Here is a 1,153,433-nt window from a genome sequence, read left to right on the forward strand (position 1 = left end):
GAATATCGTGTTTAGCACATACTGTACATCTTCGAGCAGGATTTTTTTTTTTGGAAGACGGATTAAAATATTTGCTGGGAAAATGCCTTTCAATAAGACGTAATGGGCTATCAGTGTTTCTATTGCCTTGATATGCACTTGGTGTTCGTATATATTTACTAAATATTTCTGTTATTAGTAATAAATGAAATTTCGCGAACGATAACTCTTTACCTGATTTGCATTTATATAATACGTATGAGTTCCAAATACTTACATCTCACAGTATAAAAATACAGATGTCGCATATTTACGTTTCTCGTATACAGGGTGTCCCGTAAATAGTGTAAGAAACGGAAATGGGGGGTAGGTGAGACAATTCTAAGCAACAATTTCCTTTGCAAAAATGTCGGATGGGGCTTCGTTTTTGAATTATTAACGAAAAACACTGACCAATCACGGCGCTCGCCTTCCGCGCGCTCAGGGCCGTCCGACCTCGGAGAGCCACCGCGCCGGGTAGGTAGCAAGATGCGCGTTGAAAATACATCGAGGAACGAGTACAAATAATTAAAAATACTACCACTGCAACTGTTACCTAATTCGTGAATTACTACGTAATTAGTACGTAAATTACTAAATGGAATTTACTTTTTATTAATTATTTGTATTCGTTGTTTCCAAGGAAGAAGGAATAAAATCTCGGAAATTTTAGAAAATTAACCCTTCGCACCCGAGTGACGCTTCTCGCCAGAGTGTTTTAAAATTAAAATAAGAATTATTATCAGAAAATTAAAATAAATACGGTAAGAACCATTTGTAACCGTTTGTTATTAAAAACTGTACTGAAAAAGCAGACTGGATTTCTGCGTACCGAAACATTCCTCGAATGCAAAGGGTTAATAGAGAAATAATTGAAATTCGACTTACCCATTCATTTGCAAGTTGACCTACTGCGCTGACAATAGGGCCCGGCCAATGCACCGCTGTCGATCACGGCAAGGTCGAAGACCCGAACGAAAATCAGCTGATGGGCCAGCCCGGTCACTGTACCTGCTTCTCACCCCGAAAACACTTCACAGCACGGTCACTAACAATTTTCACTTTCGCATACCGATGCGTTCCGTTGCACCCTTCTTCGATTGTTGCTTCTTCCTGGGTTGATAACGGTGCCTGGATGTTGCTCCCTCCTGAATTGTTACTCCTTCCTGAATTGTTGTTGCTCCCTGAATTGTTGTTCCTTCCTGGATTGTTGCTTCTTCGAACCTTGCTCCCTTCAGGATTGTTGTTCCTTTTCGCTGGGATAATGGGCACGATACGTGCGGGCGGCTTTCTTCGCGTTTCCCTTGGACTCCGCGAAAACGAAGAACGTATGATAATACTCTGCGTTTACGCGTTCCATCGCGTGCGTCCGCTTCTGTTCAGAAACGCGTAGGTTCTGTGAAAAATTTTGACTGACAAATTGCATTTCCCTCCCCGAAAAAGTTCCAGGTAAGGCAACCTATTGTCGCGCGATTCGGAATTACCTGCGATCGGCGAACGTGCAGACCATGCTTTTGCCGTGTATCGCACAAAGCCAAACGTCTCTTCGGCTAGTTGACCCTGGCGGAGTTATTTTTTTATTACTGCAAAACTGCCGCAAATGTTTGCTGCTAACCGTGCGTTCGACTCTTCTATTCGAATTTTTATGATTCACCGTGAATATTTTTGTACACAAAACATATTTAATTGTACAACAAAAATATTTAACGAAAATATTAAAAAATATTTCTTCTTGGAATTTTTATTTCAGAAATAAAAACTAGAAGAAATATTATTTAATATTTTTGTTAAATATTTTTGTTTTTTGTTGCTCCAATATTTTTTATTATCGCATATTATCTACTATGTAACTGCCTCCTTCTTTGTGGATTATTTTTTATAAACACTACCTTTTTATTTTATACTCTTAAAATTTAAAAGCATGGAATTTTTCATGGTATATTCTTCTTTCTTTTTTACAACAAATTTTCCATGAAAAAATATTCACGGTGAATCATAAAAATTCGAATAGAAGAGTCGAACGCACGGTTAGCAGCAAACATTTGCGGCAGTTTTGCAGTAATAAAAAAATAACTCCGCCAGGGTCAACTAGCCGAAGAGACGTTTGGCTTTGTGCGATACACGGCAAAAGCATGGTCTGCACGTTCGCCGATCGCAGGTAATTCCGAATCGCGCGACAATAGGTTGCCTTACCTGGAACTTTTTCGGGGAGGGAAATGCAATTTGTCAGTCAAAATTTTTCACAGAACCTACGCGTTTCTGAACAGAAGCGGACGCACGCGATGGAACGCGTAAACGCAGAGTATTATCACACGTTCTTCGTTTTCGCGGAGTCCAAGGGGAATGCGAAGAAAGCCGCTCGCACGTATCGTGCCCATTATCCCAGCGAAAAGGAACAATAATCCTGAAGGGAGCAAGGTTCGAAGAAGCAACAATCCAGGAAGGAACAACAATTCAGGGAGCAACAACAATTCAGGAAGGAGTAACAATTCAGGAGGGAGCAACATCCAGGCACCGTTATCAACCCAGGAAGAAGCAACAATCGAAGAAGGGTGCAACGGAACGCATCGGTATGCGAAAGTGAAAAGTGAAAGTGAAAATTGTTAGTGACCGTGCTGTGAAGTGTTTTCGGGGTGAGAAGCAGGTACAGTGACCGGGCTGGCCCATCAGCTGATTTTCGTTCGGGTCTTCGACCTTGCCGTGATCGACAGCGGTGCATTGGCCGGGCCCTATTGTCAGCGCAGTAGGTCAACTTGCAAATGAATGGGTAAGTCGAATTTCAATTATTTCTCTATTAACCCTTTGCATTCGAGGAATGTTTCGGTACGCAGAAATCCAGTCTGCTTTTTCAGTACAGTTTTTAATAACAAACGGTTACAAATGGTTCTTACCGTATTTATTTTAATTTTCTGATAATAATTCTTATTTTAATTTTAAAACACTCTGGCGAGAAGCGTCACTCGGGTGCGAAGGGTTAATTTTCTAAAAATTCCGAGATTTTATTCCTTCTTCCTTGGAAACAGCGAATACAAATAATTAATAAAAAGTAAATTCCATTTAGTAATTTACGTACTAATTACGTAGTAATTCACGAATTAGGTAACAGTTGCAGTGGTAGTATTTTTAATTATTTGTACTCGTTCCTCGATGTATTTTCAACGCGCATCTTGCTACCTACCCGGCGCGGTGGCTCTCCGAGGTCGGACGGCCCTGAGCGCGCGGAAGGCGAGCGCCGTGATTGGTCAGTGTTTTTCGTTAATAATTCAAAAACGAAGCCCCATCCGACATTTTTGCAAAGGAAATTGTTGCTTAGAATTGTCTCACCTACCCCCCATTTCCGTTTCTTACACTATTTACGGGACACCCTGTATATCGATAGACTTCTCAGGACGTATATTTACGTCTTTCATGTATATCGATAGACTTTTCAGGACGTATATTTACGTCTTTCGTGTATATCGATAGACTTCTCAGGACGTATATTTACGTCTTTCGTGTATATCGATAGACTTCTCAGGACGTATATTTACGTCTTTCGTGTATATCGATAGACTTCTCAGGACGTATATTTACGTCTTTCGTGTATATCGATAGACTTCTCAGGACGTATATTTACGTCTTTCGTGTATATCGATAGACTTCTCAGGACGTATATTTACGTCTTTCGTAGTGAAAGGGTTAATGGTTCTGCTTCGTATTAACAACGGTTGGTGAAAACTTATCGAAGTGTTTACAAGATTCACAAGCCTATCGAGTCTTCTGAATTAGACGGAGCATCCTTTTAATCCCTCTATGGAGCAATTAAAATTATCTTTGCTTTCAATCAATTTCGTGTTTACTCGCAGTAGTCCTCAGGGATGGATCGTTATCGCAGGTGAGTAAACTTCCATTTCAGGTGTATGAAGTTCTTGGCAAATATCTTCTCCTCCCTGACCTTTCTCTCTTGTTTATATTTGCTCGATAGGTAATTTAATATCATACGCCATTTTGCGAAATTGATATTCTAATCGGTCCCGATTGTAGTTGGGTACATAAAGTAGTCACGTATTTAAGATACGTAATACTAATCAGCCATGCACATCGGAATATTGTTTGTTATATAAAATATTTACCTTGGTAATATAAACTGATCAACTTCTACTCTATTTATTGAGTTATATAGTTAATATTTTCAATGCTTCTATTTCGAATAAGTATCATATATATAAAATTCATTTTATTTTAACATATACAGGGTGTTCGGCCACGCCTTGGAAAAATTTTAATGAGAAATTCTAGAGGCCCAAACAAAAAATTATAGAAACATTTCCATACAGTACATTTTCGATAAAGAATTTTTTTCTCGAAAGTACGTAAGATTTTGGGGCAATGTGTATTCACCAAAAATGATTGAAACTGACCCCCGCAACCGAAAATAATTTTTTCAGAATAATTTGTAATTTTTTTTTCGTCGAAAAATTGAGGCACCTACCCTCTGTTGATTTTGTTTAAAGATTCGTTTTTCATTTTTAGCAATTTTGTTTGACCCCCTATAGAAAAGTTATCTAATAATCTTTAGCAGATACCCATGAGTTCTACTTCAGAAAAAAGTTTCATTGCAATATATTCACTATTACAAGAGATGGCTGTTTGAAAATTAAATCATCTTTATGTGGGTTTTCTCACTTTATGGGGTCAAGGAACAACTTTTTCAATATTGTTAGAATTTCTACATGTTCTTCACTAACATACGCGTTATTTGCTTTTTGAAACATTAAAATCCTCCAATCCGTTCAGAAGTTATGATGTTTTCAATATACGCATGAAATTTCAGGGAAACATGTCAATGTATGGTCAGATATTACATTTTCGGTAAGGAATTTTTTTCTCGAAAGTGCGTAGGATTTCGGGCGTATGTGTATTCACCAAAAATGATTGTAATCGACTACTGAAACTAAAAATAATTTTTTTAGAACGATTCGAATTTTTTTTTGCGCCGAAAAATTTAGGCACCTATACGAATTTTTTTCTCGAAAGTGTATAGGGATTCGGGGGTATGTCTATTCACTAAAAATGATTGTAATTGATTTCTGCGACCGAAAATAATTTTTCCAGAATCATTTGAAACTTTTTAATTTCGTCGATAAATTTTCTAATCGTTATGTAATTTTAAACGTTAATAACTTTTTAACGAAGTCTCAATCAACAAATTAGTATTCTTGACTTTCGTGTTATTTTGGTCTCTAGAATCTTCCATTAAAATTTTTCCCAAGGTTGACCGAACACCATGTATACTGTACATATAAATTCATTGTATAAATGTCGGAAAATATACAATTTATCAAATAAGAAGTCATATCAGAGAACGATTTCATTCCATACTCGATAATACCTTCTCATTTCGTTTTAATAAAAAATAATCAAAGTTATCAGGAACAACAGTTATTTTAGACAAATTGAAACAAAGGTTTCCACTTCTAGAACATTTTAAAACGCTACCGCCTGAAATTGATGGGGTGAAATCTGATTTTCTTACGGAGATCGTGCCACTGATAATTAAAACCATTGTCTTAATTAAACTTTTCCTCGCCGGTAATTGTACTGCGCAGTCATAAATCTTCACGATGGGTGAGCTTCCCAAGAATCTCTATTCACGTCACAATGTGTGGCTATTACAAGAACAGTTTTTAATAACGATTTATATTTCTTTAAAACAATTACAAATGACGATGCTGTTTTTAAAAAATTTCTCGAAATATTATTTAGTAATCTGCAAGACCGTCGATAATAGATTAAAATATTTATTTTGAATGTTTAATATAATTTGTAATAATTTTCAATAAAAAGCTGTTTATAATCCTTAAAATCGGTTTAATTATATACTTGTATTTCTATGACTCTGTAATTGAGACAAAATTCTTTTTAAATACGATTTACTAATAGATTGGATTATTTCTTAATGGTATTTAATACAATTTGCGATAATTTTCCAAACTTCTTTCTTTCTGATTCTATAATTCGTAGACAGTTTTTTTCGATACAATTTAATTGCAAAGCCAAAGAGATATCGCCTCAATTTAAAATTTATCTACGTTTAGACCCACTGGCCAGTTTATAAAAGAAACCTTCGAGGGAAGGAAAAAAAAGGGGGCAAGAGGCGCGGTGAGTAACTCTGTGAAATTCGGCAATCTATGAGCCGCAAAATGAAGTCGGGTTAAGGAGAAGGGCCGTGAAGGACGATGGATTGAAGAGGCGAAGGCAAAGAGACCGGGTTGGATAACGGCGTCGAGGGAAGTTTTAAATTGTGCTGGGAAAAGCGAGCGATTAGTGGATTATAAACATACTGAAAACTTCTGATGGGATTAGCTTTCCTCAGGAGAGGGGTTGAAAGAGGTTTGACTAGCTTTCAGCAGGATCGTATAACGTGGAAAAAACTCTTGATGTTTCTACTCTTTTCTATGCTACGCGTGGGGTGAAAACCGTATCCACGTATCTATAATATTCTTCCTTGGTCGCGTTACGATTGTAATTATTTACAAAGTAAATATCCCTTAAAGAATGGTTTTAAAAGTATCTGTAATTTGTGTTAATTCGATGTTTTACAATAATAATAACGATTGTAACGTTTAAAGTATACGTAGAGATCAGTATAAACTAATAGTTGCATTGCTATTAATTTACAAGGTGTTTCAAAACAATAGGACAAACCAAAACATTCCTCGTTCGAAATCGAAAGGTCCTTTATAATTTCCGCAATCTGGAGCTACGTTCTTCAGGTATAGACAGGTTAAAATCTGTATTTAAAATTTACGAGATCAAAGTTGACCTTCAAATAACCTTGAAATCACTTAACAAATAAAAAATATAACATTTGTAAAATCGTCAAAGTAACACCCAGTATATGTCTTGTTACTTAACGAAAAATTATAATTGCCTCATTGAATTGGCATTCTATCTAAAAATTAAAAAAATAAACGTAAATAATGAACCTAATGGAACTTATGAACAGAATTAATATTACGATTTACATATATCACTGCTGATATCAATCTTTTGAATTTTAATATCGTTGCCATTTCATAATCCATATTCCATAAGATCTTGCGTTGAAACGTGACGATTAAAAATTTTAATTTTTCACAGAGTTTTCATTAAAATCGCATTTAACGCTAATTGAATTCCCATTCGGTCCCACATTTATCTTTCGATAGTGCCACTGCTCACTGGGACGTACTATTTTTCGCGGCATTGTTCGAAATGTGCTACTGTTCGTGGCGAACCGTGAATCGTGCTTGCTCTCGTGATGAATATCAAACATGCGTTTGATAGTAGTCTGTGGAAACGATGGAACGTGCTTCTTTTCGTGATAAATTGAAATGTGGCGGTCTTTGTAAGACAAATGAAACGTGCTACTTTTCGCAACGCGTGTCAATACCGTATCAATGCCAGTGTAATTTCACGAAAAATTGCAAATACGTTCTTCTTAAAACAACGTCTCTTAAATTGCCAAAATTAGCATCTTCAAAACTATCAGAATACAATTTTCAGTGATGTATGAATTGATATTATTTTAGTACGTGACGTTTAGTTTTATTTGTATAGTTATACAAAATTAACGATAAAAATTGAACTTCATTTTTTGAAATCATATCATGTTTAGTTATTTCATTATTGAAACGATAAACAATTCATAAAAATTAAAAAGAATTTGAATTATTTGGTTCTTGTGAATGAAATAAAGTTGATAATAATTACAATAAAATATTGTGATGTTTATTTAGTCTGAGAATAGTACACATTGAGTAGATTATAATTATACAGGGTGTTCGGCCACCTCTAGAAAAAATTTTAATGAGAGATTCTATGAGCCAAAATAAGACGAAAATTAAGAACACCAATTTGTTGATTGAGGCTTCGTTAAAAAGTTATTAACGTTTAAAGTTCCGCATGTAGAACGGCAATCTGCGAACAGCTGCGTGTGCGCGATAGTAGTTCTCACCACAAACGAGGTATACGAGTAGACCTTACACCTTATGAACTTTTGTGACCTAATCCCACTGACATAGTGACTGAAATTGACAAATTTCAAATCGTTCTAAAAAAATTAGTTTTGGTTGCAGGGGTAGTTTACAATCATTTTTGGTGAATAGACATACCCCCGAAATCCTACGCACTTTCGAGAAAAAAATTCATTTACGAAAATATAATGTCTGACCATGAATGAATGATTACCTTGAAATTTCATGTGTATGTTTAAAAAAATCATAACTCCTGAACGGATTGGAGGATTTTAATGTTTCAAAATGCATACAATGCATATTTTAGTGTAGAATATGTAGAGATTCTAACAATATTCGAAAAGTTGTTTCTTAACCCCGTAAAGTGAGAAAAACCCTATAAAAATGGTCCAATTTTCAAACGTCCATAACTCCTACAATAGTGAATATATTTTAATGAAATTTAGTCGTGAAGTAGAGCTCATGGATACCCACAAAAAAAGTATTAGACAATATTTCTGTACAACGTCAAACAAATTTATTAAAAATCAAAAACGAAGGTTTAAGAAAAATCGTCAGAAGGTAGGTGCCTTTTTTCGGCAAAAAAAATAATTTCAAATCATTATGGAAAAATTATTTTCGGTTGCAGGGGTCAATTACAATTATTTTTGAAAAATACACAAATCCTCGAAATCCTACGTACTTTCGAGAAAAAAATTCGAGAAGGTATGAAATTCTTCGACAAAATTAAAAAATTTCAAATCGTTCCAGAAAAATTATTTTCGGTTGCGGGTGTCAATTACAATAATTTTTGGTGAATAGACCTACCCCCGAAATCTTACCTACTTACTAGAAAAAAATTCAATACGGGCGGAACTTTAAACGTTAATAACTTGTTAACGAAGCCTTTATCAACAATTTGGTATTCTTGATTTTCGTCTTATTTTGGCCCCAAGAATCTTCCGTTAAAATTTTTCCCAGTGATGGCCGAACACCCTGTACATAGGGCATCTATTTGAATAATTTTATTCTGAGTGTTATAATGTTCTGAACCACAGTATTTAATTAAAAATAAACTTTTTCTATTATTCAGTAATTTTGTTACGATCATAAAACTATTTAATAATTCAACTTTATAAATAAAATGGATATTTCGTCCATATTAAATGCTATCTATTACAAAAAGTTCATTCAAAATTAATTTACAATAGAAAATGTATTTCAAATTGATGGCCAGAAAATAGCTCAAAAATTCAAACGCGGTTTTTTCAAAAACTAAAAATAAACAAAGGATATCGAACGGGGATTAACTTAAAATGATCTTGGTCCACAAAATGGCGTATGAAGTGGCTCTGAATTTTTGCTAAATTTACGATTTCCCTTTGTAAGGGCGACACGAACTTTATGAAATGACCTAATAGAATCATCCTGTATTAAAAGTAGACTAAATTTTAGTGAAATCGAACTCTTCGTAGAGTTTCTTTGTAACGACCCGTTAGTAGTTTCGCCGGCATGCCTAATGAATAGTCACTTCACTGCATTCGAAAGAGAATTTAGCGCGAACGTCGAGAAGCAGATGCGTGAAAAAAACGCGTGGCACCCTTTGTAAGAGCGGTCCTCGAAACGAAATCTATTGTTTTCAGTCGTCGAGTAGGACGAAGTACTAGCTGGGGAATCACGAACTCCAACGCTCGAGTGCCCTTGAACGGCCGACCTAACGATTAAGTCGGCAAGTATCTTGAAACTACTCGAACAGGACGCAAATGACGGATCGAGAACCTCTCGAGACTAGTTTTGTTCCACGTTTTGTGCATCGAAATGGTTCAACCTCCCTGAATGTCATATCTGATTCGTCGAATAAGTGTCTCGACGATTTTTACATTTTCTTACGTTTTACATAAGAAATTGTGAGAATATAAATATTACAATCCGTATGCAAATAATGTAAAATAATTTTCACAAAATTTGTGCAACTCTATTTCCTATACAGTTTTGGTTAAATAATGTTTACACATTTCTATACATTTTTATATTTCAAATATTATATAAATAAAATTAAAGCGATTGCACATTCTATACAAATATTAACAAAGATTCAGAAATTGATCTCACCTTGTATACATATAAATATGTTCTACAACTTTTTGAATGATTCAGTAAATAATATATGAGTGTAACAATATTAAATTTTATGAATATTTATATATTTGCATCTAGAATATACATGGATAATAATTAACATAGTTTACAACAGTATTAAGAGTTAATATGATTTTGTAAAATATTTTATCACAGTTTTATATACTTAATATAAATAATTAAATATTTTATGAATATCTTTAAGAGGTCCTCAAAATAAGGCACAAAACTTGATTTATAAATATATTTTTAAATGTGAAAAATATAAACACTTGTCTCGAATAATTTTATCAAGCATTCCAAACTAAGAAAAAAAAATTAATTTATATTTTAACGTATATTATGTAAACTTAATGTTGGCGCAGTGAGGAAAAACAAACTGATTAGGAATAATAAATGATAATATATTTAGTAAGAACACATAGTAGGAATAATATATATATGTATGTTAGTGATTATTAATATTAATGAGATCAAAGTATTTTCACATTGTTAACACACGCTGCGTATACAGCGAGCAAGCTGGGACAACAAGGGCGCCGCCCAACGGTGGGCCTCAATAACACGCGTTTTTCGTCTGCTTCACGCGTGCCAATTATAATTAGTCTACACTTAAAATTTAATTTCTGATTCTTATACGTAGGGTGCTTTTGTGACATAGTGCAGTATGAAAATTTTAATTTCTAGCTTAATAATAACATCCCAGCAATATGTTGCTAAAATCATTGGCGAATTTACGGCAGATATAAAAATGAATGAATATGTAAAATTATTTCTGATCAACGAATATTCAGAGCTGCATTAAAATTATTGAACATTCTGAAGAGAAGAGTGATTTGTTACGAATTTCAATTGACGCATTTAAAGCTTTACAATTCACAGAGAATTGTATATTACTACCAGGAAAGATTAATATGAGGATTTAGCAACGTTTCAAATACGTCGCGATATACGCACTGGCATATAAATTTTATTTGTGTAAAGTATAGATTAAAAATCCAAATTTTCGATTTTCTAAATGAATGGTAAAAGAAAAATATCAGTATTGAAAAATAAATATTCAACATGTTTGAGCACGTTGATCAATGATGAAGATTTCTAATATAGGTTGATTCGATCGATCAGCCAATATTTTAGTTTAGCGTCGAGTATTGATAAAATTACGAAGCAAAAATTAAAATAAATATATTTGTTAATTTAGTTTTCCCCTTCAACTTCTTATTTCTGATATACTCATAATAATGTTGAAAGAGGGTTAAATGATACATTATTTTATTGCGATGTTATTTCATTTTTAAGAAATGTAATTAGGTTCTGTAAATACGGGAGATAACTTCGGTAATAACAAACATATTTTTGGAATGATGAAATAATTAAATGTTCTTGGAAATGAATGACATGTTCAGAAAATGTAATGTTTTAACATATTCCGATATGTTAAATTGCAAATCTCTTTGTGTCATTATAATAATTAAATAACATATATATACTACACGAATAACTTCAATATTCATGTGTATTAATAGCTTTCCATACACGATGTGGTGGGAATGATTTATACAAATTACAAATATAGATGGTGTTTAATGGATTCCTTTATAAATTGCGCTTGCATATATTATGGCCAAAAGTAGGACAACAATGTTAGGTGATTAATACAAAAATTATTACCTTTCTATTTGCAAACGAGGGACAAAATTTTAAATAGTTAATTATGTGTGCAATTTTTTTCAACACTGAACCATCAAATTGATCTAATTTATTCAAGTATAAAAGTGTTTTTTTTTTATTATTATTTTTTTAATAGTTTGTAACTCTTGAGAGTCGGCACCAACTGCTACTGCGGCACTTAAGGCCGTATATGACATCTTGCTTGAGGGTGCCTTTCTGAATGTCTTTCTGTATCCGTAACTGCTTTACCTTTTTCATTTTCTACATACATACATATATTATAAGCAGGTAAATTAAGATATTAAAGACTTGAGTAAGACCTTTACCTCTAACGATACCTCTAGAAACGACTTTCTAAAAATGACGACACTGGATAAAACATTTCTTCGTACGGCCCTGACCATGGTCTACGGTCTTCATCTGTTCGTATTTCTATCAATTCGCTTGTCAGCTGAAGCATGTTTACTTTGACGCCTACTCGATTTTACGAGCTCGCTATATCGTGGCCCGAACTATATATATACTTTTTTCCAACAGTGAAACATCAGATTAATCCAGTTTATTTAAATATAAAAGTGTTTTTTACTTTTATTTGCAATAATTTAATTTACTCAGGGCAGAAGTCATGATTAAATTATGGATACAAAAATTATTACCCTTCTATTTGCGAACGAGGGATAAAATTTTAAATAGGTAACTATGTACACATACAATTTTTTTGCCAAAAGTGAAACATCGGATTTATCTAATTTACTTAAATATAAAAGTTTTTTTATTTTTGTTGTAATAATATAATTTACTCCACGAGAAAGTCACGGCAAAAATGTGTATATAATTTCTGTTCGTATTATACGAATCTCTTTATTACGTGAAAACTTCGGTTCAAGGATTCTCGTTGCACCAACGGAACGTCGAACATAATTATCTGGGAATCCATCGGTGAACTAGGATTACGCAGAATCCGGAGCAACAGTGGCCTGGCAGAAAGCCCGTGGCGTTTCGGTTGCCGCCTTTTGAATCTTAATAAATTATCCGTCGACCATGGACGATCAGACGAGGGTGCGAGAGGTTGGTCGAGCGCGCATCTATCGGCATGCTCATTAATCACCCGATATATATACTCCCGGTTCGTCGCCACCGATAATCGGCCGCGCTATAGCCAACCAGGGAATTTGAATTTCGGGGACGCGCATACGGTTCTGGCTCGAATATTATTGGCATATCGATTTCACAATCCCCCCTCCCAGAACCCCTACTTTCACGAAATTGTTCTGTCAACCATCCCAAAATAGATTTTCTTCGACTCTAAAACCCTTTCTCCGACTCATTTACGACTCATTACGTATTTTCGTCCGATCATGTTTAATAAATTAGTTCCATTTTGCACGACGCACGATCGATGCAAAATATGTTTTGATATGACAACGGTAGAAATTGTCCAATTTTGGATTTAAAGGGCAAACTTTTACCCAAAATTTTGTGAATATTTTGGAAATTAAAACCGTACGAGGGTTTCATGCATGAGAAAAACTTGCATGAGTTCTGTGACATATTTGAAGATCATCGAAATCAGTGGAAAGCCCTCTATTACAAATAATAATAGTTCATATTTTTAATGGTTCAAATGTTATAACAATTTGCTTTAATTGTCCCATAAAAACGATATTGATCTATATTATTTCTTTTTCAAATTTCAAGGAACCAGAATGCTACGACAATGTCTGCCGTATCTAGGCAACTCGGCGCGTGCCCCACAAATGTTCAAAGTTGTTTTCCTTGAAAACGAAGCGTCGAATGGAAAAATTTTATTCTACATTTTCGATTCACTTTTTGACGTAGAATCTAAAATACTATTGCGTTTAATCGAGTATTGAGAATTTTACGAGATAAATGATCATGTTCGGAAAATCTCGATACAAAGTAACAGTCTAGACAGCAATGCAGCGTTGACGAACACGAAAGCGACAGAAAGAGAGGGAAATAGAGAGCGAGTGAGCGAAGAGTGATGACAAGAGAAGAGAAGGAAGTGGTTTTTCCGCGTGAAACGATAAATTTGGCGGTGCAGCATTTTGTCCTCGAAAACCTATCGCAATAAATACGCGGTATGTCCGGTGCGCGGTTGAGCTGCCGCGTTATACTCTAATGCAGTGCATATGGAACAATTTATAACGCTTCAGTGTGGGTCTCTGGGCGTTTTTCTCGCGGAACGTTCGTTTGGCCCATTCCGCGTGCGCCTTTCACCACCTATTGTTTCCGTATTGCTGAATTATTATTTCGTAATTTACTTTTTGTTCTTTGGGATGGCTGCGTCGGAGCTGCGCGAAATCGATCGCGAACCCTCCTGAAAACTTCTTAGTAAGATTACCGGCTACGCAAAGATCGAAGGGGACAGATTCATCCCCTAACTTTTCCACGATCCTACTTGAATCACTATTCTGACCATTAATTTTCAACTAGAATACCAGTGTAATACTTAGTAGACACGGAGCTTGGTACTTATAATTTTATAAAAATTATGAATTTGTTATTATTCATAAAAATAAATATATAACAAAGCCAATTTTACTCTACGAAATTTGTGAATTGATGGTTTTATTCCTTATCTATTTGTGAATAGTAATGTCACAAAATACGAGTTCTAATACATTTGTTAATTAAGAAATCTTCAAAAGTATGTAAATTTGTCCTTGAATTTTTTTATAATTTTAGGGAATATTTATTGCTGTTTGGGCAAACTATTTCGTTTTACAAATCCTGAGAGACTCCATAAAATCTGCATAGTTGAAACCAAAACACGCACGACGCACATTCCCCAAAACTTTGGCAGGCAGCGTCATAAACCATTGTCATTGGGTGGTATGTGGGCAATAATCCTGGTGAATTCCTACAAATTTCAGGAATCCGTAGCTTTTTGTCCCTTACTGTCGAGTGCATGACATTGTATGCTATTATACGCAGACACGACACACACAAAATAAAACGGAATTAAACGAATATTTAAGCTGAAAATCAATAACATTTCAACAAGGAACAAGCGACAGAGAATAAAAAGTAATACCGAAAATAAACGAAACGAGGGATTTACATTTAAATAATCATTTTGGTGTCTTTTTTACCGGTTAAATTTTCACTCGGGCAAGTAAACAATTTATTCTGTCAATTTTCTCTGGCAGTCATTTTAACCTTTGTTCCAAATGTCTAAATAACGAAAAATTAATGATATTAATTTAAAAGATGATACAAATTATATTGAAAAATAAAAAATAAGCGCCATTTTTATATTTGTTCCGATTTCGTGCGGTCGATTGACAAAACTATTTTGAAATAAGAAGTAAAATTTCTCACACAATGTAATAAAAGTATTTGTTTTAGAGTAATGCAGAAAATGGACACCAAAATATACAATCTTTTGTATACAAGAAATTGAAGTCTCACAAACAAATGAAAATTTTTTTATACTATCAGGGCACATTTTTAATAACTGATACATAGAGAATATTTAGACAAAATCGTAATTTGATTATCCAATTGAAATTGCAAATAATGTATGAAAAATATTATATATTATTGCGAATTTTGTATGTACATGGGAATTGGCTCTGGCATGCAACAATTATTTTATAAACATTACGCTTGGAAAAATTCTACTATAATTTGAATTACCTTTTTCAGGGAACTGTGCAACAGTGATTTTATTAAACGAATGTAGCAAAATTAATTTTTATTAATGCAAATTTCGACTATCAAGCTGCATGATTCTCTTCAAAAATAATAAGTGGAATAAATATACGAAACAATTAAATTTTAATCAACATTTTGGATATACGATCGTGTTTCATTCTATAACTGAGATGGAATAATTTGCATTGGTTTTGCATTTGACTAATATATTTCACCACATAATTTTAGATATGTCACGTATCGAAATAGCACTACAACGAACGAAGTCATTCTTATCGAAATCGTGATTGTTTCTTGACAGGACAGTGATTGACACGCGTTACGAAAACTGACTGCTGTAATCGCAACCCTCGAGATAGCGAATGGAGATGGCATTGTTGCCGTGATCCATTAGTGCAAATCAAACCTTATGTGAATTCCATCAAACTCGAACAGTACACAATTCTACAATGTCCAGGATAGAGAGGATAATGAATTCTGGATAGTAGCTAACTTTCACTTTGTCCAACAAGCAAATCTGTCGTAATCCCTAACTAGTTCACCTGGGTTCTGAGAAATGTTTTTGAACATTTTTTAACGATGAGGACAAACAAATGTATGCACAAACCTTTCCTAAACTCTTCAATTTATTCTATTTAAAAATTTCACCATTATTATTAATTGAAGATACTGAAACTTATTATTTCATTATTGATACAATAAGTTTAAGAGTTTATTATTTTATTTTTGTTTCGCTTTTTTAGGATATGCCAAAGTTTATTATTTAATTGTATTATTACGAAGTTTGAACTCTAAAGTATTGTAATAGTTATTAGTGTTGTGCATCTCATAGTATTTTTATGGAATTACTATAATAATTTTGCAGAATAAAATTTGTGTTATAAATATAAAATAATACATATAATGTAGAAAGTATTTAATTGTAAAAGACTGGGTATAGAATAAGTGTGTTTTAAGCTATTGATGTGATGTGAAAAGTGGTCCCTTCATAACTTGGAGTGTGGTGTATAAAAGCCTATACATTGTATCTTCTCTTTAAAAATTAAAATCTAGCAACCTCAATTTTTCCTTACTTTACTCTAAATTCTCTGAAAATAGAGCAAATAATACACTACTGTCGAATCACATCTATTTTAAAGATGCATATTTGTACATATTTTTTAACAAATTTTATAACAGTAATATAATACAAATATACACATACAAATAAGTAATAATTATAGTAATTATAAAATAAAATATATTATTAATAATATGATTTTCAAAAAAAAAATTATTTCTAATTTCTAGAATTAATGTTTGTATATATTATATAAAATTTGTTTTTATCAAAACATATTTCTTGGTTGACCAAAACGGGCTTTATTAGAAAGAAATGATTCAGTTTTGGATCATTTCGCAAAAATATACGTAGATTATAGATTTAATACCCGATAATGTGCAAGTAAAAAATGCAATTTTATAGTGACACTATGTAGATCAAAGAATTATGTTACGAATTAAAATATAAAGTTTTACTGCTCGAAAGGAATTTGTATTAATGTGATTTCGAACAACGAGTATAAAAATATCTCATTAAAAATGTGACGCGTCTGTGTTTACACGAAAAATGTGTTAAAACCAAAACGAAAGTTTCCCAGAATCATGCGTTGGAAGGAACAATAAATCCCCCGGAGTATGACTGCCTTCCGAATACAAAGTTGCCAACAAAACTTCACCCCGGCTTACAAAACAAAAATAACTCAAAAGTGGCTACGGATAATGTCCCAAGCAGAATAATATTCATTTCAACCGACGTTCTCTGATAGCTCAGATTTGAATCCTCTTGGTTGTAAACTGTGGTTAGAACTGGAGAATGGCCTGCAAGAATCCTTATTAAAAGTTAGCTACTCTGGAGAACGCCCTAACGAAAGTGGCTTTCGAAATAATTGTGGTGAGAGTGCGTACCAAAATGGCCGTTTGGTCGCGACGTTGGCAAGCCTGTATCAAAAAATGGCTGCTTTGAACTACCAAACTTTTACTTTTATACTTTCAGATTAATTTTAATTTTCTACATTATTTCGTATTTAAACTTATTTTCAATCTTCATGTACAGAACAAGTGTACCATTTATACTAATAAATAAACAGAAAATTAACTGAATGTTTTTACCGAAAATTAGGAGAAAATTTCAACCCAGAAATTATTTCAAATTAAATTAGTAGAAAAATCTTTGTTTCCTAGAATTAAACTTTTTCAATTTTGTAGGTTATGTTCTCGTTTATTTATAAGAATATCAGATACTGGTTCTCGATGCGTTTTACAGAGAATTCTTAGGTAGATATGTATGTCACGAGATCGTATTTGTATTCACGAGCCGTCACATTGCCTCCACGGTACGTTTCTACGTTTCACGAAGGTGAACGTTCCAAGGATTTCGCTTTTAAAAGCATCCCCGTAAAAAGGTTTCACGCGATTTTTTTCACACCGCGTCGCCCCGTTTCTGTGATTAATGCGACCATATTGCGGCACAAATGCTACCAACTGAAGAGTAAATGCATTGGCAAGATTCGTCGATACGCCGTTTCAATGATTTTAATGCACCGGCGATTATCTTCTCCGGAAATCCGCGTTGTCTTGAATATCTAACGATTTCGAAACCGTTCTTTCTTCCTTTCTTTCTATTCCATTAAAGACGACGTAATGGTCCAAGCTTTCGTTACCATTTTCGAAGCGATGATTCCGTGAGATTTATCGACGAGAACGCGGATGGCCAGAGCTTCTATCAAGAACAATTTAATCGAATTTTTCCGACAATACTTTGACAAAGTCAACGGTGGATATTAAATATTTATTGGCTATGAATTTTTCAACAATTTATCAGCTTGGAAATGAATTGCAAAATGTTATTTGCAACCTGAGAACCAGAGGTGTTGAAAAGTACTAGCCAAGTTAAGCTTGACTTGAATTGTTCAAACCATATCAAGTATTTGATTGTTTGAAGCCATCTTCATTATCCAAACTCAATTATTTATTCTGACTTAATCATAGTAGTATATTTTAATAATAAAGTTTACTTGGATGAAATTTGAATGAACTTACCAAGTTGTGGCAAAATGGTGCTGATTATTTTACAAAAGACTCAAAAATGTCGAAAACTTCTACTTACAAAATTATAATTAACAATATTCTTGTTACTAACGACTAAGTCACAGTAAGGAATTTAATGTGTAAATTTAATAAGGTCTCCATAAGTTATAATTCCTGTTACCCTAATTTAAACAAATTTTAAACAGTCGTTAATATTTAAAAATCGCCCATTCAATAATGTTTTATATACTATTTCATTATTCCACGTACTCAGTTCAATTTGCTATTACTGACACTTACTAGAGATAAATATACTACATATTAAATTATCCAAGATAACCCATTTTTAAACCTTCCTAATGATAAAACAAATTTTAATGTAAGTCTTACTTTTTTATTCATTTCCTATAAAGACATTTGAATGAAAATCTTACACTATTAATTTGTACCTAATTGTTACGACTTGTTCCATTAATATTCCTTATCATACATATTAATTTCAATTTATACACCAGGCATTCAAGTCCTCCACTAACAAAACTCTTTGTCAAACTTGAAATACAGACTCCATATTGCTGTTAGTGAATTGGTTCAGTGGCCTTCCGTACGCTTTCATAGCATGTACATTCCTTTCATATGGTGCACCTTGCTTAATTACTATTCCTGCTCACCAAACACCATTTTCCCTGTTCTCTGTTACACAGTTATATTCCCTTAGATGTATTGTTTCAGTGACTTTGAATTTGGTTTGGAAAATATCTATTATTCCATATATTCCAGTACTTGTCTAGCCACTCCTCTCTTTGTAGATAGACTCAGCAATTTCTGAATTTCAAGAATAGTTTCTTTACCATTGGTACATGTAGCTGGGGCTCGTTGTCATAAGATTGTTTGGAGGTCAGTTCAGTTAAAAAATATTTTGTTTAAATGCAAAAGGGAAGAAATATTCAAATTTGGTTAAAAATCAGGCAGAATCACATTTCTCATTTCTACTGTCATAAGTGAGAAAGGAAACAGAATTGGAAAATCATCAAAAAGTCCAAAGGTACCTACAGAGGTCTCCACTGTGAGGATTTTATTTCGATAACCTCGCATATAATTCCAATTCGGTATTTATTACCTCAAAGGGCGAGAAGGTTTACAAATTTGAGTATTGTTGAGTCCCCTTTACGCCTCTAGGTTCTCTAGTCTCTTATCGTGGTATAGAGTTTCAATTTACCGAATTAGTTATAATTAATCAAGTTGCACACTGTTCAGTGGAGATGGCAGAGGTTTAGGAAGGCTTTGCACCGACCATTGTTGATACACGTGACTTGCAAGCCAGTATAGTACTGGTAGTTCGTGCTATCTAAGAACACGTTGATTAGGCGCATCCTAATCCAAGGTTCGTGGAAGTTGTATCTCTAAAACTATCAAGACAAGAGCAAACACCTTCAACGCCCGAAAACGAAGCGTAATTCCTTCTAGATCGCCAAACTTGAATCTTATGGAACAGTGGTCCTACAATAAATTTAGTTGTCTTGAATTAAAATTTCAAGATGGTGGCAATCTATTCTATCTTCTTTTGTGGGCTTTCATTACACCAAAATAAAGCTGGTTTAAAAAGCTACCAGTAAAGTTTTAAAAACAAATTAAGTATAACATGATATTCATTTAGAAAATTCTTGATATTAACCATAAAAGTGGTCAAAGGTAAAGTAATAGTACTAAGAAAAATTGAAAGTAGGATGAAGATTGAGCATGTTAAAATCTAAAAGAGTCAATTTCCTTCTTTAGAATATATCGGTGATCCTATAAATCTCTTCGAGCTCCCTTCCTTTGATAACTTCCCTGAGAGGTCCTTCTTTACAAAAATCTACTTAATAGTTAAGGGGGTAGTCGAACTCTGCGGGTACTAATTGCCGAATACGAATGGATCGCTTTTACCGTGAAAAACTTATTCGTGCACTATCAATTTCAAGACCTCGTCGCGTCCTAAATAAATTTAATTGGATTCATCCAATTATGAAATAGTGAAATTATGACATTTTACTTCGTAACTATATTATATTACGTCGACGCCAAAAACAAATTCTTATTATGCTTTCGCGATGAAGGAATACTTTCATGCAATTAATTTTTAAACAGATAAGGAAAGTTTCAAGTATTCAAAGTTAAGGGAAGTTTACTTTAAGAGAAAGGTGTTACGACTACTTTAGAAAAGTTGTATTCCCAAATTTTATTCTGCAGAGACGTTTAAAGAACGTTATTCTTAAAGAGATGCCACGAAATAAATGTGAAATATCTTTAATCCTTTGATAAAAAGAGAACTATAAACAAATTTTAATGAAGTTTAATTCCCGTAACAGAAGAAATATTATAGTACAAGTTTAAAATAAATTTTACTCTATATAAGATCGAATTCAACAAGAAGTTATTAATTATTGCAGTGGATTCTTAGAAAGAAGCAAAATGTACTGCAGTTTGATTTTTAAAATGAAACATTTATTTTTGTACGAATTGTCTATTTGAATTAGGCGAAGCTTTAAAAATCTTTCAGCTGCGAATCGTAACGTTAAAGACAACTTTTCGAAGATCCGAAACTATCCGTCTTGTATTTTTTCCGCCTCGACGCTTCCATTTCGAAACAGACGTACGCACAATTTTTCAGCGTTTCATCCTGTCGTTCATCAAACTTGCAGCACGTCGGGTTTTATAGAAGTCACAGCCGTAACGATTAATCAGTTCCCACCGATAACTTCGACAACCTTGTACAAAATTTCACTTCCTTTCGCAATGAATTATAATTTACAACCTAAATTGAATTTAACGGCACTATTTTCTAAATTTATTACTAACAGGTGAAAACGAATGACTATTATCGCCAAAAAAGAACGTGATAAATGACAAATTTTTACTGAATTCTGTTAAAGTATTAAATGAATGCAAAAATTTCGAAGATTTCGGCGTAACAGTCTGTCTGTGCAATGTAATATGCGTATATAGAATAATTCAACTGAAAGTAACATTTCTTAGTTGTGGTAAGACCGAGAGAAACTGTGAAAAGAGCGAATACGATACCGTAGAGGGATTGCAAGGTTTGATCTTTCAAAAGTTGTCAAAGATATAACACATTTCTCACTTCGAGTTTTGTATTCTTATCACAACTTCCACAGGACCTGAGAAAATCGAACGAAATAAAATCCGAGGCAAATGTAAAGTTCAGCAATCCCATATAATGGATAGAATCGTGGAATAAGAACAAAATCGATCTCCGTGCGAAGCGATAGCATACAGCCGGCGACAAATTGTACATATTGAAACGAATTTCAAACCTTTCCATCTGATACTCCGTTCCAATATGAGAGTCAAACTTAGAAAATAGAAAATCTATTAAACGTATAAATTTCCGAAATAAATCAAACTTGAAATTGCAGTTTACACAATATTACTTCTCGAAATTGGTTAGCTTCAGTTTCCTATCGCATATTATTGACAATAAATTACAGTAGCAGTCGAAATTTAGACGTCACGATATCGTTGACGTCTCGAAAATTATTTTTCTTTATACTGCTTTCGACAATTTAATTTTTTCTTAAATTTGACAATTTACTTTTGTAATTGATTGTTAAATGTATTTAATATATGTAACTTAAAATGTAATTATATTGCATTTAATATATCATTATTTTATAATTGTATTGTATTTAACATTCCTACCATGACCGATCAAATGACCTGTCCTTCTTCTTCTCTTTTACAAGACAACGTACTTATAATTTTTGCATTATATGTATAGAACGTTTTGTCTTGAAGTTTATTCGTCAGTTATTTGAAAACGAATTTTGTTTCAAGTCGAAAACGTAGCTAATTCCAGAGAAAGCAATTATTTACGAAAAAATCCTGTATACAAACTTAAATTCATTTTCAATTAAATAAACAATTTATAATCTAGTTTTATCGCACACCAATCGTACAATCAATAGGAATTGCTGAAACTTTTTTGGGTATACAGCGTTGAAGTAAATTTCAAAACAAACATAGAAGACAGCGTAAATAATAATAGTTGATATATTCGTTGGATAGAGGATGAAACGCCTTTAAAAACGAGTGTTCATTTAAGTCGATAGTATAATTAGTTCCGGAGATATAATGATTTTTGTTTCAAGTTGATCGTGCGGTTAGTTCCAAAGATACAAGAGTTCGAAGCGTTTGTTTACTTTTCATTGTTGACGTCTGCGCGAGGTCAGTGACCGCGCGTGTAAATAGTAAACTACGCCTTCCTAGTTACAACTGTCTCGATTCACGTTCGAGAGAGAGGCCGCCGATATTTCCAAAACGGAAAATCGAATCGATATAAAACAAAAACCATTTTAAACGGGGAAGCCTTGCCGCTTCCAACGGTGGCTCAATAATTGATAAAACACTAGTAGCTAAGGAACTGCACGTGCTTGAAGTTTTTAGTACTTTTAATACGTGTTAAGAGACTTTTCTCAAACGGAGAATGAAATATTAAAAATTACCTCTCTATTTAAATTACGATATTTCCAAAACGGAAAGTCGTATCAACATAAAGCAAAAACTATTTCAAAGGGGAAGCTTTCTTGTTTTTAACAGCGGTACAATTGTGAATAAAGTATGAGTAGCTTCGGAATTATACGCTTGCAAAGTTTTAGCAATTTCAATACGCGTTGTTAGGCTGTTTTAAGAGAATGTGAACTGAAGATTCTCTAGTTTCATATTTGCAAAAATGTAAATCGTCGTGTCAGGCCAGACAGGCTACCTATTTTTCTCAGAATACAAACAATGACAAGAGAAGTAAATATTGAAAAATTCATTGTACGTATACTATAAGAAAAGTCGTGATGTTAAATGGCGCTAAAATAACATTGTATGTTAGAAATTCCTAACGAAAGGACAATGTTAAGTCATAGAGGGGTTTACTGACCCAAGAGCGTACAGCCTATGCTATACACCGTTGGAAAGGTCTCGCCAAGGCGAATCGACTGATACCGTTTTTAACTTCGATATCAGATGGGATCATGTCGAAAAATGGCCTTAAAGTTCGAGATTTTGCGGTTTTGAACAAAAGAATCCGGTCGTAAAAGCCCATCCGGCCCGAGGGACCTCGGGTAGGCACCTGAGGGAAAACCGAGCGGTGTAAGCGATACTCTAGCAGATTGGGACGGCAAATGTGCCCCACCACCTTCATTTCAGTGCCATGTTGGGCCTGCGTTTGCCGCATGGGCCCCGTTCGAAATGCCCAGGGCGAAATCGCCAATGGATCAGTTGTTTTTCATGAACATAATATATTCATGATAGACGATTCGCAGGTATAAGTTGGGAATGTGCAGGTTAGTATTCAGACTAATGCGTCACTTACAATAGTGAATGGAGTGACATTTTATTGATTGAACGAAACATAATGATGTGAATACTGAATACTAACCTGCACATTCCCAACTCATACCTGCGAATCGTCTATCATGAATATATTATGTTCATGAAAAACAACTGATCCATTGGCGATTTCGCCCTGGGCATTTCGAACGGGGCCCATGCGGCAAACGCAGGCCCAACACGGCACTGAAATGAAGGTGGTGGGGCACATTTGCCGTCCCAATCTGCTAGAGTATCGCTTACACCGCTCGGTTTTCCCTCAGGTGCCTACCCGAGGTCCCTCGGGCCGGATGGGCTTTTACGACCGAATTCTTTTGTTCAAAACCGCAAAATCTCGAATTTTGAGGCCATTTTTCGACATGATCCCATCTGATATCGAAGTTAAAAACGGTATCAGTCGATTCGCCTTGGCGAGACCTTTCCAACGGTGTATAGCATAGGCTGTACGCTCTTGGGTCAGTAAACCCCTCTATGACTTAACATTGTCCTTTAAAAACTGTCATTTGATCAGTCATGGTAGGTTTAGTGTTAATATACGTAGATGAAGTCAAAAAAATATGTGGCAATGCTTGTTTTCCCTATTCGTCCATTTCTCACAATTTTCAAAACATGCATGTGTATTGTTTCACAGATGTTTTCATTTATATTACTAATATATTAGACAAGTAGATTATTAAAATATTTTTCACGTGAATTTATTATACCCGTGAGGGGGACGTAGCGTGACGTTTCTATCGACAGAATTTTTCGGAATGAACTGCGTCTATATAGCTTCATAGACTGAGGTTTATGAGAGATTTGCCCGCGGGTTTGCTCCACCGTCTTTCTTGCGAATCTTTTCCGCGAGAGAGATGCTCGATCAAACCCGCTGGCAAACCTCCAGTAAATCTGCGCCGTGTATAGGCCACTTACGCCGGTGATCGACGGGCTGATCGTCTTTTGTAAATCACACGATGTCTAGGCGTGGTTCCTAAAGGGTCTCTTAGATTTCTTCAACGGTTCGACACTGCCAAAGATAGAGCAACCGTTTCGATAGCCAAAGGGTACCCATATCAATAGCTTCCGGGGTCGTTCCACGCAAAATCGACTAAGTTTTGCACTTCGGGCCAATGATTTTTAAAAATTTCAACCCACGTTACGGTTCTTGCAAAATTACGAGAAAAAATATACTATTTTGCTGGTATGCACTTGGTTAAAAATAAATTCTCAAGGATAATAAGAAATTCCTAGAAATCAAGTCCCTTGGAAGATCTGTTTCTTTCTAATTCTTTTCTAATAGCATTTCTTCAAAATTCAGTTTCACTTATCGCCCCATTTTTATACACAATTCTTTGATACTCGTATTCGTGGACTATAATGATGATTTACTATAAATGAAAAATGTTTTTATTGTCTGTACAGGGTGTTCGGCCACCCCTGGGAAAAATTTTAATAGGAGATTCTAGAGGCAAAACTAAGACGAACATCAAGAATACCAATTTGTTGATTGAGGCTTCGTTAAAAAGTTATTAACATTTCAAGTCCCGCCTGTGAGACAGCAATCTGCGAACAGCTGCGTGAGTGCGATAGTGGTTCCCACTCAGAACTTTAAACGTCAATAACTTTTTCACGAAGCCTCCATCAACAAATTGGTATTCTTGATTATTGTCTTATTTTGGCATCTAGAATCTCCGATTAAAATTTTTAAACTTCTTATGAATTTTCTTTTCATTCATTTTTAATCAAATATTGTTTATTACACTGTGTTACTTCTATTTGCAAAGTAGTTTTATTGTTTAAATATTAACGGGCAAGTAATTTCCAATTGCAAAACTAATGGAAAGGTATATAATATTATTATAAACAATATAATACCAACAATAACGCAACGGGTCCTCGGTCCTGTACTCGATCGTTTCCAACGTGTTAAGACCGTTCACGAGTATTTTTTTTAATTTCAACCCTTAAATATCTTAACATATGAAAAAATGATCCGATACTAGGTTCGAAAACAAACTTTTTTTCATTCATAGTAAATCATCATTACGCCGTACGAATACGAATGAAACTGTGTATAATTTTGCCCTCAAAAAAAATTTCAGATATCCAGTGCAAGGGTCTATTCGGCGCGGAACGACACGACCAGATTTTCATAAGCTCTTAACGACAGACTGCAATTAATTTCCCGCGAGGAGTGTCTAACGAATCTGAGCTGAAAGGGAACAGGTTCGAACTTATTTCTCGCTCGGTCTTCTAAAATTTTCATGACCAGTTAACACTAGGTCGTCGACATCTGGTTAGCGTGGTCAGATTCTCTAAAATTGTCGTACTGCACCGAACAGCTGTGGGCGCACAATAGAACAGATTTTCCATAGAACCGAACGTTCTAACTTTTGCGTGGTAATAAAACACACGCAGCCTGCCCGGTTCTTGCAGACCACTTTCTGGTTCATATTTTTTGCCTATATGTTCTCTACGTTCGCTTGCTCCTGAGTTCCTGTTATTCACATAAAGTATCTCTTTATGCTTAAACCGAAATTAAATGTTCAATGGAACACGAAACAAATATTTATAATGCGTCAGAAGCCTCCAAGGGCCTCTATTTGGGTTAAAAAAATCATAACCAATTGTAATAACAAATGAAAAATGAAATGATTATCAGATAAATGCGTTCATAAATTTTTTTTTTATTATTTACACGTGTAGGAGCGATTATACAAAATTGTTAGAATATTCAGTTTTAATTTCGCGCCTTCTGTTATTAAGCGATGCCGCTATGTGGCGCTATAATAGGTTAAGCCTTTCCGTTTTCCTTGGTGTGTGGTTTTTTCCCCCTTATTAATAAAGGTTACTGTTCTACTGAGTTATAAGTTTGATTTCTGTACGAAATTCAGCATAATTACTAAACGAAAATTATACGATTATACACAATAGAAATCTCCCATCTATACTTATAGTAAAAATTTAAACGTTAAATACGGTAAATATTAATTGAATATTTTGTAAGGTTTCAATTTTCTCTTGTTTCAAGCAATTGTTAATTAATTATATTAAACTTTTACTATTAGATTTTCACAAGAATTTTATTTTGTTATAAATACCAAATTCACAGGTCCTTTTTGAGTGACGTAATTCTATTATACGAAATTATGCTTTCTCCACATCATTGTATAGTCATCTGAATTAAACAGTGTGTTGAACCTGCTTTCATGCGGAAACAAAACGAACCGTTTCTAAATACACATACCTGGTTTAAGTATTGTTCACAAAATTGAATCCCTTCTCCAACGAAAGATTTTTCTATTATAATTTGACTATGGTGGAATCTTTATTCTTAATATTTTGCAGGAAATTTGTTCACTTTATTATTTACCCAAACTCATGTCGCGGTTTCTACGACCATTTATACTCGTACTAAAATAGGTATACGTAACTACAATTAATCATATCTCTGAAACTATCAACTAACTACGGTTAATATTTCACAAACGTTCAACCAGAAACGATACGAGACAGACTAAAATAGTGTAAAACACACAAATAGACAAATGTCGAAGAATATATGAAAAATGTGTTGTTTAAAAAATAAACGAAGAAATATAATGCGTTAAATAACATTGTATTTCTTATCCTTTTGTAACAATAAAATTTCTTTTATATTTAATAGAATTCCCTAGATTTTGAAAATTACCCAGAAAAATTAAAAATTATTCCATTCCATAGGATTTCTTTTCTTATGTCTTTCATGAATGATAATTCGAAGATAGAATGAAGTACATTTTCTAATTATATACTTGTTATATGTATTCTTGAAACGTTCCTTGCCACTATGGCTTTGTTGATTAATAGGATTCTCAAGAAAAAGTCCTTTACCCATAAGTAATTACATGGTACGTAATTAACATCAACCTCGGCTTAAAACTTTCTTGAGATTGAGTTTGTAGAAAGCTATGCATATTTTATAAGCCGTATCGTTTGCAATTAAATTATATCTCCCGTAACCAATGTTTCAATTCGGATTTAGCGTCAACAAATATGAAATGTTCTTGGAATTACACGTTTCACCATTCGTGAGAGTATAAATCAATTCTCGATACTATATTACTAACTTTCATGGATTAATTACGAAAATATGTACTCGAGAGATGTAAAGATTAAAAAACTAATTTACTATTCATCGTCTATCATTTCCTCGTGAAAGCGTATTCATACTGAAAAGCAGTATTAAAGGGACCAGGCAGTCAGATTGAGATTTTTTATAAGGCCTTATTAAAAAACAAACGGTTAGATATAAATAATTTCCCTTTTACACGATGTTTTGGTAGCTTGAAATATATACGAATTCAAATTTTTGATTGCAAAATGTTGTCAAACAACCACGTAGAGTACACTTAAACAAATACAAATTATTTTCATTTTGCAGTGATTTCTCGTCTCCAGATGAAGCGAATCGAATGCACCAAACTGCAAAATACTCGAAATAACACTTGCTTTGCACTGAACCTATTTAAATATTAACAAAAACCAAAATTATGAAAATAGCGCATTAAATACGGAAAATGGAGATTTTATGATAAAAAACTTGTGTAATAAATTTTTTCTCTAGAAATTAGAAGTTTTTACAGATTCGTATTAAGGTTCAGTGCATATAGGAACATTTTTCCTTTGACACTGTGACAAAAATTTCATGTCAATCTGAATCCCCGTTTATTTTGCAATCATTGCAAAATTAAATGAAAACAAATTTTCGAAAAAAACGTGTTTAAAGTTTAGAGAAACTTTTGAATGCTGTAACTATAAAAAAAAATTTTTTAAAAATCGATTTTAAGAATAATTAAAATTTAATTACTAACTGTTAAAGTCTCACTCGTATTTCGAAGAACAAAGTATTTTAGTTATTAAATATTAATTAGAATATTTAAATTTTGTATTTGATTATTTACAAAATGTACGTCTAAGTAATTTGTAAACAAATACCATCCTTTTATTATTATATAACATTCATATAATGAACATAAAATAGTTGTGAAAAACAAAAATATCAGGTAGAGGTTTTTTATTTATTTTATTTAAAATATAACTATAAAATATTGAATACCGACATTATTCTACAGAATTTCCAAAATATAATTGATGATGATGTTTTCTGATGCTGAACAATAAAACATGTTTTCCTTTGTTTACAATTATCGTTAATCTTATTTATACATCTGTGTATCTCAGATGATACAATACTACAAAAAATACAGTTCAATTAAAAATTTTCATGTTCTAATTTTGTATTATTTTGGTAAATACCATTCTATTAGTATATTTTATTTTAAATTAATTAACATATTCACCAAATTGTTTTTCAGAGGATTTCGTTTCAAAATGCTGGAAATTAATTCGAATACAACCTAAACAATTGAAACTTTAAATTATTACAAATTATATTTAAAAAAATCCAAAGAAGAAAGTATCCAAACAAAATCTAACAAAAGCTATAGAAAAATAAATATATAAAAATATAAATACACACTCGTATTATGTCTCGTTTTGTAACATTACATTAAAGCGAAATAAAAAGGAAAAGCAATTTATATGTACGATTAATTCAAGTGGAAAGATGGTTGATTCGCTCGAGAGGTAAAGCCATTCAGTATGTGAATTGGTCTGCGTCATTCTGATTGATTCTGTGCGTCCCGTGATTCTCCTTTATTCCATGTCATTTTGGGTAAGTCCCTTTTGATTCTGTTATTCCGAAAATCTATGTCATTGACTTGACATTTTATACTCCTCGTGAATTTAAAGCTCGGAGGATATTGGATGATGCTCGTTTCCGAGCATAGGGATTGAATTCTGTGATTGATTGGTTAAGAGTTGAACGTAACACGTAGTGGCGCGGAGGAGTGGAAAACGCGGTGACGCGGCAGATACGAGAGTTGCCCGTGTAAGAAGCAGGAAATTGCATAAAGTGCGTCTACTGTTATAAATCCGGCTACGCTATTGGCTTATATCGCACAGGCGTGTAAGTGGATAAGGAAATTCGACGACAATGTTTTCCAATAAATGTTTCAACCAATTCCAATTCTTCACTCCTCGAAATTTATTTAAAATTTCTACAAAAATAACATCTCTCATTATTTACAAAAATTCACTTCAACGTGTTGGCAATGTTTTACAATCCTTTTCCAAAAGTTTAAAAATTTAACTAGACAAGCATTCGTAAGATGTTAGATGAATTTGTAAACTGAAATATTTTTAGACCATTATTTTGGAACCCATTTAATTCTTTATTAATTCTAATCGTACATATCAATTTTCATACACTAGTGGATATTTGTTTTAGAATGATTCTCCATTTTTAGGGAAATGCTCGACGCGTGTCTTAGCCTTATTGCGGTTAAAGGAATAAGACATTCGTTAAGAAATTGCCAATTTTGTCGTCACTTCGTATCGCTGTTCAATTCAGCGGCACCCATTTATCAAGATTTTAATTTTACCTATAAATACCAAACAGTACCAATCTATGAATAATGCGCGTTCAGCGTTTTTACGCATTCTTTCATTATCTGACGTGAAACCAAACTCAAGTATACCAATCGATAGATATCTTTCTCTCAAGGATTGCTTTTGATTCGCTTCGAAGTTAATATGAAATTTCGCCTGGTCAAATGTTCGCATAGTTTGTACCACTGAAATTAATAATGGAAAAGGGTGAATTTCGATGCATATTAAAAGATCGATAGTCGACAGTTTGGATATGTATGTACGTTGTAAGATTGACCAAACAACATTCTATTTCTAGCTTTCGAAGTAGTTCTATTTTCTGTTTGCTATTGTTATATAAATGAAGATATGTTATTTAAAAGATAATCAGTTTTTACGTGTAAATGTTATAATTTAAAATTTATATGTATTCAGGGGGAAGAAAATGCGTGGTTGCCAGGAATCGAACTCCGACCGACCTGGTAAGACTTTCTTACATTACCATCGCACCAAAGTCCTATTTGATAAACAAACAATTTAAATTGTAATTTTACAGAATACTAGAACTTTAATCATTAATATTTCAAAAGTTGGAAAATTTTAATGGGAGATTCTAGAAGCCAAAACAATTTCATGACTGAGGCTTCATTCAAAAGTTATTAAAAAATTAAATTAAAAAATTTCAAATTATTCTGAAAAAATTATTTTTGGTTGGGGGGCTCAATTACAAACGTTTTTGGTGAATACACATACCCCTGAAATCCTACCCACTTTAGAGAAAAATATCTAGTAGGTACTGAAATTTTTAGACGAAATTAACAAATTTCAAATCATACTAAATAAATTATATTTAGCTACAGGAATCAATTACAATCATTTTTGGTCAATAGACATACCCCGAAATCCTACGCACTTTCGAGAAAAAAATTCCTTACCGAAAATATAATCTGAAGGCTGTAATGGTTCGCCGAAAATGTGAATCTTTGAAACATCATAACTCTTGAACGGGTTGAACGATTTTACTGTTTCAAAATCCAAGCAACGCGTATTTTGATGAAGGGTATGTGGGAATTCCAAAAATATTCGAGAAATTATTCCTTGGCCCCGCAAAATGAGAAAAACCCAATAAAAGTGGTCCAATTTTCAAACAACCATAACTCCTACAATAGTGAATATATTTAAGTGAAACTTTTTTCTGAAGTAGAGTTTATGGATACCTATAAAAAAGTATTAAACAACTTTTCTGTACAGCGCTAACTAAATTTATTAAAACTGAAAAACAAATTTTTAAAAAAAATCGACAGTCCCCCTTCTCGGCGAAAAAAAAGGTTTCAAATCGTTCTGGAAAAATTATTTTCGGTTGCGGAGGTCAATTACAATAATTTTTGGTCATTAGACATACCCCCGAAATTCTACCCATTTTCGAGAAAAAAAATTCGAAAAGGTGTGAAGTTTTTCGACAAAATTAAAAAATTTCAAATCGTTCTGAAAAAATTATTTTCGGTTGCGGGGGTTAATTACAATAATTTTTGGTGAATAGACCTAACTCCGAAATCCTACCCATTTTCTAGAAAAAATTCAGTACTGGCGGAATTTTGAACGTTAAGAACTTTTTAACGAAGCCTCCATCAACAAATTTGTTTTCTTGATTTTCGTCCCATTTTGGCTTCTAGAATCTCCCATTAAAATTTTTTCCAAGGGGTGGCCGAACACCCTGTATATTCATGAACATAATAATTAGATCTACAAGTATGTAAAGTTTCATTGAAATACATTGTTAGTAAACAAGATTTCTGAACTTTTAAAACAAAATTTGCCTATAATATTTATCAATTCCTGTTGCTTTTACGATTGATGTTTTAATTTAAGTTAAGAATGAGTAGTTACAGAAATAGTTGTGTTTTCTTTGAATTAGTTCGGGTAATAGAGAACCTACTATAGTTTCATTTTAAAAAAATATAATTATACTCAACCTAAAATAATTCTATGATACCTTCTCTGTTCTCTGTCGACCAATAGTCATTTATGGTCCAGTCGCTCGCGGTGAATAAACAAGAATAGTGGTGGAGCAGTCACGGTGGATAATTATCTTGGTTGAATAGTTGGGCAATTAATCGGAGATCACTGTATTTAGTTTCGATTGTCGTTGAAATGCGATTAGAATGAAACGCAGTGATCAAGATAACGTTAGAATGATCGCTACTATTGATGAACGAAGATACAAGACTTTCTATACAATGTGATCCATATAACTGGACCAACATTAAATCAGTACAAGATAGAAAAAAATTAAATTTCGAGTATTTCATCACGTGGTGTATATGTTTTTCCCATAAATGGAGACGTTCCGTTTATTAAAATGTTATCTTTTTAAATGGAACTATACAGGGTGTTCGGCCACCTCTAGCAAAAATTTTAATGAGCGATAGTAGAGGCCAAAATAAGACGAAAATCAAGAATACTAATTTGTTGATGGAAGCTTCGTTAAAAAGTTATTAACAATTAAATTCAGAAATTTCAAATTGTTCTGGAAAAATTATTTTTGGTTGTGGGGGTCAATTACAATCATTTTTGGTGAATAGACATACCCCCGAAATCCTATCCACTTTCGAGAAAAAAAATCGAGTAGGTGCTGCAATTTTTCGGCGAAAAAAAATTTTTCAAATCGTTTTAAAAAAATTATTTTCGGTTGCGGGGATCAATTACAATCATTTTTTATCATTACACATACCTCCGAAATCGTACGCACTTTCGAGAAAAAAATTCCTTACTGAAAATCCAATTAGGTGCCTAAATTTTTCAACGGAGAAAAAAAATTGCAAATCGTTGTGGAAAAATTATTTTCGGTTGCGGGGGTCAATTACAATCAGTTTTTGTCATTAGACATACCCACGAAATCCTGCCCACTTTCGAGAAAAAAAATAGAGAAGGTGTGAAATTATTCGAGAAAATTAAAAAATTGCAAATCGTTGTGGAAAAATTATTTTTGGTTGTAGGGTTCAATTACAGTCATTTTTGGTGAATAGACATACCCCCGAAATCTTGCGCATTTTCGAGAAAAAAATTCAGTAAGAGCGGCACTTTAAACGTTAATAACTTTTTAACGAAGCTTCCACCAACAAATTAGTATTCTTGATTTTTGTCTTATTTTGGCCTCTACTATCGCTCATTAAAATTTTTGCTAGAGGTGGCCGAACACCCTGTATATTCTTTTACAATCAATTAATAAGTATTTTTTAAATTTCATGAAATATCTTTTAAACATTGTTTGATCAAAGTATCTTAATACTTTTTGTAGAGCGTATATTGTTTGATGTGTGGCGACACTTCCTGCATTTGCCAACAGAGGGCTACGTTCTACCTGAAACTTTTTCACAAGTGCTCGATCACCTATTCCTATTCTCCTCGACCTCCTTTCTTTTCTTTTAAAAATTATTAACAATTAGAACTCCGAGAGTATTTATTAATACGAACAATTAACCATTGCAATTTTCTGATGTGACTTCTAAAGAAAAAAAAAAATTTTTTTCCCCCTACAAAAATGTGTAAATACCCATAATTTAAATTTTATTATTACCTGAATATCATGAAGTGCAAAAGGTTGAGCTACTTAGGTCGAAAAATGTTTAATTCAAAAGATATTACGATACTATAAAAATTAAATATTATAAAAATTATAGTTAAGTATAAATCAGAAGCACGAATAAAATGGTGGTACGTTTGTTAGCTTCCTAACGCTTGAAAATTTGCTATATTAAAGCGAAAGAGGATAGAAATTTAACACGAAATAGTATGTTTGAATCTATTGTATAGTAAATGCTTTACAGTTGACTAGGACGTCAAGTCTCGCGCGAGTTGACGTGAAATGGCTGGGACGCCTTCGGCGAACGCATTTCGAGGAAAATCTGAAACGGACGAACACGTTACAACATGACGGCAAAAGGGGTGAAAGCGGATCACAGGGTTGCCAACAAAAACGGCATACGTGACATCTGCCGTCCGACGGGGTGAAGCTTTTTTGTAATAAAGTGGCGAAATCCCAGAAAAACCGTCATTGCGGATTAAGCGGCTGCCGATATTAAAGCGCGATCTGAAATTCGACGGCGACGCTGCCCGCGGAGAGAGACAGATGGAAGAGGAAAAAGAGTGCAACGAGTGTATCGGCGCATCAGCTATTATTTGCGCGGCAAATGGCCGTTTAATGGTTCCCGTTGCGTATACATGGAAATGAACGTCTGCCAATCGCGGCGCCGCTAATTGTTTTTGTAAAGTGAGCACTCGAATGCCGCCATGATACAAAGTACCTGGCGTATCGAGTGTTGCATAAACAGTTTAGGCCCGATGAATGGCTGGTTTAACTTCTGCAACTAATTATCTTCCTCCGCCCATGCACTTGGAATTTATAAATATTATATATCAAAACCCTTTGGCAAAAAATTTTACTTGGAAATATTGTAGCTTTTGAAACAACAAAATCCTATCATATACAAAATGTCCTAGATGGTACAATCGGTGAGGGGGTGATATGAAAGAACAAATTGAAAATGAAAAATAAATTTTTTCATCTAAGATTTGACAACCCCTTGGCAAAAACGTTATAAGCTGAATTCAGAAATTCGAATTTACTTCAAAATATTGTAGCTTTTAAAATAGCATAATTCTTTCATATACAGAATGTTCTAGGTGGTACAATCGGAGAGAGGGTGATATGAAAGAACAAATTGAAAATGAAAATAAATTTTTTCATCTAAGATTTACGCGCGTGTATATAACCTAGCAGTTGACATTTAATCTCGTAAATGGAGCGTTAATATTAATTGTTTTTTGCCGAACTAATTGAAATTCATTCAAGAAATACAAGAATTCGCGTGCGGACCGTCGGAGAATACAGACGTGTATACGTTGCGATCCTTGAGTGTAAATATACATAAGCGAACGGTTAAGATATTGCAAAATGCAGCAAGGAAGTGGAGGGGCATTTCCCTCACCGATATTCACTTGCGCAAGTGATACAGTAACCACAACTTCGTACTCTACATATCCATATTACGGGCAATCCATATTTGGAAGAGCACCTATTATGGCTACAGAAATCACAACAAATAAGCAGACCCACACACACACAGCCAACGCCGGCACCTCGGAACAACACAACGTACAGAAACGGCGAGTAATACACATAGATACCCCACTACAGGAACAGGAGGAATTTAGACAACACATCGATACGAATATATCAGATCAAGAACTCACGTGGCAACAAGTAAAACCCCGGAGGAATAAAAGAAATGGAGATACAGTTCAATCAGATAACTACACAAGAAAGAAACAAGCCTTGCAGGATATCAGCAAACAAAACTTCAATAGATTTTCAGAGCTGAATAATAATGAACCAATGCAAGAAGATGAAATTACCGAGAATGTCAATGAAAACACTAATAAAATACAAAAACCTCCTCCAATATTTATGAACGATATAGCAAACTTCCCACTAATGTTAGAAAGCTTTAAAACTGTCCTAACAAGTGAAGATTTTTCCTGCAAATCAATGTCTGCGGACTCGGTAAAGTAAACACCAACACACCAGACGCCTACCGAAAACTAGTCCATTTCCTAAAAAGAAATAACATAGCATTTCACACGTATCAACCGCGTCAGGAAAGATCTTTCAGAGTTGTTATCAAAAATCTACATAGCTCAATTCCAACAACGGATATTAAAGATGAACTAGAAAAAAAAGGTTTTGAAATCAGAAGTGTCACTAATATACGTAGCTGGAAAACGAAAGAATCACTCCCTTTATTCTTTGTGGACCAAGTACCAGGTGAGAAAAATAAAGAAATCTATAAATTAAAACACCTTCTTAACACTATAATAGAAGTCGTACCACCGCGTAAAAAGAACGTGATACCTCAGTGTCATCGCTGTCAAAATATGGGCATACCAAGGGTTATTGCACCAAGCCATTTAACTGCGTGAAATGTGCTGAAAATCATCCTACAAATACTTGCACCAAGGAGAAAAACACTCCTGCAAAATGTGTATTGTGCGACGGCCCGCATCCTGCAAATTACAAAGGATGCAGTGTATATCGAGAATTACAGGAAATAAGAGGTAAGCCAGATAAAAATACAATTGTAAATAGAAATTATAGTATACGTGAAAACATAAGTTACGCTCAAGCCACAGAAGGTAATACTATCCAACATGACCATAATGATGCTACTAACACAATGTCAAATCAACTCCTTCAGAAATTCGAGTCTCTTTTCAAACAATTAATGGACCAAAACAGCATGATTATAAATCTGCTTACCGCCTTCATCAACAGAAAATAACAATGCCTGATAATATAAGAATAGCCTTATGGAATGCAAACGGTTTGCAGCAACGCAAACAGGAAATAGAATTATTTCTAAATCAAAATAAAATAGATATTCTCCTAATTTCTGAAACTCATTTTACTGACAGAAGCTATTTTAATATTTACAAGTACAAAACATATAGCACCAATCATCCAGACGGAACAGCTCACGGAGGAACTGCTATTATTATAAACGAAAAGATATCACACTCTGAATCATCAAAATTCGAAGAAGCTTGTCTACAGTCAACTAGTGTCGAAATCAAAGATGCATACAGTACAATCGTCATTGCGGCAGTCTACTGTCCACCCAGACATGCAATAAGCAAAGAAAAATTTGATCAATTCTTTAACACGCTAGGTGTGAGATTTATCTCAGGTGGAGACTACAATGCAAAACACCCCCAATGGGGTTCAAGACTCAGCAACCCAAAAGGTAAAGAACTCCAGAAAACAATGACATCAAAAGGGTATAATCTAGGCATGTGCGAGACCCCGAAATATCGGGTCGGGTCGAGAACACGAAATTTTTTCGGGATCAGGTCGGGTTCCCGACAGTTTCGAGACTTTTAAATATTCGGGATTCTCGAGGGATTTGGGATTCTCGAAAGAGTCGGGATTCTCGAAATAATCGAGATTAATAATTTTATTAATAATAATAAAATCTGTTACCTTCTTCAATATCTTTATTTATTTTATCTAAAATTTGTTTCTTCAAACCATCATACATGAGTGGTATTTTTTCCCTTGAAAACGTTGTTCGACTAGGTATTTTGTAATGTGGTGCAACAAGCTTAATTAATTCGTTAAAGCCCACGCCTTCAACTATATCGAAGGGTCGCAGATCTAGAACCATCAGTCGAGCAATACCATTTGTTATATCTTCTGGTTTAACAATCTTTCGTGTATCATTTTGTACATGTAACAAATTCTTTATCGATTCAGTTTCTTTTCCAGTACATATACTTATGTTTGGATGCATACGTTTCAAATGGCGTAATAAACCAGTAGTATTTCCATACTTAGTTTTAAATTCATGATGACATTGTGTGCATTCCGCCTTTGTATCATCTTTTTTCAGGAAATATTTCCAAACAAAGCTTCTCTTTACCTTCTTCCTTTGCATCATGCCTTCTGCACTACTTCCAGCTACCACAACTTCATTCTCACTATCACTTGACATTTTTGGGGAAAAATATTTAATCTTTATTAAATTCACACACAGTTTGAAATATATGCGCTCCCCGAATGTCCCAAGCGATACTGAATGGACAGCGTACACAATGCCCAAGTACTAAGCACGCAGTCAGACGTTTGTTTACATTAGATCACATGATTCTCAGAATCCGTGTTTCCAATAACTTCACGAAAACTAGCAGAAGAAATTCAAAGAATTCAGTGATGAACACTGATGACGATACATAGGTGTACCCGCAACTCAAGCAACTAGTGAACGACTCCTTCGAGAATCCCGAATCCCTCGAGAATCCCGACTTTTTTCGGGAATCCCGAAAATTTAAAAGTCTCGAAACTATCGGGAACCCGACCCGACCCGACTCGACCTCTTCCCGATTCGTCCCGACCATCGGGTTCCCGATGTTTTCGGGGTCTCGCACATCCCTAGTATAATCACATCAGCACCGGTGAACCGACTTACTGGCCAACCGACCCCATGAAAACACCAGACTTACTTGACTTCTTTATAGCCAAAGGTATCTCGCTAAGCCAGGTTGAGGTAAATACAAGCTTGGACTTGTCATCTGATCATTCGCCAATTATACTCACATTGAGCTCTACACTGGTAGACAACGAAAAACGGCCGTATTGGACAAACTCGAAAACAGACTGGTCTCTTTACAGAACACTTATAAATAATAATATAGATCTAAATATCCCATTAAAAACTGCAAACAACTTAGATCAGGCGGTAGAACTCCTAACTAAGACGCTGCAAGATGCAGCATATAAATCGACGCCTGAAACCAAAGCTGAAAATAAACACGCAATGAACCATCCGTTATCCGTGAGAATTAAAATTGCAGAAAAGAGAAAAGCTAGGAAAAAATGGCAGTTATCTAGACACCCTGATGATAAGAGAACGCTAAATAAGTTAACCAGGGAACTCACAAAGCTGCTGCACCAAATTTCAAATGAGCGCATCCAAGATTACCTTCAAAGCTTGTCTCCACGTCAGGAAGATAATTACTCCTTGTGGAAAATCACAAAAAAATTGAAAAGGCCAACTGAACACATCTCTCCTATAAAAATGGGAAACAACCGATGGACCAGGAACGATCAAGAAAAAGCCGATACTTTTGCAAATCATTTATCTACAATCTTCACACCGAATGACATACCAACGCTCGACAGCGACTACAGAGACATCACGAACTTCCTTAATGCTCCCTCGCAACCTTGCGAACCCATCATACATTTCTCTCCCGGAGAAATAGCACAAGAAATAAAGAAACTTAATGACCGAAAAGCACCTGGATATGATCTCATTACCGCTAAAATGTTAAAAATATTACCAAAAAAGAAAGGTGTAGTAGCTATCACGCAAATATATAATGCGATACTGAGAGTTCAGTATTTTCCCATCCAATGGAAATTTGCGACAATCATTCTGATTCAAAAGCCTGGCAAACCACCCACAGAAGTGACCTCTTACAGGCCTATCTCACTGTTACCAATCTTGTCAAAATTATTTGAAAGATTACTGCTAAATAGGCTAACACCAATATTAACGGAGAAATGCATAATCCCACAACATCAATTCGGTTTTCGGAAGCAACACTCTACTATCGAACAAGTACATCGTATAGTCAATGTGATAGAAGAATGTTGCGAGAAACGCATGGTATGCTCCGCTGCGTTTATTGACATTAACCAAGCTTTTGATAGAGTGTGGCACATGGGCTTGTTATATAAAATTAGACAAAACCTTCCATATAACTACTATGTTCTGCTAAAATCATACTTAAATGACAGGTTCTTCCAGGTCAATCAAAACGACAAATACTCGAAAATCTACCCTATACTCGCGGGTGTTCCTCAAGGTAGCGTCCTAGGTCCCACATTATATCAAATCTATACAGCAGATCTTCCTGCAGATGAAAACGTACTCGTGGCCACATTCGCGGACGACACTGCGTTCTTATCTTCCCATGAAACCCCTGCGGAGGCGTCACGATTCTTGCAGGGAGTTCTTGATAAGACTACAGAATGGGCCAAAAAATGGAAAATTAAGATCAACGTAAACAAATCAGCACATATTACATTTACTACCAGACATATTACGTCCCCTGCAGTCAAACTGAACAGCGAATACCTCGAGATCAAGGACTGTGTCAGATATTTTGGTCTGCACATGGATAAAAGACTCACATGGAAAGACCACATAAAAAAAAAAAAATGCAACTAAATCACAAAATGAGAACCATGTATTGGGTGCTTGGTCGAAAATCGAAACTTACACTACACAATAAACTACTCCTGTATAAGGTCGCTATCATTCCAATTTGGACATATGGAATACAACTCTGGGGATGTGCCAAGAGAAGTAACATAGACATCATCCAAAGGTTTCAGAACAAAACACTGAGAACTATTGCTGCCGCCCCATGGTACATTACCTCAAACTCTCTTCATAAAGATTTGAGCATACATAATATCAAACAACACATAGAAAAATTTGCGACAGCACACAAGAAACGAATATTAAATCACCCCAACGACAATGTCAAGGATCTAAATCAGGCACCACAACACAGAAGACTAAAAAGGAACAAACCGACCGATTTGCAGAGTTAAGTAAAGAAGGAACATCACATGTAATGGAAGCGGCAACGCTACGGAGCGTTTACTGCACGCATGCCACGTCTCTAGTTCATCAAATTTGATGGTTAGCTCAATGAAGCTAGTTGTAAATGTAATTTAATATCAATAAAAAAAAAAAAAAAAAAAAAAAAAATCTAAGATTTGACAACCCCTTGGCAAAAAGTTTTAGGCTAAATTCAGCAATTCCAAATTATTTCAAAATATTGTAGTTTTTAAAACAGTGAAATCCTATCATATACAGGATGTCCTAGCATAGATGGTACAATCGGAGAGAGGGATGATATAGACGAACAAATTGAAAATGAAGAATAAAATTTTTCAATTTTTAATTTGAGCTTTTGTTTTTGAGAAAATCGACTTTGAATTCTTACCTAATACACGTGCATTTAACCCTTTGATTAGGGTAATATAGACGCTCGATCGGTCGACCGTGTGTGTTAAACGCCTATGGGTCTCGATACAAATATCATTAGTATATCTTTGTCTAAAGTGAATTTAAATGAAAATAAGGCATTTAATTTACTTGCTAATTTATTAAGCATAGATCAAATGAAGGGACCCTGATTAGTCAAACCCGAAGATAACGCTGAGATAATAAATGAAATTGTGATATGTGCTTAGGAGGTTATATCAACGCGAGTGTACAGAAGTGGAAACATAAATAAATGCAAATTAAATTTAGATATACATAATTAATACATCTTTTTTTTTTTTTTTTATTTATTTGTTTAAAGTCGCATCAACCGCTAAGGGTTATTAGCGACTCGGAGAATACATTTTTAGAGTTTGTTGTACAATTTGGTAATTTTGAGGTACTGTAATAGATTTTGGGTCGATGTGTTGTCCTTCAGATTGTCCTTTAGGGTTGGTTTTATGTTGAGCCGTTGCCTGATTGGAATATATTCTCTGCAGTGGATGATGATGTGTTCTATTGTTAGGAGGTCTTTGCATGTTTCGCATATTGGTGGGCCTGTTTTTTGGAGGAGGTGTTGATGGGTCAGTTTGGTGTGGCCTATAATGATTCGTGATACTCTCACTTGGTCTGGTCTGGGTAATTTCCAGGTAATGGATTTTTCATAGAAGTCATTTTTGATTAATTTTGTACGGGATTTGGTTGATGTGCTCCACTCTTTGTTCCAACAGTTTTTACTTTTTTCTTTGAGAATGGAGAGTAACGTTTCCAGGTGAGTGCCGTTGTCGTGGTGGTTGGGGGTGGATGAGTTGGCTGCTTCTTTAGCTGCACGGTCCGCTTTTTCGTTGCCGGTTATGTCAATGTGGGAAGGAATCCATATTACTGTTATTGAGTTGTTCTTTTGGCTTGATCTGGTGTAGACTTCTTGACATTCTTGGATGACAGGGTTGCTTGTCCATAGTTTTTGTGTTGCTGAGATGGCGCTTGTGGAGTCACAGAAAATTGCAAAATTTGTATTTTGGTCGGTTAAAGTTGATTTGATGGCGCGTTTAATTGCTTGAAGTTCGCATAGGAAGATAGGTGTTTTGTGATGGAGTTTAACTTTTTCGGTTGACTGGTTCCTGACAATTGCGTATCCGGATCCGAATGGTGTCTTGGACCCGTCTGTGTATATATGCACGTGGTTTGCGAGTCCCGCTTCCAATTCTTGGAACATAGTCTTTAGCATGATTGGATCAGATTTCTTTTGACTGTAGTTCAGTAGAGAGGTGTTAGTGTTGATTTTTGGAAAGGTCCACGGAGGGATGCTGGGGATGGATCTGCTCGATGTGAGCTGGATTTCCATGCCAAGCTCCTTCAGATAATTACTGATTCTGTAGCAGAGTGGATAGGGTGTTCTTTTCTTTTGTTGCAAGTAGTTTAGGTTGTTTTTTCTGAATACATTATGGAAGACTGGGTTCTGTGGGTGGGAGGCAATTCTGACTGCAAATTTGATACTTAGGTATTTTCTTCTAATTTGTAATGGAGGTTCTGAAGCTTCACTAAGGATGCCGTTGATCGAGCTAGTGCGGAAGGCGCCCACAGTTATTCTGAGAGCATTGTTGTGTACAGGGTCTAATTTCTTTACTATGTTGGTGTTGGCTGAGTTGTATATGATTGATCCATAGTCCAGTTTTAATCTCACTATTGCCTTATACGTTAGGAGTAGGGTTTTGAGGTCGGCTCCCCAGTTATTTGCAGCTATTGTTCTAAGTATGTTTAGACGTTGATAGCTATCAGTTTTGAGTTTATTAATATGAGGTGTCCATGTTAACTGAGAGTCAAATGTTAATCCTAATAGTTTGATAGAGGATGTTTCCTTGATTATCAAATTATCGAGAGTTAGTTTTATGTTCGCATATTGTTTCTTTCTGCTGAAGGTAATTATTTTAGACTTGGTGGAAGAAAATTTGAACCCTGACGTGAGTGACCATTTCTGCAATTTATCTAGTGCTTCTTGTAGTTGGGTCTGGGTAGTATGAAGGTTCCTTCCTTTGCATACTAGGGTTAAGTCGTCAGCAAATAAAAGTCCTTTGACCGGGACTGGTATGTTGTCCAGTATGTCATTTATAGCGATTAGGAATAGCGAAACACTTAAGACGGAGCCTTGAGGTACTCCGTTTTCTAGAATTTTTGTAGTGGATAGGACGTTGTTGGCTCTAACTTGGATAGTTCTTATAGATAGAAAGTTACTGATAAAATTAAGGATGTTTCCACAAAGGCCAAAATTCTGGAGAATTCTTCGGATTCGGTTTCTCCAGACCATGTCATACGCTTTTTCTATATCTAAGCAAACAGCTGTTGCATACTGGTTATTAGCAAACGCGTCGCATACATTCATTTCCAGGTTTATTAGGTGGTCATATGTGGAGTGAAATTGTCGAAAGCCACTTTGTTGTTTAGCGATGAGGTGCCTTGATTCTAAGTACCATCGGAGTCTATAGTTTATAATTTTTTCCATTAATTTACACATTGTGTTTGTTAGAGCAATCGGTCGATAACTGTTGGGGTCCGTTGGAGTTTTGCCTGGTTTCAAGACTGGGATGACAACCGCTTCTCTCCATTTGGTTGGGAAGATGTTGTGGGACCAAATGCAGTTGAATATTGCAAGTATGTAGTTAAGCGCCTCTTGTGGATGATGGGTAAGGAAGATGTTGGGTATTCCATCGGGTCCGGGACTAGTATTCGAGCATTTGTTTAGGAAGTATCGCAGTTCATCAAATTGGATAGGAGAATTTAGGCTGGAGGAGTAAGGTGTTTCTTGGACTATGATTGGAGGCTTCGACGCGTTAGAATCAGTTTTCTGTTTGTAGATCTGAAACTGCTTTGAATAGTTGCAGTCACTGGAGTTTTTCTGAAAAGTCGTTACCAGGATTTCGGATATTTCGTTTGGGTCGGTGGAGATAGAGTTGTCTTCCTTATTTAAGGCTGGTATTGAGGAGTGTTGGTTTGAACCTTTGATAGCTCTTATCTTTTTCCAAATTGCTGAGGGAGGGGTATGTGAATTAAGAGTTGAGGTATAGTTTATCCATGATCGTCTTTTACTGTCCTTTGTGATCTTACGGGATACGGCTCGGTATTTCTTGAAGTTGATAAGGTTTTCTGCGGTTTTGTGTTTTTTGTACCGGTTGAAAGCATGTTTGCAGTCTTTCACAGCTTGTGAGCATTCTTCATTCCACCATGGATTATATTTGATGTTGGCGTTGGTGTTGTTTTTTGTCTTCGGGATGGCTGCACTGGCTGCTGCGATGATGGCTTCTGAGAAGTGTTCGAGTGCTAAGTTCAAGTTTGTTGGATTTATTTCTATGAGCAGGGAAGATGAGTCCAATATGACTTTCCGAAACATATCCCAATCAGCTTTCTGAAATTTCCATCTTGGGGCTTTATTAGTTTCAGTGATTCGGTTTAGTTTGCATGTCACCATTATAGGGAAGTGGTCACTGTCGTATAGGTCTTGTACTGTGTTCCATGTAATGTCTAGAGTGATTGTTGGACTGCATAGGGATAGGTCAATTGAACTGAACCGACCGGATGCCGAACAGAAGTGAGTAGGTTCGTTAGTGTTTAGTAAGCTGAGGTTTGCTGAGTTTATTATTTTTTCCATGGAATTCCCTCGCGAATCGGTCTTATGAGATCCCCAGAGGATATTGTGGCTATTAAAGTCGCCAAGTATAATGAAAGGTTTTGGCATTTGGTTTATTAGATGAGTGAGTTCGGATTCATCTAAGTGATGGCTGTTCGGTAGGTATATATTGCATATGTACAGATCTTTAGGGCATGTTACTTTAGTGATGATAACTTCTAGATTGGATGTGACTGTTATTTCTTGGCTGTGGATGTTATTTCTGACAAAGGTGGCGACTCCTCCACTTGCGTGGGCAGTGTTGCGATTTTTGAAATATGTTTTGTAGCTTTTGATTTTACCTGAATTATGGTTTTTGAAGTTAGTTTCTTGTAGGCAGATTATTTGTGGCTGAAATTCTTCGACTAGTAGTTGGAGGTGCTCGAGTCGGCTGTAGAAACCATTCAAGTTCCATTGGATAATTTGTAGTGACATAATGGATGTTTGGTTGGTGTCTTGGGTTTATAGGGGATTTGGATCTGGGGAGGATGAGTTCCCCTCTTTCGAGAGGATGGTTTGTAGTGAGATTGCTGTTGCGAATTCTGTTTCTAGTTTTTTGATTAATCGGTGTAGTCTGTTTTTCATTCTTTGGTCTTGCATTAGGGGGTAGATTAGGTAAAGCATATGTATTAATGCTTTCTTGTCAGAAGTGTAGTCGTTCGCGATAATGTTTGGGTTTTCTGTGCCGATAGCATTTTCCAGGAAACTTTTCAGTTGAGAATAGTTAAGGATAAGATGGTTTGAGGGGTCATCCAGAGCTGTTTTTGCTGGTTTTAGAATGTCGTCTATTTGTTCGATGATTCTTGTTAGTGATTGGCTGCGTTTGGGTTTCTTTTTCATAGTGGTGGGTGCAGGTTTATCGTTTGAATTAGAGTCGTTAACACATGGTCTTACGGGTGTTGAGATGGGCTTGTTTGTTGTCTGTTGGTCTTCTTCTGAGGTGTCTGATAGTGGTCTCTTTTTTAATTGAGCTTGAGGGTTTGCAATGGCAAGTAATGGGTTATTGTCTGCGCTGGAGTGAGCCGTAGTGGGGTTGGCTGGAATGTTGGCATTGGGGTCTTTTCCTGTCTCGCTGATTTCGGTTGTGGTTGGATTTTCGTTTGTGTAGTCTATGTTATATTGTGAGTTATTGACGCTTGACGTTGGTTCCGTATCGTTTAGTGCTAGGTTATTTCTCGTTTCCTTGTTGGCTGATGTGTTTGATATTGGTGTCTCGGTTTGAGTATTGCATTGGTTTGCAATATGCCCTTCTTGTTTGCACAAAAAACAGGTAACTTTGTCAGTAGATACAAAAATTCTGTACTGTGTGTCGTCGTAAGTGATTAGAAACGATTCGGGGAGTTTATGGACATCATCTGGGTTTATATAAATTTGTCTTCTGAAGCTCATTATGTGGGAAAGACCGGGGTCTTGTAGTCCCGCTCTGAGGAAGGATAGTTTCAAGGTCAGTTTGATGTTATGGATTGTTAGTACTTTTTCGATGTAGTCATGTGGTATGGTAGGAGAAACGTTGGACAAAATAATTCGTTGTGATGGATTTATTAGGGGTCTGATTGGGGTGGATGTATTGTTTATGGGCAGTGATTTGAAATTGGAAACGAGGGCTTTTGTTGTTGTTTTACTATCGAGGTAAACACAGATTCTGTTGTTTGATATGCGGGAGATAAATCGTATGGCGTTGGGTCCAGTGATTTTTGCTACAGCTTGTGCATATTCCTTGATAGTAGTTCCGTCTATGACGTCGATTATTACTGCCTGATCCTTGGTTGGAAAAACACTGCTTACCGTGGCTGATGCATACGATTTTGTAGGCTGAACTGTTGCATTGGTTTGGGTATGGCTCGTTATATTTTCAAATTCCATGACTTCCATGACGGGTCTTCTATATTTAGAAGGCTCACCGATAGCACTAACGTTGTTGTGTGGTGATCCGCGCACCGACACGGCACAGTAGGCTGAATTATAAACAAAGGAACTCGCGAGCGATTGTCAACACGTCTGATCGGTTCGACTGCCCGAGAACGAATCTAATACATCTTGTAAATGGCACAGATACAAAAAAAATTGTCCTTTGTAAATGGTAACTTACATGCTGTGCAAACAGTGGAATTTAAAATAATAATTCTAAGGTATATTCCAAAGAGTCAATAACTCAATAAAATTTAAAAGCGTATATAATTTACGTTTGTTGATCGTGAAGAGTAATTGAGGTGATTTTTATTTTTTTAAAATGAATAACCTCGTCGTTTTAACCACTATTTCGTAGCCCTCTTCGGGTTATAAAATAGATGTCTCCACTTCCTCGTATTTATCACGCGATGCCGATCCATACTTCCGATCGTGGCGTTTCCGGTTCCCATCGACTCGAATGAATTATCCTTACTACATCCATAATTATCGATAATTTCACGCCTCAAATCGTAGGAATTGTGAGTTCAGTTTTATTTCATATCGACAATTATTGCATCAGAACTAAAAGGTTTTTCCCCGACAATACATTAAAAATAATAATAATAGTACTTAAACTTTGAATCTTGAACACAAACTATTTAACATTCAGCCTCGATCATAATTCTAATAAATTCTATAATAGTGTTCGAATTTTCATTGTTGGGTTTACTTTGTTCATATTTATAATTGAAAAATCTCATTTGCAGATGTTGGTGTTGTGAGACATTTAATGTGATTTTAATGTAATTTTGCACTGATGAATGATGTGAACATAAACACCCACACTTTTCAATTCCTTTTATTCCTAAAGCTAAAAGGATAATTTTATTTAACACGTGTCCAGTGAAATGTAAAATGGTTAAGCTATACCAAAAATTTAATTTAATTTCTATCAACCAATCAAAAGTAATATGAAATTACTATTACAATAAATCGTTTCTGTATTACGAAAGATAAGTGTGCAAAGAAAAGTAAAACCAACGCGTTCATAAAATTATCGCGATTGACGCGCAGAATGAAAATTTCTTTCGAGTCGATTGACTCCTAAGCCGCTCGCATAATCGTATCATAAAATTGCGCTCCGCCCGAAACATTAAAGTCACGAGTTTCGCAGCAGATCGAATAAAAAAGGGATGGAATATCGTCAAGAGATAGGGTGGCTTGATGGGGGTGGGGGAGGGGGTAGCACGAGTCTAAAATGGAGTAAGGTGTATCGTGCATTATATCACGCGATTATCAACAGGTCCCTTACATTTAAGCATTCATTGGCAACCATCCAGCGGTGAGCTCGAAAAGGAGAACGTCCGCCTCTTTCGTATCCCCCGATCCACCGTTATCTCAGATTTTCTTTCTCGCCAAAGCAACGATGAAACGACGCCGTTGCTTTTTCCGTGCTGCACTATCAAATACCAATACATTGGAATCTACGTTTAACGATTAGATATTGTATCAAAGTACAAATACTCGTGTTAAAAAACGGAGAAAAATACATTTCATCTTCAAAAGACTTGGAAATTTTTTAAATTTCAAATTCAATTTGAATTTAGAACATGTCAAGCTACTTTCGATTTTAAAGTAATTTTTGTAATATTTTTTTAACTGTTCCATGCGTCGAATATGTTAATATTTCGGAAGAAACAACTGTACAAGATGGCTACCTTTCTACTCGTCAACAACGATTTTTATGAAATTTTACAAGGTTTGTAAAACACCCAAAAATAATATTCTCCAAAGTTAGAGTCTTCTGGCCCGTATTTTGTAAACTATCAGATATACAAGTAAATTGTTTAAATAAATTTAGCATAGATTTTGACAAAAACTAACATGATAATAAACAACAATAAAAATAAATTAATAGGAAAAGGGAAAAAGCCATTTGTATGTTTCTAATTTTTAATATAGATACAGTATTAATCTTCTTTTTTATTTTTCTTCAAATTTTGTGAATATTAAATCGTAAGAGTGAATTTTCAACTAATTTATTAATTTTTTTAAGTGATCGTGGTCTTGTTTAATTTTTTCAAAAATAGTCACGGTATTATTTTGTCAAACTTATAAATACTAATATATTCGATTTGCAAGGAAAGAAGGAATTACAATCTTGCTTTTGTACCTTAAAGTATACTTTTATTTATAATTCCTTCTTTTGAGGGCAATTTCGATTGAAAATAAAACACGTTACAAAAGTACAAGACAGAAAGTAAGAAAGGAGAAAGGAAAATAATAAATAACGAAATAAAATAAAATGGATCAAAAAAGCAGCAAGTTTAAAAACAATGTTACAAAAACATTCCAGACACACATACAGGGTGTCCCGTAAATAGTGTAAGAAACGGAAATGGGGGGTAGGTGAGACAATTCTAAGCAACAATTTCCTTTGCAAAAATGTCGGATGGGGCTTCGTTTTTGAATTATTAACGAAAAACACTGACCAATCACGGCGCTCGCCTTCCGCGCGCTCAGGGCCGTCCGACCTCGGAGAGCCACCGCGCCGGGTAGGTAGCAAGATGCGCGTTGAAAATACATCGAGGAACGAGTACAAATAATTAAAAATACTACCACTGCAACTGTTACCTAATTCGTGAATTACTACGTAATTAGTACGTAAATTACTAAATGGAATTTACTTTTTATTAATTATTTGTATTCGCTGTTTCCAAGGAAGAAGGAATAAAATCTCGGAATTTTTAGAAAATTAACCCTTCGCACCCGAGTGACGCTTCTCGCCAGAGTGTTTTAAAATTAAAATAAGAATTATTATCAGAAAATTAAAATAAATACGGTAAGAACCATTTGTAACCGTTTGTTATTAAAAACTGTACTGAAAAAGCAGACTGGATTTCTGCGTACCGAAACATTCCTCGAATGCAAAGGGTTAATAGAGAAATAATTGAAATTCGACTTACCCATTCATTTGCAAGTTGACCTACTGCGCTGACAATAGGGCCCGGCCAATGCACCGCTGTCGATCACGGCAAGGTCGAAGACCCGAACGAAAATCAGCTGATGGGCCAGCCCGGTCACTGTACCTGCTTCTCACCCCGAAAACACTTCACAGCACGGTCACTAACAATTTTCACTTTCACTTTTCACTTTCGCATACCGATGCGTTCCGTTGCACCCTTCTTCGATTGTTGCTTCTTCCTGGGTTGATAACGGTGCCTGGATGTTGCTCCCTCCTGAATTGTTACTCCTTCCTGAATTGTTGTTGCTCCCTGAATTGTTGTTCCTTCCTGGATTGTTGCTTCTTCGAACCTTGCTCCCTTCAGGATTATTGTTCCTTTTCGCTGGGATAATGGGCACGATACGTGCGAGCGGCTTTCTTCGCATTCCCCTTGGACTCCGCGAAAACGAAGAACGTGTGATAATACTCTGCGTTTACGCGTTCCATCGCGTGCGTCCGCTTCTGTTCAGAAACGCGTAGGTTCTGTGAAAAATTTTGACTGACAAATTGCATTTCCCTCCCCGAAAAAGTTCCAGGTAAGGCAACCTATTGTCGCGCGATTCGGAATTACCTGCGATCGGCGAACGTGCAGACCATGCTTTTGCCGTGTATCGCACAAAGCCAAACGTCTCTTCGGCTAGTTGACCCTGGCGGAGTTATTTTTTTATTACTGCAAAACTGCCGCAAATGTTTGCTGCTAACCGTGCGTTCGACTCTTCTATTCGAATTTTTATGATTCACCGTGAATATTTTTGTACACAAAACATATTTAATTGTACAACAAAAATATTTAACGAAAATATTAAAAAATATTTCTTCTTGGAATTTTTATTTCAGAAATAAAAACTAGAAGAAATATTATTTAATATTTTTGTTAAATATTTTTGTTTTTTGTTGCTCCAATATTTTTTATTATCGCATATTATCTACTATGTAACTGCCTCCTTCTTTGTGGATTATTTTTTATAAACACTACCTTTTTATTTTATACTCTTAAAATTTAAAAGCATGGAATTTTTCATGGTATATTCTTCTTTCTTTTTTACAACAAATTTTCCATGAAAAAATATTCACGGTGAATCATAAAAATTCGAATAGAAGAGTCGAACGCACGGTTAGCAGCAAACATTTGCGGCAGTTTTGCAGTAATAAAAAAATAACTCCGCCAGGGTCAACTAGCCGAAGAGACGTTTGGCTTTGTGCGATACACGGCAAAAGCATGGTCTGCACGTTCGCCGATCGCAGGTAATTCCGAATCGCGCGACAATAGGTTGCCTTACCTGGAACTTTTTCGGGGAGGGAAATGCAATTTGTCAGTCAAAATTTTTCACAGAACCTACGCGTTTCTGAACAGAAGCGGACGCACGCGATGGAACGCGTAAACGCAGAGTATTATCACACGTTCTTCGTTTTCGCGGAGTCCAAGGGGAATGCGAAGAAAGCCGCTCGCACGTATCGTGCCCATTATCCCAGCGAAAAGGAACAATAATCCTGAAGGGAGCAAGGTTCGAAGAAGCAACAATCCAGGAAGGAACAACAATTCAGGGAGCAACAACAATTCAGGAAGGAGTAACAATTCAGGAGGGAGCAACATCCAGGCACCGTTATCAACCCAGGAAGAAGCAACAATCGAAGAAGGGTGCAACGGAACGCATCGGTATGCGAAAGTGAAAAGTGAAAGTGAAAATTGTTAGTGACCGTGCTGTGAAGTGTTTTCGGGGTGAGAAGCAGGTACAGTGACCGGGCTGGCCCATCAGCTGATTTTCGTTCGGGTCTTCGACCTTGCCGTGATCGACAGCGGTGCATTGGCCGGGCCCTATTGTCAGCGCAGTAGGTCAACTTGCAAATGAATGGGTAAGTCGAATTTCAATTATTTCTCTATTAACCCTTTGCATTCGAGGAATGTTTCGGTACGCAGAAATCCAGTCTGCTTTTTCAGTACAGTTTTTAATAACAAACGGTTACAAATGGTTCTTACCGTATTTATTTTAATTTTCTGATAATAATTCTTATTTTAATTTTAAAACACTCTGGCGAGAAGCGTCACTCGGGTGCGAAGGGTTAATTTTCTAAAAATTCCGAGATTTTATTCCTTCTTCCTTGGAAACAGCGAATACAAATAATTAATAAAAAGTAAATTCCATTTAGTAATTTACGTACTAATTACGTAGTAATTCACGAATTAGGTAACAGTTGCAGTGGTAGTATTTTTAATTATTTGTACTCGTTCCTCGATGTATTTTCAACGCGCATCTTGCTACCTACCCGGCGCGGTGGCTCTCCGAGGTCGGACGGCCCTGAGCGCGCGGAAGGCGAGCGCCGTGATTGGTCAGTGTTTTTCGTTAATAATTCAAAAACGAAGCCCCATCCGACATTTTTGCAAAGGAAATTGTTGCTTAGAATTGTCTCACCTACCCCCCATTTCCGTTTCTTACACTATTTACGGGACACCCTGTATAATGGAACGTTGGATTTACGATAGGAACAAATTTTATCTGCGGATCGATGTGACTGGGAAGCAATACACCGTGAGTGCAATTTGCATTCAACTTATGTTTCATTGGAATCAGTGGAGAGCTTCCAATAACTTCGAAACCCACAAAACCACGATTTTACACTTCGAGCGACATTTGTGGCCTTACTTCCATCGATAAAGTATAACCTATTGGTAAGGGTCACAGGTTATTGGTGAGGATATGGAGTTAACTGAATTATGTGCTTTGCCCAAGTAGTCAACAAAGTTTGAGAAACACTGACTAATACGTTACGATTATTATTGAATAATATTTTTTCCGTAAGTAATAAGACTTCTTTCTGTTTCAAAGTGCCCCAATATGTCAAGAATTAGGTAATCAACTTTTATGTAGTTGTAAAATTAAGTTGTAATATATTTTACTTTTACATAACCTTCCGACACTTTTTCTATTTCACTTCCAATTGTATTTTGTGAGTAATTACGTCCCCAAAGACGTGTAAAAATATTCAAAAAAGCTTGTATTACATACTCCTATTACTTTTGGGTGGTTGTAATATTTGTTATTTTACATAACCTTTGGACACTTTTCCTATATCACTTCCAATTGTATTTTATGGTAATTACGTTCCCCAGAAACGTGTAAAAATATTCAAAAAAATGTTTATCTTGCACACATCGTGCATTTATATCTTTTATCTTTAATATCTCTTTAATAAATATCTTTCCATTTTTATTATCTAGTGTTGTCTTCGGTACAGAGCCTTATAACAAATCCAATTTCTCTTCACTATTCATCTCTCATGTATATACTATAGTACTTCAATTGAGTGCAAATTGGTGCTTCCAAAGGTCGCTGAAAGAAAGCATTACTACCTTTTCGCGCGACGCGAAGCGTCGTCGCGCTTTGTAGCGCGATCCCCCTTCCGCGCTGGAACTTGATTGTGTTTCGTAACGTCGCGACGCCCAAACAAAAACCACGAATCGCGCGACGCCACTACGCGACGACCATGTCGCGTTAAAAACCGTCCACGCGTATCTTTAGCAATTAATAACTGAAACACAAAGCCTCAAACGCGATTTCATCGTTCCTCATTTTTATTTTACTTTTACATTCTTCGCGTCCTTTTTATTGTTTTTATACATATTTGCGGATACATTGTTTTTACCTATTGGTTTTTAGAGTAAATAAACTGAACTTATTAATTTTGATTACAATGAGCACTTGAAAGTTGTATCAAGCTTTTATGGTCCCTTTAAATTCTATTTATTCTACTTTATTCCTATTGAAAGAAATTAATAAAAATTAGACAGTTTTATTCTTATGAACTGTACACATAATATAGTAATTTATCTGCAAAACACTTCTCTACGAACAATGATTGATTTTTGACACAAGGAATTTACAATTTAGCACTTATAACAAAAATTATGTTTTTAACTTTTATGCCTAGTAATGTATTTAAAAAAGAAAATCGATGTTAGAATCTTGGATTGATCTAACTTGTCATGGGAACTAATACACCAAAAGGTACTATGAAGCGTGAGACAACACGTTATCATTTTTCGTTGTAGAAATTCCTATTGAACTCCAAAAACAGTATGAAGAAGAATTTCCCGAATTCGAGTGTTTAAGTGGTGTAAAAGTTTTGGAGAGGATGGCAGGAGGGTCGAGAATTGGCTAAATGCTCGTCGTCTGCGAAGTTTTGTTACCCGTAAAAACATTGATCGGGTTAATGAAATTATTCTTTTGGGATTGAGAAGGAGGTACTTCGTGTTGATTATCTTCTGTGCGATAGAACGATCAACATAGACGGCTATTAAACCCTCTTCTTCTTCGAAGAGAAAGGAAGAAGGAGATCGGATTTGTTTCCTCTAAAACAACACGAGTCCATGGAAATAATCAAAAATTTTAAATGGAATCTACTGCCCAGATTTAACTCCAAGCGACCATTATCTATTTTAACAATTTTAAATTGACACGAAAACAACGATGTATTGTAATAATCAACCAGAAATATTTTTTTAATAGAATATAAAACAGCTACTATGTTCTAAAAAATGTATACAAACCACGAGGTTAAAAACTGTTTATAAATATTATTTTATTGCTGTTATGTTATTCTATATATTTTCTATTATATGTACCATACGTTCGCGAGAAGTTGACTAGTGGGACAATAGAGGGGAGAGGGCAGTATTTCGCTTGCTCCACCCACCCCCACTTTCGTCGTTTCCGCCAATAGTGACGCGTGATGGAAACGTGGCATCAATCAGATCCGTCTTCCTTTCACTAGCCAACTTCTCGCGGACGCACAGTATGTTGGAAACGATAGAATCGAGCCATAAAATTCGTACAAGTACGAAATATAAAATCCATAAAACCCTAATACCCAAAATCCTTAGTCTTTAAGCTAGAGTAGAAATTTATAATAGGAAAATTGAGATATATGGTATCAAAAGTTCATTTTGCGTTTTAAGAAGACAAGGCTTTTCACTTTGAAACTAAAACAATTAATTCTCAAGGTGAAACGTTGAAGGAATTAAATTTGAATAGGATTCATAAAGTACCAATACAAATTTAAATTTATGTGCAGCTTACGATTATCTGAAATCAAAGTTTTGGTCTCGTAAAAAATTGCACAGCTTTGGTCTGACAGTCGAGGCGTTAAAATTAGAACCAGACTCTGTGGAGAATCTGATTCTCGTCCCAAGACACTCCTCAAGGGCTAAACATGTAGGCGGGGACAGAAGACAAACCAATTTTAGGGCGGTTTCATGATTATGCAACGCCTGCGAGCCTGGTGTATTCGTCCTGCAAGCGGGCTCCGCAGAAACATTGCGCAAACAGTTCCTCGTTCGAGGAAACCGGTCTGTAAATCAGAGTCCCTTTTCCGCTCTGTGTGGGCTTACGGTGGGTCAATTGCCATTCAAAGCAGCGTGGACTATATTCCTGAGAAAGTTAGTTCGTATCTTCCAGCTGTACCCAAGTGCTTAAGAAACATATACAAAATACGGTCATGCTAATCATGATCTCAAAAATACCATTGTATTACACTACTTTGGAGCGTAATCTCCATAACGTGACATCGAAATCCTGCTTAAACATGTATTTAATATCGTGTCACGAAATTATAATTACCTAGTAATTCCTTTTGGGTTCGCGACATACTATGAAGCTAACTAGATTTTTATTTCTAAATTTAAAAATTTAAATTTTTACTCAGTTAATTCTCACATTTAAAAACGAATATTTAGTACTTCTAGTAAAATATTTAATATTCATCTTTCGTGAGTTGAGTAATAGAATTTATACCTTTCCTTTCGAGGTTATTACTTATTCTCTTGTGAATTTAAACTCGTGAAAAATTTAATTCATTATCAAATTGCTTTTAATTAATTCTGAAACATTGTTAGCTATTTAAATAATTAGAAATTCTTATCAAAAAGAATAACGGAGATGTCCGAAAAACGGTATGCTGAGATCTCAACTTTCGTAATTTAAGCGGATATATCCATGTCAGTATGTCAGTTTAATCATAAGTAACTTGGATATTTTCCTGGCTCGCGGAGATGTATCTTCTTTAGCGACATAAGCGGATAGAGAATCGTGCTCACCGTTCGTCTATCTTACATTTTTCTTATGCAATTGTTTGCCAACCGAATTGCAAGGAATTCTTGGAAAAATTCTTTCACTGTAGCTCTCTATCACTTTTTATCCTCAAACATTTTCCTTAATTTATTACATTTATTAAGGAAAATATCGGATATTGTTACTCGAGATTTCAAACCCGTATATTACATAATATGAGTAAGCGTCATCATTACTGATGGTACCAATACAATGACATAATCAGATCAAAACGAATCAGTTACCAAACACTGTATAAAACAGATACTCAAATAAAGTAAAATGCTACTTGCTGACATTTTTTCTTGTATTGATACAATTTAAATTTCAAGTACCATCGAGACCTCGACAAGAAATAATTTTATACGAACATTTTCATTATTTTTATAATGAATACAAGTATAATGAAACGTGTTTACGAACCGATTAACTGCGTAGCATCAACATGGCCGCCATGGACTAAGGTAGCGCCCTTCAGCAACAGCCACTATCGCCTGGGAGACGCTGTCGATCCAGATCTGTTTCAACAATTCAAATAAAACATATTAGAACAAAAAATTATTACCAAAGTCACAGATAAATTACAACGTATCGTTAAATTAATTTAATCATAAATGCATAAGAATATTCATTGCATTGTAAAACGTGGAAAATAATCGTGATTTAATTATCGAAATATTAGTACACGTAATGATACATGTTCACACACGTCATACTGTTGGTAGGACTGCTCTGAATTCACCTCCGTCGACTTTAATGTAGGGGAAAGCTGCCTTAATTGAGTCGTCCCGACATTGATCCTGTAGCGTAATTTGGGATTTAGAGAAAATTTGTCTTGTTTGATCGCCAAAGCACAGGTTGCCTCGACTCGTAATTAGATAATGAAACGATTGAATTCCTTTCGCCAGTCATTATAAGCGGGTGGAAATTGGCGATAACGTTGTGTTAGTTAAAGATAAAATATTCAAACGACAGATCGAAAATACCAAAGCCATTTTGGAATGAATAATTCATCGTTACATTATCTCTTAAGAAAGTTCACGTGTTCGGCTACTTTTCGCTTAAAATTAAAGTTGGGGCTCTACAGGGTGAACCACGTAATTTGAACGGCTCAACCTTAAACTGTATTTATGTAAAACGTACTGTTGAAAAATTAAAAGCATCCATCTTTCATGCACAATTGTCTTTATTTTATACGGAATGTTCGAATAAAATCCGAATGTACATAATAAAATGTCTGTGTATGCAAACAGAAATATGTGGAATTCTGTATTCGAAGAACTTGTAAGAGTAATTATTTGGAGTAGACGACTCCTCATCGATTTCGATGATTTTCAAATATGTTATAGAACTATTTGCAGAATTCTATCATAATTTAACCCCTTACCGTACAATGACGATCCTGACTCGTGACAAGTTCTTGATATCACTCGTCATTAAGTTTTATATATTAAAATCAACACATTTTAACATTCACGAGATATTCGTAAAATAATTCTATTCTTTTTCGTGGTCATTCCTTGTACGAACAAATTTAAACGAAATTAAATAGTATACGTTTAAAAAATTATTTGGAATTGTACGTTAAGGGGTTAACGTAGTAGTACCGACAGAATTTTTCAAATGTCTCGGAAATTAAAGCCGAGCAGGGGTTACATGTATAATGAAAACTTGTTTAGAATGTCGAGTTCTATAACATATTTGAAAATCATCGAAATCGGTGTGGAGTCCCCTATTTCAAACAATTACTGTTACAAGTTCTTGGAATACGGAATTCTGCAGATTTTGATTTGAATACGCAGATACTTTGTTACGTATCTTAAGATTGTAATTCCGAAATTTCGATAAAGTCTAAATTCGTTTTAGCAATATAGAGTGTTTATTCAACGTCGAATTATTCGTTTAGATCTATCGCTAGCATCGCTAGTAGGCCGCTTAAGAGAACGAACAAACATTTATTTCCATTGCATCGTACATTTCCTCAAGTATCTATTGTTTTAATTTCTTTGGTACAAATGAATACACCGCAATTGTTGGTAGCTCTAGTGTTAAGCGTTGGAACGTAGAGCAACGCGCTACGTTCCGCATTCTGACTTTCTACGCAGCGTGCATTTGTAACGAGCGACTGGCGACTGCGCAGCAAGTGGAGACGCGGCTTTACAATTCTCGTCCAGCCCTTCCATGCGAGCAATGCTAGGAAATACGGTATTACCTTAACTAACTGTGACTATATAAATTGCAAGGGTATCGGAAGACCAGGCACGGGAGGAAGTAGCATGATCAAAACGTCCCAAGTAAAGCACTCCATAATTGACAAAGACAAGACTAATTGGTGGGTGACTTCACGGACGAATCAAATGTAACTAACCGCAGGCAATTCAATACGCCGTGAGACGTACCGTCGCGGCGGTACTGGCCAGGTAGCTGCGTGGTTTTTCTTTTAAAACCTGAGGGGTTGTAAGGCCCTCTTAACCGTCGTGGTACGCAGCTACTAGACCTTTCGATTTTTGCGTTATGATAATCGAACAACGAATGGTTCACGAGACGATTGAACTTTCTAAGCTGCGATTTCTTCGAAGACAGAATGACGAGTGTTCCCGAAACGATGGAACTACAGATTTTGAAACGTTGACTTCGAACCTTCAGCAACGAGTGTCGAAGTGTCCGGAGCCCGTTTCCTCCTCGGCTCGAACCTCCTCCGAAACGCGATTGCGGGGGTTCGTCAACCGATTCGTGTTGACTTTTTCCGTTTATCGATTGGCCATCGACTTGGGGGAGGAGGATCGATTTTCCTGCCCCGTTGGCCAGGAAACTCCTCCCTCACCCGATCGTGGTGGAGGAAGAGTCCCAGGTCACCCTGGACGAGGGTGACCGAGGTTTCCTCCTCAAGTCGAAGGCTTCGTTAATTTTGCCGAGGAAAAAACGGGACTCCGGATTACGCGTAGCTTCACGTGCATTGCAGTCGTTTTATGGTTGCATTGTTCCACGAGTTGGCAATGGTAGTTGTAGAGGACCGTGCCACCCGCGGAACAATATAGCCCTTCGTCGGTCAACTCGGGCCTTACGCTTTCGAATTGCTAAAGGGCTTTAACCTTTTTACGATGAAATTTGCCAGATGCGGAATATTCGAAGACTTTTTCGACAAAGTCAAGTTTCCGCATCTGGCACCATAAACGAGCGGAAAACCCCGAGCTGACCAGACGGAACACACCGTAATACGCTCTATTGGCCCATTATATTCACCAATAACGAATACAAAGGGTATAGCCGAATAAGGGGGTTAAATGTGCCCTTGAACGAAATGTGACATACGATAGATCCATCGATAGAGCATCAAGAAAAAACGTTCTGTGCCAAATTTTAACCCTCTATCTTGTTTGGAAGGGTAGTTATTGAGAAAATTCGGATTAACGAATTTCTGCCTATTTCCCCTATTTAATCGAGTAGAAAAATTATGAAAAAAATCTGGTGCATTGCGACTATTGAGATACGTGTTTGAGAATTTTTTCCGATTTTTCGATTTCAAATCCTAGGTGTGAAAAATTAAAAACGCAAAAAAACGCAGAAAAATACCGATTTCGTATTGAAGCTTTCGAGACACTAGATTTATATAATTACTGTAAATGCATATTGTCATTGGTTATGTCCCTGAATTTTTTCAGATTTTTTGGCAGGGTGCGCCGTAGTAGCAAAAATGAAAAACCGATTTTTTCGGCGTTTTTCGCGTGAAAAAGCAACTTATACTTTGAATTTTTGTATTCCCTTTAATAGATAACTATATTCTGTGGTTTTAAACATTTCCATGTTGAGTAAAACAGTGTATACAAGAAGAAAAGCAAAAATAAGTCAAGAAAAAAAACGTGCTATGCGCGTTGTATTCAGAAGTATCAGCATTATTTCCAAGAGCTGCGATGGTGCAGTGAGTAAGATGCTTGGCTGCGAAACTGCTGCAAACTTTTTGACGCGCGTTCCACGCCCTGCTACGGTACATTTTTTTTTATTATATTAATTTATTTTTTTTCAATTTCTAACTAAACGACAATGAAAAACTATTAGTTTATTAATATTTAAAAAATATTTTTACCTAAAATATACGCAAAAACAATTATGGAGCAGTTTCTATTCCATCATTTCTCTAGTCGTATATTTGCTTAAATACCCTACTGTTTCATTTTTTCTACGTTAAATGAATATACGTACTTAGTTTTAAAATCGCATACCTTTAATAACTTTGAATAGTGGAAGAAGATTTCTTCAATAAAAAGAACATTAGCAGTCTTTGCATATAGTTACGGATATCATGATGACAAGATTTATGATGACAAGATTTATGATGTGCAAGGTTTATGAATGTTTACGTCTATTGGCAGTCTAAATTACTTATTTCTCTTACTCGAATACCTTGCAGTTAGTAGTGATTCTAGTATTAAAGATAATATAGGTGATTTTATATTATCAGAAGAACGTCTTAAAATATTCACGGGATTAACTTGGGAAAATCTAATTCAACTTAGAGAAATGATGAAGTCCATGAGAAATACGGAAAAACGAGCTGTGACACAGGCTATTGTTGTCTTTTTATTTAAATTGCGTACTGGAAATTCGAATAGTATGATAGCTTCAATTTTTGGGTTAGAGCGCGAACAACAGGTATCCGATTTTTGTAAAGCAGTTAGGAACTCGTTTGAAAAAGATATTTTACCATATCATTTCGGAGTCGCGGCTTTTTCTCGTCAACATTTAATAGAAAATGAAACGTCCATTATTGCTAAACAGTTGTATAATATAACAGACCAGCTAGCACTTATTTTTGACGGTACATATATTCGCCTTTGTTGAAATGTGGACATGTGTAACGGAAATGGATAATAAGAGAACAATTTCTCGTCTAAAATAAGTAATTTAGACTGCCAATAGACGTAAACATTCATAAACCTTGCACATCATAAATCTTGTCATCATAAATCTTGTCATCATGATATCCGTAACTATATGCAAAGACTGCTAATGTTCTTTTTATTGAAGAAATCTTCTTCCACTATTCAAAGTTATTAAAGGTATGCGATTTTAAAACTAAGTACGTATATTCATTTAACGTATAAAAAATGAAACAGTAGGGTATTTAAGCAAATATACGACTAGAGAAATGATGGAATAGAAACTGCTCCATAATTGTTTTTGCGTATATTTTAGGTAAAAATATTTTTTAAATATTAATAAACTAATAGTTTTTCATTGTCGTTTAGTTAGAAATTGAAAAAAAAAAAATTAATATAATAAAAAAAAATGTACCGTAGCAGGGCGTGGAACGCGCGTCAAAAAGTTTGCAGCAGTTTCGCAGCCAAGCATCTTACTCACTGCACCATCGCAGCTCTTGGAAATAATGCTGATACTTCTGAATACAACGCGCATAGCACGTTTTTTTTCTTGACTTATTTTTGCTTTTCTTCTTGTATACACTGTTTTACTCAACATGGAAATGTTTAAAACCACAGAATATAGTTATCTATTAAAGGGAATACAAAAATTCAAAGTATAAGTTGCTTTTTCACGCGAAAAACGCCGAAAAAATCGGTTTTTCATTTTTGCTACTACGGCGCACCCTGCCAAAAAATCTGAAAAAATTCAGGGACATAACCAATGACAATATGCATTTACAGTAATTATATAAATCTAGTGTCTCGAAAGCTTCAATACGAAATCGGTATTTTTCTGCGTTTTTTTGCGTTTTTAATTTTTCACACCTAGGATTTGAAATCGAAAAATCGGAAAAAATTCTCAAACACGTATCTCAATAGTCGCAATGCACCAGATTTTTTTCATAATTTTTCTACTCGATTAAATAGGGGAAATAGGCAGAAATTCGTTAATCCGAATTTTCTCAATAACTACCCTTCCAAACAAGATAGAGGGTTAAAATTTGGCACAGAACGTTTTTTCTTGATGCTCTATCGATGGATCTATCGTATGTCACATTTCGTTCAAGGGCACATTTAACCCCCTTATTCGGCTATACCCTTTTACACTCGCAAACGAACTTCTATTTATCTTTCTACGTACTATTAAAGAATTTTTTAAATAGATACCCAAATGAATCCAACACTTTTGCTCGTTATTTGAAAATAAAATTTGCTCGACTCTTGGTGAAATAGTCGACGAGCCATCGCGATGGTCGTAATAAATTTCAGTTGTAAACACAGCAAAGAAGACGAACAAAGTAGTTGCGGCGTGAACTCATAGAACAGTTTGAAAACTGTCTACAATGACGAAAGTGTTATTACAGACATACCCCGTACACAGATGCACCATCATTTTAACGTCCGGCAACGCTACTCCCGGCGAAAAGTTTTTCCATTGCTCGGCGAAAATTGCATCAGGATAGTTAATGGTCGTCACGACTGACGGAGCCCATCATCCGGGCTGGAAGAATGCATTCAGAGAATAAGAGAGGAAAATAGTTCGGAAGAACGTCACTAACCAAGAGTTAACGTCTCTGCTATGATTTCGGTGCAGAATTTAGTATTCGTAATTATATTTGCCCCCCTTTTGATTCTTTGCATACAATAATATTTATTTACGATAAACCTTTTTATTTAAATTAAACCACTTTACCTAAGTAAATGTTATTTTTACACAACAAATTAATATTATGAATAATATGTTATTTATATTTTTTAAAAATATTTCAAATATAAAAGAATTAAATTTAACATTTTCTGAATTGCACAAGGTGAATTTTAGTACTGACATTTAAGATAAAAATGTATATAATCCAGTAAGAAAAGATTATATAATTTTGAAAATACTACTTTATCACTACTTATAGAATCCAAGGAGCACATAATACTTTGGGTAATTCTGAAAGTTGAATTATGCTTTTTACTCTCTAGTTCAAAATAAAATACTTTTAATATTACTATTTTCTTTACTTTCATCAATCTGATTTTACTTATATAGAATACGAAAACATTTAGAAATCCGATAAGAGTGTAAAATAATATTAGTAAGAACATAAAAATGGTAATCCTTTTGTAAGGAAAGTAAAATGTACGGAACTCGTTCAGCAATTACATAATTATAGAATTTCATGTGCATGAGATCTACCATAAAAGATAATAAGGGCTTTGGCAGAAATGGCGTCGAAAATCCAACCTATAAATTACTAAAAGATTTCACGAAGTACCTCGGACTTAGAGACGCAAAGCATCGAAACTCGATCAATAATATACAGAAAGCCACTCGAACAACTTGTCATTATAAATGCTCCTTCGATGAAATGCTGAAGTACGACTATTGTCTTATCGGGAAGTATAGCTGGTGTAAGTGGCATTGCTCCGAAGCGGAATGAAAACTTTACGAGTTCTGTTAGGAACCTCCCCTTCGTGATGAGGTACAAGAGGTAATCCGTCCCATATACGAAGATTTATCGGCGAATAATGCATTAGAGAGATGTCTTGGAGGACACACGCAAAACAGCAGTAAAATCTTCAGTACGACCTTACGAATGTTTGCTGCGAGACACACGTATTCGGAGCAAAAAATTATTCAAATTGTCTCTTGACATCTACAACGACGTTTAATTATTTAAATTTTGTCGTCAATTGGAAACTAAGAGGCGTTTCAATTAGACTGCTGTCTTGAAAAATAGATGATGCTTGGAACATAAAAAAAGATAAAATAATTCTCCATTTATCAAGTTTTTTCAATTTCAGTAATACGAATTAACAGTTACAGCATTTTAAAGTAAATATTACATTAGAAATGATTTAACGAAGAGGCCAAGAATATAATAAAGATACACAATAAAACTATTTTAAAGTTTAAAAATTTTGATAGTTTTTAAGATATTTGTTAGGAAAATAAAAGCATTCATGATTTCTACTTATGATGGCGATTGTAAACATTGATGATAATACTGTATTGTCTATTATATTTTTCTGGTGCAAACGATTCTAAACACAGAAGTGTTTCGATTATCCGGCACCCGGTTATCCGGAATGTCCGAATAATCGGAATATTTAACCCGATGATTCTTTGACAAATGTTACGAATTATATTTCACGCAAACAAAGAAATCACTGCCGCATACACTCAGTAGTGACATCGATATTAAACTGTTGACGAATAAAGCCTAGGAATCTTATATATTTAATGTTTTATTAGTAAATTGTATTATTACATTACATTATTGTGTTTATTATAAATTGAAAACGAATTTTTAAGAAAATTCGACAGGGGGTAGGTGCAGACATTTTTCGACGAAATTAAAAAATTTTAAATAATTCTGGAAAAATTATATTCGGTTGCGGGGGTCAATTACAATCATTTTCGGTGAATAGACATATCCTCGAAATCCTACGCACTTTCGACAAAAAAAATTCATTTCCGAAAATATAATGTCTGACCATACCATTGATATGTTTCCCTGAAATTTCCTGCGCATGTTCAAAACATCATAACTTCGGAACGGATTGAAGGATTTTAATGTTCCAAACGGCAAACAATGCGTATTTTAATGAAGAATATCTAGACCTTGAAGTGAGAAAAACCCCATAAAGATGGTCTAATTTTCAAACGATCATAACTTCTACGATAGTGAACGTATCTCAATGAAATTTAGTATGGAAGTAGAGCTCATGGATACCTACAAAAAAGTACTAAACAAAATTTCCGCTAAACGTCAAACAAATTTATTAAACAAATTTACCGAAACTATAATGTGTAGCTAGAAATGTTTCCCCGAAATTTCATGCGTATGTCTAAAAAATCATAACTTCTGGACAGATTGGAAAATTTTAATGCTTCAAAATGCAAACAACGCTTATTTCAGTGAAGAATATTTAGAAATTCGGAAAATGTTCGAAAAGTTCTTCCTTAACCTCGTAAAGTGATAAAATTCCCATGAAAATTGTCCAATTCCTCGTTTTTATCTCCTTGTGTGTAGGTATAGTCCAATTATCCGGCATTACCCCATTCCCGAGTATGCCGGATAATCGAAATTTTACTCTAGCATCTTATTCCAGGTATTTTCTAAATTATACGTATTTAAATGTTTCTCAGAAATGATTTGAGTGAAATATAATTTGTAATAGATAGAATTAGTTGGAACAGATATAAGTGACTAATAGACAGACTCATTAAACAAGTTCTTAATTGCCCGTGTACACGATGAATTAATAAAATCGATTTCTCTATGACGCGACTCCACGTTTTCGATTCACCTTTAAAGACAGAATCGTCCCGTTTTGATTTTTCCACAAATTTTGCAAACTCTGCAATTAAGAATATATTATTTTGACAAAAACGAATTTTGTAAACTTTACTAGATCTCTGATGTTTGTACATGAATCATAATTATGCAATTTATAAAAAAACCTAAATACTTTATAAACAATCGTTAAACATTTTTCTGTATTTCACTCACACTCAATGTTAACAGAGCTAACAATTATCAATTTTCGGTTACTTCCCTCAATAACGTTCGCGTCACGATCACTGTACTTATACATTCGTGAATGAATATATTTATTATGTCATACGATAGTTCAGCAAAAATATTGTTAAAAAAGTCTATAAGAACTGTAGGACACTATTTTGCTTTAAAAAATATAAACAATTTTAAAATAAATTGATAACAAACAATAATTATGAGTTCTATAATATCAACATTGGAAAATTTTACTTCTTCTACACCGTATAATTATCAAATTATTTTCTAATCATCGGATCGTCGAACACGCGAGGAAAATGATGTTCTTATCGTGATCGGTCCGCGAATAATTGTTCCATTAAACCGGGACAAAGTGAATATCAACTCCCTTGGAAAAATTTCATTTTCAGGACACGCAATCAGCCCGTTTCTGTTGCGAGGAATTTTTTTGCAATCGACAAGAACAGCCCGAAATAACTGGGACCCAGCTGCAATGGCCGACGGAAGCTGTTCTCGTTTCGTGACGACAGAAACGTGGAAGAAAGTACCGCGGGAGGGAACGTTCTCGCGAACGGTATAAATGAATCGAGATTCGTGTAACGAACATTCTGTTTTGGTCGTTCGTCCAAGCGATATTTAACCCGCGCCTCGTGAACGCGCATATCTTGCCCTGAGCTGGCTGACGCTACATCAAGGTCATTTGGAGGACTCATGGGGGAGAATAAAACGCGGAGTATTAATTCGAACCACGGACGAATGCGGGGAAGGCAAATGAAACGTCGAGCAGAAAAATGTCCCCTGCGGTGGACTCTCAGATGCACGGGATAAGGGAAGCAATTAAGAATGTCTCCGATTACTTTCCATCCGGTGTCGGGAAAAGAAGCATTCGCTCTTCGAGTAATCGACTAACTGCTCTTCACGTAACCAACCGTGTGAAAAATGTGTACCAGGTCATACCACGCCAAATCGATCGCTTTTTAACTTAAACTCAAATGGAGAACACATATTAAGGAGGAACGAACAAATACAAATTATGTGACTGTTCTTTAATAGCGAATAAAATTTCGATTAGGCCGGGAAACGCTGCAGCGCTGGTCAAAACTATATTTTTGTCAAAAAATATTTTTCCTATTTTAAGCGCATTTTAAAAATGTATCTGACAATTTTTTATATAGTCTTCTGGTTAAAAATAGTTATCCATGTTTTCTTGTAAAATAGAATTAATATAAGAAAATGAAAATTACAAAAATTGATGTCTACTTTTGAAACCAAGAAACAGTTTAAAATAAACAGTTCTTAATAAAATATTTCATGTTTAATGTTTCAGTTGGTTCTAAAATTCGAGAGAATAATAAAATTATACAAATTATTTACGAAAACTGATGTTTGCTTTTGAAACCAAGAAGCAGTTTAAAGTAAACATTTCATGTTTAATGTTTCAGTTGGTTCTAAAATTCGAGAGAATAATAAAATTATTTACAAAAACTGATGTTTGCTTTTGAAACTAAGAAACAGTTTAAAGTAAACAGTACTTAATAAAATATTTCATATACAGGGTGTTCGGACACCTCTACAAAAAATTTTAATGGGAGATTATAGAAGCCAAAATAAGATGAAAATCAAGAATATCAATTTCTCAATTGAGACTTCGTTAAAAAGTTATTAAAAAAATTAAATTAAAAAATTTCAAGTCATTCTGGAAAAATTATTTTCGGTTGCGGGGGTCAATTACAATAATTTTTGGTCATTAAACATACCCCCGAAATCCTATCCACTTTCTAGAAAAAAATTCAGTACGGGCGGAATTTTAAACGGTAATAACTTTTTAATGGAGCCTCCATCAACAAAATAGTATTCTTGATTTTCGCCTTATTTTGGTCTTTAGAATTTCTCATTAAAATTTTTCCCATTTGTGACCGAACACCCTGTATATTGTTCCAATTGGTTCTAAAATTTCAATAATAAAAATAATATTAAATTAATTTGCAGCATCTTAAAAAGTTTGTCAAGTTAGGATTCTAACAGCTTAAATACCACTGTAAGAGACAAGTTTTTCCTGCTATTAAAATTCGTGAACTATAAAAAAAAGAATCTACCTCTATATTTCGTTCCACCCTATAATGCGTGTGAGTAGAGGCGTCGTTGTTCCGCCACAGCCAATTAGGCTGGGTCGCCATCTTCTCATCGACTGACAGTACCAGCTACGTCCACAAACCAAAGTTATTAATTCTTTTCTCCCTCCTTCGTCGTGAACACGGATCGAACGGAGGCACATAACGTACGTGGGCTTCTTTACCAAACTAAAGAATATTACATAAAAGATCAAAGATATTGATAATCGTATAGTACGCTATTAAATCACAATCGGTTTACCTATTTTGCTTTATTCGAACTTTTCTGTCGGTTGAAAGGACAAATCGAAAAATCGTTTCAATCTATCCACGGAATCGCGAAAACGTTCAGGAGCAACAGCCTTCTAATTATCCGACAAACTTTTGCAACACGCGAATTAAACTTCTCCGAGTTTACTTTTAATTGCACATGAAAGAAAATTGCTGAAAATAACGTTTGAGCTTTTACGTCGATTTCTCATTTACTTTCTCCTGTTTTTGCTTCAATCTTTCCATTATGTTCGATCACGGTTAACGATAAATTGTGTAATTTCCTTTTCTGTCAGTTAATTAAAGAAATATTTTCCAATATTTACAGTAACTTGTCTTGCAATAAATGAAAAAACTATACAAATCTTCGTGTACAGTTATTAGTGACTCTATACCTTACGTAGTTTCACCAGTAAATGTTCTTTAAAAGCTCGTTTATCTTCTTTTCCACATTTAATTTAATTAAATTCCGTGACTATGTTTTAATATTTATTTCGTTTCGAGAACCACGTAACTTTTTATTCTTTTTGCAGCAAATTTCAAAGCTTTAAGTCTACTAACTATTACTTTCCAAAATATATTGTTTCTTTAACATAACCTATCCAATCAAAACTAAACAGTGATATACATTTTCAATGACACATTTGTTAGGGCGATGGATCGATTTCAAATAAACACTCCTCGCGGTTTTACGAACATTTATTAGTTTGTAGTCATTTTACAACGCGACGCGTGTACATACATTCCACATGGTTTTCGAGATGCATGAACAGAAGAAATGCGTACCAGTAACGCAAGAAGAAACGCGTAAGCCGCTAGAGCGCGCGACCAGTAAGGGCACGACGCCAAGACCGCGAGTTTCAAACTTTGTCTAACTACGTTTTTAAATATATTTAATATAATACCATCGACATAAAACGACTTCACTCTGATTACTTATTGATTTGAATATGGGAAGAGGGGTGTATTTATGATTTGTAAAAGTGAATAACCCCTTGAATAACTCAAAATAATAAAATTGTATGATATTATACACAAACACAAATTGAAACAATTTCCGGGCTAAGAATTCTCAAACATAATAATTATTGTTTTAGTAGAAAGCTGAAACGAGGAACATGAAACTTTACTTCTAAATTTACTGAAATCGTGACAGAGAAATAGGATTGAATAAGCGAGAAGCTTCGAAAACCCTCGAAGATATCAATTCTTAAAATTTAAAGAAAAGAAAGGAAACTTGTGTTCTCGAAGAGTTCTATTGACTTAATGTATAGTTTACAAAGAATATCGAAAGCTATCTATATCCGAGTGGAAGCAAATCATTTGGTCGAACGAGTAAATTGTTCAAAATTGGTCGAGTGTCCGACCATTTTCTGTTTCTGAATTGGTTATCGCAAATCCCAAATGCCATGGAAAATCTGTCGGTATTATTGAAAATGCGAATGCATATTGCGTATAATTCCCTGCCATCGTTGATCGTTGAACTGTATACCAATGTTCGTGAATAATGAATGAAATCAAATTAAACTATTGTCAAAATTTTGCAGAAAGTGTACCAGATAGGTATTAACGTTTCACGTTCGAAAAGTCTATGGATTAAATATTAATACACTATTATGACTTTAAAAACTTGTTTTCCGATACACTGTGCAAAACTGAGTCTGTCATTTTAGTTGAATAAACAAACATTTCAAACATCACAAAGTTAATACGTTAATTATTTTTATTATCACCGAGTGTATATAACAGTAAATAATAATTTATGTTAAATACGTGATATTTGAGTTTATAGTCACGTTTAAACACGCTTTTCTAGCGTGTAATAATAAGGCATTAATGGTGTAAATTAAATTTTATATTTAGCTTTCAATTTAATAAACTAATAGTAGTTTGTACAATTATGTAGAGGGTCGCATAATTTGACAACGTTAAACTGCCCCATAAACTGTGCGTTACGCGACAATTAAAACAAAAATTGTATGGTTTTAATGATGACAAGTTGCTGAGGTTTTTAGAATGAAACATGTAAAATTTTAGTCAAAAATTCGAAATAGTATTTAATGTTACGTAAAATGGCTTTAAGAAATATGTGAAATGCCTTTGTATTACTACAAAGATCAATACAAAGAAATACTTCCAAGTGTTTTATTTTCAATTTTTAATAACTTGTATTTTTTTATTGAGTATAGTGGTCAATATATTCAAAAATATTTGCAGTCACCAAAATCTTAAAAAATCAGAATATCCAATATGGTTGAAACGTTAAATATATTTTATTCTTCTGGTCAAATTATTGTCGTCGCTAACATCAATTTACACAGAGTAAAAGAAATAATAAATTTTGATTTATTATAAAAATTCTGAGATCGTGAAATCTATACGACGTTGAAAACATTTTTGCTAGTATATTGTTACGATGTGACCTTTTCGAGAACAAAGTGAACTTGAAACTACCTTTGATTTTCGTTCCGATCATGAATGGTGAACGAAACTTTCGCGTGCGCTTGTACACGTTATTATTTCAGCGACGCAAACTATTTGAGGATGAGAAAGTGTGCCAGGAAAGGCGAGAGAGAATTAATTTAATTCGGTCCTATGAAACGTAGAAGCAGCGAGGATCATCAACAGGTTCTACGAGTCAGCCGGAAGTCATTGGCAGTTCTCCAAAGGAGAGTTCACGAGGAACGCTGGTCCACAGGTGCTCGGAACGAGCATAGTGGCTCGGGAAAGAGGGCTACATATATGTCGCTACTGAATGAATTGGCAAAGGGTGCTACGAACAAAAGAAGTATACGGCATTCGTACATACAAAGTTCTTGCGTTCACTTAGAAAACCTCTGCAGTCACCATTTAAAGGAATTTCCTTTCCCTCTCGCATTCCGCGCTGCTTCTACTTATATTTTTTACATTTTTCGGCGTGAAATTAGTCTTCACCTCGAGGAGAGACGTTCAACTTCTCTTCATTCTAAAAGTTTCGCGTCAACCAAAAGAAAATTCGCGTCTTCGAAGGTCGTGTATACGTTTAAATATTGTTCCATTATTTCGAACGCGTAGGATTCATACAAAACGTTTATTAAGAGTTTTAGAGCCAGAATGTTGGAAAAAAATACTTCACGGTCAACGTAGGCAGAGTGGTAAGCGAATTTTAAATGTACAGAATCAAAAATAGAATCTGGATCGTGATACGTGAAATGTCTATTGTCACACTCGTTTAAATATTCATTCTTTCTGCTACTCACTGTATATAGCTTAGGATCTTCGAGTACACTTCGGGAGACGTTTTTTTATAGTAATCAAGCCGTTCATGTCAAGTAGAGAGGAAATTATCAAACAATCTTCTTAAGACTCTCAAAACCGTTCGAAAGTTCTCTGCGGTGGTTCTCGCATGTTAATTACGATTTGAAAAACAATTTTGACACTGCGATTAATCGTATCAAAACGGATAACACTCTGCGTCGACGGATTCACGGTACATTAATTCGTTATTCTTCGGAGAGAAATATTTGAAATTGATCAAACAGCGAAGAAATAAGATTCTTAATAAACACACGTTGAAAACGTTATTTGAAACAAAATCACACAAGAAACACTGTTTTCTTCGGGTCACTGAACGCACTGACGTCGGCTGCCACGTGTTCCTGTCGCCCGTAAGAAGCGAACGGAAACGCGAAAAAATGACATCGAAGGAAATCGCGGCGGTCACCGTCTGTCTGAGAATCATCAACAGGTCTCCCGGTACGACGACGGTCCGGTCGGATTCTACGTGTCGTCCGATCTCTTCTTGCGCGAACGTAGGATCCACGGAGAAGATATCACAACCAGCCGGATGAGATAAAAAAAATCATCGTCCCGGTAGGATAATATCCAGCTGTGATGGAGCAACCACTTACCCGATTAAAAGGTGTTCCGCAAGACGTCGGGCGAATCGGCGAAAGGGTCGAGCTCACGTTTCGGAGACGACGAAAACAACGAGAACGGGGAGAGCGTTGCTCGGAGCCTTAAAAGCATATCACTGTTCGCGGGCCCTCTTTGGTGTACACGGCTAAGGGGGCAGATTGCCACGCGCGCGGTTTCACTCGTGGGGGTGTCGCGGTGCGACTGTAGCACAATCGCTACCCTCTCACGGTCTCCATCCCTCCACTCTTTACCCTTCCTCTGCTTTGCCCGACTCGCTGTCCTATTCTCTCCTTCTCCTTCCGTCTCCCTCCCCTTTTATCGTTTGTTCTCTCTTCGTTCAACGAGAACACCGTATCCCCTCTATCCCGTTAGCGTGTAACTCGATTTCTCTCTTTCTCCTTGTCCTCCGTCGCCCCCGCCTTCTGCTACCCCCGTCAACGTCGCCCCTCTTGCCCGGGCCGCTCTCCTTCCCGCCCCGAGATATCTCTGTCTCCCGACTCGCTCGCCTTTCTGTCTCTGTTTCCTTCTGTGCCCCGTCGGGCGCGTATCCCCCCACCACACGAAAGCGGCAAGCCACTCCTGCAGGCAACGGCGTGCCTTTTCGAAAAGCCCCACTCGCGACTCTTACGAGATAGCCGAGGTGGCTGGCTGAAGGGATGGCTGACTGACTGACTCGCTCGAATCGCTCTCTGCGCTACCAGAAAGCCGCGCAGGATCCTCTAATCGGCCCGCGCACGACTACGTGCTATCAAATTCTATGCGCACCGCGATCTTTCACTACAGAACGCGTATTCGTTAGCCTCTTTCCGAGGAATGCCGCGTTTAAACTTGTCTCGCATGAGAACGCGTTGTACGAGTTTTTACCCCCCTCCCACGAGTCGATATAAAATGAAAAGCTGTGGAAAAGAACGGGCTTGTGCCCTTCTCTTTTGTACCGATTTGTTTGTATGCGTTTAACAAGAGGATTTGATGCAATTATACAGGCACTCTGATTGCATTTAGAGGAGACTTGTGCGACGCTTTCGGAATAGGATTATGTAAAAATTGTTACCGTTACTATGACAATTTTTGGATGAATTATCTAGTTGTTCGATATTATAGATTTGCAGCTATTTTGTTGAATATCAAAGAATGATAATTGCATTCACAGGAGCCTGATGAATGTTGTGATGCTTTGAATTCAGAATTGATTTACATTAAAACTATTGTACTGGCTACGAGAATTCTTACAGAAATATGATACCTACTTATCTGAGATTATAGATTTCCAGCTATTTTGTTCAATGTCAAACAATGATAATTGCATTTGCAGGAGATTGATGAGGATTGTGATGCTTTGAATTCAGAATCGATTTACATCAAAACTATTGTTCCCACCATGAGATTTCTTGTACGAATATGGTACCTATTTATCTGAGATTATAGATTTCCAGCTATTTTGTTGAATGCCAAAGAATGATTGTTTATGCGTCGTAGCGTCGACAATTATTTAGCGACGATTAAACGACGCAGAGGAGCCTTCAGCGAATTCTGAAGTCCTATCAAAAAGTGTGTGGACTGTAACTTTGGTTTGTATAAGCTTTATTGAGCGCGACTATCTATTGAGACTATGTTCGATCTGTATTCTTTGCGAGTCTTTTTGAGTCTGATTCGAGAGTGTTCGGGGTCCGCGCACGAAACCTCGAAGATTTTCCACGCGAGTAGATTGGTCGTCTTTTCCCCTAATCAGGATCTTAGACTACGATCCCGTCCGTGTCATAAACGGACCTCCGAGAATCTTCGCGAACAGTGTTCCGCATCGCCCGAACATACTCCCCGTTGATTGATGCACTCGATCAACTTCTAATGTGGTGTTGTATTAATATTACGCGGGGGTCGTGATACTATGCCTATTTTCTAACTTGTGATGTGTTGTGTTATGCAAAACGACTGAAGTATGTCTAGATATACAATAAACCTGACTGTGTCGCACGATACAAGATATAACTATCAATAAAATATAACTACAAGATAGTCAGAAATATACAAGTGAAAATGTGTTATATACATGGGTAAATCTCCGGGAGGGTGTGATGTATGAGGCTCTTAATCCTAATTATCCTACAACTGTACATAAATGATACATATGATACATATAAAGAAGAACTAGATGGTGGTTTCGATTGGTAACGGTGCCAACTTCTTCAGGGCTCGTTTATACGTGCCGTGTGGGGTCTGAATTGTGACCCCGCGAACCACGCCATCTTCGCCTGGGTGTAGCGCAATTATTCGTCCCATTTGCCATTGCAAGGGTTGGCAGTTGTATTCTCTGATGGTTACCAGAATTCCTTCTTTGAGACTTACTCCGTCTCCAAGGTGTCATCTGCTCCTAGTATGCAGCTCCTGCAAATATTCTGTCTGCCACTCTCTCCAAAAATGGTGTTTGATTTTTTGGATATGCTGCCAGAGTAACAGCTTATTGATTGACGTATCAGCAAAATTGTACTCCGGTAGGCTCACTAATGGACTCACCTATAAGGAAATGGGTGGGCGATAGGGCTAGGAGATCGTTGGGATCAGATGATATACATAGGTGTCAAAGGACGAGAATTTAGAATTGCTTCTTTTATCACTGCTTGGTGAGGTAGATAATACCCTACGCTATCCTGATCGTTCTCTATCTCCGTCATATGCCCTAATTCTACATATTCGCGTAAAAATTCTGTGTATTGTGTTTTTAAATCTAAGTTCGACTGGAGCTTGCGCTCTAAGCTATAAAATCGTTTTAAGAGAAGATCACGGTTTTGATTGAACGGTAACCCAACTATATATCGTCCGCGTTCGTTACGTGTTGTGTTCTCTCTAAAATGGTTCTCGCACTCCTTTTCTTTCGCGGACAAGAAAGTTTTCTTCGGAAGTTTTTCGATTGTCCAAAATCTACTAATTTCGGCATCAAGAGACGTAGCCACATGACACACTTGACTTGCTCTACATTGTTTGCTGGTTATCTGATTATTTACCTCACCGGTAACTATCCAACCTACCTGCGTATTTTGCAATATGACGGAGGGTCTATGTAATTTAATCTGACCCGTTTCTAACAATTTGTAAAATAACGCACTAGCAATCAGTGCATCTATCTCCCTTGGTTTGTGAAACTCTGGGTCTGCCAATTGTACGTGCCTCGGTATATGGAAATCACTCAGATTGACCTGGCGCAACGGCAACCTCCCCGTAATCGAGTGTAAGGCAATAAATGTTACCTCTGCATTAAATGAGCTCGTTTGCGATTTTATCGAGGTTTTAACTAAATACTTCGCATTTGTATTAAGTTGCCCTAAACCAGAAAACGACTGATCTATGTTTTTCTGCTTCAATTGCAACCTTCCCGCGAGTTTATGTGTAATAAAGTGGGTTTGCGAGCCACTATCTAATAATACGCGACACGCGTGCTCCTTATGGTGCTTGTCTAAAATCGTGATTCTAGTGGTGCCGAGCAATACTTCCGAATCGAACGACTCGGTCAAGGTGGTCTTAATGACTTCCGCGGATGTTGATGGGATGGATAAGATTGGGCTCGTCCCGACTGGTGTTTCGGTCGAAAAGTGAAGCAACGTATGATGTTTCTTGTCGCATTTACGACAATTTCCTAATCGACAATTAATTACGACATGGTTCGGACGTAAACAATTTATGCAAAGTCACGCCTTCTTAACTATGTTTAAACGATCGCGAGCGGATAATTGCAGAAACCTGGTACATGAATAAATTGGATGTTCCCCTTTGCACATTACACAATTTGGTTGTCGCTCGTTCGTCGATATGTACGAATGATTGCGAACCTGAGTCTTTGAGCGCAGACTATCATGACTGTTCTTTGTTTTAGAAGAATTTAAGATATCCGTTCCAAGATCATTCCCGCGCGCATATTTATTGATAAAATCTAAGAATTGTTTAAACTTCGGAATTTCCTCATCTTCTAATGTACGCTCCCACGCGCGGCGAGTATTCTTATTTACTAGACACGATGTGTATTAAAAATGTATCCCAATGCTCGATTGGTTGATTTATGGCCTTCAACGCGTTTACGTGTACTTGAGCCTGCTCTGCTAACTGTCCGAGGTTCCCGGGTGTGTCTCGAGTGATCTCCGGAAGATCGATCAACAATCGCAAGTGTGCGTTTATAATTTTCCTGAGTTTGTTGCATCGCTTGCATAACAAATGCCAAGCCACCAAATAATTTCCTTCTGTCGCGTTCAATGCTTCAATTACTGCGATAGCCTCACCACGAAGCGCATTTTTTAATAAATGAAATTTCTGCACACCGATCAACTCGTCATTATCGTGCACTAGGGACTTAAAGGTGTCATGAAAACTATGCCACTCTACGGGATTGCCGTCGAATGGCTTAATTTCTATCTTGCGTAAAAGTGAACTAGTTTGTCTAACAGTGTTTGGCGACTCTACTACTCGATTTGCGGGCACGGTTCCGATAATTCCGCGTTGTTCTTTCAACCGCTCGCTGATTGTTTCCGCGGCACTATAATAATACTCCTCGAACGACTCCCATTCCGGCGTATGGTCAGATTCTTCGTCCACTATTTCAATAGCTACTTGCACTTCCGAAAAGGCATTGAATATTTGCTCTAATTTGGACTGGCGAATTTCCAATATCCTGATCGAGATTTCGCGCTGCTCTGCGAAGAATGACTTTAAACGCGTTGATTGGGCGTTAACCGCGGCGTGACGCCTTCTCAATGCCTTAAGACCAGCAGATTCTAACAAGGGTGTCATATTGTCGAGATCGAAAACAGTGGATGGGATGGATTAATGGAAAAGTGAATCGTTAGCACTCACCGATACCGATTATTGCGATACTGCTGTCTCTGGAAGCTGGATGCGACACTTCTCAGCGGCTGATAGGATGCTGATGCACTCCTTCTGCTTCTTGTATGACGATTGATCACCGTCGTCGAATGATTCTCCAACTACCGGTCACTGCTTCGCTTGGCTGCTGTCGTCCGTGCAGAAACGTCGTGGGCTCGTTGGTTTCTCGTGAATTCGCCTCCTGAATCTGCTTCCTGGATTAGCGTCCACTGGCGGCCTTTGTCCAATGTCTCCCCAAATGGAGTACGATATTGTATGATAGCTGGACCATTGTTCAACTCAAACGCGATATTGTATATTGTAGCCGGAACCACTATCCGGCTCGAAGGACCAAAAATGTTTATGCGTCGTAGCGTCGACAATTATTTAGCGACGATTAAACGACGCGGAGGAGTCTTCAGCGAATTCTGAAGTCCTATCAAAAAGTGTGTGGACTGTAACTTTGGTTTGTATAAGCTTCATTGAGCGCGACTATCTATTGAGACTATGTTCGATCTGTATTCTTTGCGAGTCTTTTTGAGTCTGATTCGAGAGTGTTCGGGGTCCGCGCACGAAACCTCGAAGATTTTCCACGCGAGTAGATTGGTCGTCTTTTTCCCTAATCAGGATCTTAGACTACGATTTTCACTAATGTTAACGCCCTTTTGCCAACCCCGATAGAGCGGGGATGAGGGCAATGGGGCACATGGGAGTGCTCTCGAAGGCCCAGCAAGGCAGCCAAGGATGCCTCCAGGTTGACCGTGTACGGCAACAACCGTTACGCACATGGTTTGGCCGACCCTTCGGCGGCTCCAAGTTTATGATTCGGTCGGTTATTAAACGAAACGAAATTCTAAAGGCTATGGTATGGAAAAACTCGAAGTGACTGAAATAAACTTTACTATCGCGAAAATGGAAATGAAAATGAAAGGTGTTCCGCACCGGCCGGTACAATGATAATTGCATTTACAGGAGACTGATTACGATTGTGATGCTTCTAATTCAGAATTGATTTACATTAATACAATTGCACTCACTACGAGAATTATTGTACGAATATGATACCTATTTATTTGATATTATAGATTTGCAACTATTTTGTTGAATATCAAAGAATGATAATTGCATCCACAGAAGACCGATGAATGTTGTGATGCTTTGAATTCAGAATTGATTTACATTAAAACAATTGTACTCACTACGAGAATTATTGTACGAATATGGTAACTATTTATTTGAGATTATAGATTTCCAGCTATTTTGTTAAGTGTCAAGGAATGATAATTGCATTTACAGAAGACTTATAACGGTTGTGATGTTTCTAATTCAGAATTCATTTACATTAAACCTATTGCACTTAATACGAGAATTCGTGTATACATATGGTATCTACTTCTCCGACGCGACGCAGCGTTCCATTCAATTAATTTTTATAAGGCCAATTTTAAAGTGTCCGTATTTTTAAAACTTGGTCCGTGAAGGGGACAAACAGGACTATATGCCCATTTTTTTCAGATTTTTAAATATTTCCCCGCTATAAAAAAATGACATTTGTTGTAAACAATTGCAAAATAAATAGTTAAAAAAATTTTTTTTTTAATTGAAATAATTTTTATTGGATACTCCCATGGGTCTGCTACAAGTACCTAAAATTTCATTTTTATAACTTCCTTACTTTAGCAGCTATTATTTATTGAAAAAAAGTGAGCTCTATATTTCAAACAGATGTAAAACCAACAATTTTTAAAATTTTTAAAAATCCTTCGAGATACGTTTATATATCACTAAAGACTACAACATATTCAAAGTAGAACAAAATCCGACATGGTACTCCGAAAAGTGTCCGATTTCGCATGGAATGACCCTTATACGTTACGAAATTTTCAATTAATATTGTTTTTGTTAAATAATTATTTTCTTCGCATAAAATAATGACAAAGTGATATGTTGAAAAGCATTATAACGTATTCGTCTCTGCTAACTACTTAATTTGAATAAAATTTTGAAGAATGTAAACGTATAAATTTACTTCACGATTGTAGTAAATTCATGCACTCGCTTTAGTATAATATTCTCGAGCAGTATTCAAATTAATTTAACGCTCCTACCAAAGCAAAACTTGTTTAATTTCATAACGTATAGAAATTTTGAAACAATACATGCAGTAATGGTATTTTTAATATTTTCTATATTTCTATGAAACGGTAAATGACAGTTCGCGTTTAACCTTTAATTACTCGCGTTGACGTATCGTACACACCAGCGTAACGTTTTATTGTTGCACTCGGAAAAAGAAAAGTGGATTTCTTTAAAACTAAATACTTCATTTTGTTAAAATAAATTACTTTCATTCTAACAATAGTCCTCATATGTACGGATTAAAGTTTTACTACAAATTCGCGTGAGTAATTAAATGTTAACAAAGCTAGTATACATTAACGTTTGCACAATTATTTAGTACGTGTGAGTTGTATAATTGTTTAGTCGAGCGACTCTGAGTTAAGTATCGATTGATTAATTTCATTGAAGCAATCAGTTATCAATTGGAGTAATCGATTAACAAATGCGTTTGAAAAGTTTGTTGTCAGAAGTAAATCGTGATTAATATTTCATCGCAATCGGCGACATTATGGAAGCTAATTGTGTGTAAATTTGACTATTTATAAACACTTTGAAATGCCTGTTCATCGATATACTCGGATCCACGACTACAAAGTTGGATAAATAAATTTCATCGCCACATGGGCATTTTGAAGGTGTGATATTTAAAATCAAAAAGCGTTTGCTTTTCCAAACAGCTGCGCCGGAAGTGCAGATATAACGAGGGAAATTGTACCCACGGCGCAATAAAAATGAAAAATGAATGAATATGAAAATATAAACAATACCCATTCGTTATAAACCGAAACGATAGATAATAATGCTTGACAGAGAGGGTAATGGATTGCATTTGTTAGATTTAACATCGTGATAATGTGTCTTGACCAATAAACGCATTACTTTTAATTCTGATAAAATTAGAACATCTCGCTGGATATAATCAAATACTCGTTAAAATATAGTCTTTCGTTCACTTGTGAGTAAATTAGTTAATTCACAGATAGTTTCCGCTGGATCTATATTAGAAGCATTTTATAAAGAATCGAAGAAGCAATCTTCGAGGAGACGTTTCAGATATAATACTTCAATATTTTAATACAGAATTTATATTCCACTTTCGCTTACAATTTTTAACTTTTCGGTCCATCATTTCCTGCAGGAACGAACTCTCTAATGTATTCTATAAATATCATAGAAATTATCGATATATTTACTATTAATATACTTGTTGATAAAATGAACATTTTTCATCTCAGAAAAACTTTGATTTTTAAACGGTGTTGAATAAAACAATGTAGAAAGTACGAACAAATAGCATCTACTGTCGTTTGTTATCATATATGATCACAGTCAAACGAATGCAAATATTGTCTGTGAAACATATATATTCGCATATAAACGCTAACAAATATAAAAGAAGCCCTCATGGATGAAGAGTCATGTTCTAGTATAAGAAACCTTTTTGAACATACTAATCTACTAGGTTGCATTTAATACATTTGTAATTTTTATAAATGTAAATAGTAACTGTAGTTGTTGACGACCTTTCAAGTCGAAGTAACCTTAATAGAGACTAAATAGAAAAGAAACTTGGTTATATTATACTAGAATCATGAATACGAAAACTTTCTCTTTTTGCAGTAAAAATGTTTAAAAGTTTTCAACTTTCAAAACGTCCTTTTTATGCAAAAATCATAAATATGTATGTTAGATAACAATGGTTATACGCAAAGCTTGACTAATGAGTTCAGCAATGCTAGAAGTTTGAATTTCAGAATGTATCCAATTGCACATTCATATGTAGAAATAAAATATAGAAGCCTTGCGACAATAACATAAGTCATTTCATCACTGGTCCATTTACAGAATAACAAAATGTCAAATGAGTTGAGAAATGGTGGGGAAGACGCCAAGGAATGATCGTATACTAGATCTGTTCAAGTCAGTGTCCGCACAGGCATGTTTCTCTGGAGAAAGAGCAGAGTCTGTGGAAGAGCAGTAAGCCACGCCTTTAAGAGCAATAGCTCTGTGACGGGGAGTACCCGTGATTGAGGACCCGAAAACCCGTTAAATCTAGCAACATGTTGTGCGAAGACGTATGAGGTACGCTGGAAAACTATGTACCACCGTTTGCTGAACAGTTTTTGAATCTTTTAATATATTTACTAAGCTACTGCAACAGGTTAACAAATTTTTTATACAGGGTGTTCGGCCATCCATGGAAAAAATTATAATGGAAGATTCTAGAGACCAAAATAAGACGAAAATCAAGAATATCAATTTCTCGATTGAGGCTTCGTTAAACAGTTGTTAAAAAATTATATTAAAAAAGTACAAATCGTTCTAAAAAAATTATTTTTAGTTGCGGGGGTCAATTACAATCATTTTTGGCGAATAGACATACCCCCGAAATTTCACCCACTTTTGAGAAAAAAATTCCTTACCGAAAATCTGATTTCAGGCCAGCAATGCTTTCCTCATATGAATCTTTAAAATGTCATAACTCCTGAACGGATTGGTCGCTTTTAATGTTTCAAAAGACAAACAACGCGTATTTAAGTGAAGAATATGTAGAAATTCTAAAAATATTCGAAAAGTTAGTCCTTAACCCCGTAAAGTGAGAAAAAACACATAAAAATGGTCCAATATTCAAACAGCCATAAGTCCTACGATAGTGAATATATTACAATGAAATTTATTTCTAAAGTAGAACTCATGGATACATACAAAAAAGTATTACACAATATTTCTGTACAGCATCAAACAAAATTATTAAAAATGCAAAACTAAATTTTATGAAAAATCGACAGGGTATAGGTGCTGAAAGTTTTCGGCAAAATTGAAAAGTTTCAAATCATTTTGGAAAAATTATTTTCGGCTGCGGGACTTAATTACATTCATTTGTGGTGAATTCACATATCCCCGAAATGTTGTGCATTTTCGAGAAAAAAAAATCAGTACGGACGGAACTTTAAACGTTAATAACTTTTTAACGAAACCTCCATCAACAAATTAGTATTCTTGATTTTCGTCTTATGTTGGCCTCTAGAATCTCCCATTAAAATTTTTCCCAGGGGTAGCCGATCACTCTGTATAGAGAACAATATATCATAGTAAACGAATTTAAATAACAAAATATATTTTGTTATTCAACTGAATGAAATATATCATTTAATATTCAATAATTTTACTCTAAATATGCATACGTAGTATTTTAACATCGTACAGAAAATTTACAAACTACGCCGCAATTTTTTAATTTCCATCGGATAGAAGATAAAACGCCCTTGAAAACGAATTTTGTTTCAAGTCGATAACATAGTTAGTTCTCGAGAAAACAATTATTTACGAACAAATATTGGCTAGTAATTACGCAAACATCTTGTATATAAATTTCAATTCATCTTCAATTAAATAAACGATTTATAATCCAGTTTTATCGCATATCACTCGTATAATTAATACGAATTGTTGAATCTTATTCGGGTATATATCATTAACTCCTTGCCATACAATGACGTGTTTGACTCGTCACAAGTTCTTGATGTCAAGTTTCACAATTATGAGACCATTCACTCGTCGTCAAGTCTTGTAAATTAAAATCAACATATTTTTATACGCACGAGGTATTCATTAAACAAATCTATTTTTTTCGTGACCATTCCATGTACGATTTAAACAAAATTAAATAATATTAATTTGAAAAATTAGTTGGAATTAAATCGTAAGTCAAGGGGTTAAATTTTATTTCAAAATAAACATAAAAGGCAGCATAAATAATAATAGTTGTTATGTTCATTGGATAGAGGATGAAATGCCCTTTAAAACGAGCGTTCGAACAAGTCGATAGCTTTATTAGTTCCGGAGATATAGCGATTTTAGTTTCAAGTCGATGTGGTGGCTAGTTTTGGAGATATAAGGATCCGAAACGTTTGTTTACAATCATTGACGCGAGGTGAATGACCCTGCGCGTAAATAGTAAACAGTGCGTAGTAACTTCTTGGAAATACTACGGCTACGACTGGCCTCGACTCACGCACGAGAGAGAGGTCCGACGCGACGCGTCAGGTGAAGACAGAGATAGTCGAATTAGAAAAATTACATCTTTATTTAAATTACGATACCTCCAAAACAGAAAGTGGAATCGACATAAACCAAACACCATTTCAAAGAGGAAGCTTTGCCGTTTCTAACAGTGGTTCAATAATAGAAAACACTAGTAGTTTCTGAACTGCATCTTTGTAAAGTTTAACTATTTCTAATACGCGTTCTTAACCTCATACCTTAATATTCGTAGGAAAATATTCTTCTAAATTGCCTATAAATAAGTACCAACGTAAACCAAATTTGCAAGAAATTAGCCGTGTAATTTTAAACATTTGCAAAAGATCAATCTTAACTCATTACAATGATTCTGAATATCAGTTTGCGTGGCCGGCCACCTGACGGCGGTTGGGATATTAATCTGGCTTAATGTACCTAATCTAATAATTAAGTTAGGTTAGATTAAGTCAAACTAATATTCCAGCCACCGTTGGGCGTCAAGCCACCTAAACCGTAATTCGAAAATCATTGAAATCGGTTAAATTTGATCTTTAAATTCCGCTATAAATACATTTTGATTGTTAATCATACACTATAAAAAACACGTGCATGTAGACAGTTTAGCCTAATAGTAGCAACAATTTTTCGTAAATGATTCCGAAATAATTACCACAGTATTTTGTACAAATTATTCAAATATGTCAAAAAACGTTTGGACAAAGCGATTCGCCGTCGAAAATAATTCAATAATTCGGTTCCTCTTTCAAAATTCAAAATAAAACTAAAGAGATACAAGAGATACTTTTTCTAAAATTTGAAAAAGAAATGTAGAAAGAAATTTTTCATTCTACGAATTCAACGTCGTGGTTATCTTCTTCCAGCGTTCGCGGCGCCTTCTAAGGTAAATCGATTTTCTCTTAACACCGTATAGTCATCGCTGCTTTTCTCAAAGGAATTTGCGATTCTTTTGTTTTGTCAAGCTTTTCAGAAGGAGCGTAAGAGGGGCTAAATGCGATATCTCTCTCTTTCGTTCAGCCATTTTCCATTTATCTTTCTCCTGCTTTTGCTTCCTCAACTTCCCCTCTCCGCAATGTCACTGCAACATTCTTTTTCAAGGGACGTCGGTTCGATATTAGGAAATACCTTCTGCCAATTCCCTGTTACATAAGGTGAGCGTGTTCCTACAAAAACTATGGGGTTTCCTCCACACTCCCCCGAATTGGTTTTAGATTAAGAATTTTTATACTCTCAGGTAAGGGGATTGAAGGAACGATGGTATTCGAAGCTCTCCGATTATTTGCTTAGTCGAGACTTCTATGATCGGTATTATTTCCTTATTGAAATCATTGTTCGTGCCAGCAATGCTTACTGTTAAAAAATAAAATACAGTACGAGCAGGAAAGTTGGAAAAATTCGAGCAAAGATTTTTAATAATGAAAATAACGATATTACTAAGATTCTTATATCTATCTAACGATAGAAATTGACTAGTTTCCAAATATAATTATCTCTGAGAAAGCTTGTTTCTGCCAAAACAATTTTTTTCGAACTATACTAAACTTTGCTAACTCACACGTACTCTTAAAAAGTGTTTAAAACTCAATCTGGGGTACGACAAAATTTTATAAAGTAACTGTAACGCCAAAAGGAATTTCGTGGTCATATTGCTACTGTTGAATGGTTTGTACATGCTTCCTGAATATTCATAGCGTTTTTCGAAGCGCTTTGAACATTTTTTATAAAAAATGAATTGAAGAACTATCAGTACTATGTGATGTTTATTTTCAATAAAAAACACACAAGATTGTTTTAGCGAATAAAGTGGCTATAAAAACTGTACATGTTATTGAACAGAAATATAAAAGGTTTCGAATTCTGTCAACGATGTTCCTCATTTATTGTCACTATATTTATTAAGAATAGTTCCTATCAAGGTTTCAAAAAGTATAGAGGTTGGTATTTTTATACGAAAAAAAATTAGTTATACAGTCATTGTAGTTTTGCACGATACAAAATTAGTTATACAGCAATTATAGTTTCGCACGAAAAAAATTAGATATACAGTTATTGTAGATTTTCACAAAACAAAATTAATTATACAGCAATTATAGTTTTGCAGGAAAAAAATTAGTTATACAGTTATTGTAAGTTTTATACAAAGTAAATTTAGTTATACAGTTATTGTAAGTTTGTACGTAGCAAAATTAGTTAGACAGTTATTGTAGATTTGTGCGAAACAAAATTAGTTATTCAGTTCAGGACAGTATTCAATCTTCGATTAAAATCAGAGTTATAATAGGTAAAAGCCATCCTAGTAGAAAAAAATCTAACGGTATATTCAACAATGCAGAAGGACGTGAAAGGAACAAAAGTCTAACTGAAACGAATAGTACGTAGCTATCTAAATTAAAATTAATCCTAGGACTAAATCCTAGTGTAATAAACTTAACAGCAGAAGTTTCATCAAGGATTAAGAAGGCCTTCTCGACGGTAGATATTCGCCAAATCTTACTAATGGCAGAGTAGCGTGAAAGGAAGTTTACATTTCTAAAGCAAACAGACTGAAACACTTAGAATTTGTAAATAAATATGTGAATTTTGATCGAAATTCTAGGAGTACTGTAACGTGAATATAACTATTAAGAGTGTTCGAAATAAATTTGCCTTGTCGATAACTATTACGATAAATCAAAATAGAATTTTGAATCGTTTATAACAGTTACGAGCAACCAAAATGAATTTTTCTCGTTGTCGAAAGAAAATTTCTCTCATCGATAACCTTTATAAACAATCGAAGGAAAAATCTTTTTCGGGCATTTATAATTGTTATTTGGAACCGAAAACGTTTCAATCGAACGAATAATTATTATTCTACGATTGTTTCCCATTATGGTTATACATAATATGTTGATGGGAATACGAAATAACTAACTTTGGCACAATTAGCGAACAAATTAGGAATTTATCAAATTAAATATGTGGTATACAAAATCGATAGGCGACGATCATTTGGACAGTGCCTGAGAATATTTGTCTCTCTTTCTAAAATAATAGATTCTATAATTAAAAATGATAGTAAACTATCCTTGGTAAGTAGCAAATAAAATTAATTTAGAAATTTTAATTTAAAAAATTAGCTGCAAATATAGATCTCTCGATTTAAGTAGAAAATTTAAAGAATTTCTAATAAAAAATTCAGGAATACTGTGGTGTATAAATTAATTCAAATAATTGAATTCAAGTAGAAAATTCAACTTTCAATTTAAGTAGAAAATTCGAATATCAATTCAAGTAAAAAATTTAAATGTCAATTCAAGTAGAAAATTCAACTTCCAATTCAAGTAGAACAGCTAAAGAATATCTAATAAAAAATTCAGGAATACTATGGTATGTAAATTAATCCAAATAATTGAATTCAAGTAGAAAATTCAACATTCAATTGAAGTAGAAAATTAAAATATCAATTCAAGTAGAAAATTTAAAAAATTTATAGTGAAAAAGTCACAAAAACTATGGCATATAAATTAATCCAAACAACTCAATTCAAGTAGAAAATTCAAATGTAAATTCATGTGGAGAATTCTAATATCAATTCAAGTAGAAAATTTAAATGATTCACGAATACTGCGATACAAGAATTAATTCAAACAATTATACGACGTTTAATGAAATGGAAACAAATGGAAGGAATGGAGTGGGGAAGTGCTAGTATCAAAAACACTTCTGATCCTTGGTAAAAAAAAGTGAATCGAAGAGGAGGAAAGCAATGCAGAAGGGGTTCGGAATGCTACACGGGTACATGGCTCTGTATAAAATAAAGGATGGCTCCGGTTCGCCTCGGGTAAACCCCTGCTCGTCTATCGGTCGGCAATATCAGCGAGAATTGAAATAGTCGTGATATTTCTTTGAAAAGCGAGGGCGAAACAGCCGTGACCGAGGCGACGCGTGAGTCGGCGGAATAAGAAATAATAAAAAGAGAGAAATAGATTTTTGCGGGATACAGGCAATGTCGCAGGAAAAATGGAAGCGTTAGGTCGGTCGTCCTTTACAATCAGATTTCTTAGCGGGCCGCTCCATCAGCGGGCCGATACTCCAACTCTTTTGTCGCTATCGGACGGTGCCATGCTATTGGTCGACAATGACGAGAAAGAAACAAAGGAAACGAAAGCACAGATGAAGGAAGGAACGAATGCTCGATCGAATTGCCGCGCTGCCAAAGATATTAGAGGCGACCGAGGCTATTATTTCTCCAAGACTGTTACATATACTCGACTGTGGGAACGGGAAAACTCTTTGCAATTACAAGACAGACTTATACAGATAAATATTACACCTTTAACATTACCGTAAACAACAACATAAAAATAATCCACCAGACTAGAAAGAATATGAAGTTATTTTTTTTAAATTCTTGAATTATACCTGAAATATTAGATTTCTATTTTTAATCAAATTTTGTATTTCTTCTTAAATAAAAAACAGATAAATATTACATCTGTAATATTACCCTAAGCGACAACATAAAAATAATCCACCAGAGAAAGACAAGTTACTTTTTTTTAAATTCTTGAATTATACCTGGAATATAAGATTTTTATTTTTATTAAAATTTTCTGTTTCATCTTAAATGAGAAACTAAAGATACTAATAATAAAAAGCAAAATTTGTTCTCGAATATGGATCATGCAAATGTGTGGTTTTTTTAAAACAAAAAAAATATAAATTTTGAATTAAGTATATATCTATTTAACAGTATTGTCGAATCAATGTTTTCTGTAAGTGCCTAATCTGGTATTTTTTTGTCTGGAAAATTATTTCGATTTCATCTTTAAAAGTAAATATCTCTTGAAGGAAATGTTTTTTAAGTATGTTCATAGCATTTAACCCAAAAACATCCTGTATACTACTTTTGTATTTTCCACAACTAAAACAGTGTAATTTCAATTACAATAATTATATAACTAATTTTGGTTCGTGCAAAACTAGAATAATTTAGAACGCAATATAATTACACATCTGTAAAATTACTTCTGCTTAACTTAAATCATTTAAGTGATTTAATTATTTATAAGTGTAAAGAATTTTTGAATTTTGTGGTATCTAATAATTTGTTTGTATAACATTGAACAAAAAATTGCATTTAAAACTAGAATAACTGTATAACTAATTCAGTTCTAGAATTATCTAAAACGCAATATGATTGCACATCTGTAGAATTACTTCTGCTTAACGTAAATCATTTAAGTGATTTAATTATTTATAAGTATAAAGAATTTTTGAATTTTGTGGTATCTAATAATTTGTTTGTTTGTATAATATGGAATAAAAAATTAAAACTTTAAATTCAATATTAAATAATATTCAATATTCAATATAATTCAATATTAAAACTTTAACGAGGAGAAGGTTGAAGAAAACGTTTGAAGAAAAGAATTTATTAACACGTGTAATTACTTTTACGTTATCTCGTGGAAAGAGAGTGATCGGCTATCGATCGCCCCACTCTTATCATAATTTGCTTACAGATTTGTCCGCGAGGCTACTAAATTAAGGATTTTTAACACTAGCGTTACAAAACCTGAACAACCAATATTTGCAATATTTTCAACAGAAACACCAGTTATCGATATGATTAAATTTATAGCGAAAACATTTATTTTAAACCGCAGGCTTCTCGAGTAATTGCTTTTACTTAGGAAACCGTTCGTTTGTTAATATTCGAGATAATATTGCGGGCTGAAGAACCGAGAAAGTAGCTAATTAACCTGTAATATTCATTCGACATTCTTTACTAGCTTCTTCAATATGAGGGCGTATCCTGGCGACTAATTGAAGAAACATCGTTTGAGGGTTCTCTGAAGGTGCAGCGATAACTAAGTGCCCTCAAGTTTCGTCTTAAGTCTCCTAATTATGTGACGTTCGTCCGTGAACCTCGGTACGAAAAACTTGTTTTTTTCTTTTTAATGCGGATAAAATTTTCTGCTTCAGTTTCCACGAATATTTCAGAATGAATCAACAATGTTAAACAGTTAAAACGTGGATGTAATAGGCAAATAAGTCCTTTCGTAATATATGACATTCACTTCGAGGCACGTAAAAATAATTAAACACAGTTTATATGAACATACAGATAATATCTGAAAATTTTAACAAGTGATACTACTTAAGTGAATGTGAACACACAAAAATTAAATTGGAATATTAATGATTGGTCCTGAACGAGCATCGAGTCAACGATTAATTTTTCAAAATGTTGGTAGACTATTTTTCTCTACGAGATATTCAAATATTCGTCGCTATATTAATAGACAGTTGCTAGACAACAAGACTTAGCTAACCGACACAGTTGCAAAGAGACATCAATATTTGACAAGTTCAATACCTCTCTCAGAACATTGCTAGATCCCCGAGGCTATCCTGCGGTCTGAACTCCTCTTACGGATTCCAACTTTTGTCCTAGATGACGAACATACGTAGAAACCGGCATGTCAGATACTCGATAACTATGGAAGATGATAGCAAACCATGCAGCGCGCGAAATTGCAAACAAGACTGACATGTACATTTTATCTGATTCAGAAATTAATACAATATTAACACCAATATCGTATTCTGTATCAGAAATGTAATTTTAAATGTAAACGAAAAAATTATATCTCATTATGCTAATTCTGTACAAGTGTCATTTACATTGGGTATGATAATACCTAGAGGAATTGCATTTTTCTTAATTACATTCAGATCCTGTGTCCACAATCGTTACAACTTCCTGGTTTACGAATTCTGGACCTGTCAGTACTACAATTGATTGAATAAAAAAATCGATCCTTTCAATGTAAAATTAACTTTTATATTTACAAGCAACAAGTCTCTTTCTAATAAATCGACTGTAAACAAAGGAATAATTTTGGAAGTTTTATGACCCAATTTCTAAAATCGTAGATTTTTTTGTTAACATTCTATATAGAAGTTAATGTATTGGTTTGTTATTTGCGATTTTCGAGGAACTATAGATTTTCCTGTTTGCCTGTATAGACAGCAAATATACCAAATCACTGTACTTCGTGGAGTTGGTGCGGCAGATATATCAATACTTACTTCGTTTAAAGGGGACTGGTGTTTTCACAGTGTCTTTGGAGTTGGAGAGCGAAGTGGATCTCTTCTTTTATTTTGTACTCAAGGTACATTTCCATTTCGCCTTGTTTCTGTTAGGTCACGGTCTGAGGGTCAGGTGCCACTGTTGGACCTACTTTACTCTAGGCTGGTGGGATAGTGGTTGTTGGGGGAACTATTTGTTCTGGCACTGGTCACCATTTTTAGATTTAAAATTAAGTTTGGGGGGCTTTTGTCTTTTTTCAATTCAAGCTCATGGTCGATTTTTAAAGCGTGACAGAATATGATGACCTCAAATGGGATGGTTTGTATCTCAAATTTTCTAATAGATATTTTTTCGTAACTGGATTATAATGGAGGTTGATAATTCAAGTCTTGATATTGGTGGGCATCATCAAATAAGACTTGTAACTTGGTGTTTGAGAGATATTTGTTAGTTGTTTATCCTTTGAAAAGCTTGCAGGAAGCCCTTGAAATTACAAGATTTCGAAATTTAATAGTTTGGAGGGTGTGTACGTGCAAAAAATTTGGTTAGTAATGAAGGGTGAACTTTGATAACGGGTACTTACTATACAGGTCAAACTAGTGAACTCATTAGTGATGCAACCCTAGCAGACCTTGGCTCAGATGTTTGGACATTCAATGGCCAGTCGAGAAGCGTATACATATACAAGGTGTTCGGCCATCTCTGGGAAATATTTTAATGGGAGATTCTAGAGACCAAAATAAGTTGAAAATCAAGAATACCGATTTATTGATTGAGTCTTCGTTAAAAAGTTATTAACGTTTAAAGTTCCATACCGACCGGAAAATTTTTCGGCGAAATAAAAAGATTTCAAATCATTCCAGAAAAATTATTTTTAGCTACAGGGGTCAATTACAATCACTTTTGGTGAATACATATACCCCCTAGATCCTACGCATTTTCGAGGAAAAAATTCGTGTAGGTGGACAAATTTTATTAATAATTTTTGACAATAATTTCGTTAGTAACTTTTTAACGAAGCCTCAATCAACAAATTGGTATTTTTGATTTTCGACTTCTTCTGGCCTCTAGAATCTCTCATTAAAATGTTTCCCAGGAGTGGACGAATACCCTGTATAGTATAAGAGCAGGCGGTTGGTCGAGCGCTTACAAGAGAAACATCGAGAGCGTGGCCCTCTGGCCGCGAGAACGAGAACTCTCGTCACATTGTCTTGATCCGCTGGACCTGAAAAAAAACTGTAAATGAGAAAAATGAGCGTTATTTTTGTGCACTTGTTGACTCCTTCAGAGCCAAACAAAATTAAATATAAATTTTCTAACACCCCCCTTTAAAAATGATGATAAATGCAATATTATTTAATACAATGTATATTTACACACGAAATTTAGCCCCTTTTTCGCAATGTTAACAACCTGGGTGTCTTTGATGGAAGAAAAAAGACCATTTGTCTGTCGATTACGCGAACGTGTCGACAGCAGAGGCAGTGCGTCGTCGTCCTCGCGAGCGACTCGTCACCGTTATGAAAATAGAAATAGAAGGGCAAGCGAATAGCTGTACCCGAAATAAAAAGCGTAAGGCTTTCAATCAATAGGAGTTTATCGGACAGCGTTTGCTTCAAAGAGTCCCGTTGGCCAGGAAGGGCGAAGCGCTGCAGGATAACGGCAAGATACAGTAGAGAGAAGCAAGATGTATGCACGCGTGTGTGCATCTGTATTGACTTGTTTACGGTACGTTGAGCGAATATGCAACCGAGTGGAGGACTCCAGTCGATATCAGAGAAGTTACTGCTGAAACGAAAAGAAGCACACAGTCGAAACGCGTGGCGTGTATCGCTTGCGAACCATCGTTCGCTTTCCAGCGTCCGTTTCACCGGATATCTCGGACTCAAACATCGTGAAAGACAAAATTCCCGATGCTATACTTAACACGTTTCGAACCTACCTGCGAGGCCATCGCCCCTCGCCGCCCTTCTAGAAAACTCATGGACGCGGAAAGCGTCCGAATAAGCATGGTAAATGTGACCCCAAACCAAATTCAATTTTAAATGTATCGATGGAGCACTTTTTTTAGAGAATATTAACTCGCCTCCCTTGCTGTTACGGTTAGGGTTGTTGCACGACGTAATTTACAGTTTAAGCTCCATTTCTTTTGTTGTGTCGAATAAAATATTATAAAAAAAATCACGAATATTCTGAATTCTTTCACAATTTTTAGTTGCAAAACGGAATTTTAAACGATCAAAGAAGTTTAAAAACGTTTGTGGGTTTGTTGTACCGAATACAAAATTATGAAACAAATCGTGAACACTCTACCCGAAGGTGTACACGTTTTTGAATTTTTCAGATTTTTTCGTTGCGAATTAAAACAATTAAAAATATTTAAAAATGCCGATTTCATATTGAAGTTATCATAGTGGCCACGTTTATATTTTTACAGTTTTTGGGTCTCGTTGCGGTTATTAGTGTGTAATTTTTCCTAATTTTTTGAAATTGTGGAACGTCCTTAGAAAAATTGAAATGCTCATTTGTTCAGATTATTGTCTGAATTTATTTGACTACAAATTAAATTTCCGTATTGTATACTTGTAATTTTTTAATATTTTTTTTCTTTATAACGTGTGTTGCCGCCACGAGAAGGGTTTCCGCTACACTCGACAATGAACAGTGCCGTTTTTGAGGAAGTCACAATTTTTCACGGACAGCATGCAATTTCCAAAGGACTAGGTCTGGCCGGATGCCGGTTTCAGATTTCTCTGGAAACGGTCCCCGGTTAGACCACCCTCAACGGCAATTGATGTATCGCAGACCCTCACGTGCTTGCCATCAGGACCAGGACAGTCACTAGGACAAAGTAGGGTAATAAATTAACCCAGGGATTGTGCAACGTCCTGCAGACCTTGATTTGCAAGATGAACAAACTAGGCTGTGGGCGTTGCACAATCCAAAACCTAAACAAATTCCGGATTGAGCAGGACAAGGCCCAATCCGAACATCGACGCCTCCAAGGAGGCACTAAGAGGGAGACATGACGTCTTCCTCGAGGACGGCATTTTGGACGCCAACCAGACCAATCTTGGTTTCTGAAGGCACTTGGACGCCAACGGGAACATCTTGGTTTCTGAAGGCATTTGGACGCCTGACCAGAACTTGGACTTTGCTAGACCATATTTCTGGTTATTAATTTTAAGAAGTTATTGTGATCGTAGATAAAATAAATTGATCTACTACATAATCTAACTCCTCGAACAAGTACGGAGTTAACATTTGGTCCTTCGAGCCGGATTGTAAAATCAGTGAACCGGACAAAGAACGTACAACGAACATTAAAGGTCGCGAAAACGAGTGAAATTTGTGGAACTGTGAACGACAACGCAGTCATAAACCACTCTTGACCTGGACAACGGGTTGGAAGAAGGACGCTGACATCGGACAACAGCTACCTGCTCGGTAGACGACATCAGGCGCTTACCAACTCACCAAAGGACTCGGGACGCCAAGGCCAACGCCTGACCTGTATCGGACGCACCTGAGGCATTGAAAGGCTCTGGACGACGCACGACGCTGAGTATTCCTCGTCAACTACCTGTAAGTCCTTTCTGATTTCTTTCGACCTGTGTTGAGACAATGGACCCCGCACTAAAGAACCTCATTCTTGAACGCGGAAAGATCAGGGCAACTTTGACGCGTTTCAAAAATTATGTCGATTCGTACGATAGAACATCCAGTCCTGCTGCGCTTAGAGTACGATTAGGTAAAACGACGCCTATATTTGAGAGCTTCGATTCGGTGCAACAGAAAATCGAAAGTACAGTAGAAGGCACCGAAGCTGAACGCACGCATGAAACCATACGCGATGAATTTGAACTTGACTATTGCGAAACTGTTGGTCTTGCGGAAGACATCATTTCGCAATGGCAAAAACCGGAGCTCCCACGGGTTGGACCTGCAACTGGGATGGCTTCAAATACGTCTCAGTCAAACTTTGAGATTCAGTCTAAGGTTAAGCCACCCACCATCGAGCTTCCAACCTTCGACGGGACATATAGTTTATGGATTAAATTTAGGGATACATTCGAGTCATTAATTCATACGAACAGTACACTGAACAACATAGAGAAATTTCACTATTTGAACTCCGCAATTAAGGGTGACGCGGCTAGGGTGATTGAGACGTTGGGGATATCGGACATGAATTATTTGTTTGCATGGGACGCTTTAAAGAGCCGATTTGAGAACAAAAAGGCATTAAAGCACAATCAAGTACGGACGCTTTGGGATTTGCCGACGGTGGCAAAGGAATCATGTACAGGACTGCGACGATTACTGGACGGGGTGAACAATAGTTTATTAGCCCTTAAGGCCTTAGGAGAACGGACAGAATTCTGGGACACAATAATAATTTACCTGGTATCGACAAAATTAGATTCAGCGACGAAACGTGAATGGGAACGACACCAGTCACGAATTACAGGCGACGTAACGTTACGAGACATGAACGGATTTTTAGAGGAACATTGTCGATACCTAGAAAAGGTACAATTCGAAAAACCGCAAGTTACCCTCAAACCGCAATACCAGCCAGTTGCAGGTACGAACCGTCCCCGGGTAACTCAGGTAGTCGCACATGCTACAACCTCTCATTCGTGCTTACTTTGTAAGAAACAGCACGCAGTTGCCCAATGTGCGGAATTTAAAAGGCTTACGCCTTCAGCACGGATTTCACGCGTACAGCAACTGCGTGCATGTTTTAATTGCTTAGCGATAGGACACCGGAACATGGACTGTACGCGTGATCCGTGTAAACTGTGCGGGAAAAGGCATCATACGCTTCTGCACCTGGACCAGACTGCAAAACAGTCAAATACAGTCATTGAACAGCCCGAACAAACGAGCGCAAATACTGCGCTGAATTCTATGTCTTGCGTTACACAAGCAGAATCGGTGTCAGAAGCGGTGATCCTTTCCACCGTTGTAGTTTACATTAAGGATCATAAAGGACTAAAGCACGAATGTAGAGCGTTGTTGGACTCGGGATCGCAATCGCATTTTATTACGGAAGCCATGATAACGAAATTGGGTTTACCGTGTAAGGACTCGAACACCCGCGTCACGGGAATAGGAGGCTCCAATCATGGAGTGCACCGCAAGGCATGGATAGAAATCAAATCCATGTACAACGGATTTAAAAGGTCCATTTCGTGTCTGATCCTACCGCGGATCACGGGGCATTTGCCAGGGACAGCCCTGGACAACGGACGTATTCAGGTTCCGTCGAACTTTAAATTAGCGGACCCACGGCTTAATGAACCACGCGAGGTACAAATGATCATTGGTGCTGGATTATTTTGGGACATTCAGTGCATCGGTAGGCATTCACTAGGTCGAAATCAACCTATCCTGCAAAAAACCCAATTAGGGTGGGTTTTAGCAGGCAGAATTGGTTTTCCGGACACTGCAACCAATTCTCAGGTCAATTGCAACCTAGTAACAAACGAACAACTACATGAAGAATTACAAAGGTTTTGGGAAATCGAGGACTCCGCATCTGAGCCGTCCAGACAGATTCCCAAGGACCTTTGCGAGCGGCATTTTTTGGAAAACACCGAACGCGGCAAGGACGGACGCTTCGTTGTAGGAATTCCATTTAAGGACACGCTCATCGAACTCGGAACATCGTACGAACAAACGCACCGCAGACTTCTATCCTTAGAACGCAGGCTCCGCAGACAACCAGAATTAAAACAGCGTTACATAAAATTCATGAAAGAGTACCAAGAATTAGGACACATGACTGAAATCGCGAGATTGGACAAGCAAGACTCAATTCCAGGATATTTTCTACCGCACCACGCAGTTCTGAAGGAGACCAGCACAACTACGAAGCTGCGCGTTGTGTTTGATGGCTCGTGTAAGAGCACATCAAGATTGTCAGTTAACGACGTGCAAATAATGGTTGGACCAACGGTTCAGGACGACCTATTGTCGATTTTGTTGCGCTTCCGGAAACACAAGTACGTGCTGTCGGCGGACATTGAAAAAATGTACCGACAGATCCGCATCAGGACGGAAGATCGCCAATACCAACGGATTTTGTGGAGGACAAACGAATCAGAAGAAATAAGAGTCTTCGAACTTAACACGGTGACATACGGCACCGCATCAGCACCATTTCTAGCCACACGAGCACTTCGTCAGTTAGGGGAAATCCACCGAGAAGAATTCCCTGCCGCCCGCTTAACGATCATAGAAGACTTCTATGTGGATGACCTCCTTACAGGAACGGACTCTTGGACATGAATCAAAGAACTAAAGGACGAATTGAAAAGGATTTTGGACAGCGCAGGCTTTACCCTTCGCAAATGGGCGACCAATGACATGCGCATCTTAAATTTGGGCGAAGACGAACAACCACACGTCGAAATCAACGCGGACAAGGAACCAAAGACTTTAGGACTCTTATGGGATGCAAACAAGGACAATTTGCGGTATTCGGTGACTATTTTTAAGGACAAACGGATCACCAAGAGAAGTATACTCTCGGACATAGCCAAAATCTTTGACCCCCTAGGACTGATAGCTCCTGCTATATTACAGGCGAAGTTGTCCATGCAAAAATTATGGCAGCTACAATTAGCATGGGATGAATCGTTGCCCCAAGACATTCATTCCCAGTGGACAACGTACCGGACGGACTTGGACCATATCAACAGCATCGTGGTACCTCGACACGCTTCTCTCCCTGACTGCCAGTCGACTCAAATACATGGGTTCTGCGATGCCTCGGAAAGGGCATACGGAGCCTGTGTATATTTACGGACTGTAGGTACACAAGGGACATGCAAAGTGCAGCTGCTTTGTGCCAAGTCACGCGTGGCTCCATTAAAAAGAATTTCACTCCCACGACTTGAGCTGTGCGGAGCCTTATTGCTTTCGCAATTAATTAGCAAGGTTAGAAGTGCATTGAGCCATGACTATCAGGAATTTTATTGGACGGACTCGACGATAGTCATCGCGTGGCTCAAGGCTTCCCCGAGTCGATGGAAGACGTTTGTGGCGAATCGGACAACAGAAATACAAAGGTTGACGAGCGATACATGGAACCACGTAACATCAGAACAGAACCCAGCGGACATCATCTCTAGAGGACTCCGACCGTCAGAATTAGCAAATGCTGGACTCTGGTGGAATGGACCCGAGTGGCTGGCGCAAAGTCCTGACTGTTGGCCAGCAATGGAGGTAACCACTCAAGATCCTCCGGAAGAACGAACAATTAGCAGATGTCTTGTATCGACGCAAACCAGTGAATGGGACATATTCACTAGGTTTTCGTCGTACAGCCGCCTGATCCGCGTAACTGCCTATTGTTCACGGTGGTTGCGAAGACATCGAGAAAACCGAATGACTCGGGATAATTCGGCACCAATGGTTTCGGTCTCTACCTGCCTTTCGGTGCGCGAAATTGCGGACGCCAGGACCGTACTTTTAAAAATAGCACAACTCAGCCATTTCAGTTCGGAAATTCTGTTTTGCGCAGTAGCACAATGTCGCACGCCAACTTAATATTGTGCGACTATTTAGGGGGATATGCTTGGAGGCTCCAATATGTGATATCCGCCAGATGAAGTCTTCGGTCTGCTTGGTAGTGTTCGGTCTTATTCTCGGTGCTGCTTGTTTGATGTTTTGACTCAATCTGCTCTTTGGGCCAAGGTCGCCCAAAGAGCTAACCTCGCCATGGGCGTACCCAAGACCATGGGAGGAGGTATCAGTTGCTGACTGGTTCTTATGGTAAATACGCCGACCAATCATTTTGGCGGCGAAGTTGGTCGGTGGGAGGCGGCATATAACGGTGGTTTTTAATAATTTTTGCGGGCCCGGGTTTTTCCGCGAGAGGCTACGGGCTCGGGCCACCGCTTGGTGCCCAAAATGTTTTGCGCGGTACCTGAGGCTGGTCATAAAACATCTGGCACCGGTTGTTGATGTTATTGCAGGTAGTAAAGTCATAGAGCGACTGGATTTGGAGGGCCATGCAGATTTGAAGTGATTTTATTATTTAAATAGCCGCCTTAGGGGCACTTGGTTATAAGCAAAAGCCTTGATTGTTTATAAAAGGTGTGACTCTATATCCGCTGGCTTTATGAATTTACTATTACGCTGCAACAAATTCAAAGCTTAAAATCCGGGACGGACATCTCAAAAAATAGTACTGTTTATTCGTTGAACCCATTTCTTGATGACTCAGGCTTGCTGAGGGTGGGCGGACGGCTGAGGAATGCTCCTCTCACGTTTCAGCAGCGACACCCCGTAATTTTAAGTCAGAAACACCCGTTCACAAAATTAATAATCCTCTACGAACACTTGCAATTATTACACGCGGGTGGACAAGCCGTATTGTACTCATTACGTACAAAGTTTTGGATAGTTTCGGCGAAAAACGCGGTGCGCGGCGTAATTCGAAACTGCGTAAAGTGTGCGCGCATGAGGCCCATTACGGTTTCCCCTCTAATGGGTGACCTACCTGCGGAACGGGTCACACCCTCGCGACCGTTTTACACCTGCGGTGTGGACTACGCAGGCCCGTACTTAATAAAGGACAGAACTAGAACAAGGACGACTACAAAGGGCTATATGTGCCTGTTTGTTTGTTTCGCCACAAAGGCGGTTCATATCGAATTGGCAATAGACCTCTCAACAAACGCCTTTTTAAATTGCTTAATGCGATTTATTAGTCGTCGAGGTCTATGCCAGGACATTTATTCGGATAACGGTACTAATTTTATTGGGGCACGGAACGAACTACGCGAACTGACTAACGTATTTAAGAATGAGGTTCAGAATCAGCAAATACAGGACTTTCTGTCAGGCAGAAATATACAATGGCACTTGATCCCTCCTCGCGCGCCACACTTTGGGGGGTTGTGGGAAGGCGCTATAAAATCAGCAAAATACCATGTAAAAAGGGTCATTGGTGAGACCATTCTCACGTACGAGGAATTGTACACCATGCTCACACAGGTGGAAGCAATCTTTAATTCCCGCCCTCTCTCTCCTCTCTCTACTGATCCTACGGATCTGGACCCGTTGACCCCCGGACATTTCCTGATTGGCGAGGCGCTCACGGCACACCCCAAACCCGATGTGCGTGATATTCAATCAAACAGACTGTGCAGGTTCCAACTTATACAGCAGCGGGTGCAGCACTTCTGGCAACGGTGGCAATCTGAATACCTGCACCAGCTACAACAGCGGAACAAGTGGCGGACCTCTACCCCAGGTAGATTTGGGCCTGGCACACTGGACAACCTACCTCCTTTACGATGGCGACTTGGACGGATCGAGGACATTCACCCAGGACAGGACAAGGTCACTAGGGTAGTGACCGTACGAACAGCTGATGGCCTAGTAAAAAGGCCAGTGACCAAGGTATGCCTGCTACCTGTGGACCACGAGTCGGTGCCGACTACAGGGGCAAAGACACCAGATGGACGGACTGCACTTTAGTTTAATGTGCCAATGTTTATGTACACATAAGTGTAAGTGTAGAACAGTGGCGGGACCTTTGATATGTTTCGAACACTCATAGTTTTGGACACTCATAATTGTAACTTAGGTATATCCTGTATTTTTGGACGCTTATCAGTTTATTGTGTATTAATGTTAGGATAACATGTTAATTGTAAGGATTTGTGTGTTGTATGGATTTTCGTTCTTTGTTATTGGACTTGTATTAATTGTGTGGACTATAGAATTAAGGATTATTCTAAGGATCACGTATTGAACGCGAATCGTTCAAGGTGGGCGGTATGTTGCCGCCACGTGAAGGGTTTCCGCTACACTCGACAATGAACAGTGGCGTTTTTGAGGAAGTCACAATTTTTCACGGACAGCATGCAATTTCCAAAGGACTAGGTCTGGCCGGATGCCGGTTTCAGATTTCTCTGGAAACGGTCCCCGGTTAGACCACCCTCAACGGCAATTGATGTATCGCAGACCCTCACGTGCTTGCCATCAGGACCAGGACAGTCACTAGGACAAAGTAGGGTAATAAATTAACCCAGGGATTGTCCAACGTCCTGCAGACCTTGATTTGCAAGATGAACAAACTAGGCTGTGGGCGTTGCACAATCCAAAACCTAAACAAATTCCGGATTGGGCAGGACAAGGCCCAATCCGAACATCGACGCCTCCAAGGAGGCACTAAGAGGGAGACATGACGTCTTCCTCGAGGACGGCATTTTGGACGCCAACCAGACCAATCTTGGTTTCTGAAGGCACTTGGACGCCAACGGGAACATCTTGGTTTCTGAAGGCATTTGGACGCCTGACCAGAACTTGGACTTTGCTAGACCATATTTCTGGTTATTAATTTTAAGAAGTTATTGTGATCGTAGATAAAATAAATTGATCTACTACATAATCTAACTCCTCGAACAAGTACGGAGTTAACAACGTGAGAGGGGGGGGGGGGGCAGGTATTAATATATTCTACTTAAATCAGGCAAATATGGTTTTGTTTGTAGAATTAAAATATTTTGGATATTAAGAGAAAATACATTTCCTTTTTCCTATAATTATAAAATGTGTCTCTTTTTGAGTAGTTTCCTATAATTTATAGTTTCCATTCGACAAAATAAATTTGTAGGTAGTCACGATGTGGTTGTTTAATAACGTGTACTGAAATCCACGACTGTACAGCGGGATACGGTTGCAGTGAAAATTGCAACTATTTTCTGCAAGGAAAATTAATTAATTTATTTTATAGCGCGCACGGTATAAGCCACCGATTCAAGCGTTCCTGCGCGAAGAGTTATAAACAGTGGTCGGTTAGCAAATCGTTAGGGTACGAAGCGACTTCCCAGAACGCCGACTATGTGGTCCTTTGGAAAATTCACAGCCGTGTATTTGGACCGTTCTGTCGGGAAATAACGTCGAAATGGAAGTCCCTCTGTACCAATAGGAATCGAGATAACTTTGCGATGTCGCTGCGTATTGGAGCCGACAACAATAGTATGTAAATAAGAACGATTAATTTTTAACGACGAACATGACCATACATACGACTGCACTCTACGTACATTATTTATTTAGAAACACAGTGTTCGTGAAACCGAATTATTTAGCAAAATGTACTTTTTTGCAAACGTAATATAATTTATTTAATAATAATACAAACATAAAAATTCAGGAACACTATATGGTATATAAATTAATCCAAACAATTCAATTCAAGTAGAAAATTCAACTTTCAATTCAAGTAGAAAACTGAAATATCAATTCAAGTAGAAAATTCAAATGTCAATTCATGTAGAAAATTCAAATATCAATTCAAGTAGAACAGCTAAAGAATATCTAATAAAAAATTCAGGAATACTATGGTGTATAAATTAATCGAAACAATTTAATTCAAGTAGAAAATTCAACTTCCAATTCAAGTAGAAAATTCTAATATCAATTTAAGTAGAAATTAAAAGTAGTAATTAAAATATCAATTCAAGTAGAACATTTAAAGAATTTCTAATAAAAAATTTAGGAATACCATGGTGTATAAATTAATCTAAACAATTCAATTCAAATAGAAAATTCAACTTTCAATTCAAGTAGAAAACTGAAATATCAATTCAAGTAGAAAATTTAAATATCAATACAAGTAGAAAATTCGAATATTAATTCAAGTAGAACATTTAAAGAATTTCTAATGAAAAGTTCAGAATTACTATGGCATATAAATTAATCCAAACAATTCAATTCAAGTAGAAAATTCAAATATCAATTCCAATAGAAAATTTAAAGAGTTAATAATACAAACATAATAAAGAGTTAACGAAAGAAAGGAAAGGATGGTTCAATTATTGTCTGGGATTGCTTTTACGGAAATAAACTCAACGAATAATATTTAAACATATTTGCAAAATAATTATCTTAAGCATACTGATAAATTGTACAAAACTTATTTATAAATTGGGGAATGAAAATGTATTAAAAATTATGAAATAGCCACCATAATCTCTAGACTTGATTGAAAATCACAGAAATACTGGTGGAGGTATTTAATATTGGAGTAACATGTAAAAAAATTACTCAGGAATAATTAAAAACCTGATAGAATAATTACTGCAATTAATGGAAGCAGTAACATATCGAATCATGAGACTCATATTCAATTTTATTATAAAATTGGTAATTTTCCCAATAAGTCATTTTTAACAAAATAATAAAGATTGCTTGTTTTAAATGTTTAAGTACACATTTTACTGTACTCAAACAACTTTTAGAAAAATTTGTGAGAAGAGTTAAGAAATTTTTCATTCATCGACTGGATTCTAGAAGATGGTTAGTTTTAACTGACTATATATTAACTAACTATTTGTAAGGTTCAATTGTTTTTGCGAGAACGATTTTTTAGTAATATGATTCTTGTTGCCTGGCTAAATCTACCTAGCAAATGTGTTTTCAAACCAGTCGGTTTACAGCGCCATCAGCAGTAAAACAGTTTCTTTCGAGTAATTGGCGCCGTAATGCTGAGATTGAATTAGATCCGAAACACACTAAAGAATTTATTACAAAGTCGCTGAGATCACAGAGAGATTTAAATCTAAAGAGACTTAAATAAAACATGAAAACAGAATAATAAATGGTTATTTGATCGTTTGTTTCTCAAATAATATATTTAAGATGCGAAGAATACATGAAAAGATATCGTGGTAAACGATTACATTGGAAATGTGATTATATAAATGTGATTACATTTTATAAAATTAAAGTCTGTTGGATTTAAATAAATGTAAATAGAGAATACTGCTGATTTGCTGATATAAATTTCTCGACTTTTGCTTTCGCAGCACCGTTGGCTATTCGAACCTACTACGTTTATTCACTTGTGGTTTGAGAGTTTTAATACAACTTGGTCCAAAGTAGGCAAATTCAAAACTTGCGGGATTTGATAGGGTAGGAATAGTAGAAACGGCCAAAAGATCCCTTCACCGTGAGCGTGAGAAGGGTGGCTAATTGGTAGTCGCTGAAACTTCTAAAAACTGGTTAACTAAGCTTTCCAGAAATAAGTTTCGTGCAGTTATATATAGGTCTACGTACCTACTTACGAACATTTGAACCAAGATTGTTTTTGCCAATTTGCCTATCACATAGTTCTGGCTATTCGATGACTAATAGGCATAATTAATGAAACTTTCATTTTAATTTTACGTTGAAACCAATAATTATATAGCAGATGCAATCAATACTTAACAAGGAAGAAATATGAATTTTTATCAAGATTACGATACGTTATATTTCAGCGAAATACAGTTTTATTTTTTTAAGCAACTACTGTCACGACAAAAACTCCAAGATAACAATAAAGAAGATAATGTATGCTTTATTTAATTTACAAATTTCCTCTCATCGAAATATCAATGATTTTTATTCGTTAAGAAAAAAGTTGTTCCAAAATGAATCTTTACAAATTGTAAGAATAAAGTATTTTCTCAACATGATTTCTGTTACTCCAAGAATGTAAACATTTTAAATGATTTAATATTTTACTCTTGACTTAGTTATTAAATAAATATAAATCAGTGCAATTAAAATAAAAGTGTATAAGGGGATGATTTAAAACATACGAAAAGACGAAACCTTGATTAAAATAAACAATTTACAAAGTTTCCTGAGAAATTTCAATTTTCTCGATGTTCTTATCAAATCAAAACTCCTACAAAATTCAAATATCATTCGATGATTCAGTTGTTCTATTTTACTTTCATCTTTTCCTTTGTCATATAAAAGTTTGTTTTTTTACTCAAAATATTCGCGCTGTCGCCGACAAATATTAATCTAAAAATTTAAATTCCCCGCTGCACTCTTATTTTTATTGACGTCTTTACTTTAAAAGACATTTTATGTCGAAGCTTTCGCTCGAACATTTCACGCCTACACGCCAGGAAAACGCAACATACACAGGTATACAAACAATATAAAAGTAGAAAGTGATTTCTCAGAAGGTTTTAGTCGTATCCGGTCGGAAATGAGAATCGGCCTAAAATTTTTAACCGTAACGTTTAACAATGAAAAGTAATCAACAGCCCGAATGGAATGAAGTCTGTCCGTTTCGTGGCGCATTGAATTCGCGCCTGCTCATTTCGAAAGAAGAAAAAGAAGGAGTAATTTCGGGCGGCGTCGATGCGACGAGCGTAAAATACGCGAAAAGAAAGGGTGAATTTTCAAGGAGGCTTTCGTTCCAGCGGTTTTCTTCGCGAAATGAGGAATACAAGAATTTCCCTAGAGGTGTCTAGCAACACCAAATTCTCAAAATTACAGCTGAATCGTTTCGCCAATTAATTAAACACGGTTCGACGAACCGACAAAAATTGGCAATTTTTAGTTCTAATATTTTTCACTTGTTACAATTTTTCAATTGATAATTAAATTTTTTAAGTTTAGAATTACTTTATCATACAAAAATATTGACCATCTCGGTTCGAGTTCGATCGTGCATGTTTCAGTAATAAATATTGTTTTGTTAAATTGTTAAAAAAAAATTGTTAAATATATTAATCAAAGACGATTTACTAAAATGTAGCCTATTTACCTATGCCTAGAGTTCAATCGTACACATTTCAAAAATATTGCTCTGATTTTAATCAGTAGAATATTACAATTTTGGGAACAAAATTTTTGAAATATATTAATTAAAGACTATTTATTGAAAAATAGCTCGTTTGCCTACGCCTCGGTTGCAAGCAAAATAAAATAGCGCATAAATAACTTGGTTTTAGCAAAGCTGTAGAGCATAAACCACCTTGGAAGTCGAAGGAACTTTTGATCGACTATGGAGAACTGGCGAGTCCACTCTGGGGAATCGAACTACGAAACTCGTGTAAGGAATGAATTTTTCCTGCCCTCGCGTAGAATGAATTTCGATCGTTACCCGCTTTTCAATAGAGCTACGAAATTGGGCGAATTGTTCCAGGCAACCGGGAATCTCAATCTTGACCTTCTTTCTGCTCACGAAGTTGGATTTCCGTTCGTCTTCCGCTCTGACGTCCTTTTCTAAGAAACACGACCGCGGAAACGATTTTCGCTTTCGCTTTGGGATTATACGTGCTCAGTCCACCATAAAAGGTTACCCTATTGTCAATTTTAGCTGTGGCTATAATAATCTGTGGACGGTAAACTGGTGCTTTACCGAAATTAACGGACAATTTCCCGAAAAAATATTAATAGAAATAAATGCGAACGGTACAAATTGTTTATTGAGATAATTGTTTCCGTTTGAAAAATGTGCTTTCAAAGTATTTCTTAAAGCCAAATTAATGTGACTGAAATACAGTGTAATTGAATTGTGTAATTGAAATACAGTATAATTGAATTGTGTGATTAAAATACAGGATAATTGAATTGTGTAATTGAATTACAATGTAATTGAATTGACACAACTCTGGGTATATGAATGCTTATTTATTACAACCTGATTTAAACGTAGTATATATTTCTCATTTGTTCTATATTATTTTTACTTTTGTTTTTAGAGCTTGTTGTATTAATATTTTATATTGCACACCAGTGACTGTCCAAATAAATTATTTATATTACCTACATATCGTTCGATACTACATTTGAGCAATAAAGAAAAGAATGATCTTTAATTGTTTTTGTTTGCTAAACAGCGTCACGCGATACATATTTAAGTGAAAAAGAAAGAAGTGCAATTGATATCCGAGAAATTTATCGTAGACTGGAAAGATCGCATTAATCACTTAAAATACTTTAAATACCCCGAGCAATTATAATAAAAATCGAAGAAGAATGTCGAAAAAAAATTGATACCACATAGCGGACATTGTATTCTAAAAACTGGCAGTAATATGCTAACAAGTTACAGCCAAATGAGTAAAAAATAAATGTTTCACATTTAATTGTAAAAATCGATTCTTTCTTTTAATTTTCTTAAAGAACACATACTTTCGAAAATAGATTTGCAAAAGTTTTTATGTTTCGATTATTAAAAATAATGAAGTTGTAATTATAAGTTATTTGAGTTAGTTTTTATAGTTATTTGAAATAACTATTTTATCAAATGAACTTTGAAATAACAAATATTACAAATAATGAAACTACTTTGTTACTTTTTATTTCGAACAGATCTGGGCGCTTTGAGAAATTTTCGAAATATATTATTTAAAAATTAAAATAGAGAATTTTGTATTCCAAATAAAAAATTAAATAGTTATGGAATAATAGTGCCTATATCGACGCTAATTTTTATCATTTTAGCCATTTCACGCACCGTGATTTGACGGTCCTCGAGAGTAAGTTCGCGAATGCGTTCAACTTTAGCGTCATGCTGCTGCATGATTGACGAGTATGGATTAAATTTTGCACTTCGTCGCGGCTCTCACGAAAAAGTTTTCCCCATTTGCATACTTGAGACTTCGATAACGTCTCATTATCGAATTGTTCTTGCAAACTCAGCTAAACTTCAGTCGATTTAACGCCATCTTTACACAAGAATTTAGCGACGATGCGTTGCCTTGTTGGACTTCATACTCACTGCTTTATAATAATAAATGATAAACAAAATTTCACTGATATATATATTTATGCACAATGTCACACTTTTAATAAACAGTTGTTTATCATAACAATGTGCGCTGACATTTACTTGCCTTTTTTTACTATTACGATTCATAATATAAATAATAGTAATCGTTAATAAAAATATAAAATAAAGTAAATGGAAATAAACAATATTTATTCGTACATAACGTTTACAGGATTCTATTTTAAGTTATGTTTCATTTTTCGAGAGTATTTTGTTTTACATTTGAATCTTCTTAACAATAAACATTAAATATTCAAACTTTTACACATAATTTATTAAGAGGTACGGAATTTTACCAACGTTAAATATTTATATATAATGAGTGAAATTTCGTGCCTTTTAATAAATTATCGAATAAAGTATACTGTTAAACAAATTAGTGAATAAATATTATATAATTATGTGTTATTCATAAATCAATTTTGCTCAATTTTATTTATGTAACGTCACATGCGATTTTACGTTTGTTTCTGCTTCAAGAGGTTTGTCGATTTTTGTTTTGAAATGTACAAACTACTCTCTGGCTTGAATATATGTATAACAAAATTCAATTTTTTTTGTTTGATTTTCATTATATAAATTACAAATTAATTAACTGCAGCATAGTAGATTAATATACTTCAAAAATTAAAAAACAAAGCATTATTTAAGTCCTTCTTATTTTGATGAAGTATTTAAAATTGTCTTAGGTCGATTCCATAAATTATTAAAATGAACACAGAAATCCAAGGAAAGAAATGCAATGAAATCAGACAGAGGTTTAGAAGAAGATTTCGTAAGACGGGTTCAAGAGACACGAGAGACAGCTGGATCATCAGATTTAACTCCTTTATGTTTTTTACTTGGGGCTTTATCAAATCCGGTGCCTATCACAGATTATGAATGTGAGAAATTTACGAGAACGAATAAGAATTGCTGCATCTAATATAATTCTGCAAGTACTAAATGCTACGAAATTCGTCGCGTCAAATGCTGATCTTAATTATTCTATAAACTAGTACAACCTGGTTTTTACTCGTATATTCAAATATATATATGAATTAGATATAAATGACTCAGTTGGTATTTTAATTTTTAGGTTATTGGAAATCAATTTCAGTCAGTTCCTTTCAAAATTTAATTTAATTCAACACTAAACCTACCGCGACTGGACAAGTGACCGTTTTTAAAATTTCGTTAAGAATTTCTGACACACAATATTATTTTAGCGCCATTTAACTTCACGACTTTTCTTGTAGTATACGTACAATAAATTTCACTATATTCACTTTTATTCTTATTGTTTATTTTCTGAGATAAATATGTAGTCTGTCTTGCCTACCGCCAGTCATCCGACCGGTTGAACGATTTATATTTTTTTGTAAAAAACTGGACAAAATTTGATACCAAATACCTACCCCGCATACGTAACTGTCGTGGCCTACTTTCGGCGTAGTATTTCCAACAATTTACTACGCACTGTTTACTATTGTCACGCGCGCGAGATCAATGAACTCGCGACCGCAACAGCGAAACGTAAACAAACCCTATCTCCGAAACTGTTTCAGCCGCGAAGCACTATGCCCATGTGACGGGACTTTACGCGTCACTTGGAAGAAACACGAACTCGCGAAACTTTAAGGTAACGTGCGTACACTGTTACCTTCTGTCGTGACTTATGCCGTAGCTGAAGATAAGGGACGGACAGAGTAACGTTACGCGAGTCTTGACTTTCGAAATACTGGTCTATGCTTTATTTTGGCGAAGGGTTTATAAAGGTCGGTATGGCCGTAGAGTAGGGGTGCTTGGTTTTGGGCCTGATGTCTGACTCAGCTGTTGTTGCTACTAGGTGGTGATGTGGATGGTGACTCAGATGTTATTGCTGCGTGGTGAAGATATGGATGGTGATTCAAATGTTTTTGGCGAGGAGTGCTGACGCGGTTGTTTGTACTGACGAATCCGGGTGGTATCACACCCACGTGCTATGTACTGAGCGGGCCGTGCGTATTACACAGCTCCTTACTGTGTTCCCTTTTCTTGTGCTCGAAGGACTACCCAAACTGGTGTTTGAGAAAATACCGATAACTGAAGCCCGTTGCTCTTCGTGTTACACTAGAGTATGAAACGCCTTGTGGAGAGTCCAGTCGAGATCGTAAGGCTCGATCAAAAACGAATCTAATCCGAAAACCTAATGCTATCCTTAACCTAAGCTCGGCTTCCCCTACCAAGATGACGAAAACGCGCAGCGCTAATCGGTGGGAGGATTGGTCAAGCCAATCCTCCAAGTCGTCAACTTGGCAGAACGTTTCCTGCTTTTTGCAACATTCGCGCCCACCCTGCTGTCCAGTGTCCAGGTACACCATGCAAGAATGAGCGAGAACGTTACCTTTTTTATAAACATCTGAGGAAAGCTAAAGCCCCCAAGACCCCGGTGGTCTGCAGATGTGCGCTCCCGCGGGTTTACGATACGTCAATCGCTATTGAGGCAAGGAAGAGCTCCAAGGATTCCAATTCCCGTATGGAGTTTGGAGTTTCCTTATTGATCGTAACGTAATTTGTCAAGTAAAAATGTCTCGAAGGCCTAATCCTCAAAAATAGCGGAAAAGTCACGTCCGTATCATAAACCCCGTGATGTGAAGGTTCCTTAAGAATCCTTAACAGAAACTAGCCACCGCATCGACTTGAAATTAAAATCGTTATTTCTCCGAAACTAATAAAGCTATCGACTTGTTCGAACGCTCATTTTAAAGGGCATTTCATCATCTATCCAATGATCATACCACCTACTATAATTTTTGCTGTCTTCTATGTTTATTTTCACATTTACTTTGACGCTACATACCCAAAGAAGTTTCAGCAATTCCTACTGATCGTACGACTAGTCTACGATAAAACTGAATAAATTGTTTATTTAATTGAAAATGAATTTAAATACAGGATGTTTGCGTAATTACTAGCCAGCACTTTGTCTTAAATAGTTGTTTTCTCTAAAACGGCTTGATACAAAATTCGTTTTCAAGGGCGTTTTATCTTCTATCCGATGAAAATTATAAAATTTTTTAACATAAAAGAGAAGGATATCTTACGAATAAACATCATAACACAACTTTCTATACATATAATGCAAAAATTAGAAGTACGTTGCCTCGTAAAAGAGACAAAGAAAGACCGGTCCTTTTTCCGGTAATGGTAGGAGTGGGTATACACGAAGTGCTGGTAGATTCAGTGTTAAATATTTGAAAACAGTAGGAAAATTAAAATTGAGGATATTTTTGTTCACAATTTATATTTTTTGTTGTTTAAATGTAAAACGGGATAGTAGTCACGAATACGTTACTCAGATATTTTATATTCATTCACAGATCGACAAATATTTTTAATTTCATTTTTACTACTGTTTTCAAATATTTAGATTAAATTAAACCTGCGACTCATACGTATTCTTTGTTACACTTTTTTTATATACTATATTATATAGTTTCTCTTTTTGTAATAATTCTTTCTTTTTTTATTAGGTAATCTATGAGCAGTTTGAATAGCCACAGCCGCTCATGATTAATTAATGAGAAGAAAAATATATTTGTAATTTTCCAAATACCATTCATTTTTAACTCCTTGCCATACAATAACGTGTCTGACTCGTTACAATTCTTGATGTCAAGATTCACAATCATGAGGCTAACTCACTAATCATCAAGTCTTATACAGGGTGTTCGGCCACCTCTAGCAAAAATTTTAATGAGCGATAGTAGAGGCCAAAATAAGACGAAAATCAAGAATACTAATTTGTTGATGGAGGCTTCGTTGCAAAGTTATTAACATTTAAAGTTCCGCCTGTAGAATGACAATCCGCTAAACAGCTGGTTCGCGCGGACGGTTGCGGCAGGCGAGTGCTAGTGGTTCTCACGCAGCATGAAAAATTCTGCTTACCGACATTATCGACAGCCTTAGATTTTTGTCCACTTATGGGAATGCGAACACCTTACGTTGAATAAGATTCAACCTGTCTTATGAAAATCCAGAAGGGCATATCAAAACTCGCCCGACGAGATTTTCACAGAGAAAGGGTGAATGCCAGTTCCAATACACAATGTTGTGAACAAAAATCACCCACATGCGATTATACACGCCCCACGATTGTCCACAGTGTCCACAAGTATCCACAAATAATCCTTTCAGGCACTAACCACTATGCAATTAAATAAACACGTACCGCGATTATGTTATTCGTGAATGTCTACGTGTACGTGTATCACGATTCTTCCGAGTTACTTACGAATAAAACTGTTATTAATTTTTCAAATACACTTCAATTTAAAAATGTAAACAGGAATTTAATAAGTATTCGCTGGTTGTTTATATCACTGTATTTCTTACTTGCTACTTAATACATAACTGAATCAAATATGTCTAAAATGTGTCGCATGAACTAGCTTGACTGATTCTGTTTTACGACTGACTAGCTGGCCGAACACGTGCCGATGCTGCCCTTTGTCTCCGCTGTGTGTGAGAGAGATAAGCGAGGCGAGTGACGTAGAATCGGGGCCTGTTCGGCATATGTTTCTCTGAACCTCGTCGATCGATGGCACAGTCAGCTGCTAGTATTGTTACATTCTTCGCCGTGAACGTAAATCGATGCGAAAATTTCATTTATCCTGCGATTCCTTTTTACATTTTTAAATTGAAGTGTATTTGAAAAATTAATAACAGTTTTATTCGTAAGTAACTCGGAAGAATCGTGATACACGTACACGTAGACATTCACGAATAACATAATCGCGGTACGTGTTTATTTAATTGCATAGTGGTTAGTGCCTGAAAGGATTATTTGTGGATACTTGTGGACACTGTGGACAATCGTGGGGCGTGTATAATCGCATGTGGGTGATTTTTGTTCACAACATTGTGTATTGGAACTGGCATTCACCCTTTCTCTGTGAAAATCTCGTCGGGCGAGTTTTGATATGCCCTTCTGGATTTTCATAAGACAGGTTGAATCTTATTCAACGTAAGGTGTTCGCATTCCCATAAGTGGACAAAAATCTAAGGCTGTCGATAATGTCGGTAAGCAGAATTTTTCATGCTGCGTGAGAACCACTAGCACTCGCCTGCCGCAACCGTCCGCGCGAACGCAGCTGTTTAGCGGATTGTCATTCTACAGGCGGAACTTTAAATGTTAATAACTTTGCAACGAAACCACCATCAACAAATTAGTATTCTTGATTTTCGTCTTATTTTGGCCTCTACTATCGCTCATTAAAATTTTTGCTAGAGGTGGCCGAACACCCTGTATATGTATATTAAAATCAACACATTTTTACATTCACGAGGTATTCGTAAAACAAATCTATTCCTTCTTATGATCATTCCTTGTACGAACAAATTTAAACAAAATTAAATAATATACGTTTGAAAAATTATTTGGAATTAAATCGTACGTCAACGGGTTAAAGTTTTGATATAATCGGCTTATAATTATTTAAAGTTGTGTTCGAAGTATTGATCTTTGCTTTCTTATGCCAGTCTGTGACATGAAACTAAACTGTATCAAACCTTGATTCTCACGGCAAAACTTGTTTACTTTGGAAACTATCGCAGGGATTCATCATTCAGAAAATATTCCGAACTAGTTATCGCAAATTTCGTCCAGCACGATATTTTGAAAACACCGTCCAAGTTCCACTGATTTTAATACTAACGAATAGAGAACTCGAAAGGAAAGTTAGTTTCACGTGAAATCGAGTGTAAATTGCCGTGCGTGGGACGTGGCGAGAGAACATGGAGGAAAGAGAGACGAGGCTAGGGAAATATATCTCTGTGATCCGCAACTACGGGATACCTAGCCGCTGTTTGTAGTTCCGCTGTCAAAGGGGCGAAACGTAGAACGTGGCTCTGGATAACGTTTGCACAAACAGCTGCGAGCTAACAGCTTATATTGGTCTCTTTCTCGTTGACTATCATCGCCTGTCTCTTCGTCAGCGTTTAGATTCTTTCCTCTCGCGCTCTCTATCAGTTTCTCACGCGTCTTCTTTCGATGTTTCTCTTCGCTATGTACCACCCCGTCCCCCACCAAACGGCTCTCGATTGTCTAAATCCCTTTTCAACGTTACGCTTGTGCACGCATGTGCGGGCAGCGCTCACAGAATGGTCGCAGCCACGATTAAGCCGACCAGAAAATTACTGGACGGGACTAAAACCTTCGTTCGTGCGCCAATCTATACGCGCGTGTCACATTTGTAACGAATTGTCCCATTTAGACGGGGAAATTGCTTAGCCATTTTTTGGAACTTCCATCGCGCGTTTAGCGTACTCGCTCTTATATTTCACAATATCATCAACTTTTCAGAAAGAATAAAAGCACCTGACCTGATATTGTTTGTAAATTATTTTCATTTTATTGCATTTCGCGTCTATACTAAATGGACTATATCTCCATATTTTTCGTTTTAAATCTCGTTTACATTTTTGCCTCCACAAATCCAGTTACGTATTTACAATTTTAAATATGCCTGTGAGAAACCTTTTTATCTTTTTCTCCATGCATAGCGTAACATAATCCTTTAATTGTAACATAATCCTTAGCTTGTACTTCAATTATTCCCAGGCTCTAAGGCTGATAACTTTTAATAAATTTATTAAATTTGTAGCGGCCATTGTATAGCCACTACGCCCTTGCCAGAGTATGAATGGGAATGGAATGTAAGGATAGTTTTAAGCTTTCTATTTTTCCATTTTCCCAGGGTCTCGTGCGAGCCTGGTCGTCCTGTTAAACACTTGGCGACCAGAGCCGTGCGAGGCGCCTGTTTTCCTTCAAGGTTTCGACTGGGTCTTGGACCACCCCGATCCGGGCCCGGGGCGAGGCTCTTGACTTTTATGACTCTCTTTCGCTAAACTTTTCCTACGCTGAGTATTTTCCAGTTTCGTTTTTCCGTCTTTCTGTCCTGTCTCTTTTTCTCTACCTTTACTATTAGGGTAAGAAAGTGTATATATTGAAGGGACGCTTAAAGAAAACCCCAGTCTGTCATAGACGTCCCAGTCCGTAGAAGACGCGTGCACGGCCAGTCTGTGATAACAAACGGTTACAAATGGTTCTTACCGTATTTATTTTAATTTTCTGATAATAATTTTTATTTTAATTTTAAAACACTTTGGCAAGAAGCGTCACTCGGGTGCGAAGGATTAATTTTCTAAAAATTCCGAGATTTTATTCATTCTTTCTCGGAAACAGCGAATACAAATAATTAATAAATTCGATTTAGTAATTTACGTACTAATTACGTAGTAATTAACGAATTAGGTAACAATTGCAGTGGCAGTATTTTTAATTATTTGTATTCGTTCCTCGATGTATCTTCAACGCACATCTTGCTACCTACCCGGCGCGGTGGCTCTCCGAGGTCGGACGGCCCTGAGCGCGCGGAAGGCGAGCGCCGTGATTGGTCAGTGTTTTTCGTTAATAATTCAAAAACGAAGCCCCATTCGACATTTTTGCAAAGGAAATTGTTGTTCAAAATCGTCTCAGGTACCCCCATTTCCGGTTCTTACACTATTTACGGGACACCCTGTATATTCAGGGGACGTGAAAAGAAAGACCCCAGTCGGTTATAGACGCCCAGTCTGTTATAGACGGCTCAGTCTGGTAAAGACGTCGTCGCGTTTGCGAAGCCAGTTTTGGTAACAACTTAACCTACGTGTGGCTACACCTCCACACCCGCGAAATAAACATTTAAATAATTGTTGGGGTAGATCATGGGTTCGTCATTTGAAGCCCCAGCCCCCTTAAATTTAAGAAAATTTTAACATGTACATTTTAAACTGTACAATATTATGTGACTTCTGCTGAAAAACAATCTGATAAACATTGCAGAGTGCAGAAAGTTTTAGGTTAAGTGCACGTATTTTTAGTTTTTAATAATAATTAGTCCGTAGAGAGTATAATAAAATACGTTTTGCTTTACTAACATTTTTTTACTAAATTATTGTAATAAAGCAAATTCTTGTTCTATTTTGTCTTATACTATCTATTTTAGCTTCTATTTGAAGCAATTAGTTCTCTCCAGATGTCGCTGTTTCTAGGGAAATTTCGTTTCAAAAAGTTTCATAGATTGCAGACTATTTACTTCGATAATTTTCCATTGGATTAGATATAATCGAATTCAACAGATTCTAAGCAATAAATAATGAGAACTAATTTGAATTATTTCGATACTATAAATGAGATTTCATAATTGCACATACAGCTTTCTAATAAAATTTTAAAAATAATGTTATGTTTTTTTTTAAATTTTCTAAACTAATGTATGGTTATAAATATTCCTCAAGGTGTGTTACCACCATATTTGATATCGAGATCTATTAACTTTACTTTATTCTGATTTGATAATGTAAAATAGGACAAAAACATAGTTTTGAAGAAACAAATAATCCCAAATGACAGTTGTTCGACTGTCTCTGAAATAAAGGATGGTTTACGAAGCGAATAACGGCTTTAAAAATTGGAAGGCAGCTCCCAAAGGACGCAGTTATACGTCTTCGAGACGTAATGTGTTAAGAGGTGGCGAAGATTACTTTGATCGCAGCCGATCAACAACATAGGAACGCAAGGTGACACTTCATCAGGTTGTCGTGCGTCAGACGAATTACATAGTACTGAGATTGAATTACCTACGCCTGTTTGCTCGGTATTGTGTGCTCTATGCCCATAATCAATATGCCGGCATTGAACTTTCAATTAGTGTCACTTAACTCTGCAAACACAGCCGCTCCTGTTCCGGCAAGTCGTGCAGCTGGACGCTTTCTTCAGTTTTCTCGCATCACGTCACCCCGCGAATAGCCTCTTTCTCTGTTTAGTTTTCGTTATCGAACGCGCAAACAACCATGGAACGGGAAACTGCCGCTGCACCTTACGCGAGTACGTCGCAGCTGTCCCATCGAAAATTCTTCGCCAAAGCACGTTGAACCGTTCGCGTATTTCGTGTAGATTCTTTGCTCGGTAGCAATTAATCGATCCACCAGGTCATCCAAAAATCAATTTACGCGTAGATTTCGAGAGAAAATTAATTATCAACAATCGAGAAATCTCTGACGTTTTTAAGGGGTTGATGAAAATTTTAAAAAATTTCTTTCTATTTCCGTGAGTCGATAGTTTGTAATTTTTAAAATAATATCTCGGTGGTCTGAACGTAACATTCCCGGTGTTTTGTGAGTTTAAAACCGATTGTAATCAAAGTTTTATATAGTACTCGTTTTTCACAAAATGGCATTTTTCAAAGTGGTGGCGTCGATTCGAGGATTTTAATTTGATCCAAATTTTCAGAAAATTTGTCTCTTTAGATTATTTTGCGAAGTACGTAGGGGTTTTACGATATGTTACAAACTTTTACTGTTGTAAATATTTTTGTGAACAATTTTTTGTCAGAAATCGATACTTTTTTCTAAACATGTACCGTTTCTACAAAACATGAATATTTTTTAAAAATCCTACGTAGATGACTGGCTTATGTAGAATCGAGGAGATTTTAGTTTTCCAGCTTGAAAACTGTGACCGTCATCGACGCCGCCGTAGAAAGGGTTGCTTGAAAAGGCGCAGCTATGATGCAGTTCCAGCACCGTCATTTTGTATGCAAAAAGAAAATACAAAACATTCTTCGTCTATATTAGTCTTTTCCCAGAAAAAATTCCGAAAGTTTCATTTTAAGACGTTCATTGTAGTGTAATATTTTAATCAATAATTTTAGTTATTCTCGAGTATTATTTTAAAGCAATTAAATGCATAAGTGTCTTCTATTTCTGCTGGCAATTTCCGCTTACTGTTGACTCTTTTCTCAGAAAACCTAACATTAAAGCTCCAAAACCAATTAGTAAACTGCTATTTATTTGCAATATTTCTGTATAAATTTAAAACTGCTGTTACTTGTGTTTATAGTTAACTAGTTTCAAGACTCTGTATAACTTAGTATTAAGACACTTACATTAAGTCAAGAATTTCAAAAATAGTACACATAATATGTGATAATTCTTTTGTAATTTTCAAACAGACTTAGCTAATATAGAATTATATGTATATGACTCTAAGACGCATATATATATGTATAAGTATTGCCTTTTACAGATTGTGCAATTCTAGTTGATGTGCAAACATAAAAACTGTATTGCATTGTATATTTTAAGAATCTTGCACCTTATAAATCTTCATTACAACACACTCTATGTACTTGAATTTGTGAGCTCGAATCGAGTTTAAGATTTGTTGTCAATAAATACAATCTTCTAATTTCTATCTCGACGCCCGGATCAGTATTTAAATTAACGACGACAATTTATCGTACTTGGACGAAATAAAATGCGTCAACCACTTTGACAGAAACGATCAGTATTTAAATTAATAGTGATACTGACTTAACACAATGAAATGCGTCAGTGTCACGAACGGAAAAGCATCGACCAGTATTTAAATTAACAATTAATTTCGCAAGAACACTTCCAATCGAATGGACACAAATTAAATTTTGCAAAACTTTTTTTCTGTTGAATGAAATACCAACATTTTAAACGTTAACAAGTATTTATATTATACAAGTATTTGGTATTTAAAAATCGCAAAACGTTAACAATTTTTTGTATAAAAAAAGGGAAAGAGTTGTAATCAAGCTATTTTGTATCTTTATTAACCCTTTCAAAATTCATTTTTTTTACTTCAGTATAAAGTTACAGTCCCATTAGTCTTATAATGATTATGACAAAATTTGTTATATGTATCAGCAAAAAAAGGATGGAGTATAAAAATAGTGTTCATACTTTATTAAAAATTTTAGTAGATTGACGGTTAACATCTACGTTTAAATTTGACTGGGACGTACAATGTGTTCCAAGTGTCTCGAGTGGATTAAGGATCATCTTTCAAATGTCTCAACACGGTTGATCACAGAACTAAGGAGACACCTGCGAGCTTCTCCTCGTAATTATCAGTTAGGTCACGTTGTGGCAAGTAAGCTCTCAGGTAGAGCGTCATTAGGGTCACTTAGATAGTAGCAATTAGGCTTCTTGTAGTCACAGTTTTGGAAGCAATGGAGCAATGGAGCTTCGTATAGTTAATCATGAACAATTACAATCGACTACAATCAAGATTCAACCAGTTAATCTCTTCAATTAATTTACTTACTGATATCACATAGTTTGTTATTTTACTGTGAAACATTCAAAATTTCAGTATTTAAATATTAAAAAAATTTATTTATCACAAAAATTCCCTCTTAGATCTAGATTTCATAATACATTACTCTGAATAAATATAATTGTTTAAAAAGTTTCAAATTAGCTAAATGAGGCCACGAAAACTGTGTAATTTATTTAAAAGAATTTTCTCGTTAATTCAATTATAAATTGTTTGAGTGATCCGAAACGTGATACATTATCCGAGAAATTTTCATCTTTGTACTAATCTTACACCCGGAGATTACTTTGCAGTCATCAAAGTTGGAATAAACGGGCGTTGTTGTAGCCAATTCCAAAATATCTCGAAACTGGTTAACAGGATCAAGCTGGAAGATAAATGGGCGCTCGTATAAATTGCTACAAGCAAATCCGTGATGCGGAATGTGCAAGTCATGAACATTCGCGAGCTGCATGTGATCGTGTATAAAAAAAAAAGAAGAGAACGATGAGAATTTCTATTTTGCACGCTCTTCGCCCTTCGCGGATTTCGTGGAAAGTTCTGTCGGCGGATTAGGCGCGATTATTGACATCGAACGGTGCAGATTTATTTTTATAATTTATTTTATAACAGAAAATTCTTATATTTTTATTAGACAAAATCAGTTTATGCAAAATCTGTAAGGAAAATCTCCAAAACAGATGTTCAAAGGGTCGCAAAAACTATTTCACGATATAAATACCTACTTTGTTGCAGGGAAAGCTGCTTCCCCTTAACTTCGTCAAGACTATTAGTTGCAAATGCAAACGAAATCGTCTTAAAGTATATTACGTAAATCGTACTTAGTTCATACCATTTTATTACAACCATTTTGACTGAAACGTTGTGGTCTGGGATAATCGCAACAGATAATAAAATTTGAATCAGAATTGTTCGAAACTCGACCTAGGAGTGCAATTTGCAAAATATACACATTTTTGTATTTCAAAATTTATTGAATTGTTTTAGAATGCAGGTTCGTAAAAATTGATGAAAACTAACAACCTTGAATGTTTGTATTTTGCAAACAATTTTTAAAATAGAAAAATGATAACTCATACCTCGCTTCCATTTTCCCATAAATTGCATCGTATCTTGAACGATATCACTAAACTCGAGTATGAAAATAATCGATTTGCATTAGCCTGAAATGATGAGCATATGATAAACAATATTGCTGATTCTTGTTACGTATGCTGTATCTACTCAAACAATTGCAAACATGCCTGCAACATAGCCATGTCTTTTAAATCCAATATCCATTTCTCAATATACAATATGTATGTAATCCCCCATGAAAGAAAATAGATATTTCTCAACAGTTTTATTCGAAAACCAAGATTGTGTGTTTACGTTTCTTGTTCAACGATTGTTGTATTATGTTGTTTATCTCGTCGACGTCTCTGTAATCTCTCGTATCATATCCTCATTTTATCGTCCATTTTACACTTTCTGACGATTGGTTTAACTTCTTTTATTATTTTATAACATATTGATTGATTACAATGTTGTTCAAACGTTTAAACTTTTATAGTTGGGTTCTATAACAAATTTAGAATTCATGACTTGCAACTTGGATCAACTTTTGGGGTTAAGTTCTGAAACGTAGTTATTCTTATACGACACTACGTTGCAATGATTGTTCGTATCTTGTATGATTATAAATAATATTCGAATTAAGTACTCTTGTTCGTTAAATGCATTTGTTTTTTATTCTAGCCTTTTCGAGCGTGTTATTTAATGTTAATAAAAAAAGAGAATTGTGACATAAAAAAGTCCAAAAGGATGAAAATAGGTTTCATAGATCACCGCTATACCTCAAACGCTTCTACTTTTCATACTTTAGGGCCCTGTTAAGTTTAATGCATTTAAGGCGGTAATTACGCCATCTTGGACTCGATTTAATGTACTCGGAGAAGAAAGTACTTAACAATGGAACGAAAATAAAACTTACGCAAGAACTCGTGAACAAACGTTCAGCCGAAGTCGAGCAAATTTCAAACGTAAAGCTTCGTTTTTATTACAAAGAGCAGGGACCACGACAAAGTTTCACTGTTTTTCCGATAGTTAAAATTTCCAGGAATTGTGGCAGTTGAATTTCCAGCAAGTTGGACCGTTGGCGCAGTGCTCATTAACGTCTGATACTTTGTTAAGTCAATAAAAGTAAGACTAGTGGCCAGCATAAATATCCGATTAAATAATTTTCAGTTTAATATTCGAGATATAGTTCTTTTCCCTTTATGACGTGCAAAAGAAAAATTCCAATGTTATAACAGCTATCCCAAAATGGAGAACAAAGTTTAGTTTATAAATATTACAACTATCGATGATTCAGTTCTCTTTATTTTGTAAAATTACTGTGAATATTGTCCTTTTTGAAAGCTATGTTTATTTTCATGTTAATTTTGTTTAATATTAAAAATATATGTTAGTTGCAACATTCTATTAATTTTATTAAAATACATATCATCCTTTCTTCTCAACATTAATTAATTACTATAATATTAGACAAGAAAAAGTGTTGTGCCTAGATATTTACTTCCTCGCCATCCTCAACAGTCATCAGTGATGACTGAGGATGTTTATGCATTTAATATGCAAAAATGTAAGAAACACTTAAAATAAGATACGAATTATTATATTTAAGGATTGAGACAACCCTCTATAAAGCTCCCATTTCATTAATTCTATTAACAAAACTGTGGATTTGCATAAAGACCCGCAGTCTAGTCATCACAATTACATTCGTTTAAGCTGTTAGTAAAATTAAAAGTATCAAAGATCCCATTGCAGTGAATTTTCCAACGTAAATCTTATCACCGAGTACCATTATTAATCTTGTACGAGACCCAGTTAGAAAGTGATAATAATTTACGTAATCCTTAGTAACGATCCGCAAACTACAAGAGACAAACTATTCTGTCGTAGTAGGGCCAGAATCGCCTATTAGCGAAAGGTTTAGTAGGAAACCGCAAGAGTAAAATTAGGTAGAAATTCAGGAAGATTCCGGTGATAATGCCGTGAGCATAATGAAGGAATATAATGTACCTTAACGATCGGGCAGCGATTAACCACATACGATAATCTCCCGAGTTCACCCCGTGGCCCATGTGCGTGGAACTGTCAAGATCCACCGTCAGAAGTGCCAACCGCAGTAGTCCCTGTCGCCTTGGTAATTAGTGGAATAGCATTCGAGTGCACGTTACGACTTGTGGAGGGTGTTGTGGACTAGCCATGCGGCGGGCTAATCGATATCCGATCACTCGGGCAATACGTCAAGTACATCCCGCGCATACTCTTCCATGCTATGCAACCGCGATCGTTTCCATACGTCTGTCTGCAAATTCATTTAGTATGTCTGTACCTTCCACCGCGTAAATGTCAGTAAAAGAAAATTAAACTCTTTTTCTTACAGAAATGTTTACTAAAATTCTATGTATCGCTATTTCTAACTTATTTTCGTGTATACTGATTCATCTATACATTTATTTAATGTTAAATTATAGCAAGAAATGATTTTTAACGATTAGTTGCTCTTTTATGATTAATTATCATTGGTAAGTTCTTATCTGGGGGAATTTGGTAATGTTTTGTGGCGACACTTCCTATACACGCTGCCAGAGGGGGCTACGCTTTCTCGCAAGTACTCGAACAGTCTATTTCTATAGATTGACTGAATTCATTTGTAGAGCAGGGCTTAAACAGGAGTCTGGAAAGTAAAGTTAAACACAAATATATGTATGTGAAACCCATTTTATAAGGAGATAATAAGAAATTGGAACCCATTTTATTTAAAAGAAATTTAAAATCAGCAACCAAGGAGACGATAAGAAATTGGAGTCACTTCAGTTTAATTGGCCCACTCAACATAGAAAATAAACTAAAATATAGCCCACTTGTGGTTAAATATCTAGGAATCAATAGCCACCTAAACTTTACCGACCATATACTATAAGAAAAGTCGTAATGTTAAATGACGTTAAAATAACATTGTATACAAGAAATTCTAAACGAAATTCTTCCTAGACCCACTCAACAGAGAAAACGAAATAAAAAAAAAACACACTGGTGGCCAAATATCTAGGAGTCAACAGTCAACACGGCTTTAATCATCATTGCATATACATATTATAATGAATGTTGTGTAAGTTAAATGGCGTTGAAATAACATTCTAGACAAGAAATTCTAAATGAAATTTGAAAACGATCATTTGACTGGTCTTTCCCCTATTGAGTTTAATGTTTCAGAATAATATTTATAATGATATTTATAACATTTGGTTACTTGACTATAATCGAGACGATGTTAACCGCTCAAAGCCAGTTCCTCGACTACCAGTCACACGAGACACCGCTCTGCTTTTGCATCATGCCAGTTTCTGTTTGAGTAACGAAGAGCATGTGCCTCCAGGTTGTATGAAGAGACGAGAGATAGAACGACGGTATTACTAAACAGTATGTCATAGACAGCTATTCAATCGCTTTGAGGGACCAAACTCTTTATCACTGATTATGGCGGTCCTATATTCCAAATTTTCGACGTATAAATTCAATTCGACATACAGTAATGTTTTGATTATCCGGGACCCGGTTATCCGGAATGTTCGAATAACCGACATATTTATCTCGACTATACTTTGGTAAATATTGCGAATTTCTATCAGACTTCTATCTTTATATTGAAATACATATATTTATAAATTCACGATTTATCCAGAATATTATAACAAATTATAAAATAGTATTTATTTGAAAAAGTACTCAGTATAAATACAAGTACACTTTTATTTCCACGATTTGTGCATGAAGTGTTTGGTACGTTAATTGCATTGGGCCACAATTGTATTCAAAATAGTAATACAAGGTTTTATTTCCAATGGTTTTTGAGTAATAATTATACGATTTTATAAGTAATAAACAATATAGAAAAAAAAGGAAAATGTTAAAAAAGTAGACTTCTATATTTATTATCTCTTATATTTGCTTACCATGTGCATAATAATAAAATTGCATTCTATAGATATAATCCATTATTTTAAGGTAATAACTATGATATTTATATTGTATACTAATATGTAAAATATTTATATTATATTTATCTTTTTCTACCCGAGTTCACTTCTATTACACCTACGTGTTTTGATACACCTTGTACAGTTATAAATTTATACGTTAAACAACTTCCATTAATTATTGCAATCTGAGTTTTACTATGGTATACGTTACGGAGTATAATACGGGGAATTTTGTGAGTTCTCTAGCATAAATTCGATAGCTTTGATAAAAACTTTCGAAGCATATATGTTTCTGTGCCTAAATAAATGCAAATAACGCGAGCGAGGAAAGTGCAATGTGACGTCGGGGCGGGGGTGGAGTTCCAATAATTAAGTTTACCATTAATCGTCGGGGGTCAGCTGGTCTCACATGAGCCGCAGGCAGGTCTACCATGACGAGGTGTTTGGTCCAACCCTCCAGAGACTGAAATCGAGGCCTATGGCCCGATTGTCAGATCCTCTGCACTGCTAATTGCTCGACGCAGATTAATCGCTTGACCCTTATAATATAAACTTGGTGATATACGTCATTAATTGAATGGGAGCATTATCAATGCCAAAGATTATGATCATCGTATAATCGATTTTACCTGATTTACCAACTATGCAGATACGTTTCTTTTCGATACTCGACAGTATATATAATATTTTAACTAGAAAAATAATCTTGCGTCTGGATTTATTATATTTACCGATCTCAAAATTCTTTTGCTAGAATAATAAAATACTAAATCATAAATAAGGTAAATGATCTGTAATTCATATTATATCATCATTACGATTTCTCATTAATATTGCATCACTAATAGCTAGTAATTAATGTTATTATTTATAAATTATAATAATGCAATTTAGTATTACTAACACCTAATGTAATAAATTATAATGCGTTATTATCGAACCACTCGTGAGTATATAAAATAAATAAACTTCCTAATGCGTACTTCGTTTTTGAAAAACAGTACAAATATTTTTCTGTTAATTTCGAGAAAAGTCATTTTGAGCTTTCCCCTCTTTTCTGCGCGAAATTCTAATTCTATTTTGCTAATTAAAATATAAGAAGCTAGTTTTATAATTTCCAATGGATCGAACGTTTAATTCAAGCGAGAGATTCAAGAAGTTAAAAATTATCTTAGCTAAGATCGAAGTCAAGGTGGACGTTGAAGTTTCGGTTATGGGTCGGTGTGGTGTGTTAAAGGCGCTCTGTAAATTGAACCTATCAGCGCGTTCGGATGGTGCTATATCATGCTGGAAGCAGCTGCCAGAGAGAAGGGGCAGCACCATCTTTCAATGTCAGCACAGCCTAGTCTCAACCATTCTCTTGCCTTCTTCTTCAGCTCGATGTAACCAGAACTGGTACGCGAAACAACATACTAGAACATTGAAACAACGTCTGGCTGACCCTCAAATATCGCTTTCGTAGATAACCAGTACATGGTTTTTATGACTCCCCCAGTCAATTTAGCACTGCCGCTCCCCTGATTAGGCGAAGCTTATTTCGGCGTAATTAATCGATTCTAACGACCGCCAAATGAACCACATTCTCGAATATCGAATTTACTGCACAGTACAGTGACAATTTTTTAACGCAACGACTAACTAATATACAAATATTATTTTTGTTTATTTCTTGCAAACTTTGGATACTCGTTGAAATTAATTTTGAAAAAATATCACTTTTTATGTTGTATTAGGTAAACTTGTTTACGTATTCTTATACAGTGTTTGCTTATAATTAAGTTTACTGGGATAATCAAGTATGCTTAGATAATCAAGTTAGCTTGGATGATCAACTATGCTTGGATACTCATGTTTACTTTAGTAATCAAGTTTTTTTGAATAATCGAATATACTTGAATACTCAAGTTTGCTTGTAGAATCAAGTTTCTTTAAATATTCAAGTTTGCTTTGAGAATCAAGTTTTTTTGAATAATCAAGTTTACTGAAATAATCAAGTATGCTTAGATAATCAAGTTAGCTTGGATACTCAAGTTTACTTGTAGAATCAAGTTTGTAGGGATAATCAAGTTTACCTGGATACTCAATTTTTCAATAATCAAGTTTACTTAAATAATCAAGTATGCCTGGATATTGAAGTTTGCTTGGATAACCAAGTTTCCTCGGATGATCAAGCTTACTGAAACAATCAAATACTTGATTTGATTTGATTGATCCAACCTTGACCTAATCTAATCCCTATTATAAGAACAGTTCTCCATTCAATTTATATAAATGGAGTCGTATTTTAAAAAGTGAAGCCCAATGGAGATCGAGGCCCCGGTAGCTCCAGTCAGCCGTCTTCTAGTTCCACACCCACCAGCACGGAATGAACGGAAAGGAAGAAAAACAGGGACGCCAGTAATGATCATAAAATAAGGAAGCAACAGCGTGAGAACGAGAAAGGAGGGCATACGGTATCCTAAGAAGTGACCGGAAAACGTCCATGTAGGGGCCAAGAGAGAGAACAAGGTAAACTCTGCGTCGTCGGATAAGGGAGTAAGCGACCACGAGATAAGCCAGTAAGTCCTGCTCTTCAGCCTGCTAATCCTACATTGGCAAGACAATTAACTCCGAGCGAGTATAGAGACCCTGTTTGGCTGTCTCTGCTTGGCAAGCTCAGTCATTCCGCCGTCTCATCCCTCTTCCTATGCCGGTGTAACCATATAATATTGGTCTGCGCAAAGGCCCGCCCAGCCAGCGGCTGTTTCACCCTGAGGATTACAATATCCATCCACCCAGTTCGGAAATATCCGGCTGACGCTACTTTGTCTTCCGTAACCGGACGGATAATCAAACTTCTTACCAACGATTTGCGGTTACTCGTGGTCGTCTATGCATATGTGCCTGGGGTAACTCTCTGTGGAGGTAAACCGGTCTCGAGTCTGATGTCTTTTCCGGCTTCCGCAAGCCTTTCCAGGATTCCTCCACCCTTGAAATTCTCTTTCTATCGTTTCCATCTGCTCCCCTCCTTGTCCCGTGTCGGTTTTCTTCATCATTGTATCCACTTTCTTCCGACTGTATCTTCAACTTGTCTGGATTTCGACTCAGTTATCTGTAACTAAGCTAATCTCAAGAAGTCGGGGCCACTCTTGGAGCGTGGGCCGCTTAAACACGAGTCCGACCGATCCGCTAAAGCCTCCAGACCTCTTCTAATCCACCGCCACAAGATTATATACACTCGGATCCTTATTTCGAGTCCCTTCCCGGCGCTGCTTCCATTTCGGTTGAAAGGTCAGGAAGGGCAAAGTCCCCAATTTGCCCAGGAGTTAATGAAAGACCGCTTTTATTGCCAATTTCCGCGTTCGAATCTGCCTGTTACAACGAACGATAATCGATTGACATTCGTCGAACAATGCTGGAAAGAAAGAACTACAAGAATGGGTATGTTTACGTGGGTAAAAATTGGTAAAATATTCAAATTAATACACGGTGTGTTAAGTATTATGTTCGATTTTTTCTTGAGAGTATTAATTTCCAGAGACCATTTGACTTTAACAAATGTATTTAGATAACACTTAATAAAGTTTATAGTTTAATCATTTCTGCTGTTTTCATAACTTATCCAGGGCGATGACAGCAGTTGGACGTAAAATAATATCAAAAAATTACAGAATACAGGAGGCCCTACAAAACGCGTGAATTCTATTTTAAATTTGATTTTTTCAATATACAGGTTGATACACAAATTAGTCCCCACGATTTTTCAGTCCCTTTTGATCGTCTGGCAAATAAATGTTTCCTATCGAAATTAATCAGTTTTTAACCTACAAGAAATTGGAGTTGTTTAATTATAGAAACAAATTGATTTTCAATAAAAAATTAAGGTCACTGTTATATTTTTAAATGGAACTAGGTATTTTTAACTTCATAATATTGTAGGTGACAGTGAGACGAATTCAATAACTTGTCACACTATGACCTTCAGATGACATTGAAAGAAAAATTGCTATGAATCGATTATCACAATATTTGAAATTATTCGGCGATACATAACACTAAGAATTCGCATTTAGACGTAAACATTAGAATACTCATTTATTCTACTTCAGAATTTAACACACAAAATAAAAGGAAAATTTACACAAAATGTGTAGAAATGTACGAAGAAGTTTTGAAACTACATATAAATCTTTATTACAAAGAGTAGAACTTTGCGTTGTAGAAGGTGGAGCGCAGTTCGAACATTTAATTTAATTACTAACTACTTGTACCTCTTTAACATGCGTGTTTTTAGGTTGGTTTTGTATAAAATTTTATTTTATTTTGTGTGTTAAATTCTGAAGTTGAATAAATGTTATGTACTTAATAAAGCATTCGTAATGTTTACGTTCATTTGTTCAGTCCAAATGCGTGGCCTTAGTGTTATGTGTCTCCGAATAATTTCAAATATTGTAGCAATCGATTCATGACAATTTTTCCTTCAGTGTCATCTAAAAGTCATCGTCTTGACGTCACCTACAGTACTATGAAGTTAAAAATACAGACATTAATTTTTTATTGAAAATAAATTTGTTTTTATATTGAAGCAACTGCAATTTCTTGTCGATTAAATACTGATGAAACATTTATTTGTCAGACAATCGTGTCTTATAATTTTCTTTTTTCCGAAGAACGTTCTGAAATAATGTTCTAAACGGCATAATATGAAACGAATATCGTGCGTTTCTTTTAGATATTCGGAGGGAGAATATTTCTTGGGAAGAATGTAAATGGTGACATCTGAGAATAAATGCAAATCAAAAAAAGAATGGCTTACCTGGGGGTAAATCGGAGAGAGTGCGCGCCCTAGTGTTGGCAAAGGAACACACGCGGAAAGGAAAGAAAACGGATTGGAGGGCGAGAGACAAGCGTACTTCGATTGGATCGTCGAGGATTGAAAGAACTTGATTGGCGATACGGATCGCTACCTTGCAAAATAGGATCTCCGTGAAATCGCAGATTCTCTTGCATGCAGGCTGCGTTCTTGTACTGATTGTGCGTTCGCTTTCGACTGGCTTCTGCCCCGAAATGCGAATTTCAGATCAGCTATCTCCGCCACTTCTGTTCTACTCTTCCACTTTTAACTGCAATTTAAAACACTGCATCGAATAATTATCGAGGCAACATATAAATGTAACTACAATGACCCTTTTATGGCGCATAATATAGAACATTAAAAAGCTTGAAGAGGGTTAATTTTTAATTAACAATCGCGAGAATGTCACAATACTTTCCGTCTCTTCGTTTTAATAGGTAACTTTTACAAACTTTTGATTTACGTACTTTTTTTATATAATTACAATTGTAAAAACCAAACAAACAAATAGCTAATAAAAGTATTTGTTCCAATAATTATTATTGCACGCTAAACCTGACTATTTTTGATAGTACAGAGTAAAAATAATTATTTACATGTTCTGGCCTTTCTTCCTTTATTAAAAAAAATAATTTCTTTCATTAAAAAGAACAATTTATTTATTAAATTTAATGGCCAATAATATCTTTATAACATTGTCTATTATATTACTATTTTTATGCTGTCTTAAAATTAAGACATTTTAGAACTTATTTATAACAGTCTCCAACCATTTGATAATTAGCTTCAACTAATTCCTTATTCAAGCTTATCTCATTTTTTAAAAGCATCATTTAATTTAATATTTAACCATACTGTGTAAAAACACTGTGAATACAATTAAAATTTCAATATCTTGTATTATACAAACACAACCACTATACGTAATAAAAGAAACGTATAAATTTTATTTACAATGGTTGAAAATTCGTAATGTAATTCAAGAGCCAGATAATGATAATGGGAGCTGGTAATTTTTTCCAGATACGCGTCTCGTGATTTATTTCGCGCAAGGCTTGCCGAACCGAGCGAATACATCGATTTCACATGGAACCTTCTCCGCCGTTGAAAAGTCATTACACTCGATTCTAGACAGATTACACGAGGAATCTCCTTCAAACATGACGACTACCTCGGAATGCAGACACTCATCGTGACCCAATTACTTTTCACCGACTATCGAATCATCTTGTAATGCTATGCATGTGTAGAGAATTTTAGTTGTCGGGAACAATGCCTCTAAACACGAGCTGCCACACTATGAAGCATTAAGAGGAAGAACGGAGAGCAAGAACTCAGGATTTAACTTCGAAAAGAAGCGAGATAGTCCGCTTCGCTCTACATAAGTATTAGAAACTGTACAATATGATGGACGCCAAGAAAGTCTCATAATTCTCTAGAGTATTTTCTGTTGCACTTTATACGCTACGTTAGAACTCTAAAGCAGTCGTAAATAATCTTTTCCAATCTTTTCTTAAACAATATTACGTTTACGTCGCTTTACTACTATAGTGGGCTTCTTGATTAATTTTTGATAAATGTAAATAAAATAAATGATACAAGGAGTTGGGTCGAGTTGTATCCGATCCTACAAACTATCAAATACCATTATCACACCTTAAGTTCAAATTAGTATGAATAGAAAATAAATGAAAGAAAAAGATTGTTTGAGCAATTACCAATCTGACAGAGAGTACAATTGTGAAAAGAAAGTGAGTAATCATGAAATATGTCGATAACTTCCCTTATAGTTAATTATTTTACTGACGTTGATACTTGCGATACAAGTTTCGATACAAGCAATGGGTTTGAGCTAGTGATGGATCTAGGCAAATGACTCATTCGATTTTGAAACTTAAACCCATTTCTAAAGCAACAATTATTATGACTTTATCGAAATTTCGGGATTACAGTTAATGAGCAAACACAGATAATAAAATATCTGCGAATTGAAAGAAAAATATGCAAAATTCCGCGTTTCAAGAACTTGTAAGAGTAATTGTTTGGAGTAGAGGACACTTCACCGATTTCGATGATTTTCAAATATGTTATAGAACTCGACATTCTAAACAAGTTTTGATCATTCATATAACCCCCGCTCGATTTTAGTTTCCGAGATATTTGCAAAATTCTGTCAGTACTACTACGTTAAATTATGACAGAATTTTGCAAATAGTTCTATAACGTATTTGAAAATCATCGAAATCGATGAGGAGCCCCCTACTCCAAATAATTACTGTTATAAGTTCTTCGAATACGAAATTCCACATATTTTTGTTTGTATACATAGATATTTTATTACGCACGTCCGGATTTTATTCGAGCATTTTGCATAAAATAAAGAGAATCATGCATCGAAGATAGCTGCTTTTTATTATTTAACAATGCATTTTACATAAATACAGCTTAAGGTTGAGTTGATCAAATTACGTGGTTCACCCTGTAGAGTCCCAACTTTCATTTTAGGCGAAAAGTAATCAAACACGTGTTTTAACACTAAATTCCGCACATTTTTGTTTGAATTTGCAGATATTTTATTACGTATGTTCAGACTATAATCCTGAAATTTCGATGAAGCTCAAATGATATATTTTTGTTTTAGCGATGGATTTAAGTTTCAACATCGAATGAATTATTCGCTTGAATCCATCACTAGTGTCACTGCCTACATCATTTGTCGACAGCTCAAACCCATTTCTTGTATCGATACTTGCTGCAAATATCAACGTCAGTAGGCTGCATTTACATACAATAGATTTCAAGTGAAACGGGTCAAATATCTTTTGCTGACCTTTCGAAGCTACAACTCCAGATTTAAGAGACACCTCCATCAGGGTTAAAGAACGATGTAGCAGCGACTAGGTGACCAACAAATCCGTCGGAAGGCCAGCTGCGCGAAATTGGCAAAGTCTACTGACAATGGAGGTGGCGATGGTCTCTTTAAAATTCGAAGCGAGTTAATTTGATTATCGCCGTAACGGAGCTCTGCCAGGCTGAGGAATAATCCGACTGTATAACGACAGCGGCTTAGGTTTTGCTGGCGCGTTTCTATTGTATGATTGCACAGCCTCTGGAAGGGCTGGAGGAGACGAGGGGAGCAAGGGTTAAGAGGCTGGGTGGAAGGGTGTAAGGGGCTATACTGATTGGCCCCGGCTAGGGTAGCAGTAAACATTCTCTCGCCTTCCTGTCGAGCCACTGAGAGCTACTTGCGTCTCTCTCTTTCGTTTTCGGCCATTCTCATCCTCTCTTCGTTGCGTACTCCTTCAATCGTTCGAGTTTTCTCCCCTCTCGTCCTTCTCTGACCTCTTGCTTCCCACTCAATTCCCGCCCCTAACTCCTTTTCTCCCTCTTACGAACTTAAGTCCGATTTAATGGGGTGGAAACGCGGCTCGATCAAGTTGTATTCAATTATCCCTCCTTTCCGTCCTGCTGTTAACCCCGGCCATCTACAGAGTGTCTTGCAAGAAAGTTCCTCCTCTTTTTCTGGCTTTCGTTTTCCGTTTCTGTTGTTGATTTCTTCCCTGTTTGTCGTCCTTCCCTACGACACTGTATCTTCTATCTTCGTATTGGACAGGTTCCGACCAAGTATTCCTGTTCATTCAAACAGCTCAAGGTCAGTTTGAGTTCCCCGATCGATATACATTTAAACGAACTTTCTTCCCTTGCGAAAAAATCGTTTAACATTTTAAGGGGTGGTCTTGGCGTAGAAGGTTAGAAAAAGGTCATTTTCAAGTTTATTTTTTGTAACAATTTAAACAAGATAATAGTATGTGGTTTTGCATCTTATTGGGCATCCTTTAAAAGTTGAACAATTTGGTATTTTATATAAATATTTAAAGTGAAAAAGTCTTTGAACAGTGGGACTTCTAGCTCCCCGATTGTGAATATAAAACAAGAAGATAGTAACTTTAGATGTGAAAAAATTAATTTTTTTTCTATCATTTTTGGGTACTTTAAAGACAAAAATTTCTTTACAATTTTAAAGTTTGTAAAAATTAGTGAAGTTGAAGAATATAATCTATAATTTAAAACAAGATTCATTTGATCGGCTAGTTTTTGAGATATTTGTCCTACCAGTTTGAAAAATGATATTTCGAGAAAAACGTGTTAAAGTTTGGCACGGTCAAGAAATCCAATTAAAGTATATTTACGTCTAAATTTGTTAATTTACTACTAACTACAAAAAAAAAGAAAAAAACTTCCCTCAAGGGTTTGTGATGAAAACGAATCCTTTCCTCCTTTTAAAATACAATTGTAAAAGAAAATTATTTTTTTTCAAATTTTTGATGTTCAAATTTTGAAAAATTTGCTTTAATGTTACGAAAAATGTAGAAATATGATTGACGATTTTATAATTATGTACGTGTGGATATCTATGAATTTCATCACTTTTTTAAAATTGTTCTGTTCCAGAAGATGCAGACTGGATTCTCCAAACAGAATTGAATGGACACTGAAAAATGACAACAAAGATCATGAATTATGAAACTTGAACTCTGTGTTACGCCAACAAAATTCTACGTCATCGTGTAATTTAGTCGTATTTACCGTTGGACCCACCCTCTCAATATCCTCCCCTCCCTTCGTCGCCATCATTCCGGGCAATTATTCGCAGCCGAAGAGAAACGCGTGCACCGATCTCCGCCAAACTCCGTTCAGAGACACGAACCTCTGACCCCCTCCTGAAGCTCTCTTTACTTCCAGCGGGGGTTTCATGGATAACACAGTGTTTGTACGTGCGACTCACGGCTCGTACTTTCGTTTCTATGTATTCGATGCCCGTGTGTATGAGAGAAGCTCGCCTGTATACGTTCCTGGCAGCTATAGAAGAGCTCTGCAGCAACTGCGCCAAACTTCGAATTAGCGCCGACGACGAACTTCGAGATTTACAGTACAACTGCGACCTCCATCGGTGCTGCTGCCGAAAGAATTACACCCTCCTTTCAGATCTACGTATACAGGGTGTTCGTTCGAGAACTTTAAATCTAAATATCGCGAAAACAATACATTTTTAGAAAAAATGTTTGATACAGAAATTACCTAGTTTCAAAGGGGCACGCGACCATTTCATTAATTTTTTATTTGGTGGCCTTCAAGGTTATTCGAAGGGTAACTTTGATTCTTTAAATTTCGAAACCTATATTTTTATCGACGGATTCTTATTCTACGCAAAAAAGGGGCAAACTTTTGCGTGAAACATTTTTTTAACAAATTTTATCTTTCATCGTCGAGTCCTAAATTAATTAACTGGACATTTTGTTAGACCTCTGAATAATTCACTAAGCACTGTGTCTCATGCTCCATTCATAAAACGCTAAAATTAAATAGATTTAAACTACTATGGTTGCAACAATTTTTCAGGTTCTCATTTTTTATTAATATCTTGCGTGTCACTTAATATACAGAAAAAATTGTTGAGAGTGAATAATGTCGAATGATCAAGTAATATTTTCGTGACAAAAATTTTCTTCCAAGTCTAATACTTTTTGAGTTGCAGTAATGATTCTTAAAATGAGCATCACATCAATGAGGTTCATTTTTCGTACAGCGTGTTTATACATAGCTCGTATCATTTTTAAAATGTTTTTCGAGGCTCCAAGAGGGATCCTCCAATTGGGAGGAATAGAAACGTTCAACTTACGAATCACATTTGAAGTTCATTTTAAGAATTATTACTGTATTGAAGTACACTACAGTACAGTGGATCACTCAGTTGGGAGAGATATAAATGTTCAACTTACGAATCACGTCTGAGGTTCATTTTAAGAATCAGTACTGTATTGGATTCTAAAGTTAAAGTGATATTATTGACTCCAGCCTGCCCTAGACTATAGGAACACAAAGATGTGATCGATGATTTAATATTAATTTTCTATACCAATAGTCCGAAATGAATTTATACCAAAAGAAAAGGGCTTCAGTTCGTAGAGCCGAAGGTGCAAGTCTGTTGGATGTCGCGCATAAAGGACAGATTAAACTTGGAATAACGATCACAACTTAAGCGACGGAGAAAGCCGGTTTAATAGGCTGGAAAGGGAAACATAGTCGAGGTCAGAAACTTCGCAGCTTTGGGTTATCGACAGGGTTTATCTCACAATGAACTCACTTTACGCTGCGTCTTCATTACATACGTCTGAATAGTGAATGTTCATTATTAATTAACTTTCATTTCCGGTAAATTGATTTTCACACGAAATTTGTTTATGTACCTTTATTGTACTATTTCAAATATAATACACATTGTTCTCTTGCTCGTTCAGAATTTTCAACTCACCGACGATCATCTTTGCCACCATTTTGCCCGTGTACCTGTTTAAAACTTTGTTTCGTTAATAGAATCACCTGAATTTTGTGCACCAAATCAATAATCGAAAATAGACTGAACGTTTTATAATTTCGTTCGACTAAAGTAATGTATACGTTTTTTCTACAGCTTCTGCATAGTATTTCCTTTGAATTCAAAATTTTCTATATTTATTCTGCAGACGTGAGACATATAAAATGTACACTTTCTTGTCTTAAATATGAAAAATTTAGAAATATGCGTCTTATATTTTTCTTCGGTACTGAAAATCATCGAGTCTGTTGCCCTGGAAAATTTTCAAACTCGTCGTCGAGCTAAGCACGCCCGGAACTGGGGACGTGTTCGTCCTGCACATCTGGATTAGTGTGCAAGTACTTCATGCCAAGAGTATTTGAAATACTCCGCGGTCCACGATGAAGTATGCCATGGTATCAGAGGTTTGTGGGTTGTAACAAAGCAGGCCCTCCGGGTACCGAGTGTACATACAGCCCTGGCATTTACCGCCAAGCGACGAGAGCCTGAATGCTAGAGGACTCCTGAAAACTTCCTCATAAACGGCTATTTACGTTCGAGAAATTGGGACACGAGTACACCATGAAATTTTTCTTCTCCTCGAACAATATGGTAATGTTCTATGAAAGATTATTTGTGTCGCGAAATGAAATTTATATTCATCCACGATATACAATTAACTTCTTCAGAAGTAGCAGTATAAAGGGCGAGTCTCGTAAAATAACTCATAAATTATTTGTTGTACGAAAAATCGTTTCGGACAAAAGTTGCATGGTTTTTAGGGGAAGTACTGTAATCAGTATTATGTTACTTTGCTTTTTTATCAAGATACGAAGGTCACTTTTAATTTTTTAAATGGGACAGTTAACATATATTCCCGAATTCGGCTGAAGCATTAAATTCTACGTAAAAGAGCATTATACCAAGTAAAGCCTAAAATAAATAGTTACCGAGATATAAAACGTATGCAACTTTTATTTCAAACACTTTTGAGTATAATTAATAATTTATGAGTTATTTGAATTCGTCACGTTACGAGACTCACCCCGTATACAGGGTGTTCGGCTACCACTGAGATAAATTTTAATGGGAAATTCTAGAGGTCAAAATAAGACGAAAATCAAGAATATCAATTTATTGATTCGTTAAAAAGTTATTACAAAATTAAATTAAAAAATTTGAAATCATTCACAGAAAAATTAGTTTCGGTTGCGGGGGTCAATTACAAACATTTTTTGTAAATAGACATACCCCCGAAATTCTACGCACTTTCGAGAAAAAAATTTGAGTAGGTGCCTAAATTTGGCAAAATTAAAAGTTTTAAATTACTTTGGAAAAATTATTTTCTATTGCAGAGGTCTATTACAATCATTTTTTGTCAATAGACATAGCCTCAAAATCCTAACCATTTTCGAGAAAAACATTCCTTACTGAAAATGTAATGTGAGGCAAGAAATGTCACTCCAAAATTTCATGCGTATCTTTAAAACGCCATAACTTCATACCGGATTGAAAGATTTTAATGTTTTAAAATGCAAACTACGTGTATTTTAGTGAAGAATATGTAAAAATTCTAGCAATATTGAAAAAGTTGTTCCTTAATCCTGTAAAGTGAGAAAAACCACATAAAAATGGTCCAATTTTTAAACAGCCATAACTCCCACAATATTGAATATATTTCAATGAAATTTTTTTCTGAAGTAGAGCTCATGGGTACCTACAAAAGAGTATGATACAACTTTTCTGTAAGTCGTCAAACAAAATTGCTAAAAATCAAAAACGAGTTTTTAAAAAAAATGGACAAAAGTGCCTAAATTTTTCGGCGAAAAAAAAAATTTTAAATTGTTGTGAAAAAATTATTAACGAAATTACTAACGTATAAGACAGAAAACAATAACAAACAGCATTCATTTTAGATCTAGGTAAATACTATCTCTTCTTTCGCTGTCACTATTTTTTGTTATAGACATTAATATGCGTCAGCTCATGGAATTCTTTCTCTTAAAACACGGTAAAATTATTAATACGAGTCTGAAAGGAATCCCAGGGTACAAATAAATGTTGGTAGAAGTAGAATAATAAAGAAAAATTTGAAAAATATCGTATGGAATTAATAATAAAAATGGAACAGTTTAATAATTCTGCTCATAGCCGCATCTGGATTACTATCGCAAATTGGTACGTTGGCTCGACAAATTCATTCGAAAAAAGACTGTCGCCATTAATCGTCCACCCACAATAAGATCTTCAGTATGCAATAACGAAACAATTAAATTATGACGCGTGTCTGCATAACAATGAAATAGGATCTTTGAAAGTAAAATCAAATTGAACGTAATTGTTTTTGAATACCGAATAAACTAATAAAATTAAAATCTGAAATAATAGTTGCAACCGTTATCAATACTCTTTTATTAGTTTTAAGAATTATTATTGTTCTGCATCTCATGCATCTTTATTGTATCAAATTTGTAAACATTGAAGAACCAGAACTATGTAAAAAGGTGAAAGGTATACTATTATCTAGTCCAGAAAATTTCATTTTTCTTCTATTCCAATTATAAATAAAAGTTTTTTTGTTTTAAACAAGTCCGCGTTTTTCTTGAAATCTCCTGAATATCTCTACGCATTCATTCAGCAGAGTGCTTCTGTACTCTACAGGTAATGGCTCCAATCCCTGAAACGAAGTTGTAAATACATAATTTATGTACAAGATTGGTATCCCTGGATTTTCGCAACTGAGAATCTCGAAGAATATAAAACGATTGATAAAACGAATACCGTTTTGTTTTTAATTCGCTTTAGCATACTTTATATTCGATAATTGTCATTTGCACCTTTTAGTTATGAAGTTGTACATAAAATTTCATATGCTTATGAAATCGGTTATCTCTTGTGTTCAACTTACGAATCACATCTGAGTTTCAGGTTAAGAATCATTAATGTATTGCAGTACAGTGAATCCCCAAATTGGGAAGAATAGAAATGTTCAATTTACGAATCACGTCTAAGGATCATTTTAAGAATCATTGCTGTATTGTAGTTTTTGAAACGTAAAATGCCATCATATATAATACAAACAGAATGGGAATATTAAATGGATTTAATATGTAGTAAATACAGGAAAAATAAATTGAACTCTTCCTTATTTTCAATCAACAAACATTAACAAAGCGAAATCATATTGATAGAATATCGACAGAAAGAAATATTCAAGAAAAGCTGTGCAATTTTTTAAATACACTAATGCATAAAATTATTATGTATCCAGATTATGCATCATTCAATAACGTTTCATTTTACCTAATGATGTTTTTATTTGTTTCTGACCATTTTCAAAATGCACTTCATCCCAGTAGTGTGAAGTAAACCATATAAATATTTTATAATACATATTGAAGGTATTCGCAGACTATAAATTACTGTGATTTTTAAGTGTCAGAACGATAAAGAGATGCCCATGAATACAAATCATATTAAAAATTACGCAAAGCGACAAAGGTCGTTGTTGATTAGAAGATTTCATAAGAAGTGAAAAAGAAGTTACATCTTCAGATAGACAATATGTTGTCTTACTGGAAATTGAGAGTGAGTCAAATGGAAACACAAAATAAAACAACTAAAATTGAATGCCTGGAAACATTGATTAAATCTAATATTTATGAACTGATACTATAGGATACATACAATTTTGTCAAAATATTTACAACAGTTAATTTTAGAAAATTATTTATTATTATTAATTTAAATTATTATTTGGGCAAGAAATTCTACGTGTTTAAAAAGTCAACTTCACATTTGCACAATCATGTTTAAAATGAGAATATGTAAAATTACAGTATTGTAATTGGATTGTTTGTTAATGGTAAATTCGTGAAACTCGAAACCCAGGATTCTTCTTTTTATTTCTCTATTTCATTTATTTTGTCACGTACTAAAATCTTAACAAACATTGTTTAGAAAACCGAAGCATTTATTGAATATAATTGCGTGAAAATTAAATATATACAGACTCTTAGATTTCAACAGAAATAAGTAAAGAAATAAAATAAAAGTAAAATGTACACCGCTGTTACAGTGATGTTTTCAAAAACAAAATTTGTATTATCGGTGCAGTGAGAAAGTCCAGATTGGTTTATTTTTGATAAAATAGGTACACTTTCATTTATATGTATTTTTAGTTTTATTTATGCCGAGTAAACAGTAAATGTTTCATTACACGTGCCTATCAATTGAATGTATATAAAAGATAAAGACGAGTTCAAGAATTTATCATCCTAATTTTCAACCGACCGTTCCAATCTTTGTCGTAAACTCGTTGTGGAAAGATTCAAACAATTGTCTGTCGTGAAATTAGTGAAAGGTGGTGGTACAACGAAGAAAACGAGAAAACCAAAGGGAAACTAACAAAGGTGTAAAACTGTGACCAAAAAGGACATAAAAGAATTTACGGTAATTACATACTGATTGAAATTAACTAGAATAACGAATAAAAATGTTAGCTTTGATCGTAAACTAATTTTTGCCAACGATTTTGCTCATGTAAATATTGGTTGAAAAAATCCGTTAATAGAATTTATGAATGAAACATACATGGAAATTAGTTTATGAATCGATCTAAAATCTATATTTGTTATCTACGAATTAAATTTTGCTGACACGTAAACAAAATGCAGAAGTTTTTTTCTCGATATTCTGGCTTTAGAAACATAGAAAATTTTCAAATTTAGATATCTCGAAACAGGATTTTAGCACATATGTTCTTCTTCTGAATATCTGCTCAATTGTTCAATTAATAACAAAATTCATACATATAAATTCAAGGAAATTTTAATTTGGAAATTCAGTAATTAAATAATCAGCACGTGAATTGAAACTAATAAACAAGTAACGCGTTTATGAAACATATATCAATATTATCAATGTTATCGTATAAATGATATTTTTAAGAGAAACATGATACCGAGCAACAGCTTCGAACTGTCCCGGTAAGAAATATCGAAGACTTCCCTCTTGCGTAACTTTAATGGTCTGCGTTTCGAGTTCACTGAAATAGCAAATCCTGCAAATTTGTTTGATAGAAATACACAAGACCGGCAGAGAAACGGTTGAAGTTCATTCAACCTAAAAGTGGAAACTGACATCAATGGTGGAGAAGACCAATTCTGCGAAATGACGGGACGATTATCATGAAAGAAACCATTACGGTACTCGGTTGTTAAAATTCTGCTAAACTATGTCAGCGTCTACAATACGCTTGAGTTACCGATTTTCCGAGTAGACGGACAGAGATTTTCATACATTATTTTACTCCGCTGTATCGTTAAATATCCAATAGTGTTAATAGTCTGCGACACGTGAAGAAATTGTCAAAGCGTATAGCTGAATGAGGGAGTCAAATGTGCCCTTGAACCAAATTTGACATACGATGGATCCGTCGATAGAGCATCAGAAAAAAACATTCTGTGCCAAATTTCAACCCTCTATCTTGTTCGGAAGGGTAGTTATTGGGAAAATTCGGATTAGCGAATTTGTGTCTATTTCCCCTATTTAATCGAGTACGAAAGTTATGAAAAAAATGTGGTGCATTGTGGTTATTAAGATACGTGTTTGAGAATTTTATCCGATTTTTTGATTCCAAATTCTAGGTGTGAAAAATTAAAAACGCAGAAAAATACCGATTTCGTATTGAAGCTTTCGAGATACTAGAATTATATAATTACTATAAATGCATATTGTCATTGGTTATGTCCCTGAATTTTTTCAGATTTTTTGACAGAGTGCGCCATAGTAGGAAAAGTTAAAAACCGATTTTTTACGCGTTTTTCGTGTGAAAAACATCATATAATTTGAATTTTTGTATTCCCTTTAATGGATAACCATATTCTGTGGTTTTAAACAATTCTTTTTTTAACAAATCTTTTTTTATTTCATTAACTATATATTTTTTCAATTTTCAATTATATAACAATGAAAATCTATTTAAAATATTTAAAAAATATTTTCACCTAAAATATACACAAAAACAATTCGTAACTATATGCAAAGACTGCTTATGTTCTTTTTATTAAAAAAATCTGCTTCCACTATTCAGAATTATTAAAGGTATGAGATTTTTAAACGAAGCACGTATATTCATTTAACGAAGAAAAAATAAAACAGTAGGGTATTTAAACGAATACACAGCTAGAGAAACGATGGAATAGAAACTGCTCCATAATTGTTTTTGTGTGTACTTTAGATGAAAATATTTTTAAATATTTTAAATGGATTTTCATTGTTATATAGATAATTGAATATTGAAAAAATATGTAATTAATACAATAAAATAAAGATGTGCTTTAAACGGTGCGCGAACCAGCGTCAAGAAGTTTGCATCAGCGTATCTACAGCCAAGCATTTTACTCACTGCACCATCGCACCTGTTGGAAATACTGCTGATACTTCTGAATATAACGCACATAGCATCCTTAATTTGGTGACTTATTTTTGTTTTTTTATTCTATACATCGTTCAACATAGAATTGTTTAAAACAATAGAATATGGTTATCCATTAAAGGGAATACAAAAATTCAAATTATATGATGCTTTTTCACACGAAAAACGCCGAAAAAATCGGTTTTTGATTTTTGCTACTATGGCACACCCTGCCAAAAAATCTGAAAAAATTCAGGGACATAACCAATGACAATATGCATTTACAGTAATTATATAATTCTAGTGTCTCGAAAGCTTCAATACGAAATCGGTATTTTTCTGCGTTTTTAATTTTTCACACCTAGAATTTGGAATCAAAAAATTGGAAAAAATTCTCAAACACGTATCTTAATAACCACAATGCACCAGATTTTTTTCATAATTTTCGTACTCGATTAAATAGGGGAAATAGACACAAATTCGCTAATCCGAATTTTCCCAATAACTACCCTTCCGAACAAGATAGAGGGTTGAAATTTGGCACAAAATGTTTTTTTCTGATGCTCTATCGACGGATCCATCGTATGTCAAATTTGGTTCAAGGGCACATTTAACCTCCTTATTCGGCTATACCTTTTCAATGGAATTTCTCGGACCGAATAAAACTCGATTGAACGGTTCCAATTAGGCTAACGACGAAAGCAGAGAAATATAAGAGGGACAAAAATATGGAAATGAATTTAATTATAATATTTTCGTAGTCGTGAAAAATTTAATTATACTTTGTAATCTCTTGAAATTTTTTTACGATATAAAATATATTCAAAATTAAATATTTTCAACCACAATATTCCATTAAAAATAAATTTTTTTTATTATTTAGTAATTTTTAATGTATTCCTTTATTATAACTTATATTAGAATTTTTACATATTTTAGAACACTTTAGTCAACTATTCCTGTACGAATTTTCCTATTTCTTTATACATTTATTATATTTCTGTGTTCATGATATTATTTTTTATTATCTTTTCACTGCACTATTAATTCTAAAACCAAAGTATTAAATCTCTTTTATTAAAAAATAGTAGTGTCCCTGTAGAAAGTTCGTCCTCTGTACAGGGTGTTCCAGAAAGATATGTATTTACAAACGTGCACAATGTTCTCGTGAAAAAATATGAACAAAATGCAGAATAACATTTTTCGTTTGGAGTTTGGTTTCCGAGAAAATCGAGTTTGGAAAAAATACTTCATCAAGAATATTTTGTTATTTCTATTATAGAATTGGATTATTCCATTGGAATTGTCTTTGTTGCTGTATACAAAGTTCTCAGGCGTAACAGTGTATGTACAAAGCGAAGTTTCAAATTCAATATTTTCGAAAACGAAGTGCTAAAACGAAAAAAAGTTATTCTGCATTTGTTTCATATTTTTCCACGAGAAATCACCTGGTGCACACTTGTACGTATCTCTTAGGGAATAAATACATATTTTACTGAATCAATATTCGACGTGATAAATGATTCACAACATGTTTGTAGCAAATGGTAAAGTGAGTAAATATAAAAAAAGATTATGTTAATTAGTTAGCCTCTGTGATCTCTTTGAAAAGTATCTAAATTGTATCGCATAAATGAAACGATGACTTTTTTCATAATAATTATTTTTATTTTTTGACTCGTTCGTTTTATTTCGTCTTCACCTTCAAGTATTCGAAACATCTTCAAATTTACGAATTATATTTGAATTCTCACTAAAATTGCAATTTAAAAAGCAAACTACTTTCTACGCATGACGAGTATACTTGTCATACCACAAATTGTTACCACTTCTTCAAGACGAGTATAGTCGTCGTAATACAAAATGTTGTTATTTTTTCGTGACGAGTATACTCGTCATGACACAAATTGTTGCCTCACGATGAGTACATTAGTCAAAAACAGCTAACTGGTTAAATATTAGCTCGTAAATAGACTAACGCGTAACTATCAGCAAAGCAATCGACGAACGTTAATACGTAACGCTGCGACCGCCAGGCATCAACAAACTCGTTCGCGCAATTTTCACAGGAATTTTCGTAGACCTGAGAATTTGAGGCATGACGGAGCCTCGTTGAAAAAGCTGGGTCAGCGTCACTAACGCGGTGCCATTTCCCCAGCCGGTAGCGTTATTTATTGTTCGGCTCGATGAATGTCATTTAAAATTTCGATATAAATTAATTTAAGGGGGTAAAGGGGTTTCCCGGGTAGCGCAGTAGGACGGGGTGTAATGGCTCGGAAAATGAAGTTCTTGTAGCCCGGCTGAGAGAGAATCTCACCCCGTCTATTTCACTCTTCCGCTGTTACCCTTAGCCTCTTCCGGCGCTGTGGCCAAGCGACCCTCCGAGCGTTCCTCTTCTCTTCCTGGACTCCCTTCTTCGGTGTTCGGGTTTCTCTTCTATCGCCACTTCCGAGATCCTATCCCTTCCCGGGCCATTCGACTCGCCCGCGTTCTTTCCTCGTTTCTCTTTCTCTTCCCTCTCGCGATGAGACGCAACGTGCCCGGTAAAATATCCTTTACCCTTTGCCCCTCTACACCCCCCACGCCCCTCCAGTCTCTCTTCAACGCTCAGCCACTCCGCTTTGCTATTATCTTAAGTAAACAGGCTACCTGCGCGCTCCGGAATTCCAGATAAAGTCACATGTTATCAAAATCCCGAGGCTCCCTTCAGCAGGCCGCTGCGTTTGCATCGCGCCAGTCCCGCGTTCTGACTCCCTTCGCGAGGGAAACCCGGTCTCGTTAATTCCGTTAAGTCGCGGCCTTACGTTAATACCAACCAGAAGACGGAACAGTCGCGCTCAATTCCGAGAAACGTTCCAAAGACAACCGTCATTTTTCATTACGCGTACGCGTTACCTGCGAAAATCTGATACCTGGGCCTTTACAACGCGAATTTCATCTTTAATTAACCGTATGGGATCGTTGCGATTTCGAAAATGACTTCAAAATACAGTCACAATCCATAAGATGAACTTTTCATTTTTGATTAATAACTTGCGTATCTTTTAACGTACAGAAAAAATTATTGAAGGTGAATAATGTCGAATAGTCAGTTAATATTATTGTAATAAAATTTTGTTTTGTTATCTTACAGTAATGATTCTTAAAATGAACAGCTCGTATCGTTTTCTAAATGTCGTCTTTCATAATTCACTGACTACACAAGGGATCGCACATTTGGGAGAGAATAGAAATGTTCAATTTACGAATTACGTATTTGGTTCATTTTAAGAATCATTACTGTATTGTAATAGAGTACAGTACAATAGTTCCCTCAGTTAGAAATAAAAATAGAAATGTTCAACTTACGAATCACGTATTTGATTCATTTTAAGAATCATTACTGTATCGTAATAGAGTACAGTACAGTAGTTCCCCCAATTGGAAATAGAAATAGAAATGTTCAACGTACGAATCACGCCAGAGGTTCATTTTAAGAATCATCAGTATATTGTAGTTTTTGAAACCTAAACTGCTATCATACACGTAAAAAATGTATAATGAAATACGTAAGAAATGTATGAAATTTTTCCATTCAATTAGAAGAAGATGTAATAACGCAACAGTTCGATAAGCGTAGTGATTTGAGTGACGAGAAGTAGTAATGGATTCGAAAGTATGTTGGAGAGAATTAGAACAACGATATCGACACGAATATTGTAAATTGATAGCAACAGATGCAAGTAGCTCGTGTTATTGCGTGTGCATCTAATCAGCATTCGACTCGAGATTGTTCGGAATTACGTATTCAATCCAGATTTTCGAGATCGATCACTGTTCATGAGAATTGGCAAATCTCTATCTCCGCAAAACACGATGAATTTACAACCGTCTGTGTTAAATTTCGTACCGATATATTGGAGTAATTATAAATGTAACTCAGGAAACAAAAAATATAGCAAAGCATTTAAATGTTCACCGTACAATTATTAATAATTATCAAGAGCTGTTTGCATCATAAATTGAACCAAAAGTGGACGTACAATATGCGTACTATAAACAATTAATGTGTTAATTGGGTCTAGGTTAAATGTTATAGAAGATTCGCGCCATTCTATTATGCGATCAATGGCAGAATGATTCTGCGTGCTACGCCATACGGTTATAGTAGCTCCATCTAGCGTTTCAAACGTGCAACAACTAAAAATATTCTGAAAAATCAAGGGTAGTGCCTAATCTATCTATACTACTTAATCCATATCACTTTGAAATGGACGAATTAATACTTTAAAGAAAATAAACAAAAACTCTACATAATATCATCTTTATTTATTAATGCATAAGACAATATTAACTATTTTGTAACAAAATGTGTTATTTTATAGAAATATTTTAACAAATAAGTGAATAATCTCACAAAAATGTTCGTAATTTAACAAATTATACTAGTATTTAAGAGTTGATGCATCTAAACCATATGCATTAGTAAATAAAAAGCTCAAAAGTCGATTCAAACGAATTTATGTAGGAGCATGACTAGATGTACTTGCATAGAATCCTTTCCAACGTTCAAACTTGCGTTAACGCGCTAAAATAGTACTCTTTGATGTATAAGTGGAATTTTAAAAATCTGCCACCGAACAAAGATCTCGAAATGAATTTTTGAAAGTAAAATTGAATTTTTATCCTCTAATGCACGAACCGCCATTTTTCTTTTCGCGAGCATCTCTGTGCGAAAAATATAATTTATTTTTAGAACGTGCCCTTCATCATTAAAGTACGTCAAAGTTAGGATTTTAGTTGTAGGTTCTAAAAATATGATTTTAAATAGTTACGAATTGAACTCCGTCGAACAAAGAAATTGTACTACATCACGTAGAGAAATTTTTCTGATATATATTTAAAGGCTGATGTTAATATTGTAAAGCAATTGTCTACATTTATCATAACAAGTGTTTAAAAAAAAAAATGAATAAGACAGTAATATTTAATATGAAATACATAGGCAAGAAGAATGCAACTTTCAATCATTATCTTTGTATAGATAATTCTTTATTTATATTGTTTTCCAACCTATTGAATTTGTCAGTTGTCAAACTATGGTTGGTAACTTACGAAATATTTCATACATTTTCAAATCATTTTTAAAAAATTTATTTGAATCGCTAAATTTAAAGCCGACCCATCTTCACATGTATTTCGTAACTAACAGATCATTCACTTCCCAATCCCAAATCATAATTTTACATGACTTACCACATATTTCAATTTCATAAAAATCCCCGATTAAGAGTATACATAATTAAATGTTTGTTCATATTAAAGTAAAATTAAAAACAAAGTGAAAAACAACTTAACGTAAACTGTGCTTGTAGGACATAGTTTATCAAATTTTACTTTCGATTCAGTGTTCGCAAATTTTTCTTCCTTCTAAACTTTTTACCTCCAACTTTCTTATTATTTTAAATTGGGGATTAAATTCCGTAGTAATCCAGGTCGGTGCAAGATTAAACTCGAACACTTTTTAAAACTGTGCCATTGTTACCTTCAGCGGGAGCGTTACGCTCGAGCAACTTATAAGTATTCTCCGAGCGTCTAAGCACGCCATAGGAAACCAAGAATCGTCGGTATGTGGCTCATGTGTCCCTGTATAGCTGCTACAATCAGAGTGGCACGCGCCCTCATACCTTGGTCCATGTACTCCTAGCACCGCATCTACGTTGGAACTAACCCCGAACACCGGCTCCCAGCCAGGCAGTTCAGTGATTTCCGAGAACGCATTCCCGCCTCTTCCACTGGTCACTGTTACTACGCGAGAACATTCGAGACATTGCTAGCTGCAACGTTGCCCCGATTAGCTATCAACTCGATATGCCATACACAAGTATTTGTCGATTATAGACGCCCAATACAACCAATCGAACGTTAAAAATTCCACGTAAGAGGCAAGAACAACTGTCAAATATAAAAAGAAAAAGAACTCTGTAAGCTATAAACTGATAAAAAAGCTCTAGAATTTGTTGACAATTCAATATACAACCAATTTGCTATATTTTCAAACTCAAAAAGTGCTCTAGAGACCATCCAAGACTTTCAAACAACTGACGTGATAACATTTCTACCTGCAACTTTGCCCTGATTAGTGATCAACTCGATATGCTATAGACAAGTGTTTGTCGATTATAAACGTCCAATGCAACCAATCGAACATTAAAAATTCCACGAAAGGGGCAAGAACAACTGTCAAAAATAAAAAGAAAGAGAATTCTGTAAACTATAAACTGATAATAAAGCTCTAGAATTAATTGACAATTCAAAATACAACCAATTTGCTATATTTTCAAACTCAAAAAGTGCTCTAGAGGCCATTTAAGACTTTTAAACAACTGACACGATAACTCAGGATATAGAAATAATTTACTCAAGATGTATTAAGAACAATAAAGCCATTCAGTTTATTTGGATGAAATATCAATTACTCCTCATATTTTATTTTGCATTTGTCTCGTGTTTATTTTAATTTCTTTAGTTTTTGTTATGACGGTTGTCAATATATGTCAAAAAATCGGCGAATAAATCAGAGTTTGCAGAAATTACTCAAACTACAAAAAACAGCTTCCAGCTACTCTTCTTCTCATTTGAATAAAAAAAAAAACAATAGTAAATTTTACATAAAATGTTATTTACTCGTAAATCAATGAATACGTGCATTGTAATTTTTCACATATATTTCCATCTACTCGTGTACCTGTATAAAATACGAACAAGATTGAAAGTTCTAGGTAAGACAAACAGCCAGGCGTAGAAGTGAGAAACATAGCGACACAGGAATATGGGGAACTGTTTCTCTGAAAACTGATGTCAGCTTTCGAAACGAAGAAACAGTTCTTAATAAAATATTTCACGTTTAATATTTCGATTGGTTCTAAAATTTCAGAAAATAACAAAATTACAAAAATTGAATGACTTGTGAGCACCTAAAAAAATTTGAAAAATTTGAAAAAATGTGACAGCTTATATATATATACATATACCATCATAAAAGGCAATTTTTGCCCACTGTTAAAAGTCAAGAATTATAAAAAAAAAATCTGTCTATATTTTGTGCCAGCTCACTGCATTTGTCCTTTGAATTTGGTAATGTACAGTTCACGGTTAAACAATTTATACGCTGACCTTACCACAACATTTGTGGTATGCGTATCCTATACATCCTGCACAAATCTCCAATCCAATCTCACATCTACGTCAAGACAGAACCTGAACAGCGATTTCTCAACACTCCGACGTTCAAGAATGGATTCCTACTTCGTTTCACCGTCTCCCTATCCTGTAGGAATATTTGAAGGATTTCCGATAAGACTTCGACGAGAAATACAGCGACGTATACGTTGCAAAGAAATATTAATACATTCAACCGACGAGAAATAAATCGTGTATATAGAATTCTGACTGGTAATGTAATTATACGATATGGTCATCAAGCTTCGTTTCTCGTACCGAATATTGTGATGTACGTAAAAGACAGATTGTATTTGTTAAAAATTTTTCTGAAATAGATGTTACAGAAAATTTTGCATAACATACACTGTTGGCTAACAATATAAGTTCACTAGATTTTTTAACCGTTTATTGTCATGGTTAGAATTATTTTCTACTTCCAGAATTATGCAACATTCGAATAAACAATAAATTATTAACATTTTTAAGTGAATTAATAGAAAAGTCTTAGTTTTTAAATTGCTTACAAGCTTTGAAAAATTTCTTCCTTCGAATTAGCAATTGCTTTTTTTAATTTCTCTTGTTCTTTCTAGGTAAATAGTTCTAAACTTGGACAACAATGCAGGTGGTGAATAATATAATTCACAGTCCGCCTGGAGCAAGGATACCAAATATTTCAGTGCAGCAATTTATACTCGATAGTTTTCGCGCCAATCTCGATCACATTCAGCAGGTAAGTTTAAAATTGTATTTATTCAGTTTTATGTAAGCAACAAAATTTTCAAAAATGGTGTGTAATGAAATATAAATTCGATTTACAATTTGATTCAAACAGATACTAAATAATTATATTATTTTCTATTGTATTTATAAATTGAACAGGACATAGAAAAGTAACTAAAAAATTAAATAAAAAGTAAACTGTTGCCTCTAAATGTTCATTCAAATAAATAATAATAATTGAGTTAACCATATAAATTATAAAAATTATAAAAAAAAATTGTACAAAATCGATTTGATAGCCAATGTGTTAATAAGTATTTAAGAAATGATTTTAATAGTTATTCAATAAGTAACATATTATTGAATAATATTTTACTATGAATATTCATTTTAAATTTTGCATAGTCTTTTTGAAATATGTCATGCATACTTTTAGCAGACATTATTACTGACAAAAAATCAATATCTCTTCTTCATGTTCATTTTTTAAAATAATAATACAATCGAACTAGAATTCACACGTTATAAAGTATCAGATATAATACGAATGTTCAGTGTCAATATAATAGGAATGTTTCAGGTTGATATTGAAACTGGTAAATACTACACGTGCAGAGACGTTCTTGAAGCAAGCATAGCACTCGCTGGTGCTTTAAAGAATTATGGAATCGTCAATGAAGACAGAATTTCCGTTGCAAGCGAGAATCATCCAAATTTTTTGATCATAATGTGTGGAATATTTAACGTTGGAGCTGTATTTGCTCCCGTGAATCCGGCATACACAGAAAGTGAGTAAAAATCTCGATAATCAATTTTCAATAATTGTTCACACATCAAGTACGAGGAAAAAGAGCAGAATAAAATTATATTACGTGTATAAGTTAATATACACAACGCTTGCAATCGCCGTTTAATTAATATTTATTTATCAATCAAGTTTGACGCTTAAAAAATTCAATAGAAAAATATACGTTTCAACGCATACATTTTTTATAAAAAATTCAATAGAAAAATATACGTTTCAACGCACACATTTTCTATAAAAAATTCATGAAAATATCGTTCGCTTTGGTGGTGTAACACTTTAACATGGGACCGTTGTAAAATACTAATACTTTCGTTTTCATTTATGCATTGCTATTAACACGTAGGATGTTTTTAATGTAGGAGAGTTCAGACACATGTTGGAGATCAACCAACCACGAGTGATGTTTGTGTCTCGAAAAACCGAGTTGCTTCTCTCAAAAATTGCACCGACTCTTAGTTGGACGATGAAATTAATACAATTGGAAGATAATGCCTTGACTAGAAACGTTCCAACGTTGAAAGAACTTTTGCAGGCGCATAAGGATATTGTAGACCCTTATAATTATGTACCAGCGCCTGTCGGCGACAGTAGCAAAGCAATGGCGGCAATTTTTGGTTCTAGCGGAACGACTGGCTTTCCCAAAGGTGTTACATTGTCTCATCGAAATTTAGTGACTTACATTATAAATTCGAGGTAAGTGAAATTACTTACAAATGACGAAATTTGTTAATTGGTTCACAAACAAACGTTAATTAATAATATTAATGAGTTAAGAATGTAGATACGTGCGTTGTAAGATTTGTACCCAACAATCTATATTATAGCTTTCGAAGTACATACATAGTTCTATACACGATTCTATTTTCTATTTCATATGTTATAAATAAAGATATTTTATTTAAAAGTTAATTTAAGTATTTAAATTTACTATTGTTACCATTTATTTATATTGAGGGGAAAGAAAATGTAATTACCGAGAATCGAACTCTGATCACAACCTGGTAGGACTTTCTTGCGTTACCATCACGTCGAAGTCCTACTTGAAAGACGAAGAATTAAAATTATATTTTTACAAAATATTGAAATTTAAATCATTCATATTTCAAAAGTTTTTGAGTATCTGCCTCTATAATGCTATATATTCGTAAACATAATGACTAGATCTACAAGTGTGTAAAATTTCAATAAAATACTTTGTTAGTAAACAAGACTCCTGAACTTAAAAAGAAAAGATGTTTGCATATAATATTTTTCTATTATTGTTGTTCTTATGATTGATGTTTCATCTTAAATAAAGAATGATTAGTTAGTTCTATTTTAAAAAAATATTATTGTATATTCTAAGTGCACAACCCAACTTAAAATAGTTCTAGGATATATTCTTCTTAAGTTCTACTAAACACCACTGGAGTATTTATAGCAGGGATAGAAAACTGTTGTAATATTGATTCCTATTGAGTAATACATTTGTATTCAGAGTTAAATGAGCAGAGTGTTACCATAATTCATAAAAAAACAATAATTGAATTCAGATCTTTAAATTAAAGAGGTGTTACTCCCTAGACTGTAATTTTTTGCGTTCATTTTGTGATTATATTTTTAATCATAGGTTAACTATTTTGTATAGGGTTTTTCCAGATATATTTACTTATCTTATAACTATGTATAGAGCTTTTTCCATCCTATAATATTTAAAATTGTGGTTGCTATATCTAGAATCATACACTTTAAGAAAATGAAATAAAAAAAAATTGATTTTTTCGAAATTCTAGACCGCACTACCCTCTTAATACATCAAAATGTAATAAATTTAATTTATTCATTTCAGCGGTACACGCTATTTAGACATTCGACGAGGTGATCGAATAATAGTCTTTTTGCCAATGTTTCATGGCTATGCATTCGGTACAACACTCTCTGCGATAGGTTTCTGTGGAACTACGTACGTAATGCGTTCTTTTAAGATGGAGACTTTTCTGCAATCAATTGAAACGTATAAAATCACGTACGTACCATTGGTTCCTCCAATTCTGGTACTTCTCGCGAAGTATCCATCGGTTATAAACTATGACTTCAGCAGCGTGAGATACCTCCAGAGTGGCGCAGCGCCATTTCCTAAAGACGTAAGTTTTCCGATAATATTTACTAATATGAATTCTTTTTATTTTGTTTCTTCTGTCCCGCACCATCAAATTAATTTGTATTTGGTAAATATATCTTCGAAACCTTAATTAATAATTTTAGTCTATTCTTTATTCTTACACGTATTTAAATATAACATTATAAAACTTTTATAAAATACCTGTTACACGAAGACTGGAAATTATTAATATCATGTTGTTATCTTCAATTAAGTCACAAGTATAAAAATAACTCGGCGAATCGTTTTGTTCCATTCTTTGTTACAATAAAAAAAAATGCAACAGAGTTTTTCCTTGAAAAACAAAACACATAAATAATATAGAATATCTGTGCTTCACACTAAGTTTTAATAAAATGAACAAATAAAGAAGCCATTTTAATAAAAGCTTCAAAGAAAAAACAATAATCGAATATTGCCAATTTTAAACCTCGAATTCAACGTAAAAATTTACGACACATATCTATAATCCCGAACAAAATGATTGCTGGTTTCATTTTTTATTTCCAGCTGTTAGAAAAATGATTTGATAACAAATAAGAACACGTATTTCTTTAATCGATTACAGTGAAAATTTTGCTGGATAAAGATTGTAATTTGTAGAAAATACAATTTTTAAATGTGCAAGACGGTAAATTGTCAAAAAATTTTGTAGAATATAATTCTACGTAACATATCAAAATCTTTGAGAACAAAAGGAATATCACGGAATAATGAAATTTTGAACAATAAATATTGAATAATAAATATTTTGTAGGTTGCAAAGGAGGTACGGAGACGGACGAAAGTAAAGAACATTCGAAATGGTTATGGTATGACAGAATTGTCAGTGACTACGCACGTAGGCGATATAACGCGCGACGCTGAAAATTTAGGATCGCTGTTTCCCGGATTGCTTTGCAAAGTAGTGAATCCAAACATTAACGAAGCGCTTTGCGCCAATGCAGTTGGAGAAGTTTGCATAAAAGGTGACCAAGTAATGTTGGGATACTTCAGGAACCCTAAAGTCACCGCAGAAACCATCGACAAGGAAAAATGGCTGCACACTGGCGATCTTGGGTATTTCACAGAAGATGGATTATTGTACATTACCGGGCGACTAAAGGAACTTATTAAATATAAAGGCTTTCAAGTAGCCCCGTCAGAGATCGAGATCATAGTACAATCACATCCAGGCGTTAAAGATGCAGCAGTTCTGGGCAAACCTGATGAAATGAGCGGCGAAGTACCGATAGCTTTAGTAGTGAAACAATCTGGTTCCAACGTGACAGCCAAAGAAATCATAGATTTCACGAATGGTAAGTTTGTTTCCTTTGTTTTGAAGAAATAAAAAAATCTTTGATTAACTTCTTTCTTTGAATTGAAAAAGAATTACATTAACAAAAATTTAGATTTTTCCTTTCTTGAAGAAATGAAAAGGATTTTTTAAAATCTTTTTGAAAGAAAATTATGTTAACAAAGATCTAAATTATTTTCATTCCTAAAGAAATATATAATAAGATGATTTTTTATTTCGTTCGAAAAGGAAGAACCTAGGTCTTTGTTAATATAATTTTTTTTAAATCCCTTAAAAAATTTTTTACCAAAAATTTTAGGGTGTTTCTTGAAGATTATCACAAAATTTAAATACTTAATCTATCAGCTTTGTTTATCGACAATGATAAATGCAGAATGTAAACAAAGCACTCATTTAGAAAATAAAGTGTGCATCTCCGATTAAGTATTTAATAAACAGATATCATGAGATTAAATACTCGTTTATATTATACGAAACAAAATTATTCTCCTTCTAGTCGTTAAACAATTCCAGATTGTAGCTTGAAATTAATTTTCCTATTCAGAAAAAAATTTCATTTGAAAATCGGGAGTATAGAATATGTATACATTTTGTGACGCTACTTTAGAATCGATAAATATTAACATATTATTTTATGAACTACATTACATATATGTTATAAATAATGTATACTTTGGGAAAATTAATGGTAATTATTTACTTTAGGGGACCTCAACTCCGATTTTTATGATTGTGAAATATGTTATAGAAAATAAGATTCTAAACAACTTTTCCCTACAACCACCGCACGGCCTTAGTTTCTGAGATATTTGTAAAATTTCTTCCGTGCTACTACTACATTGAATTGTGTCTATACGTACGCGTACGTAGCAACGTGTGCGTCAACGTTGGGGTGCCAGTTATCTGTTGTTTCTATAAACATCGGTAGCAGCCGGTAACCAATATAATATACCGCGTGTACCTGAAAATTGAACTTAACCGATTTCAATGGTTTTGAATTGTGATTGCATGACCGACCACCACAACCTAACCCTTTTTTTTTGTACGTGAGGAAATCCTCATGGACACCCTGAGGCCCCAAGTAGAGGGGGCCTCGGGGTCTTACCGGCTAAAACCTCACTGTGATCGCCCTTTGGCGCTGTGGCGGGGGACCGGAAACTCTAATGAGACATTACAGAGTCCCCCGCCACACCTTGCCTGTTGAGGCTCATCCCGGGGGGAAGGACGAAATGTCCCTGCCCCCTGATTTTTCCGCCGCGGACGCCAGATCACGCGACGCCCGCGACCCCGGGGCTGCCTTCGGTGCTCGGGCCCCTCGCACCGAGCACATGCAGCCCCCGAGGGGCGGCCCGTCAATCGTGGTGGCCGAGGGAGAGCGGTGACGGGCCGCCCCAATTCTGGAGCTCCATCCGGACCTCAAGGCCGCTGGAGGAGACCAGGAGGCGACGGTCGCCTCACCCTGGGCCCCCTCCGAGCGGCCTCCTTCTGTGACATGACTGCCTCACAGAAGGAGGCCACCACATGCCAGATTCTCTCGCTGGCCACCATCTTTCCTACTATGGTGGCCAGCGAGAGATTCCTCCCAACTTCTTGTTCCAGGACACGGCGCTCATCTGCCCACGCTGGGCAGGCTGCCAGCGTGTGCTGCGCTGTGTCCTGCTGGGGTCCTCCATAGTGGTGGCACACCGCATCGCCTCCTTCCCGTTTCGACGCAGATACTCACCAAAACAACCGTACCCAACTCGAATGAGTTGGTGGAACCACATAAACAAAACGGTCCCGTTGGGCACGGCGCCTCGTGGCTTCGACCGCTTGCCTCCTCACCTCTGGCGGTCTGCCGGCCTCCCGGAGCTCTCTGGAGTGCCGGAAAACCAACTGGTTTCTTCAGGTTAGGGGAGCTCCAGGGGCAGAAGACACGCCAGGGTAGTCGCCGACTCGTGGGAGATGGTGCGATACCCTCTAACAACCTGGATTGCCAGCCGACGGTTAACACGCGGCACAGCATCTCTGTACTGCGCCGGCTGGCATCCGGTCCGGGGCCCAAATTGGGGCCCCGTAGAGAGCAATTGAATGCACCACCTCTACGTAGAGGCGGCCGACCACCACAACCTAACCCAGACCTAACCTATCCTTACTGGATGATATGTGTGTGATGTGATGTTATGGCGCTGCTTCGATGCGGGTAGGATCTTAGGAAATTCGTAGGAGGTGAGAAAAGGAAAAGAGGGGGAGCGTTTCGTCTGGGCCCGCTAGTGGACTCAGCAGTAAGGCTTTCTAGCAGGACTTGCCGTAGACGACTGGGATATTGGGAAGTCGTTCAAGGAATGTATACAGGGTGTCCCGTAAAAAGTTTAAGAACTGGAAATGGGGGGGGGAGGGGGGGGGGGGTAGCTGAAACGATTCTGAACAACAATTTCCTTTGCAAAAATGTCGGATGGAGCTTCGTTTTTGAATTATTAACGAAGAACACTGACCAATCACGGCGCTCGCCTTCCGCGTGCTCAGGGCCGTCCGACCTCGGAGAGCCACCGCGCCGGGTAGGTAGCAAGATGCGCGTTGAAGATACATCGAGGAACGAATACAAATAATTAAAAATACTACCACTACAACTGTTACCTAATTCGTTAATTACTACGTAATTAGTACGTAAATTACTAAATGGAATTTATTAATTATTTGTATTCGCTGTTTCCGAGAAAGAAGGAATAAAATCTCGGAATTTTTAGGAAATTAACCCTTTGCAACCGAGTGACGCTTCTCGCCAGAGTGTTTTAAAATTAAAATAAAAATTATTATCAGAAAATTAAAATAAATACTGTAAGAACCACTTGTAACCGTTTGTTATTAAAAACTATACTGAAAAAGCAGACTGGATTTTTGCGTACCGAAACATTCCTCGAATGCAAAGGGTTAATAGAGAAATAATTCAAATTCGACTTAGCCATTTATCTACAAATTGACCTACTGCGCTGACAATAGGGCCCGGCCAATGCACCGCTGTCGGTCACGGCAAGGTCAAAAACCCCAACGAAAATCAGCTGATGGGATGGTCCGGTCGCTGTACCTGCTTCTCACTCCGAAAACACTTCACAGCATAGTCACTAACACTTTTCACTTTCACATACCGATGCGTTCCGTTGCACCCTTCTTCGATTGTTGCTCCTTCCTGGGTTGATAACGGTGCCTGGATGTTGCTCCCTCCTGAATTGTTACTTCTTCCTGAATGGTTGTTGCTCCCTGAATTGTTGCTCCTTCCTGGATTGTTGCTTCTTCGAACCTTGCTCCCTTCAGGATTGTTGTTCCTTTTCGCTGGTATAATGGGCGCGATACGTGCGGGCGGCTTTCTTCGCGTTCCCCTTGGAGTCCGCGAAAATGAAGAACGAACGATAATACTCTGCGTTTACGCGTTCCTTCGCATGCGTCCGCTTCTGTTCAAAAACGCGTAGGTCTGTGAAAAATTTTGACTGACAAATTACATTTCCCTCCCCGAAAAAGTTCCAGGTAGGGCAACCCATTGTCGCGCGATTCGGAGTTACCTGCGATTGGCGAACATGCAGACCATGTTTGCCGCAAATGTTTGCTGCTAAACCGTACGGTCGACTCTTCTAATAGAATTTTTAAGATTCACCGTGATCGGTCGAGCACTTGTGAGAGCGCGACCCCTCTGGTGGCGAGTATGGGAGGCGACGCCACAATGTTACGATCAAAATTCGATTTAAAATTCAATTTTAAATATTAATGTGCGTGGCCAGCCACGAACCGATGGATTGGGTTAGTGTTAGGGTAGATTTAATATTCAGGACGCGATTAGGTGGCCTGCCACGCAAACCGAAGTTAAAAATCATTGAACAAACGCGTATGTAAAGGTAGAATTCAATTTGTTTTAGGTTCACCCGTTATATAATATTAGTCGTTTGCCGCTACGATGATGTTTATAGAAACAACAGATAAGTGGCGGACGAATGTTGACGTACACGTTGCTACGAACACGTACGTACAAGCAGATTTCAATGTGTTAGCACGAAAGGAATTTTGTGAATATCTCGGAAACTAAGGCCGTGCGGCAGTTGTACGTTATAGGGAAAAGCTGTTCAGAATCTTATTTTCTATAACATATTTCAAAATCATCAAAATTGGCATTGAGGTCCCCTAAAATAAATAATTAACAAATTGATTAAAATTTGTATATACAATTTATAGGAAATTTATCACCGCAAAAGTGGTTGAGGGGTGGCGTTAAATTCGTTGAAGCTATACCCAAGACTCCATCAGGAAAAATTCTGCGACGAGAATTAATTAAAACGATATCTAAATTATAAAACAGTAAACTATTTTTATTTATTTGAAACTTTAATTTTGAAAAAATACGACGTATTTTTTCCATGTGTTCAAATACTTTTAGCGAAGTCTATGTTTTGCAAGAAACAATTCATAAATTAAATTAAATTACTTAAATCAACGTTGACTTATATAATCTGAGCAGTCGTACCTACGTACAGTGTTAATAATATTTTCGTAAGTACCTACTGTATAATATATATTATAATTAATGAAGTATTTTATAGTAGATGTTGAAATATTTTCGCTGTACATCGAGAACGATGACAGTGCATAAATGTACTTGTTAACAAAATGAATTTATTTACATTTTCGAGCGTAATAAATGACCATGAAGTTATCTACAGTGATACACATTGTCAGATAACAGTAGTTGTGAATATAGTTAAATTACGAAATCAACATGCACGAATTGATGGAAAGAAATCATAATATCCTCTGTGTTTTTTGAATAACAGAGGAACACTATTGTATTTCAAAGATGAAATGATAGCAAACATTATTTATCATGCACTTATAAATTGTTCAGTGATAATGGAATTCGGAGGAAATATAAAATAGATTTTAAACAGAAACCTTGATTTAAAAAAAAATAAAATTTAACGATAATAAAAATTTTGGAAATAATTGGCACAGTTATATACAAGTTATTAAAGAATATGGAAAATTATGGCAAGGGAAAAAGTAGTAGAAAATCACCGTCTCTATAAAATTTTAGAAAGCGTGCATGGGTCCAAATAGACCCGGTGTCCTCTGAGCAGGAGTTAAATTATATGCAGGATAAATAGATAAATAATTTGATACAAAACTATTTTGTTCGAAGACGAGGCTTCGAGAAAATCGATTTTGAAAATTTGTTCTACGTAACATAGACTGAAACTTGCTTGTCATGTAATACTATTGCTGATTATTTTTGTTAGTGTTTACTCGGTTTACAAATTGATTACGGTATGATTCGCAATGACTGTCAATTTTACAATTTTCTCTCAGTTTATCGTAAATTATCACGGCATCAATGACTCCAAAAATCATCCGACCTTACACCACATAAATTTTAGTTAAAAATTAAAAGTCATTTTGAAGTGATGTTGGGAACCGGGTAAGAAACTCGTAGACTGTCGGTATATTACAGGTATAATATATTTCGCAGTGGTTTCTAATATTACTCGGTTACAGCAACTAAAGTTCTACGATAAGACTAAACGAGGAATGACGTGACGTGAACTGATCGTATTCGAATTCGTACTGAATCTGAGTCCCTATGTTTTGACTCCTATATATACAATATATTCTATATTCTGGTAAATCGATGGGGAAGGGCGAGCCCTTAGCGACGGAGGTGATGGAAGATGATCTTTGCACGAAATTGTACTTTGAGCGACTTAGTCAGCGCAGCACGCTGACTAAGATGTTTTTGCGGAATTCGGCTATTTGACGGCAGGGTATTGTGACTCTGGATAGATACAGATAGTAAACAGAGGACTGGTCTTCCAACAGTGAAAGTGATAAAAATAGAAATGAAAAATGTTCCTCGATCGAAACAAAATATTTTACAAGAATAACATTGAGCTAAGTACTTTAGTATACACTTATACAAATTAATGTGAATATTTAACAATATAATAAATTATAAAGAGATCTCAAATCGTACAAAAGAAGATGAAAAATATATTTTTATAGATTTAATCGCCTCTAAGCACGTCTTGAATTATAAAGAGATTTGAAATCGCGCGAAAGAAGGCAAAAAGTATATTTTTATAGATTTAATCGCCTTCAAGCAAGCTTATTGGATCCGCTCCTGCAATCGTTAACAAGCAAACACGCGTTTCATTGCTATCCGTAATCAGTTGCAGCCAGGGACTCAGTGGAGAGCGGTCTACTTGTAAGGTTCTTCAGTTTGTTACTCACTAATTCATAGACATGTTTTACAAATACTTCACAAACTAATAATTCTTTATTTCCAAATCTCATATTTCAACCGATATGTATCCAATGCAATTTCAACTCTATAACTTCGATTTGAAATGATTCGAATATGATTCTATGCTAAGAAACTCTTAACATTTTTTCAAATTTTGCAGATCTTAACTATCTTTGACACTAGATCACTATTTGTATCAAAGAAATTAAAATGATAGATACTCGAAGAAATGTACAATGGAATGGAAATAAATGTTTATTATTTCTGTTCTAGAAAATTACAGTTTAAAAAATCCAGTCTAGTAAATTTTTTGCAATTTTTATTAAAAATTATGAATCATTTTGACTGCTTTGGTAGTTCATTGTGCATTTCGAAACAGAGTAGTAAATAGGAAGTGCATCGTGACAACTCGCTTAATCGCATAAATAGATTCAGTATGACAGAAGAAGCTCTAAAACTTATATAAGAGGAAATAAAAGACAGCTTGTCTGATAATATCGTGTCTTGCAATAAGATAACTGCTTGTCATTAGATTATAGTAATACTAACCGATACTTTGGCTATAACATCACTTTAAAACCAGTTGTCCTCTTTGGAATTACATAACGATAAAATGATCTATTACAGTAAAGAATGTATCATGAACGTAACTACTGCTGTTTCCAGTCTACTGTTTCTACGTTTGAACGAAAATGAAGGTGCTCGACAATATAATTCACGGCCCGCCAGGAGCAAAAGTGCCAAATATTTCCATACAAGAATATATACTCAGCAATCTTCGTGCCAAGCTTGATCACATTCTGCAAGTAAGTTTAAAATTGCATTTACGTAATTTTATGCGAATAACTACATTTTCGAAAATATTATCCAGAATTAGTCTCGTAACATGATGACATCATAGTTTGCAAAGCATTTGCAAAAGAATGTTTCTAATAATAGCTGCATGTTTCGATTACAGTAATTAAGCTTTAATTATTATGCTTCTTTATCGAAATACGAAGGCTATTAATTCTATAAATATTTATTGTACCGTGTATGGTCGGGAAGTAATTGTTATTGAGATATTATTAATGTATTCTAAGATGTTAGACACTATTATACAAATGTATGCAAAAGTTAAAAACGTACATGAGGAAGGAGATTAGGTTATTTTTGTGGAAAAAGCAGACTACAGTATTGTCTCTATAGAAGCGACGCTCTCGGGGCTCAACGCTCGGCTATATCGTGGACGAGAAACGATTCTTGATACTTTGTTGACGCCTACTGGAGGCGGCGAGTATAGAAAAGAACAGCGAGCATATGACAAAGAGGGACTGAGCGGCCGAGCATCGCCGAATTTGCTATCGCTTCCTTCGCTTCGGGTCGGCTGTAACGAAACACAGGCGATGTTTATGCGAGCCTATACGAAATCGGTGTTCTAATTCTGACTTCTACCTCTCTTGGTAGAGGTCGCAGAATGAAATACTGATTCTGTATAGGCTCGCGTAAACATCGCCTGTGTTTCGATACAGCCGACGTGGAGTCACTTGAGCGATGCATGCCTTTGATTTCTTATTGCGTTAGTAAATAGGACCTAAATTGTATATCGTATTTGGTGTCATTTTAATCAGAAAAGTGTCACGAATATGTTGATGAAGTTTGAAAAAAGGAAGAACAAAAATAAAGATGAATTTCGTTGTTGATTTAATATTGTATATGTACTAGTTAAATCGTGTCATAACTTCAGTACATATATGTATGTATCGATCGTTTACTGCAATAGTGATATAACCCGAAAAGATATACATAACTTGCGAATTTAAACTGTTTAACCAACTTATTTTACTCTGAGTTGTCTCACGATTTCGGCAAATAAATGATAGGCCAATTAAATTACAATTCCTTTTTTCAGATGAGGATACACTTTAAAGAAAGGTCAAATGTATATTATAATTTATGAAAAACAATAATAAAAATTATGTTGTACTTGATCTTAGTTAAATCAGAAAACTGTCACAGACATGTTAAAAGTTTCAAAACAAGAAAACGAAAAATAAAAAATTTGTATTATTGCACTAGTGTTGCCTTAGTAATTTGAGCCCGTATCGTATGACAATGTTCGACGACCGACTGTCAAACGCGCCGCTATCTTGGGGAACCGCCCATAGGAAGGCATACTCGCCGATACAGCGAGTGCTTAGTTCTAACGGTACGCAGTGGGGATAAGTAGAGGGGATATGATATTTGCCTATATCGTGGACGAGTTCCGAGCTTATATAGAGAAAATACTGTATAACGCGTTTGTCAAATCTCTCGTATTCTATTTCAAATTGTTTCTGGTTTACTATTTGGTAATTTGTCTAAATCAATGCTTACAATAACATCTGGACTATTATTTAATATTTCACTTAAGGGCAATTAAATAATTTAATAAAGGCAATTTTCAAGAATTTTTTGGGTGAAACTATGAAACTTTCTCTGATAAATGTTTAATGTTTTCGAAAGTACATTTCTTGAACTACTTCTTGTAAAGATTTCGTATGAAAATACAGTATTTTCTCTATATAAGCTCAGAACTCGTCCACGATATAGACAAATATCGTATCCCCTCTACTTATCCCCACTGCGTACCGTTAGAACCCAGCACTCGCTGAACCGGCGAGTGTGCCTTCCTATGGGCGGTTCCCCAGGATAGCGGCCCGTTTGACGGTCGGTCGTCGAGCATTGTCAAATTTTTTATTTTTCCTTTTCTTGTTTTAAAACTTTTAACATGTCTGTGACAGTTTTCTGATTTAACTAAGATCAAGTACAACATAATTTTTATTATTGTTTTTCATAAATTATAATATACATTTGTCCTTTCTTTAAAGTGTATCCTCGTCTGAAAAAAGAAATAGTAATTTAATTGACCTATCATTTATTTGCAGAAATCGTGAGAGAACTCAGAGTAAAATAAGTTGGTTAAACAGTTCAAATTCGCAAGTTTGTATCTTTTTGAGTCATATCACTATTGCAGTAAATGAGCGATACATACATATATGTACTGAAGTTATGACACGATTTAACTAGTACATATACAATATTAAATCAACAACGAAATTTATCTTTATTTTTGTTCTTCCTTTTTTCGAACTTCATCAACATATTCGTGACACTTTTCTGATTAAAATGACACCAAATACGATATACAATTTAGGTCCTATTTACTAACGCAATAAGAAATCAAAGGCATGCATCGCTCAAGTGACTCCACGTCGGCTGTATCGAAACACAGGCGATGTTTACGCGAGCCTATACAGAATCAGTATTTCATTCTGCGACCTCTACCAAGAGAGGTAGAGGTCAGAATTAGAACACCGATTTCGTATAGGCTCGCATAAACATCGCCTGTGTTTCGTTACAGCCGACCCGAAGCGAAGGAAGCGATAGCAAATTCGGCGATGCTCGGCCGCTCAGTCCCTCTTTGTCATATGCTCGCTGTTCTTTTCTATACTCGCCGCCTCCAGTAGGCGTCAACAAAGTATCAAGAATCGTTTCTCGTCCACGATATAGCCGAGCGTTGAGCCCCGAGAGCGTCGCTTCTATAGAGACAATACTGTATTAATTATTATAGCCATAATAGGAACCAGCGTGAAAGGCCTTCAAAAATTTATTAGAAACGGGCCGGTGTGTAATTGTTAGAATAGGTGCAAGTTGTGCGGAAGGTTTTATACAAAACCTTCTCACTCTCACCCTTTAACGATGAGTCCGAATTACGAGGGAGTGGGAATATAGGGGAAAGTGAATGGTACACGTATAAATTTCTTTCGTCTAATCAATTTTATACTAGGCCGTTTATTTAAAATTGAAAATTTAAACAAAGAAAAACCAAAATTAAATAAAACAAAATAAAGAAATTTATTTAAGAAAATTTAATTTAAAATCGCCAGGAAAAACCGAGCCCGGTGTCGAGCTCGTAAAAAACCGTGAGGTACGAAATTCAACTTGGCTAAATTCTTTCGAATCCGCAACAGTTTTGCTATCGTTCCGTGTCGGTTCAGTGGTGCAACGATACAATTAGACGAATCTAACTGATCGTATATAGCGATCGCGGTGTTAGACAGAGTCGACTTTGGAGGTCCGAACTCGTCGAGAACCAGAAAGCGAGTGATCGAAGAGACAGACATTCTTAACCGCGGCCACGAGAGGGAAAATCGTCGTCTCGCGGCGATGTCTAGTTTTCGTTGTCTATCTCTTATTATCGTTGTATCCTCTCTTTATTTCGGCGTAGTAACACCTGTTCTCTTGGAACCGTTACTGGGCCGATCGCGTGACTCTTATCGAAGGTTTTGGAGTTTTTCTACACAGTATTGCTCCCGAAACATATTACGCCGCAGAGAAGGTTCTGGAACGTCGCGTAAACTGAGGATAACACCGTATAAGAAATGTCCCCTTTTTTTCTATCGATCACGCGAGAATTTAACCGACGTTTCTGATTAACGAATTAACGCGTTATTTAAACAGTAATTTTTCATTGCAAGTTGTGAAACACGAAATCATGCAATTTTTTTGAACTTGTTACGAGCGCGAGCGCGAGATCCTGGATTCGGTCGAGGGACAGTACTCGACCGGTGGTTTTGGGTATGGTTTGGAAAAGAAAGGAGGTCCGGACGAACCAGGGGCTCTATACCCTGGGAGCCGTAGGTGGAGGTTACGTGGACGAACCAGGGACTCTATACCCTGGGAGCCTCGGGGTTAGATTTATAGGAAAAATGTAAGGTTTCACGGACGAACCAGGGGCTCTATACCCTGGGAGCCGCTAGTAGGAGTGGATGAACCAGGGGCTTTATACCCTGGGAGCCACGTAGGGTTTTAGGATGTTTTTAGGATCTTGCTCTCTGTCGTGATGGTACACCTCGAGCGGTAAAGGTGTACCGGGTTCGTGAGATACCCCTAGCCTTACGGTTAATATGGTTCAGGGTTGAATTGAGTGAATAACACACGTAAGGAATACTACTTGAATATATATTTTTGACGATGCTCAAGTCCAGCTATGGATTTACAAAAAGTTGTACAATTGCTAAATTGCCTCGAAGGCGAAAGATCTGTTATCGGCTTTTACGCGGCGCGTTCGCGGGAGCTACTACTCGATTAATGGACACTCACTGATAAACCGCTAAGGTAGATAGTAATACATAGTTGCTTGAAGAGGATTATAGCCCGATCTTGCCCTGAGTGTCACAATACCGTCGTACCGAGAGTTTTTAGGAAAACTGAGCTCCCGAGTAAGAAACCGCGGCCCTTATATAGTTGAGAAATGCTCAGTACTAAGGCGGGGCATTACCATAAAAGGTAATGAAAATTGGGCCGGTTGCTCGCATACGGCATGAGTCAACCCCGTTCAAAGGGTTGCACACTAGATGCTCGAGCCAACGCCCAAGTCACCAAACGTTTCAGCCCCATGCATGAATGATATGTAACAAACTATAAGACAGTAGCTTCAGTTGCACGTAAAGATTTTTAAAAATATTTATTATTAAATGGTGGAACTTCAAAAAAATTTCAAAATACTGTGACAAAATCAATATTTCTTTTAACACCGCGCCGAAACTAATTATTTGATCGAAAATTCCGTAAGTGCAACTGAAAAGAATAGTACTAGGAATCACCGTACAAAATTTTAAGTAAATCGAATGAAAATTGACTGAATTATTAAGCCGCCCAGTTTGAAAAATGTGGTTTCGAGAAAAACGCGTTTAAAGTTTTGTACCTAATTATCTGTGAAACAACGTTGGAGTTTTTAAACTTTCTAAAGGACATCCACTTCAGAACCCTAAAACCTATTCTCTGTAGAAAGATCATCGTTATCTCCTTCATTTATATTTCCTTTTTTCTTCAACCGAACGTCCTGCATCGCTGTTTTGTGTTTTCGCTGAGTAGCGAAAGGGCGAAGCGTGTCCTGTTTGTGTCGATATGCGTCTGCCTATGGACCAATTTTAGTATGGAGGACTTTTGTTATTTGTAATAATCTTGAATAGCCATCGTTAAATTGGATTGCGGCTAAATAAGTTGCCAGTTGGGCCACTTTAGTCGTGTACATTTCATTCACACCTCTTATCGCTCTAGACTAAATACTCTTTGATTCACATAGTTATCTCAATCAAAACACTTCCCATTCATTGAAAACTTTACCACAACAGAATAATACAAGAGTTTCAAATGAATGTCGCGAAGTAAAGAGCAGTTAGTTTCAAGCGTTACGCATATTACATGTTCTACGTCTACTAAATCTTCTGTTACTTTGTCATTTTTGCGAATTTTACTAATCATCGTCATTCTTAAAATCCACAAGCATTGAAAAAAGATTTAAACAAAATTTCGATTTTTTGAATCCATCACAGTGGTTTCCTCCCTTAAGTGATTATATAAATTAATTGATTTTCATTTTAGTAATGACTCAGAGACCATTAATTTTAGATCATGTACGGTACGAACTATTATAAAATATATAAAATTTTATAATATTATTTCAGAATGATGCAACTGGATGAGAAAGTGACTGTCGACATTAACACATTTGAAATATAATTTTAGGTTGATATTGAGACTGGTAAATCCTTCACAAGCAAGGATGTTCTCGTAGGAAGCGTAGCACTTGCAAGTGCTTTAAAGAACTATGGAATCGAGAAACAAGACAGAATTTCTATTTCAAGCGAGAATCTTCCAAATTTCTTAATCGCGACATGTGCAATTTATAATGTTGGAGCTGTATTTGCACCCTTGAATCCAGGGTACACGGAACGTGAGTAGAAATCTAGAAAATTACTTTTCATATACGTAAAATTTATTTACTCATCGTTTAAGGATATAGTAATAAAAAGCACCTGTGAAGCAAAAATGCAAAATAATTTTTAAATTTCTTTCATTCTTTCCAAACAATATTCAATTAACGTTTATTTAAAATGAAAGTTTGACATATTCAAAATTCAGTGAAATAATAAAAATTTTTAATTTTAAATTTAAATTAATATTAAAGCCATAAAACAATAAAGATGAAGTCTGTTTATGAAAATATTTGTAGACTTCACACCTACATATTAATCAATATCTATGTCTTCTATTTTATTCATTTGTTGTGCATTAACAAAGGCTTTTCATTACTCCGTAGGGGAGTACAGACATATGTTGGAAATCACTCAACCACGAGTAATGTTTGTGTCTCGAAAAACGGAAGTGCTTCTCTCAAAAATTGCGCCGACCCTAAGTTGGACAATGAAATTAATACATTTGGAAGATAGCGCGTTAACTGAGAATATTCCAACGCTGAAAAATCTTGTGGAGAACTATAAAAGTACCGTGGATCCATATAAATTCGTACCGGCGCAAATCGGTGACAGTAGCAAGGAAATGGCGGCAATTCTCGCCTCTAGCGGAACAACCGGCTTGCCAAAAGGTGTTACATTATCTCATCGAAATTTATTAACTTTCTTTTCCAATTCAAGGTAAATAAAACTATGTAGTTCTATTATTCAAAAATTTATCTTCACTATTTAATTTCCCACCTAAATTAAAAAGTTTCTCGTCAGAAAAAATGAACCCTCAGTAATCTATAAAATACAATTTTAATTCTATGTTTATGGAGTAGGAGTTTGGTACAATGGTAACGTAAGAAAGTCTCCTACCAGATCGATCGAAGTTCGATTCCCGGGTGAAACTGTACATTTTCCTCCCCTTCGATGCAGATAAATCTTAAATAGTAAAATTCACACATGAAAATGTTAATTAACTTTGAAATCAAATATCTAATTGAATGTTTAAGGTCACATGCACCTTCTTAGGTTATGAGTGACCACGATTGCTTTGGAACTGTAAGGTACTTATGTAGGTTCATAATTATCTTCAAGGCTTACAGTTTGTGATAGATTCCGATATCTTTCAGGAAGGCTAGGATTTTCCTGCATGAGTCTGTCTTTTGTAGCATGCTTGTTACGCTTGATATATTATATCGCATCCTTTTGGCACAATATTTGGGGCATTGGACTAGGATGTGTTCGATGGAGATTTGTTCGTTGCATACTTCACACACCATTGGGTTCGATTTGGTGATTAGGAAGGAATGAGTTATTCTGGTGTGGCCTATTCTTAATCTGGTTAGAATCACTTGATCTCTTCGGTTCATGTAAACTGCCGGGCTAATGTCATATACATTGTCGCGAATTTTGTGTAGTGCAGTAGGTCTTGAGGTTATCCAATCTTGGTTCCATCGTTCCTTTGCAGCTTTGGTGAGATATTTTTGGAGATCTTGACAGGGAACAGGTATAGAACATGTTTCAGATGTGGAGGTGCTCGCTTCTTTTGCCGCTGAATCTGCCGCTTCGTTTCCTTTAATACCTACATGTGATGGGATCCAGGAGAATAGGAGGTTTTTCCCAGAGCTGTTAAGAGCAACATTTTTTTCGATAATATTTTGTATTATTGTATTGTCGGTTTCCAGATTTTGTAAAGCGGATATAGTACTTAGGGAGTCGGTTAATATAATAAATTTATTGTATGCTGATTTCTCAACATACAGCAGGGCCTGGAGGATAGCATAAGCCTCGCTCGAGAAGATTGAGTAGGAATCCGGTAACTTGAAAAGGAGTTTGTCTTCTGGGGTGCATACTGCGCATCCTGTCCCTTCTTTTGACTTCGACCTATCCGTAAATAGTTGTTTGTGGTTTGGGTAATCATTAGTTAGTTCAAGAAACAGGGATTGTATGATGTTTCGATCTGTATTTTTGGTGACTTGTAAGAATTTGTCTATTACACAAGGTGGTTGTATTGTCCATGGAGCAATCGCTAATTGTTTTCTGACGAGAACTGGGGAAATTTCAGTTTGCATGTCTTGCAAGTATTTTTTAAGTCGGAAGTTCAGTGGTTTCGGATGCGTAGGTTTTATGCGGAGGCTGAGTGATTGTTCATCTGACGTTATTAGGCCATGTATAGGGTTTGATGGCGTGGAAAGTTTGGCAACCACGTAGGTTAGACTTAATTGTTTTCTTCTGACTTCAAGTGGTTGTACATTGGCTTCGGCTAGTAATGCGACGACTGGGCTAGTCCTGAATGCTCCGGATGCAATTCTGACTCCCGCATTATGGATAGGTGACATTATTTTAAGAAGGTGCGGTTTTGCCGAGTCATAGACAATTGAGCCGTAGTCGATTTTAGAGAGAATTAGAGCTTTGTATGTTTTGATCAGAATATGGAATTCAGCTCCCCAGCTTTTTGATGCTATGGTTTTTATGATATTTAATTTCCGAGTACATTCGGTTTTTAGGTTCTTAAGGAATGGAATCCATGTGTGTTTTTTATCGAAAACCAGTCCAAGAATTTTGGAGGTGTCTGTTGTTTTTAATTGGTGTCGCCCGAGATACAATTGGAGTTGGTAATTTTTATCCTTCCTACTACTTGAGAAAATAGTTACCATAGTTTTGTTCTTGGAGAATTTAAAGCCAGTTAGTGATCCAAAGTTTTGTAGTCTGTCCAGATTGTCTTGCAAAATTTGTTGGCTAGTTTTGATATCTTTCCCGGTGATATAAATTGTACAGTCATCCGCAAATAAAACATGCTTGACTGGTTTGGTGAAAATATTTGTAATTTCATTTATTGCTACTAGAAATAATGTTACACTTATTACTGAGCCTTGTGGTACTCCGTTTTCGATTATGGTTTTATTCGAGAGGTGACCGTTTACTCGGACATAAATTGATCTGTTTCTGATAAAGTTGCTAATGAATTGAAGCATATTTCCCTTGACGTTTAGTTTCTGTAATTTTTGTAGAATCCGGTGTCTCCATACCATATCATATGCTTTTTCGATATCTAGGCAAACTGTGATTAGGTGCTGTTTTTTAAGGAAAGCCTCGCATATGTTTGAGTCCAACATGGCGAGACTGTCGATTGTTGATCGATACTGCCTAAAACCGTTTTGGTTTCCCGCCAGTAGGTTGTTCTTCTCTAAGTACCATCGCAGCCTTTTATTTAAAATTTTTTCTAATAGTTTGCATAGGCAGCACGTTAGAGCAATGGGTCTGTAGCTGTCAGCGTGGGATTTATTTTTGCCTGGTTTCAATATGGGAACAACTATTGCTTCATGCCAACTATCAGGGAACACGTTATTAAGCCATATGCAGTTAAAAAGTTGTAAGAGATATTCCACTCCTGACCTTGGCATTTGTTGTAAAAAGATATTTGGTATATTATCGGGTCCTGGACTGGAATTTTTTAGTGTTTTAATCGCCGATTGGAGTTCAACCAATACTATTTTGGTATTCAAATTGTTGTTATCTGCACTGGCGTCATGCCACAGAGATTTTTCAGCCTGAATTTTAGCGTTGAGGAAGTTTGGATCGAAATTTATATTGCTAGAGTTCATAGCAAATGTGGTTGCTAATATGTTGGCTATTTCTTTGGAATCAGTTGTGATGGAACCGGTTGGTGCATTAATGGAAGTGATTTCAGAGTAGGATTTTTGACCGTTTATTTTCTTTAACTTACTCCACATTTCTTCACTTGTTGTTCTGCTATTTAGCGAAGATATGTAATCCATCCACGAATTTCTTTTGGCTTGTTTCAGGGTTTTCCTTGCTATTGCTCTTCTAAATTTGAATTCACTAAGATTTGCGTCAGTCTTATGCTTCTTGTAAACGTTGAAGGCATGTTTTTTGTTTCTTATTACGTTATCACATTCTTGGTTCCACCAGGAAAGACTTTTGTTACATTTGTTATTGGAAGTTTTGGGTACGGAATGTGAGGCTGCGTTAATAATTAGCTTTTCGAATTCTTCCAGTAGCTCGTTGATTCGTTTGCAGTTGTCATTGTTAGGAAATTCCAATAATGGAGCGTTCTGTTCTATTGTTTTACGGTAGTTTGACCAATCCGCTTTTTTAAATTTCCATCTGGGAGTGATTATGAGGTTGTTTGTATTTCTTCCTATTAACTCGATAAATAGAGGAAAATGATCGCTGTTATACAAATCCTGAGAAGCTGTAAATTCTATGGTGTCATAGAGGGAAGGACTGCAGAAGGCCAGATCGATTGAGCTGTAGGAGCCGTTTGTTAGGTTAAAATGGGTTGGTTCGGTGGAGTTTAGTAGTACGAGGTCGGATTTGGTTATCACATTTTCTATAATTTTGCCTCTGGTATTTGTGTATGTTGACCCCCATAGCAGGTTGTGGCTATTCAGATCTCCTAACAGAATAAAAAGTTTAGGGAGTTGTTGCATAAGGGTGATTAGTTCCGCTTCCTGCAGTTGATAGTTGTTCGGGATGTACACATTGCAGATAGATATTTTCTTTCCAAGTAGCGTAACTGAGGCTGCAACTGCTTCCAGATTGGATTTGAGTAATATTTCGGAGTAGTATATGTTTTCTTTTATATATATTGCGACTCCACCGCTTGCAACTAAAGCCTCCGGTCTATTTTTAAATGTAACATTATAACCTTTGATACTGATGCATTTATTTTCTTTAAAATTTGTTTCTTGTAAACATAGTATATTTGGATGGTGATCGTGGATTAGTTTTTGAAGGAATTCGAATCGTGTATTTAGACTGTTTACGTTCCACTGTAAAATTTTGTTTAACATGGGTTGCTCTCAGGAAGTGTAGATATTTAATTTGGAGGTGGGTTAAATGTGGGGGGTAAAGTCTGTGGCTCAATCATAGTCTCATCTTCGGATGAAGGAATTGGGGAATCTGTTGACATGTTGAATTGTGGAGGTTTCAGTAGTTTTCTAGTGATCCTAGTAAAACGGTTTTTAATACTCCTGTCTTTTAGGTGAGGGTATAGTTCATGCATAAAGGATGCTAGGGTGTTGGTATCCTCTACAAATTCTGTGGCTGTCTCCTTGGTACCAGTGTATCCTTGTGCTTTTTCTATGAAGTTTTTAAGCTGATTGTAGTTTAACAATTTACCTGGTTCATCCAGCATATGTTTTATGGGATCTAGCATAGCATCTAGATTTTTGATCGTGGGGTCTGAATTGATAGTTTTTTTCTTTGGCGGTTTACGAACTGGCTCCTTCATCATATCGTTGGTGGTGCTGCTAGAAGTGTCAGTCATTTCCTCACGGGTACGTTTTAATGACGAAGGAGTTTGGTCTGTTTCCATGTTTTGTACTATTTCCAAATTTTGTGTTATTTCTATGTTTTGTGGTATTTCCATGTTTTCCATTGTTCTGTTTTGCGTTTCCCTTGTTGGTTCATGGGAGACGTTTGGGTTCCTTTCGATGTGTCGTTGCACATTGGGCGGTCTTCGTTATTTTTACAATTTTTGGCGACATGTCCTTCTTGCTTACATATGAAGCATTTTACTGCTTCGGTAGAAGGGTACACCCAGTATGTTGTTTGATCGTGTTCTATTTTCATAGATTCTGGTACCTTGTGTACGTCTTCTGGGCGTATGTACACCTGCCGACGGAAGCTAAGTATGTGTGCGTAGCCTTCTTCTGTTATGCCAGCTCTTAGGAAGGAAACGGCCGATTCTCTTTTGATTTCCAGCTCGTCGAAACATTCTTCTATTGTTGCATGTGGAATCGTTGGGTAAACATTTGAAAGTATGATGCGTTGGTATTTGTTGATGAGCGGTCTCAGATAGAGATCTGTGTTGTCGATTTTAATATGATTGTATTTACCTGTGATGTTATCCGCGGTTTCTTTGGTAGCGAGGAATACACAAATTCTGCCATTAGAAATTCTAGATATAAATCGAATGTTGCTTGGGCTGGTTAGTTTTCCCAAGGCTTGGACGTAATCCCTTATCTGTATTCCCTCTTTGGCTTCAATTACGATTGCTTGTTCTTTCTTCGGGAAACTGTCACTTTGGAGGACGTTGGTGTAGCTTCGACGTTGCTGTACATTGGAGGTGTTCTTTGCAGAGAACATTTCGGTGAAAAGGTTGCACCGAGATGCTTATGAGAGAATGACCACAGGAGCTTGCACGCTCCCGTGTACGGATGATACTGATTTGCACTTAATGCACTGCTAAACGAACGAGAAACTTCACTTGAAATACTCGCGATGGCACTCGCATTCACGATACGCACGGAATTTATAACACGTCCAAACGCTTCGGCTGTCACCATGCGACCATCTCAAATATCTTTATTTATAGCATAAGAAACAGAAAATAGTATCCGTGTATAGAACTATTACGAAAGCTAGAATAAAATGTTTGTACACTCCCGACTATATTGATCTATGCTCTATATCGGAACTCCATCCTTTTCCATTATCAATTTCAGTGGCCCAAAGTACGTGGACATTCAACGAGGCGACAGAATAATGATGTTTCTTCCAATGTTTCATGGCTATGCATTTGGTGTAACACTTATTGCAACAGGTGTTGGTGCAACCACGTACGTCCTGCGATCTTTCAATGTGGAGACGCTTCTTGAAGCAATTGAAAAGTACAAAATCACGTATTTGCCATTGGTGCCTCCAGTATTAGTACTTCTTGCGAAGCATCCGACAGTCACGAATTACGACTTCAGTAGCGTGAGATACTTAATGTGCGGTGCAGCACCATTTCCTAAAGACGTAAGTTTTCCTTTAACGTTTGTTAAGATAAGTTCCCCTAGTGGTCGACACATTAAATAAATAAAAAATTATAAGAGAAGATAATTTTGACACACAAATCACATGTCAATAATACAAATAATTAAAATAATAAAAGAAAACAGGCAACATTATTATGATTTTAAACTGAAAACATTATTTTTTAGTATATTATTCTTAAACATTTTCTTTTTAAAATTCTTTTGCAGTTTTCTGATGATTATAAATCAAAAAATTGTACATCTAAATTGGTATATACAGGGTGTTCGAACACCTCTGGGAAAAATTTTAATGGCAGCTCGTAGAGGCCAAAATAAGACGAAAATCAACAATGCTAATTAGTTGATTGAGGCTTCGTTAAAAAGTTATTAACGTTTTTAGGCATGAAATTTCGGAAGTATTTCTATTCACCAAAAATGATTATAATTGACCCTCCTAACCGAAAATAATTTTTTCAGAATGATTTGGAATATTTTTTTTTCGCTGAAAAATTTCAGCACCTAACCCAGTCGATTTTTCTTAAAAATTCGTTTTTCATTTTTAATAAATTTGTTTGACGCTGTGGGGAAATGTTGTCTAATCCTTTTTTGTAGGAACCCATGAGCATTACTTCAGAAAAAAATTTCATTGAAATATATTCACTATTGTAGGAGTATATTTTCTTCGCCAAAATACGCGTTGTTTACATTTTGAAACATTAAAATCCTCCAATCCGTTCAGAAGTTATGATGTTTTAAATATACGCATGAAATTTCAAGGCAACATTTTTAACCACACATTATATTTTCGGAAAAGAATTTTTTTCTGGAAAGTGTGTAGGATTTCGGGGGTATGTGTATTCACCAAAAATGTTTGTAATTGACCTCCGCAATCGAATATAATTTTTCCAAAATGATTTGAAATTTTTTAATTTTGTCGAAAAATTTGTTCACCTACTCGAATTTTTTTCTCGAAAATGTGTAGGATTTCGAGGGTATATCTATTAGGGGTATATCGAGGGTATAAAAATAATTTTTTCAGAATAATTTGAAATTTTTTAATTTAATGTTTTAATAACTTTTTAACGAAGCCTCAATCAAGAAATTGATATTCTTGATTTTCGTCTTAATTTGGCCTCTAGAATCTCCTACTCAAAGTTTTCACGGGAGTATACTGTCTGGGAAAAGGAGACCAAATTTTGCCCCAAGCGAGGGCAAATCTTCTGAATAAAGACACTTTTGTGATAACTATTTCAATAAATTTAAATAACACATTGGCATTTAAAGGAGTACTTACAAGGTACTCAGAAATAGTAACGCAATTCACGTTCTTTTCAGCTACTGTATTTAGTAAGTTACAATAGTGTTACATACTTTAAGTTGCAACAAAAAATGAAATGATTAAAAGGATTCACCTTGTATAAATATATTTGGTCAGAGTATTTTCATCGTCTGATTGCAATATCAATTTTGGATTACAAAATTAACCTATCTTTTATAGAATTGAGAGAATTGATTATTTTTGTTTCAAAATGTAAACGGTAATAAACAAATAAATTATATACACTAAGCTATTTGGAAGAACCTAGTTATGCAAATAAATAACATATAAATGTCCATAATTACTTTTTAGGTTGCAGATGAGGTAAAGAGGCGAACAAAAATAAAATGCATCCATAATGGTTATGGAATGACAGAATTGTCCGTAATATCACATATATCGGATATAGAATGTAACGATGAAAACGTCGGTTTACTAGTGCCCGGATTCCTTTGCAAAGTAGTGAATCCAGAAACAAATGAAACGCTTCCCACGGGCGATGTTGGCGAAGTTTGCTTAAAAGGCGATCAAGTAATGTTGGGGTATTTCAAGAACCCTAAGGTCACCGCAGAAACTATCGACGATGAAAAATGGCTGCACACTGGCGATTTAGGATATTTTAAACAAGATGGACTTCTGTACATTACGGGGCGACTGAAGGAGATCATTAAATACAAAGCCTATCAAGTTTCACCGTCTGAGATTGAGACTGTGATACAATCACATCCAGGCGTTAAAGATGCAGCAGTTGTGGGCAAACCTGATAAAATGAGCGGAGAAGTACCGATGGCTTTAGTTGTGAAACAACCAGGTTCCAACGTGACAGCCAAAGAAATCATAGATTTCACAAATAGTAAGTTTTTGCTTTCTTTGTTTTTCTAGTAAGGCGATATTACTGGCTTTTAATAATCAGTGAATCCGTTTATGAATATGCTGTCAACTACTGTAAAATTCCTAAAATCGATGAATCTGTAATTATTTTCATATGAAAAAAACTCTAAAATAAGTGTCACAATGAAATATCTCCAGTATGGTTATTTTTACCCAAGTTTGGGGGATCGAACTTGAGACCTTCAGGATTGAAAGACCAGCGTCTAAGCTACAGAGCCAAGAAGGATTCTGAATAATTATAGTACTAAATTAATATAATAATATATAGGTTGTATTAAATAGATATGACAGGATACATTTTGTATAAATGTACATATTATTACGTTACATATTTGTCTATATCCGATGAAAAAAGTTTGTGTTTAAAATTCTCCATTATTTGTTCAATTTCTTACAGTAGATCAGAAGCTGCAAATAATATAGATCATTGTGAATAATTTAATAGAATAATACATTTTATTTTTCATAAATTTTTCACATATAAAAACACGTAATGAATTATAAATAAAATGTCTTTACTTGCTAGAATATTTACAAAAGTTTTGTTTGCTATAGGTATTTATATAAATGTGAAATATTTACAGGAAATTTATCACCCCAAAAATGGCTGAGGGGTGGCGTTATATTCGTCGAAGCTATACCCAAAAATCCATCAGGAAAAATTCTGCGACGAGAACTAATTAAATTAATAGCTAAATTATAAAATAATAATTTATTTCTAATTGTTTCATATTTTCCTCTTGATGAAATATTGTAAAATACAACATAGTATATACGAGCAATAAGCATGTATTTTAGAAGTTTTGTTAATAAATGCTAGTTACAGTAAATAAAAATTGCAAATGTGTATTTTTATCATTAATTGTTATGTAATATACTCAAATATTTGGTCATATATACCATTCAAAAATATATTGCATATTACTAAAATCAACGATTTAGCGCTAGTCTCTTCAAGTATCAGATTTTATCCGATATTTAAAAAAACTATTTTTAAATATCGGTGGTACCAACGAAGAACTTTTTTATCGTAGCTAACACCGATTACCAGATCTCACCACGTGAAAGTTGCTGCGACTGGAGACCCAAGGTTTATTTATTTATGTTGAAACTGAAAACTAAACGCTTTAAAACTGAAACTCCAACGGTGATGTACCTAGCTAAAGAGATGGTCAAAATGAAATAGTAAAAAAGTGAATACAACAAGAATTTTAGCAATAACGTAAAAATAGAAAGAAGTGGGAAGAGGATTTTAGACAGTTTTACCGTTGGTCAGTGGTCAGTATTGGCCAGTAGTGGTTAGCAGTAGTCTAGCGTGGTCAACTGTGGTCAGTATTAACTTGCGTGCCCGACAAAGGTGAGCAATGGTTAATAGTGGTCAACAATGGTCAAAATGCAATTTTTTAAATTCATTTTTACTTGCAGTAATACATGTCTTTCTTAATCATCAACAATTTACAGGGTTGATGTTAACATGTATTAATGTAGTATTAATACACAATGTCTCGAACTTGAAACGACTTCAATTCTATCAGAAAATAATAAAATTAAACTAAATGAACAATACAAATAAAATATAGATTTTAATTTGTGCTCGATCCCACTGCTTCAGAAAATTTTAATTTACAAACGACGAACATAAGTAGAGTAATAGTGTTACAATTAATGTAAGGTTAGTGAGACGAGAAATCAAATATGCATTTCTAATATTGAAATCACGTTGGAAATGATGTGCCAATGAAATTGCTTTACCGAGATTCACGAGACACCTTATATAGACGTATTACACGGGGAGTGATGTACATATGTATATGGGCAGGTATTCTCACAGTGGATTCGGTGGCGTGAATTTAAATTTTTCCAATACCGGATACCGCTAATTCCGTTGATCCGGTAAAGCTGCTAGAAATTCCTATCGCACTTTCTCGTTAACGAAGATAACCCGATCGTTCTGACTGCTACGTTAAGAGAACAGGAAATTATCGGTCTATTCATTGATGATAACCGTCATAGTGCATTCAATTTTTAGTTTCAGTAGATACGAGAATTTTCATTTCAAACGTAGTAAGCAGTAACAACAGGAATGATATAGAATCAATATTGTCGATAATACCTTATAATTTGTAATCTATTACCTAACGTCTGCGATTTCTGTAAATAGTAGAAGTATTATGTTCCATATTAACGCAAGTTAATACTGCAATTACAAGGTCCACTTTATCTTTAAACAGACACTACTTATTGTATTTATAGAGAAAAGAGAATAGTTGATATAATCTAGTTTTATATGTATGTACGTAGAATGGAAATAAAAGAACCTCTTTAGTTCCAATATAATAAATTTTTTAATACAATATATCTTCAAAATATTTCAACACATTATATGTATACTAGTTAAAATAATCACCAAATAAGAAAAACAACATATTTATAGCTTATATCTGCAGCAATTTGAATTTATAGATTTAAACTTAAAGATAACCAACCTTTTGTAATACATGTTCCTTGTTATAAAATAACTAAATGATGTATCGTTTTATAATTTAGATAATATTTTTAATAGTTCTCGTTTTTTTACAAAAAACTTTTGTAAATATTGTGGCGCTGAGTCGCTGCGGTGTGGATCTCGGGAAATTCGTAGGAGGACAGAAAAGGAAAAGAGGGGGCACGCTTCATCCGGGCCTGCCAGTGGACTCATCGGTAAGGCTTTCTAGAAGGCCCTGCCTTAGACGACTGGAATATTGGGAAGTTGTTCGAGGAGTGTATACATAGCAACCGAAGGGTCGGTCGAGCGCTTGTGGCTCTCACACGCTCTGTGACCCTCTGGTGGCGAGCATGGGAGGCGACGCCACAATATTCTAGCAAGTGAAGACATTTTATTTATAATCCATTACGTGTTTTTATATGTGAAAAACTTATGAAAAATAAAATGTATTATTCTATTAAATTATTCACAAAGGTGATTTAGTGATTACCGAAAGCATACTACTTACTAGAAGTAGTAAATAATATATCAAATAGCTACTATCTTTACTAAAGGACCAAAGAAAACTACTATTTGTGTAATCTATGATTTCTTCGCGCGTCACGTTGCTATTCGGTTGTTTGTACACGATTGTAGTATGGCTTCAATTTCGGACGGTCAAACTTGGAAACCTTTATATTTAATCAGTTCCTTCAATCGCCCAGTAATGTACAATAATCCATCTTTGTTGTAATATCCCATATCGCTAGTATGGAGCCACTTTTCCTCGTCGATGGTTTCTGCAGTAGCTTCAGGGTTCTTCAAATATCCCAACATTACTTGATCGCCTTTTAATCATATTTCACCAATTTCACCAGCGCAAAGTGCTTCGTTAGTGTCTGGATTCACTAGTTTGCAAAGCATTCCGGGCAACAAACGACCAATGTTTTCGTTGTCGTGCGTAGGATCAGAGAAGTATGTCGCAAACGTCATTTCTGTCATTCCATAAGCATTTTGGAAGTGCTTTATTTTCGTTCGTCTCTTTGTCTCGCTCGCTATCTGACAATCATTTACGTTCTCTCAAAACTATTAGCAACTACATTTTCAATCAATTGAAAGATGAAATGCTGGTAACCTTCAATTGTAATTTTACATACAGGATTCAGCTGCAATTGAAAACATAGAATTCAGTGGCAATTGATGTCAACTGCAATTAATCTTAAATTGTAATTTAAAACACAAGATAAAGTATTAATCTTGAATTCCAACTAAGAATTGCAATTTACAATGTATTGCTTGCCTTGAAATAGCAAGTAACAATTGAAGAATTAAAACTCTGTCTAGAGTTTTCTAGAGAACTGAACACATCAATTCGAGTTACACTTCAATAATAATTTTAAGCAAGATACTTTTTAAGTAAATAAGTAGATATAAATATAAATAAATTCAATATGATCAAACTTAAAGGCAAATTACTCACGAATTGATAAATTGTTTACAACTTTACAAATTGTTTAATTTAGTTGTTGATTTATAATTTTGGTAGAATGAGCTTTTTTGTGCAAAGAAAAACATTACAAATTTTAAAAGAAATAGGAATTGTGAACCTTGTGTAACCACACTGATTCAATGATTCAATATAAGTCTTGCATAGGTATTTCACTATACATATACTATACATATATTTCATGCAGTACAAATGCACTACAGAAATTGTAGTCGCTAATATCTTAGAAGGGAGCATGAGGCATAAAATAAAATAAATAAAAACATTATATTATATACATTGTTTATTATTTAGAAAGAACAAAAATTGTAGAAAATGTTGCTAATTTTTCATTTGAATCGTTGTTTATAAAAGAATGCCCCATACCGAGTGATAAATTACACAATAAGTATTTACATGGAGCCCAGAATTAATGTGACCTTGATTGTAGCCAAAGGCTGTTTTAAAAGTAATAAAAAAGATCATGCGTATTTTTAGACATTTTTAGGACCGTTAAATATTTTAGAAAATTTTAATTTACCAGAATTCGTATTTTATTTTAAAAAATGATGTTATTTTAAAATTATACTGATACTTTTAAATATTCTCGTACTGAAAACATTTGACTACAAGAAAGCTTAAGCAGCGATTGTATTCGTAATTCATTAAATTTTAATTGATGCTTGCTTATGAAAGAATTATTTACCTTGAATTAAAAATGAAAGTCATTATGTTTCGATGAGACAACGAACAAGGTTTTGGTATGGCAGTCGTTCCGCTAGAATTGAAAATTACTGCCATTTCCATCGTGCTATCGCCGATTGGTTCTGGTTCAAAATAAGGATCTACGGTATTTTTATATTTTTCCAAAAGATCTATGAACGTTGGCATATTGTTAGCCAGGGCGTTATCCTCCAATCCTATTAATTTCATCTTCCAACTTAGAGTCGATCTTTGATAGAAGTATCTCGGTTTTTCGAGACACAAACATTACTCGTGGTTGAGTGATTTCTAACAAACGTTTGTACTCTCCTATGTTCAAAATATCATATCAGAGATGTTCATAAAATGTATCGACAGTAATAAAAATATTTACATATCAATGCGTATATACATATATAGTCTAACATTATTTATGTATATATGTGTATATTTCATTATATATTTAATGTATTTGCTGCTTTGAGCGAACAAATAAATTCTAAATGCATACGAAGAATGATTTTCTAACTTTCTACCTACTTTCTGTGTATGCTGGATTCATAAGAGTATACACAGCTCCAACGATAAATATTCCACATATCAAGATCAAGAAATTTGTATGATTCTCGCTTGCAACGGAAATTCTGTCCCCTTTGACGATTCCGTAATTCTTTAAAGCACTGGCAAACGTTACGCTTGCTTTAAGAATATCCTTGCTTCTGAAGGATTTATCACTCTTAGTAGCCACCTACAGCATCGAAATTTTTAGTTTTAATTTAGCAAGACATTAATCCTTAACCCTCCGAAGTACTGGAGTTCAAAACCTGTGCCTGAGTCATTTCTGAGTGATTCAAGCCGACGTTTTGCTAATCCAGATATATTTTCTTTCGAAATTCTAGCTCATGCATGCATGTGTACAAAACAGTATCAACCCATCGGTCGAGACAGTAAACACAAAGCATATACGCACATAATTATCTCAGTAGCAAAAGCGAGATTTGGTACTATGTGTGTGGCAAAAGAAAAGTGACGAGTCAGAAGTGACTCCGACATGGTACTCGGAGAATTAATAAGTGCTGAATATGAAATACGATTTCTTTTCCTTGCAATACGTAACCAACAACTGGATGAAATACGTTATTGAATCAGTGATTACATTTAAAGAAAGGGACAATATTGTATTTACTGTTGACTAAACTATTTAGCTACATTTTAGTTACTGTTCAATTTTTAAAAAATACAGAATATCATAAAACTACTTTAATTTTCTTTTTAAACATGTTAACTATCTATTCTTCATTGAGTTATGTAATACTGTATAATATTGCTGAAAATTTCATTATTTACATAAAATTAGTAATTTCAAACTTACCTGTAGAATATGATCGAGATTAGCGCGAAGATTATCCAGTATATATTGTTGTATTGATATATTTGGCACTTTCACTCCTAGTGGAGCATGGATTATTTTGTTTGGCACTCTCATCCTGGTTCAAAAGTAGAAATCTTTACTTGGAAACAACACTCATGATATTGACGGTGTTATAATGAAGAAAGACGTGGATATTTCCATTTTATCAATAGTTATTTATACATATGAAAGAAGCAATACCTTTTTGCAGAATTATAGACAATACAAGACTACGTTTATATTGCTGCAATATATCGTTTAGTAATTGCGAACGAGGAACGTTTAAAAAGTTTTATCGCATAAAATTAAATTTTATATTTCCTTCCTTTGTTGAGACCTTTAAAATAGCCAAAAAAGAAATATTTCTGAAATACGACTGGAATTACGTGTAAATATATTTTAATAGTTTTTATCATATCCTATATTTTGATGAAACTTCTGTACAAAGCAATTAATATAACACCATTCAACGACTAAAATACTAAAATAACAACCAAAACACGAATAAAGTAATATTGCAATAGAACATTTTAGAATGCTCACAAGAGTAATATTCGTTGAAGTAGTTTTTATTGAGCCGATAAAATAATTTCACGTCGATTTGCATCTTTATGAAATTTTAAAGGTCCCACAACGAAAAATGAAATAAAACAGTACCGGGAATGGAATTTTTAATTTTCAAAGCTTTTCATCTTTTTACATTTTCCGATGTGTAAAGTTATGCAACATAGTTGTAGATGTACAGTCTCGCGCGAACTATTAATTCATCGGGGAATTAGAAAGGATGGCCGACATAACTCCATGATGGTCGGTGAAATTCCATCGGTAGAAGGTTTCGTGAAAAATGAAATTATCCGGAAACCATGCTAGCTGGCAACTGGAAAGGGAGTTAAGCGGCCTTTGTCCGGCAAATAATTGATGCACGTCAATTAGATTTGTCAGGGTGATCGTCGTAATGAAATTAACAGGAACACCAGTCATAGGCACGTACATATATAGTGATAGATATGTATACGCTCACAGAACTGTTTCATGTACAAGGTGCATCGTAAATCAATTGTCACTGAGTTTCGATTCGTCTGACAAGAAAAATTTATTGCAAAACTTTAAAAACGATTATTTTTTTAAATTCGTTAATTCGCTGGGCGTCTGTTTTTCTGAAATTCAATTCAAAACTAAATTAAATTCAAAATTAATGTTGAAAATATAGTTTCTTTTATTTAGAAATAAATAATGTATATTTTATTCCTTCACGATCACACTAATTTATGAGTAACAAACTCCTCAAATGGAATTAAAGAGTCTTTGCTATATATTTGTTATTTACATCTGAGGTTAATCAAAATTTGCTATTAAATTTTGGCCGAATTTTTACAAAAAAATATGAATCCTAAAACAAACAATAAGAAAAGAATATTAAAAAATGTATTGCATGTGTATTACAAGAAAAGTCGTGAAACAGCGGTGAAATAACGGTTCTATGTGAGAAATTTAAAAAACTTTCACCGATCGTGATAGTTTAACGTTAAAATAGTGTAGATTGCATCGATTGAATTGGATAGTACCGATCGATTCGTCGGACGAAGAGCAACGATAACCGAAAACTTGTTCGCCTCGTAGGGCGCGCTAGCTAGAGCCCCGTAGCTGCAACCGGAAGAGCACAAAACGGGCAGAAACGATGCAGTTGGTCGCAATGACGGTAGAACAGTGAGACACTGGCATAACGCGCATAATAACGTGCGCTCGAGGCCTTCGCAAAATGAGATACGACGGTAGGCAACGAGGCAGAGCAAGGAGGTGGCAGAGTACTATAGTTGGAAGCGAAACAGAGTCAGCCAGATAGACGGGAACAGATAGACGCGACGGTATGGAGGGGGACTGCCTATCACTCGGGAAGATCCAATACAATGCGAACTATTGTACCTACATTCGCTATCCACTCCAATTCCTAGGATGGAGATATGCAGCTAGCTCGATCCTGCACTTTCTGTGCATCGTGCATACACGCGCTGTAACGTTGCACACGCAGCTACGCGTGTGTATGCGCGCGAGACCCTAAAGGAAGTACAACTTCAAACAGAAACGGAGAAAGGGATTTGATATTGTGTGTTAACGAGCGAGTTGTTGCTATTCTCTGTAACTTTCGTCTGGCGAATAACGAAGATCAGAATGGTACATTCCATACAGGAACTGAAAATTTGTGGTCAATTATTTGTAAATTTGGTTTTGTTCTATTCTATTTTACCCATCGCACGAATCAGAATTAAAAAGAAGCATTACTGGTACAATATTATTTTTATTTTGCAAATCACAGGAATTAGAATTAAAAAGATATATTACTGTCACAATATTATTTTTATTTTCCAACCCACGGGAATTACAATTAAAAAGATATATTACTGCTACTGTATTATTTTTATTTTGCAAACCACAGCAATTAGAATAAAAGGAAACATTACTGTCACAATATTATTCTCATTTTGCTTGCCAAATAAACAAAATTAAAACGAAACATTACTGCCACAATATTATTTTTATTTTGCTCACTTAGGAATCAGAATAAAAAATAATACGGCTTATTTCATTTGGAATTTGGCATAAAAATATATTACATATAACTATAAAGCAATTTCATTTCATTTCCTATTTTGTATTGCTACATGCTACATACAGGGTGTTTGACCACTCCTGGGATAAATTGTAATGGGAGATCCTAAAGGCCAAAATAAGACGAAAATCAAGAATACCAATTTGTTGATGGAGGCTTCGTTAAAAAGTTATTAACAATTAAATTCAAATATTTCAAATCATTCTGGAAAGATTATTTTCGGTTGCGTGAGTCAATTACAATCATTTTTGATGAATACACGTACTTCCGAAATCCTGCGCACTTTCAAGAAAAAAATTCAGTACGTTCGGAACTTTAAACGTTAATAACTTTTTAACCAAGCCTCCATCAACAAATTGGTATTCTTGATTTTCGTCTTATTTTGGCCTCTAGAATCACCCATTAAAATTTTCCCCAATGGTGGCCGAACACCCTGTATAGTGCATTGTCTTTTGGCGAATGCTGCCAATAGTAGTTGAATTATGTGTGTATAGAAACTTGTTGTAAACTGCTAGAGAAGTTATTAACATAAGAGTTGCAAGATATTGTAGGAAGATCAAATCAACACGGTAAATTCTTTATGGACGTCTTCTAGTGCTTTATTTTTGTCTGAAATTTGTGACTCAAGCAACGATTTTATTTCGTCGTGATGGGATTTTTTTAATGATCGTCTTGGCCTCGAGTCGTGCGTACAATGTTTATATTTTCTCTATCAAGCAGAATAAAATAGTAATAAACAGTAAATAGTAAATTATTACTATTCTATTTACATGCGTTAATTAATTAGAATATTATGTAAAGTAAAAATAATATACATATACGTAAAAAAAATACTACTAATAAAACTTGATACTTGAAACTTTAAATATTAATATCTCGAAATTGAAAATGTTAATTATTACTATTCTATTTACTTACGTTAATTACATGAACATAGAATATTATGGTAAGTAAAAATAGTATATACATGTATAAAAAAGATACTACTAATAAAAATTGATATTATAAAAACATTAATATTTCGAAATTGAACATGTGATACACAACGTTTAATCTTACAACAGAATTCTAGAACGAAGTAGATTTAAAATTCCTGTATCTCAAACGATGAAAAACATCGTATAACGAGTTACGCAACCTTCAATAACGAGTTGGAAGGAGAGGGCATAGGTTGATTAGAAAACTGACGACAGAGATAAGATGAAAATCTGACTCGAAGACGAAAAACAAATTAGATCGGATAATGAAAACTAAAATGAGATAAGGGGGCGAGAGAGAAACGCGTGAAAAGAGGGAAAGATGGAGGGCAGAAGAGAGGCAGGAAGGGAACAGGCGATTACGTGCGGCAGACATCCGATGATGCATAGTTGCTGTTGACATGCTGGAACGTCAGGCTCACATGACCTCTCGAGTACAGCCATTATCCGCAAAGCGACCCCCGAATTGGGACAATAACTGCTTCGTGGAGTCGTGTAATAATTATTGGCCGCTTTCCGGATCCATCCTTCTGCCCCTGCTGGTTATCATCGCGAGCATTTTGCCGCGTTAACCACCTAATAATGGCTGGAGAGTTGACAGTGAGCCTCTTCATCATTGTACCAGACCAGAAAGAGTGGCTTGCATGCAAAGTTACTACCGACGAATGTGTGTGAATTTCGGTAAATACGGTTTCGTGTTTTATTTCAATTGCAGCGTTTTGTAATCGCGGGCACGCCTTTTCCTTGCCTCGAAATGAACCAATGCTTCAACGACTGCGGAAATCTGAAACTTTCATACCCAAGTTCAAACGCTATCGATCATTATGTCGCTGCACGCGAAAACATCTCAGAGGTCGATTGAAACTGTTCAAATTTTTAATTAGTTCCGATGTAACAATAGTTCTTTTCTGATCTGAGAAAATGTGTATAAAATGGTGTCTGTTCGTTGAAACTTTTATTTATTTTACCAATTTTGACATTAACTGTTGATTGACTTTGAAAAAATTAAAATTAATCGTTACATTTGATGAATCCTATAGTAGTAGTAATAATAATAAAAATAACAATAATAATACTACAGTATCTTCAGCCAATTTTAGTAAATATGTATGAAAATCTTTACTGGAATAGTCTGTTGCGAGATTTAATCTTTTATTAACATTTTTCTTATATTTTATTTAATAATGAAAATTTTGTTTTCATAACATTTTTTTACTATTTTTGAATTTATACTTTTCTTGACTTAGGAGCACTTATTCTTGGATTTTTCATCTTCTTGTTTGAAGCTTTTCTTGATTTATTGTTTATTCTGTTTTCACAATATACTGGATCCTTCCAGTACTCTTCCTCGATAATACAGAGAAGGTTGAGACGGGTTAATAGTGATTCTGGGGTCTAAATCCCTTGGTGTGGAGCGGCCAGCAGGTAGATTACATGCTTGTGATCTCCGGATCATGATGGTGTAGGCTAAAAGAGCCTCTCGGTATACTAAGGAGTCAATACGCGAAGCAACACTCCCACAATTCCTCTACACACCTTAAAGTGGTCTTCTAGAGGGCCGCTTCCTTCGCCATTTTTTTAAATTTCTTTCTTTAAATCAGTACAGTAATGATTCTTAAAATGAACACCATGATTTCATTTTCACTTTCATTAAATACTTTACTGTCAACGAATCGTTTTGATTATTTTGTATTTTTTTATGAAACCTGCCACATAGATAGAGTATCGAAAAATGTTAAATGCATATTTGCATTATCTGTCCTAAAAATAATGCTTTTATTATAAGTTTAGGTTAATTTCCACAACACTTAAAAGTACAGAGTTCTTTTTGCACCATACATTGTATCAATTTCTTTACATTCATTGCTAATGTGCTTTTTAAATGTAAATGTTTAAATTCTAAACATAATACATATTACTATATTTTGTAATCACGTGGTATCGTATATAAAAATATTGTAAATAACACCAAAAACCGTTAGTAAAACGTATGAAGTGTCAGTACTCTGATTGGAACAAAATCTACTATAAGAAGAATCGAATTTTTTAAAATTCATTCATGGAACACACAATTTAAACATTGTTTATGAAATTGCTAAACCGATTATCACAAAATAGATTAATAGTAACAGATAGCAACTAATCCGCAGTACTGAAGTGCATCATCCTTGACAAGCGCACAAATCGTGCGATACGACCGTTTTCCAATCAGTAAGCTCGCTCATTGACGATCTAATTAAACCTCCTCCCCATCTACTGAAATTCCCAGCATTCCTCGTGTAATCGGTTTAATCATTTACGAGCTCCACACTATACGTTGCATAATTCTAAACGAATCTTTGAAGTTGTGTGTACAGCGTCGTGCACATCCGTTGAATATAAATTTCTTACGTTTATTTATGTATTTCATGAATATTCATTTCTTTTGGAACAGACTAATAGTAACCACCGCGGCGCAACAGTCTACGCACCAACAGTACTTAAACAGCCTAGGCTTTGATTAATTGAAAGAAGCCTAAGAATTATTCACCTCCAACGTATTAAAATACTTGGGTTTCACTTGCTACCGTTCCTTTTAAAAATCTTTCAACTTCAAATTTTGCATTAATTTCTCGCCAGTACAAGGAACGGAAGAGAATGATTTAATTATCAAATGGATAATTAACAATGGAAACAATATTTCATTAAAATATATAAATACATACGGTTTGCAAAGCTTTTAAATATTCTCAATTCTAGATGTTGGAGATATGCTATTTACACACAATATTATCTTCTTTTTGTTATTATTATAAATAGAGATATTTTATTTAAAAGTTAATTTAGAGTTTTTATGTGTCAGAATTTTACTATTTAAAGTCTATATTTGTATGTAGTACACATTCTTGTCTACACGTTCTTGCCTTACCATTGAACTAAAGTCCTACTCGATAAACAAAGAATGAAAATTATACTTTTACGGAATACTGAAACTTTAATCATTAATATCTCAAAAGTTTTTGAGCATCTGCCTCTATAATAATGCTATATATTCGTAAACTTAATGACTAGATCTAAAGTTTCAATAAAATACCTCGTTACTAAATAAGATTCCTGGACTTAAAAAAAAAAATGTTTGCATATAATATTTTTCCATTATTGTTGTTCTTATGATTAATATTTTGTCTTAAATAAACAATGATTAGTTAGGGAAACTATAGTTACATTTAAAAAAGGATATAATTGTACATTATAAGTGGACTGATGAACTTTAAGAAAAAATCATATAATAGGATATTTATTTTTATTTATCCCACAGTGTATAGTCTAATATTGGCCAAAATTAGAGACAAGTTTAACTTACTATTTAATGAAGAAATTAATAAAAACATCAACAAACTACTAGTTGTTCTAAGATAAATTATGTTGATTCTTTTATTTCTATTAATTGACACACAATTCCTAATTTTCCACGCCTGTGAACCACTATCTGTGAAATCACACGGCTTTCATTTTGCTTTTTTCCAGCATAAGCAGCTTCTAGCGTTGCGTCGGACTTTTATCCTCTTGAATCCTCTCATATTTTGCTTGGCTCTCTTAACCGAGTCTAAGACTACCATTTTAGAAAACTTCTTGCATTTCCGGACGTGCTAGTCAGAAATTCTTTTTCGTCATCGTACGCTCTACAAGTTTCTCTATCCCAGTTTCTATTCCCTGCCTTCCTCGCATAAACACAACTCAAGGGAGCCCACTGCTGTTACTATTTATTCCTTTCATGTTTCGTTCGCCCACTGGTTTTCGTATCTAAACGAGAATTTTCAATTCATATACTTTGCACGATATCTTTACTTGCCTTTTCTGAGTTCCCATTTTACATATATGTATAGTGATCCTTTCTCAGTCTTTGGTCTTGTCTTGGGATCCTCTTCAACCGATTTACCTACCTTGATGCAACAACGTCCAATTGACACCCTGTGACCTACTTCTCCTAAAGTTAACTGTAATCCTCTCATCCATCTTAACGCGTTTCTGATTTGGCTAATCCTGTTTCAAAAAGTTTTGGTGTTGCACAAATTGAAGTATCGACTTCGTAAGAAATCCACAGTTATATAGAGACCTCTTCGTTTAAACGAACAGATCCGAATAGTCTTGTACATTCCATATAGGAACTGAAAATATGTGGTGAATTATTTGTAAATTTGGTTTTGTTTCTATTCTATTTTGCCTATCACACGAATTAGAATTAAAAAGAAGCATTACTGCCACAATATTACTTTTATTTTGCAAACCACAGACATTAGAATTAAAAAGATATATTACTGCTACAATATTATTTTTATTTTGCCTGTCAAATAAATCAGAACTAAAAAGTAACATTACTGATTTGGCTAATCCTGTTTCAAAAAGTCTTGATGTTATACAAATTGAAGTATCGACTTCGTAAAAAATCCACAGTTATACAATAGAGATCTCTTCGTTTAAACGAACAGGGTCTTTCTTTCGCTACTCGGTGTTCAAGATTGCAATTATTAACAATTTTATAAGTTATTTATAGAGACTATTTCAAATTAGCAGCCGTTAGCTGCATTTTCAAAAAGTGGAATGCAACTTGATAAAAACTCTATAAATCAAGAATGCCGGACTAACAAAGCACCGAAAGCAATAGATCTTCCATTTTTAATATATTTGTTTAATTAATTTTAAAATTTAATATCTATTTGTTTGGCTACTTCTTTGACACTTTTAATATTATATGTAAACACAATCTAATTGAAAATCTAACACGTAGTATGCTCGAGAATTTCTTTGTAACAGATAACACGTTATCGGTAGATCGATAACTGCACAAATAGCTCGTAATTGTCAGTACAGTGTTTCTTTCATTGAAGTGTGTCCACATTTGTGCGTTGTTATGGGAAATTTATTGACAACCAACAATGATATTCTTGACGAAGAATTGGTTGACACTTACGCCGAATTAACATACCTGTCGAAAAATAAAATACTCCAGTGAGTTATGGGGTTACTTGTTTAGAATATACACATCGTTTGTCAACTTCAAATCTAAGTATCTAAAAAAGGAACACATTTTTGGGAAGAATATTAAAAGCAAAAGTTTCTTAGTTAGAGGGAGGAAATATATATGGCTTATTTATTTTTTTATTTGTTTCAAGGTTATCTGCAGAATATATTTTAATTATTTGTTACATAATTGGTTTATTTCAAGTGAATCTAATAGATCTTAAAACCAACGTGAATTAAAAAAACGTGTGTAAACACGGGAAAATTGACAGAACTTTAGTAATTAATTGTCGTGTACGTAATCTTCGAAATATATTTTTCCAGAATTGCTAGGCAGCTCGATAACATAGATTCAGGAAAACTTCGTAAGGATCGTCAGCACCGTTTCCCAGTGGAACAAATCGAAACAGTATTTCCACAAATCAAAGTGAGTTAATTTAATTAACTTTTATTAGCAGTATTCTAAATATTGGTAACTCTGTAAATTCGGAAATACAAATTACTAATGACTCATAGTAATGATTGTGATCCACAATAGATTTTAAGGGATCCACTAATATGATTCAGAAACTCATTACGTTCAGGTGATTGCCAAAGAACTATATCGTTATTGCAGAAAAATGGTACTCTATTGTTAATCATAATAAATATAACACCAATTTACAGAATCGCGTCATTTTTTGCGAACAAACGTAGTACCAATTACAATTAAACGAAAAGCTTTTTCACGATGTTCTTTTTACTGACAGATCAATTTTTACCGTCCGTGGGCAATTAAATACGCGTACTATGCGCTATTGTTCTATTGAAAATCAGAAATGGCTTCGGTAAGTCGTTTGCTAGCGTCCATGGTTCATAAATGCATTATATCGCATGGTGATACAATTGCCTGAAGTAATTGAAATGTCGTCCACGTATACTGCAACTAAGGTCGAATTATTGCCTTTACCTTGTATATAGAATATACAGGGTGTCCCATGATAAGTAGTATATAATTCAATTTTATACAGAAGCCAACCGTAATTAATTTCACGATAAATCATTCCATTTGTAACTCTTGTTCAAAGCTTGAAAAATTAATAGTTTTTCCTCCTCCGTTGCTGACAAATTTTACAATATTTTATTTGAATAACCGACGAAGTTACAAATCGTTTTTAGTGCAGTCCATTCCGTGATTCAATATATCGAGTCTTCTCATCAGAACAAGATAATCATCTGAGCCTCGAAGATATCTTGGATTTATGTTCGGCTTTCTCTGAAAATTCTTCCGACGCCAATCGTGCTGCCTGGGCGTTTTGTATTTTCGGTAAGAAATTAAGTATAATTTTAAATAAAAATTTCACTGGTTACAGGTAAAAGACCCAATTACCTAAACAAAAAACATAGATTTTTCTTCTTCTTTGTTATTATTCGATATCTTCAATTTAAAAATGGAAATAGTTTTACACTATCTCTATTTTCATTTATAAATTTATTAATTTAAGAAGAATGTTTTATAGTATATGAAATATTATAAGAATTCTTACCTACTCAAGTTTAACATATTCTATTCTTTAAATCTACATGAATTCATTTACTACTTTCTTTTCTTTAATTCACACTCTATATAGTATTATATGTATAATATGTTTTTAAAGTAATCAATATATACAAATATCTATGAGATATTTTTTTGAAGTTGTCGCAGAAAAGATAAAGAAATTATTGTGAAACGTAAAGTATCAAGTTTACCACAGAACAATTCAAATACCTTGCATAATAGGCAATTCTGATCATAAAAAAATATAAAATTCGGGAAGAAACAATAATAATAAACGAAAACAAGTTTATTTTAAATATATACTATAGGAATAATTAATAATAAAATTGCACGATAATGAATTTTGAAATAATAAAATCGTTCTGTAAATATTAAAAGTTATTCACAAATCTCGTTGTATATTTTACTCTGCTTGCAGGCTATTAATATCATTCCACAATATAAATATTCTTTAAAAGAGTACGAAATAACAAAATTGTTGCGAACCGTATCGGATTACCAACGATTTAAAAACAGGATACGCAAAAAGGTTGTTACAATACTTTTTTTGGTTGCAACAGCCTATCCAATATTATTAGTATACGCTAGCAGCGATTTCGTTAATCGAGATCGTTTAATTTCACGGTGCACACCATGTCACATCAATGCCCGTGAAAACAGAGAAACAACAGAGATGTGTGAGAGAGTGGAGGATAATAGACGTGCCTGGGGAATGGGAATATCACATAGAGAAAGAAAAAACTAAACGAGTGAGAGCGACAGAGAAGAAACCAAAGAGTGAAAATCTGATTAAGAGAGAAAGGTAGACAAAACGGCATGAAAACCAAAAACACAATAAATGTAAAAGAAAATAAGAAAAAATAAAAGAAAACCAGAAGGAGAATTCGAGCCAAACAAAATTAATAGAGGAAGTTGAATAGCTTTACTATTATTCCAATGTTACACAGTTAATTACTCAGAGTATAGTTAAAATAAGAAATGAAACATTAGAAACCTATATTACTAATTATAACAATAAAATAGGTAACAATCCTTTCCAAAGTACTACTTCAATATTATTTTACAAACAAATAATAATTAAATGAAACAATATTTTCATAAATATAATGGTCAAAACATTTAGAGGTTATATTAGTAAAATAATAGCATTAAATATGCAACGAGTAAGATTTTATTTAATCTTTCCTTTTCATAGAAAAGGAGATTAAACTAAGACAAAAGGGATTTAATTTAAGTATCTATCAAAATATAAATGCGAATTGTACTTGTATTTAAACAAGATATGATATACAGGGTGTTCCACTACGCTTAGGAAAAATTTTAATGGGAGATTCTAAAGGCCAAAATAAGACGAAAATTAAGAATACCAATTTGTTGATGGAGGCTTCGTTAAAAAATTATTAACGTTTAAAGTTCCGACCGTACTGAATTTTTTTTCTTGAAAATGCGCAGGATTTCGGAAGTACGTCTATTCATAAAAAATGATTGTAATTGACTCCCGCAACCGAAAATAATTTTTCCAGAATGATTTGAAAATTCCGATTTTGCCGAAAAATTTCAGCATCTACACCCCTTGTTGATTTTTCTTAAAATTTAGTTTTTCATTTTTAATAAATTTGGTTGGCGCTGTACAGAAAAGTTGTTTAATACTTTTTTGTAGGTATCCATCAATTTTACACCCTCTCAAAATTTCAATTCAATATATTCACTATTGTGGGAGTTATGGCTGTTTGAAAATTGGACCATTTTTATTGCGTTCTTCTCATTTTGCGGGGTCAAGGAATAACTTTTCGAATATTTTTTGAATTTTCTATATATTCTTCGTCAAAATACGCGTTGTTTGCATTTTGAAACATTAAAATCGTCCAATCCGTTCAGGAGTTATGACATTTTGAAGATTCACATGAAATTTCAGAGAAGTATCTCTGGCCTGAAATCAGATTTTCGGTAAGGAATTTTTTTCTTAGGAAAAATTTCTAAGAAGAAGAATGGGTAAGATTTCGGGGGTATATCTATTGACCAGAAATGATTATAATTGATCCCTGCAACTAAAAATAATTTTTCCAGACGATTTGAGATTTCTTAATTTTGTCGAAAAATTTCACACCTTCTCGAATTTTTTTCTAAAAAGTGCGTAGGATTTTGGCAGTATGTGTATTCATCAAAAATGTTTGTAACTAATCCCCGCAACCAAAAATAATTTTTTCAGAATGATTTGAAGTTTTTTAATTCAATTTTTTAATAACTTTTTAACGAAGCCTCAACTAAGAAATTGATATTCTTAATTTTCGTCTTATTTTAGCTTCTAGAATCTCCCATTAAAATTTTTCCCAGGGATGGCCGATAACCCTGTATAATAGATGTGATTTTTTAAATATAATTTGGATATCCTAATTATCAAGAAACATCTCATATTTTTAAAATTACAATATTTATGTTATAATAGAATATAAATGTAATTTAAAAATTTATATTATATTATATTATATTTAAAATATTTAAAAGATGGTTCTTAATAATTAAGTTATCCAAATTGCATTTAAAAAATCACATGTGTCATATCTTATTTAACATACAAATAGAATAATTCAGCAAACGATGGATTAAATTGATCATATAGAAGAAGAAAAATGATGAGAAGAAAGATTGTGCTAATCAGTTTAGAGTAACACTGGCGCAGTTTAGATAAATACAATGTATTTCCGTTTAACGAGCGTCTCGTACACACGGATATGCATTATAGTTTGCTGAACTGTCCCTGTGATATGTAGTGTTAACTCCAGATAACCCTCTATACACAACGACACCGTTAATACCTTCATTTCCAGACTTTGACGGCGACAATCGAATCTCACTCGACGATTTGATGGAGGCTGTGCAAAGACTGACAGGGAATAGCCAGGACGAGTATGTAGGCATTGATATGGCGGAGGTCGAACATGTAGCACGTATGGTAAGTCTCGATAATATTTACTACCATAAGTTTGCAGCCGTGTCCAACAAGCACATAGCATAGGTCCTGTTTCAATCGCGGGATCATTGATTACGGTAGAAGCGCTACAAACTATTATTTTGCACGATTAGATACAATCACTAGTAGTTGTGCAATGAATAAATACACTGCATATAATATATCTCTTACAGTGATTTTTATATTATTTGAATATACATGTAAGAAATATGATTAGAACTTAAAGTTTCTCAACAACGAGGCTTATGATATGAACACTAAGCATCTTTGCAAATAATAAAGTGGGAAGAATCTGATTCTTCCGAAGAAAGAGAAAACAATTCTGACCCTAAATTATTAAGAAAATTTGATTTCCTATATCGTTACACTAAAGCTACAATAATCTAATCGCGTTACAAAATTTTGTATTCCCTAAGAAATCTAAATTAATAATAAGTAAAATGAGATGAAATTTGAATTTTAAGAAAAGCTTGTATGTACCACGTCTTAACTGTAGAAAGAATTCAAATAATATTCAAATATAGAAAATATAAAAAACCACAAATATATTTTTGTATTATTTGTTTTAGAGATGATAACTTTATTATCACGTAAATTGTGACAGACCAGGGTTTACAAAAAATGAAATTACCCCACTTTTAAAATAAATAATTATATATTTCCATTAACGAGCTAAATTTTATTTGCTTTAAAGCTTAAACAGGTGACTATTTTATGATTTAAATTATAAATTGTCTATAAATAAAAATTTCACATTAAATTATATATAAAGTTTTGTTTCTTTTTTAAATGTTATTTTCACACTAGAATAGTATAACGAAAAGATTGTCTGTAACGTTAAATGATTTACTGAAGAAAACTTGACGTGGGAACGAAACAATCTTCTTTGAAAAATAAATATATTTACTTCTCAAGCACATAGATTTGACACTCAATGTTCATTTTGGATTCATCAGTTTCTTAAACTTTATAGATTTTGTATTGATTTATATATTACACAGGGTATTCGGCCACCCCTGGGAAAAATTTTAATGGAAGATTCTAGAGGCCAAAATAAGAAGAAAATCAAGAATACCAATTTGTTGATGGAGGCTTTATTAAAAAGTTATTAACGTTTAAAGTTTCGCCCGTACTGAATTTTTTTTCTCGAAAATGCGCAGGAATTCGGGGGTATGTCAATTCACTAAAAATGATTGTAATTGATCCCCGCAACCAAAAATAATTTTTCCAGAACGATTTGAAATTTTTGAATTTAATTGTTAATAACTTTTTAACGAAGCCTCCATCAACAAATTGGTATTCTTGATTGTCGTCTTATTTTGGCCTCCAGAATCTCCCATTAAAATTTTTCCCAGGGGTGGCCGAACACCCGTATATGTAACACTTTAATATTAATAACCGTATATTTTAATATTAGGTGCTTCAAGAAATGGTCTTCAGTCAATTGGGAGCCATTACATTCGAAGAATTCACGCGTTTCCTTAGAAGGATTCCAGAATTTTCGTCCACATTTCGTTTCAGTATTTAAATTATACTGATGGATCTTCAAAGGGCACATACGAAAATATATAGAGATACTTTATATTTCATTTATTTTCTAGTATTTATTATTAATTATAAATAATATTCTAGTATTTATTATTATTTATTATTAGGTTACATAATATTTACTATTTAGTGATATTAAATTTATTTTCGTAATTTCTCGATAACACTAATGTGATAATGTTGATTTATCGTTTGTAAGCGGTACAACTTGATTTGTTATAAATGCCAATGAGAGACAAATCAGGTATATAAGGTGTCTGTTTCCGTCTTTCGTACGTAAGGGGTAAAAGAGGTACTTTATAATCGACGTAATTCGGTGGATATTTAGAGAAGTACGAAGATGTCATTCCTGGTGAACATTGATACTTGTAATGATCGGGCTTGAAAAATGATAAGGGATGAAGGCTACCAGTATGATCCTTGTATTGTTTGCGATGAATTTGTACTCCCTGCATTAAAATATACTTTATAATAGTTTGAATACTCTGAGCCATTAGCTTGATCAGAAATGACTAAACATATACGATTCGTTCGATAATTTGTGCAAACTCGAAAAGACAAAAATTTTTTAATTTGAAATTACATGACACAAAAATGTACATTTTACAATGACAATTTCATTCTTTAGCGTGATTTTTTTAGCACAAACTGAATCACACTTAAACAATTTACCACGATTTTTGTGAAATAACAAATGTATTAAGCAATATTTAAAGTGGGAGAAAAAATGCATTTTTTAATTTGACATTTCGTGGCATAAAATATGAAATTACGCGGCATAAAACGTGGTATTAATTCTGATACCATAACGAATATACATATACGTAAATATAATAGAAACATTCTTTGAAATTATAAATACTGATATAAGAAAATTAATTATATAATATGATTATAATTTATTCATGCTTATATAAATATTTCATCGAGTAAAAATTAAAATTCTTATTACTTTATACAGGTCGTCGACTTCCTTCATGCGTGAGTTGTCGATTGTTGAAATGTCATTTGAAAGAACAGTTAACTCACGATTAATTTTACGATGCACTTTAGCTGCATCGGTGACAGGTCTTGTACTATACGGTATATCTTGCATCCCCCACTTGTACAATTCCATCTTCAAAATTGTACGTCAAAAAATAAAATGAAACTATTCGTTTCTCAATCGTTACCTTATAAGTACAACACACGAGTACGAAACAAATAAAATAAACGAAATTGAAACCAAAATATCACTACTGTTAAGATGTAGTATACCAAACATACTGTAAAATATATTATATGTTAAAAAAACTACTTTGGAAATTTTTTAGCGTCCCCATATCGTTAAATTTTTATTCTAAATTTTTTTTTGTAATCTTTTTTTTAACACTCTCTATATTATATTTAATTTATGAAAGATATACATATGTAAATATATTACATATTAAGTATAACATTTTGATTTTATTTTTGTTCATAGAACGCACTGTTGCAATTCGATCGTTTAACTTCAAAACACCCTGTATAACGATAGTGGCCATTGAAAATGATTCCAATGATTCAAAAATATTTAATATTTATAATTTGAAGAACTCAAATCAGCTTTACCGTAAATTTTGATAAAACTTCGTTTCTGTAATTTTGAAAGTATTCACAAGTCCCAGAATCTTGCGAAGCACGATCAAATTTCGTCGGAGGATACGGACCCATGTACGGTGGTATTAACGTGGGTGGATAAAACGTGGGTTGACTTTGCGACATATTTAAATTGCCCACAACCATTTTTAATTCCAAACTTGTTTTAATCAACAAAAGGAATCCTTACTTTTAATGAATTTCCTCGAAATTAATAGGTTACCTACTACGTTAAATTTTCCATAAACAGAGAAATAAATGAACGAAAGTTTCATTTTTATTTTTATACCTATACTCGAGTAATTGCCTACCAGTAACGAAGTTAGCTTCTTTCAGACAGACAAAATCAGGGTCGAAATAGTTTCGGAACTTTTTTAATAGATTCCATCTCAATGCTTTGAACGGAACTTTTTAAAAAATATTTTACATAATGGATTCCAATGAAAGCATACAAATAAACATTTTAAAAAATTACAGTTTTAACTAAACAAAATTTCACAAGATATTAAAAAAAATTCAAGATATAAAAAGAGAGATATTCTGTTAAATAGGGAATATAAACTCTAACAAAGTTTGTAAAATCAAGTTAATTGTGAAAAGCTTAGTAAAAATTTTTTAACCGGTGGTTGCAATGAACCATTATATCAGTTTAAAATGATTTTGATACCTAAAAGATTGCTAAGAAAGTAATTTAACCTTTGATTGTATTAATTAATAGTTTATTCAATAAACTAAAGTAATTTTATTACACTTATTTGGAAATAACAAATTTCTAGAATTTTTCGTTCAATTCAATCATGTCATTTACGCATATTGTACTATCATGGCTTAACAAAATCCGAAACTGTAGTCGACGTTTGTTTTTCTGAACCACTTAAATTGAAAATGCAGAGCCTGCTACTGGTTTCGTGTCATTGTTTGACGCCAGCGGCATCGAATGCATAAATTACATTCATCTGCACGCTCTAGTTTATACTTTTTAATTTATGTATACTTGAAAATTTAACAACAATTCCTTTCGTATTTTACTCGCAGAATGTGGAATTGATATGCGCTTATTCATAAACTGTAACAAGAACGTACTGTTTTCGACTACGTGAATCTGTTTTACATGAAAAATATGATTTCCATTTTTCACATCAATGGTCACTGAACGATCCTTCAACAATTCGGCTGAAATGTATTTGATTTGATTTTTTAATTGTTTGTAACAGAGGTCTTCGCTTAAATTTCGTCAATGGTTAAAATAGAACAAAAATTATTTACAATCGTTTACAATTTATTTCTATAAATTTATAACTTTCCTGTACTGAGTATTTAAAATATAGTATTCTATTCTAAACTTTATTCTGGCATTTAATTTAGAACACTTACTACATAATTCAGTCCACACTGTACGATTGTATTAATACATTTATATATTTGTATGTGCTATTTATTAATTTATATGACACGAGAAAATTGTTTTACTCCATGAAGTTAAAATTAGAAGTAAGTTTTCTCGAAAAATACCCTACTTCATAACGAAAATTTAAATGTTTTTTGATGATTGTAAAAATGCAATTATTTATAGAATAATTGACGATTGGTAAATTCAATTATGATTCCTATCTTTTCGTAACCGATACGGTCATATACCTTCCAGAATTGATACATGGTAACGTCACATGTGACTCTCTAATGATAAAATAGATTTCTACGTATCCCAACAACTATACAACGTAAAAGACCATTGGATCACAGACGAAGTCTACTCGAAAAAATACATTGGATTGCTATCTTGTATACTTCGTCTGAAATTGGATGATAAATCTATTTTACCAGTATCGAATCACATGCGACGTTACCATGTACCAATTCAGAAAAGGATAAGACCGTATCGACAACGAAAAGGTAGGAAATACAGACGAGGTAAACAAGTAGAGGTCATCACAAACGAGGATTCCTCTACAGATGAGGAATACGAGTAGACCTTGCACCTTATGGACTTTCGTGGCTCAGTCAGACCCCCAAACCGACCCGAAAATTCGGAGGTGATTTTAGCGTCCTCTTCTCATGGATGATGGTCAGTTGAGAAACTATTCACTGAATTAGTATTGATGGGTATGTTACGAGCGGGAGCGCGAGATCCTGGATTCGGTCGAGGGGCAGTACTCGACCGGTGGTTTTGGGTATGGTTAGGAAAAGAAAGGAGGTCCGGACGAACCAGGGGCTCTATACCCTGGGAGCCGTAGGTGGAGGTTACGTGGACGAACCAGGGGCTCTATACCCTGGGAGCCACGGGGTTAGATTTATAGGGAAAATGAATGGTTTCACGGACGAACCAGGGGCTCTATACCCTGGGAGCCGCTAGTAGGAGTGGACGAACCAGGGGCTTTATACCCTGGGAGCCACGTAGGGTTTTAGGATGTTTTAGGATCTTGCTCTCTGTCGTGATGGTACACCTCGAGCGGTAAAGGTGTACCGGGTTCGTGAGATACCCCTAGCCTTACGGTTAATATGGTTCAGGGTTGCCTTGAGTGAATAACACACGTAAGGAACAATAACTTGAATATATATTTTTGACGATGCTCAAGTACAGCTATGGGTTTACAAGAAGTTGTACAATTGCTAAATTGCCTCGAAGGCGAAAGATTCGTTATCGGCTTTTAACGCAGCGCGTTCGCGGGAGCTCTACTCGATTAATGGACACTCACTGATAAACCGCTAAGGTAGATAGTCGTAGATAGTTGCTTGAAGGGGATTATAGCCCGATCTTGCCCTGAGTGTCACAGTAACGTCGTGCCAAGAGTTTAGGTAAAACTGAGCTCCCCGAGTAAGAAACCGCGGCCCTTATATAGTTGAAAATGCCCAGTACTAAGGCGGGGCATTACCATAAAAGGCAATGAAAATTGGGCCGGGTGTGCGCATACGGCATGAGTCAACCCCGTTCAAAGGGTTGCTCGCTAGATGCTCGAGCCAACGCCCAAGTCACCAAACGTTTCAGCCCCATGCATGAATGATATGTAACAGGTAGATGGCTGTAGTGTGCGTAAATACATGTGAGTTGGCTATGGAAGGGATTGAATTCCTACGCATTTTCGATAAAAGGATTCATTACCGAAAATGTAATGAGTGGCCAGAAACGTTTCTCCAAAATTTCATGCGTGTGTTTGAAACATCATAACTTTTGAACGGATTGAAGAATTTGTACGTTTCAAATAGCAAACGGCGCGTATTTTGATGAAAAATATGCAGAAATTTTTAAAATGTTGGATAAGTTCTTGCTTAACCCCGTAAAATGAGAAAACCCCCATAAAAATGGTTCAATTTTCAAACGACCGTACATCCTGCAATAGTGAATAATATTTCAATGAAATTTATTTCTAAAGTAGAACTCATGGATACATACAAAAAAGTATTACACAATATTTCTGTACAGCGTCAAACAAATTTATTAAAAATAGAAAACGAATGTTTAAGAAAAATGGTTAGGGGGTCGGTGCTGCAATTTTTCGGCAAAATTAAGAAATTTCAGATCGTTCTAAAAAAATTATTTTCGGTAGTGAAGGTCAATTATTATCATTTTTGATGGATAGACATACACCCGAAATTCTACGGACTTTCGAGAAAAAAAATTCTTTACCGAAATATGATGTGTTGCCAGGAATGTTTCTGTAGTTTCATTTTCTGTCTTACTTCTTCTTGTGTTAATTTGTGTAACCTGCTGGTAATGTTGCGAGTGACACGAAAATGGTAATGGGCTCTAGAGCCCCAGGCAAATGGGCCAAAGAAATACATTGGATGTAAGGTCTACTCGCATGCCTAGACTGTGACAATATTTTAGAATCTTTTTACCATTTCGGTGTCGAGTCGAGTGTTATCTATTCAGAATAGAACTATGCGAATCAAAAGTAAGCTAGTGAAGAATAATTAATTGTGATAACCTATGTGATTCGGATCGCAGCCAATTTGCTCATATTATTTAATTTTTAATTAATAATTGTATTACCCAGTTAAGTGTGATACGATTATCAATTAAACGATAAATAATATTACCCAGGTCTCACCACGTGGAAGTTGCTGCGAATGGAGACCCGCCCTAACCGCATCCCATCCACCCTCCATTAATAAAGATCTGCCTGACTAATGATTAATGCTGAGAACAAAACACCTGCCTAACTAAAAATCGAAATTCGTTTGTATCCTGCCTAATCTAAAAATCTAAATTCGTTTGTATCCTTCCTGACTAATTATCTAACAAAATACATGGAAAATATGGTCTTCCCTGTTGATCCCTCGACGAAGATTTCCTAAAACAAACTGTTATTATCCTACCTAACTATACATCTAATTTCATTTATATCCTACCTATCTAATTATCTAATAAAATACATGAAAATATATTCTTCCTTGTTGATTCTTCATTGTTGTTTCTACCTGAAACATACTGTTAGAGCCTACCTAACTATAAATCTAAATTAATTTTCATCCTATCTGTCTAATTATCTAACAAAATACAAGAAAATATGTTCTTCCTTGTTGATTCTGCCATTTGTTTCATGATGATTTCCTGAAATATAAACTAAACAATATGATACAAAATACATGAAAATATACAGTATATGTATATATTCAAAGCAAAATATTATTCAATGTCAGTGTTAGGATAAAAAAAGAATAGACTAAACAATGTACTACTTTATAAACAGTAGACAATGTTTTGAAAGTATGCTCGATTCGATAAAATGAAAATTATTTAGAATTGTACGCGTAGTTTTCATTTATTTAATTACTTTCAGCATTTCATATGCATATAATAAAAGTATTTGAACAACTATATTTTCCTGCATTTAAATCTAAATTATTTTCATAAAGAAAGATCTAATAGCGAACACGCATTAATACCGACTCTATCAATATAAACCATTCAGTTGCATTTGTGTACCTTTCTATTGCAAGCTTTTTACTTATCATTTTATTATAAACAAAGATCGCGAACAAACTTTAATTTTAGATAGAATTCAGTATACATATAAATAAAAATCTATACTATATATTTGCAACAAATTGCTAAGCAGCTGCGATTGAAAAAAAATACTATATCCCGTAACAACTCCAATAACAAAATGCTATAAATTTATCATAATAATCATCATTACCCGATAAAAGAAAATAAATGCATCAAATATAGTATACTGAAATGGTACAATCCATAAAAATTGTATAATTTAATTATAATCATTGGGAAGATCCCATTGTTTATAAAAAAAAGTATTAAATTTATAAATAACATCCAGAAAAATGAATCACATCTTATTTCAGATATCTGCATAATTTTCAACAGTATTTCCGTCGATAAACACATCATTCCTAATATGTTAAACAAGAAATATTACAATAACATCAGCCAAGAGGCTGAGAAAAAATTATAGTCCACTCGTGATAAATTCTAAGCAAACCGTGAGTGGACTATTTTTCATATCGCAACGCTAATTTATTATATATAAATTGAAAAAATCTCCCGAGAGCAGCCACGTAGGACGCTTTATTATACGCAACTCTCATTTATTAATTAATAAATTCCCAAAAACAATAGCAGGATGCGTCATTATTCATAAAAATAGAAAATCTCTCAAGAGCAGCCACGTAAGAGCGCCTAGTTGTTCGCAACTCTAATAAAATTAGGTGCATTCATGTTAAATAATGTGCAACGCTAACTATAATCATGCAGTCCAGTCGTCGTCCCAGGCTGCAATGAATCACATTTTATAATTCCTGGATCTTACTTTGAAAAGCAATAGCGAAAAATGCAATCGTTCGCAACACTAAAAGCGATCGCGAAACAAAAATGTCCATATTATAAAATTTACAACGCGATCGATAATCATCTTTCGTTACGCTACTGCAAACCGTGATTAGCGTTGCACGCAACTCTACCCTGAAAACCCAAACGCGAAAAATTTTCATTTCTCGCAACTCTAAATGGAACTAATGCAATTCACATGCAACCAAATATCTAGGCAAACAACGCGAATTTCTATTTCGCAACGCTAATATCAAACAGTTAATGATTCGTGACACTGCTCTGAAAGAAAACGCGAAAAGTATTCATCATTCGCAACCCTAACATTAAACATAGACAGGGTGTTCGGCCACCCTTGGGAAAAATTTTAATGGGAGATTCTAGAGGTCAAAATAAGACGAAAATCAAGAATACCAATTTGTTGATGGAGGCTTCGTATACAAGTTATTAACGTTTAAAGTTCCACCTGTACTGAATTTTTGTCTCGAAAATGCGTAGGATTTCGGGGGTATATCTATTCACAAAAAATGATTGTAATTGACCACCCACCAAAAATAATTTTTTCAGAATGATTTGAAATTTTTTAATTTAATGTTTTAATAACTTTTTAACGAAGCCTCAATCGAAAAATTGATATTCTTGATTTTCGACTTATTTTGGCCTATAGAATCTCCCATTAAAATTTTTCCCAGAGGTGGCCGAACACACTATAAGTCGCAACTCTAAGCTGGATACGAAACACGATTTAATGTGCGTATTATGCAACATTAACGATATCGCGTATCGAACAATGCGCAAAACTAATATTTCTGTGTTGGGCATTTTATGTGTGTCGCAATGCTAATCAAAACAAACGCGATTGGTCAATATCGCAACTTTAACAGAAAACACCTAAAATGTAATCGCGATTCGCTGGTACTAGTTGCAACACGATTAATATTTCGCAACTCTAATGCAAACCGTGATCGATTCTTATTCTCGACTCTACTCTGAAAGAAATCGCGAAAAATTCTCATTGTTCGCAACTCTAAATGGACCTGCAAAATAGAACTTTCAGAATTCTCTAGACAAACAACGAATCATTCATGTTTCGCAACGCTAATACCAAACCGTCATCAGTTCTCGTTCGCGACACTAACTTCTAAAGCTAACACGAGAAATGTTTGCAACTCTAAAACTAATCACCAAAAAGTTAAAATAATAGCAACACGATCGTTCATGATTCACAATGCTAATACGATCCGCGATTTTCCCAGGACTGGACGTTGTGGTATGAGTGCAAGTGCCATCTAGAAAACTACAAATACTACAATTACAGGCAAGTGCAGTGACAAAACTAGTAACAGAGAATGACTTTCCATCCTCATCCGAAGATGAAGATGAAGAACCATTTGTTGTAGCCCACTCTTGCGACAGTTTGTCAGGGCCTCTTCAACTCCATCGAGTCTTTTCTTTCTTCGGCGGTCCTGCCGATGCCTGAAACTTACGTAAAACTTGGCTCGAGATTTCGTGCAATACGTAGTCTTTCAGCAACATACGAATTGTTGTCAGAGCATACGTGGCCAATCTCGAGAGGGACGAGCGTTTCGTAAGGGACCTAATCACGACCGCGAGCGCGAAGAGAGACTTGAGGAGTCACGCGATTCGAGGAGTCGAAAATAAAGCCGAAACAAACAGCATACATCGTTTGAGTCAGCAAGATTTCAACTCTCAAAATCGTAACTACAGGTGCAGAACTGCCACGCGAAAACGCGCCTACCCGAGTTACTAATGTGGACAATCCTGCTCTGACCCTACCTACTTACATTTAGCACACATACCAGAAAGGAAGTTACCTATCTACCTGATCCTATATTTAAAAAATTGCAAACCGCATTCTCTCAAATAAACACTCCACGGTTCTCATTCGTAATGTCCGAGCGCGACCTAAACTAAGGAGGAAGCCCCGGGGTTCCTCCGACACCCGGACACAATTGACTTCTTTCATACTCTAATTGTGTACGTACCAGTTTTTGCAGTGGACTGACAAAGGTTAGTGACCTTTGCGTATTTATATATATTACGTTTGTTAAAAAGCTGAAGCTTTTAACTAAGAAGTCCGGATAGAGGAATGGGAGTTTATCGGAGAAGTGAATTGGGCACAAAATTGATTCTCTTTTTGTCGACCGTTTATTATAAAATTGAAAATAAGCAAAATAAGAAAATCAAAGAATCACAAAACAAAAATCAGTAGTCCTCCGAAACAGATAAACTTAAACTATTTCGGCGCCTTTGGTCGTTTCGCGAGGCCTCGGCCGTTGCTCTCGACGCGTTGAGGTAGGCTATGGTTCCTGTGAACAGAAAAACACGGCTATGTGTTAGACACACGTAAACACGTTACACGTATATTCGCCGCGTTCGTTTCCTAGCGCTTCTGGCTTCGTAATACGAACGTACAGGAGCGGGGAATTTTCCAGTTCATAATATACGAATTGTTTTGTGGGTTGTATATTTTTACAGGCGTAGAAAGAAATTAAACTTCTTTTCTTTGCCGATTTTACGTCAATTGCCTAGTGGACGGGGGCGCAAATGGAGGTTGTAAGGCTCCAAATGCACTGATCCCGTGAGTATGCCCACTGAATCTGTGCGTCGAGTCGCACTGCAGTGCAACGGCACGACCGTCGATCTGCGGCTTCTCTTAACACGTTTCAACAGACGACCTGTTGGCCGAGAGTTGCACTGCGAAGCCCGACAGCACGTTATTCACTGCACGAATGCACTACTCGATGTGATTCGCAGAAGTATTTGAACTACTTGGGGGCCTAACCTACGACTCCGTTACCTCTCCGCACAGGTGCTCCTCTAAGCGTTACACCGGCGGGATCTGTAGAAGTAAGGAGGCGAAGACCGAAAGTCAGATGTCCTAAGTGGACGTCGACCTGACTACAGTGAGCCCACCTGGAGGTACACCACGTAGGTGCCTCCCTTCGGTGTCTCCTCAGCCGAATGGCAATCACAAAGAAGTGTAGACGGTATCCGTCGACCTCTTTGTGTTTCAAACGTTTATACGCTTGAAACGACTATTCAATTCTGCACCGGGAGGGTCGAGCACCTTATAGGTGTATTCTCAAGCCCCCAGAATTTACAATATTTGAAACTAATTCAGGTTTTGAGTGCACTTGTACGAATCGGAATACGATTCGTTTATCAAGAAAAAATGGGAATAAATTCCACACTTTTTCGAACCTTTTGGATTCGCAACTGTGCGTGGGCTATCGATAGATCCACGCCAAACTGAACGACTGCTCGTTACACCCTTTTTAATTGTAGTCTATGTGCTTAACTCAAAAGAATATCTTCTTTCGATTTGCACTCGAGTTCTGGACGGACACGATCGGGAGCCGATGTATCTAGGGCAGAAGTCGGTGTTAGACTGTGTCGATTGACAGCCGAAGACGTCGACGTGGTACTCTAATTAGTCGTTCCGTGGCGCTGTCTAAATTTCGGCCGTCTATCTTTGTCAAATTATCAACGCGCTACTCTCTCACGGTACTGACGTCACCAACACCGTTAGCACACTCGAATCGAAGGTAATGAGCCGTTACCGATGCCAGAAAAACCAATAATACACGCGTTTTTCTATCACTGCTCGGTGTACAAATTCTATTAGAGATAATCTCTTGGTTATTGTACGCTAACAGGATTAACGGTAATTGCGGCCGGGGATAATCGCTCGGCATTATGCAATCTTTGAACAACGTTATTTTTATGTAATAAGATGTTTGATAAAATATATCATTATATGAATAGTGGAAATCTTTGATAAAATATATTATTCTATGAATGCTATTGTCGTAATTGACTTTCCTCAGTTTGCTTTTGAAAATCAAGAAGCTATTTGTCATCAAGTATGCAAGATATCATATTTTATGAAATATGCAGAAGATATCTATAAAATTATCCTTGTAAATTATAATGAATATTTTAAACGACGTAATTCCACATCCTAACCACAAATACACACATGTGGATATTACGTCGCGCACTCTAACCAATGTCAGTCGCATAGGTGTATGATTATAAACTAACAAGGAACCATCGCGAACGGTCCGGCTTCGATTTTGATGAAACTTTGTACACTTATAAAGCAGCCAAAAATAATCGTCACGTATTTTTTTTTAGCTGCGGTAACTCGAGTCTAAGGGGTGAAACCACCCCTTGAAGTTTTGGCTCGAAACGGCTATCTCGAAAACGGAAGGACATACAAAAAAATTGTTAATGGGCGAGGTTGATGGTTTCTTATGTACAATAACATGGTGTTAAAAAATTAAAAAAAATACAATTTGTTTATAACAAAAAAAAATTTATTAACTTAATTTTTCATTTTATTGAAATTTTCATAATGACACAAAATGACGAGCATTTTATTCCAAATCCATTGGTATGTAATATTTTAAAATTGCCTCTTACAGTTTTGCAGATTTTGATGATTTACATCTTGCGCGCACATTCATTAAGGTAGTAGCCGTTCTAACTTTGATTTTAATGAAGCACTGTAGGCTTGCACTAAATTATACAGTAATAAGTAGCGAGTAATAATAACAGTAACAAGCCTAAATTTTTCAGCGAAAAAAAAAAATTTCAAATCGTCCTAAAAAAATTATTTTCAGTTGCGGGAGTCAATTTCAATCATTTTTGGTCAATATATATACCCCCGGAATCCTACGCACTTTTGAGAAAAAAATTCGAGAATGTGTGAAATTTTTCAACAAAATTAAAAAATTTCAAACCATTCTGAAAAAATTATTTTCGGTTGCTGGGGTCGATTACAATCATTTTTGGTCATTACACATTCCCCCGAAATCTTGGGCATTTCGGAGAAAAAAATTCAGTACGGGCGGAACTTTAAACGTTAATAATTTCTTAACGAAGCCTCCATCAACAAATTGGTATTCTTGTATTTTTCCCGATTTTGTCCTCTAGAAGTAGTGCAAGCCTACAGTGCTTCATTAAAATCAAAGTTAGAACGGCTACTACCATAATGGATGTGCGCGCAAGATGTAAATCATCAAAATCTGCAAAACTGTAAGAGGCAATTTTAAAAAATCGCATACCAATGGATTTGGAATAAAATGCTCGTCATTTTTTGTCATTATGAAAATTTCAATAAAATGAAAAATTAAGTTAATAAATTTTTTTTTGTTATAAACAAATTGTATTTTTTTTAATTTTTTAACACCATGTTATTGTACATAAGAAACCATCAACCTCGCCCATTAACAATTTTTTTGTATGTCTTTCCGTTTTCGAGATAGCCGTTTCGAGCCAAAACTTCAAGGGGTGGTTTCACCCCTAAAACTCGAGTTACCGCAGCTAAAAAAAAATACGTGTCGATTATTTTTGGCTGCTTTATAAGTGTACAAAATTTCATCAAAATTGAAGCTGGACCGTTCACGATGGTTCCTTGTAAGTCATCGTGCCCATTGCCTTCACTCACCCAAGTAGCACCTGTGCACTTAGGTGAGATTAGGCAATGAACACGGAAAAATAACTTGAAAATCCTGACTAAAAAGAATGGTTAGAATTTGAATAATAACATAATAACGGACTAGATTTTCTTATTTCATTTTTCTATTTGATACTGATATTTAAAAAGTGTATTTTAATAAGATAGATATACTAGTCAAAATTGAATTATATAAGAAAAAAGACTACTCAAGATTTTATAATTTACTTTGAAAATGTAAGGTAAAGTATGCAAGTAAATTGGTCAAAATATTTAACTCTCGGGCGATTCCGTCGTCAAAGCATATTTTTAAAACGTGAAAATAGTATACAATGCATGTTGCTTTGACTCTAGAATGTATCCGTCGCGAAATATTTTCTTGCACATTGATCTAATCATATTTGTTAATAAGTAAAGGAAGACTTTGTGTATCTTCGATATCCAAAGTCGTCAAATCAATCATGAAATTGAATATAATTATTGAAGAATATAAAGGACTAAAATGAATATAATTATAAGTAAAAGATATTACAATTATGACCCTACTTTCGATTGATTTTATGATATTTGTCATCTTAAAAATCGCGGTGCGCAAGAAAATTCTAATTTTAAGCAAAAGATCCTTAGCTAAGATAAAACAATATGTGTTACTACTCGCAGGTATGATTCATAACCGCGGTCACTACAATAGCCAAAAAAAGCACGTATACAACCAGTCACCCATGTCGATTCGGACCATTCGTCCTACAACATGATTGGGGACCAGAGGAACCAAAATCACATGCGACTCACCGATCGTTGACTACGATAGAGAATACCTGTGCCGCACGTCCAGGATGATGCTGGTGCCCAGGGTAGAAACTGTAAATGAGAAGAAAACAATTATGATTTCTTGTTAAAATTATCGAAAGTTTTAATTTTATATAAAAATCTCAACATATTCAAAACTGAGCGATACTTACATTTTTCTGTAGAGGATAATGGCCCGAAACTCCCCTTCAGTGATACACTGACTCTAATACCGGTAACGAATGAATTTAATTCTCAATAGAAAAATTCTAAAATAGGTGAAAGACTATTAAATTTTAAAATTAATATCGGTGAATAAATGATTCTACAGTCGCAATTCGTAAAGAAAAAAGAGCTCCGATGCTCTCGAGGAAATTTATATTTGCGCAATAAACACTGACTTTACTTTCGCGTGTCCCTAAAATCCGAACGATAATTTATTAGAAGCAGCTGTGCTTCGAAAAACACGGAACTCTAAATGACCCAACCACTGAATTTACGGACCTCATTGCGCTCGGCCTTCAAAGTTGCGGAAAGAAAAGGGCAGAGAACACAGCACGCCTATGTATTCCTACTCAGTTTTTCTTTCTTTTATTGATAGTTTATCAACGGAAACACTGTTGTCGTTTCAAAATTACAAAGACAGTTCTTTGCCTTTGAATAAGATCATAATAAAAGTTAAATATCTTTAACAAATATAAATTTCAACAGCTAAAATATTGTTCATAAATATAATTCGTTTTGTAGCTTTTTATTATTAAAGTTGTAAGATCACATTGATCGAATCGGATTTTAAAATATTATCCGAATTTTATAAATATTCTGAAAATTTCCAAAATTAAAATTTCTTTCTTACCGATGCCTCGTTGGCATATTCTACTTGCATATAGTACCGTGGACAAGTGCAATGCAATAATTTATAAAGATAGAGTTGCAAAGAATCAATTAATTATTCGATATTCCAAAATTTGTAACCGCGTTCAAAGTGTAGGAAAATATACGTGATTCTAATTTAACAACGTCATCGTAAATAATCCCTCCATCGAAATTTCGTACGCGTCGCGAATCGAAATAGGAAAAAGATCGATTAAATCTTTTCTTTTTCACTTCTAACACTGACTCATTATACAATTATACGTTGTACTTAAAATATATGATAACTAAATAACTAAAAATGTATAAACTTGATTGTATACATAACTTGTAACGAGGATTAAATACAAACAATCCGCGTTAAGATCCTTTAATACCTTCCTTCAATTGGTGCGTACTTCCTTGAAGTTGTCTTCTAAGTAATCAGAGGCTGCAACAGAAGTAAAATACACATTATATAAGCAAATATCGTATCCCCTCTACTTATCCCCACACTGCGTACCGTTAGAACCCAGCACTCGCTCTACCGGCGAGTGTGCCTTCCAAGGGGCGGTTCTCCAAGATAGCGGCGCGCTTGACAGTTGGTAGTCGAACATTGTCATACGATACGGGTTCAAATTACTAAGGCAACACTAGTGCAATAATACAAATTTTATATTTTTCCTTTTCTTGTTTTTAAATTTTTAACATGTCTGTGACAGTTTTCTGATTTAACTAAGATCAAGTACAACATAATTTTTATTATTGTTTTTTATAAATTATAATATGTAATTTAATTGACCTATCATTTATTTGCCGAAATCGTGAGACAACCTAGAGTAAAATAAGGTGGTTAAACAGTTCAAATTCACAAGTTTGTATCTTTTTGAGTCATATCACTATTGCAGTAAATGAGCGATACATACATATATGTACTGAAGTTATGACACGATTTAACTAGTGCATATACAATATTAAATCAACAACAAAATTTATCTTTATTTTTGTTCTTCCTTTTTTCAAACTTCATCAACATATTCGTGACACTTTCCTGATTAAAATGACACCAAATACGATATACAATTTAGATCCTATTTACTGACGCAATAAGTGATCAAAGGCATACATCGCTCAGATGACTCCACGTCGGCTGTATCGAAACACAGGCGATGTTTACGGGAGCTTATACAGAATCAGTATTTCATTCTGCGATCTCTACCAAGGGAGGTAGAGGTCGGAATTAGAACACCGATTTTGTATAAGCTCGCGTGAACATCGTCTGTGTTTCGTTACAGCCGACCCGAAGCGAAGGAAGCGATAGCAAATTCGGCGATGCTCGGACGTCCACTCCCTCTGTTCAGGGTCGGTATAGAGAGCGGGGTTTATGATATGGACGTGACTTCTCCGCTATTTTTGAGGATTAGGCTTTCAAGACATTTTTACTTGCTAAATTAGGATACGGTCATTAAGGAGCCTCCAAACTCCACACGGGACTTGGAATCCTTGGAGCTCTTCCTTGCCTCAATAGCGATTGAAATATCGTAAACCCGCGTTGGCACACAGCTGCGGACCACCGGGGTTTCGCGGTCATTGGGCATTTCCCAAAAGTTAATAATAATGCAGCGTTCTCGCTCACTCCTGCATGGTCTACCTGGACACCGGACGGCAGGGTGGGCGGGAATGTTGCAAATTGTTAGCAACCGCCCTGCCAAGGTGACGATGATGAGGATTGGCTTGACCAATCCTCCCTCCGGTAGACAATGTTCGTCGTTGTCACCTTGGCAGGGGAAACCGAGGTTTCCCTATGGGAAAATTCAGAACGGAAAGTCAGATTAATTTGAACAGAGGAACCTCTTCAACAGTTAGTCTCCGCAGAATTCAGTTCTGCGTATCAGAAGCAACAGCTTCTGAGGGTCAAGGTAAAGGTTAAGGGCACAGAGTGGCTGTGCGATACGCAACGACCACGAGCAACATTTGTAAACCTGCGAATATTTGGTCGTGGCCGAAACACCCTCTTTGTCATATGCTCGCTGTTCTTCCCTACACTCGCCGCCTCCAGTAGGCGTCAACAAAGTATCAAGAATCGTTTCTCGTCCATGCTGTAGCCGAGCGTTGAGCCTCGAGAATGTCGCTTCTATAGAGACAATACTGTATACTGATAATAATTGACAGTGGTTAGTTATCGAAGGAAAGTCGCGAGATCGATTCAACTATTTTCACGATGTCGATTAGTAATCAAAATGTATTAATATTAAATAAAGACACCGATAGAGTGTGACGGGGAGTAATAGTAGAGATTAGAAGTGTTTAGATATCGTTACGTTAAGAGTGCGCACCTTATTATACGCCAGACTCCCGACAGGTCTGATCACGCCAAGTTTAAACGAATAAATGACGACCTCCTATTATATTATCAGTCGTCACTCGTCGGCAAATCAGCGAGTGGTGGGGAAGGGTTCCTCTCTCGGATTTCGAAGGCACCATTAATCCCTGGATCACGAGGAATTTTGTTGACATCGTGTGACCGAGGTTACCCTAGGTAGAAATCGCGATTGTAAAAGAAATATAATGAACATTCCAAGCTACCGTTTTCCTTTTGATGCTATGAGAAGTAAACAGGAGGTATACGAGCAGACCAAGTGGCCAGAAATGTTACTCTGAAGATTCATGCGTGTAGTTAAAACATCATAACTTCTGAACGGATTGGACGATTTTAATGTTTCAAAATGCAAATAACGCGTAAAAAGTTATTCCTTGACCCCATAAAATGAGAAAAACTACATGAAAATGGTCCAATTTTCAAACAGCCACAACTTCTGCAATAGTGAATATATTTCAATGAAATTTGTTTCTGAAGTAGAGCTCATGAGTACCTACAAAAAAGTATTAGACAACTTTTCTATGGGGCGTGAAACAAAATTACTAATAATCAAAAACTAATTATTTTCGGTTACGGAGGTTAATTACAATCATTTTTGGTGAATGGACATACCCCCGACATCCTACGTACTTTCGAGAAAAAACTGAAGAATAATTTTTGGAAAAATTAAAAAATTTAAATTAATCGATTGATGCCCAATTCTAGGCCGTACAGCTTTCATTCCGTTAAAAAATAATAAAATTTCTTTAATTTAATTTTCTGTCTTACTTCCTCTCGTGTTCATTTCTAAACCCGATGGTAACGTTGGGAGTGACACGACAATATTGTTATTATAATATTAACAAAATTGCAGACAAAGCGTAGTGCAGACTGGGTATGTTCCATGAAACCTCTTATCCAAAGCACAGACGAGGTATACGAATAGACCTTTCACCTAATGTATTTTTTTGGCTCGTTTCTCTGGGGTCTCGAGACCCCATTACCATTTCCGTGTCACTCGCAACGTTACCAACAGATTTAGAATTGAATTCAAGAGGAAGTGAGACAGAAAATGAAATTACAGAAATTGTATTATTTTTTAACGGAATAAAAGCTGTACGGCCCAGAATTGAGCATCAATCGATTAATTTCATTGGAGTAACCAATCGATTAAGATTATTAAAATACGTAAGGATGTACCTCATTAACAATTACACCGAAAATCTTTATTCATTTCAAAAATAATTCGGTATGGCAGTCAGACTGATTGGATCATCAAAGTCTATAAGCTGACCGGTCTATTCGTATACCTCGTGTGTATTTCGCATAACATCAAAAGAAAAACGGTAGCTTGGAATGTTTATTGTATTTCTTTTACAATCGCGATTCCTACCTGGAGTAACCTTGACGAGAATTTTTTTTCTCGAAATTGCGTAGGATTTCAAGGATATCTCTATTACCAAAAATGATTCTAATTGACCCCCCGCAACCGAAAATAATTTTTCCAGAACGACTAATATTTTTTTAATATTTTTAAAACGTTCCAATTGATCGACACGAGAATTGTTCTCGCATGTTTCGAGATTAAACCCCTCGATGGTTGAAAATTTGCCAAATTTACGATCCAAAATACACAACTTCTCTTCGTATGCATTAATGTTTGTTTTGTTGGGCATTGCAACATATCTGTTGCAGCGTAACAGTAAATTCATAAAGCCAGCGGATATAGAGTCACACCTTTCATAAACAATCAAGGCTTTGCTTATAACCTAATGCCCCTAAGGCGGCTATTTAATTAGTAAATTCACTTAAAATCTGCATGGCCCACCAAATCCAGTCGCTCTATGACTCTACTACCTGCAATAACATCGACGACCGGTGCCAGATGTTTTATGGCCAGACTCAGGTACCGCGCGAAACATCTGGGCACCAAGCGCTGGCCCGAGCCCGTAGCCTTCTCGCGGAAAACCCGGGCCCACAAAAATGATTAAAAATCACCATTACATGCCGCCTCCCACCGACCAATTTCGCCTCCAAAATGATTGGCCGGCGAGAATAACACCGAACACGAACCAGCAGACCGAAGACTTCATCTGGCGGATATCTTATAATTGGAGCCTCCAAGCGTATCCCCCTAAACAGTCGTACAAAATTAAGTTGGCGTGCGACATTGTGCTACTGCGCAATACAATATCCTTTTGCGATTTTAGTGACGCATGTACAATTTACTGATAAGAAATGAAAGATGGAAACTTGTACAAAAGAATGTATTGTATAAAGGCCAGAAGATCGAAGAAATGAATATGTGATGTACGACCTTGGTTCTCGACAGAAATTCAAAGAAACTTTCAGTCTCCTCGAATTTGTCCATATTTTCATACCTATTGTTTGCAATAATTATTAATTAACATCAGGCAATAGTTAAAATATTGCTCGATAGCGTGGGTTATATAAATAATTGTTTTTAATACCATTTTGAGTAGAATATTCATTTTTCGGTTAAAGGCACGGTTGACTGTTAATTGATTGGTGAACACGCCAAGGACGATCTTCCCTACCCCTTTAACTCTTCTGCCTGAGGCTAACTGCCGGCGACGAACTCTTTCTCCCTCTCTTTCTCCTCTGGGCTAGCGGACGTGGCGGAACGTCGTAGGTCTGCGCTCCACTTCTACTGATCACTACAGACTACTGGCGAGCTATGGGGATCAATGCTGACCAGTAGTGACCACTAGTGACCAAGACTGACCACTCTTGAGAACTCATGGAAACTGTTAACCACTACTGACCACTACTGACCAGTGCTAAAATATCGCGTGTAACTATGTGTCAACAAGTAGTAAGTCCATTCCACTCATGTATATGTATTAGTAAGTCCATTCCACTCATTTATATGTCGAAATCCATTAAACAGTTGTTGTTGTTCTAATTGAATGTTACTTCAGTTTGTGGTAATAAAGTTCTATTGCCCCTTATCGATTCTTAAATTTTATCGATGCAAAGAATGTCATCGGAAACGCAAACGTACGTCTGGTTGGCGTTGACGTTTGAATGTGGCCTTTGAAGGTAGCCGAGTTGGTTGTCTGGTTACCGAAACTTTTGGAAGAAGAAGAGAATTGAAAAAGGGTGATCAGACGGAAAGGTTGTGCGAGAAAATCAAAATAGAAATCCTTGTAAAGGACTCATTAGTTTTACGTTGAGCATTCTTTCGTTCCGTTTAAGTGTTTGAGTTTATTATTTGTGAAAGTTTATTTAGTTCGAAGTTTAGAAAAAATACATATGATAACAAGACAAAGGCTTGGTCGCCCGAGAGGACCAAATGCTAACCGCCCTAGAGAAGTGGTTCAAGATTCTGTTTCTCCGACATATATGTATTAGTAAATCCATTCCACACATTTATATGTATTAGTACAAAATTTGTTTGTTTCTTTTATTTGATTGTACGGTGTCAATTGGATTTTGTCTGTCTATTCATTATTATGGATGTTTCTTTCGTCTTTTTCGACTTTTGACATCAGCATCAAGTGAAAATGGTAATGAACTACCGTGTTGGTTCATTTTCATATTTGTTTCTACAATGTTTCGTGAATTTTGATGACATCGATGGGAATATGATTTTCAATTTTGTGTTATTACTCGAATTCTCGTAACATTTCACAGAAATACTTTATTCAATTGTTTGGTACTTTCTTTTTGATGTTATCTGTGAAATTGTTTCGACGTTTTAACTACATATGTGATAATAGAATTTTACCTAATGAAAAATTACTTGTTGCATATGTTACGAGCGGGAGCGCGAGATCCTGGATTCGGTCAAGGGGCAGTACTCGACCGGTGGTTTTGGGTATGGTTAGGAAAAGAAAGGAGGTCCGGACGAACCAGGGGCTCTATACCCTGGGAGCCGTAGGTGGAGGTTACGTGGACAAACCAGGGGCTCTATACCCTGGGAGCCACGGGGTTAGATTTATAGGGAAATTGTAAGGTTTCGCGGACGAACCAGGGGCTCTATACCCTGGGAGCCGCTAGTGGGAGTGGACGAACCAGGGGCTTTATACCCTGGGAGCCACGTAGGTTTTAGGATGTTTTTAGGATCTTGCTCTCTGTCGTGATGGTACACCTCGAGCGGTAAAGGTGTACCGGGTTCGTGAGATACCCCTAGCCTTACGGTTAATATGGTTCAGGGTTGAATTGAATGAATAACACATGTAAAGAATAATAACTTGAATATATATTTTTTGACGATGCTCAAGTACAGCTATGGATTTACAAGAAGTTGTACAATTGCTAAATTGCCTCGAAGGCGAAAGATTTGTTATCGGCTTTTACGCGGCGCGTTCGCGGGAGCTCCTACTCGATTAATGGACACTCACTGATAAACCGCTAAGGTAGATAGTCGTAGATAGTTGCTTGAAGGGGATTATAGCTCGATCTTGCCCTGAGTGTCACAATAACGTCGTGCCAAGAGTTTAGGTAAAACTGAGCTCCCCGAGTAAGAAACCGCGGCCCTTATATAGTTGAGAAATGCTCAGTACTAAGGCGGGGCATTACCATAAAAGGTAATGAAAATTGGGCCGGGTGCACGCATACGGCATGAGTCAACCCCGTTCAAAGGGTTGTACGCTAGATACTCGAGCCAACGCCCAAGTCACCAAACGTTTCAGCCCCATGCATGAATGATATGTAACACATAATATGTGTTGAATCGTTATCTAGGTAGATCGTCATTATTTTTCGATTATTCAGAATTTTTACTTTGTTTGTTGGTTAATTATAATTTTTATTTTGTCGTTATTTGTGTATAACTTGATTTGTGATTTATTACCATTTTCACTGTCTCATTATGTGTCTATTTTGTACATTTCTTTAGGTATGAATATTTCTAAATTTCGTAGCTTCTCCAGCTTATAGATTCTCATCTACTCCACTACATTCTTCGATACATCAGTTCACTAATTGCTTAGTTTCTTTAATATGATATTAATATAGGTATGTGTTTTTGTATTAGGTTAGATCTATTACAGATCAATTGCAAGGACATCGAGGGAAGACGTCACCGAGGGATTCATCCGCCGAGGGACATATAATTCTTAGTCTATTAGTTTTAAGCTTCATCGTGAGTTTTAAAATTAACGTTAAAGATTTCTTTATTATACGTGTCTTCGCGTCCTACCAAGCAATTATTCAATAAGTAGCTTCTCTCAACTCGTTCTCTCGTTTTTTGCTTCGATCACCGCTGTTTCATTGATTGAAACATGTGGTCGACCGTCCAGTTTGTCCAAAAGATCTAATCGTCTGCCCATGATAGATCGATTTCTAGAAATAGAAATCAATATACCAAGAGCAGTGTCGATTCAATCCGAAGATCTGCTGTACGGTTCAGCATCGCATCGCGTCGCGTATCCCACAATATAGCTTCATCCCTTTTTAAACGAAATAATTACTTGGTACAACTAAACTAGAATATCGAAGGATCATTGCTTCTGTGGCGGCCAAGGCACCACATACGCCTTAGCCGTTCGAAGCCGCTACAATGTATGGTTGCACACGAGACGATGGTTGCACACGAGACGACCAGAGCCGCGTGAGCCGAAAAGCCGTTGTCGTCGTCTCTGACCGTCTTTTGTTTTTGAAGGCCTCTTGGTACGGTGGCGATGATCGTACCAGAGAGTCGAGCGTAACCCGCACCACGAGTCACGTCGTTGTACGACAGCAACAATAAAATTGTGCGGAACGGAACAGAGCGGAGTCATTATCTTCCCGATCCCACATTGGTGACCCCGACGTGATCTCGCCGCGCAAGTAAAGTTTTTTTAAGAAAATTTGGACATTTTTTGTATACGGACAATATTAGTTAGTGTAGAGAAATAAGTGTATAGTGTTAAGAACATAAGGAAAGGACACGGTCTGACAAATAGTAGGCGCGGTGTGTGTGTGCGGTGAAATTAATCTTTTGTGACCAAGACTGGTAAAATGACTGACCCTACCGTTAACGCGGGACATCCGGGAGTGTGCCGTTGGCAGTTGATCGCGTCGCTGTACGAATACCCGAGTTTTGTCCGGGAGACCCGGAGATGTGGTTTTCGATGGTAGAGAGAAGTTTTGAGGTATCCAATGTAACGTCGGAGACCACGAAATTCGGGTACATTCTCGGCGCGTTAAGTGCGCGACACGCCGCGGAAGTAAGAGACATTATCATGAATCCTCCGGCCACGGATCCGTACACGACGCTCAAAAATGAGTTTATTCGCCGGCTTAGTGCTTCGCAGGAACAGAAAACGCGACGGTTATTGGAACACGAGGAAATCGGGGACAGAAAACCGTCCCAATTTCTTCGTCACCTGCGCGGATTGGCCGGTACGGCTTTTTCGGACGGTGTATTGCGGACGCTTTGGATGGGCCGGCTACCTGCTAATATGCAGGTGATTTTATCCACGCAGCGGGACACCCCGCTGGATAAGGTAGCAGAGTTGGCAGACGCTGTCGCGGATACGATGACACCGCGGGTACACGTCACGGAGGCCGCGACTACGGGCGTATCTGCATCCTGCCAAATACCCCCGCCGGGCCCGAGCATCGAGGCCATGTTAAACATTAAGATGTCGCAATTGGCTCTTTCCTTGAGGCAGGAAATTTCTGCCATCCGTGAATCCTTGGTGGACCAGGGGCAATCTTCCCGTCGCAGGTGGACCCACCGAAATCATCCAAACTCGCGCTACCGCAGACGATCTCTATCGCGATCGCGAGAGCGGCCCGCGGGAGGACAAATGGACCATCAAGGGAAATGCTGGTACCATTGGCGGTTCGGTCCGGCCGCGCAGAGGTGCGTTGCACCGTGCAATAGGAACGCCACGGATCAGGAAAACGACCTGGGGAGTCGTTGATGGCGGCCAGCGACACAAATCCAGCATCACGCCGCCTCTTCATCTTAGACAACAGCTCGAAGACGGAATTTTTAGTGGATACCGGGGCCGATTTGTGCGTTTTTCCGCGCCGCCTGCTAGGCGGATTGCGAGAAAGATCGGAGTACCAGCTGGCGGCGGCGAATGGGAGTGTAATTAACACCTACGGAACAGTGTCGTTAAACCTGCACCTCGGCCTACGACGGGATTTCGTGTGGCGATTCGTGGTTGCGGATGTTACAAAACCCATAATCGGGGTAGACTTTCTCGATCACTTCGATCTTATGGTGGACATCCGCAATCGTCGCCTCGTCGATCGGACCACGTCGTTAACGGTCCGCGGAACACGAGCCGAGGATGAAACGCCGTCGGTGAAGACAGTAGCAGGGACTACCGTTTACCACCAGCTCCTGATGCAGATGCCGGAACTTACACGGCCTAGCGGCACCCCGATGAGGACTACGCACCAAACGGTGCATTACATCGAGACAACCCCTGGACCACCCGTTTCCAGCAAGCCGCGGCGGCTTGCACCGGACCGGCTCAGGGCTGCCCAGAAGGAGTTCGACGCGATGGTGAAGATGGGCATCGCTTGTCCTTCGAAGAGCGCGTGGTCAGCACCCCTTCATATGGTTCCGAAGAAGGGCGAAGAAGCTTGGAGGCCTTGCGGTGACTATAGAGCGTTAAACGCACGGACAATTCCCGACCGATACCCCGTGCGTCACATTGAGGATTTTGCGCAACAACTGAGTGGCAAAAAGGTATTTTCCACAATAGATCTCGTCCGAGCTTATAATCAGATTCCGGTTGCATCGGAAGACGTCGGAAAAACGGCCATTACAACGCCGTTTGGGCTTTTTGAATTCCCGTACATGTCGTTCGGGTTACGAAATGCCGCGCAAACATTTCAGCGCTTTATCGACGAAATTTTACGCGGTTTCGATTTTTGTTACGCGTATATAGACGACATTTTGGTCGCCTCAGAATCCCAAGCCGATCACCTGCGCCATTTAGAATTATTATTTAAACGATTAAAAGATTATGGCATTGTTGTTAATCCGAATAAATGCACGTTCGGACAGGAAGAAGTTAAATTTCTAGGCTATCGGGTAAATGAAAGCGGCACTCAACCTTTGCCCGGCAAGGTACAAGCCATAAAGTCATTTCCCCTTCCGAAAAACGCGAAGGATTTGAGGCAGTACTTGGGAATGCTTAATTTTTACCGCCGTTTTATCCCAAATGCCGCTCGCTTTCAAGCACCCTTGAACGACCTTCTAGCCGGCAATTTAAAGGGCAAGACCTCGATAGCCTGGACTTCGGAAGCGCGTCAGGCTTTCGAAAATACCAAAAATAGTTTAGCAAACGCAACCCTGCTTTCTCATCCTGCGGTCAACGCTCCATTGTCGGTTACCTGCGATGCTTCTGATTACACCGTAGGAGCTGTTTTACATCAGTGCGTCGGCAACGAACGACAACCATTAGCATTCTTTTCTAAGAAATTAGGATCTGCCGAAAAGAAGTATTCAGCTTACGACCGAGAACTACTTTCTATCTATTTAGCAATAAAACATTTCAAACATATGCTCGAAGGCAGACATTTCACGATTTTTACAGACCATAAACCCATAACTTTCGCTTTCAAACAGAAATTAGATAAATGCTCTCCTCGACAATTCCGATACCTAGATTACATTGCGCAATTCTCTACAGATATTCAACATATTTCCGGTAAAGACAACGTCGTTGCCGATGCACTGTCCAGAGTGGAAACGGTTAACCACTCGATTAATTTCGAAGAATTGGCAAAATCGCAAGCCCAGGATGAGGAGTTGCAGCGGTTGTTGAATAGCGAATCTAGCCTGCGATTACGCAAAGTCTCGTTGCCTGGCACGTCTTCCGAAATTTTTTGCGATATTTCGACTAAGAATGTAAGACCTTATGTCACCCCTCCTTTCCGACGCGCAGTTTTTAATATGTTACATGTATTATCACATCCAGGTATTAACGCGACGATCAAGCTCATAACGCAACGTTATGTTTGGCCGTCGATTAAAAGAGATGTTCGCACGTGGACACGTTGCTGTATACCGTGCCAAAGATCAAAAATTTCCCGTCATGTGACTGCACCATTGGCTACATTTGTTAAACCTTCTGCGCGATTCGAACACATTCATTTAGACATAGTAATTTTACCGGTGTCCGAAGGTTTCAGGTATTGTCTGACCTGTGTAGACAGATATACGCGGTGGCCGGAAGCCTTCCCCATGGTCGATCAGGAGGCCCAAACCGTAGCTCGAACCTTTTATGACGGTTGGGTAGCGCGGTTTGGTGCTCCCGTACGGATTACCACCGATCAGGGTAGGCAATTCGAATCCAAATTATTTTTTGCGCTGAACAATTTAATTGGATCCACACGCCTTCGCACAACGGCGTATCACCCAGCGGCCAATGGGATGGTAGAGCGTTTTCACCGACAGCTCAAGTCGGCTATAAGGTGCCACGGATCCGACAAGTGGACAGAAATACTTCCGACGGTTCTACTCGGTATTCGTTCCGCCTGGAAAGAAGACCTCGGCGCTACCTCAGCGGAATTAGTTTATGGCGAGCCATTAAGATTACCGGGAGAGTTCTTGTCTTCGCATTCAGCGGAAGGCACAGAAAATGCTTCCGATTTTACTAATAGACTACGCAACCATTTTTCTAAATTGAGTCCCTCTAATGCTTCACGCCATTCCGTTAATCGTACATTCGTTTTCAAAGATCTTAGCAGTTCAACACATGTTTTCATCCGAACAGATTCAGCCAAAACTATTTTACAACCCGCTTATGAAGGTCCATACGCCGTAGTGCGCCGAGGCGAAAAAACATTTACAATAAACATTAGAGGTAAGGAAATAAATATATCAATTGAAAGGCTAAAGCCTGCTTATATGCTAGCAGAAAACAGACCGGATCCCGTGAGCATAGAAAATCAGCCGGTCACACAAACAAACGTACCTGACAATGCGCCGGTTATACAGCAACGTGTCACGCGTTCAGGTAGACACGTACGTTTTCCCGAGCGATTTCAAATTACGCGGTAGTACTTAAGGCTTGCGCATTATTATAATAAGTATCATATACCATTTATTTTTTTCCATCACTTTTATGTACTTTCATGTATTTTTAGGTATTACGTATTATATATTAAACTCCATGTTCCGGCCGACGCGAACGAATATTCCAGAAGTCGGGCCGTCCCCAACCGATTGTAGGAATCGGGCCGGGTGCAAAAATCGATAGCGGACACGTGTCGCGGAATACCGTTCTCGAAGGATCGAGAATGTTCCGCGGCACGCGCGTGCGAGGATTTTTGCACCCGGCTCGACGGAAAAAATGACGATCGGGAAGCACCTATAAAAGGCAGGGCCCCGATCGCCCGTGGCAGTCAGTCTAAACAGAGCGAGACATTCACCATCAAAATTTGAACCAGTTATAATTAAAATTAATTTGTTTAAGATAACGCGTCGCAGTACGGCCGCGAATCAGTAAAGGAAGCTGGGGAGTGACGACCCCGAGCCCAGGAAAAATCACGCGCGGTCGCGAGTGGCGAGGTCGCGATCACAGTCGGGTCGCGACAAAGTTTTGGTCCTTCGAGTTGGATATCAGTGACGTGTGGACACTCTAGACGAGACATTAAAGGACACGGACATTCCTGGTCTAACAGTGAGTGGAACAAACATTCGAAATAGTGAGAAGAGATTGTGCACTGGATCCACCCAACGACGGCTCCACCGGTCCGAGGGTCAAGCAGACGGGAAGCAGCTGAGGCAGAGATCAACGACAGCCATCCGAGCCGACGACAACTCCACCAGCACTGACATCGGTCAAGGTAGGCTCGTTTCAAACACGAATCACCAATCAGTTTCTTTCAATTTCCCTTTATCGATCCACTCTATCTCGTCCGTCTCACGATAACAAACGAAATGCCGAACGAAAACGTACCCGCGAACGAAGGCAGTGTCAATCAACGCAGTCGGACGATGAAAAATAAACGGCGGACGTTCAAGGCACAAATTACGGCGTTTGGAAAATATCTGAGTACTTTCGGAGATTCTGCGAAGGAACGCGTCAAGCTTCGCGAAAGAATTGAAAGAGCGCGTAAACAATTCGAGTCATTCAATGATATACAAGATGAATTAGGCCTCATCGACGATTTCGAAGAAACGGAAGCGGAGCGGGAATTTGTCACCGACCAATACGATGACGTAATGGCGAGTGCAGTAGCGTTGTTAGAACAGCTTGAGCAACCCACGACACAGCATTCATCCGCGACAACAGTCCGGATTCCGAGCGATTCTCCTGCACCACCAACCTCATCGACCGCGATCGGGGTGCATTTGCCGAAAATCGACCTTCCGAAATTCGACGGGCGTCTCGAGAAATGGGTCGCGTTCAAGGACGCATTTCAGACAATGATTCACGCGCATCCGGGACTCAGTGACATTCAAAGGCTCAATTACTTACGTCTATCGTTGTCAGGGAAGGCAGAATCCGCGATCGAATCATTCACGATAAGCGAAGAAAATTACAAGTCCGCGTGGGATCAATTAATCGAAACATACGATAACACGCGCGCTCTAGTCTTACGACACGCCGCGTTGCTGCGCGATACGCCCGCGATGCGTGACGACACGTCCGAGTCAATTTGTGATCTCGTTAATCACATGCAGTCACACGTTCGGTCACTACAGGCTCTCGGGCGATCGTGGGAGGATATCGCGAGCGACTTAATCACAAGCATCGCGATCTCGAAGATGGGTGTCGGTACTCGGCGGGCTTGGGAGCAAACTCTTGGGGACACGAAGATGCCAAAAATCACCGACATCTTCAGGCATCTCCGAAACGCGTCGCATCAATCAAGGGAAGACGAGTCATCGAATCACGGTACATACGAAAGGGAGATTCAAGCGCAACCCAGCAAAACTCGGGCCGAACATCGGGTCATGCAACGCAAACCACCACCGCCGGCTCCGCGAACCAGCAAGCGCTACACATTCGCGACAACCGTCGCTGCACAGTGTCGAATTTGTAACACGGGTGCCCATCCAGCGTATCAATGTCGCAAATTCATAGACGCAACTCCAGGTGAAAGGGTGCAGTTGATACGAAAAGCGAAGTTTTGCCTGAATTGCCTCCGTCCAGATCACACCGCAGACGACTGCAAATCTGGAAAATGTCGCGTGTGTGATGGTCGTCACAATACCAAGCTGCATCAAGATTCCGCACCGCGAGCAGACGAGATCTGACTAGCGCCGACGCATTCAAAACGATCCTTACGACAAGGGACGACACTGATCTCGACAGGACAAAGCAACGGGCTCTTGGCAACCGCGAAGATACATGTGTTAGACCGCGACCGGCGACTCGTTCAATGTCGCACGTTAATGGACACTTGTTCGAACGCGAACTTCATCCCAGAAGAAATCGCTATGAGGCTGCGCTTACCGTGCAAGCAGACATCCGTAGCAATCGAAGCACTCAACGAGTTGAACACAATCACGAGTAGACTCGTCTCAGCCACAATCAGATCGCGAGTATCAACCTATCAAAGGACTCTAACGTTTCACATTATCTCGAAAATCTCAGGTCCTCTGCCGAACGTCCCAATCGACCGCTCGAACCTCGCGATTCCATCAAACATCAAACTCGCGGATCCGAATTTTCACCAACCAGCGGCCATCGACATGCTGATTGGTACCGGCACGACGCTTTCGTCGCTCAGCATCGGACAAATCGATTTGTCTCAGCCTAACGGATCGGATCTGGTTCTTCAAAAGACGCAACTAGGATGGATTGTCGGGGGGAGTGTGCCGATCGCCGCACCACAATCAAAACGGAGCACGTTTCTAACGTCGTTGGAGTTCGAGATGAAGAGATTCTGGGAAGTAGAAGAGGGATCAAACGCACAGCATCTCTCTTCGGAGGAACGGGAATGCGAGGAACATTTTTCCCATCAGGTACGACGCGACGCATCCGGACGCTACATCGTGGCACTTCCCTTCAATGAGCAGCAGCAGCGACTTGGAGAATCGCGATCGCGCGCGCTCCATCGGTTATTCTCATTAGAGCGGAAGCTTGATCGGAATCCAACTTTAAAAGCCGACTACGCCGCGGTCCTTGATGAATATCGCGCGCTCGGTCACATGACGCAGGTAGAGTCCTTCGACTCCCCAGGATTCTACTTGCCTCATCACGCGGTCATAAAGCCCTCGAGCTCGACAACAAAGGTTCGTGTGGTTTTCGACGGCTCAGCTAAGTCGAGTAGCGGTCTGTCACTTAACGACGCTTTGATGACGGGCCCGACATTACAAGATGATCTTTTTTCGTTACTGCTGCGATTTCGCCTGTATGCGTATGTTCTCACCGGCGACATTGAGAAAATGTATCGTCAATTCCTCGTGCGACCAGAAGACCGATCATTTCAGCGCATCTTGTGGAGGGATCAGCGAAACCGCATAGCGACGTACGAGTTAAACACCGTCACATTCGGGTTGACTTCGGCACCCTATCTGGCTACGAGATGTTTGCAGCAATTAGCGACCGACGAACAAATGGAGTTTCCAATTGCCTCACTCGTCATCAAACGGGACATGTACGTCGACGATTTATTAACGGGCGCCAATACCATTGAGGAAGCGAACGAGTTGCAGACCCAAATTCTCGGTATGCTCCAACGTGGAGGCCTTAACATACGCCAATGGGCCTCTAACGAACCGCGACTCCTCACGGGACTCGGCGAGGATCAGATTCATCCCAAGATTTTAGGCGATTCAAGTGTAATGAAGACTCTCGGTATTACTTGGGACGCTCGAAACGACAGCATTTCGTACTTCGTTGAATCTCCGACGGCGATAAAACCCACTAAGCGATCGATCTTGTCAACCATTGCAAAGATCTTCGATCCGCTCGGGTTGCTCGGTCCTGTGGTGATCACAGCGAAGATCATCATGCAGCGTTTGTGGCAACTCAATATTGATTGGGACGAATCATTGCCAGCCAGCATCCACACTGAATGGACTACTTTCTTCAATCAATTGCAGCATCTAAACAACGTTTCGTTCGTGAGGAATGTAGTTCAACGCAACAGTCGACAAGTGGAGCTACACGGTTTTTGTGATGCTAGCGAGCGGGCATACGGAGCGTGTATTTACGTGCGTTCAATCGACAACAACGGTCACGTCGAAACCAACCTTCTCTGCGCGAAATCTCGGGTTGCACCACTGAAGACAATCACTCTCGCGCGGTTGGAATTGTGCGGTGCCGCGTTGTTAGCAGTTTTGTACACGACAGTTCGAGCAGCGATTCTCCATCAAATCGATAAAACCATTCTTTGGACCGATTCAACGATCGTTTTGAACTGGATAAATAAGCAACCATGTACACTTAAAACCTTTGTGGCTAATCGGGTATCCGACATACAGCAAAGGACAGAGGTCACCAGCTGGCGACACATCAATTCGGAGGACAATCCAGCGGATGTACTATCTCGAGGACAGACTCCCAGGCAATTCGAGCAAAGATCCAACTGGTTGCATGGTCCCGAATGGCTCTCGACATCCGAAGAGAATTGGCCACCATCGAAGTTCCTCATTCAGAACGAGGTGCCCGAACTCAAACAGATTACCTGCCTGATTGCGACTACAAAACACGACGACGAAATACTACAACGATACTCGTGTATTAGAAAACTAAGGCGCATTACAGCGTACGTTTTACGATTCGGCCGACGTAACCGCCGAAAGGGTTCCTTGACGGTGGAAGAGCTGCAAGAAGCAAGCAGCTGCCTCATTCGGCTTCTACAAGCAACTGCATTTCCCGATGAGATCCGCCAATTAGGCAACAAAGGCAATTTACCTTCAAACAGCAAACTCCTTCCCCTGAATCCATTCCTCGACGATCAGGGAATTCTTCGGGTGGGAGGTCGGCTACAAAATTCGACCCTTACCTATGCACGGAAGCATCCGATCCTTCTGCCAAAGGGTCATCACATCACCGATCTCATAATTCGGGATACGCATCGCGCGAATCACCACGAAGGCATCACTTCCACCCTGAACAGTGTGCGGCAAGCCTATTGGCCCATCGATGGAAGGAATGCTACACGAAAGGTCGTCCGACAATGCGTCAGATGCTTTCGTTTTCGCCCACCGTCTACGGATTACATCATGGGAAATCTTCCAGCATCGCGTGTGACGGAAAATCGTCCATTTTTCAACAGCGGCGTCGACTATTGTGGTCCATTCTACATAAAGGAACGACGGTTGCGAAATCGTGCACGCATTAAGGTTTACGTCGCCGTTTTTGTGTGCTTTGCGACCAAGGCCGTACACTTAGAGTTGGTAAGTGACATGACGACCGAAGCATTTATCGCCGCATTGCAGAGATTCATCGCGCGCAGAGGAATCTGTCAGAGCATGCACTCTGATAACGGAACAACCTTCATCGGTGCTAACAACGAGTTGCGCGAGATTCACCAAATCCTTCAAGGTGACGACACCGTTCGCAATTTTCTCACCGGGAAAAAAATCACCTGGCATTTCATACCCGCGTTATCACCTCATTTCGGCGGACTTTGGGAAGCCGCGGTGAAGTCATTCAAACACCACCTCAAGCGCGTAGTCGGTGACGAGCTATTCACTTTCGAACAATTCAACACCTTCGTGATTGAAATTGAAGCCATTCTCAATTCGCGGCCCTTGACTCCACTTTCCTCAGATCCTAACGACCCATCTGCATTAACTCCAGCTCATTTTCTGATTGGTGATTCGTTAACGAGCATTGCCGAGATTGATTTCAGTGCTACACCAGCGAATAGATTATCTAACTGGCAGCATATCCAACGTGTGAAGCAGCACTTCTGGGCCAGGTGGCAGAAGGAGTCCATCAACCATCTGAACGTGCGGTCCAAGTGGAGAAGGGGTTCACATTGCATCAAAGAAGGCACCGTCGTGGTCTTAAAAGAGGACCACCTTCCACCACTCTCGTGGCATCTCGCACGCGTGGAGCAGATTCATCCCGGATCGGATGGCGTCATTCGAGCCGTCACTGTTCGGACCAGCCATGGGACCTACAAGCGGAACGTGCGGCAACTGGCACCCCTGCCTGCCCAGGACGCTCATGAGCAGTGCAGCGACACGAGATAGGACTCATACGTAAAATTAGGATAGATATATAATAGCGTCGAGTTACATTGATCAATCGTCTCGATCAACGGGGGGGAGCATGTTCCGGCCGACGCGAACGAATATTCCAGAAGTCGGGCCGTCCCCAACCGATTGTAGGAATCGGGCCGGGTGCAAAAATCGATAGCGGACACGTGTCGCGGAATACCGTTCTCGAAGGATCGAGAATGTTCCGCGGCACGCGCGTGCGAGGATTTTTGCACCCGGCTCGACGGAAAAAATGACGATCGGGAAGCACCTATAAAAGGCAGGGCCCCGATCGCCCGTGGCAGTCAGTCTAAACAGAGCGAGACATTCACCATCAAAATTTGAACCAGTTATAATTAAAATTAATTTGTTTAAGATAACGCGTCGCAGTACGGCCGCGAATCAGTAAAGGAAGCTGGGGAGTGACGACCCCGAGCCCAGGAAAAATCACGCGCGGTCGCGAGTGGCGAGGTCGCGATCACAGTCGGGTCGCGACACTCCATGTAAATTCCTTTTTTTTTCAACTCTGTTCAAATACTGTAATGTAAATCTTAGTTAGGATAACGTATTTTATATAATAGAGTAAATGGTAGTGGTAATGTAGTCGGTCAATTTTTCGTAATTGTGCCAATTACTGGCAGGGGGGTAGTGTGGCGGCCAAGGCACCACATACGCCTTAGCCGTTCGAAGCCGCTACAATGTATGGTTGCACACGAGACGATGGTTGCACACGAGACGACCAGAGCCGCGTGAGCCGAAAAGCCGTTGTCGTCGTCTCTGACCGTCTTTTGTTTTTGAAGGCCTCTTGGTACGGTGGCGATGATCGTACCAGAGAGTCGAGCGTAACCCGCACCACGAGTCACGTCGTTGTACGACAGCAACAATAAAATTGTGCGGAACGGAACAGAGCGGAGTCATTATCTTCCCGATCCCACACTTCCTTCTATATTTCTAGCTTAGTAATCTAGTTTGTAAGAATGTAAAATCGATGAGATCGATGGAACTTTGATTCCATCTATTTCCCTTCGGGTCTCCACTCGTAGCAACCTCCACGTGGTGAGACCTGGTAATCGGTGTTATCCACGATAAAAAAGCTTTTCTATTGTGGGTAACACCGAGCTAATAGCTGCGAATTTAGAATTGTTTCTTGATATAATAAACGAATTTAGATTTATAGTTAGACATTATGTTAGGCAGATTATTTTTGTTTGAAGACAAGTTCGTTTTAGAACTCTTTCAACTCTCTTCGTTGGCTGTGCATCATTCATTGGTTGCACTTTCGTTTGTTTTTTCTTCGACCAACGATCGCTGGTCACAGAAGATCTTTATTAATGGAGGGTGGTTGGGAATCAGTTAGGGCGGGTCTCCATTTGCAGCAACCTCCACGTGGTGAGACCTGGGTTATATTATTTAGCGTTTAATTAATAATCGTATCACTCTTAGCTGGGTAATGCAATTATTAATTAAAAACTAAATAATATTAGCAAATTGACTGCGATCCGCTTTGCATAGATCATCATAAATATAGAGCTTCTTCGCTAGGTTAGTTTTGATTCTCATTGAGTCATCAAAGATTCTAGAGTATTGTCAGAGATAAGGTATACGAGTAGATCTTTCACCCAATGTATTTTTTTGACCCATTTTTATGGGGTCTCGAAACCCCATTATCATTTTCGTGTCATTCGCAACGTTACCAACAGATTCAGAAATGAATTTTAATCCCTTCCATAGTCAACTCACATGTACTTACGCAAAACTGCAGCTGTTTGCCTATCAATACTAATTCAGTGAATAGTTTTTCAAGTGATCACCATCCATGAGAAGAGGCCGCTAAAATCACCTCCGAATTTTCAGGTCGGTATGGCAGTCAGATTCGGCCGCGAAAGTCCATAAGGTGAAAGGTCTATTCATATATCTCGTCTGTGCCAGTCGCGGCCGAATCTGACTGCCATACCGACCTGAAAATTCGGAGGTGATTTTAGCGGCCTCTTCTCATGGATGGCAGTCAGTTGAAAAACTAGGCACTGAATTAGTATTGATAGGCAGCCAGCTGCAGTGTGTGCGTAAATACATGTGAGTTGACTATGGGGGGAATTGAAAAAGACAGTGCAGTATTATCAGATGGCAGACCCGTGCCCAAAGGGAGCTGCCCCTCCACTTACACATACTAATGCCAACCTCCTTGTATATGAGTTCTGGCGTTTCGTATCTCTTCGAGGATTCGAGAAAGGCGGCGAATGTCAGTCTATCCTTCTTGCTCTTAACACAGCCGAAATTTGATCTCGCATAATCTTGAGCCGAGATTCTCGACTGCCCAGGCATTTTTGACTTTCCGACCTATGTAGGCGTATACAATGTATAAGCAAAATACCATAATGAAACAAAAATTTTGTTTACGGAAATACACGTTTTAGGACCCCTTGATCATATTTTAACTATTAAAAAAAAGACATTTTTTTACTATGCTTATGAATGTGCGTTCATATATTTATACTATTAATACTATTGGGTCTAAACAACCGAATAAATTTCACTGTAATTTTTAATTTTTAAATCTGAAAATATTTGAGAATACTGTCCTATTTGTCCTCTTTGTTTAGCAATTTAAAAAAACGCTGACTCATTAAAATCAATCATATGAATGTAGTCTATAAAAATTTCTAGTTTATTTCGTGAACCTTCAACAGCCGGCGCGCCAGTCTCCTGCCTCACGACTTCTGCCGAACCGCGCGAATCGGCCACCGCGCGTAGCCGGAAGGGAATTCCGCGGCCAGGACCTGGCGACACCTGCCCGACGGCGGCATTTATAAAATTAATTACGATATGAAAATGAATGGAAGTTGACACCGCCCCTACTGAAAATAAAGGACTGGAAAATTTTTGTTCTTTCAATGAAGGAAACTCTTTTACTTAATCTTTTTCGAAGGCGAAGGCAAAAAAGTCGATTTCGCCACGGCAACAATGGTTGGACGCGATGCGTGGACATTCCCCCGAAATAGGGGATCGGCTTTTGTTTTCCAGAAACGCTAGCGACAATGTATTTTCCAAGAGAGTCGAATGTAAGGACCACTGAAGGACGCTCAGTCTACGATACATTTATGACAGAGTTTTGGGGTGCATGTGGCCTAAAGAGCGAATGAGACTAAACAGGCCTGGCAACGGGTGACGCGATAGCGGACGACCGCGTTGGGTCTCCAGGTAGCGCGTGTCGAGGCATTGATTGTTTATGAATAGAGAGAGAGTAGTTAAAAGAGGCAGACGACCTGACGTCGTACTGCTGGAAAAAATGAAGACTTTGTCCTGAAGGATCTGGCAACGGAGTGGGGAAGGCGTGGGACCTTCCGGTAAGAGCACTATGAGGAACGGCACAGGACTTACCCCAGAACCGTCAAAGGCAAAATTTCTAACATACAGGCATGTCTCTATAAATTTCAAATCCATTAATCAATATGAATTTGTGATATCATGTCAGCCAATTTCGAAAATATGGTTTCGAGAAAAACTCATTTAAAATTTCTGGTATGATTATTAACCGTTGGGTACTCTTCCCTCTAAATGTCTATAACTTCGTTATTTTTACGAATTTTAATGAGTCTACGTTTATTATAATTGCTAAATGAAGAGGACGAGTTCCGAGTCAAAGATCAGTTGCGGGGTTTTAAAAAAGGACAGATTTGCAGTTTTGTTCTCATTAATGTTTGCAGCGTGTTTGCGAGGGATGTGTCCGATATATACATATGTATATAATCAATTCATTTTCCTTCAATAATTCTCCATTGCAAAAATTCTACAGTATTCTTACATTTTTTTATATTTTAAAATTTTCCCATGTTATTAGAAAGTAGATATACGACAAAAGTTATACAACTTATAGTTCCTAGCATGTATAACATGTATATGTATATAACGCATGGTCGCTTCGTATGGAAAGTCAATGAATCTTCAAAAAGCGCCCAGGTCTGATTTCGAGAAATGTAAGGTCTGTCAGTCACGATGGCTTTTGTCGTTTACTGACGATTCGAACGGGTGGCGATGCCAGCAGGCTTGCTTTCGAGAAATGTAAGCGACGTCAGTGATGCAAGAGCGAGAAGGAAAGCGAGTATCAGCCTGTTCTTCTCGGCTCTTCCGAAACTCAACGAGCTCACGTACACGCAATTGGGCATAGTGTGCGAAAGTGAGGAATGAGGAGTTTCCGGGGCCCCGATGCACAGTTTGATGACACTGATTTCGAGTCGCAAATACGTTTCTGCCGAGTTATTTTTTTAATAAATGATGTATTACAATAAAAAATAAAAAATAGAGAATTTGCGGTGTACGTATCAATGAAATACATCCTTAGGAATTTTAATAATCTTGAAATTTTTAAATACTCTTAATCGATTGATTTCTCCAATGAAATTAATCGATTAATGTCCAATGATGGACCCTACAGCTTTAATTCCGTTAAAAAATAATAAAATTTATGTAATTTTATTTTCTGTTTCACTTCCTCTTGTGTTAATTTCTGAATCTGTTGATAACGTTGCGAGTGACACGAAAATGGTAATGGGGTCCCGGGACCCCAGAAACTCCGGCCGAAAAATTACATTACGTGAAAGGTCTATTCATATATCTCGTCTGTGCTGGTATTCCTCATCTGTGACCAAAGACTCTGGGGACTGTAGAAAACCTCCTTGCCATTTCAACATTATTGATTTAGTGTAGAATAGGAGTTCAACGCTATTCACGGTGAGAAATAAAACTAAGTATGCAGACAGTTCCTTATTTGAAAGTTATTCAAATCTGAATCAATTTATATTCGACGAATGTATCTCAATTTTTGTGGGAACTTAGCACACACTGAAATATTTTTGCGATGGTTACGACAAATGGAATACTTTTTGAAGAATGTATGTGAAACTATACCAGGAAGATCACAGTCATTAGCTCATATTACTTGCTATGTAATTAATAACTATATTATACAATTACGAATGATGCAATTAATTACATAATAAATAACAATGGTTCCCAAGTCTCACCACTTGGAGGTTGTTGGGATTGGAGACCCGTCCTATTCTAGACCTCACCCTAACCGCCCTCTAATGAGAAATTCTAATCTCTTTCGATATTTTCTTTTAAGGGGAAAGCGATTAAAATTCGACCGTTGTTAAAAATGAAAAACAAAGGGAGAGTTCTTAGAAGAACTGCCTTATAAAGAAACCAAAAAACCTAACAAAATGTCGACACATGTGAAATGATCCACCATATGTTCTTTCGGAACGAAATAGGAATGTGTACCTTAATATTAATTGTTCTTTATTAATTAATATTAGTTTTAATAAAACGATTTTTCCTAATTTTGAAAATTTTATATAGAAAAATTTAAAACAATTTTTGTCTAAATGTACTAAAAGTATGAAAATACTTATTTTCTTACTTGTGGGCAGCGCCAAATACTGCCCTTTAATGGTGCACTGACTGTAATACCGGTAACGAGGAGTGTTAATTTCACATGGAAAAATGATACAGTTTATTTATTAGAAGGTATTAAATTATATTACTGGGACCGAAGATTGAAATCGGCGAACGAATGACTCTATTCCCGAGATTCATAAAACAAGGAGAGCCACGATGCTTTAGAAATCATTTATAATTTTAAAATAACACTGACTTTATTCTCACGTTTACCTAAGACGTAAACGGCAATTTACTCAGGGTCACTTTGCCCCGAAAAACAAATTATTGCGTCTACAGATCGTATTGCGCGCTGGCTGGAAAAAAGCTGAAAGAGTGAACAAGAAATAGACAATAAGCACACCTGTGCTTTCCCATTTCTTTTCTTTTCTTCATTTAGTAACTGTCAATGGAAATACTGTTATTTCTGTAGAATGATAAGTGTAGTTCCTTCTTATTGAATTAGATCAGATAATACAAGTTAAATTTCCTTGGCAATTATAAATTTAACTGATAAAATATTGTTAATGAAAGCAATTATAAAATAATTGCTTCTTTTGTTACTAGAGTCATAAACGTGATGGTAATAACTGAAATAAATTGTACAACATTGTACAACATTGTACTTCTACAGCACTGGATAACATAATTTTTCCTTAACATATTTAAAAACTAAATTATCTTAAAATAATGACGCGAAGGAATAATGAATTATAGTGGCTTTACATGAAAAAATATGAAGAAATTATAATTTATTAAATTAAGGTTGCTTTAAATTAAAATAATATTTTTTGTTTTGTGTTATACATACATTTATATTTTTCATAAAAATTAAGTTGCTTATGTAGAATTAAAAAAAGAAAATTTTTTAATCAATATTTGAAATGTAACTTCCCTTTTTGTACTGGCTCTGGGTCTCATATAACACGGTTTCACACAACACGGCATTTTCCAGGAACCTATCTACCGTGTTATAGGAGGGTTACCTGTATACGTTTCGATTTTTATAAACGTCCTGAAACGTGCAAAAATTAAAGTTCGTTATTTACTTGTATTTGAATGTTAACGAATAAATATTTGACACCCAGAAATATGTAATCGCGATCAAATTGCAATAAAATACGCCAACTAATTCCCATTTAGTTTGCCACTTGATCGAACTCGATTATACAAATCAAAAAATTATTCATTATTGAATCTCAACACTCATATACCCGACAAATAATAACACGATGAAATGATAAGACTATATAAAAAATGTATAAATTTTATTTACTATAATAGTAAATCAAACAAACAAAATCACGTACGCGTCATAATTCTATAACTATAGATTTTTATGTAAATCTAGCGAGGATCAGAACAAATAACCATAAAAAATATGCTATACACAAAAGGAACATTTATATGAGAAACGGAATGAAATTTAGATTGATAGTTAATATTTACACATTATATGTTTCCATGGTTAGAATTAATATATTTCGATCGGTCTAGTTACTTATGTATCGCATGACAGATCGATATTCGATGTCCACGCATAACCAATGAATGTTGAGCATTCTGACGGCACAAGAGTAAAACGATAATAAATCATTAAGTATTTAATTGTTTGCCTGGTATCTTTCTGTATGAATTTTATTTATTTTCTGTATTTACTATATTTATTTTTAGTTATTCGTGATCTAAGGTTTAACCTTTCTTTCGGAAATGTAGATCGAAAGTCGAGACGGACTACGTGACTACCTCACCCCACCCCCCACCTATAAACTCGCAACCTAACCGTTTCTGTCCTATGTGTTCGACAGTCGTTCGATGGAAAGTGGGGTGATGAGTTACGTTGACAGGTTTTGCGTCTAATTAGCTACGCACTTTTTAATTATTCTAATCTAAATGTTTTTAATCGCTACTACTACTCTCCATCACTCTGTGTCGATACTTTCGTTTATTGTTATAACGTTTCTATTGTAGACGAAATCGCGAAAAAAGTTGAAACTGCATCGCGTCTTTTCTTCCGCGTTTAATCGTCGTCAATTATGATATTTCTAAACGAAATTACAAACTCATAGCATATTTCGGGTTCAGTTGATGTTTAATTAACATGTGGGTACATTTATTTTATTGAATTTGATTTAAATTTGTCTTTTATTTCTATTACAGACTTTCGTTGCTGCAATTCGAGTGGAAGGGACGCTACCAGGCACATTAATCGACTCCATGATGCCAAAAAATGTCGAGTTGAAGGAATTTGTAGCGGAATATCGAGCAAATCAACTTCATTATAACAAGTGAGTATCTGGTTATAAATGTTTATATATTTTTGTTTTTTTTATCGATTTAGTATTTAATTTAGTCTGAAATCGATGAATAGACAGGTCTGTGTTGAAATAAAAGTGAAATAGATTTGGAATTATGACGCGTACGTGATTTCGATTATTTGACGGTTTCGGAGGGCAAGGTTGGGTTAGGTTAACAGGTAACTACATATTTAGAAAAGGGGGGGTCTAACCGATTTCGATGATTTTTGAATATGTTGTAGAAATCAAGATTTTGAACAACTTTTTCCTATACATATAACCGCCGCTCGGCCTTAGTTTCAGAGATTTTTCTTCAAAAAGATCGCTGCTACTACAATGAATTCTATCTATACGTACTTACGTGCCTGTGATAGCGGATGTGTAAGCGTTGAATCGCCGATTGTTTATTGTTTCTATAGATACATCGAGGCGGTCGGCAATGGATGCGTATAACGGGTGTGCTTAAAAACTCGTTTTGAGTAGCAGACCGCCGCGCCGTCAGTATAAAAAAATCTAACCCAGATCTAACCCAAACCTAACTATTCTACCTAGTAACTAATATAATGAATTAGGCCTGGGTTAGATTTTCTTATACCGGCCGCCGTAAGGCGGTCGACCACGCATTCATTTTCAATTTCAATTTCCTTTATTGATATTATCAGAAGATTTCAGCCATTATTTCAAAAAATTTCATTATTCGATCATTAAAATCATATTGTCGACGGAAGAAGAATTCAGCTAAATAGCCTACATAATGTATTTCGCGAGTTCCATACTTCGGAATATTCGAACCTTTGACAACAATGCGTTTAATAACAATAACGATACCAATGCAGAACTAGATTTAGCTTGACACATTGTACATTATTTGTCGTCGGTTGTCATGCTGATTAATACAAACAAGAGAAAAAATTGACGATCGTGGACTGACGCATACAGAGTCACAGACATGTACATATAGACAGAATTCATTGTAGTAGTAGCAATCTTTTTGAAGAAAAATCTCGAGAACTAAGGCCGAGCGGCGGTTATATGTATAGGAAAAAGTTGTTCAAAATCTTGATTTCTACAACATATTCAAAAATCATCGAAATCGGTGAGACCCCACCTTTTCTAAATAATTACCGAAACATAAATCAGGAAAGCACACGTGTTCTTACTAAATTGTTTTTTATTTCTAATTTCAGGTTTTCTTTCAGACATTTTGTTGCCCGCGTGCAATGCGGTCGGTAAAATCAGTGGTTCCTTCGTAAATAGTATATTTTCTTTTTGAAGCACAGTTGTTTCGGGTAGTGTATTGTTTAGTTTTTAGGCATACGCGAAAGTCGAGTCAGTTTCTATTGCATACCAGGAGAGTTTTTGAGAACATCGTGGCTCTCTTTAGTTTAAAAATCACGATAGTAGAATTTCTTGTTCGCCAATTTTGATTTCCGGCCACGTTAGCATACTATTCTCTTTGTTATTTTTTAGAATTGTAGACTGAAAATTAGAATTGTTCGTTACCGGGATTAGAGTCAGTGTATCACCAAGCAGTACTATTGGGCGATTTTTCACGAGCAAAAAACGTAAGTGTAACCTACATTTTTCTATGCGCGTTTAGAGAAAAATGTTATTTTTAAATTTTACTATTAATGTAAAATTGTCTAAATTATCAGAATCCTGTAATTAGTTCTGAACGTAGAATCTTTTATGTTATGTATTATGAAATGTCTATAATTTTAACGATAGTTTCAAATTTTTTCTACTTTTTTACAGTTTCTCTACATCCCATCATTGGATATGCGAATCCAGCAGGACTATGCAGACGACTTCGCCGATGACATCTACTGGACAGCAGCGTTATCATCGGATTTATCATGAGTTGGTGAGTTGCATGTGTTGTTTTCTTGCTTCGGTTCCCGATCCTGTCGGAGGACACGGGTGACTGATTATACAGGGTGTTCGGCCATCTCGGGGAAAATTTTAATGGGAGATTCTAGAGGCCAAAATAAGACGAAAATCAAGAATACTAAATTGTCGATTGAGATTTCGCTAAAAAGTTATTAACTTTTAAAGTTCCACCTGTAGAATGGCAATCTGCGGACAGCTGCGTACGCGTAATAGTAGTTCTCACTCACAAGACTCTAAGGCTGTCAATACGTCACTAAGTAGAGTTTCTCATGCCGTTCAACAGGCGGAACTTTAACCGTTAATAACTTTTTAACAAAGCCTCAATCAACAAATTAGTATTCTTGATTTTTGTCTTATTTTAGCCTCTAGAATCTCCCATTTAAATTTTTCCCACGGGTGGCCGAACACCCTTATACGTAGTCTCTTTAACGAATGTAATGACCGCGTAGTAACTGTTATTATTCTTTTATTTGTTGAAGTTAGGGTCTTTTTGTATTCCACGTTTATAAAAATGATAAATGCTCCATATGAAATGATAATGTAATTAAGTTCTATTAACACTTAGCCAACCTCGCGTGCCACAACTAACTATGCTTTTCACCGTGCATTTTTTGAAAGTTATGTAAACTAATCTTCACTAATTAAAAAAAACAAAGAATACATTTAATTGATTTTAATAGACTAACTATATTTGATGCTAGTGACACATAGTTGGTATTAAACATGGAATTAAAAATAAGTAACACAATTAAATATTTTTGTAATTCATGTAAAACGTAAAATTAAAGATAATTTATATAATTTCCAGTGGTTTCAGTATTTTTACTATTTTTTATAAGTGTGATAACGTTCAAAAAAGGAAAGTTTATGTAATGATACATTACATAACTGGCAAATATAACGTCTATGCATACTATAACAGCTGCGTGCTTGCGATACTGATTCACACTCAGCGTGAGAAACTACTTATAATTAGTGATCGGCAGCGTTACAGTTTTGTGAGTGAGAACCACTATGACCAATCCATTGCGCGTAAGTAGCTGTTCACAGACTGCCGTTCTACAGGCGGAACTTTGAACGTTAATAACTTTTCAACGAAGCCTCAATCAACAAATTGGAGTTCTTAATTTTCGTCTTATTTTAGCCTCTAGAATCTTCCATTAAAATTTTTCCCAGGGGTAGTTGAACAACCTATATATTAGATCTAACAAGTAAATAGGTAGGGTTAGGATAGGGCTGTCTCAGATTTTATTCGTGTGGCAGCCCTATTTCTGTAGCTCGATCTTGAGAATCGAAATGTTTGCTGTTTCAAACGGTGTATACTGTTTGCTTCTGGCTTTACTTTTGAATTGAATCTTCGAATCGCGCGACTTTAGAGTCTCTCTTTGTGCTCGTGGTCGTGGTTAGCCCCCCTCAAAACGTTCGTCCTGCTCGAGATTTACCACGTAATATCTTCAATTCGTATATTGTTGGAAGACTGCGTATTGCAGGAAATCTTGAGCCAAGTCTTACGTAAGTTTTAGGCTTCGACAGACTCTCAGAGTCGAAGAGGCCCTGACAAACTGTCTTAAGAGTGGGCTGCAACAAATGGTTCTTCATCTTCAGCTTAAGCTTCTGATAAGGATGGAGAGCCATTACTATTAATATTAAATCGCTTAACTCATCGTCTGTAGTTTTATAGTTACATAGTTTATTTTTTTGGCTGGCTCATGTATGTTTGTACATGATTGCACCGTACGTGCCAGCCATCCCTACTCTGTTTCAGGGTAACTCGCAGTTTCAACATAAATATTAACGTGTTTATTGGTATCTCAAACTTACATTGATTTTATAATAATACTTGGAACGAACGAATTCTAATATTTGTAATGTGGGATCGGGAAGGTAATGACTCCGCCCTGTTCCGTTCCGCACAATTTTATTGTTGCTGTCGTACAACGACGTGACTCGTGGTGCGGGTTACGCTCGACTCTCTGGTACGATCATCGCCACCGTACCAAGAGGCCTTCAAAAACAAAAGACGGTCAGAGACGACGACAACGGCTTTTCGGCTCACGCGGCTCTGGTCGTCTCGTGTGCAACCATCGTCTCGTGTGCAACCATCGTCTCGTGTGCAACCATACATTGTAGCGGCTTCGAACGGCTAAGGCGTATGTGGTGCCTTGGCCGCCACACTACCCCCCTGCCAGTAATTGGCACAATTACGAAAAATTGACCGACTACATTACCACTACCATTTACTCTATTATATAAAATACGTTATCCTAACTAAGATTTACATTACAGTATTTGAACAGAGTTGAAAAAAAAAGGAATTTACATGGAGTTTAATATATAATACGTAATACCTAAAAATACATGAAAGTACATAAAAGTGATGGATAAAAATAAATGGTATATGATACTTATTATAATAATGCGCAAGCCTTAAGTACTACCGCGTAATTTGAAATCGATCGGGAAAACGTACGCGTCTACCTGAACGCGTAACACGTTGCTGTATAACCGGCGCATTGTCAGGTACGTTTGTTTGTGTGACCGGCTGATTTTCTATGCTCACGGGATCCGGTCTGTTTTCTGCTAGCATATAAGCAGGCTTTAGCCTTTCAATTGATATATTTATTTCCTTACCTCTAATGTTTATTGTAAATGTTTTTTCGCCTCGGCGCACTACGGCGTATGGACCTTCATAAGCGGGTTGTAAAATAGTTTTGGCTGAATCTGTTCGGATGAAAACATGTGTTGAACTGCTAAGATCTTTGAAAACGAATGTACGATTAACGGAATGGCGTGATGCATTAGAGGGACTCAATTTAGAAAAATGGTTGCGTAGTCTATTAGTAAAATCGGAAGCATTTTCTGTGCCTTCCGCTGAATGCGAAGACAAGAACTCTCCCGGTAATCTTAATGGCTCGCCATAAACTAATTCCGCTGAGGTAGCGCCGAGGTCTTCTTTCCAGGCGGAACGAATACCGAGTAGAACCGTCGGAAGTATTTCTGTCCACTTGTCGGATCCGTGGCACCTTATAGCCGACTTGATCTGTCGGTGAAAACGCTCTACCATCCCATTGGCCGCTGGGTGATACGCCGTTGTGCGAAGGCGTGTGGATCCAATTAAATTGTTCAGCGCAAAAAATAATTTGGATTCGAACTGCCTACCCTGATCGGTGGTAATCCGTACGGGAGCACCAAACCGCGCTACCCAACCGTCATAAAAGGTTCGAGCTACGGTTTGGGCCTCCTGATCGACCATGGGGAAGGCTTCCGGCCACCGCGTATATCTGTCTACACAGGTCAGACAATACCTGAAACCTTCGGACACCGGTAAAATTACTATGTCTAAATGAATGTGTTCGAATCGCGCAGAAGGTTTAACAAATGTAGCCAATGGTGCAGTCACATGACGGGAAATTTTTGATCTTTGGCACGGTATACAGCAACGTGTCCACGTGCGAACATCTCTTTTAATCGACGGCCAAACATAACGTTGCGTTATGAGCTTGATCGTCGCGTTAATACCTGGATGTGATAATACATGTAACATATTAAAAACTGCACGTCGGAAAGGAGGGGTGACATAAGGTCTTACATTCTTAGTCGAAATATCGCAAAAAATTTCGGAAGACGTGCCAGGCAACGAGACTTTGCGTAATTGCAGGCTAGATTCGCTATTCAACAACCGCTGCAACTCCTCATCCTGGGCTTGCGATTTTGCCAATTCTTCGAAATTAATCGAGTGGTTAACCGTTTCCACTCTGGACAGTGCATCGGCAACGACGTTGTCTTTACCGGAAATATGTTGAATATCTGTAGAGAATTGCGCAATGTAATCTAGGTATCGGAATTGTCGAGGAGAGCATTTATCTAATTTCTGTTTGAAAGCGAAAGTTATGGGTTTATGGTCTGTAAAAATCGTGAAATGTCTGCCTTCGAGCATATGTTTGAAATGTTTTATTGCTAAATAGATAGAAAGTAGTTCCCGGTCGTAAGCTGAATACTTCTTTTCGGCAGATCCTAATTTCTTAGAAAAGAATGCTAATGGTTGTCGTTCGTTGCCGACGCACTGATGTAAAACAGCTCCTACGGTGTAATCAGAAGCATCGCAGGTAACCGACAATGGAGCGTTGACCGCAGGATGAGAAAGCAGGGTTGCGTTTGCTAAACTATTTTTGGTATTTTCGAAAGCCTGACGCGCTTCCGAAGTCCAGGCTATCGGGGTCTTGCCCTTTAAATTGCCGGCTAGAAGGTCGTTCAAGGGTGCTTGAAAGCGAGCGGCATCTGGGATAAAACGGCGGTAAAAATTAAGCATTCCCAAGTACTGCCTCAAATCCTTCGCGTTTTTCGGAAGGGGAAATGACTTTATGGCTTGTACCTTGCCGGGCAAAGGTTGAGTGCCGCTTTCATTTACCCGATAGCCTAGAAATTTAACTTCTTCCTGTCCGAACGTGCATTTATTCGGATTAACAACAATGCCATAATCTTTTAATCGTTTAAATAATAATTCTAAATGGCGCAGGTGATCGGCTTGGGATTCTGAGGCGACCAAAATGTCGTCTATATACGCGTAACAAAAATCGAAACCGCGTAAAATTTCGTCGATAAAGCGCTGAAATGTTTGCGCGGCATTTCGTAACCCGAACGACATGTACGGGAATTCAAAAAGCCCGAACGGCGTTGTAATGGCCGTTTTTCCGACGTCTTCCGACGCAACCGGAATCTGATTATAAGCTCGGACGAGATCTATTGTGGAAAATACCTTTTTGCCACTCAGTTGTTGCGCAAAATCCTCAATGTGACGCACGGGGTATCGGTCGGGAATTGTCCGTGCGTTTAACGCTCTATAGTCACCGCAAGGCCTCCAAGCTTCTTCGCCCTTCTTCGGAACCATATGAAGGGGTGCTGACCACGCGCTCTTCGAAGGACAAGCGATGCCCATCTTCACCATCGCGTCGAACTCCTTCTGGGCAGCCCTGAGCCGGTCCGGTGCAAGCCGCCGCGGCTTGCTGGAAACGGGTGGTCCAGGGGTTGTCTCGATGTAATGCACCGTTTGGTGCGTAGTCCTCATCGGGGTGCCGCTAGGCCGTGTAAGTTCCGGCATCTGCATCAGGAGCTGGTGGTAAACGGTAGTCCCTGCTACTGTCTTCACCGACGGCGTTTCATCCTCGGCTCGTGTTCCGCGGACCGTTAACGACGTGGTCCGATCGACGAGGCGACGATTGCGGATGTCCACCATAAGATCGAAGTGATCGAGAAAGTCTACCCCGATTATGGGTTTTGTAACATCCGCAACCACGAATCGCCACACGAAATCCCGTCGTAGGCCGAGGTGCAGGTTTAACGACACTGTCCCGTAGGTGTTAATTACACTCCCATTCGCCGCCGCCAGCTGGTACTCCGATCTTTCTCGCAATCCGCCTAGCAGGCGGCGCGGAAAAACGCACAAATCGGCCCCGGTATCCACTAAAAATTCCGTCTTCGAGCTGTTGTCTAAGATGAAGAGGCGGCGTGATGCTGGATTTGTGTCGCTGGCCGCCATCAACGACTCCCCAGGTCGTTTCCCTGATCCGTGGCGTTCCAATTGCACGGTGCAACGCACCTCTGCGCGGCCGGACCGAACCGCCAATGGTACCAGCATTTCCCTTGATGGTCCATTTGTCCTCCCGCGGGCCGCTCTCGCGATCGCGATAGAGATCGTCTGCGGTAGCGCGAGTTTGGATGATTTCGGTGGGTCCACCTGCGACGGGAAGATTGCCCCTGGTCCACCAAGGATTCACGGATGGCAGAAATTTCCTGCCTCAAGGAAAGAGCCAATTGTGACATCTTAATGTTTAACATGGCCTCGATGCTCGGGCCCGGCGGGGGTATTTGGCAGGATGCAGATACGCTCGTAATCGCGGCCTCCGTGACGTGTACCCGCGGTGTCATCGTATCCGCAACAGCGTCTGCCAACTCTGCCACCTTATCCAGCGGGGTGTCCCGCTGCGTGGCTAAAATCACCTGCATATTAGCAGGTAGTCGGCCCATCCAAAGCGTCCGCAATACACCGTCCGAAAAAGCCGTACCGGCCAATCCGCGCAGGTGACGAAGAAATTGGGGACGGTTTTCTGTCCCCGATTTCCTCGTGTTCCAATAACCGCCGCGTTTTCTGTTCCTGCGACGCACTAAGCCGGCGAATGAACTCATTTTTTAGCGTCGTGTACGGATCCGTGGCCGGGGGATTCATGATAATGTCTCTTACTTCCGCGGCGTGTCGCGCACTTAACGCGCCGAGAATGTACCCGAATTTCGTGGTCTCCGACGTTACATTGGATACCTCAAAACTTCTCTCTACCATTGAAAACCACATCTCCGGGTCTCCCGGACAAAACTCGGGTATCCGTACAGCGACGCGATCAACTGCCAACGGCACACCCGCGGATGTCCCTGCGTTAACGTTAGGGTCAGTCATTTTACCAGTCTTGGTCACAAAAGATTAATTTCACCGCACACACACACCGCGCCTACTATTTGTCAGACCGTGTCCTTTCCTTATGTTCTTAACACTATACACTTATTTCTCTACACTAACTAATATTGTCCGTATACAAAAAATGTCCAAATTTTCTTAAAAAAACTTTACTTGCGCGGCGAGATCACGTCGGGGTCACCAATGTGGGATCGGGAAGGTAATGACTCCGCCCTGTTCCGTTCCGCACAATTTTATTGTTGCTGTCGTACAACGACGTGACTCGTGGTGCGGGTTACGCTCGACTCTCTGGTACGATCATCGCCACCGTACCAAGAGGCCTTCAAAAACAAAAGACGGTCAGAGACGACGACAACGGCTTTTCGGCTCACGCGGCTCTGGTCGTCTCGTGTGCAACCATCGTCTCGTGTGCAACCATCGTCTCGTGTGCAACCATACATTGTAGCGGCTTCGAACGGCTAAGGCGTATGTGGTGCCTTGGCCGCCACAGTAATATAATCATAAAATAATATGTACATCATTGAATATATTTAATAAATTTATTCTTTTCATGTTGTAATTTATTTAAACGTGGCAATCAACGCGTTAATGGCTTTTATTCATTCAATATACATAAAATTGCAAATATACAATAATCGTATTTTGCTTTTAGAGTTGCGAATTACCATTTCTCGTGTTTGCTTTTTAGAGTAGTGTTGCGCATAATCACCATTCGCGGTTACTTTTATTGTTGTAAATCGCGTTTGTAATCTATACAGGGTGTTCGACCACCCCTGGGAAAAAATTGTAATGGGAGATTCTGGAGGCCAAAATAGGACGAAAATCAAGAATACGAATTTGTTGATGGAGGCATCGTTAAAAAGTTATTAACGTTTAGAGTACCGCCTGTAATAAGGCAATCTGCGAATTTTTTTCTCGAAAGTACGTAGGATTTCGGGGGTATGTCTATTGACCAAAAATGATTATAATTGATCCCAGCAACGAAAAATAATTTTTTTATAACGATTTGAAATTTGTTCTTTCGTCGAAAAATTTAAGCTACTCTCTGTCAATTTATTTTTAAATTTCGTTTTTGATTGTTAGTAATTTTGTTTGGCGCCCCATAAAAAAGTTGTTTAATACTCTTTTATAGGTACCCATGAGTTTTATTTCAGAAAAAAGTTTCATTGAAATATGTTCACTATTGTAGGAGTTATAGCCGTTTGAAAATTGGACCATTTTTGGGGGGTTTTTTCACTTTACGGGGTTAAGGAACAACTTTTCAGATATTTTTGCAATTTCTACATATTTTGCATCAAAATACGCGTTGTTTGCATTTTGAAATTTTAAAATTCTCCGATCCGTTCAGAAGTTGATATTTTGAAGATACGCATGACAGGGTAGCATTACTGGCCTCACATTAGATTTTCGAGGATATGTGTAATGACCAAAAATGATTGTAATCGACCCCTGTAACCGAAAATAATTTTTTCAGAATGATTTGAAATTTTTTAATTTAATTTTTTAATAACTTTTTAACGAAGCCTCAGTCAAGAAATTGATATTCTTGATTTTCGTCTTATTTTCGCCTCTAGAATCTCCCATTAAAATTTTTCCCAGGGTTGGCCGAACACCCTGTATATTATAAATTGACGTTTCGATCTTGATTTATCGCGTTTTTTATTAATTACTGTTGCTAAGATATAAGAAATGCATTGTCCTCGCCCGAATCGAATATTAAAGAGTTTGAAGAAGTTTAGCGGAGCATTGATTTGATAAATATTAATATGACTAACGCTTTAAAACGTCATTTTAAGAATGGAGTCCACAAGTTTTTCTCGAGTGCCAAAGCTTTAATGCATTATAATGAAAAATTTCGGTCAGTATTTTGTAATGGAGTTTAAAGCCTCCGATTTTGCGGATGAAATTCTTCGTCGGGCTCTCGTACATCGACAGAAAATTACGGACCACCTTCAGCGATGCGGACGTGCGTGGTTGGTCGGTCTTTCCCGCTACAGTGTTGCCAGAGTAACGTTTCATTCATCATTCTGGGCAGCGTACAGTTTGCGGATTCTGCATTCGTTTCCGGGCGGCGAGCAGTTTCATTCTTACGGGTTACACCGGATATGCTGGGAGACAGGTCAAACCAGACACCGAAGTATTCGAAGCGTACCAGCTTCCTCCGACGTTTCCGCTTCTCTCTATTTGTATTTGCCTGAATTTCATGGCCCTGATTTTCCTCGTTAGTCGAGATTCTCCGCTCCCTTCTTTTCCTGTCAGCTCGTCAACGCAGATGAAAAAGAAAATTTTCGTGCGTCTCTTGGTTTTCGTGGGATTCGCAGGAAGCAACGAAACATCGTATGCATTCATAACGCCACTTTATAAACGTGAAAATGGTCCGTTTCGAATACACATGGACATTCTGTCGAGAGATTGTCGGAAGTAACAATTAACCTTCAGCTTCGTAATACATTCAGTCAACCTCGTGGTATATGTATATTGCGGATCGAACATGGCAAATACGAGTCGCACTCATAGTGAAACTAATTGCATTTTGCATTATCGATTGACATTTAGTACTTTTGAGAGCAATTAATTTTCAAAACTTTTTACTCGGGGTTTCGTTGTCTTCTAATCTAGAAATTCAATGCCCGTCTACGGCACATACAGTCATAGAGTAAATTTTAAGAGGGTTTAAAAATCTTAATCGAGTGTGTACAATAAATTTTAGTTGCCAATAAATAATTTATATCCATCGTAGGAGATGATTTTAAGTTGATGAGTAAAGTTTCAAACTTTGTAACGAATAATTGAAGTTTTGTACTAGAGGAAAAGTTTTCTACACCGTGTATTTCTCCATAATATTCCCTTCTTCTCTTATCTTATGATTTTTCTTCAGCCCAGAGAACTTGGATAACTATTTTTTATATGTGTATAAGAGATGTTCGGGAAAATTCTATTGAAAGTTTGAAATAGGACAACGGGAGTTTAATAAGTTCCGTGTTTGAATTCTTAAAAATAAAAATAAAACCGTTCTCTTTCAAATTTTAACATTTTCTGTCAATAATTCTGTCTTTTGTATTTTCTTTCTTGACAGTTTACGATAACAGTTTCGACTATCAAAGGCGAAAAAATTTGTAATTTTCAAATACGATGCCGGAAAAATACTGCAACAATGTTGTACTAGCTTTTAAACTTTACTTTCGGAGTTGAAAAAGTAAAAATGTTTTAACGTGGCTTTGTTATTCAGGATTCCCAATTCCTTTTTTTGCTGGAATATAGATGTAACACCGGATCGTTAGAAATAACTTTGAATTTGTAGTACACGATGTTTCCAAAATTTTAACAGTTATACAAATTAGATCGACGTTTGTGAAAGAAAAATTACTTGTCACTTGAAATAAAATTTGCCCAATTCTGGTTCGAGCACGACAAAAATAAGATTCGTTGGTCGACGTATTAGTCCACGTTGACGAATAACAAGAAGCACTGCATCGTTGGACGTTTCATTTTTGACGTCGACGTCAAAGTAGCAGTTCTTGTTTCGTGTTTACAAAATTTAAAGGTACTGCCACCCGTTGTTCGAGATAATTAAATGTCTATTGGAAATTCGTCGGGCACGGCGGCAACGGCCTCGTCGACCTGTCGAGAGGTGATTGAATGCCTCGGCTTGCTCTCGTTCACCATCTTGAATTACAGGTGTCTGCTACCGGCAGATCCATTCTGTCATCACAATGAAGTACTTTCCTGTCGTGTGGCAGACTTATCGTCCAGCACTTAATTAATCACGTGGTATCAGTGCTATTTCCAGGTGGAGAACCGTGGTGGTAGCCTCTGATGTTTTTACGACCAAGAACCCCCGCGAAACGCAAATCTGTTCCTGACTTGCATTTGTCATCCTTCACGATATAGGTATTTGCGAGCTGTCGCTGAAGCTGTCTCAAACTTTTGTCGACCAACTTTCTGATTAACTCGTACACATAAATAAGACATTCGCCGGTGTACCTTTGAAATTTCGAACGAGAGACCTCACGACTTTCGTTTTTAGGGAAATGTGTTATGAAGGTTGTGTGACTACTGCCTCCAAGTTATTTATGCACTCTAGTTATGTGTATCTGTTTGCCTTTGCAGAAAGTGTTGTCACGTTAGAGTTTTTCAACCTTTTAAATATTCAATTATCGTATATGTTACTAAAGTATATTTTCTAATAAAAGAACTTTGAATCGAATAAGGGAGCAACAAATATGGTGGTTATAAGAATTGAGAAGTCTAGATCTCTTGAATAGGTCTTAGACAATTAAAATTAGTTAAAATTTCCTAAGGTATTAAATTATTTTAAATTAGTATCAGCAGGTAGAATTTAAACAGCCAGCCATTGCTATAACTTTTTCTCCTTACAACTCTTTTTGACGCTTTGAGCAAATGGACAATTTTTAGAGAAATGTGTTATTTATGTATTCCAGTTATGTGCAGATGTTTACGTTTGTAGAAAGTGTTGTCATGTTATAGTTTTTCAACTTTTTAAATATTCAATTATCGTATATGTTATTAAAGTATATTTTTTAATAAAAGAACTTTGAATCGAGTAAGGAAGTAGCAAATATGGCGGTTATAAAAATTGGAAAGCCTAGATCTCTCGAATGGGCGTTGCACAATTAAAATTAGTCGAAATTCCCTACGATATTAAATCATTTTAAATTAGTATCAGCAGGTGGAATTTAAGCACTCAGCCATCTATATAACTTTTTCTTGGCGTAGATAGGGAACCCGACTTTCTGCATTAATAAGCAACTATCGTGGAAACGCGCAAAAGCGAGCGTACACGTGCAACCACGTATATATCAATACGCGGGGGAGTCGGACTTCGAAATTAGCTTGCGGATCGGTGGCTACGGTTTTAAACGCACCAAGAGCCCGACAGAGTCGGCTGTCACGATACGCTTTCGACAGGCACAGCTGCACATTCAGAACAAAACATGCATCCTCCATTCTGCTGTCGAATATTCAGAGAGAGGCTTTTAACAATTCATCAATGCCGACAGTGGCGGGCTTTGCTTGTAACCCTTACCTCGACATTTTACGATCTTTCTGTCAGCTCGCCCTGTTATCTATGACGCGAACGTCGATCATGATGCGATTCGTACTGTGCAACCATAATTTCATGAGAATTCTTCGACATTCAGCGTAATGTTTTGAAACAGTACGAAGCAGTCGGAAAAATTTCTATCAACACACAGAGAAATTGAGAAGTACGTATTTTTAGTAAATGTTTCAATGCTAAACTCCGAACCAGAGTTGGGTAAATTTTATTTACAAGTAACAATTTTAAATTCAAATCAAACATTAAGCTAGTAGCAAAAATATGTTATCAATTTCAGTTTTTGGGCACGTTTATCCTAGTTATTTAATCCGGTAATTGAAATTTCGATTAAGATAAACGAAAAAGGTAAAAGAAATACACATTTACTACCATGTCTGATTAAATCTGATTCGTTAAACGCTACACGACTCCAAACGTTTCGATACAAATTTTCATCGACGAAAGATGGAAATAACAGAACGTTCTGGATTCACGCGCGGACAGTACCATACAGTTGCGTGCAAAAGTATCGAGCGACATCGTTTTGAGTGTGCAATTGTATTTAAATTTGACGTTACTGAGAATGAAAAATGTTTAACATGATAACGACAGATTTTGGGAACAATCGAAAGCCTAGGTATCAAATTCCAACAATTCTCGGACTTTTAGTTAAAGTAATAGAAAATATTATGAAGCGTTAGGAAACAGATGTTATTGCATGTTGGGGAAAATATACTATAAATATTGTCTTGGCCAGTCCAGTTAGTTGATCTAAATTCCATCACGTGGAAAAAATTGGGAAGTTTTGTTAAAACCATAAAATACATCAGAAAAAGAATGAGTGAACGGCAATTGTTGATTAGTATATTAAACGTCTTATCAAATGAGTGGTGTATAAACGAGTATCGACTGTAATCATAGCATAGTAGTCGTAGACACTTCCCGTATTCGCCACCAGAGGACTACGCACTCAACGCTTCTCTCACAAGTCGCTCGACCTATTTACATATACAGGGTATTCGGCTACCTCTGGGGAAAAATTTTAATGAGGGATTCTAGAGGCCAAAATAAGACGAAAATCAAGAATACCAAATTGTTGATGGTGGCTTTGTTAAAAAGTTATTAACGTTTAAAATTCCGCCCGTACTGAATTTTTTTCTCGAAAATGAGCAAGATTTCGGGGGTATGTCTATTCACCAAAAATGATTGTAATTGTCTCCCACAACCAAAAATAATTTTTCCAGAACGATTTGCAATTTTTGAATTTAATTGTTAATACTTTTTAAAGAAACCTCCATCAGCAAATTGGTATTCTTGATTTTCGTCTTATTTTTGCCTCTAGAATCCCTCATTAAAATTTTTCCCAGAGGGGCCGAACACCCTGTATACGTTTCTCAACTGACCATTCAATGTTCCACCAACTAATTGCAACTATATTTTAATACAAATACAAAGTTCAGATTGTTTGAACCCAGTTGTAATTTATGTTGATAAGTAATCTTAGTCTTTACTCGACACAGTTTCGATATTAATAAGTATGTGTCATTACAAAAACACTTTTTATGTATTATGAAATTCTTTGCAATGACTTGGTATGTAAAACCTATTGAGAAAGAATGTCGTGGTCCGTTAGTTTTGCACACCACTATATGTACATATATGCATTGCACCCCCTGATCGAGCGCAGTGACACCCCGAGTACGAGTTCGAGATTCATAACAGTGGCTGCCAATCCGCATGTTAATTTCTCCGCTCCCTCGAGATATCGATAAATCTGAATCCCCCGATGCACGGGCCACGGAGAAACCCCAGCGTAGGCGTACCGCGATCCAGAAACTGTGTTCCCACTTGTCAAGGTCTGGCACCGATTTGCCAATAATCTCGCGGAAAAAAGGTGCAAAAATATTCTAGGCCGTTGCTCTAGCTTTGTACCGTTTCAGGCATGTAAATTGGTCCCGATGTGTCGAGACGTACAATAACGTTCTGGAAGCGAAAAAGGAAAAAACTGAAACGGATAGATCTCGATGGTAGGGGGAAATAAAATGACGTGTGTGGATGAAATCGTGGAAAATTCAAATTCTGACCGAATTACGCAATATGTTTCGGGAATGCAATACAACGGATGTCGAGCGGCGAATTGACTTTGAATTATTACAAATACCACGCTCTGATAAAGCGACGCGACGGTGAAACGTTGAGTTCGTGTTCTGTTCTGGCGAAGTCCTTGCCACGTCTAAATCTGTAACTTACGTTTACGAGCTAATTTCGGATCATAATCTTCTGTGATATTAATATTCCTGGTACGCGAATGAGTGTATATAGGGGGTGACTCGTAAATCATGGTGCAACCAAGGAGGGTGTGATTAAATAAATGTGTAAAATAGAACGTCGATTGTTTGAACTAATTGGGAAATGTTTCTTAAATAGATTTTTCGGATAATCAAATTTTAGATTATGTTATAAATTATAAATCTGGCTTATTATTTGATTCAAGAGCTTTATTTTAAATCAATGGACCTCCATTTAAAGCAGGTAAAATACCGAAAAAATATAAATATTGTTAGATACGCAGTTTACAATAGCGTAAGGTAATGTTCACAGCTGGATTAATTAAAACTAACCATGAAAAAGAAATAACCATCGTCCATATTTAGAGAACCCATTTCTTACTCATTTTATTATTGGTTGAGATATTTTACTCGAATTATTGTATTAATCGTAACTTGCCTGATCCGATTTTTATTTTTAAAATCATTAAAAACCACCGAAACCATAAATGTAGAAGTATCTGAATCTCTTAATAAATAAAGTGAAGAGTTTTTTGCAAAAAAATATTTAAATTACTCAATAGTCGTCAAATCGGTAGACCAATTTTTGTTTCCTATATAGAATCAGTCGATATTTGTTAATGAAAAGGAACAAAGAAAAAATAACTTCGTTCGTTCGATATTTTTTCGTTTCGTTTTGTTGTATTCATGTCCACCGTTTACAGTTCTCTCTTAATTTACGATGGCACTATATCTTTTTTAGCGACTACGTTCGATTGAATTTTCACCCCTTTGATGTTACAGTAGAAGTTATTTTCTTAGAATAATTTATTACATGTTGCAACGTGTCACCAACTGTGAGTAATAAAACACTGGGAGGGACCATTAATTATTTTTCTACGTGGAATTATAAAAACCTTTACGTTTATACGAAAATAAGCTGTTTTTGCATTGAGCATAGAAATGACAAATTCACAAGATTCCCAGTTGTTTTGCAAAATGATTAATGACACTGTGTCTTCAATAGCAAGATACTAAGTTGTTTGTGAATATATTGTAATATGTTCTTCCATTTAATTTGTTTCACTTCTTATTTGACTTTATATTAATTTTTATTTTCATTTATTTTTGTGTATATTTGTTTCTAAAAAAACATGATATATTTGAGCTGTTTTCTTGTGCATTCCTTTAGTTACGCTATGTACAATTATTATTACTATAAACTCTCAATACATGGTACATTCATTTTAAAATATATACAGGATGTTCGGCCACCCCTGGGGAAAATTATAATGGGGGATTCTAGAGGCCAAAATAAGACAAAAATCAAGCATACCAATTTGTTGATGGAGGCTTTGTTAAAAAGTTCTTAACAATTAAATTAAAAAATTTCAAATCGTTCTGGAAAAATTATTTTCGAGTGCGGGGGTCAATTACAATCATTTTTGGTGAATAGACATACCTCCGAAATTCTACCCACTTTCTAGAAAAAAATTTGAGGTGTGAAATTTTTCAACGAAAAAAAAAATTTCAAATCACTTTGGAAAAATTATTTTCGGTTGCGGGATTCAATTACAATCATTTTTGGTGAATAGACATCTTGCGCATTTTCGAGAGAAAAATTCAGTACGGGCGGAACTTTAAACGTTAATAACTTTTTAACGAAGTCTTCATCAACAAATTGGTATTCGTGATTTTTGTCGTATTTTGGCCTCTAAAATATCACATTAAAATTTTTCCCAGGGGTGGCCGAACACTTTGTATAGTACATATTAAAAATAATTGTAAGCTTTTGCTTATTCATCATTTTTCTATGTACTTTTATTTAACAGAATTCATTAAAACTTGTATTTTAATATAATTTTTAACTCCAGTACAATTAAAAGATATAATTTAATTTAAAACTCAGATGTTTGTTTTCATTTTTGTACATAATGTTATTTAATTGGAAGTCCTATAATTTCTGTCAGTTTTAGTTTTTAATATCACAAGATTTTCTTAACATATATATTTGTGGCGCTGCTTCGCTGAGGGTAGGATCTCGTGAGAATTTCGTAGGAGGGCAGAAAAGAAAAGGAGAGGGCGCGTTTCGTCCGGGCCTGCCAGTGGACTCGTCAGTAAGGCTTTCTAGCAGGCCCTGCCTTAGACGACTGGGATATTGGGAAGTCGTTTGAGGAATGTATAGCAACCGAGGGGTCGGTCGAGCGCTTGTGAGAGCGCGACATATTCATTTTCAATTTTGAACAACTTTTAGGATCCATGTTCCCTTTTCATAATTTTATATTACATTTATAAATTACATATTGCTTCTTATACATAATCCTGAATATGATCTAAATAGGATGGCCGAAAATGTCAAATAAAGAATTGATTTGATCCGACCAAAATTTCTAAATTTGTTTTAATAGAATTTAGTGTACTTTATTATTTTTACGAAAAATGATATTGAGTATAGCATGCTCAATTTTTAGTCAATGTTGGTTACGCAATTAATAATGCCGGATGAGAAGAAAAATAAGCGAAAATAATGCGTACAGGTGAAAAGAATAGGCTATTAAATATGCATGTGAATAGAAACAAGTTTCCCCGTAATAACCAGAACAGCAAAAGGTGTGAGTCGAAACCCTAGAGGTAGATTTACTCCTTAGATGCGAGTTTTTGTTGAGAAACAAACGAGGCAATAAATTTTAGGAATGCGAGCCATAATTTGATGGCGGATAATACCATAATGCTGGTTAAGTAGGTGAAGTAAATAACGTATTACGGTTAAACGTTGCACATTTCAAATTGGAATTTATGGTCAGCGAGCAACTTGCATTGTTGGGAAAACGTGTGCATAATAAATCGACGCGTGTTAATTTCAATATCCAATTAAATTCCGGGGAATGCTAGCTAATATTTAATTAGGGGACATGTTCATTTGTGATCGCTGCCCTTCTATGCATGCTTTACATACATATATCGTAACGTTATATTAGAACCGAATATGTTTGCATAAGCGTTTGACTTCTACGCATTATTAATTTGTTTCGCGATCCCCAATATCTGTCTATACAAATCTGTAAATACAAAATGCTTTGGTCCGAGTTATCAGTATGTTAAACTGCAGGAAGTGCACGGTGCTGAATTTAACGCGACCAAATTGCATCCGGTGTAGTGTACGCGGCTCATTCTTTTTTTGCTTATAAATAACACCACGCGAACAGCCACTGTGCCAAATACAGATCGCCACGCGATCGGTTTCATTCGTGAATTCTGAAAATGCACAACCTCGTTATGCAAAGTTTTCGCGGGATCTAATGTTGGAATTTGGGAAATTTTTATTTTGTAAACTCGAAGAGTGACAAATTAAATATTTTAAATGTTGGGACGAATGCTTGTAAGGGCAACGACGATGTCAAGCATGCCCCAGGCATCGTTACCTGATCGCTGCTGTTAGCTTCGAGAGTTTTGTTTAACATTAGTAGACTGCGGATCTTTATGCAAATTCACATTTTTATTAATAGAATTAATGAAACGGAAGCTTCGCAGAGGGCTGTCTCAACCCCTAAATATAATAATTCGTATCTTACTTTAAGTATTTCTTATATTTTTGCATATTAAATGCATTCTGTAGTTTTTTGAGGGTTAAAATTTCCCATAAATGCATAAACATCCGCAGTCTAAACATTAGTATAGAGGACGTCGAGAAGACGAAGGACCGTTTTTTGTCTTCTCAGTTCCAAAAAGGGCCGTATTGGTACTGTTGTTATATTCTTACAATTAGTTGTTTCACTTTACATTCATCATTATATTACTGTGAACTGTTTTTAAAACATTACAATATATAAGGCTTTATTTGTTTGTTTCCTTTTGATGTACATTCGACGACATTATACAAAAAATACAATATTATTTGAGTGAGTCTCTATTTCAGCGAATTTCAAATTATTAATCATATTGTATAAAAAAGATTAAGTAACAATCTCTATTAAGATTTGAACGTAGAAATGTTCATTGCTGAGTTTACTATTTTACTTTACATTTCTTTGAAAAACTGCAGTCTAAATATCTAACAAATAGGTGGAACGAATTGCGTTTATATTTGTACAATATAGTAACTCTTTATACCAATTTATAAAATAGGTTTGACATAAGGAATAATCCCTTGGAACAGATCAATGTTTTATTATTGCACCACTAACAATCAATTCAATTGGGGAATTTTTAGTAACTACATACGTCGACTAAGACAGTGACATGAATAGCATACTGTTGGATACATATGTAGGTTGAGATATTAAATAATAAGAGCGAAAGAAAAAGAAAACAAGAAACAGATTAATAGCAACGAAATATGGCATAGTTGTTTGAATTTGACATTCGTGAAAAATTTTGCAATATTCTCTCGACTGTAATTACTTTGCTATTGTCAGAGGTTCGAGCTATCGTCTCGAGTACTTGAGTTTCTCTTCTTCGTTCGTACTCCAACGATGACGGTCCCGATTTACACGAGCAACAGTTCAAATTGTACGTTCATTGTCCGCGCAACAATACGTTCGTGCTTGCCAGGTCGCTGCTTCTGTACATGTTAATTCGAATCGGTTTCGGTGACACGATGTTTCGTTTCCCGCCTATAGCACGCTTTTTAAGCTTCATCCGGGGGCTTTTGGAGCGCGCTAGACGTTTATTGCGAATTCATCGATTTTACAAAACCGATGAAAAGAGAAAACAAGAACGGAGTGCAAACGATTCCGGCAACGAAACTCACACGTTCGCGCGTAGGATCGCAACGGGCGTCGGTAGACGGCAGGGAATTTCCGTTGTTGATATTTTATTGCATTAATTCAGCGGCGTGTCCATGTATCATAACGCCCAGGTATCTGTACGTATCGCGTTCCCTATATCAACTTGCAATTTTGTCGCATAAATTTTATGTCAGATTTACGATCCGCTATTCACGGTGAGGAGAACTGAATCCCGTGGCATCCAAACTGCGCGTGTTATCGTCCAAACTTCGCTCAATTATTTGTCAGAAACAAATCTTTCGAAGATCGTACTTACGAATTGTTTTGCTGTTCGAACAGCTCTCGGTTCAAAGTATTGCACGAGCGTCCTTTCGTAACACTGGTCAACAACACATTCATCTAACTCTACATATTACATATTGTGGCCCCCAATTATGAAAATTGAAATTAGCAGACGACTGTTGGAGTATTGTAAGAAATTCCTCTGAGGTTCGTTAAAACTTAAGTTTATAAAGATATAGCGTTTATTATTTCAAAAATAAATAATACAAAATCTATTTTATTTTAATGGATTTTACACTTATTTCACTGTTTTAAATTTTTAAATAATGCTCCATATTTTTGGAACTAGAACCAAATAATTTATTTCTGTCATTTCATGCAAATGGGCACAAAGCTTAATTATGAAAAATACAAATTATTATTGAAAGGATTCTATTAAAGTAACCTGAGATTTTAATGGTCGTCAACATACATAAAATAGACCCTTTAGGTTTCGATGCAATGGTGCAATAGTTTCTGCAATTTTAGGAACGACCTAAATGTCCTATTTCTTCGTGCTGTTCAGTAAAATCCTCGTTTCGTCTTGGATCATTCCGGCTGTGCTAAATCTCTCCACCCTTTGAGCCTCGTCTTAGACATAGGGAACACGTCCATATTCTTCTGATTTGACCATTTGTGATTTTTTCATCGCACTTAAAATGAAGGAGCTCAAAGGGTGAAGATTTGGCATAGTTGAGCAGATTCAGGATGAGTCAAAGATTATTCTGAACAGCAAAGATGTTGGGGACCAAATAAACAAATCGAATGTTACTGTAAATGTTACATGTATCTAGTATTTCTATTTTTTTTTTTTAGAGTTGATGATATGCACAATAAATTGTTATATATCGAATGTCTTCAGATCTACTCGGTTTCTTCTTTTTAAATACTAAAAAGCTGTTTAATTATTTTTTTCGATTGCTTTTTAGTATTTCAACATATTTGAGTAGAACAGGCACTTAAAAGTGCTATTTTATTTTAATTAAATCCGTTTCACCAATGGGGTTGACAATCCCAGATCGAATCAGAATTGGACTTTATTTCTCTTGTGAAACGGTGCGAAAAACAGAGACGAATAACATGAATTAACAGCATTGTAAAGCGAATTAGTTAAAAAGGTATTAAATTAAATCAGAGAACCATCAGCGGTGACGTTATTTTACGGTTTTCGGTTTGCATCCATGATCACGTGTCCGGCTCATTGCCTCTGGCAATAGCAGCTGATGGAGCGTGGCGATCACGCGTACGGTTTGTTCGCATCAGTTTAATACAAGTGTAGATCAGACTTGTAAAGCGAGAAGGGCGAGTCCTGTTACGCTTGTACCAGTACTAATACCACCGCGCAACCATTTTGATTTACGATACACTTCGTTCTGAATTTATTGTTACCGTGAGTGCAACATGGAAATGAATAAAAATTGTACTTGTCGAATCTATCGTAACAATTTATTTGTAAAACTCTTTGATTTTATCCGTTTCATATTCAATCCATCCATTAAACGATACGATTTTATTACGTTTTAACAATTTCTCTATTGGATTTGAAATCTCAATTGATTTTTGAAAGATTTATCATTGTATCTCTAGAATCAAATGGTTGTTCATTTCCTTCTCGTAATATAAGTTTTATTCGTTGCTTGAAAATTAGAACTAAATTCATAATATAATATATTTATGTTAAAAAGGAATTAAATATTAAAAAGGTGGTCTCGAAACAAGTCATGAGTAAGATATACTCGATATATGTATAATATAGTTATATAATTATATTTTTTATGATCTGTAATAATCCTGTATTATTCAAGATATACAACATACTATTTGAACAAAATTTATCTACAATTTCAAATATAAGATTATAGTTTACATTTTACATAGAGAGAAGTTTACATTTCATTTTAGTGTTGTTTAAAATTTTGAGTTACAGATGATAACCATTTCAAATATAAGGTTTAGAGAGTAAGAATGCATCGATGACCTGGATAGCTGAACTGGTTGAAGCAGTCGCTCTGCAAACAAAAGAGATCTAGCTTCAAATCCCAGGACAGGAATCTGACTAGCTGATTCTTTTCTCCCTATATCACGAACATTATAGAATCAAAGATACGTTTCTATCCTGCTCACTGTTTAAAATTACAACATACAGGAACAGACTGCCCCTAAAGTCGATGCTATCAAGTCGTCTTAATAAGAATAATCTTATCACGATACAAGAATAAATAAAGTAGTGAAATGAATGTATTTTGTTTGGAATTTCTTGGGATGTGCAAGCTACACTATTGGTCATAAGTATCACAAACTCTCATCATTTACGAACTGCTGTTCATAAAAAATATTGTAACCTTTATAGTCAATTCAAGGGTTAAATCCTATACTTTCACGTTCTTAAATTCAATTTTCTCAAATGCCTTTTCACACATGGAAAAAAACGGAAAATGGTTTTTCCAAAAAAATTGAGGTAGAAGCATTCTATTTTCAACAAGGTTAATTTACATATTATTTCGTGGAAATCGACATTCTACATCACAAAATAAGTCTAGTTTCATCAGTTGTGTTTCATTGTGCTTTGATTGTATAAGTCCAAGATAAACAATGTGTATCGTTCCGTATAATGTAGAAATTTTCCAATGTAAATACAAATAGAATAATTGGTGTTTATTTATTGAGATTGTACTGGGAATGTACACAACAGATTTAGAAATGTGTGAAAACATATGCTTCATGACTAGTTTTCTTAATTCTAACAAAGATACACGTCATTCCAACAACCTAAATAATAATTCAGCAGTTTTGCATATGGGGATGCATTCCTGCTAATGAGTTCCACTAGTAGACCTAGAAAGACACTCCTTCTCTTTTCTTTTTTCTTTCTATCTCGTTCGCTTCTTCCTTAGTTAGGCAATCCGCCACGATGGCAAAACGGAATAAGGCTAAAATGCGTGCGTTTTCTGGATGCGATGGTCAGAAGAGGTGGTATGGCAGGTCATATCAGTGTAGCACTCGTCAGTGTGCCACGGCGCAACTGGACAGGCGTTTCACGACGGGGGTGGCTGGATAGAGGCGCCTAACGGGAGCTGAGTCGCATGATCCGTTCATTCGGGTTTGCACGGCTACCGCCGTCTCTGCTCGGCTCCGCGTTTCGAAGAAGCGCCCGGTGAGTTTACTGAAACGCTCGTGGCATTGCGCTTGCACACGTCCGCGCGAACCTTCGTCGTTTTCGCGCGTGTCGAGCCTTCTCCTCTCGCTTTCCGCGATCCTATTTTTCTCTTTCGACTACCGTAGCCCGTTTCCGGTCGTGCATCTTCGACGCGTCGTTCGCCAGTGACGCGTTGTCGATTCGTAATTGCTGGAACATTATAAACTTTTCTGCACGTGTCCACACAGACCATCGAACGAAAAGGATCGAAGACAAGGAAGTGATCGAAGAAAAGTGTTCTACTGTGTTTCTATCGAACCGAATGTATTAATTCGATCTTCGTCTGACCGGTGATACCGATTATCAGTGGTTCGTTTTTCCCGCGATTTTCCACGTACGCGTAGTGTAAATTCGTGATCGTTAAAGTCGACGAGGCACCTTTGAAAATCACAAACGTTTAATGAAAAGCGACTTTTCCCGTACGGTCTAGATTTTCGGTAAATAAGGGATCTGATTGCTCGTTCCAAAGGCAAAGGACCTTTGATCTTCTGGCTGGAAAACGCGTCGGTGTCGACGATGCATCGGGGAAGAATTTCGGCGTGCACGCGTCGTTGCACGGTTTACACGAAAATTAATTTCGCGGTCGTGACAAGCCAGTGAACGGATCGGACTTAATCTCGGAACGGGAGACGCGAACATCGGTAATCGTTTTCCGATTGGATGTCACGGTGTTTCAGACGCGTATCAATATTTGATTTCGAGGACGCGAGTGACAGGATAACGAGTATCGTTTTGCCTTGCGTCAACTTGGATATACGCGTCTTCCGTTCGCGAATAACGTAACGCGATTGGACGCATTCGTGGGCGTTAAATTCGCGCAAAATGTTCGATTCGCTGGGTCCAACGTGGTCTTTGCGTTCTCGTCGCAACTTGGGCTTGATCGAGGACCCATGATCCCGTACCGATTCAATAATTCGCCGTGAAATCGGTTAATGTCGTCGCTGTGGGGGGAGGAAAGTAGCTACGAGTATCAGTGTTTATGAGACTCTTGGGAATCGGCTTGTCGTTCACTTGGGACATTAAGAAGAAATGAAGCTGGAAGAGGAAATGAAGGACCATCCAGACAGCACGTAGGGACTGGCCCTTTTCGTCTACGGAGATGTGTCGCTATCTACGATACTCTATCGTCGGGCTCACCGTCGTCCTGCTGACGATTCATGAGATAGTTTTCGTGCGAGCTGGGGAACAAGGTAACACTAATGCCTTTCATCTTGTCTTTATTAGCTGAGCGCGATCCTCTATTTTGTTTGGAGGTTTATGTTTTGGAGCTGCTTCTCTACTAGATTCCCGAAAATAAAGTACGTCGAATATTAATTAGTTCCTACAACGTTGTTGCATCGTAAAATAACCAGAGACCAAATACATATACAGCCACTTTTCAGTGGTACATTTGAACAGAAGCTTGATGTTTCAGAACGAAATTTATCCATTGACGTCATGGTTTTAATGCTAAAGAGCTTGATTATTTTTGTTTACCTCTTAAGTTATGATACAATTTTCAACGTCATACATTCTTCGTTTAATGCTGCACTTTTTGGGAAATTTTAAACTGTCATTTCGAAATCGTTTTATAAGATTCAAGAAAGATTAAAAGAATTAGAACAATTTATGTGTAAATAAATTTTCTTTTAATCGGACCGCGTGCAATTTTTAAAATCTGTTATACGTGTAATGCACGCGACATCCGCAAAAGCTAGAAATAAAATGGGGAAACTAGGGTGAACTCCGACATGGAAAGCAATTGGGGACGGACAGGGGAAGTTTAGTCGAGCGAGAACGACCGGTCCATAAATACTTATTTTGCTTCATTGGTCAATAATTGAACGCTCGTAGGAGTCCCGCGCTCGTTTTTTGACCAAATGAGCCGCGCTCATGCGTTCGTATGCACTTTCAATTACGCCTCATCAAATACTACCACGGTGAATATTTTTGCTTTGACTGTCCTTTTCGCGGGGCAGATCTAATTTGCGTTTCGTCGGTGCAAAACAAGGTACGAAGAAAGTAACGTGCAGATAAAACAATCGGCGAAGTTCGAGTTCGAGTTCGTAAAACTTGTAATAATGTCGCGAAATCACCGAAGAAAAAGAATCCAAGTTAATGGGCTTTAAATAAACTCTATAGGAAAACGATCAGGATCACGGAAAATGAATCACAGCTTTCTTGAAATGGTCGTTTAACTTCCTAATGGCATCTTCGAATTAATTAAATGATAATAAATTTAAAAAAATCTTTGTTCCAACTAGATTGTAATTTTATGTAGAAAGATATTTAATTTCAAAGTATTGGTAATTATAATTAACATAAAAAATTCTGCAGAATAATCGTTAAAAATGATATAACGGTCTGGCGTAGAATTATTTTTAATGCATTTCGTGCATTAAATCTGTTCCAACCGCGTCATCTATTATTTGGTATAACGTATGGAAATACGCAAGTATTAGGTAATTAATCCCACCGCGTAAACATTTCATAAAAATCGTTAAATCCGTTTGCGGAGGTATATATTTTTGTGACCTAATTATGTGAAATACAAGCGTGTTGCCACTTAACGAAACTTTTGTAAGGATTTGTTCAATTTTTTCCGCGGATTATTTCAATTTGTTCTGCATTTTAGTTAATTAAATATCACGAATTAATTCGTCGTCAGCAGTTTCGTCGTAAAAACTCGCGCGTTTCTACTGTTTGGCGTAATTACTTCGAGACGTTTGACGTCAAACGAAACTTCGATAATTCCACGTTTCGTGTACCGCGTAGTTATCACATGACGTGTAAAACATCGACAGTGTAATGCAATTTCCTTCTGTCTGGAATGCCATTTATCAGAAATCTCTTTTTCATACCATAAATACATAGACGGATCTTCCGTTCTTGGCACAATGAACGGGTATTGTAACCATTGATTCATTTCTTCTATATTCCTAAGTAGAGCAGTTTTTAGTGTAATGTAACGTTCCTTCTCAATGATCGATTTTCTTTTCGTCAAGATTAAATTCCTGACCGATTCCGGTCGATCAATGATAAATGAAAATAATTACACTATTATATTTTTTACTTTCGTTGAAAGATTAGTTTTGTGAGTGATATAATATGGCGAAATATACATTTTAATTTGTAATTTTCAATTTCTTGTTGACGTTCATTCCCAAATACAGTTGCTTGATTTTGATGCGGTCGACATCACGATTTCAATATCAAAATTAATTGTACGTGTTTTACGCATCGAAACTTACAGCCCCGCGGTAAATACGGTTGGTTTCGATCAGCCACAAAGCTCGAACGAGGAGTTGGCGCTTTCGTTCTGGTAGCGCAATGCAAATTGTAATGTATTTACACTTCGATAACGTAGTTACACATACAATTCCATCTACCGCATGAATCATAAGCGTCCGTGTGATGCGCTGCAGAGATGTTGAAATCAGTGCTACGTTTGTATAAAATTTGTTAAAGATTTTGCATTCGGTTTACCTCGTATCGACGGAGTCAATTTCGGTTTATTTTTTCTTCTTCGACGAACAATAGAGCAAAGTCATTAAAAATGAAGCTGTTTCTATAAAAACTAATAATATTAGATCTAGTCACAAGCTATTTTGTTGTTCCTGGTGGTCGTTTTCAAGTACCGGTTATTTTAAAAACTATATTATTATCAAATAATTTCTGTCAATTTCGATATTTCTTGTTGACGATCATTCCCAAATACAGTTGCTTGATTTTGGTGTGGTTGACATCACGATTTCGATATCGAAATTAAGTGTACGTGTGTTACGCATCGAAACTTATCAAATTATTATCAAACAGTTTCTGTCAATTTCTATATTTCTCTTTTCTTGAGTTAAATTATTCTATTTTCATAGCTTTGGAAATTATTACAAACAGAAATATTGTAATTGAACATTAAAACGTTTTAAACATGGATTACTGTTTTTCGTTGGAGGAGATCTTTTATCCTTTTTAAAAATCATTTTTTATTTCTTACAATTCCAAATGAATCGGCTGTTACTTTTTGAAACCTTTGTTTTTGTTTTGAATAGTGTTTAAAATTGTATCAGTTACAAAATCATTAGCGATTACATAATATAATGAGAAACAGAACACAACAAATTGCAGTATTTAACATCGTTCTCAAAAATAAAACTTTCGGCAGATAAGATTGTGGGATGTGTCGTAATTTAGTTACTCCGAAACTGCAAAATTTCTTTCAGTTCTGCGTCGATAGTATAATAAATAAAGCAATTTTTCAGTCTTTCTCTGTCATGAAACTTGTTTTGCTCTTTTCTCTGTTCGATGTGTACAGATGACATTTGTATAGGTGACGCTCCCGTGTCTGCAGTGAAAGAAAATGGTTGGGATCGTTTTAAACTTGTGAATTTTACGGATCAATCTTCGATACGTCACGCACCGTTTTGTTCGCTTGTCAATAGAGTCAAATCGCATTGTGCAGAAACCCGTGAAAAATTATAAGCCAGACTGATGCATTTCGAATGCTTTTTTTAGAGTCGTGGATATGACACTCGACAGCGACGACAGTTTTATTTCTATACGTCAATTTAGAATTCTTGTTCCTTTCGTTGCTTAACATTTCCGTTGTACGTTACGCGAGAAATCGACGTGGAATACGTCTGCTCTAATCCCGAGCAAATTGAACATCGTGAACTTAACACCCGGAAAGCCGAGACAGTACCATTTCCGTGTAAAGGGAGACGTTGTTTTGGGCAAGGAATATTTCTGAACAGAGAATGCTTGTTGCGTGAGTGGAATGTAAAGCCTAGAGCACCTTGGCGCACCTACGCCAAGGCACCAATGAATACGAACTAGCACGGAAACGCGTAATTTGCCTCCTGAATTTGAACCAAAAAAAAAAGAAAAATGTAAAGCTGTGCAGACACGATATGAATAATCGATAGATACTGCGAGATGCACGAAACGCCCGGAGAACTCATTGGCAAAAATATTAAAATATGTTGGAAAATCTGTGGAAAACAATTTTTATAGAATTTTGCACCCAGATATTATGAAAAAGTTAACTGGTTTTTGCTTTTTTTATTAATCAATTATTTGATTTATGTGTTCTAATTATTTAGGAATTTGTAAATGGATAAGTAGATATAAAAGTGCAATAAATTAATATAGTTCATAATATAGCTAATATGGTTCATCAAGTTGACACCCTAATAACAATATATAGTAAATAGCAATTTTTGAGGGACCACAACTGATTCAATTAAGGTGAGCTTCTTGTGTAACAGCAGTATAAACACATGACTTTTATGAAATTTTATTCTAGCAAACTATTAATAATGTTGACTTGGGCTTTTTAAGGTGTAAAAAGATATTCATAAAGTATAAAAAAAATTTTTTGTTTTTAGTTCCTTTTATTGTGAAAGTGAATTTAATGCAATTTTTGTAATCCTTTCAGATGATGTAACCATTATTGGCGTATTGGACACTATATGTAAAAATGAAAAATTTTCTTAAATTTAAATAGTTTATGCTGGGATTATACCTATTTAAAAAAAAAGTATGGAAAATTGAGTAAGTTGTTGGATATTGAAAAAGAAATTTACTTTTTTCGGTAAATAAGTAGAGTTTATATTGATAAATACAAAGAAAAAAACATATTTGAGGTATAATCGCTCCTTAAAATATTCACAAACCAGCCTTTATAGTCTCGTTATATGCAAATGCAAAGGTGTCGTTTCTTGCAGTTAATGCAAATGAGACACAAATCTATACATCTACTATGATATTAATATGTATAATAATAGAAACAACTCTATACATTTTAATATGTTTTTGATATTTCGTACACATTGCACAAAATTTATATTGCACTTTGCATTTCTTGATATTTTTAAAATTTATTACCTTTCATACTTGGAAGTTTACTATTTTCCTATAAATTTTGAAGTAGAATAACATTTTAGTTATATAAATTATTGATATTTATTTTTTACCAATATTTAAAAATATCAAAAAACATGTTATACTAAAAGAGTACACATTTATACTCAAGGAATTGCATTTTATTAATTTAATTTCTTTCTACGCTTTTGTTAAAATATTTAGATTTAATGTTAGACAGAGTTTAAAATTCGCGGTCTTTGTGCCGTATTTCTATTGGGCATGTGCTCTAATGGCAAGAACCAATTGCCAATGACTATAAACTAATGTATAGACTGCAGATCTTTATGCAAACTCATATTTTTATTAATAGAATTAATGAAATGGGAGCTTTGTAGAGGGCTATCTCAACCCCTAAATATAATAATTCGTATTTTACTTTATCTACTTCTTATATTTTTCCATATTAAGCGCGTTTTATATTTCTTTAAGAATTAAAATTTCCCATAAATCCATAAACATCCGCAGTAAATACTCCTAAATGTTTGTAAAAAAACCTGTATAACTCAGAAAATATAAAAGCAATTGAAAAATGTTTCAAATAAAAGTTGTACCCTTTTCAAAGTATAGTGCCAAAGAACACGTTCAAAGTTTCGTCGAATTCGATGTCTGGTGACTCTTTTATTAGTCGTTTGCTTGTTTACAAATTAGAAAATGTTACAATAATTCCTGAAGAGACGAAACGTCGCGTAAAAAGCGAAAGTCTCCGGGCCAGGTGAAATTCTCACGAGTTCGCGTCGCTGTTGGTCAATTAGTTTCGGTTTATTACGCGAGCTGAGCGAAAGATTAATAAACTTCATCTCGTCACGCTGGTAACGCGAGCATGTCGGTTCAGTTTACTTCGAGGTTTATCAACCAACTAGCATAAACGCTTGTAGTTTGTTTCACGCTTGAAAGGGATAGAGGAGAAACGGTGGAAAGTTGGTCGCGGCGATCGTTGTCGGGTAAAAAGAAATTTTTGGACTTTCTGGCCCGTGGTTCGTTGATCAGACGGGACGTGCGGTGTTTCAATCGATGCATCCAGGCTGCTCGCATGGAGAGAGAAAAGAAGGAGCACGGCTACCTGAACTCGACGCCGGGAAAACTTTGCTCGAAGTGTGGCCTTATCTTTGAAAATTAAGCCGATCCTGGTACAAGCGCCGGGCTTGCACTACGTCAAATGAAAAAAGTTTTTACTCGGAGGACCTGGGGGCTGCAAACTTTTTCGGGAACACATTTGATTATCTGTCACGGTATCCTTTTTTGCCTTCTCATGCACACAGATATTTCGTCCAAGAGTTTTTCGGATCAAACTTCTCCCGCCAGAATGTTCCAAAAATGAGCCTCGCGTTTTAAGATAATAAGATCACGAATATTGGCGCGAAACGCCCCGGAAGTTTCCGTTTTGTCTACCAAGACGAAAATATCGATAAGTTTTTTGTCGGTCGAGCGTGCGCTGACTTTCGAAAACAGTCGTAATTTTTTGTGAAAACGTACGGAGAATTCACTGATAGAATCGTGAGCTTGAAAGATCCCCAAGTTTTCGCTTGTGGAATTTCATGCTTCAGTGGTTTCCAAGCAACGTCATACCTCGGACATAGGTTTTAATTGGTTTCGAGATAGATAACGTAAATCGAAAAATATGTAGGTCGGGGTAAATAAAATATTAATTACATTGTTACGTATGCCGAACGTTTCGTCCCTCAAATTTTTCTTGCCACTTGCGTGCATTGGGAAATCGCCCTGCTACGTATCTAACCTTTGGAATGGGGATCACTTCCGTCGAGATACAGTAGCCCGGTAATTAACACAATTCGGAGAATACCGAATGCGGTAATTTCTAACGTACTTTTCAATCCGCCCCCACAGATTTTTGGGTATATAAACCCCGCGACTTCATTACTCTGGGGATCATAATCGTATCGTCACGTTTAGAGTCAACGTCACGTCTCTCGTTACGCGTCTACGATTTTGATAGTCAGTTATATCTAGTGAGATCGGGCTACAGTACCCTTTCGTATCAATATTAAACCATATAGAATCCGTGAACTGGCATAAATTCTATTACGGCCTTTAGTTTCAACCGACTTACCCCCGCATCGCCAGTGCGTCAACACCGAGCAACAACATTTTAGGTATTTATAATTATTCTTTGGACGCGACAAACACACACAGAACACTTGTATCTTTCTTGTTTGTTTTAAGAATATATCTAGTTTCATTATTAAATCAGAGTTACTTATCTTCTTTAACCCATCATTATATAAAGCGATTATTGTTAGTTAAACGTTCCCACAATAATATAACCTTACCGCTCGGGTTATATTATAGTTAATAATTGAAGTTACGAGGTCAATTAACACATCCTTAATCCAAATACAAATTCTTACAACCTAGTGGCTCCTCGATTACGCATCGAGTTCGTCCACGCAATCTAATACCATCCTAGCGGCTCCCTGCTTACGCACCAGGTTCGTCCGCATCCTACAGCTCCCTGATTATGCATCAGGTTCGTTTGTGATTTATCCAACCTCCCAGCAGCTCCTCGATTACGCATCGAGTTCGTCTGCGTTTGTTCCAACCTCCTAGCAGCTCCCCGATTTCGCATTGGGTTCGTCTGCGTCGTTATTAACCATCCTAGTGACTTCCCGATTACGCATCGGGTTCGTTCACGACATTACACCCTCCTACGGCTCCCTGGTTTCGCACCAGGTTCGTCCGTAAGTGACTCCATCCTAGAGGCTCCCTGATTTCGCATCAGGTTCGTCCTCGTTATCAACTATCCTAGCGGCTCCCCGATCTTGCATCGGGTTCGTCCGTGCACCTAATTAACAAATTGATACCATATTCCATACTCTCTTTTGCACTCGCAGGCCACGCGCGCTGCACGGCCCTGGCTCGTAACAACATGTTTGGTGCACATATTCGCATGTGTTTAAATTTTACTTGTGTGTCGTTATTATTAATATATTATTTTTTGGTATTGTTTATCTACATATAGCTATAAAGATTTACAAATTAAATATGTACAATTTTCATTATTTTTCTTGTACAATAAAAAGAGGATCAAATTCAAATGTTTGTATAAAGGTATAAAGTTGTAACTATTTTAAATTTTACTTGTGTGTTGTTATTATTAATATATTACTTTTTGGTATTGTTTATCTACAGATAGTTATAAAGATTTACGAATTAAAGATGCACAATTTTCAGCTCTTGTATTCAGATTATTTTTCTTGCAAAATAAAAAGAGGATTAAATTCAAAAGTCTGTGTAGAAAAGTATAAAGTAATTATTTTAAATTTTATTAGTTTCTATTTAAATTTTATTTGTGTGTTGTTATTATTAATATATTATTTTTTGGTATTGTTTAACTAAAGATTTACAAATTAAAGATGCACAAATTTCAACTCTTTTAATCAGTTTATTTTTCTTGCAAAATAAGAAGTTCAATTTCAACGGTCTATGTAAAAATGTGAGGTTGTAATTATTTTAAATTTGATTAATTTAAATACTAGATACAGTGTGATTTGTTTAGTTAATAACGTATTATTTTAGTTATTCAACAAATGTGACTGACAAAAGAAGATTCCCAATCCCGAATTTCAACAAATTATGAAACTTTGGGAATATGTAAAGCATTTCTTGAGCTGTTAAAATTCGCTGCATGAAATTGAAATTAACTCCTGAAAATTAAGATATTTTTTAATTTTATTTTGTAACTTCCAAAAGCGTAAATAGAAAAAAATTTTCAGGTTAGAGTTACTCTTTTTGATTAGGTCAATCAAATACTGAAAGACTTATATTTTGAGTGATGAAATATTTTATAATTTGTTAGAATATCCGAAAACGGTCAGTTTTAACATCTTTCGCTAGTAAAGCAGTATTTAGTTGTTGATGTAAATGACGAGGCTTTGGATACAGAAACCGGAAATTAGACATTGGACACTTTACCACACCGGAGAATGTATTTCCGCGCAGTTTATTGCAATCGAAACAGAATGTGGGTAATTGAATTGGGCAACAGTAAGATGAGAATGGAATTGTACGGTAAGTGGTTGAAGTTGAACACGACACAAATTAGAAACGGACAGGTGAAACCTGGCCATCAGCTTATTAATTTCATTTTAATTGATTTGTCTGTCGAATACTAATCAAAAACACCGATTCAAATTTTATTTTCTACTCCCGAACGAGAGAAGTACAAATTACGGTTATTTAAATAAGAAAATTTTTACAAATTAATAGTATATTGCTTGCAATTTTTCGCCATTTTCAGTTAGAAACGAAGCTATGGATAAACATACGGATGTAACAAGAAAATGTTACTCGTTGCAATTTTCTTTTCTAAAAATCACGTGTATAAAATGTTTTGGCGCTAAATATTTTGTCACAATATTCGGATCCCGATCACGTTCGTTCGAAGTCCTGCACACTCTGCGAAATGAAAGTACGACTTTTATTACTGCACGTTACCCGTCAAGTGTCTGTCTCTATTTCTTTAATTCGCCATCGCCCTCGGGGAATTTTCGTATTGCTTTCGATGCAGAAAGAAAGAAGAGTGAAACGTTCTTTTTTCACAAGAACGAATGCTCTGTTTATCTGATGTTCTGGGAATGTCTTTTGAGGATGTCGGGAACAAAGCAATCCGGTTTCATGGTTTTACCTGTTAGTCGGTTCTAGTTATAATTTATAAATGTGGGTAGAAATGAAATTAAACTCAAGATAGATAGTTAAAGTGGTAGTACGAGAAAATATTGTAGAACAAAATATCACATATCATCTTAATTGAAACTAAATTTTATTTAAAATCAGAAGAAAGCAAACTTTGTTTTTCACTTTATTTTTTCTGAGAGAAAGAAAGAAGTAAACAATTCTAGATACATTTTTTAAACAGTATAGGTATACTTTAGGACTGATTAAATGGCACATATAAATGAAATATAAAATTAACGATTTGAGTGTGACATTTAAACAAATACCACAACCTAATTTGATTTTTGAGTCAAGTAAAATTCCTCATAATATATTTTGTTGTGCAACCATTAAATTGATCCCAGAGTACATTTGCAACAGTAATGGACATAATATGATTAAGTTTCAAAACTACTTTTATGTTTTTTATTATTAACGATTGAAGACCAAAGCTGCAGAAATAATATCTACTTTCTGTCTTCACAGAAAGTACTGTGAATCTAAAATGTCGGATATTCAGTATTAATAACGCGATATTTTTAACTATTTAGTTGTAACTTTACGTCATCAAAAGGTATGTGAGATTTGTTCTTTGAAAGATTTTGAAGAGTAAAGAATACGCGATACTTGCCAACAAACAACGACCCTTTAATATTTCAATAAACGTTACAAAATGCAAAAGGACAGAAGGAGACTGCCTTATAGGGCATACTCGAATGCACAATGTTTAAAGATTTAACCTAACATACACATGTACAAGTTTAGTATGCTTTTGGCGTATTAAATTACTTTATAGCAAGCTAGTTACGGTATTCATAGGATCATGAAACAGCGCGGGGGGATTATCGCTTGCAATTATAAAATACATTTAAGAAACGTTTATACTTCACCAGTGTGAAAGTAGTACAACTGTCGAAATATTGGGGCATAAGTATCTTAATAATTTAAAAATTATTATTTGAATAGCGTAATCAAAATTATAGAGTTCCTTTTGAAAAAAGGGTCCAGTTGCATTTCTTTGGATGCATCAATATATAAAAATTAATAAAATCACAATTCTCTTTGTGCATCGTTTGATTTTGACATCTTTTTATACCTTTAATCATTTTAGAGGTATGTTTAGCTTTTCCCAGTTGAGTGAATTTAATCGTGAAATAAATTCTTTATTTCAAATGATTATATTCACGTATTTGAATGAAAGGTTACAAGTAATGTGAATAATTAGTGGATTCATTTAAATGATATTTCATTGTATTCATTTATTTATGGCAAACGTTTTAAAAACACTTTGTAGGTTCGAAATGCCGGTTACCAGTGACCGGCATGACAGACAACGTGTTAAGTCTTCAGGATTCGATCGATTCTAAAACAAAAAAAAATACAAAAATATGTTGTTATATTCAAGGAACTGCAAGACTATTTTTTATCGTCTCGTTTGGAGCATTTTCGTAAACTTTTCAACCAAAGAGATTGCACCGTGTATACGTATACTTGGAACTTTTCGGTCAACTTTTCTGCTCAATAATATATACAAGTTTTCCACCCTCAGCTGTTTCTATAATAAAACGTACTGGTACAGATTACTCTCTGTAATCCAACTTTGATGGCCGATAACTATTTTCCTCCGAGAATTTCATAGGTCCGCTCCGGAAGTTTCCGGGTATATCGAGAACACTTAGGAAACTTTCGTCGTAAAAAGTGTTGTTTCTTTCCGGGTTTTCATTTTTCTCCTGGCCCGGACGAGCAAACCAACGGAGCGTAGGTGGCTAAGAACGGATTGGATAATGAGGATTTATCTGCGTGTTCCGTAGTTGGCTCGTTAATTAAATTTCCGCCAATAATGGGTAGCTTAGGGCCTATGGAAATTTTTACCGGTTTCGTTTCCATCGTTCGTTATATATTAGGTTAATGGAGAAAGATGACTGGGCAGCTTAACAGAAGGCCCGGCGTTCTCATGACGTTACTATCTTTCTCGTGGCTGGTAATTGTACAGAATCACGCGCACTATCTCCGTGCGTCAGCGATAAGGGGTGGATTCCAGGGTTCGCTCCATCTTGCTAGATCCTTCGGTGATTAGGCAGCCATACAGGCGGACGAAATCGAGATTATACGTCGTTTGTCGTAATCTAGTCGTAATCTAAGGGTAATCTTGAGGTACGTGGGCTATTGCTTATACTTAACGCACGTCCGCGCCATAAGAATCGTTAATTACGGTGCTGGATGAAAATCTCTGTATAATTATGAACATCCACTATCGGGATATTTAAGAGGTAACAGAGTGGTAAATTAGTAGCTTAGGTATGATTCAACTGGATCGCGATAGCAATCTGATTGTTGTAGGACGGATAGTGAATGTATAGAGCACGAATGTTACTCGACGTTGTTACATTTTGTGCTTTCCTTTGGAACAAACAACGTTCAAATAAATTATAACGAATGTAAGATCACAATAGGGATAAAGATTAATTATGACTAAATATAATAATTTGTATCTTACTTTAAGTATTTCTTATATTTTTGCATATTAAGTGCATTCTGTAGTTTAGGGATGAAATAGGAATAAAGCTTAATTATGACTAAATATAATAATTTGTATCTTTAAGTATATCTTATATTTTTGCATATTAAGTGCATTCTGTAGTTTAGGGATGGAATAGGGATAAAGCTTAATTATGACTGATTATAATAATTCCTATCTTACTTTAAGTATTTCTTATATTTTTGCATATTAAGTGCATTCTGGAGTTTAGGGATGAAATAGGGTTAAAGCTTAATTATGACTGAATATAATAATTCCTATCTTACTTTAAGTATTTCTTATATTTTTGCATATTAAGTGCCTTCTGTAGTTTAAGGATGAAATAGGGATAAAACTTAATTATAACTAAATATAATAATTTATATCTTAATGTAGGTATTTCTTATATTTTTGCATATTAAGTGCATTCTGTAGTTTAGGGATAAAGTAGGGGTAAAGCTTAATTATGACTGAATATAATAATTGGTATCTTACTTTAAGTATTTCTTATATTTTTGCATATCAAGTGCATTCTGTGATTTTTTGAGAATTAAAATTTCTCATAAGTGCGTAAACATCCGCAGTTTAATTATGACACATTTTACACGAAAGGAGGATTCAGAACATAACGCAGAAATGACGTTTGAATTAAATATACGAGAGTAAAGAGCGCAGAAAACGATTCAGAAAACTATATTTTATATGAACGACTTCCGGATTATAGATTGCCAACTCCTCTCAATCGGATGAAGGGTAGTGTCGCATCTATAATATGTTTGACCAACCACAGTTTACGGCATATTATAAAACACAACGAACTGTATGCACGAAAGGGAAATAAATTTTCGTCGTATTTCGAAATTAGTCGTTACGGTAATTTCTATAATTTCTGTTCGAAGATAATGACAAAAGGGAGTGCTTTATAAGCTGACGCGATGGTTCGAGATGCTTACCCCAGTAACTGTCCCAGTTTTATTAAATAGAACGTAATTAAAATTTGTAACAATGGTCGCGTTTCGAATGAATAAGCCCTGCTTCTCTTCCCCCGATTCCTGTCTCCATCATTTTTTTCTAAAACTATTTTCAGATTTCTTCCGTTAGAATTTCTCCTCGTTGCAAAGAATTACAACTAAGTGGCGTATATTTTGCGTGAAACGTGCATGAAATTTTCATGCCACTAAGTTGCATATTCATCGTATTCGCCGTAAAAAGTGGTTATTTAAAATCCATGAAAAGGGAACACTTGATCCTTTGAAATAAACTTGAAAGAAAATATATCAAAATATTATATTAAAATTTCAGACTCTCTCCTTTCATCGCCGTTAATAGCCGAGTATTATTTCGTGTACAGGAAAAATCTTAAATGCAAAACTTTTTCTGTTTCAAAGGGAAAATTGAATTATTTATTTTTTATTTGTTATGCGTTCTCAAAAGTATTTTCCTAAAGTCTGTTGCTTTCTTTCGAAACCTGTTTACATAAAAAGTACTAATATTTCTTTATGTTTCATTCGCGTGCAAAATTTGATTATTAATATTGGATGACGTCTTTTGTAAGAACATTTTGTTTCTCTTTTTGCAACATTAAAATATATACGTATTCACAAGCATAATTACTTACGAGCAAGTAAATAATAAAGCAAGTAGTAGTAACTAAAAACATAAATAAAAATATTAACAAAAAATTGATTGTACGTATAAAGAAAGGTTATCGAGAAATATTTGTTTAGTATTTTAAAAAGGACAAAAATTCAACGTTACGGATCGACGGTAGAGGTAGCTTTAAAAGCATTCATTTTTCGATAATTATTGATACGCAGATATATACATATAAAAGAGGATTTAACTTTTTGGTTAGGTTTTTGTCGATATCCCGTTATCCCGATATCACGATAAAGAAAAATCTGCCTTTTTACAAGTAATGATTTCAAACCCTTAACCAACGAACGGTTTTATATGTTATGTTTGAAATTCTATTGATACAGATTAAATTAAAAATTCAAATTCCGTGTTAAAAGATGAAATAAAGTGAGAAATAAATTTTTATTTATTTTACCGTAATGAGCTCTGTGAAAATTGAGATCGTTGAAAATTTGTCTCTTTTTATTTCAAAAATTTGAAAATCTAAATATTCGATGACTACAATAGTTCATGAGTGCGAAAACTTCGATGTGAGATCATTTTATTATGACAGGGATCTTCAAGTTTCGATGTTTGACATCAACGAACACATGGACGATACACCGATAACTACGGTTAGCTTCGAGAACCGCAAATATTACAGATTCGTTTGGACGTAGCACGCTTCCGATGTCGCGACTCCTTCCTTTCGGTCTTCGTTTAATCTCCATTAGTAGTAACAACTGCAGAGGTAGTCCATTACAGACGAGCAGATGCAACGCACTACATATTTTTTATTTTGTCCTTTTTTCGCCCCTCGCCACGACTCTGTTTCCTCTTTCTCTCATGTCGCAGCTTTCTTTCTATTCTCCTTGCGTTCGTTTTGAGGATGTAGGTGGTCGTAACCGAGGCAAAAAGATCGTTACGGGTAATGGGGTAGGGCTTAGCCTTTATCTTTTATACCTTCTCTACTGATATAACCTGATTCAGCTGTCTAAGTCTAAGAGTAGTCACGGGATCCTCTCGAATGCAGTCTTTCACGACGTTTACTCGAGATAATTACATTGGTATTATGACTCCGCTGGCTGATTCAGGCCAAGCTTTGACGTTCGGTTTTGTCCCCGCTAAGTACGGAGAAACCACGAACGATATGTACCTGTCTTTCGACTCGCGCTTATTCGAGTGAACGTGTTCGCACCTTCTCATTGTACGCAGCAAACGCGGCAGAAAGTTCGCACGATTACAGAAATAAAATTGCTCGACGAGTGTTCTGATCTCGCACGATTTCGATGTAACAAGAAAAAACGGACTCTATTTTTCTTTTCCGTGAATTTTTTGCTTCAAAAGGGATTCTTGCAGCGTCCAAAAATAAGCAAAGTATAGAAACTTTTTTCATTTGGTTTTTTTTAGAGGATATAAAAGTAACTTTGAACATTGCTCTCATTTTCCTTTTTTTAGATAAGAATGTTTTTAAAATGACGTATTTATTTTGTGATTCTCGAAATCTCTAATACTAAAAATTACTTTTCACTCACAAGAGTCGACATTAAATATTTAAAAAAAAGTTAAATAATTGAGATATTGCAAAAATAATACGCCACGAAAAGTCGTACGATCTAATCAAATTGCTAAGATTTTTTCGTAGTTATTGTGTAGGTAATTCAAAAAATTAAAAAAAAATTCTTTTAGTTGACTGCCAAAATACAGGGTGTTCGGCCACCCTTGGGGAAAAATTGTAATGATAGATTCTAGAGGTAAAAATAGGACGAAAATCAAGAATACCAATTTGTTGACGGAAGCTCCGTTAAAAAGTTATTAACATTTAAAGGTCCGCACGTAATGAATTTTTTTCTCGAAAATGCGCAGGATTTCGGGGATATGTCTATTCACCAAAAATGATTGTAATCGACCCCTGCAACCAAAAATCATTTTCTCAGAATGATTTGAAATTTGTTAATTTAATTTTTTAATAACTTACTAACTTATTAACGAAGCCTCAGTCAAGAAATTGATAATCTTGATTTTCATCTTATTTTGATTTCTAGAATCTCCCATTATAATTTTTCCCAGGGGTGGCCGACACACCCTGTATAGCCTAATTGCTACAGCCTAAACACCTTTTTTAGTTGTGTCTGTAATTTTGAGAAAATGTTTTCAATCGAACACTGCAATACAAAACTCAAAAGATTACAACTTGTTTCATGTTTTTCACTATTTTCACTTTTATTTATATTCTGTCACTTTTTCCTGATCCATGAGAACACCTTTTAATATAGTTTCTGAAACATTTTAACAGGATGTCAACTGCATTCTAGAATTTCTGGAATTTTTCTGCTAGTATTACTCTGTTGAAAAAGTTCAATTGTTCGTAGCTCCATATTGTTTGAATACCGTTTACATAATAGCATACATTCCCTATCTGCGTGACCACTATATGTATAATAGAGGACTGTTCTCTTCGTAGCATTTCTATCTCTGTTTATAACATTTCTATTGCGTACAAACTTATCTGGGATGCCATTCACTGATGGAGACATTCGTTGTATCAGTTATATTTGCAACGAGAGAAAACTATTCTCCAAACTTTCTACTTATCAAATCCTGCTTCATAAATAACGTTTTTTTCCCTCGATCGATTATTTTGGATACTAAATGAAAGTATTTATTGTTTCGTTATTATTAATTTCATTTTATAAAAATAACATTATTGTTGAAATTTATCATAGGTACAATAGCATCGAAAACTTTCTGCTAGGGGTTGAATATTTAACAATAGATTTTCAGTTAAAAATATAAGAAGTCACAGTCACAGTTAAAAATATAAGAAAAAATATGACACTGTAATAGTTGAATAACCTTCAATACCTAAATTATTCTGAAAATGTTATATCACATGTACTATCAAATCTAAAAAAAATTTTTTCAAAATAGAGTTTTTTGAATAAGTGCAACAAATGTTTCCAAAAGTAAAGCAGATATTGCCTTGATACTTCAAAATATAAAACACGTATATTTTGAGTAATTTTGTAAATGATATTCATATTTCGTTATTCAATTTTCGAGAAAAATATAAACCTCTTGCAGTTACTTTGTCAATCGCTAATTAGTAAACATGCCAAAAAAGTAGCAGTTTCATTTCCTACTTGACGAAGAGTATTCCGAGTATTAATATTATAATTACATTTTAATTGGATAATGAAGGTCCATATAATTATACGTTGATTCTGTAATTCTTTACCTTGAATTTCGTAACCTCGTAGTGGAAAGCGAACTCTTTTAATTATATGCTACAATCGTGTTTGTACCTCGACGTTTTAATGAGATGTTAAGCTTAAAATTAGACATAAATTACGCGGAAGCTATTTTCAAACGCAGGTTTAACTTTAATTTTATCGTTACCAAGCTAATAAATTATATATGGATTGCAATTAATTCAGTTTATGAAATTCTCAGCGTGTCTTTGCCTGCAATCTGGATTACGGATTATTAAGCGAATAGCGTATTTTAGCAGGCTACGATGATCCCCTAAACTTCAGAGAACAAAATCCGGCGTAAGCTTGCTTAAGTTTAGGATAATTACAAGAGTTTTACGCGAGTCTATTACACGTGACAATATCAGGCTAAGATTGTGCTTGGTGAATACAATTCTATAAATATAGTCTCATCAATTGGTTAATTATTTTTAACGATCATATCCAAAAACTGTTATTTAGTAATTATGACGATTAACGGTAATCATAATCGTTAATCATTACACAGATTATATACTTTTTTGTTTTTATGTTTTTGGAAAAATTGAAAAATGTTTGAAAGGAATGTATGGAAATGAAAAATTACAATTGCTATTTATTTCATATATTTGCCAATAAATCCCACGATTTAACATTAGTAAGAACAATAATAAATTGATTTGCGCACAGAGGTATAAAATAGTAAAATTTATTACCTGTGCGTCAATACGATAGACTACCTGTTGTTTCTTTATGAGGACATTCAGTATTGTAGAATTTTACAAGCTCCACAAATTCACTTATCGAGTTAATTTGAATACTATATAATTTATGGAGCCAGAATGTACTTACAATTGTTGAATAATAAGTACATGTTAAATAAGGGAGAAATGTTCACGTTCTACAAACAATAATGTTTACATAAACAGGTAAAACAGTAAGCATTATTGAAACAGTTGTTTTCAGTTGCTTATTTATTATCGACAGTTTTCAGTAAAATTACTGATCGAATATTGTTTGACTCACAATCTTTTATGAATCGAGTAATTAATTTTTTCTAATTCTACCAATTTGGAAACGCTTTGTTTTTCATCAACCAAACCGTAGATTTCACGTGATAATTACGTCAATGATTACTCCAATCCAGTTGCTCTAAAATAATTTGCGAAAACAAATGTGCACGTGGTTGATTTCGGTAATTACAAGCGTGACATAAATGCGGCGATTGTTCAATTAACCGTGATGCGACGCGATAAAGTCGTTGGCGTTCCGAGATTTATTTGCGACCATGGGACGAGAGTCTTTATCTTTTATGCATCCCGAGTTCTTCAGAACTTCCAATATGACAGCACTATTGAGAGTCTCAACTTTCTTCGCGATACATGGCTCCCCTTCCTCCTTCTTTCAAAACTTCCGCGTTTTGTTCGCACTCGTAATGTCATCCTGTGCTTCTTCCTTTCTAATTTTTCGCTGAAACTCGGTTACCTGTTACAAAGTTGACCGTCGATTGCGATGGTTCTTCCATTCTGAAACTTCCATAGACGCGGTTACCAATTTCCCTTTTGTTTCGCATTTCGTTCGAAACGTCAGGCAATTTAAACAAAAAACAAACCGCTCTGATGTTTCGCAATAATGCAGCAGTTTAGAGCGCGAAAAATTCACTTTTGCGTCGTGTATTATTACATTCTGTATATGTTTGTGCTGGGAAAATGGAACACGGTTATACAGGGTGTCCAGAAAGGTTGAGATCAAACTTATATTACGCATTAATGAGGTCAAATAAATAAAAAAAGTTCATGTAAATTTATATTCAAAAATGCTTCAGCGAAAAGTCATAAATTATCTTCTAAAGCTATTTATGATTTATTAGTTATAAGAAATGTTCGAAAATTTCTTCCTCGTTGAATTAGCGATCGTTGAACTCTTTCAAACATCTATTGGAAATAATACTAATTTTTGAATCCATTTCCAAAGTTGATCTCCTATTTCTATCGTATTTGGATACGTATATCGAAGTGTATCAATGGCGAAATACGGTGAACGATGGTTTCCCGCGTCAAAGGGAAAGCTTTTTCCAGCTGATCAAACAAACTTGAAAAAGCATTTATTTACACGTTGAATACTCTGTCAAAGAAAATGTAGAAAAAATATTTAACATTTGTACAGGTGAATTTTTCACGAATCAAATGTATGATCCTGCACTTTCAAATGATTTACGGAATCCTTTGTAACGCGGTTCTTTTCCACTTACAAAAGAATGTTATCAAGGAAGCCAAAGCAAATTGTTTGCACGTTCGATATTTTTTTCATTGCAAAAAAATGTTTAAATGAACATTCGTGCGGTTTATAAAATCGTTGAGTAAATTACTCGTTACTCATTACGTTTTCGCTACTGTTTTTTGTTAGGAAACGATTCTGGCCGGTGTTTGATATTCTTGTGTAAGTAAATTCCTTGCATTTCAACCTTCGTGCACGTAGTACTGAAACTCTGAACGCTAGCGATCAATATGTACATCAATCTTTGATCTTCTTTCATTCTTTCGTCGTATTATGCAAGGTACTCGTACTTTGAAGTTGCCTATCAGTATCGTGTAAAAATGTGGAATTATTGGAATGGGGAAACCTAAAGACCCGTCGAAGTCCCCCGTAATTTATTCATCGATCGATCTTCTCTTAGGAATTTCCTACAAATGTTTATTCCCCCTGGATACTGCAAGAAACGTTTCGCAGTTTGTTTCCACGGAAAGCAATTGCGTTTTTTTCGCGAAACTTCCAAACAATCCCTTCTTTGGTTGAATTATTGCAAATTCTGCTTTCTCTTTCGTTTCTTCAGATCGTTCGTCCTATTCTTCGATTACTTCTACCATTATTTATTGTGTGATCAATTGTGGTTCAAGGGGTATTTAATTCCATCGCAATTAGGAAGAAAATGTAAACAACTTAAACATTTACTTCTATTAATACATTGAATACCAGATTGTAAGAAATGCAAGTGTATGAACTTGACTCTAATTTGAAAATCTAGAGCATTATTATTTTTTAATTTCTTGTCTACTGTGTAATATATTGAATTTTTTAAGTTGTAAAAATGATTATATTTAGAAGAAAACAGGCCATTTTGATCAGATATTTTTCTGTTACGTTTCAAGGAACTAGCTACAAAAAGAAAGTAATTGTACGTTACACGATAGACAATGCACACCATAAAATTAATTCCAAATTTCGCCAAAATCGATGTAACAATATTCGAGTTATTCATGCCAACAACATAAAAGATAAGTTTTCGAGAAAATTGTATTTAAAGTTTCACGCATTCACATTTTTACAATAACTGTTGGAGTTGCAACAGCGATTCTCAATTTTCAAATCAGTTGCCATATTGTCACTGTGCTTTGGGCCTCAAGATGGTGCTAGATACGCGTCTAGATTGAAGGAGAATTCTTTTCTATATACCTATATTGAATATATATAATTTTGAAATTATTTTCAAGTAGGTGTCGTTAATAACACAGAATCTTTTCACGAGTCATATTTCCGTTATTTAGTCGTTTTAACGAGGACATAAAACAATTTCAATCCTTTTTGCTGCAATGTAATTCTTTTAATTAGTCAACGAAATTGTACTAGCACAGGCCACAGCTTTGATTATTCCTCTGATGCTTCCTTTCGTAATAACACAGTAAGAAAATTAACGAATTCAGCTTCGTGAAAATAAATTCTCTTAAATCTACTTTTCGTAGTGAGTATAAAGTGGGTCTGTTGTCATTGTTCGAATATACAATTTGTCTTTAGCCGCTTACCGATCCATACAACGATTATAATGTCCAATGAGGGGAATTTCGTTGTAAATATAATATTGCAGCATCGATCACTACTAATATCTAATTATCTTTGTTCTCTTACAAAAGCTCGATAAGCTTGTCCGTATTCTCTTTAAATAGATTAATTACGTTCTAATGCTTGTCTGTAAATATTTGAGCCACCGCGAAAGCGAATCAGTCTATTACAGCTCTGTTTTCCTTATTTCGAGCGAGCTTCCAGTAACACTGGATATCTGGGGTTCGTGATTACGCGTCAGTCAGGATTAATTGGCCACGCGTGTTACGTTGCACACGGCTTGAGTATATCAATTATTTTAAGTTGAGCTCTGAGAGCTACACAGTTGCAGCAGCAACGTTGTCGATTTTTACCTCTTAACCAATCCTGTACGAACACGGACACGTACTACAAAACAAATTTCCACGATCCATAACTTTATTTACACTCTATAATCATATTTATTTGCATAAACATCCCCCTGTATACTTCTAAGCCATTTTAGTTCATTGAGTAAGCCATAATAGTGTCTTATAATCTCGACGTGATACTCATCGAGTGGCATCCATTAAACTGTCTAAACAACCGTTGTCTCCACGGTAACGACGATATTGCCTAGCAACAAATCTTATTGATAGTTACGACGCCACATCTACCGTAAAATGGCGGAATATGACGTCGATAGATTGTACCCGCTTTAAAGAAAGTTTGACATATTAATTTTCATTTGACAAATGGATGAAAGTGCAATTCTACAGTATCTCCAATAACACAACAAAGAGGCACAACGCTGCGTGTCACGATGTGGTAACATCGCGTCCAGTTCTGCAGTGTGGTTACCCTCCCCCCTCCCCCTCAACCGTAGATTTACAGTACGAAAAAAGAACATTGCATAGAACATAGCAGATTGTACGAAGCGTAATTTTCACGTTACGGTTGATTAAAATAAATTACGAAACTGTATGGTTTTCTGAGCAAGATGTTGAGCGCAGCTATTTTCCTAGGGATGTTTAAGTACAGCGTTGCACCACAATTGTTCATGGTACTTCATATTCAGAACAGGAGAGGAGAGAATATCTGAATGTGCTTCGTGCAAAATGAAGCTCCGCAGTGTGTAGTTTGTTAATTAACGTCTTTCTGGAAACGGTGCATACGTAGAAAGAGATGGACTCGCGTCAGAGATCTTTTGACTCGAACCTCTTAACTTTCGTGGACCTACTTAAAGTTTATAGTCCGCGCTGCAGGAGTTAATTCATAATGTTTATTAAAAACTTCACGACTTTTAATCCTTTGTACGATGCTCTTTCATCGTATGTGATCTTGACAAGTAGTGTTCTTATCGAGTTAATTGTGTTTGCTACGAGCTGTATTTATTTAAAATTTCAATATTGCAGTTTGAATATTGATTTGTAAATATTGATAGACATGCACCAGAAGTGCATGTTCGTTAAGCAAATTTTTGGAAAAATTTTAATTGTAATGGAACACTGACGTTGTTGATTTTTTATGTTATATACTATGTATTGTTTATATAGAAGCACTGTTTTCTAGTGTAAAAATATAACTATATTTTCTCTTGTACATTAATGGGGTTTTATCCCCTAAAATAAATAAATACACAGACCGCGCGCGGAATATTTACCGTAACTACTGAAAGCTCTCTTAAGGGAGGGTTTCCATTGGAAAGTTCATTATTTCGATAATTATTTGAATATTTTAACAAAAAGTGTACAGAATACAAATGTACATTTTTGTAGTTATATTTTTTATAATATTTGGGTGTCATATTCCATGCGTTTGGAGTTATTTATGTCGTATTCCATACGTTTAAAGTTATCTATGTCTGACGCAACTTGTTTCATAGTATTTAAAATCCCTCAGAACGTTACAATTTCTCCCAAAAATGCTACGACCCCGGACGAAAAGCATTGTGATTGTTGTTCAGCCAGTTGTGATCGTAGTTTGAGACATTTTGTTGTTCCCGAGATCCGTCAGCAACTTTTAATCGATTGGCTGTTCAGGTGATTCACAGAGAGAATTTACGATGCATTTGCACGTACGATTTATCAATGTAGTTAGCATTTATCCGACATTTCGGTATCTGAACTTATATCTACACTTCAAACAGAAACATACATGAACGTGATAGATCAAAGATCCGTGTCGGTTTGTGTACTCCTCTTTTCGCGTTATTCGGAGCACGTAGTATATCATAGAATCGTTTGCAGCGCTTCGTAGCCGACGGTGATAAAGTAATTTATGACTTCGCGATATTGTATAACCGTTGTTTTAAGATTCGCGACAATTTATACGAGCTACGGTGCTCGAACAAATCCGGCACAGTTTCCTATCGAGATCATAGAACGTGGAATTTTTATTCCAAATCACGGTCGAAGCTTTTTATTTTCGTGCTCTCGAAATATTAAGTGCAACAGAATCTTAATTGGGGAAAGAGAGTCCGGATAAATCGAGATTTAATGAATATTGATCTAAGAAAAATAACTGGAAGCATATGTTTTGTAGCAAATTAAGCTTTTTACGCTATGTGTTGATAAACAGATTGTGGACAATCGAGACGCATGTTTATTGAGGTTTTTCTGTATAAAACATTTTGGTTTTTATTACGTTTAATAAATTTCTTGTTATTCCCTTCCGTTCTCTTCAAAACGAAAAAATTAGATGCATCAGAACTGTGAAAAATGGCTTACGCGATTGTTAATTTTTATTCGTCGACTGAAACTCCCCCCAAAACACTTTGAAAATATCTTTCCATGTTTTTACAATTTTTAAGTTATGATTTACTCTTTATTTTGCAACCTATTTATACCAGGAGCACACTGTCTTGTGTTTATCGTATTCAAATTTGTTTAATGTTTCAAAAGACTTACAAAACGGTTTGTTTTGAGCGTTTTAGGCCACATGCACCTTGTTGGTTATTAGTGATCACAATTGGTTTACCTAGTGGAACTGATCATATTTAGAGCAATTGGCATACTTTAATGTCTTTTAATAAGTTTAAAACTTTTTTGCATGAGTCTATTTCTCGTAGGATCGTTAGTGAATTTTGTAGCTTATGTTGAATCCTCTTCATATTGTATTTAGGGCAAATTGTCAAGATGTGTTCAATAGTATTTTCTACGTTACAGATGTCGCAGGAATTTGGTTCGGTTTTTGTGATAAGGTATGAGTGTGTCCAGCTTGAGTGTCCTATTCTTAATCGGGTTGTTTTCACTTGATCTTTTCTATTTAGTGGTAGTGCCGGATTGAAGTCATATATATTGTTTCGAACTTTGTGTAGCTTAGTTGGTCTGCTATTTCTCCATTCTTCATTCCACACTCCCGTTAGTGCCTTGGTGCAATACTTTTGGAGGTCTTGATGAGTTGCTTGCTCATATTTCATTATAGCTGTACTGGAGCTAGCCAGTTTTGCTGCTGTATCGGCCTTTTCATTGCCTTCAATACCAATATGGGCGGGGACCCAGGAATATAAAACTTCTCTTTTGTCTCGCTTAAGGGTTTCATTTAATTCAATAATGTTTTGGATTACTGAGTTATTTGTTTCCAAATTTTGTAGAGCGAGTAGGGTGCTTTTAGAATCAGTTAGAATGATGGATTTGTTGTGTGTTGTTTCTTCTATGTACTTCAGGGCTTGTAGAACGGCTAATGCTTCACTAGTGAATACTGTGAACGTTTCCGGAAGCCTAAATAGCAGTTCATGTTCAGGAGTGCATACCGCACATCCAGTCCCCTGTCCTGATTTTGAGGCATCAGTGACAATTTGCGTATGGTGTGGGTATTCATTTGATAATTCAGTATATAGACTTTTGAGAACGTTTGAGTTGGTGTTTTTTCTTGCTTCCAGAATTTTTTCGAGTATGCAAGGAGGATCTATCGTCCATGGTGGAATTTGATACTGTATTCTCGATATAATTTTTGGTGTATCCATATTTAGTTCTTGCCAGTATGTTTTGACTCTATTATTTAACGGTTTCGGTAGTTTGGGCTTTTCCTTAAATTCATTGAAATGAGCGGTGTTAGTTAATTGTTCGTAGATAGGGTTTGAAGGCGTTGATAATCTGGTTGCTGCATACGATAAGTTCAGTTGTTTTCTTCGAGTTTCTAGTGGTGTCAAACCAGCTTCGCATAGAATTGCAGTAACCGGACTCGTTCGGAAGGCTCCAGTGGCTATTCTAGCTCCGGCATTATGTATAGGTGCTAATAATTTTAGAACTCGTGGTTTTCCAGAATCGTAGACGATTGACCCATAATCAAGTTGGAACAGAACTAAGGCCTTATATGAATTTAATAGAATTTGGAATTCAGCTCCCCAGTTTTTCGAAGCGATGATCTTCAATATATTTAATCTATTTACACATTCTTCTTTGAGCTTTTTAAAGAATAGAGTCCAAGTGTATTTGTTATCAAAAATTAGGCCGAGAATTTTTGGCGTGCTTGTTATCATGAGTTGGTGCTGGCCTAAGTGTAGCTGTAGTTGATGGTTTTGTGTTGTTCTTTGTTTTGAAAAAATTGTTACGGTGGTTTTCTTTTTGGAGAATTTGAATCCAGTTTGTAGGGCGTATTTTTGGAGTCTATCTAAATTGTCTTGAAGGATTTGCTGACTGGTGCTTAGACTTTTCCCGGTTATAAAGAAGGTACAGTCGTCAGCGAATATGGTGTGCTTAACTGGTTTACAGAAGACTTCAGCGATATCATTTATTGCAATCAAGAATAAAAATACGCTTAGTACAGATCCCTGCGGTACCCCATTTAAGATTTCAACTTTCTTGGATAAATTGCCGTTGACACGGACATATAGATCTGCTTTTTAGGAAATTGTATATAAATTTTATCATGCTTCCACTTATGTTCCACTTTATAAGTTGTTGTATTATTCGATGTCTCCAAAGCATGTCGTAAGCCTTCTCAATGTCCAAACATATTGCTATTAGATGTTGTTTTTTAAGGAAGGCACCGCAAATGTTTATATCTAACATTGCAAGGTTGTCAATCGTCGAATGATACTGTCTAAACCCATTTTGATTTTTTCCTAGTAGGTTATTGGTTTCCAGATACCATCGCAGATTTTTTGCAGATTACTTTCTCTAGCAATTTGCATAGGCAGCATGCCAGGGCGATAGGTCTGTAGCTGTCGATTTGAAGCTTGTTTTTTCCAGGTTTTAGAATGGGAACTACTATTGCTTCTTGCCACTTGGTAGGGAAGACACCATTCAGCCATATGCAGTTATAGATGTAAAGAAAGTGTACTTTCTTTAATTTAAATTGCGCGCACTGATGATTTAGCGCTCTCTTAAGGTAATGCGTAGGAAAGGAAGTAACCGGTGAAAGATGACGAAGAGATAGAGAGAGAGAGAGAGAGAAATAGAACACGTGCGAAGACAAACGTTAAGCGAGAGCAGAAACGGAAATAAAGAAAAATACATTAGTATAATAATTAGAATAGTTAAGAGAGAGAATAGACTTATATTGTCGTTCCTCTATTTTTTAGGTAATATTAAGTTGTAATTAGTGTAAATAGTGTATATAATGTACATCATAAATATAAGAATAAAACTCTATTTTTCAGAGTAACACTGATGGTCTATTCTGTAACCCTAGCTATAAAATAATAACCTTATATAGATATCTAATAAATAATTTATTCCTGCTTTTGGTAGTTGTTGGATAAAAATATTTGGAATGTTGTCGGGTCTTGGGCTGGAATTTTTAACAGATTTTAGCGCCGATTGTAATTCGGTAGACAGAATTTTCATGTTGAGAGGGCGATTGTTTGTCTGAGAGATGATATGTTTGTGTCTTGAATTTTCTTCAACACTGGCTTTAATTTTGAGAAAGTTTGGGTCGAACTTTTCATTACTCGAATTATTCGCAAAGGTAGCAGCTAGAAGGTTGGCAATTTCTGTAGCGTCTGTGGTAGTCGAATTATCAGAACTTTTGATTGCAGTAATTTGGGAACTTACTTTGTGGCCATTAATTTTCTTCAGTTTATTCCATATTTGTTCACATGGAGTGGTCTTTGTTAAGGATGCGATGTAATTTATCCACGAATTCTTTTTTGCTTGTTTAAGGATTTTCCTTGCTTTGACCCTTGCCCGCTTGAACTCTATTAAATTGGAATCGCATTGCGGCATTCATCATTCCACCAAGGGAGATTTTTTTTCTCTGTATTATTGGATGTTTTAGGTATGGATTTTGTGGCAGCATGGTTGATTACTTCTTCAAACTCTTTTAATATTTGGTTTATTTCCGAACAGTTTGAGGCATCAGGCGTTTGTAGTGATGGAAGGTTTTGATTTACTTCGTGGCGGTATAGCGGCCAGTCCGCTTTTTTGAATTTCCATCTAGGTTGTGTTATATGGTTATCAGCATTAATGTCTATTTGTTCAATGATAATGAGGAAGTGGTCGCTGTTGTATAACTCGGTTGAAATTTCGTATTGAATGATGTTGAAAATGTTGGGACTGCAGAAGGTTAGGTCTATTGAACTGTAAGAGCCATTTGACATGTTGAAATGAGTGGGTTCGGAATTATTCAACAAGGTGATTTCTGATTTGAGTATTATATTTTCAATTAGTTTTCCTCTAGTGTCTGTGTTTGCAGATCCCCACATTGTGTTATGGCTGTTGAAATCTCCCATTAATAAGAAAGGTTTGGGGAGTTGCTCTATAATGTTGAGTAATTCGGCTTCTTGAAGTTGGTAGTTATTTGGAATGTAGACGTTGCATATACATATTTCTTTTTGATGTAGAATGATTGAGACCGCAATTGCTTCAATATTAGTGTTTAGCGGTATTTCTGCGTAATTTAGGCTTTGTTTCATGTAGATTGCTACTCCGCCACTCGCAATCAAAGCATTCCTTCTATTTTTTTGGACTATGTTGAAACCTTTGATACTGATAGATTCATTTACTTTGAAATTTGTTTCCTGCAGACATAATACGCATGGCCGATGATCTTGGAGCAATTTTTGTAAGAATTCAAAACGTGCTTTTAAACTATTAACATTCCATTGTATAATCTTCCTTAGCATTTGTACTTATTGAACGGTATTTTATTTGTTTGATATTTAATTGGTGTATTCGTCTTCGGAGCACTGGGGAGTATCTGAACAATCCGAAGAAGCAGGAGAGCTCATTGAGAGATCAGCCTTGGTAGATTTAACTAGTTTTCTCGTGATTCTTGTGAATCTGTTTTTGATACAACGGTCTGTGAGGTAAGGGTAGAGCTCTTTCATAAAATTTGCTAGAGCTTCTACGTCATCTGTGTATTCTGTTGCAATCTCTCTAGTGTTGGGGGATCCAAGTGTGTTTTCAATAAAGCTTTTAAGTTGGTAGAAGTTTAACATCTTATCAGGTTCTTCTAGTACGTGTTTAACTGGCTGCAACATGTCATCTATGCTTTTATCGCTCTTTGTTACAATGTTCGGTTTTTTCTTTGGCTGTTTGCATTTCGATTCAGTTTCCAGGATTTGTTGAAGATTGATTGGTTTTTCTGTGGCGTGGTTTGAATGGTTGGTTCCTTCTGTGGTGAGGCTTGAATCGTCGGTCATTTCGGATCTTATGCGTTTTAAAGCTCTGATCAATGGATCTATGTCCATGGTTTCTGTTGCTATATTGTTACTAGGGTTTTCTGATTCCTTTGCCATGTCTGTACTATCAGTATTAGATACTATTGGAACTATTTTGGGGTCTTGGGGTTTTATAAACACACTTGTTTGTGGAGATTCAGAAAGCAAGGGTTGGTTTTTATCGGTTTTACAGTTTTTTGCGACGTGGCCCTCTTTATTACATATGAAGCATTTTAATGTATCTGTGGAGGGATAGATCCAGTATGCGATTTGTTCATGTTCAATTTTGATTGAGTCTGGGATTTTATGCGTGTCGTCTGGATGGATATACAGGGTGTCCCGTAAATAGTGTAAGAACCGGAAATGGGGGGTAGCTGAGACGATTCTGAACAACAATTTCCTTTGCAAAAATGTCGGATGGAGCTTCGTTTTTGAATTATTAACGAAAAACACTGACCAATCACGGCGCTCGCCTTCCGCGCGCTCAGGGCCGCCCGACCTCGGAGAGCCACCGCGCCGGGTAGGTAGCAAGGCTACGAAAACTAAGGATGTGCGCAAAGCCCTCTTCTGCCATGCCCGCTCTTAGGAATGAAACAGCTGATTCTCTTTTCACTCCAATTTTATCAAGTATTTCTTCAATTATTGAGTGAGGGATTGTTGGACAAACGTTTGAAAGTATTATACGTTGAGCTTTGCTGATTAACAGCCTTACGGCTACATCGGTACCGTTAATTTTAATGTGTTTATATTTATCGGTGAGGTCGTCCGCGATTCTCTTACTTGCCAAAAAAACACAAATTCTATCGTTGGATACTCTTGACATAAATCTAATATTCGCTGGATTGGTAATTCTGCCTAATGCATGAGCGTAATCTTTTAATTGAATTCCATCTTTGGCTTCGATTACGATCGCTTGATCTTTTTTGGGGAAGCAATCACTTTGTAGTACTTTATTGTAGCTTCGTCATGGTGTGTTAGGATTATTATTAACAGTTTGGGGTACAAAATTTCCGTGGTCAGAAGCCATTTCGGTGAATAGGTTGCACCGAGAAAGGCGTCGAGATGGGTTTAAAGGGTGGTTTATAACAATTTACTAATGTTCACTAATTCACGGTCACACAGACTATCATGAATACATGTAAGATTTGATTGGTACTCGCGTTCACAGCACGCACGGTGTTGACAAACACATCCGCTCACTATCACGGTTCCAATCGAACTTTTCGTTATTTATTTTCTTAATAAACTCACGAATATTGAGGTTAAACGAGTTTCTCGCGTCACCGAATGTCAACGTCTCTACAAACTCGGTTTGATGTTTGTTTTACTTGAAACTGCTGCGATGTTAAACAGCGTTACGAATAAAAGTGCTTGAAAAAGTAGAATGTTTTAAAAGGAAAGAAATATTGCGAGTGAAAAATAAAGTTGAATTGTAGTGAAAAAAAATTTTCAAGTAAAAAAGACGTTAATGTGGTAGTTACATAACAAGAAAGAAATATAGTGTTTTTACTTTTACACATCGAGTTTTTAGCGCGAACAAGTTCCTTCTGTTCTGGCAACGAACTTTCGCCTCAAATATTTCCAACACGCTATGCCCACCTTTTTAAATTCCTACCTGTCACGCGAAAAATGATTTCGATTTTAATGCACGGTCAAAGATAATCATTATCGCGCGGAGTAATTGTTCGACAAACGCATCAGTTAACGAGCGCAATTTTAAATTCATGAAGCTTAATTAGCGCATATAGGAGCTTACGAGCAAGTTATTAGCAATTCGATACGAACTCGGTCCGAGACATGCGAATGGTCATTCCGACGAGTTCTCCCTCCAGTTTCAGATTATGTTAGTTGGCTCTTGGCTCGATTATTATACACAGTATCTCGGAAAAATAACGGAACTCTTTAAATTAAAAGAAGAAAATTAGTTATTTTGCCAAAATTATTTTTTTTTATTTAAAATACATCCCTTCTGCATCAGTACACCGCCGGGCACGTTCGATTAGTGCCAGCATAGATTTTTTATATCATTTTGCGGAATCGCCTCAATGACTCTTCTCACCGCTTCTTGGACTTGCGTAACACTGTCATAAAACGTTCCTTTCATGGCCAGTTTGAGTTTTGGGAATAGGAAATAATCACATGGAGATAAATCCGGCCAATACAGAGGATGTTGGACCACACAGGACCGGTTTTTTCGCAAAAAATTCACGAACAGCGACAGTCCTGTGCGATGGTGCATTATCGTGCAACAAAAACCAACTTTCTGGCGCTCGATATTCAGGCCTCATTCGAACGATTTTTTTCCACAAACGCTCTATAACAGCCAGATAATATTCACCATCGACATTTTTACCCTGTAGAACGAATTCCCGAAGTATAATACCTTTAGAATCATAAAAGCAGATCAACATTGTCTTCTCTCGTGACTTCTGGAATCGCAATTTTTTCGATTTCAGAGAGTCTGGGGACTTCCATATTACACTTTGGCGCTATGTTTGTGGATCGTACTTGAAGCACCAAGTCTCGTCTCCAGTCACAATCGATTCCAGGAATGTGCAGTTCCGACTGACTGTTTTAATAAGATCCTTGCAATGTTCAACGCGAACAATCTGTTGGTCCTCATTTAATGTGTGAGGAAGTCCTTTGTCAAAATTTCGTGAACCATATTTTTAGTCGTATTTAATACCTCTGCCAACCATCTCACACTTGAAGTCGCATCGTAGGTAATTATTTCAAGCACTTATTCCATCAACTCATCGCGATTTTTCTTTTTTGGCCGGCCTGGCTTTGGATCATCTTCCAAAGCATCACGACCGTCCTGGAATCGTTTATACCATTCTAACACACGCGCACGGGATAAACAATCATCACCATAAACTTTTTTCATCAATTCAAATGTTTCTGTAAAAGTTTTCCCGAACATGAAACAAAATTTAATATTTGCTCTTTGTTCCATTGTACTGCCACTTTAACCGTTATAACTTGACAATCCGTTAGTCGATTCCAATATTGATGCTTTTATGTTGTAGAGGAAATATACAGCTTTCAGGTTACGTATTGTTTCAATAGATGGCATTATTGCATTCCGTTATTTTTCCGACATACTGTGTACAAGTGATATACGCATGACGTAAAATCTGCAGTTTCTTGATAACGCTCTTATCGTAATCTTGCGACAATTTTTAAGCTTCAATGAAAATTGCGGTCTATTTCACGTCTTGACTGTAACCAGAATTATTATTATTACCTTCTGTTGAACAGTACAATTGTTTTCTTTCTTCCTGCGTTTCTTTATACTTTATACGTTATACCACGCGTAAAGCTGTAATTTCAAGGAGGAAATTTTGTTGAGACGACAGCATTTTTTCATGAAATTATCACGTTCTGGTTGGTACATAGTATTATAAAATATAGAAAAAAGAGACCTAATATGGAATAATAGATTTTACATAAAATCAAGATATTTTACTAGAATCATTATGTATTTTTAATTAGTTAAAATATGGTTTGTGTTTTAACTATTTCCTGACTTCATACGTTGTTACAGAAAAATGAATGGCAATCAGTACTGGCTTTCACGACAAACAGAGTCGAGAAAATTCTATTTGCATTTTATTACTATATTTAAAAAACTCTCAATTTCTCAGAATTCAGATTTTGAGGGCGTAGGTCGATAATTGTGTAGCAATCTTTTACAGTTTAGTCCATGCTTGGTATTTTCAAGAAGTCTCGGTTCCCAGAGGGTTCTGACGACTCTTCAGAGAATTTTCAAGGATTTTTACGAGACATCGATAGCGAGTTCGGACGAAAAGACTGCTCCAGGAGTTCTGTCACGTATCTTCTAAGTCTCTTGTCTTGAAATCTATAGACGCAGTTTATCATAGAGCACGAAGCAAATAATACCTAAAATATGAACTGATACAGAAAAAGAGTCGATGAATTTAGAGACTTACTTAGAAAACTATTCATGTGTTGAATTTGCGAAGATATGTGTAGTTGCATATCAAGTTTAAAATACTCACAACTATAAAGTGTACTCAATTTTACATTATGATATTAAATTCACGAGGAAGACTCACAAAACACGTTTCAACAAATAAACACACGTGTTTGTCTTGCGTTGATTCACAGATCAATTTTAATTACATTTTATTTATCCATTTTTGCGATATCAAATTAATTTTATTCGTGCAAATTAGTTGTGAAACTAAAAAGACTTTCAGTCTAGTCAGACCGAAATTCAATTATTTCGAAAAATGCTAGTGTCGATTGATCCTCAAATCTCACAACTTGATATCATTGGATTTTTTTTTGCCATGTTAAGTCTCTTATTTATTGCAACAAAACCACTGTTGACAATCTCAAAATAAACAATTTCACGTATAATGCCATCAAATCTTTACATTATATTTCAATTTAAAGTTCTAGTGTTCCTCTTGGAAAACCCTTTACCTCTCGCAACGGTGTTCCTTTCGATGGAAAATTTGCGCCGTGAAGTTAGTCAAAGAAAGTGGAACCGACATCAATAATTTTTGTCACGCATGGTCATATTTAACCCACCTGTCGTCACGTCCATGCGCGTAGAATCGCGAGTGTGTCATGAAAAATAAATATGACAGTTTCTGAAAAAGTATGAGCACCTTGTGCCAGCCCCGTGACATATAATAGCGCAGACTCGTAAATATCCCGAAAGTGGTGTTTTCACAACAACAGACATAATCACGTACCCAATTTACGACTGGACAGTAGATTTTCCATCGTTGTTGGACCTCGTTGATGGGCCATCCACATATTCGTGCGACAAACTATAAGGTACGCGGTTATAAAAGTTTAAGTAGAAAAAAAATGAGTAAAAAGTTGCAATTACATTGTTTTCTCGAGCACAAAATACTTCGATAGTGGTAAAACAAGAAAACGATTTCTTGATATTAACCTTTATTACAGAACTGAAAAAGTTGTGTGTGCGACGTTAATGGCGCATTTATGGTGGCGCACACTCTAGATTTAATACTTCACTTTGTTACCGCTACTGGTTCATTGAAACAGCTGTTACGTTTTACGAGTTTGAAATGTTGTTCCTTGCTATTTTTGTTCGTGTCGTATCTTCGCAAATTGTTTGGAATTAATGTATCTATGCAAATTATTAGCCAAAAAAAAACAATATATTGCTAAGTATACAGGGTTTCGGCCACCCGTGGGAAAAATTTTAATTGGAGATTCTAGAGGCCAAAATAAGACAAAAATCAAGAATACTAATTTGTTGATTGAGGCTTTATTAAAAAGTTATTAACGGTTAAAGTTCCGCCTGTAGAACGGCATGAGAAACTCTACTTACAAGGAACCATCGCGAACGGTCCGGCTTCGATTTTGATGAAACTTTGTACACTTATAAAGCAGCCTAAAATAATCGACACGTATTTTTTTTTAGCTGCGGTAACTTGAGTTTAAGGGGTGAAACCACCCCTTGAAGTTTTGGCTCGAAACGGCTATCTCGAAAACGGAAAGACATACAAAAAAATTGTTAATGGGCGAGGTTGATGGTTTCTTATGTACAATAACATGGTGTTAAAAAATTTTAAAAAATACAATTTGTTTATAACAAAAAAAAATTTATTAACTTAATTTTTCATTTTATTGAAATTTTCATAATGACAAAAAATGACGAGCATTTTATTCCAAATCCATTGGTATGCGATTTTTTAAAATTGCCTCCTACAGTTTTGCAGATTTTGATGATTTACATCTTGCGCGCACATCCATTATGGTAGTAGCCGTTCTAACTTTGATTTAGTGCAAGCCTACAGTGCTTCATTAAAAACAAAGTTAGAACGGCTACTACCATAATGGATGTGCGCGCAAGATGTAAATCATCAAAATCTGCAAAACTGTAGGAGGCAATTTTTAAAAATCGCATACCAATGGATTTGGAATAAAATGCTCGTCATTTTTTGTCATTATGAAAATTTCAATAAAATGAAAAATTAAGTTAATAAATTTTTTTTTGTTATAAACAAATTGTATTTTTTAAAATTTTTTAACACCATGTTATTGTACATAAGAAACCATCAACCTCGCCCATTAACAATTTTTTTGTATGTCTTTCCGTTTTCGAGATAGCCGTTTCGAGCCAAAACTTCAAGGGGTGGTTTCACCCCTTAAACTCGAGTTACCGCAGCTAAAAAAAAATACGTGTCGATTATTTTTGGCTGCTTTATAAGTGTACAAAGTTTCATCAAAATCGAAACCGGACCGTTCGCGATGGTTCCTTGTTAGTGACGTATCGACAGCCTTAGAGTCTTGTGAGTGAGAACTACTATTACGCGTACGCAGCTGTTCGCAGATTGCCATTCTACAGGTGGAACTTTAAAAGTTAATAACTTTTTAGCGAAATCTCAATCGACAATTTAGTATTCTTGATTTTCGTCTTATTTTGGCCTCTAGAATCTCCCATTAAAATTTTCCCCGAGATGGCCGAACACCCTGTATAATCAGTCACCCGTGTCCTCCGACAGGATCGGGAACCGAAGCAAGAAAACAACACATGCAACTCACCAACTCATGATAAATCCGATGATAACGCTGCTGTCCAGTAGATGTCATCGGCGAAGTCGTCTGCATAGTCCTGCTGGATTCGCATATCCAATGATGGGATGTAGAGAAACTGTAAAAAAGTAGAAAAAATTTGAAACTATCGTTAAAATTATAGACATTTCATAATACATAACATAAAAGATTCTACGTTCAGAACTAATTACAGGATTCTGATAATTTAGACAATTTTACATTAATAGTAAAATTTAAAAATAACATTTTTCTCTAAACGCGCATAGAAAAATGTAGGTTACACTTACGTTTTTTGCTCGTGAAAAATCGCCCAATAGTACTGCTTGGTGATACACTGACTCTAATCCCGGTAACGAACAATTCTAATTTTCAGTCTACAATTCTAAAAAATAACAAAGAGAATAGTATGCTAACGTGGCCGGAAATCAAAATTGGCGAACAAGAAATTCTACTATCGTGATTTTTAAACTAAAGAGAGCCACGATGTTCTCAAAAACTCTCCTGGTACGCAATAGAAACTGACTCGACTTTCGCGTATGCCTAAAATCTAAACAATACACTACCCGAAACAACTGTGCTTCAAAAAGAAAATATACTATTTACGAAGGAACCACTGATTTTACCGACCGCATTGCACGCGGGCAACAAAATGTCTGAAAGAAAACCTGAAATTAGAAATAAAAAACAATTTAGTAAGAACACGTGTGCTTTCCTGATTTATGTTTCGGTAATTATTTGGAAAAGGTGGGGTCTCACCGATTTCGATGATTTTTGAATATGTTGTAGAAATCAAGATTTTGAACAACTTTTTCCTATACATATAACCCCCGCTCGGCCTTAGTTCTCGAGATTTTTCTTCAAAAAGATTGCTACTACTACAATGAATTCTGTCTATACATATGTACATGTCTGTGACTCTGTATGCGTCAGTCCACGATCGTCAATTTTTTCTCTTGTTTGTATTAATCAGCATGACAACCGACGACAAATAATGTACAATGTGTCAAGCTAAATGTAATTCTGCATTGGTATCGTTATTAAACGCATTGTTTTCAAAGGTTCGAATATTCCGAAGTATGGAACTCGCCAAATACATTATGTAGGCTATTTAGCTGAATTCTTCTTCCGTCGACAATATGATTTTAATGATCGAATAATGAAATTTTTTGAAATAATGGCTGAAATCATTCCCACTTCTGATAATATCAATAAAGGAAATTGAAATAGAAAATGAATGCGTGGTCGACCGCCTTACGGCGGCCGGTATAAGAAAATCTAACCCAGGCCTAATTCATTATATTAGTTACTAGGTAGAATAGTTAGGTTTGGGTTAGATCTGGGCTAGATTTTTTTATACTGACGGCGCGGCGGTCGGCTACTCAAATCGAGTTTTTAAGCCCACCCGTTATACGCATCCATTGCCGGCCGCCTCGAAGTATCTATAGAAACAATAAACAATCGGCGATTCAACGCTTACACACACGCTGTCACAGGCACGTACGTACAGGGTGTCCCAGCTAAAGTGTGACAGTCGCGATACTGCAATAACTATTGATGATATGGAAAAATTGTTTATATAAAAATTGCAGGATAAAATAGGATCTTTATTCTGGCGTAAACGGAAATTTTATTTATGTTATTAATTTCAAAGATACGATGATAAAGTTTCGTTTTTTAAATGGAACTATATATTTTTTTTTGGATCATGCGATAGTGTTTTTCAATACGAATTCATTAACCTGCAATTTATTTACCCGATTTTCATTAGTTTTCAAGATATAGCGCTTGGAAATTTACTGATTTTCGGCGAAGACGTCTCGGCTTGAGTGGCAAGTCATAAAAGCGGCCCTATTGTTGCGCTGTTTGACTCCGCCTGTTGAAACCGATAGCAAGGGTCTACGCTCGGAACGGCAGGCCCGAAGAGTCAGAAACATGAAAAGTATTGTCCATCACGATTTAAGTTTGTCGCATCGAGGATGGTGATGTCGTTAATAATTTGGATGATTGGAACATTCATTTAAATGTTTTAACTGAAGGTAGGTATAAAGACATAACTTAATTTTAATTTATGAAAATATTTTATTATACAAAAAATTCATTCCACATGTCTCCCGCTGTTTGAAATACATATTTCTATGCGTTTCATAAATTCTTTCTCCACGTTTATTAATACATCCCTTGGAATACTTTCACATGCAGTTTCAATTCTTTCTTTTAAATCTGCGGTGCTTCGTACTGGTGTTTTGTAAATTTGTTGTTTAATATAACCCCACAGAAATTTTGAATGAATGAACGAAAGTGAATATAAGACTACTGCACAGTTCAAAGATCTGACGAGTTCTGATTCAAATACTGTTTTCCACTTTTTGAAGGAATCTTTCAGAAGATATGATTGGTTTCTTTCGAAACAAAGAAACTTCTTCTATTGGTTGGAAATGTCTAAAGAAGTAGTAAACTGAAGGGAATGAAAAATTCGCAAGGATAAGGAATATAAAATTGATTCATAAGAGAACTCATAAAACGTATTAAACAGTGTATTTCAATATATTGCAGCGGAACAGCAAACTCATAAAAGACCAGCGGGTCTAATTAGGTATTTTCGGGAAAGTTGGAATTTTTATTAGCGGTAAAATGTAATAGATGTATTATTTATGTTTGGCAAGGTCCAAGTTTTTCCATCATACAACAAGAGTTATAAAACACCGCTACAAAGCACTGCAGACTTAAAGCTGTGTGTGAAAATATTCCAACGGACATTCTAATAAACGTGGAAAAGAAACTTGTAAAACGAATTGAAACATGTATTTCGAATAGCAGGAGACACGTAGAATAAATTTTTTGTATAATAAAATTCAGCTAAAACATTTAAATAAATGTTCCAATCATCCAAATTATTAGCGACATCACCATCCTCGATGCGACAAACTTAAATCGTGATGGACAATACTTTTCATGTTTCTGACTCTTCGGGCCTGCCGTTCCGAGCGTAGACCCTTGCTATCGGTTTCAACAGGCGGAGTCAAACAGCGCAACAATAGGGCCGCTTTTATGACTTGCCACTCAAGCCGAGACGTCTTCGCCGAAAATCAGTAAATTTCCAAGCGCTATATCTTGAAAACTAATGAAAATCGGGTAAATAAATTGCAGGTTAATGAATTCGTATTGAAAAACACTATCGCATGATCCAAAAAAAAATATATAGTTCCATTTAAAAAACGAAACTTTATCATCGTATCTTTGAAATTAATAACATAAATAAAATTTCCGTTTACGCCAGAATAAAGATCCTATTTTATCCTGCAATTTTCATATAAACAATTTTTCCGTATCATCAATAGTTATTGCAGTATCGCGACTGTCACACTTTAGCTGGGACACCCTGTATAGATAGAATTCATTGTAGTAGCAGTTTAAAGTTCCGCCTGTAGAACGGCAATCTATGTACAGCTGCGTGCGCGTGATAGTGGTTCTCGACATGTAAAAGTCTACTTACTGACTAATCGACAGCCTTACAGTTTTTTGAGTAAGGGCCACTATCGCGCGTACGCAGCTGTTCGCAGATTGCTGTTTTACAAGCGGAACTTTAAACTTTAATAACTTTTTAACAAAATCTCAATCAATAAATTGGCATTTTTGATTTTCGTCTTATTTTAACCTCCAGAATCTCCCATTGAAATTTTTCCCGGGGGGTGACCGAACACCCTGTATATCATTTAGAAAAAGCATGGAGGTTGGATTTTATAATTTTTGCATAGTTTTATAAATGGTCATCCAAATGGAGCATTTTCAGCATGTTACGCTGCTATATTTTGAAAACGGATAGAACGAGATGCAAACCTGTAAAAATTTATGCAAAACGTACGGAGATATGGTCATCAAAGGACGCATGCCCCAGAAGTGGATTTTAAAACATTTTCACACATTTCGTTTCAAATAAAAATGTTTTATTATCACGCCGATTCCTAAGAGGCTATTAAACAGCACTTGATCAGTTTTTTACAGGGAAAGAGATTTTTATAAACGAGGAATTATGAGACTGTTCAAAATAATACGAATAGGAAAATTTATTATTGAATAAAGATATTCCTACCATAACATCCATAAATGAATCACGTTAAAATTTAATTTCCATTTCAAGTAGTGTACATTCTTCCAGAATTTACATATATAAGAAACGAATGTAATCGGTAACGTTGCGAATAAGTATTGCTGCTGGATACAAATATTATATACTCAATTTAATAAACGTACTAATGCTGTTATGTAATTAAACATATGTTTCGATAATAAATCTCTATGAATTTTTCGTTGTTTACCTTTATTAAAATAATTGCGTATGAATAGTTTACTATAACAATGCAGCTATGATACATAACAGCAGTAACTTTTATTTATGTATGTTCTTTTAAATAGATTGTACTAAATACCTCAAAGACTAAGGCCGAGCGATAGATATACAGGGTGTTCGGCCACCCTTGGAAAAAATTTTAATAAGGGATTCTAGAAGCCAAAATAAGACGAAAATCAAGAATACCAATTTGTTGATTGAGGTTTCGTTAAAAACTTATTCACCAAACATGATTGTAATTGATTACCGCAAACGAAAATAATTTTTCCAGAATGATTTGAAATACTTTAATTTCACCGAAAAATTCTAGCTCCTACTTGAATTTTTTTCTCGAAAATGCGTAGGATTTGGAGGGTATGTCTGTTGATAAAAAATGCTTGTAGTTAGCCTCTGAAACTGAAAATATTTTTTCCAGAGAGATTCGAATTTTTTTCTTCGCTGAAAAATTCTAGTACCTACACAAATTTTTTTCTCGAAAATGCGTAGGATTTTAAGGGTATGCCATTTACCACAAATACTTGTAACTGACTCTTGAAACTGAAAATATTTTTTCCCGAACGATTTAAAATTTTTTTTTAGCAGCTACCCCCCGTCGATTTTTCTTAAAAATTCTGTTTTCATTTCTAATAAATTTGTTTGACTCTATACGGAAAAGTTGTCTAATACTTTTTTGAAAGTATCCATGAGTTCTACTTTCAGACTAAATTTCAATGAAATCCGTTGACTATTGAAGGAGTTATGACCGTTTGAATATTAGACCCTTTTTATGGGGGTTTTCTCACTTTACCTCAGTTAAGGATCAACTTTTCGAATATTTTTGGAATTTCTACATATTTTCAACCAAAATACGCGTTGTTTGCCGTGTGAAACATTAAAATCCTCCAATCCGTTGAGCAGTTATGACTCTTTAAACATTTCAAGGAAATCATATAATATATGGTCAGACATCGTATTTTCGGTAAGGAATTTTTTTCTCGAAAGTGTGTAGGATTTCTAGGGTATGTTTATTGACAAAAAATGCTTATAATTGACCCTTGCAACCAAAAATAATTTTTTCAGAATGATTTGAAATTTTTTAATTTCGCTGAAAAATTTTCCGGTCAGTATTGAAATTTAAATGTTAATTACTTTTTAACGAAGTCTCAATCAACAAATTGGTATTCTTGATTTTCGTCTTATTTTGGCTTCTAGAATCTTCCATTAAAATTTTTTCCCAAGGGTGGCCTGTATAAACAAAAATTACTCAAAATAGTCTCTTTGACAACATATTTTAATCGGAATCGGTGAGGAGTATCTAAAGTAAATGGAATACAAAACGTACTAGAGTTTTTCTAAAGCTCACAATTGTTGCTCTCAAATATTTATTTATACCAGTAACTTGTGTTCCAAACTGACAATTTTCTAAGACGAAGTTCCAGTTAAAAATATGATAACACATTTTCAGTCATAAATTTGACTGGTAAATTACGTGTTGTATTCCATTTCAATTACTTCTATTCACCTTATCAATATCCCAATAATAATATCGATACATCAGTAACTACCGATAAATTATCGATAAACCTTAGCAGAATTTCTAGTTACAACACCCGTCAACATGCTAAATACAAGTTCGCATCGTACAAGGAAACAACGTAATTGCATTTAACAGTTCCGCAAAATAATAACCGGGTAGTTTGAACAGATCAACAATAATATGTACCTTTTCCTCGCGAGAGGGCTGCAGGAGCCCGCAGTCAACTTAAATGAAGAAAGTTGTGTAAACCCGTTGTAACTTTGTTACGCTCGATGATGCAACAAGTCACGTTTCCCAGCTTTTCGCCCCCTTTCGTGGCATTTCGCGGCTTATCTGGCCACGGCTCTTATTGGTACCTGCTAGGAAAATAAGTGGCACGTCTGCGTAAATCGTTCGATCGAGAAGAAGTTAAATCCCACTTATCTTCGCTCCGACTTTGGAAAAACGATCGCCGCTTTCCGTGGCGGCGAATTGAAATTCGACGTCGACGAGAATCAGACTCGCCAGTCCCTTCAACGTCTTTTTCCCATCTCCGTTGCACCCTTTGTTTCGCTGGATGGATATGTGTCCGTGAGATTATTCCTGCAACGCGGCCCCGGGTCACGTTTCTGGTTTATAGGGCGGCCGCGTGCCGCGTTTTCCGTAACGATTTATCAACCGGCGCGCGAGGAAAAACAGCCGAGTAACAACCTCGCTGAAAGTAATAAGAGATAATTATCTAGCGTGAGCGCGGGCTCGATTTTCTTTTACCTTTGTTTTTTCGTCGCCTTATTCGCTCTTCTCCCGCGAACAGGTCGTTTCGCGGTTTAAATTTTGCCCAGATTAAGGGTTCATTCGCCTTTAATAATCTTCTTACCAGGAATGCAGGCTCACTTTGACCAGCGAACGATAAAACGACTCTGAAATACACCGATGCGCGGTTAACAAGTCGAATTCTGGCAACTGCGTTTAAATTGAGTGCTGTAAGTCAATTGCTTGGGTTGGTGATGGTGATTTTGGTGTTATAATGTTTTAGTATTGAAGGAAGAAGTTTCTTAAATCTCTTTATTCGTGCTATGAGTTTGTTCCATGCGTGATTGTGTTTTTATGTGTCGTTTAAATGGAATTTCACTTGGTTTGTAGTTCTCTTGGTTTGACACTAGAGAGTTTTGGTGATTGGGGTTGTACATATTAAGAGGTTAAGCACTTGTGAGAGAAGTAGTTGAGTGTAGCCCTCTGGCGGCGATCGCGGGAACTATCACCACAGATTATATTGTACAACAGGTTTTGTATGGCGTAAATTGTATTCTAAAACGCTCGTATACTGTTCAGTGAACAATGAAAAAAATTTTCATCTACTTTAAGAGCATTTTTTCGTGCCCTACCAAACTTTAGTGTAATACCAGCAGTATCTGTGCCAAGAAAAATTCATAAAGATCACTTACTGTTAGGCTTGTTGCCCAAGAATCTTCCCTCAAAATGATAGATTTGAGGCGCCGGAAAGAAAATGATCGCGTTTAGCGGACTAAGGATTTTCACTCGTATCGATTTGCATATAAACGATCCCTCTGTGTCTGAGGTAATGTGATAATAACGTTATTCTCGCGACGAGGGTTCGTGGACAGGCATTCCCGACTGCCTTTGCAGTAATGCTGAAATAGGAACATATGTAACTTGTAATCCGAGCATGTAAATTAATATCTGAACGGGATCCTGGCGTATGGACTTGCGCCTGTGTGATGCAGCCATTGAACGTGCACATCACTGCGAGAATCGCATCTATGGGGCTGGATGCGTCTAACTTTAAGGGTCAGACACGAGGTGCTTTGATACAGCATGAAAGCACGTGAAATTATTACTGCGATGCATCAATTTTCTGTAATTATTTTCGGTGCATTTTAGAAAATTACTCCGTCGACTTTGCAGAAATCAGCATTGGGATAACTTTATTCACGAGTAACGAATAAAAGTTTTAACAGCGAAGGTAAAATATTATTTTTGGCTCGATTTTACGCGTTCACACAAATTTCGTTTCTATGTTTTGTATTCTAACATTCGTATTATTTCGTGCACCAACCGATATGATTTGCATCCCGTTCTGCAGTATGTTGGTTCTGTCTAAAAAAACATTTTTCTACCCTCGTGGATATTTACGTTTCAATTTTGCATCTTTCCGATCCATTTCCCCAGTTCGGTAACCGTGTTCTTTCGTCAGAATGCAAACACGCGTCAAACGTTTTCGTTGTGAATATTTCTTCTCCATATATTTTGTATTCCTTTGTATACTCTGCACATACTACGAATTTACAAGTTGCAATGACGAAATAAAACTTAAATTAGTAATTACTGTGTATAATAACATATGATCGTTTTAACACTAGAATTACCGACAATTGTAACGTATTTATTTGTACCAAAGAAATTAAAAGGATAGACACGTGAAAAAATGTATAATACAATGGGAATAAGTGTTTATCTACTCTCTTATAGAAAATTATGGTAAATTTTCAAAAATTCAGTCGAGTAAATCTTTTACAAAGTTTATTAAAAATTACGAATGGGTCATTTTGGCTGCTTTGATAGTTCTAGTGTCAATAATATTATTTATATAGGTAAGTTATTACCTAAGAATAAAAAAGAAATTATTTTACGAAAGAAGAATACTTCAGTTAGAAACGTCCACGATTATGCTTGGACCTACCAGCATTCCATTCTGTTAGTTACGAATTCTGGTTGGTCCACCAATGTCTCTTTGTTTCCTCTCGTGACACCCACGTACAATCGTTACATTATCGATTTATGTCGATTCGTCGACACGTACGGTGTCCATGAATCTGATCATATCAGTAATCATTTTAAGAAATCGATGTTCTTTCAGTGTAATGCTTATTTTTGTAACACACACTTTCGAGGCTTGCAACTATTTGAAAAGCAGTATAAACAATGTTAATCGTGCGTGTCGTCCAATACGTGGGAAAATACAGAGGAATAATTTTCTCTTAATGATAAGTGAAAAATGGTAATGTCGAGAGCGGGCGTGGATGCGGAGTTTTGGCATTTGTAGAAGCCGCTAGAGCTCGCGGGCTGTCGGGCTATTCTGCATTGTAAATCAAGAATCTCCAACATCGTCGAGCGAAAGCGACATCTCCTCTTCGCGGGTCGCAAGAAAATCTACGCGTTTTCGCCTCGGGGCTCGTATCTGCATCGCGGAACGTTGAACATTTTTCCATTCCCTGTGCTCGAATTGCGGGAATCGATGGAATTTCATTGGTTGCCTCTAATTGAACGCTGTAAAGTATTCGGTGCACTGGATATCGGGATATTCCCTCGTTTTTATCGCTCGACGCGTAAACGCGTCGAAATTAATCGCTACAATCCACCGAAATATCGCCGTTTACGTAGCTCGGTGATTCTTTACAGAGTTTCAAATTCAAAACAAGAGTAAAGCTTTTATTCGATGCACACGTGCACCGATTGAGCTCGAAGTCTAATCATTTAAAATTTAGTTCGGTAGCCTACCGTGTGAACTCTCAGTTGTCATAGCCACCATATTTGTTGCGACGCCCCTCAAGTTGTCCACGAAAACGAAACTTTGTTTTTAGATAATCGGAAGTTAGCGTACCCACAATTTCTCATAGAAATTATTTTTACTCGTTAAAAAAATTAAAAAACAATTTTTCTGGGAAAAATTTTAATGGGAGATTCTAGACGCCAAAATAAGACGAAAATCAAGGATACTAATTTATTGATTGAGGCTTCGTTAAAAAGTTATAGATACATTTCCAGCCACACAGTATATTTTCGATAAAGAATTTTTTTCTCGGAAATACGTAGAATTTTTGGGGTATGTATATTCACCGAAAATGCTTGTAATTGACCACTGCAACTGAAAATATTTTTTCCAGAACGATTCGAAATTGTTTTTTTTTCGCCGAAAATTCTAGCACCTACTCGAATTTTTCTTAGAAATTCGTTTTTGATTTTTAATAATTTTGATTGACGCCCTATAGAAAAGTTGTTTAATACTTTTTCGTAGGTATCCATGAGCTTCACTTCAAAAAAAAGATTCCTTGAAATATAGGTATATCATGAAACTTTATATTATATGAAGCAACCAAGAACAAAATAAAACAAATTGAAACTCAAGAAATTGAAACTCCGTGTTTATAATAGTATTCTTATTCGACTTAACAAACATTATTATTAGATTGCGGATGTTTATGCATTTATAGGAAATTTTAATTCTCAAAAATCTACAGAATGCACTTAATATGCAAATATGCGAGAGGTACTAAAAGTAAGATATGAATTATTAAATTTAGGTGTTGAGACATAGCTACCATTACATTATTTCTATTAATAAAAATATGAATTTCCATAAAGATCAGCACTCTAATTATTATACAGGGTATTTCACCTAACTTGACCACCTTAAATATATCGCTTATTTTGTATGATAGAAAAAAATGTCAAGTGGAGAAAGTATTCTGTTCGAAGGCGCCAATACGGTGATGGATCGAATTTTTTTTTCAAGGTCATTTTTTTCGAGATTTCAAGGTCATCGTATTTTTTTTAAATGGGACCACATATTTTCGCTACAACAGTCTTATAGCTTATAAAAAGACGAATCCAACGATGCGCGATATGTTGACCTTCACGTGACCTTTAGCGAAGGAATTATGAAATGTTTGTCAGTAACTTCAGTACGCGTTCGGAGACGGTAAATGAAGGAATTTCAATTTCATTGAAACAGTCTTAAATTAAATGTTTATTTTAGAAGGTGTTCAAAATGTGCACCATGAACCTGGATACATTTTTGGAGGCGGTAAATAAATTCTTGCTGAACATTTTTCAGTTGTTCTACAGTAATTGATCTACATGCATGTAGAATCCTTTGTCGCATGTTTTCTGCTGTTGTGGGAATATCATTGTAAACTGTATTTTTTAGGTGCCCCCACAGAAAGAAATCAAGTGGCGTAAGATCCGGCGATCATAAAATCATTTCCACTTTTTCTGCTGTAGTGTACATGATGGAGAATCTTATTACACTGCTATCGATACCGCAACTTGTTGTGTACGTCGCGGCTTTTTGACAACGCGCTATTGACCCGCTTCGGTCATTCCCCTCTTACAATAATAATGCTTGTAAACATACTTCAACCGTTGAAAGGAGAATATGAATATCTATTTATAAGCACCAGAAACAATTACACGGTACACTGTTTCAATGAAATTGAAATTCCTTCATTTACCGTCTCCGAACGCGTACTGAAGTTACTGACAAACATTTCATAATTCCTTCGCTAAAGGTCACGTGAAGGTCAACATATCGCACATCGTTGGATTCGTCTTTTTATAAGCTATAAGACTGTTGTAGCGAAAATATGTGGTTCCATTTTAAAAAAATACGATGACCTTAAAATCTCGAAAAAAATGACCTTGAAAAAAAAATTCGATCCATCACCGTATTGGCGCCTTCGAACAGAATACTTTCTCCCCTTGACATTTTTTTCTATCATACAAAATAAGCGATATATTTAAGGTGGTCAAGTTAGGTGAAGTACCCTGTATACAGGGTTTTCGGCCACCACTGGGAAAAATTATAATGGGAGATTCTAGAGCCCAAAATAAAACGAAAATCAAGAATACTAGTTTGTTGATGGAGGCTTCATTAAAAAGTTGTTAACGTTTAAAGTTCCGCCCGTACTGGATTTTTTTCTCAAAAATGCGCGGGATTTCGGGGGTATATCTATTCACCAAAAATTATTGTAATCGACCCCCGCAACCGAAAATAATTTTTCCAGAACGATTTGAAATTTTTTAATTTTGTCAATGAATTTCACACCTCGAATTTTTTTATGCAAGTGGGTAGGATTTCGGGGGTATGTCTGTTGACCAAAAATGATTGTATTTGCCATCAGGGACCGAAAATAATTTTTCCAAATCGATTTAAAATCTTTTTTTGTCACCGAAAAATTTAGGCATCCCTTAATTACCTGTTGTCGATTTCTCTTAAAAATTCGTTTTTCATATTTAGTAATTTTGGTTAACGCTGTACGGAAAAGTTGCCTAATACCTTATTGTAGGTATCCATGAGCTCTACTTCAGAAAAAGATTTCATTGAAATATATTCACTATTGTAGGAGTTATGGCTGTTTGAAAATTGGACCATTTTTATGGGGGTTTTCTCATTTTGCGGGGCCAATGAACAAATTCTCGAATATTTTTGAAATTTCTACATATTCTTCATTAAAATACGCGTTGTTTGCCGTTTGAAACATTAAAATCCTCTAATCCGTTGAGAAGTTATGATATTTTAAACATTTGCATGAAATTTCGGGCAAACGTATCGGGCAGAAATTATATTTTCAGTGAGGAATTTTTTTCTCAAAAATGCGGAGGAATTCGGGGGTATGTGTATGCATAAAAAGTGCTTGTAATTGACCCCTTCGAACGATTCGAAATTGTTTTTTGTTTCGCTGAAAAATTTTACACATACTCGAATTTTTTTCTCGATTGTAGGTAGGATTTCGTGGATGTCTATTGACTGAAAATGGTTGTGATTGACCCCCGCAACCGAAAATAATTTTTCCGTGAATGATTTTAAATTTTTTAATTGAATTTTGTTAATAACTTAAGCTTTAATCAACAAAGTAATATTTTTGATTTTTATCTTATTTTGGTCTCTAGAATCTTCTATTAAAATTTTTCCCAAGGGTGGCCGAACACCCTGTAGGAATGACGTGGCAGTCAATGTGTTAAATATCATTTTATGGAAAACACTGATATAGTCAACTTGAACTATTTAAAAAAAATTGTATTAGCTACAGAATATATCTGTGATAGTCTCCAATATTTAATAAAAATTCTAGCTTCGATATACTCGCAATCGAAGGACGTCGTTTTTTAGAATTTTGTTTCACATATTTATTCTTTACACCACCCACAAGATTCTATAATACGACCCGCCTTTGGAAGGAGGTAATTCGATGATTCCGTGCAAACGCCTCCGCCAATATTTGCTTTTTTTTACTGCTGTGCTACGTATCTTTACCAAAATATTGGAAGTCAGAACGTGAGATCCAGGCCACCGATACCCGTGCTAGGTTTATTCGCAGATGTATTCCTACATTCGTATGCTGAATGGCGCATAAGTCTCGCGGTTGAAATTCCCCGTGGGATGCCTTTGGGATATTTTACCGATTCCCTAAATATCTCGCGAGAATATATTTCGCACCAGCCAAAAGTCGGCGCAGCCAAGAATTACGGGTACGTTGTTGTTACGGTACGGAGGAATCTGAATCTGGAGATCTGGAAATCTTTGTTATGTCTGTATTCGAATTTCAAATTTTACGCTTTTGCGATCCTCGCGCCGGCACTGTCTTAAACGACGATGAATATTTAACTGGTAACGTGGACTCTTTTAATAAAAATGGTAACTCTGAATTCTCTTCGCGTTAGGGGTGTGCAAAAAATATAATATTTTTTAGTCCAAATATTTGTCATCATTTTTAGCGAAATTATTATTTTTCAAGCTAGACTTTTCGAACTTCTTCAGCATTTCGAAATCATGTAGAAAGTTTTTGTTGTATACATACAACGAAAGTACACACGGTATAATAAGACTCCTAATTCCAATTTCATTAACGTTTCGCGAATTTCAATGCAATTTTACATTTAATGAAACTGTCGCCTGTATAGAACAGCTGTGACATTTTATTGTAAATTTAACAACCCATAGTACAGAATACAATGGATACCACGAAATACACAGTACCTTCTGACTGTTTCGGACTGTTTTCGCTCACAGACTTTAATGGAGTGATTATTTAAATACAAATGCTTTATAATTATATACGAACTATACGAAAACCTTTATGAAAGAATAAAAATATGTTGCACTGTAATTTTGCATACTCCTAATATATTGTAATTCAGCGAATTGGAGTCTGTTAAACTATTATTTCAAGAAATGAGACGTAACTTTTGCATACTCCTAATATATTATAATTCAGCGAACTAGAGTTCGTGAAACTATTATTTTGAGAAATGGGACGTAACGTCGTGAAAGATGAAGTAGATCGCGGAAATCGTTGCACCGCCTCCACCAGTTAACGATTGAATGCCAAACTCGTGAATTGTGCTATCTTTTAAGTTTAAATACGACACTCGATATGGGAAACGGATGTAATCGGTTTGAGATTGTTATAAAATACGAGCGAGAAAGAGAGCAGAAACAGGAAGAACAGGTCGGTTCATAATCGGGAATGGGCTGGTGAAGAGCTAATTCTGAAAAGTAGTTGCACGGCACGGTAAACCTTTGTTGGCGTGGGTGCAATAAAGCTGTTGCGCGCAACCACTCTCTGTTTTGCTTTATGTAGTTCCTGGCGATAACATGGGAATGATAAATAAATGGTGGAATCCATGATCGTTTCGGGTCTGTCGAGTTCAGATACTATCGTGCTCTATAAATTCTTTTTTTCGCGTCGTCTCGACCAATGGAATCTATGCCAGACGAATCGCGCACAATAGAAAATGAAATCGTCCGTGACCATCGGTTTGGCCGATCTTTACCAACGAGGGACGCGTTTCACATGCCAAGTCGAAAATGTCATCGCGTTCGTAACTTTTCGAATCTCTCCTGTGACGCAGCGAGAGACAATAGTTTGAAAAAAGCACCAAGTTGGTGGGTCGACAAAAAGAATTGTTATATAGCTTTTGACAGTTACTTTTATATCTTTTCGATCGGTTGTTAACTATTCTAGCCTTGACCAGGACGATTTAAAAACTAACACAATATCTCAAACATTTGCAAACAATTCCTTTGGATGTAGCGAGCGGGTATAGAGAGAAAAGATTATAGATAATAATAAAAAACACATTTCTGATAATCAAAAATATGGATAGTGCTTGAAAAATAATTTGAAAAAGCATCAAGTTGGTACGTCAAGAAAAAAAATTGTTGTACAGTTGGTTACATGTTTTTGACAATTGTTTTTATATTTTTTGGATAGCTAGTTAATTATTCTAGCCTTGACCAGAACAATTTAAAAACTGACACAATGTCTTCAACATTTGCAAACAATTTCTTTGGAATATTAACTAGGATACTTTTTTTGGTTTCTATACATCATAAATAACTAAATGTTTGTAGTTATTTACACTCTTCTTTTTTTAGTATACGAGTATGAGAGCCAATGAAACCAATCTATAGAAACTTATTTCTGACATTTATTCGATCGAATAAATTTTTATCTGTTCTTTGTGACATATTTTATTTTATAATTGAAATTCTTATCATGTAACTTGTCTTTTATGCGTTATTCAAAATTTTTATCTAAACAAGGATTTCGATCATGATATTACATTTGATTAATATTTTTCAGCAATCTATTCTTTCCCATAAAAGATTTTCTCACAGTTGATACTTGGGAGTTGATGTTCTTCTGTAGCGTCACATTTAAATTGTCGAATTTCTATTGCTTCTGACACGCCGTTCAAGAAAATTGAGAAAGTATCCATGTTTTGCACGGTACACATCATTTAGCTGGTGACGTAAAGTTTTGCAGGAATCCCTTAGGAATGAAACGGGTTCGTGTCACAGCAAACTTGGAACTAAGTTGGGGCAACTCGATGCTGCTAGCGAATATTCATTAGGATCATATTAATTATGTCCAGCAAAGTGTTTAACTAATTAGCGTGCGTTCATGACTGCGGAACGGGGTAGACGAAATTGTCCCTTGCCTTTGTTGATATCAATTATCTAACAGGAAATGATGATACTAGTTTAAACTATTGGTACGTAAATGTTTCATTCCAACGCAAAACATGATGACGTAGTCGAAATTACGATGTCTAAAATGCTACAACATTTACAGTAAATTGTATCATTGAACCAAAAAATATGAATATTTAACTGACACGGTTTGAGTCATTTTTATAATTATAATTACACGAAATATATATGAAATTAATGTTAAAATTATAAACATTCGAAATTAAATTTACTTTTCTCGCTAAAAACTGTTTTTGTTTAGTTGTAGTCGATTATAAGTGATCTCGAGCAAGCTGAATGAATTCTTCTTGTTTTGTTTTTAGCAATTCTAGCATTTCTGTTTTATTTAATTGTCGTTTTGTTAGGTCGATCATTTTTTGACACATTTTCTAAATTCATTGAAGAAACTGTCGCAATCGAATACACAATCTAAGATGTTTAAACGTTGAGAAATTTTAGATTTACCCCGTTTGTTAAGCCAGATCAATGATTGTTTTTTCAAAGATTTTTGGTAAATTATTATCTCCTGCTAGTAGATTTAAAAAAGGATGGAGTACTTCGACAAAAATCATGTTTTGAATTCTACAATAATCCATGCTTGTGAATGAATCGTTCAACTACTTTTGTCCAGTTATATTTTGTTGGCTGGTTGGTTGCTATTTTTTGTGCTATTAAAAATGGTCATATTTTTGGTACTAAAGGCCACTTGAAGGTCATGACTTAAGCACAGTGTGATCTATTTTTCCAGCCACAACAAGATGAAATAAAACAAAAAATATTAGTTTTCATGATAAGAAATAACGATGGTTTAGAAAAAATTAATGAAAAAAATGTGTCTTGAATGGTATTCCTCCTTCGATACCAATCAAATTATGCCATAAATATTCATTATGACATTAAAAATAAAGTATATATTTAGGTGTCCTCGTTTTATATTTGCGAACAGTACGAATATTTGCTTGTTTTATCAGTTTTAAAATTATTTTCGTCCAAATGGCGAATAATAGGACGAACTGTTCTAAAATTCCGTGCGATAAGGGGCAATAGTTGAACCGATTACGCTGAAGGGGCGCGGAAAGCAGCAAGCTCGGATTGATCATGTAATTAATACGGCACGCAGACCGCCGTCGGACGAGAAAAGCTGGCGAAAGAAGGCTACCGAGCTTTCCGATAACGATATTCGCATCCGGTACCGTTCAGCCGTCAAAGGAAGTAGGTTGCACCTGGTGGCAAGCATCGATGAGAGCTCGAGAGGTCGGTCATGCGACTCGCAGGAACCTATCGCGATCGTAAACTACGCTCGTTTGTCGCAAGCTGCTTGCGTTGTGACAGCGGTGAGGCTATAATAAGTCGCGGGCGTAAATTATGCCAAGGAGCACGGGATCTCGGCAATCAACCACAAAGCGGATTACAGGGGGCGTTAATCTTTTAGGTAAACTTCCACGTAGATCGCGAGGACGCGCGGCCAGCCAGCTGGCAAATATTGTTTGCTCGCGTTTTCAAGTCGCCGCGAAGCTTACAAGAGAATGAGGATAACGTTGTGACGTGCGCGCGAGGTTTTTGTTTCCTTTCAGCCGCATTATCGCTCGAGTTTTCCTTGGTACGCGTCGATGCGCTTGACACGGTGATTTACGGTTAGAACGCCGCCGTTTAATTTTCACCCGAGAAAAACTTTATACTTCCGGTCGGTTGTTAGATCGAGAACCTGCTGTTTCTTTTTCGTTCGTGGCCGTTCTTTGCGCGTAACCGTCTGGAAACCGTGTCCGTGTGTTTGTGCGCGCCGTGGAAACGGTAATAGCGACCTGGGTAAAAATGTACGAGAAGTTGAGTCTTCGAGAAACGTAGCACGCGGAAGGTCTCAAACTCGAAATGCAGTGAATCAGCGGTTCCGCGCGTCTAACAGAGACACGGAAAAGTTCGAGAACGTAGAGGCACGCGAGTAAGAAATTTTTTCGGACGAATGGGAACTTCCTTGATGTAATTTCAACTCGAGACGAAGCATCGATAACGACTACTTTCACGCAAACACGTTCACGATGGTCTTCGATGGAACATCACGATACGAACTTTTCGATATTTAGTCATTTTGTTCAACTAGAAGGTTCGAAGATTATTAATGATCGATGACAAATGTAAGAATATTATATTTTTACGTAGTCAGAAAGTCAGATATTTTTAAATATTAATACCAATACTGTTGCACAATTTGTCAATTGAGTTTGCAATGGTTTGTTTTCAAATTTATATACAGATAAAATAAAAATAGAGAAATGTCGTATACTACGTGTATCAACAATGTACGTTGCAGTTCCTAAAGCACAAACATGGTGTAAAGTTGATAGTAACAATTCATGAATTATATGTGTGGGAGTTTGTTGGCAAAATATACAGCTAAAATAAAAACAGAGACATATGACATACTATGTTGGAATATCAAACGTGGAGTAGTAAAAAGAATTTTATTAATTCGAGAAATCGATACATTTTCCAGTTTTTGCATATCTGTAATTAAGTTTGTCTTTAAAAAATTTTTATATACACCATTTTAGAAACTATTCTATTTAGTAGCTAATTGTTTTATTTAAAATAGAATCACGTATTAGAAACAATATTATTATGAGCATATCAAAATAAAAATATTTTTTTAGGAGCTAGAAATATGAAAATGTTTTTGAAAATATAATTCATAATTTTTGTCGTTACTTACTTAGTTACTTAAATTACTTAATTTCAGTCGATTTATGATAACTCAGAGGTGTGCAAATACAGAAAAGGATTAAATAGCGTAAAACAGAGGACTCTCTTAAATAGTGATTATATATTAAATTAAGGAAACGAGTTATTATTGAAATAATGAGGCTGACGTCCCTGATGAACTCCGCACGGTCGTTTAATTAACGTCGAGCATTCACGTGAAATTCAATTAGCTCTTAATGATAAAGCTTTGAAAATTCACACTTTTATATAATTTTTGGCGTTGGATTTAGCAACGTAAAAATAAATTTGAAAACAGAATTTTGTTTTCTAGTTTCAAGAAAGTGCCGTGAATAAATAATTGGATATTAAAATCCAATATTCCTGTAAATGGGATACATAATTATTATTCGAAATCAGCTCTATCTCAAACTAGAGATGAAAAAAATGGAAATAATTTTTAGAAAACATTGAGAACGAAAGTAGATTATTGAACGTATTTAAAACATTTGCATTCACTGTCTTTTTGACGTTCTAATTTGACACTCCTTGTACTATTCAGTACTTGCAAATATTACTGACACATTTTCTTCGGCAATTCCTAAACTTTAAAAAAAAAAATGTTTACCAATAATATTTTTCCATTCCTGTTATTCTTACGATTGATGTTTCATCTTAAATAAAAAATGAGCAATTAGAGAAATAGTTGCGTCTTCTTTCAATTAGTTCTGATAATAGAGATCCTACTATAGTTACATTTGAAAAAAAAATATTATTGTACCATTGTCAGTGCACTGAGGAACTTGGTGGCTGCTGCTGCAAATGGTTTCCTCTCAGAGCTCAACTTGAAATAATTCTAGGATACGTTAGGGAAAATGGGGTTGCAATTAATGTTCGACGAATGCTTTTCAATGGCAATGAGGTGTATTAAAAAATTCATTTTTGGCTTCCTGCTTTCCGCTATCGTCCGGTTTATCTTTATATCAGGCGTGTATTTTAGAAGACCATGTTAACCCTGGGGATCATTCTGTTAAAACCATTTATCTACTCCCTTAGAAGTTCTCTTGGGACAAGCATTGTACTTTTCCAATGTTATCTAAAGTTCCCAAGGGAGTATTTCGACGGCTCCCTTTCTTTCATCTTTCTCTCATTTTTCAGCGGCTCTTATCAGTATTAAGTCGCGTTACTAATATTCAATGGTTTCTGCTATTATACTTATGCAGTTACCATTCCTATCTCCTTCGCGAGTGAAATACTTTCTTTACGTGAATACCTACGGTTCTACCACCTTGGAGCATTGCCTTGTCTTTTGCCAAGAAACATGGACGTTATTCAGTGTATATATAGACTACTTAACCTATTTTTAGCTGGCATTATATTCCACTATTAGCAAGATTCCTTTCTAATTTTTTGCGTGTAAAAGGAATTATTGTATTACATTGAAAAATGATTAACATTTTCCACGAGGATAAATGCGATTATATTTTTAATTTTCTCCGGGTCCATTATTTTACCACGAACAGATTCACCAAATCCAATTTACTCTCTTCCTTAATGGATGTTATCACTTTTATCTTGTCACTTTATTTCTTTCACAGAGGAAGGCTTTTAAATGAACGAAATTTTATTATGGAATTCTCTATATAGAGAATAAAGAGTTACGAATTTTAGATAACATTGATATTGATAGTGCATTTGAAGCTTTTCATTATCTGAAAGTTTATATTTAAAATAAATTTCAAACTGACGAGTAAAAACATGCAAGCAAAGTCCGTCTCACTGTACGCAACCTAACATCACTTGCATTGTCTGACTATGCTTACTTCACACTACTTTGTCTTTTCCAGACGTTGTTCGAAATAATATTTTATATTTTTATGTTATATTTCACTGTTATTTCATGATTGGAATACAATTGTGAGCGACTACGAATGTCTCCATGAAATAACAAATATTTAGTTCTGTTGATTACAAATTGAAGGAAATGCGCTAAACGTTGTTCGAAACGAACAAGATTTTGATAAGAAATTTTAATAATTTCAAGGCGTTGAGCATTTGTGTGTCTCTCCATATGGTTTAATGTTTGTTTATTTAACGGACAAAGTCCTTTTACATCAGATAAATACGGAATTCTATATAAAACATAAGATGGGAGTTAAGAATTAATTATAAAGTATACATTGTGTATAATAAGTTCCCGGAATTTCTCACTTTCAAATCTCACAGTGCATGTATTGAAACAAATTTTTGTGTGTAAGTAGGCAACATTGTATTCAGTTGTTACGCTTTTGATCGCAATATGACAACCAGTGTGTTCACGGCAGTTATTTACACCAGCCGATCTCGAGTGTGCTCTGCGATTTTTGCGTTGGAAAGAACTGTCGAGCAAAGAATTTGACTTAAATTTTGCGTTTCTAACGACATTTTTTGTGCAGAAGCGTTAAAAATGTTACAGAAGGCCTATGATAAGTCGTGCTTATCAAAAACGCAAACATACTGTTACGGCGCGAAATAACAATTACGATTTATTCTGTGTTGCAGCGTAACAGTAAATTCATAAAGCCAGCGGATGTACATAGAGTCAGACCTTTCATACAATCAAGTTTTGCCTATGACCAAGCGCCATTAAGGCGGCCATTTAATTATTAAATTCTTTCAAATCTGCATGGCCCTCCAAATTCAGGCGTTCTATGACTATACTACCTGTAATAACATCGAAAATCGGTGGCAGATGTTTTATGGCGAGTCAGGTATCGCAAGAAACATCTGGGCACAAAGCGCTGACCTGTGCTCGCAGTCGCCTCGCGGAAAAACCCAGACGAGGGAAAATTATTAAAAATAACCGTTACATACCGCCTCCGACCAATCAACTTCGTCTCCAAACTGATTGGCCAGTATATTGGCAATTTTTGACCAATCTAAGACCGATGCTGCCTCCCATGGTCTTGGGTACGCCCATGGCGAGGTTAGCTGCTTGGGCAACCTTGGCCCAGACAGCAGATCAAAATTGACAGTTAAACACCACTCATCTACAGTATATTCAAGAATTTGTACATTTCGGCTATCCGACGTAAAATAAATTGTTATTGGTTGTTACAATATTCAACTGACTGTGATTCAAGTATTTACTTTCCGTATCCCACAAATATTCACTCGCCATTAACGTTGACGTGTGAAGTTGAGCATATTAGAAAGTTTCTTTCATCAAATTTAAATTATTTTGCTCAACCCCTTAACACATACGAATGGTACAAAATTTAAAGAGGGCCGAGAACAAGTGCAAGATTTGCCGCGTGCCGGCCGACCGTCAATGGTTTCGACTGACGAAAACATCGAAAAGATAAAAAAAATGGTCATCGATAATCATCGCCTGAGTGTTAGAGAGGTGGCTCATGAAGTGGAAATGTCTCACATGTCCGTGCATAACATTTTAACTGAAGTTTTGGGCATGAGACGCGTCGATGCAAGGCTTGTTCCGAAGGAGCTGAATTTTCTGCAAAAAGAACATCGAAAAGCAGTTGCTGAAGACATGATTTCACGAGCTTCTAGTTACTTTACCTTCGTGAAATGCATCATAAGCGGTGAGAAAACATGGGTTTATGAGTACGATATGCAATCAAGTCAACAATCTTCGGAATAACGCTTAGAAAATGAATTAAACCCTAAAAAGCCGCGTCAAAGTCGCTCGAAAATTAAGATCATGCTCACTGTTTTCTTTGATTATCGTGGTGTTGCTCATTCGGAATTCCTTCTAGATGGACAAACAGTAAATAAAGAATATTATTTGAGCGTCATGGGACGCTTGCGTGAAAGTATTTGTCGGAAACGGCCAGATGTGTGGAAAAACAATTTTTGGATCTTGCATCACGATAATGCTCCGTCGCACACATCGATCTTGGTACGCAAATTTTTGGCCAAGAACTCAACAAATGTGACCAAACAAGCATCGTATTCACCAGATATACAGGCCCCCTGTGACTTTTTCTTATTTCCGAAACTGAAATTACCCCTTCGGGGAAGGCGTTTTGAGTCGATAGAGGCCATAAAAGAAAATTCGCAGAAGGAGCTGAAGGCGCTACCTTCTTCAGCGTTTAAAAAGTGTTTTGAAGACTGAGAGAAGCGTTGGCATACGTGCATTGCTTCTGATGGGGCCTACTTTAAAGGCGACTAAATAAATTTGAATGATTAAGTAAGCAATTTGAGTTTTATTTACAAACGGGTACTTATTTTACATAATGTATGTTTCGGCCACGAACAAATATTCGTAGGTTTACAAATGTTGCTCGTGGTCGTTGCGTATCGCACAGCCACTCTGTGCCCCTAATCTGTACCTTGACCTTCGGAAGTTGTTGCTTCTGATACGCAGAACTGAATTCTTGCGGAGACTAACTATTGAAGAGGTTCCTCTGTTCAAATTAATCTGACTTTCCCATCTGAATTTTTCCATAGGAAAACCTCGGTTGGAGTTCGGAGGTTCCTTAATGACCGTATCCTAATTTAGCAAGTAAAAATGTCTTGAAGGCCTAATCCTCAAAAATCGCGGAGAAGTCACGTCCATATGATAAACCCGCTCGCTATATCGACCCTGAACAATGTATAAAGTAAAAGAAAAAGAAGAGTGACGAAATTAAAATCTAATAAACGAAATAGTGATTTTTGAAGTACTACACAATACAAATGTCAAATAAGTGGATTAGGAATGTGGTGGCTACGTTCACCTGGAAGTTCTGTCGCTCTTGTTGGAAAACGTATAGAATTGCGTTGAACACGGTCTGACTCAATCATGTTTATCGTTTGTATCATATAACCCGCATGTTTCGTAACATCGAAGGCATCTGTAGCCGGTGATCACTGATCTACCGATACACCCGAATCGCTTTTAATTAAATGTCGATTATACGAACGTAACTAACGTACGAACGCAAGTTGCTCCCACATCGACGTATCGGAGCGCTTTTGGAAATCATTGACGCGTGCCGATATTTATGAATATTCAGCCAGCGGGCGCGACCAATCGACGCGACGTACAAGCTCAAACGAATGCGCGAATTTCAATCTACGCGCGCGTAAATATTTATCGAGATCTCGTAGTAAAATAAATTTTGCCCGTCTCGTATACTTCATCGGTCCTCGGCTGCCATAAATTGCCGCCTCCCACCGCAAATGCATTAACCTTCCACGACACGCGACAAGAACAGCTGAAAGCGCCAAACGACTGTTAAAATATTGTTACATCTAGAAAATATTGGTAATTATTTATTATATTATCAATCTCATCGGATTTCAACGACTTTGGAGCACGTTTGACGGGGTTTGTTGCCGTGTGTTTGGAAGCAGAAGATTAATTGTCGCTTATGTATAATGTTGGAATTATACGAATTAGAAAGTATCAGTAATTGTTGATCAAATTAACAACCTCGTCGATTTCAACAACTTTGAAGTATGTTTGAGGTGGAATGTTGTTGTGTGTTTGAATGCTAAATGTCTGAAACGCTCGTGAAGTTTTCCTTTTTTATATATTAAACTTTAAAGCTATTTACATCGGTGAGTTCGATATTAATTTTTATAATTATTATTAATATGAACACATTGATTGTATTATTCGTTTTGTATACAAAGGTGATGAAGTTAGGAAGTTCAGCCTGTATATTTTTTGTAAATAATCAATGGCACGAGTTTGAGAGGAACGGATGGACTTTAAAGTCGTATATCTAGTTACGCGTTTGTAGAACCAAATAGTACCTTAAGCTTACGCTTAAAAGAGTTCCGGTCACAGCACTTGTTACCTGTAACTGGCGGAATTCCGGTCACACAGAGCGATCAGCGTCGCGCTTGTTCGCATTCAAAGGGTCTAGAGTGTACGTTTTGGGCGTTTGACGACGCGTGGAACGAATTGGTGGTGTTTGTGCGAGAACATAAGAGTGCACAGCGATCGAGAATCGAGTGCCAGTGGTTCGGCTTGTTTGTCAGAGTCAGTGGATTAGTTTGTTAGAATAGAGAATTGAGGCGAAGATAGTGAATCGATCGGTTAATTACTGTGAGTGTATAATCGACTTGCCAAGAACGATCCTAGCTTCTATTATATACATTTTGATGAATTTTACTTTTATTTTTATTTAGCATCGATACATTTTAAATGTCATTGTCATTACATTGCAAATCAATTGCTTGCAGTTGAACGTTTGGTGGAAGCTCTTCTATAATACAGTTCGATATTGGAGAACAGAAACACCTATCATCGATAGTATTTGAATGAGAAATTAAAAAAATAATGTCTCTTTATTCGGTTTTAGAGTAAAAGACTCCGTTAATGAACAAAACGGTTGGTTTTTTTTTCTTCAAACTATGCAAGGAGAGTTTTATATTTGAACGATCCCCGAATGCTTGCCCAGTGTAATTATTCAGACGACTGTAAGTTGATTGAAATATCGAATTTTTCCAGCGACGGAACGATGGAAAAACGTAATAACTCGAATTTCGCGACAATCGCGAGTAATATACGCGCGGAACGCGGAACGCGAAGCACAAGCGTAATCGTCTATCCGACGAAATACGGTGTCGGTTATAAACATTAAGGTAAAAACGCGTGAAATTTACGAAACGTAAATTTGGTCGCCTTGTTTTTTGTCGGATTAATCGGGACGGACGTTGCACGCGAGCAGGGTCCGCCGTTACCGTTTCAGCTGCAACGCGGATCTACAGATTTACAAAATTCGTATCTCACGCGACGGCCAAGATTCTGTTCGCACCCGCGCGTCCCTCGGAATAGAAATTAAACTTCGTTACGCGAAGTTTTATCCGTTTTAATCCGAGATTTTGTCTCTATTTAAATTACCCGGTACAAACGCGTCTATGAAAAATTCATAACCCGAAAACTAAAATGGACGTACAACGGTCTCACATTGAGTACGTAAAATATTTAAACGTTCGCGTTTTACTGTTTTTATTTAATTCGTTTCTAATACGTTCTTTGTATTCTTTAAATTTTTACGATAATTTTGAGGAGTATGGTGCCCTTGAAAATTCATTTTCGTCATTTAATTTTGTATCGTGTGAAAAAGAAATTAAGAATAATTGTTAAGAGGATCCTGATTCTTTTAAAGTTATTATCTTCTGCGACGAGGCTCAGTTTTTGATGGACTTTCTCCTCGAATCAAAATGAAACAACGAGCACCATTATTTTGTTGGTTTGGCAACTAATTGCGAATTTTTTTTATAAAATGAAAGACAATTTCTACATGGAACGAAATAACTCTATTTAGCAATGTATTGTCCATTTTTAACAATGACCTTTTGCCATCTTTCAAGCAATATCATAATTCCAGTGTTCGTGAATGTTTTTTATCTGCAAAAATTAATCATCGTTATTGAAATTAAACAAAAAAATATTTTTTCTGAATGACAATTAAAGTACTAACTATCAGACAACAGTATGGATTTGACGTTTGAAATACATACAAATACGTAACAATTCAATGAAAGCCATCTATCAGTGAAATCCGCAAATACATAGTTGCCAGACCAACAGTTTTCATTTTATGTCAATTAAAATTTTTATCTCTTATTGGAGAACACTTGATGAGAGGATACACGAGTTGCTAGTATAAAAGATTACAAGATGTCTGAACGTAGCCCGACAGACTAACCAGAGATACTGTTGCAGCGTGTTTGTATAGTCGTATCTTTTCCGAAGATAGTTTCGTGGCAGATACATGTCTCCGATGGGAGACGCAGGTTAAATCTCCCCGATGCGACGCGTATCGGATCCTGGTTTCATGGAAATGCAGGTCCAACCAATATCGCGACACGATATGGTAGTTTGCTAGCTACGGAGCAGTTTAAACTTGCCCATTAGCGGCTCCTAGTCGGCAATGTGTTCCTAGAGCGAGTCGTAACAACGAGGTCTCAGACTGACACAGCTCGTAGGAAACAGTCGTTCACTCCAACGCGCTTCCGGCGATGTTACCACCGAGTATCGAATGAAATCGCTATGGATACAAATCCTCTGAACTTCATTTATCAACTGTGCTACACATTTGTAGCTCAAACTTCTCCAAACATGAGACGCTAATGATACATCGTATAAAGTATCTCTTTCTCGTGGTTTGATGCTGGCAATTGGTGGACCAGATGTGAAATAGCCTTTCATGATCCGTATTTCAAATTGTATACATCGGAAATGGATATTGCAACTTTTCAATCAGCCTTTCTGTGATTCGTTAGTAAGTAGCAAAAGTTTATTGATATTGTCTGCATTCCTTTTGGTTTTAAATAGATGCATGTGTTTTTCTTCTTACGATGCTTTGGAGCTTTTTAAGTTTACTTCAAATGTAAAATTTAAGTATGAACTCGATTCTGCAATGGTGAGTTTGAAGATGCATACTGACGTTGAAGTATAGATTTGATTAAAAGATTACTTTGGACTAAAATACTTTTCTGGAGTTTTCTAAAAGTGGGATTTATAGCGTGAGTTCGAAGATGTTTGTTCATGTTGGAGCATAAATTTGATTAGATTATTTTGGACTAAAATTCATTTTCGGATTAGATTTGACAGTGCAAATTTGAAAATGTATATTCATGTTCAAGTATAGATATTGTTAGAGGATTATTTTGGAGCTAACTTCCTTTCTGGATTGGATTTACAGTATGACATTAATGATGTATGTTCATGTTGAAGTATAGATTTTGTTAGAAAAAACAACTAAGTTTTTAACTGATTGCTTACTGAAATTAATATTTATTACTAAGAATTCAATTAATTTTTTGGGTTAGAATTTATTTTCAATATGTCTCAAAGTTTTGAGCTTAATTCTCTTAACCTAATTAGCTCGAAAACGAGTAGCCATGTACATTCAAAAGGAAGACATTTGTTGGATAGCTTAAGGCCATGTTAAATCTGAATTAACTTCAAAAACTCATGTTTCCTCTTCTCAACAATTTTACTACTTTACTTTTAGATTGCATTATCCAGGGAGCGTTTCCTGCATGGCTATTTAATGTTTGGAAACTGGTTTCATAATTTCCTACATGTAGGAAGCTTTTCCTAAGATCAAATTACGTCGTCCAAAGCAAAGTTTGTTGCATAACTTTACTGAAGGATTCCCTTTCAGCACATTTATGACGAAACGTCGAAACTTTTATAAATAGCAATTATAAGCACTCTCGCGAATGACATTTCTCCATCTTTAAAATAATGCTCGATCATGACTGGAAATTTAAGAATGACTAATTAAAAATATCTTTGAAACTGTTGATGATATTAAACAATGTTTCAGGTAAAAGTTGAATTATTTCAAATCTGTCATCTAATGCAACGAAATAACTGTACAGAAAAAGAATTGAATTTTTAAAACACAATCTTCTACATTCGTTGGTTCAAATACAATAAAATTCTTAGATAAATATAAAGATTATGATAAATTGCGTGTAACGTGCATCTTCTCAACATAAATTATGAAAATCTTCATTTGAAATTCTATTGGTCTTTCTCGAAAACATCTTTTCGTTTCAATTCAAGGAAAGAGGAAAATTAATTTCGAAGCGAAGAGAGATTAAGGAGGCGAGAGGAACGCTAAGGGTTCGAATGGATTCCACATTGCTTTTGAGAGACGATAATCGCTTTTTTTTTATTCAAACGACTCGGATAATAGGATTTTCTTGCACCGAGTCGTTCGTATGACCATTAAAAATCGTTGCACGCTATTCGATTCGCAAGCTTCCTTTTCTGAAATTAACAACAGCAAACGACTGTTTCGAAAACAGTTGGATTTGACCCGTTTTACTAAGAGATTCAATTAAGATATCTGGTCCCTTCGGCAGCATTCAAACGAGAAACGCTGCTGTTGTAGACAGGGGAAACGCGGTCGAAAGCTGCAACATGACAATTTCGATGAAACCGAGCTTTCCTCGAGAAGAAGCAGAGCATTTAGAGATTAGCATCATCACCGCTATACTTCGTATATTCGCAAATTCCCCTTGGAGCCTAATAACATTGACTGATTTCGGCTGATTTCGAATCGTATTATCAGCACTTCAATTGAGTACATTAAAACCGGAATGAATTAATGTTCGCTTCGATCGTAACAAGGGGAAACTGGAATACTGTAATTAAATATTCGTAAGCAGGCTGGTATAAGTTTATGAATTATGCTCTGGTAAATTCGAATATATGATTCGTTTACGAATTGTACGTCGAACGAATGTTATTATATCATTACAACGTGTATCTGTACTTTGATTATTCAATGCGTGAAATTAATATCATCCAGAACGCGAGTGGATTTTCCTCATTAAATAATGACTATTAAAAAAAGCGTAGGTAATCGATTACCGTATTAATTATTTTATCGATTTCAATGACCTTTAAGTAGGTTGGGGAAGAAAGTAATTGAGTATATTCCATGATTAAGTGTTGTTTATAGATTGTGGGATTATATGGACCATATGAGAGGAAAATAATATTTAAAATATGATATTTTGTATATTCGACCGTGACAGTGTCCTAATTTATTTTTAAGTTTATTAATAAATTATAATAAAAGTATCTACATTTCGCCTTCTTCGAAAAATATCTTTTTAGAACTCAAAGTTTTTGCAATAAATGCATATATGATTTATAATATTATTAGGTTTGTAAAAAGTTTTGAATCTAAAGAGTTTTTAGGAGTAGGTATATTAATTACACAGTTATTGTAATAAGACCAATTTATATTTGCTATTTGTTTTATTTTAATATTTGTATACACTAGATAGATTCAGTGTTTCTTTTTACACCAGTTTTCAAATTCATTCGATTCAGCTAGTCTATAGTTCACTATAGTCTAGTTTTGAAAAAATATAAAAACATTAAACCGTAACTTTTGTGTTTTGACTTTCTCTGCTATTTTTCTGAATTCTGCTCCGCTGTGCAGCGTGCGCTGGTATTACCAGATCAATTGTTAAACGTTGTGTGCATTCACACGAGAGACTGCAAAAAAAAACGTGACAAACGTTTGTCTATCTGACGCCATAGCCATGATTTATTCACCGGAAGAGAAAGCAAAATGCGTTGAATGGTTTATAAAATAATAGAAAAACATGTCGCTTTTCCAAATAAGATGTTGCCAATTTGGTATCGAAAAGCGCCGGATACGAAATTTTAAAAAAACCAAATAGAAAAATAGTAACAAGGTTGGTTTTCGTTCCTTCTCGTTTGCCGTGCTTTTTAATTTTAGTGAATATTTATTACTGTTTAATATGAAAGAGTGATCGAAATACTTGATTTTTTAAAGGGAGGATATATCATCTTGAATATAATGCAAAGATGATTACTAAATGAAATTTTTAAATTTTTCAAAGGATCTAAACAAACTTTTAAATTTATTTTTCAATTTTTAGAAAGTCAAACTGTTTCAAAATGGCACAGTTATTTTCATAATTAAAACTCTATCATTTTCGATGCAGTGTATAATTTTTTAAATATTTTGACATGAAAAAAAATTACTTTATACCTGCAAAAATTAACTTTAAGCATTTCAGAAAATTAAATAATTGAGATATCAAAAGAATCATACAAGTTGAAGAAGCTTGCAGAATATTTCTAAAAGGTTTATAAAAAATTGAATGACTAGTTCTGGAGATTTCTAGACGGTCAAGTAAAAAAACATAGCTTTGAGAAAAACGTAAAATTTATTTTTAATAAAGCAAGATTTCTTAAATTTTACTTTCAGACAGTCTTTTCGATAAAATAATCTTTCTGTTTTGTCAAAATTGTCGAGTGTGTCTTTTTGGGTAGCACTAAGCAGTTGTCGAATCGTTTTAGTACTCTATTTACTTTACTCAGTTCTTGTTTGTTGATTATTTTACAGGAATTGTATATATTTGTTCCAATATCTAATATATTGTTGTAGCCATCATTAAATGTACAAGAACCCTAACCGTAATTCTAAAAATATTTTAAAGTTGCTAAAAATTAGGTATACTCGAGTGGTAGTCTTTCACTAAATTTTTTTAATTGTTATAGAATGACATAATATAATACTATTAATTGATCAAATTTCCAGGAGACATGAGATTTGAATCGGAAACAAAATTGCTGCTACTCTTCTACACTTGCCACTACGTTACAGTTAAAATTGCTTGGAAACTTTATACTTACGATTGTTGTACATTAGGGTAGTCCTTAATTATAGGGATCAAAATTTTGTTTTTAGTTTTTTTTGTAACGCATCCCCATAGATTGTGACACTTGATGAAGAAATCATTTATGCCATATTTTAGTGTGATTGGACAACTAGAACACGAGCTGCATTTGAATTAAAGTTTTCAAATTATGACGATTTCGCATTAGAGTCGAATGTACTTGTATCATCTTATTCCAAATTTATTAACCAATATTTTTTGGTGAAATTATAATTCCTTTAGTGTAAAATAATAACATTATGTGTGATCTCCAATGCAATCCTTCAGTTTATTGTTGAACATTGCATATAACATAAGGAGTGAGTCATAATTCGTGGTTTTTCCTTATGTATAGAAACTAAAACCGAACGTAGATGTGCTACGTTTTGTCATACGATTATTTTCAATTGAAAGGACAAGAAGACACGTACAATCATGTGTCAAACATTACGTTTCTTTGCATCGTGCTAGGAAAAGGTTTTTTCCCTTTTTTCGCAAGAATTAATAAAAGCCGCTTGATTGTTGGGTTACTAGAAAAGGAGACCATTTTTCAAGTACACAGTCATAGTCTTCTGTTCTTCTCGTACATGTTTCATGCAATCTTGAGATCAAATTTTATTTTCCGTACGTTATAAAATAACACACAATACTTGTCTATTGCTAGGAAACTTTGTTCCAATAATTTTACTTTCGTCATGCCTCAACAAATATATTTCATTGGAACTTCTGGTCTCCATTTTTGTACATATTCACTTTCTCTATGAATAATATTTTGCGAACTGCACACGTCGAACTCTTAACGATGACTAAATAAGAGATGTTTCTTGTTCCTATGGCCTTATTGTTGAAAGTAATATACAAATATTATTAATATATATATCTGAGAAATTGTACTTCTATTTAAAAATATTCATTAATACTTCTAAAATAGCACGATACAATTATGTCCTAAATTGACGTGAAGTCATCTGTGGCGTCGCCTTCCATGCTCGCCACCAGAGGAGTCCGCGCTCTCACAAGCGCTCAACTCCTCTGGTGGCGAGTATGGGAGGCGACCTATAATTTAAAAATTTTAACTGAAATGCGGCACAGGTTCCCGTTTTCTAATCACTCTAAAATTTTGCGCATGTTATTTTCTCTCTAAATGTCATAGTTTAAGAGTGTAAGACCGAACAAAATCGGAAGTCGAAAAATAAGGGCCACCCTAATATGTACTATACTTATCTACTCTAGACGCTGCGTTGTATAGGATTCTAAATATAACAATGAAAATCACACTCAGTTATTACTTTAGACATAAGGAATTATAATTTCACTAAAAAATATCAGTCGACAACTTAGGTATAAGATGGTAGAATTGCATACGACTCTAACGCGAAGTCACAAAAATTTCAAAACTCTATTGGGAGTACAAATTAGTTCGGTCCGTTTTTTTTTTGTGGTCTAAAATGCATTTATTCCATAACAAAATGAATGAACAGATTAATCAAAGTATTGTCCATCGCTGGCTGCTATTTTTTCCCACCTCTCAGGCAATTTTCGAATTCCATCTCGAAAAAGTGTTTCGTCTTTTGAGGCGATCCAAGTTAGGAGCCAATTTTCGATTTCTGCGAGAGAAGTGAACCGGTGACCTGCCAAATCGTGCTGCATCCGCCGGAATAACCAGTAATCCGTAAAATATCCCACTTGAGGGTTTCCAAATATTTTTTAACGACTTTTGCGACATGAGGCCGACCGTTATCATGAAGAAGAATAACATCGTCATGTCTTTGCTCGTAATGCACGGTCCAAACGAATCAATTGTAGCCTATACCGTTGACCCGTAATGGAATCGCTAGGTTGTAGCAGCTTATTGTATATAACATCCTTTTGGTCCCACCAAATACACAGCATGACCTTCGAATCATGAATATTCGGCTTTTGTTGATGCTGAGGTCTATGACAACGATTAACCGTGCATAGCGTAATATTTTTTCTTCTTGGGATTATTGTAGAATATCCATTTCTCATTCCCAGGCACAATTCGATGTAAAAAATCCTTTCTTTGTTGCCTTTGAATCAGCTGCTCGCAGGCGAAAAATCGCCTTTCAACATCTCTCTGTTTCAATTCATAAGGCACCCAATTGCCTTGCTTGTGAATCATTCCCATGGATTTCAATCGTACGGAAACTGTTTGTTGCGTAACTCCCAATGATTCGGATCTTAATCGAGTAATGCCTCCAATTCTGTGTCTTCGAATTTTTTTGGCTGTCCAGAGCAAGGCTTATCTTTAACACTGAAATCACCATTCTTGAAACGTCGAAACCATTCCTTATTCCCTACATGATTTATCAGTTGGAGCATTGCCACCATAAACTTCTACAGGCATTCTATGCGCTTCAGCTGCACTTTTTTTCAATTAAAACAGAAAACTAAAACCTCCCACAAATGCTGCTTAGTTAACACAAAATTTCACATGTTCAACACAGTAAAAAACAAAAGTTTTGTATGATACTCAAAGCGATATACACTGAATATTATTGGTAGATGTCTAACCTCTCTGAAACCACCGAAATCAACTGTCACTAGGAAACATTCATAACAGCCAGAGCTATCTTTTCAAAACGGACCGAACTAATTTGTACTCCCAATAATTTAAATGTGACACGTGTTTTTGTTGTCCAATCTCGCTGAAGTTCAGTCACAATCGTAATTACAAAAAGTAATCGAAAGTCGAAAAATAAGGATTACCCTATTGTACACATAAGCCTACAAACCTATCAAATTTGATTAAAATCGGCGAATATCGGTACAGACACTGTCCTCGTAAGAATCATGTTGCAGTCACGCTGAAACTTACGAGAAAGGAAGACGGTGTAGAAGCTCCGATGTAACAATCCACACAAAGCTATCCACGCAACGTTATATCCTGTTCACGAAAAGACCGTCTTTCTCTCGCTCCATTCAAACATACCTCTATACAGCCGACAACAAAGAGCGATAACCGAACAATACTTACGGCAAATGCCTGGCAATAATGGCCGATTTTCTCGGCAACGCTTCGAGACTATAGATTCAATTAAGATAGGTGTCGGGGACTCTGGCACGGGCCACTCAGTCGAGAAAAATTTCTGTTCGCAGAGAGGGAGGTCTGGTATGAGGCGGCGATACGCGCGATCGAAGCTCGTATTCGCGCGTCCGCGGCGAGTTCGAGCGTCAGCGGGACGACGCCTCCGAGCGGCGTGGCGCGGGGCGTCGTTCTCTTCGTCGGCGATGGGATGGGGATGAGCACTCTCACGGCTGCAAGGATCCTCTTGGGTCAACGTCATGGAAATACGGGCGAGGAAGCGCAACTCGCCTGGGACAGCTTTCCAGCCGTGGCTCTAGCGAGGGTGAGTTCTCTCTTTCCATCCTAAAACTTTCTTTTTCTTTCTTTACTCGGCGTTTCGCTTTCTCCTTTACGATTCAACCGTCTCTCTTTCACTTTTCGTCGAGAACTTTCTGTCTAGAGAAATACTGTCTGCATCATCGAGAAGACTTCTGGATTTGCTTATTATGTAATCTATTGGAATCGATTTACAGATTTGTTGGGGGCACCATGTGTTTGAGAATCAAGTAAAAATTGTTCGAATGTGAGACAGACGTTAACCCTGCGAGCACTGTGCGGGAGTCACTATTGACTCATCTCTTTCTAATCGTACCGCACCAATTTCGACGATTTTTCATAAGCTGATAGAGTACAAATTGTTGAGTATGTCTGCTAAATATAAGCCGTAGTTACCTCATAGTTTTAAAAATATAATAAGTTAGAGATACATACTTCTTGATATACCTTGTTTGTAAAACTCTTCGTTATCAAATCGCGATGGCATACAAATTAAAAAAATATTCTGTAATAAAGAAGCTTTTATTCTGTGATCCTTAATTTATATTTTTCTCACATCTACGATATCATTCTGGTAGTCAAAGACCCATCGTAAAAGAGAGAAAGCAAGAAGAAGAAAAATAAAAAGATATACAACATATCACTTTGCCATTACTGCTTTACAATCGTGAGTCTATAATCGTACTATATCTTTAATTAATTATATCTTTAAAACTACCAGTCCTTTTCTGCTTTTACAACGCTCTGTCGAAGGAAAACAACATATCTGTATTAGTGAAATGACTTGAGTCACAAATGGCACAGGCTTCAAAGTTCAATACTCCTAAAGTTACAGATGGTCGCGAAAATACCAAATAACCACAATGTCGTGTAAACTGTTAATTTGTTAAAAACATTTTTAATTAACCAGTTAACTGTGATTGACGAGTATACTCGTCATGGAGAAGTGGCACGATTTTGTGTATTGACGAGTATACTCGTCATGCCTATAAAGTAGTTACCATTGACTATTTAAATTGTAATTTTTGAGAAAAACAAAACATATTCTTAAATTTCAAGATGTTTAGAATATTTTGAGGCCATGGCGGAATAAAACAAGCAAATAAAAAATATAAATAATTTGAGATGAACTTATGCATCCCCGTATGCACCGGCTGAAACAGCTTACCAGTTCGCATAACGAATTTATTTATGTGCAATGATAACGTTTTTTAGATGTTAGCCCAAAAGGGGCAAAGGCAAAAGTCAGAAAGTTGATTTATAATAGGGTTCCTTCAGGTATGGTCAGTCATGGGACAAATGCGTGACACCGACCAGGCGCTGAGCCTATTGATACCAACTGGCCCGAAGATATCTAGCTATCGAGTGGGTTTTTATTGCGTGTTTAGTTTAATATGTATGTAATATATGTGTATGTTAAACAAATAAGTAAATATTACTAATACAATTGTCAATTTTATAAAATAAACCCATCTTTTTGATCCAATATCTTACCAGCGCAACTTACTCTGTGATTGACGAGTATACTCGTCATGGCTCGATTCTGGCGACACAAAACGGTGCGCGCTCTCAAACGAGCGTGCCACAGTTAACTGGTTAAAATGGATCACTAAAGTGTAATTACGTGAAATAAAAAGACAAGGGAATGGTGCGTCGATTAGTCAGAATCAATAGTCTCGTCGTTGAAATGCATACGCGGTAAGGGATCAAGGGATACAGATCAAGTTATTAGTAACGCGAGCACATTTATTAGGCGTCAGTTTGGCTGCAATTAATTGCAAGTACTGCGAGAAACAGGAATTATTTGAACATTTAACCGGGAACGGGTGAATTGTCTCGTGGCTGTTTGTAATCGTTCCGGGTAGGGAGTTGGTCAATTCCGAATAGTTTGCCGAATTACATGAACGAACAGCAAATTACACGTCCATAGGTAATTCCTACCGTGTTTCGCTTCATAATTTCTCAAATGCAATTTCAAACGACCGTCCTGGAAATGAACGTTGCTCGAGCAAAGTCTAAAGAGACGAATAAATCGATGAGGGGGATGATAATTAATAATGGCAACTCGGAGGAGCTCCTTTGTGCGTGTCGTTTTAAAATCGTTGATCATTTATGGCGTCTCGTCGATCGCGTGTATCTTCGTCGCGTGTTTTTCGGAGCAGTAAAATTGTAATCATAGAGTTTCCTTTCGGATAACGATGCAGTTCTTGCGTTATTACGGGAAATCAGAGCGAACTAAATATTACCCAAACGCGATTATAAGTTACATTTAACCGGGAATATTCTTGGAATATTCTTGGGATCATTTATTGGGGTAAAATATGTGACAGTCGTTTTCTTCTGTGTTTCACTTTTTTAAGTAGAATCAGATTAATGTTGATTGCTTGGTTCTGGAAGCAATGAATGTTTTATTTATATTGTGTGACGATAAAAAATAGTTCGATTATAATTTTAAATTAAAATAATCACTAAGGTAAAACAAAACAGGAAAAATAGTTACGAGTTGTAATTGAAAGTACGATTACATTTTTTAAACCAGAGAATATTTTCAGCATTGTTTATATTATATTACAAGAATCATTAGTGTAATAATACGATTTTGATGTAATATTTAGATTCTTATTTTAAACAATGCATCCTCAGTATCTTTTCTTGTTAGCTATTTTTTTATCTGAAAGAACTGAAAAATCCAAGAATTTTACACGTTATGTAGCATATGCAGGATAAATTCAACTTCATCGATGAGCTTTGTAGGTTCTTCGAGGAGCAAGAATACCTTTGCAAATATATCGAGTTTATTTTACTTCAGTCGATGGGAAGACATTTACTTTGCATGTGCTTCAGATTTCAAATCAAGCGGTCTATTGGTTCCCAAGATATGTCAATTCGAGAAGAATGATTTTAAGTTAGGTATATCGCGTAAATGTACACAGACTTCAATTGAAATTATTCGAATTTGATAACAAGAAAAATACATTGTTGCTATCTCCAAATCGGTCCTTCAACTTCTTCCATATAATGTTAGAGTGTATAGGGTGTTCAATTCAAAGTACAATAATATTATTAATTTCCAAAATTCGATCACGCTTCTTTCAGTACCACGTTTCGAATTAAACTTTTGAAAATATAAAAAGGAAAAGAGAATTAAGAATTAATAGCGAACATAGTATCTACTTCACAGGGAATATGAAATCTCTACTGGCATTCATTGTTATGCCGCTAATCGCGTACGCTTCTCGCGACTCCGTTGCAAAGGCGCGTTAACGGAATGATAATTTTTTGATAAAAAATTTCATTTATACCGTGGAGTCGCATAATAAACGATTGTTACGCTAAATATCTCCCTTTAAGTTTGCGTCGCCGCTCGCTTCATTTATTTCGCGACGTGTAAGAAAATTTACATCTGTTTCTCTTTGCGCGTAACCACTTCTCGCGTTTCGTCCGAAACGCGCGCGTTGAATTTCTACCTAAAGCGCAGTAGCAACCACGACGAAACTTTTCGACAAACTCTATCGGGATTTCGAGGTTCGTTCCTACATCGGTTAGAGACCTGCTTATTATCCGGACGAAGTAATCGAGCTTCCCACGCATGGATAAAACCCGTCGGGATGCGGGATTCGCCTTTCCGACACGACTGGCTTTCAAAATTTACATAACGATACTGAGCGGCGTAATTCGAGTCTCCCTAATGCCCGTGTCCTCCTTTAATTAGCGAACTGTTGGCCCTGCTGAGTTAGTCTTGCAAGAAAAGGACGCAAACTGGTCCACCTCGATTTTAATGTTCTTTTGCAGAACCACAGTAGAGTCATCCCTTTTGGTGTATGCAAAATATTAGCTGTAGATATTCAATTGTTTTTCAAATATAAATAATTAAAATGACGTACCTTGATACAAATGGTGATGTAAAGTGAGAAAAAATTCTGTATATGACTAGTACATATTATAATAGCTAATAAATTTATAATATTTGTTAGTTTAACGTTTCTAGAGGGATATAAGATGGTATACGAGGTCTGTTAAAAAAATAACCGAACTATTTTAAACAAATTTTTGTTATTTAATGTACAACTTATTGCTCTTTGTCCCCTTCAAAGTACTCTCCTCCTCTATTCAAACACTTGTTCCAGCGATGATTCCATTTTACGGTGCATTCCTGGAAAGCTTCTTTTGGAACATCCTTCAATGCCTGTGACGAATTTTTCTTAATGTCCTCAATTGAGTCAAAACGGCGTCCTTTTTCGGTCAAAATTTCATGACATGACCCAATTGATACTCCAATCTCTTCTGCAAGTTCTCTGATAATCAGACGACGGTTAATGCACACAAGATCTTTGATCTTCTGAATGTGAATGTCATCAGTTAAAGTCGAAGACCTTCGAGATCGATGATCATCTGCAATTGATTGACGTCCATTTTTAAATCTGGTAAAACATTCGTAACACTGCGAACGAGAAAAAGCATCACTTCTGTAAGCTTGCTTCAACAGTTTAAACGATTTCGTGAATGTTTTCCCCAGTTTTACGCAAAATTTCACGTTGCATCGTTGCTCTCGTAACTCGGACATTGCGAAAATCGCCACGAACAGTTAAGCACGTTGCACTCAAATAGCAATAACTCGGAAACTAAACAAGATGTAAAGAATTTGTAAAAAAGTCAGTTACGCGGAAGATTATGACAATTGCAGTGCTGTCAACTGTTCGTTGCTATGACGATACACAAACACACAACTAAAAAAGTTCGGTTATTTTTTTAACAGACCTCGTACAAGAAAATTAAGTAAAGAAAAAAGTACATTTTGTACGATAAGAAAATCAATCAAAACGTTTGCAGTAAATTATACGAATAAGAGTAATTACATGTTTTTCGAAGTATTCTTTTGTTGAAGAAATGATGCTTGTATTATACCAGTAAATGAAACATACATAATGGCTTGGAGATGTTGCACGGCATAATAAGTAGGAGGTTCGGCTAAAATCGATGGTTTTATGAAAAAGAAGAACACAAACGGTCTTTATGCAAACACGCAATCCCCTCATTATAGCGATAATGTTCCCCTCGTGTCTGAATTTCCGTATTGAAAATAGGTATTCGTCGTTCGGAGCTAAATATAAACTGTAAGGGAGATAACTCGGATCGATGAATTCGCATTTTTTATTTTATTATATTTTATTATATTTTATTATGTCATGATAAACCACAGAGGATCTATTATAGAGTTAGCCACAAGCCTTCAACGAGCTTTATTTTCTCTCTGCAATACAATGCTTTTAAATGTTCATGAAACCGAGTGTTTATTTGAAATCGTTCCATTAATATTTTTAAACGTATATTATTTAATTATACTTTATATATTTACGTGAAACAACGAAACTGTTTGGATTTCAGTACGTCAGGCTTCGTGACGAGTTTTAATCATCAGTGTTTGACAAAGGGTTAAATATTAAACGAAAAACATACGAGAAGGTTTCTCATATGTCAAGCGCGAGGAGTATGACAAAATATTGGTCATGCGTGATAAGTCAACGTTACCACGTAGAAGCAGAGATGTATGTCTACGTGTAATATGTGATCATTCCTCCTGCCGCCCCCTACTTCTTATCCTCTTGTATTTTACGAGTGGAATTTTTTTTCTACTCGTCCTCTTTTCCTAGTCCTTGGGGCCTTTAACCATTCTCTCTAGATCAGCAGTTCTCGGTCTTTTATTCTCTGGGAAAGTCTCTCGTAGGACGGACGCTATTCGACGGTGAATTGATCAATGTAGTGATCGATGTATACTTTTTCTTCTGTTTTTGCGAAATTTCCAACGGAACGTTCTCTGAAGGTCTATTCCGTGTCACGGGGAACGACATTCTATTTCTCCCGTACCGTTATAAATTTACACGTGTTTTTTCTAGCCGCTGACAGGTTACGATTGTTATTGTTCACGGTGGAATTTCGAGTTTGCTCGAAATTGGGGTGCATTTGCACTTATATGGGGGGACACCAAAGCGTCAATAGTCAATTTTGATGGATTCTGGAACAATTGCTGCACGATGACTGAAAATATTTGACGCGTGTTTTTTTATTGGTCATCGTTCACGTTGAAATTTTGTTAAATTTATTTGTTCGGCTACATTGTTCAGCATGAAGCGCGAAAAAATTTCTTTGTCAAAAAACAAAATTTCGATTCATAGAAGAAAGCAACTAAACAATTTTTTAATATATTATTTATATATATGGATTTTTTCAAATCTGTTTACAACAGATCAAATATTTCTTACCACCCCCTCTTTGAGGGGGATTCAACATAGCTGATTCGTAAAAAAGAAAACACTGTTACAAAAATGTTTTTAATCTTTGGATTATTATAACGTCAAGAAAAAAAGTCGCCCAATAGTTTCCCTAAAAATGCCTAATAAAGTAAAATTGATTAATGTTCCATAATAAAGCATTATATTTTCACTAATATTCAACTAACATCCAAAGTAAAATAAAAATTATAAAAATATCTATTTATCAAGGTTCACAGTAGTCGTTCTAAAATGTAGACTTTAATCTTTAAATCCATGGTAGTTTCATATGGTTGCAAAATTTTTTAAATTTCTGGAGATCATTTGAATTCGAAAAATTTTTTAGAGTAAAATTATCTCCGCTTTCTCACTCGTTTTCTAAATTTAGTAAGGTTTAATCTTTGAAATAACGCCAGGAAAAGGACTTCTATTCTTGGAGTTATAATAATCCAAAAGTCAACAACGTTTCGGCCAAGTGTCATATTTTTCATTTCTTCATTCGTTCTTTCTTTCTTTAGAAAACTTCAAGGAAATATATATTTTTAAAAAACTTTGGGCTTGTTTGTTCTACACAATCACCATTTATCTCTTTGAAAGAACATTCTAGCTAGGAGGTTTGGGTTGTTTGCTAGATATTTGATGACTAAGGTTTGGGAACCTCAATGGCTACGGTAACGTCTCCACTTTTTCTCTTTCAACTACTATTTGGTGCTTGTGCATGCATGAACGCACGTGTTACCGTGAATAAATTTGAGATTGGCGGACGGGAAACGACGAATCTAGGGCAAGAGATGTTCGTCCAAGAGTGATATTTTCGAGATTTCGATTGAGTGTCAATAAAAGTTAACGGCATCTTGTTGAGCGCAGGAAAACCGATTTAAATCATGGCTTGAACCTTAATTTGCCTGAAATATTGTATGACGTAAACTGAAAATCTAAATTCTCATTCCCAGTTACTAAATACTCTGGGAAATGTTTTTTGTTTATTTCATACGAACCGTGAAACCAGTATTTTGAGCTTACAACTTTCACTTTCTTCAAATTTCTGTAATCGTTAAATTACTCATTCAATGTAAGCAGTTGAAACTTAATAATTTACAACACTCTGTAAAACATTCTTGTGTCCAAGAATGTAAAATTTTTCGCAACAAACTTTACAATTCATCCTCAATCACGTTTCTCCAGTTCCACCACGTCTTTTCCTCGAGGTCCTTTTCTCTTTTACTACATTTTTCACTCTTAGCGTTTTTCCCTTTCCAAAGATATATCCGTTCTCCCTTGTCGAGGCAGTTCGAAAACGAACAGAATCGGGAAAAGTTTCCGTGCAACCCTTCAGGACTTCGAGGACTTCAATATTGCCTACGGACTTGCTTATTATTCTTCGAAAGTAACATAAGCGTCGCCTTCGACCAGGATACGATAGAAAACGGATTTACTCGCAGGTGTGCTTGTAGCTTAACAAGGAAATATCTTTAACAAATTAAAATTAAGTAACTTGTTATCAGTTAAAGATGGAATAATATAGAGCACTGTATATTTATACACGGTATAGAGAAAGTAAGAGACTCTCAGAATAGTTGAAATTAAAAAATTTTGATGAATAAATTTAAAGAATTTCACGTGAAATAGGCTGCACGAGTATAAATATTGTGGACCTTGTAAAATCTATGAATTCTTTGCTTTTTCTAAATTAATGTAAAATGGGGCGGTAGTATGAAACATCGTTACTGTAGTGGGAAATAAATTCTGAAACTGCGTTAAATATACCAATACAATTATAGTCAATACAGTTTTACAGTAATTTTATATGTGAAGTCTTTCGTGGTTCTATTGCTTAGACGCTTATCTTCGATTCTCTCGAGGTCCCGAGTTCGTTTCCCCAACTTCCAGAAAATTTTCATACCGGTTTTTTCTGATTAGAACTGTGTTTTAGAATTGTATCTATAACAGTAATACTATACGCGAAATAGTAATATTAATAATTAATAATCGCATTATTATCCATTTCTAAATCTGCACAATCGTGATAGGTTTACAACTGACAGGACAAACAATTGAATCCACAGCTCCACCCCCCTTTAGTGCCTTCAGAAAATTTAGCGTTGCAAAATATACAGATTATTACATTCATTTGATCCTGGTTGAAGCTGTACAGATTCTCTATAATATCAAATGTCTCATAATTGCGCTACCATTTCATAATTTGTTCTCATTCTATTATAATTAAACACACAATTTAGAAACCCCATTGATATTATGCTTTTCTTTAAAATCACAAATTATAAATAATAGAAAATTGCATTTGAACACTGCGTAGAAACAACATACCTTAGAAACAATAAGAAAACAATATAAACCATTAATGTGTCAGTACTGCGTATGACTCAAAATCTTAATGTTTCATATTTCTACCCTATCTCATAGTCCTACCTTCTCTGTTACAATTTACTCAGTAGTTCAAATACTTTTAACTAATGTTCCCAAATTTGTAATTATTTTTTATAGCCTGACAGATATAATTGTAACGAAAATATTTGAAAAATCCTAATGTAACTTTATTATTTTAAGCACTGAAGGTTTGCGAGCCATTTTATGTATTTCGTTGAAAATGTCAGGAAGTATTCGATATTCGTCTCTCGTCTATAGAAACGAACGAACTTCAATGTCTCCTTGGCACTTTCGATATTTTGCCGACGATGACAAAGAATGGTAACGGAACGAAGAAGAGTTTGAAAAAGTTTGACGGTGTTCCGAGTTCGACTTCTATCACAAACTGGGTCCTACTTATTAGCGGACGTAACCCACCTTTTCATTCCTCGAAAGAGCTACTTTTCTCCAGTCATGATCTTTTTTTGTCTCCTCCTACATCGATTCGTTCTGCTTAAACTTTCCGGGGAAGTCCTTCGGGATTTGGAGCAGTTCCCGACTCTGGCCAAACGCCGTCTTATTGTCGTATAGATGTAAGTATTTCTTGCTATGCGAAGTCGAAGCGAACTCGATCATGTAGGAACAGATTCTGCGGAAGCACCTTATTCCTGATTTACGTATCCCCCGCCGTGAGAACCATATTCTAGCATCGTTCCACTTTTTTCATGTCCTTACATTACCTTACGATTTCCGAGGAAAATGCACTCGATCAGAAGAAACACCAATTTATACCAAGCTCTTTTTTAAAACATTTCTATTTAATTATAACGAAATATGAAAATAAAATAAAATGAAGTCCAGTTAAAAACAACTATATTGCAAAGTATTAATCTTTGATAATCTTTGACGATTATCTTCATGATCATAAATTTCGATCAATGAATAGTTATTTTCTATTTCTAAATTAATATCCTTGGTGATGCAACAATGGAGTTTGTAAACAGTAAGATTTCCAATTTTTTTTAAATTTGAGGTATTTTGAGGTATTATATAATGTATTATATGAGACGATCAATAGGAATGTAGCTTGAAAAAACATAGTTCATTTAACACATAAATATTTTGCTATATCTTCTTTGGTAGAGATTGAAACAGTAGTTTTTCAATCCACAAATTGAGAAGTTAAAATAACGTGTATTTGGAAAAGAACTTCGACTGCTTAGTAGTATATTCGCGTCTCGAAGTCTATGTGATCTTTAGACGCCAAAATTCAAATGATCAAAGTTCGTGCAGTGAAGTTCGCGATCCAGAATTCTGCTCCGTATTTCACTGAAAGGATTCGTGTTCAAAAATTCCCCGAAACACGTTAATCGACAGCAAAAGCTCGGTGCAACCGCTTTCGAAATGCGGCGGAATAAAAATCGCTGTTTGATGCGCGAAAAGCCCCGGGTTTGCATTAACGCCTCTCATTAAATCCCGCAGTAACGTTGCAGCGGTCAGCGACAACATACAAAATGGTTTATCGTGCGGGTGTTGAAAGACTGCTCAGCAATTATAATAAAAAATAATATGAAACCATACATTCTTGAGAAAATGATCGAATCTACGAAAAAGTAAACTGATAGGTCGTGAAACAAGTGTTAAAAATTTGTTTTTATTACATTGATTAGTTTCTTTTGTTTTAGAATTGAACGAATAAAAGACCATATTGTTTGTTTAAAATGGCACAATGTATACTTAAACCTTCATCTCAAATATTTTTGAAATTATCATGTCTATTCTGCTTTTAAGAAGTTTGGATGTATTTAGTAAATTTTTATGATTCTTTTAGTATTTGAATTTCTTTGTTAGTTTTCTCTAAAGATTACTTCTAGCACATAGGGCGAACAATATAAATAAATCAAATTTTTTTTATGAGGCTCCGTTTCCGGGAAAATTGTATTTGATAATTCGTTATGCATGCATTTAACTAGCTACAATCTGCTTAGTTCATTCAATTTATTTCATTAATATTTTACAGCGCTCCTACGGAAAAAGAACCTAACCTGCAGAACTAATAAATATTATTTGTTGGCAGTTCATGTTGAATCTGATTAATGTAACGATATGAGTTTATATTCTTCAATAAAAATATGTGTAATCAATATCAATAATAGTAAATTAAATATTGATAAAGGTTTTTAATTAAACAGCGATCAGGTCGGGAACCGTTGGACAGAACCGTGCAAAATTGTCTGAATTTAGAAATATTTCGCGTACAGGATGGAATTCGATAATATTCTATCGGGTGTCGATATCGTTTGCGATACACTTGATCCCGTCTCTAGTTACCAGAGTGGCCGAAAAACTGTCGTCAGTTAATTACCACGTTGTGGTGATGTACGCGCCATAAATTCCACGTTTCATCGGTTGCACGCGTCGTTGGGATAATGATCTATCGCCGAAACGCAAACCGCGTGACATTTATCAGGATAATAATTAATCGAAGGGTTGTGCAAATGAATAATGGGGGGAATAGCCGTTATTAAAATGACATCATCCAGCCGTTTGCTATTCTTGAAAACTACGCAATGCGTAAATCGTGACTGCAATTAGATTCGTCCCGTTTACGCGACCGACAAACAATTGTCTCCTGCGTGGATAAACGATGCATTTCTCTACACGGAAGATCTCCGTGTATTTATACGTTCTATGTAATTTTTATTTAATTTTTACTTGTTATGCTTTCGTAACATTTGTTGTTGGATTGAAGAAAAGAAACTTTATATTTTAAATTTGAACAAAATTGAACTTAAAGGCTAGACAAACATATCTTAATATATGTAAGTTTTAGCTGGTTACATATACAGCGCTATCTTGAGGCCCAAAGCACTGTGGCAATATGGCGGGAGATTCGAAAATTGAGAATTGCAATTCCAACATTTTTATTACGCGTAGAAATTAATTGTATTAAATCATTTATAGACGATTTTCATTCTCTATTGCTTTATTAAAAAATCAAAGATACAGTTTGAAAATTATTTACTGGAAAAGCAAAAAGCATACAAATTTATAATATTATAAGTCTAACTTGTCAAATTGTACAGCACAATACAGAAATATTTATATTTCAACTGTTACAAAAAATAGAAGATTTATCTGTCCATTAACCAAACAACTTTGGGGTTCGTGTTTATGTAGACTTTGCGTGCCCAGTGTGATTTTAGTTGATTCATTATGTTTCTTCTAACTGGATGTCTTACTCAGATCATTGACCCTTTTGTCACTGTGAAAAATACAATAATAGTTAAAACTCGAATTCGTTTGTAGATTGCAGGGTTCATAAATACTTGTAGTTGAATATGTCGCGAAGTGTGAAACATGGCCCACGAGAGAAAGTGTCCGGAACAGCGAAACAGGTACCTCAAGAAATGAACTTTCGTTACAGATGCCTGAAAATTATTCCATCTAGGAACCTTGCACCTGGGACATACAGACACGCGATTCAAGAACGTTGCAGACATTTCAATTTGGAGAGTGTTGTGTCGTGTCGGTGGATGTAACGAGTTGTATCTACAAACTGAACAGTATTCTAATTCCCACCAGAAAACCTTACTCTCTCCTTCTTAACAATCAGGCTACCAAAGATAGATGATGTGATGGCTAGGCAGGCTGTTCGACTCACATACATTGTCATTATTGACAATCTTGACTATTAAAAACATGCAAATAAAGAATAGAAATATTTATATTTTATACTTGGAAAACATATTTTGATAACTTAACTATATTGACTTTCGAATCCAATTTAATAAGCTTAAATACTGTTTCGCTTAACGAATGCCAAATGAGTGTTAATAATTGCCCAGCAAATTTATATTATGTGCAGTGTATATTAGTTTATTTAAAAATTGAGCGTGAATTTAGTCGGCAATTAGCTAGGCTAAAAGCAAGTGATTGCTGTAAGCAGGGACGACATACAAACAATACCTTCTGGAAAGAAAGGATAAAGAAGATCTATAGAGAACTTACACAACGAAAACTTGAGAATTCTACTGTAAGAAATCCACTTGAAGCTGTCAGAGAAGTTGCACGACAACTTTGTATAAGTGCTCTGACAGTTTCCAGATACTTCCCAGGGAATTGATAAAGATAAAAAACCTCGAAAAATAAGTTCCCGAACGCCATTCTAACGAGCGCCTGGATAGTGACAAGCGAAAGAAAGCAATTCTAGCACACTCGAATATGACAATTGTTCCGGTAAACGTGTAAAATATATAACGAAACTCGGCTCTACACTTCAAAAACAGAAAGTAAAATAATATAGCCAAAATAATTCACTAAAATTTCATAAAGAAACAACGTACACGGTTGTTTGAAAAATAATTTATTTGTAAGGTTTATTCGATCGAACAGTTAAATTTTTATTCAAATTTTCATTTTTATTGAAGGTGTGGGGTATAAACAATTGTTCTTCTCGCACTCGTGAAAATTATCGTTCGGGAAACTGTATAAAATCATTTCTATGAGGCTTTTCGAGAATATCGACTTTTTAAATTTATTTGATACGCGAAATAGCGAGTAATAATCAGACGCATCAGGCGAACAGTAGTCAATCGTGTGAATTTTCAAAATCAATTATTTGGGAAACGAAGCGTTATACGTACGTATGTTTAAAAGATATGTTCAATTTATAACTAACCCTCAAATATTTTTTTTTAAATATAGTTATACTTCATCAAATAAACATATGAGAAACTTCTGACTGCTGTGCAAAAACAGATGAACAAATGAAGATCAAAAGCTGGTATCTTTGGTTGTCAGTGACAGAGGCGTCGATTAATTAAATAATTACTCATCCATCTGCTGTAAATCGTAACGTAACGATTTCACGAAGAATTTTTCAACCACGTCACTCGTATATTTCGCTTGTGAAAATCCTTTTAATTAGTAGAGCACATTATCTAACGTATAACCGAGAGAACTGAGTCGAAGGAAGCCATAGAAAATTGAGGGCTCGTTATCCTTGATGCTCCCACGTACGAGTGCGTTCCAGAAAAAGAAGTGGCTTCGCTACGCGTATCTTTATCTACCAAATTCTATGAGTACGTACGTTGTAATTTCATCTGCAGATAAAAATGCCTTGGGCTCCACGGATGAACATTTCACGTCCCACGGGAATAAGACGTATTCAGTGGTAACAAACTGCCCGACAAGCACGAAACTTTTCCACAATCATTATCCCAACATTCAAAAAAGATTTTTCTAACTTCTAATATCGACGCGACAGTGTATATAGAAGTCAAAATCACGACGATGGTGTGTGGCGATTAATATTAGATTTACGGAACACTTGGAATTGATATAGACACCATACCTACTTAAAGTTGCGGAAATCGTAAACATTATAATATTATAACTACACTGCAGATGTTTATGCATTTGTGGGAGATTTCAATTCTCACAAAACTACAGAACGTACTTAATATGCAAAAATATAAGAAATACTTAAAGATACGAATTATTATACAGGGTGTTCGGCCATCCCTGAGAAAAATTTTAATGGGAGATTCTAGAGGCCAAAATAAGATGAAAATCAAGGATACTAATTTAATGATTGAAGCGTCGTTAAACAGTCATAGAAACATTTCCGGCTACACCGTATATTTTCGGTAAAAAATTTTTCTGTCAAAAGTACGTAGGATTTCGGGGGTATGTCTACTCACTACAAATTATTGTAATTGACCCCCTCAACCGAAAATAATTTTTCTAGAACGATTCGAAATTTTTTAATTTTGTTGAAAAATTTATCCACAGTCCTGAATTTTTTTCTCGAAAGTGCGAAGGATTTTGGAGATATGTGTATTCACCAAAAATGATTGTAATTGACTCCCGCAACCAAAAATAATTTTTTCAGAACGATTCAAAACTTTTTTTTCGCCAAAAAATGGCACCTACCCTCGATTTTTCTTAACAATTCGTTTTTCATTTTTAATAAATTTGTTTGACGTCTTACCGAAATTTTATCTAATACTTTTTTGTAGGTATCCATGACCTCTATTTTCATACTAAATTTCAATGAGATCCGTTCACTGTTGTAGAAGTTATGGTCGTTTGAAAATTGAACCAATTTTATGGGGTTTTTTTAACTTTACGGTGTTAAGGAATAACTTTACCAAATTCTTAGAATTTCTATATATTCTTGACTAAAATGAACGTTGTTTGCATTTTGAAACATTAAAATCCTATGATCCATTAAGGAGTTATGACTTTTTAAATATATCCATGGAATTTCAAAGGAATCATATAATATATGGTCAGACATTGTATTTTCGGTAATGAATTTTTTTCTTGAAAATACGTAGGATTTCGGGGTTATGTTTATTGATAAAAAATGCTTGTAATTGACCCCTGCAACTAAATATAATTTTTTTAGTATGATTTGAAATTTTTTAATTTCCTCTAAAAATTTAAGTACCTACTCGAATTTTTTTCTCGAAAGTGGGTAGGATTTCGGGGGTATGTTTATTTATAAAAAATGATTGTAATTTACCATGGCAACCGGAAATAATTTTTTCGTGAATGATTTGAAACTTTTCAATTTTTAGGGTAACAGACAGTTATGGTCAGATATATTCTCAGTAATGAATTTTTTTCTCGAAAATGGTTAGGATTTCAAGAGTATGTCTATTGACCAAAAATGATTGTAATTGACCCCTGCAATCGAAAATAATTTTTTTAGAACAATTTGAAATTTTTTAATAACTTTTTAACGAAGCTTCAATTAACAAATTTATATTCTTAATTTTCGTCTTATTTTGGCCTCTAGAATCTCCCATTAAAATTTTTCCCAGGGGTGGCCGAACACTCTATATTTAGGGGTTGAGACAACCTTCTACAAAGTTCCCATTTCATTAATTCCGTTAAGAAAAGTATGAGTTTGCATAAAGATTTGCAGTCTGATCATCAACGTGACGGTTTTCGATCAAAATATGTGCAATTTACTTGTCTAAATCCAGTCGTAGTAACAATAGAGAAGGAATGGTAAACTTTTGTACGGGGAACGTACGTAATTTCTCTAATTGTTAATGGAACCAGACAAATTTTCGATGCTATTCGTAAGCATATCGCGCGAACTTGGCTTTCGCATTTGATACAAAACTTATAACGTCGAAGTTGCTCGTAAGTTAATCGTTTGAAATATTCATGGAATTCTTCGGTAAACTGTACGAAGGTGAATGTTTGCGCATACTTGTTCACATACTTCGTTATTCAAAATTTGTGTTGCCTGCAACGCTACGGGCTGGGTTAATCAAATTTGAATAAAGTTATATCTTGGAGAAAGCTCATTCGTACGAATTGTATAGTGTAATTATAAGATACAGAGAAATTTTTACAAAGTATAATACAAACATATTTTTTATCATTTCATGACTATGAATTAAAAACAATAAAAAAAAAGGAACAACACGTTCACGTGTATTTTGTTCGGTATCAATTATAACTGTGCAAATGTATCAATAATTAAATAATTACTAATTTCTTTCTTCAAAAGAAATCTAAAATCAGCTTGTAGAAAAATAATATTTAAAATAAAGATGCAACTCATTTTTTGTCACGTCGGTGTTCGAGAGATAAATTATTATGAAATAACAAACAATAATGTGTGATAGGGTTACTTTTAATTAAAATTAGGATTTAATAGTAATAAAGAAGTAAATTTTCGGACACTTAAATATGACCAACCACTTTTTTGCTTGGACATGATCTTTACTAGATGAGCAAAAAGAACAATTAAAACTTAAAATCTGACCACTCTATAGTTAATATGTAATAATTATCATATAATAACAGAGTGTTAAATATGTAACAAAATTGTAGCCACACCCACATGGGCAATTATCGAACGAAAACATTTAATTTTTATTTTTATTCATGGCAAATAAAATTGCCATAATTGTGTTGTGTTATGGCAATGCCTCTGGATATTCAAAGAATGAAACTAATTAACAAATTGAGGAAACAGATTTTATCCTTTCGACGATCGATTGAGCTTCCCTTTACTTTATTATTAGTTTTAGCTAAGATAATTACTACTATCTGATCGAAATTTAAATACGTCATTTTTCGATCCATCAGGAGGATCCAAATTTATATTAACATTTATTTTGATATTTTACATTCTTTTAGGAAGGAATATACATTTATGTTATTACAAACAATTGCTGTAGGTATCTGTATGTAAATTGCAATTGTTTGTAACAACATAAATGTATATTCCTTCCTAAGAGAATGTAAATCATCAAAATTAATGTTAATATAAAATTGAATCCTCCTAATGGATCTAAATATGATGTATTTCAATTTCGATCAGTTAGTAGCAATTGTTCCAGCTAAAACTATAATAAAGTAGAGACAATAATAGTAAAATGGCAGTAATAAAACTATATCAAGAGAATAAAGGTAACATTAACATTATTGTTAATTACTTCATAGAATATTTTCAATTGGACGTTGAAACTCCGTCAAAATGTAAAAAAATTCTCAGTTGCAATTTTTAACTAACGCGATAAATATCCTTCAACAAAAGAAACACGTTGCAGTCGCAACACTATATAATCAATCGTCGAAACATTCAGCACAAAGGAGATCGCGAGAAATATCCAAGATCGATAAGCGGCAATTATTGCTAAAGTTTGGTCGAATTTCGCGAAAACTATTCTATTTAGCGGTCTACCGCAATCAACCAAAATTTCACCGAACTCTGCGATTTCACTGAACTTCGCCAAAATTCCCCAGAGGAGGAGGCGGGGGTGTTACATTAAGCGAATATCAGTTTCTCCGAATAACGTCGACTTCCTCCAACGGCCTAGACTGCCGCTTAAATATCCGATAAATTTTAATTGCATTCCTTGGGCTGATAGATCGTTTCTCGAACGAGACCCAACGAATATTATAGTCGCTAATTGCACAATAACCATCTAGCTTTCCAAAGGCGTGTAACTGACGGAGGGTCGCGAGCGGTTCATAGCCGACGGAATTTTGTCGTCGTTAATTAGAAGCCAGCGCCAGCGGTCATATTAATGCCCGATGCGCGTAAAGGTTACCGGTGAAATCGTTAACGTGCTTTTTACCGCAACGATTCTAATCCCGGGAGTGCGAATTAGTCGCGTGACAAATCACTCGCTTAAGCGAGTACGCGACGGGATTTTAATTTACATCTGTCGGCGGAACAGGGTCAGCGGAACAGAAAATGCTCGAGAGGAGCAGCTGAGAGATGGAGGGAGACGAGAGGAACGAAAGAAACGGAAGAAAAGGGAAACTGAGAAGCGAGGGTGAAAGGAAGAGACAGAAAGTAATGGAAATAGCACAGAACCGCCTTAATTCTTTGAGGCACAGGATTTTAAGGGGACAACTCAAACTGCGCGGAATGTTTTTTAATATAAAGAAAGGGGAAAAAAGTTCGTTTCGATTATTCAACATAAAGCAAAAAATCGATTTTTTCAAAGTGAAAAACTCTTTGAGGTGGGTCAAAAACTATCCCTTTTAACGTTTTGATATTTTTTAACCCACCTAACCTCAGAGTTAGGAGGTCATGTGATACTTTCAAAAAATCGATTTTCGGAATATATTTAACGCCAAACCTACCGTGACTGGTCAAATTACCGTTTTTTAAAGGGCCTGGCGGGATATGCATATGAAAAATGCCCCCAAACAGATTAGTTTGATTTTTAGCTAGATATTACTTCTAGATATGTATATAACTTTCCTTAATTTTGAACCCGAAATATGCATTAATTTTTAAGTTATTTAACGATAAAGAATTTTACAAAATATTTTTTAATTGAAAAACTACCTGTCCAAAAATTCTGAAAAAAATATATGTTGTACATACATCTGCCGCCCATCTAAAAAAAAATTGTTTTCTTTAATTTGTTTATTGCAAATGTTATAAAAAAGGTAATATTTATTTTAATCATTTTTTTAAGTGCTTTATCGTTTTGGTACCACAAACATATTTTGTACATATATGTATTAGACATTTCTGTGTAACATATATTTTTTTCAAGTCGATTGTTGTAGTAGAATGTATTCAAATATACTAAAAATGGGTGTAGCACGCGGAGCGCAAGGAGGCTGCATAGTCGCGCGGCGCGGCGTAACTCAGACTCGATCGCTACATAGCAATTAATTATGATATTAAGCAGAATAATAATATGCAATGTTATGAATCTCAAGTTGCGCTATGATCGTATGCGCATTACGCCAACACTGGCTGCGGATATCGTACATTAAACAATAGACAACAGCCTTCCATTCTTGCATTTGTTTGCCCAAACAAAAGTGAAAGCTATTTGATACGTAGTAGATGCTATTGAGCTGTACGTTTATTTTTATTAGTTATATATAATCTTGTTATATCTTGTTAGAAATATGTCAAACGCTGAGAAATGTGCTAAAATCTCAAATTGTGTTACATGATGTTTTATGCAACAATTGCCGAATAAAAGCATATAAAAATAAGAAAACCGACAGTGCTTGTGATAATAATAATGAAAATGATGTGATTGTGGAAAGCTCAGTCTCATCTTCATTTGATGATCCAGATTTTAATATTTCACTTATGGAATCAGCTAAAGATGACGTTATAAAGATTGAAGTCCCCATAAAAAGAACTGTTGCAACACACAAATATTGTTTTATTTGTAATGATACAAAAAATATTCATGTTATTCCGTTTGAAGCAAGATTACAAATATATATTAAGATAAAAATCTATGTTCCTAAAGGGAATCGATGTTGTCGAAAACATTTAATTAAAAATAAATTGTATAATGACGAATTGAAACATATATCCATTTATTCACATTTTAGTTCCATTGAGCCTGTAGAATTACAACAATTATTAAATAGTTTAGCAATTACTTGTGATTCAACATTGTTTGACAAAATTGGTGATTTTAATATGCCAGAAGAACAATTATTCATATTTACTGGCTTAACGTGGGAGAATATTATAGAATTGAAGACAATGTTAATATCAATGAAGAATTCAGCATCTCGAAATGTTACACAGGCTATTATTATTTTTTTATTTAAATTACGAAGTGGTAACGCAAATGAAACAATTGCTTCTATTTTTCAGTTAGAACATAAACAATTAGTTTCAGATTATTCAAATGCAGTCATGAATGCGTTTGATAAAGATGTTCTTCCCTTAAAGTTTGGTTTAAAATCTGCGACTAGGGAATATCTAATTAATAATCACACTAGTAATGTAGCTAAATCGTTGTACGACATTGATAACAAATTACTATTAATTTGTGATGGCACTTACATACGACACCAAAAAACTTCTAATAACGAGTATCAACGAAAGTCATTTTCTGGACAAAAAAAAGTGCCTCTGTGTAAACCATTTACCATATGTACAACAGATGGTTATATTGTAGACATTCTAGGCCCATATTACGCTACTCAAAATGATGCGTCAATAATGAAAGAAATAATGACCGAATCAAATGGATTATGTAATTTAATGAAAAAGGGGGATATTTTTATACTCGACCGTGGTTTCAGAGACGTTAAAAATATGTTAACTGAACAAGGTTATGGTGTACTAATGCCAGCTTTAAAAGGGAAACGACCTCAGTTGTCAACTATTGAATCAAATGATTCACGATTTGTAACAAAACTACGATGGGTGGTTGAAGCCATCCATGGAATACTTAAACAAAAATATCGCCTTCTGGACAGAAAATTAGACAATAAAATGTTACCTAAAATTGGGATTTATTGTAAAATTGCATCATGTTTACAAAATCGTTATGGCAAACGTTTAAACTCCGATGCGGGACGATTGGATATTATTGCCCAAATGAAAGAAAAAAAGAATCAAGAAAACATTGTCGGAAGAAATAGAAAAGCACGGATGGAGCAGAAAAAAATTAATATTTAGCGATATATCTACTTCAGATATTTTCGATTTTCCGGAAATGACGGAAAATGATTTACATATTTTATTCACAGGCTCATACCAATTCTCCCAAGCTATCTCGTATTTGGCAGAAATATTGAACGCGGATGGTTCAATTACTGCAAAATATGTCAAAGAAAGAAGTAATATTTTAAAATTATCTGTAAAATCTCGACATATAAACAAAAAAACATATCGCTGTTATATAGAATATTTGCCAAATACTATAGGACATTCAGGAGTGACACGATATGCTTGCGAATGTGCAAGTGGCAAAAGAACAGTTGGTTGCTGTTCGCATGTAGCTGCATTAATTTATTATTTAGCTCATGGCAGATATTTATCAAAAATTCTCAAACCAGCTGAAATTTTGACGAATTTATTTACTAAAAATGAAATACATCCAATAATAAATGAAAATAGTGATATTGACGATTAAGTATTTTGTACTAATAAATAATAAAATTATTGCTTGCAACAATTAATTTTACTACGTGTGCTACTGCTTCTTACTACCATTCGTACAATTATTATTCTGCTTAATATCTTCATTAATTGCTAGTGTAGCGATCGAGTTTGAGTTACGCCGCGCCGCGCGACTATGGCAGCCTCCTTGCGCTCCGCGTGCTACACCCATTTTTAGTATATTTGAATACCTTCTACTACAACAATCGACTTGAAAAAAATATATCTTACACAGAAATGTCTAATACATATATGTACAAAATATGTTTGTGGTACCAAAACGATAAAGCACTTAAAAAAATGATTAAAATAAATATTACCTTTTTTATAACATTTGCAATAAACAAATTAAAGAAAACAATTTTTTTTTAGATGGGCGGCAGATGTATGTACAACATATATTTTTTTCAGAATTTTTGAACAGATAGTTTTTCAATTAAAAAATATTTTGTAAAATTCTTTATCGTTAAATAACTTAAAAATTAATGCATATTTCGGGTTCAAAATTAAGGAAAGTTATATACATATCTAGAAGTAATATCTAGCCAAAAATCAAACTAATCCGTTTGGGGGCATTTTTCATATGCATATCCCGCCAGGCCCTTTCGTTTAGAATTTCTAACACACAATTCTATTTTATCGCTGTTTAACTCCACGACTGTTCCTATAGTATACGAACAATGAATTTTACAATGTTCACTTCTACTCTTATTGTTTATTTATAAATATGTAGTCGAAAATTTGATACCCAATTCTAGTTAGTTTCCGATGTAAATAGGAAATATATGTATAGCAAAGACGAAAGGAGTGAATCTACAGTTTGCATTGTCTTAGAACAGTCTAAGCGTATTAAAAATAGTTAAACTTTGGACTCGTGAAGTTTCGAAACTACTCATGTTTTCAGCATAACTCGCCATCGTTGGAAGCGGTAGACCTTCCCCTTTAAAATGGTTTTTGGTTTTTGTCGATCCGCCTTTCCGTTTTCGGGATATCGTAATTTATGCAAAAGGTAATTTTTTTTTTAATTCGACTATCTCTGTCTTCGTCTAACGAAGTCGGACCTCTTTGTCGCACGTGCGTGGTGCTGACCTACCCCGCGTACGTGGTTGTCATGACCCAGTTTCGGCGTAGTATTTTCAAGAATTTATTACGCACTGTTTACTATCTACACGCGCGAGATCAATGAACTCGCAAGCACAACAACGAAACGTAAACAAACCCTATCTTTGAAACTAGCCACCGCATTGGCTTGAAATTGAAATCGCTATATCTCCGGAACTAATAAAGCTATCGACTTGTTCGTACGCTCATTTTAAAGGACATTTCATTCCCTATCCGATGAGCATATCGACTATTATTATTTATGCTGTCTTCTATGTTTATTTTAACATTTACTTTGACACTACATACCTAAAGTACTTTCAGCACTTCCTATTGATCATACGACTGGTGTGAGATAAAACTGGATTATAAATTGTTTATATAATTGAAAATGAATTTAAATTTGTATACAGGTTGTTTACATAATTACTATGCCATTTTTTCGTAAATAATTGTTTTCTCTGGAATTAACTACGGTATCGACTTGAAAGAAAATTTGTTTTCAAGGGCGTTTTATCTTCTATCCAATGAAAATTACTAATTTACTAATATTATTATAGTATTAATGCACGTTTAGAGTAAAAATATATTGGCATATCAAAATTGTCCTAAATATCAAGGAACGTATATCATGAAACTTTATATTATATGAAGTAACCAAGAACAAAATAAAACAAATTGAAACTCAAGAAATTGAAACTCCGTGTTTATAATAGTATTCTTACTCGACTTAACAAACATTATTATTAGATTGCGGATGTTTATGCATTTATAGGAAATTTTAATTCTCAAAAATCTACAGAATGCACTTAACATGCAAAAATGCGAGAGGTACTAAAAGTAAGATATGAATTATTAAATTTAGCTGTTGAGACATAGCTACCATTTCATTATTTCTATTAATAAAAATATGAATTTCCATAAAGATCAGCAGTCTAATTATTATATACAGGGTTTTCGGCCACCACTGGGAAAAATTATAATGGGAGATTCTAGAGCCCAAAATAAAACGAAAATCAAGAATACTAGTTTGTTGATGGAGGCTTCATTAAAAAGTTGTTAACGTTTAAAGTTCCGCCCGTATTGGATTTTTTTTCTCGAAAATGCGCAGGATTTCGGGGGTATATCTATTCACCAAAAATTATTGTAATCGACCTCCGCAACTGAAAATAATTTTTCCAGAACGATTTGAAATTTTTTAATTTTATCGACAAATTTCACACCTTCTCGAATTGTTTTCTAGCAAGTGGGTAGGATTTCGGGGGTATGTCTGTTGACCAAAAATGATTGTATTTGCCATCCGGAACCGAAAATAATTTTTCCAGATCGATTTAAAATCTTTTTTTGTCACCGAAATGCATCCCTTAATTACCCGTTGTCGATTTCTCTTAAAAATTCGTTTTTCATATTTAATAATTTTGTTTAACACTGTACGGAAAAGTTGCCTAATACCTTATTGTAGGTATCCATGAGCTCTACTTTAGAAAAAGATTTCATTGAAATATATTCACTATTGTAGGAGTTATGATAGTTTGAAAATTGGACCATTTTTATGGGATTTTTCTCATTTTGCGGTGTGAAGGATCAATTTTTCGAATATTTTTGCGATTTCTAAAATTGTCCAATTCACTCAGAAGTTATGACATTTTAATTATTCGCATTTTCAGGGAAACATTTTTGGTCTCACATTAGATCCTACATGCCCAACGAAGTTTTAGTAATTCCTACTTATCGTACCACTAGTGTACGATAAAACTGGACCATAAATTATTTATTTAGTTGAAAATGAATTTAAATACAGGGTGTTTGCGTAATTACTAGCCAGCACTTTTTCTCAAATGGTTGTTTTCTCTAGAACTAACTGCGGTATCGACTTGGAACAAAATTTATTTTCAAGAGCGTTTTATCTTCTATCTGATGAAAATTAAAAATTTTTTAACATAAAAGAGAAGAATATCTTACGAATAAACATCAAAACACAACTTTCTATAATATAATGCAAAAATTAGAAGTACGTTGCCTCATAAAAGAGTAAAAGAAAGACTGGTCATTTGACTGGTTATGGTAGGAATGGATATACACGAGGTGCCGGTAGGTTTAGTATTAAGAATACAGTATAAAATTTTTAAAGAAAAATGTCAAGCAACGTCTTCAAAAATTTAATACTTAATTTTAGTAAAATTAATTTATTTTCTTTTAATGACTGGCAAACCCCCTAAACAAGTTATTAATTTTGTATTGACTTCATGCCTAAATACTGGAAATTCCCTGAGGGTGCGCCAAAATTTTTTATGACAATATTTCCTATAGGAAGTCAGATTTATCTGAGTTGAGTACATTTACTAACAAATAACTTTCCACCGCTAGTAAATGGATTGCATAACTGTATCAGCAGCAGATTTATCTGCTAAAAGTTTCTCGCTTGAAATACTAATTCCGCGAGTACTATGAAGCGATATAAAGTTTGAAAACCAACCCGAACTAGCTTCGAAACTTGAATTTCCTTTCAAATATTCGCTGAACTGTATATCATTTCCACAAATAGTCGGCCCAGATAAAGGTACTTCGTTTTCGTTTTCAGAAGCCCATTTGGACATGGACGTATTCAAATATATATTATCGATTCGTAGCTATCTTGAATTTGCCTATTCGATGAATGATCATTTTTTTACTAATTCTATATTCAACTGCTAATTCAGTTGCATTTTAAATAATTACATCTCACACTCCTGTATTCAAAATTACCATTTTCTGTCATATACATATTACATTAAACCATTTCTGTAAATAAAATTATTACATCAACAAACTTGTCATGATTCCAGTTATGAATCGAGGTTCTACTATAAATGTTACAAGAAACGAAGAGTAAAGCGTGGGAAAACAATCTAATAAAGTCGGAGATGTAATTGGGAAGAAACCCCACTGCGAAATAGTATCTAGTTAAAGATTTTAGAAGCAAACTGTATGATAATATTTCATTAGCAAGCTGGACTGGTGCTTCGACGATGAAACATGGTAATGAGAACACGGACGGCAGGAATCGAGAGAGCAAAGAGTGTCAATAAGATCACGCTGTGCTTACCATCTCCTAAGTGGACTACACGGAGCGTTCGAATAATTAAGTGGAAGCTGCACACGTTTGAGGGAACCAAAATCGCGTCTTTGGTTTGAATAAAACCGCGTTACATTATTCGGGTAAAAATTTTATTACTTCCGCTGAAAACTCTCGTACGCATTGTGCGATAACACGACGGGCGTGGGAGCGAAAATTAAATATTAGCCTAGTTCGTGCGCGCCGAGAAATTAAAGGAAATTATTGAATGCGCCGAGTAATGTGTAATTCGTTCGTCTCGGTGAGAGTGTAGCATGAATAATTAGAATGAGCCGAGTAATTAATGCGAAGTGTACCCTTACTTTGGAAGCCCCGCCTCACGGTTGCCGAGAACGGAACGCAGTTTCCCTTGGCACGATCTGTTCACCTGGTGGGTTCGGCGAGTACGAAGAAAAATTACGCTTTGAAGAAAGCCGGAGAAAGCCTTTTAAAGACGTAACCGCGGACTTTTCTACGCGCATTTAACGACGATGGTGACACCTTCGCTCTGATACACTTTGCTGCGCGATCTAATTAGTTGAAAGCTTCGTGTCGCTATTACAAAGTCGTTTCTTCGAAACGAAAGTCTGGGAAAACTGGATAAAATGTGGTATTAAATTCTGGTTAGACTCCGATGTAAACGGAAAAATATTCATATAGCGAAGATGAAAGTAGAGAATCTTCAGTTTCCATTGCTTTGAAAGAGCCCAACAATGCGAAATAAAAATATTAAACTTTACATGCGTGCAGTACCGAAGCTACTAGTGTTTTTCCATAATAGAACCACTGTTAGAAATGAAAAAACTTCCCCTTTGAAATGGTCTTTGGTTTATATCGATCCCACTTTACGTTTTGGAGATATCGTCGTGTTATACATAATTTTTCAAATTTCAGTGTTTCTCTCCCTCCGTAGTACAACAGTGCCAGTAATGTATATTGAAAGCACTAAAACTTTACACGCGTATAATTCTGAAGCTACACATGCCTTATCCATGCTTGTACCACTTTTAGAAGCAAAAACGCTTCCTCTTTGAAACAGTTTTTGGTTTATGTCGATTCCACTTTCCGTTTTCGAGATATCGTAATTTATGTAAAGAGGTGATTTTTTAATTCCCACTATCTTTGTCTCCGTCTAACGCGACATACCTCTTTTATGCATCGTGCTGACTTACCCCAATCACGTGATCGAGCGACCTAGATTTTCCAGGAGGTCAATAACCTCTGGAGGTCAACAATATAAAGTAAACAAACGCTTCGAAGCCTTATATCTCCGGAACTAACCACGCGATCGACTTGAAATAAAAATCATTATATCCCCGGAACACTCATTTTAAAGGGTTTCTCATCCTCTATCCGACGTATACATCAGTTATTATTATTTATGCAGTCTTCTACGTTTATTTTGAAATTTACTTTGACTCATGCACCCGCGGAAGTTTCAGGAATTCCTATTGAGTATACGACTGGTGTACGATGAAGCTGGATTATAAATTGTTTATTGAATTAAAAATGAATTTAAATTTGTATACAGGATGTTTGCGTAATTTCTAGTCGGCCGTTTTTCATAAATAATGATTTCTCTGAAAGTAATAAGATTAAATATCAAATTAAAATTACATAATTCTACCACAGACGAGGTGTACGAGTAGACCTTTCACCCAATGTATTTTTTTGGCGCATTTTTCTGGGGTCTCGAGACCCCATTACGCAACGTTACTAACAGGTGTAGAAATAAACACAAGAGAAAGTGAGACAGAAAATGAAATTACGGTTGTATTATTTTAAACCGTCTTTTTTTGTCACCTGGCGTGTGTTGAATTTGCAAAAAGGGCCATATAAATTAAATCTTTTCTTTTAAATGACTGTCAACTTAATTAAATTTTATTGTCTATTTTGTCACTCGAGTCCTGTTTCGTTCTTTTCACGACTAATGAATGTCGAGCGGGACCCTTAATTATAAGAGGAACCGCAGAACTCGAATCTCGAGTTCGCGGTCCGGTCCACGAGCTTGAAATTGCATAAATCTACCTTAAGTGTCAGAAAACAACCACGAAGATGCGTGAAACACTTCGCTGTGATTCATAGCGCTGATATTGCAACGTTGTTTCCTATATATCGCAGTAGATACATTCTCTCTAATACATTTCAGATTACCGTGAAAGATGCGAAAAGGCATTAAACGTCTCGTGCAGCAATCGCGTCGTATCCTCGACGAAGCAAGTTACGAACAACCATTGCTGTTGGCATTTATGACGAGCAATATTTCTTTCACCAGATCCCCTTTAAACTAAAATCTCGTATAAACCTGTTTCGTTAGCAATGTAAATTTCAAACATAGTACACATCACTTTAAACAGTAATATTGTTGAAATATATACCAATGAATTATTATTAAAGTAAAATATTTACAAAATGTGCTGACTTTTTGTATCAGTGTTTTGAAAAAAAAAGCAATTGTTTATGTCTTGAATTATCATTTTCTCGAAACTCCTAATATTCGTCTCATCTTTTAGAATCAAAACAATAAAAATTAATCTTCATAGTTGAAATTTTTATTCAGGTCACACGTTTAATTAGTATCCGTAACAACGCGTAAATGGTTAATGTTTGTCTTCGTATGAATCTATGCAATCCAATATGTTAATTGTCTTGCTACACGGCATTTCGTTTCATTAATGTAACGTAACGATACCGAATCAATTTAAACAATATCGACGGCTGGGTCTCTTTCGTAATCGCGGTATCAAATTCGTGTAATGCTTCGGCGCGCTGTATTAAAGACCAAATTGAAAATTCATTTTCACGTTCAATGTTTACCACCAGCCTTTCATTATTCTTGGAATAACGAATAATTTCACGGACGTTAACGCGAATTACTCGGTCAATATACGGGCATTAAATAGGAAAGGGAATTTAAATAATATACCGATGATCATAACGCGCATGCAATTATTATTAAACGTCTGTCGCGATGATCTAAATAATTATTAGCATGCACATCAACGTTTCGACGAACTGAATTATTCGCGTTCCTTCCGTGCGATTCAATTATTTACGTAATTATTATTCTGGAGAGACAGCGGCCTGTAAACGACTGCGATCGGTAAATTCCGTTTCACTTACACTTAATTTATTATGATACTTCGGAACACTTGTTTCGACGAATCGCATTTGCGTTACCGGCACGTGATCGATTTAGCCCGGTTTTATTAATTCTAGCACGCCTCCTTTTCTTTCTCATTTGCCACCAATGCACGTACAACGTGATCGAAAAGCGTGCAATTTGTTGCAACGTAATTGTTCGTTTCTCCAATGCGTTCTCTGTTAATATCGAAATTGTATTACAAATTAAATCCTACCGTGATGCACGTTCGTTTCAAATAACAAATTTCTTTTCTCCCTTCTCTGCACGTGCATTTGTTACAACCATTTACTTAATACCCACTGTTTCCAATAATTTTGTATACCCGTTTATTACGCCGTGAATTATATATTTGATTTCATTTCCGAATAATAGGAGAGCTAGTGTTTCAACATATGTTCTTTCGTATTTACAGATTTACACAAAATAAGAGTCGAAATGCACTCGTTCAGCATTTCCAATTTGCTCAAAGAAGCTGTACACACAAAAACAATGGAAAATATAATTGTTGTACTCCAGTATTATGCAGTTGCTTATCTTTAAACAGTGTATGAAGCTCTTTGTATCAAATGCAAACCTGCTGGTAGTCGCCAGAGGTCGTACAATTGCTGTCCAGCTCCAGGAATTTCATTTTAAATTCTTGATTTAGGATAAGGAGGTCCATATTAATGTAGAATTTTTGCAAAGAATTGCAATGAATTGGAGGAAAATGAATTAATATACAGGGTATTCGGCCACCACTGGAAAAATTTTTAATTGGAGATTCTAGAGATCAAAATAAGACGAAAATCAAGAATACTAATTCGTTGATGGAGGCTTCGTTAAAAAATTAGTAACATTTAAAGTTCCGCTCGTATTGAATTTTTTTCTAGAAAGTAGGTAGGATTTCGGGGGTTGGTTTATTCACTAAAAATTATTGTAATTGATCCCCGAAACCAAAAAAAATTTTTCCAGAACGATTTGAAACTTTTTTTCCCCCGAAAAATTTAGGCAATTTCTGAATTTTTCATCGAAACTGCGTAGGATTTCGGGGATATGTGTATTTACCCAAAATGATTGTAATTGATGCCTGCAACTAAAAATAATTTTTTCAGAATGATTTGAAGTTTTTTAATTTAATTTTTTAATAACTTTTTAATGACGCCTCAGTCAAGAAATTGATATTCTTGATTTTCGTCTCATTTTGGCCTCTAAAATCTCCCATTAAAATTGTTCCCAGGGGTGGCCGAACAGCCTGAATATGGATGTGTTAATTTAGGGATTGGTACGACTGTTTTCCTCTAGCTATTGGGGAAGACTCTGTGAATCCATGAGCAGTTAAAAATTTGAAGCAGGTAGAGTGATCCCTCGATAACCGTTCCGTGAATGCAATTTATGACTTCAAAGAGTTCCAAGACACGTCTTAACTCTTTCAACTCCTAGAATTTATTTTTATAGAAATCACTTGAATGCAATTTTATGATGATTCCATTTCGTTGAATTAAAATTGTCCTTTTTCTCAGTAAAATTTATAAATCCTTGTAATTAAAAATTTTTTTATTTGCGTTATCATGCATAAGCCTTAAATCAAGTTTTGGTGATCATGCTACAAAGTAGTATGTTGATTTATATTGTTATCTAGGACGTTCGAATCACTCTTATTTTAAACACATCCGAATATTTTTTATTTGCGTTATCATGCATAAGCCTTAAATCAAGTTTTGGCGATCATGCTACAAAATAGTATGTTGATATATATTGCTATCTAGGACGTTCGAATCATTATTTTTCTAAACACGTCCTAATATTTTTCCAACACAATAACGACGTATTTTTTCGATTATTATCAGTTTGAATATAATAGTTAAACAAAATTTATACATTTTATAGCTCTAACAGTCGACTTATCACATAGGGAAATAACGAATTGATTTTCTACGTACGCAATTGAGATACAGGAAAATGAATTTATGTATACACAATGGTCCGACAAATGGTTCGTATTTCGCGCAATATCGCGAGCTCGTTAGTCGTCACGTGATGCACAGACGGCGTCACGAATTTATTAGAGGAACCGTGTGTCGCGAAGCAGCCGTTCGATCCTCGACGCGCGACTTCGATCTTTATTAATTCCCGCCTTTGGTTCTCGTTCGCGGACGACACGAAGCCGACGTGTCCACGGGGAAGTGACTCGTTTGTTACCCCGTATTTTCGTTTCGCGTAAAACGCTCGCGGCCGTTGCGCGAAACATACAGTAGGATTGAAATATGCACACGACGTGCTGTGCATGCGCCCACTCGTCGGAGGGAAACAAAAATCACCGCGACATGCACGGCACGTTCCTCGCAGCTGAAAGTGTCAACCGCTTTGAATTTATAGTGGTTTCACTTGCCTCGAAATTGAAGCAACGTAAACAAAGAAGACTGCGCTAGCAGGTGTCAAAACTCTATTCTCGCGGAATGTTTCCCCGTAGACGCGATCCGATGACACTCGGCCTCGTTACAGTCTTTAGTTTTCTTTTTTTTACTTTCGTCAGGATTCGCGTCTGGGAACGTTTCCGTGATGCTGTTTTTTTCCGTGACTTGTTTGCAGGGGCGTCTTTCAGCAAACTGAATTCAAGGAAATACGAGAAACAAGATCTTGTTAGGGAAAAGTATGCAGATAATTTTATTCTTGTTAAAATGGATTAAGTTCCATGCTTCATATGTATCATTCTGTGTAGGGAGAATTATTTAATTGAGGGGGGGAAAAGGATAGCACGTTCCTCGAGTAATACTTTCATTATAATGGCATTCTTTAGTGAACCTATTAAATTTATGATTTTCTTTAATTCCACAAAGGATTAGAGTCAAAGCAGGTAAGTAGATATTATACAGAAACCCGGGACAAATAATCCGAATGCTTTACAATTTCGCGGGGTGAAAGTATTCTTTGAGACATACTCGATTTAATTAGATTCGTATACTTCAACGGGATAAATGGTTCTGTCAAATTGCCTCGTTTTATTAATTATATTCAGGGATAAATTATCTACTTAATTTCATTAATGAAAACGACATTTTATTTTCAATATTCTGTGCCATTTTTAGAAATAACAATCTTTGAAGCTATTGTACCTCGACATTTTTCAATGAATTCTTTGTGAATAAATTCCAAATCATAATGAGTCATCTCAATGCGAAATTTCGATAGAAGCAATGGGTTTAAGTTGTCAGCGAACCGTGCAGGCAATAATACTAGTGATGGGTCTAAGCGGACAGCTCATTCAACATTAAGTCGTCACTGTAATCTTAAACCCATTGCCAAAACAAATCATTTCGTTTTTATCAAAATTTCGGGATTACAATCCAAACTTAACAAAATATCTGCGGAATTTCGCATTCTATAAACTTGTAGCAATAATTATTTGGACAATTTTCAAATATGTTATAGAACTCGACATTCTAAACAAGTTTTGATTATACAACCCTCGCTCGGCTTCAGTTTCCAAGATATTTACAAAATCTTGTCATCTGTTTGGTATTAACATAGACTTTTACAGGAAACCATTGAACTGAACTGCACCTTAATATAATTGGACATTTCCTGTTAACTTGTTTGTATTTTTATATTTATACTTCATTGAATAAATTTTTATGTTTGCATATAAGAGTTTTTCTATTTGTTAAATATAGTAAAATTCCGATTATCCGGCATACTTGGGACTGGGACAATGCTGGATAATTGGATTATATCTACGTATGAAGTGATAAAAGCGAGGAATATAATCACACACACATCTATGGGCTCTACTTCACAAATAAATTGCAATGAAATACGCTCACTATTGTAGGAGTTATAGCCGTTTGAAAATTGGACCATTTTTATCGGGGGTTTCTCACTTTACAGGATTAATGAATAACTTTTCCGAGATTCTTAAAATTTCTAACAATTTTTTACCAAAATACATGATGTTTCTATTTTGAAACATTATAATCTTTAAATCCTTCCAAAGTTATGATTTTTTAAATATACACATGCAAGTTTGGGGAAACATTTTTGGCCACACATTATATTTTCGGTGAAGGTTTTCTTTTCTCGAAAATGCGTAAGATTTCAAGGGTATATGTATGCACCTAAAATGTTTATAATTATCCCCCGCAACCAAAAATAATTTTTTCAAAATGATTTGAAATTTTTTAATTTGGACGAAAAATTTCTGCACCTGCCCCCGGTCGATTTTCATAAAAAATTTGTTTTTGATATTTAATAAACACAACCATGGGTAATGTAGTAATACAATTTATTAATAAAAAATAAAATTTCTTCGCTTTATTCATCAACGAAATATAATCAGTAACATTTACCCAAGAATATTCGGGGCAAATATGTCGGTTATTCGGACATTCCGGATAATTGGAACTCTATTGTAGTCGGTTTCACGAACATTGTGGAGCCAACACCATCGTCTCCCTATGGTAGGCAATTGTAAGCCACGCAACAGTTTCCGCGTTCTTGGTGATGATACCACGGAAGTAAAAAGCGTCGAAGACAGGTAGGATACGGATAAAGAGGATCGTGTAAATAAGGGAATTACGGATCGAGCGAAACAGCGAGTAAAAGGAAACACTGAACGTTCTACGTATCCCAAATCCCGAATCCCGGACACCGGAAGGCAAGGTAGACTGCGCAACGAGGGAATAAATAAAGTTAACTGCATCTTCGACTACCCCTGGCAGTTCCAGGCCATTTCTAGTTGGTGAACGGTAAACAACCATCCGATCGGAATCCTCTCCCTGGTGCAATGGCGTCGGATGGCGAAACGCTCTCCGCGGCATTAGCGCCGACGTATCATATCGACGGATGTACTTATAACACCCAGATTCGCCGCGGCCACGATCTTGATTTACGTGACGACGCGGCATTAAGGGCAGCCGCGGGCGCACGTGACGGTAAACGTTTTAAACTCGTTCGTTAGGGGCCCGGAACGGCCGTTTCAGCGCGGCAAAACGAAATGGTTAACCGTAAATTTTCCTATTCCCATATTATCCGGCTCGTTATCATTTTAATGTCCGGCGCGGAACCGTGAAAGTTCGACCGCGCCAGATATTCCGGCAAGGTGACGAATTCATGAATATAAAGCAGTTAGCCCATTCAATTTTATGACTGCCGTCTGCCACCAGCGACAAACGCCACCGACAGTCTCTATTATGTATTACGCGCGATTCTAGAAACGTTATTCTAAATTAAACAACGGATTTGTTTCTTCGTGCTGTTATGCCGTAAGCTGCAGACTCGTCCAAATAGCTGCGGCGTCACAATATTAGGATGATTTTGATTGGGAAGGGTTCAAGCACTCGGACGAAGATATCAGGATATACCCTAACGTTTATTCGGAGACTGAACACTGATGCACTTCGTATAGAATCAAACGTGCAAATGAGCCCGGAGGGCCAGGAGCGGTACGCTTTTATAATTTTTGGTTTAGGTACAGCCGGATTAGGTCTGGGCGTATGACATATTTGTTTTTACCCGTAAAGGAATCAACAAGTTCGGCATCTTCTTAACACTAGCCAACTGATACTCACTGATTTGAATGAAATTTAACGTACTTATTAAACACCGAAAAATATTAAATACGTGTTTTTCTGTTTCGGTTCAATACGCTTTTTAGGGGTAGAAAGCACCTCTCAACCTCTGGAGATGGAAACGTTTGTGGCTAATTATTTTTTAAAGGATATAGTTTCTGAAAAAAGTACTAAATTCAGAGTTGTACAGTTCAGAGTGATGCACTAAAAATGCAAAATGTTTTTTATGTTTCGCCGTAACCGCCGGACATACATAGATACATACATATATATATTATATATATATATACATGTCGAATTGATTTTCTCCTCCTTTTCGAAGTCGGTTAAAAAAAAAAATGAAAGTTTCTAATATAGCATGAATGTAACGTTCAATTTACAATTAGAGTGACATTTCATGCTCTCTTATCTTTACTTCTATTCCGAAGTTACTTACAAAACCTTTTTCTCCTTCATATTTTTTCTATAAATTTGAGCCTATTTTCCCATAACGTCTAATTTTTCCTTTTTTGGGAAAATAATGCAACAAATCAATTCTGAAGACAGATTAGAGTCATCGCATAAAATTACTGATTATAAATACTGGATGCGCTCAAGGTTCGGCAACTGCTAAATCCGGCCAGTCCGGTTATTATTTCCAACTCTGGATCTAGTACCTTTTTCAGAAACTGTATCCTTTAAGAAATAATTAGTCACAAACGTTTCCATCTCTAGAGGTTGAGGGATGCTTTCTACCCCTAAAAAGCGTATTGAGCCGAAACAAAAAAACACGTATTTAATATTTTTCGATGTTTAATAAGTACATTAAATTTCATTCAAATCAGTGAGTATCAGTTGGGTAGTGTTACTTGTTAGTGTATCGCTTATGACTAACCTTATCGCTATAAGTAATACTTATTTCTATGGGGACCTGCGGCATGACAGTACGCTGCCTGATGTTAGACGAACGTCAGAAAACATCGAGAAGAAGGTCCTAAAAGCCTGAGAATGACTTTTTGATCGAGTTTCTCTCAGTGGTAGAGTTTGATAAACTGATAATAATAATACCTAGTTTTTGGGGCAAACTGCTCATAGTTCTCGAGATATTTAACGTTAAAGTTATGGACGATCTTCAATTGATGAAATATGAAGAAACATGCGTAGCAAAGTTCACGATTTTAGAAACGATATTCTAAATTAAACAACGGATTTGTTTCTTCGTATGCTGTCTGATGTTAGACGAACAAAAGATCGAGAAGAAGGCCTTAAGATGGGAGTCTCATGTGAGACCTCAAAAATATCAATTTTGTTGCTTCATTTTTTGAAAGTATATACAGGGTGTTACTCTACCTATAGTCAATATTTTGGGGGGTGATTCTACAGGCGAATATAAGTCGAAAATCAAGAGTGATGAAATTGCGGTAAATGCTTTGTTTATTAATTATCGATGGTTAAAGATTGGCGTCTGGAGCGCCTGAATGACGGCAACTTAAAATAGGGCCGGTCAGTATACCAATATCGATCGGCGGCAACGTCGAAGACCCCAACGAAAATCAGCTGATGGAACAGCCCGGCCGCCGATCGATATTGGTGTACTGACCGGCCCTATTGTCACCGCAGTTCGAATTTTAATTATTTCTCTATTAACCCTTTGCATTCGAGGAATGTTTCGGTACGCACAAATCCAGTCTGCTTTTCCTGTACAGTTTTTAATACCAAACGGTTACAAATGGTTCTTACCGTATTTACCGCTGTCCGTCAAGTTGCCGTCATTCAGGCGCTCCAGACGCCAATCTTTAACCATCGATAATTAATAAACAAAGCATTTACCGCAATTTCATCACTCTTGATTTTCGACTTATATTCGCCTGTAGAATCACCCCCCAAAATATTGACTATAGGTAGAGTAACACCCTGTATATTTAAGAATGTACTGTTAAATTTTGAGAGATAAATGTCAAGTATTGTGGATTGTAGAACATTTTTTGTATAGCCTTCGCGGTAATTACCGGAGTCATTGCTTCGGGTGATTACCATGTACAGTTCAGACATTACTGTTTCCAAAGGTTTATGACAGGGTCAAGTGACATCTGCTGTTATTAGAAGTTGAAATTTTAGCGTTTTTGTCATCTAGGTGCCAATATTCTGGAAGGAATTATATATGGAGCTGAGATTGATGAGTATGATCTTGCAAACTTTGAATGTGTTTCTCTCGAAACGTTACTTTGTTAACTGGCGTAGATAAAATCTCAAAAACTATACGTTCGATTGATTTGAAATTTTTATACATTGTTCCACATACTAACAGTTCTCGCCCGTACCAAAATCAAATTGTTATAATGAGTTTACCATATTTTTTTAATTAAAAAGTTGCAAAAGAAACGACGAAATTTTGCAATTTTTACTTTACGCTTTCACCATTTTGTCAATTTGCAACATAAATTATGTTACACGGTAACAAAATAATTACGGTTCAATCCATGTACGCCCGAATAAAGGTCTAAAGAAACCCTGAACTGACCCGTAGCAACAATAAGTTTTTGAAGTCATCGACCATCGGTTGCACTCTACGACGTTTTATAATCAGTAATATGGTTCTTTATTTTAGGCTTAAACATTTTTCAGTTTTATTTCGTCTTGCATGCCTTAGTAAGGTCAAGGCGCTTCATAAAAATATTATCTGCTACGGTCAAGGCACGCGGAATTTCCCGGACGTCACTCGATGGCGCCCTCGGTACCTGAGGGTGACCGATGGCTTGGAGGCGGTCACTCCTCTAATAATTTCCACAAAATTCAAACGTCAACAACAACCAATCCGTGTGCCTCATCCCCGTCGGAACTCAAGACCGATTTATATTTAAGGGTAGCATTTCTGACGGGAAAAGGCAGAATAAACCAAAAGCCATCCATTCAAGGCAAAGTTCAAGTGTAATCGCACTGTGTTAACAGTAATAAGTTATTAAATTTAAATTTGATATAGTTTAACTGCGTTTTATCATTGCACCAAACTCCAAATATTCAAGCGCTATTAAAAACCGCTTGAAGTGCATATCGAATATAATTTGAAACATTAACGAATTATAAATAAATGTGCGCGTTAAACAAATTAATTATTTTGGTACGGGCGATAACGGTAAACCTACCGAATAAAAATCTTTTTGATTTTTTTGATTTAGTCAACCTTGAGAGCTGCAATCACCTACGCCAGTGTTTAAACATATGTTTACTGCGAACGTTTTTGGGGTAGACTGGTTATAGTTTTCGAGATATTTAACGTTAAAGTTATTGACAATCTTTATTTGATAAAATATAACGAAACATACGTAGCAAATTTTGTACGGTACTTTGCTTACGCGAAAAGAAGGCTCTGTTGTCATCCCCACTCTACTACCTGACATCAGCCAACAGGGAACGTAGTAGACAGGCACTAGAGTGAGGATGTCAACTTCTTTTCGCGTAAGCACGATAAATATTATTTAAATTATGTAGTCTTGTTTTAATTGAAGGATTCTCAGAAATATCTTTTTCTTAAATAAGAAACTTGAATATGGTTCCATTTTGTGATAATCGGACCATTATACCTATTCATTTGAATTTTTGACATCGCCTTAGTTACATCGACGCGAAGCTACAGTTCGAAACAATATCACCTATTGACTAACGACCGCCTTGTTTCACGGACCCGCATCCACTTTGAGCCATTCTCGAAACACAAGTTCTGAGCTAGATATATACAAATATATTATTAGCTAACCAGTACACCGAGGTATGGGCGGCGTCGGTTATAATAGTTTCCCTTTCCACCTCCCACATCACTTTACCCTACTGGTGCAGGTTCAAAAATTCACAATCTACTCGATTATGTATAGCTTTCATTTCGTGTAAAATTGAACCATTTGCACTATAATTGTTTTCCCAGTTTGTTCTCTGCTACTTTTGATTTAATTTCATAGAGTTTGTATTTATTTCTCATCTGTAGTCTCCAAACTGTTAACATAGAGGATTAGGTGGGAATGTAGGGTTTCAAATTGCCGCCATACCAAACAGCATACATGAACACCATCCACGGTGTCATTAAAGAAATAAATCTTAGTCTTTTTATTGTCTTGCTATACGAAACCACTTAATAAAAATGAATAAAATTAATAAAATCCTTCGTCATAACAAAATAAATTTGTTTCAAATTGTATAAGATTCATTTGAAGGTTACGCGATTACATGAATAACAGTAATTTCTATTTTAAGGAGAATGTCAGGTTTCGGCATTTCTCAAAAAATGGAAATTTATTTTTCAAACAAAATGTCACAACTTCATAATTTCTCACACGTATAAAAATAAATATTACGTAACACTTTGACATTATTTTTACTCGACATTCCCCATTTTTACGTTGTCTCAATTTTGAACAGTTATTAAAATCAGAAAAATTAATGCGACACAGTAATAAAACGCGTACAAAATATTGTCAAATTCAAAATTCGTATTCTACCTTTTCCTCGTGGACCGTTTAATCGTTCGTTGACATTGTGTCTTGCTCAAGAATTCTTAATTTAAACTCATTGCCCTGTGGAAACGCGGCACCATGATTCTTTGTTACATAAAGCTCCCTTATCGAACAGTATAAAACACCGATACTGTGATTTTCACGTCGTAAGAATAATAGGGATTTGTATGAAATATACGTCGTTTCGGAAGATATGCAACTTTGCGAATCGAAGATGTAGCGCCGATTTGAGACCCGTTGATTTATAGTATTCCTTTATGATGTATGGTTTCGCCACGTTATGTACTCGCGGATGTAACAAATCACGCATTTACGATAAATCTGGAGCATAATTTTATCCGATATTGATCTTCCACAGAGTAGATGTGCTAACAACGCATGGTTATTCAATAGTTTCAGAATTACTGCAATTGTTGATCATCCCAATAACCACAGAGATTTATACACTTTCAAACTATTAATACTAATACAAAACAGTAGGCAGTATAATCTCGCGTTGACGGCTCAATTTAGAACGATTTTGAGTAAAATAATATTTAGGGTGATTCTAGAAATTGGGTACAGCAATGCTCGGATTACTATGAGTCATTTTGGATTGGATAGATGAACGATAGTCATCCTTACTACTGTGAGGGGACTGCCCAGAAGCTCAACGTCAAGTAGTAGTCTAACCTGATCTGAGCTCGAATATCAGTGAAACAACACGTATATAGTACATAATGCAAAGATGAAACTTTTTTATTTTTTTTTACCAACGTATTTGTGAGAGTTTTCTGATTCAAATAAGACCAAACACGATATAATTTGCTTTTAACCAACTTCTAGTACAGTATAAAATCTCGTTAAATACGTAAATATGATCCAATTATATATAACGTGTTTGGTCTTGTCTTAATCGGAAAACCCTGACAAATATATTAGTAAAGGTTTCTATTAACAAAAAATAAATAAGTTTCACATTACCTTGTTAAAAATTAAAAATGTTGGAAGATCCGAAAACTTGTGCTCAATAGTAAATTATGAATAAGGTTTCTATCGAGGCATGGTAAAATTTTCCAATTGGAGAAAGCTGAACAGCTGTAGCGCCAATTTGGATAGAGAATTTGCGATCGAAGGAGGGAAGAGCGAATTCATTGTTATCTAGAGATCGCGTTAGGAAAGGGACGTTGAGGTTTTAAAGTAGGTGAAGAGGCTTTACTACACCGACTCTTTCAGTAACCCCTCTTGCTTGAGTATTCATTATAAATTTTCCAATAGTTCTCGAGATTCCGATAAGATGAAGCGGGATCAAGTATCGGAATATTTATAATGCTATGAGTGCTTTTTAGGTGAAACGGGGAACGATCACTATGAATCGCGAGCGTGCAACGTCGAATAGAAATGACTTTCAATACTTTGGATCAATTATTAATATATCAAATACTGTGAATTTCTCGACGAGCTGGAACCTCGTGGATACGAGCGATATAAGGAAAAATAATGGCGACTGTCGAGCACTTCGGAAGTTATTAGTGCGTGTAGAATCAGAGTTGTATTCACTGAAATACGAGAAAGCTCGTACGTAATACATTTGCTAACCTCGAAACGTGAAATTAATTTTTCATATAAAATAATTAGTCTACGTTTCGAGGGTGGATCTTCGTTTTCACAGAATCACGAATTTTCTGACGTAATAGTAGAAGAAATGTTACATATTTTTTGTTATTATCAAGAACAACGCAATTATATTATTAATATTAAAATCTTTTCAATAGAATTACTGGATTTTGCTGGCAGTTTTAACTAAAATTTATGAGCATTGTTCACGAAATACCATTTAGGAATTTAATGAAATTTAAAGTCAAAATTGAATCTCTGAAATGTTATTATGTATTTCTAACTAGTGGTGCATCTACGTGAAAGGGTACAAGCTATTATTTTTAACTATTATGCAGGAAAAGAAGAGCAGTTCCTGTGACGTGTTTAAAACTTTATCTAAATGATAGATGTTAAATTTATTTTTATCCATTGAAACAACTATAATTTCTTTTTCAAATAAAACTCTTTGTGAAATTTGTTCGAATGAATCAATAATATCATCTTCGAAACTGCGGGTCAAAATAGACCCATAAATTAGTTCACGAAGATTAATATTCAGTAAACCTTTTGTTTGTCTTTTATAATAATGCATTCTAAGGTATTGGAACGTTCTGCGGTGTCTTTATTAATTTTTAGTTACGCACTGTCCTTGACATTAAGCTGTATAATAAGGATAAAGTTTGATGCATTTAATGTCAATCCGAACCACGTCAACGCATCTTTAAGAAAAGAGCGTTTGCTTCAACTTTATTAACTATCATTTGTCTATGTTGCCAGGGCACGTATAACTTCCTTCTATGCTCAAAACGGGTAGTGACCCTCAAGGGATTAGGGTCAACCACTGAGCATCCATCGCGCCGTGGTTCCTGGCGTAACAACTTCAATAAATCCTCAGCTGTAGCAGATATCTTCATGAAATATAACAATGAAAATATTTTCAAACATATTAACCCGCGGTGGACGGTTCATTTTTCAAAGAAATTTTTGCGTTTATAAATTAAATAACGGAATTTACGTAATTGTAAATGCATCATTGTTAAAAGTTTCAGGATACTCAGTACGCTGGAACTAATCCCCTACCGTTGGGATTTTTTCCCGTTTCTCTGGTAACGAAAGATTTTTGACGAAATTAGTTTGGTAATGTGTTTCGATGTACTTTTTGTCGTGATATTTTGCATCCTTGTTCGACAATAGTTGGCTACATGTCCTTGTTTATCGCATCTATAACATTTCTTATCCGTCCTTTTGTATTGTCCTGGCTGCTTCGCTGTCTCCTTGTACTGATGAAACGCTTCCTTTCTTTTTTCTCTTATCATATTTGTTTCTTTTGTCATTCTTCTTTCATATTCGTTCAACAGCATGCTCTGATGATTTGAATTTAGTGTCATCCAGGTTAGTTAGGGCCATTATGATCCTATCGTAGCTGTCAGGGCAAACCACACAGCATTGTATATGCCAGGTCATCATCTTTTATTTCATAACCAGCCTCCTCTAAATTATCGCTGCATTTCTTGATTCTGGTCAAATATGACGTCATTGTCTCATCCCCATCTAGTCGTATGGAAGCCATCTGCTTCTTTAATTGCAATATTCTCGGCCTTGACCGAGGTTCGAAGGCCTTTCTCAATGTTTCCTATACGTCGTAAGCTTTCTTGCAGTCTATTATATGTATTTGGTGTTCTGGCTCTATACTTAATGTAATCAGGGCCAACGCCTTTTCTACTTTTCGATTAAATTCTGTCCTTGCTTCGCCATCATCCAAAGGTTCAGTGGTTTCGCTCGATACGTATTGCCATAATTCGCGTAATACCAAGCACGTTTTCATATTATATTTCCACGTCCCATAGTTATGCCCATTTAATTTATCAATACGATCGACCGATTGTATCAGAGATGCCATTACGTCTCACAAATTGCACTTACTTTTATTATAACCTTTTAGAGCACGTGGCCGATGCTTTCACATAACCTCACTTTTCGGCTACTGAATTACTTACATTATTATTTATATGCGTTTCCGCATTAGATGCATAACTGGGCCCATAACCTTGTTGTGGGATTACTTTCATAAGACATATCTATATAACGTAATATTGTAATAATCTTTATTAATACATGTTCTCACTACAATGGCTCATTTGGGAGTGGGCCCGTAGAACAAAGGTGTCGCGTGCACACTTTAGTGACGCGAGAGCCATCTGCGGCAAACTCCATCACTTTTGATATGTTAGAGAATAGGAAGTAAGGTAAAAATAAAAATAAAATTTATTTTTATAAATATAGTAACATAGCACCATATATATATTTACATATTAATAACTAAGATAATTTAAATGACAGTGATAATCACTATAGCGAGGGAAATTCAGGAAGCTGAAAATTCAAAAAATTTGGTAACCTGTTTTACGTACAGAAGCTCATTCGTAATGCATATCCATGTTTGTCTGTGCGTCAGAATGGGTTGAGAGATGAAATCATACCTTAAAATGAAAGGAGACATTTAATTTTCGTTAAATATTTCTAGAACAATGGTATATATAGAGCAAATGTTTGAACAGGAATTGTATATTTTTTTTGTACATTCCAAATTGCGAACGAATAATTATTGAAAAAGCTATGCTTTTCAATTTACTGTTAACTACCGATCCTTAGAATTTAGTTCTTTCATTTTGTAAATATATGCAAAAATTCTTCTCCATAATCTCGATTCGTTCGAATAAGCAAATTTTCGTGACATATTTTTGTTAGAATAAAACAAACCTTTGTCATTGAATGTGAAATCCGTTCCAACAGTATATTATTTACATAAAATAAAATTTAATTATTTAAAGAAAATACTGCGTATCTACAATTACACCACAGATAAAATTGGTAGAAATTAATCAATGACAGGAATCGCAACATACACACACATTATTAATATTATTTTTAATTACATTGATAAAAGTAAATCAATTAAAATGATGGCGCTCATTTAGATGCACATTTACAGTAGCAAAAATAATGAAATTCATGACACCATTTTACAATTAAATTTCATAGTAATCATTTGAATGTAAGTTAAATTAATTATTTGTATTTATGTTGCACTAATATATTATTACAAATTTATAAAGGTAATGGCCACAAATGAATACATTCGCACGATATATTGAAAAGTTCGACAAGCTTTTTGACATGTTTCTGCGTTCATTAATATTGATATTTAATATTAACATTGAGCTTTCTGCAATATCCTATGTATCAAGTAGTTGTATAAAATAACGTTTCAAATAATGAATTGTATTTATTGTGTTATTGTAAGTGCATATTATTTTGTTTAAATAGTAGAACACTATTATTTGAACAGGTTTACTAATTACAAAACTTGAATGTATAAAAAGTGGTCATGGAGAAGTATTTTTTCATAAACTAATAGTTATTTTGGCGAAACGTAATGAGAATCAAAAATCTGCGTTTGTTTCCAGGGGTGACTTTAGAAAGATGGCTTTATGTTACAAATAAATTGCTCTGGTTGCACATAATGTTTAAAAATTTTCTGAATTTCGTGGACTGTCCTTGTAAAAATATTATCCAAAAATATTGAGAATACCACTAAAAATGTACATACGTATTAGAAAGTATTTTATACTCTCTAAAATCAAAATGCATTAATTTGAACAATTTTTTTGATTATCAATTGCAATGACCCCAATCTCCCCTATCCATTAGTATGTTATCAAGATATCATTAGTTGTGTGACCACACAGCATAGAATATCTAAAAACAAGAATCAATTCGAACAATAGTTCAGTCTCCAGATTTTAAAGTTTTATGGGGATATATTGTATTTCTATTTGCGTACATTCGAGCGAGTGTTACGTTCCAGCGTATAAATTCGAAATACTTCTACAATGTAAAACATATTTTTTGTTACTATTTCGGGGGAAAAGGTATAAATCACCCCTTGCGGGATTGCCCAGTAAAATATTTCCTGAGAGAGATTTTGCCAGAGGCTTTTACGCACGATTTTATCGATTAACCGTTACCAAAACCGCATCTCTTTTTACCAGGCTTTGTGTAAGTGCGCAAACAATTCCCGGTTGTTTACGGTAACTTTACATACTATATATTATGGTTAAATACCGATAAACTTGTCGATAATGGAATCTCTGCGTCGAAAGCTCGCATTAAGATAACGCATGGCGTCCACCGGGTACCCCAGGAAATTGAGCATTTATTTGCGAGAAGGTTGTACTTTGGGCCCCGCGCTAACGAGAATAAAAAATGAAACGACACCACGCGTCATTATAATCCTTCGTGAGCTTCGAAAATCCGCGTGAGATCGGGCATCGTTTCGTGCATATGTTATCAACACCCGCTAAACAACGTTATCTCTTTCGGCGGATAAATCCTGCGTTAAACTCCTATCGGAAAGCAGACAGCCCTTCCGCTAGATTGCTCCACGGATTTTCGACTCGAGTCGTCGCGATTTAACGATCAACATTTAATTCTTCGACTTTTTGCTCTCCCGTTTCACTCGAATTATTTACTCTTCACTGGGTAAATTAATGTCGCGTATTATCGATTCTTTATAGCTCACCGCCTCTTCTTGTATACGTAACGATTCTTATCGAGTTACAAATACGTATCGATTGTTATCAAGTATCAATTTATAAGATTAATGGCACAAACCTTCCTATTGCAAATACATGTAATTTACTGGCATACAACAAGTTCACATATTTCTAGAAAGTAAGTATTGCAGAAATCTGTTTAAATTTATAAATCTTTGAAGAAGTTTCCGTAAAAATGAGAATTAAATGTTTGAGAAAATGTCAAATAGTAGAAGATGGTTACGTACTGATGTGTACGTGTGTGTGTATAAAAGAAGAAATTGAAAAGTAAGTAAGAATGCAAAAGGAAGGTACTATTGTAGTAGGAACGGACTGTTAGAATTCAGCAGTGTTGAAGCTGAGAATTGAATTTCTCTCCTTTAAAGTGTTGAGTGACTTTTAACTATAACCACTCTGCTGCTAGTTCGATTTAATCTTTCCATTTCGTGGAAACTACATTTCTTATTTCAGTTCCAAGTATTTTGTAGTGGATGCTGAATACTGATAATATTTAAAATTATTTAGTATCAATTTCTATCCGAAGTTGATTCTGTCAGTTCATAAAAAGTATGTGGAAAATTTATCCTTGGAATTATAGGTGTTCTATAATTCACATCCCGTCGCCTATTAGATAACGACAGAGATACTGCATTTTTCTGGGACATTTTAAGTCGCCTTACGACAAAAGAACAACCGAAGCATATTTCTTTCGTACTTGAAATGATCTGTACGAGAAATGGAAATCTTCTGTCATTTATTCGTTCATGTTTTATGCATAAGCCGTTTTTCCGACTTTTTTCCTTCGTTTCAATTTGCGTTAGCAAATCCGACGATCTTTTTCCCAGGCGAAATTGAATTTTGCTCTGCCGCCGTAAGATGCAAGTCCCTTTCTTTAATCAGTTCTTTTTATTCATACGAACAAATTGTTCTTGTTGCTTCGTTAAACTGATATCGTCCAAGTATTTCTCGCGAATGAACTTACGACGTCTTACAGCGCATATTAAACCGTTCCCGTTTCCTTGTTCATCCTTCAAAATTTTGAATGACGGAGGCAGCTATTTTTACAAATTAAAACTTGCTTGAGGGAAGAGGGTCAAAAACATTCAACATTCCCAAAGGTATTTCGAGAGTATAAAAATATTTAAGAATTTTATTCCAAAAATATACTCAAAATTTGGCTGGAAATATATAATAAAAAAATAAAAATTTTTAAATTAAAAAGACCTACTTAGAGATCTCTTTTTACGAATTTTAAATGTTTAAGTTCTTTGAAAGTCAATATTTGTAGTTTGTAATTATACAACATAATTTCTTGTAGTTATTGATGGTAAAAATAATAATGCTATTGAAGTTATCTATACGATAATTAATAAAGTATTGCATGGTGCTTTAGAGATAATTGAGTAATCATAATTCAGCTCCACTGGCTTTTACTATATCGACAAGAACACTTTCTGATTAAATAGATTTGTTCATTATTACTGACTGAGTGAAACAATTTTATAAAGCGAGAACTTTGTTTCTCGTGCTAATTGAACTTTGAATATCGTTAAATTTAATAATCAATTAAGCAATTAATAAATGTCGCAGATTACTATGCTGTGAAAAATGTTTATGGAATTAATTGTGAACCAGGTTTATTTATTTCATCAGTCTGTATCAGAAATTTTATGAGGAAATGTTTCTCAGTCGAATAAGTCGGATTGAATTAATTGGGCAATTAACAACGTTTATAAAATACACGCCGTACTTTGAGAAAAGTGTTTTTCCAACAAACTGTAATTGATGACTACAATTACTAATCCACGTTGCTAAAAGCTGCTTCTGTGCTTTTTGAAGACAGTTAATGACAGTTCAAAAGCGGTTGTCATTCAGTGCTATACTTTTATCCATTTCTTTAGATTTTCTTAATTTTATGAAATTGAATATGACATGGTCCTCATTTGCAGCATTTTCTATTACAAGACAAATGTATTGTATAGCTTATAACAGTTTCCAAAGATATACAATTATGTATTTTTTACATATTTTTAAAAAGTTATTTAAGAAAAGTAGCATTCAATATTTGAAAACACAAATAACAGGATTTATTTTAGTCCGAGTTACATAATTTGGTCACTCCAAATAACTTCTAGACAATGCATTCTACAAAAAGTGTATCACATAAGAATTTTAATAAATAATCCATTTACGAGATATTAAGGTAACCTTGCAAATCAAATGAAATGAAAATTAATCGAAAATTGTTAGATTTGGCGTACAATAATCCTCTTGCTTTTTAAATCTAATTTAGTTAATTATATCGCGTCATTCTCAGTTTTCATTTTAATTTTTCGACGGCGTTCTTGATCCAGCTCTGTGAACCGTCCATAGAACTCAATCCCGGCATTATATCTTGTTCGCAACCCCGTTAAACAGGCACCCTTCGCAATTAATTTCGCAATTGATAAACAGCAAATGGGATTTTACGCTCAGGAAAATGCCCTCTCAAACCCCAAAGTTAATCACGAAATGTAGGGAATTACTTTTCGTACCTTTTAACACTGATGCTCGGTTAAACGGTTCTCTTAAGTTGCGGATAACTATCCCAACAGGTTGTAATTAGGCTCTACATCATCGGTTACGTACATCCGCCACGGTTATTAAACAGAATGCGTTACGTGGCTCGGAGGAGGATCGTTCTCTTTTATTCCGTAGAAGATACTACACACCCCCACCCCTCTGACGGTTAATAAGGTCCGCTTTTCTGTTATCGTTGTAGGTGAAAACCGTTTAAGCGCCGGGGTAGATTGTACATGAACCTTATGGGTACTTGCCGCGTTAAATTTAGCCCTTCAGGCCTTTTCGCGTTTAATTAAACGTCCTGAATTACGCGGATACTTCTTATTACCCTTTAATCGTCTATTTTTTGACTAGTCAACGAACATGTGGTGATTGACAAGAAATATCCAATCGAATTTTACACTCCGATTCTAACGAAATATCTACAAATATTTGACGCGTAGATTTTATTTGAGAAAAAAAATACTTCTGGAAAATCCTTTTGTTAAAAAGTGTTTTCATTTTGAAGAATTATTATATAATGTAATATTGTTTTACAGAAATGCACCAACATACATCGAAATGTATAGCACGATTATTTTAAGATGAGCCTCACGCCTGCAGCACTGGGTGCGACGTTGCCATATCGTGACGCGCAGCGTTGCGCCTCTTTCTATTCAAACTGTTCTTTCGTCACTGGTTCGATAAAGGCAATCCATTACCGAATATATTTATTCTTCGATTTTTACCACCATTTATTTTTAAAGCAACATTCCTTGTCTTACCTTAATCAAGAAGATAGGAAATTAAATAATGTTTTTTACATTAAAACTATTACAAAAATTATAACATAATAATTCAATACACATTACAAATTTACAAATACAATGGTCCATATTTTTTAAGATAGCATACAAAGATCCTTCGATTTATTCCACCATTTATTTTTAAAGCAACATTCCTTGTCTTACCTTAATCAAGAAGATAGGAAATTAAATAATGTTTTTTATATTAAAACTACTACAAAAATTATAATATTGTAGCGACCGGTCGTGCGCACATGGGAAAGTTTTTCTCTCGTGCAAACGGCCCACGTAATTTACGACTCTCGTTCGTCGAAGCTGTTTTTGAGGAAGATATTTTCCAGGCTCGCGTATCGAATGCGTTTAGTAAATTCTTTTCCTAAGTCCCTCAACAGCAAATAGAGACCGTCGTAAATTAGGGATTTCCAGAGGACACTCGACGCGTACCCATCGGAGTTTCGCCAAGTGGGCCCAGCGCGGGTGGTCCGAAGGAAATCTTGCAGTGAGGGCGCAACGTCGTCCCCCTCAATCACCACGCCGTTTCGAAAACAAGCACGCCGTGGGCGTAAGAAATAGGCGGTGATTTGGGAAAAATAAACGGCCCTGATTGGAAAGGCCCAACGCGTGGGGTTAACCAATCAGGGTTGTTTAACAATTTTGCCAGTGCGACCGAGGGGTCGACATGGAGACGAGCGAGGAATAACTAAACTTGGTTTTACGCGCTCTAACCGAAAACAACGGAAAAATAAAGAAAGTCTTGTCACCCCACAAAAAGTGTTTTCCTACAACAACCTATCCCAACAATATAATAATTCAATATACATTTCAAATTTAGAAACACAATGATCCACATTTTTTACGATAGCATACAAAGATCATATTCTAAATCTGATAATATTCATTGCCATTGCTAAAATACTTACATTTTCATTTTTTTTTCTATGTATTACATTGAACGATGCCTCTAACAGTATCATACATCGTCATCATTTTATCGCCTCCATAAAATCTGATCGAGGATTAACCAACAGGAACAACTGCCTGGATTTATGTTTAGGCAGTTCCGGCCGTGCAATAAAAAGTGTCAAATAAAATCTTGCGAGAATTCTTTGCTTTTATCGGCGCGTAAACGTCAGACTGGCTGAGTAACGATTATTGCGTGTACGCAGTTACTCTGTTCGCCGTTTAAGCAGTGCGGGGGTGTTGCATAGTGATTACACGAGCGCATTGTAATTGTTTCTTGTCAACGCTCGAAACTGCCGATAAATTTTCGCGAGTGCGAGATCATAAAAACTTAGGTTCTTTCGAGAGCAATTAGTTCACTAGCGCGCTCGTGACATACGCTCACGTGTCTCTTGCGTTGAAATTTTTTTATTACAACGACTCAGTCGACCAACAAGAGCTCTACCACGACGATTAAATAAATTTTCATATTTATGGGATTTTTTTATAGAGAGAATCGCTCTAACAATATTTCATTTCCCAAATAGCCTTTGGCACTTTGCCCACAGTGGTACTATAAGTAGAAATATTAATTACTATGTGACAGAAAATGTAAATACAAAAAGAAAATGTTAGGTTAAGAAAAAGAAATTTTATGTTTTGAACTAAATTTGTTTATTAAACTTGAAGGTATGAGTAAATATATAATTGCACAAAAAGGCGGCACACACGCGTGTTTTGATGTACCTATTTTTAAGTTAAAGACTCAATTTTAATTTGGACGCGTATCCAGCGCCGTTTCTTCAGGCTCAAAGCAATGTAACATGGCGGTTGATTCAAAATTCGTGAATTCAAACAAACATATCTGGATCTTTTGGAGCAATAATCAACGGTCTGAGTCCCAGGCGAGATCTTGTAAGAAAACAGACATCTCGTATGGCTCTGATTGCCAAGTGTATAACAGGAAAATAGAAAAACAGAAAGCTTAAAAGTTACACTTGCACTCATTCCATTCACACAATGGCAAGGGTGTAAAGACGATACAATGGCCGTCACAGTGGTCAAACTTAAAGGATAGACTCTTTATTGATCCACCAATTAGAGTGTTAAATATCTGAAAAATTAATAATATCATCGTTTTCTAGTCGAATGAAACGCGAAAACTTAAATATCTTGCCGCTTTCACAGCAAGCGTCTACTCTTTGATTTCACTCAAAGTGAGAATTTAATTTAACGAAACAACTGTCTGGACGTTTAAACGGATTGAGAAACCGATTAATGGCCGCAAAGATTCTTGATTAGGAGCATAGAAAACGGAAATTAAGAATCGTCGGTGCGAATACTTTCTTAACGATCCCGGCCCGATACAACGGCAGACAGTTTCACTTACGAATTTAGCGACCGTGTAATCCGTGCTCTGGGACAAGGAGACTGATGAGAATGGCTCCTTGGAGATACGAATGAAGTACGACAGAAGTGGAGGAACGGAGATCGAGCATCACCGAAGGACGAGGAAGCGATATAGAATGGAGGAGAGCAACAAGAGAATTCTCTCTAATGACTAATCGATCTTTGACCGCAATTCGTCTTGTTCCTAAGCAGGAGCCAATAACGCTTGAAGCCTGTTTTCGCATTCAAATCACTGTAAAGTTAAGGTAACGCTGATAAACATTATTCAAGCCATCTATTTCGTGCTCCAGTTCATTTCGGTTCACAACAGGGACGGCTACCGCGATTGGTATGAGTTATCGGCTATTTATCGAGCGTTCCACTTAGGTGTACAGAACCCGATACACGAAGGTAGACCCTGGGCTCACTGGAAACACGAATTTCCGATTCCCGAGGCGTCCAAGTTTGTTCGGAGCATTCGCGTTTTGCCAGCGGTCGTTACGATTTATAAACACTCGGGGGTGCATAGACGAGTTACCCTGTCGCGGAAAATTTTACTCCCTGAACCCTGTTTTGCATGCGCACGTTTACGGTAATTGTTCAACTAAAATTAATCGTCTTGGAACTCATATCATTAATCCTAAATGTTCGGCGATACTTTCGTGTTACGATGCACAACCGTTCGCGTATAAAGTGTTGTGCCTTGTGTGGCAGTTGCGATAGCCTAATGGTAAACTGACCTAAAGGAATTCGCGGATCAGCAATGTGTGTTAAGCGCGGAAGTACGACGTTTCCATTTGGGATTTGTTGACTGATGGCTGATTCCCGAAGAGGAGCGAGGCATATAAAAGGTTGTGTCAAGACGGACCAGGTCTTTTTCGAAAATTAGAGTTGGCAATAAACCACATATCGTTTGCACAAGTGAAGTTCCTTCCTTCCGCCCGCTCAAAGTCCAGTGAATCCAATTCATTAAAGACTCCCGAATCCGCAACTTCCCACACAATACGGTGACCCCGGGGGGCACAACAGAAGGATCCTACCTAAATTTTAATTTCGATCACAGGGATGTACAAAAAACATAAAATTCGATGTTAATTAAACAATAACTTGTTTAAGAATGTAAATTATAATATTTTTCATTTCATTATAGTTTCCTTTCATTTTTACTCGTCTGTTGGTGTCTCGCAAACTAGCCATTGAATTAGTCACAAACGATGACAAAATTCTTATACGTTCGAATAAAAACAAACTAACGTATAAACTATATTATTTTTCATTTTACGATAGTTCTGAATTTAAAAACTTATTCACTTATTGATTTTGGATCAGTCTGTAATGTATTGTAACACGTGTCGCACCGCTAGTTGTTCTTCTCATTACTTGATACAAATAAAACGTATGAAAACTAAAATAATACACTGTGCACTAAAAACCTCAACAGTTCGTAAAACACTATAGTAATATAGGTCACTTTTGACCCAGCGCCCATAATTAACACGCCGTAACGAGGCATAAATTCGGTCGAGAATCATTGCAAGAACCGAGAAACATTCGAACCCAGGCACGATTACGCGGAGAAACTCGTTCGGCCACTTCTCGAACACCGTTCCGTTCCACTCGAGCTAAACACAGTGGTTGAAGTTGTAATTAATAGACGCACTCGGGGAGCGTAAATAACTACGAGGTTGTACAAAACGGGGAGCACGCGAGAGGCCTGCTGGCAGGGGTCCAGAATAATATTCGATAGGAATTTCGGGTATAGCGGGGGTTCATCATGGCCCGTATTGTGAGATCAACGAACAGGTAAGGAATGAGTCACGGGGCAGAAAAATAAATATTTCCGGACGAGGTATTCCCTTTTTGGATCGCTCGTACGTGGAGAACGCGAAAGAATGGACGGAAATGAGGCGATGAGCTCGCCCGTCCACGCACGAAGGGCTCGTTACAGGCGGAATTGCTGCTTCTCGAACGAATGAAAGAAACCTTTGAGCTGTTTCGCGTCACTATAATATCGCGTCAAGCTCGTAAAAATACGCGATGATGTCGACGGGTTTATTCGAAGACGCAGAATCTATTCGATTGCGGTTATTTATTGCACAAATGTGCATTGTGCGCGCTACCGGGAATATTGCCGTAAATAACCGTGTAAGTGGTTGCTATGATTTATGCATGACACCCGCATTCTGGCGTAAGCCATTCGGTTCGCTATGCACACGTCAAAATGTTGATTTATTCATAATAATTTATCACCGTGTTTAAGCTTTCTTATTTATATGAATAGTGTATAATGTGTCCATTGGAGCATACAGTGAATTGATAAATCAAAATCTCGCTAGGGTAATCTTTGTTTGCGTTAAACATTTAAAGATTTATTGTGTAACATACATTTCATGAATTAACACCTAGAACATTGAATAGGAATTGTTGAAACTTCTTTAGGCTCATAGCGTTGAAATGGCTTTCAAAATAAATATAGAAAACAGCATATACTGTAATAGTTACTGTATGTATAAGATAGATTACAACACGCCTTTAAAAATGAATTTTGGTAAAGACGCTCGAAGAAGTTCTTAGAAATAGTACGAATTCTAGGGAGTGCGTACGCACTGATAGTAAATAGTGTGCGCCGTCGACTACTGCGCAGTCAGGTGATTAGGGCCAGCACAACGCATGCGCGAGAAAGAGGTTCGAGCATAACACGGAGAGAATGAAATAGTGAAATTTGAAAAATTACCCCTTCATTTAAATTACGATATCTCTAACAGAAAGTCGAATCGACATAAAACAAGAATCATTTCAAAAGGGAAGCTTTGCTCCTCCCATCAGTGGCACAATTATGGATAAAACATTAATAGTTTTGGAATTATACACATGCAAAGTTTTAGTACTTTTGGTACGCATACTAATTTGTTTATTAAAATATTGCTACCATAACAGATTATTTATTTTATTTTTCTAACTATTAAATGTTAATTCACTTTTCCGACCAAACGTCACGATATTCTACTTGCACGATGAGATATAGCTCTTTGCACTTGTCAGCTCATGACGGTTCTCGTCCTACTTGTCCGACTTCAGACATTACTATCCTACGTGTCTGACTACGACCGAACCTGTTTCACTCGTCCGACTAAATTATCGTCATTCTACTTGCTCGAATAAGGAAAGTACGAGTCTTGTAAAACACACCTTGAAGAGTTTTTTGAAAATAATAATGCAATGTTGTTCTAGAAGATATCGATTAACTTAATTGAATGATGGCGAAAAGCTATTCTTTAAAAAAAAAGACATTTTGGTCAACTAAATAGTTTCCATACTTATAGCTCCTGTATATGATTTTCAAATAAATGGCTTTAATAGGTGTCTTTCCACTATTTCGAGAAAGTATAGGAAAAGAATTTATCTTTTCACGATTCAGTTATTTTAGTCGAAAGGGGGGCGTCCAATGTGGAATCGTGGTTGTTATATGCTGGCGGGTATCCGGGACAGAAAATTCTACTACAACGGTTGTTGAAAGCGATGGATACGTGAATTCTGCGCGATATCGGAGACAAAATTTTCAACTATTTCCCATCGGAAACGTTTCCCGCGACGTCAGTGTCGTCTCGATTAAGCAAAATTGCGTTTCTGAATAAACGAAACGAGTCCATACGTCGTATTCAGAATAGTATCGAGCTTGCTAATGGGACTCGAACTCTCCACAGTTCTCGACCCTTTTAAAAATTCGATACTCTCTCGTTGATTAATCCTTCAGTTCCTTCGATTCCACGCTATCGAGGAAGATTACTGTTCGATTTTCAAATTTCGGTTTCAGTCGCGTGGAAAACTAAACTTACCTCAGGGAAAAATACAGGCACGTTAGAGAAGAAAAAGATAATTGTTGGATGAAACACTGGAAAGCATTTTCCGTTCGCTTGTGATACGTACAAGGACCCGATGCTTTTAAAGTCTTCGCTAATGGTTTCAGAGGCTCGCTACAAAAGTGGCTTCATCATTTTCAAAAGAGAAAATGCTTCTTGAAACACGCGTCTAATCGACTGGGCGATAATCGCGAGGAACGGTTCTCGTCACGCGTGTTAGTGGATTACCACATTTTTTTGATCTACATTTTGAATGCACGGGCAGAGATAGAACAGTTTTCAAATGCAGATTTCTTGAAATCCATGAATACGGTCTCGGGGATATTTTATTCTGCGTCAGCGATTCGTTTTCAATGCTTCGACGTGATATGTGTATTTTCAGGCGTTAGTTAATTAAAATTAAATTGAAATTAATGGAAATGTTTATTACTGCGCTAAAGTTCACTCGAGTATTAGGTTTTAACATGGTTCGCGTTTGACGGTTTACAACATTTTCTAATTGGAAAGTGACTTAAAATTAATAGAAGCAAAAATCTATTCGTGGATAATATGTTTGTAGGATTTAACAAAGAGAATTGTGTTTGGAACAAATGTACAAATGATATAATTATATAAACGAATTTGAAACACACCAAGCACATAATCTTTATATACAAATTAGTACCATATAAGAATCACGTCTGTCTTTCACAACCACTCGTTTCCTTCTCCCTGTTGTCTCGTTGTCCCTGGTTACTCATTCTTTCTCGAACAAAACACTTTCAACCCTTTTGCGCATAAATTAACTTTCAACAAAACTACATGACACAAATATTCAATACAAATCCCTTACATGTTCGTGTAATAAAATGTTAAAAAAGTTATACTAACCATTACAAAGAATTAATAGTACTAAAGAATAAACAAATGTGTTTTTCATAATTGTTCAGTACCTTCCTCGATAACGTTCGCTCGAGATCCGCGACGCGAACATTAACGAGGGATTGCTGTTTCTTGAACCAACGCGTCTTCGAAGACCACTTCATATAGTATAATAGAAAAGGATGTTTTAAGGTCTTTAAAACAGTTATTTAAATCAGTAAATAGAACCACAAATTTTGTTAGAGTAACGCTTTCCTGGGCCCTGGCAAACAAAATGTCAACATAAATATTTGTTGAAGGATTGTTCAGTCTACCAGTAATGGCGTTAACACTAGAACTACCAACAACTATGGTGTATTCATTTATACCAAAGAAATTAAAACGATAGATACTTGAAGAACTGTATAGTACAATGCAAATAAATGTTTATTAATTCTCTTATAGAAAACTACGATAAATTTTCAAAAATCCAATCGAGTAAATTTTGTACAATTTTTATTAGAAATTACAAATGGGACATTTTGACCATTTCGGTAGTTCTAGTGTTAAGCAATCATAGAGATCAGACATTAGGCCTGCGTTTTTCTTTTGTTTCCGCGGCCATGATGCCCATTCGTCGCGCATCATTGTACCGTTCATTCTGAGTACAGTATTTTCTCTATATAAGCTCGGAACTCGTCCACGATATAGGCAAATATCATATCCCCTCTACTTATCCCCACTGCGTACCGTTAGAACTAAGCACTCGCTGTATCGGCGAGTATGCCTTCCTATGGGCGGTTCCCCAAGATAGCGGCGCGCTTGACGGTCGGTCGTCGAACATTGTCATACGATACGGGCTCAAATTACTAAGGCAACACTAGTGCAATAATACAAATTTTTTATTTTTCCTTTTCTTGTTTTGAAACTTTTAACATGTCTGTGACAGTTTTCTGATTTAACTAAGATCAAGTACAACATAATTTTTATTATTGTTTTTCATAAATTATAATATACATTTGACCTTTCTTTAAAGTGTATCCTCATCTGAAAAAAGGAATTATAATTTAATTGACCTATCATTTATTTGCCGAAATCGTGAGACAACTCAGAGTAAAATAAGTTGGTTAAACAGTTCAAATTCGCAAGTTGTATCTTTTTGAGTCATATCACTATTGCAGTAAACGAGCGATACATACATATATGTACTGAAGTTATGACACGATTTAACTAGTACATATACAATATTAAATCAACAACGAAATTTATCTTTATTTTTGTTCTTCCTTTTTTCGAACTTCATCAACATATTCGTGACAGTTTTCTGATTAAAATGACACCAAATACGATATACAATTTAGGTCCTATTTACTAACGCAATAAGAAATCAAAGGCATGCATCGTTCAAGTGACTCCACGTCGGCTGTATCGAAACACAGGCGATGTTTACGCGAGCCTATACAGAATCAGTATTTCATTCTGCGACCTCTACCAAGAGAGGTAGAAGTCAGAATTAGAACACCGATTTCGTATAGGCTCGCATAAACATCGCCTGTGTTTCGTTACAGCCGACCCGAAGCGAAGGAAGCGATAGCAAATTCGGCGATGCTCGGCCGCTCAGTCCCTCTTTGTCATATGCTCGCTGTTCTTTTTTATACTCGCCGCCTCCAGTAGGCGTCAACAAAGTATCAAGAATCGTTTCTCGTCCACGATACAGCCGAGCGTTGAGCCCCGAGAGCGTCGCTTCTATAGAGACAATACTGTATAGACATTGAAGTGCCATGTGATGTACCAGTTTGTTATCTACATTAATTATATATTCTGTATTAAATGTCTTTTCGATTCATTCAAGTAAACATGAGTTTTGTACTGAATAACCCCAACATTTGTATTAGCGTACGTTCTACCAAAAAATGTGATTGATTCTTTGCAGATTTCCAGAGTAGAGTGGTTAAGGGGTTGAGCAAACAAATTCAATTTGTTGAAAAAAATCTTTCAGGTGTGCCCAACTTCACACGTCAACTTGATGACGAATCAATAGTTTGTAGGATACGAAAGGTATACACTAATTACAATCAGTTGATTAACAGTAATAACCAATAACTTTATTTATATTTAGTCGAAAAACCGAAAATGTATAAGAGGTACTTGGAATATTGAATATAATAGTGACTCGTCGAAGTGTATATCTGTAATATAAGTATAAATCTGAATCTGTCATTTTCTTGGACATTTTAGTTCATTTATAATTCTGTGTAGAGGTGTCACAATGGGGGTGAATCGTTCTGATTCAGTGGTTCCCCACCTGAATCTTCTGTAGGGGATGATCTGTAAAAGGTGCCAACCTCCAAGGTAGTGGTCACCTTCAGATAACGCTAGTACGAAATTTAGGAATTTCCCTCTACCCGGATCTTAGCAGATAATAACGTTATGAAGCGCTTTGATTCCGTTAAAACATGCTAGCAATTAATCCGATGACAAAAGAGCAGTTGGCGTTGGAAAGTGAATTGAAAGGCAGAAAAATGTCTCAATGGCTTCATAAACTTGCTCCTGCTAGAGATCCCTTAATCTTTTACATTTTTGCGATTAGCCTTTTCGCTAGAACGGTTTTATGGTACGGACCTCGGCGCAGTGAATTTAATAGAAACGAAACATTTATAATTTCATGGTTTTACTTCCTCTAATTTGAACCATAATAAATTCTAAGGTTTTATTTATACTATTTTTTATATATAAGGCTTTACGTCGCATCAACATCGTGGTCATTAATGACAGGTTTCTGCGTTGGTTTTAGACTTTGTGAAAGAGGTTGGTTTCGTTAAGAAATTCAATGGTGATTTTATATTTGAATCGCTGGGTAGAAAGTTTTTAGCAGTCATATAAAATGTGGTGCGCTGTAAGTGGGACTTCGTGACAGAAGGAAGGGTCAGTCTTCTTTATGAGAAATTCATGTGTCAACTTGCAATGACCAGTTCTCAAACGAGAGAGTACGATTCTTTCTTTCCTGCTCATGTGGCCGCGGGGGATATTTTGATAAAAGTTTGTGATCAGGTTATGGATTTTTTATGGTTTCGATTTCCATATGTTGTTCTATTCGTCTTTAATTTTTCCTTTTTCATGATGAATGATTTCTTGAACTGGGATAGGCGTTGGATGTTGTTCCATTTGGAGGGTGACTGCTTCTTTGCCCCTCGAATCAACTTGTGTATTGCCAGTTATTTTTGGTGCGAGGGGACCCATATGATAGATATTTTTTTGTTGGAAGAGATAAGTTCCGTATACAGCATTAAGCCATTTTTAATAATTTTGTTTTGGTTTCTTTTGGCGGTGTTCGTTAAGGCTTGGGCTACGCTCATGGAATCAGTGTAAATTGCGTGGTTTTGAGAATCAGAGGTGTGTATATGTTTAAGTGTGTCGTGTACTGCCTAGGTTTCAGCGATAAAAAAAAGATGTTCGAACAGGTAGACGTTTCTTGATAACGTTATCATGTGTGATAATGACGTGTCCTACTTCTTGTTTGGATTTAGATGCATCGGTGAAAAATTTTTTGCAAGATGTGTATTTTCTGTCTAGTTCTAGAAACTTGGTCTTATTTTTTTTTTTTAATTTAATTTTTACTGTTGCATCAACCCATTAGGGCCATTAACAACCACAATACCTTACAAACGTTTAATATAGCATCAGGTTATATAAAATGAAAAAATTTTATACGCTTAATATAGAAATATAAGGTACGCTAGACACAGAGATTAAGTTAAACTTGGTCTTATGTTCGAGGCTTGATCTAAGGTTCTTGTTGCAGTCGGCTAGAGTAATGTCTACTTCCGGGGTTTTGGTCCGCCAGGAGGGGATTTTGTCTTGCTTCCATCCTATCATACTTATTTTTTGTATCGTAATTGAGGGGAGGTACTTTTTAATTATAACATACAGTGGTGATGGCAGGTTTGGTTTTTTTTCTTCTAATTCATAATATTTATTGTCGAATATACAGTGTGTTCGGCACCTCCTAAGAAATATTTTAATGGGAGATTCTAGAGGCCAAAATAAGACGAAAATCAGAAATATCAATTTTTTGATTGAGGCTTCGTTAAAAAGTTATTAACAAATTAAATTAAAAAATTTCAAATCATTCACGGAGAAACTATTTTCAATTGCGGGGGTCAATTACAAGCATTTTTGGCCAATAAACATAACCCCGAAATCTTACGTATTTTCGAAAAAAAATTCTTTACCGAAAATACAATCACTGACCATGCATGATGATTCACCTGAAATTCGGCGAAATTGAAAAGTTTCATATCGTTCTAATTATTTTTGTTTGCAGGAGTCAATTACAATCATTTTTGGTCAATACACATGCCCCCGAAATCCTACGCAGTTTCGAGAAAAAAATTCCTAATTGAAAATGTAATTTATGGCCAGAAATGTTGGCCGAACGGATTGGAGGTTTTTAATGTTTCACACGGCAAACAACGCGTATTTTGATGAAAAATATGTAGAAATTCAAAAACTATTCGAAAAGTTGTTCCTTAACCCCGTAAACTGAGAAAAATCCCATAAAAATGGTCTAATTTTCAAATAGTCATAACTCCTACAATAGTGAATATATTTCATTGAAATTTTGGGAAGAACTAGAGGTCATGGATGCCTATAAAAAAGTGTTAGACAACTTTTCTGTAGAATTTCAAACAAAATTACTAAAAATCGAAAACGAATTTTTAAGAAATATCGACAAGAGGTAGCTGCTGAAATTTTTCGGCGAAAAAAAAATTCGAATCGTTCTGGAAAAAATATTTTCAGTTACAGGGGTCAATTAGAAGCATTATTGGTCAATAGACATACCCTTGAAATCGTACACATTTTCGAGAAAAAAATTCGAGTATTTTCCTACATTTTTCGTCGAAAAAAGAAATTTCAAATCATTTTGAAAAAATTATTTTCGGTTGCGGGGATCAATTATAATCATTTTTGGTGAATAAATATACCCCTAAAATCGTACGTACTTTCGAGAAAAAAATTCTTTACCGAAAATATACTGTGTGGCCGGATATGTTTCTATAACTTTTTAACGAAGCCTCAATCAACAAATTAGTATTCTTGATTTTCGTCTTATTTTGGCCTCTAGAATCTCCCAATAAAATTTTTTCCAGGGGTGGCCGAATAGCCTGTATAGTGGTACGTAGAGTTGCTGGGAGTAGATGACATTTTGAGTGCGGATTTTCTACTTAAGAATTTTCTTCTGTGGTCCAATGACATCTCATCAGCTTCAAATAGCACACCACTGATTGGACATGTGCGGCATAGTCCCATAGAAAATCGCAGTGATGCATTATGGATGGTGTCAATCATTTTTAAAATATGGGGTTTCGCTGAATTATACAATACGGTACAGACATAATCAATCTTGGACCTGACTAAGCCTTGGTATGTTTTGAATAGGATTTCTTGGTCAGAGCCCCAGTTATGATTGGCCAGAATTTTAATGATGTTTAATCTTTTTAGGCAGGAATATTTTAAGTGTTTTATGTGGGAGATCCAGGATAGTCGCTTATCAAAAATTAGTCCGAGGAATCTGATGCTGTCAACGAAATTGATTTCATTATTCCCCATAGTTAAGGTTGGCGTTTCTCGACGGGGTTTGTTGTAAAACAAAATGCATTGAAACCCTAATGTTTATTTCGCGTCGTAACACGAGTTTTCCTATCAGGATGAAATCAATTTGTCCCAAGTCTGGATATCTCTTTTCGAAGTTATCGGCGAAGGGTGTTGCAGAGAATTCGAACAGAGGTTCAATTTACTCCTCAAAGTTTGATTAACCTTTTGACAGTTCGTGTCAATAGCACGCTCGAGCAGCGAGCAAAGAACTGAAATCGTTGACATTTGCGTTCCGAGCGTCGGGGTTCCGCGTCGTTCCGAGCGCCTTGAATGAGCGAGAAAAGGCGTTAGCAAGCAGTTGCACGTGTTTGTAGTACTGCGAGACGTTTCTTTTCGGTCGAGCAAGTTCTCGCCTGGGACCCCCGGAATGCTTTCAATCCCCGTAAAGCTCTCACCGATACGTGTCTCGCAGTTTTTCTCGCGATTCACCGACGAACTTCGATGGGAAAGTAAACTTGCCATTGTAGGTTAGCAACGTGTGCCATTGTTGCGTTAACAGGTTTGATCCTTTTGTTCCCCGGCCCGGTAAGTCTCTCTCTGAATTTAGAAGCACGCGATCGACTCGTGTTTTGTTTGTCGGGAAAACGTTGGAACTTCCCTCGCGAAAATCGAGCACGAGAGATCATTGGTAATGTATCAGGGACGGGGATTGATAAATCATGATAATGGTTTCGCGATGGTAAACAGCAAGACGAGTATTGATGTTTAGCGATATTTTTTCGATACAAGGATTTATGTTCGGATGCAACGTGTTTACCAGGAAACTAGAAGAAGAGCACGCCTCCCGTAATGTTAAAACATATATTTATAAGTATTGTCCTGCGGCGTACAACATTCTTCAACGTCGCTTATACGATCAGATTTTTATCTCGATATATGATAAAATGGCCCAGAGTATGAATTATTCTCTTGTTTGATCTAATCTGGTCAGATTGCAACTTTTTCAGAGGGACTTATCTTTAAGAATACTTTTATTACTTTTTAACGATACATGTAACTTTTATATTTTTGTTACATTTTTCATTTATTATTTAAAGACTATTTGTGACATGTCAGAACAGTTAATGAAAACTGCATATACGTCTAAACTAAATTCATTTCTCGCTCGAATTTTAATTGATACTTAGGTCAATTCTTAAGAATTTTTCGACACTTTTACCAAAATTAGTTTTCGAACACTTTCAAATCTATTTCGTATTCTTTTCACAATTTCCATAAAACGAGCATTGCAGCGTATAACATTCTTCAACGTCGTTTATGTGATAACATTTTTATCTCGATATATGTTCGTGTTAGGATCTTTCCTCGTTCGTACGAAAGTTATTCTTCGAATATTTTCAAATCTATTTCGTATTCTTTTCACGATTTCTACAAAACGAAAAATCTTACTAACGAAGTAATTTCTGGACAGGTTCTCAACCAATTACGGTTAGCCTAATTGCCACTAGATAGGAGTACCGTGGAAATACAGTGGAGATTAATACGAGCATTATTGCTACGTTTAATCTCAATTAGTCACTGATCCCGAAGTTCTGGAATTTAGATTCGAACGCGAACCTATTCTCGCATGCAACTAAGCAATTCGCAGCTGGTATGGCGCCAATTGAATGAATCTGGCCGACGAATCGACCGGTAATTGACAAAGCGTATAATTGATTTTCCGTGAGTGCGTTCCGTGGCAACAATTTTCTCGTGAATCTTAACGTCTGAGCATTTGACACGGTTCTTTGATCATTTGCATTCTTCTTTGTCTTTGTTCTCTTGTTACACAACTTCATACAAGCAAAAAAGATGGGGCAGTTCTTTCAAAGAAAAATTGTATATTGTTCTGCAGGAAAAATTGTAGATTTTATTTGAATAAATTGTTTCAAATTTCTACCTTTGAAATTACAGATTTTCCTTCGGACATAACTGTTTCAAATGTTCGTTTTCTATAATATAGTCCTATTTGAATATCTAAGAATAAATTACATACAAATATTTGATATACCTTATACTTTATAATTTTGTTATATTACTTTTAAATATTTAAATAAATATTTCATATTTTTACATATTAAAATACATAAGAAATCCACTATTTGTTTGTTATAAGAAATATTTGAACTAATACTCGAAGCATTTTAGTTAATTTCCAGTATTTGGTCCACGAAAATATTGACGAAAACAGGCGAAGGATTACGTTCAACTTGTTGAAAATGAAATACTTGAAATAAAATATGAAAATGCGAGCTGTATTAATCGTAAAAATATGCATTATTGAAATGTCACGCGAGAATGAAAATTTAAAACAAATTTCGTAACGAAAAACATATATTGTGCGGTGAAAAATGGAATGTTACAATTTCATACCGACCGCAGAGTTTGCTTACACGTTTCATTTTATCTCTTCGCGGCTCTCGCGTGTCTATGTTTATTTTGCGGGAATTGTGATGTGAAAGCGCGGTTATCAGACGGAACATGACAATAATTCTCTCTTCGTACTTGTTACGCGCTTACTTGGGTCTCGTCTTGTTTGCATTCACAGCAAAATTATATACCAACAAAACGAAACAGTGTGTGTTGCACACCCCGTATATCGTTATTCGTGTTTGTTTATCCGGATTCAGCGTACTAGCAGCCATTCGTAGCATGAAATGCCACACTAGCCGGCAAATACCGACGTGTTATTTTTTTCGTGATTTTGTACAGAGAATAAGATGATTTTCGATCGAGAAAATAGTTTTATTCTTTTTATTAAAATATTTTCAGAAGATTTTCCGCGAGTATTTATCGAATTATTAAGACAGGATAAATTTTATTTCCATTTTTTACGCGATACAAATATTTTTACAATTTCAATTTGAATTCTAACGATTTAAAATATCGTTTCGTAAACCTTGGATATTTTTGTTCGAGGAAATTGTATTTAGAGAAAATATGTATATCCATGTATTTTCTATCCTTTTGTTTCAGTGTAAAACATACCGAGCTGAAAAGTTTTCGTCGTTATTGTGTAAAAAGTGTCGAACATGTGTGCAATTTGTTAGCACGTCATGAAATGTTTTATTCTCTGATTGTGTTGTGTTGTAATTTCAATCGTATCCCCAGTTTATAATCTAGTTACATCGTACCGACTATAGGATATTCTAGATTGAAATGGCCGAATTCCAGCAACGTATTCTACCAGCGACCTGAGTGAAAAGTGTCGTGTGACTGCATGTCCAATTAATTAGGGAGTTAGCAGTGTACTGTTACTACGTTCCACTGTAATTTTCGTGGAATACGAGATTTATTATTTAATCAGCGTTCTAGCGACGGTACTTGCGCTGTTTGAAAGTTATTCTCTTTGTATGTGTGAAAGTAGATTACGGATATATTTTACGTAATTTACATTTAATCTGCGCACTACGTAATTTGTTGAAGAACCACTGATACGTTCATGCGTGAATTTTTACAGGCGGACGAAGTACAATTCAAAAGTCGGTACAAGGATCCTCGAAATTTAGTTTATAGCAATAACACAAATTTTGTACGGGTGTACCCAAATTTATTAATCAAGTAAATCGAGTGAAATTATGAATTTTGATTATTATTAGTATCTGAACACGTGGATGTATTTATTGTTCATCATGATATTAGATATGCTATTAACTATGGATGCAATTACAATTATAGAAAGTGGTATTACATTTATAAATAGTTTTTTTAGTTTCCTTGAAAACTATTATGTTACCAATACTTTTGTAAGGTTGCACCAAACATTCTATAATTCTACCTTTCGAAGTATGGTGGTAGTTCTATATACATGGTACTATTTTCTGTTATTGTTATTGTTATAAATAAAGATATTTTATTTAAAAGTTTTCATGTGTGAATTTTATTATTTAAAATTTATCTTTTTTGAGAGGAAAGAAAAATATTTTAATTGCTCGGGAATCGAACTCCGACCAACCTGGTATGAATTCCTAACGTTACCATCGTACCAAAGCCCTACTTGTTAGTACGATTGCATTCTTGCAGTTCTGTTAACACATGCATTGAAGTGGTTATCTCCGTGAACTGTAATATCTGACGGCACAAGTCAGTTACACTCGATGCTAGACACTCGTATTCGACGATAGTGGGTTACTAGAAAAATAACCGGTGATCTTTTCGTAACATGTTATGAAAGTTTAATGAAGTATGGCACACATGAAATGAAATACGGTATTGGAAATATATGACCTGTACATTGGTGGACGTGTTAAAAGAGTATTTTTATTTGACAGTTCAATACTATAAATTCTTTTTCGTGTCAACTTCTCAAAGTGCGATGATTCGAAATGTGTGTTCTAAAATATTATGTAGGAATTTTTTAAAAAGTAACGAAATCATAAGTATTTGAGTAGAGTGAATAGATTTACAAAAATGTTATTAGTATTTAGCCTTATTTAAAAGACAGAAAAAAAGGAATAAACGAAAAAAAATTGTTAAATTCTACCATTCATTTTATTAAAATATTTATACAAGTTTTTTTCAAATTTTCAAAAATTAATAGCTTGAACAAAACAATACTTGTATAAATATTTTAGTCAATTTTCACACCGACTGTAAATGCGTATATTGTATACAATTTTATTTGTTAGATTTAAATATTAATTTGAGAAAATATTTCATTACTATTAAAATATAATAGCGTAAATAAAACAATGTATAAATATTTTGATTTATACATTCACATCGTCTATTAATTTGCACGATATGCATTGTGTTAAATATAACAAATAAAATTTTAAATTTACATAGCTACAGTCAATTGAAAAATTGAATGTACGTGGATCATAGATTCTGTCACGATAATGTAATCGTGTCAGTTGCAATACCAAAAAGGAATATGAGATGGAAACCGCATAAAACGAAAGAATGGCGCCTATAACATAATTAATTTGGAGAGTAAAGTAGGTTAAAACGTCGTCGAGTGATAAGTTATACGATTGTTCCAGCTGCATTGAAATTCCAATTCTTATTATTGGTCATGATGTTAGTTCCACGTCATAAACTCAGTTCTTGTCGTTGTTTTCTACGGAATAACCAATGATCCCATAATGCTACATATCCTGTCTGACATCTGAGGTTCTTACGGGATCGCAATACACCAATCGCTATTGAGGAAGAGACTCCAAGTTTCCAAGTCTTCATTTGAATTGTAGAGTAGAAATGCCAAAGGGCTAACAAGGAACATCCGCCAAGTACCTCTGCCCCCGATTTTCATGCAACTTTGCAGTTCTGTGGAACAGTGAAACATAAGGGCTTTGTACATTTTTTTTGTCGTGGTAATTCTAGTTTAAGAGTTGACACTATCCTGCATACTTTTAAGCCTTTCGACGTTATCTTTAAAATTATTCCACATACAATCGAGCCTTAGAAAAGAAATTCTGTATGGTTTTCGAGAGAAAATAACATGAAGCATCATTGAAAAAAAATTAATAAGGTAGACTAGAAATCATTTGTAAACATTATGGTCTAAAAAAGATTTCAACAGTTACTCAGTTTATGTTTTTAATTCGGCAATATCGAATTCGAAATAAAAATAGTTTGACTATATTGAGTTTAATTGGTACAAATAATTTTCTTTCTAATTAATTATTTTAACGATTGTGTTTGTGATTACATTTTGCATTTTACTACTGTTATTGAAGAGAGAAATTTATCTCAATAGTCTCATTTATAACAATTATCTCATTTTACTTTATCTCTCCTCACAGTTCATCGTACGTAATTAATATCAGGAATTCGAACCATAAGTTGTACTATGGGCAATGGAAAAACGTAAACCAAAACGTAAAATAAAAAATTTGATAAGTCGAGTGCAATCGAAAATATATTTACGTCGTTGATAACAGTTATGAGTAATCAGAACAAATTTCGGTTACAAATAATAATTCTCGTATAACTGAAAAATCTAAAAATGAATATTTTTTTCGGCTTTGCTTTAGATTTTACGATTACAATTCTCAACTTCAATAACGAATCATTTTTTTCATAGAAATTTTTAGAATAATTGTTATATTTGGTCGCTACAGAAATGGGATGGGCAAAAAGAGACAGCTACAGTGAAAGGTAACTCTCACTTTGACAGGTACACAGTTTTATTCCAGCAATTGTAAATACTAAAGTAAAAGAGACTATAAAACAGAAATTTGTTTTATTAGCTGTAAAGGTTGTATGGTTAGCATTCTTATGGCGGGAAGTATGAGGTCGTAAAATACGAAATATCCGTCCACAAATAAATTCATAACTTTTCTCTGTGTGAACATATGTATCATTTGACTATGCTGTTTCTTTTTACACCAGTTTATAGCGCATTCTTTAATAAAACAAGTCGTATTCTCCTTTATGACAATGTTCGACAGTACGTTTCACGTTTTATGCTAAAAATACTGATGCTACACGATTCCAAGAATGAAACTTCGTTACGTTTATTACATTTTTTTTATAGTAAGTCTCATTTCCTACAAATTACAATTTCTGAAGTTTTTAAACAGTTTTTTAATATCACTTTTCCACATTATTTCCATACACGTATTCTTTCACATTTAAAACGTTTGGTTGGTTTCTAAAAATAGTATTTTTTTGATTATGTGTCAAAGAACAATTTTAAAAATTGTTTGTTTACTCATTCTAAATAACACCTAACGAAATGATATATAATAATTTTAACGATAATAACAAAGATTATATACGTTCGAATGTACACTTCATTAAAAGTTATACAGCACAATTTCAACGTTTTCAAAGCCTAATGAAACAGAACATTATTTCAAACTATTTCGTCCGTCATTTATTTCAAAATCCAAGCGTTTCGTACGCGTACGAAATAACTGATACTTTTAATATATCTGATAATCATTTTAATCGAACAATTTATCGCGAGGACCGCAATAAAATATGTATAAGTAAAGAGAGATCAACGAAAAATATCGTTCGGATTTTATTCTAGAATTTTAACCGTATCAATCGAAAATGTTCTTTTTCCTTCGTTATTATCCCAGATCATAGAAATGATACACTGTTGTTTATTTTATTATCTTGCTGCATTTGTTTGAAACTCGATAAAAATTAATTTATTGAAAAAGCTTGTCGCTATTAGTAACGTTAAATCAATAGATTTCTTCATTAAAGTTTTATATTATACGTTCAGAAAATTTTATCTAGAAAAAAAATTCTTTCGATAAAATTAAAATAAAATTAATTTTCCACGACTTCTAATAATTTCATTCGACTCTATATTGAAATGAATACCAACAAACGTTACTGTTTACAATGTGAATTGTAATTTATATTAAATAAGTTAAAATTTACTAGTTTGATATTTTACAAAATTGTAGCGGAAATTTCATCGTGCATCGCTTGAACATAATGTTAATGGTTCCTCGATGCAGGTTGACAAATTAATTCATACTCAGTGATTCTCGTCGATAATTCAGTGCATTCAATTTACTAAAAACAATTACTTCGCCAACGAAACTCTCCGCGTAATGTAACATGGATCAATAAACTTTAACCCCGCAATGAGCATCTCTCTCCGGCCGCAGCGCTGATTATGTTTGCAGAAACATAAGGACAGAGCACTATTAACACCTTAGAATCCCATTACAGTGATGCGGTGCATCAAAGTGGCAATCAAACTGATTTAAGCAGCTTGCACCAAGGTGTTTGCCGACGAAATTACACCTGATACATTAAGTAGCTACTGTTTAACAATATGTGCACCATATTTGGGTATCCCGTCCACGTACGTTGTCCTTTTCTCATTAATTAATTTCGATTTGAAAGTCGAGCCTCAAAATCTAGATTACTTTTACCCTTTGCTCGATCGGAGACAAACGAAAGTGACAAGGGACGAAGTTTAATAATCTACCTATGTTGTAGTTTCGGGAAAAACAAATCGAAAATAAAGAATAAAATTTTTTCATTTGGAACTTCGTTTTCAGGATAATTGAATTTGTTAATGGTTTTGGATATAGCCGTACACAGAGAGGAGGGGCAGTTTTGATGAACCAACCGATTGGGAGGTGATTCTACATGACGAAACAAATCGAAAATGAAGAATAAAATTTTTTTATTCGAGACTTCGTTTTCGAGATAATTGAATTTGAAAATATGGCTGGAACAAGTGAAATTCAATCCATATGTCAGACGAGTCTGACCAATAATCGATCTTTTCTACTTTGACTAGGTGAATATTCAATGTCAATTTTCTCGAAAACAAAGCCCCGAATGGAAAAAACTTGTTCTCCATTTTCGATTCGTTTGTTTGTGCACAATCACCTCTCTTTTGGTTGGACGACTAAATATACAGGGTGTTCCGTTAGTGTTAGTACAACTGGACAGGGGGCACAGTCTGATGAATAAACGTGCAGGAGAAAATTTTGGCAATAATGGAGGGATGCTGCTTATCTGTATGAGTTGTATCAATTTGTTTGAAGGATCTTGTATCGGTGGTTTTAGTTATATCAACTTCATGCGTCTGTGTCGTCGGAGATCTTGTTCCGGATGCAAATTACACCATTCGGACGTGGATATTTTATCCACGACAGTAAAATCTAGCGTGGCATCGTCTTCTGTGCAGTTTCTGTCGCGTCGCGGTGGTGAAATTGTGGTTTCAACTGGACGTATCGTCTCAATTCCCTTCTCGTGCATACGTCACGCTGTTTGGAAGTAGTTCGAGACACAGGGGCAGTGAATACCAGCAACTGCATATACATACATACTGTTTAAAATAAATATGAAATGAACTATAATGGCATGAGTACATATATATATTGCTTGTCGTAATCAACTCAGATATTATAGTAAATATCATACAGATTATAGTTTAAATAAAATTAAATGTGTGTGCCTTACTTTATCTTTTTATATTTTTACTTGAATGTATTACTTTATTTACTTAGTTTTTCTTTTAGATTCTTTAAGCAAAAAGAATTTTTCGAATCAATTTTCTACTGTATCACAAATTGGAAAGTGTTAGTAGTTTTTTTGACACTTCTGTAGCGAAATTATAAGTTAGATTTACGAATTATAGTAAAATTTCTAATTAATATTAACATAATCCCCAGTTGTTTGGAAATGTGTGTCACATAATTGCTAGCTTCACAGTGTATTCTTGATATAACAGTGATTGGGAAGCACTGGGTTAGAAAATTTATATAAAATTTTATCAAAATCGCTATCTGCCACTTGTCGACGTTATCTTCTTATTGATTAGCGTCGAACGCGATCAGTGCAATATTCGTGAAGGCCAAGCTGTTAGAGATCGAATTTTGTCAGAGTTCCCCAAACTTATTCTCCTTTCCTGGCAATTTTCACCAATAGCTATCATTTTCTCCAACCGAAGTGGACGATCTCCATTACAGAAACAGAAACGTTAACCCTTATGCGAGCTGAACGCAAAGAGGATTCTGGTTACGTTTAATTCAGTTAAAAGTCCAATTACAGTACACCTTGAACTGTTTATCTATTCTCTAGGACTCAACCACTATTAGTTCGAACTTAATTTTCTCTTACCTCGCGTTTCTGTTCCGCTAAGAATCGTTTTTTCCTCCCTGAGAATGATCCTTGGACAACGATAGCGTGGCATTTTACAGGCGAAGACTTTCTTCTTTGCCTCTGTCCACTCGAGACGACCCAGATTCCCACAATGCACGTCGATGCAGTCCAAACAATTTTCGTTGCGAGTGTCCACAATGGATCTCCGTCCGCCATCCGGCTCCATAAGTCTTCGAGCGCTTAATAAGCTCCGCTATAGTCTGGGAATCTTAACACCAGAAGGATCCATACTTTGCAATGGCGGGAAAATCAAATGCAACGTCTTGACGCGTCGCGTGAATTATTTTGCCGCGATAGGTTCGCTCCGGTCTCGAAAAATGTTTCCACGGACAGCTGACATTATTCACGGCTTTTGCATATCGCAGGGTAAAATATCTAGCAGCGCGCCGGAATTTATTGTTTCGCGCGTGCGTCGTGGCACAGATTTGCGAGCTCTTCCCCCGACTACGGTGTTCTCCACGGGGAATTTTAACCCCCTTTTTTTGCATTTCCTTACATCCTCTTCCATTTTTGACATTAGAAACGTGTTTAACTCCCCCGTTAACCTGATACTTTTTCGTGTTTATCTCCATATCAAATTTATGAAAATAGAATATTATTTTGTAGTTTCGTTCTTGTATGATAGTAATTTTCCTTTTCTTTTCGAGTTGGACTTCCGTAATTAACTTCTTGAATCCCACCAATTCCTTTCCCTAATTTGTTTACGGAAAACGTTGATGGTCTCGTTTCAAAGAAATCTGCTATCAAGGCTTGCTCTTTAATTCGATTTAATTTCCTATAAATTTGGTTAATAAAAATACGTTCCATAATATCCTGTTAAACTAAAACTCTGCTATTAAATATAAAATTTTCGTTTCATTAATACGAGAGTGTTACCAACCATGTACTAAATAATAGTAATTATATTCTAGGATACAATTTTTTTCCCCCCTTTGACTGAACCGAGTTGACACAGTTCTATTACCCATGAGTTGATGACTTCGCTCGAATCGAGGAATCCGCGGTAGAAAAGGGTAAGTCGACGATTATCGGCTTCCTTTATCCGTTTTATCCGTGTGTTGTTAAACACTCCGCGCAACTTGATGAGACATACTTGAAAGGGAACATCGAGTTCGCTTCCGTGTGTTTGGGAGATATCTGAATGGATCAGCGGAGATTGAATAGCGAAGGTTCCCCGAGCTTGTCGTGTTCTTCATTATGGTGACCTGTAAGTTCTACGAACACCAAAATTATGGGATTATTATCAACCCCTCGTACAATGAGCCATTCGCATTTTTCTATCTCATAAAATATCATTTAAAACTTTTTAACAAACAAATTAAGATCTTCTAATATTTAGTATAATAATTTAAACAATTCATCATATTCTTCCAAATTGAATTTGATCGCTTCTTGTAAAAATGGTTTCTTTTTGCATTGCATTTTCATCCTCATATAGTCCTCATTAGAGTATGAAAAATGAGTAGTAGTATTCATAACTCAAAACTTAAACTAATCAATTGTTTTAATTAGTAAGAATATATTGTAGTATATTCTTATATGTTAATATATAATATCAAAATAAAATTCTAAAATAAGATTTTTAAATAAAATATAAATGCGTATTTCATCATCCTGTAATATATATAATATTTATATGTTATCTGGTATATATTTACTTTATTTGTGTATTATTTAATTATATAATATATATATTACAGGATGTTGGAATACGTATGTATATTTTATTTAAAAATTTCTTTAAATATATCCCAATATTTTTCCAACACAATAATGACGTACTTTTTCAGTTATCATGAATCAAAGCAGTTTATAAAATTCTTAAAAAAGATGTATACATTTCACAATTCTAACGAACGACTTATCACATGGAAAGAGAAATAAATAAAAATTTGTGTATACACTCGTGTCCAAATATTTTCGTATACACTGTGCACGTTTGGATTTAGTGAATCGTCGATGTTAATGATATTGCTATTGCTCCTCGGCAGTCTCCGTTTTCCTCAGTCTTGTTTTTCTTTTGTTAATGCGCTTCTTGCTTCTCCAGATCCTCCTTCTTTTCCATCAGTTTGACTGCTTTCTCAGCTCCGGCACGCTCCTCGATTTCTTTTCCTACGCCAGCGGGGGCTTCTTTCTTTCTCGTTAGCATGGTTGTAGCATTTGCCGCGCGCAACACTTTCGAGTTAATGAGACTTTCGCGCCGTGGCGCCGCATTGAATCAACCGAGCAACTTTTGTTGGCCGGCAGTTTCTGTAAATTCTAAACAAACTGCTCGGTACGAGGTCCTGCCTTGGTAAAACGGGTCTATGCTAGGTCTAAACAGTGCTAGGGGATTAGCGTTATTTTATGGAAACGTTCGGCGACACCGTTCAACCACACAGTGTGCTTAATATGGTCATCGAGAACAAAGTTTATTTTGCACGCGATTCGCTGTTTTAGGAGACGTGGCTCATGAGATTAACTTGAAGGATTAATTTTGTACAGATGCACGTGTAAAATTTGGGTTATCTATGCAGCTGGACCTTGATTATCATTTGAATTACTTAGGTAAAGAACTCGATTGATTTTGTCTCAGTGAGAAACCCATTTGAAATATCAGTTATCGAGGATGTTCCATACTGATTTTATGTATGGAGTAGGTGTCTATTGAAATATTGTGCAGAAAGAATGATGCAAAAATTTTAACAGAAAGTGCTGCTCCATAAGTACTCCAGTACTCCAATAGAATTCTCTTCTCAGTGACTCAGTTTTTGAATATTTTATTCGAGTTATCTCTCTAGGTAATTAATAACCTACTTTCAGTCGATCGAACGCTAAAGGAGACTGATTTCTAGCTTTATATTTCGCTTTTATGTGCATTTGATGTCAATAAATTAATATTGATTTGTATCATTACCCCTGAGCAACATCACTTGCATTCTATTCGATATAAACTACTAGCTTCTGCTCGATGAAAAATAAAACTATATTTTTAAAAAATATAAACATTTATTCATTCTATTATATAATTTATCATAATTATATTCGATGCGTAATTTCCTACGTTGGATAATACTGTTTCCGAAGAAAAGTAAGCATTTTAATTGGAAATTTATAGACATTTTTTTGCTTTATTCAAGAGTTTATATTTAACATGAAAAATATTGTGGGTAATTAAACATTTCTACTCCAATTTCTTAAAGTTTTTAAAGGAAGAGAATTCCCTTTTCTAGTTTAATTAAATGTGGCTGACTCGCGAATAAAAACCTTAATTTTTGCATTGGATAGAAAAATGTGGCCATCTTTACAATTTACAATTATGTATAATAACAGAATGATTGAAAAATATTAACTTTATCAGCTTTCTAATGTTTCTTTTCGTGGTTGTTTTCTACAATTAAAGACTAAGTTTTTGTCACGAAATATCTCGAAATTGTTTTCAAACATATCAGAAAAACGAAAAGAAACGAATGAATAACATCCACGATTGAACGGTAAACACTAAATTCTACGAAAGTATCGTTAAAATTTGAAGCCAATGTATTTATTGAATTTCGACAAACACACTGTTTCGAGATAAATGTATACAATTTCAGACCTGTCAACCTGTACGCTCGAATAATCTCTCATGTTCTTGCAAACATTCTATAATTCCGTTATTATTTTGAATTTACAAATGAAACTGTGAAAACATATTTTAAAATCGTTGAAATTTTAAAACATCTAAACAAACATTTGTCCGATGCTTTCGACCCGGCATGGAACTGTGATTTTCTTCTGACACCTATCGGACGATGTGCTCGAGTTATTTGATACGCGTTTGAAAGCATTCTGTAACTTCGTGGCACGTTTAAATTTTAAAACAGAATTTATAAATATAATTTTTAAATTAACGTTTCTTAAATTACTTCCACGTCGTGGAATAAAGAAAATGTTTCATGTTTTATTCTTATTCTTTCAACCCACAGAATTTAAGAATTTTTAACTGAAACACCATAAATGACCTGAGTACTTGAAAATAATAAATATGTGTTTGAAGCACTTATCTATGCTTCAAGAACACTGATTTTTTTATATAAGAATTTATTTTTAAGTTCCGTTTACGCACAAGAAAAATCTGACGCAGTTTCTGGTTTATTAATTTCTGGAATGCATTATTGTCAACTTAAGTAAATTTGGATTTATATTTTTGTAATTTAATAAACAACATTTTGTAATTATGACATTCATCACTGTTCATTCTGCTTCTGTGACACGTAAGACATGAAAGATATTTTTACATGGAAGTAATACTTTTATAATACTATTCAATAACAAAAATGTATTATTATATAGTTCTAAATAAATTTAAATTTGTTCTATATGATACTGCTAATTCATTTTTACATACATATACAAAATTTAAAAAGTAGGTAACTATTTAAATTAAATAAAAAGTTTTTAAATATATATTTCTTAAAAACAGTTATGAATTATTTTTACAAAATTAAAACATGATGAAGGACTACATTTCCACTACAGCTATAATTCATAGAATAATTCAATAAAACATTCCTATCTAGATTTTTGAATGTGTGAATATCATTATCATTTTCAAAATGTCGAATGGGTTTTATAAATCATTTGTTATTAGCCGTTGAATATGTACGTAAATAAAAATATTTTTCCCTGTGATTTTTTAATAGCTTGAAATTTAAAGAGTCGAACGATTAAATTATTCAAACCTGTACACAAAAATTTCAATTTTATCGATATTGAATATTTAAAACCATCGAGATCCACGAATCTATAAACACAAGTACATTTTTCATAACTGGAAAACGTTTGGAACTTTGTAAGGACTCGGAATAGCATATTATTTGATATATTAATATTTGTATTAAACTTAAGTCTTATTTGCAATATCAGTGTAAACACAGTAAGCTCAGCTTATGGAGTTAAAACCGGATGCATTCTATTCTAGATTTTCCTTCGCGACTATCTCGTGGCTAACGTTTTCGCTATTTTATCGCAACCCAATTACACAGTAATAGGAAAGTCAACGCTAGAGGTCGGCGTTCTTGATATGCGGAATTGGAGAACGCGAGTTTGCCGTCGGTTTTTACCAGCGTTGCTTTTCTACTGAAGCAAGACAATATTTGCACCTGTCGCGCGGTTTTGTTCCTTCAGCGAAGGAAACAGCGTAACCATTTCGTATGATACACGCGGCTTTTATTGGAGAGCGCAAGCTTTGTTGCTTGAAACACCAAACCGCAATCTTTTTGCCGGAAATTTTCCCGCTGCTCCGCCGCGTGAAATTTTCATATCACGTTTATTCGGCTCTGACAAGCAGACCGCACGACATGTTACGCACCGATTATAACAAGACTTCGTTGGTACAGTGGCGTGCAAAAGTAGATCCCTCCCTAACGTTCGCCTGATTCCTAGAACTGTTTTGATAAGGCGAAAGAACAAAAATGAAATTTTGATATTTTTCAATTCATAACTATGAAATTATTTTAATCGCATTCCTGAGTTTTTTTCCTATGGAAATAATACCAAACAAGGCTATATTTGCTCTCACGAGTGAGAATTAGAAAAGAAATGCCAAATAAATTATATAGGGTGTTCGGCCACGCTTGGGAAAATTTTAATGGGAGATTCTAGAGGCCAAAATAAGACGAAAATCAAGGATACTAAATTGCTGATGGAGGCTTCGTTAAGAAGTTATTAACGTTTAAACTTTCGCCCGTACTGAATATTGTTCTCGAAAATGCGCAGCATATTTAGGGTATATCTATTCACCAAAAATGGTTGTAATTGTTTCACGCAACCGCAAATAATATTTCCACAACGATTTGAAACTTTTTTTTTCGTCGAAAAAGTTAGGCACGTGTCGATTTTTCTTAACAATTCGTTTTTCAGTTTTTATTAAATTTGTTTGACGCTGTACAGAAAAGTTGTTTCATACTTTTTTGTAGGTATCCATGAGCTTTACTTCAGAAAAAAGTTTCGTTGAAATATATTCTCTATCGTCGGAGTTATGGTCGTTTGAATATTGGACTATTTTTATGGGGTTTTTCTCATTTTTCGGGATCAAGGAACAACTTCTTTAATATTGTTTGAATTTCTACATATTCTGCACCAAAATACGCGCTGTTTGCCGTTTGAAACATGAGAATCGTACAATTCGTTCAGAAGTTATAATGTTTCAAAGATTCGCATGAAAATTCAGGCAAACATTTCTGGCCAGAAATTATATTTTCGGTAAGGAATTTTTTTCTCGAAACTGAGTAGGAATTCGGAGGTATGTCTATTCCCAAAAAATGATTGTAATTAATCTCCGTAACCAAAAGTAATTTTTTCAGAATGATTTGAAATTTTTTAATTTAATTTTTTATAACTTTTTAACGAAACCTCAGTCAAGAAATTGATATTCTTGATTTTCGTCTTATTTTGGCCTCTTGAATCTCCTATTAAAATTTGTTTCCCAGGGGTGGCCGAACACCCTGTATACTTTTTATAATAGTAATGTAAGTGAGTCGAGAAATACCAATAAAAGTAAGAAAAAAGCAGTACTATAATTCAAATATAAAAAAATGATTGTACATATATAAAAAGTGCATAATATTTTTGATAGTAATAATCTATTGAAACCTTGAAAGAAACATAATTAAATTAATACCAGTTTAATTTTAAGTAGATTATGAATTTATTTTAAATAGTTGGCCAAATAGGAAATGTGTAATTAGTGTACTTTGAAATCAAAGGTCTACTTCTACTGCCATTTTATGTATAATTATTACAAACAAATCGGTGCCTTTTGATATCTTTGCATTTGAATGCAAATAACTATGAAATTATTATTAAAAAAATATTTTTATAAAATCAATTGAGAAAGAATGACTAAACCTAGAAAATAATTTTAAAATAAAATTTTAAACGCTGACTTTTGACATCCTTCCTGAATAACATTGATTTTTTTATATTTTTGGCAAGGTTAAACTATCAGTTATGCCAAAATATTCCTCACTCCTGATATAAGTAACGTCAAAATTGTTCTTCTTTGTTACTAACTAGATTTTTCTCTTTCTGTTTCAGGTGAGTCACAAAAGCTTAATATACACGAATCTACGGCTAATTTCAAAGAAATTTCTTATGGAGGTATTTATCATAATCACTTATTGTTAACAAAGTAACATTACGTTACATAAGTATTCAGTTTCATTCGAAGCGTATTTAAAGTGAAAGTAAGTAACAACTTTTGTTAACAATGAATCAAATATCAAATCTCCATTCATTTTTTACCACATCTTCTGTTCGTTTTACAACCAATTCTATTCCAAAAATATGGGAAAAATTGAAACGACACCCAAATCTTAAAAAACTTTCCCCATGACTAAAAGTATGATAAATGTGAAAATTGAAGCCTCGTATTATTTTTACAGTCAATAGTTCTTTGTTAAACATATGGGAAAAATTGAAACGATTCCCAAATCTTAAAAAATTTTTTTTAGGGTCACAATAAATGTGAAGATTGAAACCTCATCTTTCTAATTAGAAAAACGCTCGAATTCTTCGACTTTGCTCTATTTGTTTACGTGATTGTAATACAAATATTGGTTCAGAATGCCACAAAATATGCTGTATTTTGAAACGAAGAAATTTGACATTCCTGTCAATCACAGTTATTGAAACTGTGACCGAACGGTATTGGAACTATCGAATCGATCCCCTTCCAGCTTCGAAATCAAATCCCTTGAGACGTACCTTCGGTTCGTTCCTTTTTGTTGTCCATTGTTTGGCAAGAAACAACGCGGTCGGATCCAACAATTGGTTATGACCGACAATGGTACCCACAATAGAGGCAAGAGAATCTCTAAGACAGACAATGCTCAGTGTCTCGTTGGCCCGTTGTGTATACTTCCGATGTGCATCGGAAATCCAAGTAGATGAATCTGCGGGCGCTTATTTACGGATGTTTCGGAAAATATCCGAAATTGCAACCGATAACGAGTCGCTTCAATACACCGTGTTTTCTAAAGATATTGAATAGCATGTATCGCGCCGTAAAATGGAGATTTTTATTCCATCGTAAATTCCGCGGGATTCTAACGAAGGCTTCCGCGTGTTTTCACGCATTGGTCAACACGCATTTATGCTTCCACGGTGCAAAATATAAATTCACACTGTTCAATGGGCCCATTGTCCAGGGGTTAATACTGATTGCTTTTTCTCTTTTGAGCTAACCCCATTATTAACGCAACATTGAGCGAATAAACTGTGATCAAGTTGCATCACTATTATGCACATTACGTGTATATATTACGATGTAGTTACATTGCGAAGTACATTGTGAATTTTGAAAATCAATTGCTAGAAATATTATTCTATTTTCCACTTAAAAGTACCCCCAAATCAAATTTAATTTTCGACGAGTCAATAGATAGACTTCATGAAGAAAACTTGTTCAGTCAAATATTAACTCACTACCCATACTAGTAGGGTGGTTACGAGACAAAACATAATTTACAAGTTTAATCCTTAAGTGGACTCTGAATCTTAGTTTAGTTGTTGGGCCTCGCATATGAATTCATAAAGTCATCTTTCTCTTTCACTTATCATGCAACAGCTTCTTTAAAAACCCAAATGTTTTATAGTGTAATAAGTTTAGAAATACATGAAGATAGGTTAAGAATTCTTAAGGAACCTTTACATCGCGGGGTTTATGATACGGACGTGACTTCTCCGCTATTTTTGAGGATTAGGCCTTTCAGACATTTTTACTTCGTGGAGAAAATCTACGAAAGACTTCCTCCCACTTGCCCGTGTCCTCCCCGTGCCCGCGATTTGCACCCATCCACGGGAGGACAAACGGCCCCGGCAGTCGTGCTGTCTCATAACGGCAGGACGAGGCCACTTCGTCCCGCCGCCATCCGTCCCGGGGCCGCGTTTAGTGGCGGCTGCGAGCCCCAACTCTCAACCGCCCGCGACCCCGTTTCTACCCCTTGGCGGCCGGGAGCTCATGGCCGCATCAGGCCACCGAGGGTGCCTCCCCGTGCGCCAGACCCGAAGGAGGGGACACTGCCATCCCCATCCGATCCGACCCTGCGCCGCCTGGCGGGAGGAGGCTCCTATCAGGACTCCCCTCCCAGCCTGGGTGAGACATTTTTACTTGACAAATTACGTTTTGGTCATTAAGGAAACTCCACACGGGACTTGGAATCCTTGGTGCTCTTCCTTGCCTCAATAGCGATTGACGTATCGTAAACCCGCGGGAGCGCACATCTGCAAACCACCGGGATCTTAGGGGCTTTGACTTTCCCCAAATGTTTATACAAAAGGCAACGTTCTCGCTCACTCTTGCATGGTGTACCTGGACACTAGACAGCAAGGTGGGCGCGAATGTTGCGAAAAGCAGAAAACGCCCTGTCAAGGTGATGACTTTGAGAATTGGCTTGACCAATCCTCCCACCGGGGAACGCTGCGCGTTTTCATCACCTTTTCGTGGGGAAAATCTTCGAAAGACTCCCTCCCACCTCTTTGGGGAGAGGCGGGAGGGGTGTGTGGGATTCCCCGCGCCCATTATAACGGGCGCGGGACCTACCCACTAAAAACCCCACGGTGACCCTTCCGCACGATTTGGGAGGATACCGGGAATCGCTTGCAGTATACTTCCGGTATCCTCCCCGTGCCCGCGCTTTGCGCCCACCCGCGGGGGGACAAACGGTCCCCCCGGAAATCGCCCTGTCTCATAGCGGCAGGACGAGGCCACATCGTCCTGCCGCCATCCGTCCCGGGGCCGCGTCTAGTGGCGGCTGCGAGCCCCAACTCGCAACCGCCGCGACCCCTCTTTGTTTTCATCACCTTGGTAGGGGAAGCCGAGCTTAGGTTAAGGATAGCATTAAGTTTTCGGATTAGATTCGTTTTTGATCGCACCTTACGAACTCGACTAGACACTCCACAAGGCGTTTCATACTCTTGTGTAACACGAAGAGCAACGGGCTTCAGTTATCGGTATTTTCCCAAACATCAGTTTGGATGGTCCTTCGAGCACAAGGAAAGGGAACACAGTAAGAAGCTGTGTAATACGCACGGTCCGTGCAGTACATAGCACGTGGGCATAGTGCTTCGCGGCCGAAACAGTGGCCTTCGACTTGGGGAGGATACCTCGGCCATCCTCGCCAGGGTGGCCTGCGACTTTCCTCCACCACCGAGGTGAAGGAGGAGTTTCCTGCCGAAATGGGGCAGGAAAATGGGTCCTCCTCTCCCAAGTAGATGGCCAATCAATCGAGTCTGGATTCCACAGAGGAATATGCAAAACCCTACCAAGTGTACCTCTTGGTGGGGTTGTAAGCTGAGGAGGAAACGGACTCCGGACACGACAATCACTCTTAACTTGTCCTTTGGGAGAAGAAGTCTCTTAGTATGCCTTTTGAGAGAACAGCTCTCTGAAGTTGTCTTTTCGGAGAAGTACACAGTCTGAAATTGTGTTCATGGAGAAAAACGTTCTCACAAAGGGCACACGACAAACAGTAGGTTATGAAGAGCTAAAGTTTTTAGTCAGTCACTTTTGAACGCATTTTTGAACGTAGAACGGAAGAACTATTAAATACATATATACAGGCCACTTGTTATTGTTATAAAATAAACGTCTTTAAAAATCACACATCACGAACCACAAATACATTTCATCCCGCCAAGCATATTCAAGCGCGAACATACATTTTTGGCAAATTTGAAAAACACGTCTCTTTGTTAAACACAAATGACAACTTGAACGTTTTATCCGCTTTACTTATGGTTCTGTTGATGGACCAGGAATAGTACTTTTTTCAACAGCACCTTATGGTACGCTTTACTGTTTTACTGCGTATATTCTCATATATTTAAGATTGATAAATAAAATTACTAAATAAATTTTCTATAACTAATCATTCTTTTGGCCAACCTGTTGAAAGACTGCTTCCTCACGGATTTTCATGAGCTTGAAATATGTTATGAAGATATTTTGCACAACTTTTTTCTATACGTATAATAGGTGATCGAATTCAATGTAATGATATCGAAAGTTTTTTGCAAATATCTTGGAAACTAAAGTCGATCGTTTATTATGCAAATTGGTAAATAGAAATCAACTTTCCTTTAAAGCATTTAAAAAATAATGACCTAATGAAGGATTACATAAATTTTCAAATAATTACATTGACATATATTAAACAATTATTAGTTTAAACTTGCGGAGGGTTGCAACAGTCTCAATAATCTACTTAAGGGTAAAGCTTCAATCTGTTGTTGTATAGAATAAAAAATTATGAAAAAAATCATGGACATTCAACCCGAAGGTGTACACGTTTCTGAATTTTTTCCAAATTTTTGGATGCAAAACGGAGTTTTAATTTCAAACAATTAAGAAAATTTAAAAATGCCGATTGAATATTGAAGTTGTTGAGTGGTCACGTTTATATTTTTACGGTTTTTGGGTCTCGTTATGGTTATTAGTATGTAATTTTTTCAGATTTTTCAAAACTGTGGAACGTAGTAAAGAAAATTGAAACGCTTATTTGTTTAGATTATTGTCTGAAATATTCAAAGATTATTTTTTAAAGTGTTATGATTAGTAATATACAATTTCTTTAGATTTTTTCAAACAATTTTTTTACAATTTTCACGAATTTTCAACAAATTATGTATGAATATACTAGACATATTATTTTATTATCTATTTCTTCATTTTTGTATTAAAGGAATTATTCTAAATATCATGAAATATTATATTATTTATTTCATTTTAAATATTCATTCGTTTTAAGTCGTAGTTGTTGGAATGAATCTTTCAAGGGGGAACGATGATGTCAGAAGTGCTCCAGGCATCGTTACCTGATCGCTGCTGTTAGTTTTGAAAGTTTTGTTTACAATTAGGGTAGAGGACGTCGTGAAGACGACGGTTCGCAATTTACCTGTTCAGTTCCAATCCGGGAGTCGTAAAGTGTACGTGACAGTATCGTTATTGTCATGTACGTCGCGACAACGTTGGAAATTGTTGGATCACGACGAAGTATAAAATGCTGGTTGGTTACTAATTTATTTATTGTGAAGCGCGATTGAAGTCCACGGTGAGGACCTTACAACAGTCTGCTTAGAATTTTGCAGTAATCTCGTTCGGATTTTAGAGTCACTCTCATTCTTCGTAGTTTAGAATATGATCTTGTTTGTAGCTCGCAGTCTACCTTATATATCTAATTTTAGTGGGTGGAGACGCCGGAATCGGAATGGAAAATTGGGAGCGGTTTATCAGGCATTGGCTAGTTGGGAAAAATGTAGGCTGGGACCTAGGAAAAAGGAGTGGAGGTGTGCATAAGGCTGTTTTGGAAAAGGACAGTCGGTTAAGAGGACACCAGGGTGAATGAAAACATATTGGAAATATTGGTGGTCGAGTGGCGCCTCCAACCACCTAGCCGACGTCTGGCGTTAAGAATACCACTTGCCCAGGCGACGAAAAATGCCTAATAAAGAGGCGAGCAAGTGGTTGGGCCTACCCTAAGTGGTATATTGCGTCGCGACGGGACGCTCGAGGGTCTGCGACGCAACAGTTATATTCTTACTTGTTTCATTTTACATTCATCGTTATATCACAGACGAGGTATACGAGTAGACCTTTCACCTTATGGACTTTCGCGGCCCAATCTGACTGCCATACCGACCTGAAAATTCGGAGGTGATTTTAGTGGTCTCTTCTCATGGATGGCGGTTAGTTGAGAAACTATGCACTGAATTAGTATTGATGGGCAGACAGTTGTAGTGTCGGAGTGCGTTTTAACAAAATACTAAAATATTTTATTGATACAATCGACTGCCGAAGCGAGGAGAAAACAGGAAGAAGAAGAAGAAGAAGAAGAAGAAGAAGAAGAACGAGCCCGCTCGCTCGCGGATTATTTATACACCTCGCGCACACGCTCTCTCTTTCTTTCTTCTCTCGCGCGCGCGCACGCATTTCTTTTCTAATTGCGCGAATATTCAAATCGTTGCTACAATTCGGCCATCCTGCTCGTTCGACGTCCTCGTCGACAGTCTTCTCCTCTCGCTTCGTTACATCAGACGCATACATGATCAACACCTTTTTCGAGTAAGGTATTACATTTCATCTACATGTTCTACGACTATCTGTTTTTCGGGTGCTCTTCTCGAACGTGTCTGCGCGCGATTCGAGTATTCTCCCGCTCGCGCTATGAATTTTAGTCGGTCTACCGCCACCACTCCCTGATAAGTTCTGGCGCTCTGTTTTTCGCCCTCAATGTCTCGCACAACATAGCGGTCGTTTCCGAGTACCCTTTCGATTTCGTACGGTCCTCGATATTTGGGTGACAATTTGCGACTTTCACCTGATGCTGGCGTTTCGCTTCTTATAAGGACTAGATGGTTTACTTGGTATTCCCTCGCTTTGGCCCGTTTTTTGTTAAATTGTCTGCTAAGCGCGTTTTCGTTTTTCTTTAATAATTCGCTAACATCTTCGCTCGTCTCTGTTACTCCAAATTGCGCGTTAATCTCCCGAATCTCTTGGGTGAGCTCGCTTTCGTGCCATCCCGGGGCTTTATTGGTAAAAACAATTTCATACGGTGTTTTTCGCGTAACTTTATGCCTACTGCTATTGATGCCCCATTGCACATCGTACAATTTTTTATCCCAGTCTTCGCCATTGATTTCGTGCGTCATCGCAGTTAGGCTATTTAGTATAACGCTGTTCGTCCGCTCGACTTGCCCGTTCGCACGCGGTGTGCCTGTAGCTACCTTTATGTGTTGGATCCCGTGATCCTGGCAAAATTTTTCAAACTCCCTCGCGGTAAACGCTGTCCCTCGATCACTGACGATACGTTTGGGCCTACCGTAGTGTGACATAAAATCTCGGATGAACGCCAAGGTAGATCTCGTCCCTACATCTTTTGTTGCCCTTAACACTACATACTTGCTGTATCCGCATATAATCACAGCTACATATTTATTGTCACATTCCGTCGTCGGTAACGGCCCTAAATGGTCGATATGGATAGTTTGAAACGGAGCACTACCTTTGTCTAACGGGTGCAAAAATCCGGGCTTTTTCCCTGTGGGGACCTTAGAATATAAACATGTTACGCATCGATTCACGTATTTGGTAACAAAATCACGCATCTTCGGGAAATAATATTCTTCCTTGGCCTTTTCTAAAGTCTTATCGATGCCTAAATGTGCCACTGAATGGTGCGCTTCGGATATTATTTCATAACGTAGGTCGCTCGGTACATATAATCGCCATCGGCCTTTGGTAATTTTATAAACGCGCGCATTGTACATTGTGAATTTTTCGTGAGCTTGCGCTTCCCCTGCTTCTAATCTATCGCGCAGACTTAATATTTCCGGATCTGCTCTCTGCATCGCCGCTACCCAATCTGTGCCAATTTTTATTCCTAGAACGGGAAGTCCCGTGACTTCCATATCTTCGCTCTCTTCGACCGGATTCCTACTTAGCGTGTCTGCTAGTTCATTCCGTTTCGCGGTGTGATATTCGATCTCATAATCAAACTCGGACAATTTTACAAACCATCTTCCCACTCGCGGGTTTAAATCCCTTTTGGTACCTAGCATTTTAAGGCTATTGCAATCTGTTTTTATTACAAAGTGGATTCCTATCAGATATACGCGAAATCTTTCCAGCGCACAAACGATGGCTAAGGCTTCTAGTTCAAACGAATGGTATTTTGCCTCTTCAGGCGTTGTTTTACGACTGTAATAGCACACGGGTTGCCAAATTTTTCCATTTTGTCTTTGTAAAAGTACTGCACCTAGTCCTAAAGCACACGCGTCTGTATGAACTTCTGTATCTGCGGTATGGTTATATATGACAAGCAAGGGTTTTGACATTAACAAATTTTTAATCGTTTCGAACGCGTTATTTTGCTCTGCATCCCAATGAAATTTCGTTTCCTTTCTTAATAAGTCGGTTAAAGGTTTTACTATAAGCGCAAAGTTTTTGACAAATCGTCGGAAGTAGCTTGCTAACCCCACGAAACTTCTCACGTCGCGGATCGTCTTTGGCATTGGGAATGATTTGACACTCTGCACCTTTCGTTCGCTTGGTCGTATACCTAAAACTGATACTTCAAACCCCAAATATTCTACTCTTAATTTAAGGAAATGACATTTTTGTAGGTTTATGGCTAATCCCGCGTCTCTAAAAACTTCGAAAATTTGTACTAGACGATTCAAGCCCTCCTCTACAGTCATACTCGTTATAATGACGTCATCTAAGTAAGCCATAGCTATATCATAACGCAGAGAACCTAGGATAGTATTTATCAACCGCTGAAATACCGCGGGCGCGTTACATAGGCCGAAGGGCATCCTTTTAAATTGGTAATGTCCGTCTGGTGTTATAAAAGCTGTTTTTTCTCGCGACCCTGGTTCTACCGGCACTTGATAATAACCGCTAAAAAGATCTATACTCGTATAATATTTTTGCCCGTGTAGTCTATCCAACTGATCATCCACGCGCGGCAATGGATACTTATCTTTAACGGTCGCCTTATTAATTGCACGATAATCGACGCACATCCGCATTTCGCCGTTCTTTTTTCGTACTAATAAAACCGGACTGGCAAAGGGGGAATTACTATTTTCTATGACATCCGCCGTCTGTAAATCATTAATCATGTCTTTCAATTGTTGTCTTTCGTGATAGGACATACGATACGGTCTATAAACTACACGTTTGTCCGTCGCAAGTTCTATTCGCATTGTCGCCCTATCTGTTCTACCTAGCTGTTTCATCGTATTCGCAACAAGGTCACGGTTCTTATTGAGCACACGCAGTAGATCGTCCTTCTCTTCTCCCTCTAAGTCTGTGTCAACTCGATCCTCGGTAATCGGCTCGTCGTTGATCTCTCGCTCAAGAGCTCGCTCCTCGCAGACTTCCCCACGGGTGATGATGTCGCCTGGCTGGATCGTTACTCGCTGACCGGTCACATTTAGGACAGGTAGAACGGTCTGTCCTTTCTCGTCCGTGGCGACGACGCATCTAGGTATTATGGGGCCTACCTCCCGTAGGCCACCCTCGATACACATCCGCTCGTTTGGTACATGACCTGCTACAACAATATGACCCAGATAATTATTTGGAATTACATACTGTTTGTCGGCTCGGAATGTGGTTTTTTCATTGAACTGTGTTACGTCATCCCCTGGTTTGTCAAAAGTGGTCATCACTCTCAACTCGCCGCTGCGGCTCACGATGACGACCTCGGGATGCTCGGTGTAAGGATGTCCTACCAACAGTGGCACGGCTTGACTTCCTTTTGGCACCACGTGAATTTCAGTTCGTACCGCAACACCTTCGATGCTGATGGTTGCCGTTAATACGCCCACCGGTTGGACTCTGCCTTCACCGTACCCTATAAAACTGTTTAAAAATGTCTCATGGTAAGTTAAACCAAGTTCGTTAGCCACGTCTTGCCGCAATGTCACCACACTACTCCCCAAATCGAGATAACACTTGACCGGATGGCCGTTCAGCAAAGCGTCCTTGAAATATTTTTGATGCGTGTCGATAGTAACGTGCAGAACTTGGGCAGTCTCGCCTCGTGCTGCCGTGGTTGTCGTCGCTGCTGTGGATCGTGTTGACATTCTTTGTTGATCTCGAGAGATACTCGCCTGGCATGACCGTGACATGTGCCCGCTCTGGCCACATTTGAAACACGTTGGCAACGGTCTCGGCCTCGGACAGGCACGCGCTGTATGCCCTGTTTGTTTACAGGCGAAACAAGTTAACTGCGTGCTGGAATGTGGCGATCTGTTTACATGTCGTCTTTCAAGGACCGTTGGTATCTCCTTGAAACTCAAATTTGACTGCCGTAAATCGGCCAGGAGTTCGCTCGGTCGGCTATAACGACTTAACGGGCCCAAAAAATCCCTAATTCGCGGGCTGTTCAGACCGTCGACGATCCATTCCATCGCCTCACGATCGTCCATTCCAGCTCGAGTACATTTAGCAAGCTTCTCATAAAAATATTCGATCATATCTTGGTTAGGCCTCTTCTTATAATTTTGAGCTTCCATTCTTACACTCACCATACTCTGGTCCGACGGGAAGTTTCCTCGCAAGAGCTCCTTCCATTGTGGCCACGAGCGTTGAATGCTTGGCAGGCTATCTCTCCATTTCCGGGCTACACCTGTTAATTGGGCAAGGGCATGATGTCGAATCGCTATTTCATCCCATTTATAAAGGTCGCCGTATTCCTCGATCTTTTCCATCCATTCCTCGATGGTGAGATCGTTTTTCACCGGATCGAACGTCGGCAGTACACTCGTCACATTTCGAAAATGCCTCTCCTCTTCGTCTCGTCCCTCGTTGGCCATCATTTCGAGAAAATGGTATACGTATACGCTCACTCAGCCGTATATGTCCTTTTTCCTTCAAAATTCCGCACAACACAGTATTTCGCGCTCCAACGCCTGTCTGTGCTCCAACTTAAACACCGAAAACTTGTCCAATGCACTTCGCGCTCCGAATTCCCGAACGTTCCAATAATGACTGCCCGATAAAATTTCGCCACGTGCTCGCGAATAATTCAAACACACGTGATTTAGTCAATTCGATTTAAATCAGTTCACGACTCTCACTCGCAATTTCGGTTTACGTGGACCAATCCCACTTCTGATAATTGTCGGAGTGCGTTTTAACAAAATACTAAAATATTTTATTGATACAATCGACTGCCGAAGCGAGGAGAAAACAGGAAGAAGAAGAAGAAGAAGAAGAAGAAGAAGAAGAACGAGTCCGCTCGCTCGCGGATTATTTATACACCTCGCGCACACGCTCTCTCTTTCTTTCCTTCTTTCGCGCGCGCGCACGCATTTCTTTTCTAATTGCGCGAATATTTAAATCGTTGCTACAGTAGTGTGTGCATAAATACATGTGAGTTGTATATTGGGGGCATTGAAAAAGACAGTGCAATATTATCAGATGGCAGACCCGTGCACAAAGGGAGCTGCCCCACCACTTACACACACTAATGCCAACCTCCTTGTATATGAGTTCTGGCGTTTCGTATCTCTTCGAGGATTCGAGAAAGGCGGCGAATGTCAGTCTATCCTTCTTGCTCTTAACACAGCCGAAATTCGATCTCGCATAATCTTGAGCCGAGATTCTCGACTGCCCAGGCATTTTTGACTTTCCGACATATGTAGGCGTATACAATGTATAAGCAAAATACCATAATGAAACAAAAATTTCAAAAATTTTTTTTACGGAAATACACGTTTTAGGACCCCTTGATCATATTTTAACTATTAAAAAAAAGACATTTTTTTACTATGCTTATGTACGTGCGTTCATATATTTATACTATTAATACTATTGGGTCTAAACAACCGAATGAATTTCCAAGAGTGTCGAAGGTAAGGACCACCGAAGGACACTCAATCTTTGATAGATTTATGACAGAGTTTTGGGGTGCATGTGGCCTAAAGAGCGAATGAGCTAAACAGGCCTGGCAACGGGTGACGCGATAGCGGACGACCGCGTTGGGTCTCCAGGTAGCGCGTGTCGAGGCATTGATTGTTTATGAATGGAGAGAGAGTAGTTAAAAGAGGCAGACGACCTGACGTCGTACTGCTGGAAAAAATAATGACTTTGTCCTGAAGGATCTGGCCACGGAGTAGGGGAGGCGTGGGACCTTCCGGTAAGAGCACTGTGAGGAACGGCACAGGACTTACTCCAGAACCGTCAAAGGCAAAATTTCTAACATACAGGCATGTCTCTATAAATTTCAAATCCATTAATCAATATGAATTTGTGATATTATGTCAGCCAATTTCGAAAATATGGTTTCGAGAAAAACGCATTTAAAATTTCTAGTATGATTATTAACCGCTGGGTACTCTTCCCTCTAAATGGCTATAACTTTGTTATTTTTACGAATTTTAATGAGTCTACGTTTATTATAATTGCTAAATGAAGAGGACGAGTTGCGAGTCACAGATCAGTTGCGGGGTTTTTAAAAAGGACAGATTTGCAGTTTTGTTCTCATTAATGTTTGCAGCGTGTTTGCGAGGGATGTGTTTGATATATACATATGTACATAATGAATTCATTTTCCTTCAATAATTCTCCATTGCAAAAATCCTACAGTATTCTTATATTTTTTTATATTTTAAAATTTTCCCATGTTATTAGAAAGTAGATATACGACGAAAGTTATACAACTTTATAATTCCTAGCATGTATGACATGTATATGTATATAACGCATGGTCGCTTCGTATGGAAAGTCAATGAATCTTCAAAAAGCGTCCAGGTCCGATTTCGAGAAATGTAAGGTCTGTCAGTCACGATGGCTTTTGTCGTTTACTGACGATTCGAACGGGTGGCGATGCCAGGCTTGCTTTCGAGAAATGTAAGCGACGTCAACGATGCAAGAGCGAGAAGGAAAGCGAGTATCAGCCTGTTCTTCTCGGCTCTTCCGAAACTCAACGAGCTCACGTACACGCAATTGGGCATAGCGTGCGAAAGTGAGGAATGAGGAGTTTCCGGGGCCCCGATGCACAGTCTGATAACACTGATTTCGAGTCGCAAATACGTTTCTGCCGAGTTATTTTTTTAATAAATGATGTATTACAATTTAAAATAAAAAATAGAGAATTTGCAGTGTACGTATCAATGAAATACATCCTTAGGTATTTTAATAATCTTGAAATTTTTAAATAATCTTAATCGATTGATTACTCCAATGAAATTAATCGATTAATGTCCAATGATGGACCGTACAGCTTTCATTCCTTTAAAAAATAATAAAATTTATGTAATTTTATTTTCTGTCTCACTTCCTCTTGTGTTAATTTCTAAATCTGTTGATAACGTTGCGAGTGACACGAAAATGGTAATGGGGTCCCGGGACCCCAGAGAAACGGGCCGAAAAAATACGTTAGGTGAAAGGTCTACTCGTATACCTCGTCTGTGATTATACAGGGTGTTCGGCTACCTCTAGCAAAAATTTTAATGAGCGATAGTAGAGGCCAAAATAAGACGAAAATCAAGAATACTAATTTGTTGATGGAGGCTTCGTTGCAAAGTTATTAACATTTAAAGTTCCGCCTGTAGAATGACAATCCGCTAAACAGCTGCGTTTGCGCGGACGGTTGCGGCGGGCGAGTGCTAGTGGTTCTCACGCAGCATGAAAAATTCTGCTTACCGACATTATCGACAGCCTTAGATTTTTGTCCACTTATGGGAATGCGAACACCTTACGTTGAATAAGATTCAACCTGTCTTATGAAAATCCAGAAGGGCATATCAAAACTCGCCCGACGAGATTTTCACAGAGAAAGGGTGAATGCCAGTTCCAATACACAATGTTGTGAACAAAAATCACCCACATGCGATTATACACGCCCCACGATTGTCCACAGTGTCCACAAGTATCCACAAATAATCCTTTCAGGCACTAACCACTATGCAATTAAATAAACACGTACCGCGATTATGTTATTCGTAAATGTCTACGTGTACGTGTATCACGATTCTTCCGAGTTACTTACAAATAAAACTGTTATTAATTTTTCAAATACACTTCAATTTAAAAATAAGGAGGAATAATTTCTCTTAATTAAAGTATTAAACATTTTTAATAAATGTAATAGTCGGCTTCGGGTTAAAAGTTAGAGTTTAAAAAACTGAGAGGAGCTGATATAATTATAGAAATGAAAAATGGTAATTTAAATTTTCTTCCGTTTCATATTATACATTATCGATGTTAGACACTTTTCAAACAAATTAGAGAAAATACTTTGCATGCACATCTAGTAATAAAGACGTATTATTATTATATAAGCAGTGGTTGTAGATATACTTTTTATAATTATTATGGAAGTTCTGATTCTGTGATGTTATTCTCCACAACAAAGCCACTTTCTTGTTTATCATATTTTCTAGTATGCTAATTATTTGGCTAAATAGGTTTACAACTCACAAATTTGAGGTTAGTTTTATTCCCCAAACATGAATTTCTGATGCTAGAAGACCTACCCTGTAAGTTTCAGGTTACTCTGTGTGAGAAATGTCATAAAAATCGACAGCTCAGTGCGTTCTAAAAATTTCAATATTGTTGGTATTCGCGTCGTTGGTTTAGCTGGTCACGCTTGTTTTTTACAAAATATTTTTTAAACAAATATTTTCGATATAATGTTTCTTGGACTTTATGTTTGTACCGCTAAATTCAGCGTCGAGGATTACGTGAAAGTACAAAATGTACACAATGTTATCCGCAAATCTAGTGGTTGTTGATGCTTTCGCGTACGCGTCGTCTCTTATCGCGATTAAATAGCCATTAATATTCTGCAAATAATCCCTCGGTGGACCTGTAGGAACATTATTGGTCGTCGAGTTGGGAAAACATTGTCGCACGATTTGGTTCTTGTTTTTCTACGTAATCACACAATAAACAACACCCCGTCAGTCGTTCGCCGCGAAATAGTAACTCTCCGCGTATTCGTGCTGTTTCTGTCTCTTTTTACCACGGTCTCTCGTACAATTTTATTTGCCCGAGCGTATTGCATGACGAGGTGAGCGAACTTTATTATTTAAAAAACGACACGAAATACCAGGAACTATGTAACCAAAAGGAATGTTCGTTTGTGTTCGTTCGTTGCGTTTTAAATCGTACCATCTGTCCGTTTGTTATTTCGCGCGGGCACATTTTTTCGGTGATGTATTTCATCCAGATTACAGGGAAATATAGTATTCATACGATACGGTACAATTTTCATATGGCTCATTATTTCGTAAAATTGTTATCCTCTTATATTAATTAACCCTCACGTGGAATGTTTTTCCAATTTCACTTTGAAACTTACGGAAAAGAAAATTTATTATGGAAGGGTGGACTTTCTCGATGAAAATAATACGGTTGATAATTTCGAAGATGAAAAGTTATTTCTTCTTCACCCCCCTTCTCCTATTTTTATGCGGAATACTGAAAGTATTTTGATTTGATCAAAAACTTTCGATTTCCAGTGCAGAAATTGATTCGATGAAACCACACACTTTTTCAGTAATTATTACAAAGTTAAATAATAATTGATTTTTTTCATAAATTATCTCCCCGTCAAAAATAGATATTTTTAAGTAATATTTTGATACATAATTCCTGCAGTATGCGTTTCGTAAAATTTCGTATTTTGTTCTGTTAATATTGGAGGAATAATATTCAAAACACGTAACTGAATATATACTTTTATGAATGTTTCAGCTCATTGCTGTATAATTCAGAGGATAAAGATAAAACCAAATTTTCCTCGCTAAAATTAGTATTTACACAATCAACAAAGGAACCAAGATATAATATATAATATTTTACGAAGCTAACAGATTGTAATATCTTTAGAAAATACCATAAAATCCACGATTACGTGGGATATTCTAAATCGACGTGTATGTAATTACAAATATTAATTAACGCGATGGTTGCAAGAATATTGCACGCATAAAGAACAAAGTTTGTAAGCGACATTTCCACCTTTGCATTATTATAACACATCGATGAATTAAATGAAAATTCAAAATTCATGAATAATTCGATAAAAATTTCGATATGGTCGTGATTAACAATTAACATTTAACGATAGATTTTAACGACAAAGTACGAGCATTGAATTTGTTTTATAATATCTGTATAATTTTACGAATGTACATTTAAATGAAGCACTTTTGATATATTAATCCGTTATATTTTAAAGCTGTAAAACTTTATGCAAAATGTGCAGAAAGAATGTCCTTTTATTTAAAATGACAATTTTTTCACCATCCATTTCGCTTTTTGTAAAATTCCTCCAATAAATTCGATTCCTAAGATTAATTATCCTTTTATTAGTTTTTTTTTTATATTTAAGCAGAAAATACAACTTTTTTTAAATTTTTATAAAAGGAAAATTCAAGTCTTAGCTCTTACATTTTATTTTTCTTTCAAATCTTTTTGGTAATACACATTTCGTGAACGAATATTCTAAGAATCTGATATTTTTTAGGATATATTTTTATTATACGCGACCAGCAGATAGCAGACAGTCCACGAAATTGTTTGAACGTTTCTATTGTTTGAACATTTCAGTATTTTTGCTTTTCCAAATTTGAAATTTCGACAAAATTAAAAATAAGTTTATTGAGCTCGATTAACTAAAAATTCATTGATTTACGTATGTAAGGCAATGATGAATTAAAGCGTTGATATACTTTCGTTATGTTAATTAATGTGTTACGTTATTTCTGTAAATTTTGAATATTTAAAACCATCGGGATCCATAAATCTATAAACTGAAGTACATATTGCATAACTGGAAAATATTCGGAACCTTGTAAGGACTCGCAATACCATATTATTTCATATATTAATAATTATAAACTGAAGTCTTATTTGCAATATCAATATAAACGGTTGAAATTTCGACAAAACCAATATACATACAGTACATACCTGCGTGGCTAACAACCATTCTGTTCCTCAAAAGGCGATAAAGAGCTGCAACGGTTGAAAAAGTGACGGGGAATATTTGTTTCGGCTTTGTCGGCTGAAAAGAATAATTAGTGATCAGCGTTTTCGCGGAAACGACCGATCCGTTTAAATTTCGTGCCGATTAAACGCACTCGTTCACTTCGATGAAGTATACTCGTTGCTGGAACGGACGAAACGAAGTCGATAAAATCGGCGATGTAAAGCGTTCGAGGATAATTGTCGCCGGGAGGAGGAGGAGCTTGTATCGGCGTGGAATTCAATCACGATATTGGGACGCTGATTGGTTCTTTGCTTCGCTAAATCGCGACGAAATTATGCATTAGAATTGCGTGAAAATGGCGAGGAAGATAAGAGATTTCATTAAGGTACGATTTTTAACGCTGAACTCCGTCGATCTTATTACGTTTTATCTTCTTCGATTTAACTATTTAATATTTCCACGTTCAACGGTTTTCAAGCTTCGATTGGTTTCTCATGAGGAATTTTATCGTGACCCTTTGTGCTTGCACTTGGATTCGATATTGTCTCTTTTCTCTTTAAATCCTCATCTGATTTGTCGCAAATGTAATGAGATTGCAAGAAAATAAAATTGAAGAAGGAATAGTTTGGGAAGTGTAAAGGTAATTTGATAGTGTTTGACGATGTTTGTGTGGATTTGTTCATGTCCAAGTTTGTAGAAGAATAGTTTTAATTTATAATATTAAACTATTATGAAGCGTGTTTAACAGTGTTTGACAATGTTTGTTTGGGTTTGTTCACGTTCAAGTTTGTAAAAGAATAGTTTTAATTTATAATATTTCTAATATTATTATGTCTATACTAGTTTATTGTGTTTATTTGCCGTTCTAGATGCATAACTTTAAACGTTAATAACTTTTTAACAAAGTCTCAATCAACAAATTGGTATTCTCGATTTTCGTCTTATTTTGGTCCCTAGAATCTCCCATTAAAATTTTTCCCAGGGGTGAACGAACATCCTGTATAATAATGCACACAGAACCAATTAAAACTTAGACTAATATAAAACTGATATATCCATAAGAGTTATAATGTTTGTTCTCATAACTATCTTCAAGTCTTGAAGTTTATAAAATTGTTTGAAAAAGCTAGTCAAAAAATTTACCCAAAAAACGTACTATAATTCTGGTTTCAAAGCAGTGAAATACATAGTGACGTCTAATAAGACAGGATTTGTAGACCACTGGAAGATAATTTCTAGACGTTGGGAATATTAGACGCTCCAATCCTCGAAACAACCGCACAAGAAACTTCAAACAATAGGTCCTCTCCGAGTCAGTTCTAAACATCTGCTGTCAGTTCCGTGCCATAAGTCTTCTACACATCTACACCATCCACGTTTCTATCCAATTATATCCGTGTCAATAGGTGCAGTTTACTCAGTCGCAGTCGTCGAAATGATAACGTCTAATTTCAGACTTGACTTCGGTCCTCATCGAAATCTCGACACAGCAAACTTTTCGGTTGATACTTTTCGACCTAAATCGTTTCCCTGTAACGAAAACAAAATTTTTGTTTGTTCCTAGGTATTCCTTCGGCCTCAAAAAAATTAGAAAAGTTGACAATTGTTGAGAAAAGATCAGGGTATGAAATTTTAAATTATTCAAAATGGCATCAATTGGGATTCTGAGGTGAGGGATATTTAATAAAATATCATACTGTGCATCTGTTATTTTACATCTTTATTTGAATATTTTAATGAATAATAAATTATAAATTCTAATTCATTCCTCATGTATAAATTGCATTATTATAATTGAATTTCTGCGGAAAGTCTAGTTTGGACAGTCGACAAATTATTTGCGAATTTTATTTTGAAGAAATAAAATTTCATTTATTTATTCATTGATTTAAAAACGGATATAAAACCCATTAGTGAAATGCAGAAAGTACAATTATAACAAAGAATATATAAATTACAATATATTATAAGCAATTGGTTGTTAAACATATATGATTTATAATTTTGCAGAGAATAGACGAGTTAAGTATCTGTTGGGGTAAAAAATTCGACTAAATAATGAGGTATTAATTATTTGAAAGATCTTTTAAATAGAGAAAATGAGGTTTCGAGCAGAAAAATAGTGATATATTTCTATTCTTGATCAAATTTCAAAACAATATCACTGATTTAAGAATTAAATTAAATAATGCGTTGAGTTGAAAGTCTAAACAGCTAAAATTGAATTCTGGCATTGACACGTACTCGTTTTACAGCGGAATTTCAGAATCGAAACATTTTTTTCGATTCCATTGAACGCATCATAAACAGTTCTACCCTTTCGACGTTTCGCCAGCGAATGTCTGGCTGGAAATGTGCAAAACAGGCTCGGTAGCTGCGTTGTAGAATCGAATATTTGTCGATAAACGGGGCTCGTCGGAGCGAAAGATGAAAGTGTCGGTGAAATTGTTTGCGCGCGACCACGGTAAAAAATGCTCGCACGCTCGAGGAAGGGAAACAGTTCCGTTGAGATATCGATTTATGGATAAAACGGGGACACGGTTTATATTCTCATAAAGATAAAACTCTTCGACGAATTTCGTGGTGAAATCGTTGTCCAAAATGGCGCGCCGCTGTGCGTGATCGTACTTGGAGCTCGCGTTATGCATCTACATCCGACCGTTTCACGAACTTCCGTTTTACCAAACATTCCGCAACGCTTCGACATTTTTACGCCCTGGCGATAAAGTGATGCGTTTGCCCCGATTTTCGCGACGCCGTTATCTCAGTCAGATTCCAGGATAATCATTCGATGGGATCATTTTATTGTCGTCTCGATCAGACTTGGACAAACTTTGCATCAAACGAAAAAAAAAAATTATTAGAGCAGAAGGTGGTAAAACGGAATCTTGCTGGGGGAAATTGGAACCTTTATAAGAATAATATCTGTTGCATTTTAGTTTGTAGAAGTGTATTCAATTTCCTGAATTTTTAACCGTTGAAATACTCAGTGAAAGAGTACATAAAAATATTATTCAAATTACAATATTTAACCCCTTGACGTACGATTTAATTCCAAATAATTTTTCAAACGTATACTATTTAATTTGGTTTTGTTCGTACAAGTAATGGTCATAAAAAAGAATAGATTTGTTTTACGACTATCTTGTGAATGTAAAAACGTGTTGATTTTTATTTATAAGACTTGATGACGAGTGACTAGCCTCATAATTGTGAAACTTGACATCAAGAACTTTGACGTGTCAGACTCGTCATTGTATGGCAAGAGGTTAATATCGTTGACTATTTCGAAATTTTAGCAAAATTAAATTGATTCTTCTTCATTATGAAATCGGTGGGAGAAGATAAAGAAATTAAAAAGAATAAATTGTCAACGGTGGTGGCACGTTGAGAACAATGGCTCTCGTCTGATCACCGAAGTGCAGCTGCATGGGTGCGATCGAATTCAGTAATTTAGGATGGGTGGTGACCGCTCAAAGAAAAGAAACATCCTGCATATTGTTAGCATTATTACAGTATTATATTGTTTATATGTGATTGAGAATTACTCTATAAATTATTATAATAGAATACTTTATAAATAGATAATACAATAAACAACATTTGTTAAAAATAAGTAAAGGAGAAGAATTCATAAGAAAAAACAAGTTTCTATACAAAAAAACACGGAAAGCGATAAATTTCACACTCCCGGAGTGTGTTTGGCTAAGAATAATGTGTAGCATCCAGAGAATTATAAATGATTTGAGTCACGATAGAAAATGTAATTTAATGAAATCAAGTAAGAAGCGTCGAACGGGTTAGAGGATCGAATTTCCAGAAAAATTGACTTTCTCCAAATTACTATTCTCGAGAGTAATTATTACATAAATATATTTATGCCGTTGTTAAATTATACGTCACCGTAGATACCGAGTTCCAGCAATAGAGCTCCTCCGGTGTTTAAGAATTCATGGCGATCGTACGAAAAGTAGAACGAGGTACATTAAGCGGTCATAATTCCAGATTTTCAAGCTACTACGGCGGAGTGAGTTTCGAGAACAAGAGTTTCTACGGGCCCGGCCAGTGCTTCACGCCCGGCCGAGTTAAATTTACAGCATCGGAATTGCAATTACTTCAGTTCCAGTTTTCCACGCTAGACGGAGGATAATTACTTGTACGGTACTGATAATTTAAACGCGACGTTCAAAGGAACCTAAAAGTCGGAATGGTCGGTTGGCGAGTTCAAACCGGTTCTCGGGTTAACCGTGTTTTCTCATCGGTTTGAAGTAACGAGTAGGCTTGATGCGTAGTGAGGTGATAAATTCACTTACATCTCGAAGAAAATATAATTGATAAGCAATTAGGGGGCATCTATGCTCCGAAGAATTCAAAGATCTAATTTAAAAAATTCTCTAGGCACCAAAACTTTACAATGAAAATTCTATCCCCAATTCTATTAATATTTATATAGAAGAAAAAGCTTTAACTTTAGTTATTCAAACATTTCGGAATAAGCTTTTCAGTTGACAGTTTTGTATTTTTCATACTTGGCGAGAGTTTTCACGGCGTGGGTGGAGTTTATCGGTCCCCGCACACTCTAATGCGGAAATCGGTCGAAATTTTCGTTCCGCCTCGAGAAACTAGACGCGGCGAAGGTGGCAAAGATTTCTGGAAAATTGGAAACCCGTATAAAGGCTCGAGGGAAGAATTCAAAGGGTGCCATTAAAGCAGCAAGCGGGTCAAATAATTGTCAATCGTTCTCCATAGTAATTAAAACAACTCGAAATGCCAAGAAAAATATTTAATGAATATATTTTTTATTTAATGCAACGATGAACACGGATGAGCAGAATAAAATAAAATAAAATTTCATAATGCTGGAATCCTCTTCGGTGATACAAAGAAAAATACTTTTGAATGTAGATACAGCATGCAAAAATACTTAACGAGATCATTTTCAGTGGATGTGTTTAGTAGAAAGAGTTAGTATAAGAAAGAAAACGAATTTAGACAAGTTTACAACAAATTAGATACGAATTGTTAATTCTGAATAGATTCTAAAATATGAAATTATTCATCGTGGAAATGAAAGAATATTGTATGGCAGAGAACTTAAAACAAAATATTCAATTTGAACAGCAGTTGTTGGTTCGAGATTAGTAAGATCCCAATTGGAACGTAAAGCGCACGAAACGCGAATGTGCGGTTTGGCAAGAAACAGAAGTCGATACATTCGACCTCGAATGTACCCGAAACGAAGAAATCTACTTTCCAACAGCCTGTGCCAAAATATTCCTTGCCAATAGTGCGTTCGTCGTAATTATACTCGTCATAATACGCAAGTTGTCATTACAAATTTCAAACACTTTTGAAATTCTCTCGATTTTTATACTTTTGAAATTACTTCTATTTTGCAACGTTTCAAAAATCAGGGGAAAGTAGACACTTTTTCGTTGTAATTCTTGTCAATATTTACTTTAAAAAATTCGGAGTGTGTAGCATCGACAGAAAAATAAATAACCCTCGTCTAATAAAGTTGAAGAAAAATTATAACAAAGTAAAAGAGACATAATTAGAATTTTTATTTCAATAATTTTACCAGGTTAAATAAATATAAGTGCAAGAAAAAAAAGAAAAAGCAATTTGCAATTTTTATTTGAAAGGTCCATAATTAAATTAAAATAAAAAAGACTCTATATTTGAAAAAAAAACAATTAAAAATGTTAATCAAATTGAAGAGCGGTGAAAATTCTAAAAGTGTTCAAAAATAAGAGTTTATTCGATGCAAATTAAGAATGAGTAGTCAAAATATAAAAAGAATTCAAATTTTCTAAACTTGCACTCAAAAGGGGAATGCACAGATCTCGGCACTTTAATATTTAACCTAAATTATTTGGAAAACGGGAGGCCAGCTACGCCCCAAAGGAGGAATGTTCCTTAAAGAGTCCGTCGAGACTTGAAATCTGAGGTATGTTTCATTAAAAAGCCACGTCCCCGTTTCTGGTACTTTCCCCGTGAAAAGGAAACGCAATATTCATACTCGGTGCGCTTCAAACCCGACGCGGGGGTGTTAAATTCTCCCCTCCCCCACCCCTCCATTGATGCAACAACAATTTTAAACGATGTTTTCCTCGCACTTACGACGAACGTTTCCAGATGTATCCGTTCCGTTACGCCCAGAACTTCCGGGCGTTCGTTCCAGTTTCTCTCCAACCACGTATTTTTCATATATCGTGGCCTTTGTTCCCCCCACTTCCTCACCCGGGAAAATTTCACTTTGTAACACTCGTTTCTTTGTCGGAGATTTCTCTGGAATTCGTTCACGGTTTGCTATAATCCTTTTACCGAGGTGACTTCAAACGACTACCCGTCGATTGATCCTTGCCGACAAAGGTTAAATTAACTCATTACTTTCAACCTACGGTTCGAAATCGAGGCATCGGAAAACTGGGACACTTGAAGCGTTCAATAAATTCAAACGGGTTCAGGTTCTTGTTGAGAAATGGTCGATTCGTTTCACTTTTAAGTTACGTGTCGGATTACTTTATCTTTAACCAGGCACATGTTAGGTTCCCAACGCTCCAGAGTATGACGTTGAAACGAGACTTCCATTAGAGTTTCATATGTGCTATTAAAAATGATATCGAAAAGAAAGAAACACAATAATTACGTAACTATGTAAAAGACATAAAAAAGTAATTCTTTGTGTTCTATCACACACGATACGATCTCGAAACTAAACAAACGGTCATCAACCTCGACGAGAAAGACAAAAGACTTCTTGTGTCAGAGCTTCTTAACAAAAGTTTATACCACATACATACTACAAACATTTGTACACGTCACATTAATACTTGTACATTTCTTACAATACTGAGATCATTAAATGTAAGAAATATGACTTCTTTTATGTTCCTCAGTGTTCAGGGTCGGTGCAGCGAGCGGGTTTATGATACGGACGTGACTTCTCCGCTATTTTTAAGGATTAGGCCTTCGAGACATTTTTACTTGACAAATTAGGATACAGTCATTAAGGAACCTCCAAACTCCACACGGAACTTGGAATCCTTGGAGCTCTTCCTTGCCTCAATAGCGGTTGACGTATCGACTGCAGACCACCGGGGTCTTGGGGGTTTTGGCTTTCCCCAAATTGTTTATTTAAAAAGGGGCAACGTTCTCGCTCACCCTTGCATGGTGTACCTGGACACTGGATAGCAGAGTGGGCGGAAATGTTGCAAAAGGCAAGAAACGCCCTGCCAAGGTGACAACTTGGAGGATTGGCTTGACCAATCCTCCCACCGGTTAGCGCTACGCGTTTTCGTCACCTTGGTAGGGAGAGCCGAGGTTAGGTTAAGGGTAGCATTAGGTTTTGGGAACTGATTAATTTTGACAGAGTTACGCCTTCACAGTTAGTCTCCGCAGCAATCTATTTCTGCGTAACAGAAGCATCATCTTCTGTGGGTAAAGGACAATCGGGTTATCGGGTTTTTTCCCAAACACCAGTTTGGGTGGTCCTTCGAGCACAAGGTCAAGGGTATAAGGTTAAGGAGCACAGAGTGGCTGTGCAATAAGCATCGACCACAAGCAATATTTGAAACAACACGAATATTTGTACGTGGCCGAAACACTCAGTATCGTTTAATCGATTGTTGATTTATTGTTTGTGTAGGTTGGTACATACACCTCTTACAATACTAAGATTTGTAAATACAAGAAGTATGATTTATGACACCAAAGTTTATTTTACACACGTACTCATACATGAAACAAGACGTTCGTTTTTCGCTTTTTATTGATTCAAGTTCAACATATTGATTTTTTTCTTTTCAACATTGTGTGCAAAAATATGAAAAATAATTTAATAAAAATGGTTATTAATGGAACAAACATTGAACATTGGAAGTAGAATAAACTGTAATTAATTGACAAATGAATTTTTGTTCATGTGTAAACGTATACTAACGTCCAAATTTATTGTTTTGGGTAAATAATATAAAGTTAAACTTTATAGGAATATTTTCCATGTATTTATACATAACACTGAAATGAAAAAATCGTCTATTTTATGGACAATAATGCGAATGAGAGAATAAAAGAAACTAATATAAAATTGAGAAGTAATACTTTGTCTTTCGAATAATTAATGATAATGATGACCAGTTTGAAAAATTACAAACGAATGTCATAATATTATTATAATATCGTGTGTAAGATATGTGGAGGATACAGTAACGGCATGAAAAAAACATAGAAAGTTTTACCCCAGGGAAATCAATTGGAAGAAAAGAAGGAAAGTACAGAATTATTTAAAAAGAACTGGGTTTTTGTATTACGTTGATCTTGTGTGAAATCTCGAGAATTTTAAAAGATAATCCCGAACGAAATTGGTGGGTACATTCTGAAAGGAATTTTTTTTCTATTTCATATGGGATTATTTTCTGAGGATTTTCAGAGATTATACACATGACTAATATAATTTAATAATTTACATCCTCTTGAATAAATCACTACCTTCATCTTCTCTTCCCTCTATTAATTTCCCTCAGGTTCTTTTTCCCTTATATTTTTCCTATATTGTTATTTTATTATAGTATACAGAGTGTCTTGTTTAAGTAAGAATAGCAAGATATCTCGAAAGGAGTTGTAGTTATCAAAAAATTGTTCGTACAAAAGTTGCTTGGTAGGACGGGCTACATCATCTAGTACTAATTGTTTTCTCGTGGGTGGCGTGATGGGGGAGATCTGAAGGTCAATCTAATTTTCTTAAATGAAATGCTATATTTTTTTCACCAGAAAGTAACAGCAGGCACTGAAACAAATCCAAAGAGGTGCTGTACGATATTATTTTGAATTCGATAAAGGCAAATTGTTGACTTATGTTTACATCTTGCAACGGTCGACGACCAACAATCAGCAGCCGCTGCTGAGCAGCGTTGGTTGCGTTCGTATCAAGATACTGCAATTGTGATATTATAAACAGAGATTGAGGATTATTGCGAAAAATGATTCTGGCATTTTCAATTAAATAAACAATTTATAGTCCAGTTTTATCTCACACCAGTCATATGATCAATAGAAAGTGCTGAAACTACTTTGGGTATGTAGTGTCAACGTAAATGTTAAAATAAACATAGAAGACAGCATAAATAATACTAGCTCATCGGATGTTTACCCTTTTAGTGCCGAGCGAAAAACGGGTGCCTATGCGAAGAATACCGAGCCAATTTGACGAGTTTGTTATGGTTAGAGAAAAAGCTCGTAAAAACCAAACTAAGAATGATATTTACAAAATTCAAAAAGCAGCATATTACGAAATAAAGAAAGAATAAAGTAATGGCAATTGCATTTCAATATTTATTGCGAATCGTATAAATAACATAATTATAAAATATGATAAAAAACATAGAAACAAGTTTCTCTTCTACAAACAATATTTACACATAAGAATAATCATTGTTTGATCACAGTTTTATGTAGGTCACGTAGCATAAAGTATAAGTATTTGATTTTCAATGATTTTTTAATAAATAATCAATTCAAAATATGATGAGGCTTTGTTAAAAAGTTATTAACGTTTAAAGTGGAGCCTGTACTGAATTTTTTTCTCTAAAACGCGCAGGATTTCGAGGGTATGTCTATTCACCAAAAATGATTGTGATTGACTCCCACAACCGAAAATAATTTTTCCAGAACAATTTGAAATTTTTTTCCCCGTTGAAAAATTTCACACCTTCTCGAATTTTTTTCTAGAAAGTGGGTAGGAATTCAGGAGTATGTGTATTCACCAAAAGTGATTGTAATTGACCCCCGAAATCGAAGATAATTTTTTCCAGAACGGTTTGAAATATTTTAATTTAATTGTTAATAATTTTTTAACGAGGCCTCAGTCAAGAAACTGATATTCTTCATTTTCGTCTTATTTTGGCCTCTAGAATCTCCTATTAAAATTTTTCCCAGGGTTGGCCGAACACCCTGTATACTATGATGACTCCAGAATACATACGTTTCCGCTACAAAGTAGTGTTGAGTTGCTGGTTCGCCCGAGCGAAAAAGGCTTCTGGGGCAAAGGGTTAAACACAAAAATAATTTTTTAAATGCTTTTGCAATAAAATTAGACCCTTTATAATGTTTTACAAATTTTTTTTGAGACAGAGCTTTATCCTAATGCGAAGAATAAGGCAACATCGCATACGCAACGATATATCGTCGTTCGGTATTAAAAGGGTTAAAATGAGCGCTTGTACAAGTCGATAGCTTCATTAGTTCCGGAGATATAGCGATTTTAGTTTCGCGTCGATGCGGTGGTAGTTTCGGAGATAGGATTTGTTTACGTTTCGTTGTTTCGCTCGCGAGTTCATTGATCTCGCGCGTGTAGATAGTAGACAGTGCGTAGCAAATTCTTGGAAATCCTACGCCGAAACTGGGTCACGACAGTCACGTACGCGAGGTAAGTCAGCACCACACACGTGCGACAAGGAGGTCCGACTCCGCTAGACGAAGACAGTGATAGTCGAATTAAAAAAATTACAAAAAAATAAAAAAAATAAAAAGTTATTAACGTTTAAAGTTTCGCCCATACTGGATTTTTTTTCTCGAAAATGCGCAGGATTTCGGAGGTATGCCTATTCACCAAAAATTATTGTAATTGACCCCTGCAACTGAATATAATTTTTTTAGTGTGATTTGAAATTTTTTAATTTCATCTAAAAATTTCAGTACCTACTCGAATTTTTTTCTTGAAAGTGAATAGGATTGCAGCGGTATGTGTATTCACCAAAAATGATTGTAATTGTGCCTCGCAACCAAAAATAATTTTTTCAGAATGATTTGAAATTTTTTAATTTAATTTTTTAATAACTTTTTAACAAAGCCTTAGTCAAGAAATTGATATTCTTGATTTTCGTCTTATTTTGGCATCTAAAATCTCCCATTAAAATTTTTCCCAGTGGTGGCCGAACACCCTGTATGTATACTTCTAGCGTAAAAATGATCAGATTTTGTTTTCTTTTACAAAAGAACCCAAGTCTTAAACTCTAACCAACAGTAAAAATATTATATTTTCTCTGATACGCTGATGTGTTTCAATAAATAATCTTTTACGAAATCCCTCAAAGATATCCTGTCCCGGGGTGACAATAAACAAGGAAAAACTACTTTGGCCGACAGCAATTCGCAGTGGCATTCTCCCCTAATGAAACACGTCATTCATAGCCCAACTACGGCTGACAAGTGCTCGATCACCTTCCCTTGCACTCCAGACCCTCGGAACACCGCGTCCTCCTCCTCCTCCTCCTGCCTCACGAGAACGGTTTCCCGTTGACGCGAGAGCCCCGGTTACGTCGTTCCCCTTTTCCCGCCCTAAACACCATGAAACCGACGAGTGACAAGCAAACGTACTTTTCCATGACGAACGAGGACCCCGTCCTTCTATTGCTCGGCCATTCTGGGCCGAAAAAGGTCTCCGCGCGGAGTTTCCTGCGGCTGAAAGCCGAGCAATTCGCGCGAATGGTAACAGGTTGCCGTGGCGGGGCAATCAAAGTGCCATCACGTTCAAATAGCCGGGCCATGATAGCCAGCCGGATAAAATACGCGACGATAAACGTGTAATTAACGGCCCGATTTGGAAACGAATGGATCCGTCCGTCCGTGCAATATCCAGCTCTAGATAACATTCGTACGTATGTACACGTATAAATATATGAATGGGAGGCACACAGGACCGAATTCATGGCTAATAACCTGGGCACGCGCATAAATGTCAGAGTTTATGATTGGTACCCGATCACTGGCTCGTCATTCCGCTTGAAAAATAAATTAGATCCGATTTTAACCCCTTAACGTTCATGCCCGACTCTGACTGCTTTAAAAAACAATATTTGTTTAATCCAACGGTTTAAGGGATGATAATATTTGTTTTTCTTCAAATTATACGTTAGATACAACATTGTAATTAACAAAAACCGTATTTTTAGACACAAATCCAATAAAGAAAACTGATCATTCTTGGTTAACCCGAAAAATATGAGCGTTAAGGGGTTAATGATACTTTGCTGGCTCGTAAATTCACATGTATGACAATCGTAACCGGAGTTATAGCTGCAGATGACCAGTTACTTATAATAAAAATAAATGTAACGTTTGTGAAAATCGCTTAGTTAGATATATTGATAGTAATAGATCACTCAATTCTAGAGTGACCGTAGCGTAGAGATTGGTGGAAAAAACTGATAACATTTTGTTCCGAGCTCGAATCCCCATGATCTGTAGAATTTTTTTTTTTTGTTTTTTTTTTATTAACCACTTGCATATCAGTAGACGTGCGAGAGGAGCTGATTAAGATGTGCAAACAGTTGAAAAAGTTAATAATTTTGACAGTATTTATTATTTTTTTAAATTACTAACTAAAGAATGACCTAACAGTTTAGTTTGAATATACCTGTCTTTATAATTACTTGCACACTAAAATTTTGTACAAATTATTGATCCATTGATCAATTGACGTTTTCACGTTGCCAACCGAGAATGACCAAAAGAGAAAAGTGAGAACACGGGAACAGCACAGCATTAGTTGTCTCCAATCAGATGCATTTTCAACTCAGGAAGTTGGAAAGTACTTTAAACACTGAACCTTAATCCTTAAATTGTTATGTACTTTCGAGCTTTCAACTTTTTAATGCATGGCTTTAGAACTCTCGAACTTGCATCGGAGCAAATCTAGAATTCAGTAAGCTGGTTTTTTTAATTTCGAGAAACTTTCGACTGTTTTACAACCAACGCCAAATTATGCGAGCAGAAAACAGAAATATATAGGATAACAGGTGATTGGTAGCGTATTCCATTCTTTCAGGGATGGAAAATATTCTTACAAACACGAGTCAAAAAAGTTATTATTCTTTCTTTCAAGGAATATCATTTAAATGTAATATGTCGTTGTTTATGAAATTCGTATATGAGATAGGTTTTAGAAAATTATTTAATACGTAGGTATTTTCTTTTATCATTAATGGACTATAATGAGAGGATGAGAAACATATCTTTCACAATATTTTGAAAAATTAATAGTTGAAAAATTGTTCAATCAGAAATTGTATAGCATTTAATGATATATTTAACTAAGCTAGTATATGTATAGTATGAATTTATATAAGAAATATATTAACAATTATTAATCTTTTATGTGTCTTTCAAATTATTTTATTTGTTCTGTAAGTATCTGTTTGATAAATCGACAATAATTTCCAGGACGAAGCATCATCTTCTTGTTTTGTCATTTATCTCTTACAATCATCAACGATTGCACTGTTTTTATACATATATTCATCCAAAGAAATACATTAAATTCCAATCTAAATACATGAATTGATACAATAAAATGTTTGCTTATAATTATAACACCTTTTAAATTTTTAGAACCAGGCCTAGTAGGTCCTAAAAAATTATATTTTTAATTATAGAAGTATAAATTCGTTTCCAATAATGGTGCAAAAGTGTTTTTTAATAGACGGTTTAATACTAATCAAGACACGAAGTTGCTAAAATGCACAATATTTTATAGGCCACCAAAATATAATATTTATATAAATTCAGCAAAGTTAATTTTTGTAATTTTCTTGAAAAAATTACGTAAACCTATCTATTTGCATTAGGTAACTGTAATAGTATTATTAAAAATATTTTTTATTGTAGAATACTACCGGATGGAAGTTACACAAGGATTTTAAAAATAAAACGTAGCATTGTTTACATATCTACCTATTGCAAAATTATTTGATAGAAACAAGATAGCTCCTCGCTGACAATATTCGATACAACAGAAACTTTATAAACAAATATATTGCGCAGAAATATTTATTCCAAACAAGGAAAATGACACCGTGGGTAACGTATAACTATGGATTATCGGAGCACATATTCCATTCCCTTGAATGTGACACATGAATTTAATGTTTGATTCGATAAATCATATATTGCATTTAATGTAGTAATATAGAAATTAGGACATGTTCCGAAGCATACATTTACAGTAAAGAGATATATTATGCAATACTGTTATAACAGTTCCAAGTTCGTAAAATAAATAAGTCCGTAGATAGGTTAATAAATAAATACGATAAGTGTTGAAGATGAAGTTTTTGGTTTACGACTCATATCTATGTCTAGTGGCACCATCTATGTTACATATCGTCGGTGGTAGGTGCATTAATTACGAATGAAATTTCTCTTGACGCGACACACTGTAATTCAACGTCGCTTCAGGCAAAGAGATAGAATGGAAGAACCCTGTGGATTTTCCTAAGCCCTTATGGATCATGCAACATGATCTCCTTACGTAATCCAATAAGGGTTGTCTAGTGAGCTCCAATTTTGTGGATAGCGTTATAGGGAAATTTCTACGACTAATGAGCTCCGTTTGTGGCTTAAAATCAATTAATAAATTACTGGTACGCGCCTCGAAGTACGTTGAAGAAAGATTGATAACTTAAATCGATGTTTTTATTATCATTGCCATTTACAGTGTTAAAAAAAGTAAAATTTTTTTTATATACATAAATTCTACTTATCAAAACAATCAGGAAAAGTCCTCTACTCTTTTATAATTTCACGCTTTGTTTTCGAAAAATAAGCGGTTAAAATCTGCAAGTCGGTCTTGTGATTTTATATTCCATTTTTGCTAGGATTTAACAGCGTGCTTCGAAAATTAAATCTGCTAATTTGAGTTGCCTTATATCTCGAAAACAAAACTGTAAAATGTATTATAAAATGACACAGGATTTTTTAAATTATTTAACATTCAGTACGTAGTCGTGAATTTGTACAAACTCGTTCAAACCGTTTGGTACAAATAAAAAAAAAAATGTACACGATACTACGTTGCAAGTTGATTACCATAACTGATAACGTAGGTAGATTATATGGTAAAACTACAAGAGTGAAAGCAGTTTATACTGCCTGTTTTGAAAGAGACACATGATTAATAAGATGGATTATTTCAGAGTGTGCGGTATCTTGATTGATGGAGCAACGTACGCGCCTAACTCGTATTCCTGAGACACTTTCATTGACAAATCAATGATGAATTATTATTGAAGTTTTATAGTAATTTTTAAAAAGTCCAATTTTTATCCTCGAACCACGGTCGATGGAAATAGTTAACAGACATGCATTATTGCAAACGATTGATGGTGTAATTTGAATATCGATACATCTTGTAGTTCTAGCCGATCGTACGACAATAACAGGGAAGAATGCAACGCAATTTTTGTGATCGACTTGCAAAACGTGTTTAAAAGTGGCCCTCGGGTATCGTACAGAAAATAAAAATTCCCATTGGCTACAAATTGCCGTTAGAACGCCCCGAAGTCGCAAATTGCCGCGTAGTGTTTGATGCGTGGACGTTGGCCGTTCGAAGGATCGGTTGTTACAACGTCAAATTACCAGTTATTGACAACGAGCAACTTCAATATTCCGACATTTCACAATTTTCACTTCGTCGCTTCGCAACTTTTTTCTACGACAAAGTACTGAATAATGGAAAATTCAGAACATCGCGTCTAGTAAACGATAATATAAAGTTTATTCGTTGAAACTGTAATTTTTATATTGAAATAAATAATTAAAAAGAATTTTATAGAACTTAATAGAAATTCTTTAAGTTTTTTATATTTCGCTTGGTTACTTACGCTTCTTGTTGTTTATATTTTATGATATAAACATTAGAAATAGTTATATTCGAACGTACAAAGCCATAGGAAATTAAACTCGAAATTTTCACAAAAATCGGTGGGGATGCGTCTTTTCTACGGATTCACCAATATATTAAAGCTTGAGAAGTTCTGTCATTTGCCAATTAAGTTTATACATGTGCATACGTACTACAGTAAAATATAATACGTAATTCGCTTCGATGAGGAGGCACTAATCAATATTTAAATCAACAAAGACAGTTGACCGTGCTTTGCCGCAATAATATGCGTCAATCTGTTGGGAGGGGCGGGGCAGATCAATATTTAAATTAACATTTGATTTGAACACTGTATGACTACTCTCGGCTGCCAATAACGCGACAATCTATCAAAGGTACGAGCACGTATCGAACTCTAATTGAAACGAAACACTTAAAATTCGATATGTGCAAACTTTGAAAGACTTTTACGAATTATTTACTATAGAAATCTTGAGGGTAATACTTATACAATTTAACATGAGGCAGATACTATTACAAATGATTTTGAAAAAAAAAAGTAATTCGTTCTGAATTCTCACAAACCTAAAGAAACGGTCATCAACCTCGACAAGAAGGCGAAAAGACTTCTCGTGTCAGAGCTTCTTAACGAAAGTTTATATCACACACATACTTCTTACACATACATATGTATATACTTGAAACATTTGCACACGTCTCATAAATACTCGTACATTTCTTACAACACTAAGATTATTAAAATGTAAGAAATATTACTTTTTTCTTTCCACCATTGTTTGCAACAATATAAAAAATAATTTAATAAAAATGGTTATTAATGGAACAAAAACTGAAGTAGATTTATACATACGTTAGTAACGTTGACGAGCGTCGAGTGTAGATTGTTCAGTTTTATTTTTTAATTATTCTGTACACGTGTAACAATGTATACGAATGTTTACATATATGGCAATCTTTTTGTGTATCATTCCTGACAGTTTGTTTTCTTTTTTGGTAATCTGAGCAATCTCTTATATTCATATATCAATTCATTTTCCATTCCTTGTCGAATTATGTTCTAAAAATGTCGCGTTATGGCGGAGATGTAAAGGACCCCGCACAGATCTTATGGAAAATGGTCCCCGGTTAAATTAGCTAAACTTTTGATATGATGTAGTTCATGATGTCTTGATGAAAAGTTCCAATGGGCCCAAGCTCGTAAATTGAACAGTTTCCGAGATACGGGGGATCAAAAGTCAATAATAGTGCGCCTTATTCTAGACTACCACGTTTGAGCATATTTTAGTGTAAGAAGCACTGCTTTACACTGTCCATTTATTTGACCCCTTAAAACTCAGTAGTTGTACTGTGGGCCTTTAAATATTACCCCTTGACCCCCTGACCCTCTGACTCCCCTTCAGGAGTCAAAATAAAAAAACTCCAAAAAAGGTAAAAAATGGTTCTCTTTTTCACTGTACAAATATGAAACACCGTCGACATTAGCATTATTCAGTGTGCACCACGAGGAGGTTACTCGATCGGATTTTGCACACCATGTGGCCCTGAAAAGGGCCGTTTTTATAGTTCTCTCTATTCGACCATAAGAATCTCAACATTCATATTGTCTTAATGGTCTCTATTAGTGGCATCTCTGGTCGTATCTAGAAGATTGCCATCCGAATATTTGGCATGCCTTTGATGACGAGCAAATCCTAAAAACCTTCAAACACTTGCAATATGTGCGCATATACCCAATGTTTTGGCACCGGATTGACAGATGCAGTAGTAACCATTTATTACTTCCTCTTCTAGTTCCAGATCATTTTTGGGAATGTGAGAAATAAGAACTTGATGACTTCTAAGGCTGTTTTAATGGCACTTGATTATAGGCAAAACTTGATTGTATGAAAGGTCTGACTCTATATCCGCTTGCTTTATGAATTTACTGTTACGCTGCAACACAGAATAAATTGTAATTGTTATTTTTCGTCGTAACAAGAACTATAAAAACGGCCCTTTTCAGGGCCACATGGTGTGCAAAATCCGATCGAGCAATCTCCTCGTGGTGCACACTGGATAATGCTAATGTCGACGGTGCTTCATGTTTGTACAATGAAAAACAGAGCCATTGTTTACTTTTTTGGAGTTTTTTATTTTGACTCCTGAATGGGAGTCAGAGTGTCAGGAGATCAAGGGGTAATATTTAAGGACCCACAGGGTCACAACAGTGCTTCTTAGACTCAAATATGCTCAAACGTGGTAGTCTAAAATAGGGCGCACTATTATTGACATTTGATTCCCCGTATCTCGGAAACTGTTCAATTTACGAGCTTGGGCCCATTGGAACTTTTCATCAAGACATCGTGATCTACATCATATCAAAAGTTCAGCTAATTTAACCGGAGGCCATTTTCCATAATATCTGTGCGGGGTCCGTTGAAATCGTGTTGCAGAAATATGGCATTATGCGGGGGTTTGACACTTCTAGCCTCCCTTTACGCGCGTATAATAATTTTGTCGGCCGGAAAGCGCACGGGACGGTTACACGCGCCAGACGCGTAATTCACATTGTGCTTTTGGACCGGACGCGTGATTAACAGTCTAGAACGCGGTACGCGGAAATGTTGAACATCTCGGTCAGTGGGTGAGCGTACAATTAACACTCCCATATCGCGGCGAGTGGCGGGGGTGGGAACGAGGGGCGTCAAGGGAAAGCAATTTATGGTTCGCGTCTTGGTTTTACAGTGAGATTCAACGATAGATAATTTTAGTTAATGACTGTAATCAATTTCGAATGATGTCGAACGATATTAGCGTTGATGCGTTAATCGATGTCTCCGCGATGCGCCGCGCGGCAGCAAATTGCTTTTCGAACGGTAGTTGCGAACCCGTAATTTTAGGGAAAGTAAGTTACAGGTCGTAATCCATAATGAACAAGAAACTGTTGCGTTGTTCGAATCGTGGCTCGAGCGAATCGCTCGTAAATGCAAATGTTTGCGTACAATCGGTTATTGAAATTGCAGGATTTAGTGGAAGTCTGTTTAAACGTTTCCCGTTACGCCCACGTGTGATACGTTGAATTTCAGTTTGTATTTTGTAATCGTTTTGTGTGGACAGAATATCGTTATGAGAGCTTTGAATATATGCATCTTCATTTTTGCAGTAACCTAGTTTTTGGAGTAGTTTTATGTTCCATACATGGTGCTATTTTCTTTTTTTTTTTTTGTTATGAATAAAAATATTTTATTTTAAAGTTAATTAGCGTTTTCATGTGTGAATTTTACTATTTAAAATTTATCTATATCGAGGGGAAAGAAAATGTGTACCCGGGAATCAAACTCTCCGTCCAATTTGGTAGGACTCTTTTATGCTAGCATCACGTCAAAGTCCTATTTGGTAGACGAAGAATTAAAATTGTATTTTTACAGAACACTTTAATCATTAATATCTCGAAAGTTTTTGAGAATCTTCTGCTACAATTCTATATATTCCTGAACATAATGACTAAATCTATTCAGCATGTAAAATTTCAATAAAATATCCTATTAGTGAATGGGATTCCTGAACTTAAAAGAAAAAAGTTTTGTTCTTACGATTGATGTTTTATCTTAAATAAAAAGTGATTAGTTAGAGAAATAGCTACGTTTTCTCTTAATTGGTTCAGGTAATAGATATCCTACTATAGTTCCATTGAAATAAATAAAAAAAAACATTTGAATTATACCATTCGTGAGCCATCGAGTAATCTCGTAAAAGTGAATCTTCCCCAGTTATTATACTCCATTTCCTCTTTCAGGAACCTCAAAATCCTTCCCCATTTATAATCAATCATAGTTCCTGCAGCTTACTTAATCAACCCTATCGCGGTGTCATTTACGTTCAATCTCTAATAATCTTTGACGCGCGTTTCCGACAGTGTTCAGTCTTCGAGCTAAGCGTTCTTCATCTTTATAGACCCGCGTCCTTTTACGTTTCTCCGTGTCCCTTACCAGCTTTTCTTTCCTTTTTTCAACCTAAAGACCCCGTGTACCACTCGCATTTACCCTTTGCACACGCCAACGTAAAACCTCTTGAAACTTTCAATGACGCTCGAGGGTACATATAAGACATCTCTAAAAAGTATTTCATAATTGTATGCCCTATCTAAATGTGCACACTCGGTTATTTCTAAAGCTATTGAAAGCACGAGTGAGCCACTTAGTTCGGGATGTATCGTTGTTCGTTCAAAACGTCCACACCAACATCACTTTTACGTTGTATTATATTCATCGAATTTCATAGTGTATACTACTGAATACAGTTGAGCAAATTTATTTTTCCGAACAATGAATGAGAGTTTTAGATTCGTTCGTAAACTAGTTTTTGTTTGCATCGTTCCATGTTTTTATATCGTATAGTTCTCACTTTTTAGTTGTTTGAATGTGCAATAGTAACTACAGGACAATAAACATGATATTGGGAACTCAACATCAACATCACTTTTACGTTGTATTATATTCGTCGAATTTTATATTGTGTGCTTCTGAATAAAGTCGGGCAAATTTATTTTTCCGATCAACGAATGAGAATTTTGGATTCGGTTCGTAAACTAGTTTTTGTTTGCATCGTTCTATATTTTTATATCGTATAGTTTTCACTTTTTGATTGTTTAAATATGCAATAGTGACTACAAGAAAATAAAACATGATATTGAGAAATCTAGAGTTATGAAACGCGAAACAGATTGTATTCAATTCGAGATAAGTTGAACAGGTAATACTATAAAATTTTATATTTATTTTGTACGCAACGGATGATGTTATTATTTAAAAAATGGAGTACAAATGATTCTCCAATTGGAAAAACACAATGAACACATGGATCTGAATACCTGTTGACCTCATAATATTTAGTATGCATGTACATTTATGGAGAATCCTCTTTTATAATTCCAATCAAAATAGGGAGAACTGTTTAAATTTTATTTATTCTAGAGTCTCAGAAATTGAAGTATATACGTACTTTTATTTTTAAAAATTGCACGATTCTCGTATTGTAGTTCAAGTTTAAAATAATGAAGATTGATTTGTTAATAACGTTGGGCTTCATGACGTATTCACCAGCTTTCACCAGTCCATTCTTTTGTATCACATTTTTAATTGCTTTTATGTATTTCTTCATTCTTATTTTTAAACTTAATTTACACGTTTTTAAGGAAGTTTGATCAAGGTTGGTCTTACGTATGAATACTTAATGAGCAGGCTTGCAACGTTCTCTTCTATGCAGTGCCAGGAATTGGTGCGCGAACAATATCGAGGGAAAGAGTAGCGAACAGAGAAAAGAAAAAGTATTCCAGTAGATCAAATTTAGAAATATTTGTATATAAATGTAACACTCGATTTTCGGAACTCGTCAATTTCAGGGGTTTCAGATTCCATACTAAAAATTACAAAACTCGTAAATATTATTTCTCAGCAATTTATGTTAGATTTGATCGATACAATGGTATGAATCTACAGTAATAATTCTTAAAATGAACGTGGTTCGTAAATTGAACACTTCTATCCCTCTCAATTATAGAAATCCCTTTTGGAGCGTTAATAAGGGGATATTTTTCATTTTTTGGAGCGATACAATAAATTCTGAGGCTATACTGTCGTTTCACTCGAACAGATAAACATTACACCAAGAGTATTATATTCCCCAGTAACCTGAGAAGCGGTAGAGGCGATATCTTTAACTCGTGCTACATATTCCCCTTTCCCGCTGCACCCTTAACACGAATTCTACTTTTCTCCGGTCGCCAAGTGCACGTTCACCGAATATCGCATGCTTTTCGGCCGCGACGCTTCTGGCACGGAATCCTTCCACTATCGTTTACAATGCATCCTATATCGAAAGTTCCCTGGTGCTCTTCAGCATGTGCACCCGGATCCGGCGACACAGTTTCGCCTCGAAACCCATTTTGCCCTGCATACCTCATATCCGAAGTTCACCGACTTCGGATTTACTTCCGCGTCTGCGAGTACGGCGCAGGAAGGAAGAAGTCATCTGCGCGAAACAGCTCGTAGGATCGTTCGATCATTCTGGGATCGGTGTACGCCTTCGTCGAATCGTCGTCGAATACGGGGGCTGACCGATTTTAACACGAGCGCCCAGACCAACCAACCGAGACACGTGATTTATTGCTCGTCGAATCGGTTCGACGAGGTGAAAATGATGTCGACAGGCACGTCGGATAAATTCTTTTGGGATGCGGACCACCCTGCGCGATATAATTGTGATTTAATTAGCGTCTGACGTCGAATAAATTACGACGAGAAAATTAACGACTATTGCATCGGTGCTTGGGAACCTCTGTACGGTTTAACTCGAATCAAGTCCATATTATAGCGCTATAATGCCTACAATACTATACAGGGTGTTCGGCCATCCCTAGGAAAAATTTTAACGGGGGAGATTCTAGAGGCCAAAATAGGACGAAAATCAAGAATACTAATTTGTTGATAGAGGCTTCGTTAAAAAATTATTAACATTTAAAGTTCCGCCCGTATTGAATTTTTTCTAGAAAGTGGGTAGCATTTCGGGGGTTCGTCTATTCACAAAAAATTATTGTAAGTGACCCCCGGAACCGAAAATAATTTTTCCAGAACGATTTGAAATTTTTTTTCCCCCGCAAAATTTAGGCACATTTGAATTTTTTTCTCGAACCTGCGTAGGATTTCGGGGGTATGTGTATTTACCAAAAATGATTGTAATTGAGGCCCGCAACTAAAAATAATTTTTTCAAAATGATTTGAAGTTTTTTAATTTAATTTTTTTTTAACTGTTTAATGAAGCCTCAGTCAAGAAATTGATATTTTTGATTTTCGTCTCATTTTGGCCTCTAGAATCTCCCATTAAAATTTTTCCCAGGGGTGGCCGATCACCCTGTATATGGATGTGTTAATTTGGGGATTGTTGGTACGACTGTTTTCCTCTGGCTATTGGGGAAGACTCTGTGGATCCATGTGCAGTTAAAAAGGACAATGTTAAGTCATAGAGGGGTTTACTGACCCAAGAGCGTACAGCATATGCTATACACCGTTGGAAAGGTCTCGCCAAGGCGAATCGACTGATACCATTTTTAACTTCGATATCAGATGGGATAATGTCGAAAAATGTCCTCAAAGTTCGAGATTTTGCGGTTTTGAACAAAAGAAACCGGTAGTAAAAGCCCATCCGACCCGAGGGACCTCGGGTAGGCACCTGAGGAAAAACCGAGGGGTGTAAGCGATACTCTAGCAGATTGGGACGGCAAATGTGCCCCACCACCTTCATTTCAGTGCCGTGTTGGGCCTGCGTTTGTCGCATACGCCCCGTTCCAAATGCCCAGGGCGAAATCGCCAATGGATCAGTTGTTTTTCATGAACATAATATATTCATGATAGACGATTCGCAGGTATGAGTTGGGAATGTGCAGGTTAGTATTCAGTATTCACATCATTATGTTTCGTTCAATCAATAAAATGTCACTCCATTCACTATTGTAAGTGACGCATTAGTCACACAGTATATTGTCGGTGAAGAATATTTTTCTCGAAAATTCGTTGGATTTCGAGGATATATGTATTGACCAAAAATGATCGTAATTGACCTCTGCAACCAAAAATAATTTTTTCAGGTCGATTTGAACAATTTTTTTTTGCCGAAATTTTCAGCACCTACTCGAATTTTTTTCTCGAAAATGGATAGGATTTCGGGGGTATGTCTATTCACCAAAAATGATTGTAATTGACCCCCGCAGTTGAAAATAATTTTTTCGAAATGATTTGAAATTTTTTTTTTCGTCGAAAAATTTAGGCACCTACCCTCTGTTGATTTTTCTTAATAATTCGTTTTTCATTTTTAATAAATTTGGTTGGCGCTGTACAGAAAAGTTCTTTAATACTTTTTTGTACATATCCAGGAACTCTACTTCTCCTTGAAATTTTATTGAAATATATTCACTATTGTAGGAGTTATGGCTGTTCGAAAATTGAACCATTTTTATGGTGTTTTTCTCAGTTTACGGGGTCAAGGAACAAGTTTTCTAATATTGTTAGAATTTCTACGTATTCTCCACCAAAATACGCGTTATTTGCATTTTTAAACATTAAAATTCTCCAATCCGTTCAGATGTTATGATGTTTTAAATATACGCATGAAATTTCAGTGATACATCTCTATGTGTTTCGATTCGAGGTTGATTTCGTACCTCGCGATTGCGTCGCGATATCCCGCACGGTGGAGCCCGTCTTCGAAGTCGTAAATTTCGAAGCTACCTTTGCTCGCGGTAAACGGTCCGTCGCGTCGCGTTGCTTCAAGGAATTAACCCGGAAACAATGATTCTAAGGTTAATGCAGGACGAATGTTGCTGCTGAATGACGTTGAACTGATGTAAGAATGTTCTCGAAATAAAATCGTCGGTGTCGAATCAGAGTCGAACTGTACGTTAATCGACTCGCGGTTGCGATGGAAGTCTTTTTGCTATTAACTGTTCGGTGATCGAAGAACGAGTGCTCGAAGTGTCCGGAGCCCGTTTCCTCCTCGGCTCGAACCCCCTTCGACTCGCGATTTCGGGGGTTTGTCTTTCAATTCGCGTTAATTTTCCAGTTTATCGATTGGCCATCGACTTGGGGGAGGAGGATCGATTTTCCTGCCCCGTTGGGCAGGAAACTCCTCCCTCACCCGATCGTGGTGGAGGCAAGGCCCAGGTCACCCTGGACGAGGGTGACCGAGGTTTTCTCCCCAAGTCGAAGGCCCCGTTAATTTTCCGAGGAAAAAACGGAACTCCGGATTTCGCGTAGCTGCACGTGCGTTGCAGCCGTTTTATGGCTGTATTGTTCCACGAGTTGGCGATGGTCGTTGTAGAGGACCGTGCCAACCGCGGAACAATACAGCCCTTCGTCGGTCAACTCGGGCCTTGCGCTTTCGAATAGTTAAAGTGCTTGAACGGTTTACGATTATTTTTGCCAGATGCGGAATATTCGAAGACTTTTTCGACAAAGTCATGTTTCCGCATCTGGCACCATAAACACGCGGAAAAACCCGAGCCGAACGGACGGAACACTATGGTATGGTCAGACATTATATTTTCGGTAAGGAATTTTTTTCTCGAAAGTGCGTAGGATTTCTAGGGTATGTCTATTGACCAAAAATGCTTGTAATTGACCTGTGCAACCAAAAGAAAGTTTTTATTTTTGTTAAAAAATTTTCCGGTTAGTATGGAACTTTAAATGTTAATAACTTTTTATTTTGGCCTCTAGAATCTCCCATTCAAATTTTTCTCAGAGGTAGCCGAACAGCCTGTATAAACAAAAGTTACTTAAAATAGTCTAAAATAGTTTGTTCTATAATTTTCGGAAGACTTTTATTACTGTGCCATTTCTATACTCTGAAATTATTTTTATGGTATTTAAATATATTGCAGTCTGCGTGAAATGTGAAAGACGTTGTCATCGTTTTTCTATTTTTGTAATTGTTTAATAATTATAAAATTGTCTTTAAAATTATTCAAGATGCTGATGCTTTTTTTCTTTCATTTAAGAATTCATAAATATAGCTCGAATTGCAAAAATGCACACTATGAAGGTAATAATAATAATATTTGTTTTCTATTTGTTTGATGCTCGATTGAAGTTTATACAAAGTGAAAATTATTTCCTTATTTTGTGATCTTACCACGTTCGATTGAGGTTTAATTTGTACGGTTGAATTTTATAATAATTACTTTATTAAATAAAGTTTGCTCTTCAGAAATGGGCTCATAATATATTTGTTATTTCAAAATAATTTTACCACTTGAAATTAAATAACCTTTTTGTACAATATTTATTTTATAGTTGCAGCCCACCAAAGTTATTCTTCTGCGGCTGCAATTTAACTTTTGTATAGTTCACGATTTTATATTTTTTATTCACCATCGTAAACTTTACTGTATAAGTGAACAACATATAATGTACTTTTAATATATTTTTATACAATATATTTTAGACATGTCCCATTGTGGTTAGATTTAAAAACAACTGCACCTCGACTTTAACACAGGTGTGTATATTAATATAATATTGTTTTAACCGTTGATTCTATATCGTATATGCATTCTATATAAAATATTATTATTATTAGTGGTATTGTATTTTGAAAGGACAGCGGATGTTCAATATTATGGTCATTGTACAACAATTCAGAACTGATGGAAGGAATTACTGGAATATATGCATGAATTAATAACTGGAAAATCTGTACACGTAATTGCTGGACGTCGCATTATGTTCCAAAAATTAAACATTTTGATTCAGCGAATTCGATATAAATTCGTGAAATATTCTAACGAACGACAGTAGCAATAATAATAACTCCGAGTGGCTTTGGAACTACCGAAAATAATATAATAGAGGATTTAAAAAACGAATACCTTCGTATCACACGATTAAAAGGATTCGACTACACTGAAATAAAATAGACTCTCGCAAAAAAATTCAGATAACTAATCCTAAAGTTATATCTGAATAGAGCAAATAAATTAAAAGCTATAAATATTTCTCTTTACTGTTTAAAATTGATACATACAAACTCGCAATCAGTAAAACGACTACTGGTAACAACAATAACTAAGAATAAGTACCAAAGCAGTTATCTTTAAGCAGGTACATACTTCGATATAAGTAAAGATGGATCTAAGCCAATTCAACGTTAAATCGTTACTCCATTTTTCAACATTGTGAGAGCTAGAGACTTAAATTGCTAAAACGAATACAATAAACGAATAACGTACATATGTACTTCGATATAAGCAAAGATGGATCTAAGCGAATTCAACGTTGAATCATTAGTTCCAAAAAAACTATAAATTTTTAGAGCACGGAATTCCGCAGATTTTTGTTTGAATTCTCAGATATTTTGTGGTATATGTTAGAATTGTGATCTCGAAATTTGAATGAAATCGAAATGATTCGTGTTAGCAATGGATTTAAGCCTATTGCTAAATTAATGCATTTTTACAATAACGTGTAAGTGTCCAAATATTTATTGACGATAGTATATATCATCATTAGAGATTAAAGATGGTGAATGGGGGGTCTCAAGAATAATGCACAAATCAGATTCGAAGATACGAAGAAAATATTATACATTTATTATGAAGCAAAAGAGGATCACCGATCGTGGCAATTCGCCAATCTGACCGAGAATTTACTTCGTTGATACTAAAAGACTTTCAGGATATACCGTTGCAATAGAATATAGATGAAGGGACTACGCGAGGATTGGAAAGCAAAGCAAATATACGAAAAACGTCCAGCCTGGACGAACGTGGCGTCGATATAGACCTGTCAAATATAACTAAAAAGAGGCAAATAACGCTCTAACACAATAGAATTCACGATGATTATCCAAAATGGCATTTTCGTTGCAGGAAATTATTAAAAACAGACTTTATGTGCATTAAAGGGCTTTTTTCGCGTACAAAAATAGATAAACAAGTGAATATTTAACAATGTAAGTCTACATCCAGTCAATCTCAATTATTATGGCTCGATCTAACTTTGTCATGCAATAGAATCGTAGTTGCGATCGATTCGACCAATAATGACATGTGTGTCAGTACAGGTGTCGCTATAACGTAGCATCTAATTAATCTGTCTGTCTAGAACATCGATTTAGATCGTCTGTATCCACACAAAGACTTATCGAATTTTCGGTGACGATTATTTGGGGGCGTGTCTAACGTGATTGGCTCTGCGAATCTCCAGAGTACGAAAACGGACATTTCCTCCGGAACAAAGGGTACGACGAACATATTCGCTAATTAAAAGGGTCGGTTCCTCTAGTCAATCGTGGCGATTGTCGTGATCGATTCAACAGGATGATGTTTTATAATTGTATTTAGGTATCTCGAAATATGCAAAATAGCAATAGAGTTTCGTTATATTAGTTATAAAATATTCCAATTACGCGACATATATTTCAGTAGTAATTTCATATCATGAAAAATTTGTTAATTGACGATGGAAGTAATACAATCAAATCTAGCCATAAAACTTCAAAATTTGCACGGTTTAATTTCAAACGCCCCTATGAATTTTTTAACTACAAATACGTATGACGAATATCCACAATAGCTATAGAGTTTCTTTATACAGGGTGTTACTCTACCTATAGTCAATATTTGTGATTCTACAGGCGAATATAAGTCGAAAATCAAGAGTGATGAAATTGCGGTAAATGCTTTGTTTATTAATTATCGATGGTTAAAGATTGGCGTCTGGAGCGCCTGAATGACGGCAACTTAAAATAGGGCCGGTCAGTATACCAATATCGATTTATATTATATCGTCTTATATTCGCCTGTAGAATCACCCCCCAAAATATTGACTATAGGTAGAGTAACACCCTGTATACAGGGTGTTCAGCTACCTATAGTAAAAATTTTAATGAGCGATAGTAGAGCCCAAAATAAGACGAAAATCAAGAATACAGAATTTGTTGATGAAGGCTTCGTTGCAAAGTTATTAACATTTAAAGTTCCGCCTGTAGAATGACAACCCGCTAAACAGCTGCGTTCGCGCGGACGGTTGCGGCAGGCCAGTGCTAGTGGTTCTCACGCAGCATGAAAAATTCTACTTACCGACATTATCGACAGCCTTAGATTTTTGTCCACTTATGGGAATGCGAACACCTTACGTTGAATAAGATTCAACCTGTCTTATGAAAATCCAGAAGGGCATATCAAAACTCGCCCGACGAGATTTTCACAGAGAAAGGGTGAATGCCAGTTCCAATACACAATGTTGTGAACAAAAATCACCCACACGCGATTATACACGCCCCACGATTGTCCACAGTGTCCGCAAGTATCCACAAATAATCCTTTCAGGCACTAACCACTATGCAATTAAATAAACACGTACCGTAATTATGTTATTCGTGAGTGTCTATGTGTACGTGTATCACAATTCTTCCGAGTTACTTACGAATAAAACTGTTATTAATTTTTCAAATACACTTTAATTTAAAAATGTAAAAAGGAATTTAATAAGTATTCGCTGATTGTTTATATCATTAATACATAACTGAATCAAATATGTCTAAAATGTGTCGCGTGAACTAGCCTGACTGATACTTTTTTACGACTGACTAGCTGGCCGAACACGTGCCGATACTGCCCTTTGTCTCCACTGAGTGCATATGTGTGTGTGTGTGCGTGTATGAGTGAGAGAGATAAGCGAGACGAGTGACGTAGAATCGGGGTCCTGTTCGGCATTTGTTTCTCTGAACCTCGCCGATCGATGGCACAGTCAGCTGCTAGTATTGTTACATTCTTCGACGTGAACGTAAATCGATGCGAAAATTTCATTTATCCTGCGATTCCTTTTTACATTTTTAAATTAAAGTGTAGGCATGCGATGTTTGAATTCGCTGTTTACTGTTTACGTGTTGTCTCCCAGGCCCTCGCGCAACGCTTCGGATGAATTTACGGGCACGGTGAGAACAGTTCAGTTCCCTGACGACGGCCGTGCCGAGAAGAAATAATAATAGAAGTAATTAGATACAGTAATTATATTGGTGTTTTATTCGTGGTTATTGCTCGTCCTTCAACATTTTATCATGCATCCTCCTACAGTCATCAGAAGAGGGATTACGAGATCCGTCGCGCGACCGTGTTGTTTTACCACATTTTAAACGTGGTGCGTGCAACCGTTTGAACTCTATTTATCGTAATCGCGACCGTTACTGTTTTGTGCTGTTTGAATTTTATGAATTTTGTGTTCCGTGCCATCAGTCGGAAAGCCCGAACTGTGTTCGCCGTATTATTATAATAGACTAATTGCTGTTATTTGTGATTGTGTTGCAATTGGGGTCTATTTCGTTTGTGCGATCGGCAGTTAACAGTTCTAAGATGGCGACAAAGGAACCCACTAGCTACACGGTGGCGACATTAAAGGAGGTAGCAAAACATTTTGGCCTATCTACAAGTGGAACGAAGGCTGAATTAATTCAGAGATTAACCGAGCATCAAACCGATATTTGGGAAAATATCACCGATTACATCAGCGCATCATCGGATCAGGAATCGCCGGAAAACGTTCCCCCGATATTAGAAGAAGCGGCTCCCACGAGAGGCGAAATACCTGACATAACTCGCCGCGAATTGGAGCTTTTAAAGAGAAATAAAGAATTATTTGAACGCGAGATTCAGTTACTCCGAAGAGAGAGTACATCCCGCGAAGCATCTCCCCTGTCCCTCGCCAGCAGTCGAAGGACAAATTCGAATGTGAATATCAATAACATCGCAGGTCTGTTGAGCGAATTCGCGGGAGCGGACGATGCGTTCGGGAAATGGCGTAAACAAGTCGAAATGCTTCGACGCACGTATTTCCTCGACGATGACGTCATGAAGATTTTAATCGGGACCAAGCTGAAAGGAAAAGCATAGAGGTGGTTCCGTTCCGGGGCCGAACACCTTGAATTGTATGTGCCAGAACTACTTGACGAGATGAGCATGCTGTCCCTTCGCCGTGATTTCGAGAAACGGACGTGGCTCTACTCATTGTCAGAAGTATTCCCCGATTATTTTCATGACAAAGTCATTTTGGCTAATAGAGTGCCCATCGACGAAGGTGAAATCACGGATTACCTAATTGATGGCATCCCGGATGGGCGGTTGCGCAACCAGGCGCGCATGTAAAATTTTACGACTAAGGCACAATTATTAGAAGCGTTTCGAAAAATTACGCTTCGGCCGGGATATCAGGACTTGAGCGAGCGAAGCCGTCAATAGAGGAAGGACGTCGGGACCCGCCTAGATAGAAGGGACACCGGGGTCCGCCGCGTGGAAACGCCGACCAATGGACCGCAACGCCGATGTACCAACTGTTTTCGACTAGGACACCGTCCCGCGGACTGCTCCCGACCGCGGCGAGAAATGGGATCGTGCTTCGAGTGCGGGAGTCTCGACCACCGGATCAAGGATTGCCCGAAGAAGAGGACTCCGCAGGACACGGCGAACCTGGTGCAGTCTTCGTCGTCGACGGAGTCATATCAGCTACCGGTGACGTATGCCGTTTCGAATGACCGCGGTACTAGTCGCGTCTTTAAAATTACCGCGCTGGTCGACACAGGGTCGGCCGTAAACCTCATTAAAAGTCGTTACATGCCGATTAGCTCGCGTACTCCCGTACCGACCGAGGGCTACGACCTGTGCGGGATTAACGGATCGAAGGTTGTCATACTGGGACTGTTTAGGGAGAAGGTTTGCGTTAGTTATGACAACACGACATTGTCGTTCGCGGTGGTGCCGTACGGTACCATGACATTCGACGCGTTATTGGGAAGAGATTTCATTTCGGATTCGTCGGTGAAAGTAACGTTCGGGAACACTATCGATGTAGAATACGTCTCGCGTGAAAATGATTCATTAGATTCAGCTAGAGAAATCCTGCGCATCGATATTAGTGACAATTCGAATGAATCGTTAACAGCGTTAGATATAAATTCGCAAATTGATCCTAATATCGCATCAGAACTTCGACGACTCTACACGGACGTGTCGCGAATGGATGTTACCCCGACGGAAATTGATTTCGAAATGAAAATTCATCTCAAACATGATCGTCCTATCGCTTACCGCCCGAGACGTTTTTTCAGATCAGGAGAAGCTGCGAGTAATTTTAGAAAAACTGAAGAGCGATGGCGTTATTAGGCCGAGCGATTCCGAATACGCTAGCCCGATCGTCTTGATTCGAAAAAAGAATGGCGAGACCAGACTTTGCATTGATTACCGCGAAATAAATAAAATTACTGTACGCGAGAATTTCCCGACGCCTCTGATCGAGGATCATTTATATCCACTCAGGGACAAACGATATTTTAGTAAATTAGACTTGAAGAGTGGCTTTCACCATGTAAAGATGTCCGATTCGTCCATTAAGTACACATCTTTCGTGACCCCTGTAGGGCAATACGAATACCTGAAGATGCCGTTTACGAACAAGATTTTTCGACCACTGATAGAGCGGAATCAAATCCTGTTATATCTGGATGATATTTTGATCGCGACGGAGGATATTGACGAACACCTTCGGATCCTCGCTGAAGTCTTTCGTTTAGCGCGAGAGCATAGACTGAACTTCCGTCTCGATAAATGTTCATTTTTATATACCGAGATTACTTATTTGGGGTAGTTAATCAACGAAAAGGGCATAAGTCCAAGTAAAGAACATGTAGACGCGGTGGCGAACTATGCGGTACCACGTACCGTTCGACAAGTTCAACAGTTCATCGGACTGGCGAGCTATTTTCCTCTTTATGATATCGTGAAAAGTAACAATTTTAAATTCGGGTCGGAAGAGAACGAAGTTTTTGAATAACTAAAAGATCGTTTGTCTGCACAGCCGATGTTAGCAATTTATTCGCCTAAGTTGCCTACCGAGTTACACTGCGACGCGAGCTCCAGCGATTTTGGCGCCATATTATTACAGAAACAGCGAAGTGGTGAATTGCTCCCGATAGCGTATTTTAGTCGACGGACGACTCCGACTGAGTCGAATTATCATAGCTTTGAGCTCGAGTGCCTCGTGGTGGTATACGCGCAAAAACGATTCTACGTGTATTTATCGAGAATACAATTCAACATTTTAACCGACTGCGATAGCTTTCGTTTGACGTTGAATAAGCAAACTATAAACCCGCGAATATCACGATGGGCCATGTTTCTTCAGGCGTATGATTTCGTCGTTGAGCATCGTCCCGGCACTAGAATGAAACATATTGACGCCTTGAGTAAGTGTAATAGCGTTTTAATCCTCGAAGGCAATAGTTTTTGAACAGGTCCTTGCTCTAAAGCAGGGTTAGGACGAAGAGATAAACGCGATCCGCGAAAGACTCGAGAAAGGTGAAGATCGATCATTCGAGCTACGCGATGGCCTGGTGTATAGAAAGGTGAAAAACGAAAGATTGTTGTTTTACGTTCCTTGTAAGATGGAAGATAACGTGATCCGCACGAGCCATGACGATCTTGGACATGTAGGCGTAGACAAAGTGCTCGAGAATTTAACGCGCGTTTACTGTTTCCCGAAGATGCGAGGAAATGTCAAGGCGTACATCGAGAATTGTTTAAAATGCATCGAGTTCTCTCCGTCAACCGGCAAACAGGAGGGATACCTCCATAACGTGTCGAAAGGCGCTCTACCGTTTGACACCGTTCATTTGGATCATTACGGTCCATTAGGGAAATCCCGAAGCGGCAATAAATACGTGTTTGCGGTCGTTGATACGTTTACGAAACATATACGACTATTCCCGTGTAAAACGACGAAATCGTGCAAAGTTATTTCGCATTTGCGAAATTCCAAGGGTTTTCGAGACTTTGTAGAGGACATGTCGGTCGCTCACGTTTTAGTTGCCGTCGGCATGCCGCGTGCTAACGGACAAGTTGAGCGATTTAACCGCGTGTTCACCCCTATGCTTGCTAAATTGTCAAGGACTCCCGAAAAATGGGGCGAAGTTTTAAATGACGTTGAATTTGCTTTTAATAACACTGTTTGCCGCTCGACTGGAGAAACCCCCGCAATGTTATTATTCGGCGTCAAACAAACCGGCGACATCAATGATAACGTAAGGAAAGTGGTAGAGGCACACACCGTCCAAGAGAGGAATTTAGGAGAATTGCGCGAGCGAGCAGCTGACCGAATTACGCGCTGTCAACAAGACAACGAGCGTCGATATAATTTGCGTCATCGGGCAGCCACTCTGTATTAGATAGGTGATCGGGTGATGATCCATAATGTTGACCCACGCCTGGTATCAACAAGAAACTCCTCCCGAAGTTTAAAGGGCCGTACGAGGTAAAAAAGGTGTTGGCGCAGGATCGTTACGTTGTCGGCGATATCGATGGTTTCCAGCTAACGCAGATGCCGTTCACTAGCGTTGTCGGTCCGGACCAAATGAAATTTTGGATCCGATAGGAAAACCTCGCGAGTAAATGACCGAGGACGGTCATGTTGTCAGGTTGGCCGACTGTAGGCATGCGATGTTTGAATTCGCTGTTTACTCTTTACGTGTTGTCTCCCGTGACCTCGCGCAACGCTTCGGACGAATGTACGGGCACGGTGAGAACAGTTCAGTTCCCTGACGACGGCCGTGCCGAGAAGAAATAATAATAGAAGTAATTAGATACAGAAATCATATTGGTGTTTTATTCGTGGTTATTGCTCGTTCTTACAACATTTTATCACGCATCCTCCTACAAAAGTGTATTTGAAAAATTAATAACAGTTTTATTCGTAAGTAACTCGGAAGAATCGTGATACACGTACACATAGACACTCACGAATAACATAATTACGGTACGTGTTTATTTAATTGCATAGTGGTTAGTGCCTGAAAGGATTATTTGTGGATACTTGCGGACACTGTGGACAATCGTGGGGCGTGTATAATCGCATGTGGGTGATTTTTGTTCACAACATTGTGTATTGGAACTGGCATTCACCCTTTCTCTGTGAAAATCTCGTCGGGCGAGTTTTGATATGCCCTTCTGGATTTTCATAAGACAGGTTGAATCTTATTCAACGTAAGGTGTTCGCATTCCCATAAGTGGACAAAAATCTAAGGCTGTCGATAATGTCGGTAAGTAGAATTTTTCATGCTGCGTGAGAACCACTAGCACTGGCCTGCCGCAACCGTCCGCACGAACGCAACTGTTAGCGGGTTGTCATTCTACAGGCGGAACTTTAAATGTTAATAACTTTGCAACGAAGCCTCCATCAACAAATTAGTATTCTTGATTTTCGTCTTATTTTGGCCTCTACTATCGCTCATTAAAATTTTTACTATAGGTAGCTGAACACCCTGTATATATTTCAGTAGTAATTTTATATTATGAAAAATTTGTTAATAGACGATAGAAGTAATACAATCAAACCTAACCCTAAAACTTCAAAATTTGCACGGTTTAATTTCAAACTATAAATTTTGTATAAACTCTCCAGTTAACGATCTTTTCGATTCAACGTGTATTAACAAAGACATCTTCCCTAAAGTTTGACGACCTAAATGCTATTCAGAAAGCGTAACACAGGGAGTTCTCCTTCAAGTTCCGAGCAGCGAGGCGCTCTTCAAGAAGGGAATTCATTACTCAAAAGAAATCGATCGCTGGAAAAATATGAACACTCACTCGCCTTATGATTCATTCAACGTTTTCCCACGCCGGTTTTCGTCGCGCTTCACCGTCCGAGCGTATAAACAACCGCGGAAAAGGCACGCGAAAAGTAGGGTTTCTCGTTAATTCGACGGCTCGACGTCATCGATTTCCGGGACGATCGCATTGTTTGCATCGCGCCGGGTGATAATCCGGCTATGGTCGAAGGATTCGGCGTCGTTCGACGGAAATCTATCGTCGTGGGAGCCGACGGGGGTGCACGGCGGGCGAAAAGTTGGTCAATATCGATGTGTATGGATTTCTCTTTCCACTTCGGTTTGTCAACATCCGCGTAGCCGCGGAGTTTTCTTTGTCCTCGTCGCCTCGTCGAAAATCGAACTGTTTGCGTTTCGTTCCACGGACCCTCCACGTCGAGCAGGAAAAAGGACTCGAAACCCCTTCCCCCGGAAAACGAGACAGAAGGGAAATAGAAGGAAACGGAGAAAACGTTTCCGTTGTTTTGCTGGAGCAGGTCTTTCACCGAGACCGCAGGCTTTGGCCTCTCGACGAACTTTTAAATCCTCGATGTTTCGTCGCTGGCGTCGCGAGAACGCCTTGTTTCCTGCATGGAAAGGCTATATGTATTCCCAAAGATGGCTCTATCCTCGGCTCTAGATACACTGTCAATTGCAGTGTCAAGGCTCAATGAAGAATATTTAACTGAATTTTTTGTTCCTCTGCAATCGATGCTATATTTTTGCTTGCTATATGGGGAAAGGAGAATGGAGAAATTGGTAGAAAAACCACCATAACTAAAATTACAACATTTACAATGGAAGATCTCACACGTTATGGAGTTCCAAGTTCATGTATAACAGGAAAGATTTATTTTTTCATTGAGAACAAACACAATCACTTTTACATCCACACACTTTGAAAGTTTTAGTTTTTTGTTATTGTATTACGTGACAGTAAAATTACAATAACAATATGGCATTATTATTACTGTTAAAAGTACTTATACAATGTATTATAAATATAAAGTTGTGTGTATAGGGCGTTACTTCCTGGGTCTGCTATCAATAGCCAGTCGAGGAGCATATAATACAAATAGGCGATCGGTCGAGCACTTGTGAGAGAGATAAATTGAGCGTAGCCCTCTCGTGGCGCGTATGAGAGGTATGCCACAGGCTTTTGTAGTGAATCATAAACGTTTTGGGGAATCCCAAACGATCTGCAGTGACTCTTTACTGCTGTGCCTTTCTTATTTTAGATCCTCTTCAACCGTCAACAAACACAAATTAAGTATTATTGCAATCTTTTGTGTAACTGCAATGGAGATCAAAGTTGTGGGAGTTTCAGAATCATAATAGTAATAACCTAGTTGTTCCAACCGATGCGGAACACCTTTCGCGATGATTCTTGAAGGTCCGTTTATGATACGGACGGGAGTGTTAGTTTCTTTCGCGTTTAATCACCAAGAATATTTTAGAGTTTATTTTTCTATTACCGGCAATTTCATTTGCGCGATAGTAAAGTTTATTTCAGTCACTTCGAGTTTTTCCATTTATTTTAGCCTTTAGAATTTCGTTTCGTTTAATAACCGACCGAATCATAAACTTGGAGCGGCCGAAGGGTCGGCCAAACCATGTGCGTAACGGTTGTTGCCGGGCACGGTCAACCTGGAGGCATCCTTGGCTGCATGGCTGGGCCTTCGAGAGCACCCCCATGAGTCCCATTGCCCTCACCCCCGCTCTATCGGGGTTGGCAAAAGGGCGTTAACATTAGTCAAAATCGTAGCCTAAGATCCTGATTGGGAATAAAGACAACCAATCCACTCGCGTGGAAAATTTTCGAGGTTTCGTGCGCGGACCCCGAACACTCTCGAAGCAGACTAAACAAGACTCGCAAAGAAGACACATCAAACATAGTCTCAATAAATAGTCGTGCTCAACAGAGCTTATACAAATCCAAGTTACAGTCCACATACATTTTTTGATAGGACTTCAGAATTCGCTAAAGACTCCTCCGCGTCGTTTAATCGTCGCTAAAATAATTGTCGACGCTGCGACGAATAAACACTAGTTCCCTTCTAGAGATATCAGTCTTCAAGATAAAATCTAGTTGTAATCTTATTAGATACGTTCAAACTAAACTCTTATTATTTATTACAACTTCCTCGAAAAGATACGTGGTGAAGTAAATCTTCAACTACCATTGCAAGTAAAAAGAAAGCTAATTAATAATAAGCACAACGACAATTTTTTATTTATGAACCTCAAAATTTGTATTCCTTCTTAAAAATTTTATTTTGATATTTCTCGAATTACCAGGTATGTTTTGTACGTTCATTATAAAATTGTGCAAATGGTAGATAAAATTCGTAAATTAAAATCATTATTTTTGCTCGTTCAGACGTGATCTCATTATTCTCGACTCTCGTTATAACTAATATCGACTGTCATTTAGCTACATACACAGTCTTAGTAATGCTGTTTAAATCTTTTGAGCAGTAAAAGTAAAGAGATGATGATTGTTACATTTTCGTGTAAATACATAATGAAATTGAAAATATAAACAACGTTAGGAAGTCATTTTTCTCCATTCATTTTTTATTATAATTCTTGTGTTCTACTTGTTCTATCTTATATTTCTACGTATGTAAATTTTTGCCTTTCTGTTTCTAAACTAAGATAAGTATGTTAACTCCGACTGTTAGAGTATAGTAATACGCATTGCAAATTAGGTATTTGAGGATTTACTAATTAGTCGAAGTTTAAACTTTGTACAAACATGGAGAACGTACTATCATAAAGGTTCATTAAGTGGAAATCTACAGCATTAGTTTTGCCCACGCAGACATAACAGTTGCTGGGTGTAGTGAAAGCAGAAGGAACGTTGGATACATTTAATTTCATTTAAAAATAAACAACCACTTAATAAGACTGTCTTATCGATTATGAAACCAGTTCATATAAAAATAAAACTATCTGTATGACGCTCTACGGAAATGTCGATCAATAATTTTTTGTAGGTATTCATGAGCTTTATTTTCATACTAAATCTCATTGAAATATATTCACTATTGTAGGAGTTATGGTCGTTTGAAAATTGGACCACGTTTATGGGGTTTTTTTAACTTTACGGTGTTAAGGAGCAACTTTTTCAATATTCTTAGAATTTCTACATATTCTTGAGCAAAATATGCGTTGTTCGCATTCTGAATCATTAAAATTCTCCAATCCGTTCAGAAGTTATGAGGTTTTAAACATACGCATAAAATTTCAGGGGAATGGTCAATGTATGGTCAGACATTGTATTTTCGGTAATGAATTTTTTTCTCGAAAGTTCGTAGGATTTCGGGGGTATGTTTATTGGGCAAAAATGATTGTAATTGACCCCCATAACCAAAAATAATTTTTTCAAAATGATTTAGGGGCGCTAAAATCATCTTCAAATTTTCAGGTCGGTATGACAGTTAGATTGGTCCACGAAAGTCCATAAGGTGTAAGATGTCTACTCCTATACCTTGTCTGTGGTTATGTTATCTTGATTTCGCGGTAATAATAATAATTTTGTGCAATTGAATTGTTTTGAACCGTCCTTTCTCGTCGCCTGGCGTCTTTCGAATTCGTAACAAAGGTAGCAACAGGTCTCGAAAAAGGAGATTTATTCAATTGCTGGGCGAGTAGGTAGATACTCGTAGTGGTTCACAATCAAATTCAGGGACCCGTTGCTTGCATATCGCAACCTCATAAGTCATTCGTGGAATTGGGCCGCAGGGATGCCAAAAATTCCAGCTCAGTTACCATGGAACCGTCCCCACATAATCCTGATTACCAACCCGTTCCCGAAAATCCGGGCTCCCGACTCGCTTCAGAGATCCACACGCCAGGATCCAACGTCGGAAGGTTGCAAACGGTCGATGAAAACGCGGAATATACATAATTTCCATCCGTGCACTTCGTGCGTGCTGCTATTAGCCACCCAGGAAGCGACGTTTCGTCGTTACGTGAGATGGAATGCCTTTAATATCCCCCCGCGAGCACTTCTAATGAGAAGGGAGGAGAAGATCGAGCTCGTAGCGTAAAAATGAGCGGCTAATGTCACCGTTCTCCGCAGATGTACAAGGGAAACTAGCCGGGCGTCATTTTCCATCGCGCGACAACTTAATCTTGTGCAAAATTAGATGATATATCTCGTGCAAAATGGGGTGGATATTTATAGGATCTTTTTTATTATTCGTATTTCTCTAGCCACCACTTGAGCAGATATCATAAATATTCTATATTTGCCACCACCCAGTTTACAAACGCATAAATATGTGCCTCATTTCGCAAATTTTAAATAAATTTTTTATTTAATCGATTGAATCAATATCAAACAGATTAACAGAAGTGATAAAAAAAAGGATGGCCGACAAAATATTGAAAAACGAATTTGTTGTTAAATATTTTACTGTAATTGACTCTCATGTGAAACGTGGCAATATTTATGGGAGGCCGGAAAACCACATTTTTATTTAGTAATAAATATAGTTTGTTTATTGAACGTTGTTCCATTACTTTGGAATATATGGAAAAGTATTAAAAATGTGCAAGTCAATTATTTAATACATTTTTTTCCAACTATACAGGGTGTTTGGCCATCCCTGGGTAAAATTTTAATGGGAGATTCTAGAGGCCAAAATAAGACGAAAATCAAGAATATCAATTTGTTGGTTGAGACTACGCTAAAAGTTATTAAAAAATTAAATAAAAATATTTCAAATCGTTATGGAAAAATTATTTTTGGTTGTACGGGTTAATTTCAATTATTTTTTGTTAATAGACATACCCCTGAAATCCTACCCACTTTCGAGAAAAAAATTCGAGTGAATACTGAAATTTTTAGACGAAATTAAAAAATTTTGCACAGGTCGATTACAATCATTTTTTGTGAATAGACATACCCCCGGAATCCTACGCACTTGCAAGAAAAAATATGCTTACCGAAAATGTAAGGTCTGACCATACATTGACATGTTTCACTGAAATTGTTCAGCGAAAAAAAATTTCAAATCGTTCTGGAAAAATTAATTTTCGTTGCAGAGGTTAATTTCAATCATTTTTTGTGAATAGACATACCCCTGAAATCCTACCCCTTTTCGAGAAAAAAATTCTTACTGAAAATATACTGTCTGCCCATAACTGTTTGTTACCCTGAAAATTGAAAAGTTTCAAATCATTCTGAAAAAATTATTTTCGGTTGCAGGGATCAATTTCAATCATTTTTGGCGAATACACATTCACCCAAAATCCTATGTACTTTCGAGAAAAAAATTCTTTACCAAAAGTATACTGTGTGGAAATGTTTCTATAACTTTTTAACGAAGCCTCAATCAACAAATTAGTATCCTTGATTTTCGTCTTATTTTGGTCTCTAGAATTTCCCATTAAAATTTTTTCAGGGGTGGCCGTATACTCTGTATACCTGTGTCAATAATTTTGGGACTCACGAGTTATCTCGGGCTCCGCTGAAAGTCGTTGTTTTCTCGACTATCCTTTTTACCTATCGAACTGTCCCCAGAGCTTTTGTGCCGATGTTACAAGGTTAAGGAAGGGGAAGAAAATTATCCGTGCATGTACGAAAAAGGGTTCGTTTATTTTAATGATCGAAAGATGGTTGAAACTTTTGAGCGACACTGTATGCGGGCCCTTAAGTGGACGCGTTTCGACGTCGCGGAAACGTTCGTTCCCGTATAACACGTAGCGAAATGGCGAACGTCGACGGAGAAAAGGGAACGGGAATCGGCGAAGCGTTAAGAAGGCGCTTCAAAATCGCGGCGAAACGTCGCGAGTTCGAGGTAAAGTGTCGCTCGCAGGGGCCAGAAGGCATGAAGTGGGAGACAAACGTCGGGAACTGTGAGCTGCCGTTTCCAGGCTCGGGTAAACGCCGCCGGATTTCGAGCTCTCCAGCCCACTTTCGTCGGGTTAACCTCGGCCAGCCGAGTCAAAAGGATAGACGTCCTCGGCGTGGATGGCCCAGGGCGGTGAACTGGATGAGAAATTAATCCTGTGAATAGATATTTGTACGGGATTACAGTGTATGCTGCTACAATGGCGATGAAAAGAATTCCTACGAACGAAAATTCTTTGCGATTTACAGTGGAAAAGAAAATGCCATGAATTGTAATCGAAAAATAATTCTTGCTTTGTAGTTGTCACCAGTGTTACAACGTAAACAGATCACTATGTAGCGTGAAACGTAAATTAATCGACACTAAAATGGCCTGCTGGCTTGTTGTGATACAAGCAATGGGTTTAAGTTGTTAGTAGACCGTGCAGGCAATGATACTAGTGATGGGTTTAAGCGAACAACTCTTAAACTTGAACCCATTGCTAAAACAAGAATGTACCATTTCGACTTTATCGAAACTTAGGAATTAGGATTCTAATTTGACAAAATGTTTGCGAATTCTGTCGGTGCTATTACATTGAATTAGGACAAAATTTTGCAAATATCTTGGGAACTAAAGCCGAGCGGGTGTTATACGTATGATCCAAACTTGTTTTGAATGTCGAGTTCTATAACATATTTAAAAATCATCCAAATCGATGAAGAGTCCCCTATTCTAAACAATTACTGTTACACGTTTTTGGAATACAGAATTCTGCAGATTTTCGATTTTGATGAAAAATTTCTTCACCGTCTTTCATCTGCAGTTTCTTCTATTTGAATTTAGAAAAACCCTTCATACTATAGAATCATTATTTATCCTAATTATACTAATAATAGCATCATTTGTTCTCTGTGAATGTGAATGGAATATATTTTTGATATAAGTTCGTCTCATAGAATCACCAGTAATCTCTTTGTGTCTCTCCAAAAAGATACATTCGAGTTGTTTGCTAGATTTGCAATGTTTCCTCAGAGGGACAGCCGAGTGTAATTAATAATTCAAAGAAATATGTCATGTACAACATGTCAAATTAAAATTTAGTTTTTCCACCATCGACATCTGGATCTGTTTCCCTTTTGACTCTCATAATTATTCCCTTTGATTCGATTCTCTATTCGATTTACTGGGGAAAGTTAAGGTACGTGCGCGGTAAAAGCAAACCAAATTGGGATTGGTCGGGCGATTCGATACTTCCGCGATGCGTTTGCTGGCTCGCAGACGCGGGATGTAGATACGAAGTTAACAGGAATAATCATGGTATCGGGGAGCGAGCAAAGCAACGAGTCCCTTCAAAGCCATGGAAAATATCGTACGCCTTTGAGCGGAGACGGTAGCATGGAACGGCAGGAACCAGAAAGGCGAAATACCAGGCAGAGCATCAAAAGTATATAGCGAACGAACGCCTTGCCGTTTCCAGTCGCACGGAATCGAGACCACTCCGTCGAATCCCACCTTTATAATATTCTTTCGTACCGTTTACTCCCGCGTACACCCAATAGAATGCACCGCAAGCAAGAGAATAAATAAAAAAAAGTGTCAAAGACTTCTCTAAGTACATAGCGGACCTAAAAACTGTTTGCTGGATTCCCTTTTTCCCCCTCAGGCCCGACTATATACCTCTTAAAATAACTGGGCGAGACCTGTTGACCGTTTGAAGAAGGAAATTGAATAAGCAAATTAAATTTCTCGTCCTTGCCTTCGGTAAAATAGTTATTTTGAGTTTCGGAAGACAATGGTGTCCGAATAACGCGTTGCGTTTCAGGGAGTTCCTCGATTTTTAAATTTACTGCTCCATTTTTATATTTTAAGATTTATTTGAACACATTAAGAGTAAACAAACCACTCGTTTATTTTTGAAATAATACTCCCAATGAGTAATGTCGAATTTCTGCAGTTGACGTTTTTTGTTTTTTCAGTGGAAATCCACTATGTATTCCTGACTTGTGAATTGTGACAGTTTTAAATATGGGAATTTTATCAGTTATTCCCCACTCATACGTATTCATACACTATAAATGTTGAGAAATTTATTATCCATGAATTTTTGTCTCCCATTTATTTTTACCAAATTTATTTGTTACACTGTATTAACTTTCGTATACGTTGTTTTTAATAATAATAGTTTAATACCTCTTAATATTGAGTGGTGTTAATTATAAACAATATAATACAATAATAATGTCAACAATACGTGGTGTTTTTTTTCAAGCAGTCGCCCAATCCAAAGTACTGATTTGATCGCGTCTAATCGATGAGGAAACGAGTACCAGTGTTTCCAACGTGACATAACAGTTAACAAGTGTTATTCTTACTTCATTCAACTAGACTTGTATCAATTTCAAAAGTAACAATTCGATTCATAAGAAACAACGTTTATTTGAATTTATAGTGTATTACTATTATAGTGTTCAAATAAGAATGGGAGCGACTGTATGCAGGGTGTTTGGTTACTTCTGAGAAAAATTTTAATGTACGATTCTAGAAGCTAAAATAAAACGAAGATTAAGAATACCAATTTGTTCATTGAGGCTTCGTTAAAAAGTTATTAATGTTTAAAGTTTCGCCTGTAGAACGGCAATTTGCGAACAGCTGCGTACGCGTGACAGTGGTTCTCACTGCGAAAATTGTAAGGCTGTTGATACGTCAGTAAGTAGAGTTTCTCATGCTGAGTGAGAACCACTATCGCACGTACACAGCTGTTCGCAGATTTTAATGTTTCAAAACGCAAACAACGTATATTTTGTTGAAGAATATGTAGAAATTCTAACAATATTAAAAAACTTGTTCCTTGAACCCGTAAATTAAGAAATACACCATAAAAATGGTCCAATTTTCAAACGATCATAACTCCTATAATAGTGAATGTATTTCTTTGAGTTGTGAACTAGAACTCATGGGAACCAACAAAAAAGTATTAAACGACTATTCAGTAGAGCATCAAACAAAATTAGTAAAAATTAAGAACGAATTTTTAAGAAAAATCGAAAGGGGGTAGGTGCCTAAATTTTTCGATGAAAAAAAAGATTTCAAATCATTTTGAAAAAATTATTTTCAGCTGCAGGAGTCAATTACAATCATTTTTTATGAATAGACATACCCTCGAAATCCAAACCATTTTCGAGAAAAAAATTCATTATTGAAAGTATAATGTCTGACCATAACTGTCTGTTACCCTGAAAATTGAAAAGTTTCAAATCATTCCGAAAAAATTATTTTCGGTTGCAGGGGTCAATTTCAATCATTTCTGGTGAATACACATACACCCAAAATCCTACATACTTTCGAGAAAAAAATTGTGGAAATGTTTCTATAACTTTTGTAACGAAGCCTCAACCAACAAATTGGTAGTTCTGATTTTCATCTTATTTTGACCTCTAGAATCCCGCATTGAAATTTTTCCCAAAGGTGGCTGAACACCCTCTATAATTTCTAAAATTATAATTTTTATGTGCTTTGATCTCTACACAACTCACTGGATGGCAGTGTTACGAGCGGGAGCGCGAGATCCTGGATTCGGTCGAGGGGCAGTACTCGACCGGTGGTTTTGGGTATGGTTAGGAAAAGAAAGGAGGTCCGGACGAACCAGGGGCTCTATACCCTGGGAGCCGTAGGTGGAGGTTACGTGGACGAACCAGGGGCTCTATACCCTGGGAGCCACGGGGTTAGATTTATAGGGAAAATGAATGGTTTCACGGACGAACCAGGGGCTTTATACCCTGGGAGCCACGTAGGTTTTTAGGATGTTTTAGGATCTTGCTCTCTGTCGTGATGGTACACCTTGAGCGGTAAAGGTGTACCAGGTTCGTGAGATACCCCTAGCCTTACGGTTAATATGGTTCAGGGTTGCTTTGAGTGAATAACACACGTAAGGAATAATAACTTGAATATATATTTTTGACGATGCTCAAGTACAGCTATGGATTTACAAGAAGTTATACAATTGCTAAATTGCCTCGAAGGCGAAAGATTTGTTATCGGCTTTTACGCGGCGCGTTCGCGGGAGCTCGCACTCGATTAATGGACACTCACTGATAAACCGCTAAGGTAGATAGTCGTAGATAGTTGCTTGAAGGGGATTATAGCCCGATCTTGCCCTGAGTGTCACAGTAACGTCGTGCCAAGAGTTTAGGTAAAACTGAGCTCCCCGAGTAAGCAACCGCGGCCCTTATATAGTTGAAAATGCTCAGTACTAAGGCGAGGCATTACCATAAAAGGCAATGAAAATTGGGCCGGGTGTGCGCATACGGCATGAGTCAACCCCGTTCAAAGGGTTGCTCGCTAGATGCTCGAGCCAACGCCCAAGTCACCAAACGTTTCAGCCCCATGCATGAATGATATGTAACAGCAGAAACTTTGATTTTCTTGAGGTTTGCAAAATACAAAAATTTCTCGTCGAATAAAGTGGAGATGGGATTATGAATTTGATAAAAGAGTGTCGATCGAAATGATCAACACATTTTTTAATACAATTTCGTATATAAAAAAAAGATAACTTGTTTCTTACTGAGAATTCTGACATTACTGTTTGTCCAATCTTTCATCGCATTAATAAAAATTGTTGAATACATTTCTGCGTTTCTGTCTCGAATTACTAGTTGGAGACTTTGGTAAAGTTTGTCGAGCACATCCTGCCTTAGACGCAATTAATCGTTTGAACAGAGTTGAGAAAAAGGTCTAGATCCTTTTCGTGCTAAGATTAATAGTAGCCATTTCCTGGCAAAGATTTTGAAGAAAAAAAAAATGTTCGAGTTTAATATAGGACCAAAAAAGAAATGTTGAATTCAATTATCATGGATAACACTATTCATGTATTACGAAATACAGGAGATTAAATTTACTATGAAATATCTAATTACTATATAAATTTCTAATAAATTTATTTTCTTATCAAGCTATAGCTAAAAATCCATGACCTTTGTGCTTTATTCAAAACACTCTTTCATTTAAAATCTTCAAAGTATTCTCTATCAAAATAGTACTAACCTTTTAAAGTATAAAATGAATTTGCAATAACTAAATATGTTAAAAAAACTTATCCAATTGAACAGTGTAAATAAAGATAACAGTACATTTAGTGGTAGTAGTGAATTTGTAAGAAAAAAAGTTTCTTTCTATAATTTTACTATCAAAATTTCATTTCGTTATATCTTGCTTTGCCTAGAAGTAGTTTTATTACATAAAAATAGCTTTGTGAAAACAGTCGTGTCGCCTTAGTTTTTCAACCAGTGCAGATTCCTGGCGAGCAATGCAAGCTTGATGAACATTCTACCATTCCATGAAGAAAGAATTCCGCGCGAAAAAGGCTTTTAGTACCGTCGCTCACTAAGGTTGTCGAAGAAGGCGGGCGGTTTTAAAGACAGGTTATAAAAAGACAGGGGTTCGTTACAGCGTCCCTGTCATAGGTAAATCGTTGAATGGCGTCGTCCAAACGAAGAACACCTGTAAAAATGAGTTTAATCAGGACACAGTAACGTAATTGTTTTAGGGAACTCTGTAAAGAAACTCGGTTAACGTTCGCGAACTGTTCCGTCCGATGGAACACAATACGCGAATATTTCGTTGTCAGTTTATGATAGGTCCGCGACGTAAAGCTATTTTTGAGAAAAGACATTTTATTCCATTGCCGGCAATAATCATTTAACTTTTCGTATAATCAACTTAGAATTTCACGTTCATTTCGTTCTCAATAGCTCAGCCGGTCATAAACTCGGTCTTCCGAAGGGTACGTCAAAAACGGGACTTAGACCTTCGAGCGGAAAAACCCAGAGGAAAGCCGCGACATTGTCGGATTTCGAAACATTCGCGTACAACCAGGTATCGCCCCACTCTCTCCTAGAAGAAGGCGCGCCAAGGGCGCATAGAGGGTGGTGGCAATGCCTAAGGGGGCACGTTGATTGGGTTTTTTGATTTCTAAAAATCACCAATCATAGTGTTTCCCCATACTTCCAACGCCGCGAGGAAGTTCGAACGACGCCGACTAATCACTTTCCATCAGCGATTCGAGGCATTAACATCTCCACTGCTATTCGAGACACACGGTTCACTTCGAGTACCTTTTTCATTCGTTTAACGTTTCGACTTTTCCCCTTCGAGTCAAGCATTCGGACCGAAAGCTTAACGTACGGCTAGTCAGCATTAACGTTCATGCTGTGTAACATCTTAGAAACATTGTTTCCATGTTAATTCCTTGAAACAACGCGTCGCGACTAACCGTTTACCAAGATCGAAGGTATCTAAGACTTACCATCTCGAAGACGGGCACCACCGTGCGGGATATCACGACGCGATCGCGAGATACGAAAACAACCTCGTATCGGAACACGAACCGACGCAAAAAATATTTCAAAGCGTAATTAATCAATTTCTGCCAAGAGTTTCCCCGCGAAGAAATTTTAATAAAGCGTTACCCGCCCGAACGAAGGTTCAAAATGAGAGAAAAATCCGTGGAATTTTTTACCAAGTGAATTCTATTCCGGTTTGTCCATTGTTCCGCCGTAAACAAAACGCTGCTTTCGCATTCTTATTCTGTTACGTTCCTTTTGAAATAGCATCGGAATGTTTTATTGATTCGTAAATCAAAATATACTGACGGGTGGTCGAATAATAAAATTTTAATAATCTTCCACCAGCGAACCTATTAAACTTTTTCAACTCGCTTCTTAGTTGTTGGTATTATTGATACTGTAAGCAAAATTGTTTTTAGCGATTATTTAAAAGAAAACAAATAGGAGAAATGATTAATAATATAGAGTATGAGCGATGAAAAGTAATTAGATATGAAATAACATGTAAAGGAGAAAAATTTCTGTATTGGCTGATGGTGTTAACATTGTACTCAGTTCGCGGAGTTATTTATTTATCAAATCCATTAATTTTGGTTTACAGTAACAATTTATTGAACAAAAAATAATAAAGCAGTAACAATAATGAACATTTAACAATAACAGAGAAATACTACGATTGCGGTCCGATCACTTGTAAGGCGATATAATTAACAATGTTCAAATTCTTTAACTGAAGATGCAACGAATTCTGTCCTGTCCCTACGTCCTAACCCAAAAGGAAGGGCAGAGCAAGGCACAATTTCAAATTTGGACAGTTTTTGGATTGTGCAATGCCCGCAGCCTGGTTTGTTTCATCCTACAAATCAAGGTCTGCAGGACGCTGCATAATCCCTGGGTTAATTTATGATCCTTTATTCTTATGGTCCTGGTGATTAGGACATGAGGGTTTGCGTTACGTCAATTGCTGTCGAGGGTGGTCTAACCGGGGACCTACCCCAGAGAAAACTGAAACAAGCATCCAGTCAGACCTAGTCCTTTAGAAATTACATGCAGTCCGTGAAAAATTGCGACTTCCTCAAAAAAGGCACTGTTCAATGTCCACTGCAGCGGAAACCCTTCACGTGGCGGCAACAGATGGTTTTTTGAAAAGTAAAACTGAACGTATGGAAACTAATGTTTATTAATTCTCTCATAGAAAACGGCAAATTCTCAAAAATACCGTCAAGTAGATTCTTTAGAATTTTTATTAAAAATTACTACTAACTTGACCAACTCAATTATTTTCGTCACTAATAGATGAAACAAAATTTTTTTTATGTGATTTTGAGAATTTACTTGAAAAAGAAACGTAAAGTCTACGTGTCAATTCTGCCTCTGAATGTAATTTATTTCTTCTCGTTGGCACGCTCGAGGCAAGTTGTGACCCAGCGTTTCGTTTTCCAGACCTTTGAGGAGTCTGCAAAATCATTTCGTGGCGCGGAGAGCGTAGCATGCGTATCGGTCGATGTATATTCTCAACTTTTCCTTCGTACTTATCCATCTGCATCGTTTCAACCGGAGCCGCCTAACAAATTAGACTCTGTAGGATAGCAATAAATACTCTTGCACGTCACGTACTCGCTCCTGCGAAAGATTTGTTTTTCGTGTTCGCAAAAGCTTCGAAACCGCTGTTAACACAAGACACCACCCCACCAACCACTTGCTTCCGTCAATCCAGGAACCATTTGCTTGATTTTTATTGTAACCAGATTTTTCCTCGTAACTTCTCGCGCGTCTGCTTCCCTTTCCCACATTCGTCTTCCTCGAACCCACTTACCGAACTTTATTACTTTCTCGTTGTTTGACTCTTGCATCAGTCAATCGAATTACTCGCCCTGTTCGAACCTTAAGGTACCGGATCACTCTGCGATTCTTCCTATTTACTTTGTTCTTCCTTCCGTTGTTTGTTTTAACTTCGCCTTTCCGACAGCCGTTTTAAGTTCTTACGTTTACCTTGCGTGCCTCGAGATCGTTTCTCCCTGATCGCTTCTGTTTTATTTATTATTCTATTATACAATTCACACTGGTCTTCTTCGCCTTCTCGAGCCTTTATTTTCATCGTTTCATCTAACGGACAGTATTAACGAGTCACTGGTCCATCAAACATAATCCATAATATTATTACTATCATACCCCCTTCGTTACGTAAATTAGAATAACGGGCATAATAGAATAACTGCATAAAGGTGTTTTGAAGCTTAAACTCAATAAACCTAACCTCGATCTTACGAGGTCGAGATGCACTTATACATTGCATTTTCTACGGGATTTCCCCAGAGAATTTTGAAAAGTCTCCAGAGACGGCTTATCTCCTTTGCACTAAGGCAACTCATTAGTCCTTCCCCAGATAGCCAAAGCTCTCTAAAAAGGCTCTCTCAAGCCACTATCTCTTGGGGATCATTATCTCATATTATGACAAGTTCGTGTTAAATAATATAGCCCACACTATTACAACATTTATATTACAACAATGTTTATTTCAATTATTTATTATTTATTTATATTTCCCTAGTAGAGCTCATTGGACATATTAATTTGTGACAACATGTACTCATTTGTGTGTTAAATTTGTGTATTGTATAAGTGGAACACACATATGGTGATAATTTCTTTTTTTAAGTTCTGGGAGTTGATTTCGAAACCACAAGAATCGAAGACAAGTGTGACAGAGCCATGGAGGGCTAACCTATTATACAGGGCGTTCAGCCACCTTTGGGAACAATTATAATGGAAGGTTCTAGAGGTCAAAATAAGACGAAAATCAAGAACATCAATCTGTTGATGGAGGCTTCGTTAAGAAGTTATTAACGTTAAAAGTTCCGCCAGTACTGAATTTTTTTCTCGAAAATGCGCAGGATTTCGAGGGTATGTCTATGCAACAAAAATAATTGTAATTGACCCCTGCAACCAAAAATAATTTTTTTAGAACGATTTGAAATTTGTTAATTTTGTCGAAAAATTTCACACATTCTCGAATTTTTTTCTAGAAAACGGGTAGGATTTCAGGGGTATATCTATTGAATAAAAGTGATTCTAATTGAGCCCCACAATCGAAAATAATTTTTTCAGAACGATTTGAAACACGTAAAATTTCAGGGGAATCATTCATTCATGATCAGACATTATATTTTCGGTAACGAATTTTTTTCTCGAAACTGGGTAGCATTTCGTCGGTATGTTTATTCACCAAAAATAATTGTAATTTACTCCACAACCGAAAATAATTTTTCCAAAACGATTTGAAATTTTTCTTTTTGGCCAAATTTAGGCACCTACCACCTCTTGACGATTTTTCTTAAAAATTGGTTTTTGATTTTTAATAATTTTGTTTGACGCCCTACAGAAAAGTAACATTTCTGGCTGCAGATTATATTTCCGGTAATGAATTTTTTCTAGAAAGTGGGTAGGAATTCATAATAAAAGGATAGAGTATTTAAAAGATTCATTTCTACCGGGGGTTGATCAAAAAGTAATATCAAATTTTTTTAGATGAAATTCTAAAAAATTATTAAGGAACCTCACTTTTTCATTAATTTTCATATATTTTAAACCAACCATTTTAAAACATGGCGACTAATCGTCACTCTCAAGTTATTTATATTTAATATTTTGGGTCAACTTGGGAATAATCATAAATTAAAACCTACGAATATGAAACTTTGACTATAAATGCAAGTATTGAATGGTCGACCTAAGAACAATACGAAATTTCAAAATACAGTAATAGTAATTTTAAACATCCCGAGTCAGTATTTTCCCAACGAGAATCGTTTGATTAGATCGCTCACGAACTTCATTAACTTTCTAAACCGTTTTTCACCGACCCATGATTGCACAATTCCAAATTATTTCGACAAGAAATACTATCTCCTTTCGCTTCTAGTATACTACAATCTTCCATCCACTCTCTAGTTTGTGCACCTCTCGCATTTCTTCCTGCGCTTCAATTTTCTAAGTTGCAAAAACTGAAGTGGAGTTTCCGTTTGAAGACGTGAGAATAGATAAAAAATTCTTCGTTCAAAGGGGTTTTTGTCTCAAATTTCTTCACCGTTTTCCCTTCGTTGATCTCGCAGTTTCTAATTTAAAAGGATAACAACAGCGCCGGTTCGAAAAGCTCGAATTTTTGCCATTTATATAAAAATATATTTGAAACGAATGTAAACTCAACAATATCAATGTAGACTCATTATCTATCTTTCATTAACGCTGTGGATGTTACTAAACAAGCTTAATGTTTTTGGAAATTACAACATCTATTAGACCGTCTAAAATAAACAATTTTTATGTTGTAAGTAGAGTAATAAATTTTGTAATTCCATATATATTATTATTCCAAACATTAATTCATAATTTTATTTCTCAAGTTACTTGTCTATTTTATCAACGTATTAAACGTTAATTCCGCAGAGAGTGAAATAAAGAATGTTTTTCCAAGAAGCATTTTTTGATAGTTGTCCAACTTTTAACTGCTCAACAGTTTTTAGTAAAATAATAATCGATAACGAAACAGCTTTCTAACGTTAAAGGTTCCACTCTTTGCGTAAAATTCCTCTGTTTTTAACGTAAAATAATAATAAATGAAAAAAGAAGAAGAACTTGCGATCTGACGATAAACAGCGTGTGACGCCGGAAAATTTATTGACCACTATAACTAATGGTTCTGGAAAATCTGGTTGGCGTTCGCTTTGGTAAAGTTTTAACGTCCTAATTTATTTACACGTACGTTTCGACTGGGAAGCTAGCTTTCATCAGCGCAGAGTAAAGTAATAGATCACAAATTTAATTTATAGATATAAGTATATGACAAAAAAATGGAATAATATTATTTTAAAAACAACGTACACTGAGAAGAAAAACAGAACAAGTTATTCAATTGGAATTATAAATGGGACGAAATAATTGCAACATGTGGAAATTAGTGGTGGACGTAACTTAATTAGCAAGTGGGCGTCGACGAGAATCACAGAAAATTGGGCACAGAACGTTCATGAAATTAATTACATATTCTGTACATGTATGTTAAATATTCGTACATATTTTACAAATACCTTCCAATTCGTGGAAACAAAAAACAGTAATTGCCACTGAGAAGCAATACAGGATGTTCCAGCATCGGTGGTACAAGCGGGAAGAGGGTGATTCTAGATGAAAAAACAAATCGAAAATAAAGAATAAAATTTTTTCATTTGAGGTTTCGTTGTCAAGAAAATCAATTGTGAATTGATCTCGATACAAATAGCACCAATATGATTAGTATCAACATTATGTACTGTGTTACCTCTGTTTATGGATTTAAAGTAGATTTAAATGAAAATAAGGCATGTAATTTACTTATTAAACTAACTTAATATATACAAAAATTGTTAAAAATTGCTCATCGTGCTGCTAATGGATTCTAATGTATTCTGTATCTGTTGAGCGTCGTTCGGGTGACGGGTTGTAAGGCCGTCGACACTCTGTAGCGAATCCGCAATCGTGCTCGCAGACGCGCTATCTCCACGAACAAATTAATGGTGTGGAGTCGCGTGCAAAAATATATGGAATTATATGCGAGTGGTTACTTGTAATTGGAAGAATGTTTATTCTTGATGTGATGCTATGTTACGTTAACAGAGAAAATTGAGTTTTGAAGTGCGTTAGTCGGAGGCGTCGGAGTAACTGCCTTTCGGCAAGCGCAGGGATGCGCTCGTGTGGGGGTCGTGGAAAATTCCACTGCGAAAACTCCTTGACTATGCCCAAATATGGGCACAACGCCGTTTTATGGCCTTGCCTGGGCCAACGCAGGACCCAGCCTTGTGCCCCTCGACGAACTTTGCTGCGTTACGAAAATGGCGTGTTTTCGACTTGGGACGCAACAGTATCTTTAATTTTTCAAATGCCAAATGATTCTCGCTTGTAATTGAGGAGTGCATAAAATATTCTTTTTATACTCGTTTGTTTTAACATGACCCCATAGATACAAATCAAGGAGCGTTAAATATGGGGACCATGATTAGACAAAATTGAAGATAATAGCATATTAAGACAACAAATAAAATGTTGATACGTGCTCAGAAAATCATGTCAACATGCGTGTAGAGAAGTACAAAAAACATAATAAAAGCCTGTATCAACATCTATTTATCTAAGCCATAGTTCACAGTGGATTTTCTGGACAATGAAATCTCAAATGAAATAATTTTATTCTTTATTTTCAATTTGTTTTTTCATGTAGAATCACCTCTTCTCCGGTTGTACCACCGATGCTGGGACACCCTGCATATCTAAGGAAGGATTATCATTATATAATTGGTAAAAAAAATGGTAAAAGGATTAGCTTGTGTTTAGAAAAAAAAATATTACAATATTTGGTTAGGGGGAGAAATGATTAAACTTTCAACAATACAAATGTATCTATCCCTTTTAATAAATCCATTTCATCAACGTGCTTTCTTTCTTTTGTGTCACAATTATTTCTGTATTCTTTACGGTAGGCTAAATAAGGATAGTTAGTTCTTTGGTAATTTAAATAAAATATTAAATGTGCCAGTTTGTATCTAGAAAAAAACTCTTAGAATATTTTGTTAGGAGAAGAAATGATTATACCTTCACATTGCAATTATTTGTATATTCCTTACAGTAAGCTAAATAGGGGTAGTTAGTTCTTTGTTAATTTAAATAAAATATTAAATGGACTAGCTTGTATCTAGAAAAAACTTATACGATATTTGGTTGGAGGAAGAAGTGATTAAACTTCGAAAAATACGGAGATATTCTGATGGCTAACCCCCTTAATAAATCCATCTTATCAACGAGTTTTCTTCGTTTCATTCATCGCAATCTCGTTCTCCCCTCTTCAATTTCAAATTAGCTGGTTGCATTTCTCATTTCCTACGGATTCCACGCAAACGAACTCGTATCCATGCAGAGGTCCAATAAGATCCGCTGGGCGGCTTCTCTCGCCCTCTTCTTTACTGTGCTTTCGTCTGATGGTCCTCTCGAGCTCGATGGTTTTCGTGGAGCTTTTCGAGTCTTCCATCTGTCCTCGTTCCAGACAAGTCTGGACGAGCCCGAGGTAGACACCCTCGCGTGTTTGCACTCAAATTAGAATCTCGAGGGCGTTCCTCCTCCACGCATTGTGACGCTATGTAAACAAAGATGACGGCCGAGTGACGCGCCGACGAAAGGGAGAGTCGTTGCCTGTCGTTCAACCCCTCGTGAGCTCTTCTGGAATCGCGACTCTGTCTTAGTCGCGCCGATAGTGCTATGTTATTAACAAAAAAACAAAAAGAAAAAAAAAATAATAAAAGAGGGAAGAAGAAAGCGACTCGCTTCTCCGAGCTTTGCACACGCTCGGGACGCTATTCATTTCGCGTCGCTTCAGAGGGATACAATAGCGCACAAAACGTCGCGGAATTGTGCAGTGGAAGAAGAACGTTTTGCTATTGAATCGTACGTGATTATTATAAATTTAAAGCTACGGAGTAATTATTTTATTTCAATGCGAACATTCTGATCGAATGCTTTGTCAGAATTATTGATCTTAAAAGGGAACGATAGTTGTAATTTTTTTGAATATAAATAATAACAAGAGAATTTCTCGAACATAATCCTGATGTAATGATTATTGTAAAATTCTCGATTGTTGTAATTTTTATACAATTATTATGATCTCTTTAATGGCTATTTTCAAATCCTTGATTTTGATTAAAGTTATTGAAAGTAACAGCATTGTAAGTATTTTTAAAAAATTATGTGCAATATTTTTCCAGACAAATTTTGTTGAAAACAATGATCATATTGTTTTCTATTCTAGTTTGATGCAGTGAACATAGTTTCATTTCTATTTTATTAAGATTGCAGGATCAATGTAATTTTTTTAAATGGCGCATTTTGGTTACATCGTTTCATTATCTATTGGGACAGAAATATAATGAATATTTATATTTAGAAATAATTGTTAAAATTCTCACTTCTGTAGTTTATTTTCGTTTCGAGATTAAATTATCAATGGAAGTCGGACACCTTTCGGAGTACCATGTCGGATTTTGTTCTACTTTGAATATGTTGTAGTCTTTAGTGATATATAAACGTATCTCGAAGGATTTTTAAAAATTTTAAAAATTGTTGGTTTTACATCTGTTTGAAATATAGAGCTCACTTTTTTTCAATAAATAATAGCTGCTAAAGTAACGAAGTTATAAAAATGAAATTTTAGGTACTTGTAGCAGACCCATGGGAGTATCAAATAAAAATTATTTCAATTAAAAAAAAAATTTTTTTAACTATTTATTTTGCAATTGTTTACAACAAATGTCATTTTTTTATAGCGGGGAAATATTTAAAAATCTGAAAAAAAATTGGCATATAGTCCTGTTTGTCCCCTTCACGGACCAAGTTTTAAAAATACGGACACTTTAAAATTGGCCTTATAAAAATTAATTGAATGGAACGCTGCGTCGCGTCGTGACATGCTGGCTCGACCGGCCAAGTCGCGCAGTGCCTGCAACCGCCAAGCGGCTATACCTGCTATTGTTATACATAGGGTGTTGGACTGCTGGAAAATGTAACAGTTATTGGACACTCACTTTGTTGTCAATGACACTTAGCATTATACACATTTATGTTGTCAATATTCAATGGGATAGGATGTTCAATGTTCTAGTAGGATAGGATATGATGAGATGTGATGGGATTAGGTTCTGGTTAAGAAATAATGGTTGGATTGTGCCAATGATCATCTACCGGATTAAATTGTTTGTTATAAAATTACTTACCTCATAACAGCTACAACTGTTGATTATTCACTGTCTGAATAAATTCGGGCAGTTAAATGCGTTACTTCTTTAGTTGGTGTAAATAAGTGAAAATTGCGTGTTCCACAGATTGTTGTAGCCAGTCCACGCCTTTCCAGCAAGAATTCCGAATGTTTCTTATATTTTTCTGTTGAGCTGAATTGCAAATGTATATTTTTAATATTGGCAGTTGCCCAATCAAATAATTTTTGTGGTGTCGTTATCTGGTCTTCCAACGGTCTTTGTAAACTAGCTCGAGCAGCAAGGCGTTTTAAAGAACCACCAATACCATCGCATGCATTTTTGCCATGCGATGTTGCAAAGTAATGCCATTCGGCGTTGATTCCAAAGTCTTCAAAATGGAAATTGAGAATTAATAAATTATATTTATTTTTGTACTGTGATGATGCACCGTCAGAAAAATATTTGATTTCCTTGATAGTTGTGCCATGTGTTTCCTTCAAAAATTCCACTAATTTCTTCTGGTATAAATGGACTGCAGTGCTGTCATGTTGGAGACAATCCGAGATAATTACAAAGTTCTCATGGTTTAAACAAATATCCACCTGATAATATGCAATGAATGTGTGTATTGTCGCCTGTTTGTTGGACCAATGATAATTTTGGATTTCGTCTTGGATAACGAAGGAATAATTTTCCGCAAAATCGCCGACGACAACAAATTCATCAGGTCCTACATTTTCTTTAGAATATTTAAAAAAGCTGCTTTGACTTCTTGCAATAAAATCGTGAACTTGCAACTTTGGTAATCGGATTTCTAATTCATCTACAAACTGTGTTGCTGTTAAAAATGTACATTTTGAATTCAACTCAAAAGAAGAATATAAGGAGCATTCGGAATTCTTGCTGGAAAGACGTGAACTGGCTACAACAATCTGTGGAACACGTAATTTTCATTCATTTACTCCAACCAAAGAAGTAACACATTTAACTGCCCGAATTTATTCAGACAGTGAAATATCAACAGTTGTAGCTGTTATGAGGTAAGTAATTTTATAACAAACAATTTAATCCGGTAGATGATCATTGGTACAATCCAACCATTATTTCCTAACCAGAACCTAATCCCATCACATCCCATCATATCCTATCCCACTAGAACATTGAACATCCTATCCCATTGAATATTGACAACATAAATGTGTATAATGCTAAGTGTCATTGACAAAGTGTGAGTGTCCAATAACTGTTACATTTTCCAGCAGTCCAACACCCTATGTATAACAATAGCAGGTATAGCCGCTTGGCGGTTGCAGGCACTGCGCGACTTGGCCGGCCGAGCCAGCATGTCACGACACGACGCAGCGTTCCATTCAATTAATTTTTATAAGGCCAATTTTAAAGTGTCCGTATTTTTAAAACTTGGTCCGTGAAGGGGACAAACAGGACTATATGCCCATTTTTTTCAGATTTTTAAATATGTCCCCGCTATAAAAAAATGACATTTGTTGTAAACAATTGCAAAATAAATAGTTAAAAAAATTTTTTTTTTAATTGAAATAATTTTTATTTGATACTCCCATGGGTCTGCTACAAGTACCTAAAATTTCATTTCTATAACTTCCTTACTTTAGCAGCTATTATTTATTGAAAAAAGTGAGCTCTATATTTCAAACAGATGTAAAACCAACAATTTTTAAAATTTTTAAAAATCCTTCGAGATACGTTTATATATCACTAAAGACTACAACATATTCAAAGTAGAACAAAATCCGACATGGTACTCCGAAAGGTGTCCGACTTCGCATGGAATGACCCAATAGCTATTTAATGAAAAATCTGCTGGTTTCATCTGTATAACGTAACGCACAAATGCGTTAAAAGCTCCATACGGAATTGAATGCCAGAATGTTTATAATTTTCAGTGCATGTATTCATATTTCAGTACGGAACGTTTTTAACGATTTTCAGAAAGCAGATTACGCAGGAAATATTTTAAATATTTCAAATTTGAAAAATAAAACTATGTATTGGAAATACACTTCTTGCAGCAACATTTACCCTTTAACTACCACGTTTCAGTATACCGTTATTCTACTCTTTTCGCAATAAGTGGTTCGTTTCTCGAGAGAAAAAGACGGTTTTTGCATTTTTAATGCAGAGCCAATATCGATTAACCTGAAATATATTAGCAATGAAAAGCGTCCTCTCAAACGATTCGCTTTCATCAGCATTGAAAGAGCCTGACTAAGGACGGAAATTAAATTTTATTTTCTGTCCTCCGATCGCGGAACTTCCGTCAAATGCAAATGCTCTCTGAAAAATCCCTGTCATGTATCTTTTCTGACAAAAGTTTGTATTTACACTGAAATTTTATCGGTGTATGATTGTCCAAAAAATAATTTATTAGGAAAGAGCAGTCTTTTATAATATATATATTTTTTGAAATTTAAAGGATTTTAGAAATTATTGCATTGAAAAAAAAAAATGAAATTTTTGTCAAACACGTTTTAAGATCGGGACCATAATCCATAATTTAATTATCGAGCTTCTGTTTCCTCTTCAGGGATGCTACAAATGATTGAAATAAAAACTGATACTATCCTTTTAGTTATTCGGGGTAATACCAACGTGTCATTGAACAATTTTGTGATTTAATCCGTTCGAATATCGTAAAAGAGCTTAAAATCTGTACGAGTTCAGAAATAATTAATTGTTAAACTGTTTTCACTGATTAGAATATTCAATTGGATACAAATGGTTGCATACGTATATGATTATTATGGGGTGAGTGGTCCGGGGTGCGTGCATGCGTGTGCGCGGGCGAGCGACCGGATCAGGTTTGCAACAAACCGGTGCCGGTATGTTTAAGAAACTCGAGTGACTGAGAAGGCGTGAATGAAGAGTGTTTAGACCTGAGCGATAGGAAAGTATAAATGGTTGTATGAGTGTAACCGAGAGACAGAGTGCAAGCGAGACGAATGCAAGGGGATGGACGAATGCAAAAAGCGTGAAAGTTCGGCGAACGAGTCAGTTGGAGAGTTGCGTTCAGAGTGCGTATAGTATTGCGTTGCGGAAAGTGTAACATTAGGTTAAATATAATACATATTCACAGCTATCAACGCGTTAATTGATCCTCCCCATTCCTCAGAATCCTACATTATTTTAAATTGAACTACGAGAGACGCATAACTGTTCTTTCGTCAGTGGCTCGGAAAGGCGACTCCTTAACGAATTAAAATAACTCTAGGATATGTTCTGCGTTTGGCATGGTCGTGATAACTTTTTAAAGAATTTCCACGGCATAAATATTGCCCTGATATTATGCAACATGGTTCTTGGAAGCTTTCCAAACGCAATAAACGTTGCAATAATTTATTTGTAATTCTCCGTACTTTTTCTCGCTTTAAAGAATTTACTTCGCGAAGTCTTCCAAATGCTACGAATATTTCCCCATACTGTATACTTTGAATTTCAATAATAAAAGTATGTACATTGTAGCATATACTTCGCTTCATTGCAATTTTATGCTGCTTACTTGTCGTTAATGTTGTAAACTTTTTCTGATTTTAATTTAGAACGTATCCAATTTTCTTGTTTATGTTAGCCACGGTTCTAACAAAAAAGAAAACAACTTTAGTTTGATTTAAATGATTTTGAAGTTTTCAAATAAATTTCTTATTATAAATGTTTAAAATTGAGTAAAAACATTAAATATTTGTTTGTGAACTGCTATTTTTGTTATTAATCGCCCAATTTTACTAAAACTTTTTCAGAATAAACTTTACGTGCGTATACATTTATAGCGAAAGATTTATTTGAAAATTTTCAGATTCATTTGGAAACTAGATTTAGTCAGTTCAAAACATTCATTTATAAATCCTAATTTATGGATGTGTTCACGAATAAAAAGTAAATGGTAGTTACTTAAAAATTTTCCAACACTGGCTGTTAGATTTAGGGGCATACGTGATAATACATTTTCATAAAGATTAAAAAGCTGTATCGAATAGTATACTCAAAATTATAGAGTTCCGTCTAAAAAAAAGATTTTTTAAATGTATCGAAACTTAAAAATGAATAAAATTGTAGGAGATTTGTATTGAAAATATAAATATTTGTGCCGCGCTGTAGTTTTGTTGAATGTTAATTTATATGCAAACGACAGACGTGATTCTTATATGAAAATAATTTGTGTAAAAAAATTGTGTGCTTGGTGTGTTTCAAATTCAATTATATAACTATATCATTTGTACATTTGTTCCAAATACAATTCTCTTTCTTAAATTCTACAAATTTTGGGGTTCCTCCGAGTCGATCGAGAAGAAGAATTTGTGAAGGAACATTTTACATACATATAATTCTCGAAGAATTCTGAAAAGTTAAGTACTGTTAGTATGGAAACATAAGATTAAAAGAACACCAACCCCTTAGTCAGAAACCACGTAGATTACCTAAACTAGAAAACATTCGTTTATATGATTATATCATTTGTACATTTGTTCCAAATGCAAATCTCTTTGTTAAATCCTACAAAATTATTTAGCTTGTGCGTCATTCGACGTTGTTTAATCTTGATTTATGACATTTTTTTCTATCTCTGACCGTTTCAGTAACATAGATTTTTACCAGTGGCGTGGAACCCGTACGTTGGCCCACTTGTTCCTCGAGATATTCAGGGATTACAGCGAAAGATGCCGATTCCACCGATATTAGTGGTACCGGGAAACGGTCCATTGGTGAACGATTTAAGCGCGAGCGAGTTGATGAGATACTTCAACCGACGTTGCATGACGTCTGCTCCCCGAGGGATATTTAATCTTTCGTTTAATTTCGATAAAAGCCGCGCCACTGTGAACCCTCGGTCGGGCGACCAATGATATCGAAGCACGCGATGTTTGTTTGCTAATGCGCGCCGAGCATTAATAAATCTCGGCCGAACGAGACGAGGCGACCGGGCTATTTCCTCTCTCTTCGTTTTTTTTTTCCTGAAATTAGAAGCGTTGCACTTTGTAACCTATATCCGTTGAAATATAGACCACGACGTCGGCTTACTTTCCGTGGCGGTACAGTGCGCCAATCGCGCGCGAAATCGACGACAATGCCTCTTGTGGGTCAATCTTTGTTGGGCACGGGCTCTCCTCGGTTTTATCTGGCGGTGTATCAATTTTCTTTTTGTATCGCGGAGGATCCTCCTCGGTGAAAACAAGTAATTGAAACGGGAAAAACTGTTTTGACAAATATGCTCAATTGTTTGGCGCACGATACTCGTAATACCACGACTGGGACTAGACGAGTTTGGCGCAGATAATTTGTCGAATGGATCGTGTAACTCTGTTGTCCCTTGTATGTTACTAAACAGTCGTTTAATGTGTTACAGTGTCTCAATTTATGTAGAGTTTCCAAGTGTCTGTTTGTCTGTGTCAGAGTGTTTTAATGTGGCAAGAGTTTGTTTATGTTTGTTGGATTGTGTAACATTTGTGTTACTAAAGAGTCGTTTAATGTGTTACAGTGTCTCAATTTACCTAGAGTTTCCAAGTGTCTGATTGTGTGTCAGAGGGTTTTAATGTGTCAAGAGTTCGTTTATGTATGTGTGTGTTTGTTGAACGTAATATTGCGGCAAGAATAACTGGTACATAAATACAAAGACTGAAACTTTATTTACGAGAAAATTCATTGGGTAGGCGTATGATTGAGTATGGTTTGGTTAACGTATTTGGTTATTAATCATCGTTTCTATTTTTGTTAGCGTTCTTAAACGTTTGTTGTGGTATGGTGTTATCTGTTGTTTGACTATGATTGAAAATACGCAGTCACCTGGTATATGAACACTGTCGAATCAAGTCTATATCATGACCAATTTTTACCACATGCAGTTTTCTAATAGCAGAAGAATAGTCTTTTCGAATTGTGCAATAATAATCATTTGCTGAATAGCGTCTATTTCAATCTTCTCGTCAGAATCGACGGGATCACGTGTTTCGCCGAGATAGAATTCAAATCTAGATCTTTCATTTGCTAGATGTCTGTTCCAACCAATCCATCTATCCAGGCCAACGATATTTTTCTCTTTCCTAGGCTTAATATTCGAAGTAGCTACAGCCCGACCAGCTCGATGAATGTGGTTATCCTGGGTCAGGCAGAGGGCTGGAAATTAGTAACAAGCCAAGACTATGGCCTCCTTGCTCTCCAGAAAATATGATAATCCGATTATTTCGCATCCCCTAATATCATCTTTATATAAGTCTTGAGTTTTAAGCTGTTGTGTACGGTCGTTTAATACGTTGTCTGACCAAAACCGTAAAATTTTTTGTGAAACCAAAAGTTTGATTTTAAACAATTGTAAACTATATAACTTAAAATTTGTCTTAGTATTTTGATTCCTATTCAAATTTATTTCCTTTAACATTACAATTTGAGATTTGTTTTAGATCCATAGAAACAAAAGTTTTATATAAATAGCCCTCGAGACCATATAGCAATTTATTCGTAATATTCCATCGAGCATTTCGATTTGTATTTCTTCTATTACAATTTGTGTAGGTGGTTTATTCCTTTAAATCGTATAAAGCGCAACTGTAAAAGTTTATTAAAACAGTATTACAGATGGCAAAATTAATTAGAGAAAGAAATTGTGATTTATCAGGCCAATTTTTCAAAGCTCGCGTCTCGCCTGGTTCGTTTTTCTCATTATTCCTCACATGGAACGACCGACAGATTCGATTGTATATTTTATGACGACGGTGCGCGACAATTGAATTAAAATCTTGTTTCGTCGAGGAGAGGGCGTACGCTCGAATCTCGCCTCGAAAAAACTCGATTCAGCGTATCACTGGTCGGAAATGATAGTTTTCAGAGAAGATTGAGTTTCGAAGTGTCGCGGGCGTTGTTAAATATAATACAAAAAACCCAAATTAATATAAAATAATCGTTTCTTTATTTAACTCTTAAGTGGACTCTCAATTTCAACTGAATTATTTTACTTAATGTTGATTTTTATCAAATCGGTAAATGGAAATTTCTTTAAAGCATTTAAAAAATAATGAATTAATGAAAGATTACATAAATTTTCAAATAATTACGTTGACATGAATTAAACAATTATTAGTTTAATAATAAATGTCTTTTTAACAAGATTTAAAAGATATTCTTTGATGTGGTTTCTCAAAAAACATATTTCATATATTTTATTGAAAATATGAATAAAATAGTATTGTATTGAAGAATATTATTACTTGTAGATTTATGTTCAAGAATATATAGCACTTTAAGAGCAGATACTCAAAAGCTTTTGAGATAATATTGTTTGAGATAATGAGTAGTTTTAATTCTTGGGCTGTTAAATAGGACTTTAGTGCGATGGTAGCGTAAAAAAGTCCTACCGGGTTTGGTCCAGAGTTCGATTCCCGGGTAACTGAACATTTTCTTCCTCCTCAATATAGATCATTATATATGTTATATATATTATATATATTATACATATTACAAATATGTAATAAATTGTATGTGGAGTCGAATTATAGATAAATTTAAATGATAAAATTTACAAATGGAAATGTTATAATTAACTTTAAAATAAAATATCTTTATTTATAACATAAAAAACAGAAAATGGTGCTGTGTATAGAACTACTCCGAAAACTAGAATTAGAATGTTTAGTAGAACCTTACAAGGTATCACATGGTCAGACGTATTTCTATCCGCGATCGTGTTTAATCGAAACGTGTTAAAGTAGATATCATTGTTTTCGAAGCCCGATGCAAGCAATACGACAGCGATTAAGCGGAGTTTTACGAAATTCGATTAAAAGTGGACAAAGTTGATTTATCGCAGATAAATGAAATCGTTGATGGGGAAACGAAGAAATCCTCGGCGCAGATCGAGATCGATAAGGCACACCGGGTCTTAATTCCATTAAATTTGGCGAGGAAGTTTGAAAACTCGCGCTCCAGGACAAGCCGTCGCCTGCTTCCTCGTTGAATGTCTTCGTTAAAAAGTTCGTCCCCGCGTCTCGTCTCTCCTGCAGGGATTAGAGCGGCTTAAAAAAATTCAATTACTTAACGAGGAAGAAGATTGGACCGCGAAAGTTGGGGAAACAGGTTGCCAGCGTGTCCCATATTTCACGTCATATTTTTTTAAAGGGTTCAATGTGAAGCGTTATATCAGGCTGATCGGTGATGCGAGAGTTACGACCACCCACGCTATATCCGAAAGGAATATCTTTTCCTCTCCGTCAAATGTTCGATGATCTGCGACTTGTCTTTTTGTTCACTTCGAACGGGAAGACTTTGACAAACTGTTTGTACGGTGTAAAGCAACTTACATCTTTGTTTATTGTTAGTTAGTATTAATCGACAGAAGATTACTACCACTACCATTGTATTATTGATTCTTGTAGAGTCGATCTTATCTCACAATTAGTTGCATTAATCTAATATTTTAGTGAATTCCCTTCAGGCAAACTAAAAATGTGATATTGAGATTTAATAAATTTTGTAAACTAATGTGTAAAATAAATAGTACTCGTTTTAAACTTTTCCATGTAAAAGAAAAATTTTTAATTAAATGCTGGAATTAACATATTTTTCTGGGTTTCAAAGATTGTAAAAAATGTTGCTTTTAATATTCGACGAAATATTGCGAGCAGTACCTTCTTTTGGATAGATCTCTTTGCAAAATAGATTATTTTTAAATTTTGTTGTAGTTATCTAACAATTTGTTTTTTTTTATACATATACATTTCGTTTTTATTATTACAAATTACATTTTATGATTTTCTGATGAACAAAAAAGCTTGGTAAATTCTAGTGTGTAGAATTTGTTTACGTAAATCAAATTTGGTTAACTCTACAATAGATTAAAACAACAGTCAAACTACGTAATCTTCTCAATACCCCATTTCTGTGCTTATTATTTAAAATGAAGATTAGTTTCACAAATCGTGTTAACAACTAATAGACTATGACAAGAAAATTACAAACAAATTCAATATTCAGCAATACATTAATTCCAATGTTTTTCCAATAATTAATTTAATGTTTTCTGAATATCCCATTTCTGTGCTTATTATTTAATATAAAGGTTAGTTTGATAAACAAACTCTTTCTAACAAATAACAATTTAACAATAGGTTGTAACAAGAAAATTGCAAACTAATTCAAAGAACCAATATTCAATATACAGCAATATTATAATTCCAATGTTTTTAATAGTCGTATAAAACTCACGTGACTAATCAGAGACGAGCGTAATTCTATTCGTCTGACAAAGACGATCGTAATTACGTTGTCCGACTAGATACGGGCTCGAGAGTACTTATCTGACCACAAACGAACATTGTTCTACGTGTCTGACCAGATACGATCATTCTACTTTAGCAGCCACATAAACTCCACGACTCTATTATGCATGTCGACTTAAAATAAGCCACAAGCCTGACTAAATGCCAGCGTGATTCTACTAGTCTATTCATTACTTTACATTGTTACACATAACAGGTAAGACAGTGATCCCGGCTTATGTGTTTACGGTAAAATTCGACTTGTCTGGTTACAAGGTGATATTGTTCTACGACATGGCCGATTAAACGCAATTCTCAGTTATTTGTCTGACAATAGACTGACTGTGCTCGCGTGATTCGTTCACAGTCGAGCTTTGACTGTCTGTTCACGTTCTTGGTTTATTCTACTTCACTTTCGAGAGACGTATCCTACCCTACTCGACTGTCCATAGGCGTATCCAATTTTAGATGTCTGTTTGGACATCGATCGACGTGGTGTGAGTGACAATAATCACAATCACTCACAAAAGTATATCTCTATTCCTTGGTACATATTTTACGTATTCGATAAATTTTAATGTCACAAATACCGATCCTAATTCATTTTTATTATGAACCTTAATAAATATATTTTAGACCTTCATAAAAATTATACGATATTTATTAAGACAATATTTATTTTGTAGAAGTTAATTACAGTAAATTTTAGACTTTATTATAAGCTTCCATTTTATTACGCACAAATTTAATTAAATTTTAAGTGAAATCAATTGCCTTGTTCCAATTTATCTACGAAACATTTATTGAAAATTTTTTTAATGGATTTCGTGGATCTACCTATTTGTTACATTTAAACCCATGAATGGTCTGTAGGATTTATTTCAGGTGATTGGAATTTAAAAATACAGAAATATTGTAAAGTATTCCTTTTGTTGTAATTTGAGCAGAATGTTCTAAAATGTTATCCTGTTAAAGAAAAAAGTTACGTTTCAGTTTTAATTTTACAGAGCATTTTTTTAAACTATTATTTCTTTCATATGGGTTACCAAGATTTATTTTTAACAAGATTATTATAATTAACAAGAAACAATACTCACTGGATATATTGAGTGAATAATAATATGTAACTCTAACAAACATCAATATCCCTTAAAATTATTTAATCTCGTTCTGCAGCGAGTCAATTTCAGAAATGCCATCATACATTTGAAATAAACATGGGTAGAAATATTTATTTGAAATTTGCAAGCACGTACAAACTATAATTTATTAAACTATAATTTATTTCCTATAATTTAAAATATGAATAAATACTTCGTAAAAATGTTACTTATTTTTAATGTAACTGTTACGTGAAAATATACACTCTTTGTGGTTTAATTCTATTTGAGTTTCTATTTTCAATTTCTCAAATTTTTCGCTTTTCTATATCAACGCTTGTCATTTTTTTGTTTCTATCAACAATATCGGATCGCTTGATGCTTTGCGGGTGACGTTTCAAAAATACCAGCACCTTTTACAAATGCTTTGCCACTTGAAACATACAGTAAACAAAAGGGTTTTCACGAATACGTTTGGTTTTCAAAATCTTTATTTCGTGTTGCAGGTATACAACGCTGTAAAATATTGTGTAGGTACTAATTTTTCTGTTTTTAATGTTGTGAGAAATTGGGTGTGTTCACACGACAATGCACGGACATTTTAAGAACGCGTCCTTCCGGCGCCTACTTGTACCCGTACAGGCATTAGCCTCATCTGTTCTTGTTACTGTTTCTAACAACTGTTTATTTAACCGTATGTGTTACATGGCGCATCTCCGACGAGCTGTTCTGTATTTATGGCGTATATTATATCGAGCATTTAATAAATATTCCCTTAACTGCGTTTAATAACCAACAAATGTTATCAATAAAAATATTTCATTTAAAAGTTAATTACCGTTTTTATGTGTGAATTTTACTATCTAAATTTATCTATATCGAGGGGGAAGAACATGTGTAATTAAATTTGTATTTTTACAAAGTACTTTAATCATCAATATCTCAAAAGTTTTTAAGTATTTACCCCTATAATGCTGTACAGGGTGTTCGGTCACCCTTGGGAAAAATTGTAATGGGAGATTCTAGAGGCCAAAATAAGACGAAAATCAAGAATATCAATTTCTTGATTGAGGATTCGTTAAAAAGTTATTAACGTTTAATGTTCCGCCCGTACTGAAATTTTTTCTCGAAAGTGGGTAGGATTTCGGGAGTATGTCTATTCACTAAAAATGATTATAATTGACCTCTGCAACCAAAAATAATTTTTTTAGAATGATTTAAAATTTTTTAATTTCGTCGAAAAATTTCACATATTCTCGAATTTTTTTCTCGAAACTGGGTAGGATTTCGGGGGTATGCCTATTGAATAAAAGTGATTCTAATAATTTTTCAGAACGATTTGAAACACGTGAAATTTCAGGAGAATCACTCAATCACGATCAGACATTATATTTTCGGTAACGAATTTTTTTCTCGAAACTGGGTAGCATTTCGGAAGTATGTGTATTCACACAAAATGATTGTAATTGACCCCCGCAACCAAAGATAATTTTTTCAGAATGATTTGAAATATTTAATTTAATTTTTTAATAACTTTTTAACTAAGCCTTAGTCAGGAAATTGATATTCTTGATTTCCGTCTTATTTTGGGCTCTAGAATCTCCCATTAAAATTTTTCCCAGGGGTGGCTGAACACCCTGTATATTCATGAACATAATGATTACATCTACAAGTGTATAAAGTTTCAATAAAAAAAATGTTTGTCTATAATATTTTTCTTACGATTGGTGTTTTACCTTAAATAAAAAATGTTTAGTTAGAAGAATAGTTTTGTTTTCTTCCAATTAGTTCGGGTTATAGAGTTCCTGCTATAGTTCCATTTGAAAAAAAATATAATTGTACACTGTAAATGTGAACATAGAGGCACCGTCGCGTCGCTGCTGCAACTGCCCGCCTCTCAGAGCTCAACTTAAAATAATCTTACTATACATAGTGACGCGGAAATGGACGTAAGCAAGCGTCGTGAAGTAGCATGACTCTTGAACTGCACGAACATAAACCGAGTACAACCTTTGCACTGTACATACTCGAATTCTGAGAGTACTTTGAACTTCGTGCTATAAATTCAGAGCACTCGAACTTGGGTTTTACATTTATACTTGAACTGTCAACGTGTGCATTCCAGTCAGTTAGTATTAGAGTTATGGTTATTCGAAGCTGTCGTTTTTAAAGCAATCTTTAGAGTATTATAGAAAATATATGGTTTTGTAATGCACCCTTAAATGTAATTTAAAACTGGATGAAAAAATAACAAATATAATAAGAAAACAAATTAAAGTAGCCAGAATAATGTTTAAAAGAAATTCAGGATTTTAATTATAAAATTTAATAGAGTTGCAATACTAAGCAGATTCATGTGTACATGAGAAAGGAAAGCTTGAAATTGTGTAATTTAGTGAGAGGGTACCAAATGTTTACACAGAACTTGATGATTGGATTTTTCTGTGTATGAGAAAATAAATTGGAGAGTAAATTAAACAAGTAAATAGGAGTCTTTCGAGCAAAGAATTTGCAGACAATGCAACAGAGATGAAGAATCTATTTCTATATAGCGTTGGGATAGCAGAGTAATGTAATCGAATTTACGAGGTCACTGGGAAAAACGATGAGAAAAATTTTTAATATATTGAATAAGAGATGGGGATAGTTAAGAAGAAAGACAATACCAATAAATATAAAATGCGTTGAAAAAGTTCCTGATTTATTGAAACATTTAATAGCAGTAGACAGTTCGAGATACTAAAATGTATCATTCTTATACAGGGTGTTCGGCCACCTCTAGCAAAAATTTTAATGAGTGATAGTAGAGGCCAAAATAAGACGAAAATCAAGAATACTAATTTGTTGATGGAGGCTTCGTTGCAAAGTTATTAACATTTAAAGTTCCGCCTGTAGAATGACAATCCGCTAAACAGCTGCGTTTGCGCGGACGGTTGCGGCGGGCGAGTGCTAGTGGTTCTCACGCAGCATGAAAAATTCTGCTTACCGACATTATCGACAGCCTTAGATTTTTGTCCACTTATGGGAATGCGAACACCTTACGTTGAATAAGATTCAACCTGTCTTATGAAAATCCAGAAGGGCATATCAAAACTCGTCCGACGAGATTTTCACAGAGAAAGGGTGAATGCCAGTTCCAATACACAATGTTGTGAACAAAAATCACCCACATGCGATTATACACGCCCCACGATTGTCCACAGTGTCCACAAGTATCCACAAATAATCCTTTCAGGCACTAACCACTATGCAATTAAATAAACACGTACCGCGATTATGTTATTCGTGAATGTCTACGTGTACGTGTATCACGATTCTTCCGAGTTACTTACGAATAAAACTGTTATTAATTTTTCAAATACACTTCAATTTAAAAATGTAAAAAGGAATCGCAGGATAAATGAAATTTTCGCATCGATTTACGTTCACGGCGAAGAATGTAACAATACTAGCAGCTGACTGTGCCATCGATCGACGAGGTTCAGAGAAACATATGCCGAACAGGCCCCGATTCTACGTCACTCGCCTCGCTTATCTCTCTCACACACAGCGGAGACAAAGGGCAGCATCGGCACGTGTTCGGCCAGCTAGTCAGTCGTAAAACAGTATCAGTCAAGCTAGTTCACGCGACACATTTCAGTTATGTATTAAGTAGCATGTAAGAAATACAGTGATATAAACAATCAGCGAATACTTATTAAATTCCTGTTTACATTTTTAAATTGAAGTGTATTTGAAAAATTAATAACAGTTTTATTCGTAAGTAACTCGGAAGAATCGTGATACACGTACACGTAGACATTCACGAATAACATAATCGCGGTACGTGTTTATTTAATTGCATAGTGGTTAGTGCCTGAAAGGATTATTTGTGGATACTTGTGGACACTGTGGACAATCGTGGGGCGTGTATAATCGCATGTGGGTGATTTTTGTTCACAACATTGTGTATTGGAACTGGCATTCACCCTTTCTCTGTGAAAATCTCGTCGGACGAGTTTTGATATGCCCTTCTGGATTTTCATAAGACAGGTTGAATCTTATTCAACGTAAGGTGTTCGCATTCCCATAAGTGGACAAAAATCTAAGGCTGTCGATAATGTCGGTAAGCAGAATTTTTCATGCTGCGTGAGAATCACTAGCACTCGCCTGCCGCAACCGTCCGCGCGAACCAGCTGTTTAGCGGATTGTCATTCTACAGGCGGAACTTTAAATGTTAATAACTTTGCAACGAAGCCTCCATCAACAAATTAGTATTCTTGATTTTCGTCTTATTTTGGCCTCTACTATCGCTCATTAAAATTTTTGCTAGAGGTGGCCGAACACCCTGTATGTCATCGAATATTCTTAAAATTATATTTTAAATATAGACGTTTTCGACCACATATAGATCATTTTATTATTATACTTAATAATTAGCAAATTATGATTGATTAATTCTAAAGAAATCAATATTTTCTTATTCCAGAAAAAGAAATATAAAGTATAAATTTAATACCCATCCAAGTACTAAATGCGCCCAACGCCGCTTAACTTCGGTGATCGGACGAGAACCGGTGTTTTCCAACGTGGTATGAGCGTTGTTGTATAATTTTAATACAAAGTATCAGTATTTTATTAGATATGTATTTTTTAAACAATTTAACTTTCATGAATTTATTGAGTTTTTTATATCTGAATATAACTTATATGTGGTCAAGAATTATATTTCAATTATTCTTAATTACAGTTCAAGATAATTACGTCTTGAAATCAAAATTAAAAATTTCAAACTGAGTGAATTCTAATGACTTTACACTTCTGGTCGTCGGAAAACATTTTACCTCTTCCTTTCTAGACAGACATACAGAGAATGGAAGAACATTGTTTCCACTTTGACGACAAAGGACACCATGAGCATTGTCTATCCTTTCTTAAAGATCTAGACAGAGGTAGACCTGCTATAGACTCACCTCGCGATTGTTGAAAGTGATTCCATGTTAAAACAGCACTGCCTTTAGTATAATTCTAAAAGAACTTTTTTCTGGCTTTACCATGAAATGAAAATAATAGTGATATTAATAAAGGTAATATCATTCCATTAACAATATCTATAGTATTGTTTTCAAATATACATGAGTTTCAAATTATTTGTACTGTTACAAAAAAAATTTGTAATTCAAATTTTTTAAGAAATATTACAATAACAACTGAGTATTTTGCTTTTATAAAATATTTATTATGGTTGATACTTTATTTATAACCATGCCCATTACGAATTTCAATATAATGGTATAAAAGTCGTGAAACTAATCCCTATTCTGTTGCGCTTTCAACATTTCAAGTGCACTGTCAAGTCTTCAGTAAATTAAATAATTTGTTCAGAATTTGGAACTTCAAAATAAAAGAGTTTCACAAAAACAAAATTATTGAACGTTTCTAATCTTCGATGAACGAGGATTCCTATTTTAAAAACTGGATATGTATCCTTTTAAAAATAATGTGTGATTTGTAGTGAAGGTAGTGTTGAGTGGCGAAAGTTGTGTTTTCAGGTTGGTTTGTATGGGTTTGTGTGTGTGTGTGTCTGTGGTTTTAGTATCGGACAGTTTAAAGACTAGGGTTGTTTGTTGTAACTTTAAACGATATTAAAAAAGGGTAATGAAATCGTAGTTTATTGATCAGATGGACCCATTGATTTGAGTTTGAAGCATCAGGAGTGCGGCCGTTTATATATTCTTGACTAAAATACGCATGGTTTGCATTTTGAAACATTAAAATCCTCCAATCTGTTCAAATGTTATGACTTTTTAAACATACTTATGGCATTTCAGGGGATTACGCATGAAACTTCATTTATGGTCAGACATTGTATTTTCGGTAAAGAATTTTTTTCTCAAAACTGCGTTGGATTTCTGAAATATGTGTATTCACCAAAGATGATTCTAATTGACCTCCACAACCGAAAATAATTTTTTCAGAACGATTTAAAAATTTTTTTTTCGTCGAAGAATTTGTCCACCATACTGAATTTTTTTTTCGAAATCGAGTAGGGTTTTGAGGGTATGTCTACTCACCAAAAATGATTGTTATTGATTTCGACAACCGAAAATTATTTTTTTAGAACGATTTGAAATTTATTTCCTCAAAAAAATTTAGGCACCTACCCCTATCGATTTTTCTTAAAAATTCGTTTCTCATTCTTAATAAATTTATTTGCCATTGTACCGAAATGTTGTGTAATACCTTTTTGTAGATATCCATGAGCTCTACTTCCAGACTTAAAATGTATTCACTATTCTAGGAGTTATGGCCATTTGATAATGAGGCCACTTTTCTGTGGTTTTTCTAACTTTACCGTGCTAAGAAACAACTTTTCCAGTATTCATAGAATTTCTACTTATTCTTGACTAAAATACGCGTTGTTTGCATTTTGAAACATTAAAATCGTCCAATTCGTTCAGGAGTTATGACTTTTTAAGCATAGACATGAAATTTAAGGAAAACATGTCACTTCTGGTCAGACATTACATTTTCGATAAGTAATTTTTTCTCGAAATTGAGTAGGATTACGGAGGTATGTCTATTCACAAAAAATGATTGTAATTAATACCCGCAACTGAAAATAATTTCTCCAGAACAATTTGAAAAAATTTTTTTTCGCCGAAAAATTTCTCGAATTGAATTTTTTTCTTGAAACTGAGTAGGATTTCGGAAGTATATCTATTGACCATAAATGGTTGTAATTGACCCCTGCAACCGAAAATAATTTTTTCAAAACGATTTGAAAAAATTGTTTTTCTTCAAAAAATTTAGGCACTTGTCGATTTTCCTTAAATATTCGTTTTTCATTTTTAGTAAATTTGTTTAACGCAATACAGAAATGGTGTCTAACACTTTTTTGTAGGTATCTATGAACTCTACTTGTACACTAAATTTCATTGCAATCCATTGACTATTGTAGGAGTTATGGACGTTTGAAAATTGGACCATTTTTATGAGGTATTTCTCCCTTTACGAGGTTAAGGAATAACTTTTGGAACATTCTTAGAATTTCTACATAGCTTTGAGTAAAATACGCGTTGTTTGCATGTCAAAATATTAAAATCCTTCAATCCATTCAGAAGTTATGACGTTTTAAACATACTCATGAAATTTCAGGGGAATCAGTAATGTCTCTGGTCAGACATTGTATTTTCGATAAAGAATTTTTTTCTTGAAAATGCGTAGGATTTCGGGGTTATGTGTATTCACAAAAAATAATTGTAATTGGCCCCCGCAACCAAAAATAATTTTTTCAGAATGATTTGAAACATTTTAATTTCGCCAAAAAATTTTCCGGTCGGTATGAAACTTTAAACATTATTAACATTTTAAATAAGCCTCAATCAACAAATGAGTCTTCTTGATTTTCGTCTCATTTTGGCCTCTAGAATCTCCCATTCCCCCAGAGATGGTCTAACACCCTGTATAAGAATGTGAGAATTTTATGGAACTAGAAAAGTTAATTCACAAATTGAGACGTCAAAGGAAATAAATTTGAATAGGATTTGTGAATTTTAGTGAGGCTACAGAAATAAGAACTGAAACAAATTTTAGATTATGCAATGTTCAATGGTCTAAGATCAAAGTTTTAGTCTCGCAGGATATTATACGATTTTGATTTGTCAGTGAACATGTTAAACTGACTCAATGTTTCATTATTCGTTGTATTATCGTCAAAGTAGATCGCTTGTGTTGTAATAGAATCAATTTCTGTGCTCAGTTGGGTACTAAAAAATTCCGCTCGATACGTTTCCCTCTGTTTTCATGGGATGACCACCGCAAAGGATTAAAATACATTATACGAGCCCTAGCTACAGTTCAACGAGGCAGAAAAATGACCAACGATTTCGCTTTTGCGATGTTTGGCATAAAGGGTTCCACCGGAAACGCGGCAACATTTTGCCTAGGAAATCCGCACGTCCATCGGGGAAATATTTGAATCTGGCTCTGACCGCCATCGTCGTACCGTCAACCTGCACTTCGACGGTACAAATTTCATCGAACGGTCCCGAACGTGCCTCTTCCACCCCCGTTCTCGAATATAATCCGTTTCGATCACCGAATATCCTTCAATGCATCGTGATGACGCGGACCTGGGGAGAGGGGGTCAACGGGAGAATATAAAAAGTTTTGACTGGCTCCAAGCCACCAGCCACGGGTTTTCGGACGTTCTGCAACACGGTCAGCAGTTTTTCCTCCCGGTTGACATAATCTTCGTGTCGGAACGTTGATCTGCATGTCGATAATTCTTGAGTATATTTTTTTGCGACTCAAGGACTCTGATTGACGCGAAAACGTGGAACATATGACGTTTTTTTTCTGGTTTCTTTGTCATCAGTCGTGAAATCGTGGACTTTGGCTGGCCGGAAGTAATTCTTTGCTGGAAAACGTATTTGGCGAAATCACAGATTTCACGAATCGGAATTTTACGATAACGCGTTCGTCCTTGAATTATACGTCGTTCGGTTCTTCTGAGTGTTATTTTAAAAATGCAACAATTTATTGGCGTGAATGTCTATTTTCAGTTATTGTAAATATCTGAGAAAGTTTTAACCAAAATTTTATGATTTTTAATGCCCTACAAAAGAAATGTTCGATGGGAATAGAAAATCTTGAAGTTTCAAACAAAATTGTAAATGTTATTTTTCAGTGAAATGACAGTTTGGATCTAATAAAATAATGCGAGAGATGTTCTACTAAAAGGGTCGTTAAAATAACAAATATATGATCCATAAACCGAAACTATGCACACCGTGCGTTGTCATATAAAACTTTAAACGCGCTTTTCTCGAAACTACACTTTTATAACTCAAAAACCGTTCAATAGAATTTAATGAAATTTGTTACGCGTGCTCCCATGATATTATCTGTCGAATGACACATGAATATTATTAAATTTAATTGTAACAAATAATGAATAATCTAGTGCAATAATAAAACGTAACAACTTTAAATTTAAACGTTTCACACATTCTTTCATAAAGAGAAAAAGAAAGTTCAATTTACAAATTACAGCAGTATTAACGTAAAGAACTATTAATTTACTCATTGTCATAACAACTATTTCGTAAATAGTATCTCTTTGATAAATTCTTTATAATGTCGAAGAATAATTAAAATCTGTTTTTTTAAATAGAATACCTTTTATAATATCAAATTGGAGACTCAACCTTGTCACGAATTTCTGCAAAACTGTATAATGTGTAATATTATTAGGCCGTCCCATAAGTTCGTGCCGTTCGATATTCTGAACTTGACGAGGATAAAATGTATAATTTAATAGAAAACAAAAAAAATTTCTCAGTTCAGGGGATTCTAAAGTTTCAAACATATTAATATCAACGATTCGTACAAATTTGAAACAAATAGATATTGTATCAAAGCTCGAAGTTTGTTGGCTAGGCACCATCAAACTAAACGGGACAAGGGTAAGGAGAGAAGGTCTTCGCGCCGCCTTATTCTCTCTAGAGAGGCCCGCTCTGACGTCACGGTACATAGTAGTAGGGTCTCCATAACCACAAGAGATACACTTTTGTTCTATTCATGGCTAGGATTTTGAGCGTACGGTTACGCTAATGCCTCTCAGTTTTGTTCTATCCTACTCTGTTCCTATACGTGGTTCGTCCGCGAAGCACTATGCCCACGTGCTATGTACTGCGCGGGCCGTGCGTATCACACAGCTCCTTACTATGTTTCCTTTCCTTATGCCCGAAGGACCACCCAAACTGGTGTTTGGGAACATACTGATACCTGAAGCCCGATGCTTCTGATTGAGAGCCCGTTGCTCTTCGTGTTACACAAGAATATTTCTACAAGTGCGGAGAGTCGACTCAGGGTTGTAAGGCTCGATCAAAAACGAATCTGATCCGAAAACTTAATGCTATCCTTAACCTAAGCTCGGCTTCCCCTACCAAAGTGACGAAAACGCGCAGTGCTAACCGATAGGAGGATTGGTCAAGCCAATCCTCAAAATCGTCACCTTGGTAGGGGCGTTTCCTGCTTTTTGCAACATTCCCGCCCACCCTGCTGTCCAGTGTCCAGGTACACCATGCAAGAGTGAGCGAGAACGTTGCCTTTTTTATAAACATTTGAGGAAAGCCAAAGCCCCCAAGACTGGTCTGCAGATGTGCGCTCCCGCGGGTTTACGATACGTCAATCGCTATTGAGGCAAGGAAGAGCTCCAAGGATTCCAAATCCCGTGTGGAGTTTGGAGTTTCCTTAATGACCGTAACGTAATTTGCCAAGTAAAAATATCTCGAAGGCCTAATTCTCAAAAATAGTAGAGAAGTCACATCCGTATCATAAACCCCGCGATGTGAAGGTTCTTTAAGAATCCTTAACAATACGTTTTGTTCGCGTCCTTTGTCACGCAATGGAATTGTAGTTGTGAGCGACTCAGCCAATAATGGCAACGCGTGTGAGAGCAGGCGTCGCTATTAAGCTACAGCCAATCGGCGTGCCTAGCCATCAGTCATCGCTGTATAGTACGTGTGCCTGATTGCATAAATATTTTTGATAGCAAATATGAAAACCGTACCTTATAAGAAATAAAATACAAGAGTCTCCAGGTTTATTACTAGGCAAACAATTTGAAAATGTTAATGGTTTAATGAAAAGCGTTGAACTACATATTAATGAAAAATGAAACAAATTTTTTAGCAACGATACAATGGCTTTGCCAAATGTAGGAGAGAGAGTTATCCAACGAGAAAAGATTCACTGTTGTTCATAAAATTCCGTTTTATATTTAAAATATTGCTTTAAATTATAGTACAAAGCTAGGCAGGAACGTATGGGGCGACCTAATATTTATATTTTTCTTCATGTTGTATTAAACTGTTACGTGTTATGATAATCTCTGTGGAAAGTTGAGCTTCGATCAGTTAGTTATCGCAATAAACCTCATCGGAGTGCATTTCGAAGGAATTCTGCGGTATTCAAAGCGATATTTGTATACGTTAATAGAGCACGAGTAAACAATCCTATGTAGACCAAGAGGTTAGTATTCGAAAGACCCTCTCATGGCTTATCTGCATGCTCCGCTCAGCGAAGTTTAGCAAGGGCGGGCAACTTTATACGCAAAGTTTCGGATACCGTTCGAAATTCATATCTGCGTCATCGATTGGTACTTCTAAGTATCTAGTCACGTTCAGTTTGCAAAGAGAATGTCTTACCGTGTAAAATCAGGTACAACATGTACTCCGAAAGGAAATGGCGTTCGAAAACCATTGAATTCTCAAACGATCGTGAGCGTTTTGATTCTCAATTTTCAAGATTCAAGAAATGTTTTTGTTCGTACGAATCAATGTCTTTATTGTAATATTGATCACTGAATATCAGCAAATAACAGCCACATTTGTTCTGGAAATATTTATATGCTAATTTTTATAGGAAGATAAAACAATGTATCGAATATTTTTGAACAAAGGGTTGATGATACTTTCTAAGAAGAAAAGAAACCTGTAAACCACAGGCATTTTCTGCATTTCGAAGAAGACTTGCAAGATGTGCTGCAGCATTGATTAAAAATGACCTATATATTAAGTTCTTCCTTGAATTTCTGTTTTACTTAAAGGGTAGCATCGCCTTTCGAACTGAGAAATAGCTGGTAATTGGAAGTTTTTTTTGCGATACAGAATATTCAATTTAATACTTCTAAAAAGAGTGTTAATTTATATTTAAAAATATTATAATCATTCTTGCAAAACATGAAAGATGACTTAAAATATTATCAATAAAAATAGAATATTTAAATTTAACAATTAACCATTGCTGTAACGATAATTTTTATTAACATTATCCACATAATTACGCATTTCCTTGCCTTTCCAGTTTCCTCTCTTCCTTCTGTTTTTGTTTTCCGTAAAATTCTTTCAAATTGTATCTAAATTAATTTTTAATTACGGAAGAGCACACGTAAATTGACTAGCACGAGTTTCACAGAAATTCCATTCCTATCTTACTTAATTCCCTCAGCACCAGCTACTAGGATCCAAAAGTGTGCATCGTACTTTCCCCTAATTACGCGTGTATTCAGCCCCGACACTGGCAACGCCTAATCTCGCTCGGAATAAATTCTGAAAAAACTATAATGCTGGTCTCTAATTAAAATGGCAGGGTCGTAAGCATTCAGGTCGCTTAATTACGTTATGAATGTTCGCGAGAGAGAAGTCGATGAAACTCTCGAAGAATTTTGAAATCAATTTGCTCGATTAATATCATACAATAGAGGGCAAGTTTCGAAGAGGGTGTAAAAATTCTACAGCAAATATGCTGTTCCGGCGCAACAACCTGGAAAAGAGTCGCGAATATATCTCACAATATTTTATTTTATCGTTCATTGACTGACCATACTGTGTTTTCCAAAAAGAAAGAAAGGTATAGTAACAGAAAAATGTTTTGAAACAATTTCTTTATTGAAAAACTTTTTGCGTGTAAAACTTTATATTTCAATCCTGTATTTTCGATCCAAGATATAGGCGAATATCGAGCAAATTTTGTTCATGCGTTATGGTTCAAGTTGGGCAAATATTATTTACGAAAAACAAATAAAAATTGTAGATTACCTGAATTAACTTTCGTTTAAGTTTCATTCGACCCAGGTATCGGTTTCTTTTCTCAGAGTTTTCTAAATTTTCTTTTTTAGTCGATAGAAATCGTACAGTTGCGAAACATTGTTCAATTAGATACCCCTAAATTGAACTAATTATTTTAGACGGAGTATAAAACTCGCGAACTTGGTGCCGTGCTTCTATTGGTCACGCGCTTTAGCGGCCAGAACCAATTACGCGTTAACTTCCTACGTTACTCGCACGTGCTCTTTTCTTCGCACGTCATCGAACCCATGTGTGTCGTGTCGTAATATGATTACAAACTAATGTACAGGGTGTTCGACCAACCCTGGGAAAAATTTTAATGGAAGATTTTTGAGGCCAACGTAAGATGAAAATCTCCCATTCAAATTTTATATGCCGGATAATTGAACTATATCTACATATGAAGTGATAAAAACGAGGTTTCACGAAAATTTCAGTGAAATATGTGAATGTATGGTCAGCTATTACATTTTCGGTAAAGAATTTTTTTCTTGAAATTGCGTAGAATTTCAGGGGTATGTCTATTCACCAAAAATAATTGTGATTGGCACCCGCAACCAAAAATAATGGTTTTGCAACGAATTGAAATTTTTCAATTTCGCCGAAAAATTTAACTACCTGTCGGTATTTCTTAAAAAGTCGTTTTTCATTTTTAATAAATTTGTTTGATGCTGTACGGAAATTTTGTCTAATACATAGTTTTTTGTAGGTGCCTGTGAAAACTACTTCAGAAAAAAATTTCAATGAAATTCATTGACCATTGTGGAAGTTATGATCGTTTGAAACTTGAATCATTTTTATGGTATTCGTCTGACTTTACGGGATTAAGGGACAACTTTTCGAACATTCTTGGAATTTCGACATGTTCTTCATCAAAATACGCGTTATTTACATTTTGAAACATTAATATCCTCCAATCCGTTCAGAAGTTATGATGTTTTAAACATACGCATGAAATTTCAGGGAAATCAGTAATGTCTGTGGCCAGACATTGTATTTTCGATAAAGAATTTTTTTCTCGAAAATGGGAAAAATTTTGGAGTTATTTAAACGTTAATAACTTTTTAACGAAGCCTCGATCAACAAATTGGTATTCTTGATTTTCGTCTTATTTTGTCCTGTAGAATCTTCCACTCAAATTTTTCCCAGGGGTGATCAAACACCCTGTATATTTCCAGCTGTAAATACAATGCTCTTAAATACTCTTGAAATCATGAGTGTTTGTGTAAAATGAATCCGTGGCGCTGCTTTGCTGCGGTTAGGAACTCGTGAGAATCGTAGGAGGACAGAAATGGAAAGGACGGGGCACGTTTCGTCCGGGCCTGCTAGTGAACTCATCAGTAAGGCTTTCTAGCAGGCCCTGTCTTACAAGACGACTGGGCTATTGGGAAGTCGATCGAGGAATGTATGTATATACAGGGTGGTCCACGCAATTGTTCCAAGTCATAACTCCGTTATTATTGCATTTACGAAAAAATGCCAAAGGAGAAAGATAAATGGTTCGAAGGGCACTACATCTGTAGGCCTTTAAATTTTTTTTAGATGCAGCAGTGCATGTGCAATTAACAATTGCATCATTTCTTTAAATAGAAATGCATATTTTTTTTACACAGATCGATTCTTCTGTTCATTCTACGTAAAAAATGATTAGGGTACCATGGAAAAAAAATTATTAGATATTTTCAAAAAATGTCTTTATTGAAGAAGATGCTCAAATGCTTCTCCATTACATTCTAAACATTTCTGATAACGTTTTTTTATTGTTTGCATAACTGCGTTTAAATTATCTGCAGTTATTGCTGCACTTTCCAGTATGATTCTTTCTCTCAGATTCTCTACAGAATCTATGGGATTTGAATAAATTCTATCTTTCAAATAATCCCACAGAAAAAAGTCAAGGAAACTTAAATCAGGTGAACGGGCTGGTCAACGTATTGATGTATTTGTTGCGACAACGTTATTGGAAAACTTATTTTTTTGAAACCGCATGGCCACTTGTGAGTTGTGTGCCGGTGCATCATCTTGTTGAAAGTATTTACAATTTAGCCTGTCTCGAAGAGGAATGTCGTTTAGAAGAGATGACAATTCAAATTCCAAAAAGTGCCGATATTTTTCTCCGTTTAGGGCACCGTCGATGAAGTATAGACCGATAATATTGATATTTTAAATCCCACACCATACATTAATAGTGTACCTTATTTGGTGATGTATGTTCCTCCTGAGGAATGGATTACTTCTTGCCCATGTATGTTCATTATGACGATTAAAAATACCATTGTTGGTGAACGTACGTTCATCCGTCCACAAAATCTGCCGCGGGAAATCTTCGTTCATCTGAATTTGGTTTAAAACAAATTGACAAAATTGCATACGTCTTATTGAATCTCCAGCATGTAAGGCATGCCCAATACTAAATCGATACGGATGAAGCTTCTCTGATTTTAAAATTCGTTTCACACTACCGAAGCTTACATTGCATTCTCTTGATATTTCTCGTGTAGATGCTTGTGGTTTCCACTGTAAATAAGCGAGTATGTTCACTCTGTCGTTTTCATTACCTACTACTGGTGTTGGAACTTCTCTTTTGGGTTTGGTAAATGAACCATAGTGTTGCAAACTGTTATTCAATTTGAAAAACAATTGTCGCGTTTGTTGTCGACGATTTGGATATTTTTCCTGGTACAGTCTTGCGGCGGCATTCGTATTTTTGTCACACAACACAAAAGTTTCGTACATATCTTGTTTCTCACTGTTAGTAAAATACATTTTCCTGCATTTAGTGAAATACAGTTACACTTTTTGAAATTCTTTGTTTTCGTACTCGAGTTACGATATGTGAATTGCTACTGAATGATGAAATGCTTACTCGTACAAATCAGTTTCTGTTATGATAACAATGTCGAAAGGGTGTTTACTTTTATAACATAGTCATGAAGTGTTTGAGTATCTTCATCAATAAAGACATTTTTTGAAAATATCTCGAGATCTAATAATTTTTTTGCCATAGTATCCTAATCATTTTTTACGTAGAATGAACAGAAGAATCGATCTGTGTAAAAAAATATGCATTTCTATTTAAAGAAATGATGCAATTGTTAATTGCTCATGCACTGCTGCATCTAAAAAAAATTTAAAGGCTTTCAGATGTAGTGCTCTTCGAACCATTTATCTTTCTCCTTTGGCATTTTTTCGTAAATGCAATAATAACGGAGTTATGACTTGAAATAATTGCGTGGACCACCCTGTATAGCAACTGAGGAGTCGGTCGAGCGCTTGTGAGAGCACGACCCCTCTGGTGGCGAGCATGGGAGGCGACACCACAAATCTATCGTCCCAACAAATTGTAAGGAGTGTTTATTATTGACATTTCTTTGAACCCGTGAAATTGCTCAACTTTGATGTCCACGAGGTCGTGACAGGTTCAGCCAAACGTCAGTTAGATCGCGTAGCGGAAAAGTTGAAAAACATTGAAAAGTCTCTCCCTTCCACTCTAGTTATTCGATTATTTGTCTATCTTGCGCGCGCCAGGATACGCGATTCCACGCATCTCCAAGTTTTGAAACGGCAAAAATACGATTTGTCTGGACGACAGTACGGTAAACGTGCAATGAAATCTGAATTCGCCATCGCTGTGACGGTGCATTTCTGAAGTTTTTGATGGCAAAATAAATTCCAGCTTCTACGCGTCTTGCGAGCGATTTTCGTCCGTCGTGACTCGCGGAAATATTGGTCTTCGGAACAATTTCCCTCGAATTTCCGAATGCAAGCGACGTACGATTATTAGCTCGCATTTTCCATCAAAAGTGCGTCAACAAACCTTTAGATTTCCAAACGCATACGATTTAATTTTCTTAACCATCAAATTAATTTTCATTACAACGTAATTAAAATAGGTTAGTCTAGATATTGCTTTGGATGTAATCAAGTTTTATTAAGGGTTTGTAAGTAAATATACGTATTAATAACATTTTATATATTGTCAAGTTATAAAATATAGAAAGTGTCATTATTGTACATAATGTGGAAACTCAAAAATTTCTTGTATCTCTACATTTTAATCAAACAGATGATATAATGTTATCCTGATTTTTAATTACAAAATTTTTTAAGTGTTCAAAAGCAGATTTATTCAAATTTATAGCACTCATATCTAAATTAATTGTTGTATTCTGACATAGATAATTCATCTTTATATTAGTGATTGTAGTTTGACTACATTATTACCTCCATGTAACTTAATATCTATAATTTAAGCTAGTTATTGCCCACTGTTTCCGCCTAAAATTTTTGTTTAAACTAGAAGATCATAAAAAAATAGTGCCAACATTGTACAGTGAAATTGTGAAATTTATTAGTCATTCTGGCTGAAGAGTACTGTTTTTTGTTCGTGTTCAAGCTTTTCTAGTATGCACGTTATGCATCGATGAGATTTGAGTTTGTTTGTTCTATGAATTTTCGCTCCCGTCAAAAACTGTAGTAGCATTTCGGAAGATACATATACAGGGTGTTCGGCCACCTCTAGCAAAAATTTTAATGAGCGACAGTAGAGGCCAAAATAAGACGAAAATCAAGAATATTAATTTGTTGATGGAAGCTTCGTTAAAAAGTTATTAACAATTAAATTCAAAAATTTCAAATCGTTCTGGAAAAATTATTTTCGGTTGCGGGGGTCAACTACAATCATTTTTGGTGAGTACACATACCTCCGAAATCCTATCTACTTTCGAGAAAAAAAATCGAGTAGGTGCTGAAATTTTTCGGCGAAAAAAAATTTTTCAAATCGTTCTAAAAAAATTATTTTCGGTTGCGGGGATCAATTACAATCATTTTTTATCATTACACATACCTTCGAAATTGTACGCACTTTCGAGAAAAAAATTCCTTACTGAAAATCCAATTAGGTGCCTAAATTTTTCAACGGAGAAAAAAAATTGCAAATCGTTGTGGAAAAATTATTTTCGGTTGCGGGGGTCAATTACAATCAGTTTTTGTCATTAGACATACCCACGAAATCCTGCCCACTTTCGAGAAAAAAAATAGAGAAGGTGTGAAATTATTCGAGAAAATTAAAAAATTGCAAATTGTTGTGAAAAAATTATTTTCGGTTGTAGGGTTCAATTACAGTCATTTTTGGTGAATAGACATACCCCCGAAATCTTGCGCATTTTCGAGAAAAAAATTCAGTAAGGGCGGCACTTTAAATGTTAATAACTTTTTAACGAAGCTTCCATCAACAAATTGGTATTCTTGATTTTCGTCTTATTTTGGCCTCTACTATCGCTCATTAAAATTTTTGCTAGAGGTGGCCGAACACCCTGTATGTAAACTCTATTGACTACTGCAAACGAATATACACCACGGAAATTGTTTTTTACGAATTTACGTCAATTTTTTTTTTGGGGCGCTGAACAATCACGTTCAAAACAGACCGGTATGAAAGGCGGCTTTACCGTAATAATGTACTTCCGGAATAGATATTTCTTTCTCGCAACGGACCGTTGTCTAATTCGTGCGTCGTGCAAGAAAGCAACTAACAAGGGAACATCCCGAGGTGTAAATCTCCAATCTTGATGAAACTTCGCAATTTTGTAGTTCTCATAAATCTATTAGACCCGTATTTTTTTGTAGCTGCTAATATTCACTTTAGGGGGTTGAAATCAGCCCTCAAAGTTGGGGGTTCAAAACATACTTTGTTGAATATCTCGGAAACTATGAGAGATGGGGGTGTGCTTTCAATTGACGAAATTAATGTTTTTAAACGGCGAATTTGATGGTGTAAAGAGATTTGCAAAACTTTTATTTGTTTAAACAATATGTTAAAAAATAGCACATTTTTTCATTTTTCTCGTTGGATATTAATGATTTTTTTTTTTCCATTTGTACAGAGAAACTACACATCCATGTACAAAATACGGATAAATTGGAATTTTGATTTTTTCACAATAATGAAAGATTTTATATTTGTAATTTTTTTCGTATTTCGATTCGTTATACGAAGTACAAGATCGCATATAATACGACAAATGCTATGGTTTAATGACTTTTGTTTAATTATATTATAGTATGCTTTGCTGGCTGATCCCAAAATGGTAAAAATTTCGGTCTAATGACAGGTATAACGTTTACCTGCGCTGCGTACTAAAGGGCAGCGTATAAGCGTAAGTAAGGTTTCGGCTTAACGATTGCAGGACCTGTTTATGAGTGTGATACTATTATTAAGGAGTCTTTACTGAACGAGGGTCGTTTTAAATATTAATTTGATGAAACTTCGCAATTTTGTAGTTCTCATAAATCTATTAGACCCGTATTTCTTTGTAACTGCTAATATTCACTTTAAGGGGTTGAAGTTTTCGGTAAGAATTTTTGTCTCGAAAGTGCGTAAGATTTCGGGGGTATGTGTAATGACCAGAAATGATTGTAATCGATCCCTGCAACCGAAAATAATTTTTTCAGAATGGTTTGAAATTTTGTAATTTTGTTGAAAAATTTCAAACTTTCCCGATTTTTTTCTCGAAAATGGTTAGGATTTCGGGGGTATGTCTATTCACAAAAAATGATTGTAATTGACTTCCACAACCGAAAATAATGTTTTCAGAATGATTTCAAATTTTTTAATTTAATTTTTTAATAACTTTTTAATAAAGCCTCAGTTGGGCAATTGGTATTCTTGATTTTCGTCTTATTTTGGCCTCTACTATCGCTCATTAAAATTTTTACTATTAGTAGCCGAACTCCCTGTATAGTTTCAATATGATTGCAGTACTGGTCACTTGTATCCCTATCCTAATTATCGTATCCAACCAGAAACGTTTATAAAGTTCATTTTCCGAAAACAGAAGGTCTAAAAGCTGTAGAAGGACTTTCCTAACAGTTTAGGAATGTGAACCATCATGGCCGGGTTGGAACAATTGGCAGTAAAAGATCGCATCGATCATATTTTTCTACCTCGGACAGCAATTACGATCACTTGGAAATCAGCAAAGGACGAAAATGAAACAGTTCTTTTCAGAGCTTCCTGACGTTCAAAAATCAGAACATAAGATACAACCAACTAATATTTAAAACGACCCTCGTTCAGTAAAGACTCCTTAATAAAAGTATCACACTCATAAACAGGTCCTGCAATCGTTAAGCCGAAACCTTACTTACGCTTATACGCTGCCCTTTAGTACGCAGCGCAGGTAAACGTTATACCTGTCATTAGACCGAAATTTTTACCATTTTGGGATCAGCCAGCAAAGCATACTATAATATAATTAAACAAAAGTCATTAAACCATAGCATTTGTCGTATTATATGCGATCTTGTACTTCGTATAACGAATCGAAATACGAAAAAAATTACAAATATAAAATCTTTCATTATTGTGAAAAAATCAAAATTCCAATTTATCCGTATTTTGTACATGGATGTGTAGTTTCTCTGTACAAATGGAAAAAAAAAAATCATTAATATCCAACGAGAAAAATGAAAAAATGTGCTATTTTTTAACATATTGTTTAAACAAATAAAAGTTTTGCAAATCTCTTTACACCATCAAATTCGCCGTTTAAAAACATTAATTTCGTCAATTGAAAGCACACCCCCATCTCTCATAGTTTCCGAGATATTCAACAAAGTATGTTTTGAACCCCCAACTTTGAGGGCTGATTTCAACCCCCTAAAGTGAATATTAGCAGCTACAAAAAAATACGGGTCTAATAGATTTATGAGAACTACAAAATTGCGAAGTTTCATCAAGATTGGAGATTTACACCTCGGGATGTTCCCTTGTAAGTACAATAGAGACGGAAAGTAATAAAATTCGTTTCATCCGCGCCGTCTTTGAAAGCAACGTTTGCTTCTAATTCGACCGCGGATATTGTCTTTCTACAGCAGTATTGAAATTGACGTGGAACATTTTCCACGAAAAGTTCTTTTGCGTCGGAGCTCGAAGAATTTCTGACTCCGATATCTTCGAATTACTCGATGAAACACGACTCGAAAGAAATACTCTCTCCGCGTCGCGTTCCTCGTTTCTCGTTCGTAATGGCTTCATCCCTGAGCAAATAACCAAGTATGATTATTTTATTGTTCGTTTAAAAATGTTTGACGTTCTCGTTAACACATCATCTATGTTATGAAGGTAAATTAATTAAAAAAAAATGTTTTTAATTTGTTCCTTTTATCAAACTTTTTTTTTGTCCTGTTTAGAAATTTCTGTCTCGATTTATTTAGGTATGACGAATTTTTTTACATTTTACTTTTCAGAATTTATATGAGAAATGTTTCCAAAAATGAACGAGATATTTTTGAAAATAAAAATGTTATTTTTTGTGAAGTGTACTTGTTGCGTCGCGAAACATGTAGGCCCATTTATACCGGCAATTCAGCGTTTACATTGACACTACAAGCCGTTAGCTAAGTGGTTTTAGTGTCAATGTAAACTAAATCACATAATAACCGCCATAAAGGGCTCGCTCCAGCGACCTTGCGACCTGGTCCTGACCGTTGGGCCAGGGTCTTTCCCAATACCTGGGACGCGCAATCCACCCTCGCGAACACGAAATGCAAGAAGTACCAGCTCACCAATCCTGAATGAAAAGGGTTCTGATTGGATGCGGCTGGCTTCTTGCATTAGGATATAAGGCGTAATATTTAGCATACACGACACAAATTATCAAGACGTCGAACGACACCAATCTACAAAACGTCGATACACGACACACAACGCCGTATGAACGAGAGAGGGTCTACGTCCAGCAAAATACAGTCCACTACATCAAACCAACGCCTTGCATATCATCAGACGTGCAAGAAGAGCTCTCGACGTGCAACACATTGCACGAGCTCTCAACAGTACTTTTAAGTTCAGTTATTAATAATAAAACAGATATTTAAGTATTGTATGATTTGTAACTTGCCATTTATGTATATGTATACACAGAAATATTAAACAATTCATTTTAGTGGATGTGAAATAAGAAAATAATTCGATTAGATTATTAGAAACTATTTATGGAACTACGTTTCAATACTTGGTTTTGTATGTTGCAGGTAAGCAATTCAAACACTTTACATCACTTTACCCTTTTCCTTGAACGACATCCGAGAGCAAAAACATATGTGCAGTGACGATTCATCTAAAATGTAAGTAAATTTAACGACAAATAATATCTAATAAATCCAATACAGAGATTTGGAGTATATATTGTTTCAAGGGACTTCAAAATAACTCTAAACAATAAGAAAGTGGTTTAATAATTATACTAACTCATATTGATTAATGCTTATGAATCAATTTCTTTTATAAATCACATTTTGGATTTAGAATAATTTTTGTATCTTAACAGTGCCATTATTTAAACGAAGAAAATTTGATATAAAATGTAAGTCATTTTTGTGCGAGTTGCAATATTCAAACGATAATAATATCAAGTTTCATCAGTATAAAATTTTTGTGACTTAGATAATTGATAAAATTAATTATTTCAAAAGGAACAATTATTTATACAATATTTGTGTTCCTTGAAACAATCTTCAAATATTTTCATTTTGAATTAAACAAATTCAATATTAGGCTAAGAAAATTAGAATGATTTTTAACAAAATAGCAGTCATGCAAAACACGATATTCTTACTAAAAAGATTGTTTGCTTTCACGACTTGGAAAAATCGAACAATTTAATAGATTAATATAATTAAAATACGGTTCTAAAAATACTTTTAGGAACAACTTTCTTAGGAGATCAATATATTAATGTTTAACTTCAAATCTGCAAAGCTGCAGCAATTTTTAAGATTTTTGCTTTAACACTTTGCTACATTTAAAATATGTAAGAAAAGAGAAAGATGAATTTTTTTCATATCAAACAATGAGACCATACACATAAATTCGAAAGAGCTATCTCTCGTAATTTATTTTGTAAAATACTGTTGAAACTTTCTCAGAACATGACTGTGGAGCATAGTGAGAAATTTAACTACCGAATTTGATGGTCGTCACGGTGACTTCACTCTGGTCTAAATTAATGATGCAGAGGCACGTTGTTTGCGTCCTGGTTCGGGGGATGTGTTTGTCGATTCGATGTAGTATGCTTTCACGTGTCGCACACTTTATGTACAATTATAGTGTATCTGCAACCACAAAGTTCAGCTAAACTAGCACGTTTTGACGGATAATTTCAAAAAGATTAGTCGTTTCGTTTCATTGTTTAACAATCTGAAAACGGATAATATTTTTAACTAATTCGACAGAGAATTTAATTTTGAATCATTCTTTTGTTCTGTAATTTCATCTTGACTTTAACTGAAATAATTTTAATGTATGGAAAAAAAATTATTTTTGTAACGTGTTACACTAATTCCCCTTAATGTTGTTACAAAAAAGCATACAAAATTATTATATGCATACTGTATTCTATGATTCGTGGGGTAAAGAAATTTTCTTCGTCAATCGAATATCCCAATATGTTTGAATATTGTATTCTCGAGAAACGTGAATGAAAACTTAGTAAAAAAATCTGGAGAATTCTCGAGATGGGATTCTCGAGGGACATCAATATACGTCACACTTACAGCAATCACATTTTCACACAAACTCGCCGGAACAAAAGAACTAAAGCCGACCATGTTCGTCCATGGTTGTACGAACAAACGACGATTCTCCGTTCTGCAATTCTCTCTGCTCTGCGCCGCGGTGATTTACAGTGATGAGCGAAACTGAACATATTGTACAAACGTATCCAAATGTGCTGATGTAACTCAGAATGATGATATCGTATTAGGAATTCTGAATAGGTATATGAGAGACAATTTTATTTTTTCTCCGCGAAGATTGCGTAACGTTTGCTGTAATTTTGAACATTTCTCGTAGCAAGATCTCTTGATTGTAGGTGCTATATTACAAGTTTTCGTTCCCCTAATGTTATTTGTTTTTTACTATTTTTCAGTTTCCCATTTCAATCTAACAATTAACGAGGAAGATGTCACTGATGACATTATAATTTGTTGAGGTTTTAGTAGTAGTAGTATTCATAATAATAGTTCATTGTAACATTTGAATAACACACAACCATCGGTGGAAAACCAAATACAATTTTAACCCAGCAATCAGTTTCAATAAAAAAGGTCAAATAATAATAAACCGATTCTGACTTGGACACTCCAAATTAACACATTTGTGTCTGATGTCGAAAGAAGAAGAACTGTTTATGCGTCGCAGCGTCGACAATTATTTTAGCGACGATTAAACGACGCGGAGGAATCTTCAGCTAATTCTGAAGTCCTATCAAAAATGTATGTGGACTGTAACTTTGATTTGTATACGCTCTGGTGAGCACGACTAGTTATTGAGACTATGGTTGATGTGTCTTCCTTGCGAATTTGGTTTAGTCTGCTCGAGAGTGTCCGGGGTCCGCGCAAGAAACCTCGAAGATTTTCCACGCGAGTGGATTGGTTGTGTGTATCCCCAATCAGGATCTTAGGCTACAATTTTGACTAATGTTAACGCCCTTTTGCCAACCCCGATAGAGCGGGGGTGAGGGCAATGGGACGCATGGGGGTGCTCTCGAAGGCCCAGCGATGCAGCCAAGGATGCCTCCAGGTTGACCGTGCCCGGCAACAACCGTTACGCACATGGTTTGGCCGACCCTGTTATGATTCGGTCGGTTATTAAACGAAACGAAATTCTAAAGGCTAAAATAAATGGAAAAACTCGAAGTGACTGAAATAAACTTTACTATCGCGAAAATGAAATTGCCGGTAATAGAAAAATAAACTCTAAAATATTCTTGGTGATTAAACGCGAAATAAACTAACACTCCCGTCCGTGTCATAAACGGACCTTCGAGAATCATCGCGAACGGTGTTCCGCATCGGTCGGAACAAGAACCAAATTGTAAAAACTGTAATTCGACCTTAACGATCGATCACATTTTAGCAAAGTGTTAAAAATACGAAGAAATAAGGATAAAATTATCAAAGAACAATTAAATGACGTTGAATCGTACACAAAAAAAACATTACGATTTTTAACAGAAATAGGAATCGTGAACCTTATATAATACACCGATTCAATGATTAGACATACATTTTGTATAGGAGTTTCAAAACATACTGCACATTACATGGAGTATAAATAAAATAAAATAAGTAAAAAAAAAATAATTACGTGAAAAGAAATATAATACAGACGCATGTTTACTTTTGGACTAGCTACAAATCAAAAGCATTTAATTCTATAAATGACAGTTAAAACCGTTCTTAGATTAATCTTTTTGTTATTGACAAATCTCAATCGTTCTTAAAGAAAGTTATAAATTAGCTTTTACATAAAATCATTAAATAAAGCAAGTAGCATATTTCTGTATAAGTTATAGCAGTTATATGCTTATACAAAATATTTTATAAACATAATTAGACTCAAATCAGGGGTATATAACCAGAAGACAAAAGTCGTGACTCGAACTACCAAGCTATGACGCCACTTCCTGCTCTCGCCATCAGAGGACTATGCTCTTAACTCTCTCGCAGGTGGTCGATCAACCTTCTAATCGTATACATAATCGTATGTGTACAGGGTATTAAGTCATCCCTGAGAAAAATTGTAATAGGATATTCTAGAGGACAAAAATCAAGAATACCTATTTGTTGATGGAGGCTTCGTTAAAAAGTTATTAACGTTTAAAGTTACGCCCGTACTGAATTTTTTTCTAGAAAATGCGCAGAATTTCGGGGGTATGTCTATTGACCACAAATTATTGTAATTCACCCATGCAACCGAAAATAATTTTTCCAAATCGATTTGAAATTTTTTTTCTCGCCGAAAAATTTGTCCACCTTCCTGAAATTTTTTCTCGAAAGTACGTAGGATTTCGGGGGTATGTGTATTCACCAAAAATGGTTGTATTAGACCCAAAAACCTAGAAATAATTTTTTTAGAACGATTCGAAATTTTGTTTTTCGCCTTATCGTTTTTTCTTAAAAATTCGTTCTTCATTTTTAGGAATTTTGTTTGACGCTCACCTGAAATTTTGTCTAATCCTTTTTTGTAGGTGCCCATGAACTCACTTCAGAGAAAAGTTTCATTGAAATATATTCACTATTCTAGAAGTTATGGTCGTTTGAGAATTGGAACATTTTTACAGGGTTTTCTCACTTTACGGAGTCAAGGAACAACGTTTCGAATATTCTTGGAATATCTATATATTTTCCACTAAAATTCGTGTTGTTTGCCTTTTGAAACATTAAAATCGTCCAATTTTCTCACAAATTATGACATTTTAAAGATACGCGTGAAATTTTAGGGAAGCATTTCTAACCTCACATTGGATTTTCGGTAAGGAATTTTTTTCTCGAAACTGAGTAGGATTTCAGGGGTATGTGTATTCATAAAAAATGATTGTAATTGAGCTCGGCAATAAAAAATAATTTTCCCAGTACGATTTGCAATTTTTTAATAACTTATTGACGAAGTCTCAGTCAAGAAATTGATACTCTTGATTTTCGTCTTATTTTGGCCTCTAGAACCTCCCATTAAAATTTTTCCCAGGGTTGGCCGAACACCCTGTATACCCTCCTCGAATATCCCTGTGCCTAAGGCAGGGCTCACTATAAAGTCGATGTATTATTAAACCAATGAATATCGCCCGTTGGATAATTAAAATTGTCCAAAGGTGGTGGATCGTCGCTAAGATTCGTATTTACGTGAAATTCATCTTCGAACTTCGCGAGCAACAGTTTCGTTCGTCGTTGCACGGAATCATCGTTGCATAATGCCTCGGGCCCCCGCGTCTACCGTACGTAATTCTCGCGGAGGGCTCGTACAATTAGGGAAATGAAGACGGATCCTCGTATCGAATCCAACGGAATCGATGCAGGAAAATTCGAAAGACCGTCGTGTGTGGTCGTCCTTGCACGCGCGCGCGTGTATGCACGTACGATGCCGTTCCACGGCGGGTCCGAATGTCATTTCATTACGGGACCGATTTGATTATGCAGATCCGAATTTACCGTTCCTAATTCGCCATTACTCGCGACAATCCGCGGCCATTGCGAATAGAAGCGCCTCCCTTCCCCTCTCCAGACGAGCATAATTATATTTCTCCTGTCGCGCGAATCTTCCAGAACGCTCGTCGGCTAATTCGCTCGAAATTTACGGTTCAAAGCGTACACTCCCCTTCCCCTCTCTCCCTCTCTTCCCGCCACTGTTGACGGGTTTTTTTTCTCTCGCGACGCTCCGCGAATGCTCGTCGAGCACGGTTTAATAGAATTTTACGAGTATACAAAGTTAAGTAGGGTGGAAGCGGAGTTTTATCGATTCGCGTCGAGCTGCGAACTCGTTCCTTGTATCTTTTCGTCGAACACCTTCGGTCTAATTATTTTCAGAACGTACCGTCGAATTGACGACCCGATCGGCGAACTTTTTATCGCGAGACACGCCCCCCGCCGAGCATAAAATTCCTTTATAAAGCGACGCGCGAAGAAGACGGACGCTGTGATTTATTTGCCAACGTCTTTTCCGTTATATCGACGCTCAGAGCCGAACGGTTTCCAGTGCCGAGGCGTAAGGGAACGGGGAAATATCGGTACCTTTGTCGCCGTTCGTACCGTTGATGTGTCTAATTTGTTCGTTCGGTCTTCCGGTCGCGTTGCGTCGTCGCTCGAACGAGACGAGCGATTGTTTTACCCTTGCGTCGATAAATGCTCGCCTTGGTGATAAAAGGAACGGTTAGACTCGCAGACTTATTAATTATTTACCTTTTTATCCCTCCGAACGGTAAACGTTTCATCGGATGGATTTGCTTGCGAGTTATGTATTTTCCGTTTAACTTGAGAGGATCGATGACAAAAGGAGCAAACGGGTATAGTCCGAGCCACGATACAGCGAGGTCGTAAACTAAACTCTTGAGGGTTGGGACCGACTACTGCTGCGGCACTTAGAGCCGTACATGACATCTTGCTTGAGGGTGCCTTTCTGAATGTCTTTCTGTGTCCGTAACTGCACTATCTTTTTTCATTTTCTACATGCATATACTATAAGCAGGCAAATTAAGATATTAAAGACTTCACTAAGACCTTTACCTGTTACGATACTAAAAATGGCGACACTAAATATAACATTTCTTCGTACGGCCCTGACTATGGTCTAAGGCCCTTAGCTGCTCGTATTTCTGTCAATTCACTTGTTTCGGGAGCTGAAACGTGTAAACTTTGAAACCTACTCGAGTTTACGACCTCGCTATATCGTGGTCCGGACTATACAAATTAAATTCAACTTTAGACGTATCGATAGATAGGCCAAAGAAAACATTTTCTACCGAATATTAACCCGTCACCCGTATTATTAAGGCAGTTACATAGCAAAATGTAATTTACAGTTTAAGTTCCATTTTTGCTATTATATGGGGAAGAAATTACGAAAAAGGTCGTAGACATTCTACTCGAAGGCGTATACATTTCTGAATTTTTTGGTCACAAAACGAAAAAAGATTTGAAAATATCGATATTTATATTGATGTTATGCACAGTTCTCAGACTTTTAATCCTCAGAAGCGTCACCACAAAATTATTTTGAAGGTAGTTGTTCACGTTGAAAACAATTTTTTTAATGCAAAGGGTTAATATTCAAGTTTCAAAATATAAACAATGTTACCGTAGATCCTTGATGAGTATTATCAATTTCGTGATATTTAATAAGTTATTAAATAATAACTGAGTGTATAAATAATTCTTATTCAATATTAACATAATCTCCATTATTTGGAGAATTGTGTGACATAATTGCATTTGCTAAGTGTGTCGATGTCAAAATCGCTAACGTAGCGATTAACCTTTCGTACAATACGAAAGCCCAAGGCGAAAGGCGGTTTATTGTTGTCACGAAGATTCATTTACTTCGTCGAATGGTCGATTGCATTTATTTAGTAAATATGTCGGCATTCAAAGGCGTGCCGCATTAAACAAATTAAGCAGCCTCGGTCTGAGTCGAGCCGTATATTGCAACGTCGGCGAATGGTACACGCGGCAATTTTGGATCGTTAGGCACCGTTGTCCATCGTCGACTCGCAGAACAATACTGGTCGTAAACCGCCACTCTGACCAGACAGTCTGCTCGATCGCGTTCACATTTGACGTGCACGTGTGGCGCGTTTTTTCTTTCAAAATTTTCCGCGCCCCAAGAGAAAAGTTTCCTGCACTTTCGGATTTACTAAAAAGGCTTCGTTTCTTTGGGTTAGTCAGGTGTGACCTTGTGGTAAAGACAAAATAACTTCGAACGAATCTAAACGTTTTTATTCACTTTTTAGCACTCTTCAGTACATCTACAATGTTAATGATACGCACAGAAATTTTTAAATCTTTTTAATCGTTAGTTGAAATTACGTTGGAAGAAGAGGATATAATAAATATGAATTAAAACGAAGAATATTTTTAATCGTTGGTTGAAATTATGTTGGAAGAAGAGGATATAATAAATATAAATTAAAATGAAGAATATTTTTAATCGTTAATTGAAATTACGTTGGAATAGCAGGATATAATAAATATAAATTAAAACGAAGAATATTTTTAATCATTAGTTGAAATTACGTTGGAAGAAGAGGGTATAACAAATATAAATTAAAACGAAGAATAAAATTGTTTTGTCAGTAATAAAAAAATATATTTAGTTGAAATTTTGTAGGAAGAAGGATATATGGTAAATATAAATTAAAACGAAAAATAAAATTGTCTCATTAGTGGTAAAAGTATGTTTTCGATTATTGATGGAATAAAATATGTTGTAGAAAATTATATCAGTGGTAGAGATATTGCTTTAAAGAGATCTTCTGCTGTAACACACGTCTTTTTACGTCTTTTTTGGCATTTTTTTATAAAGAAACTGCGCAAGTTCTTGCATCAACGTTTCACATATATTTTTAGTGGCCTTTTGGTAATACTTACAAATTTTTACAATGAGAAATAGTCAAAATTAGTGGCAGTACAGAGCCTCGCACGCAGTCGCGTTCCGAAAAGTGTTCTAATGGCTTCCATGATTCTAATTTGTTTAAAATAAAAAAATGAAAAAGATTCTTAATTAGGATACATTGATCTATAGCCGGTATTAGAAGTAAAGAAAAAAGTTGATAATAAAGAAATGGCAGCATTTTGTAGTTGAAATGTCGATTTTTTCCTTGTTTTTAACGTTAGCAGGCTAAAAAAAAATAGACAGAATAATGATTTTGACTTCATTCATGTACTAAAGGTGCACACCAAATTTGAATAAAATCGGTCAAGTAAATCTTGAGATATCATGGAAGCCAATTCAGAAAGTATAGTTTTGAGAAAAACGTGTTTAAACAGAAGGATCAGAGCAATAGGTATACCTTCGTTAATTTTAGGAGTTCAGTGATATGCTTTTGCACACATATTTCTAAGCCTATATCCTTCAAGAAAATGCAAAAAAATATCGATTTTTTTGACGAGTTACAGTAGAAGACCCCCTTAACTTCTGCACAAAAACGAAGAACAGTGAAGTGTTTTTATCTTGTGAATTGGTTCTTCCATTATAAGTTTTTAGTCCTTAACTTTGTACAAAATTCATCGGAATAGTTGGTTTTTACTGGAAGCCCTTCTTCTATACCTTCTTGCGCATAATTTTGTATCCAACTTACGTTAAAAGAATAAAGATGGGTCCTCAGTGCAAACTTATCCGAAGAACTTTAGGAGTCTAAAGACCTCTAAATTTAAGTGCAATTGTATCCAAATGAAGCCTGTTATACAGAAAAGTGTTTAATCATTTTAATAAATATTAAATTATAATTATATCAAATAATATATCAACATAGACAAAAGTAGAAAACCACACTGAGACTCGATATCTTTCTAAGTTAAAATTATTAATATAAAATATGTATTTGACGATGAAATTGACGGCTGAATCTTCTAAATTTTCTCTGGAAATTTTGTTCAATTAATTTACTCTCATAGCACCACAAAGTTTTATTTCACTTCCAACTCGTTCAATGTTCCCGAATGAATATCACGTAACAAGGTATAAATGAGGCAGTAAATACTTTTTAAATCGGGAAACTTGGACACAACGTGATGCAACGGTTAATTTCATGAAAACTGTTTCCGGATAAAAATTTCCTCGCTCTGGAATAACATCTCCACCGTTAGGAACACAACGTGACGTTCTCCATCGATTTACAGGAACCCCCGCGTTGTCGTCGAATCTTTATTTTATTATTCACGCGGCCCTCATCGACGATATTGCAGAGGACACACCTCCGTTCGATATCAATATTAGACCATCTGGCATTCCATTAAAATTCGCATCATCGAAAGCACTCTCGTCGGAGAATCTATTCCATATTTTCGCGTTATCGATAGAAGACGATTCTCGCGTTCGATCGGGCAACTACGCCGCTATAAAATGCTACGTTTACCCCGATGGGAGTATCGAGGAGGGAAAGAAATTCCAGGAGGTGGTAAATCTCGTACCTGCTAGTGTTACGGGCGATACTTAATCGGATGTATGTCAAATTCACGTTGCAGAATCTTTTAAATTGTGTGACGCGTTAAAATGTGTTCGCGAGGAGTTCGTAACTGGTTTTGAGAGCTTCGACAAAGAATGTATAGTAGAATTATTTTAAGCTAAGCTTCGAGGGGCGGGCAGTAGGCGGAGTCGAGGTTGGGTATGGACCCAATCGCGCTGCAGAGCTGGGCACAGAACTCACGCAATAATTACTTGTCTTATTTTAATCAAAAAATAAAAATAATACACAAATTTTTATTTGAAATAATAACTTTTAGTCAAGATCACTTTCCTTAAAGAATCGTTAGTAAAATAGAAGCTTAGAAATTGTAGATATTTTGCCCATTGGCTTGTTGATATTGACATTTTGTAGATGTTATTTGATTATTTGTTTATATATTTGTTTATTCATGAATATATAAAATTAAATTATATATATATATATAATTAGTATAAAATTATTACAATTAAAAGATTTATAATCATAAATATTTATATATAATTGTTTTTTTAATTTGTTTATTAATTACATTATTAAATATTTATTTTACAATATCTTTTAATAAAAGTCGAGAAAAAATTTTACCAATTGAATGTGGATTTAATTCTTTAACAAGTAGACGATTACCATTTTCTAATAATTTTTTAAAAATTTCATTAATTTTTTTAATTTTTGATGTTGAATTTATTTTAATTTTACCAATAATATTTTGTAAACATAAAAATATTCAAATATTGATTTTAGTTTGAAAACATTTGTTGTATATTGGAAATATTGTACAATTATACTTCTATCCATTCGCGGAATACAAATAGACTATTATTTTGAAAATTAATTCGCAAAACGTTCTTCGAGGTGGTCAGAATGCATCAACGTCATATTCCGCCATTTTATGATAGGCGTGGTACAGTAACGTCGTTAATTATTAATAAGATTCGTTGCTATGGAACATCGCCTCCATGGAGACGAAGGTTGTTTTGATGCGTTAGCAAAAAACAGTAACGTACGTAACAAAGGACGGAACATACCACGAGTCGGTGCTCGTACGGTTGTATAATAATTAACGAGGGGTTGATGGTCATTGCGGATATCAGAGTTAATTGGAATTATTAATATTTTCCACGATCTTCATCGCGAGCATTACCGACGGATTTGTGAGATTTTTCCGATAAAAACGAATCCAAACACGAGTTCACTCAAAAGCACGCGTATTTGCAGAATTCAGAAGGGATTCGTATAATGTGCAATTAAAAATAATCAATATCGATACCGCGTTTTAATTTTTTTTCTATGAAAATATCTCGGCCGTCCATTGGTAATACCCCGAAGGTGATGTAATGGAAAGAATAAAAATGTTCATTTCCATTAGTGAACGAGTTATTCCGCGTGCTGTAGGAGTCGTTATCGGCTGTTTTAGCCGGCTCTGGCTCATTTTTATTATATCCAGTTTATTGTTCTCGTCTAATGGAACATACGAGCTAGAAACGGTGTACTTCAATGTTCGATTTCTATATAACAAACGCGTATTTCAATTTTGAGACTTTTTTGGTATATAAATATTCGATAAAATCGACGGTAACCGAGATGTCAATCCACTTATTAATTCCAGTGGTCCCTTTCTAAAGCTCTGGAGTGGAATAAGAATGTTACAGGTACTAAAGGCGTTCATAAATCAAAGTACATACATAGTTTTTTTTCAGAAATTGTACGATTTCTACTCCCAGTAGAAAGTAGATTTTATAGAAGCTTTCGATTTGACATTAGTGTAGAGGAAAATTTATGTTATTTATTGGATTAAGGAAAAGATACTTTTAAACAGGAATTAAAATTGTTTATTAAACTTAAAAGCATGACGAAATATTGCACAAAAATGCGGTACACACAAATATATAACAATATGTATTTTAGCTCAATGCATATTTAGCGCCATTTTTTGAGGCCCAAAGTAAAGTAAAATATGGCGGCTAATTTAAAAATTGAAAGTCGCGATTGCAAGTCCAATATTATTCTCGTCGAAAAATCTCTTTGCCACGCTTAACTGGTAATACAAATTTTTACTAATTTTTATTACAAGTAACCAATATATTTAAAAAATTCTTTACTATCGCAAATAGCTCAGTTTTCGTTTGTTACTGACACGTTATCGTTACTTACAACAATGCAAGTAGCATGAAGTCGATTTGGAAAGTCAAACACAACGAAATTAGAACAAACTACACGAATTCTCGAAATTCGCCAGCTTCGTGATTGGAATAAATAAATCTTTTCCCGAGTCCCGGGGTATTTTTGCTCGAAATAAATAGCTCCGACTGGAAAGTGTTTCCATCGTGGAAGAAAATAATTTCGGTGAACCGAACAACATTCGACCGAGGGAGAACTATGTAAGGGGTGGGAATTTATCCCCCAACCGTCGCGAAAGTAGCCGAGAGCGTCCCATCTGGCGACAGAAGCGTGGTCAAGCATTTCAACGGAAGTCAGAGTTTCGCGTAAAAAGAACGGACCACGCTGCTGTTTTTCCTCAATTAGTTTCGCCCGTGCTCCCTGTACGTGCGTCCGGTTCGTCCTTTTTATAATACCTGAACGTTTTACGGTCGCGCAGCATCGAGTGCATAAATATTTTACGACTACGTAAGTTCCTTTTTTACCGTCCCCGTCCGATACTTGTTCCACTATTTTGCATACTTTACACGACCAGTACTTCGTTATTAAGTTTTCCTTGGTCGTTGGCTGGAGTATCGTCGGCTGAAACTTCCACTTTTTGGATATTCAAGACACTAATAACGTTTAAGAACTTGGTTTATCGAGTCTTATAAGAAATAGTTCGACGTTAGCCGTACATCGTTATTCGTGGATGGATAAATCTTAACATGAACATTAAATTTGAGTAAAATCAATTTATTACTCGTAGTTACAGCATTGGAAATTTTTCTGGAAAAAGCTGTACTCATATATGCTTCGTGTTACTATTTTTCGTTAGAGAAACTTTTTTTCTCTATATCGATGTAAACATTAAAAATGGTTTTTTGAATAAAACATGATGTTTGCTCTGATGCAAGTAAGCGAGAAGGAGGAAAGAAAAGGAAAAGAGAGGAGGTTGATGGAGCACTTGTGAGAAAGCTAGAGGTTAAGCGTAGTCATCTGGTGGCCAGAGCGGGAACTACCGCCACAATGTAAATGTCCATTACAATTCTAATATTGCGTTTTTCCATCTCTACAGAAGTACTGACACATATGAAAACATTCGATTTATAAATTATTTTATTTTATTGTAGCGTGGACGTAATTACTGAACCTCTGAATAAATAATAAATATATCGCTATAGAGACGACAGATACTGTGGGTTAATATAAATTTGAATTACGAAATAGGAATCACTAAATTGGTTGTTTACAAGAATTTTCTGTTTATTAAAAATTTACAGTAAGTTTGACTTTGCCAATGTATAGTAGAGTGAAAAAGAAAAAGTTCTAGCAAGAATTTCCAATCGTAAATCAAAATTCGCTGTTTAAATCGCACCAAGAATACGCGATGCAGTTCTTCAATCTTGCACACGTCCATGGAGTTTTCGAGCCTGACAGAAGCGAATTCGTGACTTTGAGACACGAGCGTAAAACTCGTTCTTGAGTAACAAAGGACTGTTTGAAGTGCATCACGTCGATTGGTACACCAACCTACGCGTATAATTTGTAGCCTTGTGCATACTTATTACATCCTTCCTGAGATGTGTTCGGAGAAAATTTCACGTTCCAGCAAATTCTTTGACGTTATGATGTATTTTTCACCTTACAGACGCACCTTCGTGTTAGATATATGTTAATTTTATTTATTTTCAACTTTAATACTTGAATTTTGTTGTATGTGTTTCTATTTAAATTTTCAACAATTTAAAGTTATATTTCTCTTAATATATTTATTGCTTTATTGCCGAAGGGTATAGGAATAATTTTCATAATTGTGGAAAATAAAAATAAATTTATTCAATTCAAGTTTTTACGTCTGTGCATGCAATGTGGAATGTGTTTCATCTTGAATAATAACATTATATGAAGTATTGTGATATATTTCTATACATTGTAATATTATGAGTGTTACGAGAATTTCAATAACCTCATAGATTATAGATTACTTGTTAGAAATTTGTTTAACATTTACAAATACTGAACACAGTGTCACAGAAATGGAATAAAGAAAAGACAATTAATATTTTCGAAATTACTTCGTGAAATAAGATAATGTAATTTGAAGAATGGAATAACCATGAAATAAAAAAAAAATACAATTAATTGATATAGTATCTCATATAATGTTGTGTCGTGTTGATGGATGTAATAACAATTTAACTATGTAAATAAAGTGGAAATTTAATCATTATTAAAGTCCATGTGTTGGAATAAAAAATTTACTCATCCACAATATTGAAAATTTTAATTTACGATTCCTACACAGTTATTCATTTTTATAATGATCGTGTTGCACAGAAATATTGCACAAGCTTTAGAAATTAGAGAAACATCGAAAATTTTAAAGCAGACAAGAATTTCTGAATTCATAATCAACATTGAAATTGAAATCGTATTTAAAATTATGGATAGATGAATTATATTTAATATTAGGTGTATTGTAGGTTCAACAAACATATTAATAACATTTAGTGGTGTAAGCAGGGCTCGTGAGAACGAGCTGCAGGAGATACATAATACTTAAGCTCGGAGTAAAAATTCCAAGGATTTAAACGAGTATTTGCATATGTTTTGCGAATATCAATACTTGCATTTCGTACTACAGCTCATGGCATAAAATGTAGGGGTAAAATCAAAATGAGTAATGAAGAAGGAAAGTGGCTTGAGAGAAACTTTTTAATCTCCGATGAAATAAATTAAAAGCCTTACATGCAGTATCGAGCGAAATTTAATTTTATTCGCCACGATGTGATTACATATAATCAGATTATTGTTTAATCATGGCGTAGTCATAATCGTAAATCTTTAAAGCGTGTAATAATTTTGTAATCACTGCTTAATTACTACGTGATTACAGTGGAAATGTAGTGTGATTATATGTAGCCGTATCATAGCAAATGTGGGCTGATTACATTTTGCCCAACTCTACTTGCACGTAATCACATTATTTTTTTAAAATTATTAACTGATACGATACTTTATTGTTACGCTAATAGTACTATAATAATAATATTATTGTGTGAGTTGTAATATTGGAAATGAAATGAAAATTACAGTCCATTTGAAATCCAAGTTTATCTGTAGGAAAATGAAATACAGTAAAATTTAACCAATAAAACGATATTTGTCACATCAGAACGAAGAAATAAAATTGTCATCGATGGTATCCATTAAGGGTTAATATTTAACTGAAAAATATACCACTAATCTTTCGACGATCTATTAAAAAATACAAAAGTTAGGTTTCAAAATAAAATTCAGCCGTTAAGTAAAACATATAAATAACTGAAGTTTCGAAATTACTGAAATTGAAACGATAATAAAATTTTATAGCGTAAATATATAGTTTAAAAATTCTCTGTTTTCTATTTTAAACCGTGGTGTAAAAAGTTAATTGAAGAATAAAATTATTTAATAATAAGAAAACTGTAAGCTGATAGTAGATTCTTGATGTAGATATTGAATCTGTACTACTTGGCTGATCACTTATAAGTCTGTTCTACTTGTTCTTCTAATATCCTCACTACTCAGTTAATTATTGAAATAAGCAACTACTCCTTTTAATTTATATGCATAGAGTTGTTCTGTTCCTCTTTATTATAGACTGTAAAACTTCAACTGATAAACAAATTTAATAACATAAATATATAGTCTAAAAATTCTCCGTTCACTATTTTAAACCGTGGTTTGAAAAGTTAATTTAAGAATAAAACTATTTAATAATAAGAGAACTGCGAGCTAGTAGTAGATTTTTGAAAGGGTTTCCATGAATTCACAATCCTCGAGGGACAATCGCCCGGGCGGAATAAAGTGAAAATTTCACACGTTGCCATTTCAGCTGCGTCGTCAACATAAATTACTCGCGGTCGACCTCGCGTAATGCGACGATACGCCGGACGGAAGCATACGTTTCGTTTGACGGCTTGAATATAAATAATGTTAGCCCGACGTCCTCGTGAGTCTTCGATCCAGTCGGAAAGGAAGAGTGCAAACAACGCGGCAGATATTTTTCAAACGTTCTCTGTCCGTAGCTTTGCAGCTCATATCTTTTTCATACGTCCATTTGCAAACATGTATGTACATCCGTAATGACGAAAAGCGCGTGCAATCTCTAAACATCCATATGCAAATAGGGATCGATCAGGGCGCGCGGCCTCTGTATCGGAGCTGGGGAAAAACATTGCGAATCTAGATTGGCTAGTATCCCGTTTATTTGCCCGTACGACCGTGGGAATCTGTTATCTACAGGGTGTCCCGTAAATAGTGTAAGAACCGGAAATGGGGGGTAGGTGAGACGATTCTGAACAACAATTTCCTTTGCAAAAATGTCGGATGGGGCTTCGTTTTTGAATTATTAACGAAAAACACTGACCAATCACGGCGCTCGCCTTCCGCGCGCTCAGGGCCGTCCGACCTCGGAGAGCCACGGCGCCGGGTAGGTAGCAAGATGCGCGTTGAAGATACATCGAGGAACGTGTACAAATAATTAAAAATACTACCACTGCAACTGTTACCTAATTCGTGAATTACTACGTAATTAGTACGTAAATTACTAAATGGAATTTACTTTTTATTAATTATTTGTATTCGCTGTTTCCGAGAAAGAAGGAATAAAATCTCGGAATTTTTAGAAAATTAACCCTTCGCACCCGAGTGATGCTTCTCGTCAGAGTGTTTTAAAATTAAAATAAGAATTATTATCAGAAAATTAAAATAAATACGGTAAGAACCATTTGTAACCGTTTGTTATTAAAAACTGTATTGGAAAAGCAGACTGGATTTCTGCGTACCGAAACATTCCTCGAATGCAAAGGGTTAATAGAGAAATAATTGAAATTCGACTTACCCATTCATCTGCAAGTTGACCTACTGCGCTGACAATAGGGCCCGGCCAATGCACCGCTGTCGATCATGGCAAGGTCGAAGACCCGAACGAAAATCAGCTGATGGGCCAACCCGGTCGCTGTACCTGCTTCTCACCCCGAAAAACACTTCACAGCACGGTCACTAACACTTTTCACTTTCACATACCGATGGTTCCGTTGCACCTTCTTCGATTGTTGCTCCTTCCTGGGTTGATAACGGTGCCTGGATGTTGCTCCCTCCTGAATTGTTACTCCTTCCTGAATGTGTTGCTCCCTGAATTGTTGCTCCTTCCTGGATTGTTGCTTCTTCGAACCTTGCTCCCTTCAGGATTGTTGTTCCTTTTCGCTGGGATAATGGGCGCGATACGTGCGGGCGGCTTTCTTCGCGTTCCCCTTGGAGTCCGCGAAAACGAAGAACGAACGATAATACTCTGCGTTTACGCGTTCCATCGCGTGCGTCCGCTTCTGTTCAGAAACGCGTAGGTTCTGTGAAAAATTTTGACTGACAAATTGCATTTCCCTCCCCGAAAAAGTTCCAGGTAGGGCAACCCATTGTCGCGCGATTCGGAGTTACCTGCGATCGACGAACGTGCAGACCATGTTTGCCGCAAATGTTTGCTGCTAAACCGTACGGTCGGCTCTTCTAATAGAATTTTTAAGATTCACCGTGAATATTTTTCCATATTTGTCAATTTGCAGATAAATGGGTAAGTCGAATTTCAATTATTTCTCTATTAACCCTTTGCATTCGAGGAATGTTTCGGTACGCAGAAATCCAGTCTGCTTTTTCAGTACAGTTTTTAATAACAAACGGTTACAAATGGTTCTTACCGTATTTATTTTAATTTTCTGATAATAATTTTTATTTTAATTTTAAAACACTCTGGCGAGAAGCGTCACTCGGTTGCGAAGGGTTAATTTCCTAAAAATTCCGAGATTTTATTCCTTCTTTCTCGGAAACAGCGAATACAAATAATTAATAAATTCCATTTAGTAATTTACGTACTAATTACGTAGTAATTAACGAATTAGGTAACAGTTGTAGTGGTAGTATTATTAATTATTTTTAATCTTCAACGCGCATCTTGCTACCTACCCAGCGCGGTGGCTCTCCGAGGTAGGACGGCCCTGAGCGCGCGGAAGGCGAGCGCCGTGATTGGTCAGTGTTTTTCGTTAATAATTCAAAAACGAAGCTCCATCCGACATTTTTGCAAAGGAAATTGTTGTTCAGAATCGTCTCAGCTACCCTCCATTTCCGGTTCTTACACTATTTACGGGACACCCTGTATAACATGAAATAAGGATAACGCGGGCCAATCGAGCGAACCGAACGGGAAACATTCTGAAAATTGCATGAACACGTCTGAAGAAAACGATGGAACGTAGCTAACTATGATAAAAAGGGAGCTACAGAAGTTTTAAGCCCCCTTCGTTAATCATTTGCTCAACTGCTCGCTGTTGACATTTGCCTGGCTATTTGTCGATCTGTTCTACTTGTTTCACTATTCTCGAATCTATACTACTTATCTGGCCATTTGTAGATTTGTTCTACTTGTTCGATCATATCTCAACCTGTATCACTCGTTTGATCATACACTCATCTATTGTACTTTTCTAGTCATATCTCGATATTTATTTATTTACTTACGGGTTTGTACACCCTTCGATATAATACAGTTGTATAATATGTGTAAAAGTCTCATTAATTGCGTGTGCTATGAGATTCAGTGTGTACAACACTAGTGACATGCTTCTTAAAGGAATACAGAGAACTGCTGCAGAAGTCCAAACGCTGGTTAAATTGGTTAGCTTGGCGAAGGATACGATTAATACAATTACTGTATGTATAATGTTGTTTAAATGTTAGAATATGGAATAATTTCATATTTCGAGTAGTTCTCGTCGGAGTATTAAGGAGCCATTCTGCTTTGTAGGCAAGAAAAAATGACGTTTCTTTGTGATTTTTTTTGCGGGCTATTAAAGAGCGATTAATTTTGGGTTTCGTGGTTATATTCATTATATATTTAATTATATGTACTAATTTTTGCAACGCATAATATCTATTGATTACGTAGTTTTTGTTGATCAACGAACAACAGTTTTTACGCACAGCGCCCGACTGCATAGGTAATATTTGGACCGTATCTCAATGTGTACTACTTGTTTGATTATTGTTGATCTATTCTACCTGTCTGGACGAACGTCAATCTCTATTACTTGTCTGGCCATTTGCCGATCTGTTCCACTTGTGTGGCCATATATCGATTTGTTCTGCTTGCCTGACCATATATCAGTTTATTCTACTTTCCTGACCATGTGTCAATCTGTACTACTTGAGTTACCTATTGGAATGAGCAACTATTCCTTTTAATTCCTTTTAATTTATATACATTGGGTTATTCTGTTCCTCTTTAATTTCTGCTATAAAACTTTAATTACCATGTAATCCATATATAAATACCAGACCTTTAACTATGGAACTGAAACAATTAATTTTTAAATCGAAATGTTAAAGTGTAGCGACCGGTCGTGCGCACATGGGAAAGTTTTTCTCTCGTGCAAACGGCCCACGTAATTTACGACTCTCGTTCGTCGAAGCTGTTTTTGAGGAAGATATTTTCCAGACTCACGTATCGAATGCGTTTAGTAAATTCTTTTCCTAAGTCCCTCAACAGCAAATAGAGACTGTCGTAAATTAGGGATTTCCAGAGGACACTCGACGCGTACCCATCGGAGTTTCGCCAAGTGGGCCCAGCGCGGGTGGTCCGAAGGAAATCTTGCAGTGAGGGCGCAACGTCGTCCCCCTCAATCACCACGCCGTTTCGAAAACAAGCACGCCGTGGGCGTAAGAAATAGGCGGTGATTTGGGAAAAATAAACGGCCCTGATTGGAAAGGCCCAACGCGTGGGGTTAACCAATCAGGGTTGTTTAACAATTTTGCCAGTGCAACCGAGGGGTCGACATGGAGACGAGCGAGGAATAACTACACTTGGTTTTGCGCGCTCTAACTAAAAACAACGAGAAATAAAGAAAGTTTTGTCACCCCACAAAGAGTGATTTCCTACGACAACCTATCCCAACAAAAGTAATTAAATTTGAATAGGATTCATAAATTTTAGCGACTTTATGAAAATAAGTACCGAGTGAAATTTTTAGTTACGTAGTTAGAATTGTCTAAAATTAAAGGTTTTGTTCTCGTGAAATATTGTTTGGTTTTAACAATCAATTAAAACTTTAGACGATAATATCGCTTCTTAATTATGCTATTCTTTACCAATGGATAGAGAATGTGAATAATGATATTCTCAATGTAAGAAAAAAAATTGTCCACGCAGCTGATGACTTCTTTCTTTTCGCGAACGGACTGATTGGATTTGATCCCACGAGTCGTCTGATTGATCGTCGATGGATTATGCGAATATCGAACCGTCATAATTATCGTACGACCATTATTTCGGCAGGGAGTTTAACGTTGCTGATTAAAGGCTAATGTGATGTACAATTAATTAACGAGCTGCGGTGCGGCCCTCTCGACAAGCAAACAATTCAAAGAAGGAAATTGAAATGTCACTGAATTGGCCGTAACTTGTTGAAAATATCGGAACTAGTTGGCTAGGTGTTCGATGCTAAATCGCTAGTTAATTACGAGTCGATCGTACTATTGTTATTAATTTTCGTCGTTCGCAGACGCATCCATTCTATGGTTTCTCGATTTCGTATGTCCTTCGATGACAATTGCAAAGCCAAAACGAAAATGAAATGGAAATCAAATTTTTATTGCATTATATTAAATTCATTAAAAAGGATTCATTTTATTTCTCACTAAACTAAATAAAAGATTAGACACTATAGTGGCTAACATTCCACTTTCTTTCCATTTTCAAACACTTTAATTATAAATAATAAACCTTCATTCACGCATTTTGAATACATTTATTTTAATTTTCGATAAATACAAAATATTGCAAACAGTTAATATCCATTATAAATAAGCGGAACTTTGATGAAAAATGGCGGAGCCAATCAGAAAAGAAGCGTTACGGCGAATCATATTTGAAGGCACGCTAGACGAAGAAAATTGTATTTCCCTTGCGAATAAATGAGTCGATGTTCGATTATTTCCGCGAGTCTGTCGAAAATAGAAGTAAGCACAATTTCGAACAATATTCGAGGGAACTAATAGGATATACGATATTTTCTGCGAAACTAGTCTCGTCGGGAAACGCGTTGTATTTCATCAAACGGAGCACGGTGGAATAAAAGTCTATCAAACGTCGTTGAAATTTTGTGAAAATACACAAAGAAATGGCAGCCAATTTACAACGACTATTAATTTCCACGAGTGTCTAAGCGCGTGCAATTTTGTCACGGTACGTGCTCGATTTTAATCCTTCGTTCCGCGTTGTCTTTTCTCGATCAATTTCGGCGCTCTCCAATAAATATTTAGACTGATTAATGAATGCATTCACGAGGCATCGCTGCGTAGCAATATTTCAATGTCAAGAATTTCACTCGCCGTTCGTTCTTCCTTCGAGTCGCGCGAGGGAAATTGATTTGGCTTCGGATTTTACGTCAAATCTGCCCTGGCACCCTACATTTAATTCATTTCTGGCTTCGTCAATTACGCGGGAAAATGTAAACCGTAATTACAAGCGATGCTTCGCCGTTCGTTGCTCCGAATATTGTTTTCGCTTCGAACGAATAAAAATTATTCCAATTACAGAAAAATTACTTCGAACAAGACTTGCGTAATTTACGTGAAAAATATAATTTTATGATTAAACGAAAAAAGATGATCTTGAAATAATTTTGAAAATGTCTACACATTAAAAAAACTAGTAGTCACTTGAATTCCTCTCACTAAAAATACTAAAAAGTACCAGCTTGTTTTTTTATTAAATATTGTGTCTATAATATTTTTTATTATATTAATTTAAACGGAACACTATACATATGCCCCTTAAAATTGGTATAAACAATTTTTTTGATACGACCATAAATAATTGAAACATTTTATTATGAAATTATGAAATTTGCAACATATCAATAAGGTAGACTAAATTAACATCTAGTTGTATTTCACTAAATTTTATAGTAAAAGCATGTAGAATGAAACTTGTTATAAATTAAATTTAACAACACTTTCGTTCTATAGATGTATTTGATAGCATCGATATTAATGGACATTGATATGGACAAACGACTCTCTTTGTTTTCAACACTGTATCAAAATGATTGGCAGCAAAAATTGAATAAAAAACGATATATATCAAGTGGTTGTTAAATTACGAATTTTTACTAAATTTAACAAAGATACTGTGGGATGTGACGTGCAAGCGGCCGCTAGCGGTTTACGACCGGGCCTCTTTGGGCCCGGGATGGCCTTGCAAAACCGTACCCGTCTGCTTTCGTACCGTTAGCGTTGCAGTATGAGAGTGAGAGAGGGAGAGAGTGGGAAAGCGACTGGGGTTGAGGGTGTCCGAAGGGAAGAACGGGCAGAGTAGATCAGGAAACCGAGCGAGGAAGAGCACTGTAAAGAGCAGCGTAGCGTGTATATTATATAATAAATTACGATTACATATTAGCTTGTTTACGTCAAACCTCCCAATCCCACAATCTTGGGGGCTCGTCCGGGATTGAGCGAGCAGCGAAAGCAGGCCGTGTAATCGTAAGAGTGGACTGTGTGGACTATAAGAACTAACCAATTGTGTGGAATACTTAAAAGCTGTGAAGTTTAGAAGCTAAAAAAAAAAAGAGTTGAAAGTGCAAATCGTGAAATTGAGTGGACTGTGTACGTGACGTGCAATGAGTACCATCAGGAGCCCAAGTGAGTTCACAGTGGCACAACTGAAAGACATTTTGAAAGTTAGGGGTTTAAGTGCGGTTGGGGTGAAGCAGGAACTGATTAATAGGCTCATGATGAACGATCCAACGGGTGCGTGGGTGGATGAAGCAATGAGCCACGACGCGGGCGCGACTGCGAATAACGACTCTGACGCGGGTGCCATCGCGAATGGAGATTCTGGCGTGGGGGAGGCTCCCAGCGTGAATTCGCCGAGACAGCGAAGTCCGCCGGCCGGGGGAATCGATGCCAGGATCAGGGATATCTCACGGAGGGAGCTGGAACTTGCTGAACGTGAAATACAGGTACTAAGACGCGAGGTGGACATGATGCGCGAACTACAGCAACTGAGCATCAGGGGACACCCCGCCTCACAGAATGCAACATGTTCAGGACAGCATGTGTCCGCGATAGCGAACGAGTCGATGAAGGCGATGCTAAATTATTTTGACGGAAGCGGTGAAACCTTCGAAGCATGGGAGAGACAATTGGCGCTATTACGCGAAACGTACCAGCTGGACAATAATGCAGCCAAGTTGTTAGCAGTGTCGCGTTTGAGAAATCAAGCTCTCGAATGGTTTCATTCGAAACCGGAACACATTGGAATGCCTATTGACGAGCTAGTGAAAGAGCTAAGAGACATTTTCGGCGACAGACACGACAGAATAACAGCTCGTAGGGAGTTCGAGGGTCGAGTTTGGAAACGAGAGGAAACATTTGCCGAATATTTTCATCGAAAGACAATTTTGGCGAACCGTATCCGGATCGGCGAAGAGGAGCTGATCGATTATTTGATCGACGGGATACCGGATCACGCGTTGCGCAACCATGCAAAGTTGCAGAAATTCAGATCGCAGTCGCTGCTATTGGAAGCGTTCAGGGGAGTAACCTTGCCACCCCCTGCAGGCAGAGGTACGAGGTTCGGTGTGGATGCACGGGAGCAAAATTGGCGTAGGACCCCCGTGTTACAGCGCAGAGAAACGGGGGTGCAGCGTTTCGACGGCGCAGGGCAACGGGGAAACGTAGCGATGTGGCGAGCACCGCTAGGTCCCCCGCGAATGGAGGAATACCACCGACGGGACAACATGCCGCGATGGCGGGATGAAGGGATTCCACGGCGCGACGATGGGGCTCAGCGACGAGCCAACTGGGTGCAGCAAAGGGACGATGGGATGCAGCAGCGATATGCTGACGAGTTCCGGCAACGAGAGGCGCGCGAGACGGCATCGGCAGGAAGGTGCTACAACTGTGGCGGACGCGATCACTTCTTTTATGATTGCCCGCTGAGGAGCAGCGGATCGAAATGCTTTAAATGCAGACAATTCGGCCACGTGGCGGCAAACTGCCCAACGAGCGGGGTACCAGCGACAGAAGAAAGTCTGGCGGTGCAGCAGGAACCACGAGAAAAATATTTTAAGGAGGTACATATTTGCGAGCGCGCGATAAATGCCCTGATCGACACCGGGAGCGATCTATGTTTGATGCGACGTGACCAATACAGCGCGCTTAGGCCGAGAGCACCCGCGTTGCGGGATAGCGATATTTCCTTTCGCGGCATCGGTTCGGGCACGAATAAAGCGATCGGAGAGTTTAGGACGGAAGCGCGGATAGACGGGGACCTTTTCCCTATGATGGTCCGCGTGATACCAGACGGGTTAATGGCTCACGGGCTACTGATAGGTACAGATTTTTTAGACATGACCGAATTAATTATTAAGCGGGGACAAATTATTATTCGTAAATTAGAACAGACTGAAATTCCCCACATCTCCGAAATTAATTTAGAGCACGAAGTAAACGAAATATGCATCTCATATATTGAAGACACGCCCACTAGGAAAATTTTAGCACAGATGATTGATGATTATAAACCCATGGCGACGCGCGAGTCCGAGTTAAAAATGACAATAATATTAAAAGACGACGAACCGGTATTTCAACGCGCAAGGAGATTATCTCCGTCGGAAAGGGATACGGTAAACGCGCAGGTAGAGGAGTGGTTACGCGATGGGGTCGTCCAACATTCCCTTTCAGAATATGCCAGCCCAGTAGTGTTGGCTAAGAAGAAAGACGGGTCATCGAGACTCTGCGTAGACTACCGATTGCTGAATAGAAAAGTCGTTAAAGATCGGTATCCGCTTCCCCTTATTGAGGATCAATTGGATCTGTTGCAAGGCGCGAAAATGTATAGCACGCTCGACCTCAAAAATGGGTTTTTCCATGTAGATTTAGATAAGAATAGTCGGAAGTATACATCTTTTATTGTTCCCGACGGACAGTACGAGTTTCTGAAAGTCCCATTCGGCCTATGTAACTCGCCATCGGTGTTCCAGAGGTTCATAAATTCGGTATTCAGAGAATTGATGGCGAAGAAAATAGTTTTAATTTATATAGACGATATAATAATTCCTTCAATGGATTATAAGAGTGGATTGGATAATTTAAAATTTGTATTGAAAGTAGCGAGCGAAGCCGGGCTAACTATCAACTGGGACAAATGCAGATTCTTACAGCCCCAGGTAGAATATTTAGGGCACATAGTAAAAGACGGTACGATTCGTCCTTCGGAGCATAAGACCGAAGCGGTGGCACGATTCCCTAAACCGAAAGGTTTCAAACAAGTACAGAGCTTTTTAGGGCTCACCGGTTATTTCAGAAAATTTATACCGCATTATTCATTAACGGCGCGGCCCCTTTCAAACTTACTAAAAGCAGAAGTAAAGTTCCAATTCGGCATAGAACAGGAACAGACGTTCGAACAATTAAAAATCGCCCTAGCGAGTAAGCCCGTCCTTAAATTGTACCGGGTCGGTGCAGAGACGGAACTGCACACGGACGCGTCCAAATTCGGGTATGGTGCAATATTGCTCCAAAAAGACGATTGCGATAACGGGCTACATCCGATATATTTCGCGAGTGGCAAAACAACGCCAGCGGAGGAGCGCTATTCAAGCTACGAATTAGAGGTGTTAGCGATAATTAAGTCTCTGAAGAAATTCCGTGTGTACTTATTAGGCATACCTTTCAGGATTGTGACGGACTGCCGAGCATTCGCATTAACGATGCGGAAGAAGGACTTGTGTGTTCGTGTCGCGCGATGGGCGCTATTGTTAGAGGAATTTGAGTACACTATCGAGCATCGCCCAGGTAAAAATCTGGTACATGTAGACGCCCTGAGCCGTAACCCGCTACCATCGTGCATGCTGGTAGGCGAAACTGTAAATAGTATAGGCGGTAGGCTAAGGAAAGCGCAGCGAGAGGACCCAGGTATCCAGAAAACATTTGAATTGGCAGAGTCGGGACGAGCCGAAGGCTACACGGTTAGGGGTGGCATTGTGTTTAAGGAAATGGAGGGTGATATACGCCTTGTGGTACCAAGGTCAATGCGGACGCAGGTAATCAGGCGTGCCCACGAGAACGGACACTTCGCTGCGGAGAAAACTGAGGCCGTGCTGAAACGGGACTATTGGTTTCAGAATATGCGTGAAAAGGTGGATAAAGTGGTGCGAAACTGTGTAGACTGCATTCTAGCGGAGAAAAAACGGGGTAGACCGGAGGGATTTTTATTCGCAATAGACAAGGGCGAAGTACCGCTAGACACCTTTCACATCGACCATCTGGGTCCGCTCCCGTCAACAAAAAAGCGATACACTTATATTCTTGTCATTATAGACGCGTTTTCAAAGTTCGTGTGGCTTTACGCCACGAAAAGTTGTAATTCCGCCGAAGTGATAGCACATGTAACAAAGCAATCCGTACTTTTCGGAAATCCGCGCCGGATTATTTCGGATAGGGGTACCGCGTTTACGTCGGCAGCATTCGAAAATTATTGTAAGGACGAGCGCATAGACCATGTACTGACTACCTCAGGTATACCGCGAGCGAACGGTCAGGTAGAGAGGGTGAACCGTACGCTAATAGCATTATTGACTAAATTGTCAGCGCCGAAACCTGGGGAATGGCACAAATACCTAGACAGATGCCAAAAATGTTTTAACACCATTCCAAGTCGAAGCACTAAAACGACACCGTTTAAAATATTGTTCGGCGTAGAGGCTAAATTTCGGGACGACCCTCAGGTAATGGGATCACTTGAACGCGAATGGGAAAATGTATTTGAGCAAAATCGTGACGAATTGCGAGAGGAGGCACGACAAAACATCCTCAAGATTCAACAAGAAAACAGAAAGTCTTTTAATAAAAGGAGGATTGAAAGTAGGAAGTACCGAGAGGGCGATCTCGTTGCTATTAGACGAACACAGCAGGGCCCGGGTTTGAAATTCGCTGCAAAATATTTCGGACCTTATGAGGTGACGACGGTGCTACGAAACGATCGCTATGTAGTCACGAAAATCGGCGAACATGAAGGGCCGCGTCAAACCTCCACAGCAGTGGACCATATCAAACCATGGATAAGTGAGGACAGTGATGACATATGCAGTGACACCGAGGAAACCCGCGATAGACCATGCGATATCTGAGGCCAGATATCCCTGCAGGATGGCCGAGTGTGGGATGTGACGTGCAAGCGGCCGCTAGCGGTTTACGACCGGGCCTCTTTGGGCCCGGGATGGCCTTGCAAAACCGTACCCGTCTGCTTTCGTACCGTTAGCGTTGCAGTATGAGAGTGAGAGAGGGAGAGAGTGGGAAAGCGACTGGGGTTGAGGGTGTCCGAAGGGAAGAACGGGCAGAGTAGATCAGGAAACCGAGCGAGGAAGAGCACTGTAAAGAGCAGCGTAGCGTGTATATTATATAATAAATTACGATTACATATTAGCTTGTTTACGTCAAACCTCCCAATCCCACAATACAATGGCTACTCAAAGCAGGTTATTGTACAGGTTATTGTTGTTGTTCACTGATACTTCAATGTTCGATTTCTCGTATATTGTATAAATGTGTATTATTGTAATAATGTGCTTAAATTTTGAGACTTTTTTGTGGTATACAAATTTTCTATAAAAACCCCTTGGCTCAGACTCGCGAACGTTATCGTGGGAGATGGGTGAAGTAAAAATGTTACTGGAATTAAAAACGTTAAAGAATCCAAGTACGTATTTCCTCTTCCTTATTTTTAAATTCCGTCTTTCACATTTTCCAGGAAATTTAAATAGTCTTACGAACATTTAATATTCAGTTGTAGAAAATGACGAAGACGACTACGTGAAAGGGGAAAAATAGCAAACATCAGGGATTATTGTACATTACAAAGAGTAAATGAAAAACGATTTACATTAAGAAAGACTAAAGGTAAAAATTATAAATGAGTTTGATAGATCACAATGGGAGAAATTGCACGAACTCTCGAAGTGTCGTCTTCTCCTTTGGTTTCTCTCGGCGAAACGATATTCGATAAAGTGTCAGGGAGCACCTGGTCCGGTGATCCTTTGACGGAACGAGCCAGTCATCCGCCCAGTCTCGAGTGGCTCAACTCCGAGAACGTACTTGCTCTCTGTGTCCACGGTTGTGCTTGACTCGTCATCGGTTCATCAGACGAATTATTAAATTTGAAAATTTCGTTCGACTCGGATATCGTTTGCCCGGCGACTAAATTTTGAAACTCTCGGAGGTTACGATACTTTGCGGGCTGGAACCAGCTGGTACGTTTCACGGCCCATCGAAGCGTACCGTTCCACTATAGAAGGAAGTTTATCGCGACGAACGCCGTATAATGTGACACGAGTTAAGCTCCGACTTCGCCGAGATTAAATGTTGCTCAGCATATTTGAACAATTCAAATATATTCTATTTTATCTTTCAGAAAATTCCGCAAGAAAAATATGAAATATCTAAAATATTGAGTTTTCGATGATTTATATTTATTTATTTATTTACGGGCATGTATCCCCTTTTATACAAAAATAAAACGACATAAGGATAAAATATATATATAAAATCTTATAAACTATATAACAAATTTTTAATTTTATTGAATATATGAGTATGTTAATTGTACTTTGGAAATGTACTGATACATTTAAGAAAAAATTGTATCATAATAGAAGTCATTGAATAATAGAAAAATTCTCTCCAAAAAGTTACTAGAATCACTCTGAGTAGTAAATATTAACTAATTGTCTAGCTTGATTTATTTTTACACTAGGATTTTTCTGCTCTCAAAGCTGTCACAATTTTTACCATGTGATTCAACTGGCTTTTCGAGTATCGTGTTAAAATAGCAGAATTATCTGTCTATTTTTTTATTCGCTGGACTTCCTTCAGTTACCAACCGCAAGGAATTTCTAGCCCGTATAACAAAACCCTTTCTCCGTATCTCAAACGAGCTGTATTTCCATCATGCTCCGTTTGGCTGGGGAATTCGCTTAGACCAAGAAGACGGGAACGGAGCGAGTGGAATCGAATTGTCATTGCACGGTCAAACAGACGTCTGGATCTCCCCCTTTTCACCAAAAGGGCTTGGTTCCCTTTGATGCAAAAGTAGTTCTAGAAATTTAGACGAAACTCTCGGTGAAGAAACTCCGATTCCACTGAATTACACCGTGTATGGAGTGCAGGAATACTCACGTGCAATTAAATCAAATTCCATTAACTCGATCAATAAATGCCCTATACTATTTGTACATAACAAAACATTGTTTATAAAGAACATAAGGCATTCTCGATAAGGAAAATGAGACTTAAGGGTTTGTAGATATTTTTGAAAGGGACAGGATTATTTATAAATGATCTGTTCAAATATTTCAAGTTTTATTCCGAAAGAAAATAAATTTTTGACTTTTAAAAATGTAGCAATTTTTTAATAGAATCAATTACTATTATTGATATCGAAGGAACTCTTTTTTTTAATATCAATAAAATCGTAGGTATATGTATCTTGTTACGAAAAATATTGAACAACCTTTTTAAACATTTTGAGATATCATTGAAATCCATCGTACTTTAAGTACAACACGAGGTATTTTATTGAAATTTTACACGCTTGTAGATCTGCTCATCATGTTTACGAAAGTTTTACATATTAGTTCTCAAAGAAATGCTTTATTTGCATTCGACAAATGCATAGAAATACAATCCTACAATATTTCCAACGTGCAACAAATTTTTATTTTACGAATTTCTCTTCGATGTTCGGGTGTTTTCAATTTAAAAACAATATTTGATTATTTTTATCTTCGAACTACAAAATAAGTTAACTGACAACGCTGCCCCGTCGCGATATGGCAACGTCGTGCCCAGTTCTGTATCGTGATTGGTCCCTCACTCGATTTGGGCGCCACCCACTGGCCGCCCCTCGGATCTCAGGCTAAAATAATCTTACCATACATTTGACATTTTTTTAACTCGTCGTGATAAATTAGCTTCTGACAATGCGTCGTTTTAATCATTGACAGAGAAACGAGACGCAAAATGGGACTGGGAATATAATTTCTCGGAATGCCTCTGGTTCTCTGAAATGTGTAATTGGAGGGCTTAGCCATTATGGTCCGAGACCAGTTAACTTAATTTTGTGTAAATTGACTTTAAAGTGCAATTACAACCACTGAATTGCAAAACTACGCAACGCATTAAATACAATATGCTCGCGTTCAAACATGTCGTGGCCTCCTATTGTCAGGAATCAAACAAATTGTATTTCGGACGACCGAATAGAATTAGTTTCTATTTTTAGCATTAAATAAACCGTGAAATTTAATTTGGTCCTTCCGATATTTGTTGGCTGCAGGGTATAATATTTCGTATTGGGTCAATCGAAATGCTTACAATGTATCTGGTATTTTTAACTCTTGTAAATAATCCCCACGAATTCATTTATGGTATGGAATTTAATTTCTTTGAAAATAAATTACAGAAGCTTTATTTTTCATTATCATTTCTATACAAAAATAAGGTACTTAACTTACTTTTGATTTATGTTATGTTTAGTTTTTTATAGTTTATACAATTAATGAAGTATATTATTGTTGTAGTTTTATGGATTTTGTCTTTTTGTAATTTAATGATGGAATTAAGTTTATTTAAAATTAAGCTCCCGTAAAAATGTGTAAATTTGATAAGAAATGTTATTAATTTTTATATGTATCATAAATATATTAAATTTGAACGTTCTTCATTTTCGTTACTTTTTTCTTTAAGTTACATATATTCAATAGTTTACAGGATTTTCATGAAATATAAAATATTCTGTTCGCTATATCTTTCATAAAATTTTGGATCATACTCTTTTTAACCCTTAATTGAAACCATAGATGAAAATTCATAACAGAGAAATTTTGTTGTAATTTTTTATTAATGAAATTTTACCATATTTAATTTTTGTACAGATGAACTTGTGTTTTATAGAGAATATAGTTCTCATTTTACTTTCGATATTATAATTATAGTATGTGGATGAAAATTCACCCAATTAAAGGTGTTCTAAGACTCATTATGTATCATATGAAACGAGCATCATACAAACAGTTTAATTCCGTATATTTTATAAAAAAATAGTCTTCCACCTCCATCCATCTTTTCTTTGAAAAGCATTAATCTTTTATTTTCTGGACGTTTTTTAAATTTAGTACTAACTACAATTTTATTATTATGTATATTGATTTTATAGAGGGTGTTCGGCAACCCCTGGGAAAAATTTTAATAGGAGATTCTAGAGACCAAAATAAAACGAAAATCAAGAATATCAATTTGTTGATAGTGGCTTCGTTAAAAATTTCATCTCTGACAATCGTTTAGACGTTCTACTGAAATTTCATGCGTATCTTTAAATCATCATAACTTCTGAGTGGATTAGAGGATTTTAATGTTTCGAAAAGCAAACTACGCGTATTTTAATGGAGAATATGTAGAAATTCTAAGAATATTGGAAAAGTTGTTTCTTAACCCCGTAATGTTAGAAAAACCCCATAAAAATGGTTCAATTTTCAAACGGCCATAACTCCTACAATAGTCAATGGATCTCATTGAAATTTAGTCTGAAAGTAGAGCTCGTGAATACCTACAAAAAAGTATTTGACAACATTTTCGTACAGCATCAAACAAAGTTATTAAAAATGAAAAACGAAATTTAAAAAAAAATTGACGGGGCAGCTGCTGAAATTTTTCGTCGGAAAAGAAAAATTTCAAATCGTTGTAAAAAAATTATTTTTGATTGCGGGGATCACTTACAATCATTTTGGGTGAATAAACATACCCTCGAAATCCTAACCAGTTTCGAGAGAAAAATTCAATAATTGGATAAATTTTCCGATAAAATTAAGATATTTCAAATCGTTCTGAAAAAATTAGTTTTAGTTGCACGTGTCAATTACAATCAATTTTGGTCAGTAGACATACCCTCGAAATTCTACCCACTTTCGAGAAAAAAATTCATTACCGATAATATAATCTGACAATGAGACCCTGAAATTTCATGCATATGTTTAAAACATCATAATTTTTTAACAGATTGGAGAATTTTAATGTTTCAAAAGGCAAACGACACATATGTTCATCAAGAATATGTAGAAATTCTAAAAATAATGAAAAAGTTGTTCCTTGACACCGTAAAGTGAGGAAAATCCCATAAAAGTGGTCCAATTTTCAAACAGCCATAACTCCTACAATAGCGAATATATTTCAATGAAACTTTTTACTGAATTAGAGCTCATAGGTACCTGCCGAAAAGGTATTAGACTATAAATTAAAAACGAATTTTTAAGAAAAATCGTTGATGAGGAGTAGGTGCCTAAAGTCGATAAAATTAAAAAATTTCAAATCATTCCGAAAAAATTATTTTCGGTTGCGGTGGTCAATTACAATCAATTTTGATGACTATGCATACCTCCGAAATCCTTTGCACTTTCGAGAAAAAAATTCAGGAATGTGGACAGATTTTTCGTCAAAATTAAAAAATTTCCAATCGTTCTAGAAAAATTATTTTTGGTTGTGGGGGTCAATTATAATCATTTCTGGTGAATAGATATACTCCCGAAATCCTGCGCATTTTCGAGAAAAAAATTCAGCACGGGCGGAACTTTAAACGTTAATAACTTTTTAACGAAGGCTCCATCAACAAATTAGTATTCTTGATTTTCGTCTTATTTTTTCCTCTAGAATCTCACATTAAAATTTTTCCCAGGGGAGGCTGAACACCCTGTATAATAATTCGATAAACAACACTATCTAAAATATTTAAGTTACACTCGTTTTTTATATCCTTTTTAGATTCACTAGACTTAGAAAGATTGTTGAAATTTTTTACGCCTTTTAATTTGCTATAATTTCAATATTTAATAACAAAGTTAAAACCGTTTGAGATTCTTTGCAACATGCATATCGATTTGCGTTACGAAAGGTAACGCGTTTCATTTATCTTACGAAAACCCAACAAATTTGTCTTCGTTGAGAAAATATCACGTTTCGTTTTTCACTGCGAAAGAAACACATTTGGGTGGCGAGCTACGAAAAGAAGCATGTTTCGTCTTTTGCCACGACAACTAATACATATGATTCACCGCGAAAAATAGTACGTTCCGTTTTCGGAGCGACGAGAAGAAACAGATTTAAAAGGTCAGTAAGGAAAGAATATATTTCGTCATTTCCTACGAAAATTAACACATTTAAGTGATTTGTCACGAAAAGTAGCATATTCACTCTGATATACTGAAAATTGTTGTTCATGCTGAGGCATAAACTACCGCGAGAGTAGCTGCACGCGATGAAAGAATAAAAAATACAGCGACGCGTACTTCCTGCAAAGTACAGCGCATTTTTTCAGGTCTGTCGCGTAGTGTCTTATAATTCGTTTAATAGGAATGAATGAATTCCTTTCTCTGAGTCTTGCAAGAAACTTGTTTATCGTCCTCATTATTTGCACTTTATATTGGCCGTATAAATTCTTGTTTACACTCGCATAACTGAAATCTATGGGTCGATTAATCTATTAAGTAATAAATGTCGAGTGAATAAGTCATCCATTATTAAAATTTATTGCAACATATGATTTTTAAGGTATGACGTTTGAAACTGCGAATAAAATGCAATGCAATTTATTGTCTAACCATTTTCATGATATGATAATATTTTAAATAACTGTGTATTTTTTAAATTAATAATAAATGTGAATGATCAAAATAATTAAAATTTTTTTAATAAAAATAATTTCAAATGACTAGTTTATGATTCTTTTAAATGGAGTTTCTGTCTATGTTTTATTTCTAGTAAAATATTCATTTGGATCAGGTATATAGTATTGTTATAAAAAATTCTTGAATGAAAATGACCGAAACATTTGTTTCTATTTTCAAGAAGACGGATGTAAAGTTTCATTTTGAAATTTGAGAAACTGAGACCATGTGCCCAAACAATTCAAAACTTGTTTTTACATATTTTAAAAGTTTAAACATTTGTGCAGCTATACAAATAAAAAAAGACAGAGATTTTAAACAGAATTTTAAATATACATTTATTTTAAATAGAATTTTTGTATTAACTTAAAATATAGATTTAATAGTCATTACTATATAAATAAATATGTACATCGGTCGTTACTGTAAATTATAACGGGTAGGTTTGATAAGGCAGACTCAAAATACTGCTAGCAACGTTACAAAAAGAAAAAAAAATATAGAGTATAATCAATTCATAAAATTTTCAGGTTAGGACTTAAATTAAATAATTTCATTCGAATATTGAGAGATATTTGGAAAACTATATAAATTTTAGCACATGGATTAAATAATGAGTTACTGAATAAAAGCCACTAAGGGGGTCTCTTTATCATCATTTGGTATTGTTCCCGAATATTTTCTCGTCACTTTATTGTCTTGAACCTCATCTGTTACTTTCACAGCATTCCAAATTGCCTCCTTATTTTAAATTGCCTTCCAGCCCATCGCCTCCCTACCAAACTGACCATAAATGATTACAAATTTAGATTGTCATATATTCTTCACTTTCAGACAAACAACGCTGATTGATTAACGTTAAATCGAAAATTCTCTATTTTCTCGATGAACCTGTTTCCCATATAATTGGATCCGACAGCGATATTAACCGGAAATTTCCGTTTAATAATTTCGTCCGTTCAACGTTAGTCGTTAAAACCGATGAAAAGCTGTTTCTGCGAAAAAGAGGATCCCGCGAATAGCTTTGTAGAGTATCAGAATGGAGGTTCCATAAAATTTCCTCGGTGTTTCTTTTCTTCTCCCGTCGGCGGTAAAGCGTTGTCCAATATTAAAGCGGCGGTTTACCAAAGTACACTAACCGCGTCAACATGGAGACAATAGAAGGGATCTGCTTTTTCTTGTGCATATGCTTGTCCTGGGGCACGTACGATTCAAATTCCACGGCGACTCGTCGGTTGACGAAAGTCATCATGGTGAGCAAATCGCGAGTTAGCCCGTGCTCGTTCAGTTCCGCGCAAAGGGCTTGTACGAACCAGGAACCGGAATCTGGATTTCGCCACGAAAAGAACCCTGAAAAATTAAACATCAAAACTTACACTACTAAATATAAGATTGAAGGGTTAAATGGTGACTTAAAAGTCAGTTACTATGCGATTTTGAAGTAACTTCGTTTGGTTTGTGTTGCTAATCAATGTAGAATTGAAACAGAAGTTTATTTAGAATTTTCACGTTATTTTGTTTGTAGAACCAGACTGTGAGGATTCAAACTTGAAACTTACAACTTGAAACTTAAACATATAAATTGTTATACGAAAATTATACAAGTATTTCAATTGTGCAACTATATTGTCCATTAATTTCCAGTATGTAAACTATACTAAATGTTATAAAATATGTTTCTTCGCCTCTTCTACAGCAAGACCTCGTTAAAATGTCGCATTCCCACCTCGATAAAACATCTCGAATCGTCTCTGTCGCTAATTTATGTTTTCTTCGCTAATGCAAACTAAAAACTTTCACATTTCTCATCCTATTATCACAAGAATATTATTTGTGAGATATTCCTGATGAAAATAAGCTCAAACGCGACCTTTTATTGCGTTTAATTCCACGTAGTCGGCAATTTTCTGCAAATTCGAAGAATGTATAATTAAAAGTAAGCCAAATACGGTGGCGTTTGGTTTCATTTTAATTGTAAAACCCCCGCCGATTCATTGATTATACTGCCATGAAGATACAATGAAAGATATAAAAGTTGTTAGTTAATATTAGTAGCTGTCACTCGATACGTGCACGGCACGGCTTTGAACTCGGTGATCGAATGCCTGTAATACGAGACGTGTTCGCTGTTGCGCTCACACACGATGTATCTCATTAGCTTTCCACGCAGAACGGCTGTCGCGTGGCTGAACCTCGGTTCGAGATAAAAAAGGTCGATTCCAAGAATCAAATCCGTCTACCTCGTTAAAGCGTTACGAGCAGCTCCGTACTCGAACGTTTTATCGAGGAGTTATTGTACATAACGTTGTTTAAAATCCAATCAACTGGAGTCCACAGTCCAGATACTCAGTGTTTCAACTGACTGTAAATATGTACGCATTTTATTTCTTAGATTTATTAAATAATATTAAACATAGAGATATATTTATTAAATACTTTGAATCCACGACTGTGAAGCAACTTATAGGGCCTCAATTTCCTGCTAAATTAGTGGAATTTTGCTTGAATACTTTCAAAAGTAATAATTTTAATTTAATTAATATTATATTATAAATCATCTGCAATAGGAATAAGTATTGTTCAAGAGTATGTACACTGTTTCTGTGTGTTGAAATTAATAGTATTAGTCCAAATCCTTATATTCCCATGGTTTTCTATGCATTGAAGTATATTGTACAAATTCATAAGAATATTATCCTATTTGCATTTCACATATTTTGCATATTTATAAAAAATATTCTTTTCTTCGTGTCAAGAGGTTTGAAAATATTTTCCAGAGCTGTTGCACGAAAATAGCTTACAACTTTTCCATTGTTTCAACAGTAAAAGCTAGTTAGAACTTTCTTAGGTTGCCTGTTGCCTAGACGGAAGCCTCGTAAAACGCCTAACAGACAAAAGTTTGCGTTTTTAACAGGAATGCACATTTATCACGGACGATGGGTTTCCATTAAAGTAAAAGACACATCGTCAAGAAAAACGCCGTTAATTGCGGGGGAACGTTTTTGCAGCGGACAAACCTGTTCTTCGATTTCGCCATCTGCCCGAGAGCGGACTTTTCCGTGCTGCTTAGTCCTTGCACGAGTAAAAACAATCTTTAATTATCACCGATTGATTGACTTCTAGTTCTAACGTGGCATCGGTATAACGAGGTATCATTTGTCAACGCGACACGTAAGAAAACATTCATCGTGAATCTTCTAGTATTACTAAAAATATGTACAAAGTTCTTTTAGCTACTCCATCGATTTTATTTACTTTTAGGAAAATACGGTTCGAAAACGTTTTAAAAAGGCTGAACGATATTCCAAAATTGAAAGTGCCACGGGTCGAGTTTCTTTGTCAGTATACACATATGCGAGTGAAACTAATGGAAAAAAGTGTTTCAATTATCAACGGAGAAACGAGACCTGGTCAATCTATTTCGGTTAACAATTGATCTAAAAATTTGTAGAAAAAATGTGTCTTGTCGAGTAGACCAAAATTGAGTTTATATGGTGAAAGAATTAGTTTCAAATCAGTTTTTACAATCAATTATTTATTTAATTAAACGCTCATGGATACTATAGAATATTTATTTATTAACCTTATTTTACTATAATTAAATTCAAATTTACAGAATTCAATTTTCTTCAAAATTTTATTGAAAATATTACTTTGCTAGTGTTACATATCATTCATGTATGGGGCTAAAACGTTTGGTGACTTGGGCGTTGGCCCGAGCATCTAGCGTACAACCCTTTGAACGGGGTTGACTCATGCCGTATGCGAGCACCCGGCCCAATTTCCACTACCTTATATGGTAATGCCCCGCCTTCGAACACAGCATTTTCAACTATACAGGGTGTTCGGCCACCTCTAGCAAAAATTTTAATGTGCGATAGTAGAGGCCAAAATAAGACGAAAATCAAGAATACTAATTTGTTGATGGAGGCTTCGTTGCAAAGTTATTAACATTTAAAGTTCCGCCTGTAGAATGACAATCCGCTACACAGCTGGTTCGCGCGGGCGGTTGCGGCAGGCGAGTGCTAGTGGTTCTCACGCAGCATGAAAAATTCTGCTTACCGACATTATCGACAGCCTTAGATTTTTGTCCACTTATGGGAATGCGAACACCTTACGTTGAATAAGATTCAACCTGTCTTATGAAAATCCAGAAGGGCATATCAAAACTCGTCCGACGAGATTTTCACAGAGAAAGGGTGAATGCCAGTTCCAATACACAATGTTGTGAACAAAAATCACCCACATGCGATTATACACGCCTCACGATTGTCCACAGTGTCCACAAGTATCCACAAATAATCCTTTCAGGCACTAACCACTATGCAATTAAATAAACACGTACCGCGATTATGTTATTCGTGAATGTCTACGTGTACGTGTATCACGATTCTTCCGAGTTACTTACGAATAAAACTGTTATTAATTTTTCAAATACACTTCAATTTAAAAATGTAAAAAGGAATCGCAGGATAAATGAAATTTTCGCATCGATTTACGTTCACGGCGAAGAATGTAACAATACTAGCAGCTGACTGTGCCATCGATCGACGAGGTTCAGAGAAACATATGCCGAACAGGCCCCGATTCTACGTCACTCGCCTCGCTTATCTCTCTCACACACAGCGGAGACAAAGGGCAGCATCGGCACGTGTTCGGCCAGCTAGTCAGTCGTAAAACAGTATCAGTCAAGCTAGTTCACGCGACACATTTCAGTTATGTATTAAGTAGCATGTAAGAAATACAGTGATATAAACAATCAGCGAATACTTATTAAATTCCTGTTTACATTTTTAAATTGAAGTGTATTTGAAAAATTAATAACAGTTTTATTCGTAAGTAACTCGGAAGAATCGTGATACACGTACACGTAGACATTCACGAATAACATAATCGCGGTACGTGTTTATTTAATTGCATAGTGGTTAGTGCCTGAAAGGATTATTTGTGGATACTTGTGGACACTGTGGACAATCGTGGGGCGTGTATAATCGCATGTGGGTGATTTTTGTTCACAACATTGTGTATTGGAACTGGCATTCACCCTTTCTCTGTGAAAATCTCGTCGGACGAGTTTTGATATGCCCTTCTGGATTTTCATAAGACAGGTTGAATCTTATTCAACGTAAGGTGTTCGCATTCCCATAAGTGGACAAAAATCTAAGGCTGTCGATAATGTCGGTAAGCAGAATTTTTCATGCTGCGTGAGAACCACTAGCACTCGCCTGCCGCAACCGTCCGCGGGAACCAGCTGTTTAGCGGATTGTCATTCTACAGGCGGAACTTTAAATGTTAATAACTTTGCAACGAAGCCTCCATCAACAAATTAGTATTCTTGATTTTCGTCTTATTTTGGCCTCTACTATCGCTCATTAAAATTTTTGCTAGAGGTGGCCGAACACCCTGTATAAGGGCCGCGTTTCCTCACTCTGAGAGCTCAGTTTTTCTAAAACTCTCGACACGACGTTACTTTGACACTCAGGTCAAGATCGGGCTATAATTCCCAACAAGCAACGAACGTACCTACCTTAGCGGTTTTATCAGTGAGTGTCCATTAAACTAATCGAGAAGTAGCTCCCGCGAACGCGCTCGTGAAAGCCGATACAGATCTTTCGCCGTCAAGGCAACTTAGCAATTGTACCAGTTTTGTAGTTCCATCACTGTAGTTCAGCATCGTTAAGAATATATTCAAGTAGTATTTCTCACTTGTATTATTCACTGAATTCAACCTTGAACCATATTAACTGTAAGGCTAGGGGTATCTCACGAATCCGGTACACCTTTACCGCTCGAGGTGTACCATTACGACAGAGAGCAAGATCCTAAAAACATCCTAAAAACCTACGTGGCTCCCAGGGTATGAAGCCCCTGGTTCGTCCACTCCTTCTAGCGGCTCCCAGGGTATAGAGCCCCTGGTTCGTCCGGACCTCCTGTCACTTTCCTAACCATACCCAAAAGAATCCAGGATCTCGCGCTCGCGCTCGTAACACTAGTAACAAACAAGCAGTGAATAATTCTGGCATCTCCTTTGGTCCATTTGAAGTAGTATAATATTTACTTCTGGCGAAGAAAGTCAAAATGAAAAATTCATTACTTTTTGGATGACGAAATTTTAATTTATCTTTTTGAAAGTATACTTCAAGGCCATTAAAGTTTTATCAAATACTTTTTTTACGTCTGGAGATGTTAGAAATTCGAAAAAATAAATTGTAAATAAATTAGAATACCAAAATAAATCGAGAAAAACGTTTCATAGGAATCGAAAATTATTTTTCATCGTTCAAAGGTACTCAAATTTATAATAACAATGTTTAGGATCCTCAGTGTGGATTTAACTACAGTATACAACTCAATAAAAAAAAGTTGGAGACCTTAAAATTTTCTTTATAAAAATTTAAAATTTTCTTTTACTTCATAGGTTGTTTTCACCTTTATTTATAAACATTAACAAATATTATTATCGCCAATACAAAAGAAATTAAACGAAACCTTTATTTTCTTTGACTTTTAACAATTAATAATTTAAAATTTAATTTCTTACTTATTCTAATATTAATATCTAGAATCCTCTAAACGATTACCCAACTTTGGGTAAATATCCAACATCTGTTATTACGTTCAATATTAGTTCAGTATTAACTCGGTATTCATTCATAGTTTATAGTCCCTCATGCATATATTCGAAATTCTGGCTAGTGAGTTTCCACGAGGCAACAGTTAATTACTTGATTTTCAAACTACACTGAAACATGTACTATTTCAATGGGCACGATTTACACTATTATTAGTTATTTTATGTGGTGTTTTGAGAACACTTCAGTAAAATTTAGTAATTTCAGTTTGATGTATTTTATGTTCAATTTATAATTAAATTAGTAATTTTTAAATATTGCAAAATCTTTAAACAAAATTTTATTACGAGTACATTTTTAAGAGGACACCAAATATAACAAATTCAGCATTTACTTTCGCATGTCTTTTTACTCAAATCTAAAATTCTGTTGCATTCAAATAGCACTACAGTCTAATTTTAAAAAATATCGACTTTTCTGGATTCCTTTTCTCTTTTTCTCTTAAATTACTCTGTCATCGTGGAGATGATTTTCGAAAATCCATGCATCCACGTAACATTATTTGTTACGTCGAGAAATAACAATTACGATTTATTCTGTGTTTTGCAGCGTAACAGTAAATTCATAAAGCCAACGGATGTAGAGCCCAACCTTTCATACAATCAAGTTTTGCCTATAATCAAGTGCCATTAAGACGGCTATTTAATTAAATTGATTCAAATCTGCATGACCCTCCAAATCCAGGCGTTCTATGACCTTACTACCTGCAATAAGATCGAAAACCAGTGCCAGATGTTTTATGGCGAGTCAGGTATCGCAAGAAACATCTGGGCACCAAGCGCTGACCTGCTCTCGTCGCCGCCTCGCGGAAAAATCCAGACGAGGGAAAATTATTAAAAATAACGGTTACATGCCGCCTCCCAACGATCAACTTAGCTTCCAAACTGATTGGCCAGTATATTTGCAATATTTGACCAATCTAAGACCGATGCTGCCTCCCATGGCCTTGGGTACGCCCATGGCGAGGTTAGCTTCTTGGGCAACCTTGGCCCAGAGACCAGATCAAAATTGACGGTTAAACACCACTCATCAATAGTATATTCAAGACTTTGTACATTTCGGCTATCCGACGTAGAATAAATTGTTATTGCTTGTTACAAGATTCCACTGATTGTGATTCAAGTTTTTACCTTACGTATCCCACAACTATTCACTCGTCATTAACGTTGACGTATGAAGTTGAGCATATCAGAAAGTTTCTTTCACCAAATTTAAATTATTTTGCTCAAACCTTCAACATTATTTCTAACTGGTATTACTCTCGATGCTAATTCGCCCCCGCTTCGATGCTTCGAAAATGCGGGGAAAGCTGAACGCAGATGAAATTAGGAAAGCCACGAACAAAGTTGCCCGGATTAAACAGATCTAAACGAGTTTGTATAAATACTAGGCTGCATCCCCCTTCTCCCCTAACCCTGCGTATTGTAGGGTGTGTATTGTGTTTATAAAGACGGCACATTTTCACGTGATGGACGGTCCTTGATGAGGTCATTAGTTGCTTTCGCGAACTCGAGCCCGGGGGTAAATATCGCCCTTAATGGTTGGCCGGTTCAGTTTGTAGAAATAACTTGAAGAGCTGTAGAGATCGCAAAAGTATATATTCTAGCGAACTCGTGCATGCCGCGTAAACGTTCCAGATCTCTTAAAGAGCTCCTGCGTTGGCGTGAAAGATTAATTGTACTTTGAAAATGATTTTTACCCGTTCCTGAGCGACGAAGGCTACTTTTTCCTTCGTGCTTCATCCTTTATTTCCGACCGTTCGATCCTCGTTCTTCAATCGTCGATGAGCAATTTCCGTATTTTAATGGCCGCGTTTGATATTCGAGGCAATTTCCTTTTTGTTTATCAGGATCTATTTTAAAACGAAAAACAAGTAATGGCTTCGGATGCAGTTTCGAGAACAAAAGGGGATTGCGATCTTCACGGAAAGTATTAAGGGTAGCGAAATGAATTTTTTCCAGGAATTATTTCTTACCTTCCTGTTGGTTGTAAAATATAATAACGGGGATTTTTTTTTAAATCTTTTGTGAGATATAGATAATTAAAAAATATATGGAGGTATGGATACACGTCAGAATTTTGAAATACTCGTTTTTTAAATTTCTTGGTATTTTCAGGTGAAATTAGAGATTGTGTAACTAATTAACTTGCAATTTTCTAGAAATAAAATTTTTGGTCCCGTAAAAAATTTTAGTTGGATTGTAGCTTATAACAATGCATCATTGTATATTTAAAATTTCATTTATATTTAGATATAGACGTGTAAATTTATTCTCTTACAAAAGGGAGCAACTCTTTACATATACAGAGTGTTCGTCCACCCATAGGAAAAATTTTAATGGACGATTCCAGAGGCCAAAATAAAACGAAAATCAAGAATACTTTGTTGATGGAGGCTTCGTTAAAAAGTTATTAACGTTTAAAGTTCCGCCCATACTGAATTTTTTTCTAGAAAGTGGGTAGGATTTCTAGGGTATATCTAATGACCAAAAATGATTGCAATTGACCCCTGCAACCAAAAATAATTTTTTCAGAATGTTTTGAAACTTTTTAATTTAATTTTTGAATCTTTTTAATGAAGCCTCAGTTAGAAAATTCATATTCTTGATTTTCGTCTTCTTTTGGCCTTTAGAATCTCTCATCAAAATTTTTTCCAGGAGTGGCTGAATACTCTGTATATGACATTGTATTATAATACATATTGTAAATTACAGAGTTTATTTAAAATTTTATGTACACTCAGATACAGACAAGTAAATCCTGCAAATTCTTCACTAATCTCATTCTTAATTTTTCTCATAAAAATTAGCATATAAGTGTTCATGAGTGTAGATATATTGTAAATTTACTGCTTTTACTCCATTAATTTAGTGCTAGATAAGCACAAGTAAACCATGTTTACTGATCGAAATAACGAAAACTGTAGCAAGAGAATGAATAATACTTTTAACTGCCTCTAAATATTTAAAATGAGAAATGAAAAAACATCATCGAGCCTTGGATAAGAACACTAAAGAAATTCGGTGGGGAAGGGGTTAAATCAATTCCTTTGGACAGACAGCGTTCCAATAATTGTTCACGAAACGGTTCAGAAAGTGTTCATCGAAATCTAGCTTTATTCTAGTAAATATGTCCCAGAAGAGTCATTGACGACGTAATTACAGAGAACAAAGACCGAAGTCGTTAGATGCACGCGAACGTTTCATCTCGAAGGCTTATGATGGATTGGGCGTCGGATGAAAATATCACTCGATTCCGGAAAGAAGGATACTCATGGTCTGACAATAGGCGGAAACAGTAGAGACAAAGGAGACCAGAGCGTTACTTTCAGAACGCTAATGCAACGCGGAGTGAAGGAATATAGCATTGTCACTTTCCAGGGCTCGGGAACGATCGTCTTCGCCGCAAAAACCGTACTCCCGTGAACCCGCGAGATGCTGGCCATTCGTATCTTTGGATATCCGGGCTAATACCGGTATACGTCTCCCGAATGAGACTGTCTGTACACGTAACAGTCGTGCCGAAAATAGGGAACGTCGATACCGGGAGGACGGGCATTTTTTAAATCACCACGTTTACCGTCTCAAATTTTCAACACCTTCTGCTAGAATTTATGGGGGATTTGTAGGAACCCTGAACACTAATACAAAGCAAACGATTTGATATATGTTAATCCTAAAGACTTTCACCTAACGTTAACTCAAGCACTTTTACGAAATATAAAGAGTGTTCGGCCACCTCGGGGTAAAAATTTAATGGGAGATTCTAGAAGGCAAAATAAGACGAAAATCAATAATACCAATTTGTTGATTGAAGCTTTGTTAAAAAGTTATTAACGTTTAAAGTTCCGCCTGTAAAACGGCAATTGTGAATAGTTGCGTGCGCGCGATAGATTGAGGTAGGCCAGTCATAGTGGTTCTCTCTCAGAACACTGTAAGGCTGTCGATACATCAGTAAGTAGAATTTCTCATGCTGACAAGGGGAGGTCATACCCTGTCAACCTGGGATTTCAACCAAATTTGGCAGAGTTGTTGGGGCTGATGTCCAAACGCATTCTGTAAAATACTAGACGTTTATGGCCAGCCATTTTGTTAAAAAATGGCATTAAAGTTTAAGATTTCGAAGTTGTCGGATCGACGTTTTTTTTTTTCAAAATTGTAGGTCTCGAAGAGGGGAACACAAAAGTCCAATACATTTTTGCCGTAACATCAATAGTTTAAACAAAAATTTGAGTTTTTGTGACGGGATAAATGCATATGTACCGTGTAGTTGGAGCGTATTTTCAACAGTCATGGTAGCCGTGGAGTTAGCGTCGAGGAATTCGGGTTGGAAGACTGGGGTTCGTGTCCCCGGAACTAGAACATTTTGTTTTTTTTCTTTTCTTCGCTTATTTTTGAATTTTTATTTATTTTTAATTTTAATTTTTAATATCATGGAAAAAGATGGCTGTTACAAATAAATAAAATACTATTATGGTTATAAATGTTTATTTTCACACATACTTACAAACATATTCTCATATATATTTACATCTCACGTATAAATAAATACAAAAATTAGATATTTATTTCATACGGGTTTCGCAATGCATTGTATGATTTTTATCATAAAAACAGGAAAAACATAATGGTTTCATACACCACGCGCATGTTATAAATGCTTGTTCTGTACAGCATTTTTTGGACCACGGGTAGCAGTAGATGTTCGAAAACAAGAAGAGGAATTAGGCAATGTACATGTCACTTGCACAAAGTCAGGGAAATTGCAATCTGATACCTATCAATTATTTTTGGAAAATATATTAAAACCTTACGTAAAAGCAAATAAATTCTTATTAGTCATCGATTCGTGGGGTGGACAAACAAATCCAGCATTATATGACAGGATCTTTTATGATCCGGAAGATAAAAATATGGCTACCTGCACGTTAAAAGTGATACCACCAAAATGTACACCCATTTGCCAACCGTGTGACGTGTATTTTTTTAGACAGGTTAAGAACTTTCTTTCAAGACTCCAAAACGCCCTAACATTAATCCGCGAAAACAGAGAATTAACCAATAGACAGGATATAATAAAATTACATTCCATAATCCATTATCAATTATCTGCTCCAATTTTTACCGACATGATTAAATATGCATGGTATGCGTCTAAACTCACCCCTCCGAATCATAAAAAAGAAATCTTTTGTAACGTGAATCAAGTATGTTTTCCACACGACCTAAGAAATAAAAAATGCCGTACAGAACAAGCATTTATAACATGCGCTTGGTGTATGAAACCATTATGTTTTTCCTGTTTTTATGATAAAAATCATACAATGCATTGCGAAACCCGTATGAAATAAATATCTAATTTTTGTATTTATTTATACGTGAGATGTAAATATATATGAGAATATGTTTGTAAGTATGTGTGAAAATAAACATTTATAACCATAATAGTATTTTATTTATTTGTAACAGCCATCTTTTTCCATGATATTAAAAATTAAAATTAAAAATAAATAAAAATTCAAAAATAAGCGAAGAAAAGAAAAAAAACAAAATGTTCTAGTTCCGGGGACACGAACCCCAATCTTCCAACCCGAATTCCTCGACGCTAACTCCACGGCTACCATGACTGTTGAAAATACGTTCCAACTACACGGTACATATGCATTTATCCCGTCACAAAAACTCAAATTTTTGTTTAAACTATTGATGTTACGGCAAAAATGTATTGGACTTTTGTGTTCCCCTCTTCGAGACCTACAATTTAAAAAAAAAAAACGTCGATCCGACAACTTCGAAATTTTAAACTTTAAGGCCATTTTTTAACAAAATGGCTGGCCATAAACGTCTAGTATTTTACAGATTGCGTTTGGACATCAGCCCCAACAACTCTGCCAAATTTGGTTGAAATCCCAGGTTGACAGGGTATGACCTCCCCTTGTGAGTGGGAAACACTATCGCGCCCACGCAGCTGTTGGTATTCTTGATTTTCGTCTTATTTTGGTCTCTAGAATTAAAATTTTTCCTAGGGGTGGCCGAACACCCTGTATATTATATTTTAATCTTCATATTTTGTTGTAATATATACATTTTAATTTTCAATGAAAAGAGTGAAATTTAAGTGTGAAATTTAATCAAATAATTAATTAAATATACCTTTCTGGTTCTTTTGAGCCGTATGGTCGAGCTAAAAATTAATTTTCTGAATATATATCCTGCATGAAATATGTTTTTTTCCTTTGTTACGCGGTCTCAGTATGCCTTTCACTTTGAGAAACTGAACTCCCACGTTTTTGAATGAAAAGATGAAAGATAAAAATAGAGAATACCAATTTGTTAATTGAAATTTTGTTAAAAAGTTCTTAACAAAATTATTGGTAAGAATGATTAATAAAATTTGTCTACCTACACAAATTTTTTTCTCGAAAATGCGTACGATTTCGGGTGTATATGTATTCACCAAAACTGATTGTAATTGACCCCTGCAACCGAAAATAATTTTTCCAGAATGATTAAAAATTTTATTTTCGCCGAAAAATTTAGCCCCTGTCGATTTTTCTTAAAAATTCGTTTTTGATTTTTAATAAATTTGTTTGACGCTGTACAGAAATATTGTCTAATACTTTTTTGTAAGTATCCATGAGCTCTACTTCTAAACTAAATTTCACTAAAATATATTCACTATTGTAGGAGTTATGGTCGTTTTAAATTTCGACCACGTTTATGGGGTTTTTCTAACTTTACGGTGTTAAGGAACAACTTTTCCAATATTCTTACAATTTTTACATATTCTTGACTAATATATGCATCGTTTGCTTTTTGAAACATTAAAATCGTCCAATCCGTCCAGGAGTTATGACGTTGTAAACATACGCATGAAATTTCAGGGTACCTTTCTGGCCACATATTATTTTTTCAGTAAAGAATTTTTTTCTCGAAAGTGAGTAGGAATTTGGGGGTATGCGTATTGAATAAAAATGATTGTAATTGATCCCTGCAATTGAAAATAATTTTTTTTAGAACGATTTGTTATTTTTTAATTTCGTTCGTAGATTGCCGTTCTAGAAGCGTAACTTTAAACGTTAATAACTTTTTAACGAAACCTCGATCAACAAATCGGTATTTTTGATTTTCATCTTATTTTTGTCTCTAGAATCGCCCAATAAAATTTTTCCTAGGCGTGACCGAACAACCTGTGTGCTAAAAATTCCGAGGAAACTTCTTTTTCCAATTTTTTCCACGTATGTATTTCGTCCTATTTGTGTAATCATTTTAACGTAATCTTTGTGTTCCCTTAGTGGGGACAATTGTTTTCTGCATTTGAAATGTCTCCTCAGTGTATGCAACCAACCAATTACCTGGTTTCTAATATAATCTCTGCTATAATTAAACAACACTTGTCCCCATTACTTTACTAGAGTTTTCTTTGTCTCGGTTGCAAAGGAAATGTTTTTAACCCTTCATTTTGGCTTTTGTTTCACCGTTGCTGGCGCAGGAAGAGAGTAAACGAGATAGGAGGAAAGAAAGGGAAAGGAGAGTCAAGCACTTGCAAGAATCAAGACTTTTCCATAGCAAAGTTTCGCTCACTTTATTACTCATCTTCAGAGGATACACAGAAATTTGTTTAATACAAAATAATAAAGTACATAGGAGTTCTATAATGATTTATAGATGCTGTTTCAAAAAACAGGCTGACACCGAAATAACTGTTTTACTCATACAAAACGAAGGAATCAAATTCTATTCTACTTAGCAAGGCCAATTAAAAAAAATTCAGTATCTCAATTTTGTTTAAATTGGCAACTCTTTGAATTTGAAGTATCGATTTTTCCTTGTTTCGCTCGTCTTTCAGATTAAAAAAAAAAAAATAGAACACTACATGAAACTTTAATGATCCCTAGTTTCAGCTATGAAGGCATGCCCGCTGAGGATTCATAATAAATTTCAGGCCAATCCGTCAATTAAAATATGTGATATCTGCCAGTTTCATGACTGTGACTACATCAGATATCAGCCATTAAACGCTGAATACTGTTCCCTCCAAATGGCTGGTAACTTCGTTATTTTTACAAATTCCTTCAAATGGTTTTACACGCATATTTTCAAGGCTCCAAACTTTAACAAATTCAATTTTTCCAACGTGGAAGGCCTGTATAATTTTGGGATGTTCAAAAATCGTTGATGGATACGGTGACGGTTCTCGTCAGTTTTCAAGAGTAAATTCTAGTCGACGGATCTAATCGTATCTCATTACCATCCGGTTCGTGGGAAGAAAGAATCCCGAAAAAGTGGTTGCAGCAAGCCGCCAGCCGTTCCTCTAAAAGCAGCAGTTTCCCCGGGAAGGTTTTTCCGCCGTCGACTCGTCGGTATTCGCGGTACTTTTCGCTCGGGCTTCCTGCCTCGCGGAGAGGTACTTTGTTCCTCGTTATCGATCACAATAGACGAGGACGGAAGCCCAGCTTCTCTTAACGCAGCTGTCGGAGATGTATACGCGGTCTGGCTGGGCGCGAAGTACCGGGGAGAGGCGTGAAAAGCGTGCACCGCGTCATAGAAGCCGGGGGACAATCGAGCAGAAGCTTTAAAAAACCAGCCTCGTAGACGAGCCAACGTGAACCAGTGTATCCCGTTATATACGCTGTTTGCGAAGTATACGACCGTGAGCTGCCATGAAATTCTTCGTGACGATTAAATGAAGCGTTCCGTTCTTACGCGGAGCAATATGTGACACTATTTTCACCCCTCGTGCATCAGCGACGAGTAAATGGTTTGAAAAGAAAACGGGTTTCTACTTATACTTATTTATATAAAAATCTTTATTTTTAGAACCCCTTAGAAAATTTTGTTCCTATTTTCCGTGAATAACAGAGACCTTGATATTAATTTTTTTAATCAGGCCAAGGAACGGTCGACACTGAAAAAATTAAATATTTCTTTTTGGAACATAATGAGAATATAAACAAATTGTCATTCGAACAAAAGTAGTGGAAGTTGTAGGTAATACAGAAACCCATATTAATTTTGCATATACAGGATGTTCGGCCATCCATGGGAAAAATTTTAATAAGAGATTCTAGAGGCCAAAATAAGACGAAAATCAAGAATATCAGTTTGTTGATTGGAGCTTCGCTAAAAAACTATTAAAAAAATAAATTTTAAAAATTTCAAATCATTCTCGAAAAATTATTTTCCTTTGCGGGTGTCAATATCAATAATTTTTGGTGAATACGCATACCCCCTAAATCCTGCGCATTTTCCAGACAAAAATTCATTACTGAAAATATAATGTCTGGCCATAACTGTCTGTTACCCTGAAAATTGAAAAGTTTCAAATCATTCTGGAAAAATTATTTTCAGTTGCGGGAATCAATTTCAATCATTTTTAGTGAATATACATACCCCCGAAATCCTATGTACTATCGAGAAAATAATTCGTTATCGAAAATATACTCTGTGGAAATGTTTCTATAACTTTTTAACGAAGCCTCAATCAATAAATTAGTATCCTTGATTTTCGACCTATTTTGGCAACTAGAATCTCCCATTAAAATTTTTACCAGAGGTGGCCGAACATCCTGTATAATATTTCGAAGGATGATTTTTCAACAAACGCGTGCAAATTAGTTAGTCTAACTTCTTTTTGGAACATAAAGAGAAACTAAACAAAGTGTCATCTAAATTGAACAAAAATAATGGAAGTTGTAGATAAATCAAAAACCCATTTCGAATTTTGTATTAATAATATTTCGGATGAAAATTACGCCCTGAAGCTTTCATTAGTCCCAAACACCCTCCATTGTGGAAGAAAAATTTAATTTCATTTAAAATGAGTTAAAAATGTGGACTAAAATACGATATTAAAATAATAGGACCAGATTTACTGAAAATGTGATATTCTCTTTTAATAATTTCGTTACAATAAATACGGTTTATTTATTTAGTTATTACACAGTCAAATTCTTATATTCAGAAAAACTTTAGATAATTTATACTCCTTCAATATATGATTTATATGAAAATTTTTAATTTTATTATATGTACAAGTTTTTAAATTAAAGTAAAAAACTCATCTTTTAAATTACAGTTCTTCAGATGCAAACAGAATTATGTAAATGAAATATTTGATAAGTAGAAATTTCAAAATGTGTTTAATTTCCTGAAGCAACAAATGATTCTTTCATAATTATGCAGAGGAATGTGTAATAAAAATACTCCAATTTATAAAAATTCTACTATTTATAATTTAAAATATATTTAAAACAAGATATTGAAAAAAAAATATTAAGAAGTAATTTTCTGAAAAATGCTCTTTCTAAAATGTTCAGCCTTGTAATTTCGATTAAATTCGATTATTTTCGAAGAACGTTTAGTGAATGCATAAAAAACATGACTTTATAACAACGTTATAATTTTCAATTTGAACCACATTCAATATCAAGCTAAATATTTTATTCGCAAATATTCGAATGTAACTCCACAATAATTATTTCCACAATACATTTTAAATTAAATTGTAAATAGCTTCGCGTGGAAATAATAACAAAGTTTAAAATTACATTCGACATGATACATTTCCGACGATGTAACGAACAATTACAAAATAATTTACTTCCGTTATTACTTTGTGCAATCTCATTAATATCGACAGTTTTCGAACTCACGTATGTGACTGCGACCTTTGTCCATTCAATCTACATTCATTTCCGCTGTTTCGAAATGTGTAACTATAATGATTCAGCTCCCGACAAAATCTGCCAAAAGCAGCTTGACGCGGATATTTCCGGGCAAATGGATTACTGGTAAACCAGAAACAAAAAGCTCGAAACAGTAAAACGCCAACAACAACGTTTTGCGCGGCGTACACGGTTTTCGCTTCATTCGATACATGATGAACAATAACAGTTCTTTGTCACCCGAAACCTCGAGAATGCTATCGAATAATTTCACGAACAATTCGATTGCCAGCAATTCTATTTTCAAATTGAAAACACGTATCGTATTAAATGCGAATATTAATTAGATCCCCAATCTGCTATTTAAATACTGTTGCTAACGTCTATTGTTTTTGCAGAATTATCCCGAAGATAATCGGAGCTTTCAATGTTTTGTTTCAGTTTTGTCTAGAAAAGCTCGTTCGAAAAAGGAAGTTCGTTCGAGCAATTTATTGAGTTGACAAAATTAGGATTCCTTAACAGGACCGTAATTTTCCAGAATTATGAATTAATAAGTTAAATTGTTCAACTGCAATTGTTGATAATAATTTCTTACCGTGATACGTTAAAGAAACGACTTTTTAGATTACGATTACAGTGGAACCTCGCTTAATGAGCACCTCGCAAAATAAGTAATTCGCATAACGAGCAATATAAATTGTAAAAAAATGACTCGCCTTACGAGCAACGTTTCGCATAATGAGTGACGTGGATAGGGGAATCCCCGAATTGTGCGATGGAACTTTTTGTACCATCAGTCTGTGTTGCAGCGTAACAGTAAATTCATGAAGCCAGCGGATATAGAGTCACATCTTTCATGAACAATCAAGGCTTTTGCTTATAACCTAGTGCCTCTAAGGCAGCTATTTAATTAGTAAATTCACTTAAAATCTGCATGGCCCTCCAAATCCAGTCGCTCTATGACTTTACTACCTGCAATAACATCGACGACCGGTGCCAGATGTTTTATGACCAGACTCAGGTACCGCGCGAAACATCTGGGCACCAAGCGGTGGCCCGAGCCCGTAGCCTTCTCGCGGAAAAACCCGGGCCCGCAAAAATTATTAAAAATCACCGTTACATGCCGCCTCCCACCGACCAACTTCGCCGCCAAAATGATTGGCCGGTGTATTTGCAATACAAAACCAATCAGCGACTAATACTTCCTCCCATGGTCTTGGGTACGCCCATGGCGAGGTTAGCTCTTTGGGCGACCTTGGCCCAGAGAGCAGATTGAGTTAAAACATCAAACAAGCAACACTGAGAAGAACACCGAACACGAACCATCAGACCGAAGACTTCATCTGGCGGATATCTTATATTGGAGCCTCCAAGCGTATCCCCCTAAACAGTCGCACAAAATTAAGTTGGCGTGCGACATTGTGCTACTACGCAAAACAGTCTGTTTAGAACTTGCTGCGCTAGCATCTTACAATTAGTGTCGCGTGTGATCACACATTTTTCCAAACTTGTGTTCAGACATTATTTGTGATTTTTTGTGCAAAGATTAATAACCCTTGTAAAAATGTCCCCGAATAAAAAGTTGCAAGAGAGCACCTTGTATAAGTGACTAAAAATTACCTTAAAAGTGAAACGTGAAATCATTGAAAAACGAAAACGAGGTGTGAGCGTGGCTGATTTAGCACGCACATACAATCGATCTACATCAACCATTTGCACTATTCTCAAGAACAAGGACAAGATTATAGAGGTAGATGCTTCAAAGGGAGTGACAAGAATATCTACGCAAAGGTTACGCATTCTCGACGATGTTGAAAGGTTGCTGCTCATATGGATAAACGAAAAGCAACTGCAAGGCGACACTATTAACGAAAGCATAATTTGTGAGAAGGCGAAAGTGATTTTCGCCGACCTCGAGAAGAAGACGCCAGGATCATCAACGACCGGAGAAGAAGTACAATTTAAGGCAAGTCATGGATGGTTTGAGAAGTTTAAGAGAAGAACAGGTATCCACAGCGTCGTGAGGCACGGCGAAGCAGCAAGCTCCGACACAAAGGCAGCAGAGAACTTCATCGCCGACTTCAAGAAGCTCGTAGATTCTGAGGGTTATCTGCCGCAACAAGTTTTTAATTGTGACGAGACGGGTCTCTTCTGGAAAAAGATGCCGAAGCGAACATATATAACAGCAGAAGAGAATGCATTGCCCGATCAATGAAGTGTTTGATCCTTCTGTGAAAAAATATTTGCTTGAAATGAATCTTCCACTCCATGTCTTGCTTGTTATGCTCCAGCCAATGGGCCAGCAAGTTATTTCTAATTTTAAGAAGCTCTATATTAAAGCACTCTTTGAGCGTTGTTTTGAGGTGACTGAAGGGACCCAATCTCACTCTTACAGAGTTTTGGAAATATCACTTCCACATTGTTGCCTGCCTCAAGATGATCGAAAATGCGTGGGAAGGAGTTACCAAGAGAACTCTCACTTCTGCTTGGAAGAAGCTTTGGCCAGAGAGCGTTGTCGAATGTGACTTTATGGGGTTTGAGACAGTTGTAGTATCTGAGGACCCTGTAGTTAATGAGATTGTGTCTCTGTCCAATATGTTGGAGCTGGAGGTGGATCACAACGATATCGATGAGCTTATAGAAGAGCACAGTCAAGAGCTGACCATTGAAGAGCTTATGGAGTTGCATTGTGCTTCACAGCAAGAAGGTGTGGAGGAGGAGGAGGAACAACAAAGCAACAATCTTCTGGCGAAATAAGAGAAATGCTGAAAGCATGGAAAGTGTTGCTTCGTATATTGAGAAGCATCACCCTAATAAGACAGTGGTTATGCGCGCTACACATTTATTCAATGATAATGCAGTGCCACATTTTTATCAAATTTTGAAGCGTCGGCAAAAACAAATATCTCTAGACAGTTTTCTAGAAATTAGGTATGAAATTAAAAAAAGAAATTAGGTATGTTACTAAGAAAAGATAACGATGAATCACGCTTATTAACAATTTATATGTATTATTCTTTGAATAAATGTTACACATAACGTTTTTCTTTAAGTACTTTTTTGAAAATTTCAAATTTTGAGTATTTTTTTCGGCATAGAACGCATTATCGTATTTTACATCTTTTTATATGGTAAAAATTGTTTCGCATTACGAGTAAAACTCCGGAACGAATTATGCTCGTTATGCGAGGTTCCACTGTATTTTACACTGTCCAAAAAATGAAAATTGCAGACATTTCTATTTCATTGTAATTTCCACTTTTCCATAGTGAAATTGATAAAATTAAGGAAGAGGATTTTAATACGTAATAAATTCTCACTCCATTCTTAAAATCCAGGTGGATGTAATTTTTTTTTTAAACACATTTTACTGTGTTTCTGAAAAATACGTTCTAATTAAAGCAGAAAGTAATACAAATAAAATTCATCTCATTTTTTTAAATACTTCTTAAACCTTGTTTCTTTACTATAAAAAATTATATCACAAATAAATATAGTTTTGATTGGTTATATAGTAGAATGTCTGTATGAAAATATGAAATAGCAATTTTAATTCGAATATTCATATTTGTTAACTTATTGAGGAAAATGGAAATAATATATCGCGAAAAGAAATTAAGGAAATTATTTATTCTGGTCTATGTGTCCTAGCCTGATTTTCATAGTTTTTCCGTTTTCCAGAAAATTTTCGTGAGCAACATTTCGAGACAGTGTGTCCTGAAACGTGGGCGTTTTCAATACCTGAACGCCCTTATTGCTCAATCTGATACATAATAGACTCCCAGAATGGTTAAATTTAATCTGGGACTGCCTAATGCTGGTACCGATATATGTACAAGCACCGTTTGACTGGCATGAACATTAACACCGCGACATTGTGCCAGCTGTGCGTCCTTTAGTATACAGAAATCCTCGCGCGCCATTAGCGTTGACAGTGTAAATGTTTGAACTATGGAAGGATTTGCGTAGCCAAGTTATCCTCTTATGTTCCAAGAACGGAACGTGAAATGACAATTGATACATATCCTTGTCATGAGAGACGTTGCTTGTACACGTAGTGTTACAAAACGTATTGACGTGTATTATCAAACAGATTTCGTACCAAAACTGGCAAAAAACAATTCTTCAATTTTCGTATGAAAAGTGAGAAAAATCAATTTTCTAATTTATCGACGAAAATGGGCAAGAAATAATTTTTCAATTTTCATATAAAAATGGGGGAAATTAATTTTCCAATTTTCATATGAAAATGGGAAGGGAGGGGGGAGGGGGGGGGAATTTTTCATTTTTCATAGGAAAGTGGGGAAATTAATTTTCCAATTCCAATATGGAAGTTGTAATGAAACAATTTTTCCAATTTTCATATGAAAATGGGGGAAATAATTTTCCAATTCCAATATGAAGATTGTGAGGAAAGAATTTTTATTCCTGAGGATGTGCCAATTTTAATGAATAGTACATTTTGGGCAGCTTTGAATTATTTTACACACTTTACTTACGAAAACCGAATGGCAGAGGAAACGAAGTTTTAATGTACAGGGTGTTCGGCCACCCCTGGGAAAAATTTCAATAAGAGATTCTAGAGGCCAAAATAAGACGAAAATCAAGAATTTGTTGATTGGGGCTTCACTGAAAATTTATTAACAAAATTATTAATAAAATTTGTCCACCTACACGAAATTTTTCCGCAAAAGTGCGCAGGATTTCGGAGGTATGTTTATTCACCAAAAATGATTGTAATTAACCATTGAAATTGAAAATAATTTTTCCAAAATGATTTGAAACTTTTCAAATTTGTCGAATTTAGACATCTATTCCCTGTCGATTTTTCTTAAAAATTCGTTTTTCATTTTTAATTTTGTTTGACGCTGTACGGAAATGTTGTTTAACACTTTTTTGTAGGTATCCATGAGCTCTACTTCCAGACTAAATTTCAATCAAATCCATTGATTATTGTAGGAGTTATGGCCGTTAAAAATGGCCCCACTTTTCTGGGGGTTTTCTAACTTTTTGGTGTTAATAAATGTAAACAACCAAATTAATTTATTTGAATCAGATTGCTTTATTTGCTTGTCACAATGTCCGTCTCGAAGTACAACTTTCTAATCAATGATCATTAAACATCGGCCGCTCGGTGTAACAACGATCTCCCTGCGCAACGTACATACCGTGTGAATATTCGCAACTTGCATACAAGGCAAACATTCTCTTACAGTTTCGGCCATCCTGATAAAAGATCGTCCTCGATCGTACTCTCGCTTTAACATCCAATGTAACAACTATACTAACACTAATAACAATGAAGGTAACCAGCTACACCCTTATTCTATACCAAATTTTAAGTCATAATACATAATACATAAACACTGCCCATATTACAACCACTAATTATTATCATCACGCACACAATCATCGTCAACGGGGGCATTTATCCATGGTCGCATATTTTTCCCGCGGTTGGCGAATACGATAAACATTTTAGGCAATTTCCTACATGTTCCTTCACCTTACGTTTTAATTTCGGAAACCAATAACTTTTTAAAATTGTATTCATTGTCTTCTCGATCCCTAAGTGGCCCATTTGGTCACGATATTTGAACAATATATTTTTTTCCATTTGTTGCGGTACATAAAACAATAAGTCATTATCCTTTTTTCTATAGACTAAACCGTTACGCATCTCAAAGAACTGATCTTCTGTACGCTGCAATTTTTCCGCTAATTCTTTAATATTCCGGTCCTGGGACTGACACACGGAAAGACTATATTCAAATGAATGGTCCTCAATAACAAAAATACTATTTAGTCGGCTAAGGGCATCGACATGTTTCATCCGCTCGCCCGGCCTATGCTCTATTGTATAATCAAAATTTTCTAACTCTAATGCCCAACGAGCAATACGGGGGTTTATATCTTTCTTTTGTAATGTTAGTTTCAATGCGTTACAATCGGTTAGGATTTTAAAAGGAATCCCGTACAAATAGATTCTAAATCGCTTGAGCGCGTACACTATCGCAAGAGTTTCTAATTCAAATGAGTGATATTTACTTTCAGCCTCTGATGTGCGCTTTGAAAAATAAAACACCGGGTGTAATTTGCAATCTGCTTTTCGCTGTAACAATACAGCACCGAACCCCAATGTACTGGCGTCGCAGTGCAGTTCCGTCGGATCACGGTGATCGTATATTGCTAGTATCGGCGCCGAAATCAATTTTGTTTTTAATTTCTCAAACACGTTCAACTCAATATCAGTGAACTGAAATTGCACACCCTTCTTAAGCAGATCATACAGTGGTTTCGCTATTATAGAGAATTTTTCAATAAATTTTCTAAAGTACGAGCACAAACCCAAGAAACTATGCACAGCTTTCAAACTTTGGAATTGGAAATCGCATTACCGCGGAATTGGAAATCGCATTACCGCTTCAATACCAGATTCTGTGGGTTTAATACCTTCTGCAGTGATCACATAGCCTAAGTATTCGATTTTGGTGTTTAAAAATTTACACTTATCCAATCTTAAATCAAGCTTATTATTAACTAATATTCTAAATACACGCTTCAATACGCTAAAATGATGCTCGATCGTCTCAGTTGCAATCAAAAAATCATCGATGTACACCACCACGTCACCGGAGCGAATCAAATCACTTATCACCTCGTTTACATAACGCTGAAATCTTGTCGGGGCCGGCTTTAATCCGAACGGCATTCTTAAAAATTCAAATTGCCCAAAAGGCGTTGTAAATGCTGTATATTTGATTGACTCCGCGGACATGTTTATATGAAAGAAACCATCTTTAAGATCTAAACTACTAAAATATTTCTTATCTTTCAACACATTCAATTGATCTTCAATTATAGGAATTGGATAATTATCACGGGCTATGTACTTATTCAAGGTTCTATAATCGACGCACATTCGGTGCTCGCCGTTCTTTTTCCGAACCATAACAATTGGCGACGCAAATTCCGATTCGCTGGAGCGAATAACCTTTTTTTCAATTAAATTATCCAAGATTTTTCTCAACTGCCCTTTCTCCGAAAATGACAGACGCCTTGGAGAAAAACTGAATGGTTGTACATCTTTTACCTGTAACTTTAATTCTGCTTTACATCGAGGCTCTTCCGGTCGCCTCACCAAAACATACTCTGTTTCAAATAACTTTTCTAACTTGAATCTATCCGCGTTCGTTAACTCCGAATTTACGCTTAACGATTCAGTTAAATCAACACCGGATTCCATAACATCAATATTTAAGATCTCTGCGATACAATCGTTTTGATCTTCGTCTGCAATCGGATCAGTTAACTTTAATTTAAATTTATCAATACAATCCCGACCTAAAATAGCGGAAGTGGTCATCGTATTCTCTGGGACGACGTAAACACGCGCATCTTCTAACACTGCGGTGTTGTAATGTACATCGACAACTACTACCCCCAACACATTTAATTTACTTCCGTTAATTCCACAATAGGTATCACCATTAACTTTTGACCGATCGATCAATGCATTCGGTATAAACTTTTCTTTTATCAGCGTAATCGAACTACCGGTATCAATTAGCGTATCTAATTTTACTCGTATTTCGGCGCCCAAGCCCTTTCTTTCGAATACAATTGTCTTTTCGAAAGTATTTCCTACCCTTAAGCTATTCTGTACACAATTAATGTGCGCGGATTTTTGCCTGTTTTTACAATCATAAATCAAGTGTCCCTTTTCGCCACATTTAAAACACGCGCCCTTTTCACGTCTGGGTAACTTGCACTCTGTAGACTTGTGTCCATACTTACTACAATTGAAACACTTGATTCCCGCTTGCGATGCGTCCCGATTCCTCGCACTCGCTGCAGCCACTCCTGACGGCGGCGGGATTTTCTTCTCCTTCTGCGAGCTCCTCATGGATACGGTCTCCACTCGTTCTGTTCTGTCCGCTAAGCTGATACCCTCGAAAGCGGTCAACAATGCGATGGTAGTGTTAAATCGTTGTAACCTTGCCTGATTCCGTAGTTGAACATCCGGGATGCCATCGATAACGTATTCCAAAAGTTCTTCCTTGTCCACCGATACCAGGTTTCCAAAAATAACCTTTTCATGCACATATGCGCTGAATTCCTCGTCCGTTCGCCATTTCCGTTCTTCGAATTGCCTTCGTAATTTTAATCTACTTTGTCGTCTGTCGAAGATCTTGCTCATTTCAACCAATAGTTCAGTGGCACTCATCCTCAAATGCTCTGGGCGAGAATGGTACCATACCGACGCATTTCCTTTTAACCGCGTTCCTATCAATATTTTTGCCGCATTTGCATCCAATTCATACGACTCGATTAACAATTTAACTTCGCTTTCCCACGTTTGGAACGACGATCCGTCTGACCCATCGAAATCTTTCAACAATTCAGAAACTGCTTTCAAACCTATCCTTGTCCGTGTTTCTGTCGCTGTAACGTTACTTGAGGGTGGCGTAGCACGCAGGATTTCAATCTCTCGTTCAGCGATTCTCAACTCTCTCTGCATGAGCTGTCGTTCCCTTTCCATCAATTCGATTTCTCGCAACAACTGCTCATTCGTGGCAAGATTTCGGTCTGATCTAGCACTTTCACCTATATTTGAACATCGTCTGTCAACCGATATATCCGTCTTCCTGATACTTGACTCCAACAATTCACTCTCTTGCACCCAATCTGCGTGTGGATCGGCTTCTTGCAATCGGTTAATCAAATCAGTTTTGTTCCCAGTTGTGGGCAGCCTTCTCTTCTGCAATATGGCTTTCAATTCGGGAATCCTTAGTTCATCAATGCTTTTTGCCGTTTTCGCTACCGTTGCCATCGTTACAGTTAATTAGAAACAGTTCACGTTTTACCACAATTTCCACACTTTTCAATCACTAGCAAACTTTGCACTAAATTCCACACTTTTCAGTCAACAGCAAACTTTGCACTAAATTCAGGATTCACAATCCCACTTCTGATAATTGTAAACAACCAAATTAATTTATTTGAATCAGATTGCTTTATTTGCTTGTTACAATGTCCGTCTCGAAGTACAACTTTCTAATCAATGATCATTAAACATCGGCCGCTCGGTGTAACAACGATCTCCCTGCGCAACGTACATACCGTGTGAATATTCGCAACTTGCATACAAGGCGAACATTCTCTTACATAAACAAATTTTCCAGTATTCATAGAATTTCTTCTTATTCTTGACTAAAATACGCGTTGTTTGCATTTCGCAACATTAAAATCGTCCAATCCGTTCAGAAGTTATGAATTTTTATACGTACGCATGAACATTAAGGGAAAAATGTCATGTATGGTCCGGCATTTCATTTTCGGTAAGTAATTGTTTTCTCGAAAATGAGTAGGAGTTTGGGAGTATGTCTCTTGGCCAAAAATGATTGTAATTAACTCACGCAACTGACAAAAAATTTTTTTTCGTCGAAAAATTTTACCACTTACCCCCTGTCAATTTTTCTTAAAAATTCGTTTTTGATTTTTAATAAATTTGCTTGATGCTATACGGAAATATTGTCTAATACTTTTTTGTAAATACCTATAGACCCTACTTAAAAAAAAAATTTAATTGAGATATAGTCACTATTGTAAGAGTTATGGCTGTTTGAAGATTGGACCATTTTTATGGGGATTTTCTCACTTTACAGGGTTTAAGAATAACTTTCCGAATAGTCGTAGAATTTCTACATATTCTTGACTAAAATAAGCGTTGTTTCCATTTTGAAACATTAATATCAGGAGTTATGACTTTTTAAAGATACGCCATGAAAGTTAAGGGAAAAAGTGCATGTATGGTCAGACATTACATTTTCGGTGAGGAATTTTTTTCTCAAAACTGACTAGGACTTCGGAGGTATATCTCTTGACCAAAAATGATTGCAATTGACTCTCGTAGCCAAAAATATTTTTTCTAGAACGATTTGATATTTTTTTTTTCGCCAAGAAAAAAAAATATCCGGTCGGTATGAAACCTTAAACGTTAATAACTTTTTAACGAAGCCTCAATTAACAAATATGTATTCTTGATTTTCGTCTTATTTTGGCCTCTAGAATCTTCCATTCAAATTTTTCCCAGATGTAGCCGAACACCCTGTATACGAAGTACACAATACATTATTGAATAATTTTTAATTAGATATTCATTAACCTATCTGACTTTTTTGAGTTAAGTTTCATTGGCAAAAGAGTTTGTTTGAAACATGGCAAACACACTTTTACGAACTTTTTTTTAAAACTACAACTCTTTTCTAAATATCCCGCTATACTCATTTAAAGAAGACATGTTATATAGTTTATTTTTCATAAAATTAAGCAAATTTCTACATAAGTAAAAGTATTAAAATAAATAAATAATTTCACGAGATTCTTTTTTTTTAATGTGTACGTTTGTTTACATTTTGTAAAACTGTGGGAATATTTTTCAAGTATAAACAATTAATACGTTTAATAGAATTCATATCCATGATTGACGTAATAAATGTATCAAATTTCTACGTAAATAAAAGCATTGCAGGAATCACGATAAATGCCTTGATAGCTAACAAAACAAATTCGAATTTTACACAAAATTTTACAGCCAACACAGAAACTACATATATCAAATAATCTTCATAAAACCAGGTAAAATTTATTGGACCATTTTTATTTATAAAAAATAATTGAGTTACATTCAGGTCCCTGTAGAATCAGCTGTTCACTAAAACATTGTAATTTGTATAAATGCAATTATGTCAATTAATAATGTTTACCAACCGTGTAGTACGTACCATCGAGAGTCTAATGTACAAAATAACAACCTACTTTGATTACATGATTAATTACCCGTTCGGTAGTGTCGAAACTCACACGTTGAAAATCGTTTCGCGTACGATTAAACTAAACCAATAAATTGCATTCGTCGGCGTTTGCGTGCTCTGCCAATTGGTCCCGTTTATTTTTACATGACGCAAATGGCCACGGCTAACGATCCGAAATGATGCTCGGCTCAATATTTTACTCTGCCATTTCGATGACACGGCAGATGAGATCGATGGTCGGTCCCAGTGATGCCAGTCAATGATATCCGCAACTGCGAACAATAAATCTGTCGTTCGACTCGTCTGCGAACAATTGCAGACCGACAATCAGCCGTTGTATCGGTTCCCTGTTATGGATCGCTTGGCTTTCCGTTTCGTCGTTCGAAGAAAGCTGAACCAGACAGCCGGATGTCACGGACTCGAGAACTTCGAACGCGGTGACTTCAACGAGGTACCTTTACAATTAGTTGAACCCTGAATTACCACACTGGGGATCTTTCGTGACGTTGGCAAAATTTTATAAATAAATAGAATCTTGGCACTGATATATAGAAAATTGCAAATATTTACTTTACTATAAAGTTATAAGTCATATTCCACACTAACACACTGGGATCTTTCGTGACAAAATTTGATAAGTAAATAAAAACTTAGCACTGATATACAGTGTTCGGCCACTCCTGGGAAAAATTTTAATGCGAGATTTTAGAGGCCGAAATAAGACGAAAATCAAGAATATCAATTTCTTGACTGAGGCTTCATTAAAAAGTTATTAAAGAATTAAATTAAAAAACTTTAAATGATTCTGAAAAAATTATTTTTGGTTGCGGGGTACAATTACAATCATTTTTGGTGAATACACATACCCTTGAAATCCTTGCCACTTTCAAGAAAAAAATATCGAGTATATACTGAAATTTTTAGACGAAATTGAACAATTTCAGATCATACTAAAAAAATTATATTTAGTTACAGGGGTCAATTACAAGAATTTTTGGTGAATAGATATACCCTCGAAATCCTATGCATTTTTGAGAAAAAAATTCTTTACCGAATATTTAATGTAAGACCAGAAATGCGAATATTTAAAATGTCATAACTCCTGAACGGATTGGACGATTTTAATGTTTCAAAATGCAAATAACGCGCATTTTAGTGAAGAATATGTAGAAATTCCAAAAATATTCGAAAATTATTTCCTGACCCTATAAAGTGAAAAAAACTTCATGAAAATGCTGGAATTTTTAAACAGCCATAACTCCTGCAATAGTGAATACATTTCAATTAAACTTTTTTCTGAAGTAGAGCTCATAGGCACCTACAAAAAAGTATTAGGCAACTTTTCTGTAGGGCGTCAAACAAAATTATCGAAAATTAAAAAGGAATTTTTAAGAAAAATCGACAGGTGGTAGGTATCTAAATTTTTCGACGAAAAGAAAAAAGTTTCAAATTGTTTTGGAAAAATTATTTTCAGTTGCGGGGATCAATTACAATCATTTTTGGTGAATAGACCTACCCCCGAAATTCTGCGCATTTTCGAGAAAAAAATTCAATGCGGGCGGAACTTTATAAACGTTAATAATTTTTTAACGAAGCCTCCATCAACAAATTAGTATTCTTGATTTTCGTTTTATTTTGGCCTCTAGAATTTCCCATTAAAATTTTTCCCAGGGGTGACCGCACGCCCTGTATAGAAAATATAGAAAATTGCAAATATGTACTTTGCTATTAAGTTATAAAGCATATTCCACACTAGCACACTAGGATATTGCGTGGTCCACAAATTTGTTAAATAAATAGAATCTTGGCACTGATATATAGAAAATTGCAAATATGTACTTTGTTACAAAGTTATGAAGCATATTCCACACTAGCACACTGGGGTATTTCGTGACAAAATGGTTAAATAAATAAAAACTTGGCACTGATATATAGAAAATGTAGAAAATTATAAATATGTACTTTACTACAAAGTTATAAAGTATATTCCACACTGGTGTACTTGGATCTTTCGTGACCCTGGCAAAAGTTTATAAATAAATAGAAACTTGTTACAAAGTTATAATACTTTAAATGATAATAAAAATTGAGTAAAATAAAAAGAGGGAAAATTAAAATTTGTCACTTATTGTTTCAACTATCATATTTTTACAGTGAGTTGACCGAAAAAGTACCTATTATGTACAAATCCTTGTTGCTTAGACATTTATACAAAACGATATTAATCACCTCAAATAAATATAATTTTTTTAAACTTTGTTCAAACAAAAAAGTATCTATTATGTACAAGTCCTTGTTTTAAAAAAATTTTAAACATTTAAAAATTTTAAATTAAATTTAAAAATTTTAAATTAAATTTAAAAGCTTTAAATTATAAGTGTAAATTACTAAAGTTTCCCATTTCTCTCTGTATCATACAATTATTTAGTACATTGATTTTGGTTACTACAAAATAATTGCAAATAGAAAACTTTTTCAATTCTGTTTAAACGTTTAAATTTCATATTCTTGAACTATGTGCTTGAACGAAGTTCATGAATTTTTACAAACTGAAATTACGCCCAAATTGCACCAAACGTGAAAGGCTCCTAGTATGAATATTCCTTAATTAATTAATCAACGTTCCAAAGTCTGGAATCATCTATTCCCTTTAACTAATAAATTAGGAACTTTCCACGAGTACTTCTTCGAACGTGGAGATTGTTTCGACGATTGTTTGTTCGCGAATCGTCGATTCTAGGGTACCCGGTTCGTTTCTGTTTACACCTTTCCATTGTCGAGTGTCTAGTCGCATTACTCCGAGACGTGTCACTTTAGGTAAGTAGCTTACTTGGCTGCACACAACGCCAAGTATTTGCGCTACGCATCTGTGAATACAGAGATGCTTGATGAGATACACAGCGTGCGTCACGCGAAAGGATCGTTTTTTCGGGAGATATTACGAACGAGACAATTCTTTGATATTTGATGCTTCATAAAGACGTTTTGCAATACCTAATTGGTATTGTCGCTAGATCAAACACCAGAAACATACCGAAGTGTTGATGAGAATGAATTGAATTTAGAGTAGGTAACAATTTTTCAACAGATTATTTTATCCCATTTTCTATTCGTGTCACATTATAGAAGAGAAGAAAGTCATTGACACCACTCTTAAAAGAGCTTTTTTAACTAAATATGAATTCTAAAAAGACCCAGTAGCCGATTGACATGAAATTTGGTAGAGAGGAAGAGTGAAATGTACTGATCTCAAATATAAAATTTCAGATTCGACTGTGTAATAGTTTTCGAGATATTAAATTATATTTAAACATGATATACTTTAATATAATTAATAAATATGTCGGAACAGCCGTCTCTCTGACCATTCTATACTAGTGGACAACACCAAGACGTCATCGATGTAACATACAACGAAGCTAAACGCCAAATCTCCAAGGGCTTTTACAATAGCTCGCTGGTAGACCGAGCTGGCATTCTTTAACCCAAATGGCATGGTCAAATATTCCCATTGACCCTCAGGCGTAACGAAGGCCGTTTTTTCAATGGAACTGGCTTCTACCAGGATCTGGTGTTAACCACTCAACATGTCCAGACTGGAAAACCACCGAGCACCTCCCAATCTAGCTATTTGATCTGAGATCAAAGGAAGAGGGTATCGGTCAGCAATAGTATTACTATTAAGTTCCCTGTAGTCCACGCACATACGATCAGAACCATTTTTTTTCTTTACTAGCAAAATTGGGCTAGAAAAAGGCGAACAACTTGGCCTGATAACACCGGCATCCAACAGCTCGTGAACCTTTCCTCGAACAACTACCTTCTCCTCAGGACTCAATCTATATGGTCTGCGCTGAACAATTCTGCAAGGATCTACAAGTCGGATCTCTAGCTGTCCCGAGTTAACGCGAGATTTTGCTACTCCCTTGGGAAAAGAATCGGAATACTGTTTTAACATTTCGTTTAACTGGGCCCTGTATTCAACGGGAATGTCGGTGTCAATGCTATTAAATTTAATTTCGTTACCGTCCGAATCTTTTATCTCGCAAACATTGATTTCCTTCATCTTTTCATACCGGGAAAGAACTATCTTATCCGACGTCATGCTTACGCTAAAACCCTGATTCAAAATTTCGCGACCAATCAAAATGTCATTCTTTAAGAAATTATCGGGGACTAGATGGAAAAGTATTTCCAGGTGTAAACGATCAATTTGGACCCTTGACAAAATTTGAACCGTGCTGAAAATCGACATCTGACCTATACCCGTAAGCATCACATTGTCATAAGATCGCTTACCAGAAAATTTCAAAGCAACGCTTTCCTTAATGAGAGAGCATTCGGCACCAGAGTCGTAGTGGAAACGAAATGACTCACCGTTGCAGACCAGCTTTCCACTGGGGTTACCTATTTCGCAAACATCAATCCGCCGCTGAACCGTATTTGTCGGAGCTGCGCCACCGCTACCCTTGCCTGCTTCTTGTCGACACTTGGAGGCGTAGTGTCCAGTCGCACCGCAACGGAAACATGTTACGCTCGATGTAGCTTGCGATTCCCCCGAAGTCACTGTTGAAGAATTGACGCTCGAGGTTTTCTTCACATCCCTCCTGAGACGACAATCCTTAATCCGGTGCCCCGGCTTTCCGCAAAAGTGGCAAGTGTCTCTTGTGGGTGGGAACGGTTTGAACCGCTTATTGCCCGCCGGACCATCCTTGGTAAAGGACGGTAAAGCTACCGCTGCCTTCCTCTTCAAAAATGAGAATGCTTGCAGCTCACGGTGCAGCTTGTCCCTTGTGTTAATTTCTGTGGTAAAGGCCATTCTTTGCAGCCGTCCGTCAAACTGTGCCGTGTGCGCCAGAACCATTGCTACCGCGATCTGCTCCGTTGACAAATTCTGCCATCGCAAAGTGAGCATGGTCATTAGCCGTGCTGCATACGCAGCTAGACACTCTTCTTCCATCGGACGATCGCTGAACAGGTTCATAAGAGTGGCTGCGGGGGTCTCAACACAGTCATAATGCACCAAAAACTGCTGTTTAAACTGCGGCCAAGTCATCCCGGCAAATGATACTTGGGACAACCATGAAGAGGCACTCCCCCTCAGGGCATGACTAACTGCCATGACTAGGGCTCCGCCTTGCAAATCTTGATCTGATAAGCACAGTTCCGCGGTAGCGCACCACGCTCGCGGGTCGGCTTGAGGCTGGTCCGGGTCGAAAATAGGAAGAGAAACGTGTCCCTTACTTGATGTGGATTTAATCCCTTCAATAAGACTCCTCAAATTTTGGTTTTGGGTTTCCAAAAGTGTGCGGAGCAGAGCCTCACCCGGCTGCGGCATCGCATTCGCGCTGACCTGAGCTTGTGTGTCTTCATGCGACTGATGTTCGCCAATCGCTCCTGGCTCGCTTTGTGCCCGAGGGTATCCCACTTCTGATGTCGGAAAAGCCGTCTCTCTGACCATTCCCTCTGGGCGACACATATTAGGTCCTCTCGGGCGACCAAGCCTTTGTCTTGAAGATCTACGCATTTCTATTACTCTTAAAACTTTCAACGAAACTAATTAAACAAACTGAAACTATAACTCAAACACTTTTTAACAACACAAAAGAATGCACAACGATAACGAATGAGTCCTTTACAGGGAATCTCTTTTTCTATTTCTTTACCGCACGTCTTTACAGTCTGGCAACCGTTTTAGTTCTGTTCTTTTCTTTTCGATTACTTCTTTTTTCAAACGTTTCGGTAACCAGACAACCAACTCGACTACCTTCAAAGGCCACATCCAAACGTCAATGCCAACCTGACGCTCGTTTGCGTTACCGATGGCATTCTTTGCATCGATTGAATTTAAGTATCGATTAGAGCCAACATAACTTTATTTACACAACGTGAAGTAACATTCAATTAGAGCAGAAGCTTTTTATTGGATTCCGACAAATATATAAATAAAATATAACGTTATATTTTAATAATCTTGGAAACGAAGATCGTGAATAATTGTTAATTTCGAGCAGAGTTTCGTATTTTGAATCATGTTACAATTACGGTGCCAGATACTGTCTAAATTTGGCATGGAAATCAAAATCAATTTTGGCATACCTTATCGATATCCTTCTCTCGTACAGCACGTACAGGTGTACATAGCGGTGACAGCAATTTATCCGATTTAGTGTATCCAGATTTGGGCGATACAACGCATCGACGCGTGTGTGATCAGCAATTGCAGGCGATAGCCATTTGGAATATTAGGCTTAAGGGGGCAACCTATCGACAGCTTAGATAGCTCAATAGGATGCAACGATCGTCCAGTACATAAGATTCGAAATTCAGTACCTGTTCAACGCATCAATTGCTTCTTTTTCTTTTATCGTTGCTTTATCTACTATCGCATACTGTTCAGAATAAAAACGAATCTACGTACTATTCTTTTCTCGTTTTTTAATACATTGTAACATTTATTGAAAACACGATTTGCTCCACAAGAAGTGTTATTTTCTTTTTTTCTGAAAGCAACTACAATTTTTATATCACTTGGAAACGCTACCATAGAATGTTGAAAATTTTTTTGGGGGAATAAAAATGGTTATGTAGTACAACAATGTGTGAGAGCCGCGGAGGCTTTATTAAAAAGTGCTCCATCGATGTGGAAAATTTCGAATCCGACAGTAACGTATCTCTATTGGACATTTCAAAGTCAATAGATTTGTGATACAAGGTGTTCAGCCACCCCTGGGAAAAATTTTAATGGGAGATTCTAGAGGCCAAAATAAGACGAAAATCAAGAATATCAATTTCTTTACGGAGGCTCCGCTAAAAAGTTATTAAAAAGTTTCAAATCATTCTGAAAAAATTATTTCTGGTTGCGGGGCACAATTACAATCATTTTTAGTGAATACACATATCCCCGAAATCCTATCCAGTTTCGAGAAAAAAATTCGTTACCGAAAATATAATGTCTGATCATGAACGAATGATTCCCCTGAAATTTCATGTGTTCCAAATCGTTCTGACAAAATTATTTTCGGTTCCGGAGGTCAATTACAATCATTTTTGGTCATTAAACATACTCTCGAAATCCTACCCACTTTCGAGGAAAAAATATATACATAATCATGAAGCTGTACAATAGTCCATTCCGACAGATTTTATACTAATATTTACACTCTGTCTTTAATTGCCTTAAAAAAAATTATTCATTTGTTTATTATTTGGGTAAACATTTATAAGAAGCGATAAAAAAATATTCCCTATATGTGTATAATCATGAAGCTATACAATAGTCTTTTCCACCATATTTCATACTGACATTTACACTCTTAAAAATATTTATTTATTATATGGATAAACATTTAGGGACGATGAAAAGTTGGTTAAAAAACTGCAATAAACTTTTCTCCTAACAATTCTCGTGTTCCTTGAAGTAACAGAAATATTCAAGGTAGTTTAACCCCTTAACCTACAACTACGTGTGAGACACGTAGTTTTCGTTTTTTCGTGATGGGTTTAAATCAAAGACTCTCGAAATTCCGAATGCAACAGTTCACTTTAACTGGTTGATCAAATTTATATGCTGATTCGTTTATTTGATCGCCGAAGCACGTCGCGGAGTTTTCGATTAAACTCCTCAGTTCTTCGCTTCGCTAACAGCTCAAAGAGCTTAATTATATACAAAACAAATATCCGAGCTGTGTGCGTTGGGTGCTCGTAGATGTATTTGGAGAGGAAATTGCTATCGGTACGGAGTGTATCGGTGTAATGCTGTTCTCAAGACGGTTAATGCATCGACGAACGTTTCATTATCGCATCATTAGAATTGTAGCGTGCAACGAACCATAAAATGGCATGATTTCTGAATATCCGGAACAAAGGCCATATAGAATAAATTCATTCGATTCGAAGAAACTGTCTTTAAATTCAATTTAAATACTGAAATATATTTGATATTTTTCTATTACAAATTTTTGTGCAACTGCATTTTTGCCACGTGTTTCTCAAGATAAAATCGAACCACTCCAATTTTTTTTTAAGTTCTCCGACACACATTAATTATACGAAACCAGCTTAAACAATCAAATGAATTCTCATATATTTCTATTTTTAGACGATTTATGTTTCCGGACAAGACTTGAGTCGAAACTGTGCACGTACAAATTAAATAAAATTAGACATATGTAGCGAACAAAATTTTAAACTGACAAGCACTCTCGTATAAAGTTAATTAATTTAAAAAATAACTGTAGAAACGTTGCAATAGGGTTTTGATAATTTTAGAAGAATATTGTATCTTACCGTCGTAAGTAGAGTAGGCGACCATAATGTCTGCATAGGATGGGATGCTGTACGCAGCCCCGCTATCCGTCTCGTGCATGATCGTCGCCCCTCCGTCCAGCTGCGAGCCACGGCAGGCCTGTGAAAAAGAAATCGCATACGTGAGTGGGCCATCCAAGTCCCGGCGATGTAGCATTCCCTTTGTGCGAAAGGTTTTCCCTGGAAAAGCGTTGTTTGGCGGAACAACGACGCTCTGTCGATGACAACGGTCGACTTCGCTTCGAATTTTAAAGATCACTGTCGACGTTCACGCACCAGTTGATTTGTACCCGGCTAAACCCGGCGGAGGAAGCTTTTAATACACGTCTCCGTGGCTCAAATATCTAGAGCGTACGTAGAATTTTAAGATCTATTCCAGATAGTCTGCGTGCAAGACGTTTTGGCTCGCGAAACTGTCGTTTATCGCGAGGATCAAACACTGGGGAAACGAGTAACACGAACTGTTCGACTTGCATTCTAATGTACTTTTGCAAAACGATAGTGGTCTCTTTTGGTATACGTAAAATGTTAGGTCTCTCTAAATACTTTTTAAGTTATGATTGTAGTGGAACAGTTCATAAATTTTTGTGTATTTTTGTATTGGATGAAAATATGTACCAAGTAGGAGTTTTGTCGATGCTCCAATACTGTAGAAATTTAGAGAATTGCTTTCACCAGAGTCTAATGACACTCACACTTTTCAAAAGATAGACTGATAATTTCTAGTCAATACACTGTTAACAAATCAGTCTTCATTATTTGAAAACTGTACCGTACGACAATCATTCAATTTGTAAAAAAAAAGTACATATATACTTCAATTATCAAGCCTAATAGACATCATTTAACAAATACCCAGTACCTCCCTCGATAACGTTCGCTTGGGGGTCAACGACGCGAACGTTATCGAAGGAGGTACTGGGAATTTGTTAAATGATGTCTATTAGGCTTGATAATTGAAATATACAGGGTGTTCGGGATATTCTAGAGACTAAAATAAGACGAAAATTAAGAATATCAATTTCTTGAGGCTTCGTAAAAAGTTATTAAAAAATTAAATTAAAAAATTCCAAATCATTCTGAAAAAATTATTTTTGGTCGCGGAGATCAATTACAATTATTTTTGGTGAATACACCTACCTCCGAAATTTTACCTCCTTTTGAAAATGAATTTTTTAAATCGTTCTAAAAAAATTATTTTCCGGTGCAAGACTCGATTACAATCAGTTTTGGTCATTACACATACCCCGGAAAATCTACCTCCTTTTGAGGAAAAACTTCAGGTAGGTGCTGAAATTGTTCGGCGAAAAAAGAATTTTTCAAATTGTTCTAAAAAAATTATTTTCCGGCGCAAGACTTGACTGCAATCAGTTTTGGTCATTACACATACCTCCGAAATCTTACGCATTTTCGAGAAAAAAAATCCTTACCGACAATCTAACGTGAGGCCAGAAATGCTTCCCTGCAATTTCATGCGAATCTTTCAAATGTCATAACTCCTGAACGGATTGGCCGATTTTAAAGTTTCAAAATGCAAACAACATGTGTTTTGGTGTAGAATACGTAGAAATTCTAAGAAATACCGAAAAGTTATCCCTTAGCCCCGCAAAGTCAAAAAAACCCCCCAAAAATGGTTCAATTTTCAAACAGCGATAACTCCTACAATAGTGAATATATTTCAATGAAACTTTTTTCTGAGCTAGAGCTCATGGGCGCCTTCAAAAAAGTACTAGACAACTTTTCTGTAGGGCGTCAAACAAAATTATTAAAAATGATAAACGAATTTTTAAGAAAAATCGACATGGAGTAGGTGTCTAAATTTTTCGACGAAATTGAAAAATTTCAGATTATTCTGGAAAAATTACTTTCAGTTGTGGGGGTCAATTACAATCATTTTTTGTGAATAGACATACTCCCGACATCTTGCGCATTTTCAAGAAAAAAATTCAGTACGGTCGGAACTTCTTAACCATCGACAAATTGGTATTCTTGATTTTCGTCTTAGTTTGGCCTCTAGAAACTTCTATTAAAATTTTCCCCAGGAGTGGCCGAACATTCTGTATAGTTTTTTTTTTACAAATTGAATGATTATCGTACGGTACAGTTTTAGAATAATGAACACTGATTTGTTAACAATATATTGACTAGAAATCATTGTATATCTCTAGTCAATATATTGAGTAAAGATATACAATAGAAGTCACTAAATTTTTTTCACACACATGTTTCGAAGCGCTATATGTATACGGATTAAATCATATCTGGAGAACATAAGACACCATTCCAAACCTCAAATATATTTCCTATTAATTGAACCATGCAATAAATAAATTTTTAGAATAAATTTCCTCGCCAAATGCATCCCCTCTATTAATAAATTTCGCAGATTTATATCCGTATCTTCGACGTAGTTTTTAATTTTTATTTTTGTTAGTTTGCACCTCCTTTTTCTCGCTCGTCTTAGCTGTCGATCTTCTACTTCTTTTATCCTGCAATCCCCCTAACCGCCGTTTACTCGTGGTAGAAAATGTAGCGAGTTACGTGGCACGGTTCTATGTATCGCGTCGGAGGTGCAAATCCTGTTTAGAAAATTCGCGGCGCCGTTAAGACGCCGGAAATTCGCCGAGGAACGAAAAACGGGACCGAAATCGACGTAAATTATAAAGGACGATGGGTTCTTTTTTCTTTTTATCGCGAGATATTCGCGAACAAAGCCACGAAATTTCTGATTCCCGTGGTTTTGTTATTCGATGAAATGCACACCGCTGTATGGACGGGATTTATGAGTTTTTTCGTTCGGATAACTCGGAATTAAAATACAGAGGGAATCATTATAATGCACGGTTTCGAATAACTACTACGTACATTTCGTTTTACTGACAACATTACGCGGGGAAGATGGGGAGTGTCGAATAACTCGAATTGATTTTTTTTAGCGTGTTTTGTTTCACGCAATTTCACGGTTAGATAAAATAGGATGTTACTGCGATGAGCTGTGTAAAATGATTATTTTCGTGATTAGAGAATCAATCAGAAATTTGGGAAATGTTGTATATTTTATATTGGAGAATTTTGATAAATAATTAATGAATTTAGTTTAATCCTGTTTCTTTTTCAAAAGGATTCAGAAAACACTTCATTTATCATCTAAAATGGGAATGCATGAAAAAGATTATTAATGGTCTTTTTGAAAAGTTTAACAGCGATAATGATTCTCTGGAAGATGCTGAGAAACATTCAGAATTTCTAAAAGAAAAACTGTCTTTAAAAAGGAGTATTACATTTAACCATTGAAGACAACCTTTGAGAATTTAGTGCTAAATAGGAAAATAAATTTCAAACGTTGACAAAAGATTTTCAAGTAAAAACTCAACTCAATATTCAAATAGAATTTTCTGAAATCATTGATTTGGTAAAAAGAAACATGCCACACAAATTATGTTCTTTTAAAAAGACTATTTTCAATTTTACAAGTTATACTTTTCAAAACTTTCTTACTATTCTCTTGATAACTCTATTATTTGTAAGCTTACATTTCATTTTAAGTATAGGAAAATATATAATCATAAATAAAATATTTTTTTGTTTACTACTATTAACACAGTTCCAAGAAAATTAATTTTACAATAGTTTATAATTTGTCAAGATTATTATAAAATTCTTTAGAAATATGAGTCTTTATTTCTTAAAGAGCATAAAATGAGAAATCTAAAACAAAAGTTTTAAAGATACTTACACGCAATAATTTTAATAAATGAGAAGAATAGATAATTGATGGTTTAACTCTGGGTCAAAGTAATTTCATTTTCATGTTAATTGTACTCTTTGGATACCGTTTCTCTCGAGTTAAAGAATTAGCTAATATTAAAGGTTTCGGGGCAATAGATTTTAGTTTCCAAATAGTTTAAATATTTCATTTCAACCTCGATTGATGGAATGGAATTAAAATCATGCGCAGTGTTTGTTCAAAGCGTTGCACCAAATTAGCTACTGCTAACATTCGAGGGTACTGTATGGTATAGACACTCTAATGTACTTCCGGTTTATTATGAAACACAAACATGTTGAATTTGCAGGGGATCAAACTTATTGCATGCTATGTTAATCTGATACGTGGAAATGTCAAATTTTGCAAAATTTCTGAAGCTATTAAAGTTTTTAAAAATTCTGTAGCATGACTCAGAGTATGTGTACTATTGTTTGCGTTTGTTTTATTTTATATTTCAGAAATAGTTTAGCAAAATTTATGAAATTCATTTTAGTGACTTATATATACGAAACATTGATATCAGAAAATTTAAAAAAATTGTTGATGGAGGAATCAAAAAATATTATTCCTTTTAACATTGCATTTCTATCGTTTTCCAAACAGAGGTATTTTTCAAACGACGATAGGTTAATTTTTCTCAATTATAGAATTAATAATACATTTTATAATAGAAAAATACATTAATTTGTTTATAAATTTTGAAAGTAGGACATGAGTAAATTATCAAGAAATTATGAAATTAAGCATAGTGACTTCTATATACGAGCATCGGTATAACATTTTTGAAAAAAGTTGATGGAGAAATGGAAATACATTATTATTTGTAACATTGCATTGCTATCTTTTTCTATATATGTAGACATATATGTATATGGAATTCCTAATTCCAGAATTAAAAATGAATTTTAAAACAGAAAAATACATCAATTTGTACATAAATATTCAAAAATAAAATATAAATAAATCATCAAACAATTATGGAATTGAGCATGATGCATACAAGCATCGATATCACAAAATTAAAAAAAAAAATGAATGGAGAAACGAAAAATATATTATTCCTTTTAACATTGCATTTCTACCATTTTCTATACAGAGGTATTTTGCAAACCATATGTTCAAGGTAATTGAATTTTTTACAATTCCAGAATTGAAAATAAATTTAAAAATAGAAAGATACATCAAGTTGTACATAAATTTAGAAAGTAGAGCATAAGCTAATTATTAAAAAATTATGAAATTATGAATGGTGACTTCTATGCGCTTATATAATAATATATACATATATAAAGTTTAAAAAAAAATTAATGAAGGAATGCTAAAAATATTCTTCCATTTTAACCACACTTTCGAGGTGGTTTCAAGAAATATAAACTTTTACAAGCGGCAGCCATTTAATATTCGAAATAATACACCCAGTGTGTAGTGATTGTTAATGTTGCAAACGTTGATGAATTAGTCTGTTACTGCTTTCTGACGTTCCATTACTCTGGTTCGCGTATCGGACGTATGTATAATATTTTAAGTACTCTCTCTTTTTCCTAAATGTTTATCACATACGCTACCAGCTTCTTTGCGAAACTTTACGGGAGCGAACGTCACCCAGCGGTACGTCTGCAACGTAGAACGTACTCGAGAGCTTGCTAAACGAGTTGAGAAGTAACCTCGTCAACTATAAAACTCTTTCATGTCCCTTTGAACCGTCGTACGGATAATTAACTATGTCGTCTTTTCCACTTCCGTTAGCGCGCTACCTCTCCAGTTTTCACGAAGAAAGCCAACACGTTAGTGGCTCTTCCCGTATGCGAGAACGAGCTCGTTCCCTCAATTGCCACGTCTCTGTTGTTGGCAGACTTGTAACCCTTTGTGGCCGTGCTTAATTTCTTGTACGTGAAAACTTCTTCCGAGAAAAAAGTCAAAGGACACCGCGATTTGTCACTAACTTTCTCGTAAGTATACACATCTATCGCCTAACCTTACCAACAGAGACGAGCAACATTTCATTCACGAAATTCATAACCAATAATATTGGGGAATACTACATACATTCCATAATTTAATTTCCTTTATTTTGTTTTTTAATAAAAACCGTACAATTTTGTGGGACCAAAACTTTAATTTTATTAAATTTACTATCTACACCACATTGCACCATGTTACATAGAGCTTTTATAGTTCAAAACATTTTCACATTTATTTCAATGTTTTAAAAAATATTTGGTCAGCTTTTATAGAATGTTGTTTATAATTAAATATTTTTCAATTTTAGAAGCTTTCGTCTAACGTTTATACAAGAAAAGAACTGTGTAAATTTTAAAACTAAAGTATTTTATATTTTATAAATTTTAAGCAACTTTTACTATTTAATTTAATTATTCCAACGTGCTGTACAATCTTTTTCCGAACAGTTTCATTATACCGCGTATCACGGAGTACGGAGGTAAAAAACGCAGTATTCATGCTGCAGCGGTCTACGCGTTGCAAAGCCTTGAGAGGTCATCCTGAAGTAGATAAATGGAATAAGATCGAGGTCGGTTTACACCGCGAAAGAAATCAAGATTTACGTTCTCATCGTGCAAGATATTTATACTTTTTAGTATAGAAATTCGCGATCAATATATATTTTTATAAAATTTGTGTTTTTATATCAACATCTGATAACTATGTCACCAATATTTGTAACTGAAACGAAAGTAGGTCGATTTGTGTTTACATTACAAGACAATATCCATTTGATCAATCGTGTTAAATTGAAAGGATGTATATTTATTTTTCAAAAAATAAATGTACCTGAATGAAAAATAATTTCGGCTTGCCAATCAGGGTGGTGCATTTGTCGGCGGTGAAAGAGTCCCAGAGCATCTCGACCAAGTATGTGTCATCGGAGGTAAACAGATAACCAGATTCACCGTGCGACATAGCAGCTACGATCAGGCAGTCGGCATCCGTGTGGTCATCCTCAGCGGCTGTAATGAAAGGATTAATTAATCCAATGCGGCCTGCAATAACGGCCACGGAGTGTTTGCCGTAGTAGGTAATAGGAGGAACAATATTGGGCAAGCTAAGTTCCCAATCCCCGTTCACCACTTCTATCCTCGAAAATCACGTACACTTCGTCAGGTTTACTCTCCATTTATACAGTTTTGCGGTTATTGAATATTGGGGAACGTTATATCTATTGTATCTGCCATGACAGTAGCTACGATAAAGGCTTTTAACAGTTGAATATATGGGGACGTTAAACCAATTATATTTGCCATGACAGTAGCTACGATAAAAGCTTTTAACAGTTGAATTGGGAATTTTTACCAATGACAGTTCTCAACATTGTGCGTTTATTGAATATATGGGGACGTTAAATCTATTGTATTTGCCATGACAGTACCTACGATAAAGGCTTTTAAGGAGTTGAATTGGGAATTTTTACCAATGACAGTTCTCAACATTGTGCGTTTATTGAATATATGGGGACGTTAAATCTATTGTATTTGCAATGACAGTACCCACGATAAAGGCTTTTAAGAGTTGAATTGGCAACTTTTAACTATTATCAATAACAGGTCTCAACATCTTCCTAATTCTCGTATAACAGAAATATCTTTTTATTGAGAGTAAATTAGTTCACTTTTACTCGTCCACACACTTAGAAAATATTAATTTTTTGTTATTTTATGACAATACAATATATAGAATATTATTATAAACGTATTATCTACAATGGTACTGCAAATATAGAGTGTCGTCTTGAGCCTAGTAACACTCAGTCGAAGATCGTATATAAAGAGATCGATGGACGGTCGAGCACTCGTGAGAAAGCTTCCAGCGTAGCCCTCTGTTGACAATTACGGGAAATGCGCCACGGAGTTTTAATAATTCTGTGAAACTTTCACTGACTTTTGCCATGAATGTTTTCGTGGAACTTGTGTCATAAAAGTTGTCTAAATATTTGTTCGACAAGAACAATTTTTTAAAAACTACTCAAGACAAAAATTTTTTCCCCATAAAAGCACCACAGAAGCAGACATTTTTTTAAAGGAAAGTATAAGTTCGAATGAAATTTACATCGAACAAATTTGATTTGATTGTATCTTACAATATCAATAATCCAAACCAATAATTATATTTAATTTATAATTTATTTTTTAAAGCACTTAAATAAGTTCCAGAGACGGAGTCAAATTCGATTAAAGGAATCGTACCAAACAAATGCTTCTTTTTCGTATTATTCGGAGGAAACGCGACGAGAAATAGTCACAAATTAATTGTTTTGTAACGTGTCCCAACGTTAACCTTGTAATCTGCAGGAAGGCAAGAATTTAACAGGATGAATGCGCGACATTATAGATTCGAAAGCCGCATCGGGTTCCGCACTAAATTTAATGAAGGGATTAATTAATTCAGTGTGGTCCGCGGTAATGGTGACCGAACTGTTTACCGTGATGGGTCATACGCAAGCAAATCAAGAGGTCAACTACGGCACGTATTGTTCGTTCGATCTCTCTCGTCCTTTCCGATTTCACTGTCGCGCTTTCAATGCGTGCACCGACAAACTTGAAAATCACTTTTCCAAACTATTCGAACGTTTTTATCGAGTCGGCGTACGAATTTTAGGTTCCATTCAGTCGGCCCTTCGGCTCTAACGTACAGAGGGTCGCAAAAGTGTTTAGAACGATGCAATTTCGCACAAGATTTTTTCTCTGATAAAAATTATTGCAATATTTCCTACAAAATATTCCCTTGCGGACTCTGTGAATTAGTCGAAATGTCGATAAAAGATTTCGAAACACTCTGGGAAGTTTATTTCTATTTTTAAAAACTTCATTTCTATTTATAGAAATTGTTTATTTTAGAATCTAATAATTTTTAAATATAATAATACTGAAAATTATTCAGAAATCTTATACGTGAATGGACTCCATGGGTCCATTTTGATTTGAATTAAAATTTCGTTAATTCTCATGTATAAGGTTTTTTAATTACATTTTTACTTTATTATTATCGGTTACTTTTGGAAGATTATGGTATTAGTGCTATTATTATTCAATAAAAACTAAAATATTACTTTATTTATTTATTATTTTGTTCTATGAATAAAAATGGATCCAAAAGTCACTGGGAAAGGATTAATAGTGTTAAATTCTTCAAATCATCAAGTAAATGCTAGAAATAATATTGCCCAAAAAATTATTTTCAACCATTTTGCACTTATATTTATGATAATCTTTACTTATTCTAGAAATATTCCTAATTAAAACTGTTAACAGAAGTTTAGAAAGAAGCATGGAAGAATATAATATACATATATTACATTTTAATTTTCATATTTTGTTGTAATATATACATTTTGATATTCAATGAAAGGAGCAACATCCCACCAGTATTGAAGAAAAATTTAGGCTATTTAAGTGTGAAAAATCAAATAATCAATTAAATATACCTTTCTAGTTCTATTGGGTCGTATGGTCGAGCTCAAAATTAATTTTCTGAATATAAATCACCTATGAAATATGTTTTTTTCTTTGCTACGTGGTCTCAGTATGCCTTTCACTTTGACAAACTAAACTCCCACGCCTTTGAACGAAAAGATGAAAGATAAAAATAGTGGAGTGGGGATGAGCTCTCTGGTGACCTTGAGCAGCCAATTTAAATTGCTTGGACTCTACTGATGTAATCTGCATTGTAATACACTCCTTACAACCTGTTGAAGAAATTTAATCGCTTTTCCTTAACTTTTTGTCACGTTATGCCAGTTTCCAAGGCTCAAGCATTATTGTTACTTCTTCTTTATGGCCCTTCTATTTTCCCAACGCATTGCTTTTTCTTGATGTTCTACAAATCACCTTTTCCAATTCTGCGCCACTGTTAGATACAAGTGGCTCCTTCTCGAAGCAATTACTCCGAGTCTTCGGACAGAACTAATCGGATTTTTTTTTTTATTTCTCGAGTAGTACTCTCTGCTACTCGTCGAATCAATTTCTTCGGCCTCTTATATAGGCTTCGTAACTATCCACGTTTTTGAACGATGTAACCAACTCTACGTTTAATTCTATTAAGAAGATTCGCCATTTTTCAGGGACATTTGAATTTTTTAAAAATTTAAAAAAAGAACGTTTAGGGAGGGTAACTATTAATATATGGTAGTGTATAGAATTAAACAAACATTAATTCTAATATATTATTGGAAAGCTCTATTTGTGCTGAATACGAAAATATATATTGCATTTTTTCTATTTTCATTCTTTGTTATATTTACTTTTAGAATCAAAATTATGTGTATATGATTGAAACTATAATCATTACAGTGACACATTCCTCGAATAAAACGTGTAAAAAATAAATATGATATTGCAGAAAATTATCATGTTTTATATTTTGAGATTATATTTTTTTGTTGCTATCACTGAATTAAATTTTCGAAGTATACAATATTTTATGAAATATCCTAGCATGATCTATGTAAGTATCAAGTGGGACTATAGTGTATAAGAAAGTGGATACAAGTAAACCAAGGCATGTAATATCGTCAATGGCATAACCAGAACGAACGTCGTCAAAAATACTATAAAATTATACAGAATGGCTCATATAGTGTTACAATATGGTTTTCTCTGAAACCATGGCAGATATCAACAAACATTTCCCTTATATTATAGTAGATGTGATTTAGTTTTCGCGAAAGATAAGGATATCCTTACATTTTAAACAAAAAATCAGAAACTGAAGAAATTGTACATTACCAATCTATAATAATATAAACAAGTATCGAATTTTGAATTTTTTAACTATGTTCCACCACTTCGAAAAATCTGAAAAAATTACAGACAAGTAACCATAACGAAACCCAGAAACTGTCAAAATATAAATGGGGTCACTCGATAAATTCAATATAAAATCGGCATTTAAAAACTTTTTTAATTGTTTTAAATTCCTTATTACAACCAAAAATTCTAAGAAAATTCACAAACGTGTACACCTTCGGTTAGACTGTCCATGATTTTTTCATAATTTTTTATTCCATACAACAAAAGAAAGTTTAAACTGTAAATTACGTTTTGTCTTGTAACTACCCCAATAGTGAGGGTAGGGGAATTAATATTTGGTAGAAAAAATTCTCTTTGGGGGCCCTATCTGTCGACACGTTCAAAATTGAATTGAATTTGGGTTGGGGACACTCTTATTCTTTAGAAACCACTGATTCTAACGACTACCTTTATTTGAGACAACTCAGTGGATTACTGTCGCAATAATTCGACACGAGGATCTCTCATTTCCGTACAACAGCGTCGATAGCGAAACCAAGAAGCGCGGTGGAAACGGGAAACCACGTGAAACGGGCTATTAATGATCCCCGTCCTAGGAATATAATTACAGGAAATTCATGGAAATAATGTAATCCCGTCACGTACGGACGCTTATCGGCACGAGTAGTGGGAATTGCGGAAACGGGTTCACATAGAAAAACGTGACCGGAACATCGCTGATAATTATTTTCATTTCTTACATTACGTATAACTCATCTTCCTACTATTACAAGTCAAGTTTCTCCGAATTAAAAATTTTTCTTTTTCGTATGCATTTTAATTGGCGTTGTTGTAGTGTTATTATTCTTATTATTACTTTGTATCTTTTTATCTTCTAAAAAGGGTCACGTACCTTTCGTAAACGAAGAATACTGATAGAAATTTCAATTTTGTGTACTTTAAATTTTTAGAAAAGCAGTGAATCCCAACATAAAATATAAAAATATATGTATATAAATTGAGTGAAAAGAAATTACATTTATTTATACGAATACTACAAGAAATCTACACAGAAATTGTTAAATCAATTCTAAAATAGAAGAATTACATTTTCTTGATTTCTTTTACATTTATTTTTCATTGCTGCTCAAGATAGAGAACATAAATCATTTATATTATATCTATATTAAATTTGGGTTACGTTAAAATAATTTTGCTGAGTTAACTTTACTTGGAAAATTAAACAAAACGCTAATTTATTTTAAACATATATTTCATAATGATTTAATATTAGTAATAGCTTATTACATATTCAATATTACTTGAGGGATATTTACTATATAATTTCTCTCAATTCTAAAGTCTATGTCGAATATATTAATTGAGTCCTTTTTTGACAATTACATTTATAGATATAATAAATAATGTAACGCGACATAATATTTTTCCATACATATAAGAACGACGACGCGACTTTCGCCGACACACCGCGCCCTTAGTGTTAACTAGGCTAGAAACAAGCAGGTAATACTAAAAATAGAAGGGTCGCAACCAATCAGCGGCGGCTCCGGGCAGCGCTAGCGCGCTACCCTTAGTATAAATACGGGCCCTCAGGCCCATGTTCGGCAGTCCCTACCCGACTAAAGTCAGAGAAGCTCCACAGTGCCGGCTCCTACGCGGACGTGCCAAACTGCTGGAAAACCTATCGACTAACCGTCGGGTATACTCGCCACGGGAAAGCTCCTCAGTGCCGGCTCCTACGCGGACGTGCCAAACTGCAGGAGAGCGCCCACCGCCTCTCTTTGAGAAATCCTCAACGGCCCCGCGCACTTGGCCAGGGCCTAAAGATCTCCGACGGCGGATCTTCCGCCGGACCTTTTGTATACGCATTACAATAAACTCGAGTCCCACCTCCGGGCAGACTCCTGCATCCTACCAAGTCGTTCGTGTCACTCTAAACACCCGCACCCTCCTCATCTACCCCCTTTTCTCCATCCTCTCCCAATACCTCCCTTCTTTTCCCTCCCTGTTTCCACAGGTAAACATTAGTTCCTCTTACAATAATTATATTAAAGATACCTTTAGAGAAAATAAAATCAACTTCTTTAAAACAATTGTAACATTCTTGAGGGCACTGCCACTTACAAATATGTTCATTTTTCATATTATAACAGTAACTACTAAAATTGTAAATAAATATTTATAATTAATTTTCCAATTATATGGCAGTTATCATAATACAATTGATCAATGTTTGTGATTGACATCAGAGTATTTGTTTAATTTTAACAAGCTTTTAAACCATCCAAATAATTTTGTTAACAGCCGTGTATAATAAATGTGTGAGAATACATTATAATTGTGGAAACAATAATATAAAATAATTATTCATAAAAACAGAATTTCCATGAATATCAGATAAATTAGTATTGCATTTTCCAGAATTAGAATCTCGTCAAACGTTATACGCTTTTTGATCGTAACATTTAAGATCGACAATTTCAGGAAAACAAGTCTAAGAATTTTGCAAGATAGAAATTTATAGAATTATCAAGCTAACTAATAGAAAGTCACTTTATTTAAGCAAGTATATCCACACTGCTTGTGGTCTATACTTGACCTCTCATGTAATTGTCGGTCTCTTACCACGATCTCTTGTCTGAAACGAAGGACGACACTTGTTGCTCAACGATAACCCCTTCCACTTGTCAACACAATGTAACCGACATGGTTTGCATGCAAATACCAAAGTGTATGTGATGGTTGAAAGCTTCATATAAAATTGGATTTTAGATATGTGAGTATTAAAGTAAATTATTAGCTTCTATAATATTTTTTGTTAAATATTTATTATGAATTCACTTGAAGAGAGATCGATAAACCATTTTTTCCATATAAGTGCTACTTTCCCTGCTTCCTTTATGCTGAATCAAGCAAGTGATCCGAGTTATATCTAAAAATTACTAAGAGATAGAAAAAACTGTATAGGGAAAGTGTTTATAAATATAACTATGCATCCTAAAAATTCGAATGTACCTCCTTTTACTGGTATCAATTCTCGAAATATTCTACGTAAACAAATATTAGGGTATAGACTCAATACTTCGTGAGGCAACTCGCATGTTTTAGAAATCTCTTCAAACATTCAAAAAAGGAAACATTATCGTATAACCCAGCCATTAATTTACTTTATCTGTTCATAAACACGGTGACTACAGCAGTCTCTTTAAGAGATTCTCTTACATTCTTGAATGAGAGTTCTAACAATAAGTATAGAAGCATGTACATATGTTTTAACACGACATCGTTGTTTTTGGAGTGCTCTTCCTGTTAACCGACTGATTCTTCCGCCTTCTTGAGTTTTGCTGACCCGGTTTCTAGATATTCTTGGGTCGAGTACGGTTCTCAACCGATCTGATCTTTTTTTGCACCTTGTACAGCAAGAAAAATTAGATAACGCAAATCAGCGATGATTACTGTTATTCGTGGATTACTTTTCGAGGCAAAGGATTTAGCGAATAAGAAGTTTCATTCGTGGGAAATTCATTCGTAATATAATCTCCACTGATTCGTAAGTTGGACATTTCTATCCTTTCCAAATAGAGGACCCATTATAATCGGCTGTACTGTGCTACAATACAATGATGATTATTAAAATGAACTTGAGACGTGATTCGTAAGTTGAAGCGTGAAAAACGACACTTGAAACATGATACAAGCTGAACGAAATTCAACGTCAGTTGGTGTTAAATTTTGTCTCCGCTATATGATAAATGAACATGAAACCCTGGTGCGATGTTCATCTGAAGAATCATTGTTTTACGTGATTTTATCAAATATTTATCTATTACCTAGATGAAAAATAAATTACAAACCCATTAAGTTTGAAACAGACGTAGCATTCGCTTTAAAAAAATTCATAAGAATTACTAAATTGTTTGAAATATTTAAAGCATCTTTTTAAAATGCTGCATCAATATTATTTAATTTTGATTTACCAGAATTTTCGTATTTTCCAACCGTTTTAAAGATATTCCCGCGTGCGTAGGATACCATGATAAAGCGTTCTAAGTGATAAGATTTGAGCAACACCGCCCTAATAGCTTCGAAGACAAACGTAAATCCATTCTAGCGAGAATCTCTCTTAACAATAATATCCGTTAGGAACTTCCTCTTCCGCTCGAGGGAATGGCCCTTCGGCTATCGGTGCACCGACTGCAAATTCCGAAGTTTATTACCACCGTCGGTTGATGGTTTCCTGGAAAATGTAAATCTAGCAACCTGCTAAAGGCACGGGTCACCGTAATTGTAGACACGCGTACGGACATCTCCGTGCACACTCGACGTTAATTCTAATCCTACCTGGACACGACTTTGGGTTACACATCAAGTTTTGCTAAATATGCTGTCTGTAAATAAATTTAAACATGACGTTTCATGGATTTAATAATTTAACATTTTTTCGAATTTATAACGAGTAAATTGCCGATATCATTTAATTATAAAATATGAAAATTGATATTATTAATAAGTATTCCTACCCAGATGCTACTTTGGGTCAAACACCAAGTTTGACTAAATGTGACACCTGTAAATAAATTTAAACAGTAACGACGTTTCATGCATTTAATGATTTAACATTTTTTCCGAATATATTCTAAATAAACTGCCGATGCCAGTGAATTAAAAAATACGTAAGTCAATAATATCACTGAATTATAAAATACATCCTACGTTAAATTATAATGATAATTTATAAAATACATCAAATATTGTTACGTAAATTTATTTATAGACTCTACAGATACTCAAACATGTCAGGGATCGTCGTTACGAATAGCGAGTTATAAATTCGTCCCACGTCGCGTATTATATCATGATATTAAATGTTGTCTGTATTTCAAATTAATGTAATGAAGTTTGCACGAAACATTGGTTTACGTTTGCAAACGCTTCTGATATTGATTGATCTATTGTCCAACGCTTGTCTTTTAAACAAACCTGAGTTTGATATTGTTTGATTTTGTCTGATAAAAAAAAAGTTTTAGTTTGGCTGAATAGTATTCAACAAATCCGTATATTAAATGAGTGTTTGTTATTTCTTGATTTAAATACTTAATCGTTAATTTTTTAACACATTATAAATTATTGAATTATCATGTGCTCTTCTCAAGAAAATAAACAAATTTTCTATAGAAACAGTTTGGTAGAATCTGTTGTAAGAGCTGAATTTTATGATTAAAAATACCCAAAAATTGTTTTTGTCTAACAAAATATTCCATCTATGTAATTGTTAAATAAAGAACATTGTTTTTTGTAAAATTATTCGAACGACGACTCGCTTTTCTACATTGTCGAACAATGGTTAATATAGTTCTTTATATTCCTGGGTTGATAGGAAATTTTTTAATACTAATAATAAATAAAATTTTATTATTGTGCAATTGAGAAAACTATGTTGAGAATAAAAATTTGAAAAATTGGAAAATACTCCATTAATAGAATATTCTTCACTTCAAATTTTAATCCATACTGTATATTAGTTTTTTCATCTGTGTAATAATTATAATTTTATTTTTTATTTATACATAATATATTAGACAAAATACATAGTAACAAGCATACTAAACACGAGTTTATAAATTATACTAGTTTAAGAATTGCAGTACAAAGCAGTGATTGTTTAAAATAAATTATGAGTATATTCAGTCGTTTCATATATTCAGAACTAAATTTTGCTTATGTTCAGTAGTAACAAAAATTAAGTTTTCATACAGTATAAGTCGATTTAGGCGAGTTTAGGCAATTTTGTTCTACTTATCGAGGTGCTGAGTGTTCTATACGTCTGCATATTCCTTTATTTAGAGGAAGACCATTTCGCTCAAATTCATCAAGCTTCTGTTCCGTGATTAATTCGAACAAAGCTGATTTATTTGAATTAATGAGTGCATTCAACCGAAACGTAACATGTCTCGAATAAACTTTCGTCAGTGGCTGAATAAACGCGCACGCTAATTGAATACGCGCCCTCTGAACCGCTTCAGTGGTAAACTGGGTTCTTTTGGTTATATCCGATTTAATGGATTCGTATTTGGGAAAGAATATTCGCTAAATCTCTGTTTCGAATCTGATTATTGCTTTGTGCGTGGATTCTTTTTTCTTGCTGGTCAATTTTACCTGTTAATATATTATTACAGATAGATATTAAAATATTTCTAAGCTCATCACAGCACTTACAATATATAGTTATATTTTTTTAAGTGGATTTTTTATTTCTTTCATTTTCTTAAAGCGTGTGATTTTAGATATAATAATCACAATTTTTAAGATTTTATATACAGTTATAAAATGAGTAAATATATCTGGGAAATCTCGATTCAAAATAGTTTATCTACCATTAAAAAAATAATCATAAAATCAATCCAAATACGGAGTGTTCGGCCACCTCTGGAAAAAATTTTAATAGGAGATTCTAGAGGCCAAAATAAGACGAAAATCAAGAATATCAATTTGTTGATGGAGGCTTTGTTAGGAAATTACTAATAAAATTATTGTTAAAAATTATTAATAGAATTTGTCCACCTACACGAATTTTTTCCTCGAAAGTTCGTAGGATTTCGGGGGTATGTCTATTCACCAAAAATGATTGTAATTGACCCCCGCAACTGAAAATTATATTTCCAGAATGATCAGAAACTTTTCAACTTCGTCGAAAAATTCAGGCATATATTTTCCTGTCGATTTTTCTTAAAAATTCGTTTTCCATTTTTAATAATTTTGTTTGACGCCCTACAGAAAAATTGTCTAATACTTTTTTGTAGGTGCCCATGAGCTCTACTTCAGAAAAAAGTTTCATTGGCATATATTCACTATTGCAGGAGTTATGGCTGTTTGAAAATTGAGCCATTTTTATGGGGGTTTCCTCACTTTACGGGGTCAAGGAACAACTCTTTCAATATTTTTAGAATTTCTACATATTCTCCATTAAAATACGCGTCGTTTGCATTTTGATACATTAAAATCCTTCAATCCGTTCAGACGTTATAATGTTTTAAAGATTCGTATGAAAATTCGGGCAGACATTTCTGGCCAGAAATATGTAATAGTTTCGGTAATGAATTTTTTTCTCGAAACTGTAATGTGTAATTGATTCCGCTACAGCCGCCATTGAAGCAACATTTGCCGATATGAACCGCGACGCATTAAAACGGGCCTGCAAGCGCTTTAGACCGAGAATAAAGGCAGTCATTCTAACAGGGGGAGGATATATTGAATAAATGTGTTCTTTATGATCTTACAAAACAATTTAGCAAAAAAAATTTGTAAGTTTTTCCGTTTTGCAATAAAAATGATGTTTGAAAATAGTCTCTCATTTGTCCGGATTTTGGCGATGCACCCTGTAGATAAATTTTAAATAGTAAAATTCACGCATGAAAATGCTATGATTAACTTTAAAATAAAATATCATTAATTTTAAGATTAGAAACAGAAAATAGTACCCGTGTACAGAACAACTATTCCGAAAAATAAAAATAGAAACTCATTTTAAAATGAAAATTACGAATTGCATTATTTATAGTAATTCTATTTACCAAATATTATTTCCGTCTCGAGTTACTTCATTCTGTATCACTATCGTTCGTTGTCCTCGACTCCGGGCTAAAACTAACGATAGAAGTTCGCCAATGTAGTTTATTCAGATCTCGAGGCCATCCGTTGTGTATATTCAAAAGAATGTTTCTTTCGCGGAGTATTATAGCCACTTTGCAGTTTTAAGGAACTGCGTTTGTGGAAACGTCCTGTGGAGACTCGCTTTTCTCTAGTTTTTCCGCTCGTATCTGCAACGCGAAGTTTCGTTGAACGTAGACCGCAAAAATTATACCCACGACGCGACGCCAGAAAAAGTGAATAACGCATTATTCTAAATTCATGGAAGACCAGCGAAACTACGAAGGGTACGTATTCCTTTTGTTTTCCGCAGGTACATTCTCAAAGTAAACTAACATCCGAAATAACTTCAATTATTGAGTTGCTTGAAAATGAGAAAGAGTACTCCAGCGTTTGATCAATTACTCCCACAAATGTTATGTTTTAATTCCACCGTATTCTTTGATCTTTGGGAACGGTTTCCAAACGTTTTCAATTTTTCTGCACGCCAGTTACCATTCGATACGATGAAGGAAAATTTGTTCAATTACTGCGAAGTTAAATAAACGAATTTTCTTCGTGTTTGCACCGCGCGCACCGATACGTACGTTCGCTTGGAAATCGATTGTCTCTTCATCAGTAGTTCTCCGAACTATTAAAACAGCTATGTCAAAGTGCCATTAATAGCAGCGAACTCGTTGTTATTATTGGCAATGTTGGATAACGCGTTGCTTTAACTCAATCTTGCTTACAATGCGAGTTATCGACGGCATAGTAAATATGCACAGTTTGCAGTGAACGTGAGTGTAACGTTAAACGGTAATAATCCCTAAATGTTACTAGTCGCAATCAATATGCTCACCTTAAATAATTGCACAATTATGCCTTGTGTGAAAAATCATTTCATTGAATAATTACATGCTTGTTAGTGTATTCGTTTCAGAGATTTAAAAATCAACTTCGATTCTTCTATGTCCACTTTCTCACTCTATAAGGAAAGAATTTTGATAATAAAAAATTTTAAAACACATTTATCTAGATCTGGTTACTTTATGATTGTTAAAAAGAATTTTTTGGATTTTACATATGTACGTATAATGAATAATCACGATTACATTTTGCAATTTCTTAGATTTTTTACTATTCATAATTGGTTAGAATTTTTAAAATGATTTAAATAAATCCTTATGAAAAACAAATTACACACACAAAAGTTAAATAAATAAAATGGAATCTTATTCATTGCATACTTTAATACATATGTTTTACTTAATTTATGAAAATATTGTTTCGTTTGAATAATTATTCGCTTCAAGTAAGATAGTATTATAAAGTATTCTTTTTTATTATTAATATTGTTTACTGATTATTGAACCTAAACTTAATAGTTAACGAGGTAGTTTGACGAAAATTAGCGAAAACCGAAAGGAATAAAATTTTGTGGTTAATAAAAATGTCACCGTTTCGAGTATCAAACGTATTCGACCTTCGGTAAACTGCTTGTTATCCGGATTCCCTGGCACAGCGCCAACGGGAACAACCCTTAACGCGTGTCGTGCCATGAAACAAGCAGTCGGCCATGAACTGAATTATTAAATCGCGTCATGTATCGTTACACGAGTCGCGAGTAATTGTTTCGATCGTTTTCACCTCGTTCCAGCCACAACGGTCGACATGTATTCAATCTTAACCCCAAACCAGTGACAAAAAGAGCATCTACTCATTGTCAATGTCAAAACTACAAAAGTCGAGCACCGTATGCATTGAATTAATTATTAGGGAAGGATAGAAAATAATTAAATTTAGAAATAAAGTTTCTATTCTGATGCAACTAGCTCCCTCTCTTAAATTTAATTTAAAACAAACATTTCTACTCCAATTTGAGTCAGCTTCAGGTTGATAAAAAAATTTTAATATTGTAAAGTACGACATGGAAAAATTATAAATACTAAACTATATGCTGAAAGAGTATAGATGTAAAAATAATTCTTGAAGAAGTGAATGAAGAAAGACATGAGTATAATAATATTCTGTTCTGTCAGATTGCTCGTAGCTCGGGATATCAATCCATTACACAATCACTAACACTTACAGAATAAGATTGGCTTTATTTATAAACGAATAATATTACAAGTACGTAATGCCACCGCGTGGACGCGATTTCGCATGGACGAGACTCCACCGACGCCACGCAAGACAAGCGACACTCAACCCGTCGCGTTATATCGTTGTCTTAACCACGCCGTCATCGATACATTCTCTAACACCCTCTCTATCGATACAGGCTTGGTTTACGCGGTAAATTTCTCGCATACCTTTATTCTAATCTTAACATTTTTACCGCTCTATCGTGTTTTATCTTTGGTAGCGCTTTAGTGAATACGTCCGCAAGCATTGATTCGGTTCTTACGTAAACAATTTTAATTTCACCTTTCTCCACTAATTGTCGCGTATAGTGGTATTTCATGTCGATATGCTTACTCCTTTTGTGGAATACCGCATTTCTCGCTAGTTCTATCGCGCTTTGGTTATCACAGAATACGCACACGGGATTTTCTATAATAGTCTCACAACACATATGACTCAATAGTCTTTTTATGTACACGACTTCTTTTGACACTTGTGCGAGAGCAACATATTCCGCTTCCATCGTTGATAATGCGGTCGTATGTTGTTTCTGCGACTTCCAGCTGATCGCTCCTCCGGCCAGTGTCAGTAGACTCCCAGAATACGAACGCCGATCTTCTACGTCACCGCCCCAATCCGAATCCGAGTAGGCATTTAGTTTGGACCCCGTTTTCTTATATTTTATGCCATAGTCCATTGTTCCTTTAAGGTATCGTAAAACTCTTTTTGCTAACACCCAGTGACCTTCACCCGGATCGGAACAAAATCTGCTTAGTACATTTGCAGCATATATTATATCCGGCCTCGTTGCGTTTGCCAAATAGACCAAACTACCTACAAGCTCTCTGTACGGGCAATTCTTCATTCTTTCTCTTTCCTCTTCATTCTTCGGCCCTAATCCTTTCGTGATTTTTGTGTTCGATTCGATTGGTGTGGATACGGTTTTTGCTAGCGTCATATTAAATTTTTCCAACAGTTCTCCTACATATTTTCGTTGGGACAATTTAAGACTGCCTGTTTTCCCCTCTCTTTCCACATGTATCCCCAAAATGTCGGTAATTTGTCCCAGATCTTGAATTTCAAACTCTGACTGCAACTTTTGTTTCACGATGTTTAACTGTTTTATATCCTTTGAAGCTATTATCATATCGTCCACATATACAGTTTTTTTAAATCGGTAAAGTTTAAATGTCCTAAACGCTCGTGCCACCTTTCGCCATTTCCATTATTGTTTACATTCGTTTGAAAAGCACGATTTTCTACAACGTCTACTATGTACAAGTCACCTCTTTTCTCCGCTATCATCGCTGCAGATCCGTTTCGACGTTTCACTATTGCACGATTTTTGTCAAAATACACTTTAAACCCGTTTTTCGTGATCTGCGCGACCGATATTAAATTATATCTGAGTTCCGGCACAAATATCGCGTTCATTAGTTTTATATGATTTGTGTTTCGGTCACTTAGTTTTACGTTTAATTCAACTTCGCCGACACCATGTGATTTTATACCTTGATCGGAGGCTGTAAAAACGTTCGATTGTTCGGTTTCATTTATCGTACGAAACTTTCGTCTTTCATTTGTCATATGACACGTAGCTGCACTATCTAAACACCAAATATTGGATCTTTCTAACTCTACTTTACACGCAACAGCTGTCATCGCATCGTTCGATTTCTCGTTTTCGCGTTTTTTTCCGTATGTAACAATCCTTTCCGCGATGCCCGATTTTTCCGCACTCGTAGCACTTTCCACTGAAACTTGCATATGATTGCGGTTTTTGCACGGTATTCTTGAAACTATTTGTTTTCGATTTTTCGTACCTCGTAGTTTTCGTGTACAGCGCTTCGCTGTTAACATCGCTTCTCCTTTCTTTGTCCGATCTACCATCTCGTTCCTTTTGTCGCGCTTCTTCTTCGATCAATTTTGTTTTGAGGTTATTCACACTTGGAATTTCATCGCGTGCCTCGATTGCCACTGTAAAATTCTCGTATTCTTCTGGCAATGACCCCAGCATCATAATTGATAGCAAATCTTCCGGAATCTTTATACCCGCTTCTGCCAATTGCTCGGCTTTTGCTGTAAACTCGTTCAAATAAACAGCCATCGTTGTCCCGGAATCTTTTTTCATCCTATACAACTGTTTGTATAGTGTCGCTTTCCGAACCGGTCCTTTGGATTCGTACATCCTCTCTAGTTCCGTCCAAGCCTCGTGCGATGTTTCGGCTTTCTTTATATGATTTAGTTGACCGCGTGTCATACTTAGTATTATCATGGCCAATGCTTTTTGATCTTTTCTATCCCATACGACTCGGTTTTCTTCCGTCTTGCTTTCGTCGCCGTTTGCGAACGACCATAGCTCATTACAGATGAGTACACTCCTCATCTGCAGTTTCCACGATTCATAATTTTCATCGTTTAATTTATCGATATTCTGCGCGCCGTGTAGTGCTGCCATGTTTCCTTAATCGAAAACCACGTTTTTCTTTTTTTAGGTTATATCCCGTAACTTTCCCCGTGTTTCGTTTATGCGCAACCTGGGCCCATAACCTGTCAGATTGCTCGTAGCTCGGGATATCAATCCATTACACAATCACTAACACTTACAGAATAAGATTGGCTTTATTTATAAACGAATAATATTACAAGTACGTAATGCCACCGCGTGGACGCGATTTCGCATGGACGAGACTCCACCGACGCCACGCAAGACAAGCGACACTCAACCCGTCGCGTTATATCGTTGTCTTAACCACGCCGTCATCGATACATTCTCTAACATGTTCCATATACATAGAGGATGTTTGGCCACCCCTGGGAAAATTTTTAATGGGAGATTCCAGAGGCCAAAATAAGACGGAAATTAAGAATATCAATTTCTTGACTGAAGCTTCATTAAAAAGTTATTAAAAAATTTCAAACCATTCTGAAAAAATTATTTTTGGTTGCGGGGTTCAATTACAATCATTTTTGGTGAATATACATACCCCTGAAATCCTACCCACTTTCGAGACAAAAATTCAAGTAGGTACTGAAATTTTTAAACGAAATTATAAAATTTCATCATAATAAAAAAATTATATTTAGTTACAGGGGTCAATTACAAGTATTTTTGGTGAATAGACGCACCCCCGAATTCCTACGCATTTTCGAGAAAAAAATTCTTTACCAAAAATCTAATGTGAGGCTAGAAATGCTTCCCTGAAATTTCATACGAATCTTTAAAATGTCATAACTCCTGAACTGATTAGAGAATTTTAATTTTTCAAAATGCAAACAACGCGTATTTTAGTGAAGAATATGTAGACATTCTAACTATATTGAGAAAGTTGTTCCTTGACACCGTAATGTGAGAAAAACCCCCTAAAAGTGGTCTAATTTTCAAACGGCCATAACTCCTACAATAGTAAAGGTATCTCATTGACATTTGTTTCTGAAGCAGAGCCCATGAGTACCTACAAAAAAGTATTACACAATATTTCCGTACAGCGTCAAACAAATTTATTAAAAATCAAAAATGAATTTTTAAGAAAAATCGACAGTAGGTGCTGAAATTTTTCGGTGAAAAAAAAAATTCAAATCGTTCTGAAAAAATTATTTACGGTTGCGGGGGTCAATTACAATAATTTTTGGTGAATAGACTTACCCCCGAATTCCTACCCACTTCCTAGAACAAAATTCAGTACGGGCGGAACTTTAAACGTTAATAGCTTTTTAACAAAGCCTCCATCAACAAATTGGTATTCTTGATTTTCGTGTTATTTTGGCCTCTAGAATCTCCCATTAAAATTTTTTCCAGGGCTGACCCCACGCCCTGTATATTTCGTAACTACTGAGGGCGCGGATTTAGCAAGGGTCAAAAGTGACCCGGCTGATTCTTCGACTATTAAACGATACCGCGATCGAAGGATCGCGTTAATCAACGGTGATCGTATTTTTTGTGTAAATTAAAGACACCGCGGGACAAATGGCATCGTTTTCGCAAGAATATTTAACCGTTAGTCCCGCGTGAGCCTGTTTTCATCGCGCGTACACCGATACTGGCGGGAACACTGTTTGTTCTGCAAATAGAAATCGCGTGTACGCTTGTTTTTTGCCTCCTGGATATCGAATCCGGAGATGGCGATCAGCGTGGCTATGCTGTTGATGTTGCCACTACATCGGAACAGAAGGAAACAAAAAAATAATAGTGTTTATCTGGTCGAGTTTACGCAGTGGGACGTGCAGATTAAAAAAAAAATGACAGGTTCTGCATATGTTGTTCCCGTCGAAAGGAAATGACAATTATCGATTTCACGGGGCGTCGCTTAAAAATATTGCGGACGTAAATGGGATTCATACTCTCGTCCTCGCTAATAATTGCATGCGATTTATGGGGGAAAAATATACTCTCGAAACGTCAAAACAATTTGCGATAATTCTTTTATTATATTATCTCTGTCTTTACTTTTAATAGGTACGTTGAGAAATGAGGAAATTACAAACAATTGCAGATTATTTCACATTTTATACAAACAAGACCACCGAGAATTTATTTAACTCGATTCTATACGTAAACACAGTAGAAAATATTTTTATGGTTCCCTAAATAGTTGTATGAATTTTTTTTTTATTGTTTTCGTGAGTGGAACGCCCTGTAAACACCAAAAAATATTTGACACATGTACGTTTATATTGGGTATTGAATACATTTGTGTTCTATAGGTTAATGTGTCGCCATCTACGGTAATGATTCTTAAAATGAACCCCAAACGTGATTCGCAACTTGAACATTTCTATACAGTGCTGCCAATGCTATAGAACTGTCTTTAATTTCTTGTATTACGGTAAAGATTCTTGAAAGGAACTCTTACATGACTCGTAAATTGAACATTTTTGTCGAAAGCCAATAGAGTAAACCCTATGAAATTAGAATATTTAAATCCTACACGAATGCCATTATTATTGAACGTACAGACTTTTAAAAATATTAATTTGTTGAGGAATGAAAAATTTTTCACTTCATCGATACTATCTGAAAAATTGATAAATAATTAAAAAGAATTTTCTAAAATTGAGACTGTGTTTTTCCTCGAACATATGGCATATAGAAAAAGAAATTAACATTAACGTGATAGAAAAAGTAATAACGATACAACGTTACGAAATATTAACATACAGCTTCCATATTTTATTGTGTTATACATTTTTTAAATAATCGTTGAATATTCATTCGAAGCGTATACGTTTTCGTGCAAAGGTAAGTTAGTCGAGTACGTTGTGTAACGTAATATTACAAGCACTCTCGCAGATTTCCATATCTTTCCGTAGCAGTTGATATTATCTTCGCTGAACAATTTAATACTTTTAGAAAAGTCACTTGGAAAATGTCGGAACGAAAACTTCAAGTCTGAGTAATAAAGCGAGGAAGGCTTCGAGGAACGTAACTTTACACAGTTAAAAAGAATTTTAACATCGACTATGTTTCTTCCATCGTTAGGCGAAACAATTTTTCTTTTGCAGTTAAAAATGTATAAACCTTGATTGATCCAAATTCGATCGATGGAAATTTAAATTCAGTCGCTCGGAATTCAATTCTTAATCGAGAAATAACGTCGTTCAGTTAAAGTTCACCAGTGTTTAACTTCTGTACAAATTAGTTTATTCGTGGTTAGGTACGTGCATTTCTACGAGCATAGTTTAGAAACTTTACTGAAAACGACGTAACAAGTGTGCACTAAAGTAATTGGCTAGAACAGTCGACCCTAGAGTGCAATAATTAGAAGCACAAATTGTATTGCACAAGTTAAAATCCTAAGTTAAGATAATTGGTTTGTCAATTTAAGAAATTCTGCATAGATTTGGAGCTATAAATTATTTTTTATTCTTAAGTTTCTATCTGAATTCATTTCTAGTACCAAATTACACTCATCAGTGTAATAAAATTTCTACCCCTAATTGTGGCACTATAGACACTGGCATGTGTACCTGTTTCGGTGAAATAATTGCGGGACAATATCTTCAAAACTCGTTCTAAGAATTTAAGGCGAAGAGCGGCCGCATTCGACCATGTGTTGCCGACGTTTTCGATAGCCAGCCGGAAAACATTGCACGCATAACCTCAAATGCGGCTACTTTTCATACTGAGCACTCAGAATGTGTTCTGCGCCGCCTGCGGGGGGCAGACTCGGTGCCAAAATCTCCTGCGTGCACTGTGCAAGCACATTGCAGTATCGCAAATACATCCCAATACGTTCGTGTGGGCTCCTCACTCGAGAGAAGAAGCAATATTGTACGAAACAAAAATGATTGCTTGGTTCTATCCCATTCTCTTCTCTATACTTTGCCTTATTTACTTAAAGCAAATACATTCTCAACGTCCACTGTAGCCATATATTTTAATACATATTTAGAAACGTTAGATAAAAAATAAAGTATTTATAGTATTATAATATTTATAGTATTTATAGTAGTAGTAGTATCTGTTCACTATACTTTGCCCTATTTACTTAGAGCAAGTACATTCTTAATATTCACTGTAGACATACATTTTAACATATATTTAGAAACGTTAGATAAAAAATAAAGTATTTTTTTCAATCGGTAATGAAATAAAGTATTTATATTATTTATAGTATCATAGTATTGATACTAGAAATTTTAGTAGTATCTGTCCACTATACTTTGCCTTATTTATTTAGAGCAAGTACATTCTTAATATCCACTTTAGCCATACATTTTAACACATATTTAGAAACGTTAGATAAAAAATAAAGTATTTATTCCAATCGGTATTGTAATAAAGCATTTATAGTATTTATGACGGGAGGTTATGTTTTGATCGGTGGACGCATCGGTCGAATGATCGATATGTTCGTCGTGTGGCGTTGTGTTTTGTTGGATGCAAGCGGCGTGCAAGGGAGTCTTTTGTTTTTTTTCGATGTAACGGTGATGCGTGCATATCGCGTCAGTCTTCTTGTACCTTTTCAGTCTTATATTCTAAAATACATTCTGTTTGTTATTCTCTCACGCGTTTTATTCGATCGCCACCCTCGATCATTCCAAATCCTACAGTTATAGTAGAAATTTGGGTTGTATCTGTCCACTATACTTTGCCTTATTTATTTAGAGCAAGTACATTCTCAACATCTACTATAGTAATATATTTTAACAAATATTTAGAAACGTAAGATAAAAAATAAAGTATTTTAAATAAATTTATTTCAATGTGTATTAAAATAAAGTATTTATAGTATTTATAGTACATATTATAAAATAAAGTATATTATCATCAGTCATTTAAATGTTCTAAGAGTTTAGTGATAAACGTTGCTATGGATGTAAGTTTGGAAAAGCATATCCTCGAAATTTTTCATCATACATATTTGCAACCAAATCAAAGTTATTTTGGAACGTTTTCGAAATGCAAAACTATTTAAAATGCACGAGGGTTAACATAATCGTGCTCACGCGAGAAGAAGGCTAGTGGGCATCCCCACTCTAGCACCTGTCTACTACCACACGGATTGGCCAGATTTCAGCGAATAGAGTAGTAGACAGACACTAGAGTAGGGATGTCCAGCGTAGCCTTCTCTTCGTTTGAGCACAGTACTCTCCCCGTTTCGAGCAGGAAAACGTCGTCACCGAACCGATCGCCATTTTTAATCACCCCCCGGGTTACTGAGACTTTGCATCGCGTAACGTTTCGATTTAACTAGTTATAAACTGTCCGCGAAATTTAATCGTCCGTATAGACAGCGAGATGAGAACCGAAAGAAAAAATAAAAACCGAAGCGACGAGGGAATAGTTATAAACTTAACGCGATATATCTCGACGCATTACAAGCGCAAGGGGACGGGGGGGAATATGAAAAGTTTCCTCGCTTATTACAAAGTTCCACGATCATCCGACTTTCCGCTCGCGTCTATATTTCGCGCGATTGTCTCTGCTAGTTATGCCCGAGAGAAAACTGGTTACCCCCGCTGGTAGAAGGACGTTTAATGAGTTCGTTTCATTGTAAAATGTTTGTGCAACTTCTCGTAGTCTTATTCATCGACGATGTCGTAATCCGCTTCGGGTCAACCGTGTCGAAGGGGCCGCCAGCGTCCGACACCCCCTTCTTTCCCCCCTGAATTCCGTACAAAGGCCTTCGCGGAGATTATTAGTCACGATATTCAGGCTTCGTATAAAAATTCGTCGAACAAAGGAGCTAGAAACTCTCGAACGCTCGACTCTATGTGAATTTATAATTTTAATAATTTCCACGATTACTTATAAAACAGTACTAAATATTGGTTTGGCAACTATGTAATTGCACTGGCATGTAGCTTTAATTGAATTGTTACGTATTTGTACATATTCGAAACGTCAAACCCATTTATATATTGTTGTCTGATAATACTTAAATCGTCATTCAGAAAAAACATTTAATCGATCGATCATGTAGTTTTTTTTTACCACGCAACCAAACCATTAACTCAGATGTGTATATTTAACGACTAACCAAACTGTATAATGCAATTGAAGAAAAGCGACCAAAATTTATAAATCGTAAAGGTATTGTGTTCCACCATGACAATGCAAGGCCACATCTTTGGCCACTCAGCAAAAATTATTGGAGCTTGGTTGGGATGTGTTGCCACATCCACCATAGTCCTGACCTTGCACCGTCAGATTATCATTTCTTTCGTCCTTGCAAAACTTCTTCAATGGTAAAAATTTCAATAATGATGATATCAAATCACACTCGATTCAGTTTTTCGCCGATAAAAACCAGAACTTTTATGAACATGGAATCCATCTTTACAAAAAATTGATAATGAATGAATGAATGATGATGTTGCCTGTAAGATGGGAAAAGATCATTGTTAAAAATGGACAATACATTACTAACTAAAGTTATTCGTTTCATGAAAAAATTGTTTTTAATTTTATTAAAAAAATCCCCAATTACTTAGTTGTTAAACCAATATAAATGTTATGTAACGGCTATGATAACTTGTTTGAGACCCCTATATTTTCAGCAGACTCGACTAACGTATGATCGTAAAAATAGCAGTCATTCTGCGAGCCATATTTCGTGATTTTATCAGACAGTAAAGGGTTTAAATTCGGGCGACGCGAGCATAAAATCCGCATGCTAGAATAAACGGAGTCTTGGAACTCGAGGCCGGCGAATCGTCGGTAAACATTTCATAAACGGAACCGTGGACGTCATCCAGAAACTCCGCGTTCCTCCATTTTGTTTGAATTTTTCTCTCTAATATTCGTCCATGCAAAATATTGACACAATAGCCGCCGTCGCGACACTGTCCGACGTGCATTTATCAAAAGCCTTTGTCGCCGACGGACAAAGATGTTCTTACGTTGCGCGAAGCTCGTAAATCGTATTCTCCTAAGTCATCGGGTGGGTTGCGTAACAATCGTGCCACCCGCTTTTCATTTAACACTAAACCTACCGACGCTTGGTGTGCAGCTATCATGACCGGTCAAATGATTCTCTTTTTCTTTTTTACAGGGCAACGTACTCTCAATGTTTGTATTATGTGTATAAAATGATGTGGTTTGAAGTTTATTCGTAAGATAGTTCCAGAGTAAACCATTATTTACGAAAAAATGCTGGCCAGTAATTACATAAACATCCTGTATACTAATTTAAATTAATTTTCAATTAAATAAACAATCTATAATCCAGTTTTATCGTACACCGATCGCATGATTAACATTAATTATTGATACTTCTTTGGGTGCACAGAGTCAAAGCAAATTTCGAAATAAACATAGAAGACAGCATAGATAATTATAATTGTTATGTTCATCAGTTAGAGGATGAAGAGCCCTTTAAAATGAGTGTTCGTTCAAGTCGATAGCGTAATTAGTTCCGGAGATATAAGACTTCGAAGCGTTTGTTTACTTTTTATTGTATACGTCGCGAGGTCATTGACCTTCTTAAAAATCTAGGTCACTCCTCTAATACGCCACTATTTCACTTATAACGAGGATTTTTATAGTTCTTCAAACTGTTACAAAATGAAAACAAATGCATAAACAATAATAGTTGATATTTTCATCAGGTAGAGGGTGAAAAGCCCTTTAAAATGAGGGTTCATTCAAGTCGATCGCGTGGTTAGTTCCAGAGATATGAGGTTTCGAAGCATTAACACTAATGACCTCGGGAAGGTCGCAGAATTCCGAGAAGTGCAATAAATTCTCAGAAATGCTATGCATTCGTAGTGAATTCATGGTCGCGATGCACTTGCACATGCGAGAGAAGGCCCAAACGTAGTGGAAATTAAAAAATTACCCCTTTGTTTAAATTACGATATCTCCAAAACGGAAAGTCGAATCGACATAAACCAAAAACCATTTCAAAGAGGATGCTTTACTGCTTCTAACGGTAGCTCAATTATGGACAAAGCACTAGTAGCTTCAGAGCTGTATGTGTTTAATGTTTTAGTGTTTTTATACGTCTTAATAGACTTTTGTAAGGCGGACAATGGAATTTAAAAAATTACCCCTTCATTTCGAATCGATATAAACCAAAAACCATTTCAAAGAAGAAGCTTTTGCCTCTAGAAGCTTTATAGCTTCTAACAGTGGCTCAATTATGAAGAAACATTCGTAGTTTCGGAACTGCACGCGTGTAAAGTTTGACTATTTTTAATAGACGTTGTTAGTCTATTTAAAATTAGGGAAAAGAAAAAACGGTATGTAAAAATAGTAGGGGAGGTTTTTTTTGAATTAAAGTCTTTAAAAATAATTTCTTCCATTCATTTGAATTTGTTTCATAAGATATGGTTGTCCCAAATGAATTTGAGAACGATTTCGTTAAAAATAAGCTTTTTTATTTGCATTTTAATATTTACAAATTTTTAATCGTGTATAAGCTTCCCTGCACGTGAGGACTCACAATTTAAACGAGAGTTTTAGTTAAGTTTTAACGAGAAAACAATTAATAATATAGATAGCAAGATGAATTTATCAAGTCCCGCTTTGGTTCCGCGTAAAACGTAATTATTTATGATGCAATTACACTTGAATAATGGAATTCAATGTTTATGAATCAAAATAATGATATTCGTAGCGAAGGTTACCATTGTTTGATACACTGATATGTGTAAATTCGTCCTTATATCGAAACTTGATATTTCGTTGCAGAAATACAGATCGAGTAAATTCCTCTAATTTGGAAAATGCACCCTTAAAATAAAACATCGAATTAAAGGAAACCCTCGAAACAGGAAAGTCATTTCGGTGACTCTTTAATTCGACGGTGAAAACAGTAAATTACTTCCATCCAAGATGTTTTGTTCGGCGCCAGTCGTTTCGTGGAGAGCGACGGAGGGTTGAAACATTCGGAGGGTAGTTTTGCTCCACAAACTCGGTGCTTTCATTCCAAAGAGTATGTGTGTCCTCGATTCTTAGCTTCCTTACAATCTACGAATTTCGAATGCAATTCACGAACGGTTCCTTTTAGAGCAGGCCATATGTTTATAGCAAGTTCTCTTGGCGTGTCCTAAATAGCATTCTAGATCAGGGCTTTCCAAACTTTTTCCAACTTCGTGCCTCTAGTAAAAAATACTACTCGACCAAAACATATTGATTTTTTATAAAACTTTGCACACGTAAATGAGCATTGCATTGAAAAATATTGCACCCCTATCTTTTTGTATCATATTTATATTCAGCATGTGAAAACTTCCCTCAAAGTTGTGAATAATCTGTTCAATCACATTTCTCAAAAATTATTGCAGATGGAAAAATCAGGAGCTAAAGGATTCCGTCAATTTGGTTGTAAGAAATTACTGAAATTACATGACATTTTGTCAATTAATTTGTAAAATTCTATGTATTATTAAATGAATCTATGAACTAACAAATATTGGCCATCTAGATACCAACTTCGACTGAATATAAATTATAGATGGATGTTTTGTGGTTTTATCTGAAAGAACCATTCTTATCTATGTTTCTATCAGGACCAACAGTTCACATAGTTAAATACACAAAGTCCTGTGAAGTCACCAAGGATCTCTGAGTCTGTAACAGTTTATAACATTTAATTGAAGTATTACAGTTGTTCGCGAAGGAAGGTTCTTCAATCTCATTAAATTCCACGAACAGAGAGTCATTAATAGTAATTATCTTCTGAAAACGAATTATTCACAGAAGAAAATGTCTTCTCGTAGCAAGCAACGTAAGCCCTTCCTCTAATTTTCAAATTCAATCGTAACGTTGAAATATTGAACAGCTGGCTTGTAGGCGAGCACTAACGTTTCCAATTTTGTTACACGCTAATTATTTATTGTTGATCTTTCTAACCAAAGAGGGGTAAAATTTTATTCGAGTAACATATAACTGATAAGACAGGACTAATTTATTTTGTATACATTGGTCGACATATTGTCTGGATCAATATATTACTCGTTTCCACTTCTTTAAATGTTGTGTCAATTATTTGACGGTTGTTTCGTATACCTTCAATTAGGCAACTCGAAGTGAACAGTATTCCGTGAAACGTGTGTCATTTAATAATACTTTCATTCATCAACCAAGGCATGGAAAGCAGACACGAATTGTATAAAAGCAAGGTTACCGAAATAATGGAAACGCGACTCGTTACGCTGAAACGGCCAAAATGCATTATTATTGCCCGTATTTATCCATCTCTGTTCGTTGCCACGAACTACACGTTATTTAACGAGCGGCGCCGAGGAATGATTAAAAACAGTCGATGCGTGTGTACAAAACGTGCATTGTATTTGAAATTGCTTCGCTCGCCACGTGAGTTGTACACCTACTGGATCGAATAAAAATGTCGACAAAATAATACCGCCTTGTGCATCGATTAAAAAATTCGTATCATTAAGACGAACATTTTTTTACACCTTGTACATAGTCTATATCAATTTCATTTTTGTTACTTACATTTACGCTATTTTACATGATATACAAAATTATTACTCAATGGTTTTATATTATAGGAAAAATTTATTTCTAATTAAGTATTGTGGTCGAAGATACTTAATTTTGATCAAATTTGAAAATGAATTTAAATTATGGAATTATTAGTCTCAGAATAACGATTATTTTATTTAAGACAAATGTCGTTGTTGTTGCATATATTTCAAACTTTTGAAGTGCAAAATAGTTGGTAACAAACACCAATTAATATTACTAACATATTACTAACATACTTACCCTGTTTTAAAATTGCTGATATTTGTTTAATAGACGGGTCTGGGTACGTTTTAACGTTGAAACCAAGGCGATTCAATGCTTCTTCGAGGTTCGCGCAGTCCTTGTCCGAGCCCGTTCTTTTCGTCATTTTCGTGAAGTTGACGTGGTTGAAGATTATCGCGAGTCCTCTTCTCTTATGATTCATTTTGTACACTTCAGAGTTTGGTGCTACTGAACTTAAAAACAGAATACTAAATTATTTTCAAATAAAAGAGAACGGTAAATTATTTTCAAGTATTATACTTCCTACACAGAATTCCCATCAACAAAAGAACAAATCAAATTAAATTCGTGTTGTTTAAATATCTTCTGGTCATAGGTTGGGTTTCGTGAAATTCTGAAAATACATTTTTACGTTTCATTTGAAGAAATTCTATAAACTTACAATATAACAATCTTTTACACGTTAGATAAAACTTTACAATTTTTCTTCGTAGTTTCCCTCTGTTTTAATACATTTTTTATAACACGAAATTAACACTCTTGTATTAGTAAAAAAAACTATATACATATATTTTCTAGTTGAGCATAATGGACTGATTATTGATAATTATTGATAATATTATTGATCAAAATAATAATAATGATCTTATTAGTGACTAATAATACTCATAGGTACTCATTTAAGATTTCCAAATAATCGACTGTAATTTTCGAATAAATTACAATTGCTCGAATATAAATCTGGGCTATAAGGTGGTCGAGTCGATTCGATAAAAGCACATTTTTAGCTTTTGCAACAAGAGCCGCGAACTGGTGCATTATCGCGAAAGAATCGCGAGCCTTCAGCGAGATTGCCTCGACTTTTTTCTTTGATGAATGGACGCAGTTTTCGCAGTGGTTTAGCGTAATATTCGTCGTCAAAGGGCCATTGTTTCGTCTTCAGTCGCAATCGACTTTGAAATTTTCAGTTTCGTTGCTTTTATAGAGCAGTGAAACCACTTTACCGCGTTCGACTCATTACTTCTTTTCAACGAAAGAAATCCCATCGTAATTTCCAGCATTTCGATCACCAGTATCCTAATTTGCACAATGTTTATTTATTTGTTAATTGTAATTTGTATATTCTTTTATATATTAAATATAATACGTAAGTAAACTGATACATTTATTAATTTTTTACATTGATGCATGCATTGCAATAAAAACATTTCGCTCAACACTGTGTATGCCATTATTTACAAGAAATAAATCCAATCAACGGCATCATAATTTGAACCATATTTTTTTATTTATTCATTACAATGTGTATATTCTTTCATATTGCAAATATAATACGTTAAATAAACTGATATATTTATTAATTTTTTACATTGGTGTATACATTGCAATAAAAACATTTCACTCAACACTGTATGTGCTACTATTTACAAGAAATAAATCTCCAATCGTTTCTTTTTCAATATTTTCTCTCATGCATTGCATAAAACCAGTCATCTGTTTTTCGTGTCTTTCTTTTCACGAACTTCTTCTTCACTTTCAATACATATAACGCCAAATGCATGGTTCGTAACACGTCAAAATCGAGCTGAAAATGTTTAAATCCCCAGTCTGGCGCCCTTTCGTTCGAATAAACCCCTGCATACAAAGTGTTAGTAACATTTCAATATTGGATATTCTCGATGCTTATCTATATCGACTCATATGAATATTACATTAGGAGTTATGAAGTATGATACATAAACAAAGGCTCTGAAATATCGATGGCTCGAATGCGTGGTATTTTTCACGAGTTTTTATCGATGCGCCGATTCTTTTAAAACCACGTTTGGTATTCTCCCCTTCGATCTGTTTAAATATTCCTATCGCTAAAACAATTTGCCGCGCGTTGTTGTGGCTCGTATCCTGCAAACGAATGGTATTTAAATGAAGATTCATATTCCCTTTGTAAATTTCACCTTGCAATTAAATCATTTTTCTTTCAACGCGATCGAACGCGCCTAATATCGGAGTCGTTGTACGTTGAATCGCCAACGAGGGGAGACATTTAATTATTTAAATTTTATAATACAATAGAACCTTGATTATTGAAAATAATACTGAGAAAAATCTAGAATCAATCTACAAAAATAAAAATAAGAAATTTGTAACAGGATAATATGGAAGCTAATTTCATTAATATGTGTTTATTATATGTGTATATTGAATATCAACAAAAATATCATGAGGGGTTTTATGTTAATCAAAAATTAGAAATAGGTTTACCTATTTAAATATCACAAATATCATGCTTAAATTAGTATTCAATATTATTCTTTAATTGCATCTACCATTGAAGCACTATACATGGAGGTGAACAGTATAATATGAAAGTTAATTTCATTAATATGTGTCTATTATATGTGTATATTGAACATCAAAAAAGAATATCATGAAGGACTTTATTGTAATTGAAAATTAGAAATGGGTTTACCTATTTAAATATCAGAAATATCATGCCTAAACTTTTATTCAATATTATTCTTTAATTGCACCTACCATTGAACCAATTATGAAATATATCGTGCTATTTAAAAAATGTTTAATTGTTTATTTGTAATCTAATATTCCTCATTTTTAGAAATTCTGAAAAATCTTTAACATAAATCTCATACAAAATTACATTTTATACACAAAAATTACATAAACAGCTTCTTTATTTTATTTAATAAACAAAAAGTTAAATAAAATTTTGTTGCATACTTAAACCACATTATCAACGTTTACCATCTACAGGGTGTTCGAGCACCCCTGGAAAAAATTTTAATAGGAGATTCTAGAGGCCAAAATAAGACGAAAATCAAGAATACTAATTTGTTGATGGAGGCTTCGTTAAAAAGCTATTAACGTTTAAAGTTCCGCACGTACGGAATTTTTTTCTAAAAAGTGGGAAGGATTTCGGGGGCAGGTCTATTCACCAAAAATTATTGTAATTGACACCCACAACCGAAAATAATTTTTCCAGAATGATTTGAAATTTTTTAATTTTATCGAAAAATTTCACACCCTCTCGAATTTTTTTCTCGAAAGTGGGTAGGATTTCGAGGGTATATCTAATGACCAAAAATGATTGTAATTGACTCCCGCACCCAAATAAAAAAAAAAAATTTTTTTTTTTTTAAATTTTAAAATTAAAAATTTGTTTTTCATTTTTAATAAATTTGTTTGACGCTCTACAGAAAAGTGGTCCAATACTTTTTTGTAGGTACCCATGGGCTCTGTTTCAGAAAAAAAATTAAATGAGATAACTTTACTATTGGAGGAGTTTTGGCCGTTTGAAACTTGGACCAGTTTTAAATATTCGCATGAAATTTGAGGGAAGCATTTCTGGCCTCACATTAGATTTTCAGTAAAGAATTTTTTTCTCGAAAATGCATAGGATTTCGAGGGTATGTGTAATGAAAATAATTTTTTTAGTATGATTTGAAATTTTTTAATTTCGTTTAAAAATTTCAGTACTTGTAGTTGTTTTTCGAAAGTGAGTAAGATTTTAGGGATATGTGTATTCACCAAAAATTATTGTAATTGAGCCCCGCAACGAAAAATAATTTTTTCAGAATGATTTGAAATTTTTTAATTTAATTTTTGAATAACTTTTTAAGGGAGCGTCAGTCAAGAAATTGATATTCTTGATTTTCGATTTATTTTGGCCTCTAGCATCTCCCATTAAAATTTTTCCCAGGGGTGGCCGAACACCCTGTACATTATAACAAATATCTTCTCTGATAAAGAAAACAATGATGTCTTATTTATTTTTTGTTTCCCAATAGTAACCTATCGTATTTTTATTTCGATTTCTTTTAATTTTTATAATTTTCTACGTAATTGATGTTTCAATTAACATATTCATGCAACTACTGGTTCGCTCAAGTAATAGTTTCCTTCAAATAAAACAGCTTGTTGCATCTCAGGGCGAAAATCTGCAATTTTTGTAACGCATCTAAATATAACTATGAAAACCACAATCATGTTATTGTTTTAGACATAAGGAATTATAATTTCACTAAAAAAAATCAGTCGACAACTTTGGTATAAGATGGCACAAAACTCTAATTTAAATGCGGCACGTGTTCCTGTTGTCTAATCTTGCTGAAGTTTTGCACAGAACTTTTTTCACCAAATGTCACAATTTTGGAGGGTACGTCAAAAAGTAATCGAAAGTCGAAGAATAGGGACCACCCTAGTGTTTAATCCGAAGTCGAATGGATATCGATTCGGATGTTGAAAGATTGCACGTGGTGTGCCGACTAAACTAAGATTTGAAGGACCACCCCTTTTTCAGGGAACTAACAAGACTGATTGTGGTTGTATTATATTTAAAACTCAACAAAAATATACACGTGATCGCGATTATACACAGTCTATGGAAGGCTAGCGCACTATCTCATAGTTGAAAATGGTAAGGACGAAATCACGGTATGCCGCCGTTTTTATACTGCTGACTACTTGTGGCGGGGGTGCAGCGATGCCGACGTAACAAGGGAGGCCCAAGGCGCAGAGCTGCACACGTGTGGGCCATCCGACAGTCTCTTGGGGCTGCAACCACTCGAGACTGCTTTCGCCAACCAAGTTTATGACACTTTGTCCCTTTGCTTAGCGAAATTCTACGATATTTTTTGCCCATGCTGGCCTTGACGAAACTTTACAAACGCGGTTCTGTGTCATAAACCTGGTCGACTCACCGAAGCCCAAACACCTAGTTGTCGACGGCCTTACAACCCGTCACCCGAACGACGCCCAACATGGTGTTAAACCAATACGTAGAAAAGTATTGCGTACGTCTCCGTTTAATTTTTTATTTCACTCGTTTCGTTAAATTTCTAGGAAAATCGCCGGCGTACGCGTTAACGCGCAATAATTTTCGAATATTTCAGCTTGTCGGCGAGTTTCGATATTTCCGGATGTCGTCGTTCGATACCCCGGCCGAAAAAAACGAAGCTAAATATACTGGAACGAAAGAGCACGGCTACAGTTTCGGTGTCGGTTTCGTGCGCCGTGGATTTTTATGTCGCTCGTAAAATTTTGAATCTCGAAAAGGCACCGCTGTTGGAACAACGCCACCCACCCACGCTGTGCAACAAATAACGTCTACGATGAAGGTCAGAGGCACCGGCGGGTGGGTGCGCTTGTTCAGAAACTTTTCGATGTTTATGCGACCGCGGGTCTAACGAACATTGCAATAGCGACCGCTCGCAAAAACAAGTTTCATATAAATTAGTCACATAAAAAATTGTAAACTTCTTTCGAAATTAGCATTCATGGGCTACGATACCTAAGTCAGCTACAGCGGTAAAGAAATCACATTGAACTCATTGTCGACATGAACAGAAATCGAACGAAAAATAGGAAATTAAAAAGATGAGCGTCAATAGGTCACTCAAAACTTCACACGTTAACAAACGAGTTCTAGCAATGAATCTGCACAGGAAATCTCAGCCCAATGGATCAATTTAAAATCGATTATCACGTATCACGTTATAAAATTGTCTTATACGTAATCAAAAAGTAAAAATCGAATAAATAATCCTTACCTAGATTTACTCGAACACCCTACGCATGAAGTAGAAGTCGGCATCCTTGAAAAAAAACGAATCATTGTTACGATTACTTATAATAAAAGCAGAATGGAAATATAATTTTTTAGAATAAATTCGAGCAATCAAAATATAACAAATTTAATTTCTAAACTAATTTCAGCCATGTCTGTTTTCCTATTCCGGGCTCAAAATTTCATCGAGATCAGGGAGTGGTGCTTATCGATCATTTTTTATTAGTTTCGAAGGGAGACAGTTCCCTTCACTTTAGTCCTTTATGGTTAAAAAGATTTTAAATTGAAACTTCGTAGTTCGAACATTTATAAGTATATTACTACCAATATTGTTTCCACAATCATTTCTGCAGCCAATTACTGATTGCTTGCTATGTAATTGGTACCACGAACTCTGTGAGGGTAAACAGCTCTATTCCGTTAAATCATTCAACCCCATTGTACCAACGTAAACACCTTGGGCATAGTGTCCTAATAGTAACTCTTCGTCATGTCCAGTGTTACCGTATCGCAAACAAAATACCCTACTATGTACCAGAACTAGCAAATTCTAAACGGTACAAAGATTTCAAATCCAAAACAGTGATGAGTAAATTTCTTGCTTCAGATTCCAATTGAGACTCTCGAAGCCATTGTGTCATTTTTAAAGTCTTGCATAAAATTCCTTAGAAATATTTCGAAAATTTTACACTAGGGTAGCGAAGTACAAGACAACGATCGATCTAATTAGATCTGCTCGTGGAGACGGGTAGAAACTATCATGGACACAAGGAATCCAAAAGGTGAGAGCCTGAACTGGACAGAGTCTCGACGTGGAACACCTCAAACTCATCGGACGTGACATGAATGATACTGAGGGGGCTGGAGGTTCAAGTGACAAACCTCAATCTACCCCAACAATTATTAAAGTGTTTATTTCGCGGGTGTCGGGGGTGTAGCCACACGTAGGTAAAATCGACACTATAACTGGCTTCGCAAACGCGCGACGTCTTAGCCAGACTCGGGTCTAAAATAGACTGGGGGTCTTTCTTCTCACGTCCCCTGAATATATACAATTTCTTACCCTAATAGCAAAGGTAGAGAAAAAGAGACAGGACAGAAAGACGGAAAAACGAAACTGGAAAATACTCAGTATAGGAAAAGTTTAGCGAAAGCGAGTCATAAAAGTCAAGAGGCTCGCCGGGCCCGGATCAGGGTGGTCCGAGGCCCAGGCGAAACCTTGAGGGAAAACAGACGCCTCGCACGGCTCTGGTCGCCAAGTGTTTAACAGGACGACCAGGCTCGCACGAGACCCTGGGAAAATGGAAAAATAGAAAGCTTAAAACTATCCTTACATTCCATTCCCATTCATACTCTGGCAAGGGCGTAGTGGCTATACAATGGCCGCTACATCACCCCCCTGCCAGTGATTGACCAATCACGAAACAAATATCCCATACAGTCAACCAAACATACAGACAAAAAACACAATATATACAGTACACCTAAATAATTTGCACCCATACTATATAACACATTTGTCCATACATATCCATACTCATACAATACAATAAAAAATCACTCATCCATCCATTCCGCTAATAATTACCCTATATCTACGCGTTACCCTACGTGCGGCACATATTTACAAAATACCTTTCTTAACATTATTAAAAATATTTGATTCTGCATAACTGCAATCGATCCGGGAACCGAACTCGTCTCCCGGAACGCGTAACTCGCGGATTTTGCTGCGGCGCCGGACTGGCCGCTTGGGTCGTCTGCGGAGATGGGGTCGTGTCCCCTTCCGTCGCATCAGACATTGTATACGCCGGCTTTAACCTATCAACGGTGATAGTCACCGGCTTATTTTTAATATTAACGACGAATGTCTTTGGACCACGGCTAACCACCGTATATGGTCCATCGTAAGGTGGCTGCAGCAGGCTCCGGACCTTATCGTTCCGTACGAATACCTGCTCAGCCACCCCCAAGTCCTTGAACACAAATGTTTTTCTCGCCCCATGGCGAGTAACCGGAGCTGGCGCTAACTCGCGAAACTGCACGCGCAGCTCCTTCGCGAAATCAGCCACGTCCGGATCTGTCGCGGCTGGTCGCGGCGATACAAATTCTCCAGGCAAACGCAGCGTTTCGCCGTAAACAAGCTCCGCTGCCGTCGCCTTTACGTCTTCCCTCCAGGCTGCGCGGATGCCCAGCAGTATGGTGGGAAGCACCTTTGTCCACTGCACCTCCTGATGACAGCGGATGGCTGCCTTCATCTGGCGGTGCAGACGCTCCACCATGCCATTGGCCGCCGGATGGTACGCCGTCGTCCTGAGATGCGATGTCCCAGTCAGCTCACCTAAGTGTCTGAACAGGTGCGACTCGAATTGCCTGCCCTGGTCCGTCGTAACGCGAAGAGGGGTCCCGAACCGGGTAATCCATCCCTCGTAAAACGCCCGCGCTACCGTCGGTGCCTCCTGATCCCTCAACGGGAACGCTTCCGGCCACCGCGTAAATCGGTCGACGCAGGTCAGGCAATATCTGTATCCCTCGGAAACGGGCAACACCACAATATCAATGTGAATGTGCTCAAATCGTCCCGAGGGCGCAAACGTTCCGAGCGGCGAATGCACGTGTCGCGTCACCTTCGACCGCTGACACTCGACGCACTCGCGCGCCCACTTTTTACAATCGGCCTTGACCGACGGCCACACAAAACGTTCGGTCACTATTCTAACCGACGCTTTAATCCCCGGATGGGCAAGTCTATGTAACGTGTCGAAAGCCGCCCGACGGAACGACTTTGTCAAAAACGGTCTTACCGACCCGGTCGACACGTCGCAATACACCAAACGGTGCGTACCCGGAACCCCCACTCGCTTCAACCGTAACGCGCTCCCGATTTCTCCACGCAGGTACCGTTGAAGCTCCTCGTCGGATTCCTGGGCCCTTCCGAGGTCATCGTAGTCGAGGAGTCCGTTGACCTCCTCAATCCTGGACAGGGCGTCCGCCACAACGTTGTCCTTACCGGCCAGATGTTGGATGTCGGTGGAAAACTGCCCAATGAAGTCCAGATACCGGAACTGCCTGGGCGTACACTTCTCAGGCTTTTGCCGAAACGCAAACGTGATCGGCTTATGGTCGGTGTAAATAGCAAACACCCGACCCTCAACCATGTGCCTGAAGTGTTTGATGCCCAGGTAGATCGCCAGCAGTTCCCGGTCGTATGCTCCATACTTCCCTTCGGCGTCGGTCAGCTTCTTGGAGAAGAACGCCAATGGCTCCCAGCCGCTGTCCGTACGCTGTTGGAGTACCGCGCCGACGGAGAAATCGGACGCGTCGCAGGTGAGCGCGAGGGGGGCATCGCTACGCGGGTGCGCCAATAACGCGGCCTCCGCTAAAGCCCGTTTCGAGGCCTCGAACGCGGCTATCGACACCGGCGTCCAAGTAACAGGCGCTCGACCCTTTACATTGTCCTTTAGCAGGTCATTTAACGGCGCTTGTACCTGCGCAGCCCTAGGTATGAACCGTCGGTAAAAGTTCACCATACCTAGGAACTGCCGCAATTGTTTTACCGTCACGGGTTGCGGATATTCCGCTATCGCGCGCACCTTATAGTCTAGCGGTCGCGAACCCTTTTCCGACACTTCGTAACCGAGAAAATGTACCTGCGGTTTACCGAACGCGCACTTCCCGGAATTCACTACGATGCCGTAGTCCTTAAGCCTATTAAATAATGTTTTTAAATGTTCAACGTGCTCCTCCTCGGATTGCGACGCCACGAGAATATCATCGATGTACGCGTACGCGAAATCTAAACCGCGAAGCACCTCGTCGATGAACCTTTGAAACGTCTGTGCCGCGTTACGCAATCCGAAGGGCATGGCCGGAAACTCGAACATCCCGAACGGGGTAGTCACGGCCGTTTTGTGCACATCTTCGGTGGCTACCGGTATTTGATTATACGCGCGCACTAAATCTATGGTAGTGAATACACGCTTACCATGCAGCGACTGCGCAAAGTCCTGAATGTTTTTTACCGGGTACCTGTCCGGCAATGTCCTCGCGTTCAGGGCCCGGTAATCACCACACGGTCGCCACTCACCCGGTTCCTTCTTCGGCACCACGTGCAGCGGGGATGACCAGCTACTTTCCGACGGACGGGCAACCCCGAGCTGTAGCATCGCGTCGAACTCCCTTCTCGCTGCCTTCAGCCGATCCGGCGCCAAACGGCGTGGCCTGCAGGTGACCGGTTGACCTGCCGTTGTTTTGATATAATGCACCGTAGAGTGCTTCGCTGCAGCCGGAATCCCCATCGGTTTGGTGATTTCCGGGAATTTCTGCAGCAACTCCACGTACACCGAACTACCGGTTATTGTCTTTACGCGCGGAATGTTCGACGCACTTTCACCTGCCGGCTGTCCCGGCACCGACAGCGACGTCACATTGTCTATTAATCTACGGTTCCTAATATCTACAAGAAGTCCATAATAATATAAAAAGTCCACGCCGATTATCGGTTTGGAAACCTCGGCCACAACAAATCTCCAGGTGAACGCCCGACGTAAACCTAAATCTAACGTCAGCGTGACGGCCCCGTACGTCGAGATCTCACTCCCGTTCGCCGCGAACAACACGTACGACGATTTCTGCCGGGCACCGCGAGACATTGACCGCGGGAAAACACAAAGGTCGGCTCCTGTGTCGACCAAAAATTGCGTTTTCGACACAAAGTCCGTCACGAACAGACGGCGTAGCGTCGGGCAGGCGTCATTCGCCGTCATTAACGACTGCCCAAGTCGTTTCCCGGTGCGCCATTCCAGGTGCAAGGCGGGATGCAACGATGGGCCTTATTCCCCCACCGCCAGTGGTAAAAGCACATCCCCTGTCTTACCTCGGTACGACGCCGAGAACTGGGGCGTTGGTGCGGCTGTTGATGCTCCGGGGGTGGCGGACGGTTCCTCTCGTGACCCGAGTATCGTCCCTCGCTCCTTAACCCTTGCCGCATCGCGGCGAGCTCTTGTCTGATCGACAAGGCATACTGGGCCATCATAGAATCTATGATAGCCTCCATGGCGGAGGTTACACTACCCGTGCCGACGGCCGACGGAACACACACCGATGCACTACCGGTGTCGCGAGACATTGTCACTAATCGTGTCCAATAAATTAAAAAATGTCTATAGTTCACAAAAAACTTAACCTATGGCTACACTACACTTAATCACTAAACAAGCGTCTATTTGCGCGTCACCCGCGTACACTACAATTGTTTTTATAACGTTGATCACGTCGGGGTCACCAATTAATTGAGGGGGCTGGAGGTTCAAGTGACAAACCTCAATCTACCCCAACAATTATTAAAGTGTTTATTTCGCGGGTGTCGGGGGTGTAGCCACACGTAGGTAAAATCGACACTATAACTGGCTTCGCAAACGCGCGACGTCTTAGCCAGACTCGGGTCTAAAATAGACTGGGGGTCTTTCTTCTCACGTCCCCTGAATATATACAATTTCTTACCCTAATAGCAAAGGTAGAGAAAAAGAGACAGGACAGAAAGACGGAAAAACGAAACTGGAAAATACTCAGTATAGGAAAAGTTTAGCGAAAGCGAGTCATAAAAGTCAAGAGGCTCGCCGGGCCCGGATCAGGGTGGTCCGAGGCCCAGGCGAAACCTTGAGGGAAAACAGACGCCTCGCACGGCTCTGGTCGCCAAGTGTTTAACAGGACGACCAGGCTCGCACGAGACCCTGGGAAAATGGAAAAATAGAAAGCTTAAAACTATCCTTACATTCCATTCCCATTCATACTCTGGCAAGGGCGTAGTGGCTATACAATGGCCGCTACAATACCATACCTTTGGGATGCGGGGGCGGACGATACCGGATTCGGGGAATCGGGATAGACGACACGGGACTCGTGGGACTCAATACAAGCGATCTATGGATTCTCGTGCAGTTACGATCCCGAACTCGTGGCACCTGATACCAATTGCACTGCATTCGTGGAATACAATACAGTACAACACGACTCTACGGAAGTAGGTACGGACGATCCTGTGTTTGGAGGTCCCAGAGGACTTCGAACGAATCGAATGTTTGTCGCTAGGTTTGAGGAAATTTCGAGTTTAGTGACAGTATCAATATAGATAGGGTTACATGGGATGGTGTTTGACATTTCGAAAATGTTGACGATTTGGGTGGATCGAATGGTCTCTAAATTGTGTAGGGTTTCAGATCTCTTGGAGACTTTAAAGAGGACCACTTACGGATCGCTCGGGAATGTAGGAATATAGTAACTTACAATTAGATTTACTAGGACTACCTTATAACCGCTGGGAACCTTCGAAACTCCTGTTGACGGTTTGTGTTAAGAGGTTTATCTTGTTAGATCACTATGAGTTCACTATTCAATGGATAAGATCCACATCAAACGTAGTCATACAATTCCATACCATGTTTCCAAGTTCTACTTTAGGGCAAACAAGTTGGCTTAATTTGTCATTTCTTCTTTCCTAGATCCATTCTCTTCCACCTAAGCTACATCAAACGTAGTCATACAACTCCACACCATAATGTTTCCAATTATTACTTTAGAGCCAACAAGTTGGTTTAATTTTTGGTATTTTCTTTTCTAGATCCATTCCATACCATCTGATCTACATCAAACGTAGTCATACTGCTCTATACCATAATATTTTCAATTTTTACTTTAGGAAGGACAGGTTTGGTTTAATTTTTGATTTCTTCTTTTCTAGATCCATTCTCTTCCACGTGATCCAAGACTATTTATTTTAATTACTTATTTATTTTTTATTTTTTTTAGAAAAGTTATTAAAGTTAAGATAATAGTGAAAAACATACAGATCAACGCAGCCCAATTGGCAAATTTGAAACTTTGTATCTTTCTATAACGTCCAACGTTGTTACAGAGTCTGTGATGACACTTGCCGGTCTCGCTGATAGAGGGCTGCGGGCTCAAAGCTTTCTTACAAGTGCTCGAATAACCCTTTCGTTCGCTTCTTCCTACAGCCAGCAGAGTCGGAACGTCATAAATACGAAACCAATGCTAGTCCGTGAATTATGTGGCGTTGCACGCTCGGGAAGAGAACCCCCATAGTAGAAAGTAATAATTTCTAAAATAAATATTAGAGACGTCCCATAATTTCGAGTTATAGTGTCGCTAAATGGAATTCCCCGCGCAAGAACCTATTTCATTTCCCTGACAGGTTCAACGGAAGAGGGGCGTTTTCGTGAACGATCTTCCTTTTAAACGTGTCGCGACACCAGTATAACCTGGCGCCAAAGGAAAACCAACCACAGGTCTCTCGAAAGTGCATTAGGCTGTTTCGTACTTTCCACTCACGTAGGTCTTTCGGCCGCAGAGGGGGGAAATCTTGCTTAGGATAGAGACGAAGGAGGGCCAGGTTCTCACGGGCGAACGTGAGCACCGTCCACCGAATCATCCGACAGTCAATTTAATTTTAAGTTAGATCGCAATCCAGGGGGCTAAAGAAGTTCCCCGGTAACGGCCATGGTGGCCGTTTTATCCCGGTTCCGGCGTTACCACTCGTAGCTCCCTGTAAACGCGTACGTGCAGTGATCGGACTTACCAAGGAATCGCGCGATTACCGCTACTTTCGCGCTGAAGAGGAAGTAAAACGCCCTGATACTCCGTGCGCGAACGTTGGATAGTGATTCCGTGATTGGTTTTTGGGGTGAAGTGGCCACGAGAGGAAGAGGGAACTTTCTCGACTTATTGATTAGTTAAAGAGCCAAAGGGGGGTTGGAGGAGGAAAGCTTCTTCAACTATACAGAGTGTACCATTCGAGCCTTCGAACGCAATCGATGTGTTCCAAAACATCCACTTTTTGTACTAGAGTTTATTTGTATATACGGTTTTTCAACAAGAACTTCCAGTTATAATAGACGAATTTGTTATTCAGTTGTGAAATTTCGTGACGATCTGCGGAATTTCGCATTCCAAGAACTTATAACAGTAATTATGTGGAATAGGGGACTCCTCACCAATTTTGATGATTATCAAATATGTTATAGAACTTGACATTCTAAACAAGTTTTTCAAAATCTTGTTGATATTACTAAGTTCAAATATGACAGAATTTTGCAAATGTCGGAATCCCGGGGACCGAGAGTTTAAAGACCACGGGCGTTTTTAATTTAATCTCTTTATTAACAAATTCTGAACTCGCTATCGCTTGCTTTCGCTGTCGTTCAAACTCTGGCACACTTCTTCCAATCGCTCACCGTTCCTCTCATCCATTATCTCTCTCACACTCGCTCTGCCGTGCTCTCTGCCCTCATCCTCACCAATCATATAATCGTTTACAAACATTCCATCTTTCGCACTTTTCGATTCGCCCAGACATACACACACTCATGCACACCAAGTCGCGCGTCTTTTCGCAGCCGGCGCGCGATTCGATGCCACACAAATATATTAAAAAACTTGTTTAAAATGTCGAGTTCTATAACTTATTAGAAAATCTTTGAAATCGGCGAGGAGCCCCTCAATCCGAACAATTATTGTTACAAGTCCTTGGAATGTAAAATTCCGCACATTTTTGTTTGAATTCGCAAATATTTTGTTATGTATGTTCGGACTGTCATCCCGAAATGACGATAAAATCGAAATGATACATTTTTGTTTTAGCAATTGGTTTAAGTCAATAGCTCTTATAATGTTGGGAAACAGAATGACTATATGAGTTATTCGCTCAAATCTATATATTTATATATAACTGCTTACGTAGAGAATGTGTACATCTGTTATTATGTCTCCCAAAATTTAATATCAATTCAGTACATAAGTTTTTCTGTATATTTTGCAATAGATTGAATTGCTTGTAAGTCTCTTGTCTGCACCAGACCGCGTAATATGTGAGCATCATTAGACCCTTTATTTATTAATTGTAAGGAGTGTATGTGTGTGGATCGGAGAATCGTTATCGTTGGCGTCGATAAGAAGTGTTTAGGCTAGGATCGTTGGAATCGATGAGTGAGGTGTTTAGGTAAGCTAAAGTATGTTCGGGGGACTGAGCCTCGAACGTGCGTTTTGTTTAGATTATTATTATGTAGAGAGGAATCGAGAATGTTCGACTTCGACGGCAGAAAGTCACTCTGCATCGAACGCTAGACGAGAGCAGTTACCGTTTCACGTTTATGGTTTTTTTCTTTTATGTTTACGCTTTATGTCCTTATGTTTTATGTTCTTTACGTTAAATAGTTTTAGTAAATATTCAATAATATAGTGTCGGATGACACGCATGAATCATGGTATTTTGACAAGCTTTTATCCCCCTTGAGTCACATCGCTGAGTAATGCCGTGCAAAGTCAGTGTACCCTAGATTGTAAACACTAGGACACGGTCTTACTCATCAGCACTAGGACTCATCCGAGTGCTACTAGAGTAGTCATCCGGCTCCCCTTCCCCTCTTAACACAAACAGATAAATAGGGACAAAACCCCGAAAAACCTCTCCTTGCGCTCAGTCGAAACTGTAAGCTCGTCGATATTAAACTAATCTACGCCACCAACTCGTGTTCTTCCTTGGACTCCAACATAAAATTGGTGTCAGAAGTGGGATCGATTCGGCACATCGCGTATTTAGTGAAAATCGGAAGTTATATCCGCACTATACGTGAGTGGCAAAATTATTTGCAAACCGGATCGTAAAATAAGAAGAGGACCATCCAAGGAAGTCTGACGTTCCACATCGGTGTAGTACTCTGGAACTTGAACAAAGGAACCAGTACCAGTGGAGCAACCCGGAATAAGCACGTCCAGAAGGCGCTACCTCGACAACCAAACAACCGTAAGTCCGATTCAGATCATTTGCATCATTACAATCTTGCAATCCCCAAATCTCCATATATCAATCCCCTCCTATTGAAGAACAAAATGGCACAGGCTGGGGAAGCTAATACATCGGGGGCTATCGAACAATTGCAGACTCTTTCATTAGAATTTTTGGTAAAATTAATTCCTGATAACTTCGACGGTGACCGGTACAAATTGCGGAGCTTTATTAAACAAGTAGATATAGCATTCGAATTAGCCAAACCCTTCCAGTTTCAACTGCTTCTAGCATTTGTGAGAAATAGAATAACCGGAAAAGCGAGAGAACAAATAGATATCCATTGCAACTTGACAACCTGGACGGAAATATCCGAGCTATTGCTAAATTTATATCAAGATGGGAAAAGTTTAGATCAATTATTAGAAGAATTAAGTAGCGTGAGACAAGAACAGAACGAAAACGTAACTCAGTTCTACGAACGACTAGAAGAATTATCATCAAGAACTCTCGGTGTTCTCCATTCATCAGATGTTAACGAGGATACGCTCGCAGGTAGACTCGCTATGGTTAACGAAATTACGCGAAATAGATTTATTTACCATACACACCCTCGAATTTCTCAGATGCTTCGATACCGCGAATTCAAAACTATAAGTCAGGCTTTCACCGCGGCGGTAACTGAAGAAAAAATACTAGGATTACAAAACTCTTATACTGCACGACGTTGTGAAACGTGTTTCAGGACGAATCATCCTACTAGTGAGTGTTACCAAAATGCAATTAGACGCCCCCCTCATTTAAACATGAGATCAACTAGCTACAATAGCAACGACCGAGTTTCATCAAATTCCAGCCCTTCTTATTCTAACCAAAACACGTTTAGCCCGGCATCAAACCCAGTATCATCCAATTACGTGAAACAGTGTAATTATTGTAAAAACTTTGGACACATTATCAGCGAATGCCGAAAAAGACAATATAATAATTCTAGAAGGGCTCAAGCACAGAACCCCTCCAGTTATCCCGTCCCCGTCGGTAGTAACGTGAATCTTCGAGAACAAAATTTTCGCAACGAACTACACACGTCTCATCCCCCAATTCAACCTACCCAAACGCAGTCACACCCTGTCAACCAAATCACACATCAATTCGACAAATTCCTCATGTAACAGTCTTCAACACTACCGGAACCGAACTAATATACGTCCTATTTGAATCCAAGGCATCGAATTCTAGTGATAAAGTATTCAAATTCCTTGTAGACTCTGGCGCCTCGATCTCATTAATCAAAGCTTCGAGCCTAAGCAACTATAAAATAACAAACCCTACTCCGATATCCTTAAACGGAATTTCCCCTAATGCGCCGATCCTAAGTCTGGGAGAAACGAATATAGAACTCGGAATTCGCGGCAGAAATAACAGTGTCCCATTTCATGTGATCGACTCACCAACTAACATCCCTTTCGACGGATTACTAGGAGGTGACTTTCTCAGATCCCTAAAATGTAAAATCGATTATAAAAATTCTACTCTTTCTGTCGCAACAATCCCATTCCAAATTCCCTTAGGTTATAATATCCCCCAAACATCCAGCAGCATGCTAACTATCCACCCTCGGACGGAAACAATTATTCCAATTAAACTAAAAAACCCACATAACCTTTCCGAAGGAATCGTGACCTCACAAAAACTAAATCCCGAGGGGTCCCTTCTCATTCCAAGTGCTATTGTGCAGATCCAAGGAGGAAACCGTGCCCTTATCACAATTGTTAATACACATGTAGAGGAAAAACAAATTCCAATCCCCGAACTGCTCCTAGAACCTATACCGCGAGAAGGAAAAGTCTATCAATTAGCTCCTGAACGAGAAAATAACCAACTAAAAAATAGACTGCAGTCACTGACAGCAAATATCCGCCTCGACCATTTAAATTCCGAAGAACGGGCTTCTATTGAATCTATTTGTGCCGAATTCAACGACATATTTCATTTACCGACAGACATATTAACCCATACCACAGCTTGTACTCACGAAATTAAAACAGTTGACGAACAACCCATACATGTAAAAAGTTACAGATATCCGGAAATTCATAAAAAGGAAGTCGATAACCAAATAGAGAAAATGTTACAACAGGGAATAATCAAATCTTCTACAATCCCATGGTCAAGTCCCTTATGGATAGTCCCAAAAAAATCAGATACCCTCGGCGAACGCAAGTGGAGAGTAGTGGTCGACTACCGGAAGCTAAACGAAAAAACCATTGGCGACGCGTATCCACTCCCAAATATAGAGGAAATTTTAGACCAATTAGGCCACGCAGTTTACTTCACAACTCTAGATCTCGCAAGTAGCTATCACCAAATCCCCATGAACCCTCGCGACTCCCCGAAAACAGCGTTCACCACACCGAACGGACACTACGAATTTATTATACAAGAATGCCATTCGGTCTCAAAAATGCCCCAGCTCGTTTTCAACGCATGATGAACAACATTTTCTCTGGTTTCAATAATAGGCAATGTCTTATATATACAGGGTGTTCGGCCACCTCTAGCAAAAATTTTAATGAGCGATAGTAGAGGCCAAAATAAGACGAAAATCAAGAATACCAATTTGTTGATGGAAGCTTCGTTAAAAAGTTATTAACGTTTAAAGTGCCGCCCTTACTGAATTTTTTTCTCGAAAATGCGCAAGATTTCGGGGGTATGTCTATTCACCAAAAATGACTGTAATTGAACCCTACAACCGAAAATAATTTTTACACAACGATTTGCAATTTTTTAATTTTCTCGAATAATTTCACACCTTCTCTATTTTTTTTCTCGAAAGTGGGCAGGATTTCGTGGGTATGTCTAATGACAAAAACTGATTGTAATTGACCCCCGCAACCGAAAATAATTTTTCCACAACGATTTGCAATTTTTTTTCTCCGTTGAAAAATTTAGGCACCTAATTGGATTTTCAGTAAGGAATTTTTTTCTCGAAAGTGCGTACAATTTCGGAGGTATGTGTAATGATAAAAAATGATTGTAATTGATCCCCGGAACCGAAAATAATTTTTTTAGAACGATTTGAAAAATTTTTTTTCGCCGAAAAATTTCAGCACCTACTCGATTTTTTTTCTCGAAAGTAGATAGGATTTCGGAGGTATGTGTACTCACCAAAAATGATTGTAGTTGACCCCCGCAACCGAAAATAATTTTTCCAGAACGATTTGAAATTTTTGAATTTAATTGTTAATAACTTTTTAACGAAGCTTCCATCAACAAATTAGTATTCTTGATTTTCGTCTTATTTTGGCCTCTACTATCGCTCATTAAAATTTTTGCTAGAGGTAGCCGAACACCCTGTATAGACGACTTTATAGTGTACGGATCAAGCCTGGAGGACCACAACAGGAAATTAAAAAATATATTCTCTAGATTGCGCGAATACAATCTAAAATTACAGCCAGGCAAATGCGAGTTTTTAAAGAAATCCTGAGAATATCTCGGCCACGTAATAACTGATAAAGGCGTAGAACCCAACCCTAAGAAAGTCGAAGCAATCAAAAACATGCCGCGTCCAGAAAACCAAAAACATATTAAAATGTTTTTAGGTATGGTAGGATACTATCGGAAATTTATAGACAATTTTTCAACAATCGCTAAGCCATTGGCCTCATTACTAAAAAAGGATGTAAGTTTTGTCTGGTCACGAGAACAGGAAGAAGCCTTTCAATTATTAAAAGAAAAGCTAATTAACAAACCCCTCTTACAATACCCAGATTTCACCAAACCATTTACCTTAACTTGTGACGCGTCAAACGTAGGAATCGGTGCAGTCCTATCACAGATAGAGGATGGAAAGGACTTACCTGTAGCATATTACTCGCGTACGTTAAACAAAGCAGAGCAAAACTATTCGACAACAGAAAGAGAATTATTGGCCATAATTAGTTCGATCGAGCACTTTAGACCGTATTTATTTGGACGAACGTTTACTGTATACTCCGACCACAAGCCACTCCAATGGTTTTTTAACTGCAAAAACCCATCCTCAAAATTAGTTAGATGGCGACTACGATTAAGCGAATATCAGTATGAAATCAAATACAAACCCGGACGCGTCAACTCTAACGCGGATGGTCTTTCTCGGCTTCCGTTAGAAAAGCAAACAACAATAAATTTTTCATCAACCGGAACTCCGAAATATCAAGAATTTATAAAATACTAGCTGACCCGGTAGACTTCGTACTGCCTCAATCGATAAATAAAAGATCTAAAATTTAATAAAAAATAATCTTAAAAGAAACAAAACGAATCCGTATTTATTAAAGAACCTTTTTTTGAATGAAGCATGAAGTTTTATCATTATTTTCGATACATCATGTTGCTTAATTACAAAATAGAGTTTTCCTGAAATACTGGCTATTTATAAGGTTTAAATTTGATATTGTCAGACACACACTGCTATGATACAGTCTGTTAATCAATTTAAAGCTTTATCATAAACTATATTTTTTGTTTTGTTTTGTGGTGCGTAAATTAACAAAGAAGACGGTTTTCCGACGCGCGAACACGCGACGTATAATTGTCCATGCGCGAAACAGGGAAACTCCAAGTTGATTCCGCAAACTTCTAACGACTGTCCTTGCGATTTATTTATGGTCATCGCAAAGGCCAGACGTACTGGAAATTGTAAGCGTTTAAAATCGAATGGTAAATCCGTTGGAATCATCGGTATCCGCGGGATCAAGACATCCTCTCCTTTGTATTTTCCTTTTATGATTGTTGCCTCAATGACGTTATTCATCAGCTTTTTCACAGCCAGTCTTGTTCCATTGCACAGTCGAGGTTGATTAATGTTACGCAGCATGATGACAACTGACCCTACTTTTAACTGCAAATTGTGAGGTGGTAATCCAGTCAATTCCAGTGAATTTAAAAACTCCGTGGGATAGTTGACTACGTCATCCTGGTTCATAACGGTGTCGACTGATTTGAAGGAAACCAACTGTCCTGGAAGAAAATTCTGAATGGTCGCATTGAGATCCTCGACATCTTTATTTTTCGCCGCCAATATTGCTCGTTCACCCAGCCAATTATGGTTATTGAACTTTTGCGCTATATCTGGGAAAACACGCTGAATAAGCTCCTCTTTTGAGTCTGTGATGTGACAGAAATCTGTGGGTAATGTGATGAATCCGCTCGAGGTGTCCACTGCAACTTTATTATTTCCAATGTCTAACAACTGCTTCGCAAACACATTTGCAGTTTCATCTTGTTGCAAAAATACTCGTATGTTAGTTGTTAATTGGAGTGTCTTTACATACTGCCACAAATTCGATGATTTTAGGCATGCATTTAGTTCATCAGCAACAGTTGATCGGGGAATAACTGGAAGAGTCTGACGAAAATCACCTGACAACAGAATCATGGCCCCACCAAAAATATTTTGGTTGTCACGAAGATCTTTCAACGTTCTGTCCAGTGCCTCCAGTGACCTCTTATGGGCCATTGTGCATTCATCCCAAACAATCAATTTGCATACCTGTAGGATCTTGGCCATTGCGCTATTTTTGGCGATGTTGCAAATTGGTGTTTCGGTGATTTGCATGTTTAATGGTAATTTCAAGGCAGAATGTGCAGTTCGCCCGCCTTCTAGCAGAGTCGCATCTTTTCCAGATGAAGCCAACGCTAGAGCAACATCATTTCGCGATCTGATCCTCGCTAAAAGCAATGAAACTAAGAACGTTTTTCCGGTTCCTCCGGGAGCATCAAGGAAATAAATTCCACCAGATCCACTGTTCACAGCTTCTATCAAAGTGTTGTACGCAATTCTTTGTTGTTGATTTAATTGTGGAACATTTGTACGAACTGTTTCGGCCAATGCTTCAATGTCGTACTGTTGTTCTCTTTGCAACTCGTGGTTTAATGCATCGTGCATATGACGATTTGGTGCTGTCATTCCCAAACACGACAATACTTTATTTGCCATCAATAAACACATATCTTCTATCATGATCAATGTCTCATTGTAAATGTCTGCAGTCATTTGTAGTGTAGGATTCAAAGTTTGACGGCGCACACGATGCAAAACATCCTCACACATGTCATCTCTATACTTAACCCACAAATCTTTTGGATTCGAGGGGAAACATGTCGATATGATAATCGCAAACAATGTACGAATTTGATGCGGCGATGAAGATATTATGGAATCCTTGAGCGTATCGTCCCAGTGCGAATCGTTCTCAAGTAAATGTAATAGTTGACATGCCTCACGGTAAGTCGCACACAGCTGTCCATTAACTGTTCTCAGTTGTTTAAACGATGTCGGACCACGAACATTCACCAACAACAACCGCAAATAATAACATTCATCGTTATTTGGATGTACTGTGTAGATGCGACCCAGAGCGTCTGAAGCAAATACATTTGGATGTCCTTCAACTGGTGTTCCTTGTTTTCGACGCTGAAACGATTTCGATGATGCATTCCATGTGTAATAGCGTGGCATGTCAGCATACAGCAAAGTGCGAGCAAAATCATCAGTTTGACAGACTGTGAAGAAACTTGTTAATGTTGTCGACGGTGGACGTGCCGCTCTGTCTGCCGCGTTCGATTCATTAAAATAAACTCTTCCACCATTTTCTAAATGGACTGCCAAATGGACTACTGTAGGGTGTCTTTCATGGATCGCAAATGAAAAGATACGCCAAATTGCTTCGTTGCTACTTACATAGCGACCCATCTGGTACTGTGATATTTCATCATTTGCATTGGTTACAGCGATGACAGCCATATCGCTACCTTTGTTAACATATTTACATATGTACTTTATCGACTTCACAGAGTTACAATATTCCACATTGATGTGAGTCTCAAAAGCTTTGGACAATATTGGCGAGTATGGCACAATCCAACAATTGTCTACATCAACATTTTGTCCTCTTACCTTCACAACTACCGATCGCCCATTGTCCGCAACTGATCGCCGACGATACAATGGGTATCCATCATTTCCCGTTATGGTTTCAGCAAGCAGGTCTCTTGGGTATCGCTTGGAACACTTCCCGTCGACCATACAGGGTGAATTGTAGTTGAAAAGTCCGCAAGGTCCATGTATCATGTGTTTGGTAACTACAGCATGCAATTTTGGGTCAACTGTTTCATCTGGAATTTCAGCTGAAATTATGGAATCAATCTCATCTGGCCTTATTTTGTCCACTAACCAGAGTAATATGTGCGCATGTGGCAATCCACGCTTTTGCCATTCTACAGAGTACATCCAACAACGGACTCGGCCATACACACAATGCTTTATTAAGAAATTCATGAGAGATTTTAATTTTTGTTTAAAAACTCTGGCAGTTATGTCATGTCTATCAACTGGTGTTTGGCTATGTAGCAATTCCCTCTTGATTTCGGACCATTTTGGGTTACATGTGAATGTAACAAATAAGTCTGGGCGGCCATAATGCCTAACATATGACATAGCATCCTGAGCATATTCATGCATGTGGCGTGGGCTTCCTATATAAGTGGCTGGCAAAATTGTCATTCTTCCCACATTATTCACATTGCCATCCGCATTTATAGCATCGCGGAGATGAATGTATTCCTCTGATCGTAGCTGTCGTTGGTTCAAACGGATGTATGTCAATCGTTCAGTCTCAATTTTGACATACATGTCAACTGCAAACTGATGAAAGAGTCTTTGACACATCAAAATATGATTTACTTCACCTTGACGGATCATGAGTCTGTATGAATAGAAATTCATAGCACTAACTTTTTTGTTGGTTTCAGCACCTGCAATCAAAAATGATAAATGTTTAATTTGTTACTTAGATGAATTGAATTTAAAAATATTATTTAATGTTGTTCAATTTATTTACCTGTTATTTTGATATTAAAATGGTATCCATCTTCCCCCTGCCAGAAGATCAAAGGATATTGTAATGCATCATAACTCCTGTGTGTTTCAGATACACGTTTTAAATCACTATTCCGACGATGAAGCACAATATCTCTCGATTGTAAATTTTCTCCCACAATAACAACAGCCACTTCGTCAATGGTAGGTGAATTAAACCTCCTTGTGTGTTCACCGGCAGGTGTTTTGTCAGCTCGAATGATAATATTATGGCTATCAGATGGCATCCGATCCAATGCTATTTTGAACATGTTTACTAAATTGTTATTCTGATGAAGAAACATTTGTAATTCATGGACAATGGTTCTCTTCACTGATGGATTGTGAGCACAACGATTATCAACTTCCGCATCTGAATTGCCCATAAAATAAATTTGTAAAAATTGATAATCTGCATCAGGTACTGGTAACAGTGCCCCCAGTAAGTGATAAATTTGTCCTTGTATCTGTAATTTTTAAAAATTTGTCCATTAATTATTTCTGATATATATATTTTAGTACATATTGAATATTATAAAAAAATGTTCTGGTATAATACCTTGAAAGTGGGCATGAAATTGTCCTTTATAATATGTGTAGCGCCAAATGATGTCATCTGGAAACAACTGTTATATTTCTGAATGTTGGCCAAGAAGTGCTTAGAATCATTTCCAATCCCAGAAACTAAAGATCGTAAAGGATCTGGTGGTGGGACCAATTGTGGCAATTTTACTTTGCCTCCAGCACAACATAATCCAGTAGATTCACCAGTGTATTTTAACGCCTTACAATATTTACAAATTATTTTCATTTCCCCAATTGTTACCGATTTGTCGGCACAGTAATCAATTGCCGGATCATAGTGGAATGCAGCTCGTTCAAGAATCACAGGAGCACTCTGTCTGCGGATTCGCTTAATTTCATTATGTCGTGCTTGCTGTTGTTGTGTTTGATGTGCACGAACTCGTTGCATTCTAAGCCTATCTACTTCATTGTCACTCACTAAAGAACGCAATTCTGACATAGCAATACGACTATTTTCTTGATCTGTCTCTCTCTGGTCATCAGTTCGGTTAGCACGTGAGGTAGCTCTTCGCACATTTGATTGACTGCGACGACCTAAGTCAGGTCGTCTTCTCCTCGGCATCTTAATTTGTAAATAATCAAAGTGAGAAAATTTCTTGCTCACTTAGTAGTAAAGTGTCACTATCACAAAATATAAAAAAAATGAGCACATTACTTGGAATGTCACAATCACAAAGGATCACCAAAGTTTAGAAATTTCTCGCGCACTCATAGATATCGTAACACAATATCGTAATACATTTTTCCGTGTTCTGAAGTGCGACAGGATGGATTGACATATTAGTTGGTTGTCAAATCTAATGTCAAATATTATGGTTGCGTTCATAAATTTAATTTGTGACAAAACTTAATATTTTCAATCTATAAAACAAAATAATCTGATAGATTAACAACTGAAGTTGGCTAAAATTAAGTTTCGCGAAGCGGACCAAATTGAAAATCAGTACTACTAATTTGGTCGCATTCGCGATATTATCATTGACATTATATCATTAAACGCGCACTCGAAGACTATACAACTGAAGTTGGCTAAAATTAAGTTTCGCGAAGCCGACCAAATTGAAAATCAGTACTACTAATTTGGTCGCATTCGCGATATTATCATTGACATTATATCATTAAACGCGCACTCGAAGACTATTTTGAAATCAGTACTACTAATTTGGTCGCATTCGCGATATTATCATTGACATTATATCATTAAACGCGCACTCGAAGACTATTTTGAAAGATATATGGGAAAAAGAAAAGGGCTGCTTTTAGGGTTTTCCCGGCAATTATTCGAATTTTTCTCACCGTTTAAACCTTCCCTGGACCTCTACGAACATTTCAAGACCAACATAAGATAAATCCGTTCAACCGTTCTCGAGTTTTAGCGAGACTAATGAACAGCAATTGATTTTTATATATATAGATCAAATCATTACGAAAACCAAGAAACAATAGTGTATCGAGACGAAACTACACCCTTGTCCAAAATCCGCGATCCTGTGATTCTTCTATGGTCTCAAGACCTAGATGAGGAAAACCAGCATTCAAACTTCATAATGTCAAACTTCGACACACAAGATATTAAACCTGACATTAACGGAGTGTGCAAGCTTACGAACGGGACTCATACGACTTACCTGCTATTCCCTCTGAATCTACATTTTGATAAACTCGAGTATAAAAACTTGTTCGAATCTTTCAACAATCTGAAAGCTATAATAAACGATAATAAATTCATCCTAGTTCTTCCAGAAAAACACTCTAACATTAAAACACCAGTACTATCCGATATGCTTAAATTCATCTTTCCAAATAACGAAATAAAACTCTTTAAGAACCCTAGAATTACCCCCAAAACGCGGCAAGAAATAGAACAGATACTAAACGAAAACCATGATAGCAAACTATCGGGACATAGCGGGTTTCACAGAACTTACTCAAAGTTAAAGGAATCATATGATTGGCCAAACATGAAAGAAGATATTAGAAACTATATTAAAACGTGTCATTCGTGCCAGATAAATAAAACTCATTTCAAACCGACCAAACAACCAATGGAAATTACCACTACAGCGGAAAAACCATTCGATCGTTTAGCAATCGACATCGTGGGCCCATTGCCCCTGACCGAACAGGGAAATAGATTTATATTAACTGCCCAAGATGATCTCTCCAAATACTGTCTAGCAGAAGCAATCCCGAATCACGGGTCGTCAACTATAGCAACAGCACTAACTAAAATCTTCATGCTATTTGGAATCCCGAAAACTTTCCTTTCTGACCAAGGATCGGACTTTATGTCAGAACTAATAAAAAACCTAAGGAATCTCTTTAAAACAAAGCATATATCCACCACTCCTTACCATCCACAAACAAACGGAGCTTTAGAAAGATATCATCTCACGCTAAAAGACTATCTTAAGCATTACATCAAACCAAATCAGACTGACTGGGACGAATATATTCCATTCGCGTTATTCAGTTACAATACCTCAATACATAAATCCACAAATTTCACTCCGTACCAGCTTCTTTTCGGTTACAAACCCTACTTACCTTCATCTATTACGCAGGATCCGGAATTTCATTACACCTATGATGACTACGTAAGAGCACTACAGTATAGACTAAACACATCATTTAAGATAGCCCGCGACAGAATAATAGACTCAAAAACCAAAAGTAAAGAACATTATGACAGGAAAAATAATCCCATCACGTTCAAAGAAAACGATCTCGTCTGCATACGTCAAGTACAAACTAAACCAGGGCTAAACAAAAAACTATCTCCTAATTTTAAAGGCCCTTACAAAATAGTAAAAGTATACTCTAATAACACCGTTGAACTCCTAATTGGCAAACGGAAACAAAAATATCATACTAACCTTTTGAAACATTTCTTTTCAGGCGAGCATGATGATGATCTTGCTATTCCTTCTACTTCCTCTCTCGATAACTAGTGAGTTCCTTACGAATACCCCCCTTAGCCATTCGAGCGGAATATTTTATAATAAAGTAAGAGTTGCTCAAACTTCAAACACAAAACTAACCCTAATGACCCATATTAACCTCACTTATCTTGAGCAAGCACGGCAAATACTCATAACTAGTCACGCGAAATCACAGAACCTTTGTACACTAGCTCAAAAGAATATAGAAGAATCGGACCATACCAGTTATCATTGCGAACAAACCCTAAAAGTTATAGATAATGAATTGAAGGACATCGAGAGTAAAGACAAAATTCTACAGCAATTAGCCGGAACTAAAGGTAGAAAAAGAGAGAGACGCGGTCTAATGAACGGTGTCTCTTACGCACTCAATTGGCTCTTCGGCACCCCCGACGCTGATGATGCACAATATTATACCGACAGTATTAACACATTATTAAACCATAACAGACAAACCCAAACTTTGATGAAGTCACAGGTACAAATCATTTCAAGTACCATTCGCAATCTTAATTTTTCCCTTCAGTCATTAAAAATTAGCGAGGATATAATGAACGAAAACATAAAACGTATCAACAAATTCTCGATACAGACAAATTCCTACATAACTAAACTAGAATTACGATCAATAATAAGTCTACAAATTAGTACATTAATGTCACTAGCTAGCAGAATTTCCTCAGAATTTAACAAATATATAGAAGCGATTAATCTCGGAAGGCACAATATTGCGTCGCCACTAATCGTGACACCTGAAACCCTAATTGAGGAACTAACCAATTATAAAGGTGAATCACATTTAATAGTATCTCCCAATTTTCAAAATTTACCAATTTTCTACAAACTGATGAGTCTACAATTGATCCCCATGGGCGAAATAGTCATTTTCGCCTTGAATTTTCCGCTCGTACACGGTGCATCATTTGAATTGTACCACCTAATACCCCTCCCGATACAATTACAAAACACCTCCATATTCTCCTATATTATACCTATTCAGCCATATCTATTAATATCACAGTCCAGAACACATTTTTCCCATCTGCAAGATTTGTCAGGTTGCATAATGTATCTGCTCGGCGAGTATGTTTGTACGGACATCCACACTAGGAGATCTTCCGACCAATCAACCTGCGAAGTACAGCTCCTACTGCCTCATGTAGCCGAGATCCCGCAAGACTGCAACACCAGAACAATCAAGGCCGCCATTGAATCATGGACGTACATCGATAACAACCGATGGATCTACGTTTTACAAAAACCGACAACGCTAACAATTCTATGCAAGGGGAACCAAGATTATATGAAGGACATAGTCTTACACCAAACTGGCACGCTTCACCTACAAGAGGGATGTAGAGGATATACCGACCTATACCTGTTAGAAACTACAAGGCAAACCGAGAAAAATATTACACATTTTATACCACCAATCAGCATTCTTGGAAGCGACTGCTGCATCAATAATATGAAGAGAATGGAGACTGAATCAACAGATTTAAAACCTGTCCAATTGACAAATATAGACCTGTCCAACCTACAATACGCTCATAAAAAACTAAACGAGTTCGACGAATTTCTTACTAATAAATTAAAGGAACCTTTCATCATCAAACACACACATTGGTATACAATTGCACTAGCTATAGTAACAGCAGTCATAATTATCACTATTTGTATGAGATGCTGCAGTTGGTGCGGTTGCTTCAAGATACTCCGTCGGTTGTGCTGCTCCACAAGGAATCCAAGCAACGGAGAAACCATACCACCATTAGTAAAGAACTTCATTAACTGCAACTTTGATTCCAACATTCGAAGCGAACATCGAGAAACTTCTGGGGACGTGATATCATACGACGCAAGGAGAGAAGCAGTTCGAATGACCAGATCCGGAAGGTTTTACGAGGACCAACAATCAACAGAAGACCACACCATGTCAAACGAATAAGACTCTCCAATCAGCATTTATTCAAGGATCAAACCTCGCAAGAGCACAACACCAATTTAAAACGATTATTAAGATCATAATCATCCCTATTCCTTTTCCCACCTTACCTTCTTTCAACATATAATCAAATATATAATTGTTTTACCACATTATTGACATCACCTAGCTTTAAGAATATACCCTACTAATCCCAAAATATTAATTTTTTTTTCTTACTGTAAAAATGTATGTAATCTTACGGCTATTCTTGCTATCTTACATAAATAATCCTAGTATATTATGTGTAGGTTACAAATGTATGTTATACATGTTATCATCTAAAAACTAAATACTGTAAGAATTTCTGCGCATAGATTTTAGATTACTCTTGAAGACCTTGTCTTCAATTTCAATATGGGGGGAGGTGTCGGATGACACGCATGAATCATGGTATTTTGACAAGCTTTTATCCCCCTTGAGTCACATCGCTGAGTAATGCCGTGCAAAGTCAGTGTACCCTAGATTGTAAACACTAGGACACGGTCTTACTCATCAGCACTAGGACTCATCCGAGTGCTACTAGAGTAGTCATCCGGCTCCCCTTCCCCTCTTAACACAAACAGATAAATAGGGACAAAACCCCGAAAAACCTCTCCTTGCGCTCAGTCGAAACTGTAAGCTCGTCGATATTAAACTAATCTACGCCACCAACTCGTGTTCTTCCTTGGACTCCAACAATAGTTATATCGTTACGTTTAGTGTTCACATGTTTGAATCCGTCCACACGCCTCTCTGACCATCTTCGACAATCCTTACATAATAGAGGATATTTATTAGCGACGAAGTTTGTCCTAAAAGTTTATTTATTGTACGGTTTAATTTATAGAAAATATATTCGAGGTTTCTTAATGTGTCTTATGTTCTCCAGATATGCTTCAACTCGGGGATACCGCTTGGAAAATTGTGTTTAACACTAAACCTACCGGTTCTTCATGTACACCCATTCCTACCAGGTCAAATGATCTTTGTTTTTCTTTTTTACGAAGCAACGTACTTCTAATTTTTGCATTCTATGTATAAAAAGTTGTGTTTTGAAGTATATTCGTAAAATATCCTTCTCTTTTATGTAGCATAATTTTTCTTAAAGCATTGAATTCTAAAAACCTGTACAAAAATATGCAATACTTTTACTCTAAACGTGCATTAATACTTTAATAGTATTAGTAAATTATTAATTTTCATCGGATAGAAGATAAAACGCTCTTGAAAACAAACTTTCTTTCAAGTCGGTACCTTAGTTAATTCCAGAGAAAACAATTATTTACGAAAAAAATGACATAGTAAATATGCAAATACCCTGTATACAAATTTAAATCCATTTTCAATTAAATAAATAATTTATAGTCCAGTTTAAAACTACACTAGTCGTATGATCAATAGGAAGTGCTGAAACTACTTTGGGTATGTAGCGACAAAGTAAATGTAAAAATAAACATAGAAGACAGCAAAAATTATAGTAGCTGGTTCAGTCATTGGATAGAGGATAAAATGCCTTTTAAAATGAGCGTTTGAACAAGTAGATAGCTTTATTAGTTCCGGAGATATAGCGATTTTAGTTTCAAGTCGATGCGGTGGCTAGTTCAGGAGATACATATAATAGTCCAAAGCGTTTGTTTACTTTCTTACTACGGTCTTCTCAAGGTCGTTGACCGCACGTGCTCGTTGAAACTAGGTCACTGGGCTATGATAGTCACGGGTCACGTACGAGACAGAGAGGTTCGGCGCGACACGGCGACGCGTCAGACGGGGACAGCGATAGTCGAATTAAGAAAAATTACCATTTACAGAAATTGCGATATCTCCAAAACGAAAAGTCAGATCGACATAAACCAAAAGCCATTTTAAAGGGGAAGGTTTACCGCTTCCAACCATGGCTCAGTTATGCAGAAAACATGAGTAATTTCGAAACTGCACGCGTCTAAAGTTTTGGTATTTTTAATACGCGTTGTTAGACTGTTTTAACACTTTGACGGCCTCTGTCACGTATACGTGACTTTTTCGAGCTATATAAACGTTGGCCACTGTCACGTGTGTGTGATCTACTGTATCAGTCACCATTTCATCATAGATTCAACTTATTACGTTTGTTGAGGTTGCATTTATAATTTCTTCTAATAAGGTGATACGTGCGGCCATTAAAGTGTTAAGACAGTGGAAACCGAAGATTCTCTCCTTTCGTCTTTGCTATACATATATTTCCTATTTACATCGGAAGCTAACCAGAATTTGGTACCAAATTTTGTCCAGTTCTTTACAAAAAAATATAAATTATTCAACCGGTCAGATGATCGGTAGGCAAGATAGACTACATATATTTCTCAGAAAACAAACAATAGGAATAGAAGTTAATATTATAAAATGCATTATACGTATACTGTAAGAAAAGTCTCGAAGTATAATGTAGTTCTTTTTTACAAATTGCATGATTCTCGTGCGGTACAGTTTCAAAATAGTGAAGGCCGATTTGTTAATAACGTTGTGCCTTATAATATGTTGACTAGTAATCATCATTCTATCATTTTGAAAGTGAAAACAAGTCTCCTAATTTCTACAGGATTGCAACATCGATAAACATACGTTTTCTGTACTCGTCTCGTTTTTTGGAAAAGGTACACTTGCATCACTTCTCCACGACGACATTTTTGTACTTGGCAAAAATTTCAACAATAGTGAACACGTAGAATCAGCATCGAATGAGTTCATAAATTCAAACCGTCCAAACTCTTTTAGAAAATATAATCAGAAAGTTAATCGATCAAAAATAAAGTAGTTCTTTCAGCACTCACGTTTCACATGAAAAATCGAAACTGTGCTGGAATAGTTATTAAAAATAAAAACTGAAACAGAAAAGGGAGAGTTTCATATTCACGAGTGTATATGTTGTAGAAATGTTTGTCGCCCGTATTATGATTGGAGAAATTCAATTACTGACCTGCAATGTAATCGATAATAACTGACAAGGACGGGGGTCTCGCAAAACTGCGATCACCTGCGGATGACACGACGCATTATCTGATGCTATTTCCTGCGGCTGTTGGAACCCAATTCGAATATGTACTCGTGTCACTCAATTCTATCGCGTTTTCGCGATTCCGATCTCGCGGAAGGTAAACGTTGCTCGTTATGCCCCGGCGTCGCATTCCCGGGTGAAATAATTGCTTCTCAAACAACGCGACTCGCCCGCGCAAAGTTCCGTGGGAACAATTTCTACGGCGTGCAAAATTCAAAGATACACCCAATCTCCATATTTCACGAACTTATCATCTCGAGCGTGCACCGTTAGCGTCCATTAGAGGCGAGAACCGAAAAAATTAACGAGCCGCGTTAAACGCTTCGGAGTTAACCGTGCTCTGAATAATTCGTAAACACTCCGCGTTTCGTTCGCTACGCGTACGGGAATGTTGCTTTAATTTCGATACCAGCTAAAATTGGGCCGCCATTGATAAATACAATGGAATCCCCTTTACTGGAACACCCGTTATTCCGATATTCTCTGCTACTAAAGTTTCGCCTGTACAAATGCTACGGAAGACATCGTAAAAGCTTATTATTAGATTCTGTTATAAATATCACGTTTCTTTACTTAAAAAATTAAATACTAACAATTTTATGTAGAAAAATAACGTATGCGTCATTTTGGTCAACGATCTTCTGCCATCTTTCGATTAATGTGAATATTTCTTTAGAATAAAACTCATCACTGTGTTTATTAAAATAGATAATGTTTCGTCCGGTCATCACGGGGGTTTCCGCTCGTTTAGGGTGCCAGATGCGGAAACTTGACTTTGTCGAAAAGGTCTTCGAATATTCCGCATCTGGCAAATTTCATCGTAAAACGTTAAAGCGCTTTAGCATTTCGAAAGCGCAAGGCCCGAGTCCTCTACAACGACCATCGCCAACTCGTGGAACAATGCAGCCATAAAACGGCTGCACGCACGTGCAGCTACGCGTATTCCGGAGTCCCGTTTTTTCCTCGACAAAATTAACGGGGCCTTCGACTTGGGGAGGAAACCTCGGTCGCCCTCGTCCAGGGTGACCTGGGACTCTTCCTCCACCACGAGCGGGTGAGGGAGGAGTTTCCTGGCCAATCGAGGGGGTTCAAGTCGAGGAGGAAACGGGCTCCGGACACTTCGACACTCGTCGCTGAAAGTTCAAGGTCAACGTTTAAAAATCAGCAGTTCCATCGTTTCTGGAACACTCGTCATTCGATCTTCAGTAAAATCTCATCGCCGAAAAGTCAAACAAAACTAGTCGCTCAAGATTACTTTGGCAAGCGACGGTCTAGTAGCTGCGTACCACGACGGTTACGAGGGCCTTACAACCCCTCAGGTTTTAAAAGAAAAACCACGCAGCTACCGGGCCAGTACCGCCGCGACAGTACATTTCAAATAAATATATGTATATTTATTTTTTCGGTGTTTTTCAACGATTTTCTGTTGAGAGAATTTTCCCAACCAACTGCAATAATGTTTGTTCTGTACATTAATTTATATGATCGTACGTTATCGTGGTGGAAAGCAACTGATGATCATTTATTTTGTATGGTTGCTTTTGATTTATCCAGTTCTGAACAGAACCTTCGTTATTAATCGTCTAGTTTTGCTGTACTTTATAAGAAAGTATTAAAGTACCATCGTTGGCGTGAACGGACTTATTACACAATTTAATATACAGTTACTTCTACTCATATTTGTACGCTGTAATGGTGATTCACTATAAATGAAGAAAAGCTTGTTTCTTATGAATTTAGTTTTTAAAACTGATATGAGCCTATTTTATATGAATTAAAAGATAAAACTTGTGGACGGTTGTGGCACATTGAAGACATTGGAGTCTATTCTTACTCGTAAGCAGGTTTTTCTAACAAACTAGTTTCCTGCAAACACCGAGAATAAATACTTTTGTAATATTAGAATTACCATTATTTATATATAATAAACAAGCGATGTTCAAATACGTAGCGTAATGAAAAGTGAAGGTAAAGCTTAGACGGAACTTCTGTAAAATATTGTTTATATTCAACATCTACACTAATGTAATTGTTATTGTATCTTGTTACCAAATGTAATGTCTAATAAATGTTATTTAAAATGGAAAATGGAAATGGAGTCTAATCGGATCACCAAAGTGCAGCTGCATTGGATGCGATCGGATCCAGTACTTTGGGGATGGGTGACCGCTCGTGGGAAAAAACTATGTATTTGTTGATTTGTTTAGTGTTGACAGTGTTTATATTGAACCTCTATATTAGTTATGTAATTAGACATAATTTTCCAGTTAATATTTAAAAAAAAAAACTATTTTGTAAATAGAAGTAACACAGTGTAATAAAAATAATATTCTGTAAAAATAAATGGGAAAGAAAATTCATAACAAACGCCAAGTTTCTTTTCAATACATTTCAGCCCTAATCGAAGGTAGTTAAACAGCAAATAAAATTACCTTGAAATGAAACAAAGACTGTTTCCAATTGATGTGTTCTGAATTCCAATTAAACGTCTCTGCGGAGAAGCGTCGAATTCGAAAATATAAAGATTCTTACTTTCAGAAAGGTGCTGCGCAGTGTGCATCGAGCGTGTAACACACACACACACACGCCTACACAGAAAAGAATGAGAAAGGGAAGAGAGTGAAACGACAGAGGGAAGATTCACAAAACGGTTTCGAGGCGGCGGATCAACCTTTTAAACGGCTCGAGATATTGCGTTCCCGGTTGAAAGACTCTCTCCCTTGGTAAATTCAGCCGCGCTGACGAACGTGCAGACAGAAAATCCCAGGCTCACGAACACGAACAACGAGATTCGGTTGACAAAGGGTACCCGCAGAGTGCTTACAAACTAGTCATAATGGCGCGGACCCGGCGCCCATTAACAGACAAATGTTCATTGGAAGAGAAACGAGTTACCGGTATTATGGCGGTCCGTCGCGTTTCCTTTGGGCTCGAAAATATTTTACAACGACCATTCCACGCCCACCCACGGTTCCGGTGTCGCGGATATAAATCCCCCGGAGACCGATTATACCCGATTGTATATCATTGAAGCGAGAGGAGGAGAAATTCCACTGAAATTGTCAAATTCGAAAACGTTTCTACCGTTTATTCCCTGATAATTTGTTTAGAACGGGCTTTGGGCAAAGTTAGACGCCTGTGCAATTCGCTTTGATCGTTCGGTGAAATATTCAGGACACTTGGAACTTCAACGTACCATCATCGATGATGGGATTAATACCCAATCAACGTCCTGGATGAAGTATCGCGTCAGAACGTTTTAATTATGTGGGTATTAAACAGGGATCGATACGTGTCAGTTATAAACAGAATTACATAATGCATAAGAAGTAGAATTTGTTTGATGAGCTCGTATGGGGCATCGGCTGAGACCAAACATTTGGAAATGAAGTAAAAAAATCTAAACTTACAAATGTAATTTATACACAAGGAGATTAACGTATAATTTTTTAATGAAAAGAAGTTTTAAAATTAAAAAAAGATGAAAGGAATAACTATCCTCAGAGGAATATAAAATTAGCAAATACCAATTTTGGCACTTGCAACAGTTTGTGTTAGAAATAACCGACAGTCAAATAGAGGAGAGACTTGAAAATTGCATTGTACGTGATGAAATGATAAATTTTGTTAAATTTGATAAACAGCTAAACACGCATCTTTCGTTCCCGAATCAAAATTTGAAGCTAAATAAGAATTTTAAGAAGATTATCACAGATAATAATGCATCAGAATTAAGATGATGCATGCAACGAGTCTCAAACACGCTTTTTCCTCCATTACATGGTACGGATCGTACGAAACAATCCTCTGCGGTCGACAACACGGTGTTATAAATATCATCGGCTCCGTCTTCCTCATTCCTGATAATTGCACCGTCGTACTGTGTCCATCTGGATGAATAACTGCGACGCAGGACGACCCTTTTACGTTTCCACATAATGCTATCCGCCTGGCGACGAAAGAAGGAAAAAGGTGCCACTCGCAATATTGCGTCCGCGTATGCAAGTGGTTTTAAAAAGTACAAAGAGAAAATAGAGCCAGCTTTAATATCTCCGTTGGAAATTGGGTTTTCGCGAAAAATGAGTCGCACTAGAAAATTCGATCGAGTGCTTCTAGTTAACGAACATCAGGCACTACGTAAAGATAGAACTATCAATCCTGGTCAGACATTTTAGTCAGCCTTCACTAGCCAAATCGTTCGATGGGGTCCACAATTTTTCTTCCTCCTGACACCAAAGTTTTCTTTACTCTATAATCTCTTTCTGTTTATAATATCAAATTGATCCCACAATGCTAAATATTTAAATTTATATTTATGTCATAGAGTTTCTATAGTCTTCATATTATATTTTGTTTCTCAATTTTCAGAACTGAATAATGTGGGGCACGTTAGTACTTCTACTGTACTTCTACTTGCTCTAGACAAAATGTAACATTTTATTTTTAAATTTGTTTTAATTTTTATTGCAAAAATTGACCGGCGAACGTTATCAGATCCAATCTTTAGGGTTCCAAGACCAATAGTATTACAAAGAAGTATGTTTCAGGTTTCCAAAGTGCTCAAATTTGTATGAAAATAAAATGTTACGGATTCTTCCATCGTATATTCTATGGCGACGCTTGCAGTTTTCGCTGACAGAGGGCTACACTTGACCCTTCTCTCTCATAAGTGCTCGAGCGCCCTCGTATTCCTATATGTATACAGGGTGTTTGGCTATCCCTGTGAAAAATTTTGATGGGAGTTTCTAGAGGCCAAAATAAGACGAAAATTAAGAATATCAATTTGTTCATTGAGGCTTGGTTGATAAGCTATTAAATAATTTAATTGAAAAATTTCAAATCATTCACGGAAAAATTATTTTCGGTTGCGAGGGGAAATTACAATCATTTTTGGTGAATACACATACCTTCGAATTCCTTCGCACTTTCGAGAAAAAAATTCAGGAGGGTAGACAATTTTTTCGACAAAATTGAAAAATTTCAAATCGTTCTGGGAAAATTATTTTCCGTTGAGGGGGTCAATTACAATCACTTTGGTGAATCGATACACCCCCGAACTCCTACGCACTTTCGAGAAAAAAATTCAGGAAGGTGGACTTTTTCGATAAAATTATACTGTGTGACCGGAAATGTTTCTATAACTTTTTAACGAAACCTCAATCAACAAATTAGTATCCTTGATTTTCGTCTTATTTTGGCCTCTGGAATCTCCCATTAAATTTTTCCCCAGGGGTGGCCGAACAGTCTGTATACACTCATCGAATATTCGGTGTCCCAGCGTTTGAAGCAGAACTTCTTCCATAATAGCAGCCACAACTCCGTTTCTAAACAATTTTGTCGAGCGTGAATCAATGCTTGAACTATATACTCCCCATGAATTTTGTTCAGCAAATCAGAGAATTTTCATTCAGTACAGAGAATCATTCACATTTTCTGCACAAAATCTCACGAAATCTAACTTTCTTTACTTTCTTTACAAAATCTGTCCGGGAAAATACTGAAATTAAAATCAGGCTGAGACTCCTTGCTTTGCTTTTCGAGTATAAACCAGGTGTCCCCATACAAACTCCACGGGTATATAAAGATTTCTCTCTCGTCTACAAGTATCCATTACTCCCGAGCGAAAGGGACACTTGCGAAGCACACTCCGTGTTTCAAAGGCGGCCAAAAATGAACGAACGATTCGTCCCCGCGGTTGTTCCCACGGACCTTCTCAAAACAGTTCGTATTTCAGGCTCCTGGTAATACCAAACTCCTCCCAACCCCGATACACATCCGCGAACTCCCCGAGTAAAATTAATTCCCAGCGTGGAAATGTTAATCTTCTCCCGGTAAATATGCATATTTCATGTCTTCGCGATGCAGTGCTTCCATGCACTTTCGTGCACGCCCGCAATATAGCCGCACTAGATCACGCGGAGTTTCGCATTCCCCCCCGTTTATTGCGTCGTTGACTCCCCAGTAGCGAAGTCGCATCTATCTAAATTCAATATCTAAATCGATTGTGCGTCTCCGTTTCCACTCGCGCGTACGACGCCCCCTCTCGATCAACCCGTTTTTTCTAGCTTTTCGCGTTGTTCGCGGGGCTGATTCGGGGCTGTTGCTTCGCACGGACAGAGAAGGGAACCAAACACTAAACTAACTGGACGTTACGGTGACGCGATTTCGCGTGCTAATCGTTCGTGCACGAATTTCTTTGGGAACTTTGACAAATTGAACGGTTAACCCTTTTCGAGACAGGTTTAATACTTCGATGGTTGTGTGTGTGAAAGCTCAACATTTAACAATTTCATCAAATCGTTAAATACTTATTGTAAATTAAATTAGTAGTTTTATTTGAAAAAATGTCACTTCACATTTTTTACTTATTCCTTCACCTAGATTCATCCCCCTTTCCGCTTATAGCACCCTGTATATTTTCAATAACCCAACAGATGTTGCAAATTTACACGTTATTAACAATATAATTAATACTAAAAAATTCCAATTTTATTGTATTAACGCTAGTAAATGCAAAAGCAGTATCATCGAACGTGAAAGATTCCCAGAACATATTTGATGGCTAGAAACAGTTGCTACGAAGCGTGAAAGTGTCACTCACTTTGGGTTTTTCCACATCCACGCGTCCATCTTGCTCTGATTGTATTGACCTGACGCGGAAGCATCTTGTGTATCATCCGCAGTCTTCTTCGCGTTTTTCTTCGATTGATTCACTTTAGAATCTGGCACATCCATCTTGGACAGTGTTCCACTCGTTCCTGGTTGCAACTACTCGCGACCGCTATCAATCGTGATTTATCGTGAACTGCGTCTACCTACACACAACGAAAACGTACAGTGTCATGTTTACGTTATCTTATCAATATTCGATAAAGTCTCCAGTGTTCTGTATCGATGATATGCGCGTCTTCGTTAAGGAAGGCTACAGTGGCGAGCTTTATTTTTTTCTTAAGTATAACAATGTATTTTAAAATTGATATATCGTAATTCACAGAGTATTTAAGATTGTAGAAAATCCCGTATTAAACATTTTAATTATTCATTCGTTAATAAAGTGCGTGCATTTGTATTTGGATTATGTATAAAAATTTGCATTGGCTCAATTATTTATTAGTTTGAAAGAGTTCTTGTTCGTTGTGGTTTTTCAATGATGTGGAAGCATCCACTAATTTTAAAAGAATTGTCATTTTTATGGACGACTTCTTTTAGATTATAATGCTTGATGTTGAAGAGCTGACAACGATATTGAAATGTAGTTTCTGTTCCGAGACGTCCCTGCAGGTTATTGTGACGTTGCAACGATATTCTGATCATGCCAGATCGCTAGAGATGCGCTATTATTATGAGGATAATGTCGAGGCTTTTTATAAAACTTTCTTGATATCAATGCTGCGATATGATCGCTTCGACAATCGCTTACATTGTCATGAATATTCTCGATAATGTACAAACTCGCGATTGATAACGTCATGAAACAAACCATTATTTTAATAGACTTTTTGTCTCTGTTTAGAAAACAAGTTGGCAAATATTTAAAACAAAAATGGTGGTCTTTTTAATATCCAAATTTACATTTCGTGAATCTTTAATATTGTTAAGGCACAATATAGTTACTAAGGCATACAATCTATTTTTTTTAAATTTTTTAAAATTTTTATTTCATTATTCTGTAAATTTTTATTTACAAAAATATTTGTCACTCAACTACTCCTTTCTTTTAAAAAATGCATTGCACGTTTCGATCCATAAAAATTTCAAAAGCCCCGATCGAGGACATTGAATCGAACAGTTAAGTGTCTCTTGTAAAAAACTAGCAAAAGTCAATTTAAATCCACAGTTTGTGATCGACTACGTCTCTCATCAATCTACCATGTGTCGCGGATGTTACTGTCACGCTACGATAACACAATACTTTTTTTTACTGGATTTCTAGCCACCGGAAACGCGCCCCTTCCTCAACAGCTGGATCGAAACGATGGCGCGTTACTATTCGGATCACTCGGCACTCGAGTGGCCTGCACGGTTTTCAAATAATAAGAAAACCGCCGAAAGTCAGCAGTATTTTACACGAGCGAGCCCTGCCTGCGGATAATGCCGACTAGATTTATGTACACTGAGCTTCCGGTCTCTCTCTCTCTCTCTCTATTCCACCCACGCAACGGTCAAAGAAAGACCGATTTTATGATAATACACACAATGCATTCGCGGTAACGTTTGAAATAATTTATGAAAACGAACTGTCGGGATAGCCTCGGTCGAGGAATACTTTTATCGTCCCTGATAAGAATAGCTTTTGTTTGGTCATCGGTGACGAGTGACACGCGCTCGATTTATCATCGTTTTTTTCGGTGTTGTTTATTTCGACAATTTTAAAGAGACCAGAAATCGAGGCGCACTTTCTTCGCGAGTCGTATAAATCATACTTTGTACTGACAGGTGTTTCCCAACAGGTGTGTTGTAACTACTGCGAAGACATTTGTAATAAATTATTGAAAAGACTTTCTTTGCAATAGAGATACTCAAACAATATTTGTATCTTTCATAAGTAGATACTTATGAGAACAATTGTTTTCAAAGATGGAAATCATCGGAAATCTTTAAAAACTTATTGGAGCTATATGAAACATTTCGAGAAAACAATCACAGATGTCTCTATAAAAGTTAAATTGTTTCGGCCACAAACAGATATTCCTGTTGTTTCAAATGTTGCTCGTGGTGGATGCTTATTGTACAGCCACTCCTTAACCTTATACCCTTAACCTTGTGCTCAACGGACCACCCAAACTGGTGTTTGGGAAAAAACCGGATAACCTTGTCCTTTGCCCACAGAAGATGATGCTTCTGTTACGCAGGAATGAATTCTTGCGGAGATTAAATGTGAAGGCGCAACTCTGTCAAAATTAATCTGATCCCAAAACCTAATGCTACCCTTAACCTAACTTCGGCTCTCCCTATCAAGGTGATGAAAACGCGTAGCGCTAACCGGTGGGAGGATTGGTCAAGCCAATCCTCCAAGTCGTTACCTTAGCAGGGCGTTTCTTGCCTTTTGAAACATTCCCGCCCACCCTGCTGTCCAGTATCCAGGTATACCATGCAAGGGTGAGCGCGAGAACGTTGCCCCTTTTTAAATAAACAATTTGGGGAAAGCCAAAACTCCCAAGACCCCGGTGGTCTGCAGTCGATACGTCAATCGCTATTGAGGCAAGGAAGAGCTCCAAGAATTCCAAGACCCATGTGGAGTTTGGAGGTTCCTTAATGACCATATCCTAATTTGTCAAGTAAAAATGTCTGGAAGTCCTAATCCTCAAAAATAGCGGAGAAGTCACGACCGTATTGTGGCGCTTCTTCGCTGCGGGTAGGATCTCGTGAGAATCGTAGGAGGGCAGAAAAGGAAAGGAGGTAGCGCTTCCTAGCAGGCCCTGCCTTAGACGACTGGGATATTGAGAAGTCGTTCGAGGAATTTATACATACAGTGAGTGTAAAAAGTATTCGTACACTAGTCAATTTGAACAAAAACTTTGCAGAACTTTGTTTATTACAAAAGTATGTTAACAAAAACATACATACATATTCTTAGAAATCTCTAGAACAAATGTCATTAACAACAAATTATTTATTTATATTTATTATGAAAATATTAACAAATTTCCAGAAATTGGCGTGAAATATACGCGTAATAAGTATTCGTACACGTAAATTTTAGTACATAAACGTAACAAAAATCAGTCTATTTGCTATTTTAGTATCTAGTGGGATTTCCTTTAGATTGTATAATCGCTTTAAGCCTTTGCGGCATTAAATTTACTAAATTTTTGGTTATAGTACTAGAAATTTTGTTCCATTCCTCTAAAAGTGCATTTTTTAAATCTTGTTTCGAAGAAATGTGATGGTCTCGAATTTTTTCTTCAAGATGACTCCATAAGTGCTCTATCACATTTACGTCTGGAGACTGTGGAGGGATTTTTAGTTGCTGCGGTACATTATATAGGATCCACTGACGTGTATTATAAGCATTATGCTTTGGATCATTATCTTGCAAAAATATATAATTGCCCTGTAACTGCATTTTATTTGCACTAACCTGAAGATGCTCTTTTAGAATATCGATGTACATTTTGTGATCCATGATACCATCGATAAAATGGAGGGATCCAACCCCGCTCGCACTCATAGAGCCCCTTTACGGTCGCCTTTAAATTTCTTTTTTCGTACTCGGTATTTTTTTTCCGCCATACTGTACATCGTCCATCTGACCCAAATATGTTAAATTTACTCTCATCAGTAAATATAATACGGTTCCAGTGCTCCATAGGAACATTAACGTACTCTTTCGCGAATTGCAGTTGTTTCTTTCTATTAATTTCATTTACGAAATATTTCTTACGAGCTACTCTGCCGTGATATCCTCTATCCCGTAAAAAATTACGCACTGTGCTACTGCATACATTAATGTCCAGATCATTTTTAAGTTCAGCTGTGATTTTCACCGCACTTATCTTTGGATTTTGCTTTATTTTTCGAATTATCCATCGGCCGGTATACTCATTTATTATTCGTTTACGTCCGTTTCTTGGATTATTTTTTACAGTTTTTCGATCGCCATATCTGTCAATGATTCCTTGAATCGTGGACCTCGGTCAATTTAAAACTTTAAAAATTTCACTCAGTGTTTTACTCTTATTATGTAAATTTATAACAATTTTCCTTTCTTCTTCAGAGATTTCCTTGCATTTTCGTCCCATTTTACTGATAATTTCGTTGATAATGTTTGAATTCAGGATACTACCTATACCGGCAGCGTCTCCAGACATACTGATGCTAAGTATGTTTACATATCATGGATTATCTTGTAATCGTTCTATGTGGAATGTTACGAATCAAAGACTGTACGAATACTTATTACGCGTATATTTTAGATCAATTTCTGGAAATTTGTTAATATTTTCATAATAAATATAAATAAATAATTTGTTGTTAATGACATTTGTTCCAGAGATTTCTAAGAATATGTATGTATGTTTTTGTTAACATACTTTTGTAATAAACAAAGTTCTGCAAAGTTTTTGTTCAAATTGACTAGTGTACGAATACTTTTTACACTCACTGTATATAGCAACCGAGGGGTCGGTTGAGTGTTTGTGAGAGCGCGACCCCTCTGGTGGCGAGCATGGGAGGCGACGCCACAGTATCATAAACCACGCGATGTTAAAGTTCCTTTAGAATCCTTAACATAAATATTCCATTTTGAAAACACTTAAAATTGAGCATTGTATGTTTTCTAAAATATAAAACATTTATTTCAATCATACAGATTTGTTGATAATTATAATACACTACAAATCACTCTAAAATATATATTTAATATTAACGAATTCCACCCGATTCTTACACGTATTCACGCTTTCGTTTTGTCCGTCGATTTGACGCTTTGTATTCGCGTTCGGTCATCGTCGTCCATTTCCGGACGTCTTCATGCGTTTCATATAGTCTCTGATAAAAGCGTGGACGCGATATCACAGACGAGGTATACGAGTAGACGTTACACCTTATGGACTTAGGTGGCCCAACCTCACTGTCATACCGACTCTCACGGATGACGGTCGGTTGAGAAACTATTCACTGAATTAGTATTGATTAGTATTGACATAGTTGATGGGCAAACAACTGTAGTGTATGCGTAAATACATGTGAGTTGACTATGGGAGAAATTGAAAAAGGCACTATTATCAGACGGCAGATCGGTGTCCGAAGGAAACTGCTGACACACACTAATGCATAGCCACCTTGTATACGTTCTGGCGCTTCGTATAGCTTCGAGGATTCGAGGAAGCAGTAGTTGATTCTAATGGTTTCCTACAATAGTGAATGTATTTCATTGAAATTTATTTATGAAGTAGAGCTCATGAATACCTACAAAAAAGTATTAAATAACTTTTCCGTAGAGCGGCAAGAAGATTTATTAAAAATTAAAAACGAATTTTTAAGAAAAATCGACAGACATTTTTTGGCGAAATGGAAAAATTATAAATCATTGTGAAAAAATTATTTCCGGTTAGAGAAGTTAATTATAATCATTTTTGGTGAATAGACATACTCTCGAAATCCTACGCACTTTCGAGAAAAAAATTCATTACCGAAAACATAATGTCTAATCTTGAATGAATAATTCCCCTAAAATTTCATGCGTTTATTTAAAACATCATAACTCCCGAACGGATTGGAGGATTGTAATGTTTCGAATTGCAAACAAGGCCTATTTTAGTGAAGAATATGTAGAAATTTTAAGAATGTTCGATAAGTTGTTGCTTAACTCCGTAAAATGAGAAAACCCCCATAAACATGGTCCAATTTTCAAACGGTCATAACTCCTATAATAGCGAATGTATCTCAATGACATTTAATTGTGAAGTAGAGCCCATGGGTACCTACAAAAAAGTATTACATAACATTTCCGTACAGCGTCAAACAATTTTATTAGAAATCAAAAACAAATTTTTAAGAAAAATCGACAGGTAGGTGCCTAAAAGAATTAAAAACTTTCAAATCGTTATGAAAAAATTGTTTTCTGTTGTGGGGGCTAATTACAATCATTTTTGGTGAATAGACATACCCTCGAAATCCTAACCATTTTCGAGAAAAAAATTCGTTACCAAAAATATAATTTCAGGCCAGAAATGTCTCTCCGAAAATGCGTATGTTTAAAAAATCGTAACTTTTGGATGAATTGAAAATTATTTAAAAATTCTAAGAATCTTAGAGAAGTGGTTCCTTATCCCCGTAATGTGAGAGAACCCCCATAAAAATGTATTTCATTGGTCTTTCTCTGTACCCAATTCCTACACATATTCACGCTTCCTTTTTGTCCGTCGATCTGCTACTGTTCAGCGCGCACACTTCTCCTTTTCTGGTTCTGTGATGCGCTTCAAGCGGTAACTTAATAGCGCTTGAATATTTGGTGGTTGGTGTAATAATTGAGATACAATTAACTATTTTTAATATTTAATAATCTATCTTAGTCTACTACAGTGCGGTCTTCACCTTTCTTGTTTAACTTTGTTTCCTGGTTTAAAAAATGTGTATATGATGGTAACTGATTCAAACTTTTTGTTGTTATGCTCTCCCCGTCAGAAAAGCTACCCTTAAATACAAATCGGCCTTGGGTTCTGACGGGGATGAGGCACGCGGATTGGCTGCTGTGGTATTTTGAATTTTGTCATGGAAGGCGGTCGTTTTCCCTGATTGGAGAAGTATTTGTCGAAAATATTACAGGTGACCGCCTCCAAGCCATCGGTCACCGTTAGGTACCGAGGGCACCATCGAATGACGTCCGGGAAATTCCGCGTGCCTCGACCGTAGCAGGTAATAATTTTTATGAAGCGCCTTGACCTTACTAACAATAAGTCATGCAAGACGAAATAAAACTGAAAAATGTTTAAGCCTAAAATAGAGAACCAAATTGCGGATTATAAAACGGCGTGGAAGACAACCGATGGTCGATGGCTTCATAAACTTATTCTTGCTACGGGTCAGGGGGGTTTCTTTAGACCTTTTGGCGGGCGTACATGGGCCCCGCTGTAATTAATGTTGTTACCTGGTAACAGCTACTTTCTTGTCGCGTTCGGTCATCGTCGTGTGTTTCCGGACGTCCTTGTATCATATAGTATATCTTACTAGTGCATCGACACTATGCAGCACGACGAGTCATCCGCTTCGATGCTATTCAACCGAACGAAATTCGTGTAATGCGTGTTTAAAGGTCAACGGGCCGCGAATATCGACGTGATCGAGACCAACTGTTTGCCCTGTCGCGAATGTTGGTAGCGCGGTCATCGTGTTTCTGCACGAGACGGCTGATGTCGCAAACTAATTAAAGTTCCTCTTCCTCTTTCGTTCGTTTCCAGACTTACAACATGGATGCCCAAGTTGGAGAGTCTTCGGCATGTGCCACGGCGCTACTCTGCGGAGTTAAAGCCAATTACGAGACTGTTGGCCTGGACTCCTCCGCACGTTTCGAGATCTGTTATTCCAGTTTTGATGCCCGTGTACCGTCTCTTATCAATTGGGCGCAGGAACAGGGTAAGTAAATACGCGTTTGTGGACATCGAACGCTAATACAAACGATTATGTGCCATCGATTTTCGTTAGCTCCGTTCGATTTGAATTTAATTACGGGCGACGCTTTGCTAACAATTGCTCCTCTTCCTCTACGCTTAGTGTGTAACTTCCGTTTTGTAACGTGTTTCGTACCATTTCGGGATTTATTTATAAACTTTGAGGAAACGGAAAGATGCTTTCTTTGAAGATGCTTATCTATTAAATTGGCATGTACTATTTTACGATTAGTAATCGATTTGAAAGAGCTCAGAGGGGAAGGGCAGAGTAGCAAAAATCGCAAAGTATTCCAGATTTTAAGGATTCAAAAATCTCACCCTTGGAAATTATAAATAGCAATACAAATATTTAAATTTTGATGATTGTTCGACGAAACAGAAATTGTTTGAAGGGATAAAAATTCAGATTTTTTTTTTTAGTTATGGGAACGATATATGAAAGTATATTAATTGTGACGTTTCGACCAATGTATGAGGCCCTTTTTAGGCATAATCTAAAATGTATATTGGTGGTCCCTAACCTAGATCTTTTCTCAGAGAATTATTATTAAATTTTTCTTTAATTCCATTATACATATAATATGGTTCTTTATTTTTGTGACTTCATAGTCATCTAGGGATCCTACTTTGAGAAACACTGTTATAGTGTATTAAATGTACAGTATAATATATAGTATCCTTCATATTTAACTCACTCTTTTGAATTGTACAAAACATAAATTCCTAAATTTTGTTTCCAGTAAGTGTGTTTTGCATATATTAATCTAATTCTACATTTTCCAAAGAGAAAACTATGAATATCCTGGCAAAAATAAGATACACTAAAGATTTTGTAATATTAAATATGGAAATAGTAATTTCTAATGAAGGATATAAATGTCTTAAATTGAGACGGCGAACATTTATAAAATTATTATTAATTCTCTAAATAGTATTTTATTTTTGCACATGCATTTCCTGTTTAGAAAAAGCGAATGTTATATTCCATCAGGTTTTTTTCCATTTTACATTATTGAAAGGATTAATACTCTATGCTTCAACGCGTTATTTCCATTTCCTTTTTAATTAAAAACCTCTTGCTTGGATTAAGTAACGTTGTGATCAAATGAATATCACTTTCAGCAACCTTTTAATTAAAAATACAAAGCGTACTAATTTCCATCCTAGCTCAGTTATGTTAACAATGTCAATTCTACGTAGCTTATTTACGACACTATTATAATTCTCGTAAAACAAAAATTTTATTCCATTGTATAAACAATACATTATTTATGCAGTGGTAAATTAATCTCCACAAGAAAAATTGTATTTATAAATTTTCTTACGATACAAAAATGGTTACAATACGAACGATTTAAAATTTAAAAATTTTATTTTAATGCTTGTTTCCGGACAAATGTAGCGGCGCGAAAATAATTATTTTTCAAGCACAGTTGTTGAAAAGACGTCCAGCTTAAACTCGTTTATTTCAATCCAGCGCTGTATTTTTCATGAAATAGGGTGATAATAAGTTTTAAAACCTGTAGAAGAGCAGTTTGTAAATTTTATTCGAGGCCTTAATTAAGCAAGTGCAGAGGAAAAATACGTGAATAACAAGTATCAGAAGGGACTAAAATACTGTTACAAAATCCGAAACTTAAAACCTCAATTTTTAATATAATATTATTCAACGAACCATAAAGTGATTTTAAAATTACATATAGTCATTTTTCACAGTAACTATTCAAAATTTAATGGATGGAGAAGACGTTAGTTTTTTTCCTTAAGTTAGTATTTTTTAAAGTCGAAGCAAAATATTTTATGCAGTTTTTATAATTTACAAAATAATTATAATTTGTTATAAAAATTATATATTTATTATATTATATTTATTATAAGAAATAATAATTATGGTGTAATAAAAATATTCCTTTTATAAGAAGATTTCAAAATTAACTTCGTTTGATCTCAAGATTTTCTTAAAACCTGCATTTACGAATTACAATTCCTCCCGCTAGAAATTAAACATTCTCTCCACTGACTGTATTCTATTTTAATATTTTGTAAACGATTCTTTATTAATAATTAAACATAACGATCAATCATAAAACAAACAAGCTTTCATGTTGACCTAGAATCGTTGAATCAAAATTACATACGAACTATTATATTCAAGTGGAAGGCTTTTACACGCGCACAAAACTTAATTTCTGGTTCCATACAGCACACGGATATAATTTCTCTGTTAACATGTATCCTGGAAGTATTATCATGAGAGCACCGTATCATTACACGGGCAGTAAATTTAAATGTCACTGTAGAATACATTTCACTGCACGGAATACCGTACACCGGAAAGCAAAATTTCAACCGTGAATTTTATCGGAGAATATTCAGCACGCAAGGAATGGACCTGATAATAATGAAATAGGAAATTCGCGGAACAGTTTAAATATCGGAAACACCAGCTGCTCTCGTTTTATTTAGCGTGTACATTAAATACGTTCAACACGATTACTCTTGTCAGAAACACTGTTGTTGCATCCATGTACGTTTAATTTTCAAACCAGATTAAATATCGTAACGCGAGAGCGTCTACTAAAATTAGTAGATAATTTATGCACACGCTATATTTTTCTATCGCAATAATATACGATTGTAAAGCATAAATATTGAAAGTTAAATAAAAGATGTAGGACTTTACTGCAGGCGTAAATAAGTATTCAAATTAAATCACATGAATGTAAATAATGTTCTATTACTACATTATTATACAATATCTATTGGTATACAGGGTGCCACCTTTGGGGAAAAATCGAATGGGAGATTCTATAAGCCAAAATAAGACGAAAATCAAGAATACCAATTTGTTGATTGAAGCTTCGTTAGAAAGTTATTAACGTTTAAAGTTCCGCCTGTAGAACGGCAATCTGCGAACAGCTACGTGCGCACGATAGTGGTTCTCACTCAGCATGAGAAACTACTTAGTGACGTATCGACAGCCTTACAGTTTTCTAACTGAGAATCGCTAGCAGCTGCTCACAGATTGTCGTTCCACAGGCAAAAGTTTAAACGTTAATAACTCTTTAACGAAGTCTCAATCAGCAAATTGGTATTCTTCATTTTCGTCTTATTTTGGCCTGTAAAATCTCCCATTAAATTTTTTCCCAGGGGTGGTCAAACATCCTGTATAGTGTTGAATACTGTTTTCTAAAAGAGATATCCAATAACTCGATAGCTCGAGTTACGTTTTAAACAATCTAAACTCGTTAAAAGACATTGACCCTTTTCTTTTCCAAGTCTCGAGCGGGCTTCGCGTTGCCTCTCCGATCTGTCGGTCCGTTCGCAGCGTATCGCGAAGGAAAGGATCGCCAGAGTACTTATAACAAGACGGGAACGACGCACTTATAACGGGGAAATATCGTACCGCCCATTTTTTGATACGATATTCCCCCGATCCCATCGTCGTTCTTTGAAATTAGAAGAGCGAAAATTCTTCTAATTACGAACCGAAATAAAATCGAACTTCACCGTTGTTATTTTAACACCTCAATCGAAATTCTTCCGAGATTGCAGGATTTGTACCCGCCTCTGCCCCCGGATTTCGATATCTATCGAAATCATCGGGGATCGTAATAATCTAGAGGTCTCTCTGGAGTGGGAGGAGCACGCTTATAAACTGACTCTCGTTAGAACAGTATCAGGCAATTAACAGAATTTCTCTGGCGCGCACGAACGGATATTAGGGCGGGCGATCGCGAGGGTGGTAGCAGCGTGTGCGAAGGGGTAGTATTAGAGGTTGTTGTCGCCGGGATAGGCGATAGGGTTTTTATCTCGATTTTCCATTTTCCATTTTCCATGCGAGAGAGACGACTATACACCCGTATAAACGCTACTAAATTCAAGAACGAGGGGAGTCGAAAATTCTGGAGACGTACAACGAAGACGTTTATTCAGCCCACGAAATCGGTCGTAAATAAGAACTTTCCATCTCCCGCTTTATTATACCGTGTCGTTGGTGTACACGTAGAATTTCCACGGAACTGTTCGATGATTTCAATTTCCGATAGACACGTTCGACTGGCGATACTTTGACCCCTTCCGTCGATGAATCATCCTCGACGTGTTTTAACGATGTAACGTTTTGCGGGGAAACAAGCTTTGTTTACACGGCGTAAAATGTTTGACCACCTTGCCAACATATTTTGTCCGGTATATTCCACTGTCAAACATAAGGGATGATTTAAGGCCTGAGAAAATATTTTTGTATGCCTTTCAATCTTTATTAAAATGTTTGTTTCTAGAATTCGAACTACTAGTCCTTACAAACTACATTATTTATAGGCTTTCTACTCCGTTTTACAGGAAATAATAAAATCAATTCACTTACGTAAAAGTTAATTTCGTCGTTGTTTTCAATCGTGTTCGTATTTTTTATAATTTATTTTATTCATATTTAAAGCATTTTTGTATAATTATATTAAATTAAATAGTATTTATTATAATACTAATATAATAATGCTGTATTTGTCTGACCATACAAAGAGAGATAGAATCATCTTATTGATATAAATCATATGATATTATTTGTTGAATATAGATGAATAGTGCATAATTATATGTTACGTTCTTTCACGTGGGGCCGTTAATAATGCTGATATTATTAGTCATCGCATTGAAATAATATGATCGACGCAAATAGGATATCAACAGAATTTAGGTAATTAAAATTAATATTTGATAGTATTCAAAATGAACTTAAAATCGTTCATATTATTAGGAACATAGAATTTTTCGTAACATTATTACACTTTTACTAATTAAATTAGTAAGTGGTTGGTTGTATCATGTAATAAATTTTAGATTACATTCTATTTTAATAACGGAGGTGTACAATTCATAGTATTTGTTTCAATCATTGAATTTTCAATTCTACAAATGGCTAAATATCAAATATTATTATTAAAATCATAACTTCCTTCCAATATAATTTTATTCGAAAAAACTGTCAGTGTTTAATGCTGCAATCTTTTTCCAATGCTCTACAAATTTTTACATTTCAGTAATGTAACAATCTTGAGTTCTTCTTTGTAAAGAATTAAGTAAATGCTACTTCGACACATTGTTTTTTAAATATTTGTTACAATGTTTGTAATAAACAAAAACAGAAAGATTTAAATTCGTTTCACTCGTCAAATTTTATCCATCAGGAATTTTATATTTTTTAAAAATCGTTTAAATTGTGTTTATGCTGCCCTTTTATTCATTTAATTTTTATTTAATTTCCCTCGTAAACGCTACATTTTTGAGTAGTGGAAAATCAATTAAAACACTGGATAATCTAAATTCTCTATTGGTATCAATATTATTGCACCGTTCTTTATAAATAGTAGTAGAAATTTGTCACAATTTCAACTCAGATAGGAAATCACACTATTTTTGGAAAGTTGCAAAGTGATATTGGGTTATAAATATTGTTGTACGTGTAGTCCCAGCAGCGATATCGTGTTTGCCGTTCGCACAGCATCGGCGAACCCTGAAATACTATTGTAGGTCACCAGAAATGATCAACTTGGGAGACCTCCAGCCATTTAACCTAATAGAGGCAACGATTCACCCACTCTGCTAAAATTCCACTTCAAATGTAACGAGTAGTGATTGGATTACTCTATAATATGCGGTACCAAGCCCGATTAAATATTTTTTTTTCAGCCATCAAAAGCACGAAGACCTTAAATGTAATACTATAGTTAAATGATAATTTAACATATAGTTTTATAAGATATCAATTAACACTTTGACTGCCACGCCACCCATATATGGGTGACAGAACTTTTAACAGTAGAACTGTAATAATGTATTCTCAAGTTGAAATGTTAAAGAAAATAAATTTTAATAGGCTTCGTAAATTTTAATGAGGTTACGAAAGCAACTACTACGACAACTTTTAAGTTGTGTAGTTTACAATTGCCTAAAATGAAAGTTTTGGTTCCGTAAACAATTTTAGTCAATTTTAATCATGTTTTAATTGCAGTTATTAGACTATCGAATTCAGACATAAGAACCTAGTAATTTCATCTAAAGAAAGGACGTTCACATTCATATTTTTCTTTGAAACTGTTTAACGTTTGCATCGAAAATTTTCATTCAGCAATTTCCCAGTAATCCGAGCTCATCGAATCGGGTACCTAACTCTGTACATTTGTGTAGACTAATTAGCATATTAAAACGAATATAGTACGGGGCGTCGTTGTATCGAGATTCAATGCGAGGCTTTCAATGTACCCAAAGTTCAAGAGGCGTCTAATCAGCAGTATTGACGGCAAATTGGAAAAACAAGAGCACTAGAGAAATTCACATCCCGTCTAGCAAACGTGCGGATTCATCGCGGCATCGGTTTGAATAGGCAACGACCGATAAAACTTCTATTAACCGATCGAACTCGAAAATAACTTGCCTGGTAGCCATTTTCTCAAAATAATAGATTCATGTAAAACGCTGTTATGTAGATCGAGGCCAGTAATAAACATATAACATAACCGCGTTCGTACATCTGCGCCTATCAGCTTAAAAGCTCAAGCTGTCTTAGCTCGATCATTAAGATGAATCGCCTAGTTGATTAATCGCCCGCCGTTTGCCATTGACGTGACCCCGCATCGCGAAGTTACACGACCACCCTTTCTGCTCCCTTTATCGATGCAATTTGTCGATTGACAATTATTGTTTGCTCGTTCCATCGAGTACGAAGCTTCGAAGTTGTATAGGTCCAAGCTGGAGGGCAGAGAAAGCCATGGGGAATCTCAACCTTGCAGATTAACTCCAATCCTATCAGGCTAATTTAAAAATTTTAGCTTTCTTGGAATTGATTGGTATAAATATTTATTTAGATAATTTTCTGGACCACCTATTTTATCCAAATAAACTGCTCGAAATCATTGTCATGTATATCTCATCATTGAGGTCTTATCACAGATCCACTGTCGAACATAAGGGATGATTGAAAATATTTTTGTACGTCTTTCAATTTTTATTAAAATTTTTATTTCTAGAATTCAAACTACATTATTTATAGGCTTTGTACTCCGTTTTACAAGAAATAATAAAATCAATAATGAAATCATTGTCATGTATATATCATCATGGTGTAATTCTTTTTTGTGATAAAGTATATGAATATTTTGTTATTTAACATAATATACCTGATTAACCCTTTGCCATACAATGACGTCTCTGACTCGTCACAAGTTCTTGATGTCAAGTTTCACAATTACGAGGCCACTCACTCGTCATCATGCCTTATAAATTAAAATCAACAAATTTTTACATTCACGAAGTATTCGTAAAACAAATCAATTTTTTTCGTGCCCGTTCCTTGTACGAACAAATTTAAACAAAATTAAACAGTATACGTTTGAAAAATTATTTGGAATTAAATCGTAAGTCAAGGGGTTAATAAAAGTACAAAAATTTTTTAAGTAAATCATAATATTCTGTTATATACTCAAATTAAATTTTGATATCTTCTTTAAATAATTTTCTTTGTAATTCATTTCTAGTTCCACTACCGATCACCGACATTAAGCACGTTTGGTCGCGTCCAGACTAAGGATGGGTGACCGCTCAGGGAACTCTCAGCATATTTATTATTTGATGACATTTTTCTCGTATAATATTGTTTACATTATACCTCTTAATTAATTTTCTAATTAGCTATCTCTTCTCCATTAATATTATTATACGACAAAAGAATTATAATTATATTATTCATATAAACTCCCTCGAACACTCGTCTTCACAGTATAATCCTCATTTTGACAAGATCTTCCCAGCAAGAAACGGGCGGAAAATATGTGCAAGAAACGCAATTACCGGGAGCACCACCGAGTAGAACAAGCCCCACTCGTTTCCCTGAGAAAATGTTGAATTATCGTGACACCAATATTTCCGTTAATTATCTCATATTTGAATACTATGCCCGGGAACCGGCTTCATTGCGCGCCTATGTCAATAGCCGGCGAGCGGCGGCGGGGGGCCCCCGGACAAAATAATTATTACGAAATTAATTGAATCTATTATGCATTCGTTAAACGGAATATCGATTTTCGTCGAACTTTCATTCGCGACGCGAACAGACGCGAGCCGGCGCGGCTATTTTCCGTCAGAAGTTTCCACGGCATTCAGAGACGGATTTAGCTCCCGCCTGCATATCCATGCTCGATCTAAAATTTGCAAATTCATCTGTCGAGTTTTCAACGACGAAGACAGTCGGCGAATGAACTTTATCCGATGATGGCCGGGGCTCCTACGGAGGCACCCCCTGATCAATAATTCATTCGCATCATCGCAGTCATGTCGACGTCGAACGAACGATTTCGCGAGTCGACGGGTAGAGTTATCTCGATGGAGAAAATTTCGTGAATTCGAGATTCAATCTCGCCCCGGGAACTTGGAGGGGCACCGGGCCGAAACTCTTCGAAATTTCTGTCGCGGCTTATCGTTCGCGGCTTTCGAGGAACTTGACTTCTGTATCTCCTGTTACCATGCTTACTGAGGCGAACCCAAGATCTGTAATTCGATTAAAAAACGACTGAAAAGTTGCTTCGTCCGTGCTCGGTAACAGTAATTCAATTTTAAAAAGAATTTTTGTTAAAAATTATGTTTATAAATGATAAAATATATGAAAATACTTTGTTTTGTGTATGATATACTTTCCTGATATATTCTAGTTTAACAAAATTAAATTTTGACGCTTTCATGGATCGTTTGCAATATATTAAATCAAAATGAAAAGGAGCACTATATATTAGAAATATAATTAATAATTGCGCTTCCGAAAGTCTTATTAAAAATACTGGGGGCACAATTATAACCTTTAACGCGTGTTCAACGAGTTACGTGTTTCAGAATTTGCGAGAAAAAAGTTATAAAAATAAAAGTTTAACGCTTGGTAATGCTGGCGAACTCCGTTGGCGAGGCTGACCCAGCAAGCCTGGCTTAGTTCTCGAATACACGAGCGTTTTTACGTTACGTTTTGAGCGCCATGTTTCTACGGCGAATAAAATAGACGAGTGTTTTCCACACTTCGTTTCAACGGTGAATAACACGGACAGACACCTTTTCGACTAGAACTGAAAGAATAAAATACGTACAGCTTATTATGTTACTCATGGAATAAATGTTACATAATAAACAAACAATAATTTGACTGTTTTATCGAATAAACCGTCCATTTTCTCGAATTAAATTCTTCTCATCTCTGTATTCATCACTGAAATGTTGTACAAAATCAGAAATAGAAAAATAGTCTGTAGTTGAATAATTTCATTACAAATTTCTGGAGCACAGCTAACATTAAGAGTTTCAACGAAATATTATTATTATTAAGTATCAACTTATAAGATTATAAATATAAGGGAATCAATCAAAAGATTAGTAATTACATTGATTTATTCGACCGAAGATTTAAATTTTTTAATATATTTTATTCTACAATTTAAACAATTTTAAATCAAATTGTTCCTATCTATTAATAGTAAAAACCATGATTGTTATTTCATATCAGTTTCTTGCACGTGCTAATTTTCTGGTAGGTCGAAGTCGTTCTAATTTGTAAATGAAATGAATAAATATAAAAACGTTCATGACAAGCGTGTGCTCCATCCGCAAAATTGTTTTACATGTTGCGCGAAGAAACAGGAAAGAGCTGAATGGCGAACGCGAGAAGGCAAAAAACATCGACGAAAGGGAGCTTAATGGAAAGCCTAGATACGTCATGTGATTCTAAATGAGATTGCCTCGCGAACCGTGGCAGGGGAACCCGGCACTCGTGCTTTATTGCTGCAATATTTTGTAGCGGAAACGTTGACGCGGTGAAAATATAATCTTGAGTAATTTCTGCTTAGCATCGGGGACAGTCATATGTAACGTTTTTATAACGGCGTAAAATTGACGACTGAATTTTTAACAAAATTATTTTACTACTCGTCGCTAAAATAATTAAACGATCATCAGCTCAAATAATTTTGTTGCAGTCTAATTTAACCCTTTCAAATCTGATGGCAATTAATGCATAGATAATATTTCAAAGTCAATAATTTTTAATCAATGTATGTACAATATTTGTTTTAAATGTTCAATATAAGTAAAAAAAATATTTTATTTCAACGAACAGATCAAATAAATCAATAATTTTTTAAATTGTACAGAATGGAAGTGTAAATTTTGAAAATACTGACTTTGTGTAATGGTATATGTTGTATTTATTTTATTTATTTATCTGTACAAATCCAATCATTTTAATGTTCTGCAAATAACAGTATCAGGCAAATATTTTCGAAAACTGAAATTATTTGATATTAAGTCTTCTGGAAGGTATCATCACAGACGAAGTATACGAGCGGACTTTACACATTATGGTCTTTTCGACGAAATTAAACAATTTCAGATCATTCTGAAAAAATTATTTTTGGTTACGGGGATCAATTATGCTCATTTTTGGTGGATACACATACCCTCGAAATCCTGAGCACTTTTGAGAAAAAAATTCTTTACCGAAAATATCATGTGTGGCCAGAAATGTTTCCCCGAAATTTCATGCGTATGATTAAAAAATCATAACTTTCTATAAAATCATAACATAGATTCTATGAATCTTGGAGATGTTGTTCCTTAATCCCATAATGTGAGAAACTCCCCATCAAAATGGTCCAATATTCCAGCAATCATTATTTCTACAATAGTGGGTGTATTTCATTCAAATTTATTTATGAAGTAGAGTTCATGGATACCTACAAAAAACTATTAAATCACTTTTTTGTAGAGCGTCAAACGTTAAAAATGAAAAACAAATTTTAAAGAAAAATCGGCAAGAGGACAACCATTGTTGTATCATTAAATATTTCATAAGGATTTTATGAATCATTTTTTCTAAAAAAATTATTGTAATTACTCAAAACACTCATTATGTTTGAGCAACTTTTGCCACCAAATTTTCTTACTTCACACGTTTCTTTAATTGTTCTGCAATAACGAATGAAAGTGAGTATACTTTACCTTCAAGATATAGTGGGGAAAAAACGGAGAGGTTTTTATGTCAAGATAACAGATTGACCAAGGTGTTGGAGTACCTATGTGTAACAAGCCATTTTTCTTCCCAGGTTTATCAGATAATCTGTAACATTGCATGCGACGCGTGACTATACACCATATTGTTGATAAGTACTTTGGATTTAAACGTTTGTGACTGATAAACCGCATTATGTCTTTAAGTGATTACAATCAATGATCATAACTAAATTTTTTAACAATAGTATATTATTAGCACGACCTTCGATGAAACGTGTGACTCATTAAAATGCTTCACTGAATATCACTCTGGGATTGATACATTCATTTTTCATACGGCGGAAGTGAAATTCGACACCAGCCGTTTTTTAAATGTCTTTCACACTTCACTGGCTGACTTGGAAGGGATAGAAACGTTCAATTTACCATATTACGTATGAGGGTTATTTTAAGAATCATTAGTGTAACAGCTGATTGCACTTGATAGAAATGTTCAATTTACGAATCTGGAGTCCATTTTAAGAATCACTCCTAAATGAAATCATTAAAAAATAATATAAATTACTGAATTTACTTCTATGAAGTCCAAAATGTTGTCTCTAATATTATAAATTGTAAAGAAAATTCTATATAATACTTTTTTAATAACTATCGTAATAAAATTTGTTCAAATTGCACGTTCCAAGGTTAACTTTATATTATAATACAAGAACCAGGAATTGAAGTTTGATTCCATCCCGCAAACTTTACACAAACTTTAATTAAGAAATTCATTGGAATTTCTTCTCGAGCAATGGAAGCTCTTTGCATTTGTACCGCCATTACTGAATCCGATACCATCTAGTGGAATTTTGTCTGTATTACACAAGTCGAATTATTTCACTGTAGGTAGATACACGAGACAAATGAAATTACTAGAGCCCCATACGAATATTTTACACTGAAATATCTGCAGCAAGATAGGGAATTCAAATGTATTATTTAAAAAATTCTGTTTCTTTAAAAACTCATAAAATATTATTTATAGTAATTAATTTCATTCTTCTTCCGCATATTCTTCAAAATTTCAATTTCGTGTGATTTGGGGATAGACCATACTAGATCGTGACATGTTCAATTAACTATATTAGCGAATAAATTTTATTTAGCGAAATATCTGCAGCGAGATAGAGAATTCAAATATTAGGTGTACAAATGAATAATCCTATTTTTTCAGCCACATTCAATGTTTATTTTAAAAGAAAGGAAATTGAATTGTTCAATCAAAGTATTCGCCGTTACTTTCTATAACTTTAAGCCATCTTTCAGGCAGCTGATGAATTCCGTCTCGGAAAAATTTTACGTTTTTGGACCTGATAAAGTCGTCAAGCTATTTTCGGATCTCATCCACTGATTGGAAGTGCATATCGGATAAGACGTGTTGCATCGGCTGGAACAGGTGATAATCAGATGGAGCAATGTCTGGTGAATACGCCGGGTGCTGCAAGACGTCCCAGCCAAAACTCATTATAGTGTCTTTTGTATGGGAAGCAATATGTGGCCTGGCGTTTTCATGCAATTTCACTAGACGTTCTCCTTTGCCAGTATACGGACGTTTTCGTTCCAATGCTTGACCTAAGCAGATTAATTGATATTGGTAGTAGACCGCAGTAACTGTTTCAGCCGGTTCCAACAATTCATAATAAACCACACCCTTGATATCCCACGAAATGCAGAGAAGAACCTTCTTTCTGAAGCGATTGGGTTTTGCGACCGATGTTGATGCTTCACCGGGATTTACCCATGACTTTCTGCGTTTCGGATTGTCATAGAGTTATCCACATCTCATCGCCCGTAACGATTTTCCACAAGAAGGACTTTCGGTGCTGCTTATTGAGATGAGAAAGACACACTGCCACTCGTTGATTTTTATTGGTTGCAGTGAGTTCATGCGGAAGCCATTTTCCTTTTTTCTGGATCCTTCCCATCTCACGTAGGCGTTTAGAAATCATTTGCTGGGTTACTCCTAACTGTTCCGCAAGTTCTTTTTGCGTTTGTGCCGCATTCTCAGCGAGCAGTTATTCCAAATCATCGGTGTCGCACTTTCGAGGGCCTCCAAGGTGTTGTTTGTCGATTAGACTCAAATCACCGCTTTTAAACCGCTTATACCAAAATGCGCACACATCATACGATACAACACCTTCATCGAGAAAAGCATTCTCTTGCAGCATTTTTCCCTTGTTGGAATTCGTAAAGAATGCAGTGTCGTATATGCATCTTAACACTTGGCATGCGGGTATACTTCGCCAGCAACTTACGCATGCAGCGGGCATTTTTTCGTGTATCGTGGGAAGTTTGGTTATTCAGTAAAATCACAGTAAATCGAAGACTACTTCGTTTTTATCAACGAAACTTTTTTTATTTTACACTTAAATATATACTGTATGATTATTTTAACACAGAAAACGATATTTTTACGAAATTACGAAAATATCCGTTATCCATCACAAATCTACTAAACACGTATTTTTACGTGACCCGCGCTCCAACGACAGACTGTAAAAAACGTAAAAATACGTTGCCCGCATGCCAAGTGTTAACTGTTGCCATTTTCGACTCTACTGAATTGAATACTTTTGAAGGTTATGTTGGGTCTTCCGCTAATCTATCTCTTGTTTTAACTACCTATATCTCAACATTGTATGACCGCAAAAGAGCGAGAAAATCTATTGACTTTGAACTTGATTTTATAACTGCTTAAGATAATTTGGATTATTCATTTGTACACCTAATATATTTATTTAAAAAATTTTGTTTCTTCAAAAACTCATAAAATATTATTTATAGCAATTAATTTCGTTCTTCTTCCGCATATTCTTCAAATTTAAATTTCGTGTGGTTTGAAGATAGGCCATACTAGATCGTGGCATGTTCAATTAACTATTAACGAATAAATGTTTCATTAGGGGCATACTTTCAAAAAAGGATTTTTTCGCTTTTTTGGTACAAATATCCCCCACTGAGAGTCGGTCGACGAGACGTATCTGGGGTAAAACGCGTAGAGATAGCTCATTTACGGAAGTCGAAGTATGTTCGGTGAAGCTTTTTCTCCCTTTTGCATTCCTCCTTCGTACTTTACTGGTCGCCTAGCGAACCACCGAAATATGTATTATCTCGGATCCGAGAGCGTGCCTGTACAGCGAAATTGTTTCTTTCCACGGCCTGCACGAAAATGCACGCGGCGGAGACGCTCCGGAAATCTTTTTGTTCGAGAAAGCGAACGACGCTTTTGGTACAAGGCGAAGCCGTTAGTTTTCGCAAATTTCCACCGCGACGAAAATTTCCACAGTGCTTTATTTTAATTTGCATGCAACCGCCCGGGCCCTCCCAGTGTGTATATGTAAATTACGTTTTATCTTATCGCCATCGTGTCGCGAGGCGACATTTTTAAAGTGCCACCAGTTACGCGTTCCCTTTATTTCTTCCGGTGCAGTTCTCTTTTTGTGTTGGCTGTTACATAGTGTAAAATCGAATTGTATATACGGTCGGTTCTATAAAAAGTTGGAACAAGAATTATTAAATTCATTGCAACACACTGGCACACATTTTTATAACACATTTAATAGTTCTTTTTTTGAAAAGTTTCTAAATGGTCATATAAAATGCGTTTTATCGTGATTTTTTATTTTTTTTACATAAAATCTTCTAAATATAATCTCGCTTTATAGATATTTAATTACATAAACAATTTATAACCCAGTTTTATCGCACACCAGTCGTATGCTCAATAGAAATGGCTGATACTTCTTTGGGTGCATAGAGTCAAAGCAAATTTCGAAATAAACATAGAAGGCAGCATAGATAATTATAATTATTATGTTCATTAGATAGAGGATGATGAGTCCTTTAAAATGAGCGTTCGTTCAAGTCGATAGCGTAATTAGTTCCGGAGATATAAGGCTTCGAAACGTTTGTTTACTTTTTATTGTATACGTCGCGAGGTCTTAGAAATCTAGGTCACTCGATCACGTGATTGGAATAGGTCAGCACGATGCACGTGCGAAAGAGAGGTCCGCCGCGTAAGACGTAGGCAGAGACAGTGGGAATTAAAGAAATTACCCCTTCATTTAAATTACGATATCTCCAAAACGGAAAATTGGATCGTCATAAACCAAAAATCATTTTAAAAGAGGAAGCTTTGCCGCTTTTAACAGTGGAAAAATTATTGATAAAGCATGAGGAGCTTCGGAAATATACGGTTGCAAAGTTTTAGTACTTTCAATATGCGTTACTGTCACTGTTGTACTACGAAGAGAGAGAAATAATGGAATTCAATAAATTATGTTTTTCTTTACACGACGATATCTCGAGAACGGAAAGTTGGGTCGACATGAACCAAAAACCATTTCAAAGAGGCAGCTTTACCACTTCTAACCGTGGTTGAATTATGGAGAAAACGTTGTTAGACGTTGTTAGACTGTTTTAAGCCAGTGGAAGTACTGTAAGAAAAGTCATATAGTCAAAATGGTGCTGAAATATCATTGAATGTTAGAAATTCTAAACGAAATTTTAAAAACGGTTATTTGATCTTGGTTTAGTGTTAATATGGTTAAAGTATTTAATTTAATTTATTCTTTGTTAGAGAAGATAGAAACAATGTTTATTTAACGTTTTACTATTTTGCGTAAAATTTAATTTTCTTTAAGATTTATTTGAGAGGTATACTGTAATGTATAGTGTAACATTTTTACAAAGAATGAATACATATTAGAAAAATCATACAACAAAGGGAGTTATTTCAATTTTGTTCAAACTAGAATCAATTCTTCAATATCGCACTTAAATATAGAATTTCATTGAAATCCATTCTACTATTATAAAATACTGTAGGATCAGGAAAGTGATAAATATTAACAAATTAAACGGAATATAATTAAACCAAACTTTAACACTTTAAACTAAACAGCCATTAATGTTACACGTCGGTATTCTTAAATGTACGTCTTCGCGTTTCGACCTTCGCCATTCGACTGACTATCGATGTTTATCATCGCTTGGCCCGTTGCGATGATAAACATCTCATCAATTCACCCTTGCTCCGCGACGAGCTTCGGCCCGGTCAAGCCACGTACACAGGTACTCGCCGATGCACCCTGCTTCTCCCCTTTCTACACTCCCCTCCCTACAATACGTATAAACATATGTTCATTTAAGAGAATATTTTTTCCAATACTAGAAACATGAGGCAGCCTTAAAAATAAAAACATTAATTTTACAATTTATGAATTTATAATCTAAACTGACTTACAGAAAAGAATAACCGACGTGAGACATTTGCTGGGTAGATGCTTGTGTATTAACTGACACGGAGTAATGGGTAACAAAGACTTTATTATTCTGTCAAGGCGGAAGACAAGTTACTTGAGTCAAGGCTCAGCTAGTTTTCTCGTCTTCGCTTTCCAGTCACCCTCGTTCGCACTGGCAAAATTATTAAACAACCCTGATTGGTTAACCCCACGCGTTAGGCCTTTCCAATCAGGGCCGTTTATTTTTCCCAAATCACCGCCTATTTCTTACGCCCTCGGCGTGCTTGTTTTCGAAACAGCGTGGTGATCGAGGAGGACGACGTTGCGACCTCACTGCAAGATTTCCTTCGGGCCACCCGCGCTGGGCCCACTTGGCGAAACTCCGATGGGAACGCTTCGAGTGTCCTCTGGAAATCCCTAATTTATGATGGTCTCTATTTGCTGTTGAGGGACTTAGGAAAAGAATTTACTAAACACATTCGATACGCGAATCTGGAAAATATCTGCCTCAAAAACAGCTTCGACGAACGAGAGTCGTAAATTACGTGGGCCGTTTGCACGAGAGAAAAACTTTCCCATGTGCGCACGACCGATCGCTACACATTTATCGAACATTGTACACGAATCGAGTAATAGTAGAATCAATTCCAATAGCTCGGTTTTTAAACAGAGACTGTCCTTTGTGCACAAAAACTGCATTTGATAGAAACCACATTCCTAAAAGTGAATTTCTACGTGAGTCGCTTTAGTTGACCAATGTCAAAGTGCCTAGATGCTTTTAAAATTCCTGGTGAAATTAACTCGAGGCATTTTTCCGCCGCCTCGCGTAACGTTGCCTGAATTTACGGTAAACGAAGAAACGGGAGGCGGAAATTGCTTACACAGGAAGAAACGAATCTACCGTTTCCGGGACGTTTAACTTGTAAAAACCGCGAAACGCAGCCATCTCCTCCAGGGGACAAATTAAACTAACAATCGCGGATCGAAAACAATCATCACCGTTAATATCCTTATTACAAACTTCATCCCTCGATTTTCCTCGCGCTAGAGAACGTCCATTATAAAATTGTTTCAATTATTGCGATCTCGGAAATATTAACCAGCGATTGCGGGGAAACTCGTAGCCAGCTTAATGAAAATGACTTTGGTTGAATTATCAAGAAAAGTTGGAAATGATCGCTCACAATTGAATGTTAATTAATATCGTGGGAGTCTGTTGAGGTCGAATATCGGTAGAACTCGGGAAATAATAAATAAATGTACAAAATAGACTATTTTAAACACGGTAATATTACTAGAAAATGCATTGAGAATTATTACTGTTCAGTTACTGCGCAAGTTCAATATGTACAGAATTTTGATCCGAGCAAATGAAATAACACACTAATTCCCTCTATTTCGAACTGCAACAACATATTTGCTAACAGTTATATGGAATTACAGTAATCCCTCGGTATTATTCGCAAAGTCATCCCCACCAATTCATGAAACTGCAATGTTGCAAACTTGGGTATTATTGTAGAGCTAACCAACCTTCCTCGAAATCGTAAGAAGCATCATTCTCGATAATTCTAAATTTCGTAGAAGCGAATACAAACTCGAATTGGCGTCACGACTTCGATCCTGCGCGACCAAATACCCGCTAATCGACCTGGCACCAGCAGGACACATCTGTTCGTTATGCTAAATGATAATTGAAGGTCCAGATGCCAAGATCAAAGGATCGTGAGCGCTGCTTTGATGAAGGATCGTGTATCGACGCACTCGAATCGATTAGCATCCCAACGTGGTCCTAACGTCGGCCCACTTAACGTAATTGCTAATCCTCCGAGAACATAGATCTCCGCGTGCCAGTCTAATCCGTTAACGGTTAACCTATCCGTGGAGGCGGAGACTTTCGCCGTGCCATCGCTAAGAACATCCGACGAGCGTCGCTTTAATTAATATACAATTACAAACAGCGAAGGTGCACGCAGTTTCCTAAATCTGATTCGCGTTTTCCCCGAAACGCTTCTTCGCCATCATTTCTCTGACCCTTCGCGTAATAGAAAACGCGATTTAATTGGTTCGATGGGTGGAAGTCGGTCGAGGAACAATTTACGAGGACGCGATTGGATTTTAATGAGTTCTTATTCCTGGAAAAATTATCGTTAAAGTCGCCTTTAACCATAAAACGCCGGAGACGGACGAAAAGGAATTCTTATATGGACAAAAATTTCAGACAAATGAAATATAAATAATTTTTTGGAACAATGAAATTTCCAATCCTTACGATATTTATTCATTTTTTCGTTACGTGCAACAACTACGAAAACAATTTTTCGTGACAGTAAAATTCGTAAGTCCTGCGATATTTATGTATTTGTTTATAATGTGCAATATGAATTCGTTTATAATATGCAATATGAAGGAATCGAAACGTTGAAATGTTTGAAGCAGCTCCAGTTGGTTTTTCCTAGTGACATACTTGTATATTGTGATAGAAAGTATATAAAAAATTCTTCGTACCCTATACAGGGTGTTTGGCCACCCCTGGGGAAAATTTTAATAGAACATTCCAGAGGACAAAATAATAAAATCAAGAATACTAATTTGTTGATGGAAGCTTCGTTAAAAAATTATTAACGTTTAAAGTTCCGCCCGAACTAAATTTTTTCTGGAAAATGGGTAGGATTTCGGAGGTAGGTCTATTCACCAAAAATTATTGTAATTGACCCCCGCAACCGAAAATAATTTTTTCAGAACGATTTGAAATTTTTTTCTTCGTGGAGAAAATTGACCACCTACCCCCTGTTAAGGATTCTGAAGGAACCTTAACATCGCGAGGTTTATGATACGGACGTGACTTCTCCGCTATTTTTGAGGATTAGGCCTTCAAGACATTTTTACTTGATAAATTAGGATACGGCCATTGAGGAACCTCCAAACTCCACACGGGACTTGGAATCCTTGGAGCTCTTCCTTGCCTCAATAGCAATTGACGTATCGTAAACCCGCGTTGGCACACAGCTGCGGACCACCGGGGTCTCGCGGTCATTGGGTATTCCCAATGTTAATAATAATGCAGCGTTCTCGCTCACTCCTGCATGGTCTACCTGGACACTGGACAGGAGGGTGGGCGGGAATGTTGCAAAATGCAGGAAACGTCCTGCCAAGGTGACAACTTTGAGGATTGGCTTGACCAATCCTCCTACCGGTTCGCGTTGCGCGTTTTCGTCACCTTGGCAGGGGAAACCGAGCTTAGGTTAAGGGTAGTTTTACTTCTTAGCATTAGATTCGTTTGATCGAGCCTTACAAACTCGAGTCGACTCTCCGCAAGTTTAGAATCATTCTTGTGTAATTAAAAAGAGCAACGGGCTCTTCCTTGAAGTAACGGGCTTCAAGTTTACCGGTATTTTCCCAAACACCAGTTTGGGTGGTCCTTCGAGAACGGAAAGGGAACAGTACGGAGCTGTGTAACGCACGGTCCGCGCACTACAGAGGAAGAGGGCATAGTAGCTTCGCCGCCGAAACACCCCCTATCGATTTTTCTTAAAAATTTCGTTTTTCATTTTTAATAAATTTGTTTGACGCTCTACAGAAAAGTTGTTTAATACTTTTTTGGAGGTATCCATGAGCAGTACGTCAGAAAAAAGGTTCGTTGATATAGAGTCACTATTGTAGGAGTTATGGCTGTTTGAAAATTGGACCAGTTTTAGGGGTTTTTTTTCACTTTACGGTGTCAAGGAAGAACTTTCTCAATATTGTTAAAATTTCTACATATTCCTCACTAAAATACGCGGTGTTTGCATTTTGAAAAATTAAACTCCTTCAATCCGTTAAGGAGTTATGTATATTTAAACATATACATGAATTTCGGAGGACCATTTTTGGCCTCATATTATATTATCGACAAAGAATTTTAAACTGCCAAGTGGGTTTTGTTGCACAAAACAAAAAATTAATTTCCTCGTGAAAAACGTGAAGTTTCAAAATTAATTTCTACACGATTCGATTCAACCTAAAAAATGTTACAAATATAATATATTATTTCAAAATTATACCGAGAAAATTACTATTGCCTGGTTTTCACTCTCTTCAAAAATCATTTCAAGGTCAACCTATCACGATTAGATTTGTCTTTTCATCATTTAGATTATGTAACAGAATAAAATTGAGGATCTTGAATGACATTTATCCCTTCCAAACAAATACTATTTTCGTCCAACGATCAAAATGTTTCACGGTTGACAATAATTATACCAACTAATTAATTCTGCCAAAGAATTTGTTTCCCGTGGACGTGCTGGTGCTGAGAGCGATGAAATCAGCTACGGGAGACAAACGATCCGCGGCGAGGATTCAACCGTGTGATTTACGAAACACGCGCGACGAAGGCTCGTCGTTGGTAGATTTACTGCGTCGTCGATAACCCGACTTTTCTGCCCGCAGGTAAATCGACGGGGCTAGTGACGACCACCAGGGTGACGCACGCGACTCCAGCGGCGCTTTACGCCCACGCAGCCAGCCGTTATTGGGAGGACGACGGCAAGGTGCCACCTGCTGCACGAACCTCTTGCAAGGACATCGCTCGTCAACTGCTCGAGGACGAACCTGGTCGTAACATTAACGTATGAAATTATATTTTAATGTAACCGTCTCTATAATCGTAAAATCACAGCCAAGAAACCTGGCCAAAACGATCAAAGTCTGACAGAAACACAATTTATCCAACGAGAATGCCAGACCTGATACTCACCGATTGCAATGATATTTTGCAGGCTTGTAGATTCGCGAGTACGACAATCGTAAACAAAGTTACAACCGCAGATAGTTAGCCAGTTATGAGAAAATTAAGTGAAAAGTTTAAATAATTGCTTACTTAGTGTTTATTACAGTGATAGATCATTTAATTTTAGACTAACTTTGGCATAGCGTTCAGCGTAGGAAGATAGTAATAGTTTGTTCAGGGTTCAAATCCCCATGATCTATAGAATATTTTTTTTCCTTTTTTGTTATCAATCGTATTATATTATATTATTTTTTAACACCTGATTAGAAAGATTTAATAATTTTGACTATTTTTATTATTGTTTGCAATTATATTTTATTGTACTGTATAAATCGTTAATAAAAGTGTGCCCATATTTATTACACGGATTGTGATAGAATAAATAGAAGATAACAAGTTATGAGATTCAACCGACAGATGCATTTCGATCGCAGAAATAACCAGGTTAATTTGTTAACACATGCTTTTTGATCGTTAATAAACAATACCTTCGTTCCATTTTTCATCTATATTTTCACCGGAATTGTAGCAGAAAACTAAACACGCGGAACAAAAATTTTTAAGAACACATATTTCTACTTTGTAACTATTTTTATTAAAAATACGTGGCCGAATTTTACGCATAACTGCATACTATCGGCGTTTCGAAAATATTTAATGGAAATGATACACTGGAAATCGACATGGCGTTCAACCCCCGTGATTTATTGATCATGTTTCGCGACACGTGCAACGCGATGTAATATAACTGCAGAAAAAGAACATTTATTGAATTGGAAAGCGTCGTTCGTAGCCGAGAAATTAATTTCTGTCGGACAAAGGATCTGGAGGACAATGAAATATTCGCAAGCATTCGCGTAGCGACGCACAAATCGTGCTTGAGAATGCCAACTCGAGAGTTCTTGAGATTTTTTATCGAATTTCTATTTCCTTCTACAAAGAAAACAATGTTCTAATATTTCGGGATCACCGATTCTCAAAGAAAATTGTTATCAGTCTCGAAAAATTTGAACAACTTTATATTATTATTCACATCCTTAATTAAAATAATTTTGTCGTTCCTAAAAAAAACAAAAAAATAAATTGTAAATAGGATAAGTAATATTTTTCTTCTTTTATATTACTTTGTGTATTATATTCCTCTCACTTATGAAATAGTCTACAAAAATCTACATGGTTATACTCAAATTTTTAATTCGTAAAAATTTTCAAACACATTTAATATATTTCTTGTTAACAAAATTATTTTATGTTCAGTTATGTTACGTAAGTAATCATGATATAATTTTACAAAAGTTCTTAAAATAAAATCATAGCATTTCGAAAAGTTCAAAATAAAATAATTTTGAAGCAATATTTGAGGTGACACTTGTGAACACTAGATTCACTTTTACGTATTTTAGCATATATTTTATTTACACCTCCGTCAATAATTAAAATTTGAAAGGTGTACTTTTGTAACTCCATAATTAAGATAATAAAAAAAGAAAGGTTCGTGTTTTTTTCTCCCATCGAAGAATCCATTTCCGTATGAAATTTCGCTGGTCCCACGTGTCGAATGAAACTTCTGTTTCCTCGTTAAAATGAATCTCATAGTTGAGACAAGATCCTCGTTTCCATGATAATGGAACTTCCAATTGTATCGAACGGACTTAGCGGAAATCTTGGGACGACCGATTATGCGTTTTCTAGTGCGACGTCGCTAGGTCGGTGAACGGAAATAGAGATCTTGGGCGAGTCGATTGGTCTGGAGGGACCGTTCATGACGTTTCTTCGTCGACGTAACGGGAGAAAAAATGCCTCGACCTGGAGAAAACGGTCACGGCTTTTGTACGGAAGCTCCATGCAAAACTTCCTGCTTGTTAAAGTCTGCCCGGTCGGAATTCTCGAGAGAGTTTCCCCGCAGATTGGAGAAATTAAAGGTTCACGGGGATGACTTTCCCAGCGGAGCGGTGCTTTCCAATCCAGCAGGCAGATCGGACGAACAGGATAAAATTTATTTTACGAAAGTTGATCGCGCTCCTTTACTCTCTTTTGACATTTCTTATCTGCTAGTTCGTAGTCGAGACTTCAAAAGGTCATTCCCGAATCACAAACAACCTATTACGATAGTTACTCGTTAAAACGTCGGATTTGTACCTCGATAAAACATACTCGACTCGATCACTTACGTCAAGGACAGCGAATCAGGGTTTCTTATCTGCTAATTCATAGTCTGGGATTTCGAAAGATCGTCTTTGAGTCGCAAAACATTTATTACAGTACTCCCTCATTAAAATGTCGCATTTGTACCTCGATAAAACGTACTCAACACGATCAATTACGTGAAGGACCGCAAATCAGGGTTTCTTATCTGCTAGTTCATAGTTTGGAATTTCCACAGATCATTCCTAGGTCATAAAACACCTATTGTAGTACTTCCTCGTTAAAACATCACATTTGTACCTCGCTAAAACGCATTCAACCCGATCAATTACATCACGGATCGGAAACTGCTGGCACTTTATTGTTTTATTTATTTATTTAGCAAAATTGATCTCCTACCTAGTAGTAGGTTTTGGAAAGATGAAATTTCTGATCAAATACTGTGCCCAATTTCTTTTATAAACCAACTTTTCAACTCAGGGTACATAAATGTATAAAGGTATGATTCGTGGTACGATCGTAACTGAAGCACTTTGTCAATGCTACAAGTAGATTGAAAATGTGAAATGAATTGTTTTTTGTACGAAGTTTCGTTTTCAGAGGAAATTCGGTTCAGAGAATTTGTCGAGGACAGGAATACGTGAAATGGAATTTGATTTCAGATTTTTAATTTACGTTTGAGGTAGATATCACTTTCTGATTGGATGTGCTACGAACTGTAACACATTTAGTATTGATCCTGTGTAAATTTCCTCCGCTTTCACCAGTTTGCAAATACTTTTAATTTTGATGGAACATTTTTCTCATTGGAAAACTTGTAGTCTTTTTATGGAGACTGCCGATCATTTAAAAAATTCGTGAATTAGTGGAAAAAGTCTGTACTAGTCAGGCAATTTCTTTCTGACAGAGTTTGTTCTATTGTCTAAATTAACAGAAATATTTTGCTTTGGTAACTCTTTTTACAAAATCTTATGCATTAAAAATTTATTTGATATCAAGTGATGTAAACATAGTAGAGGGTAAAAGATTCACATACGAAGTCATAACCTAGCGTTAGTGCAAAGAGACTTCCTGAAACAGATGAAAATTCGTGTTTGGGTAACTCCTTATGGAAAGTGAATAAAGTCCTTTGGTTTGAAGAAGATGAACGACTGTAAAAATTGCAGAAATTTCGTGGAACGTATTTATGTAAATTGTATGCATCCGAAATTCAATATTTTATTATGCTAAGACGCGGAGTGCATGGTGTTTCATATGAATATGCTGCGCCAAAACCTTGTCAGCATACATGTTTTTTAATTGCTTGCTTACCATGGCAAGATTTAGGCGACTTCCAAACATTTATACATATTTCGTCTCACGATATCTGAAAATTGTAAAATTTTAAAGGAAATTATCTTACACTATGTAAAACTGGAGAAATGCACATTTATAAATTCGCAGAGTAATACTGTATTAAACAATTTGCAACAATTATTAAACTTAGGTATTGTTACTGCAATAACTAGAATGTATCATTAAAATTTCGTTCTGAAAGCATTTAAAATCAAGCCTTAATAATTGTTGCAGACAAGGATAATAGAAAATTAAAAAATATGAAGGTTATTTGTCGCGAACGTCAATAAATTCCGTTTCAGTTTTAATTAAAGATTGTAGCAGCATTATGTTCCAAGACTTACGAAGTCCAGTTTAATTTTTTTAATAAAATTGTTGTGTGATTTCTGTCCAACGAACATGGTTTCCAGATTAATACAAAATATAATATATAAAATAAAAGTTACAACGCCGTTTGTCGTTTACGATTGCGTTGAAATAGTGGATAAATTGCGTTGAAATGTTGCAGTTGTTCCGTCCGAAGGAACACAATACGCGAATATTTCGTTGTCAGTTTATGATAGGTCCGCGACGTAAAGCTATTTTTGAGAAAAGACATTTTATTCCATTGCCGGCAATAATCATTTAACTTTTCGTATAATCAACTTAGAATTTTACGTTCATTTCGTTCTCAATAGCTCAGCCGGTCATACAGTCGCGTCGGTATTTAAGTTGACACTTATCATTTTTATAAAATAGCCGTAAAAGGATACAATAAAAATAAATAAAATACGAAATGTTTACAAAAATAAATTTATTCGTGTCTTAAGTAAATAATGTCACCTTATTAATTATGTTCATTTGAGTAACAATAGCATTAACAAATATTTTCTAATGAACGTCTATCGGAAAGTAAGTTGACAATGGTTATAAAGTAAATTATAATTCTATAAGTAACAGTAAAAAAAATATTTAATAAGCAGTTTGATACCCTTTGGCTTTAATTACTTCCAGTAAACGATTTGGCATACTGTGTATTAATTTTTTTAACGTTTTGGGCTGTATTTCATCCCATGCCTTTTTTAGTGCGGCTATCAATTTTGGTTTTGTATAGCGGTCCGATTTTGGTATTTTTCGATGGAGTTCGTCCCATAAGTGCTCGATCGGATTTAAATCAGGGCTCTGCGGTAGCCAAGAAAGCAGCAATATATTGTTTTCGTCGATAAATTTTTTAACGATCTTTGCAGTATGTTTCGGATCGTTGTCGTGTTGGAATATGTATCCTGTATCTGGCCCAAATTTTTGAATTGATGGAAACAATTTTCTTTTAGAATATCGATGTATTTCGCTGCTGTTAATATACCATCAATAACTGTTAATTTTCCTACATTTTCATTGTTGAAGCAGCCCCATAACATTATAGACCCTCCACCGTGAAACACGGTGGAGGTGATAACATTTTGTTTAAAAGCTTCTCCTTTTTTTCTCCACACATATTTCCTTCGTTTGTTTGATTGTAATTCAAATTTTGACTCATCACTCCAAATTATGGATTCCCAGAATGCAGTCGGTTTATTAAAATGCTCTTTTGCAAAATTTAAACGTTTGCGAGCATTTGTTTCGGAAATGTGTGGCTTCTTCCTAGATATTCGACCATGCAACCCAGCTTCGTATAAACGGGATTTTATTTGAGTGGTCCCTATTGGCAAATTTAAATCTTCTTTGATCTGTTTGGCAGTAATAAATGGTTCCTTTTTTGTTATTTTAACAATTTCTCGATCCTGACGGGGAGTTGTTTTTCTTTTTCTTCCCGTTCTAACTAAATTTTCAGGTTTCCCAGTAGTCTCTATCTTTTTATAAATTTTTCGCCCCCCTTTCTTTGATATCCCAAAATCTGTGGCAATCTGTTGCAAACTTTGGCCTTCTCTCCTTCTTTTATAAATTAATAATCTTTCAGACTCGTGTAATTCCCGTATTTTCGGCATGCTACAAGTAACCAATTCTTAACAATAACAATACATAACAAAAAAAAACATTATATAAGAGACTAAATACATTATCAAATTATTAATTGCGCGTTTAATAGCAAAATTTTATTAATGAAATAAAAACTTGATTACGTCAACTTACTTTCCGGCGAACCAAATTTAGGAAATATTTTTACAGATTGACTGTTATTTGATTGTACGCGGTGTTTTCACTTTGACACTCACTGGTATACTGAGGCATGTCTTGTACATAATGTAAACAATGTCAGAATGTACGGAAGGACGCGTACAAGTGTTTAAATTATGGAACAATATCGTCAATACCAGAAATACAACAGCGTCAACATAAATACCGACGCGACTGTAAACTCGGTCTTCCGAAGGGTACGTCAAAAACGGGACTTAGACCTTCGAGCGGAAAAACCCAGAGGAAAGCCGCGACATTGTCGGATTTCGAAACATTCGCGTACAACCAGGTATCGCCCCACTCTCTCCTAGAAGAAGGCGCGCCAAGGGCGCATAGAGGGTGGTGGCAATGCCTAAGGGGGCACGTTGATTGGGTTTTTTGATTTCTAAAAATCACCAAACATAGTGTTTCCCCATACTTCCAACGCCGCGAGGAAGTTCGAACAACGCCGACTAATCACTTTCCATCAGCGATTCGAGGCATTAACATCTCCACTGCTATTCCAGACACACGGTTCACTTCGAGTACCTTTTTCATTCGTTTAACGTTTCGACTTTTCCCCTTCGAGTCAAGCATTCGGACCGAAGGCTTAATGGGCCATTCTACCTTGTAGGCATGAAAAATACGTGTTTCTTTGTGATTTTTTTTTACGGGTTATTAAAGAGCGATTAATTCCGGATTTTGTAGATACATTTATTATATATTTAGCTATATTTACGAATTTTTGCAACGCATAATATCTATTGATTACGCTGTTTTTGTTGATCATCAAACAACAGTTTTTACGAACGGCACCCGACTGCGTACGTGATATCTTGCGAACAAGTTATTCGAAATCCTAAAACCAACGATATTCTTAATATAGATGAGTGTGGTTATAGCATGAACTAGGATCTTTTCAAAAAAACAAAAAATGGCAAAATGGCAGCTATTTTACGAAAAAATACTGAATATTTTCATATATTTGGTTGCATTTTTGTTAATAAAAGAAAAAGTATTGCATATATCGCAATTATCCTAGTTCATGCTATAGGGAGACCAGTTCTGAAGATACTGTATAAATTTGATGTTGATATCTTGAATAGTTTTTTAGTTATCACGCACGCAGTGCCGAAAAATGTAGTTTCGAGAAAAACAGCTTTAAAGTTTCACGTCCAGTTGTTATACCTGCGCGCGGTACATTTCAGCAGGTTATAACTTCGTTAGTTTTTCAAATTTCAATTTAATATTTGGTAGACATATTTTCGAGACTACATACTAAAGGAAAATGCAAAAAAAAAAATATCGATTTTTTTAATCCCACAAGGTAGAAAGGCCCCTTAACGTACGGCTAGTCAGCGTTAACGTTCATGCTGTGTAACATCTTAGAAACATTGTTTCCAGGTTAATTCCTTGAAACAACGCGTCGCGACTAACCGTTTACCAAGATCGAAGGTATCTTCAAGACTTACCATCTCGAAGACGGGCACCACCGTGCGGGATATCACGACGCGATCGCGAGATACGAAAACAACCTCGTATCGGAACAGCAGTTGATTTCTGAAATATTTGTAACGAGATATCGGTTCCCTGCTTCGTTCGCTGTTTTAATGTCGATTCGTAACTCCGAGTATCTCCGAAATAATAATTTTTTTTTAAATGATACGCAATTTTCCATGCGTGTTTTTTCGACGTTAAAATATAAAAGCAATGTAATCTAGGTCACCTGTTCACAGTCGTCTTTACATGGCGACTTCTATTCCGTGCATTACAAGAAACAAAAAAGCGAACGGAAACATGCAATCACTGAAATGGAAACTCTTTCAAGCAACGAAAAGACCGTTTCCCTTCAGTTGACTTTGAAATTCGACAAAATTGCTTTTGGAAACAGTTCTTTAATGGAACGCGAGCTGGCGTATGAGAACTTTCGAAAACAGTTTGGTCTAAAAATGGAAGGCGTAGAAGACCAATTCAATTTTCGTTGGATTCCAAAATATTGTATATCTCGTTACAATAATTAATGATTATGATGTTACGCGTCAAACATGTCGAACTAGTTTCAAAAAAAGGCGTTTTTAAAATGGGTATCAAATGGACGTAAATTAAAATAAATAAATTTCAAAATAAAGTTCCAGTATTCTTCGAATAAAATATTTTGTTTTTATAATTACACTACTACTTATAATTTATTATTTAAATGAGTATTTCACCCAACTCTGAATTGTAGACATTTTCATTGATATTCGATAATGCAAGTTTCCTTTTGTCAATATTCTTGCAACTATTTCCAAATACAAAGAATTATATCTGATTGGATAAATACCAGAGTTTCATTTCTGAAAACATCCGGTAAATTAGAATCTGTAAAATAAATATTTTAAACTGACATTCGAGGGGTTAAATCTACTTTTAAAACGAATTTAAAAGTTTGATTCGTTAGTCGAGAATAAAAGTTGCCCAATACTGGTAAATACACAGTAATTTACGGTGAACATATTTTCCATCGGTCAGAAAAATTGTCAACAACTTTAGAGGGCTCGTTATCCGATAGATTGAAACGGTGAATTGATTTCTTGCGCTGCTCTCTACAAAGAGTTTAAGGTTAATTCCAGGAATCCGATCTATACCAGAGCTCAGCTCGCCAATTGTTCGACTTTATTACTCGAAATCCACTTTTATCCGTCTCGAATAAAATACGCGGCAATAAAATCACGATCGATCCTAGGTGGTCCTTGGCGGGGGCAGGCGTCATTTCGTGCCGAAAGTGATCCAGGATCCCGAGGAGCCGGATAAGGAGGGCAGACGATTGGACGGGAGGAATCTGATCGAAGAATGGTCCAGAAACCACCGGTTGCGGAACGTGCCCGCGAAATACGTCACTAACAAGGAGCAGTTCGAGAACGTCGATCCACGGAAAGTGAACCATCTCTTGGGTAACGATCAGAAACATCTTTTTATTGTGTTCGATGTGACTCGAGGATTCGTTAGCAACGAATTTTAATGCCATCTATCACAGGGGTTTTCCTTTGTTCGATTTACAAATCAGTTTATTATTGAATCTTTTTAAATTCCTAAACAGTATCACTCGATTATCTGAAAAACATTAAGAAGAATAATGTAGCTCTTTGAAATATAAAAATATGAACAAGGTTTTACTTCCTTCTTTGTGTCACGACTAGTTTATTATTGAATTTTTTTAACTTCCTAAATAGTACCACTCGATTATTTGAAAAACATTTAAAAAAATAATGTAGCTCTTTATAAAATGCAAGGCGTTCAACCACTCCTGGAAAAAATTTTAATAGGAGATTCTAGAAATCAAAATAAGACGAAAATCAAGAATACCAATTTGTTGATTGAGGCTTCGTTAAAAAGGTATTAACGTTTAAAGTACCGTCTCTAGAACAGCAATCTGCGAACAGCTGCTAGTGGTTCTCACTGACAAAATTGTAAGGCTGCCAATACGTCACTAATTGTAAGCAGAGTTTCTCATGCTGAGTGAGAACCACTATCGCATGCACGCACAGCTGTTTGCAGATTGCCGTCCTACAGACGGAACTTTAAACTTTAATATCTTTTTAACGAAGCCTCAATCAACAAATTAGTATTCTTGATTTTCGTCTTATTTTGTCCCCTAGAATCTCCCAGGGATGGTCGAACACCCTATGTAAATATTGCATGACTAGGTTTTACTTTCTTCTTTGTGACACTTATACTATCATGATTGCGATAGAACAGTGCATCAATTTTATTTACGAATATGTACAAGATAATAATGAAACAAAGCATAATATAGTAGTGATTCTTAAAATGAACCCCAGACGTGATTCGTAAGTTGAATACCCTCCTTGGAGCCAGTGAAAGACGATATTTGAAACACGATACGAGCTGGAATAAAAGACAATCTCTTTTTCTCATTCGTTCTCATTCACTGTCCTTTTCTTCAGTCATCGACTGACGGTAAAAGATAAAGGAAATTCGACACCAGCAGGCATTGCTGAACATAATTATTTGCTGGTGTTCAATTTCGCCTCCTGTATGTGTTTGGGCTTCGGTGAGTCCACCAGGCTTATGACACCGACCGCGTTTTTGTCAAGGCCAACATGGGCAAAAGTTAGAATTTCGTTAATAGAACAAAGTGTCATAAACTTGATCGGCGAAGGCAGTCTCGAGTGGTTGCAACCCAAGCGGACTGTCGGATGGCCCACACGTGCTCGGATTCGTATACCTGGGCCTCCCTTGTTCGTAGTTAGTTTTGCACGCGGGCCCAGGGACCGACGCACGCGGTGGAAAATCCCCAGAGTTGCCAAACGTAGCACCCTCCACCTTGGACGCCAAGCTACAGTGACATCGTTACACCCCCGCCACGGAAACTCTTGTTGGAAGGGGGTGCAAAAGACCAACACCTTGGAAAAACGCCGGAACGCCGTCACTTCGTTTTTAACCTTCAAACACTTGGGTTTTAGCATAGAACCAAACCACTTCGTTTAGCATTTTGAACACTTCGTCTTTAGCATAGACACTAGCTTAGACTCGGTCACGTGTATTGTTTTGTTGAGTTTCAATAAATATAGAAAACCAATTCGTCTAGTTAGTCCCCTGAAAAAGGGGTGGTTCTTCAATATCCGAACGAGCCCGTCTCAACCACGGATTAAACACTATGAAAGATGAACGTGAGCGATGTTCATTTTAAGAATCATTACTGTACTACTTTCGTATATACACAGCGATGATACGGTTATTCTGCATGAAGAAGTGAATCGAAAGTATGCAATGCAATTTGTTCAAAGAATGTCTTATTACAAAAATTGACGGTGGTATTATATTGCCTATTTCTCGTTCGTCCTATCATTTGCTAATTATTTGAAATCAGCTGCAACAAATAATACCGTAGCAGCTTTCATGTTTCGAAGCACAGAACAAATGTGTTTAAAATAAATCTTTTTTCACTTTATGGTAAAACTGAACGAATTATCTGGAATCTTCTCGAGTCACTCTATAGGTCGCCATCAACCATGTCATTAAAAGAACTATTGAAATCTCGGTGCAAGTTTAAAAATAACGACTCCAGAACATTCTATTGTTCTTTATTCATGGGCGAACAAATAAAATCCGTTCGCACATACAAACACAGTTCCGGGTTCTCAAACGATCTATCTTCCAATACTCGCGCGGAACCTTTTCGAAATTATTACATTGTCACTGATCTTTTATCAGGGAACAATAGCAGATTGAAAAATATCAGAAATAATCATGGGTTTGTGCGTAGCTCCGTTTCTCCGTTTTATCGATTCGTTTTGATGATCGTGGCGACTGATCCTATAATGACAAACCCTTATCCGATGATAAAAGAGTAACGTGGATTTCAAGTGAATATTATTTAGATTGAATAATGCTGATTGTGCATCCTGAGGTTAGACAATTATTGATCGTATATGATTATATTATTCCTTGAACGTGATCAGCTCTTAGTTAATTTACTCTAATTGAGATCGGCGTAACGTTTGAATTGGGGATTACGCTGACTCTATCGATCAGAACAATTAATTCCCTTCGAGACCTGTTAATAAGGAATACTATTGGCTCCGTAATTAATAATCTCACCACTTATTGCGCAAACTCCACGCGAATTTCTTCATAAGCCGATTTATATCTACGGAATTTGTTGTAAATTCATTATTTTTGCGAGGTTTTTAACATTTTTAAAATATGTAATTTATCGTAAATATCGTTTCAGATAAGTGTGACGACATTTCAATGATTTATATCCACTGAATATAACAAAATTACTTTCTGTATAAATAAATATAGTATAGAGGATATGTATATATTGTTTATGTAGTACATACATACATATACGCTATGTCTGTCTAGGGGGTATTTGTACATAACATTGTAAGGTTATACAAAACCATTATTCTCTACTATTCTAGCTTTCGAAGTATGTATAGTTTTTATTCATACGGTACTATTTTCTGTTTTTTAAATGTTATGAATAAAGATACTTTGTTTAACAGTTAATTAGCGTTCTCGTATGTAAATTTTACTATTTAAAATTTATTTATATTGAAGAGCCCTACTTGACACACAAAGAATTAAAATTTCATTATTATTCTTTTTATAAAATCGGTACTATATTGCAAAAAAGACTTTCACTTGCAATTTTACTGCCACCACAACGCAACAAACGAGATTTGCATCTATCGAGGTTCCACTGTATTCTGTTTAGAAATATTTCGCGTACACTCGAGAAATATTTTAGAATTCGATCACAGAGGGAACAGAATCGATAAAAGTTATCGGAGTCTCGAGACTCACCTTTTCGTGACGTTGGATGATTTCAGGACTGTTTTCCTATTCCCATATGGACTTCGACGTCGACCGGAACACGAATGGAAGCGGTGACCCTTCGTTGGCCGAAATGGCGATAAAGGCGCTTCGCGTGCTGGCGAAGAATCCCGAAGGATATTTTCTCTTCGTGGAAGGTACGTAAAAAACGGAACAATAAGCGTAGTAAGTGCAAAAACGCGCACCATGAAACGTAGAAATAGAATTTATCGCCCACAGCGACTCACAGTTTCGTCTTTCCGTCGGCTCGTTAAGGGAAAAACGGAAAGGGAATATTTACTCGAAAATATGAGTGTTTTGAAACTGTCGTTGAGTCCCGAGACCGTTCGAAGTCCGTGATTTATCACGGCGGACTGACTAGAATAAAGCTCTTCGTTCGCGATGCAATCTCTTTACCTTGAAAACCACTTCCTCGCCCAGATTGTGGTTTTTGATACTCGTATCTCGTTTAAGCTTGTCGCCAAGTTCCTACAATTTCACGTTTCTAAATAGTTCTTCTAGAAAATCGTGATATTCGTGCGATATACATAGTTTTCTATACACAAATAAATACACAATAAATATATAAAATGCTTAAATAAACTTTAAATAAAAAAATTGAATTAATAAATATTCATACATCCGTGTGAGTCGTTTTAAATATTTAACAAATTGATTTCTCATTAATAACACACTCGTTGTATAGACAAATAAATACATAAAACAATATGCTTAAATAAAAAAAATATAATGTCGGTTGAAGAATTGATAAATATTCATACATTCCTTTGAATCGTTTTAAATATATAACAAATTGATTTCTCATTAATAACACACTCGTATCGACATATAAATACAAATAAAACAACATGCTTAAATAAAAATTAAATAAAAAAATATCCGTTGCATAATTATTAAATATTCAGACATCCATTTGTGTCGTTTTAAATATTTAACAACTTGATTTCTCATTAATAACACACTCGATATATAGACAAATAAATACAAATAAAACAATATGTTTAAATAAAAATAAAAAAATAGAATATCGGTTGAAAAATTGATAAATATTTATACATTCCTTTGAATCGTTTTAAATATACAAGGTGTTCGGCCACCCCTGGGAAAAATTGTAATGGGAGATTCTAGAGGCCAAAATATGACGAAAATCAAGCATATCAAATTTCTTGCCTGAGGCTTCTTTAAAAAGTTATTAAAAAAATTAAATTCAGAAATTTCAAATCATTCTGAAAAAATTATTTTTGTTTGCGGGGCTCAATTACAATCATTTTTGGTGAACACATGCCCCAAAAATCCTACCTGCTTTCGAGAAAAAAATTCTTGTAGGTACTGATATTTTTAGACGAAATTAAAAAATTTCAAATCATACTAAAAAAATTATATTTAGTTACAGAGGTCAGTTACAAGCATTTTTGGTGAATAGACATACCCTGAAATCCTTCGCACTTTTAAGAAAAAAAATTCTTCACCGAATATCTAATGTGAGACCAGAAATGCTACCCTGAAATTTCATGCGAATATTTAAAATGTCATGACTTCTGAACGGATTGGACGATTTTAATAGAAGAAGAATATGTAGAAATTCCAAAAATATTCGAAAATTATTTCTTGACCCTGTAAAGTGAAAAAAACCTTATGAAAATGCTGAAATTTTTAAACAGCCATAACTCCTGCAATAGTTAATACATTTCAATGAAACTTTTCTCTGAAGCAAAGCTCATGGGTATTTACAAAAAAGTATTAAACAACTTTTCTATAGGGCGTCATACAAAATTACTAAAAATCAAAAACGAATTTTTAAGAAAAATCGACAGGGGTGCCCAATTTTTTCAGCGAAATTGAAAAATTTCAGATCGTTCTGGAAAAATTATTTTTGGTTGCGGGGGTCAATTACAATAACTTTTGGTGAGTAGACCTACCCCCGAAATTCTACACACTTTCTAGAAATAAAATTCCGTACGGGCGGAACTTGAAACGTTAATAACTTTTTAACGAAGCCTCCATCAATAAATTGGTATTCTTACTTTTCGTTTTATTTTGGCCTCTAGAATCTCCCAGGGTGACCGACCACCCTGTATAACCAATTGATTTCTCATTAATAACACACTCGTTGCATAAATACAAACGAATGAAACAACATGCTTAAATAAAAATTAAATAAAAAAATATCTATTATGGAATTAATAAATATTCAGACATCCATTTGAGTCGTTTTAAATATTTACCAACTTTCTTATTAACAAAATACTCGTCTTCGTTTATTTGATTTATTTTGTACCCAGGCGAAGGTAGTGTCCATGTCTACTGTTTATTCAGATTCAAGAAAAATTCTTTGCGCCCACGTATACATAAGATGTCGTTTCCCCCCGTTCGTGTTTATAATCGCGTAATTCAAATTCCTCGCTCAGAATACAGTTGAACCGATGCTCCGTAGAGTATTCCTTCCTCGTATAGAAAAGCGGGAACATTGAGTCAGCGTTCTGTACTTTATGGAGTTTATAGATTCCCAGCTCCCAGTAACTGGCATGCATGTCTCGCGTTCTTTCATCGCCGGAGAAAAAGGCGTTTCTTCGACTCGAAGATACAAGCTTTTTCGTCCTCTCCTTGGAAAGACTGCTGATCCAACTACCCCCGCGAACCATTTCTCGCCTATATCTGGTGTTTCCTTCGGCTCAGCATCTAGAATATCTCTGTTTCTGTCGAGGATTCCGAAAGGATTCGCAGGTTATTTGTTTTGTCAAAATAAATACTTTATATACATAGAATAAAAATACACATTCAAAGGAAAGCAAATGATCTTATATAGGAATTGAATTAGAGTCACATTATTATATGATGTTGGCGCAGTGAGGAAAAACAAGTTGATTAGGAATAATAAACGATAATATATTTAATAAGAACAAATAGTAGGAATATATGTATGTTAATAATTATTAATATTAATGAGAACAAAGTATTTTTACATGTTTAACACACGCGGCGCATACAGCGAGCAAGCCGAGACAACAAGGGCCCAACGGTGGGCCTCAATAACACGCGTTTTTTATCTGCTTCACGCGCGCGAATTTTAACTAGTCTACATATGAATTCACAGTATTTCTGGTACGTTGAAAGTTAAAAGTTAGAAATTAAATTAGATCCACATTATAGTTCTAAATGGATATCTAGTTACGAAACAGAACTATAAAACGTGGATCCTAATAAGAACAAAAGACTTTGTTTTTCTTCCCATGAAAGTAATTACAGTAAATCAAGTTTATCAGAAGACATGCTGGGAAATATTTAACGTTACTAGACTATCATTAGAGATGGGTAAAATGTATATCTAAATACAAATTTCTAAGAATAAGAGCTAAATAAGTGCACCTATATCCAATAACCTTTAAATAAAAGTCTTACACTATATTATTGTAATAATATTATGAGTCTCGAATATAATTCGTTAATAATATCAAATATGCTTCCCATAAATATTTGAGTTTACTACATACTTGCCAATTAGTCTACTATAAGCATGTATAACTACAGGCACTATGTATTTATGAAAAAAGAATTAAAGGAAATGCATTTTTTGACTCTAAACGAGTGAAATAATCTCTTCAAACAGAAACAGATCTCTCTTTGTAGCCCGGAGAAAAAAATGGAGAGGAATTTATGGAATTCGGTTGAATCGCGATTTGTACGGTGGAATCGTACGGAAAAAGCGTTTTTCCAAGTAGCGCGGAACGCACAAGCGAACTGGTCCGAATATGTTCACATACCAGTGAAAATGAAACGATTTAGAAAAATGTAACCTCCCCTAATGTAGTATGGCAATTTGTACTATTGTCTGTCATCCCCACCTTTCGACTGCCCGTCTCGTTAAATTGCGAGCGTGCAATCGCATTTGTAACAATCGTTTCCTGTACAAAAATCACTTTGAATGTCAGACATACTTCAACTAATTTCTTTGTGCGGAACCAACCGATTTTATTTGGTAACTCGGCCTTGTAATTTTGAAAAAACGTGAAACGTGAGCTCCGCGAAACATTCATATTCTATAATACATGACAACTGTATAGTAATGATTCTTAAAATGAATTTCAGATATGATTCGTAAGTTGAACATTTCTATCCCTCCCGGCTGGTAGACGAGAATTCATTTCCCTTCTCCTTCTTCTGAACATCTGTTTCGCGGCAAACGACTATAGTAATGATTCTTAAAATGATGCCCAGATTCATAAATTGAACATTTCTATCCTCCTTGGAGCCAGTGAAGCGTGAAAGGCGACATTTGAAAACGATGTGAGCTACGTATAATAGTTGATGTTAAAATCCACCTCCACTGTACGAAAGATGAACGTGCCAAGCCCAAGGCGACGTTCATTGTAAGAATCATTACTGTATTGTATGCGTTTTTCTTATCAGTTGAATGGAAAATCAATGAACGAATATTTTTGAAATTTTATGCAGGCTTTTGGCATTTGAAGGGCTTCGACTTTGTTACCAACAATAAACAAATATTTGTTAAAGATATTTATACTTATGATGTTTTGTACGCACTCTACTTTTAAGAAACTGCTTCAGTTATTATTGGATTTTAGCCTAATATACTTCATTTGTATTTATATATGTGTTTTGTTATTAATAAATGAAGTATTATATTTGTGTGAGAAATTGGGTGTGTTCACACGACGATGCACGGACATTTTAAGAACGCGTCCTTCCGGCGCCTACTTGTACTCGTACAGGCATTAGCCTCATCTGTTCTTCTTACTGTTTCTAACAACTGTTTATCCAACCGTATGTGTTACATGTCGCATCTCCGACGAGCTGTTCTATATTTATGGCGTATATTATATCGGGCACTTAATTAATATTCCCTTAACTGCGTTTAATAACCAATAGTTTGCAACTAAGTTTTCTTTATTGCAAAATAACCAGTTTAACGTACTCCGTGAGACTCGATAGTACAATTTAACAAATTCAAAATTTTTATCACAGATATTTATAAATTATGAAACGTTTGCATTATTGTTTAAATAAAACAAGCCTCTTGTTATTCGGTGACGGAGTATGTAGCCATATGACTACAGTGGAAATGAAAAGGTTAAGTAGTTGGAATTAACAGTGAATGTACATTGTGACAACGTTGGTTTTTCTTTTCCGCGAAATAAAAAATTGTTTCGCGAAATTATAGTTAATTTCTCAACGTGGACTAGCAGTTGAGCAGACGTAATTTATATAAGGGTATATTTGGTGTGAGCGGATATGTTTTTGAATGATGAATTTGCGTAACGAAGGCCAAGGTCGTTGAATGTTTCTCGTTATCGTCCACCCGGAGGATTTTGATTAAAAATCGCAAAAATTAATAAAAGGAAAAGAATGTGTTTGAAAATTAAAGTTTCCGCGTACATCATACTCACGCTATTGTTATCAATTGTTAAATTTTCATTTTGAAAGTTTGAAATTGAAATTCAATTTTAATAAAGTAATAATAAAATTAAACTTCATAATTACTAAATCCATTACGCAGCTAATTTTCGAAAACATATTTTCTAGTAAATTCAATACATATTTTGTTTAAAAAACGTATTGTACTGCGTTCATTCTAAAAAAGAAACTGGACTATTTTTAATTGATATTAAAACAAACTTTGTCACAGAATTATTGAATTGAAATTCGCTGAAGCAATGAAAGTAATATTTCATTTTAAATTCTTTTGATTGCATAATATTGCTTTTAAATTGAACATGATAAACGTTCCCTTCAAACTTCTTGACATTATATAAATTTAAAAAATAAGTAATGACATATGTCTATCTACTTATAAGTTATATTTTTTATAATATTTAAATTTTATTATACTAGTATATTATTTTTTTTCTTTTATACAACTTATGCTGTCTGAACCAGAATAGTTAACAGATTTTTTTCTATGCATAATTTTATCGTTAGTATTTTACTACAATTTAGATAACTATGTATAGGACTGGCAATCAAATAACTTATTCTATTCTATTCTTTTACAGTTTAAATACATTACTAAAAAATGTATGTATAATATAACGATACAAAAGATATACTTTAAGAGAGTATATTACTAGAATTGTTTATTAGAATTCTTGCAACATATGCAAACCACGTTGCAATGTGTGGAATGTCTACGTGCAACTAGAGTTGGCCAAAATGTAATCAAATTACATTTGCTGCAATAATTACACAGTAATTGCATAATAATTACACGGTAATGAGGCAGTTGTTACACGCTTTACAGATTTACGAATATGGATACACCGCAATTAGAAGGTAATTTTCATGCGATTAGATATAATCGCGGCAAATACAGTCGCGTCGGTATTTATGTTGACGCTGTTGTATTTCTGGTATTGACGATATTGTTCCATAATTTAAACACTTGTACGCGTCCTTCCGTACATTCTGACATTGTTTACATTATGTACAAGAAATGCCTCAGTATACCAGTGAGTGTCAAAGCGAAAACACCGCGTACAATCAAATAACAGTCAATCTGTAAAAGATTTCCTAAATTTGGTTCGCCGGAAAGTAAGTTGACGTAATCAAGTTTTTATTTCATTAATAAAATTTTGCTATTAAACGCGCATTTAATAATTTGATAATGTATTTAGTCTCTTATATAATGTTTTTTTGTTGTTATGTATTGTTATTGTTAAGAATTGGTTACTTGTAGCATGCCGAAAATACGGGAATTACACGAGTCTGAAAGATTATTAATTTATAAAAGAAGGAGAGAAGGCCAAAGTTTGCAACAGATTGCCACAGATTTTGGGATATCAAAGGAAGGGGTGCGAAAAATTGATAAAAAGATAGACTACTGGGAAACCTGAAAATTTAGTTAGAACGGGAAAAAAAAGAAAAACAACTCCCCGTCAGGATCGAGAAATTGTTAAAATAACAAAAAAGGAACCATTTATTACTGCCAAACAGATCAAAGAAGATTTAAATTTGCCAATAGGGACCACTCAAATAAAATCCCGTTTATACGAAGCTAGGTTGCATGGTCGAATATCTAGGAAGAAGCCACACATTTCCGAAACAAATGCTCGCAAACGTTTAAATTTTGCAAAAGAATATTTTAATAAACCGACTGCATTCTGGGAATCCATAATTTGAAGTGATGAGTCAAAATTTGAATTACAATCAAACAAACGAAGGAAATATGTGTGGAGAAAAAAAGGAGAAGCATTTAAACAAAATGTTATCACCTCCACCGTGTTTCACGGTGGAGGGTCTATAATGTTATCGGGCTGCTTCAACAATGAAAATGTAGGAAAATTAATAGTTATTGATGGTATATTAACAGCAGCGAAATACATCGATATTCTAAAAGAAAATTTGTTTCCATCAATTCAAAAATTTGGGCCAGATACAGGATACATATTCCAACACGACAACGATCCGAAACATACTGCAAAGATCGTTAAAAAATTTATCGACGAAAACAATATATTGCTGCTTTCTTGGCCACCGCAGAACCCTGATTTAAATCCGATTGAGCACTTATGGGACGAACTCGATCGAAAAATACCAAAATCGGACCGCTATACAAAACCAAAATTGATAGCCGCACTAAAAAAGGCATGGGATGAAATACAGCCCAAAACGTTAAAAAAATTAATACACAGTATGTTAGAATGTGGAGGGCTCAAACACTGATTTGAGAACCTCGTCTAACGGGGGTCCGGATCACGAGGGAATAGGAGGATGGAAAAGTAATTGTCACACGTTATATATATTTTCACGTCGTCGAAAGAGTTCGACGACGTCGTTTATTGTGGACCTTTTAATGCGAACAGCCTGTCTTAATTAGATTATACGCGACAAAACCTCGCCTGTCTGACCGGCGTTTGGCGTGTGCTCGTGTCACGCTGTTCTGAAACAAAAGAGACGGAACGAGGTGTAAATATACGGTAACGTTTGTCACTCTCTCCGTCTCGTTTTAATGTTCACGCGCTCCTGGTTGTGCTTGTCGCACTCAGGAGCGGGAAACTCAGCCGCCGCGTTACGCAGCTAAGCTAGTGGACTGTATATGTTTGTGTGCGTTCCCTTTAAACTGGGAAACGTCTGATTGCTGTTTTGGGGAAGACGAGATTCAACCTCGTTTCTTCCTCGACTGCAGGTATCGACTGTCGTATTAGAGGGTAACGGATGGAGGTTGTAAGGCTGCAACCGTACCCGGTCCTTGGCCCTTTACCACCTTCTTACGTGCGTACGGGCACGGTGTGGTGCAGGTTTGCCAACGGCGCCCTTGGGTCGACTTACTAATGGGCCTGACACCACGTTGCTTAATGAATCAACGTCCTACGCGCAGCGACCGTACTAGGCTGGCGATCTTTGGGCGTGTTCTCGCGATTCGCCGTAAGCTGGGAGTTAAAATTGTCCCACACTTCGACTGGAAGATGGCAAAGCCACCCAGGGTATTTTATACGCCCCTGGATTGTGGGTTTCGAGCCGTTTGACAGTCAAGGGAGGTTCGAGGGTCAACCTCGATACCTCCGACACGACCCCTGATTACAGCGATACGTGTTTTTTTGTTCCTTTTTTTCAGACAAAGGTGGGTCGTAGCCACTGCTGAATACTTCGGACACGACCTCTGATTACAGCGATACGTGTCTGTATTCAGGCTGAGGTGGATCGTACCCACTGCTGAATTCGAAATCTCGGATTATAACCTGCGAGATCTTTACAGTCTTTGGATCAGGTCGTGTTCCGACCTGATCTGTTTAATTGGTAAACGGCTTACGGAAGTTCACGGGATGGGGTTGTTTCACAACCCGTTCCGTATTGAACGTCCTACGGAGGTTCACGGGATGGGGTTGGTTTTCAACCTGTTCCGTATTGAACGTCCTGTGCAAGTTCACGGTATAGGATTGTTTTCCAATCCGTTCCGTATTGAACTTGTGGTTCACGTTTACGTCTCTTTTAAATAGTAAACGGGTTGTGGAAGTTCACGGTATGGGATTGTTTTACAATCCGTTCCGTATTTGAACTTCCTGCCCACGTTTACGACTCTTTGATTTTAAATTGTAAACGGGTTTTGCGGAAGTATTGACGGTACCGGATGGATTCCCAATCCGTTCTCGTACTGCACTTCCAACCCACGTTTACAATTTCGTCGAAAGTTCGAGTGACTCGAAACTATTCGAAAGTCTTGGAAATTACGGGGGAGCGGGATCGTATGCCCATCTGCTCACTGCCGGTTCCAAGTTAAGAGTGACGATCTCGCCCGGCTAGTCAAATTCGGAGGGGAGAATCTCCGACTAGCGGCGCTGTAGACGAATTTGAATTCGTCTTTGTCCAACTTATTATTGTCGTACCTTCTCTGTCTACACGCGCCGAGACGTTAGCTCGAAATCACGCGTAGTTTCGTCGATCGCGTGAATCCGTATGAGACAGTTTTTGTAACCTGTCTTGTTTTTCGCGTAGCGGACACGAGAGCCGAACGTTCTCGAGTCGGTTACATACGCAGAAAAACAATACCGGGTGACGAATAATATTCCACTATTCTTGTATGTGTTACATATCATTCATGCATGGGGCTGAAACGTTTGGTGACTTGGGCGTTGGCTCGAGCATCTAGCGAGCAACCCTTTGAACGGGGTTGACTCATGCCGTATGCGCACACCCGGCCCAATTTTCATTGCCTTTTATGGTAATGCCCCGCCTTAGTACTGAGCATTTTCAACTATATAAGGGCCGCGGTTTCTTACTCGGGGAGCTCAGTTTTACCTAAACTCTTGGCACGACGTTACTGTGACACTCAGGGCAAGATCGGGCTATAATCCCCTTCAAGCAACTATCTACGACTATCTACCTTAGCGGATTATCAGTGAGTGCCCATTAATCGAGTAGAGCTCCCGCGAACGCGCCGCGAAAAAGCCGATAACAAATCTTTCGCCTTCGAGGCAATTTAGCAATTGTACAACTTCTTGTAAATCCATAGCTGTACTTGAGCATCGTCAAAAATATATATTCAAGTTATTATTCCTTACGTGTGTTATTCACTCAAAGCAACCCTGAACCATATTAACCGTAAGGCTAGGGGTATCTCACGAACCCGGTACACCTTTACCGCTCGAGGTGTACCATCACGACAGAGAGCAAGATCCTAAAACATCCTAAAAACCTACGTGGCTCCCAGGGTATAAAGCCCCTGGTTCGTCCACTCCTACTAGCGGCTCCCAGGGTATAGAGCCCCTGGTTCGTCCGTGAAACCATTAATTTTCCCTATAAATCTAACCCCGTGGCTCCCAGGGTATAGAGCCCCTGGTTCGTCCACGTAACCTCCACCTACGGCTCCCAGGGTATAGAGCCCCTAGTTCGTCCGGACCTCCTTTCTTTTCCTAACCATACCCAAAACCACCGGTCGAGTACTGCCCCTCGACCGAATCCAGGATCTCGTGCTCCCGCTCGTAACATATGTTTCGAATTAACGCGATATTTAAACACAGTATGCCAAATCGTTTACTGGAAGTAATTAAAGCCAAAGGGTATCAAACTGCTTATTAAATATTTTTTTTACTGTTACTTATAGAATTATAATTTACTTTATAACCATTGTCAATTTACTTTCCGATAGACGTTCATTAGAAAATATTTGTCAATGCTATTGTTACTCAAATGAACATAATTAATAAGGTGACATTATTTACTTAAGACACGAATAAATTTATTTTTGTAAACATTTCGTATTTTATTTATTTTTATTGTATCCTTTTACGGCTATTTTATAAAAATGATAAGTGTCAACTTAAATACCGACGCGACTGTATAATCAGATTACATTTGAGCCAAATCTGTTTGTATCGTAGTTAAAGATAAGTGAATTTCCACCAGTTTTCCGTACATTGAGACAGTTACGAGCTTTTAATAGGAGACAAAGAACTTGCTAAATCTAGATTTAACCAAATCGGAAGGGAAAGTTCCGATGAATAAAAATTTTACTCTCTGCCAGAGTCACGAAAAGCTTTTTCCAATGCCATTGCTAATTCTGAAACTTTCTTTCGTATTTTTAAATCTAGCTCAAACTGTTAAATCACTCTGCAATTCAATCGAACTTTCTTGTTACGCGATTCCATATATTTCTTTATCTATAGTTTTATTGTAATAGCATCGTACATTTCGTAGCCAATTTAGGAGATTTTTCGTCGCCCCCATTTTGTAGGTTCTTACTCGTGGTTCCTGAGAAATACGACATGGCTAAAGCAGGGTAATTCCTGTGGAAAATCATTGCTCTAACAGAGAAATCTAGGATGAAACACCTTTGTAGCAATCTTTACATTATTATCTTCTTGTCATGTCTTTTCCTTTCGTCATTCATTTCGTACAATTTTTAAATATTTATTTTGTTATTTTTCTTTTCCTATATTCATGACTTTCACCATTCGCGTGCCCAAAATTAAAATTCTTTTAACAAGTTTTAATTTTTCCAATCTATAAACAATAATTAATTTAGATTTGTCTCAAAATACATGAAAAATGTTAGGATGCACCCAGAAAATATCGCACATTTTAATCAATTTAGTTCCTGTTCAAAACTGTTTATTGAAGGAAGTATATGAATTAATATATTGATGGAATTAGTACGTTCTATCATTGTTCGTTTGTATAATTTGTATAGCAATTATGTAATTAGAACTATTCATAGTTAGAACAATGAAATGCTCTTTGGTACACTAAAATTGATCAATTCCAGACATAAAAACTATATACTTTGACTTTGATTTTAGAATTTGTAGTATAAACAAACGAGGAACATTTTTCTCTACTTCACTCACTGCCAGTGTTTACCACATTCGATTCACGATCGAGCCTAACAGAGATAACATTTAACAAGCTTCAGCACCTCATGGTCTATTTATGATATTTTTATATTTATAATGATATTATACCGTGGAAAAAAGGAGAAGTGAAAGCCAAGAAACCTCAAAAGTATCAACACTCACGTCAATGAACAAACTTTTACCGTATTATTGCACCTTGACCACGTACAGAGATGTAATGGAAGTTTACTGTCTAGTCGAGTGGTTTGATAAGGTTATCCAATAAGAAGCCAGAGGAAATGAAATTTTTCCGGCGGAAAAAGCCATAAAAGTGTCCTTTGCCGGTACTTTTGCTTTACTTATTCCCCGTCACTTGCGAGACAGGATTTTTTTTTTTTCTTGTATTTGCGTCACGGCGTCGGTGCTTTACGCGTCGTTCCGCGTAGTTCCTCCCGGCCGAAAAGTGCTTCCAAGTGGCCGAGAACCGTCCGGGTGGATCGCGAAAATTTCTCGCCTTGGGACCACGCGAGCGGAACAGCGAAACGCGTGTAAAAGGTTTACGAGAAGTTTAACAGGCGCGCGCGATTACGGGTGTAAAGTACGTCTGGCGCATTAGCGCCGCGAAGAACGTAACTCGTCGGACCTGGTCGCCCTGGTTCTACGGATTAAAATCCGAAATTCGGCTCCTTGGGATAAGAATTCGTTACGAGGCTTCCTACAAATCTCTCCTTCGGGTCTTAATACCCCACGGGACCCTTAAACGACAACGGAATTACCTTCGTGGCGAATTAAGGTCATGTTCGAAATTATTGTCGCTGACAGAGGAAACTGATGCATCTAACGTCGAACCCGAACGCTATGTCAGGTTAATTCGTTCGATAAACTGCTCGGGAGTTGCGCAAAGTTCTATTCGAACGATAGGTAATCAATGAAACAGTAGTCATGCACAAAATAGAATGTAAATGTTTTTTAGAAAATGATCGTGTTCCTTGTTGAGAAAAGTTTTATTTAAATATTGGGTAACAAATGTATGTGTTTTTTAGAAAATGATAATTCCTTGTTGGTTAAAGTATTATTTAAATATTAGGTAAACAATAAAACCAACATACAGTGAAGAGTAAAATACAACCAATGCAAGTGTTTTTTAGAAAATGATAATTCCTTGTTGGTTAAAGTGTGGCGCTGCTTCGCTGCGGTGTGGAACTTGTGAGAATCGTAGGAGGACAGAAAAGGAAAGGAGGGGGCGCGTTTCGTCCGCGCCTGCTAGTGGACTCATCAATAAGGCTTTCTAGCAGGTCCTACCTTAAGGGGGGAGTCTCATGTGAGACCTCAAAAATATCAATTTTTTTTTTACTTTATTTTTTGAAAGTATATATAGTTAAGAATGTACTGTTAAATTTTGAGAGATAAATGTCAAGTATTGTGGATTGTAGAACATTTTTTGTATATCCCTCGCGGTAATTACCGGAGTCATTGCTTCGGGTGATTATCATGTACAGCCCAGACATTAGTGTTTCGAAAGGTTTACGACAGGATCAAGAGACATCTGCTGTTATTAAAAGTTGAAATTTGAGCGTTTTTGTCATCTAGGTGGTAATATTCTGGAAAGAATTCTATATGGAGTTGAGATTGATGAGTATAATCTTGCAGACTTTAAATGCGTTTCTCTCGAAACGTTACTTTGTTAACTGGCGTAGATAAAATCTCAAAAACTATACGTTTGATTGCTTTGAAATTTTTATACATTGTTTCACATACTAACAGTTCTCGCCCGTACCAAAATCAAATTGTTATAATGAGTTTATCATATTTTTTTAATTAAAAAGTTGAAAAAGAAACGACGAAATTTTGCAATTTTTACTTTAAGCTTTCACCATTTTGTCAATTTGCAACATAAATTAATTACTTTGGTACAGGCGATAACTGTAAACCTACCGAATAAAAATCTTTTTGATTTTTTGGATTTAGTCAACCTTGAGAGCTGCAATCACCTACGCCAGTGTTTAAACACATGTTTACTGCGGACGTGATAACAACATTAAAAGTTATTAAAAATTAATAAAAAAATTATCTTGTATTCCCAAAGAATAGCTAAGTAACCTGCAAAAAAAGAATCATAACGTCAGATGTAACATTTCCTTAAAAAAAATTAAGAAAAATGGTTCAATTTTCTATCATTCACATGAGACTCCCCCCTTAAACGACTGGGATATTGGGAAGTCGTTCGAGAAATGTATATACATAGCAACTGAGGGATCGGTCGAGCGCTTATGAGAGCGCGACCCCTTTGGTGGTGAGCATGGGAGGCGACGCCACAAAAGTATTATTTAAATAATAGATAACCAATAAAATCAATATACAGTGAAGAGTAAAATGGAACCAATACAAATATTTTTCAGAAAATAATAATTCCTTGTTGGTTAAAGTTTTATTTAAATACTGGGTAGCCAATAAAACCAATAATAAAATAGAACCAATATATGTGTTTTTTAGAAAATGATAATTGCTTGTTGGTTAACACTGAATCTACCGCGACAGCTCAAATGATCCTTTTTCAAATTTTGTTTAGAATTTCTAGCGCACAATATTATATTAGTGCTATTTAACTTCACGACTTTTCTTATAGTATACGTGGAATGAATTTTACAATATTCACTTCTATTTTTATTGTATGTTTTCTGAGAAAAATATGTAGTCTGTCTTGCCTACAGATCATCTGACCGGTTGAATGATTTATATTTTTTTGTAAAAAACTGGACAAAATTTGATACCGAATTTTTGTTAGCTTCCGATGTAAATAGGAAATATATGTACAGGGGGTCCCAGCTAAAGTGTGACAGTCGCGATACTGCAATAACTATTGATGATACGGAAAAATTGTTTATATGAAAATTGCAGGATAAAATAGGATCTTTATTCTGGCGTAAACGGAAATTTTATTTATGTTATTAATTTCAAAGATACGATGATGAAATTTCGTTTTTTAAATGGAACTATATATTTTTTTTGAATCATGCGATAGTGTTTTTCAATACGAATTCATTAACCTGCAATTTATTTACCCGATTTTCATTAGTTTTCAAGATATAGCGCTTGGAAATTTACTGATTTTCGGCGAAGACGTCTCGGCTTGAGTGGCAAGTCATAAAAGCGGCCCTATTGTTGCGTTGTTTGACTCCGCCTGTTGAAACCGATAGCAAGGGTCTACGCTCGGAACGGCAGGCCCGAAGAGTCAGAAACATGAAAAGTATTGTCCATCACGATTTAAGTTTGTCGCATCGAGGATGGTGATGTCGCTAATAATTTGGATGATTGGAACATTTATTTAAATGTTTTAGCTGAATTTTATTATACAAAAAATTTATTCTACGTGTCTCCTGCCATTCGAAATACATGTTTCAATTCGTTTTACAAGTTTCCTTTCCACGTTTATTAGAATGTCCGTTGGAATATTTTCACACACAGCTTTAAGTCTGCAGTGCTTTGTAGCGGTGTTTTATAACTCTTGTTGTATGATGGAAAACCTTGGACCTTGCCAAACATAAATAATACATCTATTACATTTTACCGCTAATAAAAATTCCAACTTTCCCGAAAATACCTAATTAGACCCGCTGGTCATTTATGAGTTTGCTGTTCCGCTGCAATATATTGAAATACACTGTTTAATACGTTTTATGAGTTCTCTTATGAATCAATTTTATATTCCTTATCCTTGCGAATTCACGAAATCGTGATGGACAATACTTTTCATGTTTCTGACTCTTCGGGCCTGCCGTTCCGAGCGTAGACCCTTGCTATCGGTTTCAACAGGCGGAGTCAAACAGCGCAACAATAGGGCCGCTTTTATGACTTGCCACTCAAGCCGAGACGTCTTCGCCGAAAATCAGTAAATTTCCAAGCGCTATATCTTGAAAACTAATGAAAATCGGGTAAATAAATTGCAGGTTAATGAATTCGTATTGAAAAACACTATCGCATGATTCAAAAAAAATATATAGTTCCATTTAAAAAACGAAATTTCATCATCGTATCTTTGAAATTAATAACATAAATAAAATTTCCGTTTACGCCAGAATAAAGATCCTATTTTATCCTGCAATTTTCATATAAACAATTTTTCCGTATCATCAATCGTTATTGCAGTATCGCGACTGTCACACTTTAGCTGGGACACCCTGCATAGCAAAGTCGAAAAGAGAGAATCTTCAGTTTCCACTGTTTTAAAACAGTCTAACACCGTTATTAAAAATATCAAAACTTTAGACGCGTGCAGCTTCGAAACTACTCATGTTTTCTGTATAACATAACCATGGTTGGAAGCGGTAAACCTTCCCCTTTAAAATGGCTTTTGAATTATGTCGATCGACTTTCCGTTTTGGAGATATCGCAATTTATGTAAAGGGGTAATTTTTCAATTTCCGCTATCTCTCTGTCCTCGACAAAAGCTTACTAACGAATATTAAAAATACTAAAAGTTTAAGCACGCGCTGTTCTGAAACTACTTATGCTTTTTGCATAAATGAGCCATCATTAGAAGCGGTGAACCTTCCCCTTTAAAATGGCTTTTGAATTATGTCGATCCGACTTTCCGTTTTGGAGACATCCCTATTTATGTAAATGGTAATTTTTCTTAATTCGACTATCGCTGTCTCTGTCTGACGCGTTGCGCCGAACTTCTCTGTCTTGTACGAAACTCGTGAGTATCGTGGCGCAGTGATCTAGTTATTACGAGCACGTGCGGTCAACGACCTTGAGAAGGCCGTAGCACAAACGAGGTATACGAGTAGACCTTTCATCTTATGGGCTTTCGCGGCGGAATCTGACTGCCATACCGATCTGAAAATTCGGAGGTGATTTTAGCGGCCTCTTCTCAAGGATGGCGGTCAGTTGAGAAACTATGCACTGAATTAGTATTGATGGGCAGCCAGCTGTAGTGCGTGCGTAAATACATGTGAGTTGACTATGGGAGGGATTGAAAAAGACAGTGCAGCATTATAGACGGCAGACCCGTGCCTAAAGGGAACTGCCCCTCCACTTACACACACTAATACCAACCACCTTGTATATGAATTCTGGCGTTTCGTATAGCTTCGACGATTCGAAGAAGGCGGCGACTGTGAGTCTATCCTTCTTGCTCTCAACACAGCCGAAATTCGATCTCGCATAATCTCGAGCCGAGATTCTCGACTGCCCAGGCATTTTTGACTTTCCGACCTATGTAGGCGTATACAATGTATAAGCAAAATACCATAATGAAACAAAAATTTCAAAAATTTTTTTTACGGAAATACACGTTTTAGGACCCCTTGATCATATTTTAACTATTAAAAAAAAAGACATTTTTTTACTATGCTTATGGACGTGCGTTCATATATTTATACTATTAATACTATTGGGTCTACACAACCGAATGAATTTCACTGTAATTTAAAATTTTTAAATCTGAAAATATTTGAGAATACTGTCCTATTTGTCCTCTTTGTCCTCTTTGTTTAGCAATTTAAAAAAACGCTGACTCGTTAAAATCAATCATTTGAAAATGAATGGAAGTTGACGCCGTCCCTACTGAAAAAGAAAGACTGGAAAATTTTTCTTCTTTCAGTGAAGGAAACTCTTTTACTTAATTTTTTTCGAAGGCAAAGATAAAAAAGTCGATTTCGCCACGGCAACAATGGTTCAGATTTATTTCAAACACTTGAAAAATCATTTTCAGTCTTCTACATTCATCACCAAGCCTTTCTTTTTTGAATGTAGATTGTACGTATCAATGAAATACATCCTTAGGTATTTTAATAATCCTGAAATTTTTAAATAATCTTAATCGATTGATTACTCCAATGAAATTAATCGATTAATGTCCAATGATGAACCGTACAGCTTTCATCCCGGTAAAAAATAATAAAATTTATGTAATTTTATTTTCTGTCTCACTTCCTCTTGTGTTAATTTCTAAATCTGTTGATAACGCTGCGAGTGACACGAAAATGGTAATGGGGTCCCGGGACCCCAGAGAAACGGGCCGAAAAAATACATTAGGTAAAAGGTCTACTCGTGTACCTCGTCTGTGGCCGTAGTAAGAAAGTAAACAAACGCTTTGGGCTATTATATCTCCGGAACTAGCCACCGCATCGACTTGAAACTAAAATCGCTATATTTCCGGAACTAATAAAGCTATCGACTTGTTCGAACGCTCATTTTAAAGGGCATTTTATCCTCTATCCAATAACTGTACCATCTACTATAATTTTTGCTGTCTTCTATGTTTATTTTCACATTTACTTGGCCGCTACATACCCAAAGTAGTTTCAGGACTTCCTATTGATCATACGACTAGTGTAGTTTTAAACTGGACTATAAATTGTTTATTTAATTGAAAATGTATTTAAATTTGTATGCAGGGTGTTTGCATATTTACTATGCCATTTTATTCGCAAATAATTGTTTTCTCTGAAATTAACTACGGTATCGACTTGAAAGAAAATTTGTTTTCAACAGCGTTTATTCTTCTATCCGATGAAAATTACTAATTTATTGATACTATTAAAGTACTAATGCATGTTTAGTGTAAAAGTATTGAATATTTTTGTACAGGTTTTTAAAATTCAATGCTTTAGAAAAGATATGCGACATAAAAGAGATGGATATGTTACAAATAAACTTGAAAACACAACTTTCTATACATACATATAATGCAAAAATTAGAAGTACGTTGCCTCGTAAAAGAGAAAAAGAAAGGTCATATAACCAGTCACGGTAGGAATGGGTATACATGAAGTACCGGTAGGTTTAGTGTTAATGTTTTATTTAAATATTTGATAACCAATAAAATCAACATACCGTGAATAGTAAAATAGAACCAATACAAGTATCTTTTAGAAAATAATAATTCCTTGTTAGTTAAAGTTTTTATTTAAATATTGGGTTACCAATAAAATCAACATGAAATGAAAAGTAAAATAGAATCAATGCAAAGTTAGTTTGTTTAAAAAGTTGCATGATTTTGTATTCCAATTCAAGTTTAAAATAGAATAACTGATATATTAATAACATTACACCTTTTAGCACATTAATTTTTAATTGCACGCAATATGCATCTCCTCTTCTCATTTTTAAACTTCGTTTGTAACATTTTCGAGGAAGTCTATTAATATACAATGACTCTGTTCTGTTCTCTGCATTATTTCGTGAATTGTTTTATTTCATATCCTACATTTCCTGTTCTTAAGATTTATTTTCCAAAATGGAACAAAAATTTCTGTTCTACAAATAACAAATAAAGTCTCTGCAATGTCGAACTCTATTTTCGAATATATTGACAAGAATCAACGAATGTTTTTGATTCCCTTTGCCGTTGCTACTGTTGCTTTTAGTCGTATTAAACGGTTTATGATGACAGTAGGTTGTCCTGGATAAATACAGGACGCAATTCTGGAAGGTATTAATGGGAGGAAACAATTCAGTACCTTAACGAGAGTCGTACTGTATCTTATTGCATAATTTGTCCTCGTTTCTCATGAGTATAACTGTATAACGTAGTGCGTGTTGGAGAGAAACAATTTCTTCTTCCACACAATGGTAAACTTTGAATACATTCATTCAGGCTTGCTACTTTCAAAACATTATATTATATAAAAAAGAGGACACTTAGAATGTATATACACGATTTGTTGCAAAAATAATTTTCTTACAAACAGAAAAATCAAGAAATCTTTCGTTTGACCAAGTTTTATGACATTTGAATCGTTAGAAGCCAAACAGTTCTAAGTTAAGTTTTTAAGTTTTGTTTCGAACTTAGCAAAATTAATGCAACAAGTTTACGGTGATAATTCTATATCTCTTACCCAAGTTTACGTATGATATAAACTGTTCGAAGAGGATCGAGAATACATTAACGAAAATAATCTCTCAGTTTGTTCGAGAAGAGAAAAGGAATACGCGAAACAATAAAAATTCAGCCAAAGACTTCGATACGATTATTGGAAAATGAGCTGAGATTATCGAGAGACACAACTTATCGTATTCTAGTCCGAGCCTTCGAAACTTTGGACAATTTATGCACGATTTATTCAGTATACGTTGTTGGATGACCAGAAATTGGATCGAGTTTATCATTGCGAGAACCTGTTTGAAACTATGTATTCGTGAACGAGCAAACTTTTATAAATCAATTGTTACTGTTTTCAGTACAATCCAAAAACAAAGCGGTAAAACTATGAAAGGAAATGTTATGACAAAATTTCTGATATCCAAAAGACCGTGGTGAGTATTTTCAAAGGTATTTAAAAAAAGAACGTGGAACAACATTGTTATTTGATACTTTTTGATCACAGAAATTTTATCGTTGCTGAAGGAATAAAATAAAACACTTCCTTTTGAAATTGCCTGGTGTTTTATTATCTTTTCAGAAAGTTCATAATGATAGAAATTTGCACACAGTGAATGTATAATATATGGTGGTACAAGCTATTAGTGAAGTAAATAATTGAGCATCTTAACGAGTATCTAATTGTACCTGTATAAATTGTCATCGTTCGTGAATGCACCGTTGCAAAGTGTATTCTAAACTACGCTGGAATATTCATGGGTTTTTACTGATTGCTTGACCACTTCCATATTAATTGTCAGACTTGTTACAAATAAACAAATCTACAGTAATATTAAGTAAAAAAATAAACAAGTGTATTGCAGTAGAGATAAAAAATATAATCAATTTAATATGGAATTTGTTTGTGTTAAATTAGATGGAATTGTACTTATTTTGTTTTTTTTTGTAACTTCAGGTTAATTCCATTATAACGTTTTTCAACCAATTTAATCGTCATCTTCAAATGTGTTAGATATAACAACTATAATAATAATAAATACAAAAGAAAATTGATATAGTATATCAATGATTCAAAGTCAAATAAAAAAAGTATGTAACTCATATAATACATAATGTATAATACTTTATACTACCAATATAGTATATTAATTTTCTTTTTTACTTAATATTATACAGGGTGTTCGGCCACCTCTAGCAAAAATTTTAATGAGCGATAGTAGAGGCCAAAATAAGACGAAAATCAAGAATACTAATTTGTTGATGGAAGCTTCGTTAAAAAGTTATTAACAATTAAATTCAAAAATTTCAAATCGTTCTGGAAAAATTATTTTCGGTTGCGGGGGTCAACTACAATCATTTTTGGTGAGTACACATACCTCCGAAATCCTATCTACTTTCGAGAAAAAAAATCGAGTAGGTGCTGAAATTTTTCGAATCGTTTTAAAAAAATTATTTTCGGTTGCGGGGATCAATTACAATCATTTTTTATCATTACACATACCTCCGAAATCGTACGCACTTTCGAGAAAAAAATTCCTTACTGAAAATCCAATTACGTGCCTAAATTTTTCAACGGAGAAAAAAAATTGCAAATCGTTGTGGAAAAATTATTTTCGGTTGCGGGGGTCAATTACAATCAGTTTTTGTCGTTAGACATACCCACGAAATCCTGCCCACTTTCGAGAAAAAAAATAGAGAAGGTGTGAAATTATTCGAGAAAATTAAAAAATTGCAAATCGTTGTGGAAAAATTATTTTCGGTTGTAGGGTTCAATTGCAGTCGTTTTTGGTGAATAGACATACCCCCGAAATCGTGCGCATTTTCGAGAAAAAAATTCAGTAAGAGCGGCACTTTAAACGTTAATAACTTTTTAACGAAGCTTCCACCAACAAATTAGTATTCTTGATTTTCGTCTTATTTTGGCCTCTACTATCGCTCATTAAAATTTTTGCTAGAGGTGGCCGAACACCCTGTATATTGCAAATTTTTCACTTGCAGAATATTTAAGCTGGTAAAAGACAATCGTTTTAAAATAAAACATTGATGAACAGTCAATGAATAAATTATATAACTTAAAAGGCCTTTTCATTCATGAGCTTTAAATATGTTCTGTACATTGCTGGGGATATTTTAAAAGATTTTTAGTAACTTAATAGTATATTGTAATACACAGAGAAACGCGTCTAAAGTGTGCATACATATTCATACAGATTTAAACGTTCTATAATGACAGCAAGTTGTGCAAAATGAATATAGAGTGCAACGGTAGAAAGCATTAGTGAAGGAAATGATTCAGCATCTTAACGAGCACCTAACTATATCTTACTGTATAATTTCTCGTCGTTCCCCTATGAATGCAACGTTGCAAATGTAATATATTGTACGGCGCACTCTGCATTCGAAGAAAACAATTTCTCTTTGCATAATACGGGCAAAGTGAAGTACTATCGAGGAGGTAACGTTATACGAAAGGAAAATCGAAAATGAGTAATAAAATTGCTGAAGATAAGCGTTTCACTTTTGAGAAAATCTATTTGAAAATTTTAATAAAAATATTGATTCACTAACCCTATAATTACTCAAAATTGATGAGTGACCCAAACTCACAGATTCACGAAACATGCGATCTAAAAAATGTGGAAAAGTTTGTGAACAATTTATTTTCATAGAAACTAAAATAACGATGTATCATTTCAACTTTGTCGAAAGTTCTTAGAATGCGAAAATGCGTATATTTTTGTTTGAATTTACAGATATTTTGTTATGTGTGTTCAGAATATAACCCCGAAATTTCGCTAAAGTTGAAATGATTCGTTTTAACAATGGGTTTTAGTCTACAACTCTCATAATGTTTAAAAATAGAGTGACTATTCAACGTCGAATGAGTTATTCGCTTAAATCCATCAATATCAAATGTCATTACTGCTTAATATGCACAACTATCTCTGTATACTAGTCAATGAATTAAAATGTATTCTGAAATTTCGTTTTCACTCGTATAATTATATTAACTACAACATTTCCGCGGTGATTAAAGGCTGTAATTTGTTGCGTGTAATTTTCCAGGCGATTTAAACGAACAGGGGTCTTTCAATGGGGTAAAACGAGTCTTTCGTGCACCGGAATGCTTTTCTTTGTTTAACTAGCGGTTGTTTTCTTGTTCATTAATTGCGAACAATTACTGTGCAGAGAAATGAAAACCAACCAGCTAACGTTTCAAACAGTATAAATGCAAAGTAAACATCCCGTCAGGAACAGTGAATACTTTCGACAGAGCTAATTTAATACTTGTTTTTGTTATGGTTTTCACGTTCGAAAATGACAGAAAAAGACAACGAACGATTCTAAATTAATGAAATAAAGAATTGAATGTTGACTAGTGATCATCTAATTTTATGTTTTGATGGGTTGATTAAATTTTTAAGAATCCATTGTTATTCCTATATTGGACAATATTTAAACTTGATGTCAAAATCTTGATGTTATAGAAAATATTTGAAAATGGAGCTCTACTATTTTTAGTACCTTTCAAATAGAATATAATTTTTAAAATACATACGTTTCCAATAAATTTATTTTAAGTACTTGAAAATGGAGCTCTACTATTTTTAGTACTCTTCAAATAGAATACAATTTTTAAAATACATACGTTTCCAATAAATTTATTTTAAATATTTAAAAATTGAGCTCTACTATTTTTTATACTCCCCAATTGAAATACTGTTTTAAAAACTTGCTGCCGAAAATAAAACATATTATTTACGTAGTTAATAGACACAATTTGAAATAGACAATTTACTATTTGGAACAGTATCCCAGCTCTGTTACCAGGAGTATCGGGCTTGGAATACATAACTAGCCCTTTCTTCGCTATGCAACACACAAAGGGACGGGCCCAGGAGATCAGCCAGACTCTAGTCGACATAAGGAAGTACTCTCTTGGGTCATTCTCAGTATCAGAGTTTAATACAATTCCCCCCAGGGACGTGGCCAGTAAGGGTCAAAGTTCGACAGTATTCAATATAAATGCAACGTGGAGCTCGCAAAGGGAAGATCAAAACTGTCTGACTTCGATTGTAATCAACTTGTAGAGAATGCTACGTGTTATTACTCAATACTCTTAGAATTCTATAGTTAAAATTATAAAAAAAAAATTTTGCATTGGTGATCTGATAACGTTCAATTTGCATATAAAATATTTTTCTAGGAACACCCTGTATAGCTAATCCTGCCTTATCTATTTTAAAAATAGATAAGAATCATCATTTCTGACTAATAAGAATTTGTTCGCACTGTCCATAGCAAGTGCAAAATAAGTGTATTATTCAAAATGACATTTGCTATAATGCAATTTGGCAAACAAAATGGCCAAAAAGCAATCGCGATACGCATCGTCCTTATTATTTCAAAAGCTATTTTCGTCAGAGCGTTGCTTCGTCTATCCAAATTTTTATAAAGAGTCTTCCAGACTCGTGTCCTCCAGCTTCGACCAGATTTAAATCTCCGCTACCAGCGAGTCACTCTTCAGTTGAAATTAACTCTTGGGACAATGTTCTGTAGCTACTCTCGAGTTGGTTTTGCTTCACAAGCCCAGGCAAAGTCTTATTGTTAGTTGGAAAACCCACGTTTACCTTTGAAAGAGAGTTACACTCAGAGGTTTCACTATTCCTCCCACTAGTGGTGTACCCAAGGGCTTGCATGGAAACAATCGTACTTTCCACCCCTACATGCTGCATACATCCATTATTTAATCATTAAATTACTTTTATAACGACAAAACGGGATCAACCCCAAGTAAAAACGTTTCCTTTGTTGTGCAGTGAATTCCACACAGGGTATTCGGCAACCCCTGCGAAAAATTTTAATGGGAGACTCTAGAGGCCAAAATAAGAAGAAAATCGAGAATATCAATTTCTTGACTGAGGCTTCGTTAAAAAGTTATTGAAAAATTAAATTAAAAAATTTCAAATCACTCTAAAAAAATTATTTTCTGTTGTGGGTGTTAATTACAATCATTTTTGGTGAATAGACATACCCCCGAAATTCTACCCAGTTTCGAGAAAATAATTCCTTACTGAAAATATATTCTGAGGCCTGAAATGGTTCCCCGAAATTTCATGTGAATCTTTGAAACATCATAACTCATGAACGGATTGGAGGATTTTAATATTTCAACAGGTAAACAACGCGTATTTTAGTGAAGGATATGTAGAAATTCCAAAAATATTCGAAAAGTTGTTCATTGGCTCCGCAAACTGAGAAAAACTCCATAAAAATGGTACAATTTTCAAACAGTCGTAACTCCTGCAATACTGAATATATTTTAATGAAACTTTTTTCTGAAGCAGAGCTCATGGGTACCTACAAAAAGGTATTAGACAACTTTTCTGTAGGGTGTCAAACAAAATTATTAAAAATCAAAAACGAATTTTTATGAAAAATCGATAGGGGGCAGGTGCCTAAAGTTACGGGCGGAACTTTAAACGTTAATAACTTTTTAACGAAGCCTCCATCAACAAATTGGTATTGTTGATTTTCGTCCTATTTTGGCCTCTAGAATCTCCCATTACAATTTTTTCGCAGGGGTGGCCGAACACCTTGTATATTTCTTTTATGACACACCACGTGTTAATCTTGATGAAAAATATTAAATTAATTTTCCTAGCGCATTTATTTTATAGAATATAGAAATATAGACTCATGTCTCTTAGTGTTTTTTATAATACTTAAAAAACTATATATAATTTACAAAATCAGATAACAATGTTTCTCCTTAATATTATTTCCTCCGTAATGTAATAGTAATTTGAAATAAAATAATGTATATAGTAATATAGTAATATAGTAAAACAGTAAAATTGTAAATCTAAATTTAGATAAATATGGTAAATCTAAAGTAACAAGCCTTCGATTACTCTTAATTTCCTTATTGCGCACCGCGAGGGCACAAATTAAAGGTAGTTCGAATTAAAAATCCCACCGCAGGTTGCACGCTTGAAAGCAGATGCAGGGAACTCATTCTTTTTAATCATTTCTCTCAATCCCTGTGCTGGTAGTTTTTATCCGGCGCTTTTTTCTCTTGGTGCTCCTAAACATGTTGACGGAAGTGGCCTCTCGACGCGGCACGAGCAACGATAAGACATCGTGTAACGGCCAGAGGAAGAAGCACCAATCTAGGCCAATTTTTTCCAACCGGCACAACGCGAACTCTTGAATGCCGCTTGCCCCAGATGGAATGATTCTTTCCAGGAATATTTATATTTTTATTTTATTCGCCGTAAAATTAGATAAATCCTCCGAGAAAAAAGCTAAATTCCTTTTGCTCTAATTTTTTACAAATTGTTATTTATTCTTGAGCCTGTAGGCAAGATTCAACAAACATGCAATCATATGTACGCCCCCCAAAAAAACGAATAACAGATTTTACAATTGCCTTGAACATGTTGGGAAAACAGAACTTTTCGTAAACACGATCTGGTTGGTCCAAAATCTGGAATATTATAGACTTAAATCTAATGGATGAGACTCAAGAGAAAATATCTTTACAGTACTTGGAGTTAAGAATACTTTTCCTCGACGATAAGGAGATTGTTAAGACGCCTAATAATTATGAGTTTATGGCGACACTTTCAGCACTCGCCACCAGAGGGCTACGCTCTCACCGCCTGGTTCTATGCACTCTACGACTGGCCATTGAATGTTCCAGCGTCTGAGGCAGGCATTAACTTTTCTTTCTTCCTGCTGTCTCACTTCCTCTTATAATAGCAAGCCACCACAAGTCTTTACTTTGTGTAGAGAATAGCCAGAAGGGTAGATTAACATGCTTGTGATTCTTGGAAGGTGGCATTAGGCACACAAGAGCCTATCCAAAATAATATTTATGGCTTGCTCATAAAGAAACCAGTTCTAGCTCTTGGTAGAGCCATTGGGAATATTGCAGACTCCATAAAAAATAGATGAGACCCAATAGAAAACATCCTTAGAGTACTTAAACTGGACATCTGGGTGTTCGAATACTCTCCCTAAGGGATACGGAGGATGTTGAGATGACTAGAGTAATTATGAGTCTTTACATCTTGGTGGGGAGTAGCCAAAGGGATAGATTAACATACTTGTGGTCCTCAAATCAATTCTGCATGTCCTCAATTGCAGCGATTACATCTGTAAAGGGAACTCGCTTTCTGGGTGTACCTCGTATTTATTTTCATCCATTATTTTTGTTGGCTGAATTCCAAAGCAATCAACTGCGCCCGTATTAAGTAAACTAATATGGCACAAATGTTGTGTAAATTCCATCGAGGATGGGACGGTAATTCAACGTCAGGAATCGCTACCCGGAAACCGTGGCTCGGTTCGTGAAACATGATTAAAGTTCGAAATTCGATAACCAAACGGCCAAGTCGGTGACCTGGATCTTGCCAGACTTTGGTGCAAGAGTCTGGGGTACGATGGTGTGTTTGATGCGTTTGGCGACCCCACGAAGCCGCGGCGTATCGTGCCAAAATCTGTCAGCGAGTGATGTATTTTCCAGTTGCCATCTGAGAGCAACAGTTGTCGCGCGTTCTCGGAAAACTTCGCCCGACGGATCTAGATCTCAACTACGATTACAAATTGCGCGCGTCAAGGCAATAAGCGACCGCCACTCGAGGAACAGGAACGATCTCACAAGTGAAGGACTGGATTTTGATGTGCTTTTGCAGAAATATAGTAAAGTGGTCCCTGTTGGTCTACGTAAAATATTGGCTGTAGATACTTAATACTTTCTGGAATATAAATAATTTAATTGAAATAATTCGTCCTCTACAATAGGGTGAGAAGAAATATATGTGATCCTATTTGAAAAAGGCGACCTTCATTTCTCTATGGAGCTATTTTCTAAATTTTTGTTATTACCATCTGTTTTCACTTATTGGTTAATTTAATCCTGCTAAGCCTTGCTTCAACACTTCAAAATACACACTGATAAGAGGACACTAACTATTTGACTTGAATTTTGATGTCCTTTTGCAGAATGATAGTAGAGTGATCCCTGTTAGTCTGTTTAAAATATTAGGTATAGATAGTCAATACTTTTTGAGTAAATATAAATAAGTAAAATCCTGTTTGAAAAACTCAAGGTGACCTTTATTTCTTTATAAAGCTGTTTAATGAAAATAATTTTACTACCAACCTGAATTTCATTGAGAATTCATGAGAAATATTTATTACAGTTCGATGAATTTTTACTAATAATTGTTAATCTGATAATGTGGAAGAACCTAAAGCTGCAATTATTGAAACTTAAAACAGCACCAATAAAAATAAAATTAAAAATTTTATACATGAAATGAATCATAAAATTGATAATGTTATTTGTTAAGGTGATAGTTTCATAAATAATTGGATGTACCTTCGAAAAAAGAATAATAAAAGCAGAGCACATTTTTTCAAGATTGGTATATTTATAAAACTCTTAAAAATCAATATCTTTTTGTAAATTTCTCTCTAATTAATATTGCCTATAAAAATGTTGTTCGTATCTATTATCTCTTTCCTTAATTTTTAATGTTTTACATCCAATTAATTTCACTTAAAGTATCACAGTTTTATTTTTGCAATAGACCCCAAAACCTATAATCTAGCTTTTTTAGAAGACAAATACAGATAATCCAACCACTTTTTCTTCGCGAATTAGGAATTCAACTGGGATCCTCTATTGTTCTTCCCAGAAATTACTATCATGTTTCCACATGAGTTTTCAAAAGATGGAAATTAATTTTCTATAATAATAATCATCGAAGCTGTACAATTTGCATACAGACCCTCTGATAGTTTACAATAATAGCCGCCGGTAAAACTATTTAACTAAACTTTTTATAGAGGATGCATTTTTCTGGGGGAAAAAATAAAAGATAAATCGCCTAACTCTTCCAACAAAAAAAAAAAAATAAAAAATAAAAGAAAATTGTAAAAAACCGACTTTGTCGTAAAATTCGCGCGTGTGTGTACGCTGGGAAGGTTAAACCAAACGACTTCCACTAAATTTTCGTTTAACTATACCGAGAAATACTGTTAAAATACTTTGTGCTTAAACGTTTATTCACTTTTAGCGCATAATTTTACGAATTCCTCAAAGTTTCGTTTAATTGCACGATAACAGAGTCTGTAGTTAATGTCACTATTATTGCTTGCTGCTTTATGGGCTAAAAACAATAATATGAACTAAGAAGTGTTCTAAAAACTTTTTAACGATGGCACCTTTTATAGCGCTAGAATTAAACGATTCAAATATTTAGTTATTTCTGACGTTTACTGAATTCCTTAATTTGTGATACCGTCACTGTTATAAGTAGCGTTCCAAGATAGTTTCTAGAGAAACGTGCACAAACGTACGAAAATATACAACTAAAATGTCTAATGATAAATATCTATGTTAAACTAAAGAGTTTAAAAGGATTATTGCTGTCAGAATTGTCATTTTTTCCAATTAGTTTTGTTTTTTTTTTAATGGTAAGTAGAGATTATTTTGAATCAATATTTTTTAAGTATGTTTATTTATCTTATAAGTATGCCTAGTATTTTTTTCGTCCAAATATATTAAAAATTGTGGTTGTTGTAAATTCTTGAATAATCTTTAATCTGATAAAGGGAGGGAAAAAGTATCTTCATTAACAAAGGTGTATTTATAAGAGTAATTAGTGGACCTCTAAGTTCTAAATTTATATTTTTCAGCTTTTAAAAAAATAGTCAAACTCAACATTGTTTCATTCTGGATAATACGATTTCAAAGGATCAACTTCATGAAATTTCATTTGTATTTACGTCTCCTTCTCTAGTAACTTCTCAATTTTTTTCTCCGATTCAACATGAATAAAATTTTAATTCGTCCATTTTTTACGCAAATAGTTGAGTTTGTCATGTCAAGCAATCCATCCTGTATACCATATCGTTTTAAATGTTCCAGTTCAACATTAAAACAACCAAAGCGATCAAAATTCGTAATTTCTAACAAGAATTATAAAAAATCCACTGAAATTTTGACAATTTACCCTGGTTTTCTATAAGAGAATAAACATTCATTTCATGTATGATTACATTATACATTTTTTCAAGTGACTAATTTAATTTCTTTGGTACAAATAAATACACCATAGTTGTCAGTAAACATGTTGTAAACATAGTTGTCAATAAACATTTCACTAGTCGGAAGGTTTCAAGTTTGAATGCTTTCCTATACGAGTAAATAACGCCAGTCCATTAATTCACCGTCTGTAAAGTCAAGTTCTCACACGTGATGCGCAACTGCTTTCGAAAAACGACGTTCCGATAAGTGCTTCAGGTGTGTTCAGCGCCGTGTGTCGCGCACGTGGGGACGCGGTATGGACGTGTCACGAGCAGACGTAACGTTCGCCAAGAAACTCAGCCGTTACAGCCAACCCCGAGCGCGCCGTCTGGCTGAAACCAGCAATTCAGAATACGACTGGACCTTTTAGCCGTGATACCTAAAGTCGGATCCCTGGATGTTCCGTTTCTCGGTCAGCAAGCAGCCTGATTACTTTGAACGATCCCAAGCGGGAAAGATGAGTGCTTGGATAGCGGAGAAAACGATCAAAAAATACCCGGAATAAAAGTAAAAATGAATCGCCTTATAAGGGCAACGTTTTGACACGAGAGAAATCATAATAAAAATATTATTCGTGTATGAAACTGAAATCGGGTTTAGTGGATTACTAATTCGCTGCTTTCAATGCTTGGGTGAAAAATAGAATCACTCTGTGGGTGGATCAAATAGCGAAACATGCTCGAATTACTTCGCACTTTTTAAATCAATTTTCAAATGTAACGTTAAAATAAATTGCAAATTCTCGTAAATTATATGCTGGGCAACCTTCTAGTTGATAGTACGTTTCTGTTTTTATATTGTTATATCTCCAAGTTGGGAGGGGTAGACACGTTCAACTTACGAATCACGCGTCTGAGGTTCATTTTAAGAATCGTTACTGTAGAATAAAAAATAGGACTATTCGTTCGTGCTAGTACGAATTGCGTGGGAAAGATAGAAATGTTCAACTTACGAATCACGTCTGGGGCTGATTTTAAGAATCATTACTAGACTGCGGATCTTTATGTAAATTCATACTTTTATCAATAAAAATTAATGGAATGGGAGCTTTATAGAGGATTGTCTCAACCTCTAAATATAACAATTCATACCTTACTTTAAGTATTTCGTATATTTTTGCATATTAAGTGTATTCTACAGCCTTTTGAGAATTAAAATTTCCTGTAAATGCATAAACATCCGTAGTCTTATCGTTATTGTAGTTGTTTGTCGCGAAACAAATGTCGAGTAGAAGGAAAAGGCAAATGAACATGTCCCCCAGTTGGGAGGGATAGAGATGTTCAATTTACGAATCACATTTGGAGTTCATGTTAATAATCATTATTGTAGTTGTTTGTCAAGAAACGAGTGTCAAGGAGAAGTAGAAGGGAAATGAAGGCGTTCCTTAGTTGGAAGGAATAGAAATTTTCAATTTACGAATCACGTCTGGAGATCATTTTAATAATCATTACTGTAGTTGTTTATTGCGAAAGGAATACCAAGGAGAAGGAAAACGAACGTGTCCCTCAATTGAATGGGATAGAGATGTTCAATGTACGAATCACATCTGGAGTTCATTTTAATAATCTAATTACTGTAATTGGTTGCCGCGAAATGAATGTCGAGTAGAAGGGAAAGGCAAATGAACGTGTCCCTCAGTTGGGGGGGATAGAGATGTTCAATTTACGAATCACAGTTCATTTTGAGAATCATTACCGTATTCACGAAACCCAAGAAGATTTCGATTTCGCCGTGGAAACAAACTATTTTCAAAAAATTGTTTACATGGCTGTAAACGAGTGAAAAATTATGCGTCATAGCTGACACCTTGTATAAAATAAAATTTATTATCTATGACTCCAAAATTGGAGGGATAATTTTTATTTTAGAAAATCTTGATTATTCTCAACAAGAATGTAAATTTTATTCTCCCATTCGCTTTGACGAATAATTTACAGTACTGTTTCCGATATTTTTTGGTCACCCTTTGAATACACGCATCCGCGGTCCGTGTATTGATCCAGCCATTCGGATCGCCTCTAAGTAGCTCAGCATTAGACATTAAGTCGAACGACTCCCAAGGAGTTTCAGGAACCCATTCGAACCGCTGGCGTCCGGTGGCTCGATAATTGAATCCGGGATTCTTGCGGCTCGTTCTGAATAATTACCGTTAATTGCAAGGGCCGCGACGTTTCTCCAAATGTTGGATCCGTTCTAATGCTGATGACGCTCGTTTTGTACTTCGGTTCGTAATTCCGTGCTGTTTCTTTCTCGTATCCCCGTGTCTGATATCTCTGCTGAACGCAGGGGACCGCGAAGAGGAGTCGCCGTGAATTATCCGGAATTTATGACGGAAAATAAACGGACTCTGTTGGGTGGCTTCCTTTCGTTTGCTTTATTTTTCCTATTACTTTGTTTCGTCATTTTCTCTTCAGATTAAAACGGCCGATGCGCACGTATACGGCGTCGTGTTAGCTATTTATCTGCGGCGATGTTTGGAGTATTCCAACAAAAACCATTCTTCTGCCGTTTATTCATTTTCTAGATTTGCGTAAGAATTATTAACGCGTACGAATATTATTCGAGTATAATTTAATTTCGTATAGAAGTTTTAGAAATGTTAAACAACTTTTGAGTTTGGTCCAATTGAACCACGTTCGCGGTATAATTAATTTCATTATATTATTATTAATATTCTCACGCTTCGTAGATACGTTTTTATGTTTACAATTGTGTAGATCGTTTCAAGTATTTCACACTTATATGTTTTTATTTTTACTTCTGAAGCAGATCCAAAGCAGACTGAATATCGTTATAATTAAAATATTAATAATGTCACAAAATTTATAAATTTCAATAACATTACTATTAATAATCTTTTCTTCGAGAAATATTTAAACTGACTAATTTTATATCGACTAACGATTAACAGTTATGGCCACTAGTAATTTTATATATTTCGAATGATCAGGTTTACGAATGTCTCAGGAACTAGCACATTATGCCGATAATATTAATTCCGTTATCAGGCACAATTTGATGCAGGTGATGTGTTTATATGTCTCCAGGTGGTAGGATCGACCATGCACATCACTATAACAATGCTTATCGAGCACTGGACGAAACATTAGCGTTGGAGGAAGCGGTGAGGGCAGTGATGAAGGAAGTGGACCTGTCGGAAACGCTACTCGTCGTGACAGCGGATCACTCGCACGTGCTCACGCTTGGCGGTCTCGCAACCCACCGTGGAAATCCTATATTCGGTAAGTGACACGATAGATAAACCAGTGCCCAATAGCCTGTATCTTCTATCAAAAACCAACTGGAATTGAAAGATTTACAGTATTTAAGGGGGGAATTATCGTGTGACAGCTTTAAAGACAACCAATAATTATCAATTCTTTTTCAAATAACTACTGTTCCTTTTGATCAAACTTTTCCGCCAAAAAAGGCCACTTCAAATCAGGGAAAACTATTTCCTTTATATTGATACTGTTTAGTATTTACAAATTAATCGTGTTAAACTCTTCAATTTTCTTAAAGTCAAATTGTTCACGTTAAATGCTACATCAAACCCCTCTAATTGTCCACGAAAATGAAACATTATTTTCAGACATTTGGAAACTAGCCACAATTTGTCGGAGAACTTATTTTCACAGCCTTAAAATTTAAGAATCTTGTTTAGAATTTTTGGTTGTTTTTAACAACTAATCTTGAAAAATCTAAATGTGTTGAATGACATGACACATAAGCTTTGTCAACTCGATTTCCATTCCTCTTCAACGATAGATTTTCCATTTGTTTTGTTATTGCGCAAATTATTTGTTCTACCACTGTTCTCAAATTTCTTAAGAATCATGGAATATATTCTTAATTGTGAAACTATGTCAATACACCGAATTATAAGATTTCTAATAGATTTTTCTAGTCTTGCTAGTAGAATTCAACCTACTAGTGTTTATTATAATTCAATTTAATAATAAATCTAGAGTTCAATATGCAGGGTGTTCGGCCACACCTGGGAAAAATTTTAATGGGGAATTCTAGAGGACAAAATAAGACGAAAATGAAGAATACCAATTTGTTGATGTAGGCTTTGTTAAAAAGTTATTAACGTTTAAATTTCCGCCCGTATTCAATTTTTTTCTCGAAAATGCACAGGATTTCAGGGGTGTGCCTGTTCACCAAAATGATTGTAATCGATCTATCTAGCTAAAAATAATTTTTTTGGAACGATTTGAAATTTCTTTTTTCGCCAAAAAATTTAGACACCAACCTTTTATCGATTTTTCTTTAAACTTCGTTTTTGATTTTTAGTAATTTTGTGGGACACCCTACAGAAAAGTTGTTTAATACTTTTTTGTAGGCATCCATGAACTCTAGTTCCTCCCAAAATTTCAATGAAATATATTCACTATTGTTGGAGTTATGACTGTTTGAAAATTTAACCATTTTTAAGGGGTTTTTCTCATTTTGCGGAGTCAAGGAATTCGAATATTTTTGGAATTTCCACATAGTCTTCACCAAAATACGTGTTGTTTGCCGTTTGAAACATTAAAATCGTCCAGTCCGTTCACAAGTTATGACGTTTTAAAGATTCGCATGAAATGTCGGGAAACCATTTCAGGCCGCAGGTTAGATTCTCGGTAAGGAATTTTTTTCTCGAAAGTGGGTAGGATTTCGAAGGTATGTGTATTCACGAAAAATGATTGTAATTGACCCCTGCAACCGAAAATAATTTTTCCAGTACAATTTGAAATTTGTGAATTTAAATATTAATAACTTTTTAACATCAACAAATTGTTATTCTTGATTTTTGTCTTAATTTGGCCTCTAGAATCTCCCATAAAAATGTTTCCCAGGGGTGGCCGAATACCCTGTATATATCACGACATTGTCTTCATCCATTTTATGTTGTTTTTACAATATTTCTTTTCTATTATAAAGTCATCGTCATTCCTGGCCACTGAATACTTAAATAATTTTGTAAATATGTCTATTTATCATTTAGTAAATCTTCCAACATATATCTCGTATCGTCAATGTAATATTAAAATAATGATCGTGCTATCATAATAACTGTTGCTCTATTGTGTGCATTCTCATTATATTTGAGTAGTAATACAATACGTCGTGTATGAAACACGCCGGAAGATACAAATTCGTCGAACAGCGAATTTCAACTCTTTTCTGTTCCAATACGATGCAATTTCCGCGAGCAAATCCGCAGATCGAGGATCTTCCCTTGAAATATACCTAATCGTGGCAAATGTAAGGATGATGCCTGGCACGGAATGACACGAGGTTATATCTTCTGATACCGTGTCTTTTACGAACCTCGTTACTCCTTTGATTTCACTCTTGCTTGGAAAATGTGAAAGGTAGACAAAGAAACACGTTCTTCGTTATATCAGATCGAAAACTGTCAGTGTAATTTATATTTTTCTCATACTTCGTCACTTGGTCTACACGGAATACAAACAGCAAAAAAACTTGCGTTCTCGATATTAAAATCAGGACAATATGGCCAACGAGAATTCCCTCGATGTTATGCACGATAATACTCGGTGTTAAAAGTCGTCCAGATGTATTAAAAGTCGACTCTACTGCTCTCTGCTTCGGTATTTTCACCCTTCGATCTAACCCAGGCTTAACGCAAGCCTGAATTAAAAAATAATTTCAATTCTTTGCCATTTATATATTTTTCTCTTCATATGTCTAGATTTATAATTCATAAAATATTTGAAGATGTTATATAACATCGATAATTTCACGTTGTTTGTTACCTAACAATTACGTCAACTAAATAATGTTTTAATCTAATAATTGTTTTTATCCGTTTGAAGTCAATGAACTTGTATATAGAATATTTTCAACTTACATGTTCTTAAGACAAGTAAATATTATTTAATTACCTGTCTGTGTGTTTGTGCATTTTATAAATACTAATCAATAATTCCATATGTCAGCTTGTGGCTGTAAAGAAATTGGACTCTTTGAGAAATTAAATTAAGAGCTGCAATCTAATTCTTGGAAATGATTCTCATTCTCATGTTGGCAAACATGCGCATGTTGGAGGTATTTCCTTTTACCTCGTTGGCAGGCGTGCGCGCCGTCTTTTATTTTAGCATAGTATGTATAACACTGTGCAGTACCAGTACGATGTATGCAACGATACGTGCCATATGTATTAAACGTAACCTAAAATATATGTGCCGTTTATTGTCCATTTCTATAACCTCTGCTACACTAATTTAAACGAACGTTTCTTTACTCCAGTATAAGTCAACTTCAACCTAATGAAAGAAATTATAATATACAATTTTTGAACGATGCAGATACATACATATCATTCCTCATTTCGTTATACTAAATATGACTAGAAACTATTCGTTTAAATTAAATTTTAATTTTAAATTAAATTTCTACAATTTACTTGTGATAAGATTGAGCGAAGAGTAAAATTAATAATCAACAATTTCTTATATTCGTTACTCGAAACAAAATAAACGCAAAAAGAGGATTAAGAAAGTAATTGCACCTTCCTTGGGTTTACTTTAATTAGCAACAATACTCAAATGAATTAAATAGTAGTATTTTTAAATGTAAGTCAGAGTTAAAAAATTTGTTTTTACAACATGGGAATCGTATTGAACGGTCAGCTATAAAGTCACCGACGAACATTTCGTCGACAATATTTTCATCGACACCATTTTACTGCCACCATTTATTTATCAACACGCACAAATCACCAACAAACGTTTCCTCGACACTGTATTCATACATATTATATTTGATCGAAAGAGCTTTTATCGAAACTGTTTTCTAGCGTTGCGTTTGGAAAATTATTATTCGGTACGCGCTCTGTTTTGGTTGGTCGAAGCAAACAACAGAAATGCTTTCGTCTAATTGTGGTAAATGGAAAATTTATACGCTTGTTTTTCGATACAGAAATCATAAAAGTAGAAGCAATCTATATTATTAAAAAATAATTGAAAAAAGCTGTTTGTACGCGTAACTATTTGCGCGTTTGCCTTTTTGTACGCGTACCTCACACGCCTACTTAAAATTGTGTGAGTAATTAGGGTGGTTTACAGAAGCAAAGACGTCGTTTGTTCGTTAAGTCTTTATTTGAAAACAAGTAGATGACGAGACTCTTGGTGTGTATTCTGACTGAGCGTTGATTGATTTCTGTCTAACAGTGGTATCTTTTAGCGCTTTTCGACTCGGTGAAGTTGTGGTTGGTTGGTTTCATTAGTGGAATGGGCGAGATGGATGGCTTCTTATTGGTGGTGCTTGGGAGGAGGGTGTATCAGGAATGTTCTTGAGGCGTGTCTTAAATGTTTAAATATTTTTGGGAAAATGTTTGTCGTTGAGGCAGGTATGGTTTATTGGGGGTGTTTGCACGTGAGGTGCAGCTGTCGAGGAGTCTACGTTTATGGGGACGGTTTTAGTCGCGAAAATGCTTAATTGCCTTACTTCTATGGTCTGCTTACGGCGACATTTTCCAGCTACCTGCGTTGGACGCAAATGTTCGGTGTTATAAAATCCTGTTCTTAAAAATGATTTCGCTGCGCGACAAAAGCTTTTATTGGAAAACAAATATAATGAGCAATAACTAGAATCATAGAATGTTATTATATAAGTTACACTATATTGAATATTATATAAATGGATCAGTGTTCGTATAAATAAATAAACTGACTGTGTTTAATAATGACAGAGAATAGATCTCTTCCATTTCTATATTTTCTATGTGCAAAATTATTAATCCAAATTTGAATATTTCTATTTCCTATATAAATGAACAGTTTGCATTTGATAAGCATCAATAACAAAAAGAATAATTGATAACAATTAATAATAAACGTCTACGAGAGTTTTACGCAAAACACAATAAATATAATGAGCAATAACTAGAATCATAAAATGTTGTAATAAGTTAAACTATATTGAATATTGCATAAACGAGGCTAGTGTTCGTATAAATAAATAAATGAATTGGCTGAGCTTACTATTGACAGAATATAGATTCCTTACACTTCGATATTTTCTGTTTGCAAAATTATTAATCGAAATTTGAGTATTTCTAGTTTTAGAGTCTCATATAAATGAACAGTTTGCAATTGATAAGCATCAATAACGAAGAGAATAATTGGTAACAATTAATAACGAACGTCTAATTCTTCTCGAACAATTTCCAGAACCAGAACAGACAGCTTACTCGTGATCAAATTAAACCGCGGAACAATGTAAATCGCATCCTTCGAGTTGATTCTCTTATGCAACCGAGTAGGTATTCTCGCTAACGAATCGACTTACAAGACTCGGATATAGAGGAGAAGCTAATACCGGATTTCACTAACGATTTAATTCGCTCTCAAGATTGTTGTTTCCTCGTTTGTTAAACCGATTTCGTAGCAGCTGCCACCGTACTCCTGTGGAACTAATAACTAGACTCCCGGAAGTTTATGTAATTGAGTATTTGTATAAGGGAAGACGAAAGTAGAATTTGCAAAAATAACATAAACTTGGGATTTAAACTCATTATTAAAATGAATAATTAAAATCGAAACGATGCATTGTTATTTTAGCGTGTGAAGTGAATTATGCAATAAAATAGGGTGTTACTATGGAAATAAACTATTCTCGAGGTTTTTGATATTTTTTAAATTGAGTTTGAGTCACGTACCAATTTTGAGTAATTATAACATTTGTGAATCATTATTTTTATTAGAATTTTCAAATTGACTTTCTGAAAAACGAATTTTTTGCTTCTCTCAAGTCGAAATGAGACACCCTGTATTGTACTCGTATTAAATAGAAATAGAGAAATTGAAGTACATATTTTGAAACTCTACTTCCCATTTATTTTGCATAATCCCAACATTCCGTATTTGCATAAACTTGCATCTCTGCAATAACTTGGAAACACTCGGTGGTAATATAATACATACTTAAAATGATTAGTTACGCTGTTTTATAGCTTGCTACACCGCTTCCAACGTATCGGGAACCGACACATGCAACCCCGAGAGGTCCTTCGGAGTTCTCGATTCGATAACATTCAATCTCACTCGTTGATATCGTGATCCCGATTCGTTCGTCTGAACGTAATTAAATTGGACTTTACAGTCACCAAGAAAAGCCCATCGGTTTTGAAATCTAAATCCGGGTCGAGTAACGATATACTTGGCCAAAAACGTGATCGCGGTTGACGTTCTATTTCAATTTCCATTATTTCCACCGAAATATGTCTTTCAACACGTTTGCATTAGGATATAAATTATTGTGGAAATAATTGTCTAAAAAAAAAAAAAATAAAGTCAAACAATCCGTCGATAAAAAGTGATTAAACTTGGAAAACAATTTAAAATTTACAAGTTAAAATTTTAAATGGTACCTTTGGCAATTTAATTTGTTTTTAATAAATAGTAACAGCATATGTATATTTCAAATATTCATGGTAATTTAGATGTCATCATAGTATAAATTATTAAACTTAACATCCTTGAAATATTTCAAGTGCATTGTTCGAGTACATTGACATGTAAATTATCATATATATTTGCAATAAAAATAATAAGTAAACTCTTAAAACTTTCACTCTTTTCAGTACGTTAAATTATTAATATAAATCTATCGTATGATATTTAAAAAAAATATAAACAAATATTGTTTCCTGTAAATTTTGGATGATTTTGGAATTACAGGATTACCACGTTCAAAACTTCCTGGAATAACAGGTTAAACTCAGGCTACTCAATGTAGCCTAGGGCTTCAACTTGGGATTTCGGACACAAAGTTTATTTACATAAAGTAATTACCTTGACATCCTCCTCCACTTCTATTAATTTATCTACAATGTACAGAAACACTTAGAAAGGGCATATTTTGTCAATTACTGCATTATATTTATATTTAACAGTTCTTCCATTTAGAATAAATAATAAGTAAAAACGAAAACAAAGTCTCCTTAGTATTGTGAAAAACATAACTTCTAACTTTGCAATAAACTATCGTGTATATAGAACTCTTAGTTTCTTCACAGGTGATCACTTTTACGCTTCAGAAGGATCTACCAAACCTTTGCAGCAATGATCAACCGTTATTTCTCTTAAAGTAATTTAACGTCCAAGAAATTTAACATTCTTCCGTTGATTTACGATGCATCGATTCTAAATTATTCTCGTATAAAGGGATGCAAAGGACACTCGAGGACGACGATTTCGTTTCAGCTCGTTCGAATTCAAGTCCATTCGCTATTCAGGTCGCGCGAAAAGGACATCGATGCAACGAGTCAACAATTTATCCATCTCCGTCGTGTATTTGGTTCATACGTATCAATGGAATGACATGGAAGGGGCTTGGCTGGCAATCCAATACCAAATAAGTGATTCGGTACACTATTTTATATACCCTCCAGTCGCTTCTTCATCGCGCATGGAAGGACCAGACCCTTCAATTCCAAGGTCCCCGATTCAATGCGATCCAATCTCCTTGGACAAACCCAGGTGCCAGGATCGAACGTTTGTCCGAGGTTAAATCCAATCGTCGCGAAATGCAAAGGACAGTTTTTGTGGCTCGTGCGTGTATCTCACGGCCTCGCCTGTTTCGTTGAACCCGATAATCCGAAACGCTAAACGTAATCGTTGCCCTTGAAACCTTTCGAAATTCTTGGCAAAGCCAACAAATTGATTTGAAAATGTGGATTGAGATACAAAAATTGAGTCACATAAATATTGAGAGAACATAGTAGCTTTAAAAATTAAATTCAATTTACGAATCACGTTTGGGGTTCATTTTACGAATCATTACTGTAATTATTTGTCGCAAAACAGATGTCGAGGAGAAGAAGAAGAGAAATGAAGGGTATCCTTCAGTTACGAGAGGTAGAAACGTCCAACTTACGAATCATAGTATGGAGTTCATTTTACGAATTATTATTGTAATTGTTTGCCGCAAAACAGATGTCGATGAGAAGAAGAAAGGAAATGAATGCGTCCCCCGGTTGGAAGGGATAGAAATATTCAATTTACGAATTATCTATGGGTTTCATTTTAAGAATCATTGCTGTATAGTAAAAAATGTAATTATTCTTTCGCGCTGATACGAAACGATGGCGATTACATGCAAAATGAAAGGCATCAATGCACTTGGAACTCACGGTGTGCAAACAATAACGTGCACTTAGTAAAGATGAATGTCAACAACATGTCTATAAGCTACACTGTCCAAAGTTTTGTTGGGATGTCTCGTTTAGAAATTCTCTTCTCTCCAACAAGAGTAAATTTTTACTTCGTAAATTGGAGAGATTTATCTAAAGAACAGAAAATCATACAGGACTTATGTATTTGTTATGAATTTTTTTACGAGTATAACATTATCGATTAATATTATAATTTGACTATAAAAAGAAATTGAATATTCAAACTAATCCAAATCCTATGTATTGAAAAAATCTGTCAAAATGTAATCTGATTATGTCTGCCACGAGATTACATGTAATCGCACTATAATTATAGAATAACTAGTTTTTATACGCTTTACAGATTTACAATTATAATTATATTGTTATTGGACGGTTGTGTGGATACATGTAATAGTATCGAATGTACAGTAGTGTTCGCTTATATGGCATTATGAGTGTGTAAAGTGCCAAAATTCTAGTAGATAAATCGCAACACATTTTTAAGAAAAAAGGTCGATCATCTACATATAAAAGTTGATATTAACTTGACCTCACGTCTCACGCACGATAATGCGAGAACTAATGGTCAGAATACAAAACAGACAGAGTAAGCAGTCCCAGAAAGTGGTGGGGATAACTCGATGCCATATAAGCGGACAGATTTGGTGTCATACTGTACTCGGATTGCAGACCGATTTCTCCACTTTCAATACTGAAAATACTTCTTGAAAACCTGCTCATGGAACAATAGCAATATACCACACGCGTTATTAACTTGATTTTTAAATTGTTGAATAAGAAAAACAGCAACTTCTAAATATTTTTAGAAGTCTTATCGTTAAGAGTGTTCCAGACGAAATTTCCCAAAGACCATTAGAATATTTGCAGTTTCTTCTACCGTATTAACCAGGAGCTCAGCGTTAGACACGTTAAGGGGTCTTCTGCCACCCCTGTCTATACCTTTGAGTTACGTCGATCCCTGAGAGCGAACCGCTTTGCGTTACGCAACAATTGACAAGGCAATGACCGTCATGAATATTGCGTAGCGCGAAACGCTGGCCAATATTCGAGGGGTTCCGATTCACTCCCGCGTCATGAATAGTGCGTAGTGCGAAACGCTAGGTAATATCCAAGAGGCCCTCGTGCACTCAAGCTCGAAACGCTATATGGATCTGCTACGCAAAATTGTCAAGGTTGACTATTATATGCTGTCGAACATCTCCCCCACTTGTGTCGTACGACCTTCCACCACTAGTCAACTCATTCCACCACTCTGTACCTTCCTTCAACTTGTATGGCTATGGTTTTATACAGGGTGTCCAAAAAAAGGTTAGCATCAAACTTATATTACGTGTTACTTACATAGGACAAATAGATGCAAAAATGTCCAAAAACACTTTATTGAAAAGACATAAATTTTTGAAGATATTTGTGATTTATTGTGATGTTATTTTTTAACACTCTGCATGTGTAATGGTGAATTACTTATAATAAAATGGTTTTCTATCATACGTCAAGTTTGCTAGTTACTCCGAGTACAATTTGTAAATTTTTGAATTAATAAAATAGAAAAATCTGTACAGTTTTGTCATTTATGCACTGTTACAATAGAAGAAACGTAAAAAATTACATAAAGTGTATTTTATTTGTCAGATTGGATTGTTTAATGAATAAAAAACAAAGTCAATATAGTTTTGTCATTTATATACTGTATTATTTGTCAGATTGAATTGTTTAAGAAATAAGAAAAAAATAGAAAGTGATTATAACCGAACACATATTCGTGTACCTATATTTTTATTTTCACGACGAGCAGAATGCATTCCAAGTTGTGTTCACGTAGTTGAAAAGTAACTCGTTTAAAACCCGCCTTTTAAAATGCATTTAGCCAGCAGTAAATCACGGCGATTAATAGAGTAGCGAAACACGCAGTTATTAAAAGCGTTAATTTACTGGGCGTAATTGACAAATGAATTGAAACCATTGAAAACGGTCCAGAAATTCTGGAGCATTTCCAAGCCCATACCGTACGCTCATCACCAACAATGGCGATCGTATAAATACAGAAAATATTTGTACCGAATCGCGCTAAATATATGGTACCAAACAATCACTTCGATAATTTATAAAATTCACATTAAACATCAACGAAGACGTACGAAAGAAACACTAAATTATATTTAATTTACCACAATTTAAATACAAAAAATTCTGGTTTAAAATACGTATACTGTGTTATATTGCAAATAAATTATCAAAGTCACTGAACGATCACTGTTATCGAAAATTTATATGGTTCGAGATTATATCTTGTACAAACAAAACAAAAACTGATATTCGTAATATGACAGGCAGTCGAATTTGATAAACTATTTCTCTATTAACATATCTCTGTTACTGTATTTCCTATTTCCTTGTTTCGGCATCTTCATTTTTGTCGTCGATGTTAAATATTGGCTCTTTCCACGGACGCAATCACGCTAATTGCACGTACGATTTTCCTTCCCGATAAATCGCGGTATTAATTATTAATGTCACGCGTCGCGTCGTCGGGAACGGAGATAAATCAAAGCGCCCGGAGTACGTACGTTCGACTTAAGTTAGCGTAAGAATCAATGGAAATTCAGGCGATTCGGGCAGCGCGGAACGTGCACGGAATGTCCGATAAAAATGTTCGCCAAGCGTGTGCTTGGATTTTTGCATTTAGTAGTCAGCATAGCTACGGTACACGGTTAAAGAAAAGGTTTCGCCACACGACACCGGATAAATGCGTGCAAACACTGTTTTTCGCGTTCCATATCTCGCGCTGGACTCGCGAGAAAACTGTTATTATCGCAGCGATACAGCGATGATTCGTTAAATGAACGTTCCGTCGGGGCCAGTGTGGCCATTTCTTGGATGCGAAATTCGACATCAGCAGATGTTCGTACGAACCTCGAAATATTAAATTTACAAATCCGTCTTCTAAAGTACAGAAGATCATACAGTACTTATGATATTTTTTATGAATCTTTATATAAAATCGTTTGATATTATAATTTCACTATACAAATAAATTGAATATTCAAACCAATTCAAATCCTACGTGTTGGGGAAAACTCAGTTAAAATTTATTTTCAATAAAAAATTTTAAAATTAAGTATTTTCAAAACCTACTTAATATGTATTATTTCATACTAACATGTTAATCTGTCAAGTATGAGGTTCGCATTAAAGAATTTTCTCAGACATATTAGGTCTTTTTCAACATTTCACCTAGGTGTTCACTTCTGAGGTAATTTTGACAGAGTTACCTTCCATATTCTGTGAAATTATAAATTACTGTAGACGCTACGGAAACTCTTATAAATTTTCCACGCATCCTTCTTATCGATCGTTCATATCAATGCATAATAAATTCGCAACCACGGCACGATTCGAACTACTCGGAAAGTTTAAACTTCACCTGCCTCGCGATAGTTTGTGTATCCAGCGGCGAAGTTATTACGTGCATTTTTTATCGAGGCCTGCCTACCATTCACCGTTCGTTGTTATTTATTATTTCAACGGGCGCGACTGTCGACCGACTTTCGGATTCACCTAAAACTGAACGGAAATGGGAATCGAATCCGTGCTTGCGTTGTCTCTCGCCAGATTGGGCATCAATAATTTACGAGGACCGTTTCTGTCTTTGCTGTACGGAAATTTTGACAACTTTGGCTCTGTTTGGGTTAAGCATAGGGAGACAAACTCGTGTCGAAGTGCCAGAGGCGTGTTTAAAGTCGAGGTGCAAGACAGTCGTGGAGGTTACACAAAGGGTTGCAGGCGAATGCGACACTCAAAGAGTTCAGAAGTACACACGAGCTGAATAGTATTGTAGAGTTACCAAGACGCGGAGCACAAAGTTGTAAAGTGCACGTTAGTGACTAGAATTTACTATTCGAGCTTCTGGAAGTTGTATTTTAGTTGTGTTATCACGTGCTTGCATCGATTATTCACCCACGCAGTGTGTGTATATTACAAATTCCGATAGTTGCTTCACAAATTACAACTTGCAGATTCCATTAAGCAACATAATAAATTCTGTTATGCAACGTTTCATTCGTCTTTTCGTCACCAAGTTAACTAAGCTTTGAAGTAGAATTTTTTATTATTCGAACTAGTATTTTTTTTTTATTTCATTTACTTCATTTTTCTCGTTATATTAATAGCAATAGTTACAAATAAGATATAAAAATCTGACTTAAAAACCACCGTAACCAGTGTCAAAATATAAACGCTGTCATTTGATAACTTCAATATAAAATTGGCATTTTTAAACATTTTTTAAAATTCCGTTTTGGAAGAAAAAAATTCAGAAACGTGTATGCCTACAGATAGAATATCCATGATTTTTTATTCCATACAATAAAAGAAATGGAGCTTAAAAAAAGTTTTGTTTGAGGAACATATCTATTAATACGTCCAAAGTTGAATTTGGTTTGGAGATACTTTTACCATGCTTATTCGACTGTATCTTTGTTTATTGAATTTGAAGGCATAGCTGAATATATAATTGCACAAAAAACGGCACACACGAAAAACATAAATATATTCTTGAGGTTAAAAGACTCCATTTTAATTTAGCGCTATCTGTTGAGACCCAAAGTAAAGTGACAACATGGCGGTCGATTTGAAAGTTGAGAATCGACAAATCCAACAGATTTTCTGCTCGACTGAGAAAACAGATCGTCATCCAGGGCAACGATAATGGAATATAGGCGACGACGTTAAATTAAATCGGTGGATTTTTTAGCGTTACACGATTCGCTGGTGAGAGTAAATCGTGACGAGCTCTTTTTCTCTTCTTTTTTCCTCGTTTCTGCATTTGTCGTCCATCTGCCAGCGCAAGCTGGATTGTATGAATATGGAGTCCCGCCATTTGCACGGCATAACGACGGAAAATGACGTTAAAACGGACAAGCATGGAATCTCGTTAACGTTCGACGCAACATCAGAAAATATGAAACAGAGGGGAAATAACACACACGAATGGCGCGAATTTTAACGCGTCGCGAACGCAATCGTGCCAAAGCAACGTAATATTATGAACGCGAGATGCTAAGGGAAATCTCGAGATCGATAGATCGAACGATTGTCTCGAACGTTCGTATGGGAAACAATATTCGCGTAGGCGGCGAACAGTCGAGCGAGCGAAAGGACGGAAGAATGTTGCCAATTTTCCAGGAAAGTCAAGCACGCTAGACTGTCGATTTAGCGCGATAGGATTAGTTGTTTTGTCGACTGGTTCTTTTCATTCGGAAAATTGACTGGTGTTTCTTGTGGTAGGAATAAATCTCGCGTGAAATTGCTTCATAGAGCGAGACGAAAAGGAAGCTGAGAGGACTTTATTCCCCGTTATTGTTATTGTTATATTGGAAAGACGATAAGCTTTAAGTAGGATCGGATTTCTTCTTTAATTACTTAAACTTAAATGTAAAGTCTCATTCAAATCCATATTGACAATCAACCATTTTTTTGTAATAGTTAAAACGTCATCAAAAGGGGGCCTCGAAACGTATTTTTCCTTAATAAAAATCATATAGAATTTTTTTTTATTATAATACTCTTGAATAGATTATTTGCAGGGCAACGATTAAACAAATTCTGGAACACAACTTCGTGATTCTTGATTTCGATCTCATATCCTATGACATTTTCCACCGATAAAAATCTAGCTTTAAAAACTTCATGAAATATGTTTCAATAGTAATAAAAATACATTAAAACACTCGAAAATTATAAATGATAAACATAGATTCACAATTACGTATATTTACTGAAGGAGACTAAATGAACGACAATAACGACGACATCAACAATGACAACAACAATAACAACGACGACATCAACAATGACAACAACAATAACAACAACGACACCAACAATGACAACAACAACAACAACAGCAGTGACGACAATAATTTTGTTAGCAATGAATTGCCAAAAGCCACTTAAAGGCTCAAATGAGATCGACTGCTTAAATAAGGCTCGAAGTATTGCAAGTGTTTCAACTATTAAACATACTTCAGACACCCCCCAGAAGAATATAACGCATTTGTCGTTGATTCTCAGCGTCTTTTTCCTCATTACGTCATTATTTTCCGTCACGGGGATATAATTATTATGACTTACGGAAGCACGCAGAGATTGTGAAAAGTCTTTTGCGGTTCGAAACTAGTTCTCTCCGCCAATCGTCCAGCCGCACTAACAACCGAAGTTTCGCTTGTTTAGCAGCAACTACTTATGTTTCCTGGTAAGCTCTCGAGTCGAACTTTCCACCATTTCTCGCGGTAGAGGGGGAAAAAAAGAAGAGAATTATTTTCAAACTACCTTAAACTGTTCGCGCTTATAATTCCACCTTCGTCGAAACAAGCAACAAGAGTTTACCGACGATTGGACGATAAAGAACGTCCAGAACTAACGATTTCAGTGAAGAATCGAGCGATTACGCGAGTTACGATAAAATTGCTTCTGTTGGCATGGGAGGTTCTCTATCGTAAAATCAAGGAAATAACCTTTTCCATTTTTTATAAGGTATAAAGGTTTCGTCCGAGTGGAACTTGGTAAAAGGATTAGATGTCTGGCGCTACCCTTCGGGTCCCAAGGGTAAACAGCTCGTCAGCAGGGATTCTACGTAATTGATCTCCCGTGACATCGCTATAAATTGACGAGATTCGAGAAACTGACATTGCGACCCTCTCAGAGAAATTACAATAGCCAGTAATCAACGATTCGGGAAAATACGATACCAGCCGATAGGTTTCGTTTCCCCGAAAATCTAATTAAGGGGGTTTTCTACTGTGAAGGCTGTTTTTTCAGCTTACTTTCGGAATTTTTTTTGAGGAATAATAGAAACACACAAAGATATAACTTTTATATCGAGTGTATTGTTTATTGAACTTTGTTTACAAATTTTTGTAAAGCATGATAATAACAATAATTAGCTTTATAGCACTGGAATGGTGACCATGTATAAAAAATGTTGGCGGATGGCACCCATGATTCACGATTTTTTATTCATCTGAAATTGAAAAATCAAATAGCATTTTAATATGTAGATCTATGGCTATCGTGTGAACTAGAATTAAATAAAAATATTCAAATTTGAACATTTGACAAAGCTTTTAAGAAAAAAAGTCAATTCTTCGTATTTTTTTTTCAACCTTTCAAGCTAAAGAACAAGTAATTAGTAAAATATTTCAATTATCCTAGTTCACACGAAAACTAGAGGTGTATGAAAGATGTGTACGAAATTATAGCGAAATCGGTTGAAGACTTTTTGAGATATCGTGGGCGTCGCTTCAAAAAAATGCATTTCGAGAAAAACGCGTTGGAAGTTCAAGTACGTATGACACAAAGATAATTTTACTTACCGTTAATCTACAATGCCTGGACCATACAGTACACCTTCAGTTTCTTCCTGGAAGTCATGCAGAAGTGAATTTTCTTCTCGGTTTTGAATCCGAGATTTTTTGGCGAAGTCAGACGATTTTCGTTCGAAGCGGTACAGGCGAGCGTTGTCACGGTGCGTAGAATATGTGCAAGAATTGGTGCCAATTTTCAATCCCATTGTTTCCATAATTTTTAATACTCCTTCAAATCCGTCGTTAAAAATAATAACTGCTAAAAAAGTAGCTATTTCAACCACCTTAGGCCCAGAATGAATGTGTTTTGGGGCGAATGTCCAAATTAGGGAATTCAATGATTCGTTATTATTTTGGGTCTCAGCTCCCAAGCATCTGATTAATAAATCATGTTTTGATAAATCTTCGTAAACCGGCTTAATTGTTTCTAAAACTTGACTTTTTAAAGAAACTCTATAGTGGTTAAAATTCTTGAGGAGTCCTAAAGCTTCTGCTTTACGCCACTTGCACCAGCTGATTTCACCCTTCGGACAATAATCGTGCTGCGGATTATCATCAGAAGAACTGCAGTGATAAAAAGAAGCCCAAATCTCTCTCTTCATATCATCTATTGAATCAGGATGCCGTCGTATGGCTAAGCCATAGAATTTCGTAAATTCACCAATGACTTTTTCAGTTAGTTTACCGTGTCCTTTTCCACCGATTCCCTTGTGATTTTTTTTAATGTTGCGAAGTCTCGTGCCCATCCTCTTTTCCACATGACCTACGCACTCCTTTTTCACAACTTGTTTTTCATCTGTATACGGATTAGCATTCAAAATACCTTTGAATGTTTTGCTATCTCCGTCTTCAACGTATGTTAGGTACTTTACGCCATGTTTCTCCATAGAACGTAAAAACATTTCAATAATAGCGTCAATTTCTATTTTACCAGAGCTGCCAATATGATTTATGGAACAATCCTTGTGGTTCGATAACCATTCTTCGTGGAATTGGAGTTTTGGAGTTTTCAGTTTCGCGAAATATCAACAATTGTCGCGTACTGCACCGACTAAGCGAACGTTCTTAGAAAGTTCGTGATTGTTCACATATGTAATTATCAATTGTCACAATTGCGTTTGATATGAAAAAAGACTCGGTCGTTCATAAGCAGAAATCATAATAAACACTAGTACATGCCCGAAGAATGACATAATATTGAGGAGGAAAGCGCGACAGCACCCGCCACCAGCGCGCTCCGAACACCTATTTCGTTCTACGCCTACAACTTCTGAACGGTATCGAATCTCAAAAAATCCATTTAGCCTCGTATTCTACATGAGTTTTAGATGTAATTCATGTAAAAAAAAAAAAATGAATTTTTTCGACCGGACACTGTAGAAGACCCCCTTAAGAAAACCCCCCGTTTAGCATTTAGAGCGAGATAATCAACCGTGGGATGAGGGGTCATAAAGGTCAAAGTTGAACCATTATTTTCATTCTCTAGTTATCTTCATTTTACACCATATTTGTAACTATCTTTTCTTTAGCATAATTGCGTTAGAATTGAAGGGGAGGAAAGCGTATTAATATTTTAAAAAGCGATTCTACCTGTCAAAGTTAATTGTCGAATACACACAAAGAAATTGAGATTTCATTTAATTTATTTTTTATTAAAAAAATTAGAGAAACAAATTAACAGGTCATTTTATGTAGAATTTACTTGTGATCGATATTTATTTAAAATATTTTTTAAATGTTTGCAAATAATAATTGTAGATTAAATGGAGAAATATTTGTGTTTGGTCTCAAGTAGAAATGTCGATGTATGTAAGTCTTGCAATGAAAATTATTTCAGTGCATTTTCTTTTTTCCATCGTGTAACCACTGCACTAGACAAGCATGAATAAAATCACAAGGCACGTAGAACAAGTCAATTCATGGCCAGGCGCACGGAATGAGATGCTTTACAGGCGAGTAAGGATAAGGTCGTGCATGACAAAGCAAGAACGAGATGACACGTACACTGCAGGATTACAGTAAAGTACAGACGATGATGATGTCCATGGCTGCACAAATGTCTATCACGACAACGATCAGAGATCAAGAATCTTTTGCCAGTACACATAATAAAATAATGTAATTACCAAGTTGAAATGTTAATATTTAAATTTGTGATTTCAATTCTCATTTACATAACCGGGTGAATGCAAACGTGTTGAAAAATACTTAATGCCTTCACAACGTTTTCAAAATTGAGCACCTTTTCTGCGGTACAACATAAAATTATAATACTTTCATCTTCGTGTGTTAAATTTGCGAGTGCCTTCATGATTTTAATATCGTGAATTCCACAAATTGTTTTAATTGTTGCATGGAAATATTATTTTACACAATCATAATTTACACATCTATTTCACTATTTTCATACTATGAAAATGTCCAACTTTTAGCGGTCCGTGCTTTTAACAAGAGTGGTTACTAGCTATTTTGATGTACAATTATGTCGACAAAGTGATAAGTTTGATACATATGGCTACGAAATTTTATGCAATGAAAGTTTGTCATAAACTCTCTCACCTGCTAGTAAAATTTATTCACATATCAAAATGGAATTTGACATTGCTTTGTTAAAAGAAACATTCTCCAACTGCGTGAGTGAATTATCACGTTGACTGCCAAAACTATAGAGGGTATTCGGCCGCACCTGGGAAAAATTTTAATGGGAGATTCTAGAGACCAAAATGAGACGAAAATCAAGAATATCAATTTTTTTACTGAGGCTTCGTTAAAAAGTTATTAAAGAGTAAAATTAAAAAATTTCAAATCACTCTGAAAAAATTGTTTTAGGTGGCGGCGATCAATTACAATCATTTTTGGTGAATACACATATCCCCGAAATCCTACCCACTTTCTAGAAAAAAATTCGAGTAGGTGCTGAACTTTTTTGGCAAAAAAATTTTCAAATCGTTCTAAAAAAATTATTTTAAGATGCAGGGATCGATTACAATCATTTTTGGTCATTATACATACCCCAGAAATCCTACGCATTTTCGAGAAAAAAATTACTTACCGAGAATTTAACCTGAGGCCCGAAATGGTTCCCCATCATTTCATGCGAATCTTTTAAACGCCATAACTTCTGAACGGATTGGACGATTTTAATGTTTTAAACGGCAAACAACGCGTATTTTGGTGAAGAATATGTGGAAATTCCGCTGTAACCCTAAGGGGAAATCAATAAATTCATACTACATGTGGAAATATTCGAAAAGTTATTCCTTGACTCTGCAAAATGAGAAAAATCCCATAAAAATGGTCCAATTTTCAAACCGTCATAACTCTAACAATAGTGGATATATTTCATTGAAATTTTGGGAGGAACTAGAGTTCATGAATACCTACAAAAAAGTATTAAACAATTTTTCTGTACAGCGCCATCCAAATTTATTAAAAATCAAAAAGGAAGTTGTAAGAAAAATCGGTAGGGGGTAGGCCTAAATTTTTCGACGAAAAAAAAATTTCAAATCGTTCTGGAAAAATTATTTTTGGTTGCGGGGATCAATTACAATCATTTTTGGTGAATACACATATCCCCGAAATCCTACCCACTTTCTAGAAAAAAATTCAGTATGGACGGAACTTTAAACGTTAATAACTTTGTAACGAAGCCTCCATCAAGAAATTAGTATTCTTGATTTTTGTCCTATTTTGGTCTCCAGAATCTCCCATTACAATTTTTCCTAGGGGTGGCTGAACACCCTGTATAATTTTTTAGGACACCAAAACATTCATTTTTGACAATTGTAGACTGTATAAATTAAAATCTGTCTGAGTACTTATTTTCGTAACTTCACTACACTTTATGTGTCCTATTCAAATCTATATCCTTCAACATTTCATCTTGAGAATTACTTTAGTTTTATACTGAATAATCCTGTCGGTATAGCTGACATGGCAGTCAAAGTTGTATGGTATAAATTAAAGAGGAACACAATAGCAATATGCATGTAATTCGTGCAATTCAAAGAAATAGTTTCTTATTTTAATAGGTATCTCAGTAGTGAGAATATCAGCAGAGGATAGTGCAGGGGAAACAAGTAAAATAGATTGATACATGGTTAGGCTAGTAGTATAGTTGTATAAATGGCCAGACTAGTAGAGCAAATCAGTATCGAGCTAGACGAGTAATACAGACTCAGAATAAGTCAGTCAAGTAGAACAACCTGATAACAAGTCGAACAAGTAGCACAGATTTACAAATGGTCAGTCAAGTAGAACAGCCGATTTGTTGTCAGACAAGTAGTACAGATTTACTTATAGATAATAGCTATTTGACATTAGCCGTGTGTGTACAATAATTTCTAATTGCTGGTACATAGAAACCACCAAGATTTTCAGTTAGTTTGCCTCTAAGCTTTTCTTACAGCGTTCTTATTCGACCCAACGTTCTGTAGAATACGATCATTCAATTTCCAGGTCAATACTCTTCCCTTTATAATACCTAATTAGAGAAGCTAAAGCCAGCGGCGATGAAAATTCACTTTTCCTAACTGCCTCATGTACCCTGCGGCATGGTAATACATATTGTGCGCACTTAGGATTATGCTGGAACGTTATCCATTTACAGACATCTACATAAGATCAATCGTTCGCTATTTTTACAGGAAAAAATTTCTTTCAAATTTTTTACACTTCCAATATGAGCAATATCCTAAATATCCATGCAGGAATTTTTTGAGCATTAAGATTCTATCATTTTCACTGCACACAGTCCTAATTAATTTCATTTGACTACACTATAGTTGGGAATTACACTCCAATCTTACAATATTCCTAAAAACAAATATAATTTAAGTTCATTCAATTTTGATTATTTAGGTAAATTATGTTTATATTTTGATTTGGCTTTTTTCAATTCTCACAAAGCTTATTACCCAATTTACTAAGTTCACTATTAATAAATATATATATACTTGACTGTGGTAGGAGATATAATCAGACATACTTTGAAAGTACATAAATATTTCAAAACTTTCACATTATTCAAGTTTTAGAATAAAAATTATTATATATTTTTAAATAGTTGACTTTCAAAAATGAAAACAAAACATTTCAATTTCCTAAATTCTTCACCACGATTTTTCTGTTCCCTTCATAGTTTTTAATTTGTAGTATATCAGCATAAAATTCACAGATATGCTGTTAAAAATACATATTTTCAGAAAATCCAGTAACAAGGAAAATAATTATTTTTTAACGCTCCTAATGAAAACTCCTCCTTAAAATAATTAAAATACTTAATACTCCTCCCTTAAATTCCCTTCGTCCTATCCCTCAAACTCCTTTCCTCTTCAAAGTTCTCGTAAAGCTCTGTACCTGGCAACTACAAAGGTTTATTAGTTCCACCAGTGTTGTGCTGGTTTTGCAATTTGGTTTCCGTGGTCGTCATGGCACTACAACAACGTTATTGCACATTTCCTATACTGTCCTTCGTGCTTTGGACTCATGCTGCGTTACGTGCGTTACTTCGCTAGACTTCACAAAAGCCTTTGACACGATTGGTCAGAATCAGTTGTTCGTCAAATTGCATAACATTGGTATGTTTTTGAGCACCGTAGCACTTCTTCCATTACATTCTTCTCGACGCAACACGCTATTCTTTTGGATCTTCTTTAGTCACCATTTGTAAAAACAATCTTGTACGTGTTTATAAATTATATATTATAACTACCAGATGTATTATTATACTGATTCCATTCAATGAAAATTTTCTGTATTTTGTGGCACGTCTTTCCTTTTATTTAACTTATTTATTTAAATCTTATCACAATCTTAGCGCAAACTTTCGCCGAGAATCATGGTAATATTATCTATTCTATGCTAGCCTATCTTTCCACGTTTACGTATTTCATATGATCGTATTTTTATTTTCATTTCTGTTCTTCTAACTTTCATTACTCCCACGTTCCAACGTTCGGGCTACCATAATATTTAAGGGGGTATTCTTGCTTCGAATTTAAAAAAAATCGATTTTTATATTACACTTTCTTAAAGTATACAGGGTGTTCGGCTACCCCTGGGAAAAATTTTAATGGGAGCTTCTAGAGGCCAAAACAAGACGAAAATCGAGAATACCAATTTGTTCATGCAGGCTTCGTTAAAAAGTTATTAACGTTTAAAGTTTAGGCACATACTCGAATTTTTTTCTCGAAAATGCGTAGGATTTCGAAAGTATGTTGTTTGAGATTGAAGTGAACTGTAGAGATTTTCATTGAGATGCCGGTTATGAGAGGGTTCGCGAAAAATGACTATGGTGCAAAGTTAATTAAACAAGGTCTTTATTAACAACATTGTCCCGTTTGTGAAATACATAATTAATGAGCGGTACGTTAAGTAAGAGTTTTACACGAGCGGTTATGAGAAATGGCGATATTATTGATCGCCATTTCTGAGCGCGAGTGAGAATGAGAATCAACCGTTTATTACGAGTTTAAAACTCATAATACCCTTGCAATTATATTAATTGCAAGGGATTTATGAGCGTGAGCCTTGATAATTAGTTGTGAATTAATTACATTGAACACAGTAGATTATATGCGGCACAAAAGAACAAAGGAAACTAAGACTGAAAAACAGAGCACACTTGTCGCGTTTTAGATTACGAACAAGACTGGCTTAATGGCCGCGCTCGTGGTCACCACGAGGTTTCGACCGGCCGGTAGCGAGATCGTTGCGCGCGCAGGTGGGCCAGCTATCCTGCTCGCGCACAAAGTGTGCCCGAGAGGTGCTGCCAATGAGCGTCGTGGTGGCCACGGCATGAGCGAAACATTGAAAGGAAACAAGGCACGTGCGTGTTGCTAAAAATGAGAGTTAATTCTCGAACATTCCGCCCGCCATCAGCCACTTGTGGCTGATGATTCCGCTGTTGGTAGGATGTTTTGGCGCCTCGTCCTTTCCAAGTTTTGAGAGTGAGTGGACCGGCATAGTCCATGCCGGTATGAGAGAATGGCGATGACGGTGTGACTCGAGAAAGAGGTAGTTGGCCCATCAGCTGATGGGCACGGATCCCCCTTTGGCGAGCACACGTCAAACACCGCAGAATATGAGCCTTGACTGGAGCTCTTCCTCCGATGATCCAGTAGGTTTGTCGAATGTAGGCGAGTGTGAGTTGAGTTCCACCATGAAGAGTTTGTTTGTGAGCGTGATCTATAATCAATTCAGACAAACGTGAGTGGCGAGGCAAAATAGCGGGATGTTTACCCTCGTAGCGGAGCTGAGAGTTTTCCAATCGTCCGCCGACTCTGATGATTCCCTTATCATCAATGAAGGCAGTCAGGTGACTGAAGGCATGAGATGAAGGCAGCGATGAGTGTGAGGTGAGCATCTTCATTTCATGAGCGAAGTAGATGGTCTGAGTTGCCCTGATCCAGAATTTCTGAGCATCTTCCAGATCACTCGGCAAATGTGAGGTATAGGCTGGTGAGCAGTGGACCCCTTTTAATTTTGCTATAAATCTGAAACAAATAGCAGTGATGGTGAGAAGTTTCTTGAGCGTTGAGTATTTGTGAATGAGATCCCACTGATACTCGATCTTTTGGGAGATGAGCGCAGTAGGAATACTTGGACGCGCTTCTAGTGCACATGAGGCGTCCTTGAGCTTCGGTTGTGATGGCCATGAGTCCTGGGGTTGAGTAAACCATGGTGGTCCCGTCCACCATAGCTGATGATGTTCAAGCTGAGCAGTTGAAAGGCCTCGTGATGCGCAGTCAGCTGGATTCGATGTTCCAGACACATACCCCCCAATGTGCCTCAGGTGTGAGTTCTTGTATCGCCAATACTCTGTTTCTCACATAATCCTTCCAGCGTGATGCGTGAGATTTGATCCATATGAGTGTGACTTGAGAATCCGTCCACAAGTGAGTTGTAGCAATGTTGAGATTGAGCTTCGCTTGAACATAGCTTGCCAGCCTTGCAAGCATAAGAGCTGCTGTGAGCTCCAGTCTCGGGATAGTGAGTTTCTTGAGAGGTGCGACCTTCGTCTTGGCGCACACCTGTGACGTCACCTTGAGATTTGTGGACGGTGAGAAGACCGTGATGTAGATCACGGCTGCCATGGCGAGCTGAGATGCATCAGAGAAACCGTGTATTTCCACCACTGAGTCTTGACAGGTGTTGAACCAGCGTGGAATTGAGAGTCTGGCCAGACTTGTGAGATCTTCTCTGAGGATGAGCCATCGTTCTGTGATGTGGGATGGTAGTGATTCATCCCAGTTGAGTTTGTGCAGCCATAATTCTTGCAATAAAATCTTACAGCGAATTATGACCGGTGAGAGGAAACCAAGTGGATCAAATATCTGTGCTACTTGAGATAGTATGAGGCGTTTACTTATCTTGGTTGGGGGTGAGAATGAGTCCTCCTTCGATGAGAATGTAAATGTATCCTTGAGAAAATTCCATTGCATTCCGAGTATTTTGGTTTTGCAGTCGTCCAATGAGAGTGATGAGCCTTGAGCATGAGCTTCAGGTGAGATGGCTTCGAGTAGCGCGGGGCAGTTTGAATGCCACTTAGCAAGTGGGAAACCGCCCGCGTTGCACAGACCTTGAAGCTGATGAGCGAGTTTCTTGAGATCTTCTGGTGAATCTGCTCCTCCAAAGATGTCGTCGACATATCTGGCATGAGTGATCGATGGTACGGCCAGAGGATAATGATGACCTTCATCCTCAGCTAATTGCAGCAATGTTCTGACCGCAAGATACGGTGCTGCCTTGGTACCGTAGGTGACCGTAGTGAGCTGAAATTGAGTCTCTTGCAGGTCCTTATCCACCCACAATATTCTTTGCAGATCCCAGTCGTCTTCATGCACTCTGATTTGCCGATACATTTTGGTAATATCGGTTGAGAATGTGTATCTGTGCTGACGAATCCATAGGAGCACGTCAGTGATGTTGAGCAGTAGGTTTTCACCAGTGTGCATGATGTCGTTGAGAGAATATCCAGAAGATGTTGAGCTTGAGCCATTGAAGACAACTCTCAGCTTCGTAGTCGTGCTGTCTGGTTTCAAAACACCATGATGAGGCAGATAGAAAGTTGTTGAGTGTTGAGTGTCACTGTGAACGTTGAGTGTCACTGGTTGAGAGTGAGAGTCACTAGTGAGTTTGAGCGTCACTGCACTGGTTGAGCGACACTGCGCGACCGTTGGGGCGTGGGCATTGTTCACAACGAACACGCGCACACAAGGTGAATTGAAAGTTCGCGAGCGTTATGTTAAGAGAAAACCACAATGGTTTATGAATTCACTTCACACCTTTGCACCATATCATATCGCGATCCGGCTCGAAGGACCAAAAATTGTTTGAGATTGAAGTGAACTGTAGAGATTTTCATTGAGATGCCGGTTATGAGAGGGTTCGCGAAAAATGACTATGGTGCAAAGTTAATTAAACAAGGTCTTTATTAACAACATTGTCCCGTTTGTGAAATACATAATTAATGAGCGGTACGTTAAGTAAGAGTTTTACACGAGCGGTTATGAGAAATGGCGATATTATTGATCGCCATTTCTGAGCGCGAGTGAGAATGAGAATCAACCGTTTATTACGAGTTTAAAACTCATAATACCCTTGCAATTATATTAATTGCAAGGGATTTATGAGCGTGAGCCTTGATAATTAGTTGTGAATTAACTACATTGAACACAGTAGATTATATGCGGCACAAAAGAACAAAGGAAACTAAGACTGAAAAACAGAGCACACTTGTCGCGTTTTAGATTACGAACAAGACTGGCTTAATGGCCGCGCTCGTGGTCACCACGAGGTTTCGACCGGCCGGTAGCGAGATCGTTGCGCGCGCAGGTGGGCCAGCTATCCTGCTCGCGCACAAAGTGTGCCCGAGAGGTGCTGCCAATGAGCGTCGTGGTGGCCACGGCATGAGCGAAACATTGAAAGGAAACAAGGCACGTGCGTGTTGCTAAAAATGAGAGTTAATTCTCGAACATATGTCTATTCACCAAAAATGATTGTAATTGATCTACCTAGCTAAAAATAATTTTTTTGAAATGATTTGAAAAAATTTTTTCACCGAAAAATTCGTTCAACTACTGAATTTTTTTCTCGAAACTGCATAGGATTTCGCCAGTATGTCTATACACCAAAAATGATTGTAATTGTCCCTCACAGCCGAAAATAATTTTTCCAAAACGTTTTGATATTTTTTTTCTCGCCTAAAAATGTAGGCACCTACTCGAATTTTTTCTCGAAACTGCGTAGGATTTCGAGAGTATATCTATTCACCAAAAATGATTGTAATAGTTCCCTACAACCGAAAATAATTTTTCTGAAACGTTTTGATATTTTTTTTTCTCGCCCAAAAATGTAGGCACCTACTCGAATTTTTGTCTCGAAAATGTGCAGGATTTCGGGGGTATGTCTATCCACTAAAAATGATTCTAATTGATCTACCTAGCTACAAATAATTTTTTTGGAACGATTTGAAAAAATGTTTTCACCGAAAAATTCGTCCAACTACTGAATTTTTTTCTCGTAGAAGAAAACTGTGTAGGATTTCGAAAGTATATCTATTCACCAAAAATGATTGCAATTGACCCCCGCAACGAAAAATAATTTTCCCAGAACGATTTGAAATTTTTTTTTCGTCGAAAAATTTAGGCACCTACACCCTATCGATTTTTCTTAAAATTTCCTTTTTGATTTTTAGTAATTTTGTGTGACACCCTACAGAAAAGTTGTTTAATACTTTTTTGTAGGTACCCATAAGCTTTACATCAGAAAAAAGTTTCATTGAAATATATTCACTATTGTAGGGGTTATGGCTGTTTGAAAATTGGACCATTTTTATGGGGTTTCCCTCATTTTACGGGGTTAAGGAGCAACTTTCCAAATATTTATGGAATTTCTACATATTCTACCCGAAAATACGCGTTGTTTGCCGTTTGAAACGTTAAGATCGCCCAATCCGTTCAGGAGTTATGACATTTTAAAGTTTCAGGGAACCATTCCGGGCCTCAGGTTAGATTTTCGGTAAGGAATTTTTTTCTCGAAAGTGCGAAGAATTTCGGGGGTATGTCTATTCACCAAAAATGATTGTAATCGACCCCCGCAACTCAAAATATTTTTTCCAGAATGATTTCAAACTTTTTAATTTAATTTTGTAATAATTTTTTACCAAAGCCTCAATCAAGAAATTGATATTCTCGATTTTCGTCTTATTTTGGTCTCTAAAATCTTCCATTAAAATTTTTCCCAGGGGTGGCCAAACACCCTATATGTCATTGAAAATTTGTGTGCAACAGAATTTGTTTTAATTCGTAATAGTTACAAAGTTACAGCCGTTTGAAGAGCACAACTCGTAATTGTAGGGAAACCACATTTCTAGTTATTCTACTTATTTTCGTAACACTGTTCTAGACTTTTGTAGACTTTTGTAGGTTTTTACCCGTATAATAAACAAGTAAATAAAATATAGAATACACAATTATGGAAATTCGTGGACTCCCAGAAATCTACATCTATGGGGAACCCTGGGGCCCGTAGTCCCCACTTTAAGAGCCACTGGTTTAAATATATAATTGCATTTCCCGGCACGCTGATTTCTCGATACGACCCAGATTAACCGTATTTAATCGCCGATTGAACGCACATGTGCCGTTTACCCGGTGGCGCAAGCAGGCGCGTATTATGCCGCGGATTTAATCTCGACACGGTCCAGTGCTTTTTTTAAGTATCGATAAATTATCTCTACCTAGGTGTGAAATCTCGTGAACGCGTCTTTCTGCTCACCCTGGCCCGCGTTGTTTGGTTCCAACCGAACGATATATTAAAAACGAAGGAAAACTGCCAAACTCCCTAATTGTTGGGTTTTTAATACGTCTCGATACACAATATGTGATTTACCATTCTTAAGATTTAAGTGGTCCGAAGTAGTCAGAAGTCAGATTCGATATTATAAATATTGTTATTAACTCTGCTGCAGTTTTCATCTTGTTTGTTTTATTCATTTTTACTATTGTCAAACAATGTATCCAAATTACGAATATAGGTACTTATTTTTATAGTCCTTTAATAGTGTTCTTAATCGAATTATTTTAATAATAATTTACATTATTTTAAGAATAAGTTACACGTAAGGTATTCAGGACAGTTTTGTCCTACCATATCTTGATCCTTTTATTCATTTTTACTATTGTCAACAAGTGTATCCAAATTACTACGAAGATACTTATTTATAGTCCTTTAATATTATATCACACTTCCATTGTTCTTAATTGGATAGTATATTAACAATAAAAATAGTTGCACGTAAGGTGTTCAGAACAATTTTATTTATATAAAAAAAAATCTTTTTAGTACAGGGTAAATCGTGTTTCTATACTATATTATAAAGACTGTAGTTAAATTACTTTTCAATATTCTGTTATCCTTTCTTTCTAATTTATTTATAATCTGTATTTTCCATCAGTACAAAAGAATTTTTGAAAAAACAATAATTCAACTAAAAGAAGTCATCAAGTCTGACCTTACTGTCAACTGTCCAACAGTATTGTATAACTCTTTAATTTTAAAACTCTTCGTAAAATGAAGTTTGTATTGCGCAGATTGCGACAGTTGTCGACGAATCAAACTATCTACTACCCCGACGAGTTTTTCGTTATTGGTTTCGTCGATCACATTTACAAGTATATCGCGTGACGAAGGTCACGAAGAAGAAAAACATCGAATCAGTGTGATCCCCAAGACTCTAAAGGTGGGGATTTCTGGGAGAGGATTAGGCTGAGTGAGTGACCTATCCCCTTGCCTCCAGTGCCGCAAAGTTTGTGGCCACTCGAGAAATCTACGATCTCTGCACGGTATTTAGTCCGAGGAAACTAAGGTTCTGCGAGAAGCGTTTCAATTTTCTTATTTTGGGAAACGAGTGTCTACTTTCGGGATCTGACTCTACGATCTGTAATAGTAATTAAGAGATTGCAACGCAGTAATACACACAGTCCAATTTTAACAATCTAGACAGAACAAATTATGGAAGGTATATTTATGGAGTTCCTGATTTCAGTTGCGTCGGTTCTAAAATTTATATTAACTGCAATTTCAGTAAATACAGAATAAAATTATGTTTCTGTTATACATAGTGAAAAGAAACTAAATCAGACTTATTTAAATTGGTGGGTGAATATTGTGTGGACAATTTTCTCTGAAAGATGGATTGAATCGAAAAAATAGAAATACTGTTGGCATATTGAGGATGAATCTGACATAATAATTACTGTATCGTTAAAGTAAGTACTTGCATAATGGTGGGTCCACACACGTCGAATTATCAAGAAGCAGGGCGCTATCAAACGATCGAAGGATAGGTCTTCTGTCCGTACGAGCGCTCTAAATGCTTGAACAGTGGATTTATGGCCGGTTTATATAGCCTTCTTAACCCTAACTTGACTCTAAGCTCGCCGGGGGCTGCGGAACCAACGGATTAAGGCTAAGCTCCGAATCGTTAGCCAAGCTGAAATCCCCGAGTAACTATTCATCGTTCACGCGAAAAGGACCCGGGCGTCGGATGTCCCGAGAAACCGGCAAAAGTCCGAGACTGTTCGGTAAAACTATATGTGTGTATTCTTTTGAGCTGATATTTATTGCTGATACACGTTTCGATACAAGCAATGGGTTCAAGCTGTCGACAGACCATGCAGTAAGTGGCACTAGTGATGGACCTAACCGAGTAACGCATTTATAGACTTAAGGGGGTACAGTGAAACGCGTTTTTTGATGTTCTCTTTGGTATTTTCTTTATAAAGAAACTATGCAAGTTCTTGCATCGGTGTTTCGTATATATATTTATTATTCTTTCAGTAGCATTCACTTTTTACAATGAGAAATAGGCAAAATTAGTGGCAGTACAGAGCCTCGTGCGCAATCACATACCAAAAAAGTGCTCTAATGACTTCCATGATTCCAACCGTTCTGTTTGTCTAAGTCAAAAAAAATGAAAAAGATTCTTAATTAGCACTCATTTTCCTATATACGATACTAAAAGGGCAGAATGAAATTGATAATTAAAAATATGGCAGCATATTGAAGTTAAAATATCGATATTTGTCTTGTTTTTAACTTATAATAGTAATTATTTGGAATGCAGGACTCCTCACCGATTTGTATGATTTTTAAATATGTTATAGAACTCAACATTCTAAGGAAGTTTTATTCATATATGTCCGCTCAGCGTTAGTTCCCGAGTTATTTTAAAAATTCTGTCATAGTTCAACGTAGCAGTAACCACAGAATTTTGCACATATCTCGGAAACTAAAGCCGAGCGAGCGTATAATAAAAACTTGTTTAGAATGTAAAGTGCTACAACATATTTGAAAATCATCCAAATCGATAAGGAGACCCCTATTCCAAATAATTATTGTTACAAGTTCTTGGAATGTGAAATTCCGCAGATTTTTGTTTTAATTCGCAAATATTTCGTTATGTATGTTTAGATTCTAATCTTGAAATTTCAACGAAATCAAAATGATTCATTTTTGTTTTATCAATGGGTTTAACTCTACGGCTCTCGTAATTTTGAAAATCTAGAAATGACCATTCCAACGTCGAATGAGTTATTCGCATAGATCTATACAGGGTGTTCGGCCACATCTAGCAAAAATTTTAATGAGCGATAGCAGTGGCCAAAATAAGACGAAAATCAAGAATACCAATTTGTTGATGGAAGCTTCGTTAAAAAGTTATTAACGTTTAAAGTGCCGCCCTTACTGAATTTTTTTCTCGAAAATGCGCAAGATTTCGGGGGTATGTCTATTCACCAAAAATGACTATAATTGAACCCTACAACCGAAAATAATTTTTCCACAACGATTTGCAATTTTTTAATTTTCTCGAATAATTTCACACCTTCTCTATTTTTTTTCTCGAAAGTGGGCAGGAATTCGTGGGTATGTCTAATGACAAAAACTGATTGTAATTGACCCCCGCAACCGAAAATAATTTTTCCACAACGATTTGCAATTTTTTTTCTCCGTTGAAAAATTTAGGCACCTGATTGGATTTTCAGTAAGGAATTTTTTTCTCGAAAGTGCGTACAATTTCGGAGGTATGTGTAATGATAAAAAATGATTGTAATTGATCCCCGCAACCGAAAATAATTTTTTTAGAACGATTTGAAAAATTTTTTTTCGCCGAAAAATTTCAGCACCTACTCGATTTTTTTTCTCGAAAGTAGATAGGATTTCGGAGGTATGTGTACTCACCAAAAATGATTGTAGTTGACCCCCGCAACCGAAAATAATTTTTCCAGAACGATTTGAAATTTTTGAATTTAATTGTTAATAACTTTTTAACGAAGCTTCCATCAACAAATTAGTATTCTTGATTTTCGTCTTATTTTGGCCTCTACTATCGCTCATTAAAATTTTTGCTAGAGGTGGCCGAGCACCCTGTATATTTATATATTACTGCTTACGTAGAAAATGTATATATCTGTTATTATTGTGGACAGGTAATATTGTCGTTGATTAATATTGTCGTCAATTAATACTGTAGTCGGTTAGTACTGCTGCCGGTCAAAACTGGTGTTGATGAATTCTGGTCAGTGAAATCTGTGACGGTAATTTCGATAGGAGCCCAATCAGTATACATAATTGTCTCCGAATGCAAAGCGATGAAAGCATTGGCGTTGTTCACAGACAGATTGATTTTACTCCATTTCTATGTTCTCTTGATTTATCAATTGATCCAGCAATTGATTTTTTCATTAATTGTTTTTAACTTGATTTTCCTTCAAAGTTTCTCCTTCACAGAAGAGTGAAATGCTTGACATTTTTAGAAAACTTAGTTACAAGACAAAGTCAGAACAAATTTTAGCCAACTTTTCGAGTCATCGTTATCATCGATGTCGTTGATATTGTCATTGTTATTGTTGTTGTTGTCGTCGTTGTCATCGTTGTCATCGTTGTCATCGTCGTCATCGTTGTTGTCGGTGTCGCCAACTTTTAGCGTCTTATAACGTAAGAAGCGTTATAGTTTATTCACAAAAAATTCCCCAAGTCTAAAAAAATGCACTTAATGTCCCCCTCAAATGTACAGAATCATTTCGAAATGACAAGAGCAAACAAAAATTAGATGAAAAGCGACCCCGAAGGATTGTGTTAGCGTTTACAAAACTCAAGCTTGAAATATTCCCTCAACATAAAATTCTCGAAATTCTCGCATTCTAAAGCTCCCTGTGCCCCTAACTGGAACCATGATTCCATCGATGACACTGACATTGAACTCTTACGACTGTCGATTCGTGTCGTTTCTTTCCCGGTGCACGAGATATTCCTTTCAGCCGCGGCGAGTAATAAGCTTGTACGCTGTTTCGTTGCTCGGCAGTGCTTCAAATTAACAATTCCGACTGAAACTCATCAGTCGCGCAACGAAACTTTTCCTTCGCGAAACGATTTAAACGCAGCGGATGGCTGTTTCCCCGCTTTTCCGCGTACACTCTAACAGAATCGCATTTGAGAGAGATTGCTGGTAACAGTCACGGATATCCGGCGAATTAGCAACCGGTCTCTGATTAAACAATCTGTTTGGGATATCCCGAAAACGAAGAAATTAAAAGGTTTAGAAAGTACAATGAATGCACGGGCTGGTACAATATATCCCTGTCCAACAGAATGAATGGCTGAGGCTGCGTGTAGCGTGGAACAAAATTCCTGGGACAGCGGAGAAAATGCCGATTCTACGTGTGAAAATAAATAGAAAATATGGAAGCAAATTTTTTCGGACGGAGTCTCCGATTTGGGGAAATTTAATCTGTATTCCAATTGTAATTCGTGTTCGAGGACTACTTGAACATTGTGTCTAACTATTATTTATAGCCATCACCTGCATCATTATTGTTGTTATCATTGACGTTGTTGTTGTTATTGTAGTCATCGTGATCGTCGGCGCCGTTGATATGTTCATTGTTATTGTTGTTGTTGTCATTGTAGCCGTCGTCATCGTTGTTGTCGATGTTATTGTCGTCGATATTGTCGTTGCTGTTGTTGTCGTCGTTGTTGCTGCTGTAATTAACGTTCATATTGTTGTTGTTGTCGGTACCGTTGTTGTAGTTCATTTACTCACTAAAAAATACGTATTAGTCGAAAAGATATTAATATCACAGAAGAAACAAACAAAAATTGTACAAAAGAGAATGTTATCCCTTACAAAAGTAGAATTATTTCTTGTACGCATACGAATTTCTCCAATATTGAGATATGGAGAAATAGTTGCGTATATCATACCGTGGATAAACAATTGTAGGTTTAATTCCCTTGCTTCGAGTTAAGAGTTTACGGCGTCGATATTTCCTCCGATTTATCAAGCCTTTCTATCCCCGGGATCCAATCGATTTTTCGTGTGTTTTCGAAGCATCCGTGACTTTTCAATGAAACTACCCTACCGTGTCTCCTCTGGATCCGATCGAATCCCAGTTGATCCGATCCAATTCGCTTTTGCATTATACGTCTGATTCATTTCCATGCCTCCCAATTTCTTTCGGATGGAATTATCTGGCCTGTCACGGGACCGACGCACGATCAGCTTAATCCGAAAGAGAAAAATGCCCTTTACATCCGAATTACTTGGATAGAAAATCGAATCTGGTAGTCCAGAAATGAGCTTCCGTCGAGATACGAAAATTCCAAGTGATGTATGGGGCGCTGGGTGGCCGGAATTCATGCGTTCATTTCGGAAACGCGGATTACACTGTACTAACTTCCCGTTACCGGTGTTTTTGGGAAACAGATGGGCTGCATGTATAACGTCGTTGCCTACAAAACGACGGTAAACATTTATCGAAACACAGGGTGATTTATGAATCAGTTTTTAAAGGTGCACTCTGGACATGAAGTCCTTTTTTTTTCAATTTTCTAGAGGAATTTTTTGCAAATAAACTAGAACACCTTTTGCAGTCAGATTTAGAAAATTTATTTATACTCATGTTAGCGAAATGTGTAACAATATGCATGGACATTCGAACAAAAATCTGCGGAATTCCGCATTTCAAGAACTTATAACAGTAATTGTTTGGAATAGGGAACTCCTCATCGATTCGATAATTTTCAAGTGTGTTACAGAACTTGACATTCTAAACAAGTTATTATTATACATATAACCCTCGCTCGACTTTAGATATTTGCAAAATTCTGTCATAATTTAACATATGTAGTAGTAGCGTCAAAATTTTGCACATATCTCAGAAACTAAAGCCAAGCGGAGGTTATATGTATATACAAAATTTTGTTTAAAATGTCGAGTTCTATAGCATATTTGAAAATCAGCGAAATCGGTGAGGAATCCTCTATTCCTAACAATTATTGTTACAAATTTTCAGAATATGGAATTCTGAAGATTTTTGTTTGAATTCGCAGATATTTTGTTGTATATGTTAGGATTGAAATTCCAAAATTTCGATAAAGTCGAAATGATTCATTTTAGCAAATGGGTTTCAGTTTACAATAATGATTCATCATCGAATGAGTTATTCGCTTAAATCTAACACTAGTGCTACTGCCCACATGGTCTGTCGACAGCTTAAACCCATTGCTTCTATCGAAACTTGTATGACAACAAATATCAGCGTCAGTAGGCCGCTTAAAGGAAGTCGATCTGTAGATTCCCTCTGTAAATGTGACCTGACAGGAAATTCCTGACTGCCAAAAATGGCTGGGAGTCAAAGGACCCCGCACAGATCTTATGGGAAATGGCCCCCGGTTAAATTTGCTGAATTTTTGATATGATGTAGTTCATGTTCTGTCCGATCATCTCGGAGGTTTTCCGCTCGTTTATGGTGTAAGATGCGGAACCTTGACTTTGTCGAAAAAGTCTTTGTATATTCCGCATCTGGCCATCGTAAAACGTTAAAGCGCTTTAACAAATCGAAAGCGCAAAGCCCGAGTTGACCGACGAAGGGCTGCATTGTTCCCGGGTGGCACGGTCCTCTACAACGACCATCGCCAACTCGTGGAACAATGCAACCATAAAACGGTTGCAACGCACGTGCAGCTACGCGTAATCCGGAGTCCCGTTTTTTCCTCGGCAAAATTAACGGGGCCTTCGAATTAGCGAGAAAACCTTGGCCACCCTCGTTCAGGGTGACCTGGGACTCTTCCTCCACCACGATCGGGTGAGGGAGGAGTTTCCTGGCCAACGGGGCAGGAAAATCGATCCTCCTCCCCCAAGTCGATGGCCAATCGATAAACGGAAAAAGTCAACACGAATCGATTGACAAACCCCCGCAATCGCGTTTCGGAGGGGGTTCGAGCCGAGGAGGAAACGGACTCCGGACACTTCGACACTCGTCGCTGAAAGTTCGAAGTCAACGTTTCAAAATCCGCAGTTCCATCGCTTTGGGAACACTCGTCATTCGATCTTCGAAGAAATCGCAGCTTAGAAAGTTCAATCGTCTCGTGAACCATTCGTTGTTCGATTATCACAACGCAAAAATCGAAAGGTTCAATCGTTTGTGAACCACTCGATGTTCGGACATCATTTCGGTAAAATCACAGTAAAATCTCATCGCCGAAAAGTCAAACAAAACTAGTCGATCAAGATTACTTTGGCGAGCGACGGTCTAGTAGTTGCGTACCACGGCGGTTAAGAGGGCCTTACAACCCCTCAGGTTTTAAAAGAAAAACCACGCGGCTACCTGACCAGTACCGCCGCGACGGTACGTTTCAGTTCATGATGTCTTGATGAAAAGTTCCAATGGGCCCAAGCTCGTAAATTGAACAGTTTCCGAGATACGGGGGATCAAAAGTCAATAATAGTACGCCTTATTCTAGACTACCACGGTGAGCATATTTGAGTGTAAAAAGCACTGTTGTACACTGTCCATTTATTTGACCACTTAAAACGCAATAGTAGTACTGTGGGCCCTTAAATATTACCCCTTGACCCCCTGACCCTCTGACTCCCCTTTAGGAGTCAAAATAAAAAAACGTCAAAAAGGTAAAAAATGGTTCTTTTTTGCATTGTACAAACGTGAAGCACCGTCGACATTAGCCACAAGGAGGTTGTTCAATCGGATTTTGCACATCATGTGACCCTGAAAAGAGCCGTTTTTATAGTTCTCTCTATTCGGCCATAAGAATTTCAACGTTCATATTGTCTTGATGCCCTCTATTAGCGGCATCTCTGGTCGTATTTAGATTGCCATCCGAATATTTGGCATGCCTTTGATGACGAGCAAATCCTAAAAACCTTAAAACACTTGCAATATGTGCGCATGTATCCAATGTTTTGGCACCAGATTGGCAGGTGCAGTAGTAATCATTTATTACTTCCTCTTCTAGTTCCAGTTCATTTTCAGGAATGTGAGAAATAAGAACTTGATGTTTGGTACAATTCCTAAATTGTGAATAAACTCTTAGTCTTATAAGGCTGTTATCTACCAACGAAGTGTCAATCTGTAATTCATCGCCATCATCTCTTTGCAGCTTATCTTGAATATAAGAAGGTGCGAGATTGACCTGATATACACCAATAATCAAGTCTCGCAAGTAATCAATATAAACTCAATATAAACTAAGAGTTTATTCATGATTTCGGCATAGTACGAAACATCAGGTTTTTATTTTTTACATTCCCGAAAATGAACTGGAACTAGAGGAGGAAGTAATAAATGGTTACTACTGCACCTGCCAATCCGGTGCCAGAACATTGGGTACATGTGCACATATTGCAAGTGTTTTATGGTTTTTAGGATTTATATCCGGATAGCAGTCTTCTAAATACGACCAGCGATGCCGCTAATAGAGGGCATCAAGACAATATGAATGTTGAGGTTGTTATGGACGAATAGAGAGAACTATAAAAACGGCTCTTTTCAGGGCCACATGATGTGCAAAAACCGATCGAACAACCTCCTCGTTGTGCACACTGGGTAATGGCTAATGTCGACGGTGTTTCATGTTTGTACAATGCAAAAAAGAACCATTTTTTACCTTTTTGGCGTTTTTTTATTTTGACTCCTAAAGGGGAGTCAGAGGGTCAGGGGGTCAAGGGGTAATATTTAAGGGCCCACTGTACTACTATTGAGTTTTAAGGGGTGAAATAAATGGGCAGTGTACAACAGTGCTTTTTACACTCAAATATGCTCACCGTGGTAGTCTAGAATAAGGCGCACTATTATTGACTGTTGATCCCCCGTATCTCGGAAACTGTTCAATTTACGAGTTTGGGCCCATTGGAACTTTTCAACAATACATCATATCAAAAATTCAGCAAATTTAACCGGGGGCCATTTCCCATAAGATCTGTGTGGGGTCCTTTTGTATCAACGCGTTCCTTTGACGACTTGAAGACGAAGGGAGAAGGCTGTTAATTTCGAGTCTTACCCCTTTGACGTGATGTAGCCTGGGGGTGTAAAATCTTCACAAGTCGAGTTGTGTCAATTCGTCTGAAGGAGTTGTCGCTCTTTGAGCCAAGATACTCCAGGAGCCAAAGAGGTTAAATAAAACTAGACGCCGAACACCTTCTGCGCGAAAAATTTCCATTTATGTTTCAAAAACTTTCCATTTATGTTTCAGAAGAAAAGCAGATACGATTCTGTTTATCTTAATTACTTTGTGTAATAGAACAGATTATATATCTGAAACCATTAGCATAAATATTGAATTTAGAATACATAGATTCAGTTCAATATTTTGTAACTCCAATGTAGATTATGCGGTGCAATATTAAAACTTGTGTATATAGATTGTATTTCTCTAAAATTGTAATTTAATTTTATTACAATGGAGATCATATTATTTAATTCGTTTCGAAATTATCCACGAACTTTGATAATTAATTCTTTGACTTCGCCAATTGGCAAAATGTTTAACATGTGTCAGAGTCATTATTATTTTAACATCCCTTTGGCGTTACCTTTGCTCGACAGAAATCTGTTAATTGGATTTTGCGAGATCAAAAGAATTGGATGTACGATTCGAGGCGCAGTAACAAATGCAAAACTTGACTACTCGACGAACGTCAGACTTTTTAATGTTGTCCCGGAAACACGATGAATTCGCTTGCCCGTAAAATCCTTAATAATGACCAGAACGGGGCAGAATATTTCTCTCAATCGTCAGAAACGTCGCACACGGTAGATTCCGTCTATAGGGAAACGTACGGGGGACAATAAGTGTCAAATACGAATTTATTTCGGTGAAAGTTCGTGAATAAATCTGCCTGGAAAAAGTTTTCAACCGGCTATTTCCGTGGGAAAACACGTCGAGTCGAGTGGAATGAACCAAAAATTCCTCGTTACATAAAAACGATTATTCATAGCGACACAATTTTATATTTTCGTAGGTCTATTTTCGTCCTGTACGTATGATACACTCTTCAAATTTCTGACTGATTTAAACTTAAAAGTAACTAGACGATTCTAACGATTGCTTTGATGTCAAAATTATAAAATATTTCCTTCGCTATTTAGTTGCAAATTCTACTATATTAAATTATTTTCCTTTGTCTCTATGTGTACTAAGTGTCATCACAATTTGTTTTCACTTTTTCTATAATATAAATGTTTTAATAATAACTGGCTGTAAAAATGAATAATCTGAAACTGAAACACCTTAACGAAAATGTGTTCCTATGTAACTTCAATCGTACGTGGTAAATAATTCATTACGAAACGATTTATATACGCGCAGTGTTTCTAAAGATCCATAAGATCAAACGAAACTCTCGTGAAACAGTTTTGCTGTAGCAATGAAAGCACCTGCCGAAGAAAGTGGAATCGCGAAGAAAAATGTTTCTAGAAAAACAGAGAAGTTCCAGACACAGAAAGCCAGACGTTCGAGCATCTACCTGTGTTCTGTAACAGCCGTGAAACTCGGAAACGTTGCTTGCTAAAGTGTCTTAAGTCTGCGAAAGAGAAATATCCCATAAGCATAACAGCTCGATGGAAGATGCTTTCTTTCTTGTGTAAATGCTTTAAACGGATCGCAATATCTTCTGATCGATGAGTACCAATTATAGAATTATACCAATCGTTCCATAACTGTTTCAACATTTCTCTGGATACGCTCGGAATTTAGTTAAAATTGCAATCAAAACTACGAAGAAAATTAAAGTCAATATTGTCTTCGTCGTTCGTATCAATTTTCAAATGGCTATTGCCTCTGGGGAAATTGAATTTTATTAGGTAACGTTCTTACAAATTATCAAACAAATTTCAAGTATTGTATGGTAAGATTTTTTAAAATTAAATTGTGACTGTTTCTATTCATAAACATAACTGTTCTTTCATTTCTTCACCATTTAGTTTCAAAGCTATACATTAACAAAGCTATAACATTACGCAGCGCATTCCTTGTCTTAATTTAATCAAGAAGGATCGATATAACTTTAAAAAATTGTTTTATAAACCTGATAATTACATTCATGACAAGAAAAAGAATAAATAAATTGTTATTTAATCAATTTTATTTCGAAATAACAATTCTAATCTTCTACGAAAGTCACAATCAATTTCTTTAAAGAATCATTATTAAAATAGAAGCTTATAAAATGTCGATATTTTGTTTATTGGCTTGTGGTTAGAACATAAAAATATTCAAATATCGTTTTTAGTTTGAAACACCTGAACTTCGAAGAGAAATTCGTAAGAATTGGTTATACAGGGTATTTCACCTAACTTGACCACTTTAAATATATCGCTTATTTTGTATGATAGAAAAAAATGTCAAGGGGAGAAAGTATTCTGTTCGAAGGCGCCAATACGGTGATGGATCGAATTTTTTTTTCAAGGTCATTTTTTCGAGATTTCAAGGTCATCGTATTTTTTTTAAATGGGACCACATATTTTCGCTACAACAGTCTTATAGCTTATAAAAAGACGAATCCAACGATGTGCGATATGTTGACCTTCACGTGACCTTTAGCGAAGGAATTATGAAATGTTTGTCAGTAACTTCAGTACGCGTTCGGAGACGGTAAATGAAGGAATTTCAATTTCATTGAAACAGTCTTAAATTAAATGTTTATTTTAGAAGGTGTTCAAAATGTGCACCATAAACCTGGATACATTTTTGGAGGCGGTAAATAAATTCTTGCTGAACATTTTTCAGTTGTTCTACAGTAATTGATCTACATGCATGTAGAATCCTTTGTCGCATGTTTTCTGCTGTTGTGGGAATATCATTGTAAACTGTATTTTTTAGGTGCCCCCCACAGAAAGAAATCAAGTGGCGTAAGATCCGGCGATCATAAAATCATTTCCACTTTTTCTGCTGTAGTGTACATGACCCGCTTCGGTCATTCCCCTCTTACAATAATAATGCTTGTAAACATACTTCAACCGTTGAAAGGAGAATATGAATATCTATTTATAAGCACCAGAAACAATTACACGGTACACTGTTTCAATGAAATTGAAATTCCTTCATTTACCGTCTCCGAACGCGTACTGAAGTTACTGACAAACATTTCATAATTCCTTCGCTAAAGGTCACGTGAAGGTCAACATATCGCACATCGTTGGATTCGTCTTTTTATAAGCTATAAGACTGTTGTAGCGAAAATATGTGGTCCCATTTAAAAAAAATACGATGACCTTGAAATCTCGAAAAAAATGACCTTGAAAAAAAAATTCGATTCATCACCGTATTGGCGCCTTCGAACAGAATACTTTCTCCCCTTGACTTTTTTTCTATCATACAAAATAAGCGATATATTTAAGGTGGTCAAGTTAGGTGAAATACCCTGTATATTAGAAATATTGTAGAATTATGCTTCCATCCATTTGTCAAAAGAAAATAAGGTATTTCTTAGAAAATTAATATGTAAAACTTTATTCGAAGCGATCACAATGTAACAACGTCCGCCATTTTTTCTACAGTACGTAACTATCAATAAGATTCGTTGCTAGGCAGTCGCCTCGTCGTCGCCATGGAGACGACGGTTGTTTAGAAAAATGAACGCAACTCGATGAGAATCACATCGAGATTATAAGACACTATTATGATTTACTCAGTGAACTAAAATGATTTATAAGTAGACAGCGAATGTTTATGCAAATGAATATATTTGTAGAGTATAAATAAAGTTGCGAAAATTTATTTTATTATTAAAGAATTCTAAAAATATAATTGTTTTTCTTGTATATTGTGCATATTGCATATTAATTATAAGAATTCACGCAACAATGACTATCTCAGAGAAATGATGACTGATAGAATCAGTCCTTTCAAGGTCGTATCTATTAATTATTGTTACTCTGAGGTAGTCACTGTCATGCTACGCTTATGTATCGATGTCTGTATTGAATTTCCCAAGCCTGATATCGTCGATATCTCAGTCTATAATCCCAGGATCATACCTATCATACTTTACGAGTTCTGCAATATTGTCAATTTGCATGTGCAGGGGCTTAATTATAACAATTCCGATATCAACATAAAATCAGGAATGGACACATACAGGGTGTTCGGCCACCTCTAGCAAAAATTTTAATGAGCGATAGTAGAGGCCAAAATAAGACGAAAATCAAGAATACTAATTTGTTGATGGAATAGTATTATGATACTATACAGATACAGAACAGATGGAAGCTTCGTTAAAAAGTTATTAACGTTTAAAGTGCCGCTCTTACTGAATTTTTTTCTCGAAAATGCGCAAGATTTCGGGCGTATGTCTATTCACCAAAAATGACTGTAATTGACCCCCGCAACCGAAAATAATTTTTCCACAACGATTTGCAATTTTTTTTCTCCGTTGAAAAATTTAGGCACCTAATTGGATTTTCAGTAAGGAATTTTTTTCTCGAAAGTGCGTACGATTTCGGAGGTATGTGTAATGATAAAAAATGATTGTAATTGATCCCCGCAACCGAAAATAATTTTTTTAAAACGATTTGAAAAATTTTTTTTCGCCGAAAAATTTCAGCACCTACTCGATTTTTTTTCTCGAAAGTAGATAGGATTTCGGAGGTATGTGTACTCACCAAAAATGATTGTAGTTGACCCCCGCAACCGAAAATAATTTTTCCAGAACGATTTGAAATTTTTGAATTTAATTGTTAATAACTTTTTAACGAAGCTTCCACCAACAAATTAGTATTCTTGATTTTCGTCTTATTTTGGCCTCTACTATCGCTCATTAAAATTTTTGCTAGAGGTGGCCGAACACCCTGTATAGTCATGTAGTTACAAATATTAGGAAACTGGCAAATCTAAACGTGTATTAAATAATTGGTAATTTTGTTAATTTTGAAATTTTATATCGAAACAGATAGTTTCCAAAGGCTTTTCATCTTAACTTCCTGATGGTCTCATTAGTCAACCATTGTGATATACCCAATTTATACGCGATTGAAATTTGCTCCCATACAGGAAGTCAACTGCTTAATGAACCAATGAAAACAGGTTTTAAGCGAATATTCTCCTCGTGGGGTTTATCCAGTGGAACGAATTTATCCATCATGTTCGTTAAAGGTAAATTAGGTGAGGTCAGCTGCCAACAACTCAGTTAATAATGATGTAAATGGCAATGATTGGAGAGTCTTTATTCATTTTCGATATTTCAACTACGCACCTTTCCAGGTATTAAAAATAGTTTTATTTGTTTTTTATTAGAGTTGAGGTATAAAAGGAATACCATTTGGCTATTATTTTAGAAAATAAACGTTCATTGGAGTTTTAATACATTCTAAAACTGTTAAAAATATATATTATTATAGTATTTGAACGACAGTAGAAGCAGCTACACTAATATATGTAGATATATAACACGAACTTAATAAAAATTGTATTTATATTTTGACTTCAGTAAATGCGTACGTATTCAAAATTGTTAAAACTGTGTCTAACGTCACCTGTTACTAATTTTAGTGGTAAAATTGGGCCTATAGTTTTTTCGACAAACAGGAAAAAATAATTTTCTTTTGTAAACGCATTTTTATATCTTCGCTTATTAATTCGAATAGCTGTGAACATAATGAAAAATTCTTCTTTGAAATGAGCTCCAAGAAAGCTCCAGGGAAAATAATGTGATGAACTTTTTGGTTTATCGGAATTTACCCAGATTTTAGCAGCATAATGACACAAAGGACATAAATCAGTGACTACCATGTAATCGTACAATTTAATTGTAAAGCTTCGCACCAAGTTGTATTACAGCAGAAGTATTACCTTGATTAACCGTGGCCTTGCTATTTGAATATTCGATTATTCAAACGAAACGCGACATATATCATAATGTCCTTTGATAAAATTTAACATTATATATTTTACGCACATTTACTCACGTAGAAAATTTTCCACAAGATCGTCCATTTCATGAATCTTCAATTTTCTTTCTGACGATTGCTCCCCATTTATTTTTAAACAATTTTTATTTTCATATAACACATGTGAAATGAAATATTTTTGAAAATGTTGTTCGTGATTTTTGAAAATTACAATCAAGGATGGACATCCTCTCAGTAGTGAAATTTTACTACACTTTCAGCGGAAGAAACTTTTCTAGAATCTTATTTGCCTCGAAGTAACTCCGAACGAAATGAAACTGAAAATGCGTAGTCACGAAACTGTGATTTCCATCCTCGTTCCATTTCACGTTCGCCTGCAAAATTTGATGTAGACGATGTCTGTGTGCTAAAGTTTCCGATTGGTAATGCAAGTGCTTAACGAGTATCTTCTGATTTCAGAATTTCTGTATTGCTATAAGATCGACGATAATTTTAGGTAAAAATTAATTAAATAAATATTAACTTGTTTTCGATGTAAGTACCAAAGATTTAATAATAAGTGATATTTATATAAAAAGATTTTAATTACTATTAGCATGTTACATTTGTTTCAAAACGTGGCAAAAGAGTGAGGATCCTTGTTCCAAGTATTTGCATGTTTTGTATTATTTACAAATTTAAATAGCTATAAGTTTCTAATCTGTGAATCACGAAATTCGGTAGAGTTGCAAAAGTTATTTTTTAGTTGCAATTATTTTTGCGGAACATTACGTTGCAAAAATCTTCAGCACTCATTTGTTTGGACGTAACACTGATTTTTACTAAATGAAAAAAAAAATATTTTTAAAAATATTAAAAGCGTACTGTGTTTAATATTTTGTAAAACTATGTTATAAACTATACGATCGATGATCCAATATATGCTCTTCAACGAACAGTTATAGTACTTTTAAATGATTTTTACTTCAGCTTTATAAATTCCCTTCGAAATTCAATATAGAAATTTTTGCAAGACTTATATATTTTCCATATTAATTTTCTCTCACGTTTCTTTATTTTATGTATAATTTTATACCTTTTTTGTAATCAGTGAGATCTAATCGTTCAAATAATAATAAATAAATAAATATGGTGTGAGACTAACTTTAACAAACACTTAGTTGCAAATTTGAAAGTTAAATATTAAATATTGAGAATGTTTTATAAAATTTGTTTAAAATGTGATTGGAAACCATTAGTCACCTCTGTTACAATCTTTTTCTTTTCATATAAATTACATTTTTTAATATTTGTATAATTTTCTTGACTACACTTTTTTTGTTGTTGTTTATATATTAGGACACAAACACTAGAAATAGCTATATAAATATATATGAAAGCACACTCATTCTACAAGTTCCGTATACCATTAACACTATTTCTGTGAACGTCTTTAACACCATATTTAAATTTCATAAAAATCGATAAAGGTGCACTTTCTCAAGAGGTTCACCAAATGTATACGTTTGTTTATAAACTGGAATATCTTCGGTGGAAATTCTATCGAAATACGCTCTTCTTGTACCGCTGTATCTCGTGAATAGGAGAGTTTCGGCAACTCAAACCACTTTCATAGTGATCCGTGAACCATAAGCTTTCGACCAAGATACGACACGTCCTCTGGTTATTGGCTGACACTTGCAAGGAAGAGACACAAACAGTCAGGTTTTGATTGTAATGTGCTTTTGCAGAATAATAACACAGTGATATCTTTTAGATATTCAATAGTTTTTAAGATATAAATAATTAAAATGGGACAATTATAAATTTTGTATAACCCCATTCACAGGATGTCTCGTGAAATTTAATATTAATTCATAAGTTTTTTGTATATTGTGCAATAGATTGAATTGCTTGTAAGTGTTGTGCAGGCTATACCACGTTGTGACAGTTACAGATGATTCAGTATGTAATTATAGTACGTGAACGCCATTAGACCCTGGCGAAGACAATTCTCCTAATTGCTACAGTATTGCAACATTAATAAACTCCTACTTGAAACATATTTTCTTCGAATACAATGATACATAAAAAACTTACGAATTAATATTAAATTTCACGAGACATCCTGCGAATAGTTGGTTATAAGTAACTCATAATAGTCCCACTTTAATTGCTTATATCTCAAAAACTGTTGAATATCTACACCTAATATTTTGTATACGTCAAAAGGGATCACTCTACTATAATTCTGCAAAAACACATTAAGATCCAAGTCGAACAGTTCGTATCCCCCTGTTAAAGCAACGCCATTAAGCGATTTTAAAGACAAACAAGATTATAGAATGGTTAATTCGTCACAAGTAATGATTTCAAGCTTGTATGATGTAAAACTTACACGAATCCGAAAGTGTTATACTTGCAACTATTCAAACGGCCGACGAATCGGAATTTTACTGTTCTTTTCGAGCGTAAGCACCTAACCGGAGCAGAAACATCGTCGCTCGCGGAGATCGCTGGCGAGCACCAGCGAGTGTAATTCGACGAGGAAAATAAATGCGAGTTCCGTTGAACTTAGAAGCACCAAAAACGTGAGCGATAATAATTTCCAGGAAGTGGGACAACCTTACGGGTCGTTTGCGCGCCACCTCGACGTCGACTAAGACGCAAATGTTTGGTCTTCACTGTTTATTGCAACAACATCCGTCATTTATACATCGTCAGAAACGTTTCCATATTGTTTCGAGCCCGATTCGTCCGAGTTCCCGCAACATGGCGTCTCGCTGCGATACGAAACTTAGCCAATATTTTCGAATAGGACGCAATTTCGAGAGAAAAACTTTTAATAAAAGTTTCGACAAAAGTCATTTCTCTTACGATCAAATAACTGTACTCGATCGCTTCCTGGCGGCAAATTAATGGGTAAATGAGGGAGAAGAGTTCATAAATTAACAATTTGCAAAATTGAAAGACCAAAATTTTCATTTCAGACAATTGTAAACTTAAAAGTTGTTTTAGTAATTTGTTTTTGTAAGAACACTGTTGTATTTCCTTTAATTCCAAAGTGAAAAGTCAAAATTTTAGTTTGAAGATACTATTTATATAAACAAAACAGCATTTGCAATCTTAAGATGATAAATTATTCTTCACAGATTTGTCTATTATTGACTTAACTCTATAGGTATTCAATTTGAAATCGATCGTTTTATACATTCTTGAAATATCATGGCAGCCAATTTGAAAAACATGGTTTTGCGAAAATCGCGTCTAAATTCTTGCGCGAACTGTCAATGTAGATAACGATATATTTCTCCTAATCTGATATTTCCGTAAAGAAGATTCGACTACGAAAAGTACCTATAAACCCGACTTTACAAAGCTATGATTTATTTTCACCCCCTTTCGTCGATCTTCAGAAATTCAAACTTCTTAAGTCGACAGATAATTTCCCTTCCATTTCCTGTATTTACAGCTAATAGTCAGATATTTGCGCCCCAAAAGACTTAAAAAAGAAACATTTAGAAATTGTGAACTTCCAATGTCTGCCCTTTTTAAGCCAATATTTCCATAACGAGTCTTCCTCCATGACTTCCGGCTTGTTTCTATACCCGACTCGTTATCATTCTCTTTGTCTACGGTCTCAAAGAAATCCTAACCGAAAAGATAAAATGAAAAGCATTCGCCTTGGGATCCTCGAAACTTATTCTTATCTTTGGCGAGCTGTAATGATGGGAGCTCGTCTCTTGCCCGGAACTCACGGTATTCGCTAAGAAAAGTCAACCTTTCTCTCTCACCTACCCCCAGCTGTCTACCAAGCACTGTGAAATGTATCCTTGGTGTTCTATCGCTTTGGAAAGTTCCGTGAACGCAGCCGTTCGCCTGGCTGTTATCCACCACGATAATAAACATGCCACCGCGACGTGGCAGCTTTATGATGGCAGGAAACATGTCTCTTCCTTCGTATCGGCTGTCTGCACGGCTCATGGCCGACTATATCGAGCGACACCTCCGCGCTGCTCCAGTAGGCCGATTAAAGTTCCAAACCGAATCCGCACCGTCATTGATTCCTGTCTGTGAAACTAGCTGGGACATAACACAAGAGATTTCGGTTGCTCGGCATCCGCAGTTGATCAAAGTTTCAACAGTTCTCCACAATCTACTTTACAGATTCGACTTTTCGTGTACACTATCACTATACACTCCCACTGGTATTCGTACACTGTATGAAGATTCACTATAAATGGAAAGAGACCTGTTTTTTAATGAATTCTTTCACTTTATTCTGGTTACTGAACATCTGTAGGTGATCAAAGTTTGAATAAACTGCTTTCTACAACCTAATCTATTTCAATTTTGAGTGCATTTTATAACTATACACTCTCACTGGTATTCGTACGCTGTATGATAATTCACTATAAATGGAAAGAGACCTGTTTTTTTAATGAATTCTTTCACTTTATTCTGGTTACTGAACATGTGTAGGTGATCAAAGTTTGAATAAACTGCTTTCTACAACCTAATCTATTTCAATTTTGAGTGCATTTTATAACTATACACTCTCACTGGTATTCGTACACTGTATGATGATTCACTATAAATGGAAAGAGACCTGTTTTTTTAATGAATTCTTTCACTTTATTCTGGTTACTGAACATCTGTAGGTGATCAAAGTTTTAACTATGTTTCTTAATGGCTTTAATAATTTTACTTCGAGCTAAAATCTTGTATTTAAGAAGTCAGTAAGAAAAAATGATTTGAAGTTATTAATAACTTTTCTTGAGCGATCATCATTCTTTCCTACTTATATTGTACTTTTCAAAATTGAAATTCTTTCGCTTGCGTCTATCCGTATTCGTAGACCACAGCTGTGATCCATCGAGTTTCCAGGATCCAAAGCGCGGCTGGAATTGGAACGAATGACCAGGTGTCGTGTATAGTTTGGCGATTCTGGAAACCATGCTAGGTGTTTATAGGGGAAATTGATTTGCTCAGTGGCTCGACGTAAGCTGAGTGTATTGATGGTTGGAACAGGTAATTGTATAGGATTGAATTCCATGAATCGATTCGAGATTTATGACTTCTTCAGTCTACTTTATCGTTGACTGAATGTTTTCAAACGCCTGTCACGCTGGTGTTCGTATCTTCTGATTCGAGGCTTCGAGTTGAATATTGTGAGAACTCAATTTGATAACTAAAGTGTCCGATCAATTCGAAGTTTTGCTATTCGGAAAGAAATATTGCCAATGTAAGAGATCGTTTCTTTATTGGAGAAAACTATAATAGGAGCATCTTAAGTATTTACTTTAGTACTTACCACTCTTTAAGGGACAAAAGGAAAATCAGAATTTTCAACAGCATTTATTTTGTAATAAAGAGACAATCTCAGAAACTAAGGAGTAAAAATCACTGAAAATAATGTCTGTGGCGCTGCTTCGCTGCGGGTAGGAACTCGTGAGAATAGTAGGAGGACAGAAAAGGAAAGGAGGGGGGCGCGTTTCGTCCGGGCCTGCCAGTGGACTCATCAGTAAGGCTTTCTAGCAGGCCCTGCCTTAGACGACTGGGATATTGGGAAGTCGTTCGAGGAGTGTATATACAGGGTGTCTCACCCGATTTTGACATCTTGATTTTCTCGCTATTGTTACTCGTAACAAAAAATGTTTCAGCGGAGGCTTGAATGGTATCGAGTGGAGCATATTCTGATGTTATTAGTTTTTTCGTGAGTGGACGCGTAAAGGTCATATAAAGGTCAATTTTGTTTTTTTAAATGGAATGAGGTATTTTTTAATACATCGATCGATTCAGCTGGACAATCGTTATAAAAAAGTACTAACTATGTAACGTCGAAAAGTTAGTAGTTCAGGAGATATTTCAATTTAAATTATTTAAATTCTTAAGGCATCATAACTACCGCACTAAGACGTTAGCTCTGTTTACCAACGTTAGACTAGTACAACAGTAATGGTGTTTTAGAATTATTTAAATTGAAATATCCCCTGAACTATTAATATTTCGACGTTACATAGTTAGTACTTTTTTATAACGATTGTCCAACTGAATCGATCGATGTATTAAAAAATACCACATTCCATTTAAAAAAACAAAGTTGACCTTTATATGACCTTTACGCGTCCACTCACGAAAAAACTAATAACATCAGAATATGCTCCACTCGATACCATTCAAGCCTCCGCTGAAACATTTTTTATTACGAGTAACAATAGCGAGAAAATCAAGATGTCAAAATCGGTTGAGACACCCTGTATAGCAACGGAGGGGTCGGTCGAGCGCTTGTGAGAGCGCGACCCCTCTGGTGGCGAGCATGGGAGGCGACGCCACATGTCCTTGACAACATCTTTCAAGCTCATCGAAATTGGAAAAGTACAGACAGAAAAATGTCACTTAATTAAAAAAAAAAAGAACTTCGAAAGAAGATAGCTTGTGTTCTTTGTTAGTGTACTAAGCACGTGTTTTGTTCATTGGTAAATTAAACTCTACCCACCAGCAACGCCAACCAAAACCTACGACAAATCAATACCCATTAGACAATCCTCCTAACTTAAATTGCATTCAAAATAACAATATGGATAGGAGAAAGACCCTAATGCGTTCCAAAGGAGGACGAACCTCCCGCGACGATTCAATTACTCGAACGCTTACAGCTCGTCAACCGCCACGAAAATGTCGCGGAAGTAGAGAAGAAAAGTGGAACGGCGATGATATCAAGGAATCCGTGTCCCGGCATAAAATCGTCTCTCCGCTTGGCCGCTCACCGCCCACCGTCTACCTCTCGCTCCTACCGCCCACCGCCCAACATTGTCTAATTTAACTTCCCAAGAAGGCAGGGGGTGGCGAAAGAGACGACGAGCTCGAAACAGATCCACTTTCGTGAGTCGCTGCCATCGCATAACTTTCGCGTCGGTGATGCGCTTTCGTGATCTTATATAGTCGCTAGTTAATGGCCCTGATTCGGACGGGCATGCAATCGGGACGAGGCGTCTTCTGGCCGCGATAGAGCCGACGTAACGTATCCCGAACTGATTTATAAACGATCCCACCGAACCGAGAGACTCTAGCTTCGATAGCACACGGAGACCAGTGTACGCGGCATTCCGGGAACTTCCGGCCTGCTCGATGAACTTCTGCCGCGCCACATTCCGAACGGCCTCGGATAACAGCGCCACGAGAAGGTTATTGCGCGCTCGCCCGCCACGTCCGACAGCAATTGTGTCGGAGGATTTACGTTGATAAATCGTCCGACTACCGATAAGCGCACTTAAATCTTCTCGGTGTCGTCGTTCAGGTGGTTCCTACCGACCAGACCTACGGTATTAACACATCTGATGTCGACAGAGGAAAGGAGATGGGTCAGGAAATGGATGACACCATGGAAACTTGTATCGGAGGAACACAGTAAACGAGGTAGCAGGAGGAGAGCAAAAGGCAGGATAGTGTTTCATCCTGGGGACTGGGTTAAGTAGACTCATTGATAAATGCAACTCTAGCTCGCCTTTAGACGCCATCTTCATTTGCATCACGGAATTCATGCATAGTGAAATTATTTTAAATTTAGCTCTGAGAAGCAGGCCTTTAGATGCAAAATGTATAAAATGGTAATTGTAATTGTGCAACATAAATGAATGTATGCTCCATATGCCTCTTCATTTGCATCACGGAATCCATGTATAGTAAAATTATTTTAAATTTAGCTCTGAGAAGCAGGCCTTTAGATGCAAAATGTGTGAAATGGTAACTGGAATTGTGCAACATAAATGAATGTATGCTCCATATGCCTCTTCATTTGCAACACGCAATCCATATATAGTCAGATTATTTTAGGTTGAGCTCTGAGAGGCGGGCAGTAGATGCCCCGCCCACGCTGCAAAACTGAGCGTGACCATATCGTGACGCGCAGCGTTCTATCTCTACGTTATACAGTAAATTATGTATAAATAAATTTTTATCAGAGTTTTTATATTGAATTTTCACAGATCCACTATATCAATTTCAAGCGTAGCGATTGTGACTAAGCTATGTAGGTAATTAAACAAATGGTTGATCACGAATTTTGTAATAAAAGAGTAAAGAATTCTAAAATTACATTCATCAGTAGAAATATCGAGCAATGGTCAGATGCATTAATTAAATCGTATTTAATCAAGCGTGCACGTACGGTAATCAATTCATGACGTGACTCGATGTCTTGCAATGGCGAAAAGTTACATTTCCTCTCCAATAAAGAAACATATCTGTCGCTTACCAATTAATAACCCAATCTTATATATTTCAAAACAACGATTGCAACTGTAAATGATGCAAGAAAATTACAAAACAGACCGCTTCCTGATACTTTTTAGCGCGTACAAAGACATCGACAGCAGTCGATATGTTAACTCACGGTCCCCTTTATGATCGATGATCAAAGCGCAACGGAAAACAACGTTAAATGTAGGTTAATTAAATTGGTCCACGCAGTACCATGTTGTTCGTAAATGTTCCAATTAATTGTGGCTCAAAAGGTAGCCGTAGAACCGTCATGTTAAAGTAAAAGGGTTGCAGCCCCGAAGTACACACTTTCTTTGCCGTGAGTGTCATCCAAAGAGTTCTGGCCCGACGTTCGACTTTCTCTGAGAAATACGCGAAAGGGAATTTCTAAAGAGCCGTAATTTATTCCAAGCTTTTATTCGATGACGGAGAGCAACTCGTAAAACCACGTGTCCCGGACCTCTCCGACCCCGAAGGACGCTTTATGGCTCTTTGTTCTTCTATTCTCATCGACTGAACGCGAACCGGTGTCGCTAGAAATCCGCATTCTTCGCCGACACTCAGCGACATATTGATTCGACACCTTTTCGTCACGTTCTCCCCGTTCACCTTGAACTTTTCGATCACTTGCCCCGATTTAAGAAAGAACATTCTTCAAAAGCGTTCCACTGCGAGCAATCGAGGTTAAGTGTCCGTCGAGAGAAATTATACAGTTTCAAATTTTTCACAGAACAAAATGTCTCCGCCCTCTGTAGCACGGCGTGAGACTCAGATTCATCAATATTCGAACAAATATCTCGTAAATGGTTGTAGGAAAAATTTATTTTTTGTTATTTGTGATCTTTTCGAGTTACGAAGTCCAACTTAGTTTTTTTGGACGGATAAATATCATTTTTCTATTTTTACAAATTTAATTAGGAGAGGTCAAACCACCCCAAGTTATTTAAGCGAAAAAATGTATTTTTTTTAATTTCTAGTGCGGGGGCTGGTGGTTCAAATAACGATCCGACTATCTACCCCACAATTATTAAATGTTTATTTCCGCGGGTATGGATGTGTAGGCACACGTAGGTTAATGTTAATTCCGATACTTTTTTTTTTGTACGTGGGGAAATCCTCATGGACACCCGCGGGCCCGCCCGAATGGAGGGCCAGCGGGTAGTGTCGGACTCTTACCGACTAAAACCTCACGGTGACCATCCTCAGGCGTCTGGCGAGGGACCGGGAACTCTAGTGAGACATCACAGAGTCCCCCGCCGCGTCATTTCTGGCCCCTCTCGGTGAGAGGCACACCTCCCACCGCATTCCCACTCAACCGCAAGCGCCTGGTCACCAGCGCCTGCGGCCCCGTGACATGAGACCAAGCCGCCGGCCGCGTGGCCAAGTTGATCGCAGCCAACTGGCCAACCTGCGGCCTTGGATAAAATCCGCGGCAAGTAGCCCATGCCCCAGTCCACTCACACACACATTCATCCCGATGTTTGGTCCGCGGGAGCTTTCGCTCCGACCATCAGGATGTTATACGAGAATGCGGCCACCAGCCTTCTCAGGTTGATGACCTCATCCCCGCATTTCATCCCATCGGCTGCCCCTATTCGCCACCTGGGGGCACACCACGTAGGGGTTCACCTCCCCTGCCGCCTGGACAACCGAACGGGTGCGTGGTTAACTCCGATACTATCACGTCGTTAACCAACTGACTCTTACGGACTGCCCAACAACGTTTTTACTAGACTGATCGTGAACGCGTCTTTACCAGACTGAGCTATGGACACATCTTTAACGGACTGAGCGCAACGCGTCTCTAACAGACTGAGACTCGTTCCTTCGCCCCCTTCTCAATATATACATTTCCTTACCCTAATAGTAAAGGGAGAGAAAAAGAGATAGGACAAAAAGACGGAAAAACAAAACTGAAAAATACTTAGTGTAGAGAGTTTAGCTACAACGAAAGAGAGTCATAAAAGTCAAGAGGCTCGCCGGGTCCGGATCGGGGTGGTCCGAGGCCCAGGCGAAACCTTGAAGGAAAACAGGCGCCTCGCATAGCTCTGGTCGCCAAGTGTTTAACAGGACGACCAGGCTCGCACGAGACCCTGGAAAAATGGAAAAATAGAAAGCTGAAGACTATCCTTACATTCCATTCCATTCATACCATGGCAAGGGCGTAGTGGCAATACAATGGCCGCTACACTAGATTTATCACGATTATTGTTGACTTTATCTAAGCTTATCCAAATCTTATCCAAGCAAACATTATTATTGAAATATGACAGTATAATTAAACAAGAGTAAAAAATCAAATTTTCTTCAATAATCTTTATACTTTACACTAAAAACTCAATCACAACAGCCACTGAAATTAGTAAATCACTCTATTTTGAATGTCTATATTCACAAAAAATAGTTCCATTCTATTCTGTTTCATCTTGAAATTTTTACACAATAATTTCACTGATAATATTTTCCATTTAACAAGCTTAGTATTTTACAAAGTACTTCTCGGTGTGAATCTTACAACAGGCGGATGTTCAGCAATAATTTGTTCTAATTTGATCCGTCGTGGAACGTTTTCTTTATTTCCCGCGGAGAGGAATTTCTTGACTGTTTGTATTGGTAAATAATTGTAGAACCGGTAACGTTGAATAGCGATGATTCCTCGAACTCTTATTTCCGATTCTTCTGTGGGGACCCGCGCAATTCCTTCGAAATAGAAGACGCGGAACGAGTTCCTTTTATTGAGTCGCGGCAGCTGCGCTTCTGTTATCGACCTACATTTCACTTTGCCGAACGTGTGTTCGCACCGTCTATGTTTAGCTTCTCGAATTGCTCCTCTGCCTTCCTCCACTCTAACGCAAGATTGTTTCGACGCGGTAATTAATATTTAATGGCAGAATGCCGTCGGGTAATCGGCTCAACTGTATTACATAAAGCATTACGGTGTCGGCCACGGCGTGGCCCGAGCATCGCTATTCAGTGCCGTTCGGCCGTGGAACGAAAACGATGCCGGACGTTTCTTTAATGCGGAAAAAGCGCGGGCGCCGAGAGTATGTTACATCGCCGTCCGCACCAAGGTCCATTAGTTATTAATTTCCAAGAGCTTACGTCGCGAGCTATTAAATAATTTGACGGTTACTTAGCTCTAAGCGGACGTGCACTAACGCGTGGCTCGATCGATTAGATTTTGCGGCCATCCTCGCGTTTGGTATTTATTTTACCTTCTTTTTAGTACCTATACATTTGTGGCGCTGCTTCGCAGATGGTAGGATCTCGAGAAAAATCGTAGAAGGGTAGAAAAGGAAAGGAGAGGGGAGCGTTTCGCCCGGGCCTGCTAGTGGACTCATCAGTAAGGCTTTCTAACAGGCCCTGCCTTAGACGACTGGATATTGGGAAGTGGGTCGAGGAGTGTATATACAGGATGTTCGGCCACCCCTGGGAAAAATTTTAATAAAGGATTCTAGAGGCCAAAATAAGACGAAAGTGAAGAATACCAATTTGTTGATGGAGGCTTTGTTAAAAAGTTATTAATGTCTCAAATTCCGCCTGTACTTAATTTTTTTCTCGAAAATGCGCAAGAATTGGGCGGTATGTCTATTCACTAAAAATGATTGTAATTGATCCCCCTAGCTAAAAATAATATTTTTATAACGATTTGAAAAAATTTTTTGTCGCCGAAAAATTCGTCCAACTACTGAATTTTTTCTCGAAACTGCGTAGGATTTTGGGGGTATGTCTATTCACAACAAATGCTTATAATTGACTCCCCCAATCAAAAATAAATTTTCAGAATAATTTTAAATTTTTTAATAACTTTAACGAAGCCTCAAACAAAAAACTGATACTGTATACAGGCTGTTCGCCCACCTTTGGGAAAAATTTTAATAGCAGATTCTACAAGCCAAAATAAAACGAAAATCAAGAATATCAATTTGTTGATTGAGGTTTCGTTAAAGAGTCATTAACGTTTAAAGTTACCCCTGTAGAACGGCTGCTATAGTGGTTCCCACTCACAAATTTGTAAGGCTGTCGAGTTTTTCATGCTGAGTGAGAACTACTATCACGCGTACGCAGTCTCTCCAATGCAAATATGTCTCTCCCCCTCTGGTGTTTTGTATTCTTCGATAGTTTTAAATACTCCGCGTCCAAAAATACAAAACGTACGAATCCTGACTCTGTGTATCGCTTTATATCCCAGGAATAGTTTATCGGGAAATCAAGAAAATTGGTACATTACCGTTCGGATTATCCGACACCCGGTTATCCGAATAACTATAATAGAAGGTGGACAAATTTTTCGACAAAATTAAAAAATTTCAAATCACTTTCGAAAAATTATTTTCAGTTGCAGAGGTCAATTACAATCATTTTTGGTGAATAGACATATCTCCGAAATCCTACGCATTTACGAGAAAAAAATTCCTTATCGAAAATGTGAAGCCTGACCATACATCACACGTTTCACTGAAATTTCAGGCGTATGTTTAAAACATCATAATTTCTGAACGGATTGGAGGATATTAATGTTTCCAAATGCTAATGACGCATATTTTGGTCAAAAATATGTAGTGATTCTAAAAATGTACAGAAAGTTGTCCCCTAACCCCGAAAACTGAGAAAAACCCCTTGAAAGTGTTCCAATTTTCAAACGGCCATAACTCCGACAATAGTAAACGTATTTCAATGAAATTTTGGAGGGAAGTAGAGCTCATGGATGCCTACAAAAAAGTACTAAACAACTTTTCCGTAGCGCGTCAAACAAATTTATTAAAAATGAAAAACCAATTTTTAATAAAAATCGACTGGGGTGCATGAATTTTCCAACATAAATAGAAAATTTCAAATCGTTCTGGAAAAATTATTTTTACTTGCGGGGGTCAATTACAATCATTTTTGGTGAATACATATACCTCCGAATGACTACTCATTTTCAAGAAAAAAATTCTTTACTGAAAATGTAATGTGTGGTCAGAGATTTGTGATCATATTCCTCATTTTTATCATTTCATATGTAAATATAGTCCAATTATCCAACATATAAAATTTTAATGAGAGATTTTAGAGGCCATAATAAGACGAAAATCAAAAATACCAATTTGTTGATTGAGGCTTCGTTAAAAGTTATTAACATTTAAAGTTTCGCCTGTAGTACTGGTTCCCACTCAGCATCAGAAACTTTATTTACTGACGTATCAACAATCTTACAATTTTGTGAGTGAGAACCACTAGCAGCTGTTCGCAGATTGCAGTTCTACAGGCGGAACTTTAAACGTTAATAACTTTTTAACAAAGCCCCGATTAATAAATTGGTATTCTTAATTTTCGTCTTACTGTGGCCTCTACAATCTCCCAATAAAATTTTCCCCAGGGGTGGCCAAACACCCTGTATAGCAACGGAGGAGTCGGTCAAGCACTTGTGAAAGCACGACCCCTCTGGTGACGAGCATGGGAGGTGAACGCCACACTTTTGTAGAGTGCAAATTATGTACGTTTATGTGAACGGTTTTGTTAAACTTAAAAATAAACATAGAAGACAACACAAATAGTAATCGTTGATATATTCGTTGTATGGAGGATGAAACTTCCTTTAAAACGAGTGTTTATTCAAGTCGATAGCGTAATTAGTTCCGAAGATATGACAATTTCTGTTTTAAGTCGATCGCGTGGTTAGTTCCGGAGATATACGAGTTCGAAGCGTTTGTTTATTTTCCATTGTTAAGGTCGCGAGGTCATTCACCTCCTTAGAAATCTAGTCACGTGATTGGAATAGGTCTGCACAATGCACGTACAAGAGAAAGGTCCGACGTGTTAGACGGAGACAGAGATAGTGGAAATTAAAAAGTTACCCCTTTACATAAATTACGATATCCCAAAAACGGAATGTCGGATCGACATAATTAAAAAATCATTGCAAAGGGAAAGCTTTGTCGCTTACAACAGTGACTCAGTTATTGAAAAAACACTAGAAGTTTCCCAACTACACGCGTCTAAAGTTTAACTATTTTTAATACGCGTTGTTAGGCCGTTCCAAGACACTGGAAACTGAAGATTTTGTTCGGTTTTTTACAAAAAAATATGTATTTATTAATATACAGTGTCAGTTTTACGTGTCTTATTTCATATAATTATTTTTATTCCTTATCGAATGCTCGTAGAATAATCAAATCCACAATCGTTCGAGGGTGAAATTACAAGTCGGCGATCGGTTTAATTAATTTTAGAGTAAAGAGAAGGAAGCTAAAACGTTCTCGTTTCTTGACATTATTTACGAGGAAATGGTACCTTCGTCGGTAGAATGTCTGCATGGGAAGGGCTGAGTTCAATCATTCAGAATAGGCTTTTCAATTTACAAGATGTCGACGGTTATGGGAGATACTACTGTGCACATTCGGATAGAAATGGTATCGAGAATGACGCAGAGATCCTCGAATCCCCCCGACGAATCCTGTCGTTTAATTTAACCGATAAAAGAGATACGACGTAGAAAGCTATTTTGCAGTAGATTACAAGGTATAAACCTCTTTCCCTTATTCAGTCATTTTTAAGTATCCTAATAAACTCGGTATCCACGTTAAAAAGTGTACTTGAATACCCTTTGAAATAGTAGCTTTTCAGCAAACGCATTAGGGGTTTTATTAGGAACTTTATTTCCTTAATATTTTAAACAGTGTTTATGTAACGTAAAAAAAGGAAGACAAAATTACAAAAACAACCTGATGCTTCATAATTTAATTCTAAATTGAATTCTTTTTGGTCTCTTTCCTTAATAATATTTAATTTCAATAATTTGAAACTGTTTATCTGTGAATTCCTTTATATATCGATTAATTATGTTTTTAGGAGATTGATGACACGGTGACAAATTATAATAAAAATTCTGCTTATTATAAAATTAATTCCAATATCAAAAAGTAGGTCGCAATTTATAAATAAAGCCCCAATAAAATGAATCGCTAGGAAAAGTATTCGATTTGAATTCATATTATGTGAGCACGGAAACATATGAAAATACAGAATACTTTTAAAAAATCATTCTACGTTCATACAACACAAAAGAAAACATATACCTGGTACTTTCTTACAGAATCTCTAATTGATTTATGGACGAAGAATATAGAATAACTAAATATTCGAATCACCGAAAATAAATGAAAACACTCGTTTCTACCATTGATTTCTTTTCTGTCACTTCTGCAACATCTCGTTCCTACATTTATTTAATCAAAATAAATAGACTTAGTGTTTTTTCTGTTTTTAAAAAATGAGCTAGGAAATACCAACATGTATCAGTGTTCGAACACCTGAATGTCGATTTAGAAATATTACAATACCCATCCAAATATTTAACGAAAAATCGTTGTTGGTTTGTTTGAATAAATACGTAATTTTCTATTTGTCATATCCGATAATTGTGGTTTGTAATTCCACTTAGCGTGAATGCAGGTTTCGTCGGGTAAATAAAGCGCAGATACGAAATTCGGATTCGGAGCGCATTTTTATGAGCAGCCATTGTGAAAATTCTATTCCTGTTTGATAGTTCGATGCAGCGAATGTTTGCACTCGTTGGATGTGGCATGGATAGAGTAACTGCTCATAAAGTTTCCTCCAGGCAAGCGTAGTACCGATTCTTTACGCTGGTTCCGAGATTTCCTTCCATTATCCTTACAATGCGATTCTCCGTATTGGTCGTCGGTACATGTCTAAGAATTTCGATGGCGAATTCTAAACGAACCTGATTTCCAAAGACGTCGTTGAAGATTTTCATCTTTTTTAAAAACGAATTTCTCAATTTAAACGAATGGTTATAATTATTTAAATCTACAGGAATATTAATATCATTTTGTAAGGGGGATTATGTTTCGTGGTGGAAACGGGGAGGAGAAAAGAGGGAAAGTATTGGGAGAGGGTGGAGGTAAGGGGTAGATGAGGAAGGTGTGGGTGTTTAGAGAGACACTTGCGACTTTGTGGGATGCAGGAGTCAGCCCGGAGGTGGACTCGTGTTTATTCCGTTGGTTGTACAAAAAAGGTCGCGGGGCGTTGAGTATGTCTTAAAGAATGGCGGTGGGCGCTCTCCTGCAGTTTGGCACGTCCGCGTAGGAGCCGGCACTGAGGAGCTTTCCCGAGCGAGTATACCCGACTGTTAGCCAATAGGTTTTCTAGCAGTTTGGCACGTCCGCGTAGGAGCCGGCACTGTGGAGCTTCTCTGACTTAGTCGGGTAGCGACTGCCGAACATGGGCCTTAGGGCCCGTATTTATACTCGGGGTAGCGCACTAGCGCTGACCTGGGCCGCCGCTGATTGGTTACGACCCTTCTATTTTTAGCATTACCTGAGTGTTTGGCGACAGCTACGTCGGTGTTTCTATCCTAGTTAAAACTAAAGGCGCGGTGTGTCTGCGAAAGTCGCGTCGTCGTTCTTATACAGTGAGTATAAAAAGTATTCGTACACTAGTCAATTTGAACAAAAACGTTACAGAATTTTGTTTATTACAAAAGTATGTTAATAAAAACATGCATACATATTCTTAGAAATCTCTGGAACAAATGCCATTAACAACAAATTATTTATTTATATTTATTATGAAAATATTAACAAATTTCCAGTAAATTGGCGTGAAATATACGCGTAATAAGTATTCGTACAGTCTTTGATTCATAACATTCCACATCGAACGATTACAAGATAATCCATGATATGTAAACAAACTTAGCATCAGTATGTCTGGAGACGCTGTCGGTATAGGTAGTATCCTGAATTCAAACATTATCAACGAAATTATCAGTAAAATGGGACGAAAACGCAAAGAAACCTCTGAAGAAGAAAGGAAAATTGTTATAAATTTACATAATAAGTGTAAAACACTGAGTGAAATTTCTAAAGTTTTAAATAGACCGAGGTCCACGATTCAAGGAATCATTGACAGATATGGCGATCGAAAAACTGTAAAAAATAATCCAAGAAACGGACGTAAACGAATAATAAATGAGTATACCGGCCGATGGATAATTCGAAAAATAAAGCAAAATCCAAAGATAAGTGCGGTGAAAATCACAGCTGAACTTAAAAATGATCTGGACATTAATGTATGCAGTAGCACAGTGCGTAATTTTTTACGGGATAGAGGATATCACGGCAGAGTAGCTCGTACGAAATATTTCGTAAATTAAATTAATAGAAAGAAACGATTACAATTCGCGAAAGAGTACGTTAATGTTCCTATGGAGCACTGGAACCGTATTATATTTACTGATGAGAGTAAATTTAACATATTTGGGTCCGATGGACGATGTACAGTATGGCAGGAAAAAAATACCGAGTACGAAAAAAGAAATTTGAAAGCGACCGTAAAGCATGGAGGAGGATCAGTCACAGTTTGGGGCTTTATGAGTGCGAGCGGGGTTGGATCCCTCCATTTTATCGATGGTATCATGGATCAGAAAATGTACATCGATATTCTAAAAGAGCATCTTCAGGTTAGTGCAAATAAAATGCAGTTACAGGGCAATTATATATTTTTGCAAGATAATGAACCAAAGCATAATGCTTATAATACACGTCAGTGATCCTATATAATGTGCCGCAGCAATTAAAAATCCCTCCACACTCTCCAGACGTAAATGTGATAGAGCACTTATGGAGTCATCTTGAAGAAAAAATTCGAGACCATCACATTTCTTCGAAACAAGATTCAAAAAATGCACTTTTAGAGGAATGGAACAAAATTTCTAGTACTATAACCATAAATTTAGTAAATTCAATGCCGCAAAGGCTTAAAGCGATTATACAATCTAAAGGAAATCCCACTAGATACTAAAATAGCAAATAGACTGATTTTTGTTACGTTTATGTGCTAAAATTTACAGTTTTTGTTGTAAAATTAGAAGTGCACGAATACTTATTACGCGTATATTTCACGCCAATTTCTGGAAATTTGTTAATATTTTCATAATAAATATAAATAAATAATTTGTTGTTAATGAGATTTGTTCCAGAGATTTCTAAGAATATGTATGCATGTTTTTGTTAACATAGTTTTGTAATAAACAAAGTTCTGTAAAGTTTTTGTTCAAATTGGCTAATATACGAATACTTTTTACACTCACTGTATTTATTTAAAACTATTATGTCGCGTTACAATTTACGTTATAGAACCTGTTTCTATTAGTTAACTTTGCTGTAAACAGTAAAACTTAAAAAATTGGTGCTTTTCGAGTATTCATTTTAGAAGAAATAGGAAATTCAACTAAACCGAAGAATTATTACTAAACATTTACTGTGGATATTTAAAAAACTACAGAAAGCAATTAATATGCAAAAATTCAAAAATTACTTGAAATCAGATAGGAATTATTATATTTATAATACATTAATCACGTGCTTTTTAAAGAATCTTTAAAAATTATTTTATCACAAAATTGTTTTTCTACTAAATGATGAATTATCTTTCTATTTTTGAAATAATCAACTTTTTACTATATTCTATTTTCTGGTTGCAGAAAATCGTTGAAACTTTCTTGGTTACCTGATACAAATGTAAGAACCAATGAGAAGTTCGAACACGTAAGAGTGGACTAATTTGAAACAATTTTAATCCAGATAAATGGCACATCTATACCTGTGGTGAAAAGGCAAATTGTACATAATCGGTTAACGATCAGTTTAAACTACCCACGGGCCATTTACTCTGCATAAAGAATTCTTCGAATACACCATTCAGCAGCGTAAATTCAACACGTTAGGCTCGAACGTTCTATCGAAATAATAGCCCTCGAGGCGAATTACTTAAGAGTCTTAATTAATAAAGATTACTCGGTATCGAATGAACTGGCTGCATTATCAACTACAAGTATGAAACAATGCCTACCTTTTGTCGCAGCCAAGAGCAATGAAATGAAATCTACAGCAATCAGCTTATCATTATATCTGTGTTAGTAAGATACAGTGATTTGTACTTTCCAGTGTATCAGAATTGTTTAAATTAAATAAAAAACTTGAAACGTTAAATTAATTATACTCGAAGTACGAAATATATATTCCACACATTTGCAAACAATATTTTCCTTTACATATAGGGTGATTCACTTAAATTGAAAATCTAAGTTTATTTGGTTATTACGAAAGGTAGAAGAAAATTTCTCTTATCATGTACAAAAATGCATATTGCAATAAAATAAAGAAAGTTATTGAATTCTTTAAATTTCCAAAGCTATTGAACTCCCCTTGATGTAAACAACATCGTACTATAGAATAGAAACATTAATGTCGACAAAATATCGATGACCTTGAGAAAGTCATTAAAATGACCTTGATAGAATGATTCTTTGTTAGCATCTCGAGAAACCATTTTAACACCACTGCGTCAATTTAACTGAATTTTCTTTTATACTGTCCCAGAATATCGTCGAGGGGAAACAGCCAACAGTTCTTTAATGCGAACGGTGCATTAGCACAACAAATAAACGGTTAAATTATACATTGTTAAACAACAGACATCGCAGAAACGGCGTCTATTTTTGAAGGTTCCTGCAAAGGAGGAGGACGCTTTTGAATAAAACATATCCCGCCGGCAGGCATGTCCTACAGTTCGTTTTTCTTGCTCTTTGCGTCTTCTTCTCCTACGGCTTGGGCTTTTGTTTTCGTTCTTTTGCCTTTTGTTCGCAACGCGGAGCCACTTATTCACGAAACGACGGGCCCGGGTCTTTTCTAACAATTAATGTTTCACGAAGATCGCAGTTTGAACAGCGTTTAATTCGCGACGCGCGATCGCGTCCGCGAAATTTTAGGACGAATTTTACTTTTCGTTGTCCGGTTCGCGACTGGGAACGATTAAAGCGACCGGGGAATCGAGAGTAACAGGATTCGAGCCCGTGGAAAACGTTTAGAATGTTTCAGCATCTTCGAACGAAGGTCTCTCGAAGTGCCTTCTGTGTTCTTTGCTACCCTCTGCCCCGAGCTTGTTGGGCGTGCTTTATTTTCCTTCGCTTTCCGAGTCTCTCGAGCTCATTACGGAACGTTTTGTTTTTCTGCCGCTCCGATCCGTATTTCTCGGTTACTTCTGCAAGACTTACGGGAGTTACGAAACACTCAATGTGCTAAATATTTCCTACCAAACATTTACATCGACGTGGAACGCGTTTCCCGAAACTTTGTATAATCTTGTTTTCAGAATTCGTAGTTGCGGGGATGTTGTTTCGACGCTGGGAGACAGAAGTTGCTGAATACTAGGTTTTTCTTAAATACCTTTAAAAGTATTTTACGTTGCACTGTAGTCCATTCAAAGTTCAGAATTTGTTCGTGAACAATTCTTTGGCTCTTTAATGAAACTCTAAACTATTCTACGAGAGGAAGAAGTTGATCAATGAGTCTGACTTCTTCTAGTATTATCTCCTTCAGTCTTTAGGAAGGGGATTATATTATAATATAAACAACTATTATATTAGCCAACTTCTTATCTCTACATAGTACTTTCCTCACCCGTAGGAATTGAGTATAATTACGTCTATGTGTCTGTATTAAAGTCAGTTGAATAACTGGGATTAGTTACTATAGAACTATATCAAAACTTTTTATTTTGGATACAGTGGCGTATGATTACTCATATAATATTATTTTCCTCCTGTTCAGACTTTATTCGTTGTTATAATAGTCTATGATTACTAATATATCATAGATATAGTCGACTATGATTACTAATATATCATGAGCATAGTAGTCTATGATTACTAATGTATCATGAATATGGCGGTTTATGATTACTAATATATCATAGATATAGTGGTATATGATTACTATCATGAATATAGTAGTTTATGATTACTAATATATCATGGATATAGTCGACTATGATTACTAATATATCATGAGCATAGTAGTCTATGATTATTAATATGTCATGGATATAGTGGTCTATGATTACTAATGTATCATGCACATGGTGGTCTATGATTACTAATATATCATGGATATAGTGGTCTATGATTATTAATATATCATGGATATAGTGGTCTATGATTACTAATATATCATCGATATGGTGGTCTATGATTACTAATATATCATGGATATAGTCGACTATGATTACTAATATATCATGAGCATACTAGTCTATGATTACTAATATATCATGGATATAGTGGTCTATGATTACTAATGTATCATGGACATGGTGGTCTATGATTACTAATATATCATGGATATAGTGGTCTATGATTATAAATATATCATGGATATAGTGGTCTATGATTACTAATATATCATCGATATGGTGGTCTATGATGAGTAATATATCATAGATATAGTGGTCTATGATTATTAATGTATCATGAATACGGGTGTCTATGATTACTAATATATCATGGATATAGTGGTATATGATTACTATCATGGATATAGTAGTTTATGATTACTAATATATCATGGATATAATCGACTATGATTACTAATATATCATGAACATAGTAGTCTTTGATTACTAATATATCATGGATATAGTGGTCTATGATTACTAATATATCGTGAATATAAAAGTAATTATTCCAGTGACATATCAATAAATTAAGAAAGTGTGCAACAAAGAATACTGCAATGCTCCAAGAGTTTAATTCTCTTTTAATCCCATTTAACATAAATTTTGTTTTAAAACCACGTTATAGTAAACTTTAAAGACATGATTTTAAGGACAACCTAACCGACACAAAATACCTTTTGGCACGATATATTTTTTCGTTCGTCCGAACCCGTTGAAAAAAAAGGATTAATTAGCGAAACTCGACGAATAACCTCTGACAAACTTCAGTTCCAAATGGGTTAAAATACTGCGACAGAAAAATCCATTTTTATCGGTTTCAGCTTCGTCGCTTCCAACGGTCACTGTTCCGGAAGATAACATTTTTAGCAGTGATCTTTAAAAATCTCTTAATCGTTGACCCTTTATCTGCCGCGGTTTTATTGATAACATTCTTCTGATTGATGACCTCATCGCGTGCTCTTCTTTTCCCGCAGGTTCTGATAGCAAGGTGTCTGATGTTGATGGACAACCGTATACAACGTTGTTGTACAGCAATGGGCCTGGCTACACACAACCGCGGAATATCTTACGAGAGGCTGGGAAGGATTCCATTCAGGTAAAAAGGCCAGCTCATTTTCTCGTTGCACGGAGATATCTCGTCACTGTTTATTGGATCGGAAAATGATCGAGCGGAAATATCGGGGGCACGTTTAAAAATCCATCACGTTTTTTTCGAGGGTTCATTGCGAAATATTCGATGAAGCTCTTCGGACTTCATATATTCTGCCCTCTCGCCCCCCCACCTCCGCCGCGCCCTTTAGAGGTATGGCACATTTTAACTTCCAACAGGTACGACAATCGTTCTTTCGACCCGATAACTTTTAATCTGGACGAGAAACATTGATCGTTTCATCGCGGATACACGGAATGCAATTTATGCACTCGTAGCACGGGGTCGCAATAGGTTCGAACTAATTTAAGTTCCTGCCACGCTTATTGGTAAAGCGGAAAAGTTTGCGTAAATGTAAAGAGAAGAATTAATGGAAGCTATTTTAAGGAGCTACGTTAATTACCGACAGTGCATACGACGTTAAAAATAAATTAACACGTTCGTCAGAGGTTAATGTTCTCTCTGAAAGTAGAAATTTTATTTAATTACTGGTTAAACAATTTTCTTCGCTGTAATGTCGACGATCACTTATAAGCGACCAGTGGCAAGTGGCAAGCCTTTTCAGTCAATTTTACATAGTCGATGTACCTATTCTGTGATACAGTAGTCCCTCGTTAATGTTAGCTATTTCTTTCCTCAATATTTTGTTTAGGCGAACGTTACAAGCATTATAATTAAGTGTTCGTAGATAGAACTAACCAACCTTCTTCGAAAACGTGAAAAACAGAGTTACTTCCGTCAGCAACACGATCCAGCCTAACAGAGATAAGAGTCGACAATTTTCAGATCATTGTATATTGTAAGGAAACATAGTAAAGGGATATATTTATTTACATGTGTCGATTTTGCTCCGTTAAAAAATATTCTGAGGCAATACTAATGCCCTACTAATGCAATACTAAATTTAAATTTCGTATTCTCGTTTTGAGATCTGATTAAATTCAAATGTGTCTTCTATTGTTGATTTTTATTTTCCTGATACATATTCGTAATTTTGTAGATATTTAAAGTGTTTTAAAAAAGTCTAAAAGAATTCAAATGAAAGCTTTCAGTAAACTGTTTTTCTACTCTAATGGAGGACAATAATAAATAAAATTGTGTAATAAAAATGTATCAAGAAAATAAAAATCTGCAACAGGAGACACATGATTGCCCATGGATCTATTTTGATTTGAATCAAGCCTTAAGACGAGGATACGAAACTTCAATATTCGATTTTAGTATTGCCTCAAAGTATTTTTTAACGTAATAAAATCCACACATGCAAATAAATATCTTCATTATTGAGGACGTTGTTGCGAGTACGAATTCACACACTTACAACCCAAAACTCAATTTGTTCCTGCGATAATACATGAATGACCATACAAGGACCTCACTGAATTGTCTCTAGGCTGGATTCTCAGTGGTTTTACCGCGGCAACAAAATATTAGGTGTACAAATTAATAATCCAAATTATCTTAAGCAGTTATAAAATCAAGTGTAAAGTCAATAGATTTTCCCGCTCTTTTGCGGTCATATAGTGTTGACATATAGCTAGTTAAAACAAAAGATAGTTTAGCGAAAGGCCCAACATAACCTTCAAAAGTATTCAATTCAGAAGAATAAAAAATGACAACAGATAAGATGCATATCCGACACTGCATTCTTTACGAATTCCAACAAGGGAAAAATACTGCTAGAGCATGCGAATCGATTTGGTCCTTTCTCGGTGAAAGTGTTGTATCGTATGATGTGTTCGCATTTTGGTTTAAGCGGTCTAAAAACGGTGATTTGAGTCTAATCGACAAACAACACCTTGGAGGCCCTCGGAAGTGCGACAACGATGATTTGAAACAACTGCTCGCTGAGAATGCGGCACAAACGCAAAAAGAACTTGCAGAATAGTTGGGAGTAATCCAGCAAATGATTTCCAATCGCCTACGTGAGATGGGAAAGATCCAGAAAGAAGGAAAATGGGTTCCGCATGAACTCACTGCAACCAACTAAAATCAACGAGTGGCAGCGTGTCTTTCTCTTCTCAATAAGCAGCATCGAAAGTCTTTCTTGTGGAAAATCGTTACGTGCGATGAGATGTGGATACTCTATGACAATCCGAAACGCAGAAAGTCATGGGTAAATCCCGGCGAAGCATCAACATCGGTTGCAAAACCCAATCGCTTCAGAAAGAAGGTTCTTCTTTGCATTTGATGGGATATCAAGGACGTGGTTCATTAGGGGTTGTTGGAACCGGGTAAAACAGTTACTGCGGTCTGCTACGAACGTCAATTAATCTGCTTGAGTCCAGCATTGGAACGAAAACGTCCGTATACTGGCAAAGGAGAACGTCCAGTGAAATTGTATGAAAACGCCAGGCCACATATTGCTTTCCATACAAAAGACACCATAATGAGTCTTAACTGGGACGTTTTGCAGCACCCGGCGTATTTACCAGACATTGCTCCATCTGATTATCACCTGTTCCTGTCGATGCAACACGCCTTATCCGATATGCACTTCCAATCAGTGGATGAGATCCGAAAATGGCTTGACGAAATTATCGGGCCCAAAAACGTAAAATTTTTCCGAGATGAAATTCATCACCTGCCTGAAAGATGGCTTAAAGTTATAGAAAGTAACGGCGAAGACTTTGATTGAACAATTGAATTTACTTTCTTTTAAAATAAACATTGAATGTGGCTAAAAAACTTGAATTATTCATTTGTACACCTAATAATGAGGGTGGAAATAGGAACAAAGAAAGATAACCAAAATGAAAAAGAAAATCAGGAAGGAAAACTCGAGACAACGGAGAGAAAGTGAAAGGAGAGGTAACAACGTTGAGGCCTGTGCGGGTCTGATCGTCAAATCTGCCTGAAGGATGACCAGGCCCGAAGAAACCCTTACAGAGCAGGACGCGGAGAGAATAGGCAGAAAGTCGTAAATGAGGAAGAAAGTTCAGAGAAGCGAAAGTTGGAAAAATTTGAAATTGTTTATCTTAGGATATGATACGAGGACGTGGTGGTAACGGTCACCACACCATGTTTCGTTACAATATACGCATAAAATAGATACAGGGTGTTCGGCCACTCCTGGGAAAAATTTTAATGGGAGATTCTAGAGGCCAAAATAAGACGAAAATCAAGAATACTAATTTGTTGATGGAGGCATCGTTAAAAATTTATTAATGATTAAAGTTCCGCCTGTACTAAATTTTTTTCTAGAAAGTAGGCAGGATTACGGGGGTAGGTTTATTCACCAAAAATTATTGTAATTGGCTCCCACAACCGAAAATAATTTTTCCAGAACGATTTGAAATTTTTTTTCGCCAAAAAATTTCAACACTCTACCCCGTCGATTTTTCTAAAAAATTCGTTTTTGATTTTTAATAATTCTATTTGACGCCCTACGAAAAAGTTGTCTAATACTTTTTTGTAGGCACCCACGAGCTCTATTTCAGAAAAAAGTTTCATTCAAATATATTCACTATTATAGGAGTTATGGTCGTTTAAAAATTGGACCATTTTTATGGGGGTTTTCTTATTTTGTGGGATTAAGGATCCACTTTTCGAATATTGTTGCGACCTCTAGATATTCTTCGCCTAAATACGCGTTGTTTGCCTTTTGAAACATTAAAATCGTTCAATCCGTTCAGAAGTTATGACGTTTTAAAGATACGCATTTGGAATGACATTTCTGGCCTGAAATTATATTTTCGGTAAGGAATTTTTTTTCTCGAAAGTAAGTAGGATTTCGAGAGCATGTCTATTCACCAAAAATGATTATAATTTACCCCTGCAACCAAAAAGAATTTTTTTAGAACGATTTGAAATTTTTTAATTCTGTCGAAAAATTTCACACCTATTCGAATATTTTTCTGGAAAGTGGGTAAGATTTCTGGGGTAGGTATATGTACCAAAAATTATTGTAATTGATCCCCCCGCAACCGAAAATAATTTTTCCAGAACGATTTGAAATATTTTAATAACTTTTTAATGAAGCCTCAGTCAAGAAATTGATATTCTTGATTTTCGTCTTATTTTGGCCTCTAGAATCTCCCATTAAAATTTTTCCCAGGGGTGGCTGAACATCCACTGTGTAGAATTTACAAATATGTTTTTGACAATTTTTGCATTTCGAGCTATATTTTATAATACTTTACTGATGGTATATAAATCGTACAAAATTCTCCCTCAATATCCGAACATTTTCTATATTCCAGCAGTCCGGCAACTCGCAATTCGCAACCATTATTCCACCCTTTCATCCGCTTTGACTTCCACAGCGGGTCAATCAGCGTCAACTCCGGCCAGATCCTCGGTGGTGTTTCGTCATTATCGTCTTTCTTTCATTCTCCTCCGGACTTGGGCCAGTTCCCTTCCGTTCCGCGATATTAAACGCGTCACCGTGGTCCCCCGGGGCCTTTGACCAGCGCCATTCAATTCTTCGGGAGAAGCGACTCGCGCAACGAGCGACGCAAAGGAGAAAAGGAATATTAAAAACTGCGGAGAGCATGCGAGCAATTATCATTGATCCGTTTTACACGGTGCTCGTTAACGTTTGCCCCGATTCGACCGGGTTTCTTCGTCGGGGAACTCCCTCCTACGCCCCCTCCCCTCCGCCACGCGAGGCGTCGGTTTCTTTGAGCGTCGATTGATCGGCCGCGACGCGGGGGAAAAAAATTCCCGCGTCGAGCTGCGCAGTTATTTGCGTTCGTCAATGTGGAAACGTTCAACGATTCGACGATGGAAATTTGTGCGATCCCACCTTTGCAATTTCCCAAGCAGGTTTCCGTGGAAAGAAGACTCAGCGTCGGTGGAACAAAGGATAACCCAGTTTTGGGTGAGAAAAAAAATCTGAAATTCGTTTTTAGTACACCGACGTAACGGACAAGGAGAAATTTCACGCTCGTTAACACTAAATTTACGAACACTGCACGTATTTTTATTGAAAACCGTTTGTGAAAATTCTGTTTTTCTTTTAATTAGAACATATATATTTATATCTTTATATTGATAAAATTGAACCTAAACTGACGATGAAAATTACACATTTCGATGTCTGGTCACTCTTTTTGAAATATATTTTGCATGAAAAATTAAATATTTGGTTGCCATAGTAATAATTTCTATTTACAGGTTAAATGTTGCATTAGAATGAGTCTAAATAAGATGTCTTTTAAATTATTGTAGTTTATGATTCTTTTAAATGGAGTTTCTGCCTATGTTTTATTTCTATAAAAATATTCATTTGTGTCAGGTATATAGTATTGTTATAAAAAATTCTTAAATAAGAAATGATTGCAGAATTAACATGATCCGAAATTTTTGTTTATATTTTCAAGAAAATCGACTATTTAAAGATGGATGTAGAGTTTTATTTTTGAGAAAATGAGAGCATGTGTCCAAACAATTCAAAACTTGTTTTTACATATTTTAAAAGTTTAAACATTTGTGCATTTCTACAATTCAAAGAAAACAGAGACAGAAATAAATGAACGTCAAAATAATTAAATTCAAGAAATTGTTTAGTACGCAAAATTTTAACATGTAAAGTAATGAAAATAAAAGATTTGAATAAACATTCTCAACGTATTATAAATAGTATGAAAACTAAACTCGAAATAAGGATCAATTAGGAAAGCGTTTTTCGATTAAATTAAATGATTTCCATTAAACGTAGCAATAGTCCGATTAATAGTTTCTTCACACATTTATTTTAAATAGAATTTTTGTATTAACTTAAAATATAAATTTAATAGTCATTACTATACATTTATTTAAATAAATACAAGGTGTTCGGCCACCCCCGGGAAAAATTTTAATGGGGGATTCTAGAGGCCAAAAAAAGACGAAAATCAAAAATACCAATTTGTTGATGGAGGCTTCGTTAAAAAGTTATTAACAATCAAATTCAAGAATTTCGAATCGTTCTGGAAAAATTATTTTCTGTTGCGGGGGTCAATTACAATTATTTTTGGTGAATACACATACCCCCGAAATCCTACGCACTTCCGAGAAAAAAATTCCTTACCGAAAATCTAATTAGGTGTCTAAATTTTTCGACGAAAAAGAAATTTCAAATCGTTCTGGAAAAATTACTTTCGGTTGCGGGGATCAATTAGAATCATTTTTGGTGAATAGATATACCCCCGAAATCCTACCCACTTTCTAGAAAAAAATTCGAGAATTTGTGAAATTTTTCGACGGAAAAAAAGAATTTCAAATCGTTTCGGAAAAAATATTTTCGGTTGCGAGGTGCAATTAAAATCATTTTTGGTGAATAGACATACTCCCGGAATCTTGCGCATTTTCGAGAAAAAAATTCAGTACAGGCGGAACTTTAAACGTTAATAACTTTTTAAGGAAGCCTCCATCAACAAATTGGCATTCTTGATTTTCGTCTTATTTTGGCCTTTAGAATCTTCCATTAAAATTTTTTCCCAGGGGTGGCCGAACACCCTGTATGTACATCGATCATTACTGTAAATTATAACGGGTAGGTTTTGATTAAGACAGACTCAAAATACTGCTAGTAACGTTACGAAAAAAAAAATATAGAGGATAATCAATTCATAAAATTCTCAGATTAGGACTTAAATTAAATTTAAATAATTTAATTTGAATATTGAGAAGAATGAAATGGTATTTGGAAAACTAATAAACTGGGTTTCATCAATTTAAGAAAAAATTGTTTATTATTTTATTATCATCAGTTTTGTTATTTTATTGTAAATATAAATTCCTTAATAAAAGATAATGACAGTTCTACTATACTACTACTGAAAAACTTTCTGAATAAATGTTCCACTATACTGGATAAAATTCTAAATCTCACAAATTTACTGCCGATTTTTAAGAGTCGAAATTGTGAATTACAAAATATCATACATAGGAAAAATTCCTACTAGTCAACACATCCGCGAATGAAAATAAATAATTCTCATAGCTCCGACGTGGTCGTCACACAAAATTCTGTCTACGTTTCCTCTGCAAATATTTTCTCTACAATTTCCGGCAAGCAAAATAACCTGGCGAATTTTATTCTGCGTCGTTCGACTAAAACTGAAATAAAATAATCGGAATCGTTAAAGTCCAGTGTCTCCTCAAAATGAATTTTTGCAACGCAGTAATAACTGTTTAACTATCGCGATCTGATTGGATTTTACGGTTATACGACTGTTGCGCGGAACAATAACAATTTTTACTTCTCGAAGAACGTCGTTTCCGTTCGTTTGTTATACGCGAAGATGGCCGGATACGGAAGAAAGCGCGAGAACGTTGTACTGCGATGATGGATGGCAAGATCGACGGTCCAAGATATTTAAGGTTCTACCCAACGGACAATAACTTCTAGAGATATCGTTTCACCGCGCCATAGATTTCGGGGACAATCGCGGCACCATCGTAAGAGATGTTTCTTTCGTGGGGTTACCAGTTCTTTTTCTTCGACTCGACGCTTTACGACGGCTCCTTAACCTTTTCTATTCTTTCGAGTTATCCATGGTACTGCAGTGTCGCATAATTTACTATTCGAAACGGAAATATTGTAATTTAAAGCAATTTATAATTCACGGCCATTTTCTTTTCGATTCCAAGGTCATCGATATTTTTTTATGGAATACAGTTACTCGTATTCGTCCACTATAATGGTGATTCGCTACAAACGAGGAGAAACTTATTTTTATTGTCTCTCTATAGTGAACAGAACCATCATTTACTCAACGTAAATTATTTTCCCCTTGAGGAGAAATATATTTACAATTTAAATTGTAGGAAACAAAAATTATATAAAATTATATACAGGGTGTTCGGCCACACCTGGGAAAAATTTTAATGGGAGATTCTAGAGGCCAAAATAACACGAAAATCGAGAATACTAATTTGTTGATGGAGGCTTCGTTAAAAAGTTATTAACGTTTAAAGTGCCGACAGTTCTGAATTTTTTTCTCAAAAATGTGCAGGATTTCGGGTGTATGTCCATTGACCAAAAATGATTGTAATTGATCCCGCAATCAAAAATAATTTTTCCAGAACGTTTTGAAATTTTTTAATTTTGTCGAAAAATTTGTTCACCTTTCTGAATTTTTTTCTCGAAAGTGGATAGGATTTCGGGGGTATGTCTAATTACCAAACATGATTGTAATTGACCCCCGCAAGCGAAAATAACTTTTTCAGAACGATTTGAAATTTTTGAATTTAATAAATTTGACGTTTTAACAAAGCGTCAATCAAGAAATTGATATTCTTGATTGTCGTTTTATTTTGACCTCTAGAATCTCTCATTAAAATTTTTCCCAGAAGTGGCTGAACAAACTGTATAATTAATTGGCATATTTATGTCGTTTCAAAATTAGATTCGTGTTGTAAAATAAAAATTAATTTAAAAAAAAATGGAAAGAATAAAAGTTCAACAAAATGGATATTATAAAGAAAGAAAGGAGATAAATGAAACTAAATGGATGGTATGTAAATTGTAGGAAATATATAAAAATGATATAAAACCATATATAAGTAATACAAAATAAAGAGAATTTATAAAACTCATAAATATGTACAAATTGGCATATCTTTACAAAATTGAATTTATGCTGCAAAATAGAAATTAATATAAAGAAAAAATGGAGAGAATAAAAGTTGGACAAAATGCATATTATAAAGAAAGGTAGAAGATAAATGAAAGTAAATAAGAGAATGGAATCACAACTTCTGTATGAAAGTAAATAACTTTGTTAGTGTTCGCCGGTTGGCACGTTTCATATATGTCGTAAAATGTTCACCTTGCAGTAGATTATGAGTTTTGACTTAGTTATGTCTCCATTTTAACTGGCACTTGTCACATAATATTCACACTTTCAATTTTTACACTCATTACATTCTTCACCTAATGAAGAAGAGGTTATACCAGAGGTGTTTATACCATCGAAACATCTAGGTTAATTATTTATCTTAGTTGTATCATACTCTGTTAGGGCGATAAATCAATTTCAAATAAACACTCACTACGGTTTCACGAACATTTATGTGTCATATTAACAGATAGAAATATATAATAGTTTGTAATCGTACTACGACGCGACACGTGAATAAGGCAGGTGATTTTCAAGACGCGTTGACAGAAGGAATGCGCACGGGTCACGCAGGAAGAAACTTGGTGGCGTGATTGGTTCGCGCGCGACCAATAGGATCACGGCGCCAAGATCGCGAGTTTTAAACTCTGTCTAACATTACTTGAAAGTTGCGTAATAATATTTATTTTAAATTGTACCTTTAAATGTTCTAATAATTGTGTTAAATATTTAAATAATTAAATTGTATACCAGTTAATATAAAAAATAAATATATTAGTCATTCAAATAAGTTAAAAACAATCCAAAATAAATTGCAATCAGTTTATTCCTATTGCCTGAAACGTTTTACATTTCCAGATTTTGACTTAAAAATGCTTAATGTCTATCCTAAATTTTATTGTATTCTTTTTATAATATGTAACACTGTTTATACCCATATCCTTTTTTTGTTCCTCATATTTCGTTGTAATTCTTAGCTAGTTTTTAAAATTGCAATCGAAACTCCATGGACATGGGTAATAATAAAGCGTCGTACGAGAAATTTCGCGAGGAACGGGTACCAAATAGGTCGAGGAATTCGAATTTCTCTGGTGCGATCATTCTCGAGGCGTAAGACGAAGTGGAAGCTTCGATAAATCTTACGACATGCCCAGCCTTCAAGGTATGGTTGTACATGTAACGTTAGCCAGCTGGGGAGTCGTGTCATAAATTATGCGAATTCCTCGCGCGAAAAATTGCAAAGAGAAATGGATCTAGGATCTCGAGGATTCAACGGTTGTTCAGCAGTTATTAACAACCGTAGGGATCGGACGAGGTGTTTTACGAAGCGTAAATTAATAAACACGAGATAACCATACCGTTGATAATCAAAGTTACCCATTACTTTTAGCAATTTTTATTTAAATAATTACTTGAAACATTATTATTATTTGAAAAATTTGCATAAATTATTCGAAATAATAAAATTGTTATTTGTAGATTGAAGTAAAAAAATGTATAGTAATTATTCATACTTGGATATGTTGTAATTATTAGTAACGTTTAATTATTTTTAATTATTTGATGTATAGTGCTAAATTCTGTTAATAAACAATAACTATTGAATCAGAAAACATAAGAACAGAAGCTTACTCGAGTACTTATAATAAAAACATAGGTGTAAATACTAAAAATAAAAATTATTTCATTTAAATAAATATTCTTTTTTTTATGATTACATTAAATAAACACGATTTTATAATAACTGGGGCAACTTTAATAAAGTAACGAGAATGAGAATATAGTTCTATTTGTCTTTTTTGCAAACATATTTTCAAAAATGTGGTCAATTTAAAATTGGCCATACGCCAGGCGCCTATGTCATTGATATATAGAATATGCGACCACTACAAGGTCGAATGCAGTTAATAAATAATGAGAATTCTTTTTTTCCAACCACGAGAATGCGGTGAGTATTTTTCCATCGGGACAGGGTGAAAAATATTACTAACGTATTTATGAGTATTTAATTAAATTAATAACTGATTTTGCAATTAATTGTAGAATTCATAATTTTTTCAATTTTTGATTTAGGCTTGCAAAAACAGACTTTAACCTATAGAAATAATAAACTCTTAGCACAAATGAATGTAAATGTCTCATTTCACAAATTATTTCAACTTCTTTTTCTTTCCAGTAATATTTCTAAACGAATCCTTCTACGGAGCTGAATTTAAAATTACTTTTTACAATAGTAAAGTCAGTCAATTGAATAATTCCTCAGATATTGGTAATTAAATTATATTTCTCTTTACTATTGCAAAAAAGACTTGTCAGAAAATGCTAGGTTTTTCCAATGTCAGTGCATTAATGATAATAAGAATATTCAATGGCATACTTAGACTACGATATTTTTCAAGCACGTTCATTGAAACTGACTTAAATCCCTTAAAACCCTTCTCAGATAGGCCAATGTCCTTGTTACAAATACTGTCAAAAATTTCAAAGAAATACCGGGGGTTAAATGTTGAATTAATCAAAACTTTTTAATTAAAAATTTATAATTAAATTAAATTAAAAGTTAATTAAAAGTAACCTGGTTGTTGAATGAATATTAGTAAGTAAATCTGAATTTCTGTTTGGATAATAAAAAATAATTTTCCACAAAATCCCCAACAGAGAACTTATCTAGTTAGAAATTTCAATTTTCGCTTCTGCAGGAATGATCGAAATTCCTGAAGTGTTAAGCAAACGATTGCACGTTAACCGACAATTACTGTAAATGTATTCACCCTCCTCAAAGTTGGACAGTTTGTCATGTTTTCGCAACAGGTCAAATATCTTCGTAATACTTGTGTTTCGGTTTCGCGAAAGGGTTTGCAGCACCTAGCACCATTTTAATCATCCGCGGTAGAAACGAACACGTACACAAGTTTCAACTGTAATTACAATAGTGACAAACAGACTACCACCCTTTGTAAAGCTGAATACATCTACGAACCAATGATAGAAACGTATGGTGACTTGGAACGCTTGGAAATATTTCCAATAATTAATTCCATTGGCAAATAATGAGTCCTCAATGTCTACCTAATATAAAAAATTTGAATTCTATATCAAATTATTTTTGGATACCTTGGTGTTTATAAATATTGTTAGTGGCATGGTATTATTTCTTTCCAAGCATGATGCAAGCACAAAATCATTTATAAATAATAAAAAAAATAAACAAATAGATAAACCTAATTCTACTTGAATAATACGAATTTTGAAAATCGATTTTTTAATCGGTTTTTATTCAACATTATTGATTTAATTTCACTCGAAAGAATCTATATAGAAATTCTGTAACAGAAAATCATAGATTCTTACTAGCAACGACACATTCCAGTTAACGAATACGCTTAATCGTAAAATTCCAACTCCTCAGCAAAAACCGTTATCACACGGTATACAACCTAATCATAAATTTCTCCGGGGCGCAACTCCGTGTAATCACGCGAATCGTTTCCAGAATCGATTAAACTTTTACCCAACACGAGCCATTTCCTCCCACGACTCGCTGCACTCACGGGCAAGAAAGAACTAGGAATACTAATCTGATTTCCATCCGCGAATTCGACTACGGTCAGGCGATATCGTGCCTTGTATTCGACATCAGCGTTCTGTTCCACTGATAGTCGAACCATCGTTCACCGATGTAACGTTCCGGAAACCATGCTCCTCCCGATTGGCGTTAGGTTCTTCTTCCCACCCCCGCAAAGTGAGATTGGGATTGATAAAAAAGGAAAGTACGTATCGTTCTAGGTACTCCAGAGCTAATATCAACAAAACTTTTATCTACATAAATGTATCTGCATTAGTTTAGAAAATTTTGAGGGGGCTGGTGGTGAAATAAAGAACACTCATGAGCTACCCTCAATTATAATGTTTATTAGAGGTTAATCATATAAGTATAATTATGAAATCTCATTTATACTATTGTTCACTGCCAGACAAAAACAGTATAATATTCTGCAAGACTAAAATTTTGGTTTCAGATCATTGTAAACTAGATAACCTAAAATTTGCTTCAATGCTTATTTTTGGAACCTTGCTAAAATTCACAAATTCTATCCAAAATTATTTCCCGCGATATCTCAACTTGAGAATGAATTTTTTTAATTCCATAAATTCTGTCACATGTACAGGGTGTTCGGCCACCCCCGGGAAAAATTTTAATGGGTGATTCTAGAGCCCAAAATAAGACGAAAATCAAGAATATCAATTTCTTGATTGAAAAGCTTCGTTGAAAAGTTATTAAATAAATGAATTAAAAAATTTCAAATCATTCTGAAAAAACTATTTCTGGTTGCAGGGGACAATTATACTCATTTTTGGTGAATAGACACATCCTCAAAATCCTGCGCACTTTCGAGGACAAAATTCGAGTAGGTGCTGAAATTTTTTCTGCGAAATTAAAAAATTTCAAATCGTTCTAAAAAAATTATTTTCCGTTGTGATGATCAATTACAATCATTTTTTGTGAATATGCATACCCCTAAAATCCTACGCACATACGAGAAAAAAAATTCTTTACCGAAACTATATTGTGTGGCCAGAAATGTTTAACTGAAATTTCATGCGCATATATAAAAAATCATAATTCCTGAACGGATTGGAGGATTTTAATGTTTCAAAATGCAAATGACGTGTATTTCGGTGAAGAATATTTAGAAATTCTAACAATGTTGGACATGTTATAAATCGTAGAACATAACCTTTCTCAACCGATTTTTGCGGATAGACTTTACATGATTAAGTTGGCGTGGGACGGAAGAAAGCTTGTTTTCTTTGCGTATCCACACATAAAATAACTGTATTATTTCATCGATAAGAGATTTCGTAATAAAGGCCTCCGATTTCATCGTGTTGTAAATGACTTTCGTCTCACTTTGCACCACGGATGATGCTGGGCGTCTTGCATACACGCCAATTTCAATCCTAGGAATCGCGACGCTACGAGGGCGACGAACTCCATGAAAGTTTTACGCATATTTCTGACGGCATATGCCCGATAAAAATGCCGTTCCTCCCGTGTTTCCTGGAAGCAAAGATTTCTACCCTTCCTGCTCTTAACCCTTTCGTGCTACGGGATGTGCTCTTTCATCCGATCCTCACGTACCGAAGGGATCCTTGTGGAGTTTCAACCGTGCGATAAGAGTACTCGTAAAATTTCCTTTTTTCCTTCCCCCGACGACTGGAAAACGAGATGGAAACAGGGACGCGGTACTGGCTCAGTACAAATCAAAGAAGCGTTTTTGGGACGGTTCGAAAAAAAATTACAATCTAACCAGTCGGTTGGCCGACAGCGAACCGCGCGAAATATCAGCTAGCCGTGAATCATAATTACAAGGTCGAAATTGCACGGCTGCGGCCACTAGCTTCGGTAACGAGGTTGCAGACTGGAATTTCGTCCATGGCGAGGGATCGCGAACCGACTGGAAATTTATGGCGTGATTTATCGGCGCTCCACTTCCGTGATTATCGTTTCGAGCAAATTTCGAGGGGGTTAATTCCGAATCTAAGGAATGCATGCTCACGGGGAGACGAGAAATAAGGAAGTACACGATGTATGAGTTCGCTGACGTCATAGAATTTGGCGATTTCTCACTACACCTACCGCGACCGGTCAAATGACCATTTTTTTAAATCTCGTTTAGAATTTCTAACGCACAATATTATTTTAGCGCCATTTAACTTCACAACTTTTTTTATAGCATATACAATGAATTTTACAATATTCACTTCTATTCTTATTGTTTGTTTTCTGAGAAAAATATGTAATCTGTTTTGCCTACCACGACCGGTCATCTGACCGGTTGCATGATTTATATTTCTTTGTAAAAAATTGGACAAAATTTGGTACCAAATTCTAATTAGTTTCTGATGTAAATAGGAAATATTAGGTCGAGGAAGAAGAAATTCATTATTATTTACTTAGATAGCTGCGGTGATATATTGTGGTCGTTGGAAAAGTGACATTCCGTGCTAAAAACAATTCTTTTACAGTTTTTTGGTCGATCGATTCAGTTGTAAGTTTATAGTGTGTAGAAGATGGAAGTTAGCAAAGAGAAAATTCGGTATATTTTACAATTTTGCTTTAACGAAGGCGAAAATGCAAGCCAGGCGGCTGAAATTGCGAATGGTGTTTATGGTCCCGATAATGTCATAGCCAATGTCTAAAGATCTACTACAAAACAGTTTTAAACCATTTGCGTAAAGCTGCATTCAAAAACAAGCTCGATGTGTCACACGAATTGTTCGATCGAATTTCCATCTGCAAAGTCAAATGGAACGAAATTGAATGGCAACAAATTATAAAATAAAACGATACATATTTGACCCAAGTCGTACAATCCGAACCATGTTAAATAAAGTCTTGAAATAAACGTAAAAATAATGGATTTCTTTTTCTTCAACCTAATATATGTATAGCAAAGACGAAAGAAGAAAATATACAGTTTCCACTGTCTTAGAACAGTTTAACAACGCGTATTAAAAATAGTTAAACTTTGGATGCGTGCAGTTCCAAAACTACTAGTGTTTTTTGCATAACTGAGCCACCATTGGTAGCGACAAAGCTTCCCCTTTGAAATGGTTTTTGATTTTTGTCGATCAGACTTTCCGTTTTCGAGATATCGTAATTTATGTAAAAAGTAATTTTTAAAATTCCGCTCGCCGCCTTAGAAAAGGCTATTAACGGGCATTAAAAATGCTGAAAGTTTAGACGCGTGCAGTTCCGAAACTATTAATGTTTTATTAATTATTGAGGCATTGGTAGAAACGGCAAAGCCTCCTCTTTAAAATGGTTTTTGTTTTTTGTCGAACCTCTTTGTCGCACGTGAGTCGCGACCGAATGACCTAGTTCTGGCGTAGTATTTCCAAGAATTTACTACGTACTGTTTACTATTGTCACGCGCGCGAGTTCATTGATCTCAATGAAACGTAAACAAACGCTTCGGACCCTTATATCTCCGGAACTAGCCACTGCATCGACTTGAAACTAAAATCGCTATATCTCCAGAACTAATAAAGCTATCGACTTGTTCGAAAGCTCGTTTTAAAGGGCATTTCATCCGCTATCCAATGACTATACCAACTACTATTATTTATGCTATCTTCCATGTTTATTTTGTTATTTACTTTGACACTATGCACCCATAGAAGTTTCAGCAATTCCTATCCTATGACCATATCAACTATTATTATTTATGTTGTCTTTTATGTTTATTTTAGCATTTACTTTGACTCTACATACCCAAAGAAGTTTCAGCGATTCCTATTGATAATACGGCTGGTGTGCAATACAACTGGATTATAAATTATTTATTTAATTGAAAATGAATTTAAATTTAACTACAGTGTGTTTGCGTAATTACTAGCCAGCACTTTCTTTTAAATAGTTGTTTTCTCTGGAACTAACTACGGTATCGACTTGGAACAAATTTCGTTTTCAAGGGCGTTTCATTTTTTAACATAAAAGAGAAAGATATCATTCTCTTTCTCTTGAAAGAAAGAAAAAGAAAGACTAGTCATTTGACCGGTCATAGTAGAAATGAGTATATATAAAATGCCGATAGGTTTAGTGTTAAATTTAAGTATGTCCTGTACATTCTATGCTATCAAGTAATTTGGAGGGTCTTAAACCCTTGTACTATTAATATTTGAAGGAAATAAACAACGCGTCCTAAACTCTCCGACAATAACAGTGTTTGGAAGTCCAAACAAAGACTTTCTATTTATCTTATCGATAAATAAACGTTGGAGACAGTATCTTTGCAGAGTCAATGATAGGGTATATCCATTTTGCGTTGCAGACGGCGGGAGTGCCACGAGCATGGGCGACTCACGGCGGAGAGGACGTGCCTGTATTCGCCATAGGTCCGCTGGCGAATGTCTTGTTCTCCGGTAGCATCGACCAGAGCTATATACCACACGCCATCTCGTACGCCTCCTGCTTGGGTCACCACGCGAGCCGCTGCTCCCGAGATTCCACGTCCAGCAACGACACAATGAGCGTCCCGATAAGCTGTCCCTCTGCGGAGCCAAACAGCGCCGCGATATCCAGCGACGTGATGAATGACCAGGCCAGAAATCCACCCACGAAATCCGGCGCGTCTCTCGAAGCGACCGGCTGTCGCGCGCTGACTAGTGTCCTGCTGCCCCTTATCCTCGCCATCCTGCCGTGCCCGTTCGAGGGAAGGAGTTAATGCCCGTTCGGGTCTCTTCCGGTGAATAGTTCCCTGGAACGTTCGACGTACGCCCCCCGAAGAAGCTCCCTGATAATCTTCTCTGACGGGACAACAGGTGATCCTGATGCTCGCGCCACGCAACGGAGATTTTTGGGCCTGAGGAGCCCCAATTCGAGTTGCAAGCTGCGGATTCGGTGCGCAAACTTTCACGTCATCCGTGATCTGACGATCTCGGTGGGGTCAAATAGAGACTGACTGTTAATACCCTAGAGACCTAACGTAAGTGGGAAGTGGGATCCAAAAAGGCTGTTGGGGTTTAAGACTATACTTAGCCACGATACGGGTAGAAATAATTTATCAACGATTCGAAACTTCTGACCTTGACGAAGAGGAACGCCTAATTCTAGCAGACTTCCGGACTATCCAGGGTATCGTTTAGCGCGACTGACGCCCGCCAGGGTTCCACTGTCTCCCATAAGAAGTTAATCCCCAACTGCTGCTTCTTTCAGGGAAGTAGCAACCGTCGATCAGCGTTCAGAGGCCAGCGGATGATCTCGAAGAGGCTGGAAATCACGAATACATTCTGAGGTGCTCAAGACAATTGCATGTTTCGCTGACTCGCTGGCTATTTGTCAACGAGGCGTCTAAGTAGGATTAATGGCAATTCTTGTCTAATTTTACAAAGAATTTAGAACTGCATGGTAAGAGGACTCGTGGCAGTCGGGGAGGAGACAATTTGCGACGATAATGACTATCCCTCGGTGAACTTTGGCGACTTCCAAAGCTCTGCAAGGATCTAAATGAGGTTTACAAGTGGTTCGCGACGAGAATACTTCATGGCCGAGCCCTTAGCAAAGTTTCGATGAACTTGGCGGTTCAATTAAAGGGGCGTTGAGCGAAACAGATATTTGGCGACGTCGAAACAAAGTGTCGCGGGACTTTCTCATTGCACTCGATGTCCGTGGAACTGGAAAATCCCAGTGGAAGTAATCTCGTTCTCGAGTGGTATCGTTCTTTTCTTCGGTTTCGAAAATGTTATTTAAATCGTGTATTGACACGTTAGTAGCTGGCGTAAGTTTAAGTCTGTAGCTGGTTGCAACTGACGTAACTTTACGTCATTTTATATTTGTAGAAACATGATTTTATTATCCGTTATGATTGCAACAATAAATTGATTTCTAGTCAAAATGACCGTATCAACGAAGCTTACTTTGGAACACCTTCATTTTTTAGGCTCAATAATTATGAGTCCTTTGAGATTCATATTGTCATAGGTCATATTTACACTCCTATGTTCTTTATAATCAATATTTGAATTCAAAGTTAATAATTATTTTCAGAACAGAAACAAATTTGAACAGTTCGATATTAATTTATTTTGTTGAATATAGTGAAATTTGTTTACTGTATTGGAGATGATGAATTTTAGAGGATGTATAAATGGCAGAGATGAATTTGCAATTATAATTTTGTCACAGATGTTTATGTAAAATTTTAAATATGTATATTAGCGCTGATAATATTGGTGACACATAGTGATGTATTAAAATATGTAGTTTGAAATAGTAACAGTCATAAAGCACACTTAGAGAAACGGAACGATAGGGAAAAATACTTCCACGTAACTATATAAATTAATTCAAAAATAAAAACATCTCATCTATACTGACAAATTTTTAGAAAATTGAAAACAAAAATGTGATCTTAATGAAAGGAATCTACTTATGAATTATGCACCGAGGTCTAACGAATTCCGCACATACTCTGTAAAATAACTATTTTAACTTTAGCATATAAAGGTTGGTATAGTAGTAACCATAATGTTAACATCATAAACATTTTTTTCTGTCGAGAATAGGAACGCAAATTCTTTGTTTCAGAGAAATATAAAAACGATAAAATACATTGGGGTCTATTTAGAATAATTTCAATCCGAAAGTCACGCCAATTAAATATGTCGTTTTTGAAAATTATATTTCGAGTGAAACAATGGCAGAGATATTACTACTTTGTTAATATCTTCTTTCTGAAATATATTTAATGATTAATATATCATTGAACAAAAAAATTTCAAATTTTTTCTATTAAGATTTGTGACGTGTAATTTCCTTTCAATTTCAAACGAGTATAAAATTATATAGCAATTTTGTCTTCCCCATTTCAATGTTCACTCTAACGCCTGAACGCGGCGGCAACCAGCTATAGATTTTTATAAATTGCACACGCTCCCCATTTTAATTAAGCTAGAATCGCCTGGCTACGAAAGTGTTAAGTGTACACGTACAAAACACGTATACAACGCAAAAGTAGCCTGTCGCAGTAGGAAATTTAATTCATTGTAAATTTGTACGATAAAATGGAAGTATTTTATCAACGAGGCGAATCGTTGTCATTTCGAATATACTTTCGAAATTCTTGTTGTCATCGAACGTTTCGTACATTCGTTGATACTGTTTTGTTTGCAGAAAGGAATTTAAAAATCGACACAACGCGTCGGTCCACTTTAACTCTATCGATTGACCGGGGTGTTCTGGCTTTCGACGAAAATTTACAAAGCAAAGTGAAGGAACTGGTTTAAAGAGAACATGGGTTTTTAAAAAAACTCGTGAATGTTACATACCTTCAGAAATTTGGTCTTTTGAAGACCCCTGTCAGGCCACGGTTTCCCTTCGACGATTCAAAGCTGTCGACTAACGTTAAGTTTAAAGAAATTTTGCGAAATTGTTACACGGATCGATCGTGACAGCCGATACGTGTTTGCCTACAAATAGCCCGTGATTTCTAAACGAAAAAGAAACCAGTTTTTATTCAGTATCTTCGAATGGAATCAAATGGAAATAATATTGAAACCGTTGTGATCGTTCCATTAATATTTAAACGTGATCGAGAGTTTAAAACGATTACTTAGGCACTGAATTTCGATTGAAAATTGCACTCGATTCAAATTTATGATAATTCATATCGGTCTCTTACATGAAATATCGAGGAATCACTATTTGGAGACCATGTGTCGTTTTGGTAACAAACATACAATTAAACGATCATGATAATTACGAGATATTTGCTATAACATTTTTCTACTATTCTTCTCTCTACACTATCTTTTCGGAATCTAACTTTATTTTTGCAACATTGACCTATTCAATTAAAATTGCCATATTAAATCTTTATTCTAGATCTTGGACCCTATTAATTATGAACATTAAATTTTTACGATTCGTATCCAAGAATGAGCCCATTATTTGAAACCATGTGGATTTCTTAGCCCATCTTTTTGCATTTTTTAGCATTCATAAGCATCTATGTCAAACGTTTTGATATAGTATGATTTTATGATCCAAAGAAAAGAATCAAACTTTTCGTAGTGATTTAATTATTTTCTTTATATCCTTGTAATTGAGATATTTGTAAAATTCTGTCATAATTCAACGTAGCAATAACGACAGAATTTTGCAAATATCTCGGAAACTAAAGCCGAGCGGGGGTTATGTGTATAATAAAACCTTGTTTATTTTTGGTTTAACTCAATTCAATTGTTCTTTTTTCTCTATTATGGGATCATCGCCAAAAGAAAGTCAGTGGCCGAAACATTTAAAATAAAATAATCTCAAAAAAATGCTTGTGAATAATACTTTTCCATGAAGCAATCAAATTATCATATTTTTACTTTTATTTTAAGATAATCGTATTCCTAAAGGGGAATAAAATCTAATGAACTTGAACTAATAATTACTCTAATTGACCAAAGAAACGAATATCATACTTCGTGACTCGTATTTATTGTTATTGAAAAGCTAATGAATCTACAGTTACTTCTTATTATTACTATTATTTTTTGTTATTATGTTTCATAATAAACAAATACAATGGACAATTCCGTGAATTACATCGATTATATTTTCAGATAACAACAGCGAAATTGATGTAGAAAATTCCAACGAACATTTGACGCGTGCATTATGAACATGGAAATTTGAAAGCAAGACCAGATATTATTGAAAGTTACAATTGCAGGCAGACGACCCATTTTACTAGCACCATTGTTACTATGGCCATTATCAACGTATTCTGTTCGTCGTTAACATTATGTAAAAATTATAATTATTACCAGAGAACCAATTTGATAATTAATATCACTATTATTGCATATTCGGAAATTGTTTCAACATTTTACTTCTGTTTGAACTAGTAATTATGGACACAGAACTTCAATATTATACATCGTGTCCGTGATCGAGTACTTCCTTTCTGTAAATAATAATATGAAAATAAGATTTAAATCATTCGTCAAGTCTTGTGAATAATTTATATAGTAAATATCTTAAATGCCAAAGCTGGAAAAATTATACTTCGAATGAAATTTAGAAATAATTAAAATAACGTCTTTCATTTGCTTGTAAAGCTGTTTGAAAATAATTGAAATTTAATATTTAAATATTTCATAGTTTGAAATAACAGATTGTTAAAATAATCTGTAGAAGCTTCATTATTTAAACAAGAAATAAATATTCATTCGTCATTTGTAAATACAAAATTAGTAATTTTTTAACGAACCATATACTATTTTTGTTTGACTTTTAGCTACAAAAGATACTAACAAAGGCTGCATAGCAGCCTGTTGAACACCATGTATACATATTATTCTCTACTAATTTCTATTTTCTTATTCTTATTAATCATTATATTGAACATAATGAATAATTGAAATTTATTTAAAAAACTATAAGTAAAATTAAAATAATTTTTTCAATGTCAAACATTTTTTAAAAATTAAATTCATGGCTTTGATGTCGCAAAGAGATTTCTAATTAAATTATTGAAAGATTTCAAGACATTATTTCAAATACAGAATTTGATGAAGCAAATACATATGTTTGAAGAATGACGTAATTCTGAAACAAGATACCATATTGTTTGAAATAGAATTTAAAGTTATTTTAAAATTTCCCAGGTCAGGTGGAACGCTATCGAGATTATATGCCCAAGAAAAAATGTGTTGTGGCAAATTAAATCTGCCTGAAACACGATGCCAATGTTCAAGAAACGTACATGTGATGAACAAGTCACTCAAACTCGCATAAACTTAGCTATGAAGTTCTGAAATTATCTCACGAAGTTGAGTGGAAAGGTTGAACAGAAAAAGGAGTGGAGCAACTTACCCGTGAAGTTTGAAAAACGGCCACTTCAGCTTGCTTGAGAACTTTAAAACAAGAAATGCTCAGACTCCTCTATTCGTTCATATTGATTTCTTTAGCACTGCCTTAAAAATGGTCGCTGCCTGTCACGCTTTTTACTATAAAAGCCGATGTAGCGTTTGACCTATTGTTTGCTGACGTTTCAGATAATCGACAGGTTGGAATGCTTTGTTCACTCCGACAGTTTGCAAAATATATCAGCTTTTATTAGGTTCATGCACACGAAATATGTCACATCTATCGCACTTCAAACGCATGCAACGTTTAAGAAAATTTATTTTAGTCATGTTCGATATTTTTTTAGAAATAATTGCGAATTTTAGCAATTTCTAGTCAAAGAAATCAGTGCTACATCCTTTTTCTATTTTTCGTTTTGTACACACAAGTTGTGAAAGTAATATAATTTAATTTAATAATTATGAGACAGTCCGAGTTACCTTAAAAAATTCTCTTGATATTATTAAAAACAAATGTATCGAATCTAGTGATTAAGGTATATATTTCTTTCTTTATAAAAGCAGTTTTTTGAAGCAAGTGAAAGTGAAAGTGAATGTCTTGAATTTGAGACAGAAACAGGTCGTTGGTTAGAGGTCCACGATTACATGAGATGTCAAGCACGGGTAACGAGGGTAGACAAGATGAATTGGGTGTCCTATCACAAATGCTTCAGACATATTCCACTGCTCAAAAATAACAAAAAAAAGTCTAATAAATATAGGTCCACGAATCGTTTGTTTCTTAGATACAACCACCTTAACTTGACATAAAAAGTAGAATTAATGTTGGGATATCTCGACAACTATTTTATCTGATCTCATAACAATGATTTATTTAATTTCCAACTATCTTAGAAACACTGACAACGTACGTAACAATTTAATATTTTTTATAATTGTGAATAAATTTTTCAATATTTTCAAAAGATTATTGTTATTCGTGTTAGTTTGAATTTTTGTTCATTTGAAAGAAAATAATTTCCAACGCTTTTAACGTCGAGTCGTTTCAAAGTACGTATTTTCAAGAAAATATTTCTGTAGTATACATTTTACAAAAGGCTTTTCTAAAAAAGATTGAGACGAAAAAAGCAATATTCAACATCTTAGAATCTGTATAATTATGAGATTTTTAAAACATGGTTGTAAAATCAAAAACTCAAAAAAAAGTCAATGTTTCTATTTATAATTTAAATTATCCTTTCCTGGTAGCTTTAAGCTAAATAGTTTGTTACACGTTTTATTTCGAATAATTATGATTTTAAAACATTACGATGGAGTTTGAAAAATTGGCAAAGATGCACCACTTCGATCTAAAGTCACTATACACTCTACACTGTACTCGAAACTTTGAAGCCGTTTTTCTCGAAATAACTTCAAGATTGTTGACGTAATAGCCGAGAAATAAATGGACCTATTCTCTTGAAATATTGTACATATAAAACTAATGATAGAAGTCTCTTTTCGCAACAGAAAAATGTCACAATATTTTATGCAAAAATTGAGTTTTCTTTGGGGACATTAACTTTTTTAAAAAATTTCATTTATTCTTATAAGAATGATACCAACGTTTCTGCAGATCAAAAGTGTCTCTAATAGTCAGAATACTTATTAAAAATCTCTAAAGTAATCTCTAAATGAAATGTCAAAAATCATGAAACGTTTAGGGCAAAGATTTCTTCAGATGTTTTAACGGTGTTTCAATCTTTGTCTTTAACACGTACGAGCTTTGGATACAACTGGTCCCAAGATCCACTAGTAGATACTCATCTGTTTCTGTGCAGTGTCGAGGGAATTTAGAAGCAAGAACCTGTCCGTGGAGCTTCCTTTACCACTCGACCCTGTATCGTTCGTTATCCGGAAGAAAGACGACGTCTCCAGCGTGGAGAAATGTCTTACGTTGCATCAACGTATTAGATTCCTTTCGCTCGGTCAACGATCGTCGACAAGGATAAACCGTTCGAGCGAGGAAAAATCCCTACGGTGATTGTCTATTTACAATGACGCGTGGAGGCAAACGGGGTGGGCATACAGTCTGTCACGAAAATATTCCGACACAAATATAGTTTTCATATTCTTTGATATATATATCTTAAGTAAATCCAGGATAACTGCGAGAAACACCAAAGTTTCGCAGTTATAGAAAGCATGGTTAATTTTCTTAGATCATATTTACATATTTAACGATATTTTGTACTCTATTAGGGATAGATTAAATACAAAGTATATCGTGTTTGGTCTCATCTTCATCGGAAAGCTATCACAAACACGTTGGTAAAAGTTTCGTTCAAAAAAATGCAAAAATTAAAAAGTTTCATTTTTGCATTATGTATTATGTATATCGTCTCACCGATATTCGAATCCAGATTATTGGTGTGTCCCCTTTCGTTCATTTGTCCAATCGAAAAGTATTATCCTATAGATACAATATAGTTTTTACCTTTTAAAGATGCAAAAGTTTTATATTTAAAAGAACTTTTGTATTTTTTTTAATTAGCATCAAACATTTTTGTTTGTTTTGTGTATATTTAATTAAAGTACACGCAGTATAATTGTCAAAACTGTAACGGTGTCGGAGTATTTTCGTGGCGGAGTGTACCTTGCAACTAAAGTCCGGGAAAACTACAAGAACGTGACTGTGTGTATCTCTTACTAACGCGAAACGTGTGTACTCTTCGTTTGGATGCTTCTATTGATACTTCCGAGGATGTTCTTCAGCGCTGATAGTTCATCCTCTGGTTTCCTTGCTTTCTATTTTGTAAACAGGATACACTACGTTGGTTGGTATATAATTTAATTTAAGAATTATCGACTATACACGTTCTAAGCCATCTCTCTTTGATAATTTATTCTGAATTGTATAATTTTGAATGAGTATAGAAATTTTACTTTTCTTAGTATTAATCTAGCGGCTGTTTTTTAGCCGTTTAATTTATTTTTAGTTTTTGGTTTCCTGAAGAATTTTTATAATTAATATAGATTTTGTTTTTATAATGAAAGATGAAAGTAACTACTCGCACTCTACATTACTATAGTTGAAACGAAAAAATAACTAACTTAAAAAATGTTGCACAACTTGAACGAAAAAAGTTGGTGTTCATTTAAAATAACTGTCCTAGATTGTTTTTACTTTTTTCTAATTGCATGCAGCTCAAGCATCTGTAACGTTTTTTAATTAAATGAACCTGGCTCTACATAATTCTACCCGGTTCAATAATCCTAGAATCACTTCTATTTTGAATGATAATTGTAACGACAAAGTCAATGTAACGTAACAAATATAAGGAAAATGCTGTTTCTAACAAAAAATATCTGTAAATATTTTGACTCTCATTTTATTTAAAATTCGTAGAACAATGATTTATTTATAATGAAATGAACATTGACGAAATGTAGCAACGAATATTTATCACTGATTGATAATTTCATGGTAATGCTAAACAAAAATAATTAGCAGATTTCACAAGCGTTTTAAACAATTGAATTATACATGTAATTTGTTGAAAACATCTAGCGTCAGAGATCAAGTTCTTATATTAATCTTCTAAAAGAGATATTTATAATTACTGGTTAATATTTTTTACTGTTTCGTGCACCGTGTCGGTGCAAGAAAACATACAGCATTAACTTAAAAAGTTCCTTCGTTCCAATGTTAGTTTTCAAGATATCGCAGGAGAGTTGAAACTTTGGAAGTCAGTTTCACTCCATAAACTCCAACCTTTCCCACCGAAGAAATTGCGCGTTGTTTAATTTTGCGTCCTTTTCAAATATGCATAGTTTCAACGAAATCAACGTCGAACATTTCACAGATGTTTTTTTCTAATTCCTAAGTTACGAATTTCTTTTAACTTCAAGACATGGAATTTGCAAAATTTATTTTTGAAATATGACTTTCATTTTCTGAATAGTTATTACATATGGTTCCTTCCAGTTATTCCTATGTTTACTTCCATTGTTTTAGCAAAACTTCTACTGAAATCATTTATTTGAATTTATTTATTATAATCACTTGGATCAATTTTATCATATGGTTATATGGTCTTTTAATAAAACCGTTATCTGATATTGACAAATTATATACATTTATTTAATTTTTATATATAGGACAGAATCTATCATTTGAAACAAATACTAATAAACAACAATTAAAGTTAACTTATTACAGAATTTTTTTCTTGACTTTTAAAATAAATATAGTCTGATTATATTGCATTGTTGCCACTGAACTACGTCGAGACAAAAAGATCGCAGCCTGGTGTACAAGAATTTTATTATATCAAATAGTATAATACAATGAAGAAGCACACTCATCGTGAAATTTAATATATGAAAGTCAATACATTTTCACGTTTTATATTCGCAAAATAAATCTGCTTTACTTTAAGGAGGAAATTACACGAATGAATATAACAGAAAACAATTAAATAGTGTACATTAAAGAAATTGTACTTAAATATCAAATAACTCGATGGTTGAAAAATTCCAAGATATACAGTAATGATTATAAAAATGAACATCACTCCACAGTCAGAATGTTCATTTTTCATACAGCGAAGATGAAATTCGACACCAATAGATGTTCATACGCAGCGATATCTACTGGTGTCAAATTTCCTTTATCCTTTACCGACAGTCGATAACCAAAGAAAAAAAAACATCGAATGAGATGAAATGAGGGGGAAAAAACATTTGCCTTCTACTCGTATCGTCTTTCACGCTTCACTGGTTCCAATGGGGATCCCCCCAGTTGAAAAAGATAGAAACGTTCAACTTACGAATCACGTTCATTTAAAGAACCATTACTGTACATTTCGTCCGTCGCGTTGAATTTCGCGTTCTTTCTGCCCTTCGGAACGAAACCAATCATTCTAAGCCCCGTTATCTCTTCGTGACGACGGAAAACATTCGAACGAGAAAGGATCGGTTCGATTGATTCGGATTCATGCAATTTGTTGCGCGATCTCTCGTGCACACATGTAATAAAAGCGTCCACGTTCGTCGGGGGAGGGGATGGATCGCGTTCGACCCGGTTATGTTTGTTCAGAAAGACAACGAATATCCTTGCGTTTCCTGCGATCGTTACGATGGATACGCGTGTGTCGCAGATGCAGATACCTTGCAAGGATAGTCTTGTTTCTTTGTTACGACCAATTTTATGGCCGCGCGTGTTCTTACGTGCTGGTCACCGATAGCAAACGTTTTTCAACGATAATAAAAGTTCCAGCGTGTCAGGATTGGTAACAGTATCGTAAATATGTTGTAAATAATGTTTTTGTGGCCGATGTTAAATTGTTGGTACGTAAGAAGGGCTCTTAACCAGGAAGGTACTCGACTTGTTAATATCGATTTGTTGAATTATTGGACTCGTGCATTTTTGTTCTAAGTAAATTGAGTTTCATAAAATTGGTATAAACACTCTTATGTATGTTTGTAATAGCACAATGCAGTATGGTGCAGAGATAGAGGTCTCCTCGATCGATTGGTAATGTGTTGAGGTAAATTTTCTAATTTCAATGGCTGTAGAAACTTCTGGGTCTACATTATGATATGAGATGACAGAGCATTCTAAAGAGTACAAACAGTGTATTTTACATTTAAAAAAAAAAATTATAAATTCGTTATATGAACGCATGAGCATACAATAGTATAACGAAAATTTCAAACTCCACTGTTCTCTCGTTAAGAGAGAGGCAACCGAAAATTGATAACTGTTAGCTCTGTTAGGTTTAATTGCATTGTAAAGGAAAGTAAGAAACACTGAGAGTGAGTGAAATAGATAGAAATCATTTAAAAATCATTTAAAAATCGAAGTATATATGTAGTCTCTTTTGTAAATTAAGTGATTCTCGTATGGTAGCTCAAAATTATATCGCTTTCGACCCTTTGCTCACCGAGGATAGATTCATTTTCACGGAAGAATTAATCGTTCATTTTCAGCGAAGACAAAATGGTTGCTAGCGAAACAAAATTAATTATCGATGGAAGTTAATAACAAAGTCTTCGAGGATCCGTTAACGAGCGACTGTGACTATGTTGGTGCGTGCATGTATTGTTTCTGTTCGAAAGTCGATGAAGTTGCAGACGCGTGACACCAAAGGTTAATTAACTTCCGGTGTCCTGAGGGCAGTCGATGTCGGATCGATCTTTCTGTTTTCAACCCATTCAGATTTTCGCCCCGAGGGAAAAGAAGTTTAAACGTGCCTCTTCGTTCACACGCACGTACCATTGATTACTTGCCTGTTTTAATTTCCGGCGATATACAGTGAAAAAAGGACTATGTACATAAATTATTCATACGATATTTTAATCTTGTATAATACAAACGATATAAATTGCAATAAAGCGTATAATACCATATTGTCCAAATAAAGTGTTACAGTCTGTTCTTTCAGAAACCGAAAAAGATATCAATTTCATTTCTTTTTTAAATTAAATAATCCAATGGAATTAATCTCTTCGTGTGCAACAAAATATTTTGGGTCTGGTGGTGTTTTTTATTAGTTGGATAAGCCTTACCAAACTGAACAGAATTTTCGCTTAATCATTCTTTTTTTATTACACAAGGAAAGGTATATATTTAAAATAATTTTTGCAAAATGAAAATATCGGATTTAAATCATTATTCGATAGTAAAATTTAAAAGAAAATGTTAATGACTTCGAAAACTTGTTTGAACGTTGAAAAAAATAATAAATAAGTTTTGATTTATTATTATATTATTAAAACGAAAGAAGGACCGATTAATTTTCAAGAATATCGTGAATAAAATAGAAATTGTTTTTCTTTTTGATCTGATAATAAACTCTATTGAAATTACATTACAAACTGCATTACAATCCGTACGAAGATTTATTAATCTTACTATGTGTATTTAGAGTCGTCCAAAGAGAAACTGTTACTGCGACTGGCAATAATTAAATATCGATTCATATTAACAATATTTACAGAGTTCGTAACGCAATAAGAACAAGAAACTAATTTAGGTATAGATTAAAGGTAAAAGGAAGCACTCAATTCATTTGCTGAAAGGTTCTCGCTCGATTGTAAAACTTGAACGCTCAACATGTTTGTCAAAAGTAACATAATCGAGTGAAAGCAGAATAAAAGAATAGGATAACCAAAATTAATCCACTTCTGTCAATATTTATGCAAAATATTTAATTTTTCTATAATAGTATATATATATTGTGACAGAAATTATTTTTTAATTATGATGACATGCTTTTTATAAAGAAACTTTTGTTACATAACATTTTGATTGAATACTCGTTTCTTCTACATGGAAAATATTTTATTTATAAGTATTGTATAATTTTAATATTTTGTTATTCAATGCAATTGAATCATTTAGTCTCAGGAAATATAACAATCGTATTTGAATTTACTAATATTTATAAAAATACATTGATGAAATAAACAAAGATTTAGGAACTATAATATTTACGCATACAGAACTCTAAACAAACTACAGCTGGACTATTTAATTTCTAATAAAAATTTAATTCAAGCCTTCGTAAGAAAGAAATTCTTTATTTTATATGTTTCTTCATTTTCATTTAAGAATTTTAATTCTAAAAGTTAAAAAGTTAAGACTCCAAAGTTAACGAATAATGATAAATTACACGTATCGTAATAATAAAGTAATAATAAATTTTCTTTATTTAGCAAAGTGCATTAAAATGTCAAAGAAATAAACTGTTCAAGTACACACACACAGCCACGTTTAGAAGACATATACGGGGTGTTCGGCCAACCCTGGGAAAAATTTTAATGGGGAATTTTAGAGGCCAAAATAAGACGAAAATCAAGAATACCAATTTGTTGATGGAGGCTTCCTTAAAAAGTTATCAACAATTAAATTCAAAAATTTCAAATCGTTCTGGAAAAATTATTTTCAATTGTAGGGGTCAATTACAATCATTTTTGGTGAATGGACTTACCCCCAAATCCTACCCACTTTCTAGAGAAAAATTCGAGAAAGTGTAAAATTTTTCGTCGGAAAAAAAAATTTGAAATCATTCTGGAAAAATTATTTTCGATTGAGGGGGTCAATTGCAATAATTTTTGGTGAATAGACATATCCCCGAAATCCTACCCACTTTCTAGAGAAAAATTCGAGAAGGTGTGAAATTTTTCGTCGGAAAAAAAAATTTCAAATCATTCTGGAAAAATTATTTTCAATTGAGGGGGTCAATTACAATCATTTTTGGTGAATAGACATACCCTCGATATCCTGCGCATTTTCGAGAAAAAAATTCAGTACGGGCGGAACATTAAACGTTAATAACTTTTTAACAAAGCCTCCATCAACAAATTGGTATTCTTGATTTTCGTCTTATTTTGGCCTCTAGAATCCGCGATTAAAATTTTTCCCAGGGGTGGCCGAACACCCTATATATATTATTGCTTAAAAGTTCGAATGCATGCATTAACGAGGAAAAAGTTCAAAATAAAATAAAATGATCAGAAGAGTAACCGAGATTGCATGAAATTTATTACATAACGTCATTTATTATTTGTGCCGAATTTTATTTTTGATTAATATCTTCCATCTACTTTTTTCGCTACAATTTCCTAAAACACGTTCTCCAATGATTTTTTAAACTGTTTCAGAAAAGTTTCTCCGTAATACCTATAATTTCCTGTTAAAAATCATCGGAAATTTGATACGACATCCTGTGAAAGAATTTTAAAACAGATCTCAATTACATAGAACGAATGTTTCTTTGTTGAGTAATGAGTAATTCTCACGTAACTTAAAATTAAGAAATGGTTAGAGATGTTGCTGTTCTCAAACTTTCAATCAGTAGTGTATATCATACTATCACTCAAAAGCCTCTGGACGTCTTTAACTATTTTTAATATTTGATCATTGTAAGCATATAAGTTTTATTCTAATAACAATAAAATAATATCACAACACAAATTATACAAATAAATTAACCGCAGAAATGTCAAACTACAATCAACATATACTGTTAATGAATTGATGAAAAAACGATTTACCTATTTTGTTAGTGTTTGACAAGGAGTCAAATCACAATAATATAACATCAAACGACATCAAACAACATCGAATATAATTTCTTCAAATACTTCGACGGCTAGAAATTTTTTCTAGGTTTGCATACCGTTTTAAAAACATCTCAAGACTTTTGAACGGACGTATATGTCACACCCTCGCCTAAAAAAGAAATCGAACAACGCGTAAAGTATTGTGCCTAGAGGAACATTTCTTTCGACGATAAAACACACGACCAAATTACATAAATATCTTCGTAACGTAATTATTTCTTAGTGAAATAAACCAGAACGCTGTGCAATTCGACGATTCCTGTATATATGTACATCTCTCTCATTTCCTTCGCACTATCTGCTAATATCCCAACGCTGCTTATCCTAACTATGCCAAACACCGCAACAGCTTTCTCAGCGAATATATCACACAGACTTATCGATCGACCTAAATCAGAAGGATGATTAAAGGCGACAATAACGTCCCGAATCGATGATAGAGTAGACACGGGAGAAAGTAAAAAGTAATTATCGCGAACACGCGAGGAATCTAAAGTTTGTCTCGACCCCGCGTGTGCGCCGAGGCTGATTCTTATCAATTAGAGTACTCCAGAGAGTTTCAGTGGGTGATATCTTACTCGTTTCTCCTAGCTACGCGCTCCAAAGAGACGGGAAGAAGAACTACACTTAGGAATCGGAGCCCACGTCATAGAGAACGTGTGCAGTAATGATTCTTAAGATGAACGTGTTCATCGTTCGTACAGTGGAGGCGAAATTTGACGCCAGAAGAAAAGGACGAGTAAGGCAAAAAGTCTCTTATTCTTCTGCTCACAATTGGGAGAGATAGGAGTGGTTAATTTACGAATCACATCTAGGGTTCATTTTAAGAATTATCACTGGACTCCAAAGAGGATCTCCCAATAATTGAAAGGGATAGAAACATTGAACACATCACATCTAATTCATTTTAAGAATCATCACTTGGCTCCCAGGGTACACAGTTGAGAGAGATAGAAACGTTCAACTTACGAATCACTGGGTTTCATTTTAAGAATCATTGCTGTACTTTGCACCGTAGTTTATCGAGTAAATTAAGATACCATTGAAAGCGTAGTGCAACGCTTGAATCAGGCTACGAGTAAAGTAAAGAAGTGTGTTGATACTGGCACTCCGGAACTTTCTCAGTGACAACGATGCACAAACGACGTTCAGTTTTTCGTTTCGACGCAACGTTTGTAAATAATAAAGGAACAAACGACTTTAAATGTTGATCTCGTTATCTTAAATAAACAATTGTCATCAAACGCGTTTGTTTGACTATGTATGCGTGAATGTGTGCGCGAGTGTGTGACAAGTAGACACGCGAGGTGATTTGTCAATGTTGCATGAGCTTGTACCGAAGAGCTAGAATGGCCCTGGATGAAATTCAGATTTAGCGATCAGAATTTTGGAAAAATTCATTCCGATTAATGATTAGTAATATTTCTATCGTGGACACGTAATTTATGATCGACAACATCACTTAGGGTCATTCTTTGTAGCTCGTTGAATTTAAAATTAACCTCGTGAAATGTTAAAGTCATAAACTGTTGCGGAATGCACCATACGAGGACATGTTTTTCTTCAAATAATTATTTATAATACGCACAGAGTGAAGACAATTTGGTGTTTGTAATTATGTTTACGACTGTATAAACATAATCAAAGTGTATAAGTATAAGAAGTTTTGCAGCACCAAAATCACGTGTCTAAGGGGTTAAGATTTTTAGCGTCGGGGGTGGATTGAAACCGCGATAATCCGTGAGACCAAACTCTGAAATAGATAACGAGAGCTCACCGATCTATATACATAATACATATATGTATACAAATAAATGAACAAATATATACATATATTTCTGTAAATAACCTGAATACAAATTATTACGAAATGGAATTTACTATAGATATCTGTATATTATTGTTTCATAAAAAAGGAATTTCAAAAACGTGTAATGTTGTTTATTTCGACGCACAGACCTCCATTCTCCCTTTCATTGCTAAATTATCCTAGACAAATTTCAATGAAAACTTAAATAAACAGTGAGACAAGATAGATTTATTTAAATTTTAAACGAGAATATATTTATTTTATAATTTTTTAATTTATTATCCTTTTTTATCATTTTTTTGATGATATTAGTACAAATACTATAAAACCAAGCTTTGTGAAAAAAAAATTTCACTGAAAAGTAATGGAAATATATCCTACCATTAATTTTGCTTTTAAGTAACACTTTAGTGTGTTTTGATTTACTGATCTACTGAGAATTTAAATTATTTTCATCACGTTTATCTTTTTCTTTCCTTTTCAGTAACGCATCAGTAATGATCCTTAAAATAAACACCAGACGTGATTCATAAATTGGACATTTCTAACCGTCCCAATTGTGAGGATCTTCTTCGGAGCTAGTGAAGCATGAAAGACGACATTTCGTCTCCGCTGCACAAAATTTGAACATGCCAACTGCGTAGAGATGTTCATTTTAAGAATCATTACTGGTATCCATTCTATTGGTGTGTTACGAGCGGGAGCGCGAGATCCTGGATTCGGTCGAGGGGCAGTACTCGACCGGTGGTTTTGGGTATGGTTAGGAAAAGAAAGGAGGTCCGGACGAACCAGGGGCTCTATACCCTGGGAGCCGTAGGTGGAGCTTACGTGGGCGAACCAGGGGCTCTATACCCTGGGAGCCACGGGGTTAGATTTATAGGGAAAATGAATGGTTTCACGGACGAACCAGGGGCTCTATACCCTGGGAGCCGCTAGTAGGAGTGGACGAACCAGGGGCTTTATACCCTGGGAGCCACGTAGGTGTTTAGGATGTTTTAGGATCTTGCTCTCTGTCGTGATGGTACACCTCGAGCGGTAAAGGTGTACCGGGTTCGTGAGATACCCCTAGCCTTACGGTTAATATGGTTCAGGGTTGCTTTGAGTGAATAACACACGTAAGGAATAATAACTTGAATATATATTTTTGACGATGCTCAAGTACAGCTATGGATTTACAAGAAGTTGTACAATTGCTAAATTGCCTCGAAGGCGAAAGATTTGTTATCGGCTTTTACGCGGCGCGTTCGCGGGAGCTCTACTCGATTAATGGACACTCACTGATAAACCGCTAAGGTAGATAGTCGTAGATAGTTGCTTGAAGGGAATTATAGCCCGATCTTGCCCTGAGTGTCACAGTAACGTCGTGCCAAGAGTTTAGGTAAAACTGAGCTCCCCGAGTAAGAAACCGCGGCCCTTATATAGTTGAAAATGCTCAGTACTAAGGCGGGGCATTACCATAAAAGGCAATGAAAATTGGGCCGGGTGTGCGCATACGGCATGAGTCAACCCCGTTCAAAGGGTTGCACGCTAGATGCTCGAGACAACGCCCAAGTCACCAAACGTTTCAGCCCCATGCATGAATGATATGTAACAGGTGAATCAAGAACCAAAGCTAGGACGAGCCAATTCATTTACGAGAAGAATACAAGACCACATATATTTGCGACACTATTAAGGAACGAGATAAGAATTATTATTATAATCCTAGATATAAAAATAAAATTCATTTAAAAAAAAATCAAATTGTTCGTTCACAGGATTTGTTAGTTGTCCTTAATGTTACAGACTCTTTTTTTGCCACTTCTGAAGTAAGTCCAAAAATTTGAAATCTCAAAGATGGTGAAAAAATCACGTTCAAGTTGCGCGACAGAGTGGCGTTAAGACGCCTCGCAGTGAGTGTACACGCGGATTAGGCGGCTGCTGCAGTTTACCTAGGCGGACTGAAACTTTGCAGATCGTTATCTACACACGATGCCCGGCACTGCCTAAAGTACATTAGTGGAAAACCACGGAAGATGTACGAGTGCGCACGGAATATTGGGGGCCGAATGAATTATGCACCGTTCGGGAACGAGGGCTGGGAGTAACGTAGGTTCATAATGGAACCGCGCCCGATATAATTTACTGGTATTTAGGTTCTCCTATAATACGTTTGCTCGTTAAGTTAATCACGCCCTTTCGCTGTTGCACTTTGTTACGTCACACGCCCAGAATATCGCTCGAGTGAAAGTTCACCTGATGGACCTATGCTTTTAACAGCATGTTTATGCCACGTTTTGGATAACGTGTACCAAATATGTCATTGAGCGAGAAATGGATTCATTTTAAATAGATTAATCTCGACGTTGCCAAAATATTTAAAGGGTACATATTAAATGTAATTTCATCCTTGGTGCTTATTTACCATCGTCACACTAGCTATTGAGGAACGTAATCCTATTTCTATAGATAAGTACCTGTAATAACTTTAATGCTAAATATCACAAAAAGTAAAAGTTGTCTACGCCCAAAACTGGGTACCATTCGATTCAGCTTAATATTTGCTTAATATTTGTTATTGAGTGAAATTTCATCAAAAAGTGAACGTCAGGCCTCGGGACCTCTCCTTATTGTAAGAAGCAATCACTTTCGTACGCGACGCGAGACTCATACCGCTCGCCAACGCTCCTTTCACTCGACTGACTATTCAAGGCCAAGCAGGCCCATATTTATACTCGCCGTCAGTAGCGCCTTTCACTTACTACTGGACGGCAGCCAATCAGGACCTTCGGGGCCTTAGCTCGCTGCTGATTGGCGCGGAGCTACCGAGCGTTCGAAAGTCTCAGACTTGCGTGAACAAATGTTTGGAAGCCTTAAACTCATACATGCTAAAAGGAAGGGTATTACAATATCTTTATTTTCATTGATTTTAGACAATTGCAAACTACATAAATTGAAATTTGTCTTATTATTTATGTTTGTAACCTCTGTAAAAGTGAATCCTATTCAAATTTATTTCCTTTAATATTTTAACTTGAGAATTAGTGCATATGTGACAGCCAAAGTGTTAAAACAGTGGTGGTTTTGCGTAGCAATATTTATATTTATTATTTTCAACTCCATTCGATCACCTTTAGACGTAACAAATTGTAATAAATTCTTCTTTGACCTTGTTTCTTCCAGAAGAAGGAAACACAATTTAAAAACACGAGACTTTGGTCAAATTTAAATATTTAGGAGGTTCAATTAGAGATTTGAATTTTGAATTAGACGTATCTGAACTGAGTCAATGCATTGGATTTTGCATTGGAGTCAATGCATTTGGACCAAAAAGGGATCGATAGGATTAGGATAGACGAAAGTTCGAGAATTTCTGCAGCATGATTCAACATCTTTGAAAAGAATCATAGCTGCGTATCATCGAATGTAAGGGAATTTGATCGAGTTTCCAGCCACGCTATTTTCTTAGTCAGCGAATCGCGTTCCGTCGATTTCAAAGACAGTCGAAATCGCGATACACGTTCAGCACTAAATCGTATCGGATGCGCTACTCCGCAGAAAGTACCTGTTCTAATCGGGTTCGTCGTTGCAGCAAGGAAGAGTTTCACATCGCGCGGAGCTATGGCGGCGTATAATAATAATAATATTCGACTAAATTTGGTATAGATTGGCAACAGAACAAGGATACGTACGACGCGCTGCTTCGACCGAGAGCTGGAAATGGTTCCACAAACTCTGTAAAGTACTCATTTCAAAGTTTCCCTCAAACGACTAGGGCGAGGCTAGCAGTGATAAACCTGCGACAGCGGTAGTCAGACATCCGCGAAATGACAGATCCTATGGCTATAGGATTACACGACGTTCGTAGATACTGTCAAGGTTTTAACCTTTATTAACGTGTGGGTTTGTTGCACTTTACTGGAATTGAATTTGATGGCAACGAAATGTAAATCCCGAATCTCGATGATTTTATAATAAATTAATTTGGGAGAGTTTTGGCACAAAATTGTTTATTTTGACTCGTAATAAAAGTATTACGTGCGTATTAATTTAGTATAAATGCAGTTTCACATGGTGCATCAGTATGCTATAACAAATCTGTAATTTAAGGGAAGTATAAACATTAAATATCACATTTTTCTGAATGATGACCTATCCTTTAATTTTTTCTTTCTTCATTCCATTAAACTTTTTATTTGTTTTTAATTTTAAGATTCATGTTTTTTTTATACGTGATCCTGTACTTGAAGTAGGAGCTTTTAAAAGAAAGATAATATTAACGTATTTCAATATTTTAGTGCCTATAGAAAATTGACATTTAGTTTTGCACGTACATTGTATAAACATTTAATAAAATCAGGTAACATTGACATAACTTTTGACCATTTAAGAAAATGAAAAAAAAACAAACTATTTATGAGCAACAGTACAGGCTTAAAATCTTTTTAAACGTCTCTCTAATACTTAACGAAATTTTAAAAGTCGATCTCTCATTATTAAAACCACGAATCGCGTATCGATCCAACATTTTCTGTCATCGAGTTACTATTGCTAACGAATTTACCAACAAGCATTACGCTTTGGAGGATTCGTAGAACAGATCCACGAAATTCCCATCGTAATTTATTCGTCGAAAGGAAGCGGAATTCAATACGTTCCTTTCCCCTCTTATCGAAATCGTAAATCAGTTCGCATTCGTAATTTCCCTCGGAAGCGTGTAAGTATAATTGTTCCTTCGAGGCGGAGTCGTGCCAGACCATTTAACCAGGCGAACTTTGCAGGTGGATAATCTACGGAGTTCTTGAAGCCGTTTCCGGTTCTTTGATGAAGTCGCGAGCACGTTAATCTAACCACATTTTCCAGATATAATCTTTATCAGCCTCGACGGAAATTCCGAGCGGCGTCGTGTTCTTTCATTGCCAATATTCGAGCGTGTATTAGAGAACCGAATCGGAGACTGAAAACTATCCGGGGCGTATTATTAGGTCGTTTCGATTTTAAAACTTTGATTGAGTTCTCGACGGTGAAGCTGTTGAAACGCCTCAGACTTCGGAACTCGATTCTAATGCACACTTGAGAGAAAGATTCCCAGTAAAATGAGTTTCAAGTTCATTTATCTTAGTGTTTTATTTGTCATTGAAAACAATTTTATAGGTGGCATTAAAATTCGTTTATTTTATGATATGTTGAAAACTCGGTAGAATGGATTTTTTTACATTTTTTAAACTTTCAACTGTACAAAATATTTTGCAAAACTCGCCCCTTGAAATATCCACTTGTTAAAAGATTATTGTTTCGAAGGATAAGTTAAGAATTTAAATGTGCAATATTAGGGCACATGGAGGGTTGAAAGTATAACAAATATTTTTATGTAACTATGAAAAATTCTTGTGAGGAATGATTTTAAAATTTGAAATATTTTTAATCCTCCATGTGTCCTGATATTGTATGCTGAAATTTTTAAATCATTTTTCCCAAAATATCATTTTTTAATAAATGGACATAATATTTTAAGAGTCGAATTTTGTTACGTAGTAAAGTTTCTGTCAAAAATGAAATTTAAAAATTCTAGTCCACATAATAGCACACACTGTTTGGTTTCTCACCATAAAACTAATTTTTTAAATTAATATGAGACTATTGTTTCGGTTGGTAACTTAAAAATTGAAGCGAAGAGAAAAATACCAAACTTTCCATAATAATTCAGAAACGTTATTGGCTTTTCTACATAAACAAAATAAATAGACAGAAATAACAATGAAATTGAAGAGGTAGAATTCAGGTTGATCGATGCTCATTAAACAACTTTTCTCTATAAAAAAACTTGTTTAAAATCAAACGTATAAATATTGGTAATATAAACTGAAAGTTTTACCCGATAGCGAAGGATTATTATAATTGAATTCTGCTTAGTTTCGAGCAGTAAAATATAATGGTACAGCGGGCGGTATCCGAAAACGAAAAAAAGCCAACCGGTTGTGCGTACCAATAAGAAAAACCGGAATATAGAGAATCTAGTAACAAAAGCAATTCTCAAAGTTTTATTATCGCAAGAACAAACTCATAGAATAAGGATGGTATATAGGGAGAATTTGCACGAATATTCCCTGGTGCATCATGTAGCCGCGAATACGCCCAGAGAAATCGGCGAAGTTTTTGCACACCGTACACATATTTCACGAATTGTGTTTCTGCACGAGAAATTTCACGCTGACCATGAGATCGCAGATAAACGCTATCGAATTAAATAATACTGACAAAATTTTGAACCCAATAAATAAACAGTATCGTTGTTTCCTACAGCAGATTATGGATATACAGAAATTATGTAATGATATTTTATAAAATAGTGGAAATTTGAACTTGCTCGATCGAAACAATTACTAATTTTGAAAAGAAATTTCTTTCAAATTCAACTAACAAGGAATAAGAAATTGTTTTGGTAATATTATATTTTCACTCAATTTTTATTTTTATTTAAAATATTTTTCCAAATTCAACCAGTAAGAAATAAGAAATTGTTTTGGTAATTATATTTTTGCCAAATGCAAAACACTTCCACAATTCAAATTCCAAATTTTTATTTAATCACTAAGGGGCAAGAAATTATTTACATCGTTATGCGAAAGTTTTTATCCAAATAAGAATTTTGCCACGTGCTCATCTCAAACACTTTTGTACCATACTCTCGAATGGGCTGTATTAATTTGAAAATAACGATAAAAATGGGTCGAAAAGAATCGATTGCAAAGACAGGAATCGATACCAACTTCGTTCAGAATTATTCACGACCTTAACCTAATATTTCTCGATAGTTGCAGAAACATGCCAAAACTGAACAAACTTCTGGCAACGTCAATCATCGCGGATATCAGAGAATGTATATGGGTCGCGAACGAGATATATTCTTGGGTCGGCGATATCGAACATCTGTCATGGAAATTCCCTACGAAGACCGCAAAGGACGTAAATGCCATGGAAGTTGTGAAGGAGCACAATGGCACCGCAGGGGAATTCTATATTCTTCTCTTGGAGCTGGCTTACGACAGGTTGTTTAGCTCTCTTTCGATCGAACCGCCATATGTTTGCATAAATTTGTCGAGGGTTGCGGGACAAAAGCGTTTCTACCCGTGGAACGTCCAATCTGTGAACCCCTTGTCGACGAAGGATCCATCGAAATGTCACATTCCCGATCAACGTTACGTGCGCGATTCAATTAAGCGTGCGAGTGTTACCCAGTTTGGTGATGTTGGTGCTGGGGTTGGGCTTAGTTTGCGTGTCTTTCTTTAAATTGGAGCTGTCCATGTACTTGAAACTTAAATTCTGTCCAAGACAAGTTCATTTCTTCAAACCAAGTCAAGTATTTGATCATCCAAGTACTTTGAATGTTTCAAACTTGATCCAGCATCATCAAACTTGGTCGAACTTGATCGAACTTGATCAAACTTGATCAAACTTGATCAAACTTGATCAAACTTGATCAAACTTCAATGTGCTTGAACAAGTTGATTGTTTGTACAAAATTTGAGAACGACTGGTAATGTAATAAGTTAAAAACTTGTATGTTGATTACAAGAATTATATTTATATTACATATGTATATACAAATCATTGATAGTTAACTGAAATTTGCATTAAATTTGCAGAAATATGTAACATATGGAGATACTTAGGAATTACTTACGTTTACGATATTAATATAGTAGTTGCTATTGGAAACTAAAAGAAACTCCGAGATTTGAAACTGTTGATTAGGATTCCAAATAAGTTTCCACAGAAATTGTTAACTTGGAAAGCAGTTTCATGATATACTTTCAAAATTAGGTTATATAGTACACTTTGAAAATCAGTTAACTGATATTTAAGTTAGTAAATGTCATTAAATAAATGACTTTATGTCACAAATAAGTGTAACATAAAAATTAAATTAATCACGAGTCGAAATCCAAAGGAATTTCACAAACATATCTTTCTCAATATATTGTATTGTATAGTTAATATTTGTCAACTGTTTGTGGTAATAAACAGACAAACATAATTACGTTTCGTTTATAATTGTTTACTATTTACTCCCATATTTACTCCCGAGAATAGTGGTTTGCGATGATAAACATATTAATAGCCTATCCACGATATACACAGAACAGAATAACAAAGTAATATTGCAATTGAAATAATTTCTTTTCTGTCGCAGAATGCACTACATTCTGCGTCTGATCGTGGAATTCATGGACAAGTATCCTTCCGTGGAGGATTTTTTCAAAGAGGTAACGAACATCAAACGACCAAGTCAAATTTCACTGGCGAGTTTGTTGCGACTTGTTTGGGACCGGCTGAAGACTATGCCTGAATCGATTTCCCGCCAGATGGTGAGTCAAAGTGTACAAAAGAGGAACCACGCCGTTTCAAACGTGTACAAAATTTCATACGTCGATGTAACCCGAGGGGAGTTGGTTCTCGTAGCATAGTGAGACTTTGAAACCGTTTAAAACTAGGGAAAACTATTAATGAAAAGATTAATCCGGTGAAAGAAGTTTAATCCGACTTTGGTAAACTTGGCTTTATACGAGAAAGTTGACACGCCTGTGGAACAAAGTTACGCTAATTATAAAGCACTTCGATGGTGTTCGGTAAAATTGAGTCTCCAACTATTCCACCTAAGAAATTTTCTTTGTAATCTTCTTCTGATTCGTCGACTACGGAACCACTTATGCGAGCGAGCAATGCCATCTAATTACGCCCGTAGCATAATCCACAAACTCACAGTCGATATCGTTGGGTTAATTAATTATGAGGAGTATTCAGTTGCAGACGTTTGACGCCGCACGTAACCCGATATGTAATATGGATTCTATTACGTGGCGTAACATGAAATATTTAGTGTACCAACGGTATCTTGTATAACATTAATACCGCTAAATTACAAATTCGTATTACGTGAAATGAATATTTACGAAAGTTTGAGTATGTATGATAGCTGCCCAGGTAATCGAATATGCCCCAGTTGTGGGATACTTGATGTAGCTTTCTTCAACGTTAAGAAAACATATTGCATTCAATGAGATTTGTGAGTTTCGTAGGATGATATAATGGTGTTATTAAAAAGTGTTATTTTAAGTTACATCTATGATGAACGTCTTAAAATCATGTCAAACTTTCGATATTTTTTCTGAGGAAAAACTAATGTGGATGAAAAATTTCGTGATAGATTTGATTTTCCTGTTTTTGAATTTAATTGTTGCCTATTCTTTACCAAACAGTATTTTGACATTTTCTCTTTTAATTTACAAGACTCTAGAAAGAGGATTTTTGAAAGTATATAATTCTTTAGCAAATAAAAGATTATTTTAACTTTTTGAAAAGTTTAATTTTCGCTTTACCTATTTTTGGAAGATTTTTAACATTGTTTCTATTAATTTACAAGATTCTGGAAGATCACTTTAATTGAAAATATTTTTCAATATTTTTTATCATATCAAACTTCCACAATTTTTTCCGAGAAAACACTAATATAAATGAAGGATTTCGTGATATGTCAATATTATACAACTATTAAGGAATATGTTAGTATTTCTCTTTTTTAAATACAAAATGGCGGCACTGTATTCTACATAAAATTTTTAAGTACATAGGTTTCTCTTTTAAATATTGATTTTTATAGAAGTGACACACGTTTGGAAAAGAAATGATTTTTGACAAAAAATTGCGTATAAAAATATTTATACCAAAAAAAGTTTTGAAAGTTATCAACACCACCAGTTCGAAAAATGTCATTTTAAACGAGTTTAAAATTACAAATTCCTAGTTTTTACTACTTAACACGAGGTCACAATCGGCTTTAAGCTCACGAAAAGTTGTGACAGTGGTGTATTATTTTCAGAACCATAAACTCAGCAAATAAAAAGGAAATTTGATTTCTTTTTCATTTTTATCATGATGTAAGCCTTTAAGCAAATGATTTGACTAGTAAATTTTAGAAATATATCTCATCTCTTAGGGGAATAAATCTGCTTGTAAAAATTGTCGTTTGAGAATTATTGCATTACAAAGGAGACGCAAAGAAAAATGTAAAGTGAATTAGGTGAAGCTGGTTGGGGGGAAGAGGGAAATCGATACAGTGATGAGTCGAAAGGAAATGGGGGAAACAAAATAAAGATGGAAAGGGACGGAGAAAAACGCGCCAGCAAAATCGTAAAAATTTCCATCCCCAAAATAGCAGCACGTCAACAGGTGAAGAATAGAATGGACGAGGAGGCGCAGGACTGCTTCGCCCGTAAAGTATCTCGAAGTTCTCAAGCGGCCAGCACCCTGAACTATTGTGAGAGTTGTACACTGGCTGATGAGACTGTCCTCCAAGCGATAAAAGCAATCGAGCGCGTCTTCGTCGAGAACAAATTAATATCCGCAGCCGTCACGGAAAGGTACATTCACGAGCGTATAATACAAGAGGAACCACTTAACATTACCACGCCAAGTGGCTCTCCCATTACTCGTACTGGGAAAAGCAAATCAGGAGAAAGTTACACGACTCTATAGAGAAGAAACTTGTTGCGCGAAATGAAATTACGAGGTTTTCGTTGAAACTGCCACGAGACAATGACTCCAGTTTGTCGAGTAACTCTTGCATCCTTTTTACTTTAAGTACTGCAAAAGACAAATATGACGAGAAACTGCCTTGTTAGACATTCGTTACGGATGAATTAACGTTCTCATCTATTGTGTAGATATATTGGATTGAATGGAAAGTTCAAAAAAATTGTTTTTTTTTTATTTAAACATTCGAGTAATAATAATTTTTTATTTAGATAATCGTTTTAATAAGCGCTAACTATGCTATACAGAGTGCACAGGCAACTCTGGGAAAAATTTTAGTGGGAGATTCTGGAGGTTAAAATAAGACGAAAATAAAGAATATCAAATGTGTTGATTGAGGCTTCGTTAAAAAGCTTTTAAAAAATTAAATTAAAAAATTTCAAATCACTCACGGAAAAATTATTTTCGGTCGCGGGGGTCAATTACAATCATTTTTTGTGAATAGACATACTCCCGAAATCTTATCCACTTTCCAGACAAAAATTCGAGTATGCCCTAAATATTTAGACAAAATTAAAAAATTCCAAATCGTTTTAAAAAAATAATTTTTAGTGGTAGCGGTCAATTACAATTATTTATGGTGAATAGGCATACCCCCCGAAATCTTATCCACTTTCGAGAAAAAAATTCCTAATTGAAAATATAATTTCTGACCAGAAATGTCTCCTCAAAATTGCATGCAAATGTTTAAAATATCATAACTTCTGAACGGATTTATAGGATTTTAATGTTTCAAAAGGCAAGCGACGCGTATTTTAGTGAAGAATATGTAGAAATTCCAAGAATATTCGAAAAGTTGTTCCTTAACTCCGTAAAGTGACAAAAACCCCATAAAAATGGTTCAATTTTCAAACTGCCATAACTCCTACAGTAGTGAACGTATCTCATTGAAATTTAGTATGGAAGTAGAGCTCATGGATACCTACAAAAAACTATGAAACAACTTTTCTGTACCGCTCCAATCAAATTTATTAAAAATCAAAAACGAATTTTTAAGAAAAATCAACAGGGTGTCTAAATTTTGCAGCGAAATGAAAAAATTTCAAATTGTTCTAAAAAAATTATTTTTTGTTGTAGGAATCAATTACAATCATGTTTGGTTAATACACATGCTCTCGAAATCCTACGCAATTTCGAGAAAAAAATTCTTTACCAAAAATATACTGTGTGGCCGGAAATGTTTCTATAACATTTTAACGAGGCCTCAATTAACAAATTAGTATCCCCGATTTTCATCTTATTTTGGCCTCTAGAATTCCCCATTAAAATTTTTCCCAGCGATGGCCAAACACCCTATATACTGTATGCATATATTTTAGTTATACATATATATACAGGGTGTTCGGCCACCTCTAGCAAAAATTTTAATGAGCGATAGTAGAGGCCAAAATAAGACGAAAATCAAGAATACTAATTTGTTGATGGAAGCTTCGTTAAAAAGTTATTAACAATTAAATTCAAAAATTTCAAATCGTTCTGGAAAAATTATTTTCGGTTGCGGGGGTCAACTACAATCATTTTTGGTGAGTACACATACCTCCGAAATCCTATCTACTTTCGAGAAAAAAAATCGAGTAGGTGCTGAAATTTTTCGGCGAAAAAAAATTTTTCAAATCGTTCTAAAAAAATTATTTTCGGTTGCGGGGATCAATTACAATCATCTTTTATCATTACACATACCTCCGAAATTGTACGCACTTTCGAGAAAAAAATTCCTTACTGAAAATCCAATTAGGTGCCTAAATTTTTCAACGGAGAAAAAAAATTGCAAATCGTTGTGGAAAAATTATTTTCGATCGCGGGGGTCAATTACAATCAGTTTTTGTCATTAGACATACCCACGAAATCCTGCCCACTTTCGAGAAAAAAAATAGAGAAGGTGTGAAATTATTCGAGAAAATTAAAAAATTGCAAATCGTTGTGGAAAAATTATTTTCGGTTGTAGGGTTCAATTACAGTCATTTTTGGTGAATAGACATACCCCCGAAATCTTGCGCATTTTCGAGAAAAAAATTCAGTAAGGGCGGCACTTTAAACGTTAATAACTTTTTAACGAAGCTTCCATCAACAAATTGGTATTCTTGATTTTCGTCTTATTTTGGCCTCTACTATCGCTCATTAAAATTTTTGCTAGAGGTGGCCGAACACCCTGTATATACAGGGTGTCCCGTAAATAGTGTAAGAAACGGAAATGGGGGGTAGGTGAGACAATTCTAAGCTACAATTTCCTTTGCAAAAATGTCGGATGGGGCTTCGTTTTTGAATTATTAACGAAAAACACTGACCAATCACGGCGCTTGCCTTCCGCGCGCTCAGGGCCGTCCGACCTCGGAGAGCCACCGCGCCGGGTAGGTAGCAAGATGCGCGTTGAAAATACATCGAGGAACGAGTACAAATAATTAAAAATACTACCACTGCAACTGTTACCTAATTCGTGAATTACTACGTAATTAGTACGTAAATTACTAAATGGAATTTACTTTTTATTAATTATTTGTATTCGCTGTTTCCAAGGAAGAAGGAATAAAATCTCGGAATTTTTAGAAAATTAACCCTTCGCACCCGAGTGACGCTTCTCGCCAGAGTGTTTTAAAATTAAAATAAGAATTATTATCAGAAAATTAAAATAAATACGGTAAGAACCATTTGTAACCGTTTGTTATTAAAAACTGTACTGAAAAAGCAGACTGGATTTCTGCGTACCGAAACATTCCTCGAATGCAAAGGGTTAATAGAGAAATAATTGAAATTCGACTTACCCATTCATTTGCAAGTTGACCTACTGCGCTGACAATAGGGCCCGGCCAATGCACCGCTGTCGATCACGGCAAGGTCGAAGACCCGAACGAAAATCAGCTGATGGGCCAGCCCGGTCACTGTACCTGCTTCTCACCCCGAAAACACTTCACAGCACGGTCACTAACAATTTTCACTTTCACTTTTCACTTTCGCATACCGATGCGTTCCGTTGCACCCTTCTTCGATTGTTGCTTCTTCCTGGGTTGATAACGGTGCCTGGATGTTGCTCCCTCCTGAATTGTTACTCCTTCCTGAATTGTTGTTGCTCCCTGAATTGTTGTTCCTTCCTGGATTGTTGCTTCTTCGAACCTTGCTCCCTTCAGGATTGTTGTTCCTTTTCGCTGGGATAATGGGCACGATACGTGCGGGCGGCTTTCTTCGCGTTCCCCTTGGACTCCGCGAAAACGAAGAACGTACGATAATACTCTGCGTTTACGCGTTCCATCGCGTGCGTCCGCTTCTGTTCAGAAACGCGTAGGTTCTGTGAAAAATTTTGACTGACAAATTGCATTTCCCTCCCCGAAAAAGTTCCAGGTAAGGCAACCTATTGTCGCGCGATTCGGAATTACCTACGATCGGCGAACGTGCAGACCATGCTTTTGCCGTGTATCGCACAAAGCCAAACGTCTCTTCGGCTAGTTGACCCTGGCGGAGTTATTTTTTTATTACTGCAAAACTGCCGCAAATGTTTGCTGCTAACCGTGCGTTCGACTCTTCTATTCGAATTTTTATGATTCACCGTGAATATTTTTTCATGGAAAATTTGTTGTAAAAAAGAAAGAAGAATATACCATGAAAAATTCCATGCTTTTAAATTTTAAGAGTATAAAATAAAAAGGTATTGTTTATAAAAAATAATCCACAAAGAAGGAGGTAGTTACATAATAGATAATACGCGATAATAAAAAATATTGGAGCAACAAAAAACAAAAATATTTAACAAAAATATTAAATAATATTTCTTCTAGTTTTTATTTCTGAAATAAAAATTCCAAGAAGAAATATTTTTTAATATTTTCGGTAAATATTTTTGTTGTACAATTAAATATGTTTTGTGTACAAAAATATTCACGGTGAATCATAAAAATTCGAATAGAAGAGTCGAACGCACGGTTAGCAGCAAACATTTGCGGCAGTTTTGCAGTAATAAAAAAATAACTCCGCCAGGGTCAACTAGCCGAAGAGACGTTTGGCTTTGTGCGATACACGGCAAAAGCATGGGCTGCACGTTCGCCGATCGTAGGTAATTCCGAATCGCGCGACAATAGGTTGCCTTACCTGGAACTTTTTCGGGGAGGGAAATGCAATTTGTCAGTCAAAATTTTTCACAGAACCTACGCGTTTCTGAACAGAAGCGGACGCACGCGATGGAACGCGTAAACGCAGAGTATTATCGTACGTTCTTCGTTTTCGCGGAGTCCAAGGGGAACGCGAAGAAAGCCGCCCACACGTATCGTGCCCATTATCCCAGCGAAAAGGAACAACAATCCTGAAGGGAGCAAGGTTCGAAGAAGCAACAATCCAGGAAGGAACAACAATTCAGGGAGCAACAACAATTCAGGAAGGAGTAACAATTCAGGAGGGAGCAACATCCAGTCACCGTTATCAACCCAGGAAGAAGCAACAATCGAAGAAGGGTGCAACGGAACGCATCGGTATGCGAAAGTGAAAAGTGAAAGTGAAAATTGTTAGTGACCGTGCTGTGAAGTGTTTTCGGGGTGAGAAGCAGGTACAGTGACCGGGCTGGCCCATCAGCTGATTTTCGTTCGGGTCTTCGACCTTGCCGTGATCGACAGCGGTGCATTGGCCGGGCCCTATTGTCAGCGCAGTAGGTCAACTTGCAAATGAATGGGTAAGTCGAATTTCAATTATTTCTCTATTAATCCTTTGCATTCGAGGAATGTTTCGGTACGCAGAAATCCAGTCTGCTTTTTCAGTACAGTTTTTAATAACAAACGGTTACAAATGGTTCTTACCGTATTTATTTTAATTTTCTGATAATAATTCTTATTTTAATTTTAAAACACTCTGGCGAGAAGCGTCACTCGGGTGCGAAGGGTTAATTTCCTAAAAATTCCGAGATTTTATTCCTTCTTTCTCGGAAACAGCAAATACAAATAATTAATAAATTCGATTTAGTAATTTACGTACTAATTACGTAGTTATTAACGAATTCGGTAACAATTGCAGTGGCAGTATTTTTAATTATTTGTATTCGTTCCTCGATGTATCTTCAACGCGCATCTTGCTACCTACCCGGCGCGGTGGCTCTCCGAGGTCGGACGGCCCTGAGCGCGCGGAAGGCGAGCGCCGTGATTGGTCAGTGTTTTTCGTTAATAATTCAAAAACGAAGCCCCATCCGACATTTTTGCAAAGGAAATTGTTGCTTAGAATTGTCTCACCTACCCCCCATTTCCGTTTCTTACACTATTTACGGGACACCCTGTATATATTTATGTATAATTTTAACTTTTGTAAATCTTTTTCATTACTTTATTGTAATATTTAATTTAAACTATTTTGACCAGACTGAAATTGTTTTTATTTAATTTTTGATTACTAAAATACCTTATAGCACAAGTTAAAATGATAATGTCAAGTGGTTCATATTGTAGAATTATTCGGACGAATCATTTTTGTATGAAAATTATATTCCCATTTCCTTTGAGAATTTCTGGAGAAAAATCATTCCATTCCAGAATCTAAAAATGGTGTTGTGAAAAAGAATTTTGAAGCATGGTCGTTTAAACAATTTTAGTAATCCTCATATAAATAATACTGCCTATACATTTAATAAAACCATTATGTTACAATTAACAATTTCTTTTAACATCGTTTTTCAATTACAGAACCGATCTGATGTTTACACTATTTTCTCTGATTAATGAAACCCAGATAGACCAAAAACATTTTAGTTATTTTTTTAGAGCCATTTATTTGAGTTCCCTCGCCAATTACTCTCAAGTTTAACACTGCTACAACATTGAAACGCAAAAAAGGAAGAAAATCTTCAAATTCCCTTTATAGTGATAAAGAATCCATTTCCGTCTGCGTAAGCTCTCCCTTGGTACCGTGCAACTTGAGTCAAGAACCATGCTTTTAAATTCTCGAAAAACAAAAGGGTAGACGAACTTTACACTTCGCCCCGTGCACTCGCGAAGAATACGAGCGTTTTCCTGTGCAGAGACGGATCCAGGATCGACATTTATGCGAGAACCCAATGGTCCGTGATGAGCAGATTGACGAAGGGTATAGAGATGGACGTTGAAACAGCGCTCGCTAGAATGCGGGAGAGCAATCTGAGAACGGAAGCCACTAGACGAGAACTTGAGGAGACGGTTCGCGATCTGCGGGCGGACTTGTCGCGGTACGAGAATCGAGTGGACGCTTTGCAAACTAACAACTTGAGCTTGGAGAATGTACTGGAAAATGGTAAATCTCCAGGATTGGTTGTTTTCCCTTTAATGCTAAACCTACCATGAGAAAATGACCGTTTTTCAAATTTTGTTTAGAATTTCTATCATACAATGTTATTTTAGAGTCATTTAACTTCACGACATTTCTTAGAGTATATGTACAATGAATTTCTCAATATTCGTTTCTATTCTTATTGTTTGTTATCTGAGAAAAATATGTAGTCTATCTTCGCTACCACATTAACGCGTATTAAAAGAAGTAAAACTTTAAATGCGTGTAGTTCCGAAATTACTGGTGTTTTTTCTATAACTGAGCCACTGTTGGAAGCGACAAAGCTTCCCCTTTGAAATGATTTTTGAATTATGTCGATCCAACTTTACCGTTTTCGAGATATCGTAATTTATGTAATGGGGTAATTTTTTAATTCCCACTATTTCCCTCCCCGCCTAACGCGTCGGACCTCTCTTTCGCATGTGCATCGTGCTGACCTACTCCAATCACGTGACAAACGTAACCGAGTGACCTAGATAGCCAACAATAAAAAGTAAACAAACGCTTTGAAGTCCTATAGCTTCGGAACTAATTACGTCATCGACTTGAATGAACACTCATTTTAAAGGGCTCTTCATCCTATACCTAATGAACATAACAACTAATATTATTGATGCTATTTTCTATGTTTATTTTGAAATTACTTTGGCACTATATGTACACCCAAAAAAGTTTCAGCAACTCCTAGCAATTGTATAACTGGTGTGCGATAAAACTGGATTATAAATTGTTTATTCAATTGAAAATGAATTTAAGTTTGTATACAGGATGTTTGCGTAATTGCTAGACAACAGTTTTTCGTAAATAATTGTTTCCTGCGGATTCTATCAGATAAAAATTAAAATATTTCGACATAGTTTGTACATTTTCTGTATGAAGTCAAAGTACTAAGTATGCACAGAGTAAAATTATTAGAGTAAAGTTATTGAATATCTTTCTATAGATTTTTAAAATGCATGCTTTAAGAAAAAATATACGACATAAAAGAGAGAGAGATAAATTATAAACTAAATTGAAAATTAAACTACTGCATTTAATCTTGAATCAATTGAATCAAGCGAATTTTGATTATAAATTGTTTATTTAATTGAAAATGTTTGAAATTAAGTATGTATACAGGATGTTTGCGTAATTGCTGGACAACAGTTTTTCGTAAATGATTGTTTTTTGCGACGAACAAATTTTTCTAAGACGTTTTATCTTCTATCAGATGAAAATTAAAATATTTCGACGTAGTTTGTGCATCTTCTGTATGAAGTTAACGTACTATGTATGCACAGAATAAAATTATTGAATATTTTTGTATAGATTTCTAAAATGCATGCTTTAAGAAAAAATATACGACATAAAAGAGAGAGAGATAAATTATAAACTAAATTGAAAATTAAACTACTGCATTTAATTTTGAATCAATTTTAAACTAAATATAAAATGTATCTTAATTCAATCAGACCTTGACCAATTCTTCGTATTTCTATCCTATACTTTGCAAATATTTAACTCGTAGTAGTTGGAGAAAATGCAAAGATAAAACAATCGATATTTGTACCGTCTAGAGTAACAAATCCTCTTAAGAACTGTCCATCACCATCGCGAAGGCATCCCGGGATTCCTCTTGCCGCTTCATCAATCTTCGCTCTAGTCTTCACTAGTCTTTACTTTTTCTTGTTCCTGTTCTTCGAATTTTAATAGCCTGAAATCGTAGCGCGCCGCACCCTCGGAACTTTCTTTATCGATCAAATTCCCAAACAGCCCTGGGACTTGGCCGGAAACTCGCCGTTGCACGGAATTAGGTACGAAGTTTCAGGTTAAGCAAATCGATACGGAACGTCGGCTCGAGTGGAACGTACATATGGGAATGATCGCGGTCAAACAACGCGCGGGGAAATTCGACTGAGAAATTTTTCCCCCTACGCCGTCGCCCCGTTTGGCAGGTGTGCCTTGTAATCGATGGAGAACGATTTATGAACGTCCGTTCGGGTAACGGATAGTAAATGGAAGAGATACTCTTTTTCGAGCGCCCTGTCGTGATTCTATTTTTTCTCCCTCTCGGTTGAAAATAGTGATTTACAGTTGGAACGACCCGAAAACAATGACAATTTTCAGATTATTATACGATAAATAGTTCATATGAATTTTCAAAGATTGATTTCAGACGTCATTTTTTACTGAGTTTCGCTAAATTATAATTCTTTCTTATTATCATTTTAAAACTGGCTTAAAATGACTCGTGAGAGTATTGAAATTCAATTTCCTTGGCACAACTATCTTTTCTATTTTTTAGACTAGCAATTTAGTCACAAAAAGGCATTTATTTTTCGAAAATTAAAAACTGTGGCACGCTTATGGCCGCACGATGGCGCTTTATGTTGGAGCACTGGTCGACCGTAGGGAAACCCCTAAGTAGAGCTCACCAGTCGGTCGCGGGGAATTCCCGTGCTGGTGTATTACTATCGAAACGGTTTTATGAAACATCTCTTCGTCGCTACCTTTGTAATTTCGCTGTATGGTTTATTAGACCTGAATAAATTACATTTTATATTACTATCGGACCACAAAAACTATTATTTAATTTTCATAGGGTTTTGTTTATAAATTTAACTCTATAAATAAATATAGCAGTTATACAAACAATTGAAGTATTAATTCATACAATTAACATTTAATACACGTAATTAACATTACTAGCTCATTTTTTTTAAATTTTAAATCTCGCCTTCTATAAAGCATTTCGAACATTCTCACCCGTACACTTTCAACAAAAATTGGTTCACAGAGAAAAAGGTGCTCGAAAAGACGAGGCAAAGAGATATTATCCTAGAACGAGAAAATGATAAGCTGAAAGAAACCCTCAAGGATACTCGCAGACAGATATCGGATCTAAGTAAGTAAATCACCTGAAATTCTGAACTTTTATTCTTCTTGAACACACAGTGGGACAATTTATTGTTATTAGGAACCACTTAAGTTTTTAACTCGTCATTGTAGGTGAAAATCGGATATTCGAGTTTTGGAAAAATTTCTTTTTTTTAAACGTTACATACGTTTCAAGTCAACTTTAGATTTCTGTCATTTGTTAAGAAAGACTGATAATTCGGGGTTACCCGGCCGATGAATAATCTTATTTTCGTGTGTTCATTGCAGTCGGTGGAAATAACATTTTGCAAAGTCAGGCGACGAACTTGGCTGAGAACAAATTGGAGCTCGAGAGGACCGTGATCAGACTCCGAAAAGATGTTGTCGACACCCGCGATACGTATTTCGAGACAGAACGTCTCCGAGCACTTCTCGACGAATCAAGGAAGGAAAACGATTCCGTGAGTTGATCTTGAGTTCGCGTGAAATTTTGCATATTGCATGGTGAAACGTGTGAAAAGGGAACGACTCTTGACGGCGATTTCAATGATTTATTCATAAGTATAAACGCTACTGGGAAAGGAAGATTCCAAATCTGTTTCGAACGAGCTGACCGTGGAATTTAGTTTGCATTTAAAAAATAAATATACCTTCAATATTTCTTATTATATTCCTTACTTATTAAAATTGTGAAAAAATGTTTCAAATTAAAATATAAATTTCCTCGAATAAGCTGTATTTCAGTTTATTATTAATATTATTCTGATTTAAGAATTGTTGAAATTGGTGTTCGACAGGTCACCATAATATATGCACTCGTTTCAAGTATAACAGTTTATATATTTAACTTATAAAGTTAAATATATTTGATACATTTACTTACTTAATTTGTTATATTAAATATTTAATTTTAACTTGACACTTTTTAAATGATTAAAAATGCGCTATTGCAATGGAATAAAATTTCGAGTACAGTCACCAGAAATTTAGTAAATTCCTGAAGGGATTCCCCCTAAATACTAGAGTAGCAAACAAATTGATTTCTATTATTTACATATATAAATTCCTTGTTCTACAATTAAAAGTGTGCAAATACTTATTACGCGTATATTTCCATACTCGAGAGTTTTCTCAATATTTTCGTAAAAAATATAAACAAACAATTTGTTTTTCTAAAATTTCCAAGAACATGTACACATTTTGTTTGTAATAAATCAAATTCTATGCCTATGTTGAAATTGATTTCTGTAGGAGCACTTTTTGCACTGTATTTGAAATGAATTTTATGACATACCGTAGTAGTAACGAATAAATAGAGAAAGAAAAAGGGAAGAAATTTCAACGACACGTTCTATCCAACGAAGCAATTGTCCGATGCAGGAAACTTAATTTATTCCAAGACCCATCGACGCATTCGTTTCACCAATTTGCGCCACCTGTTCGCTGATTAATTAAAGGTATTAACTGGCTGCACGGAACAACGTGTTAACGATGCGGAGACTATAGAAATTGCCTGCTGTTCAAGCTATTGGCTCCGTGTGTAGGTGATTTCGCCAGCCGTGAATTAACTTGCTATTCGATTAAATTAAGTTATGTGAATTCAGGCGGATTTACGATCTGAGGGCATCAGCAATTATTGGCCGCCTTGAACATATAAATACGATAAATAGACATTATTTCCAAGAGAACGTAAAGCTGACTACGTTTTGCTTTTAACAAAACACCTTGAATTTTAGTTACGATTGTCTAATTACTCGTTTAATTATTCAATAGTCCGTTGCTCGCGCTATGTTGGAAACTAAAACCAAGTGTGGGAACTCATACAACCATACACTCGAGGATACAATAAATCGACTTAGCTCCATGTTAGCCTCCATCCCGATATAGAAGGTTGCTTACCTTTAGAAACTACCTTATTTACAGTTTGGTCTCGGATACTCGAAAGTTTATTGCCTCGTTGACAAAAGCTCGTCCCTGGCTTGGGATCCTTTCATCAATTCCCTGCACTGTTTACAATGCAGTTTCTCAAAATTGTTCGCGATACTTCAAGAAATTGGTTTCGAGGCACTGTAGAACCCTGATTACACGACTAATTGGTAGACAAATTCGTTCCGGTAATAGGGTTCACGGATAATCGAGTTAAAGGGTCTTCAAAAATGTTCTCAACGTTTAAAATAAAATACTAAAGTGTTGTAGATGAATTAAAAATATTTATGGAGGTACAAATTTTCGTGTTGAGGGTTGACAAAATTTTTCTCAACGTTCAACACTTTAAAAATAAAATTGTAAAGTGTTGTAGATGAATTAAAAATATTTATGAAGGTACAAATGTTCGTGTTGGACAATGCTGAGGGTCGACAAGTATTATAGATGAATTAAAAATATATATAAAGATAACAATTTTCATGTAATTGCTAACTGTATTGTATACTTCTTTCATGAACCTTTTGACATTTTTTTTAGATAAAGGAAAATCAGAGAAAACAAATCGAGCAGCTGCAGGAAGAAATCACATCTCTACGTATGACAATTGAAACTCTGAAAAATAAGGAAAAAATCAAAAATACTGATGATAGTATATCTAACAAAGAAAAAGGAGATACCATGATAAAACCGGAGGATGATCCTGTCGCAGACATGGCGCGGCAGCTGATTGCAAACCGTGAGAAAATTGAAGTACTCACGCGGCAAAATGAGAGACTATCTAAAACATTGAGCCGATTAAAGCAGTATCGTTTATTAGAGCAGATGAACTCAACTAGCACGAAAAAATAAGAATAAAAACATCTTGTATTATACTACGTGAAAGTCTACAATCAGAAAGTTATTAAAGTTACAGATCTGATAATCGAGGAATTATCATGAAGGAAAATTATGAACCTAACTACTTGCAAATGGTTGTTTGTGTAAAAACAAATCCAGTTTATGCATCAAAAATTTGTTTTCAATGTCACTACTATGTATATATATATTGTAGTTAGAAATAATTTATTGTTTTATACTTACATGAACTTGCATTTGATTTATATAAATTTCTGTAATCAACAATCAGTATATTATACTGATACGTAATTAATAAAAATTTATGAAACTTTTAATATGTACCATTATGGCACTGAATTTAAACTAAAAATCTTATTGCCAAAACTACAAAAATATTAACCTAGAACAGTGATGCCAGAAAAGCACCGTCGGGTGCACACTCACACATGCTAGATACGCGTACGTGAGCTCGTGGAGTTTCGGAAAGACGACAAAGGCAAACTGACGCATGCCCTCTTTCTCGATTCTCCGAAGCTGCCCGAAATAATTTCGGACCGCTTCGTGGGAGTCGAGAGAGAAAGGCTCACATTTGCCTTCTCGCTCTTAACAACTAAAATCCGACCTCCAGTCAACGGCATACGATTTGGATTCTCGAGCCGAGATTCTCGACTGCCCAGGCATTTTTACTTTCCGACCTATGTAGGCGCACATAAGCAAAGTACCCATAATGAAAAAAAAATTTTTTTAAATTTATTTTACGGAAATACACGTTTTAAGACCTCCTGATCATATTTTAATTATATAAAAAAAAGAAATTTTTTTTTATTCCCATGTATGAGCGCACATATGTATATTATTAATACGATTTTTGAAAATCAAAATACTTTAAGATTGAAAATTAATAAATTAAAATGAGATTCCACTCTTTACCAGTATTGTGCACGCTGTGGTATTTTTCAATTAGAAGAGTTCTTACTTTTATAACATAAACAAAACAGTAGAATTAATAATTGCAGAAATTAATTAATAATGATTTTCCTCGATTGTTTTGAGATAACCGTATCAATTTGTTATGATAAACTAAATAGAACTAACTAGAGACAAAGGAAAAGTGATCCCGTTTGCCAGTATGGGTTGTATCTTAAATTTTAAAAGGACATAGTCGAATATTTTTAAAGGTACAAAACATAGCGTTTCATTGTAGAACAGTAACATAAGTTAGCAGGTAATGTCATAAAACTGTTTTTCCCAGCTAATATCCCTTTTTACCTGAAGTATAAGGTAAAAAGTACGAGCTACAAGGTACGACTATCCGAAAATCGTTCACATTTTATCAATGTAAATGAAGCGGCCTTTCCATCAGAGTTAAATACAAAATTTTGTTATTTCTGTGAAAATAGAACTTTCATTAGATGTAGGTGGTGCTTGAAATTGTTATGTTTTCACTGTTTTTACGAAAAGTACCATCCAGATTCATGTACTTCGTACATTGAAAATAACATATGTTAAATGTAATTGGTTAAATTCAACTTTAAAAAAAAAATATTCGAAGGTCAGACAAAAATATAATGTCACATTTAGTGTACGATTAAAATATGATTGAAAAAATAAAAAAAAAGGATTTGTTTTGGCAGGGTTTGAACCTACAGAGCAGAAGAAGCTCGGAACTTGCAGGCAAATACCTTGTCATTCACGCCACGCTGGTTGCTGAATGTATTTCTATTTCTGAAGATAAGTATCTGTAATAACTTTAATAATATCTCAAAGTAAAACCTAACCCAAAATCGGGTACCATTCCAACTTTTCCTTGTTAGAACCGAGTTTTCAATTTGTCTTAGCGAAAATCGTAATCACATTTTGCACATTATTCTAAAACATTTGTGGTATTTGTTTTCAATGCGATTTAAGTAAGCATGTAATGTATAAGATTTCATTTAATTTTTTCTTTTCTAGAGAAGATAGAGAAAAAGTTTATATAATTTTTTTTATATGTAAGGCGTCGGGAAAAGGCGAGGCCCAAGCCGAGGCGCTGGCCTTCGTCCGTCAACACTCCCACCCCTACCGATGGGGGAGAAGGCTGACGACAAAGGCGAGGGTCTAGGCCCAGGACGGGCTCATTTGTTTTTCCGACGCTGAAAGAACGGGAATAAAGCATGTATACGAATACCCTGCGTATTTCTTAATTCCTAATTCCATTCTACGCGTCTGTATAACATATATAAAATTTAATTCGTCCTAAGATTTATATGAAACATTTAAAAGATTTTTTATACATATGCCTATACATATATCGGAACAACTATGAAACAAGAGGTATAATCATTATTATTCATGGACTGATTATAGTCAAAGTCTAACCGGACTTTGAAATGAGAACATAAAACTTAAATGTAAAGTTTCATTTAAATTCATTTAGCTATTTATACTCAATCGTAATAATAATATACATATGTGTGCTCATACATGGGAATAAAAAAAAATTTCTTTTTTTTCAATAATTAAAATATGATCAAAGAGGTCTTAAAACGTGTATTTCCGTAAAATAAATTTTACAAAATTTTTTTTTCATTACGGGTACTTTGCTTATGTGCGCCTACATAGGTCGGAAAGTAAAAATGCCTGGGCAGTCGAGAATCTCGGCTCGAGAATCCAAATCGTATGCCGTTGACTGGAGGTCGGATTTCAGTTGTTAAGAGCGAGAAGGCAAATGTGAGCCTTTCTCTCTCGACTCCCACGAAGCGGTCCGAAATTACTTCGGGCAGCTTCGGAGAATTGAGGAAGAGGGCATGCGTCAGTTTGCCTTTGTCGTCTTTCCGAAACTCCACGAGCTCACGTACGCGTATCTAGCATGTGTGAGTGTGCACACGACGGTGCTTTTCTGGCATCAGTGACCTAGAAGAATTTGCGAAACAATTACTCTCCTAAGAAAATAAATGTTGCCTACCACACACATATAACACATATTGCATACCTTGAAATCGAGGGAAAGGAATACAAAATATTAACACGTATGCTATATAAGACAACTAAACTATAACTAATACGCATTCTCGAATGTGATTGGTTGAATCACTGACCCGGAATGTCGATTTGCTCCTCCTCGGACGTGATTGGCCGAACCACCGATCCGGAACATGCACTCGACCGTGACCTGTGGTATATATACCCCAAATTTTACAGAGGTGCGTTATTCGAGTCTCTGCGATAACAGTGACAACATGGAGTTCTTCAAGTCCTTTCTTCGCGTTATTGGAGTGCTGCAACCCGCCAAGGTAGATATCATCTCTGAGCTACCGTTGGAGGTGTCGCAGTTAATTCTGCGCAAGTTGGATCCTGAATCTCTGCTGAGTGTTGCTCAAGTGTCAAGTAAGTGGCTGAATGTTTGTAGATCTGACAAGAGCCTACGACAATCTGCAAGACGTTACCAGCGACGCAACAGGAGGGAATTGAGAAGAGCCTTTTTAGGAGAACTTTCGACTGCTCAAAGGAGGCTAGACGTACCAAGAAAGCTACCTGAAACGAAGATGATGCTCAGAAACGTGCCTCGCGCTAGGGTCGAAGTTGCAGTCGTGTTTGGAAGAGCTCAACGTCTTAGGAGTCTTCCAACACGCGGTGAGGTAAGATCTAATGTTAGGATAAGATCCAACGGATGTATTAGAATGTAGTATAATGAATTTTATTGTGACATACCTGCTCGTGCATGCTTAGCAGTGAATTGTAAACTAAAATTGAACTTTAAAACTTTAGCATTAAATTTGTATAGGAGTGATTTGTTGAGTAGTGTTGAGTAGAGTTAATTGTAATTTGACGTACTTGGTTTCCAAAGGAAGAATTGAATTTATCGAAATATAATAATAATAACAATACATTAATATACGATTGTAATGTTAATTATAAAAAATGACCGGAGGGTTTAAACCTCGTGACATCAGATCAATAATTCTGTATAAACACCGCAATTATATTGATTAATTAAAATTGTGTATTCTCTTAATTGCTGACAATTTAAAACATACTTTGCCTTTGCTGAAAATATAATTTTTTGAATATTTGAGCGAGTCAAAATAATATTATGCCTTCTGAGAAGCACATTTCAGATGATTAAAATATTACTAAATTCTGACGACTATAATGTATTCAACTTGTCATCGGATGTAAAAATCACCCATTCAACTTCAAATAACAAAACACCCTGTATAAATCTCACATTTTGATGTCCATAATTCATGGCTCAGCTTCGATGTCTCTTCCAAAGATTTTTAAAACCTTCGTCCACCTGGTTGGTGACCCTCTCAAAATACTTTCCGTCCCTGAATTGCTATCTGGGGTATCGTAGTAAACTCTGATTTTAGACACTTAACAACTGTCACGAAGGTGGCTGAACACTTGCAAGCCTCATAGTACCAATCATCTGCAAAATGCCACAGCTAAAGCTCGAAGATGTGTACAAGAAGATCGTATAAGTAACGATTACCTGTGCTGAAGTGAACAGGACGATGCTCATTCCTGACTCAAAGGATTTACCCATAGGGATACGTCTGACGTTAGTTTCGAATACATCAGATGTTCGTAGAATCAGTAATGCTATAAAAGCGCCTCAATTATATTAATTAATTAAAATTGTGTATTATCTTGTAATTGCTGACAATTTAAAACGTGCATTGCCTTTGCTAAAAATACAATTTTTTGAACATTTGAGCGAGTCGAAATAATATTATTACTTTTGAGAAGCACATTTTTAGATGATTAAAATATTAATAAATTACGAGTACTATTGTCATTCATATCTGAACTACTGCTGGTGGCGTCGCAGTTAATTCTCCGTAAGTTACATCCTGAATCTCTGTTGTGTTCTGTGCAAGTATCATGAAAGTGGCTGAACGTTTCCTGCTCTGACAGGAGGTTACGATAATCAAGAAGACGCCATAAGCTTCACAATGCAAGACGAATGAGGGAGGGCTTTCTAGGACGAAGTTTCCTAATTCGGACAAGGATGGATACATCGAGGAAGCTTCACGAAATGAAGAGTACTTGTGTCAATATGTCTTGTGCTAGATTCGATACTGATGTCATCAAAACGTGTTGTGCTAATGAGAGATAATGTTAGCATAAGATCCAATGGATGTATTAGAATGTAATATAATTAATTTTATTATGACATAGCTGCTCCTGGTTAGCTTTATTTTTAATATTATAGGGGCAAAGTGGATTTAATGCTATAAGATTTCTTCTGTTTTTAATATGTGTTACTTAGAATGTAATCAAAATTATTTTTACACTTATGACGCTGAGTCATATAGGCGGTAGTAATATTGTTTAGAAAGAATACTGATAGGGTAGATCAGGGTAGGTTGACACACAACATTATCTAGATTATTGAATATATATTGATCTGTAACGTTATCTAGACTTTTGAACATATATTGAACGGTAATATTATCTAGGCTATTGAATCATTTATAGATTTTGACATATGATTGACTGAATTGAAACTACTTGTATCTTTTACCTATAAACACGAGTTTCTGAAGGAACAAGGAACTAGGAGTTTCAAATGTTTCATTCTGAATTTTTCTCATTTCATGTATATTATCAACGGATATAAATGGATCATAATTAATGCTATCAAAGACTTTAATGCTAATGGCGCTAACAGTGTACCCTCTCTCGACCTTGTTTTATATAATTAGGAAGAGTGTAATTATTCATAATTGCCCTACGAAATGAAGTAATGATATGCAGTCCAGTGTATAATTGCAAAAAAAAGAGATAGTATTTAATTATTATTGATAAAGAGTTTCATATAATGTCTCGGACGTATACAAGTCATACCAATTGCGTTTGTTTCATGATCGAGTTTAATACCAGTTTTGCAAGTAAGTATTATTATGATTCGAACTATTCTAAATTAGCTTTTAACTATTTTTTATCGTACTATAGTGTCATGGTGCCTCTGTACAGTTTATTTTGTTTTCAGTATTTAGTGAATCCGTAATATTAGAATACTATTTGTTTCAACTGACAAAGTCTTCTTCCGTTCCAGTGGCTACGAACAAATTAATTTAACAGACAGGCGATAAGAAAGTGATTTAGACATGTGATTGACCCAGTCGAAGATCAGATCGAGACGTTGATTTATGTGTTCCGTCGCTGCTCGATATCGCGATGACATTCGTGACATTTTTGCGAAACATCCGGACGCGAAAATGCAAAGCGGACTTCGTTTCCAAACTTCCAGTAGAGATATCGCAGATGATACTACGAAAACTGGATGCCCAATCTCTTCTCTGCGCAGCGCAAGTATCACGACAGTGGATGAAAGTTTGCCAATCCGATTGTCATCTGAGAAGGACTGCAAAGTTGGACAAAATGAGACGCGAGTTAGCAGGGAAAGACGTAAAACAAAATTTCGGTGGAGATAAACCGGAAACGAAGTCCGTTATATCAGTTCCTGCAAACAGAAAGAATATTCCAAAACGGAAATTGCGCGATTATCGTTATTTTAACGAATACATTGCTAATTTCACTGCGAGGAACGCTTACATGCGTACAATTAATGAACTAGATAAGCTAATCGCTTTATAAGATAAAAATTTATTAAAAATAAGAAACAGTGGTGGATAGTATGTAGCGTAATTTCCGAAGTTATAATTATAGTTCAATGTTTCTTAATAAAATAATATGTATTCCACAAATGCATTATTGACTGTTGAGGTTTTTACTGCACAATGTATTATTTTAATTATATATGTTTTATTTATCACAACTAATGAGAAAACAATTAGCTGTACGTAGCGTGTTACATTGTATTACAGATTAATCTATAATCAATAAGTGATCCAGCAGGTGGCGATCGATTACCTTTTTTGTCGACACAAGTGAGATTTACGATTATGTTTTGTCTTATTACTCCTGACATTCCATTGTAATTGTAAATCTCTATTTGTTTTAACTTTATAATATCCAAGATTTTATTTTTTATTTTCGTTTTCAATATGCATATTCACTTAAAAACTAAGCTATATCTAAGTTTTACAATGACGAGAATTAAATTTATATTTTATTAAGGTTTTACTAAATGTTTAATTATTTATTCTATATCTCATATCTTGTTTCGTAAATATTTGAATTTAACACTGTCTGTCGGATTCGTGAAAATTTCAGCAATTTGCTCGTTGGTAGGACGCTGATCTATTTCTATTAGTCCTTCAATAGCCCGTTTTTGATAAGACTAATGGCACTCTGATTGTCTATTAACAATTTAGCTTTTACTTTCTCGTTTAATATTACTGAACTTTGCTTAGATCTTTATGGTCAATTTCAGAAGTACATTGGAAAATGACGTCTCTTGCAATTATTATTTTGTTGCGATCATCCCAAAGTCAATATCCATATGTAGAATATCCAACAGACACGTATTTCCTACTACTTTCTTCTAATTTTTTTGTTTGTGAGAACACTTTGGCATAGACTTTGCACCCACAAAGCTCAAGACTGGAAAAACCTGGACTTTTACCGTACCAGTTCTCAGCTGGCGCTATGGCGTTAACTGCTTGTTATAGTAGGGCTCCTGTTCAGCAGATACACATCTGTGCATACTGCTTCATCCCACATTTCTTTATTTAGTTTGGAACCTAGAAGCAAGGCTCTTAATCTATCTAGAATACTGCGATTAAGTCTTTCAGCTTTGTCGTTTACTTGTGGCGTATAGGGTACTATAAAGTCAAGAATGGCCCCATTATTTATACACCAATTTTGTACATTTTCGTTTGCGTACTCTCTCAAAATTTTAGTTTTCAATTTTAGTCGTAATACGTTCATGTTCCATTTGTACATGTACATTTTTACGATGTCTGCTACCCCATATTTTCCTTTTAATAAGAACACTGCCCCAGTGTGAGCGTATATAAAATTTCTACGTTGTATGTAAAATATATTATTCACGAGACAATGATTTCTATCCATCTCGTACTTTTTATTTTTTTCTAAATTCCGTAAAACAAATTCGTCTACAAATACATTATTAATTATAATAGTCTCATGGCAATACTTTACTTATTATGTAAATAATTCAATTTGTTGCGTGATATTTTAATGAATTAACAGTGTGAGTCACAAATGACTCCAGCACAGGATGTGAAGTCCAGTGCTCCCTACAACGAATATTCATTTATTGACTAGTAGAGTAAGTAGTAAAAGAGAATTTAACATTTTGTTTGCTCTGAAGTTCGTATGACACGCAGTTTATAAGTTCATATTCCAAACATATCAAATAATATACAAATTGAAAAACATAAAGTGTACATGTACAAAGCATAGCTTTTACAAACAGGGCACAACTTTTTCACGGACAATCAATTAAACGATTCTATAGCTTTGCAAATGTCAATAGTTTACAACATCAAATGCTCTACATGTACATTTAAAATTTGATTGATCGAATCACTGATCCGGAAAGTCGATTTGCTCCTCCTCGGACGTGATTGGCCGAACCACCGATCCGGAACATGCAGTCGACCATGACCTGGGGTATATATATCCCAAATTTTTCAGAGGTGCATTATTCGAGCCCCTGCGACAACAGTGACAACATGGAGTTCTTCAAGTCCTTTCTTCGCGTTATTGGATTGCTGCAACCCGCCAAGGTAGATTTCATCTCTGAACTGCCTTTGGAGGTGTCGCAGTTAATTCTACGCAAGTTGGATCCTGAATCTTTGTTGTGTGTTGCGCAAGTGTCACGAAACTGGTTGAACGTTTGCAGCTCTGACAAGAGTTTACGGCAGTCAGCCAGACGTCATAAGCGGCGGAACAAGAGAAGAATGATGAAAGCCTTTGTAGATCAGGGTTTCCCGGAACTGCCAAAAATGGACGTTCGAAAGAAGCAGCTGCAGAGGAAAAGGATTCTCAGGGATGCGCCATGTAAGTTCGAGGCCGCCATTGTATTTGGAAGAACTGACCGCCGAGTGAATTTTATTAGACAGGATCAGATATCTAGCCCATTAGCTCTAAGGAATGCTAGGTATATGAGGATGTAATTAATAAATTTCTTTGTGATATATTTGCTAATGCATGTTTTATAGTTAATATTGATATGATGTAAGTATAGCAATGTAATCAGATTCTAGTAGTAAGGTATGTTAGTTAGAATATTATTAAACTTATTTTGACAGTTGTATCATTCTTCGTTATAACAATCCTTCATTTTCGATAATATTTTATGTACATTGGGTGTGCATATTTTGTAATTGATAAATCTGATGTAGTAAGAATTTTACTGAGAATGGGGTATGTAAGTATAGTATAATTTGAAATTATTTTTACTTTTGCATTCCAAGGCTCTACATTGTTATTGTTTAGTAATCATTATTATTTGTAATTGTTAGGATATTAATTTTATCTATGTGGTGTATATTATTCCAAATGTAGGTAATCTAACATACTAATAATTTCAATAATAAAAGTAACTTGTTTGAGACTGATTGGGTAGTAGAGTGAAAACTCGATAAATGTCCTTAAGAGTTGTTCCGTAAATGATACATTTTTATCCCCACCATTAGGGGGATTCCCCTTGAACCAGTGAGGCGAAGTGTAACCGGAGACGTAGTGGCTATCTTTAAAAATCTTTATTGCCTTCGTCATCTTCGTTCAAATGTCTCTGTCAGTGTGACCACACTACTGTACAAGAAGAAAGTTTATTATTTTTTACTTTTTTTTAATCAAATTTTTACTATCATCTGGGGGAGATTTTCTAATTGAAATGAGACTAAACACGATATAAATCGGTCAATATTTGTTAGCATAATATTGAATTAAATATTGTACTTGAGAGTCTTTCTCTCTTTGTTTATCCTTCTTGTGATGTCCTTTTCTATCTTCGGAAACATCAAAGAACGACGGATCGAGGTGCTGGGTACATTTATCGAATAGGAGGTAGCTATTTTCAAACGGAACGCTTCCGCTGTTCCATAAGTGATCAGAAACTGCAACACTTATGAGATAGGAGGTTTCGTTAGCTACCACTGTTCGATAAATGTACTCTATCCACTGACCTTGTGAAGATACGTACATGTTTTGGAGGTGCTATTAAATACCTCTCCCTAACTCCACTGAGACATTTCACTCGATTGATTGAACACGTTTTGGACAATTTCAGATTTTGTGCAAACTGAAATATTTTCAGAAATGTAATGTGCAACGGGTATTTAAACTGGGACGATAAATCTGGTTCTCAGTTCCTCTTTCTTCTTTAGCTACTGACTTTTTCTATGTTCGTGGCGTCGCACAGTGGGGTCATTGCATGCCAAACGCGGCAAAAAGTGGTTTTATACAAATATACCCACAATGAAATAATGATTCACTAATAGTTAATCACTAATAGTACATGTTTGTTACTTTTCTGGTCTGCCATTCCGAGCTAGACCCTTGCTATCGGTTTCAACAGGCGGAGTCAAACAGTGCAACAATAGGACCGCTTTTATGACTTGCCACTCAAACTGAGACGTCTCCGCCGAAAATCATTCAATTTTCAAGCGTTATATCTTGAAAACTAATAATAATCGGGTGAATAAATTGCAGGTTAATGAATTCGTATTGAAAAACGCTATCGCATGATCCAAACAAAAATATACAGTGCCATTTAAAAAACGAAACTTCACCATCGTATCTTTGAAACTAATAATATAGACAAAATTTTCGTATCATCAATAGTATCGCGACTGTCACACTTTAGAGAGGACACCCTGTATGTATAGCAACTGAGGGGTCGGACGAGCGCTTGTGAGAGCGCGACTCCTCTGGTGGCGAACATGGGAGGCGGCGCCACATAACTACTCATTTTCAATACTTTTCAATGTGTTTTTTAGAACATTATTGGAATAACTAGTTGAAAGAAACGTGTTCGGAATGAAATTGATACTATTTTAGAGACTTGATCGGTAAAATACTTATACTAAATTTGTGTTATTCAGAGAGCTAAAGTCACTATTTTCGACCCTAGTTAAAGACAGGTTATATAAATATTTGTGGTATCGGGAAATGCGAGGAACTTGAGCGGAGTAAGAACTATAGGTTAAAAGAGAAAGCGTTACAGGTCGAAAGGGACGGGAAAAACCCCTGGGTCGGCGGGCCCAGTGACGCGTTCGAGGTCCTCTCGCGCAGGGGTGCGAAACACAAGCATGACCATATTTGGTCATGTACGCGCCCGAAAGAAGCTTGAATGGTGGGGCGGAAAAGGTTTTAAAAAGGGATGTTTCGAGCGGAAAAAGGAGACTCACTTGACAAGACGTTGCCGTAACAAGTCGCTTTAAGTTGTCATTTCAAGTTGTCGTTTTAAGTTGTTGTTTTAAGTTGTCGTTCTAAGTTATATCAGTTTAAGCGTAGCTGTTATTCAAATAGTCTTAAAATTAGTTCCTAGTCACTTTTAATATTTAAATAAAGATCTTTTTGAACAAATACCCACATATTTATAAGCAATTCATTTTTTAAAGAAATTGCATCAATTTGCTTATGTTGATGTCATTAATATTATATTGAAATGTGAATATTATATTACTTTATTTTATTTAAATAGATTTCACCTACATCCTGCAAGAATTCTTTTTCTTCTTTTACAAAATATTTCTTATTTCGAAGGTAGTCTGTAAGTGCCTGATACTGCATTTGAAAAAGTTAATGGAAGTAAAACGTATATCTTTATATTATATGTTTATCGTTTTCGTTTTCCCATGGTCGTCGTAAACATATAGTTTTCTTGATTAGACTTTGCCTTTGCCTATAACACATATCAACGCAAGTATTTAAGACTTGAGTTATTTAACGTACAAAGCGATAAGTGAAGTCATTATCTTAGAATATTATTTTCTACAGAGGTAATTTTTAGAAAGAGTTTTTATATTTTCTAGACTGGGATCGCACACGAACTAATTGAACAACAAATGCAACTTCGATCCATCTTCCTTCCCATTTTTTATCATTCTTAGATTCTACAGATGATGCCATCCGGAGATGGAAATCCATTACTATTCATAAATTCTTAAAATAAGTTATAAGTAGACCGTGGATTTTATGCAAATTTATATTTTTATTAATAGAATTGAAATGTACCCTTTGTAGAGGGTTGTCTTAACCCCTAACTGTAATAAGTCCTATGATTTAGTATTTCTTAAATTTTTGAATATTAATTACTTTCTGTAGTTTTTTGAGAATTAAAAATTTCCTCTGAAGTTCGTATGACACGCAGTTTATAAGTTCATATTCCAAACATATCAAATAATATACAAATTGAAAAACATAAAGTGTACATTTAGGGTGGAACGAAAAAATGAAAATTGTGTGACTGTTTTCTAATAGTGAAAAAAAGTTGCCTTTAGGCTTTCAGATTAAGCCTGTAAAAGTTAGTTTCTGTCAAAACAATTTTTGAGGTGCCGCAAGGGGTTGGATTTTTTTCTTTTTCATTTTTAAACATATTTTTTAAAATTTATATCTATAAACTGTTTTTATAGGTTTAAAGTAAAAAATGATCCTTCACATTTCCTTTTATAACGGAATTCGTGTAAGGAGATAGTTAAAATTTTTAGTTCTTACATTTTTAAAAATATTTCACCTTTTTTAATACTTTATAACATAATTTCATGGTATCATAAAGTGCCAGCGCAATTTGAAGTAACCTTGGGTGAAGTCATATATTATTGTCAGGAGCAAACCAATCGCATTAACATATTCGTTGCGGATTCGTAGGAAGGTACTTCAATATAGACAACACGTATTTTTTCAACCCAGTTACTGTAACATTGAATTTGCTGTTTAGATTTTATTCAGTTATTAAATTGAAAACGGCTATAAGTAATACCTGCGCTGAACCTTTGTTGTAAGTATCTACAGCAACACGTGCTGTTTCGCTACGTGCAGGACGGATTTTAACAAACGAAACATGAAACAAATGATGGTGTCAAAAGGCATCATCCGCAGCGAATGTGTTAAGAGTGTAGGCATTATAAGCAAGCATGCCAATTGGTGTGGTCGTGCACCCATAATAATATAAATTGTACGTTAGATAGGTGTGAATTATCTGTTGTGTATTGCGAGGTGTGTGCTATAGAAATATAATAATTCACTATTTCCGAGATCTTGTTGGCGAGTGTAAAAGAAAATGGAAACGCTAAAAAAAGTACAAACTAGACAAGCAGTTGAGTGTCCTATATTTGGCTGTCCAAAGGACTTAAATGACAACGTTCTTCCCAGTTATGAAGATATTATGAAGTGTTACTTGTACATACGGCAGGAATTAAGAGCACTGAGCGAAAAGGAACCAACGGTAGGTGAACTTACTGACAAATTAGTTCCAAAAGTTGAACGAATATGGGTAAGAGCTTCTATTCCCATTGTCTCTCAAACTAGAGTATCACAGATGATAAAGTCATATCATGAAAAATATAGAAATCTTTTAAAATCAAAGGGCAGAAAAGGAACTCAGAAGTATGACTCAAATTTAAACACCTTTAGAATAAATTCAAAGCAACTTTTTGATATAGCAGCCTGCAAATGTTCTGATTTTGCGAGGTGTGAATGTGAAAAAATTAAGAAAGTCCCTATTATTGAAAAAGCGTTTTTGCAAGACCAAAGATCACAGAGGCACATGGTCATATGTAGTGTTGACAAAGCCACTACTAAACAAATTGCACACAAGGAGATAAGGAAGCAAGAACAACATTGCAGAATTTTTAAGTATAGAGAAGAGACATCGGATAATATACGAATGAAACTGGAAAGTTTAAAAAGTACAAAAGAAACCAATGAATTTGATTTAGACTCCAAGGAAGAATCCGAGGAAGAAGTTTCGCCAGTACGTCTACCATCATCGTCAGCGGTTGAGAATTCGCGTTTAGAACCATCAACCTTGCAGATGCAGATGCGTGTTAAATTGCCGTCGCTAGCATCTATCTGTGATAGAACTGGGGTTTCGGACAGAGCAGCGGCAGTCATTGCCAGTGCAGTACTTGAAGATGTTGGATTGATTACACCATTAGACAACACCAAAGTAATTGATAGGATGAAAGTAAGAAGAGAACGAAAAAGGAATCGAGAAAGGCTTACTGTGAAATCGGGTCATGAAACAGATGAGTTACAGAATCTTAGGATTAAAGGCTTCTACTTTGACGGAAGAAAAGATCATACTATTGTACAGGAAAAAAAGGAACCAAATATTATCGTAGAACCATCTTAGAAGAACATATCTCTTTTGTAGAAGAACCTGAATCAAAATATTTAGGTCATGTTAGTCCGGAATCAAGTACTGCACTTAACATTAAAACCAGTATTGGTTCTTTCTTGCAGAAAAAGCAAATCAATATTTCAAATATCACAATAATAGGATGCGATGGTACTGCTACAAATACAGGGAGTACTAATGGAATTATTTCCCTGCTTGAAAAAGAAATGGGAAGACCCCTGCAATGGATAGTTTGCCTCTTTCATGCAAATGAACTCCCTTTTCGTCACCTCTGCAGATTTTTAAGCGTCAAATCTACAGGGCCAGCGAGATATGCAGGAGATATAGGCGACAAGATTGGTAATTGCGAAGAACTTCCGCTCGTTAACTTTAAACCAATCGAAGGATATCTGCCGGATATACTAATTGTATTAAAAGATTTGAGCACTGATCAAAAGTACCTTTTGGAAATATGCCAGGCAATTTCTAGTGGTATATGTTCTCCTGATATAGCAAAAAGGAACCCAGGTAAACTTTGTCATTCACGATGGCTCACAACTGCAAACCGCATTCTCCGTCTGTAATGACTACGTCGATCTAATTTCATGGCATAATTATGAAATCACTGAGCCTCCGATGATACAACAATTTGAAGAAGATGAACTACGACATCTGGTAGAAATAACTTCAGAAAACTGTACGGAAAAAGATCTGCCAATCAAGTTTTCACTGAAACGCGTAACTGAAGCTTCATCTGCTGTCTGTGGAGAAACTGCAAGGGATGGATTCATAATGGCTAAGATCGAATCGCAAAAATTGATGTCTTCTTTTGAAACGAAGAAACAGTTTAAATTAAAGACATATCAATAAAAAATTTCATGTTTAATGATCTAATTACATCTAACATTTTCATTAAAATCAATTTTTTCATTATTATTTTGTGAATGAGAAAATAAAGAAATCTTTTGAAATGATACTTTTTATTAGCTACTGCCAATCCTTCTCATCTAAGATTATCGTTAAAATGTATTAAGAAAAATTATCTGGTGGAAACAAATGGCAAATTACTGTAAATTACTGAAAAAATCACGAAAACCACACACAATCAGTTAATATTAATTTTTGAAAGGCTTGCGGCACCTCAAAAAATTTGTTGATCACGTTCAAACTTTGGCAGCTTAAATATCATTATAAAAGACAACTTTTGCCCACTATTAGAAGCCATGAACAATAAAAAAATATTTTGCCCCTATATTTCGTTCCACCCTAGTGTACATGTACAAAGCATAGCTTTTACAAACAGGGCAAAACTTTTTCACGGACAATCAATTAAACGATTCTATAGCTTTGCAAATGTCATTAGTTCACAACATCAAATGCTCTACATGTACATTTAAAATTTGATTGGTCGAATCACTGATCCGGAAAGTCGATTTGCTCCTCCTCGGACGTGATTGGCCGAACCACCGATTCGGAACATGCAGTCGACCGTGACCGGGGGTATATATATCCCAAATTTTTCAGAGGTGCATTATTCGAGCCCCTGCGACAACAGTGACAACATGGAGTTCTTCAAGTCCTTTCTTCGCGTTATTGGATTGCTGCAACCCACCAAGGTAGATTTCATCTCTGAACTGCCTTTGGAGGTGTCGCAGTTAATTCTACGCAAGTTGGATCCTGAATCTTTGTTGTGTGTTGCGCAAGTGTCACGAAACTGGTTGAACGTTTGTAGCACTGACAAGAGTTTACGGCAGTCAGCCAGACGTCATAAGCGGCGGAACAAGAGAAGAATGATGAAAGCCTTTGTAGATCAGGGTTTCCCGGAACTGCCAAAAATGGACGTTCGAAAGAAGCAGCTGCAGAGGAAAAGGATTCTCAGGGATGCGCCATGTAAGTTCGAGGCCGCCATTGTATTTGGAAGAACTGACCGCCGAGTGAATTTTATTAGACAGGATCAGATATCTAGCCCATTAGCTCTACGGAATGCTAGGTATATGAGGATGTAATTAATAAATTTCTTTGTGACATATTTGCTAATGCATGTTTTATAGTTAATATTTATATGATGTAAGTATAGCAATGTAATCAGATTCTAGTAGTAAGGTATGTTAGAATTTAATTTAAATTGGGAATATAATTTTACTATAACAGCGTTTCTAAAATTTCAATTAAAAATAAATGCTCGTTTTATTAACTTATTCACTACATATACACATTGTTGCAATAATTGGATAAGATACGTATCATTTTAACAGTAACCTGATAGAAACGATTAAGGAAGGTGATATTTCGTATCAGTTTTCAGTGCTTATTGTTTATCTTCCTTACTATTTTTATTTTTTTTGTCTTCCTTACTGTGATTATCTTCCTTACTATTTTTATTTTTTTTGTCTTCCTTACTGTGACTATCTTCCTTACTATTTTTATTTTTTTTGTCTTCCTTACTGTGACTATCTTCCTTACTATCACTATCTTCCTTACTGTGTTTCTTTTCCTTGCTATCATTATCTTCCTTACTATGTTTACATGATGATGTCAAGGAATATTGTGGCACGTTCTCAAGCCAAAACTTCAAGCTGTCTGTAAGATCAACCTTTGTCAATTTAGCCTTCGTATCAGTACCATTTCCGATCTTCAGGTAGCCTCCAATTTTATATGACTCCCAAGTATGAGCATTCTCCATGAGAGTCGATGAGGGTTTGCTAAAAATAATATTCGTTCATTATTTACATTAGAATTAGAAGCATTATCTTCATTTGTTTTATAAATTCCATAGAATTTCATAAAATTTCATTTACTTCATAAATTTCATAAAGTTTTATGAAATTTCATTTGCTTTATAGAATTTGAAATATTTCTGTAGTAATTTCCGCACCTGTTTTTAGCAAAACTGGTCCATAAATCAATCAGTAGATCAATGACTTTGAAATCGTCCTTGGTGCGTTCAATATTAAACTTTGCACCGATGCTTTTCGAGCTCAGTGGGAACAAGTAAAATAGATCATCTCCTTGCGCGATACCATGTTTTGCAAATTCACCGCCAAAAAGTAGCGCGTAACTGAGAGCTCCGTGGTAATTGAATTGGTAAGAATAAAAAGGTGTCTTCTTAAGAGTTTTCATGCTTTCCACTAGCTGAATTTGGGGGAAAATGTAGAAAAAGTCTGTTGCGAATTTTGTGAAAATGGAAATAATCTGAAACCAAGAGAAGACGCGCGAAAGATGATTAGACATCAATATCAATAAATTTATATATTTTTCATACTATATCGAATTTTTCTTAATATCTACATAATTTGAATTAATTACGAATATTAATATTCTTTTTACTATTATATGTGTATTTATTACTCCATTAATTTTGTAGATATATTATACTTACAGAATCTTTGTCACCGGATACTTTATTTCCGAAATAAAATTTGACGATCTTCGCAGCCAAATTTGTCACATTCTTTCCTCTCAATGGTTCGTAATAACGCAAGAAACGTTCTATTACGGACACAGGGTTCTTTACACATTCGTCATACAGTTTCTGATTCTCAACGAGTCCTACGTAATCGAATAACGCGTTAGTTCTTTAAATATTTTTATAGTATAATATTTAATATATAAAAATGTTTTTCAACTCAAATTCCATAAAACCTGATAAAGTAACAATTAAGAAAAAATGATGTGTATAAGATGGGGTATATATGACAACCGAAGAACTGATTTAAATACCAACTTCAGTTACTATCAATTCTAAGATATATATTCCTTCAAAAATTGTTTACTCTACATCCCAAAATTTTAATTAACAAAATCTTTGCGACTCACGGCGTGTGAAGAACGTTCCCTCGTCCACTACGTTTCCAGTGATCAATGGACAATCGTTAAAGTTATTTTCTCTAATCAAATTTTCCGGAGTATTTGTTAAAAATGCCTCGATGTTGCTTGGTTCCTTCGTCGGTCTCCATAAGGTCTGCGACTCAATCGACAGCTCGTCGAACACGGAAAGTGTATCTACTAATTTCTGAGCATTTGCTTTACGAAGACACTCGATCATCAATAAAGAATTGGCAGTAGGACAATTCAACTTTGCTGCCACTTTTTTCGGTATCTGGTAATAGCTTGGATCGCTGGTGAACGCACGCGGATTCAAAGCAGCTCCACTCTGAAGAATGCCGCGTTTGAATAATTCTGCAATATATAATTAATTACGAAATAAATTATTTTCTGTCCAGTAGACAACATTTAATCAAAAATAAATTTTTTCTATTATTTAGTCATTTTTAACTGTATACATAAATCGACTAAGAGTGTCAGGATACTAGGAACTGATTAATAAATAACAAAGTATATATTTAATTAAAATTCCACTAAGGGGACATAAATCTTCTCGTCTCGAGGCCAATTTCTGGTAAAAATTCTCTTCAGGGGATCAGCAAAAATTGTATTTGTATACATTCTAAGCTATCAAAACAAATTATTTATACGTAACTGTCTTGTATTAATAAGCCTTTACAATAAGGCTCAATCTGACTGCCTGGTCCCCTTTACTCGTTTCGAAAAACGCGCCATGATTAGTGCGCCCCTCGAACTAATCGATATCGCGTTCGATCACTACTATATCAAGTATTATAATTTCAAAAAGTAGAACGCCTTACTATTCTCTAATATCTTTGTTCAGGAAAATGTTATACCGATTAAATGTTCGATATTCCTAGATTAGTAATTCACAGAGACTGAATCTTCTTCATTTTTCGTTAAGCAACTTATCCAGAGACGAGACTCCGTCAAATAACGAATAACTTTTACGTAACGATATACGTACTTGTAGATCTCTTCGAAAGAGTATGCAAATGAACGCAATCGGCGCCAAAACCTTCGCCGAACAAAGTAATGTCGTCGGGATTCCCTCCAAACTGACGAATGTTATTTTTTATCCAGTATAGCGCCTGCACCTGATCCTTCAAACCGAAATTTCCAGGCGCCGCCAAGTCTCCAGTGCTGAGGAAACCCATAATGCTTAACCGAAAGTTGATCGTGACTACCACGACGTTCTTGTCGAGCAAGTATCCTGGCCCGTCTAAAATTTTACTTGCGTTACCCTGCGTAGAACTGCCACCATGTATGTACACCATGACAGGTAGCAGAACATCAGTTCCTAGCTGCAGAAGAGAATAACATAACACTTGTTAACACATTTATATATCAGTGACAGGATTTTTCACTCTGTAACTGAAACAATTAATTGTCAAGTTGAACAATTGTTCAAAATCAAAGTTTCAATGTCAACAAAAATTTTACGATTTTAGTCTGGCATTCAACGTGTTGATAATGCTTTAATGATGGTATAACCATCTTCGACCACCATGTATGTTCAACTAGGTGCATGTTGAGTCTGGACGACTAATTGTTTTGCGAACTACTTTCTAAAATTGTTCGTCATAATAAAATTTATTATAAATAACCTGTGGAGTATGAATGTTTAAGTACAAGCAATCCTCTTGACCCTTCACGCCATCTCTGAATTCTATACATTGATCGCGGACTTCGTGTGCCTTGAGAGTTTGTATCCATGGTATTTTCGGAACCGGAGCTTTGAATCTATAATTTGTAAAATATGTTACTATACCGATTCCTTTTTAGACATTACGTTTGATAAAAGAGTGTTTTATTTCATTTCTGGGAAATGAAATAATTTATAAATTTGAAATAATTAGTATTATAATATTAAAAATTCTTTAAATTCTTAAATAAATATAATATATAATAACGATAATAATAAGAAAATTGTTCAGCATATATTGTTTTTTTATAAATTTATGCTTTGAAAAGATCAACAATGACATAATATTTCTACGATAGAAGTTGATTTGAACATATGTACTATTAAAAGACGAGATGTTGGCAAACTCGCTAAACGACGCGAGGAACAAAGGGAATCTCTCTCTCGCCTCTTGCGTCATTTAGTTTGTAGGCAGAGTGCCACCATTTCGTCTTCGAATACTATATTGTCACTTCTGTACATGCACAAGAGTATTAAAAGGATTATTTTGAATCATTGGCCAAATATTGATGTTCTCATGTATCGTTTCGCCAGAGAATATCTAACAAACATGTAACAACGCAATAAAATTGAGAAGTGTAGTGAATAATTTAAAAAATAAGTTTCGAATACACATAGATACGAACCTAAGTTTTCCAATTGGTGGCTCTGCATAAGGTATGCCATTGAACGACCAATAGAATTTACCGTTCTTTGATAACTGTTGTATGCCATTTACAACCCCACGGTTTGTTTTTACATCACAAAAGGAACAAGCCTTAAAATATATTGCACAAATAAATAAAAAAAGTACACCTTTCATTGTGAACAGCGTTCTGTTGTCGGATGCTTCCAAAAACTGAGTTCTCGACATATAAGCTTCATATTCCTTATATACTAGTAAGTGACGTGAGTTGTTATAAATAAATATAGACATTGAAGTTATAACAAGGCAAAAAGACGCTTATACATATCACATTTTTTTAAATTGCTGATGTAAGCGAAATACAATGCAAATTTATATCTTAATTATAACAATTAAGTGTCTTAATGAATATTTGTTTGCTTTTTGCACTGTTAATTGACAGTTCTTGGCTGCAGAAAAGATATGAAAATAATAGGCTTGGGTGACTGACGACAACTCTGCGTAATCTCTTTGGGTATTCTGTAGATTATTATTTAGTTACGTGTTTTATTTAAATGTATAGAAACGGAGTTTCAAAATTAATTGCAAAAATTAATTGTAAAAATTAATTGCAAAAATTAAATGTAAAAATTAATTGCAAAAATTAATTGCAAAAATTAATTGCAAAAATGATTTGCAAAATTATTTCCATGCTAGCAATAAAATAACACATTCTGTTCACGATCAGCAAGCATTCTTGCGAAATATCTATCGCCATTTCGATTGCTATAAAGCTTTCTCATTTTATTTCCAAAGAAAATATTTAATTGTTATTAGATTGTCTAAATTACTTCAACCGTATATATTCGCGAAATTTATATTTAATATATTGAAATCGTGGCTTTTTAACTTTTTACTGAATACATTTCTTATTACTAACGAGGCTACAAATTATGGCACTACAACTTATCTCATCGCCGATGCCAAAAGCAATTTCAATGCAAATTCAAAACGATTCGCAAATGATATATCCAACGAGGCCCACTTTAATAAGTCATAAACTCAGATAACGTATTTCGTTTCCCACAATTTCCACTAAACTGTATTCATTACATCATCCTACCGTACTTAAAAATTCTATGTCGTATATACAATACATTATTCACGAGACAATGATTTCTATCCATCTCGTACTTTTTATTTTTTTCTAAATTCCGTAAAACAAATTAGTCTACAAATACATTATTAATTATAATAGTCTCATGGCAATACTTTACTTATTATGTAAATAATTCAATTTGTTGCGTAATATTTTAATGAATTAACAGTGTGAGTCACAAATGACTCCAGCACAGGATGTGAAGTCCAGTGCTCCCTACAACGAATTTTGTTTGCTCTGAAGTTCGTATGACACGCAGTTTATAAGTTCATATTCCAAACATATCAAATAATATACAAATTGAAAAACATAAAGTGTACATGGGAGTCGCATGGTGACAGCCGAAGCGTTTGGACGTGTTATAAATTCCGTGCGTATCGTGAATGCGAGTGCCATCGCGAGTATTTCAAGTGAAGTTTCTCATTCGTTTAGCAGTGCATTAAGTGCAAATCAGTATCATCCGTACACGGGAGCGTGCAAGCTCCTGTGGTCATTCTCTCATAAGCATCTCGGTGCAACCTTTTCACCGAAATGTTCTCTGCAAAGAACACCCCCAATGTACAGCAACGTCGAAGCTACACCAACGTCCTCCAAAGTGACAGTTTCCCGAAGAAAGAACAAGCAATCGTAATTGAAGCCAAAGAGGGAATACAGATAAGGGATTACGTCCAAGCCTTGGGAAAACTAACTAGCCCAAGCAACATTCGATTTATATCTAGAATTTCTAATGGCAGAATTTGTGTATTCCTCGCTACCAAAGAAACCGCGGATAACATCACAGGTAAATACAATCATATTAAAATCGACAACACAGATCTCTATCTGAGACCGCTCATCAACAAATACCAACGCATCATACTTTCAAATGTTTACCCAACGATTCCACATGCAATAATAGAAGAATGTTTCGACGAGCTGGAAATCAAAAGTGAATCGGCCGTTTCCTTCCTAAGAGCTGGCATAACAGAAGAAGGCTACGCACACATACTTAGCTTCCGTCGGCAGGTGTACATACGCCCAGAAGACGTACACAAGGTACCAGAATCTATGAAAATAGAACACGATCAAACTACATACTGGGTGTACCCTTCTACCGAAGCAGTAAAATGCTTCATATGTAAGCAAGAAGGACATGTCGCCAAAAATTGTAAAAATAACGAAGACCGCCCAATGTGCAACGACACATCGAAAGGAACCCCCTCCGCCACTACTAAAGAAACGACTAAGATAGTTCCCCATACCAGCAACGCAAACGTCTCCCATGAACCAACAAGGGAAACGCAAAACAGAACAATGGAAAGCATGGAAATACCACAAAACATAGAAATAACACAAAATTTGGAAATAGTACAAAACATGGAAACAGACCAAACTCCTTCGTCATTAAAACGTACCCGTGAAGAAATGACTGACACTTCTAGCAGCACCACCAACGATATGATGAAGGAGCCAGTTCGTAAACCGCCAAAGAAAAAAACTATCAATTCAGACCCCACGATCAAAAATCTAGATGCTGTGCTAGATCCCATAAAACATATGCTGGATGAACCAGGTAAATTGTTAAACTACAATCAGCTTAAAAACTTCATAGAAAAAGCCCAAGGATACGCTGGTACCAAGGAGACAGCCACAGAATTTGTAGAGTATACCAACACCCTAGCATCCTTTATGCATGAACTATACCCTCACCTAAAAGACAGGAGTATTAAAAACCGTTTTACTAGGATCACTAGAAAACTACTGAAACCTCCACAATTCAACATGTCAACAGATTCCCCAATTCCTTCATCCGAAGATGAGACTATGATTGAGCCACAGACCTTACCCCCCACATTTAACCCACCTCCAAATTAAATATCTCCACTTCCTGAGAGCAACCCATGTTAAACAAAATTTTACAGTGGAACGTAAACAGTCTAAATACACGATTCGAATTCCTTCAAAAACTAATCCACGATCACCAGCCAAATATACTATGTTTACAAGAAACAAATTTTAAAGAAAATAAATGCATCAGTATCAAAGGTTATAATGTTACATTTAAAAATAGACCGGAGGCTTTAGTTGCAAGTGGTGGAGTCGCAATATATATAAAAGAAAACATATACTACTCCGAAATATTACTCAAATCCAATCTGGAAGTCAAGCATGTTTTATTTGCGGATGACTGTACAATTTATATCACCGGGAAAGATATCAAAACTAGCCAACAAATTTTGCAAGACAATCTGGACAGACTCCAAAACTTTGGATCACTAACTGGCTTTAAATTCTCCAAGAACAAAACTATGGTAACTATTTTCTCAAGTAGCAGAAAGGATAAAAATTACCAACTCCAATTGTATCTCGGGCGACACCAACTAAAAACAACAGACACCTCCAAAATTCTTGGACTGGTTTTCGATAAAAAACACACATGGATTCCATTCCTTAAGAACCTAAAAACCGAATGTACCCGGAAATTAAATATCATAAAAACCATAGCATCAAAAAGCTGGGGAGCTGAATTCCATATTCTGATCAAAACATACAAAGCTCTAATTCTCTCTAAAATCGACTACGGCTCAATTGTCTATGACTCGGCAAAACCGCACCTTCTTAAAATAATGTCACCTATCCATAATGCGGGAGCCAGAATTGCATCCGGAGCATTCAGGACCAGCCCAGTCGTCGCATTACTAGCCGAGGCCAATGTACAACCACTTGAAGTCAGAAGAAAACAATTAAGTCTAACCTACGCGGTTGCCAAACTTTCCACGCCATCAAACCCTATACATGGCCTAATAACGTCAGATGAACAATCACTCAGCCTCCGCATAAGACCTACGCATCCGAAACCACTGAACTTCCGACTTAAAAAATACTTGCAAGACATGCAAATTGAAATTTCCCCAGTTCTCGTCAGAAAACAATTAGCGATTGCTCCATGGACAATACAACCACCTTGTGTAATAGACAAATTCTTACAAGTCACCAAAAATACAGATCGAAACATCATACAATCCCTGTTTCTTGAACTAACTAATGATTACCCAAACCACAAACAACTATTTACGGATGGGTCGAAGTCAAAAGAAGGGACAGGATGCGCAGTATGCACCCCAGAAGACAAACTCCTTTTCAAGTTACCGGATTCCTACTCAATCTTCTCGAGCGAGGCTTATGCTATCCTCCAGGCCCTGCTGTATGTTGAGAAATCAGCATACAATAAATTTATTATATTAACCGACTCCCTAAGTACTATATCCGCTTTACAAAATCTGGAAACCGACAATACAATAATACAAAATATTATCGAAAAAAATGTTGCTCTTAACAGCTCTGGGAAAAACCTCCTATTCTCCTGGATCCCATCACATGTAGGTATTAAAGGAAACGAAGCGGCAGATTCAGCGGCAAAAGAAGCGAGCACCTCCACATCTGAAACATGTTCTATACCTGTTCCCTGTCAAGATCTCCAAAAATATCTCACCAAAGCTGCAAAGGAACGATGGAACCAAGATTGGATAACCTCAAGACCTACTGCACTACACAAAATTCGCGACAATGTATATGACATTAGCCCGGCAGTTTACATGAACCGAAGAGATCAAGTGATTCTAACCAGATTAAGAATAGGCCACACCAGAATAACCCATTCCTTCCTAATCACCAAATCGAGCCCAATGGTGTGTGAAGTATGCAACGAACAAATATCCATCGAACACATCCTAGTCCAATGCCCCAAATATTGTGCCAAAAGGATGCGATATAATATATCAAGCGTAACAAGCATGCTACAAAAGACAGACTCATGCAGGAAAGTCCTAGCCTTCCTGAAAGATATCGGAATCTATCACAAACTGTAAGCCTTGAAGATAATTATGAACCTACATAAGTACCTTATAGTTCCAAAGCAATCGTGGTCACTCATAACCTAAGAAGGTGCATGTGACCTTAAACATTCAATTAAAAAAAAAAAAGTGTACATGTACAAAGCATAGCTTTTACAAACAGGGCAAAACTTTTTCACGGACAATCAATTAAACGATTCTATAGCTTTGCAAATGTCATTAGTTCACAACATCAAATGCTCTACATGTACATTTAAAATTTGATTGGTCGAATCACTGATCCGGAAAGTCGATTTGCTCCTCCTCGGACGTGATTGGCCGAACCACCGATTCGGAACATGCAGTCGACCGTGACCGGGGGTATATATATCCCAAATTTTTCAGAGGTGCATTATTCGAGTCCCTGCGACAACAGTGACAACATGGAGTTCTTCAAGTCCTTTCTTCGCGTTATTGGATTGCTGCAACCCGCCAAGGTAGATTTCATCTCTGAACTGCCTTTGGAGGTGTCGCAGTTAATTCTACGCAAGTTGGATCCTGAAGCTTTGTTGTGTGTTGCGCAAGTGTCACGAAACTGGTTGAACGTTTGTAGCACTGACAAGAGTTTACGGCAGTCAGCCAGACGTCATAAGCGGCGGAACAAGAGAAGAATGATGAAAGCCTTTGTAGATCAGGGTTTCCCGGAACTGCCAAAAATGGACGTTCGAAAGAAGCAGCTGCAGAGGAAAAGGATTCTCAGGGATGCGCCATGTAAGTTCGAGGCCGCCATTGTATTTGGAAGAACTGACCGCCGAGTGAATTTTATTAGACAGGATCAGATATCTAGCCCATTAGCTCTACGGAATGCTAGGTATATGAGGATGTAATTAATAAATTTCTTTATGACATATTTGCTAATGCATGTTTCATAGTTAATATTAATATGATGTAAGTATAGCAATGTAATCAGATTCTAGTAGTAAGGTATGTTAGTTAGAATATTATTAAACTTATTTTGACAGTTGTATCATTCTTCGTTATAACAATCCTTCATTTTCGATAATATTTTATGTACATTGGGTGTGCATATTTTGTAATTGATAAATCTGATGTAGTAAGAATTTTACTGAGAATGGGGTATGTAAGTATAGTATAATTTGAAATTATTTTTACTTTTGCATTCCAAGGCTCTACATTGTTATTGTTTAGTAATCATTATTATTTGTAATTGTTAGGATATTAATTTTATCTATGTGGTGTATATTATTCCAAATGAAGGTAATCTAACATACTAATAATTTCAATAATAAAAGTAACTTGTTTGAGACTGATTGGGTAGTAGAGTGAAAACTCGATAAATGTCCTTAAGAGTTGTTCCGTAAATGATACATATTTATCCCCACCATTAGGGGGATTCCCCTTGAACCAGTGAGGCGAAGTGTAACCGGAGACGTAGTGGCTATCTTTAAAAATCTTTATTGCCTTCGTCATCTTCGTTCAAATGTCTCTGTCAGTGTGACCACACTACTGTACAAGAAGAAAGTTTATTATTTTTTACTTTTTTTTAATCAAATTTTTACTATCATGTGGGGGAGATTTTCTACTTGAAATGAGACTAAACACGATATAAATCGGTCAATATTTGTTAGCATAATATTGAATTAAATATTGTACTTGAGAGTCTTTCTCTCTTTGTTTATCCTTCTTGTGATGTCCTTTTCTATCTTCGGAAACATCAAAGAACGACGGATCGAGGTGCTGGGTACATTTATCGAATAGGAGGTAGCTATTTTCAAACGGAACGCTTCCGCTGTTCCATAAGTGATCAGAAACTGCAACACTTATGAGATAGGAGGTTTCGTTAGCTACCACTGTTCGATAAATGTACTCTATCCACTGACCTTGCGAAGATATCAGTACGTACATGTTTTGGAGGTGCTATTAAATATCTTTCCCTAACTCCACTGAGACATTTCACTCGATTGATTGAACACGTTTTGGACAATTTCAGATTTTGTGCAAACTGAAATATTTTCAGAAATGTAATGTGCAACGGGTATTTAAACTGGGACGATAAATCTGGTTCTCAGTTCCTCTTTCTTCTTTAGCTACTGACTTTTTCTATGTTCGTGGCGTCGCACAGTGGGGTCATTGCATGCCAAACGCGGCAAAAAGTGGTTTTATACAAATATACCCACAATGAAATAATGATTTACTAATAGTTAATGGGACACATGGGCCATGATTTAGTGTGATTTTTTTTATCATTTGTCGATTTTTGATACGACTACATGATTTTGAAACGGTCAATCTTAAAATCATCCAAAATTATAATCATCGTTTATTGTTGCTTTGATTCTTCAAAGTAAATGATGAGTAATTGAATTAAATGTTCTTAGTGCGTATTTAAATTACACAAAAGTACACTTTTATATCTCCAACATTTTTTGAGTTATAACTAATTGAACATGTTCAGTTTTCATTTTATTTTTTAATTATGAATGCAGTGTGATTCAGTGTTCATTTTAGTTGCATTTTGTAGAGTGAAGCCTTACCTTTTTTTTAGAAAAAAAATTAGTTGCTACTAGCTGCTACTGCGAAAAATATAAAGATGATCAACTGTTTCGGAACGTGCGAGCGTCGGCATTGCGAGTATTCTTACGATTCTCAAAAATACATCAAAACTAGGAAACAATGCATACATTTCATTGTTTTTGCTTCGAATGCTATACAAGCATAAAATAATCACGAATTTGGAGCATTTGTCGTTTGACGTTCCCAACTTGTATGTTGTGATTGAAATATTTAGTGTTAAAATAATGGAATTTCCAATTGAAGTAGGTAGGTACAGATATATATATTTGAATTCCGCCATTTTTCTTCATCTTCTATATAGTTTGTTAATACAGTTTTCGTAGCAAAAGTTTCGTTTTAATAGAGTGACATTTTTTTTTAAATCCGAAGGTTCATCAGGAGTATGTGTATTTTAATGAAGCAGTTTTATAACATCATGACATAGCATCAAAATCATGATTTTGAAAATAAACTAGAATTTTTAGAGTCGTCCTTAATGAGACAGGATAATTATTCTGTGAAGTACCAGAAAATTTTGAAAACAAAAATTGCAACTTTGAAGTCCCGTTTCAAGAGAAGATGGCAATTAGACGAATAGACGACACGACCTTTACGAAGAGAAAACGAAAGAATTTATGAATCTATGAATGATTCTACATCTGATTCTTCATTCGTAATTTAAATACGTACTAAGTACATTTAATTCAATTACTCATCATGAAGAATCAAAGCATCAATAAACGATGATTATAATTTTGGATGATTTTAAGATTGAACGTTTCAAAATCATGTAGTCGTATCAAAAATCGACAAATGATAAAAAAAATCACACAAAATCATGGCCCATGTGTCCCATTAACTATTAGTAAATCATTATTTCATTGTGGGTATATTTGCATAAAACCACTTTTTGTCGCGTTTGGCATGCAATGGCCCCACTATGCGTCGGCAAAATTACAATCAAATCCGAGAAACGATTCTTCTATTCCATAAGTATTCCTGACCGAACCCGGAGTAGTGCCATTTATCGAGTTTTCACTGTACTCCGCATATCAATATTATTCACTATATGAAATTATTTGGAAGACGAGTTACAATGCGGCCAGAAATATTATATTTTAGTAATTAAAATAATAATTAAAATTATATGAAAATTTTATACAATTTATATTTTTGCACTAGTTGCATACGGTTGTAATTAATATTGTAAAAATAGTAGACGTCGTTATGACAACTGTGGCGCTGCTTTCCTGTGGTTAGGAACTCGTGAGAATCTCGTAGGAGGCGTGAAAAGGAAAGAAGGAGGCGCGTTTCGTCCGGTCCTGCTAGTGGACTTATCAGTAAGACTTTCTAGCAGGCCCTGCCTTAGACGACTGTGATGTTGGGAACTCGTTCGAGGAATGTATATGTATACAGGGTGTCCCCGCTAAAGTGTGACAGTTGCAATACTTCAATAACTATTGATGATACGAAAAAATTGTTTAAATAAAAATTGCAGGATAAAATAGGATCTTTATTTTGGCGTAAACAAAAATTTTATTTATGTTATTAATTTCAAAGATGCGATGGTGAAGTTTCGTTTTTTAAACGGAAGTATATATTTTTTTTTGGATCATACGATAGTGTTTTGCAAGACGAATTCATTAACCTGCAATTTATTTACCCTATTTTTATTAGTTTTCAAGATATAACGCTTGGAAATTTACTGATTTTCGGCGGAGACGTCTCGGCTTGAGTGGCAAGTCATAAAAGCGGTCCTATTGTTACGCTGTTTGACTCCGCCTGTTGAAACCGATAGCAAGAGTCTACGCTCGGAACCGCAGACCCGAAGAGTCAGTAACATGGAAAGTATTAACCATCCAAATTATTAACGACTCCATCCTCGATGCGGAAAACTTGGACCGTGATGGATAATACTTTCCATGTTTCTTACTTTTCTGGTCTGCCGTTCCGGGCTAGACCCTTGCTATCGGTTTCAACAGGCGGAGTCAAACAGTGCAACAATAGGACCGCTTTTATGACTTGCCACTCAAACTGAGACGTCTCCGCCGAAAATCATTCAATTTTCAAGCGTTATATCTTGAAAACTAATAATAATCGGGTGAATAAATTGCAGGTTAATGAATTCGTATTGAAAAACGCTATCGCATGATCCAAACAAAAATATATAGTGCCATTTAAAAAACGAAACTTCACCATCGTATCTTTGAAACTAATAATATAAACAAAATTTTCGTATCATCAATAGTATCGCGACTGTCACACTTTAGAGGGGACACCCTGTATGTATAGCAACTGAGGGGTCGGATGAGTGCTTGTGAGAGCGCGACTCCTCTGGTGGCGAACATGGGAGGCGGCGCCACATAACTACTCATTTTCAATACTTTTCAATGTGTTTTTTAGAACATTATTGGAATAACTAGTTGAAAGAAACGTGTTCGGAATGAAATTGATACTATTTTAGAGACTTGATCGGTAAAATACTTATACTAAATTTGTGTTATTCAGAGAGCTAAAGTCACTATTTTCGACCCTAGTTAAAGACAGGTTATATAAATATTTATAAGCAATTCATTTTTTAAAGAAATTGCATCAATTGCTTATGTTGATGTCATTAATATTATATTGAAATGTGAATATTATATTACTTTATTTTATTTAAATAGATTTCACCTACATCCTGCAAGAATTCTTTTTCTTCTTTCACAAAATATTTCTTATTTCGAAGGTAGTCTGTAAGTGCCTGATACTGCATTTGAAAAAGTTAATGGAAGTAAAACGTATATCTTTATATTATATGTTTATCGTTTTCGTTTTCCCATGATCGTCGTAAACATATAGTTTTCTTGATTAGACTTTGCCTTTGCCTATAACACATATCAACGCAAGTATTTAAGACTTGAGTTATTTAACGTACAAAGCGATAAGTGAAGTCATTATCTTAGAATATTATTTTCTACAGAGGTAATTTTTAGAAAGAGCTTTTATATTTTCTAGACTGGGATCGCACACGAACTAATTGAACAACAAATGCAACTTCGATCCATCTTCCTTCCTATTTTTTATCATTCATAGATTCTACAGATGATGCCATCCGGAGATGGAAATTCATTACTATTCATAAATTCTTAAAATAAGTTATAAGTAGACCGTGGATTTTTATGCAAATTTATATTTTTATTAATAGAATTGAAATGGACCCTTTGTAGAGGGTTGTCTTAACCCCTAACTGTAATAAGTCCTATGATTTAGTATTTCTTAAATTTTTGCATATTAATTAGTTTCTGTAGTTTTTTGAGAATTAAAAATTTCCCATAAATCCATAAACATTTGTAATTTAGTTACAAGTTTCTCAGTTTCTGAGTTACTCAATATTACAATTCTTTGTGGTATGTTACATGCAGAAAGTGAACGTTTATTTATTCTCGAACGTGATTGGCGGAACCATCGGTCCAGAACCGACCCTTGCTTCTTCTCGAACGTGATTGGCCGAACCACCGATCCGGAACATGCAGTCGACCATGACCTGGGGTATATATACCCCAAATTTTTCAGAGGTGCATTATTCGAGTCCCTGCGACAACAGTGACAACATGAAGTTCTTCAAGTCCTTTCTTCGCATTATTGGATTGCTGCAACCCGCCAAGGTAGATTTCATCTCTGAACTGCCTTTGGAGGTGTCGCAGTTAATTCTACGCAAGTTGGATCCTGAAGCTTTGTTGTGTGTTGCGCAAGTGTCACGAAACTGGTTGAACGTTTGCAGCACTGACAAGAGTTTACGGCAGTCAGCCAGACGTCATAAGCGGCGGAACAAGAGAAGAATGATGAAAGCCTTTGTAGATCAGGGTTTCCCGGAACTGCCAAAAATGGACGTTCGAAAGAAGCAGCTGCAGAGGAAAAGGATTCTCAGGGATGCGCCATGTAAGTTCGAGGCCGCCATTGTATTTGGAAGAACTGACCGCCGAGTGAATTTTATTAGACAGGATCAGATATCTAGCCCATTAGCTCTACGGAATGCTAGGTATATGAGGATGTAATTAATAAATTTCTTTATGACATATTTGCTAATGCATGTTTCATAGTTAATATTAATATGATGTAAGTATAGCAATGTAATCAGATTCTAGTAGTAAGGTATGTTAGTTAGAATATTATTAAACTTATTTTGACAGTTGTATCATTCTTCGTTATAACAATCCTTCATTTTCGATAATATTTTATGTACATTGGGTGTGCATATTTTGTAATTGATAAATCTGATGTAGTAAGAATTTTACTGAGAATGGGGTATGTAAGTATAGTATAATTTGAAATTATTTTTACTTTTGCATTCCAAGGCTCTACATTGTTATTGTTTAGTAATCATTATTATTTGTAATTGTTAGGATATTAATTTTATCTATGTGGTGTATATTATTCCAAATGAAGGTAATCTAACATACTAATAATTTAAATAATAAAAGTAACTTGTTTGAGACTGATTGGGTAGTAGAGTGAAAACTCGATAAATGTCCTTAAGAGTTGTTCCGTAAATGATACATTTTTATCCCCACCATTAGGGGGATTCCCCTTGACCAGTGAGGCGAAGTGTAACCGGAGACGTAGCGGCTATCTTTAAAAATCTTTATTGCCTTCGTCATCTTCGTTCAAATGTCTCTGTCAGTGTGACCACACTACTGTACAAGAAGAAAGTTTATTATTTTTTACTTTTTTTTCATCAAATTTTTACTATCATGTGGGGGAGATTTTCTACTTGAAATGAGACTAAACACGATATAAATCGGTCAATATTTGTTAGCATAATATTGAATTAAATATTGAGGAAGATATCAGTACGCACATGTTTTGGAGGTGCTATTAAATATCTTTCCCTAACTCCACTGAGACATTTCACTCGATTGATTGAACACGTTTTGGACAATTTCAGATTTTGTGCAAACTGAAATATTTTCAGAAATGTAATGTGTAACGGGTATTTAAACTGGGACGATAAATCTGGTTCTCAGTTCCTCTTTCTTCTTTAGCTACTGACTTTTTCTATGTTCGTGGCGTCGCACAGTGGGGCCATTGCATGCCAAACTCGGCAAAAAGTGGTTTTATACAAATATACCCACAATGAAATAATGATTCACTAATAGTTAATGGGACACATGGGCCATGATTTAGTGTGATTTTTTTTATCATTTGTCGATTTTTGATACGACTACATGATTTTGAAACGGTCAATCTTAAAATCATCCAAAATTATAATCATCGTTTATTGTTGCTTTGATTCTTCAAAGTAAATGATGAGTAATTGAATTAAATGTACTTAGTACGTATTTAAATTACACCAAAGTACACTTTTATATCTCCAACATTTTTTGAGTTATAACTAATTGAACATGTTCAGTTTTCATTTTATTTTTTAATTATGAATGCAGTGTGATTCAGTGTTCATTTTAGTTGCTTTTTGTAGAGTGAAGCCGTACCTTTTTTTTATAAAAAAAATTAGTTGCTACTAGCTGCTACTGCGAAAAATATAAAGATGATCAACTGTTTCGGCACGTGCGAGCGTCGGCGATTGCGAGTATTCTTATGATTCTCAAAAATACATAAAAACTAGGAAACAATGCATACATTTGGGGTCGCATTGTGACAGCCGAAGCGTTTGGACGTGTTATAAATTCCGTGCGTATCGTGAATGCGAGTGCCATCGCGAGTATTTCAAGTGAAGTTTCTCGTTCGTTTAGCAGTGCATTAAGTGCAAATCAGTATCATCCGTACACGGGAGCGTGCAAGCTCCTGTGGTCATTCTCTCATAAGCATCTCGGTGCAACCTTTTCACCTAAATGTTCTCTGCAAAGAACACCCCCAATGTACAGCAACGTCGAAGCTACACCAACGTCCTCCAAAGTGACAGTTTCCCGAAGAAAGAACAAGCAATCGTAATTGAAGCCAAAGAGGGAATACAGATAAGGGATTACGTCCAAGCCTTGGGAAAACTAACCAGCCCAAGCAACATTCGATTTATATCTAGAATTTCTAATGGCAGAATTTGTGTATTCCTCGCTACCAAAGAAACCGCGGATAACATCACAGGTAAATACAATCATATTAAAATCGACAACACAGATCTCTATCTGAGACCGCTCATCAACAAATACCAACGCATCATAGTTTCAAATGTTTACCCAACGATTCCACATGCAACAATAGAAGAATGTTTCGACGAGCTGGAAATCAAAAGAGAATCGGCCGTTTCCTTCCTAAGAGCTGGCATAACAGAAGAAGGCTACGCACACATACTTAGCTTCCGTCGGCAGGTGTACATACGCCCAGAAGACGTACACAAGGTACCAGAATCTATGAAAATAGAACACGATCAATCAACATACTGGGTGTACCCTTCTACCGAAGCAGTAAAATGCTTCATATGTAAGCAAGAAGGACATGTCGCCAAAAATTGTAAAAATAACGAAGACCGCCCAATGTGCAACGACACATCGAAAGGAACCCCCTCCGCCACTACTAAAGAAACGACTAAGATAGTTCCCCATATCAGCAACGCAAACGTCTCCCATGAACCAACAAGGGAAACGCAAAACAGAACAATGGAAAACATGGAAATACCGCAAAACATAGAAATAACACAAAATTTGGAAATAGTACAAAACATGGAAACAGACCAAACTCCTTCGTCATTAAAACGTACCCGTGAGGAAATGACCGACACTTCTAGCAGCACCACCAACGATATGATGAAGGAGCCAGTTCGTAAACCGCCAAAGAAAAAAACTATCAATTCAGACCCCACGATCAAAAATCTAGATGCTATGCTAGATCCCATAAAACATATGCTGGATGAACCAGGTAAATTGTTAAACTACAATCAGCTTAAAAACTTCATAGAAAAAGCACAAGGATACACTGGTACCAAGGAGACAGCCACAGAATTTGTAGAGGATACCAACACCCTAGCATCCTTTATGCATGAACTATACCCTCACCTAAAAGACAGGAGTATTAAAAACCGTTTTACTAGGATCACTAGAAAACTACTGAAACCTCCACAATTCAACATGTCAACAGATTCCCCAATTCCTTCATCCGAAGATGAGACAATGATTGAGCCACAGACTTTACCCCCCACATTTAACCCACCTCCAAATTAAATATCTACACTTCCTGAGAGCAACCCATGTTAAACAAAATTTTACAGTGGAACGTAAACAGTCTAAATACACGATTCGAATTCCTTCAAAAACTAATCCACGATCACCATCCAAATATACTATGTTTACAAGAAACAAATTTTAAAGGAAATAACTGCATCAGTATCAAAGGTTATAATGTTACATTTAAAAATAGACCGGAGGCTTTAGTTGCAAGCGGTGGAGTCGCAATATATATAAAAGAAAACATATACTACTCCGAAATATTACTCAAATCCAATCTGGAAGCAGTTGCAGCCTCAGTTACGCTACTTGGAAAGAAAATATCTATCTGCAATGTGTACATCCCGAACAACTATCAACTGCAGGAAGCGGAACTAATCACCCTTATGCAACAACTCCCTAAACCTTTTATTCTGTTAGGAGATCTGAATAGCCACAACCTGCTGTGGGGGTCAACATACACAAATACCAGAGGCAAAATTATAGAAAATGTGATAACCAAATCCGACCTCGTACTACTAAACTCCACCGAACCAACCCATTTTAACCTAACAAACGGCTCCTACAGCTCAATCGATCTGGCCTTCTGCAGTCCTTCCCTCTATGACACCATAGAATTTACAGCTTCTCAGGATTTGTATAACAGCGATCATTTTCCTCTATTTATCGAGTTAATAGGAAGAAATACAAACAACCTCATAATCACTCCCAGATGGAAATTTGAAAAAGCGGATTGGTCAAACTACCATAAAACAATAGAACAGAACGCTCCATTATTGGAATTTCCTAACAATGACAACTGCAAACGAATCAACGAGCTACTGGAAGAATTCGAAAAGCTAATTATTAACGCAGCCTCACATTCCGTACCAAAAACTTCCAATAACAAATGTAACAAAAGTCTTTCCTGGTGGAACCAAGAATGTGATAACGTAATAAGAAACAAAAAACATGCCTTCAACGTTTACAAGAAGCATAAGACTGACGCAAATCTTAGTGAATTCAAATTTAGAAGAGCAATAGCAAGGAAAACCCTGAAACAAGCCAAAAGAAATTCGTGGATGGATTACATATCTTCGCTAAATAGCAGAACAACAAGTGAAGAAATGTGGAGTAAGTTAAAGAAAATAAACGGTCAAAAATCCTACTCTGAAATCACTTCCATTAATGCACCAACCGGTTCCATCACAACTGATTCCAAAGAAATAGCCAACATATTAGCAACCACATTTGCTATGAACTCTAGCAATATAAATTTCGATCCAAACTTCCTCAACGCTAAAATTCAGGCTGAAAAATCTCTGTGGCATGACGCCAGTGCAGATAACAACAATTTGAATACCAAAATAGTATTGGTTGAACTCCAATCGGCGATTAAAACACTAAAAAATTCCAGTCCAGGACCCGATAATATACCAAATATCTTTTTACAACAAATGCCAAGGTCAGGAGTGGAATATCTCTTACAACTTTTTAACTGCATATGGCTTAATAACGTGTTCCCTGATAGTTGACATGAAGCAATAGTTGTTCCCATATTGAAACCAGGCAAAAATAAATCCCACGCTGACAGCTACAGACCCATTGCTCTAACGTGCTGCCTATGGAAACTATTAGAAAAAATTTTAAATAAAAGGCTGCGATGGTACTTAGAGAAGAACAACCTACTGGCGGAAAACCAAAACGGTTTTAGGCAGTATCGATCAACAATCGACAGTCTCGCCATGTTGGACTCAAACATATGCGAGGCTTTCCTTAAAAAACAGCACCTAATCACAGTTTGCCTAGATATCGAAAAAGCATATGATATGGTATGGAGACACCGGATTCTACAAAAATTACAGAAACTAAACGTCAAGGGAAATATGCTTCAATTCATTAGCAACTTTATCAGAAACAGATCAATTTATGTCCGAGTAAACGGTCACCTCTCGAATAAAACCATAATCGAAAACGGAGTACCACAAGGCTCAGTAATAAGTGTAACATTATTTCTAGTAGCAATAAATGAAATTACAAATATTTTCACCAAACCAGTCAAGCATGTTTTATTTGCGGATGACTGTACAATTTATATCACCGGGAAAGATATCAAAACTAGCCAACAAATTTTGCAAGACAATCTGGACAGACTCCAAAACTTTGGATCACTAACTGGCTTTAAATTCTCCAAGAACAAAACTATGGTAACTATTTTCTCAAGTAGTAGGAAGGATAAAAATTACCAACTCCAATTGTATCTCGGGCGACACCAACTAAAAACAACAGACACCTCCAAAATTCTTGGACTGGTTTTCGATAAAAAACACACATGGATTCAATTCCTTAAGAACCTAAAAACCGAATGTACCCGGAAATTAAATATCATAAAAACCATAGCATCAAAAATCTGGGGAGCTGAATTCCATATTCTGATCAAAACATACAAAGCTCTAATTCTCTCTAAAATCGACTAAGGCTCAATTGTCTATGACTCGGCAAAACCGCACCTTCTTAAAATAATGTCACCTATCCATAATGCGGGAGTCAGAATTGCATCCGGCGCATTCAGGACTAGCCCAGTCGTCGCATTACTAGCCGAAGCCAATGTACAACCACTTGAAGTCAGAAGAAAACAATTAAGTCTAACCTACGCGGTTGCCAAACTTTCCACGCCATCAAACCCTATACATGGCCTAATAATGTCAGATGAACAATCACTCAGCCTCCGCATAAAACCTACGCATCCGAAACCACTGAACTTCCGACTTAAAAAATACTTGCAAGACATGCAAACTGAAATTTCCCCAGTTCTCGTCAGAAAACAATTAGCGATTGCTCCATGGACAATACAACCACCTTGTCTAATAGACAAATTCTTACAACTCACCAAAAATACAGATCGAAACATCATACAATCCCTGTTTCTTGAACTAACTAATGATTACCCAAACCACAAACAACTATTTACGGATGGGTCGAAGTCAAAGAAGGGACAGGATGCGCAGTATGCACCCCAGAAGACAAACTCCTTTTCAAGTTACCGGATTCCTACTCAATCTTCTCGAGCGAGGCTTATGCTATCCTCCAGGCCCTGCTGTATGTTGAGAAATCAGCATACAATAAATTTATTATATTAACCGACTCCCTAAGTACTATATCCGCTTTACAAAATCTGGAAACCGACAATACAATAATACAAAATATTATCGAAAAAAATGTTGCTCTTAACAGCTCTGGGAAAAACTTCCTATTCTCCTGGATCCCATCACATGTAGGTATTAAAGGAAACGAAGCGGCAGATTCAGCGGCAAAAGAAGCGAGCACCTCCACATCTGAAACATGTTCTATACCTGTTCCCTGTCAAGATCTCCAAAAATATCTCACCAAAGCTGCAAAGGAACGATGGAACCAAGATTGGATAACCTCAAGACCTACTGCACTACACAAAATTCGCGACAATGTATATGACATTAGCCCGGCAGTTTACATGAACCGAAGAGATCAAGTGATTCTAACCAGATTAAGAATATGCCACACCAGAATAACCCATTCCTTCCTAATCACCAAATCGAACCCAATGGTGTGTGAAGTATGCAACGAACAAATCTCCATCGAACACATCCTAGTCCAATGCCCCAAATATTGTGCCAAAAGGATGCGATATAATATATCAAGCGTAACAAGCATGCTACAAAAGACAGACTCATGCAGGAAAATCCTAGCCTTCCTGAAAGATATCGGAATCTATCACAAACTGTAAGCCTTGAAGATAATTATGAACCTACATAAGTACCTTACAGTTCCAAAGCAATCGTGGTCACTCATAACCTAAGAAGGTGCATGCGACCTTAAACATTCAATTAATGCATACATTTCATTGTTTTTGCTTCGAATGCTATACAAGCATAAAATAATCACGAATTTGGAGCATTTGTCGTTTGACGTTCCTAACTTGTATGTTGTGATTGAAATATTTAGTGTTAAAATAATGGAATTTCCAATTGAAGTAGGTAGGTACAGATATATATGTATATTTGAATTCCGCCATTTTTCTTCATCTTCTATATAGTTTGTTAATACAGTTTTCGTAGCAAAATTTTCGTTTTAATAGAGTGACATTTTTTTTTAAATCCGAAGGTTCATCAGGAGTATGTGTATTCTAATGATGCAGTTTTATAACATCATGACACAGCATCAAAATCATGATTTTGAAAATAAACTAGAATTTTTAGAGTCGTCCTTAATGAGGCAGGATAATTATTCTGTGAAGTACCAGAAAATTTTGAAAACAAAAATTGCAACTTTGAAGTCCCGTTTCAAGAGAAGATGGCAATTAGACGAATAGACGACACGACCTTTACGAAGAGAAAACGAAAGAATTTATGAATCTATGAATGATTCTTCATCTGATTCTTCATTCGTAATTTAAATACGTACTAAGTACATTTAATTCAATTACTCATCATGAAGAATCAAAGCAACAATAAACGATGATTATAATTTTGGATGATTTTAAGATTGAATGTTTCAAAATCATGTAGTCGTATCAAAAATCGACAAATGATAAAAAAAATCACACTAAATCATGGCCCATGTGTCCCATTAACTATTAGTAAATCATTATTTCATTGTGGGTATATTTGCATAAAACCACTTTTTGTCGCGTTTGGCATGCAATGGCCCCACTATGCGTCGGCAAAATTACAATCAAATCCGAGAAACGATTCTTCTATTCCATAAGTATTCCTGACCGAACCCGGAGTAGTGCCATTTATCGAGTTTTCACTGTACTCCGCATATCAATATTATTCACTATATGAAATTATTTGGAAGACCAGTTGCAATGCGGCCAGAAATATTATATTTTAGTATTTAAAATAATAATTGAAATTATATGAACATTTCATACAATTTATATTTTTGCACTAGTTGCATACGGTTGTAATTAATATTGTAAAAATAGTAGACGTCGTTATGACAACTGTGGCGCTGCTTTGCTGTGGTTAGGAACTCGTGAGAATCTCGTAGGAGGCGTGAAAAGGAAAGAAGGAGGCGCGTTTCGTCCGGTCCTGCTAGTGGACTTATCAGTAAGACTTTCTAGCAGGCCCTGCCTTAGACGACTGTGATGTTGGGAACTCGTTCGAGGAATGTATATGTATACAGGGTGTCTCCGCTAAAGTGTGACAGTTGCAATACTTCAATAACTATTGATGATACGAAAAAATTGTTTAAATAAAAATTGCAGGATAAAATAGGATCTTTATTTTGGCGTAAACAAAAATTTTATTTATGTTATTAATTTCAAAGATGCGATGGTGAAGTTTCGTTTTTTAAACGGAAGTATATATTTTTTTTTGGATCATACGATAGTGTTTTGCAAGACGAATTCATTAACCTGCAATTTATTTACCCTATTTTTATTAGTTTTCAAGATATAACGCTTGGAAATTTACTGATTTTCGGCGGAGACGTCTCGGCTTGAGTGGCAAGTCATAAAAGCGGTCCTATTGTTACGCTGTTTGACTCCGCCTGTTGAAACCGATAGCAAGAGTCTACGCTCGGAACCGCAGACCCGAAGAGTCAGTAACATGGAAAGTATTAACCATCCAAATTATTAACGACTCCATCCTCGATGCGGAAAACTTGGACCGTGATGGATAATACTTTCCATGTTTCTTACTTTTCTGGTCTGCCGTTCCGGGCTAGACCCTTGCTATCGGTTTCAACAGGCGGAGTCAAACAGTGCAACAATAGGACCGCTTTTATGACTTGCCACTCAAACTGAGACGTCTCCGCCGAAAATCATTCAATTTTCAAGCGTTATATCTTGAAAACTAATAATAATCGGGTGAATAAATTGCAGGTTAATGAATTCGTATTGAAAAACGCTATCGCATGATCCAAACAAAAATATATAGTGCCATTTAAAAAACGAAACTTCACCATCGTATCTTTGAAACTAATAATATAAACAAAATTTTCGTATCATCAATAGTATCGCGACTGTCACACTTTAGAGGGGACACCCTGTATGTATAGCAACTGAGGGGTCGGATGAGTGCTTGTGAGAGCGCGACTCCTCTGGTGGCGAACATGGGAGGCGGCGCCACATAACTACTCATTTTCAATACTTTTCAATGTGTTTTTTAGAACATTATTGGAATAACTAGTTGAAAGAAACGTGTTCGGAATGAAATTGATACTATTTTAGAGACTTGATCGGTAAAATACTTATACTAAATTTGTGTTATTCAGAGAGCTAAAGTCACTATTTTCGACCCTAGTTAAAGACAGGTTATTTAAATTGTTAGGATTTAATGGGATTATATTATTTTATTGATTGGAAGCAAATAAGCGGGTTTTATAAACACATAACTTTATTTGAGACTTGCTCAGACCGTCCACGTTTTTACCACGTTTTTACACTTCTCGCATAACCTAACCTCTCTAAAACAACCGAGGAGCGCTCGGCTCCCTCCGCCGACTCTCGCTCACAATCGGCACTAGGCGGTTACATTTCAACACACCCTCTTAACCGACTAGCGTTAACAACCAATGTATATGTAAATCTGTATATAAATGTAAATATAGATGTTATTTTATTTTATGACTTATATCTAGATTCTAAACAATTTTAATGATTTGGTTTCTCAATTCAATGAATTTTGCCCCGTGTAGGGGTTTTGTTAGTATGTCTGCTAGTTGTGAATTAGTCGGACAATATGACACATCTATCAATCCACGTTTGTAATATTCATGTATGAAATGAAATTTAATTTCGATGTGTTTGTTTCGCTTGTTTACAATCCCGTTTTTAATTATACTAATAGTACTTTGGTTATCAATTAACAGTTTGGCTTTGATTTCCTTTTCTGTTATGGCTTCTAATATACGTTTTAAATATATTAATTCTTTACAACATTCAGTTGCAGCTATAAATTCCGCTTCCGTTGTAGATAGCGTTACCATAGATTGTTTTCTTGAAGACCAGCTAATCGGCCCTCCGTTATAGAATTGTAGCGACCGGTCGTGCGCACATGGGAAAGTTTCTCTCGTGCAAACGGCCCACGTAATTTACGACTCTCGTTCGTCGAAGCTGTTTTTGAGGAAGATATTTTCCAGACTCGCGTATCGAATGCGTTTAGTAAATTCTTTTCCTAAGTCCCTCAACAGCAAATAGAGACCGTCGTAAATTAGGGATTTCCAGAGGACACTCGACGCGTACCCATCGGAGTTTCGCCAAGTGGGCCCAGCGCGGGTGGTCCGAAGGAAATCTTGCAGTGAGGGCGCAACGTCGTCCCCCTCAATCACCACGCCGTTTCGAAAACAAGCACGCCGTGGGCGTAAGAAATAGGCGGTGATTTGGGAAAAATAAACGGCCCTGATTGGAAAGGCCCAACGCGTGGGGTTAACCAATCAGGGTTGTTTAACAATTTTGCCAGTGCAACCGAGGGGTCGACATGGAGACAAGCTAAGAAGAACACACTTGGTTTTGCGCGCTCTATCCGAGAACATCGGAAAAATAAAGAAAGATTTGTCACCCCACAAGAAGTGTAGTTCCTACAACAACCTATCCCAACATTGGTGACCTACGACGTGATCTAGAGTAGGAAGTGATAATCGTTTTTTTATTTTTTACTAGTTTTTGGTGTATTTTATATTTGACTTTTTACCTGCGAAAGACAATGCAGTCGGCCGGAAATGGACCAAGTGCCGCGGTTCGGGGTAGTGCCGCGAGTCAGGGCAGCGTCGCGACGCCCGAAATAGAGCGCGTCGGCATAAAAGTGCCGCCGTTTTGGCCGGAGCAGCCCGAAATCTGGTTTTGCCAGGTGGAGGGCCAGTTTGTGTTGAGTGGCATCACAACGGACTCTACGAAATTTTATTATGTTATGTCCCACCTTGACCCCAAGTACGCGGTGGAGGTCAAGGACGTGCTAGAGTTTCCGCCAGCGACCGATAAGTATGAGACCCTGAAAAGGGAGTTGATTCAACGGCTGTCTTCGTCGCAGACACAGCGAATACGACAGCTGCTGGAAAAAGAAGACATGGGGGACCGGACACCGTCCCAGTTCCTGCGACACATGCAGGGGCTGGCAGGGAAAACAGTATCGGAGGATTTCCTGCGGACGCTGTGGGCCAGCCGATTACCGCCGATGACGAGGGCCATCGTCAGCGCACAGGCCGACCTGCCGCTAGGGAAACTGGCGGAAATAGCCGACCAGATTCACGAGGGGACGAACCAGCCCCAGATAGCCGTCGTAGCAGCAGCCCATGGAGCTACGACGCAAGACAGCGTCATGGAGAAGTTGGTGCGACGGCTGGAGGCGATGGAACTCCGGTTGAACGAGTTCGGCCGATCGCGAGCTCCACGCAGTGCCTCCAGGAACCGCCGGAGATCAAAATCGCGGCGGAGAAGCCGATCACCCCAGCAGATGGACCACTGCTGGTACCACCGGACGTTCGGGGACAGGTCGACGAAGTGCCGGCAGCCGTGTGCATACACGTCGGGAAACTCGAACACCCAGCACTGAACGCGGCAGTCAGTGATGGACCACGTACCTGCCGCCTTTTCGTCCTCGACCGGGCTCGAAACGAAGAGTACTTGGTCGATACGGGGTCGGACCTGTGCGTTTACCCGCGCTCATTCATCAAGGGTCCGCTCCCCAAGACCAAGTACGAGCTCTTCGCCGCCAACGGGTCGATTATCCCGACGTACGGGTTGAAGCCAGCGAGTCTCGACCTGGGACTCCGACGCGCCTTCGTTTGGAGGTTCGTCGTTGCCGACGTTTCCAAGCCGATCATCGGCGCCGACTTCCTGGCGCACTTCGGCCTCCTGGTGGACCTCAAAGGGAAGCAGCTCCTCGACAGGACGACAACGCTGACCACGACGGGAAGGGTCGCCGCCGTCGACGTACCGTCGGTCAAGGCCATCGTCGGGGACTCTCCCTACGAGGGATTATTGGCGGAATTTCCAGCCCTCCTGCGCCCGACGATCCACGGTGGACGGCAGGTAAAGCATGACGTAGTTCACCATTTACAAACGACCCCAGGACCTCCGGTATTTTGCAAACCGCGCCGGCTATCGCCGGAGCTGTTTAAAACAGCCAAAGCGGAATTTGAGGATCTATTGAATCTCGGTCACATCCGTCCTTCTAAGAGCCAGTGGGCTTCCGCCCTGCATATGGTTGCTAAGAAGGATAACGGATGGAGACCCTGTGGAGATTATAGATTACTCAATGCCCGCACAGTCCCAGACCGTTACCCGATTCCGCATATCGAAGATTTTTCGAGGATGTTATCCGGAAAGACAATCTTTTCGACGATCGATCTGGTTCGGGCATACCATCAGATCCCGGTCCATCCGGATGACATCCCGAAAACCGCGATAACGACGCCATTCGGGTTATTCGAGTATTTAGTCATGCCCTTCGGATTGAGAAATGCCGCGCAGACGTTCCAACGGTTTATCGATACCATCGTTAGGGGACTTGATTTCTGCTACGCGTATCTCGACGATATTCTAGTAGCGTCGGATAGTGAGACGGAGCATCGAGATCACCTGCGCGCGCTTTTCTCACGTCTCGAAGAGTACGGCATAATAGTCAACCCGAACAAGTGCGTGTTTGCGAAATCGCGGGTAAAATTCCTAGGATATACGGTCAGCGCCGAGGGTACAAGGCCATTAGCCGAGAAAGTTAAAGTTATAGAAGAATACCCAAAGCCAGCGACAATTAAACAATTGCGCGGGTTCTTGGGTATGATAAACTTCTATCGTAGATTTATACCCGGCGCCGCCGTATTGCAGGCCCCGCTTAATCAACTGCTGCGCGGACGCAGGTTGAAGGGCAATGCCCCCGTCCTATGGACGACCGAAGCGGAGTCTGCACTAGGAAGTCTTAAGACTGCCTTGGTGAACGCGACATTATTGGCCCATCCGTCGAACAATTCGCGACTCGCGATCATGGTAGATGCGTCGGATTTCGCATTAGGCGCGACATTACAGCAGCGACAAAGCGGTTCGTGGCAACCGTTAGCCTTTTGCACGAAAGCTTTGTCGCCCGCGCAGCGAAAATATAGCGCGTACGATCGCGAATTACTCGCCGCATATACCGCGGTAAAACATTTTCGCCACGCAATCGAGGGTCGCGAATTTACGATCTACACGGACCACAAGCCAATAGTGTTCGCGTTCATGCAAAAACCGGATAAGTGTACGCCGAGACAATTTCGATATCTCGATCTCATCGGACAATTCACGACGGACATACAGCACGTGAGCGGCAAAGACAATGAGGTCGCAGACGCACTCTCAAGAATCGAGGCAGTAACCGCTCCGCTGAGTTACGCAGAACTCGCGAACGCGCAAGAGCGGGATACTGAGCTTCGGAGTTTTCTTGATGCGTCTGACACCTCATTGCAATTGAAACGTATACGCATAAATATAAGCGATGCACCCGTTTACTGCGACGTTTCAACCGGAAGCGTGCGTCCGTTCGTGACTCAAATCTTCCGACGCCAGGTGTTCGACCTGGTACACGGACTGTCGCACCCAGGTGCGAAGGCGACAGTGCGTTTATTGAAGGATCGATTCGTTTGGCCGTCGATGGAGAGAGATTGCCGAAAGTGGTGTCGCAATTGTCTCGAGTGTCAACGGGCAAAAGTTAGCCGACACGTCTCGAGCGAGGTAGGAACCTTCGCGTCGCCGTCGAGCAGGTTTGAGCATGTGCACCTCGACCTGGTAGGGCCACTACCAGTGTCAGGGGCAATAAATACTGCCTTACCTGCGTCGATAGGTTTACGCGATGGCCTGAAGCCTTCCCGCTCGAGAATATCGAGGCTGAGACTGTCGCGCGAACCTTCGTTTCGGGGTGGGTCGCGCGATTTGGGACACCGGCACGGGTCACCACTGACCGAGGCCGGCAGTTCGAGTCCCACCTATTCAGGCAATTAAATGTACTGCTCGGAAGTACGCATTTAAAGACAACCGCCTACCACCCCGCAGCGAACGGTTTAGTGGAACGGTTCCACCGACAGTTAAAGGCCGCGATAAAGTGTCGCGCCGACGAACGGTGGACAGATGCGTTACCTGCCGTTCTACTAGGTATTCGCGCCGCGTATAGAGACGACCTTAGGTCATCTACCGCGGAATTAGTATACGGCGAGAATATTCGCCTCCCGGCAGAAATGTTTCGCGACGAGCCGATCCGCGAAACGGATCCAGCGACGTTAGTGCTGCAGCTCCGCGAGCATTTCCGAGGGATACGACCGGTGAATGGTACACGTCACGGAATGAGAAAGACTTTCATATTCAAAGATCTAGCGACCACATCGCACGTCTTCATTCGGACAGACGCGGTACGGGGTCCGTTGCAGAATCCGTACGACGGGCCATTCCCAGTCGTATCCCGAAACGAAAAATATTTTGTAGTGCGGGTTAGAGGCAAAGAGGCGTCAGTCTCAATCGACCGGCTCAAACCCGCCTACATGTTAGACTCAAGTGCAGGCAATGAGCAGGTACGCGCCGCGCAAACACCTGCAGTTGTAGAAACGCCTAGCACTCCGCCAGCTTGCACGCAGGAACCCTTACGCACCCGTTCGGGTAGACGAGTAAGGTTCCCCGACCGCTTGCAAGTTGGGTAAAAAACATGTATATATTGTATATAGAGCAAATTAGATTGTACTTTGTATATAGTAGGTTTAAATAGTGTAAATAGTATAAAAAGTACAATAGTAAGGTAACGTTTGCACTGGTAAGGGGGTGATGTAGCGACCGGTCGTGCGCACATGGGAAAGTTTCTCTCGTGCAAACGGCCCACGTAATTTACGACTCTCGTTCGTCGAAGCTGTTTTTGAGGAAGATATTTTCCAGACTCGCGTATCGAATGCGTTTAGTAAATTCTTTTCCTAAGTCCCTCAACAGCAAATAGAGACCGTCGTAAATTAGGGATTTCCAGAGGACACTCGACGCGTACCCATCGGAGTTTCGCCAAGTGGGCCCAGCGCGGGTGGTCCGAAGGAAATCTTGCAGTGAGGGCGCAACGTCGTCCCCCTCAATCACCACGCCGTTTCGAAAACAAGCACGCCGTGGGCGTAAGAAATAGGCGGTGATTTGGGAAAAATAAACTTTGGGTTAACCAATCAGGGTTGTTTAACAATTTTGCCAGTGCAACCGAGGGGTCGACATGGAGACAAGCTAAGAAGAACACACTTGGTTTTGCGCGCTCTATCCGAGAACATCGGAAAAATAAAGAAAGATTTGTCACCCCACAAGAAGTGTAGTTCCTACAACAACCTATCCCAACAGAATATAATATAGCCTGACGTACTTTTTCTAGTCGTGACATCCCCAGCGAAGTCTGCATCGGTGTATCCTATTAATTCCCCTTTTTCATTTTCTATGTTTATACCATATGATAACTTCGCGTTGCTGCTACCTTGTAAATATCTTAATATACGCTTAGCCGCTATTACATTGCTACATGTAGGATTATTCATAAATCTACTTAAATAATTTACCGCAAAACATATATCTGGCCTTGTTTTTGATGAAAGATAGAGCAAACTACCTATCAATTCTCTATAAGGGAACACTTTATCCTCAATTGAATTTACATTCTCTTTGTTATCGCACATCGGTATGGATACTGCATTGCAATCATGCATGTTAAACTTCTTTAAAACATTAATTGTATAATCTGTTTGATCCAATTGAAGATATCCACCCCTTATATCAACATTTATCCCTAAGAATGTATGTACATTATTGCAGAACTTCATATTAAATTCTTTAGCTAATCTATTAATTAAAATACTTAATCTATCTTTATCTTCACTTATAATTATGCCATCATCAACATACACAGCCAAAATTGTGAAATTGCTACCCTTTACCTTAAACACGCATGGATCTGCCGGTATCGACACCAGTCCTACATCTTCTAGAAATTTTGTGAATCTGTCATTCCAACTAAGTGGAGCTTGTTTTAGTCCGTACAATGCTTTCTGTAACTTACAAGTTTTTGTGTGACCAGAGAAACCTTCGGGTAAGTGTATATATAAATCTTCCTTTAAATGCCCATAGAGAAATGCTGTCTTGACATCAAATTTGACTATATGCAGACTTTTCTGCGGAATGAGTGAAAATATTAATCGTAATACACTAAAATTAATTACGGGCGCGTACGTCTCTTCATAATCCATTCCCTTTCGCTGTTCGCACCCTCTGGCAACCAATCTGGCTTTATACGTTCCGTCCTCCTTAATTTTAAATACCCATCTTGTTGATAATATCTTCTTTCCAGTAACTTGATCTTCATTCACTTCTTTCCATGTTTCGTTTACTAATAATGACTCCTTTTCTTCATCAATTGCCTTTTTCCATTTTTCTGAGTCAACACTGTTCAACACTTCAGTGTATGTCAAATGAGCATAATAATCACCGTATCTCTGAGGAACTGAACGAATTCGAGATCCTCTTCTAGGTGAGCTCTGTACATTTTCCTCTTCTCCGGATGTGCCCGTTTGCCATGCTTCATGTGCATCTAAATCATGATTTCCAGTTTCTTCTTCATCACTTTCTTCAAGACGTTCCTGGCTCTCTTGCTCGTCATCTTCATTTGTTAATTTTATGGTACACTTATTATTTGGTTTTTCTGAGATATCATCTGTTTCATCAAATATGACATCCCTGGCTATTACTATTTTCTTATTCTTATTATCCCAGAGTCTATATGAATTTTGTGTATATCCAACCAGATTATACATTTTGTTCCTTTCTTCTAATTTTCTGTTATGTGTAACTATTTTTGCATATGTTTTGCAGCCAAATATTTTAATGTTTTTCATATTAGGTGCTTCATTATACCACTTTTCTGCAGGAGTTTTGTCTGTTGCTTCTGTGGGAGATCTGTTAATTAAATAAACAGCAGTTCTAGCGGCTTCACCCCACATGTCTTTATTTAAGCCTGAGTCAAACAGTAAAGCTCGAGTTCTTTCGAGGATTGTACGATTAAGCCTCTCAGCTTTTCCATTTTGTTGTGGAGAATATGGAGTTGTGAAATCCATTATTGTTCCATTCTTCTTGCACCAAGTCATCAGAGTAGTATTGGCAAATTCCTTGCCGTTGTCAGATCTTATTTTAAACGTTTTTATATTCCATTTATTCTGACATTGTTTTAAATAGTATATTATTGTATCTGCAGCTTCAAATTTACCTTTAATAGGAAATATTGCTGCAAAATGTGTAAAATCATCTAAAATGGTGACAAAATATCGTTTGTTATCCCATGTAGGTGGATCAATTGGTCCACATACATCAGTGTGTACAATCTCCAACACTCTTGTGGCTCTGGTTCTTTCTTTAGTGAAGGGCATCCTTGTCTGTTTAGCCCTTGCGCATATATCACAGAAACTTGTTCCAACATTTCCTGTGAGCTTTATACCGGTGCTTAAATCTGTTAGTTTTCTAAGATTTGCAAAACTAATGTGTCCAAGACGTCGATGCCATAGCAAGTTGTCTTCTGACCTTGCCAAGTATGATCCGTTCATTACAGGCATCTCTAATTCTACAGTGTACAGCCCATCTGGCGTTTTAGTTCCTTTTAATATTATTTTGCCACCTTTTTCAATTTCGACATTTCTTTTTGTAAATTTTACTTCTCCACCCTTATCTGTTATTGCATTCACGGATAGTAAATTCCTTGAAAGATCAGGAGCAGCTAATACATTTGTAAGTGTACATCTTGTTGAGTTAATGGTTCCTATACCTGTACCTTTTAACATACTGTCATTTTTGGCAGTTTTTATTTCAGTATTTGATTCTTCTATGTCTTGAAGCATTTCTCTGTTTTTAGTCATGTGCGTTGATGCACCTGAATCAACTACCCATTCATTAGTCCTTACGCTGTTTATTGTTTCAGTTACTAATGACAGGAAACATACCTTGTTAGCATCTTTTCTAGTTGTGTTATTTTTTTGATTGCGGAAATAACAGTTTCTTTCTTCATGATTTGTTTTCTTGCATATCCCACAACGTGACTGTGATCTCCAGTCACTATTTCCTTTGCCCTTATGTGTATTTCCTGTTTTATTTTTATAATTGGTCTTACGACTGTCTTGCCCTGATGCTTTACAGTCTCTGGCCAGATGATTTAGTCCATTACACTTATAACACTTCACCACGGACGTTTGGAACGCAACTAAATCTTCCTTATTTCTGTCAGTGTTGAGTCTATTTTCTTCAAGTAATAATCTTGATGTTAGATTTGTCATTGTTCTTTCTGATTCTGCTGTAGATTCCCATGCACTTGCAAAGTGTTTGTATTGATGTGGTAGTGTTGCAAGTATTTTAGTCATTAACATTGTGTTATCTATTTGTTGGTTTAGTGCATTTAACTTATATGCAAGATTCTCCAATGTACTTATATGTGTTGCAATATCAGTATTTTGAAATGTGTGATTGAAAAATTGTTGCAGAAGTATACATTTTTGTTGCTGTGTGTCTCTCTCATATATTGCACTTAATTTCTGAAACATCTCCTTGGATGATCTACAATTCAACAAATGGCTCAGCGGTATCTTATTTATTGTCGTTATGATTATTTTTTGTGCTTTAGCATCCTTTAAAGTCCAGTCGGCCTTTTCTTTTTCGGTCATGGTTTCAGTTATCACTTTTATACCGTTCACTATTTCATACAAATTCGACGATTTTAGCATTATTGTAATTTGGAATTTCCACATTTGGAAATTTGCACTATCTGTAAGTTTCTCTATTAGCACTGTTTCTTCGTTGTGTTCAGCCATTTCTTTGGAGATTTCTAACCACGTTTTAAATCACAGAACGTAATCCAATAAATCCTCTTATTAATTACTACTTTTAGTTTTTTTTTATTATAATACTGGGCCCATAACCTGTTAGGATTTAATGGGATTATATTATTTTATTGATTGGAAGCAAATAAGCGGGTTTTATAAACACATAACTTTATTTGAGACTTGCTCAGACCGTCCACGTTTTTACCACGTTTTTACACTTCTCGCATAACCTAACCTCTCTAAAACAACCGAGGAGCGCTCGGCTCCCTCCGCCGACTCTCGCTCACAATCGGCACTAGGCGGTTACATTTCAACATATGTACAGTGCGTAACAAAAAGTTGTACGCACCCACTTTTTTTCGATTATCTAACGAACGAGTTGTGATCCATGGATGAAACTTTTATACAATAAAGAGCATCTAAAAACACCTATTCTTATTATTTGTATCATCCGAATTGGAGCACACGTTCCCGAGTTGTGCAGCCGGAACAGTTTTCGGCTGGAACGAAAAGTTGTACGCACTTAATAAAAAATTAATTTAGTAATATATAAGACGCATTTTATTGATGGATACAGTGTTTTAATAATTAATGGGACCTCCTTTATTTTCTAATACTAAAAGGAGTCTCCTCGGAACACTTTGGATCAGTTTTTTGAGGACTTCCGGTGTGATCTCGTTCCAAGCGTCGATTATTGCGTCCTGTAGGCCAGCAATGGTTTCGAATTGTCGATGATCCTTATACACATCTCTGGCTATAATTCCCCAAACATTCTCAATAATATTCAGGTCCGGACTTATAGCCGGCCACTCCAAAACCGCGATATTCCGGTCCGCGAAAAACTTTTGTGTCTCTTTCGAACGGTGAATAGCGGCATTATCTTGCTGAAAAGTATCTCCATCATCCATATGAGGCAAAAGGAATACTTCAAGAGTGCGAATGTAGTCCTTCGAAGCCTGTCGACCGCTTAGAAATGCCATCCGCGATTTCTTCCCGAGCTTGAACGCGGCCCAAATCATAACACTTCCTCCGCCGGCTTGCCGTCTGACCTTCCGGGGTTGTTCCTTCCTGGTATCCTGCCAGCAGTAATCCCATCTATCAGGCCCATCAAGATTGAACTTCTTTTCATCGGACCACCACACATTATTCCATTCGGACGTCCACGCATGGTATTTCCTTGCGAACACCAACCTGGCTTCTTTATGATGCGGTTTCATTCTTGGTTTTCTAGTGATTTTCCGATATTTGATATTGGGATCTTCAACTAATCTTCTTCTAATAGTTGTATGGGATACCTCGTTCTTCAGTTCCGCGGAAATCCGGCGTGTAGACATCTTCCCGTCCGTGGCCAGCTTCTTGATCCTCCGAAGTGATCGCTCATCCAACTTTCTTGGACGCCCTGGAGATTTCTTCTTTCCATAATTTTCACGTAATCTGATGAGGTTTCTAATTACTCCATCAGATCTACCAAGTTCTCTTCCAATTTGTCTCATTGACTGTCCGCGACCGTACATTTCCCATGCACGGTTCTGCTCCTCCACGGATAATTTCGCACCACTTCCCATTGTTGTAGAATCAGAACTACGAGCGTCGATATCGCAACGACAAAAGACGAGTGACGATATTGTAACGACAAAAGACGTTCGTCTATTTCCAGTCTGATTCTACAACAATGTTTTATTAAGTGCGTACAACTTTTCGTTCCAGCCGAAAACTGTTCCGACTGCACAACTCGGGAACGTGTGCTCCAATTTGGATGATACAAATAATAAGAATGTGTGTTTTTAGATGCTCTTTATTGTATAAAAGTTTCATCCATGGATCACAACTCGTTCCTTAGATAATCGAAAAAAAGTGGGTGCGTACAACTTTTTGTTACGCACTGTAAATATTTATAAGCAATTCATTTTTTAAAGAAATTGCATCAATTGCTTATGTTGATGTCATTAATACTATATTGAAATGTGAATATTATATTACTTTATTTTATTTAAATAGATTTCACCTACATCCTTCAAGAATTCTTTTTCTTCTTTTACAAAATATTTCTTATTTCGAAGGTAGTCTGTAAGTGCTTGATACTGCATTTGAAAAAGTTAATGGAAGTAAAACGTATATCTTTATATTATATGTTTATCGTTTTCGTTTTCCCATGGTCGTCGTAAATATATAGTTTTCTTGATTAGACTTTGCCTTTGCCTATAACACATATCAATGCAAGTATTTAAGACTTGAGTTATTTAACGTACAAAGCGATAAGTGAAGTCATTATCTTAGAATATTATTTTCTACAGAGGTAATTTTTAGAAAGAGTTTTTATATTTTCTAGACTGGGATCGCACACGAACTAATTGAACAACAAATGCAACTTCGATCCATCTTCCTTCCTATTTTTTATCATTCTTAGATTCTACAGATGATGCCATCCGGAGATGGAAATTCATTACTATTCATAAATTCTTAAAATAAGTTATAAGTAGACCGTGGATTTTTATGCAAATTTATATTTTTATTAATAGAATTGAAATGTACCCTTTGTAGAGGGTTGTCTTAACCCCTAACTATAATAAGTCCTATGATTTAGTATTTCTTAAATTTTTGCATATTAATTAGTTTCTGTAGTTTTTTGAGAATTAAAAATTTCCCATAAATGCATAAACATTCGTAATTTAGTTACAAGTTTCTCATTTTCTGAGTTACTCAATATTACAATTCTTTGTGGTATGTTACATGCAGAAAGTGAACGTTTATTTATTCTCGAACGTGATTGGCGGAACCATCGGTCCAGAACCGACCCTTGCTTCTTCTCGAACGTGATTGGCCGAACCACCGATCCGGAACATGCAGTCAACCGTGACCTGGGGTATATATACCCCAAATTTTTCAGAGGTGCATTATTCGAGTCTCTGCGATAACAGTGACAACATGGAGTTCTTCAAGTCCTTTCTTCGAGTTATTGGATTGCTGCAACCCGCCAAGGTAGATTTCATCTCTGAACTGCCATTGGAGGTGTCGCAGTTAATTCTACGCAAGTTGGATCCTGAATCTTTGTTGTGTGTTGCGCAAGTGTCACGTAACTGGTTGAACGTTTGCAGCTCTGACAAGAGTTTACGGCAGTCAGCCAGACGTCATAAGCGGCGGAACAAGAGAAGAATGATGAAAGCCTTTGTAGATCAGGGTTTCCCGGAACTGCCAAAAATGGATGTTCGAAAGAAGCAGCTGCAGAGGAAAAGGATTCTCAGGGATGCGCCATGTAAGTTCGAGGCCGCCATTGTATTTGGAAGAACTGACCGCCGAGTGAATTTTATTAGACAGGATCAGATATCTAGCCCATTAGCTCTACGGAATGCTAGGTATATGAGGATGTAATTAATAAATTTCTTTGTGACATATTTGCTAATGCATGTTTCATAGTTAATATTAATATGATGTAAGTATAGCAATGTAATCAGATTCTAGTAGTAAGGTATGTTAGTTAGAATATTATTAAACTTATTTTGACAGTTGTATCATTCTTCGTTATAACACTCCTTCATTTTCGATAATATTTAATGTACATTGGGTGTGCATATTTTGTAATTGATAAATCTGATGTAGTAAGAATTTTACTGAGAATGGGGTATGTATATAAATATAATAAATATAATTTGAAATTATTTTTACTTTTGCATTCCAAGGCTCTACATTGTTATTGTTTACTAATCATTATTATTTGTAATTGTTAGGATATTAATTTTATCTATGTGATGTATATTATTCCAAATGTAGGTAATGTAATATACTAATAATTTCAATAATAAAAGTAACTTGTTTGAGACTGATTGGGTAGTAAAGTGAAAACTCGATAAATGTCCTTAAGAGTTGTTCCGTAAATGATACATTTTTATCCCCACTATTAGGGGGATTCCCCTTGAACCAGTGAGGCGAAGTGTAACCGGAGTCGTAGCGGCTATCTTTAAAAATATTTATTGCCTTCGTCATCTTCGTTCAAATGTCTCTGTCAGTGTGACCACACTACTGTACAAGAAGAAAGTTTATTATTTTTTACTTTTTTTTAATCAAATTTTTACTATCATGTGGGGGAGATTTTCTAATTGAAATGAGACTAAACACGATATAAATCGGTCAATATTTGTTAGCATAATATTGAATTAAATATTGTACTTGAGAGACTTTCTCTCTTTGTTTATCCTTCATGTGATGTCCTTTTCTATCTTCGGAAACATCAAAGAACGACGGATCGAGGTGCTGGGTACATTTTTCGAATAAGAGGTAGCTATTTTCAAACGGAACGCTTCCGCTGTTCCATAAGTGATCAGAAACTGCAACACTTATGAGATAGGAGGTTTCGTTAGCTACCACTGTTCGATAAATGTACTCTATCCACTGACCTTGCGAAGATATCAGTACGTACATGTTTTGGAGGTGCTATTAAATACCTTTCCCTAACTCCACTGAGACATTTCACTCGATTGATTGAACACGTTTTGGACAATTTCAGATTTTGTGCAAACTGAAATATTTTCAGAAATGTAATGTGCAACGGGTATTTAAACTGGGACGATAAATCTGGTTCTCAGTTCCTCTTTCTTCTTTAGCTACAGACTTTTTCTATGTTCGAGGCGTCGCACAGTGGGGCCATTGCATGCCAAACGCGGCAAAAAGTGGTTTTATACAAATATACCCACAATGAAATAATGATTCAGTAATAGTTAATGGTACACATGGGGCATGATTTAGTCTGATTTTTTTTATCATTTGTCGATTTTTGATACGACTACATTGTTTCGGCCGCGAAGCTGCTATGCCCTCGTGCTCTGTAGTGCGCGGACCGTGCGTATTACACAGCTCCGTACTGTGTTCCCTTTCCGCCGTAGGCTCGAAGGACCACCCAAACTACTTTGGGAACCGATGATGGTAAAAGCCCGTTGCTTCTGACTGAGAGCCCGTTGCTCTTTGGATGACGCGTGAATTTTTGTATTCTCGCGGAGACTCTGCTCGAGGTTGTACGGCTCGATCGAAAAACGAATCTAATCCTAGGACGTAAAACTACCCTTAACCTAAGCTCGGTTTCCCCTGCCAAGGTGACGAAAACGCGCAGCGCGAACCGGTGGGAGGATTGGTCAAGCCAATCCTCAAAGTTGTCACCTTGGCAGGGCGTTTCCTGCATTTTGCAACATTCCCGCCCACCCTGCTGTCCAGTGCCCAGGTAGACCATGCAGGAGTGAGCGAGAACGCTGCATTATTATTAACTTTGGGAATACCCAATGACCGCGAGACCCCGGTGGTCCGCAGCTGTGTGCCAGCGCGGGTTTACGATACGTCAATCGCTATTGAGGCAAGGAAGCTCCAAGGATTCCATGTCCCGTGTGGAGTTTGGAGTTTCCTTAATGGCCGTAACGTAATTTAGCAAGTAAAAATGTCTCGAAGGCCTAATCCTCAAAAATAGCGGAGAAGTCACGCCCGTATCATAAACCTCGCGATGTTAAGGTTTCTTTTGAATCCTTAACATTCCGCCCACCTTGAACATTCCGCGTTCAACATCCCTGTTACTGGGAACCCCTGCATCAATTGCAGCAGCGCACCAAGTGGCATTCGCCTCCGGCGACCAAACTGACGCCTGGCACTATGGTCCTCATCAAGGAAGACCATCTACCACCCCTTAGTTGGAGTCTGGGTAGGATTATCCAACTCCACCACGGAACGGATGGCGGGACACGAGTTGCATCGGTCAAAACTGCCCAGGGAATATTTAAGAGACCGGTTATCAAACTTTGCGTCCTACCCATAGAGGAGACCGAACTTCACAGGACATCGGGCAGACGTACAAGCCATACACACTAATGTATATAGTATGATAGTAATAGTTTATGTATCACGTAGCATGTAATGATAATATATTGTACATAAGGATTTGAATTAAGGTCTACGCTCGCGCAATCGGCAAGGGTTCCCAGTAACAGGGATGTTGAACGCGGAATGTTCAAGGTGGGCGGAATGTTAAGGATTCAAAAGAAACCTTAACATCGCGAGGTTTATGATACGGGCGTGACTTCTCCGCTATTTTTGAGGATTAGGCCTTCGAGACATTTTTACTTGCTAAATTACGTTACGGCCATTAAGGAAACTCCAAACTCCACACGGGACATGGAATCCTTGGAGCTTCCTTGCCTCAATAGCGATTGACGTATCGTAAACCCGCGCTGGCACACAGCTGCGGACCACCGGGGTCTCGCGGTCATTGGGTATTCCCAAAGTTAATAATAATGCAGCGTTCTCGCTCACTCCTGCATGGTCTACCTGGGCACTGGACAGCAGGGTGGGCGGGAATGTTGCAAAATGCAGGAAACGCCCTGCCAAGGTGACAACTTTGAGGATTGGCTTGACCAATCCTCCCACCGGTTCGCGCTGCGCGTTTTCGTCACCTTGGCAGGGGAAACCGAGCTTAGGTTAAGGGTAGTTTTACGTCCTAGGATTAGATTCGTTTTTCGATCGAGCCGTACAACCTCGAGCAGAGTCTCCGCGAGAATACAAAAATTCACGCGTCATCCAAAGAGCAACGGGCTCTCAGTCAGAAGCAACGGGCTTTTACCATCATCGGTTCCCAAAGTAGTTTGGGTGGTCCTTCGAGCCTACGGCGGAAAGGGAACACAGTACGGAGCTGTGTAATACGCACGGTCCGCGCACTACAGAGCACGAGGGCATAGCAGCTTCGCGGCCGAAACATTGACAATTTTTTCGATCACCGACTGGGGCCAATGTTTCTGATTCATTGTCAACCAAGATGGACCTGACCACCAAAGATCAGTGGCTGCCAATAATGTGGGAGTCGTTCCGCGAGAAATCAGATCTGCAGGGTTGTCCTGCGATCTAACGTGGTGCCATTGATGTCCGCTTGTTAAATCATTAATTTCTGTAACCCTATTGGCTACGAACGTTTTCCATCGACTTGATGGACCTTGTATCCAAGCCAAGGCGATCGTAGAGTCTGACCAATAAACCACTTCGTTAATCCGTAACGTGAGTGACAACCTGACCTTGTTCATTAATTGCGATAACAACAGTGTCCCGCAAAGCTCTAGTCGCGGCAAAGATATGGATTTTAAAGGCGCGACCCTGGACTTTGCGCACACTAACCTTGATTCCCATCTATCTGACGTACCCTGGGACCGCAGGTAAACGCAGGCACCGTAAGCCTTTTCCGAGGCGTCCGCAAACCCGTGTAGTTCGACGCGAACAGACCGTTTTCCTACTACGCATCGCGGAATTTGTAGGGTAGTTACCTGTCTTAATTCATTGCGGTATTCTGCCCATTGCGTATGCAATTCTTGGGAGACTGCTTCGTCCCATCCCGTTTGCCCTTGCCATAATTTTTGCATTATAATTTTTGCCCGTACGATTACTGGCCCGATTAAACCCAACGGATCAAAGATTTGAGCAATTTCTGACAAGATCGTCCTTTTTGTAACCCGTTTATGCATACGTTCCGTAACAGAGAATCTAAGCCTATCGTCTGCAGGAGACCATAACAGACCGAGTGTCTTTGGATCCTTGTCCGTATGAAACTCCTTATCGGTCGGTGTATCTGCTTCTGACCGTAAAATGGACGGGCAGTTTGTTGCCCATTTCCGCAATTGAAAACCCGCCTGAGCTAAAATCGCGGAAAGTTCTTTTCTAACCCTTATCGCCTCGGTGATTGTTTGCGTTCCAGTCAACAAATCGTCCACATAAAAATCATTAATAAGTATTTTACTGATAATTGGATATGTTTGGGCGCAGTCAAGTCCAACTTGCCGTAAGACTCGCGTTGCCAGAAATGGTGCAGATGCTGTCCCGTAAGTGACAGTGTTTAACTCGAAAGTTGTTACTGGAGAGGTTGGACTGGAACGCCATAGAATCTTTTGCAACCGCCTATCCTTTGAATCAATCAAAATTTGACGGTACATTTTCTCAATATCCGCGGAAAGAATGTACCGGTGTTGTCGGAACCTCACTAAAATCGAAAATAATTCATTTTGGACGGTGGGTCCTACGTACTGCGTATCATTTAATGAAAGGCCCGAGGAAGTTTTCGCCGACCCATCGAACACGACCCTAACCTTGGTGGTTGTGCTTGTCTCCTTTATGACCGCGTGGTGCGGCAGGTAATATGACATTTCGCCGCAAATTTCGGATATAGGCACGCGCGACATGTGTCCGAATTTTTCATACTCTTCCATGAACTGAACGTATTCTGCACGTAAACTCGGCTGTTTGCTTAACCTTTTTTCTAACGAATATAGCCGCCGTTCGGCTTGTTCCCGGGAATTCCCTAATCTGCTAACCGTGTCCTTGAATGGTATCCGTACAATGTACCGTCCGTGTTTATCTCTACGTGTGGTAGCCGCAAAGTGACTTTCGCAATTGTCTATGTCCGGTTTCCGCGTTTCAAGGCTTTCGACCTTCCAAAATTCTTCTATCTTACTCGCGAGCTCGTTATTCGTGACGAGATTGCATCGAACTACGCCTGACTCACTCACCGTCGGCCAGGTCAGGTTTCCCCCGAGTACCCACCCGAGCTGGGTTTTCTGCCATACTAGCTGAGCGGAGGTTTTGTGTTGACCGATACACAATAGCCTCCAAAACAAACCTGCCCCGATTAGCAGGTCAACCCTTTTGGAAGTATCAAAATACGGGTCCGCCATAGCTATGTTTGACGGTATTTGAATATTTTTCCTATTGATGGGAACGTTAGGCATGTCTTCTGTTATGGTCTCTATAGCCAGGCACGATAACTCCGTACGGAAACTATTGCATCGGGAGAAGATTTTGACCGCGACCCTTCCCTTAACCGAATTTGGAATTTGGCCCAGCCCTGCGACCGTCGCTTGGACTGGAGTCGGAATTACACCTAATTTTTTGCAAAAGTCGCGAGTAACGAAGTTTGCCTGCGACCCGGAATCTAATAACGCCCGACATTCATGTTTCTGCCCGCGACTATCCCTTACGTATACGACCGCTGTTGTTAATAGGGTGTAGTCTCTCTGATCGCTCGCGATATTTGAAACGCAAGTGGTTGATGGCCGACTAGGTGATTCTGTGATCCCGATGTTTGCAGTGTGAACCGGGTTTGGGTCTTCGCGATGCAATAGCGTGTGGTGCCTTTTATCACACCGGTTACAGTTTTGCCGCGTGCAGTCCTGTACCTGATGGGTTGCTTCTAAACAATTGTAACATCGTCGCGCGGTCCGAACTAATTCCCGTTTCTCTGCCAGGGTTAATTCCCGAAATTTGGAACACTTATGTAGCGCATGGTTACCTGTGCATGCCGGGCAGCGCGCGTACGTATTGGCAACGTGCGCCGTTACCTTATTTGGCCACCGGCTACCTGCTCCGGGCGGCCGCCGTTCGACCCTTTCTGCTGCTGCCGGTGCAGCAATACTGACATTGTCGAGGTATCGCGCCCTTTCCTCTAAGAACTCCGCGAAATGTCTAAAATTGATCGACTCCGGTGTCGTAATTCTTTTCTCCCATTCCCTAACCGAGACTATGTCTAACTTCCTGGCTAGCATCGGAACAATCAGTGTGTTCCACTTATCAACTGGCTCACCGAGTGATTTTAGCGCGAATAAATGATTTTTCGCGTCATCCAAGAATTCCCTTAACCCGCTTGCAGCGTGCTTCCTTACAGGAGTGATGTCTAAAAGTGCGTGCACGTGATGACGCAATAGTGCCGTTGAATCTTGAAACCGTGCGTTCAACGTTTCCCACGCTATTTTATAATTGGCGTCTGAGATGCCTAACGATTGGATGATACGTGCCGCACAGCCCTCTAACGAGGAATCCAAATAGTGGAACTTTTGGATGTCGGATAATGACTCGTTGTTATGTATCAATGACAAAAACGTATCCCGGAATTTTAACCACCCATTGTAGTTGCCGTCAAACGACGGTAACTGAATAACCGGCAGTTTTATGGCCGGTTGCGAAGACCCCTGTGTTGTTTGGGGGCTCGCCGATGCTTCCCGGTGTTGAGGCGGTTGCGAGGCGGCGAGATGCTCCTCTATGTCCGCCATTAGATTAAAATAGACCGACTCGAATTGCTCCCGTACCGTTTCATGCGCGGCTTCTTGATCAGTACCCATCACGATAAGCTCGATTTTAGTCTGAATATTATTGAAATTCTCGTAAAGCCCCGCATTCGCCTCTAACCGTTTTTTTAGAGCCCCTACCGACGCCTTGGTACCTGACTCGGCAAAGAAGTTTTTTAAGCGCGTGAGCGACGCCTTCACAATGCGCAGTTCGTTCACTAACGTTCTTATTTCGGTCGACATTTTAAACCGCCAGTCCTACGCAAGTCGAATGTGTAAAGGAAAGGACTTACAGTACGTTGATTCGGCGATGCTCTGACGCTGATCGCCCCGATGTCCGCCCTGGTGTCTGTTCAGCTCCGATGCCCACGGATGTTGCTCCCAATTGACAGATCTAAAGTCTGTCTGCCGATGTACGATGACCCGTCCAGTCCCGATGACCACGTTTGTCCTCTCGTTTCGGCTGCTGCACCAACGTGGCCTGTCCACGCTGTTGGTCAGCTCCTTAGTGACGTTGTCCCGATGACACGTCTCGATGCCTGGATGCTGTAGGTGTCGCTTTCCCAACGACAATATCAGCGTCCACTGATGGCTCCGTTTTCTTGATCGCTCCAAATTATTGGAAATGTTGTTTGGCTGCTGGATGGAGATCCCTATGATCTGATCTCAGCTGCACTTTACCAACCAAATTCACCACCTGCCGTTCACAGGATCTGGTTCACAAGGATCCGGCTCGAAGGACCAATGTTTCGGCCGCGAAGCTGCTATGCCCTCGTGCTCTGTAGTGCGCGGACCGTGCGTATTACACAGCTCCGTACTGTGTTCCCTTTCCGCCGTAGGCTCGAAGGACCACCCAAACTACTTTGGGAACCGATGATGGTAAAAGCCCGTTGCTTCTGACTGAGAGCCCGTTGCTCTTTGGATGACGCGTGAATTTTTGTATTCTCGCGGAGACTCTGCTCGAGGTTGTACGGCTCGATCGAAAAACGAATCTAATCCTAGGACGTAAAACTACCCTTAACCTAAGCTCGGTTTCCCCTGCCAAGGTGACGAAAACGCGCAGCGCGAACCGGTGGGAGGATTGGTCAAGCCAATCCTCAAAGTTGTCACCTTGGCAGGGCGTTTCCTGCATTTTGCAACATTCCCGCCCACCCTGCTGTCCAGTGCCCAGGTAGACCATGCAGGAGTGAGCGAGAACGCTGCATTATTATTAACTTTGGGAATACCCAATGACCGCGAGACCCCGGTGGTCCGCAGCTGTGTGCCAGCGCGGGTTTACGATACGTCAATCGCTATTGAGGCAAGGAAGCTCCAAGGATTCCATGTCCCGTGTGGAGTTTGGAGTTTCCTTAATGGCCGTAACGTAATTTAGCAAGTAAAAATGTCTCGAAGGCCTAATCCTCAAAAATAGCGGAGAAGTCACGCCCGTATCATAAACCTCGCGATGTTAAGGTTTCTTTTGAATCCTTAACAACATGATTTTGAAACTCTCAATCTTAAAATCATCCAAAATTATAATCATCGTTTATTGTTGCTTTGATTCTTCAAAGTAAATGATGAGTAATTGAATTAAATGTACTTAGTACGTATTTAAATTACACCAAAGTACACTGTTATATCTCCAACATTTTTTGAGTTATAACTAATTGAACATGTTTAGTCTTCATTATATTTTTTAATTATGAATGCAGTGTGATTCAGTGTTCATTTTAATTGCTTTTTGTAGAGTGAAGCCTTACCTTTTTTTAAAAAAAAAAATTAGTTGCTACTAGCTGCTACTGCGAAAAATATAAAGATGATCAACTGTTTCGGCACGTGCGAGCGTCGGCGATTGCGAGTATTCTTACGATTCTCAAAAATACATAAAAACTAGGAAACAATGCATACATTTCATTGTTTTTGCTTCGAATGCTATACAAGCATAAAATAATCACGAATTTGGAGCATTTGTCGTTTGACGTTCCTAACTTGTATGTTGTGATTGAAATATTTAGTGTTAAAATAATGGAATTTCCAATTGAAGTAGGTAGGTACAGATATATATATTTGAATTCCGCCATTTTTCTTCATCTTCTATATAGTTTGTTAATACAGTTTTCGTAGCAAAATCTTCGTTTTAATAGAGTGACATTTTTTTTTTAATCCGAAGGTTCATCAGGAGTATGTGTATTTTAATGATGCAGTTTTATAACATCATGACACAGCATCAAAATCATGATTTTGAAAATAAACTAGAATTTTTAGAGTCGTCCTTAATGAGCCAGGATAATTATTCTGTGAAGTACCAGAAAATTTTGAAAACAAAAATTGCAACTTTGAAGTCCCGTTTCAAGAGAAGATGGCAATTAGACGAATAGACGACACGACCTTTACGAAGAGAAAACGAAAGAATTTATGAATCTATGAATGATTCTTCATCTGATTCTTCATTCGTAATTTAAATACGTACTAAGTACATTTAATTCAATTACTCATCATGAAGAATCAAAGCATCAATAAACGATGATTATAATTTTGGATGATTTTAAGATTGAACGTTTCAAAATCATGTAGTCGTATCAAAAATCGACAAATGATAAAAAAAATCACACTAAATCATGGCCCATGTGTCCCATTAACTATTAGTAAATCATTATTTCATTGTGGGTATATTTGCATAAAACCACTTTTTGTCGCGTTTGGCATGCAATGGCCCCACTATGCGTCGGCAAAATTACAATCAAATCCGAGAAACGATTCTTCTATTCCATAAGTATTCCTGACCGAACCCGGAGTAGTGCCATTTATCGTGTTTTCACTGTACTCCGCATATCAATATTATTCACTATATGAAATTATTTGGAAGACCAGTTACAATGCGGCCAGAAATATTATATTTTAGTATTTAAAATAATAATTAAAATTATATGAAAATTTTATACAATTTATATTTTTGCACTAGTTGCATACGGTTGTAATTAATATTGTAAAAATAGTAGACGTCGTTATGACAACTGTGGCGCTGCTTTGCTGTGGTTAGGAACTCGTGAGAATCTCGTAGGAGGCGTGAAAAGGAAAGAAGGCGGCGCGTTTCGTCCGGTCCTGCTAGTGGAATTATCAGTAAGACTTTCTAGCAGGCCCTGCCTTAGACGACTGTGATGTTGGGAACTCGTTCGAGGAATGTATATGTATACAGGGTGTCCCCGCTAAAGTGTGACAGTTGCAATACTTCAATAACTATTGATGATACGAAAAAATTGTTTAAATAAAAATTGCAGGATAAAATAGGATCTTTATTTTGGCGTAAACAAAAATTTTATTTATGTTATTAATTTCAAAGATGCGATGGTGAAGTTTCGTTTTTTAAACGGAAGTATACATTTTTTTTTGGATCATACGATAGTGTTTTGCAAGACGAATTCATTAACCTGCAATTTATTTACCCTATTTTTATTAGTTTTCAAGATATAAAGGCTTGGAAATTTACTGATTTTCGGCGGAGACGTCTCGGCTTGAGTGGCAAGTCATAAAAGCGGTCCTATTGTTACGCTGTTTGACTCCGCCTGTTGAAACCGATAGCAAGAGTCTACGCTCGGAACCGCAGGCCCGAAGAGTCAGTAACATGGAAAGTATTAACCATCTAAATTATTAACGACTCCATCCTCGATGCGGAAAACTTGGACCGTGATGGATAATACTTTCCATGTTTCTTACTTTTCTGGTCTGCCGTTCCGAGCTAGACCCTTGCTATCGGTTTCAACAGGCGGAGTCAAACAGTGCAACAATAGGACCGCTTTTATGACTTGCCACTCAAACTGAGACGTCTCCGCCGAAAATCATTCAATTTTCAAGCGTTATATCTTGAAAACTAATAATAATCGGGTGAATAAATTGCAGGTTAATGAATTCGTATTGAAAAACGCTATCGCATGATCCAAACAAAAATATATAGTGCCATTTAAAAAACGAAACTTCACCATCGTATCTTTGAAACTAATAATATAAACAAAATTTTCGTATCATCAATAGTATCGCGACTGTCACACTTTAGAGGGGACACCCTGTATGTATAGCAACTGAGGGGTCGGACGAGCGCTTGTGAGAGCGCGACTCCTCTGGTGGCGAACATGGGAGGCGGCGCCACATAACTACTCATTTTCAATACTTTTCAATGTGTTTTTTAGAACATTATTGGAATAACTAGTTGAAAGAAACGTGTTCGGAATGAAATTGATACTATTTTAGAGACTTGATCGGTAAAATACTTATACTAAATTTGTGTTATTCAGAGAGCTAAAGTCACTATTTTCGACCCTAGTTAAAGACAGGTTATATAAATATTTATAAGCAATTCATTTTTTAAAGAAATTGCATCAATTGCTTATGTTGATGTCATTAATACTATATTGAAATGTGAATATTATATTACTTTATTTTATTTAAATAGATTTCACCTACATCCTTCAAGAATTCTTTTTCTTCTTTTACAAAATATTTCTTATTTCGAAGGTAGTCTGTAAGTGCTTGATACTGCATTTGAAAAAGTTAATGGAAGTAAAACGTATATCTTTATATTATATGTTTATCGTTTTCGTTTTCCCATGGTCGTCGTAAATATATAGTTTTCTTGATTAGACTTTGCCTTTGCCTATAACACATATCAATGCAAGTATTTAAGACTTGAGTTATTTAACGTACAAAGCGATAAGTGAAGTCATTATCTTAGAATATTATTTTCTACAGAGGTAATTTTTAGAAAGAGTTTTTATATTTTCTAGACTGGGATCGCACACGTACTAATTGAACAACAAATGCAACTTCGATCCATCTTCCTTCCTATTTTTTATCATTCTTAGATTCTACAGATGATGCCATCCGGAGATGGAAATTCATTACTATTCATAAATTCTTAAAATAAGTTATAAGTAGACCGTGGATTTTTATGCAAATTTATATTTTTATTAATAGAATTGAAATGTACCCTTTGTAGAGGGTTGTCTTAACCCCTAACTGTAATAAGTCCTATGATTTAGTATTTCTTAAATTTTTGCATATTAATTAGTTTCTGTAGTTTTTTGAGAATTAAAAATTTCCCATAAATGCATAAACATTCGTAATTTAGTTACAAGTTTCTCATTTTCTGAGTTACTCAATATTACAATTCTTTGTGGTATGTTACATGCAGAAAGTGAACGTTTATTTATTCTCGAACGTGATTGGCGGAACCATCGGTCCAGAACCGACCCTTGCTTCTTCTCGAACGTGAGTGGCCGAACCACCGATCCGGAACATGCAGTCAACCGTGACCTGGGGTATATATACCCCAAATTTTTCAGAGGTGCATTATTCGAGTGTCTGCGATAACAGTGACAACATGGAGTTCTTCAAGTCCTTTCTTCGCGTTATTGGATTGCTGCAACCCGCCAAGGTAGATTTCATCTCTGAACTGCCATTGGAGGTGTCGCAGTTAATTCTACGCAAGTTGGATCCTGAGTCTCTGCTGAGTGTTGCTCAAGTATCAAGCAAGTGGCTGAATGTTTGTAGCTCTGACAAGAGACTACGACAAACTGCAAGACGTTACCAGCGACGTAACAGGAAGGAAATGAGAAGAGCCTTTTTAGGAGAACTTTCGACTGCTCAATGGAGGCTAGACGTACCAAGAAAGCTACCTGAAACGAAGATGATGCTCAGAAACGTGCCTCGAGCTAGGGTCGAAGTTGCAGTCGTGTTTGGAAGAGCTCAACGTCTTAGGAATCTTCCAACACGCGGTGAGGTAAGATCTAATGTTAGAATAAGATCCAACGGATGTATTAGAATGTAGTATAATAAATTTTATTGTGACATACCTGCTCGTGCATGCTTAGCAGTGAATTTTAAACTAAAATTGAACTTTAAAACTTTAGCATTAAATTTGTATAGGAGTGATTTGTTGAGTAGTGTTGAGTAGAGTTAATTATAATTTGACGCACTTGGTTTCTATAGGAAGAATTGAATTTATCGAAATGCAATAATAATAGCAATACTTAAATATACGATTGTAATTTTAATTATAAAAAATGACAGGAGGGTTTAAACCTTGTGACATCAGATCAATAATTCTGTATAAACACCGCAATTATATTGATTAATTAAAATTGTGTGTTCTCTTAATTGCTGACAATTTAAAACGTACTTTGCCTTTGCTGAAAATATAATTTTTTGAATATTTGAGCTAGTCAAAATAATATTATGACTTCTGAGAAGCACATTTCAGATGATTAAAATATTACTAAATTATGACGACTATAATGTATTCAACTTGTCATCGGAAGTAAAAATCACCCGTTCAACTTCAAATAACAAAACACCCTGTATAAATCTCACATTTTGATGTCCATAATGGTTCAGCTTCGATGTCTCTTCCAAAGATTTTTAAAACCTTCGTCCCTTTGGTAACGTTGGTGACCCTCTCAAAATATTTTCCGTCCCTGAATTGCCATCTGGGGTATCGTAGTAAACTCTGTTTTCAGACACTTAACAACTGTCACGAAGGTGGCTGAACACTTGCAAGCCTCATAGTACCAATCATCTGCAAAATGCCACAGCTAAAGCACGAAGAAGTGTACAAGAAGATCGTATAAGTAACGATTACCTGTGCTGAAGTGATCAGGACGATGCTGATTCCTGACTCAAAGGATTTACCCATAGGGATACGTCTGACGTTAGTTTCGAAGCTACCGCCGTGTATGCAACTGCTTCGCGAACCTGCATCATCAACACGGATGGAGAATCGATCCTAAACCCTGGCGCAAGCGCCCCGTGTAGAGCGTACGCCGCACCCTTCCACAAGAATGGAGACAAATTTGACCAAAACAAACCAGTGAGCATGGATACTAAGTAGCTTCCAAGACATCTTCCTTTCTTTCCCTTTTTGCACCAGCCATCGACAGAGTCAACATGAGTCCTGGACTCGGACACGATCCCCTCCCCTCGTACAACATCACAGCAATAGGTAAACATTAGTTTTCTTTTTTGTTAAATTTATTTGAAATGTTGCAGTCGAGTTAATTTTATGAATCTCTGTTGCTACCTTTAGGCAACACGGCACTATGCTTGTGGCAGCAACCGCAACACATACTGTTCCAACTGGCGAACTTTTGTTTCATGCTGTCGTACTCGGCGCCATCCTCGAGAAAAGGGATACTGTTTATGCACTCCGTCCTTATCATTGGTGAGTTGGTTAAATATAAAATAAGACTACTGATATTCTGTGTTAGTCACATACACGTGTTTCAAAATGATAGGTAAAATATTATGTATGTATTTAAAGCTTGGTAACTTCTAAAATTGCTTGAATTAAAAAAAAATCTTGTGCATTTTTAAATACAATTTTTTCAAAGTAACTTTGAAGAAAGAAAAGACTTTGAGTGAAAGTAAACATTGAAATCTGACAGAACTTTTTAAGGACGAATTGCTGACTTCTTTTTATTTTTTTATTATTTAAAATTATAAGTGATACGATATTTCTTTAAATAAGAGGTTTTGTGTTAAATTTTGTATATATCGTAAAACCATTTATTTCGTGAAATTTAATGCAAACTGATACCAGGGAAAATTACAAATATTGATTGTCTCGTTTTAAGTATCGATGTAATGTTTCTTTTTGAGGATTCATGTTGTTGTCTGGCTGGGCTTGGCACGTCATATGTGCACCAGATATATTCTCCTGGAACTTCAGTTTCTTGGTGCTGAACATTGGACAGTTGGTGTACATAGTCTATCAAATGAGACCTGTTCGATTCGATCCTGAATTAGAGGAGGCATACCACACTCTTTTCTACCCGTTTAAAGTAAGTGTTTTCCTTAGTTTATAATCCACTTTTGAAAAAGTCGATGTACCCTTTTTAATTTGGATATCAGATTACTTTACAAACGGTATATAAATGTCTAGAAACTGCCACTATAAAAAGGTATTTTATATTATTAAGCTAATTAAAACAAACGTAATTGAATTAATTATGTATGTTTTATAATGTATCAAAAGTTGGGATAAACAACAAAATCCAAATAATGTATTTTACACTTTAAATTATACTCAAGCTGACCAAAATTTTATCAATAATTTGTAAAATATTTGTCTGATGAAATATTATATATATATATATTTTTGTTTAAATTTTTAATTTATTTTTATTTTATTTATTTGTGTGTGTGCGTGAATAAAAATAAATTAGATCATCAAATACATATACATATAATTACGATGTAGTGTCTAGAGAGTTTTGAGTACATTGTAAAATAGCAAGACCGAATGAATATAAAGAATAATTTAAAATTTCTTCTTATTTCTAAATAAAAAACGTGTGATTAAAATTACTCTTTCTATTTATTTGAAAACTGAAGATTAAAAGTAATACATATATGTATTAAAGATATTAGTAAAGAAATAAGTAAAGATATTAGTTTATAAATAATTGCAATCAATTGTAATGAAATCAAACTGTAATCAATTTATGTTGATAATTTGGTTTGTAATGTTTTTATATTATAATAAAAATCTCTTCTCGTGTCTTTAATCCGCAAAGTTATCTAAAGATTTGTAAGGATGTTATAGTTTTCTTTTGTATTTACGGTAACATTTATCTCGTTGATACATTTTACTGTATTGCAAAATTTTTAAACATGCTTCAAAATATATGCTGTTGCAGCGTAACAGTAAATTCATAAAGCCAGCGGATATAGAGTCACACCTTTCATAAACAATCAAGGTTTTTGCTTATAACCTAGTGCCCCTAAGGCGGCTATTTAATTAGTAAGTTCACTTCAAATCTGCATGGCCCTCCAAATCCAGTCGCTCTATGACTTTACTACCTGCAATAACATCGATGACCGGTGCCAGATGTTTTATGACCAGACTCAGGTACCGCGCGAAATATCTGGGCACCAAGCGATGACCTGGGCCCGTAGCCTCTTCACGGGAAAATCCGGGCCCGCAAAAATGATTAAAAATCACCGTTACATACTGCCTCCCACCGACCAACTTCGCCGCCAAAATGATTGGCCGGCGTATTAGTAATGCAAGACCAATCAGCGACTGATACTTCCTCCCATGGTCTTGGGAACGTCCATGGCGAGGTTAGCTCTTTGGGCGACCTTGGTCCAGAAAGCAGATTGAGTCAAAAAATCAAACAAGCAACACTGAGAAGAACCCCGAACACGAATCAGCAGACCAAAGACTTCATCTGGCGGATATCTCATATTGGAGCCTCCAAGCGTATCCCTCTAAACAGTTCGCACAAAATTAAGCACGTAAACATATAAAAATAGTGGAAATATTTTGTACATACAAGAATATAAACAAAAAAAATAAACGAATAAAATTGTTATGATAATTCTGAGCCTTTAATTTACGCTGAGATGTAGATAATATTATTTACTTTTTCTGTTGATAAAATAGGTGTCCCGATTGCAATTTAAAAGACTGGTGTCCCCGGAATTTGCTTCGATAATGTCACTACATGCTGGCGAGGCATATGCAATGCAAAACTTGACTCGAACCGACAGATTGGGATTGTTGCTCAGCGGCAAGGTGAACGTTCTCAGCGATTCCAATTTTTTGCATCCTATACTGCCCTGTGAGTTTTTGGACTCGCCAGAATTCGAAAGTTCTAGAGCCTCCGTCGACGATAAATTTAAAGTAAGTACATGACCACTTGCGTTTGTTGAATTTTGGAATATTGACAAAGTTTATTAACAACTGGGTTTGAAAGTTACATCACAATTTATCTGTATGAATCTAAATCTTAAATACCAATTTTCCAGGCCACATTGGCAGAGTCATGTACTGTGTACAGCTGAAATGGTGGTACCTGAAAAAATTGTCAATTTGATTGATCTCGATATAAACACGTGTTCTTCTTATTAGTCGAACAGAGTGATGTACAAGTATCTAAAGATGAAGGTTTCAGAAGGACTTCAAACTCTGTTGCTCTTATGACAATCCAAGTGCCAACTTTTCAGTTTCAGACAGTAAATTTCCATATAGTGTACAATGGGACCTCAATATCAATAATATTTATTATTTTTCAATTATCTTCCACTCGATTTTTATAATTTGAAAAATTGTTTTGAACAATTTTTGAAATTGTTAGGCACTCAACATTATTTTTACATTTTCAATATAGCAACTTTCATTTAGTCCTTCTTTCTCTAACAAAGAAAATTGTTCTCAATTTAATATTTCACAAATTTTATTAACTTCCGCATATTTGTAACGAACAGTTCTACATTCTCTTTATGTTAGTAATTTTTTAAACATGTTTCCAAGCGTATTATTAAATATATTTCTGTAATTTATGTTTGTTTCAGGTATCGATTGTTGCGGCAAGCTCATGCAGATATTTGTATTGGCAGAGAACTGCATTGGAGTATCTTCTTGTCAAGGAGGCATATCTTGCTACAGTTTTAACGACACTGGTCGCGAGGGACATAGCCACCAAATTGTATGCTATGAATAATAAGGTAAGGACTATTCAAAATAAACATGTTGCATGGAAGTATTTAATACTCTCGACAAAACTTCTCCATCGACAATTGCCAGTGTAATTTAGGAGAAAACGTTAAGAATTACTTTATTCTTTTAAATCTGAAAATATTTTAGATTACAAAATTTGGTCTTATTTGATGTTTGGTCAGATTGTTACAGACAAAGGATCGCATCTTGATATCAGACTTCCCACCATTAGCGCAGGATTAAGTATAAGCGGCGAATACAGGAGTCCGAGGACATCCAGACAAGCACTGATTCGTAGAAAAGAGTCCTCCTTGTCCTCTGACAATGGTAATATAAATAATTCTATTCAGCAAAGCTACTAATAATTTTTTTAAATGTATGCTCGTGTAAAATAATTCTTAAAACTTTCATTCTCAATTTAATTTCTACATTAATATAGTCTCGCAATTCCATGACAGCAATATCATTTTTTTAGTTTTTAAGTTAAACTTATTCAGTGTATATATTATTAGTGCAATTTATATATTTTCTTCTTCTTATATACCATGTAATAAAGTCGTTAAAAAAAAAATTAAACGAAACTGAGTCGATGTAGAGATGTCCAAACTAATCTTCTCGATTAATCTTTGCTACAGTGTCCACGAATTTGAAGGACCGTCCAGTGAACAATCTGTCAAAGAAAGGAGCACCGAACATGGAACCTCTACCGGAAATGCCCTCTTGCGACGATTTGGCTTCCAGTGGCGTCGAAAGCTGGCTGGACTCCTCCAGCAAGTACCACAGCTGTGAAATAGTGGACGAAGAATAGCAGGAGGCCTCGTTAACGCCTGACACTTTTTACGAAAGTGATAGCGACTAGTGTCGACGTTTACAATATGCTTTCGCATATTTAATAATAAGACTCTAATGTTTTTAACTCGGACTTCAATCCTTAAAGGTTACCTGGATGCTTGTGACGAAAGACTTAACGATGACTGGAACCTAATACTTTGTGGATGTTCATAGTTTAGTGATTCTGAATGATGAAAAAATCGTCACCTGTGTCGATTATAGTGACGCAGAGAAATTTAGATCGTATCCTGATCCATGGGAGAACATTGAAAGGTGCTAGAAACTCGAAATTGACAGTAGTTGGTGCTTTTGTTGTTGGGTGGATATAAATTGTATAGATGCAAATACTTTTCCAAAGAGTGTGTGAGAAAGTCTACGTCGATTGTTATTTATAAAATATCGACGGTATTGTTCCCGTATTGTTATACACGATTTCCTTTCGAGTTTAAGGTTTTTATACTAGTCATGCGGGGTGCTCGATTGTTTTAATTATTAGGTATAATTTGTGGCTGTTGTAGGAAAAACTGAGATAGGGGAAGGAAAGGCCCTGCCTTGGACATTTAATGGTCAGTCGAGGAGTGTATATATAAAAATAGGTGGTTACTCGAGCACTTGTGAGAGAAGCGTTGAGAGCGTAACCCTCTGGTAACGAGTGCCGGAACTGTCGCCAGAATTGAATTCTTTGAGTAGGCTCACTATCCACGAGCAGCGAGACAGCATGTTCGAAAATAACTGATGCGATTGTCAAGGTTTAATGATGTAGAAAAAATTATTCGTATCATATTAATTCACTTCGAAAAAGAGAGTTCTATGGCAAGAACGATTGTGTCGCCGATGAAATTATTAAATAAGGTCTCGAAGTTAACTTTATTTATATAAAAAGAATGTTCTATTAGTCACCACGTGGTAACTGTTTTCTAAATAATTTTTATGGCCTATGGGTTACAGTGGATCATAAGTATTCGTAGTCCTTAAATTTCTAACTTTAGATGGTTGATAAAATATAAAAAAAAGACAGCTTCCGTACAATGGATACTGAATATAATGAATATAGCCATATTTTGTTATGCTATTTCTAGATCCAGTTACACTTATCAAATGATATAGTTTATTGTAAACTAATTGCCTGGTATATTTCACTTTTATATTATATTTGTATTGTATTGAATTGGTATTTTTCGAAAATACGAATTACGATAGTATATATTAAATTTATTAATAAGGATCACATAAGATTTATTTTAAAAAAAATAATCTCTTAAATTTTACAAACAATGCAATACGTCTACCTTTATGATTCACTGTATATTTTAAAGAAACAAAAATCAGAATCAAATTTAATACATGTCGTAAACACGAATGTAATTTCACTTGAATTACATGTCTCATTACATGACGTTAAATTTATTCTAAAAGGGGCTGTTACGTGTTTATTTAAATAAACACAGTTGGTAATGTTGTGCCATTAATATTATGTTTGACGTATTCACATTTGTGTCGAACAAATTATTAAAAAACAATTGCATCGGGAATTGTGTACAAATCAGTTTGCACAATTATTCAAAGTCGAAGTATAGAAATATTGATCTATAGTTTAGAAAATAATTTATACTCGTCGTACGTACCTGCTACTGAGTTTACATTTATTTTATATTTGTACTCATCTTATACTTGTGCTAAGTGAATTTGTTTTTGCTCTGTCAATTAATAAATATAATTACTACCCGCTACAAATTGCTAGGCTTATAGTGAACATATCTTGTTTGAAGACAGTCGACACTTACAGCAAGTATAAACATTTTTAATAATACGATACCCTATGTAAATAGGGTAAATGAATATATTAACTAGATTAGGAATCTTTAAGTGAGAAACATATAATTTTCGTGAAAAGTAGCATTGCAGAGGTATTTTAATTTGGAAAATTTATATCGAGGAAAAATGAAACAGTCGACAGCCTAAATATGTATTTATGATGCAATCAGTAGAACCAATCAACCAAAAGTCAGACATAGGTCCCAGGAAATGCAACGTTTAAAAAATTTAAGAGTTGCACAGGAGACTATTTCAAATGAAATATATGAGGATGAATCCAAGCACAAAGGGCTTCGTATTTTATAACGCACATTTATAGAACACGTGTTATTTTTGTTATATAATTACGTATAACAAAACTGCGTATCTATATAAGTCTCTAGAAATATTCTACAAATGTCTGTGACCGGTGATTTATTATTTATAAATAAAGACACCCGGAACTTGTATTTTAAAGCTGTTGCTATATTTTATAATAATGAATTACTTATTTTTAGAGGACGTTACTCATACATATACTTTACTTTATTATACTTTATACATTTGTTTTTTGAGATTTTTAAAACTTTTTACAGATTCATTGAAAATTGTTGTGGTTGTTATTTATTGAGCTATTTATTTAAAACACTGATAATTTCAGAATGTTAACCGTAGATCTGTAATTATTCTTAATACGTTGAAAGCTGGATTCACATTTTTCGTTAGGCTACTATATGTATGTCAGTTGAAACTTTCGTGCAACGTGAATCCAACTTGAGAACAGCAGGGTCCGATGCAAATGCATTAACTTTGCACTGTAACATCACCAATGGCAATATGAAATCTCGATCGAAGAAATTCGAGGTAGTTTGTAGCATTTAAATACGTGTTTTGTACAGATTTTAATTACTGTTTCCTTGTTAATAAATGATACAATGAAGAAAAATCAGCTTACATGGAAGCTGCTTACTTTATTTGCTGAAAAATCATCGTCCCTCTTTTTGTTTATATAATATTTTATGCTTTATTGAAATTTAAGTAATTTCTTACTCGAACTGAAAATGATAAATTTCAGTTTTTGTTTCTATTTTTAAAGCGTTTTAGAAGCGTGATGTTGACATTAAGAATTTACGAAGGCATAATTTATTGATAAATGTTTTTATAGTGGGGCGAAGAAGAGTTTAAAAATACAGCATCTTCTCAGAGATTATTATTAGATGCATGATCACAATACATGGCTTAAAAAGTTTCTCACAGAAAGTTCACCAAGAAATGAACGTAATTATTGGGTGATTCGCTCGATGAAGTTCTAATTATACGTATGAGTACATGGCGTGTATCCAATGAGCACTCAAGCTTTCCTTTTGGATGACAACCAGCTAATTTCGTTAATGGTTCATTAAATTAAACTTGGGTCATTACAACCGAAGTACAAAGTGTCTTAGCTCGGTCTTGTCCGCACTGTTCTATAATATAATTTTCTTAGTACTAAAATTTTATACAAAGGATTGAATAAAAAATTTAAAAAAAAGATACGCTGAACATAAAATTGCCTAAAATATAAACAGTTCTCTAGAAAAAGAAATTAAACTAGAAATCGTTTAAAAAATATTCATTGAGATGTAAAAATATTGAAACAAAAAATAATTGAATAGGGGATAAGCAGAAAACGTGCACAGACTAATAAGAAAATTTTGTTTTATGAAGTCACAATTTTTATTGGCATTATAAGACCAGAAATCCTTCATTTTTCAGACTATTTGAGTACTTAAAGGAAAATAGATTTTCATTTGCTGTTATTTTTTCTTCGATACTAATAATATTTGTTATAAATTACATCAATTGTAACGATAAAACTGAATCTTATACACACAATAATGGCAAACATTTCGTAATACGTATCGTTCTTGTAGACATAAACACTTAATATGGTAATTCAATTCAAAATCCAACGCGCGGAGAAGACAAGATGCAAATTCCTGAAAACAACTTTATCCGACGAAATCCTTTGATCTTAATGAAATGCCTCTATGCGTAACCATGTGCGCCATATCAGTGCTGCCGTTTTATCGTATGGGTCAACCTTTGGAGAATCAATTAGGTCATTTGTTTTCGCTGTGGGCGAGGCAAACTGTTGCAACAACAACCATCGATCATTGTTCGGCGAGCCGGTACGATTAGGCGTACAAGTCGTTGCTGTAGCTTTTGCAAAACAACTACAAACACTGCTAATCGTCAAAACAATCAGACGATTCTGTTAATTTACTTTAATACTTGTCCATCACTATAAAACTCTATAAATTCGGTTAGAAGATAAATCAAAATACTTATTTATGTTCTGTGAATAAAATTTTACGACTTTGTAGATAATTATAATTAAATAATTTCGTTCTTGGATGATAAGGAAATACGAGTTGAAAATATCAAACAGATAAAAAATCGTGTATTAGATACGGTGATATTATTACTAAATACTTTATTTATTAAATATTTGCAGTGTATAATTTATAACAGATGAAATGGAATATTGTATTTACTAATATATTGTTCTGTCAGAATTTTTGCAAACAAACCTGTAATTATTTTGAGCGCTGATTGTATTTGCAACATATTGTTTTGAAGTCTTCAAGAACCTTCCACGAACATGGATAGTTTAATGAGAGATAAAAATTCATTTAAAAATAGTATGAAACATGATAATATATTTAATTTGTTTTTCCACTCAGTTTCGCCTGCATGGACTTTACAATTTATTATCTCTGAAACTATATTACTGATTTTAATACAATATTCATGGAAGTATTTTCCGGTAACTTTTGTATAATTCATTTTAAAGTTACATTTACTGTGGAATAAGTACTCGAAAATATAAAAATAAATTTTATAATAGATAAATTATTCATTTTAGAGGCACGCAGTCTATTTGAATATTTTTAAATTAATTCATTAGATTTTTAGAATACTTTTAAAATAGTATAAAACGTATAAATCGTGGTAATCCGATGGATCGATGAAGGCAAATATAGAGTAGCAATTGACATTTGAAGTATTATCTTCTCGCTTAATCCCGTCTGAAGGAATATTGCCTGATCTAACTGAGTCAGAGGACTTCGAAATAGCACGGGGATAGTGGAAACGGCTCTGCACCGTGTAGTGAAAGAAGATTGATCTGACGGCGAAATACTCTGACTGGGCCATCTGCAAGTCTAATTGCAGCAAGTTCACCGAAACGACCCAATCATTGCGCCTTCGATTTTGCCAGCGTCGAGAGAAAATCTGCGGTTCGTTGCCTATTTTAATTTCTGTTTCTTTATGTTGGAATGTTTTAAATATTTAATGATGATTACCGAGAATTTTTATAAATATCATTTGCAGACTAAGAATTATCAAACGTATAGTAAAATTTAAATAGAGTCGTATCTATTATAGAAATTTATTTAAAATTATTTAATCGAATGTATTGGTCGTATTTAAAATTCAGGCTAACAAGAACAAAGCGTGCAAAAAATTATTCCAAATTCCCAACGGAGATCGATTGGCTTCGTGGAATCAAACAATAAGATTGATAGCGATAATAATATATTCCTCTTTGTTTCAGAATTATCCGGTAAACGAAACTTTGCGTGACAATGTTTAATGAACCCAGACCATGAAGACACGTGAATGCAATTTAGGAATATTAAACGGCCAACGATAATTAGTGTTAGACTTCTAACTGAATTAATATACAGGGCATTCCAAAATAAGATAAGATATTGTGCATATAAAAATAATTCATATTTATCACTGTGGTAATTCTTGGGAGTTGAAATTATTATAGAAATAAATAAATTCATAGAAATTGAGGAAATCGAAAATTATTTTTTCGTTACAAATATTTTACGTTTTGAGTTCCAAAATTGTTGATGCTACATTTGAAATTTACAATTCATCTGAAAACTGCAACAATTCCAGAAGCATTTTCAGAAATATTTACGGAGCAATGTGACACTAGTTAATAAATTGATCGATCGTAATGTTTCAACGCGGATTTGCGTCTTTCGCAAAGCTCTAGAAATATGCAATATTTCTCTTTTCGAGATAATGCCGATCTAGCAAGTGCTCTGCACTCCACGTATCTTCCCCCTGAACCACAACGTGATACTCGTACAAATTATCCTTGTTTCGAATACGAAATACTTATTAAAATCGGTTTACTGTAATTATAGTGATTTTAATCGCGTGGGTGAAAATTTGAATTTAATTGCGATGTGATTATTGAAAAAATAAAATACTCAGAAAATGGGGCTTACCATAGAGAAATGAAAAACAAGAAGAACGAGGAGGAATCCATTGGGGAATATAATAGTCACAGGGACAAAAGTAGGGTGAGCATAAGCAAACAGCAACGAACCAGATATAAAATATGGAAGAATTGAAAAACAATGAAAAATATGTAACACTACTTTCTATAACATATACTAAGATAATAACTACCCCTTCTCAAAACAAACAAGTATTAGAGAACCGAGGGTTAACGTGAACGTAGCGAAACTTATTTTCAGAAATAGAAAACTGTAACAGAAGTATAATATTCTCATCGACATATTTTAAGCAACTGATAAGCGCAGAAATTTTATGCACCCTTTCGTGCGAGTTTATCCGCGCTCACATCTGTGCATTAAATAAATACATATAAATAAAAGATTTTAGCTGCTTGTTTCCTGTTATTTATATTCCGTTCATCGAAATAAATTTGATGCATAGTTTTCCTATGATTGGACACCTTTTTATTAATACTGGAAATTACAAATCACTCAATGAATAGACTAGATCTATTTACACAGACGGAAACCAAGTTTTTTGAAACCAAAGAATGCAAATATACAAATCCATAATTTAAATGACAAATTAGTTTAAACGACAACATTTATAGTACAACCCCTTTTCGGTTGTACTATTAATATTTGGAGCAACTTGTACATTGAAGTATACGGATGTAAATGTAATTTCAAATTGAATATAAATTTAAACACTATTCAAGTATTACAGTGCACAAAATAGTCGAGTTTGCAAGCATTCGAACGGAGTTAACCCTTTGTAACCTACCGTGATCCCGACGCGTACAACACGTCTCACACTTGGGCGAATTCACTGTAAATTCTATCATATCGATACAAAATTGATTCCTTCACGACCACAACTAATTGGTATATATAATTGTTTCAGGAACAATAATTAAAAGAGGTTGAGCGTTCGGATGCTGCTTGCCGAATACTCGCCGGGTAGAAAGAAATTCGAGATATCTAAAAACAACGTACGACGGCGACAGCGAACGAGAGGCAACCGCTGAGAAATGTCTTGAAAAATCGAGAAGAAAGGGACGAGAAAAAACGAGAACGAATCGCGAGGACGCGTAAGTAAATATCGAAACAAGAGGGAGAAAGAGCAAAGCATACATACAAGAGGGCAAGGATAAACTGCTAAAGGGAAGAGTCACCGGGCGAAGACAGACCGTCTGCTGCGTAGAGACGCGATTGGTGGTGGGGATGAAACGAGTTCGTGGTACGTCCGCGAGATGATAGCGGGTGCTGCCACCTGCGCGGAGGGCGTGGCGCTAGTTCCATCGGAGCTTAGTCTAATGAGAACTGTGGCACGCGTCGCATTGCTCGGTAGCAGCCAGCACTCGCGTCGCTTCGGGCCACCGCGTGAGACCGAGAACGAGAACGGGGGAGTGAGACGGAGAGCGGGTGAAAAGAGACACGGTAACGTTGCGCGCGGAGGCTGACGAGAGAAGGACAGAGGACGGTGATCGAAGAAAGAAACAGGGACAGAGCGTGACAGACGCGGCGTATGCGTGCGGCGGACGATCGAGACGGAATAACGATGTCGCGAAGATGAATGAACGTGACGACGTTCGCACGCGATTCGTCGCGATGACATCGACGGTATCCGAGCCGAGGACGCGGCACGCGTTGGCGCCGCCAGGACGAAGAACGGCGGTGCAAGGATCAGAGACGAAGTGGTGATCGCAGAGACGAGGACCAAAGAGGCGGCAGTGACCATGGCGGCTCTCCTCGCATGTAAACAGTGCTTCACGCTCGACGCACGCCTCGACAACGCAACTCGCCCCGTGCTCGATGATCGACTATCGAGGTGGCAACGCTGAGAGGATCGCGGACGTACCGAGGCACGACGGTATGGACGGAAGAGACGAGTCATGATTCTCGTCCTACTGCGCTGCCGTTGTCCTCGTCCTCGTCCTCGTCCTCGTCGTCGCCGTTGTCGTCGCCGTCGTCGTCGCCGCGCGAAACCGTGCTGCCCCGAGACCGTGTGTTGTGTTTGTTGTCCGTCGATTCGTCGTCGAACGTGTCTGAGCGTGCAAGACGTTGAATCGAGTCCTCGTCGAGCGACGCTGCAAACGTGATTGGTGCGTCACGCATCCAACTGCTAACAAGTGGTAACGAGTACGTTTCGTGATACCTGTTCAACCTTACGTGTTTCTTTTGCTTTTTACTTTTTCACTGGCTTCTACTCGACGCGATCGTTTTCACAGCCTGGCGGGGGACACATATTACACTCGCTCGGACGAGGACCGTGAAAACTGCGCTGTAACCAACCCGTACGGTTCTGTCGAGTTTTCCGACAATTCGACACGACTCACACGTTTTCGCAAGCGTGCATTTCGATGTCGTTACTTTCGTTTTGTTTCGAATGTTTTTACTGGTCGAAACGAGGGAACGTATTTGTGTATTTTTTACCGTCGTGATAGTAGAAATTTGCGAATCGTTGAGTTAGTGATGTTTTTATTTCGTCATAGGAGATTCTGGCAAACGTATCGGAGAGGTTATCCGCTGATTATGCTTGTGTAGTTCCTTCCATCGATTTTCGTGAATATGTTTCCGTGGGCGAGTTTTTCAAATTGAATCGTGTGATCATTTCTGTTTTGTGATGGGGGACATTGCAGCAGCGTTGCAGTACTATGATTGGTATAAAAATACGAACGCAGAATTGTCGTTGTAACAGGTTTGTTTTTTTTGGAATTTGAAAATTCGTAGACTAGCAACTTTTGGAGCACGATGGGTGTAAAAATGTACAATTTTTTCTACTTTAGGAGTTCAGTTTTTGTTATTAAATTTTTCAAGCATAACAAATATTGCTAAGTAAAGTGCAATTTACTTGTATATTTGTTCTCGCTTTATTCAACAAGTTTTTAATTAAGCTAAAAATAAAAATTGCATTCATGATTATTATTCGTTGGATCTTATATATTTTATCTATTATGTTTTCTGCATTAATTCATTGCTTCTTTAAAAGTATAAAACTTATTCAAATATTTCTACGAATACATGTGCACCGTGTACGCGTTGTCGTGAGACTCGACAATCGAATCGAATGGACAGGTGGCTCTGCGAAAATGTTTCAAAGCCTCTTTTTCATTGTCTCCTTTGCAGTTTTAAAAATTTTCTTTTTGTACTTTTGTGTAACTTCGATCAATTTTAGTCGAATTAGTTAAATAAAAATTCTTTCATATAATCTTCAGTTTTATTCGCGTCCTTGAGACCGCGTTTAAACAAGTCGATATTAGAGGGTACATAATTTAATTCGAGAATTAAATTTGAAACGATTTTTACGTACATAAATCTATATAAATTCACAAATAAACTAATTTTGTACTATTTTATTATTTGAAGCTCGGTTTTGTTTCCAAAAGTGTTTCTTTATATTCCACTGCGTGCGTAAGTGAACTAAAAATTATTTCACGGTAAATGGGTTTGAATAAAAGAAAAGAATGTTATAAATCGGAGAGAATAAAAATGGCGAATGCAGGATTACTAATTTCGAATCCGTCGAAGCTAAGAATGCTCGAAGAAGGAAATGGCGGTCGACTAAGATCAAATATCAATTTTTGATTCCTCAGGGAAGAAGAGATGTAATTGATCATTATTTGTCATGTGATGTTTCAGACGAATCTGCGGCCTGTTCGAGTTACAAAACGAGACGCGAAGTACAGTGACTCGCATATTGACGGACCAACGCGAGTTACGCGAGTGTTCGCACACTAACAATCGATTACGAGGCTCGATCGGACGTCGTGACTCTGTATAATCGATCGGTGAAGAGTTCGCTAGTGAAGCAAGTCAATTGCAATGGTGTTGCACGAAGTGATGACCTTCTACGATGCCGAATTGAGAAGCTCAACACTTTTGTGCTACGGCCAGCTCTTGACGAATACGCACAGAAGACTGAGGTGTATTATTCCGCACTCCAAACAACATATCGCTTATCCACCATAAGGTAGGAGACTCGTTTTAATTCAGCATAAATAAATTATGCGCCCAAACTTTAAATGCTAATAGAATTCACTGAGGAAAAAACTCGATTAACATACGTCCTGAAGATAGGATTTCTGACAATGATTATTAGACAATGTTTATACTATTATAATTGATACGTTAACAGTCACATAATTCATTCATAAGTGATACCTGAATTTTAATTTATACAGGGTGTTCCGCCACCCCTGGGAAAAATTTTAATGGGAGATTCTGGAGGTAAAAATAAGACGAAAATCAAGAATGCCAATTTGTTGATTGAGGCTTCGTTAAAAAGTTATTAAAAAATTTAATTAAACAATTTCAAATCATTCACAGAAAAATTATTTTTAGTTGAGTGGGTCAATTACAATGATTTTTGGTCAATACACATACCCTTGAAATCCTACGCACATTCGAGAAAAAAATTCCTTACCGAAAATGTGATGTCTGATCATACATTGACATGTTTCACTGAAACTTCATGCTTATGTTTAAAATATCATAACTTTTGAACGGATTAGAAGATTTTAATCTTTCGAAAGCCAAACAGCGTGTATTTTAGTGAAGAATATGTAGATATTCCAAGAATATTCGAAAAGTTATTCCTTAACCCCATAAAGTGACAAAACCCCCATACAAATGGTTCAACTTTTAAACTGCCATAACTTCTAAAATAGTGAACGTATCTCATTGAAATTTAGTATGGATATAGAGCTCATGGATACCTACAAAAAAGTATTAAACAACTTTTCTGTACAGCGCCAAACAAATTGATTAAAAATCAAAAACGTGTTTTTTAGAAAAATCAACAGGGTAGGTGCCTAAATTTTTCGGCGAAAAAAAAATTTCAAACCATTCTAGAAAAATGATTTTTGGGTGCAGGGGTCAATTATAATCATTTTTGGTGAATATATACACTCCCGAAATCTACCTACTTTCGAAAAAAATTCTTTACCGAAAATACACTGTGTGACCGGATATGTTTCTATAACTTTTTAACGAAGTCTTAAGCAACAAATTGGCATTCTTTATTTTCGTCTTATTTTAACTTCCAGAATCTCCCATTAAAATTTTTCCCAGGGGTGGCTGAACACCCTGTATAGGAAGTCACGTCAACTTTTGTGTATAATAGATAAGTGTTTATGGGTCGAAATTTTGAATTTCCAAGTATAAAAATGGCGATACAAATTACGGGAAATACAGAGAATTATAAGGACATTTGGATGAAGAATCATGTTTACAAACTTCGACAATATTTAAAAATAATATTAAAAAATTTATAATAAAAACGTAAAATAGTTTAGATTCATAGTTTTGTGCTATTTGGAAATTGAATACTTGGATATGTTTAAATTTCCGGTCATAGATATTTTTAAAAATAATAATATGAAATTAATAAATACAACGAAGGAATCTATATTGATAGTTTCGATTTTTTAAGTTTTCCACGGTATAATAATAGTTTTATCCGGTTTTGTTTAACGTCTTTGTTACACAAAATGCGGATATAGTTACATGATATAAAAGGTATTGGTTATAGTTATTAAAGTTATAGTTGTTATTGAAATAAATTTTTTAAAATTGGTATTCACCTAAAAGATGATTATAGCATATAATCAACATAAAGTAAATCAAAACAGATATAATCAGCTTAGATATGTGGGAAAAAATAGGTCTCACTAAATTAGAAAATGGATACTTAATAAGAATATTTTGTTTACGAGGAAATTGATTTTGAAAATCATTCGGTACATGTCCGACTATAACTTAATATTTCTACTTGCATTTGTATGTATAACCGAACGCACTCGAATGAAGATTAATTACTAATAACTTTTAAAATTAAATTTTGAAAATATGTACTTTCATGTAATTTTGTATTGTCAATTCGATTGTGTAAACGATTATAGCATAGATTCAACATAAAATAAATCAAAACAAATGTAGTCAGCTTAGATATGAGAAAATATTATATTAAGGGATATTCACAACTAATAAAATAATAATGTGCGCCAAAGTTTATAATATTTTTATTCCAACACTTTTGTTTCTTTTAAAAAGTTTTTGTTCTTGAAATTTATTGACACCCTATGTCATTTAGTGACCACTTGAAGCCACATGTAAGTGTAAAAGTACTTAATAATATTATTTTGTTTTCTATAATCATTTTGTTGAAAGATTTAGCCTGCTAATAACTTAATTACAGTATATTCAGTGTCTGAACTTGTTTAAATAGAATTATTTACTAAAAGAATCAATTTGTGCAGTAGTTATCATTCAAATAATGTTTCCATTTTACACATTAAACAAATGAAAATTAATAAAATCTTCCTAAAAGTCGGTAAATAATCTCAAGTTCCTTGGGCCACTTTGTTGTGTTCTAATTTCATTAATTTTGTCCACATAGAAGAATATCAGATTTATGTATTTTATTCAATTATATATAGGAAGGAGTCGTTGCAGAAACAAAAGTAAAGTTTTCAAAAATAATCACGAGTGCTTTAATTACTTTTCAATGGAATGGAATTTATTTATTGAGGGTTTCTATACATGGATATTGGGACACTTTTCTGTTTTCAAATGTCAATCATTTCGTCTATATAGAAGAATATTTGATTTATTTATTTGAATATAGGAAGGAGCCTATTAATACTAAAAACAAAGTTTTTTTATTAATACTAACAGGAGCTCACACGTTAAACTAGGCTATATTATATCGTTGCTTATTTAAAAAATGTATAATTACAGTAAATAAAATAAAATGCACCTTTGTAATGTAAAACTAGAGTAAATTTTGCGTTAATAAGACGAATAAAAGTCGAGGTCACGAGCAACGAGACTGGCGTTAAAAAGTTAATTGCGGCATGCGATCTTAGTGTATTACCATTTACCTGTTGCGCGTTCGTGACGATATGTTAAAAAGACGTGCCAGCCGAGTCTCGCGAACGACACGGTTCCCATCAGCCCCTATTTCCGTCGTGTTTTCTTTTCCTCGAATGATTGGCGTCGATCGATCCGATCGCGACAACATCGTTCCCATAGATCGGACACGGCAAGTGGACACGCCTGAAGGGAGCCCTATAGGTCAGAGCAATCGAACGATATTTGTTAATCGTTGCAACGCCATTACGGGACACACAACGCGGTTTGCTCGGTTAACATCGTTTGCGCGGAAGTAATGTTTGCTTTCGTCAGCGACCCTTGCTTTAAGCGAGATTGTAGGCCGCAAGGGTAACGTTTTATTTTTATACGCGAGCACCAGATCCCTCATCCGGTTAATGAGAATTTTCAGGGATTCGTAACCCTTTCGTCGAAATATTTAAAAACTCGAACACTTTCTGTGGCTCCAAATCGGGGGTTATAAAATATTTTCAGAAAGTGGTAGTAATTAAAATATTTGTTAACGTGGCGTAAGAATGCAATTAACAAATTACATTTAATTTCTTTGTTATTGAAGAAAATAGAGCTGAAATTTATTAAACTTTCATAGCTTTTAATTCTATTTATTTGAAAAATGTATTTGTGCAAATAACGAATATACAATATACTTTAGAAATAGGTGATCAAATTATATTGTATCCGATTCACTTTTTTAAATAAAAAAACACAGGAGTAAATTCGTTCTTTTTGAAAGAGCTGAAGTCAAGATTTTATTTATGTATTCTCCTGTATTCTTCGTTTCGTATTTTTTTTGTTTTTGGTTCTATTTGTTTAACCCGAACAGCTCAACGAGTTGCATGCAAAGCAACCTTTGTTCCTCCATTCGTTGTTTACTCGTCACACTTTCATAATTTTATCCTTTTGAGAGTGTCTCTATTTGAAAATAAGTATCATTTCACTGTAGGGAGAATGGCTTTTCAATAGACACAATCTGCTAGGCGGAAGCGCACGTGGTTTACGTGGCACAGTTCGGAATAAGGACTTTATTGAAAGTTGAATGTGTCATGTATAGATGTATATGTATAGAAAGAAACGACGCGAGCGTTTCACGGCGATATAAACTAAGCCGCTTGCTTAAATTCGGAACTGGAACCAGCCGAATATCTGAGTATCGGAAATGGTACCTGTATTCTATTTAGACGCGTCTATATTCTAGAGAAATTCTTGGCTTTTGGGATTAGAAATGCACGGCAGCGTTCGCGTTATTAATATTTTCATAGCTTCTATAGGCTAACGATTATTAAAACATCGTTACTGCTATTATTAAACAACACTTTTACTACAAAATATATTAATATATTGACAAAAGTATGAGCAAACTTCGCTTGTTTATTGCTTCTAGTTAAAACCATTGATTTATTTATTTTGCACAAGAAATAACAATAATAAAATTCAGTTTTATAGTATTTATGCGAGTAATTATTTATTGTACATTTTAGAAAAAATGTCTTAAAGAAAATAATAACAAATTCCCTTCTGGTTATCTAGTTGTATAATTTCTTCATTTATACTGTTAATAATTTTATTTCATAAAATTTAGATTCATTGAAAGTTCTTGAGGCTTTAAAAAAAGTTTGAAATTGTCTGTAAAAGTGTTTTTGTTTCTGCAAAGAAAAATCAAACTGTGTATAATTTTATGTTCTGAACTTGTACACAATGAATTAATTACTTGCATTTATAATGCAAAGTTGAATTCCATGGCATTATTTTCCATATAAAAGTAATTTTTCATTTTTTAAGACTGATATTTGAAGTAAATATTCTCGTATTTCTTAGTGTCTCAGTGTAATGTATGACCATAATTCATAAAAATCATTTTAACGAGTTCAAAGATAGATGCATTGTATGCATTACTTTGTGTAACCAAGAGTTAGATTTTGATAAATGGTGCTTTTGAATGATCCTCCACTTCCATAGGAAATAGATAGCTTGTTTTAGAGTAGATTGAAGCTCCCATTCACGCTGGACTCTAGAAGAGCTTTCGTACAACTCTAATTTAACCTTTCTGAGCAGTTTTCCTTGCTTATTCACTGTGCTATTGTACATTTTGAGGTTAACCTGACTATTTTCGTTTGAAGCAGATAGTTCATCCGATGTGATAAAAAGGGATCAGTGTTGTTGGTCAAATATTTAATTGTAATTATTTTCTGATTAATGGAGTCAGATTATGCCAGGAATTTGCTATATTTGTGGCTTACTGGCTATAGATACCTAACAGAAATTTTTGATAGTATTTTACTATAATTATAATTTACAAAACAAAAATTGGTAGAATTTAAAAAAAATACACTCTCAAATACATGAAGAAATAAAATAATATATGTTATTTTCAAGTATAAAATATCTTTGCAAGAAACTACGTTCTATAGTATTCATCAAACTATTTACGTATAAATTGAATGTTTTAAATGTTACATATTTTATTTAAAACGATTAATATTACTACCTGCAAATTTTACGATACTAAAAATGACCAAGTGAAATTATTTAAATATTTCAAAGTCACTTTAATAAAAGATGAATATAAAGTACACAAAAGAATAAAATTTTTACGTTCGACAGACGTTTTCAAATAGAATGCACGTTTAAAATATTATTCCTTAAAATCTACAAGTTTTAAATCAAGTTACCTACTATATTTGAGAAATTATTTGGAATTCGATTTGTGTACAATTTCTCAACAGACAAAGTTATTCAAAATGCAATTGCACAAACGAACAATTAAATATCATACGTTACAGCGTTTCAATTTAATATAGTACAATTGTATTTTGCATTCAAATATAGTTTACTGATTTAGAAATCAAAGAACCAGTCACAAATCATTGTATAATTTTTTTAGAATAAAATGACAATTTCTTTGAAATTTTCCAACATTTCTTTAGCAGAAACTATTTCACAGTAATTTTTGCCCTTTTAAAAATTTAATAACACATATATGGAGAAAATGTTCATCAAAGACTGTGATGAGTCACGAATAATCTAAATGCTACTATTTAGGCATTTATATTTGGTTTGCTATAAGTAGCTGTGCCTGTTTTACACCTCCATTTATGCACCGTGCAAAATTTGCAGTTACATAATGTTATTAGAGATCTAAATCCGTTAATGGCTTCTCACGCGTATGCAACATATTGCACAATACAATTACCGTCGAATAATTACTGCGCGTGACATTTGCATTTTCGTTATTGTTCGCGGAATGTAATGCTGTTTCTAAACAGTCCGTTTCGCGGAGAATTCCGCGTTTCAGTCGCCATATTTCGTTCGACGGAACGTGATTATCAGCCACCATCGAGAATTTCAATCGTTACCTTAATTGTTTTCTTCGTCGTCGAAGTAAATTATTTTCCCCTTCAGAATTAATTCCTCTCTTTATAGTGGGGAAAAATAGGTCTCACTAAGTCAGAAAATTGATACTTATTCTAATTACAATACGTCTTTATGTACAGGATGCCCAATTTTCTGCACGAAAGATTGATTCGAATATATATAATAAGATTGTTTTATACGACGCTTTATTTACGAGGAAATTGATTCTGAAAATCATTTGGTACGTGTCTGACTATAACTCGATATTTCTACTTGCGTTTGTATGTATAAGCGAACGCACTAGAGTGAAGATTAATTATTAATAACTTTCAAAATTAAATTTTGAAAATATATATTTTGTCAATTCTGTTCGCGCTCGAATATGCTTGGCGGGATTGAAATGTATTTGTGATTTTTAAAGAGGTTTGTTGTATAACAATAATAAGTGGACTGTATTGTATATGTGTTACTAAGCGCGATGAAATATAGGAGGAACTGTTCCCCCGTTCTACGTTAAAAATGCGTTCAAAATGACTGACTAAAAACTTTGACTCTTCACGACCTACGGTTTGTCGTGTGTCATTTTCGAGAACGTTCCTCTCCCAGAAGACAAATTAAGAGAGTTCTTCTCCCAAAAGACAAGTGAAGAGAGTTCTTCCGAAAGACTAGTTGAGAGTGCCTTTCGTGTCCGAAGTCAATTTCTTCCTCAGTCAATAAATCCCCACCAAGAGGTACACTTGGGGGTGTTTTGCAAATTCCTCTCTGGGGTCAAAACTCGATTGATTGGCCATCCACTTGGGAGAGGAGGACCCATTTTCCTACCCCATTTCGGCAGGAAATTCCTCCTTTACCTCGCTGGTGGAGGAAAGTCCCAGGCCACCCTGGCGAGGGTGGACGAGGTTTCCTCCCCAAGTCGAAGGCCACGTTAATTTACCGAGCAAGAAACGGAACTCCGGATTATCAACGCGACAAGAGGCCGCGTCTGTTTCGCAGCTGTTTTATGGCTATATTGTTCTGCGTGTCGGCGATGGCCGTTGTCATCGGTCTCTACATTTGGTCTCGACGACCGTACCACCTGCGGAACAATATAGCTCTTCGCTGGTCAACTCGAGTGTAGCGTTTCTTTCAGTTAACAAAATTCCTTTCTTTTACTCTGAAAGGATCCCGCACAGATCTTATGGAAAATGGCCCCCGGTTAAATTAGCTGAACACTTGATATGATGCAGTTCATTATGTCTTGATGAAAAGTTCCAATGGGCCCAAGCTCATAAATTGAACAGTTTCCGAGATACGGGGGATCAAAAGTCACTAATTGTTACGACGAGAAATAACAATTACTATTTGCTATTTAATTATTAAATTCATTCAAATCTGCATGACCCTCCAAATCCAGGTGTTCAGGGTCGGTACAGCGAGCGGGTTTATGATACGTACGTGACTTTACGCTATTTTTGAGGACTAGGCCTTCAAGACATTTTTTCTTGATAAATTAGGATATGGTCGTTAAGGAATCTCCAAACTCTACACGGGACTTGGAATCCTTGGAGCTCTTCCTTGCCTCAATAGCGATTGACGTATCGTAAACCCGCGTTGGCGCACAGCTGCGGACCACCGGGGTCTCGCGGTCGTTGGGTATTTCCCAAAAAATTAATAACAACGCAGCGTTCTCGCTCACTCCTGCATGGTCTACCTGGACACTGGACGGCAGGGTGGGCGGGAATGTTGCTAATTGTTAGGAACCGCCCTGCCAAGGTGACGACGATGAGGATTGGTTTGACCAATCCTCCCTCCGGTAGGCAATGTTCGTCGTTATCACCTTGGCAGGGGAAACCGAGGCTTCCTTATGGGAAAATTCAGGACTTTTCGTCAGATTACTCTTGGACAAGTAACTTGATCACTAGTTAGTCTCCGCACGAAGACATTCTGCGTATCAGAAGCACCAGCTTCTGAGGGTTCAACTAAGGGTTAGGAGCACAGAGTGGCTGTGCGATAAGCACGACCACGACCAACGATTGTTCTATCAAGAAGAATTGTTCGTGGCCGAAACACCAGGCGTTCTATGACTTTACTACCTGCAATAACATCGAAAACCAGTGCCAGGTGTTTTATGGCGAGTCAGGTATCACAAGAAACATCTGGGCACCAAGCGCTGGCATGGGCCCGTAGCTGCATCGCAGAAAACCCGAGGAAAAATTATTAAAAATAACCGTTACATGCCGCCTCCCGCCGATCAACTTCGCCGCCAAACTGATTGGCCAGTATATTGGCAATTTTTGACCAATCTAAGACCGATGCTGCCTCCCATGACCTTGAGTACGCCCATGGCGAGGTTAGCTTCTTGGGCAACCTTGGCCCAGAGAACAGATCAAAATTGACTCTTAAACATCACTCATCAATAGTATATTCAAGAATTTGTACATTTAGGCTATTTGGCGTAGAATAAATTGTTATTGCTGGTTACAAGATTCCACTGATTGTGATTCAAGTTTTTACCTTCCGTATCCCACAAACATTCACTCGTCATTAACGTTGACGTGTGAAGTTGAGCACATCAGAAAGTTTCTTTCACCAAATTTAAATTATTTTTCTCAACCCCTCAACAATAATAGTGTGCCTTATTCTAGACTACCACGTTTGAGCATATTTGAGTGTAAGAAGCACTGTTGTACACTGTCCATTTATTTGACCCCTTAAAACTCAATAGTAGTACTGTTGCCCTTAAATATTACCCCTTGACCCCCTGACCCTCCGCTGCAAAAAGATGATGACAAACATCAAGTTCTTATTTCTCACATTCCCGAAAATGAACTGGACCTGTCAATGTGGTGCCCAAACATTGGGTACATGCGCATATATTGCAAGTGCTTTAAGGTTTTTAGGATTTGCTCGTCATGAAAGGCATGCCGAATATTCGGATAGCAATCTTCTAAATACGACCAAAGATGCCGCTAATAGAGGGCATCAAGACAATATGAATGTTGAAATTCTTATGGCCGAATAGAGAGAACTATAAAAACGACCCTTTTCAAGGCCACATGGTGTGCAAAATCCGATCGAGCAACCTCTTTGTGGGGCATACTGACAAGGGGAGGTCATACCCTGTCAACCTGGGATTTCAACCAAATTTGGCAGAGTTGTTGGGGCTGATGTCCAAACGCATTCTGTAAAATACTAGACGTTTATGGCCAGCCATTTTGTTAAAAAATGGCCTTAAAGTTTAAAATTTCGAAGTTGTCGGATCGACGTTAAATTGTAGGTCTCGAAGAGGGGAACACAAAAGTCCAATACATTTTTGCCGTAACATCAATAGTTTAAACAAAAATTTGAGTTTTTGTGACGGGATAAATGCATATGTACCTTGTAGTTGGAGCGTATTTTCAGTAGTCATGGTAGCCGTGGAGTTAGCGTCGAGGAATTCGGGTCGGTAGACTGGGGTTCTTGTCCCCGGAACTAGAACATTTTGTTTTTTTTCTTTTCTTCGCTTATTTTTGAATTTGTATTTATTTTTAATTTTAATTTTTAATATCATGGAAAAAGATGGCTGTTACAAATAAATAAAATACTATTGTGGTTATAAATGTTTATTTTCACACATACTTACAAACATATTCTCATATATATTTACATCTCACGTATAAATAAATACAAAAATTAGATATTTATTTCATACGGGTTTCGCAATGCATTGTATGATTTTTATCATGAAAACAGGAAAAACATAATGGTTTCATACACCAAGCGCATGTTATAAATGCTTATATGTTATAAATGCTATACATGCCAGTGTATGAATGGGAATGGAATGTAAGGATAGTTTTAAGCTTTCTATTTTTCCATTTTCCCAGGGTCTCGTGCGAGTCTGTTCGTCCTGTTAAACACTTGGCGACCGGAGCCGTGCGAGGCGTCTGTTTTCCTTCAAGGTTTCGCCTGGGCCTCGGACCACCCCGATCCGGGCCGGGCGAGTCTCTTGACTTTTATTACTCTGTTTCACTGTAGCCAAACTTTTCCTACGGTAAGTATTTCCCAGTTTCGTTTTTCCGTCTTTCTGTCCTATCTCTTTTTCTCTCCCTTTGCTATTAGGTTAAGAAAGTGTATACATACATATATTGAAGGGACGTTTGAAGAAAGGCCCCAGTCTGTTATAGACGCCTCAGTAGTTCTGTTAGAGACGTGGTCTTAGGGTCAGTCTGGTAAAGACGTAGACGCGTTCATAAAATCAGTCTGTTAAACAATATTAACCTACGTGTGGCCACACACTCACACCCGCGGAAATAAACATTAAACAATTGTGGGGTAGATCGTGGGATTGTTATTTGAACCACCAGCCCTCTCACTACTATTAAGTTTTAAGGGGTCAAATAAATAGACAGTGTACAACAGTGCTTCTTACACTCAAATATGCTCGAACGTAGTAGTCTAGAATAAGGCGCACTATTATTGACTTTTGATCCCCTATATCTCGGAAACTGTTCAATTTACGAGCTTGGGCCCATTGGAACTTTTCATCAAGACATAATGAACTACATCATATCAAAAGTTCAGCTAGTTTAACCGGGTGCCATTTTCCATAAGATCTGTGCGGGGTCCTTTGCCAGATGCGGGAGACTCGAAGATCTTCGCAACGTAGTACCGATCCCGCATCTGGCAACATAAAGAACCGGAAACAACCCGAGGTGGCCAGCGGAGGTGCGTACTTTTGTTTCCCGAACAAATTCGGTTGTGTAAAAATTAATTTTTCGCAACAAATTTTTTGCATAATAAAAAAAAAAGATTTAGTGAAAATTATCCAATCGTAAAATTAGAAAATGAATCCTAGGGCAAAAACAAAATTTTATTCTTACTTTTCGACTCTTCGAAACGTCATCTTCATTTTGAAATAATTATTTGTTCTCACAATCAAAGAATACTAGACAAAATTCTTTTATTTAATAATAATACAATTAATATTATTATATATTTCCTATACGATATACATTCATATATGTATATGAATTTTAGATTGCTATAAATGTGACATTATAGACTGGTACATAAAGTCTAACGCGTAATCAAATAACTTTGTCGCTGAAAGCTTCAATGTGCTATACTGTATGAATTGCTTAAGGTTACGAACTCGAATAACACTTCCAGTACTCGTTATATTAAAAAGTAGTTCGAGCAAAAGTTACACGCTTTCGAGGGACAAACTTGTTGCATGACACGGAGTCTTCATTTCATGGATCCATTAGTTCAAATTTTTAGATTGCATTCTCATGTTTCTTACATAAAATATTTCGCTGATCGGCACAACGAATAAAATGAATAAAATATTCGGTCGAACAGAAATCAGAATTTCTTATGAACTTGTACGGGATAGAATAACGTTAATAAAAATAAAATATTTTTTTACATTTGCAACAATTGAATGATAATAAAAATTACTTCATTTCAGTGATCAGGTTATATAGCCCTCTTCAGAATTAGACAAATTAATACGTAGTGAGAATTAATTATTTATTCTATGAGTTACAAATATAGTTATATATGATCTCTGCATTTCCATTCAATTTACTCTTCAATTATCGTTGGGACTATCGTATTATAGTTGAAGAAATTCTGTACAAAATATAGTTGTATCTATAACTCCAATTACGGAACACGGTAAACAGCTATAGAGCTCTATATCCGTTGATTTTACTACTTATGTCAACAATCTATTAATTAGTCGTCCTGGCCCTGTTTCTTTTGTAGGCTTCGAATAACTACCCAAGTTGCTGTTATGTTTACACATTTCGAAAACTCGTAAATGTTGATCTTGTGCATGAGTAAATCTGTGTTCTATGTATATAGCAAACCAGGACCGCGCCAAGGCAGAGGCAAAACAGACAGATGTTCTTCAAAGTAAACAAATTCAACTATCTTAGAACTTTATTTATTTATAAAATAATATATTTTGTCAATAAGTGGTTGTATGAAATTATTTCTCGTTACTTGTTAATTTTCCGCCTTTTTGTATTATTTTGAGAAAGACAATACAATTTTTATAACAAGAAATCTTCTACACTCTCTGCTAAATAAATTATTATTCTCCTTGTAGCGAAACTACATTTTCAAATTGAATAATGAACAATAACAGAGTGTCGGAATGTGTGAATGCTAATGGTTCGTCTTAGACATCAGAGCTGAATTAAAGCTAAATTAGAAATACAATTGATCGACCGTTATCTACTCATAATTGTTAAATATAACCTCGCCAACAACTCGTTAACTATTCGGCTGTATCGAACCGTCTAGACTGATGGAATGATTTGTTCGTATTACGATGAAATTCCAAACCAGACAACATTCGAAAATGTTCCGTTTCCTTAAAGAGATAGTTTGACACTTCGGGCCATAAATTGTACACGTTTCATAGTTTTTTTTAGCGATAAAATAATTGGATTAAAATGGATGTTAGTAAATATATATTCTTTAAAGAAAGAAATTCTTTAGTTAAATAACGAGATGTATGTTAGTTTTTTTAAAATAAACTGCAGCTAGTAGTTTACAGTGGCTCGTTTTAACGTTAAAACTTACTGTGGGGCACCAGAAATTTATCGTGGGTCGTTTAAAACTTACAGCGGGGCAGTCAAAACTTTGTTGCGGGCCATTTGAAACTTATCGTGAATCGTTTGAGACTTTGCAATGGACCACTTGAAACTTGTCGTGGGCCATTCGAAACTTTGCAGTGAGTCGCTCGGAACTTGTAGTGGGCCATTTGAAACTTATCGTGGGTCGTTTGAGACTTTGCAATGGACTAGTTGAAACTTGTCGTGGGTCATTCGAAACTTTGCAGTGAGTCGCTCGGAACTTGTAGTGGGCCATTTGAAACATTGTCGTGGGTTGCTCGAAATTTAACATGAACTACTTGAAACCAGGTTATTTGAAGTTGACTAAATGTTTGTTTCCATTTTGATTTTTTAAATTCCAGTGGGTGGATAAGTCATACAACCGATTACGTTGGTTTATATTTGTGAACAAAAGGTTACTATTTCTATCGGTGTTCCGTTGTTACCGCGTGCTATTTTAAAAGTAGAACCGCGTACTTTTCGCGTTGCACGCGCCCGCGATAATTAATCGGACGTTTTCCTCGGGACCCTTTGTTACTGTACACCGTCTACCTTCGGTTGTCGTCAAGTACTCGGATAACCACCCCACGCACAGTCGACAATTATTTTTACAACTTGTCGCTTGTTTCTCGTTAACCTTTTCTTTGTCGAGGAACTGGTCAGAGGGATGGCCTTCATAACGGATCCTGTGAACTAGATATTCGGAACAGAAAACGCAAAAGGTATAAAAAAATAATGAAATATTTAAAGAAAAAGTGTCAAGTGTTAAGCCACTTCAGTGCGGTCGCTGACGTAATAAAGTATTTATCAACAAAGGAACCAGTTTTTCAAAAGGTTCGATGATGTAATTTATTATACAATATTTTGAAAGTGTTTTTTTTTAATATTTGATTTTAACACAATCTATAATTCAATTAGTTATAACGTAGAAATTAAAATCTTTTTTCTAATTTTATTTCCACAAATAAATTGGATAATTTTGTATAAACATGGTTATTTAAAATTCGATAGTTCAGGACAGAATTGTGCTAATCCAATAATATTGTATTTCAATTATGCAATTTAATTGCATTGTACTTCAATTACATCAGAATTCAATGACATTGTAATTGACTAACATAATTCAAACTATTCGGGTAATTCAGTTACCGATTATTTATTGGCTAATTCAGGTATAATTTCATTAATTAATTAATTTATTTATTTATTCACGGGATTAAATACCCATTAGTAAAGAAAGAGATATAATTATAGAAGATAGTTATCATAACATAGATAAAAAAAAAGAAGCAAAAACAGTAAAACAAAATTGAATGTTATGAAGTATGAGACTGACTGAATAATTACTAGGAAATGCCAAGGAAAGAAAGTTTAAATGATAGAATTGGATGGTTAAAAACATCGATCAAACCATGTGAATGAACATACGATTATAGGGGTTATAGAAGCCATAAAGTGTTCGATGGTTTTCTATGTAAAATAATTCAGAATGACGTAGTATTCTGGAAGGAATATTACATTTAAACATTTCAATCACATTTGGACACGGGATTAAGTACCCTGATAACAAAGAGTAAGTCAGCTACTTTTCTGTGGTGTAATTGAAATGTTAATTAAAATATAATGTAACTGAATTATAGATCACAACGTTGAAGGATTGGGATTAATTTACTTATATGTATGTTTATTTAGGAAAAATACAATACAAATATTATTTCTATTATGATATTATAAATTTATGAATGGTACTCTATTTGTTACAATAATTGCTTTCTATTCGAAGTTTTTATCTATTAATACGTAACTGTAATTCAATTACCTTGTAATTTATAATCAGTGTAATTTAATTTCTTTTTGCAATTGTACTCCAATTGCAATTACGAAGGAAGTAATTCAATAATTTTGTAATTATATTTCCTTCTGTAATTCAATTGTAATTCAATTATTTTCCAATATAACAACAATTTTTTATCTGGGAGTGTATTCTCGGTAACGTTGACTGTATAATTTTGGAACGAGTGTGATAAATAGGGCATAATAAATGGTCAATAACAATAAATGGAATGCAGAGCTATGAAATGTTTTTGTTCCGCGGAAAACGTTGACCCCTTTAAGAGAAGCGGTCCTGAAGGATCGATGTTACGCTTGCGGAGACGTTAGTCCCGATCAATCGCATTTGGGACGAATTAATGATCAATTAAGTGTTTCGCGACAAACGCGGCTAATTCGCGCAGATAGGGTTCGTCGAGTGTTGAAATGCCGGCGGATAGTAGCGTTCTGAAAACGGACGAGCATACACGGTGTTCAATGGTGCTTGAATAATTGCAACGTGACGCGTGCGGGTCAGTATCGCCATTGCGCGCCGTTGAAATTGGAGCAAAATGGAATTGAATGAAATGGAACGTAGTCGAACGAATTCCTCCGCAGCGACGTAGCCTCTTTGCGTGGAAATTCGAGTCCTACTTTATATTGGAAACGCGGGACAGTAAATCCATTTTGGTTAATGTGCCCAAGCGTCGCGAGAAAATCGCCAGTTCATTCTGTGTTTCAACGATCATACGGTGACCAACGAGCCGGAACACACCTTTCCAAACCAAATTTCATTTAATGGAATTAATTGAAATTAATCGGAATTAATCGGAATTATTGGGTTGAGTCATAAGTAATTGTCGGTGCAGGTAGTGGATCATAAACTGTTTTGGGAATTCCAAATGACCTGCAGTTCGTTTTCGCCGTTGTGCTTAGCTTATTTTAGAGAGTTGAACAGTTCAGAAATAGCAATTAGCAAACTCAGATCAAGTACTAATTCAATTTTTTGTGTAAGTGAAATGGAGTAGTCAAAGCAGCACATTCGTTACATAATGTTATGGGATTTCCAGTCTGGTACTAGTGCGACGGCTACAGCAAACAAAATATGCGACGTTATCGGTGAAGGTGTAGTAGGAGAATGTACCAAGTTTTGTTCCGAAGGTACCAGCCTTCAAGATGAACCTAAACCGGGATGGTCAACGGATATCAATGACAGCGTTTTGAAAGTCCTAGTGGAGTAAAAGCCACGTGAAATAACCAGAGAATTAGCAGACAAGTTGAAAACATCCCTATCGACCATTTGGAATAACTAGGAAAAGTCAGCCAGCTAGGCGTATGGGTTCTGCACAATTTGTTGGAGAAAAACGAGGTGGGTCTGATGCCGGTTGCCATTTCGCTCTTGTCAATGAACAGAAATGACCCATTTTTGGACAAGCTGATTACAGGAGATGAAAAATGGGTCACGTACCATGTGTCCACGAGAAGAAGGCACAGCGTGTTTACATCCCCACTCTTGCTACAGTCTGCTAATTGGCTGTCACCGATCTTCGTCACCGTTTTCGACCAATGCCTGTGAGTCAGCGGACTGCAACAGGAGTGGGGATGTAAACACGCCGTGCCTACTTCTCGTGGGCACATGGTACGAAAATGTTACCTGAAAAAGACAGTAGGTAGATAAAGATAAACAACCTCTGCCAGAACCCAAAGCCTCTCTTCATGGAAAGAAGATACTCTCTTGCGTATGGTGGGATCGAAGAGGAATAATCCTTTATAAGTTGCTAAAGCGTAATGTGACAGTTACAGCAGCCTTGTACACTAAATAAGTGAACAGGATTTAAGAAAAATTACAACAGAAACGATCAGAATTTATCAATCGTAAGGGCGTCAACCAGGAAAAAATTTTTCAACTAGGATGGACCGTGTTACCTCATCCTCCTTACTCATCGAACCTAGCCCCCACAGATTACCATTTATTTCGATCTTTACAAAATTCTTTAAACGGACAAAAATTGAGTAGCGACAACCATGTACAGGAATTCATTCAAACGTTTTTCTTATCAAAACAAGTTGATTTTTTCGTAACAAAAATTGATAAGCTACCAAATGAATGGGAAAAGTTGTATTTAATAATGGAGAATACGTTTTAGACTATGGTGTTGGGTAACTCTTTTAATAAAGAAATAAAGTTAGTGCGAAAAAACGGCAATTACTTATGACTCAATCCAATAGTAAAGAAAGTATAGATCTTGCAACCATTCGTTCGTTTCAAATTAGATTGCGTGATAAGTCACGTTTCTTTGTGTCAATTTTATTTACAAATTACTTAACATAAATATTCCCTTACATTGAAACGTTTCTTATTCATGAAATGATCCATACTTGGTCAAAAACGTTTATTCTTAAAATATTACTTAAACCTAATGAATTGTTTCTTTACAAAGAACTCGTATACTATAAACGTTTGTTTATTAACCCTGTCGAAATTTAAACATCTGTCAAGTGCTCGTTTGTGAACGATTTTAATGTATTGCATTTTGCTGGACCAAATAACAGCATTTCGAAACAAAAAAGTGTTAAAATTCTTCGCCTGAAAAAGTGTCTCGCCACTTTTTCAGCTGTCTCGTTCCATAAACTAAGTTCTCGTTATCTTCACGAAATCATCTACGAGTGAATGCTTCGATAAGTACGAAGAAGGCAGGAAGAGTCGAGCACGCGTAGGTCCTCTTCTGCCTTCGGAGACGTTATCACAATACATTCTTGTGTTTGATGTCACTCGTGACGTTATCCGTTTTCATCGTCGCTATATGGAGGCTTTTGGAATTTTTATAGTTTAAAGGGGAACATTCCAACGCGACTTGCGGCGTTCTGCTTTTTTACCCAACCATTCTTCGCTCGACGGTGGAAAATAAAGCACGGTGGGTTCGAGTGACCCTTTTCTTCGTTAATATTTGTAATCCTGAAACAATGAGCTCGCGATAATGGAGGTATACATTGTGCTCTGCAGCATTAAACAATCACGAAGGGTCAACGAAATTCAGAATTATCGGACACCGAATTACGATTTTAAGTATTGAACGGTGTGGAAAATTTCGCTGCATAAACGTTACGCGCGAAACAGACTTTTGTGGAATTACAAAATCTCTTTGACTCTAGAAAACGTGTATCGTCCCGAGGCATCTCTGTTCATTGAATCTAGGCACTTTTTCTTATGTACACTACTTGGCTCAACGGAATACTTGATCTCCTAGATCTATGGACCTGACGTCCCTAAAAGAACTCGAAAATCTACCTCGAAGTGTTAATCAATTTAACATAAACAGGCGAGATTATACGCGTTGCTCTTACAGAATTCACGCAAGAACGAAATATACAGGATGTTAAAAAAAACCATTCAATATTTATAGGGTATATAGGATACACTGTACTGAGTAAAAAAGCTTTATGAAACATAGGTCGAAAGGTCAACCATTTCTGAGATATAAACATTTTTGTTTGTTATTATCATAATTGACTTACTACTGAATTTTCGATGTTTACAGAAGATTTTCCATGTATCCACCTTCCATTTCTACACACGCTTGGCATCTTCTTTTTACAGAATCGCGAACTCTTTCGAAAATTCCACATTTCTGTCGAACTGTTTGACAAGAATGGTGGATTCGGTTACGGAATTCTTCTAAGTCATTTATCGGAGAGGAATACACTAGATTTTTTAAATATCCCCATAAGCAGAAGTCCAAAGGGTTTAAATCGGGGGATCGAGGGGGCCATGCAACTGGTCCACCACGTCCAATCCACTTTTAAACGAATACCATGTTTAAATGGTCTCTTACATTACGCACAAAATGAGGTGGTGCCCCATCATGCATGTACCATATCGATAATCTTTCTGCCAAAGGCATATCATCTAAGTACCTACTGAGATCATGTATTCACCAAGAAGTTGAAATAAGCAACTAAGTCAATCATGATACTAGCAAACAAAAATGTTTATATCTCAAAAACGGTTGACCTTTCGACTTATGTTTACTAAAGCTTATTTACTCAGTACAGTGTATCCTATATACCATATACATATTGAATGATTTTTTTTTAACACCCTGTATAAGGAGAAAAGTAAACGTTGGTTCCTTTAAGCAATCACCAAGTGGGAATCGAAGCCATTATGGTCGACCAATCCAATCAGTAAAGTCAATAAATCGCAGTCAACACCGATAGTAATATACTTAGCGTAATATATGTATGTACTTATTTATTTACTTCTAAATGGGGGAACTCTTTAAGTAATAACACGTTTAGAAAAATATACAATTTATAGGCAGAAGCTATGTACAATAGTTTGTGTTTTAAAAGAGTTTATTGCTATCAGTGTTTGCCAAATTATTCAATTTTTGTCGTTTCGAATGGAAAATCATGTCCAGTTATCATTTTAAATTCAAGAGTTTATCTCTATAAGGTTAGGTCAGTTCTTTTTCAAGACGACGACAAAACTTTCACCCAAGCTTTTATGATTCGACGTAAATTCATAAGCTTATTCATCCTCGAGCCATGAATGGAAAATAGCTTTTGTAACACTGCATTGCTCCCGAGCCGTGTGTATGTATAGTAGAACAATTAAACCATCTGCAGAAAATTGAAGAAAAATGTCTGTAGAGCCTATCCACAAGTTTATGAGCACCAGTGACACTGGCTTTCCATAAACGTATTGTGGGCAGTAATTATGTGTCTCTGCATTTGTAGTAATTTAAAAAACTCCTGCTACAAAATCTCAAACATTATTTCTTTATACAGGGTGTTCGGCCACCACTGGGAAAAATTTTAATGGGAGATTCTAGAAGCCAAAATAAGACTAAAATCAAGAATATCAATTTCTTGACAGGTTTCATTAAAGAGTTATTAAAAAATTTCAAATCATTCTGAAAAAATTATTTTTGGTTGCGGGGCTCAATTACAGTCATTTTTGGTGAATATACATACCCTTGAAATCCTACGCACATTCGAGAAAAAAATTCCTTACCAAAAATGTGATTTCTGACCATACATTGACATGTTTCACTAAATTTTCATGCGTATGTTTAAAACATCATAACTTCTGAACGGATTGGAGGATTTTAATGTTTCAAAAGGCAAACAACGCGTATTTTAGTGAAGAATATGTAGAAATTCCAAGAATATTCGAAAAGTTGTTCCTTGACACCGTAAAGTGACAAAAACCCCATAAAAATGGTTCAACTTTCAAACTGCCATAACTCCTAAAATAGTGACCGTATCTCATTGAAATTTAGTATGGAAGTAGAGCTCATGGATACCTACAAAAAAGTATTAAACAACTTTTCTGTACAGCGCCAAACAAATTTATTAGGTACGTGCCTAAATTTTTCGGCGAAAAAGAAATTTCACACTTTTCTGGAAAAATTATTTTCGGCTGTGGGGATCAATTACAATCATTTTTCGTGAATACACATACCTCTGAAATACTACCCACTTTCGAGAAAAAAATTCGAATAGGTACTGAAATTTTTAGACGAAATTTAAAAATTTCAAATCATACTAAAAAAATTATATTTAGTTACAGGGGTCAATTACAAGCATTTTTGGTGAATAGACATACCCCCAAATTCTACGCATTTTCGAGACAAAAATTCTTAATAAAAAATGTAATTTATGGCCAGAAATGATGCCCGAAAATTTCATGCGAATCTTTAAAATGTCATAACTTCTGAACGGATTGGAGGATTTTAATTTTTCAAAATACAAACAACGCGTATTTTAGTGGAGAATATGTAAAAATCCTAACAATGTTAAAAAAGTTGTTCCTTGACACCGTAAAGTGAGAAAGATTCCCTAAAACCGGTCCAATTTTCAAACGTTCATAACTCCTACAATAGTCAATGGATCTCATTGAAATTTTTTTCCGAAGCAGAGCCCATGGGCACCTACGAAAACGTATTAGTCAACTTTTCTGTAGAGCGTCAAACAAATTTATCAAAAATGAAAAACAAATTTTTGAGAAAAAACGACAGGTGCTTAAATTCGACGAAAAAAAAGAATTTCAAATCTCTTTGGAAAAATTATTTTCGATTGCAGGGGTCAATTACAATCATTTTTGGTGAATAGACATACCCCTGAAATTCTACCCTTTTTTGAGAAAAAATTTGAGAAGGTGTGAAATTTTTCAACAAAATTAAAAAAATTTCAAATCGTTCTGGAAAAATTATTTTCTGTTGCTTGGATCCGTTACAATAATTTTTGGTGAATGGTACGGGTGAAACTTTAAACGTTAATAACTTTTTAACGACGCCTCCATCAACAAATTAGTATTCTTGATTTTCGTCTTATTTTAGCTTCTAGAATCTCCCATTAAAATATTTCCCAGGAGTGACCGAACACCCTGTATACGATGGTGCAATTCAACACCGTTGTGTGTGCAATAATAATTATTATCTAATTTCCTTCGTGATCATCTTGCGTGAAGTTTTCACGAAAGAGAATATTTAACAAAATTCTGCGAAACTCTAAAAAGCAACGCGCGTTTAATCCACGGTAGACGATTGATCCATCCGTGACTGCAACTTTGGCTGAGAAACATTGTAGCCGTTTCCGATTATAAAGTTCTCGCAACGAGCAGATACAGGATCGTTTAATTAACTTTGAAATATTTGCTCATGAAAGCGAGGCCGGCATCGGTCGGGATTTCAATCGTCAGCGAGTTTATCTTCGTTCCGCACTTGCTACGGCGGCCATTGGATCGAGCGGAAAGAACATTGAATAGCTGAATCTCGCCTTTCAACCTTCCAGGCCACGACCCGAGACTCGCATTCTGAAAAAGTACAACCGGGGTATTTTTTCTGTCGCTGATACTGACGCGTGACGTAGATTTTGTTTTACTCGCTGTACATCGTGTCGTCGTACTTTGAACGCTTGCTCTACTTCGATGTTCAAAGAGTAATATCGTTAAAATAACAATCTTCTTTGTAGAGTGTATGTTTAGGTGTATAATAACGCAGTAGAACTTTGATTATTATTTTTCTTATTTTAGATCATGTTATTTAATTCCCATTTAAAAAACTGATAATAAGATTTATTATGTTTTCAATTTATTACCTCGCTTGTATCATTTTTAATTTTGTGTTTTCCTCTATTATTATTATGAAAATCATTGCATTCGAATTTAATATGTTTCGTATTGAGAATTCTCAAGATTAGGTGTCAAAGAAACTAGATAGGATCCTTGAATATTAACGAGGTTGTAAAAATAAGTTTTATGATAAATTGTGGCTAGTTCCCAATTATCTAAAAACAAAGATTTCGTGACCAATTTGAGGGGTTTGGTCTGGTAATCGACGAAACTCAGGTATATTATATTGAGAATTATGAACTATCGATTCGGTAAACAGAGAGAAATTTCTTTTGAGCAATGTCTCTTTCTAATTTTCATAGTGTAACCCTTTAAATCTGCAATAATGGCGAAGCGATAGGAAATCGATCGGGGGATCAAGTTCCGGAGTCCCCGCGTTCCAGGTGAAAAGGACGCGTAGGTGGGGTATATCGGGTGCCCTCAGTTACCTTAACGAGCAGTTTGTCTCTGACATGCGCAGCATCAGTTTGCGTCATCATTCGGATGTCCGTTTCATTCTCGACTGATTTCCTCCGACATTAGGAACAGGTGGACCGTCACAGTTTGACATATTTCTGCAACCATTCGGGTTTCTCTGCCATGGTTTGATAAATTTCTCTCGTCAGTACAGTCTCATCAACGTGATAGAGCCCAATTCCCGCGTTTCAGACGCGTACGTACTGCCCACACATTACCACTAAGCCTACTGACACTCTATACATATATACTCATTCCTATCATGTACTTTAACTTCACACAGAAAATTTACTAACTATGTCGAAATGTTTTAATTTTCATCGGGTAGGAGATAAAACGTCTTAGAAAATGACTTTTGGTTTCGATACCGTAGTTAGTTCAAGAGAAAAGAGTGATTTTTGACAAAAATGCTGGTTAGTAATTACGTGAATATTATGTATACAAATTTGAATTCTTTTCCAATTAAATAAAAAATTTATAATCCAATTTTATCGCACACCAATTGTATACACAATAGAAATTCCTGAAACTTCTTTTGGGTGCATAGTGTCAAAGTAAATATGTAAATAAACATAGAAAGCAACATAAATTATAATAGTTGTTACATTGAACGAATAGAGAATGAAGTGTCTTTTAAAACCAGTGTTCATTTAAATCGATAGCGTAATTAGTTCCGGTGATATAACGATTTTTGTTTCAAGTCAATCGCGTGGTTAGTTCCGGAGATATAAGGCATCGAAGCGTTTGCTTACTTTCATTCTTGACGTCACAAGGTCAATGACCGCGCGTGTAACCAGTAAACAGTACGTAGTCAATTCTTGGATATAATACGACTTCCTGGTCACGACTTTCATCACTCACGTGCGAAAGAGAGGCCCGATGCGTAAGACGGAGACAGAGATAGCGGAAATAAAGAAATTACCCTCTAATATAAATTACGATATTTCCAAAACGGAAAATCGGGTCGACATAAACTAAAAACCATTTCATAGGGGAACGTCTACCGCTTCTAATAGCGGTAAAATTATATACGGGATGTTCGGCCACCCCTGGGAAAAAATTTTTATTGGAAAAGGTAGGGCTATGGGACGTGTGATTCGAATGAAACGACAATAATTACTGGTAGAATGTACTTTTTATTAAATGATACGTAAAAGGTATATCTAAGAGTTCAGTTCTGTTCTCTAAGAGATCTGTTACAAGACTGTGACTTCACCCGCAGAAGAAAGGCGAGAGCGAAGCGCAGTTCGCCCTAGCGACGAACTCTTATCTTTCTATAACTAACACCATGAGTTCGTAGAAATGGCCAACACTCCAGACATACAATCGTTACTGGAGATGATTTTTGTAACAACGTGAGACGGTTAGGAAATCCAACAATTTTAATGGGAGATTCTAGATGCCAAAATAAGGCGAAAATCAAGGATACTAATTTGTTGTTTGAGGGTTCGTTCAACAGTTACAGAAACATTTCCGGCCACACAGTATATTTTCGGTAAAGAATTTTTTTCTTGAAAGTACGTAGTTCTCGGGGGTATGTCTATTCACCAAAAATGATTGTAATTGAACAACCGAAAATAATTTTTCCAAAACGATTTGAAATTTTTTAATTTTGTTGACAAATTTGTCCACCTTCTTGAATTTTTTTCTCGACAGTATGAAGGATTTCGTAGGTATATGTATTCACCAAAAATGTTTGTAATTGACCCCTGCAACCGAAAATAATTTTTCCAGAACGGTTTGAAATTTTCTTTTCGCCGAAAAATTTAGGCACCTAGCCCCTGTTGATTTTTCATAAAAATTCATTTTTGATTTTTAATAAATTTGTTTGGCGTTGTACAGAAAAGTTGTTTAACACTTTTTTGTAGGTATCCATGAGCTCTACTCCCATACTAAATTTCAATGAGATACGGTCACTATTTTAGGAGTTATGGCAGTTTGAAAGTTGAACCTTTTTTATCTGGTTTTTGTCACTTTACGGTGTCAAGGAACAACTTTTCGAATATTCTTGGAATTTCTATACATTCTTCACTAAAATACGCGTTGTTTGCCTTTCGAAACATTAAAATCCTGCAATCCGTTCAGAAATTATGATATTTTAAACATACGCATGAAATTTCAGTGAAACATGTCAATGTATGGTCAGAAATCACATTTACGGTAAGGAATTTCTTTCTCGAAAGTGCATAGGATTTCGAAAAAATGATTGTAATTGAGCCCGGCAACCAAAAATAATTTTTCCGTGAATGATTTGAAATTTCTACATTTAATTTTTTAATAACTTTTTAACGAATCCTCAATCAAGAAATTAATATTCTCGATTTTCATCTTATTTTGGCCTCTAGAATCTCCCATTAAAATTTTTCCCAGGGGTAGCCGAACACTCTGTATAAAGCATGAGGAGCTTCGAAATTATACGCTTGCAAAGTTTTAATAGTTTCAATACGCGTTTTTAGACTATTTTAAGCCAGTGGAAACTGAAGCTTCTCCACTTTTATCTTTGCTTTATATTTACATGGCTCTAAAATGATATTGCACGTTAGAAATTTTAAACATAATTTAAAAAACTGTCATTTGACAGGTCGTGGTAGGTTTAGTGTTAACGAGCCCGAATTTTGGCGCGGGAGCTCCAGCGGCGCAAGAATTGCGGTTAACGATGTCATTGGCGTAGGATTGAATATCGTGTGCGTGCAATTCGAAAAGATTTCCGCGAATTCAGCGGAACGGTTCTGCTTTCCTCGGGAAATTTGTCTGTTTGGCGATTCTCGCGAAAATTTTGTAGAATTAGTGCTAATTAGTCGAATTTAAGCTTCGAAGGTACCATTTAAATGGAGAGTTAAATTATCTTTATAGATTGTCGGAACTGTATCTAGAAAATTTGAGTTTTCGATTTTCAATATACATAAATACTTACGGACAGTAAAGTATCAGAACAAGATGACAAATATGTGCACGTACAGATATGATTTTGAATTCATATTAGGGTGAGTAAAATCTCGATTTAATACCCATTGTTTTTTATTTTTACAACGACTGTGAACATTGTGTATTGATCGCTCTTATTTCCTATCAACTGGACCCAATATTGGCTGCTGAGCTTTCTGCAAGTTTTAATTTAATGTCGGTATCGCTTAAGAACTCCACGTTAGCCGCTACTTCCTGTCCTATCGAATTACTACCTTCGCTGATCGGAAGTTAATTGTATACGACAAGTTATATTTACTAGATACTACGAGCGAGGATATAGTAAGGATAGAAGTACTTTTTTCTTTTTGGAAATAAATACTCTTTTCTAATTATTTTTTTCGTTCTTTTTTATCCAATTTTATCTTTTGAGTTACACGAAGCTGTTATAAATTAAACGAAATCAGCACTGAATTTCTTAGTTATATTTTCTATATTACTTTTGAATTTTTTGGGATTTTATTTTTATCGACAATTTTTTTGTGCTCGGGGGGAAATAATATTTCAACGAAATTTGTGATATCATATCTCGAGTACACACGTTTCTTTGCTGTAAAAAACGCAATGCCCTGAACAGTTTTAGAAGGCAGCGCGCTGAGGCCAAGAAAAATGGATCCACAAATCTTAACGTTACGTCAGAGCTAGGTATATCATTTTCCTCCCAAGTTTCTTTTGGAATAAGCTTAGATATCTATGAACTAAATTTTATCAACATTATTTCTAACAAAAGTGTCAACAGAAACTTTCTCTTTTAACTTGAAATAATCTTTTTTGCATTAGGAATTATTTTTACAGTTGTCCAAATTCACAGGTATCGAAAGACGCCTTTTGGCTGAAATAAGTGCGTACAAAATTGTGGTAGAAATAATGTTACATGGAATAGAAATCAAATACCTTTGTTCAAGCCTTTATAAAGATTTCACATCGCGATATGGCGGAGGCGCGGACATATTTTATTGGATCGCCTTTCAAGGAAAAGTTTAATTCTCCTTTCAGAGAATTATTCTGTGATTCATTTGATACAAGCAGTAATGGAACAATTATCCTTGGAAAATATTTCCTTTCCCGTTTTAATTTGATCTTCAAAGATGGCACACGCTGAGTTACGACTAAACCGGATCCCAAGATTCTCTTTCTACTATCGGTGACCATTAAAAGATAATTAGTGATTAAAACTTCGTTGACTTTAATGCTTTTCATGCGACTTTTAGCTTAACTTAATCTCGAGAGAGGTACCGGATCATTAACAAAAGAATCGCAAAAAGTTGAAACTTTTCATCTCGGAGATTTGCCTTTCAATATTGCACAATGGAAAAAGGGCAAATTTTTTAAATTAATAGTTTTGTGTTCTTAGTAATAACTACACCTGTTTTTGATGCACTTAAATTTAACCACTTGACAGTAATATATTTAAAAAAAGAATAAAAATATATTTATGCAATCGATTATTTATGAAGTACCTCGTCATGAAGTGTCAGCCACGTGTAATATTTTGTTAGCATAGAAAATCAATGAAAATACTGTTTCTTTTTATAACACTAGAAACTTCTAAAAGTTTTTAATTACTTAGTAATGAAAATAATTGGTAGATTATGAGAGTATCGTTTAGAAAAACATCAAAAATATAAATTTAAAAATTAAAAACAATAAAAATCGTTTTCTTCGTATCTACTTAGGTGATTTTAGTTTCTGGAATCTGTTGTTTACAATTTTAAGAACTCTTATTTTAAATTCGTTTTTCTAAACCAAAAATCAATAAAATATACTGTATATCAATATGCACTCACAATATAGTCAGATTCCTGCGTTACGAATATCAAACTATAAAGAGCTAAGAAATCGTATTTATTGACACGATTAAAAAGAGTTGTAATTTTCAAAGAGAAACGTGCAAAGGTAGCATAAAAGATTTTCTTCGACGTCCTACAGTTTTGACGGTGAATCACGGATGAACCGGAGATCCGGATCTCGAAACGAAAAGCGAAGTTAGTACGATTGAACTATGCTAACGAAACTGTCGAACGAAGTCGTGGGAATCAAACCTTTGAATGTTCCGATGAATGCAACAGAGCCAGGGGATAAAATCCGTCATTAGGATAGCTCTGTGATGTACTACGGTGATCTTGAATCGTCCGGATATATTCATGGGTAAATTCACCGTGGCGGAGAACGAAGTAGACCGCGTGGCTTCTGGCTGAAAGTTGAAAGGGTCGATAGCCCTCCTGGTCGTACAGCGCTCGCGCCATTCTCATGTCATAACGGTTACGTGGCTACACACTCATACGTACGCGACAGAATAATTGTGTGCACGGCTAACACCGAGTTTCTGACTTCCTGATTTTTAACTTTTCTTAAACGTTTCACATTCGCTGCTATAATCAATTTTTTCTCATCCCCTCCCTTTTTTTATTTTCAAGGAACTTCTTATTTTAGATCCTTGTGCAATACTTTCCTCCTTATGCTTAATTTGGGTTTAATAGAAATTTGTTCCATTTAAAAAAATTCATGTCCATTTAGATTTTTGTTTGAGACATGTTTTTGTACAGGAAATAATTAATGAGTCATTTGAAGTCTACAAAGCTCGCATACTTTCCTTTTTATACTTAATTTAAGTTTAATAAAAATTTGTTCTATTTAAAAAAAATGATGTGCAGTTAGATTTTTATTTGATACATGTTTTTGTATAAGAAATAATTCATGAGTTATTTGAAGTTACGAGGGTCGCCTTGCACATACATCGTCATCAAGGATCACTTTGTGCAGTCAGGGGTTAGATTGTGACAAATAGTGCTTTTGAATGTCCCTCCATTTCTATAGGCTGCATATACATATAGCTTGTTTTAGTGTAAATTGAAGCCTCCATTTGTGTTGCATTCTGGTGAATACTCTGTACAGTTCTATGTAACCTTTTTGAATAGCTCTTCCTGTTTATTCATCGTGGCATTGTTGTGCATTTTGAGATTAAGCAGACAACTTTTGTTTAAATAAAACAGCCAATATTATATCGATAATGTATTTGATTCTAATTATTTTTATATAATATTCAAAGAATAAGAAAGAATAAAATCGATTCAAAGTAGCCTGTGTAATGGGGAAAACTCATTTTAAACTTGTACAACAGAAAGAGACTATCTTGGTAAAAACGATAATAAATTTATACATCGTTAAGTGAATAGTAGAGAGTGTATACAAATTTAATTTTTACAAGTTTCTAAATATCGTAGACAATGTTAAAAATTTTGTAAAAGCCGAAAAAAATCAAAGTTAATCTGCTCAATTGTTTGGCCCCATACTTATATAAACGGTAAATAATTTGACAGTCTGTAATGTAATTAATAATTTCTATAAATGTTTACCAAGTAGAATGATCGAAGTCATTAAATACAAAAGCGATGCTACAAACGATCAATAACTAATATTTATTTACAATAAACTGTTTCTATTTATATCAACAATTACCTGTTTTATAGTAATAACTTAATTTGAAGTTTTCACAAATGCCTATCACAAACAAGTTATATTCGCTAAAGAAAATTTATAATTGCAAACCTCTTGAATTTTGTTTTTCTGTTAATATAATCTACATTATCCACGATGCGTAGTACGCGTTCACGTTCGGTTGTATACGTTTTATCATCATTATCCGCGAGCGGATTTATCGGTAACACGGTTTCCCAGCGGACTGCGTAAAACCAACCAAAATTCCGCCCCGAAGAGAAAACGTGACGAGACTGGGGAAGATTAAGAGACTCTGAGGGAAAATGAAGTCCAGGAATCTGATTCTCTAAGCAGAAAGGGATTCTAACAATAAATACAGAGAAAAATCGTATCGCGAGGCGGTCGAGCGACATTGATCAAATGACGAACGTCAGCGCAGCTGGATCGAGTTGTAAATTCTACTTTCAGTAAGTCGCGAGACGTAGGTAAACACAAGAAGCACGTGATTGCAATTTACAGGGATCCGTAGTATTTCTCTTGGCCCGTGCAACTAGTACCTCGGAATAGAGGGAACGTATTTTCCTCGTTTGTTCCGGTTAGAAATTCACCGTTCTAATAAACAGAACACGTTGGATGATTTTTTCAGGTTTAAAAAATCACATACATCTTGCTAAACGTCAATTTTTCTTATAACGTTATTAATAATTCATATTGGGCGTGGATGGAGTTATTTTAAGTTTCAATTCTCGTTGTGCCGGAGATACTAAATGCTTCGTTAAGCTCTCTTAATCATTAAGAGGTTTAACGAAGTACATTTATTACGCGAATGGTTACTAAAAGATCAAATTGAGGCTTCCGCGCTTGATATTTATTTTTAAATCAGAAAGAATGCAACATATTTTATTTATTTTTTCACGTGCAAGTATATTAATTTGGTAATTATTTGCTTTAGCGATTCTTCACCAATTTCGATGTCCTTGAAATATGTTGTCAAGGTCACTGTTATGAAGATTTTTCCTTTATACGTGTTACCGCCGCTCGCCCTTCGTTTTTGGGATATTTGCAAAAATAATTTTATGTCTGAATTAGCCTCGGGTTGAGTTGGAGATAAAATATTAAACTTTATTCTTTATTATTATTGTCGTTATTATTAACAGAAATTGGAAAAATGTCTGCCATTATATCAAAAAATGCAGGTATTCTTGTATTAAAATCATGACAACCAACGACAAATAATGTATACTGTATCTAGCTAATATCGGATAATATTAACACTTTGACGGCCGCTGTCACGTATACGTGATTTTGCGAGCCAACAGACGTCGGCCATTATCACGTGCCCGTGATCTACTGTATCAGTTACCATTTCATCATACATTCAACTTATTACGTTTGTTGAGGTTACATTTATAATTCTTTATAATAATACTCCTAGCATCTTCGTCTATCTCACTTTGATGTACAATATCAATGGTGACGGACAACGGTTTTCGCATGATACGTGCGGCCATTAAAGTGTTAATAAAGAAAATTAAAATAGAAGATGAATGTGTGACCGGCCGCCTCGCGGCGGCCGTTATAATAGGAACTAACCTAAACCTAATCCATTATATTAATTACTAAACAGAATAGTTAGGTTTAAGTAAGGTTTGGGTAAAATTTGTTTATGCCGGCCGCCGTCAGATAGCCGGCTACTCATATCGAGTTTTTATGCACATCCGTTATACGCATCCATTACCGACCGCCTCGATGTATCTATAGAAACAATAAACAATCGGCGATTCAACGCTTACACACACGCTGCTACAGTCACGTAAGTATAGACAGAATTCATTGTAGTAGCAGCGATATTTTTGAAGAAAAATCTCGGAAACTAAGGCCGAGCGGTGGTTATCGGCCACTCAAGCTGAGACATCTCCGCCGAAAATCAGTAAATTTCCAAACGTTATATCTTGAAAACTAATAAAAATCGGGTGAATAAATTGCAGGTTAATGAATTCGTCTTGAAAAACAATATCGCATGATCCAAAAAAAAAATATATAGTTCCATTTAAAAAACGAAACCTTACCATCGTATCTTTGAAATTAATAACATAAATAAAATTTTCGTTTACGCCAAAATAAAGGTCCTATTGTATCCTGCAATTTTTATGTAAACAATTTTTTTGTATCATCAATAGTTATTTAAATATCGCGACTGTCACACTTTAACGGGGACACCCTGTATATGTATAATAGAGAAAAAATCTTCATAATAGCGACCTTGACAACATATTTCAAGATCATGGAAATTGGTGAGGAATCGCTAAAGTAAATAATTACCATTAATTCTCGTTGTACCACTAATTACTGGATACTCTGTATAGGGTATCATAATTTAATATCGATCCACGCTTATGTAAATGGACAATTGCGAGTATTACGTGGAAAGTGCGTCACAAGCGAATATATTTCCATTTATCAAAATTGAAATACAAGATATCTCCATTCAATAATGTTTCTATTCTCTCGTTATGCCATTCAGGTCTGTTCTGAACACGTCATAATGTCTATAATATTCAACATGAATCAGCTTCTTCCCATACATATATTTGTTTATATTATTTATATAAAATACTTTATCACTAATCAGAACTTTCTATTATGCACAAAGTAACCTAATTGTTACGGTCGTAAATTGAACAGTTTCCGAGATACGGGAGATCAAAAGTCAATAATATTGCACCTTATTCTAGACTACCACGTTTGAGCATATTTGAGTGTAAGAAGCACTGTTGTGACCCTGTGGGCCCTTAAATATTAGCCCTTGACCCCCTGACCCTCTGACTCCCATTCAGGAGTCAAAATAAGAAAACTCCAAAAAGGTAAAAAATGGTTCCCTTTTTCATTGTCAAACATGAAACACCGTCGACATTAGCATTACCCAGTGTGCACTACGAGGAGGTTGCTCGATCGGATTTTGCACACCATGTGGCTCTGAAGAGGACCGATTTTATAGTTCTCTCTATTCGACCATGAGAATCTCAACATTCATATTTTCTTGATGGTCTCTATTAGCAGCATCTCTGGTCACATTTAAAAGATTGCCATCCGAATATTTGGCATGCCTTTGATGACGAGCAAATCCTAAAAACCTTAAAACACTTGCAATATGTGCTCATGTACCCAATGTTTTCGCACCGGATCGACAGATGCAGTAGTAACCATTTATTACTTCCTTTTCTAGTTCAAGTTCATTTTTGGGAATGTGAGAAAACAGAACTTGATGTTTGGTACGATTCCGAAGTCGTGAATAAACTTTTAGTCTTCTAAGGCTGTTATCTACCAACGAAGTGCCAATCTGCGCTAATAGAGGGCATCAAGACAATGTGAATATTGAGATTGTTATGGACAAATAGAGAGAGCTATAAAAACGGCCCTATTCAGGGCCACATGGTGTGCAAAATCCGATCGAGCAACCTCCTCGTGGTCCACACTGGGTAATGCTAATGACGACGGTGCTTCATGTTTCTACTATGAAAAAAAGAACCATTTTTTCTCTTCTTGGAGTTTTTTTATTTTGACTCCTGAATGGCAGTCAGAGGGTCAGGGGGTCAAGGGCTAATATTTAAGGGCCCACAGGGTCACAACAGTGCTTCTTACACTCAAATATGCTCAAACGTGGTAGTCTAGAATAAGGTGCAATATTATTGACTTTTGATCCCCCGTATCTCGGAAACTGTTCAATTTACGAGCTTGGGCCCATTGAAACTTTTCATCAAGACATCATGAACTACATCATATTAAAAGTTCAGCTAATTTAACCGAGGGCCATTTTTCATAAGATCCGTGCGAGGTCCTTTGCCAGATGCGGGAGACTCGAAGACCTTCGCAACGTAGTACCGATCCCGCATCTGGCAACATAAAGGACCGGAAACAACCCGAGGTGGCCAGCGGAGGTACGTACTTTTGTTTCCCGAACAAATTCGGTTGTGTAAAAATTAATTTTTCGCAACAAATTTTTTGCATAATAAAAAAAAAAGATTTAGTGAAAATTATCCAATTGTAAAATTAGAAAATGAATCCTGGGGCAAAAACAAAATTTTATTCTTACTTTTCGACTCTTCGAAACGTCATCTTCATTTTGAAATGATTATTTGTTCTCACAATCAAGGAATACTAGACAATCAATCAAACTATATTATTGTTTACTTATGCCGAACGTTTCGTTCCCCAATTTTTCCGTACCACTTGCTTGCATTAGGAAAACGCCCTGCTACTTATCTACCCTTTGGAATGTAGAGTCAGTTCCCACGAAATGCAGCTGCTCGGTGACTAACGAAGTTCGGAGATTACCAAATATGGTAATGTCTAACGTGCATCCGAATCCTCCCCCACAGATTTTTGTGTATATAAACCCCTTGGTTTCCTTACTCGGGGGATCAGAATCGTACAGTTACGTTTAGAGTTAACATCACGTCTCGTTACGCTGTCCACGGTTCTGTCAGTCAGTTGCATCTCGTGAGATCGGGCTACAGTACCCTTTCGTATCAATTTTAAACCATATAGAATCCGTGAACCGGCATAAATTCTATTACGGCCTTTATTGTCAACCGACTTACCCCCGCATCGCTAGTGCGTCAACACCGGGCAAGATCATTTTAGGTAAATATAATCATTCTTTGAACGCGACATAACTGACACAAGACACTTGTATCTTACTTGTTGGTTTAAGAATATATCTAGTTTTATTATTAAATCAGAGTTACCTAACTTTTTTAACCTATCATTATATAAAGCGATTACTATTAGTTAAACGTTCCCACAATAATATAACCTTACCGCTCGGGTTATATTATATTTAATAATTGAAAGTTACGAGGTCAATTAACATATCCTGAATCCAAATACAAATTCTTACAACCCAGTGGCTCCTCGATTACGTATCGAGTTCGTCCACGCAATCTAATACCATCTTAGCGGCTCCCCGATTACGCATCGGGTTCGTCCGCATCCTACAGCTCCCTGATTACGCATCAGGTTCGTCTGTGATGATTTATCCAACCTCCCAGCAGCTCCTCGATAACGCATCGAGTTCGTCTGCGTTTGTTCCAACCTCCTAGCAGCTCCCCGATTTCGCATTGGGTTCGTCTGCGTCGTTATCAACAATCCTAGTGACTCCCCGATTACGCATCGGGTTCGTTCACGACATTACACCCTCCTACGGCTCCCTGGTTTCGCACCAGGTTCGTCCGTTAGTGACTCCATCCTAGAGGCTTCCTGATTACGCATCAGGTTCGTCCTCGTTATCAACTATCCTAGCGGCTCCCCGATTTTGCATCGGGTTCGTCCGTGCACCTCACTAACAAATTGATACCATATTCCATACTCTCTCTTGCACTCGCAGGCCACGCGCGCTGCACGGCCCTGGCTCGTAACATTATGATAACGTGATATTCAAGTTTGTTAATAATAACAGTATATTTACTCCTGTCTATTAACTCTTTTATTATATAAAATTAATTTTTCAAACATTGTTTCAAGTATCTTGACGACTCGACAATCAACAAGTGATGCAGTATAGTAACGATACAGTGAAAGCAATGCATTTTATGTAATGTAGTTAGATATTATACATTCGACAAGTGTAAACGACAGTTAAAATTAACCCTAAGTGATAAACGATCTCATCTGCATAGTTTGAAACACGTGATGCGTCAGTGATAATTGATTTGCTGCTCGGCCGCACATAGTTAAGAAGTTTTCAGCTGGGGGAATGTGTGAAGTAAACTGCGACAATTCGGTTATACGTGTTAGACAATTTTGCTAAGCGTTAATGCACTTGACAAGGCGTTATTATATTTTCGCGTCGTCGAGGAAAAATTGTTAGTTTCCTAGAAAAATTTTAATGAAATGCCAGAAAGGACAAATGAAAAATGTGGTTTAAACTTTGCTGGAATAATTAGTTTTTCGATCAACGCGTTGTAATATACGAGAATGATTTAGTAAATACAAAATTGATTACTCTCGTTTGTAACTGAAATTGCATGCTTTATGTTCCCTGGTCCACAGCGTCTGCAATTACGTTTCATTGTTACAGGCACGGAATGCAGGTAGTAACGTTTATCTGGTTTTGATGATTGTTACGATTGTTACAATTGTTTAGGAAATAATTAGAACACGTCGCACAGAGCAAAACGTTTCCTATTTCACAGAATATGTCGTACGGTATTATGTTGAACCTTAGGGTAAGAATACTAGAGATTCGTAATTATTCATTAAATTTAATAGCCGAAATGGTTTTTAAATATTATATTTGAACGAATTGTAGAAAAGACTTATATTTGCACATTCCAGAGAAGATATTTTTATTAATTTTTTAATTCACTAGAGCTGTAATGAAGACATGTACGTGGATAATACAACTGAGGATGAATAATTTAATTAAAATGCCAAAATAAATAGTAAAAATTACTGTTTAATAAATTAGTATGATTATAGAGAATTAGATTACTAAGTATAACATAACAACAAAACAGCTCGACATAGAAGCGATCATTATAGTATATGGCGTCTCTCACGAGACGTGAAGGTCACCCGTTTCTTTAAATAGATCGTTATATTTTTATATTTATCGCCCGACAGCGATTTATCAGACGAATACAACGACCTGTGATGCAAGGTTATTCAAGGTCATTGCACATCAGTTGCAACAATAGAAATATTACATCGACGATTATGTTACTCTCAAGCTATCTTGAAATTATTCTAATGAAACTGGACATTTTGTTTAAGTTCTTCTCATAAAAGCTAATTATGCTAGCTATGTTATACTTCTCAAAACTCATTCCACTAATTTTTGCAATATAATACAATTTCTATCTATTAATAGTTGATCTTGCCACATTTTACTAATTATTGTTATATTTACTATAAATACTAATGTAAAATTTCAACTCTTCAATTCTATGCGTTTATTTACAAGAAAGGCAATACTATTTTATAAACATTTTTTTGTATACATATTATCAGTTAACTTCAGCTTATTAAGATCTAATATTGCATGACTAAATTAATTTGGTATTATAATAAGGGCACTTTGGATACAAGCAAATGGTAAAATCTCTTAAAATAAAATATGTTCTGAACATCTGGTACATCAAAGATGAACCAGTACAACATTTGATTTGAAACAAATAAAATATAGCTCAGAATACACAATTGTGTACAAGATGAAATATAGCTAGAAATATTAGTATGAATTCTAATCTCAGGCATATTGATACAGCCGCTATAGTAATAGAAACTTAAATATTTATTTCACCTTTAATATTGTAAATTGAACTCTCAATTGAACATATTCGTACGTAAAATCAAAAATTCAGAATAAAACATTTTAATTACATAATAACATCGTGTTTCTAAAATCAATAAAGTTGCATATTCGTCCAATACAGTAACAGGAATTTAAATATTTATTTCACCGTTGATAGTTTGAGCTCTTGCTGTAACATAGTTGTACGTGGAATCGAAAATTCGGAATAAAACGTTTCCGATAAACGCGAACGTATAAAGTTTCGCGTCGAATGGGTTGAACCGCCGAACAACGATAACTTTCTTCGTGTCTCACAATTTCCAGAAACGTCAAAGCGGTTCCGTTGCGCGCCACGGATTCGCTTCAATTTATATCCTCTTCAAAGACGGTTCTCTCTTATTTTCCTCCGACGTAGCCTCGGAATAACGTCTCGTTATTTTCCAGGAAGTGTTACGTAAGACGATGTTCTGTTTCTGCTACAAAATTTTTATCGCGAGTGAACGTCGCGCGCAAAAGTTTCCTTCCATCCTGCGACGACGTTCCAATACTCGCGTCGCGGCGAAGGAATATCGAGGATTCAATGAATATTGAATATCGAATCGCCCTCGATTGATCTTCCATTCAGTTGCACGCTTATTTTCTTTATTGTGTGCCATCCTCGTCCTTGCTTCCGAGTCATTAGGCACGAATATCATCGTAACGACGTTGTACGAGTTTGAGAATCTTCGAACTTCGCACAGTAGAATATTCTTCGCGCTATAAACTTGTAAAATCTTCGCGGGATCGATAGCATTCTTTACTACTTTTGGTATTCTTGGTATTCTTGGTAAGGAACTGCGTGGATGATTATTCTAGTTTAAGACAACGTCGTGTAATTATAATTAGACTGCGAAAAAACTACAGAGTGTACTTAATATGCAAAAATATAAGAAATACTTCAAGTAAGATACCAATTATTGTATTTAGGGATTGGGACAACCTTCTACATGGTGTCCCGTAAATAGTGTAAGAACCGGAAATGGGGGGGGTAGGTGAGACAATTCTAAGCAACAATTTCCTTTGCAAAAATGTCGGATGGGGCTTCGTTTTTGAATTATTAACGAAAAACACTGACCAATCACGGCGCTCGCCTTCCGCGCGCTCAGGGCCGTCCGACCTCGGAGAGCCACCGCGCCGGGTAGGTAGCAAGATGCGCGTTGAAAATACATCGAGGAACGAGTACAAATAATTAAAAATACTACCACTGCAACTGTTACCTAATTCGTGAATTACTACGTAATTAGTACGTAAATTACTAAATGGAATTTACTTTTTATTAATTATTTGTATTCGCTGTTTCCGAGAAAAAAGGAATAAAATCTCGGAATTTTTAGAAAATTAACCCTTCGCAACCGAGTGATGCTTCTCGTCAGAGTGTTTTAAAATTATAATAAGAATTATTATCAGAAAATTAAAATAAATACGGTAAGAACCATTTGTAACCGTTTGTTATTAAAAACTGTACTGGAAAAGCAGACTGGATTTCTGCGTACCGAAACATTCCTCGAATGCAAAGGGTTAATAGAGAAATAATTGAAATTCGACTTACCCATTCACCTGCAAGTTGACCTACTGCGCTGACAATAGGGCCCGGCCAATGCACCGCTGGCGGTCACGGCAAGGTCAAAAACCCCAACGAAAATCAGCTGATGGGACGGCCCGGTCGCTGTACCTGCTTCTCACCCCGAAAACATTTCACAGCACGGTCACTAACACTTTTCACTTTCACTTTTCACTTTTCACTTTCACACACCGATGCGTTCCGTTGCACCCTTCTTCGATTGTTGCCCCTTCCTGGATTGTTGCTCCTTCCTGGCTGTTGCTCCTTCCTGGATTGTTGCTCCTTCCTGGATTGTTGTTCCCTTCAGGATTCCTGTTCTTGTAAAAAAGGAAAAAATACGAGCCTGGCTCCGAAAGGAGCCGATTGTTTGCTCAGTTGAACACTAAGCATGCCCCTTGCTTTAAATATTTGTGGCCCCCGAGGGGGGCCGGGTATTATAGGAGAGGCTCGACGTGGCCTCCCTCCGCCGCCACGCAGACCACGGCACGATTAGTAATGCTATCTTGCACCCTTCGCACCATTTTCTAGGTGAAGCTCTGTTCAAAACCGCGGAGGTACTGTGAAAAGTCTTGACTGACAAACAGCATTTTCCCTCCCGAAAAATACCGTTGCCTTCCCCACAAAATAGAATTGACATTGAGACTTATAGTTTAATTATTAACTGCAAGGAAGGAAAGAAGATAGAAAGTTAGTCTCTTAATAGGTCCATACGACCTTTAAACACTTTAACAATGGCATTAATGAAAATAATAAACAATAAAGAAGCAATGGGGGGTTCCTGAGGAGCTCTATTATAGTTCCTAGAGACAATGTGTGACGACACTTCCCGCACTCGTCGACAGAGGGCTACGCTCGACCTCTATCTTTCTCACAAGTGCTCACTTGACCGCCTATTAATATATATACACTCATGCTCGATTGAGAATTAATTGTTTCGGCGTCTGTGGCAGGGCGAACGCTCCTCTCTTATTTTCTTTCCCCCTGCCATCTCGCTTACTTCCATAACAGTAAACCACCACAAATATTAGCTCGTCCCATAAGTTCGTGCCGCGGATGCGTTTATACTTTCCGCGGTGTGTTGTATAAACACTGAGCGATAAGCGACCAAAGGAATCAGAGTTTAATGATCAAGTTCAGTCCAGAGAAAGCATTCGAAAGGAAAAGTTCGTGAATAGCAAACGTTTAGTATTTTATTCTGCGGAAAACCATGAGTGAGACACGTGTTCATTTTCGGCATCTTAAGCTGTACGAATTTCGGAAAGGAAATACCGCAACAGTTGCTGCAAACAATATTTGTGCCGTTTACGGAGAAGGTGCTTTATCGTACGTGCAGAAAATGGTTTGACCGATTTCGAAAAGAAAATTTTGATCTGGAAGATGAGCCGCGCTCTGGTCGTCCAACTGAAGTTGACGAAGACAGAATTCGTAATTTAGTCGATGAAACACGAAGTTTATCGGTTCGAGAAATGTCTACAGATTTAAATATTCCCAAATCATGTATCCATAGACACTTAAAGAAAATGGGAATGATTACAAAGCTGGATGTGTAACACTAGTATTAAGCCTCGCGGACGAATCGGTGCGCGACGACAGCCGATCACTCGCTCACGGGAGCATTCCGAAAAAGGAATGTGATAACGGAAGCACGTGTGAATAAAGTATTTTCCAAGAATTCACGTGTTAAAACTCAGAAGTGGGATTGAGCGTGCGTCTTCAGTTATTTGGTGTATCGGTGACCATGGAACGAGCCGATTTAGTGAATTGGAAGACAGTAGAGTTGAAGGAAAAGCTGAAAGAAATGCGGTTGCCGACTACAGGCACGAAGATGGAACTGCTTCAACGTCTAATGGCGGCCGATCCCTCTAGAAACTGGGCCGGCGTGGCCGTTGATGAAATGATCGGGAGTGGATCCGAGATGGGAAGCCGGGAGCGGGTTGCACCTGTGGAAGAAACTTCCCGACCAGAAGAAACCATATTGTCTAATTGGGCGGAAAAAGAATGTGCAATGCTGAGAAAGGAGACAGAATTATTACAAAGAGAAGTGAGGCTGCTAGAACGCGAAAATCAGTTATTGCGCCAATCGCCGTCAGTGAGTGTCGCGTCGAATGTTACAACAACGCTTGGAATTAAAAATATCGGTGAATTAGTGTGTGAATTTGATGGAAAATCTACTCCCTTTGCAAATTTTGAGAGGCAGATTAAACTTTTGGCCGACACGTATCAGTTAGATGAAAATTCTGCTAAAATACTGATTGGGAGCAAGTTGAAGGGAGGTGCGGCCGCGTGGTTCCATTCGCGTCCCGAATATATTCAAATGGAAATGGATGAGCTCTTGGCGGCCATGAGACAAATGTTTGACCATCAACCTGGCGTAGCCAGTCGAAAGAAACAGTTTGAGGCAAGGATTTGGGAAGCGGCTGAGTCATTTTCTGAATATTGTCACGAAAAGATCTTGTTAGGTAATCGGGTGCCAGTGGCCCATCAAGAAATGGTTGAGTATATCATTGAGGGCATCCCCGACGAACAATTGAGAAATACAGCAAAAATACAGTGCTTTGTGGCGACAAACGAACTGATTAAAGCGTTTCAAAATGTACCATTCCCAAAAGCCGGTGCCCTGAGCCGTAATGAACGTAAAAAGGAATACAAAGAAGAATCGAAGGGTTTTCGAGATCTACAAAAAGTGCGATGTTTCAGTTGTGGAAAGCTGGGTCACTACTCTGGAGATTGTAAACAGGTTGGCAAGCGGGAGAAGGGCGCTTGCTTCAAATGTGGCAGCATGGACCATACAATCCAGCACTGCCCCCGACAGAAGGAGGCACACGTGAATTACGTCGCGAGGAACGAGGTGAACCCGCAGGAATTTTGGAGGAGTGTGCGATTTAGGGGAACGCACGCCAATATTAAATACGAGTTTGAGCTGGAAGCCCTGCTGGACACCGGTAGCCCGATATCCTTTGTAAAACAACAATTTGTTCCGCGTTATTTAATAATTACAGAGGTCGAGGTAAGAAATCGTTATTGCGGCGTTAACGGTAGTCCTATGAACATAATTGGGAAGGTTATAACCGATATTGTGATGGATGAAGGTGTGAGAGAGAGCGCATGTGTTTACGTGGTAAGCGATGAGACGATGGCAATGCCTGTTGTTATAGGACGCGATATACTGGGTGTGCTCGAAATAACGTTGGCTAAGCGTAATAATAATGCAAAGGACGAGTATGTGGAAATTTTAGATGCTACCACATCCGCGACCCAGACTGGGCCGTTAGAAATAATGAACATTGATTCCTCGCTGTTTACAGGTAATGATAAATTACTTGTAAATGATAAATTAGGTTTTCAAAGCGGTAAAGCCATCGAGGACCTTTACTTAAGTGAGTATGTACTGGCAAGTCGTCCAGAATCTCCCCAAATCAAGACCACGTTGAAACTTGTTGTCACTGACACTAAACCAATTTGTTATTCGCCTCGCAGGGTATCGTTCGCTGAAAGAGCAGAGCTTGAAAAAATAATAGACCGACTATTGGAAAAGGGGATTATCAGGCACAGCGAATCCGAATTTGCCTCGCCTGTGGTACTGGTGCGGAAAAAAAATGGAGAGATACGAATGTGCGTTGACTATCGTGCGCTGAATCAGGTGATCGCAAGAGACAACTTTCCGTTGCCCAACATCGAGGAACTACTTGAGACGTTAGGTGGTAAGAGGTACTATTCGCTTCTGGATTTAAAAGACGGCTTCCATCATATCAAAGTTGATGAAGAATCTATCAAGTATACTAGCTTTATCACTCCGCTGGGTCAGTTTGAATATCTAAAGATGCCATTTGGGCTAAAGCCGGCACCGTCAAGGTTCCAACGACATGTACATGCGATTTTTGCCGAACTGATCCGAAGCGGTGATGTATCAGTTTACATAGACGACATTCTAATCTCTACCATTACGTTAGAACAACATCTGAAAGTATTAAGAAGTGTGTTTGGACTGTTAGTCGCGAATCTGTTAGAGTTACGTATAGACAAGTGTCGCTTTGCTTTCAATGAAATTGAATATTTGGGGTATTATGTGACAAGTAAGGGTATTTCACCCACCAATGCGGGTATTGAAGCAGTGATCAATTTTCCTTTACCCCAAAGTACGCATCAGGTACACAGCTTTCTGGGATTATGTTCCTATTTTCGAAAATTTATCCTAGATTTTGCACTCATCGCTAAGCCTTTGTACGATTTGCTAAAAAAGAATGTAGCGTTTACGTTTGGACAACCCGAAGTAAGGGCCTTCGAAACATTAAAAGAAAAATTAGTGTCTAAACCCATCTTGTCTATATAACCCGAGAGATCCGACAGAAATCCATTGCGACGCTAGTTCGTTGGGATTTGGTGCGATTTTGCTACAGTTAAAGAGTGATACTAAACTACATCCCGTTATGTACTACTCCAAACGCACTACCGAGGTAGAGAGCAAATACCACAGTTTTGAACTTGAAACATTAGCCATTGTATACGCTTTGAAACGATTTCATATTTACCTACAGGGGATAAAGTTTAAAATAGTCACTGATTGTAACTCCCTGAAGATGACCTTTGAGAAAAAGGATATAAATCCTAGGATTGCGAGATGGGTACTGCAAATGCAGCAATATGATTATTCATTAGAACATCGGGAGGGTGCAAAGATGAGGCATGTTGACGCCTTAAGTAGGGTAACTAGTATTCTCGTTGTTCAAAGTAATCCCTTTGAATTAAATTTAGCGATACTACAAAGTAGGGATATAGAAATAAAACAAATTCAAGAGCTGCTAGAGAAGCAGGAACATAGCAGGTTCGAAATGAGAAACGGTTTAGTATACCGGAAACGGGGTAAGAATTTGTTATTCTACGTTCCTTATAACATGATCCAAAACGTTATCCATAAATACCATGATGAAATGGGACATGTGGGTATAGAAAAAACGATAGAGCATATCCAAAGCAATTATTGGTTCCCGCAGATGAGAACCAAAGTTGCATTGCATATCCAAAATTGTTTACGATGCATTGCTTACTCTCCGAGCTCTGGGAAAGTTGAGGGACTCTTGAATAATATAGATAAGGGTAACTTTCCATTCGAAATGTTACACGTCGATCATTGTGGCCCTATGGACAACGACTCTAAGATAAAAAGATATCTTTTACTCGTGGTAGATGCCTTCACTAAATTCGTCAAATTATACGCGGTGAAAACCACAGCGAGTACTGAGGTCATTGTGTGTCTGACCGAATATTTTTCATATTTCGGAAGACCTAAAATCATCGTGTCTGATCGAGGAACCGCGTTCACTTCCAAGGAGTTTGAGGAGTTCATGATTGAATCAGAAATACAGCACGTTAAGATCGCAACGGGTTCCCCACAGGCCAATGGCCAAGTTGAACGATTAAACAGAGTGGTGGTTCCCATGTTGGCCAAAATGATCGACCAGAACAATGGCAGACAGTGGTACAAATTGTTATCTGATGTGGAGTATGCGATAAACAACTCTTGTCATAGCGTTACGGGGAAAAGTCCGTCCAAGTTGCTGTTTGGAGTAGAACAACGTGGAAAGAATCTAGACTATTTGAAAGAATACCTTGAGCGAGAGAAAGAAATAGATAGAGACTTCGACGTAATGCGAGATACGGCTGCGGCTAACATTTCTAAGAAACAAAATTACAATAAAGAGTATGTAGATAAGAAGCGAAAAGTTCCGCACGAGTACCAATCCGGCGATTGCGTTATGGTCCGCAATTTTGATACAACACCAGGAGTGCTCAAGAAGCTCATCCCTACATTTAAGGGGCCATATGAGATCGTTAAAAAGTTAAGAAATAATCGCTATGTGGTGGCTGATATCCCCGGTTTCCAGGTTACTCAGAAACCATATTCTGGTGTCTGGGAAGCCGCGAATTTGCGACCATGGTTAAATAATGATAATAAAAGTTAAGTGTACGTAGAGTTAAGTTTAAGTTCAAGCATGGCACTAAGCAAAATGGAAAATTTGTTTAAGCTACTTATTTGATTATTCGCTACTTAGCGTTCAGAGATTTTTTTGGTTATTTAGTTATTCAATTTTTAGTTTTTGTAGCAAGAAATGCATACTAGTCCGGGACGGACTAGGGTCAGGATTGGCCGAACTGTAACACTAGTATTAAGCCTCGCGGACGAATCGGTAACCACTCTCGACAAGAGTGGGGCGATCGGTGCGCGACGACAGCCGATCACTCGCTCACGGGAGCATTCCGAAAAAGGAATGTGATAACGGAAGCACGTGTGAATAAAGTATTTTCCAAGAATTCACGTGTTAAAGATGTGTGGGTGCCGCATCAGCTGACAGAACGGAACCGTGATGATCGCGTGGCAGCGTGCATATCTTTGCTTGCACGCAATGATAATGATCCGTTTTTAAAACATTTAGTGGCTGGTGATGAAAAGTGGATTTCATACGACAATCCCCAAAGAAAACGAACATGGGCCAGAAAAGGAGACCCACCACAACGAGTTGCGAAACCAGGTCTGCACCCTCGCAAAGTTCTCCTCTCTGTATGGTGGGATTATCAAGGAATTCTGTATTTTGAGCTTCTTCCAGCCAACCAGACAATTAATTAAGACACTTACTGTGCTCAGTTAGATAAATTGAAAGAAGCAATAAGAGTAAAACGACCAAAACTGGCAAATCGGAATAGTGTATTTTTTCATCACAATAATGCAAGACCACATGTCGCAAAAAACGTGCAAAAAAAGATACGTGAATTCGGTTGGCAAATTTTATTACACCCACCATATTCTCCGGATATCGCTCCATCTGATTACCACCTATTTCGATCAATGCAACATTTTTTAGCAGGAAAAAAATTTGATAATGTAGAGTCCATAAAAACAAACATAGAAAAGTATTTTAACGAAAAACCACGGAAGTTTTATAGTGATGGTATAATGTCTTTACCAAAAAGATGGGAAGAGGTTCTGGAACGAGAGGGTGATTACATTTTTTCATAAACTTTGAAGGTATGTTTCATACATTAATTTAAATAGCAGAGCAATACGCGGCACGAACTTATGGGATGACCATATAGAAAAGTTCCGGTTGCTTATAATTTCTCGCTTCTCATCTTGGTCAATAAAAGAATGCAAAGAAAAATGTTTTGACGAAAGAAAATCAGAAAAAAGTAGCATTTGTGGAAAACAAATGTTGCAAGGACGGGAAAGTCCCTAGATTATCCACCACATTGGCCAGACTGTACGAAGTGAGATTCTCAAACACATCCCAGAAAGCTTACCAAAGTTGTCTGGGAGCACGAGAAAGTGTTTAAAGAAAAGTATAAAAAGTAGTATTTGGCAAGCAGACATGCAAGGACGAAAAAATACCTAGACTATCCAGCAAAATCGTACGAAGGAATATACACCAGAAGCAACCAAAGCCGGTGAAACGGAAGTATATGAAGGAGTGTTTCGACGACGTCCACACACGCACACACACCGGAAGACTTGTTGAATATCGTTTTGATATCGCGAGAGTGCCTCGCGTTGGAGGGAGAAGAGGAAAGAGCCAGAGACAGACAATCGCGTAGAACGGGCACACGCGCGGGAAAACTTCTTTATGAGCGAGCATCAATCGCTCTCCAAGAACGCGGGATCGATCGGTGTACAAAAGAGTGGGGAGGGCGCCGTTAAAAGGTGAAATCTTCGTTCATGCAGGCTACGACTTTATAAAGCTAGGAACACTTGTTGCCCTCGCGGGGCACTCGTCGATCCTGTCGAGTGTCTCGTGCGTGAGACAACAGCACGTAAACAGTTCCACGCGATTTTTCGACCTCGTGAGTGGAATTCGTACGCGATCGGTCTTCGCGTGCGCCAGAACTTGGCTTCTTGATACGCCTTCGTGAGAGGTCGATGCTTCGTTTCACGAACGAAGTTCCCGTAATCGAAAGAAAGCGGATTTGCAGCGAGCAGGAGAACAAACTAATTTTTTATTTCTAACTTGAACTCGACTCAGAGTTGGACAAAACGTAATCTGATCGATGGGGATCTCCTACGTTTAGGGATACAATTTTTATGTTTTTTTTTCTTTTAATTTTCTGGCTTTATCAAATCAATAATTTATACATAAATGTATAACCCCAATTAATATATATTACATTTATTAGTATAATTTATAAATTTATTATGTATAATACGTTTATAATACCTTTAAATACGTTTTTTTTAAAATCTTTTCTTGTTGTCCTTTGTTTGCGTTTGCGATGAGAAATGACTGAAGCACAAAAGTGGCTGTAATTTGAAAGCAACTCGCCTGTTTTTATGTTTTTTGTCCTCCAGTATAGTAGGAATCATGAAACAGTTTTTATTGTACAAACAAGGATTTCTTGTACAGTTAGACAAATCTTTGTTACTCTTACTGGATCGTTGTACAAATCTCCATAAATATTTGCTGCTTTGTAGTTCGAAACGTTGATTCACGAGACCCGTAAAATCGTATCCAAAGAGTTATTTATATAACTCGTCGTGAACTTTGACAGGCTATGTCGTATACAGCTATCTCCCAGCCTTTTCCAGCTAAGTGGTAAGTTTACTGGCTTACTAGCTCCAACTGAGTCCGTAACGGTCCTTGCAGATGCTTGAAATGTACCACCTACAATCCCAGGAAACCACGATTCGTTCCCATTTAAGAGGAAATCGGTTTTCCGATTACTCGAAATGCCAAAGGAAAACCTTTTAACCAGTTGCATCTTCGCTCCTATCAGCATTATCGAACGAAACGTTCTTTAACGCATTAACTCCCATTAGACCATAGGGTTTTTCGCCGAGAAGCAAAATTATTGATTTTCAATCGCTAAAAAATAAAATTCTGAAGCTTCAGCTCAGCTTAAATTCGTTTCTGTTTACGAAGTGAATGGTAACTTTTTTGGCGACTCGTGTGTTTCAGATCGTGATAGTAATCTAAAATCAGACGAACCAGTATTGTTTTGGGTCAAGGTAGATTATTTGAGTTCTGATTGTGCAGATAATATGACGAAACTCCATCAGAAAGAGACAAATTTTCGACGAGATTGAAATCTGTGAAATCGAACAACATATTTGCTCGTGCACGTAACAATTAAATTACTGACGTAGATTAACCTTATTTTATTTATTCGGTGCACGTAATATGGTTTCATTTTGTTCAGCTATGACAGAAATGTGCACGTAATATCGAAAACGAATAATCAAGAAATTAAAAATAAATAAAATACTAAATTATCACGTTTTCATGTTCTGCAAAATTTAAATTTATAATAATAAAATAATTATTCAGGAAACAGTATTTAATGAGTAGTTGATAACAATAATAAAGAATAAAAATTTTTATTACATGACTGCTTTTGTGAATTGCAAAACCATTTCAATACTACGACGATTATACAATTACAGCTCCCATTACTGCTGCAATTCAAGTATCGACGAATGTAAGTTCTAGTGCCCTAAGTTGCAATGTTTAATCGACTATCCTCCATCGAAAATGTGAAACATGTTTCTTTATCGCGATCAGCAGTTTCCACTAATTTACCATTTCAACTCGAATATTACGTAAATTATTGCTTTGTAGATATTTCCACAGACATTATTGGAAATTAATAAAAATGTACATTGAGCTGAATGTTCTCGTGCTCGGACTCAAAGAAATCTGTTTGCATGGTAATCTGTGCGTCCAAAGATCTAGCTTATACGGAATAGAAATGTTTTTTTCCGTTCAAACACAGCTGATAAAATGCATGATTTGCATAATTAAGGAAGGTACACAACGCTGAGTAGGCGTCTCTACGGACATATTCTTATGTCGCTATTCCCCAACTGTACACGTTGACTTTAAGCGTCCCTGTACAGCGTTTAGCAGGCTTAATGCCTCAAGCAGGAATTATGGAATAATTCCATTATGAAAGCCGATGCAGACGACCCAGGACTCCTGAGGCCCGATAGAGGCAACTTTGGACTTGTTGAAGACAATATAAACGACGCCAGAATGGTGTCCCAGGTCACATGGGACATGATACAAACGACCCAGGGCACACTGAACAGTATAGACGACTCAAAACATGATATAAATGCTAGAGAACTACTTATTGAGGATTTCAAACACACAGCAATTAATAGAGTCAACGTTGACACTTGATACATGCAATTACAACAAATAGAGATAATCCTGGAACCCTATATCATCTTGCAAACATAGAACCTCTAGCAGTTATTACTGATATTTTAGAGGTCTTAGAGTACCATAAGGTTCTCGAGAACTTTTGGAGATTCTGTGATCCCTAGGGAGCATTAAGGATTCTAAGGAATTGTGTTAGAGCCATTCAGGATCTATAAACTTCTCAAGAGTCCCATTGGACTGTTCAATGTTCTGAGATTTCAAGCATAATATTCTTATTGGTGAATTTTGAGATCATTAAAATATGGTAGAACTTTAAACTACGCCTTTGAGAACTCTAAATCTCTAAAGTACTGTATAATCTCTGTATTGGGGAATGCTACGTGTCCGAGATCAGATTATAGCGTGTGTTTTGTTATGGATTCTGAGGACTTGTGAGAAAGGCGTAGTCCTCTACTGGCAAGCGCGAGAACCATTTGCACGAACTCGTGTATATCGAATCTCTTCAATTCAGAATTTTGTATACGTAGTCCTATAAGTCTGTGCTTCCTATGTATAGAGTGTACCGCTTGTCCAGGTGCGACTGTATCAATTCCCACGAGTCTCACGTTGTATGTGCTAAGTCCTACAACTTCTTAAGCTGCGTCCCCACTGGGTCGGCACGGCTCGGCATTTGCCGATCGGCACAGCGTTCGGCAAAAGGCGGCAAAAGGCGGCAAAAGGCGGCACAAGGCGGCACGGCCGTGCCACTGCTATACACCGCGGCAAAGCCATTTCTTTGCCGACGCAGTGTAGACGCAATTCTCGGCTTTAGACCTATGTATATAGGACAGTATCGATATCGGAAACTAAATCCACTAAGCATTACAAAGAGACAGACGCTTGACACGTTGAGTGCCGTGTTACTCCTTTTCAGTCACGTTGGAAGACTCGTTCTAATGTTTTTTTCTAACATTTTCTCTGCTAATAATTTCGAGTCAAGCAAGATACTTTTTAGGGGGAAATAAAGATATTGAGTATGGATTCAGATTTCTTCAGAATATTCCATAATGATAATACGAAGATGTCGTAAGTAAGACAAATATCACTAGAAATCGTCATTTAAAAACAACATTTGAAAACATTATTGTTAGAATGTGGAGGGCTCAAACACTGATTTGAGAACCTCGTCTAACGGGGGTCCGGATCACGAGGGAATAGGAGGATGGAAAAGTAATTGTCACACGTTATATGTATATATTTTCACGTCGTCGAAAGAGTTCGACGACGTCGTTTATTGTGTAAATTTAAATGCGAACAGCCTGTCTTAATTAGATTATACGCGACAGAAACCTCGCCTGTCTGACCGGCGTCTGGCGTGTGCTCGCGTCACGCTGTTCTGAAACAAAAGAGACGGAACGAGGTGTAAATATACGGTAACGTTTGTCACTCTCTCCGTCTCGTTTTAATGTTCACGCGCTCCTGGTTGTGCTTGTCGCACTCAGGAGCGGGAAACTCAGCCGCCGCGTTACGCAGCTAAGCTAGTGGACTGTACATATATGTTTGTGTGCGTTCCCTTTAAACCGGGGAACGTCTGATTGCAGTTTTGGGGAAGACGAGATTCAACCTCGTTTCTTCCTCGACTGCAGGTCTCGACTGTCGTAGGAGAGGGTAACGGATGGAGGTTGTAAGGCTGCAACCGTACCCGGTCCTTGGCCCTTTACCACCTTCTTACGTGCGTACGGGCACGGTGTGGTGCAGGTTTGCCAACGGCGCCCTTGGGTCGACTTACTATTGGGCCTGACACCACGTTGCTTAATGAATCAACGTCCTACGCGCAGCGACCGTACTAGGCTGGCGATCTTTGGGCGTGTTCTCGCGATTCGCCGTAAGCTGGGAGTTAAAATTGCCCCACACTTCGACTGGAAGATGGCAAAGCAACCCAGGGTATTTTATACGCCCCTGGATTGTGGGTTTCGAGCCGTTTGACAGTCAATGGAGGTTCGAGGGTCAACCTCGATACCTCCGACACGACCCCTGATTACAGCAATACGTGTTTTTTTGTTCCTTTTTTTTCAGACAAAGGTGGGTCGTAGCCACTGCTGAATACTTCGGACACGACCTCTGATTACAGCGATACGTGTCTGTATTCAGGCTGAGGTGGATCGTACCCACTGCTGAATTCGAAATCTCGGATTATAACCTGCGAGATCTTTACAGTCTTTGGATCAGGTCGTGTTCCGACCTGATCTGTTTAATTGGTAAACGGCTTACGGAAGTTCACGCGATGGGATTGTTTTACAACCCGTTCCGTATTGAACGTCCTGCGGAGGTTCACGGGATGGGGTTGTTTTCAACCCGTTCCGTATTGAACGTCCTGTGCAAGTTCACGGGATAGGATTGTTTTCCAACCCGTTCCGTATTGAACTTGTTGTTCCCGTTTACGGCTTTTTTAAATAGTAAACGGGTTGTGGAAGTTCACGGTATGGGATTGTTTTACAATCCGTTACGTATTTGAACTTCCTGCCCACGTTTACGACTCTTTGATTTTAAATTGTAAACGGGTTTTGCGGAAGTATTGACGGTACCGGATGGATTCCCAATCCGTTCTCGTACTGCACTTCCAACCCACGTTTACAATTTCGTCGAAAGTTCGAGTGACTCGAAACTATTCGAAAGTCTTGGAAATTACGGGGGAACGGGATCGTATCTGCTCACTGCCGGTTCCAAGTTAAGAGTGACGATCTAGCACGGTTAGTCAAATTCGGAGGGGAGAATCTCCGACTAGCGGCGCTGTAGACGAATTTGAATTCGTCTTTGTCCAACTTATTATCGTCGTACCTTCTTTTTATACACGCGCCGAAACATTAGCTCGAAATCACGCGTCGTTTCGTCGATCGCGTGATGTTTCGAAGAAATCCGTATGTGACAGTTTTTATAACCTGTCTTGTTTTCGCGTAGCGGACACGAGAGCCGAACGTTCTCGAGTCGGTTACATACGCTGAAAACAATACCGGGTGACGAATAATATTCTACTATTCTTGTATGCTTCGAATTAACGCGATATTTAAACAATTATAAATATTCGCCAAAAAGAGTGATTGTTCTCATTTAAACTTATGGAATATTCCATAAAGTATTAAACACTCAATTCCATCGATTAATTTATTTATACTTCCAGATTTTAAACAAATGTTCTATTATTTAGTTTCTTTGCTTTTCGTTTATGGATCTATCTTTCTCAAAACTATATATGTTGATAAATACAGACTGAAAAAGTGTATATAACCAAATTCAATTAGCAGTGTTTAATCCATGTTATTTTGTTATCCTCAAAGATATATTTTCTACTTAACAGTATTCTCACATTAATGATTTTCAAAACAAGTATTGGTGCTCTTTGTGATAAACGTTTTTAAAGAACCGTAAATTTTAACAATGAAAAAAAATTTTTTATAATATTATCTTCCAAGTTCGAGTCTCTTCTTGTACGAAGTAATATCGTAATTTTTTATGGAAATTCTAGGTCGTGAAAATATAAAAGCAATCTTATTGGGTATCTGTAATATCTAAATAAGATTCTTCGCGATATCAGCTGTTTTCCACTATAGTTCTCCATTGACCACGATCATCAAATGCACCAGAACGCTGAAAGGGAGTTCAACCCAATTGCATGTGGCGTTGAGTGTAACTGGATTCAATTATTTCCAGCTTTATTCAGCGCACTTGTTAGAAACAGGCACTCCTGGTAGCACTTTGTAACTTGTAATGCGATTCATCGTTGAGCATGTTTCCTTTTTCCTGTTCTTTTTCATTCAATTGAAATTACGTTCGCGTTAAAAGGCATAATACATTACCTTTAGGAAACTTTTGTAACAGGCTATCAAAGTGCAATGTACGTGCAAGTATTGATATTTTTACATCAAATGTATCTTTGTTTCTTGTTTATGCAAAAAGAAATAATGCATTGATAAAATGATTCTAATTTAAAATTAGTAAAACTATGCTAATTTTAAAGTTGAACATAGTTTTCAATAAAATTGAATGTAATTTTCTATCAAGTAGAATATAAAGTTGAATATAGTTTTCCATCAAGTGAAATATAAAGTAGGATGTAGTTTTCTATCAAGTTGAATATAGTTTTCTATCAAGTTAAATATAGTTTTCCATCAAGTGAAATATAAAGTAGAATGTAGTTTCCTATCAAGTTGAATATAGTTTTCCATCAAGTGAAATATAAAGTTGAATGTATTATAGTTTTCTATTAAGTTGGATATAGTTTTCCATCAAGTAAAATATAAAGTTGAATATAGTTTTCTGTCAGGTTACATATAGTTTTCCATCAAGTGAAATATAAAGTTGAATGTAGTTTTCTATCAAGTTGAATATAGTTTTCCATCAAGTGAAATATAAAGTTAAATGTAGTTTCCTATCAAGTTGAATATAGTTTTCTATCAAGTTGAATATAATTCTCCATCAAGTGAAATATATATTTAAATGTAGTTTCCTATCAAGTTGAATATAGTTTTCCATCAAGTGAAATATAAAGTTGACTGTAGTTTTCTATCGAGTTGGATATAGTTTTCCATCAAGTGAAATATAAAGTTGAATGTAGTTTTCCATCAAATGAAATATAAAGATGAATGTAGTTTTCCATCAAGTGAAATATAAAGTTAAATGTAGTTTCCTATCAAGTTGAATATAGTTTTCCATCAAGTGAAATATAAAGTTGAATGTAGTTTTCTATTAAGTTGGATATAGTTTTCCGTCAAGTGAAATATAAAGTTGACTGTAGTTTTCTATCAAGTTGAATATATTTTTCCATCAAATGAAATATAAAGTTGAATGTAGTTTTCCATCAGGTGAAATATAAAGTTGAATGTAGTTTTCTATCGAGTTGACTATAAATATCAAGTATCAGTCGCGTGGAAAAATTCATCAAGCAAGCAAATTTGCAACCATAACGTTGTGCAATAACAACTTTTTCCAATATGGAATTCTTCAGTCGCAGAAATGAAATGAAACAGGTTGGCCTAGAAGAATTTGACATGAAAAAATAATCAAGCCGCAAAATGCGAAACTGCCAAGGTTGCTGTGTTTACCGATCCATTAAGACGTTTATTAATGTCACTCGTATGGAGTGGCAGACATTAGGAAGACATTACTTCGCTTTGCATTCTAGTAAATTGCTGCCCGTCAATTAAAAGTTGGACTACCATTAAACAGTGACACGAGTTCTTTCCCACTCATGATAATGTAACTGAACGCGGCGTCCTGAATAAATATTATGTTGATTAATGCAAACATCGTTTTCATTTGTTAGAGCGAAATAGTCACCATCCATGAAGTAACAGACTTTCGTGCCTTAAGTATTTATACAAAGTCGTAACTATAGTTCTTGAATTTAGTGTAACGCTAAACTGAGTGCAAGATTAGGGAAAGGTTAGTTATAATATTTGTGTAATTTATTATTACGAATTAATTTTACATAATTCACGTATTACTTTATCAAATTGTTGTTATCGTTCCAATCGAGTCACATTTAAAGAATTTTATTTTACCAACAAGTGACTTTAATTACAATTATATATTTCGTTATACCTTTAATTTTAATAAACAAATTTAGTTAGTGCTTAAAACATGAAGTTCCGTTTCCTTGACCCAAGAAATATTGTTTGAGAAATTCGTGTACGAAGGAACTTACTTGCACGTTTTAGTTTTTACGAGGATATTGTACTTTTGCCTTAATTATATCAAAATGGCTGATCTTGAACACACGGTACAGCAATCATCGAAAGATTAATACACTTTTCTAAGTTCTACCCAAGTTAACGTGGTTACTATATGGCTGGTTGAACGATTTCCAGACGATGCGGATAGTTAGCCAGGGTTTTATCTCAAAGTTATCGCCGATAATCGGAGAAACTTCGATAACTGGGAGGGATACGCTCCGGCGTATTTCACGCGGAAAATTAGAAACTTTTGCCCAATCTTTACGATACATCGGAAAACATTGATTAGAGTTCACCGTGAAAATATTGCCAAGGAAGTGTTCGCAGTAAACAAGAAGTTAGGAACGCTTGAAATTGCTGGAATTCCGTATGTGCGGACGTAGTCGAGTGGGAGGATGATGTAAATTTTACACAACACACACACACATACACATACACAGATATATGTAATTGCTTTCGAACGTAGCGAAATTCTGCAAACAATGTCAGTAGAATTTATAATTACTTTGGATTACGTTCAGCTGCACTTTCAAAACATAAAGGTGCACACGCGCTACATTTTGAAGTTAAATGAACGAGCATAACTTGCTCAGTCATAAACCTTCTTATTCCGGTAACAAAAATACTCTTCACTTGGCTCGAATTATTTGGGATTCAATAAATATAATTGTTTCACAAAGTGCACAATGTGCAAATTTTAATATTTAGTTCAATTATATTTATTAATTTATTTCTGACTAAATTTCGGTGGAAACTGATAAGAATTTTACTTTAGATGTTAGAGTTTTATGTATTCACAATCCTTATTTTCATGAATTTTTTACAGGACCAGTTTATCACGTATAAGCCATCTTTTAAACTTTTGAATCCCGTTTTTGTTAAATGTCTATGTTCATTTATAACGGAGAAAATAGCGATATCCCAAACTTGAGAATTACTTTTTTTATACACATGGGTGACGCAGCAGTCAGTATTAAGTAAGCTATTCTAAATTTAATAACATTTAACAAAAAACGATTCAAACTGACATTCTAAAATATTATCCAACATCTCTGATAACCATGATATTATTTGTAAAAATTAATCGAAGCAGGACAATTCATTGGAAAGTTCTATAAACATAGTAAAAATAGCATAGAATCGTTAAAAATTTAAGGAGTACGAGTATATATGTGAAGTACATTTCTTAATATTTTTTAAAAAATTCTTTTTTTTTTGGTTTGCTATAGTGGAGAACTTTTCATCCGTGGTCGATTCAAATACTTACGATCTAGCGAAGCGTCGACAGCATCCGTAAAAATAATGATATCTTATTTAGAATAGTGAGAGGTAGTTTTCGGAAGATTAGGTGTCGAGTTCTGTGAAATTATTCTAGAAAAATTCGCTCGACCCTCACACAAAGTATAACGACAATACGATGTTGATCAATTCTTATTATTCAAACGATGAAATCATTGTTTCAACCTAAGAACAACTTTAAGATTTTTTATTATAGATTTAAAGGGTTACACCACTATGAAAAGTTAACAAAAATTTATTTTTATTTCCTAAATTGATAATTTACAGCTTTGAAAATAATATTCACAGAGTGAATTTTCACTGTAATATAACGTGTGGTTGTTTTCTCAAAGATTGTTTTTGCTACTTTTCAATTCTCTATTGCAGATTTAATGGGTGACACCACGATGAAAATTTAAATAAATTGAATTTAGTTTTATTTGCTAAATCGATAGTTTCTAGTTATGAAAGCAATTTTCACAGAGTGACTGTAATATAACGTATAGTTTCTCAAAGTCGAAAATGAATAACCGAGCGAAGTTTCGTGATAATCTGCGTCTGATAGTTTCAGATGTTCTCATGTCGGTCAAGTTTCAATCGCAGAGTCAAACTTTCAGCTCCGCCAAGTCAAGTTTCAGTAACTACGACAAGTAGTTCCGCGAATATGTTACTCGCCTCTCGAGTTTCATCGTGCAAGTTAAGTTATTAGGCCTGGAATTGTGTAACGATTGTAAATTGGCCGCGGGCACGATTCTTTGGAAATCAAGATCTGCCACGACGTTCGTATGCTCTACAAGTTCGATAAATCGTCTTTTGGATATTCAACTTTTTATTTTATAAGAATATAAGGACAGGCAAATAATGCATGTTAAAGTCTAAAATAAATTATCCATATTTTGAAATCTTAAAATATTAATTCGAGAATACGACTGAATTTGAATTTTATGAAATTGGATTTAAGTATATATTTAAAATAAAAAGATTTTGCATATACAGTGAGTGTAAAAAGTATTCGTACACTAGTCAATTTGAACAAAACCTTTGCAGAACTTTGTTTATTACAAAAGTATGTTAACAAAAACATACATACATATTCTTAGAAATCTCTGGAACAAATGTCATTAACAACAAATTATTTATTTATATTTATTATGAAAATATTAACAAATTTCCAGAAATTGACCTAAAATATACGCGTAATAAGTATTCGTACAGTCTTTGATTCGTAACATTCCACATAGAACGATTACAAGATAATCCATCATATGTAAACATACTTAGCATCAGTATGTCTGGAGACGCTGTCGGTATAGGTAGTATCCTGAATTCAAACATTATCAACGAAATTATCAGTAAAATGGGACGAAAACGCAAAGAAACTTCTGAAGAAGAAAGGAAAATTGTTATAAATTTACATAATAAGTGTAAAACACTGAGTAAAATTTCTAAAGTTTTAAATAGACCGAGGTCCACGATTCAAGGAATCATTGACAGATGTGGCGATCGAAAAACTGTAAAAACTAATCCAAGAAACGGACGTAAACGAATAATAAATGAGTATACCGGCCGATGAATAATTCGAAAAATAAAGCAAAACCCAAAGATAAGTGCGGTGAAAATCACAGCTGAACTTAAAAATGATCTGGGCATTAATGTATGCAGTAGCACAGTGCGTAATTTTTTACGGGATAGAGGATATCACGGCAGAGTAGCTCGTAAGAAATATTTCGTAAATGAAATTAATAGAAAGAAACGATTGCAATTCGCGAAAGAGTACGTTAATGTTCCTATGGAGCACTGGAACCGTATTATATTTACTGATGAGAGTAAATTTAACATATTTGGGTCAGATGGACGATGTACAGTATGGTGGAAAAAAAATACCGAGTACGAAAAATGAAATTTGAAGCCGACCGTAAAGCATGGAGGAGGATCAGTCACAGTTTGGGGCTCTATGAGTGCGAGCGGGGTTGGATCCCACCATTTTATCGATGGTATCATGGATCACAAAATGTACATCGATATTCTAAAAGAGCATCTTCAGGTTAGTGCAAATAAAATGCAGTTACAGGGCAATTATATATTTTTGCAAGATAATGATCCAAAGCATAATGCTTATAATACACGTCAGTGGATCCTATATGATGTGCCGCAGCAACTAAAAATCCCTCCACAGTCTCCAGACGTAAATGTGATAGAGCACTTATGGAGTCATCTTGAAGAAAAAATTCGAGACCATCATATTTCTTCGAAACGAGATTTAAAAAATGCACTTTTAGAGGAATGGAACAAAATTTCTAGTACTATAACCAAAAATTTAGTAAATTCAATGCCGCAAAAGCTTAAAGCGATTATACAATCTAAAGGAAATCCCACTAGATACTAAAATAGCAAATAGACTGATTTTTGTTACGTCTATGTACTAAAATTTATAGTTTTTGTTGTAAAATTAGAAGTGTACGAATACTTATTACACGTATATTTCACGCCAATTTCTGGAAATTTGTTAATATTTTCATAATAAATATAAATAAATAATTTGTTGTTAATGACATTTGTTCCACGGATTTCTAAGAATATGTATGCATGTTTTTGTTAACATACTTTTGTAATAAACAAAGTTCTGCAAAGGTTTTGTTCAAATTGACTAGTGTACGAACACTTTTTACACTCACTGTATATAAAATTCAATGCCCAAACTCTTGGTTTCTTTCATACTTTGTGTGGTCGCGTTTGTTTTAAAATAAATTGTAAGGAAAAGGGTAAAAGAATTGATAGAAGAAAATTTATTTCTGATTAAACATTCTCGTTGATGTTTCATTTGGTTGAATAACAAAATATATTTTTGCATTTAAATTCATTTACTATTTTTATTAGTTTCCATTACTCGTTTCATAATTTTCATAACTTAATAATGGTGATATGAATGAACGTTTTGAAGGTCCCAGATATTTATTTGTTCGATTAAATAATCTTTTTTCAAGTTCATTGGCTACCCGGATCATGGGATGCCGAAAGAAAGGATTATCGGAAGTTCCAAGCGCTATTCGAGCAGTTCAATCCTCGCCTCATAAGCGCAGCAAGACTTTCACGGGCACGAGCTTTGGGCTATGATCGAAAGGAAATGAAATAAAGGGAGTAAAGCGACGAGAACAATCGGCAGCTTTAGTAAAGTAAAAACGAAGAAAAGTGTGAGGAGGAGGAACGAGCGAATCGGGAACGTTCTATATAGTAGGAACGAGAGGAGTCAAGGGATCTCATTTTGCTACCTTTTCATCTCGTTTGCCAGAAAGTATTTCATCCCTTCTGAAAGTATTCCTCTTATCGAAGTTATTGGAAAATTCCTGAATCTTTCATGAGTGATCTGTAAGATCCACAATAATTACTGAGAACGCGAGGAAGATATTCTGATAATCAATTTTAACAGAGAGAATATAAATACTATACTGCACGCACAGTCTATTATCTTTGCGACTGGAATTGTATATTAATCGAGAGTTTAATTTGACAGGATTATTTAAATAAATTTTCAATACAAATGTGCATTATATTTATATTATATTCTTCTTATTAGATTGTACTAAAGTAAATTTGCCTATCATACTTTAATTGTTCTATCACCTGCATCTTCCTAGAATTAAGCACCAAGTTTCCGTTTTCCTATTCTCAAAAAACTTATACGATTTCCCATTTTTGTATACTATCGTTCGTATTTTATAATTTTATTTTTCAACAATTAGCAACGTTCGATAGACAGTAAGAAATACGTTTCTTTGATCTCGTATTTGACTCTCATTCGTTCGTTTTAAGTTTTCGAGCCGAGCAAGTTTCGAGACGCGTTGTCGAAGCGTTTAAAAAATTCACATCGAACAGCGCGACATTTTTCGCGCGAAATTAAAACTCCGCCGGTTAACATAAAACTTTCGTTGCTAAATTCCCTCGTTAAAATTTGCTCCGATGGCTCCCGTGAAAATCACGATTGCAACCATTTCTCCGTTTAACGAGAACCGTTTATCTCGACGAAAAGCACCGGGGTCGACCACGAGACTCACTTGTCATTGGAAAACGAAGTTCGCGTCGCAATCAACCTTACGCGGTCATGTTCGTTAGCACCGGACTAACCTGTATAAACGTTTGTGCCTCCTAATGGTCAGCTGGACACGCTGATGTGCGTTTTCAACGACGCAACACACTATCACAACAGTCTTTCGTTATTTTTGTCCGCGCGCGGCACGTGGACCCGTCGTTATAGAGCGGCCATCCAATTAAAATTACACCAGTTACTCGTATTTGTAATGGTCATTCACTATAAACGAGGAAAGCATGTTTCTCGTTTTCTATATATTTTTACTGAATGTTGTTTATTAATGTTATTATATAGTTTTGTGTTTTTTATGGATTTTCTTTGCATTTATTTTAACCAAATGATGTTTTTATTATACTGTATTACTTTTATTTACGAAGTAGTTTCGTGTTATTTTTATTTACAAAGTATTTTCGCGTTATCATATTTACCTAGTTTGTTTCCTATAGGATTCTTTTCATTTATTTTTATCCAACTATTATTTTTGTTATATTGTGTTAGTTCTATTTAACAAAAAATTTTTTTTTAAATATTAACAGCCGAGTTATGTGCAATTACACAACTGATAGAGAGATATACATATAAATAGTATAATAAATAAATAATGAACACAATACATAGGTGTTTTTTTCCTAGCGGTCACCCATCCTAAAGTACAGGATTTGATCGCGTCCACCAACGTTGCTTAAACGTCGATGATCTGAATGAGTACCGCTGCTTCCAACCTGCCACGACCAATTCCAGTTTGAAAAACTCACTTCATAAGAAACAAGCTTTTTGTTCCATTCATAGCGAATCACTATATTACAATGTACGAATACGAATGGTACGAATATAATATTTTTATTTAGTTCAATATACAGGGTGTTCGGCCATCCCTGGGAAAAATTTTTATGGGAGATTCCAGAGGCCAAAGTAAGACGAAAATTAAAAATACCAATTTGTTGATTGAAACTTCGTTAAGAAGTTATTAACGTTTAAAGTTCCGCCTGTGGAACGACAATCTGCGAACAGCTGTTAGTGGTTCTCCCTCTCAAAACTGTAAGGTTGTCGATACGTCAGTAAATAAAGTTTCTCATGCTGAGTGAGAACCACTACTACAGGCGAAACTTTAAACGCTAATAACTTTTTAACGAAATCCCAATCAACAAATTGGTATTGTTAATTATCATCTTATTTTGGCTTCTAAAATCTTCTATTCAAATTTTATATGCCGAATAATTGGGCTATATCTACATGTGAAGTGATAAAAACGAGGAATATAATCACAGATTTCTGGCCACACATTATATTTGTGGTAAAGAATTTTTTTCTCACAAGTGGTTAGGATTTCGGGGGTAAATATATTCATAAAAAATGATTATAATTGACTCCTGCAATCAAAAATGATTTTTCCAGAGTGATTTGAAATGTTTTTGTCGAAAAATTTAGGCACCTGCCACCCGTCGATTTTTCTTCAAAATTCGTTTTTCATTTTTAATAATTTTGTTTTACGCCTTATAGTAAAGTTGACTAATACTTTCTTGTAGGTACCCATGAGCTCTACTTCAGAAAAAAGTTTCATTGAAATATATTCACTATTGCAGAAGCTATGGCTGTTTGAATATTGGACCATTTTCATGTAAAACATTAAAACCCTTCACTACATTCAGGAGTTATGATATTTTAAACATACGCATGAAATTTCAGTGAAACGCGTCAATGTGTGATGAGACATTACATTTTCGGTGAGGAATTTTTTTCTCGAATGTGCGTAGGATTTCTGGGGTATATCTATTGACTAAAAATGATTGTAATTGGCCCTCGCAACTAAAAATATTTTTTTTCGAATGATTTTCGAATTTTTTAATTTCACCGAAAAATTTGTCCACCTTCTACTACATATATTAGGTGTACAAATGAATAATCCAAATTATCTTAAGCAGTTATAAAATCAAGTTAAAAGTCAATAGATTTTCCCGCTCTTTTGCGGTCATATAGTGCTAAGATACAGCTAGTTAAAACAAAAGATAGTTTAGCGAAAGGTCCAACGTAACCTTCAAAAGTATTCAATTCAGTAGAGTTGAAAGTGATAACTGATAAGATGCATATCCGACACTGCATTCTTTACGAATTCCAACAAGGGGAAAAAGCTGCAGGAGTATGCGAATCGATTTGTTCCTTTCTCGATGAAGGTGTTGTATCGTATGATATGTGCACATTTTGGTTTAAGCGGTTTAAAAGCGGTGATTTGAGTCTAATCGACAAACAACGCCCTGGAGGCCCTCGGAAGTGCGAGAACGATGATTTGAAACAACTGCTAACTGAGAATGCGGCACAAACGCAAAAAGAACTTGCAGAACAGTTAAGAGTAACCCAGCAAATGATTTCCAAACGCCTACGTGAAATGGGAAAGACTAGAAAAAAGGAAAATGAGTTCCGCATGAACTCACTGCAATTAACAAAAATCAACGAGTGACAGCGCCTCTTTCTCTTCTCAATAAGCAGCGTCGAAAGTCTTTCTTGTGGAAAATCGTTACAGGCGATGAGAAGTGGATACTCTATGACAATCCGAAACGCAGAAAGTCATGGGTAAATCCCGGCGAAGCATCAACATCGGTTGCAAAACCCAATCGCTTCGGAAAGAAGGCTCTTCTCTGCATTTAGTGGGATATCAAGGGCGTGGTTTATTAGGAGTTGTTGGAACCGGGTGAAACAGTTACTGCGGACTGCTACCAATGTCAATTAATCTGCTTGAGTCCAGCATTGGAACGAAAGCCAGACCACATATTGCTTCCCATACAAAGGACACCATAATGAGTCTTGGCTGGGACGTCTTGCAGCACCCGGCGTATTCACCAGACATTGTTTCATCTGATTATTACCTGTTCCAGTCGATGCAACACGCCTTATCCGATATGTACTTCCAATCAGTGGATGAGATCCGAAAATGGCTTGACAACTTTATCGGGCCCAAAAACGTAACATTTTTCCGAGATGGAATTCATCAGCTGCCAGAAAGACGGCTTAAGGGGCCATTCTACTTTGTAGGCACGAAAAATACATGTTTCTTTGTCAGTCTTTTTTGCGGGCTATTAAAGAGTGATTAATTTCGCGTTTTGTAGACACATTTATTATTCAGGGTGTCCCGTAACTAGTGTAAGAACCGGAAATGGGGGGTAGCTGAGACGATTCTGAACAACAATTTCCTTTGCAAAAATGTCGGATGGGGCTTCGTTTTTGAATTATTAACGGAAAACACTGACCAATCACGGCGTGCGCCTTCCGCGCGCTCAGGGCCATCCGAACTCGGAGAGCCCACGCGTCGCGTCGGGTGGGTAGCAAGATGTGCATTGAAGATACGTCGAGGAACGAATACAAATAATTAGAAATACTACCACTGCAACTGTTACCTAATTCGTTAATTACTACGTAATTAGTACGTAAATTACTAAATCGAATTCATTAATTATTTTTATTCGCTATTTCCAAGGAAGAAGGAATGAAATCTTGGAATTTTTAGGAAATTAACCCTTCGCACCCGAGTGACGCTTCTCGCCAGAGTGTTTTAAAATTAATATAAGAATTATTATCAGAAAATTAAAATAAATACGGTAATAACCATTTGTAACCATTTGTTATTAAAAACTGTACTGAAAAAGCAGACTGGATTTCTGCGTGCTGAAACATTCCGCGAATGCAAAGGATTAATAGAGAAATAATTGAAATTCGACTTACCTGCTGCGCTGACAATAGAGCCCGGTCAGTACACCGCTGTCGATCACGGCCAGGTCGAAGACCCCAACGAAAATCAGCTGATGGGCCAGCCCGGTCATTGCACCCACTTCTCACCCCGAAAACACTTCACAGCACGGTCACTCGCAATTTTCACTTTCACGTACCGGTGCGTTCCGTTGCACCCTTCTTCGATTGTTGCTCCTTCCTGGGTTGATGGCAGTGTCTGGATGTTGCTCCCTCCTGAATTGCTGTTGCTTCCTGAATTGTTGCTTCTTCCTGAATTGTTGCTTCTTCCTGGATTGATGCTTCTTCGTACCTTGCTCCCTTTAGGATTGTTGTTCCGTTTCGCTGGGATAATCGGCGCGATACGTGCGGGCGGCTTTCTCCGCGTTCCCCTTGGACTCCGCGAAAACAAAGAACGTACGATAATACTCTGCGTTTGTGCGTTCCATCGCGTGTGTCCGCTCCTGTTCAGAAACGCGGAGGTTCTATGAAACATTTTGACTGACAAATTGCATTTCCCTCCCCGAAAAAGTTCCAGGTACGGCAACCCATTGTCGCGCGACTCGGAATTACCTGCGATCGGCGAACGTGCAGACCATATTTGCCGCAAATGTTTGCTGCTAACCGTACGGTCGACTCTTCTAATCGAATTTTTAAGATTCACCGTGAATATTTTTGTACACAAAACATATTTATTTGTACAACAAAAATATTTTTGTTTTTTGTTGCTCCAATATTTTTTATTATCGCATATTATCTATTATATAACTGCCTCCTTCTTTGTGGATTATTTTTTACAAACAATACCTTTTTATTTTATAATCTTAAAATTTAAAAGCATGGAATTTTTCATGGCATATTCTTCTTTCTTTTTTATAACAAATTTTCCATGGAAAAATATTCACGGTGAATCTTAAAAATTCGATTACAAGAATCGACCGTACAGGTAGTTCCGAGTCGCGCGACAATGGGTTGCCATACCTGGAACTTTTTCGGGGAGGGAAATGCAATTTGTCAGTCAAAATGTTTCACAGAACCTCCGCGTTTCGGAAACAGGAGCGGACACACGCGAAGGAACGCACAAACGCAGAGTATTATCGTACGTTCTTTGTTTTCGCGGAGTCCAAGGGGAACGCGGAGAAAGCCGCCCGCTCGTATCGCGCCGATTATCCCAGCGAAAAGGAACAGCAATCCTAAAGGGTGCACGATACGAAGAAGCAACAATCCAGGAAGGAGCAACAATTCAGGGAGGAGTAACAATTCAGGAGGGAGCAACATCCAGACACCGCCATCAACCCAGGAAGGAGCAACAATCGAAGAAGGGTGCAACGGAACGCACCGGTACGTGAAAGTGAAAATTGCGAGTGACCGTGCTGTGAACTGTTTTTTTGGTGAGAAGTGGGTGCAGTGACCGAGCTGGCCCATCAGCAGATTTTCGTTGGGGTCTTCGACCTGGCCGTGATCGACAGCGGTGTACTGACCGGGCTCTATTGTCAGCGCAGCAGGTAAGTCGAATTTCAATTATTTCTCTATTAATCCTTTGCATTCGCGGAATGTTTCAGCACGCAGAAATCCAGTCTGCTTTTTCACTACAGTTTTTAATAACAAACGGTTACAAATGGTTATTACCGTATTTATTTTAATGTTCTGATAATAATTCTTATTTTAATTTTAAAACACCCTGGCGAGATGCTTCACTCGGGTGCGAAGGGTTAATTTCCTAAAAATTCCAAGATTTCATTCCTTCTTCCTTGGAAACAGCGAATAAAAATAATTAATAAATTCGATTTAGTAATTTACGTACTAATTACGTAGTAATTAACGAATTAGGTAACAGTTGCAGTGGTAGTATTTCTAATTATTTGTATTCGTTCCTCGACGTATCTTCAATGCACATCTTGCTACCTACCCGACGCGTGGACTCTCCGAGTTAGGACGGCCCTGAGCGCGCGGAAGGCGCACGCCGTGATTGGTCAGTGTTTTTCATTAATAATTAAAAAACGAAGCCCCATCCGACATTTTTACAAAGGAAATTGTTGTTCAGAATCGTCTCAGCTACCCCCAATTTCCGGTTCTTACACTAGTTACGGGACACCCTGTATATTTAGCTATATTTACGAATTTTTGCAACGCATAATATCTATTGATTACGCTGTGTTTGTTGATCAACAAATAACAATTTTTTACGAACGACGCCTGACTGCGTATGTGATATCTTGCGAACAAGTTATCCGAAATCCAAAAACCAACGATATTCTTAATGTAGATAAGTGTGGTTATAGCATGAACTAGGATCTTTTAAAAAAAAAAACAAAAAATGGCAAAATGGCAGCTATGTTACGAAAAAATACTGAATATTTTCATATATTGGGCTGCTTTTTTGTTAATAAAAGAAAAAGTATTGCATATATCGCAATTATCATAGTTCATGCTATAGGGAGACTAGTTCTAAAGATACTGTATAAATTTCCTGTTGATATCTTGAATAGTTTTTCTGTTATCACATACGCAGTGCCGAAAAATGTAGTTTCGAGAAAAACACCTTCAAAGTTTCACGTCCAGTTGTTATACCTACGCACGGTACATTTCAGCAGGCTATAACTTCATTAGTTTTCAGAATTTCAATTTAATATTTGGTAGATATATTTTCGAGACTACATACAAAAAGACAATGCAAAAAAATTCTATTCTTTAAATTGCACAATGTAAAAAGGTCCCTTAAAGTTATAGAAAGTAACGGCAAATACTTTGATTGAACAATTCAATTTACTTTCTTTTAAAATAAACATTCAATGTGGCTGAAAAAATTGGAATATTCATTTGTACACCTAATAGTTATTTGGATAACCGCGTGCCGAATAATCTAAACACTACTGCACCAGTTTTTTTGATTTCCTGATAAACTATTCCTGGAATATAAAGCGATACAGAGGTTGATATTCGTACGTTTCACATTTTTCGACATGGGGTATCTAAAAATATCGAGCAACACAAAACGCCGGAGAAGGAGAGACAAATTTGCATTGTAGGGACTGCGTGCGCCTGATAGTGGTTCTCACTCAGCATGAGAAACTCTACAGCCTTACAGATTTACGAGTGAAGATCACTATAGTAGCCGTTTTACAGGCAGAACTTTAAACTTTAATAACTTTTTAACGAAGCCTCAATCAACAAATTGGTATTCTTGATTTTCGTCTTATCTTGGTTCTAGAATCTCCCATTAAAATTTTTGCCCCAGAGGTGGCCCAACACCCTGTATATTTGCACTTATTCTTAAGACAGAACAATTTTGACATGAAAATTACAATTCAAAATAATTACTATGTAACTGATGCAAATGAAAGGTTTGAAGTTTGGTTCGCTGCCTTCTTCCAGCGAGTTCGACGACTTCCTGACGCGAAAGCACGCCGTAGCCGTTCTTTTTTACCCGTGCCAAAAATCTGCATTTCCACAGTGATCGTTAACGAGCACGCCGGCCTAAATGCATACGATAAGACACCGCCGTACGAATGCAATGCGCACACCCGCCGAGACAATTAGGTCTGCGGTTTGTACGTGCACGTCGTAGACCCCACAGAGCCGTGTTTGCTGGCTGTTCGGCGTCGTCTACGTTCGCCGAGAACCACTTTAACACTAACGCATTTATGGTCGCTTACGTCGGAACTACCGCGATGGAACTCCGCCCACGACATTCGTACGTTCGCGATGAAACGTTGGGAGACCAAAGAAACACTCTATATCGCAAAAAATGTATCCGTGCAACTGTTGGGTCTTCCAGTAGTATCGCTGATAAGCTACTGCAATTGTATGCGAATATGCAAATTGAGGAATGTTCGGTGGACGTGACGACAGAGACGATTATACGCTTCGATAAGGAATATTGTTTTCTGTTTATTAGACACTGAAATGTATTTATTTGTTACTTTGACTTACGAGTAAGGTATGAATTTTGGTAGCATTTTTTCTATGGAAAAATAACTATCAGGAACTGTAGATCACGTTTTGAATATTAGAATATGTCTTTTAACATAATTACGAAGCTTGTTTTTAAGTTCCATATTCTCATTTCATTTGATTCGATTTTAAGCAAAGTCAATCTATAAATAATGACAATTAGGTATACCTATTTTATGCTCTTATAGTTCTCTGTTTCTTAAAATTGTTTAATATATTTTTAATTTTATATTTATTCTTTAACTCAAAGTACATTCCAAATTATCATGCCAAACACAAAAACATTTCTAACAAATAGGTCTATAAATAACTTCCATCAAAAAATAAATCATACTTATTTAATTAAAAATAGCGATTTTTGGAAAACACAAATTTTTAAAAAACTAGATATACAAATTCCAATTTTAAATATAAAATCAATAGATTAAAATCTACAAAATGCATTTTGTATTTTTCTTTAAATATTTCTTCTGTACTGCTCTAAAATCAAGTTTTCTAAGATGCAGCTTTTTATTTTTCGAGCAGGACTTTTTTGTTAGATTTGGATTCGGTATATAAAAATCTCCAAAGTGCAGTCGATTTAATCTGAGAAAGGAGTAACTCGACCCTGTCGAGTAATGCTATTTTTCTTGCCGCGTAAAGTAACAACTAAAGTTTAATTGAATCCTAATCGTCGTTCGGTTGAAACTAGGTATACCATCGAATTGGTTTTTTTGGAATTGTTTAACCGACATAAGTTTTGCGAGCTCTCAAGCACCAACGCAACAAAACATTTCCGAACATCCTGAGGGCGTTGATGGAACTGTAAATAGACTTTCACTTTACCACATCGTTCGGTACACCAAAAGAGAGAGGGAGGGTAGAAAACGAAACGCGAGCAGTTCTAACTCGGGATAAAGTGTGACCGTGTCTGCAACACTTGCAAACAAGAAGTTCAGCGGCTCTTTGATTGACCAAGCTATTAAAGTGTCGTCTCTGTATTTCTTTGTGTCGGTTTTCTGTGCATGTTTCTTTCTTATTACACCTTCTGTCCAGGAAGGTGTACATTGAATGGACTCGCTATCGTTTTCGAGTCTTCTTTGAGGGAGTGTCGAGCGACCAAAAGCGACAGACACGTTGAATGAACACAAAGAATGAAGAGTTGGTGTAAAAAAGACACTAAATTTCCGTGATTACATAATCTCGATTTATTTACTTACTAGCGAATACTTTTGAGGTGTTTAAAATTTAAGAGAGAGGGGGGAATATTTTGAAACCACTAATAATTTTTAAGATAAAGTTTTGAAAATATTTCTTAGTCATTTCTCTCACTGAATTTCATTACCTAAACAAATTTTTTACATAATTACATCTAAATTAATAGCATGTATTACCAAATGCTTATTAATTTTATTATTCAAAATTTTGAAAATTAATTCTTGGGGGAATATACGCATTTGTATGCCGCATTAAATATACAGAATTTTCACATTAATAGCCACATTTAAATATGCACATTGTTACGGTGTGACGCTCCGAGCAAATATTCGGAAAAGTTCCTGAAAATAAAGTGGCGCTTGTGCTTCTAGTGTCACGGTAATTTAACGCTGAATGCTCGTTTGCCACTTTCGTCTTTACTACAGGTTTGAGCGTGACGGAAGAGAAGGGAAAGAGGAAAAGAATTTTTTAATGACGTGTGAAGTAGCACCCAATTGCCTTTTAACCCTTAAACAGAGGGCTTGTACAGAGACAGTTACAAATGTCGTTGGTATTAATGAGTCAATATTTCTTAATTACGTAAAACTTGTTGGAGGTTTTTGCAAGCAGAGCCTTTGAAATTAGTACAAACTAGGTCAAATTGTGAATTATCAAGAAACAACTCGTGACGAAAAGTTAGCAAAAATAAAAAATTTGCAATCTTTTAGGCGACTATATATGTTAGTTTCTAAGATCTTTTTATAGATTAGAAGTATAAATATTTCTGCAATAAGTAAAAATGATTGAACAAAAAATTTGAATTTAATAATTTTCAAATTAGACTTTATAATAAACATTCATATAGTTGATCGTATCAAAGACTGTATGAGTGCGATATAAATAAAAGGAATCAATAAGAAAGTGAGATAAATAATGTTTGAGGTAGAAAACTCGTTATTTCCTTTTTATTCGAATCGTGAAAATAAACGATATCGACTTTATTAAATTGGTTCTGCAGTCAACATTGTACCCATGGAAACTCGAGCCGGAAAAATTAAAAATTGCTCTGCACCTTTTATGGTTTCTAATAGCATGTTATTTTCTGCTTTATAGTTGTTTCAATACCAGGTATTTTACTAACAATAAGAACAAAAGCTACCATTAAATTCTTGTTACCATATAACGTTTAAATAAAACATTGTTTGGTACATCGAAAAATATTCTAAATGAATAAAATTAACTCTCTACAATTTGCACATTCTATTTTCCACGAAGAAAATACAATTGTTTATAGTGAAGGAGATATGAACTGCAACTGTTTTCAACTAATATGTTAATATTTAAAAAACAAAGTTTGAGATCTCTCTCTCACTGTATACGATACAAAGTAAATATTCTTTGTTTTTATAACGATTATCTGAAACGTTCTAAAAATATTCGGTGTTCTATAATCATAAATTGTATGAAAATAAAATTTGCTCCTATAATTCAGACTTTGATCTAACAGTATTTTAAAAGGAAAAGATATGGATTCTTTTTATATTAAGCTGAGGAATGATTTTTTTAGCATTGATGGCACTTGACAGAAACGTTCAACTTACGAATCACGTCTAGGGGTTCATTTTAAGAACCATTACTGTAACACGGGAAATTGGAGATAGCGTTGTTTCTATAGCATTGATGATACTGGATAGAAACGTTCAACTTGGGAATCACGTGTGGTTCATTTTAAGAATCATTACTCTAGTTCGATGTTGGCCCAATTGTGAAGCGTAATATCGAAGTCCCTCGTAAATCACCACACCCTGTTATGACGTCACATGATTTACCCTGACCCAAGCGTAGGGCGAGCCCGTAAAGCAGGCGAAAAGGTAACGAACAAACGGTGTTGGCTTTACCGAGGTATCGAGTCACGAAAGAACAGCTGCTCTTAATTAGCATACAGGCGTTGTTATAGCTGATGCTTTGGCTACCTTGAAAACTTTCAAAGCCGATCAATCCTCGAAGAAAAGGTTGGGCTCGAAATTTGTTGACAGGATAACGCTCGTGTTATTAACTTAACGTCAAACAATTTGTTTTTTTTTTTTTTATTAGTGATTATCAGTGACATTAGTTATTTAATGCGAGCTTACAAAGTGTATAAAACGTACGTTGTTACGAAGAAAATTTTGAAACGGTTCTGTGGCGCGCAAATATTCGGTAGAATCGATAGTAACCGAGATATCAACCCAACCCTTCCTATCTTTAACGCCCTACATGGGTGAGTGACAGCAGCGTCCTGTTTATTCGTATTCCAGAAAATAAAACAAAAAGCGTTGTATAACGCTTGAACAATATTTTCCATCGATGGAAAATTTATTTGCTGCTCTATGGAATAGAGAATCTGGTTGGTGGTAGTTTCAGTCGAATTTTTGACGTCATTTTAATTTATTTGCATATTATTATTTGAAGAAGAAATTAAGTGTAATAAAAAAAATACAGACTGTAGATTACTTCATCAAAAACTTAAATAAGAAAATAAAATATAATAAATTCTTACTTGGAATTATAAATGAATAACAATTATAATTTATAAGACATGTGAAAATTAGTGATAAGGTTTCATGTAATATTTATTTTACAGCTTTTTTTTTTATCATCCAGCAAAAATAAACATTTTACGATTGTAAAATGAAAAGTTTCCAAGAGTTGAAATGGACCCAATAAAAATTACGGAAAACTTTTAAATAAACTGTTGTGAGCAGCTAGTTAATTTTAATTCTAGATTAGGTACAGATTTATTATTATTTTTATAATACATTTACCTTGTGTTCTATTAAAAATATTTGCTTCTTTCAAAATTATTTTATTTTCTATTGTTTCAAATAATTGTAATTGATGGATCGATTATTGTAATGGATTTGTCTACCAATTAGACGGGTTAATCAACATCCTACTACGGTATACTACAAGATGCAATGTATCTACCTAATCTATGCGTAATTTCTCATACACAAACACTATGTCATTCGTGTCAGTAAACGCTATGTCATCCGTGTCCTACAACCCCTGTGTCATCTCAGTTTCCGTGTCCTCCGTGAAACTTCCTAAATCTTACTCTAACCTATCACCTCCTTCCTACTTCCAAGATTTATGAAAACCCAATCTAGAGTCAAACATTCTTTATCTGAACCTCTATTTTCCTCGCCAAGAATACATGAAGCAACCATGACGTTACAAAAAGAAACTATGTTAATGTGAAAGAAAAAATTTCATTCTTAAAACTACAATGTCTAAACAAACTTGAATAATTTCGAACTATCAAAATGTTTTCATAAAATAAAATCACTAAATTTTTGCTATATATGACAATGGTATATGTTATTTTAATTTCTAAAAAATTGAGAACTATTGTTATTTTTATTTTTCATTTGTACATCTTATTTTCTTTTAATAGTAAAATTTCGAAAAATGTATAGGCAATGATAACAAATCTACAAAAAAATGATGAATTTAACATTCACTAAAATTAACATTCCTCTCTTTCCTGTGGCTATTTCGTAAATGACAGCCTGTATTTTGCAAGATTGAAACTACGAATTTATGAGAAAAACCATGTATTTCGATATTCAACGCCCCCGAAGTATGTACACTCGTGTTTATTGCATTTACATAAACTGTTTGCTTCAACTGCTTATGTTTGCTCCTTGAGTATATGAATGCACGATCGCTGATATCTCGGTTTTCAATGGGCATTCAGACAGATTCTGTCGATGAACGGAAGACGTATTCTGTTCACTCGACGAGGAAACAACGAGGGTTTATCAGTGAGGACGAACTTCAAACATTTATTGCGAAGACACGTTTATGAGATGATACTCCCTTACCTCGGAAAATTAGTTCCTCCGTTTTTAAAGTGTTCGTGTTTGAATGGAACTGCTGTTTTCAAATGTAATGAATGTGGGAAAGTAAATGCAAAAGTTTCATTTATAATTAACTTGTACATACGAGTCATCGATGTGTATGTTTAACATGTTCGTATCAGTTTTCGAAAAATGTTTGTCAGGCACGTTGAAGTTTACGAAACTGCATTTCTAAGATAACGTCGACTTTATAACGTATTTAAGATATATATGTAGTACGGGTTCTGGTAACTGGCGTAGACTTTTTTCGAAATGAAACTAGAAAAAATACAGTGTACAAGAAAGTGCATTGGTGCAAAGTGCAACTATTCTTCTCTTTAATGGAACTATCATATTACAATGGAATTGGAATACAATGGGATTGAATTGCATAATTGAAATACAATATAATTGATTTGCATAATTGAAATAAAACGCAATCGATTGGCATACTTGGAATACAATGCAATAGAATTGCATAATTGAAATACAATATAAATGAATCATCTCAACTCCGAATTCATTTTTGAGCAGGTAAAATTAATCACCAAATGATATTGCGTATTCAAACGTACAAAATTAAAAGAAAATGTGCGTAGCGATTGGCAGAAAGTCAATTCGAACGGAATTAATTTCCAATTGACATTGTACAATATTGGAAACTCGTGTAACTGTCGCAAATGGGCGAAATGCATCGGGTTGAATCGATTCGCATAGCATGAAATAGCAATTACCAAATTACCTTTGGGTGCAGTAAGTAGCGCACTGTGAACACATTCTATCCTATTCTCGATGCAAAAGTATCATTTGCGTAAGCGAGCGTTGCGCAACTTTCCTTTTCACGCTTCTTTCCCGCTGTGTTTCGACAATGGGCTACGCGAACTGCGGTTTTCACTCGCAATGAAACGATCGATTTTAGAAAACTACGAGATTTCGTAACAACAGCGAGAGAAATACATAACATCGATGATGTTGTACTAGGAGTCAGACTGTCTCCTGTGGTTTGTAAGTAACCATTTTGGCCAAGGGATCCGAGGGATCGAAGAACGGCATGCTGGTCAAATCCTCACGTACTCCAACCGACTAATCCAATTCGAAAGCTGTCCAACAATCTCCTTCTATCTACTGTAAACGAATAGAAAGCTGTAGTTCGTGTCGAGGGAAATGGCTACCTTAGGGAGTTTGGTTCCAGTAAACATTCGTACTTAGGATTCGATTCAACTTTACCTTTTAATCGGCGTAAATTTCTAATTAAAGACCCGGGACACCGTCACGGAAAATACTGTCTTTATATTTGAAAAATAATCACGTTTCGTCCTTTGGTACTAGGGTTGTGCTAATTCAAGTATATTGCATTTCAAATATGCAATTCAATTGCACTGTATTTCAATTACGCAATTCAATTGCATTGTAGTTCAATTATGCAATTGGATTGCTTTGTAATCGACTTAAATAATTCAAACTATTCAATTAATTTAACTCCCGATTATTTTAATGATTAGTATAATTGAGGTAATCTAATTAAAATACAATGTAATTGAATTGCAAGCTCACAACGTTGAAGGATTGAGATTAATTTATTTATATTTTTATCTTACGAATGGTACGCTTTCGGAGTAGTTCTATATACCGCTACTATTTTCTGTTTCTTATATTTTATTTAAAAATTAATTAGCGTCTTCATTTGTGAATTTTACTTGTATTTAAAATTAAAAATTCCATTTAAAATTTACTTATATTGAGAAGGAAGAGAATGTATGTAATTACCAGGATTCGAACTCCGATCAACGTGATAAGACTTTTTTACGTTACCATCGCCCCAAAGTCCTACTTGATAGATGAAGAATTGAATTTGTATATTTACAGAATATTTTAATCATTGATATCTCAAATGTTTTCGAGTATCTGTCCCTATAATGCTATATATTTATGAGCATAAGAACCAGATCTACAAGTGTGTAAAGTTACAATAAAATACTTTGTTAGTAAACCAGATTCCTGAACTTTAAAAAAAGTATTTGTCCATAATATTTTATGTGAGAAATTCCAATAATAACTGTAATGGTAATGGTGTCGGTAACCATGTTTCAAACTACTTACTGTAACTGAACTTAATAGGCAGTATCACGCACGATTTATCACGCGCATTCCCATCGAAGTTGTGTCACGCGAAACTTTCGCGCGAATTAATTTTGACGAATTATAGTACCTCGAAGTGTCTCGAACTCGTTCCCTGCACCCTGCAATTTACAGATATGTCGCTCGTAACGGGTTCGTTCCCAAGGTTATTCTCTAATTTCGCATTGACCCTAATCTATCGCATACATTTAACTGTAATTTCGATCGCGATTACGTTTCTCGAGAGTCTAAAAATATATTAAAGGCTTCTGAGTCTTGTTGCGAGAATTACTGTTGAGAAATTGGCATTGTAGAATAATTTATTCACTTTTGTCCAGAGTACCGTTACGAAACATTAATTGGTAATGAAAGTGTAATAAATGATCGTGTCATCGTTGTTGATAAAAATTTGTTTTGAAAAATTGTTCCGCCTGACATGGATAATTACAGTTATGCGTGGAAGTGGAATAGGTCGACTTGTGATCAGGCGTGACAGAGTATGTGCTATTAAGCGTCTACTTTGCGCGAAAAAATTTAATAACAAACGTGCATAGATTTTTTTATCGATTTCTATAAGTTCTAGTTTGTCCTTATCATTTTTTTCTTATATAAAAATAACATAACAAGAAATACATGTATCTATAAAAAAGTCTGAATTAAAATTAAAATGTCTCCTGAACTAATGATTTCTTGACATAAATAGTTTAGTACATTTTTGTCAAGAATTTCAAGGTGCATCAACTGAAACAATACAAAATATATGATTTTATTTAAAAAACGTTAATGATCTTCAATTATCAGAATGTGCCTCTTTCACCCTGTACGTGGGAACTGCTTCCATCTTCTCTTCGAAGTACAATTCATTTTTAGAAAGGACATACAAAACGTCTGAATCCCAATTTATTTTCAATAAAAACAAAAACTTGTTATACGTAGAAAGATAATTGTAAAAGAGTACAGATTATAAATAAAATGAATGTTTAAGTATTCTCTTACAATGCTGGAAGAAGCAAACAACAGTATCAGCTATTACAATGGACAGTGTCTTTCCAGAAATAAATACATCTGTAGAATTAATGACAATTAAGTTTGAAACGGGAAATTTTGATTAAATAAAGTTGGTGAAGGTACTATAGCGTCCGTTCTGTCATTATGTCCACGTTGACTTATGCTTGAGACGAAGGAGAACTAGAATTCTGAATTGTAACTTAAGATTTAGGATGAGAAATTGCTATTCCCGCGATGGGAACTCTCGAGGGCCTCATTTATTCTTCCGCGCTGTTGATAAGAATCACCGCCAAACATTCTTGCGAAAATTCATTTTTTACCGCGGGCTGTTCGTCGTTCGGGGATTAATTATAACAGCCCCCGAGCGGACAAAATACTTGGACCTTCGTTATTCGCGAATCCGAGCTCATTCAATGAAATCTTTTCAAACTGCGCTTCTTCTATTTTGCTTTGTTTCCATTTTACCTTCTAGAGTATCGTGCATTCTATGCATATTCATTTTTATTTTGAAATTCGCTGAAATTCTCTTGCTAGAAATCTCTTTCTAATTAATTCGAACACGTTGTTGCAGGATTCCATTGTCACTATCCCGTTTCTTCAATTAATTCCATACTAACTTGGATTATTTATTTGAAATTACATTGATTGAGAAATTCGAAAAATAACAAATGTAATTAATAATAATCAGCTTTCTAATTTGCTCGAGATTTTTGAAATTATAAATACACTTCTTTTACTTCAAAAATTTGATTATAAATAAATAAATGTCTAAAAAAAGAAAATATTAAGTACCTAATATTTATAATACCCACACAATATAAATTTCGTTCTTGGAACAGAATAAATTGTCTATAGGAAAGAGTTAGAAAATAATAAATTTTTACACTATGTATTAATATTCAATTTACAATATAGTTTCCATTTATTCTAACAACTTCTTTCCATCTTGATGACGAGAAAAAAATTTTTCTATGTACATATATAAAATAATTGCATCCTAAATCTAATATACTAGTCTGAAAACGTGGCCCACTTTGTTCGAGAAAATTTAGAAACTCCCTAAACTATTATCCTGGGTCAACATATCTATAATACAGTGAATATTTAAAGCAGCCTGATGAACTAGTGGATTGCTAAGATCGATAAACTGTGTCCTGCATCGTAGAATTCTGAAACCGACACATTAATGTTGACAAATTACTTGGTCATAATCGTAATTTAATTGTTCGAGCGGAATTTATGAAATATTGTGGCCAAAGTTTTGTGGCAGCTTCAGGAAAAGTGACATTGATTGTCAACAGTGGTGACTGTATAGAAATATAAATGAATATAAATTCGAATAATTACATTCTCTTGACAAAATTCATTTTTTCCAACCAAGTCAAATATTTGATTATCCCAGTAGCTTGAATGTTTGATCAAACTTGAGAAATCTGTTCATTTGCTTCATATTCAAATTAAAACAAAATTCATTTATCCAAACCAAGTCAAATATTTGATTATCTAAATAGATTGAGATTCTAATGAAAAAAGACGTTTTAAACAGCTGTTAGAGAGATTTTCTGACCATCAAACGTAGCTTGAATGTTTTACCAAACTTGAGAAAAAATAATCTGTTAATTTACTTCATATTCAAATTAAAAGAAAATTCATTTCTTCAAACCAAGTTAAATATTTGATTATCCAAGTAGGTTGAGGATTTGATGAAACTTGAGAAAATTTAATCTGTTCATTTGTTTCATATTCACATTAAAACAAAACTCATTTCTTCAAAGTAAGTCAAATATTTGATTATCCAAATAGGTTGAGATTCTAATGAAAAAAGACGTTTTTAACAACTGTTAGACTATACTTTGAAGAATTTTGTGACCATCAAACGTTTCCAACGTCATTCATCTGAGCAGAATTCACGTCGAGCGAAATTTCAGCGGCCGGGTATCAAATTGGACCACCGATCTAAACAAACCAAGACGCTGAAAAGTATTTTGTGGGTACTTTGTCGCGAGATTTCCACGAACCAGGCCGCGTGCTCGTAAATTGGCACGGCTGCACCCCGGAATCGCATTCACTTTTACCCCGGGCCTTCGCGTTTAAGTTCATGTTTTCGCGTATCATGCATACCCGCTGGCTGGCCCTGTAATCTCTTGGCACTGGCCGAACCTGGATTCTCTGCGTTCGTTGTGACGTAACTATAATTTAGATACGTTCCGTTGGCACACCCGTTGACAGTCGTACGCTTGGTCAGATGCCAAACGTTCCCCTCTCCACGTACGGGGCAAAAGGTTGGTCCAAGCTCGCCCATTTTCCACGCCTCGGTTAACTTCACCAAATACCTTAGTGTAATGGTCAGCCTAGGGATATCTTTTCGCTACGGGTTTTCCTGTTTTTTTTTATCTTTCTTTTATTTTTTTACCCTGCTTTTTTCGCTCGACGTCCCCCGCCGCGTTTAATTCTCACGCGTGATCTACGATCTTGCGAGGGGTGCACCGTTTAAACGCGTGTTGGGTTGGAAAAGAAAATGGCCACCACGATTCCCACGCGTTGGGTGGTAAATTATGAAGGATTTCTAAGCTCCTGAAAACGTAAAATACCCAGAATGGACCATTATTATTCGAATAATAAAACAATCTTTTTTATATGACAGGCTTAATGGTACATAAAATTTGTTGGTACATAAAATTAAATAAATCGATTATTTTTTCATTTTCTAAACATATGGGTGCCCAAAACGGTCTAGACCAAACTTATACTACGTGTTATTGAGATCGGATAGATAAAAAAAATTCGTATTAACTTAAATGCTTTATTGAAAATTTAAAAAAGTATAACAGAAACAGAAGATTAATCTTGAAAATGTATTCAAAATGGATTTACTATTATTTTCAATACAGATGGAATATTTAAAAGAGTTCAACAATCGTTAATTCGAGGAAGCCTACATTTTTTATAACAAATTTTAATATAAATTTGATGCAACGATATAACGTAGACAATACGTCAATATAGGCGATAACATAGTACCAGTAAATGTAAGCACGAGGAACACTGAAGTTATCATCTCTCGTCTCCTAGGAACTCAATGTTATGATTTACTATACATATCTAACATGTATGGAAATGTATAATGTGTACATCGTTACGTAAGTGCTTTTTTTCTACTTAAACAAAGCAACAAAGATCGTTAACATAAAATTATTTTGCATTATTTTGACGTATTTGAAAAGTAGATACAGGGGCTGTTTGGAGCACCAAAACGATTTGGACTACTTACGTTCTAAAGTAGAACAAGTCGAAATTTGGTCAGACAAGAAACATGCACGTAGCGCGCGGCACAGATTATATAGAAGCTGGACATGTTTCTGAAGAAAACAAATTGGAGAGATTTTCAGTCTGTTACGTACCACGCAATACATAATGTGTATTACATAAACGCACACTAAATATGCATAGTATATTTTTTTTGCAAAATTATTCCTAAATATTTTTCGTCATTCAATACTTTTAAGGAACCACAGGTAGTAATTCAATTGTTGTATAAACTTATCGTAACTTAATGTTACACCAGAAATAAATACAATAAATAAAAAATATATTCCAATATGTATGTATATATGTGAATATTAATAATTATAATGGTATTTATTGACTTATGACTAATCTAAAAATCTAACAATAAGTGTAAATTAACACGTTTTAGATTATGAATTAATCGGAGTTGTTGTAAACATATATACAATTGTTTACATAAAATATATATGTTACAGTAAAGTATTTGTATTGCTCTCGGTTGCAACGTTTTTCTAATGATTCAGTATGTTGTATTGCCAAATTATTTTTAATATTTTTTGACAAATGTTATTAATTGTCAAGAAAAATTAAAATTAGTACACTTTCAAAAATAAACTGTTTTCTATTAAAATATACTTCTGAAATTTAAATATATTACAATGAACAGCAGGTTTGAAGACGTAAAGTGTTTATGGTTTATTTGGTGTCTCATTTGCTTGTTGTATGATTTATTAGCACGACAGTTATTTTTTGTAGTAAGGTGAGAAAAATATAAAGTACGGGAAGGTAATTATGAATATAAAATGTCGAAAGTTTGTATCATTTCAGAAGTGAAGCGATAAAGATGAAATTTACATGAAAGATGAAGATCGAGCACGATAACAATACGTCAATCGTTGACAATAATATACAATCGATCTTCGATGAAGGCATTTATCTTGAAAGTACAAAATAACGGTAAAACAAAAAGAATGATGATGTTACTAAATAAATTTAGTTAGGTAACAAAACAGTAGTTATGATCGTAAAATTAGAAAATTAAATAGCTTCTAAATTATAAAAATTACTGTTCATTTTGCCTTCTATGTTACGGTCAATTTCTAACAACAAACACTATTGTATACGAAAAATACATTTGTATATGAAGTGGTATTGTATATGTTACAGTGATTTGCACGATTCGACGTGAAAGGATTCTTCTAGAATAGATTACCGTAGAATCCGCTCGTAAAAATGCCAGCTGCTTTTTTTTGGCACACACCTATTGAAATCGTTACAGAGCTCTAGATATTCATTTGAATTTAATGCCCCGTTTGATCGATCGTCTTAGACGTAGGAAGAGGAAAATGACGCAACGAAATCAACAGTCCATCTAGTCGGCGTTAAAGCTACTCGGACAATAAAGCATTGATTTATCGCGAACATCAATTCCAATTTGATGATGTATTCGTTAACTGGTGCCAACCTTTTTCACGATTCGGTGTCTGTTTACAAGTATCGAGTCAAGACCTACGATCTAGTTGAAAATGGGAAACATAATGGACAGATCAAGAGAAAATTGATTTTGTCAAACCAAGTCAAATATTTGAGTATCCAAGTAGCTTGAATTTTTTATAAAACTTGAGAAAATTTAATCTATTCATTTGCTTCATATTCAAATTAAGACAAAATTTATTTTTTCAAACCATATCAAATATTTAATTATTTATGTAGAATGTTTGATCAAATTTGAGGAAATTTAATCTGTTCATTTGCTTCATATCCAAACCAAAACAAAACTCATTTCTTCTAACCAAGTCAAATGTTTAATTATCTAATTAGTTTGAATATTTGATGAAACTTGAGCAAATTCAATGTGTTCAAATGTTTGACTATGAGAATGATTATAATGTAACAATTAGAAACTTAAATGTTAGTTATAAGAGTTATATTAGGTAATAAGGTTTTTATCCTTTCATTCCTTCATGCAAACTATAGAAAACTATTCAAATATCAAACCTCCCCAAGTTAATTAAATGTATAGGTGTTTTTTTTTTAATTTCTAGAACCATCATGATTATTCTTGTCTTTATCTAAACCTATCGAAATGTTATCCAAGCAAAGTTTATTCTTCAAATACAATACTATAAATAAGTAAGAATACACAATCAAGTTTGTTAGAGTAATCAAGTTTGCTCAAACAATCAAACACTTGATTTGATTTAAAATTTTAAGCTTGACTTGGCATAAATTTTCAAATAAATGAGGGTTACAATAAATTCAAAGCAAAGGACCGCGCACAGATCTTATGGAAAATGGCCCCCGGTCAAATTAGCTGAACTTTTGATATGATGTAGTTCATGATATCTTAATGAAAAGTTCCAATGGACCCAAGCTCGTAAATTCAACAATTTCCGAGATACGGGGGATCAAAAGTCAATAATAGTGCGCCTTATTCTACACTACCACTGTAGGCTCCCACAAGGTTCATGGAGCCGTTTTATTTAGTAAATAGAAAGTTCAATACTATTTACTAATACTTGAATTTATTTACAATATGTACATATGTGGTAACAGTTTTTCAATGTTCTTGGTTCAATTTTAATCCTTAGTTCGATTCTAATTTGCAACGGTTCTTGAGGTATTCTGACTGTTCTGAAATGTTCTAATTGAAGAGTCCTATGCCCCGCGAATATATACGGATTCCCAAATAGGTGGAGACATTGTGTATCCAATCAAGCCCCTGTCCATCCCTCGTGGGCCAGTCCTCAGATATTCGAAATCCCGCCCACTAAGGGTGGTACAGGGGTGGATGTCCGCGATCCCAAGGGGCAGGTATGGTCCCAAAGTACGGTGCTTAACGGCTTAATAGTACGGCAATTTATATTGTACCCTAAGGTACTTGCCAAATTGCTAATCAAGTAATTTAACTAATGTTAACTAAATAAGGGGTCCGCTACTAACAAGGAACCATCGCGAACGGTCCGGCTTCGATTTTGATAAAACTTTGTACACTTATAAAGCAGCCAAAAATAATCGACACGTATTTTTTTTTAGCTGCGGTAACTCGAGTTTAAGGGGTGAAACCACCCCTTGAAGTTTTGGCTCGAAACGGCTATCTCGAAAACGGAAAGACATACAAAAAAATTGTTAATGGGCGAGGTTGATGGTTTCTTATGTACAATAACATGGTGTTAAAAAATTTAAAAAAATACAATTTGTTTATAACAAAAAAAAATTGATTAACTTAATTTTTCATTTTATTGAAATTTTCATAATGACAAAAAATGACGAGCATTTTATTCCAAATCCATTGGTATGCGATTTTTTAAAATTGCCTCCTACAGTTTTGCAGATTTTTATGATTTACATCTTGCGCGCACATCCATTATGGTAGTAGCCGTTCTAACTTTGATTTTAATGAAGCACTGTAGGCTTGCACTATTTCTAGAGGACAAAATCGGGAAAAATACAAGAATACCAATTTGTTGATGGAGGCTTCGTTAAGAAATTATTAACGTTTAAAGTTCCTCCCATACTGAATTTTTTTCTCCGAAATGCCCAAGATCTCGGGGGAATGTGTAATGGCCAAAAATGATTGTAATCGACCCCTGCAACCGAAAATAATTTTTTCAGAATGGTTTGAAATCTTTTAATTTTGTTGAAAAATTTCACACATTCTCGAATTTTTTTCTCAAAAGTGCGTAGGATTTCGGGGGTATATATATTGACCAAAAATGATTGAAATTGACTCCCGCAACTGAAAATAATTTTTGTAGAACGACTTGAAATTTTTTTTTTCGCTGAAAAATATAGGCACTCGCCCTGTCGATTTTTCTTAAAAATTCGTTTATCATTTTTAATAATTTTGTTTGACGCCCTACAAAAAAGTTGGCCAATACTTTTTTGTAGGTACCTATGAGCTCTACTTCAGAAAAAAGTTTCATTGAAATATATTCACTATTGTAGGAATTATGGCTGTTTGAAGATTGGACCATTTTTATGGGGTTTTTCTCATTTTGCGGGGTCAAGGATCAACTTTTTGCATATTTTTGGAACTTCCACATATTCTTCACCAAAATACGCATTGTTTGCCTTTTGAAACATTAATATCCTCCAATCCGTTCAGGAGTTATGACATTTTAAAGATCCGCATGAAATTTTCGGACAACATTTCTGGCCATAAATTACATTTTCGATTAGGAATTTTATTCTCGAAAATGCGTAGGATTTCGTGGGTATATGTATTGACCAAAAATGACTGTAATTGGCCCCCGCAACCGAAAATAATTTTTTCCTGGAGGATTTGAAATTTTTTAATTTAATTTTTTAATAACTTTTTAACGAAGGCTCAATCAACAAATTGATATTCTTGATTTTCGTCTTATTTTGGCCTCTAGAATCTCCCATTAAAATTTTTCCCAAGGGTGGCCGAACTTTTCCAAATCCATTGGTATGTAATATTTTAAAATTGCCTCTTACAGTTTTGCAGATTTTCATGATTTACATCTTGCGCGCACATCCATTATGGTAGTAGCCGTTCTAACTTTGATTTTAATGAAGCATTGTAGGCTTGCACTAAATTATACAGTAATAAGTAGCGAGTAATAATAACAGTAACAAGTTTCTTTACAGCAATGAAAAGATTTTTTTTTATGCCCACCTATGACATTGTGGCAAAGGGGGAGCGATTTATAAATTATAAATACATGCAGTGTGCATACCAAGAGATAAAGATACACTTATTATTCTCATGATGTACTTGCTTTAAAATACAAATTGAATAAATAAATATTGTCATTTCTGCGGCTCGTCTATCATGCAGTTTACGCACGTTATCTAAATCTTCACTGTTGTGAAAGCATTCTGTGTAATTTGTATAATAAAAATTTTTCCGTCTAAATTTTTCAGCGAAAAAAAAAAATTTCAAATCGTTCTAAAAAAATTATTTTCAGTTGCGGGAGTCAATTTCAATCATTTTTGGTCAATATATATACCACCGAAATCCTACGCACTTTTGAGAAAAAAATTCGAGAATGTGTGAAATTTTTCAACAAAATTAAAAAATTTCAAACCATTCTGAAAAAATTATTTTCGGTTGCAGGGGTCGATTACAATCATTTTTGGTCATTACACATTCCCCCGAAATCTTGGGCATTTCGGAGAAAAAAATTCAGTATGGGCGGAACTTTAAACGTTAATAATTTCTTAACGAAGCCTCCATCAACAAATTGGTATTCATGTATTTTTCCCGATTTTGTCCTCTAGAAGTAGTGCAAGCCTACAGTGCTTCATTAAAATCAAAGTTAAAACGGCTACTACCATAATGGATGTGCGCGCAAGATGTAAATCATAAAAATCTGCAAAACTGTAGGAGGCAATTTTAAAAAATCGCATACCAATGGATTTGGAATAAAATGCTCGTCATTTTTTGTCATTATGAAAATTTCAATAAAATGAAAAATTAAGTTAATCAATTTTTTTTTGTTATAAACAAATTGTATTTTTTTAAATTTTTTAACACCATGTTATTGTACATAAGAAACCATTAACCTCGCCTATTAACAATTTTTTTGTATCTCTTTCCGTTTTCGAGATAGCCGTATCGAGCCAAAACTTCAAGGGGTGGTTTCACCCCTTAAACTCGAGTTACCGCAGCTAAAAAAAAATACGTGTCGATTATTTTTGTCTGCTTTATAAGTGTACAAAGTTTCATCAAAATCGAAGCCGGACCGTTCGCGATGATTCCTTGTAAGTGTTGGAATCCCCAACAACCACGTTTGAACATATTGAGTGTTGTGACCCTGTGGGCCCTTAAATATTACCCTTTGACCCCCCGGCCCTCTGACTCCCATTCAGGAGCCAAAATAAAAAAACAGCAAAAAGGTAAAAAATGGTTCTCCTTTTCATTGTACAAACATGAAGCACCGTCGACATTAGCATTACCCAGTGTACACCACGAGGAGGTTGCTCAATCGGATTTTGCACACCATGTGGCCCTGAAAAGGGCCGTTTTTATAGTTCTCTCTATTTGTTCATAACAATCTCAACATTCATATTGTCTTGATGCCCTCTATTAGCGCAGATTGGCACTTCGTGGGTAGATAACAGCCTTAGAAGACTAAAAGTTTATTCACGATTTCGGAATCGTACCAAACATCAAGTTCTTATTTCTCACATTCCAAAAAGTGAACTGGCACTAGAAGGGGAAGTAATAAATGGTTACTACTGTATCTGTCAATCCGGTGCCAAAGCATTGGGTATATGAGCACATATTGCAAGTATTTTAAGGTTTTTAGGATTTGCTCGTCATCAAAGGCATGCCAAATATTCGGATGGCAATCTTCTAAATACGACCACAGATGCCGCTAATACTGACCATCAAGACAATATGAGTGTTGAGATTCTTATGATCGAATAGAGAGAACTATAAAAACGGTCCTCTTCAGGGCCCCATGGTGTGCAAAATCCGATCGAGCAACCTCGTCGAGTTGCACACTGGATAATGCTAATGTCGACAGTGCTTCATGTTTGTACAATAAAAAAGAGAACCATTTTTTACCTTTTTGGTGTTTTTTTATTTTGGCTCCTGAATGGGAGTCAAAGGGCCAGGGGTTCAAAGGGTAATATTTAAGGGCCCACAGGGTCACAACAGTGCTTCTTACACTCAAATATGCTCAAACATGGTAGTCTAGAATAAGGCGCATTATTATTGACTTTTGATCCCCCGTATCTCGGAAACTGTTGAATTTACGAGCTTGGGCCCATTGGAACTTTTCATCAAGACATCATGAACTACATCATATCAAAAGTTCAACTAATTTGACCGGGGGCCATTTTCCATAAGATCTGTGCGGAGTCCTTTCCTGAAGGGAGTGACATTGCTTCGTAATCGAAACATCGGTTAAATAAATTATCGTCATTTTAAAGAAAAAGTATAGTAGTTTATCTTGCACATTAATTAGAGGAACAAAAGAAACATTTAGTTCTACGAATCTGTTCTGAAATACGATTTTTGAGTATTATAAAACTTAAAGTTTGTTGCTATTCTTTCGACCTTCAGGCGTCATTATAAATTTCCGCTTTCACCTTTGTAATATTCACGTGTCTTTGACTACGTGTCCTGTGAGCTGGTTTAAAGAAAAGGTGACGATAAATTGTCCCACTTTGGACTTATTTGTCGCAAAGAAGAACTCTGAAATTGAGGTCGCCTCCGGGCAGAGGAAGAAATGCTTCAAAAGAAATGCAATAAAAATTTACACTTTCCCCGGCGTTCACGCGTTATTCCCATCCCAGGTTTTAATTCCATCGAAGAATAATTTCGCAATGATAAAAACGACACGCAGAATAACTGAAAATGTTTCGCGAGATGTTCACTGAGTGTAATTAGAAAGTTAACAAACTATGTCTCAGCTTGTTACAGGTTGAAAGACCTGGGAACACCTGTCATCGTCTATAATTCTTGTTTTGTAATTTGTATTTTCTACAAGTACACGTGACTAGTCTTACATTTAACGCTCGAACGGTGTAAAATTCACTGAAATCATCAAAAATTACTTTATTAATAGAAAACCAACTCTAGTGAAGGGATAGAAAGAAATATTTATTGGTACTTGGATTTTGTAATTTTGTAAATTTTCTTGTATCTATTCGATATTCGTAAAAATTTTTCAAAATTTTTCAAAATACTGTTAAAGGAGAAACGTTTTATATCACAAAATCAAATAAATTCTATCTGTAAACTTCTCTACTAAAAAAAAATATATTGAAATTTTAGTTTGCTCGTGTATGTACCCTAGAAATTGATAAAAACTGACAATGTTTATTTATTTACAGGAAAAATTCTCTAGTGTAGAAAAATATAAAGACGAATTCAATTAAAACTGAAATTAAAATTAAATTAAATTAAATGGAGTAAAAAAATGTTAATTCTATTAAAAAAACCTGACAGATAATATTTTCATCATAAACTCGTCTCGCAATTTTGAGTGAACGTGCTGTAAACTTCGTGATACAGCTTATGGTATAAAAGTTATCCTGAAACCTCGTGTCTCGCAGCACATATTCGCGAACCAGAAAATTTAATAACATTTTCCAATGTTGGACGATCGAATCTGATTCGTTATAAGAGTTTAAAGGGCAGACAGAACTATAACGCTGAAAGTAAGATTTTTAACTCGCTCAAGATCGACCCGATTATACGCAACGTGTGTAATTAACAATTTCTGCAATGACGCGAATTTTTCCACGCTTTTCCGTCATCTCGACGTTCGTTAACTGAAGATCTCCTTAAGAAGCTTAATTTCTTCTCACAAGCGACCCCTGACGTAATCTTGTTATATTCTAGAAAAGCTGAAAATGACACGGAATATTAGCAAAAAGAATTTTCTTCATAAAACTTTTTGTGATCTTATTTATTTATTTCAAATATTTATTTCTTAACTCACGTTCAAAAATATTACAAGACACTATCCATTTGTTAATTAACATAGAGTGAAACACTTTAAAATAACTAACAATCTTTAAAGGGCAGTTGTTCGGTTTTTAATAAAATATTGAAAATAAATTTTGCATAAATTGATACTTTGAGAACTACTGTTTTGTTTTGACTATATAGTAATCATAGTAATATCTTATTAACAATAATAATATAAATATTTAAATTTTATTTGTGACGATCAAATACATATAAAAAATTTAAATATTATACAACAGTTTTATTATAAAATTTTCAAAGTGATATTGACCACCGTAAAAATTCTGCAAATATACAACAGTAATGCGATGGTCTGTAAAATTACCATCTTCGAAAGAAGATTTTCATCCTGCGAAGAACGCGACTCAAGTAGGTCACAGTTTTCTATAGAATCCGAATATTTTGCCAAGAATGTAGTCAGAAAACCATAGTGAACATATGTAGCTGTAATGATTATTTTATTCATGATACGCTTCGTCATAAAAGACGCAGTGGCATGACGAAGCAAATTATGTTGATGAAAACTTTGCAAATTAGAGAATTAGGAATTTTAGAGGCCCTCTTATTATGTATAAAAATAACTCTTCTTTCCTTGTAGGGATAAATGACGAAAATTTTCAAAATGTAAATTTAAATTCCTTTCATATTTGTTAGTGAAACATTAAAAAATATTATAATATCCTAAAACACCTGCAAAGTACAATAGTTCAATTTTATTTATAATTCTTGGGTTATTAAAACATTAAATAGGGATTAAAATACTGCATCGAATGGTCTAATAAAAATTATAGAATTTTATTTGAAAAGAAGATGCAGTTGCAGTTTTTAGATGCATAATTTTTTGTCTCTCTAACCGTTTTAGAGATATAGCTTTTCCTAGTTGCATAATTCAATGTAACACCCTGTGCCTATAAATAAATACCTGTTGATTAATAAATACTCTTGAGAACCACAAAATAATTGAAAAAAAATCGAAAAAACTTACATACAGGGTGTTCGGCCACTCCTGGGAAAAATTTTAATAGGAGATTCTAAAGACCAAAACAAGACGAAAATCAAGAATACCAATTTGTTGATCAAGGCTTCGTTAAAAAGTTATTAACGTTTAAAATTCCGCCATCACGTCACTAAATAGAGTTCCTCATGCTGAGTGAGAACCACTATGACGCGCACGCAGCTGTATGCAGGTTGCCTATCTAGAGGCAAAAATTTAAATGTTAGTTACTTTTTAACGAAGCCTCAATCAACAAATTGGTATTCTTGATTTTCGTCTTATTTTGGCCTCTAGAATCTCCCATTAAAATTTTTCCCAGAGGTGATCGAACACCCTGTATAATATACTCTTTCTTGAAGTAGAAAAAAATCTCAACTCTCTGTGGTCCAACTTGACTCCCCCTTGTCCAATCCGCTATTAAAAATGCTATTTTAACAATGAATTTTATTCGAAAATAAAGGCCACTTGGTGTACTCTAAGTTAGGGCTGAATTAAAGCGCCCAAGCATCACGTGTCGTGACTATAGAAATTCAAGGTTTCGTTCAACACGTAATTACGCGGGGTTTAGATGTCACGTGCATTTCGCGTGTCCGATGCTATCGAGGCGTCTATGTTACGCAAAGCGTATCGGCGAGGGTGGTTTTAGCGATGCGCTCGAAAAGGGACCGAACGTCTCGAATACTTATCGTCTGATAAACTTCCTATTAATTGAGTCCAGGGCGATTCTTATGCAACCCTCTTGCCTCGCCTAATATGTCCTTGGCTCGATAACTCCGGCGCTAATTGGAGTCGAGATATTTCTCGCGTGAGCGCGAGCCCCTCGAAGAGTTCCGGTTTTACTCGCGAAGGCAAATTTCACAACGACAACCCCCACCCGTGCACTGTCCAACAACTCCCTCGAGCCACTGGGGGCTTTAATTATCTTCCCACTGATCTTCTCTTTCCCTCGTTTTCGTCTTAATTTAATGCTTTACGCAATTACGCGATACGCGTCCTAGCAAATACACTTTCCGCTACTTTCGAGAGGCTTCTCTCACTTTGACAATAGCGCTTCCGAACACGTACAGGTGATGGTAGTAGTGACAGTCCGTTCGAATTTCAGCTTTGGAAATGTGATTCATAGCTGAGAAAAGCTTTAGAAAGTCTTCAATTTTGTCTTTATAGATTTTAGGAGTATTAAGAATTTCGAAAAGTATTAGTTGTTATTAGATTATTGTATTATTATTAACTAATCTTGCCCCCACAATAATTGAGACTGCCTTTAAGAGCCACAGGAAGTTCCCTACAACTCAGTATACAGGGTGTTCGGCCACCTGTGGGAAAAATTTTAATGGGAGATCCTAGAGGCCAAAATAAGACGAAAATCAAGAATACCAATTTGGTGATTGAGGCTTTGTTAAAAAGTTATTAATGTTTAGAGTTTCGCCTGTAGAACAGCTGCGTGCGCGTGATACGTCAGTAAGTAGTTTCTCAAGCTGAGTGAGAACCGCTATCGCAAGCACGCAGCTGTTCTCAGATTGCCGTTCTACTGGCGGAACTTTAAACGTTAATAACTTTTTAACAAAGCCTCAATCAACAAATTGATATTCTTGATTTTCGTCTTATTTTGGACTCTAGAATCGTGCATTAAAATTTTCCCAGGGATTGCTGAACACCCCATATATACAAATCGATGGTGGGAGTTGTTGCCACACCTTCTATCGATAACATTAATATCGACCAAAGGTACGAGCTACTTTCCTCCGTTTCGTTCACGTAATATTTTTGCTTAATTTAATATACAGGGTGCCACGCAACTGGAACAGGCTATACCTTCTAAACGGTTGGGGATAAAAAAATATGTTATAAGTCAAAGTTAAATGGTATCAGACGATGCGTAATATGCAACTAATTTTATGCACTTTTGTGCATTGGTGCATCAGAAAAATGCAACTGCATCTTTTTTTAAAATAGAAACCTACATATTTGACTGCAACAGTCGATGTAGTTTCTTATGCTCTACATAAAAGTACTAACATACTTATGCCCTAAACTTATTCGTTAGGAAGTTATCGAAGATAAAAGTTCTCAGAATCCATTACAATGTTTCTGTTGCTGTACAATGTTTGTGCTGCCTTACAATGTTTCACGGCTGCTAATACCAGTCACTGTAAGATTACCTTCAGTAACTATTAACTACTCGTGTGCGATCGTTTGCTGTCCCAGTGTTTCGAAATTATGGCATTTACGAATAGTGAAGCAGTTGATATGTTCATTTTGTTTAACAAATGCAATCAAAATGGTACCGAGACCGTAAGACTGTATCGAGAAACGTATCCCAATCGGCAACAGCCCTCGCGTTCATATTTTTACAAACTGGAGTCCAATTTACGTCAATACGGGTCTTTCCACAAATCAAAACGTGACGTGCCCAAACCAGTTGTTAAAAATGAAGGTACACTCTGTTCCACAAGAGCGTATCGGTCATATTTTCTGCGAAAAAAGGAATGGTTTATAATTGAACGTATGACCTCGAAATATAAGCATTGTACTACAATGCATTTACTTAGTATGTTGTCCAGTCGCCATCATTATCGATTATAGCCCGGCACCGTTTAGGCATACTTTCAGCGAGATTTTCCGCCATTGTTTGGAGTAGAGACCTCCATATTTGGCGGATGTGACGTGTCAATTGTTTCACATTAAATACTCGCTTTTCTCTGAGCTTGACCTTCATTGCTGCCCACACGTTTTCGATGGGATTAGCGTCAGGCGACTGCGAAGGCCAATTCAGTGTCCTGATGCCATTTTCGTGTTTCCACTTCGTGCATGCACGACTTCGGTGAATAGGGTCATTATCCTCCTGAAGCACACACAAGCTGTTATCTGAGCCAAACCATCTTCCAGCAGACTTTAATAAACAATGTTGATATATTTTGACCATTTTTTGGGCATTAAGATTGTCCGTAAACAGGTATAAAACTCCAAATCCTTGTCTACAGAAGCAACCCCGGACATGCACCTTTACCGGGTGCTTCACTGTGCGCTGGATAACGAGAACTGCACGAGGTGGCCACGCATGCCTTCTTGTACCCCAGGCCCAAAAAGAGGATTCATCCGTAAAGATAATGTTGGAGAAATCACGGTCGATATTAGCACTCGCCCACAACAGACGCTTTTCAACACGCTTTTCGGTCAAAAATGGTTTCAACTTTGTGCACCGCCACCCATCATCATGTAATCGACGTCGAATTGTATTCAGGCTCACTTCTACACCCTTTTTCACTCAAACTAACTTGGCTTTTCGTAGGGAACACCCAGGATTCTTTTTAAAGATTCTTAAAATTGCTTTGTCGTCCTTTTCTGACGTTGAGAGACGCTTGCCACGTTCGGGCAGGTCGTCAACATTTTTAACTTCCTCATACCTTTTCACCCACTTCTTAATAAAGGACACTGACTTGCCCATGTAGCAACTGGCCGCTGCGAACGACATTTTGGGTCCTTTTGGATGATTACAGAGAAACACCGCTTCGAAGCGACTAGCATACGCTGCACTCATTGTTATTTTTGTCACCTTCAACGCAGATAACAGCCCACACTACTGATTTAACCTCAAAGCATTGAAGCCAACTGTTCAAACAGTTGAATTAACCGATTGTTAAACAGATGCGTCGTCTAGTGACAAAATTAGGAACTACACGCTCTTGTGGAACTGAGTGTAGTGAGACAGTAGTGCTAGCGAACGTCGAATTAAATCCACATGTGTCTGTGAGAGATCTGGCTGGAGAATGTCGAATTTCAAAATTCTCGGTTCAACGCATTCTAAGAACACAGAACTTTTATCCCTATCGGTTTTCCGTTGGGCAAACATTGCAGCATGGAGACGAAATCCGAAAAATGAACTGTTGTCGATATTTCTTACGGCGTATTCAGGAAAATGAAAAGATTGTATTTCAAATTCTGTGGACAGACGAGGCGACATTTACAAACAATGGGATGTTCAATCGACATAATGAACATACATGGTCCGTTGAAAATCCACGCCTCAGAAGGAACACTAAAAATCAAATACGGTACAGTGTAAATGTTAGGTGTGGAATTTTTGACAAATGGATTATCGGTCCACATTTCTTTAACGGAACATTGACTGGTCAAAGATAGCTAAACTTTCTGGAATCCGACCTACCAGTTCTCTTCCACGATACAGAGATTCCTCTAAGTGTACGGCAAAACAAGAGGTACTTTCAACAAGAAATATCCAAAATTACGGAAAGAGACATCAGGAACGCATTACGCAACATCAAGAAACGAATGGAAAGATGCTTGGACTGCAATTGAGGACCGTTCGATCACTTGTTGTAACGTAAGTACTCCGGAACGCTTGCTGAGAGACCGAAATAATTCAGAGAACTTTTATCTTGGATAACTTCCTAACGAATAAGTTTAGGGCATAAGTATGTTAGTACTTTCATGTAGAGTATAAAAAACTACATTGATTGGTGCAGTCAAAGATGCAGGTATCCATTTAAAAAAAAGGCGCCGTTGCATTTTTCTGATGCACCGATGCACAAAAGTGCATAAAATTAGTTGCATATTACGCATCGTCTGATACCATTTAACTTTGACTTATAACATATTTTTCTATTCCCAACCGTTTAGGAGGTATAGCTTGTACCAGTTGCATGGGACACCCTGTACACTAAAAAAATTCGAAACGTCGTACTAAATTGAACAAATAGAAAATATTCGAATTTACTTTGTGGTGTCGCCTCCCATGCCCGCCACCAGAGGGGTCGCGCTCTCACAAGCGTTCGACCGATCCCTCGATTGCTATATATACATTCCTCGACCGATTTCCCAATATCCGAATCGTCTAAGGCAGGGCCTGCTAGAAAGCCTTACTGATGAGTCTACTAGCAGGCCCAAACGGAACGCGCTTTTCCTCCTTTCCTTTTCTACCTTCCTACAAAATTCTCGCAAGTTCCTACACGCAGCGAAGCAGCGCCACAATTTCCAAATTTCCTTCCAACTTGCAAACAATTTTTGCTACTGTTTTTTACATTCGTTCCTAAATTATTTTGCGTTTGATTCAACAAATCCATTAATTTCCAATTTACAAATAACGAAATTTGCCAAACTCTGAATATTTTTGACGCGAAAGGCTCTTCTCAAGATTCAAAGCGACGCAGTGAGTGCTCGAAGATGAAATTGCGTTCAAGTTGCGAAGCGAGCGAATATGCGCGACAACGAACTCGAGAAACTGCAACGTGCACGCCTAATCGATTGTCGCGCGTCTCACGGTCGTAATTAATGAGAAAATATGAAGCCGCGAGGAGCATCGAGGTGATAACTCGGAGGCCGTTATTCCCTCTCTTGATTTGCACATTGTCAGCATGTCTGATTGCCACCGTGCACGATAGGATATTTATTGCGGCTACGATTTACAAATGGCATGCAAATTACGGGCGCGTCACGCTCGCCACCATCTCTGGACAAAAACGGACACGCGTTGGATTTTCTGCAACGATCCATTCCGGCGTTACGAACTGCTCGTTTGTTACGTTTATGGTCGCAGCAACGAAACGATGGACCAATACGTCAGTGCAATTTATTTTAAGAACATTGATTCGAATCGAGCCGATGACACGAATGGATTATGTCCGTATGAGGCGGACGCGAATGGAGCTAAACGTGAACGTAGTTAATAAAAAATCTAACTTGCTTAAAGTAGCTTTAGATATTAAGTTTGTTGGGGTCGTTATGAAGGGGTCACTTTATTCTTTAAATACATGATTGTTTCGATAGCGGACAAAATTTTTAAAATTTTTTATTGGCACTTGAATTACATCTAATTTTTTAAATTTATTATTCTTTCGCTTATTAGTATGAACATTCTTTGGAGGAAATTGAAGTTAGAGGTGTTTATCCTTTAAAATGCGGCCTTTTTTTAATACTTTATTATTTACTTTAAGATTTTAGTCAACGTGCTAATAGTAAACTTCTGATTTTACTTTTGAGTAAAAAAACAACCGACAATTATGTTGTAAAATATTATTTGTAATATTGTAAAAAAATTTCCAAATATTTTTTGATAGTAACACTTGTTACGAGCGGGAGCGCGAGATCCTGGATTCGGTCGAGGGGCAGTACTCGACCGGTGGTTTTGGGTATGGTTAGGAAAAGAAAATATGTCCGGACGAACCAGGGGCTCTATACCCTGGGAGCCGTAGGTGGAGGTTACGTGGACGAACCAGGGGCTCTATACCCTGGGAGCCACGGGGTTAGATTTATAGGGAAAATGAATGGTTTCACGGACGAACCAGGGGCTCTATACCCTGGGAGCCGCTAGTAGGAGTGGACGAACCAGGGGCTTTATACCCTGGGAGCCACGTAGGTTTTTAGGATGTTTTAGGATCTTGCTCTCTGTCGTGATGGTACACCTCGAGCGGTAAAGGTGTACCGGGTTCGTGAGATACCCCTAGCCTTACGGTTAATATGGTTCAGGGTTGCTTTGAGTGAATAACACACGTAAGGAATAATAACTTGAATATATATTTTTGACGATGCTCAAGTACAGCTATGGATTTACAAGAAGTTGTACAATTGCTAAATTGCCTCGAAGGCGAAAGATTTGTTATCGGCTTTTACGCGGCGCGTTCGCGGGAGCTCGCACTCGATTACTGGACACTCACTGATAAACCGCTAAGGTAGATAGTCGTAGATAGTTGCTTGAAGGGGATTATAGCCCGATCTTGCCCTGAGTGTCACAGTAACGTCGTGTCAAGAGTTTAGGTAAAACTGAGCTCCCCGAGTAAGAAACCGCGGCCCTTATATAGTTGAAAATGCTCAGTACTAAGGCGGGGCATTACCATAAAAGGCAATGAAAATTGGGCCGGGTGTGCGCATACGGCATGAGTCAACCCCGTTCAAAGGGTTGCTCGCTAGATGCTCGAGCCAACGCCCAAGTCACCAAACGTTTCAGCCCCATGCATGAATGATATGTAACACACTATTGAATACATTTTAAAACAACTAATTGAATAGTTTTTCTTTCTTAGATTTTTGAAAACATTCGTCTTTCAAGGTGTTTGAAGTAGAAGTCTCTTTTGATAAAAATAAAAGTATTTCTTATACAAATTAATAATAGAAAATGAATAAATTCTCCATAGAAAATTTTGTCCACTTCCATCGTCTTATGCGACCATTTCATAAATAGTTATTTTATTAAAAATTCATATTACAACGTAACAGTTAATTCGTACAGCTAACGAACGCAGCTATTCGTGTTCCCGAATCTGGAACACTTTTAGTGTAAAAATTAATGAACGGGCATGTACGCAAGCGGCCGCAGCAGAGTTTAGGATTACTGGGTTAGCTATTCATTAATTAGGATGCACGAGGATCTATAATACGAGCGCCTCGCTAAGAAACACATCCTCGTGGGATGTGCAAAATATACCAGAGACCGACCAAAAATACCTACAAATTGATTGCATTATTTGCACTGCTAGTTATGACTAGAAACCCCAATTTAAGCAGTAATTTTAAATTATTTTGCATTATTGTTAGGAAAGCTATTGCACCATATTCGTACAGTTTCTTCACTGATTATTAGTAAACTAATACAGTAATGATTCTTGAAATGAGCCCCAGACGCGATTCGTAAGTTGACTCGGAGAGATGTTCATTTTAAGAATCATTACTGTGCATAACACAAATTACGTAAATAAACTCGATTTGAATGTGACTTTATTAACGACTTAAATTTGGATCCTTAATAACTAATTATTACTAGTAATTAAATACAAAGTAATGAGTATGTAGATAATGATGCATTGTCGACGATGTTCATTTTAAGAATCATTACAGTTCATAACACAAATTATCACGTAAATAAACACAATTAAATGTGGCTTTATTACGGATTTAAATTTAAATCCCAAATATGTAATTGTAATTAAATGCAAGGCAATCAGTATGCAAATAGTGGAAGATTGTCAACTATGTTCATACTACTAGAATTGGCTTCCGGGTTGGAGCCGCGTTCAGAAGACGAGAGAGTCCGACGTTTCGCCAGCATTGCAGCTAGCTTCATCAGGGAATCAAATAATCTCTGATACTGAAGAAAGTATCAGAGGGGGCCCTAACTTATACCTGTGTCCATCGTTGCGGATCAGTGCACCATCCAAAAGTTTTTAATTGGGCAGCTGGTAAAAAAATTTTTTAATTGAGCTTTTTTCACTTCACATTTTCCTTTCTTCCACTATTACTCACTTTCTCTGGGCAAAAATTGACCGTCTTTCTTTCGAACAGTCTGCCAAAACATATGTACTCAGAAGCAACAAACAAAAGGAGAAGTTTCAAAAACTCTGTCCGCCAAAACCGAACACCAACTCCTTGACTAATACAGTTAAAAACCTTACGGACGAACCTCTCTCGAACGACACTCTGTCTATCCTATCCAAAGGTCCAAACTTTGCAATCACTCCTCGACATATTCCTACTGAACAAATCATTTGCCAAGTTGAGAATGCGGTATTCCGACTCCCTCCTGAGGCAGCCTGTGAAGTCCGCAGACTCACAGCCAATGCCCTCAAACACGCCAAACTTCCAACCCAAAATATTACAAAACAGGAACACTTAGCACTCCTTAACCTCCGTAAAAACAAAAACCTTCTTGTCATGCCGGCAGACAAAGGCAACGCCACAGTCGTCATGTACAGGAAGGATTACAATAGCAAAATCCAGGACCTCCTGCACACCTCAACGTACACCAAAATAAACAAGGACCCTACACCTAGAATTTCCAGAATAACTAACCAGCTTATTATACAAGCTAACCTCTCGCCAGAAATTTCCAAATCCATTACCTCGACAGAACCACAACCACCTAAACTTTATGGACTACCAAAAATCCACAAAGACAATATTCCTTTACGTCCTATAGTCAGCGCCATCAATTCACCTACACACAATCTAGCCAAATACCTCTGTCGTGTTCTGCAACCGCTTACAGGCAATACTTCATCACACATCAAAAATTCCACCGACTTCGTCAAGAAGATCAATAATATCAGAGTTCTTCCTCAAGACATCCTTGTCAGCTTCGACGTTGAGTCACTATTCACCAGCATCCCAATTCCAGAAACTTTAGACATCATCCGTAATACCAACTTAATCCCTTCGAACTTAATCCCACTCATAGAGCACTGCCTCACCTCCACGTACTTCACTTACCAAGGTGAATTCTACAGACAGGAAATAGGCGCAGCAATGGGTTCACCCATCTCACCAGTGGTGGCGGACATTTTCATGGAACACCTAGAAAAAACCATTCTAGAGAATGCTCCAGCCAAACCCACGGCCTGGTTCCGATATGTGGATGACACTTTTGTAATATGGAGACATGGTAGAGAGGCACTAAACAGTTTCCATAACTTCATTAATTTGATACACCCATCTATCAAGTTCACAGTCGAAATAGAGAAGAACCAGCAAATCCCTTTCCTGGATGTCCTGGTAAACAGAAAACACAACGGCACTCTTGGACATAAAGTATACCGAAAACCTACTCACACAGACAGATATCTACAAGCTTCTTCACACCATCATCCATCCCAAAAGGTATCGGTCATTTCTTCCTTAATCACCAGAGCAGTCTCAATTTCAGAACCATCCTCTCTTCAACAAGAACTCACCAACGTAAAAACAGCTCTAATTAAGAACGGCTACACTACACCTCAGATCAACCGCACAATGCGCAAAATAATCAATACACCAGGTAACACAAATACACAATCCCCACCTTCACAAAACACCCTAACATCTATTGCGTTTTTACCCTATCTACAGGGAATAACAGACAGGATTTCGCGGGTTCTCAAAAAATATAATATTAAAACGATATTCCAACCGGCTCAAAAGGTGAGTCAAATCTTAACCTCTGCCAAAGACCCGTGTCCACCCCTTACCTGCCCAGGTGTATACAAAATACCCTGCTCATGCGGTAAGGTGTACATCGGTGAAACTGGGAGGAGTGTCAATACTCGCCTAAAGGAACACGAAAGATGCTCCAGATTGGGTTACGTACAGTCAGCTGTAGCCGAACACCAGATTGAGACTGGCCACAAGATCCTTTTCCAAGATGTCAAAGTCTATTGATTACGCTGTTTTTGTTGATCAACAAACAACAGTTTTTAGGAACGGCGCCCGACTGCGTATGTGATATCATGCGAACAAGTTATCCGAAATCCAAAAACCAACGATATTCTTAATATACAGGGTATTTCACCTAACTTGACCACCTTAAATATATCGCTTATTTTGTATGATAGAAAAAAAAGTCAAGGGGAGAAAGTATTCTGTTCGAAGGCGCCAATACGGTGATGGATCGAATTTTTTTTTCAAGGTCATTTTTTTCGAGATTTCAAGGTCATCGTATTTTTTTTAAATGGGACCACATATTTTCGCTACAACAGTCTTATAACTTATAAAAAGACGAATCCAACGATGTGCGATATGTTGACCTTCACGTGACCTTTAGCGAAGGAATTATGAAATGTTTGTCAGTAACTTCAGTACGCGTTCGGAGACGGTAAATGAAGGAATTTCAATTTCATTGAAACAGTCTTAAATTAAATGTTTATTTTAGAAGGTGTTCAAAATGTGCACCATGAACCTGGATACATTTTTGGAGGCGGTAAATAAATTCTTGCTGAACATTTTTCAGTTGTTCTACAGTAATTGATCTACATGCATGTAGAATCCTTTGTCGCATGTTTTCTGCTGTTGTGGGAATATCATTGTAAACTGTATTTTTTAGGTGCCCCCACAGAAAGAAATCAAGTGGCGTAAGATCCGGCGATCATAAAATCATTTCCACTTTTTCTGCTGTAGTGTACATGATGGAGAATCTTATTACACTGCTATCGATACCGCAACTTGTTGTGTACGTCGCGGCTTTTTGACAACGCGCTATTGACCCGCTTCGGTCATTCCACTCTTACAATAATAATGCTTGTAAACATACTTCAACCGTTGAAAGGAGAATATGAATATCTATTTATAAGCACCAGAAACAATTACACGGTACACTGTTTCAATGAAATTGAAATTCCTTCATTTACCGTCTCCGAACGCGTACTGAAGTTACTGACAAACATTTCATAATTCCTTCGCTAAAGGTCACGTGAAGGTCAACATATCGCACATCGTTGGATTCGTCTTTTTATAAGCTATAAGACTGTTGTAGCGAAAATATGTGGTCCCATTTAAAAAAAATACGATGACCTTGAAATCTCGAAAAAAATGACCTTGAAAAAAAAATTCGATCCATCACTGTATTGGCGCCTTCGAACAGAATACTTTCTCCCCTTGACTTTTTTTTCTATCATACAAAATAAGCGATATATTTAAGGTGGTCAAGTTAGGTGAAATACCCTGTAGATGAGTGTGGTTATAGCACGAACTAGGATCTTTTCAAAAGAACAAAAAATGGCAAAATGGCAGATATTTTACAAAAAAATACTGAATATTTTCATATATTCGGCTGCCTTTTTGTTAATAAAAGAAAAAGTATTGCAGATATCGCAATTATCCTAGTTCATGTTATAGGGAGTCTAGTTCTAAAGATACTGTATAAATTTCCTGTTGATATCTTGAATAGTTTTTCTGTTATCACATACGCAGTGCCGAAAAATGTAGTTTCGAGAAAAACAGCTTCAAAGTTTCACGTCCAGTTGTTATACCTACGCGCGGTACATTTCAGCAGGCTATAACTTCGTTAGTTTTCAGAATTTCAATTTAATATTTGGTAGATATATTTTCTAGACTACATACTAAAAGAAAACGCAAAAAAAAAAATTCGGTTTTTAAAATCCCGCAAGGTAGAAAGGCCCCTTAATAACTAATTATTACTAGTAATTAAATTGAAAGTAATGAGAATGTAGATAATGATGCATTGTCGACGATGTTCATTTTCAGGATTATTACAGTTCATAACACAAATTATTACGTAAATAAACACAATAAAATGTGTCTTTCCTAACAATTTATATTTAAATCCTTGTTACATATCATTCATGTATAGGACTGAAACGTTTGGTGACTTGGGCGTTGGCCCGAACATCTAGCGTACAACCCTTTGAACGGGGTTGACTCATGCCGTATGTGAGCACCCGGCCCAATTTCCACTACCTTATATGGTAATGCCCCGCCACTGTACAGAGCATTTTCAACTATATGTATAAGGGCCGCGTTTTCTCACTCGGAGAGCTCAATTTTTCTAAAACTCTCGACACAACGTTACTTTGACACTCGAGGCAAGATCGGGATACAATCTGTCAATGATTCCTTGAATCGTGGACCTCGGTCTATTTAAAACTTTAGAAATTTTACTCAGTGTTTACACTTATTATGTAAATTTATAACAATTTTCCTTTCTTCTTCAGAGGTTTCCTTGCGTTTTCGTCCCATTTTACTGATAATTTCGTTGATAATGTTTGAATTCAGGATACTACCTATACCGACAGCGTCTCCAGACATACTGATGCTAAGTATGTTTACATATCATGGATTATCTTGTAATCGTTCTATGTGGAATGTTACGAATCAAAGACTGTACGAATACTTATTACGCGTATATTTTAGATCAATTTCTGGAAATTTGTTAATATTTTCATAATAAATATAAATAAATAATTTGTTGTTAATGACATTTGTTCCAGAGATTTCTAAGAATATGTATGCATGTTTTTGTTAACATACTTTTGTAATAAACAAAGTTCTGCAAAGTTTTTGTTCAAATTGACTAGTGTACGAATACTTTTTACACTCACTGTATGTCGTCGTGTAATGGACGTGGCAACGATCACGGTCTCGGCGCGAATTCAACGTGGGACGGACACCTCCTCGGATAATTCGATATTACCGTTCGATTCTGAGTATTTCCGTACAGGTCTCGGCTAATTCGATTTCACATTGATGAGATTGCATCGTCTATCCGGAAATTTGTTTGGGCACTATCCCTGTCGGATTTCGCGATCGGGACAATCTACGTAAACATTGCCTTTAATTCATTGATTGGCTCTCGGAGTATTGACATTCTCTCATAAACGGACCAAGCATACGACGACTTTCTGGTTCTACTTAATGAAACTTATTTTACATTTCTCATTATTACACGTTTATTTATTTATTAGAGACGAGTTTGAAAGTTTTTTCTAATTAAAATACATATAAAACATCAAGTACTTATATTCGGTACAAATATTTTAGCATTTTGTACTTAATCATAGTATACAAATTTTTAATTTGTGTTAAAAGACTTGTTGAATATCGAATATAATAGTATTTCTTATTGTACGCTGTAAAAAGTATTACGTTCGAGTAAAAAATAAATTACTTTCTCAAATTTCTGTGTCTGCAATTAATGAATGTAAATTTATAGAAACATTGTAATTAATTGTTAAATATATAAATATTAAAATTTGTAAATGTAAAATTTACATATTTATAAAATTAACTGCATCATTAAAAAGTTATAACATAATTTATCATATCAAATTTAAAAAGTAGACACAGTTAGTAGTACTGCATACACATGATTATGGCATATAACTGTTTCGATAAATATTGATTTGTAGCCCGTATATTTGTTACTCGTTAGTAAATTAAAATGTATTAAATACTGAAACTGAATATTAGCCGATTTATTTGTTTTTATGCTTTGTAGGAAAGTAAAGTTGTTCGAAATAATGAAAATATAATGTATATAAAATACTATATTATAAATTCTATTTTTCTCAATATCTTAATAAAATATATTTCAAATTCTATATATCTTAATATTACAAAAAAAACCATTACCAATTAGGAATATACAAATAAATCTGCAAATTTATTTATACAAAAGGCAAATTTTCTAAAGAATATCTAAGAAAATTTCTACTTTTTCATTCATTCATTTTTTAAAAACCAATAATGATATCGATTTGAAATTTATCACATTGTTTAATAGCAATGAGATCCTTCAATGAGTTTGGTTTCAGTAAGTCAAATTTTGGAACACCCAGCTTATGTACCAAATTTTTAAACATTCTTTTCAATAAACTTCAAGTGAGATTATTTATCGACGACAAAGTAATTGTTCAATAGAATGAATTATTAACCAGATAAATCTATATTATTTATACGCAATTAGTAAATTATTAATCATTGTTTTTATCCGTCACTCAAACAATATGTTGCATTTTCTTTTTACAGGTACAACGTGGTATTTGTATTTTTTTTATTGATCTACTTTTCGAGTTTTCTCGTATTAGTTATTTAGCAGTGACACGTAACCTGCCACGACTGTCGTGTTGTGTTTTTTCTTCCTTTTTACTCGAGGGGAAACACCGCCTGTGTTTTATGTCTCCGTGGACGATAGAAGATGCTGGAATTCCAATATGTAGTAGAAACACTCGCAAGAAATATTTATGGAATAAATTTCAAATGAGCTGAAGAACTGTTGAATTGTTGAACTGTTCTTCTAGAGACAGGTGTTCTTTCCTTTTATTGCTGTTTTTATGTATTCCAGGACTGATGCATATGTATATTTCTCACCTGGTTGAGTGCATAATACAAATAAATTCTACATGAAATATGTATAGACAACACGAGAAAAATTATATTTTCAACGGACACTAATATTAAAAATCAACGTATATACGTTTGTGAAAGTGAGAAAATATAATTATATTCAGAGAAAAATTAGAAAAAACATTAATGAAGTACAGTGGTATCTTCTGATCATTTTACTTACTCGACGTTATTAATAATAATTGTTGGATAGAAATAATTCAAATAACGTTTGTTCATCACAGTAAGATAAAGAAACTCTAAAGTAAGCGAAAGAAAATTTTTGACAATTAAAGATGTAACTTTTGATTCCAGAGGTAGTCACCTATCAATAATAATAATAATTTTTAACTATTACAACAATAATAATATTTTCTTTGATCCTACACCAAGCAATAAATCAGAAACTTCTATTCTCAAAATTAAATCTTACAATTCAGTTGTGAATGAATAAAGCACGAGTAATAAACAAATTATGAATAACCTTTATATATGTAAGCGTTATAGACATTGCGTTTGGAGAAGACTTTTCATTACGAGTCTACTTTTTTTATTTTGGAATAATACATTTTTTACTATCGGGAAAGATTAACTGTCGTCGCGTTTATTTTTATCTGTCTCCACATTTTTCATTTTCATATTTGCAATATATATCGCTTGTTACGAAAATTTACTAACAGCGAGGCAGTGAATTGAGAGACGTCGATAAAATTAGATAGCGGAAAGAAACGCCACTTTAACGAGGTGTTCGTTGACCTGGAACTCCAAATGTCACGGAGGTCTAGGTGTACCTTTTTACACAACATTTGTTGCACAGATGAGTCTACCAGCGAAATGTGAAATCATGAGCCGTATAATTGAAACTCATTAGCGCCTTCCTCGTTAACAAACATGGAAACGATTCTGTTAATGCAAGGTCGCAACGGAAAAATAATTATTCGTTGTTCGCGTCTGCAAAAATTGTTTTCGCTTCATGAAATATTATGCATATGAATGTTTGGCGTTTAAAAACTTTCTAATATTACATGAAATTAGAAGTAAGGAAGAAATAAAATTACAAACTTGTGTAAGATTGATAGATGTGAAAATTCGAAGGTGATTTAGCGTCCTCTTCTCATGAATGACGTTCAGTTGAGAAACAATTCACTGAATTAGTATTGATGGGAAGACAGCTGAAGTGTGTACGTAAATATTATACATGTGAGTAGTTGATTCTAATGGTCTCCTACAATAGTGAATGTATTTTATTGAAATTTATATATGAAGTAGAGCTCATGAATACTTACAAAAAAGTATTAAACATTTCCGTAGAGTATCAAACAAATTTGCTAACAATCAAAAACTAATTTTTAAGAAAAATCGACAGAGGGTAGGTGCATGTATTTTTCAGCGAAATTAAAACATTTCAAATCGTTCTGGAAAAATTATTTCTAGTTGCGAGGGGCAATTACAATCATTTTTGGTCAATAGATATACCCCCAAAATCGTACGCACATTCGAGAAAAAAATTCCTTACCGAAAATGTAATGTCTGACCATACACTGACATGTTTCACTGAAATTTTATGCGTATGTTTAAACATCATAACTCCTGAACGGATTGGACGATTAATGTTTCAAAATGTATTCTACGTGTGTTTTGGTGAAGAATATGTAGAAGTTCTAAAAATATTCAAAAAATTGTTTCTTAACCCCGTAAAGTGACAAAACCCCCATAAAAATGGTCCAATTTTCAAACGACCATAACTACTACAATAATGAATGTATTTCATTAAAATTTATTTAGGTAAGGGAACTTATAGATATCTACAAAAAAGTATTACACAACATTTTCGTGTAAGATTAAACAAATTTATTAAAAATCAAAAACGAATTTTTAAGAAAACTCGACAGGGGGTAGGTGTATTTTTGTTTACAGGGGTCAATTGCAATCATTTTTGGTGAATACACATACCACTGAAATCCTACGCACTTTCGAGAAAAAAATTCTTTTCCTGTTTTTGTGACAATTAACAAATCGAACAAATTAAATAAGTAATTGTATATGTGATAGGAGCAAGTTGGAGAATTTCAAATTATTCTCTCATATTATTCCTACTTTATCATTCAAGAAGAACGGAGTCTTCGTGTAAACATACACTTTTCGGAAATCTCATTAGTCCTCTAAATGAATTTTCTCTGGATCGACGCCAAACGTGAGTTCCAAACACTTAAAATCCCTGTCATAATCAATTATTGAACCGTTCATTATGGAAGTATAAGCCCATTTATCTTTATTTTGAAATACAAAAGCTTTAATATTTCAATCGACTAAAATTATTGATATTGAGGAGCAAAGAAAACGTTACAATTTTTCGTACTCAATCTTATAATTTATTTCAATTTTTCTTTTACACCTTGTCCATTTTTCTATTCTCACGTTGATCCAAATATGTAGTGTAGGGTGTGAACGATTTGTGGTGCATGCGAGCGGTCGGTGTCATCCCGCGACGGGATGGCACCAGTATGTTTGTGGATTTGAGTGCCTGGGTCTTAGAAACTTTCGTGAGGTATGAATTAGTGATTGTTGCTTGCGTGCGACAGGTGTCGTCTTGCGTCTGGACGGCGCCGGGATGTTTGGGAAATAGGGTAACTGTGTTTGGAAAATGTTGAGTAGCTGAAAGAATGCGAGGAAGAGTGTTTGGAACTGAGCGACTGGACGGTGAGAATGGAACGATAAGCAAGGCGTGTATGTGACTGCGTGAATCTGGACCATGTGTTGAGGGGTTGAGCAAAATAATTTAATTTGTTGAAAGAAGCTTTCTAATATGCTCAACTTCATACGTCAACGTTAATGACGAGTGAATAGTTGTGGGATACGGAAGGTAAAAAACTCTAATCACAATCAGTGGAATTGGTAACAAGCAATAACTATTTATTCTAAGTCAGATAGCCGAAATGTATACAGTCTTGAAATACTAGTGATGATTGATAATTTAGAGTTAATTCTGATCTGCTCTCTGGGCCAAGGTTGCCCAAGCAGCTAACCTCGCCATGGGCGTACCCAAGGCCATGGGAGGCAGCATCGGTCTAAGATTGATCAAATAGTGCAAATATACTGGCCAATCAGTTGGCAGGCGAAGTTGATCGGTGGGAGGCGGCATGTGACTGTTATTTTTAATCATTTTCCCTCGTCTGGGGTTTTCCGCGAGGCAGCGACGGGCCCAGGTCAGCGCTTGGTGCCCAGATGTTTCTTGCGATACCTGACTCGCCATAAAACATCTGGCACTGGCTTTCGATGTTATTGCAGGTAGTAAAGTCATAGAACGCCGGGATTTGGAGGGTCATGCAGATATGAATAAGTTTAATAATTAAATAGCCTACTTAATGGCACTTGATTATAGGCAAAACTTGATTGTTTGAAAGGTCTGACTCTACATCCGCTGGCTTTATGAATTTACTGTTACGCTGCAACACAGAATAAATTGTAATTGTTTTCTCGTCGTAACACCATGGATGCGAGGATTTTGTGTGTGAGTGAAAAGGGATGATTGCGTGAGAAAGATAGAGCGACTGAGGGTGAATCCTATAAGTGCGTGAATGTTCGGCGGCGCGGCAGTTGATAGACGACAGTTGCTAAGTGAAAGACGTAAGCTAGATTACGTTTCAGCGAAATTAGCGACTTGCGTTTTTGTTATTCCTTTTTTAATAAACTGTTGTTATTTGTTTGACAAGTCCTCGTCCCAATTTTATTTGTGAACGACCTCTCCCAGCCGGCACACTCGTTTCCTACAGTAGGTTTTAATTTTAATTTTTATTACTGTTACAATAATCAAGATGTCTCTAATTGATTTGATTTGATAAACACATTGATTTTGTTTGTAATCAAGTGATAACGACAGCTTCCTTATAATCTCACTTTTTAAAACCCGTGATTATAATACAAGTTATCTTACTTACATCAAATATACAAATTATTTTTGTTGCAACCGAAGGTAGGATAAAATGACTATGAGAGAAGTAAATGGCTTCAGGCATGCATTTCATGTTGATAAGAAACTTCTTTATGACTGTGTTAAAGGTTGTTTCAAGGTAATCGAAATTTCTTTCTTTTATTTTTATTCTCATGCTCTTGAAGTGACCTTAAGGAAAAACTTTACATCAAAACCATGTAAAAGTACTAATTCTGAGTCGCCTTATTCTATTATAGTAGTGACTATAATATATATTCTAGTAACAGTAACAATAATTTAAGTAAGGCAATTTATGTTTCGACAAATCTGAAAACCTTAGATTATTATTCTAAGAAAATTCATGTTCGTTAGTTTGCGTCACTCTCACAATGGATGCTTTCCTCGACCCGATATATGTTAATATGATTACAAGAAACTTCTTTATTATTCCTTTCGTTCGAAAATATTGACATACATTCGATTTTCTGAGTAACAGTTCGAGAGCAATTTGCCAAATGACTTTCCCGCGTTTCAATAAACGATTGCTAGTCAAACGACAGATGCAGCTACTACGTTACGGTTATTTTCTCTGAAATGCTATATTACAACTTCTCTAAATGAAATCTGCGGTGTTTCATGCTTCGATTAGTTTTCAAGCTCGCGGTCACTCGAAAAGCTTCCGGTGGTTCATGAATTTTTATACATTCTCGCTGCCGCGCTCGAATAAAATTTATATTTTTGTCTTTCACTCCGCTGAAAATATTTTCGAAAGTATTTTGTGAAATCGACAACATCCACTTATAGTTTCTTTAAATTTCTGCACAGCTTTCGTAGATTCATATTCATCCTGAGTAATTTTACTAATAACAGTTTCAAAGTTGTTCTATTTTTCTTCTTCTGTGTGCAATAACAAAATATATTACAAATATATGCATGGCGTAAGAAAATATCTCGACCAAAACATCAATAAATCATATTTAGTCATTTACAAATTCTAAGAAAGATTGTTAAACAATATTTTTCGATAAAAAAAGTCACTTTAACTTCTTTTGCTCAAATGGAAATGTCGATATGGAAAATTATTTTATTTCTAATGTTTTCTGACATAACGTAGTTTATTGGTTTTAAATGAGTCCACAGTACAGTATCAGAACAGTACAACATATTTTAATACTAACAAGAAACAGTTAATTATTAGAAACTGCCATCGAAACTGTTAACGCTCCCCCAAATCTATCAAGACATCCAAGATGCGGCAACAGTTCCCATACTCGCCACCACAGGGCTACGCTTTCAATGCATCTCCCGCAAATGCTCGACTCCTATACAGGGTGTCCCGTAACTAGTGTAAGAATCGGAAATGGGGGGTAGCTGAGACGATTCTGAACAACAATTTCCTTTGCAAAAATGTCGGATGGGGCTTCGTTTTTGAATTATTAACGAAAAACACTGACCAATCACGGCGTGCGCCTTCCGCGCGCTCAGGGCTGTCCGAACTCGAAGAGCTCACACGTCGGGTAGGTAGCAAGATGTGCATTGAAGATACGTCGAGGAACTAATACAAATAATTATGAATACTACCACTGAAACTGTTACCTAATTCGTTAATTACTACGTAATTAGTACGTAAATTACTTATGTTTCCGAGGAAAAAGGAATAAAATCTCGGAATTTTTAGGAAATTAACAGTCTGCTTTTTTCCGAACAGTTTTTAATAACAAACGTTTACAAATGGTTCTTACCGTATTTATTTTAATTTTCTGAAAATAATTCTTATTTTAATTTTAAAACACTCTGGCGAGGAGCGTCACTCGGGTGCGAAGGGTTAATTCCCAAAAATTCCGAGATTTTATTTCTTTTTCCTCGGAAATTCTTTAGGAAATTAACAGTCTGCTTTTTCCAAACAGTTTTTAATAACAAACGTTTACAAATGGTTCTTACCGTATTTATTTTAATTTTCTGAAAATAATTCTTATTTTAATTTTAAAACACTCTGGCGAGGAGCGTCACTCGTGTGCGAAGGGTTAGTTTCCAAAAATTCCGAGATTTTATTCCTTTTTCCTCGGAAATAGCGAATATAAATAATTAATAAATTCGATTTAGTAATTTACGTACTAATTACGTAGTAATTAACGAATTAGGTAACAGTTGCAGTGGTAGTATTCTTAATTATTTGTATTCGTTCCTCGACGTATCTTCAATGCACATCTTGCTAACGGCCCTGAGCGCGCGGTACCCGCGCGCCGTGATTGGTCAGTGTTTTTCGTTAATAATTCAAAAACGAAGCCCCATCCGACATTTTTGCAAAGGAAATTGTTGTTCAGAATCATCTCAGCTACCCCCCATTTCCGATTCTTACACTAGTTACGGGACACCCTGTATATACGCTCCTGTACCGACTATCGAATGACGAAATGCCTCTATCTCCTTTATTTTCTTCCTGCTAAAAATGGCGATCCCATATCTGGGTAATGGGGGCTGGTAATTTCCTCCGAAACTTAGCAATAACGTCGATAAACGAAATCCTCTCTACCATTGAACGAGTTTCGGTTTCCTTCAGGGTGCACGGGGGAAATCTCTCGAGCAACGAAAGTAACTTTTAAACTCGCGAAGGCAGCTGGGTTACGTAAACGGGAATGTGGTCCGTGACCCAACGGATTTAGAAATCACCGGGGTCCGGCTATCTCGCGTTCCCGATCAGAACTCCCAGCGGCAGCCCCCGTTATTAACGAATCAATCAATCGCGAATGTGTCTCGTGGATCGTATCGTAGTTCTCGAAGAAGATCGCGAATCGGTGGCGTTGTTACAACCAACGCTCGTCTCAATAAGATACCGTTCGGTGGGGTACGGTTCTGCTTGCGGAGCGATAAGATCGTTACTTCTGGTTGGTAGGTGGTCCGATGACGTGGCTGATTGTAGGCCGGCAACCGCTATTTCGAGGGGCAGATTTTCTACAGGCGGCCAGAAAATATCCGTCGAGATCTGCCGACCCGTAAACTCGGCCACTAAAACGCTTCGAAGCCGGGGCTCTCGAGTCACGCAGCCTTTACGCGACCTCGAAGATAATAAAGTTCTGCTATTGCATCGGGCTCCGAGGCGATGAATCACGGATAGATGAAATCAAGGCTCCTTCGGGGATCGATACCTCGCCCGGGCTCTTTCCCCGTATTTTTAACATTCGAACAATTTGCATTCGCGGTGTATCGAATATTTGACCTTGGACGACCAAAATCATCAATTTCTTTTCTTTTAATATCTTTTCTCCTCCAACCACTTGCTATACAATCACGAATCTGATTCTTTGTACCAAGTTTCAAGGTGGCATCATTCGTGTATGACAACTAATATATTAAACTCATTTTGGCATTCATATGGTATTTTTTTTTTTACATTATCTTTCCTATTTCAAGCAATTTCATTTTTTCTCGAGATCATGTGGTATTCGTGAAACAGGTCTGTCCTTTTTTGCGAGCATTTAATGTATAAACAAATTTAAACAATAGTACCTTAAGTATTTATAGTATCCATAGCAAATTCATATAAATAAAGAAAATAATTGAAAAAAAAATGAATTGCAAATCACAAGTTCCGATTTCAAATCTCTACGTTCTGCAATCTTTTATAATTTACTAAAACTTAATAAATTATTAAGTTCTTAGATACAGCGATCGCTTAAAAATCATCTGGAAAATTAACGATAAAATATTTAGCGGATTGAAAATTTCAGTTCTCCTTGCAAAATACTTTTCCGAGTACAATTTTTCTCGCCGAATTCATCAAATATTCTTTACGGCGAAAGCGAATAATGGATTAACTGAAATTAGCGATTCGTAGATGCACTTTTTTTCGAGGCAGTTTCCAGTTGGATTCGCGAGTCCAAACGAAAATTGTTGAAATATGTAAATCTAGGTAGAAGACCGAAGACGAAAGCTATGTAGTATCTCGAGTTGAACAGCTGGCTTAAACAGCGACGAATACATAGGGCTATGTATATGTAAGTTCTGGAACCACAAGGATTTAGGGTACTCTTACGATGCTTTTACCCTTCGATCGATAGCGCCTGGCTCACCCTGGATTCCGGTGCACTACAAAACTCCGAAGGGAAAGCTGTCAGTACGCCCGCTCGATGACTATTGCTCAGCACAAAACCAGAAGCTTCACTAAGGGTAGATTTATATTGTCTTTCAACTTGACCATACTCAAATTCAACACAAGTTTGAGAAATATAAATTTTCTTCGTGTTTAATTTTTTCGAAATCATTGGCAGTCATGATTCATGTTGATAGAGTATCTTTCATGCACAGAATAAATGAGCCGTTTATTTTGAAAGTGGCCTAAGTCCATTTATCTTCAAATCGAGATATTTAAAGGTTTGCGTTTCAATGAATTTAAATATATACGTATAGGATAGTAATGAGTCATACTGCTTAAGTGTATCTAAGGGTGTTAAATTTATAGTTCCTATTAAAATAGTGGCAATTATTAAGTGAATAATATGCGTTTTCTTATCAAGAATGGAGTTAGGCCACTTTCAAAATTAACAACCAGATTCATTATAAAATTTGAAGGTGCCCAAGTCTATTCAACATAATTTAAGATGCTTCAAATTGAAAAAAACAATACTGAATTTATTTTACATATCTTTAAAACACTTTGGAAACATAATTTATGCCATTCAAAACATTTTTTAACTACATAACGTACAAAATTACAAACATAAATTTATTACAAAACAATTTACTACTCATCTACATTTTGTGCGTGTGAAAGGGATTTGAAGAAATCATGATGTTCCAGTGGTATATATCGTAATAGGTCAGTTATGTCCTTGAATTTTGCTGTTGTAATTTGTTTGATATTTTTATACAGTGGTGTCAATACAATATTTTCAAACTTTCTTGGTCTACCCCGACGTGGTAATAAATTCAGGACTTTAAAATTTTCATTCTCATTCATTGATGTCTTATAGAAAATTTTATACGGTTCATTTCTGACAAACCGCATCCAACATATTTTTAACCAGTTTATTGATTCTCCATCAGAATTCTTTACCCTTTTAAAAATTGCGTCTTCGAATAATTTTATTGATACAAAATTTTCTTGTCTCATTTCATTTACAATAAAATTATTACCTTTCCGACACTTTTTAATAATCTTGTAATAATCTCGGGGAACGAACAGTAAATTATTTTTTTTTAATGACATTTCTACCACGCCAAAATCTCTATCATTTGGTAAAAACGAATGTCCTGATATTAAAAATTTGTGATCTATGATTTCCACATTACTTTCCAAAGTTTGGACAATTTTTAACCACATTAAAGCTGCTTTAATGTTTCTATTTTGCCCGGCGCACATGTCACTGTAAGCTATAATGTGTCTTTCACTTCTTAAATTTTTAACATGTTTTAGGATGCATGAAACAATTTCTTGAGCACCTCTGGATGCAATAGTTTCATCCCAAACGAATATGTAAACATTAAATATCTTGATTTAAGTATAAATGGAGTAAGGCCACTTTCAAACTACAAGGTTCAATTATTGAACTAACTCTGAAAACTTATGTGTCAAGAATTATCGTATTTGCTCGGAATATAAGCAACCTGAAATGTTTTACTGATAAATATCATGAAGTTGTACATGTAACCATGGTAACCGGAAAAAAATTGAAAAATGGAGTTAGGCCACTTTCAAAATAAACGGCTCAAATATTCTAAAATGACTAAAATAATGTTGAAAGTATCAAGGAGCTTCACAATTTCAACACAACTTTGAGAAATATAAATTTTCTTTGTGTTTTTATTTTTGAATTTTTTTTGTGATTGACAGTTACGATTCATGTTAATTTGACTAAAATAATATTGAAAGTATCAAGAAACTTCACTAAAGGAAAATTTTTATTGTCTTTCAACAGTTTTCTTCGTATTTAATTTTTTTTCAAATAATTGGCAATCGTGAAGATAGTTCTTGAAAATACTATGAAGTTCATCGTTGTTAAATAATGGTTCATAATTTCATGGTTAGATATTTTCATACTTGCATAGGAATCTATTTACAATGAAAGTTATTTTATCTACTACAGAGGAAAGAAATTGTATTATTTCAGTTAGTATATTAATTGGCTTAATTTTACTCTATTCATTCTCCTATTAAGAAATTTCGCTCTCAATATCGACGTGAAATTGGCGTTAAAAAACTCGTATTAATGGTACGCACAAAAATTAATTTTATCGAGTTTTAATCTTCTTAAGTTGCCTTTGATCGTCGAGCGCAAGTTGAGTGAGTTTCTTCGGAATATTACATTTCCAGAAGTTAATTATGGATACTGAAATTGTAATCGAATTCACGAAGTACGTCGCTCTTTTAGAGATAATTCCGTACTGTTGAGATGTCATCGTTCGCTATAAATGATGCATCCAAAATGTGTACATTTATTTCAATGAAAATACAAATATTTTGTACATCTATATTTCATATTAGTCAATGTTGATATGTAATAGCTAAATTATTATTTCTTCGGTTTTCACAACGATTAGTAATTGTAATGTTAGATAACTTTTAAATTGTTAATTAGACATTTTATTATATTTGTTACATACTACGATTGATATTAACGATATCAAGATTTATATTAAAAAAATATATATATATTATGTAAAAATTGGGACTTAATTGATACATTGTTGAAATTGAAATTTGATGTAATTTCACAATTTATAAACAAAATTTTATTTGTCCTACTTGTGATAATATCAATATAAATATCATTAGTGAGTAGAGTTAACTATAATAGTATAGTAGTATAATAAGACTGATCATCAGAGTGTCTTCTACGAAACGAAATTAATTACACGTTGTAAGTAGGAGTAAAACTCAATGTCTATTAAGGCACATTCGGGTCACAGAGAAATTTCTGGCAACAAGTGTCAATATTGCCCTCCTACAATCGGTCACTGTAAAGCTGCGTCCCCACTGGGTCGGCACGGCTCGGCATTTGCCGATAGCTGCGTCCCCACTGGGTCGGCACGGCTCGGCATTTGCCGATAGCTGCGTCCCCACTGGGTCGGCACGGCTCGGCATTTGCCGATCGGCACTGCCGATCGGCACAGCGTTCGGCAAAAGGCGGCACAAGGCGGCACGGCCGTGCCACTGCTATGCACCGCGGAAAAGCCATTTCAGTACACAAAAAATGTACAGTGACGACGAAATAATAACTGGTGCTGCTGCAGTTATAGTAATAGCAAATGCAAAAAAAATGCCTAAAAAACGAAGATTTTGGATGCGTCCGAGTTTACGTAGCAGAAGAATATATAGTGCCAGTGATATGATGAAAGATTTAATTTTGGACGACGTAAACGCAATCAATCTGGAATACAGGTGTAACGGTGGCTTTAAAAATTTTTTCCGCATGTCCTCTACTGAATTTGAACAATTGCTAAATTTAATCGGGTCAAAAATTGCTGCGAAGGACACAAATTTTAGGGAAGCAATCCCTGCAAAAGTGCGTCTTGGTGTGACATTACGATTTTTGGCAACAGGGGATTCATATCACTCCCTTATGTACTTATTTAAAATTTCAAAACAAACAATTTCAAAAATCATTCCAAAAGTATGTGAAGCTCTCATTGATGTACTTCAAGATTATATAAAAGTAAGTATTGCTGGATCACGTTAGTTATAATATTAAATAATTAATCCTATTTTTTATATTAGATTTATTACTATTATTTACAATACAATACATAATTTATTTTACTAGATTCTATCCTATATTTATGAAGTGTCAAAATTATGTTCTATATTTTGTGCAGGTGTATGAGTGGAGGTGTATGCGGGTGTATGAATGGAGGTGTATGTGGGTGTATGAGTGGAGGGGTATGTGGGTGTATGAATGGAGGTGTATGTGGGTGTATGAGTGGAGGTGTATGTGGGTGTATGAATGGAGGTGTATGGGGGTGTATGAGTGGAGGGGTATGTGGGTGTATGAATGGAGGGGTATGTGGGTGTATGAGTGGAGGTGTATGTGGGTGTATGAGTGGAGGTGTATGTGGGTGTATGAATGGAGGTGTATGGGGGTGTATGAGTGGAGGTGTATGGGGGTGTATGAGTGGAGGTGTACAATGTAGGAGTAAGTGATGGAGACGGCACTTGTATGTTTATTGTGGATTGAGGGCTATTTGATGATTGTGTTGTAAAAGGAAATGAACTACTAGAAATAGGGGATGTGTAATTATGTGTGTATGGGTTAGGGTTAGGGTTATTGAAGGATGGAAAATTATTATATTTTCCCATTTCCGCTTCAAATAATGTGGTATTAATTAAATGCTGCACTATTGCCCTGGATTGTGGAGTCTGCAGTTTCCTAATTTTTATGGCAACTTGTTCGCCATAAAGGTCGTATTCGTCTTTTGTCTTCTTGTTAGAATACATATGTTTTAATATTTTATACGCTTCTTTGGCATCACCATCATTTTTCCTCTTCCTCGATGGTATATTTTTCGGCGACACAAATTTTTCACTCTCTGCATTAATGAAATCCGAAGAGTCTTCCTCAACTTCAATTTCATTATCATCGGAGTCTTCCTCCGAACATTCCAATGCGCTGTTAACCTGCAAATAAGTTAATGTTTGGCAATTAATTTTTTTAGATGCCTCAGAATGAGCAAGAGTGGAATCTTGTAGCAAAAGATTTCAACACCAAATGGAATTTCCCTAATTGTGTAGGAGCAATGGACGGAAAACATATATCCATACAGGCACCACTAAATAGCGGCACAGAATTTTTTAACTACAAAGGATTCTTTAGTATAGTGCTTTTCGCAGTGGTTGACGCCAATTACAATTTTATTTATTGTGATGTGGGATGTCAGGGACGAATTTCTGACGGCGGAGTATTAAAAAATACATCATTTAATTCATTACTGACCGATTTAAAAATGAAACTGCCTGCCGACTGTGTTCTCCCAGGAAGAACACGAAAAACACCGTTTGTATTCGTAGGAGATGATGCTTTTCCGCTGAACCAAAGTATAATGAAACCATATCCAGGAGTTCAAGCAAAATATTCAAAAACCCGGATTTTTAATTATCGTTTGAGTAGGGCACGGAGAATTTCGGAAAACGTTTTCGGCATACTGTCATCCGTATTCAGAGTTTTTCGAAAGCCGATGATGTTGCAACCAAATACAGCAACTAAAGTTACATTAGCATCAGTTTATTTACATAATTTTCTTAGAAAAAGTGGATCAAAAAATATTTATAATCCTCCAGGAACATTTGACAGCGAATGTTCCGAGACTGGAAATGTCATTGCCGCTGCTTGGAGGGCAGAATTACAAGGATCAACATTGACAAATTTCACACAAATAGGACGCAAAAGTTCAGCGGAAGCGCAGGAAGTGAGAGAGGAGTTTAAAGAATACTTCTCATCGGCAGAAGGAGCTGTACCGTGGCAGTATGAAAAGTCATAATTTCTCGATATTTGTGCCATAACAATAAAATGATAATGGAATGTCAATATAAAGAATGTATTTTTATTACGTACCTTATTCTCCGTATCAACTGTCATTCTTGCTTTATTCTTGTCTTTTAAAAATGACAAGCTTTTATAGGCATACCATTTACTTTTAAAAATGTCATCTGCGCCAGTGCCTGACTTCATGCTCTCTTTCTCTTTCTTCACTTCCCTCGCAAAATGACTAAGTAAATTTTTCATTTTTTTTCTATTTTTTCTTTTGTCATGCCAAAAGACACTGCAATTTCTACTATCGCATCATGCCGCTTGTTTCTATCCTTGTAACTGTTGTTTTGACAGTCCCATAAGTTAGGGCGTTCACGGTACATTTCTATCAGTTGCAGGACATTTTCATTTGTCCAGTCGTTTTCCATTTTCAGAAATGTACTATACAAATATAAAATTAATACAAATATAAATTTACTATACAATTCAATATACAAATTTACTTACTGAAGCACGTTTAAATAATGCACAATGATTGAAGCACACTGTCACTTTTCTAAACGATTAAAGCACACTGCCACTTTTCTAAACGATTTGTCACAAGCTGATTCTTTATACGATGCGTTCGATTTAACGTTTTGACAAACTGTGTTCGATGTTTCCGGGGCCCGTTTCTTCCTCAGCTCGGACACCCACCGATACGCGATTTTGGGGGTGTCAACCTATTTTGGTATTAACTTTTAGCTCGACCGATTGGTCATCGACTAAGGGAAGGAGGACCCATTTTCACACCCCGTTTGGGAGGAAAACTCTTTCCTCATACCTGAACGTGGTGGAGGAAGACTTCCAGGTCACTCCCAGAACGAGGGTGCCCGAGGTTTTCTCCCCAAGTCGAAGGCTACGTTAATTTATCGAAGAAAAAACGGTACTCCGGATTAGGACGCGACGAGTGGCCGCGCGCGTTTAACAGCTGTTTTATGGCTATATTGTTCCGCGAGTTGGCAATGGTCGTTGCCGAGCGGCCGACGCACAGTGTGACGAGCAATGAACAAAAATGAAAAAACTGAAGTCTAAAATTCATAGCTTATTATATCTTAAAATACTAATAAAGGAACGTAGATTTTAATACTACCGACAATTTGGAATGAATTTCCCAATTTGTTGTCAATAATAATGCTTGAAATTTATTCCAGTTTTTGGTGCATTTTTTTAAACACGTACCACTTGCCAAATGTTTATCTAATTAATTTGAATTTTGTAAATTACGGTCAGTATTATAAGTCCTTTCAAACTGCAGAATGACTTTTTTACAATATTAACAATTTGTCCCAATTTTTTTATGTTAAATGTTTATCAACATTGACTGGATTTTTAAGAAAAGTACCTCAAAGTACCTCTGTGATTTTTTGCACACTAAGTAATTGATGGCATATTACACGTCATATGCAAATCAATTTTAACTGCTCGAAGTTGCTCAAACCGAAGAAAATAATCAAAATCAGCGATATTAAACAATATACAGGGTGGGGCACGAACTAGTCCCCACGATTTTTCAGCCCCTTTCGATGATGTGACAAAAAAATGTTTCGTATCGAAGTTAATCAGTGTCTAACCAACAAGAAATTGCAGTTGCTTAAATTTAAAAACATATTGATTTTCGATAAAAAATTAAGGTTACTGTTATATTTTTAACCCCGCTTTTGTATGTTGCCAGATGCGGAGTCGTTACTTTGTCGAAAAAGTCTTCGAATATTCTGCATCTGGCAAATATTGTCGTAAAACCATCGAGTGCTTTAACGAAATGGAAGTGCTAGGCCCGAGTTGACCAACGAAAAGCTATATTGTTCCGTAGGTGGCACGGTCCTCTACAACGACCATCGCCAACTCGTGGAACAATATAGCCATAAAACAGCTGTCAAACACGCGCGGCCACTCGTCGCGTCCTAATCCGGAGTCCCGTTTTTTCTTCGATAAATTAACGTAACCTTCGACTTGGGGAGAAAACCTCGGGCACCCTCGTTCTGGGGGTGACCTGGAAGTCTTCCTCCACCACGTTCAGGTATGAGGAAAGAGTTTTCATCCCAAACGGGGTGTGAAAATGGGTCCTCCTGCCCTTAGTCGATGACCAATCGGTCGAGCTAAAAGTTAATACCAAATTCGGTTGACACCCCCCAAAATCGCGTATCGGAGGAAGAAACGGGCTCCGGAAACATCGACCAATCCGTAAAACCGTTGAATTAAATCGTAGAAAAGCTAATTCGTACAACCGTTAAAGCAAACGTATCGTAGAAAAGACCGTATCGTAGAATTTTTTAATAACTTTTTAACGAAGCCTCAGTCAAGAAATTGATATTCTTGATTTTTGTTTTCCGACGAGTACCACTATTGTCGAAACCACATAGAATAATTGCTATACAAACTGTATGTATTTATAATTTATAAATCGCTCCACCTTTGCCACGATGTCATAGGTGGGCAATAAAAACAATTAATCTTTTCATTGCCGTTAAGAAACTTGTTACTGTTATTGTTACTTATTACTTGTTAAGATCACCTTAATTTTTTTTGTAAAATTGTATTTTTTTGGTCATAAATCGATGCATCTTTGTATCCTCTTAAAAAAAGTATAGAGGCCTTAAGTCGAAAATTGAATAGTTTAGGAGTTATTAATTTTGTCCCGAACTCCCATATACTTGTCACACTGTGCGACGTTTGGCCTTGAAGACCGTACCACCCGCGGAACAATATAGCCCTTCGCTGGTCAACTCGGGCCTAGCGCTTTCGTTTCGACAAAGCACTAAATTATTTTACAACAAAATTTGCCAGATGCGGAATATTCGAGGACTTTCGCGACGAAGTAACGGTTCCACATCTGGCAACATAAAAAAGCGTAAAAACCTGAGCTAATCAAACGGAACACTGACTTCGTCGACTAGTGCAGGGGATGAACAGTTAGTGGGGGTTGCGGAAAATTCCGTCGTTGAATGGAACGAAAGGCTATCGACTTTGCAAAAATATGGGCACGAGGAAAAAATCTTTCGCCTATGACCATATTTGGTTACAAGACGGGGCTTTATGGCCCTGCCTGGGCCTTTCAGAACTGGAGGTAGCAATCGTCGCGCTGTGAAATTTTCCGTTCGATCGCGAAAGAATACCAATTTGTTGATGGAGGCTTTGTTAAAAAGTTATTAATGTTTAAAGTTCCTGTATCTTTGTATCTCGATGATGGTTTTGGAACGAAATTGACATGAAACTTTCGTGCTCTCGTGTCTTGGCACGATCTCTTTTGATGGTTACCGACATCGTGCCGATCGACTCGTCGGCATGCCGTTCGGCTTTTCAAGCCATGCTATCCAAGACGATGCAGTGTTTGGCTTTGCCGAGAAGTACTTAGGGTGCCGATCGGCCGTGCTAGATGACAGATGCGGACGCAGTGTAGACGCAATTCTCGGCTTTTGCCGATCGGCCGTGCCGAACGGCAAATGCCGACCCAGTGGGGACGCGGCTTAATATTCTGCGCTATCATCAGCTGTCTATAAAACTTAGACGTAACCGAATACATCCTAAATTTAAACCATCGATCTTACTACGTTTTACATCGTTCAAATGGAATTTGGACACATAAGCAAAATTTAAACGCCTTTAATTACGTAAAATATAGACTCTAAAATTTATGAAACCAGAAAACACAGAGAAATCATAATTTGTAAAAATACTTAAACATATATAACTATAAAAATTCTTTTATTTTTCATTAAAATGTTGTTCGAAACTGTTCTTTAATACGTTAATATTTTCAAACTCTTCACCCACTAAAAAGTCTAAAAATTATGTAGCTCAGCGAAACTTCAATGTTCAGAAAAAAAAAGAAAAAATGTTTAGACTGCAATAGAAGACAATAAGACAAATTTTGTTCCTCTTCACCACTAATTTATAAACTTAATCCAGAATAATTTGAGAATGTCGAATAGCACGAACTTATGAAACGACTTAATAATATCTACTTTTATAGTTTTCCCAAATTGTATTACTTAAAAACTAGCTACATGTCATTCAGTAATCTCAATAAAATGATATAGGAAATTGCTTCTGATTAATATTAATTTTGATTAGTTAAAATCGCCATTTGGCCCATTGTGGCCCCTTGGAAAACCATTTTGACTGGTCTATATGTGTGCCAAACCTTAGCCTGTTCGCAGAGTAACTCGTAAAACATTCGCGAATTGTATTCTCCCTGGACACCTAAGACTGTAAAACATTTGATAGTCACGCGACTGCCACGAACTAATCATTTACGAGTAGTAGCTCCCTGGGCCGACGTAACGGATCGTGTGGAACTCGCGCAGTTTCTTCGAGGATTAACCCGAGTGTAACTGGCTGTCGTTCCGCGGTGAGGTAATGTAATCCTTCGGCATTGCTCAACACGACGCGAACAAAATTAATTGGGCCGTTGCATGGAACGTGTGCCCACCACGCCATCCGTTACACGCTTACGTGTTATTACCTCTATTTACCCTTTAGCTGTTGTCGAGAGTGAACATCTATAGAAAGTAGTCTCTGACCCTCGAAACTAACCTAACTCACTTCTATCAAATACAAAGTGCCTCGCATATGAAACAAGTTTATACAGACATCTGTACCTTATTCAACTTTGTTTCACAACTATGTTTGTGCTTTAGTAAATTCATAAACACAAACTCAACAAGCATTCCTAAGTCACAACTATTTTTGTGCAGTCGGGTACTTCTCAAACACAAACTCAACAAGCATTCCTAAGTTGAAAACTATTACTGTACTCTGGGATAATTCTTAAATACAAACTCAATCAACATTCCGAAGCTACAACTATTCTTAAACGCAAACTTAACAAGCATTCCTAAGTCACAACTATTTTTGTACAGTTGGGTACTTCTCAAACACAAACTCAACAAGCATTCCCAAGTTGAAAACTATTACTGTACTCTGGGATAATTCTTAAATACAAACTCAACCAACATTCCGAAGCTACAACTATTCTTATACGCAAACTCAACAAGCATTCCTAAGTCACAACTATTTTTGTACAGTTGGGTACTTCTCAAACACAAACTCAACAAGCATTCCCAAGTTGAAAACTATTGTTGTACTCTGGGTTACAACTATTTGTGTGCTCTGGATTAATTCTTAAACGCAAACTCAACAGGCAGGGAAAATTTGTTGAGAGCGTTGGGATCTCAAACAAAAATTAATTAATCTTCAAGATGTTTTACAACAATTTCTGGAATATCCATCCCAGAAACGTTTGAAAAATGTTACTTCGATTTCTCGACGGTGAAATTCAATGATAGGCAATCCATGCAATGAAACAGCTGAAAATATGTCAAGAATCTGAGCACAGGGATATTAATATCGACCGGTTACAACGAAATGGAATAATAATTATTGAGGAATGCAAGCGAACTGGGTAACGCGGTAGCACCTAAGTAATTCGCGAATAACGTTTATTTCCGGCAGAATGCAAACCGCTTGCAAACTACCGGAGAGTGGCTCATTAAATGTACCCGAACACACTGCATCTGGTAGATACACCGCTTACTGCTCGATAGTCCAACGCATGTGAATTTAACTCAGCATCTGTATATGCAAATTTACTGGAACAGTGTATGTGCATTGTCCCTAACGAATGAGATAACTCAATTCAGAATTGCTTGTCAAATTCAAGATCACCGAATTACCAACACTCTTACTCATCGTCACGATTTTATCGAGAAATTGGCCAATACTTCGATGTTCAAAATCAACTATTAAACTGGAATGGCAACAAGGGATAATTTTAAAGACGCTTAATTTATTAAACGTGACGAATAGTCTATAATGCTATATTAAGAGAAAATATATTTTCTATAGATTTCGGAGGAAGAAAATTTTTTTAAAAAAATGACATTAAAAGATACTTTTAAAAACAGTAAATTTATAGAACGTTCACGTCGAGTAGTCTAAAATACAGTTTTAAGAACAAAATCACTTTTTTTTTCTTCAACTATTGTTTTCCTCTTTGTAATCGTACAAGGATTACGTTTAAACCTGATCCCTTAATTATTCTATGTTTCATATACATATAATTACGAATCACCCTCCATAGTATTATTAACGATATAAATAATAACGAATCCTTCAAAAGTATTTTCCAAAAATACAGACAAAGCACTGAAATAATTCTTTGAAAAATGAAAGTTTAGAATTAAAATTAGAAACACGAAATAAATTATTTTTAAAGTGATGAGTCCCGTGCCGTTCACAGTTCAGTGTTACTAGAGTAATTGATAAACACTTCACAGCAATCAGTCAGTCACGCCATTTGTATTCGAATCACGCTCGAATGGAGTTTCACAAAATAAATAATTCGTATGCGGCTACCAGAAGCACGATGAAAGATACGAGGACACTATCAGCGATTAATCTGGCCACGATGTATCATCTACTTGATTTCATATCTATTCGCTACTTACGACTCGCTTATCGCGTCGAGTCTCGACCGAACGAGTGAAACGCTGTTTTTTTTAAATTCACGCGTAATCTGAATTGAAGAGATTTATGCGAACGATACGAATCTGACAATCACAGGTTCAGATTTTCACGGAGGATTTAAAATTCGCATGTTTGAAAATCATGCGTGAAGGACGCACGCGATTTAAAAATGAAACCGCAACAGCGAAATGTTATTACGAAACGGAGTTCAACATTGTTCCTTATCGGCTTAATTCCACGTTGAGATTTTAATCTTCAATTGCGATATCGATTTTAATATTACCGCATGCAAGTCTAATTTCTTCGATTTTTCTCAACTTTGACATTTGAGAAAATTACGAGGACGTTGCAGACGAAAATTTTTCTAGCATCCACCTTTTAGTTATCACAAGTTCGAAATTAAGTTTTGATACTGTTTTCATTGAAAATTGTTATTATTTAAACGAACGAATATTTTCGTAAATATATTAAATAAACTAAAAAACTGTTTAATTTATAATAATCAGGGTGTTCGACTACTCCTAGGAAAAATTGTAATGGAGGATTCTAGAGGCCAAAATAGAACGAAAATCAAGAATACCAATTTGTTGATGGAGGCTTCGTTAAAAAGTTATTAACATTTAAAGTTTCGCCTGTACTGAATTTTTTCTCGAAAATGCTCAGGAATTCGGGGATATGCATATTGACCAAAAATGATTGTAATTGACCCTCGCGACTAAAAATAATTTTTCCAAAACGATTTGAAAACTTTTTTTTCGACAAAAAATTTAGGCATCTACCCCCTGTCGATTTTTCATAAAAATTCGTTTTTGATTTTTAGTAATTTTGTATAACGCCCTACAGAAAAGTTTTTTAATACTTTTTTGTAGGTGTCCATGAACTCTAGCTCTTCCCAAAATTTCAATGAAATGTATTCACTATTGTAGGAGTTATAGTTGTTTGAATATTGGACCTTTTTTATGGGGTTTTTCTCATTTTGCGGAGTCACGAAATAACTTTTCGAATACTTTTGGAACTTCCACATATTCTTCACCAAAATACGCATTGTTTGCCTTTTGAAACATTAATATCCTCCAATCCGTTCAGGAGTTATGATGGTTTAAACATACACATAGTGAAATATGTTAATATACGTATAGGTTAGACATTATATTTTCGGTAAGGCATTTTTTTCTCGAATGTGCGTAGAATTTCGGGGCTATATCTATTGATAAAAAATGATTGTAAGTGACCCTCGCAACTAAAAATAATTTTTCCAAAACTATTTGAAAAATTTTTTTTCCCCGAAAAATTCAAGCACCTACCCGAATTTTTTTCTCGAGAGTGGGTAGGATTTCGAGGGTATGTGTATTCAGAAAAAATGATTGCAATTGACCCCTGCGACTAAAAATAATTTTTTTAGAATGATTTGAAATTGTTTAATTTAATTTTTTAATAACTTTTTAACAAAAACACCCTGTATAATATTAAAACATTAATTTATACAAAACTACGTTAAAAATAATTTTTATTATAGTGTTACTATTTCGTTACGAATAAATCGAATTAAATCTTTCTTTCGGTCAATTCTTTCAATATGAGTCGAAAAAGTTATTTGATACGCTAAAGTAAACACAAATGAATTAAACATAAGTGAATGAAAATTCCATAGAAAACTGACAATAAAATATTAAATTATCAAACAAACGAATCGTGAAAGTATGAACATTGATTGGAATATGGTAGATTATTGTTATATCCAAGTACAATGTGTTTTTGTTGGCATGTGGTCACCATAAAAATGGCATTTAAAAAAAAAAACGATTGCAATTCATTTCCGGGCTTAACACAGTTGCTTATCGCCACGCTTAACCATACGATCATTTAGATATTACTTCATTTATGTAAACGTGTGACACAAGATAAATGCGAGACACGGGGAAAAGTGATCTGTTGACATTTAAAATGTTCATAACGCGTTCTGGTAATATATGGGCGATCGTACACATAGATGTAACATTTTTCAGTGGCTTGGCGACGAATGAAATCGCCATCAATCGTCTCCCGTGCCAAACAACGAGAAATCGTTCATCTGGCGAACGAATTCGAACGCAACCGTGTAATCAGCAATGGAAGTGAACGGAACAAGAACGTTCGACGTGATTTATTCCTTGCGAATTAGTATTTATGTTGAGCAGTCCCTATATTTCCATCGACATAAATGTAGGTTTCATGCATTTGTAATTCATCGACCGAAATACCTTTTACTTAAGAAACGATAAAAACGTTCACTAAAAATAGTTAAAATACGGAATATTTTATTTGACGATTCTTTGTCAATTATTAAAGTCTTCTCGATTTAAAAATTACTGGCAAAGATGAATTTGCGAAGTCAAGAACGAGACTACTAAAAATAAACAAGACAATTCCCATACCAAATTGTTAATAATAATAACGAAATAATTTTAATGTATCAACGACTAGATTCATATAAATATTTTATATTGATTTAAAGAATAGAAAGTTCGTCGTCCTCAATACTTTCCATTGAATACAAAAATTTTCTTTTTGTATGTTTACCTCTAATTGTTAAATTTGTTTCAATGTTTTCATACAACATTATGTTCTACAAAGATAAAATTATATGCATTGAAATGTATGTCACATAATGAATCATCGAAGAAATATATTTGTTGTCGTCTAGTGTTATCTACTGTTCACAGCCTGCCATTACTAACCCTATAATTCAATATTATCTATCGCGTAATTATACGGAAAATATTATCTACCTGGCGCACATGGAAGTTAAAGGCATCTGATTCATAATTTAGTCACTATATTATGAATTAGGGTCACACCAAAGTCACATTGCAATGCACCATTTAATTTTTCATTCTGTCAATATTTAACATTATAAAGTTTAAGTTAATTCCCTCAATTATCAACACACTTTTTGACAATCTCCACTATTGATTCTTAAAATGACCACCAAACATGATTCGTAAATTGAACATTTCTATCCAGTGTTATTAATTTCCTCAATTATCAACACATTTTTTGACAATCTTCACTTTGAATAATACAAACCTCTGTGTTATATTTTGCCCATATTATAATTCAAAAAGATAGAATTAAACTCCCTCAGCAGATTTAATTTTTCTTTTCGCGAATTACTAAATCATATTTCAGATACCGTACGTGAAATTAGATAAGATTTTTGCACTCAATGGATCCCTCCAAACGAAGACAGAAGAATATCAGTTGCACATGCATCTTTCCAATCGTTTTTAGACAAAATACCCGTATCACGAAAGTTTTCTTCATCTTGGAAATCATTTCGCCGGAAGTTCCGTCCCCTCTCTTGTTATCAGAGCTCGTAGTGTTCGAAAACTTCGAAAACCCGGTCGAAAGGTGGCCGTAGCTCCGGAGTGGCCGTCTCGAAGCAACGTGAAAGTAAAAATTTCCCTGCTCGTTGTTTGAAGTTTACGATATTCTAAACCTCGGGGTCTGACGTGGCACGACTCGCAAGCAAGTCAAACAACAACTCCCTCGATACACGGGAGAACTTCTGTTTGAATTCCTCTTAAAACGGCCAGTTACACAGTTTCATTTTCTGCTACTTGCTCTCTACTTTGGATCCGTTAGGTTTGATTCGCTCGAGGCGATCAACTCCGTGGTCCACAAGTCGAGCGATTGTTAATCCAGATTGAATCGTTGTTACTTGACGCGCAGTCCTATTATCGCGATGATCATCCTGGCGTTCGGTAATTTTCCTCGAGGCGTTGAAAATCGCGAACGTGCCCGGAAGCAGCAATATTGCTAGGACGTGACTCGAATCGATGCATCTTCTTTTTTCTGATTGCCTCAAAATTTCAGGTTAGTCGTCCCCTGGTAAACTTACACGGAAAGTTCACAAGCCCCGAATAGCAGAAAATTTTCAAACATTGTGTTGGAGAAGAGTAATCCGTTCGTAACAGGAAATCATTTATCGTTCGTGCTATAATACAACATAAGAGAACGAAGCTATACCGGGTGTACGGCCACTCCTGGGAAAAATTTTAATGGGAGATTCTAGAGGTCAAAATAAGACGAAAATCAAGGATACAAATTTGTTGATTGAGGCTTCGTTGAAAAGTTATAGGAACATTTCCGGCCACACAGTATATTTTGGGTAAAGAATTTTTTCCTCGAAAGTGCGTAGGATTTCGGGTGTGTGTCTATTCACCAAAAATGATTGTAATTGACCTCCGAAACCAAAAGTAATTTTTTCAGAACGATTTGAAATATTTTAATTTTGTCCACAAAGTCCATCTACTCGAATTTTTTTATCGAAAGTGCGTAGGATTTCGAGGGTGTGTCTATTCACCAAAAATAATTGTAATTGACCCCCGCAACCAAAAGAAATTTTTCCAGAACTATTTGAAAATTTATAATTTTGTTGAAAAATTTGTCCATCTTCGTGGATTTTTTTCTCAAAAGTGCGAAGGATTTCGGAGGCATGTCTATTCACCAAAAATGATTGTGATTGATCCCCACAACCGAAAATAATTTTTCCAAAACGATTTGATATTTTTTTTTTCGCCGAAAAATTTAGGCACTGTCGGTTTTCCTTAAAAAATCGTTTTTCATTTTTAATAAATTTGTTTGACGCTATACAGAAACGTTATCTAATACTTTTTCCCAGGTGCCCATAAGCTCTACTTCCCTACCAAATTTCAATGAGATACGTTTACTATTGTAGAAGTTATGGACGTTTGAAGATTGGGCCAATTTTATGCGGTTTTTCTCGCTTCACGGTGTTAAGGAACATTCTTTCGAATTTCTTTCGAATATTCTTAGAATTTCTACATATTCTTCACTAAAATACGCGTCGTTTGCCTTCGGAAACATTAAAATCGTTCAATCCGTTCAAGAGTTATGACGTTTTAAATATGAAATTTCAGTGAAATATGTCAGTGTATGGTTAGACATTACATTTTCGGTAAGGAATTCTTTTCTCGAATGTATGTAGGATTTCGGGGGTATGTCTATTGATAAAAAATGATCATAATTGGCCCTCCCAACTAAAAATAATTTTTCCAGAACAATTTGAAAAATTTTTTTTCACCGAAAAATTTCAGCATACTCAAATTTTTTTCTCGAAAATTCGTAGAATTTCGGGTGTATATCTATTCACCAAAAATGATTGTAATTGACCCCCGCAATCGAAAATAACTTTTCCGTTAAGATTTGAAATTTTTTGATTGAATTTTTTAATTGCTTTTTAACAAAGCCTCAATCACCAAATTTATATTCTTGATTTTCATTTTATTTTGGCCTCGAGAATGTCCCATTACAATTTTTTCCAGGGGTGGCCGAACATCCTCTATACAATATTTTCCTCTTGGAGCATTATGTAAAAAATGATTTTTCTATAATGCTAATGATACTATTATGAAGAGAAAGATAATTTATTAACACAAATTCTTACTTGTCAATTCTTACTTGTCAATTGATTAAAAAATTTAAATTAAATAATATAAATTTTTAAGACTGTAATCATTAATGCTGTGGGTTCTCCAATGAAGACTATAATTAAGAAAGCTAAATATGAAATGTGAATTGATGTAAAGTATAATTTTATATGTTGTATTATTTTCGTCGAGAAATATTGCATTAAAACAATTTTTTGTATTTGTTTGTATTATGGTGTTTCCATAAATAAAATTTAGATAATTAAAGTGTGCTAACGAAAATGAGTGTCTACTGAATGTGATTCGTAATTGTCACGTAGAAAATGGAAAATAAAAACGGCACCACGTTAAAGATACAACTCGTAAATTTCCTTAGACTCTCCAATGTGCGACTCCTAATCGATACTCGATGTCTGCGCTCATAAAGCACCGAAAGCAGTTGTAAAAAAGACGATATAATACGGCGGTATCGGTACGCGTAAACTTGTTACAGGCACATCTAATTCGAACCGAAAGAGCAACGTAAAAAAAGTTTGCAAGCACACGTTACATGACAACATCAATCGATTGTCCTCGACTCCCATTACCAAACAAGGATGTAAAAAATGACGGGGAGGAATATTTGATAGTAAAAATTTTTATTTCCGATGTATCTGATGTCTCATCGTTTTTGTAATGCGCGTAAAGCTGGCAAGATATTTCATGTTTATTTTGAAATGAAAGAAGTTTCTTCTAATCTAGTAATGATTCATAAAATGAATACCAGAGGTGATTCGTAAGTTGAACATTTCTATCCAGTTCTGTCAATGATATAGAATAATGATGTCTTTAATTTCTTGTGTTACGGTAATGATTCTTAAAATGAACGTGATTCATAAATTCAACGTTTCCATTGAGTGCTATCTTTAATTTTTCGCGGTTTGGCCATTTTCTTCCATAGGGGAAAGTATGATCCCTAGGCGCCATAAGTTTTACAAGATAATTTTTAATAAGCATATGTTTTTTTTATCATTTAAACCCGCCACCGATTTAAGACGCAGAAATTTTCTTCTCTTCTAGGGTTGTGCCTCCCAAGAAGTTTGGAAACTACTGCTTTAGGCGAAGAGGTATACCATTGATCATATACATTTATTAAGAAGTATTGTGATTTTTATAGGCAATAGTTGCCCAAAGATTTTCTGATTACATTTTGTATTAAGTTAAGCTTCAATTGGTATCTCTAAGTAAAATTATTTGATGTAGATGAAACTAATTTGTCTATTTGTCACATCATAAATTGAAGTATTCGTTAAAAAATTATTTGAAATTGTTTGTGTTGGGGTATAATTTAATATACGAGACGGCTTGTCTTGGTTTTGTGAAAGGAAATCTTTATTATGCATATGCTGTGGTCAACTATCTTGTAACGACTGACCGATTCCGCCACGACACGCGGCCGCTCGGACCTCCCCTTCGCTTAAACAAAAACGCATCAGGACTCTGGAAATTTCCAGAGTCCACGTGTGGAATTTTTATACTTCCACAGTTTGTAGAGTAAAATAATATAGATCATAATGTTTTCAGTAATATTTTCATAAAATTTGTTTGGACAAGTCAAACGATTTCGATATTTCTGTGTACACGTCTGTTCGACCGAGTCCGCTTTCGATGAATAAATATTAAATTTAAAATGACGTTCGATTAATGACCAGGATTTTTCGTGGTTCGATTGGAACGTCAATTTCCAGACCTTTTACGTATTTACAAAAACATGTCTGCGTACTATGTCCCACGAAATTCTGCAGCACTTTACTTCCCCGAAACTTTTGGATGGAATAGTTCCAACTCCACATTTTTCACTCAGAGACGCCTTCGAAACTTCAAAGTTACAGGTCAGGAAACAAATGTGCGGATCCTATTTTTATCGATGTAAAAATGAAACGTCGCGAAACGGTATCTTGATTCGAGTTGCTTCACAATATTTTTGCCTGTGCTCAGATTTTTCTGTAACAAGCAAACGTGCCAATTAACTTACGAAAGTTGTACTTCACACGAAAAATGCAAGCTTAAATGAATCTCAACAAAATGAAGATAAAAAAATAAAATACATTCTATATGAATCAATATGATTCTAAACTATATTTTTATTATTTAAAAGAAACCAGTAACATTTAATTCTCAATCTGCATAATAATAAATAAAATATAAATTACATAACTTTCTAAATTTAAAGATTCTTTTAATTTATGTTACAAATTTTAGACTATGTTTAAAATTAAAAATAACATAAAATTGATGTTTTAAGTGAGATCAATTACTTGAGAACGATTCAAAATAAGACACTATGTTTAATTCGATTAAAAATCACGATCGATTATGTGTAGATAGTTATTACCACTCTCTAATAGTTTGTTATACGAAACTCGTTCAAGAAAGGTTTCAAGATTGAATCTTCTCATAAAAATTGCCCCAAAACGAAAATCCATTCGACACGTATACATATATAAATTGTTATTTGAAAGCATAGCTAAATTTAATGAAGGGTAAATAAAACATTCGACCGAAGTTATACTCGATTTAATACCACCGGATAAGCATCATAAACTTTGTCCGTACTTCAGTTTCTTACAAGGAAAATAAAATTCCGTCCCACCGAGCGCCCCCATTTATAGAACATGAATTAAACTTGTCTGTTCCAAAGCTGATGATATATTTAAATTCCTGTTTCTGTTCTGTTTTCTCACAGGATGTTCTTAATTCCTCTACCGACATACTAGTACTACATATTGTACCTCATTCTCCAGAAAAATGGCTTCTAATTTTTATCGTTATTAGTTTTTCAGATCGTTCTTGCAAATTCCAAAGAAATTGCTGTTATGTATATTTACTTCGTTAGAGATGAATTTTTAACAAATACTTTAATTTACGAACTATGATGGTTTGTAAATAATTTAATACGATTTCTGTTCAAAAAATAACCGAACTATTTTAAAAAAATTTTTTTTATTTAATTGTCAACTTATTGCTCTTTATCTCCTTCAAAGTACTCCCCACCTCTATTTACACACTTGTTCCAGCAATGTTTCCATTTTACGGTGCATTCCTGGAAAGCTTCTTTTGGAACATCTTTCAATGCCTGTGACGAATTTTTCTTAAAGTCCTCAATTGAGTCAAAACGGCGTCCTTTCAGCACTGATTTTAATTTTGGGAACAAGAGAAAGTCGCAGGGAGCAAGGTCTGGGGAATAGGGAGGTTGGGGGAGGACAGTCATCTGATTTTTGGCACAAAACTGGCGAATTAACAAGGCTGAGTGGGCAGGCACATTGTCAAGGTGAAGGAACCATGAGTTGTCTCGCCACAACTGTGGTCTCCTTTTGCGAAATTTTTCGCGCAACCCTTTTAAAACGCCTTCATAGTACTGAGCGTTGATTGTTTGATCTTGAGGCAAAAATTCTGTTGAGGAGTTGAGCAAAATAATTTAATTTTGGTGAAAGAAACTTTCTGATATGCTCAACTTCACACGTCAACGTTAATGAATAGTTGTGGGATACGGAAGGTAAAAACTTGAATCACAATCAGTGGAATCTTTTCTTTTTTTTTTTTTTTTCTTTAACGAGTTTAGAGTCGCATCAACAACAGGGGTTATTAGCGACTATTAATGGCCCGATTTATCTATCTATGGTAGTTATTTGGTTGGAATCTTGTGGGGGAAAATTTATAGGATTAGCGAGGGTGGTCATGGCGTCATGGTCTTCATAGATTATCTAGAATTTCGATGGATTTGCAGAAAAATAGTAATATGTTCTGGAACACGGGTGAAGTGGTCGCCTCGGTGATATTGTCCATGATATTCAGGCCTCTTCTGATTTGATCGTATTTCCTGCAATCGAGGATGATGTGGTTAACAGTTAAGGGTGTGTTGCATGTTTCACAAATCCTGGGTTGACTATTATTTAGGAGGTGCGAGTGAGTTAATTTGGTGTGTCCAGTTCTGATTCGGGTTATTGCCACTTGCTGTTTCCTATTGAATTTTGTACTTGTTAGATCGTAGAAATCGTCGATTTCTCTATGGAGTGGGCTCGCTTTATATTTCCTCCATGTGTGATTCCAGTCCTGTTTCCACAATGATTTAACGTGTAGCGTGACGTCTCTGAAGGTGTTGATTAAGGGTTGATCTTCCGCATACAGTGTAGATGCAACTTTTGCTTCAAGGTCAGCCATAACATTTCCATAGATATCCATGTGGGATGGGATCCATGCTATAATTATTGTTTTGCCAGTCTTGACCAATTTGTTATACATTTCTTGGATTGCTATATACATTTCCATGGTTTGCTTTAAATTTTGGGTTTTTACAACGGTGGACCGTGAGTCCGAGAAGATGACGAAACTGGATTCTGGGGAACTATCAATGAAGTTGAGCGCTAAGTAAAGCGCAAATGTTTCAGCTGTGTGAATACTATTAAAGGAATTCAGGCCGTATTTAACTGTCTGATTTTGGGTAAAAATTGCAGCTCCTGTTCCAAATTTATTTCTAGAGCCGTCGGTGTAGATATGAGTACAACCAGGATACTTGTCACAGAAGGTCTTAAAACGTCTTTTCCATTCCTCTACAGTTAACTCGTCTTTTTTATTTACTGCGAGTGATAGGTCGATGACGGGTGCATCTTGCGTCCATGGGGGGGCGTTGTGGAAACTGGCTTTTTCCATTTCCGGTAAATTGTAATTGAGTTCGTTTAGATAGTTTTTGATTCTTTGACTGGGAGTGGTGTGGCGCTGCTTCGCTGCGGGTAGAGGATCTCGTGAGAATTCCGTAAGAGGGCAGAAAAGGAAAGGAGGGGACGCGTTTCGTCCGGGCCTGCCAGTGGACTCATCAGTAAGGCTTTCTAGCAGGCCCTGCCTTAGACGACGGGATATTGGGAAGTCGTTCGAGGAGTGTATAACTATACAGGGTGTTCGGCTACCTCTAGCAAAAATTTTAATGAGCGATAGTAGAGGCCAAAATAAGACGAAAATCAAGAATACTAATTTGTTGATGGAGGCTTCGTTGCAAAGTTATTAACATTTAAAGTTCCGCCCTGTAGAATGACAATCCGGTAAACAGCTGCGTTCGCGCGGACGGTTGCGGCAGGCGAGTGCTAGTGGTTCTCACGCAGCATGAAAAATTCTGCTTACCGACATTATCGACAGCCTTAGATTTTTGTCCACTTATGGGAATGCGAACACCTTACGTTGAATAAGATTCAACCTGTCTTATGAAAATCCAGAAGGGCATATCAAAACTCGCCCGACGAGATTTTCACAGAGAAAGGGTGAATGCCAGTTCCAATACACAATGTTGTGAACAAAAATCACCCACATGCGATTATACACGCCCCACGATTGTCCACAGTGTCCACAAGTATCCACAAATAATCCTTTCAGGCACTAACCACTATGCAATTAAATAAACACGTACCGCGATTATGTTATTCGTGAATGTCTACGTGTACGTGTATCACGATTCTTCCGAGTTACTTACGAATAAAACTGTTATTAATTTTTCAAATACACTTCAATTTAAAAATGTAAAAAGGAATCGCAGGATAAATGAAATTTTCGCATCGATTTACGTTCACGGCGAAGAATGTAACAATACTAGCAGCTGACTGTGCCATCGATCGACGAGGTTCAGAGAAACATATGCCGAACAGGCCCCGATTCTACGTCACTCGCCTCGCTTATCTCTCTCACACACAGCGGAGACAAAGGGCAGCATCGGCACGTGTTCGGCCAGCTAGTCAGTCGTAAAACAGAATCAGTCAAGCTAGTTCACGCGACACATTTTAGACATTTGATTCAGTTATGTATTAAGTAGCATGTAAGAAATACAGTGATATAAACAATCAGCGAATACTTATTAAATTCCTGTTTACATTTTTAAATTGAAGTGTATTTGAAAAATTAATAACAGTTTTATTCGTAAGTAACTCGGAAGAATCGTGATACACGTACACGTAGACATTCACGAATAACATAATCGCGGTACGTGTTTATTTAATTGCATAGTGGTTAGTGCCTGAAAGGATTATTTGTGGATACTTGTGGACACTGTGGACAATCGTGGGGCGTGTATAATCGCATGTGGGTGATTTTTGTTCACAACATTGTGTATTGGAACTGGCATTCACCCTTTCTCTGTGAAAATCTCGTCGGGCGAGTTTTGATATGCCCTTCTGGATTTTCATAAGACAGGTTGAATCTTATTCAACGTAAGGTGTTCGCATTCCCATAAGTGGACAAAAATCTAAGGCTGTCGATAATGTCGGTAAGCAGAATTTTTCATGCTGCGTGAGAACCACTAGCACTCGCCTGCCGCAACCGTCCGCGCGAACGCAGCTGTTTAGCGGATTGTCATTCTACAGGCGGAACTTTAAATGTTAATAACTTTGCAACGAAGCCTCCATCAACAAATTAGTATTCTTGATTTTCGTCTTATTTTGGCCTCTACTATCGCTCATTAAAATTTTTGCTAGAGGTAGCCGAACACCCTGTATATAGCAACGGAGGGGTCGGTCGAGCGCTTGTGAGAGCGCGACCCCTCTGGTGGCGAGCATGGGAGGCGACGCCACATTACCCCCCTGCCAGTGCTAACGATACCGGATTAAGTCTACTATTTACAGGACTTATCGAATACTATGTACATTATCTACTTCCTCTGGGACTTGTCGTCGTCGTGTCTTCGTATAGCGCCTCTATCTCGAGTGACGATCTCTGGAGATTTTTCTGATCCTGGCTAGAACTTCGATTCTATTGCGCCGTAGGATATGCATGCTTTCTGCTGCTGCGTGGTCGTTCTCTGATCGTCTGGCGCGGCGAGTCGTTCTCGTGCCTTGCGCTGCTGAAATCATCGAGCGTATATGCTGCTGTCCTACCTGTGGCCCCACTATGCATGCTATTGCTGCTGCTTCGAATCCTGCCAATCTGTGTCCTCCTGGAGACGACGGCCTCGTCAGGTAGATTTGGTCAGGACCGAGCGATCGAGTGAACGAAAGGCCACCTTAGGAGAGGGATTACGAAAGAGCTATTGCTATACGGTTAGACACGTGTTTGGCGCTGCCTCTTTCGTCCTACGCTGCGTGCGGGGTCTGCGTTCCCTGGAAATTCTCGAGCTGCTTCCTAGTTGTCCCATATCACGTCGGGGTCACCAATTGTGGCGCTGCTTCCCTGCGCGTAGAGGATCTCGTGAGAATTCCGTAGGAGGGCAGAAAAGGAAAGGAGGGGGCGCGTTTCGTCCGGGCCTGCCAGTGGACTCATCAGTAAGGCTTTCTAGCAGGCCCTGCCTTAGACGACTGGGATATTGGGAAGTCGTTCGAGGAGTGTATATATAGCAACGGAGGGGTCGGTCGAGCGCTTGTGAGAGCGCGACCCCTCTGGTGGCGAGTATGGGAGGCGACGCCACAGTGGTATTATTGGATACGCATTCTGCTTGATGCCGGTTTTTCGAAAGAATGTCACCTTGGATGGTCGTGTTTGTGGATGTGGCTGCCCTTACGGCATATTTTATGATTAGAAATTTCCTTCTATGTCGCAATGATGTTTCACCAGCTTCGATCATTATGCTTCCGATGGGGCTTGTGTGGAATGATCCTGTAGCTATTCTTAGCCCCGCATTGTGAATTACATCAAGTTTCCTTAATACATTTGGTTTTGCCGAATCGTATATTACAGATGCATAGTCCATTTTGGACCGGACAATCGCTTGATAAGCTTGCAAAAGGACAGTTTTGTCCGCTCCCCAGTTATTATGAGCTAACGCTTTAATTATCTTGATTCTTTGTTTGCAGATATCGGCGAGGTTGTTAATGTGGTTACTCCATGTAAGTTTAGAGTCAAAAAATACTCCTAGAAGTTTAGTACATGTGACATATCGTATTGAGTTCGTTCCAAGTTTCAGCACAGGCAAATGGGTTTTGTGGTGGTTAGAAAATAGGATACCCTCCATCTTAGTGGGTGAAAATTTTAGCCCGTTCTTTTTTGACCAGTCGTATAATTTATTAAGAGCCAATTGTATTGTCTGCTGTGAGGTGTTGATAAATCTCCCTTTACATAGAATAGTGATGTCATCCGCAAATACTCTTGTGATAACCGGAGAATCAGTGGCTCTGCATGCGTCGTTGATAATTATTAGAAATAGGGTGACACTAATTACTGCGCCTTGTGGTACGCCGTTTTCTATTGGAGTTTTCTGTGATAGGGTGCCGTTAAAACGAACTTGAACGCTACGGTTATGTACAAAATTTTTGATGAAGTTCTACATGTTGCCGCCGAAGTGGAATCTTGTAACAAGCAATAACAATTTATTCTACGTCGGATAGCCGAAATGTACAAAATCTTGAAGATACTATGATGAGTGATGTTTAAGAGTCAATTTTGATCTGATCTCTGGGCCAAGGTTGCCCAAGAAGCTAACCTCGCCATAGGCGTACCCAAGGCCATGGGAGGCAGCATCAGTCTTAGAGCGGTCAAATATTGCAAATATACTGGCCAATCAGTTTGGAGGCGAAGTTGATCGGTGGGTGGCGGCATGTAAGCGTTATTTTTAATAATTTTCCCTCGTCTGGGTTTTTCCGCGAGGCGGCGACGGGCCCAGGTCAGCGCTCGGTGCCCAGATGTTTCTTGCGATACCTGACTCGCCATAAAACACCTGGCACTGGTTTTCGATGTTATTGCAGGTAGTAAAGTCATAGAACGCCTGGATTTGGAGGGTCATGCAGATTTGAATGAATTTAATAATTAAATAGCCGTCTTAATGGCACTTGATTATAGGCAAAACTTGATTGTTTGAAAGGTCTGACTCTACATCCGCTGGCTTTATGAATTTACTATTACGCTGCAACACAGAATAAATCGTAATTGTTATTTCTCGTCGTAACAAATTCAAAATGTACAACTCCGTTGAAATCGGAAAAAACGGTGAGCATCACCTTGACAGAGGATCGAACTTGTCGTGCTTTTTTTTGGCGCAGAAATCCTTTGTTAACCCACTGAGAAGACTGGACTTTCACTTCCGTAAGTTTGCTTTAAAAGTTCAAACGATTCCGTGAATGTTTTCCTCAGTTTTACGCAAAATTTCACGTTGCATCGTTGCTCTTGTAACTCGGACATTGCGAAAATCGCCACGAACAGTGAAGCATATTGCACTCAAATAGCAACAACTCGGAAACTAAATAAGATGTAAAGAATTTGTAAAAAAGTCAGTTACGCGGAAAATTATGACAATTGCAGTGCTGTCAACTGTTCGTTGCTATGACGATACACAAACACACAACTAAAAAAGTTCGGTTATTTTTTTAACAGATCTCGTACAACTCATTATACTTCGTAAGGTGCAATTATACTTTGTCACCGTTATAATTCAGGTAATATTTTCTCGTTTTAAAAATTGACAAAATGAACTACCATATACAAGAAACGAGATCAAGATTTGTTCGACCGATCGAGTCATGATTGCTTCCGGTGTATTTACGATTCCTAGGGAAATATTCAATTCGTTTGAACAGTAACGTCCTCTTTATTTGACTAGTATTGAGAAATTTGATTCGGAGCGGAGCCAACGGGACGGAAAATGAGAGTAGGAAAAGCTTGACGCGAACGTTCGTCGTTTCATTTCGTCGTTTCGGCCGCAAAAATCTCGAGCCGCTTCCCGATTGAAAAATTCACCGTTCGAAAGATGAAACGCGCGGCTGGATCATTCCCAAGCTGGATCAATTGTTGTAAGACCATCGTCTGCGATCGAGGTTACAGCTGCCCGTCGATCGAATCTATTTCCAGGCAGTTTGTATTCTTCGAACGAAACCGATTCGCAAGAGAATTTTCCAATATGGCGACTGGAATATATTGCGACGCATAATTCCACGTGTTTTTCAAATTCGCAGCCAAACTCATTTCAACTCTTTTCTAGTATAAAAGAAACCGAAATTAATCAATTTTTATTTTTTAAGTTTCTCTGTTTGATTGCTTGTTCAATTTTTATAGAAAATTAAAAATGTTTTAAAAACTTTGGGGTGCAAAAGGAACCAATTAATCAATTTTTATTTCTTAAGTTTTTCATTTTTCAAAATTTTTATAGAAAGCAATTATTCAATTTAGATGTTTTAAAACCATGGATAGTAGGTTATATTTATATTAATAATGTGAAATATGTAAATTATAGGCTAGAAATTTAAAGTAAAGCTTATTATTGAAAGATGGGAATATTTGAATAATCTGTTAGGTTTTCCATCTAAAGAAGATTTTAAACATTATTATAATTTAATGCAGGACTCATACATATACAAACATATGTACATAATTACGATGGAATTAAATTGATAATTAATGCCTACGAACCTTGGCATCATTATAATAATTAGGATTATCGAGTAAATGGTGACTATAACTAATAAGTAATCCATCAAAGCGAACCTGGTTATTAAACATGGATATTGGCAAACATACTAAACATCCTTTAACAAATGTATACCAATTTATCGTTATTAATGATTAGGTGAGCAAATCTAATTTGCTATTACTACTTTCCATTTACCATTCTGCGCGTATAAGTAATTTTTAAACATAAAATTGAATAAATATAATTTTTAATAAAAGTATTTATACTAAAATGAAACTAGATTATTTATAATCTAATTTAAATTAACGAAATTTATTAATAACAAATTAAACTATGATGTAAAATAAATTTACAAGAAATTACTTAAGAAAATTTATTAAATTATGCAAATGTGATTTATTACTGATTTTATTACCGATTAATTGACTACGGATTCTTTATATCGTAATTACTTCGTTAACAAATTCTTAAAATAGTAAAATAACGAGTGGCCATCCAACATTGCCGTAAAGTATGCAGTATTAATCTTGATGAAGCATCTGTTAATTGTCTGATGAAAATGGCCGACTGCAAAATGTTTCAACAGATGTTCAGGATCTTGGCACTCGTAGCTGGAATTTTTGAGCCAAGCGCAGTCTAATTCTTCCACATTTTAATGTCACTACTTATCCTGAAGTTCTACGTCGAAGCCAAAATGCAAATTTAGCGAATCTACAGCAATAGAAGTTACATTTACTCTGAATACATTTTTGAAACAGGCGTACGTTTAATTGTTGAGTCATTTTGAATATTGTAATAAATTAACCATTTCTTATTTCAGATAAAATAACAAACATAATACCATTTAAACTGTAAAGAAATATAAACAAATGATTCTTTCTTTAATTTATGAATTCCAGATGTTTTGTCCTTTTTCTGATACCATAAATACTAAAAAGATTTTGAATAAAAATAAGTTGAATGTCAATATTCAGAGGTACAATGGTGGTTTCTACAGTATCTAATGCTTTACTATACAAGGTGTTCGGCCACCCTTGGAAAAAATTTTAATGGGAGATTCTAGAGGCAAAAATAAGACGAAAGTCAAGAATATCAATTTCTTGACTGAGGTTCGTTAAAAAGATATAAACTACTAAATTAAATAATTACAAATCATTCTGAAATAATTATTTTTGGTTGTGGAGGTCAATTACAATCATTTTTGGTGAACAGACATACTCCCGAAATCCTACTCAGTCTCGAGAAAAAAATTCAAGTAGGTGTTGAAATTTTTCGGTGAAATTAAAAAATTTCAAATCGTTTTGGAAAAAATATGTACGGTTGTAGAGGTCAATTACAATCATTTTTGGTCAATAGACATACCCTCGAATTCCTAACTATTTTTGAGAAAAGAATTCCTTACCGAGAATATAATTTCAGGCCAGAAATGGCACTCCAAACATTCAAGCGTATCTTTAAAACGTCATAACTTCTGAACGGATTGAAGGATTTTAATGTTTCGAAATGCAAACAACGCGTATTTTGGTAAAGAATATTTACAATTTCTAAGAATGTAGAAAATATTGTTTCTTAACCCCGTAAAGTGAAAAAGCCCCAATAAAAATGGTCCAATTTTCAAACGACAATAACTTCTACAATAATGAATGTATTTCATTGAAATTTATTTATGTAATAGAGTTTATGGATATCTACAAAAAAGTATTACACAACATCGTAGAGCATCAAACAAGCATCAAAAAATCGACAAGGGATAGGTGTATACATTTTTAAGTCATTCTGAAAAAATTATTTTCAGTTGCGGGAATCAATTACAATCATTTTTGGTGAATGGACATACCTCAAAAATTCTGTGCATTTACGAGAAAAAAATTTAAGTACGGGTGGAACTTTAACGAAGCCTCCATCAGCAAATTGGTATTCTTGATTTTCGTCTTATTTTGTCCTCTAGAATCTCCCATTAAAATTTTCCCCAGGGGTGGCCGAACACACTGTATACAGCTATCTCACTATAGTTCTTTAGAAAACTGCACTTCCAATCAGATATACATATGTTTACTTTTACATATCACGTTCGTTTCTTCCATTATTAGACGACTATATGTCGTTGAAACTGTTGTATTTCAAGACCTGTCTGTTATATTTTACTGTAATAAAAGGCCATTTTCTGGAGAGTTGAATCGAACCATGCTTCGCTGTTATTCGCTCCCGCCACGGTTCAACGCGAACGTTCTAATATGCTATTTATAACATTTCCTGTCTGGTAATTCGCCTTATTTTTCAACCAGTCGCTTCGCCAGATTGAAATGGAAATGCGCGATCTTCTCCGGTCGCCATTGCGAATATTCTCATATTATATAAATACATAGAAAAAATTTTTAGATATCCGTCCCTATAGATCCTTAAGCAGACACACAATGTGTGTCTCACATGGGATAAAAATTATAACTTCTAAACTGATCAATTTTCGACCTAAGAACTCTAACACTTTTTTAAAAAGAATACAGAGATACATCAATTGATATATAGATTCTCAATAAAAAGAAATTTAAGTGACCTTGAGTTTTTATTGAATAAAGAATACTTTGCTAATGTTTACTATTGCAAGTTTCTGTCAATTAATTACTAACTTTTATTGATCATATTATATCTTATTACTAATTAACACCTGTTTATTTTGTTAAACTTTCACAATTTTCTTTATCACAGGACCGAGCCTAGTGGAATCTGTCTCCCCCAGAAAACACTAGAAAAATTATATCTAAACTTTTATTTTTTTTTTATTATTTCTCAATTATTTTTCACTATTTCTGAATTCCTTTGTTTTTGTTTCTCTTTCGATAAGCGAGTCATCAGATGTTGAAATAGTGTTGAAATGTAGTTTACGACTCAATACATCAAAAATGTCAACTTTCATACGTCGAGGCACTATAGCCCGAAGGGATAGAAACGCGAGACGACCATAAATGAGAACAGCGGGGTTAGAATAGACATGGTGTAGCAATAGCGACGCGTGAACGCGAAACGGTACGCGTGTGACGGGAAGACGAGAAGGAAACGCAATCGGAAAAGAGATGAGACGCGGTGAAACGGTTGGGTGACAGACAAATTGCATTAAATCTCCATTCGCGTCGCGCGGAAAATATCAACGCGTCGGGAGGCGTCGCTACGACCTAAATATTGATACACCGCGGATGAATCGCACCGGTTGCATCTTTCATGCGATCGGTCGTTCGTTTTGCGTCTACGTTCCGAACGGAAAATATAATCAAGAAGAACGCTCGGAAACCGGATGAACTCCGTTTCGAGTGTCTTCCGGCGCACGAAACAGCGCGAGACTCAGAAGTTGTTGCTTCTGATACGCAGAAATGACTTCTTGCGGAGACTAACTATTGAAGATGTTACTCTGTCGAAACTAATCTGCCTCTCCGTCCTGATCTTTCCCATAGGGAAGCCTCGGTTTCCCCTGCCAAGGTGACAACGATGAACATTGCCTACCGGAGGGAGGATTGGTCAAGCCAATCCTCATCGTCGTCACCTTGGCAGGGCGGTTCCTAACAATTTGCAACATTCCCGCCCACCCTGCCGTCTAGTGTCCAGGTAGACCATGCAGGAGTGAGCGAGAACGCTGCATTGTTATTAACTTTTTGGGAAATGCCCAACGACCGCGAGACCCCGGTGGTCCGCAGCTGTGCGCCAACGCGGATTTACAATACGTCAATCGCTATTGAGTCAAGAAAGAGTTTCAAGGATTCCAAGTCCCGTGTGGAGTTTGGAGGTTCCTTAATGACCGTATCCTAATTTATCAAGTAAAAATGTCTTGAAGGCCTAATCCTCAAAAATAGCGGAGAAGTCACGTCCGTATCATAAACCCGCTCGCTGTACCGACCCTGAACAGCATATATTCCTAGGAAATAGATTGTGGCGTTGCCTCCCATGCTCGCCACCAGAGGGGTTGCGCTCTCACAAGCACTCGACCGACCCCTCGGTTGCTATATATACATTCCTTGAACGACTTCCCAATATTCCAGTCGTCTAAGGCAGGGCCTGCTGGAAAGCCTTACTGATGAGTCCACTATAGCAGGCCCGGACGAAACGCGCCCCCTCCGTTCCTTTTCTGTCCTCCTACGATTCTCACAAGTTCCACACCGTAGCGAAGCAGCGCCGCAAGATAAAAGAGTGAAACCTAAATAGAAGTTTTGAGATACATAATGGACAGATCAAGAGAAAACTGATTTTGTCAAACCAAGTCAAATATTTGATTATCCAAGTAGCTTGAATATTTGATCAAACTTGAGAAAATTTAATCTGCTCATTTGCTTCGTATTCAAATTAAGACAAAATTTATTTCTTCAAACCATATCAAATGTTTGATCAAATTTTAGAAAATTCAATCTGTTCAAATGCTTTATATCCAAACCAAGACGAAACTCATTTCTTCTAACCAAGTCAAATATCTAATTATCCAAACAGTCTGAATATTTGATCAAACTTGAGAAAATTCAATGTGCTCAAATGTTGGAATATGAGAATGACTATAATGTAATGGAATGATTATAACGACTATAGTGTAATAACTTATTATTGTTACGCTTGTACAAAATCTCTGTTTCCAACCGAGATGCAAGCGTTTAAAAGATTTATTTCTTTATGTTTTATGATTTCCATTTAAATCTGAAACACCTTGTATACATATTTCAAATCTCCTGAAGTTTTAAAAATACATGCAAAACGTCGCGTTTCAATTTTTATTAATAAATTGCTGATGCAAATAAAGCGAATAAATTTCGTTCGTGTACAGCGATGATTCGTTTCCTACAAAAATTAAATATCTTCTCCCTTTTGTTTCTTCGAAAATAATTATTTTCTCTGAAGTAAAAGAGTCTTGAACAAGATACTGTCTGACCCATTTAGAAAAGATCTATTAATAACGCTGTGAGAAGGTTCTAAATCCATTAGATGTTCACCTTTCGTGACCAAGAACTCATATACCGAGTTTCATGCCTTTATCTCTAATCTGTTTCGAGTAATTACGATAACGGTTGGTATATTACTCGAAGCAATTTGCAGAAAAGTGCACTAAGCGTGGCCATACGTGTGAAAAATAGAAGAATAATCCTTGTACGTGTCGTATCTCGTAATCTTCGCGGAATCGGGTTGGACATCTTAACGACCATTTTAAAAAAATAATTGCCTTAATGCCGTAGTAGTACCCATGTTTAAACTATTCTCACGAATGATAGAAACGACAAGAAATTCTCTGAGAACATACAAGAATGCTAAATCATAAAATGAAACATCATTACTACACTTACACTTCACTGTTAGTTGCATAGATCTCGTATTACAAATTTTATGATGAAAAATTACATAAGCAATAACTACTGAAAGCTGTATAGCGAAGAACAAAACCCATATAATTTGCAATTTACTGCCTAGTAAACTGTATTTGCATCCATAGTGTAGCAGCACCATCAACACTCAAGCTTATTCTCGCAAGTTCTCGCCAAGCAATCGATCCAATATACAGATCCCTTGACTGAACCACCGAAAGATACCTCGTCCAAAGCAGAGTCTTGGCGGGTACTTTACCGATGAGTTCACAATAGTCGAGACAGATTCAATTGGCCTCTCAAGGCCGCCCATACTGTCGAATTACCCCCACTACTTGATCTCTCACCCATTTGCTCAGAGTTCGATACCCGCAGCTCAGTCGTAAAAGCAAATTGGCGAAACACTAAACCACGAGTCACAATATTTAAAGAAACATCAAAATAATAATTTATCGCTAACCAAATATTTGAAAATTCTATAACAATATGAGAATTCAAGATGATTTTAAGTCTCATCAAAACTAAACTCGTATTGTACAAAAATATTTATCATATACATATTTGTTCAAATGTATTATATCTGCAAATATTTGAATCTTAATTCCATGAAGAACCTGAGGAATGAATTAGAATTTTAATACATTCGAGAAAAGTGTTTTTGTTTAACCCCTTGCACTGCAAGAATTTATTTTGAAAAATTTATACATTCTTATGATAAATCATATTAAAATCGTTTATTTGTACTGGTAATTAAATTTGCGTTGGTATAAACTTTGAATCGAGTTGCGGTGAATATTGTTTGCAACATATTTCAATATTTTCTGTAGGCGTTGCGATAACACGAATAAAATGGCGGACGATTCCTACGCGATATAATGTTCCTAGTTAAACTAATCAATATTTGTGGAAAGTCTGATGGTTCGCGATATTCCGTTGTCAGAAAGTCAGCAAGAATGAGAAAGTTTTCGCCGCTATTCGGAACCTTTACTTTCTACTATCCTTCCCGAGAAGCTTGTAAAAGTTTCCCGATAGAAGTTTCACGATGTTTCTAACTTCGTTGTTACAGTGGAAGAAGGTGATGGCCCGTACCACGCGCTCGCGACGAAAAATGGCGAACACGACTGATGCTCCTTCGCCTGCGAGCAGCCTTTTGTCGTCCACCACGACGACACCGTTCACCAGCCCGACATCGACAACCTACTCCACCGAGGGCTATACCTTCAATTACAGCGGCCTGTCTAGCCTGGGTGGCTACTCGTTGGAGGACTTGAATTACACGGAATTCTGGGTGGACGTATGGAATAGTACCGAGGCCAGTAACGTGACCGAGAGGTTAAATACCACTGTACTGTCATCGGGAGGAGGCTACTGCGACGAATGGGAAGCAGCACAGCACAAACTCTTCCAGGTGAGCTCTGTTTGTATACCCATTCGATAAAAGCACAGGTGTAGAGTAGGTCAATTTAATGCCCAACGCCATCTGGTGAACCTTATATAGTCATGATTCTTCAAATGAACATCGCTTCGGTATTGACACGTTCATCTTTCGTACAGGAAGCGAAATTCGACATCAGCAAACATGTCGCCATTCAGGTTTCATTGATTCTAAGGGTCCTTCTAGTTAGGAGGGATAGAAACGTTCAACTTGCGAATCTCACAACTGGGGTTATTTTGAAAATCGTTACTATACCTACATTGTTAGTAAATCGATATGTATAGGTACTCTATACATTGCACTAATTTTTCATTTGACTTACTACAACTAAACGAGTTTCTTCATTGAGTACAGTAATGATTCTTCAAATGAACATAGCTCCGGTGTTGGCACGTTTATCTTTCTTACAGTGGAGGTGAAATTCGACACCAGCTTGAAGATAATCCCCTCCCAATTGGGAGGAATAGTGATGGTCAATTTACAAATCACGTCCGGAATTCATTTTAAGAATCATTACTGTGGACCAAGATGTAATGAATACGCTTATTTTTATTTTTCAAAATTCGTTTCAATAAACAATTTCATTTCAATTATTCAAGAATTAAGACATTCGTTATGAAACTTTAAGTAACTTCTTCATTATTGGAACATTGTCGATAATATAGTATTCACTCACATCATTTAACAAACAGGTATCTTTGCACGTTTCCGATCATATAATTTTTGAAATAATATATTTAAGTGAAAAGATTGAACGGATTATAGCTTTTGGTAAATTCACGGAAATACCAATGGCTTTTCGCTGATCGACAGCAATATCAAATTACGCATTTGTTATTGAACCGTGAAACCTTTACTATTATCGTTGTCTCATTTAACCAGTAATTTACTTAAATGATACGTTAAATCATTGAATCCAGAACGATATAAATGCTCGACCGATTGCTAACGCAATGAAAAGCAATATTGTTCTGGATTCTATCGATATCGGTTAGAATTTAATTTAAACAAAAATTTTGTAAAGAGTAAATAACATCGCTTTAAACAGAATTTAGATCGTGCTGTTTAATAACAATCTCATTCGCTTTTTAGCGTTATCAAAGCGTTTTATAAAAATTTCCAAGGCTCAAAGTCTTTATTCAACATTATACAAATTTCAATGAGTTTGGTTGGAATATCGAACGCATGGGATAATCTTTTATCGACAGAACACTTTTCAACGAGAGATTTATTCCTGAAGAGCATTCTTGCATAAAGATTGCTGCATAGCTAATGAAAAACGTTCTCGTTGGAAAACGAGCAAGATACGAAAGTATGAAGCTGGTCGAATCTTGTTCAGATAACGAGAAACTCGTGCGATACAATACCGTGATTCATTAAATAGATATATGCTTGTTGAAATTGCGTATTTTAACACTAGAACTACCAAAGCAGTCAAAATGACCCAGTCATAATTTCTAATAAAATTTGTAAAAAATTTACTTGACTGAATTTTTGAAAATTTACTGCAATTTTCTATAAGAAAATGAATAAACACTTATTTCTATTGCATTATACATTTCTTTATGTATCTAGTGTTTTAATTTCTTTGGTATAAGTAAATACACTATAATTGTCGGTAGTTCTAGTGTTAAAGTTAGAAGTTACCGTTGTACAAAGAAAATGAATAAACGATGTCTCTAGCATCGTATCTGGCTATTAAAAGGCTTTGTGTATTCAAATTGATCATCGTTGGAAGAAAAGTTTATTTGTTCAGATAAATCATCGTTAGAAGTAAACTTTATTTACTCGGATAAATCATCGTTAGAAGATAAATTGTGCGTTGAAATAAATCATGATTAAAAAAAATAATAGTATAACTAGGTGGTATAATTTAGCACATCGTGAGCAAACGAGATTGAAAGTTCATTATGCAGAATTTTTTTCAATATATTAATGTCTGGATGGAAATGATGAATACTAATGTGATTAATTATTTATTAGAAACAATTGTTACGTTTTCTTTGGTATAAAAGGAAACAATTTTCTCCTGATTAAGCATAAATACACTTTGCCATTTGGTACAAGGAACTTGAGCTCTACCTTCACCAACAGTAAATTTGCATCGATTGAAGTAATTTTCTGGCCTATTGAGAGGAAATGGTCGATTACATCGAGCCTTTCTTCCGACCAGGGCTTCTTACAGCTTGTTTTCTCTTAATTTTCTTCGAAATGGGACCAAGTGTACTTTAAATTAGAGTTAGAATAACCTAGCATTCTAATAGACTAAGAATAACAAATAAATTTTAATCAAATAATTAATTTTTTGCTTACAAGTATTTTATGTAATATTCTCTGACACTAAAAGAATATTCTTATATCATTATTTTCGAGCATTTTGGGTTCCTTTTTGAATAGACAAATATTAAATCTGTGGAGAAAAATATAAATAATTTTGAAAAGTGACGACAAGTAATATCTTTTTCTTAAATAAAGAATCATATGGTAATAATAATTATTCACTGTTAGGAATGAATTACTAAAGGTAAATGGTAAACAATGGAAAGTAGATCGCTTAATTTTGTCGACCACTTGTTGGCGTAACTCGAATCAACATATTTCTACATATGGCCTGGCATTATAATTCTCGGATTGTTGCAATAAAACAAAACGCAATTTGCATAATTCAAGAAAAATTTCATTGTTATTCAAAGTAATCTGCGTTTATTTCAATGCATTCATTGCATTGTTCCAAATGCTTCTGAAAACTGTCAACGGAACTGAATATGTTACACGTCTAAAAATCTTTATCCTTCAAGAACAATTTTCGCATTAGAAAAGAAAAAAAAAGTTAGCTGTTACCAAGTTAGGGAATAATCCACAAAAAATGAATAAAAAAATATAAGTTTTCTAAATATGCTATGTAAAAAGTTATGCTAATAAATGTTAAGAGCAAACATCAGAGTGTAAATGTTTCAGATAAATAAAAAAATGTTCCCAAGTCAGACGAATAAGAGTAGTGACTCGACAACGCTGTATTTAATGAGATGTGACTTCACGATCAGTAGGCAACGAACATTCGCATTATTACGCAACTAGAACCATCATTTTCTTAAAATCATCGAAAAATATACAGTAATATCCTTTTAAGCACTGCAATGTAGATCTCAAGCACTCCAAGGAGAATATCTTGCCACAATTTCACAAGCCATTGCAGCTTTTGCATGTCAAGCGATCTTAGAGATCTCTCCTTCTCGTCCATCTCTAAAACGTTTAAATCAAGGACTCTAATTGATGTAACAAAAATGCGAACTATCTTCTCGAATAGAACGTTCCTACAAATAATAATTATAAATGACTGTGTTTTTTTTTTAAATTATTTTTTACTGAATAACTAGCAGCTGACTGGCGTCGTTCACCCATAAAATATCAATTGTGAAGAATAACAGTGATAATTCTTAAAATGAACATTTATCCAGGGGTTGGCATGTTTACTCCAGCTCGTAGCCTTTCGCAAATGTCTTCCACCCTTCACTGGCTCCCCGCAGTTTGGAGGGATAGAAATGTTCAACTTACGAATCATGGGTTCATTTTAAGAATCATTATGTTTCCAATCTAATAGCACTTCCATTGGAAGGGAAAAAATTTTCTTAATAGCAAAATCGTGCTTCTGAATATGTTTTCCAGGCGATTTACTGTTTGGATTTACTGTTTGTCAGGCGGCGAATTTGTTCTTCGCGGCGGCGTTCTTGGTGCCGCGGTCTTTCAAGGCCTCAGTGTTGGCTCTTCGCACATTTCTGACGGCCGGCTTCATGCTGGCCGCCCTTTGGGCCGGGATCACCATATGCGCCCTAGACGCCATGCTATGGTGCCTGGCCCTCGGCCTTCTGAACGGTATTCACTCCCTCATACTAGCCTGTCGATTTCTGCCACCTGCGCTCAGTCCGGAGCTCGCCGAGCTCTATCTGAAACTCTTCAAACCGTACAAGGTCAGCAAGAAGCACTTCCAGGAACTGGCCAAAGAGGCGAGGATACTCAAGCTGGATTCTGGTCAAACCTACGCCACGGAAGGCGTCACGCCCGCCGACGAAAGGCTATCGATACTCTTGCGTGGCAGGTGAGTGTTGAATGGCCGCGATTTCCCTGCGAAACAGTCCTGGGATCGATTTGGGGAAATGCTCTATGCTAATGGCATTCGAAAACTTTGTTTTATCTTGATTTAGAATAGGATTACATAAAAGCTATTGCACTTACAATAGCACGTCTCATACGAATATGTTACCTTATCTGAGATTATTGAGCTACATTTACAGTTGCGGACAGAATTAAGTGTACAGCTAAAAGAAATAAGTATAAACTAAATTTAACCAAAGTAGTGTAACTATTAAGTAGAGGCCCAAATGAGACGAAATACAAGAATATCAATTTCTTGATTGAAGCTTTGAGATAAAGTTATTAAAAAATTAAATTATAAAATTTCAAATCGTTCTACAAAAGATATTTTTGATTATAGGGGTCAATTATAGTCATTTTTGGTCAATAGACATACCCTCGAATTCCTACGCACATTTGAGAAAAAGATTCGTTACCGAAAATGTAATGCCTGACCATACATTGACATGTTTCACTGAAACTTCATGCGTATGTTTAAAACATCATAACTCCTGAACGGATTGGAGGATTTTAATGTTTCAAAAGGCAAACAACGCGTATCTTAGTGGAGAATATGTAGAAATTACAAAAATGTTTAAAAACTTGTTTCTTAACCCCGTAAAGTTAGAAAAACCCCATAAAAATGGTCCAATTTTCAAACGGCCATAACTCCTACAATAGTAAATATATTTCAATGAAATTTTGGGAGCAAATAGAGTTCATGGGTACCTACAAAAAAGTATTAAACAACTTTTCTGTAAAGCGTCAAAGTTACTACAAATAAAAAACGAATTTTTAAGAAAAATCAACAGGGATTCTTGGATTTTGTCGACATTTACAAGTAATTTGACGATCTTCTCTCGCGGTGGTACAACGTTTACGTCCGTGGCCTCTTAAATTTTCAACGGTACTATGTAGTAAATACTTTTTTACAAACTTTGTCGACCGCACTGTTAGAAAAATTGTACTTTTTTCCTACTTAAGTAACTTAATTTATTTCAACAGTTCGCTATAATCAAATTACGAATTTGATTTGAAAATTCTCTTCTTACAAACAGTCCGTTTTATTCAAAACTTACACACCAACCAAATAGTTAATTCGAGACTACTACGTGAGAGTGAAAAGGATACTTCGCGCTTATTTACATTTTTCGCGTTGTAATAACATCTTGAACGAGTGTCCACTTATTTTTGTCCGTTGACAATCAACGTTCTCGTTAAGTATACTTTATTTCAACACAAATGTAAATATTAATTTCAATTATTGGCTAAATAATCTATGTACCATAAAGATATATAATATATAAAACCTAAGTGCACAATAGTTACAGCACTTTGATTAAATTCATACCTACAGTGAGTGTAAAAAATATTCGTACACTAGTCAATTTGAACAAAAACTTTGCCGAACTTTGTTTATTACACAAGTATGTTAACAAAAACATACATACATATTCTTAGAAATCTCTAGAACAAATGTCATTAACAACAAATTATTTATTTATATTTATTATGAAAATATTAACAAATTTCCAGAAATTGGCGTGAAATATACGTGTAATAAGTATTCGTACACTTCTAATTTTACAACAAAAACTATAAATTTTAGTACATAAACGTAACAAAAATCAATCTATTTGCTATTTTAGTATCTAGTGGGATTTCCTTTAGATTGTATAAGCCTTTATGCCTTTGCGGCATTGAATTTACTAAATTTTTGGTTATAGTACTAGAAATTTTGTTCCATTCCTCTAAAAGTGCATTTTTTAAATCTTGTTTCGAAGAAATGTAATGGTCTCGAATTTCTACTGCAAGATGACTCCATAAGTGCTCTATCACATTTACGTCAGGAGACTGTGGAGGGATTTTTAATTGCTGCGGCACATTATATAGAATCCACTGACGTGTATTATAAGCATTATGCTTTGGATCATTATCTTGCAAAAATATATAACTGCCCTGTAACTGCATTTTATTTGCACTAACCTGAAGATGCTCTTTTAGAATATCGATGTACATTTTCTGATCCATGATACCATCGATAAAATGGAGGGATCCAACCCCGCTCGCACTCATAGAGCCCCAAACTGTGACTGATTCTCCTCCATGCTTTACGTTCGGATTCAAATTTCTTTTTTCGCGCTCGGTATTTTTTTTCCGCCATGCTGTACATCGTCCATCTGACCCAAATATGTTAAATTGACTCTCATCAGTAAATATAATACGGTTCCAGTGCTCCATAGGAACATTAACGTACTCTTTCGCGAATTGCAATCGTTTCTTTCTATTAATTTCATTTACGAAATATTTCTTACGAGCTACTCTGCCGTGATATCCTCTATCTCGTAAAAAATTACGCACTGTGCTACTGCATACATTAATATCCAGATCATTTTTAAGTTCAGCTGTGATTTTCACCGCACTTATCTTTGGATTTTGCTTTATTTTTCGAATTATCCATCGGCCGGTATACTCATTTATTATTCGTTTACGTCCGTTTCTTGGTTTATTTTTTACAGTTTTTCGATCGCCATATCTGTCAATGATTCCTTGAACTGTGGACCACGGTCTATTTAAAATTTTAGAAATTTCACTCAGTGTTTTACACTTATTATGTAAATTTATAACAATTTTCCTTTCTTCTTCAGAGGTTTCCTTGCGTTTTCGTCCCATTTTACTGATAATTTCGTTGATAATGTTTGAATTCAGGATACTACCTATCCCGACAGCGTCTCCAGACATACTGATGCTAAGTATGTTTACATATCATGGATTATCTTGTAATCGTTCTATGTGGAATGTTACGAATCAAAGACTGTACGAATACTTATTACGCGTATATTTTAGGTCAATTTCTGGAAATTTGTTAATATTTTCATAATAAATATAAATAAATAATTTGTTGTTAATAACATTTGTTCCAGAGATTTCTAAGAATATGTATGCATGTTTTTGTTAACATACTTTTGTAATAAACAAAGTTCTGCAAAGTTTTTGTTCAAATTGACTAGTGTACGAATACTTTTTACACTCACTGTATTTTCCTCACCTGTCCACCTAATTTTGTCCGCAACTGTATGTTTCTACAACTATCTGAGTTATTAAGTAAAATGATGACGATAGTAACACAAGTCCTAGTATCTAAATAATCATTCGTCCAATAAAGTCATTGTTCTTTTCGTGACTTAATCGGGATTAAAGTTCGCGTAACTCTGGTACAGGCTGAAGGTGACTTGCGATGGGACGCATTTGCATCACATCAAAGCTTATCAGTTCGTCGACTCGCCGGAATGGGAGGCCATGCACGAGAACATCGACGACGTCTTCCAAGTGACGATCAGAGCCGAGGAGTCCAGCACGTACATCTGTTGGACCAGGCTGAAGTTGCTCAGGGTACTCAGGCATAGGCCGCTACTTAAGGTCGTCCTCAACACCCTCATCGGTAAGGACATTACGTCCAAGTTGTACGCCCTTAACGAGCAGCTTGCTGGTGTCGCCGCGGCCAGTGAGACAACCACGTCGAATCCTTACAGGGGCGTCGCGAGAAGTCTTAGCGTCGACGCTGTTAACACTGAAACTGCCGGAAGAGTACGCTCAACGACGTGGAAGGCACAGAGGAGGCACAGTAATCCACGCAGCGACAGTAAGTACACTCGTTTATGAGGCAATCGTTGTAAATCGATCATTGGATCGGGTTAAATGGAATGCGTTTCAAGGCTAAACCTTTTAACGCGGGGACTGCTACGTCACCTACGTACGGTTGACATGAGTTTATACTAAAAAAATTAATTGTTACGATTGGATGTCGAAGAAAATAAATCTAGATAGGTCTCTTGAAATTTGATTAGGCTGTAAAGACATGTTTAGATTGTGGAATAATTATTGTCAAGAATAGATATTTCCATATCTTAACAAATTTCAAAAATTGATCGTAAAATTGAAATTTTTTCTTAAATAACGAAATTAGAGTCATGTCGAACGAATAGAACGTGAACAGAGTGTTTCGGTTTAACTTAGACAACAAAATATCACGACAAAAAAATGTTTCGAAACAAAATTGTTGGATTTCATGCGGAAGGAACACCTATACTATTTATTTCTAACCCACTGCACGTTTTACAGGTTATTTGAAGGTCAACTTTTTTTTTTTTTTAGCTAAATTTCATTTTTCATTTTTGTTCCCAATTCATAGTATTTGTCAGTGATGTGAAATAATTAAACTCTGCAAAATGTCGGCATTTTAAAGCAAATAATTTTCAAAATAGTTAACGTTCTCCTCATATTGCATAATGTAACTCAATTGAGACTGGAGAAACGAGTTCCTGTAAAATTTGCCGAGAAAATACGTGCGTCATGAAATATTTATATAAATGTTTTCTCATGGGTACCGTGCAGTAACCTTGCAAGTTCCACTTATTTTTTCATTGGACCATTAAATCGAGTATTCATGGGCGTACAAGACACCAGGCAATAATTTTCCTTACCATTTTCGAAGAGTAGAATAAAATGCATGCAATACAGTTAGGTTAAAGTTCCTATTCTTTTGGAATTATATTTGCTTAAAAATCTTTTTTCTTTTAATATCTTTATAATTCACTGGATCATAATCACATCTGAAAATTGGAATTGAAAAGTATTTAAGAAATCGATTATTTGCAATAATCGGCACTCTGTAATCATCGGAACATAAATTTACGTTGAAGAATATTGAGTGAAATAAATTACTTTTCTCACAAGGAACCATCGCGAACGGTCCGGCTTCGATTTTGATGAAACTTTGTACACTTATAAAGCAGCCAAAAATAATCGACACGTATTTTTTTTTAGCTGCGGTAACTCGAGTTTAAGGGGTGAAACCACCCCTTGAAGTTTTGGCTCGAAACGGCTATCTCGAAAACGGAAAGAGATACAACAAAATTGTTAATGGGCGAGGTTAATGGTTTCTTATGTACAATAACATGGTGTTAAAAAATTTAAAAAAATACAATTTGATTATAACAAAAAAAAATTTATTAACTTAATTTTTCATTTTATTGAAATTTTCATAATGACAAAAAATGACGAGCATTTTATTCCAAATCCATTGCAATGCGATTTTTTAAAATTGCCTTCTACAATTTTGCAGATTTTGATGATTTACATCTTGCGTGCACATCCATTATGGTAGTAGCCGTTCTAACTTTGATTTTAATGAAGCACTGTAGGCTTGCACTACTTCTAGAGGACAAAATCGGGAAAAATACAAGAATACCAATTTGTTGATGGAGGCTTCGTTAAGAAATTATTAACGTTTAAAGTTCCGCCCGTACTGAATTTTTTTCTCCGAAATGCCCAAGATTTCGGGGGAATGTGTAATGACCAAAAATGATTGTAATCGACCCCTGCAACCGAAAATAATTTTTTCAGAATGGTTTGAAATTTTTTAATTTTGTTGAAAAATTTCACACATTCTCGAATTTTTTTCTCAAAAGTGCGTAGGATTTCGGGGGTATATATATTGACCAAAAATGATTGAAATTGACTCCCGCAACTGAAAATAATTTTTTTAGAACGATTTGAAATTTTTTTTTTTCGCTGAAAAATTTAGGCACCTACGCCCTGTCGATTTTTCTTAAAAATTCGTTTTTCATTTTTAATAATTTTGTTATACGCCCTACAAAAAAGTTGGCCAATACTTTTTTGTAGGTACCTATGAGCTCTACTTCAGAAAAAAGTTTCATTGAAATATATTCACTATTGTAGGAATTATGGCTGTTTGAAGATTGGACCATTTTTATGGGGTTTTTCTCATTTTGCGGGGTCAAGGATCAACTTTTTGCATATTTTTGCGATTTCTACGTATTCTTGATTAAAATACGCGTCGTAAAATTTTTCCCAAGGGTGGCCGAACTTTTCCAAATCCATTGGTATGTAATATTTTAAAATTGCCTCTTACAGTTTTGCAGATTTTGATGATTTACATTTTGCGCGCACATCCATTATGGTAGTAGCCGTTCTAACTTTGATTTTAATGAAGCATTGTCGGCTTGCACTAAATTATACAGTAACAAGTAACAAGTAACAATAACAGTAACAAGTTTCTTAACAGCAATGAAAAGATTTTTTTTTATGCCCACCTATGACATTGTGGCAAAGGGGAAGCGATTTATAAATTATAAATACATACAGTGTGTATACCAGGAGATAAAGATACACTTATTATTCTCATGATGTACTTGCTTTAAAATACAAATTGAATAAATAAATATTGTCATTTCTGCGGCTCGCCTATCATGCAGTTTACGCACGTTATCTAAATCTTCACTGTTGTGAAAGCATTCTGTGTAATTTGTATAATAAAAATACGTGTTAAATGAGATTAGTATGTGCATCTGTATCTCTGTTGTTATTAACATTCTTTAAAATCGAGACGGTTTTTGTAATAAACATGATAAAATGGGTATATTGAAATGGAGTTTGTATTATACCTTTTGATAACGTGACATATCGTAAAGTTAATTAAATTGATTGCCCTTGTCATGTGAAAATAATATTTGTTGGTAGATAAGTGGGAAAACTTGGATATATATATATTGCAATTAGCTCTTTATAAGCGTGTAGAACATTGTTGGTTATCCATACAGCCGAGGTGCCGATTCTGGGCATTTAAACGTTGCACTTATCCAGCCAATCTTTTGTTGCATATATCCAGCTTTTACTGTATTCGGAAAGATGGTAAATATTAATCCTATAAATGTAATAACTAGACTGCGGATATTTATGCATTTATGGGAAATTTAGATTGTCAAAAAACTATAGAATGCATTTAATATGCAAAAATATAACTAAAATTCAAGTAAGATAAAAATTATTGTATTTAGGGGTTGAAAGAACCCTCTACGAAGCTCTCATTTTATTAATTTTATTAATAAATATATGAATTTGCATAAAAATCCGCAGTCTAGTAATAACTTTACTGTCTGCTGCGTTTGTTGAGTGGAACCAGGGACCCACGCCAATTAATAGCGCAGAAGAAAATTTAAGGGATGTATTATTCGATTTAATTGTAAGAAGTGTCGAAGACACGGCATTCCTGGTTGAACATGAAACGTGTGTTGAAATGGACGGGCCGCCTATCGACCAAGAAAATCAGGATGCTGATTTGAACTGGTTGTGGGTAGATGAAGAGGAGGAAAATAGGACACCGAATATTCCAAACATATACGAACAAGACGTTGTATGTCATTCGAATAAAGAATACATCCCATTCGAATATAAAAGGAATGCTGTGGCGTACTGGAACAGCGGGAAGTCGAAGCGATTAAAATTAGACACCGTACGTTCCAAATTCCGTCACGTGAAATCCGAAAGAATGCTTCGTAAATGGGCTTTACAAGTTGAACAGGATGGCACAAAAAAGGAAAAGATAAAACGTATTGCAGAATATACATTTAATAAATTTATGGAAGCTCGGCAGTTAAGAGTAATTGTGCATGAAGTAGATCTACGGCGATGGGCTTTACAAGCGAAGGACATAGAAAATTTACAAACATTTAAAGCCGGATATACTTGGCTATATACTTTTAAAAAGATATTTAGATTAGTGTCCAGAAAAATTACCAGATTTATAACCACAAATATGGTAAATCGAGAAGACGATATTCATTTGCAATGCAGCGCATTCGTGAATGAAGTAAAATCATATATAGCCCGAAATGAACCACACAATGTTTACAATTCCGATCAAAGTGGTTTTAATTTGGAATTACATTCAGGGCTCACTTTGGCTGAAGAAGGTATAAAAATCGTAGAAGGAGGTGTTCAATCAGTGTCATCCACCACTCATAGTTACACCATCCAGCCAACCATTTCAGCTGATGGACAATTACTGTCACCATTATTTATTGTACTGAAAGAGAGTACAGGACATTTCGGGCCGATTGTGGAACAACATTTATTTCGCCCTGACAATGTATATCTTGTAGCTTCAAAGTCAAGCAAATTAACTACGGACCATTTCAAGACCTAGTTAAGAGAGATTTACTTCGCAAATACTGGGGCCGCAACAGTTCTAATTCTTGATTCCTGGAGTGGTCACTGTAAGAAGACGGTGAACGAAGTTACTCCCGAGGGTTAAAATGTAAAACTTTTTATAATACCAAAAGGTGGAACAAAGTATGTTCAACCACTGGATGTTTACGGTTTCCGCACTTGGAAAAATTTCGTCCGCCGATTTTCCGATATAGTTCTCGTTTTAAATCACGACATTAATCTCCACGCTAGGAATAATATAATTAAACTTCAATCTCTGGTCCACAATCAATTTTCATCGCCAAGGTTCCAAAATTTTATTAAATACTCCTGGTATAAATCCGGATATATAGATGAAAAGCCAAATGCATTCCAGAATCCTGTTGAGTACTGCTATTCTGTTGAAAATGAGCCAACATGTCATATTTGCGGTGACGTGGCAATAATTAAATGCGCATGGTGTAAGAAATTTTTATGTTTCAAACATTTTTTCGACGAGTACCACTATTGTCGGAACTATATAGAATAATTGTTATACACACTGCATATATTTATAATTTATAAATCGCTCCACCTTTGCTACGATGTCATAGGTGGGCAATAAAAATAATTAATCCTTTCATTGCTGTTAAGAAACTTGTTACTGTTATTATTACTCGCTACTTATTACTGTAATTACTATAATTTAGTGCAAGCCTACAGTGCTTCATTAAAATCAAAGTTAGAACGGCTACTACCATAATGAATGTGCGCACAAGATGTAAATCATAAAAATCTGCAAAACTGTAAGAGGCAATTTTAAAAAATCGCATTGCAATGGATTTGGAATAAAATGCTCGTCATTTTTTGTCATTATGAAAATTTCAATAAAATGAAAAATTAAGTTAATAAATTTTTTTTTGTTATAAACAAATTGTATTTTTTAAAATTTTTTAACACCATGTTATTGTACATAAGAAACCATTAACCTCGCCCATTAACAATTTTGTTGTATCTCTTTCCGTTTTCGAGATAGCCGTTTCGAGCGAAAACTTCAAGGGGTGGTTTCACCCCTTAAACTCGAGTTACCGCAGCTAAAAAAAAATACGTGTCGATTATTTTTGGCTGCTTTATAAGTGTACAAAGTTTCATCAAAATCGAAGCCGGACCGTTCGCGATGGTTCCTTGTCAGTATTGAATTCTATTAAATCTGAATGAACTTTGCTGAATTAAGAATATAAAACTGGACAGAAAAATACACAGATATGGTACATATCCTTATTCCAACAGCCGAGAACTTTAATTAAAGCTTTCCTGTTTAATTTGTTAACTAAATAAGACGAATTAATACGCCATTTATACTCGTCTGCCTTCCAAATTTTTCTTTGTCTCTATATTTTCTCATAGATCTCTCTCTGTAAATGTGTTTTTAGTATTCGCCATTTTGTCAATTTTCAGTATAAATCATTTATTTTACCACAAACGATAACCATAAACATACTAATTAAAAATCCTTGCAAGTTTTTAGTTTTAAACTATTCTGAGAGCTCAAATCATCCACCCCCAGCGAGACATGATTTTTAAAATATCTATTTATTGCGATCGAGACAACGGTAAAAAACAATTACTTAAAACCGTATAAAAAATATATATGCATAACTAAAATGTAATTAAATAACCTCCAAAAAAAATCGCAACGTTGGACGTAGCGTTCGCTTAAAAAAAAATTCTGGAAAATTACTAAATTTCGCAACATTCGCAGAGGAATGACCCCTTGAAAGAGAATCATTTCGCTTCGTGACCTCGTTGGGGTCGCAAAACCAAACCTATCCGTCGCACGAAAACGTTTCGCCAGCTTAGAATATCATAACCGGAGACCACGAAAACGATATCGATCTCCAAACGCGATCATTGGCGTAGAATCTCGGTCCCGACGCGTCTACTCTTCTCCGAGGTCACTGGGAAACGGTAGAAGCGGGGGAAGATCGAACGACGCTAAGGGAGTAGATCGATCGGGGCATCGAATAGCAATTACGAGGCTCGCATGCGAGATACGGCGAAGCTGACGAGCGTCGAAATTGACTGTCCACAGGGAGTTCGCCCTCCCGGTACTCGCACCAATACTGGGCGCCCGTGGTGGCGAATCACTTCCCGCCGACTTCGCCGTTCACCCCGGGCCAGAACCTCGGGTATTCGTTACTGCCGCAGGGTGTTCAGTTTTCACCGCCGCCGCGGGCACCTCTCCTGTCACATCAGCCGTTGACAAGGCAGCGCAGCGGAGGCACGAGCGGCGATTACACACTGCTACCTCAGACACCCAAGCTGGAGAGGAAACGCTCGAAAAAGGGAACCAGGGAGGTGAGTACGCCCGCGTTACGCTCACGTCGAGCCCTTTTAACCCTTTGCACTCCATAAATTGTTCTCAGTATGTACGACTAAAAGCTCTCAGTTCAGTGTGAGCAACTAGACTCGCGTCGAGTCCCCTTAACCCTTTGCAAAGCAAGAATTGTCTGCAACGTGAGCAACTAGACTCATGTCTAATCTTTCTAATGCTTTATACAGCAAAAATTGTTTTCTAAGTGAACAACTAGACTCGTGTTGGAACATCTTGACCATTTGCACTTCAAGAATTCTTTTCAATATGAAAAAGCTTCCAGTTCAAAATGAGCAACTAGACTCATGTTGAGCCTTCTTAACCCTTTGCACAGCAAAAATTGTTTTCAATACGAAGCAACTTTCAGTTCAATATGAGCAACTGGTCTTATATCGAGTCTTTTTAACCTTTTGCACTCCGAGGATTGTACTCACTATGAACAACTAGGAGCTTTCAAAGCAATATGAGCAACTAAACTCACATAGAATTGGTCTCTGTTGAGCTCTCAGGTGCAATGTATTGCACATCTGCAAGAGCTCTTCGTTCATCGTATATTTAATCGAAATAAATTCCACCTGATTGTACACATTAATTAATTTAAATATTCCAGATTGAAAAGAATCATTGGGTTTTATTACACATAGAATAACGTGATACTCAATTAAGATGAACCAATTTTTGCAAACTATCATCGAAGTCAATGTCTAATAGTTCACGATGTTGCCTTATAACTGGAACTAACCTCACCAATGATTGTACAAACAACGTAGGACGAAATGCTTTTAGCCCTTTTTACAGGAGAGCAATCTGTTTCCATAAATAAGCTTCTTTTAAAGCAACGGTTCATCGCTGTACTCGTAACCTGATACCGGTACAATTATTCCCCTTTTCCAACAAAAACTGTCCACCTCCGAGATACTGGTGACCGATAACGCAAAAACCTGAATGGCACCGTTGTTCGATGGCGCGTGGTTGCTTCGCGTGCATCTTCAGCTTTTGTTTATCTTGCCTTTTCTAGTTACACGTTCGAACAGATAGTTCCTGGAGAGCGCTACGACTTCGTTGGCGGATGATTAAGTGTCTCGAAATCGAAGCAGCGTCTCCCCGTTTCTTCGCGCTCGGTTCTCATAAATCGCGACGGGCGAAAAAAGCTCGACAAACCGTCGCTATAGAAAAGCTCAATTACGACGCATACTCGAGCCAGAAAAACGAGCCGATATTGAATTACCGTCCATTCGCTTGGCCAGCGCGACCAGATGCCTTTATTCTTACTCCGCACGCAAAAAGAAAGTAACGAAACGAGCACGGATCCAACTGTTGTTCGTTCCTGAATGCAGCAGTGTCTTCTTCAAGTCGCGAGTGTCGGGAAACTGGCTTTCACCGAGAGACATACATATGACGCTGGTTTAACAAAGGAGAATGTCAGATCTGATACTCACGGTTTTTAATGATGTTTTGCAGACTTGTAGATTCGCATGTACAACAATCGTAACAGGAGTTATAGCCATGGATGGCCAATCAGTAATGAAAAAAATAAGTGTAAATTTTGAAATAATCGATTAGCCAGATATAATCTAGTAATAGGTCATTCTAGTTAAGAATAATTGGTGTAGTGGTTAGTAATATTTTGTCCCAAGTTCGAATCCCATGAGGCATACAATTTTTTTTTATTAAACGTATTATAATGTATTACTTTTTGACATCTGAGTAGAAAGATTTAGTAATTTTGACAGTTTTTATTACTTTGCAAGCCTGAAGAATATCATGAAAATCGGTAAGCATCAGAACTCACGTTCTCTTTGAAATGCTTTTCTTTTATTCAAATTTATGCCGTTTCGAATCGATTACAAATATTGCAACATGTTACCGATTTTGAAAATTACATTTTAGTTTGCAAATATTGGCATTGGAATTTATACCTGCGCGTATGTGTTGAACTTGGTTTATTAACAGTATAATAACAGTGGACTTTAGCGTAAGCAGCAATATATAAATTTTATTAGACACGAAGATACAAACAGAACGAACTGAACAGAATGAACAAAAACAGTTAATGAGGAAACAAAAAACGCATTATCACAGATCGATAATATCAACGTCACTCCGCGTACTTCATTCATTCGGATATCGTTGTTCTCCAACAGTATGATACATATTCATGGCGCAACAAAATGTTTCCAATATTTAGAATAGATATGTGAAATCGATCATACATTTTTTACATGAGAATACATACAGAATAAATATGCATACATAGAGATGCAAAGTTGAATTCGATACTGCTCGTCGTTAACTGCAATCTGATCGTCGAGTTAGATTCAATAGGAAATGCAGTAATATCAGTAGAATCTCTATGAATTTAATTCTAGTAGTGCAGAGTTGGGAAAGCCGAAATGTGATTAATGATAAACGGTTGCAATTACCATGTAATAAAATCAGTGATTAATGATTACAATTACTCAATATTCCATAACCATGATTAATGTTTAACGCGTGTAATCATTGCTAATGGTAAGATATCACTAATCACCAAGTTATTATATTTTTTATTATTACTGAATCGATAAGTTAATAATGATACTCAACAGTTTTTTCGAAAATAAATATTTATTTAATAAGTGGATTCGAAGTGGTGATCCAATTATCAATGGATTTGAAAAACAATGAATTACAAAATGGACACAAGGGTACAATTTATTTTCATAATATTCAAAGAAGATTTAAAAGAGCAATAAAACAAAGACACTCAAGTTCTAAATAACATTCTTTCACTACTAGTTTTAAACTAATATCATTGGAAAACAACAAAGCAATTTATTAGACAACACAACAAAATTATATTTATTGTATAGAAAGTTTAAATACATTTTGTGTTAAAATCCATAGTACAATCGACAAAAAAGTAGTTATCAAAGATTCGTGTCAAAGATTGTTGAAAACTTTTTCTTACGAGGCTTCGTTTTCTGATCATTAATCATTGTGTCCACTTCCGTTAATGTTTACACACACTCACGTTGGTACAGAATTCTTTTTTTAATTGCTACTATCTAGTTACTAAACGGTAATGTCAGAGGAAAATAGATAATATACCACTGTCAATATTTACAGACACCGACGCAAGTAGAAATAACGACCAATAGTCAGACACGTGAGCTAACAATTAGTCATAATCACAGTAAACATTTGCATCGTATTCCATCTAATTTTGATGAAACATTACACGTTTACAAAATGGCTAATAATAAACGCTATACATATATTCGATTTTCATTTGCATTTGTAGTAATTACTTTTAAGTAACTATTTTCAATTTTAATTTTCATATCAAAACTGTTCTGTTTTAAAAACAAGCGCAAATATACATTGAACCAAATTAAAAATATTATCAGGGTGTTCGGCCACCCCTGAGAAAAATTTTAATGGGAGATTCTAGAAGCCAAAATAAAACGAAAATCAAGGATACTAATTTGTTGATTGAGGCGTCGTTAAAAAGTTATAGAAACATATCCGGCCTTACAGTATATTTTCGGTAACAAAATTTTTTTCTCGAAAGTGCATAGGATTTCGGGGGTGTGTTTATTCACCAAAAATGATTGTAATTGACCCCCACAAACGAAAATAATTTTTCCAGAACGATTTGATATTTTTTTTTTCACCGAAAAATTTAGGCATCTACCCCCTGTCGATTTTTCTTAAAAATTCATTTTTCATTTTAAAAGTCTAATACTTTTTTGTAGGTACCCATGAGCACTAATTCAGAAAAGATTTTCATTAAAATATATTCACTATTGTAGGAGTTATGGCCGTTTGAAAATTGGACCATTTTTATGGGGATTTTCTCACTTTACGGGATCAAGGAACAAGTTTTCGAATATTTTTGGAATTTCTACATATTCTCCACTAAAATACGCGTTGTTTGCCTTTTGAAACATTAAAATCCTCCAATCCGTTCATACGCATGAAATTTCAGTGAAACATATCAATGTATGGTCAGGCATTTTTTTTTCTGTAAGGAATTTTTTTCTCGAAAGTTCGTAGGAATTGAAGGATATGTCTATTGACCAAAAATGATTGTAATTGACCCCCGCAACCGAAAATAATTTTTCTGTGAATGATTTGAAATTTTTTAATTTAATTTTTTAATAACTTTTTAACGAAACCTCAATCAACAAATTGATATTCTTGATTTTCCCTGGTGTGGCCTAACACCCTGTATACAATTACTCTCACCCATATTCGTACACTATAATGGTGATTTACTATAAATGGAAAAATGTTGGTTCTTATGAATAGAATTATTTAGATTTCCATTGAGATATTTAAGCTATTATCTCGTCTCAATTTCTAGAGACATCCTGTACATCGCGTACACATTAGCTCTTAAAACGATATCAGACACGAACGATCATATTCTAAATAGTTACTAACGACGTAATACCTCGCTAATAGTGAGTGCAATTTAAAATCTCTATTAAATAATTATCCCCCCTTTTGCTCGATGCAAAGTCGAACAATGAAAGTTTAAATCGCGCGAAATAATGCTTACGCAATTACACGGAAGCCTGCGTGCGTTGCTTCATGGGATACCATAAATAGAATCCTTCGACAAAGTTGCGCTGATTATAAATCTGACGGAGAATGAAGTAAAAGTCGTACGAGAAAATCGCATGTTGGATTTGCTTGCACGCAGAGCGAGAGGAAACTTACAGAAATATCCGTGCAACACACGACAGTGGGATTCGATAATCTTCGGGCGAACGCAAGGACACGCTTGATCGTTCTTGTACTGTTCGATAAGGAGTCGTAACGAGGCGTTCGCACGTACACACAGTGTGATATTTCATGAATTACTAGTTGGAAGAATTATTTTTGGTAGTTTTACGGTATTTTCTACTGATAAAAAATATAATTATAAAATGATATATGTATACACTTATAAGAGACGCTATTCATAAGTCAGGTGCTGATTTTAACATCATCTATTATTTGCAAAATAATGTTTTCTCTTCTCCATTTATAATATTCTTTAATGTAAAAATCTAAGAAACGTGTATTTTTTTCTAAACGTCCATTCTCAATTTTAACAACACCTTAACTTTCGAAAATCTTCAAAACTGTAACAGTTCTAAATGGCCTCAAAGCAGTAATAATTTTTTTTTAGATGATTAACTAGATACACGAAATATCGGACTTTGCTAATTAAACGCCCTGTTCGCGAGGCTGATTCACGCAACTGGAGTCCTGAGAACATGAACGATGGGGAGAATTGATACAACAAAGAACAGCGAATGTTAAGAACGACGCGATCGCATGTGACGCTTGGATATTTCACAGCCACGTGTGCACACGTGTTATTAAATTCGTCGCGGTATATTAAGCACACCTGCAGGGCGCGATAAAGAATTCTAAGAAGTTCACGGAGAACGTGATTAAACTATAATTACATGTTTCCCAAATGAATCTTTCAATATATATTTCTAAAAGTAGAAAAAAAATACAAAATTTGAATATTTTTTATTTATAAATTTTATGTTATTTAGTATTACGAACAAAATAATATTAGAAGCAAGAGAAAATCAAAAGATTGCTATAGTCTTTAAATAAAACTTTTCCAGAAGCCACAAATTCATCAAAAATAAAATTATTAATTATTGTTTCATTTAACATCAAAGATATATCTGACAATACTGAAAATAAACAATAGTCGAAACGAGTACATGAGTTCTTTTTATGGACAAGGTTTCCATTATATGTAGCTTTAGAGTCAAAGATATTGTTGATGACACAGTCACATGATATTGGACCATTTTCCAACCGTTTCACCTATGTGGCACACCTACCATTGTTGGCGACGAAACCTGCCACCTAAAAATGACAAATTTCTCCAGCTATTCTGGAACAATCGCGATAATACTCCCACCTGGCTTCTTTGGCTTTTAGCTTTGACCTTTTCGTATGATACTTCAGTCGACAACTGACGTTTGTATAGCTGGAACATATTTTTCAACAGCCAACAGGGTTGCCATACATTATACTACATTAAAAAGGAAGCTTAGTATTCGTACTACGTTTTTCAATTGATGGAGTCGTATATTTGTATTATAATATTTTTAAAAAATATTAAATAAATATCATTCTTATATTGTTTAGATTGTTATCAAATTGAATATTATTTACTTGAACTATTTTCATTATTAAAATATAGTTACAAAATTAAGGCAAAAAATTAAAATTAATTCTACAAATATGTTTAGGAATAAAAATTCTTAGCTATTTCGATTCAGTTTACATTGCATTTCTGTTTCTGTTTACTTTATGTACGTCTGTTAGCTTGGCAGAATAAATTTTTCACTTTAACTCTGCAGCTCTGCATAATAAAAAATAATAGTTTAAATAAATACTACCCGATTCGATAAGAGTTATCCAAATAACAAAATAATAATATTACATTCCATTAAAAGAATCTACAGAATTAAAAGAAAATGAAATAGATATCTTTATTTCGGAGAAAACAGCTTGTGACATTTTATTTGCATCCCATTCTTCGTTTAATCACTGACAGTTACAGTAAGCTGGAATTACAGAGACACTATTAACAAATGAATAGCATGGAAATTCTAAGCTTATTAAGCATAATTGCATACGTAAATGGACTCCAGTCCATAGAATTGTCAAACAACAATAAACTATGCTTTGTTGTAACGAGTTTCAGTCAGGAATTTCACTTCGCGATGGATCTATGTACTAACGACTTCCGCAATCAAATTTGCATAACGCAATTGTTAAATATATCTGTGTAGGGTGCAGTGTAACCAAAGATCATGATCGTGTAGAATAATCCGGAGGCGCCGAGTTTCGAACAGTGTTTGAATTAGCACTTGGATTAATAGTAAGTGTGTCTTCGTACTTGTCGAATTGTATTGAATTTCTGTCTGTGAGGGATGCTCGAAGGAATTTTTAATCATCTTGAAGATGCGTTAAAATATTCTCTGATACGTGAAAATTAATTTACACAAGTATCAATATTAATATCCTCATTTTTCTTCGCTGCTTCCAGGTGATCAGTTTATTGTATAAAACTTTATAAATATTATTGAGGCTTGTATAAATGATAAAATTGGAATTGACATTGGTTTGGAAGGCGATTTTTAAAGAATGATTTTGGCTAGTATTTATAATTCAAAAGTTCTGTTTAAAAAAAAAAAAAAACAATTATCACCCTGAAGAAAGTTTTTACTTCAAATATTTTTGGAAACAACGAACAGTTTGAGAGACAACTGTGTCCAAAGTTTCGACTGGAACACCCTGTATACTTAGTGAAACAAATATAGCTATCTCGTAAAAGATGCAGTGCGCTAAGACGGTAGCGCCTTTGACTGAAGGGTGCCAATAATTCAGGGTTGACCCGGAGGAATGCATTTAGAATGTCGACGACCATGTTAGAACTTTAAGGGCCCGAGCATTTCAAAGAGAGTAGACAATACAGACAACAAGCACCAGCAAGGGGATACAAAGTATTCGACTGCGATTACAATGTGTAGAGTGATGTCTTTTGAAATACGTAAAATATTAGGTGTAGATACTCAACAGTTTTTAAGATATATCCAACGATCAAAATAACTTTAAAAACACGATTTTCTCGAAAACTAAAAATAAGCGAATCTTATGGGAGCAAAGCCTTGGTGAACAAGATACGCCAGATGGTGCTAGGCTGTCGTTAATGTAGCGACAACTCCCACACTCGCCACTAGAGGGCTACGCTCAACGCTTCTCACACAAGTACTCGATCGATGATCTATTCCTATATGTACGATCCTCGACTGGCCATTGAATATCCCGGCAGCTAAGATAGGGTCTACTATAAAGTCTTATTGATGCGTCCACTAGTGGGTTTCCTTATCAGAGGGGCTGCAGACGAGTGCACAAAGGCTTAAGTATCTCAAAATGAGTTTTAGCGTATACTGTAGGCCCTTCTGATGAATCCATTAGTGGTTTTCCTTATCGGAGGGACTCCAGACGAGTGGGCAAAGGGTTAACTATTTCAAAATGAGTTTTAGCATATAGTATAGACCCTTCTGACGAATTCACTAGTGATTTTCCCTTATGAGAGGGACTCCAGATGAGTGGACAAAGGGTTAAACATCTCAAAATAGAGTTTCAGCGTATACTGTAGGCCCTTCTGATGAGCCCATTAGCGGTTTTCCTTTATCAGAGGGACTCTAGCCGATTGCAAAGGGTTAAAAATCTCAAAATAGAGTTAGAGAGGCCTTTCTTCCAAATAGTTACTGAACCGTTTCGCACGTATTTGTTGCAGGTGAAGTTCGAGACGCCCGTATGACGGTCGCTAGACGGGGAGGGCCCTGCCAGCGTACCTCTTCTGTCTCTGTCGCCACAGCGTTCAGCCTAGCCCCGTCGAGATCTCATAAAACTGAATCAACTACCAAGGTTCGCCCTCTGAGGCATCGTCGCCGCGTCGACCGGCTTCTAAATCGCACGGCCTATCAGCCGGACAGAGTCAAACGTGCCTGCGTGGTATTCGGTCACGACAACCCGAGAGACACGTACGCGACAGGTTACGCGCGGGCACCAAAGTGACATACAGTGTTCTGCGGACTCCGGGGTGGCTCGACACGACCGGAAAAAGGTCCGCGTTCCAGTCGAGACGCGCGATTTGCCAAAATACACGTTCATATCCCGCAAGTGCTACGCCTTATACGTTGTTACTGACACTACACGCAGCCGCCGTAACACGTGCACGTTATCCAAGCATCGTCGCGATCGATCTAGTAGTGAAAAGAAAAGTGCACGGTGAATACTCCGGATCGAACGATACGTGTGTCCGTTCTTCTTCGGGGAATGCACGAACGAACGTTCGAGGAACTTAGCGACCTCGGAATCTCGCGAGAAACTGAGCTGAAGAGGAGAGTTTATAGGAAGAGACGAGAGAAAAGGAAGACGTCGTTCGCGAGAGGGCAAGGCGAAGTCATGACTCGGGGTGACGGGAAAAATGGGTTTTCACGATGACGCTGGGTCGATGCTTGCGTTAGAGAGAGTTCTGTCGGTTGCTTTAATCGATTCGAGCAATTTTAAGAATATCGCCTGCATGGAGGAATAACTTGTTTTTAATCCTTTCTCGCACGTAACTTTATTCGATTGAGAAAGGAAAGATTGAAATATTCTTTGTTGATGTGAAATTGAGTCACTGAAAATGGACAAATCATTCGTTGGTGAACAACTTGAAGCAATGAACCGAGCAAAAGGTTAATCAATCATTTCGAACGTTATTTGGAGCAAGCTTCATTAGTTGTCGCGTGCAATATTTCATTCCACTTCTTGGACATGTTGCATCATGGCGAGAGATTCTTTAAAAATTGTTTATCAAATCGTTTCAGATCAGTACTGGATTAAATCATTTGTCAGAGGGTTTTTTTTAATATCTCGGAGAAATATTATTATAAATACAATCTGGAATTTTCTCGAACTTCCACAATTTTCTATGCACATCAGAAATATTTTAGACTCTTCTTAACCTTCTCAAACATAATATTTTTAAATCAATAACTTTGTAATATATAACCTCTATTCCCAATATATTTTGCACTGTACATTTAGTTTGTCCACAGTTACATCAAACGAAATTATTGTTTACATAAATCTGACCAAAGACTTAAAATCCCACATCAAAAGAGTTGAAAAATATAAATGCAATTTTATAAATCAAAAAGTTCAATCAGTAAATTCATTGACTTCGTATCAAGTTTTAACTGGTATTGTAAAATTACATAGAAACAAGCATCAAGAGAAGAAGAATTTTTCAATGCCAGGGATATACGGCAAATCATTCTAAGTAATTTATTGCAAACGTGGAACATTTTCAACTCTAAAATTCGAATCGCTTTTACTTCTTACCAAACGCACCGAGGTTGAATCGAATTTTAAGGTCGAAAAGGTTCTGGGCGTTCGCAGTAAAACGCATCGTCCAAAGCAACCGACTAGATTTATTTTATTTACATTCGCCCAGAAAGCCGACGAAACGCTCGTCCGTAATCGAATTTATCTTTTTTCCTTACGTTTCCGCGACGAGCGTTGTCGATGCTTCCTACTCTTTCCTACCGCCGTTCGCGCAAGCCGAACTTCCGGTAAGGAAACGACGAATCGCGTTAAAAACGTTTTTGATCGTCAAGACATCCGAGACGACACGTGATTTTTTGTTTACAGTCGAACGTCGCTGAACGATCAGCGATCGCGGAAAAATTCCTAACGAAACGATCGAGTAGATTATAATCGTATACTTTCGACGAGCATCGCCACCTTGTACACCACTACATCGACTGTGATTATAACGGATATAATTGTTAAGTCTTTCAGAGAAAACGCTGATTAAATACACGTACCAAAACACATCGTAATGCGAATTAACGACTACAGGATACACAGGGGTCCTCGCGTTAGGTAAGTTCAGATGTCTGACAGTTGTTTTCTGGTAATATTTTCCTTGTTTTTTTTTAAAGAGAAGATTTATTGTCTTTCCTTTTCTATATTATAACCTTGGATAATTTCAATACATAGAGTGTTAGGCCAACCTTGGGAAAAATTTTAACGGGAGATTCTAGGGGCCAAAATAAAACGAAAATCAAGAATAACAACTTCTTGATCAAGGCTTCGTTAAAAAGTTATTAACGTTTAAAGTTCCGCCCGTACTGAATTTTTGTCTAGAAACTGGGTAGGATTTTCAGGGTACGTCTATTCACCAGAAATGCTTGTAGTATGATTTGAAATTTTTTAATTTCGTCTAAAAATTTCAGTACCTACTCAAATTTTTTTCTCGATTAGGATTTCAGGGATATGTCTATTCACTAGAAATGCTTATAATTGACCCCCGTAACTAAATATAATTTTTTCAGAATGATTTGAAATTTTTTAATTTAATTTTTTAATTTTCTAATTTGATTTTCGTCTTATTTTGGCCTCTAGAATTTTCCATTAAAATTTTTCCCAGGGTTGGCCGAACACCCTGTGTAATTAATTCATCGATAAATTGGAGAAAAATACAGTCAGTCTCAGAATGATTTAAAATTTTTGGTGAAATACGTTTGGAAATATTTTGAAAAAGTAATAGTGTCTAGATACTATGTAGAAGTGTACAATATATAAACTTGCAATATGAATTGAAAAGGTACTAGAATTTTCAAAATGATACACATTAAATGTTTGGTCAAATAAAATTGGAAACATTTTGAAAAAGTAATAGTATCTAGGTACTATGTAGAAGTCTGCAATACATAAATTTGCAATATGACATGCAAAGGTACCAGAATTTTCAGAATGATACATATTAAATTTCTGGTCAAATAAAATTCGAAACATTTTAAAGAAGTAATAGTATTAATCACGTTTAATAATATAAAAAAATATTACAATAAATTTTTAAATATTAGAGGTACTTTATAGTTTACAAAAAGCTATAGTATACAAGCCAAGACTGGACAGAAATTATTTGAACTAAAAAATGATAGTATTTTATACAGTTAACTGATTGGATTTATAATAAAGCAATTTCAAAAAGGAAACATTAATTAATTATTCAATTGACTGTTCTGAATTAGATAAGAAATATACTTTCAAACACGAGAATATGAGAAATTATTTGTACTATTATTTAGAAAGGCACTTCTGAAATATAGATTAAGACAACACGTCATTAAATTAAAAAGCAAATAAGGAAAAAATTTCAACAAATAAAAAATTATTTGCTCATTCAAATAAAGTGAACCACAAATGTTTAAAATATTTTATTCAAACAACATCCAGATTTAGTATAAAAAAAATTATCAATGAGATGGTACAAAAGTGTTTAGCAAGAAGTTTCTGAGAATTTCAAAACATTCAACATTCATTAAAATTATTAATAAATGTTAGATAAACGTAATTCCAAAAAGAAAATCCGTCCACATAAAATGTGTTTTTTTATTTTCCTTGTTGCTAGTCATCGTTTGTAGCAATCAATTCAATTATTAATTAAATATGCTCTATTTTCGTTTAATATGTTCGAAATATCACAAAAAGACGAAAATCATAAGGTCCTATGATTTATAGTATACAGGGTGTTCGGCCACCCCTGGGAAAAATTTTAATGGAGTATTCTAGAGGCCAAAATAAGACTAAAATCAAGAATACCAATTTGTTGATGGAGGCTTCGTTAAAAAGTTATTAACGTTTAAAGTTCCACTTCTATTGACTTTTTTTCTCGAAAATGCGCAGGATTTCGGGAGTATGTCTATTCACCAAAAATGATTGTAATTGACACCCGCAACCAAAAATAATTTTTCCAGAACGATTTAAAATTTTTGAATTTAATTGTTAATAACTATTTAACGAAGCCTCCATCAACTAATTGGTATTCTTGATTTTCGTCGTATTTTTACCTCTAGAATCTCCCATTAAAATTTTTCCCAGAGGTGGTATTATAAATCGTTATGAAATATTGCATAACTTTATTTCTTCTTCCTCAACAAATAATACCTCCTAGTTTTCTTTTCCAAATTCTGACGATACACATTAGTAGTTCAAAAATTAACTAACCACGATGTCAGCTTTGAATTTATTTCGAAAACATACGTTCCGGAAAATTGCTCATTTTGGCAGCCAATAAATCGGAACTCCGCCTTAATCTTGGAATGTGTAAGAGCATCTCAACGGAATCTATTAACGCGTTTCATTAATCAATATCGACAGTTCTTCTGGTTTGAATTTCGCACGCTCGAATCGTCGTAATGAAATCAGACGGCCGATTGAATTTTCGAAGCGCATTTTCCGATAAAAGAAACGGCCGATTAATTTCCTTCGGACAAGCTTGGGACAAGATCGATTGGACGACTTGTCCCGTCAAAAGTTCGTCGCTTCGGGCGTCTGAACCCGGAACTATCGATCGCGAGGATTCCTGTAGGAAAACGTACGCTAAAAACGAAGTGGAAAAAAAAACGATAGACCGAGAAAAATATAAAAATGTGATACGCCGACGAAACCCAACGCTGAATTCGAAATTACAGGTGAACCGTGATTGTTGTATTCGCGCCCCGAGACGAACGAAACAAAAAAAAAAACGCAGAGAACCACAGGCAGAAAGGGAGAAACGAGAGGAAAAATAAACGGAATAAATAAATACATAAATAGGATAAGTAAGTAAACGAAATACGCGAGAAAGAGTACGACGAAAGAGAGCGTAATCTCCAGACATAACGCAATAAGTGCTTTGTTAAAAGAATAAAACCTGCAATAAAGTGCTTCGAAAAAAAAAAATGTAGTTGATTACGAAAGGGTTTAAAGAGCAAAGTTATTATTAAGATGAACTAAGAATAAACTAATTAACGTCGCGTCGCGAGAATATAAATAGAACACGTAGTAAATGAAAGAAAGAAAAAAAAAAAATAAGTAAAGAGACGAAAACGAAAAAGAAAAAAGAAAACAATGTGTGTTTGTATGTTTCTATGTTTATATAATCCCCGCGTGTGAGAGCGAGGCTGTAGAAGATCTAGAAGACGCACAAACGATTGAAACGATGTATAAAAAAAAAAATAAAATAAAATAAATACACAGAAGAAAATAAAAAAGAAACTGAAAACGATGAACGTACGGTGAACAAAACGTGCGACGTGAAAAAAAAAACCGTATATCGAGAATGAGGTTCGAACGCAGTTGCGTGTATAACGTAATAACGATTACGAGGCGTAACGTTTGTTGTAAACCGCGTCGTGTGTTGTGTTCGCAAGAATTGTAGCGCGTGTAGTCGTCGATGCTGGGCTCTAAGTTCGTCGGAAAATATATTTCGTACCTGCCAGAACGATGTTGTAACGCGATCCATGTTTTCGAATTCGTGAACAGAACAGGTGGTATGTGTTTCAGTTGTTGTCGATGGCCACTGCCGTAGAAATTGTCAGCGCAGAGAGATAAACAACGTGATAATTTCTGTTAATTTTTAATCAGGATCGAGAAATTGTTTGCATAAAGAAAATAGCTAACACTAGATTTACAGAAACCGTCAGTTCGACTAATTTTAGATTTCATACTTAATGTTACACATCGCGTAAATATTGTTTGTTAATAATTTAATTTTATTGATATAGTGATACGAATATGTATTCTAATTGAAAGAAAAATTTTAATGTTACCATCAACGTGACGGATTTTAGTAAAACCATGCGCAATCGATATCCGTGAATCTAGTGTTAATCTAGTGTGCAAAGCTGGAAAGTAGGCAACTAAAAAAATCGAAGATATGATTGGTTGCCCATATAAACCCTTCCCTGCAGACCTACTTTTAGTAGACGTATTGTTTTCGTTGATCCAGTAGTGTGGCAGACAAAGGAAATAAGAAGCATTGAGATTGAGTGAGTTGTTACGAGTGCCAACTTCTCAGCTGTGTGCAGTAGTAAATCTTGCCTCAATCATAATGGTATTAATAATTGTTTGATACAGTGTCACAAATAGACAAATGTTTATACTACATACACTTGATAGAAGCAAAAATCTAATGACAAATCTTTGAAATTTATTTTCTCATATAGCAAGTATTTTTAAGCAACTTTATTCTTCATTTCCGACTCATGTTTGATGAATTCCAATATACCACTTTATAAAATTGATTCCTTTTACCTGGAAATATAGGTCACCTACAAAATATCTTCTGAATGAAAGAGAATATTCTTTTAAGTATCGTATGTAACAAAAAGACAGCGATTTTTCCAAAACTTTTTCTTTGTTATGTTGAGTTAGGTACGTTGTATATATCTCTACGCTCACTACCTGCTTATAAATAATATATAATTATGGATTTAAGGCACATGAACGAATACTAATTGTAAGAGTATCAATTTCTTTTTTTATTTGAATCTGTTATGTTCCAATAAAAAACATCAACTAGTTGTGTTATCAAAAATATAATTGACATAAAAAATTGACGAGTATATGTTTGAAGCATTGCCCGCGAGTTGATTAGGATTATTCACGGTAAAAATTGTTACTCATTTTCAGGATACGTTTTCCAATCAACAATTATTCCATTTTGCAACGTTTCAGGACGTTTTAATCTTCCGTCGGTTAATTAGTTTGCCAGTCAGCTTTCCACAAATGTTTGTTCACGAAGGTAAGTCAATCAGCATTAATAAAAGAAATAAATGCATTACAAAACTAGTCAAATCTCTCGGTTTAAATTCACTTCGATAAATTTCCATATTAGTTCGAGCGTTTTCTTTTTGTGTACGATTGCAGTCCTATTAGAGATTTTGCTTTAGATTCGTACGGCACGCTGCTACAGCCATCGATTAACTGTAATTAACGATACGTAAATATTCACACATGAAATGGCCGCTTCGAGCTCCGGATTGTAATGGCTTTTCAGACATTTTTAAGCTTTCCTGTATCTTCGATATTTAATTGCGTAGGCAGTCAACGATCTTCTCGATCGATCGATAATCGAATAGTGTCACTGTCAAGAGCATAGAATCGTAATGTATAGTTTCTATGACAATACGTAAGTGGTAGAAATCTCGAACTATCCAATTTTCGCCGATGTTGTTCTTACTAAACGGCGGACATGTTCACATATTGACACGCTTATATTTTTATATATGTATAGTAAGAGAATTGTAAAATAGTATCTATAGCGTTGTACATAAGAGACAGTATTACGTATCGTGGTAAACGCATTCGAACGCTTTGAAACTTTCTCCTGGCGCTGATTATGGCGATTATTGTGCTCGAAATAAGTAGATTGCTGTACATATATCTCACCGTTTTGTTTCAATCGAGTGTTTACAATTTTTTTGACAACGTTAATTCTTTGACTGGCATTGCGTTTCATCTTATGTCGTCCTGCAAGTGTTTCAAAGTGCCTCTGATGATTTTATTTTACGAAAAGTTTAGTTTAAATTTCGTGTAAAAAAAGAGAGACAGATTCATAGTGACGATGCATTTATCTAGTTTTAAGCATATTTTAAGGCTGTAATATGTTACGTTCGACTTTAATGGTCTACAGAAAGGAATTGATTCTGGCATACACATAGAATTTCATAATTCTGTGACGAATCTAGTTTTAATGGTGATCGATGTCAAAATTTAAGTTCACGAGCACTTCGATTCAGCTTTCATAAATAATAAGTAAACATATAATTGAAAGCATGCCTTTAATTCCATATCTATTCATTACGTAAAGAAAATCAGATCAAATTTAACAACGAGCATATCAAAAGCAGCTACAAACCTCCGAAGAATCGACAAAGAATTTACAGAATTATGAACAATATTTCATAATTCTATCGTTGTTATTGTAATCGCCTTGCAAACTCGTTGATGGTGACTTTTGTTTTCGATGAAAACATTGTTATTTGTTCAGAAAAATATAAAATCACTATTTAATAAGTAAACCACGACCAGACCTTTCCTGAGAGTATCTTACAAAATTTTTAATTCGAAAAATTATCACAGCTCACAAGGAACCATCGCAAACGGTCCGGCTTCGATTTTGATGAAACTTTGTACACTTATAAAGCAGCCAAAAATAATCGACACGTATTTTTTTTTAGCTGCGGTAACTCGAGTTTAAGGGGTGAAACCACCCCTTGAAATTTTGGCTCGAAACGGCTATCTCGAAAACGGAAAGAGATACAAACAAATTGTTAATGGGCGAGGTTAATGGTTTCTTATGTACAATAACATGGTGTTAAAAAATTTAAAAAAATACAATTTGTTTATAACAAAAAAAAATTTATTAACTTAATTTTTCATTTTATTGAAATTTTCATAATGACAAAAAATAACGAGCATTTTATTCCAAATCCATTGGTATGCAATTTTTTAAAATTGCCTCCTACAGTTTTGCAGATTTTGATGATTTACATCTTGCGCGCACATCCATTATGGTAGTAGCCGTTCTAACTTTGATTTTAATGTAGCACTGTAGGCTTGCACTACTTCTAGAGGACAAAATCGGGAAAAATAGAAGAATACCAATTTGTTGATGGAGGCTTCGTTAAAAAGTTATTACAAAATTAAATTAAAAAATTTCAAATCCTCCAGGAAAAAATTATTTTCGGTTGCGGGGGCCAATTACAATCATTTTTGGTCAATACATATACCCACGAAATCCTACGCATTTTTCAGAAAAAAATTCACTAACGAAAATCTAATCTAATGCTTCCCTTGTGAATTTTTAAAATATCATAACTTTGGAACGGATTAGAGGATTTTAATGTTTCGAAAGGCAAACAACGTGTATTTTAGTGAAGAATATGTAGAAATTCTAAGAATATTGAAAAAGTTGTTCCTTGACACCGTAAAGTGAGAAAAACCCCATAGAAATGGTCCAATTTTCAAACGTCCATAACTTCTACAGTAGCGAACCTATCTCAATGAAATTTAGTATGGGAGTAGAGCTCATGGATATCTACAAAAAAGTACTAAACAAAATTTCCGTAGGACGTCGAACAAATTTATTAAAAATAAAAAATAATTTCTAAGAAAAATCGACCTGCTGAAATTTCGACAAAATTAAAAAATTTCAAATCGTTCTGGAAAAATTATTTTTAGTTGCGAGGGTCAATTACAATAATTTTTGGTCAATAGACATACCCTTGAAATCCTACTCACTTTCGAGAAAAAAATTCGAGTAGATGGACAAATTTTTCGGTGAAACTAAAATTTTCCCAATCGTTCTATAAAAATTATTTTCAGTTGCGGGAGTCAATTTTAATCATTTTTGGTTATTACACATTCCCCCGAAATCTTGGGCATTTCGGAGAAAAAAATTCAGTACGGGCGGAACTTTAAACGTTAATAATTTCTTAACGAAGCCTCCATCAACAAATTGGTATTCTTGTATTTTTCCCGATTTTGTCCTCTAGAAGTAGTGCAAGCCTACAGTGATTCATTAAAATCAAAGTTAGAACGGCTACTACCATAATGGATGTGCGCGCAAGATGTAAATCATAAAAATCTGCAAAACTGTAGGAGGCAATTTTAAAAAATCGCATACCAATGGATTTGGAATAAAATGCTCGTTATTTTTTGTCATTATGAAAATTTCAATAAAATGAAAAATTAAGTTAATAAATTTTTTTTGTTATAAACAAATTGTATTTTTTTAAATTTTTTAACACCATGTTATTGTACATAAGAAACCATCAACCTCGCCCATTAACAATTTTTTTGTATGTCTTTCCGTTTTCGAGATAGCCGTTTCGAGCCAAAACTTCAAGGCGTGGTTTCACCCCTTAAACTCGAGTTACCGCAGCTAAAAAAAAATACGCGTCGATTATTTTTGGCTGCTTTATAAGTGTACAAAGTTTCATCAAAATCGAAGCCGGACCGTTCGCGATGGTTCCTTGTCAGTGATAGAATCGACGTTTGGATAATTTTTTAATAGCAACTCGACTAGTCGCGTCTTATTTCGTGTCGCTGACACTTGTCGCTCAGTTTCGAGATAAAGTAGCCCCCGCCAGGCAATTGATTCACTCGGAACACCGGATATTGCCAGTCAAAGAGTTAATATTGACCGACAGTAACCAAGACGGCGGGTGTCGATGGTATCAGTAGTAGCGGACCGTGCTAGTCAGCCACAACTTCGAACATTCGATTCTCCCTAAGACAACTCTGTTCCATTTCGCGATGTCCGTTTCTATCCAGCCACGAAAGCAGATCCAAGACAACTCGAACGGACAAGGCGAATGGAAACCTTATCAAAATGAAATTTAAAAATTCTCTAAAAAACTTAGAGAATTCGCAAATCCCTTTCTGTGTTCGAATTTTTTTATACGCAGTGGATATATCGAACGCTGAAAGGCAACGAAAATTATCTAGTTAGTTGTATGTGCTACCAGGCGGTGCTACAAATGTTCAATCTATAACGAAACTTTCACGAGATTGGACAAAACGACGAATAGGACATTGTAAAAATGTTTACACATAATCAGCACGATCGTGCACGAGGTTTCAAGTGTATCTGAATAAAATTAATTATACTAGTTTGTAACGAGTATTATTGAATTGTTTAAAACGCCCGTTGGAAACAATATCAGGTAGGATAAATGTTTACACGAACTATTTTTATTTTTATTAAACGTAGGAGATGACGTATTCAGTTTTACTTTGAACTAGGTATCAATAAATAATATCAAGTGAACATGTATACAAAATTTGTTTCTAGTTCAGAAAGCACAGTCTATGATACATATAGTTATTTATCTGCAAACCTCTCAAATTGTCCACGAAAACGAAAATGTGTTTTTAGACGATTTGAAACTACCACAATTTATCACAGAAATTATTTTTACGCCCTAAAATTCAAGAGTCCTATATAGATTCATCTAATCTTAAAAATTAATTTGTTTAGCTCCTCATGAATTTTATCGAAAGAACACATATTTTATTTGACTCTCCTAAAATATTAATAAAACATAAACATTCATAGAGTGCATAACGAATACCAAAAACGTTTTAGAAAATAGATTAAAAGAATGATTGAAAGATACGTGATATCTGGGTCCGAGAAGACCCGTCAACTACTGTACGAGTGTTAAATATTCTTTGTTGTTGTTAATATCAGATAAATGACACGAATGATTTACGTGAAAGATGTTTCAGCATAATGCAAGGATGAAATGAGACGACGTCAATTATGATTCGAGTAATGAGGAGAATAATACGCGTTACACGTGTCCCTGTTCTTCGATTTCATCGATATTGGCATGAAACCAGCCGAACGGCAAACGTTTGGCATCATTTTAGGCCGAGTTATTTACATACGAATGGAGACCGTGCTGAATGCGTTTGCCAAACATTTTTTTCTCCCCCTCCAAACGTGCTCGATATTTTCGACATCTGCAGACCGATCGTACAATATGTCGCGTATAATGCGAATGAGGATACCGTTCGCGCGGCAGCTGCTGATTCATGGAACGCGTGTCGGGCCCGTTAATTGTTTAACCGATAATACTGTTTCCGGGCAATACGCGCGGAAATGTAATTAGCGCCTGAAATTAACGCCCTTTCTGACGCATCTTTTCCTCCCATTATGTGGACTAATTATTAGATAATGTTTTTCTACGCATTACTGCACTTTCCACAGCCAGATGTTACGTTGTTTTGTCCCTTCCGTAATTGTTCAAACTTTAGAGTGAAAAAATATTCGATAATGATGTGGCATTTTATAGCATTCCTAACGCCGGTCACCGGTGACCACCGTGTCACTTATTAACGTTGGCACTGAAATTATGAAATTGGAAATTTTTTTATTCTTTCAGAACTTAAACTTGAAATCCCATCGACTAGTACAGTTACTCTATACTTATAGATTAGTCTATACAAGCTTTAATTGCGTATTATAATGTATAATATCGAGTCCTCTTCAATAGTTAATCTAAAAATTTATATGTATTGACAGATTTTATTTTATTTACATTAATAGTCAACTACTTTGAAACATTACATCACCGTATAAAGTTTGTCAACTTTTTTATTTCATTTAACTTGTAATTAATTGCTATAGTTATTGTTTATACTTAATCTGTGTAGGCTAAGTTAAACATTCATCAACGTGGTGATTCTACATAAAAAAATGAATTGAAAATGTGGAATAAAATTTTTTTATGCGAGACTTTGCTTTTAAGAAACACGACTTTGAAAATTTATGGCGCACCGGAATGCCTCGACTTACCAGATTTCTTTGTATATTACACGTATTTCTATTCGAATTAATTTTAATCGGTGTACAAGGTTCATTTTCGAAGCAGATTCTTTTATTAATTTAATTGTTATAACTTTATCATCTAAGATATTCCTCCAAATTTTGCATCTTTAGATATATTCATAATCATGCTCCTAATAACTTTCAATAAACCTTCTTCAACGTAACAGTTAACATTTTTAATCGTTCAAATGTTACAAAAATTTACCTCATCTATCCAATTCAAACGATATTATTTTACATTATTTTTTCTTCCAAAATTGAAGGACCTAGAATGCTACGACAAAGTCCATTGGATTGAGGCAACTCGGCGCATACCCCAAAAATGTTAAAAGTTGTTTTCCTTGGAAACACAGCCTCGACTGGAAAAATTTTATTCTACATTTTCCAATCGTTTTTTGATGTATTTACATATTTGTTATATCTGAGGGGTTGATTAATATTAATATTTTTAATGAAATTTGCAAACGTATATGATATATTCTTTTAGATTAACTGTTCGAGAAACGCGTTTTGAAAATATATATTTAAAACTTGTGTAGACTAACATATAAATATAAATTTTCATACAAACTTACGGTAATGATCCTGTCCTAGTTTCACGTAAAAATATCCCGTCTTAAACAAACTGACTCAAACGTTCATCGTCAACGATATTTTTCTCGTTTTGCAGCCACGGAAAATGTTGTTTTAATCTTAATCGAGCACGACAACGTGATAATACGTATCAACTGTCAGGTCTTAGATTCTCCTTTGTGTATTTTGCTTATTGATTTCCCATTATCGCCATTTCCGTGTTGAATATTCATAAAAGGTTTCGCGCGAATCGATAGAAATGATTGCAGAGAACACGATGGAAAGTGATCGTAGATTTTTAGCAGTTATCAAAACTATCGAAACCATCGTTTATATTACTCTTTGCTCCATAAATCGTCGCCTATTTCTCACTTCGTATTTCGCTTTTAATCATTTAAAACTTCTTGTACACGAAAGGACAATTTATTCGACAAAAAATACCACAGGGATTGCAAGAAAAATGGTTAAAAAGTTACTTCTTTTTTATATACATTTTACACGAATTTTTCCATTTATAAATTAATAACTAAATAATTTGTTTGATACCAAGAACATTTAATAAGTTGGCTCGTCCAACCTATATGAAAATATTCAAAATTTCTATGAATTTATTTTCTTTGTTTTTCACAAAATTTTCACAAATTTTCACCGAAACAACGACAAGAATTTGTCCCTCCGATTTATAAATTTCACGATCACGAATCTTTTCGACGTGTCGTCGGAATCTCTTCATCGGGGCATATCCCTTTAATCAAATCGTATTTTCCGACGAACAGAGTATTCCAAGGAGCGAATGTAAACCCCGAGTGTGTCGTGAGAAAAGAAACTGCGAGCGCATAGAACAAGAGAGCGAACGAACAAATGCGAAACGAAACAATGTGAACAGCAACAACTGTATATTATTACAATTATTTATTATTACGATATGTTCGTTGACTATTATGTTAGAAATAAAAACTACATTGAAAAATCGCCTGAGAGATATCTGTGAAGACTCTTGGCGCTTCGTCTTCAACGTATTCGTCTTCTTTTGCCCACTACCCTCCCAGCCATTCTATTTTCCACCCTTTTCGTTCTTTACACTTCGCGAAACAACGAAGTGGAAGCGCGAGGGCACTCGAAATCCAAGGAAAGCGGAACAAGAGCCGCTGTCGGTGAGGCCTTCTTCGAAACACAATATTTGCTGTTTCTTCGTCGACCTACCTACTTGAGAATGATTCCCCGAGTTTCGAGTGCTCGATCACCGGTATTAAATTCAGGAACCTCGAAAACGACAGAGATACGAGACGTCTCTTGCGGATAATTCGACGCAGTCGGGCGAAACTCGACCGAGAGTGAAGAGAGACCGAAAGGGATGAATATTCCTTCCGAGCAATTTCATCCTACTGAATTGTTGTTACGTGTTCTAGACAGATACAAAGGTTGGATAAAAGATATCCAAAGTGAAAATTTATTACGTAATTTACTTAATATAATTGTTACTATCAGATGTGCCCACGACAAATAAACAGACGATATTCGACCTCGTTAGAGTAATATTTTATCTCGTTTGGCTAGATGTCATTTAAAATAATATCATTTTATTTCAACATTCAAATGATTTTCTTTTTAATTATTTTGTTGTTTGAAGTAAAGTTTCATTCGTATACTTTCTCGAATAATCAAACAATTCCTGGGTCCCAAGTTTAATAATTAATTGTAGTCTAAGTGGAAGATAATTTGTTTCAATAAAATGACACACAAATTATAAATTTTATTGTGAGCATGACAAATAATCAGACGATATTCGATCTCATTAAACTAATATATCATCACGTTTGACTAGATACTATTTAAAATAACGCTAATTTGTTTGAACAGTCAAATTATTTCTTTTTTTAAATTATTTTATTGCTTGAAATAAAGTTTCATTCGTATACTTTCTCGAATAACCAAACAATTCCTGGGTCCCAAGTTTAATAATTTACCGTGGTTTAAGTGAAAGATAATTCGTTTTAATAAAATAAGACTCCCAAGTCAAAGTATTTTTTATTTTATCATTACAACTGTTCCCAACAATTACTTCAACTAGAGTTTTTAAAATTTATGTGTAATTTTAAAACAAAAAAATAGTATTGATTAATTTATAAAGACTTGAATCATAAATTAACAAAACAGAATAGATTTTACAAAAATAATCAAAAAGTGATCTCAAAAGTGATTTTAATCATATGACCTTCGATCATCGTGTGATCTTTAACAAAAATCTGTTTTGTGTGTAATATTTATCGTTAATCTGAAAGATCATATCATGGTACTTATGACAAGCAAATTTTTCAAACAATACGAATACGTTGTGACGCACGCGACACGCAATTCGCAGGTGTCGTCCTAGATATTATGTCGATAAAAACTTCGTTTTGTCATGAATGAGACCTAAGTTCTTGGAAGAATGAAATTCATGTTTTAAAAGTTCATTCTTCCGAGAATTAACGACTCATTCATGACAAAACGTATTTCTTATCAACATAATACCTGAAATAATTGCGTGTCGCGTGCGTTATATTCTATTTGTTTTGAACAAATATATTAGTGTCAAAATATTGCACTACTGATTTACCAGGCACCAATAAAAAATGTTAAACCATCCGTAACTTCAGAATTGTTGCATTTCATAAAGATTTTATTACAAATTATATCATTGAGAGTGACAAAGAAAAATTCACAGAAACTGTATCAAGAAATAAGAAACAACACAACGTATAAATGCCAAGAGTATAGTTTATTTAAAAAAAATTCTTTTAAAGAAAGAGTATAAAAATAATTATTATACTATGTATTCTGTATTTTGGAACTCATCGCACGAGAAGTACTTTTAAAAAATTTTTAAACAAAGACTTATATTTTTAATTGATTATAGTTTCAGACTTGGTGAAATATATGTTTCGTAAGCTGTTAAAATTTCAAATAAGTATTTTAACACTAGGTTTACGGGACAATTTAAATTTTTGACCATTCAAATGAATAAGTCGAATACTTAGCCCACAGTTAAAAGCAAATTTAGAAGAACGTATAAAAATAAAAGTTTCATTATTTAAAGATCCAACCACAGTTGGACGAAAGTAGATAGTCGTCACGAAATCTAATTTCGTTTAATTGCTGAGGTACCTTCGAAATTCCCAGCCATGAAAAGACGTCGAGACCGCAATTTTTCCGAATAATGTTGAAAGGTACGTAGCAACCTGCGGAGTTTTAGTGTTATGTTCCATTAGAGGCAACACTGCGAATAGCTGTAATAGGGATGCCAAACACTTGACGACATTTAATGGCGTTATGGGCGCGAATAACCTGCTATCGATTTCACGTAGAAACGTGTTCCTCGCGAAAGCTTCTCGCTCGTTTGGCGTGGAAGCTTGTTCGCGTTAATCCGTCACCGTCATTCCTTAAGCTGATGGACTGAATACCGAATCGATGGAGCACTTATATCGTCATAAGATGGTCATTCGTTAAAACGAAGGACGAAAACATGCAATGCGTTTTAAAAGAATGACAACGCAAAAAACTTAGGGCCGATGCACAGTGGTCCCAAATCGTGAAATCGTGGCCAAAACCCCAAAAAATAATTTTTCGGTATGGAGGTTTTACCTGTTGGAATCGGCAGTTTAAGGATGTCTCTTTAGGGTAGGGAAAATGAAATGAGTCATATTTTTATACCTGGATGGCAATTGCGATCCAAACTTTGGCTTCGTTAGTCAGTCGTTTGTCAAGAGCGTAAGCGTCAATTCATACCACAGAGTGAAAAGTGCATAAGTTTTTTTAGAAGACATCAATTTCAATTCTGCAAAATGGATGCTGTTCCTGGAAGTACGTAGAACATTTCTGAATACTAACATATTAAAAATTGTTATCCATTAATTTTTTAAACCGGTACATTCATTACTGAAAATAAAATGTAAAATTTCATGCATGCATCGCAAACAAGTAGGCAAAAAGTTACTCATCCTTCAAGATCCCGCTGCCATTTTTTTCAGGCTTGTATGTGATACTTTCACCTTGCAGAATTTGCAAGAATTAGCTGCAAGTTTTTGCAAGTTACGTCGTACCACCCTATTTTATAATGGAGGGTGACCGCGTTACTAAATCACGCGGTTTTTTCTTGGAAACTGTGGCAGATACAAAAAAATTTTTTAAAATAAATAATGTATAATTTTGGGTGAATTTATTATTAGATTTAATAAAATTTGAAATTAATGCATAAATAATTTTTCATTATTAAATATTGTATATTTTTCAATGAACCAGTTGATCTACTTCATTATTGACTATAAATCTGCATTAAACTATTTACATGAAAAATTATTTATTTCGAAAATAGTTAATAAAATTTGAGAATTCCAAACTAAAACATTTTTTCGCATTTGCCATGTAAAAGCACTAAGAATCAAATAATATGAAGGCACTGCTGTAAGCTGTAAATTGTGCCTTATACCTGCCTTACTTTATGACAGACATAAAACATTTGTGCGGTATTGCCTTTCGTTTTCATTTAGATTTTTTACTTATACAGGGTATTCGGCCACCCCTGGGAAAAATTTTAATGGGAGATTCTAGAGGCCAAAATAAGACGAAAATCAAGAGTATCAATTTCTTCACTGAGGCTTCATTAAAAAGTTATTAAAAAATTAAATTAAAAAATTTCAAATCATTCTGAAAAAATTATTTTTGGTTGCGGGGCTCAATTATAATCATTTTTGGTGAATACACATACCTCCGAAATCCGACGTGTTTTTACCCTTGTAATTAAACGTATAAACTATCAGTAATAAAATTCGATACTCTTTTGGCAAACTTTACGGGATTTGGGACCACTGTGAAAAGGCGTTAAATTTATTAGTTCAACCGGCAATGTTAATAACAGAATCCAGCACAGAAAGCGACATATCTGATAATGAATATGATTCCGATGATTCTGCTTGAAACTTAGCAGTATATATGTAATTGGCGTAAGATGTTTTGGAGTCATTTCATTTAATAAATGCAATTGATTATATATTTGTAATTTTTCCTTTAATTCGTAATCAGCAACCTCGATAGTAACTATGTATCAAATTTCAGGTGATTCCGACATTTCTTTCGCATATGTGTGAGCTATATCGGAGCCGCCATTTTGTTTTTTTAAATTATGACTTTCGATTCGTAATCAGCAACCTCGATAGTAACTATGTATCAAACAGGTGATTCCGACATTTCTTTCGCATATGTGTGAGCTATATCGGAGCCGCCATTTTGTTTTTTTTAATTATGACTTTTGATTCGTAATCAGCGACCTCGATAACCCCTACCTACAAATTTTTAGCTAAATTGAAGAACTCCTTCATATTTTGGCCAACTTTTCGGCATTTGGGACCACTGTGCGATGGAGTGAACGGAAGAAGTGAATAATAGTATACAAGAAAATAAAAAGTATCCTGTAACGCATAATATTTTGTACATCACGTATTACAGGATACTTTTTATCTTCTTGTCTAGATCGTTTGGAATATGGGTTCTCTGTTGCTTGAACTTCATTTTATTTTTCAAAAGTCATGAAATAAATAACTTTTTGGTTACTTGTACTTTCGATAATACAATATAATTCTGAAGTAAATAAACTTACTTGCAACTGCGAGGGCAACTTTTGTTTTGATTTATTTATTTATTCGACGATTCTTCTTAAGATGGTCTTTTTCAAAACTAATTTTCTAGTCATTAATACTGTATTAACATATTAGTTGTTATATCTATAGTGTAATGTCTTGTATATGGATTAGTCTAACATTTATTATTTATAATTCTTTTTGGTTTAAGTTCCATTTGTTTAAATTATTTGTTGGAAATGGTTGTTGGATGATTCTGTTAATACATGTTTTCTGTTTAATACATCTCAATAATTTCCATGAGAGATTTTACAGAGACGTATATTCTTTATTATGTTACCAATCGATCACACTACGAAATAAGATTAAAAGCACTATATAAAAAGTTCAATTTTTTTGTAAAAAGACAAATATAATTATCGTAACTCTATCTCTCTCAAAGTCATTTTTTTTGTAATGTCATGGTCACCGTAATTCTTTTATCCCAATGACATTTGTTTCCAAGAAAGAAAAATTAATATGCGTTTCTAGGTAAAAATTTAGTTTTAAAACTGTTTAAAACTATATTCCAAAACTTTTTGGAATACCCATATTTTAATTTTGTTTCAGCTTGAATTACTTTGCCAGATAAATACATTTACACAAAATTAAATAATTTTTTATATTAAACAGAATGTCTATGATATGTATTATAAAGTGTAACTAAATTCTGTTCTTTATTTAACATAATTTTCTGTTAATTTTGGAAATATTGAACCTGCATTTATGTACACTGCACAAATCTTTCACGTGAAGTCACAGAAAAACAATTCTACAAATTACAAAAAATAATAACATAAACTTAAAAAAATGCTGTGGAACATAATAGTGATAAACATGTAGATTTATGTTAACCCTTTTAAAGAAAACGAAAAACGTAAGCTACATTCGCTCGCCACCAAAGAGCTACGCTCATAGCTTTCTCACAAGTGCTCGATCCGTCTACCTATTTCTATTTACCATACCACCGACTATTGAATAAGTCTGCTAGCAGATCCAAACCAAAATGCTCTCCTCTCCTTTCGTTTTCTTTCCTCCTGGTATCCCGTTTACTCTCTTCCTGCAACAGCAAAACCGCCAGAAGTCGATTCAGTTATTATACGATGGTTGTAATGGATGAAACAGGGATAAGCCTACGACGGATGCGACGAAGCGTTTTCATTTCCGGCGTCTGGTACCACCTTTGCGATTTTACGAAGACCGACTTTAATACTGCATGGATAATAAAAGGATCAGAGGGAAAACTGGGACAACGCCGGTGCCAAAAAGTTTGATGGGATCGCGGTGGGGTCAAAAGATAGTTGTTTCCGCTTCTCTGTAAATCCGAAAACATCCCAACGATAGAACGCAGCAACCCCAGCCCTCTCGGTTAATGAAGTTCAGAAACTGGGTACGATGCCGTACAAAAGTACAACGCGTACGTCGGTAACTTGCAGTCGCTCGTTGCAACCGTGCGTTACGAAACGACAGTGACGGAATGTGTCGGAAGAGGGGAAACGATATGACGGGAAATGCGCCCGAGGAACCCTGGAAAAGGATGGAGGAGAGAAACGATTAGAAGAAGGGAAACGATTGCTTGCAACTGACGGCACCTATCGCCGGACATTCAGTACTTCTCGTTACGCTACATTAAGAGAAAAATGGCGGGACACTTTGTCCTGAGAGACCCTAATTTGAACGATACGTCGAAGACGTGGAAAATAAGCGAGGAGAGAACACTTTCCAAAAAAAAGAGAGGGATGGTGAACGGAAACAGTCTTTTAAAAGTGCTTTCGAGGGTCTCTGAGAGCTAAATAAGTCTGTGTAAATTTGTAGGTTATGTAACAGTTGAAGACAGTATGGGCCAGATTAATTTTTAACATGTTCTACACTTACCATACGTCTTTTTAGTTCTTGTATTTTTACTGTATAATATTATAAACAGCATCGAAGAACAAATAATAAGCTCCATTGAAAAGAACAAGTGTCATATTTTAGGGCTAATGTTCAGGGTGTTTCCCGGAAATGGGACGGCCCTGTATCGGCAAACTATTAAAGACGCGAAAACAAGTGATAAGGCGAAATTGAATGGTCTTCGATAGCCCAATTTTTCTTATGTTATTTCACTGTTATGCATTTATGAACGTGCATACTGTTATAAAGCAGAGTTGCATTTCCTTCAATTATATAGTGGCAGTAATCTCTTCTTTATGAGTTTTTATTGTGTTTTGATAAAATTTTGTTACTGGTTTTTTTATATGTACAGGTGCATTTCTCTTACAGTTCAGGAGTAAATACATCATTGGTTAAACTTTATTGCAAAACATGTCAAAAACAAGAACAAGTAAACAACTCGAAGAAGCTATTTCGAAACTAAAAAACGGAAAAATTAATGTAAATTATAGATCGAGATTAAATGATACAGTGAAACGTAACATAAGACCACCAGTAATACTAGAGTTTTTGGAATAAATAAAAAAATATTGAATCAAAAGAAAATTATTGAATGAAGTAAAACGAAAAAATGTATAAAAGACACTATAGAAGAATATACAACAATAGCTTGGATTACAGCTAGCACACAATAGAAGTATAAAAAGTGAAACCAAAAAAGTAGAATTTGAAATTATTTCAAATTTTTGATAGTTGTACCAAATGCTTCGAATATTACAATTAAATCAGTTCCTGAATTCTTTTAATATTCGGTAAAGAATAATTATTATTTAAGATGTATTTTCATTGTGTAACACACAACTTTGATAAACTATTTCTGAAATACATATTATAGTAGCGTGGGTCATAAATGACCCAGGTTCAGCTGCCATGTCGCTGTCAATCGATCGACCGTCCGAGGGTTAAATAAGGTTCTATAGTATGCATAAACTAAACAGCTTACCTTTTAACGATTCAATGATTAATGTCAACAATCGAAACATTCAGAAATCTACCTCACAAGATAGCTTACACATAAAAAGAGAGTAGACAATAGCTTCTATGTTTAGGATGTTTAAGCTTCGTAATTCACATAGCCCATGACGTGGCACTCGAGATTGTTTGCTACTTATTTAGAGTGTGCAAAACAAAACGTGTCTTATCGCCCTTAGATCAAGCCGTATGGGCAAATTTGCATAATCATCTACTCTACATACGTATGCATTGCGATTGTAACATAAACTCTGATTATTGCAAGGATTCGAAGCAATAATTAAAGTAATCAATGAAATGAAAAGAAAACTTATAGAATGTATTCCCAATATTCATGGCCAATGCATAGCGTCTGTAACCATATTTGTTGCTTAACGATCATCTCCCTCCAATTCTCAACACAATGAACGAAACTTGCAATAATCGAGGTTCTACTGTACTAAGCACTCTTTCTGCACTGCGAGTTATTTAGAATCACAGTGTTAATTTTATTGATATTAAAATTAAAATCTGTGTATTTGTGATGTCCCTATAACTACCATTATTTTTGTTTAAACCAAATTAAATGCTGTACAATTGTTATTTTTGTTTGGATAGAAAATATAGACTATTTAATTTTCATGTGAAAATTTTTCTTAACCGAAAAATTAATTAATCTTCTCAGGTAACAAAACAATATTAGAGTCTTTATTACTCAAGCATAACAACAAAGAAACGTTTCAAAAGACAATAAAATTTTTACAAAAAATGGAGTCTACAAGAAAATACTATAAACATATAGTTTAAAAGAAAATTTTTGAATAAAAGAATTTAATATAAATAAATAGAAATACAAAAATGTTGTTTTCAACTTGTGGCTGCCCGTCATGTTTAACAGGGAGATATACTAGTTTATACATAAGAAAATACTTTTATTTTTGTTGGTGTATTCAGTTAAAAAATTGTTAAACTATATTTTAATATAAAACAATTTTTACATTTTAAATAGTTTTTTTCGTTTCGTCCAGTCTAAACTGGCACGAACCGGATTCTAGTTTCTTACAAGTTAAATCACTAAGAAGAAGAAAGAGCGAATGATCAATTTTATACGATGTTGCCAAGTTTCTGATCATATCGAGACAAGCGCAGAAGCATTATGAATGCATTATCGAGGAACGAGCAATATCGAAAAAATTTTAGTACATAGTGAACCTGGCAAAATTGTAAAACAGTAGTTTCCAAACTTCTTGGACGGCGCCACCCTGAAGAAAAATAAAAATTTCTGCACCTAAGGAAACTGGTAAATTGAAAACAGACCTGTCCAGAACAAATGATCTCGCATCTATTTTTCATAGCCGAAAAATCTGAGCACGTTATCGAAGAATTTTCTCGACAAGGCCGTGACGAGGCAGGGACAAAAGGAGCACGTCCCACTGGGCGACATTATACTGTAACATTTATATATACATTCGAAAAAATGTTTTTCAAAGAAATTCTGACTTGATCACAACTCTGGTATAACGAAAATTACTTTTCATTTACTAAAAAAACGTAGTCGTATCTTTAAACTTACATATATTTCTATTTTAAATATTTGCCGGCTTGAAAATACTAAAATTAAATATATTATTAGCTATCAACCTGTTTCTACGTCTGTGACAAACAAAAGTTTATTCAAATAATATACATTGATAAAAACAGTGATTGTCTCCAAATCAATCGCTACTTTACTTCTTTTTAATTTCTGCGCCTAATAGCGCTGATGGTTTATTCCAATCTGACTCGATAATGTTGGAAGTGACACAGAAGTGGAAAGAAGACAAATGAGCCTCCAATTCGTGTGATACAAAAAATCACTGTCGCTCTCAACATTACCAACAGGCTAAAGAAAACGACCATAGCGCTTCTAATGGTGGGAAATGAAATTACAAAAATTCTTTTATTCCCCAACGGAGTGAAAGAAGACAGGCTGTGGAGACTCACAGCTGATTCCTGAACCCTACCCAGAATATCAAACGCGAAAAAATAATCACAACACTAAAGGCAATTGCGATCAAATTCATATTACTTGCAACTTGCAACGCGATTAATATTCGTATTTCGTAACACTACTGCAATTCGAGATTAATGTTCATACGTAACTCTATACTGGAAAAGCAAACGCGAAAATTTTCATTATTCGCAACTCTAAAGTTAACTATAAAATTAATTATAACACTAACGCAAACCGCGATTTATCCCAAAATATTGATTGTTGTAATATAAGTACTATCTGGAAAACTACAACTAACTCTACTACAACTACAAACAAATACAGTGACAAAGTAGTAACAGAGAATGACTTTCCATCCTCATTCGAAGATGAAGATGAAGAGCCATTTGTTGTAGTCCACTCTTGAGACGATTTGTCAGGGCCTCTTCGACTCCGCAGAGCCTTTTCTCTCTTCGGCGGTTCTGCCGAAGCCTGAAACTTAATACTAGGCTCGAGATTCCGTGCAACATACAGTTCTTCAACGATTCTAGGAATCGTTATCAGAACAGATGTGACGAAACTCGAGCGGGACGAGCGTCTCGGGAAACCTACCGCGAACGAACGCGACCGCGGAGAACGACTGTAAAGCCGCGCGATACCAAGAATCGAAACTAAAACCAAAAGAAACGGTACAATCCTTTTGGATCAGCTAACATTTCGACTCTCCAAATCGAACTACAGGAATAGGTCTGCCACGCAAATAAAATTCGTAACAGTCCTGCCCAGACCCTACCTACTTAAATCTGTAGCGGCCATTGTATAGCCACTACGCCCTTGCCAGAGTATGAATGGGAATGGAATGTAAGGATAGTTTTAAGCTTACTAGTATTTTTCCATTTTCCCAGTGTCTCGTACGAGCCTGGTCGTCCTGTTAAACACTTGGCGACCAGAGCCGTGCGAGGCGTCTGTTTTTCTTATGACTCTTTCGGGTCATTCCATGCGAAGTCGGACACCTTTCGGAGTATGTACTATGTCGGATTTTGTTCTAATTTGAATATGTTGTAGTCTTTAGTGATATATAAACGTATCTCGAAGGATTTTTAAAAATTTTAAAAATTGTTGGTTTTACATCTGTTTGAAATATAGAGCTCACATTTTTTCAATAAATAATAGCTGCTAAAGTAAGGAAGTTATAAAAATGAAATTTTAGGTACTTGTAGCAGACCCATGGGAGTATCAAATAAAAATTATTTCAATTAAAAAAAAAATTTTTTTAACTATTTATTTTGCAATTGTTTACAACAAATGTCATTTTTTTATAGCGGAGAAATATTTAAAAATCTGAAAAAAATTGGGCATATAGTCCTATTTGTTCCGTTCACGGACCAAGTTTTAAAAATACGGACACTTTAAAATTGGCCTTATAAAAATTAATTGAATGGAACGCTGCGTCGCGTCGTGGCACGCTGGCTCGACCGGCCAAGTCACGCGTGCCTGCAACAGCCAAGCGGCTATACCTGCTATTGTTACACATAGAGTGTTGGACTGCTGGAAGGTGTAACAGTTATTGGACACTCATTCTTTGTAAATGACACTTAGCATTATACACATTTAAGTTGTCAATGTTCAATGGAAACCACGAGAAGGTGATGAGTATTCTTCCATCGGGAGGCGTTATAGGATATGATGGGATGTAATGGGATTTGGTTCGGTTAAGGAATAATGGTTAGATTGTACCAATAATCATCTACCGGATTAAATTGTTTGTTTTAAAATTACTTACCACATAACAGCTACAACTGTTGATTTTTCACTGTCTGAATACATTCGGGCAGTTAAATGCGTTACTTCTTTAGTTGGTGTAATTGAGTGAAAATTGCGTGTTCCACAGATTGTTGTAGCCAGTCCACGCCTTTCCAGCAAGAATTCCGAATGTTTCTTATATTCTTCTGTTGAGCTGAATTCCAAATGTATATTTTTAATATTGGCAGTTGCCCAATCAAATAATTTTTGTGGTGTCGTTATCTGGTCTTCCAACGGTCTTTGTAAACTAGCTCGAGCAGCTAGGCGTTTTAAAGAACCACCAATACAATCGCATGCATTTTTGCCATGCGATGTTGCAAAGTAATGCCATTCGGCGTTGATTCCAAAGTCTTCAAAATGGAAATTGAGATTTAATAAATTATATTTATTTTTGTACTGTGATGATGCTCCGTCAGAAAAATATTTGATTTTCTTGATAGTTGTGCCATGTGTTTCCTTCAAAAATTCCACTAATTTTTTCTGGTATAAATGGACTGCAGTGCTGTCATGTTGGAGACAATCCGAAATAATTACAAAGTTTTCATGGTTTAAACAAATATCCACCTGATAATATGCAATGAATGTGTGTATTGTCGCCTGTTTGTTGGACCAATGATAATTTTGGATTTCGTCTTGGATAACGAAGGAATAATTTTCCGCAAAATCGCCGACGACAACAAATTCATCAGGTCTTACATTTTCTTTAGAATATTTAAAAAAGCTGCTTTGACTTCTTGCAATAAAATCGTGAATTCGCAACTTTGGTAATCGGATTTCTAATTCATCTACAAACTGTGTTGCTATTAAAAATATACATTTTAAATTCAACTCAAAAGAAGAATATAAGGAACATTCGGAATTCTTGCTGGAAAGACGTGGACTGGCTACAACAATCTGTGGAACACGCAATTTTCACTCATTTACACCAACTAAAGAAGTAACGCATTTAACTGCCCGAATTTATTCAGACAGTGAAAAATCAACAGTTGTAGCTGTTATGAGGTAAATAATTTTATAACAAACAATTTAATCCGGTAGATAATCATTGGTACAATCTAACCATTATTTCTTAACCAGAACCTAATCTCATCACATCCCATCATATCCTATCCCACTAGAACATTGGACATCCTATCCCATTGAATATTGACAACTTAAATGTGTATAATGCTAAGTGGCATTGACAAAGAGTGAGTGTCCAATAACTGTTACATTTTCCAGCAGTCCAACACCCTATGTATAACAATAGCAGGTATAGCCGCTTGACGGTTGCAGGCACTGCGCGACTTGGCCGGTCGAGCCAGCATGTCACGACGCGACGCAGCGTTCCATTCAATTAATTTTTATAAGGCCAATTTTAAAGTGTCCGTATTTTTAAAACTTGGTCCGCGAAGGGAACAAACAGGACTATATGCCCAATTTTTTTCAGATTTTTAAATATTTCACCGCTATAAAAAAATGACATTTGTTGTAAACAATTGCAAAATAAATAGTCAAAAAATTTTTTATTTTAATTGAAACAATTTTTATTTAATATTCCCATGGGTCTGCTACAAGTACCTAAAATTTCATTTTTATAACTTCTTTACTTTAGCAGCTATTATTTATTGAAAAAAAGTGAGCTCTATATTTCAAACAGATGTAAAATCAACAATTTTTAAAATTTTTAAAAATCCTTCGAGATACGTTTATATATCACTAAAGACTACAACATATTCAAAGCAGAACAAAATCCGACGTGGTACTCCGAAAGGTGTCCGACTCCGCATGGAATGACCCTTTCGCTAAACTTTTCCTACGCTGAGTATTTTCCAGTTTCGTTTTTCCGCCTTTCTGTCCTGTCTCTTTTTCTCTACCTATGCTTTTGGATAAGAAATTGTATATATTCAGGGGACGTGAAAAGAAAGACCCCAGTCTGTTATAGACGCGCCAGTCGGTTATAGACACCCAGTCTGGTAAAGACGTCGTCGCGTTGCGAAACGAGTTTTAGGCAATAACTTTAACCTACGTGTGGCTACACCCCCGACACCCGCGAAATAAACAGTTTAATAATTGTTGGGGTAGATCGTGGGTTTGTCATTTGAACCCCCAGCCCCCTCAAATCTAACACACATACCAGAAAATAAATTACCTATCTACCTAACCCTGTATTTCAAAAATTGCAAAATTCATTCTCGCAAGCAAACACTCCACGGTTCTCACACATAATGTCCGGGCACAAAAGCCTACACTACAGAGGATTCCCCGGAGTTCCTCCGACACCCGAACATTTCACATGTACGTACCAATTTTCTGAAATTAACTGACAAAGCCAAGTGGTCATTGCGTATTTATATTATATGTATTACGTTATTTTCATCTGGTAGAATTTTTTATAAAATATGTTATTGTGTAAATGATCGCAATCGACTTTCATTCTGTTATTTAAGATCAAGAATCTAATTGCCGTATACATATATTTGATTAAATATTTCATACTATGATCTTTGTGTATGTAAAAAATATGTAAATCGTGAAATAGAATTCTTATTGTAAATTATTATGAACTTTTAAAACTACGCAATTATACAGCCTAACCACAAACACACACATGTGTAAATTGCGTCGCGCACGATACACTAGCGCAATGTCAGTTGTACATATATATTATTACACATTTTTATAAACTAAATCATCGTGCCTATTGCCTTCACTCACCCAAGTAGCACCTGAGCATTTGAGTGAGATTAGGCAATGAACATGGAGAAATGACCTGAAAATCCTGAACTAGAAAAATGATTATATTGAATACTAACGAATAACGGAATATGTATTTACCTATTTCTTTTATTGGACTTCCTATTTGTGACAAATGAGGAACAAACGTTTAATATACATTAATAATGAAAAATATTATTAGTAACCAAAATTATTCCGATTAAAATTGAATTATTTAAGGGAAAATACTTTGATCAAGACTACGATAAAATAATTTAAATTGAAAATTGAAGATAAATTATTGAAGCTAACTAATTAAAATATTTAAACCTCGGGCAATTCTGTCGTCAAAGCATATCATTTTTTAAAAATGAGAATAGTGCATAATGCATTACTCAAGAATTTATCCGTCGCGAAATATTTCCTTGTGCATAAATTGAAACATACTTTTCAATAAAACAAAAATTACGATCCGATGTGTTAAAATAAATGCATCCACACCTTAAATCAAGATCGACTGAACCCGAAATATGGTCTATGAATTGACAGTTACGTTTGCAGATATCTTAATTGATGTCGATTAGACATGTAAAAAAATGCACGAAACTGACTCGACTTTTTTCGCGATTCCGACAGAATTTCTAGTAGATACGTGTTAACATTACATGAAATCACCAACAAATATTAACGGAGAGTACTACGAACGATTCGGGACATTCAGATGACAGTAATTAAAAATTACGTACCTAACTCAACGATCACGAGCAACATTTGTAATCCTGCGAATATTTGGTCGTAGCATTCAGCACTCACCACTACTGACCACTGGCCGAGCACTGGTCAGCTTTGGTGACCAGTACTGAGCAATTGTGATCAGTGGTGAGGGAGTTCTGAATCTCTCCTGTCTAATTTCTTTTTCGACCTTCGAGCGTCTGTTGGGCTTGAATGTGGGGTTTCATCTTGCTTTTACTTCTTTGGTCTCCTTCCATATTTCAATACTTGTTCCTTGTTTGGTTTGTTCGATGCACATTCTACACATATTGCATGTACAAATCTATTTCATTGACCACTATCGACACAGTGGTGAGTGATATCTTAATCTCCAATTTCTCACTTGTTTTTCGCCATTCAAATGTCTGCTGGGCTTGACCCTATCGTTTCTCTCCGTTTTCATTTGTCTGGATTCCTTACATATTTTACTTCTGGCTCCTTGTTTGTTCCCATATTTTATTCTTGTATTAAATGTTACTTATTGTATATGTAGTGCTCTTGTCCATGTCTTCTTTACGTCACTGGTTTCTCTGGGTCCATTTATTTTACTTCAGGGCTTCGTGTTTACCAATTCATTATATTTAATTGTTTAACTAATCGTAAATGCCGCCTTTTTTAGTTTTTCTTTCAGATTACTTACAGGTCTCTATTATGGTGGGACATCGTTGGACATCGCGGGACATCGTGGGACTTTTATTTCCAGGATAAATTTATTTTTAAGGCCGCGATACCAAGCAATTATTAACTTAGCTTCCCGTTCACTCGTTCTCTCGTTTCTTGCTTCGATCCGAAGATTTGCTCCACGGTTCAGCATCGCGTCGCGTCACGTATCCCATAATTTAGCTTCACACCTTTTTAAACAAAATAATTGCGTGGTAAAATTAGATATAAGCATCGACGACTCCCTTGTATGCGTCTGCGTATGTGCCAAGTAATTCTTTACCAACTAGCTTCTCGGTCACCCGTTCTCCCGTTTCTCGTTCCGATCACCACTGCTTTAATGTAGAAAGCAAGTGATCGGCCGTTTAGCTGGTCCGGAGGTTCAGTTGCCGTCCTCTGGCGTAACGATCCAAGAGAAAGTGTATTTCGGCCACAGAGGGGATCAGGGACTGTTCCTGTCTGCGGTAGCCCCGACACACGCTCCCTCTTTCTGTCAGCCGTCTCGAGTTGGGCACATCTGACTCCCAACAGGATGCGTGGGAGAAATGGGGAACCTCTGTGTCGGGTGCGTCGATTCGCTTACCCTTCGATTGGACTTGCCAAGAGGCAACGGAGCTGACCCTTTTGACCAGTTACTCAGTTCGCGTCGCGTATCTCGTTCCTTGCGTCGATCACTATTGATCGACATCGCGTCGTATCGCGTCGCGTATCCTACAATATAGCTCCACCCCTTTTTAAACTAAATAATTACTTGGTACAACTAAACTAGAAGATCGAAGGAACATTGCTTCCTTCTATCTCTCTAGTTTAGTAATCTAGCTTGTAAGAATGTAAAAGGGAGATCGATGGAACTTTGATTCCATCTATCTCCCTTCGGGTCTCCACTCACAGCAACCTCCACGTGGTGAGCTCTGGATAATATTATTTAGTGTTTAATTAATAATCGTATCATTCTTAGCTGGGTAATGCAATTATTAATTAAAAACTAAATAATATTAGCAAATTGGCTGCGATCTGCTTTGCATAGGTCATCATAAATATAAGAGCTTCTTCACTAGACTAGTTTTGATTCTCATTGATTCATCAAAGATTCTAGAGTATTGTCAGAGACGATGTATACGAGTAGATCTTTCACCCAATGTATTTTTGCGGCCTATTTTGATGGGGTCTCGAAACCTCATTACCATTTTCGTGTCATTCGCAACGTTACCAATAGATTCAAAAATGAATTTTAATCCCTTCCATAGTCAACTCACATGTACTTACGCATACACTACAGCTGTCTGCCCATCAATGCTAATTCAATGAATAGTTTCTCAACTGACTGTCATCTATGAGAAGAGGCCGCTAAAATCACTTCTGAATTTTCAGGTCGGTATGGCAGTCAGATTGGGCTGCGAAAGTCCATAAGGTGAGAGGTCTACTCGTATACCTCGTCTGTGCTTACACCACAGACGAGATATATGAATAGACGTTTCACGTAATGTAATTTTTCGGCCGGAGTTTCTGGGGTCCCGGGACCCCATTACCATTTTCGTGTCACTCGCTACGTTATCAACAGATTCAGAAATTAACACAAGAGGAAGTGAGACAGAAAATAAAATTACATAAATTTTATTATTTTTTAACGGAATTAAAGCTGTAGGGTCCATCATTGGACATTAATCGATTAATTTCATTGGAGAAATCAATCGATTAAGAGTATTTAAAAATTTCAAGATTATTAAAATTCATAAGGATGTATTTCATTGATACGTACACCGCAAATTCTCTATTTTTTATTTTAAATTGTAATACATCATTTATTAAAAAAATAACTCGGCAGAAACGTATTTGCGACTTGAAATCAGTTTAATCAGACTGTGCATCGGGGCCCCGGAAACTCCTCATTCCTCGCTTTCGCACACTATGCTCAATTGCGTGTACGTGAGCTCGTTGAGTTTCGGAAGAGCCGAGAAGAACAGGCTGATACTCGCTTTCCTTCTCGCTCTTGCATCGCTGACGTCGCTTACATTTCTCGAAAGCAAGCCTGGCATCGCCAACCGTTCGAATCGTCAGTAAACGACAAAAGCCATCGTGACTGACAGACCTTACATTTCTCGAAATCGGACCTGGGCGCTTTTTGAAGATTCATTGATTTTCCATACGAAGCGACCATGCGTTATATACATATACATGTTATACATGCTAGGAACTATAAATTGTATAACTTTCGTTGTATATCTACTTTCTAATAACATGGGAAAATTTTAAAATATAAAAAAATGTAAGAATACTGTAGAATTTTTGCAATGGAGAATTATTGAAAGAAAATGAGGTAATTATTTAGAAAAGGCCGGGTCTCACCGATTTCGATGATTTTTGAATATGTTGTAGAAATCAACATTTTGAGCAACTTTTTCCTATACATATAACCGCCGCTCGGCCTTAGTTTCCGAGATTTTTCTTCAAAAAGATCGCTACTACTACAATGAATTCTGTCTATATGTACATATCTGTGGCTCTGTATTGCATCAGTCCATGATCGTTGCTTTTTTCTCTTATTTGTATTAGTCGGCATGACAACCGACGACAAATAATGTATAATGTGTCGAGCTAAATCTAGTTCTGCATTGTTGTCAAAGGTTCGAATATTCTGAAGTATGGAACTCGCCAAATACATTATGTAGACTATTTAGGTGAATTCTTCTTCCGTCGACAATATCATGCTAATGATCTAATAATTAAATTTGTCGAAATAATGGCTGAAATCTTTCCCACTTCTGATAATATCAATAAAGAAAATTGAAATAGAAAATGAATGCGTGGCCGCCGTTAGGCGGCCGGCTACACAAATCGAGTTTTTAAGCACAGCTGTTATACGCATTCATTGCCGGCCGCCTCGATGTATCTATAGAAACAATAAACAATCGGCGAGTCGTATACATACTGCAGATTTTTTGTCAACAATCGGCGAGTCGTATATATATAACAGGCACGTAAGTGTAGATAGAATTCATTGTAGTAACAGCGATATTTATGATATTATATGGTACAACTTTGGAACCAAGTAAGGCATTGTGTTGAAATTTGGTTTATATGTATTTATGGACATTGAAGAACACATATTTACAATACAAAATAAAAATTTATTTCTCATAATTTTCTATGGTATGGTAAATTCTGAAACAATTCCCAATATACATAGCAGGTTGATTTATACATGTTTCACAATAAAATGTTGTTTGACGTCTTTCTCCTGGTGTTTTCCTGTCGGAACAAATAATGCAGTCCCGGTTTCTTTGGCCTACATTTGGAATATGTAGCTTATTATTCATTCTATTGTCCGACAAAGAACGTTAATTTATTTAGATTATAACGAAGATAGCAATAGGAATGGTTCGACTTTGAATGAAGTTTCGATTTTACGTTTATCGTTTTTTACGTTTACGTTTTATGTTCTTTATGTTAAATAATTTTAGTAAACATTAAATAATATAGTTTATATAGTTACGTTTATTGTCCACGTGTTTGAATCCGACCATACGCCTCTGACCATCCTCGACAATCCTTCCACTTCCAGCGTAAAAACGGCTGATATATTTCTCATTTTAATAGAATATTTCCCATTTTAATAGGAAAGTACAGGAAAACATGTGTTTCTTAAAAAATTGCGGTGAAATCAGATCATTCTCCTTAATCACTAATAAACTTTCATGTCCCCTCAGAGGGGACAACCGAGTGCAAAGGGTTAAAATATGTTCATAAAATATTATCGTTTTAAAACGTTTATTTCCGTAAAAACAAATTTTTGTAATTTTTTCTTCATTATGGTATATTGCTTATACATTGTATATGCCTACACAGGTCGGAAAGTCAAAAATGCCTAGGCAGTCGAGAATCTCGGCTCGAGAATATGCGAGATCGAATTTCAGCTGTGTTGAGAGCAAGAAGGATAGACTGACATTCGCCGCCTTTCTCGAATCTACGAAGCTATACGAAACGCCAGAACTCATATACAAGGTGGTTGGCATTAGTGTGTGTGAGTGGTGGGGCAGTTCCCTTTGGGCACGGGTCTGCCGTCTGATAATACTCCACTGTCTTTTCCAATCCCTCCCATAATCAACTCACATGTATTTACGTACACACTCAGCTGGCTGCCCATCAATCCTAATTCAGTGCCTAGTTTCTCAACTAACCGCCATCCATGAGAAGGGGCCGTTAAAATCAGCTCCGAATTTTCAGGTCGGTATGGCAGTCAGATTCGGCCGCGAAAGTCCATAAGGTGAAAGGTCTATTCATATATCTCGTCTGTGCTTACACCTTGTGGACCAATCTGACTGTGTTACCGACCTGAAAATTCGGAGGTTATTTTATCGATTACTTCTCATGGATACCTACAAAAAAGTATTAAACAACATTACCGTAGAGCGTCAAACAAATTTCTTAAAAATTAAAAACAAATGTTTAAGAAAAATCGATATGTGATAGGTGGAGAAATTTTTCGGCGAAATTAAAAAGTCTCAAATCATTTTGAAAAAATTGTTTTTGGTTGTGGGGATCAATTACAATAATTGTTGGTGAATATACATACCCCCGAAATTCGTTATCGAAAATATAATGAATGGCCAGAAACGTTCCTTCGAAAATGCGTAAGTTTAAAAAATCATAACTTCTGAAGAAATGGAAGGGTTTTAATATTTCAAAAGGCAAACGACGCGTATTTTGGTAAAGAATATTTAGAAATTCTAAGAATGTTCAAAAAGTTGTTTCTTAACCCCGTAAAGTGAGAAAAATCCCTTAAAAATGCTCCAATTTTTTAACGACCATAACTCCTACAATAGTGAACAAAACAGTATTAAACAACATTAATTAATTAAAAATCTCTTTCTTTCATACGTATTTTATTTAATCTCGTGGAAGGTTTCAGGAGACAACTACAATTATGCAGACGGTTCATTATTTAAGAAATACATTCCATACAAATGTGTGCATTCATATAAAATATGACGAGTGGTGCTTGTATTTCGAAATGAAATGACCAAAATAATAAATGCAACGCTAGTTAACAACGTATGGAAGTGTAGTAAATCGAGTATCGGAAATTTGTATTATTCATTCACACAGACGTCGTATTATTAATGTTTTTTATCAAATGTCAAGTCGAATTCATTGAAGTTCAGAACTCTGAGTTACGCCGAGTATTATTTCCAGTCACACGAATGAAAAATAAAACAAAGTTAGTGATTTAAAAACAGTTAACAATTCTTAATCATATGTTTAATTATCATTTATATTTATAAGAAAAGGTAGATAAGTACTCCGTTAGTATTTACTAGACCTTCTTTCGCATTTTTGAAACACTTGAAAATATAAATGATGTTCAAATACATGAGGGAATGTTACAAAGTAAATGCGTGCGGGAGCACGTATGCTGTGTGTGTGCGTGAGGAGGACAGTGGACGATCGTCCTGCTCGTCCACGACGGGTCAGTTGCTAAGGTGGAATCGAAGAAATAGCACGCATTAAAGCCGTCGGATCACCTATTATACTTTCATTAAATATTATTCTTCATTTAAGTAGTTAGTTAACCGTCTTTTCGGCACCTCTCCCTACCACATCCTACATACATGCAAAATCACACAATACGTTTGATGAAAGTACACATTTCTTGTTCATCACCCAGTAAAAATTTCTCAAAGTAAAGAAACGATCATGCGCCAAGAGTTAATATATTCTTATGTATAACAAACTGCTTTATCGTCAATCGTTCAACCGTTCACTGGTTTTTCTTTAATTAATATCGGTTTAAAGTGTACGAGTCTGAAGAAATGTGGAAAACTTATGAAATCCTAGCGACAATGATTCTCTTCCTGAATATTGTGTATAAAAAGGCGGTACAAATGCGTATAAATAATGGTATTATCAAAGCTTTGAGGGAAGCACATCACCAATCTGTGAGCATCTTTCAACATTGCCAATTAAGATAATTTCTACAGACAATTGTTGTAAATTATTTAAATTAATATAGTATAATTATAAATGCAATTTATAGTGGTCTTCAATTTAAATAAAAAATACTATAATGAAAGTCATTGGCCTTTTTTTGTTGTACTACACACTTACTACTTAATTATTTATATGTTTTAACCCAACGCTGATAAACTCTTGTTATACATCGATAAAAATTGAGTAATTTAAAATATAAATAAATACACCACACGATGTGTTGTGTCTTCATGTTACTTCGGTCAGATTAAATTCAATTGATTGTTCAAAGTCGTATTCCTTCCCTTCGAACCACTCTAGGACACGATTTCTATTTTTACACAATGGAAGCTTTTTTCTCTGAGAGAAATGGAAGAGATGTAGTCGAACAATATGCCGCAGTTAAGTAGATATAGGGCCAGTGACCTTTATGAATTGATTTTAACCTGACAATAGTATCTTTGTTTAACATAATAGAATTGAATGTTAGTAAAAAGATTTTTAAACATAGAAAGAGGATAATTTATGCAAATTTAAAAACTACAGTTTCCATTCTACAAGCAATTTTTCATTTAAGTATCTTCAATATTTACTTTCATATTTAAATTAATTAAATTAATTAATATAATCTTAACTATCGAATCAGGGAAACGATTAAGTGTCAACACTCAGACTAGTTTCTAAATAGTATTATTAAATAAACGTTCGACTTATAAGATTCGAAGACGTTTAACGCGTAAAATATTCAGCCTCTCGGAAGGAACAATTTTTCTAATCTATAAGTATTTAACTTTCATCGGTATTAATTTACACGGGAAAATTTTATTTTCTCAATCTGTGCCTCTTTCCATTCACGGTGTTGTTATAATAATTATAATAATATAATTGATAACTGGAAGAATAGAACATTTCGAAAGTCTAAAAAATGGAAGTACGAACTTTTACATCGATCCACTCGCAAGCAAACGAGATTCCGTAGTGGTACAAACATCGTAGACAAATTAATAACTAGTTTAACGATGAAATTGGCCACTTTCTGTAATTTATGCCCCAACATTCACCCGTGAATCTTGATTTTAGAAAGAAAATTTCCCAGTAAAAATATGGATGCCGAAATATTATGGTTAACAGTACGAGTAAACGTAGCATGGGAGCATGATCCCTGTTTAGTAGTCCCAGAGGATAATTTTACCTGTCAACGGGTTATGATTAATTTTCTATCGCGAATCCTCGCTGCATCGAAACCGAGTACTACGCGCCGAGTTCTTGAGGCTCGGTGCAATCGGTGGGCTTCACCTCGAGCCACCAGTCGTTAGGGTAGTGATACTTCTGCAGTTCGATACCCTCTCTGGGTACAGGCATTAATCGACCGCCAAATTGTTTCGCTGGTAACGGAGGAATCACCAATTGCGGTGGGAAGCATTGCAAACTAGGGGAGAACTCGCAATCCGGAGGCAGTACTCTTCTTGTCCAACCCACTCTCCTCACCATTTGCGTCTAGAAAAAGAAAGGAATAATAAAAACATTAACGGGGTATTCTTATCTAGAATTTAAAAAAATCAATTTTTTTTTATTACACTTTCTTAAAATATACGTATGTTGTTGAAAATATACAGTGTTGGGCCACCCTTGGAAAAAATTTTAATGGGAGATTCTAGAGGCCAAAATAAGACGAAAATCAAGAATACCAATTTGTTGATCGAGGCTTCGTTAAAAAGTTATTAACGTTTAAAGTTCAGCCTGCAGAACGGCAATCTGCGAACAGCTGCGTACGCGTGATAGTCATTCTCACTCAGAAAACTGTAAGGCTGTCGATACGTCACCAACAGAGTTTCTCATGCTCAGTGAGAACCACTATCGCGCGCACGCAGCTGTACGCAGATTACCTATCTACAGGCGCAACTTTAAAAGTTAATAACTTTTTAACGAAGCCTCAATCAACAAATTGGTATTCTTGATTTTCATCTTATTTTGGCCTATAGAATCCCCCATTAAAATTTTTCCCAGGGGTGGCCGAACACCCTGTGTATGCAACGGAATTTGTTTTAATTCGTACAGAACTTTCAGCGGATGTGTCATTATCGCATAAACCACGGGTTTTTAAAAAATGTTTATCTTTCATACTTTTTAAACGTGTTATAAATTTACAAAAACCAAAAAAACAGTATTTTAACTTCAAAGTGCCGTCATTTTTGTAATCATCAAGATTTTTAATTTCTAATGGTTCACGCCATAGTTATATTCATATAAAACAAGATGCTGTAGCGGCTAGCTCGCACAACAAAAGAAACATTTGGCGTGCAAATGCTAGCATGGTTTACAACAAGCAAAGTCGAAAAGGCCACTTTTGAGAAAGCCGTTTCTTACGCGTTTTATTACCCGGTATGTTTTTCGTCGAAGGTTTCCAACGGCCTCAGTGGCATATTGCACATGTTATAAACCATGGATTTCCGAAGGGCTGCAACGCCAGGTCAAGCGACCCTCGACGGGTGACATCACCAGGCCTGGACCTGGTTGAAATTCCGCTGCATTGCCAAACTTCCGTCGACAAAGTTATCCCCACCGAGTCACATCGCCTTTCCTAAAAAGCGCGTCAAGGGCGCAAGGAGTAGGCGGTGACTTCTGAATTGCAAGATGCTTAATTGGTCAACTTCGACGCATCGGTTGAACCAATTAGGCAACTGCAAAAAGTGTCAAGGGAAAAAGTGATTTTGTACGGAAGTCAGTCTTCGCCACGACGCCCAGTCAACAACACCTTCATAATAAAGAGTACAAGGCGAACTTTGTGATTTCATTGAATACCCATTCATATCCTCACACGCAACCACCTCAATGCCATTTTGTTTATTTGTTTCAGATTAAAGGAATGGTTGGTATCATGCACACCAGGAAGACACTTTTTCTTTACGATACTTTTTTTAACCAGACACAGTTCATGTAATTGTTATTATTTTTTGTTTACAAAAATAATTTGTATACTTTAAATGTTAGTAAATACGTGTGTCACTACGGATACACAATAGGTTTCATAGTTTCTTCTTAAAAAAATCCCGAAGAAAGCTGAAAATATCATATTCTAGACAAGAATACCCTCTTAAGTAGGCAGGCTGATCGAGAAATAAATACTCATTCCAATTTGTTTCACAGTTTAATGAATAGAGAATCATTTTTCGTCTAATAAAATTCGTATTGTTCGCCGCTTTATTGCCAGAAGTCGTGCCAAGGAGCAACTTTCCGTGCCCCGATTATGACGTACGTAAAACACGCGTCGTAAATCGCACGAAATATTCGCGACTACTCGCCGAATTTATAACACGTAACGGATGATGCTGCGACGTTAAATTTACGAGCTTTATAGTCCCGCGAAACGTTACAGCATCGCTATTCTTGCAGAAACAAGTCGTTTGCAAATAATACAGCACGTAGCAGTCGTTAAGCAATTTCATGTGTTCGCACGTTTCGAGAATAACTATTATGTTCCACTTTCAAGAACGTTCAGTTTGTATAAAACGTGTATATAATACTGTACAGGAATAGCTTCTGTTAAAAATATGTTGTAACTATTGAATATATTATGGAACAAAGAAAGTTAGATTTTTCTGCCTCTACTTTTTTAGACATCACTTTAACTCGGTTTTAAGAAATTAAATTGTGCATCTGCCGCCAGAGGGCTACACTCTCAACGGTTCTCTCGCAAGTACTCAATCGACCATCTATTCTTACCTATACACTCCTCGATTGACTATTAAATGTCCTAGTATCTAAGCTTCCACTAATAGTAAGCGACCACAATACTTAACCTGTGTTATTAAGTGCTATTATTACTGTTATAAAATATTACTTCATCAATTTGCATCAAATATTCTAAATAGAGAACAGAGAATAGTATGATGGCTCGGTGATAAAGCAGATTTTGAATTTATCCAGAATAGGCAGATCAAAATTCTAAAAATGTCTATGTATATCGGTTTAAATGCCCTAAAAATTGTATATATAAAATTGTAAACAAAGTTAGAATTTTAATTAGATAGATACAAACGTTAAAAGTAAACTTACCACAGCATCTTCCTCGAAAACGACTACCTCCACCTTGGGCGCATCTTCACCGACCTCGTGCTCCTGTATACGGTACACCCCGGCGGCGTGTAAGTACGTGGCACTTAGGCCAACTTCGCGAAACGCTTTCGTGATCAGGACATCGTCGCGTAGCGTGTCCACTAGACAGAGTTCGATCTTACGCGCCCAGGGCAGCGCACGACCGATCCGAACTTGACCCCAAAGTCCACCGAGGCACAGAAAGTGCACGATACCCAATTTGGCCAACACCAGGTGAGCTCTAGAAAGATCACACGAAAGCAAACGAACGCTTCAGCTAGAATTTCATCAATTGAAGTTCTTATAAATATGTAGAAACAATATTGAAGGTTGTTACAAGCAAATTAGAAGATCAGCAACCTAAGTGGTAGATTGCAATTATGTTGAATTTGACATAGGCGTGATTAGCGTGATAAACGTTGGTTATAGACTTTAACACCAAACCTACCGGCACTTCATGTATATCCATTCCTACCATGACCGGTCAAATGATCAGCCTTTTTTTTTCTCTTTTACGAGGTAACATACTTCTAATTTTTGCATTACGTATATAGAAAGTTGTGTTTTGATGTTTCTTCGTAAGATATCCTTCTTTTTTATGTTAGAAAATTATTTTATTTTCATCGGATCGAAGATAAAACGACCTTGAAAACGAATTTTGTTCCAAGTCGATACCCTAGTTAGTTCTAGAGAAAACAACTATTTGAGAAATAGTGCTGGCTAGTAGTTACGCAAACATCCTGTATTTAAATTGTGGCGTCGCCTCCCATGCTCGCCACCAGAGGGGTGGCGCTCTCACAAGCGCTCGACCGACCCCTCCGTTGCTATATATACACTCCTCGAACGACTTCCCAATATCCCAGTCGTCTAAGGCAGGGCCTGCTAGAAAGCCTTACTCGTGAGTCCACTAGCAGGCCCGGATGAAACGCGCCCCTCTCCTTTCCTTTTCTGTCCTCCTACGAAATTCTCCCGAGTTCCTAACCGCAGCGAAACAGCGCCACAAAATTCATTTTCAATTAAATAAATAATTTATAATCCAATTTTATCGCACACCAGTCGTGTGATCAATAGGATTTGCTGAAACTTCATTGAGTAGGTAGCGTCAAAGTAAATGTGAGAATAAACATAGAAGACAGGAAAAATTATAGTAGGTGATATTATCATTAGATAGAGGATGAAATGCTCTTTAAAACGAGCGTTCGGGGTAGTCAATAGCTTTATTAGTTCCGAAGATATAGCGATTTTAGCTTCAAGTCGATGCGGTGGCTAGTCTCAGAGATACATATGTATAAGGGTACGAGGGTTTGTTACGTTCATTGAGATCAATGAACTCACGCGCGTGAAAATAGTAAACAGCGCGTAGTAAATTCTTGGAAATACTACGCCGAAACTGGGTCACGACATTCGCGTACGCGAGGTAGATCAGCACCACGCACGTGCGACAAGGAGGTCCGACTCCGCTAGACGAAGACAGAGATAGTCGAATTAAAAAAATTACCTTTTACGTAAATTACGAATCTCCGAAACGGTAAGTCGGATCGACAAAAATCAAAAACCATTTTAAAGGGGAGGCTTAGCCGCTTCTAACAATGCCTCAATAGTTAATAAAATACTTATAGTTTTGGAACTGCACCCGTCTAAAGTTTAACTATTTTTAATACGCGTTTTAGTCTGTTCTAAAACAGTGGATACTGAATATTCTCTCCTTTCGTCTTTGCTATACATATATTTACTATTTACATCAGAAGAAAAATGATTGTAATTGAGCCTCGCAACTAAAACTAATTTTTCAGAACGATTTGAAATTTTTTTGTTCATCGAAAAATTTAGGAACCTACGCCCCTTGTCAATTTTTCTTAAAAATTTGTTTTTCATTTTTAATAAATTTGTTTGAAGCTCTACGGAAATGTTGTGCAATACTTTTTTGTAGGTACTCCATAAGCTCTACTTCCCTCCAAAATTTCATTGAAATATATTTACTATTGTAAGAGTTATGGTCGTTTGGCAATTGGACAATTTTTATGTAGTTTTTCTCACTTTACGGGGCCAAGGAACAACTTTTTCAATATTGTTAAAATGTCTACATATACTTCATTAAAATACGCGTTATTTGCCTTTTCAAACATTAAAATCCTTCAATCTGTTCAGAAGTTATGACGTTTGAAAGATACGCACAAAATATTGCAGTGACATTTCTGGCCTGACATTATATTTTCAGTAAGGAATTTTTTTTCTCGAATATGGTTAGGATTTCGAGGGTATGTCTATTGACAAAAAATGATTGTAATTGATCCCTGCAATCGAAAATAATTTTTCCAGACTGATTTGAGACTTTTCAATTTCGCCGAAAAATTTAGGCACCTACCCTCTGTCGATTTTTTTTTTAAATTCGTTTTTGATTTTTAGTAATTTTGTTTGATGCCTTATAGAAAAATTGTGTAATACTTTTTTGTAGGTAACCATGAGCTCTATTTCAGAAATAAAGTTCAATGAAATACATTCACTATTGTAGGAGTTATGGTCGTTTGAGAATTGTGTTTTTTAATCCCTTCCATAGTCAACTCACATGTATTTACCCACAGTTTACAGCTGCCTGCCCATCAATACTAATTCAGTGAATAGTTTCTCAATTGACCGCCATCCATGAGAAGAGACCGCTAAAATCACCTCCGAATTTTCAGGTCGGTATGGCAGTCAGATTGGGCCGCGAAAGCCCATAAGGTGAAAGCACAGACCAGGTATACGAGTAGACCTTTCACCACAGACGAGGTATATGAATAGACCTTTCACCTCGTCTGTGCTATTACGATAAAGTTATCGACCACAGTGCATTTCGATATGAACTTATCAACAGCCAGTAATTAGGAACTATATGGACCTGTAGGCAAGCTCGTGCAGTTTCTCTGTAAATTCTTCGGGGACGCTGCAGGGTTGCGTAGGCGCCTCTTGCCGACTGAGGCTGTACCAGAACAGCACTACCATGAGGAAGAACGCCGCCAACGCTCGTAGCGGAGTAATATGAAATCGTCTCCGGAGAAATCTCATTCTGGTAACCTTGAACACAAAGGACCGTCGTCGTCAGACCGAACGTCCCATCTCGTTTCGGGAATCATTGGCTTGAACCTAAAGCGCGGAACTCGTTCACCGAAACGAACGTACTGTTCATCCACGAGCAACAGCTGAGCAAACCCTCGAGCGAACGGAGCCACAAGGATCCTCGTACGCAGTGTTACGCATCGTGACGTCTCGTCATTGCGTAATTTCGCGGAACACCAGAAACGAAAGCACCGCGACGCCGCGTGGCCGTGCAATGACGCGTGCAGTCGCGACGCGAGACGGACGCATGACCCACGTGTCCACCAGGTTCGACCCGAATTCACGTTCTCGCGACACCGTTTTTTTTCTCACCCTCGTTGCGCACCACCGTTACCAAGTATTAGCGATTCCACCGTCACTAGCCCCCGTTCCCAGCGCCCTTTTACGCCAATGTCTCATAGAACCGGCAACGTCGCAACCAATCGATGGCTCTACCTTATCGACGGACGTCACTCGATTGGTGGCGCCGCTCCTGGAGTGACCAGACACCATCGCATTCCCTCGCGCCTCGAATTTCGTAAGTAGAGTACGAAAATAAATGCACCGACGTTACGTCCCGTTTTCTTTCATGGGAGAAGAGAAGTTTATCATTTTGATAGCCGATTCACCCTGGAATCTTAGTTAACCGACGTGTGAAAGGGAAAACTCGCCAACGACTTTTGCGGCATTGTGGTTCGCGCGTGACTTCTAGAAATAATTTTTCGCTTTTTTTAAGAGGTTTCGTGTGTATTTGTTATTTCATTAAATTTCTTTCGAAATGGTTTTCGTTTACTTGAGAAGAATAATGCTTTCTGAGAAATTGATCCAATTTTGATCCATTATATGTGTGACAATGTCGGCTCGAATCCTTAATTTGTATAGATTATCTTGTATAAATACTGAGGACATATTTGGACAAGCCTTGATAATATAATTACAATGATTTTTCGTACCAAAAATGATAAAGTTGCAACGTCAGTCGCATCGAGTTTCTGTATAATCTATATAGCTGTATTGGGTCTGTGCAGAAGTTTTGATGGGTTTTTAAATAAATGAAAAGATTATTATTAGTGCTGGTTTCCACGACAGGTAATCCGCCTACCCTTGTATACCTGACGAGGCTTCAAAATCATCGAGTAGGGATAATGGAAAGGGGATTTTGGGACTAAACTGAGATGAAACGTTGCCGTACAAACACAGTTCCAATATCCGTCGTGTTGGTGACACTGCTCTAAATTACTTTCTGGTGCTTCGTAAAATTATTAATCGTGAGTGTAATTGTTCTGAGTATAGAATAAATTTAGGTTCATTAGAAATGTGTTATCGTCTAATCGCTAACATTATATTAATTCATTTAATTAATTTGTATTTTCTGTTTATATTACTGTTTCGTTCTGTTTCTTCAATTTCTAGAATGCAACGTAATTGTAGAAATTGAAGAATTATACATTAAAAAACTTCGTTGCTTCGTTCTGAAAAAAAATAGTTTCAGACTAATTTGATCGTGAAAAGTAAAATTTTCATTAAAAAATTTGAAAAGCTCGATCAATTGGAGAATTACGCTTGCAAGGAATTTAGGGGAATGAAGGAGTATCAGGGACGATATGAGCGCGGTGTATTCGATATAAAAATATTTTTAAATAGAATGTAACTTACGTGGAATGTCAGAGATTCCTGACAAGTCCCTAGAATAGGTGATTCTGTAATTACTCTGGACAGCGTAGAGTTTTTGTATCTCGAAGCTTCTGAGAGTCATTTGGGGTCAAGTATGCCTGAACGCAACAGTGGAGTTAATACGTAACGTTGACGGAAGGATACTTTCGCGTGGAATACCAGCCAGATCAAGCAGAACGAAGGGAAATTTCATTCATAGTCGGGTCGAAATAAGAAGCAGAGGCAGAAGCTATTAAACACGGATGTGCCGAATAGGTGACACGTTACGTGCGCGCAATTCCTGCGCGCGGAAATACCGTTAGAAACATAACCGTCGATTTAATGGGACATTTGCCCCTCTGAAGAGCAAATGCGCTATCCGTCGCAAAGAAGCCATGCATTCTTCTGCGCACAATATGGTCGAGATCTTCCTGGCGCTGTTTTCTATACGTGCTCGTGCAGGAATTAAAATTCTTTTACTTTTAACGATCGTTCTTTAGTATATTATAATGCTTTTAAAATTCTATTTTCATTATTATACCTACTAAGTATTTGCTTAGATTAATCGAAATTTCTTATTAAAGGTCTCATCCCTTCTGTGATAGAAAATTCCAGAAAATAGATTTGAAACAGATTGAATAATTCGTTTATTGTTAACAATATTAGAAACAGTTTAAGGTAAGACTTACTTGATTTGAAAGGGTACACAATATGGTGACAATAATTTTGTAATGGGTGGACATGTAAGGGACACATGAAGGTCAAACCTATTTTCTTAAATGGAATAGTATATTTTCCACTCCAGAATCTCATTGTATATAAGAAAAAGAAGTACCTTTTATTTGAAGAATTCTTTTAAAGAGGCCTAGTTTTTAGCATATCGCTTACACTCACTCTGTTAACAAAGATATTCAAAATGACGTCTTAGAACATAGATACATGACTTAAAACGTACAAACAAAAATACATTTTGTCATTGAGGCATAAATAAGAGTAAATGACTATGTATTGTTCATTAACTACTGAAAATACTGCTCCAAAATAGTATAGATTGCTCTCAATCAATAAGTTCGTGTTTAAAGTACGTATTAATTTAATTTATGATTGAATATAATATACGTCATTGATATACAAATTACAATTTTAAAATAAATTTTGAAAATTAGTCGAAACGTTGCACCGATTATGTATCGATTCACCGACAAATGCAACATGGCTGGCACATAAAGTCTCTGAAACTTTTGTGCAAGAATTAAGTATCAGATGAATTTGATAAATGTAATCGTGTATACTGAAAAGTTTGTACGTGAGTCATGTATGTATGCCATGTATAAGGGATCAAATGGGAAAAGCAAGCACGACGAATTATCCGGTGGTTTTGTTACTCGCGTAACTCATTTAGCGAACACGCAGTCTCTTGTACTCCTCGTTCTCCTTGTACATATTTACTTTTTCCGAGGGAACGGCGTCTCTGAATGAGTTATCGTGGCAAAGCCTCGAGCCCACTCAATTATCTTAATGAGCAGAAACGCCAATAGCGCGCCACGTTTTCGGGGGTACGTCTTTATTTTTAAACCTATTCCCGCGTTGACGAATTTGCGGACGCTAGTCATCCAGCAACGCCCCTGGGAAGGGACTGTCAATAAGAAAAGTTTCGTTTCCAAGATTTTTCGAACCCTTTCCGAAGGTAGTATAACACCAGGGAAATTGGACGACGTTTCTAAAATCGTCTCAAAGTCTATAATTTAAAGAATACTAAATATTATAGGCCCCTAAGAATAACTTATTACAAAAATTACGTGATTTAGCCAAATGAATTTGAGGTGTGGGATCCATTGGTTTAATTTCTTCAATTTCGTTAAAAAGAAAAGGGATCGAATAATATTGCGTTTAAAAATTTGTTTGGGTAAACGCAATCAGTAATCTAAATCTTCCATAAATTTTAATATTGGTCAAACTTATTTTAGTTATTTTGTTCAAAATGGCTTTCACCATGCGTTGCAATGTCTATAAATAAAATTTCGTTTATAAATTTCACGAAATCATTTTAGCAATGGGAAATTATTAAAAATATCCTGTTGGAGTTACTTATATCGAAATAAAAAGAAGTTTCATTTGAGTATATATTAATTGCAGGCCTTTCGAGTACTAGAAGAAATTTGTGCAAAGTCAATAAGTATTAAATTCAATTGTAACACATCACGATGGCCCAATTTTTCTTTAATAAATAAGTTTGCCTTTAATGGAATCGTTATTCGCGGGAACTGCTCGATTCTGCGTTTCTTGCGAGGAATATACGCTCGAGGACGGAACAGATTCCACGTTGCAGGACGATATTATTAATTTACGGGTTCCGGAGAACCCGTAGGAACCTTCTGTTCACTGAATCGGAGCGTTTCACTGTGCCGTAAGTGGACGTGGAAAGAAAAATTGCGGCGAATGTCGTGGAACCGGGCGGGACCGTAAAACAAACGTTTCGACGACGCGCTTTTCTCTCCTTCTAATTTTATCTTGTCGCTTCCCTCCGGAGTAGTCCTTAGGCGTGTATTTTCGTAGCACGTGTCACCTACATATAAACACCTTATCTCCGTAGTTAACGAACACACGAGTACACTTGGCGATCTTTCGAACACGTGTACACGCTTATCCCTCTTGTTTCTATTCTAATGCTTCAATTGCACCCTCTCCCGACATACTACAACGTCTCGAGATTTTAAATAATTTCGCCGTTTATGTTGTCACGAATAATGTTAAAAATTATTCGATAAGAATCGATCGCGTAGCAATCGAACTTAAAATTAAACACCAAGTTGTTCTTCATTTTCATTTTTCATCACTACATCACATTAATTGTGTTTGTACTTCACAAATACAATGTAAAATAGAAAATTATTCTCCAGTAATTGGTTGATAATAATTTATAAATAGAAATGATTTTATATGTGATTGTCTATGGTCTACTTCGTACATATATTTTAATTTTATTATTTTTTATTTAGTACGTTATTTTATTATAATGTAACATTTTCTTAAATTAGTTACTATGCATTCGAATATAATGAAACTTGGAATAGTTTTTTACTTTGACCATATTAAATTATTTTGGCTCACATTATATTTTTACTTTAGTTGTAACAGACAAACAAAGACTCAAACGTATGTATCAATTCCATCTCTCAAGAAAAGTACACCTATACATCTAAAAAATTATAAAATTTGTAGGATGAAATATTTAGATTCGAGGAAGAAACATATCGAACATAACTGTTATCCCCTACGGCCATTTTTTTCAATCATCAAAGTATTTTTAAATCATATATATTAAAACTATGTAGTTACAGTAAGACAGTAGAATCTCCATTATAATTTCTATTAAGGCAACTTTTTGCTCATCTGAATTCAATCCATATTTTAGAGGAAATAAATTTTTGAATTTTACTGAAAATAATTGTTACTACCTGTGTCGCTAAAAAGTTGGCGAACCCTGTTTAAAAGTATTTATTAAAAATGACAAGAAAACATAGGAGGGTCTAAAATACGATGTAAAATTGTGAATCACGAACGAGAAAGATAAAACAATGATGAGAAATAAAGTATGCAGTCGAAATATATCGTAAAAGAATGACACAAAACTTGTTCTAGTCCGATTGCTTTATAGCTTTATATGAAATCGACGAACTTTAATGGCCCTCATTCCTGTCAGTCATTTTGCGTCGTCGAAAAAACAGGATCGAGCCTCGCGGGGATTATAAAGGTTCATACGTGTCGATTGATTGGCGCATTCCTTTTTAAACGTTCCGGCGTTTCCTCTCGCGCCGTTAATCGTCGTTTCGATTTTCTCCGACGACATAACAGCCGGAGCTAGGTTTTTCCGTAATAATGAACTCCAGCGATCCACAGGCTCAGTCGATGACTCTTCAACCGCACCGTAGAAAGCAGCGAGGCGTGATTCTTTGCAAAATACGGTGAAAAACTGGCGACTTTGAAAGCCGGTCGCTTAGAAATACGAACTAATACGAAATATCAATGTATAAAATATTAACAGCAAAATAAACAAAATCAAAGTATCGAATGTTTATAAAATATTCAAAGTACGGTCTGAAAAATTTGTTTTTCATTCAGTGATGGACATTTTTTAACTTTAGTTTTCTTCAATCGTAAATACAAATTTTATGAATATTTTTATTTCGTTCTATTTTTATGGAATTAATATTTATTCGTATAAAATTCATTTAGGCTCAACATTTGAAGATAGAACGCAAATATTAGTTACATTCATTATTACGCTATTAAATAATAAAATTGGCAAATCGTTACAATATATATATATATATATATATATATAATTTGCAAATTTTGAAACCAATGTAACTTTTAAATTCCACTATGTAAAATAATTTATGTCGTCTCAAGATTTTACCATACACATAGTAATCTCTCGCTTATTGCCCATTTGGCTGTCCCTGCCTATTTGACGTTCATAATATCTTATTGGTATTCAGTTCCTTTCGAGTAAATAATTTCTTCGCAATATTACTCTATTAGAATTCCAATGTATACAGTTTTGTTATTTATTCTAATTTTTTTAAACTTCTCAGCTAAACAGGATCTCTTAAATTTTACGGTTCCCTAAACGACCATAAGATACACATCTCGTATACCACTATAGAACAAACCTGGTCATTTTAAGTATATATTTCTCATTTTGTCTTTTTATAACTTTATTTATACTTGTGACTCTTTCCATGTTTTTTCCATTCTGTTTCTTTTCTCCCATCTTTAGGCAAAATGAACAAACATTTAGTTTTATGAGCAGTTAAATGTATAAACGTTAAATCTTTCGCTCTTCTTTTATTGTTTACCTCATATAGCAAAGCTACAATAATTCAGTAAAGTTACATAAGTTCTTTGATATTTAGAGAAGTACTTTATGTGACATAAGACAAAACAACAATAATTCTTAATGATTAATAATATCAAAACAGAGAAAGTGTATTTCTATATCTCCAGACAGAATACGTATACGTATTCATACTTTCCACAATTTTATTTCATTACTACGACTGAATGTACATTTTAAAACAAGACTTTTCAAAATGTCTCGTTTTTCACCCTCGTTTTAATATGTAGGTGTTTCATTAAATTTTGCCCTTCTCGTATCATTTATGCATATGTAGACACGAACAAAATTAAGTTTCGCACGCCGAAGAGAATAGAAAATCACGCGTCGAAATCGATGCTCGGTCGGACTATATTTGTTGTAATATTTGGTCGCGTGAAAAGTCGTAATAATGATTTCCTTTGAAAAATGTACACCCGAACAAGCTTTTCAGAATGTTCGCTGTAAATCGTTGCTGGCGTTTGAGGGGGAACTATCGACTGGATCGAAATTCACCGGAATATCTCGAATTTATCCAGCGGATGAATTCGATAAATGCCTATTGGATATTGACGCGGCAGTAATTAACCCATCGGGAACATCGATATTTTGAGCGTCAAATGCTGTTGATTTCGAGAGTTGCCCGGTATTTCAGGAATGTTTCCATTACTCGTTACGCAATATAGAGAGTATTTACGGTCAATAGAGAGAAAAGGATGACAGAAATTTTTTTATCGAAAATTCAGAGGAACGTGCAATAAAATTGTTTAAATACTTTCCTTTTATTCTGCGAAGCACTCGTATGTAAATATTTGAACGCTTTTCATGGTTTGTCGCTGTTAATATCGAACGAAGGTACGTATGTATTATATTAAACTGTTAATTACCGTCAACGGAAGTTCATCAATTTGATCAATTTATCGATGTATACGAAGTTTCATTAACGTCTACATAAACAGTAATGCAAGGCAAACTAATGAAAATATAACAGGCCATTCATTTATGATATCATTGTTTATTCGATAAATTTGTAAATTAACTTCCGTAGTACCCTTATTTTTGACACTTACACATCAAGTATGTACAAATAGAAGAAGTTTAATACCTCAATTTCAAACACAGGAATTGACTGTTCTTAAAATATATTGGTTAGAACATTGATTAAAGGTTACTGTTTCTTTCTCTTTCAGAAATTAATACAAAGGCGTTTCTTGAATGATTCTTAAAATGAACACGCCAACCCCGAAACGACATTCATCTTAAGAATCATTATTGTATCGATGCGTTGTCACAAATTCAGAACGTTTAAAAAGAGTTCTCAGAGTATCTTAACGACATTGTTATCGCGTCTGCCATTTTATTTTTTATTTATTTACTATATCGAAACTCTTCAAGACCGGCTATCAATTTATTTTTAATCTTGAAATCTAGATGCTAAAATTCTAAAATTCACGGAAATGATGCCCCGAAAATTCAGTTGTCCAGCCATTTGACTTTAATTGCCCATAAAATTCGACCCGGTTTAATGCGAAATAAACGAAGGACGGTCTCGTTTTACGATCAATAAACCTTTTTCGCTATTGTGTCCACTCTGTGCGCCAGCAACGAGTCGGTTTTCGAAGAGGCATGGTCGTTTTAGAGAAAGAACCGCCTCTTTCTGGCTGTCCGGTCACGGTTTAAACCGTGGCCGGACCGTTGATGCGTTTTCCAACCCTCTTATCTAGATTTCCAGTCTACTGTTCTTTTCTACCAACGAAAAAGACGCGGGATCAATTTAGAGGGATTCCCGAGGGGCGACCGGGAGGGCAAATAAGAGGACAGTCCGCGGCACGTGATGAGAAAACTTGTTCAGTAAATGTACGTATTTGTTTGCTGGGCAAAAACGCGTGTCAGTTGTTTAAAGCCTAGCGCGTATTTGCCCGCGCTGGGTGACGGGCGAATTTACTTCCGACGAAAGGAACCCGTCAATGGGATGCAAACGGGATTTTGATCGTTAAGTCTCTTTTTAGAAAAGATTATGGGTGACACGTTACTTTTTGATAGTGTATTAACGATGACCATATTGTTCGAAGGAAAATAAAGGGCAAATTTATGTTATGTTAACTTTTATTTAGTACCGCTAGATGTCGTTGTGTCAGTTTCGTAGATTGCAGACTACAGTATTGTCTCTATAGAAGCGACGCTCTCGGGGCTCAACGCTCGGCTATATCGTGGACGAGAAACGATTCTTGATACTTTGTTGACGCCTACTGGAGGCGGCGAGTATAGAAAAGAACAGCGAGCATATGACAAAGAGGGACTGAGCGGCCGAGCATCGCCGAATTTGCTATCGCTTCCTTCGCTTCGGGTCGGCTGTAACGAAACACAGGCGATGTTTATGCGAGCCTATACGAAATCGGTGTTCTAATTCTGACTTCTACCTCTCTTGGTAGAGGTCGCAGAATGAAATACTGATTCTGTATAGGCTCGCGTAAACATCGCCTGTGTTTCGATACAGCCGACGTGGAGTCACTTGAGCGATGCATGCCTTTGATTTCTTATTGCGTTAGTAAATAGGACCTAAATTGTATATCGTATTTGGTGTCATTTTAATCAGAAAAGTGTCACGAATATGTTGATGAAGTTTGAAAAAAGGAAGAACAAAAATAAAGATGAATTTCGTTGTTGATTTAATATTGTATATGTACTAGTTAAATCGTGTCATAACTTCAGTACATATATGTATGTATCGATCGTTTACTGCAATAGTGATATAACCCGAAAAGATATACAGTATTGTCTCTATAGAAGCGACGCTCTCGGGGCTCAACGCTCGGCTATATCGTGGACGAGAAACGATTCTTGATACTTTGTTGACGCCTACTGGAGGCGGCGAGTATAGAAAAGAACAGCGAGCATATGACAAAGAGGGACTGAGCGGCCGAGCATCGCCGAATTTGCTATCGCTTCCTTCGCTTCGGGTCGGCTGTAACGAAACACAGGCGATGTTTATGCGAGCCTATACGAAATCGGTGTTCTAATTCTGACCTCTACCTCTCTTGGTAGAGGTCGCAGAATGAAATACTGATTCTGTATAGGCTCGCGTAAACATCGCCTGTGTTTCGATACAGCCGACGTGGAGCCACTTGAGCAATGCATGCCTTTGATTTCTTATTGCGTTAGTAAATAGGACCTAAATTGTATATCGTATTTGGTGTCATTTTAATTAGAAAAGTGTCACGAATATGTTGATGAAGTTCGAAAAAAGGAAGAACAAAAATAAAGATAAATTTCGTTGTTGATTTAATATTGTATATGTACTAGTTAAATCGTGTCATAACTAAAGTACATATATGTATGTATCGCTCATTTACTGCAATAGTGATATGACTCAAAAAGATACAAACTTGCGAATTTGAACTGTTTAACCAACTTATTTTATTCTGAGTTCTCTCACGATTTCAGCAAATAAATGATAGGTCAATTAAATTACAATTCCTTTTTTCAGACGAGGATACACTTTAAAGAAAGGACAAATGTATATTATAATTTATGAAACACAATAATAAAAATTATGTTGTACTTGATCTTAGTTAAATCAGAAAACTGTCACAGACATGTTAAAAGTTTTAAAACAAGAAAAGGAAAAATAAAAAATTTGACAATGCTCGACGACCGACCGTCAAACGGGCCGCTATCCTGGGGAACCGCCCATAGGAAGGCACACTCGCCGGTTCAACGAGTGCTGGGTTCTAACGGTACGCAGTGGGGATAAGTAGAGGGGATACGATATTTGTCTATATCGTGGACGAGTTCTGAGCTTATATAGAGAAAATACTGTACATAACTTGCGAATTTAAACTGTTTAACCAACTTATTTTACTCTGAGTTGTCTCACGATTTCGGCAAATAAATGATAGGCCAATTAAATTACAATTCCTTTTTTCAGATGAGGATACACTTTAAAGAAAGGTCAAATGTATATTATAATTTATGAAAAACAATAATAAAAATTATGTTGTACTTGATCTTAGTTAAATCAGAAAACTGTCACAGACATGTTAAAAGTTTCAAAACAAGAAAACGAAAAATAAAAAATTTGTATTATTGCACTAGTGTTGCCTTAGTAATTTGAGCCCGTATCGTATGACAATGTTCGACGACCGACTGTCAAACGCGCCGCTATCTTGGGGAACCGCCCATAGGAAGGCATACTCGCCGATACAGCGAGTGCTTAGTTCTAACGGTACGCAGTGGGGATAAGTAGAGGGGATATGATATTTGCCTATATCGTGGACGAGTTCCGAGCTTATATAGAGAAAATACTGTATTTGATTGGATAACTTTGTGTTAGATTAGATTTGAATTAAATTAGGCAGATTCTAAGCGATAAATAATAAAATACGCGTAATTTTTTAGTGACGATGCTTTATACTTTTTAAAATTTTCTAAATTAATGCAGATATTCGTTAAGGTGTGTTACGATCATGGCATGAGATCAAACCTGTGAAGCAAAGAACTATGATCTGCCATTTGCATTCCGCGGCCGCCATTTTCCCGGCGCAATCTACGCGCTAAAATTCCTGTCACCAACGTTTAACACCAAATTATTGCGAACCCCCGAATGTAAACAAAATTCCACCGCAATTATCGTCCCCGACGATGGTCCGGGACTCGCGAAATCCCGATGCACAGAATGGAGAGGACGCCGAACGAATTCCTCGATGCACGAAAAATAACTAATAAACGTCGCGGACACATTCTAACCCTCTCATTCCTACGAGGTTTCTAACTGGACTAACCGTTTATTTCGGGGTCTTTATCGTTCACCGGTACTTATATGTCCGTGTCGATATTCCCTGGACGATGGAGAAAAACGACAAGATTGATCGCGTGCACCGAAAGGGAGGCAGATTAGTGGTTTATCGGGGAGTGATCTTCCGCGGAGCGATCGGGCGTGGGAGGGTAGGGGACGAAGAGCTGATGGAACAACCGGGAACGCGAGTTGCATTTCAATGGGTCCAAGCGCGTACGTAAAAGTGTTTCGTGGATTCCAGAGGGGTAAAAACCCTCGACGATGACCGCTCGGACAGGGCCTTACAAAGGCGCCGCCATTTCGTGCGGATCGCGGCCATGGTGGTACCGCGCGCGCGCCGCACCCCGCGGAATGCTTGTACACGACGATTTTTGATTCCGTCGTCGAGGTGTGCCAATACCGAAAACCTTGTGTTGCCCAAAATTCAAACAGCCATCGTTAGAATTACAGTTGCGGGCGAAATTAAGTGGACAGGCAGGGGAAATAGGTATGAATTAAATTTAACCAAAGTCGCGAAGCTATTATGCACTCAATGTTATATATTACATATCTTTATGGTACATAGATTATTTAGCGAATAATTAAAATTAATATTTACATTTGCGTTGAAATAAAGTATAGAGGAGACCGGGGCTAGAAGTTCCGATTTTGAGAAAACATAAAAAATGAGTAGGAAATAATGTAGTTATTTTTTTCACTCCTGACTAATTTATTGTTAAATTTATTATGTTTTAAGATTTTCAGATTTAATACATTGCAATAAGTATTATAACTGAAATAATTTTTGTCCCTTCGTTAGACATTATTCAACTAATAATATTTATTACCAGTGACACAGAACATAAAGAATAAGTAAGAGTGTAATATGTGTGGTTATGAGAATGGTTACTTTTCACAATTCAGATCTCCCCTCCTTATGTTTGGAAATACTCGAAATCTAATAGAAGCTCGAAGCTATAATTTATATATTTGGTATTCATGTTTCTTGTCCCTCTTTTATAAATTTTGTGTCGAACAGTCGCTGGTGCTTTTTGGAAGTATAGTCGTGATTTTTTTTTTCAACAGAACATTGAACACGTAGGGTATTTTAAACGTTCATGATTAGATTGCGAATCTTTGCGCAAATTCATATTTTTATTAATAGAATTAATGAAGTGGGAGCCTCGTAAAGGGTTGCCTCAACCGCTAAATATAATCATTTGTATCTTACTTCAAATATTTCTTATATTTTTGCATGCTAAGTGTATTCTGTAATTTTTTGAGAACTAAAATTTCCCATAAATGCATAAATGTCCGCTGTTTACCTATAACAAATGACCTTACAACGAATGAACAGTCAACAGCCAACAGTTTTTCTCATCAAATCAAAACGCTGCAATAGACGTGGGCAAATACAATTCCAAGTGTATGACTGCTTCTTCCAATGACATGACATTGAAGACTTTTTGGAAGAATCATTACAATACAGCAGATGTTATTTCATTAATTATTGCTGCTTGGAAGGATTTCTGTGTTAGGCGTTTGAAATCGACTTGGAAGTCATTGTGTCCTGAAGCTGCGGCTTCAAGAGACTTTGAACGATCCTAACAGTTAAATGAACAAGCTGTGACACAGGAACTTATGTGTGTTGGGCAACTCTATAGGCTTGGAAATCAATGAAGAGGATGTGAAAAAATTGGTGGAGAGCCACAGTAGAGGAATTGACAATTGAAGAAGAAGAAGAGCTGTGTAATGAAGAGGTAGATTCACTAAAGAAGCAAGAAGGCTTTTACACAGCATTCCAAATAGAGATCTTAAAGCGTTGATGGCTCATTTTTAGAAAATTCAAACTAGACGTGTTTCTAAAAACCTAATATTAATTCATTTAATAATCTGAAATCCATATTATCGAATCACAATTAAGTCAAACGAATTAAACAACAGTACAACAGTTTCTATTCCTTAATTCATTAAGTACACGTCGTTTACAGATCTACCTTTCACAAGCCATAAACTTGTTTCAACTATTGGCAGTAAAAGTTGCAAAGTATCTACACACTCGTGACCCAGTTTCCTCGATAGAAATAGCAAGCGAACTAGGTCCCATCCACTGGCTGTCCGACTCTGTTAAACCATGCGAGTCTACCGGCTTTCCGTGCACAATAACGTGAGACTCATTTCCTAGAAGACAGCAATGGCGGTTTTCTAACGGAAAAGGGTCAAGTATCGCGCGAACGAAATAAGAAACGTACAAATTGTATTTGCGTTATTGCGTTATGGGAGCGTCGAGCGACTTTGCCGAAAGGAATTCTTCAATAAAGTATTCAGGATTCCGACATAGCTGGGTCTAAACCACGTGCAATGTGGTTGCCCGAAGTTCGTAATTAAATTTGAATGTAATTACAAACTCTTTAATCTAAACGGGTGCCATCGTATTAGCGAACGTGCGTCCACGTTTCGTTGACAATTGTTATTTGCACTTAACAAGGAACATTAAGAAAATTAAAGGACTTAATAAAATGTGGCAGTTTCTTAGAAAAACAATGCAAAATTGAACTTTCTCATATGTGTATAAAATGTGAGTTGTTTATATTTATCGCAAGTTATTTACACATATTTGATTAACCCTTAAGTAACATTGTAGGGGTTTAGAAGACCCTCATTGGGGCGCACTATGTAATATGAATTACTTTAGGATCGAATTTTTAAAAAAGTGAATACTCCATTGATATTTACAGTATTGAAATAGGAAAGAAATAATATTTAATCTAAATGGAAAACAAAAATCTAGGAATTTTATGGTCTGTTTAAAGATTAAATTTTGAAAAATCTACAATTATCTCCCTTTTATTATAATAGCGAGCTCCAAATTTATAGTAACTTATATATTTTTTATTTCCAGATATAGGGTCTAATATGATGATTCTATAATACTTGTGGAAATTAATCAAAGACATAGAAAAATATTTTTTCGTACAAGACTTACTGTAATATTGCTAAATTTGTTTTCAAATCGAATTATGCATCGCGTGCAGCTTTTTAGACGATGAGAATGATTTGGAAATAATTACTATCAATTCACTCTTGATGACTCTCACTTGCAATTAGTTACACGCGTTGTACTATTGCTCGGGACTTAAAGTTTACGCCTACAATTACGACGATCAAGACTGCATTAGCGTAAATTAAATTATTTCCATCGTAAAATAAATTACACAAGATTATTACGAGCTTTCGTTTGTTTTCGCACATTAATATCGACGAATATATGGAAAATGTGACACGCCGTTGAATTATAACACAACTTCGGAAGCAATCAAGTATTGTAGAGAGCGATCTAATTTCTCGTTCATATCGAAAGCAATTAACGATCCTTCGAGCGTTTTTCCGGCCATCATGCGCGTACTTTATGACGCCGTAATTGAATAGCACAGCGATGTGATTATGTGAATCGACATCGGTATGACTTCCCGTGCGCGCCATTGCTCTCGAATTAACTGTCTTTTTGTCGCCTTAATGGTATCCGGTAATGATCTATCTGCTCTAATAGTTATCGATTTTGGAGAAAAAAATTGCTGCAAAGTAGTGTGTTTAAAATAATTTGAAAATTGTATATTTTTGATAAACTTATCAGGCTATTCAGGAAATTGTTCACTCATAATATAATCAGAGGACTCTACAAACAAATTGAAAATCAAGAATAAAATGCATTGCAATGGAGTGATACTAGATTTTATAAATACATTAAAAATTCTTCCCCATAATTATATAATGTTTTCAATTATTTAGTTACTATTCCACTAATATGGAAATTAAATACGGTGAAATTTAACTATTAAAAGGATGCATCAAAATTTGTATTACAATCATAGCGCCTATTAAGGGTTAAATAAAAGTTAGAAAATTAAAAAGAATATTTAATACGTGTCCCCAAAATAATAAAAAAAATTTACTCGAACCGTTAGTGTCATTTTGCATATCCACCATAT

General features: G+C 36.1%; 22 protein-coding genes across 29 annotated transcripts; 17 read left to right on the forward strand and 5 right to left on the reverse strand.

The window, feature by feature from the left end:
- Positions 1-93,078: 93,078 nt before the first annotated feature.
- Positions 93,079-95,751, forward strand: LOC122400517. Its single transcript, XM_043402037.1, has one exon. It carries the CDS (start codon positions 93,079-93,081, stop codon positions 95,749-95,751), a length of 2,673 nt encoding a protein of 890 aa, XP_043257972.1.
- Positions 95,752-95,829: 78 nt separating this feature from the next.
- On the forward strand, positions 95,830-97,014 carry LOC122400518. The gene has a single exon (XM_043402038.1). It carries the CDS (start codon positions 95,830-95,832, stop codon positions 97,012-97,014), a length of 1,185 nt encoding a protein of 394 aa, XP_043257973.1.
- A 915-nt stretch (positions 97,015-97,929) lies between these two features.
- Positions 97,930-98,952, forward strand: LOC122400519. The gene has a single exon (XM_043402039.1). It carries the CDS (start codon positions 97,930-97,932, stop codon positions 98,950-98,952), a length of 1,023 nt encoding a protein of 340 aa, XP_043257974.1.
- Positions 98,953-147,656: 48,704 nt separating this feature from the next.
- Positions 147,657-156,324, forward strand: LOC122400431 (4-coumarate--CoA ligase 1-like). Its single transcript, XM_043401900.1, has 6 exons — positions 147,657-147,770; positions 148,341-148,548; positions 148,928-149,261; positions 150,397-150,691; positions 151,466-152,006; positions 156,206-156,324. Exons 1-6 carry the CDS (start codon positions 147,657-147,659, stop codon positions 156,322-156,324), a joined length of 1,611 nt encoding a protein of 536 aa, XP_043257835.1.
- A 1,766-nt stretch (positions 156,325-158,090) lies between these two features.
- LOC122400430 (4-coumarate--CoA ligase 1-like) lies at positions 158,091-174,782 on the forward strand. 2 transcript variants are annotated; one of them, XM_043401898.1, is made up of 7 exons: positions 158,091-158,225; positions 158,931-159,070; positions 164,817-165,024; positions 165,391-165,724; positions 171,505-171,799; positions 173,429-173,969; positions 174,592-174,782. In XM_043401898.1, exons 2-7 carry the CDS (start codon positions 158,957-158,959, stop codon positions 174,708-174,710), a joined length of 1,611 nt encoding a protein of 536 aa, XP_043257833.1. In that variant the 5' UTR covers positions 158,091-158,225; positions 158,931-158,956; the 3' UTR covers positions 174,711-174,782. The 2 variants fall into 2 exon arrangements, with proteins under 2 accessions (XP_043257833.1, XP_043257832.1); XM_043401897.1 differs by having other exon boundaries at positions 158,174-158,225; positions 158,892-159,070.
- A 13,731-nt stretch (positions 174,783-188,513) lies between these two features.
- Positions 188,514-194,722, forward strand: LOC122400479 (calcium and integrin-binding protein 1-like). The gene is made up of 5 exons (XM_043401974.1): positions 188,514-188,644; positions 188,981-189,083; positions 189,815-189,962; positions 193,025-193,149; positions 194,585-194,722. Exons 1-5 carry the CDS (start codon positions 188,547-188,549, stop codon positions 194,693-194,695), a joined length of 585 nt encoding a protein of 194 aa, XP_043257909.1. The 5' UTR covers positions 188,514-188,546; the 3' UTR covers positions 194,696-194,722.
- Positions 194,723-222,463: 27,741 nt separating this feature from the next.
- Positions 222,464-223,786, forward strand: LOC122400520. Its single transcript, XM_043402042.1, has one exon. The coding sequence runs from the start codon at positions 222,464-222,466 to the stop codon at positions 223,784-223,786; it is 1,323 nt and encodes a 440-aa protein (XP_043257977.1).
- A 438-nt stretch (positions 223,787-224,224) lies between these two features.
- On the forward strand, positions 224,225-227,683 carry LOC122400521. Its single transcript, XM_043402043.1, has one exon. The coding sequence runs from the start codon at positions 224,225-224,227 to the stop codon at positions 227,681-227,683; it is 3,459 nt and encodes a 1,152-aa protein (XP_043257978.1).
- Positions 227,684-284,078: 56,395 nt separating this feature from the next.
- On the reverse strand, positions 284,079-287,250 carry LOC122400522. Its single transcript, XM_043402044.1, has 2 exons — positions 287,080-287,250; positions 284,079-285,854 (listed from the first exon to the last, which is right to left on the reverse strand). The coding sequence occupies exons 1-2, from the start codon at positions 287,248-287,250 to the stop codon at positions 284,079-284,081; spliced, it is 1,947 nt and encodes a 648-aa protein (XP_043257979.1).
- A 29,661-nt stretch (positions 287,251-316,911) lies between these two features.
- LOC122400523 (alkaline phosphatase-like) lies at positions 316,912-807,528 on the forward strand. The gene is made up of 10 exons (XM_043402045.1): positions 316,912-317,143; positions 317,210-317,374; positions 328,842-329,092; positions 659,591-659,765; positions 680,560-680,738; positions 689,238-689,445; positions 692,857-692,997; positions 725,621-725,815; positions 790,573-790,694; positions 807,136-807,528. Exons 1-10 carry the CDS (start codon positions 316,912-316,914, stop codon positions 807,526-807,528), a joined length of 2,061 nt encoding a protein of 686 aa, XP_043257980.1.
- On the reverse strand, positions 518,189-652,446 carry LOC122400486 (caspase-1-like). Of its 3 annotated transcripts, none has more exons than XM_043401990.1 (6): positions 652,291-652,446; positions 619,444-619,488; positions 613,895-614,109; positions 586,991-587,166; positions 580,414-580,531; positions 518,189-519,290 (listed from the first exon to the last, which is right to left on the reverse strand). In XM_043401990.1, exons 1-6 carry the CDS (start codon positions 652,422-652,424, stop codon positions 519,226-519,228), a joined length of 753 nt encoding a protein of 250 aa, XP_043257925.1. In that variant the 5' UTR covers positions 652,425-652,446; the 3' UTR covers positions 518,189-519,225. The 3 variants fall into 3 exon arrangements, with proteins under 3 accessions (XP_043257925.1, XP_043257923.1, XP_043257924.1); XM_043401988.1 differs by lacking the exon at positions 518,189-519,290 and adding an exon at positions 544,528-545,359; XM_043401989.1 differs by lacking the exons at positions 518,189-519,290; positions 619,444-619,488 and adding an exon at positions 544,529-545,359.
- A 47,091-nt stretch (positions 807,529-854,619) lies between the features above and the next one.
- Positions 854,620-855,181, forward strand: LOC122400480 (probable E3 ubiquitin ligase complex SCF subunit scon-2). The gene has a single exon (XM_043401975.1). The coding sequence runs from the start codon at positions 854,633-854,635 to the stop codon at positions 855,074-855,076; it is 444 nt and encodes a 147-aa protein (XP_043257910.1). The 5' UTR covers positions 854,620-854,632; the 3' UTR covers positions 855,077-855,181.
- Positions 855,182-861,809: 6,628 nt separating this feature from the next.
- On the forward strand, positions 861,810-862,292 carry LOC122400437 (probable E3 ubiquitin ligase complex SCF subunit scon-2). Its single transcript, XM_043401909.1, has one exon. The coding sequence runs from the start codon at positions 861,810-861,812 to the stop codon at positions 862,251-862,253; it is 444 nt and encodes a 147-aa protein (XP_043257844.1). The 3' UTR covers positions 862,254-862,292.
- A 117-nt stretch (positions 862,293-862,409) lies between these two features.
- LOC122400435 (esterase E4-like) lies at positions 862,410-866,690 on the reverse strand. Of its 3 annotated transcripts, none has more exons than XM_043401907.1 (8): positions 866,425-866,690; positions 865,701-865,836; positions 865,061-865,397; positions 864,064-864,426; positions 863,627-863,796; positions 863,123-863,439; positions 862,648-862,949; positions 862,410-862,566 (listed from the first exon to the last, which is right to left on the reverse strand). In XM_043401907.1, the coding sequence occupies exons 1-8, from the start codon at positions 866,649-866,651 to the stop codon at positions 862,556-862,558; spliced, it is 1,863 nt and encodes a 620-aa protein (XP_043257842.1). In that variant the 5' UTR covers positions 866,652-866,690; the 3' UTR covers positions 862,410-862,555. The 3 variants fall into 3 exon arrangements, with proteins under 3 accessions (XP_043257842.1, XP_043257843.1, XP_043257841.1); XM_043401908.1 differs by having other exon boundaries at positions 862,410-862,570; XM_043401906.1 differs by having other exon boundaries at positions 862,410-862,949.
- A 16,915-nt stretch (positions 866,691-883,605) lies between these two features.
- Positions 883,606-892,037, forward strand: LOC122400524. The gene is made up of 4 exons (XM_043402046.1): positions 883,606-884,090; positions 884,318-884,591; positions 888,769-889,395; positions 889,461-892,037. The coding sequence occupies exons 1-4, from the start codon at positions 883,606-883,608 to the stop codon at positions 892,035-892,037; spliced, it is 3,963 nt and encodes a 1,320-aa protein (XP_043257981.1).
- An 11,548-nt stretch (positions 892,038-903,585) lies between these two features.
- On the reverse strand, positions 903,586-907,212 carry LOC122400525. The gene has a single exon (XM_043402048.1). The coding sequence runs from the start codon at positions 907,210-907,212 to the stop codon at positions 903,586-903,588; it is 3,627 nt and encodes a 1,208-aa protein (XP_043257983.1).
- Positions 907,213-912,292: 5,080 nt separating this feature from the next.
- LOC122400478 lies at positions 912,293-912,856 on the forward strand. The gene has a single exon (XM_043401972.1). The coding sequence runs from the start codon at positions 912,323-912,325 to the stop codon at positions 912,767-912,769; it is 447 nt and encodes a 148-aa protein (XP_043257907.1). The 5' UTR covers positions 912,293-912,322; the 3' UTR covers positions 912,770-912,856.
- Positions 912,857-913,865: 1,009 nt separating this feature from the next.
- LOC122400450 (popeye domain-containing protein 3-like) lies at positions 913,866-918,800 on the forward strand. Its single transcript, XM_043401930.1, has 7 exons — positions 913,866-913,939; positions 914,024-914,158; positions 914,596-914,777; positions 916,385-916,624; positions 917,296-917,448; positions 917,623-917,767; positions 918,076-918,800. Exons 1-7 carry the CDS (start codon positions 913,885-913,887, stop codon positions 918,246-918,248), a joined length of 1,083 nt encoding a protein of 360 aa, XP_043257865.1. The 5' UTR covers positions 913,866-913,884; the 3' UTR covers positions 918,249-918,800.
- A 105,570-nt stretch (positions 918,801-1,024,370) lies between these two features.
- On the forward strand, positions 1,024,371-1,025,581 carry LOC122400526. Its single transcript, XM_043402049.1, has 2 exons — positions 1,024,371-1,025,469; positions 1,025,541-1,025,581. The coding sequence occupies exons 1-2, from the start codon at positions 1,024,371-1,024,373 to the stop codon at positions 1,025,579-1,025,581; spliced, it is 1,140 nt and encodes a 379-aa protein (XP_043257984.1).
- A 15,735-nt stretch (positions 1,025,582-1,041,316) lies between these two features.
- Positions 1,041,317-1,043,912, forward strand: LOC122400465 (protein ALP1-like). The gene is made up of 2 exons (XM_043401952.1): positions 1,041,317-1,041,890; positions 1,042,888-1,043,912. Exons 1-2 carry the CDS (start codon positions 1,041,429-1,041,431, stop codon positions 1,043,707-1,043,709), a joined length of 1,284 nt encoding a protein of 427 aa, XP_043257887.1. The 5' UTR covers positions 1,041,317-1,041,428; the 3' UTR covers positions 1,043,710-1,043,912.
- A 28,485-nt stretch (positions 1,043,913-1,072,397) lies between these two features.
- Positions 1,072,398-1,095,685, forward strand: LOC122400462 (blood vessel epicardial substance-like). Its single transcript, XM_043401949.1, has 5 exons — positions 1,072,398-1,072,727; positions 1,076,453-1,076,850; positions 1,080,107-1,080,528; positions 1,086,967-1,087,232; positions 1,095,563-1,095,685. The coding sequence occupies exons 1-5, from the start codon at positions 1,072,398-1,072,400 to the stop codon at positions 1,095,584-1,095,586; spliced, it is 1,440 nt and encodes a 479-aa protein (XP_043257884.1). The 3' UTR covers positions 1,095,587-1,095,685.
- A 34,255-nt stretch (positions 1,095,686-1,129,940) lies between these two features.
- LOC122400471 lies at positions 1,129,941-1,138,497 on the reverse strand. 3 transcript variants are annotated; one of them, XR_006259351.1, is made up of 4 exons: positions 1,137,942-1,138,497; positions 1,135,025-1,135,304; positions 1,132,161-1,132,465; positions 1,129,941-1,130,602 (listed from the first exon to the last, which is right to left on the reverse strand). XR_006259351.1 is itself a non-coding variant. In XM_043401961.1 (4 exons), the coding sequence occupies exons 2-4, from the start codon at positions 1,138,106-1,138,108 to the stop codon at positions 1,132,220-1,132,222; spliced, it is 693 nt and encodes a 230-aa protein (XP_043257896.1). In that variant the 5' UTR covers positions 1,138,109-1,138,117; positions 1,138,223-1,138,497; the 3' UTR covers positions 1,131,524-1,132,219. The 3 variants fall into 3 exon arrangements, 2 of the variants coding, with proteins under 2 accessions (XP_043257896.1, XP_043257895.1); XM_043401961.1 differs by lacking the exon at positions 1,129,941-1,130,602 and having other exon boundaries at positions 1,131,524-1,132,465; positions 1,137,942-1,138,117; positions 1,138,223-1,138,497; XM_043401960.1 differs by lacking the exon at positions 1,129,941-1,130,602 and having other exon boundaries at positions 1,131,524-1,132,465.
- Positions 1,138,498-1,153,433: the final 14,936 nt, after the last annotated feature.

This window comes from Colletes gigas, unplaced genomic scaffold (assembly GCF_013123115.1).
Source record: "Colletes gigas isolate AHSC1104 unplaced genomic scaffold, ASM1312311v1 Colletes_gigas_Sc00018, whole genome shotgun sequence".
Taxonomy (NCBI): domain Eukaryota; kingdom Metazoa; phylum Arthropoda; class Insecta; order Hymenoptera; family Colletidae; genus Colletes; species Colletes gigas.

Bases quoted from the DNA above. Each gene is read 5' to 3' on its own strand.
- LOC122400517 (XM_043402037.1), top strand. From the start codon at position 93,079: ATGGACCCCGCACTAAAGAACCTCATTCTTGAACGCGGAAAGATCAGG.
- LOC122400518 (XM_043402038.1), top strand. From the start codon at position 95,830: ATGCGCATCTTAAATTTGGGCGAAGACGAACAACCACACGTCGAAATC.
- LOC122400519 (XM_043402039.1), top strand. From the start codon at position 97,930: ATGAGGCCCATTACGGTTTCCCCTCTAATGGGTGACCTACCTGCGGAA.
- LOC122400431 (XM_043401900.1), top strand. From the start codon at position 147,657: ATGCAGGTGGTGAATAATATAATTCACAGTCCGCCTGGAGCAAGGATA. The intron at 148,549-148,927 runs GTGAGTAAAAAT...TTTTTAATGTAG, and splicing joins GAATCCGGCATACACAGAAA to GAGAGTTCAGACACATGTTG. The intron at 152,007-156,205 runs GTAAGTTTGTTT...TACAATTTATAG, and splicing joins AATCATAGATTTCACGAATG to GAAATTTATCACCGCAAAAG.
- LOC122400430 (XM_043401898.1), top strand. From the start codon at position 158,957: ATGAAGGTGCTCGACAATATAATTCACGGCCCGCCAGGAGCAAAAGTG. The intron at 165,025-165,390 runs GTGAGTAGAAAT...ATTACTCCGTAG, and splicing joins GAATCCAGGGTACACGGAAC to GGGAGTACAGACATATGTTG. The intron at 165,725-171,504 runs GTAAATAAAACT...TATCAATTTCAG, and splicing joins ACTTTCTTTTCCAATTCAAG to TGGCCCAAAGTACGTGGACA.
- LOC122400479 (XM_043401974.1), top strand. From the start codon at position 188,547: ATGGGAAATTTATTGACAACCAACAATGATATTCTTGACGAAGAATTG. The intron at 188,645-188,980 runs GTGAGTTATGGG...ATATTTTTCCAG, and splicing joins TCGAAAAATAAAATACTCCA to AATTGCTAGGCAGCTCGATA. The intron at 193,150-194,584 runs GTAAGTCTCGAT...TTTTAATATTAG, and splicing joins TCGAACATGTAGCACGTATG to GTGCTTCAAGAAATGGTCTT.
- LOC122400520 (XM_043402042.1), top strand. From the start codon at position 222,464: ATGCCGAACGAAAACGTACCCGCGAACGAAGGCAGTGTCAATCAACGC.
- LOC122400521 (XM_043402043.1), top strand. From the start codon at position 224,225: ATGCTGATTGGTACCGGCACGACGCTTTCGTCGCTCAGCATCGGACAA.
- LOC122400522 (XM_043402044.1), bottom strand. From the start codon at position 287,250: ATGCCGCAATGCGATTCCAATTTAATAGAGTTCAAGCGGGCAAGGGTC. The intron at 285,855-287,079 runs GTAAGTTCCCAA...GGGGTACCGCAG, and splicing joins AGAAAATTAATGGCCACAAA to GGATCTGTACTAAGCGTATT.
- LOC122400523 (XM_043402045.1), top strand. From the start codon at position 316,912: ATGGTCATCGATAATCATCGCCTGAGTGTTAGAGAGGTGGCTCATGAA. The intron at 317,375-328,841 runs GTATTTGTCGGA...TTCTGTTCGCAG, and splicing joins CATGGGACGCTTGCGTGAAA to AGAGGGAGGTCTGGTATGAG. The intron at 680,739-689,237 runs GTATGAAATTAT...GATCGATCCTAG, and splicing joins AACCTGGTCGTAACATTAAC to GTGGTCCTTGGCGGGGGCAG.
- LOC122400486 (XM_043401988.1), bottom strand. From the start codon at position 652,424: ATGGATGTGCCAGATTCTAAAGTGAATCAATCGAAGAAAAACGCGAAG. The intron at 614,110-619,443 runs GTAAGGATTATT...TCTGTTTTTAAG, and splicing joins GGGTGTTCGAGTAAATCTAG to TTCAGTAGCACCAAACTCTG. The intron at 580,532-586,990 runs GTACATTTATTT...TCTTTTTCACAG, and splicing joins CGAAATTATTTTTCATTCAG to GCCTGCCGTGGCTCGCAGCT.
- LOC122400480 (XM_043401975.1), top strand. From the start codon at position 854,633: ATGGAGTTCTTCAAGTCCTTTCTTCGCGTTATTGGATTGCTGCAACCC.
- LOC122400437 (XM_043401909.1), top strand. From the start codon at position 861,810: ATGGAGTTCTTCAAGTCCTTTCTTCGCGTTATTGGATTGCTGCAACCC.
- LOC122400435 (XM_043401906.1), bottom strand. From the start codon at position 866,651: ATGTCGAGAACTCAGTTTTTGGAAGCATCCGACAACAGAACGCTGTTC. The intron at 864,427-865,060 runs GTACGTATATCG...TATATATTGCAG, and splicing joins TCTTTCGAAGAGATCTACAA to AATTATTCAAACGCGGCATT. The intron at 863,797-864,063 runs GTGAGTCGCAAA...TCGATTACGTAG, and splicing joins GGGAACGTTCTTCACACGCC to GACTCGTTGAGAATCAGAAA.
- LOC122400524 (XM_043402046.1), top strand. From the start codon at position 883,606: ATGTCACCTATCCATAATGCGGGAGTCAGAATTGCATCCGGCGCATTC. The intron at 884,091-884,317 runs GTATGCACCCCA...TGCTCTTAACAG, and splicing joins AAGAAGGGACAGGATGCGCA to CTCTGGGAAAAACTTCCTAT. The intron at 889,396-889,460 runs GTGCGACGGCTG...AGCTCCACGCAG, and splicing joins ACAGCGTCATGGAGAAGTTG to TGCCTCCAGGAACCGCCGGA.
- LOC122400525 (XM_043402048.1), bottom strand. From the start codon at position 907,212: ATGTCGACCGAAATAAGAACGTTAGTGAACGAACTGCGCATTGTGAAG.
- LOC122400478 (XM_043401972.1), top strand. From the start codon at position 912,323: ATGGAGTTCTTCAAGTCCTTTCTTCGCGTTATTGGATTGCTGCAACCC.
- LOC122400450 (XM_043401930.1), top strand. From the start codon at position 913,885: ATGAGTCCTGGACTCGGACACGATCCCCTCCCCTCGTACAACATCACA. The intron at 914,778-916,384 runs GTAAGTGTTTTC...TTGATAAAATAG, and splicing joins CTCTTTTCTACCCGTTTAAA to GTGTCCCGATTGCAATTTAA. The intron at 917,449-917,622 runs GTAAGGACTATT...ATGTTTGGTCAG, and splicing joins TGTATGCTATGAATAATAAG to ATTGTTACAGACAAAGGATC.
- LOC122400526 (XM_043402049.1), top strand. From the start codon at position 1,024,371: ATGCCGGCAGACAAAGGCAACGCCACAGTCGTCATGTACAGGAAGGAT. The intron at 1,025,470-1,025,540 runs GTAACACAAATA...CCCTATCTACAG, and splicing joins CAAAATAATCAATACACCAG to GGAATAACAGACAGGATTTC.
- LOC122400465 (XM_043401952.1), top strand. From the start codon at position 1,041,429: ATGTACAGTGACGACGAAATAATAACTGGTGCTGCTGCAGTTATAGTA. The intron at 1,041,891-1,042,887 runs GTAAGTATTGCT...TAATTTTTTTAG, and splicing joins TACTTCAAGATTATATAAAA to ATGCCTCAGAATGAGCAAGA.
- LOC122400462 (XM_043401949.1), top strand. From the start codon at position 1,072,398: ATGGCCCGTACCACGCGCTCGCGACGAAAAATGGCGAACACGACTGAT. The intron at 1,076,851-1,080,106 runs GTGAGTGTTGAA...ACTCTGGTACAG, and splicing joins TCGATACTCTTGCGTGGCAG to GCTGAAGGTGACTTGCGATG. The intron at 1,080,529-1,086,966 runs GTAAGTACACTC...GACTGTCCACAG, and splicing joins CAGTAATCCACGCAGCGACA to GGAGTTCGCCCTCCCGGTAC.
- LOC122400471 (XM_043401961.1), bottom strand. From the start codon at position 1,138,108: ATGAGATTTCTCCGGAGACGATTTCATATTACTCCGCTACGAGCGTTG. The intron at 1,135,305-1,137,941 runs GTCCATATAGTT...TGATCTTTCTAG, and splicing joins CTGCACGAGCTTGCCTACAG to AGCTCACCTGGTGTTGGCCA. The intron at 1,132,466-1,135,024 runs GTAAGTTTACTT...TTCTTTTTCTAG, and splicing joins TTTTCGAGGAAGATGCTGTG to ACGCAAATGGTGAGGAGAGT.